The sequence below is a fragment of the Geotrypetes seraphini genome, chromosome 7, assembly GCF_902459505.1.
Source record: "Geotrypetes seraphini chromosome 7, aGeoSer1.1, whole genome shotgun sequence".
Lineage (NCBI taxonomy): Eukaryota > Metazoa > Chordata > Amphibia > Gymnophiona > Dermophiidae > Geotrypetes > Geotrypetes seraphini.
In genome coordinates, this window is record NC_047090.1 from 21907539 (window position 1) to 22817060 (window position 909522).

Consider the following 909522-nt stretch of genomic DNA (forward strand, 5'->3'; position numbering starts at 1 on the left):
GGTGCTACAGAGGTTCCCCGGTCTGTAGTTGGGCGGGTAACCCTATTTTCAGGGCACCTACCTAACCAGTCTGATTTTTAAAGCCTCTATCTGCCTCAAGAACACCTCAATTGTGATTCAATTAGAGATGGACTTGTAGAGCTAACAAGGCATAATAAAACTCAGATAACACAGATAAGAGCTTGCTCTTCACTCGTGTCTAGGGTTACCTATACCTAATGTATATACCAGTAATTCAGACTTTTGCAATATTATTGGATGTATGAGGCCAGAGAATATATGAAACGTATTTATTATGAAAATAAAAAGAATACTATATATAGCAAGCTGTATGGGATAACACACTAATAATTATGCACAAATATCATAGTAAATATAACAGCATACAATTAGTACATATATAATTCACTAAGTAATCAGAAAATATGACTAATTATTACACGATATATATTCTTTTATGTAAACAAACTATAATTCCTGATAAAAGACTATAAGCAGCACAACTGAAATAGTTTGGCTAATTACCAGTGGTCCCAGAAAACTGTATCCTTAGCAAAGCAAAGATAACTTTATCTAACCTCACTGGAACTTATAGAGAAAAATCCACTCCCTCACCCTTGGGTTCAGCTGACATCAGCTCACACAGTGGGAAGGATTCCAGTCTTGGGCTACAAGCGTATAGCGAGCACCAAAAGTCCAGTCAAGTTATATGTAGACTCCTCACTCTGTCACGGTATAAGGTATTTCTTCAGACAGCAGCCAGAACAATCATTGCCCTTACTCTGGAATACAGGTCATAAATCAGAGACCAAGTTCAGCAGTGTCCCAAACACAAACAGACTGTCTGCCTCACTCTCCTCCAAGAGCAAGCATGACCTCGCAGATTCTTCTTTTGCCAGATATTGTCCTCATAATGCAAGAGCTCCACAAGTTCAGATCTAGAGTCCTTCTGAATCCTAGCTTGTCTAACTCTGGCAATTTCTTAAGGGCATGCACAGGGGACCAATCAGGACCTGTCCAGCAGGGGCTTTTTGGTCACATAGAATAATGAACAGAGTTCTTGTGGAAGGTCTTTGGGAGACAGCAAGACATGCCGAAGATAACAGCACAAGACACTGTTCATACAACTGTCTCTCCTACACACATTCACACAGCAACCAAATTCCAGGGCTGGTAAATGTCCTTGGCTGGGCACACACAAATCCTGTAAACAAGTCCATAATACTTCAGGTCAGAAAAGATGGTTCATGGCTTAAGTTTTAGGCCTGCAGGCTTCCTAATGGTAGAGCAGGCTGTTTTGCCAGATTTGCATTGAATGGCTGGCTGAGGAACATCCTTGTTCCACGTGCCAGGAGACACATGAGGAAGGCAGGAACTTTGAGCTTAGCCTCCTCTGGTCCCTCTAAGGTGACAGTCACAAGTGGCTCATTGGGGGGGGGGAATCCCCCCTGGAGCCCTCGGATAGTGACTTGGCATCTTTGGCAAAGCGTAGATGCCTCTGAGCCCACAAGTAGACAGAGTCCCTGCAGGTATCCCTAGGACATCCTTTTCAGGGATTTACCCCTGATTTTGTCAGACTTATATATTATTCATTTCCTATATGAGTTATTGAGGCTTTTCTGTGTCATCTAGGTCATGCCGGTTGTTGTGCATGGGAGTTTTCCCTCACAGAGCATGGTTTCCCCCCTGACAGTTCCTCTTCAGGAACTGGACATCCAGTCAGAGAAGAACTGGGATGACTGAGGGTCAGAATCTATGCCTTTACTCCCTCAAAATGATTATTCAGTTTTGGAGGATTCAGGGTCTATGGCTGGGCCCACCAGTCAGGAGTCTGTAATGCCCCTGGACCAGGGAAGGACCCAGGGCAGGATTAATTCTTCAAGGGTCCCTAAGCACACAAGTATACTGGGCCCCCCTGGCCCTGACCCGCCCATGACCTGCCCCTGCCTCGCCCATGTCCCGCCCCCATTTATCTGTTTCTTATTTACTTCTTTATTTCCACTTATATTTCTTTTTTTTTTTTTTTAATTCAAAACAAACAAAGATTAGCATACCAATGCTATGAAACCCCCAAACATCTCTGAAGAAATCCCCCTTCCTTCCCTTCCCACCTACTTACCCAGGACTTTAACTCTGAACCCTTTCCATGCATATATAAAAGTGTTCAAATATTTGTAAAGCAGTAATATTATCCGAAATATAAGTCTATATTAATAACCAAGTTTACAACACCTCTCAACTGCCTCACTCTACATCAACCAACTGTAACCCATATGTATGTATAAATAACCAAATCTGTAACTCCTCTAGTACGTTCCACTCCATGTATGTTAACTTGCAATGAAACAACAAGGTAAGCAGTCCACCAAAGAATCCAACATGAAACAAAAGAAGATTGGCAGAAAATAAGGAGTTTTGAATCAGGTTAATTCAAGGTGCTTCCAAGAATCGTACCTGATGCATTTCACCAAACAAGGCTAGTCAACGCTAACAAAAAAACATGTTTTCCATACAAACAGGTCACAGAAAACACCTCCACCTAGTATGGAATATGTAATCACAAACTAACCTCTCCCCCCTTTTACAAAACTGTAGTATGGTTTTTAGCCATGGCCCATGCTAAAAAAAAATGCTCTACAGTTTTGTAAAAGGGGGGATAAGATAGACAAAGGTTAAATAAAACCACCAAGAAGCTGGACTCTGCATACAATGCAACACCACAGAAACAGCGATACATGTCCCCTAAAGCAAAAAAAAAATATATATATATATAAATTTTTTTCTACCTTTGTCTTGTCTGGTTTCTGCTCTCCTCATCTTCTTGTCAATATCTTCCTTTCATCTTTTGTCCTTCTGTGCCACTTCTAGAAACTGTATGCCTCCCCCTTCCATATTTCCCTTCACCCTCATTGGTCTGGCATCCATCTTCTTCCATTCCCTCCTCCAATGGTCTGGCATCTCTCTCCTCTCTTCTTCCCTTCCCTCTCCCACACCCCCATGGTCTAGCATTTCACTCTCTCTTCTCCCTTTCCCCCACTTCCATCAGCATCAGCCCCCTTTCTTTCCCTCCAACCCAATTCCATCCAGTATCCTTCCCTTTCCCTGCACACAATTCAATTAGCATCTGCCCCCTTTCTCTCTCTCCACCATCCTTCCCACCACCCTGCCCTCTTTCTCTTCCTCCACCATCCTTCCATACCATCCTCACAACCCTTCCATACCACCCTGCCCCCTTTCTCTTCCTCCACAACCCTTCCATGCTCCTTTCTCCCCCTCCAAACATTGCTGCTGGCTCTGCCCTCTGAGCTTCTTTCCCCGAAAGCAGCATTATAAGAGCTGACGGCAAGGCCCCCCCCCCCCCGCAGCAATGGCAATGGGCCCCCCTCCCGGCAGCAACCGCAATACAGCCAGATCTGTTACTGGAAGGTCCCACGATGACTGCTTCTGCTGGTTCATCCCCCTCCGACGTCACTTACTTGCTCCGGAAGAAGTGACATTGGAGGGGGATGGACCGGCAGACGCAGTTATCGTGGGACCTTCCAGTAACAGATCAGGCTGTATTGTGGTTGCTGCTGGGAGGGGGGCCCGTTGCGGTTGATGCCAGGAGGGGGGGCCTGTTGCCGACAAGGTGAGTTGTCCTCCTTCACCGGGCCCCCCTCATTGTTTCGGGCCGTAGGCACGTGCCTATTGATTAATCCGGCCCTGGGAGGACCCAGCTGTGTGCCATATTTTTAAGCCAGTGGCTTTATTGGAGGTCGTCACAGAATCCTTATGGATTTTGAAAGTTAAACTTCCACAGATCTCAGTAGCCCAGCATTCTGTCATGAGCAGCTCTAAGTCTCGGACCACCTTTTTTCCTTTGCATCCAGACATTACAATGATGTTAATAAAGCTTTGGGAGATTACGGAAGGTTTTCTTGTGGGTTGCCAGGACCATGTCAATATTGTATCTGCTGGCTCCTGATTTCCAAGAGCTGTTTGTCCTACGTAACGTAGATTCGTTGATAGCGTAGGTTTTCAAACATACTTCTTTACCTAGTGAAGGTGAAGTAATTCTAAAGAATGTGCAAGACAGGAAGGTGGATTTAGTCCTCAAAAGAAAATTGGAGGCCTTTGCTCTGGTGCTGAAGATGGCAACAGCAGTGTCCTTTGTCACACATGCCTACCATATTATCCTGCAACAGGCTCTGACAGTAGAAGAGGATGCCTATCTCCAGTTCCTAATTTCAGAGGTGGATTATGTAGCAGATGCTCTCAATGATGTGTTCAGGGTCATGAGCAAAGTCTCTGCTTATTCTATCTCTGCCTGTAGAATGCTCTGGATCAGGCAACAGGTAGATTCTACTTCCAAGGCTACTTTGAGTAGGCTACTTTTCAAGGGCCGCAAGCTCTTTGGCAAGTGGTTTGATAATCATATGACCAGTGTGGCAGATCATCACATTAAGTCTTTGCCAGACTGTAGACCATGTGCCCCTAGGGGGACAAGTCATAATGCTTTTTGTAGTTCTTGACAGTTTTGTCAGTACTCGGTGGGGTCCTCGGTGGGGGGATTATTTCAGGGTTCTCAACAAAAATTTGGAGGTGCCAGGCAAGTTCAACCATCAGGTTCATGCCCCGCAGCAGCCTACAAGAAATCACAATGACACCAAGTCAGTAGCCAAACTCCCTTGGATAGGAGAGATGTTGACAGCTTACTGGGAGGCCTGGGCAAGGATTTGCTCAGACCACTGGGTGCTGGGCATCATTCGAAAGGGTTACAAGTTTGAATTCTTATCATTCTCTGCTGGATTTTTGTGTGGACTGTTTGGCCAGATGGTGAAATGAATCCTGAATATTCAAAGAAATACAAAATATCAAGGCTGGTTCAGGCTGGAAACATAACTTGTAGCTTAAAGCAATCAGCCTAAAAAAAATTGTAACAGCTTAAAAAAAATATTTTGACCCTCCATCTTTTAGACTACTGGTACAGTCACTGATCCTATCCCCTTAGACTACTGCAATATCATCTATGTGGGTATACCCAAAAAAACCTTTAAAAAATTAAGAATAGTGCAAAACACGGCCGTCCGACTAATATTCGGACTAAAGAAAAGTGACCACATTAATCCCTACTACAAATTGCTGCACTGGTTGCCAATCGAGGCACGGATTTTATTCAAGTTTTCCTGCTTTTGCTATAAACTGGTGTGGGGAATGGCCCCAATTTACCTATTACCTCACTTCGAACTTTACACCCCCCATAAGGACAACCAGAAATCGCAACCTCTTTGCCTACCCGAAGGTCATAGGTTGCAAATACAGAACCTTCCTGGATAGAACTTTCAAGTTCCAAACTGGCAGACAGCAAACCTGGTTAGGCAACTTCACTGACAAAGCCAGGCAGACCTATGGTGCCTTTCGGAAAGAAACCAAAGCTGCCCTGTTCAATAGATTTATTTCCCAGCCAGACAAAGACCTCTCTTTATGCTGATACTACGCCTCTTCACAAATGTATTCTGTTCTTCTCTTGACTATTCAGTCTCTTCCTCACCATCTGTATTCTGTAATTCGCTGACCATCCAGCCCCTTTGATGTAAAATGTTCAAGTTTATACTGTAACCTATTTGTAACCTGTAAACACTGATTACTCTGTGACTTCCTACCTGTTCTCACATTGTAATTCGCTGACTGTACTGCTCTCTTTCACTGTAAACCGCCTTGAAGTCACAAGATTATGGCGGTATAGAAAAAATAAAGTTATTATTATTATTATTATTATTATTAAATGTAGCAATTAAAGTAACAATTCAAGTTAACAATAGGAGGAAAAGACTTCAAGAGCTCAGTGAGATAGCCCTAGTAAGCATAATAGCATTCATGTACTGCTCCCATATATACGAGTATCCAAACTCAGAATACGTGAAAAAATCAAAATGTCAGCCCTTCAAATTTGTCCACCACTCACTGTGTGAAGCAGAACTTCCAGGACAAATGCCAGGAAGTTCTGCTTCACACAGCGAGTGGTGGACACCTGGAACGCTTTCCCGGTGGAGATTGCTGCGGAACCCACCATTCTAGGATTTAAGGGTAAGTTAGATGCACATCTCCTCAGAAGGCACATAGAGGGTTACAGGTGACTAAGTTTTTCGCCAGGTTACACATGGCTGGGCCTCCGCTTGAGCGGGTCACCAGACTTGATGGACCCAGGGTCTGATCCGGTGATAGCAGTTCTTATGTTCTTATTAAAGAAATGACAATTTTGCATGAGGTAAAACTCTTTATAGTTATAAATCTTTCCTTTTGGCTACGTCTTAATAATAATATTGTAATTCATAGCTAAAGAGACAGATGATATACAACTCATTCATCCCTTGGACCCAGGAAATAACTCGGAAATTGCATCCATTAATCACAAATTGGAAATAGTACAAACCTGGCTTAACACAAACAAACTAGCGTTAAACATAAATAAAACAAAAACAATGTTATTTGCTTGGAAAAACGGTTTGACTCTGTCAAACCCTTTTATTCTTAATAATACCCCTCTCAACTTAGTTTCCTCAGTCAAAATTCTCGGAGTAATAATTGATGACAAAATGATTTACCATGAACATATCTCTCATAGTAAAAAACTGTTTCTATAAATTACGACTTATCCGCTCAATTGCAAAATTTCTTAGCCTAACTTCAATTAAGATTCTTATACATTCGTTAGTAATATCAAAACTCGATTACTGTAACGCCCTTCTCCTCAATATTACCCAAAAAGAAAAAAGGAGATTACAACTAATACAAAATACGGCCATCAAACTGATATATAACACAAAAAAGTATGACCACGTTACACCTTTACTAATAGATGCACACTGGCTACCAATCAGTCATAGAATCTCTTTCAAAATAATACTACTTATTTTTAAAACATTAGCAGCAAACGAACCTTCTTTTATACTCAGATACTTAACCCCACATAATACCCAACGTCCACTCCGTTCTTCAGGACAAAATCTTCTTTCAGTACCCTCTCTAAAAATTATTGGAACACGAAGATCAGATATGTTCACAGTTATGGGGCCTCAATGGTGGAACGCCTTACCACAATATATTAGAACAGAAAAAGACATCACAACATTTAAAAAATTATTGAAGTCATACTTATTTAATGATGCGTTTAATACTTGAAACTTTTATATCCTCTAGAGACTTATTTATACTTGAAACTTTTATTTTTTCTGGAGATGCTCTTAATAATGTTATGGTTTATATAACCCTTACCTTTTGTTTTTACCTTTGTTTTTCTACCAATAATTTAAAATGTAACTTTATTCTTTTTCCTCCCGATGCTCTTAATAATGTTATGGTTTATATAACCCTTACCTTTTGTTTTTACCTTTGTTTTTCTACCAATAATTTAAAATGTAACTTTATTCTTTTTCCTCCCGAGTCATGTTTGTAAATATGTAACAATTTTGTTAAATGTTAGCCCTCTTTTATGAATTGTATTAGATTATGTACATCGCTTAGTAATTTTAATAGGCGATCAATCAAATGCACTAATAAACTTGTAAACTTGTATGATCAAGAAACTGTTTTATTTTACTTTTGTAATTATGATAAACATATTGAGGGTCTCAAAATAGTACCTGGTGGGCCATGAGTTTGAGACCACTGATCTATACTAAGGCATGGAAGACTTTTCAGTGCTGGTGTGCTAAGCAGAATATGGAGTCTTTTCAGGTTCTGCTGACAGTGGTCCTAGCATTTCTTCAGGACAGGCTAGAGAAGGCCTGGCAGTTAGTTCCCTCAAAGTACAGGTGGCAGGTCATAGTAACATAGTAACATAGTAGATGACGGCAGATAAAGACGCAAATGGTCCATCCAGTCTGCCCAACCTGATTCAATTTAAATTTTTAAATTTTTTTCTTCTTAGCTTTACCCAGTACTGTGCTTGGGTTCCAACTGCCGAAATCTATGTTAAGACTTACTCCAGCCCATCTACACCCTCCCAGCCATTGAAGCCCTCCCCAGCCCATCCTCCACCAAATGGCCATATACAGACACAGACCGTGCAAGTCTGCTCAGTACTGGCCTTAGTTCAATATTTAATCTTATTTTCTGATTCTAGATCCTTTGTGTTCATCCCACGCTTCTTTGAACTCAGTCACAGTTTTACTCTCCACCACCTCTCTCGGGAGCGCATTCCAGGCATCCACCACCCTCTCCATAAAGTAGAATTTCCTAACATTGCCTTTGAATCTACCACCCCTCAACTTCAAATTATGTCCTCTGGTTTTACCATTTTCCTTTCTCTGGAAAAGATTTTGTTCTACGTTAATACCCTTCAAGTATTTGAACGTCTGAATCATATCTCCCCTGTCTCTCCTTTCTTCTAGGGTATACATATTCAGGGCTTCCAGTATCTCCTCATACGTCTTCTGGCGCAAGCCTCCTATCATTTTCGTCGCTCTCCTCTGGACCGCCTCAAGTCTTCTTACGTCTTTCGCCAGATACGGTCTCCAAAATTGAACACAATGCTCCAAGTGGGGCCTTACCAATGACCTGTACAGGGGCATCAACACCTTCTTCCTTCTACTGACTATGCCTCTCTTTATACAGCCCAGCATCCTTCTGGCAGCAGCCACTGCCTTGTCACACTGTTTTTTCACCTTTAGATCTTCGGACACTATCACCCCAAGGTCCCTCTCCCCGTCTGTGCATATCAGCTTCTCTCCTCCCAGCATATACGGTTCCTTTCTATTATTAATCCCCAAATGCATTACTCTGCATTTCTTTGCATTGAATTTTAGTTGCCAGGCATTAGACCATTCCTCTAACTTTTGCAGATCCTTTTTCATATTTTCCACTCCCTCTTCGGTGTCTACTCTGTTACAAATCTTGGTATCATCTGCAAAAAGGCACACTTTTCCTTCTAACCCTTCAGCAATGTCACTCACAAACATATTGAACAGGATTGGCCCCAGCACTGATCCCTGAGGGACTCCACTACTCACCTTTCCTTCCTTCGAGCGACTTCCATTAACCACCACCCTCTGGCATCTGTCCGACAGCCAGTTTCTGACCCAGTTCACCACTTTGGGTCCTAACTTCAGCCCTTCAAGTTTGTTCAACAGCCTCCTATGAGGAACTGTATCAAAGGCTTTGCTGAAATCCAAGTAAATTACATCTAGCATATGTCCTCGATCCAGCTCTCTGGTCACCCAATCAAAAAATTCAATCAGGTTCGTTTGGCACGATTTACCTTTTGTAAAGCCATGTTGCCTCAGATCCTGTAACCCATTAGATTCAAGGAAGTACACTATCCTTTCTTTCAGAATAACTTCCATTATTTTTCCAACAACTGAAGTGAGGCTCACCGGCCTGTAGTTTCCTGCTTCTTCCCTGTGACCACTTTTATGAATAGGGACCACATCCACTCTCCTCCAATCACCAGGAATCACTCCCATCTCCAGAGATTTGTTGAACAAGTCTTTAATAGGACTCGCCAGAACCTCTCTGAGCTCCCTTAGTATCCTGGGATGGATCCCATCTGGTCCCATCGCTTTGTCCACCTTAGTTTTTCAAGTTGCTCATAAACACCCTCCTCCGTGAACGGCGCAGAATCTACTCCATTTTCTTGTGTAACTTTGCTAGACAATCTCGGTCCTTCTCTAGGATTTTCTTCTGTGAACACAGAACAGAAGTATTTGTTTAGCACATTTGCTTTCTCCTCATCACTTTCCACATATTGGTTCCCAGCATTTTTTAGCCTAGCAATTCCATTTTTCATCTTCCTCCTTTCACTAATATATCAGAAAAAATTTTTATCTCCCTTTTTTACATTTTTAGCCATTTGTTCTTCCGCCTGTGCTTTTGCCAGACGTATCTCTCTCTTGGCTTCTTTCAGTTTCACCCTGTAGTCCTTTCTGCTCTCCTCTTCTTGGTTTTTTTTATATTTCACGAACGCCAACTCTTTCGCCTTTATTTTCTCAGCCACTAGGTTGGAGAACCATATCGGCTTCCTTTTTCTCTTGTTTTTATTGATTTTCTTCACATAAAGGTCCGTAGCCATTTTTATCGCTCCTTTCAGCTTAGACCACTGTCTTTCCACTTCTCTTATGTCCTCCCATCCTAACAGCTCTTTCTTCAGGTACTTTCCCATTGCATTAAAGTCCGTATGTTTGAAATCTAGGACTTTAAGTATTGTGCGGCCGCTCTCCACTTTAGCCGTTATATCAAACCAAACCATTTGATGATCGCTACTTCCCAGGTGAGCACCCACTCGAACATTAGAGATACTCTCTCCATTTGTGAGGACCAGATCCAATATCGCTTTTTCCCTTGTGGGTTCCGTCATCATTTGTCTGATGGATCTTACTATTAAGACAGTTTTTCTGGTTGCTATCGTCTCAGCTAAGCACTATTCTAAAACTGGCACCTAACTTTGAGCACCATTTGTAGAACAGTTTTGAGCACCGATTATTATTTTTTTGGTCACCATTTATAGAACTCAGTCCAGAGTGTGTAAATGTTTACAATAATGGCATTTACGAACACATTTGCACATACATATGTGACTGCTAAAATTCTGCCTAAGCAATATTCTGTGATTCTGCCTAAGCAATATTCTGTGATTAATTGCCTAAGCAATATTCTATTATTAACTTACATAGTATGTATTTGCAAAAGGGGGGGAGGGGGGCATGCACATGGGCAAGACTCACATGTCAATTAATCTTATATATGTATCTGTGACTTTTAGGTGCTAACACATCAATTCTATGACTGGCATAATTGTTGAGGCCTAACTTTTAAGCATGTATTTAAGTGTCTATGCTAATGTTCTGTAAAGGAAAGTAAATGCCTATATTCCTTTTACCGAATAGGCTCAAAGGCACCCAGTTAGAGAATTGCCCTCCGCATGTTCTTTGCCCCACTTTCATTGTGTAGGGTTTTTATGCCATTCTTTATGCCTCTGTAGTCATTTAGCAAGTTTAAAAAACTTTCACTAGGGTGCAAAACTACATGTCTTATTAACTTTAATGGACCCAGGTCAGGTGATCAGAATAATTCAGTCCAAAGATGAACCAAATTCACATCCCTAGTAGACAGTCATTATATGTATTCCATCATATAAAAATAAATTGTCAATATCTTTGATGTCAGATGAAATCATCATATTTTTTAATTTGCTGTTAGTATATTTTTGACTGCGTATGGCTGAATATAATCATTAATAAATTCTTCTATGGAAGCTAAATGTATTAGTGTTAATGAGAACTATCAACACCAAGAAATAATTATGGACATTTCTATACCTATACTATCGGTTACCAGGAAATTGTATATTTGAACTGTTATGTAAACTATTAGGTTCATCAGAATTATACTAGAAAGTTTACAAAACAGAGAGAGAAATAGAAAAAGAATGAGATGGCACTCTTTGAGTAGACTTTGTCAAGTCTGCACTGGAAAGATGTATGGAGCTTCAGAGAATTCAAAGACATTAAAAAAAAAACCTGCAAGGGGGAAAGAGCATATAATAATAATTATTTTTATTTTTGTATACCGCCATATCCAGGGAGTTCTAGGCGGTTCACAGCATTTAATAAAAAAATACAAACACTGAGATCATTTTGGTTGGCAGGTTAGGGTGTACAATATAAGAAGAGGAATAGGAAGTGGTTACAGGCCATAAGTGGAAGGGTAATAGTAGTAAAGAGGAGAGGTAGTCAAAAGAAGAAGTAGTAGGATGCATTAAGAGTTCAATCTGTGGAATAATTGCATTTTGAGCTGCTTTCTGAAGTCAAGATAGGAGGGGGCATTAAGCACAATGTGGGCGAGCCATGGATTCAGTTTAGCTGCCTGAAAAGAGAAGGTTTTGTCAAGGAACCTTTTGAAGTGACATAGTTTTAATGAGGGAAAGGCAAACAGGTTAATTATGCGGGAGCTCTTATTATTGTAATTTAAATTGAAATGTGGGTTAAGATAACTTGGTGATATACCAAGTACTGTTTTGTAGCAGATGCATGAAAACTTGAACAGGACTCTGGATTCAAACGGTAACCAGTGTAGTTTAAGGTAGAAAGGGGTGACGTGTTCCCATTTGTTCAAGCCAAAGATGAGGCGAACGGTGGTATTCTGAACCAGCTTCAGTTTCCTGATGGTTTTCTTAAAGGCACCCAGGTATATAATATTACGGTAGTCCAGGATGCTAAGAATGGAGGATTGTACTAACAGACGAAAAGAGATGTCGTCAAAGTATTTTTTTATGGTGCGGAGTTTCCAGAGCACCGAGATGTTTTTCTTAAATACTAGATCAGAGTGTTTCTCCAGAGTAAGATGTTTGTCTAGAGTGACTCCTAGTATTTTTAATGTTTGTTCCAGACAATAGTCTGGAATAACATGTATTGTGGTGTCCTTGATTTTTTCGTTGGGTGTTGCCAGGAAGAATTTAGTTTTTTGCGAGTTTAACTTTAATCTAAAAGCTAGCATCCAGAGTTCTATCTGGTTAAGGGTAATTGATAGAGAGGTTAGAAATTCTGCTATAAAACAAGTTAGCGGGATGGCTATAGTAATGTCGTCAGCTTAGATGAAGAATTTGAGCTTTAAACTCTGCAAGAGATTACCCAAGGAGACAAGATAGATATTGAACAGGGTGGGGGACAGGGGAGAACCCTATGGAACCCCACAGGAGTTGTCCCAGCTATAGGAGAAAGTGTCGTTCTTAAACACCTTGTATGATCTATTTCCCAGAAACCCACGGAACCAGTTGAGGACATTGCCTGAGATACCGATGTTTGCCAGACAGTCCAGGAGAATAGTGTGGTCGACCAGATCAAATGCACTACTTAGGTCAAGTTGCACGATCAGAGCACTTGAGCCCTGGCTATAGAGTGAGTGCAGGTAGTTGAGCAATGAGGCTATAATGGTTTCGGTACTGTGGCCTGAGCGAAAGCCCGATTGATTGTCGTGTAGAATGTTGAATTTTTCCAAATATGTGGTGAGTTCAGCATTTACCACCCCTTCTGCTATTTTAGTAATCAGCGGGATACTAGCGATAGGTCTGTAATTAGATGGGACATTGGATGGTTCTTTTCCAATTTTTTAAATTGGAGTAATCATAATAGTTTTAGACAGGTTAAAAAGACACAGGTTGTTCAATAAATAAAGGCTATGGGGCTCATAATTGAAAGAGAAAAACATCCAAAAACTGGCCTAAGTCGGTACTTGGACGATCATAAATGAAAGATGTCCAAGCGCTGAATCAAATCGGGTTTTGGACGTATTTCTAAACGACCTAGGCCTTCATAGTGCCGCTGAACGACCATAGCTAAACGGGGCGTTTCAGGAGGAGTGTAGAGGGCAGGATTTGGGCAGGCTTAGACTTAGTCGTACAGCATGTATAACCGAATGTTTTACAACAGAGCCTAGACAGAACTTGAACATTGTGACTTAGACCATTAAAAACATGGTCTAAGTCACAAAAACCCACCTAAAGTCACCAGATAAGCAGTGGAAGCACATAATACAGACCCCCACACACTACCGCAGTGATCACCGACACCCCCCCAACCCCATAAAAATATTAATCTCACTTTTAAAATTCAGCTTCCAGACCAACAACACCTGGCAGCCTGGCATAGGAAAGCCTAGTCGTCCTGCACTGAGGCAGCTTAATTTGACTTAGGGGTGGGTTAGGGACCCATAGAGAGGAGGCCCCTTGCCCATAAGCCCCTGTAATCACTGCATTGATACTGAAACATGTGCACTCCCCTATACACCCCCAAAACCCTTTTTTACTGGCATATAAGTGGCTCCTGCAGCCATAAGGTCTATTAGGGTGGTAGATAAGTGGGTCTAGGGGATTCTGGAGGTGGTTTGGGGGGCTCACCATGACCTATATGGGAGCTGTAGTGAGATGATGACATGCAGACAATGTACACGATGCAGGCAAGAATTTATTGTACCAAAGTTAAAATGCAGTGATAAAAAACCTTTTTACCAATCAAGAGACCCAACACGGTCCATGTTTCGGACAACACACCTTCGTCAAAAAACTAAATCACTCAAAAGCACTCATTTTCTCCTTTTGAGTGATTTGGTTTTTGGCAGCGGCTCTTGGTGTAATACACAGGCATTTGTTGTTACCTTCTTTTTTTGCGGTACATTGTATACCTTATTTACCATGGACCCCTGACGAAGGCGTGTTGTCCGAAACACAGACCGTGTTGGGTCTCTTGGTTGGTAAAAAGGTTTTTTATCACTGCATTTTAACTTTGGTACAATAAATTCTTGCCTGCATCGTGTACATTGTCTGTAGTTTTTGTTTGGTTTTCCTGTTTTGGTGGTTTTTCTGCAGATTTGGTTGGATTTCTTTTTTTGTTGCTCTTGTGAGATGATAACATGGCACCCTTTTTGTGAAGTTCACAGCAGTGCCCTGTAAGGTACCCCACTATTTAGATACCATGTCTGGGTTTTCAGTCCATCATTTTGCAGACCCCTCCCACGTCCAACAGGGCTTGTTCTAGGCATTTTTGACTAGGACGAAAATGTGGTCTAAAGATAGGCGATTTAGCGGCTTGGACGATCAGATCGGCAGGATGTATAGTTAGACAATTTTCAAAATCGGCAGGATGTATTTTTTGAAAATGTGTCCTAAGTTATTTTTTTACTTTGGTCAACTTATGACTTGGACGAAAACAGACTTAGACGTTCCTTTCGATTATGCCCCTCCACACATTCATTTATGTTAAGAATGTGAATTGAACACATTTTCATTTTGGTGTCATAGTAACATAGTAAATGACGGCAGATAAAGACCTGAATGGCCCATCCAGTCTGCCCAAACATAAACTCTATAATTTAATGATTTAATTTTAATTGTTCTTTTTCTTAGATATTTCTGGGACAGAAACCCAGAGCTCTGCCCGGTACTGTGCATCTACTGGAGTCTCCATCGAAGCTCACTCCAGCTCATCTAAACCATCCCAGCCCATCCTCAACTGAATGGCCATACACGTGACACAGACCGTGAAAGTCTGCCCAGTACTGGCCTTAGTTTTTCAATATATACCATTATTTTCTGATTCATCCCACACTTTTTTGACCTCTGTCACCATTTTCCTCTCCACCACCTCTCTTTGGAGCACAATCCAGGCATCAACCACCCTCTCTGTAAAGAAAAATTTCCTTACATTACTCTTGAGTCTACCACCCCTCAACCTCATATTATGCCCTCTGGTTTTACCACTTTCTTTTCTCTGGAAAATATTTTGTTCTACGTTAATACCTTTCAAGTATTTAAACGTTTGAATCATATCTCCCCTATCCCTCCTTTCCTCTAGGGTATGCATATTTGGGGCATCCAGCCTCTTATCATACGTCTTTTGGTACAAACCTTCTACCATTTTCGTTGCCTTCCTCTAGACTGCTTCAAATCTTCTTATATCCTTTGCCAGATACGGTCTCCAAAATTGAACACAAAACTTCAAGTGAGGCCTCACCAATGACCTGTACAGGGGCATTAACACCTTCTTTCTTCTACTGTCTACGCCTCTTTCTATACAGCCCAGCATCTTTCTGGCAACAGCCACCACCTTGTCACACTGTCTCTTTGCCTTTAGATCTTCAGACACTTTCAACCCCATCCGTGCATATCAGCCTTTCACCTCCCAGCACATACGGCTCCTTCCGATTTCTAATCCCCAAATGCATTACTCTGTCATATTTCTTTTTCCCAACAGTTGGACCTTTATTTCAGCTCATTAGAAACATTTTTGTTAAAATCTTTTTATAACCTTCTCTTTATTAAAACATGGAAGAAATTTTACAGAAAAAATGTGCAGCACAACAAGTTAGTGAAGTGTTGCTTTGAGAGTCCTTTTATAGAATAAGTTGTGACCGTTGAATAACTGTCATTATAATACACACTTAGCCACAGGTAATATGTCCATTAAATCTGAAATCTACGAAATCAAGGGTCAGCTGTATAACTTTTACCATTCTTGTCAAGGTTCACTCCATTAGCAGCATTTACAATTTTTATAGGTCCCCCCCCACCCACACACACACACTCCACCTTTTCCTACTGGCCCACTGAGATGCTCAGCAAATAATGGTATCAATAATAATAACAAATAGCAGTACAAACCAAATGATAACTCTTCAGAGTTTTAAGGATTTCCAAACTTTGAGGAAAGAAGCTAATCTATTGTTTTAAACTAGATCAGATATCAAATATACATTTGGAGTGGGCAGACTTGATGGGCCATGGCCCTTATCTGCCATCTATTTCTATGTTTCTATGTTTCCAATGAGGGTGAGTCCAGTGGTTTCTACTATGGCTCTGTGTTTGCTGCTGTAACAATTAGAACTAACAGTCATAGATTCCTTCTGTAGATCACAAGAATCAGTATTTAGCAGAAGCCAGTTCATTGATATTTCAACATTTATGCCTAATAACTTTGTTCCATAGTGTTCCTCTAGACTAGCACAGATGGGTATTATGTACTCTTACCAGCAGATGGAGCCTGAGAACCACTGAGCTTTGACTTAACCTAGTATAAGTGGGCTGTGCAGTCCCCTGGAAGCCAATCACTTCTCAGTGTCAGCAGATGGTAGATTTGGTAAGGCTGTGCAAACTCCCTGAGGTTTAGTTCCTTCCTGAGGATGAGAATTCCCTACTGATTTTTGTTTCATGGAAAAGTTAAGAATGTCCTCTATTTTATTTATTTTACTGGTTGCGGGTCTGGGACTGAGGCCTGCGGGGTTCTGTCAAGTCAAGGGGGTGTCACACTTGGGTGGCTGGGTCCCTCCCCTCCTAGATCTTAGATCTTCTTTGAGTTTTGATCTAGTAAAAAAAAAAACAAAAAACCAAAAACCCCTCTGCTGGTCAGCTCTGCTTGTAAACAGAGAAGTTGCCTTCTATATAGCCAAATGAACAATTGAAAAAATGAAATAATAAATTGATTAAAGGGAATAAGAATCATTTTTTCAATCTGCTCCTCGCAGCTGCCAGTCTCTCTCTTCAGTATTTAGCTCTGTCTGCCAGTTTTCTTCTCTCCATTGGGTGTCCCTTTCTGTGCCAAAAACACTCTTTTCAGGCCAGGAGCATAAAATCATTTTCAGGTTAACATCTACTCGACCACTGAGTTCTTCGACCTAGCATCAGCAGTATTCTCCTCAATGGCCAAAGCGCCAAGTGGCTTTAAGCGGTTCATGCGTTGCAATATCGGCTACTGAACCACTTAACTGGTATGTTCAGTGCCTAGGTCCTAAATACCATGATACTTCTTGCCCACTTTGTTCCAAACTTCAAAACAAGTCGCTTAAAGCCAGACATCTGTAGTTTGAGAAACTTTTCAGGTCTACCTCAGGAACATTGACCATGTCTGCAGACTCCAGAGCCTATCCCTCAAGACTATCTGTATCAGCACTGGTACCATCGTTGCTGAGGTCAACATAGAGTTCATCAACCATGCTGCCATCAGGATAGGTTCATAAGAAAGCTAAGAAGTATAAGCATCCTTCTCCCTTCAGGCATCCATTGGCATCGTTACAAGCATCCACCCCATTGACACACTCCAAGTGTCGATTTATTCAGGCTATATCTCCATCTTTACAGAACTGGTGTCTCCTCTGAGGTGTGCCTCAACATCGAGGTCACAAATGCCTTGACACCCGATGCCATCTGTGCCTTCAGTACCTCATGCACCATCAGAACCTGCACCTTCCCTACAGGACCAGATTCAGGAATTGCTACAGAGAGAACTAGTTACATAGTAACATAGTAGATGATGGCAGATAAAGACCAAAATGGTCCATCCAGTCTGCCCAACCTGATTCAATTTAAATTTTTTAAATTTTTTCTTCTTAGCTATTTCTGGGCAAGAATCCAAAGCTCTACCCGGTACTATGCTTGGGTTTCCACTGCCGAAATCTCTGTCAAAACCTACTCCAGCCCATCTACACCCTCCCAGCTGTTGAAGCCCTCTCCAGCCCATCCTCCCCCAAATGGCCATAAACAGACCATGCAAGTCTGTCCAGTACTGGCCTTAGTTCAATATTTAATATTATTTTCTGATTCTAGATCCTCGGTGTTCATCCCACGCTTCTTTGAACTCTGTCACCGTTTTCTTCTCCACCACCTATCTCGGGAGCGCATTCCAGGCATCCACCACCTTCTCCGTAAAGTAAAATTTCCTAACATTGCTCTTGAATCTACCACCCCTCAACCTCAAATTATGTCCTCTGGTTTTACCATTTTCCTTTCTCTGGAAAATATTTTGTTCTACGTTAATACCCTTCAAGTATTTGAACGTCAGAATCATATCTCCCCTGTCCCTCCTTTCCTCTAGGGCATACATATTCAGGGCTTCGAGTCTCTCCTCATACGTCTTCTGGCACAAGCCTCCTATCATTTTTGTCACCCTCCTCTGGACTGCTTCAAATCTTCTTACATCCTTCGCCAGATACGGTCTCCAAAACTGAACAAAATACTCCAAGTGGGGCCTCACCAATGACCTGTACAGGGGCATCAACACCTTCTTCCTTCTACTGGCTACGCCTTTCTTTATACAGCCCAGCATCCTTCTGGCAGCAGCCACTGCTTTGTCACAATGTTTTTTCGCCTTTAGATCTTCAGACACTATCACCCCAAGGTCCCTCTCCCCGTCCATCCATATCAGCTTCTCACCTCCCAGCATATACGGTTCCTTTCTATTATTAATCCCTAAATGCATTACTCTGCATTTCTTTGCATTGAATTTTATTTGCCAGGCATTAGACCATTCCTCTAACTTTTGCATATCCTTTTTCATATTTTCCACTCCCTCTGTGGTGTCTACTCTATTACAAATCTTGGTATCATCGGCAAAAAGGTACACGTTTCTTTCTAATCCTTCAGTAATATCACTCACAAATATATTGAACAGGATCAGCCCTAGCACCGAACCCTTAAGGACTCCACTACTCACCTTTCCTTCCTCCGAGCAACTTCCATTAACTACCACCCTCTGGCGTCTGTCCGACAGCCAGTTTCTAACCTAGTTCACCACTTTGGGTCCTATCTTCAGCTCTTCAAGTTTGTCCAAGAGCCTCCTATAAGGAACCATATCAAAAGCTTTGCTGAAATCTAAGTAAATTACACCTAGCTTATGTCCTCAATCCAGCTCTCCGGTCACCCAATCAAAAAATTCAATCAGGTTCATTTGGCACGATTTACCTTTTGTAAAGCCACGTTGCCTCAGATCCTGTAATCCATTAGATTCAAGGAAGTACACTCCTTTCTTTCAGCAACACTTCTATTATTTTTCCAACAACCGAAGTGAGGCTCACCGGCCTGTAATTTCCCGCTTCATCCCTGTGACCACTTTTGTGAATTGGGACCACATCCGCTCTCCTCCAATCCCCGGGAATCACTCCCGTCTCCAGAGATTTGTTGAACAAGTCTTTAATAGGATCCGCCAGAACCTCTCAGAGCTCCCTCAGTATCCTGGGATGGATCCCGTCTGGTCCCATCGCTTTGTCTACCTTCAGTTTTTCAAGTTGCTCATAAACACTCTCCTCCGTGAACGGCGCAGAATCTACTCTATTTTCTTGTGTAACTTTGCAAGACAATCTTGGTCCTTCTCCAGGATTTTCTTCTATTGGTATGCTGCAGGCGCACTCGATGCAATAATCTGCTACACTGCATTCAGCCTCATCTTAGCTCAACTATCACCTCAGGAAGTAATTAAGGGACCAGTCTCGATCGACACACTATCACCAATCTACATTGAATAGACCTTTCAAGGAACATCTACACCCTGATGTCCCTTAGCTCAGCATTGAGGCTCATCCTGAAGCACATTCCATCATTCGCCTCAATATAATGCTCGATGTTTACATATCCATGTTCCAACAGTTCCTGTTGACCATCTCCTCAGCAATCACCTCATCCATCAATGCGTTGATCTCCTTGATGCTCATCTAGCTTGCCTCAACATTCAAGTCCTCGTTCTCCATCTCCAAGGCAACACATCAAGGAGTATGAATCAGATTTATCATATATGATTCTTCTGACTATCCAAACCTATCTGCAGGTGAGTCTTATGGAATTCCCTCAGACCCATCACCGCTTCCTCCTCTACACAGATCTCCACCTGATAGTCTGTCATTCACAAAGTTTATTAGACTGATGGGACAGGCTCTTCCTATCAAAATGGAGTTAGAATCTGAGCCAATGGCAGAATTGTTTGATGCCCTAGACAAGTGTTTCTCAACTTCTTCAAGCCCCCTAGATCCAAAAATTCTCAACCAAGTACTCCTAAGCTCTGAGCAGCAGAGATTTTGAAATGGATATTTTTTTTGTTAAATTGTAACTAACTAGGAAACATACATAACAAATACAGGTCACTGAAACTAGCATACAGACCAAGGCATACTTGGCATGATCTGTTATATTTCATTATCATATAAACTGCCCCCTTGACAGGTGGGTGTCATTCTTACCATCTGAGTGAAAATGAAGAAAGACACTTAGACAGAAGAGGCACTGTGGATCAATTTGGAAAGAGGGAATGGTGAATATATTTACATTAGTGTGATATATAAACCTCCTTCACAGATGGAAGGACAGAGATTTAATAACAGTCATTCAGAATACTGTATGTCTAAAAAAGGGGAAGTTTTACTAATAGGTGATTTTAACATGCCGGTTGTTGATTAGGGTATCCCTATTGTGGGGTCTTCTAGAAGTAGGGAGGTCTGGATTCTCTACAAGGAGAACTGTTCCAGAAGTTGGTAAAGGAACCCATGCGGGATAGGGTCATACTGTACTTAGTGCTTACAAATGGAGAAAGTGTTTCTGATGTTACAATGGGTGATCATCTGGCATCCAGTGATCACTGCATAGTACAGTTTAATATTAAGATGGGTATAGAAAGGGCTCATTCAAAAGCAGAGGTTCTAAACTTTTAAAAAACTAACTTTGTTCAGAAGAGGGATTACGTCAAAGAATTGTTGCCTGGATGGAAACGTTTGGAAGGAGTGGAAATGCAGTGGGCAAAACTGAAAGGAGTAATTATAAGAGCGACAAACCTTTTTGTGAGGCAAATAAGCAAAAGTAAGAGGAAAAGAAGGCCGCTTCGGTTCTCAATAGTAGTAGCTGAGAAGGTAAGGAATAAGAGGTTAGCTTTTATAAACTACAAAAGATCACAGAAAGAGGAAGACAGGCAAAAATATCTAGAAAAGTTAAGAAAGGCTGGTCATGTAGTCAGGAAAGCAAAGATGCAGATGGAAGAATAAATAGCTGACACAATAAAATGGGGAGACAAAACATTTTTTTAGATATATTAGTGATAGTAGCATTGTGAGACAGAAAGGTGAAGGGGAGAAATATTTAGAAGATGATAAAGAAAAGGCTTAATTGTTTAACAGATATTTCTGTTCTATATACACGGCTGAAGTGCCGGGAGTGGGACCACAGAAGACAAACATGAATAGGGAAGGAGGAATGTTAGACCCTAATCAATTTGCAGAGGGTTGTGTTTGTGATAAAGATAGACAAAGATATGGGGCCGGATGGTGTACATCCAAAGGTACTAAAGGAACTTAAGGAAGTTCTGGTGGCTCCGCTGACTGACCTTATCAATGAGTCTCTAGAGTCAGGAGTGGTACCGGAAGACTGGAGAAGAGTGGATGTGGTCCAGCTCCACAAAAGTGGAAGTAAGGAAGAAGTATGGAATTACAGACTGGTAAGTCTGACTTCATGATAAACAAATTAATGGAAACGCTTCTAACACAGAGAATAGTAAAGTTTCTGGAATCCTGTGGATTACAGGACCATAGGCAATATGGATTCACTAGAGGTAGGTCTTGTCAGACAAATCTGATCAATTTATTTGACTGGGTGACCAGAGAATTGGCTAGAGGGAGCGTGGTATATTTAGATTTTAGCCAAGCCTTTGACAGGGTTCTACACAGATGTCTAATAAATAAACCGAGTGCCCTCAGGTTGGTTCCCAAAGTGACGGGCTGGGTCAAGAACTGGTTGAGTGGAATGCGGCAGAGAGTAGTGATCAATGGAGATCACTCTGAGGAAAGGGATGGTACCAGTGGTGTGCCTCAAGGCTCTGTTCTTAGGCTTGTTCTTTTTTAACATTTTTATAAACGATTTTACTAAAGGGCTGCCAGGTAAGATTTGCCGGATGATACCAAAATCTGCAGGATGGTGTGAATAACATGAATAAAGGCCTGGCGAAGCTTGAAGAATGGTCTGAAATTTGACAGTTAAAATTTAATACTAAGAAATGTAAGGTCATTCATTTAGGCTTCAAAACCCCAAGGGAACAGTACAGTTTAGGGGGTGAAGAACTTATGTGTACGATACAAGAGCGGGACTTGGGTTTGATTGTATGTGATGATCTTAAGGTGGCCAAGCAGGTTGAAAAGATGACGGCGAAAGCTAGAAGGATGCTAGGGTGCATAGGGAGAGGTATGGCCAGTAGGAAAAAGGAGGTATTGATGCCCCTGTATAAAACTTTGGTGAGACCTCATTTAGAATATTGTGTACAATTCTGGAGGCCGCACCTTCAAAAAGATATAAAAAGGATGAAATCAGTCCAGAGGAAGGCTACTAAAATGGTGTGTGGTCTTTGTCATAAGGCATATGGGGATAGACTTAAAGATCTTAATCTGTATACTTTGGAGGAAAGGCGGGAGAGGGGAGATATGATAGAGACATTTAAATACCTACGTGATGTAAATGCACATGAGTCGAGTCTTTCATTTGAGAGGAAGCTCTGGAATGAGAGGGCATAGGATGAAGTTAAGAGGTGATAGGCTCAGGAATAATCTAAGGAAATAATTTTTTACAGAAAGGGTGGTAGATGCGTGGAACAGTCTCCCGGAAGAGGTGGTGGAGACAAAGACTGTGTCTGAATTCAAGAAAGCCTGGAATAGGCATGTGGGATCTCTTAGAGAGAGGAAGAGATAATGGTTACTACGGAGGGGCAGACTGGATGGGCCATTTGGCTTTTATCTGCCATCATGTTTCTATGTTTTTCTCTCTCAGACATACACACATTGCCCATGTTCCCTCTGCCCTTCTACTACTATTAACTATTTCTATAGCACTCTTTCTGAGAGTTTGTTGATTTTGTTGAGATTGGGAGTTATAAGATCAACAGGCTCTTCTTGCACCTCAATACATATCAGTTACTGCAAAAAGTCTAAAGCCCTGTGTGATGCTATGGCAAACTAAAAGTATATTAAAAATTGTGATATCACCTCAATAAGGCCAATATATCAACCCAGGACCTTACCATATCATAACAGCACTAACTTTCAGAACTCAAAGAGCAACAACCTTATACACTGCAAATATTACACCAGATCCTAAAATACTAATACAGCGCCTAATGAGAAAACAGAACAATGGGATTGCTGCAAGATTTCTACACAGAAATTACATACACAAAACACATGAAACAAGGGACCACAGATCAGTAATAGAGATATGAAGGCAAAAATCATAACTGGAAACCTCAAGAAGTCAGACTCAGCATATACAGCAATACTAGAAAAACATAAATACAATATAATCAATAGATTAGATTTTCCAATGACTAGCATATTCCAATTAATAAATTCAGAATGAAATACTTTTCTCTGTCTTTGTTGTTTGAATAGCATGGAATTTTCATCCAGGAACTTGTCCAAACCTTTTTTAAACCCAGCTATGCTAACCACTGTCACAACATTCTCTGGAACTCGTTCCATTTAAAACATTCAAAATAAAATGCTTTTTTTTCTACCTTTATTGTCTGGACATTTTATTTTTCCATCATGTTGGTTCCAGTTTCTCTTTTCTGCTGTCCTGTCACCTGCTAATTCTTCAAGCAGCTGCTATTTGTTTTTTCTCCTCTCTCCTATCAACTCGCATTCCCTCACTATACCTGCCTCTTACAAATTTATCAGTTCTTTTCAGATCTTTTCTGCCTCTTTCTCACCCTTCTCTTTACTTTTCAGCTACTTTTCCCAATGGAAAACTGCTATCATCACTCCGATACTCAAAGATCACAAAATCAGTATAAATGATTCGACAAACTATCGCCCAATTGCCAACATACCCTTTCTTGCCAAATTAACAGAAAAACTGATATTTAACCAGGTTTCTGATTTCATTGAAACCACTAATGCTCTGCACCCCAATCAAACTGGCTTTCGCAAATATCACAACACCAAATATTCAATGATAGGATTAATAACTAATATCCACTACTTCTTAGATCACCACAAATCTGTTATTCTGTTCTCATTGGATATATCCGCAGCATTCGACACAATAAACCATGACCTGCTTCTTAAACGGCTAGAATCAATAGGCATTAACGACCATGTTCTTAACTGGTTCATTTCGTATCTTTCCAATCGTGTTTCACTCGTCAGGTTCAATAACGAATACTCTAAAGCCTATTCTTCATCCTTTGGGATTCCCCAAGGTTCTATTCTGTTGCCTCTCCTGTTCAATATCTTTCTTTCTCCATTACTGAGCATCTGCCAGTCAATTGGTTTTACTTCTTTCTCTTACGCGGACGATATTCAACTTATCCATCCTTTAGACCCAGAAAACAACAATGATATTTTGTCTATAAATAAAAAACTAGAAATAATACAAAACTGGCTCAATTCAAACAAATTAGCATTAAACATTAAAAAATAACTAAATCCATGCTTTTTGCCTGGAAAAAGGACATAGGTTTGAAGTCCCCATTTGTCCTTAATAACACCCCCTTGGAGTCAGTATCCACTTTAAAAATTCTTGGGATCATAATTGATGATAAACTACTGTTTCATGAACACATTACTTATCTAGTTAAAACATGCTTTTATAAATTACATTTGATACGCTCAATCGCCAAATGTCTTGAGCCCAAATCGATTAACATACTAATTCATTCCTGATTATAGCTAAAATGGACTACTGTAACTCACTCTTACTTAATATCTCCCTAAAAGAAAAAAGAAGACTGCAAATCATTCAAAATACAGCTATTAAACTAATCCATAACGCTAAGAAATATGACCATGTTACCCCATTAATGATCGATTCTCATTGGCTCCCTATCGGCCATCGCATTTCCTTCAAGGTCATGCTGCTAATATACAAAACCCTAACTTTTAACGAACCACAATTTATAGCTAGAATGCTGATACCCCATAACACTTCCTGACCACTCCAATCATCCTCCCAAAATCTCTTATCTATCTATCCCCTCTTTGAAAATAGTAGGCACTAGAAGACCTGATATGTTCTCCGTAATGGGCCCCCAATGGTGGAACTCATTACCACAATACTTTAAAGATAAAAAGGATCTTATCTCTTTTTAAAAATCCTTAAAATCTTATCTTTTTAAAGACGCTTCTAACCTTTAGATTTCAGATAAGATCAATGTTCTCAGGTTTTTTATCTTTTCCGTTCCCCATTGTTTTTTCCTTTTTTGTTTACTTCCTCTAAGAAAAATTGTAACTTTACCCCCTTTCTACCCTAACTCATGTTAGTCTTATTGTCAAGAATTATGTTATTTGGTTTGTCTTTTTTGTAACTTACTTCTTTTTTAAAAAAATTTTGTATATCGCTTAGTAAATCGAATAAGCGATTCATCAAATATTATTAATAAACTTGAAACTTACTTATCAAATCTCCATCTTCTATCACCCATTACCTCTCCTAGTCCCCATATCACTCCTTCTTCAACCCTCCATTCCATCTTTAATTTACTCCCCCCCCATTACCACATTTCTACCCTCTGTAATCACTATCCTCTCATTCATTTCCTTGCCACCTCTCTCCTCCTCCTCCTTGTCTCTCCAATAGGGTTCCACCATTCCCAGTGTCTTCCTCACTCCACCCTTCTAGTCCAGTATCTGCTCCCTCTTCCCCTCTCTGCCCGCCTAACCTGCCATCTCCCTTTCCCTTCTCTCTTTCCTGCTGCCTTCTCCCATCCCTCATTCCCATTGTCTTGCATCTATCCATCACTCACTTCTGCTCCTGGATCCAACATCTCTTTCTTTCTCCCCTCTTCACCTGCTGTGTATTTCTCCCTCCCTCTCATATACCCCAGTGTCCAACATATCTCTCTTTCCCTTCTTTGTTCCGTAGGTCCAATATCTCTTTTCCTCCCCCCATGCAGCATTATCTCCCATGTCAAACATCTCTCCTTTTCTTCCACCCCCATGTCCATTTCTCCCTCTCTCCCTCCTCTCCACCCCCTATGTCCATTTCTTCCTCTCCTCATGCAACCCTTCTGCAACAATTTTCCTTTCTTTCCTCCCCACCAACCCCATGCACCATCTCTCCCTCCCCTCCAGCCCATGTCCATTTCTCCCTACTCTCATCCCTGCTGCAATTATTTTCCTTCCTTACCTCCTCCCCATCCCAAAACCCCACTCAAAACTAACTTGCTGTCTCCCCATGCACCATCTCTCCCTCCTCTCTAGCCCATGTCTCTTTCTCCTTTCTCACCTCTCTCATCCCTCCTGCAACAATTTTTTACTCCTTCCCTCAACAACTCCTTCCTACTCACAACTATTATTCATTGCTGTCTCTTGCTTCAACAGATTAGCGGCAGCAGTTCATACATACTGCCTGTTGCTAACCTGGAAGCTTCTCTGTCGCATCCTGCCTGGGCAGAAACAGGAAGTTCTGACAGAGGGTGGGATGTGGCAGAGGAGAGGCTTCCGGGTAGGTAGTGTGTATAAATTGCTGCTACTAATCTGTTGAAGCAAGAGAGAGAACAGCTGGCCCATGCAGGGACCATGTGAGCTCAGCCTGCACAGGATGCAAAATTAATTGCAGGGGTGGCAGCGATGATAGTAGTGGCTCCACTAAGGGATTGAAGAGGAAAGAGGGTGGGAGACCCATGCAGCACTGCATACCCCCCACCAGTGGTTCAAATACTCTTTGGGGTACATGTATTGCATGTTGAAAACCTCTGCCCTAGATTATGAACAGTGTCCCAAAGATTGTCTTTAAGTTATCATTCCACAATCTGATGAAGGATGCTATGTTCAAAAACTAGGAAACACCACTACTAGTACCAGTTGCCCCATGTAAACTTGACATCTTGTTCTGGATCCAATCTTGCCCAGGTTTTGATAAACCACAGCTAGAACATCAATCACTTCTGGTGGCATCTGCTTTAAAAAAAAATCCAACAGTTCAGGGACCTATGCTTCAACTCCACCAGGACGAGAGGGCAGAACTCTAGATAGGTTTGGACGTAGAGTATTCCTAGGTTGTATGCTAACCAGCAGGATATTCAGCTACAATTTTTATATGACTTTTTAAGTCTCTGATTCAAAAGCTCGCCTCATCAGTGGTGTAGCGAGGGACGTTGGTGCTCAGTGCAGTGGTGCCTGCCATTGCCATGCCATATGTCCCCCAACTCTCCCCTGCCACTTGGGTGCCCCCACCCCCATGTACTTCTTGAAATGTTTGCTGGTGCAAGCAGCATCTTCCATCTGCTGCTCATGCCGGCCTTAGCTCCCTTTTAACGTCACTTCCTGGTCATGGGACCAGGACGTGACATCAGAAGGGCGCCAAGGCTAGTGTGAGCTGAGCACCAGCTGTAAGATGCTCACACTGGTGAACATTTGAAGAGGTACGCCAGGTGACAGACAGAAGGAGAGGCACCGGTACCCCTGCGAAGACAACACCTGGAGTAGTCCACTCCTTCTGCCTCCCCTTACTATGCCACCAGGGCCGCCATCAGAAATTTCTGGGCCCCTTACTGAGCAATCCTATTGGGCCCCCCACGCACCCCTTCCCCCCCCCCCAACCCCCCCTTCTTCCATGGGCCGAATACACACATACTTTTCTCTGTCGCCGCACTCTTTGACCAAAAGATTTGTAAGCCTGCAACCACGTCAAGGTAGACTCTTTCAGCAGGGCCCTAACCTAACCTAAACTAAACTAATCTATACCTATCTATTCTAAACTAACATATGTCTAATACTGAACTAATAACAAACTAACAAACATCTGCATAATAAATAACTAATAAATAATAGTGCTAGTAGCTATAATTCACTTTTGAATGTAAAATCTCAGTTAAGAATTTCTTTTGACCTTTGTAGGCCAGAAGTAGATTACAATTGCACAATATTTTTTGTAACAAGTATTAAATGTGTTTTTATAAATACTGTAAGCTTAATAAATATATCAGAAAAAACTACACATCTGAGCACATATCTGAATATACACATCTGTATGATCCCATCCTCCTCTGCTTGCCTATAGCTGCATCATGCATGTTAAAAATGTACGATATGTTGATATGTGCACCTTCCTTCCTTCCCATCCATCCTCCTCAGCCTGTCCTTACACATCCACACCTGCATGTTAATGATGATGTATATGCTATGATGATAAATAAGTGCATATGAGCACATCATTAACATGCAGCTATGGATGAATATAAAAAAGAAACAATATTCTGTACAATTGTCAATTTATAAATCAGCGTCTTTTCCCCATTCTCTCTTCCCCATTTCCCTTCAGCGTCCTCAGCCCACTCTCTCTCCACTTTCCTTCAGCACACGCACATAAAAACAAGCAAGTAATTTATATCATTTTCATTCTATTCATTCATAGAAATTAAAGTCTAAATAATGCCAGTCACATAACAAAACATGATTTTACAAAAATAATTCCCTGCACAGTCAAGCCTTCAAGGATTACTAGATGTCTTTCAGCAGTTCCCCTCCCTCCCTCCCCCTTACCTTTGTGGCCAAGTCAAAATGATCTACCAACAATAAAATTTTAAAAACACAAAGCACGCTGTACGCAGAGAAAATGTTAATTATCATTTATATTCCGCGGGTTTTCAAAGAGGTCGAGGCAGATGACTTTATGCAATGTCACCTCAGTAACAACTATACAAAAATAGACAAATATTCCCCCTCCCTTTTTACTAAAACGCGATAGCGGTTTTTAGCGCAGGGAGCTGTGCTGAATGCCCCACGCTGCTCTCAACGCTCATAGGCTCCCTGCGCTAAAAAACGCTATTGCGGTTTAGTAAAAGGGGGCCATAGTGCAAAATATAGACAGCATATATAAATTCTCAAAGCAGACACATTTTGATCACTAAATTGAAAATAAAACCATTTTTCCTACCTTTGGTAATTTAATCAGTCTCTGGTTGCACTTTATTCTTCTGACTGTGCATCCAATATTTCTTATATTTCTTCCCTTCTTTCAGCCTCCTGTATGCTTCCTCTCCTCCAGACCTCATTCCCTCCCCAAACTTTTTCTTTGTTTCACCCTGCCCCTTCTTTCTTTTTCTCTCTCTCCATACCCCCTTTCTTTCTGTATGTCTGTTTTTCTCTCTCTCACCCTGCCCCCTTCTTTCTCTCTCCACACCCTCTTTCGTTCTGTATGTCTGTCTTTCTCTCTCTCTTTCCGTGCCCCATTTTTCTTTGTTTCACCCTGCCCCCTTTCTTTCTTTTTGGCTTCCTGTCCCCCCTTTCTTTCTTTCTCCCTGCCCTCCCCTATGCCACCACCATTGGGAAAATGCTGCCACCGCCACTGGGGAATAGGCTGCCACTGCCGCCATCGGGAACAGGCCGGCACCGAGTTCGCCCTGCTTCTCTTCCCCGCGGGGCCGACCAACTCTCGCCACCCGATGTCAATTCTAACGTCGGAGAGGACGTTCTAGGCCAGCCAGGCAGCGATTGGCTGGCCCAGAACGTCCTCTCCGACGTCAGAATTGACGCGAGTGGCGAGAGTTGGCCGGCCCCACAGGGAAAAGCAGGGAGAACTTGGCGCCGGCCTGTTCCCATTGGCGGCGGTGGCACTCAAGTGGTTAAAGAGCCGCAGTTTGCCGGCCTAGGGAGAACACTGGAGGGTGGCCAGCTGTGCACCCCCTTGGGACGTAAACCTGGGGCGGGGCGGGGCGGACCGCCCCACCCACCCTGGTATGCCACTATCTATACCTCACTCCTTCCCTATGACCAAAAATTCTCCTTTCTTCTATTCCCCGTGTACACAACCATCTCTTTCCCTCCCTTCCTCTCTCCCAAGTCCATGCCTTCTGTGTCCAAAAACCCATTCCCTCCCCCACCTCAGCATCTCTTTCCCTCCCTTCCTCTCTCCCAAGTCCATGCTTTCTGTGTCCAAAAACCCATTCCCTCTCCCAGCTCAGCATCTCTTTCCCTCCCTTCCTCTCTCCCAAGTCCATGCCTTCTGTGTCCAAAAACCCATTCCCTCCCCCACCTCAGCATCTCTTTCCCTCCCTTCCTCTCTCCCAAGTTCATGCCTTGTGTCCAAAACGCACTCCCTCCCCCCTTTTGTGTTCCACGTTTGCCTCCCAGCCCATCTTTGCAACTTTCTCAGCAAAACGAAGCTCAAGCCGCGAGGCTCGTCTTCTGTTCCTGCCTGCCCTGCCGCGCACAAATAGCCGACCGGAAGTATTCTCCGACGTCAGCGCTGACGTCGGAGGGCAGGCTTTGCCTGACGTCGGGGAACGCTTCCGATCGGCTATATGTGAGCGGCAGGGCAGGCAGGAACAGAAGACGAGCCTCGCGGCTCGAGATGTATTGAATTCCGTGGGTCCCTCGTCCAACTCTCTTCTGTCCACGTGGGGCGGACCGCCCCTCCCCCTAGACTGTGGCCTAGGACCTGGGGGAGCCCGGGCCCCCTGTCAGCTCCGGGCCCCTGAATGCAGGACTGGTGGTACTGCCCTGATGGCGGCCCTGTATGCCACTGCTCCTCATATGATTAATATCTAACAGAAGAACATGTGAGCTCAATTCAGTTTGGTCTTTGCTTCATTCCTTTGCTTGTCTTTACAGGCTGATCTTTATGCCTGTCAGGATGCCAGTCTAGAGAGACACTATGGAAGGAGAAATTAGATCATACCTGCTAATTTCCTTTAGTCCTGCTAGACTGACACAGAGTCCATCTGTTTTTTGTCTCTATTGCTTGTGTTTCTCGTTTGTACCTCAGTTTGATCTAAACTGTGAGGCCAGAGTTATAAAAAAAAAAAACAAAAAAAACACAAACCCCAGAAAGGTTGAATGATAATTTGACTATACGAGTTACGTTACTGCTCTCCTACTTTGCATCAAGTGGCCACTCATGTAGTTAGGGCCAGAATGGGCTGATTCATTGTGGGACATTTCATCGTAGCTGCATTGAAACGGCCATCCTGCATTGTCCCATTCCGCTGATTGGCTGAACACACTCAATGGCAGGATGCAGGGGCGGCATCTTCTGCAGGGTCCCAGGCTCCAATCATAGCTGGGGAAGAGTGGGGTTTAGGATTTGATTCAGGGGTTATGGGGGGGTATTGCCCCCCCAAATGAGGCATGATCTGTCCCATTTTGTGCTGGGGTGTAGGATGAGTCATTGTGGACGATTCAGGTAAGAACTAATTTCTCCTTGTCATTTGTGCAGTAGTGTTCCAAAATAATTAGATTGTAGAGTATGACCACCAAAAGTGCTTTGTTGGCCACATCCCCACCAACAATACTTACTCTCTTTATTCCTAAGTACCTTATGTATCTCAGTCTTCACATTTTATGCTAGAATAATTAAAACCCCATTGGTTTTCTTTCCCTCCCAAAGAAGCAAAAAAATCATGTAGAAAACTCTTATAGGGAACATCAATTTTTCAGCACTACAATATACAGCAAGCAAGTCTCCTGAAGTAAAAACATATCATGCTTCAAGGATAATGTTTCCTTAAACATAGCTGCCGTTATCTTGGGGAGTTCAATCCTTTCACATAAGACTAAACATTTTCACAAGTAGATTTGAATCACTGTTCGCATCTATGGACAATTATCATGGTACCCATTTTGTTCTGACATCCAAGCATACCAGATGTTCTATATATTCGGTAGAACAAAGGGCTAGATTCACTAAGGCCACGGATCCGATCCACGAAGCGTCCTCATGCAAATGAGGGTGATCAGAGTCACCCCCCCAACCGACCGCAGGGATCGCTGAAGAGCAATCCTGACGCATGCACAGACCATCTTCTGTGCCTATAGATGGTCTGCGCATGCTTATAGAGCTTAAAACTTTTTTTTTTAACTTTTTTTATTTTGCGAGCCTGTGGCTTTAACCTGCTTTAAACCCGCAGATTAAAATCACAGGTTCGCACTGTGGGGAAGGACAGGAGAGTCAAGGTAGAGAGTAGGGCGGCGAGAGTCGGGGCAGAGAGCAGGGTGGCAAGAGGAGAGTTGGGGCAGAGAGCAGGGCAGTCAGAAAGGACCTGAGTGACTGGTCCTCAGCAGTCGCTTATTTTTTGATCGGTGTTCATGAAATTTTTTCGTGAATTGCTGCCTTCCTACATTTGCATGCCATTCCCTCTCATTTTCATGATCGGATCGGGAGTAAGGTTAATGAATCGGGTTGGGGTCAAGTGATCGGGACACGATCGGTATTCTTAGTGAATCTAGCTCTAGTACAAATCCAGAAAGCAAGTGTCAAATGCATCATAATGCCCCAACCCCCACCCTACTTCCTACTGCTCTCTCTTTAAATAGAACTCAACTCTACACCCTCCTCCCAGGACCATACCTTTTACCACAAACCATAGTATATTCCAAATCTGGAAAAGTTGACAGTATCCCTCCAAGCCTCATTGCTATCCCCATTACCCTTGCACACATACCAACCATGAAACAATGGATAATCCCCACAGTCTTGTCTTATCAGAGTAATCCACTTCATGCAGATCCACTGTTAATATGCAATTAAACTCAGTGAACAAGAAGCAAGCTCCAGTTGTCTTAATCCACCCAACTCACATTGCTAGCGCTCTTTTCCACTCCAGCTCAGCCTGGTTGCGAGCACTATCATTAGAGTTCTGTTGTAGGTGTTTGTCTTTGTGAGGTCACAGCTTTGTCAGTCAGACCTGGGTGAGCTTGGTTTGACACTTGTACCTAGTCAGTATGTAGACTACAGTCAATCAAGGGGCAGCAGTTAACCAATCGAAAAATTTTTCTGAGCCATAAATGTAAAGGAATGCCCAAAAGTGTATAACCATTTATACCTCGTTTTATTCTTTGCTATTATGTAATCACTTTCAGCTCCAGCCATTTTCACAGAATGAAAGCAGAAACATCAGCAAAAACACCAACCATAAATAATCCCATTCAATGCCTTCCACTCATGCAGCTTATTTGCCTTATGAGGACCTAGCAGCTTATTAATGTGATGAGGTTCCAGCATGTGATGAACCCTTTCAGTTTCAAGATCAGTTCGCTGGATATGCCTGCTTTGAGCAGCATTAGTTGGAAATTTTGTTTTTCTCAGGTGAGTTCAGGCACTCACCGGAACCAAGTTATTTCTTTGTTATCAATTTTCAGAATCATCTAATTTATTATAAAACTCCTCAGCATTCTCCTCCAATGCCTGATATTTTTTATGGAGATCTTTAAGCTCTTCGGCATACTCAACTACTTTCTCTTGAAAATCTTGAAGCCCATGCCCTATCTCCTCCACATTCCACTGCAGATCAGCTATTTCAGCTTGCTTCCTTCAATCACTATTTTTGTGTCTGCCATCCATCTTTACATGTTTCCAATACAGCAGGGACAATGTATCAAAAGAGTCAGAAAAGACGCTAGGCTGTAATTGAGAGACTGACTCAATAAATAACACCACCCACGAGAAGGGCCCGCTGTACACAAACTCAGCTCAGAGACATAAAACTCTGAAGAGGGGGAGGTAACCCCCTCTTGGGGCAAGAGTTTACCATCCAATCATAGCTTAATCAATGTTAAAAGCGGGTCCAACTCAAAGGTGTAAAAAAAATTTTAACTGTATATATATCTTAATTGAAGTACTGAATACAATAAATTCAAAAAGCTTTTGCACTCAGGTTGATACTGGAAACTGGAAAAACCTCACTTAGCTTAGTTTGAAGGAAAGCTCATCAGGGTCCCAACGCGGCCCCATTTCGGTGTCTGCTTCAGGAGACCCCGCCAACTGAAAATTCAATTCTGCTGAGGAATAACACCATATTAAATTCAAAAATAGTGATCTGAAATGCAAAAACAAAAAGCATAAAAATATGCATCAGATACGGGCAAAGAAGCTCTTAAAGCCACATATCCATGCAGGTCAAAACCATATTTATAGCTGACATATCGGACGAAAGCACATAAAAGTACATACCGGTCAAAAACGTAATGACATCATAGAATCACTTGACAGAAGCAAAAAATACCTCAAAAGTACACTGCAAAAAAGGTCAGACGTGATCAGAGGAATGCTACCCACTCGATCTCATTATTGAGGCCATTTGGGTGGAGAGTGTTTAGATTGAAGATCCATTTTTGCTCTTTTCTCCACAACATGCACGCGGTGTCGCCACCCCTGGTGTTAAATAAACAATCCAAAACTGTAAATTTAAGATCAATCAAGGCATGATTCTCATGTTGCCAATGTTGCACCAGAGGGGCTTCCTGTACTCCTGTACGTATTCGGCTCATATGTTCCCCAATACGGAGCTTCAAACTTCGGGTAGTGCACCCCACATACACAAGCTGACACGGATATGATATTGCATATACTACATGATGAGAATTGCAATTGGTAACTAGCTGAGTATACTCGTATTGAGATGGCAATAACATTTGTTGAGTGGTGACACTGTGTTGACAAACCTTACAGTGCCCACACAGAGAATGCTGTCCCCTTGGAAGATTGTAAAGAGATTGACTTGAAAATTGAGAGTGTATCAATTTTTGTTTAAGATTTGGAGATTTTGAGAATGCAAATCTAGGGACCTCTTGAAAAGCCTCATGATACTGCATAACAGGCCAATATTGTTTAATGATTTTCTTAATTTGAAAAGCATGAATGGAATATGGTAAGACACAAACCAACGGGCAGGGGTCTGGCTTGGGTTGAGACTGAAGTAACAAAGAACAGTTGGCATATAAGCCTCTCTTATAGGCTTTCTTAAGTACTGAAGGAGGATAACCCTTTACTAAAAATCTATGCCTAACTTCATCTGCTCTATAGATGTATTCTTCCACTGTGGAACAGAGTCTTCTAAGACGTAAAAATTGTCCAGTTGGTATATTGTTCCTTAAGTGTTTCGGGTGAAAGCTGTCATATTGCAACAGATTATTCCTGTCTGTAGGTTTGCGGTAGATGGAAGTGTGAAATTTACCATTTTGCAACGTGATATTGATGTCTAAAAAGAAGACTCGGTGACGATCTGTAGTCATGGTAAACTGTAAATTAGGATCACAACTGTTGAACCAATCAAAGAAATGCTCCAAATCTGCCACTGTACCAATCCATACTGCCAGCACATCATCAATGTATCTCTTCCAGAATAGAAAATATTGCCAGAATTCAGAAGGGTACAAAAACTTACTTTCAAACTGAGACACATAAAGACATGCTATAGAAGGGGCCATTTTAGACCCCATAGCAGTGCCTTTGATCTGTTTGTAAAAATCTTGATCAAATTGAAAGTAATTCATGCTGAGTGCCACTTGGGCCAAGTCAAGCAAAAACTGAATTCTGGTATCTGGCATATCTTGAGCTTGTAATTCTGCTTTAATAACTTCAATAGCTTCACGTTGAGGAATGTTAGTGTACAACGCTGAGAGATTTGCATTCTCAAAATCTCCAAATCTTAAACAAAAATTGACACACTCTCAATTTTCAAGTCAATCTCTTTACAATCTTCCAAGGGGACAGCATTCTCTGTGTGGGCACTGTAAGGTTTGTCAACACAGTATCACCACTCAACAAATGTTATTGCCATCTCAATACGAGTATACTCAGCTAGTTACCAATTGCAATTCTCATCATGTAGTTTATGCAATATCATGTCCGTGTCAGCTTGTGTATGTGGGGTGCACTACCTGAAGTTTGAAGCTCCGTATTGGGGAACATATGAGCCGAATACGTACAGGAGTACAGGAAGCCCCTCTGGTGCAACATTGGCAACATGAGAATCATGCCTTGATCGATCTTAAATTTACAGTTTTGGATTGTTTATTTAATACCAGGGGTGGCGACACCGCGCGCATGTTGTGGAGAAAAGAGCAAAAATGGATCTTCAATCTAAACACTCTCCACCCAAATGGCCTCAATAATGAGATCGAGTGGGTAGCATTCCTCTGATCACGTCTGACCTTTTTTGCAGTGTACTTTTGAGGTATTTTTTGCTTCTGTCAAGTGATTTTATGATGTCATTATGTTTTTGACCGGTATGTACTTTTATGTGCTTTCGTCCGATATGTCAGCTATAAATATGGTTTTGACCTGCATGGATATGTGGCTTTAAGAGCTTCTTTGCCCGTATCTGATGCATATTTTTATGCTTTTTGTTTTTGCATTTCAGATCACTATTTTTGAATTTAATATGGTGTTACTCCTCAGCAGAATTGAATTTTCAGTTGGCGGAGTCTCCTGAAGCAGACACCGAAATGGGGCCGCGTTGGGACCCTGATGAGCTTTCCTTCAAACTAAGCTAAGTGAGGTTTTTCCAGTTTCCAGTGTCAACCTGAGTGCAAAAGCTTTTTGAATTTATTGTATACAGTACTTCAATTAAGATATATATATATATATATATATATATAGTTAAAAAAAATTTTACACCTTTGAGTTGGACCTGCTTTTTTTATTATTATTTATTTATCATTTTCAACTTAAATTTCAAGTATTTACACTTGTACAGAAAGCAAGAATAGGATAGATATCAAATACAAAGCAATATAAATCTTAAATTAAACAAATATACTATTTATGCTCAAGTCCACAATTAGGATCCAAGAATTATTGAAAATTGGCGAAATTATCTAAAAAGAAAATTGTAAAAGAAGCTGAGAACTATAGCACTGAGATGAGGTCACAATATCCTAAATATAGGGCTCAAAGATTGTTAACATTCAGGCGAGACATAGCCATGAAATTTGTCAATTGTGATGGTTCAAAAAACACATATTTAAGAGTACGGTGATATACAATACATTTACACGGATGTCTCAAATAAAAGGTTGCTCCCAAAGATAAAACCCCAGGTTTCAAAAGAAGAAATTCACGGCGACGCCTTTGCGTCTCCCGTGCCAAATCTGGGAACATTTGTATTTTATAACCAAGAAAGCTTTTTTGTCTATTTTTAAAGAAAAGTTTTAACAACCAAGTTTTATCAATTGACAAAGCTAAAGTAATAATCATGATGGCTGGTGATGCTAGATCCTTCTCAGATGTTTCTAAAATCTGTGATATATTTGGAAGTTCTTGATCTGAAGGTTTTTCTTTTAGTTGTTGATTTTGTTCTTTATCAGGCAAATAATAAACCCGTGAAAATGGTGGTAATGAATCTTCGGGTATCTCTAAGTTCTCTACTAGATATCTCTTTAGCATTTCTCTAGGTGTTACTAACTCAAGTCTTGGAAAGTTAATTAACCTTAAGTTATTACTGCGTGAATTGTTCTCAAGCATTTCAGTCTTCTTCCTTAGGTTAATATTATCTTTAACTAATGCCTCTTGAACTTGTTTCAGTGATACAATTTCTTTTTCCATTTTTAGAACAGATAAATTAGAAGTATTTGTTTCTTTTCTTAAATCCTTCAATTCGTTATCATGTTCCTTAATTTTCCCTTCAATTTGTTGAAGTGTAGGAGTAATTTTTTTAACAAAACCAGCCAATAAGTCCCAGATAGAGTCTAAAGTCACTTCTGCAGGTTTAATCAATTCAATTGAGGTTTGTGTAAATGTAGAGTGCTCACCGTTCTGAAGTCCTTCGGGGGGTGTCTTCAGCCCTTCCCCCTCATGTTGAGATGATATTCCCCCAGGTACCTCCATAGGGGCCCTGGAAAAGTGGGCCCCAGTCTCCAAACTCTCCAGTAAATCTTCCCTTGCCTCTGGAGAGGAAAAAACCAGTGAATCCGGGGTTTCCCCGCCCCTGGGAGAGCTGGTCGTCTGGGGTTGCGGGGGCGGTGCCCTAACGTCGGGGCTCAGTGTGGTGTCGGGCCCAGGAACATCCACGTTGGTTTCGCCTCCCTGTGTTGTCAGCGGGCCGCCATCCGACGTCACTGCGACCTCCTGCATGCGCCGCAGTAAATCCTGAATATTCCCGAGACCCGGGGCTCCAGGACGCCGCGAGGCAGAAGCGGCCCTCCGGCCCCGTCTCTTCGGCATCGCGGTAAGTAATTACCGTTAAGAAAATTGAAAGAAGCACAATCCTGGGACATGCAGCTCAGCGCGTCCTGTCTCAGATCGCCATCTTGGATCTGGACCTGCTTTTAACATTGATTAAGCTATGATTGGATGGTTAAGCTCTTGCCCCAAGAGGGGGTTACCTCCCCCTCTTCAGAGTTTTATGTCTCTGAGCTGAGTTTGTGTACAGCGGGCCCTTCTCGTGGGTGGTGTTATTTATTGAGTCAGTCTCTCAATTACATCCATCTTTACATGATTGCACATGTAAATAATGTCCACTCCAAAACACTTTTCTGCAGGTTTCCATTTACATCCCTGTATCCCTTGCACTTCTTGTTATGTTCCTTATACTAGCACATCTTTCTCATGCTCGGCATTCATTACAGCAATTGCTTACAATCTGATGCTAGTGGCTTTGCTCTTACTGTATTAGTCGAAACAGTCAGATGTTCTAGCAATGGCCAGTACATTTTAACATTAAAACTGTGGGGGGAAAAATTGCCTAATTAAAATCGTCTTACCAGCTGCTCAGAGTGATCAGGTTATTAGGAGCTCCCAACTTTGACAGCCATTGGCTAGAATTATATCACTTCCTCCCTTGTTAATTTTTTTTTAAATATATTAGAACATTTTAACACATCTTAATCAATTTTATGAGTATTAATTCATGGATTAATGCACCTTTAGAAAAGTTATAGATATTTGTATTGCAATCTTCTGTGATGCACAGTGAAAAGTTGCCAAATAATGTCAATAAATCAAATAAGTAGAATTGATACACATATATTAATCTGTGAGTCACACTGAAAGCATAAAAGAGCTGTCTGTAATCTGTTCATGATCTTCAGATGTAGGGGACATGAGACTCTATTCGTGTAAGACTATGGACTAATTTAATCTGGTTCAATATGAAACATCCAGATGGTAATGTTCTGAGTCATGGAAGTTTAGAAACTTGTTAAATCTCTGACTGTAGTCAATACCCGAGTTATGGATTTATAAAGTCATTGATAGGGGATTGCTGCACTGGTACCACTCTCCAGAAGCCAACAAAGATTAGTCACATGTATGGATCGGAGTCTGGTCCTAACAACAGGAATCTAAATATTAACCTAGGTATTTGTAATAGATTTAGCCATAGGGTGAAATAGCTTGCTAGAAGCAACTCTATTTATAAAATGAATTTCTGCATTATTCTCTGCCCTAGATTCTCTCCTTACTTTCCCTTCACATCACCATCTTCCCTTTCCCCTCAGCAGCTTTTTTTGACAAAGGGCTGATTTCTCAAACACATAACAGTGCTAGAAATAGCTACCTAGGTGCTGATGCAGCTTTCCTGCAGGAAGTTGCTTTAGCGCTTACTTGGTGATTTCTTAGGCTAATAAATACAAACTAACCAAAAAGTATTGTACTAGACTAACATATTTTTGATTAGCTTTCAAAGGATAAAACCTCTTTCCTCAGGTCAAGATGATATGATCAAAAGATAGCAAAACTAGATTATATAATTTAATCAAAACCATTTCATTATGATTTCAAGAGGGAAAGATGAAGAGGAGGGTGAAACAGAGGGAGAGGTGGATAGGTGATCTGAATGTGACAAAGCAGCATAATTTTATGGTTTATAATATGGTAGGAAACATATATCTTTTAAAGTTCTTTCATGTTCGTTTTAAAGCATCTTATCATTTTATCTTCAAAAATCTTATGTTCCTGGATTTTTTTTCTTAGTAGCCTGACCATAAGGTCATTGACACATTGCTGTGGTCCCTAGAAATGTTCCCCATGAATGTATCTTGGTTTGCTTTGTGACTTATCTATGTGAATTATTTAACACCTGGCCCGTTTCCCCAACATAGCATCTCATTTCAAATTTTATGCACTGAATAACAGTTTCTTGTGCAACAGGACTGGTAGTCATGACCAGCGGGGTTTAAACCCTCATTAGCCACAAGGGCTGTAGAGAGCCCACTGTTCTGTTTTCATGCTTCACCTCCCATCACTCTGGGATGAGCTCCACCCCAGTGGCGTAGCGAGGATAAGATGAGCCCAGGACGGTGGTGCCCTTTCCCCACACCTCTTCTCCGTCCCCCCCTCCCACCTGCACATGCTCCTTCGCTGACCCCTCCTGCTGCATGTGAGCCTTCCATGTACCTCTGTAACGTTCCTGGTGCGAGCAGCAACCCCCAATCTGTTGTCGTGCCAGCATCGGATCTTCCTCTGATATCGCTTCCTAGGCACAAGTCCAGGAAGTAATGTCAGAGGAAGAGCCGATGCTGGTTGGAGGTTGCTGCTCGCACCAGGAACATTACAGAATTACGGGGAAGGGAAGCGACATACACATGCGGCATTGGGGGGTGGGGAAGGAGAGGAGGACAGGTGTCTGCGCCCTCACCAAGACAGTGCCCAGGGCAGACTGCCCCCTTACAATACCACTGCTCCACCACCTCAGTCTTACTTTCTACATGTGAGTAGGGAGCCTGTCTGTGCTCGAGTTTAATCATCATTTTCAGGTTTTTTATTATCCGGTCAGGGGCTTTCATTGCTGCAGAGGATCACTTGGGGTATTTCTGGCTGCAAGAAGATACAGACTCTCAGGGCTGAGGTCAGGGCTGAGGTACACAATGGCTCACTATGGGCTTTTCCATGCATCCGTTGCAGCCTCTGATCCTACTGTTTAAATGACCTCATTATTATTAAAATGAGCAGTCTGATCGATGCCCTAACATCGTTTAGGCATGCATTAAATCTAGCAACCTCTACAAAAGACCCAAAATTACTAACAGGTTTACCATTTTGACCTGAAGGCCCCCGAAAAAAAGAGAGGCAGGAGGGCTGCTCACTCACTCCTGTATCAGAAACCCGGACACCCCCACACTCACGACTCCCCCCTCCCCTGTGTAGATCACTGGCAGGAGGATTGCCCGCTCCCTCCTGTCTCAGCCACCTAGACCCTCACCTTTAAATTACAGAGTGGCAAGAGGGATGTCCACTCCCTCTTACCGCCAGGTGGCTCCCATGCAACTGACCCCCAATGTCATGACCCCCCCATGCCACTACCTTCCATGCCAGGACCATCCTCCCCCCACCCCACCCTACCCCACCCCTATACTTTAAAAAAAGATCAGGAAGGATGTCCACTTCCTCCTGTCTCAGCCACTTGCCCCCCCCACCCAGCTCCCCTACCCACACCTGTACCTTATACAAAGAAGACAGCAGGAGGAGTGCCCAGTCCCTCCTGTCGTCAGGCCCACCTCTTCAAAATATTGGGCCTTTCCCTTCCCTGTGTATCCTGGGATGCAGGGGCCTAAGGCCCTGATTGGCTCAGATGCCTAAGTCCCCTCCCCTTGGAGGGGCCTTAGGCATTTGAGCTAATCAGGGCCTTAGGTTCCTCCCATAATGCACTCAGCAGGGGTCTAAGGCGCTGAAATACTCAGATGCTTAAGGCCCCTCCTAGGGCACACATAGCGGGAGAGAACAATATCCAATATCCAAGCCGATTTCCTCAGCAGACAGACCTTGGATCTGAACAAGTGGATGCTGTCTGCAACAGCTTTCCAAACCATTGTCCATTGCTGGCGCCCAACGTTTGACTTCATGGCAACAGCACAAAACAATAAGACAGACAAATTCTTCAGTCGAAGGTTTGAGCCCAGAAGCATGGGTCTGGATGCTCTGGTCCAGCCGTGGCCACAGGACAAGCTGTTGTACATGTTCCCTCCTTGGCCCATGATAAGAAGAATCCTCCACAGGATCACAAGCCATCAGGTAATGGTCATTCTCGTTGCTTCAGATTGGCTGCACAGACTGTGGTATGCAGATCTAGTTCATCTTTAGACATGCCCCAGTCTCAGGGTACAAGTGCAACCAGACCTCCTTTCTCAAAGTCCAGTGGTCATAGAAGATCCGAATCACTTTGCTTTTTTGACATGGCTCTTGAGCATAAGGTGTAACTCATGAGAGCTCAGCCAGAGGTTTGGCAGGATTCTCTCCAGAATTTGTAAATCTGATATGGAGAGCCTTTCTGATGAGACTAGGTCAGCGAAGTCTGCGTGTGCACAGCCATTAACCCAGGGAGTGTCCTCTCCTCTGGTGTTTGTTTCCAGTTGAGCAGGCTGGGCCTTGACTCCGGTGACCTTTTGGAGCCAGACTGGCCAAATTGGAGGTCAGACTCCATGCCATTTTTGTCTCGGGACTCAGATTCAGTCCTGGATGATTCTAGCTCCCTGTTTGGGTCTGGCAGTCAAAAGACCCCCCTGGCTCCTGACCAGGGGGATGACTCTCAGATCCACCGTCTCTTCAAATCAGTCTCTCCACCACTTTATTGCCGATGCTACGTATTAAAGAACTGAAGCTGGAGGCTCCAACCTCTACTTCCCAGTGCATGGTCATGAATGGCTCTAACGCTCAGATCTCCTTTTTTTCCTGCACATCTGAATATTACTGCACTGATTACAGAACAGTGGGAGACCCCGGAGAGTTGCCAATGCCATGTCCAGACTTTATCCCATGGCACATGAGTTCCAGCAGCTATATGACCAACTGAAGGTGGATTTGGCGGTGGCTTAGGTCACCAAACATACAGCTCTCCCAAGTGAGGGTGGTGTTATGCTGAAATATGCTCAGGCCTGCAAGGTGGACATGATTTTGAAAAAGCAGTTTGAAGCTCTTGCTCTGGGGATCAAGGCTGCTGCTTCATTTGCTGCTCAGGCCTGCCAAGCCAGACTGCAGCAGAAGCCCTCAGCGGAGGAGGATGCTTACCCTCAGCTTGTGCTGGAAGGGGTGGATAATGTGGCAGATGGCTTATATGACCTTATCAGAGTCATGAGCAAAGTGTCAGATTAGGCTGTCTCATCTTGCAAAATGCTGTGGATCTGGTAATGGGTGGATGACTCAGCGTCCAAGGTGACCTTGAGCAGGCTCCCATTTAAGAGACAGATGCTTTTCAGTAAAGGCCTTGATGACCTTATGACGTAAGTCTCTGCCAGAAAGTAGACCATGCTGACCTCCAGGTGAGAGTAGGAGCAATTTTCATCCTTCCCATCATTCTCGGCAGTATAACCAAGGGACCTCTGTCCAAAAGTCCTTCTAATGTTATAGACTGTCATCAACTCCAGGTGCAAGCAGTCCTCTGGAGCTCTTATCAGCCCTCCATCCAAGAAATCAAAATGATGTCAGGTTAGTGGCCACGCTACCACATATTGAGGGGTGGTTGTCGGCATTTCAGTGGGAGTGGGAGGAAATTTCTTTAAACCAATGGCTGTTGGATATCATCCGAGTGGGTCACAAGATTGAGTTTTATCACCTTCCTCTGGATTTGTTCATTGACTCTCCGGCCAGGCAGTTGGAAAAGGAGGCCAAGGTCAGGGCCATGCTTCAAATACTTCTAGACATTCAGGCCTTAGAAACTGTCCCTTATGTTGACTCAGGCTCAGGCAGATACTCCAGATACATCATCATGCCCAAGAATGACACAGAGGACAGGAGACCCATCTTGGTTCTCAAGGTGGTAAATGCTTTTCTGAAGGTCCCCCATTTCCACATGGAAACAGCCTGGTATCTCATTGCAGCTGTGACTCCTGGAGAATTTCTGGCCTCCCTGGACCTCAAGGAGGCATATCTGCATAATTCCCATCTTTCTGGGCCACAGAAAATATTTGAGGTTTCACATACTTCAGCAGCATTTCCAGTTTGCAGCCCTTCCATTTGGCTTGGCAACAACCCTGCACATTCATTAAGGTTATGCTGGTGGTTGTGCCTTATCTCTGGAAGACAGGGCTCCAGGTATATCCACACCTGGACGATTGGCTGATCAGAGCCCCGTCCAGGCAGGAGTGCAAGATGGCAGTGCAATGTGTGTTAGATTTACTCCAGTGGTTGGGCTGGATTGGCATCTGGAACCGACCCAGACTGGAATATCTGGGAATTCTTTTTGACATGGCTTGAGGTCGCATTTTTCTTCCAGAGCCATGCAAACAGAAGCTGCGATGACAGATCTTATCTCTCTTGGCAATGCAGATTACTTTGTGGCATTATCTTCAGATGTTGGGTACCATGGCAGTGTCACTGGAAGTTATCCCCTTGACCATGGTACACATGCAATCTCTCCAGGACTCTCTTCTGTCTCAGTGGTCTCTGCAGAAGCATTTGCTTCAGATTCAGATCCAATTGACAGGGACAGTGAGGAACAGCTTACGTTGGTTGTTTCATGAAACCTCCTTGTCGAAGGGCATGCCTCTCAGGATATTGGAATGAATGACTCTCATGATCGATGCCAGTCTTTTCAGCTAGGGAGCTCATTGCAGGGACCGCTCGATTCAGTGCCAGTGGACTCACTATCAGAAGGGGTGGTCCAAATTATCTGGAGCTCTGAGCCATCCTGCTGGCCTTGAAGGCACTGGGAAAGGTCATCAAGGGAATCTTATTCTCTGACAACACCATAGCAGTGGCATATGTGAACAGTTAAGCAGGCACCAGAAGCGCCCCTTACACCTAGAGGCTTAGATGCTCTTCTGGTGGGCAGAAGCCCACCTTCAGGCTCTTTCTGTGGCCTGCATGGCCAGAGTCGAAAATGTTCTGGCCAACTTCCTAAATCAACAGTTCCTGGACCCAGGGGAATAGTTGCTCTCCCAAAGGGCATTCAATCTAATTTTGTGCTGCTCGGGCAGGCCAGTGATGGATTTGATGGTTTTGCCAAAAAACTTGAAAGCAAAGCACCTTTTTAGTCGAAGATAGGAACCAGGAAGCTCTGGGTTGGACACGTTGGTCCAGCCCTGGCCACATGACGATCTTCTTTGTCTTCTCCCCTTGGCCCATGGTGGGCTGGGTCATTTGCAGGATCATAACTCATCTGGGTCTTGTGATCCTGGTGGCCCCAGACAGGCCTCGCTGACAATGGTATGCAGACCTGGTAAGTTTTCATTAGGACAGGAGCATAAAGCTGCCTCTTCATAGCAGGTTTCTTAATGAGGGGCCAGTCCCCATGGAGAATCCACAGCACTTTGGTCTTACAGCATGACATTTGAGAGCAAGGGATATTCATACATAGTTATTGCTTCTCTCCTCCAGGGTAAGAAACTGTCTGCTATGGCAGCCAACGCTAAAGCTTGGAAGGCTTTTAAACAGTGGTGTAAAAAGGACCAGGTGGAGCCACTGCAGGCTCCCATTCCAGTCATCCTAGCTTTCCTTCAGGCTGGACTGGAGAAAGGCCTTTCAGTAGCTTCCCTGAAAGTACAAGTGGCCGGGCTTTCCTGTTTTCTGGCACAGAGTCGCAAGGTTTCACTGACAGCTCATCCATATGTGACAAGATTCCTAAGAGGTGTGCTCAGGCTCATGCCCCCACCGCGACATCCTTTCCCTTCATGGAATCTTAACATTGTCCTAAAGGACCTTGCTAAGGCCCACATGAGCCACTCGGAGACACTTCCCTTTTGGATCTCATGGTCAAGAATGTGTTTCTAGTGGCCAGTGGCATACCTAGGGTATGTGACACCCTGGGCCAATCATTTTTTAACAACCCCCATATAAAAAATATTTTTAGTAACTCCCCTGCCCTCCCCCTTGGTATGGTACTGCCTGAGGAAGGGGATTGTGGTCTCCAAAAGTTAGTTTTAAAAATGTATTAAAATTGGTCCAATAAAAAGATTACCATATTTCCATTTTCAATTTATAAATGTTTATCAATACAGCTACAATACTACTTTATTCTAAAGCAAAAGCCACAAAAAATCTTTTTTCCACCTTTTGTCATCTCTGGTTTCTGCTTTCCTCATCATCATTTCACTCTCCATTTCATCCAGCGTCTGCCCTCTTTCTTTGTCCCTTCCATTTTTCTCTTTCTGTCTCCTCTCCCTCCCCCATGCTCTGGCATCTCTCTCTTCGCCTTCCCTCCTTCCTACCCCAACTCACCCCATGGTCTGACATCTGCTTCATTTCACCCATGATCTGGGATCTCTCTCCTCTCTTCTTCCATCTCTCCCTCTATGCTCTGGCACCTCCTTTCCCTCCCTCTCTTCCTTCCCAATGGTCTGGCATCTCAGTCTCCTTTCTTTTCCTCCCCCCATGCCCTGGCATCTCTCTCCTCTCCTTCCCTTCCATCTCTCCCTCCCCCTTCATACTCTGGCATCTCCTATCCTTCCTTTCACTCCCTTCCAGAAGGTGAAGTTTCAGACCATGACTGCTTCCCTGTTTTTTAACGCAGAATTAATGCAGGAGCATGTTCTACCTCCTAAAAAGGTGTTAACCTTTTACAGGTGCAAATATTAGCACATGAGCTGAAATCCAAAAATTGGAAAATGCCCATATTCAATCTAGGCTTAGTACATGCTAAAATCCCATGTTAAATTGCATTGAACCTAGATTTCAGCACACTTAGTAAAAAAAAAAAAAAAATCCCAAAGATGCCAAATTTATAAAAACAGTAGAACCACTATGGATCTTATAAGAAAAGCATGTATGAAGTCAGTGCTGCTGCCAACTGCTTGTATATAAATGCTTTTAAATATTGGACCTCAAAATTCTATTTTCCAAGGCCACTAATAGGGTTCTGTTGTTTGTCATTATGACAACTAAAATGCCATGTAAGAACTGAGGCTTCCTCGCAGTCATATTAACCTATTTTACTCTATATAAACAATAATTAACTTTCCTCTATTTTCCTCTTGAGATCAACAAAAGTTTCATGGAAGATATATGGCCTGGAAAGTTATTTCTTGTACATGATTTATTGTGCTGTTTCTTCATGAACAATGAACCATACGGTGGGTATCTTTATTTATCCAGATATGTGTTCTCTGTGTGAATAATCATCTGTTTGGAATGGTGAGTCTTCTATATGCAGTACCTTTAGTTTTATTTAGATTCATAAGCTAGATTATCTTCTTTTCTATTTACATTCTATAATGGGGCAATTTTTAATGTCCTTATGTAGCTGCTGGTCATAAACATGCAATTTCATTTTCAAAGAGAAGCTTCAATAGCCCTGCATAACATAACATAATATCTCATTTCTATACTGCAAAACCTTGCAGTTCTATGAGGTTAACAGACTAAAGAGACTGAACAGCATCACTGATGTGCAAAACTCCCAGAAAATTCACAATTAACATTAATCTTAAATGAATTAAAGGAACTAGATGATCATAATGAAACAGATTAATTTCCCATAAATTTAGTAAACAATGTTGATTTCAACAATTTTCTAAAATGCATAAAGGATATAGGAAAAGATAACAATCTACGAAGGTCAGCATCCCAGCTAGCAGCTTAATAGGACAGTTATCGTCATAAAAATATTTTGTATAAACAGCCACAAACAGAGGGGAACACAAACAATGCTGTAACTCATAATGTGCGATCTGGATTAAAAAAATGTAAATTGGTCCACTAAATAATTAGGTACACAACCATAGAGAACCTTATAACAAATAGTCCCAAGCTTAAACAACACCCTGGCTTTGACCAGGAGCCAATGAAGTTCTCTATAGTATGGTAAAACACACTGTAGTATTTTGTATCAAGTGTAGTGTATGTAGATTTTTACGATGGCCTGCCAGATGTACTAAATTGCAATAAACCAGAGTGCTCAGCACCAGCAATTGTACTAGTCTAGTAACTTAAATGAAGTTGGAGATAGCTGTCAATCTCCTGCTGAATATCAGCAGATAGCTGGCTAAATAGCACTGAATATCAGGCCCCAGATGTCCAAACCACAAATAGAGCTTCTAAAATATGGTCATAGTGTTTCAGCTTATATATTATACATGCACAGAAGGAGTTGGGGTAATTTTCAAAAGGCATTTTTATTTCAGTAAATGTATGTTTACCCACATAAAATTGATTGAAATATACCCTCATTAAATTAGGTTTAAATGGGCTGGATAACAGCATTTGTCCATTTCTTTTGGGCAACATACCTAATGCCGTAAGCATAAATTTAGAGTGCCCAGTTCATCTCCTGTTTGGGTTTCCTCTTTTGTTTGCAGGATACTTTCTGCTTTAGATTTTTCTATGAAAGGCAGATGTAGACCATGCAAGTCTACGCTTCTTGATAGGATTAAAATATAATGGCAAATAGATAAAAAGTAGACTGATGGGCTTCATGTCCTTTTGGTTCAAGAAGTAGAAACTAGTTCTATCTGACATAGGTCAAAAAGCAACTGAAAACAGGGAGGATCATCCTTTAGGCACCAGCCTCAAACATCAAAACAAAACTGGCCCTAATCACACTTACACTGTTACTTGTCAAATTGGGTGTCTGCTTTCTGACAGCAGCCCTGGACTAAAACAACATTTGTTTTTCTTGTAGTCTCTGGTGTTTACTATGTATAGTAGGATTTAGTTTGTTGTGTGTCTGTGTATTTTGTCTGTCCCTTTGCCTCTGGTAATTTCCTGTCAGGATGGCCCATGATTAATGGCTGCTGACAAGCACAGTACATGCACAAGTACAGGTAATGTCCCCAATCCATCATCTGATGAGATATTTGTGGTCACTGCCTTGATAGTATTATAAGATTTTTTTTTTCTTTTTAAGAGGAAGTGAAGCTTGAAAATACACTTTCTGTGTCATTAAGTGCTGATATACAATACAATAAAGATGTTAATTTAAAAAATAAATACATTAAAATATACTGTATGCCTAATGTTAAATAGATATTTATTTATTGGGATATATTAACCGCCTTTATGAAGAGATTCACTCAAGATAGGGTACAGCAATATATGTAAGGTTTTTATATTCCTTATATTTAACTGTGCAATGATCTGTAGTAATTCACCTTTAATAGAAACTTTAGTATCTTGATAACTGAAGCAAATCTCATCTTAAGCCTAGGGGCAGTTTCTATTTGGCCAGAGAAGACATTTGTTTTCCTGAGTCAGGATTTTCATGGATCCCATTGGACAAGGGATAGAGGTTGTAGGCCAGTGAGAACCATCTGTGATGGTCATTTTTTCACTAAACAGTCCAGATGTTGTTCAATCATCTGGGACTGTTTGAAAAAAAATAAGCATCACAGTTAAGTATAAGTTTTGGTTTTAATCGGTCAATGTGGTTTGATAACTGAACTCAGTGTTTATTCTGATGCCTGAAAGAAAATTCCTTGAAAGGTTCTCTGTAAAGGTTTCTCTCTCTAGTAGATACTTTAAACTAGATATTCACAAATAAGCACAATGCTATCATAGGAAACCTATTGTAGGGGACTTCAACTGAAGATTTCTGGTTATTTTCATTGTTTAACACTATGAAAGTATGAATTAAGTAAGAAAAGATCCAGGTATGTAGGCAGAGTACTTTAAAATTCTACCATTAATGTAAATCACCAATCTAGAGAGGCAACACCAAAGATCACCTAATAGCCAAAAAATATGTCAAGTCCATAGTTCTCCTTGCTTTGTTTTGTCTTCGACCCTTTTACTGCAGATTTTGTTGGTTCTTCCTTTTTTGGTTTTTATTTGTTTGTGTTTAAATTTACATGGCCATATGCTGGTCAAGGAAATGGAACCATTAGAGCCAATTCTTCCAACTTTGTGGAAGCTTTGCAGCAGCAGATGGAGTTTGAAATTCATTGAGAGATAACACCAAGGAGACACCCTGATTTGGAAGCAGCACACTCAGAAGCAGTAGGGCTAGATATAAGACCGTCTATATGCAATTTTTCAGGGGTATTAATTTCCAGTACTGTAGACCTGCTGAAGTTTCTCTAGATACCCTTTGGCTTGCTATAGCTGATTTAGGGAAAGTTTTGCTATCTGTAAATGTGTTGTGATTTTGTCTTTAGTGAAATATGTCTTTTGGGGAACCTATGCACTTGACATATTTTTTGGCTATTAGGTGATCTCTGGTGTTGCCTCTCTAGTTTGGTGATTTACATTAATGGTAGAATTTTTAAGTACTCTGCCTACATACCTAGATCTTTTCTTACTTAATTAATACTTTCATAGTATTAAGCAATGAAAATAACCAGAAATCTTCAGTTGAAGTCCACTACAATAGGTTTCCTATGATAGCATTGTGCTTATTTGTGAATATCTAGTTTAAAGTATCTACTAGAGAGAGTAACCTTTACAGAGAACCTTTGCAGGAATTTTCTTTCAGGCATCAGAATAAACACTGAGTTCAGTTATCAAACCACAGTGATTGATTAAAGACAAAACTTATACTTAATAGGTAGGCTCAGGAACTTTATTTTATTTAAAGTACTCTGCTCACTTTGTAAAGGAGTTTAAGGGATAATTTGTTTTCCTAACATAGGAAGTCTCTGTAAGAGTACATAGGCTAGCATTGCAAGGAGCTATTTTAAAATTGGTCTAGTATCAATATAAAGTACAGCTATTAGGCACATACAACTTCAGTTTAGACTTTAATTCTCAACCACCCCTAGCCTGATCTCTGATTTACAGACCCTTAAATCAGTTAGAAGGCTAAAAAAAAAAAATAATAATTAGGCTATCTCTATTAGCTCTTAAGAAATGTCTAAGAAATCATTGGAGGGTAATCTACCAATTACAACATTACAAAATAACAAAAACTAAATATTACCATAGACTAACATATAATTAGCAATCTTAGGGGACCTAGGTGTACATATTCCAGCTCTCTTAACAACTTAAAGAAATCATCAATATTAAGCTGCAGGCAGCAGTCCAGCAGCAAGATGTTTGATTATCTCCCAGTTGGTGAGATGTAGTACGTGTGTGCTTGGTGCAAAGAGCTCCTATCACTCAAGGAACATGTCTGATCTCTTGAGGCTAGAGTAGCAGTCTTGGAGGAGCTGAAGGAGACAGAGAGGTACATAGAGGAAACTTATAGGGACGTTGTAGAAAAGTCCCACCTCCAGTCTAGCAGCACCTGTTCCACTTTGGAGGAGTGAGCGCTTCTTAAAGGAGAGCATTACCCTTGTGAAGTAGAAAGTAATCCTGTGGCCAGGATCTGCCCACCAGGGGATGCAATATCCTCTCATACTGAGGATGTGCCCAGGAGGGAAGGGTGAGGACAGCCATTGTAGTAGGAGATTTGATCATGGCATGTAAATAGCTGAGTGATTTGATCATGGCATGTAAGTAGCTGAGTGGCTGGTAGACATGGAAATCACTTGGTCACTTGGCTGCATGTTACAAAGGTAGCAGATCTCATGTGTCATCTAGATAAGATTTTAGGAACCTGCTGTCTTGATAAATGTGGGTATCAATGACATAGGGAAATGTGGTAGGGAGGTTCTAGAAGCCAAATTTAGGCTCTTAGGTAAGAAGCTAAAATCCAGAACCTCCAGGGTAGCATTTTCAGAAGTATTCTCCATTTCATACACAGGATACAAGAAACAGGCAGAGCTCTGGAGTCTCAATGTGTAGATGAGGTGATGGTACAGGAAGGAGAGTTTTAGATTTGTTAGGAACTGGATGACATTGTAAGGAAAGGGAAGCCTATTCCGCAAGGAAGGGCTCCACCTGAATCAGGGTGGAACTGGGCTGCTGACATTGACTTTTAAAAAGGAGATAGAGCAGCTTTTAAATTAGAAATTGGAGGAAGGCTAACAGTTGCTCAAAAGAGCATGGTTCAGAACAAGGTATCTTTAAAAAATAGGGAAGACAGGGCATCCTGATAGTTAGATTGTAATAGAGGCCATAGTAGACAAGGTTTCCTTAAATAAAGAGCAGACAGATTTTAAAGACTGAAAACTATCCATGCCAACTGCTGAGCAAATTATAAATAGGAATGATAAACATTGTTTGAAATGTCTGTATGCAAATGACAGAAGCCTAAGAAACAAGATGGGATAGCTAGAATATATTGCACTAAATGAAAAGATAGATAAAATAGGCATCTCTGAGACCTAGTAGAAGGAAGATAACCAATGGGACACTGTCATACCAGGGTACATATTATATCGCATTGATAACATGGATTGAATTGGTGGAGATGTAGAATTATATGTTAGGAGGGCCTTGAATTGATTAGACTAAAAATACTAAAGGAACCAAAATACACTTTGGAATCCCTATAGGTAGAAATTCAGTTCCACAAAAAGACTCCAATGCCCAGGTAATGAGGTGGTTTCTTCACCTCTAAGCCTTTAACTTTGAAATAAGACATTGGCTGGGCCGAGAACATATGAATGCAGACTTTTTGTCTCATGGTAGATCCTGAGATAGTAGGTGTTCATCCAGACTTGATTGAGCTGAGGGTGAAAGTATGTGACAGAGGTTATGAAACATTGCCATTTCCCCTGCTAGACACATCTCACCAGAGTCAGGCAAACTCTAAGGAAGACCAGCACTCCCCCTAATGGCTACTTCACTCAAATCAGAACACTGAGAAAGACGCTTCCTCAGGAAGGGGGGGCGACAAAGAAGGAAACCAGGAACATAAGAATTGCCGCTGCTGGATCAGACCCGTGGTCTATCGAGCCCAGCAGATCGCTCACGTGGCGGCCCCAAGGTCAAAGACCAGTGCTCTAAATGAGTCCAGTCTCACCTGCGTACATTCCAGGAACTTGTCCAACTTTGTCTTGAATCCCTGGAGGGTGTTTTCCTATATAACAGACTCCGGAAGAGCATTCCAGTTTTCTACCACTCTCTGGGTGAAGAAGAACTTCCTTACGTTTGTGCGGAATCTATCCCCTTTCAACTTTAGAGAGTGCCCTCTCGTTCTCCCTACCTTGGAAAAGGTGAACAATCTGTCTGTATCTGCCAAGTCTATTCCCTTCAGTATTTTGAATGTTTCGATCATGTCCCCTCTCAGTCTCCTCTATTCAAGGGAGAAGAGGCCCAGTTTTTCCAATCTCTCACTGTACGGTAACTCCTCCAGCCCCTTAACCTTAAAAGATTCTCTGTGGCTGAGCTTGCAAAAGAAGTAGTCCCAAACAGTTGAGTAGCAGGGGAAGCCATAAAGTCCTGCCAGTGCTGATCGGGCAGGGAGAACAGCAAAAATAAAAAATTGACAAGAGCGATAGGGAGGAGCTGTGCCTAGCGATTGCTCTTCTGAGGAGGCACCAGGCACAGTTCCTCCCCCTTTTACTAGTGCTGCTATACACACATAGTGTGCATATAATTTGCATGCTATTCATGCTGAGCATTAGCTGTTGATGGAAAATCATTCCCGCCAAAGGTAATTTTTACTGTGGCATCAGAGCATTGTCCATCAGGGCCAGTGTGTTTTGGGTGTTTGTGCAGATCCTCTCCTGAACACCGTGCCCTGCTGTGTTACAGACTGCTAGACAACCAAGGGATGAAAGGAGTTCTCAAGGAAGACAGGGCCATAGTGGAGAGATTAAATGAATTATTTGCTTGTGAAGAAGACATGGGGGAGATACTGGTGCCAGAAATGATACTCATTGCTGATGGGTAAGAGAAAAAGAAACAAATTTCTGTGACACTGGAAGATGTAATGGGGCAAATTAACAAACAGTAACAAATCACCTGGACCTGATGGAATACATCTCAGAGTACTGACAGAATTGAAAAATGAACTTGCAGAGTAACGTCAATTTTTAAACAGGGTTCCAGAGGTGATCTGGGAATTATAGACTGGTGAGTATGATGTCAGAGCATATATATAAACTTGGATTAATAAGAAACAGCCAAGGGAAAATCTTGCCTCACTGATCTACTGCATTTCTTTAAAGGGGTGAATGAACTCGTGGATAAAAGGGAGCCAGTTGACATTGTATATCAGGATTTTCAAAAGGCATTTTACATAGTACCTCATGAAATATTTGAACTTGTGGATAAAAGGAGCCAGTTGACATTGTGTATTAGGATTTTCAAAAGACATTTGACAAAGTACCTCATGAAATATTTCTGAGGAAATTAGAAAGTCTTGGGATAGAAGATAACATGCTATTATGGATTAAGAACTGGTTGAAAGATAGAAAACAGAGAGTAGGGTTAAATGATCAATATTCTCAATGAAGAAGAGTAAATAGTGGGGTTTCCCAGGGTCTGTGCTGAGACCGCTGCTTTTTAAAATATTTATCAATGATTTAGAGATGGGAATACCTGGTGAGATCATTATCCACCCACCCCTTTTTATGAAGCTTCAGAGCTATCTATAAGAATAGAGTGGGCCGCTCAGTATTTAGCTGGCACTGGTTAACAGATCAGTTTGTAAAAGAGGGGGAGGGGGTAAATTTGCTAATGACATAAAATTGTTCAAAGTTGTTATATCACAAGGGATTATGAAAAATTGCAAGAGGACCTTATGAGACTAGGAGACTGGGCATCAAAATGACAGATGATATTTAATGTGAGTAAGTGCAAAGTAGTACTGCCTGATACAGGAAAAAAATTTTAATTCGATTTGGCCTATTGAATTGATTTTTTTGATTTGATTCACTTTTCCTGTCCAATTGCGTGCTGTTTCAAATGGTCTGGTGTGTTTATTTTTGAGCCTCTTCACCCACCTCTCCCCTTTTTGCCCTCTCCACCCCCATGCCGGTGCTGTGGTGTAAACAAAACAAAAAAAAAACTTTTCCTCTCTCTGTTAGTTCCTAGCTCATGCTTGTTGCCTAACACTAGCTCTGGCAGGATGCACATTTCAAATCTGACATATTGTAATCACAAAACAGAAATTATTTTTTCTACCTTTTGTTGTCTGGTCATTTTATTATTCAAATCATGTTGATCCCAGGCTCTGGTTTCTGTTTCTCTTGGGCCTGTGCTCTTCAACATATTTATAAATGACCTGGAAATTGGTACGACGAGCAAGTTGATTAAATTTGCGGACGATACAAAGTTATTCAGAGTAATGAGGACACAGAAGGATTGCAAAGATCTACAACGAGACATAAACACGCTCGAGGAATGGGCCGCAAAATGGCAAATTAAATTCAACGTGGATAAGTGCAAGGTGATGCATGTCGGTAACAAAAATCTTATACATGAATACAGGATGTCCAGTGCGGTACTTAGAGACACCCTCCAGGAAAGAGACTTGGGAGTACTTGTAGACAAGTTAATGAAGCCATCTGCGCAATGCGCAGCAGCGGCGAAAAGGGTGAACAGAATGCTAGGAATGATTAAGAAGGGGATCACAAACAGATCAGAGAAGGTTATCATGCCACTGTACCGGGCCATGGTGCACCCCCACCTGGAATACTGCATCCAACACTGGTTGCCGTACATGAAAAAGGACATAGTACTACTTGAAAGGGTCTAGAAAAGAGCGACAAAACTGGTTAAGGGGCTGGAGGAGTTGCCGTACAGCGAGAGGCTAGAGAAACTGGGCCTCTTCTCCCTTAAAAAGAGGAGACTGAGAGGGGACATGATCGAAACATTCAAAATAATGAAGGGAATAGGCTTAGTAAAGAAATAAAGATTGTTCACCCTCTCCAAGGTGGAGATTACGAGAGGGCACTCACTAAAGTTAAAAGGGGATAGATTCCGTACAAACGTAATGAAGCTCTTCTTCACCCAGAGAGTGTTAGAAATCTGGAACGCTCTTCCAGAGGCTGTTATAGAGGAAAGCACCCTCCAGGGATTCAAGACAAGGTTAGACAAGTTCCTGCTGAACCAGAACATATGCAGGTAAGGCTAGACTCAAATAGGGCACTGGTCTTTGACCTAAGGGCCACCGTGTGAGCCGGCTGCTGGGCATGATGGACCACAGGTCTGACCCAGCAGCGGCAATTCTTATGTTCTTCTGTTAACTCACTTACCAGGGACTCCTGCCCATTTGACATTTTCTTCTTTCTCTGTGCTCACCATTAATTTTTCATCTCTGTACCTTCCCTTCCACTGCCATATCCAACATTTCTGTTTCTTTCCCACTGTCTACCATCTCTCTCTCTCTCTCTCTCTCTGGAGTGGGGGAAGTGAGAGTATCTAGAGCAGAGGAGAGAATGGTATTACATATAGGAGGAGACAGCCTTATTGACAGACATGAAACAGAGTGGTTGAGAGGAGGGGTGAAATAGTGGTGGAGAGAGTTGCAAGGGTCAATAGCCCAAAGATTCTTGAATGTTTTTGTGGAGATTGGCTTGTTCTGGGGGGAAGGTGATGAATTGTGAAAGTTATCAGATGATGCTCAGAAAGGGGAAGAACTGCAGTGGAGAAATTTATGATGGAGCAACTGGAGAAGACAAGAATAAGGCAGTATCCATTCTGATGCATAGGGGTAATGGAGCATAGCTGAAGAGTGAATGAGGATATTAAGGCTAAACACCTAGAAGCATGAGTTAGAGGGTCATTAGCATGAATGTTAAAAACATCAAGAATGAAGGAAAGAGATGAAGGTTCAAGAAAGGAGAGCCAGGCGTCAATCAGTGAGAAAAGGAAGAAAATGACTTATCAGGGGATCGGTAAATGACTGCTACTCGGAGAAGTAGCTGAGCGAATAGACAGATGGCGTGGACTTCGATGGAAGAAAAGCAGTGAGACTGAGGTAGAAGAAGGGGTTGAAATCTATAAGAGGGTGAAAGTAGCAGCCCACCACCTCTATAATCAATTGAGAAAGGTGTAGGGGAGAAAAGGTAGCCTTCATGACACAGGGCAACAGCTGAAGCAGAATCTTCAGGGCAGAGCCAGGTCTCAGTTACAGCAAGCACGTGGAGAGTTTGAGAGATAGAGGTTGTGGATGTAAGCAAACTTGGAGAAAGAGCATGCATGAGAAATGCAGAGATTGTAAGCCAGGCAGCGGATGACTGTGCTCGATTTGCACACAAGAGTTGTTGTACGCGATCTTATATTGAGCCAGAAGGATGTGTCGCAAGCACACCCAACAACTCACCAAATAGCAAGAGAAGCAAGAATAAGCCAGCTAACTGTGGTTAGGATAATTCATGACAATCTGAAATTAAAGTATCTTAAAAAGTGTTGCACCCAACAATTACAGTAACTGTACACAACAAAGACACACGCCTGGAGCAGTGCAAGCAGTTTTTGACTAAGTACCCAGAGTACAGCGTCAGCTTCACCTGGTTTACAGATGAAAAGATATTTACAGTAGCTCCGCTAAATAACACACAGAATGATCACCTGTACATGCCCTCAACAACACTGAAGCGTGAGGTTAATGCCAAAAGCCTACAATGGATCTGCCTGACCTTCAGCCAATCAGTCATGGACTCGGATTCACAGATCTAGTCATCATTGATCCTGGGGTAAAGATTTGTTAATGATTGATTGACATTAGTATATCTTGTAATAAAAGTGCATACATTTTCTTCAGTTTTTCTTTCATGTACAGAATTTTTCAGAATATGGTTGAACGAACACAGGTCCAACGTCAAGAGAGAGAAGTTAGAGGCACCCATTATTACTCACTGTAAAAATTTAAATCACATTTTTGACCAACTGATGTAGTTCATAGAAATTAACAGTAAGGTTACTGTTCTAAACTGTTAACACAAAGAGAACAGAGCTGGATCCACAGATTAAACACACTTGAGCCCACATGTCTTAATAGCCAGATTGAGTGGAATGTATTTTTTTAAATCTTTGAACCATTTAGTTTAAACATCAATATGTGAACAGTGTATGAATATAAGACAGCCATTGGTGACGACAGTGTTAAAAAATCCTCCTCTTAATTGACTATGATTGATATTTTTAATTTATCCAGACAAACGTGGATAATACACGTATCATTTCAGTGTCTGGCAATACAGTTCTGTAATCTACTAGACATATGTTGATAATATACTTATGATTTCAATGTCTGGTAATATAGTTCTACATTATATAGGTCTCAATGACTAGATTAAGAAGAATGCAGTTTTTTGAATATTTTTTCAATCATACAGTATAGTTTGATCATCAGTATGCAAGCAGTTGGTTTTATAACAAGATTGGAGTGTGACAGTGCAAGTATATACGTATGTAAGCCCAGCAGTATGACATCACTGGTTCCACTGGTAGCGTTTGATGACATTACTCTGCAATTAGTTTGGATAAACACAGTCAGTGCACTCAGAATATCTGCGATTGGCTGAGCTGTTCACGGCGTTTCATTTAAAAATCAGCCATTCTGAACATTTTTTGAGCGTAAGGCTATGCTGGATAAACAAGAAAAGTAATGAAGTTGTTACTTTCTTTAGTACCATTGCTCATATGTTTCTTGATAATGATAATACTATGATGTTTTAAGATGGTTTTGCTTTTATCCTCAGAGACCGGACAATGTTCATATTATTGCAAGCGCTCATCTGTGATAAAGCACTTCCTCTGAAGAAGCCATTGTTCAGTGATACGGATTGGCCTCCATTGGAAGCTAAGATAAGTGATGTAGTTGATTTGTCTGAGTCTGTTTAATTCCGTTTGCTTGCCATTCAATTTTGTTAAACACTAGCTGGTTCTGATTTTATGAGCAGACCTTTAGTTACTAATGATATAAAAATATATAGATATAAAACAAAATAAAAAATTTATTCAAAGAAATAAAAGTAAGAATAGTTTAAAAATTCACAGAGGTTTCCTGACCAATGATAATATCCTCTAATCCTGTTTGAGATGGTCTGTGTGATTGACAGACATTGGGGTTTTTCAGGTCTTTTTCCTCTGTCATAATTACATTGCATCGTAGTGTGAGTGTGATGTTCCTATTAGTTTTCTTTATGATGTTTTGAACACATCATTTGGTTCCAGATTTGTTATTTTTCTTTCTTTGCCTTACAGAGTCTGCCACTCATAAAGATAAATGGTGTCATTTACATGTATCAGTAACAAACGTCACATTTCATGTGTGTATGTAGTGCTATGAATGCATATAAAATATTTAAACTCCATAGGCTTGGTGCTACATTTTTTACATGTTCATTTAAGTAATGGCTTTCTCTGTGGCACATGGCACCAAATATACAATGCTTATTTAGAGGTACTCTACATATTTTATTTTTAAAAGACTAAGTTTAAATGCTCAACATCCATTTTTCTTCATATCATCTTGTGTGCTATTTTTCAGATACATTTTGGGCTCCTTTTACAAAGGTGCATTAGGGCCTTAACGCGCGGAATAGCACGCGCTAGCCGCTACCGCCTCTTGAGCAGGCGGTAGTTTTTGGGGTAGTGCGTGTGCTAAAAACGCTAGCGCACCTTTGTAAAAGAAGCCTTTATTCCCTTAAACAGCAAATATGAAAGCCTGCAGGTTCACATACATATGACAGTGTCCAAAAAGGAAAATAAATACACATTCTTTCTTTGTGAAAATAATTTGCACCTAGGCAGGCTGTTTGAAACATTGGTTTTGCTGAAAACCACAATGTTTGTGGTCCTCGAGGAGCAGGGTATAATCTCCCTACTCTGTAGGAAGACAGGCTTTCAGACATCAAGATAAATTTACTGTTGGATTATTGCCTAGGCACAAACCCCTTTCCAAACTACTGGACAGAGAAAGCAGACAATACAATTTTGAAACAAAATTAACAGGAATTATCATATGCACCGGCACCAGATAAGGCAGTGAAGGGTGAAACTGTCAAAAATATTTGGGAGGTTATAAATAATGCTGCTAGGTAAAGAAGTGTATTTGAAATAAAAAATGAATCCTTTTTGTAAGTGAGATAAAGAAACAGAATTGCAGTTTAGCTCATCAATCTAATAAGGCTGACCATCATAATTAGCTGTTGTGCAAGCGTTTGGTAATTATAATGTTATCTATGGCAGATTGTTACTGCATAAATTGAAATTTTCATTTACTGGCCACAGGATGCACAGTAAAAATGTATATTTTCCATGTTTCAGATATATGAAAATTACATCATTTTAGATAGAATCTCTAAATTTAAAAAACAGTGGTAAACATTTGATTATTTATATTTCTTATAATACAAATTAATAGCAATTGAGGCATATGCTGTACATACAATAGTATCTCAGGCAACCCAAAATTTGCAATTTCCCTTCTGTAAGTAATTGACAAAGATGTAATTATAGCAGCGGTTGAGCCTAAGAAAGACAATAGACAAATGTCTTTAGCCCCTTTAAGGCAATATCTGATACATAAACAGAAAAGATTTTATTTCCGAGGTATTCTTTGTGGTTTGTTGATCACAGAAGCCAATTAAGCTGTTTTGCCCAACTTAGGGCTCCTTTTACAAAGGTGCGCTAGCGTTTTTAGCGCACGTACCGGATTAGCGTGCGCTACCCGAAAAACTACTGCCTGCTCAAGAGGAGGCAGTAGCGGCTAGCGCACGCTAAAACCGCTGGCACACCTTTGTAAAAGGAGCCCTTAGTTCAGTTATGCTTTGTATTGTGAAATCAGGTTATGTGTTGATTAGGTCAGCCCCAAAACAACTGGAATTCTAAAGTACTCTAAACACTACATAAAAAGTTGATATGGAGAAAATTACCCCACATCTTCTGTGTGCAGCCATATCAATATTAAAGCTACCAGCACTATCCCAGACCAATTTCATTCATGGGTAAATAAAAACCCCAAAATCTACAAATTGTATAACAATTTATATTGTCTTTTAACATATTCTTACCATATATGCAAAAAAGTATATTAGAAAATGGTAAATAAGCACTTAACTCTGTTCTTTTTCATGAGAACCAGTTTTACATACTTGCTTTGTCAGGAGGATAGGATCAGTGCTGCATATCTAAAACCAAAAAACAAAGTGTACCTGGAGCAATGCAGGGTTAAGTGACATGCCCAGGGTCAGATAAATTTTTATTCCCTTTGTGTTTCGGTTTCAGATACGTAGCACTAATCCTATCCCCTGACAAAGCAATTGTGTGAAACAAGTTCCTGTCAGGAAGTGCAGAGTTAAGTGCTTTCCTGACATTTTCTAATATACTTTTTTATATTTTGAATATCATTTTGCCTGCAATACTGTATAGTAAGAATATGTTAAAGACAATGTAAATTATTATACAATTTGGATGATTTTTGCCCATGAATGAAATTGGTCATGGATAATGTTGGAAGCTTCAATATTGATACGACTTTTTATTCCATATCAGCTTTTTATGTAATGTTTAGAGTACTTTAGAATTCCACTTGTTTTAGGGTTCATTAGATAGTTTTCAATGGAGTTTCTCCCATTTGAGATTTTGTGTTTTGATTAGGTCAGTATCATAATGCAGTGGTGTTCATTAATTTTTAAGCTGGGGGTATTTAGATTCTAATGAGCTGAAGGAGAGCTGCCAAATATCTTCCCATGTAGGGTCATGACAATGCTGACCAGTGTCAAAGACATCCATTCCCATTAGCCCACCTTCAAACTTAATTGGGGTATACTCTCATCAGTTTTGAGCATTTCCAAATGCATTCTCTTTTGCTATTCAGAAATGCCATGTCCTTCAAACATGCACTCCTCCCCCATCTAGTTTTACCTTTCTGTCTTGAGCCTGGGAAGAAAGACAAAGTAGCAAAAAAAAAAAATTCCCAAAAAAGAGAAAGACCAGAAAGATCATCAGGGCCGCCATTTGACCCCCATGCCTTGCATTGAAGAACACTGCTGTAATGAGTAGTGTTTATGAAGAAGCAGAAAGTTATTAGCAATGTAAGTTTTTCTCATGTTCTAAGAGACAGCATATTATTTAATTTCAAGTCTTGTAGCATGAGTACTCCATAGCAGTGGTATCAAACTCTAGTTTTTGAGATTAAGTAGTTAAGATCTCAAGGAATGGCAGGGAGGTAAGCATAGGCTCCAGTGCTGTGGGTGCCCAAGCACCCCCAATATTTTGGAGACCCCATGTGACCACAGACACACTAGTTGCCCATGGCTATAGGGGGCCTCCCAAAGGCTGGAATGCATCCCCTTGTTTCCACCCTTGTCTGGTATCCCCCTGGCCTTCCCAGTCTAACTTTAAAAACTAATTACGGTCTGAAGAGGATTAATAGAACTACAGTGATTCTAACAGGCTGCCCTTGGCCTCTTCTGCACTTTTCCTCTGCCATGGTCCCGTTCCTCCTCTATCGTAACGTCCTGTTTCAGGCTGGGATGGACTGCAGCAGAGGGAAAGTACAGCAGAAACTACAGGCAGCCTATTAGAATTGCTACAATGCAGACTGTAATTACTTTTTAAAGTTAGACCAGGAAGGCCAGGAGGATGTCGGACAAGGATGGAAACAAGGGGGAAGCAAGCTGAGGGCAAGGGCCTAAAGGCTCTTTTTGAAATACACAGGGGAAGGGGTTCAAAGAGAGGGGATATGCTAGACTGAGGGTATGAGGGGAGGTGAAGGGGAAGAAATAATGGGCCTGAAAACAGAGGAGACAAAGAGAGATAGTGGATAATTGGATGAAGGAAGGGAAAAGAAAGAGAGAGAAATTGGACCCAAAGGATGATGTAGAGGGAGGGAATATAGAAATACTGGATAGGAGGGTAGTTGGAAAGAGATAGGGAGAAATGGTGGACCCTTGGATTGCTGGGGAAGGAAGGAGAGAGATGCTGGATGAAAGGGTAATTGAGAAGAGAAAAGTATACATGTTGCCTTCTGCGGCCCAGAAGCTTTCCGTCTGTTACTACTTCCTGTTCCCACTTAGGCACGAAGCAGTAGCAGAGGGAAAACTTCTGCGTTGCCAAATGTGGTGTGTTTACTTCACTCACGCTGCCAACAGCCCGAAGAGTGCAAGAGTAGTTTTCCTTATCAGATCCCATGGAGAAGAGGAACACCGGGGGGGGGGGGGTCACTGGGGGATCACAGGGGGGTGCTCATTAGAGCTGGATTGTGGGGATGGCGAGGGAAAAAAAAGAAAGCAAGAGATGCCAGATCTTTAGGGAAGGAAAGGGAAGGGGAGGCCATAGATGCCAGATCAAGGAAGGGAAGAGGAGGAATGGGGAGAAGAGGAAATAACCTGCTGCTTCTTCCTCTGTAATATTACCAAAATCTGACCCTTCCTCTCTGAGCACACTACCAAAATACTTATCCATGCCCTCATCACCTTGTGCTTAGACTATTGCAGCTCGCTACTCTCAGGCCTTCCATTTAGCCATCTCACTCCCCTCCAATCTGTCCAGAACTCAGCTGCATAACTCATATTCCAGGAGAGACACTTTACTCACATTGCCCCTCTCCTAAAGTTACTTCATTGACTTTCCATCCATTTTTGAATACAATTCAGCTCCTCTCACTGACCTACAAATGCACTCACTCAGCTGCCCCACACCATCTCTCTTCATTTATCTCCCCCTATGATCCTCCTCCACCACCACCACCACCACCACCAACCACTCCCTGTTGTGAGCTCCATCCAGCTGGTAAGTCCCTCCTTTCTGGGCTCTTCTCTTTGGCTGCCAACTCCAGACTCTGTCCCTTCTGCCTTGCTGTGCCATATGCTTGGAACAAGCTGCCTAAATCCCTACGGCGGGCTCTGTCTCTGGCAGTGTTCAAGGCCCAGTTAAAAGCCCACCTCTTTGAGAGTGCTTTAGACTCCTAACTCCTCTCAGCTTGGGTTCTGCCTACCCAACCCTATATGTTATGTCTGTCTGTCCAAGGTAGATTGTAAGCCCCTCTGAGCAGGGACCGTCTATAAAAGTCATAATGTACAGTAGTAGTGGTAGAGGGAAGGAGAGAGAAGTGCCAGACCAGGAAAGAAAAAGAAGGATAGAGAGGTAGATGAGAAGGGGAAGAGAAGGACAATGAGATGCAAGACTACAAAGGGGGAGAAGGGAAAGAAAGGAGAGAGATGCCAGACTTTGAGAAGGAGAGAAAAAAGATGTCAGGCCACCAGAGGGAGGAGATGGTACAAATAGATGGAGGGGAGGTTAAGGGAATGGCAGAGAGAGGGAGGAGATGCTGCATGGGGATAGATGGGAAGGGAAGATATGGAACAGTAGATAGATTTGAGAAAGAAGCAGAAAAATTGAATAAAGTTGAATATTAAAAGTTAATGCCAAAGATGGATATAGGACAGAAAGTGAAGGAGGAGAGAAAAACAGCAAATGGATAAGAAGGCCCTGGAAAGACAGTTAAGAGCACAGACAGAAGGAAGTTCAACCAGAGACTGGGAAAAGATGATTAGAAAAATAAATTCACCAGACAACAAAGGTAAGAAAAAAAAAATTATTTTCAATTTAGTCATTGAAATATTGTGGTTTTGAGAATTTTCATTTTCTGTCTATATTTTTGCAAGATTCAAGAAAAAATGCATTTGTTTCTATTTCTCTGGTGTTGTACTATATGCAGAATCTGGCATCTTAGGGTTTCATTTGTATATATTAGGACTTTTAGTTTTTGCATAGAAGTATTCTGTGTTCTGCCTATGTGACCAAGGCTATATGTGTTCTGGTAGGAATGAATTTTGAGAAACACCATACAGTATGCTTTGTGTCATTTAATTTTGTGGTTAACCATTATGCATTGTTAATAAAATTATATTGTGTGTATATATGAAAAATAAATGGGGAAAAATGGCATTACAATTAGTACTATTATGGAGGTGGGGTCTGGGCGGAGCTTGGGTAAGATTTGGGACAGAGCTGAAGCACCCCCAATCATTTTTGAAAAGTTGGCTCCTATGGTGGAAAGGGTAGATGTGAATCACTTGTTTACTCTTTCTAAAACTACTAGGACTAGGGGGCATGCGATGAAGCTACTAAATAGTAGATTTAAAACAAACTGAAGAAAATATTTCTTCACACAATGTGTAATTAAACTCTGGAATTCGTTGCCAGGGAATGTAGTGAAATCGGTTAGCTCAGCAGGATTTAAAACCTGTTTGGATAATTTCCTAAAAGAGAACTCCATAGGCTATTATTCAGATGGCTTGGGAAAATCCACTGCTTATTTCTAGGATAAGCAACATAAAAATCTGTTTTACTACTTGGAATCTAGCTAGGTACTTGGGACCTGGGTTGGTCACTGTTGGAAACAGGATCCTGGGCTTGATGGAACTTTGGTCTGTCCTAGCATGGCAATTATTGTTCTTAATGGTTCATTTACTCTAGAAAATAGGACTATAGACTTTTGTTCAACCTTTATATTATGCCTTCCCTATAAAGCACTTCCGCTGGGATAGGGAAACTCTGGTGAATTGATGGCACACATGGTTTAATGTTTGTAAGTTCTGTGGAATGATTGTTTTAGTTCTTTCCTATATTTGATGGTATTCTTTTCTTAGACTGATTTGTTTTATTTGTAAGCCACATTGGCCTTTGGCATTTTGCAGGATATCAAATTTTAAACAAACATAAAATATTTCCACATCACTGTAAATTTGAGAATAGATTTTGTTAAAGGTTTATTTGCTTTAATCATTTAACTAAACTAATGCATTCAGTTTGCTGAATCATGTTTTGGTTTCCTTTATTCCATTGTAAGTTAATATTTTTATAGCATAATTTTAAGCATAATTAAGCTCACAAGTTACAAATAAAAATACATCAGATAATAATGCTTCTAATACAATCTTATACTTTAATTGAAATTATTGGGAATTGTTCCCATCAAAGATATCCCTTTGCCACACTATTAACGTACAGGTGGCACAAAGAATTTTGGATCTTACTACAAAACGTGTTTTATCAACTGAACGTCTCTAATTAGTGTGAAATTGATTATCTCCAAATATCTTTTGTAAATGGGGTATGACTCAAGGAAGAAAAGCTGGAAAGTGCTTCAAAGTTTAAATTGAGTCAAACTGATTTGAAAAATGATACGCCTCCAGAACACTGCTGCTCAGCCATCACACTCTTTGTTGAGTTTCTTTATATTTTAAATTTCTATCAAGTAAAGTAAGCCATTCTGTACAAATCCAACTGTAATGTCTGAAAATGTCCCTTTGATAAAACAGCACTACTGACACTTTAAAATAATATAAATAATTAATTCAAAGTGTAGAAGCATACCAAATTGTCAAGCTTTTTCTTTTAAGCTCATTCCAGAAGTTAAGGATTAACTTTTTTTAATATTTTCTTCTAACTTAATCACTCTTACTTGGGCAGATTTATTTATTCATTCATTTTTCTATACCAGACTACAAAACCATCAGAAAAGAAATAAAAACCCTGCTATTCAAGAAATCCTTAGAGACAAACTAACACAGCAAGAATCATCTCAATCCCCAATAGCAACCCGCTCCACTCCATAATACCACGGGAAATGTCCAGATAACTCCTTATGTAATCCGCCTTGAACCACAAGGTAATGGCGGAATAGAAATCACTAATATAATGTATACCGTTCTTCCAGGAGAGCTCAGAACAGTTTACATGAATTTATTCAGGTACTCAAGCATTTTTCCCTGTCTGTTCCGGCTACTAATTTAGTTTTTGTTTATTCATATATTTCCTATGCCACCTTTCCAGTCGGAAACAACAAAGTACTTTACAAGAATAGTTGTGTTTATGTTGATTGCTGCTGTTTTTGTTGTTTATCATCTCTAACATAAAAAGGGAAAGGGATTGGGACTTGTATACCACCTTTTTGTAGTTATATAACCTTACTCAAAGCAGTTTACAGACGGATACCTTAAAGAATGACAAGGTGACAGAATTTGGCACTATCCCCATCCCCGCGGATAACCATGGGAAACCATCCCCCATGTCATTCTTTAAAGAGAGAGGGAAGAATCAGAGTATGAATGGGCACAACTACTGACCCTCAAACCTTCCATTGAAGAATGCTTGTGTGGAAGGACTGAGGTTGAGATATTCACTAGACCAGGGCTGCCCAAGTCCAGTCCTCGAGATCTACTGGCGGGCCAGGTTTTCAGGATATCCACAATGAACATGCATGAGAGAGATTTGCATACCAAGAAGGCAGTGCAGGCAAATCTCTCTCATGCATATTCATTGTAGATATCCTGAAAACCTGGTCTGCCAGTAGATCTTGAGGACCGGACTTGGGCAGCCCTGCACTAGACAGATGATGGTTTCCTAAGAGGATGGTGACAAATTCTGCCACTGCATTTTCCCTGTCTGTCCCAGTGGGCTCACAATCTTTCTAATATACCTAGGGCAGTGGAGGATTAAGTGACTTGCCCAGGGTCACAGGGAGCAGTGTGGGGTTTAAACCCACAACCTCAAGGTGCTGAGGATGTATCTCTAACCACTACACAACCATGGCTATGTATGAGAACCATGGCTATGTATGAGATAAATTTACATGAGAAACTGGTCCAGGAACCAACAAAGGGGGGGGGGAGGCTATTTTAGGTTTAATCCTTAGTGGAATGCAGAACATAGTATGAGATGTAACAGTGCTGGGTCCACTAGAAACAGTGATTATAACATGATCAAATTTAAGCTGATATTTAGAATGAAGTCACTAAAGAAATCTAGTATAGCAGCATTTAATTTTCAAAAGGGCAATTATGATAGAAAGGAAAATGATTAAAAAGGCAAAGGTTAGGACTTTAAATCAGACATGGACTTTATTTAAAATTAGACAAAAACAGAAGAAAACAAATCCCTTACAAAACTCAAACGAACAATGCCACAGCGAAGGAGGCGAAGACCAACAGACTGTAGTTGAATCAATTTATTGGATGATACAAAGATTCAACACGATTTGTGTTTTGGCCATTGGCCTGTATCAGAAGTCTAAAACAAAATAAAATACTTATAGCCTAATAGTTATAAAAGTAAAAATAAAACTTGATTACCAAAAATAAAAAAATACAAATATTAAACACAACAAATTAAAAATTGTTTGTAATGTACGAATATCATACAAACATAGAAAAATATCTAAAAATGCTGATTATGTATTAACAAAAATATCTTTAAGCTAGTTACAGTAATGGGTGCTAGAATAGCCCCACCTATACCTTGAAGCCACCCATGCCCCGCCTGTACCATGGCTGGATCATGCCTCCCACTGATCTCAGTCCCACAACCTCACCTTTCACCATTTACTTAGTCCTCTGTACCATTTAGACTATCATCACGCCCTTTCCCTCTCTCACACCCTCTACCATCTTTCTCTGACCCTGTTTCATCCCTTTTGCCATCTTTTCCCTTCAGGTTCCCTTTGTCCTTCCCCAAGGCCATTTGTTTTTCTTCTGCAGCAGCAGCATTTCCCTCCCCCCAATTCCCTGTGCAGCAAGTGGAGCAGCATTCCCTCCCCCTCCATTTCCCTGTGCGGCAGCATTTCCCTCCCTCTACCCCACTTCCCTGTGCAGCAGCATTTCCCTCCCCCCCCACTTCCCTGTGTAGCAGCCGCAGCAGCAGCATTCCTTCCCCCTCCATTTTTATGTGCAGCAGCATTTTCCTCCCCCCACTTCCCTGTGCAGCAGCAACAGCATTTCCCTCCCTCCCCCACTTCCCTTTAGAACAGCAGCCGCAGCAGCATTCCCTCCCCGTCCATTTCCCTTCCCCCACACCACTTCCCTGTGCAGCAACAGCAGCAGTATTTTCCTCCCCCTGCACTTCTCTGTGCAGCAGCGGCATTTCACTTCCCCTCCACGTCACTGTGCTGCAGCAGCAGCATTTTCCCCTACCCCTCTTTCTCTTCCCGTGGTCCTGACAAACCTCCAGACTCCAGCAGCGGCCGCAGCCTCTCTAAACACGCTGCTTCGCAGCTTTCTACTGCCCTGATTTACTCTGGCACATCCCTGATGACATCATCAGAAATGCAGTAGAGCAAATCAGGTCAGTAGAAGGCCGCAAAGCAGCGTGTTTAGAATGCTGCGGCCGCTGCTGGAGTCAGGAGGTTTGTGGGGACCGCGGGAAGGGAAGGGGGGAGTGGGGCAAGAGACTATGGGAGCCGGCCAGACTGCGGAAAGGGAGGGTCGGATGAGAGGGTCAGACCACGGAGGGAGGGTTGGATGGGTTCGTTGGAGTACTTTGTGGGGCCGTTGTAAGCGTGGGAGTTCTGTGTGAGGCTGCAATTCACTTTGGGTTCAGCTGCCAGGGCATTTCGCATGTTGGAGTACTGTGGGGCAGTTGTAAGCGCGCATGCGCACTCCTGACTGCCACGGACATATGGATCACGGAACATGCAGGTAGGAGTGTGCATGCACGCTTAGCGTTTTATTATAGTAGATAGATATATTATTATGAATATTTTAAAACCATGAGATAAAATATGAAATGAAGGAGAGCAACTTGACCAACAATGTGAAATTAATTAATCTTCCAAGCCGAATTGATCTCAATATGGTCTCATATAAACTGAAAAAGGAAAAAAGTGTGAAAGAACAAAGAAAAAAAGAAAGGGGAAAAAAGGAAAACAAAAAATAGAAAGGATATAAAAAGATTTTTAAAAATGGATATAAAGATAAAATATATATAAATTATTTATTTATTTTTATCAGAGTCGGCATGGGTTCAGCCAAGGGAGGTCTTGTCTTACCAATTTGCTTCATTTCTTTGATTTGGTTGATAGTGTGTCTAGATTTTCAGAAAGCTTTTGACAAAGTTCCTCATGAGAGACTTCTGAAAAATTAAAGTCATAGAATAGAAGGCAATGTTCTGTTGTGGATTAATAATTGATTATTAGACAGAAAACAGAGGGTAGGGTTAAATAGCCATTTCTCTCAGTGGAGTGCCTCAGGGATCTGTACTGGGATCAGTGCTATTTAACATAGTTATATATAATCTGGAAATTGCAACAATGAGGTAATTAAATTTGCAGACATCCCTGAACCCTCCCCGACATCCCCCACACACAAATCCCCCAACATTCCTGGACACCCCTCCCACATCCCCAGGCACCACCCCCACCACCACCCCCGTACCTTCCAAAGATAAATCAGCAGGAGGGAAGCTAACTCCCTCATGCCTACAGCAGTGGCGTACCTAGGGTATGTGGCACCCGGGGCCCATCATTTTTTGACACCCCCCATGTAAAAAATATTTTTTGTAATAACCATGAAACAGTATAAATGGTCAGAATAGAAACAGGGAGTGAAAATATTCTTTTATTGAACCTCATATATGTAACCATTATTCCAAACATAACATAACATAAATTATGTCTGAATTGTCATGACATGAGAAGTACATATGGAATAGTTGCAGGTGATGCTTGGGACAGTTCTGATTGTGTTAGTTCGGTTTTATGTGTTTTTTGAATAGAAGAGTTTTTATTTCTTTTTTGAAGGTTTTGTAGTCTGTGGTCGAGGTCAATAAGTTGTAGAGTTGGGGGTCGAGTGTTGCAGCTCGAATGGCTAGGAGGTTGTCGAACAGTTTTTTCTTTTGATGTTTTTGGTTGGAGGGTGTGTGAATGGTGTGCGAGTTCTCCTATGTCTGGTTGAGGTGGATTTAATTATTTAGCTGAAGAAATTAGTTAACCCCCCCCCCCATTCCACACACATTAATTCTCTTCCATTTTTGTTCCCATGATAACAAAACACTGATAAGTTCCCAGAAAAAAAAATACACTCACATTGTTGGCTTTGTATTTTTACTCTACTTATAAAATCAATAAAACACTTTGAACAATAAAATAAGAAGTGAAAACAAAGGCCCCTACAGATGAGAACATAACATAAGAATAGCCTAACTGGGTCAGGCCAATGGTCCATCATGCCCGGTAGCCCATTCTCATGGTAGCCAATACAGGTCACTAATACCTGGTCAAAACCCAAAGAGTAGCAACATTCCATGCTACCGATCCATGGCAAGCAGACACTTCCCCATGTCTTAATAACAGATTATGGACTTTTCCTCCAGGAATTTGTCCAAATCTTTCTTAAAACCAGCTACACTATCTGCTTTTACCATAACTTCTGGCCACTTCATTTTTAAGTTTAGATCTTTCCTTCCAAACATAGACCTTGCTAGATGTCAAATACAGCACAAGGGAACTTCACACGGACTTAGCTGTGCAGGAAATGTGAATCTCCTCATACACCCACCTATAGTACAAAAATGTGCAAAGGTCTGGTTTTTTCTTTCGATCACTACATAGCCTAATGCCACACAAGCAGCACTATTACAAAAGGTCAATGCTAAGGTTAACAAAGTTTCCTTCCTTGGACCACAAGGAGATACTGACAAACCACTGGAAGAGATCCCAAAACAATTACCTAGGCACAATACCCAAAGACCCACTCAGTGTGTTAACCAGTTGAGTGGAGTGGACTAACTGGGGGGTGGAAATGGGCCCGGAGTTTGCTCAGGAGAATTTCCCAGACGACCTGTTCTTCTCAACACATTGACACACTGCCACCACCACCACTACCACTAGGAACACCTCACCGGGTAGGCCAGCAATGCTTATAAACTTTATAAAACACATTATTATATTTTTTTATAAAGCACATATTTTAACTGAACTCTCTGACATCCTCAGCCTTTCCATTCACAAAAATAGAAGGAAGAAAAGTTCCCATTTCCTGCTGTCTCATGTCCTCGGCCTAAACAATATTTTTCTTTTGCAGACCCTTCAAAAGTCTGACCAAATCCTCATTTCACTTGCATTATAAAGTACTGAGGATGCCATCTCTCCCCAATCCCAGGTCCTAAAGTCTGAGACAGTAGCGCAAACTGCCCGATTCAGGAAGACAAATTTCGATTCAGCCTATTTAATTGGTTTTTCGATTCGATTTTCCTGCACAGTTGGGTGATTTTTTTCAAAAATCCTGGTGGGTTTTATAGCTTTTTCACCCCCTTTGGCTTCTCCTAACCACACTGGTGCTGTGGTGTAAATAAAATAAAGAAACAAAAAGGACTTTTCCTCTCTCTGTTAAATCCTAGCTCACGTTTGCGGTCTAACACCAGCTCTGGCAGGATACACATTTCAAATCTGACATATTGTAATCACAAAACAGAAAATAAAATTAATTTTTCTACCTTTTGTTGTCTGGTTATTTTTCAAATCTTGTTGGTCCCAGGCTCTGGTTGTCTTTTGATAACTTGCTTGCCAGGGTCTCCTTCTTTCTTCATGCTAACCATCCATCTGCCATCTCTGTCCTCCCTTTCCATTTCCCTTCCCTCCCCAGGAAGTCTGGTATCTTTCCTTTTTTTCATCTCCCTCCACATATCCACCTTTTCTTAACTACCCTTTCATCCGGCATCTCTCCCTCCTTCTCCACCACCCCAGGGCCCACCATCTCTCCCTTTCTTTTCCCAATTACCCTCCTATCCAGTATCTCTATCCCTCCTCCACACCATCCCTTTTGTCTAATTTCTCTCCCTTTCTGTTCCTTCCCTCCCTAAATCCCATGGTCCATCATCTCTCTCCCTCTCCTCTATTTTCAGACCCATTATTTCTTCCCCCCCCCAAATACTGGCATATGCACGTCTCTTTGAACACCCCCTTCCCTCCGTGTACTTCTACACCAGGGTCCCCCCCAAAGGCCTGTCCCCCCCTTAAAGGTCTGCATCTCACCCCTGAAGGCCTGTCTACTCCCCCCTTGAAGGCCTGCACCCCCTTGAAGGCCTGTCCCACCCTCTTGAAGGCCTGCATCCCCCCGAAGGTCTGCACCCCCCCCCCGAAGGCCTACATCCCCTTGAAGGCCTGTCCCACCCCCTTGTAGGCCTGTTCCCCCCCCCTTAAAGGCCTGCCTGCCTGTCCCCCCTTGAAGGCCTGCCTGCCTGTCCCCCCCCGAAAGTCTGTCTCCCCCCATGAAGGCTTGTCCCCCCCTTTAAGGCCTGCATCTCCCCCTGAAGGTCTGTCCCCCCCTTTGAAGGCCTGTCCCACCCCATTGTAGGCCTATCCCCCCCTTAAATGCCTGCCTGCCTGTCCCCCCTTGAAGGCCTGCCTGCCTTTCCCCCCCTCCCGAAAACCTGTCTCCACCCATGAAGGCTTGTCTACCCCCTTTAAGGCATGTATCTCCTCCTGAAGGCCTGCCTGCCTGCCCCACCCTGAAGGACCGCTCGCCCCCCCTCCCCCCACCCCGACATACGGTTCTTCCCCTCTGGCCTCCCCGCACCAGTTAGAGTCCCGAAGCAGCCTGTAGCAAGATCGCGATGTCAAAGATTTTGTGCTGCTTGTGCTGTCCTCCGCCGCGGACCCGCCACCCCTCCTCTGACATCAGTGGAAGGGGCGGGACCGCGGCGGAAGACAGCATGAAGCAGCGCAAGATCGCTGACATTGCGATCTTGCTGCAGGCTGCTTCGGTACTCTTAATGGTGCGCGGAGGCCAGAGGGGAAGAACCGGATGTTGCGGGGGGGGGGGAAATGGACGCCATAGCACCCCCTCAGGGCTTACACCCGGGGCGGACCTCCACCCCCCCTTAGTACGCCACTGGCCTACAGAGCTGCATGCTGAGAATGACAGGCCTTAGGTCCTTCCCACTGCATCCCAAGATGCATTGGGAGGGGGGAAGGCCCATTATTCTCAGCACGCTGCCCTGTAGGCAGGAGGGAGTGGGCTTCCCTCCTTCCAATTTGTCTTTGGAAGGTACGGGGGTCTGGGGATGTTGGGGGTCCAGAAATGTTGGAGGATGGGGGGGATGTCGGGGGAGGGGCATAGGGCTCCACAACTCAGCTGATCCTGGCAGGGTGAATCCCCGAAACTGGCTCAGCTGATCAGACAAGTTAGTTGGGTACATCTACAAAACTTTTGTGCGTTTTTCATGTGGACATTTTTATTTTTGAAAATGACCAAAAAAGATAGACATCCTAAGGACCAAACCATCTACATAGGTCATTTTCAAAAAAAAATAAAAGATAGATAGCTGGCTGTTTTGAAAATGGATATTTTTTGTACTGGATTTCTGGACATTTTTTCCAAAATGTCCAAATTTGACTTAGATGTCCTATCGAAAATGCCCCTCCATGTCTCTAACAGGCTTGATAGTCAAACACAAGAATGGTTTCTGTTAGGCTCTGCCTTTTCTCTAACAGTTTCTACCCCATGGATAAAGGCTTGTCCTACCTTGTAGGCTATAGTACTCAAATTCCTTCCCAGCAATCTACTAGCTACTGCTGGCCAGGTTTGAAGGCTTCCCTCATTTACCACTGGCTGGAAATGGAGGCTACCTTCAGCCATTGCTGATAGGGTATGGGAGTCTTTCCTCAACTTACCCACAGGGCCTCTTTGATTCTCCCATGTTTAGAAAGTTTATTTTTCCTGAACTGGGCCAAGCTTTCCTACCTAGGCTTCAAAGATTTGGGTATGTTAAGGTGGCCCAGGAAGAATATGCATTAAGGTGAACTAGGGCTTGCCTAGGCATTTCCTCACAGAAGGATATGTAAAAGTGGCTTCTGCATTCAAATATAGTTTATTAGAAATCATTCATTTCTAGATATCTCTTAAGCTCTGATTAAGTTTCAGTATATTTTCTCAAGTCACAGTAAATTTGAATATCTTCAGTATATAACATATAATTAAGGCCCATATTTCTAATTGTGTGTATATTTATTTAGAAAGGGTGAGAGAATACCCAGCCCCAGGGCATCCCACATCTGAGGCCTCAGACCCTACCTGCATCCTCTGGATCCTACCCCACATGAGTAATGTAAGTCAGTTCTACATTTTACCATCAATACTGAGGATTCTGAGTATAAAAACAAGAGGTAATGATGAACAATATTAAAGACCACCTTGTGGTCCAAGAGGATAACTACTGAGTAGATTCTATATTTAAGTTTCTTCTCAAATGACCAGTTAGTATTAATAGGGACACTACTGTGCTAAACATTTGTCACAATCCCATTTTATGTAAATCTTAGAATTATGTTTCATCTTAGATTTGAGTCAACTGGGACATACCAGTAACTGCTTTCCCTATAAATACAAAAAGGTTGCATTTGATTACACAATTCTTTTAATACAATATTACCTTTAACAATGCACATGATTAGTCTAGGTTGATGGCTAATCCCCTTTCAGTGAGCATTACATAACTGGGATAGCTTCTCTTAGTAATTCTGTTACCTAAGTATCTTCCAGACAGCTATTAAATTTCACCCATGGGTTCAAGTGTAACATGAACAATACATAATAAGGATGATTTTCAAAGCCACTTATACTCAGTTAATTGACTGTCTACAAATTGCCCTTTGTAAGCCCGGACAAAAGTATACCAAGGATGCTATGGCACTGCTGCGTTTAGCTGAATTGAAGGTAGGCATTTCTGAGAACCTATGTAAGGCTGGGTTGGAAAACACCATGTTTCAACTGAATTTTCAAATCTAGGTGGAATATTTTCCAGCAAATACAAGTGTGCCCAAAGAAAAGCAGGTACAAAGTGTATGGGTTCTTTCTTAGTCCAAGGCTATTCTGAAATGGAAACAGTGCACATCGTTTCTCTCTGAAAATTAGGTGGAAAGTTTATAGCTATGAAGTATCCACTGACTGTGTACCAAGAAAAGCTATTTTAAAATTGCCCACAATATTCTGATAGCCATCTTACTAGCATTTTTCTTTGGGAATACAGAAACTGGGAGGAGTCCAGTTTATGAAGGAGGGTCCTGCAAAGCCCTGTCAGGAGCTCTGCTTCTTCATACTTATACTCTGCCAGCTCCTTATGCTAATTTTTCATAGACTTCACTTTTCTAGTTTAAAGTCACCGCTGAACCCTAGAGTGTAGTGTACCAAGTGTTTATTCCTACCAAAGCTAGCACAGTTATAAATGCAAGTACATCTTTACTCTTTTATTCATTCTAAGTTAAATCATCCATGAAACAAAATTCCTAAAATCTTGCTATATGAGTGCCTTCTTTTAGTTCATTGCTCTCCCACAGGACTGACATGTTTTTCTTAGAGCATTTTCTAGGTAAAAGTTCAAGTTAGAGAGCATGAGGGGCTCTGCATTAGAAGCTAATTAGATATTTGAGTTTGATTTGATTTGGGAAAAAGTATTTGGGTGTATTATACTGGTCAACAACAAAAAAAGGTTTTTCTTTGCTACTGAGAACTTAAGAAGTGTTAGTTAATTTAATGATGCTGATTTCAGAACTATAATTGAAATTCAACTAGCACATCAGGTTTCTGAGATACACATTACTGAATTTTTAGACAGTTTGCCATATCGGCACAATATTGCAAGTATGAACTGTGTCCCATCAAACTTGTGTTAAGAGGTTTACTCTAAAAACAAACCCGAGGACATTAAGGAGACATGTTACAGCATATATTTACACCTCTCTTAACTCACACAAAAGTGATGTCAGCATGTTCAGAAACGTTTGAGACATTTGTTTTTACGCTTGTATTGTACATTTGTCTCTTTGCAAGAACCAACAATAGTCTCCCATCATACTGTGATTGAACTTTCCCTGATATCTACTTTCCAATCACCTTGATATCTTGATGAAATCTTTCCTCATGCTGACTTCATCAAGATTGGGTGGGAAAAAGTTGAAGTGAGAATGTAAGAAATGCATTTGAAGTGACATTCTGGAACCCATTAGCTGATATGCTCTCAGCATGTTCGCCACAAGCTCAGCATAATTCTTTGATCTGTGATTACCAAAAAAATTCTGAACAACCAGCACAAATGCTTCCCATGCTGCTGATTCAGCTGGGTTCAGCTTCTGTGTGAACACATCATCAAGGTCCAACAAAAACACCTTTGATTTTGGCTTCACTTTTCTCAAAACCAAACATACTTCTTGGGTATTGAAACACACCACCATTTCTGTCCATCGCCTTGACAAAATTTTTCAGTAGACACAGTTTTATGTGAAGTACTGGAAGATAGATTTTCTAACGATGTACTAATGGCAGGTGCTTCACATTGTATCTGCCAGGTATGGATTCATCTCGGTTTGGCCGTTGTTTCTGCCTGTAGTGGTTGGCATCATCACGACTGTTCCAAAGACACAAGAAGCACATGTATTTGGTGTACCACAATTGCAGACCCAGAAGGAATGACACAACTTTGAGATCACCATAGAGGTTCCACTGGTGATCTGCATAGTGTGTGAGTTTTAAAAGTGTACATAGGTACGTTTCCTTCAACCCAACTGCATGAGCAACAGGAAGAGATGGCTTCTGGTTGCCATTGTGTAAAAGTACCACTTTAAGGCTTACTTTGCTTGAATTAATGAATAGTGTCCATTCATCAGAAACATGTTCATATCCCAGTTCACATATGAGACCATTAATATCAGTACAGAAACAAATGTTTCCTTCCATTTGGTAAAAGGAAGCCAGGATGGTGTGATGATCATGGAAAAAAGATATTTTGGTGTCCTGCCTTAAAAGATTCCATTGCTTCAGCCTTGAACCCAACAATTCTGCTTTCTCCTTTGACAGTGACCAGTAAGTCTCACATCGATAGTGTGTAAACTTATGGAAACATTGATTAAACACAAATTAGATACGATCCTGAACGATGAGAGACTAAGGGATCCCCACCAACATGGATTTACAAAGGGAAGGTCTTGCCAATCCAATCTAATCAGTTTCTTTGACTGGGTAACGAAAAAGCTAGATATGGGAGAGTCCCTGGATGTCGTGTACTTGGACTTTAGTAAGGCTTTTGATAGTGTCTCACACCGTAGGTTATTGAACAAGATGAGTTCATTGGGATTAGGGGAAATATTGACGGCATGGGTTAAAGACTGGCTCAGTGGCAGACTTCAAAGGGTGGTGGTAAATGGTACTCCCTCTGAAACATCGGAAGTGATCAGTGGAGTACTGCAGGGCTCAGTCTTGGGTCCTATCCTATTTAATATCTTTGTACGGGACCTGCCTCAGGGACTTTGAGGTAAAATTGCATTATTTGCCGATGACGCTAAACTGTGCAACATAGTGGGCAAAAGCACAGTGCCCGACAGTATGACGCAGGATCTACTCATACTGGAACAATGGTCTGCAACTTGGCAACTGAGTTTTAATGCCAAAAAATGTAAGGTTATGCACCTTGGCAGCAGAAATCCATATAGTACTTACACTGAATGGTGAGACCTTAGCAAGAACTGCTGCAGAACAGGACCTAGTGAAGATATGAAGACTGCCAATCAAGTAGAGAAAGCTTCATCCAAGGCTAGGCAAATGCTGGGTTGCATTCGAAGAAGTTTTGTCAGCCAAAAGCCCGAAGTTGTAATGCTATTGTACAGGTCCATGGTGAGACCTCATCTGGAATATTGTGTTCAATTTTGGAGGCCACATTATCAAAAGGATGTGCTGAGAGTGGAGTCAGTTCAGCGAATGGCCACCAGGATGGTCTCAGGACTCAAGGATCTCCCGTATGTGGAATGTCTAGGTAAGTTGCAGCTATACTCTCTCAAGGAACACAGAGAGAGGGGAGACATGATAGAGACATTCAAATAGGTTACTGGCCGTATTGAGGTAGAAGAAGATATCGTTTTCTTTACAGGACCTACAGCAACAAGAGGGCATCCGTTGAAAATCAGGGGTGGGAGATTTCATAGCGACACTAGGAAGTATTTCTTCACCGAAAGGGTGGTTGATCGTTGGAATGATCTTCCACTTCAGGTAATTGAGGCAAGCAACGTGCTAGATTTTAAGAAAAAATGAGATAAGCATGTGGGTTCACTACGAGGGAGTGCTTTTGATATTTAAATGTTCAGTAAGATTCTAAATTATGTTGTGCCTTATTTCCCTTCTCCTTTTGTTTGTTCCCATTTTTTCTACCCCAATTAAAATTGTAACTTTTTTCCTGTCCCACCCAACTCATGTTTGTTTATGACTAAATAACTTTGTTAAATGTTTGTTTCGTTTATTATATACTATTTTTATTTTGTACATCGCTTAGTGATTCTAATAGGCGATTTATCAAATTTACTAATAAACTTGAAACTTGAAACTTAGGCGGGAGGGTCCTTAGAGTGGGAAGACTTGTTGGGCCGGTGGCCCTTTTCTGCCATCATGTTTCTATTCAGGTCATTGAGGCCAGCAGGGTGCCAGATTTTAAGGCCAAATGGGATAGACATGTGGGATCTATTCGCAGAGATAGATAGGGAGGGTCATTGGGGTGGGCAGACTGGATGGGCCGTGGCCCTTATCTGCTGCCTATTTCTATGTTTCTATGTCTCTAACCAAGTCATTAAGATATTCTTGAGTTAGCAGGTGAGGTTGTTGTTCATCCAAATTCATACAACTCCTCCACAGCAGCAGAGGCACATTCTTCATCTGAACTTTCGGCACATTGTGCTGCAGATTTGGAAGGAAGAATTGGATTCTCCGAGTCATGAGGAATGGGTTTAATTGCTGATGGGCAATCAGGATACACAATTTTTTATTTATTTCTCTTTGTGAATCCAGCAATTTTTGTCATGCAAAAATAACAGCCTGAGTTGATGATTTGTTGGTTCATGCCAACCAACCGTGGGTACAGCGAAAGGTTTCTTCTTCCATTTCCCATTTAGCTACTGTGTTAATCCAGAATAGCAGACAGTGCAGCACACATGAGGTATCCATGTTTTATCTTGGTCACCAACTTTACAGCAAAATAATGCTTGTATGCACTTTGAAGTCTGATGTACAGATTCTTTCACTGATCTTGTGCAGTAAATTGTCTGCAAACATAACAGAAATTATCAGGATAGTTAACACAACCTCATCTGTTCATAATAATTATAATATCTTAGACAAAAACAAACAAAATATAAAAATTCATAGGTAGAGAAAGCAGCACAATCACTTTTTAGTATAAACTTTCAAATTACTGGTATATGTGATCGATGATCTGTCCTAAAATGCAATATTGTGTTACAGAAACAGTAAAATAATGACGCTTCACGGTAGCGTTATTGATGAAAATGATATAAACACAAACTGATGTATAACTTAAAAACTGGATGTGATAGATGAAAACTGTTTTCCAATTTAGAATCAACATGTGGCCCTTGTTAAGGTGCAGATGATAGAACTCCAGTAGCAAAATGCTTGTTGACTAGTGTTGCTCATTCTGAAATCCAAACTGTCCCTTTGCACGTTCTCCTAGTAGATTTATTAGGAAGTTGTGATGTGACATTCTGCAAGATATGCTGCCAGATTTCATGTGTATTGTTGGGGCGTACTGCATACTGTAAGCCTTTGGCTTCATTTAGATTTTTTGCTGCCACACAGCTTGAGCTGCCACAGCTTCTGAAAAGGCTAACGAGCACAACAGACATCATTTGTGAAGAGTGGAAAAGCCCCATGGGTGCGGTACTGTCCTCTTTTATAGTTATTTTCTTTTCCAGTCTGGCACAGGCCAAGAACCCAATGTAGTTCCTCTTTAAGAACTTGAAAAGATTTTTCTTCTCTTTCTTTTCCCTTCCTAGAGAGTTCTGGAAAACAAAACAGAGGCGGGAAGTCTCTTTACATTAATGCAAAATCAAGAATTAGGAAAGGAGGATGGGGAGAAGAGTCATTTATTAGGGCACAGATAAATATTTTATCTCTACCTAATGGGTTCCAATTATTTACTTCAAATCTCATTTTCTAAACTGAAAAAGTATTAGGAGCATTCCCTATTTTCATCTTTTATTTTGCAAACCTGTGCTATTCAGAGCTCTCATTAGCAGATGGCCAAGAAAGAAACTGGCATCTTAGAGTAAAGAAAGTTATGATGCAAGTTATGATTGCAAGATACAGTTGAAATATTAAAAAAAATACAAGGTGCTGCCCAAAAGATTGGGGAATGTAAACAGCACACGCAAACTGGATGTAATATGCCATTCAGCATTTGTGAATCAGTGTGCCAACGGGCATGCTACTGAATGGTCGCGTTTTGTTCTGTGCAATTTTGTAAGGTTGTGTTTTAGTGACTCGGAGGATTTGATATGACAGATTTTACTGAACAAAGAATCTGCATCAAATTTTGTTTCACACTTTAAAAAACTGCTGAAGAAACCCATCGTATGCTTCAAGAAGCCCTTGGAGATAATGCCATGTGCCAAAGCAAAACCTTTCTTTGGTTCAAATGCTTCAAGGACGGACGGACGGACGAACGTCTGTCCACGACGATGACCATCAACAAGCACAACACCGGAAACCATAGCAAAAGTTTGTGAGTATCCTTGCAGAGCATAAAGCAAACTATCCACAATTTTTGTGAGATAGTAGGACAGTCATATGGGACAGTTCAATGAAATTTGTTGGACAAACATGAGACGCATAGGTTGTTCCACCATGACAATGCACCTGCTCACACATCACTTGTTTTTTGACAATTCCTGACTTCCAAAAACATTACAGTGATTGTGTACCCTCCCTATTCCCCTGACCTTTCCCTCTGTGATTTTTTTTCCTATTCCCCAAAATGAAATTATGACTGAAAGGGCGCCGTTTTAACACGATTGAAGAGATCCAGGCAAAATCCAGGAGGTCCTCATAGCATTCACCCAAGATGACTTCCATAGATGCATGGACTCATGGGAAAAACCCTGCGTTCGCTGTATACATTCTCAAGGGGACTACTTCGAAAGAGATGGTGTAAACTAGGAATTTTGATAAGCAATTTTTTTTTTAACATTTGAATTCCCTGAACTTTTGGGTAGCACCTCGTATATGAGCAACCAGAATGAAACTATGCAGGTGTGATAACAATTGCTTGAAACTGGTCCTTTGAACCACTTTCATTCATTTTCAAGCCAAACTGTTAAATCCAGTAATCTCAAAAATTAAACATAAAAAAATAAAAGCACAGAGGAGCTTCAGAAAACAAATCTGTAACAGGTACAGTTGGCATCAAATCCTTCATTCACATTTAGGATAGCAATGTATGAACTTAAAGAATACAGTGTAAATATGAAAGGAAGTGCCAGCAAAAATGCAAATCAATTTCAACATTCCCAAGGAACTACTGAACTGCCGTCTTTATATTGTACTTGTGACCCATTACAAGAATTATGACAAGGGAGAGCTTCAATTAGGGTCACTCCTTCTTTCTTACCATAAATTAGGTGCATAGTTCCAGTCCTTGAGTGTCACAGATGGTCCTGGTTTTCTGATTAACTAAAATATACAAATTATTATATCATCATATCAAATGCATACAGGTATAATTCATGGATATTCATGGCATATCCACAATTGAACAGGCACTATAGAGTGATCTAACCCTCCCATTCACAATAGATTCTTACCCTTTCTTTCCCTCTGAGAAGTAGTCACTCTCTTCAATAGATCAATCTTTATATGCACCAGCTCCAATTGATTCAAAATGATGCAGCAACATGAATAGAAGGCTATAAGCGACATGAGCACATCACACTATTTTTGCAAAAACTTCAATGACTACCAGTACAAAACAGAACTAAATTTAAAACTCTATGAGCAGAATTCTCAAAAACCCACACTAAAAGCGATAATCTGCTAAAGCAGCCGTTTTGATAACGAATCTAAAAACCCAAGACATTCTAAAAAAAATCACACATTCAAATGAGGTCAGCGAACAGCAGCGAAGATTCTCTAAATTTGCATGTGCCCATCACTGGTGATAGCAATGGGCACATGCACAGAATGCTGTCAAAGAAAAAGCAAATACCCAACAGTGGGAGAGATGCCCACACTCCTGCTGTCCTAAAATCCTGGCCGTAACCTCCACTGCAGCAGGAGAGATGGCCACTCTCTCCTGCTGCACTAACCCCCCCTCCCCCCCACACACACACAACTTGACCCAATCACGCCCCCTCCTTCCTGGCAGCATGAGAGATGGCCACTCTCCCCTGCTTTCAAGTGACCCTCCTCCCCCTTACCTCAAAATAGATCCAGAGGGATGTGGTCACCCTCCTCCCAGCTGATGCGTCATCTAATATGGGCCTTCCCCTTCCCAGTATATCATGGGATGCACCGGGGAGGGGCCTGAGGCTCTGATTGGCCAGGTGCTAGTGAACTGAAATGGTAACCATGAGAATGGGCTACTGGGCTTGATAGACCATTGGTCTGACCCAGCAAGGCTATTCTTATGTTCAATTTAATGGTTGAAATGGGTCAGTTTTGAGAATTTATATCTGCTATCTATATTTTGCACTGTTCAGGAAGAAATTATTTTCTTTCTATTTCTCTGGTGTTGTTCTGCATGTAGAGTCTGGCATCTTAGGGTTTTGTTTGTGTATATTAGTACTTTTAGTTTGTGGCTCTTTATTTGCATAGAAGTTTTCTTTGTTCTGCATGTGTGACCAAGGCAGGTGTTCTGGTAGGAATGAATATTGTGAAGTATACAGTGTGCTTTGTGTAGTTTAATTTTATATCCTATATAATAAAACACTAGCCGCGCATGCGCACTCAGACCTGCATGATCTGTGATCCCTGATCTGTGATCCGTAGATCCGTGGTCAGAGTGCATATGCGGCGGAGAGATCGGGAAAGCACAGCACAGCCGGCGACTCCCCCCTCCCGCCCTCACTCACTGCCAAAACCACCACCTCCTCCTTCTCGCCGGCTCACCCGCTTTTAAATGAAGAGAAAAGCGCTGCACCGCGCTAAAGCTGGCTTTGCTGTCTTCTGTCCACTGTGGCCCGCCCTCTCTGACTACTTCCTGTTTCCGCTAGGGTTGGCCGCAGTGGATAGAAGACACCGAAGCCAGCGACTGTAGCCGCCAATCTCCGTTCCTCCGGGGGGGGGGTCTGGGAGGAGAGGGATCGCGGCCACTCAGCGCCCCCACCGAGGAGCCCAGCAACTTTCCGCTGCCCGGGACCTGAGTCATTTGCCGCCCCCCCCCATTCCCTTACCGCGGGCCCGACTGGCGATTTAAGCAGCGTGTGCAGCAGTCTTCACATGCTGCTTCGGGCCCTTCTACTGCCCTGATTTGCTCCGGACATGCCAGAGTAAATCAGGGCAGTAGACGGACCCGAAGCAGCGTGTGAAGACTGCTGCACACGCTGCTTGAATCGCCATGTGTAGTCGGGCCCGCGGGAAGGGAAGGGAAGGGGGGGGGGGTGGCAAAGGACACGGGCCCGCATTTGTAGTCGCGACTGTGGGAAGGGAAAGGGGGTAGAGGAAATGCTAATGCTGCTGCACAGGGATCTGGTGTGGGGGGAGGGAAATGGAGGGGGGAGGGAATGCTGCTTTGGACAGACAGACAGAGGGAAGAAGGGAGACAGAAAGACAAGAAGAAAGACACAGGGGCAGGGAGATATACAGAAAGACAAACAGACAAAGGGGGCCAGGGACAGAGACAGACAGAAAGAAAGACAGCGGGAGTCGCGTCAGGAGGGGTGCGGGATGCCGCAGAGGGAACTTTTCCAATGGGTGCAACTGGACGGCTGTCAGGAACCTCTGATCAGGGGCAGAGCAAGGTAAGTGTATCATAGGGATAAGAAGGAGGAGGGGGGGAGAAAAAGGAAGGGACGCCTACTGCTAGACAGGGGGAGAAGGAAGGTGCTGCTGGACAGGGGGGAGGTAAAACAAAGGGAGAAGGGCTGCTGCTACATAAGGAGAGCTGTGAAGTGGTGGTGGTGGACACAGGGGAGGTAAAAGGAAGGGACAATGGACAGGGGGAGCAGGCAAGGGGTGGTGATAGACAGCCAAGGAAAAAGAAAGACAGAAAGAAAGCGGCTAAGGAGAGAGAGAGAGAGAAAGAAATAAAGAGAGACACACACACATATATTCTAGCACCCGTTAATGTAACGGGCTATAAGACTAGTATATATATATATATATATATATATATATATATATATATGAAAAATGAATGGAAAAAATGGTATTACAATTAGTACCATTATTATTATAAGGGTGGGGTCAAGGGCGGAGCTTGGCCAGGGTCTGTGGCAGAGGGAGGGGGATGGGAGAGAAAAAAGAGTAATGCCAGACTGCAGGCAAGGACAAACAGCATGAAGTCAATGCACTAGAGGGCACTTTGGTTCTAACAGCAAGCAGCCCCTACAATTGGGCAGCTCTGGGTTTTTTGCCAGGCTTGCTCAATGGTAGCTATCCACTGCACAAAGTTATCATATTTGTGGAGACCAAAAAGAGGACACAAAAAATAAATAAATAAAACTGGTTGCTACCTTTGTTAAAGAAATATTTAATCACTAGTATTTAAGCCCATTACATTAATGGGTGCTAGAATAGATGTGTAGACTTTTAGCACAATGGGTCGCTGAGGCGTTTCTTTCTTTCTTACTTTGTTTTTTATCTCTCTCCCTGCCCCCCTTTCTTTCTGTCTCTGTCCCCCTGTGTATCTGTCTCTTCCCTGGCCCCCTGTCTTACTGTCTCTCTCCCTGGCTGTCTGTCAGTCTTTCTTTGTTTCTGTGTCTTCTCCCTTCACGAGTGTGGGGCAGTTGTAGGCGCGCAAGCGCACTCCTTCCGGCCATGGACATACGGAATACGCAGGTAGGAGTGCGCATGCGCCACTTAGGGTTTTATTATGTAGTCATTAAGCCCGTTACATTAATGGGTGCTAGAATATATGTCTGTCTGTCTCCCTCCCGCTGACTCTCTCTCTCTCCCTAACCCCCTTTCTCTGTCTGTCTTTCTGTCCCTCTCCCTGCCCTTGTGTCTTTCTTTCTTTCTTTCTGTCTCCCTCCCTCCCGCTGTCTGTCTGTCATTTTATCCCACTTCCCTATGCAGCATTTCCATCCCACTTCCCTCCTATCCCCCCCCTTTCCTGTGCAGAAGCAGCAGCGGTATTTCCCTTCCCCTTTAAGTCCCGGTATAGCAGTAGCAGCATTTTCCCCCACCCCCCTTTCCCTTCTCTTACCGTGATCTGCTCTTCTCTTACCTGCTCCGTTCGGCCCCTCCCCCTTCTTGTACTGCCGTTCTGCTGATCTGGCCTGCTCCTGACCCTCCCACCCTGCCTGCCGCGTAGGCAGCACTTTAAACACGCTGCTTCGCGGCCTTCTACTGCTGATTTCCTCTCCCGCGTCTGTCTCCGATGATGTCATCAGAGACGCGGCAGAGGAAATCGGCAGTAGAAGGGCGCGAAGCAGCGTGTTTATAGTGCTGCCTACGCCGCTGGAGCCGGGAGATTTGTGGAGGGTCAACGGGCGGAGCGGGGCTGCTCTCCACCACTCGGTTGCTGCCACTGCCCCACAGGGCCGCAAGTGTGGGGCAGTTGTAGTCGCGCATGTGCACTTCTTCAGGCCACGGACATACGGAACACGCAAGTGGAAGTGCGCATGCGCGGCTTAGGGTTTTATTACAGAGATAGCAAATGTGTAAATAGCTTTTAGTTAACACAAAGAATTGGTGACTTACAATAATCTTCCTTTCAAAAACTTCCAGACTCAGGTATTACTGCGTCTGAGTCCAAAAGTATTTATCAGAAGAGTGGATATTCCTCAACAACTTTGGCTGTCTTCTGAGACACAAGTGAAAGTCTTTGCATGACATATACTTAAAGCTGTGCTGCACCAACAAAATTCCTTTGACAGATTTAACCAGCAGAGAAACAAAGGGGAGAGCAGTGATGTCTTTCTCTTTCTAGCACCCCCATGTGTCCAGACTAAATAATAGGCCAGAGATGGTTTCTTTCATTATGTGGGTAGGTGTGTTTGTCTCATAGGCACATAAAAGTAAAAGAGGATATTTTCCTAAAATTTAAAAAAAAACTAGAGTATTTATCTGAAGAAGTCCAAAAGGAGGATATGTCCTCTTCAAAGAGGATTTATGGTAACCCTACTTCTGCATATGGTATTTATCTGCCATCATTTTCTCTGTTTCAATGCTGTAGTGTTATGTCCTTAGCTGCTGTAAAGCATGACCATATGAATGATAGTTCTAAGGGCATTGCTTCTTCCCTGGGCTGGCTTTGCCACTGGAGCATATTTCTAGCAGTGCGGCAACAATGTCACCAACACAAGCACAACAACCCCTTCCCCAGGGCAAATCCCACAAGGCTTAATCTGGTAACAAAAAGGAAATAGAATTGTGGAAGGATGAGCCAAAGACAGGAGCAAAAAAAGAAGGGCTGGATTAGGGAGCAAAGTGGCTGTTTTCTGTCTGGCCTAGGCTCATCCCCCTCCCTGCACACTGCCTGGCTTCCTCTTGCTCTGGCTATAGAGTCTGAAAAGAAGTGACAAACTACATCCTAGGCTGTTCCCCAAGCCTCACAGTCACCTATAAACAACTGTCTACTCTGCCTATAAGGAAGCTTCCCCCTGCTTCTAGAATATTATTACAATTACTTTAATAATTGTTGATGGAAGTGGACTGCAATGATAAAACACAAGCCATTAAGATGAATAGTTTTGAAGAAGATTAGGCCATAATTAGGGAAATTAATAGATAACTGTTACTGTGCATGTCAGTTTCCAAAAAATATACTACATATTATAACTTTTTTTTCACAGCTGTAGGCAGGAAAGATATACTGTATAGTGGAAAGGTAAAGTAAGATTTGTGCCTGGTATCACGCAGTATATTATAACTGCCATGTCTCTATTTATAGCACCTTTTTCTACTGTGATACAGAGAGCTCGTGTTACAACATAATACCGAGAACAAATTCATCATATTTGTTTCTTTAAGTGACCCCAATCTTTCATACCTGTTCAGAAGCTCTATGTATCTTCTCTCCCTTACTGTTTACATGGTATCTATTATTCATTGCTGTAGGTCTCTAACGGTTATGTCTGAGAATGATAAATTGTGGGCAGGCAGCTAGAACACAAGCACTTGGGGCCCTCTATAATCATGGCCCCAATTCTACACAGCAGCAGGAGTTCAGAAAGTTTCAAATACACGTGCACTAACTATTTGAGGTTGAACTTGAACCAAACCAAACAAATTCATTTTGGATTTCCCCAGATCCACCATAGATTGAGCTGCAAATATAGGGGGGGGGGGGTGGAATTCTACAAATTGCACCGAAAAATTAATTTGACTACATGAAATCCCAGTTTGAAATTCAAACAATATTATCATAAGAACATAAGCAGTGCCTCCGCCGGGTCAGACCATAGGTCCATCCCGCCCAGCAGTCCGCTCCCGCGGCGGCCCGAACAGGTCACGGCCTGCTCAGACCCACAACCCTGTGATTTAGTATAAAACTGAACCAGAGCTGCCGCCGGGACCATCATAGCTAGTCACAGTCCCTACCGCCTTGGTGAAACAAAGTGCTTAAAACATAAAACAAAAATCTGTGCCTGAAAAAATAAATCAGTGCTAAAAAACACTGTTCTATAAAGGGAACTCCGGGATGAGCACTCTTTATAGAACAGCACTTGGGACAATATTCTGTAAACGGCGCGTAACTTAATTGCATTAATCGGCTTCAATTGGTGCAGTAATTGAATGCACCATTTAAAACCAATTAAAAACACATTTAAAAAAATAGACGCCACTAGACACCTACCAGGATAAGCGTCAGAATCATGCCTAAGGTCAAAGTAGGAATGTTTAGAGGTGGAGATCATTAGGCACTGCTAGGCGCAATTCTCCCCAAAACTTATCCCCTCTTCTACGAAACTGCGCTAGCGGTTTTTAGCGCAGGGAGCCGCACTGGATGGCCTGCGCTGCTCCCGATGCTTTATTTTTGGTCTTAAAAAATATAATCATGTTAGTCCTTTTTATGCTAGACTACATTGGCTGCCATTTGGGGCCAGAGTGTTCTTTAACTTTGGGTGTATTTGTTATAAGGCACTTTTTGGATCATTATCCTCTTATTTGATACCTTATTTGAAATTGTCGTACTCAAAAAAATGTACCAGAAATTCAGGTATGTTTATCTTCCCTACCCCAAGGGCTTGCCGTTACAAGACTTTTTTGGGCAGGACATTGGAGTATCATGCAGGGAAGATGAACTCCTGGATGAGCCCGTTGATTGCTCAAGCCTACTCTTACTTTACATTTAAGAAATTATTAAAAACTTATCTATTTGATAAACAAGAATACTGATCTTTTTAATATTTACAATGGTATTTTTATAGTTTAATTATTTTTATTCTATGTTTTAACAGATAGCAATGCGTTGAAATTGTATTTTAACTAGTAGTGTATTTTTGAAATTGTAAGTTTTACTGAAATGTCTCAGTTTTCCTGTTGTGAACTGCCTAGAATTGTTGGTGGGGCGGTATACAAGAAAGTAAATTATTATTATTATTATAAATTGAATCGTTTTCAAAACTTTGTAGTATTCAGACTAATTTATATGTACTCTGCTCTAGCAGCTTTCCTTTGGTTTCTCTCTCTTTTTTTTTTTATGCATGTCTTTTCCATAGGTCTGTCTTCTGAAGCGATTGTCTCTCCTGCATTTTTAAGCTGCTGGCCACTGAATTTCATGTGTCCTTTTGAGCCGTAGCATAACAAAAATACTGTACTTATAGGTGCAGCTTGCTGTTTTCTTTCTTCACTCCAGGAGGAGCTGATGTCATTCTAGGACAAAGTTTGCTAGGGGGGTGGGGGTGTAGGCTTGAGAAAACATGACCTGAGTAGCCAGGTGGATGTGATTATAAAATTGAATGAAGAGAGCAGAAAAGCAGGCAGGTGGCTGAGAAGTCACCAGAGAGAAACAGGGACTGGCAAGCTATCGAAAAGACAGAAGTCAGACTTTGGACCAGACAGCCTGAGAACCAAAACTCTGACAGGGAATATACACTTAAGCAGCCTACTTAAAACCCCTAACAGCTGCTACCCAGGGTTCTTACTGTAAGTGGACACTTCCTACCAGCTTTTTAGATCTGAAGCTATCTGACTTTAATATCTGATTTTTTTGCATTAATTGCGGGACAGTCAACAACAATTGTAGATAACGGGCATTACTGCCATTTTGAAGAAGAATTTGTTGAAAGATGGGCCTTTCCAGTGCCTTCTAATTGTTTACACTAGCAGCACACCTGGAAGTTATTATCTTATGCTGTATGTAGAAAGTAGAAGTCCATAGGCAGGGGGGGAGTTGGAAGGAGGGAGGGAGAAAGAAGCACCTGCAGGGGAAGAGTTGAGAGAGGGGGGATAAAAGAGAGAAATGCTTAAAATATTGTTTCTTAATATTACCTAGCATTGTCATATCCTAAAAGGGTACAGAAGATGGGAAGGGGATTAATGAAATGGGTGAAAGGTGGGGGCGGGGTAGAGGCGAGATGGGTGGGAGGTGGAGGCATAGGCGGGCCAGGGGCAGGGCAGGGTAGGGTCATGTGTCCTTTTTTTTTTTTTAACCACAAATATGGTAACCCTAAGCCTGTAATGGGCAGAGTGGGCGTTTCCAAATTATCCGGGTAGCACATTCACATTACTGTGTGCCAAGTGGATAATGCAGGAGCAAGGCTTGTAGGCTTGATTCTGTATATGACCGCCTACATTAGGCACTGCTAGGTACCCTAATCAAGGATGCCTAGAGATGTATAACTTCAGAATCCGCATGCAACTTTTTTTTAATTGGCATAATTGACTGTACCAGTTTTCAGCCAATCAAAAAAAAATTAAAATACCAATTAAGAGTTCTGCACAGAACTCTTAGGATGCCTAGTGACGCCTAAGTCAAGGCACTCTCTTATGCCTACCTGAAAAGTGGGCATGGTTGACTTAGGTATCACTAAGTGTCCGAGTTAGCTATCTGTAAATAAGGCCAAGTAAAATCTGGTCTGGCACTTACCTCTAGGATGCCTAAGCAAGCCTAGGCACCACTAGGTGTGATTCTATAAGCGGTGCCTAGTGGTTGATTGACAACCGCACAGAGTAACACCTACAATGTAGACACGTTTAGGTGCCATTTATAGAGTCTGGCACTTAGCACCTTCTAAACAGGAGGTGGTAAGTGTTCCCACATTATTTTTATGTAGGTGCCATGTATGACCTGAAAAAAATAAAGGAAAGAAAATGGCCAGTGTTAATGCATCAGTAAATCTGGGCTTAGCCCATGGGAAAATCTCACCCTAGAGCTCATTAAGCCTAGACTTCACCACACCAGGGCCCCTTATCATGAGATAGACTTGTTTAGTACAAAAGCAATCCTCAGAAAAATCCTGGTTTTAAACTTCATTGTATTATGTCCCCCATGGATTACACATATAACCACAAGTAAATCATTAGTTATGCAGCAGTCTGTGAGCCTCAAAAAGCAGGGAGACAGCTAGTGCCAGAGGTGGTGGTTTGATAAATAGAGCAAATTTTTGGCCATTTGTTTTACCAGACAGTCAAAAACCTGCATTAGTCTGTGAAATAATTCACCTTTGAATCTTCAAGAATTTTGAGGATGGAGGTGGATATCTTTTTAACCTTAAAGCCTCAGGTGACGTTTGTGGTGAAAAACTCTTTTTGCATCTTAAAGAAAATCAGAACAATCATAAATACTTTTGAGTTGAGTACGTTTAGGCCCCCTTTTATCAAACTGCATTAGGGTTTTTTATCACGAGTCGCTGCAGTAAAAGCTCTGACGCTCATAAGAATTCTATGAGTGTCGGAGCTTTTATTGCAGCAGCCTGCGATTAAAAAACAAAACCAAATGCAGCTTGATAAAAGGGGGATTTAGATTGTTAGTTCAGGCCTTAAATTTGGACTAATTTTGTCTAGGCTAGATTATTGTGACATCATTTAAGTGGACTGCTGTTTGACTATGGCAGTCTGTTTGATGTATTCTGCTCAATTAATATAACTCCGTTCCTCCATTCTACTTGGAATTGCACTGGCTTTCTGTTGAAGCCAGAATACAGATTGATATAATACTACCATCTTCAAAATTCTATATAGTTATGGACCTCTGTATGCGATTGAGCTGGTGTCCCTGCTTTGTAAAGGTGATTTGTGCAATACATGTAACCAACTGCTACGTTTACCAGCTATAAAAAAGAAAACAACCAATAAGATACTAGATTCTTTTTTCTCATACCAAGCTGTTCAATCTTGGAATTTGTTATCATTGTCTATAAGAGCGCTTTAAAATTATCAGTTACGTAAACCTCTTAAAATGTTCTTATTTTATAAATATGTTCTATTGAAGATATAATTGTGGCTTTAGTTATTACTCTTGAATAACTTCCATTATTATGAATTTGTAGCTCCTGGTGCATTGTTTTTAACCAGTTGTTATCCTAGAACAAGCAGGCAGCATATTCTCACACGTGAGTGATGTCATCCACGGAGCTCAGTATGGACAGTTTAAAAAGTGTACTGTTACTTTAAGTTTTGAGAAACTTCGCAACTGCATGCACTGCGCATGCGTGAGTGCCTTCCCACCCGACGCCCATTCGCACACCTCATTTCCGTAAGCAAGCTAAGAAGCCAACCATGTGAGGTGGGAGTGATATGAGAATATCTGCCTGCTGTCCCCGGATAACACCTGTTTCAGTAAATAACCGTGCTTTATCCTAGAGCAAGCAGGCAGCATATTCTCACATGTGGAACTCCCCAGCTTCCTGCAATGGAATGGAGGGAGAGTTGGCCATTAAGAGAATAAATTTTGTAATACTGCTTGGCCAAAGTGACCATTCCATCTGGAAAATTCCAGACAGTCGTGAGACATGAACATGTGAACTGAGGACCAAGTGGCTGCTTTGAAGATTTCATCTATGGGAATGGAACATAAGAATGTAACTGAAGTTGCCATAGCTCGAACATTATGTGCTGTTAGATGACCCCCGAGTTGCAGCCCAGCCTAAGCATAGCAGAAGGAAATACAGGCCGCTAGCCATGTGGAAATAGTTCTCTTGGTTATAGGCTGGCCCAACCTGTTAGGATCAAAGGAAAAGTACCAGTGACTCAGAAATAGTGAAAAATCCAATAATAGACTATGTAAAACACATTCACATGGATTGTGTGGAAGGTAGAAAAAGCTCCAACATGAGTTTAGTAAGGCCCCACTCGAAGGAAAAGCCTCAGACAAAGCCCTCCCACCACCACAGTCGTGGCTTAAGTTGTTCAGGCAGGGAACCTCTTCGGCAGAAAAACTTCCTGTGGAGCCAAACGTGGCTCTATGTTGTGCAAATAAATAGCAAGTGGTCACAATTTTAAGATATAAAATGACTCAAAACTTATCTTTATCAGTGTAATAAATTGTGAAGCTCGGTCGGAACACCAACAATGGCCAGTGAAACACGTAATGCTGCCTCAGGGTGTGACCTCTGATCATGAGCTAAAATTTCACAAAGAAAACTGAATAAGGATGAAAAAGTAGTGAAATTTACCTTAACATTACCACTAAATAAGTGTCATGCACTTTAAACACATACCTTTCAGAATGGGGCTTGCAAAAACATGTCTCCTTACATGAAAAAGATGGCTTCTAATGCACAGAGCTGAACGAGATTAAAACAAGGTGGAGGGCAGAAGTAACCGGAAGTGGCTTCATGGCACGACCATAGCAACAGTGGCGCCGCAAAGACAACGTCCGAAAAGTGCCAAAAATCAAATTTAAATTTAAAGGTGCATTGAATGTTGATCAAAAAATCTCACAAGGAGTTCTCAAAATCAGAAACAATGGCTTCACTTGATTTTCTGGTTTAAGCCTTCAGGCTCTTCACAGCCTAAAGTATGTATCTAAAACTGCTCACATTTTAATACATTATGGGGCTCATATCATAATCGAAAGAGAAAAACGTCTAAAAACCAGCCTAAGTTGCCACTTGGACGAACATTTCTCAAAAACATCCAAGTGCCGATAATAAAACCGGGTTTTGGACGTATTTCTAAACGACTTAGGCCTTGATAGTGCCGCTCAATGTCCGAAGCTAAAGGGGCATTTCGGGAGGCGTGTCGAGGGCGGGAGTTGGGCGGGACGTGGGCCGGCTTAGACTTAGTCGTACAGCATGTATAATAGAGTGGTTATTACCTGCGGCTAGCCGTGAGTAGCCGTGGGTAACCTGCCGAAACGGGGAAAGAAAAATAGTAGTCGCTGCGGGGACAGGGACAAGGCCATTCACTGCCCCGTGGAGCGGTGAATGGTCTTGTCTCCGCAGTGAGGCATCAAGGATTGCACGATCCGGCAGCCCCCACCCGCCCGATCGCAGCGTTTAGCCAGCTCCCTCCCTCCACCTCACCTTATATGCTGTTTGCCGGCTTTCTTTTTCCCGAGCCACACGCGTTCAAAAAGACGTGTGGCTGCGCGAGTTGATCAATCTTCTCCTCTGACGCAACCGGAAACAGAAAAAAGAAAACCGGCAAACTCGGCATATAAGGTGACGTGGAGGGAGGGAGCTGGCTAAACGCTGCGATTGGGTGGGTGGGGGCTGCTGGACTGCGCGATCTTGCGTGTTCCCGACTCACACTAGGAAGGAGGGAGTGAAAGGGAAAAAGATTCTGGGCCAAGGGGATGAAGAGGGAAAGAAAGGGGCGGACAGGCAGGTGAGCCAGATGCTGGAAGCAGGGGGGGGGGGGAAGAAAGAGGGAGAGAAGCTAGATGAGGTTGAAAAGAAGAGACACACTGGTATGGAAGAGGAAGATAGGGGAAATCTGGACACAGGAAGGTAACAGAAAGAGGGGAAATTATGTGCATGGGGCATAGGGACAGAGACATAAAGGGGACATGCCATGGGGATGGTATATGGACAGAGGGGGGGGGAGCAATGCCAGATACATAGGGGAGATATTATAAATGGGGAAAATAGGAACACAGAAGCGAGATGGTTTGTGGGAATGGGACAGGGACCGAGCTCGCAGGCTCCAGCGGTTTGCACAAATTACATTGTAATGCGCCATGAAAATAAGAGGGAGGGAGGTATATAAGCCACGCGAGAGGAGCTGAAGGGTGGTAGAAAGGAACATATGGTGAAGGAGGGAGGGAAGGGTGGTGGTAGAAAGGAATAGAACAGACATTGAAAGAGGATAGAGAGGAACAGACCCTGAAGGGAAATGTGGAAGACAGAGTGGGGAGAAGACACCTGAAGGGAAGAAGACAGATGCCAGACTATGGGGGAGTGGAGGGAAGAAATGGGTGCTAGACCAATTGGGGGGGTGAAGGGAGAGGCACAGTAACAGCAAATGGAAGACGCAGAGAGAAGACACACAGTGGATGGAAGGAATTGAATGAGAAGATGTGGAAAGCAGAAACCAGACAACAAAGGTAGAAAAAAAAAATTATATTTATTTATTTATTTTTTGCTTTAGGATAAAGTAGTATATTAATTGTGTCGATAAAAATTTATAAACAAAGCCCTGCCAGCTGAACATCTCTTTCTCTAGTTCAGCAGCCAGAACTTTGATTTATAAGAAAGGAATAAGCTAAATATTGCAGTACTAAGGCTTATATGGATGCTGCAGGAACGGTGACGGGGCGGTAAATGGGATGGCAGTGACGGTGACGGGGCGGTGAAGGGGATGGCGGTGACAGTGACGGGGCAGTGAAGGGAATGGCGGTGATGGGGCAGTGAAGGGGATGGTTGGCCAGGGAAGGGGCGGTGACAGGGACAGATTTTTTCCCCATGTCATTCTCTAATGTATAACCGAAAGTTTAACAACAGAGCCTAGACGGAACTTGGACTATTAAAAACATGGTCTAAGTCACAAAAACCCACCTAAAGTCACCAGATAAGCACTGGAAACACATAATACAGACCCCCATACACTATTGCAGTGATCACCAACCCCAACCACCAACCCCACCCCCAATATTAATCTCACCTTTAAAATTCAGCCTCCAGAACATCATCACCTGGCCGCCTGACATAGGAAAGCCTAGTCGTCCAGCCCAGAGGCAGCTTAAGTCATCTTGGAGGTAGGTTAGGGATACATAGAGAAGAGAACCCATGCCCATTGATACTTAAACATGTGCACTGCCCTATACGCCCCTAAAACCCTTTCTGACTGACATATAAGTGGCTCCTGCAGCCATAAGGGCTATTGGGGTGGTAGATAAGTGGGTCTATGGGATTCTGGAGGTGATTTGGGGGGCTCACCGTCACCTATAAGGAAGCTGTAGTGAGGAGAAGCCATGGCACCCTTTTTGTGAAGTTCACAGCAGTGCCCTGTAAGGTACCCCACTATTTAGGTGGCATGTCTAGGTGTTCAGTCCATCACTTTACAGACCCCTCCCACGTCCAGCAGGGCTTGTTCTAGGCATTTTGATCTTGGACGAAAAGTTGGATGGAAATGTGGTATAAAGGTGGACAATTTAGCAGCTTGAACGATCAGATCGGCAGTACGTATAATTAGACGATTTTCGAAAGTAAAAAAGAGTTGGACGTCTCTTTCAAAAATGTGTCTTAAGCTCTTTTTAACTTTGGATGACTTGCGAGATGAACGTAAACAGACTTAGACATCCCTTTCGATTATGCCCCTCCACGTGTCCTATTGGGTGTATCATTGGGAACATGATCTATGATAAAACAACGTAAGTCTGAAAAATGATGTTCATATTCAAGGTAATGGATGACCATGGGAGCTTTCACTCTATTGTGAGCCAAGCAGCATTTATGTTCAGTTACTCACATCCTAAACTGTCTAATAGTTTGACCTACATATATTTTAGGACAGGGACAAAGAAACATATAAACTACATAAGAGGTTGTACATGTAGTGATATGTTTAGTTGAAAAGCTTTGACCAGTGCGTGGATGAACAGTTGAAGAGAAGTTCTGTGTGACTTAGTTCTTTGGAAGTAATAAGCCAAGGCTTGTTTACAGTCTAAAGAATGAAGAGCTGTTTCTCCAGGATGAGAATGAGGCTTTGGAAATAAAACTAGAAGCACATTAGATTGATTTAGGTGAAACTCCATGACTACTTTTGGCAAGAATTTTGGATGGGTGCGGAGAACTACCTTATCATGGTGGAAAACTGTAAACGGTGGATCTGACACCAATGCTTGAAACTCACTTACTTGATGTGCAGAAGTGATGGAGATTAAAAATGCCACTTTCCAAGTGAGATATTTAGGATGAGTAGAAGACATTGGCTCAAATGGAGGTTTCATCAGTCTAGTGAGAACAACATTAAGATCCCAAACCACTGGAGGCGGTTTGAGAGGTGGTTTGATATTGAAAAGTCCTTTCATAAATCTGGAAATAAGAGGATGAGCAGTCAGAGATTTATTGTTAACCAGAATATAAAAAGCATTAAGGTGAACTCCAACTGAAATGGTTTTAAGACCTGAAATGGATAAGTGGAGAAGGTAGTCCAACACTGAAGATATGGAGGAGGATGAAGCATTTTGATGATGAAGAGCACACCACGCTGAAAAATGTGTCCACTTCTGTTGGTAGCACTGCTGTGTAGAAGGTTTTCTGGATGCATCTAGAATGACTCTGACAGGATCAGAAAGATGAGTGTCTGCTGAGGTCATCCCGAGAGGTACCAAGCTGTCAGGTGCAACGACTGTAGATTGGGAAAAGAGACCCTTGACTCTGAGTGGGAAGAGATGGAAAGATCTGCAGGGCTATTGGATCCTTGACACTGAGTTGAAGTAGAAGGGAGAACTACGGTTGGCTGGGTCACCGAGAGGCTATAAGGATCATGGTGGCCAATTCTTGCTTGAGCTTGGCCAATTATTGTTCAAGTCTTGAGAATGAGAGGAATTGGTGGAAATGCATAAAGGAATTTGTCCATCCAATCCAGGAGAAAGGCATCTGCCTCTAGACAATGAGGTGAGTATTGTTTGGAATAGAATTGAGGCAGTTTGTGATTGTGGGAGGACACAAATATTTCTATCTGAGGAGTCCCCCAAAGAAAGAATATCAGACACATGACCGTGGAGTTGAGCGTCCACTCGTGTGGCCGAAGAAATCTGCTGAGTTTGTCGGCAAGAGTATTTTGCACTCCTTGAACATAGACAGTTTTTAGAAATATGTTTCAAGCAATTGCCCAATTCCTAATCTTCTGGGCCTCCTGACATATTCTGAGAACCTGTACCTCCTTGTTTATGTAATACATCGCAACTTGATTGTCTGTGCATACTAGGAGGACTTGATTGGATATACTGTTTTGAAAGTCTTAAGAGCATTGCGAATTGCTCTGAGTTCCAGGAGGTTTATGTGGAGCTTCTGTTGATGAGTAGATCAGTGACCTTGTGTGCGAAGACTATCCAGGTGAGCTTCCCAAGCATACTTGAATGAGTCTGTGATCAGAACTTTCTGATGTGGAGGCATTTAAAACAGCAGCTCTTTGGAAAGATTTGAGGAATTCATCCACCACTGAAGAGATTGATGATGTGATGATGTGATTAATTTTCTGTGAGAATGGATCGAAAGCTTGAGACCATTCAGATGCCAGGGGTCACTGAGCTGTTCTGAGATGAAGTCTCGCAAAGGGGGTAACGTGGACTGTAGATGCCATGTGATCCAATAGTATCATCATTTGTCTGGCTGAGATGGACAGAAGATGATAGACTTGATTGCAAAGTTGAATCAAATTGTTTTGTCTTTGCTGAAGTAGGAACGCCCTGAGTTGAATGATATCGAGCAGGACCCCTATAAATTGTAGAGTTTGAATTTGAGATTTTGGAAAGTTGATTTTGAACCCCAACTGCTGAAGAAATAGGATTGTTGACCATGTTGCTGAGAGCACCCCTTGATGAGAGGCATCTTTTATGAACCAATCATTGAGATAGGGAAAAACTTGGAACCCTTGAGCTCTTAAAGTGCTGCAACTATTACCATGCACTTGGTGAACACTCTTGGAGAGGAGGAGGCCAGGCCAAAGGGCTTAACTTTGTATTGAAAATGTTGATGGGCCATCCAAAACCGCAGAAACTTTCTGTGAGCAGAATGAATTGGTATATGGGTATAAGCTTCTTTTAGATCTAGAGAGCATAGCCATACTACCAGGCACTTTGTGAACACTCTTGGAGAGGAGGCCAGGCCGACGGGCAGAACTTTGTAATGAAAATGTTGATGGGCCATCCGAATCTACAGAAACTTTCTGTGAGCAGAATGAATTGGTATATGGGTATAAGCTTCTTTTAGATCTAGAGAACATAGCCAATTGTTTTGATCTAATGATGGATATAAAGTTTCAGAGATAGCATTCAAAACTTTTCTTTGATTAGAAATTTGTTTAAATCTCAGAAGTTGAGAATTGGACAGGGACCCCCCATCTTCTTTGGAATGAGAAAATACCTGGAGTAGACCCCATGATTTTTTCTCTATGGCATTTAGTTGAAGCAGAGCCTCTATTTCCTGAAGAAGAAGAGACATCTGCTGAGGGTTGAAGGATGATTTGGAGGTATGGTGACAAAATGAAGAGAGTAACCTTCCTTGATGACTCTGAGAACCCAAAGGCTGGTTGTTATCAGAGTCCACCACTGATGGTAGAATTGTAGACAACCTCCAATTGGTTGAGGAAGAGGATGAGATAGGGGAACAGCAGCTATGCTCTCCATAAACATATCAAAAGGACTGAGAAGATTTTTGAAGAGCTGGCACTTGAGCTTTCTGAAGCCACTGTTGTTTTTGCTTCTTTTGTGGTGGTGGCCTAGAAGTAGAAGGTTTAGAAGTATATCACCTCTGATATGAATAGGAAGACTTAGCAGATTGCTGTGAAACTTGAAGCTTAGTCTTTGTTCTGACTAAAGAATTACAATTCTTTTCATGCTGTTAATTTTTGCGTGGCCGCCTCAATGAAATCGCCAAAAAGTTATTTTCCTATACATGGAATATTGGCTAATCTATCTTGGAGATTAATGTCCATATCAGAGGCTCCTAGCCAGGCTAGACGTGTCATAGACAACAACATAGCAGATGCTCTGGCTGACATCTGAAAAGCATCATAAGCTGACCTTGCTATATATTTTCTAGTCTGTAAAAGAGTGAGAACAGTTTATTGATAGTCTGTAAGGTGCTCTGAAAGAATATACTTTTCAAAGTCAGGCAATTTCCTCACCAGTTGCTTTAGATAACATGTAGGACATATAGAAATTGTAATTAAGGATCCTGCTCACTAGCATAGAATTTTGATAAAGGCGACATCCTTCGGTCTTTCCCAATATTGCAACTCTTATATTTTTATTATGTAATACATTAATGCATGAAGACTAGGATAATTTAAGCATGTACATTTACGTCTGCTAGAGAGCAAGTGTAAATAACTACACTAGCAAAGGAAGACTGAGTTTCTGCTGCTTACTCTGGTATTTTATAAAGACACATAAGTAGGGTTGCCAGATGCCTGGGGAAACCTGGACAAGTCTCTTTGTAGAGGATTGTCCAGGTGCCTATACAGACTTTCCAAAACCCGGCAGTTTGTCCAGGTGTTAGAAAGCTCCTACGAGCCTTGGCTGTGTTTGGAGGGCCTCTAAGCATATGCAGATGATGTCACACACCTCTGAGACTGTGGAAGGCAGCCCGGCTATCTCTCACGATCTGCAGTGATCTAGAATATTAAATGTTAAGGCTGTATCTGGCCACCTGCGTTAAATTGAAAAGGTTCACCACTGCTGATTTAGCTAGCCAAGCTGATATTCAGCAACTAGCTGGCAGCCAAAGATAGACCTGCTTTTTTAGGCATGTCTATCTAGCTGCTAGCCTTAGCCAAAAAGCTGCAGAATATTGGCAGTATGACATAGCTGGTCACCAGTCAGTCTGGAGAATGAGATATTCAGCAGGAGATAACCAGCTATCTCCCACTGAATAGCAGCAGATAGCTGACTATGTGCTATTTGGCCTGCCAGGAGCCATTTCTTTTTTTTTTAAGTTCAATAATTTTTATTAAGTATTTTAAAGGATACAAGAATCATTTAAAGTACATAGAAACAAAATAAAGCTTTCTGTATATAAAATATATAAATCTATGTTTAACTGTATAGGAGCAAAGGCTCCAATTATTAAAAATGTATGTAAGGGATATATAAGATAAAGATGAGAGAGAGCAGTAAAGAAAAAGGAAAGAAAAATGAAAGAGAGAAGAGAGGAGAAGAAAAGGATAACAGGAGTGTCTAAGAAGATGAGCGTACATAGGAATCTAAGAATGACCATGGAGATTTGTTGTATTTCAAGTTCATGCAGGTTCGGAATGTAACTCTCTTCTCATATGCGTAGGATTCAAATCTATGATACATACTCAGAGAGTTCCACCAAAAGGTATAATCTAATAGCGAGGGTGATTTCCAATTTTTTAGAATGTGCATGAGGGCAGTCACCAACATGGTATCAATGAGTTTGGGTGGACAATTTGATTGTGTGAAACATGGGTGTTGAGAGCGAAGGATTACAATGTCTATAGAGATTTCTTCTGAGCAGTTAGTAATAGATTGTATGGTGTTCCAGACGTAGGTCCAAAAAGAGCGGACTAGAGTACAATGAAATAACATATGATCAAGAGTTCCTTCCTCTTTCAAACAGTTCCAGCAAACAGAGTCTTGCTTTAAGTTAGCTTTCCACATGCGAAGTGGGGTCCATTTCTGATTGGCCAAATAGAACTCAATATTGGGCAGAGTATTGGCAAGGAGTCAGGGTCTGGGTGTGTTTTGGGTGGGACTAGGGAGGTACCAAACATGGACATCTAACTCCCAATTCCAGAAAGAAAAGGGACATCCATGTTCAAAAGATGGATGTTTGTACGTTCAGGTTACAGAAAGATGCTGCAGTTAAGCAGTTTTCCACTGGAGGGAGTAACAGAAATCACAGTAGGCATTTTTCTATCCCTAGATAGAAAATTACAGAGATGCAGTGGAATTTGAACCAGCATCCTTTTTTTTTCCTCCAATGCAGCCACAAAGGCATCCATATAAAAGGTGATGAGATTTGACAGAATATCTTTCTGTGGTACAATTAACATGGTTTGCATTTATTATATACAGGTACTTTCTCTGTCCCTAGTAGGCTCACAATCTAAGTTGTATGTGGTATTGGGGAGGGGGGAGGAGTGCGCAAAAGAGGGTTAAGTGATTAGTCCATAGTCACAAGGAGTCACAGTGGGAATCAAACCCAGCTCACTGTGTTAACCATTAGGCTACTCCTCCGCTCCCTTGTTTTGCCTTTTTCATAGTTTTAAAAGGATGGTGGATGCGTGGAGCGATGCATGGAATTCACAAAAGCATGGGACAGGCATATAGGATCACTTAGGGGGAAGAAGAGATAGCGGATGATATGGATGGGCAGACTTGATGTATTATATGGCCTCTATCTACTGTCATTTCTATGTTTCTATGAACCCTGGAGTTAATACCACTTCAATATGGAGGTCTTAAGTGATCTGTGTCATCTGAGATCAACAAAAGAAATGCCAATGGCAGAGGAAAACCATTACAGCTAAAAAAAAATATTTTACTGGATGAGCACAAACCTGATAAGGTCATGTTTCGGTGGCTGCTTGCATCAGGTGTACGGCTTGTCTGAAAATGTGGTCATCTGTTCAGTTTGGGCAGCTTTGAGGCATTTAGACGCAACTAAAACAGGTCTAACTGCAGGCGTCTAAGTTCCCTTTAGGACATCCTGGGAAAGCTTTGATAATTATCGCTACAGGCAGTTCAGGTTTAAGCCCGCTCAATTCCCACCCATAGCACACCTCCCAACATGTCCCTTTGAGCTCTGGATGCACAACAGATTAGAAGTGCTATTGCACATCCAGAAAGTTGGTTTTGATTATCGGCATTTGGACATCCCTGTTATTAGAATGTCCAAGTGTTGACTTAGGCTGGTTTATGGATGTTTCAAAGTTTTGATTAAGAGCCTCCTACTGTCTAAATATCAGCCCCATTGTATATGTTCTGAAAACTGAAATAGCTAAGTGCTATCCCCAGACCAGGTTTAAAAACACTGCTCTGTACAGCACCCATTCTAGCTATTGCTAGTCCCTAAACTGAAGTACAATACTAGTGTCCCAGTAAAATACTACTTTACAGGTTCTCTCAACACACTCCTGCCCAGAGGGAGTCTTCATTCATGTACTACTACTACTACTATTTCTTATTTCTATAGCGCTGAAAGGCGTATGCAGCGCTGTACATTTTAACATATAATAGACAGTCCCTGCTCAGAAGAGCTTACAATCTGATTTAGACAGGACATTTCAGGGTTCAGGGGGATTATGGTAGAGGAAATGATACAGTGGGTCTAGGTATCTGACAGCAGTGAATGGGAGTTAAGAGTTGAAAGCAGTTTCAAAAAAGTGGGCTTTTAGTTTGGATTTGAATACTGCTAGTGATGGAGCACGACATACCTATCCTCGTTTTCTCAAAGAAAAGGAATATGCATGCCTACAGACAAAGGCTGGCCACTTAGCATGATGGCATGCTGATTACTGACCATTACCCATGTTGAAATATCTTCTTTACACCTGGCAATAATCAGTCTTCTCAACCAGAATGAAGCATGAGAACATCAAGGGAATTTCTTTTCTCTATGATCTAAATGTTCTCCCTTTGCAGAAATTCTATTAATCTGTGGGTGGTAAGGAGAAATTGGGGAGAAGTAGTAAAGTAGTACCTCTGACTGTTCAGAGGATCTATGTCAAAAATCAGGCAACCAATGCATATGGATACATAGAGAGATGCAGTTTTCAATTAATTCACATGATTGTAGTAACTGCACAGTCCCTTGTAGCAGCTAATGGTAACAAAGCATGAGTTCTGAGTATACTGTATATTAATTTTGTTTTTTTAAAAAAATGAAGATGTGATTCAGTCAGGTCTGGGGACAGTAATGAGGAAGGACATGGTTCCAAATGAACAGCTGATATTTTGCAAACAAGGTTTTAATTACACAGAGTAATGTTACATGTGATAGCAGCATTTGACTCAGAGCAAACTACAGCAGAAGTAATTGTATTTTGTGCTTCCCAGACCAAATGGAAGCACCAGTAAACATAGCTCATAGACTGGACTGCAACAGATCCTGAAACCTCACTTCTGTTTATAAGCTTTTGTCCTAATTCTGACAATGGTCTGATGGTGCTAGAGTACAAGTTTTTTTCCATTCCCATGAACCCAGGAGATAACTTATGCTCTAGTGTCCTCTGGTGGTGTATTATTACAATGAACCACCAATGTGTGCATTATTCTTACTGCTGCTTGTAAAGTGGCAAACTGTTGTAACAGAAGAGCTTTTGCAAAATCATTTTTTAGTTATATAAAAAATTTGTTCAAGGAGGAATTGAAATGTGGTACAGTGAATAAGAATGGATGCATCTAGCTTTGCCATTTCACTTGGATTACCTCTGCACTGATGGAAAATATGGCTAACATTGTATAAAAGGTAAATCCAGTGAAAAACCAGTTTATCACCAACTTTATAAAAAAAAAGAAAAAATATTTGCTTAAAAGATTACAAAAGTAATTTAAAAAAAAATCATCTGGATGATATTCAAACGGACAGGAACAGCTCCTGGGCATTTAAATAGCATTTTAGCACCTAGGAGGTAATTGGTAATCTCCCATTGAATGTTACACAACTTATCCGGTTAGTCACTGATATTCAGCACTTAACCAAACAAGTATAGTGGTTAACTAGTACTGCATAAATAGCAGTCCTATCTTTAACCACTAAGAATAGCCTTACTGGGTCAGACCAAAGGTTCATCAAGCCTCAAGTGGCCAATCCAGGTCATTAGTAGCTAGCCAAAACCCAAAGAGTAGCAGCATTCCATGCTACCGATCCTGGGCAAGCAGTGGCTTCCCCCATGTCTTTCTCTCAATAGCAGACTATGGACTTTTCCTCCAGGAAATTGTCCAAATCTTTCTTAAAACCAGTTACACTATCTGCTCTTACCACAACCTCTGGCAATGCGTTCCAGAGCTTAACTATTTTCTGAGTGAAAAAAATATTTCCTCCTATTGGTTTTAAAAGTATTTCCTTGTAACTTCATCGAGTGTCCCCTAGTCTTTGTAATTTTTGATGGAGTGAAAAATTGATTCACCTATACACATTCTACTCCACTCAGGATTTTGTAGACTTCATAGTAACATAGTAAATGATGGCAGATAAAGATCCGAATGGTCCATCCAGTCTGCCCAACCATACATGCTCCATAAATAATTTAGTTTAAATGGTCCTTTTTCTTAGATATTTCTGGGCCAGAAACCCAGAGCCCTGCCCGTAGTGTGCTTAGGTTCCATCTACTGGAGTCTCCATCAAAGCTCACTCCAGCCCATCGAAGCCCTCCCTAGCCTATCCTCAACTGAATGCCCATATATGGGACACAGGCCGTACAAGCCTGCCCAGTACTTGTCTTAGTTCTTTCAATGCATACCCATTATTTTCTGATTAGAGATCCTCTGTGTTCATCCCACATTTCAATCATATCTCCTCTCAGCCGTCTTTTCCAAGCTGAAGAGCCCTAACTTTTTTAGTCTTTCCCAGGGCAGAATTAATTCTTCGAGGGCCCCTAGGCACACAAGTACACTGGGCCCCCCCTGGGCCTGCCCCGCCCACACCCCAATTTATCTGTTTTCTTATTTACTTCTTTATTTCCACTTATATTTCTTTTTTGAAAAAAATTCAAAACAAATATAGATTAGCATACTAGTGCACAGTTTTTTCTTCTATGTAACCTCCAAACATCTCTGAACAAATCCCCCTTCCTTCCCTTCACACCTACTTACACACCTACTTATCCCTTTCTGGAGGAGTTGCCGCAAAGTGAAAGATTAGAGAAACTGGGGCTCTTCTCCCTCAAAAAGAGGAGATTGAGAGGGGACATGATCGAAACATTCAAGGTACTGAAGGGAATAAACTTAGTAGATAAGGACAGGTTGTTCACTCTCTCCAAGATAGGGCGAATGAGAGGGCATTCTCTAAAATTGAAAGGATAGGTTCCGTACGAATGTAAGGAAGTTCTTCTTCACCCAGAGACTGGTAGAAAACTGGAACGCTCTTCCGGAGTCTGTCATAGGGGAACACACCCGCCAGGGATTCAAGACAAAGTTAGACAAGTTCCTGCTGAACCGGAACATACGCAGGTAGGGCTAGTCTCAGTTAGGTCACTGGTCTTTGACCAGAGGGCCGCCGCATGAGCGGACTGCTGGCATGATGGACCACTGGTCTGACTCAGCAGCGGCAATTCTCATGTTCTTATGTTCTGAAAATTACATCAGGGGTGCCCACACTTTTATGGCTTGCGAACTACTTTTAAAATGACCAAGTCAAAATGATCTACCAGCAATAAAATTTAAAAAACAAAACAAAGCATACTATACGCATAGAAAATGTTAATTTATATTTGGGGGGTTTTTAGAGGTCAAGGTGACTTTAAAATATGGAATGTCACCTCAGTAACAACTATACAAAAATAGACAAATATACCCCCTCCCCTTTTACTAAACTGCAATAACATTTTTTAGCACATGGAGCTGCGCTGAATGCCCCACGCTGCTTCCGACGCACATAGGCTCCCTGCGCTAAAAAACGTTATTGTGGTTTAGTAAAAGGAGGCCATAGAACAAAATATAGACAGCAGATATAAATTCTCAAAACAGACACATTTTGATCACTAAATTGAAAATAAAATCATTTTTCCTACTTTTGTTGTCTGGTGATTTCATGAGTCTCTGGTTGCACTGCCTTCTGACTGTGCATCCAATATGTCTTCCTTTCTTTCTGCCTTCTGCATGCTTCCTCTCCTGCAGACCTCATTCCATTCCCCAACCAACATCTCTCTCTGTCCCTCCATGAGTCCAACATTTTCTTCCTCTCTCCCTGCACCCCTTTCTTTCTGTCTGCCTGTCTTTCTTTCTCTCTCCCTGCCCCCCCCCCCCCCGCCACCACTGATTTCTCCCTGCTTCCCCAATGCCGCAAAAGCCACTGCACAAGCGCTGGGACTACAAGCCTTCCCCCTTGACATCAATTCTGATGTTGGAGAGGAAGTTCTGGGCCAGCCAGGCAGCGATTGGCTGGCCCGGAACTTCCTCTCCAATGTCAGAATTGACATCAGGGGGAGGGGAAGGCTTGTGGGCCCAGTGCTTGTGCAGTGTTTGCTTGCGCCTGGCTTTTGCGGTGTCAGGGAGAACCAAAGGCAACGCGAGTCTAGGCAAACTTGCATTGCCCTTGTGATCTACTGGTTGATCACGATTAATCTTTTGGGCACCCCTGCATTACATCAACCAACTCACCTTTATCCATATGTTTATTCACGTCTTCAAAGAAGTCAAGCAAATTTGTGAGGCAAGATCTCCCTTGACTGAACCCATGCCGACTCTCATTAAATCATGTTTGTCTGTGTTCCACAATTTTATTTTTTATAATAGTTTCCACCATTTTGCCCAGCACTGAAGTCAGGCTTACAAGTCTGTAATTTCCCAGATCTCCCCTGGAACCCTTTTTAAAAATCGGCATAACATTGGCCGTACTTCTTCAAGTACTACAGACGATTATAGTGACAGCAGGTCAGCAATTTCATGTTTGAGTTCTTTTAGTACCCTGGGATGTATACCATCCAGGTGATTTATCACTTTTTATCTTGTCGATTTGGCTTAGTATATCTTCCAGATTTACCAATATTTCTTTCAATTCTTCCGCATCATCACCCTTGAAAACAATTTCCGGTTCAAGTAGATCTCTTACATCTTCTTCCGTAAAGACTGAAGAAAAGAATTCATTCAGTCTCTCCACTATGGCATTATCCTTCCTGAACGCCCCTTTTGCTCCTTGATCATACAACAGTCCCACAGGTTTTCTGCTTCTGATGTACCTAAAAAAATTGTTATGAGTTTTTGCCTCTTTTGCAAGTTTCTCTTCATATTCTATCTTAGCTTTCTTTATCAATGCTTTGCATCTAACTTGCCAGTGTTTGTGTCTCTTCTTATTTTCTTCATTCGGATCCTTTTTCCATTCTTTAAAGGATATATTTTTGCCTCTTATAGTTTCTTTCACTTCACCTTTTAACCATGCCGGCTCTTGTTTCCTCTTCTTTCCATCTTTGCTAATATGTGGAATACATCTGGTCTGGGCTTCCATGATGGTATTTTTAAATAACATTCATGCCTGGTTTACAGCACTGAATATCGGCATAACCAGTTTAACTTTTTAGCAGTTAAAAAATCCCAGATATTCACTGCCAGCCACTGGAAATGGTCTATACATTAATGCTCTTTTGGTTTAGAATTATTCCCCACATGAATAAAAGATAAGCACAATGTAACAGCAAAGTAAACAAAATATATACTTTCTAAGTCTTTGAAGATCACAGTCTGTTATGATCCATAACTAAATACAGTGGGTCCCAGAGGTCCAGAAGCAATTAAGGGTATCTTTTACTAAAGGGTAGCACATGCTGTCTGCCACAGGATCCATTTTAATCCTAGGGGCTTTGCTGAAGATAATAATAACCTTTAGTACAAGACCCCTTAAGGTTGCTGAAGTATTGGTGCAAGGAGTGTCTCGCTAGTTTTCCTATTACACCTATCCTTTCTGGTCATTTCTTGCTTGCCTAAGCATATTAGAAAATGGCTTTATGCCAAATATTATATAGAACTATTTTCCTTTCCTTTCTTGTAAGCCATATTCATAATTGAGAGGCATTTGTATGAATTCATTTACAGCTAAATTCAGTAATGCATCCAAATTAGTGTCTAAGAAAACAAACGGGCAGCTGATCCACAAGATCCAGCATCCAAAATCCCAGTAGATCAGAAAAAAAAGTTCATAACTCCAATGCTAAAATTGATTTACCACATACAATCACTCATAAATACAAAAATAATTAAGGCCTCCTTATATAAAGAATAGCTAAACCACTATAACCCTAATTATTCGGTTGCTCCAGTTTGTTGCACACGTTATTTATCATTCCTTCCACTAGAACTAGAGTTCTGTCCAGTTTGTTATTGGTAATTCCCCTTATATAAAGCCACGGTATCGGTTTCTACCATGGGTCATCAAGATAAACACTCCGATGCTCATAGGAATTCTATGAGCATCTGAGCATTTACCTCTACTGTGGCTTTGTAAAAGCCAGTGTAAAAGCTTTTAATTATTTATTTACAATATTTATGCCTTTATGTGGTGAATACATTTTGGCATTGGAGTTTTTGACCTCTATTCTGATCTACTGAGGGGTTTTGTATCCATGTTTGTGTGCCCCCCAAAAATGAGAACTAAAGGCCAAATGCTATAAACTACACCCACATTGTGGATGCCTAGTGCTACCTAACTAAAATCTGCATGCAACCCAAGTTGCTTCAGTTAGCTTAAATGGAATGGTAATTGACTGTGCCATTTAAGTTAATTGATCTTTTTTTTTTTAAATTACCAATTAAGAGTTTCACATGAAACTCAGAGCAGCATTTAGCGAAGCCTAAGTTGAGGTGCTATCTGATACCTACCTGAAAAGTAGGCATGGTTAGGGGCAGAGAATAGGTGTGATTGACAGGCATCAGTAAGCATCCATGTTAGGCGCCAGTAAATTAGGTCCAGTAAAACCTGACCTAATGTACCAGCACCTACATTTACAAAGCCTAGTGCCACATAAGTCTCCTTAGGCGCTGCTAGGCATGGCTCTTATATAAGCAGCGCATGGAGTGGTGCCTACATGTAGGCATGCTTAGGTGCCATTTGTAGAAGCTGACCCTAAGGAGCTTATAATCAAAATAGAAATATGTCTAAAAACCTGCCCAAATTGGCACTTGGACAACCTAAAAGACAGGTTGTCCGAGTGCTGATAATCGAAACGGGTTTTTAGACATATCCAGAGACTTTTTAGACCTCTGAATCCCACTGTGCGCCCAGAGCTGAAAGTGGCGTTTTTAAAGGAGTGTTGAAAGTGGGGTGTGGGTTGACCTAGACTTAGTTGTACTGCAGGGATAATCGAAAGTTTTATGAGGCTGCCTGGATGGACCTTATACGTTGTGACTTCGGCAATCTAAAAATAGGTCTAAGTACCCAGAAGGTATCCAAAGTGACCAGATAACCACTGCAGACACAAAGTACAGACCCCCACACACTTCCCCAGTGATCACTGGCACCGCCATAAAAATTGGAATTGAAATGTACATACCTGCTTCTGGAACATCAGCACCTGGCATAGGAAAGCCTAGTAGAGCTGCACATAGGTGGCTTAAGTAGTCTGGGGGTGGGCTAGTGAACCATAGAGAGGTTGACCTAGGCCCATAAGCCACTCTAACCACTGCATTCATGGTGGAAAATGTAAGTACCACTAAAAAAGAAAACCCACACACCCTACTCTATTGCTATATAAGTGCCACCTGCAGCCATTAGGGCTATTGGGGTTGTAGACAGATTGGTATAGTAGGTTTTGGGGGTGTTTTCAGGATCTCACCATGACCTGCAAGGGAGTTGTGGTGAGATGTTTATGTGGCACCCTTTTTGTGAAGTTCACAGCAGTGCCCTGTAAAAAGTACCCCACTACTCTTGCCATGCCTGAGTGGCCAGTTCATCACTTTGCTGGCCCCTCCCACATCCAAAAGGTCTTGTTCTAGGCATTTGGATCTTGGATGATTTTTTGGACGAGAATATAGTATAAAGATAGACATACTAGAGGTCTGGATGAGCGTCGGAGCTGTTACTGCCACAGCCGGCGCTAAAACCGTGTTATGGTTTTGTAAAAGGGGGGTAATGTGTATGAGATTTTCACAACATATTTCATATGATATATTTTAAAATAATATTGAAAATTTTAAAATTTAAATAAAAATTAAACATTCTAAAAAATTTTATAGCAGATAATTTCACCATCCTAGTGAGAAACAAAATTGTCTTACCTTCCAGAATATTTTTGCTAGTGCTCGCATGTACAGTGAGGTACGCAAGATTTGCCTTGATCCCCAACAGGCATGGGATCTGGGGGGCACCAGAGAACACTTAGGTAAAGTGCTGGAAGAAAAGAAAAAGGGATCTGTATTCTCCAGATCTGACACGAAGGATCCAGCACAGCTTCAGCTGCTTGATTGGCACACACAAGGGAACCAGATCCTTTGGTGCATTATGGTTAGATTGTGCTGAGTTACAATTGATTCTCCAAATTATGTCCACCATGCAAATCGAACTTTTTTCATCTTTTTACACATATGCATTTTTAGAAAGTTGATAGGATGGTGAATATGATACATTATCTTGGGAGAGGAGGAGTGGCCTAGTGGTTAGGGCTGCAGTCTCAGCACTCTAAGGTTGCAGGTTCAAACCCAGGATTATTCCTTGTGACCCTGGGCAAGTCAATACTTCATTGCCCCAGGTACATTAGTCAGATTGTGAGCCCAGCAGGACAGATAAAGAGAAATACTCAAGTACCTGAATATAAACCACTTATATTTTAAGCAGTGTATAAATACTAAAATAAATAAATAAACTCTAGGAATAGAAATCACTAATGTAATGTAACGTAGTATTATGACTGTTTGCTAATGCCGCCAAATGATTAAATCAGTGGATTTTTAAAACTTCCACTGCACTGCAGTTTGAACCCCTCTTCCCATCTTGTCTTATCAGTTTAACCTCTGAACAAGTAAGAAATATTTTAGCAGCTATCTGCAGGCAAAAACAAACAGGTGGGCTTAATTAAGCTAAAACATAAAAGCTGGTAAAGTTTTAAAATAATATGGGAGCCCTGAAATATTCCCTATAAACTGTTTAGACACAAGTGCAATGGCCCTCCGCCTTTCTCTCATTTGCAATTGTTAATGACAACAGCTCTAGAAGGTGCTTAAATGTTTTGCTTAAGTTTGACAAGAGAAGCTTTGTTGTACCACAATATGCAAGAAACCTTGAGCAGAAAAATGGCAGAACAAAGAAACAGAAGAGACTGAAAAAGAAAGCTTAAGAGTACTGTTAAAAAGAAATGAATACATAAAAAATTGTATAGGCAATGCAAACAGAAAATCCAGGTGCTGAAATTCAACTATTTTAGTTCATTAAATAATGTATTACTACTTGTAATTGTTCAACGCTATTTGAAACATCGCATGGATGGAGGAGCTACTCCCTGTGGGTGACAGACAGCTGATGCTGCAGTTTATGAGAACATGGCAATCAATGTTAGAGAATGAGTGCATGAGAAATTTGGAGTTCAGACATACATCATGCAACTTGGCCAGTGCTCAGCAGGTCCCATCTGCTTCTGAAGATGCTGCAGTAGCTTCTTGGGTTAGCACTGCATATGCCATAGATGACTAACCTTTTTTGTTTTAAAGGCTTGTTGCACGTGACCAGAAAGCTGCTTGTTTGTTTCCTTTTTTTAAGTTTTACTATTACTACTACTACTACTGATTGGTAAGGCCCGACTTTAGTACAGGAAGAGGTGATTGGATTATACCACGAGTGATTTCCTTCACTTGCCGGCACTCCAGCTGCCCTCTCCTGCCTCTCTGGCTCCCCTCTCCTGTCTCTCCTGCTAAAATCCGTATTCGCGGTTTTTCAACATTTGCGGGGGTTCTTGAACGGAACCCCCACAAATATCGGGGGAATACTATATTTAGATTATAGCAAAGCCTTTGACAGTGTTCCACATAGATGTCTAATAAATAAACTGAGTGCCTTTGGGATGGGCCCCAAAGTGTTGGACTGGATCAAGAACTGGTTGAGTGGAAGACAACAGAGAGTAGTGGTTAATGGAGATCGTTCTGAGGCTACGTGGCACAAAGAGACTTATCTGGAATGAGAGAGCATAGGATGAAGTTAAGAGGTGATAGGCTCAGGAATAATCAAAGGAAATATTGTTTTACAGAAAAGTTGGTAGATGCGTGGAACAGTCTCCCAGAAGAAGTGGTAGAGACAGAGACTGTGTCTGAATTCAAGAAAGCCTGGGATAGGCTTGTGGGATCTCTTAGAGAGAGGAAGAGATAATGGTTACTGAGGATGGTCAGACTAGATGGGCCATTTGGCCTTTATCTGCCATCATGTTTCTATGTTTCATCATTAGGTTAGACTTAGGAAAATCTACTGCTTTTTCTAAGATGAGCAACATATAATTGGTTTTACTCTTTTGAAATCTTGCCAGGTACTTATGATATGCATTGGCTACTGTTGGAAACAGGATTCTGGGCTTGATGGACATTCGGTCTGTCCCAGTATGGCAATGCTTATGTTCTAATGCACCTTACTAAGTAGCCCCCTAAATTCCTAGAAATTTAGTGCAATCTCTAACCTTGAATTAGTTGCCATTCTTTTGCACTTTTGTGTCTGAAATGAATTTCTCCCAGCTGCGTCACTTCACAGAATCTGGTGGCCCTTCGAATAAAGTAATGTTGATTATAAATCCTAGTTCATACATGGCTCTGTTTCACAAGGGCTTCTAAATTTGCTTTACCATATCTAAGAATCTCAGATTCTTGAGATTTGCAGCTTTAGAGACATGAAAGTATAATCTCTGACTCCCAGTGAGGCTACATTGCTGGCTGAAGTAGAGGTGAAATCTCTCCATTTCCTTGTTTTATGGGAATAGGTAGACTGCCATATTTTATTTATTTTATTTTTTATTTATGCAATTTTCTGTACCGTTCTCCCAGGGGAGCTCAGAACGGTTTACATTAATTTATTCAGGTACTCAAGCATTTTTCCCTCTCTGTCCCGGCAGGCTCATATGAAAAAAAAATCATCTGACCTTATGAAAACACAAGTGCAAAAAACGTTCAAAAGCAAACAAGTTGCCAAAAAATCCAATTCAATTGGAAAGGTTAATAACAAATTGTCTGTTTTGAAGTCTCACTTATTTTCTCGCTAATATGAATATGATGTTCCTTTCAATGCCAACTCTCCAATTTACTGATAACGACCCCAGACTACAAATCATTCGGAAAAAAAATAAAAACCATGCTATTCAAGAAATCCTTGAAGACAAACTAATACCGCAAGACTCTTCCCAAGTCTCTGAAACAACTCGCTCTTCTCTTCAATTCCTCTGTAAATGGCCAGATAACTTCTTTTGTAATCCGCCTTGAACAGCAAAGTATTGGCAGAAAAGAAATCACTAATGTAATGTAATGTAATTTCATGTTTGCTGATTTATGATGCTCTTATGCCCTCCTCCTTTTCTTTTCTTTTGGAGTCCCATCCTTCCTGTTTTTTTATCTATTGTTTTAACATATGAATCTGGAATGCCCAAGTTGTCATCCCCTCACACCCCCTCTAACCTATCTCCCACCCCCATGTGGAACTCTGGTAGCCTGGTTGGGCCCAGCACCCAGCAGTGGTTAGCCGCGGTTAGGTGGGTCACTGCCTTCATGGCGTTCCTGGCAATGGGGCCTGGAGTGGCTGGGAGTGTTGCTTAGGGAGTAGTGGGCACTGTGGAGGGGACCGGATGGGTGCTCGGGAGTAATAGGTGGGATACCCGATGAGCTAAAAGGGGATAGATTCCGTACAAACATAAGGAAGTTCTTTGCCCAGAGAGTGGTGGACCACTGGAATGATCTTCCTGAGCCTGTTATAGGGGACATCACCCTCCGGGGATTCACGACAATGTTGGCCACGTTCATGCTTAACCGGAACATATGCATGTGGAGCTAGTCTCAGTTGAGACTCTGGTCTTTGACCTGGGGGCTGCCACGGGAGCGGACCGCTGGTCTGACCCAGCAGCAGCCGTTCTTATGTTCACGCTATGGGGGTGTGCCTCATAGTGGGTGCCTCACATGCAGGAACGGGTGCTGTGCGATCTCGGTGGAAGACACAGTGGGTGTGGTGATGATACGGCTGTTCCACAGTGCGGACTTGAACAACAGGGCACCAAATGTTGTTTTAATGGTAGTATCGTGTTACTTTTGTCTTTTCAGTTCCCCGTGCCTTGACAAAGAAAACGAAACGCTTTGGTGAAGGGGATTAATACTAACAGCTGAAAAGCTAAGTAGTGAAATTTAATGAATTAAGTTATAGATGCATTAATGAAAATATTTATGAAATTTAATAAGAATATGAAAGTAATAATTGAATGAAGTGCATTTAGAGGGAAGAATGAGGAATTAACCCTGCTGAACATAATAGCTCAGAGGGAAATCTGACATCCCATCGGCACTTCAATAGATCAGTCACTCTGCTGACAAGTCACTCTGGACTGTATGGTAGTGCAGTACCTTACAGGGAACACTGGTAGGGACAGTTGGCCCTTTTGTCAGCTGGGAGCAGAGGTTAGCAGCAAGAACCTTAAAATCTACAAGTTCTGAGTTACATACAAATCCGACTTAAGAGCAGCTTTAAAAATGTAACTTGTTCTTAACCCGGGGACTGCCTGTATATCAAATCCATGATCTTTACCCATTATATAGAATCCAGATTTCACTCCTATAAAGATGACTTAGCATTATTTCACAATCAGCTACAATGGTAGCTTTCCTGGGTGGCTGAAACTAACTAGGGAGATTCTTTATGTATAGAAACTTGTGGGCCTTTCTTATTGTGTTTTTATAGGTTATTTAAAGGTGTGGGGGAGGAACAAGTATGATGTATGGAAATGTCACTTTGGTTTGCCTCCCTTCATACCTAGCTTACCTCCCTGTTAACAAATCAAATATTTCTGTCTAGAGATGCCACTGTCCCTGAATGACTTCCCCCTGCCTTGACCTTCTCAAAGACCCCACCCCCGTAACCCAAAGCACCCCCAAACTTCTCATAACCCCCTATCTGCAAGCTCCCTGGTATCTTGAAGGTTGGGAGCAAAATTGACTTCCAGTCGCTCCTGCTCCTTTAGCATCATGTTCAAATGCTCCTTCCAGCACTGGGTTCACAATGTTGCTAGCAATCCCTAGAGTCTTGTGGTATTATTGCTAGGGGTTGAGCTGCCATATAAGGACAAAAGGTCATTATATATCATCTTTATCCCTAGCTATAATACCTTGATACTTACGCTAGGGGTCACTGGTGCCATTTTGAACTCAGTACCAGAAGAGGCATAAACAACTGGTGGTCACTCCTAGACACAACTGACTTTGACGCCAAAGAGTTGGCTGGTTGGCCTTAGGCCTAATGGAAGTTGGGAGGTATTCTGGGTGATGGTAATTCTTTGGGTTGAGGGGTGTCATTTTGGGGCAAAGATCCTGGGGGGGACATTGGGGCAGGACAGAGGTCATTTGGGAGGGTCATCGTGGAAGGATGTCATTGATGGGTCTTCATGGCAGAAGAAAAGTCATTCGGGGGGGGGGGGTCAGGGCAGAGCAACTGTCATTAACGTACGGGCAGGGAGGATGTTCATTGGGAGGGGTCTTTGGAGTGGGGATAAATAATTTGGGGTGTTCAGAGCAGAGGGTGTCATTCAGAGGGGGAAGTATTTGCCACTTTAAGAAGTAACCTGGAAACACTGGGCCATGGCTTTGTAGCACAATACTCCAGGGGCAGTAATATAACTATAGTTGCAAGGTTGATCACAAGCAGTGTATATTCTTGAATCTAGGAGTGATTCACGTGCAGTATTAAGCTACCATGATAAATTTAAAAGGCAGTAAAACCCAATTTTTATTTGATCTTAATAGCTAACCCCTCCCCCCCCAAAAAAAAAATGTTATGGTTGGAGATTTATTAACCCTGTAACAGTCATTCAAACTATAATCTGCATTTGTAAATAGTCCAGGCAGTGCTTCTCTTAGCAGGTGTTTGAACAAGAGGAGATAGTGGATGCAAGCTGGGCTTTTACTCCTGATGAATAAATGAAGAATGTTGGGAAAATGAGGACCGACGGACCTCCCGGCTCCGACAGTGTCCACAGCGGTCTGGGCGCGCTGCTTCACGGCCTTCTGCTGCCCTGATTTCCTCTGCTATGTCTCTGATGATGTCATCATGGACGTGGCAGAGGAAATCAGGGCGGTGGAGGGCCGCGAGGCAGCGTGTTTGGAGTGCTGTGGACGCTGCTGGAGGCTTGAGGTTTGTGGTCGTCTCGCAGTGGGATGGTCAAGTGGGAGGGTCAATGGGGGTTCGGGTGCGGCAGGGGGGGTGACGACGATTATATGGGAGCTTCTGAGGGGATCAGGGCAGGGTCGAGGGCACCATCGTGTACTGGAAAACAGAACCCTATTTGTGCATGCGCACTCCTACCTGCCAGGGACCTACTGATCACTGAACACGCAAGTGGGAGTGCGCATGCGCGCTTAGGGTTTTATTATTATAGATTTTTGACTAAGTTATAAGCACTGTCACTTTAAAACTACTTTAAAAATATAGTAAAAAATAGTTTTAAAATTAAAAATAGCACACGCTGATAAGCAAGGGTTCCAGTGAGGATTGCTGCCATATTATTCAAATGAGTTAGCATGGCGTTCTGAGGACCTTTGGTGTGAAAGGAATGCCATATAATAAAATGTTTTAGTGTTGAAGAAATATTGATTTTTGTGATTAGTATTTATTTGTGCCCAGCATTGTTTGAGACCATACAGAGCATAGGCATGGAGGGGTAATGAGGTAAAGCAATGTGAGAAAGGGCAGAGGAGGGATTATAAGATGGGGAGGATAAAAAGACAAATGTGTTGAAGGGGACAAGGAAAATGGGGGATAAATATTTTGGCATTCACTGAAAAGGGATTGGTAACTGCTGGCCAATTGTTGGGAAGCGTACGCGTGTTAGTGGAAGACAAGGTGAATTAAAAGTGAAAATGGAGAAAGACCTGGGTCTGGGTGGGGTGCATCCTAGGAAAGACAGAGGGTTCAAAGAAGTTTTGGCTAATCCACTAAAGGCTGTGTTCAATAGATCTTTGGAGATCAGAGTAATTATGCACGGATGGAGAAGGACGGATATTGTCCCTTTTGTATAAAAGTAGAAATTGAAAGCAGGCTGGAAGTTCTAGGCCAGTTAGTCTGACTTCAGTAGCAGTAAAATTAATGGAGTGTCTTCAGAAAGAAATGATAATGAAGCTTCTTGAATATGGCAGGTTGTGAGATTTGAAACAGCAAGGTCAGCACTGGATTTGTCAAACTTGGCAGTATTGTTCTCTCACACACACTCGCCCTGAAGGAAGCAGCTTCAGTTAGAAGCTGACATTTATGACCTGAATTAGCCATTACCAGTGTGGCATATTTTATGATGTGGTCCTATGTCAGGTTAATGTAATAATGAATAATGTAGGCATTTAAACTCATCCCATCAGGAAAAATACAAGTAAACTTTCAAGTTTCTAGGGGGGGGGGGGACCTCAAAAGCCTAGGCCCTCTCACCTTTGGCTTGATCTATCTCTGCTTTCATGCTGACAGAGATGCCAAGCCCCACCAGCTGAAGTCAGCTCCTGCACAAGTCCTGCCTTTGTTGAACTAGGAGCACTTAAGTCAGAAGGCATGCTTTAGTCGCTAATGCTGACTCTCCCGTACATGCTCAGTTTGAACTGAATTGAGCATGCATGGGAGAGCTGGCATTAGCAGCTGAAGTGCACCTGCTGAATTAAATGCTGCTCATTTAGCACAGGCAGGACTCATGAAGGAAACATCTTTAGCTAGCAAGGCTTGGCATCCCCACTAGGAAGGGTAATATTTTATTGCAGCAGCAGAAGCTGTGGCTGAAGGGGATGGAGCTAGGGAGCAAGAACATCAGGCCCCCTCAGTTTACCTATAGGAACCCCCCAAAATAGACTTGGCTATGTCCCTGCTTCCAACACGATGGAACAGAACATCTTTTAATATTAAAATAAATCCTTGAAGAGATGGCTTTATCAAAAAGCTTTATAAGGAGGTTTTTTCCTGGGAGGAAAGCAAGGGGTATCTAGATTAAGATGTTTTATGGAATTAACATGGTAATCTGATAACTGTTGCACGTTCTGTAGCTTAATTATTATATTTGGGTCAATATTCATCTGCTAAAGTAAAACCTGGCTATTTTGTGGGCAGTTCAGGGTGGAGTCAGCACTTATGCAGTTATATGCCAATATTCAGCACTTAACCACCTAAGTTAACAGACAAATCGGACCGCATAAAACTCAATCCTATCCTTATCCGGTTTAACTTAGGCAGTTAAGTGCATAATATCACACTTAACTGGATAAAGGATAACTGGTCACATAATCCCAGTGCCTGGGCATGGCATAGCATTGAATATCCAGGCCTAAATCCAGTGGTGGCCAAAAAAATGCTACCCGCGGCTGAATATTTATCACTTTGTTAATATTTAAGAAATCGTTGAAAACTTGGCTTTATCAAAAAGCTTTTTAAGCCTTCTTCTAGGAGAAAGCAAGGGGTATCTAGATTAAGATCTTGTATGGAATTTAACATGCTGGTCTGATAACTTGTTGCAAGTTTTGCGGCAAAGCAAAGTAACTATAGTAAGTCCAAAGTGTACTAAACTTTTTTTTAAGTCTGTTATCATTCTCTTTATCATTTCTGTGCTGTTTGTTCGTTCTGTCATGGTCTCTTCTTAACATGCCTTCTTAGTGAGGCCTACATAAATGGAGCTGTCTTTTCTATACAGCTTTGCCAGCTGAGGGGCCTCTTTTTTTCAACAGAACAAAAAAGAAAAAAAAGCATGCTGAAGAGGTTATTATGGCAGCCTGGACTGTGAAGACGACCACCCCTCGCTGGGGCAGCCGGCATGGCTATCAGTTGTATGCATCATCAACATGTATCGCTTCATCCCGTTCATAAAGCTCACTCCCAATGAATGGAAGTGCTCTGCAGCCATTTGGCATTCCTCAGTCTGCACCAGCTGCAGCCTGGAGCTATGTTCATGGATGTGTTGTGTGAGGAGAATTCATTAAGAGCAACTACCTGAGTGACACTTTAAAATGATGGATTAATGGTCATTCCAGGGTGGGGGTCATACAAAGTGCTCATGGTGCGTATGATTTTTCAAACTTCACAAATCCAGGAGTTTGCAGTATCCACACGCTGGATGCTGGATAAAATACATCCAGTCTTATTGCAAATAGTGTCATCAGCTCTCTAATCCAGGAAGCACAAAGAAAACTTGGAGGTTCAATTTTCAGTACTATTGGGTTACTGTTTTTCACAAGTGGCTTTGATTTTCAGCCCGTACTGACTTCTGCAAAGGAGGTCCCTCAGTGAAATTCTACACATGGCTTCACATCCCTTCACATTCCCATGGGATGCGCCTTCCACCCCACCCCCACCTATTTACAGTCTGAGGGAAGTTTTTATGATTTGGAATTGATTTCTTCCCAGGCTGAAATGATTGTTTTTCATCTAAATATGTAACTGTGCATTCCTAGGAAGGTTTCACACCCACTGGCAACACAGGAGTAGTGGATTCAGCTCCCTCAGTCCTTCCAGTACCCCAGTTGAATGTCTCAGTGTCCCTGACTGCTTTACAGAACGAAGGGCGGGGAAACCCCTGGGTATAAAATCTACTGCACAGTACCTTCATCTGGATAGAAAATAGCAACAAATGCCAATGAATTGAAATTCCTTCTAGTCTGAAAAATTTGCATTTCACAAATGAAATGGATTTCCAATCTGCTTTGTATGTGTCTGGATAATTTCATTTGGCTTTAGTGCATTTTTAAATTTTTCTTTCATCATCCATTTTCTCTTTTGTTTGTTTTTTTGCATTTCATTATTTTCTCTGTTTCTCCCCCTTACTCTCTTACTTCACCCTCCCACTTCATTCACCAAGTCCAAAAGTGCTTTGTTTCTTAAGAACATAAGAATTGCCTCTGCCGGGTCAGACCAGGGGTCTATCGTGCCTGGCAGTCCGCTCCCGCGGCGGCCCCCCCCCAGGTCCATGACCTGTAAGTGTTCCCTACCTAACCTAAACGTCCATACCCTGTTCGCTTAATGTCCTGTAAGGTAAACCTCTATCTGTACCCTGTTATGCCCTTCGCTTCCAGGAAGTCATCCAGTCCCTTTTTGAACCCCAGAATTTGTCAGTCTTGGAAAATTAATGTCTCAAGTTAGTATTTCATGAAATATTCTCAAGCGCTTCCAATTTCCTTCTAAGATTAACGTTATCCTTGACTAGGGCCTCTTGCAATTGTTTAGAAGCTAAAACATCTTGGTCAAGCTTTTGGACAAAAGTTTTTGAAAGAGTCAGATCTTCTTTTAAGTCTTTAAGCTCCTTAGTGTATTGAATCAACTTATTCTCTATATAATGGAAATTGGGGCTAATAATTTTAGCAAAACTAGCCACTAAATCCCAAAGAGACTCCAGAGTCAACTGGGTGGGCTTCTCCCATATAGGAAATTTTTGTTGGGTGTAGAAATACTCACCCTCAAGGAAAGTTCCCTGGGTTTGCTCCGTCTGGTTTGTTCCACCTCTGCTTGTTGAACAGGCCCCCAATTCTTCTGCAAACACTCCCTGTGCAGGGAGTTCTTCCTCCACGCTCTCCACAACGCTGTAAACTGCCTCAGGAGTAAGGTCCACCCCAAACTCCGGGGTTACCTCACCCCTTGGAGAACAGGTGATCCGAAACTGCGGGGGTGGTGCTCGTACGTCTGAGCTCAAGTGTTCCCTAGTCTTGATGGAGTAAAAAGTTGGTTCACTTTACCTGTTCTACACCACTCAGGATTTTTAGACCATAATCATTTCTAGCATCCTGTTTGCTTTTTTGGCCATGGCTTCACATTGGGCAGAAGGTTTCAGCATATTGCCTACAATGACAGATATTTTTTTGGGTGCTGACACCTACGGTGGACCATACTGTCAACTATTACTGTTAGGATCACCAAATTTACCACTAATGAGACCATCAGCATTAAAATGTTACTGCCATAGCCCATACAAGTGAAAGTGAGATCAACAGACTATAATGTAGGGCATTTGTTAAGCACTACCCACCCTCCAACAAAAAATAAGTAAGGCATAGTCAGTCAATACTACAGAATTTATGGTGCCATTGTTTTACATACCAAGGGCAGGAAAGGGATATGTCTGGCCCCCATCTTCTCTAGAAACCAACAAGTCTGTGGTGGAACAGGAAAGATCAGTACCACATTCCTGACATTATTACAGCTGTCAGAAAAACAGAAGGAGAGGAGCATGCTGTTATGGCTTTAGGCTTGGAGCTGATATTAAGTAGCCTAGTTGATGCTTCAGGATAACTGAATATAAATAGTTAATCCTAACTTTTATTTTCCCCCTCCCTCCATCCATAAGGCCCAATATTCAGCCATCAACTGGTCAGTGTTTTGATGATGGCCACCAGTGTTAAATATAAAAATTCAATGGATCCTGTGCCTAACATTTGGGTGCCGTAGTTATATTTGCTAAAAACAGGTATAAATGCTGGTACTCAACTTAGGTGCACTTCGGACAAATTCTGTAAATCCGTGCACAAAGTTTTAGAATGCCTCAATAGGCTCCTGGCCAAGCCGTCTTTTCAGATATGTGTAATTGAAGATAGGCATTGTACTTTACAGAATAGTATGCAATGAGATGTGTATGGAAATTTTTAAGACTGCCAATTAACAATTAATTGGTTGTTAGCACCCAATTTTTTATGTTTCCAAGCTCATTAGTCAATTTATTTGTGTGTGCATCTCTGATGAAAACATGGAAATATGATGGCAGATAAAGGCCCATCTGCAGCATTCACTATCTCCTCCTCTACCTAAGAGATCCTACATGCCTTCCCACAATTTCTTAAGTTCATGCATCTACCACCCTTTCTGTAGAAAAGTATTTCCTTAGATTCTTGAGCCTATCACCTTTTAACTTCATTCCATGCCCTCTCACTCTGGAGTTTCCTTTCAATTGAAAAAGACATACCTCATGCGTATATATTCCACGTAGATATTTAAACATCCCTATCATATCTCCTCTCTTCTGCCTTTCCTCCAAAGTATATATATTGAGATCTTTAAATCTGTCCCCATACACCTTATAACATAGACCACCGACCATTTTAGAAGCCTTCCTCTGGACCAATTCCATCCTGCTTATATCTTTTTGGTCTCCAGAATTGTACACAATATTCTAAATGAGGTACAAAATGTGGGTGCAAAGTTGAGTGCAGAAATTTGGATGTGTTATATAAAATCCAGGGGGATGTGTGTACTTCAGTTGCATTATTCCTATGGATTTGTTTAGTTAAGGGGAAGGAAAGTGAATCTATAGATTATATTTTCAAACCTACATGTGTACTTTCCATGCTCACAAAAAGCAGATGTTTTTCGTGGATATTTATTTCCTAACTCCGTTGAATAAGTTCTGCTAAAATGTAGAGTTCCATCAAATGTGTTATCTCTCCTCTTTCCTGTCAAGAATTGTAGTTCATCCTCCTAAGTTCACTCTCATGTCACTGTTATACTTTATGTCACTTAAACCCTTGTTTTTTTTCCCCCTGTGATTTTTAGATTGTAAGCCACCCAGAAGGTCCGCCCTTGGTGCGGGATAGTAAAAATTAAATAAACTTAGAAATTGCAGGGGTACTTTCACTTTGAAAATTGGGGCAGGTATACAGTATAGCACATGTGGACTATGTTCTAGTGCCTGATTTTTAAAACTATCATGATAATAACATGGATCATGAATTATACAATAACCTAAACAATAAAAATAAAATGCTAATGGAGATCTACTCATCCAAGACCTATCAACCTTCATTCTAGATTTTAAGCTCGTCCCAAATGCAGTGTGGCTCTTACCATGACTGATCCATGCAAACTTTTTATTGCATAACTAGTATTTTAGCCCGTTACATTAACGGGTGCTAGAATACATGTCTGTCTGTCTGTCTTTATTTCCGTCTCTCTCTCTCTCTCTCTCTCTCTGTCCTGCTGTCTTTCTCTGTAGCTGTCTCTCTCCATGGCCCCCTTTGTATGTCTGTCTTTCTGTGTCTCTCCCTGTCCCTGTGTCTTTCTTCTTTTCTTTCTGTTTCCCTTCCTCCCCCTGGTGGTAGAATATATGTCTGTCTTTCTTTCTGTTTCTCTCCATACCCCTGTCTTTTTCTTTCCGTCTCTCTTCCTCCCGCTGTCTTTCTTTCTGTGTCTCTCCCTCCCTGGCCCCTTTGTCTGTCTGTCTTTCTGTCTCTCTCCCTGCCCCTGTCCCTGTGTCTTTCTTCCTATCTCCTTCCCTACTTCCCTGTCCAGCAGCCGCAGCATTCCCTCCCTCTATTTACCGCGAGAGGAGCCTGGACAGACCTAACAGCCCGAGCCCCCAGCAGTGTAACTTCCCGGCGGCTCCTCTCATGATCGCCGCCTTCTCCGATGCAGGAGCGGCTCTTGAGAGGAGCCGCTGCAGCGTCTTTGAGAAGTTGAAAAAAACTTCGGCCCGTCTCTGTGCTCGGCCGTGACGGGCTACAGTTGCTGCGGCCTACAGCCACCGACAGCCACCGCGGCCGACATCCGCCTTGCCGTATTTTTTTGTTGTTGTTGAAAGACGCGGCGGTGGCTCCTCTCATGATCCCCACCTGCGTCGAAAGTCCGACGCAGGCGGGGATCGTGAGAGTAGCCACCGCTGCGTCTTTCAAAGAACCATAAGCCGCGCATGCGCACTTCCTATGGGTCGCTACAGCTCACGGAAAACGGACCCACGCGATGGGAGTGCGCATGTGCGGCCTAGCGTTTTATTATATTAGATTGAACCATCGAGTCCTAGAGCTAGCACTGCAAGCAAATTCATCCTTCGAAGGATTGGAAGGGATAAGTAATCCAAAATTTCAAATATTGTAGGGAATTGTATATCTTTCAGACCATAAGCATGCATTTTTAAAGCTGATGGTCACCAGCACAAGTAAATGATTGTCCTCCTCAAAAAAAAAAAAAAAAAACAGACAGGAAAACAATCTGATGAGTGTGCAGGAAAAGCCTTTTGCCCTGTCAGTTCATAACAAACTTGTTTTCTTCCAGATCTGGACATTTTTGGGAAACAACTATAGGGATCAAGAAAAGGAACTATTGGAAAAAGCTGACACTTCATAACATCTAGATTTATTGTTGCAAATTTCTTTTCTCTTCCTTCCTTGCAAAGACCCGCTCTTGCCTTTTTGCTTTCTCTACAGCCCTCACGCATACCTTCTTCTTTTTTTTTTTTTTTTTTAGTGAGGCAAGATGGAAAAGCAGTTCTTTGGATAAAATAGTGATATATACACAGAAACAGGTTCATATAAAATTATTCTGTTGAGGGGTGGATAAACAAATGCACAAGCAAGTTTACCCAGACTGAGTGAGACATTCCAGGGGATAAAGATCAGGAGCAGTTTGCATATATGGACATATTTAATAAAATATATACATAAGTGGGTAAGATAAGCCAATAAATTTTTCCCATGTCAAACAGCAGCCTATAAATCCTTTGGGGTAATTTTCAAAGCAGAAATGCTTATACAGTGTATATTTTTGTTTTGAAAATCTGTCAGTACCTGCACTTTAAAAACTATGCACATACAATTTATGTGTCTATAGGAGTCAATGTTCTGTTGTAGATTAGGAATTGGTTATTGGACAGAAAACAGAAGGTAGTGTTGAATGGCCATTTTTCTCAAAGAAGAAGGGTAAACAGTGGCGTACTGCATGGTTTGTACTGGGACCGGTGCTATTTAACATATTTATAAATGATCTGGAAATTGGAATGACAAGTGAGGAATTAAATTTACAGATGACACAAAACTATTCAAAGTTGCCAAATCACAAGCGGACTGTGAAAACTTGAAGGAAGAGACCGGGTATTCAAATGGCAGATGAAATTTAATGTGGACAAATGCAAAATGATACATATTGGTAAAAATAATCCAAATCATGCCCCACAAGAGGCTTTTAGCCCAGGCCAGCGCGCTGAATGCTCTGTGCTGCTCCAACACTCATAGGAACTCTATGACCGTTGGAGCAGCGAAGAGCATTCAGCACACTGGCCAGCAGTAAAAACCTCTTGCACGGTTTTCTAAAAAGGAAGGGATAATTATCTAATCCAAGGGTCTAGATAAAAAGATCTGAGCATCATTGTAGACACTGCTGAAATCATCTGCCTAGTGTGCAATGGTTGCCAAAAAAGCAAACAGAATGCTAGGAATTGCTAGGAAAGGGATGGTAAATAAGATCAAGAATATTATAATGCCTCTCTATCGCTCCATAGTGCGACCTCACCTTGAGTACAGCATTCAGCTCTGGTCACTCAATCTCAAAAAAGATACAGCAGAATTAGAAAAGGTTTAAAGAGCAACCAAAATGATAAAGGGGATGGAACTCCTATGAGTAAAGACTAAAGAGATTAGGGCTCTTCAGCTTGGAAAAGAGATGGTATAGAACAGGTAGGAGTGGATCGTTTTTCACGCTCTCAAAAAGTACAAAGACATTCAATGAAATTACATAGAAATACATTTAAAACAAATAGGAGGAAATATTTTTTCACTCAAAGAATAGTTTAGCTCTGGAACTTGTCAGAGGATGTTAGCATAGCTGGGTTTATAAAGGGTTTGGATAAGTCCATAGTCTGGTATTTAGACAGACATGAAGAAGCCACTGCTTGCCCTGGGATTGGTAGCATGGAATTGTGCTGCTACTTGATTTTTTGCCAGGTATTTGTGACCTGGATTGGCCCCTGTAGGCAACAGGATATGGGCTAGATGGACCATTGGTATGGCTATTCTTATGTTCTTTTATTTGTTTCAGTTTTAAAATTACCTCTGCTTTATGCCCAGAAATGCATTTAAAATTGCCCTTCAAGAAGACGATTATTTTGGAGACTTTCTACAAAGACAACATGATGCTTAGATGTCTTTATAATACAGCCTTACCAACCTGCTGAAATTGTGGCTAAAATGCATTTGTGTGCTTAGGTTTGTACTTTATAAAGCGCCTTTTCACAGGCAGATATTTGTATGTTAAACCTTTGCATGCTGCCACACAAGCATTACAATGGCTTTTGTCTATGAAAAGCAGCTTGACAATGTTGCTCTGAGGAAATGACAGTTATGTCTGTTTTGTTGCTGTGATATGAATTATCCATTTTGATGTTATATGATCCCTTTGGGTGAAACATGGCCACATCAGGCACCAGGGCTGTAGTTAGCTATGTGTTGCTGGTGCAAATGTATGGTCTGCAAAGGAAACTGGGACACCAATCTTGCACCTACAATCTGTGCTCTAAACTTCTTCAAATAGAATCTGTGTAGCTCCTTCATGGACTTCTCCAAAAATGCTTCTCTCGAAGCAAGCCCTACCTCATTATATTTACCCCCTCCATCTCTTTCCTCCATTTATTTTTATTGTCAATCTTGAAGTGTTTTTTAACCTACCTCATCCCTCCTCCCCCTTGTTTCCATTATGTCAGTTTGTCATGCATTCCTATTTTATTTTTTTACTATTCTTTTTTTATATATATATATTTTAATTTTATAGACTTATTCCATTGTAAACCATTTAGGTATCTGTTTGATAAACAGTATATCAAAGAATAAAGAAACTTGGAAACTTCCATTGATTTCCCTTGTCAATGTAACACAAGTGAGTGGGGGTGGGTGGGTGCACACTGAGAGCATTTACAAGCGTGTTGCTCAAGGCACATTTATGGTTTGTAATGCTTTTGTTAGGCACAATTTCTAAGTTAGTCTATTTATTTGCTTGTTTTATTGGGATATATTAACCACCTTTATGAAGAGATTCACCCAATGCAAGTCAAAAAAACTCTGTTCAAGTTACCTCTGGTTCTTCATGTTCTTGACACTGTTCATTTTCACGTTTGCTGATGGTATTATAGCACCACTCTCTCCTTTTGTGTATGTTCCACCTCCAGGTTTTAGCTCCAGTTCTAGTTCGCATGACTGTTGGAGTCAGGGGGCCAGGGAGAGACATAGACAAAAAGAATGACAGACAGACAGGGGGTCAGAGAGACAGACAGAAAGACAGACCGACAGCGGCCAAAGAAAGAAAGACAGACAGAAAGCAGCTAAGGAGAGAGACAGGCAGACACAGCGGCCAAGGAGAGAGACATAAACAAACAAACAAAGACAGACAGCAGCCAAGGAGAGAGAGAGAAAGAAAGAAAAAATGACAGACAGACAGCGGCCAAGGAGAGAGACAGAAAGAAAGACAGGCAGACACAGCGGCCAAGGAGAGAGGCATAAACAAACAAACAAAGACAGACAGCAGCCAAGGAGAGAGAAAAACAGAAGAAAGTGCTACTGCTGGTCAGGGGGAGCAGGCAAGGGGTGGTGGTGGACAGCCGAGGAGAGAGAGAGACAGAAAGACAGATAGCGGCCAAGGAGAGAAAGATAGAAAGAAAGACAGACAGAAAGCGGCCAAGGAGAGAGAGAGAAAGAAAGAAAGACAGACACATCTATTCTAGCACCCGTTAATGTAACAGGCTTAAAAACTAATATTAGATAAGAAAGAAAAACAAGCATTCATACCAGAGTTTCACAGTAAAAAGTACTGTAGGAACAAGCAAATCAAAATACTGTATATAAAATAGCACCTATTTGCTTCCATGCAGATCTGCAAAGGAGGTGTGGCCATGGAAGAGGAATGATCAGGTCAGGGACATTCCAGTAAAAAGCGCACAGTGTTATAGAATACTGTGGAACCGCACTCAACTTGCGCACTGGTTTCAGTTGGTGTAACTCCTACTCCCGCAAACTGAGCGCAGATCCCAACATTACACGCCCATCCCAGAACACTCATTATAGAATACCATTCAGTGCCAATTTTTGATCACCATTTATTGAATTCAGCCCCAAAGCCTTAGGGCTCCTTTTACAAAGCTGTGCTAGGGCCTTAACGCATGGAATAGCATGAGCTAAATTGCTGCGCGCACTAGCCGCTACCGCCTCCTTTTGAGCAGGCAGATTTTCGACTAATCCGGTGCGTGCATTAAAAACGTTAGCGCACCTTTGTAAAAGGAGCCCTTAGTTTGTGTTAAATCCTTTTAACATCTGCTAAAACAATGGAAAGAAAAACAGAAAAAGTGTTACTGAATAGAAGAAAATATAAAAGGAAACCAAATAAGTTTGGGTTTTTTTTGTTTTTTTTAATCCTAACTACTTACTTAAACAGCTTTTTCAAAAGGAAAAAGCAGTCATTTCTCATGATTCTTAAGAAACTGCATTAATTATAGCGGATCCTAAATAATCTAATCTTTACTTTGAAAAGCTAACAAATATTACATGGAAATGTAGCTCCCACGGCTAACACCCTCGATTTCAGTACCAAAAAGGCCTTCCAGCTACATTGTGTGGCCCCAGCAACATAATGCATACCCTTTGTAACAGCTACTAATACTACTAAAACACTTTGGGCCTGATTCTATTAACCAAGTCTAACTTTTAGGTACTAGTCTGTGTGGTGGTCAGTCAGCCACTAGGTGCTGCATATAGAATCGCACGTAGCGGCACCTAGGCATCCTTAGTGGTAGTGTCCTTGAGGTAGGTGCCGCTATATTAGACCATGTTTTATTAGGCCTAATTTACCACACCTATTTTCCACTCCCTAACCATGTCTACTTTTCAGATAGTCATTGTTAGGTGTCGGAGAGCACCTGGAGTGGACATAGGCATCGTTGGATGCTGCGTGGATATCTATATGTAACTCTATCAATTAAAATATTTTTATTGGTTTTTATGAGAATAACCATGCCAATTAACCGATTTTTAAAAAAAATTAAGTTACATGCAGATTTACATGCGTCCGCAATTAGGGTGCTGCATATAGAATCAAGCCTTTCCTGTTCATATGAGGACACGTAACACAAGTACACTGGGCCTCTTCTCCCTTGAAAAGAGGAGACTGCGAGGGAACATGATCGAAACATTCAAGGTACTGAAGGGGATAGACTTAGTAGATAAGGACAGGTTGTTCACCCTCTCCAAGCTAGGGAGAACGAGAGGACACTCTCTAAAGTTGAAAGGGGATAGATTCCGTACAAACGTAAGGAAGTTCTTCTTCACCCAGAGAGTGGTAGAAAGCTGGAACGCTCTTCCGGAGGCTGTTATAGGGGAAAACACCCTCCAGGGTTTCAAGACAAAGTTGGACAAGTTCATGCTAAACTGGTGAGACTGGACTCATTTGGAGCACTGGTCTTGACCTTGGGGCCGCCGCGGGAGCAGACTGCTGGGCAGGATGGACCATTGGTCTGACCCAGCAGCGGCAATTCGTATGTTCTTATGTACACATCAGTTCACCCAAGCTTCAGGGAAAATGCTTGAGTACCTGACTGTAAAACCGCTTAGATAACCTTGATAGGCGGTATATAAAAACCTAATAAACTTGAAACTTCAGTGATGATGCTCCCTTTGGCTGCCACAGATACTGGTTGCAGTTTCATAGTTGTCAAAATAGATACGTCCTTTCTGTTGCAAGAGATGGAAAACCTACTGTATACTCTGACCTCAAGGCTTCTTTTTTTTTATTCAGGCACCCTTTTAATATGACAGTATAATTTGTACTTCTTTCACACCTCTAGTCCTTTCAGCTTGCAAATGAAATGCTTTAAGGGTTCATGTCAGCATAGTTCTGTGACCTGGGGACCATTCCACCAGAGGCTTCAGGGAATCCTCTTCAAAGCACAACTGTGTCAGGATATCCTGTCATTCAGCTGGGGGGGGGGAGGGGGAAGGGGGGTTCAGCTTTCACATCAAAATGTTCAATGAAAACCATGCATTTTGGGATTTTATTTCCTTATCTAGGGGCAGGTTCTACACAGTGGGTGTTTCCATCCCCTGCCTACTGCAGGAAAAGGCAGTAGGGGGTGGTGGGGAAGGGGGAAATATTTAAAGGCAAAAACCATCAGTGAATAAGGCAGTGAGATGATAAGGAAAAGAAAGCCAAGGCCCATCCCTGTACTAATAATCTAGTCATCATTTCACAACTTGGTCGAAAGAGGCAAAAAGGAGGGTTATATTAATGGAAGCAAGACAAATGTTCTTCTTTCTTGCCTTATGTGTGGCTGCTATCAGCAGTAATCCAAAGGCTTCATCTGCAGCACAGGTAAGACATTTAGCAAGCTGTGGAATTGCACTGTGGACCTCTGGTTCTGTATGAGTCTAAAGTATATTTTATAACCAGCTTTAAGAGTTTATTTTGGCTGCTGAATGGCTCTTTCTTGTTCATGCATCCTTTCATCCATAGCCTACTTTTTATACACATTCTAAAAAGTCTTTTGGGGGGTGGTACTGGTATTTATTTATTTATTGAACTCCAAAATATAACAGAAATGCTTTTGAAAAAAAAAAAAGTTTATTAGACTTATCATGTGAGAAAGATACAACTGCAAACTTTTTACAGGATCAGCGCATCTGTAAACTTTTCTTTGAAGTTCATTTCCTGTATAGTTTCAGGAAAACATATTATTTATTCTGAAACTATTCATGTGAATCTCCCGAGACCAAAGATTCTAATTTCTCTTTGGCTGCCATCAAAGTACTACACTACAGAGAAATGGAGCGTTTCTGCCTTTATATACATTATATTAGAGGATGAGATGTAGATGTTATAATGTGTTTCAATTTGTGCAAGATCTCTAAACTTAGCAATTGGCAAGCTGATGAGCACCTAAAGCATGGGGAGGGCAGTTTTCTAAATGGGCACCTAAAATGTGACTACTTTAGCCTATTCTGTACAGAAAAGTGCACATATATTTTTCTTTATAAAATACCAGCACAAAATATCAAACACATGACTAGAATTAAGGTGTGTACTTATATCTGCCATAGAGCTGATGTAAGTGTTCATGCCTAAATCACTTTAAAAAAAAAACCCCCACAGAGGAAGAGTAGCCTAATGGTTAGTGCAGTGGGTTGTGATCCTGGGGAACTGGGTTCAGTTTCCATGGCAAGCTCCTTTTGACACTGGGCAAGTCACAACCTTCCTTTGCCCCAGGTACAAAAACTTAGATTGTGAGCCCATAACAGACAAAGAGAGTATTTGCTTAATAATAATAACTTTATTTTTATATACCGCCATACCATAAACAGTACTGTGTACATCTAGCAGCAGTATAGAAATGATTACTAGTAGCAGTCGTTTATAGTATTCTATAATCCTCACATGTAAATATGTGTCCTGCCCAGACATATTGCCTGAGCAGCAGTCCCTGACTAATTTTATACCTACCTCTACACTTATCTCTAAACCTTCCACTGCTCTTATCTGTACCCCTCAATCCCTTTGTCCTCCAGGAACCTATCCAGGTCTTCCTTGAAACCCTGTACTGTGCTATTTCCTATCACGGCTTCCGGAAGGGTGTTCCATGTGTCCACCACCCTCTGTGTGAAAAAAAATTTCCTTGCGTTTGTTCTAAACCTGTCCCCCTTCAATTTCATCGAGTGTCCCCTTGTTCTTGTGGTTTCTTTCAAATTGAAAAATCTGTCCTTGTCAACCTTTTCGATGCCCCTCAGGATCTTGAAGGTCTCTATCATATCTCCTCTGAGTCTCCGCTTCTCCAGGGAGAACAGCCCCAGCCTTTTTAGTCTGTCAGTGTATGTAAGGTTTTCCATACCCTTAATCAGTTTAGTTGCTCTTCTCTGGACTCCCTCAAGCATTGCCATGTCCTTTTTGAGGTACGGTGACCAGTACTGTACACAGTATTCCAGATGGGGGCGCACCATAGCCCGGTACAGTGGCAGGATGACTTCCTTTGTACTGGTCGAGATACCCTTCTTAATGATACCTAGCATTTGGTTTGCTTTCCTCGAGGCTGTGGCGCACTGTTCTGACGCCTTCAATGTCGTGTCTACCATCACTCCCAGGTCTCTTTCCAGCTTACTGACCCCTAGCATTGTTCCCCCCATTTTGTAAGTGAACATCGGGTTCCTTCTCCCTATATGCATGACCTTGCATTTCCCCACGCTGAAGCTCATTTGTCACTTTTTCGCCCATTCTTCCAGTGTCGTAAGATCCCTTTGGAGATCCTCGCAATCTACCGTGGTTTCAACCCTGCTGAATAGTTTGGTATCGTCTGCGAATTTGATGACCTCACATTTTGTTCCCGCCTCCAGGTCGTCGATGAATATGTTAAACAGGAGCGGTCCCAGCACTGACCCTTGAGGAACCCCGCTCGTGACCCCTTGCCAGTCCGAGTAGTGGCCCTTTACACCAACCCTCTGCTTCCTGTCTGACAGCCAGTTTTTGATCCATCGGTGGACCTCCCCTCGCACCCCATGATTCCATAGTTTCATTTATAGAATCTTGGCCTAAGAGCTCACACGGTAATCCTGCACTAACCAATTATTACATGATAATGTAGCTGCGCTAACTGATTTGTGCAGGGATACCCACTCTCCATTCCCAGCTCGTTCCCTTTAAAACAAAAACAGAAAAAAATTATTAGCACCCAGATTAGTACATACTAATTTGGCACTTACTACAGGACGCGTGTAAGCTGCAGTAAGCATGCAGTAGCACTTACTGCAGCTTAGTGGAACGTCATCAAAATAACTGGTTTCGGCTTGGGCATTAACCGGGCATTTTTAGTAGCACTATTCAAACTATCCACCTTGTGCAAAGTTCACAGATATTTTTTCTCCACAGATTTTGCACCAGAATTCAAAGGAAAAGTATACATAGGGTTACCAGATTTTAGTTAAATAAAATCCGAACCCATAGCCCTGCCCCTAGGCCCACCCAGCCCCACCCCATTATGCTCATGTCACGCCCCGGCCCCAACCCTCAACCTATTCTTGTCGGTCAGAAGGGCATCCACGCATGCGCAGATGCAACATGATGTCACATGCACGTGATATCACCGCGTTGCATCTGCGCATGCATGGATGCCTTCCTGATGCAGTCCCAAACAAGAAGCTTTTCAAAATCCAGACAAAGTACTTTATTTTGAAAAGCCGTTCAGATGCCCAGACATGCCTGGTAACCCTACATATACCGATTTTTTTCGCTCAAAGAATAGTTAAGCTCTGGAACTTGTTGCCAGTGGATGTGGTAACCGTGGTTAGCATAGCTGCGTTTAAAAAAGGTTTGGCAAGTTCCTGGAGGAAAAGTCCACAGTCTGCTATTGAGACAAACATGTGGGAAGCCACTGTTTGCCCTGGGATTGGTAGCATAGAATATTGCTATTATTTGGGTTTCTTCCAAGTACTTGGGACCTGGATTGGCCATTATTGAAAGCATAAATACTGGGACTAGATGGGCCATCGGTCTGACCAAGTATGGCTATTATGTTCTTGTATATGCATGGTTTGTCCTCTTTTCCATCTACTTCCAGTGTAAGCAAAATTTTGCTAGGAAAATAAAGCATGTGAATTTGAAAAGTATGTTACTTTTGTAACCTGCCTCTAAGCATATTTATTTGCCTTTCCCATGACTAGCAAAAACATGAATACAGAAAGTCCCTCTAGTTTCAGTTGAAAATATATATGCTATGGAATGCTATTCATGGTTTTAGGAGGATAGGCAGAAGACAGTTTTCAACAGGCAAGTTGCCCAGGTAAATTATTTACTCAGAAAAATGGCTTTGAAAAGTGTTCTCCATAGAATCAATGCAACATTTCATTAAGTTCAAATCCATCATGCTTAGATAACTCACTGTGAGTTTTAAAATAACTCAACAATACATGTATGTAAGTGTATATACATATATATATATATATATATATACAGTATATATATATAAATACTAGTCGTTAAGCCTGTTACATTAACGGGTGCTAGAATATATGTGTGTCTGTCTGTGTTTCTTTATCTCTCTCTCCTTGGCCGCTGTCTGTGTCCTTCTGTCTCTACCCCCCCCCCCCCCCCGAGCAAAGCTGTCTGCCCCCAGCACACCCCTCCCCCCAAAGCAGCCCCCTTTCCCTCTCCCTAACTGTCTCTCCATGGCCCTCTTCTGTCTTCCCCCCAGAGCAAAGCTGTCTGTTCCCAACACACCTCCCACCCAAAGAAGCCCCCTTTCCCTCTCCCTATCTCTCCATGGCCCCTTCTGTCTCCCCCAGCACACCCCTCCCCCAAAGCAGCCCCCTTTCCCTCTCCCTGTCTCTCCATGGCCCCTTCTGTCTCCCCTCAGCACACCCCTCCTCCCAAAGCAGCCCCCTTTTCCTCTCCCTCTGGCCCCCTGTATTGATTCCCCTGCTTACCCTCCCTGCATCCCGGCGTCCTCTCGCCTGCTCCAGGCCGCAATCGTGGTGGCCGGCCCCAGCGAACCTCACAGGCCTCTCCCCAGCCCGGAAGCACGCTCCCTCCTGACGCGATCCCGTGCGTCAGAGGGAACATGCCACCGAGGCCGGAAAGCGGCCCGCGAGGCCCGCCAAAACTGGCCACGATTGAAGGCTGCCCCGAAGAGAAGGATCAGCGGCAGCAGCAGCGGTGAGCGAGGGCGGGAGGTGAGGTGCTTGCTTCTGGTTGGTGAGGAGCTTGCTTCGAGTTGGTGAGTGAGGAGGGGAGTGGCCAGAGTGATCCCTGGCCGCGTTCTAAAATGGAACGCGGCCACGGATCAGAAAACATGGCCCCAGTGATCACGGTTTTCAAGAGCGCATGCGCGCTCTAGGGTTTTATTATATAGGATATATAAACTGAGATACATCCTACTAATAATGTATCATGAATCTCTTTTTCTCATTTTCTATCTGCCTCCTTCAGTAAAGTGATTTCAAGATTCCTCTTTAACCACAATCTAATGGATTATTAAATGAAATCCACAAAAAATCCTTGGATAAAGGAGGGTTCCAATTTTGTTATGAGCATTACTTGGCTGGTCTCACAACTCAGGCAGTAGCACTGTATGCTATGGTGTAAGTGAACATACAAACATAAGCATTGCCATTCTGGGACAAACCGAAGATCCATCAAGCCCAGAATCCTGTTTCCAACAGTGGCAAACCCAGGTCATAAGTACCTGGCAAGATCCCTAAAGAATAAAATAACGACTTATAGATGTTTAGGAAATTATCCAAATCTTTTTTTAAAAACCCTGCTTAGGGCTTCTGCCGCCAGCTTTTTAAATTTTTTTTTCATCGGGCAGATATTTTACGTGTTTAACACATGCAAAATATCTGCCCGATTTTTAAAAAAATTAAACTTCCCCTCCCAACAAGTACCCCGAACACCCCTCCTTCCCCGAACCCCACAAAAAATTTGCCCCACCGCTGCCATTTAAAAAACACCCCTCCCCCCCCACCAGGCCACCGCACCACCCACACGACCAGATCACCCCCGGCCGGGCCAGGCTCGAATCGGCACTCCCTATTTCAAAGTTGGGAGCAGGAGGGGTGCTCGGACCCTCCTGCTCCATAGGCCGACCAACCCCCCTGGCTGGACCGGGCTGGGCCCGGGCCCGGGCCCGACCCAGCACCCCCATACCTCAAAGTTGGGAGCAGGAGGGGTGCTCAGTTCTTCCTGCTCCTTAGGCCTCCCATGAAATCTTTGGGGAGCAGGAGGAACTGCAAAGTGTTCCTGCTCCTGCCTCTCCTCATGACGCACTACCTTGGGAGGGGCCTGGGGTGCCTGAGCCAACCAAGGCCTTAGGCTCCTTCTCGTGCATCACATGATGCAATAGGGAGGGGCCTAAGGCCCACATTGGCAGTGCATCATGAGGAGGAGCAGGAGCAGGAGGACTTTGCGGTTCCTCCTGCTCCCCGAAGACTTCATGAGAGGCCTAAGGAGCAGGAGGGGCTAAACACGGGCAGAGCAGGGCTTCTATGGAGCTGGAGAGTCGGAAAGATGTTTTCGACTGGTCTCCAGGAGTCGCTTCTTGGGTTGATCGGCCAGCCTAGTCGGATCGGGAAATTTGTTTAGTGAATCGCGTCCCTACCTACTTTGCATGCAGTTCCCCTCATTTGCATGTGCGGATCAGAATCGGATCGCAAAACAGGTTAGTGAATACTGCAGGAGGGTCGCAAAGGGATTGCAAGCCGATTGGTACACGATCGGTTTGCTTAGTGAATCTAGCCCTTAGGTGCTTACATTGGTGAACCTAGCTAATATAGGGCTAGATTCATTGATCGTTTTGCGATCCCTTTGCGACCCGTTTTCCCTCCGACCCGATTCACTAACCTGTGTAGCGATCCCATCCCGGTCCGTGCATGCAAATGAGGGGAATCGGCATGCAAAGCAGGAAAGACGTGATTCACAAAACTTTTTTCCCTACACATTGACTGGCTGGCCGATCAAGAACAAGCGACTGGTGATGATTTTCTCTATCTTGGGACCCCAGCTTTGGAACAAACTTCCAATTTATTTGCGCGCTGAAACTTCCTTAGAAAAATTTAAAAGTAAACTAAAAAGCTATCTTTATAAAGATGCATATGAAACCTAGATTAGATAATCTCGTCGATTTTCTATCATTTCAGACCAAGTTTTTCATAAAAAAGAATAACAAACCAGTTACTTTTAGATCAAGTTTCTGTAAAACCTTTTAATATCCCTCCTGAAGTTGTTTCTCCCTAAATGTTTTTTCTTTTGGTTATTTTATTTTAAACAAATGTAATTTATCCTTCTATTCCTTATGTATCTTTATTATTATTATTATTAGGTATTTTTATATACCGCCTATCAAGGTTATCTAAGCGGTTTTACAATCAGGTACTCAAGCATTTTCCCTCTCTGTCCCGGCGGGCTAACAATCTATCTAACGTACCTGGGGCTATGTAGGATTAAGTGACTTGCCCAGGGTCACAAGGAGCAGCGCAGGGTTTGAACCCACAACCCCAGAGTGCTGAGGCTGTAGATCCAACCACTGCGTCACACACTCCTAGATAATTATAGATAAGATTGTATGTTTTTATTGTTTAAATTGTTATTTGTCCCCCCAAAATTACTATTGTTAAACGCATTGAATTATTTGATATTGCGTTAAAATCAAAATTTTAATAAACATGAAACTTGAAACTAGTCACTTGTGTAAAAAACAGCTTTGCCCCGGCTCTTCTCTCTGGCTCCCCTGCTCTCTCTGCCTATCCCAACTCTCTCTATCTCTCCCAACTCTCCTGCTCTCTGCTGGCCTTCCCCGCAGTGTGAGTCCGTGGTTTTAAAGTGGGGATGCACTGCAGGGAAGGGCAGCAGAGAGCAGGAGAGTCATAAATTGCACACACCCCTGGCCCAGCAGCCCAGCCAAGCCCGAAACCTGCCATACATAAAAGTTGGGAGCAGGAGGGGTGCTCTTCCCTCCTGCTCTGTAAGCCTCCCTCCTGCCACTGACCCCCCCCCTCCCCCGGCCCACTGTACCCTGACTGGTCCACCCCTGGTCGGGCCGGCTAGCCGGCCTGCCTGTCTGGACCCACTCCTCCCCTCTCTCCCGATACCTTGAAAATAGTTGGGAGCAGGAGGGGTATCCGGTCCCTCCTACTCCTTAAGTCTCCTTCATCGCATCTTCAGGAGCAGGAGGAAGCGCAAAGTCCTCCTGCTCCTGATGCTCTCCTATGCCGCTTTCGCAATATGGGCCTTAGGCCACGCCCCGTTGCATCATGTGAACTGGCTATCAAGATAATGTGGACTAGGACATGATTGAATTATTGCCTAATATGTTTTATTGTTTTTCATGTGACAACATCGCCAAAGAACGCTGGCAGTTGAAAAATTTGTACACACTGACAGCGTTCTTCGGCGATGTTGTCACATCACAAAGTTTAAAAGCGTATAAGTTTTGAACAAGGACTTGTATTGCATTATGATTCGGGTCTCCTGAAGAAGTAATCGAAACGGGGCCACGTAGAGACCCCCAACCCATCATGAAGCTAAGTCATTACATTACTTACAGCTCATAGAGTGATGTTTGTTTGATGAAAAAGAAAGAAAGAACTCTTACACAAGAAGTTGCAAAATTGTAACCTTTATTTATTTATTTTTGTAACCAAATATGGCGCGTGACCAGCATTGAAACAATTGCAATGACTGGAAGGTAAACTCTGGTTCATCTCTAGGGGGGAGCGTTCCTTCCTTGAAGAGTTTCACGTTTCTGAGTGACTCATAAATTGTTGATCACGATCCATATTCAGGTTCCTTGTTTGAATGTGAGGTCAGTTTATATATTTTTGGATACATCCACCTTTAGCATTAGCTTTTACCATTCAACTTTCTTCCATTTTTCTGCTTTCTTCTCAAAATCTAGTTTTCCATGCCTTCCCTTCCCATCTATACATGTTTACCATCTCCTCCCTCTTTCTTCTCCCCTACTCCCATCTATCCATAAGAAGCATTATTTCTTATCTCTTCCCTGCCACACCCTGTGCACCATCTCCTCCTTCTGTCTCCCCTTCCCCTCCATCCCATGGTCAGACATCTCTGTCTTCCCCCCTCATATGGTCTGGCATCTTTCTCCTCTCCTTCCCTTAGCCTGGAATTTCTCTCTCCTTCCCTCCCTCTTCCCGAGGTCTAACATCTCTCTACTATTCTTTCTACGGTCTGACATCTCTCTCTTCCCTCCTTCCCTTCCATTCTGTGGTCTGGCATCTCTCTTTCTCTCCTTCCCATTCAAGTGATCTGACATCTCTCCCTTCTTTGGGTCATCTCTCCTCCCTCCAAGTATAACATTTCTCTCTCCCTCCTCTCCAGCACTGTCATGTCCAACAATTCACCCTCTTTCTTCCTTTCCCCATATACATCATCTCTCTTTCCCTCTCACACTACACACCTATGTCCAACAATTCTCTGTTCCTTTCCTCTCCTCCACTGGCAGCATTTCTTTCTCCCCCTTGCCACTACTCCACCTGTGCAGCATCTCTTTTCCTCCTTTCCTACCCCTCCCCAAGGCCCTACATTTGTCCTTCTGAACTGTCCCCCAGTATGAGCTGTATCTGTCTTCCCAACCCCCTGAGCATGTCCTCCCTGCAACAAGCCTCTCCCTATCAGGCTCTGCACCCATTCCCCTCCCCCTGCACCCATATCCCCCCCCCCCCGGGTCAGGCTCTGCACCCAGCCCCCTTCCTTCCCTCCCTCCCCTGTCAGGCTCCACCCACAGGATCGGGTTTCTTTTGCAGCATAGCAGCAACGAACACTACCCCTGCCCCCTTCCCTCCCAACCCCTGTCAGGCTCTTCACCCACAGCTTTCTTAAACAGCTTTCTTCTACTGCTCAGCGGCAATGAGCAGGAGCGCGCTTTGGTGTGCCTGCTTGGCGCTGAGCAGCTTGTTGACTGTCTCCTGTGAATTCTCATGATTCACGATAATTTACAGGAGCCAGTCAACAAGCTGCTCAGCGCTGAGCAGGCATGCCAAAGCACGCTTCTGCTTGTTGCCGCTAAGCGGTAGAAGAAAGCCGTTCCCGCGGGTGAAGAGCCTGACAGGGGTTGGGAGGGAAGGGGGCTGGGGCAGTGCTCATTGCCGCTCTGCGGCAGAAGAAAGCCGATCCCACAGGTGAAGAGCCTGATAGGAAAGGGAGGGAAGGGAGCTGGGGCAGTGTCAATTTTTGGGGAGGCCACGGCCTCTGTGGTGCCCCCCCCCTCGACGCCTATGCCTCTCCTTATGGCTCCAATTCACTTTCTTCTCATGCTCACTCTCCCCAATCTTATTCCCTATCCCCTTCCACTCCACCCCAAAAGTCCTTACTGTCCCCATCCTTTTCCTATCCCCTCACCAGCCATCTGTGTAGCGTTAGGATTCATGCTCAACTTTGGGTACGAGGAGTTACACCAACTGAAACCAAGTGTAAACCCTGATGCACAAGTTGAGTGCAAATTCTCCAAATTCTATCATGCTGCATAAATTTTAAGGAACATCCCTGGCACATCCATGCCCCTGCCCCATTGGGCAAATCTGCGCAGAAGCACTTAAGTGCTATTCTATAAAAAGGGCGTATATGTTTTCAGACGGATCTGCCATTTCTGCCCCAGTGTGGTACCTTGCATTCCTTAGAATGCTTTTATGTGCTGAAATTAAAAATTCAGTGTGGAAGTAGCACCTAACATTCAATACCATATATAGAATTTCCCCCTTGACTATATATGTATAATCACCAAATATTATTTCTTCAACACATGAGCTATACATAGAAAAAATGAATATCAACATTTTGCGTAGTGGGCACAATATTTAATAGGACTCATCCAGGTAGCAGGTGCTACATGGATAAGTTATGTTGACCGTGGCCATACATAAATTTTCAACAGCATAATCTAGATGATGCCACTGAAAATCACTACAGTTCCCACTCAGTATTCCCAGTTTCAGCAATCATGACTTCGATTATTCACAATTTTTAGCATGCTGACTCTCCCCTCCCCCCCCCCCCCCAAATTAAAGTGCAGTAAGCATTTTGAAAGCACAAGCCGTCCTCTGGCAGCTTCAGACCATCAACATTTCTGACCTCCTCCCCCAACTTTTATAACTTTCTCATATATTATTCACGGTGTTATCATATTCTTGATGGTTTTTAATAGAAAACCGCGAATAACATATGAGACAGTTATTTGTGTTTTTTCCATATTTGCTGGTCTGGTCATCCCAAATCACCGCGAATACGGAGGGGGAACTGTACTAACCACCCTGGTGCTATCCAGATATCAGGAGTTATCCAGAGACAGTAATATTAGGTACTAGTATCTAGATAATTAACTGGGTAACTTGAGACATTGACTTCTTGCTCTATCAAAAAGTGGACTGTGGTCTTCAAAAGCTCGTGCCTCAATAAATTAGCCTATAAGTTGCAAACTTGACTCTGTCAAGCTTGATCTCTCCTAGATGGAGGATTGTTTTACGAAAGATGCATTAGCTTGCTGTACAGATATTCTGCTTTGATACTGCTAACAGTCTGATTCCCCAAGGGAAAACCTGAAGTCTAGCTGCAAATATCTCATGAGTATCATTATTTCTCAGGTACAGAACCGATGTGATGAGTATGCACTCATCCCCGCCAAGTCTGTATGCCAGTCTTGCTCTCTAAGCCTGAAATTCAACTGTTCTAAAGGTTACACTCAAACCACCATCGGTGTGGGAATAAGAGATTGCAGGTATTTGTTGTTATAACAATGTTCTAGATCAATCACTTCCTTATAGAGAAAGATTTTTGTGTGTGTTAAAACTAGCTGGAAGGTTTTTATTGTAGATATTTATTTATTTTTAGTATTTATATACCACTTATAGCTAGGTGGTTTACACTCTCCATTTACTTATGTTATATATATTTTGAAGAAGACAGTGTTTTAATATCAATGATTATAATACTATTCTAAAAAATACTATTCTAAAAAAAAAAAAATTTAACCTAAATGAATGGTAACCTTAAAATTGTTTTGAATTGTGTAGTTAAATTGTATTAGATGACATTCTAACTTGGTGAAGTGACATCCTGCCTAACAGGAAATGGCATGGTAAACTCTGCAGATATAGGCTAAGCGCTCTTCTCCATTCAGGCCTGGATTAAGATATAGACAACCTAGGCAGATGCCTGAGGCACCATATTTTCATACGTGTCGGAGCGCTACCCTACTGCCATGCCTTAATTTGGGCCTAATGCATGGTCTAATCCTTTGCAATATAGTAACCGTCCTACTCTTCTGAATGGGCTTTCTGTTACCATGGAAGCACATGCAAGGATAGGTGCTTGCTCTGGAGCTTCAATAATTGCTAAGCATCCTCAGTATTGAGCAAGTTCCTGTCTGGTGTCAAGGGAGAAATCATTTTTGCTGTGTTGAACACCCCTGATCATCTTGAAAAGTTGGTGTCTATCTGGACTACTGTGTTTCAGGGCCTGTTAGCTCATGAACTTTCTTTTTGGCATTGGTACATCAGGGCTGGTGCCTGCTGCTCTCTAGAACAAGAAAAAGTAAGAGGAGAGAATCTTGATTTGAGCCTGAGTCCAGCTAAAGGCATTTGGGGGGTATCCTACTAGAGTGAAACCTCTTCCCCACCCCACCCAGATTTCAAAAATTTAAATCTGGCCCTGTTTCCACTGACAAGTTAATACAGGCTTATGATTCTATTGATATTTGAAATATTACACTAGGATGAATGGCTTTTAACTCAACAAACATAACTGTATTTATTAAAACATCTTTTTGCAAGATATTACATAGAGACCAAGACACAATCCTTCTCCCTTCCTGGATGTCGCCATGTCTGTATAAAGAAATATACTCTGCCTCGCTGCTGCCCTGCTCATTGGGGACTAGATTGCCTAGGTAAGTGCACTTTTCAACATATTGTGAATGTGCAAATCCAATATTAGAGCTTCTCTTATTCTACCACCATTTGCTGTTTGAGATTGTGATCCCTCTGTTAACTGAGGTCTTCTGCTCTGAATAAATTAGTTCCATCCAAGAAGTGTTTACCTGTTGGGCCAATGTATTTAAGTTCCATTATCCACGTTCAAATTTTAGCTTAAGTGCTTGATTTACTGCCTTTTAGTGCAGTTTGCAATAATAAAATGTATAGGAGAGAAAGGAATTACAATAAAACATAGGAAAAAGAACAGATAATCTGGCAGATCCCAAAAGTTTCCTGACTGAATTCTCTCACTTATTGTCTGAAACAGTGGCATACCAAGGGGAGGGCGGTCCGCCCCGGGTGCACACCTTAGGGGGGGTGCACAGCTGGCCATGTCCGGGTCGTCCTGCCCTACTGTGCAACAGGACCTGCACCTCAGCGCGGCTGCCGGTGGACCCCCCTCTGACGTACTTGCTCTGGAGCAGAGTCGGCAGCTGCGCTGAGGTGCAGGAAGGTCCCCCAATGACTCATCTGCTGGCTTTGCTCCGGAATAAGTAAGTTACGTCGGAGGGGGTGGACCCGGCAGACGTAGTCTTTGCGGGACCTCGCCGCAACTCCCTGCGTCTGCCAGGTCCACCCATTCCGACGTAACTTACTTATTCCGGAGCAAAACTGGCAGACGAATCATGGCGGGACCTTCCAGCACGCGGCTGCCGACTCTGCTCCCGACTCTGCTCCAGAGCAAGCACATCGGAGTGGGGTGGACCGGCAGCCGGCAGCTACAGTCATCACGGGAAAAGAGCAGTACTGCTGGAATGGAAGAGTGGTGGAGGGAGAGAAAGGAGGCAGGATGGTATGAAAGGGTGGTGCTGATGGAATTGATGTACAGGGAAAGGGGAGAGAGACATTAGGGGGAAGGATACTGGATGGAATTGGATTGGAGGAAAAGAAAGGGGGCAGATGCTGATTGAAGAGGGGTGGATGGAGAGAGAAAGGGCAGACTTTGAATGGTAGTGGGGAGGGTAGAGAGAAGCCTATGCTGAATGGATGTGCGGATGGGAGATATAAGGGAGCAAATGCAGGAAGGAAATGGGAGGAGAAAAAGAGGAGAGCAGATGATGGAAGTGGACAGAGAGAGGAGAAGGTACTAGATGGAAGGGGTAGAGAAAGAGGGTACATGATGGAAGGAGGTGATAAATAAAAGGAAGGCACATGATGAGGGGGAGAAAAGATTGAGTTAGGGAAATACTGGAGGCTGTGAGCTGTAAGTAGACAGTAAAAAAGGAAATTGATGATAGGGTAGTAAGAACGTAATCAAGACAGATACAGAAAATAAATTGAAAAGGAAAATGAGGGAAAAAAGGGAAAGGGATTGCAGAGGAGAGGTGTGGGAGAGGGAAGGAGAGGAGAGAGATGCCAGACCAATGGGGGTGAAAGGAGAGATAGAAGGGGGAGGCATACAGTTTCTGGAAGGGGCATAGAAGAAGAGAAGATGCCATATAGGGGCAGAGAGATGGCAGACAGTGGATGGAAGGAAGAGAGTAACAAGAAGATGAGGAAAGCAGAAACCAGAGATGACAAAGGTAGAAAAAAAAAATTATATTTATTTAATGCTTTAGGAGACATGTGTCACTGTTTCTGTGGTGTTGCATTGTATGCAGAGTCCAGCTTCTTGCTGGTTCAATTTAACCTTTGTCTATGTACCGTATTTTCACGCAGATAACGCGCACCCGTGTAAAACGCGCACACGGGTATAGCGCACAGAAACCACGATTTTATGTACAAAAACTTTTGTATACCGCGCTCACGGGTATACCGCGCATGCAGCCCGATTGTCCTTTCGCCCGCCCTACTCTCCTCTGGCCACCCCGACTCTCCTTTCGCCCTCCCCGACTCTCCGTGCGCTGTCCCGACTATCCGTTCACCCTCCCTGACTTTCCGTGCACTGCCCCGCCTCTCCGTGCGCTGTCCCGACTCTCCGTTCACCCTCCCTGACTTTCCGTGCACTGCCCCGACTCTCTGTGCGCTGTCCCGACTCTCCGTTCACCCTCCCTGACTTTCTGTGCACTGCCCCGCCTCTCCGTGCGCTGTCCCGACACTCCGTTCACCCACCCTGACTTTCCGTCGGGTTGGGCCCATGTGCCTCAGGCCGCGCCCCCAGGTGGGACCTAAGGCTCCAGGGCCTATTCTGATTGGCCCACGCACCTTAGGCCCCACCAGTAGGCGGAGCTTTGGGACGGATGGGCCAATCCGGCCTCATTCCGTCGTTGGCTGCCTGCCGGACAGGCGGGTTTGGCTCCCGTCTGTCCGGCCAACTACCAAAGGTACGGGGAAGGGGGGTGGGGGTGTCGTGGGGGTCGGCCAGGGGGGTCGCGGGTCGGCTGGGGGGGCGGTCGGAGGTTCTTCGGGGGGGCGGTCGTTGGAGGGAGGGGGGTTTGCGTCGAGGGCAGGAGGGCCTGGGATCCCTCCTGCCCGTAATGTAGTGCGGGGTGGGGGTAGGGGGTCACCGTGGCCAGGAGGGTTTGGGCTCCCTCCTGGCCCGATATTGTCGGGGAGTTGGGGAGTCGGCCGGGCAAGAGGACTTGGGCTCCCTCTTGCTCCGATCGTGGATGCGGGTGTGGGTGGGAGCGCGTGCGAGCGGTCGTTCAGGGTGGGGGTGCGAGCGGTCCTGCTGGGGGGGATGAATCGGGCATCGGACGGGGTAGGAACTATGTAAAAAAAATTTTGTATACCGCGCTCACGCGTATAACGCGCGAGGGGTATGCGCGGTAGGTAAAAACGCGTATAATGTGCGCGTTATATGCGTGAAAATATGGTATTTCTATTTTTTCCCCCCTTTTACAAAACTATGGAGCATTTTTTAGCACCAGTTGTGGTGGTAGAAGCTCTGATGCTCAGAATTCTATGAGCATCAGAGCTGTTACCACCGTGGCTAAAATCCACACAACAGTTTTGTAAAAGGGGGAGGGGTTAGTTTGTGATGACATTCCATATTAGGCGAAAGTGTTTTCTGTGTTCTGTGTGTTCGAAAGACATGGTTTTCTGTTAGGATTGACTGCAGGATTGATCTGTACTAGTCTGGCTTGTTTAGTTTTACAACGGGTGTATTGATGTTGTACTGCTCATTGCAGTATGTAAGATGCTGCCTTTTCCTAGGTACTCATGTGTGATGTGTGGATTGTTACTAAAAATCATGTTTTTCATACAGATGGGGGGGGTGTCAAAAAATGATGGGCCCCGGGTGTCACATATGCTAGGTACGCCACTGGTCTGAAATATTTGGTTTCTAAAGACACAAAAATGACAGAATAGTAAGTAGTGGCATTTCAAAATGGAGAAGCTTTAAAGAAGATATCCCTTGTATAACACAGTCTGTCTATATATTTATTTATTGGGATTTATTAACCGCCTTTATAAAGAGATTACATAGAAACATAGAAATAGACGGCAGATAAGGGCCACGGCCCATCCAGTCTGCCCACCCTAATGACCCTCCCCTACCTTTGCCCTGTGAATAGATCCCATGTGTCGATCTCATTTGGCCTTAAAATCAGGCACGTTGCTGGCCTCAATCACCTGCAGTGGAAGACTATTCCAGCGATCAATCACCCTTTCAGTGAAAAAGAATTTCCTGGTGTCACCTCGTAGTTTCCCGCCCCTGATTTTCCACGGATGCCCTCTTGTTGCCGTGGGACCCTTGAAAAAGAAGATATCTTCCTCCGCCTCAATGCGGCCCGTGAGATACTTGAACGTCTCGATCATGTCCCCCCTCTCTCTGCGCTCCTCGAGCGAGTATAGATGTAATTTGTCTAGCCGTTCTTCGTACGGGAGATCCTTGAGTCCCGAGACCATCCGGGTGGCCATTCTCTGAACCGACTCCAGTCTCAGCACATCCTTGCGATAATGCGGCCTCCAAAATCTGCACACAGTATTCCAGGTGGGGCCTTACCATGGATCTATACAATGGCATAATGACTTACGGCTTACGGCTGATGAAACCCCTGCATATGCAACCTATGATTTGTCTTGCCTTGGATGTAGCTTGCTCCACTTGATTGGCAGCCTTCATGTCCTCACTGACGATCACCCCTAAGTCTCGTTCTGCTACCGTTCTTGTTAGGATCTCGCCATTTAGGTTATAAGTATTGCATGGATTTTGGCTGCCCAGGTGCAAAACTTTGCATTTTTTGGCATTGAAGCTGATTTGCCAGGTCCTAGAACATCGCTCCAGTAGGAGTAGGTCGTGCATCATGTTGTCGGGCATTGAACCTCCGTCCATTGTGCATTTGTCCACTATATTACTTAGTTTGGCGTCATCGGCGAATAATGTTATTTTACCTCAAAGCCCTTCTGCCAAATCTCTTATAAAGATGTTGAATAGGATCGGGCCCAAGACTGAGCCCTGTGGCACTCCACTGATCACCTCCGTCATTTCGGAGGGGGTGCCGTTCACCACTACCCCTTGAAGCCTACCTCCAAGCCAGTTCCCAACCCATTTCGTCAATGTGTCACCTAATCCTATAGAACTCATCTTGCTCAGCAATCTGCGGTGTGGTACACTATTGAATGCTTTGCTAAAGTCCAGGTACACGATGTCCAGGGACTCCCCAACATCCAGCTTCCCCATCACCCAGTCAAAGAAGCTGGTCAGGTTGGATTGGCATGATCTCCCCTTAGTAAATCCATGTTGACGGGGATCCCGTAGATTCTCCTCATCCAGGATCTTATCCAATTGGCGTTTGATTAGAGTTTCCATTAGTTTGCTCACTATCGATGTTAGACTCACTAGTCTGTAGTTTGCTGACTCCATCTTTGAGCCTTTCTTATGGAGTGGAATGACGTTAGCCGTCCTCCAGTCCAACGGAACGCTGCCTGTACTAAGGGAGAGGTTGAAGAGCGCAGACAGTGGTTCCGCCAAGACATCACTCAACTTCCTAAGCACCCTGGGGTGTAGGTTGTCAGGCCCCATTGCCTTGTTAACCTTGAGCTTTGACAGCTCACCGTAGACACTGCTGGGCGTAAACTCAAAGTTACTAAACGGGTCAACTGAGTCAACCCTTGTCTGTAGCTGAGGGCCAAGCCCCGCCGCTTCTCGGGTGAAGACTGAGCAGAAGTATTCATTTAACAGTTGGGCTTTTTCCGAATCCTTTTCCACGTAGTCTCCATCTGGTTTCCTAAGATTCACCCAAGACGGTGTACTGAATACCAGCATTGATTGCTATGCAAGGTCTAATTTACTTATATATCTAGCAGCCTTTTTACTAATCTAATCTAATCAGTAGTCTTATATTCTGCTATTTTTCAATTCAGATTCAGAATGGATTACAATAAGAAGAACCCTATATTACGGGTTTGCATACAGTAGGTCGTGTGCATAATCCAAGTTTACAAGTTTATTTAAAATGTTCTATCCCACTCTAGGGAAAACCTTTAGGACGGCTGTCATAATCCTGAAACTCTAATGTCTAGGTCTGCCTCCAAGACAAAGTAGAGAAGCAATGACTTAGAGGTCCTAGTTTACACTATTCAGTACATGCCAAAATACAAACATATCCAGGGGTACAGGAAACTACAGAATGTCATCTGTACTGTATAGTTGATTTCAACATGCTGTTTTATTTTTTGTATGAATCCCAAGGGGCCCTTCATTATTTTATAACAATGGGCATCTTCCTAGGTCATTAATGCCAAATTGCAAAATTAATCAAGAAGCTTCATGATTCCTAAAGTAGTTCATCAAGCTCTTAGTTCTGATTAGTTAATTAATAGTGGTCTATTGACTTCATTAAGCTACCTGACATCCTTGAATGTATAAAGAACCTCTTAACTGTAGTTAATTCTATGAATTCTTTATGAAAGGACACTATGGTGACAATGGAAGACTCCTTTCTAATATACTTTATGACCAGAAAAGGAGCAACTTGTGAGAATCAAGGCTTCATCATTATTTCTGCTGTCACTTAATAGAAAACTAAGGATAGTCCTTATCATAATCTGTTCAAACACTAGAGGAAAACAATTCCTTCCTGTGACTGAAAAAAAAATAGCTGACTAGCAATATGCTTTGCTTCCAGCAGCCAACGGTGATAGAGTAAACCCATCATATCACTGACACTTCCGTCAGAGATAGGATACATTATGATAGGACAGATGTCACTTTTCACCTCTTGTAAATCACTGCTGAATCTGGGGAACATATGCTTAGCATATCAGGTACAAGCTATCCCTCAGAAAATCTTATTCACGTGTTCCTATTTTATTGATACCTTTACCAGGATAATTTATTATAGGTTTCCCAGGTTAATGGGGAAGGAAGGCACCTTTTATTACTAAGTTTATAAAGACAAGATTAGCATCTATTTGTCTTTATTTAAAGAAAAAAAAAAAAAAAAGTAACACAAATTCTGCAGAAATAGCACCTAGATTGACAGCACTGACATTTACACCTGCTCGGGATCAGTCCTGAATGTATGTAAACAAGGGAGTTACCTTGGTGTAATCAGTGCTGTAAATGCATGTTGAGACTGTAACCTTGCAAATCATTAGATAAGTAAATAGGGGAGTTAAGATACTCAATAAAAGGGTTAGAGGCCTTCCATTTAGTGACGTCTCATCCCAATCTGAGTCCTGTGTGAAGCCTCATCCATACAAGCACATATTTTATAAATTATAAGGGTAATTTCAGAAACCATGTTTTGCAAATAAAACACTGATTTGAATGCATAAATAAGCCCTTCAGAAACACTGGCTGGCATAAAACCAATGACAAAATTATGTGTACTTTGCCTGTAAGCCTGTACAGGGACAGAGTTTGTCCAGAAGGTGAGTAAAGTTTCCAAATGCATGTATAGATTATATAATACACTAATCTATGCACATACTTACACAGTCCAAGGATGAACATTTACAGCTGCTTGAGAGCAGGTGTAAGTTTCTGCACCTGCAAGGTAGGTGTGATTTTTGAGACTTACCTTAGGTTTCAGCATCCACACCTGCAAGGTAGATATGAATTCAGGGTAACCCATCAAATACGCGCACGACAAATGTGCCCCGACAATTGCATGCATGACAGATGCGTGCACTGAATGGGAGGTGCATGTCTTTTTGAGGGTTACAAAGTAACCCTCTTTTTTGAGGGGGGACTCCCCCCCCCTCCCCACTACACTTTAAATATTCACTTGGTATCTAGTGTTAGGGTAAGTTTTAGATTATTATTATGGGAACCCTTTACATACACGGACATTTGGAAGGCCCTGATTTGCTTAGGCTCCTCAGGCCCCTCCTAAGGGAGTCTGAGCAAATCAGGGCCTTCCAGATATCCACTTGTCCGTGCGTGCAATTGTCAGGGCGCATTTGTTGGGGCACAATTGTCCTGCCTGGATTTGTCGGTGTGCTGATTTCAGCCACTTATGTTAATATTTTTAAAAGATGTATAGGAGGTCTTTTACTAAAGATTGGGGCATGTTATATGCCACAGGACCCATTTTAATCCTATGGGCTTTGCTGCAGATAACGTGCTAATTTGTAGTAAAAGACCCCCATTGACACCTTAAATAGCACCTAAGTAGGTGTCCATTTATAAAATTATTCTCTGTCAAGTCTAAAAGCACTAGGACATCCAACAGTGGTTTTTTGAACAGGAAGAAATGTCCATGACTAAAAAGATGTTCATTTTTATCTAGACCTGGTGCAATCACGTCCAAGTTAGAAAAAGGTGCTCTGAATGAGCAGCTGAGCACTAAAGGAATTAAGGCCTAAACCCTCCTTAATCCCACAGTGGTTGCTATCCCCTTCTTTCTTCCCTATTAGTGAAACTGGAAAGGAAAATTAGGCTGTATGTCAGCTGCAGGTATTATGACCCTTCTTAACAAAGGTCAGATGAGTAGCCTATTATTAGTTTAGTGCACTGAGAACTAAGTGACCCAAGTTCAAGTCCTACTTCTACTTTTTTAATATAATTCTGAGCCTTCCAGAAAATGAAAAATATTGCAAGCCTGAAGGCTGTTAGTATAGTGTACATTCAGGTTCAATAGGTGCTGGAGACATTACATTAACAACAACAAAAAATAAAGTTATAGTGGGGTTTCAACCTGTGTCCCTTGGTTTACAGTCCATTGCACCAACCACTAGGCTACTGCTCTGCTCTGTAGTCATATTTTTGAAAATGATGACAGACAGACAGACAGACATTCATGTCCCTGACTTTTTGTCATTCAAAAGCTGAGTTTTTCACTTTGGCAAATGGTTATTCATTTTGGACATTTTCAGTGCAAAAATATGCATCTCACAGCCATAATCGAACAGGAAATCTAGACAGTTTTCCTGTTTGATAATTGCTGTGAGATGGATGAGTTTTTGGACATTATGGACAGGATGGCTTTTTTTTTGGGGGGGGGGACTTACCCCCTCTTCTACAAAGCCCCGAAGCCCATAGAGATTTTAAGGGCTTCAGGGCTGTTGCCGCGCAGCTTTGTAGAAGAAGGGGTTAGACTTCGTTTTGAAAATGCCACTCCACATCTCCATAGTTAAGATGAATTTTCAGCTGAAAACTTAGACTCCTAAGTTTGGTTGGAAAATAGGGCACATATTGTAAGAGCTTAAATTTAGGAGCTCAGCTTTTTTGAATAATGGGCTCACAATTTTCAAAAGGCATACTTCAGCCATGGTAGTGTGGACATTCTTTTAAAATATCTATGTAGAGGATAATATCCATTGTTAGATATCTGCTTTTAGATATAATGTGATGCAGCACAGGATATATGGTATGTTACACCTTCTTACTCCTATTTTTATATTCTCTGTTCATCATGGTTTAGTTGGTCTAATTCTTGGCTTCAAATTGTCATATATATGGTAAGTTTTTTACCTCACAATAAAATCAACTTCTAGTTGTTTTTAATAATTGAATTCAGTTGCCAGTTGTCTAAGATGCATTAACGTTTTGCATATTGATATTAGCATTTTATAGATCCTATTCCATCTACAGTAGTTGGAACAGCCTGCTTTAAGGCTAGTCTCAAGAGAGAATGACACGGGAACACAGTTTGTCCCCAGTCCACTGCACTAATAATAGGCTACTCCTCTGATCTGAGGAAGAAGAGGTTACCTTCGAAAGCTAATCATAAACTACATTAAGTTAGTCCAATATAAAAGGTAATATTTTTTTTCCTGTATGTTTTTGTTTTATTTCTACATATTACTTTGAAGAGTGGACTAACACATCCACCATACCATTTAATTCTGATTAGCAACTCAACTTATACCCCTATTGTAGTTTTAGATTTACAATTCACAGCTTAAATATTTGGTTACCATACTATTCACTTTTATCAGCATGATTCATGCCTTTTCACACAACACACTGTTTATTTGCACATACATTAATATTTCACCTCATTATCCCCCCCCCCCACACACACACCTTATACAAAACCATGATAGTAGTTTTTAACACAGACCAGAGCACTGAATGCTCTGCGCTGCTCCCAATGCTCATAGGAACTCTGAATGTCAGGAGCAGCGCAGAGCATTCAACGCGCTGGCCTGCGCTAAAAACCTCTATTGCGGTTTTGTAAAAGGGGAAGCATATTACATGTACTTTAGCTTTAATATTAAATTATGTTATACAATCTATGTGTTTTTATTTTCCTGAGGACTCCTGAGGAAGGTATATGTTACCGAAACACGAACCATATTAGGTCCCTAGTATATCCATTCTACCTAGATTTTCCTGCTTAATTTTTTTTAATAAGGTGGCTTGATTTTGGGCTCCTGCTCTCATTTGTGGCCCTTCTACTTTATGTATTTTGGGGATAATATTCATCCAGCAGTGATCAGCAGTTTTTAAGGCACTGATAAGCCGTGGCTTCAACCAAGCCAGGATATTCAATGCTAGGCCATATCCAGTACAGCAGTCAGCTGGAAGTTAACTCCATATTCTGTTTCATCCCCTCCGGAAGGGGCAATTGTGCTTGCAACTCTGACTTTAATAACAATCCCAAAAAGATAAAAATGTGAAGCTTAAAATTTGGCTTCTTAATTGAATTGAGTACCATATGGATGATGATGGAGGACCTTTCTGGACTAACACAAAACCAATTTCTTTTTAGATCTGTAATTCATCAAGTCACTAGAACTTGAGCATGAGTCGATGGCCCCTAACTACAGCAACAATTGGCTTGAGTACTTGAATGTAACCACATGGAGGGGCATTTTCAATAGGACGTCAGAGTTTGATCATTTTGAGAAAGACATCTAGAAATTCAGTAGTAAAAATTTCCATTCTCAAAACTACCACACATCTAACTATTTTTTTTAAAATAAACAATCTAGACATTTTAACCCTTAGTACATCTATCTTTTTTTGACATTCCTAAATATAAAGATGTCTGCATGAAAAACGCATAAAAGCAATCTGTTTGGATGTGGTACCCAATTGTCCTACCCCATCAGAACAGCTTGCCATTAACAGATTGCGGCAGGGGAATCCCCATCAGCTGAGCCAGTTTCGGGGATTCCTGCCAGCTCAGCTGATGGGGATTCCCCCTCCCTCACAAGCACTGATCCCCCAGCCCCCTCTACAGAGAGCCCCCACACTACACCCTCCGACATCTCCCCACATCCCCCTGTACCTTCAGTACAAAAATCGGTAGGAGGGATGTCCACTCCCTTCTGCCACCGGGCCCTATCGATGGGATTCTAGGGTTCTGTTATCTCCTGGTTTTCTTCCTATCTCTCCCATTGCACTTTCAGTGTATGCAATGATGGATCCTCCTCCACTGTCAATCAGAGTACCTCAAGGCTCTGTCTTGGGCCCTCTCCTTTCCTTCAGTATACTGATCTCCTCCCATGGCTTTCAATATCATCTCTATGCTGATGATTCCCAAATCTACCTCTCCACCTTTGCCACCTGGATTTCTCACCGCCACCTAAAACTGAATATGGCTAAGATCGAGCACCTAAACCCACCTTCCCCCATTCTCTATTTCTGTGGACAACACTCTCCCCTCTCAGGGTCATCTTTGACTCTCCTTCTACTACTACTACTATTAATTATTTCTATAGTGCTACCAGATGTACATAGTGCTGTACAGAGTCACAAAGAAGACTGTCTTATCTGTTTAGATTGTAAGCTCTTTCGATCAGGGACTAACAGGATGTCATGGATACAGTTAAGGGGAACGGTTAATCTGCTGGCTGGGTTGGAGGGCAGTGGGGAGTAGGGTTATGGATTGAAGGCTATAACAAAAATGTGGGTTTTCAGTCTGCTTTTAAACAAGGGAAGGGGCTTGGCAGACAAACTCAGGTAATTTATTCTAGGCATAGGGGACAACTAGATGAAAGGAACGAAGTCTGGAATTGGCAGTAGAGGAGAAGGATACAGCGAAGAGCAGCTTATCAGAGGAATGGAGTTCTCTGGGAGGTGTATAAGGAGAGAGGAGAGATATTGAGGGGCAGCAGAATGAACGCACTTAGGTCAGAAATAGGAGCTTGAACTGTATGCAAAGGCAGATAGAGAGCCAGTGAAGTGATTTAAGAAGAGGGATGACATGAGTGTAGCGAGATTGGTAGAAGAGTCGTGTAGCAGAGTTTTGCACAGATTGCAGGGCGGAGAGGCGGCACTGCGGGACACCAGTCAGAAGTAGATTGCAGTAATCAAACTTGAGGTTACGAGAGTGTGGACAAGAATCTGAGTAGTGTGCCCATACTCTCATCACATCTCAATTAGACAACTGCAACTTGCTTGTCTGATTTACACAAGATGTTGAAGTAATAGCACATGTTATCTTCAGCTCCTATGACCCTATATTTTCATTTTGAGTTTCACCAGTTCATGATGTATTGTTTTGCAATAAACACAAGAATGTCAATTTGTACTGAATTTCACAGTATTTTCATGTTCAGACCACAGTGTTGCCTATACTTTCTTTTATAGAATAATCTTTGCATAGGCACTAGTAAGCTTCACTTTATGAGTTGCCCTAATTCTATAAACATGCACACTCAAATTTCCGATTAGAGTGCACATTTATATGTGCAAGCTATAGAATAAGATCAGTTGCATACATAACCTAATTTGAGTTATGAGCCAATTGTTGGATATAATTAGCCTTAATCGGCACTAATTGATACTAATTAGTTAAGCACATAGCTGTCCTTTGTTGCTATTCTATAAGTTGTATGCTCAAATTGCAGAGCCTACATCTTCAAGGGGGCGATGGAGGGACATGAGCAAGTCAGTGGGCATATCAGGTATTACACGTGTGGGTTCTAGAATCCTATCATTTATGTGCTGAACTGCCTACAGTTAGGCCTGAGCATTTATTATATTATATTTTATTTTGGCATTTATAATCTGCTTAACCATCAAGTTCTAGGTGGTGAACAATAAATATTATACAAAAAAAACACTAACATACAATCAAAATAATAAACATAAAGTATCACAGTACTGACCTGATAACTATTGTATTTGTTGGGATTTATTAACCACCTTTTTGAAGAGATTGACCCAAGGTGGTGAACAGCAAGTACAATTCAACATAAAACTTACAGCATAACTTTAGTAGAAAGCAGTGGCGTACCTAGCATATGTGACACCCGGGACCCATCATTTTTTGGCACCCCCACCCCCATCTGTATGAAAAACATGATTTTTAGTAACAAGCCACACGCCACACATGAGTACCTAGGAAAAGGCAGCATCTTACATATTGCAGTGAGCAGTACATCAATACACTCATTGTAAAACTAAACAAGCCAGACCAGTACAGATCAATCCTACACCATCAATCCTAACAGAAAACCATGTCTTTCGAAAACACACAGAACACAGAAAACACCTTTGCCTAGTATGGAATATGTCATCACAAACTAACCCCTTCCCCTTTTCCAAAACTGTAGTGTGGATTTTAGTCACGGTGGTAACAGCTCTGACGCTCATAGAATTCTGAGCATCAGAGCTGCTACTACCACAACTGGTGCTAAAAAACGCTCCACAGTTTTGTAAAAGGGGGGATAAAATAGAAATACATAGACAAAGGTTAAATTGAACCAGCAAGAAGCTGGACTCTACATAAAATGCAATACCACAGAAACAGTGACATATGTCTCCTAAAGCAATAAATAAATAGAACATTTTTGGTCTACCTTTGTCTTCTCTGGTTTCTGCTTTCCTCATCTTCTTGTTACTGTCTTCCTTCCATCCAATGTCTGCCATCTCTCTGCCCCTCCCTATATGGCATCTTCTCTCCTTCTATGCCCCTTCCAGAAACTGTATGCCTCCCCCTTCCATCTCTCCTCTAGACCCCCTCCCCCTCCTTTGGTCTAGCATCCATCATCTTCCCTCCGTTCCCTCATGGTCTGGCATCTTTCTCCTTTCATCTCTCTTTCCCTCCCCCCTGTGGTTTTTAGCATCTCTCTCTTCTCATTTCCTCCGCTCAGATCTGATATCTCTGTCTCCTTCCCCGTTCTCTGGCATCTCTCTCTCCTCTCTCTCTTCTCTGGTCTTCCTTCTTTATTTTCTGCCTCCATTTAAATTAAATTATTTCTTACTATGGAGTCCTCAGTTTCCCTCTTTTCACTATGTCTACCCACAGCATGCCACCCCTTTCCTTCACCCCTCCACTATCTCACTAACTCTATCTTCTTCCCCCATCCAGCATATGTCCTTTTTCTTTATCCCTCCTTCCATTCAGTATGTGTTCTCTTTCTCCACTTCCATTCAGCATTTGCTCTCCCATCTCCCCACTTCCACCATCTGACCTCTTCTCTCTCTGCAAAGCCCCCTTCCGTGCTCCCCCCCCCGGACAACAGGCCCGGTCCGACAAACCTCCCTGCCCTGTGGCCGGCGATGTCTAAACTGCCTTCTTACAGCAGCCGGAGCGTTGTAGTTCCATATGACTGCTATAAAGGTTGTCTCTGACGCAGCTTCAACGTCTAGCTCAGGGAGTGCCCACACTTTTTGGGCTTGCGAGCAACTTTTAAAATGACCAAGTCAAAATGGTCTACCAACAATAAAATTTTAAAAAAACACAAAGCACACTGTATGCTGAGAAAATGTTAATTATCATTCCTATTCTGGGGTTTTTTCAAAGAGGTCATGGCAGATGACTCTATGCACTGTCACCTCAGTAACAACAATACAAAAATAGACAAATATACCCCCTCCTTTTTACTAAACCACAGTTTTTAGCGCAGGGCTCCGCGATCGACTCACTTTGCCTTGATGATCGACCATTTTCCAGACCTGGCCGGCTGTGCACCCCCCCTAAGGCTGCACCCAGTGCGGACTGCCTCTCCCCCACTCTCCCCCTTGGTACGCCACTGGTAGAAAGACCAAATAATTAAACAATAAAACCTTCTAATTTACAGTCAAGCTTATGCTTTCAGACATAATGTAGCCCGAATCCCACCAAATATACAGTATACATTAAAATATAGTAAGGTCTAATTCCATAAATCAGTTCACATTTCATACTGGCTTCCTTTTACTAAGCTCGATAAGCACCAATGTATACTTGCTGAGAGCTAGAGAAGCCTACTACAGGATGCGCTGAAGCATCTCGTGGAAAATTTGACAATTTGCCCACACTAAATAAATATCTTGTATTTTTGTGGAAGAGTGCACGTTTGGGGGTGGAGAATGGGCATAATAGTGCTTCTCAGTAAGTATGTGGGGCTCTGCCATATGTTGATTAGCATGGGGTTAGTGCTTGGGCTCTTACCACCTACAAAATGGGTGGTAATAAGGGCTCACACAGTAATAATTTTTAATGACTATGTGCTAGTTGCACAATTAATGAGTGGCCATTAATTTTGAAAATAGGAAAATCAATCCAATTCTGGGTATGGCACAAGTGGCCTGCATAAGGAGCATGCTAAAGCCACTTTGCTGCAGCTATAGTAAAAGGACCCCAATATTTCTTAAATAGCCAGGTTTTCACTATTTTACAAAAATGCAAATAGTCTGACATCAATCTGACCTCCAAAGGCAGAGAATTCCAAAGTTCTGCACCCCTTCCCAGGAAAATTGAATTAAAAGTCTTTTTCAAGCGACACTCCTGGCAGGCAGGTAATCTGATGTCATTTAGAGATCTAAGAGCCCTTTTTGGATGATAAAAATGCACAAACTTTTGTAGTAGAATGACACGGGGACAAATTTGTCCCTATCCCCCGCAGGAACTCAATTTCCCCGTCCTGTCCCCTTGAGTTTTGTCCCTGTCCCTACCCCATTCCTGTAAGCTCTGCCTTAACCGCAAAAGCCTTGAACAGGTATGATTTTAAAGCGTTTGAGGCTTTTGCAGATGAGGATGGAGCTTGCAGGAATGGGGTGGGGACGGGAAAAATATGTTCCCGTGTATTTCTCTATTTTGTAGCTACTGATTAGACAGACAGACCACAGAGACCTTTGAAAATCATAATAAGAGTTTGATAATTTGAACTGCTGTTTTAGAAATCAACCCAGCGCCTAAATTTCAGCCAACATTTGAAAATTTACCCCATAGTGTACAATAGAAATAGAAAATAAATAAAATGAAAAAAATCTTGTACACCCCTTAATATTATCATAAACTTCAGATCGGTTTCTGTAAGAGGGGTTTGAATTAGCTATAAGCTGACACAGAACTATCTCTCTGAACTGATTCAGCCTTCCTAAGCTGGGTAAAAGACAGAAGGATAATTTATTTCTTTGAGAAACTTTCTTAAAAGAGAAATGCAGAGGCACCATTTCCTAAGTACTTGGTGGCCTCAGCATAGGAATTGTTGATTTAGTCTACACAGCATGTGATAAATTTATTGGACTGCTTACAAATCACTTTTTGTAATTCAAGAGCCATATGTAAACAAGAGACAAAGATGATAGCTGTGCAAAGGAAGCTTCTCCGAGGTCAGCAAATGTTGCAAATAACGTATGCTTTTCCTGCTTTTGAATTTTTGTACCTATTGAGCAACAGCAGCTGAGTGAACTTGGAAATAGAAAGTACACGGCAAATGAGTTCAAAAGTTAGTCTGATAAGGATTTATGCAGAAACATACTGTACTCGTTGTAACCTGTATTCAAGTGTAGCTGGTTGCCGGGGGGAGGGGGTGTCTCTGAGGTCTACAGATGTAGGAGCTAGAAGGGAGGTTCTTTGCATGCCTTTGAGGCCATAGTTCATGGACAGTAACTCATTCTGTCAGTGTCTCTCACTCTTTCACTCAAGTGCTCCTTCACTTCATGAAAAAAAATACTACTGTTCAGTCCTGAAACTCTGATTAAAGATATAAGGGCCAATAAAGAATATACAGTACATAAGAGCTCCCACACTAACCCCGTGCTATTGCTCATCGGTCAGTAATCAGTGATTTACCTGTGCTAACTAATTAGTGCAGGGCATACATATTCTCTGCCTCCAAACATGCCCCTGCATTAAAAATATATTTTTTTAGCGGTATGGGTAGTGTTCGCCAATCCTGCAACCACTGTGGGACACCTGGGAGTGTATTGCTATATTGTCATTTTAATCTGCGGTAAGCACACATTAGATAATAACAAAACTACATGGCCTACTGAAGTATGTAATACGTTTGTTTATTGGCATTTGATATATGCCCTAACTTGGAGAAGTTCAGGATGATGTACAATATTTTTTTTATCAAGTATGTACTCTAAGCATTTTCCCTATCTGTCCTGACGGGCTCACAATCTAACTATGGCCCTGATTCTATAAAAGATGCCTACAGTTAGACACCTAGATTGGCAGAGGATTCAGAGCAGAGTTTGGGCATGGATTCAGTTAGGTGCCAGTAGGTGCCTAACTTAGGAACACTTATTTAGGCCAAGAAAACCCTGGCCTTAATGGCAGTGTAAACCAAAGAGTCATAAGGCAGAGATATCTGCAGCCAAAGTCCAGCTCAATCAAAGCAGGCTTTATTGATGACAGCAAATGTAGACTCGGCATTGACAGTGTTTTGGCTAAAATAGCCTTTGTCAAGAGTCTAATAAAACCAAAGTATATATACATAAAACATAAATTAAAATCATAGTAATAAAACCAATGATCTAAGAAAAATAAGGTGCATTACAAGACTAAAAACCAAAACTGCTTCTTACATGAAGTACATAACAAAAATGCATAATAAATGGACAAGACAAAAAAATTATTAAGATTAAAACCAATCCTACTTCTCACAGATAATACATCATAACATGTATCTCAATGAATACTTCTATAAGGACTGTCAAATCAAATAAACATTACAAAAAGTATAAAATATATAAGACTTCAGCCAAAATCTTAGCATACACATTTTGTAATAGTCTTCTAACAGATGACTAAAAAGTTACAAAAAGAATTTTGATTAAAAACAATATCAATAAAACCAATAATAATAAAATAAAATAAATGAAAGTGATGAGCTACCCCGCGCTAAAAATGGTAACAACTTGCCAATGACGTTACTGCCAAAAATAGTAGTGCACCCAAGGATTTAATGCTTACCGGCCCCTAAGACTGCTTAGGTGCCACTAGGCATGACTGATAACTGTGCCAAACAGCACCTATCAACTAGGCACTGTTTATAGAATCAGGGCCTTTGTGTCTTACAGAAATCATAGATTTATTTTAGGATATTTTTAATATAGATCTTTTTTCCTTTCTAAATTGCATATGAAAGATTTCCAGCAAATCATGATTATAATCACAATTTAATTTTGGTTGTTATTTCATAGAATGTCCTGGAGGAGCCAAATCTCCATGTAAAAAGAGAGGATCTTGCTCAGATGGTATACAAGGCAATGGGACCTGCACTTGTCAGGTATGGCAGAACAAAATGGGTTCTGTTCTAGTATTTTTAAAGGGTCCAAACAAGATGGCAAGCAGCCAAGGTTGTAATTAGGGAAGGGTTGTGACAACATGGTAAATATCAATGACATCTCCCATGTCATTTATGTCTTTAAAACCCAAAAATGAGGGGAAAAAACACCCAAAATTGTGGTTCTCCTTTGCCAATAGTAGTGGACTCTCTTTTGAAAGAAGGTAAACTAACATTTTTGAGTTTTTGAAAACACATCAATTGAAGCTAACCCCTTTTTACAACAGTAGATACAGTATTTGGAACATGCCCTGCAGCTGCTATAAACCATCGAACAAAGAAACATAACGGCAGATAAAGGCCAAATGGCCCATCCAGTCTACCCATCTGTAATATCCACTATCTTCTCCTCTCCCTAAGAGATCCTATGTGCCTGAACCAACCTTTCTTGAATTCAAACACAACTCTTCGTCTCTACCATCTGTACTGGGAGACTGTTCCATGCATCTACCACCCTTTCTGTAAAAAAAGTATTTCCTTAGATTACTCCTGAGCCTATCACCTTTTAACTTCATCCTATGCCTTCACATTCCAAAGCTTCCTTTCAAATGAAAGACTCACCTCATGCGCATTTATGTCATGTAGGTATTTAAACATCTCTATCATATTGCTCCTCTCCCGCATTTTCTCCATTGTATACATATTGAGATCTTTGTCCCCATATGCTTTATGATGAAGAACACTTACTGAGTAGCACTATCATACCCACTTTCCACCCCCAAGCACACCCTCTTCCACAAAAATACAATATATTTATTTAGCGTGTGCAAATTGGCAAATTTTCCACGAGATGCCTCTGTACGTCCTGCAGTCCATTTTAGTAGCCTTCCTCCGGACCACAGGTTGCCTGCCTGGCCATTTTATGCGGCTCATGGTGTAATGCGGTGTTTTCATTGCCACCCCTCGGTGTTTTATCTTCTGGCTGGCTCCCTCCTCCTCATTTCCGCACTGTGTGCACAAAGCCACAGATAGCAGCTCCTCACGCATCCCGCACCTCATCTGAAACCATTCCCTCTGACATTGCAATGTCAGAGAGAAGGCTTCCAGTTCAGGCAAAGGATGCGCATATTAGCCGCTGCCCATGGCTTTGTGCACACTGCGGCAGTGAGGAGGCGGGAACTGGCCAGAAGATGAAAAATGAATGGAAAAAATGTTACAATTAATACTATTATGGGGGTGGGGTCTGGCCCGTGACTTAGCCTGTGTTTTAGATTTCGGCCCTTTAATGTGATTGAGTTTGACATCCCTGCTTTGGACCAACTCCATCCTGTTTATATCTTTTTGAAAGTGCAGTCTCCAGAATTGTACGCAATGAGGTCTCACCAGAGTCTTATACAGGGGCATCAAAACCTCCTTTTTCCTACTGGTCATTCTCTCCCTATGCACCCTTTGCGAGGGTAAAATAATCCTTAGTTGGTCATGTTTCAAAACAGAAAGTAAATATAATTTCATTAACTTTATTGAAACTGCAACTCTGAAAATTTGGTGATGATGTATTAAATGGATTACTCATTATATGTTGTATAGGAAGGATTTGGTGGGACAGCCTGTGAAACATGTTCTGAAGATAATTTGTTTGGTGCTAACTGCAATTCAGGTAATTCTTGGGATTATTTTTGAAACATTAGCTTTTCTTCAAGCTTCAAAAAAATTCTAAACAAATAAACCCGCCTTTCTAATGTATATGATAGAGTGGCAGGACCGGTGCATGGGAATTAGGCACCTCAGGTGAACCTTCAGCCTTTTACTCTCTCCATTCTATTAACTTTTGGGCCTATAGGGCAGCTCCCACACCCTCCCCACCTATTACTAAATGAACATAAAAGGTATCCAAACATGATATTCCATGTGCACTCTTTCTTCAGATATGTCTTATGATTTGCAAGACTCTTTACTGAGATAATAGTACTACCTTTCCCTAATACTTCCATGTTCTATAGACCGAGACATCTGACAAGAAGTACTAGGACTCCACTCTGTTCTTGAGCTTTCTGACCTCTACCCCCATCAAAGTGACAAAGTATACATTTGGAATCTGATAATTTGAATAGATCTCATGCATATTCATTGGGGAAATCCTGAAAACCTGACTGGATTGCGGCCCTCGAGGAGGGACTTTTGACACCTCTGGCTTAGAAGAAACAGTGCTGATAGTTATGTTGTTTGGGAAGGGGGGGGGGGGAGAGAGTCAAACAAAGGTAGAATAATATAAGGCAAAACCAACAAACTTAAAAGTAAAATGCATTGAAATGTTTAACCTAGAAGCAAATGCAATGCAAACATATTTTGTTTTCTTCCTCTAGTTTGCAGTTGTGTCCATGGTCTATGCAACAATGGAATAAATGGAGATGGGACCTGCACTTGTTTGTCAGGATACGCTGGGCGTCACTGTGATCAGCGTAAGTACCATCCTTAAATCGGAGGCTACTATGCTCATACTTTAAATCAGCATCACAAATTCTGGCAATATGTTGAAAAAACTCTTATATCCAGCCCAAATATGTTATAGCATCCAAACTAGTAGGCTCTGGATAAATAATGTTTTATATATCTCAAGGAAGCCTCAGCCCCACCACTCCTCCGCTGTATAATCTCACAACCGCGGGAAGCATTACATGGTGCCTCATCATTGGCCGTCCCCGATAATGTGCTTGGAATAGTTCTTATTGTTTGTAATACTTAATGATTTTCAATAAATATCCAATATTAAAATATATAAATATAAAGTGCTTAGTACTTAGCTTTGAACTAGCTTTTAATTTGCTTCGTGGTCAGCCAAACCTGGGAGTCAGACCCGACATGTTTCGCTCAAAGAGCTGTATCAAGGGTCTCCCGAGGCTGCCGTTGTCATCCGACTCCAATTTTAGTCTGTGAGAAAGCACATTATCGGGGACGGCCAATGATGAGGCACCACGTAATGCTTCCCGCGGTTGTGAGATTATACAGCGGAGGAGTGGTGGGGCTGAGGCTTCCTTGAGATATATAAAACATTATTTATCCAGAGCCTACTAGTTTGGATGCATACTTTAAATCAGGACATTTTAAATCATAACTCTTCAAAATAACTGATTCTGACTTGAACCTTCAAAAGCAGATTTTTTTGGAGACTTCTGGAAGACACTGAATAGCAGAAGCTGGGTTAGGGTAGAGAGTTTTGAAATACATGATAAAAAATGAACAGATATAAAAGAGCAAACTGTCCTTCAATAAACCTTCAACCTCCTCACCCTATTTCATACATCCATATGCGGTGACACAATTTTTTATAAAAATTCTTTTTGTGAGTAAAAAAGGTTTTATGTATAGACAAAGCTTTATAAAGTTACCCTCCCCTCCCCTCCCTGATTACATCTTGTCCACGTATGGGCAACTGAAGGAAAATGCTGATGTGCAGTATTCAGTATCCTTTTCCTTCTGCATCTCTAGTTTATTCATTGTCATCCTAGACAATTATTGTTGTGAATTAATTTTTCCTCTTTTTTGTGTCTTGTTGTTTATCAATTTACTTTTACAATCAATTCTTTTATAATATTATTATAAACCACTTTCTGATCAATACTCAAAATGATTTAATGAGACAAAAACAGTTGCTGACTAGTTAAATCACTTGTTCGTGGTTATCCATTAATTTTCAGCAGCACACGACCAATTGCCAATGAAAATTAGCGGTTAGCGCCTAAGTGAAAGTCAGGTATTTTGGGGGGTAGAGTCAGCACTCAGCATTCAGCATTAAACCAGCCAGGGTAACCACATAAATGGGACTACATAAAACACAGTCCTATCTTTATGTGGTGGTCCATGGCCGGTTAAGTGTTGAATTAACCAGCTATATGTTTGCAGGCTATGTATAAACTGGATATTCATTGTTGAAGCCTAAACATGGTCTGGCATTAAATATCCAGGAATATGCTGAGGTGGGTAGGGATTGGTATTTTTTTTTTTTCCTTCTTTATTCATTTTCAAATTTGACAATAAGTGCACAAAATAATATATTTCAACAAGTTATTACACAATAGCACTTTGATATCTACTACATAAAAATCTAGTGATACGTTTACCCCCCCTCCCCCACCTCCCAACCTTCATCATATTTTCAATCAGAATATACACATATTATAGAATATATTATAACATATTATGTAAAATTGTACCCAACACCCTCCCCCCTTTGGTGTGCCAAAAGAAGAAAAAGAAAAGAAGAAGAGAAGAAATGATGACTATTCACTACAATATTTTGTCAATGGCCCCCATATTTTTATAAATTTAGTATATGTCCCTCTTTGTATTGCTATTGCTCGTTCCATTTTAAATATATGACATAATGTATTCCACCAAAATGAAGGGCATAGAAAAAGTGGACAGGGACAGATTTTTCAAATTATGGGGAACCACAAGTACAAGGGGGCACTCAGAGAAATTGAGAGGGGAAAGGTTTAGAACAAATGCCAGGAAGTTCTTTTTCACCCAGAGGGTGGTGGATACATGGAACGCGCTACCGGAGGATGTGATAGGCAGAAGCATGCTACAGGGCTTCAAGGAGGGTCTGGACAGGTACCTGGAGGACAAAGGAATTGAGGGGTACAGATAAGAGTAGAGCTAAGGTTAGAGGGATAGGATTAGAGGTAATTTGTAAAATTAGTCAGAGACCACTGTTCAGACAGTGGGCCTGATGGGCCGCCGCGAGAGCGGACCGCTGGGTGAGATGGACCTCTGGTCTGCCTCAGCGGAGGCAACTTCTTATGTTCTTACGTATAACTAAGGTTACTGTGATTCTTCCAATTATTGGTTATGTGTTAGATGGCAACCCCTGTCATAACTAATAAAAGCTTGTTGTTTTCTGATATTTGACTTTTTTTCCTCATCATCATGCCAAATAACACTGTATCGTAAGAGAGTGCCACATGATTTTCCATTAATGCATTTACTTGAGACCAAATTGAATTCCAAAATTTCTTAATATAGGGACAATAATAAAGTAGATGATCAAGTGTCCCAGGTTCCAGATTATAGTGCCAGCATCTATTGGACTTAGAACTGTTTAATTTTTGTAAACGAACAGGGGTCCAAAACACTCTATGTAATAAAAATAACAAAGTTTGTCTCATAGATGCTGACACTGTACATCTCATTCTCCAAGACAAAATTTGATTTTTTTGGGTTTTTTAAATATATATATATATAACAGTATTGTGTTGGTTTTCAAGTGTGTTAACAGTGGGGGGTTCACCTATCTCTCTCTGGAATGATGTTATCTGCTGCTTCCTTTGTGGTATTTGCAGACAGTGACTGGCTTTGTTATGTCACTTGTGATGTTTTGTAGTACCTTGTAATGTGATTATGCTTGTTGTTATTATCTAAAACAAAAATTTCTAATAAACATTAAAAAAAAATATATCCAGGAATAACACTAGCAGCAGTAGGCAAAATGCTAACTGCCACCAGATGAATATTGACCCCTTTAATTTTATTAATTTTAATGGTAGTATATCAAATGTAACCAATTAAATACATAAAATTAATATTCTTTTTATCCTTAGCTCTCCCTGAATGTACAAAGCTCCAGTGTCCAGAGAACACCAGGTGCACAAGTTCCACTGGAGGAGTACTGGAGTGTGCTTGTATGCCCAACTACGAAGGGGATGGAAAACAGTGTAAACGTAAGAAATTTTCTGTCCTGCAATGTTCTTTGGAAGGTTCTATTTTCAGGGGCCCATTTGTTTCATATTCCATTTTATTCTTAAGAACATAAGAATAGCCTTACTGGGTCAGATTAGTGGTCCATCTGGCCCAGTAGCCCATCTTCATGGTGGCCAATCCAATCCAGGTAACTAGTACCTGGCAAAAACCCAAACATTCCACGCTACCGATTCAGTGTCCTCCATGTCTGTCTCAATAGCAGACTATGGACTTTTTCTCCAGAAACTTGTCCAAACAATTTTTAAAACCAGCTTTACAAATAAATGAAGACAATATGTGGGAGTGTGTGGTGCCATAGTTAGAGCTACAACCTTAGCACCCTGAGGTTGTGGGTTCAAATCCAACACTGCTCCTTGTGACCCTGGGCAAGTCACTTAATCCCCATTGCCCCACGTATATTGGATAGAGTGGGAGCCCACTGGAACACTTAGAGAAAAACGCTTGAATACTTGAAAATTTGTAATCCGCATAGAATTGTAGGATATGCGAAATATAAATTATTTAAATATATATATATTTTATTTAATTTAATTCTTATATACCGCTAATAACCGTGAGGTTTCTAAGCGGTTTACAAAAATGATGCATTAAAGATACAATAAATAAAAACTAAATAAATAAGATAGGTACTTGGAAATTCCCTAACTGTCCCAAAGGCTCACAATCTAACTAAAGTACCTGAAGAAACAGTATGAAAAATAAAAATAAAAAGACAGAGGTAGAGATAGAGATAGAAATGGAATATTCCAACAAGTAATGAATAATTAATTTAAAGATAGAATTAAAATAATAATTAAAGTAAACAAAATAGAGATAAAAATAAGCATAGAGAGAAACAGAAACACACTCCAAAAAAGCATCAAGATCTTTGACTTGTAATTATTATGATCATTTAACACCAGATCTTAAATGCCTTTCCGGAATACATCATATTCCTATCCCTCTCCATACCCACCTCCATCTCCACCCCAATTTATTTCAACCACCATTCCCATTCTATTCTTTAACTGCCGTCAACCCCAGTTCCGATGGCTATCATCTGGGTCCCGAGTTTCCTCCAAGAACAGGCGACATCTCTGGCAAGGTAATCTCCACCGCTGCCGAACCGACCGTTGGTCTGAGCGTCGGACTGCAGCTCTCCTCTGTCGGCTCTCCCCTGCTGGAATGGGGGAGGAGTGAAGATGGTGTCGGGTGCCCTGCTGGAACGGGCTCCCGATCTGGCCACTAGTGAAACTGGCAGTTGGTGCCGAGCACTGTCAGCGCTGCTCCTCCTGTAGTTCTCTCCCCTACTGGAACAGGGGAGGGGTGTAGATGATGCTAGGTGCCCTGATAGAAAGGGTTCCCGATCTGGCCACTAGTGAAACTGGCAATTGGTGCCGAGCACCGTCAGCGCTGCTCCTCCTGTAGTTCTCTCCCCTGCTGGAATAGGGGAGGGGTGTAGATGATGCTAGGTGCCCTGCTGGAAAGGGCTCCCGATCTGGCCACTAGTGAAACACACAAATAAGGGGCCTTAAAAGAGTATTAAGCAGTTAATGTGGGAATTGGTACATGCTGTTGGTGTACGACTCTGTTAATAGTTAATATGGTGAATCGATACACAGCACGCACTAATTCCTGTTTTAACTGCATAACATGGAATGGCAAATGGCCGTTAATGCATGGTAACTACTATGCATTAACTATTACCATAATGATAACAGAAGGAAAGTTTTATGATATATGTATTTTGTCATGTTTGTATATTGTTGTTGGGTTTTCTTTAATGTTTTTAATTATGAATGTATATTGTTCTCCGCTTAGAATGTTAAGATAATACGTAATATAAATAAATAAACAAACTGGCATCAACAATGTTTGCATTACAGAGGAAATTCTATAAATGGTGCCCAAAGTTAGGTGCCAGGAAGAACCGCACTATACCAGTGTACTACAAAGGGTGCTCTATGCAGTGTTTCATTTACAGAATACTAGTTTAGTGTGGATCTTGCACTAACTTTGGGTGCAGTCATGGATCTCACACTAATTTTGGGTGCGGTCTGTTGAAATCTGGTGTAAATGCTGGTGCACTACTAATGGCAATTGGGTGTATAAATAACTCTATTCTACAATACAGTATCTAATTTCTGGGAACAACTCTGACCTTTCCATGCCCCTCTTATGGCCATCTCACCAGGATGTGTACAGGAACTTAGCACATATCACAAACTCCTCACATCCAACAGCAAATCGCCAGCTCCTCAGAAGTACCACCTGGGCTCAAAGATTTTCACTGCCCTAGGCTTTATGTACTCTGCCTTCACTGGAGCAACAAACTTTATTTTTTATTTTGTGTTATTTTTATACTATTTTTATAACACCCCTTAGGGCGATATTTTATTCTTAAAAGTACTTAGCTTTTAATGTGATCTTCCATTGAGGGATATAGGAGCCAACATGTTTCATCCGAACAAGGTTTTTTCAAGGCTTATCATCCCTTATTAGAACTTTACTCCGTCATACTAAATATAATGCCATACTAAGGCCATACTAATGCCATACTAAGGAAATATATTAATATATGATCTCTAAGATATATATAAGATATAGAGACCATATATTAATATAGTTCACTGAAACACTGGGTCTCTGGACATACTATTTGGAGTTATTTGGCTTGTACTATACTAAGGAAATGCCATATTTGGAGTTGCATGCTAAGAAAATTTAAGGCCCATGTGCTCAAAATTCACTGTGTCTTTATCAATTGACACTGAACCAGTTTTAATCTGTTTAGCATTGAGGTATTTCAGCTATCGATGCCCAAAATAGCAAATTGCAGTCTTTTCCGAGGTTTAAATCAGCCTCCGATAATCGTATGCAACTAGATTACAATGAGCTCATCAATATTAAATGAGCATTCTGATCAATGCCCAGATGATGCACAAAAGAAGCACCATTTTTTAATGCTCCAAAATCTCTGACAGGTCTGGAGGTGCCAGTAGTGTTAAAAAAAAGTACCCCGAACAAAAGCTTTTTTTTATTTTAAATGGGCACTGAAGTTGTACCTGTGTTACACATGTACAATATCTGTCCCCATTAAAAATTATAATTTTAAAAAGTCATGCTGCGACCCCCCTCCTCGGTGACAGCCCACACTCACACACCCCGAACTTTACAAAAACAAATTGGCAGGAGGAAAGCCCACTCCCTCAGCTACCCAGAGCTCACCACACTCCCCAAAATTGAAGATTGGCAGAAGGGTTGCCAACTCCCTTTTGCCACTGGGGCCCCGCTATGAGCCCCTGAACACCCTCACGTACCTAAACTGAAGATTGGCAGAAGGGATGCTAACTCCCTCCTACCAGCAGGCCCACCTCTTCATAATGATGGGCTTTCCCCTTCCCAGTGTATCCTGGTGCCTAAGGCCCAGGTGCCTAAGGCCCCTCCCATAGGAACCAATCAGAGTCTTAGGCCCCTCCTAGTGCATCCCAGGATGCACCGGGTAGGGGGAAGGCACGCCATTTTGAAGAAGCAGGCCTGTTGGCAGGAAAGAGTGGGCATCCCTCCTGCCAGTCTTCAATTAACACAAATAATTGTTAGTACCCAATTATTTACACTAATTGGTTTGTTAATTAAATTTCACATGCAAATTGGGTAGGTGCCTAAATTTGCATGACTGCAACCTTGAGCACCATACATAGAATTCTCCTGAACATTTGGGCACCTAAGTGGCGTAAATGCACACGAGTCGAGTCTCTTTCAATTGAAAGGAAACTCTGGAATGAGAGGGCATAGGATGAAGTTAAGAGATGATAGGCTCAGGAGTAATCTAAGGAAATACATTTTTACAGAAAGGGTGGTAGATACCTGGAACAGTCTCACGGAAGAAGTGGTGGAGAAAGAGACTGTGTCCATCATTTTCTTTTCAGTGTTGCCGTCAAGGCTGATACATGGGTATACACCAGGAGTTCTCAACTCGGTCTTTGGGACACTAAGGGTCTCTTTTATCAAGCTGATAAGCATGGTATGGCACGTTAAATGAACTGAAGACCAAAAGGATTGAAAGGACTTCAGTGCATTTACTGCGTGGCTCTCACTATCCCGGCTTGATAAAAGATGACCTAATTCAGTCTGCTTTTCAAGATATCCAAAATGAATATGCATAACAAAGATTGCATACAATGCAGGCAGTGCAAGTAGAATTAACTTATGAATATTCATTATGGATATCCTGAAAACCTGACTGACTTGGTGTGTTTTGAGGACTGGGTTGAGAACCTCTGGAATATATCATGATATCTAAATACATAGCTTAACTTGTCACTTTCAAATAAGAAGACAATTCATTGTGCTTTTTCATTGTTTTCCTGTTTCATAGAATTCAACACTGAATTACTATAAAGTAATGTATCCTTTAAACTGCTCATCAGGACTTGTCATCCAATGCTATCCAAGTCACCTTATTCCTAAATTAATTATTTCTCTGTTGTTTTGTTTCTCCCAGCTATCAACCCTTGCACCAAAACCATCTGCAGTCCTAATGCTGATTGTATATATCTTGGACCTAATATGCATAAATGTACATGTCAAGAAGGTTATAAAGGGGACGGCCTAGTTTGCTTACCTTTCGACCCCTGTCAAGAAAATTTTGGAGACTGCCCAACAAACTCTTCTGTCTGTAAATATGATGGCCCTGGAAAGGTAAACATCAAGTACAATATGAAATATTCAGTTCCAGAAGATTCTATCATGACATTATAAGGATAACTCTAAAAACTGGGTGCTAATATTTAGGCACATTAACCTATGACTGTTTAGAATATTAGCCTAAATGTGCATATGCATGCTTATATTCCACTTAAGCACTATTATGGAAATATGTGACTATCTTGCACAATGTATATTTGGAAGGAGGGCATGCACATGGGCAGAGCATGAGAGGGAGACATTATTTATAGAATACTGTAAGTTACTTATATCACTGCACATGTAGATGCCAACAGATAAACATTGATGCCTATATATTTATACATGGAAGGAACACATAAATGTGGGTGTCTCATTTATAGAATTACTCTTTATGTGTTTCTCAGAACAGTTCAGAAAATATGTTTCTCACAGAGAGAGTGTGTGTAAGTGCATGCACATGTGTGTGTATGTGTGCATATGTGCATGTATAAAGCATATCCCCTGCCAACTTTTGTTGTATCTACTCAATGGTGTCCAAATGCACAAAGAACAAACATTCTAAACTAGATAAAAGAACAAACATTCTAAACTAAAAGAAGAGCATCACAGCATTAGTCAATGCAGCCTTCTCTGAAATATGTTAAAGCCCTTCCAGTTTTTTACTCTTTTAGGATTTTGCAAGGTGGAAACAGGACACTGGGCTTGATGGACTTTGTCTGCCCCAGTATGGCAACTCTTATGTTCTTAAGTTTTTTGGTCACACATCCAAGATGGTGACAGCATAGGTTGGCTGTGCATTTGCTCCGGAAAGTCTCCTCTCAGTATAGTTATTTTATCGATAGTTCAATACAATTTCCTACCTTAAAAATGTTGAAGCGGAGAGGGAGAAGCATTGCTGGAGCCTCGCAACGCTCCGGGACTCCTATGGTCGGTAGCATCGAGGAACTCATCCGGCGCATGCAGGGCATGCCGACAGTGTCAGAGACACCCCCGCTGGAGAGGCTGCAAAAAAGCGGCAAGCAGCAGTCCTCCTTGGGGCTTGAGAAGACCTTCAGCCCTGACATGCGAGCACCGCCCCTGCACCCCAGACTACCAGTTCCCCGAGGAGGGGGAGTTTCCAGGAGCCTGAGTGCTTCCTTCCCCAGAGGCAGTGGAGATCATTGCGGGGAGTGGAGATTCGGGCTCCCAGCTCTTTGAAGGGAGCCTGAATATGGAGTTGAATGACCTAACAGCTACTGGGGCTGGTTTAGTCCAGCCAGAACAGCAACGGGAAGACTTGCCAGTGGGTGAGCATAACTCTTCACATTTACAATTTCCTCAAGTTCACAAGCCCCAGGAAGTAACTTTGGATGCCCTGAGGGACTTGGTAGCTAATAGTCCTAAAATCATAGATTCTCAATTTCACCAGATGGAAGAGCATGATAAAGAAATTACTGAATTGAAGAAAATCACTTGTGATTTTAAATCACAATTAGAAAATCAGCAACAAGATATTAAATCTTCAAAATTAATACAGGAGACACTAATTAAGGATAATATGAACTTAAGAAGAAAACTTGAATCACTTGAAAATTTTTCAAGAAGTAACAATCTTAGATTAATTAACTTCCCTAGGACTGCTACAACAACTCCTAGGGAAATGTTGAACCGTTACTTAACGGAAATATTGGAAATACCTGAGTCCTCTATTCCACCATTTATACAGGTTTACTATTCCTAGTAAGGACCAAAAGAATCCACAAGAAGTGATTCAAGACCCATTGGATATATCAGCCTTATTAGAGACTTCTGATGTAGCCACTCCGGCTACTTTGCTTCTTTCAGTCGCCCTTACCTTAGACAAAACGTGGCTTTTGAAATTATTCTTTAAAAACGAGCATAAAGAGTTCTTAGGCTTGAAAATTCAAATGTTTCCTGATTTGGCCAGGGACACACAGAGGCGCAGGAAAGAATTTCTCTTATTAAGACCAGCTATTACAGCCTTGGGTGCCACCTTTTTCTTCGATACCCTTGAAATATATTATTCATTATAAATCACATAAATTTGTTTTCTTTGAGCCCTCACAACTGACAACATTCCTGTCTCCGTCAAGGCTGGAGAATGCTCAATGAAGGATAGATGACTGCCCCTAGCACAGATTAACCTATAACTGTTTTTTCCTTAATAAATAAATTGCTTTAATTCCATTTAATTTAATTTTGGATCCCATAAGAGGTCTTGAGCTAAATTTAAGTTATGATTTTTATTCTTTGAATATGTATAATCTTGTTCTGGATGGTTTTCCTTTACCTCTTGAATCTTGCTTTCTGTACAAGTTATTCTTGATTGTGTATATTTTAAAATTTATAAATAAATAAATTTAAAAAAAAGTTTTTTGGTCACAGACTGATTAGCACTCTCTTGAGCCATTCTGCCATTTCAGTTTATCCATTAAACGGCAATTTGTTTTGGAACATTTGGAGTAAGCACTCTTCATTTTCACCAAAACTGACCAAATAGATTCAGGAATCACCACAGAAGACTTTACAGGTGTTTACAGGTGGCACAGTTTGGAACAAGAGATACTGCAAAAGACAGAATTATAATAATCCAACTTTGAGGTGACAAATGCATGAAGCCAGGGTGTATGGGTCATCCGGTTCCGGAGTGTGCTACATCAAGATGGCAGCTTGAAGCTTTTGCTCCCATGGACAAATGTTACTCTCTAATCAAATTCACCTTTAACTTAGTTGTTGGGATTCCCAAATAGACAAAATAACTGGCAAGCCTGGAAAACACAAGAATTTAGACTCTTCTACTAAACTACTGTTCTTCAACCATTGGTCCGCGGACTGGTGCCAGTCCACAGAAAATTTCTGCCGGTCCATGCAGGACTGGCGAGATCGAGTTGGCAGTTAAATTTCCTGCTGACTGCGGTTCCTCCCGACTGTGGTTCCTGCCAACTGCTGTTCCTCCCAGCCTTTGGCGATCAAGATAGGTTGCCGACGTCGGGGCCTTCACTCTGTGAGTCTCACCTGTTTGGAAAAAGGAAGTTGAAACAAAATAGGCAGGACTCGGAGAGTGAAGGTCCCAACGTCGGTAGCCTGTCTTGATCGCTGCCCCTGCCGAGTTGCTGAAGAGGGCCATGGGGAAGGTGCAAGTGGAAGGGAGAGAGCTGCAGGTACAAGGGAGATGGTCAGCGTGTGCGGGAGCAAGATCCTGGGGAGCCTTCGACAGTGACTGTCTCCACTCCCAGCAGCTTTCCTACTTGCCAAGGCAGTGATTCACCGGCAACTTCTTCTTTCCTCAGAGGTGGCAATGGACCCAAGGCTGCCTAAGTAAATCACTGCTGCAGGAAAGTACTGAGAACTGTTGGAAGGGGAGGAAGCCACTATAGGAGGCTGGGAAGCTGCTGGATAAAGTAAGAGCCGCTACTAGACCTGGAGGGAGGTAGAAGGAGAGATGCTGCTGGGAGGGGAGGAGGGAAAGGGAGGGGAAGAGAGTTAATATTGGATAGGGGGAGGAGGGAAGGGAGAAGGAAAAAAGGAAGGAGGGAAGGAGAAGGAAAAAAGGAAGGAAACAGCTGGCAGGGAGATTACAGTAGGGGAAGGGGGTCAGGGTGGAACGGAGAGATCAGATAAGGGAAAGGTTGGAGAGAGGAATGAGAAAGTAGAGAGAGATTGATGCTGGAAAGGGGGTCAGCAGAGAAATGAGAGAGGGATAAAGATGCTAGATCTGGTATAGGAGAGATAAAAATGAAGAAAGCAGTGAAGCTGGAATGAATGATGTAAAAAGGCGAGAGAAGGCACAGGCTGGATGAACAGGGGAGAGGGGCATAGAAAGAAGTCAGATGCATATGGAAGGGGGAGAGGGCAGACAGTGGATGGAACGGGCAGATGCTGGATTGAAGAGACAGGGCAGATGCTGGAAGGAAAAGAGTGAAAAGAAGATGAAAGCAGAAACCAGAGACAACAAAAGGTAGAAAAAGATAATTTTATTTCTATTTTGTCATTAGAATATATCAGATTTGAAATATATATCCTACTAGAGACATAACTGGGGACTGCAGTATTCTGTTAGCATGATATTTCTGTGTAGCATTCTATAATAACTTGGCTTGTTCAGTTTTCTTGATAGTAGAGGGGATATATGTGAAGGGGAGGGGAGACAGGGGTTTTGTTGGTCCATGCTCTGTATATTTGTATTTATAAAATCACAATTGTTCAGAATATAGTTTCTTTTTATACTTTAATAAAATATGTTCAATATACAATCATATCTGTGGCTTGTGTAGATGGGATCAGATGATTTGCGGGGACTGAGCTCGCGGAGATGGGGCGGAAATGGTTTTTTTAAATTTCAGTCTTAATAGTTTGCCGGTCCACTAAATAATTCTTTTATTTCTGCCGGTCCATGGGTGTAAAAAGATTGAAGAACACTGTACTAAACAACTGAGTAAAAGTGATGAAGAAATTTCAACTATCCTGACAGAACTGAGAGGGATACGTGAACTCTTGACAGACATGAAAAAAGATGTTGAAGAGATAAAAGAGGAGATTGTATCCATGAAAGTTGAATTATTGCTATTTAACTCAAGATTAGAGAAGACTGAAAATAAAGTTGGAAAGTTGGAAAATAATTTACAGAATCTGAGGTGAATATGAAAAAACTTACCTTTTCAGAGTGAGAGCTGGAAGAAATGCACAACCGTGAGAGAGAGAATAGTTTTAGACTTCTTGGATTGCCCTAGGGAAGAGAAAGGAGCGACATAATTAAATTTCTGACAAACATCAACCCAGCAATACTGGAGATTCAGTTTTCTCAGCAATTCGAAATTGTACAGGCTCATCGAGTGCCAGCTCATTTGTCACCGAATAATAGATATCCTCATCCAGTTGTCAAATTGCTCAGATATAATCAGCTGGTTGAACTCATGCAGAATGCTAAACTGGAAGCTCCTAATAAATTTGAAGGATCGTCTTTGCTGTTTGTTCCAGATCTGAGCAAACAGTCTGGAGAATAAGGAGCTGCTAGAGTTCAGACCTCGTTTAAAGCAGATTGGAGTGAAATTTGGGATTTCTTATCCAGCGAGGATTACAGTCAATAATATAATTAAGGATTTTACGAGGACTGATGAGCTGGCTGAGTACTTAGAAAATAATTTCCCCAGTGCCATTGATAACATATAAGTCAGTGGGGGAGGTTTTGTTAGCAAATGTTGATTGCTTAATTGTTTAATTTTTTCTAGTGTAAATTTATGAACATGTTACATAGAGATTATTATATTAAAATTATGTTTATCAAATAATAACACACAGTAAGTTAGATAGTAATTTGAACAGTCCCGCCATATTCTAATTTAACGATCTTGATATGTCATGTCTCTTGCGGGCTTTTGCAATTTGCCCCTGGAGCCTCCATTTGCATATACTTGTACACCGGTCTGCAGAAGCTAGAACACAGGACGCCTGAATTGCTTCATGCGCACATCATCCTCGAGGGAATATCATATGACAGTCATGTGCCCAATCCTAAACTGCAAATGGCAGGTGAGATATGCACACAGAACCCAGCGGTATTTGATTGGAAGGCCAACACAGCGTTAATAGATCTAATGCACTGTAGCCAGTAGAATCCTTTATTAACTATTTGAGAGATCTGTTTGACACCTAGGGCTCCTTTTACGAAGCTGCTTTAGGGCATTAACACGTGGAATAGCTACATTGCCCCACATGCTAGATGCTAACGCCAGCATTGAGCTGACGTTAGTTCTAGCCAGGTAGCTCACGGTAATTTCCTGCGTGCGCTAAAAATACTAGCGCACCTTAGTAAAAGGAGCCCCAAGTTATTAGAAAGATTTGTTAAGAGTCAAGTCAGTTTTAAATAACCTAATATTTATGGTGGGTACAGGAAGTAATCCTGTAATCCAATAAGCTGTGGTTTTACAGATGTTGAGAACCATTCACCAAGTCAAATGGGAACACAGGAAAAATCAAGAGGATATTGTCGGCATAGCTGAATGCTTTAATGTTGTGCTCTTGTATGAGTGTTGCAAGGGAATTGAGGAATATGTTTAATAATTGAGGGAAAAGAATTGATCCCTGAGGTACCTACCAGCTAATTAATTCTTTTAATGTTTTTTAAAAATTGTTTTTTAACAGCACTTTCAAATGAATGACACCGATTAAGCCAATTAAAAAAAATTAAATTGGGCACCTAGATTAGCTAGGTGCGCCAATATGGGTGCCTAACTTCAGGCACTGTTTATAGAATCGGGGTGCCTGTGCATAAAGACTCAGAGTCACCTCCAAATCCAGATGAGCTATATCCTCCCCAGCCAGCTGTCAACTGCCTGCTGTCACTGCAAGCCCACAGCATCTCACCTTCCACTTAGTGGACATGGTAACAAGTTTAAAACAGTTTAGGAGTTCATGCTATTGTGTCTGCTCAGGTGAACACCATCTACCACTGCATTTCTGATTTTTGCAGTTTATATTTTATTTCCGTACTGGAACATAATAGATCCAATGACCCTCAGTAATGAAAATGCTTCCTGGTGCTAGAATTATTGCTATTGATATCCAGTTCTCAGATTTCTCTTGTAGTCTGTCTTCCATCCTTTACATGGAATGCAGAGAAATATCAAGGAGAAACTTGTTTGGATAGTTGTAGTCCAAGATTTATACCCATTCATGTTTCAAGTTTATTTTTTGATTTGATAAATCGCTTCTTCAAATTACTAAGCGTTGTCATCTTGACCTATGACCTCTTGTCTAGCCTTCCATTCTTTCATCTCTGCTCATTTGTAATCCTCACTAATATTCTCAACTGGAACAAGTAACGGACACTAAAAAATTCAATCAGAAAGGTAAAATGCTGTGTTGTTTTTGTTTTTTTTTATTTAGTTTCACTGTGAATGTAAAGAAGGATACAATAGTTTTCAAATTGGAATAGGATGCAACTTGCCAGATATATGTTCAGTCCTCAACCCCTGCCATAAAAATGCAAAGTGCACTACAGTTGCTCCGAAACGAACTCAGTAAGTACTGCCAGGTAAAAAACTTCAAAGAGATTAGAATAAGAAAGGACTGAAGAAGGCTTACCTTTGAATAGTAACCAAAACATGCATTATTAGACTCTCTGCCTCCTCCCTCCCCCCTCCCCCCCCAAAAAAAAAAGTATCACCTTATTTCCTTTATGTTTTTGCTTTATTTCTACATATTACTTTTAAAAGTGGGCTAACATGGCTACCACACCATTTTACATAGGAATAACAAAATGTTATTGTATGCCTTGTATCAAGAATTCCATCTGTTTTCTTAGATCAGTCTTCCAGCAGGTTGTACTTCCATAACCTCCTCAGGATCCTTCGTGCACAGCCAGTTGGAGAAGGGAACACTCTCTGTCCTCTTTTTTGCCTGCTGGATTCTAAGTTAGTGCTCCCAGGGAAATTTACTTATCATACACTCGCTGCCCTCTCCCACCCAACTGCTGATTCACTGGGCTTCTGGGATTGGTTACCATATTCCCTGGGACTAAGGGAGCATTGCCTGTTCCTACTGTAGCATTAATGTTAGAACTGCTTGGGTGAATTGTCTCTAATACACCTAAAACCTGTGCTACTCCCTGCTGCTTCTCCAGCCTTTTGGCTCTGCCACACCATGCATCTAGAATGAATATACTGCTAAGGCTGGCAAATATCTTTGGGTTCTCCTCACTGGGATTCCACAGAGAGTGCCAGAGCTGATGCTAAAGAAATTGAGATTTGTCTGGAAGGGGATCTCACCTGGAGTTTCATCTGCAATGCTTTATGTGGCTAAGGCAGTGGTTCCCAAACCTGGTCCAGGAAGCACCCCCAGCTAATCAGGCTTTTAGGATATTCACAAAGGACTGGATTCTACAAACAGTGCCGATCGCATGTCAATCATGCAGTGGCACCATTTGTAGACTCACAGCTACCTCAAATATATGCATCAGAAATGTAGGCTAGGGTTTTGAAGGCCTATATTTATAATGCCTTTGTTTGACATGAATCGTGTCTACAGAGGTTCCTAAGAACACCTTTGATGATTTCCAATGTTAACCTTGCCTGCTTTGATTTTAGGCGTTCTAAGGTGCCTCTGTAGACACAATGAAGGTGCTGCTTTTATAGGCACCTCTTGGTGTCTACACTTTTTTAAAACAATTTTTTAAGCATTTTGTTTTTTTTGGGTGTGTGTGATTTCTCTTTAATAAAACAGATATTACATTTTAAAAATGCTCTGATTCTTAGAGAAAGTCATTCTGATTCACAGAATCAGGGCAATATTTCAGTTAATTTGGACACCAAACTCTCAGGATATCCACCAGGAATAGCCACCAAACCTATCTTACTGGGAACAAAGCAAGGGTAGGAGGTGCCCAGGGCAGTGGCACCTCTCCATACACCCCTGCTCCTTGCCACACTTGCGCCCTCCCTTCCCACTTCCATACCTGTTTATCTGAAAACAATTTTATTGGATAAAAGATAAAAGCACAATAGAGGTACAGTGTTTGTTCAAAATACAATTTTAAAACTCCCAATACAACATCCCTTCCACTCCCCGTTCTCCAACGATATTGGTAATAATGAAAAATACAACAAGTAACATGAAAAGCAAAGAAAGAGCAAATATCCCACAACAGCCAAACGGGAAGGTCCCACAAATAAGCCCCCCCCCCAAAAAAAAAAGGAAATAATGAAAATCAGCGCCCTGGACTCTGATGGGCCCTGAAAGACACAATAAAGGACCCCCCCACCCCCCAACACTTCCCACAGAAGACAGCTATGAGCACCACACATACACACACAAAAAACCCCTCGGAGGAATAACTAGGAGATCCATACTCAGAAATATGAGCAATCCCAGGGTCGTCTCCCCACCATAAACAATTGTTAATGGCTTTGCCAATTAAGTTAGATGCCTAACTATTCAAGGCTTGTGCGGATGGGATATGACAGATTGCAGGGCGGGGATGGGGACCAAGCTTGTGGGGTGGGGACTGAGCTTGCAGGGTCGGGACGGAAAGGGTGATAAATTTTTTCAAACAAAGCAAATCCTCACTCAACAGGAAAAGATGCACAAAAGAAGAATGGACCAACTTGTATCTTTCTTCTTATGTCTTTATTGAAATTTCTTCATGTATTCAAACATTCTTGCTCCAAGCTATACTGCCCTATATATAAGTATAGCTTGGAGCAAGAATGTTTGAATACATGAAGAAATTTCAATAAAGACATAAGAAGAAAGATACAAGTTGGTCCATTCTTCTTTTGTGCATCTTTTCCTGTTGAGTGAGGATTTGCTTTGTTTGGAGTTTTCCAGTTTCCTCACTTTTCTATCTTCAAGATTTTGTTCTTTAGTGATAAATTTTTTCCCCATGTCATTCTCTAGGTCGTAACTCACTGAAGATATAGCACCAACTCTTCTAAACACCTAGAATAGTAAACAATTCAAAATCACCCCTTCCTGGACACAGTGAAGGAGTTTGCTCAATGCAAGGTGTATTCAAGTATCCAATCAGGCAGTGGAACACTCAGCTGTCGGTGGACAGGGTTCAAATCCCACTTTACACACTAACTTTCTTTGCGACAATGGTTCAAGTCCATACATTTTCCAAAGACCAAGGTCCAACTAATCCAAATGTAAACTGGCATCTGTGTCAAGGTGGTCCAGTGCTGGTCTCTGTATAAAAGAGAAACCCCCATTCCAGCCTTCCTCCCCTCCCCACCCCACGTTATCTACCTTATCTAACTCTGAGGAGACCACGAATAAGGGGGAGGGGAAATTTCTGCACAGGTCCCCACTCAGTATGCGCTGCCATCTGTTATTTTACAAATGGGATGCCAAAAGCCTTAAAAAGGCAGCGCAAGTCAGAAGGGGAAGACGTACAGGGTTCTGGCGAAAAAAGCAGCTGCTCCCAGGAAATCTCTACAGCAACCGGACACAGCTTGACCCAAACGAGACCCGCTCATCTCCAATCCTTGCCACTTGCATATCCAGTATCTAGGAAGGTCCCACAATGACTGTGTCTGCCGGCTGTGTTCTGGAAGAAGTAAGTGAAGTCGGAGGGGGATGGACCAGCAGATGTAGTCATCATGGGACCTTCCTGGAGCAGAGCCGGCTGCATTGACATTGATGCCGGGGAGGCGTATTCTGTTGCCGTTGATGCTGGGGTGGAGGGCCCGCCGCCATTGCTGTTTGGAAAAAAAAATTGGCAAGATGAGTCAGCTGTTTGCCCTCCTTGAGCGAGCCCCCTGACTATTTTTTGCCCTATGCACATGCCTAATGGGCATACCGATTAGACCGGCCTTGAGAGCGACTAGTCTGTTCACAGGACATCAGATCTCAGTTTTCTGTGAAGCTGAGAAGCTGTGTCTTTTCATTCAGCACATCAAACTCTGGGCTCCTTTTACTAAGCTGCGGTAGTGGTTTTAGCGCATGCTAACCCCCGCGCTACGCAGAAAAACTAATGCCAGCTCAAGGGAGGCATTAGCATCTAGCGTGTGTGGCAATTTAGTGCACGCTAAAACCACTAGCGCTGCTTTTTTTAATTTATATTTTATTAATTTTTGTTACTAAAATAATAACAAAATACAGGAAAATAAACAATGTCATACATAGAGTAAATCCATTCAGGAAAGAAAATAAACCTCATTTCCAGTCCACATTAATGGAGCCTTATACTACTACATTTTAGTTATAAAGAGAGTATAACAAAATAGAGTATTCCTGGCAGGCAAAATAGGCCTAAATCAAATATATCACTTTTTGTCTTCAACCAAATTAGTATCTGAAATTTTCTGCACAGCGCAGCTTAGTAAAAGGAGCCCTATGTTTTATAGTGCCTTCCTGGTCCTTTTATTGTTATTTTCTGCATTCTGGCAAAACTTTACCAATTTTTCCCTTTTCATTTTTGGGTCCCGTGAGCTGATGTCGGGCGGGAAGGCACTGGCGCATGCGTCGGACTTTTCAGTTTTTTTAAGTGACAATACACTTTTGCATTGTCTGTACTGAGCTCTGGATGATGTCACTCCCATGTGAGAATATCTGCTTGCTGTACTCGGATAACACCCATTACAGATAAGTAACTATGCTTTATAGGGTAAGGATTTTCTCCTTTTGCTTTATTGTTGACTTAATGTTGGGGAAGTGTAAGTAGGGGATATGTGCTAGGTCTTGCTGTTCTTTTTTGTTTTTGTTTCTGGAAAATGTTCTATAAAAATGTGATTTTTATTTATTTATTTATTTTTTATTTGTATTTTGCCTGTGCACAAGCCTTCAAACGCAATTGGAAAAGACCCAAACAACTATTTTTTTTTCAAGTCTCCATTAAAACTTGATATAAGCTTCCTAGTACAATTCAATGTCAATTTCTTTTTCAGAGTGGTTGATCAAAATATCATTTTATAATGGTTAAATCAATATTCTCAAACTGGATTAACCAAAAGATATTTAACTGAGCTGTTGATAAGATTTTATCACTTACACAGGTGTACCTGCAATACAGGCTATGTAGGAGATGGGCTGCTTTGCTATGGAAATATTCTGGAACGCATCAGAGACTTAAACATTGAACCAGGTGGAACATGGAAAGGGAAGTTGACATCTGCCATATCCCTCTTTGGTATGCATGATAGATAAGTATTCCAATCTGGTCAAGGAAATGTTCTTCATAAATTGTAAATTCAATTGCTTGGTGGCTCTTTTACTAAAACTACTCATCAGAATGCTTGTCCAGGTTTAATGATAGAAATGGATTCTGGAAGTTTTCTGTCATACGTCATTACCTTTCATGCATTTGAATCTGATGATACTATTAAGTAAAGATAAGGCAGAGGAGGAGTAATGAAGCCAAGTGAGCAAATGCTGTTAAATTTGGAGGACTATGATAGTAGCTCAGTAGGTGTAATCTATTTCTATGAAACCCATTCCTCCTTCAGCTCTAGGAATTTTCAGCTTGGCATACACTGATATTTATAAACAACTTTGTGGGCGTGGAGGAATTTTCTTGTTTACACATCCAGTTTTTCACGGTCTTGAAGAGACCAGTCTACAATTCCAAAGCTGTATGAGACTGCAGACTTTGCTAATGAATAATAGCTTGTATTTTATTCCGTGAATTTAATGTACTCTTCAATATCAATTTTTATATCCTATAATAATCTTTACTGATTTTTTTTTCTCTCAGTGATTTCTATTTTCATTTTGTGGCATATTGTTTCACCCAATTTACCTGCAACGAAATATGGGACACTGATTGATGTAATGTAACCACTTGCCCTAACTTCTTATTTACCTTCCAACTTGTAAATTGCCTAAAACCTGTACTGGATAAGTATGATACAGAAATTCAGATTAAATTAGATAGATTTTCATCTGGCCATGTTTTCATGATGGGAACAAAGTCATTGGGGGGAGGGGGGAATTCTATAAGTGGCACCTACAATGTAGGTGCTAAAAGTGTAGGCACCCACAATAATAAAAATCAATGTGTGTCATTGATGAGCTTTAACAAGCTCATAATAACAAAGATATTAAGGTTAATTAGATGGTAGGTGCCTATCACCATGTAAGCATGGTTAGGGGTGGATAGAGGTGTTTTTGTGAGTTAGGCACTGCTAAGCATTAGGTGGCAACATTAGATGCCGCAGTGTAGACAAGGTAAACCCTGGCCTACATTAGAGATGCCTACAATGTAGGTGTGATTCCATTAGCGACACCTACTCATGATTGACACATCTAGGCATCTACATTGGAGGCACCTACAAATGTAGGCATCGTTAACAGAATCTGGCCCTGAGTTCGCACTTTTGAAAGTAGGTATACTATGTGCAAAGAGGGAACAATCTGAAAGAGTGCACAATAGGCTCATTTTGAAAAAAATGATATCCAAAAGACAGCATAAAGCAGCACTTGGACATCTTACTAGTCAAAACATCCAAGTTAGGGTCACCAGATGTCTGGATTTCCCCGGACGGCTTTTCAAACCCCAGAACTATGTCCAGGCTTTGAAAAGCATCCCGACATAATCGCGTCAGGAAGGGGCATCCGTGCGCGCGGATGGCGTCTAGAGGTGGGGCTGAGGGGTGGAACAGGGCAGGAAAGAGGCGGAACTGGGTGGACCTGGGAGCATGGCCATGGGTCTGGATTTTCCCGAAGGAAAATCTGGTAACCCTAGTCCAAGTGGAAATTCTCAAAACAGACTTTCTAGACGTCTTTCTGGTTGTTTTGTCTCCACTGCGTCCAAATCTTAAGGAGGCATGTTAGAGGTATGTTTTGGGTGGACTTAGAGCAGGCTTAGGACTTGGACGTTCCTTAGGCATAATAAAACCTTTAACAAAAGGTCCTGGACTTTTTTTTATATATAGATATTTGGAGCTAGACCTGTTTAAAAGCATCTAAATGCTAAAAAGGTGTCCAAACTGAAGGAATTAAGGCATTGCCCCCCCTTACTCCCCCAGTAGCCACCGACCCCCTACCACCACCTGTATTATGAGGAGGTGCTGAAAGTTCTCCTCCCAAGCAACTTTTTAGCACAGACATTTGAGCCCAGAAAGCATAGAGGCACTCTAAGAATTACTGCAGTGAATTTCACATTAAAAGTTCCAGGTACAGATGTCACCATATCTTGCTTATATTGTATGGTGAGCCCTCCAAAACCTACTGTACCTAATGTTGTGGTGTACAGGTGGGCATGATAAGTTTTGGGTGGGTTTTGGAGGGCTCACCATACAATAGAAGCAAGATATAGTGACATCTGTACCTGGTACTTTTAATGTGAAATTCACTATAGTACTTCTTAGAAGAGCCCCTCTGCTATTCTGCTATGCTCAGCTGTCTGAACAGTTTGCTAAGAATGCCTAGATGGAAACTTGCTTTTGAGCGTTTTTCATGTGGACATACTTATATTCGAGAATGGCCAAAAAAGATAGATGTACTATGGACCAAAACATCTACACATGTCATTTTCAAAAAAAGAAAAAAATAGACATCTTGCTGCTTTGAGAATGGACATTTTCTCTCCTGGATTTCTGGTTGTCTTTCCCAAAACATCCAAACTCAGATGTCCTATCGAAAATGCCCGTCCACATCTACATGCTCAGTGGTTTGCACATTAACTACAAAGATGTCATGTTACATAACTGTTAGCTCAGTACCCACATTAACAGTTAGTGTGTGCCTATTGTCACTTAAAAGATAGAAACCTAAGAATCTTCCCTGCCGAGATGTCCTACCTGAAAGCTGCTCATCCTGTATATGTACTTATACCTGCATTTTCTGTGTGCTTAAAGCCAATTCTATAATGGCATCTGGGCTCTGAGATTTCATTACAGAAGCATAAATCAGTTTATCCCAGGACAAGCAGGCAGCATATTCTCACTGATGGGTGAAGTCATCACGGAGCCCCAGTACGGACACTTCAAGAGCTTGAAAAAACTCTTGACACCCGCACCACGCATGCGTGAGTGCCTTCCCGCCCGACGGAAGTGCGCAGTCACTCAGTTCTTTAGTTTCCGCGGAGCTAAGAAGTCACGTTTTCAATGGCTGTTGAAAAATTTTCTTTCGCTGCCTTCCCGCTCTCGCAGTTTCCTGACTTTTTGTCAGTTTCTTTTTCTATTGTTTTTCTGAGTTCATCTACTTAAAAAAACAAAAACCTTTCATTTTATTTTTTCTTTTCATTGTGGGTTAGGCTTTTTGAGGCCTTATGGATCGCCATTTTCTTTTCTCCCCTCTACATGGTTCTTGTCCCGGGCTGGTTTTTCCTGCCCATTCTTCATCCACACGGTTGTTATGTGGGGGAATTTTTCTTCACCGACATCCCCCTATTATTTTAGCAATTTCGGGACCTCGACCTTGTCAGTTTTTTCTTCTTCAGCGCATTTTCATGTGCTTTCTCCAGAAGCTGTTTCCAGTCAACGACGGTGATCCGATACCCAGAGTTCATCCAACATCGATTTCCAGCTGCACCGTCGGTGATGTTTCTCCTTTTGGTAAGTTGATTTTCTCCTTTCAGTTTCAGGTTATTGTAACAGCTTGGTTTACCAGTGAGTCAAGTCCTGCTCACCTTTTTTCAGTCCTCTCTCTGGCTCCGCTTCGATGTAGATGACTGTCTTGATATAGGCATGTTCATCTTGGAAGCATGGAGTGACACCGATGGTGCCGATCATGAGACAAGGGTACCAGTGTTCTTTTCTTTCTTCTATTCTGGAGCCACACCTATGGTACCGGTCATTGACCAAGGGTACCAGTGTTCTTTTCTTCTATTCTGCAGCCACACCCATGGTACCGGTCCTCAACTAAGGGTACCGATGTTCTTTTCTTCTATTCTAGAGTCACACCTATGGTACCGGTCATCGACCAAGGGTACCGGTGTTCTTTCTTTCTTTTCCAGGAGTGGCACTGATGGTACCGGTCATGGGCCATGGGTGTCGGTGCTTTATTCATTCTACTCTGGACCGACACCATGGGTACCGGTCATGAACTAACGGTACCAGTGTCCTTTTCTCTCTGCTTGGGAATGACACCATCGGTACTGGTCAGGGACCAACACCACCGGTGTCCTTTTCCGTCTTGTTTCGGGTGCTGTGTGCCTTGTTATCTAGGGAGTGATGCACCTTGGTACCAGCGTTGTATCCCTTGGTACCGGTTCTTTCTTTTTTTCACGGCATGTTTTCACTGTTCCTGTCAGTGATGTCGACGTTTCTAATTGATGTCGACCATCCTGCTCGATGTCGACTTCTATATCGACGTCATGTTAATGTCGTCCTTTCTGATTGATGTCGCAGTCCATATCGACATCCAAGTTGATGTCGGCCTTTCTTGTCGACATGTTCCACTGTGATTCCAGTTATTTGGATTGTCAGCCCTGTTGACCCCGTCTCTTCTAGTGCTTCCCTGCCCGGTTGAGTTTTTTGTTTCCGGGGACATTTTCACTTGAGTCTTCTCTGCTTTTGACTCCTATCCCATGACACCAGTTGTCGTTGCAGTTACCGGTGTCAGTGTTGTTTCCAGTATGGGAAGGCTTTGCAGTCATTAAGCTGTATTTGGCCTTCGACATCGACTCCTTGCTGGTCTTGGTTTTGACTGGTTGAGAGACTTGGGGTGCCTTTTGGAACTACGCACCATCTCCTTATGAAGTGGTGAGTGTTTCTTCATCACATGTGCTTTTTCCCTTGAGTGGGCTTCGCAAAGCCTTCATAATTGTTTGACATTTCATTTTTTCCAGATCCATTAGGGAATTTTCTGTAAATGCATTCCTTTGGGAGTTGACTTTGTACAGTCATTTCTTTCCCTACGGAATTTCTAGTGAAAGGTATGGAGAACCTGGATTATGAGGAACAACTTAAGAGACTGGGGTTGTTCTCCCTTGAGAAGAGGAGACTGCGAGGGGATCTGATTGAGACTTTCAAAATACTGAAAGGAATCGACAAAATAGAGCAGGAAAAACAGTTATTTACAATGTCCAATGTGACACGGACAAGAGGGCACGGACTGAAGCTGAGGGGAGACAGGTCCAGGACAAATATCAGGAGGTTCTGTTTCACGCAGCGAATGGTGGACACCTGGAATGCGCTCCCAGAAGAGGTAATTGCAGAATCCACTGTTCTAGGATTTAAGGGTAAGCTAGATGTACATCTCCTTATGAGTGGCATAGAGTGATACGGGTAAGGGTAAACTAGATGCACATCTCCTTATGAGAAGCATAGAGTGATATGGGGACTAAAACTATGCCAGGGTACACTTGGCGGGGCCTCTGCTTGTGCGGATCGCCGGACTTGATAGACCTAGGAGATCCGGAGATTGCAATTCTTACTTACCTCCTTAAGGGGGGTTTGCTTCTCTTCCTTGATCTCTATGGGGACTTTTTGATACGACCTATGAAGCAGTTAACAGGTGTCTTTGTTTCCCTCCTGGTGGAGTTCCTCCTCATGGCTAGTGTGTAGCATCTGTTTTTCTGGGCAGAGTGGACATGGCTAGGGACTGATTAGTCAACTGGGCTTACTAGATTCCTCTACTGACTGCATTTCCTTGGCATACTTTTGTGTACACATGCCATGTAGTCGCTTTTCAATTTCAGTACCTGTTTTTGCAGATCTGTTTTTTATGGATCTGGTCTGCATCTGAGTGTCTGTTTTTATCATTACTCAACAGCACAGGTTATTGAATAAGTCTGCTTTGGGGAGGTGTTGCTGGGGCTGTGCTGGAATATATTTCCTCTGCATTATGGACCTCGTGAGTTTCTCTGGCCGCATCTGTGTAGCAGTTTTCACTTTAACAGCGACTGTCTTCTCAGTTATCCTACGAGCCTAGCTTCCCTGAGTTCTCTTCGTGTGGAGGCTTTATTCGCGTAATCATTTTCCCTATTGTCAGACTCTGGTTCTTTTGAGAGTCTCCATGGGATCTTAGGCTGTCCTTCATGTTTTTTCTCTTTGCAGGGTTCTCTTCATTTACTGGTCTTTCTTTTAATTGTCAAGGCCACTGGATGTTGGTGTTTTTTCTGGATCTCAGACCTCATGGATCTGCTTCCTAATTTTCCGGGCATCTGCTACAGGACCCAATTTTTATGGCTTTCGAGCAGTGTTTCTTCATCCGTTTTCCTTACCAGTTTTGGGTTGTTTCTTTCCAGATTCAGGAGTGTCTACTTGTGCTGGCTACATCTATTCGATTTCAGGGCCTTCTGAACCTTAGACTTTTAACCGGTTGTTTTTTCCTTAAATGGGAAGTTCTCAGACTGGGAGAAATTGACCAGCAGTGTGCCCCAGGGCTCGGTACTTGGGCCCATCTTATTTAATATTTTCATCAATGACCTAGAAGAAGGAACATCTGGTGAGATCATCAAGTTTGTAGACAACACAAAGTTATGCTGGGCAATCAGATCGCAGAAGGATAGCGAGGAACTCCAGAGTGACTTGTATCAGTTAGAGAAATGGGTGGAGAAATGGCAGATGAATTTTAATGTGGTAAAATGCAAAGGAACATGAGTATAGAATGTCAGGTGCAACTCTGGGTAAGAGCGAACAAGAAAAGGACCTGGATGTACTGATAGATAGGACCCTGAAACCGTCGGCACAATGCGCAGCAGCGGCAAAGAAAACAAATAGAATGTTAGGCATGATAAAGAAAGGAATCACGAGTAGATCGGAGAAAGTTATAATGCCAATTGTCAGACCACACTTGGAATACTGTGTCCAACATTGGTCTCCCAACCTAAAGAAGGATATAAAACTGCTGGAGAGGGTGCAGAGACGAGCAACGAAACTAATAAAAGGTATGGAGAACTTGGAATACGAGGAACGATTTAAGAAACTGGGATTGTTCTCCCTTGAGAAAAGGAGACTGCAGGGGGATATGATCGAGACTTTCAAAATACTGATAGAAATCGACATAATAGAGCAGGAAAAAAAATTATTTACAATGTCCAATGTGACAGGGACAAGAGGACATGAACTGAAGCTAAGGGGGGACAAGTCCAGGACAAATATCAGGAAGTTCTGCTTCACGCAATGAGTGGTGGACATCTGGAATGCTCTCCCAGAGGAGGTTATTGCGGAATCCACCGTTCTAGGATTTAAAAGCAAACTAGATGCACATCTCCTTACGAGAGGCATAGAGGATATTGGTGACTAAAATTACGCCAGGTGTACATCTGGCTGGGCCTCCGCGTGTGCGGATCGCCGGACTTGATGGACCGAAGGTCTGATCCGGAGATGGCAGTTATTTTCTTATGTTCTTAAGAGATGGTTCTGCTGTTTTTCTCACCCATCTCATTTTCTTTACTGTTTCATTATCTATACCCGTTTTCCTGTCTGTGTTTTTTTTAGGTACTTTTTCACTCCACTCTTCTGAGAGTGTTTCTTTTTCAGATTGTTTCAATCTTCCTCATGCTGTTTCTTTTGAACAACAGGCATTCTCCTGTTTCTGTTCTGCCACGGTTCAGACTACATTCTTGAACTTCTCAGTGGTCTTTTGTTTTCCAGTGGTACCAGACAAGGACTTGTCTCTCCACGCATGTATATCTTTGCTCTCCTCTAGTCTCTACAGAGGTCCTCTTTTTTACTTGTTACCTCCTTGCATGGTCTTCCTGCTTGCTGTATCTTTTTTATGCCTGAGGGGTTTCTATACCCATTCTTCAGCCTCTGGGTTTTTCGCCTGCCAGCCATCGGATCTTTCCTCTTTTTTGTAATGATATTTTAGGTCCTCATGATTTTCATCATCTACTCTGTCCTCAAGTCCTCCTTCCTTGCACAGTTCATTCAGTGATTTTACACTACATATATTCGAGCAAGGAGTCTAGGGTTCTCTCCTGTTATCTCAGGAGGCTCTGTTTATTTGTGGGGTTTTTTTGTGACCTTGGAGGCGATTGGTCATCTGCTCTTGCTGATAATAATAATAATAACTTTATTTTTTCTATACCGCCATAATATTGCGACTTCTAGGCTGAATTTCGTAGCAAACAATTTCAGCAGGATTCTTTAATCCTTTTATTCCAGGAATTTTCTTCATCTGACCACGGTTATTTTTCTCCTGGATTAGGCGAGCATGTTTTTCTATGCTTTCCCCTCACTTCTTCTCCTGTTGACCTTTTTTCATCAAGCTCATGAGCACTGTTGTTGCATGATGTCCAGTCAACATGGGTTCTCCCTTCTTCGGCCACTCAGATTTTAAGGAGCCCTTTCTTCTTTTCATTTTCCTGCTCAGTTCACTCCGACTCAGGAATATTTGTTCTCTTCTTTGGTTTTTTCTTTGGGCTGCATCTGTTTTATTTACATCTTTCTCAGCCTTTTTGTTGCCCTCTGCCAGGACACTAGCCACTTGCCTTTGTTGATATCAAATGTGGTTTCATTTTTTTTCCTGGTGTCTTTTTATCTGCCTGTTTCCACCTTCCTACCGGTGGTATTTTTTTTGTTGTTGTTTTTAGTCTCGAGTCTACAGCTCTCCGACTTATTTTTCATGCTATTGCATTTTTTCCCTTGATCTCTCAAGGAGCACCTTCTTTTTGAGTACTCCTCTGGTTCCCAGGATCATGACAGACGTTTTTCATGCCTGTAACCATATCTCATTCCTTCTATCCACTGGACTATTCATGTGGTTCTTTCCTGGTCGTTGATGCTCCCATTTGTAACATTGGCGTCAGCTCCACTTGAGTTTCTTTCCTGGGAAATGTTTTTCCTTATATCTCTCACCTCTTCCAGGGGTAATGGTGAGTTTCATGCCCTGCTAGCAGCTTCATCCTTATCAGTCTTTCATCAAGTCAGGGTGATTCTGTGTGCAGGTCTACAGTATTTTCTATTGTTTTCATTTCGCTCAGTCAGTTCTTCTCTCTGTGTTGTTTCCTGCATCTCGTTTTTCCTACAAGGAGCCGGGTTTTCTTTGTTTTTATCCTTTACGCGTTTTTTTCTCCTCTTGTTACTCAGGTCGGAGCCGCAGTGATTTTATCCAAACTTTTTATTTTTGATTCACCTCTAATTGGATATCCTATATTCATGGCTGATTGCTTTTCTCTCGTTCTCTTTTACTCCGACTGGCTTGGCACGGGGATATCATCTCCCAGTCCTTCAGTTCAAGTTCTGGCAGCCTTTTCTTGTTTTCCCTTCAGTTACATTATTGAGGAACTTTGTACAGCTGTCTCCTGGTCCTCAGTTCATTTCTTTCAAGTTTTCAAGTTTCAAGTTTTTATATACCGCCTATCAAGGTTATCTAAGCGGTTTAACAATCAGGTACTCAAGCATTTTCCCTATCTGTCCCGGAGGGCTCACAATCTATCTAACGTACCTGGGGCTATGGAGAACTAAGTGACTTGCCCAGGGCCACAAGGAGCAGTGTGGGGTTTGAACCCACAACCCCAGAGTGCTGAGGCTGTAGATCCAACCACTGCGCCACACACTCCTCCCTTTGTCTGGTTTTTTCTCCAGACAGGATGGGCACTTCGGCCATTATGTTTTCAATTGTATTTTCTGTGGCCAACTCTCCCACCATCCCATCTCTGTTAGCTTGGAGATCACCCATCAGCGAGAATATGCTGTCTGCTTGTCCTGGGATAAAGCACAGTTACTTACCGTAACAGATGTTATCCAGGGACAGCAGGCAGATATTCTCACATCCCACCCACCTCCCCAGGTTGGCTTCTTAGCTGGCTTATCTTAACTGAGGGACCACGTGCCTCCGTCGGGCGGGAAGGCACTCGCGCATGCGCGGTGCAGGTGTCAAGAGCATTTTCAAGCTCTTGAAATGTCCATACCGGGGCTCCGTGGTGATGTCACCCATCAGTGAGAATATCTGCCTGCTATCCCTGGATAACACCTGTTACGGTAAGTAACTCTGCTATTTGTGCACCCAAAGGAAGGCACCAAGAGTTATACTGGCTCTCATAACTATCAGTGCCTAAATGTGCCCTGAAGTGTGCATAACTTGTAATATTTTAAAAGTAATACGCATATCTCTGAAATACACCCATGACATGCCTATTCTCCACCCACATGGGTACTCCTCAACACCAATGTGCTAAGCGATTTTGGTGTGTATGTTATATAACAGTCTATTAATTACAATTAATTTGAGATGTTTTCCACTGTCATAAAAGCTACAGGCCAGATGTACAAAAGGGCTTTTCTCATTTTATGTCAATAGGAAAATGTTGATTGCATCTGACCTCATGTTACAAAATATACTTCTTGTCATTCCATTCAAGATGCTGCATATTCCTGGTCTCTAAGTGCCCTGGGACCATTTACTGCACTTGTTCCAACCAACAACGGTTTCAAAGGAGTTAATGTAAGTGGACAGTTTCTTCTAAAAATGTTTGATTCCACTATGGTCCAATTAATCTATTTCATATCACTATTCATTGAGAAGTGCGCAAACTAGAAAGAATTTGGTGCAAATCCGGCACAGACGCTGACAGATACTCCTGGCGCATAAAAGTTATTGGATACAAAAGAATGGTCAAAGAGTATTTTCTACTGTTTTCATTTCGCTCAGTCAGTTCTTCTGTCTGTGTTGTTTCCTGCATCTCGTTTTTCCTACAAGGAGCTGGGTTTTCTTTGTTTTTATCCTTTACGCTCCAAATATTACGCCCAATTAATCAATACCCCATCCCTGAACAGCAATAAACTCTTCAGACTAGTCAACTCCTTATTTGACATCAACTCATATAAAAGCTCCACCACAGATCTTCCACCCTCCCCAACAAACCTAGCCAACTACTTCGCCAAAAAAATTCATAACTTAAAAACCACTCTTACAACAACAAACACCAGCCCACCAACCATCCTACCTACCCCAAGCAACGAAGGTTCAACCGCCGACATGACTTGGAATCGCTTTGAAAACCCAGACTGGAACCTATTTCTCGAGCTATACTCTAAATATTCCAAATCTAACTGCTTACTAGACAACTGCCCACCCTCCATCATGAAAATAGCTCCCCCTCCTTTCAAAGTGGAGCTCTTCAACTGGGTCACCCTCTGCCTGTCCACCGGTTACTTCCCGCTGGAACTCGGCCACATCCTCATATCCCCAACTATCAAAAACCCCAAAGAACCACTCTCCACAGCCACCAACTACAGACCTATTGCCAACATTTCCTTCTTCCTCAAAATCATGGAAGGCCTTGTCAACCGGGACCTCATGTCATACCTCGAGAAGTTCGACATCCTCCATGACTCCCAGTCTGGATTCCGCACTAACTACAGCACGGAAACCGTCCTAGCGTCACTAACTGACTACCTCCTCCAACTATTCTTCCAGGGAAACAGCGCTCTGCTACTCCAGTTCGACCTCAGTAGTGCCTTTGACCTGGTAGACCATGACATTCTGCTTAGTTGCCTCGATTCCATAGGCATTTTGGGACAGGTACTAACTTGGCTCACAGGCTTCCTAAAAAACCGCACCTACCAAGTCCACAACGAGGGAACCTACTCCCATACCTGGTCTAACCCCTGTGGAGTTCACAAGGCTCCCCCCATCACCTTCCCTATTCATTATCTACATGGCTTCACTGGGACACATGTTATCTGCATGAAAGCTGAAATCCTACATTTATGCAGAGGACATTACAATTGTCATCCCCTTCTCCTAACTGTCACAAGCAACAGAACAGCACATCGCTTCAATACTCACCATGGTCGAACACTGGACCACCAGGTTCAAATTAAAACTAAATCCAGAAAAGCCTAATCTCTTCCTTGCAAGTCCCAATCACAAATTAACAACCACCACCCTACAACTCAACGGTCTCACTTACCCTATCAATCCCACCATCAAAATCCTTGGAGTCATCCTAGACCGCTGCCTGACCTTCGAAGACCACACCAATGCTCAGGTCAAAAAATGCTTTTACACCCTCTGGAAACTCCGTACCATCAAACATTACTTTGACTTCCCCTCCTTCAGACTGCTGGTCCAATCCCTAATCTTAAGCACCCTGGATTACTGTAACATCATATATTTGGGCTCCTACAAGAAAACCATCAAACGTCTGAGACTCATTCAAAACACCGCCGTCTGCCTAATCTATGGCCTCAAAAAGTCAGACCATATCAGCCCTTACTACAGAAAACTACACTGGCTGCCAATTGAAGCGAGAGTCATCTTCAAATTCGCCTGCCTCTGCTTCAAAACCTTATCTGGCTTGTCCCCGATATATCTCTCTCACCACTTTGCGTATCCAGGCACCACTCGCACACGCAATGCCTATCTGTTTACCTACCCATCCCCAAAGGGATGCACCTACAAAAGATTCCTCAATAGAACTCTCTCGTTCCAAGCTGGCAGATGGACAGACTGCCTGACCACCCTCATCTCATCTGCCCCATCTTACCATTACTTCAGGAAATCCTTCAAATCTTACCTCTATGATAAATTTCTTGAACCCCTCCCCCCCGAATAACCAAACTCTACCAGAATAACCAGAATGTAACTATCTTTGCATAGTAATCCATTTCAACCGCATTATACAGTCTCTTGCATCTTATCCTGTTCTATAAGTCACTCGCACTGTATTTTCACTGTATAAATATCTCGGCTGAATATGTACAGGCTCTTGCATGGTAAATCTGCATTGTATCTTCGCTATATAATTACCCATGCCGAATATGTACAGTCCCCTGCATTGTAAACTGCGCTCAACTGCATAGCACATTCCCTTGCACTGTATCTTCGCTGTGTATGTACAGTCTCTTACATTGTAAACCGCTCTGAACTGTTTGTGGTACTGCGGTATACAAAAATAAAGTTATTATTATTATTATCTATGTGCCTAATGTAGGGGCCCTTTTACTAAACCATGTTAGGTGCTAATGTGCATAACACAGGAAAAAAGACAAACCATAAAACACGTTAAAGTATTGGAGTTCCCATAAAAGGTTCGTACCCATCTCACTGTTACTCTCATACATTGTATGGAAAGCCTTACAAAACCCACCAAAAACCTGTACCCAACTTCATATCACTACATCATGCCTGCAGGTATCACCTATTTATTTAGGTGGTAAACATTTAAAACACTTAAAATAAAATTTCACTAACAAATCACAGATGGAAGCAAATTCAGACTCATTTCACCAATACATCTCTAGTTACCTCCATACCCAGTATAACATTGATCCTGTAAAAGTTACTTTGCAATTATTTCTCCAAAGTAAAAGCTTTGTGATACAAAAATGCCTTTAAAAGTTTACAATAATGGAGATAATTTCAGTTCATCATAACTTTTCAAGAAGTCTATTCCATGGGTGTTGGAACTGGGCCATGGACCTCCAAAATTGGTGGTCTGAGGTCAGAAGAGTTATGGCTCTCCTGCCCCCAGACACCTGCTCCCCAGCCACTGTCATTTTAAATCTTCAGGAAGCCATCGGCAACAAAGAGAGCCTGCTGCCATCGACGTGCCCCGGAAGTCTTCATTCTGCAGTTGCTGCAGAATGAATACTTCTGGGGCAGGCCAACAGCAGCAGGCTCATTCATTGCCGTTGACAGCTGTCTGAAGATTTAAAATGACAGCGCTGGGGAGGAGGCCAGAGAGAGAGGTCTAGGATGGAGTCTTTGCCCCCCCCCCCCTCTCAAACAAAAAGCATTCTGCTGCCTATGTCTATGCCATAAAAGAGCTCCCACCACATAAAACATCCTAGACTTGTTGTCTTCTTGTTAAACATGGCTAAAAGAGGGAACATCCGATCTTAAGAGTCTTTGAGGACAATGCCACTATAATTCCATTATATAATGCCTTATAAATAAGAGTCAAGATCTTAAAAAAGATCCTATATTTAACTGGCAACCAGTGTAGAATAATCTCATACCCTTTGTAATTAAGTCTTTGTATCACCTATATCATTAAAAGAGTTGCAATCAGTGTTGAAGTCCCTTAAAGCTGGATCTGCTCCAGGTGGAGATGGTTTCACAGTAGAGTTTTATAAAAAATTTCAAAATGCCCTTTTAGTTCATCTAATAAACTTATATCAGATCCAACTGAATAATGGTTGCATTACAGGTACTATGGCTGAATCTGTTACTATAGTCTTGCCGAAGCCAAATAAAGATCCCACATTGGTTTCAAGTTACAGGCCTATTTCTTTAATCAATGTAGATGATAAAATTCTAGCTAAGACATTGGTCTTGCGCTTGGCTAAGGCTCTACCATTTATTATTGGTATGCACCAAACAGAATTTGTTGCTCAGAGACATTCCTCCAACAACACCAGACTGGCTTTTCATATGTTAAATTTAACAAAAGCCATGAAAGATCCAGCCGTCTCTGTATCATTAGATGCAGAAAAAGCTTTTGATTGGGTGGAATGGACCTTCATGTATCAAGCAATGGATTAATTTGGAATAGGTACAGGATTTATACAAATGATTCAATCCTTGTATAGTTCCCCTTTTGCTAGACTGTATATTAATAATAATCTCTCTGAATGTTTTAGTTTGCAGAGGGGAGTTAGACAGGGATGTCCCTTGTCTCCTTTGCTTTTTGATATTGTATTAGAACCCTTGCTACTAGCTATTCAACATGCAAAGGAGATACAGGGTATTCCTTATTCAGATCAGGAATATAAGGTCTCTGCATATGCAGATGATATACTACTTCATTTGAGGAATCCTGAAACAATCATTCCATGCTTACTTGATGTAATAGAGACATTTGGAAAATTTTCAGGATACAAAATAAATTGGAGTAAATCAGAAGTTCTTCCTACTAATGTCCATTGCACAAAAAGATTATTTGAAAAATTTTCCTTTCTATAGAAAGAAGATGGAATAAAATATTTAGGCATTTCGATAAAAAACATATTGGATGAAACAATGCAATTGAATGAAAAAGTTTTATTATAGAAGGTAACAGAAATGTGTTTGCAATGGAATCTTTTACATCTTTCTTGGTGGGGGAGAGTCCAAACTATTAAAATGATGATATTGCCTGTGGTTTGTTATCAAATGGGTATGTTACCAGTTTTCTTTAAGGAGTCCTTCTATAAAAAGTTAAATAGTATTCTTACAAAATTTATTTGGCTGGGTAAAACTCCTAGAGTTGCTTTAGTATCTTTACAAAAACCAATTACAGAGGGAGGGGTAAATTTTCCCAATTTTTATAGGTATCATCAAGCCTATATTTTGCGCCAAGGTATGTATTGGGTCCTCCCAGAGCTCATTGAAAATATCCCAGATTGGTTATGGTTGGAATAGCGACTCATGTTTCCTCTGCAATTTTGCCATGTTCTCAGTATCAAAATGCCTAGATTATATAAAGAAAACAGAATACTAGTAGATACATGGAAAACGTTATGATATGTCAATAATTTAACACCTATTCCAATTCACAAATCAACAAATCAAACTATTTGGCTAAACTCCAAGATTCAAATTGGCGGATTTAAGGTCATCTGGAAGCATTGGATGATAGCAGGTGGTACTTTAGAAGATGTTATATCTAATGGTAAACTGCTTGACTTTTCAGAGTTGCAACATAAATTTGGACTTAATAAATCACAAAGTTATAGATGATTGCAACTGAAGCAGGCCATTCAGGTAGGGTTCCCTGAATGGAAAAATTTAAATAATCAATATAGTTTGGAATTATTATGCTTTCAGGTAGACTTCCTGGAACACCAGGCCGCACAGTGGTATAAATTGTTAGCTGGATTTATAAATAAGAAACCAAAAACTGGTCTTAGGGACATTTGGAGTATTGAGATTAAGCACCAAATTCCTGCATCTCAATGGCCATGAATGTGGACTTGGAGGTTGAGATGTACAGTGTCAGCATCTATGAGACAAACTTGTTTTTTTCTGTTACATAGAGCATTATGGACCCCAGTTCAGTTACAAAAGTTAGATAGCTCTAAGTCTAATAAATGTTGGCATTGTCATCTCGAAGCAGGGACTTTAGATCATTTGTGGTTCTATTGTCCATTTATTTTGGTGTTTTGGAAATCAATATGGGGCCAAATAAATTGTTTGTTGGAAAATCCAGTGGCATTATCCTATGATACTGTACTTTTTGGCATGTCAATGAGAGTTAAAAGTCAAATATCATCAAAGAACAACAGGCTTTTATTAATAACTAGTCTTTAAGCCCGTTACATTAACGTGTGCTAGAATAGATCTGTCTGTCTGTCTGTGTTTCTTTATCTCTCTCTCCTTGGCCGCTGTCTGTATCCTTCTGTCTCCCCCCACCCCGAGCAAAGCTGTCTGCTCCCAGGACACACCTCCCCCCCCACAAGCAGCCCCCTTTCCCTCTCCCTAACTGTCTCTCCATGGTCCTCTTCTGTCGTCCCCCCAGAGCAAAGCTGTCTGTCCCCAGCACCCTCCCCCCAAAGCCTCCCTCTCCCTATCTCTCCATGGCCCCTTCTGTCTCCCCCCAGCACACCCCTCCTCCCAAAGCAGCCCCCTTTTCCTCTCCCTATCTCTCCATGGCCCCCTTCTGTCTCCCCCACAGCACACCCCTCCCCCCCAAAGCAGCCCCCTTTCCCTCTCCCTGTCTCTCCATGGCCCCTTCTGTCTTCCCCCCAGAGCAAAACTGTCTGTCCCCAGCACACCTCCCCACAAAGCAGCCCCCTTTCCCTCTCCCTGTCTCTCCATGGCCCCTTCTGTCTCCCCCCTGCCCCCCCCCCCGAGCACAGCTGTATGTCCCAAGCACACCACTCCCCCCAAAGCAGCCCCTTTCCCTTTCCCCCCCCTGTATTGGCCCCATTCTTACCCTCCCTCCATCCCGACATCTTCTGGCCTGCTCCTCTTCAAAGCAGCCTGCAATCTTGGTGGACAGCTTTAGCGAACCTAGCAGGCCGCTCTCCAACTCGGTAGCACGTTCCCTCTGATGCAATCCCGTGCATCAGAGGGAGCGTGCTACTGAGGTTGGAGAGTGGCCTGCGAGGTTCTTTAAAGCCGGCCCCGATCGCAGGCTGCTCTGAAGAAGAGGATCAGCGGCGGCAGCGGCGGCGAGTGAGGACGGGAGGTGACACGCGAGGACACAGGCAGGGAGAGAGGGCAGGCGGCGAGTGAGAGGCAGCGGCGAGTGAGGGCAGAAGGTGACGGGCCGAGGACAGGTTCTCCTGCTTCATGGCGGTGGGCGGGGCTGCAGGAAGACGTGTGAGTGTGGCGGCAGCAGCAACCCTGACTCCTTCTTCTGCACGGAGGTGGAGAGCAGCTTGCGAGGTTCGCTACAGCGGCTGGCGAACCTCAGCAGGCCGCTTTGAAGAGGAGTGGGAGGGAGGAGTCGCTGGTGTCTTCTGCACAGTCACACGCAGGCGCCGTGAGGACTGGCACAGAAGCACACCTCACGCCACCAGGAATCACGATTTTTGAAAAGCACATGCGCGCTTAGCCTTTTATTATTATTGATGACAGGAGTTGCCATACAACAAATTACGAGCAATTGGAAGAATTGGACGAGGCTTAATTATAGATTTTGGTGGAATTCATTATGTCATATGTATAAAATGGAAAGAATATTAGCCATTCAGAAAGGGAATTTTAAGAAATTTCAGGAAACTTGGGAGCCATTACCAAAATATTGTAATGTTTAATTATTGTTTTTCCCTATAACATGCACATCCGGGAGGGGGAAGGTTGGGGGTCTGATAGATTAATGAATTTAGATATATTGGGGTTCATTATAGAAATTTTTTGTGATGGGCATTGTGATTGTTTAGGAGGGGGGGGACTAATTCTGAAATGGATATTAATGCAATATTAAGTGTCATTGATGTATAAAATGAGGTATTTATTGTTACACTTACTGTAAGATTTGAAAATAATAAAGAATTGGGAAAAAAAAAAGTCTTTGTATCGATCTTACTCCCTCATTTTTATTTTTTTTATATAATTTGTATTTCTTACTATTGTAAACCGACCAGATACTTGTGATGGTCGGTATATCAAAATATTAATAAACTTGAAACTCATCAGGATTGGGATAATATGGTATTCTTATTTGTAAATTTCCTTACTATATCAAATAATTCCTTTAATGAGGATTCTACCTCCTCTATTACTTTTTCATAATATGATCTTTTCAACCTGGACATTAATCTCTAATATTCTAATAAGCTTTCCCTATATTCTAATTGGGAATAACAGGCTGGATATTTTCTCCTTCTTTCTTTCTTCTGTAGTTTTTTATTTAACTCCATCAATTCCATCATAAACCATGAAGCAACATTAGATCTATAATACCTCTTCTCCTTAATAGGTCCATGTCACCCAAATTATTTGATAAAAGTCGCATACCACTTATAACACAAATTATCCACTCTTGTCCTATCTGCTCTTCACCCTTTAATTCAGGTAACCAAATTGATTTCAGTTGTAGCTCATCAATTTTACCTCATATGCTAAACACTCTCCTCCTGATATTCAGACCACAAGAGATAGCTGGTGATCTCCACTACTTGAGTCCCTTCCCTCTGACTCAGCACTGAGCTGTAAAGTGCAGGGCACTCTGGGACACGTAGTTTTGTCCTAATTACTCAACGCCCTCTGCTGCCCAGTGGCACAACAGCATTCCTAAAGAGGGAAAACTCCTTAATCTCTCACAGTTCCCTATTCTGTAGTCCACTGCACTGACCACTAAGCTACTTCAGGAATATACCTGCTGTTCTAATAGGACTGGTCATATCATCTGTGGCTGTCATACAGTCTAGTATGTACTATTTCTTTCACATCTTTACAAAGTGGGAAGGGGGAATTGACCACTGGGAGGGAGTAAGGTGGGGTCATGCCTTAATTCTTCCAGTGGTCATCTGGTCAGTTTGGGCGTCTTTTTGGCATTTACTCTTACTGAAGCAGGTCTAGCCTCAAATATACTATATTTTGCCCTGGACGTTTTTACAATGTTCCATTATTGTAGAAAAACATCTCAATCATAAGCCTGTCCTACTGCAATCCAAAACATACCTCCAAAACACACCATTGATATCTAGATACACTACAGACAACCTATATAAAAAAGTGTCTTAGAATGGGTTTTGAAAACAGTGATTTGGATGTTTGGGCAAAAAAAGATCCATCTGCTACTTTCTGTCACTTTTAGGACATTTTTTTTTTATTTTTGATAATGAGCCCCAATATATGTTCATAACCAAACACTCTCTTTAAGCTTAGGTTCAGTACATTGAATTTTTTGATTGTTTTTTCTTTTTAGATGAAAAATATCCTGGATAATAAGAATTATGCTCAATTTTTTGCCAAGCTCCATATTATTGCTGGACAACTGACCACTGATAGTTTTAATAATACAGATACAATCTATACTTTAACTGGAAAATCTGGGGAAGTAACAAATGAGGGAAAGGTAAGAATCCTGATGGTTTAATCTCACAGGAAACATATTGTGCTAAAACTAAAGCTACTAAGAGTAGAGCATTGGTCAGAATATTTTAATTCCATGTTTGGAGGATTTGCCATTTGGTTTGGTGATAGTGAAGTACGCTGACCTACAGAAGAATGGGTTCAGTTCCCATACATGATTTTTGCTCCCTGAGCTGGTCAAGGGTATGGATGCTGTAGAGCAGCGGTCTCAAACACGCGGCCCGCGGGCCGCATGTGGCTCTCCAGGTTTTATTTGCGGCCCGCGGTCTGGAGGCATCATTCTCTTCCTTTTGGAGCAGCAGCCGGATCGTTGGTTCAAAGCCGTGGGTTGGCGGCTCCTTGCGCTATCCACTCCTGCATCGGAAGCCTCTCTGATGTCACAACATTAGAGAGGCTTCAGACGCAGGCACGGATCTCGCAAGGAGCTGCCACCCACGGCTTTGAACGAACGAGCCGGCCAGACACGCTGCTGCTCCAGTGGCGTACCAAGGGGGGGGCGGTCCACTGTTCTCCCTAGAGTGCGGCTCGCGGCTCATCTAGAGCAGTGGTGCCCAACCTGCTTCCCTTCCCTTCTCACTGCTGCCATCGGGGATCAGGCCGGCACCGTGTCCTTTGATCTCCCTGTTTCTCTTCCCTGCGGGGCCGACTAACTCTCGCGGCCCGACGTCAATTCTGACGTCGAGAGGACGTTCTGGCTAGCCAATCGCTGCCTGGCTGCCCAGAACGTCCTTTCCGACGTTAGAATTGACATCGGGTGGCGAGAGTTGGTCGGCCCCGTGCAGAAGAGAAGCAGGGAGATCTCGGCCTGTTCCCGATAGCAGCAGCGGCAGCAGCCTATTCCGCCGCGGCGGTGGCATGGGGGAGGGCAGGAAGGAAGGAAGAAAGAAAGAAAGAAGGTGGGGTGGGGAAAGGGAGCCAGAAAAAAAAGCAAAAAATGGGGCACGGAGGAAGGAAGAAAGAAGGAGGGGGGACAGGGAACCAGAAACAAAGCAAAAAATGGGGCACGGAATCGGAGAAAGACAGACATAGAGGGAGAAAGAAAAAGTTGGGGGAGGGAATGAGGTCTGGAGGAGAGGAAGCATACAGGAGGCTGAAAGAAGGGAAGAAATATTGGATGCACAGTCAGAAGAATAAAGTGCAACCAGAGACTGATGAAATTATCAATCAAAGGTAGGAAAATGATTTTATTTTCAATTTAGTGATTGAAATGTGCCAGTTTTGAGAAAGAAAAGATATTGAACTTTAAATGTGAGTGCTGCAGAAAAAAATAGAGTACTTGGAGGGCCGCAGAAAAAATAGTTAATGTCTTATTAAAGAAATGACAATTTTGCATGAAGTAAAACTCTTTATAGTTTATATATCTTTCCTTTTAATTGTTAAAGGAAAGTTTTATAAACTCTAAAGAGTTTTACCTCATGCAAAATTGTAATTTCTTTAATAAGACATTAACTATTTTTTCTGCGGCCCTCCAAGTACCTACAAATCCAAAATGTGGCCCCGCAAAGGGTTTGAGTTTGAGACCACTGCTGTAGAGGCAGTCTCATGTATCATGCAAGGGCACTCCTGGAGTGTAATTTTGTAGGGGGGAGGCCCTAGATTTAGGTACTAGGGGCCCAATATTCAGACCTTGTGAGGCAGCCCGGCTACCTCCTGCACTTGGCTTTGAAACCGGAAATTCAATGCTGGCACCATATATGGTGAATGGCATTGAATTTTCAGGATTGTTTTGGCCTGCAGAGATTTAGCCAGCTAAGCTGATATTCATCAGCGAACTGGCTGAGTCATAGCTGCCAAAAATAGACATGCTATTTAGGCTTAGCCGCCTTGAGTGGGCCCACGCTTACTATCAGAAGCTAAGCAGGGTTGAGCTTGACTAGTACCTGGAATGGAGACTGCCTGGGAATACCAGGTGCTGTAGGCTGAGGGGCCCTATGTTGGACAGCAGTAACATAGTGGAGCCACACACTGCGCGGGAGAAGGCAATGACAAACCACTCCTGTACTCTGATGTGAAACATCACAGGGTGGATGCCTCACTGTGCGTGTTGCCATGAGTGGGTGGCCAACTCGGTGGCATGATCCATCCATCTGGCCACTAAACTTAGCTGGTCAGCCAATGAATATTGGTACTGACCAGCTATGTTGTTGATCAGGATATTCAGCAGGAGATAGCTGGTTATTTCCCACTGAATTTTAGTGGTTAGCTAATTTAGCGCTACGTAGCCAGCCAGGAGCCATTCCTGGCAAGCTAAATAGTGCTTAATATTGGGCGGATGGAGTATCAAAACAAATTTGTTATTAGAATCTATTGAAGGTGGTAAGTCACAAAGCCTGACATGACCAAATTTCACCTAGACATAGGCTACATCAGAGGCAACTGTTCAGGATAGTGCTATCACATGACCAATTCACCAAAACAAGGAGTCGTGAGGACGAGTTGTGAGGACGAGATGCCAATCACTCAGCCACAGACTTAGGTTCGAATAACACTCTTATTTGAACCTAAGTTCGTGGCTGAGTGATTGATATCTCATCCTCACGACTCCTTGTCTTGGTGTGTTGCTCTCATCGCTGAGGCCTTTTGTGCTTCTCTCTCTAGTGTCACCACATGACCAGTGACATCATGGTACAGTAATGGACTGCCAGTAGCGCAGCTGCAATAATAGCGGTAAGATCAGCTCTGCTATTGGTAATCATGACAGCTAGTATGCTGTACTGGCCCATGCCGTAATTGTTATAGCAAGCCACACCTCTGCCCACCCATATCACTCCCAGATCCTGCCCTTTACTGTGTTAGGCATTTAAGGCCCGATTCTATATAGTCTGCCTAAAAAAATCAATGCCAACTAGTATGGACTTAGGTGTTGCTAGGCATCCTAACTTTAGGTGCATCCAATTTATGTCAGGGTTTTCTTCACCTAAATACCTGCACCTAAGTTAGGCACCTAATTCACAAAAGGGCGCCTAACTCAAAAACACACCCACAATCACCTAACCATGCCCACTTTTAAGTAGGCACTTTGGACTAGGCACCTACTTTTTATAGAATCGTGTTTTTCAGATTAGGTGCCTAACTTTCAATTAAGTCCAGTTAAAGCTAATTATGAGGTGTTATGTGCCAATTATGGGCCCCAATTAAGCTTATTAATCAATTGGGGACAGACTTAAAGATCTCAATCTGTATACTTTGGAGGAAAGGCGGGAGAGAGGAGATATGATAGAGACGTTTAAATAGCTACATAATGTAAATGCGCATGAGTCGAGTCTTTTTCATTTGAAAGGAAACTCTGCAATGAGAGGGCATAGGATGAAGTTAAGAGGTGATAGGCTCTGGAGTAATCTAAGGAAATACTTTTTTACAGAAAGGGTGGTAGATGCATGGAATAGTCTCCCGGAAGAGGTGGTGGAGACAGAGACTGTCTGAATTCAAGAGGGCCTAGAATAGGCACGTGGGATCTCTCAGAGAGAGAGAGAGAGAGAGAGAGATAATGGTTACTGTGGATAGGCCATTTGACCTTTATCTGCCATCATGTTTCTATGTTTCTAATTAAGTTAGGTGCCTAACTTTAGGTGGACTATATTGAATTTGTCAGTTAATGTTAGATTTTTACCATGCTGGTTGCCTTTTTAGTACAGGACACGATAGCGCTGTTGTCTACCACACAATAAACCCTGTGTTAACTGCTTAATGTTGCTTAGTAAACGGGCTCTTAATTTCTATAAAAGGAAGCTCAAAATTAGACTTTTTTTATAATGACTTCCAATACAGGGATCACTAATGACTGTTAATATCTATTATTTGGATGTCTAGGATGGCCCATTTAAAATTAGAATTCATGGCAGTAAGAAAAAATCAAAAATCATAGAAGGGAATATTATTGCTTCCAATGGATTATTACACATTGTCGACAAAGCAATGGACAATGTAGAGCCTGCTCTTGAGAGCAACACAGAGGTAAGATTTCAACTTTCATCTGAGGGCCACGTCACTGTAAGAGTATATTTTAACTATTTATTTTTAATTTTTTGATTTCTCATATGACAAAAATGTGAATGAATTCTCATATGAACGTAGCTGTTTATTAATTTGAAATATCTTCGTGCATGGTTTTTAGAAAACAATAATGGAAATACTTGAGGATAATGGAAGATACAACAAATTTAAATCCTTATTGCAGGTAAGATGTCTAGCAATGAATTGTTATACGTATTTGAATGCTAAAAGGCTCAATTTTGCATGGATCAGCTAAGTAGGAAATAGATGAACAGACTGGGACATGAACAGTTTCCTGAATATGTTAAAGGTAATATATAGAAATAACACAAAATAAAAAATTAGAAAAGAAGATGATATCTTTTTGTTGGGATAACTTACACTGGGTTTTACTAAATGACACTAGAGGTTTTTAGCGTGGGCCAGTGAGGTAAATGCTCTGACACTCATAGGAATTTTGTAAGCAGCAGAGCATTTACCTCACTGGCCAGTGCTAAAAACCTCTAGTGCCATTTAGTAAGAGGAACCCTAGATACATTGTGGGCTAGATTCTGTATATGGGGCTGAAAATATGGCATTGGAAAAGATGCATGCTAAACGCCATTATATAAAAGACGCTCCAAGTTGGGTGTCAATTATAGAATTGCATTTGGCACTGGGATCAACTCCAAATTTTACGCACAAGGATTTACACCAGGTGAAACTTGCTGTAAATCCTTGCACCTAAATTAGGTATAGGTTGACCTTATTCTGTAACACTGCACACAAATTCCTGCCCCTCCTGTAGCCATAGCCCCATTTCAGGTCTACATAGAAAAATGTATTCTTGCATCATTATGGGATATCGACTATAATGTTTAATTTTAAAAAGTTTTTTATATACCATTTCTTCAATACATAACAAAGCAATTTGCAAATATTTAGAACATGAAAGGAACTACAAATTCTATAGAGAAAGGAGAAGAAGACGGAAACAAGGAGGGAGGAACAGTAGGGAGATGGGGAAGGGAAGTAGAAGGACCAGGAAATGGAAAAAGCTACTAGCCATTACATCTTCCTTGGTGGGGGAGAGTCCAAACTATCAAAATGATGATTTTGCCTGTGGTTTGTTACCAAATGAGTATGTTACCAGTTTATTTTCAAAGTTCCTTCTATAAAAAATTAAATGGCATTCTTACTAAATTTATTTGGCTGGGTAAAACTGCTAGAATTGCCTTAGTATCATTGCAAAAACCAATTGCGGCAGGTGGGGTAAATTTTCCAAACTTTTACAGATACCATCAAGCATTTATTTTGCATCAGGGTATGTATTGGATCCTTCCTGAGCTCATAGAACATCTTCCTGATTGGCTGTACTTAGAGTGGCAAATATCCCCATCATGTGTTGAGTATCAAGTTACCCAGATATGTTAAGGACAATAGTATTATATTTGACACTTGGAAAACCTTGAAATTTATTAATAAATTAACAGATATTTCAATAGAGAAATCTACTTATCAATCCTTGTGGCTAAACTCCAAGATTCAAATTGGCGAGTCTGGGATCTTCTGGAAACATTGGATGCAGGCAGGTATTCGTACACTAGATGATGTTATATCAAATGGGAAAATGCTTGATTTTTCATGACTTCAACAATCATTCGGCCTTTCAAAATCTCAAAATTATAGGTGGTTGCAAATGAAGCAGGACATTCAGATTGGCGAAATCTAAAAAGTCATTATAGCTTGCAGGTCCTATGCTTCCAGACAGATTTGCTAGGACATCAGGCCGCCAGGTGGTATAAATTAATTTCTGAATTCTTGAATAAAAAACAAAAAATAGTTTTAGAGACATTTGGAGCATTGAGGTAAAGCAATATATTTCTGCGTCCCGATGGCCACAAATTTGGACTTGGAGGATGAGATGAACAGCATCAGCATCTATGAGACAAACATGGGTTTTTTTGTTACATAGAAGTTTCTGGACCCCTGTTTATTTACACAAATTAGACAGTTCTAAATCTAATAGATGCTGGCACTATCATCTGGACATAGGGATATTGGATCATCTGTTCTATTGTCCTTTGATACTCAACTTTTGGAAGTCAATATGTGGACAGATTAATATCATACTGGAATCAACAATTCCATTGACATATGAGGTAGTCATATGTGGAACAATACTGCATATTAAGCCCCCTATGAACCGCAATAAATGCCGGCTTTTTCTAATTATGACCGGGATAGCCATGCAAATGGTGACTCATAATTGGAAAAATTGGGATTGCCTTAGTTATACTTTTTGGTGTGAAAACTTATGATTTTGTTACAAGTTACAATAGAAGTTTTGTCAGCCGAAAGCCTGAAGTCATAATGCCGTTGTACAGGGCCATGGTGAGACCTCATCTGGAGTACTGTGTGCAATTCTGGAGGCCACATTACAGTAAAGATGTGCGCAGAATTGAATCGGTTCAACGGACGGCCACCAGGATGATCTCGGGGCTCAAGGGTCTCTCGTACGAAGAGAGACTGAACAAATTGCAGCTCTACACTCTTGAGGAACGTAGGAAGAGGGGAGACATGATCGAAACATTTAAGTACCTCACGGGACGTGTCGAAGCGGAAGATGATATTTTCTTTCTCAAGGGACCCTCGGCCACAAGAGGGCACCCGCTCAAACTCAGGGGCGGAAAATTTCATGGCGACACCAGAAAGTATTTCTTCACAGAGAGAGTGGTTGATCATTGGAACAAGCTTCCAGTGCAGGTGATCGAGGCAGACAGCGTGCCAGACTTTAAGAATAAATGGGATACCCATGTGGGATCCCTACGAGGGTCAAGATAAGGAAATTGGGTCATTATGGCATAGACAGGGGGTGGGTAAGCAGAGTGGGCAGACTTGATGGGCTGTAGCCCTTTTCTGCCGTCATCTTCTATGTTTCTATGTTTCTATGTATGAGAAGATGAATGCTGGCATATTGGGGCATAATAAGTTATTCAAACTAGTTTGGGATCCATTGACGTCTTTTGTGGCTTCGTTATAGTTGTCTTTTATTTTTATTTTTTTTCCGTTGTTTTAGTACACACACATCCAGGGGAGGGAGGGGGGAGGGGGGTTCTTTTATCTGGTGTTATTTCCTGATGAATATGTTGGATGGGAGAGGGGTTTTTATTTTTTCTGTATTACTATTGATTGATTATAAGTGCTTATTGTGATTATTAATATATGTATGTATATTGTTTTGCACTTTTGTTAGTTTTGAAATACTTAATAAAGATTTATTAAAAAAAAAAATTAAAAAATACATAACAAAGCAATTTGCAAATATTTAGAACATGAAAGGAACTACAAATTCTATAAAGAAAGGAGAAGAAGACGGAAACAAGGAGGGAGGAACAGTAGGGATGTGGAAAGGGAAGTAGATGGACCAAGAAATGGAAGAAGCTACTAGCCTGCTGAAGCCAACACTCACCCATCAAACACCAAGGCAAAAGATTAGTTTTTAAGAGGGTTTGGAATCTATAGTAGGATAAGAGAGCTCAGAACGAAGTTCAAAAGGGAGTGCATTTCATAGTGATAGGACAATGGTGAAGAATGCAGAATGTCGAGTTGAAGATAATTTTGTCATGCGGACTGAAGGAATTGATCATTTGTGGGGTGTAGCGAAGCGAAGATTACAAACGGGTTTGTATGAAATCAGAAATGAAGCTAAGTAATGATGAAGGCCAGTGTGCAGAGTCTTAAATGCTAGTGTTAGGAGTGTATGGTGTTATACATGAGGAGATTGGAAGTCAATAGTTTTCCTTTAAAAGGAGAGTTACATGATCACAGTGGTGGACATGGCTGAGCAGTCTGATTGCAATGTTTTGTATCACCTGTAATTTCTTCAGTACTACTTGTGGTAAACCAAAACAATGCTGGGGAAATCAAAAACTTTTGGTCTAGTATCACTGGGAATGATTGAAGAAAGGTATCTGAAAACTGCAAAAAATCACTCTCCTATAAAACATTCAAAATCCTTAAAATACTAGGGATATCTTCATATATAGTCAAAAATATGCTCAGAGACAAAGAGGCAAAAACAAGGGGCGAACCCCAAGAATGTCGCCTCACCACTCAATCATTGGATATAATCGAACAAACTTCAAAAAACATACTTTCTTCACTGCTTATGCAGTCTAAATGATGATATATTTAATTGGTTGAATTATAACAAAATAACTTATCTTTATTGAGGGTTCCGATGTAGAAATAGGGTTCCGATGTGGAAATAGGAGCGAAACATCAGTCCAGAACGACGGCCATGGCGCTAAACTTCCAAAAAGGGAATTACGAAGGGATGAGACGCATGGTGGGGAAGAAGATTAAGAAAAGGATAAACACTGTAAAGACTCTAGAGCAAGCTTGTTCTGTTTTTAAGGATATGGTCACCGAGGCGCAAAATCTATATATACCGCATATCAATAAGGGATCAAAGAGGAAAAAGAATAAAGAACCAGTGTGGCTCACTGTAGAGGTAAAGGAAGCGATCAGAGGGGGAAAAAGACCTTGTTTAAAGAATGGAAAAGATCAAAAAAGGATGAAAACTGGAATAAGCACAAACAACATCAACGCAGGTGTCATAAGAAAGAAAAAGGGGCCAAAAGAGACTACGAGGAAAAAATAGCCAAGGAGGCAAAAATCTTCAAGCCATTCTTTTGATATATTAAACAGAATTGACCCGCGAAGGAAGCGGTGGGACCATTGGATGATCAAGGAATAAAGGGAGCGCTAAAGGAGGACAAAGCAATCGCCAACAGACTGAACGCGTTTTCTGCGTCTGTATTTACCGAAGAGGATATACACAGCATACCGGAACCCATCAGGCTATATGCTGGAAGTGAAAACGGGAAACTTGACAGGATAAACGGGAAACTTGACAGGATTAACGGTCAGTCTAGAAGAGGTATGCAGGCAGATTGATAGGCTAGAGTGATAAATCCCTGGGACCAGATGTCATCCATCCTGGGGTCATCAAGGAACTGAAAGGGACCATAGCTGAACTGCTTGAACTAATAGCCAATCTGTAGATCGAATTGGGAAAGATTCCGGAGGACTGGAAGTTGGCGAATGTAACGCTGATCTTCAAAAAAGGTTTGAGGGGAGACCCAGGAAATTACAGACCGGTGAGTCTGACCTCGGTACCAGGAAAGATTTAAATTTATGTTTTATGATGATAATAGAAATGATTTTCAAGTGATCTATATGATTTAATTTATATAATATTGTACATTTGTTGTTAGATGTAAAAATGAATAAAGATTTTGAAAAAAAAAAAAGCACTGGTCACCGTACATGAAGAAGGACATGGTACTACTTGAAAGGGTCCAGAGAAGAGCGACTAAGATGGTTAAGGGGTCAGAGGAGCTGCCATACAGCGAAAGATTAGAGAAACTGGGCCTCTTATCCCTCGAACAGAGGAGATTGAGAGGGGACATGATCGAAACATTCAGGGTACTGAAGCGGATAGACTTAGTAGATAAGGATAGGTTGTTCACCCTTTCCAAGGTAGAGAGAACGAGAGGGCACTCTCTAAAGTTGAAAGGGGATAGATTCCATACGTAAGGAAGTTCTTCTTCAACCAGAGACTGGAAGAAAACTGGGACGCTCTTCCGGAGTCTATCATAGGGGAAAACATTTTCCAGGGATTCAAGACAAAGTTAGACAAGTTCCTGCTGAATTGTTTTTGAGACAGACGCCACCTTTAAAATCTTTGTTTGAATCTTGCATATCGGTTCCCTTACGCAGGAACGAAATAGTCCATAAGAACACAAGAATTGCCGCTGCTGGCTCAGCCCAGTGGTTCATCATGCCCAGCAGTCCGCTCACGCGGCGGCCCTCTGGTCAAAGACCAGTAACCTAACTGAGACTAGCCCTACCAGTGCACCAGCTTTCCCTGCTCCATTTTGTTGAATCCTTTCAGTATTTTGAAAGACTCGATCAGATCCCCTCACAGTCTCCCCTACTCAAGGGAGAACAACCCCAGTCTCCTAAGTCGTTCCTCGTAGTCCAGGTTCTCCATACCTTTCACTAGCTTCGTTGCTCGTCTCTGCACCCTCTCTAGCAGTTTTATATCCTTCTTTAGGTATGGAGACCAATGCTGGATGCAGTATTCCAGGTGCGGTCTGACCATGGCTCTGTAGAGCGGTATTATAACTTTCTCTGATCTACTTGTAATTTCCTTCTTTATCATGTCTAGTATTCTATTTGCTTTCTTCGCCGCCACCACACATTGTGCCGACAGTTTCAGGGTCCTATCTATCAGTACACCCAGGTCCTTAGGCTTTTCCTGTTCGGTCTTTCCCAGAGTTACACCTGACATACTATACTTGTGATCTTTATTTTTTTCTGCCTAAATGCATCACTTTGCATTTCTCCACATTAAAATTCATCTGCCATTTATCTGCCCACTTCCCCAATTGATTCAAGTCACTCTGGAGTTCCTTGCTATCCTTCTGCGATCTGATTGCCCGGCATAGCTTTGTGTCGTCTGCAAACTTGATGATTTCACTGGATGTTCCTTCTTCCAGGTCATTTATGAAAATATTAAATAAGATGGGTCCAAGTACTGAGCCCTGGGGTACACCGCTAGTCACTTTTTCACATTTTGAGAACTTCCCATTTATGCCCACTCTGTTTTCTGTTCTCTAGCCATTTGCCTATCCATCATAGTATATTCCCCTGTATTACATGGCCTTGTAATTTCCTGAGAAGTTTTACATGTGGAACCTTGTCGAACGCTTTCTGAAAGTCCAAGTATACAATATCTACCGGTTCTCCACTATCAATTTGTCTGTTCACTGTCTCAGAAAATTGAAGTAGGTTCATCAAACATGATTTCCCTTTCCTGAACCCATGTTGACTGGCTCTCATCAGGTCGTGTGTGTCTAGGTGCCGGACTATGCTATCTTTGATCAGCGCCTCTATCATCTTTCCAGGGACAGACGTGAGACTCACAGGTCTGTAGTTGCCTGGCACTCCTCTCGATCCTTTTTTAAATATCGGCATGATGTTCGCTATCTTCCAGTTGTCCGGTATCTGTCCTGTTTTGATTGACAGGTTGGCAAGTTTTTGCAATAGTTCTCAGATTTCAAATTTCAGTGATCCATGGGATCGCTATAGGGCGTGCATCTGATCAGATCATTTGCATGTAGAATCTGTTGTGAATCGGTCACCCGGCAAACAATTCAGTCAGCAAGTTTACTGAGTCTAGACCTTAGACATCACTAAGCATCCTAGACATAAGGCATCGCTCCATTTGGCTAGCTTTTCACTCAACTAATTTTGCAGCACCTATGTCAGATGCCTAATGATGCCTTATTCAACCACGCCTGTTCTCCGCCCATAATCATGCTTACTTTTTAACATAAGTATTCACTATTTGAAAGATCATTGGCATAAAAAACACCTTTTAATTTCTTCAAATCACTATCAAATTCATAAACCCTAAAAAAAATTTATCTTCTGTTTATTTCCTTAAGTGTTTTGAAAGACTTTTTAGTGCTGTCATGCAATATTAAAGTTTATGCACTCATATTTGTACCATGCATTCATGCCATTAGCGATTTTATACATCGAGTTCAGTATTATTATGTCCTGGGGAGTGGCAGTTAAAATATATTGAGAAAACTCTTTCAATGTAATCAAGTACAGTTCACTTAACTCAGACTTCTTCTCCTTGCTTTCAGTCAGTCAATCCAGCACTCGCATAGTAGACATTCATACAAATACTTTCTCTTGCCATTTTAAGGTTTTCCTGCTGCTGCACTGGTTTATGAGTTTGGTAGCAATTTCAAGAAATTAAAAGGTGTTTTATTGTTGTTTTTTTTGCCAATGATCTAATTAGGAGCATTGTGATGTATCACATTCTGACACCAGATGGTGCTGGCCTCCACTTTTGAGGCATTTTCCACTTTTTAACATGGAGATTGTTAGGTGTCCCTAGATGTTGGATGGCATCTCCACTTAGGCATCCTAGGAGTTCTGCACCAAACTCTTAAATTGCTTAATTTTTTTTTTTTTTTAATTGGCTGAAATTGGCATGGTCAATTACCATACCAATTAAGCCAATTAAAAAAATTATGATCCTTGTAGATCCCAAACTTATGTAGTATTAGGCAGCTGAAATTAGGGTGCCTAGTGATACCTAAATAGGGAACCATTTATAGAACATGTCCAATAGTTACCCCAAGTTACAAAACTAGTCATCAAGACGATATGATATATTTTCAGTAGTAGCCCCTCAAACCTGGAATTATCTCCCCCAATATATAAGAGACAAAAAATATATTAACCGTTTCAAAATTAATTTAAAAACCCTTCTGTTTAAAGATGCGTTTACCTCCTATATGGAATAATCACAGTGCAGCAGTCCTTTATTAAAAAAATATATATATATATATATATACCCTTCCTAATGTTTTTTTCCTTTCTGGTTTCTCTCTTTTTATAATGATTAATATTGTAACCTGATCCCCTCAACCCTTCCCATCCAGTCGAGTTTGTTGGTCTGTAGGTCTAACCCCTTTTTTGATTTGTTATTATTATTATGTATTTTAACGTATGTTCAAATTTGGATTTTAATGTAATTCGCTTAGTATTTTATGTATAAGCGATTCATCAAATTTCGAATAAACTTGAAACTTGATCATGGAACAGCCAGTTAAGCAGCTGAACTAACAAACTCTATTTTTTTAAGATTTTTGTGGTTGACACTTAAATCTACTTTAGAACTGGTATCAATACCAGCTTTGTGGATGTTGTGGGTATTTGAGCACCGCCAATATCGAGAAAACTCTTTGACTGTGTCCAGAGAGGGCTAATTTCCATTGACTGTAGCACCTCCAATCATTTTGAAAAGTTGGCTCCTGTAATACCAGCATCTAGGTTTTTTTCAAGTGCATACGATTTACCATTGCAAAATCAGAAATGTACATATACTTTTCAGTCCTGCTCAGATTACATCTACAACATGTCTCCTTTAGAACTGTGCATGCTGTAGATTTGCATGTGTAAGTCAGGGGAGTAGTAGTAAAGAATGACACAGGGACAAAGTTTGTCCCCGTCCCTGCAGGGTTTAGCTCCACCCCCACCCTGTCTCTGCGAGGTCTGCCCCTGTCCCTGTGTTTGAGGCTTGTGCAGTTGAAGACAAAGCTCACGGAGTGGAGCAGGGAAGGGATGGAGACAGACCCCACGGGGACAGGGATAAACTTTGTCCCCTTGTCATTCTCTAATCAGCCCACTAGCCAAAGAAATTTGCTGTCTGAGCTACCCCACTCCTCCTTGTGTTGCTCCAGTAAAGAGAAAAAAAAGCAGCTTGCCTCAGGACACTGATATCAGGACTTCTCATGCATGCTTAATTTATGTGCCAACTGAGCATGCCTGAGGCATCCCAACCACTGTTCCTTCTATGCTGAGCAGGTGTCCTCCAATAGCATTGCTACCAGTAGAGGGTGGCACTACAATATTGTGTCTTCAATGGCTAGGGAAAGACAGGCTCCTTCGACTACTGCAGAACTTGCCTGACCCTCACTTGAAAATGTGATGGTGAAACAGCACCCCCTACTGACAGGACTTTTGGTGAAGGACTCACGCTCAGCTTAGAGAGAACAGTTGTGCCAACATCGATAGCTGGAGGCATGCTACTGACTTTCTCTTTACTGCAGCAACACGAGGAATGGCTCGGGCAATGAATTTCTTTAGCTGGTGGGGCTTTGGCAACCCCTCCAGCTAACAGGTGCTTCATGTTTGGAGAGAGCCTAGTCGAAAGTGGGGGGACCCAGGCCCCCAAGTACACCCCTTCCCCCTTCATCACTGGTATAAAATAGAGGCTTTAAAAAAATCATTATTGTCACAAGCAGGGCATTTGTATCTGTAAATGATGCTATTTACACATGCAAATCTCTGCACAGACCTTTTGAAATGACCTCCTAAACTATTATGTCTGCATTTTCAAGCTGAGATATCAATTCATTCATCTGTCTTGATAGAAAACTAATCTAGGAGAAGATCTGACCAAGGATGGACCTTATAGCATTTTTGTGCCAAACAATGAAGCTTTAGATGGCATGAAAAATGGCACTCTGGATCATCTGCTTTCTACACAGGTACAAGGGTTCTTGACTTCATGGCTAGAATGAGCATTAAACCGAGGTATGAATGCAATCATGATATAAACATCTATATTTTCCATTTTTACCTAGAGAGCATATTGTTTTTTTCACCCATTCTTAACTCATAGGGCACCAAATGGGAGAATAGGTTAGGAGACTGCTACTTTTCTGAGTGGCCATTCTAGTACAAATGCTGATCCCTCCTACATCCCAATGGTTTCTTTTGTGCATTTTTCAGTCGATGTGATTTGCTTTTAATGGTACAAAAAGACAAACACACATCTGAAAAATGGCCATTTTAAAAAACCAAGATAGATGTTTTGCAGTTTTGAAAATGGACATTTTTGGTGCTGGATTTTGGTGCATCTTCTGCAAAACCTCTAAACCCAGATTTAGACATCATATCAAAAATGGCTCTCCGTAGATACACTGGCCATAGATCTGCCATAACTGCAGACACCTAAATAGGGCAAGGATTCATGTAACTTACAGTATTCTGTAAGTTATGTGTGTAACTTGGAACCATGCCTATGCTTTGCCTATATATATTGTCCTATGCATTTACACAGTATATAAGTTAGGCACACCATTGAGAAAAGAGCTTAGGACCCTGCTAGAGTTTTCATGACTAATTGTACACTTGCAAGGGGCAAGTATATAGTAGAAGAAGCATCTGACCTTTATTTCAATATATGTCTTCTGCCCATTAAAAATTCTTTACAGCAGAACATTCTCTGAAAGCCTGATCTCATTGAATTTCATCATGGTCTATTACAGTGTTCTTCAACCTTTTTACACCTATGGACTGGCGGAAAAAAAAATTATTTTGTGGACCAGCAAACTACTAGGACTGAAATTTAAACACCCCTTTTCCGCCCCATCTCTGCAAGCTCGGTCCTCGCAAACCATCTGATTCCACCCGCACAAGCCTCAATTATGATTTTATATTGAATGTATTTTATTAAAGTACTAGTGTTAAAGCCCGTTACATTAATGGGTGCTAGAAAGCAGCCCCCTTTCCCTCTCCCCCTCCAATTCCTCCCTGACTGTCTTTCCGTGGCCCCCTTCTGTCTCCCCTCCCCCAAGTAAAGCTGTCTGCCTCCCAACACACCCCTCCCCCCAAAGCAGCCTCCTTTCCCTCTCCCCCTCCAGTTCCTCCCTGACTGTCTCTCCATGGCCCCCCTTCTGTCTTCCCCTCCAAGCAAAGCTGTCTGCCTCCCAGCACACTCCTCCCCCAAAGCAGCCCCCTTTCCCTCTCCCCCTCCAGTTCCTCCCTGACTGTCTCTCTGTGGCCCCCCTTCTGTCTTCTCCCCCAAGCAAAGTTGTCTGCCTCCCAGGACACCCCTCCCCCACAGCAGACCCCTTTCCCTCTCCTCCTCCAGTTCCTCCCTGACTGTCTCTCTGTGGCCCCCCTTCTGTCTTCCCCCCCAAGCAAAGCTATCTGGCTCTCAGCACACCCCTACCCCAAAGCAGACCCCTTTCCCTCTCCCCCTCCAGTTCCTCCCTGACTGTGTCTCCGTGGCCACTTTCTGTCTCCCCTCCCCCAAGCAAAGCTGTCTGCCTCCCAACACACCCCTCCCCCCAAAGCAGCCTCCTTTCCCTCTCCCCCTCCAGTTCCTCCCTGACTGTGTCTCTGTGGCCCCCCTTCTGTCTCCCCCCCCAAGCAAAGCTGTCTGCCTCTCAGCACACCTCTACCCAAAAGCAGTCTCCTTTCCCTCTACCCCTCCCCCTTCTTTGAGAATTTTTACCTGCATGGGACACCTGCAGCACCGGCACCACGTATCGGGCAGAACAAATCAGGGCAGTAGAAGGCTGCGAAGCTGCGTGTTTAGAGTGCTGCAGCAGCTGCTGGAGTCTGCACATTTGTTGGGACCGCGGGAAGGGAAGAGGGGTGGCGTCAAGGGACTAAGGGAGCCGGCCAGACCGCAGGAAGGGAGGGTCGGATGAGAGGCTGAACGGGGGTTTGGGTGTGCTGGGGAGGGGGGCGAAGACGCCAACGCCGAAGACGAACTGTCTTACAAGGAGGGGGGGAACCCTAAGCGTGCATGCGCACTCCTGCGGCCACAGACCTACAGATCATGGAAGCACGCAGTTAAGAGTGCGCATGCACGACTAAGGTTTTATTATATAGGATGTATGTCTTTCTTTCTCTCTCTCTGACCCTTTTCTTTCTGTCTCTCTCCCTTGACCACTGTCTGTCTTTTTTTTTTGTCTCTCTCTTTTCTTTTCTTGGCTTCTGGCTGGCTGGCTGTCTTTATTTCTGTCTCTCTCCCTTTCTGTCTGTCTCTCTGTCCCCCTGTCTGTATATCATTCTTTCTCTCTTTCTCCTTGGCTGCTGGCCATCTGTATGTCTTTTTTTCTTTCTCTCTCCTTGGCCGCTGTCTGTCTCTCTGTATTTTTTCTTTCTTTCTCTCTCTCCTTGGCTGCTGGCTGTCTGTTTTTCTGTCTGTCTGTCTGTCTGTCTTTCTAGCACCCTGTCTGTCTGTCATTGTTTCATTCTCTCTCTCTCCTTGGTCGCTGTCTGGATGGCTGTCTGTCTTTCTTTCTATCTGTCTCTCTGGCCCCTTGTCTGTTTGTCTTTCCTTCTGTCTGTCTTTCTCCTTTTCTGTCTGTCTCTCTGGCTCCTTGTTTGTTTGACTTTCTGTCTGTCTTTCTCCCTGTCTGTCTCTCTAACCCTCTGTCTGTCTGTCATTCTTTCTTTCTCTCTGTCACCTTGGTCGCTGTCTATCTGTCTGTCTGTTTTGTGTTTTTTTTTTTCTTTCTCTGTCCATGGCTGCTGGCTAGCTGGCTGTCTTTCTGGCCCACTGTCTGTCTGTCATTCTTTCTTTCTTTCTCTCTCTCTTTCTTTGGCCGCTGTGTGGATGGCCGTCTTTCTTTCTGTCTGTCTTTCTGCCTGGCCCCCTGTTTATCTTTCTGGCTGTCTCTCTGCCTGGCCCCCTGTCTCTCTCCCTGGCCCCCAGTTTTTGTTTGTCTGTCTCTCTGTCTTTCTGCCTGACTCCCTGTTTTTCTTTCTGTCTGTCTCTCTGCCTGGCCCCCTGTTTTTCTGTCTCTCTGTCTTTCTGCTTGACCTCTCTGCCTGGCCTCCTGTTTTTCTTTCTGTCTCTCTGCCTGGCCCCCTGTCTCTGTCCTTAGCCCCCTGCCTGTATTTCTCTGTCTCTTCTGGCCCCCTTCTGTCTGTCGGCCTCACAGCACACCCCTCCCTCCAAAACAGCCCCCTTTCCCTCTACCCCTCCACTTCCCTGAGCCATATTATTATTTTTTTTTTTTTAACCTTGTAACAGCGGCTGCACACCCTCCTGCAAAGCAGCACTGGAACCGACACTCTCCACTAACAGGAGAGAAAATGCCGGCGCTGCCGCTGTGAAACTGCCACCGCAATCACAACTGCCACTCTCCTGCCCCGACAAACCGCCAAATGCGCCTGAAGTCAACCTGCCTGGGGCAGTCACACAGTCGCGCACCTTCAGCCACTGCACGCGCCTCAGCCCTTGCAAGCGCCGTGAGGTGTAATAGAATACTGCCACAGAAGCACACCTCACGGCGCCAGGAATCACGAAATTTCAAAAGCACATGCGCGCTCTAGGGTTTTATTATTATAGATAAAAAGAAACAATATTCTGTACAATTGTCATTTTATAAATACAAATAACACAGAGCAAGGATCAACAAAACCCCTGTCTACCCTCCCCTTCACATATATCCCCTCTACTATCAAGAAAACTGAATAAGCCAAATTATTACAGAATGCTACACAGAAATATCATGCTAACAGAATACCGCAGTCACACATAGCAGGAATAGGGTTAGGGGAGTGCAACTAGGGCAACTGCCCCCCTGGTCAGAGAGAACCCTAAGCCACTGCCTGGACTTTGCAGTCCCTAGTTATGTCTAACACCAGCTCTAGCAGGATATATATTTCAAATCTGATATGTTCTAATCACAAAATAGAAATAAAATTATTTGTTTCTACCTTTTGTTGTCTCTGGTTTCTGCTTTCTTCTTCTTTTCACTCTCTTCCTTCCAGCGTCTGCCCTCTCTTCAATCTCAGTCTCTTCAATCCAGCATCTGCTCCTTCTATCTACTGTCTGATCTCTCCCCCTTCCATATGGTATTTGTCTTCTTTCTATGCCCCTCCCCGTTCCATCCAGCCTGTGCCCCCTCTCTCCTTTTTACATGATTCATTCCAGCTTCACTGCTCTCTTCATTTTTATCTCTCCTATACCAGATCTAGCATCTTTGTCCCTCTCTATTTCTCTGCTGACCCCCCTTCCCATCTCATTCCTGTCTCTTCCCTTCCCCTCCTCTAATCTCCCTGCCAGCTGTTTCCTTCCGTTTTCCTTCTCCCTTCTCTCCTCTCCCTGTCCAGCAGTAACTCTCTTCCCTCCCTTTCCCTCCTCCCCTCTCAGCAGCATCTCTCCTCCTTCCCTCCAGGTCCAGTAGCAGCTGTCCCTTTTTTTCCCTTGCCCAGCAGCTTCCCAGACTCCTTTCCCTCCTCCCCTCCCAGCAGCATCTCTCCTTATCCTTCCCTCCAGGTCCAGTAGCAGCTGTCCCTTTTTTTTAACCATGCCCAGCAGCTTCCCAGCCTCTAACAGTGGCTTTCTCCCCTCCCAGCAGCTCTCCTTATTTGCCAGCGCAGCAATTCAGGAAGGCAGCCTCAGATCCTTTGATGGATCGTGCCACCTCTGAGGAAAGAAGAAGTTGTATCATCAGAGGCGGCTGTGACTCAGCAAAAGCCCAAGGCTGCCTTCCTGAATGGCTGCGCTGGTAAGTAAGGAGAGCTGCTAGGAGTGGAGAAAACCACTGTCGGAGGCTCCCCATGATCTCTCCGGCCCTGCGCGGACTTCAGCTCGTCGATCTTGCCGGTCCTATGCGGACCGGCAGGAATTTTCTGCGGACCGGCACCGGTCATCGGACCGGTGGTTGAAGAACAGTGGTCTATTAGATTGAATGCAGATGAAAGGTCCAACTGCATCAGCAATATACCATTTCTCTCATCTATTGTCATACGCAATACTTTCAATATGGCAACCACAACAACTTCTCTATTTTGAAGAGTTCTGAAACCTAGTTGTGACTGATGCAACAAATTAAATGTAGTTGGATAGGCTTGCTCCTATTTAGCCACAACTTCATCTAGCATCTTCAGCAACTAGACAATAATTTGTTCAACAAGCAATTTCTCTCTTCTCATCCATTATCTTTGGACATATCAAGACCTGTTTAATCATATCTAGGTATTTGACCATTCTTCCATGTTATATTAGGAAATAGCCCCAACCATTCCTTTCTAGAGTGTGTACTAAAAAATTTTTGAAGAGCCATGCAAGACAGGGGTTCAATTCACAATTTCCCTGACTAACTTAATCATTAGAGATCCACTAACACAGTGGTTCTTAAACCTGTCCTGGGGGACCCCCAGCCAGTCGGATTTTCAAGATATACCCAATGAATATGCATGAGGCAGTTATGCATACCTGTCACCTCTATTATATGCACCATTTATAGAATAGCACTTAGGGGAAAATTCATCAAAAGGCGCTACCGTGTTAGCACATACTACTTACATTAGCATGCGTTAACGATTGGTGTGCACTAAACACTAAAGACATCCATAGGAATATAATGGGCATCTATGGAGGGGCATAATCAAAACATACATCTAAGTCCAATTTGGATGTATGGCACTAGATGCCCAAAGTCGGCAGTGAGAAAATACCCATTCTCGACAAATATGTCTAGAATTTTTTTTTTTTTCTGAAAATCATCTATCTGGACATCCAGGCCATTGGGTCACCCAGACCGACAGGACATCTGTCTTTATACCACAATTTCGACCAAAAGTTTGTCCAAGTCCCAAACGCCTAAAACAAGACCATTTGGATGTGGGAGGGGTCAATCTTGTAATGGACTGGCCACCCAGACATGGCAACAGAGCAGTGGGGCACCTTACAAGGCACTGCTGTGAACTTCACATAAAGGGTGCCAGATAAACATCTCACCAGAATTCCTTTATAGGTTATGGTGAGCCCCCCCACGAAAAAAAACACCCCCAAAATCCACTATACCCACCTGTCTACAACCCCAACAGCCCTTAAAGCTGCAGAAGCACCTATATGGCAGTAGGGTAGGGTTTTGGTGGGCTCACATTTTCCACCATAAATGTAGTGGTTAGAGTGGCACCCAAAATTGAAACTGGGTATAAATCCTCTTGCCTAAATTAAGCACAGATCCCCTGAATTCTATAATAATAAACACCCTGACCCCCCTAATCCCCCTCCCTTGGCCATGCATGTGCAATTTTGAGCACTACATATAGAATTTGGAAGATGTAATAATTCCACTTTCCTATTCATCTTGATACGTACTTTCAACCTTATCCCTACAAAATTTGGCTAGCTTATCTGCTATGGCATCAAATTCAAGTGATTTTTAGTCACATCTAAAGTATGAAAATAAAATTTATAACTTTAAACAGCTTTCTATATGCATTCTGTTCCCCCTATATCTGCTGTGCATTGAATTTCTTGTTTGAAGCTATTGAAATGTTTGCTGATTTTGGATCACATTGCAAGACTATCACTATGCATTTGCTAGTTGTTCAGTGTAATGTAAAGATCTAGGGTAGAGTCAAATTTGTGGAGATGGCAATGAACGAGGCATGCTATATTCTTTTTGTTTTCGCCTTAATCCCAGTGACACCATCCCAGCTATTTAAAAAAAACCAAAAACAATTGGGCTTCTTCCCAAGTCCCACCCCTTTTCTCTCATGGCTTCAAGGACAATCAGATCCTCCTGCAAACTTCTGCCACTTTTGGTATTTACATTTCTCAAGGAGTTTGGATCCTAAATGCTCACAGAGATAGAGTGCAGTGAGCAACAGATGGGATAAGAAGAAAAAATACAATAAAACCCTGAGTAGAGGAAGCAGCATTTATTCCAAGATCTAACTTGGCCCATGTTTTGGCAAATTACCTGAAGTCAGTGCTATAGCTCCTCCAAATGGATTTTGAATGAAAAGCTACCTGTGCAGTTCGGCCTATCAGCCTCACACCAGCAGCTATTTTGCAAAAGGTCTGACATCAAAACCTAGCTACACTTTTTTGAAAGTACTTCCATTTTCAAAGTGACAGCATGAGTACAGCTGGCTCATGATTCCTATAGTATATTAACCATTTGAATGGTATTCAATAGTTCCTGACAAAGGAAATGTTGCTAAGCAAGAGGCTGACTTTATGATCCCTGATATGGGTTTAGGATGATTTAGCGTGGCTGTTTCATCGCAGACAGTTCAATGTACCTAGTTCACCACAGCCGTTTAATCACAGCCGTTTCAGCGTGGTGGATTGTATGATACCGTAATAGTTTCTCCAAATTTGTATCTCGCTCTCTTTGCTGCAAGCATAGAAAAGTTTCACTGCCAGCGAGAGTGGGGGAATCCCCTCCACTCCCTCATGCATGAAACATTCAAACTGTACAATGCTGCAATCGTTTCTCCAGGCCTGTAGCTCTCTCTCTTTCTGCCACAAGTGTAGAAAAGTCTCACTGCCAGCAGAAGGCGAGGGAAGGTGATGCCCCTCCCCTTCCCAACATGAAAAAAGTGGAGAGAAGTTTTTTCATTCACACAAGAAACAAGCCGCCTCCTTGGGCAAAGCTGAGAAAAATCTCACTCAGAAAATTGAGGTAACAGTAGATAGGAAGTAGACAGGCTGATGAGTTGAAAAGTCAACAGTTTTCCTTCCTGCAATGAAACGTCCCGTGATTAAAAGGCGGTGGTGAAAGTTCTGAGATGAAACATCAAATGAACCAGCTGCACTAAACTGCCGAAGATGAAATGGCCACATTTAACTGGCAATTTCCTGGAATACAAGCCATGCCAGGTCTCTTCACTGTTTTTTGAATGTCCGCAGTGGAAGGAGTGCCAAATTCCTCCTACCACTACCACCCCAATATATTCCCCGACTGGAGGAATGCCCAATCTCTCCTGCCAGAAACCCACCCTCAAGATATCCCCCAGCAGGAGAGATGTCCAATCCCTCCTACCGGAACCCCCCACTCCCACCTAAGATCATCGGCAGGAGGGGGTGGCCTAAGGGATCTGACCAATAGGAATCTTAGGCCACTCACAGTGCACAGTGGAATGCACTAGGAGAGAGGCCTAAGATTCCGGTTGGCCCAGGTGCCATAGGAGGGGCCTTAGGCGCCTGGGCTAATCAGGGCCTTAGGACCCTTCCCGGGATGATGCATTAGGAAGAGGAAGGCCCACCATTCTTTAAAGGCAGGCTTGCCAGCTGGAGGGAGTTAGCATCCCTCCAGCTGGCCAATGAAAATAGGTACTGGTGGGGTCCGGGTGTGCTTAGGGGGGGGCATGCTTCCAGCAGGAGGGACTGGGCATTCCTCCTACTGATAATCTTAGGGGATGGGGGGTTCCGGCAGGAGAGACTGGGCATCTCTCCTGCCGATGATCTTGAGGTGGTAATGCCAGGAGATTCTGGGGTGGTGGGGCTTCAGGGGTTCTGGCAGGAGGGAGGGGCATCCCTCCTGATGGTCATCTTCGTGGAGGGGACAAATGGGTTCCTGCCACGGCCACTAAACTGATCGCGGCAGGGAGATTCCCTTGTCGCGATCAGCTCAGTGGCTGCATCTATTTGAAATGTAGCCCAGCATTTTGCTGGCCTACATTTCAAGCACCTATTGTGGCCCTAGGGAGACACATAGGGCAGTCTAAGCTTGCCTAAGACCACTTCCAGGTGAAACCACGCCCATGCCTAGGCATGGGCGAGCTTAGGCAGCCCTATGCACCACCCTTGGCTTGCGAAGATGCCTACAATGTAGGCAGCCTGCCTCAGAGTGCTTTTTTTTTTTTTTAACGTGTGTCCCGATTGGCTGGTTATATAGTGGTAGGACACTTACTGCCACCTACAATCTTGACACTGTTTATAGAATTTGCCCCTGAATGAATAGTTATTTATTATAAAGATGAATTTTTGTTATTGTTACTATTCTTTCTTTTTATCTTCTTATTTCTGTAGAGGTGAAGAGTATTTTATTAGGATATGTTTTGTAAAATTTCCCTGTTTGTTACTTTTACTTTGGATGAATTTGTGAAAATAAATGTCAAACAGAAGTGAATGTTAAAAAAAACAAAGATGCACAAATGAATTGTAACCAAAGTTGATGCCTTGACTCTTCAAAATTGAGCTAACCCACTACTGTGTGCATTTCCAGGGGTCTAAGAAGCTTCTGGAACTCTTGCGACACCATATCATCCCTTCAGTTAAGGTTGGTATGCATGAATATATACCGTATAAGAAAGTGGGGAGGAGAGGATGTGATCCTGGGTCGAGGACAGATTGTTTCCCAAAGCTCTCAAATACATGTTAAATCGCACAGGTGACAGTGGAAAGCCTTGTGGAACACTGCAGATGGCTTTCCAATCCTGGGATTTTTTGTCGTCTTTCCAAATTTCATATGTTCTGTTTTTTAGGAATTGTAATAACCATTGAAATACCACACGCTATATTCCAAGTTCATTTAATTTGAGAAGAATAAATGGTCCACTGTATCCACTGAGATTGATAAATATCCCAAGAGTAATTATGGTTACACCTAGAGACATGCTTAGGAGATATTTATTAAAAATTTTGGAAGTCCTGGAGGGAAACCTTCCACCATTCTCTCAAGTGTATTATCTCCCTAGCAATACTCCGCATCAACAGCAACCTGAACCTACTGAAGGACAAGCATTGAATATCACTGAGATTCTGGAGAAGTCAGACACGGAGGTGGCAACACCAGCAAAATTAGTTGTTACATTGGCTCTTTCTATTGATAAATCATGGTTTTTTAAAGAATAAACAGAAGGAATTCCTTGGTTGTAAAATTCAAATGTTCCCTGATGTTTCAAGGAAAACACAAAAACGTAGGCGTGACATTCTTCTTTTTAAACCAGGGGTCATATCATTAGGGGCTACATTTTACTTAAGACACCCCTGTAAGTGCATTGTTCGCTATCACTCAACCAAATATGTATTCTTTGAGCCTCAACAATTGACTAATTTTGTGGCTATGTCCTGTTTGGACAAGGATAAATCTCAATCTTGAGTTCTAAAAGAAAAATGGTAGCTCCGTTCCCGATGTATAGAAAACAGCATTACTTTGTTGTATTGATTACATTTTTTTTTTCTTAGCTCGCCAGTACAATTTCTTGGATCCAAAGAGAACTTGAGCTAATTTCACCATAATAATTCTTCTTGTAATTTTGCTTAACTTTTGTTAAGTATGGATTTACTGTTTGTCTGTCTTGTCCATTAAGACTAAGCTCTTTCAAGCAGGGACTGTCTTCTTTGTGACTGTACAGTGCTGCGTATGTCTGGTAGCGCTATAGAAATAATTAAAGTAGTACTTACCACTTCACTGTAACTGGTAAATGCAAAGGCTGTGTGGTTACTGTTGGGGGAGATGCTGGCAAGTCCTTTCCAGTTGCTGTACTGAACAGTTCTTCACTAAGAATAAGACTATTCACAGTTATCGCAAATGGACATACTGCTTTCTCTTGCCCCTCTTATCGCCTACAAAATAGGTATCAGTAAGGGCTCATGCTCTAATTTGTTTTAATGCCAACCTAATTGTGGGGCCATTCATTTTTTAAAAAATGGGAAATCAGCCATTTTACTGCTGCAGTAGAGAAAGTGACCATAGGATGCAGGAAAAGTGTGTTAAAGGCCATTTTTTTTCTTGCACCTTTGTAAAAGGACCCCTTAATTTGTGTTTTCTACTTTATTTTAAACCTCATAATATTTACCTATGTCTTGCACATAAAAAGGAAATATTTGCTTCAATTTTATTTTTCAGTTGGATGTTGCCAACCTTATCTCATTCCGTCGCATTTTGAGCATGGCTAACCAGCTTATCCAATTTAACACAACAAATAATGTAAGTATAACGCTTCAAGAAAAATGCAAAGATTCAATATCAAAATGTATCCTTGAGGCACATTTTTGAAGACATTAAAAAAAAATCCAATAGATTAATTCAGAATGGGCAGACACAAAACAGAGCGCCATCTGAACCAGGAGAAAGAAGATGACTGGGATAATCAGAGTCAAACCAGGACAAGCTGCAAATTAGATCAGATAAAATAGTTTTCAGACTGCACAAATCTGCAAAGTCTATGGACAGTTTTACCTGCAAGTTGTACACCAGTTTTCAAAGGGAAATGTTGACCTTTTGAAAATCAACTCTGGAAAGGTATACATACAAATTTATACCTGTTACTTGGGCTTGCATGTTATCTAATTAAACCTATGCGCATATTAAAAAAAAAATATGTGCATAAGAGTCAACCATGCTACTAATTCAATCCCCAGGAACGCTTCCCCTATATGTGTTTAAATATATCCTTGTATTTATTTATTTATTGAGATTTAATAGCCACCTTTTCATGAAGAGACATTACACCATTCTATAACTAGACACCTGCATTTACACACCACTGCACAGCTAAAAAGTAACACACTGCACTTGTGAGTGACACATGTAACATGCATTATTTCTGGTTTGTAAATCTGGCACAACATAGAATCAACACAATATTGGGAGATGCATCTAAAAATCCAGTAGAGAAAATGAACATTTTCAAACTAGAAACACATCTACCTTTTTATTTCAAAAATGGTCATTTCTACTTGCCAGAGGTTGTGGTAAGAGCAGATAGCATAGCGTAGCTGGTTTTAAGAAAGGTTCGGACAATTTCCTGGAGGAAAAGTCTATAGTCAGTTATTGAAAAAGACATGGAGGAAGCCACTGCTTACCCTCGATCAGTAGCATGGAATACTGCTACTCCTTGGGTTTTGGCCAGGTACTAGTGACCTGGATTGGCCACCATGAGAATGGGCTGTTGGGCTATTCTTATGTTCTTATGTGTTTGCCCTCAGAGCATCTATCTTTTTGAACCATTTTCCAAACAAAAGTCTAAATTAAAAATACACAGAATCCAACCATTGGGATGTAGGAGAGACCAGTATCCCTAGCAGCTTGGCCACTCAGACATCCCAGCAGTGAACATCACATAAAAGATCCAAAGTACACATCTCACCATAACCCCCTTACATTGTATGGGGAGCCTTCAAAGCCCACCCAAAACCTACTGGACCCAATTGTATATCACCTCAATAGCTCTACCTCTATGATGGTATAGTAGGTTTTGGGTGGGATTTGGTGAACTCACACTTTCTGCCACAAGTGTACTAGTTAGAGTGGTGATATGGGCCTGGGTCCCCACTGCACTAACCACCAGACTACTCCAGAGACCTGCTTGCTGCTCTAATAGAACTAGCCTTAACATCTGAAGCTATCATTCAGGTAGATATGTACTGTTTCATTCACATCTTGGGCGATGGGAGGGGGTTAGTGACCACTAGGGGAGTAAGACAGGGTCATGCCTTCATCCTTCTAGTGATCTAGTGGTCAGTTTGGGCACCTTTTTGGCACTTATTCATTGTTAAAACAAGTCTAGCCCCAAATGTCCAAATCGTTACCCTAGACATTTTCTAAAACCATGTGTGACAGATTTGCATACAATGGAGGCAGTGTATGCAAATGAATCCTGAGCAAATTCATTATGGATATCTTGAAAACTTAACTGGCAAGGGGGTACTCCAGGATCAATTTGGGAAATACTGTTATAGAATACAGGGAATGTGTACTCAAATCGGGCACCGGGAATATCACCTGATTTCATCAGGTGTAAGTCCTGACGTCCAAATTTAGGTGCTGAAATTGGCACTCAGTAGTATTCTATAATGAATGCTGATCTTTGCATGCCCGTTATAGAAAACTATTAAGCACCAAATTGGAGCATGATGGCATCATCTATGCCAGTATTTACTGTAATAACAAATTCTGAGTTCAGTTTTCAAAGGCCTCTATTAATAGCTCACATTATATACCATACATGTAATTACTTCTATTTAAATTTGCTGCATATTTGATAATGATGTATTTTAATGACTGCTACATTGTGAAGTGTGAGTGATTCCATAGTCGTTCTCCCTTATGTTTCATCTCCTTCACAGGGTCAGATACTCGTCGATGGGGAAGAAATTGAAGAGGCCGATGTTGCAGCCAAAAATGGCCAGATTTACATTCTGAATGGTGTTCTAATTCCTCCTTCCATAGTGCCTATTCTCCCACATCAATGTAATGAGACAAAAACTGAATTGATACTGGTAAAAATGTCAATACCATACTAAGCAATAATTGCTTACTCTAAATAGGGACCACTACGTGCACCTAACTAAGACCTAGAAACTATCCAGTCGATATTCAGCCCACAGTGGTGGTGTTTTTCTTTCAAAATTAGTTCCAATATTCAATCCCAGGCCACGTCTAGAGCCCCTGGAATGGAATATCTGGGACTAAGTCATCTTAAGCTGATCTCCAGGTCTTATGTGGGTCTTAGCCAATATTTAGCCAGAGCATGCATAAGACACTGATGCAGGTCCTGGCAAAAAACTGGCTAAGACTGCATAAGACCCAGTGTGCCTCCTGAGATTTCAGATGTGCCACGAGATACTGTGAAGGAGGAGAGGCACTGGCTGATTGCCTACAGGACGTGCCTCTCATGGTGAGAGGCACATCCTGTAGGCAATCAGCTGGCGCCAGCACCTCTCCTTCTCTCTGATGGTCTTCCCTGCCAGCACCCCTCACTGGCAGCTCAGGGCCCAACTGGAGGGCCTTTGTGCATGCGCAGACATCAATGTGATGCATGCATGTGATGTCATTGCATTGACATCCGCACACTTCCAAATGCCTCGAGCCGCAGCCACTATGTTTAGTTTGCAACACACTGGCATAAGGGAATCTGGTCAGTTCCTAATCCCTTTTTTCTCCCTCCCTCCCATCCCCTGGAATGTCAATAGACCTTCTTCTCTCCCTCCTGCTCCTGAAATATCACTTACTTCTTTAGCACTCTCCAGACCAGTAGAGGTTAACTTTACGAATGGGTATATATCTAATCATGACCAGCAGGTGGAGACTGAAAACAAAACTTTGGGACAGTATATCCTAGCCCCTCCTCTCTATTTCCCTCAGTCTTCTTTCAGTCTCCAGCAGATGTTGAGTGATCTGTACCCATCTCCCTTGGTAGGGCTGTTGGAATTTGTTTAGGGGTTTATTGTCCCTGTTTTTAGCCGGACGGAGCTTGGACGGACTCTGTTTGGGGGTTCGTCCGACCTCGGGGGTGTCAAACCCGGCGGGTCACGAGCGGGGTCCCTCCCCCCACTTCCTCCACCTCCCCATATTTTTTTAGAGGAGCCTCAGCAGTAAGCCTTGCCCCCTAAATCAAGCAAGGCATATTGCTTCGAGAGCCTGTGGAGTCTGTTCTGTAAAAAAAAAAAAAAAAAAAAAAATCCTGAGGTAGTGCTGGTCTGGAGGGTTGTATCCCTTTAAGAAAACTGTATTTTACTGTATTTTTTCAACTAACCGGCACTTTTTTTACAGCTAGGTCGCGTATGGAGCAATGAGCACTTCTAAAGGGAAAAAGTGCTCATTGTGCTCCAGACGCGAGGCACTCGCGGCCGGCCTGTGCAAGCGGTGTTCAGGCCGGTGCGGTGGAGGAGCTCCGTCGGCAGCGGCTGCAGGCGCCCAGAGCTCCCCGCCGATGGTGCCTCGTGAGTCGGCAGGGAACGGTGGAGAAGCCCGGTCTTCTCCGTCCGCCCACGGAGGGATTCCCCGAGCCGCCGACGGTCGGGTTTTAGAGGATTCCCTCTCAGCTGATATTTTGACAGCTGATGCCGGCTTGCCTGTTTTAGCGGCTGAGACTATTCAGGTCTCTCAGCCGCTGCAGGCTATGGAGGGAGCTGTTTTGGCGGGAAAGACGCCATCTTCTCTGTCTGGCCCCTCCATTTTGTCTTCCACCTCAGGTGACCTTCCCCCTGTTTTGGCTAAGCAGGGGCAGGTTTCTGCTGGGTCCCCTGCTGTGGCAGGGAGTCCCTTGGGACCCTCGGGGGGTTTTTCCCCTGATTTTTTCTTTTCATTATGCAAAGCCTATTTTCAGGCGGCTGGGGGTCCCGGTTGCGCCCAGGGGGTCTCGGGGGGTGGGGTTTCCTCCGCGCTCCCTGCGGCTTTGCCTCTCTCGTCTGACGTGACGTCCCCTCCGCCGCCTCTCTTGTCCAAGCGTCCGCGGGTGTCGTGGGACGAGGATTTGTGGTCGGAGGAACGTGTCGGTCTGGAGGAGGACCTGGACCCTTCTGAGGAATCTGGAGGGGACGGAAGCTGGCGGCGGGTTGTCGGGTTTCCCGTTCTCCAGTGACGAGGCGTCCGTGGTGCGCCTTTTTCAGAGAGATGAGCTGCCTGACCTTATTCAACAGGTTTCTTCGGCTTTGCGTTTTGAGGACGCGCCGCCGGAGACTCCGCGTGTGGGGGACCCTCTGTTACGAGGGATCCGTTCCGTTTCCCGCTCTTTTCCTATGCATCAGGATATTCGGGATATTATTCTTGAGCAGTGGAAAATGCCGGAGACGCCGTTTCGGCTGGCGCGCAGCATGGCTCGCCTGTATCCCATTCCTGAAGGGGATCGGGCTACGTTAGCTTCGCCAGTCGTGGATGCGGTGGTCTCGGCTATTTCCAAGCGGCATACCGTGCCTGTTGAGGGCGGTTCTGCCTTGCGGGACTCTGAGGAGCGCAAATTGGAGACCATCCTTAAGCAAAATTTTCAAGTCTCTGCCTTTGGGGTCCAGGCGGCTATTTGTGGGGGACTGGTCGCTCGCGCCGTGTTTCGGTGGGCGGAGCGGGTCTTGGATCGAGAGTCTGACGACTGGTCTCTGGTGGATCAGGAGGTAGCGAAGATTGAGATGGCTGCCTCATTCCTCTCGGATGCTCTTTATGACTTGGTGCGGATCTCGGCTAAGTCCATGGCTTTTGGCGTGGCCGCAAGGCGTGTGTTGTGGCTGCGCGCTTGGGCGGCGGATGCTGCGTCCAAAGCTAAGCTTACTAAATTTCCCTTTCGGGGGTCGTTTTTATTTGGAGAGGACTTGGATAAGTTGATTCAGACTCTGTCGGACTCGAAAGTTCCCCGTTTGCCGGAGGACCGTGCCCGCCCGGCGTCTCGGGGTGGTGCGGCCCGGGGGCGTTTGCGGGAATTTCGCAAGTATCGCCCTGGGCGTGGGGCTGCTTCTTTCCAGTCTCCGGGGTTTTCCCGGGGTCGGTTCTTCCAGCGCATGCAGCCCTTTCGGGGGGCCCGTCGGGGGGCAGGGAATCCCTCCGCCGGTTCCCCCGCTTCCCGTCCTGCACAATGACGCCTTGCCGGCGCCCCCTTTGGTTCCGGTGGGGGCCCGGCTGCGCGATTTTTTCCCCAAATGGGCCGAGATCACGTCCGATCAGTGGGTCCTGGAGGTGGTGCGGGACGGTTATGCCCTGGAGTTCGCCCGCTCTCTGCCGGATTTTTTCCTCGCTTCTCCATGTCAGACTCCGGGGAAGACGCAGGCTTTTCGCCAGACCCTTCAGCGCTTGCTAGATCTCAGGGCAGTTGTTCCGGTGCCCCCTCCGGAGTGGGGCACGGGCAGGTACTCCATTTACTTTGTGGTGCCCAAGAAGGAGGGGACCTTTCGGCCCATCCTCGATTTGAAAGGGGTCAACAGGGCTCTCAAGGTTCCCTCTTTCCGTATGGAAACGCTGCGGTCGGTCATTCTGGCGGTTCAGCCGGGGGAGTTTCTCACTTCTCTCGATCTGACGGAGGCCTACTTGCATGTTCCTATTCGGGCCTCTCATCAGCGTTTCCTGCGCTTTGCGATCTTGGGTCGGCACTATCAGTTCTGTGCGCTTCCCTTTGGGCTGGCCACGGCTCCCCGGACGTTCACCAAGGTGATGGTGGTCGTCGCGGCAGCCTTGCGGTCGGAGGGCATCCTGGTACACCCCTACCTGGACGACTGGTTAATTCGGGCCAAGTCGTTGCAGGAAAGCTCCCGGGTTACGGCTCGGGTGGTGGAGTTTCTCCGGTCGCTGGGCTGGGTGGTCAACCTTTCCAAGAGTCGGTTGGTTCCGGCTCAGCGTCTGGAGTACCTCGGGGTGCTGTTCGACACCTCCTTGGGGAAGGTCTTCCTCCCAGAGGCCCGGGTGAGCAAATTGCAGTCTCAGATTCGCCTGCTTTTGGCGTCCCGGTGTCCTCGGGCGCGAGATTTCCTCCAGGTCCTGGGGTCGATGGCGGCGTCCCTGGACGTGGTGAGGTGGGCGCGGGCCCACATGCGTCCTCTCCAGTATGCTCTGCTCCGGAGGTGGTCTCCCCAGAGGCACGGGATGGATGTTCCGGTTCCCCTGCGAGGCTTGGCGCGCTGCAGTCTGCGTTGGTGGCTCCGGACCCCTCACCTAGTTCAGGGGGTGGGTCTGGATCTTCCGCGGTGGACGGTGCTCCTTACGGATGCGAGTCTCCTGGGTTGGGGGGCCCAGTGCCTGGGTCACTCAGCTCAGGGAACCTGGTCCACGGAGGAGGCCTCCTGGTCGATCAACGTGTTGGAGACCAGGGCGGTCCGGCTGGCGCTGTTGGCTTTCCACTCCCTTTTGTTGGGCAAGTCGGTCAGAGTCCTGTCGGACAATGCCACGGCGGTGGCTTATGTCAATCGTCAGGGGGGCACCAAGAGCACTCTGGTGGCGCAGGAGGCGGCTCGGCTCATGGTTTGGGCGGAGTCGCATCTTCTGGACCTCTCGGCCTCTCACATTGCCGGGGTAGAAAACGTTCAGGCGGACTTCCTCAGTCGTCACTTCTTGGATCCGGGAGAGTGGTGTCTCGGCGCCGAGGCGTTTCAGTTGCTAGTGCGTGCTTGGGGGCAGCCCCTGATGGATCTGATGGCTACAAGTGGCAACGCCAAAGTACCCCGCTTCTTCAGTCATCGCAGGGACGGTCTAGCCGAGGGTCTGGATGCTCTGGTCCAACCGTGGCCAACGGAGGGGCTGTTGTATGTGTTCCCTCCTTGGCCATTAGTGGGCAGAGTACTGCTTCGCATTGTTCGCCATCCGGGGCTGGTGGTCTTGGTGGCTCCGGATTGGCCTCGTCGTCCGTGGTATGCGGATCTGGTGAGGCATCTGGTGGCGGATCCTCTTCCTCTGCCTCTCGGGTGCGATCTTCTGACGCAGGGTCCCATTCCCATGTTCGACCCGTCTCCCTTTTGTCTTACGGCTTGGCTCTTGAAAGGGGCCGCCTGAGTAAGAAGGGATATTCCGACAAGGTGATCTCTACACTTTTGGGGTCCCGGAGGCTTTCTACCTCTCGGGCTTATGTACGGGTTTGGCGTCTTTTTGAGGAATGGTGCCGAGCGCGGGGAGTGGTCTCCTTTCGCGCTTCTCTGCCTAACATTCTAGAGTTTTTGCAGGATGGCCTGGATAGGGGCCTGGCCTGGTCTTCTCTCCGGGTTCATCTGGCGGCCCTGTCGGCTTTTCGGGGGCTGGTGACAGGTCAGCGTTTGTCAGCCATTCCTGATGTGATTCGCTTTCTTAGGGCGGCCAAGTTGATCAGGCCTCCCATAAGGCCCTCGATTCCCTCTTGGGATCTCAATCTGGTTCTCTCTGTTCTAGTGCGCCCTCCTTTCGAGCCGTTGGATGGCTGTTCGTTGAAGGACCTTACGCTGAAGTCGGTCTTTTTGGTGGCCATTACTTCCGCTAGACGGGTGTCTGAGCTACAGGCTTTCTCTTGTAGGGCTCCCTTCCTGGAGTTTTCGAAGGAGCGGGTTGTTTTGCGGCCTGTTCCTTCCTTTCTGCCGAAGGTAGTTTCTCCTTTTCATGTCAATCAATCGGTGGTCCTCCCGGTCTTGGGTAGTCGGGAGGGTTCTTCTGAGCAACGACAGCTGCGCAAGTTGGATGTCGGTCGGGTCCTCCATGCTTATGTGCAGCGGACCCGGGATTTTCGGAGCTCCGATCATCTCTTTGTGCTTCTGGCGGGTCCTCGTCGGGGGGCTGGCGCTTCTAAGGCTACTATTGCGCGCTGGATCAAGGAGATGATTGCTTCCGCTTATCTTCTGAGTCAGAAGCCGGTTCCGGAGTTTCTCAAGGCTCATTCCACTAGGGGTCAGGCGGCTTCTTGGGCTGAGTTGTCGCTCGTGCCTCCGGTGGATATTTGTAAGGCTGCGGTTTGGTCCTCCTTGCATTCATTTGTTCGGCATTATCGGGTAGATGTTCAGGCGCGTCGGGACGCGGTGTTCGGTGAGCGTGTTCTGGTATCGGCCCTTCGGGGGTCCCGCCCGTGAGAGGGACTGCTTTGGTACGTCCCATTCGTAAAGTTAACCTCTACTGGTCTGGAGAGTGCTAAAGAAGGAGAAATTAGGTTCTTACCTGCTAATTTACTTTCTTTTAGCTTCTCCAGACCAGTAGAGGTCCCCACCCTGTCTGTTGTTGTTGTTGTTGGGGCTGTTGCGCGGGCAGTTTTTTGGTTTTTGCTGCGGGTTCTAGTATTTTTCTAGGGCCGGGGAGAATTGAAGAACAGCGGCTGTGGCTCGGCTGGCTTAGCTGGCGAGCTGTGGGGACCTTCTTCCTTCGGGAATTTCTCCTCTGCATTTTCCAACAGCATTTTTGGGTATGTTATTTGTTACTCCTTTCGGAGTATTGTTTTTTCTCTCTGTTGTTTTCCAGTTCTTGGTTCTGCTTGGCTATTCGGCAGACTGAGGGAAATAGAGAGGAGGGGCTAGGATATACTGTCCCAAAGTTTTGTTTTCAGTCTCCACCTGCTGGTCATGATTAGATATATACCCATTCGTAAAGTTAACCTCTACTGGTCTGGAGAAGCTAAAAGAAAGTAAATTAGCAGGTAAGAACCTAATTTCTCCTTCTCTTCCAGCCTCCCCTTCTGAGCCTACTTCCTTTCCTCCTAGAACATCACCAAACACCCCCTCCCCCCCAAAAAGCCTACCTCTCTGATTCCTGATAGTTTTGAGGAGTGTTGCGCCCTTGCTCCTGCCTTTTGAGGCTATGCTTCAAAATGGTAGCTGCAACCTGTAATAGTAGCCTTGCAGTACTACAAAGTATTACAAAACTGCCACTAGAGGTCATAGCAGCCATTTTGAAGACGAAGCCACAATAGGCAGAAGCAAGTGTGCGTGAATACATACACTTGCAGAGATATTCTTTTCTGTTTCCCAATGTTCCAGGTGTCTCTGTTTAGTTTAGTTTTAAATTCTTTATTCATTTTAAATCTTAAGTGTACAATAAAATATCCATTAAACTTTCAATATAACACTTGAAATTCTTAATCATATCATCTGTTTAAATTCTCCTTCCACTGCTTTTGATCTTGGGCAAGTCATTTAACCTTCCATTGCCTCAGATACAAATTTAGGGGCCGATATTCAGCCTGCAGCAGTAAGAAGCTTGTAAGTCACTCACAGCCAAGGGCTGAATGAACCCTGGATATTCAATGCCAAGGCTTGCATGGCTCCCGGCACTGAATATCTAGATATGTATGGTCACCCAGAAATTAACCAGGCACAAGCTGATATTCATACAGGTGCCCAGTTAACTCAACAGGTAAAGTTAGGACAACCGTTTTACTGTCTTAACTTTATGCATTTACATAGCCAGTTAGCAGACTAGATATTACCCGTAACTGGCTAATTTGTGGCTCCACCAAACTCAGTCCCTGGTCTGCCCCAGTTAGGGAATGGCCAGTTAGCAGAGATATTCAGCAACACTACCTGGGTAAGTGCCATTGAATATCGGCAGCCGGCCAATTCAATGGGGTTTAGCAAGACAGAAGTCTCTCCTCCTCCATGAAACCCCTTTGAATATTGGACCCTTAGACTGCAATCCCTCCAGTGACAGAAAAATACCTTCAGCCCCTCCAGTGACAGAAAAATACCTACTGTACGTGAACATAGCTCATATTCCCAGATATATTCCTTATGACATGTTATAGCTCCAGGTTAATTCCATCCTTGGCATTATAGTGAACATAAAATGCTCTTGTCTCATTTCAGGGTCCCTGTAAGAGTTGCTATTTGATTATATCGAGCGCTTGTCCTCCTAATTCAAAAGCCACAGTAAGTGCAATTATTGCATCCTACCAACTCTTGATGTAATTGGTGAAAGCATTTTGTACTTCAGAAGCATTGGCACTATTTTGTCGTTGCCTTCCAGTTTTTTTTGGCAGAGCTTAACATACACCATAAAGTTTGAAACTGTGTTTAATATCTACTATCTCAAATGTTATCTACACCTTGTGTTAGAAAAGAAGTCCAGAGTATACCAATATTCCAGAACAAAATTCATATAGCCATAGCCTTGACAAGCTTTCTTGCAGTATAGAAGCCAAGCCAGAAATTTAGGAACTAGTAGCTGAAACCTCTTTCAGGCCTAGATTCTTTAAAAAACGTGTTAAAAAATGACAGGCTGCTAAAGCAGCCGTTCTGGTAGCGAATTTAAAAAAGCAAGTCATTCTCCAAAAAAGCTTCATGTAAATGAGGTTGGCAGAGAGTAGCGAAGACTCGCTAAATTTGCATGTACCCATCACTGGTGATAGCGATGGGTATGTGCAAAAAAAACCAAACAGAACACAACAACATGGGAAGGACCTTAACCTGGGCCAATCAGAGCCCCAGGCCCCTCCCCCAGTGCATCCCAGGATGGCGGAATAGAAATCCCTAATGTAATGTAATTAAAAATGTAATTAGCTAGTAGGCATTTACCACTTTGAGGTAGGCGTTTATATCAAAGTGCCTACCAACAAATAGGCATGGTTAGGGGTGGAGTAGGAGTGTAGTTTGGACATGTATTGAGTTAGGCGCTGTAATTTTAGAAGAGACATTTCATGCTGTAAGCACCTGCCTTAGGTGCACTCATTAAGGCTAAGAAACCCTGGCCAAAATGGCAGTGCACCTAAGGGATTCCAAGTTTCCAAGTTTTATTTAAAATTTGATAAAACACTTATAAAAATTTCTAAGCGATTTACATTAAAAGAAGTTAAGGCAAAAACACATAACCAGGCTGATACAAAATGATCACTTACTGGAGGTTAAGGAAGGAGGGTAGAACTACAATTATGATAGAGAAAAGTAACATAAATGGATAAAACATTAGGGAAGGCTTGGTAGCTGCCTATGGAAGGCTGGTTTGTAACTGTGATTGTGCTAAACTGAACTGAGGATCTGTAGTTTATCTCTGAATTTAAGTCTCGAAGGCATCATTATAAAGAAAGCTTTTAAGGGAGCTTTTGAATCTGTCTAATCGCATTTCTTCTCTGATGTAGGATGGTAGGTAGTTCCATATTTGCGGTGAGGATACTGAAAAAATATTGTCTCGTATAAATAATTTTTAAGGATGGAATAGATAGTAGATTATGATCTGTTGATCTTAGTGTCCTTGATGGGGTATAAGGGATAAGAGCTTGTCCAGGAAAACAGGTTGTTATGACTGACTGATTTTAAATGTTTCAAGTGCTAATTTGAAGGTTATTCTAAGGGGGATCGGCAACCATTGTGCATTTTTCAGAAGTGCCTAAGAATGCTTAGGCACCACTAGGCACAATTCTATAAATGGTGCTTAGTGGATGATTGACAACCATGCCAAACCGTGCCTAGGAGTTAGACACTGTGTATAAAATCAGGGCCTAAGTGTTCTGCATTAACTGGGAGCAGGTACCGCACATTCTCTAGCATACCAAGGGCAGAGCAGTGTGTGTGGGGGGGGGGGGGACAGTCAAAGGATCGCAGTCCACATGTGTGGCTGTTGGCTCAACTGGCCTTGCCCCCTCTGATGTTAATTTCCTGTTCCGGGGCAAGGGACCGGCAGAACCAACAGCTGTGTCCTTGCGGCCCGTGGCCCCATGAACGCTCCAAACACACCTAGAGGAGAGGTGGTGCTCCAACTGGAGGAGGGTGTGTTCTGCCCCTGGTGGCTACCAAGCCAGGTATGTCACTGCACACATTAATGAGAATGTTAATGCAATGACCTGCAGTTCAAGTACAAAGAATGCCCCCACTAATTTTATACTTGCCATGCATTATTTTCCTGCCTTTAAGCACATTAAATGCAAAATAATGCACTATAGTAAAAGGACCCCTAGGACCAGTAGCAGAGCCAAAGGAGTGTCGTGGGGGCCTGGGCCCCCTCATTTTGGGCTCAGGCCCCCTCTAAAATTGTTACACCCATGGAATGAACTCAGTATGTGCATGAATGTTGGCATCAGTGGCTATAGCACACCGCCAAATTCTTCACTTCAGGCAACACATGAAGGGGCTCAGAAAGATGACTGTTTTGTCTGACTGGGCTTAAGCATCCTCACCAACAAAGGTAAGATTTAATGCTGCCAGGCAGGGAAGGAGAAGAGAAGAGATAAAAGGAAATATGTGAACACCAAGTTCATATTGCTTCCCCCCCAAAAAATGGATCTCTGCCTATGCCCTGCCTAAGACTATTTGCAATTAGTTTGATTACCCTTTCCATCTCTTCTGGAAGAAGCAGCAATCACAGTTGTGCTAACTGCACAGTGATAATGCATGGAAAGTACTGCATGCTAACTGCAGTGTGCAGTCCATGCCTATTTTCCATAAATTGCCAAGTTCCTGTTTCCCTAACACTGCATGCAGTTACATGTAGTAAGTGCATTCACTAATTCATGTGTTAACTGCTTAACACTTTGGTAATGGAGCTTGTCTTTGAGTTAAAATATGTCAAAGCATGATGAAAGCAGTTAGCTTAGCAGGGTTTAATAAAGGTTTGGATCTTTTCCTAAAAGAACAGTCCATAAGCAATTAAGATGGACTTGGAAAAATCCACTGCTTATTTCTAAAATAAGCAGCATAAAATCTGTTTTTCTCCTTGGGATCTTGCCAGGTACTTATGACCTGGTTTGGTCACTGTTGGAAACAGAAAACTGGGCTTGATGGACCTTCGATTTGTCCTAGTTCTTAAGTTCTTATGTCCATGTATCTTAAATATTTGGCTTTAAACTAGCTTGCTGCATATGTGGCTAGGACTTGCTATGCTTTAAAATATTTTGAAAAGCAAAACTTACGAGGGTTGTTTTTTCTATATCTTAGAATATGTTCTCAAATAATTGCAATTACGTGCTGAAAAAGTTTGGAGAAAACTATCCACGCATCGGCTGTGCCAGGTTTTGCAATTCAACAATAGTGGTAAGATCTGGGTTCAGTGTCTATTGCATTGCAGTAAAAATCTGAGAATTCCCATCATTGACCATTTATTTATTTAAAAAATTTGTAACCTGCAACATCCAACAGTTCTGAGCTTAGTACAATAAAACATACATAAAATACATAATAACAGACTCATTAACATAAAAATAAAGCAGATTACATCACAGAGATGTTCAAATATAAATACTACTGATCAACACATTGAAATAAAATTGTTTTCAAACATTTTCTAAATATTAAAGGGTCACAACTGTGTGTTACTGTAAATATTGGACTGCAATGAACTGCATAGGTATGCAATATGGAAGATATACCTAGGTTTAAACAAATAGAACTTCAAGATTCACTGAATTCAATTTGTTGAAAGTGTTGACTTTGAATCACACCTCTGGCCCCAGATTTGCATACCATATAAGAACTGAATTAATCCATTTGTCTGGCCTGAATGTCATCAACTATCTATGAACCATCAACATACAGGTACAAGAAACTTTATCTGAAATTCCAAAAACCGGAAAACTCTGAAAAACGAAATTTGATGTGAACTGGACGTAGTCAATTTCCCTGATATAACACACGCTGAAACCAATGGAGATGTGTATGTTTCTCATGTTCTCTGCACAATTCAAGTCAGAGGGCTAGAAAAATGGCAAAGAGAGCTACAGATTCCACTCAGGGTGGCAGTAAGAAGCAGAAAAGATCTGTCTTTTTCTGACTTAACATTACCATTTCAAAAACCAAAATATGCCTGCTCCCAAGGTTTTTTGATAAAAGATCTTGTTCCTGTACAATTTTAGCTAAGCAGTACCTTTTCTGCTCTTGCTTTCTGTAGCCATTCAAAACAAGTAATAATAATAAGTAATAGATATTATCTTAGGACAAGCAGCCACCATATTCTCATATATGGGTGATGTCATCCACGGAACCCGGTATGGACAGTTTGACACGTGAACTGTCACTTTCAGTTTGAGAAACTTTGTGACTGCCTGCACTGCGCATGTGCTCCCGCCCGATGTTTGTGCCCTTCAGTTCTTCGTTTTCCACAGAGCAAAGAAGTTTGTTTTTCTCTGAACTCCGTTCAGATTTTGTTGCCTTCCTGTTATTTTCTGTATTCATTTTTACTACTTCGGTTTTGGTTTCTTTTAATGGGTTTTCTTTTAAAAAAAATTTTTTAAAAGAAAGAACTTTTCTGTCAAAGGCCACTTCCGTCCATGGTGGCGGTTTCTTCAATGGTTGTTAGTTTTTGTTACTGGCCTTTTCAAAGGTTGGCGGCTTTCTTCTGTAACACTTTCTTGATTTATTTGTTAAATAATTCTTTCTTTCACGTTATTTTTTCTGTCAGGAACAGTTCTTCGATGCAAACATGGACAGTGCCAGGTCTGCACAGCCTTCGACGTTGAAAACATTGACATTGACATCAGCATTGCAGGACATTCCGGCATTGAGGAAACCAGCTAAGATGTCCTCCGCTTCCCAACAAGCGTCACAGGTCTCTGCAGCATTAACTCAGTCGATGCAGACCAAACAATGACGCCACCACTCCCCAGCTTCGCAGGTTGTATCACCTTTAAGGTGTGCTTCCTCTCTGAGGTCAACCACACTGAGGCAACCTGCTGCACCATTGGTACCGGCTATTCAGCCTTCAATACCGGTGCCTACGTTTCAGAAGCAGCTTGAGTTACTCCAGAGGGAGTTTGGTAGTATGTTTCAGCTGCTGCCGATGACACAATCCACTCCTTTGGTACCGGCTCAGCTTGAGCATAGTGTTATGAGGCCTAAAGGTACCAGTGTCAGCTGTACAGTGGAGCATTGATCCTATCCTGTAAGGCATTGTCATTCCTCGATGACATTCACCCTCCAGTCATCGCTCTTCGCATTGATGTTCCAGATCTTCTTGTTGATGTTCTTCCTCAAAGCATCGATCTTCTACTTCAAAGCATCATTGATCCTCTTCAAGGCTATGCGCTCTGGATCTCAAAGAGGCTTATACTCACATACCAATTCATCCAGCTCACAGAAAATATCTGCACTTTCAAATTGCCCATCAACATTTTCAATACAAGGTCTTACCCTTTGGCCAAACCTCCTCTCCAAGGTAGTTCACCAAGTGCTTCATGGTTGTCGCAGCAGCTTTAAGAGATCAAGAATTTCATGTTTTCCCCTTTCTCGATGATTGGCTGATAAGACACCTCTTCCCAAAGGGTACACTTAGCAATTCAGTAAATAATTATGTTTATCCAACATTTAGGGTTTGAGAACTATTTTCCCAAATCTCAACTTCAACCTTCTCAAACTCTACAGTTCATAGGATCCCTACTCGACACCATACAACTCAGGGCATTTCTACCACAGCAAAGACAGGACAACCTCATTCAACTTTGTGATCAAGTCTATCATCTTCCATCCATTTCAGCCTGACAAATGGTGAGACTGTTACGTCACATGGCCTCTACAGTCCATGTTACCCCCTTTGCCAGACTTCATCTCAGGCTCTCAATCCATTTTCACAGAAGATTACTGTCACATCATTGTTGTGTCAGTCTCTTCAGTGGTGGATGAATTCCTCAAATCTTTCCAAAGGACTGTTATTTCAAATATCTCCTCATCAAAAGGTTCTGACTACATATTCATCCATGTATGCTTGGGATGCTCACCTGGATGGACTCTGGACACAGGGTCTCTGATCTGCTCAGGAACAAAAGCTCCATATCAATCAATTGGAGCTCAGGGTGATTCAGAATGCTTTGAAGCCATTTCAACACAGCGTTTCCAATCACATACTCCTTGTTCGCACAATAAGGTTGCCATGTATTACATATACAAACAAGGAGGCACAGGTTCTCTAACTCTCTTGTCAGGAGGCCCAGAAGATTTGGAACTGGCAATTGCTCAAAACATATTCCTAAAAGCAGTCTATGTTCAAGAAGCACAAAATACTCTTGCCGACAAACTCAGCAGATTTCTTTGGCCACACAAGCGGATGCTTCACTCCAAGGTCATGCATCAGACTTTTTCTCAGTGGGGGGACTCCTCAGATAGACCTATTTGTGTCCCCCATCAATCACAAACTGCCTCAATTCTGCCTCAATGAGTTTGGTTAGTGCAGATAGAATTGCATATGGGAGAATTCAATATATGGTACCCAAAGGCACAGCAAAAAGCAGAGTTGGCTAGGGGGATAATGATGCCACTAGAACCTGACATAGCCGTGTTTCAGCAAGTGCCTTCATTAGGGGTCTGTGGCCAAGTCCAGTCTGGGTTTTCTTGGACCCTGTGCCTACTCACACAGACAATCTTGCAGATATAATAGTTTGTGTTTTTTGTGGGTTTTTTTTAAATTAAGTACAGACTTGAGCCTCTTATCTCACAAACTCTGGTAAGGTAAAATGCTTTCTCAAGGATAACAGTTTTTCTTAAGCAAGGTTCAAGGGCTGGTCCCAGCCAGACTTTCACATAGTCTACAGTCCTCAGTATAACAAGGTTGGCTTACCTTGTTCTGTCATGTACCAAAAGTCTCGCATTGTTAGCTCTTCCAACAGTCCTTAACAGATTTCTTGACTTCCCAGGGCTTTTCCTCAGCAAATCAGTTCAGCTGAACAGAAATGTTTCTACAAACTAAAATTCATTCACTCAATATCAGCTCTCTTGGAACCAAAATCTCTTAACATTCTGATTCATCCATTAATTATTCCTCATCTTGATTATTTTAACTCCCTCTATCAAGGAATAGCCCAGAAAGACATTAGAAGACTTCAGATCATACAAAATACAGCTGTAAAAATCATCTATAAGGCAAAAATATGTGGTCATGTCACTCTATTAAAAGATGCTCATTGGTTTCCCATACCCCATCGCATAACATTAAAATCTTATTTCTTACCTTTAAAACAAAATTAGAACATTCCCCTGCATTTATTGACAGATTATTAATTCCTTATATTACTGCCAGATCACTTTGCTCCTCCCAACAAAATCTTCTCTCCATCCCACCAATTCACATGTAAAACTATTTTTTTGGTTGTGGCTCCAATCTTATGGAATCCCCTTCTAAATCATCTCAGACAAGAAGACTGTGTACCAAAATTCAAATCATTTCTTAAATCATTTCTGTTCAAAGACGCATTCAATATATAAGAGGACCTCTTTGTCGCTAGTAATCAGGAAAAAAAATTCCTTTTCCCTTTCCTTATGTTCTTTCCCTTTTTTTTTTTTTAAGATAACAATGTAAACTTATTCCCTCCTCCCATTTTGTATCATGTTTCTGTTTTTTGTTGTTTGTACAGTACCCCTTCCGAATCCACGGTTTCAGTACCCGTGGATTCGGTTATTCGCAATTTTTTTTTTTTTTAAACGCTGCATCCTGGACCTTCCCCAGACCTTACCTGGTAGTCTAGCGGTGACGCGGGGCAGGATCAATCATCCTACGCTCCTGCCCCGTCCAGAGCCATCATCAAAATGGCTGCTGTGAGTTCCTGTTGTAGTCTCGAGACTACAACAGGAACTCACGGCAGCCATTTTGATGATGGGGAAGGTCCGGGACGCAGGAGAGAGGCAGGGGTGGGTCAGAGCCAGCCCTGAAAGTTATCCACAATATTTCAATATTCGCGGGCCGGCTCTGCCCCCTAACCCCCGTGAATATTGAGGGTCTTCTGTACTTGGTTCTGTTTTTAAAAAGCCCTCCCCCCTTTTTTATTATATATTTTTAATGTTATTTTGTAAACTGCTTGGACTTTATGATAGGTGGTATATCAAATCAATAATAAACTTGAAACTTCTCTCTCTCTTAGTCTCATAAGAATCCCTTTGCTTCCCAGGGTTCTTCTTAACCTGCAGCTAGGGAAGGGTTCTCTAGTAGAAATATCTTTCTCGGGACCTCCTCTCTCAGGGACCTCTCCTAATGATTCCAGTTGGGGGCAGAAATACTCCTCCCTTCCTGAGTCCTGCCCCTCTTACTCAGCAGGGCAGGGTAGTATCACTTCTCTAATAGATCTCAGCACTGAGCCGCAAAGCTCAGGGTATTCTGGGACAGGTAATGTTCCCCAACTTCTCTGATGCTCCCTGCTGCCCAGTGGCATAATTGCAGTCTTAGTGAGGAAAAACTCCTTAATCCCTCACAGTGTCCTTGTTTTTCAATGTGCTTATTCCACTTCTACCTGCAGGATGCTATGGATCAGACACTGGGCAGCACATTTCTCCTCTAAGGCAACCTTGTGTAAGTTACTATTTAAGGGGCATTTACTCTTTGGAAAAGGTCTGGATGATCTTATGGCCAGTGTGCAGGATTGCAAACCAAAGTCTGTACCGGACAGTAGACTTGAAACCTCTAGGGGTCTGGTCTTTGTACTTTTCGGACCTCCTGATATCGCCAGTTCTTGGGAGGGCCTTTGGGCCAGAGATCTTTTCAAGACACCAAACAAAGATTTGGAGGGACCAGGCACCCCCAATCTTTACGATCCCACTCTACCATACCTCCCAAGCAACAGTTGTGACGCCAAGCTGCCAGCCAAGCCTCCACACATTGGACAAGTTAAAAATTGCCATGACTGGATGGTATACATCCCAGGGTACTAAAAGAACTCAAACATGAAATTGCTGACCTGCTATTAGTGATCTGTAACCTGTCGCTAAAATCATTTTTAGTACTTGAAAATTGGAGGATAGCCAATGTTACACCGATTTTTAAAAAAGAGATCCAGGGGAGATCCGGAAAATTACAGCCTCACTTCAGTGCCAGGCAAAATGGTAGAAACAATTATAAAAAAATAAAACTGTGGAAAACGTAGACAAACATGATTTAATGAGACGGAGTCATGCATGTGTTCAACCAAGGGAGATCTTGCCTCACAAATTTGCTTGACTTCATTGAAGGTGTGAATAAACATGTGGATAAAGGTGAGCCAGTTGATATAGTGCATCTAGATTTTCAGAAAGCTTTTGATAAAATTCCTCACGCGAGGCTCCTGAGAAAATTAAAGTGTAAAGGGATAGGTGGCAAAGTTCAGTTGTGGATTAGGAATTGGTTATCTGATAGAAAACAGAGGGTAGGGTTAAATGGTCATTTTTCTCTGTGGAGTGCCGCAGGGGTCTGTACTAAGACCGGTGCTATTTAACTTATTTATAAATGATCTGGAAATTAGAACGACGAGTGAGGTGATTAAATTTGCAGATGACACTAAACTGTTCAAAGTTGTTAAAACGCATGCAGATTGTGAAAAATTTCAGGCGGATCTTAGGAAATTGGAAGACTGGGCATCCAAATGGCAGATGAAATTTAATGTGGACAAATGCAAAGTGATGCACATTGGGAAGAATAACCTGAATCACAGTTACCGGATGCTAGGGTCTACCTTAGGGATTAGCGCCCAAGATAAGGATCTGTGTATCATCGTAAACAATACCATGAAACCTTATGCCCAATGTGCAGTGGTGGCCAAAAAAGCAAACAGGATGCTAGGAATTATTTTAAAAAGGATGGTTAACAAGACTAAGAATGTTATAATGCCCCGGTATCGCTCCATGGTACAATCTCATCTGGAGTATTGAGTTCGATTCTGGTCTCCTTATCTCAAGAAAGATATAGTGGCGCTAGAAAAAGTTCAAAGAAGAGCAACCAAGATGGTAAAGGGGATGGAACTCCTCTCGTATGAGGAAAACTAAAATGGAAAAGAGATGGCTTAGGGGAGATATGATTGAAGTCTACAAAATCCTGAGTGGAGTAGAACGGGTACAAGTGGATTGATTTTTAACTCTGTCAAAAATTACAAAGACTAAGGGCACTCGATGAAGTTACAGGGAAATACTTTTAAAACCAATAGGAGGAAATTTTTTTTTACTCAGAGAATAGTTAAGCTCTAGAACGCGTTGCCAAAGGATTTGGTAAGAGCGGATAACGTAGCTGGTTTTAAGGAAGGTTTGGACAAGTTCCTGGAGGAAAAGTCCATAGTCTGTTACTGAGAAAGAGGTGGAAGAAGCCACTGTTTGCCCTGTATCGGTAGCATGGAATATTGCTATTCCTTGGGTTTTGGCCAGGTACTAGTGTCCTGGATTGGCCACTGTAAGAATGGGCTACTGGGCTTGATGGACCATTGGTCTGACCTAGTAAGGCTATTCTTATGTTCTTATGGGCCTACTGAGGAGTATAGGCATAGATCACCACAGATTGCTGGGTGCTAGACATTATATAGGAAGGGTCAAAGTCCAAGCAATAGGATCTGGAAGCCATACAGCCTATGCCAGAAGAAGATTTGGGCTCTGGCTGATACTCAATATACTTTATAGTGCCCAAGAGAGGCTCAGAAGACTGGAGGCTGATTTTAGACCTCAAAACAGTGAATGCAGCCCTCAAGATGCCCCATTTCCAAATGGAGATGTTGAGATCGATGATTACTTCAGTGGCGCTGCCGGAATTTCTCATCTCCCTGGATTTGATGGAAAACTATCTGCACATTTGCATTTTTCCAGAGCACAAGAAGTTTGATGATTCCATATGCTGGAACAAAATTTTCAGTTTGTAGCCTTGTCCTTTGGGCTGGCCTTAGCACCACAGACCTTCATCTAAGTAACAGTGGTTGTTGCAGCACACCCAACAGAGCAGGCATACAAGTACATCCATATCTGGACGATTGGCTAATAAGTGCCCAGTCCGAATCCGAAGGCAGACTAATGGTTCAAAGAGTGAATCAGCTGCTGCAGAAGCTGAGCTGGGTGGTCAACTTTCAGAAAAGCCATCTGGAGCCAACGCAGATCATGGAGTATCTGGGAGTCTGGTTTGACACACAGGAAAACAAAGTGTTCTTCCCGGAAGCCCACAGAGAGAAGCTTCTGCATCAGATACAGGAGTTTTGAAGCGAGAATGCTCTGATGGCCTGGCATTATTTGTGGGTGCTGGGATCAATGGTTGCGACCACTGACATAGTCCTCTGGGCAAGGATACATTCACATCCACTCTGGGATGCGCTCCTCTCCTGGTGATGCCTGTAGAGGGAGGTACTTCAGCCCTGGACAGGGGAAGCTCATTGTAGTATAGACTGCCTCTCACCAGAGGAGTTCATCTTTGCATCTCTGCATGGGTGATAGTAAATGATGATAGATGCCAGCCTATATGGCTGGAGAGCACATTGCAAAGGAACACTGGTCCCCTTCCCAGAGGAAGTGGTCAATCAACCGTTTGGAACTTTGAGCCATCTGTCTGGCACTTCAGGCATTTGGGAGCATGCTGCTGAACAAAGTGGTATGAGTTTTCTTGGACACTGCAATAGTGGTAGCCTATGTCAATCACCAGGGGGCGCCAATAGTGCAGCTCTATGTTTAGAAGCCCAGATGCTGTTTTGATGGGTGGAGGTCCATCTGTTTGAGTTGCACCCTTTGAAATTTAGGCACACTTGTTATAAAATAGGGCACTGAGAAGATGTATTTTTAACTCCTAATTACTGTTAATTGAGTGCTTGTTAACATCAGGCCCAATATTCAAAGGATTTATGATCCTTACTTTAAGATTTAGGCTCGTTAATTGGCCTCTTTGAAAATTTATTACAGCTGAGTGCATACGTTTTACCTCTGAATTCCATGGAACTCTTACATTTAGGAACATAAAAAGTAGATGGTAGCACGGTTGGATTTAGGGCAGGGTAAAGAAGTTAGGAGCTCGGCACTGATTTTCAGCAGTGGGCTTATAAATTAAGCCCTTAAATCTAGACAAATCAATGGCAGGTTTACATTTCTGAACATAACTTGTAAGCTCCAAAATTAAGATGAATTTTTAGACAAAAAAAATAATAATAAGTTAATAATAATAATAATAAAATAAAATGATAAGTTTTTCATGTGTTTAACTAAGTGTTGTTTCTTATAATTCTTGTACACTTTATGAGAGGGTAAAATGAATTAAGCAAAATAGTGTTGGGAGGGAGGGGTGGGTTATGGGTTTATATATATATATATATACAATTGTTATTGTCTTGATGGATTTATCAAGTGTTGTTTCTGAGACTATGTATGATTTTTCTTGTACACTTGTTGAATGATTAAAAAGGAATAAAGAAAAAAAAAGAAAAGATGAATTTTTAGCTGAAAATAGAGCACAAATTTAGGAGGCTAATCTAGAAGCATAAATTTAGGAGCTCAGCATTTACTGAAAATTTTGTATGATTGTGGACTAAGATTTGATTACATTATGCAAATCATTGTATTTCAGGTTCCTAAGTGTTGTAAGGGTTTCTATGGTCCAGACTGTAGTCCATGTCCAGGTGGATATTCCAACCCGTGCTCTGGAAATGGGGAGGTAAGACAACCTTGTTGTTGATCATACTACTCCTCACCACACACAGCATCAGAGTACTGCAGATTTTGCTAACCAGAATGGCTGAAGTCATTGTGAAGATAATAGCCCTGTTATTTAAAAAGACATACGCAATTGGCACTGATACTGACCACTTTGGGTGCTTTTGCCTCATTTCCAGTGGCATAGCGAGGGTATGAGGTGCTTGGGGCGGTGGTATCCCCCTCCTCTCCACCCCACACTCCTTTCCCACCCCCATACCACACTCGCACCATCCCTTCACCCTGTTCCGTTTGATCAGCTTCTCGGGCCTACTGTTTGCGCCGGCATCGGCTTTCCCTCTGACGTCACTTCTGGCCCCGCAACAAGGAAGTGATTTCAGTGGGGAACCAGGTCAGCATGAGCAGCAGACCAGAGAAATTGCTTGTGCTGGCGAAGATTTAAAGAGATATGGGGGGGAAGGTGGAGAAGTGTTGGCACTCCCACCAAGATGGCACCCGGGGTGGTCCGCCTCCCTGCCCTCCTTACTACGCCACTGCTCATCAGCTATTTCTATAGCTTTATGTGTAAAATGCACCATCATGAAATACAAACATAAAGGAGTAGATTCAGTAAATGGCACCAAAGTTTGGGAACCAAAAAACTGAGCATCATTTATAGAATAGCATTTAACACCAGGATAGACACCCAATTTTGGGCACAAGGATATACAGTACACCAACTGAAACTTATTCTATAATATTGCATACATCTTTAGTGTATACCCCTGACCGCCCTATGCCCCTCCAATGGCCATGCACCTTTTCAGTTACGGGATGAAAGTTTTACACATATGTTGATATAGAATAATGCCTTGGAAGATGTGTGTGTAAATTCAAATTATTGCCAATTAGCACCAATAATTGATTGTGAGCACCCAATTATTGCCATCAATTGCCATATTACTCAATTAAACTTGTCCTCACAAATTGAGTATGTGCCCAAATTTGTATGTGCAATTATGAACACCATTTATAGAATTTGGAGTAAAATGTATGCATAGACCAAGAAGTAGCATTAGAGACCCAGATGCACTAAAGTCAGCAGTCCTCATATGATCGTCGCTAAACCAGTTTTGACTGGTTTAGCGATAATTGGATTTGCTGACCCGACGCAGAAAATGGCTCACCGCGTGGTTTTCTGCAAGATCACTAATTCAATGCCATGTAAACTAGCACAGTGATTGATGCTCTAACAAAGCATCCCAATGGAGAAAAAAAAGTGATTGCTCTTAGCAATCCAAAAAAAGGAATTGGTCAAGACCAGTCCCTTACATGTCTTAGCGATAGGTCAGCCCTTTATTTGAATGGGCACAGATGCTGTGTGTTTTACACACACACAATATTTGTCTCATTAAAAAAAAAAAAAAGAAAAAAGTCCCTCTCCTCCCCCCCACCCCCCGTCAATGACAGTCCTTCCTGACATCCCCCCAACGAATGTCACCAGGGACCAACTACCCCCCTTGCAAAAATCAGGGATGCCCGCTCCCTCCTGCCATGCTGCCTCCCCCTGCATGAGAAAAAATTGGCAGGAAGGATGCCTACTTCCTCCTGTCACCAGATGCACCCCTGACCTCCCCCTATACCTTAGTCAGAAGTCGAGAGCAGGAGAGTAGCTCAGTCTTTCCAGTTCCTAGGTTTGCCAATCCAAAATGGCAGGCCTTCTCTTTCCCAATGCATCATGTGATACATGGAGAGGGGCCCAAGACCTTGATTGGCTCAGATGCATAAGGCCCCTCCCCTTGGCATCTGAGCCAATCAGGGCTGTAGGCCCCTCCCTGTGTATCACATGATGCACCGAGATAGGGAAGGCCTGCCATTTTGGATCAGTAGGCCTCAGAGTTGGAGGGACCAAGCCTCCTGCTCTCTTCAAAGGTATTGGGGGAGTGTTCATGGGGAGGTTTAGTGGAGCATCTGGTGGCAGGAAGGAGTGGGCATCCCTCCTGCCTTTTGGAGGGAGGGGAAGGTGGCAAGTTTGGGAATGGTTTGGGGGGGGCCTCAGTTGGCAGGAGGGAGTGGGTATCCATCCTGCCGATTATCGATAGCAGGGGGGGCAATCCCCAGTGCCAGTTTGTCAGGGGATGTCAGGAAGGGCCATCATCCAAGGGGGGCTTTTTTTTTTTTAATGGGGCAGATAACACACACAGAGCATCTGTTTCCATAAAAAAAGATTTTCTGCCTCCAAACAGCTGAGTGGCAGAAGGCTTCCCCTGCCTCTCAACTGTTCGAGCTTCCCTCCCGGCTCTGCACATATGTGAGAGTCGCTCTAACAGCGATCAATCGGACGGAAGAGATGGGGATTACAATGAACCTCCATGTGAATAATTTGTAGTGCATCAATAGCTCTTTTAGAATCAGCCAAAAATCAGATCAGAGCGGACTCGCGATGTCTTACCAATCCTGTTTAGCACATCTAGCTCAGAGTTATAACAGAGGAGTTTTCCATGTGCAACTTCACCTACTGCCCCTACTTAGACGATGACTCCAACTGTGAGCAACTAAGTCAATGCCGGGCAAACTCCTACAGTCTGTGTCCTGTATATGCAAGACACATTAGGATGGGTTGAGAGGACTTCAACAGCAACTGCAATAATAATTGGAGTAAGGACAGTGCTGGGTGGACTTATACAGTTGATATCCTGAAAATTTACAAAGATCAGGACCAAGTAGATATATATTTTATTCCACATTCATTGTTGGTTTAATCACGTATTGATAACGAGTGTGACTATTGGGCAGACTGGATGGACTGTTGAGGTCTTTATCTGCCATCATCTACTATGCTACAATATTAATTTGTTAACAGAGTATCGTTAAAAGAAAATTTTGAATATATAAAGGGGAATGGTAATTGGATGAAATGTATTGGTGGAATACAAGATGTCTAACTCATAACTATGAGGTTAAAGCAACTGAGAAATCCAACAAACAGAACCCTCTAGCTCCTGCGGAAGATTCCTGTTGAGCTACTAGAGGAAATCAAGGACCTTCATTACAGTTTATGTAATTGTCATTTTAAATATACATTTACTAAAGTAATCACAGCTTTCATATGCAACGGCATGCATTAATATGTGGCATTTACTGCAAGTCCCATTTTATGCATGTGGTAATAGCATTACCAGGTATTAAGGCAACAGCACTCTTTAGTATATCTTTCCTGTAGAGTTTGAATACAATTATTTCCACCAGGTCACTTGCCTATATCATCCCACAAGTACCGCAACAAGCTTAACATTTCATATCCCAAATAATAGTAAAAAGAGCTGTAATCTACAATGAATCCCATACCTTCCAAGGATTAGCCACTTTGACACAACACCAATAAATATAATTGACCATATAAAAGGGACCAAAATACAAGGGATTTACTCAGCACAAAGTGAAGGGAACTAGATTAGGTAAACATATCAAAGGTCCATAGTTCCTTTAAAAAAAAAAAAATCTACAAATATTTCCATAGGGCTATATAAATGCACTTTTTATCATATTTTTGTCTATTTATTTTTCTTCCAGTGTAATGATGGTATGAATGGAAATGGGACTTGCATTTGTGATGAAGGCTTTCAGGGATCCCTTTGTCAGTTCTGCTCTAATCCAGACAAATATGGGATTCGTTGTGATAAATGTAAGTTGTGACCTCTTTTTCTTGTCCATCTTGAAGGCCTGTTGGTTCATCCCCCAGTATTATCATGAGTTCCCTTCCTTTCAGAGCTTTCAAATGATGATCTGTGACATGCTGCCAAAAAAGTACCTGTAAAAAAAACAAAACCAAACTTGTGAAACCTAGATCCTAATGCTAATTCAAATCTAATAGCATGAACCAAAGCAGAGCCATAAATGAGAGTAAATCAAAACTGATGCATAGCCACATTGCACAACTGTTACAAATACCTTGAATACCATTACAGTGTGTTCTTTTAGGCTTCCATAGCTGGTGTCATGGCCATTGTGGCTGTCAAGGTTGTGCTGTGTGCAATGTTTCAGCCATCATTCTGTGACTTTCTTCAACCTCAAGAAAGCCCCAGAACAATGGCTGAATATGTTCATTCTTACCCAGACAAAGCATGACCTGGACAGCTGCAGTGGTGATGGGAATGTGGTTTTGAGCCACAATTTGAGCTGCAGACATCAGTATTTTTTCTTGTTCATCTGATTAACTGCCAGATTCCTCTTTCCCTTTGCACAGTTTCATAGCATCCGTGATCTCTCCTTTTTTCCTTTCTTCATTATAGCTTGCCCTTGTCTGCATGGGATATGTGATAATCGAATAGATGGTGATGGGAACTGCTTACCTGGATCATGCACAAGTGGATATGCAGGGAACCTTTGTGATAAGAAGACTGCTCCATGTGGGCCTTTTGTCCAGTATTGTCATGCACATGCAAACTGTGAATACAGTGATGGGGTACCTAGGTTGGATATATTCACTTTTCAAACTTTCATGATTAGTAATGCAATAGAAAACTATGGTCTTTGTTAAGTCCTGTCAAAATAGTTTATCATTTTGATTCAAAAATCTTACCTTCTTGGATTGTCTTTAAATTTCCTTTTAGTATTCTTACCATAAAATCTCAATCCAGGAACGTAAGACCTTTGAAATCAATATCTCTGTTTCTCACCTTGTCTAACCTCCCTCCTCCTGTGGGACTGTCATTGGAATGCTTTTATGTTTTACTTATATATATTGGTATTTGTCAACATTTGCTTATTTCTGATCTGAAGAATAAGGGTTACCTTTGAAAGCTAATCTAATAAAAAGGTATCACCTTTATTCTTTGAGAAATCCTGTCAAAATGCTTCAAACCTGTAGCAGCCCTAAAAGCTAAGTTTTGAATGTATTAAAGTATTTTAATCATTAACAATTCCTGCCTAGACTACTGCAACCTGCTTCTCACTGGCCTTTCACTAAACTATCTTTCTCCCCTTCAATCTGTTCAGAACTCTGCTGCTATGCTCACTTCTCTCCTCATGTCAATGCATTGGCTTCCTATTTATTTCCATATGCAGTTCAAACTCATCTTACTGACCTATAAGTGTATTCGCTCCGTAGCTCTTCAGTATCTCTCATCTCTCCCCCACCCCCTCCAGGCACTTCATTCATCGGATAAATCGCTCTTATCTGTACCCTTCTCCTCTACAGCCAACTCCAGACTCCATCCCTTCTACCTTGTTGTACCTTATGCCTGGAACAAACTGCCTGACGTGATATATCAGGCTTCATTTCAGGCAGTATTCAAATCCAGACTCAAAGCCCACTTTTATGAAGATGCTTTCAATTTCAAACTCCAACCCACTTTCTAAGCACCAATATCTGTCTTATCATTCCCTCTCTGATTCTCCTACCTGAGCACAATGTATTGGTGCACCTTCTTGTACAGTTTGTCTGTCTTAACTAGATTGTAAGCTCTTTTGAAAAGGGACTGTCTCTTCTGTCTTTTAATGTACAGCGCTGCATATGTCTAGTAAAGCTATAGAAATGATTAGCAGTAGTGTCAGGTCATTAAAAAGAGAGTTGGCATCAGTGTCATAGTGAGGGTGAGAGGCGCTCCTCCCCCCACTCCTTCCTCAATCCCCCCTTGCCCCTCTCCCATACCTGTTCACTGCCATGAGCAACAACTTAAATGTGCTCCTCGCGATCCCATCGGCTCGCCCTCTGACATCCCTTCCTATGCACGGCACCTAGAAGTGATGTCAGCAGGAGAGCCGATGCAGTCACGAGGAGCACGTTGAAGTTGTTGCTTGTGGTGGTGAACAACTAGAGGTACGAGGGAAGGGAAGGGGGTGCCCATGTGGTGAGGGGAGGAGTGTGAAGAGATGTTGGGGCAGAGAGGAGGAGGGGTGCCAACATGGCGCACAGGGTGGACTGCTCCCCCTTACTACGCCACTGGTTGGCATGATCTAGTCTACTCATTATCAACCCATGCACAAATTTATACATACTGTAGAGGAACTATCCAACACAGATCTAAAAGATCTAGTTAGGCATAATGCCCCAAAGCAGCTAAAGGATACTGAGGATATATATGACTCAAGATTTAAATGAATATCTACGGTGATGCCTAATACAGTATCATCACGGTAGAAACAAGTGTTCAATTCTGTCCAAGGCTTAGAGGCTTAGTAGTTGGAACAGTACCACAATAACTTATCCTAAGGCCTTTGATTTTGATGGATTTAACTTCAGAAGATGTTCATTCGATTAGCAACTCTATGTATATAGTTGCTTAAAATACCATACATACCTTCCAGCAGAGCAGCGTTGGGCCAGCAGCACTCTAAACAGGCTGCTTTGTGGCCTTCTTGCTGAGGAATTCCCTCTACCGCGCCACCGATGATGTCATCAGTAACACAGCATACAGAAGGCCCTGGCAAGAAGGCCGCGAAGCAACCTGTTTAGAGTGCTGCTGGCCTGACGCTGCTCTGCCGGAAGGTATTTATGGTCACGGTCAGCGGGGTCCGTTGGGAGGGAAGGATTGAGGGTCAGCGGGGGTTCGTCAGTTTGGCTGCGTGACGGGGACGGCGGCAGGTGCTCAAGGGTTCTGCTGCACAAGGAATGGGAGGGAGGGAAGGATGGAAGCTGGGCAAGGATTCTGCTGCACGAGGGATGGGAGGGAGGGAAGGATGGAAGCTAGGCAAGGGTTCTGCTGCACAAGGGATGGGAGGGAGGGAAGGATGGAAGCTGGGCAAGGGTTCTGCTGCACGAGGGATGGGAGGGAGGGAAGGATGGAAGCAGGGCAAGGGTTCTGCTGCACAAGAGATGGGAGGGAGGGAAGGATGGAAGCTGGGCAAAGGGTTCTGCTGCATTAGGGATGGGAGGGAGGAAAGGATGGAAGCTGGACAAAGGTTCTACTATACGAGGGAGGGAAGGATTGAAGCTGGGCAAGGGTTCTGCTGCACAGGGGGATGGGAGGGATGGAGGGATAGAAAGATGCTGCAGAAGGAAGGCACCAGGGGTGAGAGAGGAGGAAAGATGTTGTACATGTGGGGAAGAGAAAGGAAAGAGGAAGAATTGGGGTGGAGAGGAAGGAAGAGATGAAATGTATGTCTGTCTATCCCTATACTGTATGGCTCCCTCTTTTAAAAAATATTTATGGTTCATCGCTTTGTAATCTTTGAAAAAAGTGATTTTATCAGATACGAAATAAACTTGAAATTTGATCATGTACATGAAAAAAATAAGCCCTACCTGAAAATAAGACCTAGTACATTTTTTGGGCCCAAAATTAAAATAAGACAGTGCCTTATTTTGGGGGAAACACAGTAGTAGATTAATCTATTAGAGGATTCCAGAACCCTTAATTATCTGAACTGACTGTGATAAATTCTCCCCTATCTTATACAAAGTTAGAAAAAAGCTTCTCAAGCCTCTTTGTACCATTTCACTGACATAGTTGTGACAGTATACTTTGTTATGCTTATAATACTAATTAGAGAATGACACGATGGCTGTTACCCACGACTGGTGGGGGCTGTTACCGAAATGGTGGGGGAAAAATGTGCTCGCTGCGGGTACGGGGACAAGGCCATCCACCGCCCTGTGGAGCGGTGAATGGCCTTGTCTCCACAGTTAAGGGAGGGCACGCGCGCGGTCACTGATCGCGCATGGCTTCCTTCCTACCTACCGGCCGCATCTCCCTCCCTCCCCCCTACCTTCCTGGCGTGTTTTATTTTTACAGTGTTCAAACTGCTGGAGCCTGCCTGAAGTCACATGCATCTGCGGGTGGAAGCTTCTCCTTCGACACAACCAGAAGTTGTGTTAGAGGAGAAATTTCCGCCCGCAGACACATGTGACTTCAGACAGGCTCCGGCAGCTTAAACACTGTAAAAGTAAAACACGCCAGGAAGGTAAGAGGGAGGGAGATGCTCGGACTGTGTGAGGGGTGCTAAAGGGCGGTGGAAAGGAACAGACACTGAAAGGGGGTGGCGAGAGGGAAGGGTGGTGGTGGAAAGGAAAGGAACAGATGCTGAAGGGGGTGGAGAGGAACAGACGCTGAAGGGAAATGGGGAACAGAGAGTGGGGAGAAGACGCTGGAAGGGAAGAAGACAGAGATGCCAGACTATGGGGGCAGCGGAAGGAAGAAAATGGGTGCCAGACCAATTGGGGGGAGTGGGAGGGAGAGATGGAAGGGAGAGGCTCAGTAACAGAGCAAATGGAAGACGTAGAGAGATGGAAGGAATTGAATGAGGAGAAGATGAGGAAAACAGAAACCAGAAAACAAAGGTAGGAAAAAAATTTCTATTTATTTATTTATTTGATTTAGGATAAAGTAGTATATTAGTTGTGTTGATAAAAATTTATAAACAAAGCCCTGCCGGCTGAACATCTCTTTCTCTAGTTCAGCAGCCAGAACTTTGATTTATAAGGAAGGAATAAGCTAAATATTGCAGTACTGAGGCTTGTATGGATGCAGCGGGGACGGGGTGGGGACAGTGGTCACAGGGACGGGGCGGGAACAGTGGTTACGGGGATGGGACAGGGACCGTGGTCACGAGGATGGGGACAAATTTTTTCCCCGTGCCATTCTCTAATGCTGTCTCTCTTTTCTCACTCTCATTCAGATCATCTCTAATCTTGAAAACTTCACTCCGCATCTAGCCACTGTCCCCCTAATTCTAAACAAATAGTGCGCCACAAGTTAGGTGCCAATTAAGCATCTAACTTTAGGTACTGAAACCAAAGTGGTGCCCATAGGGGATAGGCTGCGGTTAAGCCTAACTTTATCTAGATTCTATTATATACATGAGCATCTAAGCGCTTTAATGCCTTAACTGCAAAGGGCAAGGGTGGGGCATGGATGGGTCACACCAGGATCTAATGCAAGGAGCCTAAGAAACAAAATGGGGGAATTTGAAGCCATGGCCAATGTAGAGGACATAGACATCATTAGAGTCACTGAAACTTGGTGGAATGAGGAAAACAAATGGGATACAGCACTGCCGGGGTACAAGCTCTATCGCCAGGACAGGTCAGGACAGAAAGGAGGTGGAATAGCCCTAAACATAAAAGAAAGCATGCAATCAACAAGAATGAACACAGCAGAGACGGCCAACAAGCTGGAATCGCTATGGGTTAAAATACCGGGAAGGAAAGGGCTTGAAATAAAGATGGGCCTATACTATCGTCCACCCGGGCAAACCGGAGATATCGATGAAGAAATGGAAGCCGAGATGAAGCGGGAATGCAAAAGCGGTAACACGGTTATTATGGGAGATTTAAACTACCCCAGGATAGACTGGAGTTTTGGAAGCTCATGATGCGCTAGGGAGACAGAATTCCTGGAGGCTACACAAGATTGCTTCATGGAGAAGCTTGTTAGAGAATCAACGAGAGGAAATATCACTCTGGATCTAATCCTAAATGGGTTAAGAGGACCTGCAAAGGAAGTGGAAGTAGTGGGACCGTTGGGAAATAGCAATCATAATATGATCAAGTTCAAGGTTGAGGTTGGAATACTGAAAAGAAAGGGAACCATAGCGACAACTTTTAACTTCAGGAAAGGAAACTACGAAGCAATGAGGGAAATGATAAGGAAGAAACTTAGGAACACTTCCAGAAAATGGCAAACGGTAGAACATGCCTGGTCTTTTATCAGGGACACAATGAGCAAGGCGCAAAATCTTTATATCCCCAGATTCAGAAAGGGGTGCAAAAAGAGTCGAACAAAAGACCCGGCGTGGATAACTAAAATAGTGAAAAAAGCGATAGGCAACAAGAAAAATTCATTCAGGAAATGGAAAAAGGACAAAACTGAGGGGAACTGGAAAGAGCACAGGAAGTATCAAAAAGAATGTCACCATGTGGTTCGAAAAGCCAAAAGAGAGTATGAAGAGAGGCTAGCCAGTGAAGTACGAAATTTCAAACCATTCTTTAGATATGTTAAAGGGAAGCAGCCGGCTAGGGAGGAGGTGGGACCGCTGGACGACGGAGACAGGAAGGGAGTGGTGAAGGAGGAGAAAGAAGTGGCAGAAAGACTTAACATGTTCTTTTCATTTAAAAATGAAGACACAACCAACATACCGTAACCTGAGCAAATCTTCAAGGGAGATCAAGCAGAAAAATTAACATCCATGGAAGTGAGCCTTGCAGGCAGATAGAAAAATTAAAAACTGACAATCCCCGGGTCCGGATGGAATCCATCCAAGAGTTCTGAAGGAACTAAAAGAGGAAATAGTGGAACTACTGCAGCAAATTTACAATCTATCCCTGAAAACAGGCGTGATCCCGGAGGTGTGGAAGATAGCCAATGTTACACCCATCTGACTCGGGAAACTACAGACCGGTGAGTCTGACCTCTGTTCCAGGGAAAATGGCGGAAGCACTGATAAAAGAAAACATTGATGAACATCTTGAAAGAAATGAACTTCTGATAACCAGCCAACATGGTTTTTGCAAGGGGAAATCGTGCCTAACAAACTTATTGCACTTCTTCAAAGGAATTAACAAACGGATGGACCCCATAGACATCATATATCTAGATTTCCAAAAAGCCTTTAACAAGTTACCCCATGAACGCCTACTTCGGAAACTGAAGAACCATGGGGTGGAAGGAGACGTACATAGATGGATCAGAAACTGGTTGGCGGGCTGGAAACAGAGGGTAGGAGTAAAGGGCCACTACTCGGACTGGAGGAGGGAAATAATCAGTGTTCCCTCTAAGCTGAGCAGGTGTCCTCCAGCTGCATTGCTACCACTAGGGGGTGGAATATTTTCAGTCGCTAAGGACAGGTATGTTCCCTGGAGTCCTGCAGAACTTGCCTGTCCCTCACAATTGAAAAATGTGACAGTAAAACAGCACCCTCTATTGGTGAGACTGTGGGTGGAGGACTCCTGCTCAGCTTAGAGGGAACAGTGCATGAGTGATTTCCCGCAGGGCTCGGTGCTCGGGCCGCTGCTATTTAATATATTCATAAATGATCTAGAAACAGGGACGAAGTGTGAGATAATAAAATTTGCGGACAACATCAAACTATTTGGTGGAGCTCGGATTAAAGAGGACTGCGAAGAATTGCAAAGGGACTTGAACAAAATAGGAGAATGGGCGACAAGATGGCAGATGAAGTTCAACATTGAGAAATGTAAAGTATTACATGTGGGAAGCAGAAACCCGAGGTACAACTACACAATGGGAGGGATGTTATTGAATGAGAGTACCCAAGAAAGGGACTTGAGGGTAATGGTGGACATGACAATGAAGCCGACGGCACAGTGCGCAGCGGCCGCTAAGAGAGCGAATAGAATGCTAGGTATAATCAAGAAGGGTATTACTACCAGAACGAAAGAAGTTATTCTGCTGTTGTATCGGGCGATGGTGCATCCGCATCTTGAGCATAGGAATTTTGACGCCCTCATGAAAGCTCACGGTTTGAAAAATAATAAAACATGCAAAATGACACTAGCGCAAGATTTTAAAAATTAATTAAGATTTATTGAATTATTGTTTCTATTGTTCCATTATGAGATCAAAAGAATCAAGCATAATTGCTTAACAGTTGCGCTAATGGGAGATCGTTATAGTTGCCAAATGCTGGCCTTCTAATAACAAACTCACCTTAATATCTCCGGTCATTCTATTATATACTTTTGGCTCAGTGACATCATTAGGCTTGACAACCAATAAAATAACAAAGGAAGTGTTTCAAATTAGACAAAGACAAAAGTTTCAGAAAAGTACATTTGTTTGCTTATAGTCATTTCTGAATATAAATCATAATTTTCACAAAAGTATATTAAGATAAATTATTTGTTAAAAAGATGCTGAAAAGTTCTCAGCCTTAGAGGAAAAAAGAAAACTGACAGGTTCAAATTACATAGCCATTACACAGAAGCCTTAGTCTGGAGGAGGAGGAGGGGCTGGCCTACCCCTCTCTTCCTATGTTAGAGCAGGAGTCCCTGACTTAATTACTTCCAGATGTTGCTTTAGGATTTCTTTAGGTTGCAAATATATATTATGTTTTTCAAAACCCATTCCTTTGTTCCATACACAGTCATACACTTCACTCCAGCACTTGCTTGGCCAAGCTTCCATACATTCATTCAAAACTATATTTAATTCCTGTTATATTTTAGTTTGGGATACGTTACTATTCCTAACCAGTCTAAGCAAGCACATGTGGTATTAATTAACACCACGCTGCTGAGAACAAAGATCTGGAAACACAAAATGGATTCCAAAAGACAGAAAATATAGCAAAGACAGAGAACCAAGATGGATTCCATGTAACCCTTATGTTTTCTTCCATGATCTAGCCTAGCATCAAAGTGCATAAAAAGAACACCATTCTTTCCCTTATATTAATCTGTAGTGTGTTTTTCTGGCTTTATTTACATTCATATTTAGATTTTTTATTCACCTTTTTTCGTACGCTTCCATTGGGTGTGGCCCTAACTAACACATATGATTGTATCTAACTAGAATTACCCAGAATCATACGAAAAACAGGCGCTTTTGTAGAAAAACTCAACAAAAAATACTGCACAATCATGTTCTGAAATCCATTCCATTACCGTCCCATAACCATCACCCCCTACTGGCCACGAGCCACTACTCCTCAATCTGGAGTACTGCGTCCAATATTGGTTGCCGTACCTTAAGAAGGACATGGCGTTACTCGAGAGGGTTTAGAGGAGAGCGACACGTCTGATAAGAGGTATGGAAAACTTTTCATATGCTGAAAGATTGGAGAAACTGGTACTCTTTTCCCTGGAGAAGAGGAGACTTAGAGGGGATATGATAGAGACTTACAAGATCATGAAGGGCATAGAGAGAGTAGAGAGGGACAAATTCTTCAAACTTTCAAAAAATAAAAGAACAAGAGGGCATTCGGAAAAGTTGAAAGATTCAAAACAAATGCTAGGAAGTTCTTCTTTACCCAACGTGTGGTGGACACCTGAAATGCGCTTCCAGAGGGCGTAATAGGGCAGAGTACGGTACTGGGGTTCAAGAAAGGATTGGACAATTTCCTGCTGGAAAAGGGGATAAAGGGGTATAGATAGAGGATTACTGCACAAGTCCTGGACCTGTTGGGCCGCTACATGAGCGGACTGCTGGGCACGATGAACCTCAAGTCTGACCCAGCGGAGGCATTGCTTATGTTCTTTTGTTCTTATGAATGCTGTAAGTTGCTTGCCTAGATGCCATCATGTAGGTGCTAATACTTATGCCTGCCTTTTACATAATGGAAATGGAGAATAAATTTTTTTTTTTTCCTTCTTTATTCATTTTCAAATTTGATAATAAGTGCACAAAATAATATATTTCAACAAGTTATTACACAATAGCATTTTGATATCTACTACATAAAAATCTAGTGATACGTTTACCCCCCTACCTCCCCACCTCCCAACCTTCATCATATTTTCAATCAGAATATACACATATTATAGAATATATTATAACATATTATGTAAAATTGTACCCAACACCCTCCCCCCCTTTGGTGTGCCAAAAGAAGAAAAAGAAAAGAAGAAGAGAAGAAGTGATGACTATTCACTACAATATTTTGTCAATGGCCCCCATATTTTTATAAATTTAGTATATGTCCCTCTTTGTATTGCTATTGCTCGTTCCATTTTAAATATATGACATAATGTATTCCACCAAAATGTATAACTAAGGTTACTGTGATTCTTCCAATTATTAGTTATGTGTTGGATGGCAACCCCTGTCATAACTAATAAAAGCTTGTTGTTTTCTGATGATATTTGACATTTTTTCCTCATCATCATGCCAAATAACACTGTATCGTAAGAGAGTGCCACATGATTTTCCATTAATGCATTTACTTGAGACCAAATTGAATTCCAAAATTTCTTAATATAGGGACAATAATAAAGTAGATGATCAAGTGTCCCAGGTTCCAGATTACAGTGCCAGCATCTATTGGATTTAGAACTGTTTAATTTTTGTAAACGAACAGGGGTCCAAAACACTCTATGTAATAAAAATAACCAAGTTTGTCTCATAGATGCCGACACTGTACATCTCATTCTCCAAGAACAAATTAATGGCCATTGAGATGCAGAAATTTGGTGCTTGATCTCAATGCTCCAAATGTCTCTCAGACCATTCTTTGGTTTTTTATTCAAGTATCCAGATATTAATTTATACCACAGTGCGGCTTGATGTCCTAGGAAGTCTGCTTGAAAGCATAAGAACTCCAGACTATACTGACTATTCAAAGTCTTCCATTCAGGGAACCCTACCTGAATGGCCTGCTTCAACTGCAACCATGTAAAGCTTTGTGTTTTACTAAGACCAAATCTATGTTGCAGTTGTGAAAATTCAAGCAGTTTACCATCTGAAATAACATCATTTAGAGTTCTAATACCTGCAATAATCCAGTTTTTCCAAAGGACTTGGGCTTCGCCTATTTTAATCTTATAAATTTTAAAATACCAACCTATATGTGTAAATATCAGCATGCCAGCTAATTTTGCAAAAATGCGCATGTGACCCAGAGGCCTCTTCTCCCTTAATTTCAAATTGGAGGGGCCAATAAACAATGGAGAAGTATGGAGAATACCTCCTATAATCTTTCCTGTAAAGGACCATCAAATATGTAAACTGTCACAAGATATCAAATATGTACACTTTCACAATGCCCATTATGTATGGATTGTCCCGTATATGCTCCCACTCAAGTCATACCCAAACCATATCCTCTGTAATTTTAGTGGTTTGCAGATATACAAGTGCAAATTCTATATTTCTAAAATCAGATTTTACTACTATTACTATTAATTATTTCTAGATCACTACCAGGTATACGCAGTGCTGTACAGTCATAAAGGAGACAGTCCCTGCTCAAAGAGCTTACAATCTAAACAGACAAACCAGATGCCAGGGTGTAGGATACAGTTAGGGGAATGGTTAATCTCCTGGCTAGGGTGGTGAGCAGTGGGGAGTAGGGTTATGAATTGAAAGCTATATCAAAAAGATAGGTTTTCAGTCTACTTTTAAATAAGGTACATGTACTTTGCAGATATGGCTTCTAAAATAGCAGCTGTGATGTTATTCCTGCAAAGTTCTTTTTAGAATACCTGCAGACTGTTGAAAATTGCCCCCTATATATAAGATAGTAGGTCGCTGTATGGCCAGGGTTGCCAGATTTTTAGTAAAAAGAAAAGAGGATGTGTGGCCCACCCCACACAAACCTCGTCTCTTCAGGGTCACGTCTGGAGGGTCTCTGCACATGCACAGATGTGATGTGATGACATCACACAAATGCATGTGACATCATTGCGTCGCATGCGCAGAGGCCCTACAGCCCCAGCCCCGAAGAGATGAGGTTTTTAAAACCTGGACAAACTGCCAGGTTTTGAAACCTGTCTGGACACTCAAGACAGTCCTCTTAAAAAGAGGACATGTCCAGGTAAATCTGAACATCTGGTAATCCTATGTATTGCACTTATTTATTCTCTGTTTCTCTGATTTGTAGCTGTATTTGCAAACCTGGTTATGAGGGAGATGGAACCACATGCAAAGAAGTAAATGTCTGTTCTGCCTCAAATAGCAGCCTTTGCAACAGCAATGTAAGTATCTGCCTTCCATTGCCACATGATCTCTTTCAGATGCCCAAGACCTGATTCTCAAATTCATCCTGAGAAAGCACCGAGCAGTCAGCCTTGCAAGATATCCACCATGTATCTATATGAGATAGATTTGTGTGCGTTGCCTCCACTGCATGCGAATCAATCTCATCCATATTCATGAAAGATATTCTGAAAACATCAGGAAATGTTCTAAACGGTTACCCTCTAATTCTATAAAGGATGTCAACAGTTATTTTTTTTTTATATAAATCTTTATTCATTTTTGATTCTTACATCAAGGATGTCAACAGTTATATGCAATTTGGTGCGTAACATCCACACTACAGCAGACGTTAAGTACCAAAATGGTACTAAGCCCATTTCTAATTCAGCCATCAAAAGGGATTTTTCCTATTTGTTATATTTCTAGCCATGTGCTAATATTAGCATTAGCTCATAACCATTTAAAAAAATTCATACAGAAGCACCTACTATGGGTTCTTTGGACCACCCCAGAACCACAGCTGGATTCAGAAGTGTTTCAAAGCTCCTCACATTGATTTTAGCCCCCCCCCCCCAATCTCAAAGATACACAACCACACACTACATATTTGCACATATACAATTCTCTTCTCATTTTAAAGAACATAAGAATAGCCTTACTGGGTCAGACCCATAGTCCATCTAGCCCAGTATCCCGTCTTCACAGAGGCCGATCCAAGGCACAAGTACCTGGCAAAACCCCAAATAGTAGCAGCATTCCATGCTACCGTCCCATGTCTGTCTCAACAGCAGACTATGGGCTTTTCCTCCAGGAATTTGTCCAAACCTTTTTTAAAACCAGCTACATTAACTGCTCTTACCACATCCTCTGGCATTCCAGAGCTTAACTATTCTCCGAGTGAAAAAATATTTCCTCCTATTGGTTTTAAAAGTACTCTGTAACTTCATTGAGTGTCCCCTAGTCTTTGTAAATCTTGATACTATAAAAAATTGATCCACTTTTACCCGTTCTGCACCACTCAGGATTTTGTAGACTTCAGTCATATCTCCCCTCAGCCATCTTTTTTCCAAGCTGAAGAACCCTAACCTCTTTAGTTTTTCCTCATAGAAGAGGAGTTCCATCCCCTTTATCATCTTGGTTGCTCTTCTTTGAACCTATATCTTTTTTGAGATAAGGAGACCAGAACTGAATGCAATACTCAAGGCGAGGTCACACCACTGAGTGATACAGAGGCATTGTAACATTCTTAGTCTTGTTTACCATCCCTTTTCTAATAATTCCTAGCATCTTGTTTGCTTTTTTGGCCACCACCACACATTGGGCGGGTTTCAGCATATTGTCTACGATGACACCCAGATCTTTTTTTTAAGCGCTGACCGCCAAGGTTACCCTAGCATCTGGTAACTATGAATTGGATTATTCTTCCCAATGTTCATCACTTTGCATTTGTCCACATTAAATTTCATCAGCCATTTGGATGCCCAGTCTTCCAATTTCCTGTAGTTTTTCACAGTCCACATGCATTTTAACAGTTTTGAACAGTTTAGTGTCGTCTGCAAATTTAATCACCTTACTCGTAGTTCCAATTTCCAGATCATTTATAAATAAGTTAAATAGCACTAATCCCAGAACAGATCCCTGCAGCACATCACTATTTACCCTTTATGTCTATTTATTATTATATTCATATACACACATAGAAAAAAAGAAGGTTACACACTAACTGCCCCTTTTACAAAACTGCAGAAGCATTTTTTAGTGCCGCCAATGTGCTGAATGCTCTACGCTGCTTCTGACACTCAAGCAAAAGAAAAACTCTTCCTTCTGGCTGCTGGCAGCCTCCAAAAACATGCACTGCTTTTTCACACTTTAAATTCAAATCAACAGAAAACCAAAACTTTTCCTGTCCTTTTCTTTTGTGTAGCACTGTCTCTGGTTCTAGCTATTAACCTGCTTAGGAGGAACCAGACCCCTCAAGCAGGCAGGAAGTGTAGCCTATTCCCTCAGTGTTTGGCTGCCCTGCCCAAAAAAATACAAGCTTTATTCCCTTCTCTTCCCAGCATAAACCTTGTTGGAAACCCCCAAATGACACAGGTCAAAATGCAGTAGCAAACTTTCATGAAAACAAACACCGTCTCTGAACACAGTCCAAATAGTGGGCTTGCCAAACCCACAATGAAGCCTCAGGCACAAGTCTTATCGCACAGTAACAAGTAAAAAAAAACAACAAAAAACATCAGAACAAAAGTATGCTCCACGGCTCAGTAGCCTTACTCACAGACCATTAGCTCCTCTGCTGGGCTTAGTAAAGCAGAGCCCTGAGACCAATTCATAGGACTTTCTCCCTTAGGACTAGATTCACTAACTTCACGGTTCCGATCCGAACTGTTAGCGATCCGATCCGTGAGGTTGCCGGCCGCCTGATTCACGATGTGTCCTTATGCAAATGGGGGCGATCGAAGTCACACCCCCAACTGACTGCACGGATCACTGCAAAGCGATCCCAATGCATGCGCAGACCATCTTCTTTGCCTGTAGATGGTCTGTGCATACTTACAGAGCTTGAAACATTTTCTTTTTTTTTTTTACTTTTTTACTTTGTGAGTCCATGGTTTTAACCTGCTTTAAACTCATGGGTTAAAACCATGGGCTCGCACTGTGGGGAAGGGCAGGAGAGTCGGGGCAGAGAGCAGGATAACAAGAAGAGAGTCAGGGAAGAGAGCAGGGATGCGAGTGACTGGTCCTCAGCAGTTGCCTATTTTTAATTAGCCAGCCCAGTCGGTTTTCCTGAAATTTTTTATTGAATTACTGCCTTCCTACAAATGCATGCCATTCCCCCTCATTTACATGTGCGGATCGGATCAGGAGTGGATCGGGAGTAAGGTTAGTGAATCGGGTCGGGGTCTCAAAGTGGTTGGGACATGATCGGTGTCCTTAGTGAATCTAGCCCCAAGACTCCTGTAGTCTGGCTGTACTCTATATCTGCTAGCTCTTCCATGTCCCAATCCGCTCCTTCTCCAGGTGAGCTGTATCATGCAGGGCTAGGCTCTGCAGGGGAAGCTGGCTTCCTTCCAAGCCTTGATGTGGCTTCCTCTCTAAGCTGTGACTCCTTCCCTTCTGATGAGGAAAGCTCTTGAAGAGGGATACTCAGCAGATAGCCCCGCCTCCCTTTAGCAGGGATAGAGCAGTTCTTAAAGAGCTCTGCACTATTGGGGACAGACAGAACTTTTGGACTCCTTAAAGGTACAATAGCCCTATCAGGATTGCTAATAGGATTTTTCCTAGTTCAGAGATATTTCTCAGTTCTAACATCAGGGATTCTATTAGGGTACACCGGCTCTTCCTCCCGGTCCACTGTAGGGCTGGTGAGATCCTTGTCACAGGTTGTATCCTTGGCTTCTAAGGCTAGTTTTTTGACTGCTAAAGAAAGTGATTTTCTTATACTGAAGAAGCCAGTGATTAGGGATTCATTGGGCAGGAGCTCTTCCTGTCTTCTAAACCCCTTTGAAAATCTACCCCAATATCATATGCTTCCTAGCAACTGCAATATATTTCTCTGTTAGTCCTTTATCAAAGAAGGTGTAATTACAGTTGAATGTGCAAACTTTCCATAGTAGGTCTCTAAATGCCATGTAAGCTTGCTGTAAGAAATTGACCGTGATAATGCAAACCTTTGGTCTCCTTTACTCTTGCTTAGTACAGTTCTGATCAGATAGGTTTTATTTAATCTCTTGCAGAGCATGCAGAAATTAACCATACTGAAATGTATTTGAATTTGTGAATTAAAATAATATATAGAAAGAAATCGAAATATAACAAAGGGAATGAAGACGATACCTTTTTTATTGGGCTAATTTAGTGCATTGCTTGATTAGCATTCAAAGGTAACTCTTCTTCAGATCAAAAAATGTTTTATTTCTCTACATTATCTTTAAAAAGTGAACTGACATGGCTTGCCACACCATTTCACATTAGTGAATTGAAATTTGTATTCACACACTGAGCTAATTTTTGTTTCTCCATTCAGGCAGAATGTGTTCAGACAGGCCTTGGAACATACAAGTGTGTATGTCTACCTGGATGGGCTGGTAATGGGTTGGACTGCTCAGCAATCAATAATTGTTTCCTACCTAGTAATGGGGGTTGCCATGTTAATTCTACCTGCATTTACATTGGCCCGGGTCAGGTAAGTGTGTCTAGTTTATGGGTGTTTATAAGCTGGACATGTTATTTGGAAAATGACTGTTTTTAGATATCTTTTGTGCAAATACATCCATCTTAGGGTCTAATCTAATCTAATCCTTAGGTTTGTATACCGCATCATCTCCACGTTCGTAGAGCTCGACGCGGTTTACAGTAGGAGAAATAGGAAGGAACTACAACAGAGGGTTAGAGGTAGAAGTGTGAAGAAAATTTAGAGGACTTGGGATGCCAAGATATAAGAGTTTCCTTGATTCCTAAGTTGGAGGGAGACTTACATTTTTTGAGAAAAGCCAGGTTTTCAGATGTTTGCGGAAAACTTGGAGAGAGCTCAAGCTCCGAAGAGGGGAGGTAAGGTTGTTCCAGAGCTCAGTGAGTTTGAAGTGGAGGGAGGTCCCTAGCTTTCCTGTGTGGGAAATGCCTTTTAGCGAGGGGAAGGATAGTTTTAATTTATGGGAGGGTCATTTTCAAAAGGGGAACACAGATGTTTTTCCTGTTCAAAAATTTCTCTAAGATGGACATTTTTGTTTGGGATGTATTGAGCTAAATGTTCCAATTCTGACTGGGCTGTTGTATTTTTAAATACCCCTCTATCAGGCTCATAAACAAAAAACATAGACATCCAAAAAGCATCCTAAATTGGCACTTAGATGTCCTAATCACCAGGATGTCCAAGTGCTGATAATTGAAACCGTCTTTCTGTATGTCTAATGAGGTATTCCAGCCTCTGTGCATCCAGAGCAGCGATCGGCAGGCTATGGGCGTACCAAAGGGTGGGTTAGACATGGACGTCTTGCAGCGATCATCAAACATTTTGCAAGACATCCTGGACAGAACTTATGCGTTTGGAACTAGACCTGTTCTAGAAGGGTCTAAGTGCCACAAAGATGCCCAGACTGACCAAATGACCACTGCATGCATCAAGGTAAGACACACCCACACTCCTCCAGTGCTCACTGACCCCCTTCCACCAAACAAAAATGAGAACCAAAAGGTATATACTTGTCTCTTAAACAGTAGCATCTGGTATAGGGAAGCCTAGTAGAGCTGCACAAAGGTGTCTTAAGTAGTCTGGTGTGTGGGCTAGTGAACCATGGAGAGGAAGACCTAGGTCCATAAGCCACTCTAACCACTACATTTATGGTAGAAGGAGCGAGTCCATCCTAACCCTACTATATTGTCATATAGGTACCACCTGCAGCCATAAGTGCTATTGGGGTGGTACACAGGAGGGTATAGAAGGTTTTTTGTGGGGGGGGGGATTCACCCTAAATTATAAGAAGGTTATAGTGAGATATACATCTGGCACCTTTTATGTGAAGTTCACAGCAGTGTCCCGGCTAAGGTGTCCTGTTGCTCTGTCGAGATGTCTATGTGGCCAGTTCATTACTATTCTGATCCCACCCATGTCCAAATGGTCAGGATTAAGACGTTTTCAACCTGGATATTTTTCTGATCGAAAATGGGTATAAAGTTAGATGTTCTGGCGGCCTAGACATCCTGGTGACCAAGACATCTAAGTAGACAATTTAAAAAAAAAAAAAAAAACATTATTTTTTGATGTCCAGCAGTTTGCCATTCGAAAATGGCCATTTTTGTTTCTCCAACTTTGAACGTTCAACTGGAAACATCTAAGACTTAGACATTTTTTTCAAAAATGCCCCTCCATGTGTCCTAATTCTCCCTCCCCTTTGTTCTTTCTGGTGGCCATACGTTTCCATACAATATATGAACACCCACACCGTAGCCAGGCCATCCATGCAGTCTATTCCACAAAATTGTGCGTTCTTTTCCTATTCTGTCAAATCTCTTTCATAGACTGTAAACCACTTAGACCTGTCCAGTACAAAATTTGTGGTATAAAAAATATAAATAAATGTAAATGTAAATCTGTTGTACACTCCAAATGATGGTATTCTAGTTATCTAGGCCCATATGTGAACTGATTATATACATGGATAAATGACAGTAATCCAGCTATGTGCTAGTCTTTATTTATTTAATTCGATTTATATCCCATCCTTCACAAAGAGCTCAGAACAGGTTACAAGGTAACATACATAATAATTATCAGCACTTGGACATCCTGGTGATTAAGACATCTAAGTGCCAATTTAGGATGCTTTTTGGATGTCTATGTTTTTTGTTTATGAGCCTGATAGAGGGGTATTTAAAAATACAACAGCCCAGTCAGAATTGGAACATTTAGCTCAATACATCCCAAACAAATGAGATACAAACAGTTCAGCAATATGGCTATAGTGGAAGCTGTCTAATACACATTCATCCTGAGTTGATGATACAGAATAAATATTAGGTGAAGAGGTAGATTTTTATTGCCTTCCTAAAGTTCAAAAGTCCTTTGAGGGATCTGATGAGTGGATTTAGTTGATTCCAGTATCTTGGTAAGAATTGGGAGAAGGATCTGCGTCTTGGAGTTTCTAGTCGGAAGCGCCAGCCAGGAGGTAATTTTAGCCATGTTTCCTCCTGGGAGCGGAGGGGTCAGTTCAGGACGTAGGGTGGTAGTTTGGCTAATATGTAGCAGGGCACCATGTTGTGTATGGACTTGAATACCTTTGAAAATACATTTGCCTTGAAAATGAAAGCCTTTGAAAATGCAGCGTTTGGCAATGTCTTTGATAGGAGTACTTTACAGGTGGGTGTTGCCATGGGCACAATCTGTGCCGTATTTGCACATATAACTGATAAAATACTATAAGCTACATGCATATCTCCTGAATCCAAGCATAAGCATTTACACCAGCAATATGGCGTGCATACCAAAATGTTTAGACATGTACTGTATATACCTGGTTATGCTAATAGGCGCCTTCTTTCCCTTATAGTTTATGGTCTGGATAGGTACCCCATTATAAAATTGATCTCTACATGTACAGAGAGTAATCCTATAGCAGAGTTCCTACAGAAGGCACTACTTTTGGTACCTGTTTAGGCACTGGACTCAATTATTGACTTATTAGTCATTTGCAGCAACCACTAGGGTATTCAGCATTTCATTGTCTTTAAGGTTCAACATGCTACAACTTCGGTCATCAAACTTTATATCTTGTTAATCAGCTCTCCTTCCCATTCCCACTACAAGCACAAACGATTTTAATTAACAAAATGTGAAAAATATTTAGATATAGTACAACTAGTCCTCTGTTTTTAATACCATAGAGCACAAATGTTTACATGCATTTTCTTTATTATTGGTTCTATTTATGTTCAATTTTTGTGAGTTTCTGTTTAACAATATTACCATATGTGTATACAGTACTTCCCCCAAAATTCACGGGGGTTCCGTTCCAGGACCCCCCACAAATTTTGAAAAACTGAAAATGCAGTTTTTAGGCAGGGGAGACAAGCTGTAGAGAGGCAGAAGAGGGTAGCTGGAGTGCCAGCGGGTGAAGGAAATTACTCGCGGTCTGCTCCTACTGCCTCTTCCTGTAGTAAAATCAGGCTACACCAATCAGGAGCTGCTTTGACAAGCAGCTCCTGATTGGTGTAACCCGACTTTACTACAGGAAGAGGTGGTTGGAGAAGACTGGATCCACGATTCGCGAACCGCAAATTTGCAGGGGAACACTGTATACACATTTCCTTATTAATGTATTTATGTCATTTTTATAAGAGTTTGTTATTGCTATTTTATATGTGTGTAGACATCTGTTCATTTTAAACTTATCACACCATAATGTTGTACTATTTTTGTGATTAGGATTTATGTTATGTAGAACTAATGATAATTTACACATGGATTCTGTACCTAAAATATGCACATAAATTTTAATTCCAATTAGCGCTAACAATTGCACATGCAAATTGTGAGCAAACCCAAATTTGTGCGTGCAGTTTTTAAAGCTTTTTATAGAATTAGGTTGAATGTTTTCAAACATAGGTCTTTAGAGTATTAAATTCCTGTTACAATGAAAGTTCTATTGCACATGCATTATTGTGATTTAGCCCTACTGTTTGTTTTCATTGCCTTTTTGGTTGGCATTATAGAGTGACTGTGAATGTAAAAAGGGCTTTCGGGGTGATGGTATTCAGTGTGAACCAATAAACACTTGTCTGGAACAAGAACAAAAATGTCATTACCTGGTAAGTTTCTTTCTGAGATACTATTTTCTAACAAGTGTGATTCTTCTGAATTGGCCATAGCTGTAATATATTCACTTTTATAAAAATGTTAGATGGAAGTCTGGAGACCAAGAGCGTAGCCAGACCCCAGTTTTTGGGTGGGCCAGGGGGTGGACTGGATGACAATAAACCACAATTTCTGCTCTACTCCCCCCCCCCCCCATCACCACCCCACCCCACCCCACACCACCAAAACAATCAAAATTAATACCTTAGCTGGCAGGGATCCCCAGGCCTCACCAGCAGAAGAGTCCTTACTGGAATTCCTAAAGCAGGCTCAGTCTCACAACAGTCAACAGAGAACATAAGAACATAAGCAATGCCTCCGCTGGGTCAGACCTGAGGTCCATCGTGCCCAGCAGTCCGCTCACGCAGTGGCCCAACAGGTCCAGGACCTGTGCAATAATCCTCTATCTATACCCCTCTATCCCCTTTTCCAGCAGGAAATTGTCCAATCCTTTCTTAAACCCCAGTACCGTACTCTGCCCTATTACATCCTCTGGAAGCACATTCCATATGTCCACCACACGTTGGGTAAAGAAGAACTTCCTAGCATTCATTTTGAATCTGTCCCCTTTCAACTTTTCCGAATGCCCTCTTGTTCTTTTATTTTTTGAAAGTTTGAAGAATCTGTTCCTCTCTACTCTCTCTATGCCCTTCATGATCTTGTAAGTCTCTATCATATCCCCTCTAAGTCTCCTCTTCTCCAGGGAAAAGAGACCCAGTTTCTCCAATCTCTCAGCGAATGAAAGGTTTTCCATCCCTTTTATCAGATGTGTCGCTCTTGAGTAACGCCATATCCTTCTTAAGGTACGGCGACCAATATTGGATGCAGTACTCCAGATGCTGACACACCATCGCCCGATACAACAGCAGGATAACTTCTTTCATTCTGGTTGTAATACCCTTCTTGATTATACCTAACATTTCCAACTGCTGACACCAGCATTCCCCTGCCCTCACATCCTGTTGTATTCTCTGTTCGACCATGCTTTTTCAACACATATATGAGGGTACCAACTGAACTGAGCATGTGTGAGAGGAAGGGAGCGTGTTAGCGTCAGCAGCTGACTGTTGAAAAGAGGAGTCTGCTTGGGGAATTCTGAAAAGAGATTTCCAGCTGGTGGGGCCCAGGGATCCCACCAGCTATATTAATGATGTGCATCTCCACTGGGTGGACCTGAAGTGAAACTGAGTGGGCCAGGCCCACCCATGGCTATACCATCAAACTGTTAAACAGTGATGCACACATAAACACAAATATTCTGGCTATGCACTATTCTATAAACTGGTGCTTAAATGCAACAGAACACAGTTTGTGGATTGAAATATACAAAGGCAAAGACTGGGTGGAGTGTGGGCTATAATTTAAACTAGTTTCTTGGGAATCATCTTATTGTAGGTGCAATCATCGATCAACATCTCTCTGGGGAACCCAAGACTTTTGTAGATGTCTGGCTTTGCATTACCTCTAGAGCTGATGTTAAAGCCACTACTCTCTAAATACTGTATACTGTACTCTTGTTTTTCTGGTATTTTTTTGTGATGCACCTGCCTCTCTTTTTTGATTGTTGGTGTTTTTTGTTTTTTTGACCCAGGCCCAGATGCACTAAACGTGGGTCTGCTCCGATCCGATTTTTGACAGATTCTACACATGCTATTGATGCAAAAATTTTGCATGCAAATGATTCGCGTGGAGGTTCATTGTAATCCCCGTCTTTCCCCTGTCCGATGGATCAATGTGAGAGCAACTCACACACATGTGCAGAGCCAGCAGGGGAAACCCAGAAAGCAGCTTCCTGCCACTCAGCTGTTCGGGGCAGGAAACCTTTTTTTTTAATGGACACAGATGTTGTATGTGTGTTATACACACACAATATCTGCCCCATTAAAAAAAAAGCCCCACTCACCCCTCCGCCGATGACGGCCCACCCCGACGTTCCACAACGAACAGACACTGGCAGAGGGAGGAGTCTAAGGCCTGGGATACAGAGGGAGGAGCTTAAGGCCCTGATTGGGAGAGGCCTTAGGCATCTGAGCCAATCGGGGCCTTAGACCCCTCCCCATACATCACATGATGCACCAGGGAGGGAAAGGCCCACCATTTTGGATTGGTGGGCCTCGGAGGAGTTGGGACCGCCTCTCTCCTGCTCCCAACTTGTGAAAAAGGTAACAGGTGGGAGGGTTCGGGGGAGCATAGCCAAGTGATGTTAGTGCATCAATCACTTGGCTAGTTTGCATGGGGTTTTAGCTAATTTGCATGGCCGGATCGGAAAATGGACGATCAAGGGGAAAAACACACGGTGAACCATTTAGTGCATCAGGTCAGCAAATATGATCGTTGCTAAAGCAGTCAAAACTAGTTTAGCGACAGTCGCTGACTTTAGTGCATCTGGGCCCCAATGGCTTACAATTTTAACCTCACAAATTTACCCTTCCTTTTATCAAGCAGCACAAGCTAAATACTGAGCCACACATAGGATCAGAATAACCAGCTCAGCATTTTGCTCATGCTGTTCAGCAGTGCAGCTTGATAATAAGGGGGATTAAGCAGTTAGAAGGGTTAAATTGGATTTAATCTGCTAAACCCCAATTTTAGCCAGATAAATCTTTTGACTCAGCCCCCATAATAAGTTCATTTTTATAGTCCATATTTTCATCTTGGGCTCATAATAACTCCTGTTTTTCCTTCATCTTTTCAGGCAACTTGCCAGCAAACATCTTTTGGCCTTTGGAAATGTGTTTGTCAAGAAGGCTATGAAGGAGATGGCACAATATGTTATGGAAATGCATTAAATGTAATTAGTATATATATTTTCTGCTTGCATATCTGCTCCATTTGGAAGAGATTTGTGGGAAATCAAAGGTTTAAAGTTGACAAAATAAAGCTTCTACTCTCTGCAAGCTCTAATATATTTTATATTACACTGACAAAAGAATTATTGACACATGAAGATGTACAGAGGTCCCTTCTTTAAATGCAACTCCAATCCTTAGTGCAGGATAGAATGATAGAGGAGAAATTCTTTATTTATTTATTTAAATTTTTTCTATACAACTTAAGAACTAAACGGATCACATGAGTTAAAACAAACATAATTATGACAAACTAAAATCTTAAAATCAACAGGGTAGAACTATCTTTTCTTTTCCAAAGGACTATTAAGTCATAAGAATACTGTAACAAACAATTGGGTTTTTAGCTGTTTCTTGAATTGAAACTGATCAATACATTGTCACAACTGACCCACCAAAGCATTCCACATCTTAACACTAGCTCTGCAGAATGTCATTGCTCTGGTGTAACCTTGCTTCCTTGAGGTTAATAGATTTTTATTTTCAGATCGTAAAGATCTGCTTGGTTTATAGTTCGCAATGACTTGTTGAAAATACCATGGTATTTGATAATAAGTTTGATGGATCACAGAAATAAGCTTGTGTTGTACTCGAAATAAAACTGGTAACCTGTGCAATTTCTTAAAAATTGGTGTCAATCTACACCCAAAATTAACCTGCCGCAGCATTTTGTATCAATTGTAACCCTCTTGTCTTGGAAATTCCAAGGTAGAGTGTGTTGCAATAGTCCAACCTTGACAAAACCATCCCTTGTACAGCAATTCTAAGATCATAGGTCGAGCTCAATAGTTTAAGGTGGTGAAGCTTAAGAAGTTGACCAAAACATGTATTTACAGTCATGACAATCTGTAATTTCATGGTTAAAAACCTGTGTCTAAAACAACCCCTAAAACTGTCATTTCCTTCTTAATGTCATGGGAGGAATTTTGCAAAATATTAAGTGGAAATGAAATTACCATTAATTTGCAGAAATATAAACTCTGGAGATGTTAGAAAAGAATCTGTTGGCCTTCCCCCAGTTTCTGGTTTAAAAGCTGCTCTATCTCCTTTCTAAATGTCGATTGCAGCAGCTGATTCCACCCTGGTTAAGGAGGAGCTCATTCTTGTGGACTAGGGTTTCCCTTCCCCAGAATGTCACCCAGTTCCTAACAAATCTAAAACCCTCCTCCTTGCACCATCGCCTCATCCACGCATCTGAGCTTTGCTGTCTCTTAGTCCCCGCACATGGAACAGGGAGCACTTCTGAAAATGGTACCCTGGAGGTTCTGGATTTTAGTTTTCTACCTAAGAGCCCAAATTTGGCTTCCAAAAACTCCCTACCACATTTCTCTATATCATTGGTACCCACATGTACCAAGACAGCAGGCTCCTCCCCACCACTGTCTAAAATCTTATCTAGGTGATGCATGAGGTCTGTCATCTTTGCACCAGACAGGCAAGTGACCAAGTGATCCACCAGCCACTCAGCTATTTACATGCCTAATGATCAAATCTCCCACTATAATAGCCATCCTAACCCTTCCCTCCTGGGCAGAAGCCCCCTGGAGATACTTTCTCAGTGTGAGAGAATATTTCATCCCCTGGTCGGCAGGTCCATTGACTCATCAAGGAGCAAAAGGGACACTTAGGGAGGTTAAGGCCATAGTGAAAAGACTAAATGAATTCTTTGCTTCGGTCTTTACGGAAGACGATCTACCTGAACTGAAAGGGTGATGATGCAGAGGAACTGAAAGAAATCTCAGTGAACCTGGAAAGTGCAGTGAGCCACATCAACAAGTTAAAGAGTGATAAATCACCTGGATCAGATGGTATACATCCCAGGGTACTGAAAGAACTCAAACATGAAATTGCTGATCTGCTGTTAGTGATCTGTAACCTATCATTAAAATCATCTGTAGTACCTGAAGATTAGAGGGTAGCTAATGTTAAGCCAATTTTTTAAAAGAGTTCCAGGGCTGATGCATCATGCATTGTAATTTATTGCTGCAATTGTAATTGCATGCTTTTGATTCCAAAAAGTATGAAAATATGATCTGAATGGCAAGACATTGTGCTACTAATTTAGAAAACTCACAAGTCTTTTTTCTCCCTTTTCTTGGAACAGATGCTGGCTTCCCTTTCAGAAGCAGCTGCATTTTACAGATTAATAAACGTAAGTGATTTGCCTTGCCATTTTGTTTAAGATGCTCTTTGGGCGGGGATGGAGGGATTCCTTGCAGGGACGGTTGGGGATGGGTGGGATTTTGGCGGGGACGGGTGGGATTTCTGTCCCCGCGCAACTCTCTAGGCTAGAGCCCAAACATTTTAAGCAAATTTCATGTAAATCGGTAACTGACATCTTTGCCGAGCAGGAAGAGCAGTGTTTAGAACCCATTTTTTCTTCATAGTGGTAAAATAAGAAGAAATATGATGACAAGGGCATCTATGCTTCCGGCCACTGTGGCAATTAAAAAAATAACTGACAAGAATTGAATGTTCAAACAGACACCATAGGGCGGGAACTTATTATGCATGCTCAGAAGCCTTTCTAAAGTTTAATCTGAGCTATTTGACAAGGATAACTCGGCGCCATCAGCTGGGATATCACCCACTCGGTGCCATCAGCTGTGACAACACCCACATGTGTGGCTGTTGTCTATCCTGCTTGTCCATGGAGAAAGTGGAGCGGCAAGTGGAGTGGAACAGAGGAATGTAAAGAGTGAATGACTGATATATTTTTTAACTTTTTATTGTAAACCAATTTGATGGACTTGTATAAAAGACAGTATACTGGTCTGACCCAGCAGCGGCAATTCTTATGTTTTGTTCTTATATCGAGTAATTGTAATAATTATAAATTTATAATAAATCTGTGTTTGTGATACAGGATGCTACCATCAACACAATGATGTCAGAAGCTAAAAATATAACTGTTCTTGTGCCCTCACTTCAAGCTATGAAGAACATGAACCAAGAGGACAAAGCCTTTTGGACATCTAAAGACAATAGTCCAACATTATTAAAGTAGGTGGTTTCTGATTCCCAGAAATTTAATTTATTTTTTATGAATTGTTGTTTTGAAAATAAATGGAAATTTAGAGGAGAATTGATTAAAGCATGCTTTCAAAGAGCACATTATTTACTTTCTTCTGCTTTACAAACCATGAATACAGCAAACTTGTTTGCAAAGTGTTCAACTCTACTAAACGCACATCTACTTATAAAGTAAAATATCTTTGATTTCTAAATTTGATTTATTATTTTTATTACAAAAAGAGTTGTAAAGTAATTCATTAAAATAAAATGTTATCTGACACTTTTTGCTGAACATGTGCTCCAAATTCAACTGTGAACAAACAGATTAATGCAGTAATCAAATATATTATTAGGGATATGAATTATTTCAATTAGAAATAAAGGGTCATAGATTTGATATACCACCTTTTTGTGGGTACAGCCAAAGTGGTATCTACATTGGCTAGGTGCGCTGATGTAGGCAACTAACTTTAGGCAGACTTCATAGAATCAGGGCCACGATGCCCAAATATGGGTACCAATCCAAGATGTGCGCACAACCTAATTGGATAACAAGCCAATCAATGCTAACAAGCAATTATTGATGTTAATTGGCACTAATTAGGATCTGTGTATGCATCTGGCTGTGCGCTATTCAATAGTGCTGAGTACCCAATTACCATAACGTGAAACCCAAATGGGGACATGACCATGGGAGGGAAATGGGCAACTCAGGGCACTCCTAAAAGTTGGGTGCAGTGTTATAGAATATGGGAGATCTGCGCTTAACTTGCACACCAGGATTTACACCAGGTTTCAGTTGGCATACGTCTAGAGTTGGATGTAGGAATCTACTCTAACTGCTATTGTATAAAAGGTACATGTCCTTTATAAAAGAGTTCTTAGTGTCATTTTTCCTGGAGCCAAATTATGGGTTCCATTTATAGAATGTGACTCAAAATGTCTTCTGCCTCCATATTTGCATTTTCTAACCTGCCACCCATTGTCTGTGTATTTTTCTTTCAGATATCACGTATTAAACAGTCTTTATACACTTGATTTTCTCCAGAACATGTCTTCCCCCAGTCCACTGGCAACTACTCTACAGAGTCAATTTTTGCATTTGATGAAAGAGAATGGGGTAAAGCGACATCTAAAATATTTGTAGATCCCTTTAGCTATAGACTGTACCTATATTCTGCTGTACAAAAATAACTTACACAACACAAATACAATAGTCCAGGGATGGCAATATTATAAACTCATGAGATCAATTTTCAAAGGCATTTACCCAGGTCTGGCTGAAAATTTCCCTCCTCAAATGTGGCTAAAAGTATGTGTGAGTTCCACAGCACATGTAATTGTAGCTATCAGAAAACGAGTTATTCTTATGGGCCTGATTAGATCTAGGAGGTAGGGGGGAAGAAGCAGACAGATGTACATATTCCATTGTCCTAGTGATTCGTGGAATAGAAGTATTTTACATAAATAAAATACACACCCCACCCCCACCCCCCACCATCCAGCTACAAGCCACCAGTAGAAATAGTACGTGCTAATTTTGTGGACACTTTTATCCAGTGGTGTAGTAAGGGGGCAGGGGAGTGGACTAACTTGGTGGGACCATCTTGGTGGGGCTGGCACCTCTCCTCCTCTCTGCCCTTTTCCGACTGTATGTGTGCATGCCTTCCCTTCCCCACTATACCTCTAACTCTTCGCTGATATGAGCAGCATCTCCAACCTGCTGCTCGCGCCAGCCTCAGCTCTCCTTATGAAGTCACTTCCTGGTGGCGAGGGAAAGCGTGCACTTGCATGGCAGGGGTGGGGGTGACACCACTCCAGGCACCTCCTACTCTTGCTATGCCACTGCTTTTGCCCCCTAATTCTATAAAAAGTGCCAAAAATTATGTGTGCAATTTGGTTGTGTACCCAAGCTGTTCATGCAATTTAATTGAATAGCGAGCTATTTAGAGCCAATAATTGGCATTTTAACTAGAAATTATTGGCATTAGACTCAAGGGTTATGCATGTGAATGTAGGCATGGGATCCATGCTTAACTTTTATGTGTGAGCCAAAAAAGAGGGTGCAGAAATGGGTGGGGGTCATGGGCAGATCAGGGGCATTCCTTAAATTATGCATATAATTACAGAATTAGGACCTCCATACCTAAATTTAGGCATGATCATTTAAACCACATTTTTCATTAGTGCAAATGGCCCTGCCTAAAGTTAGGTGCAGTTTCCAGTCTTAAGCCCTCTTCTATAAACCATGCCTAAATTTAAGCATGGCTTATAAAATAGCACTTTTTTTCAGCACAGATTTTATAGGTGTATTATTTACACTTGCTGCTTTTGTATTTTATTATGTATCACTTTTCTTATTTACAGTCAAGTATAATATATAATTACTTGAATTAGATCAATAATTTCCACAGAAAAAAAAACAAGAAAGAAAAGTTTCTGTCGAATTATATCGACCACAATACTTTGAGAACGGACTTCAGGAAATAAACAAAAAATTATACAATATCAAGTAAGAAAACAGCAATACTCAGTTGGCACAACAGCCGGATTATGATGTTACATATCTTAAGTTACAGATACTTCACCTTCTCTAGATTCTACAAATTCTAACAGTTGTTTAGACTCCAAAAACAAGTAATTCTTTGACTGATAGGTAATAAAACATTTCACAGGAAATTTTAACAGAAACGTTGTTCCCAGGGCTAGGACTCTTGGCCTTAATGCCAAGAGATCCTTTCTACGCCTCTGGGATCTCTGAGACATATCAGGAAATATTTGCACTTTAGAGCCCAAAAACTGGTCATTTATATGTCTAAAATAAAGGCGCAATACATATTCTTTATCGCTTTCCAAAGAAAGAGTTATCAGCAAAGTTTTCCTCTCAGTTATGACCTCAAGCGAACTTTCCAAAAAAGTTGTTAAGTTCATGTCAACAACCTTATCAATTTGAGCCTCATTAGGAGTGGAAACACCCACAGGTTTCTTCATTTGAAGGTAATTAGCTCTCACAATCGGAGGTAAATTATCCATTGGAATACCAAGAATTTCTGTAAAATACTTTCTTACCATATCCAATGGAGAAATCAAAGGACACTTAGGAAAACTCAAAAGTCTCAAATTATTTTTTCTTAATTGATTTTCAAAAGATTCCATTTTCCTTGCCATAAAAGTTCTTTCCTTCACCAATTCATTTTCTACTACCTTCATATCTCGAATCTTTTCTTCTTGATTCTCCAACTTTTCATTTACCTTTGTAAGGGCTAAACTTTGTTGCTCAACTTTGGAAAAGATAGTTCCACAATCAATACTTAAAGTTGAAAAAGAAAGTTTAAGGTTAGCATCCATTACTGATATGGCCTGCCATAATGCTTCCAAGTCAATTTTTTGTGGCTTTTCAAGCACCCCAAAGTGAATAGAAGAGGCTCCAGAAGCACCTCTCACCTCTGCTCCAGTGCTTGATAATTCTTCTACTGTATCTTTTCCCGAAGAAGTTGGCACAGGAGAGCCTCCAACGCTGAGAGCTGAAACCTCCATTCTGGGTTCAGCTAGTTCAGTCTCTGCAAGCACTGGTGTGCTTCCTGGTTGGGGCGGGACCAGCCGCTGTTCCAGGCTTAGAGATGCCCGATCGGAGTAGAAGCCAGGATCGCCTGAAATTGGTGGGCTCTCCCCTGAAGTAGTGTGCATCGGCTCACTGGAGAGGGAGAAAGCTGCAGATAAAGTCGTCTGCCTCAGACGTTGTGGGTTCACCACCGCCGCTGGAGGATTAGAGCGTGGAGTTCCCTTCCTCTTTCCCATTACAATGGAAAAGGCCGCTGGTACTAGCGCAAGTGAAACACCGACTGCTCAGAACCTCCCTCTCAGGCGTCTGTTCTCGACACCATCTTAGCCCGATCTCCTCCCCACTTGCTGCTTTTGAGATTAAAAATGCTCCTTATTCACATAAACTAAAAGCACATACACTTGGAGGGCAATTATATAAGGGGTGCCTAATGGAAGCTCATTTTCTACACTTATTTTAAACCAATTTTTTAAAGTCATAGGTGTCTACTTGTCTTTAGAAAATACTATTTCAGCACTGAATCCCAGCTGGCCTCTTTAAATAACCTCAACAAAAATATAACAGCTTGCATAACGAAACTCCAATCCTGGGCCCTCTCTGTACAAATGAAGCTGAATTAGTCCAAAACAAAACTACTCTGGCTTGGCCCAAAATTAGATCAATTACCCACGCTCATTCCACTACCTTCTGGTTCCACACTGCAGATCGAATTCTCAAGCAAAGTTTTGGGCATCATTATTGACTCTATACTTGCCTTTAATGATCATCTCAACTCTCTGGTAATAAAAATGTTTTTTTAGTCTTCACATGTTGAGGAAAGTGAGATCCTGCTTCTGCCAACAACATTTTGCTGTCCTTGTACAATTAATCATTCTTTCCAGATTGGACTATTGTAATTCCATCTATCTAAGTCTAACCAAGTAAAATCTTCAAAGACTTCAGCGGATCCAGAACACTGTGGCTAGGTTGATCTTTGCAAAAAGCAAATTCGGTCATGTTTCCCCGCTTCTGTCAAAACTTCACTGGCTTTCGGTGATTTCTAGGATTCACTTTAAATGTACCTGCCTAATTTTCAAGATCCTATATGGCATTCACCACCGCCACTGGAGGATTAGAGCGTGGACGAGATGTCACCGCCAGTCTGGATAGACTACTCACACCCCGAGACCACTTTCCTATGCTTCTTGTCCACATAGGAACCAACGACACTGCCAGGAACACACCATCACCAGAGACTTTGGAGCACTGGGTGAGAGGCTGAAGTGGACAGGAGCGCAGGTGGTTTTCTCATCGATCTTCCCAGTTAGAGGCAAGGGAAGAGCCAGAGATGAACGTATCCTGAGGACGAACAAGTGGCTACAGGGATGGTGCCGGGATATGAACTTCGGATTCCTAAACCATGGGGAAGCGCTACAAGGACTTCAGGGACCAGACGGACTCCATCTGACCAGTAAGGGTAAGAACGTCTTCGGACACCGACTAGCCCGCCTGCTTCACAGGGATTTAAACTAGGTAAGTCGGGGGAGGGTACCCATTCACATATTAGTGCAGAAAGGAATTATCCTGATGAGGTGAGTTGAAACTCCGCTTCCATGTCCAAGGTAAGTACCCACATTGCAAACAGTTCTTTAGGAGTCACACCGACTCAGGTAGGATACGCCTCACAGGGACTTAGCAAACACAAGATATGGAGGGCCATGTATGTCAATGCACACAGTTTAGGTAACAAAGTTCTAGAATTGGAGGCTGAAATAAGGAATGCCGACCTAGATGTGGTGGCAATATCTGAAACTTGGTTTACGGACTCACATGGGTGGGATATGGCTATACCGGGCTACAATCTACTTCGTCAGGACAGAGAGGGCAGGTTAGGAGGGGGGGTAGCTCTATACATTAAAGAGGACATCAAAACCACCAGGATCACAGATGTCAAGTACACCGGGGAGTCCCTCTGGGTAAACCTGGCAAGAGGCAGAGAAAAATGCCTGTATCTAGGTGTGGTATACAGACTAGAGAATGACACGGGGAGCGATCCCCGCAGCGAACCGCTGCGTGGCTGCGGTTTGGCTGCGGGTTATGGTGACCTCATTAGCAAATCGCCGCAGACGCGGGGACAAATCCTTTCACCGCCCGCAAAAACGGTGAATAGATTTGTCCCCGCAGGCCAATGTCCCCCCTTCTAGGAACCGCTATTTACCTGTGTTTCACCGTGTTCGTGACCGGGTGTTAGATGTCTCCGCCATGTTGTCTGTCTCCTCCAACTTTCGATCCAACTCGCACGTTGCCGCATTTACTCTCGATCCAACTTGCATTTGTCAGATCAACCCTTCCTGTCAATAGAACCCGCCCCCCCCCCAACGATCGCGGCAGGAGGATATCCAACCCCTCCTGCCAGCTCCCCAACAGCCGCCCTATGATCAGTGATAGGAGGGTGCCCAACCCCTCCTGCCGGCCCCCCCAACGGCCCCCTATATCGCCAATAGGAGGGTGCCCAACCCCTCCTGCCGGACCCTCCCCCAACAAACCCCGCCATCCCGAAACACCACCCTTAGTCTTACTTTCCAAGTTGGACCGGACAGCTCCTTGCTCGTCTGGCCAGCAGGCCTGCCTCCGTCCAAATGAGGCGGGCCCGCCCCTCCCCTCCCCTGCCTAACCCACAGGATCCTAGGGCCTGATTGGCCCAAGCACCTAAGGCCCCTCCTATAGCGGGAGTGGCTTTAGGTGCCTAGACCAATCAGGCCCTAGGATCCTGTGGGTTGGGCAGGGGGGGGGCGGGCCTGCCTCATTTGGACGGAGGCAAGCCTGCTGGCCATACGTGTGAGGAGCCGTCCGGTCCAACTTGGAAAGTAAGACTAAGGGGGTTCCGGGGTGGGAGGGTTCGTTGGGGGGGGGGTCCAGCAGGAGGGGTTGGGTACCCTCCTGCCGGCGATCTTAGGGGAGGCCATTGGGAGGACCGGCAGGAGGGGTTGGGTACCCTTCTGCTGCGATTGTCGGGAGGGCCGTTGGGGGGGGGTCTACAGGAATACACAGTCTAGTACCCGAACTCGCAATCTGGGCAACTGCAACTGGGCAACCTGATCCCGAAATCTGAGCAACTGCCTGCTGCCGTCGCGTATGCTGGGACTCCTGCCTTCGTGTATCTGCCGGATACGCGAAGGCAGAAGTCCCGGCATACGCGACAGCAGCAGGCAGTTGCAAATCAGCTGACGCTGGCGCAATCTTGCACACTGGGAAAGAAGAGAATCTCCGGCGTCAGCTGACTAGCAACCCCCCATCGTATGGGACACCTGCCTTCGCATATCTGCCGGATACACGAAGACAGGAGTCCCAGCAAAAGATGCAGCTGCAGGAAGTTGCTAGTCAGCTGACGCTGATGCCGGAGCTTCTCTTCCTGCCCAGTGTACACCAGGTACTGCTGGACAAGGGGAGGAGGGGAAGAAGGAAGGGAGAAAGGATACTGTTGGACAGGAGGGAAGGGGTACTGCTGGACAATGGGAACAGGGAAGGGAGAAGGGGTACTGCTGGACAAGGGGGAAGTAAAAGGAAGGGAGAAGAGGTACTGCTGAACCTGGCAGAAAAGGAGGGAAAGGAAAGCTGCTACACACTGGAGGGGAAGGTGAGATGGTGCATGGGGAGAGAGCATGTTGGGTTGTGGGGTGCGAAGGAGGGATACCACTGAGGGAAGAGGCAAGGACAGAGAGAGAAAGTGTGCAGGAGGCAGAAAGTGTTGGACTCATGGAGAGGGCAAGATGGATGGGGAGGACAGAAAGGAGGGAAGGAGAAATGTTACACTGGGGAAGGGGGAGAGCGCAGAGAGTGAAAAGTTGGACTCATGGAGGGAGAGAGAGAGATGCTTGGTTGAGGGAAGGAGGATCAGAGGAGAAGCATACAGGAGGGGTTGGGTGCCCTCCTGTTGTGATCGCTGGGGGGAGGGGAGACTTGCAGCCGTAGCCGCGGTCACTATGCTAATCACGGCAGGGAGATCTTTGCCACGATTAGGTACAGCGGCCGCGTCTACTTACCATGTAGGCTAACATTGTAAGCATTAAAAGTACATGTCGTGTTTGTTTTTGTATAGTTATTAACTAATATTTAACTAAGTTTTAAAGTTTTAAAGAATGTTTCCTTTATACGTAAATAAAGAAAAGTATATAAAATCGTACCCGTTTGAGGCTTTTATGTATGCAGCGGTGACGGTGACGGGGCGGTGAATGGGGTTGCAGTGGCGGTGACGGGGCGGTGAATGGGGTGGCAGTGGCAGTGACGGGGCGGTGAAGGGAATGGCGGTGACGGGGCGGTGCAGAGGATGGTGAGACGGGGACGGGGCGGTGACGGGGACCAATTTTTTCACTGTGTCATTCTCTAATACAGACCCCCAAGACAACTGGAAGACATGGACACAGAATTAATTGAAGACATAGAGAATATCACTCTACGAGGAGAAGCTGTACTGCTAGGGAACTTCAATATGCCTGATGCAGACTGGAACTCATTTTCAGTGACAACCAGCGGTAGCAGGAGGCTCTTAACCTCCATAAAGGGAGCACGTCTCAAACAAATGGTAACGGAGCCCACTAGGGCCCAGGTGATCCTCTACCTGGTACTCACCAACAGGGAAAGCATCTCAGAGGTCTCAGTAGGAGGTACGCTAGCCTCCAGCAACCACAACATAGTATGGTTCAACCTTAGGAAAGGCTTCCCTAGATCAAACACGTAAACAAAGGTACTCAATTTCCGGGGCACAGACTTCGCACACATGGGAGATTTCGTCCATCGGATGCTGCAGGACCAAGCGGAGACCGATGATGTAGAAGCTAAGTGGTTAACACTGAAATCAACCATACATGAAGCAACTAGCCGCTTCATAAAATCAGTAAATAAATGACAAAGAAACAATAAACCCTAATGGTTCACTGCGGAGATCTCGCACCTCATTAAGGAGAAGAAAAAATCATTTCTCTCCTACAAGCGCATGGAGAAAAGAGAGGCAAAGGTAGAATATAGGACCAGGTCTACAGCGGTCAAAATGGCAGTTAGGGAGGCAAAACTTCGAGTGGAAGAAATTCTGGCAAAAAACATTAAAAAGGGGGACAAATCCTTCTTCAGGTATATTAGTGACAGAAAAAGGAACACAGGCGGGATAGTACGCCTTAGAAGACCGGACGGAAGTTACTTGGAAGCAGATTCCGATAAAGCCGATCTACTGAATGAATACTTCTGCTCAGTCTTCACCTGTGAGGCACCGGGACACGGTCCGCTGTTGAAGGCAACACAAAGCACAGAAGACCCGTTTCAGAATTTTGAGTTCACACCAGGTGAAGTTTACAGTGAACTGGCAAGACTCAAGGTGAACAAAGCCATGGGACCAGACAATTTGCACCCAAGAGTGCTCAGAGAATTGAGCGATGTCCTGGCGAAACCATTGGCTGAGCTATTCAATCTCTTCCTAAGTAAGGGGAAAGTTCCCCTGGACTGGAAATTAGCTAATGTCGTTCTTCTGCATAAAAAGGGTTGCAGGGCAGAGGCTGCGAATTATAGACCGGTGAGTCTCACATCAATAGTGTGCAAACTCATGGAAACACTAATTAAAAGGAAATTAGACACGATCTTGAATGAAGGGAATCTTAGGGATCCCAGTCAGCATGGATTCACCAAGGGTAGGTCCTGTCAATCCAATCTCATCAGCTTCTTTAACTGGGTAACAAGAAAGTTGGACTTGGGAGAGTCTTTGGACGTCATGTACCTGGACTTCAGTAAAGCTTTTGACAGTGTCCCACACCGCAGGCTGCTAAGCAAGATGGAATCGATGGGGTTAGGAGAGACACTAACTGCATGGGTCAATAATTGGCTGAGTGGCAGACTTCAGAGGGTGGTGGTTAATGGTACCCTCTCTAAAACATCAGAGGTGACCAGTGGAGTGCCGCAGGGCTCGGTCCTGGGTCCACTCCTTTTCAACATATTCATAGGGGATCTGACTCAAGGGCTTCAAGATAAAATAACACTATTCGCCGATGACGCCAAACTATGTAATATAGTAAGTGAATGCAGTTTACAGAATTATATGGCGCAGGACCTGCTTACATTGGAAAGTTGGTCGTCAACCTGGCAGCTAGGCTTCAATGCTAAGAAATGTAAGGTCATGCACCTCGGAAGCGGAAATCCATGCAGGACGTACTTCTTGAATGGAGAAACTTTAACTAGGACTTCAGCAGAACGAGATTTAGGAGTAATCATCAGTGCCGACATGAAAACTGCCAATCAAGTGGAGAAGGCTTCATTTAAGGCAAGGCAAATATTGGGTTGTATCAATAGAAGTTTCGTCAGCCGAAAGCCTGAAGTCATAATGCTGTTGTACAGGGCCATGGTGAGACCTCATCTGGAGTACTGTGTGCAATTCTGGAGGCCACATTACAGTAAAGATGTGCGCAGAATTGAATTGGTTCAGCGGACGGCCACCAGGATGATCTCGGGGCTCAAGGGTCTCTCGTACGAAGAGAGACTGAACAAATTGCAGCTCTACACTCTCGAGGAACGTAGGGAGAGGGGAGACATGATAAAAACATTTAAGTACCTCACAGGACGTGTCGAAGTGGAAGTTGATATTTTCTTTCTCAAGGGACCCTCGGCCACAAGAGGGCACCCGCTCAAACTCAGTGGCGGAAAATTTCATGGCGACACCAGAAAGTATTTCTTCACAGAGAGAGTGGTTGATCATTGGAAGAAGCTTCCAGTGCAGGTGATCGAGGCAGACAGCGTGCCAGACTTTAAGAATAAATGGGATACCCATGTGGGATCCCTACGAGGGTCAAGATAAGGAAATTGGGTCATTAGGGCATAGACAGGGGGTAGATAAGCAGAGTGGGCAGACTTGATGGGCTGTAGCCCTTTTCTGCCGTCATCTTCTATGTTTCTATGTTTCTTCCTCCCCTAATCCCACTATCCTGGAATTCTTCGAGACCTGACACTACCAGATCCGCCCACATACTCAAACTATCTTTCCCCTCGTTAAAAGGCGTCATGTATGCAAGGAAATTAGGGAAATCCCTTTTCTTCAAATTTACTGAGCTTTGGAATAACTTCCCTGCACTGCTGCGGAACCTAGGCTCATTCCAATTATTCCGAAAGCATCTGAAAACCTGGCTTTTCTCCAAAACATAAAGCTATCTATTTAAAATGTAAAGCTAGCTATCCTCTTCATAACCTCTAATTTCTTATCATGTCCTTCCCTCATTTATTGAATTATCTGTAAACTGTGCCGATCTCTATCTTTATGGAGATGATGCGGTATACAAACTTAACCTTTTCCTATCGTGTGTTCCGGATGACATTGCCATCGTGGATAAACAGTCTGTATGGACTAATAAAGAGCCAGGAACACAAAATATTTGAATTTACAGACTTATGACTTATTTACATTATGTTTACAATAGCCGTAAATGATAACGGTGAATAACACAAAACTTTGCTAAAATAATTTCGGTTAGAACCAGCGTAATGTAAAATTTATTACGATAGGAAAAGGTTAAGGCTTAGTTTAGTTTAGTTTACTATTATAAATGGCAGAAATTGCTTCTACATTACAGGTGTTGATATGTACTCATTTTTAATGAATATAATGAAAAATTAAGAGGAAATTTAGCTGTAATTTTTAAGTGTTGTTATGTGCCTAGAATCAATTTTTGAGATTAGAGCAGGTTATAAATTTTATATAGTATAGCATAGTACAATATATCTGCTCTGGGGGAGTTATAAATGTCCATGTCTATAATTGTTATGTTGTGTGTAGATTAGCATATTTACAAACATATATGCTTGCTCCATCCAGATCCACCTCTGTACATGCTTACTGTCAAAGTACACATCATCATGCTAAAACACATACTTTTACACAAGTTGCAAATTTATAAGAGGCCATTTGCACACTGTTTTCTCACTATGCGTAACACACAAGGTAATTTTTTAAAAGTGTTTTCATATGTATAAAGTTGGGGTTTACCATGAAAAATAGTTTATATAACTACTCCCCTTGAAAATAAAATATATGAGCATAGGGATGGATTCTGTATAAGGCACCCACATTTAAGAACTGGCAAAGTGCATGCTAGGTTCTAGTGTGCAAAGGATGGAGGGTGGGGGGATCACCCTGGGTACGCAGAGTTGGAGAGTGTATGGAGCAGTTGTGGGGCTGCAGTCCGGTGATGGGACAAAAGCGCGCGAGGACAAAGGCACGCCGACAAACGAGCGTCGACAATTGAGCACAAGACTTCATCGCGCCGCAGGAAAACCTTCTTTTAAAGGGCTCCGACAGGGGGTGTGGGGGGGACCCCCCCACTCTACTTAATAGGGACCGCGCTGCCTCACGTTGCCATCTTGGGAGGGTGTGGGGAGTGTAACCCCCCACATTATACTGAAAACTTAACTTTTTCCCTAAAAAAGTATAATGTGATGCCAAACCACCCCGAACGCCAACGCGATCACTATTAAGTAAAGTGGGGGGGTTCCCCATCAACACCCCCATCGGAGCCCTTTAAAAGAAGGTTTTCCTGTGGCGCGATGAAGTCTTGCGCTCAATTTTCGGCACTCGTTTGTCGGCGTGCCTTTGTCTCGCGCGCTTAAGACTATGAACCCTGCACATGTGTGAGGTTGTTGGCTCTTGCTCCCTCTGACATCAATCTTCTGTTTTGGGGTGGGGGCCAGCATAGCTGGAGGCCAAGCATATGTGAACCATGGCCCTGCAACCACTTCATGCACCCCTCTCCTGCCAGGAGGAGGGGGGTGTTCCACTCTGGGAAAACAGCAACCCAGATTTGCCACTGGTGCTATGTGCAAATTCTATAAAGGCAGTTCTACACAATGTTGTCCTAATAGAATACTAGCTTAAGTCATTTTTGTACCTACCTTAGGTGTGAGCATTTACACCTGCCAAAGGTTGGTGTACTCGTAAATGCTCGTACCTATCTACTGCCAGTTAGGAACGGGAAGCATTCTATAATCCCGCACCCATGAACCACCCATCTTCCTCCCATGGCCACACCCCCTTTGGAGTTCCACACGAGATGAATTAAGCATGCAGATTATAGAACAGTGGTGCAGTATAGATGCACACATAACCAATAATTAGTGCCAATTAGCACTTGTTAAGGCCAATCACTGATTGTTATCCCAGGACAAGCAGGCAGGTATTCTCACTAGTGGGTGATGTCATCCGACAGAGCCCCAATGCGGACGTCTCACAAGCATACTTGCTGGAAGAAACTTCAGAAGTTTCGAGATGCCCGCACCGCGCATGCGCGAGTGCCTTCCCACCCGATGCACCGGGCGTGTCTCCTCAGTTCTTTTCTTTCCGCGGAGCTGAGAAGTTTTGCTTCAACTCTCTGCGCTTAGTGAACCCTTGTTCTTGCCTTCTAGTGCTCGCGGTTTTGAGTTTATTTCTCTTATCATGTGTTCTATTCTGTCGTTTTCTTGTTTTTTCCCAAAAAAAAAAAAAAAATTTTTTCCATAGATTCAACCGGATCGGCCGCGTGGCTGGGGCCCCGCAGCTTCGATCTAGCGGCGGAGCTTTTTCGGCCTATGTCCCGGCCTATTACCGGTTTTAAAAAGTGTATCAAGTGCCAGCGCGCAATTTCGTTGATGGACCCGCATCGACGCTGTTTACAGTGTCTCGGGCCTCAACATCTTCCGAAATCGTGCCGGCCTTGTTCCACTCTAACAGCACGTGCTTTCAAGCGTCGCTGTTTCCTGTGGGAGTCGATGTTTGCTATGGAGGCTTCCAAGGAACCTTCAGCTTCGACCAGCGCTTCGCCTTCGCCTTCGACGTCGGCATCTGCTCCTGCTGCATCGGGTCTTTTGAAACCGGCTTCCTTCGTTCCGGTTTCGACCCCGCCTCCTGCTCAGGTGCCTTCTTCGGTCTCCTCAGGTCAAGTGCCTCCACAGACCGTTCCCCTGGTGGTTCTTAAGGTGCCTATGGCTTCTAAGGCTAAGCACTCGGCCGCCCGGGACCGCGAAGATCGTGCAGGGGGTCCCACTTCAGATGCGGCTCCCCCCTTATCGGCTTCAATGCGGTCACTCATGGAAGCCCACTTCCTCGAGCTCATGACTACCATGGGGCCCAAGTGGCTTGCCACAATCCAGCTTGGGCATGCGGAACCTCCTCGTGGGGTCGAGCCGCCTCCTCCTCCTCCGCCTCGCCGCTTGCTTTCACTGCTAGGCGAAGAGGCTCGGCGTTTGGCTGCAAGTTCATCGAGGAGTGCTTCGCTTAGTGAGATGCTGCCTCTGGAACCCATCCCTGCCTCGGACAGAGACAATTGGGATTTCCCTCCGAGGAGCTGAAGCCCTGTGCGTCATCAGGAGGATTTCTTCCGGAGCCCCTTGCCTGCCAAGCCTTCTCCCGACCCGTGGCATGCTGCTCGAGAGGCATCGACCCAACCTCCTCTTCGCTCTACGGCCTCCAGCCCCATCTACTCGTTGGAGGCCTCTGCGGAGCCATCTTCGCATCGTCGTTCCAGATCTCCTTTGAGACGGAGTGCGGGGCGCCGATCCAGGCATTCGTCCAGACATTCTACCGTCTCGCCTCAGAATGGTGTATTCATCTTCGGATGTCTCGCATCCTCCGGGCCCGGAGTTCGAGGATACCATCAGATCGTTCTCTCCTTGTAGATCCCATGTCTCCTTGGATCAGGAGGCCTCGACTTCATCGAGTTTGTCTCAGCGTCCTATGTTGGCGGACCAGCTGTCTTTTTCATCTTTTCTGTGGCAGATGGCAGATGATCTCGACATCACCTTGGACTCGGGTTCCCGCTACTCCAAGGAGTACCTGGATACCATGCATCTGCCTCATCCTCCTGCTGAGTCTCTTCGCCTGCCTCTTCACAAGCTCCTCGACCAGACGTTCATGCGCTGTTTTGAAACACCGTACTCCATTCCTGCCATTCCTGGCAAACTGGATGCCAGGTATCGCACAGTGCACCATAAGGGGTTTGAGGGCTCCCAACTCTCCCATCAATCCCTGTTGGTCGAGTCCTCCCTCAAGCGATCTCATCCGTCCCAGGTATATGCCTCGGTGCCCCCGGGTCGAGAGGGGAGGACCATGGATAAGTTTGAGAGGCGCATCTACCAGAACTCGATGATGGCTTCCCGAGTTCTCAATTACACCTTCCATTTTGCCACCTATTTGGAGTTCTTTCTTCCAGTGCTTCGGAAGTTTATGCCTTACATCCACTCTTAAGCTCGTTTTGAATACGAGGAGGTCATCGCCTCGCTGTCCCAGCTGCGTCTTCAATTGATGCAATCCTCATATGATGCATTTGAGCTCTCGGCACGTGCTGCCGCCTGTTCCGTGGCCATGCGTCGCTTGACGTGGCTTCGGACCATAGATATGGACCCGAACCTCCAGGACAGGCTTGCCAACGTCCCGTGTGCAGGTGCGGATTTGTTTGATGAGTCCATCGAGACGGTGACGAAGAAGCTGTCGGACCATGAGAAGTCATTCCAGTCCATCCTTCATCCGAAGCCTAAACCTACTCAGTCTCGACCTTCTCGACCACCCTTGATATACCAACGGCGTTACACTCTCAGGCAGGCTCCTGCTGCGAGGCAACTGGCGAAGAGACAGCCTCCGCAGAAGTCTCAACAAAAACAACAGTTTTCTGCTGTTCCCAAGGCTCCTCAGCCTTTTTGACTCTCTTGTCGGGAGCATAACCAACACCGTTCTGCTATCCCCTGTCTTTCCAATTGGGGGTCGCCTCCATCATTTTTACCATCGATGGATGGCTATAACCACCGACCTTTGGGTCCTTACCATCATCAGGGAAGGATATTCTCTTCAGTTCCATCGGGTGCCCCTGGTCCATCCTCCAAGAGAGTATCCTTCCAACTTGACCCAGACCACCCTTCTTCTTCAGGAAGCTCAGGCTTTGCTCCGGCTTCAGGCCGTCGAGCCAGTCCCTGTGGACCAACACAACCGGGGGTTCTACTCCCGGTACTTCCTTGTTCCGAAGAAGACGGGCGACCTACGTCCTATTCTGGACCTCAGGGTACTCAACAAGTTCCTGGTCAAGGAGAGATTTCTCATGCTGACCCTTGCTTCTCTCTACCCCCTCCTTGAGCAGAACTGGATCTAAAAGAGGCCTACACTCACATTCCCATTCATCCGGCCTCTCGCAAATTCCTCAGATTTTGGGTGGGACATCTTCATCTGCAATATCGAGTGCTCCCTTTCGGCCTGTCCTCGTCTCCCAGAGTTTTCACCAAGTGTCTGGTGGTGGTGGCCGCTGCACTCCGGTGTTTCCCTACCTCGACGACTGGCTCATCAAAGCTGCCTCGGCTCTAGGGGTCATCTCGGCGACCCAAAGGACTATTTGGTTCCTGCAGAGTCTGGGGTTCGAGATCAACTTCCCAAAATCTCATCTGCAACCTACCCAGTCTCTCCCCTTCATCGGGGCGGTTCTGGATACTATACAAATCAGAGCATTCCTTCCTACACAGCGCCTGGAAGCTCTTCTTCATCTCTGTCAGTCAGTGTCTTCTCGCCAGTCCATCTCAGCGAGACACATGATGGTTCTCCTGAGCCACATGGCCTCTACGGTTCATGTGACTCCTTTTGCCAGACTTAACCTCAGAATTCCTCAGTGGACCCTGGCTTCTCAATGGGCACAGGTGTCAGATCCTTTGACTCGTCACATCCTGGTCACTCCTGCTCTTCAGCAGTCTCTACGTTGGTGGATGATCTCTTCCAATCTATCCAGAGGTTTGCTGTTTCACACTCCTCCCCACCAGAAGGTTCTCATGACCGATTCCTCGACCTATTCATGGGGGGGCTCATCTGGACGGTCTTCGCACTCAGGGCTTCTGGACCAGTGCGGACCGGCTGTGCCATATCAATCTTCTGGAACTCAGGGCGATTTTCATTGCTCTTCAAGCTTTTCAACATCTGCTTCACGACCTGGTGGTCCTCATTCGCACGGACAATCATGTCGCCATGTATTATGTCAACAAGCAGGGGGGCACGGGATCGGCCTCCCTCTGCCAGGAAGCTCTCAGAGTCTGGGATTGGGCGATTCGCCACAACACCTTCCTCAAAGCTGACTACATTAAGGGGGCGGACAATGCCTTGGCGGACAACTTAAGTCGTCTCCTCCAGCCTCACGAATGGACCCTCCATTCCAAGCCCCTTCATCATATCTTCTCTCAGTGTGGGACGCCTCAGATAGACCTCTTTGAGGCTCCCCACAACTTCGAACATGCATCAATTCTGCTCCAGGATCTACACTCCTCATCGCCTCGAGGCAGATGCCTTTCTTCTGGACTGGAGGAATCTCTTTCTATATGCGTTTCCTCCATTTTCTCTCATTCAAAAGACTCTGGTCAAGCTGAAGTCCGACCATACCACCATGATTCTGATAGCTCCTCGGTGACCCAGACAACCTTGGTACTCCCTTCTACTTCAACTCAGCAGCAGGGAGCCATTCCTTCTTCCAGTGTTTCCTTCACTGCTTACTCAGCATCAAGGATCTCTGCTCCATCCCAACCTGCATTCTCTCCACCTGACAGCTTGGTTCCTCTCAACGTAACTCCTCTCCAGTTTTCCAGAGTGGTGAGGGATGTGTTGGAGGCTTCCCGGAAGCCTGTTACTAGACAATGCTACTCCCAAAAATGGACTAGATTTTCTACCTGGTGTGTTTCTAATCGTAAGGAGCCTCAACGAGCCTCCCTATCTTCTGTGTTGGACTATCTTCTGCACCTATCTCATTCTGGCCTCAAGTCTACATCGATACGAGTCCATCTGAGTGCAATTGCGGCTTTCCATCAGCCTCTGCAAGGGAAACCTCTCTCTGCTCATCCTGTGGTTTCCAGATTTATGAAAGGACTTTTCCATGTCAATCCTCCTCTCAAACCTCCTCCAGTGGTTTGGGACCTCAATGTTGTCCTTTCTCACCTTATGAAGCCTCCTTTTGAGCCTCTCAACAAGGCTCCACTGAAGTTTCTCACTTGGAAAGTGGTTTTTCTTGTTGCCCTCACTTCTGCTCGCCGAGTCAGTGAGCTTCAGGCCTTAGTGGCGAATCCGCCTTTCACAGTATTCCATCATGACAAGGTGGTCCTCCGCACTCATCCAAAATTCCTGCCTAAAGTGGTCTCTGAATTTCATCTCAACCAATCCATAGTTCTTCCTGCGTTTTTTCCAAAGCCTCATTCTCATCCTGGAGAATCGGCTCTTCACACTCTGGACTGTAAACGTGCTTTGGCTTTCTACCTGTATCGCACCAAACCACACAGAACTGCTCCTCAACTTTTCGTCTCCTTTGATCCGAACAAGTTGGGACGCCCTGTCTCGAAGCGTACCATCTCCAATTGCATGGCGGCTTGCATCTCTTTCTGCTATCCCCAGGCTGGATTACCCCTTCCCTGTAACGTCACAGTCCATAAGGTCAGAGCAATGGCAGCCTCTGTAGCCTTCCTCAGATCGACACCGATTGAGGAGATTTGTAGGGCTGCCACTTGGTCCTCGGTTCATACCTTCACTTCTCATTATTGTCTGGATACTTTCTCCAGACGGGATGGACAGTTTGGCCAAACAGTATTGCAAAATTTATTCTCCTAAGTTGCCAACTCTCCCACCATCCTATTGGGGTTAGCTTGGAGGTCACCCACTAATGAGAATACCTGCCTGCTTGTCCTGGGATAAAGCAATGTTACTTACCGTAACAGTTGTTATCCAGGGACAGCAGGCAGCTATTCTCACGTCCCACCCACCTCCCCTGGGTTGGCTTCTCTGCTAGCTATCTGAACTGAGGAGACACGCCCGGTGCATCGGGCGGGAAGGCACTCGCACATGCGCGGTGCAGGCATCTCGAAACTTCTGAAGTTTCTTCAAGCAAGTATGCTTGTGAGACGTCCGCATCGGGGCTCTGTCAGATGACATCACCTACTAGTGAGAATAGCTGCCTGCTGTCCCTTGATAACAACTGTTACGGTAAGTAACATTCATTGCTTTATCACCATTTAGCCAATTACTTTATGCACATATCTGCAATCCACACCCAAAATTGCATGCTTAACTTTCAGCAACTTATATAGAAATTAGGGGATGGTTTTTCTCCATGTCTTCAACGTATTTAATCTAATCTTAGATTTATATACCGAGTCATCCCTAAAAAAAATAGGCTCAACTCAATTTACAACAATTTATCTAAAAGAGATAACATTACAGTCCTTAAAAATTATTGTTTAAAAAACGTTGAAACAACATGGTTTTTAAGATTTTTCAAAAGACCTGAAGCAAAATACAAGATCTTATTTGAAAAGGTAGATCATTCCACAATGCAGTTAATAAAAATGAAAAAGAATGAGCCATTTTACTGAGTTTGTATGTATATATGATTCTACAACCCGAAAATCTTGAAAACTTTAAGGACAAAGGAATCAATGAATCCATGTATAATTTTAAATACTATACAAGCACTTTTGAATTGGACTCTAAAACGAAACGGAAGCCAATGTAGGATCATCCCATTAGCTGTATTGTGAATTAACGGCAACTTTTTCTCATTTCCTTGAACCCCCACTAGTTACGTTTAAAAGTGGACTAATGTGGCTATCACATTTTTAGCAAGCATCTAACAGTGTGATTGTACAAATACTACCCGGATTGTTTTACTTTTGCAGAATGTAACTATTGAAGGCTCGAACATTATAGTCGCTGACATAGCAGCAACCAATGGAATTATACATCTGATAGACAAGGTATGTACTGTTGCATAGCTAAGAAATATTGCAAATCTCTTATTTTTTATGGGTCCAGGTAGCAGGGGCTCTTTATAAAATTATCCCTCCAGAAATCTGTAATGCAAAGTTATATCCCTCTGAGGTTTATGCATACATCTCAGCAAATCTGATGTGCATCTACTTTATTTTTTAATATATAAGCATTGATGGCCAAATTCTATATATATGGCGCCCCAAAAAAAACTCGATGTTGAACAGAACAGCACTTAGCATAATTCTATTAAAGGTTCCCGTTATACAAGAATCACACTTAGGAGCCATATTCAGCATAATATTTAGGCACACCCATTTAGGCCAAGGAAAACCAATTCTAAATACATGCACCTAAGTTGTGCGCAGATCAGGCATTTTCTACACTTCTCCCTCCGTATTTGCGGTGGATGCGGGCGGACCATAGGCGCGAATATGGAAAAACTGCGAATAACTTTTTTAATGTTATTTGCGGTTTTTAGAAAAAGCCTTTGTTTTTATTGTTGAAACCGCGAATAACTTTTCAATTAACAATACTAGACACAAAGGCCCCGATTCTGCAAAGCGCAAAGTCCACCATAGGAGGAACCTTAGGCACCTGGGCCAATCCGGCCCTAGGATCCTGTGGGTTGGGCAGAGGAGGGGTGGGCGTGCCTCATTTGGACAGAGGTGCGCCTGCTGGCCGGACGGTGCAAGGACCCATCCAGCCTACTTGCGTGTAAGCCCAAGGGGGGTTCCAGGGTGGGGTGTTTCATTGGGTGGTCTGGAGAGGGGGCAGGGAAGTTTTGATGGGGGGGTCCAGCAGGAGGGGTTGGGTACCCTCCTTCTGGCGATCTTGGGGGGACGGGGCCTACCAGCAGTAAGGGTTGAGGACCTTTCTGCCGGCGATCATGGGGTTCTGTGGGCATGAGGGGTTGGCACCTTCCTGCTACAAGCGTCGGGGGTGGGCTGGGGGGGTCTACCGGCAGGAAGGGTTGAGCACCTTCCTGCCGGCGATCTGTGGGCATGAGGGGTTGGGCACCCTCCTGCCGCAATCTTCAGGGGGGTGGAGAGGGGAGACTGGCGGCCATAGCCACGGCCACTATACTAATTGCGGCAGAGAGATCACTTGCCCTGATTATGTATAGTGGCCGCATCTAAAGTAACCCAATTCTGTAACCAGCGTCTGCAACATGGACGTCAGTTACAGAATCGGGTTTAGTTTGGGCGGGTTTAGGCCCGATTCTGTATAGGATGCCTGGGACTGGCGTTCTATACAGAATCTGGGCCAAAATGACAAGCAAGGGCAGGAAAGGTTTACAATATGAAGAGGTAAGAACAAATAATGTAAAAACAGGAGAAGAGGGGGGAAAAATGCAGAGGATGGGGAATGCAAGAAGAAGAACGCAAAGGAAGAACTAAACTGAAATGTTAAGAACTAGGGTCAAATGCCAGTTTGAAATAATAGGCTTTCAAATGTGATTTATATGATTTATGCTTAAATCTTTTATTGATTTTTCAATTTAAATTTCAAGTATTACACTTGTACAGAAAGCAATAATAGAATAGATATCAATTATACAGTAAATATAATTCACAAATTAACAAATTTTACTATTTATGCTCAAGTCCTCAACTTAGGATCCAAGAGTCAAAGAAAATTGGCGAAGAATAGAAGAAATTAATAATAATACATAAGAAACTGAAAGCTATAGCACTGAAATGAGGTCATCAATAATCAAATTTAGGGTTCAAAGGTTGTTGAATTCAGACGAGACATTGCCACAAAGTTTGTCAATTGGGATGGTTCAAAAAACACATATTTGAGAGTACGGTAACACACAATACATTTACACGGATGTCTCAAATAAAAAGTCGCCCCCAAGGATAAAACCCCAGGTTTCAAAAGCAGAAATTCACGGCGGCGCCTTTGCGTCTCCCGTGCCAAGTCTGGAAACATTTGTATTTTGTGACCAAGGAAACTTTTCTGTCTATTTTTAAAGTAAAGTTTTAACAACCATGTTTTATCAATTGGCAAAGCTAAAGTAATAATCATAGTGGCTGATGATGTTAAGTCCTTCTCAGATGTCTCTAAGATTTGTGAAATATTTAAGGGTTCTCGGTCTGGAGATTTTACTTTTTGTTGTTGGTTTCGTTCTTTATCAGGCAAATAATAAACCCGTGAAAATGGTGGTAATGAATCTTCAGGTATTTCCAAAGTTTCCACTAAATATCTCTTAAGCATATCTCTGGGTGTTACCAGATCAAGTCTTGGAAAATTAATTAACCTTAAATTGTTACTACGTGAATTGTTCTCAAGCATTTCAATCTTCTTCCTTAGGTTAATATTATCTTTAACTAAAGTCTCTTGCAATTGTTTCGATGTTATAATTTCCTTTTCTATTTTCTGTATGGATGAGTTAGAGGTATTCATTTCTTTTCTTAAGTCCTTCAATTCTTTATTATGTTCCTTAATTTTCCCTTCGATTTGTTGAAAAGTAGGAGTTATATTTTTAACAAAACCAGCCATTAAGTCCCAAATGGAATCTAAAGTCACTTCAGCAGGTTTAATCAATACAATTGGAGTTTGTGTGAATGTGAAGTGCTCACCGTTCTGAAGATTTCCTTCGGGGCTTGTCTTCTGTCCTTCCCCCTCATATTGAGATGTTACTGCCCCAGATATCTCCATGGGGACCCTTGCAGTGAGAGCCCCAGCCTCCAAGCTCTCCAGAAGATCCTTCCTTGCCTCTGGAGAGGAGAAAACCTCAGAATCCGGGGTTTCTCCACCCCTGGGAGAGCTGGTAATCTGAGGCTGCGGGGGTGGTGCCCTAACATCGGGGCTTAGAGTAGTATCGGGCCCAGGAGTGTTCACCGTGGGTTCGCCTCCCTGTGTCCTCAGCAGGCCACCGTCCGATGTTGCAGTGACCTCCTGCATACGCCGCAGAAGATCTTGGATATTACTAAGAGCGGGGGCTCCAGGACGCCGCGAGGCAGAAGCGGCACTCCGGCCCCGTCTCTTAGGCATCGCGGTAAGCAAAGTACCGCTAGAATTGTTCAAAACCGACACTGTTCTGGGACGTGCAGCTCAGCGCGTCCTGCTCTCAGTCGCCATCTTGGATCTGATTTATATGATTTAAGTGATTTTTCTATGCGCAGATTTACCGGAAGGGAGTTCCAGAGCTTTGGGCCATTACAGAGAAACTAGAATCTTTGTAAATGTCTAGGAAAGCTGCCTAATTGATGGGATGGTCAGTAAGAATTGATTGGAGGAGCGCAGCTCCCTTCTAGGAGAGTATGGAATCAGATAAGAAAATAAAATAAAAATAGAGCAGAACCAGAATCCAGTATCTGAAAAGTAAGTAGGTTATATTTATAAAGAATCCGGAAGGATATGGGAAGCATGTGCTTGGTTCTGAGAAGTGGAGTAATATGGTCGAATTTTGAGCAATGGTAGTGAAGCCAAAGTGCAGTGTTTTGTACTAATTGGAGTTGACACAGTTGGTAATGCAGAAGTCCAACCAGTAATGAATTGCAACAATCCAAGCGAGAAATGACCAGTGAGTGTAGGAGGATTCGCAAAGAATTTCAATTTAACAATGACCGAACCAAACGGACCTGACGAAGCTGTAGAAAAGAAGATGAAACTACTTTTGAAATATGAGAGTAGAACAAAGTGAAGTAGACCTGTTTCAGTCATGTCTAAGTTACAAAAAGGTGTTTGGAATGAGTAGCTGACCATTGGAGAGATTAAGGCATGACTCCTTAATCCCTCATGGTTGATGTCTCCCTCCCTCTCTCTTCAAAGTGAAACTGGAAAGAAAAATCAGGCTCTGTCAGTGGCAGATATTATGCTTATTCTGAATAAAGCATCAAGCAGCTCAGTGGAACAGCCTAGTGGTAATTGTCCTAGGACAAGCAGGCAGCATATTCTCACATGTGGGTGACGTCATCCAAGGAGCACGGTACAGACAGTGGTAAAAGTGTGTTGCCACTTTAAGTTTTTTAGAAACTTTCCGCCTGATGCCAGCTCATGGTATCTCAGTTCTTCATTTTCTGCAGAGCAAAGAAGTGCTTTTTTCTGGACTTTGTCCAGTGCAATTGTTGGCTTCCCGTCAACATCCCCGTTTTCTTGTTTTTGCCAAGTTTTTTTTACTTTCTATCTTTTTTATTTTATATTCGGTAAAATAAATAAAAATATTCTAATAATAATTTTGGTCTTTTTCCTTGTTTTTTCCGGACAGGCCTTTGTCCTAAGCTTTTCTCCATCGGTGGGCTTTTCTTTTTCCGTCACCAAAAATGAGTTTAACCTCACCGTCAAGATTTACTTGTCCATGTTGTAACCATTGAGCGGGTTTAAGAAGTGCTGTTGATGTCAGCACCTTATTCGCATTGCTAACCTGCATAGCTGGTGTTTGGGCCATGAATATCGGGTAGACTCCTGTACGCATTGTTCCACACTGCAGAAATGCTTGTTGAAGGGTCGACACATCCACCAAGAAAAGATCTTTAGCTCAGCCATGGACTCTGCAGGTCATTCCAAACTTTCGGGACTGGTGACCCCAGCATCGACTTCGACATTGACAGTGGAAGTCATTCCAGCATCGGTGAAGCCTGCTTAGAAATATATAATGTTTCAAAAATGCTTTATACAATGTATTGTTACATTGAAGGTAGAGCATTAAGCATTATATACAGCATTTTAACTGTGTGTATTTAATCATTATTACCAGAATTTATAAAGTGCCAGTATCCAAATATATTTTGTTGTGGTGTGTTTTGTAGGTCCTGACCCCAGATAGAATCATAAGCCCTGTACAGCCAGATCTAATGACACAGTTACACCAAAAACCCAACTACTCCAATTTCATGGGTTATATCATTGTAAGTATCCTTCGTACATGCCACATCGGGACTGGCTTTTAGTTCCTTGGTACATAACTGAATGCTGATAAACTTCTGCTTTATTCTCTTCACTTAGCAATATGGCTTGCTAAACACAATTGAAGAAGCTGGAAGTTACACTGTCTTTGCCCCAAGCAATGAAGCCATTGAGACCTACATCCGGAATACAAAATCTGTTTCATTGGTATGTACTTGGTGATTTCTATAGTGGGGTTGGATGGATAGGAGATGGGGGAGGGGGTTGGGAAGAGGATTATTTGGGGATTTTGTGCTTATTTTTTTGTTGTGAATTTTTGTATCATGTCCTTCAATGTACAGCACTCGTTGAAATTAGCAGATTATAATCTTTGACATAAATTAAAATTAAATTAACTAAATAAGGAGTCCTTCTACTAAAATGCATTAGGCACATGAAAACGGGCTTCCACACAAACTTGTTATAAAGCATTTTGCAATATTTCCCCTATTATGCATGCTAAACTGTGTATTATTGAATTTATAAGAATTTTTCTAACTGGGGGTGTGACGTGAGCATGGAAGTCTTAGCAACTGGCATGCTATAATTATTGCAAGTTAACTGGCTAGCATAGAGTTAATGTGGGAGCATATACTGTGTCCTAAACATTCGGTACAATGTGTGCTATTGGGAACATTGACGTATGACAAGCAAGCAAAAAAAGGTGGGAAAGCCCTCAGAAAGTCCTGCATAAAGTTTACAGTTGTGTGAAATAATCCCACATTAAAACACATTGGGGCCAATATTTAGCTGGGATTGAAAAGTTCATTGTCCACTCGATGCCAGTGACTGGCATTGAATATCCATTTTTATTTTTAGCCATGGCAACTTAAGCAGTTATGCTGATATTCAGTGTTAACTGGTTAAGTGCTTAGCAGCTAAAGATAGTCCTGCTATTTATGTGGCCTATTTTAGCTGCTAAACATTGCCAGTTAGCACTTAATATCCATGCCTAGTCAGATATATTGCATGATATAGTTGATTAATGGCTAGTCACTAACCATAAATATTCAATGGGATAAGATAGCCAGATGTCTTGAGACACCTGGCCCCGCCCTGTTCCACCCACAGCCCCACTCCGTTCTGCCTCCAACTCTGCCTCCAGTACAGCCCCCACACAAACCTCCAGACTCCATCCCCAAGCTCGAGGCCACGTCCGGAGGACCTCTGTACATGCACAGATGTCAACATGATAATGTCATGTGCATACATGCGTTCATATGACATCATCGCATCAACATCCGCGCATGTGCAAAAGGCCTCCTGATGTGGCCGTGAGCTTGGGGACTTCCAAAACCCGGACAAATTGCTGGGTTTTGGAAATCCCTCTGGGCACCTGGACAGTCCCCTAAAAAGAGGACATGTCCAGGTTTTCCTGGACATCTGGTAACCCTACAATGGGAGATAGCCAACTATCTCCTGCTGAATATCCATGGTTAGGTGCTGATGTGCTATTTAACCGGCTAGATGCCATTAAATAGTTTTGAATATTGGGGGAACTAACTACAATTTTAGTGCATTTAAGCAAAAGGGCCCCTAAAGATTTTTACCGTATTTTTCTGTGTTTTAACTTATCTGTTGTCTTGTGCTCTGATACTTTTATATATCTTGTTTTATATTTTAGTTCACATATGGTTGCTTAGTAGATATGTTTTGTTCCATTATTCCTGCTTTTGATGATCTGACTTTATTCTATTGCAATCTAATTGATCCTTTGCTCTATGATATGATTTGTGGTATGTTTTATTAATTTGCCCTTTTATTTTGCTGCTTTGGTTCTGTTGATATGCATTTTAATTAATTCTTTGTCTTGTAATATTTCTTTTATTGACAGTTGCTCTGTAGCTTGCTCTGAGATATGCTTTGTCCACTTGCACCCTTGTTTTGTGCCATTTCTGATGTCCTTTTAGCATAGGAGCCCTGTCCCTGCCTGCCCTGTGCCCTGTCCCGGCATACCACTAGACTACCAGAGGGGGGACAGGGTGCAGAGCCTGGCAAGGAGTTTGGGGTTGGGTGCAGAGCCTGGCAGGGAGAATTTGGTTCAGAATGTCTTTTTTCTTGTTTTCCTCCTCTGAATCTAAGATGCTTCTTATGGCCAGGTGTGTCTTATGGCGAGAAAAATATGGTAAGTCTTTTGACTTACATATAGTACTTTCTTTTTGTTCCACAGGGAGAGAATATAATCAGGTACCATATTATTTTGGGAGAGCGGCTCTTGAAGGATGACCTACACAGTGGCATGCATCGAGAAACCATGCTTGGATCTTCATATGAAGTGGAGTTCTTTATCAACAAAGACCAGGTAGTGTTGTCATCCTTTAAAATTTAGAAATCTACACTATTAACTTCAGGAATTAATAAACCTTTTGAAATATGAAATGTTTGGTTTTTTTTAAATCACAGTCATTATTTTTAGGACAAAAGATTTGGATATATCCAGATGTTACAAAGAATACTCAAGATAAAAGAAAATGTTTCTAGCTATGCAGGAGGAGGTTAGATCTTCGGGGGCCTCATTTCGTTTAATGTACCCTTGCTAATGCATAGTGAAATACCTTGGGTTAAAATATGTATGTTTTGAATTTCAACATTTGAAGGCCTTTATAGATTTTAAAAAGATCACGAAGGGAGTAGAACCAGCCAAAGTATGATGTAATAATAATTATTCAACAGTTCTCAATTAGTAGCTTTTTCCTTATTATGTTTTCTTTTTCCTTTTTTCTTTCTTGATTTGTTGTACGCCCCATATTCTTAATTTGTGGTCTAAGGAGGATTGTTTATTATATTCATTGATGGGAAGTTTCCTGAATGTTTTGTTTTTTATCCGTATTTCTGTTTCAAGAGTGAATCTTATTAATCTAATATAATAAAATGGTAGGACGCGCATGCGCACTAAAAAAATCGTGTTCCCTGATCTGTCGCGTTTTTTTTAGTGCGCATGCACGGGTTGTACGTCACCGATGTTCCTCCTCCACCATGCAACGCAAGCCATGTCCGCCGCCGGCCTCGAGCTACTGGGGGCCGGCGGCGCGAGCCACCCGGCCGGTGCTGAGGCCCCGCCTCCCGCTTCCACCCTACACGGCGATGCCAGACCCGGACCTACAAAACGCTGAGGCCCGTCTTCCGACCTACACGGCGCCGCCAGATCCGGCACCACAAAACGGCCCTCACATCCGCGAACATGCTTGCCATGGAAACAGAGGGGATCAGGAACTAAACATAGATTAAAAAAAAAACAAAAAACAACAGTGCACAACGACAGAGACACACAGACACTCACAGAAGGACAGGGGGCTAAAGAGACAGATTGAAAAAAAATAACAAAACACTAAGGAGAAAGAGAGACACAGGTAAGGAGTGCTGCTGGGCAGGGGGAGCAGGGAAGAGGGTCAGGGGGAGAAAAGAAGGAGTGCTGCTGGACAGACAGAGCAAGGAAGAGGAACAGGGGAGCAGGTAAGAAGTGCTGCTGGACAGGGTGAGCAGGGAATAATGACTGCGGAGCAGGGAAGAAGTGCTGCTGGACAGGGGGAGCAGGGAAGAGGGACAGGGGGAGCAGGGAAGGAGTGCTGCTGGACAGGGGGAGGTAAAAGGAAGGGAGAAGGCCTACTGCTGGACAGGTGGAACAGGCAAGGGGTGATGGTTGACAGCTGAGGAAAGAGAGAGACAGAAAGCGGTCAAGAGGAGAGAGAGAAAAAGAAAGAAATAAAGACACACACATCTATTCTAGCACCCGTTAATGTAACGGGCTTAAAGACTAGTGTATCTATAAAATGATAAATAAAGAATTTAAAAAAAAACCTTTTGAAATAATGGAAGCAATATTCAGTACAGTAGCAAAGGCTAAAAGCTATACAGATGAGTTACAGGAAGGGGTAAAACATAGGCCTCACGGATCTTAACAACACATCCTTAAAAATCTTCATTTATTGACAGCTGAGGTTTCATATTTCATGTGTGCAGGTCCACGTTTTAGCCCCTCATTCCGCTGCTGTATCTTGCCGTTTCTGACCCCACGGATCTGTGCCGACAATCTTTTATTAATAATAATTAATTTGAGGAAACACTTTAGCTAAGGAAGTCTGCGTTTATCCCAGAGCTGTGGCAGGAAAATGTATTTTTGTTTGGTTCAAGCCGGACTTGAACCCATGGCCCTAGACAACTACCCTAACCTCTAAGCTAGCTTGTGAAATTGCAAAGTTTTGCCACTTTTAGTCTCAGCATAGGTCATGGCTCTGACAGACCTCCATGACACTTTAGCTTTGACGGACCCTAAAGCTACTCCCTTCCTATGCTGAGTCTAAAAGTGGCACAGACTTACCATAGGGAGGGAGAAGCGTTAGGGTCTGTCAGAGCTGAGGTCTGTCAGAGCCATGACCTATGCCGAGACTAAAAGTGGCAAATCTTTGCTATTTCACAAGCTACCAAAGTAGCTTAGAGGTTAGGGCAGTTGTCTTGGGCCCTGCTGATCTGGGTTCAAGAACCAAACAAAAATACATTTTCCTACCACAGCTCTGGGGTAAAACGCAGACTTCCCTTAGCTAAAGTGTTTTCCTCAAGTTAATTATTATTAATAAAAGATTGTCGGCACAGATCCGTGGGGTCAGAAACGCCAAGATACAGCGGTGGAATGAGGGGCTAAAATGCAGACCTCCACACATGAAATCTGAAACCTCAGCTGTCAATAAATAAAGATTTTTAAGGACCTGCGGTTAAGATCCATAATACCGCTATTAAGATCATTAGCGGGGCAAAGAAATATGATCACGTCACCCCTCTTTTAGTCGACGCTCATTGGCTGCCAATCGAATACAGAATTAATTATAAAATTTTACTTTTAACATTTACAACTAAAATGAATAACCAACCTGATTTTATTAATAGTCTTTTAATCCCGTATGTAAAAACAAAATCCCTTCGTTCCACTTCTCAAAATATTTTAGTTATACCATCATTAAAATCAATAAATACTTTACGCACCAACAACTTTGCTGTCACTGCCCCTTCACTTTGGAATTTACTGCCTATATATCTCCGTAACGAATTAGATATAAAACAATTTAAAATAAAACTAAAAACATTTCTATTCCGAGACGCTTTTTGTTAAATGGCCTCTTTCTTTCTTTTTTTTTTTTTTTTTCGACAATTTTTTACCCAACCTACTGTTTTAGCCTTTATGACTTACCTATCCTATATTTATTGTAGTTCTTCCCCATCTGTCCTTTTGTTGCCGTATGTTTGTGTAAGTCATTTGTCTTCCATGTTTTAATATGTTTAATCTGTTTTTGTGTAATTTTATTATGTTAACCGCTTAGAAATTGGATTAAGCGGTCAAACAAATTTTTAATAAACTTGAAACTTGAAGATCCACAAGATCTGCGAGGTCCACGTTTTACCCTTTCCCATGAGTTACCCATATATCTTATGTGAATTATAAGTAAAAATATCTGTATAAGGGAGACCACTAAATACGTAGTTTTAACAGTACAGTAAAACCTTGGTTTATGAGCATAATTCGTTCCAAAAACATGCTTGTAATCCAAAACACTTGTATATCAAAGCGAATTTCCCCATAAGAAATAATGGAAACTCAGACAATTCGTTCCATAACAGAAAAACTTTAATACAAAATACTGTATGTACTTATATTGCAAGACCTCGCTCATTTAGAACAGTCACTACACTCTTGTAGCGTCAGAGAAAGAAGAATCATCGGCTCAGTTGTGATGATGTGACACGTGTATATTGTATGTACTTATATTGCAAGACCTCGCTTGTTTAGAATAGTCACTACACTCTTGCAGTGTCAGAGAGAGAAGAACAATGGACTCAGTTCTGATGTTGGGATACGTGTATACTGTTTGTACTTGTATTGCAAGACATTGCTTGTATATCAAGTTAAAATTTAATTAAATGTTTTGCTTGTCTTGCAAAACACTTGCATACCAAGTTACTTGTAATCCAAGGTTTTACTGTATATGGTTGAGGTTTTTTTACTATTATTAGGGTTTATATCCTCTATAATAAATCCCTAAGCGAGCATGTGCACTTAGGAGGCCGTGATCCCTGCCGCCGTGATGTGTGCCTCCGTGCCAAATTCCATTTGAGGCGCTTGGGGTTTTATTCAGCTGCTTATGTATCCCGATAATGAGAGTACTCTTCAGCCCTGGGGAACCAGAAGACATACTGCATTCACGGGACCTGTTTTTGCAGACAAAAGGGGAGGGGAGGGAAAAGGAAAGAACTAAATACCCTGATGAAAAAAAAAATAACCCTACAGCTGGTCATGCACAAGACGTACCCACCCTGTGCCTGTGGACAGGGGGAGCAGGGAAGGGGTGCTGCTGGACACGGAGGAGGTAAAAAGAAGGGAGAAGGGCTACTGCTTGACAGGAGGAGCAGGCAAGGGGTGGTTGTGGACAGCCGAGGAAAGAGAGAGACAGAAAGAAAGACAGACAGACAGCAACCAAGGAGAGAGAGAGACAGATAGAAAGAAAGTTAGACAGACAGACAGAAAGCGGCCAAGGAGAGAGAGAGAGAAAGAAAGACAGACACACATCAATTCTACCACTATTAATGTAAAGGCTTTAAGACTAGTTACAGTATAATCTAATCATGTTTTCTAACTCAGACAGAATGCTGTTGGAGGAAGAGTAGGTTTCCTTCCATGTTTGACAGATATAAAGCCCTGGCAGCCTACTATAAACAGGCAATCATTCAGGCTAAGCAGGTCTACTATTCTTCACAAATCCAGTGTGCTCCTATTTCCAGCAAGCTCTAAAGCATTCTGTATACTTTGACTGTTCCTCCAATAGAATCCCATGCCCATGATTCCATGCCTAGCGCAGATTCATTAGCCTTCTATTTTCATTCTAATGCAGTTTCTTTATGGTCGGCCTCTGATTCTGCATCTCAACGGTCCTTTTCCATGATATCTCCCTCTGCTTTACCATCTGCAGATGCACTGACACATAGTAATGGTCTTGTTTCTTTTATTCCTCCCTCAGAAACTGCCTTACAGCAAATTCTTTCATTAGCTCGATCAGCTACAGCTACATGTAAGATTCTTCACAAAAATGGCGGTGGCAACTTCTTACAATATTTAAATATCCTGATCTCAAATTCATAGGAACCAATCACACAGCACATTCATACTAACATCATCCATTCCACTTCCACATTCAGTCCATAAGGAGACACTGTGTTAAGTTTAAATATCCAATACTGCTCATGATAATTTAATCAAAATATATAATGCCCCCATACAATGGACATTAGCCTACATCCTTCCAAAAATTAAGGCCCAGAAAAAAGATATAGGCCAGGTAATCAACTATTGTCCCTTAGCCTACTTACGGTAGCTGAGCAAGTCGTGTGTCCACAATTGGAAGATTATTTAGATCTGTGAGAGGCTCTTCATTCACATCAAATGGACTTTCGTAGGTATCAGAGTTCCGAGATTACTCTTTTAGGCCGCATTACTCGTATGTTTCAACACCAAGATCTTAAGAGACACTATTAATCTCTTTAGATCTGACAATGGCTTTTGATTTGGTTGGTCATTCCCACCTCTTGGATCATCTAGTGCTCAGAGCATAGCTTTGGATTGACTGCATTCTTATCTCGCTAATAGAACTTACATAGATCAATGGAATGTTTCATGTTTGTCTTATGCCCCTTTGGAGTTCCACAGGGCTCTTTCTAGGTTCCTCTGCTTTTTTAATGTTTTCCTGGCTCCATTATTATCCTGCATTTTTGGGCCTTACAGTTTTTGTGTCTGCAGATGATATTAAGATCCTAGCCTCCATTTGTCCTATAGATGCACAAGCTTTTCAGGTTTATTTAAAATTTGATAATATCGCCTATAAAACTTCTAAGCAATGTTTTGCTGAGCTGAATCATAAACTGGATCAGATCACTGGCTGGTTAACTTCTCATAACCTTAAGCTTAACTTAGACAAATGTACCACTATTTCTTCAATCACTCCAAAATCTTTTCCATAATACAGCCCTTACAAATAGTTGACACTGTGCGGGGCCTGGGAGTAACTCTTAATAGCTCACTGTCCTTTCATTACCACATCTCTGGAAATGTGAAGACTTTGGGGTTTTTTCAAATTAAGGATGCTTTACTCTGTTTATTGCTTATTTTTAACATCTGCTCTCGGTATTCTTGTTCATGCATTAGTAATTTCCACTTTGAACAATTGTAATGTTCTATTATATGGAATTAGTCAGAAGGAGATACAGTGTCTTCAGTTAGTCCAGAATACAGCCTTACATCTCCTTAAAGGTGTTGGGCGCATTGATCATATTACTCCCCTTGTACAGGTTGAGCGCTGGCTTCCTGTACCTTATCAGGCATCATTTGAACTATTAATCCAGGTGTTTAAGATTCTACATTCTGGTTACCTTACATATCTTTCTCAATTTTGTTGCCTTATAACCCCTCAAGGGCACTCATAAGAACATAAGCTCTTCACAAGGTCGCTTTGTTCAGGTCCCATCACATCACTCTGTTCATCTTTCCTCTATTAGGAAAAAAATAATTTAGTGTACAATTTCCTACCCTTTGTAATTCAGTTTCACTGGTCCTATTTCTGGAATGAACTTTATCTGATTTTAAGGTTAAACTTACAAACATATTTTTGTTCTAAGCCATTTGGATCTTAGGCACCCTTTGCTGTCTGACTGGATATGGGTGCCTGGTATACTGCAGTGCTGGTTCTGGACCTCTTTTGTTCCTTCCTATGACTTCTAATCTTTTCTTTCCTGTATTATTGTAGTTCCTTTCTTCTCTTTTTCTCATTATAAATTTGTAAAGTGCTTTGATAAGTTTCCTCATAAGTGGTGTATTAAGTCTGGAATAAACCTGAAACTTGTTTGGGGAGCCACCAAACGTGCCCTTAGCTCTGCCCCCAACTCCAGCATCTCTTTAACTACCATCTCACAATTCCCTTCCATGGTGTCCAGCATCTCTCTCCTTCTCCTCATCTCAACCCCTCTACTCCCATCCCCTTGGTGCCTAGCATTTCATTCTTTCTTCTTCTTTCTCCCTCCCTCATAATGTCAGTATTTTTCCCCTTCCTCATGGTCTCCAACTCCTTTCTCCCCCCTCCCTCCCCCTTTCACCTCTCCCACAATGTGTTTATTTCCTTATCTCTCCCTCCGGGTGATAACACTCAAACTAGTATGATATTAAAAGCATTGAGGCTGATGAGCATAGGGCCTTGAGCATCTGCACATCCTTAAGGCCTGCTGGCTTCCGCCCCCCTCTAATTGCACCACCCTGGAATAAAGGGAAAGAGAAAGAGGATGAGACTTGATATACCGTCTTTCTGTGATATCAATCAAAGTGGTTTACATATTATATTCAGGTGCTCATTATTTTTGTACCTGGGTCAATGGAGGGTTAAGTGACTGCAGTGAAAATTGAACTCAGCTCCCCTGGTTTTCGGAGGTAAGGTATGGAAGGGCACATTCATAGGGGGGATAGAGAGAAGAAAAATTTTGCAGGTTGTCACCAGTCGGGCCCGCAAGACGACTACGGGGGTGGGAATCGCCGACAGGTGACATCACGACCCTGATGTGACTCCCAAAGGGGGAGACCCTACACAGCAATATAATTCTCTGGTGTAATAATTTAAAAAAACCCAAAAATCTTTCAGACCATTGCAATAAGTTTTAATCAAAAAGAAACAAAACGGTTTTACTGGCTTTCACTCATAAGCAAACCGTTCATAGTAGCCAATTTATAGTCCAACAAGCAAATCTCAAGCTCTGCCCCAGGTAAGTAGCCTGCAGTCATGTCCTGGGCAGTTCAATACTGTTCCCAACAGGAAAAAGGGAAAAGCAAAAAAAAACAACAACAACGATTCCACTCCACGTTAAGGAGACATGGGCTTTAGGTTAACACAGTCCCGAGCTTCACCATGTCCTTGCAGTTTAAACAACAAAACAAAAAAAACTTCAAAGCAATGCAGTTCACCAGTGGTGTACCTAGCATATGTGACACCCAGGGCCCATCATTTTTTTGAAAAATGTGAAAAATATTATTTTTAGTAACAATCCACATATCGCACAACAAGAGTGTACCTAGAAAAAGGCAGCATCTTAAACACTGCAGTGAGCACTAGAACACCAACACATACATTGTAAAACTAAACAAGCCAGATCCTGTACAGTCATTGATCCTGTTCAGTCAATGCTATCAGAAAGCCATGTCCCTTTCATACACACAAATAGATACATCCTCGCCCAATATGGAATAATCACAAATTAAAAATAGAAATATGTAGACAACAGTTAAACTGAACTGCCAAGAAACCAGACTCTGCATTCAATGCAACACCACAACACCACAAAAACAGTAATACATGTCCTCTAATAATGTGCTAAATATAAAGACAGTAGATGTAAATTTGAAAAAACTGATACATAACAATCACCACTTTACAAATTAACAAATACAACTAAAACAAATAATGAGAAATAAGAAAATACCATTTTATTGGACTAATCCCAGTAAGCTCGGTCCCCATCCCTGCAAACCACGTGATTCCATCCACACAAGCCTTGAATTGTTTTATATTGAACTTATTATATTAAAGTATATTCTGTACAATTGTCAATTTATAAATCAGCGTCTTTTCCCCACTCTATCTTCCCCATTTCCCTTCAGCGTCCTCAGCCCACTCTCTCTCCACTTTCCTTCACCGCACGCACATAAAAACAAGCAAGTAATTTTATATCATTTTCATTCTATTCATTCATAGAAATTAAAGTCTAAATAATGCCAGTCACATAACAAAACATGATTTTACAAAAATAATTCCCTGCACAGTCAAGCCTGCAAGGATTATTAGATGTCTTTCAGCAGCTCCCCTCCCTCCCTCCCCCTTACCTTTGTGACCAAGTCAAAATGATCTACCAACAATAAAATTTTAAGAACACAAAGCACACCGTACGCAGAGAAAATGTTAATTATCATTTATATTCCGCGGGTTTTCAAATAGGTCAAGGCAGCTGACTTTATGCAATGTCACCTCAGTGACAACTATACAAAAATAGACAAATATACCCCATCCCTTTTTACTAAACCGCGATAGCGGTTTTTAGAGCAGGGAGCTGCGCTGAATGCCCCACGCTGCTCTCGACGCTCATAGGCTCCCTGCACAAAAAACCGCTATTGCAGTTTAGTAAAATGGGGCCATAGTGCAAAATATAGACAGCATGTATAAATTCTCAAAACGGACACATTTTGATCACTAAATTGAAAATAAAATCATTTTTCCTACCTTTGTTTGGTAATTTCATCAGTCTCTGGTGGCACTTTATTTTTCTGACTGTGCATCCAATATTTCTTCCCTTTCAGCCTCCTGTATGCTTCCTCTCCTCCAGACCTCATTCCCTCCCCCAACTTTTTCTTTGCTTCATCCTACCCCCTTCTTTCTTTTTCTCTCCATGCCCCCTTTCTTTCTGTATGTCTGTCTTTCTCTCTCTCTCTTCGTGCCCCATTTCTTTCTTTCACCTTGCCCCCTTTCTTTCTCTATGCCTGTCTTTCTCTCTCTCTCTCCATGCCCCATTTCTTTCTTTCTTTCTTTCACCCTGCCCCCTTCTATCTTTCTCTCTCCATGCCCCCTTTCTTTCTGTATGTCTGTTTTTCTCTCTCTCTCTGTGCCCCATTTTTTTCTTTCCTTCTTTGTTTCACCCTGCCCCCTTTATTTCTTTCTGGCTCCCTATCCCCCCCCCCCCCCCCACACTTTCTTTCTTTCTTTCTCCCTGCCCTCCCCCATGCCACCGCCATTGGGAAACATGCTGCTGCCACCGCTGCCGGGGAAAAGCTGCCACTGCCGCCATCGGGAACAGGCCGGCGCCGAGTTCTCCCGCCCTGGTTTTTTTCCCTGTGGGGCCAACCAACTCTCATCGCCCGACGTCAATTCTAACGTTGGAGACGACGTTCCAGGCCAGCCAGGCAGCAATTGGCTGGCTCAGAACATCCTTTCTGATGTCAGAATTGACGTTGGGTGGCGAGAGTCGGTCGGCCCCGTGGGGAAGAAAAGCAAGGAGAACTCGGCGCCGGCTTGTTCCCGATAGCGGCGGTGGCAGCCTTTCCCCAGCAGCAGTCTATTCCCCGGTGGGTGGCACCCGGGGCGAACCCCCCCCCCCCGCCCCTCCCTTGGTACGCCACTGCAGTTCACAACTTTGCCTTTCTAGGCTGTAGCAACTCTCCAGTCCCTGGGAACTGGGAACAGAATTGCTGTGTTCACTTTTAATAATGGCTTTTCACAAGCACCCACAAAATTCCCTACCCGAGGTCTTCTGTGAACCCTCCCCAATTCTGGAAGTCACTGTCTTCCAATGAATGCAGCAAACAAAAGAAAACCACACCAGCTTCGTACAAGCTCAGTCCCAGCTGGTGTAGAGCAGCTCAATTAGTGCTGTGCACAATTCCAGCACTGCTTCCAGCCCAGCCCCCACTGCTGTGCAACAACAACTAAAAAAAAAAAAACCTTTCTCAAACACAGTTCCTTGGCAACTACTTCATCTGTCAATTGTCCCAAAAAGAATATCCAAAAAAGAGCAAGTTAAATCACCGGCAGGAAAGTGCCAAACTCACGTCCATCTGTTCCGGTTCAGCTCCAGGCATTTCAAAAGCTATGTCAAGTTTCATCAGTGATGCTTCATCGGCAGGAGAAAGCCGTGAAGCAGCCGACGCTACTGGAGGGAGGTTTGCTGCTCTCGCTGGGAGGGTCGGAAAGGTTCACTTGGGGGGGGGAGAGATAGGAGGGTCAGCGGGGGTTCGGCTGGGAGGGAGAAGAAGCGGTCTGCCTCGGTGCTCCAAGGCCTAGCGCCATTACCTTCTTCGGGCAGCAGCAGCTTTTACAATTTGCTGCTGTTGCCAGCTTCAGGCCTTCCTCTCTGCCGGATCCTGCCTACTTCCTGTTTTCATGAAGACAGGACCCGACAGAGAGGAAGGCCTGAAGCGGGCAACAGCAGTAAATTGTGAATGCTGCTGCTGCCCGATGAAATTCAGGACACCAGGCCTTGGGTACCAGAAGGAGAAAAGGGAGCAGAGGGGGAGAGTATTGCTGTACCCAATTGGAGGGAATGAAAGGAGATGCCAGGGCTTGGAGGGAAGAAGAGACGCCAGGGCATGGAGGGAAGGAGGAAGGTATGCCAGATCAAGGGAAAAGGAAGGGGGAAAGGAAGGAGGAAATGTCAGAGAGAGATGCCAGAGCATAGGGGAGGGGGGTGGTGACAGAGAGAGAAAAACGGAGAGGTGACAGAGTTGAAATCAATCATGTACAAAGGAGAGAAGGGGCACGGGATAGATAGTTTATGGAAGGAGCATAGAAAGAGGAAAGATGCCATATGGAAGAGAGAGAGAGAGGGTGAACACTGAATAGAAAGAGCACAGAGGGCAGTGAATGGAAGGGGCGAGATAGAGGGTGAACAGTAGATGGAAGGGGTAGAGAGAGGGAAACAGACACTGAATGGAAGTGTGGGGGAGAGGAAGGACAGCTGCTGAATGGAAGTGTGAGGGAAAGGGGGAGCAGATGCTGGAAGGAAGTGGGGAGGAGAAAGAAAAAAGGGCACATGCAGGATTGAGGGAAGAGGATAGAGTTAGTTACTGGAAGGGGTGAGTGAAAGAGGTGGCAAGCTATAGGTAGACACAGTGAAAGAGGGAAATTGAGGACTGAATAGTAAAAAAGAATTTAGACAGAGGCAGAAAATAAATTGAGAAGGAAGACCAGGAAAGAACAGGAGGAAGGGAGCAGAGAGAGAGATGCCAGAGCAGGGGGGAAGGAGAGGAAACAGATACCAGACCAATGGGGGTGAAAGGAGAGATGAAAGGGGGAGGCATACAGTTTCTGGAAGGGGCATAGAAGGAGAGAAGATGCCATATAGGGGCAGAGAGATGGCAGACAGTGGATGAAAGGAAGAGACTAACAAGAGGATGAGGAAAGCAGAAACCAAAGAAGACAAAGGTAGAACAAAAATTTTCTCTTTATTTATTGCTTTAGAAGACATGTGTCACTGTTTCTGTGGTATTGCATTGTATGCAGAGTCCAGCTTTTTGCTTGTTCAATTTAACCTTTGTCTATGTATTTCTATTTTATCTCCCCTTTTACAAAACTGTGGAGCGTTTTTTAGCGCCAGCCGTGATGGTAGCAACTCTGATGCTCAGAATTCTATGAGTGTCAGAGTTGTTACCACCGTGGCTAAAATCCACATTACAGTTTTGTAAAAGGGGGAGGGATAAGTTTGTGATGACATTCCATACTAGGCAAAGGTGTTTTCTGTGTTCTGTGTGTTCGAAAGACATGGTTTTCTGTTAGGATTGACTGCAGGATTGATCTGTACTAGTCTGGCTTGTTTAGTTTTACAATGGGTGTATTGCTGTTGTACTTCTCACTGCAGTATGTAAGATGCTGCCTTTTCCTAGGTATTCATGTGTGACGTGTGGCTTGTTACTAAAAATCATGTTTTTCATACAGATGGGGGGTGCCAAAAAATGATGGGCCCCGGATGTCACACATGCTAGGTACGCCACTGTGCACACATTCTTGCATATATGCTAGTATTCTAAAGATTTATGGGCATGGCAAGTGCGTAAATGTTAGCACCTACTTGATAGAATTACAGTCACTAATGTTATTATTCAGTAATAGCAGTTAAGTTTCTACTGCAGTAGCAGAACTCTTGAACACTGTTTCTTTTGCAGTTGTTTGTAAATGAAGCTGCAATAAATTACACCAATCTTTCAACTAACAAGGGGGTTATCCATGGGCTGGAGAGTGTACTGGAAATTGAGATGAACAGATGTGACCATAATTATACCCAGATCCTGAAGGTAAGCTGGTGTTCTTCTGCACTTTGAAGTTACAGCATTCAAACTTGATTCATTTATACTTTTTCTCTGGGCAGCTCTTCCATATTTTCTCATTTCATTCTGATTGCTTCTTCTTTTCTTTTGCACATGCAATCTTAATTTTGCAGTATTTATTTTTTTTATTTATAGTATTTATATACCACTTATAGCCTAAGTGGTTTACATTCAAGTACTTAAGCATTTTCCCTATCTGTCCTGGTAGACTCACACTCTTTTTAATGTACCTGGAGCAATGGGGTGTTGAGTGAGCATCATGGGATTTGAACCCACAACCTCAGGGTGATGAGGCTGTAACTCTAACCACTGCGCCACACACTCCCCTATAAAGGAGTAAAAGGAGATCTTATCAATATAGGAAAGTTTCAAGTTTATTTCAAGTTTCAAATTTATTTAATTCTTGACATACTGCTCATCAAAAAGTCTGAGTGATTTACAGTAAAATTAAGTAATTAAGAAGACAATTACAGGGAACGTAATAATCAACCAACAAGAAACAGGAGTAAGGTTGCATTGCTTTATTATTACTTTCTTGGGCTGTAAATAAAAATTCTAGCAGACATCTGTCTGTAAGCAAACGGAACCCCTTACATACCCCTCTCCCCCTTTTACTAAGCCACTGCAGAGGTTTCTACCACTACCTGGAGCGCTAAATGCTCTGACGCTGCTCCAACACTCATATAATTCCTATGAGCTGTCACAGCCACCCTTAGGCCGGAGCGTGTTCAAGTGCCACGTGACAGTTTTGTTGCGCACTTCTAGGTGGTGCACTGGAATTCTGGAGACTAGGGAGTACAAACATGAACACCACACAGGTATTGGAGCTGAATCAAAAACATGCTTTATTATCAAACAGTGCAAAATCCATGACTTTGTTTTCTCAGTCACCAAATGTATGGAATCAAAAGCAAAAGCCAAAAATTCAGTTCGTTTTGTCAGAATGCTCCCAAACATAAACCTTCCAGCAATGGTTTCAGTTCAAACAAAACAGTTGACACCAGGAATAGTTCCAGGACTCTTCTGTGCTTTAGTCAGTCCTTGCAAAATCCAGCAGAACCTCACAGCAAGTCCCATGCAAAAACAAACAAAAAAGAAAAATAAGACAGTTAAGCTTTTCAGCAAATATTCCAGACAGCGTTCTGGTTCTCCCTGCTCTGCAGCAAAAGAGTATTAGTTCATTACAGCACTGGTTTTGTTTCCACTTTTGTTACCATTCTCAGACGTTTCACCTCAGTGGAACACATGGCAATTTCCCCTGGCAACGTTCCTGGACTCTTGTCTACACCTCCCACACTACTTGCAGGAGGAACAAAGAATAAACGGCTGAAGACTTTCTTAGCAAACAGTTCTGTATAGCAAAACAGACTCTGGTTCAAACATAAAGTGACTTGAAGAGGTTACCAGCAGAAAAGGGGTTTATGAAAACAACTTTACTTCTCTTCTATAATTGATAGTTTCCACTTGCCTTAGAATGGATGCATAGCCAATTTCCATTTTCTGCAGCTCTGCATTGTATTGGTCTGGATAGGGCAGTACCACCATGGCTTGGCTCTGAAATCTCTCATAGCTTGTAGCCTCTTCTCCTGCTTCCTGCAGCTCCATGGCTTTTGGTATTTTACCCTCTACCTGATCACTCTGCCCTAAGGTTCCTTTGTCATCTTCCTGGACTGCTTCCTCTGTCTGGGCTGTTCCACCTCTCCTCCTTCTCCTCCAAGAGTGCAGCTCTGGTGTTTAAGAAGCTAATACCCTGCCCCCAACCCCCAGATGTAGAAGTTTGTCTCAGGACTCTAAGATTAATCCTGGAGTTTAAAGGGACGTGTGCACTGTGTGAGAGCTAGCTACACTCTTTGCTCTCTCTGATGTTTTTAGGCTGAATAACACCAGATTCAACAATTCCTGTTTTAAACTGAAAAAAATGGTATGTGTCAGCTTCAGATGGCCCTGTTATCATAGGAACACTGCTAGCAGGCATACCCTGTCTATCACAGATCATCGAAGCATTTAACATCCTGGGCCATGGTGGAAACCTCTACCACAGCTTAGTAAAAAAGGGCCATAGTTTCAAAGTATTTTGCAACTTTTTAAACATATTTATTTATTTGGCTCCATTAACCACCTTTATGAAGACATTCGCCCAAGTCAGTGTACAGCAGGTACAATTCAACATAAGGCTTACAATTTTGTTAACAACATATAGTGGCATAGCGAGGGTAGGAAGTATCCAGGGCAGAGTCACCCCCTGCGCCCTTCTCTTTGCCTCTCCCCATGCTAACCCACCCACCCCCTGCTATCGCTACAGTTGCGCCCTACTTTCCCACCCCTGAACCTCTAAATCTTTGCCTCCACGAGCAGCTTCTCCAACCTCTGATGTCACATCCTGGCCCCATGACCTGGAAGTAGGGAGCCAGGTCAGTGCAAGTAGGGAGGGAGCCAGGCCAGTGTGAGTAGCAGGCTAGAGTAGTTGCTCATGCTAGTGAAAATTTTTAAAGTGGTACAGGGGCGGGGAAGGGAGGGCAAGAGCATGGCATGGGGAGGTGAAGAGATGCTGGCACCCCCACCAACACAGTGCCCAGGGCAGTCCACCTTCCCACCCCCCATACTATGCCACTGACAACATAACAATAGTAAAAAGACCAAATATAAACCTGTAGTATGACCTTTGTAAATATATTAGTATAATGGGTTTTCTAGTGCAAAAGGCATATGAGTCTTGAAGCAGTGGGCTATTCACCTCTAATTGCAAGTTGTGTAGAGGGCATCATATAAATTGTCATCCCCATCTCCTCACAAGAAACAGAACAGCACATCTCTTCAGTACTCACCATGGTCGAACACTGGACCACCCGGTTCAAACTAAAACTAAATCCAGAAAAGACTAAACTCTTCCTTGCAAGTCCCAACCACAAATTAACGAACACCACCCTACAACTCAACGGTCTAACTTACCCTATCAATCCCACCATCAAAATCCTGGGAGTCATCCTAGACCGCTGCCTGACCTTCGAAGACCACACTAATGCTCAGATCAAAAAATGCTTCTACACCCTCTGGAAACTCTGTACCATCAAACACTACTTTGACTTCCCCTCCTTCAGACTGCTGGTCCAATCCCTAATCTTAAGCACCCTGGATTACTGTAATATCATATAATTGGGCTCCTACAAGAAAACCATCAAACGCCTGAGACTCATCCAAAACACAGCCGTCCGCCTAACTATGGCCTCAAAAAGTCAGACCATATCAGCCCTTACTACAGAAAACTTCACTGACTACCAATAGAAGCGAGAGTCATCTTCAAATTTGCCTGCCTCTGCTTCAAAACCTTAACTGGCCAGTCCCCGATATATCTGTCTCACCACTTTGCGTTCCCAGGCACCAATCGAACTCGCAATGTCTATCTCTTTACTTACCCATCCCCAAAGGGATGCATCTACAAAAGATTCCTTAATAGAACTCTCTCATTCCAAGCTGGCAAATGGACAGATTGCCTGACCAGCCTCATCTCATCTGCCCCACTTTACTCATCCTTCAGAAAAGCTCTCAAATCTTACCTCTATGATAAATTTCTCGAACCCCTCCCCTCCAATTAACCAAACCCTACCACCTCTCCTTCCCCCGATCTCTCCTTTCCTCCCCCTCAATCCAACAATTCCTTCCTTCCTTCTTACCCCTCCCCGCGGCACCCTCCCGGTAACTGATACTGGTTGCTCACTCTGGCCATTCACCACTCTGTATCCTCGCTATATATGTAACTATCTTTGCATAGTAATCCACTTAACCGCATTATATAGTCTCTTGCATCGTATCGTGCTCTACAAGTATCGCACTGTATAAATATCTCCGCTGTCTATGTACAGTCTCTTAAATCTAAATCTGCATTGTATTTTCGCTGTATAAACACCTATGCTGAATATGTACAGTCCCCTGCATTGTAAACTGTTCTCAACTGCATAATACATTCCCTGGCATTGTATCTTTGCTGTGTATATACAGTTTCTTGCATTGTACTGCATAATACATTCCCTGGCATTGTATCTTTGCTGTGTATATACAGTCTCTTGCATTGTAAACCACTCTGAACTGTTTGTGATATTACGGTATACAAAAATAAAGTTATTATTATTATTAAATTTTTTCAGCTCTGCCTCCTGTATCTCTGGGCTGTGCTGCAGCTCCTCAGTTTTACCTTGTAAACACACAAATGACTGGTGATATGTGAAACGTGAATAAGTGAATAGAGCTGTGAAAAAGTGTGTCCAAGAATGGTGGAACAAAACTAAATTTGACTCATATTGGAAAAGTGCTGCAAACAAGAAATAGTGCGTATTCTCATTCTGGATGAGATAAGAGTGAAGAATCAAAACTACAAATGACTTGTTTCGGAAAAGTGCTTCAATAAGAAATAGTGCTTTGACTCTCTATGGAAGAGATATATTTGACCCAAAAAAACAGTGAGTGAGAGATGAATGTGAATAAGGGATGCAAAAGAGAATAATTGTACAGAAAAATTGAGAGGAAATACATATCCTTCTAGTTCTAAGGTGGAAGATATGTGGAATAGCTAAGCAATCCAAAAGTGCTACAAATCAAAATAAAACAAATAAAATGAACTCATAAAACATACTTTGACATGAGAGATCCAAGATGGCGATTTGAGACCGGACGCGCTGAGCTGCGTGTCCCAGGACTGTGCTTTTTTCAATTTTCTTAACGGTAATTACTTACCGCGATGCCGAAGAGACGGGGCCGGAGTGCCGCTTCTGCCTCGCGGCGTCCTGGAGCCCCGGGTCTCGGGAATATTCAGGATTTACTGCGGCGCATGCAGGAGGTCGCAGTGACGTCGGATGGCGGCCCGCTGACAACACAGGGAGGTGAAACCAACGTGGATGTTCCTGGGCCCGACACTACACTGAGCCCCGACGTTAGGGCACCGCCCCCGCAACCCCAGACGACCAGCTCTCCCAGGGGCGGGGAAACCCCGGATTCATTGGTTTTCTCCTCTCCAGAGGCAAGGGAAGAGTTACTGGAGAGCTTGGAGACTGGGGCCCACTTTTCCAGGGCCCCTATGGAGGTACCTGGGGGAATATCATCTCAACATGAGGGGGAAGGGCTGAAGACACCCCCCGAAGGACTTCAGAACGGTGAGCACTCTACACTTACACAAACCTCAATTGAACTGATTAAACCTGCAGAAGTGACTTTAGACTCTATCTGGGACTTATTGGCTGGTTTTGTTAAAAAAATTACTCCTACACTCCAACAAATTGAAGGGAAAATTAAGGAACATGATAAAGAATTGAAGGATTTAAGGAAAGAAACGAATATTTCTAATTTATCTGTTCAAAAAATGGAAAAAGAAATTGTATCATTGAAACAAGTTCAAGAGGCTTTAGTTAAAGATAATATTAACCTAAGGAAGAAGACTGAAATGCTCGAGAACAATTCACGCAGTAATAACTTAAGGTTAATTAACTTTCCAAGACTCGAGTTAGTAACACCTAGAGAAATGCTAAAGAGATATCTAGTAGAGAACTTAGAGATACCCGAAGATTCATTACCACCATTTTCACGGGTTTATTATTTGCCTGATAAAGAACAAAATCAACAACTAAAAGAAAAACCCTCAGATCAAGAACTTCCAAATATATCGCAGATCTTAGAAACATCTGAGAAGGATTTAGCATCACCAGCCACCATGATTATTACTTTAGCTTTGCCAATTGATAAAACATGGTTGTTAAAACTTTTCTTTAAAAATAGACAAAAAAGCTTTCTTGGTTATAAAATACAAATGTTCCCAGATTTGGCACGGGAGACGCAAAGGCGTCGCCGTGAATTTCTTCTATTGAAACCTGGGGTTTTATCTTTGGGAGCAACTTTTTATTTGAGACATCCGTGTAAATGTATTGTATATCACCGTACTCTTAAATATGTGTTTTTTGAACCATCACAATTGACAAACTTTGTGGCTATGTCTCGCCTGAATGTTAACAATCTTTGAGCCCTATATTTAGGATATTGTGACCTCATCTCAGTGCTATAGTTCTCAGTTTCTTTTACAATTTTCTTTTTAGATATTTTCGCCAATTTTCAATAATTCTTGGATTCTAATTGTGGACTTGAGCATAAATAGTATATTAGTTTAATTTAAGAATTATATTGCTTTGTATTTGATACCTATCCTATTCTTGCTTTCTGTACAAGTGAAATACTTGAAATTTAAGTTGAAAATAATAAATAAATAATAAAAAAAATAAAAAAATAAAAAAAACATACTTTGACATTACATTAAAAGCAGTGAATTTCCAAGAACACAATGTCAATGGAAATTAAAACAAGACAGATGTAAGAAAACATATAAAAAAGCACCTTGGGACACAAAAGCGAAATCATGACGTCAATGTAGTTTTGATCCACCATTCTTAGACATACATTTTCACAGCTCTATTCACGTTTCACATATCGCCAGTCATTCGCACATCCTCCGTAACTTTTCATGGCATCACATGGACCTTCAGAATCAAAGCACACATGCTGTTCCCATAATACACACATTGCTACATTGTTACACTATCATTTATAGGACCCCTGAGGAAGACATCCTTATCGAAACATGAACCATTCCCAACATTCCCAGCGGACTGGGTCATAGAGGTTTTTATGTGGATTGCTAAGTTGATTTATTAATAAAGTCCATATCAGGTACATCACTTCTCCACAGTGTTGGGTTTTTTTTGTTTTTCTTGGACTTCCTCTCTGTGGATACTTCAGGGTCAGTTTCTTTGCTCAAGTCTTTCAATTCCCCAAAATATACTGTCTGTCATTCTCTTTTTTTTTTTTAATTTGTAGATCGCATTGAACTTATGATAATACATTTTAATCAAAATTTTATTAAACTTGAAACTTGAAGAGCAGGGCAGATTTAGATTTGTTAGGGAGTTCCCTGTACCCCTCCTTCTTATTTCTCCTCTTTTAGTGCTTTGGTATGAACTGAGGAGCTGCAGCGATTAGATATGAATAACCCACTGGTTCAAGACTCATGTGCATTTCTACTTGAAAGAAGATTATCAAAATAAGAACTTAATCTTTCCTTTTCCTTTGTTAATTCATAATTTGTGTTCAAAATATCCTCCTTCAATCTTGATACATTCAGAAAGTCTTTGATGCCACTGAACTGTTGACTTTTTAAAAGGAGCCCAGTTTTCTCTGAGCTAGGTCTTCATTAAGAGCTCAACTGTTTTGTAAGCTGGATGTGCTGGAACTCCATCCTTTTGAAATATAAAGTACTCGGAAATGTTTTGAATTTCAGGCAGAGGTTTCTATGCAGTAGGAAGCTTTGGGGTTTTTGGGAAAATGTTGGGGGTCCTTTTTGTTCTGGACAATGTGTATCTCCTCTGCTGAGAATCTAACTTTATTTGTTTATCAAGGGAGAGTGTCATGAGTGTTGGTTGATGCCAGTCTGCCCTGAAAAAACAAAACTAATTGTAAGTATTAAGCAAAAAATATCTTTGTTATATATTAGTAAAATGATGTTACTGATTCTAGTGATTGATTTAATATTAACTAGCTCATTATTATATTTTTGCAGTCAAAAACGAGGGAGCACTGCTATAGAAGGTATAGAAGTTCATATTATGGATGTCGGCCATCATGTGCCAGAGAAATTATTGTGAGTATTATGGTGTAATAAGTCTAGTGAAGAAACAGCCAGTATGCCAAGCTTTATAGTTTGATTGAATTATAAGAGTGCTTATTTTAGAAGCTCTATTCATTAGAATATAAGGGCTGCCATACTGGGACAGACTGCAGGTCCATCAAGACCAGTATCCTGTTTCCAACAGTGACCAGCCCAGTTCACAAGTACCTGTCAAGATTCCAAAGAATAAAACTGCTTTTTTTTAGAAAGTTATCCAAACTATTTTTAAACCCTACTAAGCTAACTGCCTTTACCACATTCTCTGGCAACAAATTCCAGAGTTTAATTACACATTGAGTTTTGAATGTCTAAACCCAATTTTGCAAAGGCAGGATATAGACATCCAACACTGTAATATGTCCATAGAATAAGGAGGCGTGGTCTTGGCATGTTTTAGGCTGGACTAGGAAGGGCTCAAATAGAGTCCAACACCAATTATGGAAGGGGAAGGGATATCCAAGTGTAAAAAGAAGGAAATCGTTATTTAGACCTGGTACAAACATGTCCAGATTATATGCTTTTTTATCTCATTATTATGTCTTATCAAATTTTATGTATATGTCACTGATTGTACAGCTCTTCTTCTCTGTTAACCACCTGGAACCTCACAAATGGGCGGTATACAAGAATAAATTTATTATTATTATTATTATTAGAAAGCTGCTTTGATTGAGCAGCTGTCCACTGAAGGGATTAATGCATGACACCTCCTTAATCCTCTAGTGCAGGGGTGCCCACATTTTTTGGGCTTGCGAGCTACTTTTAAAATGACCAAGCCAAAATGATCTACCAACAATAAAATTTTAAAAAACACAAAGCACACCATACGCAGAGAAAATATTAATTATCATTTATATTCCACGGGTTTTCAAAGAGGTCAAGGCAGATGACTTTATGCAATATCACCTCAGTAACAACTATACAAAAATAGACAAATATACCCCCTCCCTGTTTACTAAACCGCGATAGCGGTTTTTAACTCAGGGAGCTGCGCTGAATGCCCTGTGCTGCTCTCGATGCTCATAGGCTCCCTGCGCTATAAACCGCTATTGCGGTTTAGTAAAAGGGAGCCATAGTGCAAAATATAGACAGCAGATATAAATTCTCAAAACAGACACATTTTGATCACTAAATTGAAAATAAAATCATTTTTCCTACCTTTGTTGTCTGGTGATTTCATGAGTCTCTGGTTGCACTTTATTCTTCTGACTGTGCATCCAATATTTCTTCCCTTCTTTCAGCCTCCTGTATTCTTCCAAACCTCATTCCCTCCGCCAACTTTTTTCTTCCTCTCTCTCTCTGCCCCCTCCCTTTTCTTTCTTTCTTTCTTTCTTTCTTTCTTTCTTTCTTTCTTTCTTTCTTTCTTTCTTTCTTTCTTTCTTTCTTTCTTTCTCTTTCTGTTCCCCCTTTCTTTCTTTCTGTCTTCCTGTCCCCCCCATTTCTTTCTTTCTTTTTCCTTTCTTTCTTTCTGTCTCCCTGCCTGCTCCCAAGCCACTGCCGCCGCCATCGGGGAACAGGCCTCCAAACCACCACCCTTTCCATTGCAAATGCAAGCAGTATCTCACTTCCGGCTCACCACACAATTGTTTCCCACGTACTCACCTTTATAGGATCCCCAGGGACCCCTGAAGAAGACTTTTTGTCAAAACGCGGACCGTGTTGGATCCTGTATCCCTAGCGGACTAGGTCCTTTAAGGCTCTTATGTGGATGATTTATTTTTATGTGGATGGAATTATTTTATGTGGATGATTTCAGTGTACCTTTGTAACTTTGACACTTTCAAATAAAGTCCATTTAGGAACATCATCACTCCACAGAGTTTTTTTTTGTTTTCTCTGGATTTTCTTCTTTTTGGATATTTTGGGATCAATTCCTTTTGTTTTTCTCCAAACCACCACTGCCATTGGGGAACAGGCCTCCAAACCACCACCGCTGCCATCGAGGAACAGGCCTCCAAACCACTGCTGCCCCAAGCTCTCCCTGCTTCCCCACACAGAAGCATCAGGCCAATCAGATTTCCTTTCTCCGACGTCATTTCTGAAGTCGGAGTGGAAGTTCTGGGCTGCCAGGCAGCAATTGGCTGGCCCGGAACTTCCTCTCTGACATCAGAATTGACGTCGGGTGGGGAAAGTTGGTCGGCTTGGCGCTTCTGAGTCGGGAAGCAAGTAGAACGCGAAGGCAACGCGATTGACTCGTGTTGCCTTCACGATCTACCGGTCGATCGCAACCTTTTGGGCACCCCTGCTGTAGTGACTGCTGCCCCCTCCCTCTCCCCTAAAAGTGAAACCAGCAAAAGACACCAGGTTCTATGACAACTTTAAGTATTATGGACATTCTTAAGAGAACAGCATACAAGTCTGAGGACTAGCATAGTGGCTAGTGCAGTGAATTGTATAGCCAAGGGACCCAAGTTCAAATCCCACTTCAACCCTATTTTTTTTATTTGAGAGCCTTCCAGGGACAGAAAAATACTTAGACCCAGATTCTATAAATGATGCTGGTATCAGCAACCACCTAAAAACGGCCATCAATCATGTGCCAATCACACATCAGTGCCGTTTATAGAATCATAGCAGTTCAGGCTCTTTAAATGTAGGCCAGCATTTTACAGGCCTACATTTAAGGTGCCTGTCTTGCACCTACGAAAGCGCCTAAGGTCGCCTAATGATGTCTAAGGCCACTTTTGTTGTAGAGCATGCCTATGCCGGCCTCAGGAATCCTTAGGCATGCCTAGACACTTCCACAGGCATGTAAACAGTGCCTTCAATGTAGGCGCCATTCAATTTTTTTTTTTTTTTTAGACATGCATCTCAATTGGTTAGTTGGATGGCGATAGGACGCATACCGCAACCTAACTTCGGGATGCGGTTACTAGAATCTGAGCCTTACTGTATCTAAATATATAAGACACCTGGTACAGCTGAAGTGGAATTTGACCCTGATCCTCAGCCCATTGCTTTAACCAGCAGGCTACTCCTCTGCTCTGCATGGACATCTTTGAGGCTATATTATAGGATGAATATTTCTATGCTTCTATACAGATGTCAATATTCCTTGTTTTGCCCTGTTCATAATTTGGCCGTTTCAGTTTGCAAAAATGGATGTTCATGCTGAATGTTTCCAGCGCATGGATATCCATCTTATGTATTTTTGAACAGGCTGTATCCTGTTCAAAAATATTTCTGAAATTGGTATACATTTGTGATGTTCTAACTTTGGCATTCCTATTCTAAGCTGGATATCCTTTTCAAAAATGCCATTCTACATGCTCTTAATATTTTCTAATCTCCCATAGTATGTTGGGTCTGTTTGTGTACGACTCTACTCCAACACCATTAGATCTTACACTAACTCCCTCTTCTATTAAACTGTGCTAGCAGTTTGTACCGCAGAGAGCCGTGCTGCTTCCGATGCTCATAGGAACTCTATGAGTGTCAGGAGCAACGCGGGTCATTCAGACACACTAAAAACTGTTAGCGCAGTTTAATAGAAGAGGGCCTAAGTGGTGGCGCTACAGGAAATTTGTAAAGTCTTATCCAAAAACTTGTGGTTATCATAGCTGTATAGGTTTACAATGGTATATTTTAAATGTAGAGATGATGTCACACTAATTTCCTGCTCCATTATTCTATACAAACATGCTGGCTTTTACAAAGTTGTAGAGGTTTCTACCACAGGCTGGCAAGGTAAATACTCCGATGCTCATAGAATTCCTGCGCATCAGAGCATTTACCTCGCCGACCCATGCTAGAAACTTCTACAGCGGCTTTGTAAAAGGAGCCCATAGTTCTCTCTGAGCTAGACCAGTATTTCTCAACTTCTTCAAGCCAAGTACCCCCTAAGTCTAACAAATATCAACTGAGTACCCCTGCACAAGCTCCACCCTAGACCCACCCAAGCTCCATCCCAAACCTGCCCAAGCTCTGCTCCTGCCCCCATAATAATAGTACTAATTGTAATGCAGTTCCTTCCATTCATTTTTCATATACACACAATATAATCTTATTAATACATAATGGTAACCACAAAATTAAACTACACAAAGCACACTGTACGCAGAGAAAATGTTATATTTATATTCTGGTGGGGTTTTTTAAAAAAAATATGCAATGCCATCTCAGTAACAGTCAGAAAAATAGACAAATGTAGTGCTAGCAAAGGCCCCGAGGCTGCAGCCTGGTGGACTCGCAAATGTAACGCTTGCGGCAGCTGTGTGGGGAAATTAAGAACACAGCTGCCGCTGCTAGTCCAGGAGAGCTGGGGAGAGAAAACAATGGTAGCATATGTGATGGCAGAAGAAGTGTAGGATACTTCCAGTGCTGCGCTGCATACCCCCTGACAATGGTACGCGTACTCCCTGAGGTACGCGAACCACATATTGAGAACCTCTGAGCTAGACTAAGTTACTTGGTTGTTACTGTTCTATAGCTGCACTCAAGTTTCATGTTTCATAATTATTGGATATTCCGCACATCAGACAAGTAGCTAAACAGTTTACAGAATATAAAAATCAAATAAGGTAGAATAAACAAAACCAAGACCTATAAAATTCCATAATAACAGAACATGAAAGACGAGACACAGATTGAAAACAAAAATCTACAAATATGTCAGAGACAGGGGCTCAGTTTTGCAGCAGGACAAAAACTGGTTGACAACCTCAAAGACTAGGCAATGTTTAGAAAGGATAGTTATGCTGGTACAGCAGAACCCAACAACATGACAACCTTAAAACAAACACAAAGCTCAGTTGTACAGGTACAGTCTGAGCCTCCCAGTCCTGAGTGCTGTGCCAGTGGCAGTTTACTAAGGGCTCTTTTATTAAAACTTAGCGCATGCTAATGGACATTAGCACGCGCTAAATGTTGTGCATCTTATTATACCGTGTTTCCCCAAAAATAAGACCTACCCCGAAAATAAGCCCTAGAATGATTTTGGAGGTAAGTCTTAATATAAGCCCTACCGCTGAAAATAAGCCCTAGTCGGCGGCGGCAGAAGCGCTCCCCACGCGACCCTTCTATCTCTCCCACCCATCCGAACCCTGACCGCAAGACCGAAATACAGTACCTTATAACAAACCGCATCGTCAGCAGCACAGGCCCCATCATGGCTTTCTCATTTTCACGCCCTGGCGTTCCTCTGCCGTGTTGTTGATGATGTCATCAGCAACATGGAAGAGGAACGCCTGGGCGTGAGAAAGCCTCAAAGGAGCCTGTGCTAATGACGATGCGGTTTGTTATAAGGTACTGTATTTTGGTCTCACGGTCGGGGTTCGGATGGGTGGCAGAAATGAAAGGGTCAGCAGGGAGAGGGAGGTACGCGGCGGGGGGGATGGGAGGGATTAAAAAGTGCTCCACGGGGGGATGGGAGGAAGGGAGGGATATAAGCTGAAAGGGTTCTGCTGCACAAGGGGAGGGAGGGATATAGGCTGCAAGGGTTATGCTGCACAGTGGGATGGGAGGGAGGGGGAGGGATAGAAAGATACTGCACAAGGGGATGGGTGAGAGGGGAAGAAAGATGCTGCACATGTGGGGGAGAGAAAGGAAATAGGAAGAATTGGAGTGGAGGAGAGGAAGGGAGAGTAATCATTGTACATGAAAAAAATAAGACCTCCCCGAAAATAAGACCTAATGCCTTTTTGGGGCCCAAAATTAATATAAGACAGTGTCTTATTTTCGGGGAAACTCGGTATACCTGTGGGCCAAATGACATTTAGCACACACTATTCTTATTCAAAACTGTCTTTATAATTTATGGAATTGCTCTCCTTTCGTCTATCTTCTCCAACTCATTATTTTGTCCTTTTTATTGATTTTACAATGTAAGCTTCTCTGAAAGATTTTACTCTAGGCTGGTATAGTAAACTTTAATAAACTTAAAATCAATGTCTGTTAATGTGCACTAAACTTTAGTAGAAAGGCTCCTAAGTCAGATATGTTTACTGCCCAACATCACAAGGTGACTGTGTAGAGCTAAACTAGAGGCTGACTATTCGAAAAGCCCTGTGACTGCCCTAAAGGCTGTAAAACAGAAAGACATAGCAGAATACAGACAATGAAGAGCCAATATAAGCTACCTTGAGGTGTGTTCTCTAAGGCAGTGTTTCCCAACTCTGTCCTGGAGGACCACCAGCCAGTCGGGTTTTTGGGATAACCCTAATGAATATGCATGAGAGAGATTTCCATATAATGGAGGTGAAAGGCATGCAAATCTCCTCCATGCATATTCATTAGGGCTATCCTGAAAACCTGACTGGCTGGTGGTCCTCCAGGACAGGGTTGGGAACCACTGCTTTAAAGTATCCTTAATGTAATGCAGAGGCTTCTAGACCACAGTTAACACCATTGCTGCTGTACACCATTGCTGCTGTACACCTCTGCCTGCAAAGTGTTAAAAGAATTGTTAAAAAAAAAAAAAGCAAGAAAATTCAAATAATAGACAAATTGACAGTTATATCATATATTATGTTTTTCAGACCAAACAATGCTGTGCAGGTTTCTATGGTCAACAATGCATGGTCTGCCCTGGGCAAAAAAAGAACCCATGCTTTGGGAATGGAATCTGCAGGGATGGTATTAATGGTACAGGCACATGTCAATGTGCAGAAGGATTCAGTGGGACAGCCTGTGAGCTTTGTGTCAAAGGCAAATATGGATCCAAATGTGATCAAGGTACCAACTGCTGCTATCTTTAAGATGTATCATGGCCTTCAACTAGTCATATAGATAAAGTTTCTTGGGCTGTTATTTGTTCAGAAGTAGGTATTGCTTTGACTGCCTGCCAGAATATTCAATGCAGGACCATTTCCAACAACTGGCACTGAATATCCATTTTTGGGGAGAGTGGTCATTTCTGACTATTTAAATAGTGCTGAATGACATGTGGTTGGTGCCATTGCAACGGTGCCTCATATGGTATGTACTGTTGCAAATGGTACCTATCGCATGTCATTCAAAGTTAGGCGCCATTTGTAGAATCTCCTAAATGGAGTTAGGCATCTCTAGATGTTTCTAAGTTAGGCATCAGTATATTAGGCCTGATATACTGGCCTAATAAAACACCACCTACCAAACACGCCTAGTGACACCTAAGTCTTTCCGAGCCCAAACCCCACCCCCAAACCACACCTACTTTTGGGTAGGCATTGTTAGGCAGTGATTGGTGCCTCGGTATAGATGCCTACATGGCACCTACCAATGAAGGCGCCTACACAAAATTTATTTTTTTAAATCATTTTTTAATTAGGTTTTACAGCGCTGTTCAAATAACAGCTTCGATTAAACCAATTAAAAAATTAATGTAGGCCTCTACATTGGCTAGGCGCACCAGTGTAGGCACTACCGGCTGGCGCTTTTTATAAAATCAGGGCCTAACTTACGGCAATACTTTATTATTAGGACGTCTTAAGGTGTTACTTCAACAAAAGACCAGTTATACAAAATACAGCTACATGGTTTTCGACAGGAAAATCAAGATATGAGAGTTATACTCTAATCCTAGTAGAATTTTGTTTGTAAAGGCAGTTCAGATATTTCATTCATAAACACGCATCATTTAAAGATATCTCCCTCATTCTGTAACTTGGCAGCGAATTGTAGACACTTAGGACTAAATTCACAGGAAAAATTGGCACAGAATAAAATTTTGTTTGGGCGCAGTTTATAGAATACATGAAGTGGCAGGCTCCATGACCATTTACACTAATTAAAATCTGATTTAGATGCCCTTTACCTAAATTCTGCAGAGATCAGACATATTCTTTAACAGTGTGTGTATTTTGTAAAAATGCCCAAGACCTTCCCATGGTCCTCTCGTGGCCACACCCTCTTTTCAGATCCATGCATTAGAATTGACATGCACCACTTTATAGAATAGGCTTAGAAAGTTGTTTGTGTAAATTCTAATTAGTGCCAATAATTGCTTTCTATTGGCCAATCACTTGCACTGATTGGCTTGTTAAACAAATTGCACATGCAGTTTAACTACATGGCCAAATTTGCACAATGCAGCTTTAGTCACCATATATAGAATCCAGGGGCAAGTAATAAGCATATGCTTATGTTACAGAATAAGAGCACTTATGCATATCACAGGGGACAATATTTAGCAGTTACTTATGTAACTGTTAAATGCTGTTCTATCACATATACACCAAAGACACTGAGTCCTTTTACTAAAGCGTAGCATGCACTAAATACTGCACATCCAGTTTTATACTTATGGGCCACGTGGCACATAGCTCACACTAATGCCTAATAGTGCGCACTAAGCTTTAGTAAAAGGACCATTTAGCTCACAAGTGCGAGGGACTATACATGTGGGAAGAACATGGATGGGCCAAAGCGTGCCACTAAATGACGCACACTACTTACAGAATACTATCAGTTGTATGCCTTGCAGAGTGTATTTAGGTGTGCCAACTTACACCAGCCATTGACCTGTCATAAGTGGGTATACCTACATTTTAGTGTGCCAGTACAGCTTTGTGCTAGTATTCAATAATGGCCTAGCCAATGGCCTCCAACTTTTTCATGTAAAGGGCCACCGTGTGAATATGAGAAAGCTCTGAGGGCCAGCAAAAGATTTCAACCTTACACATACTACTACATTTGTAAACCACTTTGACCTGCTTGTTCTGATTGGGTATTAAACATGAAAAATTATTACTAATGTTGATTCTACACTTCGATATGTTTTAAAAACTCACTTTATTTTGAATTGTCAACAGTAGCAGACACCAGGATTGCACTCTTAAGAGATTGTTTGCAGTTACTATATCAAGTAGACAAGATTGAAATTAACGCTTTTATAGGATTTGAAGAGCATTTCAGCCAACTGTTTGAGGGCCACAATGGAGGACTTCAGGGGTCTCATGCGGCCCTGGGGCTGCACATTGGAGACCACTTGCTTAGACACACCCTACATCTTGGCACCAAATTATAGAGTTGCCCCTTATGCATTTAGCATCCTAAGAAATTATTTTTCAGGTTAACTCCTGAACATAAAACAAATACTTCTTAAGATGGACCCCAGTATTTTTAAGCTTTGATTTCCACATGATGTCAATCCTTAAACTGGATATTTTGATCCTTGCTCCAGTGTAGATGTCACCTAGGTCTATAGTTAATTTGCTATTGTAACTAATGTGTTCACTTGTAGAATGTCCTTGCATCCATGGCAAGTGCAATGAAGGAATTGAAGGTGATGGGTCGTGTGATTGTGACTTTGGCTGGAGAGGTGTCAAATGCGAGTATGGTAAGATCATTTACTCATTTCTATATATAATCATAATAGAAATGCAGAATATCAATAGATGTCTAATTTAGCTTCACCAAAGACAAAGAAGAATACTACAGACAAATGTACAGGATGCAGGCAAAGTTTATTTTGAACTAACAAACAGATTGCTTACAAATGAACCACTTTTTACAGAATATGGGACTCAACAAAGTCCGTGTTTTGATCAACACATCTTCCTCAGGGGTCCCTAAATGCGCTCCCTAAATGCTGATTAATAATACTAAGCTAAGTATATTACCATGCAAAAGTTAAAATAATAATGAAAGGAAAAAAAAAATTTTTTTTAAGCTAAAAAGGTAAAAAATAAGTTATAAAAGGTTTTAGAAAAATATATTTAAGTTATAACTACAAAATAATATATAAACTATTGATCCTATGACGATTGGGTTCAGTGATTGGATTCACATGAACCAATGGGATTCTTTAGCCCTCTGAGGATCATGATAAGTTTATATAAATATTGTGAATAATGATTATATAAAGACTGGATATTGATCATTAAAGAAAAGCATTAAATTGAACAAAAAATATCTCTCACACTTCTCCTTTCCTGCAGATTCTGATAACAGATGAATGCATTAAGATTATTGTTGAATACTGGCTGAAGCTGCAAGATTTTCTATAGTTTTTGATTGTTTTTGCAGTGCTGAGAGGAAGGAGTGGCCTAATGGTTAGAGCTATAGCCTCAGCACCCTGAGGTTGTGGGTTCAAGTCCCATGCTGCTCCTTGAGACCCTGGGCAAGTCACTCAATCCTCCTTTGCCCCAGGTACATTAGATAGATTGTGATAGGGACAAATGTCTGAGTACCTGAATGTAAACCATTTATACAATTAATAGGCGGTATATAAAAAAATAAAAATAAATAATAGTAACTCTTTATTTTTTCTGTTTTGCAGAAATCAAGAATGATGAATGCAGTAAAACATGCCACACCAGTGCTAAGTATGTGAGAAAATCATTTTCATTAGACAGAGCATGGGCCTATATGAAACATGTCTTCAATAAGGCAGAGGTGCCAAATTACCCAGTTCCAGGCTGGAAAGTTTGGGATAGTCCTGGATTTCTGACCACCACATACTGGTGCATTATAGAATGTGCAGCTCTGATTTCAATGGGTAGGATCAGGTACTAAAATTCCACACTGCCAGGGATGTAAGTTCAAAACCAGGACTATCCAAAAGTTTGGCATCTCTGATAAGGTCCTAAGCACTGTTCCCTCTAATCTGAGCGGGAGTCCTCCATCTACAGTCCTGCCAGTGGAAGTGCTGTTTCACTATCACATTTTCAAAAGTGAGAGACAGGAAAGCTCTGCAGGACTCTAGGGAACCTTCCTTTCCCAGTGATTGAAAACACAATATCGAAGAATCACCACCCACTGGCAGCAGTGCAATTGGAAGACTCCCACTCAACTGAGAGGGAATAGTGGTCCTAATGGATCTATTCATAAAGGTGAATTTGGACACTGTCCCCAGTTGGGCAGTGACTGCAAATGCCTTTCATTCACAGGCTTTGCATCAGTTCACAAGGGGAAAGAACTTTCTATTTAAAGGGGCCACAGGTACAAAGGACACATTGTCACTTGTACCTGCTTTTTCCGCTAGCAGAGTTTTGCTTGCCAAATGTAGCCAATTTTAAGTATGCAATCCACATATGAACCCTCCCCCCCAAAAAAAACAAACCCTTAACACACCTTAAGGAACACCTCCTTTCAGCGTGAAAACTGCTAGATCCATTGAAGGAAGACAATTTTCAGATAACTGTTTCCTCAGGACAAGAACAGTTGATGTTCATATGAAGCATATAGTGAAACATGTAGAGCCCTTACATTGATAGGTTCTGAGAGAAATTCTGTCTAATGGGTCAATACTTTCTGTATAATTAAGGATAAAGGGCAGATCGAAAACGGGACAGGAAATTGGTGATATTCAGTCACTTTCTGTATAAATTATACATTTAGATTAGGCGGGGGCAAAGCCAGACACCCAATTTTGGGTAGTCCTGGACCCCAGTTGGGTGGGCAGAAGATCCCATCTCTTCTTCTCCCATCCAGGTGAGGTGATCCAATCCGTCCATTCCCCGCTCATCCCTACCCCCTGCTGCTGCCTACCTTTCGAAGAGCCAATCTCATGCACGAATACAGGATGTTCGGGGCGGTACTTGGAGAGACCTCCCAGGAAAGAGACTTGGGAGTTCTGATCGACAAGTCAATGAAGCCATCTGCACAATGTGCTGCGGCGGCAAAAAGGGCGAACAGAATGCTAGGAATGATAAAGAAGGGGATCACGAACAGATCGGAGAAGGTTATCATGCTGCTGTGCCGGACCATGGTGCGCCCTCACCTGGAGAACTGCATCCAGCACTGGTCGCCATACAAGAAGAAGGGCATTGTACTACTCGAAAGGGTCCAGAGAAGAGTGACTAAAATGGTTAAGGGGCTGGAGGAGTTGCTGTACAATGAGAGATTGGAGAAACTGGGCCTCTTCTCCCTTGAAAAGAGGAGACTGAGAGGAACCATGATCGAAACATTCAAAATACTGAAGGGAATAGACTTAGTAGATAAAGACAGACTGTTCACACTCTCCAAGGTAGGGAGAACGAGAGGGCACACTCTAAAGTTGAAAGGGGATAGATTCCGAACAAACGTAAGGAAGTTCTTCTTCACCCAGAGAGTGGTGGAGAGCCGGAACGCTCTTCCGGAGTCTGTTATAGGGGAAAACATCCTCCAGGGTTTCAAGACTAAGCTGGACAAGTTCCTGCAAAACTGGGATGTACGCAGGTGAGGCTGGACTCATTTAGAGCACTGGTCTTTGACCCGGGGGCCGCCGCGTGAGTGGACTGCTGGGCAGAATGGACCACTGGTCTGACCCAGCAGCAGCAATTCTTATGTTCTTATGTTCACTGACAGTGAGCAGTGTAACTGATACACGCTGCTCACACCAGCCTCACAGCCATCCTTCTGATGTACTCCGGCTCTGTTGAAATAGGAAATTGCATCATAAGGAAGGTTGTGGGGCTGGTGCAAGCAATGTTTATCAGTCACACTACTCACTGCTGGCGAAGATTGGTTCTTTAAAGGTACATGGATGAGATGTTTGGGGAGTTTTTAACTGGTGGGGCTTGGAGATCCCCATCAGCTACCTCACAGATGTGCTGCCTCTAGGTGGGCCTTATCCAGGCCTACCTGTGGCTATGCCACAGGTTTAGGCCTAATCTAAATGTACAGTACTGGCATGGTGATTGCATTATACATATATTCAGACCACTGATTATACATATATGCCCAAATTCTATAAATGGTGCTTTGAGTTGTACATGCGCCCAATTTACACATGTATCTTAATTGAATAATAGGCCAATTAATACTGATAATTGACTTTTTAACAATCACTAGCTTTAATTGGTTTTAATTTAAATTTACATGTGTAAATTTAAAAGTTGGATTCACGTATAAAATTTACACAGGGTACCAAAAAGATAGTACAGAAATGGGAAGGTCTTGGGTGGATCAGGGGCATTCATCAACATTATGCATGTAATTATAGAATAAGGGGCATCTGTGTCTAACTTTAAATGCACGCAACTCAAAATGCCATTTATAGAATGTGAAAACAAAAGGATCTGTGGAGATGGTGATGTTCACGATGCAGGCTTTATTCAAAAATATACAATTGGATAATCCACATAAAATATATCTAGGACCTAGACTGTAGAGAGGTGTGGACCCAACACTCCATGTTTCAACAATGATGTCTTCCTCAGGGGTCCCTAAAAGTCCTGATATTAAAGCACGTGGATTAAACACTAAAAACAATACTGAGTGTAACTCTGCATGGATGAGGATTCCTCAAAAGAATGTGTACAGCACTGCATATGTCAAGTAGCACTATAGAAATGATAATAGTAGTAGTAGTAGTAACATTACAGAGGGGCTGGGAAACAGTTGCTTTTTGCAGAAGATAAAATCTGCAATAATATACAGTATATACTCTGAAAGGTGTGAAAAACATGAGAAGCGATGTAGAGAAGATTGAGAGATTATCTATAGTTGGCAGCTAAAATTTAATGCTAAAATATTCAAGATCATGCATTTCAAACTAGAATTTAAAATGCTTTCCATTAAGTGTAATGGAACAAATGTAAGGCCTCAGTCTATTCTAGACAAATTTAATCACCTATTAGACTGTCTTTGCTTCTCTATGAAATATTTGATGTGCAAAATCATTTAGGGCTAGAGTTACTACCACTATTAACAAGCAAATGAGGGCCAGATGCACTAAAGTCAGCGATTGTTTAACTATCGTCGCTAAACCAGTTTTGACTAGTTTAGGAACACCCCTGATGCAGAAAACGGCACACTGAGGACCAAATACACTAAAGTCAGCAATTGTCTAACTATCATCGCTTTAGCAATGATCGCCTTTACCACCCCCAATGCAGAAAACGGCTCTCTGCTCATTCTCCAATCCGACCATGCAAATAAGCTCATTGATATTGAAATGCCAAGTAAACTAGTAGAGTGATTGATGCTCTAACATGGCTTTGCGATCCACTAAAAAAAGGTGATCATTTTTAGTGATCCAAAAAAGCAACTAGTCAAGACCAGTCACTTACCTGTCTAATAATAGTTTAGCCTTTTTTTTTAATAGGCACAGAGGCTGTGCATGTTACACATGTACAATATCTGCCCCCATTAAAAAAAGCACCTCTCAACCAATGCCGTTCCTCCCTGACGTCCCCCCTCCACTTGGGAGGGACCTTAGGTGTCTGAACTAATCCGGCCTCCCCTTGCATTTTGGATCAGCGAGCCTACAAGGTGGAGAAATCTTGCTTCCTTCCTGCTTCCATCTTCAAAAAAAGGTATGGGGGGGTTTGTGGGAGCAGCCAACAGGGGGGAGTGGGCATCCCTGCCTTTTATTGAGAGGAGGAGGGGAGGGGAGGGGATGGCTCAGGGATGGCCTCCATTGGCAGGAGGGTGTGGGCATCACTCCTGCCAATTTTCGCTAGCTCAAGGAGGGATTCCCGGTGCTGCATTCATTGGGGATCGTTGAGTAGGGCAGTCATCAGCGGGGGAAGGGGCTTTTTTTCTTTTTTTTTTAAAATAGGGCAGATATTATGCATGTTACAGACGTACAGCATCTGTACCCATTTAAAAAAAAGAAAAAAAAGGTTTCCTGCCCCAAACAGCTGAGTGTAGGAGGCTGTTTTCGGGGCTCCCCCCTACCTCTCAGCTGTTCGGGCTTCCCCTGCCAGCTTTGCACATGTGTGAAAGTCGCTCTCACAGTGATCAATCGGACAGGAGAGTCAGGGATTACAACGAACCTCCGTGTGAATCATTTGCATGCAAACGTTTTAGTGCTTCAATAGCTCTTTTTGAATCGGCCAAAAATCAGATCGGAGCAGACCCACATGGTCTTACCAATCCTCTTTAGTGCATCTAGCCCTAAGTCCTTAACATAAAATGAGCCCTGCAGTAAATAACATACATTAATGAATGTTTGTGTCCTTATTTCCATTATCAAATCATGTCTGCATGCTTATTTTACACACTGTGCATGCCATTAGCTGTCATTGGTGCTGGATTACAATGGATTCCTTCTGTAGTGTCAGTTTCTTACAGCCAGCAGAATTTCATTGAGAGCAGCAATTAACTTCTTCTTCTTCTCTCTCTGAACCACAGTTGCATTGTAAATTCTGATGGCAAAGCCTTCTGTAAATGCGCAGCTGGGTTCACAGGAAACGGGACACTATGTACAGGCAAGTAGACTCTGTTGCCGTCCTTTCTAGTATTTTGAGATATTTTGTAGCTGGAATTGACGCTTCCAACGACTTGACAGGAACCACTGCCAGTCTACAAAAACAGATTAGTGGAACATGATCGATACAGCCTTATTAGAACATGTGTATGGAATATTGCAAACAAAACAGATTAGGAGAAATTTGCAGTATGTCTGCTTTTTTTTCCCTTCAGGCAAAGTACATTTCATTTCACTACAGTGACAGTGGAATTAGCACATGAAAATGTCCCAGATTCCGCCGCCCTTTAGTAAACCACAATAAAAATCTAATTTGCTGCCTTGTTTTTTTGAAGTGTGATTAAATGCAGATCTTTCTTCAATAACTTGGTTCTCGATGCCTGGTGGCCATTGCACAGCCGAGTTTAGGGAAGTGTAAGGTCACAAACAGAATAATCACTGTAGATCTCCAGACGAGAATGCAGAATTCCAGAAGAGATGGGTTTTTTTTGGCCTGCGCCTAAGTTTTGTGCACAACAGCATCTAACTGCCTTCTCATGAAGATGTTCACCTAAAGTGATTTACAATACATTGAATAGTAATTAGGTATTCTTAAGTATTTCCCCTATCTGTCTTGGCAGGCTCACAGTTTAACTGTGGTACCTGGAGCAAAGGAGGGATTGGGAGCCAAGATAGTGAGGGAAGATTGTAAGATCTGCATTTAATCACATGTCAAAGAACAAGGCAGCAAATTAGAGTTTCATTGTGGTTTATCAGATCATATGCAGTCAATAGCAGTGTGTTGTTTCATATTATTCATGTTATAGAGCCAAATCACTAAAGGAAAGGGTAAAAAAAATAAATAATTAACACATACCCTAGAATTTAAGGAGTCCTTTTACTGTAGGATGGCAGAATCTGGGGCATTTCCACATACTAAGCCCAGATTCAGTACAGCAGTATTTAGGGCTTTTTATTTTATTGTATTTTATTTTGCAGGTCCTGAGCTAGTTTAACCTTTAGCCACAGGACTTGCAAAAAACTTAGCACAGGAACACTTAGGGCCAGATTCTATAAATGGCACTGAGCGGCACCTATATTGTAGGCACCACTCAGTGCGAATGTTGATCAAAAAAAGGGTTTCATTTGTAGAATCACGCCTAGTGGCGCCTAAGTGGACTTAGGTGTCACTGGGTGTCCTAAACATAGGTGTCGCTCCATTAGGCCAGCTTTTTATTCACCTAATTTGGTGGCACCTATGTCGGACACCTAACGATGCCTAAGTCAATCACACCTATTCTCTGCCCATAACTATGCCTACTTCTAAACACAGGCATCCTAAGGCTTGGGAGGGTGCCTCCACTTAGGCATCACTATGCATCCTAAGAGTTCAGTTCCGATCTTTTAAATTAAGAAGACACGCTGGATGGTGTGAATAACATGAAGAAAGACCTGGCGAAGCGTGAAGAATGGTCTGAAATTTGGCAGCTAAAATTTAATGCTAAGAAATGTAAGGTCATGCATTTGGGCTGCAAAAACCCGAGGGAACAGTACAGATTAGGGAGTGAAGAGTTTATGTGCACGACAGAGGAGCGGGACTTGGGTGTGATTGTATGTGATGATCTTAAGGTGGCCAAACAGGTTGAAAAAGTGATGGTGAAAGCTAGAAGGATGCTAGGGAGCATAGGAAGAGGTAAGGCCAGTAGGAAAAAGGAAGTATTGATGCCTCTGTATAAGACTGTGGTGAGACCTCATTTAGAATATTGTGTACAATTCTGGAGGCCGTACCTTCAAAAAGATATAAAAAGGATGGAGTTGGTCCAGAGGAAGGCTACTAAAATGATATGTGATCTTCATCATAGGACAGACTTAAAGATCTTAGTCTGTATACTTTGGAGAAAAGGAAGGAGAGGGGAGATATGATAGAGACATTTAAATATCTACATAATGTAAATGTGCATGAGTCGAGTGTCTTTAATTTGAAAGGAAACTCTGCAATGAGAGGGCATAGGATGAAGTTAAGAGGTGATAGGCTCTAGAGTAATCTGAGGAAATACTTTTTTACAGAAAGGGTGGTAGATACATGGAACAGTCTCCCAGAAGAGGTGGTGGAAACAGAAACTGTGTCTGAATTCAAAAGGGACTGGGATAGGCATATGGACAGAGAAAGAAATAATGGTTACTACGGATGGGCAGACTAGATGGGCCATTTGGCCTTTATCTGCCATCATGTTTCTATGTTTTTATATTTATGATTGGCTGAAAACTGACGTTGTCAGTTACCATGCCGATTAAACCAATTAAAAAATAAAAATTGGCCATGGATCTCAAACTTAGGCATCGCTAGGCAGCTGCAATTAGGGCACCTAGCAGTGCCTAATATAGGCGCCATTTATAGAATTCCCCAGTTACTGCCTCCTAGTTAGGAGGTACTAAGGCCCAGATTCTGTAAATGATGCCTAGATCTGCCAGCGCCTAGAAAAGCAGCACCAGCTGCATGTCAATCACACCTAGGGGTTGTTAACAGAATCACAGCTACTGACATCTATGAAAAAATATAGGCGCCGATATCAGTGGCATAGTAAGGGGGGGCATGAGGGGGATGGCCTGCCCTGGGCACCATGTTGGTGGGGGTGCCAGCACCCCTCCTCCTCGCCACCCCCTTTCTCTTCCCATTCCTTCCCCCATACCTCTAGTTGAAGTTGTTGTTCGCGGCGGTCAACAACGTGCTATTCATGATCCCGCTGATGTCATTTCCAGGTGCTGCACATAGGAAGTGTTGTCAGAGGTTCAACTAGAGGTATAAGGGAAGGGAAAGAGGGGGGTGCACACAGCAGGCGGGATCAGGGGAAGGAACAAGGGCGGAGATGAGGGTGAGGAGATGGGGGTACCACTGCCCCAGGCACCTCTCACCCTCGCTACGCCACTGACTGGTATTTTAGGCCAGGATTTTAAAGGCCTACATTACTGAGGCCTATGTTTTTTTAAGAGTTTTTAATTGGTTTTAAATGACATGGTCAATTACTATGCCAATTAAAGCACTTAGGTTAGGTAAGGTGTGATCAAAACTTACAGTGCCATTTATAGAATATGGCCTTAAGGGCCCGATTCTATATGTGTCACCTAAAAAATTGGTACAAACTAGTACATTGCTAAGTACGATTCTATAAAAGTTAGGCATACTGTATAGAATCATGCTTAGTGCTGCTTAAGCAGTGTTACATGTTGTTAGGCATCACAACTTATAGGTGAACCGTATTTATGCCAGTATTTCCTTGACCTAAAAGCCTGCACAAAGGTGCCAAAATCAAAAACAGGCACATAACCCTAAAATAACTATGATTTGCCCCCTAACCACACCTACTTTTAGGTAGGCACTTTGGGCTAGGCCAGGGGTGGGCAACTCCGGTCCTCAAGGACCGGAATCCAGTCGGGTTTTCAGGATTTCCCTAATGAATATGCATTGAAAGCAGTGCATGCAAATAGATCTCATGCAGATTCATTGAGGAAATCCTGAAAACTCGACTGGATTCTGGCCCTCGAGGACCGGAGTTGCCCACCCCTGGGCTAAGCGCATACCACTTTGTGCTATGCGCCTACCAAGTTACACGCCTAACTTTCAATTAAGTCTAATGAACATCAATTTCAATTTAGCTAGCAATTATTGATGCTGATTAAGCTGTTAAGTTAGGTGCCTACATCGGCTAGGTGCACTGTTGTAGGTGTCTAACTTTATGTAGACTTTATAGAATTTGGGGGTAAGTGCTCCCTCATTAAGTCTGTTTTTACTTAAGCTGCATGACCACACACCTTTTTGAGGGAGGCTGTGCAGCAGTTCGGCCCAGCGGTTTAAAACTTCTTAAGGGATGACTAGCCTTGAAAAGACTTTTGGGTGAAACATGTTGGCTCCAATATCCCTGAAAGGAAGACCACATTTCAAGCTAAGTACTTTAACTTTATAAGTACACTAAAAGGGTGTTTAAAAATTGAAAAAATTAGAAAACTAGTATTATCATTAGAAAAATTAGGAGGAAGTAGGAAGTAGTACTTAAATCCTGGAGCAGTGAAAACATTTGAGCCCTAGGTGGTACTTCTGAGGAGCTGGGGATAAGATATTTGATATGAGGAGCATGTGAGTTACGTTTATGTACTAAGTATCAGTACATTTCTGGAGAGGATGTTATGTGGTTAAGCATATTTTCAAATTTTTTTATTTGCAGCTATTGATGCATGTGAGATTAGCAATGGAGGTTGCTCTGTCAAAGCAAAATGTAAGAAAACCAGCCCAGGAAATCGTGAATGTATTTGCAATGCTGATTACACAGGAGATGGCATAGTGTGCCTGGGTAAGTCTTGGTATTAGAAAAGAAATCATTTATAGAATTTGTAAATCAAAAAAACATTTGAAAATACAGAGCAAAACAGAGATACAGACGCCTCTGATGAGGAAACCATGCATCAGTTAATGTAAATGCATTTACCGTTCCTTCTTTTGAACAAACCCCTTTCACAGCATTTCCCTAGTTTCCTATGGTTCCAAAAATATATATATATTAATTAGCTTTTGGCATTCCCTGTTTTCAGATTTAAAAGGAGGAGAAGTTCATTGCAATTTATTTATTGCACTTTGAGACCTCAAATCTATCAACAAGAACATTCATAATATAGGTTCAAGTACAAGACACATAAGACTTACTAAAGAAATAAAAATATAAAACTACAATCAGTCATAAGTTCTTACTAAATTTGAGCACAGCTATCAATCAGCAAATGTCTCTTCAGGACATACATTTCTCTACCATGTTCCATAATAATGAAGAAAAAACTGTTTTTACTTCCTTTTTAAAAGCAGTAACACTTGTCAATTTGCACAAATAGGTGCTAGGGTGTTCCACAGTTTTGGAGGGCTTACCATACACCATAAAGGGATTATGGTGAGATGTATACTTGAGACCTTTTATGTGAAGTTCACTACAATGACCATATGGTGCCTCACTGCTCTGTTGGGATATCTTGTGGCCAATCTACTACAAATGTTGGTCCCTCCTACATCCCAATGGCTTGTTTTGTGTGTTTTTCATTTGGATGAGGGGGGGTTCAAAAAGATAGACGCACAGAGCACAAACGCATCCATTTTCGAAAAACAAAGATAGACATTTTGCAGTTTTGAAAATGGGCGTGTTTGAGACTGGATTTTTGTGTATCTTCTACAAAACATCTAAACTTGGATTTAGATGTCATCGAAAATGCCCCTCCACGTGAGAATCCCAAATTTTTTATTTATTAATTTATTTGGGGTTTTGTAGCCCATCCTCCACAAGGAGCTCAGAGCAAGTTACAAATCAGGTACTCAAGCATTTTCCCTGTCTGTCCCGGTGGGCTCACAGTCTATCTAATGTACCCAGGACAGTGGAGGATTAAGTGACTTGCCCAGGATCACAAGGAGCTGCACAGGGTTTGAACCCACAACCTTAGGGTGCTGAGGATGTAGCTCTAACCACTATGCCACACTCTCCTCCTTATGTATTACAAATATATCACTCAATATCCAAAACTGCTTAATTGAATACAGTACCTCTACCCAGGTGAGTGTCACTGAATGGGGCCAGTCATTAATTTCTAGCAATGTTACCCAGATCTAGTACCTGGATTTAGAGTCCATGATTGAAGGATTCTAGAAGGAACCCTGGTACCTAGCCCCTTATTGAGGTCTGTCATGTAAAGTAAAAAAAAAAAAAAAATGCCCAGGTAGTTAAAAGTGAAGGTTCTTGGCACTAGATCCCTGTTTCGGACTAAAGCTGGAAGTGCAAACACCCAGTTGCCTAAGTCATATCCAGCTATCAGCTTTTTTTGAAATTTGCCCCCTACTTGGGATCTAACTAGGTACTTGGGACTGTTGGAAACAGGATACTGGGCTTGATGGACCTTTGGTCTGTCCCAGTATGACAATTCTTATGTTCTTATAGCCAGTTTGATATATTACTATCACAGGGAGAGATCTAGTATTTTTTATTAAACATCATGATTCCAATCCTGTTGCATTTCTTATTTTTAAAGAAATCGACCCCTGCTCGGAGAATAATGGTGGATGTGATACCAATGCAGAGTGCAGTAAAACAGGGGCTAATAAGGTACGTGACATGATTTGCAGGATGCACTGGGAAGGAAGCCTATGGGAGGGGCCTTAGGCACCTGAGCCAATCAGAGCCTTAGACCCCTTCCCGATACATCCCAGAATGCACTGGGAAGGGGAAGGCATGCCATTTGGGAGTGGTGGCCTGGCCGGCCAGAGGGTGGGATCATTTTTCCGACCGTACATTCAACTAAAAGGTATGAGGGGGTTGAGGGTAAAGTTATGGGTACAGGGGGGAGACTGAGCCTTGGGAGATGTTGGGGGGTTAAATTGGGGGGAGGGTGGCAGAAGGTAGTGGGAATCCCTCCTGCCTGTCTTGCCTAGGGAGGGGCGGTGGCTCTAGGACAGGAGGGAGTGGGTATCCATCCTGCCTGGCTTACTTCAGGGGAGGGCTCAGGGGCAGGAGAGAGTAGGCATCCCTACTGCCTGGCTTACTTAGGACAGGGGAGGGGGTTTCCAGGCCAGGAGGGAGTGGGCATCCCTCCTGCTGGTCAAGTTCACATGGGGGTTCATGGGTTTCCTGCTGCAGCCGCTCAGTTGATCATGGCAGGATTCCCTTGCCATGATCAGCTGATGGCAAGGGATCAGGTGTGATTCTCTAACCGGCATCTGTGACAATTGGGTTGGTTAGGCATCTGTCCCTTAGGGCAGACGCAATTCTGTGTAAGACACCAGTGTGCAATTCTCAGCTGTAGTGGTTGCAGAAACCGGCATCCTATCCATAAATTCACCCTAAATGCATACAAGCAAGTAAAAACATATGTAAGTTCGTTTTCCCCACAATTTCTATAGAATTTGTGCTGGTATTTTATAAAGTTTTAATATAACAGGCTATTCATAGACTGGCTCTAATTTATAACTCCAATGTACACATACTCCAGTCTTCTTTTTTAGATCCTCAGAGGGCTAGAGAACCCTTATGGTTTATGTGAACCAAATCACAAAAAACCACTGGTCTAGAATAACTCCGATCAATTTTATTTTTGATTCCATTAATACCGGGCAAGATTTAATAAAGATTTGTCCATTTATCATATCATTGTTACTGATCGGGAAAAGTATACCACAGGATTTATTGATATTGAGTGAAAGTTTATTTATGTGGAGCCAGTCACTGATTTTGTCAAATTTGGTGTTTATTTCTTGTATTTCGCAAATATTTGAAGGATCAACGGGGTGAAGAAGTTGGATGTCATCTGCATAAACAAAGATAGTAAAGCTGATGGACAGAGCTAGAGTGAGAAGAGGGGCAAGAAAAATATTGAATAGTAAAGGAGAAAGAATAGAGCCTTGAGGAACGCCGAAAGTTTGAATAATAGGAGATGAGATTTTCTCTTTCGAGTAGACTTTGAAATTACGGTCTTGGAAGTAGGTAACAAACCATGAGAGGGCAGAACCTGTGATACTGCAGGTCTTAAGACGATCAATAAGGAGGTGATGGTCAACAGTGTTGAAGGCAGCTGACATGTCTAGAGAGATAAGAAGGATGGATTTTCAGTGATCATGGAGGTAGTGTATAGTAGAGATGAGACCAAGTAATGATAATTCTGTGGAGTAGCTGGAGTGGAAGCCAGTTTGGTATGGATGAAGCACATTGGTTTTGTCAAGGAATTCTGTGAGCTGGTTCAGTACTACTTTTTCCATAAGTTTAGAGATGAGAGGAAGGTTGGCAATAGGATGAAAGTTTGCTGGATGTGTTTCGTCTAGATTTTGGGTTTTTAGTTTTGGGAAAAGTAAAGCAGATTTCCAAGCTTTTGGAACAAAATTAGAAGTAAGACTTTTTGTTATCATTTCCAAGATGAATGGGCCGAAAATAGGAAATAATTTTTTTAGAATTGAAGGAGGGGTGCTTTCAATTGGGTTATTAGGGGCGATTATCAATTGGAAGACTTTGCAGAGGTCTGGTAAGGAAGGAGGTTTAAGATTAGAAAGAGTGCTGAAGGGTAAAAATTTGTCTGGTTTGAGGAATCCAGAGACTGTAAGGGTAGGTTCGATCTGATATCCTTTACTTTCTGGTCGAAGAAGTTAGCGAGTTCTGAAGCTGATGGTTGTATAAGTGAAGAGGGAGATTTCTTGTTTGAGTATGGAGATAGGGATCGTACTTTACTAAAGAGTGTGGAAGAATTGCGGGCTATGGTTATGTATTTTGAATAGTAGTCTTTTTTGGCTTATTGTATTGAGGTTTTGTATTGAGTAGCAATGTCTTTATATTGATGATGGGAATTGTTAGACCAAGATTGCCACCATTTATATTCAGTGGAGCGGAATTGTCAGCGGAGGAGGATAAGATTTTCATTGTACCATAGTTTCTTTTTAGGTTGTAATTGGGATGTTTTTTTTCCTGGGAAGGGGCAAGAAGGTCCATGAGAGATTGTGTTGAGACTTTCCAGAGATCAGATTGTTCTTCCATTGTAAGATTAGTGAAATCTTATAGGTACAGGTTAAAGGAATTTTGTAAAGCAGAAGCTGTAATTTTATTGATGGCTCTGGAAGTATAAGTGCTCTGTGACGTGGTGGATGGGGGAGTAGGAAGGTTTAGTTGGAGATTGATTTGAACATGGTCCAACCAAGAGAGAGAGTAGGTTTGAGGATTTTGAAAGATATGGCTGATAGCTGTTGGGCCAAGTATGATATCAATAGTGTGTCTTGCAGAATGAGTAGAAGATGAGAGCAGTGGAGTCAGGGAGATATCTGAGGTTAGGGTTGAGTTCTGATGTGTTTGGGTGATTGGGCTGATCAAAATGTATATTAAAATCTCCTAGGATAATAGGGTTTGGATGGGAAATGCTAAAGTCCATGATGGCAGACATGAGGGCAGTTAAGGAAGTTTTGGTGACAGGAAGGAGGAGGTAAGTAAGGAGGAAATTAAGAGGTTGGGAGTTTGTAATAGAGAATTGGAGAGTTTCAACTGGGTGAATATTATATGTTGGAGAGAGGTCAGTTTTAAAGGGGATAGAAAAATGATGAATCATGGCTAGGCGTTCTCCTTTTTTATTTGGGTGTAGTAGTAGATCAATAAACATTTGTTTAAACGAACATAAATCTAGAGTTGCTACTAATACACAACAGGCACCTCTGCTACAACATTGGCAAGGCAACAAAATCCAAATAGCACCAAAAGGTTCCAGAAAAGGAATGAAGCAGCAAAACAACAAAAAGATTGTGGAACAAAAGATCAGATCTACCAGTTTGTAGTTTAATAAGTGTCCAAATAACTTAAAAACAATCCACAAAGGGTGTATACAATCACAAGAGACCCAAAGGATAGATATGCACCTAGGATGTGACTTCAGAGGAAGAGCCGACGCTGTTATGAGCAGCAAGTTGAGGTTGCTGCTCATGCCGGGGACGTTAAAGAGATATGGGGGAAGAGAAGGGGTGTGCGGCAGGAGGGAGCAGAGAAGGAGCAAGCGGGGGTGCGGGGAGGGGTTCCAGTACCCTGGGCCCTCTCACCCTCGCTACGCAACTGACTACAGGCACCCCCTTGTCACTTTTATTTTGTTGTCTTGAGATCCTCCAAACCCGTGTAGGGGGTGCGGCCTAGTTAAAAGGGGCGGCCTATATAAAAATATTTAATCCTCCCCCCCACCCTTGGTACTTTTTTCGGAAGCCCCCTCACTGGCACGTGGCTCGGGTCTCCAGCGGTGCAGGGCAGCCGCAATCTCTTCGGCATCTGTCCTGCACCCGCACCGCTTGCTGAGTGGCTGAGGTCAGTTCTCGCGAGTTCCACGAGAGCTGACATCGGCCATTCAGCAGGCGGTGCGGGGGCAGGTCAAATGCCCTGCACCACTGGAGACCCAAGTCACGTGCCTGCGAGGGGGCTTATGAAAAAGGTACCGGGGGTGGGAGGGATGAATGGAAAAGGCAGGGGAGGTACCAGAAGATAAGCCACAGCTAATATCATGGGGCGGATCATCTTCCGTTTTTTAAACATAGGCTGCCCTTTTCTGCGTCCATACACGGGTATGGTCTATGCAGAGGGGCAGCCTATATGTGGCGAAATACGGTAAATTTAAACTGTCAAACATTAGACCAGAAATGTAGTCAGTACCCATATGGTTGTTCTGCATTGCATGTGTGTTAAATATCATAAAGATGCCAACTTATCTAGCAACAATTTTGCAAACTCATTTGGGGAGCTTTGTGCTATATATGTGCAGTAAGATTTTGTGGTTACCAAAAATGAATGTGTGGTAACTACAAAACTCTCTGTGCTTAACTATGAGAGGTGTTCTCAGCATCTTCCTATACAGGTAGGAATAATTGAACCACATTAGCTTGATGATGTTACAATTACCTGCTGAGCAATCTCTGTAGACCCCTAAGATAAATGTGCAAATGTCTTCTAAATCATTGAACAACCCAGTGAATCTAGAAACATGTCCAAGTGTTGTCAAATTGTTCAGCAAACCTTTCTTTGAAGGAAAGACAAAATTGATTATATTGGATCATTGAATCCGCTATCAAAATTGTCTGAAAGTTCATAGAATTTTTTCCGATCTGTTTGGAATTTTTAGATTTCATTTGAAATTCATTTAGATCTATCAAGGGATATTTGATGAATTTGGATGAAATCTGAAAATGTCCATCAAGTTTGAACCAGGCTGGTCAAAACTGGGCCTCAAATCATTTGCATATCTCTGTTTGGTAGCCATTGGTATCCATCTTTAACAAGCAACCATGTTATCCATAATCCATTCATTTTGCTTTATTTTTATTTTATATTTCTTTATTCATTTTAAATTTTCAAACAAGTGTACATTGTATTCATAATATACAATTCCACTTGAAATTCTACAATTTTCACACAATAAAAAATTACCCACCCTCCACCCTTCCAAAAATATATTTGTATATACCTATCACACATCTATACAACCCCTTTTTTATTTATCTTGAAAATTAAAAACCCAACCTCCCACCCATTATACATATATACTTATTGGGGAAAAATGCTAATTATTTATTATAATAATTTATTAATGGCCCCCATACCTCTTTAAATTTATTAAAATATTCTTTTTTAACAGCCAACGTTCTTTCCATTTCATACACGTGACATACCGAATTCCACCAAAAACAATAGCTCAACCCTTTATAGTCTTTCCAGTTATATGTTATTTGTTGAATGGCAATTCCTGACAAAATCATTAAAAGCTTATTATTATTAGAGGATAATTGACACTTGGCTCTCATAGACATACCAAACAAAATTGTATCGTATGACAATGCTACAGGATTCTCCAACATACAATTTATTTGATCCCAAATCGATTTCCAGAAATTATTAATAAAAGGACAATAAAATAATAGATGATCTAAAGTTCCAGCCTCAAGATGACAATGCCAACATCTATTAGACTTAGAGCAATCCAATTTTTGTAGACGAACAGGGGTCCAGAGTGCTCTATATAACAGGAAAAACCATGTTTGCCTCATAGATGCAGACATTGTACATCTTATCCTCCAAGACCAAATACGTGGCCATTGAGATACATTAATTTGATGTTTAATCTCAATGCTCCAGATGTCTCTAAGACCAATCTTTGGTTTCTTATTCAAATAGCCAGATAATACTATGTACCACTGTGCGGCCTGATGACCCAGAAAGTCTGCCTGAAAGCATAAGAATTCTAAACTAAATTGATTATTTCAAGATTTCCATTCAGGGAACCCTGCCTGAATGGCCTGCTTCAATTGCAACCATTTATAACTTTGTTTTTTATCAAGACTAAATTTGTGTTGCAATTGTGAAAACTCCAGCAGCTTACCATTTTCTATAACATCATTTAGAGTACGTATTCCTGCTTCAATCCAATCCTTCCAGACAATCTTAAAACCGCCTCTTTGGATCTTGGAGTTTAGCCATATGTTTTGATAAGTAGATTTTTGAATTGGAAGAGGAGTTAAGTTATTAACATATTTTAATGTTTTCCATGTGTCCATTATTATCCTATTACTTTTCAATATTTTAGGCATTTTAATACTAAGCAGATGATGAAGCCTGATAGGAAACATGAGCTGCCATTCCAACCATAACCAGTCTGGGAGCTTCTCCATGAGTTCTGGGAGGACCCAATACATACCTTGGTGCAAGATATAGGATTGATGGAACCTATAAAAATTTGGAAAATTTACCCCTCCTTCCTCAATTGGCTTTTGTAAAGTCACTAAAGCAATTCTTGCAGTTTTACCCAGCCAAATAAATTTACTAAGAATACTATTCAATCTTTTATAAAAAGACCCCTGAAAAAAAACTGGTATCATTCCCATTTGGTAACAAACAACAGGCAAAATCATCATTTTGATAGTTTGGACTCTTCCTTACCAAGATAAATGTAAAGGATTCCATTGCTCACATAACTCTGTTACTTTTTGTAATAAACGTTTTTCATTCACCTTCATTGTTTCATCAAGTGTGTTTTTTATCCATATACCTAAATATTTTATTCCTTCTTCTTTCCATATAAAAAGGAATGATTCAAATAGTTCTCTTGTGCAGTGTACATTTAAAGGAAGAACTTCTGATTTGGACCAATTTATTTTATAGCCTGAGAATTTTCCAAATTTTTCAATCAAATCAAGTAAACTTGTAATGGTTGTTTCAGGATTCCTCAAATGAAGCAGTATATCATCCGCATATGCAGATATTTTATACTCTTTACCAGAACGTGGTATACCCTGTATCTCCTTTACCTGTTGAATAGCTGATAATAAGGGTTCAAGCACAATATCAAAAAGCAAAGGAGACAGAGGACAACCCTGTCTAACTCCCCTTTGCAACTTAAAACATTCAGAGAAATTATTGTTGATATATATTCTAGCAACAGGAGAGCTATACAAAGTTTGAATCATTTATATAAATCCTAAACCAATACCAAACCATTCCATGGCCTGATACATAAAAGTCCATTCCACACGATCAAAAGCTTTCTCTGCATCTAGGGACACAGAGAAAGCCGGATCTCCTATGTCTTTTGTTAAATATAACATCTGCAAGGCCAATCTAGTATTATTCGAAGAGTGTCTCTGAACAACAAACCCTGTTTGGTGCATACCAATTATATAAGGAAGAGCCTTTGCCAAACACATGGCCAAAAGTTTGGCTAATAATTTACCATCAACATTTATCAAAGAAATAGGCCTGTAATTTGAAACCAACATGGGATCTTTATTTGGCTTTGGCAAAACAATGGTCAACGATTCTGCCGTGGTGTCTGATATACAACCTTTATTAAGTTGATTCTGATACAAATTTAATAAATAGGGTAAAAGAGTAATTTGAAATGCTTTATAAAACTCTACTGTAAAACCATCACCACCTGGAGCGGTCCCAACTCTAAGAGATTTCAGTGCTTTTTGTAATTCTTTTAGTGATATTGGTTCTTCCAAACTTCTTTTTATATGATCAGGAACCTTCGGACCTTCAATAAAGTTTAAAAACTCTACACCATCCTTTTCTTTATCTAAATAAGGTTCAGAAGAATACAGGTTTTTATAATAATTTAAAAACTGTTTTAAAATCGGTCCAATTTGAAAATGAATATTTCCTTTTTCATCTTTAATTGCATTCATTTTCATCTTTCTTTTTTTCACTTTAAGATTATTAGCCAATAATCTTCCCGCCTTATTTGAATTATCATAATACAAAGCTTGCTGACAAAGAATATTTTTCCTAGCCAATTTAGAAGAAATCTCATTATACTTATATTTAACTTTTAATAAAGCTTGCAACGTAGAGTTCTCCCATTTTCTAATCAATTTTGCCTCCAAAACTTTAATTTCTTGCTCTAACTCAGAAAATTGCTTTTTTAATTGTTTTTTAGAATAGGCTGAGAATGATATAATTTGTCCTCTCATGGTTGTCTTAAAAGCATCCCACAAGATTTCTATAGATACTTCCTCTGTATTATTAATTTGAACATATTCATCAATTTTTAATTGAAATTCTTAACAAAATTTTGGATATGCAAGCAATGCATTATTAAATCTCCAGACAGGCCTAACAGGCCTTATCTTGGTCAGTAAAATTTAAGCTAATCCATACACCACCATGGTCTGATAAAATTATTGGATCTATAGAAGCTTGAGTAACATCTTGTACTAACTCATCAGAAATAAAAATATAATCAATTCTAGAGAAAGATTTATGAACATGCGAACAAAACGAAAATTCTAGATCATTAAAATGAAGAATTCACCAAATATCCTTTAAAATACAAGAATTTACAAAATTATCCAACCCTAATGATTTTAAAATTTTGCTAGGTTTTTTATCTAATAAAGGGTCCATAACAGCATTAAAATCTCCTGCCACTATCAAATTATTAGCAGCCAGTGGTAAAACTATTGATTGTAGAGTTTTTAAAAAAATTAAATTTGATTCGAATTAGGGGCGTACACATTAAAAAGCGCCACAGCATTATTGCCCATACTCATGTTTACATGCACCCACCTTCCTAATTGATCTGCAGCCACCATATTAAATCCTGCAGAGCACTTTTTGTTAATCAAAATAGCTACACCAGCTTTCTTCCCTACCGCAGATGCAAAAAAGCAATCTTTCACCAAATTACCAATTAATTTCTTTGATTTATTTCCAGTAAGGTGAGTCTCCTGTATGAAATAAACATCCACATTCTGCTGTTTTAAATATAATAATGTTTTTTTCCTTTTTATCGGATGATTGAGACCATTAACGTTTAATGAGAGAATCTTAAAAGTCATTATAATAAATCAATACAATAATCCAAAATATCCACTAAAACAATATTATATAATCTTTTCCCCATATCAGAAGAAAAACTAAACCGCATCCCCTCCCCTCAATACCCACAATCCCTACCCCCTCCCACCCCTCCCTTAAAATAAATGCAAACTTTGAAACGCACATTCTAGACCAAGTAACAGATAAACTCCCCACAAGCTATATCTATAAGCATTCTAACTATTAGCCAGAACATCATATTAAAATGAAAATCACATATTAACTTAAACTCCTTTATAAAGAATTACCTCTTCTTTTTTTTCTCTCTCTCTCTTTCTCCCTCTTTTCATTAATTATCTTTTCCCTTCTCATTCTTTTCATGAAAGAGAACAATAAAACTAAGTAATCATACAAACTTTTATAATGATACCTTTCCACATCATACCTATTTCCCAGGATAAATTAGATCATAAGAAGGTTCTTTTAACCTTTACAATACTAAGCATTTAAACCCCATTTTACTTGACACATTCAGATAATTAACTAAATGTAAAATGCAATCATTTCTCTTAACTTATTCATTTTAAGAGACAAGAAAACTTTTCAAAAACAAATCCATCCAAATCATCTTGACTATATAAAGAGACTTTTTTTTTTTTAAACCTTCCTAACAGATCTAACTTGACACACATGTAGCATCAGAATAAAACTGATCCAGAGCGCAGCTCTCCATAAAAATCCACGATAAATTTTCCATGAACAGCATATCTTCTATTATGGTGAGCATCACTTCATCTTTCACAATCTTCATAGACCATATATATCATATTTCAGTACCAGAACTTTTCATTCATCCTTTAAGTTTTGTCTAAAGAAACTTATAATGGTCATGACAATCAGATTCAGACATATGGTGCCAGGCAGAGATCAGCCGTATCATACATGCATTTTCTCTGTTCACTTTGCACACCACCACGAACCTTCCATCTCATATTGCAAGGTCAGACCAAATTTTAGCGAAAAAATCTACTTTAGACCCACTGTTGATTTAATGGATTTTCCAAATGTAATATCCCATTCCATGCATTGCAGCAAATTCAACAGCATTAAAGCCATTAGTTATAGTTACTATATAGACACATTCCAAATCCCATCTTGCTTGCAGATCCACGCTTATTGATGCCTTTTAAATTCTTTCATCGCGCTTCCTCAATCTCAGTAATTAGTACGCGCAAATTATAGCAATCAATCTCTTTGTATAAACCTTCAAACTTGTGCACAGCGCCAAACTCCAAACAGGCAAGTCACTTCAACCAATCACTAAACTTCTTTATATAGAAAAAGTCTGTGTTGGTATAACTTTATATAGCCTTTCTTGCTACATTCCAAATGGCCACGAATCAAGATTAGAATGTTGAGCATATTTCAAATCTAACTGCAGCAGTGTCTCCAGAATCTTATTACCTTTATAAGTTAAATAATTCTTTAATCTCACAAAAAAAATAAAAACAAACATACTAATTCGAAGAAAAAATATTCATCTAAAATCACTTCTATGTAGCCATAGGTGACTCACACTGATCCAGAAATTCTTTTAGTTTTGCTGCATCTTCAAAATTTAAAGTTTTATTTTTGTAAGTGACCCGCTGGGTTTATTAAGCCATATCTGGCTCCTAAAACCCTAAGTTGTGGCCTCAGGTCTAATAGCTGCTTTCTTTTTGAGCCGTTACTCTAGCAAAATCAGGAACGATATAGATCTTCGAGTCCTGACATTTTAAATTTTTGTTGTCTTTAGCCAGTCTGAGTATTTCAGACACCTGCTGGTAACGGAGCAACTTAAATATCAACGGACGCGGACCCTTTTGACTATTTGTCACTCTTGTTGGGATCTTGTGCGCCCTTTCTATTTCCAACAGAAATTTGCTTTGAATCGGCAGCACTTTTGGCAGGAAATTGATTAAAAAGGGAATCTGATCACTTTTCTCGATTCCCTCAGGTATTCCAAGCACTCTTAAATTGCTCCTTCTCTCACGAATAAATAAATCTTCCAACTCTTTTTTTAGTGCTTCAATTTCTCTACCATTTTCCTTATGCTGCACTATTTCTGCCTCACATTTTTCTACTCGCTTTTCTATATGTTCCACCTTCATATCAACTACTTGCAGTTTCCTTGTTAAACATTCTACTTCTTCCTTAACCTCCTTTATATTTTTTGCACTTTCTAAGACGATTTCTTTTACTTTCTGAATTTCCTTCAAGAGATCCTTGTTTTCTATATCATCCGAAGGTAACGGAACTGACAGCGGGGATGCCGAATCCAACTTTGACCGTTTAACGCTTCCTAAACCATTCCCCGCTGATTAATTTTTATTTTGTTTTCCCGAAGCCATTTCTTATCCCAGTACCGCGCTTTCAAAGTGACTGTCAAAATTTTTCCCGGCTTATACTTCAATAATTAGCTTGACTCCGCAGAGCTACTCAATTACCCAGCCATCCCACGCTCCAAAGCCACGCCCTCCCCCCATTCATTTTGCTTTAATGATAGGTGATGCATTGAAATAAAATTCAACAAACAAAGCAAATATATATAAGGTAATACCTTTTTATCAGGCTAGTTAACCAATATATTTAACTAGTCTGACAAAAAGATACTACCACCTAACAAAATTTTTCATTTTTTATTTCCATTCACTGAAGAAAGCAAACATGGTTAACCACATTACTTTATCCAATATAAGGTGATGAATTAAAAAAATCTAATTACGTTGGAGAGATCCAAAAAGAACAGCGTAAAGAAAAGACACAAATATTAATAGCAAGAGAGCTCTCTCAACCCCCAAAACTTATTCATCTAAGAAGGGCCATAGCAAGTTATGTGGGGCTAGTGTGGCCACACAGGAACAAGGAAGGTTCCAAAATTGTACCCCATCCATTTCTTTCCCTGCTTGACCAGCATCTCCTCTTCCTCTCCTTATAACCCCCCAAATACAACCATCCCCCTCCCAGGGACCCCCAACCTCCCCATAGACACCCCCCTTAGACCTATTTAAAGGATGCCAAGATGGTTGTTGCTGCCTGTGCTGGCTCCGGGTTCAAAATGGCAGCCGCCATACTCTAAGCCATCACAGAATCTGTCAGTTAAGCCCGAGGTAGGCCTATAGGGAGGTGAATGATCTATGGATGATGCTAGATGCACTTGGGGTGATTATTCTTGGGGACATGTAGAAGGTGGAAGGATGCTCTATGGATGTGGGAGCAGACAAGTTGCACTGGGCTTAGTCTTAGCTTGCTATGGCTCTACATTCAAGCCCACTGATCAAGACCCATCATACTGGATCTGTCTTATTTCTATTTTAAATTTGTGTGTAAAACTTATTTCTTGTATTTGCTGGATCTCTATTACAAGTTATCTACTTGTATTAATTGATCATAACTTCGCAACAAGTTTCTAAAAAGCCCTTATTATTGGAGGAAGGATGTCTTGTATGGTGCTTGTCTGCTTTCAGGTTCCATGCTGCTCTGGCTGTAGGACAGCTAACACAGTATTAATGCACATTTATATTCATTTCTACGCAACAATTAAGACCTGCATATGTTGTGCTAAAATATAACTTTTCTCCTGTTCCTGCAGTTCGAGTGTAACTGTTTGCGAGGATATTCGGGAAATGGTAAAATATGTAGATCTATAAACCCATGTTTGGCGGTGAGTAACCTTCTTGTTTGTTCCACTGTTTGTCTAGAAAGGTGAATTTAATTTTAGCCGACTCAAGTCCTGCAGTAGCACCAAAAAATAAACATCAAGGACCAAATTCTCCATGTGGCAACCAAAAAATCTGCACTGAAAAAAATCACAGCACTATTCTATAAACACATCTCGAGTTAGGTGCAGTTTACAGCATATGCCTAATACCCATTTCTGCAACTAAAACCTAAGCCCTCTTTTACTAAGCCGCAGTAAAGGTTTCTCCCATGGCACGGAGCACTAAATGCTTCGTCGCTGCTCCGGCACACGTTGGAATTCTACGAGCAGCGTCGGAGCATGGGCCATGGTAAATCCTCTACTGCAGCTTAGTAAATGCCTGCACCTAACTTCTATAACAGTTGCACTTAACTTATAGGAGCAGCTATGATCCGTCCAGGCAGCAGGCAGAAGCTGCTCAACCAATCAAATTCAGATCAGTACTGTCAGGGCCTTCCAGAGTTGGGTGAATCACCAGCCCTAGAGTCCAGGTTTGTTTGGGTTTTTTTTGGGGGGGGCTTTGTTTACTTTTTTTCTGGATGCAGTTTGACTGGTTGAACAAACTGACTACTCAACAAATCAAACTGCATCAAGCAAATAGTAAAAACCCACAGCAATGCAGGGCTATAGAGCTGGGGATTCACTGAATCTCCTGAAAGTCCTGACCACACGCCACTGTTCTCCAACATATCTGTGATTAAATTATGCTCTGGTTATTGCTTTTAGTATTGTACCCCCTGAGGCAGCCCATGAATAGGACAAAACATGGACCATATAGGGCTTTATTTTTATTAAATTTGCTGTTTGGACCCTATAATTGGATCTGCTGTCTTCTGCAACACAGGCTTGTTGTTCCTGAGTTAGCCGCCTATGCAAAAAGTGGTAGGGAATAGGCAGCTTGTGTACCTTGCATTAAGGGCTCCTTTTACAAAGCCGCGCTAGCGGTTTTATCGCATGCACCGGATTAGCGCTCGCTATAGCGCACACTAGCCAGAAATCTACTGCCTGCTCAAAAAGAGGCGGTAGCGGCTAGCGCGTGCAGCAATTTAGCGCACGTTAAGGCCCTAGCGCAGCTTTGTAAAAGGACCCCTAAATGTTAAAGTGATAGATATGCAGAGCAGTTTGATGATATTTATTGGATAGCAGCTGCCTCTGTAAGGGCTGGTGCTTCCATTAGATGAACTAGGCAGTCACCTAGAGCACCGAGATTCTGGGGGTGGCAAAATTCAGCAAGCAGGTAATTGAAATCCTCTCCCTCATGGGCAAGGATTATAGGGCGTATGTTTTTATTAGTTTTATTAAAATTTTGATGTATCACAATATCATAAATTCTAAGCGATTTACAATTAAAAACGGGGTCTCAATTATTAACTACAACAAGCACATGGACATTACAGACTTATACATAAGGTAAGTGGGGGGAACTGCAATAAGCATAGTTAAGAGAACTTGAAAGGTAAGAACAATGGGAGGGTAGGAATTTTAAAAATGAAAATTAATTTTAAAAAAGGAAAAAGGAAACTAACCCCCTCTTCTATTAAACTGCGCTAGCCGATTGTAGCGCAGAGAGCCGTGCTGATGGCCAATGCTGCTCCCGACGCTCATAGGAACTCTATGACAACATGGCTCACTGTGCTAAACACTGCTAGCGCAGTTTCATAGAAGAGGGGGTAAAAGTATTTAATTTCTTGAGGCCTGGAACAAAGGAGCTGGAAATTTTTGCAATTTGCAGGGACAAGAGAAAATCCAGAGAGGATTATGTCTCAAAGGCATCCTTATACAGCCATCATTTTAACAGTCCTTTAAATTTACATAACAATTTTTCTTCCTTAATAAATGCTGGTAAAAAGTTCCATATTCTGGGCATGGTAACAGCAAAAATCGTATCTTGTCTGGTATTTATTATTCTTAGCAATGGAACTACTAGAAGGTTTTTATCCTTCTCAGACTTCTAGTAGGAGTATATGGAATAACTAGTCTTTAAGCACGTTACATTAAAGGGTGCTAGAATAGATGTGTGTGTCTGTCTTTCTTTCTCTCTCCTTGGCCGCTGTCTGTCTGTCTTTCTTTCTTTCTGTCTGTCTCTCTCTTTCCTCTGCTGTCCACCACCACCCCTTGCCTGCTCCCCCTGTCCAGCAGTAGCCTTTCTCCCTTCCTTTTGCCTCCCCCGTGTCCAGCAGCACCCCTTGCCTGCTCCCCCTGTCCAGCAGCCCTTCTCCCTTCGTTTAACCTCCCCCCTGTGTAGCAGCACCTCTTCCCTGCTCCCCCTTTCCAGAAGTAGGTCTTCTCCCTTCCTTTTATCTCCCCCTCTGTCCAGCAGCACCTCTTCCCTGCTCCCCCTGTCCAGCAGTAGGCCTTCTCCTTTCCCTTCTCCCCCTGTCCAGCATCCACTAGCCCGGGCAGCCTTGGGACTTTTGCTAGGCTGCTGCGTTTGCTGGTCTGGGGGTGAGAAGAGGCATCCAGCAACGGCAGCGCAGGAGTCAAACTGCCACTGCCGCAAGCCGCCCCCACGCACCTGAAATCGAATTTGGCATGGAGGCACATATCACGCTGTCAGGGAACATGGAGCTGTAAGTGCACATGCACGCTTAGGGTTTTATTATAAAGGATATACCTTTCTTTTTTTATTATTTATTTGAATTTACACATCAATTCACAAGAATAATCTTGTTCCATGCAACACAGGGAAGGAAACAATTTTACCAATTAAATAAAAACTTATCAAAATACAGAGAAGTAGCTTATCCCTTTCTTAGACCACAATTATGGGGGGTGTGGGAATCCCTTATAATGGAGATAATTTAAAGTAATAATAAATTCAAAGGAAAAGGCTTAGTGTGAAACGGTTACTATCTGACTAATAGTCCATTCCTTAGTCAGTCCTTAATGATCTTTTTGACTTTCAGAAACTCCCTCAAGTGGTCTGGAGAAAAAAAGTATACTTAATTCCCAAATACCTCACCAAACATTTGCAGGGATAAGCTAAGAGAAACATAGCCCCCAATTTAAGAGTCTCTTTACGCAAGGAAAGGAAATCTTTTCTTCGCTCTTGAGTAACTTTAGAAACATTTGGGTACATCCAAATCCGTTGTTCTCAAAAACAAAAGATATTAGAGGAGTAGCTCTTTCAGTATCTGCATTCAAAGTTTGTTCCAAAAGAGCAGTCACATTCCCAAAATCAATCTGTTTCTCCATCTCTTTATGAGGCATCTTTTATTCGGAAGATAATAAATTCTGTTTACTGGAGGGATAATATACCTTTCTAGGAATGATGGGGCTTTAGTTGTTAGTATTTTAAATATTAATAATGCTATATTTTAAAGGAGATTCTATGTTGTTGGTGGGAGGTGTAGCTTGAGAAGCAGATCTGGATTTTCACAGAGGTAACATAGACAATTGATTGTGGTGTTCTGTACTGCAGCTGGCATTGTACCAGAGCTTCCAAACATGTGAGTCAGAATTAGAGAGTTGCACGGGGCAGAAGTCCTGCCCATCCCCAACCATCCCCACCAGTATCCCGCCTGTCCCTGCCAGAATCTCCTCCATCCCCGCCCTTCCCCGTGAGGAATCCCCTCTGTCCCTGCAAGGAATCCCTTCCATCCCCCCATAAAAGTTACCTGTCCCCATAAAAATCAGCAATTACTTCTGACAGTTTTGATTTTTTTTTTTTATTAAGGTCTTAGGGCTAGATTAATTAAGCAAACTGATCGTGTACCGATCAGTTTGCAACCCGATTTTACTCCGGCCCAATTCACTTACCTCTCCTCTGATCCAATTCCAAACCGTGCATGCAAATGAGGGGAATGGCATGCAAAATAGATAGGAGTTTCCCTCTTTCAGGGATATGGGGCAAACAAAGTTGAAAGCATATGAGCAGATTGTAAGCTTACTGAGTGCATACATTTATCATAGGTAAAAGAATGCATGAGATCATCCAGCAAATGCACTTACAGCTACGTTAATGGAGAGTACTAATCAAATGTCATTGTCACATGGGCAAACCCATGTTGCCATTTTGAATAATGGTAGCACTAGAGGCAGAAATGCGTAGTCAACACTCCTGCCTCTCAATATTTATTGTTGAGTAGATGGGGAATAGGGGATTCAGGGGAGTCCATGTAGATCACTAGGTACTATTTTTGTGGGAATGGGGGGAGAGGGGTTCAGGAGCCCACTTGGGCCATCAGACATCTTGATTCATCTGAGGTGAAATGCTTCTCCCAGCTGTGCCTTTATTCATCATCCGGTCCATCTCTGAATTGATGCAGTGATTCAGTGCTAGGAAAAGTGTTTTTAAAAAATGCAGTACTAGATTTTAGCACAGGGTTTTATCTTGTTTTTACATTGAGAACAATTTGTTAACAATGTGCATGCATCTTGCAAGCCATTGTGCTACATTTTAGTGCAGTGGTTTTATACTGATTTTCCCATGCTCAAATGTTTTACTGCATCGAGAGTAAGGTTGCATGAGAATATCTTGAGCAAACAGCTGCACTAAAGGATAACTCAGGGCCTGTATGAAGTAGTATAGTTATGTAATGTAACATAACATGGACAACGAGCAAGCAGTATGGTACATATACCCTTTGTTGGGTAGCTAATTAATAAAGGCATTTGTGTACCATACTGCATGGGTTCTGTCTACTTAATGTTCAACTTTGCTGTCTACTGTTCACTAGCTTTGGACATGTTCTTTATGTACTTTTTAATACAGTAGCACAGTTGTTGTTTGTATGCATATAGTAACAAGAATCATTGCACTGTTCTAAATCCTCCCAGGGAAATGGTGGTTGCTCTTGGAATGCGCTTTGCAATCATACTGGACCGGCAGAAAGGACCTGCACATGCAAGAGGGGCCACATTGGTGATGGAATTGAATGCAGAGGTACCATCAGCCAGGTAAAAAAGCTGCCCTGTAAAGGTTAGGAAATTTGCACTAGAATGCTTAGTGGAGTGGTGATAGAGTCAAAACAGCGAGCGAATTAAAACATGCAAGAGATAGACACAGAGAATGCCTAAATAGAAAGAGAACGGCAACACAACATGGCTTCTGAGGTATTATCCTGGGAACTGAGGCCAGTGCCAGACAGACTCCTTCAGTTTGTGTCCTGCAAATTGCAAAAGATTGAAAGAAGATTCTGCATCTCCAGTGTTGTAGGTCATTTTACCGTCATGTGCTGTGAGTGAGGGTGCTGTGCAGCTTAGAAGAGAGGGGAAGACATCTTGACTGGTAAGCTGAATACTGTCAGCAATACTTGCAGATGATGTGTTTTATAACCAAGACTCCATTATGATTGGCATGGTGGAGTCTTGACAACCAGTGTTCAGGCATGGGACCATGGGAGCCAACTTTTTCAAATTATTAGGGGTGCTAAACCTAATGGAAATTATCTCTCCCTAGACACAATAGTGAAAGTGCTCAAGCACCCACAGAGCTGGCTCATTTGACCGGGGCCCACACAGAATGATGGGCGTAGCTCTGACCACCGTGTTGGACAGAATGGATGGACTTATAAGATCATGAAGGGCATAGAGAAAGTGGAGAGGGACAGATTCTTCAAACTTTCGAAAATTACAAGAAGAAGAGGGCATTCGGAAAAATTAAGAGGGGACAGATTCAGAACCAATGCTAGGAAGTTCTTCTTCACCCAAAGGATGGTGGACACCTGGAATGTGCTTCCAGAGGGTGTGATAGGACAGAGTACGGTATTGGGGTTCAAGAAGGGATTGGATGATTTCCTGAAGGAAAAGGGGATAGAAGGTCCTGTACCTGATGGGCCACCACATGAGCGGATTGCTGGGCATGATGGACCTCTGGTCTGACACAGCAGAGGCACTGCTTATGTTCTTATGACCATGTGGGTTTTATCTGCCATCATTTACTGTGTTACTAGTTAGGTCTGCATACTGCAAAACTCACTGAACTTCCAGAGCATACAGCTGAATTTTCCCTGAGGCAGCTTAAATAGATCTTGGGCATAGGCTAATATCAGGGGCATAGCCAGATCTGAATATTTTTTCAGGGAAAGGGGCAGAGTATACAGGTCTGAGCATTGCTTCTATATATACACTTAGGGAGGCAAGTCATCAAGGGATGCTAACCAATTTAGCACGCACTAATAAATAGCGCATGCTAAGATTCCCATTGTATTCCTAAGTACGTGATTTAAGGTGCGCCAGCATTTTTAGCGCACACAGGAAATTACTGCATGCTATGCGGCTACAACTAACGCCAGCTCAATGCTGGCGTTAAGGTCTAGCACGCGCTATTCCACGCTTTAAAGCCCTAACGCAGCTAGGTAAAAAGAGCCCTTAGAGGTAGATGCACTAAATTGTCCAATCTAATGATTATCACTAAACCAGTTGGTTTAGTGAATGACCAAATTTGCTGACCCGATGTACAAAATGGCTCACCACATGATTTTCCGTGCATTCGTACATTCTCCATGCAAATGACCTAATTAGTATTAAAATGAGATCATTAATATTAAAATGAGCCATCCGATTGATGGCCTAACATGGCAAAGGCATACATGAAATTTACCCCCTCTTCTATAAAGCCCCACGCGGCAACAGCCCTGAAGCCCTTTAAATCTCTATGGGCTTCGGGGCCATTACCGCGGCTTTATAGAAGAGGGGGTTAGTGATGGCTAATACCAACCAGAAAAAAACAACAGGTCTGCCATATTTTTAAATTTTTTTTCTATGTAACATACACACAATATTTACCCCATTAAAAAAACTCTAGCTGGCCTCCTTCCCAAAGATGGCCCCCTCTGAATGACTCTCTATTTTTGTTCTGGGGGTTGTTGGGAGGGGGGAGCTGTATCAGGGAGGGAGCGGTTCAACTTTTTTTTATGGGATAGATATTGTGCATGTGTAATATGCACATCTGTGCCATTTTTTTTTAAAAAAAGGAAAAAATTATTCCTGCCCTGAACAGCTGAGTTGCAGGAGGCTGCTTTGGGGCTTCTCCTGCCAGCTCGGTGCATGTGTGAGAGTCAGTTTCTAAATGATCAATCGGATGGGATTACGGCCATTTACCTTCCTTTTTTATTAATTTTACTTCGATATATTTTAAACAACATTTTCCTCCCCAACTTCCCTTTTGTTCCATGTACCTTAATAATAATAATAATAATAATTTATTTTTGTATACCGCCATACCCAGGGAGTTCTAGGCGGTTCACAACAAATAGATGAGTTACATACAGTGCAGTTGAAAAAGAAGAACATAACAAGACAATCGAAGGGTCAAACTAGTTTACATTGACAATTTAAGTAAGGAAGGACTAATACAGAGCTTAAACGGTATTTACCGTAAATGAGTACAATTGAATTTGTGAGAAGGGGGAGCAAAGCATATTGTATGAGAGGAGGGGGCAGGGATCATTGGGAGGGGGGGAGGGGGGGAAAAAGTAAAGAAAGGTGGGCCGTGTTGAGGGGGGGAGAGAGAAGGAATTGGTCTGATGCAGAGAATTTGTCTAGTATTTTGTAATATTTGATAAAATATTGTTTTTATTTACCTGTTTTAATTGTTTTCTACAGTCTATCTATATTGTACACCGTTTAGACACTTGTTTTGATAGATAGTATATCAAAAATAAAGAAACCTGAAACTTGATACTCATAAACCTTTTTACATTGTTCTTTGTTGTAGGATCTTGCTAAGAATCCTAACGTAACACTTTTTAATAATTATCTAACGGTAAGACTGTTTTGAATACCCTCCAACCAGTTCCAAGGGGATATGTCTTTCTAAATCTTTCTAGACAAATCAATTTTATAAAAATGTTTTGCTTTTCTTTGGTCTCATATAAGAATGTTGTTTTTTGTTTTGCATTGGGTTAGCATTACAGAATGAGCTAGTTTAAACATGCTCAAAAACAAGATTATCCCAGGACAAGCAGGCAGCATATTCTCAACATGTGGGTGACGTCATCCACAGAGCCCCTTAGTAGACAGCCTCGCAAGCAGACTTCCTTGAAGAACTTTCAAAATTTTGTGAGTGCTGCACTGCGCATGCGCGAGTGCCTTCCCGCCGAATGTAGGTCGTGCGTCTCCTCTGAGGTACCTCAGTTCTCGTTTTTCTGTTAAGCCAAGAAGCACCTGTTTTTCAGCTCTGCCTGACTTCGAGTTCTGCCTTCTTGCACCGTGGCTTTTTCTTCTTTATTTTATTTTAGTGGTTGCTGTGTGGCGTGTCTCTTTACAAAAAAAAAAGTTTTCATCTTTTTTTCCTCTGTTCTCATCCAGCGGGGCTTGGGTTCAGGCCCTGCCACCGACCCTCGTTTGGCTGTGGCCATCTTTTTTTCTATGTCCCAGCCTGTTACAGGCTTCAAAAGGTATAGCCAGTGTAACCGAGCGATTTCACTCACTGACCCACACCATTGGTGTATTAAGTGCTTGGGACCCGAAAATTGTCCTGAGTCGTGCCCACGCTGTGCTGCCCTTCAAAAAAGAACTCTCCGGAGACGTCGTATCCATATCCAGCAGATCTTTGGTTTTATGGAGCCATCTGCAGTAAAGGCCTCGACCTCGACCTTGGTGGTGGCCTCGTTGGCGAAGGCCTCGGCTTCAAGCAAGTCGCCCTCATCCATGAAGGCCTCGTCTGCTGTGCCTCCTAAGGTCTCATCCTCAAGCAAGTCTGCTCTTCCCTCCGCAGGTATGCTAGCTAAGAAGCCTCCAGCTGAGTCTCAGGCAGTCCAGGCAATGAGTGCAGTCATGCCAGCCTCTACAAGACCTCCTACAAAGCATGCCTCCAAAAATAGGGAATACTCATTCTCAAGGTCGCCCTCTGTGGAGCGAACTGCTCCACCTTCTAGACCAGAGTCATAGGTCTTGGTGCCTGTCTTCGAGGACATGCTGCAAGCCATATTGACCAGGCAGCTCACCTCTGTTTTTGCCAAGCTTGCCCATGCCTCGACCCTGCTTTCTGCAAGCCAGTCTGACCACTCCTTGCCTTGTCTTTCCAGGTGCGGATCTCCGGCTACTCAACCTGCTCAAGAGGTGGAGGAGAAGCCTCAATCTAGGTCTCATTCGAAGTATTCCTCGTCATTGAGACACCTGTCTTCGAAGAAGGATAAGGAGTCTTCTCTACCTCATTCTTCGAGGTCCATCAAGACCCCTTCAAACACCAGGCATAGGTCTCGAACTCCGAAGCTTTCAAAGCCTCATAGCTTCTCCATCTCCAAACTCGTCCAGGTCCCGGACTCCTCTGTCGAGGCATGCTACGAGGGATTCTCATTCGCCTGTTTCTACGAGGCATGAGTTGAGACATTCAGTTACTCATACTCTTGGAACATCTCCATCGAGGCCTCTCAAATGTAAGCACTCTCTAACTTCGCCTATATCACACATTGGAGCTTCTTCTGTGACTATTATGTTGGATACAGACGTCCCTTCCCAGTACTCCAGGGAGGCTTCCCCTTCTTATTCAGCAACACCTCGGTCTTGATCCACTTCTCCTCCTGAGGGCTCTTCATCTTTGAAATCCACATCTTTTTCAAGATTCATATTTGACATGAGTAAGGCTCTTCAAATTGATCTTCAATCTGAATCTAAGTATTCTCCTGAATATTTGGCTGAGATGGAAATGCCCCATCCGCCAAAGAACACTATGAGACTTCCCATGAATCCTGTTTTGAGGCAAACTTTCCTGAGAAATCTTGAGACTCCTTATTCTATTTCGGCTATCCCCTCAAAAATGGAATCTTGTTACCGTACGGTTCCTTGTAAAGGGTTTGAGAAGCCGCAATTGTCTCACCAATCTTTGGTGGTAGAATCATCTCTCAAAAAATCTAATCCCACCAAAGTCTATGCTGCAGTCCCTCTAGGCAGAGAGGGACAGACAATGGTTAAATTTGGACACCGTCCATGATGGCAAAGAGGATTTTGAACTACAACTTCATATTCACCTCTTATATGAAGTACTGCATAAAGATCATGCCCTACTTCTTCTCCGATTTACCTGAGCAGCGGTTCCCTGAGTTTCAACAGCTCCACCATACTCTATCTCAAATATTCTATTTATGCTTCAAGCGACTTATGATGCATTTGAAATGCCATCTTGAGTCACTCCTTTTTCTGTGGCAATGCAACGTCTGGCTTGGCTGCGTATCGTGGACATGGATCCTAACTTTCAAGATCGCCTAGCCAATATACCATGTCAAGGTAATGAGCTTTTCGACGAATCCATTGAGGCAGCCACCAAGCATCTGTCAGAGCATGAGCGGTCCTTTTCCTCTTTGATTTGACCTAAACCTAAAGCCTATACCTAAGCTCCTAAGCCTTATAGACCACCTCCACGTCGTTATCCACAGAAATCGACTCTGGCTTTCTCCAGGACTCCACCCAGGAAACAGCCACAGCAGCAGCGTCAACAAAAACCCTAGCCTCCTACTATAGCTAAGCCTGCACAGTCTTTTTGACAATCTAAATCTGAGCATAATGTCCATCTTTATCCATCAGTCTTCTGTCCTCCCCATAGGAGAAGGTCTCCATCACTTTTACCAACAGTGGGAGCAGATTACATCAGACCTCTGGGTTCTCACCATCATCAGAGAGGGTTACTCGCTCCAGTTTCTTCAAATTCCACCAGATCTCCCTCCAAATGAGTTTCCTTCTAACATGTCGCAACTTCCCCTTCTTCAAATTCCACCAGATCTCCCTTCAAATGAGTTTCCTTCTAACATGTCGCAACTTCCCCTTCTTCAGGAGGCTCAGGCTCTTCTTAACCTCTGTGCCATCGAGGAGGTTCCCTTACCCAACGAGACATGGGGTTTTATTCCCGTTATTTTCTGGTTCCAAAGAAGACAGGGGATTTGTGACCTATCCTGGACCTCAGAGCTCTCAACAAATTTCTTGTCAAAGAGAAGTTTTGGATGCTCTCTCTTCCAACCCGGTATTCCGTGATGGATCAAGGAGATTGGTTATGCTTCCTAGATCTCAAAGAGGCTTACACACATATTCCAATTCATCCAGCCTCTCACAGATTCCGCAGATTTCGGGTGGGGAATCTTTATCTTCAGTACCGAGTCCTCCCTTTCGGCCTCGCATCATCTCACAGTCTTCACAAAATGCCCAATGGTGCTGGCTGCAGCCCTGCAGACGCAGGGTCTTCAAGTCTTTCCATATCTGGACGACTGGCTCATCAAAGCCTCGTTTCACCAGGAGGTTATTGTAGCGACCCAACGGACTATAGCGTTTCTCCAAAGTCTTGGGTTCAGAATCAATTTTCCAAAGTCCCAGTTACATCCCTCCCAAACTCTACAGTTTATTGGAGCCATCCTGGATACTGTTCAACACAGAGCATTCCTGCCTCAACAACGTCAAGATGTTCTCATTCACCTTTGTTAACGAGTGTCTTCCCTCACGTCAATCTCGGCAAGACACATCATGGTTCTTCTCTATAGTTCACGTGACTCCTTTTGCCAGACTTCACCTCAGAATTCCTCAGTGGACCCTGGCAACTTAGTGGCAGCAAGCTTGCGACCCACTCTCTCAACACATTATAGTGACTCCTTCATTGAGACAGTCTCTCCACTGGTGGATGCTCTCTTCCAATCTTTCCAGAGATTTGCTATTTCACACGCCCCCTCATCAGAAGATTCTCACGACAGATTCCTCAACATATGCTTGGGGGGTGCACCTAAATGGACTCCCTACTCAAGGTCACTGGTCCAGCGTAGATCGTCGATGTCATATCAATCTGTTGGAACTCAGAGCGATCTTCTTTGCTCTCAAAGCTTATCAGCATCTTTTTCACGACATGGTAGTCCTCATTCGAATGAACAATCAGGTCGCTATGTATTATGTGAACAAGCAGGGAGGAACAGGATCTCTCCCTCTTTGCCAAGAAGCTCTAAAGCTTTGGAATTGGGCAATCCTTCACAACACTTTCCTGAGAGCTGTCTACATCCAAGGGCAGCAAAACTGTCTGGTGGACAAATTGAGTCGTTTTCTACAGCCTCACGAATGGACACTCAATTCCTCGCCTCTACATCACATTTTTGCTCATTGGGGAACTCCTCATATAGACCTCTTTGCATCTCCCCACAACAACAAACTGCCTCAGTTTTGCTCCAAGATATACTCTCCTCACCGCCTTGAGGCAGATGCTTTTCTTCTGGAATGGGCGAATCTGTTTCTCTATGTGTTCCCTCCATTCCCTCTGATTCTCAAGACTTATTGTCAAACTCAAGAAAGAGCATGCCACCATGATTCTGATAACTTCTCGGTGGCCCAGACAACCATGGTACTCCCTTCTACTTCAACTCAGCACCAGGAAGCCTCTACTTCTACCAGTATTTCCCTCTCTGCTTACACAGAGTCAAGAGTCTCTGCTTCATCCCAACCTGCAGTCTTTACACGTAACAGCTTGGTACCTCTCAACCTAACTAACACTATACAGTTCTCTCAATCTGTACAGGACATTCTAGAGGCTTCCAGGAAGCCTTCCACTAGGCAGTGTTACACCCAGAAATGGACTAAATTCTCTGCTTGGTGTACTATTCATCACAAGGAGCAGCAATCTACCTCCTTGTCTTCAGTTTTGAATTACCTGTTGCATTTATCTCAATCTGGCCTCAAATCCACATCCATTAGAGTCCACCTAAGTGCAATTGCTGCTTTTCATCAGCCTATCAAAGGGAAACCCCTGTCTGCTCATCCTGTGGTTTCCAGATTTATGAAAGGACTTTTTAATGTCAAACCACCTCTCAATCCGCCTCCAGTGGTTTGGGATCCCAATGTTGTTCTTGCTCAATTGATGAAGCCTCCTTTTGAACCAATAGATTTGTCTCATCTTAAATATCTCACTTGGAAAGTGACTTTTCTCATTGCGCTCACCTGTGCTAGACGAGTCAGTGAGCTGCAAGCTCTAGTGGCAGATCCACCTTTCACAGTATTCCATCATGACAAGGTGGTCCTCCGTACTCATCCTAAATTCTTACCTAAAGCTGTTTCAGAATTTAATCTCAATCAATCCATTGTTCTTCCAGTGTTTTTTCCAAAGCCTCAGTCTCATCCTGGGGAAACAGCTCTTCATACTCTTGACTGTAAATGTGCTTTGGCTTTCTACTTGCAACGCACTCAACCTCACATAACTGCTCCTCAACTTTTTATCTCCTTCAATCCAAATAAGGTGGGGCATCCTGTCTCGAAGTGAACCGTCTCCAACGGGATGGCTGTTGCATCTCTTTCTGCTACGCTCAGGCTGGTCTCCCTCTGCAGGGTCGCATCACGGGCCACAGAGTTAGAGCAATGGCAGCATCTGTGGCTTTCCTCAGATCAACTCCTATTGAGGAAATCTGCAAGGCTGCCACTTGGTCCTCGGTTCATACATTCACCTCTCATTATTGTCTGGATACTTTCTCCAGAAGGGATGGCCATTTTAGCCATGCAGTTTTACAACATTTATTCTCCTAAATTGCCAACACTCCCACCATCCTATTCTGGTTAGCTTCGAGGTCACCCACATGTTAGGAATATGCTGCCTGTTTGTCTTGAGATAAAGCCCAGTTACTTACAGTAACAGTTATCCAGGGACAGCTTGCAGATATTCTTACAACCCACCCACCTCCCCTGGTTAGCTTCTTAGGTAGCTATCTAAACTGAGGTACCTCAGAGGAGACGCACAACCTATGTTCGGCAGGAAGGCACTAGTGCATGCGCGGTGCAGCACTCGCGAACTTTTTGAAAGTTCTTCAAGCAAATCTGTTGGCGAGGCTGTCCGCTACGGGGCTCCGTGGATGACGTCACTCACATGTTGAGAATATATGCCTGCTGTCCCTTGATAACAACTGTTAGCGTAAGTAACTGTGCTTTATGTACCAATCCAAAACAAAACATTTTTAGCATACAGGACTTATCCTCAACTGACTAGAAAGCAACTACAGGCAGTCACCGAGTTAAGAACGAGTTATGTTTTTAAAGCTGTTCTTAAGTTGGATTTGTATGTAATTCAGAACATGTAGATTTTAAGATTCTTGCTGCTTACCTCCATTTCCAGCTGACAAAAGGGCCAATTGTCCCTTCTAGTGTTCCCTCTAAGGTACAGCATGCACAACCACACACTGTTCTTAATGCAGCCATGCATCATTCTTGAATCTGCTACAAGATACATGGAGGAACCTATGCCACTGGAAATTCTGCTTAGTGAAATCAAATGAAGCTGCAAACACATTCTGAAGTACAAGTCGTACTTAAGTCGGGTATCTGTAATTCTGGGACTGCCTGTACTGTAGTATGCAATACATAAATTTCTAAAATGGAATAGTGGCACCTTGTGGGGTTATGACAGATTGCATGCTCTACAATTTAACAAGCTTTAACTTAAGCCAGTTGCATGGCTCAACGTTGAGCAAAATGTACTACAACATTGTTACATTAACTAATTGTAAACAAAGCGATCTTTTTCCAGTGATTTTTGTTGCATTTTTCTTTTGCTGTCTCTAGATAAATGGAATGAAGGCTCTTTCTGATGCAGGCCCATATACTGTTTTTGTTCCCATTGATGCTTCCAATGAGGAATTACAGGTAGGAAAACAAATACATTACTGGGATCATTTTCATAATTGTCTATATGGTTATTTCTGAATTACTTTTCAAAGGGAAAGTATGAGACTACTTACTGATTGAAAATTGTCCTGGGAAAAAGTAGCCAAGAGGTTTGCACTTCTTTTTCCGCCCCTCCCCCCTCCCAACGGGACTGCACAGGGCCGACATCGCTGGACCCAGGAGCAGGCAGGGAGGCTTGCCGGCTTGGGAGCGCACTCCGCCCCTCCCCCCACCCGACGACACTACACTGAGCCAGTTGGAAGGCTCAGGAAGTCTCTCAGCACCCGTGTTTCTGTTAGTTTCTGTTTACTTCTTGTTTCTCATTTGAAACTCACTTTGGCCACATCGCTGGACCCAGGAGCAGGCAGGGAGGCTTGCCGGCATGGGAGCGCACTATGCCCCTCCCCCCTCCCGACGGGACTACGCTGAACCAATAAAAGATTCAGCGCCTAACAGCACGCTGTCTAAGACGCTCATAGCACTTTTGTGAAGCGACCAAGAAGCGATCCACCCTCATAACACTATCAAACGTAAAACCAACCGAAAAACAGCAGCCAAACCACCAAAGACCCTTCTACCACCTTTCACCAACCACCAAACAAAAAATAAAATTTAAAAAAACAAACCCAAAACCCAAAATGAAGCTAACCTCACGAGCCCAGCACTTCATACTGTTAATCCTTCTTTTAACCAGCGGGAAGACAGCAGCAAATAATCTCCTCCCTACACCCGCTACAGATATAAATAAATCTCTCTTCCAAAATAGGAGAACATCAAGTGACAGAAACTCAAACCTACAATCTAACACTCTACACTCCATTACCACAGCATGGGGAAGAAGACCAACACACACTAAGACTAAACCACACCAGCACACCAAATCACTTATATATCCAAACACAACCCACAACTATCACACAGAGATGTCCACACTCAAATGCGCCCATTTAAATATCAGAGCGCTAGGTCTAAAAACAGAGCTTATAAAAACCTGGATAACACAAGAAAACCTGGACTGTCTTTTCCTCACAGAAACCTGGCTAACCTCCGACTCAGACCCAAGAATAACTGAAATCTGCCCACAAGGATACAAAATTACAGTGGTCTGCAGAGAAAAAAAAAGAGGCGGAGGCCTAGCAATCTTAATCAAACAAGATCTAACCCTTAATATAATTGAGAAAACATCTAACCCGTACATGGACCTTTTAGCTTGCCAACTCTCAAGCACCACACTAAAAGACACACTAAACTGCATTCTCTGCTACATAGCGCCGGGAAACTGGTCTATAGCAAAAACCGAAGTGGAAGACTTCATATACCAAAACTCACTAATAGTAACCTACAACCTACTCCTAGGAGACCTAAATCTACACCTAGATGATCAATCATCCAAACAAGTAGACAACTTTCTCTCATTTCTCAAAGCCTTATCCTTCCAAATGCTAAATCCACAAACAACTCATGAAAAAGGCCACCAACTTGATATTGCAGCCTTCATGACCCACCAACCATCCTTAACAGAAATTCATACATCTAACGGAACATGGTCCAGATCCATCTGGTCAGACTACTACACCTACACTTTCAACATCAACTAGACCAAAAACAACAAAAAAACTATAACAAAACTCAATAAAGTAACATACACCTCATGCAAACACATCAAACCCTCCATATTCTGGTCTTAATAGATGAAACTATTCTAGAAAACAACCCCGAAGACTTCATCTTACATTGGGAAAGACTTTGCTCCAACACCTTTGATGATTTAGCCCCACTGCAAACCAAATCCAGACCCAGCAGGAGATCAGATAAATGGTTCGACTCCAAACTGCTACAACTCAAAAGACAATGTAGACGACTAGAGAGAAAATGGAGAAAATCGAACTCGGATCATACAAAATCCGCCTGGAAAAAAATCAACAAACAATACAAATCACAATTAAAGGACAAGAGAAAAGTACACTACACCAACCTAATAGGCACTGAAACCCAAGACACCAATAAACTATTCCAAATTCTAAAAGCCCTAATCGACACCAAACCCTACCTGACCACTAACAATACTACCCCCCCCAGCCACTCTATTAGCAGAACACTTCCAAAATAAAATTACCAATGCAAGAGCTACCCTCAATGACACCTCTACCCAGCCTAACGAATTCACAATTCTCCCCATAGATAGAGATTCTACTGCAGCAGATAGAATATGGTCTCAATTCCCCAACATACAATGGCCTGAATTCAACAAATACTACAAAAAATACAGCAACTGTCCATCATATCTCCTAAAAACATCCAGCACAAAATTCCACGCTCTTCTTCTAAACTGGATACAAATCTCACTAATAAACGGCCACTACCCTACCAAACTCAGCGAAATCATCATCACTCCGATCCTCAAAGACCCCAAAGGACCGATAGACCAAACAGCTAACTACAGACCCATTGCCTCTATTCCACTCTACGTCAAAATAATAGAAGGACTAGTTGCCAAATTCCTCTCCAATTACCTAGAAAACCATAACATACTCCATCCCACACAATCCGGCTTCAGAAACAACTTCAGCACGGAAACACTACTAGGATCTCTCTTGGACACAGCCAGACAACATCTCAGCACAGGAAAAAAAATGATGCTCATACAACTAGACCTTACCGCTGCATTCGACTTGGTGGACCATAACATTCTACTACAAATCCTGGATACAATAGGTATCACAGATAAAGTATACACATGGTTTGAAGGATTCCTTAAATCAAGAACCTATAGAGTAAAATCAGACAAACAAAAATCTGAACCTTGGTCAAACCCCTGCGGAGTTCCCCAAGGATCCCCTCTATCCCCGACTCTCTTCAATCTCTATACAGCCTCCCTCAGCTCTCACCTGGACAAACAAGGCATAACCTCCTACAGCTATGCCGATGACATTACCATTCTCATACCCTTCGATCAACCTGAACTCTCCATGACGAACACAATATACCAAACACTAAAATCAATAGCAACCTGGATGAAAGATCACAAACTGAAATTGAACCCAGATAAAACAAAATTCATCCTCCTAGAAAACAACAAAATACCAACCATAACCAACATTGAAATCAACGCAATCAACTACCCCATACAAACCACCCTAAAACTGCTAGGAATAACTATCGACAGATGCTGCACCATGCAACCGCAAATCAATAAAACAATACAAAAGTCATTCTTAGTCATGAGAAACTTAAGACAAGTTCGGAAATTCTTCGAGAAAACTCAATTCCAGGTCATAGTTGAGTCCTTAATACTAGGACTGCCCCCCCTCATCACAAGGTCATCATGACAGACACATCCCCTTATGCCTGGGGGGTTCATATGGACAATTTTCAGATTCAGGGTCTTTGGACCGCCAAGGAACAGAAATTTCACATCAATTTTCTGGAACTCAAGGCCTTTTATCATCTTCTCTGCCCCCAAGTCCTCCTCCTTCACACGGACAATCAAGTAGCTATGTACTACATAAACAAGCAAGGAGGCACAGGCTCTCTCCTGTTGTGTCAGGAGGCCAAGAAAATCCGGACTTGGGCGACAGCTCTCAACCTTTTCCTAAAATCTGTCTACATTCAAGGGAAGCAGAATTTCCTAGCAGAAGAATTTCCTAGCAACCTCAGCAGGATTCTTCAGCCTCACAAATGAACTCTCAACTCTGCGACTCTCCAGTCCATCTTTTCTCAATGGGGCACTCCACAAGTGGACTTGTTTGTGGCTCCTCACAATCACCAGTTGCCCCAGTTGTGCTCCAGGCTTTACTCTCCTCTCTGTCTGGAAGCAGATGCCTTTCTCCTGGATTGGACGGGCCTGTTTCTATATGCATTCCTTCCAATTCATGTTGAGAACTCTGTTCAAGCTCAAAAGAGAAGCAGCCACCATGATTCTCATTGCTTCACGGTGGCCCAGACAACATTGGTTCTCCCTTCTACTTCAACTCAGTTCCAGGAATCCCATACCTCTTCCAGTATTTCCTACTCTGCTTACTCAGAATCAGGAATCACTTCTACATCCCAACCTGCAATCGCTCCACCTGACAGCTTGGTTTCTCTTGGGCTGAGTTCTTCTGAATTACACCTTTCTCAGCCTGTTCGAAACCAGCCACTCAAAAATGTTACCAACAAAAGTGGACTAGGTTTTCTTCCTGGTGTCTTCTTCATCATCACGATCCAACTTCCTTGGCAGTGGAATTGGGGTTGGATTATCTCCTTTCTTTGCCTAACTCTGGACTAAAATCTACATCTATCAGAGTCCATCTCAGTGCTATTACAGCTTTTCACTACCAGTCGAGGGAAAACCTCTTACTGCTCATCCTTTGGTCTCCAGATTTATGAAAGGACTTTTCAATGTTAAACCACCTCTCAAGCCTCCACCTGTTATCTGGGGACCTTAACGTGGTTCTTTCCAATTTGATGATGCAACCATTTGAACCAATGGCCACAGCTCATCTCAAGTTTCTTACCTGGAAAGTTGTCTTCCTTATTGCTCTCACCTCTGCCAGGAGGGTCAGTGAGTTACAAGCCTTGGTAGCAGATCCACTCTTCACAGTTTTTCATCATAATAAGGTGGTTCTGCGTACACATCCAAAGTTTCTTCAGAAAGTTGACACTGAATTTCATCTCAATCAGTCAATTGTTCTACCAGTGTTTTTTTCCTAAGCCTCATTCTCATGCTGGAGTAACCACTTTGCATACTTTGGACTGTAAACAGGCTTTGGCCTATTACATTGACCAGACATAGCCACATCAAACATCTCCCCAACTTTTTGTCTCTTTTGATCCAAACAAGTTGGGGCATCCTGTTTCCAAGAGAACGATTTCCAACTGGCTGGCTTCCTGCATCTCATTCTGTTATGCTCAGACTGGACTGGCACTGGAGAGTCGTGTCATAGCCCAAAAAGTAAGAGCTATGGCAGCTTCTGTTGCTTTCCTCAGATCTACTCCCATTGAGGAAATTTGTAAAGCTGCCACCTGGTCCTTAGTTCAAACTTTCACTTCTCACTACTGTCTGGAGTCTTTCTCCAGACAGGATGGGCACTTCAGCAAATCTGTATTACAAAATTTATTTTCCTAAAAGCCAACACTCCCACCATACCATTTCTGTTAGCTTGGAGGTCACCCATATGCTGCCTGCTTGTCCTGGGATAAAGCACAGTTACTTACCTGGGATAAAGCACAGTTACTACTGGGACAGCAGGCAGATATTCTCACAACTCACCCACCTCCCTGGGTTGGCATCTTAGCTGGCTTATCTTAACTGAGGGTCTGTGTGCCCTACGTCGGGCAGGAAGGCACTCGTGCAGGCGCGGTTCGGGCTATCGCAAACTTTCTAAAGACTTAAAGTGGCGATGCACTTTTAAAGTAGTCCATACCAGGGCTCTGTCATTGACGTCACCCATACATGAGAATATCTGCCTGCTGAACTGAATAACACCTGTTACGGTAAGTAACTATGCTTTTTGGCTAATCCATCTCAAGTCCACATAATAATTGAGATCCTTGATTGCTAGAATAAAGAAAACCAACCTTGCAAAAATCTTAGGAAAACAAAGTTCCAACATCTGAGCCAGAATTTAATTTCTAAGAGTTCAAAAACTTCAAACCCCTTCAAGACACTTTAGGGACAGAAATGCAGTTAAGTGTGAAAGTTCAAAAAATACATATTTCAGAGATTTATATTTAACTACACATTTACAAAGGTATCTTAAATAAAAGGTACCACCTATAAGCAAAACTCCAGGTTTTAACATCAAGTAGGCCATATTCTTTACACACTATGATGCTTAAAAAATCAGAGCCAAAAAGACCTGCTCTTAGCATGATTCTATAAAATGCCTCCGAAGTTATGCACAGTTTATAGAATCATGCTTAGCACCTATAGGCATGACTAACATTTAGATGTACCCATTAAGGCAAATGAAAACCAGGCCTAGATCTATAACAGTGTGCTTAACTTTTAGGAACACTCATGACTTGCCCATGCTCCTCCTCTGGCCACAACCCCTTATGATATTCATGCACTTGAATTTATGTGTCCACAAATTATAATACTTGTTTCTGTTAGACTCGATACGTGTTTCGGCTTAAATAACCTGCATCAGGAGTCTAAAATATGGTACTTAAAGCATTAAGAATGTGGACTTCCGCAAAGTATATTGGAGGAAAAGTCCATAGACTGTTATTGAGACATGGAGGCAGGGCAGGATTAATTATTTGAGGGCCCCTGGACACACAAGTACACTGGGCTCCCTAGCCCTGCCCCTGCCCCACCCCCACCCCCATTTATTTACCTGTTTTCTTATTTACTTCTTTATTTCCACTTGTATTTCTTTTCTTTCTTTTATTATTACATTACATTACATTACATTAGGAATAGTGAAATTCAAAACAAACAACAAAAATTACCATACCAGTGCCAGTGTACAGTTTTAGTTCTATGCAAGCCCCAAACATCTCTGAACAAATCCCCCCTTCCTTCCCTTCCCACCAACTTGCCCAGGACTTTAACTCTGAATCCTTTCCATACATATATAAAAGTGTTCAAATGCATTGTAAAGCAGTAATACTATCTGAAACATAAGTCTATATTAATAACCAAGTTTGCAACTCCTCTCAACTGCCTCTCTGTCGTCCAACTTTAACCCATATGTATGTATAAACAACCAAATCTGTAACTCATCTGGTACGTTCCACTCCATGTATGTTAATTTGTAACAAAACAACAAGGCAAGCAGTCCACCAAAGAATCAAATGTGGAACAAAAGAAGATCGGCAGACAATAAGGAGATTTAAATTAAGTTTATTCAAGGTGCTGTCAGGAACCATGCCTGATGCATTTCACCAAACAAGGCTGGTCAATGCTAACAGAAAACCATGTCTTTCATATACACAGGACACAGAATCACCCTCACCCAGTATGGAATAAGTAATCACAAACTAACCTCCCCCCCCCCTTTTTACAAAAGCAAGTAAGTGGTTTTTAGCATTGGCTGGCGGACTGAATGTTCTGTGCTGTTCTGACGATCATAGAAATTCTATGACCATCGGAGCAGTGCAGAGCATTCTGCATGCTGGCTTGTGCTACAAACCGAAGGAACGGTACAGTTTAGGGAGTGAAGAAACAGGGGTGCATATCCCCCAATACTGAACAAAAATTTTAAGATACAGATGTAAATTTGAAAAAAGAGACATAACAAATCATTTTACAAATTAACAAATAAAAATAAAACAAAAAATGGAAAATAAGATAATACCATTTTATTGGACTAATACATTTTTTTCATTAGCTTTCAGAAGTCAACCCTGTTTCCTTAGGTCAGTAAACTATATTGCTGTTATAGTATCCTGTCCTGACCTGAGGAAGGAGAATTTGGTCTCTGAAAGTTAGTCATAAATGTATTAAAATTAGTCAAATAAAACGATCACCGTATTTCCATTTTCTGTTTATAAACATTTATCAACACAGCTACAATACTACTGTATCCTATAGCAAAAAAAACTTTAAAAAATATTTTTTTTTCTACCTTTGTCGTCTTGATTTTCATATAGGCTCTCTATCAGCTGAATTATGTGTTTGGGTATTCCCATTTGCACTAGAGTTCATTATAATCCACACAGTCAAAAGCTTTGCTGTAGTCAATGAAGCAAAGGTATAGAGTGTTTCGGTATTCTGTGCTCTTCTCTAATATTCATCTAACATTGGACTAGGACTCAAGCATGAGTTGATGGCACCTAACAACCTTTGTCTCCCAGTTTCTGCTTTCCTCATCTTGTCATTATCTTCCTTCCATCCACTGTCTGCCCCTTTCAGAAATTGTCTGCCAACCTCCTTCCATCTTTCCATTTCTCCTCCTGCCCTCCCCCTGCCCCATTGGGCTGGCATCCATCTTCTTCCCTCTGTTACCCTCATGGTCTGGCATCTTTCTCCTTCCATCTCTCCTTCCTTCCCCCTCTCTCTTCTCATTTTCTTCTCTCAGATCTGATATTTCTGTCTCCTTCCTCCTTTTCCCCATGCTCTGGCATCTCTCTCTTCTCTATTTTATGCTTCTGTCTAAATTGAATTATCTCTTACTATTAAGTCCTCAGTATCCCTCTTTTCACTGTGTCTACCCACCAATTGCCACCCTTTCCTTCACCCCTCCACTATCTCACTAACTCTCTTCTTCCCCCATCCAGCATATGCCCTTTTTCTTTATCCCCTCTTTCCATCCAGTATGTGTTATCTTTCTCCACTTCCATTCAGCATCTGCTCTCCCCTCTCAACTGACATCTGTTTGCCCTCTTATCTCTATCCCTTCTCCCCACTTCCATCATCTGCCCCTTCTCTCCTTCTCTTCCTCCACCCCTATTCCATCGCATTATCCTGCCCCCTCACCTCCTCACCGCTGCTTTCCCACATGCTCCTGACCCTGATGGCACAAGTTCTCCCCACTTCCAACATCTGCCCCCTTCTCCCCACTTCCATTATCTGCCCTACCCCCTTCTCTCTCTCTCTCTCCCTTCTCCCCACTTCCATCATCTGCCCTGCCCCTTCTCTGTCTCCCCACTTCCATCATCTGCCCTCTTCTCCCCACTTCCATCATCTGCCCCCTTCTCCCCATTTCCATCATCATCCCTACCCCCTTCTCTCTCTCCCCACTTCCATCATCTGCCCTGCCCCCTTCTCTCTCTCCCTTATTCCCACTTCCATCATCTGCCCGACTGCCGACTTCTCTATCTCTCCCGCTCTGAGCTTCCACCCCAGGCCCATTTCCCTCCCTTCCTCTCACCTAAATGACAACGACGGGCCCCAGCATCGACAGCAAGATCATGGGTCTCCCAGCATAGAAAGCAAGATCGAGCTCCCAGCATAGACAGTAAGATTGGGGCCCCCCCCCCACACACACACACACACATACATAGACAGCAATATCGGGCCCCCCGCCGGCATAGGCAGCAAGATCAGCAATGGTAACTGCAAGCAGTGCTCAGCCCAAAGCTTCCCTCTGATGCAGCTTCCTGTTTTCGCCTGAGCAGTTTGCGTCAGAGGGAAGCTTTGGGCTGAGCACAGCTTGCCGTTGCCGATCTTGCTGTCTATGCCGGGAGGGCCTGATCTTGCTGTCTATGCTGGGGGGCCCGATCTTGCTGTCGGCTGTCTGACCCTCCCTCAGTTTCTGTTTGAAAAAAAAATTGGAAATATGACGGTGAGTTGATCTGTTTGCCCTCCTTTAGCAGGCCCCCCCTCACAATTTTGGGCCCTAGCCACATGCCTACTGGGCCTATCATTTAATCCGGCCCTATATGGAAGAAGCAACTGCTTGCTCTGGATCAGTAGCATAGAATGTTACTATTATTTGGGATTCCGGAATCTTGCTATTCTTTGAGAGTTTGCATGGAATGTTGCAGCTATTTGTGTTTTTTGCCACCCTGAAGACGGGCTACTAGGCTAGATGGACCATTGTTCTGACCTAGTAAGGCTATTCTTACGTTGAGACGAGCAATCTACTGGACACCCCTGGCTTAGATTTGAAAATACAAATCTGTGTATATTGATGTCAACCCTAGTCTTACTTCCATGGCAAGCTTTTGAGCCTCTCCCCCTAGGTGTCACTGAATATTATCGTATTTCCCCAGGTATAAGCCGCGGCTTATACATTGATTTTACAAACCCTGCCTATAGGGTGCAGCTTGCTTAAATGGGGAGGCCTATCTAAAGACATCCCCCTGTACCTTTTTTATGTTTAAATGATTTTTATTATTCCAGCAGTAAGAAGCAAATACAAACAGTAGTACCATTTAGGAAATAACAATATAATCATATAATTTTCAACAATATAATCAGTTCCCCTCCCATCCCCCCCCTCCCCTCCCCAAGAGTCCATGGCCAGTCCAACAGCTGAGAGTGGGAATAAAATCTTAAAGATTCAAAAGTCTACTGCGAGCACGTGGTGTGAGGTCCTGCCAGAAGTGCTCCCACACCTGACAAAATTTGCGACCCGGGCCAAGAGTCAAGTCTCCTACCATGCGTCTCTCCAGTGTTGCGTGCACTATCATTAGGGATCTCCAATGTGCATATGACGGTGGATCACGGGAGAGCCAGTTGGTGAGGATGGCTTTTTTTCCCATCAAAAGGGCTCTGGAGATAAATGCTAACATTCCCCTGGGTTTGGGCGAGGCTATATTATAAAATCCAAATAATGCCCTCGGTTGCGGAAGCCATCGCCTTCCCCAAAGCGATGTAGTATATAGGCCAAGATGTCTCCAAACTTGCTGGATTGCGGGGCAGGTCCAAAACATGTGACTCAAAGATGCGTGAGCCTGATTGCATTTCGGGCAAGAATGCGACGCAGTAATCCCCATCCGGGCTGCACGTTCCGGTGAAATGTAAAGTCTAAGAACAATTTTCAATTGCATTTCCCAGTGAGTAATATTGGGTGACACCTTCTGAATGTTCTTCAGGACCCGTTGTAACTGTTGAGCAGTCAACTGGCAATGCAAGTCCTCAGCCCACGCTGTCACTAATATATCCAGATTCGTACTTGGTTGGCAATCCCGGATCCCCACAATATGAAATTGTAGAGGAATACTCTGTTGGGCTGAAAGGCTGAAGAGTTCCGAAAGTGCCTCCCTGCAGACTTCAGTAAGGGCAGCCACTGGGAGGGACTGAACATAGTGACGGATCTGGTAATAGGCGAAGAGATCATTAGCCTGTAGGTCAAAAGTCTGTTGCAGCTCGGCATATGTGACCAGGCTCCCCTCTTCCGAAAACAGGTGAAAAAGATATTGTAGACCTTGTGCTTGCCACCTAAGAAAGGTGGCATTTTGCATGCCCGGCTGGAAAGCTCCATTGCCCTGTATAGGCAAATATAAAGACACCCTAGAGGACAATTTGGCTGTTTTACAGACCCATCTCCACGTCCTTCTGGCCGGCGTAAAAATGGGGTAGTGAAACACCAAAGGACGCATCCTCGGATCCGCCACATGTAGAAAATAGCTCACATGGAACGGAGCCAGCAAAGATAACTCCAGTGGTGTAGCAGAAAAATCAGATGTTCCTCTAAACCAATCATTAATATGTCTCATCTGGCAAGCCATAGCATACCAACGTACATTTAATAAACCATAGCCCCCCCTATCCCTGGGCAAACACATCCGTAGCAAGGGCATACGTGGTCGCTTACCACCCCATAGAAAACACTGTAGCTCTTTCGTTAAACGAATGTTATGGGCATGGGACAGCAGCAGAGGTAAAACCTGAAAGCGATATAACCATTTGGGAAAGAGCACCATGTTAAAAAGGGCTACCCGGCCCGCCACCGATAAGGGAAAAGTGGACCAATTCTGTAGATGTTGTGAGGTGTCTTGAAGCAATGGGGTGATATTGCTGGTGTACAGGGTCGTAAGGTCTCGGGGGATCTGTACCCCCAAATAGCGAATTGAAGTCTGAGCCCACGTAAATGGGAAGTGACCGCTCCATGTCTGTTGTAGTGTTATGGGGCTAGCAAGGGCCATAGATTTCTGGTAGTTCAACGTAAATCCCGAATAAAATTTGAATTCGTCAAGCGCTTGCAATAAATATTGAACAGAGTGAGCGGGGTCAGTTAGCAAAAATAATAGGTCATCTGCAAAGGCCAACACTTTGAGTGAATGAATCCCGAAGTCCACACCCACTATGCCTGTACCTTTTTTAATCCCCCTTAAATACCTCCTTTGCTGAATGGCTGCCGGCTACCTCCTCCAATCTCACGGCCAGCGGTGCAGGGCAGGAGCGATCTTTTCAGCATCCAGCCAGGCCCTGCACTGCTTCTTGGATGGCTGCCGTCAGTTCTCGCAAGTCACGGGGGGCGGGGATGTCTTTAGATAGGCCGCCCCATTTTCTGTGGCCTATAGAATGGGGCGGCCTATCATGTGGGGCAGCATATACATGAGGAAATAGGTTATTAGCAGCCAACCCCGCACAATCCCCCTGTATTTATTTGGGAATATGGCTTCAGAAAACATAGGAAACTGCCGGGATCGTTGAGCCTTAGCTTTAATTCAGAATTCCTTTTTACTCCTAGATATGGAAAACTATTGGACTGATGCCTCAGATTCTCGAGTACCATATTGTGACCTGCAAACAGCTTTTCTTTAGTGAACTGACATCCATGACAGCAGTCACCTCTCTGCAAGGAGAATCTATCCAAATCACATCCTCACAGGTAAAAAAAATAAAATAAAAGGTGAAAAATTGAGTCTGTCCAGTTTAGGTAGCACAAGATTTACTTCATGGACATGGCTTAAGCCTGGACTGAGATGCTTTGCATTTCTTGCACAAAACAGTTGTAATGCCCTCACCCTTCCCTATCAGGCTTATGTATTTGCAGACTGACTCAGAAAGAGCAAACTTAGCACCAAAGTGGTTACCCTATTAGCCCACCCTTATAACAGCCCTGCTGAGGTGGATGAGTACTGAAATTAATTAGGAAGGTTCATATCCAGCTTTGTTGGATTCACCATGAATACTTTTTCTGCCACTCAGTATCTGAAGGTTATATATAAATATTTTTTGAAGCAGAAGAGTTAATATTGCCTTTATATTATTATTGATAGTATTATTATTGTGTTTTCAATGTCTGAGACATTGCAGCTAACATTGGTTTTAATGTCACTAATTCCGGTCCTACCCAAGGACCAGGGAATCACTGAAATATCAGCACGAAATGTATGCCTTCCCAAGTAGGGTAGGATTTTTTTTGCAAATGAATGGGATTACGTCTTTAAAGTTTAAAATTTCCAAGTATTTATGGAGTCCAAACAGACTTGGTATCACCTTTGAATTTTGCTCTAAAGTTATTCTACTTTGTAAAATCATGGTACTTTGATATTTTATAACCTGTTTTTTAATCAATTCTACTATCACCAGCTACTTCTGGAACTAGAAACCACATACTGATGTCAGGAGTATTATGCTTAGAGGGGCATATTTGAAATGTCAAGGACATACACATCAGAATATCCCAAATGGACATCGATCACATATGTATGTTTGAACAGGAAATATGTCAAGATTTCTTGTTTGAAAATACCTGAGATGGACATCTGTGTGCTGGAGACATCCAGCATGAAAAGCAATTTTACAAATTGGAATATCCAAATTATGAAGGGAGAAATTATGAACTTTGGAGGAAACAAGGGACATAGATGTCTTTTATGGGAGCATTCTTCAAAAATGGCCACATAGATCCATGCCGAGCAGAGGGACAGACCTAGTGGTTAGTGCAATGGACTGTAAACCAATGGACCCAGGTGTAAATCCCACTATAACTTTTTTCTTTAATTGTACATACTGTACCCGAATATGCAGCACTTCAATAGCCTTCAGACTTGCAGGTGGCTTATATATATTTGTGTATAGTAAGTATTTTTCTGTTCCTGGAGAACTCACAATTACAGAAGATAAAAAAAAGAACTAAAGTGGGATTTGAACTTGGGTCCTTGGTTTACAGTTCACTACACTAACTAACTAATCTGCATGCTTTTCTGTTTAGAATGCCCATAACACTTGAAGTTGCACCGAGCTTGGTATTCCTTCCCAGTTTCACTTTTAGAGAAGAGGGAAAGGGACTCCAATCGCTGGAAGTTGAAAGGTGTCATGCCTTAATCTCTCCAATGGCCAACTGCACAATCAGAGTATCTTTTTATACCCTTGCCATGACTGAAACAGGTCTAACTAGGAATATTCTGTTTCCTTCCCTCCAGTAACTGCTGTTGGACATCCTGATTTTGGGCCTGCCCAAACACACCCAAAATACTCACCTTTGCTATTTGGACATACAGCAATGTTGGACATCCAAATCCTGCCTTTGTAAAATTGAGAAATGGATGTTTGACATGTTGTACATTCATAAGCTTCAAAATAATTGCCATAGCAGGCAAAAGCAGGGCAATTACCACAAAACACTTTAATGTGTCTTATGGTAAGTCTTTTCATGCATGCTGACCATGCTTTAGGCCCCAAAGCTAAGCTGGAAAAAAAAACGGTAAGCAACTAATGAGAGGAATCATGAAAAAGACTGGGGCAGCAATAAATATTAATGCACATTTTATTCAAATCAAATCAAATCAAACTTTATTAGGTCAAGTCTGCTTAGTATTTCCCACTAAATCACTATGGCCCCCTTTAATCAAACCGCAGAAGAGCTTTTTACCATGGGGTGGCGAGGTATGCTCCAGTGCTCATTGGAATTGAATGAGCATTGGAGCATTTACCTCACCAGCCCACAATTTGATAAAAGAGGTCCTATGTTCTTCCATGTGGAAGGTCTCATGACACACACAAAGTTACTCTTGCTGGTTTTGCTGCAGATGGAGATGGGAGCCTTGGGAATCAATAAGAATGTAATCCTAGAATAACTCTTCCTTGTGCACTGATTCAGGATGGAAGTATAAATGACCATGTTACTGTAGGAACCTTGGCTGGATAGAGGGGGGGAGAATTACTTTTCCAGGGCTCAAGTTTTAAGAAGTTATCATATCAAATCTTGATGAGTAAATCTGAATCAGAAGAAAGATAAAATTTCAAGCTCATAGAGATTTGGTTGTAGAATTTTAAATAAAAAATAAATAAATAAAAGAGGAACATAAACACTCTAGAGCAGATGACTTATATAGGCTTTAGTTCTTCAACAAACAAACAAGGAGACCCAAATTCTTTTCTAGTCAAGTTCAAGTGATCACCTGAAGGTCCAGTATCCTTTTTAGCTCCTCTTCTGGTCTTTATGAGTTAATCCTTAGCTGACTCTGTCTTCCAAATGGTCCTCCTTCTCCTAAATAGACCAAAACGTACAATGCCTTCATTATATAGCTCCAACACAAAAGTTACACATGATCCAAGGCCCCAAGGTAAAATTAACTCTGTGTGTGTATTTGATAATAACTGAAGAAAAATCCCCAGCTATTTGTGAATGAAGATGGAGACCGAAAGACCATAATCAGTAGGAGCCAAGAAAAAGGCAGATTAATGCAGCCACATGTTTGTCAGTAGCATTTTTCTCAGGAGAATAAGACTTATTTATTGACTGAACTTTTCTTTTTTTTTATCGTTTTACAGAATACAGTGTATTTGAATAACAAGTCTAAGATAATAACCAGTGATCTTCTTTATACAAATGGTATAGTGCACATTGTAGATAAAGTTCTATTCCCTCAGGAAATGCTTCACAAGAAATCATATTCTGCTACCTCCAAACTGGTATGTAAACAATATCCTACTACCTGAATTGAATTAGAATAACAAAGAATAGAAAAAATTAAGATTATATTTGCAGAAACCAAATTTAGAGGGTGCACCAGGCCTAAATAAATGATAAATTATGTACCTTCTTAATACAGCACCAGGTTTGGGGCTGTTTTTTAGCCTCTTTGCATCATTATAGCATACTGGCATCTTTTTTCATGCCTTCCAAAAATGCTCTATCTACCCCTTCATATTTCTCAATCAAAATCCCCCAACCTGGTTCTCCCCTCTCCCATTGGTACACCAGCCAGCCTTAAAGCTGTGTCCCTCAGATTTAAAGGCAGCAACCTTTCCAGATAGAGCTATTCTGGGTCACATGGCTGAATGCACTATACTAGCTGAAAAGAATCCCTGGCTACTTCCCCCTCCCCCCGCCAAAGGTTGGTTCTGACCAGGTTAATATCTAGTCTACAGGGTTCAGCATTTTTTTTAAAATACCAGCTGCTGCAGGCTTTTTATGACCAGATAATCAGCACCAGTTATATCCAGAAGCTGGGTATTATTCAGATGCCATCCAATCGAAACAGACAAACAGGTTGTCACGGATACAGTTAAGGGGAACGGTTAATCAGCTGGCTGGGGTTGTGGGCAGAGGAGTAGGGTTAAGGATTGAACTACAACTTCAACTAGAGGTACGGGGGAAGGGAAGGGGGGTGCCTACATGGCGAGGGGGGCAGTGGGAAGAGGTGAGGGGGGATGAGAGGAGGAGGGGTGCTGTGCTTGGTGGAGGGGAGTTTGGCCATCTCTAGAGGAGATCCTCTGCTGGCGGTGCTTGGGGATCCCCACCAGCCACAGCAAGGGTCAGCAAGTACTTCAACACTGTAGAAATAAAACCAGAAATGCATTTCCTTTTCTTTTGAACACAATACAAAAACATCTGCTAAATACTTTTCTCAAAGCTAACATAATTTAGTCAATAAATTCCGTTTTTTACCTTTGCTGTCTGGAGACTTATTTTTCCATAAAGTTGGTCCCAGTTTCTTTTTTCCACTTTCCCATCTTCTATAAATTCTTCTGTTGCTGTCCATTGGTTCCTCCTACCATAGTCTAGCATTTATCCCTCTCTCATCCCCAGGACTATATGCAGCATCTTTCGCCCCTGCCCACCAGTCCCATGCCCAACATTTCTTCTTCTATCACCCTTCTATTCTGCGTTTGCCTCCTACGTTTGTGTCCAGTCCTCATCTTCCAGCAAATTACCTTTCAACAACTTTCTCTGAGAGGTAGCTCAAGCTGCGAGGCTCGTCTTCTATTTCCTGCCTGCCCTGCAGCACGTAGCCGACCGGAAGTCTTCCCTCATGGTCAGCGCTGATGTCGGATAGAAGGCTTTGCGTCAGTCACGTGCAGCGTGCAGGGCTTATTGCCCTATATGCTGGCACGTAACTGACGCAAAGCCCTCCCTCTGACGTCAGCGCTGACATTGGGGAAAACTTCCGGTCGGCTATGTGTGCTGCTGCAGGGCAGGTAGGAAAAGAAGACGAGTCTCGTGGCTCGAGTTGCATCCAACCCTGTGGGATCCCCAAGACCATGAGGGGAGTCCCCATGGGATACCTGCAACTTGAGGGGGCGTCCCCACAGGATACCCATGATCTGAAGGGGGAACCTGCGGGATTCCTGTCGTCCCAGTTCCCGTGTAGCTCTCTAATTCGGAGCCTCCAAGGAGCAGGAGGGACCGGGCACCCCTCCTGCTCCCAACTATTTTAAAGATACCGGGGTAGGTGGATGGGCCTGGCCTGACCGCCTGGACTGACCAGGGGTGGGTCTAGGAGCAGGAGGGACTGAGGACCCCTCCTGCTCCCAACTTTTTGGTGCCGCCAAGCCGGTCAGGAGGGGGGGAGGGCGAGGGAGGGCCGTGCCGGTCGCAGGGGAGGCGAGGGCCGTGCTGCATGCATGCAGCATTTTTTTTTATACTGATGGCAGGAGGGAGTTGGTATCCTTTCTGCTTTTTTCTCTGGGGGGGAGGCGCGTTTGTTTGTGGGGGGCACATTTTTATGACAGGCCTGGCTGCCTGTTATTAATTTTTTTTATGGGGCAAATATTTTGTGTGTGTAACACACGCAAAATATCTGTGCCATGGAAAACAATGAATAAAAAAGACAGGCAGGCCTGTCAAAAAGCCTGCAGACCTGACAGTAACTCAGTTACTGACAGGGCTGCAGCAGTCGGGTTTGTCAGTAGTAAAACCCGACTCAAAATAGCCAAGCAATTGTTAGTGAATCAATTGCTTGGGGTTTTACTAATTTGCATGGGAGGATTGGGATCGGATCACTATAGGCCTTAGTGAATAGTGCAGGAGGGAAATTTGGTCGCAAAGGGCTCGCAAAATGATTGATACATGATTGGTTTGCTTAGTGAATCTAGCCCAATGTACATTATGAAAGACTCCAGAGAAAATTAAATGTAATGGGATAGAAGGTAATGTCTTATTATCCAAGGACAAGCAGGTAGCATATTCTCACATGTGGGTGATGTCATAAACGGAGCAACAAAAGAACAGGGGAAACAAAACCACAAGAATCAAAAGCACAAAAACAGAGTGGAATTGTCCCAATCAGAATGGTGCACAAAGAAACAATAGATAGATAGAGCCAAAGGCAATTGATAGATCCAAATGCCTTTATTCATCCAAAGTTCCATACAATCCATACAATGACTCAACATGCACATGTTTCGGCCTACCCGGCCTGCATCAGGAGTCTTGCACAACCCAAGCTAACAGCTGCTTCGAAACACTTAGAGCACTGCAAAACGCCACGCCCAGAATGTCCTTTCCGACATCAGAATTGACGTCGGAAAGAAGACTTCCTGTCGGCTTTAGCAGCAGCAGCAGGGCGGTAAGAGCAGCGGACCGAGTGAAAGGAAGGAAGGAGGCTTTTTTTTTTTGCGCACGACAGTTAGGGACAGGGTCTGAAAACGGGATCTATGGTCACCTTAATCTTGACGGCCCTGCGCGGACCGGCAGAAATTTCCTGCAGACTGGCACCGGACCGCGGACCTGCGGTTGAAGAACAGTGCTGTAACCCATTAGATTCAAGGAAGTACACTATCCTTTCTTTCAGCAACACTTCCATTATTTTTCCAACAACCAGAGTGAGGCCCACCGGCCTGTAGTTTCCCGTTTCATTCCTGTGACCACTTTTGTGTATAGGGACCACATCTGCTCTTCTCCAATCTCCAGAGATTTGTTGAATAAGTCTTTAATAGGACCCGCCAGAACCTCTCTGAGCTCCCTCAGTATCCTGGGATGGATCCCGTCTGGTCCCATCGCTTTGTCCACTTTCAGTTTTTCAAGTTGCTCATAAACACTCTCCTCCGTGAACAGTGCAAAATCTACTCCATTTTCTCGTGTAACTTTGCCAGACAATCTCAGTCCTTCTCCAGGATTTTCTTCTGTGAACACAGAGCAAAAGTATTTGCTTTTTCCTCATCACTCTCCACATATCGGTTCCCAGCATCTTTTAGTTTAGCAATTCCATTTTTCATCTTCCTCCTTTCACTAATATATCTGAAAATATTTTTGTCTCCCTTTTTTACATTTTTAGCCATTTGTTCTTCCGCCTGTTCTTTCACCAGACATATCTCTCTCTTGGCTCCTTTCTGCACTCCTCTTTTTTTTAATATTTCACGAACACCAACTCTTTCGCCTTTATTTTCTCCGCCACTAGTTTGGAGAACCATATCGGCTTCCTTTTTCTCTTGTTTTTATTTATTTTCTTCACATAAAGGTCCATAGCCTTTTTTATCGCTCCTTTCAGCTTAGACTACTGTCTTTCCATTTCTCTTATGTTCTCCCATCCTAACAGCTCTATCTTCAGGTACTCAAGGTGGTCCTCCATACTCATCCTAAATTCTTATCTAAAGTGGTTTCAGAATTTCATCTCAATCAATCAATTGTACTCCCAGTGTTTTTTCCAAAGCCTCATTCTCATCCTAGAGAAACTGCTCTTCATACTCTGGACTGTAAGCGTGTTTTGGCTTTCTACTAAGCCACACAGATCTGCTCCTCAACTTTTTGTCTCCCTCGATACAAACAAGATGGGACATCCAGTTTCCAAGCGCACCATCTCCAACTGGATGGCTGTTTTCATCTCATTCTGCTATGCTCAGGCTGGACTGCATCAGGGTCGAGTCACAGCCCATAAAGTCAGAGCTATGGCGGCATCAGTAGCTTTCCTTAGATCTACTCCTATTGAGGAAATCTGCAAAGCTGCCACTTGGTCCTCAGTTCATACTTTCACCTCTCATTATTGTCTGGATTCTTTTTCCAGATGGAATGGCCATTTTGGTCAGGCAATTTTACAATATTTATTCTCTTAAATTGCCAACACTCCCACCATCCCATTCTGGTTAGCTTGGAGGTCACCCACATGTGAGAATATGCTACCTGCTTGTCCTGGGATAAAGCACAGTTACTTACCATAACAGGTGTTATCCATGGACAGCAGGCAGATATTCTCACGACCCACCCACCTCCCCTGGTTGGCTTCTTAGCTAGCTATCTGAACTGAGGAGATGCTGAGGAGGTGAGCGCCCTACCTCGGGGCAGGAAGGCACTCATGCATGCGCGGTGCGGCAGTCGCGAACATTCTTAAAGTTTTACAAGCAAGTCTGCTTGCGAGGCTGTCCACATCCGGGCTCCGTGGATGATTTCACCCACATGTGAGAATATCTTCCTGCTGTCCCTGAATAACACCTGTTACGGTAAGTAACTGTGCTTTATGGACTAAGTACTGATTAAGAGATAGAAAACAGAGGGCAAAGTTAAATGGTCAATATTGTCAATGGAGAAGGGTGAATACTGGAGTGCCCCAGAGTAGAGAATGACAAGGGGCAAATGTGTCCCCATCCCCACAGAAACTCAATTTCCGTGTCCCGTCCCCATGCGTTTTGTCACTGTCCCTGCCCCCTTCCGCATTTCTTTAAGCTCAGCCTTAATCACACAAACCTCGAACACTTATGTGCAGATGAGGACAGAGCTTGCTGGAATTGGGTAGAGACAGGAAAAGAACTTGCCAGGACGGGACAGGAAAATGAGTTCCCACAGGGACAGGGAAAAATTTGTCCCCATGTCATTCTCTACCCCAGAGATCTGTGCTGGAACTGATGCTTTTTAACATATTTTTAGATGACCTGAAAACAGAAATAACAAGTGAAGTGATTAAATTTGCTGATGACTCATTTATTCAAAGTTATTAAATCACAAAAGGATTGTGAAAAATTTCAAGAGACTGGGAGTTTGGGCATCCCAATAACAGATGACATGTGATCAAGCGCAAAGTGATGCATGTAAGGATGAGAAGCCGAAACCATAGCTATATTCCACATTAGGACTCACCACCCAGTTGTCCGGATGGTACTGCTGAATATTAAGAGAGCCCTGGCTATGACAATTATCTGTCCTTATCCAGATAATATCTTTTATAATAGTGTGTTTTTATGAGTGAATTTATTTATATTTCTTTGTGTTTTTAGGAAAGCCTTACTGATGTTGCAGACCATCATGGATACACAACATTTCGCAGTTTATTGCAGGTGACCAATCTTTATTTTATAATTCAATTGCAAACAAAGAAAAGGGACTTACAAGTCTGTACTTTGCAATCTATAGCCTTTTTTGTTGTGTACTTTTCATGCATCAGGGTCCGTACAAGGGAAGGTCAAAGAGCCAACAGCACAGCCATCATTCTGTTCATCCTGCTGGTGAACACAGGGAGGTTCCTGTTGCATTCCAGCAGGTCAATAATGTGTTCTGTCTTCACAGGATACTGTTTGGGAAAGGAAAAGGCTATTGACATTACTGAAAAGTAGTCTAGGTATTGTTTCTCCCCACTCCTCCAACCTCTTGGGGAATATTACACATGAGTCTTCATATACCAAAAATTACAGGATTTAGCCCCTTTTTTTCACACATGCCTTCTGCTTTTGTAAGGCAGTTTTCAAACAGTGCACATAAGGGAAAAGTCTATGGATACATTTATACCTGCAGACTGCATTGATTTTCAAAAGGAAACATTTTCATTTTGAAATTGACTAGGAAAAAGTATATATTTGCACTATTTGTGTGGGCATTTTCCCAGGTAAATTTACATACATACTTTTGGAAGCACAAAAGTTAGGTGCACAAATTCAATCCTGCCCCAGCAAAACATTTGCTTTTTCTCCCCTTAATTCTAAAAAAAATGCCAAAAATTGCTCATGCAATTATGGTCACATTCCCAAATTGCATACACAGTTTAATTGAATAACAAGCTAATTAGCCCTTGGCATTTTAACAAGCAATTAATTATTGGTGTTAATTAGCATCAATTAAGGGTTAAACATATAAATTTAGGAACAGAATCCGCACCTAAATTTTATGTGAGTCAAAAAAGGGGGAGCAGAAATGGGCAGGGAATGGGCAGATCAAGGGCATTCCTTTAAATTATCTGTGTAATTACAGAATTAGGGCCTCCCCACCTAAATTTAGGCAGAGACATTTGCACCATGTTTCCCGGGCATAAGTGCTGTTATGTAAACCAAGCCTAACTTTAAGGGCAGCTTGTAGAACAGCACTTTGGACTAGATTCACGAACCTGCCTGGCAGGTCCAATGAATTCTCAAAACGCCAATATGCAGATGGGGGTGATTGGAGCAACGCCCCCATCTGCCTACCTGGATCGCTCTATAGCGATCCCAGTGCATGCGCTGGACCTCTGGGCCAGGCAGAGATTTTTTTTCTTTTTTTAATTGAGCCCGTGGTTTTAACCTGCTTAAGTCCACGAGTTAAAACCACAGGGAAGGGTGGGAGAATCGGGACAGACAGGCATTCAGGACAGCGGGGGAGTCGGGGCTGCAGGAGGCGTTCGGGGCAGGCAGGAGATCAGGGCAGCGGGAGAGTTGGGGCTGTAGGCAGGAGAGATCGGGGCAGAGCAGGCAGAAGAAGAGCACCAGGGCAGCAGGCAGGAGAGATTCAGGGCAGCAGAGAGCAAATGCTGTATGTAGGCGTGCACATGGGAAGAGTGGGCAGAGCATGGGTGGAGCAAAAATATACACAAATTGTAGAATAATATAAGTTATTGCCCTAATCTATATATGACGCTAAAGCTTTTGGGCACAAATTTGAGTACACACCCTTTTGCGTGTGCAATTTCATTGCCAAACAAGCCAATTAGCACCAATAATTTGGTGCTAATGATTATTGAGACTAATTGGCATTAATTTAAAATTTCATTCACATCTTTAGGCACTGGGATCTGCACATATGTTTTACACATCGTTTGAAAAGGGAGCATGACCATGAGAGGTTCATGGGCAGAACAGAAGTGTTCATGAAATTTGCATGCAGTGTTACTGAATAAGAGGGATCCACTCCTAATTTAGGTGTGAAAATTTATACCAGGATTCAATTGGTTTAAATCCTCACACCCAAAACTGAACATGGATTCTGGCACTAAGGGCCAGATTCATAAACAGTGCCTAAAAGCGCCTAACTCCTAAGCACCACTCGGCTTGATTGTCAATTAACCACTAGGCATCGTTTGTAAAATCGCACCTAGCGGTGCCTAACTCAACTTAGCACTAGTAGGATCCTAATGTTAGGCACTGGAATATTAGACTAGGTTTTTCCTGGCTTAATTTACAGGCGCCTAACACAGACACCTACAGATGGCTAAGTCATACCACGCCTATTCTCTCCCCCTAATCATGTCTACTTTATGTGTAGGTGCTGCTTGGCACCTTGACTTAGACGTCACTAGGTACCACTCCGAGTTCCACACGTAACTCTTAGTTAATCATTTTTAATGAGTTTTTAATGGCATAGTCAATTACCATGCTAATTAAGCTCAATCAATTTTGAGTTCTGCGTAGAACTCAGCTAGGTGTCCCTGATCTAGGTGCTTAGTGATGCCTAACATAGAATATGGCCTTAAGTGCTGTTCTTTAAACAACGCCTATCTCTAAGTGGCATTCATAGAATAGCACTCAGTGCTAATTTTATTGGTGCAAGTTGGCACTCAGTGCTATTTTATAATGGACACTCAAAAGATGAGCACCCATTAGGCTTAGCATTGAGTGCCACTTTTGGTGTTGCTAAAACTAGGTGCAATTCCCAGCATCCAATTTAGGCACACATGCTCGTTTTGTTGTGGTTTTTTTCATAGCACTGCATGCAAATTTTAGAAATGGGCGACATGTATTTCTCATCGCCATGCCCCTGTTTATTGTGCCCTAAGGGATTTGGGCACCCATTGTTCTAGAATAGCATGTAGCAAAATGTTTGCACAAAATTGGTGTCAGTTAGTACCAAGTAGCACCCAGTTATAGGCACTGATTGGCTCAAGAGGCAATTTAGTTGAGTGTACTTCTTGGATCGATGCCCAAATATTGACACCTAATTATGAGTCCCATATATAGAATCCAGGGCATTGTCTTCACCTTTAGAACCAAAAGGAGAAATTAGGTCTTACTTGCTAATTTTCTTTCTTTGAGTCCCTCCAAACCAGTCCCAATGAGTGGGTAAGTACATTCCTACCAGAAGATGAAGAACTGCAAGAGCTATGATATCATCCTATAAAGGTCCAGCGAATACCCATTCATTGGAACTGGTCTGGAGAGATGATGAGGAATGTGTGTTCATTTGGTTGCTCTTCTATGCATTGTTTGTTTTTAGAAGATTTCATTCTACAGTATGTATCTTCCATGTGTGCTACAGGACACAGGCTTGCTAAGTCTCATCAATGATCCTATTCATAAGCCAGTTACCTTGTTCTGGCCTTCAGATAAAACTATCAAAGCCCTGCCCAAGGAACAACAGGATTTCTTGTTTAACAAACAAAACAAAGACAAGCTTGTGGAGTGTTTGAAGTTTCATGTCATTAGAGATGCCAAGGTGAGTGACCGTTGGGCTTTTAAGCAAATAAGACACAATATGCTGCATTGTGCTAGGCCCTCTGAGATATAGACCTTTATTTTAGTAACATCTCCACATCTACATGCATGTGTAAATGACTTTTCAGAAAGGTGCTATTTATATTCTGAGACAAGGGAAGCAGCCTCCTGTCACTGCTGTCAGGGCTTCAGCTTTTTTTTAATGGGACAGATGTTCTGCGTGCCATCTGTCCCATTAAAAAAGCCCCCCACCCGTGCAAGCATTCCTGAGCCACCGTCTTCCCCCCCCAACCCCCGAAAAAGATGGCAGAAGGGATGCCCACTCCTCCTGCCCAGAAAGACCTCTCCCCTCCCCCCGAAGAAAAAGGCAGGAGGGATGCCCACTCACTCCTGCCCCAAAAGCACCTGCCCACTCCCTGAAAAAAAATGGCAGTTGGGATGCCCTCTTCCTCCTGCCTAGAAAGGCATAACCCTTTCCCCGAAGAAAAAGGCAGGAGGAATGCTCACATGATGCACCGGGGAGGGGCCTAAGGCCCAGTGTCATCACGGAGGAGCAGGAGGTGTTTTCAGTACCTCCTGCTCCCAGCGTCAAGGTACAGGGGCCTAGTAGGGGAGGGGGTAGGGAGGGAATGGTGCCTCTGGTGGCAGGAGGGAGTGGGCATCTATCCTGCCATTTTCTTCGGCGGGAGGTCTTTTCAGGCAGCAGGGAGTGGGCATCCCTCCTGCCATTTGTTTTAGGTTTGGGTGGGTCACTGCAATTGTCAGGGGAGGGGGGGACGCGCAATTGTCAGGGGTTGTTGGGGAGGGCCAGCAGTGAGGGATTTTTTCATTTTTTTTTATGGGACAGATATTTTTTGTGTGTAATGCACACAAAATATCTGTGTCATTGGAAAAAAATGGGAAAAACACCCCAGTTGAGTTGTAAGATCGGTAAAACCCGATGCTAAATAGCCAAGTAATGTAAGTGAATCAATCGCTTGGCTATTTTGCATGGGTTTTTACTAATTTGCATGGCTGGATGGGAAAATGGGCAATCGAGGGGGAAAACACACGGTGGGCCGTTTAGTGAATTGGATCGGTTAGCAGCGATTGTTGCTAAACCTGACTTTAGCGAATCTAGCCCTAAGTATCTTTATGAACTAATTAACCTCTTTTGTTTGTATTCTGTGTTTATTTTGATTTTACTATGTGTGCAATTCTGTAACTTGTTCATTACTGTGGTTTTAACAGGCTAGAAATATTTTTAATAAATAAACAACATAGGTGTCTTTATATCTTTATCAAATTGGCTCTTAGAACAAATTTCAAAAGTGAACAAATTCTCTGCCATAAAATGGATGACAAATGTTCTTTCCTGCTAAACCTTTGATGCACAAAAACCTTTGATGCACTACTAACAAAGGAAGCATGAATGATATGTACAAGCAGCAGAATGCTATTTTGGGTGGAAGGGCCAAACAAACCAATCCTTCCCCCCCTCCCCAAGCTCTATAATTGCTGATGCTCTGTTGAGCAAGTTATTGATTAGGCTGTGGCATTATGGACCACCCTGTTCTGCTACCTATTTGTAAATATGTTATGTATTTGCTCTGTCAAGCAGAAAGAGCCAAAAAGAAGAGGCCTACACATATCAAAAACACTTCTTTATCCTACTCTCAAATTAATTTGGGCTTGGAAAGGAGGAAGATCCCAAATTTTAAAGTGAAAATGTTTATGCTTTCCTTATTTTCCAGATTATGTCCTCAGATTTCCTTAGCCGAAGTTCTTTGAAGACACTCCAGGGCTCAGATCTCAGTATAAAGTGTGGAGACGATGAAAACATTGTATGTAATTTACTTGGCAGGGCAATGGGAATATGCTACGAGTCTATCATGAGTTGCCAACTGGCTCCAGATTAGGGTTACCTGACGTCCAGATTTCACCTTTTGAGGACATGTCTGGGAGTCCGGACGGCTTTTCAAAACCCGGCACTTTGTCTGAGTTTTGAAAAACTTGGAACAAATCACTGTCAGGCAGGAGCACATGCACGGTTGCCACGTGATGAGGTCAATATGACATCATCACGTCACATGCGTGGAGGTGCTCCAGCCCGATGAGAGCGGGGGGCGAGGCTAGGGCGGGACTTGGGCATAACAGGGTGGGGATGGGTGGAACTGGGCAGGCATGAGATCTGGTCTGGGGGTCCAGATTAAATCTGGTAACCCTTACTCCAGATTGTGTGACAGTATTGATCCCAGAGCTGGATTTACCCCATTGCATGCATCCCATTGCTTTCAATAGAAGTAAAACCTGAATGTCTCCATCCATCCTCCTTTTTCTGGAGCCATATAGTAGCCTTAGTGAAGCTACCAGTAAGGGTTGAGAAGCAACATTTTGAAGCCACCAGCTAATAGTTCAGCAGCAACTGATGATTACTGCTGCCCAGTAGATATTGAAGACATAAGTCAGGAAAGTGATGGGATAGGAATTTGTGTGTTGGGGTATCAGAGGGATAGGGAAATGGAAATATAACTGTCAGGGGAACAGTGTTGTAGTACAGGGTGGTGGACCACCCCAGGTGTTGTCATGGTGGGAGCACCAACACCTGTCCGCCCCTCCATGCCATGCTCACACCCTCCCTTCCCCGCATGAGCAACTACTCTAGCCTGCTGCTCATGTTGGCCTGACACCCTCTAAAATCACTTCCAGGTTGCAGGGCCAGGAAGTGACATCAGAGGGAAAACCAACGCTGGTGTGAACAGCAGGCTGGAGAAGCTTCTCACGATGGCAAAAATTTAAAGAGGTACAGAGGTGGAAAGGAAGGCACAAGTGTGGCGTGTGGGGCACAGAAGGAGCAGGGGGCGGAGAGGAGAGCATGGGGCCCCCTAGATGCCTCCTACCCTCAATATGCCACTGCAGGGAACAATCCAAGGGGAAGGGAAGTGAAATTGTGCACAACAGTTTGCTAGCCAGCATATCAATATGGATAGCAAACCTTCATGCAGAGGGGCCTCAATCTGTGGAAAATCCATGGGTTAAACAACGCCAAAAACCAGGATCCTTCTGACCTTCTGTAACATGGAAATGTGGTTATTTGCCTTTAGTATTTCTGTGATTGTTTGTTCTCCTGTTTCACAGGGAGCTCTGATGCTGAACACCAACACTGGACAATGTAAGATAGTGCAGCGCCAGCTGGAGTTTGAGGGTGGTATTGCCTACGGCATTGACTGCCTGTTAACACCTCCCAGCACCGGTGGCCGATGTAACCACATGCTTACTTTCACAGTTGAGGTTAGTCACTCACAGGCATTTACTTCTCAATGGAAATTACCTGCTGCATTCTTGTAGACTAGATTGTGGGGTCGATATTCAGCTGGTATGACTGGAAATTCAATGCCAGGCCAAGTCTGCTTAAGTCCTGCTGAATATCAGTAGCTGGTCCTCTCAGCATGGTTTAAACAGGCTGGAGCCTCTCCTACGCGCTTAAACCACTCTGAATATCAATCTCTTAAACTCCAAAATTTAGTAGCATAAAAAGTGGGTGACAGAAAGGGTGGGTTTATGGCAGGGAGACAGTTATCAAGTTTCAAGTTTATTTAAAATTTGATTGCTCACCCAATCATATATTCAAGGTGATGCACAGTTCTAAAAACAGTTTATAACAATATGCAGGGGAACAAAAATTCATATAGCAAATACATGACTTTCAAGACAGACAGGACCAGTGCGGGAAGTGGGATAGAAATACAATAATTGGAGGCAAATGAGACAGTCAAGGAAAATTACAAAAGAAGGGGGTTTTGTTTTTTTGTTTGTTTGTTTTTACAAAAGGAGGGATTTTTGGTTTTGTTTTGTTGTTTATACAATGTCTAGAAGTCAAAAGCATCTTTAAAATGAAAGCATTTCAACTGTCAATATTTCTTTTTTCCCTTAAGTAGATTGGCAAGGAATTCCACAATTGGGGGGTCACAACTGAGAAAATGTATTGTCTTCTTGTATTAATAGTTTTAAGTGATGAAACAGTTAGCAAATGTTGGTCATTAGACCGAAGTATTCTAGTGGAGGCGTAGGGAATTAGAATCCTGTTGATGAAAGCTGGAGACTTATAGAGCTGAGCTTTAAGTGATAACAGACATATTTTGTAAATTATTCTATGCAATACTGGAAGCCAATGAAATTTTTTGAGAAGTGGGGAAACGGTCAAACTTTTATGCATTCATGATGATTTTAATAGAAGCATTTTTAATTAGCTGTAGACGCCTGATCTCTTTTTGAGCAATACCCTTAAATAAGGCATTACAGTAATTGATTTTGGAAATGATCAGTGAATGGATTAATATGTTTAAGGATTTTGGTTCTAACCATTTTGAAATTGAATGAATTTGCTTAAACCTAAAAAATGTTGATTTAACTATACTGTTGATATGAACGTGATAAGACAGTCTCTGATAAAATATGACCCTTAAAATTTTGATAGTAGTAACTGCCTGAAGAGTAGCACCTGTAAGAGTAATGGGGTTGTCAAATTTTAGTCCTTCTTTCCACGGAAAAAGCATTACATTTGATTTGTTAATGTTGAGAGCAAGTCTATTAGTAACAAGCCATTGATATATTTGCTCAAGTTTCTTGGCGATTGATAGAGCTGCTGAAGGATTCTCAATATCTATTAGATATAAAAGTTAAATGTCGTCTGCATACGCAAACGCATTAAAACCAACAGATTGGCAAAGGGTCATTAGAAGTGCAAGGAAAATAATAAGCAAAAGTGGCGAAAGGATAGACCCTTGAGGAATTCCATGGAATTCCATAGTTTGAAAAGATTTTTCTTGAAATTGTATTATTAAATGAAATGGTGGCAGATCAGTTTTCAAAATAGGAGCGAAACCATGCAAGAACGTGGTCAGTGATACCAATAGCTTCAAGGCATCCGAGCAGGAGGTCATGATCCACAGTATCAAATGCAGAGGAAAGATCAAGGGAAATTTAAAAGCACAGACTTGTGATGATCCAGATGGTAATGTATAATGGTAGACATGTCTATTAGTGAATGTTCTGTGGAATGATATTGTCTGAAACCTGTCTGGTTTGGATGAAAGATATTTGGTTTTTTTCTATAAATTCAGAGATTTGAGTGAATATGACCTTTTCTGTTAGCTTTGCTAAAAATGGAATATTGGCAATGGGTCTATAATTTATTTTTTCGCTTGGACTAATTTTGTAATTTTTAATAATTGGACGAATTATTGCTTCTTTCCAAGGAGTAGGCAGAATACCTTGTTGTAAACTTTCCTTGACTAAGGAATGAATAAAAGGACCGAAAACTGAGAAGAAACGCTTGAGAATCGAAGGTGGAATTGACTCTACTTGAGATCCTTTAGTGTTAAAATTTTGAATGTGGCGTTCAATTTCTTTAAGACTAGAGAGATTGACTCACATGCATCTTGCTGATAGAGGAATTGAGTCTTCAAGTTGCATATCCAGAGTTGATGATTTGATGTGGGTCAAAGTTTTCCTGATGTTTTCCACTTTCTGTATGAAGTAGGATGCAAGCTCTTGAACTGTAGCCAAGTTGATATTTGGATTTGTTTGTTTTTGAGATAGACAGTTTAATGATTTCAATATAGAGTAGAGAGCTGAAGAATTTTTAGATTTATCTATTTGGGCAGAATAGTATTTAGTTTTTGCAAGATTAATTTTTGATTTGTAGAAAATTGTCTGTTTCTTGAATTTATCAAATTAGCCAGAATTTATGAATTTAGCCAGAGTTTTTTCCTTTCTCCATCTTCGTTTTAAGGCCCTTAATTGTTTTTTTAATATGGGCTAGTTCTGCTGTAAACCAAGGATTAGAGATTTTCCGAGGTGAGATTACTCTAGTCTGAATTGGGGCTACTTATTCATAAGGGCATTTGTTGCGACTTTCCATTGGTCTACTTGATCATTTAGAGTAGAAGGATTAGGATCTAAAAAATCAAGGACAAAATTTGATGATATTGTTTCGAGAGTGAGTTTACTCAGATCATGGTATTTGATAGTTTGGGGCTTAGTGTTGAGGCTGGCACACATAATTACGTGATTCACTGAAATAAGATGATGATTAGACCAAGGGATGGGCCAGCTAGGACACAAAGAGTAATTAGAAGAAGCAGAGTTGGGAATTAGAATCATATCTATTGTGTGTCCCGCTCGATGTGTTGGGTCAGCCACTAAGGGCAGTAGATCAAGATTAATAATATGGGTAAGCATTTCTGAAGTAATGGTATTGTCACAATCATTAAAATGAATATTGAAGTCTCCAAGAATCAGAGGGTGCGATGTAGAAGAACTGAATTTAAAGAGAAGAGACTGTAAGTTAGTAAGTTCATTGTGACTGACTGGAGGGGGTAAGTAAAGCAAGAGAGCATCTATTTTAGGTATTGAGTTAATTTTAAATTGAAGGAATTCAATAGTAGAATTAGGTGGTGAGTATTCAATGCCAAAAGACATAGAGTCACGCAAGATAACTGCAAACCCTCATCCACGTTTTTGTATTCGATGGTCGCATTGATTTTCAGAACTAGGATCATAAATTGTTTTCTTAAACCTAGGCAAATGAACTGTAGGCCTACATTTAGTCATATAATAAACTTCAAAGTGCCTAATTTCTAAGTGATCTTTTTTCAATCTGAAAAAAAGATCACTTAGAAATTAGGTACTTTGAAGTTTATTATATGCCATTGTGAATTGATGGTGTATATTATTACATAGACAACATCATAAACAACATTGGGCTATTTTAATACATCAGCCTACATTTAGCAGCATAACTTCTAAACTTAGAATTTTAAGCTGAAACATGGATGACATGAGGAAGGACCTAGCGAAGAGGAATGGTCTAAAATATAGCAGCTAACATTTAATGCTAAGAAAAACAAGGTCATGCATTTGGACTGCAAAAACCCAAGGGAACAGTACAGTTTGTGGTTTGAAGAATGAAAGAGGAGCAGGACTTGGGTGTGATCATATGTGATGATCATGTGTGGTCAAACAGGCTGAAAAGGTATTGGCAGAAGTTAAAAGGATGCTAGGGTGGATAAGAAGAGGTATGGCCAGTAGGAAAAAGGAGGTATTTATGTCCCTGTATAAGACTCTGATGAGACCTCATTTAGAATATTGTTTACAATTCTGGAGACCGCACCTTCAAAAAGATATAAACAGGATGGAGTTAGTTCAGAAGAAGTCTACTAAAATGGCCGGTGGTCTTCGACATAAGGCGTATAGAAATAGACTTAAAGGGGCAAATTCTATAAGAAGCACCCAATGTTAGGCGCCGAAATATGCAACGTTCAGCAAGATTCAAGTAAAATTGGGTGCTCTTTAGTGAATCATGCTGAGCAGCACCTATTTTGGAGGCACCCAACAAATAGGCCAGTTCTAGGCACAACTAAAAGTTAGGTGGCCATGCGAATGCTTAAGCACACTAAGAGCAGCGATTCTGTAACAAGACACCTAACACGAAGCCACACCTAATGCTAAGCCACGCCCATGCCTAACATGCTTAGCTCTTTTTTCTTTGAAGGCCGCCTAAATTTTAGAGGCGCGTTGCTACAGAATCGCTCTTTCATGATAGGTGTCTAAGTTTCAATTATTGCTGATTAAAAAGCTTAATTGAGCTTGTTTTTCAGTTTAGATAGGCACTTATCTAGTTGGGTGCCTCCAAAATAGGTGCCTAACATTAGGTGTCGGCTACAGAATTCGGGCCAAAGAGCTCAATATGTATACCTCTTGGAGGAAAGGCGGGAGAGGGGAGATATGATAGAGACATTTACATACCTTTGTGGTATAAATCTAATCTAATCTTCCATTTGTGCGTCACGCATACCTATTCAGGCTCAAGGCGACAAATAAATGTGCATGAGGCGAGTCTTTCAATTGAAAGGAAACTCTGGAATGAGGAGAAATAGGATGAAGTTGAAAGAGGATAGACTAAGAAGTAACCTCAGAAAATTCTTTTTCATGGAAAGGGTGGTGAATACTTGGAACGGCCATCCTTTGGAGATGGTGGAGGTAAAGGGCCAGATTCTGTTTAGGACGCTTGGTCTCAGCAGCCGCCTAAGTGGCTTTTGAGAATTCCACATGAGCATTCTTTATAGAATCTCGTCTCTCCATCACCCCGATTCTCTAACCGGTGTCCATGTCACAGTCGCTGGTTAGAGAATTACATTGCCACTGAGCTGCTGCAGGGAACCCATCCATCCCCCCTGCAAGGATGACCGGTAGAAGGAATGTCCACTCCCTCTTGCTGTAACTCCCAAGTCCCCACCCCTGAATTCCTCCAGCCGCCACTACCCTCATACATCTCCTGGCAGGAGGGATGCCCAATCCCTTCTACCACACCCTCCCCCCCCAAGACATCCCCCGGTAGGAGGGATGCCCATTTCCTCCTGCCCCCCCCCCCAACGAGACATCCTTCGGCAGGAGGGATGCCCAGTCCCTACTGCCGGAACCCCCCTTGAAGCCATTACCTCCACCCCAGACCCCACTAGTACCTATTTTTTGTTGGCTGGCCGGAGAGATGCTTTCTCCCTCTGGCTGGCAGGCCCACCTCCACAGAATGGTGGGCCTTTCCCTTCCTGGTGCATTGTGAGATGCACCGGGGAGGTGCCTAAGGCCCTGATTGGCCCAGGCACCTAAGTCCCCTTAGGTACCTGGGTCGACCAGAATCTTATGCCTCTCTCCCTCATGGGAGTGGCCTAAGGGATCTGGCCAATCGGAGGCTGCTACTATTTGGGTTTTGGATTGGCCTCCGTGAAGACGGGATACTGGATAGGCCATTGATCTGATCCAGTAAGGCTGTTCTTATGTTCCAACAGTGAAGAATTGGCAGGCTGAATCTCTGAAATTATCCTGTTTTCAAAAAACAAACAAACAAGACAGAAAGGAAAGACAGACAGAAAGGAAAGGTTTCCAGTTAAATTAACAGAGATAGAAATGCATCATTTGCTGTTAAAGCCCGCTGCCAGTGCTGTGCCCAGAAATACAATGCCATGCTATATCTGGTGATCAGCATTGAATTTCTGGTTTCTTATTTGACTGCAGAACTTAACTGGTTAAGCCGATATTCAGCACTAGCCGGTTAAGTTCCTAGCGATTATAAATAAGATTGCTATCTATGCGGTCCTATTTAACCGCTAAACCCAACACTGGATATCAGTGCTAACTAACTATATCACATAAAATAGCCATTTAACCACTACACACTAACCTTGCTGATTAGACGCTATTTAAGCAGTCAGCAGCCATTGCTGACCAGTTAAATAGAGCTGAATATTAGAGGGGCTTACTTTTCTGATACCTAAATATCTTTTACTTTGTCTTATCTGTATAAATGTTCCACTCGCCCCTTGCTTTACTATTAAGATGAGTTAATGTTTCTTGTGTTGGCATTATTATTATTATATGGTATAATGCGTACTGTTACTTGAATGTTTTCTACTACTGTAATCACTTAGGTCCTGATTCTATAAAAGTTCCTAAAGTTAGGCGCCTAGATTGGCTTGTCTAGCTAATCTAGGCACCTAACTTAATTTTCTTAATTGGCTTAACCAGCACTGATATTGAAAGTGCCATTAAAAAACAATTAAAAATCCATTATAAATATGAATTAGTTGGTAGGCTTCTAACTCGGTAGGCACCTGCCACGTCAATGTAGGCATCTACAATGAGGCGCCTACTGGCAAGTAGGTGTGGTTAGGGGAAGATTCGGGGCATATCTTGGGCATGGTTTGAATTAGGCGCCTTAGGCTCACTCATTTAGGCCAAGAAAACCTTGGTCTAAATGGATTCAATGTCTACTGGCACCTTAAGACCTCTTAGGTACCACCAGGTTTGATTCTATAAACGGTTCATAGTTAGGGTTACCATTTTTCAGGCCACAATAACTCGGAAAAAAGGCCCTGCCATGCTCTGCCTCTGGCCCTGCCCCTCCCTGTTCCATCCCAGCCCCTTCCCAGTTCTACCTTCTGCTCCTCCCTAGCCCAGTTCAGCCTCCAGCCCCACCCCCACCTCATCTCTTCTTCCCAACAAGCTCTGGCTGCATCTGGAGGACCTAGAGCATGCACAAATGTGTGTGACATCATCTGCGCATCCTCAGATGCCCTCCAGATGCGGCTGGAGCTCGTTGGGGCTTTCCAAAACCCGAACAAGCTGACGGATTTTGAAAAGTCCATCTGAGGCCCCAGACAGTCCTCTAAAAAAAGGACATGTCCGGGTTTTTCCAGACGTCTGGTAACCCTACTCCTAGTGGATGATTGGCAATCGCGCCTAATGGTGCCTATGACTTAGGCACCATTTATAGAATCAAGGCCTTGTTGCCTAGGTCCAGATTATTCTTGCTGTACACCGCCTTGGGTGAGTTTCTTTAAAAAGGCAGTAAAAAAAATCCTAATAAATTAAACAACGTTCAATGTTTTATGACAGGGTGAGTTTCTTTATAAAGGCAGTAAATAAATCCTAATAAATTAAACATTCAATGTTTTATGACAGGGTGAGTGTGGCTTCTGTACTATTAATCCGAGATGCCCTTCAGGGAGCAAACCAACGGTAAGTAGGGTATAGAATTAGGGAGATAGTATCTTAGGCCATGTCTTTATGTAATATGTAAGCAAACCCACTATAAACACTTCTAATCATGAAGAAGCACTCCTTTCTGTTTTTACTCTTGTTTTTCAGCCATAAATTTTCTATAGCAGGTTGCTGTCTCTGGTCATCTGAATTAGTCCTAGGCCTGATGTGCACTTTTCCCAACTTGAATTTCTCAAACAGCAGACCCAGAGCGCCATCTGTCGAAAAAGTAAATGGCATCATATACATAAGCACCAAGGGGGAAATATTCAGCCTGTGACGGTAAACAGCAAGGAAGCTGCTTCTAGTCACTGGCTGCTCTAACCTAGGATATTCAAAGTCTGGGCATGCTCAGGGCATTGAATATCTGAGTACGTGCACTGACCTGGAAGTAGTGGCATGTTGCGGGGGATGCCCCAGGTGCCTAGTTGGTGGGGGCATTGGCACCTCTCCGCCTTGCCATGCTTGTGCCATCCCTCCCCCCCATCCCGTACCTCCTGTATTATCTTTGCTAGCATGAGCAACTTCTGCCTGTTGCTCACACCAACCTAGTTCCCTTCTGAATCACTTCCAGGTCACTTCCAGGAGTGACGTCAGAGGGATTACTTCCAGATCAGGGCCAGGAAGTGATGTCAGAGGGAAATCCAACACTGTCATGAGGAGCATGCTGCTGAAGCCACTCATGATGGTGAAGATTTAGAGGTACCGGGGGGAGGGAGAGCACAAGTGTGGAATAGGGGGCATGGAGAAGAGGACACGGGGCCCCACTGCCCCGGGTGCCTCCTACCCTTACTACGCCACTGCCTGGAAGTTAACCAGGCACCAACAGATATTCAGACTAATGTTTGGTTAACTCAGCACATGAAGTTAGGACAGCCATTCTGCTGTCCTTACATTATGCATTCACTTAGCTGGTTAGCAGATTGAATACCGCTGCTTACCTGCAATGTCCATGCTCTGTCCCTGTCCCACCCCTAACCTAGCAGGTTAGGAGATAACTAGTTAGTGTGGATATATAGCAGTACTACCTGGTTAAGTACCACTGAATATCAAGGACTGGATAGTTCAGCAGGGCTCAAATATCGATCCCCAACTTTTCAAAATAAGTAGGGTGCTAAACACAACACAAATTATACTTTCCTGAGCACAATAAAGGAACTTACTCAATATCAGATGTGCTCAGCACCCACAAAACTAACACCTATGGTCAGATATGAAGTTTAGAAAATTATACTCACTGTAAAAATCCACCCTGTACATTTTTAGAATACATGGTGCTATGTATTTTCCCTTGTCCCCCCCATGATAACTTATCACAGAAATGTGATTTGTATTGTGACTAATTTTCAAAACTGATCCCCACCCCCACTTGGTATCTGTTGCATAGGTGTAGTTTCCTTGCTTACCTTTTAAGGTAAAAAAGTTACATCTCAAGGAATTATTAAAGAGAAACCATTGTTGAAAGCTTAATTTCAAATACTGTTTTTACTTTTGGAGGATGTTGTATAGATATATAAAATGCCAGTTGCCTGTCCCTAGATAAGTAGACAGAAAGATTTGAAGTTTTATTTTAAAATACTGGCTACCAGTGATAAAGTGGACTAGGACATGGTTGAATTATTGCCTAATATGTTTTGTTGTTCTTTATATGGAATTTGTAATTTTTTTTGTGGTCATTCATGAATTTGTTATTAAGAAATAACGAATAATCAAATAAATAAAGAAAGAGAACTCCCAAGTCCCTTTCCTGGGAGGACTCTCAGTACCGCCCCGGACATCCTGTATTCGTGCATGAGATTTTTGTTACCGACATTCATCACTTTGTATTTATCCACGTTAAACCTCATCTGCCATGTCGATGCCCATTCCTCGAGCCTGATTATGTCACGTTGCAGATCTTCGCAATCACCCTGCATCTTCACTTCTCTGAATAGCTTTGTATCGTCTGCAAATTTAATCACCTCACTCGTCGTACCTATGTCCAGATCATTTATAAAGATGTTGAAGAGCACAGATCCAAGCACCGAACCCTGCAGCACCCCACTAGTGATGTTCTTCCAGTCCAAGTATTGTCCATTTACCCCCACTCTCTGTTTCCTATGCTCCAGCTAGTTTTTAATCCACGTGAGTATTTCACCCTCAATTCCATGGCTCGCAATTTTCCGAAGTAGTCATTCATGTGGAACCTTGTTGAACACCTTCTGAAAGTCCAGATATACGTTCTGCTCTATAGACACTTCTGCCTCTCTCTCTCTCTCTCTCTCTCTATCTCTCTCTATTTCTCTTTCTCTCTCTCTTCCTTTATCTTTCTCTCTCTTTCTCTTATCCCTCCTGTTTCTCTGTCTTTTTTTGTTCCTTTTCTAAGCAGCTCCAGATACTCTGGATCCTTTTCATTAATCTAGTTTTATTCAAACGATTGTAGATACGAATATTTGATACATGATTTTTATTATGATTCTATGTGTTTGAGCTGCTTTCTGTTTATAATTCTTATAATATTTAATAAAATTACTGAACTAAAAAAAAAAAAAAAAAAAAAAAGAAAGTCCAGATATACAATGTCGACTTGTCTATCTGGCTGTTTACTCCCTCGAAAAGTACAGAAAGTTTGCAAACAAGATCTGCCCTTGCTGAAACCGTGCTGGCTGGTCCTCATCAGACCATGTCCATCAAGGTGATCAATGATGCGGTCCTTTATCAGCGCCTCTACCATCTTTACCGGTACCGAGGTCAGACTCACCAGTCTGTAGTTTCCCGGGTCTCCCCTCGGACCTTTCTTGGAAGATCGGCGTAACATTCGCCACCTTCCAGTCCTCCGGAATCTTTCCCAATTTGATCGACTGATTGGCTATTAGTTGAAGCAGTTCAGCTATGGTCCTTTTCAGTTCCTTGATGACCCTCGGATGGATGCCATCTGGTCCCAGGGATTTATCGCTTTTAAGCCTATCAATCTGCCTGCATACCTCTTCTAGACTGACTCCCAGCATCACTGCCACCATTTTAGAGCAGCAGTTACTAGGGGCAGGAGCCCCAAGAATCCATTTGGCTACCATAGAGCTAATGGTAAGCCCAGGGGGGCCTTTTTACAAATGTGGAGTGTTGAACTCAGGGAGAAATTGGAATTCGGGGGGGGGGGGAGGTGTTCTGTATTGGTGGCAGGGTTCAGTGGGGTTTGGAATCAGGGGGGGAGAAAGTTTGTAATGCTGGCAGTGTCCTGAGGGGGGGATCGGAATTGGGGGAGAGTTTGTAATGGTGGTACGGTTCAGAGAAAGAATCAGGAATAGGGGGGATCAGAATTGCGAGGTGGGGGGATGACTGATTCCTGTATACAGGTCCTGGCCAATATTCACCCGGGACCCACATAAATCAGGGCAGCAAACTCTTGGCCAGTCAACCCCAAATTTTCAATGCTGATGCCTAGACAAGGCCCAACATTAAATTCCAGGCTCAATTATTCCTGCTGTAGTCAATGTTTAAGAAACACAATGACCACTGCTGGCCTAATATTGACTGCATTATTTTCAAACAAAAGAAGGACTTTTTCCAAGGAAATGTGGTTTGCATATTATCAATAGTTTTTTTGGTTTGTTTTTTTTACCAAAACGTACAGGGAGTGACAAAGGAATGTGCTGGTTTTAGTTTGCGTACAAGAAGCTCAAGGTTTCGTTGTGTCATGGAATGTTTACTAGTGTTATGGACAGAAAAGTGTTGCAATGGTTACTATGGACGGGACTGTCAAGGTAAGGATGCCTATCATTTTACAGTTTTGCAATGTATGCTATGCAACAATATTAACACAATAGCTGAATTTTTGCTTATCCTTACGATTTACTGGGTCACATAATAATTCCTAGATGAGACCAAAAGATGAATGCAATTCAGGGCCCTTAGAATCTATGCATCATTTACCGCAGGAAGCCAACACAGTAAATTATGGCAGAAAAAGAGCCTCCCCCATCCAATCTGCCCAACAAGGTGACCAGAGCCTCACCCACCACTCTATATAGGCTCGGGTCACCGTCACCACCATATTAGCCATGATGAGGATGATATGTGGTATTGCTGACAGTATTCAGCTTACCAGTAAATATGCTTTCTTCTTCTAAACTGCACAGTTCCCCCACTCGCAGTATGTGACCATAAAATGATCAGCACACTGGAGTTGTCAAACCTTCACCTATCTCTTGCCTACATTGAAGATGTGACTTGGCGTAGTTGTCAATCATAAAATGGTGTCTTTTATAGAATCATGCCTAGCAGCACCTAAGCGGACGTAGGCCTTGCTAAGTGTCCTAGACATGGGCGCTGCTCCATTAGGTCAGCTTTTCACTCAACTAATTTGGCAGCACCTATGTTGAACTCCTAACAGCGCCTAAGTCAACCAAACCTATTCTCTGCCCATAACCATGCCTATTTTCAAACATAGGCGTCGTTAGTCATCCTTAGGCATGGGAGGGTGCCTCCACTTAGGCATCACTAGGCATCCTAAGAGTTTGGCGCCGAACTCTTAAATTGATTATTTAATGGTTTGTTTGGTTTGGAGTTTTTTGATTGACTGAAAACTGGCATGATCAATTACCTCACCAATTAAGCCAATTAAAAAATAAAAATTGGGCATGAATCTCAAACTTAGGCATTGCTAGGTGGCTGCAATTAGAGCGCCATTTATTTTAATTTTAATTTATTTCTTTTTAAAATTTATAAACCACTTAGGTCTAAGTGGAGTACATATCAAACATACACAATTGTAAAAACAAACAATATAGTAGCAAAAATACAAGAATACTAAAATAATAAATAATACAAAAATAATAAAATTAGTGGTCAATGAAGAATTTTAAAGTGCTATAATAGATTTAAATCATTTCTCTTTAACCTTAATCTTCCCTAGAAATTGAAGATCACCCAAACCTGGAACAATTAAATCCCACTGAATTTACAAAAATTGTGTTTTTAAAAATTTCTTATAGAATTCCCCAGTTAGAGTCATATTCTATAAATGGCGTTGAGCAGTGCCTATATTGTAGGCTCCGCTTGGCGCAGTTGTCAATCAAAAAAGGCACCAAATATATAATCACACCTAGTGGTGCCTAAGTGGACTTAAGTATTTCTTGGCATCCTAGACATAAGCGTCGCTCCATTAGGCCAGCTTTTCACTCATCTAATTTAGTGGCGCTTATGTAAGACACGTAATGACAACGATGTCAACCACACCTAGGCATCCTAAGAGTTTGGCGCTGAACACTTAAATAGATTAATGTTTTTTCAATTTGTCTGAGAACCAGCGTGGTCAATTGCCACACCGATTACGCCAATCAAAAAAATAAAAATTGGGTGTGGATCCTGAACTTAGGCACCGCTAGACGACTGCAATTAGAACACCTAGAGGTGCCTAATGTAGGTGCTAGTTATAGAATTTCCCAATTTGTGTCTCCCCCCCTCCCCTGATTTTAATTTTAGATTTTGAAAACTACTTAGATATCTTTTGAACTAATTTATGGGATCAAATAATAAATGGAACTTGAACTTGAACCAGTTCTTTGGCTAGAATAAAGGCTCCTTTTACTAAGGTACGCTAGAGCTTTAATGCGCGGAATAGCGTGCGCTAAACCTTAACACCAGCAATGAGCTGGCGTTAGTTCTAGAAATGTAGCGCATGGTAATTTCCATCATGTGCCAAAAACGCTAGCGCACCTTAGTAATAGGAGCCCTAAGTGTTCATACCTAACTGCTTACACACAAATATGCCTATTTTGTTTTCTAGAATATGCTCTTATTATGTACTCTCTAAGTGCCTTCATATAGGAACATGGTTTTAGAATTGTATTGCTGACTGTGTTACTAGAGCTGACTGATTCAGGGAAAAAAATTTGATTCAATTCAATTTTGCCAATTGAATCCATTTTTTTATTTGAATTGAATCAATTTTTTGATGCAATACGATTCAAATTGCTTTCTATGATACAGCTTTAAAATTAGCTGGCGTGTTTATTTGGCAGTTCTTTACCCCCACCTCCGTTTGCCCTCTTCACCCTGGCGCTGTCAGGTGTAAACATAGCAAACGCTCATACTCGTTGTCTAACACCAGCTCTGGCAGGATACACATTTCAAATCTGATGTACTGTAAACACAAAATAGAAAATAAAATTATTTTTTCTACCTTTTGTTGTCTGGTCATTTTATTATTCAAATCATGTTGGTCCCAGGCTCTGATTTCTGTATGTCTTCTGTTTACTTGCTTGCCAAGGTCTACTGCCTATTTCCCTTCTCTCTCTTCCTCCATGCAGGTTCAGCATTCCCCCCAGCAAAGCATCCAACACCTTCCCCTCCAGCCCCCAGTACAGTGTCTCTCTCCCCTCCAGCACCCCTTCCACCCCATTTGGCCAGCACCCTCTCTCTCTTCTCTTCCCTTCCCTCCAGCCTCCCTCACCCCATGTGACCAGCACTCTCTCTCTCTCTTTCTCTCTCTCTCTCCTCTTCCCTCCGGCCCAACCCACCCCATGTGCCCAATACCCTTCTCTCTTTTCACTTTCCTCCAGCCCACCCGCCCAATCACAGTAGCAATATTTGACTGTGGGGAGTGGGAGGAAGAGAGAGAGAGAGAGAGGAAAGCTGCCAGCAGCCCAGAACAGTAGGTGAGCGAAAGTCGGGGAAATTGTGGGATGCGGCAGAGAGGCTTGAAGAGCTGGCTTGCAGTGAGTTCCTGAATGACTGACAGTGCCACCAAATCAATTCAAATTGATTCAGCCAAACTGAATCAGTGAATCGATTTGAATCGTGAATTAGACTGCACTAGTATGCTTAGAATCAGATCATGCTCTCTTTTGGAACCACTGCTCTATTTCTTTTAATTCACTCCTCCAACTGTGCTGGTCTGCTCTGTTGGGGGGGGGGGGTTTGATGGAAGGGAGTGGTGGTTTTCACAATGCAGGCAATTGAATCCAGGACAGGAGGCTAATTGGTATATGTATTCTGGGGCAGTTTGTTTCTTTTGCAGTAAGATGTAATTATACATCCTCTCCCACAATTGTAAAATTGCAGTAGATTGAGGGCCTTAAATATGCTGTATGTTATACCATATTCATGTTCAGCTAAAAAAATTTTGATGGAAATCTGTATCTGTTTCTGAAAAACTATTATGCTCAGGTTGAAGACCCTCATAACCACACCCAAAACATTAACATTTAATATTTCCTATGGAAACTTTTGTATTGTTGTTTAGGTTGGTCTCATCAGAACACAAAACCTTCTTCCATTAAGATGCAGTATTTCTGGTCATGAGCAAAGATTAATGTGGTTCATTATATGGATTCTTTTTTTATAGCTTGCCCTGGGGGGCCAGTGACCCCATGTAACAATCATGGTAGGTGTGATGATGGATTAGGAGGAAAAGGAGAGTGCTCCTGCATAGCTGACTTCAATGGGACAGCATGTGAGTTGTGTCTGCCTGGAAAATATGGACCAGACTGCAAAGGTATGCTTCACTTTATTCAGCATTGGATGATGAGGGGAAAAAAAATAACACCAACCATGTCTTGTATCCATTTTAAAATACATTGCACCATATGCAGAGTTCTCTCTGCTTGGCCCTTTTGCAGTTGTGGGTTTCAGCCAAGACTGTGCTATTTGCCACAGGATAGGCAGTCTCCAGTCCTCATGATCACCAATCCTCTCAGATTTTGCAGAATATTCCTAATGAATATTTACAAAACCCTTTCTTGCCTGGAGGGTTATTTTACTTGGAATACATTTCTCCTTCCGTATCCACGGGGGTTAGGTGCAGAGCCGGACTGCAAAGTGTGAAAAACCACAAATAACTTTTTGGCCAGCTCTGACCCACTCTCGCCTTCCCCCCGCCATCCCAAACCTTACCTGGTGGTCTAGCGGGCTTTCAGGGCAGGAGCAATCTTCCTACACTCCTGCCCCGTGCAGATCACTTATAGGAAATGGCTGCCGTGAGCTCCCGTAGTCTCCCGAGACTACGACGGGAGCTCATGGCAACCATTTCCTATGAGTGATCTGCACAGGGCAGGAGCGTAGGAAGGTCGCTCCTGCCTTGGAAGCCCGCTAGACTACCAGGTAAGGTCCGGGATGGCGGGGGAAAGGTCTGAAATGCAGCTTTTTTTCCCCCCCCCAAAAAAAAATCGCGAATAACCGAATCTGCGGATTTGGAGAGAGAAGTGTATATATATTTTATTGGTAGGTCCAGGTCAGGACCATTATCACAGGGAATGGTGGGGGGGGGGGGGGGTATTGGGAAAAGCATCTCTAGGAGCGTCCTGATCCAGAAATGTGCTCTGTCCCACTCATTGTATGTGGCCAAGCAGCCATGCTGCCTATACATAGCTAGCTATGACCTTGACATTCCATTAGCACTCAATATCTCAGTCCAGGCCAAAACTGAGGTACTGAACAAAATAGGTTTACTTAAAAATAGTCTTTAAGCCACCACAATAGCAAAACAGGCAGAGAGTAAATATAAAAGCAAACACATATTTCTCTCGGGAATGTCCAATTACTAACAGACAACTCTTTCTGTCTTATACCCCTATGCACCTCTACAGCTGGCTTAAACCCATATGTGGTCACAATTGCCATTTGTCTTCAGTATATATTTATTGCTTGATCAATTGCTTTGGATTTGGATCACACTTATCTGTCTGTGGTAGCTCGATATAAGTTATATTCAGGTACAGCACCTACTTACTACTTAACTCTTCTGTTGCAACCCTCTCTTGTTTTTCCTCAGGATCAGTGTCTCCTGTTGTTCTCCTGTTCTACCAACTGCTCAGCTTCTCTGTCCTGTTCCGTAGAAGTAACGGTGTGCTGCTTCCCCATTTCCAGCTTACACCTCTGAGCAAGTACAGAAACATCAGCCAACCCTGTCATTCCTCATACTGGCACAATGGTTGGGCTAACCAAAGTCCTTAATCCCCTCACAGAACCTGGTGCAGTGACCAGAATATCAGAGCCAAAGGCAAAAAATTCAAACAAAGCTGGGGTTTTATCCCAATCCCAGTTTCCCTCCAAAAGGGGTCTTATCCCACCTTTACCTCTTCTTCTTCTGAAAGCTATGTTGGTATTCACAAGTAAAAGTACAAGAATTCAGTAGAACCTCTAGAGGTCTCTGCCAACACCTGGAGCAGAACTCAGAGGTCTCAACATACGTGCATAAGTATAGTCATACTGGGTCAGACCAATAGTCTGTCTTAGCCCATTATCCTGTTTCCACAGTGGCCGATCCCAGTCACTGGCAAAAACCCAACATTCCATGCTGCTGATCCCAGGGCAAGCAGTGGCTTCCTCTATGTCTGTCTCAATAGCAATGGACATTTCCTTCAGGAACTTGTCCAAACCATTTTTAAAGCCAGCTACATTGACCACTGTTACCACATCCTCTGGCAACGCGTTCCAGAGCTTAACTATTCTCTGAGTGAAAAAAAACTTTCCTCCTGACCACAAAGTATATGTATTTTTATCCAATGTTCATATAAAATCAATAAAAACAATTTTATAAAAGTATTTCCCTGTTACTTCATCAAGTGTCCTCTAGTCTTTCTAATTTTTTTGATGGAGTAAAAAATCGATTCATTTGTATCCATTCTACACCACTCAGGATTTTGTAGACTTCAATCATATATCTCCCCTCAGACGTCTCTTTTCCAAGCTGAAGAGCCCTAACCTCTTTAGGCTTTCCTCATACGAGAGGAGTTCCATCCCCTTTATCATCTTGGTCACTCTTCTATGAACATTTTCTAATTCTGCTTTAGCTTTTTTGTGAATTGAATGCAATACTCAAGGTGAGGTCACACTGCGATATAGAGGCATTATAACATTCTATTTCTTAGTCTTCTCGTACCATCCCTTTTCTAATAATCCCTAGCCTACATTTTTAGTCTTATTTACCATCATGTATAACATAGTTTTGCAAGCACACTGCTTCTATTGAATACAAGTGTATTTGTTGCATATTCTTTGGGGTAGACTGAAAACTAAAGACTGGTATCTATAAGGGCCTGGAGGTTGCTTATTCCTGATTAGGATAATTAAAAGGAAGGTTCATATATATATTCTTTCTCAGCTATCATGATAAGCAACTTAATATGCCATCTTGTGCTAACATGCATGAATATTTTTTGTAACATACATAAATTTGAAAATAGTGGGATCAATATACAAAAAAAACCCTAAATTGCAGCAACATAGTCCTAATGATTGTTCTGTATGTGACTCAGGGATAGAGAAAGAAAGAAATTCAGCATCCAAATGACCTGTCTCCCTTGCCTTCTAGCCTGTGAGTGCACCATGCATGGACAGTGTGATGAAGGCTCCACTGGCTCAGGAGAATGTTCCTGTGAAACTGGATGGACTGGACGACTCTGTGAAACAAAATTAGGTTTCTAGCTTTTGGGGATTTTTTTTTTGCATGAAAATGACAATAGACAAAACAGTATTGCAATACCCTTCAAATCTTCAGAAAAGTGCTTGATTGGATGAAAGGACTGAGGGTCAGGTTCATATATAGTGCAATTTAGCAAAAATAAAGGGACAAACAAGTGTCATTGAAACTGTTAGAAACAGTTAAAAACAAAATACAGTGATACCTTGGAATCTGAACGCCCTGCACATTGTTCGTGTGTGTTTGTGTGTATGTTTACCCGGTGCTCAGGCTACCCATAAGTCGTTCAGTTCATTGTCAGAAGCCGTAGTGAAAGCATCTCATGTGATTTTTGCCTTTGAGGAAAATACTATATTATTATTATTTGTTAATATTTTACTTTAAAATCCAGTGTAATTTACTGTTAAAATTTGAGTTTGTGGGATCCAGGAACGGATTAATCCAATTTCTATTATTTTAAATGGGAAAAACTGTCTTGGAACTCAAACGATTTGGAACTCGAACAGGGTTCTGGAATGGATTAAGTTCAGATTCCAAGGTATCACTGTATTGTGTTTGTCTTCCAAAACTAGCATGACTTACCGGTAAAAGAAAAGCAGCAAGCTAGTTTTGTAAAGATAACCACCTTATAAAGCTAATGAATATTTATTTCCTATTGTATTCTTTTGGGTGTATTTTTCTTTTCTCTTTTTTATTACTTTGGGGGGGGGGTTCCCTTTATTTCAGCTAAACAAAACCTACAAACAAAGGAAAAATGCAAGGTCTATGTAGATATCTAATAGATAACTCCGTTCTTCCCCTCCCCCGCTCCCTCTCCCTCTCCCTAAATGCCTCATTTTAATATACAGGCTAGTATTTATTCGTTATGAAAAAATGTTAGTTAACCCTATTCTTCAGGTATAGACAACCAAGTCTCCAACCTATTGACAACAACCCCAGACTACAAGATGTTCAGAAAGGAAATAAAAACTATACTCTTCAAGAAATCGCTTAATACCATGATAAAGCTTAACCCCCCTCTTACCATCCCCTCCCTAACCCCAGATCCTACTTTTCCCTCTCTTGGAAACCTTCTCTGATCTAACATTGTAACCCTTCTTCCATAACTCTTTTTATAATCCGCTTTGAACCGAAAGGTAATGGCGGAATAGAAATCTAATGTAATGTAATGTATATTAGTGACAGGAAAAGAAATAAAGATGGGATAGAATGCCTTAGGAAATCGGACGGAAACTATGCAGAATCGGATTCTACCAAGGCAGAACTACTAAACGAATACTTCTGCTCAGTCTTCACCTGTGAAGCACCGGGAACCGGTCCACAGTTACGGACAAGAGACAACCAGAAAGACCCATTTCTAGATTTCGAGTTTACGCCCAGCAGCGTCTACTGCGAACTTTCAAGACTCCAAGTAAACAAAGCCATGGGACCAGACAACCTACACCCCAGAGTCCTCAGAGAGTTGAGCAAAGTCCTAGCGGAACCATTAGTCATACTCTTCAATCTTTCCCTACGTACCGGAAGAGTCCCCTTGGACTGGAAAATGGCTAACATTATTCCACTTCACAAAAAAGGCTGCAAGACAGAGACAGCAAATTACAGTCCGGTGAGTCTCACATCCATAGTGAGCAAGCTTATGGAAACACTGATCAAGCAGAAACTCGACACAATCCTGGATGAAGAAAACCTACGTAATCCCCACCAACACGGATTTACCAAGGGCAGGTCCTGCCAATCTAACCTGATTGGCTTCTTTGACTGGGTAACTAGACAACTGGATGCCGGGGAGTCTCTGGACGTAATATATTTGGACTTCAGCAAAGCTTTTGATAGCGTCCCACACCGCAGGTTATTGAACAAGCTGAAATCGCTGGGATTAGGGGACACACTAACTGCATGGGTTAGGGATTGGTTAAGCGGTAGACTTCAAAAGGTAGTGGTAAACGGTACCCCCTCCAAAACGTCAGACGTGACCAGTGGAGTGCCACAGGGCTCGGTCTTGGGCCCGATTCTATTCAACTTATTCATAGGTGATATGACCCAAGGGCTTAGAGGAAAAGTATCTTTGTTTGCCGACGACGCCAAACTATGCAACATAGTAGGCAAAAGTCTTTTGTCTGACAGTATGACGCAGGACTTACTACTACTGGAACAGTGGTCATCGACTTGGCAGCTCAGCTTCAATGCTAAAAAGTGTAAAGTAATGCACCTAGATAAGAGAAATCCATGCAGAACTTATACACTAAATGGTGTGACCTTGGCTAGGACCACGGCGGAACGGGATTTAGGGGTGATCATTAGTGATGACATGAAGGCTGCCAATCAAGTGGAGAAGGCTTCCTCCAAGGCAAGGCAAATGATGGGTTGTATCCATAGGGGTTTTGTCAGCAGAAGACCTGAAGTCATAATGCCGCTGTACAGATCCATGGTGAGACCTCATTTGGAGTATTGTGTTCAGTTCTGGAGACCACACTACCGGAAAGATGTGCTGTGAATTGAGTCGGTTCAGCGAATAGCTACCAGGATGGTCTCGGGGCTCAGGGATCTCACGTATGAAGAAAGGCTAAATAAATTGCAGCTGTACTCACTTGAGGAACGAAGAGAGAGGGGGGACATGATTGAGACGTTCAAGTATGTTACGGGCTGTATCGAGGTGGAAAATGATATTTTCTGTCCTATAGGTCCCTCGACCACCAGAGGGCATCCGCTGAAAATCAGGGGAGGGAAGTTTTGTGGTGATTCCAGAAAATACTTCTTCACAGAAAGGGTGTTTGATCATTGGAACAGTCTACCTCTGCAGGTGATTGAGGCCAGCAGCATGTCAGATTTTAAGAGAAAATGGGATATTCACGTGGGATCTCTAAGGGAGTAAAGTCAGGGGGGTGGGTCATTAGAGTGGGCAGACTTAATGGGCTATGGCCCTTTTCTGCTGTCATATTCTATGTTTCTATTATTTTTACCTGCGTAATCAGTGACTGTTACTTTTTTGATGGTTAATATTTAGTCTGGGTGGTGAGTTTATAGCTGTTTAACTACCTTAAGACCCTTACATATTATCACATCCAAGTCCCGCTCCTCTTTCATGCACAAAAGATTTTTACTCCCAAACTGTACTGTTCCCTTGGTTTTGCAGCCAAAATGCATGACTTGCATTTCTTAGCATTAAATAAAAGATGCCTAAAGTGAAGCGCCTAGATTGTGCATCTGCATAGAACTGTGCACATCCAGTATTGCTTTAGAAATGATCGGTAGTAAAATATTGAGCAGATATACCTGTATAGGTAGGCCTATGACTTGTTTACCCTGAAAAGCCAATCTTTTGTGGCAGCGTTAAGAACTTCCATGTTATGGAGCTGAAGCATGATTTCTCCTCTGTGTTTCATTCTGCACAGATTTACCACCCGTCTGTTCTCCTCCATGTTCTGAAAATGCCATATGTAAGGAAGGGAATGTCTGCGAATGTAATAAACACTATGATGGTGATGGAATAACATGTACAGGTAAACTTTAAAAGTCTCTATCATAGCTCCCTTATCCCGCCTTTCCTCCAAAATATACAGTACAGATTGAGATCTTTAAGTCTGTCCCCATACACCTAATCACGAAGACCACACACCATTTTAGTAGCCTTCCTCTGGACCGACGCCATCCTTTTTATATTTTTTTTAAAGGTGAAGTCTCCAGAATTGTATACAATATTCTAGATCAGGTCTCACCAGAGTCTTACACAGGGACATCAATCCTCCTTTTTCCTACTGTCCGTACTGCTCCCTATGCAACCTAGCATCTTTCTAACTTTCACTGCTGCCTTTTCAATCTGTTTGACCACCTTAAGATCATCACATATTATCACACCCAAGTCCTGCTTCTCTTTCATGCACAAAAGATTTTTACCCCCAAACTGTATTGTTCCCATGGTTTAGCAGCCCAAATGCATGACCTTGCATTTCTTAGCATTAAATCATAGCTGCCAAATTTCAGACCATTTTTCAAGCTTCACTAGGTCCTGCCTCATGTTATCCACACCATCAGGGATGTCTACTCTATAGAAGATTTTGGTATCATCTGCAAAGAGGCAAATCTTACCTGACAGCTCTGCAGCAATATTGCTTACAAAAATGTTTAAAAGAATAGGCCCAAGAACCAAACCTTGAGGCAAACCACTGGTAACATCCCTTTCCTCAGAGCGATCTCCATTGATCACTACCCACTGTCATCTTCCACTCAACCAATTTCTGACCCAGCCCGTCACTTTGGGGCCCATCCCGAGGACACTCAGTTTTATTAGATGTCTGTGTGGAACATTGTCAAAGGCTTTGCTAAAATCTAAATACACCACATCTAGTGCTCTCCTTCTATGCATTCCTCTGGTCAACCAGTCAAAGAAATTGAGGAGATTTGTCTGACAAGACCTGCCTCTAGTGAATCCTTGTTGCTTCAGGTCCTGTAATCTACTGGATTCCAGAAATGTCACTATTCTGTTTTTAAAATTTCCATTAATTTCCATACCACAAAAGTCAGGTTTACAAGCCTATAGTTCCCTGTGTTAGTTGCTCTTACCATATCCTCTGGCAACGAGTTCCATTGCTTAACAATTCTTTGAGTGAAAAAATATTTCCTCCTATTGGTTTTAAAAGTATTTCCCTATAACTTCATTGAGTGTCCCTGGGAAGTTCAGGTTCCAGAAAAGAACTTCTATTGAGTAACACTGAACTACAGAGATTAGGGGAGGTTGCCCTCTTAATCCACTCCCAGTCCCCCAAAAAGCCAATCTGGCAAGGGATTTCAGTTTCTGTAACAGCTTCAGGAAAAATAAACATTTATCTGGTTGTTATTCAAAACCATTTAATTCACCAGAAATGGCCACTGACTGGTTAAATCACTTGTTTGTTAATTTTCAGCAGCACTTAAGTGGTTATCTCCACTGAAAAGTAGCAGATAGTGCCTAAGTGAAAACCAGCTATTTGGGGGGCAATCTGGGATGGAGACTACTGCATAAATGGGACTGCATAAATGTCAGTCCTATCTTAATGGCCGATTAAGTTACCAACTTAACCAGTCACATGTTAGCTGGTGCCATTTAAACTGGAATCTCAAAGTCTGGGCATGGCATAGAATATCTGGGAATAATACTGCCGGCAGTCAGCAAAACGCTCACTGCCACCAGCTAAAAATTGACCCTAGTGTTTCAAAAATGGCTAAGATAAATGTTTGTATTCAGCCACATAAATGCTTATGGTGCTATTTCACAACATAAATGTTTAGGTTCCCATTTTGCCCCATTGATTTTATTTTATTTTTTTTTAGATATTTATTTTTCTAAAAGGGGTGTTCATGCCACACTTAACCAGCGCATAAAAATCCATTTCTCTGAATACTGTAGAATATTGGCAGATTCTGTTCTAAAACACCAGTGGAACATCAGATGTCCCAACCTGAACATCTAATTTCCATCTAATATCCTTTCTAAAGTTCTGCCCCATACGTACTTGCAGATTTCACATAGCAATGTTTTAATTACATTAACGAAAAGACCTGAAGATCAGCGTTCATTTCTGCCAGACATAATGCCTTGGTCAACTTGTCTATCTTCTGCCAATCAATTTATTTAGTCATGGAAGAAAATCCATAAGCAGATTTTGTAGGTAGATTTTCCAATATGAATCTTGGCTTGTTGTGGGTGTGATAATATGGCAAAGTATTGATTTACTAAAAGGCATAAATTCCCTAAATTATTATAATGTACTTATATACAGTGACCAAATTTTCTTAAGAACTTCCAAAGCCTCAAGTGTATTTTTTTTCCAGTTGTAGATCTTTGTAAGGACAACAATGGTGGTTGTGCGGCATCTTCAAAATGTACTCAGAGTGGTGTGAAAGTGACTTGCAGCTGTCAGAAGGGATATAAAGGGGATGGCTATGTATGCATGGCTATAGACCTTTGTGCTGATGGGCTCAATGGTGGCTGTCATGAACATGCCGTGTGTATAATGACTGGACCTGTAAGTATCGCATTCAGAAGAAATTTTATATTTTTATCTGTTAGTCTCCGCTTTGAAGAATGAAGTGAAATTTTTGCTCTAGTTCCGTTCCAGTGTAGTAACGTTTCAGATGGGGTCAGTGCAATGGTTTTTTTTAATCTTTATTCATTTTCAATCTTACATCAAGTGTACAATCCATAAAACATTACAATTAAACACATCACTTGATAATCTTTCTAAATTGTCTTACAATACATAAAATTATCACCCTCCCCACCCATCATTCCTCTATTATTTTCCCAATATGAATAACAAAAAATTATACCTCCCCTCCCAAACATTACACGGTGTAAAGTTCAATAGAAAATGGTGTTTACTCATTACAATAAGAAGTTAATGGCTCCAAAATTTTATTAAATTTCTTATAGTTCCCTTGTTGTATAGCTATTGTTCTTTCCATTTTATATATGTGACATAATGAGTTCCACCAAAAATTATAATTGAGTCTACTGTAATTTTTCCAATTACTTGTAATATGTTGAATGTCATTTTCTAATGCTATGCACAAGTCTAGATTCAGTTCTTAAGCTAGGTTCCCACACACCTGCTCTGCACTTTTCGGTGCTTTGCATCCCAATCTCTTCTCCCATGCATCTTCATTTATTTATTTAAAAATTTTCTTTCCCACTTATCAATTAAGCGGGTAACAGTTGGTACATACACAAAAGTAACAAATATTACTTATCCATTAATACATTATCAAATAAAGCACCTTTTAAAACCACCATCTTATCTTCAAATCACATAGGAGTGCTCTGTTAGCTACTAGTATCCAGATGATCAAGTAAGAAAGAATCTCACAAATAGGGAGGTTTTAATAATGTCTTGAAAGATTTAACATCTGTAACCCTTTCATTGAGTTCCAAAGTCTTGGGACCGCCACCAATACAGCAGCTATACTGAGTTTTTTTATAATGTACTTCCTGATTCTTTTCCTCAATTAATCTAATATTTGAGTATATCTACACATCTCTAGAACTTCACACTTTGCAGCTCATAGTGTGGTCCTTGAAAGTTCACGCCTAGAGGGCATCTGAATTCCAATTTCAGTTTTGGCACTGAAACCATCTCAATATCCATTTTCATCCATGCAAAAAAAATGCACTTTAAAATTTTAGACCATTTTTTTGGTTTGTTTTGGCCAAAACCCACTGGGCTCCCAGACCTCCCCCTCTCCAGTTACTCCTGTCCATGCCAGCTCTGCTTTCAAAATGGCTACTGCAACCTCTTGTCAGTCTCACAAGAAGTCATGGCAGCCATTTTGAGAGCAGAGCCTGCAATGGCAGGAGCAACTGGGAATCACTCCTGCCCTGACTACACCCCCTAGACCACCATGGATTTTAAGTTAAGCTCTAGAGGGGGCTATGGGTGGGTGGATAGGATGAAGGCACATTGGGAATCCAGTAGTTGGGAACAAGGGGCATTTTGGGGAGGGTAGGATTGCTTCTGAGTAGGTTCAGTCTTGATTTGGCACAAAACAAGGCAACTAGTTTTGAAGAGAGTTTTTATTTCAGACAAAAGTGTTTTCCCAGGTTAGGCCGCAGTTTCAGTTTTCATTGAAAAAAAAAAACAGTTTTGGTCAGCCTTTACTAATGCCTAATTAAACAGGCTATTCTATAAAAAGCCATCTATCTGCCTCTGTCAATTTTTCGAGCCAGGTTCTGTCCTGAGTAAAATCTGATAAATTAGAAGAATTGTTCAATCAATTGTTCTCCTCAAGCTACGGTTTTCTGGATAATGCTAGAAACTGTGCTTTGATGATTTTCTATCCTCCCCTTGTTCATCTGCTTTCCTAGGGCAAACGCAGATGTGAGTGCAAGGATCATTACATTGGCGATGGGGTGAATTGTGTGGTGAAAGAACTTCCCATCAATCGCTGTTTGCTAGACAATGGGCTATGCCACACAGATGCTGACTGCAAGGATCTCCACTATCATGGTCAGTAATTCCACAGTTAACATCAGCTAAGTTTCTTACACTATATCGTTTTCTGCTGTATATGTACTGTAAAACTAAATTAGTACATTGATAAAAATAAAATAGATGGAAAACTGAAATAAAGGGAAAATAGCAAGAAAATGTTATTTCATGTATACCACTAGTTCCATGATTTTCAACCCAGTTCTCAGCACACATCTAACCAGTCAGATTTTCAAGGTATCCAAAATAAATATGCATGAAACAGATTTACATACACTACCTGCATTGTATGCAGGTCTCTCTCATGCATATTCATTGTATCACTTATATGCTTCAACAGCGATTCCGGTCCAGGCTTGATTATTGTCGCATTGCTTTATATATCAATTCCAAGAAATAGATATATAGAGATTTTGTTGAACTCCTGATGCAGACAGTTTGCTGAAACACAGCCTGTGTTTAATTGCCAGCTTGATAATTTTGGTCATTTCTGCTTCCTTTGTCTTCATTGATATTTGGTGCCCCCTTTAAATTTAGACACACTGCAGATGAACTGCATAGAAAAGTATCTAAAATATGGGTTTCAAAACTAGTGATTAGGTAATTTTAGCAAGAACAGTGTCCAAATGTCACTTTGTCATTGTTTGATCATTTTACTAATTGTTATGCTGTTAACAAAATTGTAAGTTTTATGCTAAACTGTTCCTGCCGTACATTGCCTTGGGTGAATCTCTTCATAAAGGCAGTTAATATATCCAAATAAATAAAGTAAATAAACTTTATACAGATGTCTTATATGTTTAGTTATATGAATAGCAATGTTATGAAAATTTGCCTCAGTACCAATACTGTGCAGAAATAAAATTGTATTCTATTAGCAAGAATTAACAAAAATACATATCTATAGTGTTTTTGGCATGGTCAGAATTATTGAATCTGAAGTATTTCACTAGCCTTTGTATTTTTCTTTTTCTAAATTATGTGCATTTTTATTTATAAATTTGATTCTCCCCCCCCCCCCCCCACCTTCACCCTGCAGATACTACCGTTGGCATTTTCCACTTTAAGTCTCCGAAGGGACAGTACAAACTGACATATGAAGAAGCGAAGCAGGCCTGTCAGGATGAAGGGGCAACGATAGCTACATATAATCAACTGTCCTATTCTCAAAAGGTGCCTGGGCTTTCATTATAGAATAAACTGCATCCTTAGTTTGAAGATTTGCTTTGTATTTCAGTATCCAGGAATAATATAAATCATTGAAATTAAATGAAACGGCAAAATAAATATCATACAGGGATTGCTATTATCCAAGCAATGCCTGTCTCCCATCCAGTAGTAACTATCTTAAACCTGTCCATAAAATTGACAGGACTAGACAACAGAAGTACACCCAGAACTCTTGAATCTAGCCTACTCAGGTGTAGAGAGCTGCACGGGAACGGGGACGACGGGAATCCCGCGGGCATCCCGCGGGTTCCCCCTTTGGGTCACGGGGATCACGTGGGGACGCCCCTAGGGTCGCAGGGATCCCGTGGGGATGCCCCCTAGGGTCGCGGGGATCCCGTGTGGACGCCTCCGAGGGTCGCGGGGTTCCTGCGGGGCTGGATGTACTCAGTCGCGCGGCTCTTCTCCCTACCTTCTCTGCTTGCAGCACAGAGCCGAACGGAAGTTTTCCCGACGTCAGCGCTGACGTCGTAGGGGAGGGAGGGCTTAAACAAAGCCCTCCCTCCCTCCGACGTCAGCGCTGACGTCGGGAAGACTTCCGTTTGGCTCTGTGCTGCAGGCAGTGCAGGTAAGGAGGAGAGTAGCCTCGCGGTTCGAGTGGCTACCAAGGGAGGGGGCGGTCCGCCCCGCCATACCCCGCCCCGGTTGCAGCACAGCAGGCCAGGTCCCCTTACTTTTGTGGCACTTCCCCGACCGACCGACAACAGCCCCGGTCCGACAATCCTCCCTGCCCTGTAGCCGCGAATCTAAATTATCTTCTTACAGCAGCTGTAATAAGGTAATTTAGATTCGCAGTTAAGGGCAGGGAGGTTTGTCGGACCGGGGCTGTTGTCAGTCGGTCGGGGAAGTGCCACAAAAGTAAGGGGACCTGGCCTGCTGTGCTGCACCCGGGGCGGTAGAGAAGGAGTGGGGAGAAGGACGCTGAAAGGCCATGGGGAAGACGGGAGGAGGGGGGGAAGGACTCTGAAAGCACTTGTGGAAGACAGAGGGGGGAGAAGGATGCTGAAAGCACATGGGGAAGACAAAGGGGTGGAGAAGGACACTGAAAGGACATGGGGAAGACAAAGGGGTGGAGAAGGACGCTGAAAGGCCATGGGAAGAGCGGGGGGGGAAGGACTCTGAAAGCACTTGTGGAAGACAGAGGGGGGAGAAGGATGCTGAAAGCACATGGGGAAGACAAAGGGGTGGAGAAGGACGCTGAAAGGACATGGGGAAGACGGGGGGGTGGAGAAGGACGCTGAAAGGCCATGGGGAAGACAGAGAGGGAGAATGACGCTGAAAGGACATGGGGAAGCAGAGGGGGGAGAAGGACACTGAAAGCACATGTGGAAGACAGAGGGGGGAGAAGGACGCTGACAGGACATGGGGAAGATGGGGGGAGAAGGACGCTGAGGAAATGGGGAAGAGAGAGTAGGGAGAAGACGCTGGCAGGGAAGAAGACAGATGCCAGACTATGGGGGGAGCGGAGAGAAGAAGATGGGTGCCAGACCAATTTGGAAGGGGGAAGAAAGGGAGAGGCACAGTAACAGAGCAAATGGAAGATGCAGAAGGAAGAGAGACAGTGGATGGAAGGAATTGAATGAGAACATGAGGAAAGCAGAAACCAGGCAACAAAGGTAGGAAAAGAATTATATTTCTTTTTTTTTATTTTGCTTCAGGATAAAGTAGTATATTAGTTGTGTTGATAAAAATTTATAAACATTAGAGGCTCTGGTAGAAACCCATTTGCAAAGTATGTATTCTTCCCAATTAATATTTTCAAATTAATAAAGTCTTTTTGCTTATTTGTAAATGGGTTTCTACCAGAGCCTTTAATTCAGTAGCATAATTAAATGAAATAACTATTTCTGAAGTTTATATGGACGGGCGGGGACGGAGGGGATTCCTCGCGGGGACGGGTGGGGACGGAGGGATTCCTCACGGGGACGGGTGGGGACGGAGGGATTCCTCACGGGGACGGGTGGGGACGGGTGGGACTTTGGCGGGGACGGGTGGGGACAGGTGGGATTTCTGTCCCCGCGCAACTCTCTACTCAGGTGCTCACAGGCATGCAAACTGTCAGCAGACTCTCCATCCAACTTATCCCACAATTTCTTCCTTACCCACTTAAATCCTAATCCCTTCTCCTCCCTATCTCCCCCTTGAATATACTCTTGCAGCAGTTGGGAAGCGGTGGGGTGGCAACAGCGGCAGCCCTAATCTCTTTTTCCTTACCTCAGCTATTACTTTTGAGAACTAAAGTGGACTTCATTTTTTCTTACTTTTATTTACTTTCCTTATAAAGAGGTTTGGACCAGCTTAAGGAGAATAGGGGAGAGTTAGGCTGGACATATGATAAAAAGGACCTGGGAAGGGAACATGGGGAGACAGGATAAAGAGGTCAAGAAGGAGGAATTAGGAGCAAAGACCTAATACTAAAAGTTCTCCCAGTGACACCAGGAGTCTAGGTATGGCACTGAAGCTACCATTTTCCATTTCCTTATTCAAAAAGTTATATACATGAATGACAAGGTTTCCAAGATCGTGTCAGGTATGTTCAGCTGATACTGGTCAGCAGGTATACTAACTTCTGGACGCCTGCAGCCTTCGGTCCTGATTCTATAAATGGTGCCTAAATTGGAAATAGCATCTACCACATGTCAGTCAAAAGTAGGCACCATTTATAGAATTGTGCCTACTGGGGAGTGTGTGGCACAATGGTTAGAGACACAACCTGAAGTTGTGGGTTCAAATCCCATGCTGCTCCTTGTGACCCTGGGTAAGTCACAGCTGTGGTGTGAGCGTGGAGTGTATGCGCTGGATCAGACTTCCTGCCCTGACACAGCTGTGCAGCAAAACGGTGGCATGGCTCGTCGGCAAGGAAGACGTTAATTATATACACATTCACAGCAGCATGAACCCAGCAGCCCGTGAACCAGATAAGTCATTTTGGTTCTGCACTAAGTTAAAGTTTGTTACTTTTTTATTATTATTATAAAATTTTCAGTTCTTACAAAAGTGCAATATAACATACTTGTCATAAATCTGTCTTATAAACATTCCGAAACAGTTCATCAACCCTTAACAAAAAATCCCCCTCCCTTCCCATCTCCTCAGAAAAAAAACTTAAATCAGAAGATCATTTAAACATATACCCCCCCCCCCCGCCTCCCTAGATGTGCAATTATTACATCAGACAAAATTAAAACTACAATAATTCTACAAAAGACATCAATGGACCCCAAATTAATTTAAAAATTTTTGTGTTTCCTGACAAATCAGCATTTGTTTTTTCATATTTATACAATAAACATAAATTTGCCCACCAGAACGTAAAGCTAAGATGATCCCAATTTTTCCAGTTGTGCATAATCAACTGTACAGCTATACCCGTCATTATTAAAGAGAGTCACTTTTTATATTTATCTAAGGGATCTTTTACATGCAACACAATTCCACAAATCACTACCTCATAAGTCAAAGGGATCGCAGATTCTAAAATATTATTAATATGTCCCCAAATTGACAAAGCGTCAGCATCTATGAGACAAACTTGGGTTTTTTTTTGTTACATCGTTCTTTTTGGACCCTGGTTAGATTGAATAAGTTGGATAATTCTAGGTCTAATAGATGCTGGCACTGTCATCTAGACATAGGAACATTGGATCACTTCCTTTTTTTTAATTTTTTTAGTTTGTTACTTTTTTTGAATGTATTACATCCATGAAGAATAACTCTTCGGGAGTTTTGTAAGCCTATGAACTTACATCCCTCTCTAGCACAGCCACAAGATTTGCTCTGGTGGAGTGCGGGGATCTAAGGCTTTCCCCCTAGATAAAAGCAATCTCTAATGAAAAAGTTATTTATGTCTTACCAATAATAATGTGAATTGGAAGAGGTGATTAGTTTTCTCTTCCATGGACCTATTTATTGCCAATAAGTCACTTAATCCCCCATTGCCCCAGGTACTTTAGATGGAGTATGAGCCCACCGGGAAAAGGAAACATGTTTGAGCACCTGAATGTAAACCACTTTGGCTATAAGTGGTATATAAATACTAAATACCTCAACTTAAGCACCTAACACAGACACCTATACTCTGCTCCTAACCATGCCTACTTTTCGGGTAAGTGCAGGTAGGTGCCTTGGTGCCATGGTACAATGTGCAACTTAAGTTACATTGTTTTTGAATTTGCTTTTAATGGCATTTTCAGGAATCACGTGAATTATGCTAATATTTTTAAAAAAATTAACTTCTGTGTGGAATTCAGCTAGGTGCTGCTGATCAAGGCACCTAAGCTAGGCGCCATTTATAGAATCAGGCCTTTAACTTGCTAAAGTAATACAGGTCAGGAATAAAAATTAGACCATATCCATGGACCAAAATGATTATAAATGATTGCATTAACTTTTGTCATGTTGCACTGTAAGACAAGCAAAATTATATATATTACCGTAAAACGGTACATTTTAAATTCCAAGGAATCCTTTCATTAAACTACAGTAGGCGCTAGCATGCACTTACCACACATTAAAATGGGTTCCCTTGGGACATGCACTAGCATGCCATGATAAAATGACCAATTTGCATGCACACACTGTGCACTAAAAAATATTTTTAATTTTCTGGGAAAGAGGTATGTTAGGGGCTGGGCAAGTAGGCATGACTTTGCCAATCAGTTAGCACATGGGGCGCCTTCAATTCAGGAAATCACTAAAGCTATACTCACTAGAATCCAGGACTAAAACTCAATATAACAATGATCTTTGATGTTACTGCTATGAGTACTTATTAATCTTATTGTAAACCGCAATGAATCCTTGCTGATAATTGCGGGGTATAAGAAACTGTATGGTATGGTATGATATTGTTACATGCTAACTGATTATCATGGGAGTCCTTACCACCTACAAAATTGGTGGTGGTAAGGGTTTACATGGTAATATTTTTAATGCTGTTAATTGCACAATTATTGCATGGCTATTAATTCCAGAAATAGGAATAACTGCCTATTTTCAGCTGCAGGAAAAGTAGCCATATTGCGCGGAAAAGACCTGTGTAATGTAATGTAAGGGTGCACTTTGGCCAGTTATGCAGCGGCTTTATTATAAGGGCCCTCAAATGTCCATTTTTGTTTAATAGACTTATGTGATGCCTAAAATCTAAGCAGGTTACAAAATACATACATAGAATATAATAACATATAATACTGGTAGGAGATATTTTCTTTATTCATGGCTGATAGGTTAAATCTGGCATGGAAGTTTCTCCATGCACCCCCCCCTCCCCCACACCCCTTCTCCCATTACAGTAAAATCCTTACAGGATAACAGCTAGTGTATCTGGTGCTGGCAGTTTATTTATTAAAATTCTTACATTCCACTTATCAAAGCTCATAAAGATAAAACAGTTGTTCTTTTTCCACTGCAGGCGGGATTCCACCTCTGCTCTGCAGGCTGGCTGGATAACAAAAGACTGGGCTATCCGACAACGTATTCCAGTCAGAAGTGTGGCCTTGGTTTTGTTGGAATCGTAGATTATGGTGAACGAGTCAATCTCAGTGAAACTTGGGATGTTTACTGCTTCAGAGTAAAAGGTAAATGTCTGCGAGGATCTCACATTTATTCAGAATACTAGCTTATAACCACGCTTTTTCTCACCAGCTGATGCTGTTTTACGAAGCAAAGTCATTTAAGTCTTATGAGACCTATAGGGTTGGTGTCAAAACAGAAAGAGTGGAATAACAAGAACAAAGTTGGAGAGAACAGGGCTTCTCAAATCTGTACTGGGCAATCCACAACCAAAACATTTTTCTGGATATCCAGATTAAATTTTCATGAGGCAGTGCATGGAAATCGATCTCCTGTATATTCATTGTGGATATCCTAAAATCCTGACTTACTTGCAGTTCCCAGCAGAGGTTTGGAAAACCCTGATCTAGTATATTCCACAAAGGACAGTCCATTTCCTTGTCAGACCTGCAGGTTTGTCACCCATGTTTTAAATGTTGGCATATTATCCAAGATAGCTTAATAATTGTAGATTCAGGAAGTCTAAACTGATCTTTGATAAGATTAAAGGTGGTCTAGGGCTCCTGCTCTAAAAATGTATAACATGACCATGCTGATCATATATTTATGAACACCTTGCACATGATGGAGGGCATCACAGGGGAGGAAAAATGCAGGCAATGATGACCTTCATGCATCCAATTAGACTTGCCTGGAAGAGGTGGAAAACTAGAAGGCAGAAAACATATTAAACATCCCCTTTTTTGACCTTAGTAAACAATCCTAATTTTGAGACAAATTAGGGAAACTTGCCATATCAGATATGGGACAGTCCGTAGCATACAAAAACAAAAGAGAATACAGTGTTCCCCCGTGAATTCATGGTTTGCAAATCATGTGTCAAACAGCTCCTGATTGGTGTAGCCCGACTTTACTACAGGAAGAGGCGGTCAGAGCAGACTGCGAGTGATTTTCTTCACTCGCCAGCACTCCTGCTGCCCTCTCCTGCCTCCCCATGTGATTTTTCAAAATTCACGGGGGTTCCAGGAACAGAACCCCCATGAATTTCGGGAGAGTACTGTAACTCACAACAAAGTTAAAAAAAAAAAAAAAATCCTACTAGAAAAAGTTATTTAAAATGTCCCATGGAAGGCCCATCCATTAGAGTGGCTGTGGGAATCAATCAATCAGTGGGAACAAAAAGCCTCAAAACTTATATGGTAGCAATTTACACACAGTAACAAAAGGCTACCTCGTTCATATCATATGCAATAAAACTCTCCACTTTTAATTTCACCAATAGTCCACAAAATGTAATGAACACCAACCATGTGCACATGCAGGTGCTGGAGAAGAGCTCCTCAAAACGCCGTCATCTACTCAGTAGTAAGGTTGAGCAGCACTCGGGGCAGTGGTACCCTTCTCCTGCACCCCCCCCTCCGCATGCGCCCCCTTCCCTTTCCCTGTACCATTTTAACTTCTCCAGCATGAGCAGCATGCCCATGTCGGCATCCGCTCGCCCTTTGTTGTTACTTCCTAGGTGTGGGTCCCAAGAAGTGACGTCAGCAAGAGCGCCAATACAGACACAGCAGCAACCTATGGCGGAAGGCAAGGGGTACGTGAGGCAAAGAGGAGTGAGGGGGGGTAGAGAGGAGGAGGGGTGCCGCACCTTTAGGAAGACCGCGCCTGGGGCAGACCGCACCCTCCTTACTATGCCATTGTATCTATTGGCTTCAAAAAAGCATACTGTCTCCCAAATCTCCCAAGGGTCCTTGTTTCGCCGATCCAAATAGCTGCTTCAGGAGAATGCAAGCATGCTGTGCAAGGAAGCCACCATGGAAGCTTTGTCCCTGCTCAGCAAGGGAAATAACCCATTAAGAAATATGTTACAGACGGTATTAAACATAAGCATTGATTGAGATGTTTGGTTGTTAAAGCATGTTTGGTTATATGTCAGTGTAATTACCACAAACTGTAATAAAGAAAAGGAAGATCACAGGAAAAGTGTTCCTACCTAGCTCGCTCTGCCAAATATGTGTTTTGCTTTACAGATGTGGAGTGTATGTGTAAAGTTGGTTATGTAGGAGATGGCTACACCTGCAGTGGAAACATGCTGCAGGTCTTATCGTCCTTTCCCATGTTTGCAAATTTTCTATCGGTATGTACTAAAAGTGTTTTAAAAATGCACCTCGGGATCTCTTTTACTTTTTAAGCTTTATAATTTTACATATCACAAAAAAAGTGATAACAGGGAATAGGAAAACTATTAAAAGCAAAAAATAAATCTATAACACAGGTTCTTAAACCTGTCCTGGGGGACCCCCAACTAGTCAAGTTTTCAATATATCCCTAATGAATACGCTTTTCAACACTGATCTATATCTCCTTCTTTTCTTTTCTGCCAAGGATACACAGCAGTAATGTCAATGCCTCCCTATTGTTTGCCTTTAGTGTCATCTTTTTTTTAGACTTTATTGTAATTCTTCCTCTTTCCCCTTTGTTAATTGTATGTTATGTCTTTGTAATTTTGTTTGTATACGTTTTAATTTCTCCCATTTTTTTAATATTGTATCTCACCTAGAATTTAAGATAGGCGATTAATCAAATTTTAAATAAAACTTGAAACTTTAAAAAAAAATAAATAATAGAGGTAATAGACATGCAAATCTGCCTCATGTATATTCATTAGGGATATCTTAATAACCCATTTGGCTGGGGGTTCCTAGGACAGGTTTAAGAACAACTGATCTATAATATACATTCAATCTACAATATCTGTCCAAAATTAACAGGAAATAAAGTATCTAAGAAAAAGAAAAGTTTCAAAGGAAAGTTAAATAAAAAGCAAATCATTCAGACACATTTTATACAGCCAGCCTACTATTAGGGACTAAATTCAAACAATAAAATCTTCTTTTGCCTCTAAGAAATCAATCAGTTGTTTAGGATCAAAAAATTGGTACATTTTATCTTCAAAGGAAATTAAATATATACAGGGAAACCTTAAGAAAAAGGAAGAAGCCAAAGCTATAATTCTGAGTTTCAACTTCAAAAACTCTTGGTGCCGCTTTTGAGATGCTCCAGATAAATCAGGAAAAAATTGTATTTTTGACCCCAAAATATCTCTTTCATATAGCGCAAATATAAACAAAAAGCAATATTTCAATCAGGTTCCAATGCAAAAATAGTGGTCAGGGTGGTTCTCTGAGTGTTAAGTTCCATTGAGGATTCCAAAAAAATTCAATTAGATTTAAAGTTGCACCTTCTCTTCACTGTTGAGAAAATGATTGATACATCTCAATTGATCCATAGACATAAAAGGCCGGATTCTCAACATGGCGCTTTAAGTTAGGCGGTAGTAGCCACCCTATTACTGCCTAACTTGATTTAATTGGGTTTAAGTGGTGCGATAATGTTCACACCAATAAAATCCAATTAAAAACTCATTTTATAAAAATGTCCCTGCTATGCAGCCTACCTGACCGTCGCCTTGGCCCGTAGCACCTATCAGAGCCTAGTGATGCCAAAGGTCAGCAGTGGGTGTGGTTAGGGGCGATGCTGGCCTTTGGCACATTAGGCAATGCTGGCTGTGATTCACAAAGGATCCAGAAATGTAGGCCTGTGTAATTCTGGCCTATATTTCCGGTGACTAGGATCCTTGCTAGACACTGGTATGCCCAATTCTATACGCAACGCCTGTTGTATGATTGACACACGGCAGGCGCCTGACTTGACATGCACCATGTATAGAATCAGTCCCAAAGCGCATAAATCAGCCCGCGCCTAGAAAAGTGGCGCTGGCCATGTATCAGTCACACTTAGGCGCCGTTTACAGAATCACGGCTAGTGGTGCCTATGTAAATACTTAAGATGCCTGAACTGTAGGCCAGGTTTTTAAATGCCTATATTTCAGGTGCCCACGTTTTTGGAGAATCACATTTAGTGGTGCTTAAGTCATGTTCCGCCCATAGAAATACCCACTTAGGCGTTAGGCACCGCTAAGCACTATGTGATAGTGTGACAGGGCTGAGAGGCTCTGACTATGCTGCTTCCCACTGAAAACTCTACAGGGAGGGGTCAAAGCACAAGCCACACCCGGAACGGGCCTAGCCCAGTACTGCTCAATGGTTGTTTGCCAACTCATTCAAGTTACTCCAAGGGCTGAGGGAGTCCCTTGGACCTTTCCTCTCCTTTTTCTCATATTGGGCAGAAGAATCACTCGTCAGCAATACAAAACCCCCAGTGATCTCACCGGAGTTCTTCCAGATACCACCATCTTGGATCCTGCCCTTTCAGCTCAGGGTTTCTTGTCTTTTGGTTTTCATGGTCTGGCAGTTTCCTCCACCTCCTGTATTTTCCTGTTCATCTAAAACTTGCCTGCTTTGGGCTATAACGCCATAGACTTTCATTTTGCAATTTTCCGAGGTTTATTTCCCAAGATTTATGCTTTTCGCCCAGTCATTACTTTAACTATTCTTAGTCAGGAGCCACATCCTAAAGCTCCCTCAAACCTTTATTTAGATATAAATAAGCTTTAGCTAATATTGCATATTATAATCCAAACCAAGGAACCAATATTGCACCAGGGCTGCATTTATGTATCTTTATTATAATATCTCTGTTCACTGAATGTTTTATTGTTTCTTCCTTTTACTTGGAGAAGTCAAATTTGATTTTTTTTAAAGTAATGAAGTTATGTTTGTGTGCCTGAACAGAAAATTCTAGCATATGCCGACAGCTCAATGAAAGGGAAGGAATTCCTGAACTACCTTACTAACTTATCAGTCCAAGCTACACTTTTTGCACCAAGGAATGATTGGCTGAGTGAAAATGAGGTGAGGATTGTTTTTATTAAATTCAAAGATTAAATTAATCTTGGGGATGCACACTTTGGGAATAATTTACTAACAATAAATGTGTGCTAGTATTGTTACACATGTGAAGGCAGATTTTAGATAGAATGTAGAAATCATAAATGAGGCACTCAGGTCAGGACCAGGGGCAGGCTGACCATAAGGGAAGGGCCTGAGGTCCCCTAGTAGTTGGGTTGCCCAGTGCTTCCCACCAGCTGCCTGCCATCGAGCTCACAGCCTGCTCTCAGTTCATCCTGCCCCCTTCTGATGTAACTTTCTACTTCTGCAAGGGCAAGATGCAGCAAAGAACTGTCTTCTGCTACAGAAACAGGTATGAGGGCCCAGGAGAACTTACTGCCCCAAAGGGACCTAGGAGTCTTATTGCTCCAAGGTAGGTCCAAGGAACCTTATTAGCTCAGGATTTAGTCTGTCTGAGCCAAGGTGCTGGAGTTGATGCTGGGAAATGGGGTACTATGTACATGGGGGAGGAGGGATGTGATACAATTCAGACTTCTTGGAAGCAGCGGAACAGAGATATTATAGATGTTGATCTTGAAGGTTGCCTAAAGGAGCATGTTGGGCCATGGGAGGGGCATGATTTTAGGACAAAGGCTGGAAGGTAGTGAGGGGAAGGGGCATGAGCTTGACACAAAAAAGGGAGAGGGCATGAACATGGGCCACAGAAGGGAGGGAGCACTTACTTGGGACATAAGAGGGAGGGAATAGAAAGGGAGACTTGTTGGGTATGACTGTGAATGAAAGGGAAAGAGATGGTGCACATGGGGAAAGATAGAAAGAGGAAAATTGGGCATAGAGAGAGGGAGAGATGCATGGGGGAGAGAAGGATGAGAGGGAGAAATGTTGGATTTAGTGGTGGAGAGGGGACAGATTGAAGGGAGAAGAATGTTAGACATAGTGATGGAGGGAGAGATGTGGCATTGTGCTGGAGAGGGGTGATAGGAGAAATGGGCATGGGGCTGCTGGGCAGTGGTGAAAAATGCTGTACATGATCCAGGGGATGAGAGAGGGAGAAATGTTGGATGTGGCAGTAGAGGGGGTGGAAGAGATACCTGAATATTTCAAGACAGATGGACAGTGAGAGAGAGTGGGAGATATGTTGCCAATGGGGGTGGAGGAGAAGAAAAGTTGGACTCATTTGAAGACAGAGAGATATGTTGGTTGGGGAAGGGAATGAGGTCCGGAGGTGAGGAAGCAAGCAGGAGGCAGAAAGAAAGATTGGATGCACAGTCAGAAGGAAATGCAACCAAACTCATGATCACCAGACAATAAAGGTAGGAAAAATGATTTTATTTTACATTTAGTAATCAAGATGTGTCTGTTTTGAAAATTTATATCTGCTGTCTATATTTTGCACTATATTTGTCTATAGTTGTTACTACTGAATATTTTAGTCATCTGCCTTGACCTTTCTGAACCCCCCTCCCCCAAATATAAATGATTAACATTTTCTCTGCATAGAGTATGCTTTGTGTTTTTTAAATTATGTAGTTACCATTATGTATTAATAAGATTATATTGTGTGTATATGAAAAATGGATAGAAGAAATTGCATTACAATTAGTACTATTGTTATTGGGATGGGGTCAGGGGCAGAGCTTGGATGGGGGTACTTGGTTGATATTTGTTAGACTTAGGGGGTATTTGGCTTGAAGAAGTTGAGAAACACTGCTTTATTAGAAGCAAACCTCTGAGTTCCTGGTCTAAAAGGCTAAACTGGTAGAAATTTTGAGAACTGAATTTGCAAGTAGCTTTAAACAAGGCAAGAAAGTGGTATATGATGCAGTGGGGAAATTCTATAAATAGCACTAAAAGTTAGGTGCTGAAAAGGTCAGCCCTCAATGGTATTCAGTAGAAAGTGCCCAAGCAGCCCAGCCTTTATAGAATACCAGCCTAGCATGCAAAACATGCCTAATTTTAGGCACTGGACTTACACCTCACAGAAACAGATGTAAGTCCGGTGCCCAAAGTTAGGCACACATTGGCCCAATTCTATAAACTTTGCACCTAACTTTTCAGAATGCCCATGGCCCACCCATGCCCCTTCCATAGCCATACCTCATTTTTGATTGTATACAAGAAATGTTAGGTGCAAAGTCCTAGAAGAATAGTATCCCGGATGGTCTCGGGACTCAAGGATCTCCCGTACGAGGAATGGCTGGATAAGTTGCAGCTGTACTCAATCGAGGAACGCAGAGAGAGGGGTGGCATGATCGAGACATTCAAGTATCTCACGGGCCGCATCGAGGTGGAAGAAGATATCTTCTTTTTCAAGGGTCCCACGGCAACAAGGGGGCATCTGTGGAAAATCAGGGGCTGGAAACTGCACGGGGACACCAGGAAATTCTTTTTCACTGAAAGAGTGGTTGATCGCTGGAATAGTCTTCCACTTCAGGTGATTGAGGCCAGCAGCGTGCCTGATTTTAAGGCCAAATGGGATAGACACGTGGGATCTATTCACAGAGAAAGGTAGGGGAGAGTCATTGGGGTGGGCAGACTAGATGGGCCGTGGCCCTTATCTGCTGTCTATTTCTATGTTTCTAACTTCAATTGAGCACCAATTAGCACAAATGAAGTGAGTACTTGGTGCCTATGACTTTGTTAAGTTTTGTACAGATCTCAAATCTGTACAAAAATGCTGGTGCATGGAAAGAAACAAGGGGGTTGAAAACTATACACTATTATATAAGCTGTCTATATGCTATTAGATGCAGTAGCAAAGAAGGGGGATGGAGGGTGAAATGTCCCAGGCACAATCTTTGCAGGGGCACCACCACCTCTCTATTCCCCCCTCCCACCTCTTCAAATCTTTGCTGGCAGCGAGCAGGATCTCCTTATCCACTGCTTGCACAAGCCTCATCCCTCCCTCTAATGTCATTTCCTGTTTATAGGATCAGAAAGTGAAGTCAGAGGGAAAGCTCAACCAGCATGAACAGCAGATAGAGAGCTTGCTTGTTGGCAGTGAAGATTTAAAGAAGTACGGGGGAACAGCGGTGCCATGCACCTCCGCCTGGACACAATGTTTTGTTTTTTAAACAGCCTTGCATTGTATTTCTCTTCCTGTAATACAGACACTTTCTGAACGTGACATAGAATATCACGTTGCCAATGAGAGCACCTTGTTGTATAATGATTTGGCCAATGGGAGCACTCTGCAAACCAGGATAAGCAACAAGCTACTCATTACATCCAGCGATGACCTGGATCACAAACTCTTCACTTCTCAGACTCAACAGGTAACAACTTCTCTCTCTATATATCATCTCTAGGTGTTTTCTTTGTTTTCTTCATGCACCTGAACTAGTCAAGAAATATGGAGTAATGCACTACTGAGGGTGGGGGACACATAAATCTCAGTCCCATAACTTTCTCACTTTGTACTCAAAAAAAATTAAATTTCACCACAGGTTCATTGGAAGTTTCATTCACATCAAAACTTATTGAAATAATAAATAATGAATGATAAGGGGAGAGCCTCAGATCCCCGTGCGTAACAGTTAATTACTGCCGCACTAGAAAGAGAAATGTCTATAGGACATTTTTGGGGACACATAAATCCCCCTATCTGATTATTATGGAATGGATTTTCTTGCTCATCGTGGTTCTGTAAAGTCACAAGGAAAATGGAAATGTTGCACATTGTATCATGATATTGTAGGTGCTGGTATTTGTATATGGACAGTTTGTTTCCATCCTGCCTACTGTATAAAAGGGTCTTCATTCACACGAGAAAAGTAATTACAGAACCTTTTCATTTGGGGGGGAACTCACCTGCAGAAAATATAGTCATATTATTTACTAATGTTGCTACTATGATCATTCCAATAACCCTTGCTACATTATTAGGTTTTATGGTCTTTGAATTGTGAGGAACGATTGAGCTGAAGTTTGTAAGATTACATTTAGGTATTGGTATAATCACATGCAGTGTCTCTGTTCTGGCCATCATTGTTGGATGTGTTGCTGAAGAGGATGGCAAAGCTCCATAATATGCAAGGTAGAAAAAAAGATTCTTGCATCTGGAGATACCTTTTCTACAGCAGTAGAGCAGCATTGAGTGCAGTTCTTACTGGCAGTACATAGTAACATATTAAACATATAATGTTACAAAGTTACAGCCATACAGCAACATGAATGCAGTTCTTACAATCTATACAACCATGTTACTGCATTTATGGCTTACAGTTTCTAAGAGCAGGAGTTGTGCTAGAAAACTGGTAGCTTCATGGTAGAAGCTTTCTATTGGTGAAAATTAATAGGGATGCTTAAGGATAATAATGTCCTAGATGAACTTTCAATCCTGTGCCCCATGTCCCCATTTGACATGTGGCTCAAGGACCTCCTGAATCCAGCCTGTCCCATTCCCCTCCCTACCTTCCTCTATTGACCATCTTCCCTTACCTTCTCTACTCCCATCCAAGATTCCCAGCATTTCATCCGCCCTAACTACTGTCACCCATGTCCAGTATCTCATCTCTCCATTCAGCATCTCCCTTTTCTTCCGTTCTCTCTTCTGGGATTGATTCTGTAACTTTACTTCCACCCAAGCTGGAAGCAAAGGTAAATCAACATATAAAGAGCCTTCCAGCACCAGATCACACTGAAGTACTAATGAGTCCTGCCCCTCTGACACAAACATCCTATCAGAGAGGAAGGGATGGGAAGTGAGAGGGCTTGAACATGGTTGAGTGCTGAAAGGTCTCATGCATGCTCATAATAGCTTCAATATGCTCACCTGCAATGGCAGAGACACATCACCCCAGAAGGATGCCCAGTCTACCCAATACAGGGATGGCCCTGTAGCAGGAAGGGAAAGACAGTACAAAGACAGGCAGAAAAAAGTAAAACCTACTGAACTCTCCCCTAAGCAACAGCTCATCAGCTCCATCTAGGCAGAAAATAAAAAAATTAAAATAGTATAAATGGTAATGTTCAGTTTTCACTTATAAGAAAATCATTTTTTTTTGTTTTATAAATCTTTATTCATTTTCTTATGTTACAACAAGTGTATTAAATAAACTCATTAGAAACTTGAATATACACACTTGATTGACTCACATGTTAGCATCAAATTTAACATTTCTTTAGAAAATTAGTATTATATAAAGTTATAATATTATGCAAGAAAACTAAATCTTGACATCACTCCATGTTCTTGTTTTCTTACCTAGAACGAGAGCCGATTTGTTAATGGAAGAGCTATTCTTCAGTGGGATATATTTGCTTCAAATGGAATAATCCATGTCATTTCAGAACCTCTAAAAGCTCCACTCGAGCTACCTGTAAGTGTTATCTTTTACTAAGAAAATATTCATCTAAATATTGTCAGTTGGTGTCTAATTATTGACTGCAATTTGTCCTTAATCTTTGTGAAAACCTTGATGAGGTCTTTAAGAATGACTACTGAGGATACTTGTATGCTGGTTCTTCTCATAGGGCAGTAGTTCTAAACCTTTCTTCTGTTGCGACACACTGAACACCAAGGGGTCCTTTGACTAAGGTGTACAACAGAGAAAGGAGCTTATTTTCAAAGCGCTTAGACACTTAATAGGTACTTTGTGTATCTAAGTGCTTAGAAAATGAGCCCCTTAGCACTAATTCCTAATTAGTGGTATAAGAAGGTGGCGGACCACTACGAGCGCCAGCACTTCTCCTCCTCTCCACTCCCCCATAACAGGAGGGGTAGGGAACGAGCAGGGGATAGAGAAGAGGGCGGGGCACCATCAGCACAGTCACCTCCTACCCTTGCTATGCCACTGCTCCTCCAGCCCTACCAAGGCACCTACCACCCTGCACCCAGATACCATCCCAATAACACACAAGCCAGAGAGTACCCCTACTCCCACACGAGGGATCAGCCCAAAGGAGAAGCACAGAGCCCATTCCCAGAAGAGGCAGTCAAGAGAGCCATCGAGCACGCTCCCTAAGCACCCCACGGTTCTACCTACCACAGGGCTCGGACACATGCCCGAAAACCTCCCCAACACCCGCCTCAGCCAAGAACCAGAAAAAGAACAATCAATACTCACAGCGGACCCCCCAGCCGCTGACCAACATGGTAGGGGCACCAGCCCACCAGAAGCAGGGAAGTACACATCGCGATACCGTGAGCCAGAGAAACTCCGAATCCAACATGTAATCTGCAGGCCCCACAAACATCCCCCCAGCCACGTGGACGATGTCAGACATAGCCCGCCACAGCCCGAGTAGTGAAGATTCGCCTCCCACACCCATGGGAACGTATGCAGGCCCAATCAGCTCCAACACCACATCCAGCACTAACAATCCCACACAGAAGTCCCCCCACCTCCCCCGACCCATCCAACAAGCCACGAACACGACCACAAAGTAGGGACTGACCATCTCCGCGCCCAGAAGACCCACTACCAACAGGCAGCCCCCAGTGGCGACACAAGCCACCATGCCAGCCACCAGGACCACCCAACATGGCAGGTTCCCCGACCAATAGGACAGCACCCCTTGACCATAGGAAATAACCCTGGCAAATGGGAGAGCAAAAGGGGGTACACTCACGACGAGCTACACATCCATCTCAGCATGGGCCAACAGCACCACTGCCAAAAACAAGCAACCTCATCTCTGCTGTAGTCGCAGAAGCCAGGGGGCAAGCCAGGATTCCCCTAACCCCTTCTAGCCACTTAGGAACACTACCAGTCCAGCCACCCGGAGCGCCCCCCTGCCCCTACCCCTAAAACCACAGCACTGCCCGGCCCTCACAGCGAACCACAACCCCCCGGGCCAACACGCACGCCACAACTCCAAACCGTTCCCAAGTCCTGCAACCCGCGGACTTGGCACTACACCGCTGCCATGCCATCATTCACCCCCAGCATTCCACAGACATGCAAGGAAACCATTGCCACCCATCCCACCCCAGAAACCAACTACCTGCACATCCACAGAACCACCCTGTGGCATGCCAGCCAAAAAAGGAGGGGTCCCGCAAACCCAAGGCACCTTCACAGCAACCACACAGCTTGCGCAAGCCAACTGCATGCCCCCCGAACTTCCGGGTTCTGCACCCCATAGTACCTGCAAAACCAACCAGTCTGCCCCCCAAGATCACAGAACCACTGGATCATTGCCCAAAGCCACCACCGCAGAACAGCCTTCAGTTCTGCAGCCCAAGATATCGCAGAACCACCTGGTCCTGCCCAAAAACTACTGCCACAGAACAGCCCCCGTACTGCCATCCAAGAGACCGCAGAACCACCTGGTCCTGCCCAAAAACGTTCACAGAACCGTCCCCAGTTCTGCCACCCAAGAAACCACAGAACCACCTGGTCTTGTTTAAAGCCACCACCGCAGAATATCCCCCAGTTCTGTGGCATGCCAACATCGGGGGGGGGGGGGGGGGTGCTGCTGACCGGTGGCGCCCCAAACAACAACACAACCCGCTCCAACCACCAGCATGCGTCCCACACTGCCTGGTCCCCACCCAAGAAAACCGGCAGAACCACCTGGTCCTGCCCCAAGATCCACTTTTCGCAGCCGCGGAACTGCCCCCCAGTTCCGCAATCTGCCAGCAAAGGGTGTGCCATTGACCAGTGGCGCCACAGCAACAGCCACCATACCTCATGCAAGGCCAGGAGTACAGAGGAAATGGTGCCCTCCACAGCAACCACCCTGTCACCCAACTGTATCCACCTCTCGTGCCGGAAGCACCTGCCAATTCCAACGCGTCCTGGGACAATCTCTGGGCCCCACCAGATGACCACCACCGACAAACTCGTCCTGAAAAGAGAACAGAAAGGAAACAGCAGCAACAGGTAAGCAATACACAACAGGGACCCACGTTGCAGGCCCCAACTACAACAACCCCAATTCTTGCCCACACCCCACCGTACCCCTGCCAAGCCCAATCCACTTCCAGCGTCAAAACAGAATGACCAGGAGCAACCAGCCAGAAGCAAAGGACTTTGTGGCACGCCCAGTCTGAAACCTCACTGAAGGCCCTGTCCCCGCAATGAAGGCAAGCATCCGACGCCAGGAACCCCACCGGACCAGGGCAGGTACACAGAGGACTACACCCTGCCCCCAGCCCAGCCTAGAGGACAGCCACATCCGAGAGCTGGCCAACCCAAATGACAATCAAACACCCGCACACCACAGCCACCCGCTTGTGCCACCCCCTCCCCCTTAGTACGGCCCAGCAGGAGCACAGAACACCAACCAAGGGGTAGCCCTCCCATGCTCCATGCCAGACCCCTCCCCCCCACCCCACCATCCTGGAGCACTCACTGTAGCAAACCCCCCCCCCCACACACACACACACCGGAATCTCCAACTACCAGGCACCTAAGCTGCTGCAAAAGCAGCAACCCTACCTCCAGCTGCCAAGGACCCCGGAAGCATAACCCCAGCCATGCAGCCAGACCCCAACCCCAAGGCTGCAACGGCAAACTCGGGGTACCCCAGAGGGGCTGCGGCCCAAGGCCCAGAAAGTCCCACCATAAAATCCCTAAGCAGATCCCAGGAAGAGGCCGCACCGTGAAACAGAAGACCAGGAAAACAGCAGAAGGGGCTGGGACATCTGAGCAGCTGGCAGGGCCATAGCCCAGACCCTCAGAAAGGCCCAGGACACCAACCACCAGTCTGACAACACCGGCCCCAGGGGAAAAAATGAGGAGCCCCCACCCAGCCAACCACTCGCGCAGCACCTCAAGGGGGAACCATGCAGAGGGGGCTACGGGACCTGGGACTATCCTCCGAGTGTACCGAAACCACCAGCGCCGCACCTCTCCCCCAATCGCAGGCCACACTGGAGCCGATCACCAGCACCACCACAGTGCCAGCCAACCGAGGAACCATGCACCTCGGCCCCGCCCCAAAACAGCCTGCCCTAACAGCCAGCGCACCAGGGAAAGGACCCGGAGGAGCCAGAGAAGGCGGCCCGACCCCGCAGCTGCCAGAGGACGCAGCCTAACTAGTCAGCCACTAAAGAGCTCAACCTCACCCTGCAGCCGCCGAGGACCGACCGCTGTACCTCCAGCCCAGCACGCCGCTCCACCTGCTCAATCGCGGAATGCCCACGAGTGTCCTGCCTGAATATGGGCCCTTGCAGCACGAGTGAGCCAGCGCAGAGGAGACGCCCAACATACAGCGCCTGTAAGAGCGCGCTAAGCAGCCCTAAGACGCCTGGACCATGCCTCCCACGAACCCCAAACGGACTGGCAAAGCGAAAGCCCCCCAACAGAGAGAAACAAGTAAGGGCTTACCCAAAAGTTGCCTCCGAGGAACTGGGAAGCACTCTGTTCCTCGGAGGCATGAAGACTATATATCCCCTCCCATCATGCCCTGCTTCCCCTCTCCCATCCTGCCCTGCTTCCCCTCTCCCATCCAATAACTCCAGCCCTCCGGCGGGAAATCACATCCCTCTTCACCTGCCGCTTCTCTCCCGCTTTTCCCTACTACCTCCCTACCAGCCTTCAAGCAGTCTTACTATGGGCGACCAACTTGGGCCATCCAGCCCACTTTTATAGTTGCCCATCGAGACTAGCTCTCGGGCTCTTTTAACCTGCAGCATTTCTGTTTGGGACTGATGGCAGCAGGGTAGATCTGCAGCTAGGTTGATCTTCGCAAAAAGCAAATTCGACCATGTTTCCCTGCTTCTGTCAAACTTCACTGGCTTCAGGTGATTTCTAGGATTCACTTTAGATGTATCTGCCTAATATTCAAGATCCTACATGGCATTCTTCCTCCCCTAATTCCACTATCCTGGAATTCTTCGAGACCTGACACTACCAGATCCGCCCACAAACTCAAATTATCTTTCCCCTCTTGTATGTATGGAGGTAAATTAGAGAAATCCCTTTTCTTCAAATTCAATGAGATTTGGAATAACCTCTCTGCCCTGCTGCTGAACCTAGACTCATTCTAATTATTCCAAAAGCATCTGAAAACCTGGCTTTTCTCCAAAACATAAAGCTATCTATTTAAAATGTAAAGCTAGCTATTCTCTTCATAACCTCTAATTTCTTATTATGTCCTTCCCTCATTTATTGAATTTACCTGTAAACCGTGCCGAGCTCTATCTTTATGGAGATGATGCGGTATACAAACTTAAGGTTTAGTTTAGTTTAGACAAGAAGCAGAATAAAGGGCCAGTTACGATTATTTCAGGGACACACACTGGTTGATGATAGTTATTCTGCAGGTGGATGGCAAAGAGCATGAGAGAAGAACTTGCAAAATTTGATAAAATTTAAAAAACAAAAAACACTAGCAGGCAACATTCAGTCCATGGCAGTCAGCAGTTTTAAGCCACTGAATTAGATCTGGATATTTAATGCCAGTGCACATCCAGGCATCAGCACTAAAAATCCAGTTCTTGGTAGATCCTGAAGTAATGCAGGTGCTGGCTTGATATTCACCAACACTCACTTACCTATTGTACAATCCTATCTATCCAGTTGAGAATAAGCACTGAATATCACCGGTCGTCCATATATCTTTTGGCTTCACCCTGATTCACCCAGACAGTACTATGGAAGATATTCACTGGCTCTGCCTGGTTACATTATCTCCTCCCTGCCTGCTGATTGGGATTTAAACCCCTTTGAATATCTCCCCCTAGATCTTCTGGTATATTTGACGTTTCAGTGGTCTCAGCTTTCAATTATATCACTTTATTTCCCTCTATAATCATAGTGAAAATGACCATCTTGAGTGAAAAAAATTTAGCTCTTGTGCCACGTTAAAGGGGCCGGTGCCCTTCTTTAATAACAGTGCCACTGTGGGTGCCATCCATTCAAAGGCTGAAAGTAGTCTACCACTATGGGGCATCAGCACCAGGGAATTAGAGGGTGAGGGGCCGGGGGGAAAGGTTACTGTATTGGGGGTGGGTTTTGGTTAAGGATGGAGACACTTTCAGGCAATGCTACCACTGAGGATTGGCCATGTGTGCAATTTGTTTGTGTGTGTGAGCAAAAAATTAAAAAAAAAGAATTTTAAATATGCAATAAGTTCTAAAAGCCAACCATTCTCCAGGATTTGCAAGAATTTTTCTGAACAACCATGTAAAATCTAAAATGTAGGAGAAATTGTTCATGCACTTTATTTAGAGCAGGGGTGTCAAAGTCCCTCCTCGAGGGCCGTAATCCAGTCGGGTTTTCAGGATTTCCCCAATGAATATGCATTGAAAGCAGTGCATGCACATAGATCTCATGCATATTCATTGGGGAAATCCTGAAAACCCGACTGGATTCCGGCCCTCGAGGACCGACTTTGACACCTGTGATTTAGAGGGAACATAGCTTGCAGGTGAAGGTGTTGGCCACTAGAAGAGACCCTTCAGGTTTGGAGGAGCTCTAGTTAGGGCAAAGCCTTGCTTTGGAGGGAAACTGAAGGGATTTAATCCTATAAAAGGAGTAGAGAATGACATGGGGACAAATTTTTCCCTGTCCCAGTGGGAACTCATTTTCCCATCCCGTTCCAGAAAGTTCTTTTTCTGTCCTTGCCCCATTCTTGCAAGCTCTGTCCTCATCTGCACAAGCCTCAAATGCTTTAAAATCATAAGTGTTCTAGGCTTGTGTGATTAAGACAGAGCTTACAGGAATGGGATAGGGACAGCAACAAAACTCATGGGGTCAGGAGAAATTGAGTTACTGTGGGGATGGTGAAAAAATTATCCCCCTGTCATTCTCTAGAAAGGAGGCTCTCTGACCACTGCTGATAAAGCAGATTGGGGCTGCATAAGACAGGAGAGTCCTTGGTTTGGAGGAAGCCTAAGGGAGGCGAACTCTGGCCCCTGCTATTAAGGATGCCAGTCCCTTTAAGATATAGCTGAAAGCATCAGACCTCAGCTTCACAGTCCAATGCTCCTGGGCAGTAATTATTTTAGCAGCTAAAGCATGGCTTGTGCAAGCTGCAGCATAGTATTTACATAGTAATGAGCTATTTTACATACACTTGCATATTTTGCATTTATTACTATAAATCACATGGAGTGGTCCAATTATTACTGCTTTATGGCACCACAAGCAGTGTTAGAGTTTTTTAACGAGAACTAAGGGATAAATAACACTGGTTAGTACCTCAGCACAGCTTGATAACCACTGTTCTCTCTGAACTGGAGTGGGATCTTGTACCTATAGTCCTGCCAGTAGATGGCGCTGTTTCACTATTACATTTTCAGTAGTGAGAGATAGCCAAGCTCTGCAAGACTACAGGAAATGTGCCTGTTCCTACAGATGGAAGACAACATTGAAGCACTGCCACTCATGGGCAGCAATGCAGTTAGGGGACTCCCGGTATAGAAGGAACAGTATTGATAACTACCCTATAGACAGCATTTCGCTCCCTGAGTTGCATGAACAAGTGGCTATGTGGAAGTTGGATGCTGAATTCAGCTATGGGATTTGGGGTTTTTGCCACATTTCCTGCAAAGCTGTAAATCATATAACATTATTTTTAGACCTCTGCAATAGGATGCAGGACAAGTGGTTTGCACAGGTATCCTAGATCAGTGTTTCTCAACTCCGTCCTGGAATACCCCCTTCCCAGTCAGGTTTTCAGGATCTCCATAATGAATATGCATGAAAGAAATTTGCATATAATGGAGGCAGTATATGCAAATTGGGGTTAAGCATATTCATTGTTGATATCCTGACTGGCAAGGGGTACTCCAGGACTGACTTGGGAAACACTGCTCTTTAGCGTCCCTCCAGACTGGCACAGAAAGGATGGGTTTACACTCCTCTGCCAGCAGGTGGAAACTGAGACATTAACTTTTGGCTGTAGTACAAGTGGGCAGTGCAGTCCCATCTACAATCAGTCTGTTCTCAATCTCCAGCAGGTGGAGGGTTAGGGTTTGCAGTCTTTCCTTTATTTTGTGTAGGACCTGTTGGATTTGATTAGTGGCCTTCTTGAACCTGTTTGTGGGCGTCAGATTAAGCTTGGGGGACCCTTTTTGGGGCCTGTTTGACCTCGGGGGTGCCATACTCAACTGGTTGAGTCCCTCCCCCCATATCCCCCACCTTCCACAAATTTTTTGGCTTAGAGATGCCTCAGCTATAAGTCTTGCCACTGTTCAGGAAAGGCATATAGCTTTGAGAGCCAGTGGGGTCTGCGCACTTGTTAACTAAGTTCTAAGAACATAAGCAGTGCCTCCGCCGGGTCAGACCATAGGTCCATCCTGCCCGGCAGTCCACTCCCGCGGCGGCCCAAACAGGTCACGACCTGTCTGAATCACCAGAAGGGGCTCCCTTGCCACCTTGGTTTCTCATTGAAGTCCTATCTTCCCATCGAAGTCCTAACCCTCCGGTCTTGCACATGCATGACCTGGTTGGGTTTCTATACTTATTACCTGGTTAGCTTTCTATACTTGTGTTACATCCCAGCTCCTCCCTCAGTATCACACGATCCCTCAGGAATCCGTCCAATCCCTGTTTGAATCCCTGTACCGTACTCTGCCTGATCACTTCCTCCGGTAGCGCATTCCAAGTGTCCACGACCCTTTGGGTGAAAAAAAACTTCCTTGCATTTGTTTTGAACCTATCTCCCTTCAGTTTCTCCGAATGCCCCCTCGTACTTGTTGTCCCCTTCAGTCTGAAGAATCTGTCCCTATCCACCCTCTCTATGCCCCTCATGATCTTGAAGGTCTCTATCATATCTCCCCTGAGCCTCCTTTTTTCCAGAGAGAAGAGCCCCAGCCTATCCAACCTCTCGGCGTATGAGCAGTGTTCCAGCCCTTTTACCAGTTTCGTTGCTCTCCTTTGGACTCTCTCAAGTACCGCCATGTCCTTCTTGAGGTGCGGCGACCAATACTGAACGCAGTATTCCAGATGTGGACGCACCATCGCTCGATACAATGGCATGATGACTTCCTGCGTCCTGGTTGTTATGCCCCTCTTTATGATGCCCAGCATCCTGTTGGCTTTTTTCGAGACTGCTGCGCACTGTGCAGATGGCTTCAGTGATGCATCCACCAGCACACCCAAGTCTCTCTCAAGTCTGCTGTCTCCCAACAATGCCCCCCCCCCCAATTTGTAGTTGAACAACGGATTCTTTTTCCCTATATGCATGACCTTGCATTTTTCCACGTTAAAGCACATTTGCCATTTGTTTGCCCAGTCTTCCAGCTTGTCCAGGTCCCTTTGCAGATCCTCACACTCCTCCCTGGACCTAACTCTGCCGCACAGTTTGGTATCGTCTGCAAATTTTATAACCTCGCACTTTGCCTTCTTTTCCAGGTCATTGATAAATATGTTGAAGAGTAACGGCCCCAGCACCGATCCCTGTGGCACACCGCTTGTGACTCCCCGCCAGTCAGAATATTGGCCCTTCACTCCGACCCTCTGCAGTCTACCCGACAACCAGTGCTTGATCCATCTGTGCACATCCCCTCCCACCCCGCGGTTCCACAGCTTCCTAAGCAGCCTTTCATGTGGCACCTTGTCGAAAGCCTTTTGAAAATCGAGGTAAATGATGTCTATGGGTTCCCCATTGTCCACCCGACTGCTTATTCCCTCAAAGAAGTACAGAAGGTTCGTTAGGCACGACCTTCCCTTACAGAATCCGTGCTGGCTTGTTCTCAGTAGGCCATTCCTCTCAAAAAAAAACCCCAATCCTGAGGCAGTGCCAGTCTGAAAGGAAGCTTTAAATTAGCTTCAGTTGCTTTTAATTGCTAACCTTTCACTTTTTAGCAGTTAACAGAAAAAGTGCTCATTGTGTACTCGAGCAGTGGACGTGACCGGCATGTGCCATGAAGGGGAATCTTTTGTCTTTGGGTGCTGGCGAGCAGGGCTCCCCTTCACATGTGCACTGCTTGTCAGATGCAGGCAATGGGGAAGCACAGGCTTCCCCTACTGCCCACACAGGGGTTTCCCCAGTGGGAAATAAGTCAGGGAAATAAGGTTTCCCTTACCGCCGATAATGCTGGGGACTCCCTTACCGCTACAGCCACTGCTGCCTGCAGTTCTGCTTTAGCAGCTGGGTCTATTCAGGCCTCTTGGCCGCTACAGGCCTCAGGGGAGATTTTCTCAGCAGGTTTTTCCTTGGTTTTGGTGGGAAGCTCCACCATTTGCTTGTGGCCGCAGGTGATCTTCCTCCTATCTTAGACAGGAACAGGTTTCAAATGTTTCTCTTCCTTCTGCAGTGAGTGCTTTTTTGCCACCGGGGGGGTGGGGGGGGTGGTTTGCCCAATTTTGTTTTAGCCATGTACAAGGCTTACTTACAGGTGACTGGGAGCCTGCTTCTTCCCCGGGGTCAGCCTCCCACGTCTGCCCATGTTCATTCCCCCTTGGCGTCTTCCCCTGCCCAGCCCCTCCCCCCTTGTCTTCATCCAAGCGGCTGCAAATTTCGTGGGATGAGAATTTATTTGTGGACACATTTTCTCCTGCTGAGGACTTGGACCCTTGGTTGATCGGGGATGATGCGGACGGATATTTTTCTGAGATGCCAGCTGGTGAGGATGCATCTGTCGTGTGCATTTTTCACCAGGAAGAGCTGCAGGAGCTTATTCTTTGGTTTTGCGTTTTGAGGAGGAAGCAAAGGACCCCCTCCCCCTCCTTGTGTGGTGGCCTCCTGTTTTTTTCCTACGCATCAGGATATTCGGGATGTGGTGCACACACAGTGGAAGACTGCGAACCCACCTTTTTGTTTGGCGCGGTCCATGACCAGGCTCTATCCCATTCCTGAGGGGGCAGGGATACCTTTAAGTCTCCTGTGGTGGATGCAGTGGTCTTGGCCATCACGAATAGACATATGATGCCAGTTGAAGGCGGCTCGGCCCTGAGAGACTCCCAGGATCATAAGATGGAGTTTATTCTTAAACAGAGTTTTGATGTGGCTGCCTTGGCAGTCCAAGTGGCGATTTGTGGCTGTCTGTTTGCCCAGGCTTGTTTCCAGTGGTCTGAGAGGGTCCTGGACTGGGAGTCTGATGACTGATCCTTGGTGGATCAGGAGGCGACTAAGATTGCGCTCGGCGCTTCTTATCTCTCGGATGCCATGTATGATCTATTGCAGGCATCTGCCAAGTCCATGGCCCTTGGAGTGGCCACTCGCCATACCCTGTGGCTTCGGGGTTGGTCGGTGGATGCAGCCTCTAAGCTCATTAAATTTCCTTTTTGGGGCTCCTTCCTTTTTAGGGAGGAATTGGATAAGCTTGTTCAAGCCTTGAGTGATTCTAAGGTGCCCCATCTTCCAGAGGACCATCCTTGCCAGGCATTGTAGGGTGGCGTCGCCTGTGGGCATTTGTGTGATTTTCATCAATACTGTCCTGGCCGGGCGGTGACCTTTTTTCCTTCCAGAGGGCATTTCTTTTAGCTGTCCTCTCGTGGAGACCACTGGGGGAAGGGGTGGGTGACTCCACCAGGGGCTCCGCCTCCGTCCATCCGGCCCAATGACTCATTGCGGGTTATTCCCCCTGTTCCAGTGGGAGCCTGGTTGCGGGAGTTTTAGCAGAGGTGGGCCGAGATAACAAAGGATCAGTGGGTCCTAGAGGTGATTCGGGACAGCTATACTTTCGAGATTCCCAGCCCTTGCCAGATAGTTTCCTCTCTTCTCTTTGTCAGGCAACTTGGAAGAAGCGGTCTTTTCGTCAGATGCTGCAAAGGTTGTTGGGCCTCATAGCAGTGCCTCCTCAGGAGTTTCATACCGGCAGGTACTTCATTTACTTTATAGTACCCCAGAAAGAGGGTTTTTTGGCCCATCTTGGATCTGAAAGGTGTTAATAGGGCGCTTTGGGTTCCGTCTTTTTGCATGGAGACACTCAAATCCATCATTCTGGCTGATCAGCTTGGGGAATTTCTGACTTCTCTCGATCTGACTGAAGCCTCTCATCAGCAATTCCTTTGCTTTGCGCTTTTGGGAAAGCACTATCAGTTTTGTGGACTTCCTTTTGGTCTGACCACAGCTTCACAGACTTTCACCAAGATTATGGTGGTGGAGGGCATTCGGTTCATCGCTATCTGAACAACTGGTTGATTCGAACAAAATCCTTTCAGGAGAGCTCCCGGGTCACGACTTGGGTTGTGGAGTTCCTGCAGTTGCAGGGCTGGGTGGTCAGCCTGTCCAGAAGCCAGTTGACTTAGAGAATCTCAGAGTTTTCTTCGACATCAGCTTGTGGAGAGTCTTTCCTCCCGAGGGCCGGTTACTGAAATTGCAGTTGCAGATTCACTTCCTGATGGATTGTCGTTGCCCTCGGACGCAGGATTTTCTGCAAGTCGTCAATGGAAGCCTCCCTGGAAGTGGTCAGGTGGGCTCAGGCTCCAATTCATCCCCTTCAGTATGCTCTCCTTTGGCGGTAGTCTCTGCAATTTCAAGATCTGGACTCTCTGGCCCCTCTTCGGGGGTTAGTTCGTCACAGCCTGCGCTGGTGGCTACAGTCTTCCAAATCTGGTTCAGGGAGTGAGTCTGGATCAGCCCCAGTGGACAGTGCTTCTTATGGATGCCAGTCTCCTCGGTTGTGGAGCTCAATGTCTCGGTCACTGGAGGAAGTGTCCTGGTCGACCAATGTTCTGGAGACCAGAGCCATTCGGTTGGCATTACTTGCTGAAGGGCAAGTTGGTTCAGGTTCTCTCAGACAATGCCACAGCAGTGGCTTACTTCAATCCAAATAGGTGGGGGAACCAAGAGTCATCTGGTAGCGCAGGAGATATCTCTTCTCATGGAATGGACAGAGACTCATCTTCTAGACATCTCGGCTTCCCAAATACCAGGAGTGGACAACGTCCAGGTGGACTTCCTCAGTCGTCATGTGCTGGATCCCGGAAAGTGGTATCTCAGCCTGGAAGCCTTCAAGTTGATTGTTCAGGCCTGGGGCTGGCCAGTCATGAACCTCATGGCCACGAGTGTCATGCCAAAATAACAAGGTTCTTCAGTCAGCGCAGGGATTACCAGGCCGCAGAACTGGATGTTTTGGTTCAGACTTGGCCGATGGACAGCCTGCTGTATGTCTTTCCTCTGTGGACACTGGTGGGCAGAGTTCTTCTTTGCATTGCTCAGCACGCTGGCTGCATGATCCTGGTGGCTCCGGACTGACCCAGGCGCCCTTGGTATGCAGATTTGGTTTGTCTTCTCATGGAAGATCCTCTTCCACTGCTCCTCTCACCTGACTTTCTGACCCAGGGTCCCAATCCAAAGTTTGATCTGGTTCCCCTATTGTCTTACAGCTTGGCTCTTGAAAGGGAATGCCTAAATAAAGGTTATTCAGATATGATCTCCACCCTCTTAGGTTCTCAGAGACTTTCCACCTCTCAGGCTTATGTGCGATTATAGTGGTCTTTTTGAGGAGTGATGTTCCACATGTGGTGTGGTTCCCCTTTGCCTCTCATTTTGGAGTTCTTGCAGGATGGCCTAGACTGGGGCCTTGCCTGGTTATCCCTTAGGGTTCAGATTATGGCTTTGTCTTCTTTTTGTTGTCTGTTGCATGGCCTCTTCTCTGGCTGCGATTCAATGCTTGAGAGTGGCGAAATTGCTCTGGCCTCCAGTTCACCCTTTGGTTCCAGCCTGGGATCTCAATCTGGTTCTTCCTGTGCTCGTTCATCCTCCCTTTGAGCGTTTTGGCTCTTGCACACATTGAAGGACCTTAATCTTAAGACTGTGTTCCTGGTGGCCATTACTTCCTCGAGATGTGTTTCTGAACTGCAGGCCTTTTCATGCAGGCATCCCTTCCTGGAGTTCTCTAGGGAGCAGGTCATGCTGGGCTGGTTACCTCGTTGCTGCCAAAGGTTGCTTCATCTTTTCATGTCAACCAGTCCATTGTCCTTCTGCTCTTAGGTAGTCAGGAGGGCTCTTTGGAGCAGAGACAGTTGTGCAAGTTGGATGGCCAAAGGGTCCTTCAAGCTTATGTTCAGCAGATCCAGGAGTATTGTCAGTCGGATCATCTTTTTGTCCTTTTAGCAGGTCCTCCTAAGGGGGACGGTGCTTCCAAGGCTACGATTGCATGTTGGATCAAGGAGGCTATCGCTTCTGCATACCTTCTTCAAAAGAAGCCTGTTTCAGATTTTCTCAATCTCATTCCACTCGGGGGCAGGCAGCTTCTGGGGCTGAGTCTTCTCTTGTGCCTCTGGTGGATATCTGTAAAGCTGCAGTTTTGTCTTCTCTCCATTCCTTTGTTTGCCACTACTGGGTGGACGTTCAGGTGCGTTGGGACACGGTGTTCAGTGAGAGTGTTCTTGTGGCAGCCCTTCAGAGGTCCCACCTATGATGGGTACTGCTTTGGTCCCATCCGTTCTGTGCTAGTCTGGAGGAACGTTAAAAGAAGAAATTAGGTTCTTTCTTTTAGTCCCTCCAGACCAGCACAAACCTCACTGTTGTTTTTTTATTTGGTGGTTTTTTTGAGGAAGAGTTCATTTTTTTTCTGCAGGATTTTGTTGTTGTGGTTTGGGGGGAGTGTAGTAAGAGCAGTGGCGTTTGATTCATCTGGCTTAGCTGGTGAGCTGTGGGAATATTTTTGAAGGTTCTTGTTCTTTTTTTTTTTTTAATATAATTTTTATTGAAAAAGCAGTCAAAAGACACACAACAGTGGTCCGGCAAGGGGCCACATAACAGGTATAGCAATGAAGCAAAACAATAAGAAATACAAATACCTCAAAGCAGAGGAGGTGTTATCGTAACAGCCAACATGTAGGCACACCCTAGCGACGGTGTGAGAAATAAGAGTCTCGCCTAAACGAGTCGCAAGAGGTTCCCCATAAAGCACCCTCCTCAAGATAAGAGAGACCGCAAAAACAATTTTTTTATTTTTTTTTCAATAGTGGAAACCCCACACCCTACATACACCCACTCATCCTACATACAGAACTATCCCACTCAATCAGTCCACACCATCCTCAACATCCACCCACCTAACACTCCACAGACATACCACAAGCAACCAAGCTCGAGAGTCACCGGTCTTGGTGCATAGTAGAAGGCCCAGTCAAGGAGCCACTCATATCCCAAAAGGGGATCAAACCAAGGCAAGACTACGGGGGTTGCGAGTCAGCCGCAACCTGAAATGCTCTCCACAGGGAAACGTATACGACCCTATCGCGTCCAGTAGAGGCCGCATGAGTGTGAAGTTCAAAAGCTGCTAGTTCCCGCATTTTGTGAAGCCAGTGAGGGAAGGAGGCGGGCTCAGGCCCCACCCAATGGACAAGCAACAGCTTTTTCACCGCTAAGAGTGCAGTGTATAAAAACTTCTGATATGGTGCGGTAAAGCCTGCAGCGGATGTTTCCCCCATGTCACCCAGCAATAAGAGGCCATAAGACCGGGGAATGGCCCTGCCAAGGAGATCCTCAAGAAACGGGAGCACCTGGAGCCATAAAGCTGCATGGGGACACTCCAAAAACATGTGCAGTAGTGTGCCCCTCTCTCTCTGACAATGAGTGCAAGTGTCATCATCCCATAAACCCATGACATGTCCCCGGGCCCTTGAGATGTAAGTCCGATGCAGGATCTTATATTGCATTTCCCTAAGGTCCATGGATCCCGTGAATTGAGTAAGGTTAGTAAAAAGGTCCAAAAAATGGGCCTCAGGAATTTCAAGAGCCAAATCTCGCGACCACCGGGCCGCCAGCCTAGGCAGATAGGAGGGGGGAAGAGCATTTTTAAGGAGCCTATACCAGGTGGACAAAGTGTTTGTCTGAGAAGGTAAGAGGGCCAAATAAGAGTCCAATTTCCCCATCGTCCAATGCTCTCCCCACCTCCGAGTTAGAGAAAAAAAGTAATGTCTGGCTTGCAGATAGGCCCAAAAGTGCGTATTCGGGAGGTCCCAGCGTGTCTGAAGGTGTGGAAAGGTGGGGAAAGTCCCCGTTCCCTCGTCGGAGAGATGTCGCAAGCTGACACAGCCCCGGGAATCCCACAGTTGAAACCCTGAGGTACCCATTCCCGGGAGGAAATCTACATTACCCACCAGAGGCAAAAAAGGAGATGCCTGTGGGGCTCGCCCCTGTGCCTTCCGCCACCACCACCAGGCCTGTCTTAGCGGTTTCAGAAAGAGGAATCGATGATCCCCCCCAGGAAAAGATCGGGGGGACAAATGCAATAAAGAGACAAAGGAATGAGGAGCACACCACTCACGGATCCAACCTGGAGGGGAGTACCTATAATGGCCAGAGATGCCCTCATGAACAAAGCGCAGCAGGGAAGCAACGTTGTACCTGCGAATATCCGGGAGATTCAAACCACCTAGCCTAGATTCCAGGGACAAGGTATCAAAACTGATTCGAGCCCGTCTGTGTCGCCATAAAAATGAGAGAAGAATAGACCGAAAGACGTGGACATCTCTGTTCAGAATCCAAAGCGGAATCGTTTGAAGCGGATATAAAAGTTTTGGGAGAAGCACCATTTTGAATAACGCCGCACGGCCCCAAAGGGAAAGAGGCAAGTCCTTCCATTTCTCACAAAGAGTACGGATAGTCTCTATATGGTGGAGAACATTGTACTGGTAAAGGAGATGAGATTGGGTGCTCAAATAAACGCCAAGGTAGCGCATAGGCTTCCGAACCGGTGGAATCAGTAATGTATCATGCCAGGGCTCATGTCTATGAGAAGCCAGAGGCAAGAGTTCCGATTTGGCGCAATTAACTCGAAGGCCTGAGACTGTGCCAAATTCTTGAACCAGCGAGAGAGCCTCCGGTAAGTGTAAGGGCGCGTGGTCTAAATATAACAAAATATCGTCTGCGAAAAGGTTAATGCGGCTCTCCTTAGCCCCAACTTGAATACCATGAATGAAAGGATGAGATCGAATTTTAATCGCCAGTGGTTCTATAGCCAGAAGAAATAGTAGCGGGGACAGGGGACAACCCTGGCGAGTACCACGTTCAAGCGGGAAGGGTGAAGTAAGTTGTCCATTAATAAGAAGCTTAGCCATGGGCAAAAAATAAAGACTGCGCACCCAGTCCAAAAACATGCCCTCCAGCCCATAGTGCCCCATGACCCAAAAAAGGTAAGACCAAGAGATGCTATCGAACGCCTTCTCCATATCTAGGCCTACAATAGCTGCCTGGTTATCCCCTCCTCTGCGGGAATAGATAGCCATCAAAGCTCTCGTGAGATTCATGGAGGCATATCTGCCAGGCACGAATCCCACCTGATCTTCATGGATAAGGAGGTGAAGGTATGCATTCAGACGTTTGGCAAGTAACGCTGCGAGCAATTTTGCATCTTGGTTAAGAAGTGATATGGGCCTATAAGAGCCCACCTGAGACGGATCCTTGCCCGGCTTGGGCAGCAGAACAACATGTGCCAGATTATAGCGATCCAACCCCTTGTGGGAATGCAAAGAGTTAAAAGCCTCCGCCAGAGGGTGAGATATAACGTCAGACAAAATTTTATAGTATTCCGGCCCATAACCATCTGGCCCAGGTGATTTAGTCAATTTAAGCTCTCTTATACCCAATTCCACTTCGAGACTAGTAATGGGAGCATTCAGAGCCTGAATCTGATTCGGGAGGAGTCTCGGAATGATGACATCACTGAAAAAACGGTCCCTATCCGTATCCGTCGAGGGTCGCTCTGCATACAGGTCCGTATAATACGTCACGAACTGTTGATGTATGTGTGTTTCCGTTGTATGAGTGTGACCCTGCATATCAGTAATAGCGGTGATGACTTGTCGCTTTCGATGAGGGCGGACCAGGCGGGCTAACAACCGTCCAGCTCTCCCCCCCCACCTGTGGAGATTATAGCGACGAAAGTACAAATCCCTCTCCGCTCGCTGTGTTAGGATCGCATCTATCTGCTGTCGGAATGTACGTAGGCGAATACGATCGGCCTCCTGCAAGGTCCCCTGATGGCGCCTTCGCAACTGCTGGAACTCGCCCGACAGCTGTAACAGTTCCGCTTCCAGTTTCTTTTTCTTACCCGCGACATAAGCGATAACAAAGCCCCGTAGTACTGCCTTGGATGCCTCCCAGAAAAGCCCCGGATCAAGAACCGGATCAGAATTGGTTCTACAGTAATCCAGCCATTTTTCCCTAAGGTATCTACGAAAGGCAAGATCTTTAAAAAGGTATCCCGGGAAACGCCATGTCTTCGCGGAAGATTCAGCAGTAATTTGGAGGGATAGTGTCACGGGAGAATGATCAGAAAGAGGAACCTCCACTATCTCTACAGCGCTAACCATGGGCAGCAACGCAGGAGAGAGCAGGAAGTAGTCAAGACGTGTATAAAGATTATGGGGATTGGAGTAAAACGTATAAGTACGTTCCGTAGGATGGAATAGACGCCAAATATCTAAGAGCCCTAACTGCGTGGTCAGAAAATTAACTCCTTTACCCAAGTGATCCTTAGGGAAGCGCTTAGCGGGGGCACAATCTTGAGAGGGATCCGCTGTGATGTTAAAGTCGCCTCCCACAAGGACATGGTACCCCGGGTACTGCGCCAGCCGCGACATCAACCCCGAAAAGTAGCTGTGATTATAAATGTTAGGGGCGTAAACATTACAAAGAAGATAAAGCCTTCCCCAAAGCTCACCCAGCACTAAGACATATCGGCCCTCCTTGTCCTGTATAACCTTATGCAATTGAAACGGGAGTTGCTTATGGACCAAGACTGCTACCCCCCTTTGACGAGTGTTATAAGAAGAATAGTATACCTCCCCCACCCAATCTCTCCTAAGTTTCTCATGTTCTACAGGTGTGAGATGGGTCTCTTGTAGGAATGCAATATCAATACGTTCCCTGCGAAACCAGGAGAGTATTTTCTTTCGTTTGACCGGGGAATGGATCCCATCTACATTAAGGGAGGAAAGTTTCAAGTTAACCATGGTCCCCCCACCAAATAACCATAGGAGCAGAAATGTCAACCAAATAAGAGAAGAGGAAGAGCCCCCCAGCAAGGCCCCCCCCCCATCAAATCCCCAAAGATGACCTGTACCATCAAATGAGAAAAAACCGGTGCTCTCGAGACTCCATTCATACATCCCCATACATTCCCCCCCGACACACTCCCCCCCCACCCCTCTTCATCCCATCCACCCCCCCACAACATACTCCAACCTTCCAGTACCCTACCCAACCAGAAAACCATGATGTAACCAAAACCCCGTACCCCTCCCCCCATAAACAAAGTGCAGCATGATATTTGTACAGTCAGCACAAAAGTAATAAATGTAAACAAACTCGCTCCAGCAAGTATTAAGAAAACATAATGCCCAACAAGGACTCCCCAGCAGGCTGCAGAACAATAGATCCAGACCCCCCAAAATGTGGAAACAAATCCATAGGCTACAGAAAGGACTCCCCAGGTACAGGTAGCAGGGAGATAGCCCCTGGTACGGAGCTGTCCAGAAACCAGGAGCCAAGAGCGGAAAGAATCCTCCATCAGCCAGCGCTCCTCATGCGCAGGACCAAAGATCCCTCTCTCTCTGTCCCAGCAACTGGTATAAAGTCCGCCGCCTCCCAAGGAGTCCGGGATAACAATTCACTCAAGCTGTCAGCAGCCCCAGTCCTCTCAAGGGGCTGGCAGTCCCTCCAAGTAAGAGCGGAGCGCTGCTGGAGTATCCATCAGGACTACCCCAGTGTTGGTTTGAATGCGCACTTTAGCAGGATATTGGAGAGTGAATTTAATCCCTCTGGCATGAAGCTGTGTACAGTAAGGCGCCAAGGCCCGTCTCCTTTCCGAGAGCCTGATGGAGAAATCCTGAAAGAGCAAGATCTTGGTGCCATTGTAATCCAGGGAGCGAGCTCGCCTGTATGCCTCCAGGATGCGAGCCTTAACAGCATAGTTGAGGAAGCGAGCTATGACTGGTCGTGGTCGGGCTCCTTCAGCGCGTGGTGCCCCTATCCGATGTACCCGTTCCACATGCACTGGGCCCATGGAGGATGGAAGTCCGAGGGTTTGAGGCAGCCACGTGGCCACCAGGTCTGCCAACTCAGCATCACGGACAGACTCCGGCACCCCAATAAGCCGCAGGTTATTTCGGCGGCTACGATTCTCTGCCTCCTCAGCCCGATCGTCCAGCTGTTGAATTTTAGATTCCAAGGCCGCCAGACGTCCGTCCGCTATTTCTGCCCGGTCTTCCTGTGCCGATATCCGTTCTTCTGCGTGCTGGAGGCGTGCAGCGTGACCCGCAATGCTGTCTTTCACTTCCTCCAGCACTGCATGCAGTTTTGACAATTTTTCATCCAAGAGTTTCGAGAGGTGGCAGACCGAGACCTGCATGTCTGCATCGTGCTGGGCCGTACCTGCTGCGATCGGGCTGTGGGCCGCCATTTTCAAGGGTTTAGCAGACCTCTCTTTGCCAGGCCTCGGGGTCCTTATCGGCATACCGACCGGCCCCAGCGAATCCGCTCACCACCGAGTTGCCCCCGAGAAGCAGGAGACTCCCGATGCTGGATGGAGCAAATAAAGGGCGATTTGCGCCGACTGAGAGCTATTTCGGGGGTGTTTTCAGAGGCTTGGAATGGAGCTCGGCTCACCGGCGTCTGGTCAGCACGCGAGCATCACGTGACCCCCGAAGGTTCTTGTTCTGATTAGTATCCAACAGTGTTTTTCCTTGACAATTACTTGATAATTTCCTTTTAGGAGTTAAGTTGGTGTTTTATAGTTCTTCAGTTCTTAGTTAGGTCCTGCTTGGTTGTTCGTCAGACTGATTGTAGATGGGACTGCAGTGCATAGCCCACTTGTACTACAGCCAAAAGTCAATGTCTCAGTCTCCACCTGCTGGAAGAGGAGCATAAACCCATTCGTTCTGTGCCAGTCTGGTGGGACTAAAAAAATAAAAAATTAGCAAGAACCTAATTTCTTCTTCTATATTAATGTTTCTCAACCCAGTTCTCAGGGCATCCCCATCCCATTGGGTTTTCTGATATTCACAATGAATATGCATGAGATTTGCTTACCCAGGAGGACTAGATTGAGAAGCACCGTCTTCATTCCTCACTTACCTGTAAGTGCAAGACTGTGTTTCCTATTGTATCCTCTGGCGCAGCAGCTAAAACCCTAAACATGCTTCTGGGAAGACTGGATGAGCCATTTTGGTCTTTATCAGTCATTGCTTACTACATTACCATCTGTCTGAAAATAGATTTATATTACTTAAGTACATTATTTGCAGAGGTTGCCAGTACCATAAGCTGAATCCAAGAGACATCCCTATGGCAAACAGTAATGTAATGTCATTTATATTTACTTCAGAATCAGTTCATTATTTTTAATTGCATATTGCCATGTTTTTTTTTCAACATTGTTAAGACCAGAAACTAAATTAAACTTTTTAGTCATAATCCAATAATTTTGTTTGCTATTAGGCTGCTCTTCACGCTGGACATGGAGCTGCCATCTTTTTCATTACCATCCTGGTGGTTGGGCTCATGGCTCTGACTAGGTATATATACAAGAAATTCAGCAAAGGACAATTCCGCTTCCAGCGACTCAAGGTAGGAAAAGTTGGTCAAAGCTCAAAATGTGATCATGGTAAATATTCTCTGGAGACAAGCAGGGGCTATGCAGCCACACTTGATGAAGTCCCTAGAACGATCCTGTGTGTCGGTGCTCTTTCTTAAGGAGAGGTGTCACATGATCGAATTTCTTAGCTTTCATTATAAGTTTAATAGAAGCATTTTGGATAATCTGTAAACATCTGATTTCATTTTGGGCTAGTCCCTTGAATAGAGCATTGCAATAATCAATTTTAGAAATGCTCGTGTTGCAGCAAAAATAACACCCCTCCCCCTTTTCACAAAACCACAAAAAACAGTTTTTAGGGCTGGCCGGTGTGCTAAATGCTCTGCGCTGCTCCGACGCCCACAGAGTTCCCATGAGCGTCAGGAGTAGCATAGAGCATTCAGCACAACAGCCGGTGCTAAAAAATGCTTTTATGGTTTTGTAAAAGGGTGGGGTAATGAAACAGGCTCACACTGTAGGTCCCATAAAAGCAACTGAAGGATACTACTTGAGGAGTCGGCCTAGTGGCTTAGAACAGCTGCCTCAGCACCCTGAGGTTGTGAGTTCAGTTCCCCCTGCAGCTCCCTTGTGACACGGGGCAAGTCACTTAACTGTTTATTGCCCCAGGTACAAAATAAGTACCTAACATATGTAGACCACTTTGTGTAAAACCAAGATCACAAAAAGGTCCATCAATGGTAGAAGGATTTTTATCTCTGACTTGCTTAGTTTTCAGCCGGTTGCTATGCTTTCACTACTGATTCTACAAATATACCCATTTCCTATCAAGATGCTTATGGTATGATATCAAGACTGTTGCCATTTCAGTCATGCTGTGCAATGTGGCACAAGCCTGTGATTTCAGAGATAACCTCCATGAACCTCTCCCTGATGCTCCCTGCTTAGGAGACAATCTGTTTGGTGATGAAGTCAGACACTATAGCACAGGTCAAAGATTCCATAGCAATCTGTGAACACTTTGTCCAATTTCCAGAACAGTATTGCAGACCTCCTCCCTCCATCAGATCCTATCGGCATCCATTTTTCTTTCAGCAGTATTATCCCAGATAAACCCAACCTTCAGCATTCTCAATCCTATTCCTATTCTCAAAGGCAATGTCTGAGAAATTGCAAGCAGCCCTTTAGCAGCTAGTTATCTGCCCTTAAATCCACCCCTAGTTATGTTGTTTTCATTTTATAACCTACCAGAGCAATCATTTCCTTCCTTCCTGGCAGGCCATCATGATGGAGAAATGGGTCCTAGATATCATTTCACAGAGCTATATCCTCAATTTCCTTTCAAGAGTCCAGATTTCCCAGATGCCTCAGCCCTCATATATTCCTCCTTGTCATATCCTGCTTCTAGCCATGGAACTGACCAACACATTCAGAACAACACAGTAGAAATGATGCCATACACCAAGAAACCATGGGCTTCTACTCCAATTTCTTCCTCATCCCCAAGACTGAGGGCCTTCAACCCATTCTGGATCACCATTCATTCAAAGCCTATCTCATGCAGGAAAAGTTCAGAATGCTCTCTCTCAACCATACTCCCTCTTCTGAGACCCAATGACTGGCTGGCCGTCCTAGATCTCAAGGATGCCTACACCAATACCTCTATTCATTGCATCCACTGGCAATTCCTCAACTGTCACTGTTGGTACAAGGTACTTTCTTTTGGCCTCTCTTCAGCACCGTGAGTCTTCACATAGTAACTTGCAGTAGTAGAAGCACATCTACACAAGCAACAGCACTTTGTTTATTCTTACCTTGACGACTAACTCCTCATGGCTCATTCCAGGGATCACTTGCTGCTAACCATCCAAGACACCTTATCTACCCTACAATCATGCAGTTTCCTCATCAACTATGACAAGTCATCTCTCATTCCTGTTCATGTACTTGCATTCATAGGCACTCGTATAAATACCAGCACAGCACTTTCCTATCTTCCCAAAGGAGACACAGAGCAATCATACTTGTGCAGACAGAGAACCAGGTAATGTTGATGTATGTCAACAAACAGGGAGGTTCTGGATCACCTTTGGTACTTTGCACTCTATACCAGCAGACCTCCGCAAACTGGATCCTCATATGAGTGGACCCTTGATCCCACAATACTCCGAGACCCATTCCATAGACTTATTTGCCTCATCGGACAATACACTATGTCTGAAGTTTTGCTCACTTCATCCAGCACCTCAAACCACTACCTGGAATGCTTCATTCCATAGGGAACTAGGCGCCTTTCCACTCATTCCCAGGGTTCTTCAGAAAGGCATCAAGGACTCCGCACATCTCATCCTAATAGCTCTTCTTGGCCCAGACAAATCTGGTACTCACTGCTCTTGGACCATATTCAAATTCCGCTAGTTTCTCTTGGGACCACCCAACGCTTCTAATGCAGAATGGTCAGATACTTCACCCCAATCTACCCAGCTTCAGCCTAACTGCATGGAATTTGAAAGGAGTATCCTCACTACCATCCCAGTCTCCCAATCAGTGAAGACTATGCTCATAGCCTCCAGTTGGCTCTTTACCAGAAAATCTTATCAAAGTGGACACGTTTTTCTCATTGGTCATCCAACATCAGAAGCTCCTCAGGTGTCCAATTCTACACATACTAACTTACTTCCCTCCAGTTATTGGATTTAGGCTTCAAGGCAAACTCTGTGCACCTTCAGTTATGGGTGCTTTCTGCCTTGCATGATCTAGTGGATGGGAAACCAATGTCTCAACCCCTGGTGTCATGCTTCCTGAGAGGCCTCACTAATCTCCGACTTGTCCTTCATGACCCACAACCAATATGGTTCAAGACAATGTTGAGATCCCAACTCATGGATGCCCTTTTTGAACCTCTGGGCACCACCTCTTGCGTAACTCACATGGAAAAGGGCTTTTCTCACAGTCATATCAGCAAAACGAGTCAGCGAACTTCAAGCACTGGTAACCTAGCCATACCCACAATTCTTCCCTAACCGTGTCCAACTACACATGCACCCAAAATTCCTACCTAAGGTGGTTTCCAATTTCCACCTCAACCAGAGCATAGTTTTTAACATCTTTTTGCCTCCGCATACCTCACCAGAAGAACAATGCCTCCTTATCATGCACTGCAGGAGAGCACTGTTACCTCAAGGAAAATGCAGACTTACGTCATGCAGATCAGCTTTTCATCACCTATCCCCAGGTCAACCAGCCTTTAAACAGATCATCTCCAGATGGATTTCCCATTTTATTGAATTCTGCTCCACTAAAACAGGTCAACCACATCCTGGCAAAATCAGTACACACATATTACGCACAACAGCTTCTTTAGTGGCTAACTTCCGCTCAATCCTGACTGAAGACATCTGCAAAGCTGGAGCCTGGTCCTCAGTTCATACACACAGGACAATCCATCCTATGCAACCTATTTGCTCCATGATTTATCAGCATCATCCTTCTACAGTCAATAGCTAGGGATTCACCACCAAGTGTACCTGCATATCCCCTGCTTGTCTCTGGAGAAAGTGCAGTTGCTTATCTGTAATGGGGGTTCTCCATAGACAGCAGGGGAATGTAGCCACACCTACCCTTCCACCATCTCCACTGCAATATAAATATTTTTCAGCTAGAGACAAAACTGACAGGCAAGGGGAGTAGCCTCAGAAGGTGGAAATCTGTTTGTTTAATGTTTATATTTATTAAAAATCTTTATATACCGCTGAACTAGCCCAAAAAGGATCAAAGCAACGAAAAGAACTCCATTTGAATAGCAAAGAAAAAAAAAATTTAGAATACATGATACTTAATATAACAATCTAAAATAAAAAAATTTAATTAAATTCATTAATTCATGCAGATTGAAATACTGAATTCAAATCCTGTCAATGTAAAAGAAAGCCAGTTGAAAATAATGTGCCTCTAACTATCTTTTAAGTCTTAAAGGGGTCCTTTTACTAAGGCACGCTAGCCATTTTGGAGTGTGCTAAACACTAACACGTCCATTATATTCTAGTGTGCCTTAGTAAAAGGACCCCAAAATTTGGGAAAGATTCTTCCTTTCTCAATTCTACAAGTAAACTATTCCATAAAATTGGAACCAAATAGAAAAATGCACAATTTCTAGTTGAGGCAAAATGAGCCTTTGAAATATGAGGTATAGCTACTCTGCCCAATAAGCCAAAAGCTTACGGTAGCTAGGGGAAGCACTGACACACAGTCTAGGGACTTCACCATCACAGCAGCGTCACCACTGCATTTCCCTGCTGTCTACAGAAAACCCCCCGTTAAAAGCAAGCAACTTTGCTCTCTTTTCTCAATAAATATATCCCTAAAGTATAAAGAAATCAATAAAATAATTTATTAGCTTACCAAAGCCTTTACCGAGACCATACCACTCTCACAAAGGAGGGACTGGTCACAGTACATGTAATCAAATACAATGAATAAAACAATTAAACAGAACAACACCTTAAAGCCTCACCCATCACTAACCCCAAGTTAACTACAATAAAAACTCCAAATCCCCAAAGATGAGACACCTCTGCAAGGCTGAGATCAGTTCAGGCTGCTTCCATTATCACAATTTCTGACTGTAGTCTGATGAAATTTCAAATTTACTTTGCAGCCTATTCATATCTCCTCCTCTGTTGGCATTGCCTATCTTCTTTAAGAAAAAATTGGCATCATCTGATAAGCTAAATTGACTCCAATTGCTGTTAAAATAAATAAATACTCCATTTCACTAGATAAGACTTGGATTATTATTATTATTTTTTTTTTTTTTTATCATTGAGCAAAAATGATAATGATGCCAGTGGCTTTTGATGAGTTTATTCAAGCATAAACTTTGAACTTCTTGGAGAGATTCCATGATTTCTCAATGTGTGGCTTTTTTTCTCTTCACCTCAAAATTATAATGAAGGAAAATTGGCACTCAGATCTCCTTAAACTGTAATGCTTCAATTTATCCTGGTACTTATAGAACTTAGGACCGGATTATATAACTGGCACCAATATCGGTGGCCACTGGTTTCAGAATCATGCCTTCAGGAAAGATAGGTGCCAGGGTTTTCTGGGCCTACATTTCCGGCCCCCATCTTTGCATGAATCACACCTAGTTAGTGCTTTAGGCTGCCTAACACTTCTGGCGTTGGCCACATCTACTTTGACATGTGGCAGCCTATAGCATCTTACATTTAGGTGTCGGTAAGCGCTTCAACCTCGCTGTTTTTAATGGTGTTATTCAATTAACTTAGGTGCCAGTAGGGTGCCTACCAGTGCCTAAGTTTAGGTGCTGGTTTTAGAATTTCCCTTTGAGCCTCTTTTACAAAGCTACAGCGTAAATGCACCAAAGCCCAAAGGAACTGAATGGGCTTCATTGCATTTACCACAGCAGAATCACTACTGAGGCTTTGTAAAAGACCACCTTAATCAATGTGGCTGTCAGCTGTCCATCATTGCTTCTTTTTTTTTATTTTTTTTTTAAATTATTTTGTAATCCGCCTTGAACTGCAAGGTAATGGCGGAATAGAAATCTCTAATGTAATTGGTTTATAATGGCGCACTCAATTACCATGCTATTAATATCTAATTAAAACAATTAACTTAGGTGTCAGCAGAGCGCCTACTGGTGCCTCCCTAAAGGCGCCATTTTTAGAATTCGGGCCTACATGGCTGTAATCCGCCTTGCATAAACTGACAATTGAAAGTACCATTACAAACCAATTTAAAAAAATGATTAAACCAAATAATTTGATGGTAAGCATAATTAAGAGCAGATTCAGGGAGGATTTGGGATGGAGCTTGGGTGTGGATTAACTTAGGTGCTTACCTTAGGCGCAGTCATTTAGGCCATTGCTTCTAAGGTAACTGATAGACTAGTGAGTTTTTTTTTGGGGTTTTTTTAATTCTTTAGTCATTTTTCATCTTACAACAAGTGCACAATACTACATCATATTAACTGTTACAAATCACTTGATATTCATACAATTCTGATTTTACAAACATGAATTTATTCCCCTCCCCCAACCACCCTTCCCACAAGTAATTGAATTCAAAATATCATTTATATATTATATTTCAATCTATTAATCAAACCTTTAAAAGCACTATTTACCCTCCCCCTATATGTAAATGTTTCCTCTGCAGCGATCCTGCCTCTGACGTCAGAGGAGGGGCGGGACCACGGCAGAGGAAACAGCTCCGAAGACCTATAGCAGCTTGCAGAGATCGCTAGCCCCAGCAATCTTCTCTGCAGGCTGCTGCTAGTAGATAAATGGCGCACGGGAGGGCAGGGGGAACATGCAGGCCTTCCGGGGGGAGGGGGGCAGACAGGCCTTCAGGAGTGGGGTGCAGGCCTTTGGGGGGGGACACAGACCTTCAGGAGAGGGAAATACATGGAGGGAAGGGGGGGTTCAAAGAGACGTGCATATGCCGGACTTAGGATTTAGGGAGGGAATGAACAGAAAAGGAGAGAAGTTGGACACAAGGGATGGTGTGGAGGGGGGGATAGAGATACTGGATAGGAGGGTAGTTGGGAAAAGAAAGGGCGATATGGTGGACCCTTGGGTGGTGGGGAAGGAGAGAGAGATGCTGGATGAAAGGGTAGATGAGAAAAGGTGGGTCTGTGGATGGAGACGAAAAAAAGGAAAGATACCAGACCTCCAGGAGAGGGAAGGGAAACGGAAGGGGAGGACAGAAATAGAAGACGGAGAAAGAAGGAGACCCTGGCAAGCAAGTTATCAGAAGACAACCAGAGCCGGGGACCAACAAGATTTGAATAATGACCAGACAACAAAAGATAGAAAAATAATTTTATTTTCTGTTTTGTGATTACCGTATTTTCACGCAGATAACGCGCACCCGTGTAAAACGCGCACACGGGTATAGCGCGCAGAAACCACGATTTTATGTACAAAAATTTTGTATACCGCGCTCACGGGTATACCGCGCATGCTGCCCGACTGTCCTTTCGCCGCCCCGACTCTCCTCTGGCCACCCCGACTCTCCTTGAAGTCCTGTCCCCCCTTGAAGGTCTGCCTGTCCCCCTTGAAGGTCTGTCCCCATCCTGAAAGCCTGATGCCCCCCCCCGACGTCCGATACACCCCCCCCCCCCCGGCAGGACCGCCGACTCCCCGACAATATCGGGCCAGAAGGGAGCCCAAACCCTCCTGGCCACGGCGACCCCCTACCCCCACCCCGCACTACATTACGGGCAGGAGGGATCCCAGGCCCTCCTGCCCTCGACGCAAACCCCCCTCCCTCCAACGACCGCCCCCCCCAAGAACCTCCGACCGCCCCCCCAGCCGACCCGCGACCCCCCTGGCCGACCCCCACGACACCCCCACCCGCCTTCCCCGTACCTTTGAGTAGTTGGGACAGACGGGAGCCAAACCCGCCTGTCCGGCAGGCAGCCAACGACGGAATGAGGCCGGATTGGCCCATCTGTCCCAAAGCTCCGCCTACTGGTGGGGCCTAAGGCGAGTGGGCCAATCAGAATAGGCCCTGGAGCCTTAGGTCCCACCTGGGGGCGCGGCCTGAGGCACATGGTCGGGTTGGGCCCATGTGCCTCAGGCCGCGCCCCCAGGTGGGACCTAAGGCTCCAGGGCCTATTCTGATTGGCCCACGCGCCTTAGGCCCCACCAGTAGGCGGAGCTTTGGGACGGATGGGCCAATCCGGCCTCATTCCGTCGTTGGTTGCCTGCCGGACAGGCGGGTTTGGCTCCCGTCTGTCCGGCCAACTACCAAAGGTACGGGGAAGGGGGGTGGGGGTGTCGTGGGGGTCGGCCAGGGGGGTCGCGGGTCGGCTGGGGGGGAGGTCGGAGGTTCTTGGGGGGGGCGGTCGTTGGAGGGAGGGGGGTTTGCGTCGAGGGCAGGAGGGCCTGGGATCCCTCCTGCCCGTAATGTAGTGCGGGGTGGGGGTAGGGGGTCGCCGTGGCCAGGAGGGTTTGGGCTCCCTCCTGGCCCGATATTGTCGGGGAGTTGGGGAGTCGGCCGGGCAAGAGGGCTTGGGTTCCCTCTTGCTCCGATCGTGGATGCGGGTGCGGGTGGGAGCGCGTGCGAGCGGTCGTTCGGGGTGGGGGTGCGAGCGGTCCTGCTGGGGGCGGTGAATCGGGCGTCGGGCGGGGTGGGAACTATGTAAAAAAAATTTTTGTATACCGCGCTCACGCATATAACGCGCGAGGGGTATGCGCGGTAGGTAAAAACGCGTATAACGCGCGCGTTATATGCGTGAAAATATGGTACAATATGTCAGATTTGAAATGTGTATCCTGCCAGAGCTGGTGTTAGACCGCAAACGTGAGCTAGGATTTAACAGAGAGAGCAAAAGTCTTTTTTGTTTATACCACAGTGCCAGTGTGGTTAGGCGAAGGCAAAGAGGGTGAAGAGGCTATAAAATAAACCCATCAAAAATATACAGGTTCTGCATGCAATTGCATTAAATTGATAATAATCAAGAGGAAAATACCTCAGAAGCCTGCACCATAAGGAATAATAAATTCCAGCAATGGTTTCTCAGCAGGACAGGTTCTCTATCATTGGTCTTAAAAACCTCTCAAAACTGATTACTAAAGAAATTTGTTTTTTGTTTAACAGTGTATTCAACACCTGCACATTTTAATCGGTATTAGTAATGTATTTGCACTTATCTGAATTAATGATAAGAGCCCGACGGGACCTGTTTCGCCAAGTTATTGGCTTCGTCGGGGGACTTTTTGATAGCTGAAAAGCAACAGAAAAAGACAAGTGCTTAAGTTTCACTCAAACAAAAATACAATTGTCTCAAAGTTTATGCGAAGTAGTACTCACTGCATTCAGTCTGAATTACCACATCAAAAAATGGCGCCGGTGGCGCTAGAACGTCACGCATGCATACTTAAAGGGACCACACGATGACGTCACTAAATATTTTAGAAAAAAGAGTGCCAGCCGATATTGCTGTTTAAACCCGCAGGTTTCATGGAACTCAGCTGAAATGTCCATCTTGCTTCTCTTTGCAAGAGTCTCGTGTGCCTATCACCTCCCCGTTCATTCTTGATTTCTTTATCGATGCACATGCATCTTAACTGATGAAATTCATGGGCGAAATCAAGACAATGTTCCACTATGGGGGCACTGATTTTCTTAAGCTTAAGGTTGGATCTATGCTCACACATCCTAGTCCTAAACGGGCGTATTGTTATCCCGACATACACTTTTGCACATGGACAGATGATCGCATAGATAACAAAGTCGGAGTTACATGTCATAAAATGCTGCAAATGATATATCCTGTTATCGATAGGATTAGTAAATGTGGATCCTTGCACAGTAACAGCACAAATGCTGCACGAGCCACACTTGAAAAAACCCCATGACAATGGAGCTCTTTCAACAGAGGCGGTGCGGAACATGGAAGGACTCAAGATGTCTTTTAAATTTTTGTCCCTAGTAAACGCAATTCTTAGAGGGACCTCTTGGAAGATGGGTAAAGTTTGAACAATCTTCCAATTTTTCTTGAGAATGTTGGCAGGAATACTTCCATGAGCTGTAAACGGCACCACACAAGTTTGGACGCTGTCAACGCTGTCACCGATTTATTGCTTGCCAACAATAAATCCCGATTATAAAATAAACCCACCAGGATGTTTGGAGAAAAAAAAAACAAAAATAAAAAAAAAAAACCCCACAAAAAACACACCCACCCAATTGGGCAGGAAAATCAAATCGAAAAATCAATTCAATAGACCGAATCAAATCAAATTTTTTTTTCCTGAATCGGGCAGCACTAGTTCATGCTAATGATTAGCATGCACTAAACACTAGAGACACTCATTATATTCCCATAGGCATATTAGTGTTTAGCGCATAGTAACATGCTTATGCCCTTTGATGAATTCCTCCCTTAATGTAGTACGGTCCACACTTCAGGGAAAAGCTACAGGCTGGCCAATGTTGGAAAAAGGATGTTAGACTCAATTGACCATTGGTTGACCCTAGAACAGCACTTTGTATGCTCTTAACAATTGGTTAATTCACAGTATTCTGTATTCCAATTAGGCAAGAAGTCCATGTTAATTATTTTTAATTTAAATTTAATGATACTAGATAATCTACTACAATGAATTAAATTTAAAGGGACCCATACTGGTGACCTTAGATAATATAGCTCTGTTTTCTTACAGCCTGATGAAAAAATAAGCGTATCAGCACTAATAAATCGTAAATCTCCAAGTATTGTCAATCCTATGTATGAAAATTCTGGTTCTTCTCCACCTGAATCTACCTTTGACCAGTTTTCTGTAAGTTGTCCTTTTGGCAATGTTTGAGACTCTAAATGTTAAACTAAAAATGTATTTATCATAGGCTAGTTCCATATTCTATGGTACAACAGACCTCGGTTCAAGTCTGCTGTCCATTGGAAATAGCAGGACTTTAGCACTCCATTGAAGTAGTGTAGTTGAGCATGGACAGGGAGATAAGACACTTGCTGCTATTATGGTGATTACTGGCAGCCCTAAAACAACATGGAAGGTTTGTCTCACAGGTAACATCTCTCCTTTTCCAGATGCAAGGAAACTGCTTATCGGGTTTCCTAGCAGGTTTCTCTCCTTGATAGGATTCCTATCAAGGAAGAGTTCCATGCTCAGGAAGCCCAGAGGTTGAAGAAGGTAGGCAACTTCGTGTAAAGAGTGATGGGTACACCGTTCCAATTCTCTGGAGATAAGCCAGTCCTTCAAATAGAAGTAGACCATGCAGAGATGGCTGTGACCATTGCAAGACACTTTGTATTGAAATTAATAGTTTAGGGAGATGAAATGTAGGAATTACCAGTGCTTTAGGTGGAATGGGATGTTGAGTGTAGACATCCTTCAGCTTCAAAAAGACAAGCCAATCTTTCTCATGAAAAGGAGAAGGATTATTACTAGAAAGTGCTTCTTGAATTTCTGCTTTCAGACTTAGCAGTTGAGATCATATAGGTCCTTGATAGAGCTGAAGCTTCCTTGTCTTTGTTGATGCTTATAGAAATCCAGCAGGAAAGAAAATGGTGGGGGTGGGGAGGTTGGGAAGACCAGGCCACCCAGCTGTGCCACCTCCAGGGTTTCACAGACCTCCACAAGCTTCTGCCCCAGTCCAACAGAGCCACTTGGAGAAAAACATTTTTTCTTTTTTTAAAAGGTAGTCCAAAATAGAGAATGACACAGTGGCTGTTACCCGCAGCTAGCCGTGGGTAACCTGTTGAAATGGTAGGGGGGGGGGAGTGCTCACTGCAGGCACAGGAACAAGGCCATTCACCACCCCATGGAGCGGTGAATGGCCTTGTACCCGCAGTTATGGAAGGGAACGCTTACGGTCACCAATTGTGCGTGGCCCCCCTCCTTCCTACCTACCAGCCGAATCAATCTCCCTCCCTCCTCCTTACCTTTGTGGCGCGTTTTAAGTTACTTTCCGGAGTAACTTGCTCAAGCCGGCCAAGCCTGCCTGCAGTCATGTGTGTCTGTGGGTAGAAACTTCTCCTCTGATGCAACTTTCGATTGTGTCAGAGGAGAAGCTTCCGCCCACAGACGCACGTGACTTTAGGCAGGCTCGGGTGGCTTGAGCAAGTTATTCTGGAAAGTAACTTAAAACGCCCCACGAAGATAAGGGGGAGGGAGGGAGATTCTTGGGTCACGCAAGGGGTGCTGAAGGGCGATGAGATGGCGAGAGAGAAGGGTGGTGGTGGAAAAGAAAGGAGCAGACGTGGACGGGAGGTGGAGAGGAACAGACGCTGAAGGGAAAGTGTGGGGAGAAGAAGCTGGAAGGGAAGAAGACAGAGATGCCAGACTATGGCGGGGAGCGGAGGGAAGAAGATGGGTGCCTGACCAATTGAGAGGTTGGGGGGGGTGAAGGGAGAGACACAGTAACATAGCAAATGGAAGACGCAGAGAGAAGACAGACAGAGGATGGAAGGAATTGAATGAGAAGATGAGGAAAGCAGAAACCAGACAACAAAGATAAAAAATTTCTATTTATTTATTTATTCTTTTTTTTTTTTTTGCTTTAGGATAAAATAGTATATTAGTTGTGTTGATAAAAATTTATAAACAAAGCCCTGCCAGCTGAACATCTCTTTCTCTAGTTCAGCAGCCAGAACTTTTATTTATAAGGAAGGAATAAGCTAAATATTGCAGTACTGGGGACGGGATGGGGACAGTGGTCGCGGGGACAGGTACAATTTTTTCCCCATGTCATTCTCTAGTCCAAAATAAACCCCCACGTAAAAAATAGAACAGCAAGGGCAACCCCCTAAGGTCTAAAGAGCAGACCAGAATGGTACAGGCTTACCACTTTCACCATCTGCTGGAGGCTAAGAATAGACTGACTGTAGGAAGACAACATAGATTACTTATTATAGGCTTACTTAAGACTTGGTGTGCTCAGTCTCTATCTGGTAGTGGGAGGGCATAACCCATCCATCTGTGCCAGTCTGGACAGACTAAAGGAAAGTAAATTTGCAGGCAAGATCTAGTTTTTCCACCAAAAGCAAAAATGACCATGCTTCTTTTTCTTTTCTTATTTCTAAAGAACCTGGTTTGCACTGTTAGTTCAGAAATCTCTTCCTATTCTCTGTGTGCTCTTAGAATATAGTCTCAGCAGCAATTCTGTCTTCTTACAGGACACTGATGACCAGCAGCCAGTAATATGTCATCATCTTGATCTGCAATGAAAGCACAGCTATAAAGAACAACCTCAAATGAATATTTACTGAAACGTACTGAATACCCAATGACTATAGATCTAACTTTCTTCATTTGAACATCTTGGATATATTGCTGCTGTTTAGGAAAATGAGCAGTAAAGACCCAGTCATGTGTAATATTTTATAATTCTTTAAATGTTTCAGAAGGTTGCAGTCAAAATGTACATACTTAAGAAATGTAATAAGGGCAGAACAATTTGAGCAAGATAAATTGAAAACAACCAACAGGAATATGATTAGCTTCCATGTCATCATGGAAACAAAACAACAAAAAAAGCAGAAAGAGCATTTATAGAACTTTCGGAATGCACAATGGTCTACTTTGTTCTAGATATATTTTCTAGATTTAAAAAATACACCCCATTTCTCATCTTGCACTTTATTTAGAAATGTTTCCTGACCAGTTTGTACATTATTTGGGGCTCAGAGGTGATTGATTAAAAAACAAATGACACCTTATTTTGGGCTTTTTGTCTTTTATCAGTTCAATAGTTTGGGTTTATGCTCACAAACCTGTGGTACTTTGTGTATCTAAGTGCTTTGAAAATGAGCCCCATAGTGCATTAATGGAAGGGGATATCTACATGGGCAGTCAGTTATGCACATCCCTGACACAGTGATATGGCCGTATTTAAGCATCTACATTGATGCCCAACTAAAATCTGTGCAGAACCTAGGCGTGATAATTGACGCCACTGATGTTAATTTAAAAAAAAAAAAAAAAATTTAAACATCAATTAAGAGTTCTGCATGGAATTCAGAGCAGCGCCTAAAGAAGCATAAGTCGAGGTGCCTACCTGAAACGTAGGTGTGGTTAGGGGCAGAGAGTAGGCATGGTTGACTTAGGCATCAGTTAGGTTCCGGTAAATTAGGCCAAGAAAAATCTGGCCTAATATACAGGCACCTACCTCTAGGATGCTGAGCAACGCACGATCCTATAGAAGGACACCTAGTGGTTAAAAATCAACTATATAGAGCAGCACCTACCATGTAGGTACACTTAGGCATCATTTATAGAATCAGGCCCATTTATACCACATCTATGGCTGGTATAACTGTGTTCACATAAATGTTAAGTACACCGATACATGGTTATATTAGTATTCTATCATGGAATCTGAGTGCTTTTATACAAAAGGTTCTCACTGCAGATTGGAAATACTTAATCTTACCTGACTACTACCCAACCAATTAACCACAGTTAGGATGGCAGAAGCCATCAAAATCTTCATCTTTAAAAGATCCACTTTAAAAGGCAAAAATAGCATATCATCAACATAATTTCAAAAGATGTCCAAATTATATAGCATATCCTATAAGGATACAAATAAAGATTCAGCAGCATTTATGAATAGTGATATCAGTGGTGGCACTTGAGATGCAGTTAACATGTGATACAATATCATCTAGTTGAAATTGTTCCATTCAACACTGCAAATATAAAGAAAACAATTTATGAAATAGACTATGTTTGGATGTAAATTAAGCAAGGAAATTTATGCAAACTAAATAGCAGCTGAAAAGAGAAATTAGGTTCTTACCTGCAAAATTTTCTCTCTTTTAAACCTTCCAGACCGGTACAGCTTCAACTTACTGATGGGTTATATCTCATCATGTCCAGTAGGTGAGACAGACAAAACTTTGGAATAGCATATATACCATGTTTCCCCCAAAATAAGACAGTGTCTTCTATTCATTTGGGGCCCAAAAAAGGCACTAGGTCTTATTTTCAGGTTATGCATATGACCATCTCTCCCTTCCTCTCCTTCACCCCAATTCTTCCTTTTTCCTTTCTCTCCCCCACATGTGCAGCATCTTTCCTCTCCTCCCCCTCCTCCCCCTGTGAGGCAGTCCAGTTTCTTTCCTTCCCTCCCATCCCATCCCTTGTGCAGCAGAACCCTTGGAGCATCCCCCTACCTCCACTGCGCAGCTGAACCTCTGATGACCCTCCATCTTTCCCTCCCTGCCGACTGCGAGCGAGCCCTACCTTCATCCGAAGCAGCGTCGTGCCGGCAGCTCTCTAAAACAAGCGGCTTGGCCTTGTCCATCGGCGATTTCATTCTGCCACATTACTGATGACATCATCAGTAATGCGGCAGAGTGAAATCCCCAGACAAGACCAAGCAGCCTGTTTAGAGTGCTGCTGGCCCGACGCTGCTTCGGTTGAAGGTAGGGCTCGCTTGCGGTGCCGTGGCCAAACCAAAAGGAAGACCTTTGGCAGAAAAGAAGGAATAGGCCACAACACAACCCACTCCATTGAAAACTCCAGGAACGGAGAAAGCAAGAGAAAGCCTGCAACTCAGAAACACGTCTAGCAGCTGTAAAGGCTACCAAAAAGACCACTCTAAGAGTAAGGTCCTTCAATGTGCAGGCCCCCCAAAGGCTCGAAGGGTGGGCGTACCAGCACAGACAAGACCAGATTAAGATCCCAAGATGGAACAGACGGTCTAACTGGAGGCCTGAACAACTTGGCCGCCTTCAAGAAGCGAACAACATCAGGAATGGCAGTCAGGTGCTGACCTCATAACAACCCACGAAAGGCGGACAAGGCTGCAAGCTGAACCTGGAGAGAAGACCAAGCCAGGCCTCTGTCTAAGCCATCTTGCAAGAACTCTAAGATGATAGTCAGAGAAGCACAAAAAGAGACCACTCCACGCGCCACACACCACTTCTCAAAGACATGCCAAACCCGCACATAAGCCAGAGAAGTGGAAAGTCTCTGGGACCCCAACAGTGCTGAAATGACTCTATCTGAATACCCCTTCTTACCTAGGTGTTCCCTTTTAACAGCCAAGTCGCAAGACAAAAAAGGACCCGGACTGACCATTGGAATGGGACCCTGAGTCAGAAAGTTGGGTGAGAGTGGCAGAGGATCCACTACCAAATGCCACACCAGGTCTGTGTACCATGGGCATCTGGGCCAATCTGGAGCCACCAGAATCACTAGGCCCAGAGGGCAAACAATGCGAAGAACTCTGCCCACTAATGGCCACAAAGGGAACACGTACAACAGATCCTCCAAGGGCCATGGTTGGACCAGAGTAACCAGACCCTCGGCCGGACCGTCTCTGCAACGACTGAAGAAGCAGGGTGTTTTGGCATTGACACTTGTGGCCATCAGGTCCATGAGGGGTCGACCCCAAGCTTGCACTAGCAATGGAAAGACCACTGGACTTAGGCACCACTCTCTGGGATCTAGCACTTGACGATGTAGAAAGTCTGCCTGAACATCTTCCACTCCTGCTATAAGGGAAGCCAGATGTCCAGAAGATGAGACTCTGTCCAGACATGAGCAGAGCCACCTCTTGCGCCACTAGAGTGCTCTTGGTGCTCCTCTAATAATTCAGAAGCCACCACTGTGGCAATGACTAAAAGGACCCTGACTGACTTGCCCATCAAGAACGATCGGAAGGCTAACAGCGCCAGGCGGATGGCTCTGGTGTCCAGAAGAGTGATTAACCAGGACACCTTCTCCGTGTACCAGGTGCCCTGTGCTGTGACCTAGACACTGAGCTCCCATACCGAGGAGACTGGCAACAGTGAGAAGCACCGTCCACTGAGGCTGATCCAGACTCGCCCCTAGAACTAAATAGGGGGTCCGAAGCCACCAACGAAGACTGCAGCGAGCTAAGCCCCCTGAAAGAAACAGGGTGATCCAGACCGCACCCCTGGGCGACTACCTTTGAAGAAAAACCTACTGAAGAGGACGCTTATGGGCACGAGCCCACCTCACTACATCTAGGGAAGCCACCCTCGACCCCAAGACTTGGAGGAAATCCTGCACCCAAGGACACTGGGACGCCAAAAGAAGACGAATCTGTGTGCGCAACTTGTTCACCCAGGCCTCTGGGAGGAAGACCTTCCCCAAGGAGGTGTTGAACAAAAACCCAATGTACTCCAGGTGCTGAGATGAGTCCAATCGACTCATGGAAAGGTTGACAACATAGCCCAGCGACTGTAGGAACTCCACCACCTGAGCCGTGAGCCAAGTGCTCTTCTGCAACGACATGGCCCGAATCAAGCAGTTAAACAGGTAGGAAGGCACTAGAATGCCCTTTTTGCGCAAAGCCGCCACAACGACCACCATAACTTAGGTGAACGTCCGTGGAGCTTTGGCCAGACTAAAAGGAAGTGCTGATGGGAGGCTCAGATTGGAACATGCAAGTAGGCCTCTGTCAGAACGAGAGAGAACAGAAACTTCCTCAGCTGAACAGCTAGGATCACAGACCGCAGTGGATTCATGTGAAAAGATGGAACTTTGAGAGCCCGATTGACCTTTTTCACATCTAAGATGGGCCGATTGGTCCCCTCTGTCTGGGGCACCAAAACGAAAACAAGAACCTGGCGGTGCCACACTCTCGAGGGAGAACTGGAACTACTGCTTTGAGATCTAACAAGCATTGAAGGGACTGGCAAAAAAACTGCATCTGCCCTGCAGCCTGACAAGAAAATGATCTGGCAGGGAGCGGTCAAACTCCAGAGCATAACCAGCCTGAATCACCTCAAAGATCCATTGAGCGGACGTGATCTCTGCCCACTACAGCAAAATCTCACGCAGCTGGGCACCCACCAGAACCAGAGGGGATGCCGGCAAGGACTTCCTGGGCAACGGGGAAACCAGTGGGGGATAACTAGCCCCCCGGTGGGTCACTCGACAGAACTGCCTATGCTGAAAGAAAACAGCCTTGGAGAAACCCAGAGGCCTGAAAGGCAGAGGCCCCTCGACCGGGGCGAAGATGGTGGAAATCACACCCGTGCCCAGTGCCACCCAGGGCCTGCAGCCTAGCTCCAAGGCCAGGTAAGCGAGACACTATAGGACCGGAGATCCAAAAACCATAGACATGGCAGAAACTCACAAGAGGTCATACATGGCACCCAAGAGACAAGAAGCACCAATCTCAAGTTCAACAACTGCCTGCTCTACCAAGTCCCAATTATCAGATTCAGTGAGAAGGACATGCTTGGCCCAGCGAAAAAAACACACCCAAGTGAACAGCCTGCCTCATTTCGTTGCCTGGACCACCGGAGCAGGAATCCTAAAACTCTGGATGAAGTAGGGACTCCAACTTATGCTCCTCGGCCTCTCAAGGCAGAGCCGCCTTCCACAGGCACAGCATGCCACTTCACCATGACTGAGGCCACCGCGTCCACAACAGGATCGGGACCTGATACCCCCTCCGGGATGGGATAGAAGCAGACCAAGGAATGCGCAAAGCAAAAGGGCGCCACCGGCACCTACCACAGAGCAAGCAGAAAATCCTGATATTCTGAAGTATAAGGAAAGAGTGGGAACAGAGAGGATCCCCTGAAGCAAGGGGTCCACCTCATGCGAGGGCTCCAACATGGTGTATTCAGATTCAACACAGAGACCGACAAACATAGCCACGAAGCTCGTCCCATGGAACAACGTGCTCCCTAGATACGTAGGCACTAGTAGACCGAGCAACAACCGCTAGAGAGAAAACTGTATCCCCTAGAGTAGCCTGGAGAGCTCACCAAAGGGTCCAGATCCTGTGCTACCAAAGACTGGAGCCGACCCATAGATGACCTCAGGGGCAATCCCCAGGGTGGAAGCAGGACCTCCAGCTGCAGCAAAAAGCTAAACATGTTGGTTTGCTGGGACTCCCTGCCATAACAGGGGACCCAGCAAACCAACCTGTCACCTATGTCACCAAACAGGGACAAGATCACTGAGGCTAGACTAAAATGGAGGTGTTTCCCGCCAAAAATAGAGCTGAATTGCAAAACAAAAAAACAAGCTCCATAGACCTTCAGTAGCTAAGAGGCCTAAACCGCCCCAGCCGCTAAAGGAGGAAAAACCGTCATCTATTAAGGGAGTCCCCAGCCGCTGCGGCGGTAAGGGAATCCTTTCTGCCTGACCGTCGGGCAGTAGGGAAGCTCCTGCATGGGCAGCAGGGGAAGCCCGGGCTTCCCTGCTAACAGCTGCCGGCTGCGAGGCACTCGCGAAGGGGATCCCTGGCCGCCAGCACTCAATGCAGACGAGGCCTGCCTTGAATGCCTAGCGCCTGGATTACAATGAGCACTTTTTCCCCTTACAAAAGTGCTCATTGCTCCAGATGTGACCTAGTTAAATAAAATGTGCCGGCTAGGTGAGAAATACATTAAAATACAGTAAATTTAAAGGGAATGAACCCTTCAGACCGGCACAGCCTCAGGATTTTTTTTTCCTGTCAGAACAGACTCCACGGCTCTCAAAGCTGGAGCCTGACTGGAATCAGAGGCCAGGCTGCCAGCTGAGGCACCTCTACCAAAAGTTGGGGAGGTGGAGAAGGGGGGGGGGAGGGACCCAGCACGAGACCCACCGAGTGTGACACCCCCAAGGTCAGATGGACCCCCAAACAGGGTCCACCCAAGCTCAGTCCAGCAACAAAAAGAGACCAGAAGCCCTAAACAAATTCCAACAGCCCTAACCAAGGGAGATGGGTACAACTCACTCACACCTGCAGACACTGAGAGAAGACTGAAGGAATATAGGGAGGGTCAGCTATTATATGCTATTCCAAAGTTTTGTCTCAGTCTCCACTTGCTGGTCATGATGAGATATAACCCATCAGTAAGCTGAAGCTGCACCAGTCTGGCAAGGTTGATAAAGAAATGTATGTTTAATGTCTGTGGGATAACTTTCTCTTTAAAAGTTATGTATTGTAAATACTTTCCTTAGTGAAAACTGGTGAAAACTTATGCACATGCTTGCCAGCAGCACGTTATAAAATCGGTACAGGTCCCCCTCCATATTCGCAGGTTCAACATGTGCAACTTCTTTTATTTGCAGTTTTCATCTCACTGACCCATCCTGTCTCCCAGCCCTCTCCAGAACTTACTTTTTAAAGCCTGGTGAAGTGGGGCAAGAGCAATCTTCCTATGCTCCTGTCCCGTGCAGAGGTGTGAACAAAAATGGCTGCCATGAGTTCCTGCTGTAGTCTCAAGAGACCACAGGAGCTCACAGCAGCCATTTTGTTTGTAAGAATTTTCTGAAAATCATCAACACACCAAAACTGAGGCCTTAAACATGCAGTGGTTGGTGTGGGGGGGGAGGGGGAGAAAGGAAGGTGAGAATACAGCTTTAAAAATGGAACTTTATTATTTAAATTTTTAAGTACAAGAGTCTGTATGCACAAAATACTTAACTCTTAAAATCTCCATGAAATAACTTTACTGTATCCTTGAAAGTACCTTTTATATCACACTTTACAGCTGTTCTTAATGTACACTAGTAGCACTATTTCTACTGACTTCAGTACAAATGAACCTAGAAGTATTGGTAAAATCATATTTCTTTCAAATTATTGAAAGTAGTTGGTTAAGAAATGTTTGAAACTGCAAGATGTTTGTCAAGACCCAATCTCAGCATAAACATTTGTCATAGAATAGATTAACTACTTGACAAGTGTGGCAAATCCAGCACAACTACACTTTCTGGAGTGTCCTAGGGAAAATTAAAAGTACATAAAAAGACTTAAGCATATCAGGCCCACAGTGCTGATTATAGGGATCAAGCACCATTTTAAAAGTTGTGCTGTTTCTGAAAGTTCTAATGGCATCTTGAATTCTAAAGCAAGAATCATTTAAAAAAATTAAAAATCATTAAAAAACTCCTAAAATGTAATGAACTGTTTTGTGTAAGCATATGCTGCATGTATACCATATTTAGTACATATATTTGGCATGGACTGGCCAATAGCTAAAAAAAAAAAAAAAAAATCTTATTGTTAGCATATTTACTCAGGTTTTTGTTTTATATACTGAGTATTTATATAATCAAAGATGAGTTAGCATAACACACACTGGCACACACTAAGGATCCAGATATGTCCACCAAAAGAACAACACAGGCTGACAAAAAGCATGATTCTCAGTGTAAAAATAAGTGTCCACCTCACCTTTCATCTGACACTATTTACATATAAATACCCAACATGGAGAGGGGAATTAAAATAACTTGGGTTCCCTGGGAGTCCAAAGACAGGACAAGAATGCATACCAAAGTCACTGAACCAAATCAACTATTCAGAAAATAGATCCATGATACTTTTTACTTAAAATGTCTCCTTATAAAAACCCTATCATTAATAAAAAGGCGTTTTGTTCCTTCACATCAGTCTCGCAAACCCATTTCATGAAAGGGAATAAGGCTTCAAGTGGTGCTTAACAGTAAATGCTGTTGTTAAGTGTCTTATGGCAATGTAATCCTGTTATTGGCATCAGTATTGCACAAGCTAAAAGCTGCCCGATGACTCTTGCTGCTGCTTAACTAACACAAAGCAGAACAGACTGGGAACAAGTAATGGCCATTCAAAATATCAAATATTAGTCAGAGTGCAATATACCCTGGAGAAGAAACGGGAAAGCTCTACTCCTAAGGACCCAGTAGGACCAGAAGCAAGTGGACTGAACTTAACAAATTTTCTGGAAAGTTCTTTTGAAGTAATAACTGAGAGGACTACTCTTATTGTTTTATTTGCCTTAGAGTTTGACAGAGATCTGATTTTTCGAACTTATTTCCGACATATGAATAAAACTTTTTTGGGCTCAATAATTTGCATATTTCCTGATATATCGCTTGAGATGCAGAAGAGAAGAAAAGACTTTTTGGTTTATAGATCTAGAGTTCTTGTTCTGAGTGCTTCCTTTGTATTAAAATTTCCTGCTAAGTGCTGAATCTCATTAGAAGGAAAATCTTTTCTATTTTTTTGAACCCAAACAGTTGTTACAATTTTATTGTGACCAAGGAAGGGGGGGGGGGGGGTAAGACTAGGACCAACGGTGATTCCTAGAGCTTAGCGAACCGGCAGCTGGAAGTGGTTTCTCTTACTTCTATTATGTCCTGATAAATGATTTTTGCAATTTCCTTTTTTTTTATTTTATTTGCTTAGGTCTTGGATCATTGTGGACGAAATAATGAATATTATTTTTTCTTTTAATATTTCTTTGGATGGGGGAAACCATCCATGCTTTCTTGTATTTGCTTGTTTAAAATGTAAAATTTGAATTTAAAAAAAAAAAATAAAATATTAGCTGCTCACAAATGATGATGCTGATCTTCAAGTGAAATTCCTCCTCCATCTCCATGTAGTTCATTTCACACTTAAAAGCATTTTGTTAAAGTTTGCAATTCATTTACTCCTGAGAAATTTCTTGTAAAAATGGAATTCTAAATGGGCCAGAGCTCAGCTGTTCAGACCAGAAAGGTAACTCATGCTGCAGTGGAGTCCTTCTCGGATAGAATGTGTAATGCAGATCATAGTTCAAAAGGCAGCTCAGCGATGCCATGTAGATGTCAGCAAACCGTGATAGACGCCTCAGAAAGTAAGTGGAGTTATGGTCTGTCCTGAATATACTCCCAAACTGGCTGTTGAAAACATTTCTGGCCATAATTCTGAGAATTACAAAAAAACAACAGTAATAATAATAAAATTGACAACTTTTCATCCTATGCCAACATTTAAAAAAAGTTTTTGGGGGGGAGATGGGGAACCAGCAGTCCATTTTTTCCTGCTGGCTTAGCCTTTCAATCCAATTGGAACCAGCCTCTTCTTCTGCTAGGCTACAGCACCATTAAGTTTCATTCACAATTACCCGGGGAAAGGAGAAGATTATCTCCCCATTTTTAATTTTTCCACCCTCTGAGGCATTTTTGCAAGATATCTCTTATCAGGGGCCATATATCATGTGTTGTTGTTTTTTGAACCCTAAATACATAGGTGCTGTTGTGGTAAGTAGAAGAGGCTTGACCCAGAACTGACAGCAGGCCCTATCACTGAACCAAAGGGTCAGCTCAGCAATATTTTTAAAGTAATTATGCACAAAATAAAGAGGATTCTGAAGTTGCACAGGGGCACAAAAATTGTTCCCCTTCCACTGTCTCTCCTGCAGTGGCTGTGGCACAGTGAAAGGAGTGGAGATATTACAAATGTAACATGCAATGGCACAGCAAAATGTGAAAAGCAGGGCGCAGCCAGGCAGAGGCTGAGCTCCAAATATGGGTCTATTGCTTTTCACCTTGCTACTGTCATATGGAATAACAGGGAAACATTTCCACTAGTACAATTCCCCCCCCCCCTTCCCTTCCCAAGTGTAAAGTTCATGGAAGTTGTGGAGGTGTAGCCTAATCAGTGCAGCAAACCAAGGCTCAGATGCACTAAACTCAGTCATCATCTAACAATCGTCGCTAAACTGATTTTCACTAGTTTAGCGATGATTGGATTTGCCAACCCGATGCTCAGTGGTTTTGTGCACAATCGCTCAATCTCCGATCCGGCCATGCAAATAAAATAAATAATATTGAAATGCCATGTAACTAGCAAGAGCGAATGATGCTCTAACATGGCTTCCCGATACACAAAAAAAGTGATCGCTTTCAGCGATTTGAAAAAAAGTGACTGATCAAGACCAGTCTCTTATTTGTCCTACCCATAGTCCAGCCCTGAAATTAATATAAAAATACCATACCCACCTCAGTCCCTCCCCCCCATACCACACTGTAGAAGCCAGCAAGAGGGATGCCCAGTTGTTCTTGCCAGCAGGCCTGCCTCTTCGAAATGGCAGGTCTTCCCTTTCCCGGTACATACGGGGGGGCCCAAAACCCTGATTGGCATGGATACTTTAAGTCCCTCCTATGGAAGGGCCTTAGGTATCCAGGCCAAAGTCTTAGGCCCCTCCCAAGTGCACCTTCCCCAGTGCATCCCAGGATGTACTGGGAAGGTGGTGTAAGGCCCCTCCCATAGGAAAGGCTTAAGATATCCAGGTCAATCAGGGCATCAGGATGCACAAGGAAGGGGAATGCCTGCCATTTCGAAGAGGCAGGCCTGCTGGCAAGAGGGAGTGGACATCTCTTGCCGGCTTCTACAATGAGGTATGGGGGAGGGGCTGGGGTACTTTGAGCTGGGGGGGAAGGGGTTCTGAGCTGGTGGGGTGGAGGGAGGGGGATCTTGGTGTAGGGTGCAGAGGGTGTCGGAGTGCCAGGGGGAGTCCATGTGGGCTCAGATGCACAACCAGGTTGCTGAGGCAGGAAAAATGGGCATCCCTCCTGTCTCCCTGGGTGCGTCGCTGTCGTGGGGGCAGCAGTCATCTCCGTTGGGTTCGGGAACACGTTGTTTCCACTTGGGGGGGAGGTGCAACGGCTGTGGTCAGGAGGGGGGGGGCCGGCATGACTTTTTTAAAAAATGGGGACAGATATTGTGCGTGACTCAAGCTTAAATTTACGCATGCAACTTGTAAACGATTATAATTAGCACTAATAATGGTTCATAGACAAGTCGGCGAAAGACAAAGGCGCGCGCCGACAACTGAGCGCAAGACGGAGGCGCGTGCCGAAGAAAATTACAGTTTTTAGGGGCTCCGACGGGGGTTTTGTTGGGGAGCCCCCCCAGTTTACTTAATAGAGATGGCGCCGGCGTTGTGGGGGGTTTGGGGGGTTGTAACCCTCCACATTTTACTGTAAACTTAACTTTTTCCCTAAAAACAGGGAAAAAGTGAAGTTTTCAGTAAAATGTGGGAGGTTACAATCCCCCACACCCCCCACAACGCCCCCACAACGCGGCGCGATCTCTATTAAGTGGGGAGCCGTAAAAACAGTAATTTTGTGTGGCGCACGCCTCCGCGCTGCGCTCAATTGTCTGCATGCGCTTTTGACCTGACACCCTAATAATTGCTCATTAGAAAGCAAATGAGTGCTAATTGGCTTGTTATTCACATGCAATTTGAGTACCGTACACAACCAAAACTGCTTGTGCAATTTTTAGTACTTTAAATAAAATTTGTGGTACAAGGTGCACCTGAAGACTAACCCCCCTTTTTTACAAAGGTGCAGTAGTGGCCGTCGTAGGGCAAATGCTCTTCAGCCCACTAAATTCCTAAATATCTAAAATGCCCAAAAATTAAGAAAAAAATCTCTTTTAAATGGAGAAAAATAAATAAATAAATATCAGACTTTTCAGCCATGCACACCTTTATCAAATACAATGTAGTATTTGTTCTGTGATTCACTGTGATTGTGAACCAGCTGCAGGTGAGAAGAGAATGAACAAAACTCAAATATGCAGAAATAGATTTCAACATTTTCATTCCTACCTCAGTGCCTTCCTTTCCTTTATCCACTCCTGCAAAACCATTTGCGATTCTGCATCTCTATAAATCTAAAGCATAAAAGTAAATACACATGTAAAATCTGCAGGATAATCGTACATGCATATACACTCCCCCCTCCGAAACCGCGGTTTCAGTATCTGCGGATTCGGTTATTCGCGGTTTTTGGGCCCTTGTGAATCACTCCGTCCCCGACCTCCCCAGAACTTACCTGGTGGTCTAAAAGTGACGTGGGGCGAGAGCGATCTTCCTACACTCCTGCCCCGTGTAGAGCAGTCATCAAAAATGGCTGCTGTGAGTTCCCATGGTCTCACAAGACTACAACGGGAACTCACAGCAGCCATTTTCGATGACGGTTCTACACGGAGCAGGAGTGTAAGAACATCACTCCTGCTCCACGTCACCGCTAGACCATCAGGTAAGGTCTGGACGCAGGAGGGAGGCGGGGGTGGGTCAGAATCAGCCCAAAAGTTATTCGCAAATTTTCCTTATTCGCAAGCCAGCTCTGCACCTAACCCCCGCGAATACGGAGGGAGGAGTGTACTTCATAATTAGAAGACACATTAGATAGCAAAGTTGGGTTAACTTCAGTATAGCTTAGAATAATTTTTTAATTTTTTTTTTAACTGTGGTAGTTTCTGTAGTCTGTTAAGCCCCTTCTCAATTTGGATTTAGAAAGAATTGTAGTAGAGACTATTGCTCTGTCTTAAAAGCCTTTCATTTGGAATTGGATTTAGGGGTTTTTTTTTATATCTCCTCAGCCTTTGATGCTCTAATCTTCCCACTTTGTTACCTCACAATTGTAGGCACTCGGTTTGAGATCACAATGCTGAAATATATACACCAAGGACAACTGGGAAGTGATGTATTTTTAAGGCAACAATATTATTCAGTTGTGCACAAAGGTCGATATTGTTCTCTGTTTTATTTTTTTTTTATATGTTCTCTGTTTTATTTTATTTTTTTATGCGTCAACTTTTGGCTCCGTTAGGTGGATATTATAACATGTAAGTGGATGATATTCAACTAGCATTTCCTTTTTTTTTTGCTTTAAAGGGCAGGGCTTTATAACATAACATAATTTATTTATATACCGCAATACCATTAAATTCTAAGCGGTTTACAAAATGAAATAAAAACTGCACATTTACAGTTGAATACATTAATTTTCCTTATATATCTTGTCTCCTGAAATGCTGATAAGAACAAGAATTCAGATATTTATCCCATAATGCTTGAAATGACAGAAGATGATATTTTTTTTATATATGACTGAAGGAAAGGTAAATACAGCATGCGTACAACGAGAGCGCCTTGAATTTACAAATGTAAACGAATCCATAAGATAGTTAGGTGCAAAGCCGAACAATACCTTATATCGGTGGGGGTACTTGTAAAATTTATACTCGCAAGCGATGACTGGGGGGGAGGGTATTATTAGAGCATTGCTGCACCAGAGGCTTGAAATCTAATTTATATCCAGCTTAGAGGAGGTACAGGGAATGACCAGGCTACCAAGGATCAAAGGACCATTGTGCAGATGGGATGGGAGAGCCTTTGATTCAGACTATAAGGGCCTTTTGATTCTTTCCACTGCACAGAAAGGCCTTAAAACCCTTTTTTTATGTTAAGTTCCTTTTTTTTTCTGTGAACACTGGAAAGTATTTTATGTACTCATTTTCTCCAGTTTGGGCACTAAAGAACTACTTTGCATGAATGTGTACCTTAATAGCTCATTAATGCCATTCATTATTGCAAAGTGTGCTTTTGCAAATTCCCATCAGAAGAGTGTCATTTTGTATCAAAAATAGCAGAAACTGAATTTTGGCATTTTTATGCATTTCGATGCAAAAGTCAATTTACATTTTAATATATGAGGTCCATAGAATCCATTGCCCCAATTACAAATGGAACACAGATATATATTCACATGCCACTAAGATCTGAAAATATGACTGAAAGTGGAAAAACCTGCTTAAAGCTTTCTTCAGCTGAACGAAATGGACTATCCCTCACCACCAGTAACAAAAAAAACTAATTCCATCGTTAATATTGTGTTAACCCATATCCCCTAAAGCAGCCAAGGTAATGCAAAACTATATTCTCTCTATTAACCCATCAGAGCATCAGCTTTTTGTTGACTTTAAACATTTCAGGGACTACCGGTTTGCACCTACACTATGCTAGTCTTCTCTCTCCCTCCTTCCAGCAAGTCCCCACCAGCCTTTTTCTCCCTCAACCACTCAGTCTCTCTCTCTCCTTCAGCAGGATACCTCTGACCCAACCCCCCCATAGCTCCTGCTTCTTCTCTGCGTCCATGAGCCCATTACAGGGGTTCTCCCAGGAGTCTGCGCACCACAAGTTGAAACCACTAGATTCATGTAATGTTCCTTTCTTAGGACTTCTTTTAAAAAGCGGCACTACCAAATAGCAGCACACTTAATAGGATGAAGCCCATTCAATGCCCAAGGGCTTCTTTCCATTCAACGTAGATGGGTTTAAAAAGGATATGGACAAGTTCCTGGAGGAAAACCCCACAGCCTGCTATTGAGACAGATAATGGGGGAAGCTACTGTTTGCCCTGCAATCAGTAGCATGGAATGTTGCTACTATCTGGGATTCCAAAATCTTATCTAATTTGGGAATCCAGAATCTTCCTACTCTTTAGGGTCCTGGAATCTTGTTACTCTTTGGAATTCCAAAATGTTGCTATTATTTGGGTGTCTGCCAGGAACTGGTTGGCCACTGTGGAAACAGAATAATGGGCTGTCCCAATATGGCTATTGTCATGTTCTTATAAATCGGTAACTTTATTTTGCAAAAGGAGCCTTCAAACTATTAAGGTTATATTGTTTACCCCTTCTTTGCTCTGTCAGCAAGCTCCTAAGGAGAACATAAATACAGATAGGGTCAACCAACCTATTCATTAACAAAAATGCAATCCATTTAGCAAGTCAAATAAGAAATCTTTAAACCACCATAACCACAATAGAACTTGAAACAATCATAAATGTTAATATTTTTAATTAAAATTTTTGGTTTCCAAGATATCTCTAATGAATATGCATGAGGCAGATTTGAATTTAATAGATGACAGGTATGCAATCTGCCTCATGCATATTCATAAGAGATATCTTAAAAACCCGACTAGCTGAGGGACCCACAGGACAGGTTTAAGAACCACTGCCTTAAGCTGTTTAATTCTGTCAAAAATTTTAATCTAAAATATTTGCATATATAAAATAGAGATGACAGGTATGCAATCTGCCTCATACATATTCATTACGGATATATTGAAAACCCGACTGGCTGGGGGGTCGCCCAGGACAGGTTTAAGAACCACTGGCTTAAGGGATTCATTTCTGTTCCTGTACAAACCTGCATGCGTTCCAATAATCCAGTCAATCCCTGCAGCCAGGTCAAGATCCGTATGTACTTTTCTGTGTTCATGATTTTAATCTCAGATCTTAACTCTGGAATAATTGCACCTGTTCGCCAACCATGCTTTAAGGTCAGATCCTGCATACCAGAGTAAAGAAATAAAAAGCAAGATACAAATATAATCAACAGAGTTTAATGACCTGTTAAACTTTTCTCTAGCAAAGCACCACTATTGTAATCAAATTAAGTTTTTCCTCAATAAAATGAGGTCAGCTCAGGCTTGACTGAGCAAGAAATCTTATTTCCAGCTGTAACCTTGACATTACTGTAGCCTATACACTTCTCCCTCCGTATTCGTGAATTCCGTATCTACGGATTCAGTTATTCACGGATTTTTGACCAGAAATTTTTTTGTCATTTTTCAGGCTATTTTTAGCCCTGTAAGCCCCCCCCCCCCTTAAACCTTACCTGGTGATCTAGCGGGTTTTCAGGCAGGAGCGATCTTCCCCGCTCCTGCCCCATGCAGATCGCTCACAGGAAATGGCTCGAGAGACTACGGGAGCTCAAGGCAGCCATTTCCTGTGAGCGATCTGCACAGGGCAGGAGCGTGGGAAGATTGCTTCTGCCTGAAAACCCGCTAGACCACAAGGTAAGGCTTAAGGGAGGGGGGGCTTACATGGTTAAAAATAGCCGAGGGACGCAGGGGATAAGGGCAGAACAGGCCCAAATATTATTTGCGGTTTTTCCACATTCGCGGGCCGGCTCTGCCTCAACCCCCACGAATACAGAGGGGGAAGTGTAATTTCAGCAAGCAGTGTGAACAGCCTCAGAATGTCTCAGAAGTAGTGTGGATATAAACCAATCTCCCCTGACCCTACAAAAAGGATACGGGGGAGAGACACTGCAGCCACAGTGGGTTTCTTCCCTTCTTTTTTGAGTTTTAGTGATATTATTCAGAAGTAGTGTGAACAGCCTCAGAATATACGAGTATAACCTACTATATATACTAAACAATATTACCCAGCACTTAACACCATTCATTTATTATAGGAGGTTTACTAAAGTATTTTCCGAGGGGCCCTTTTAGTAAAGGGCATTAAGCCCCCAAACATGCACAAAACAGACTACCACAGAAAATGCATTAACATATTTTGCAGTATTTTGCCTGTTTGCATTTGCTAATCCAAACATGACTGATTTTTTAAAATACAATTTTCAGATAGGGAGTATCATGGGCAGAGTGGACATATATGCATTAACCAGCTAACCAATCATAGTAAACACTTAGACATCATATTGAAAATGCCCCTCTACATCTAATTTGGATGTTTTGGGAAAAAAAAAAATCCAGAAATCCAAAAGAGAAAATGTCCATTTTCAAAAAATCCAGACGTCTATCTTTTATTTTTGAAAATGACCTATGTAGACGTTTTGGTCCTTAGTATATCTTTTTTGGCCATTTTCAAAAACTAAAACGTCCACATGAAAAATGTACAAAAGTAAGTTTTGCAGATGTGCCCAACTACCTTGTCAGCTCAGCTGGTTTCGATGCAGTCCTGCCAGCTCAGCTGATGGTGGATTCCTCTGCCAGGATCAGCTGAATCGGCAGGGAGAAAAAAATTTGTCTCTCCCTCCCTCCCTCCCACCTACCATTCCCTACACCCTTCCCCCCCCCAACATCCACCCATCTCCCCACATCCACTGTGATTTTGAGCCAATTAGGGTCTTAGGCCCCTCTCACTGCATCCCAAGATGCAATGAGAGGGGGAAGGCACATCATTCTGAGCATGTGGCCCTATAGGTAGGCCCTATAGGGGCACATGTCATCCAAAGGTACAAGGGCTGTCGGGTGGATGTGGGAAGATGTGGGTGGATGTCCTATTTGGGTGGTGGGAATGATCCGTGACCACCGAGGGAGTAAGGGAGGGTCATGCCTTAAACCTTCCAGTGGTCTTTTTTTTCAGTTTGGGCACCTTTATGGAACTTAGACGCAACTAAGCCTGCCCTTAACACACCTCCCAACACGCCCTCTGGACACACAGTGGTTTAGAAATGCTGCTGAATGACCAGAAAGTTGGTTTTGCTTATCGGCACTTGGACGTCCCTGCTAGTAGGACATCCAAGTGCCGACTTATGTGGGTTTTTGGACGTTTCAAAGTTTTGATTATGCCCCCCCTTAGGGAAAAGGTGCTGGCATGGTAGTTAAACATTTTATGCAGTCCAAATAGTACAAGTGAAATGCAGAGCATGGGAAAATATTTTTTTTTTAAGTCAAGGAATATTTACCGCTAGATCACTGTAAATATGATCACCAAAATATAAAACTTTGGAGCCCCGCCAGCCAGTAAGCTTCAGAAATTCATATAAATTGCCCTGTACATATTAAAAACAAAACATGTTGTTAACTCAATTTTTCACATTCAAGCAGCAAGTACGTAAAAGCATAATCAAAATCATAGGAGCCAGCTTTTCAAAATAATGGAGAATTCTAAATTAAATGTAAAATTACCCCTTCCTGGAACACAGTCAAGGAGTTTCCTCAATATTGGGGGTACTTAAGCACTCAAAGAGCTGGCTCCTAGGATCAAATCTTATGAAAATGAATCATATAGCTCATGTGGTTACAAACTGTGTTTCAGAACACCTCATCATCAAACGTAATACAGGTAGAGTAACAAGAGTTGCTCAAGATCGCACATATTGTGCTGGAACTAGGAATAAATAGTAGTTTCGAGGTAATTCTGTAAGTGGATACCTCTTATGTGACCCAATGACGGTACACCGTCAGAAGCACGGGAGGACAACGGGGCGCCGACAATCCCATGCTGACAGTGGAGGGCAGGAGAAATGCAGTGCAACCCCGCTTTAAACCTGAGGACTCGCACTGGAGGGAAGGCAGCAGACAGCAGGAGAGTCGGGGCCAGTGAGTTTTAGCCTTAAGAGGCTGCTGCCGCCGGGGATCGCCCTACAAGACAACTTACAGGAGCGTCGAGGCCCCCCCCCCCAAAAAAATAAAACGCAGCAAAAACGAACACGAACGCATGCGCAGACTATCTACAGGGAAAGCAGATAGTCTGCGCAAGTGTCAGGATTGCACACTAGCAATTTGTGTCGGCGGATGGAGGCGTTCTCCGATCGCCCCCCATTAGAAAATTATTAGTTGCAGAATCCATTGGACCTGCCCGGATCGGACACGGATCGGTCACGTTAGTCAATCTAGCCCATAGTTTATTATTTATAGGCTGCCTTTAACTAGGCGGATTACAATATTACATGCATAATAAATATACAAAAAACAGATAGAAGAATATTGCAAACAATTATCCATTACAAAACAAAAGTCGCTTCAATATATCTTTTAAATATACACAAGTCCTTCTGCCTGATGTAAACTAGGAGTTTATTCCATTCTGCGGAACCTGCACAAGAGAAGACACTAGTCCGCATTGCACCTTACATTCAGGTGTCCACAGTTACAGCAGCCGTAGACCTGATATAATGGACAGCACCCAAATGCGATAAGGCACAGACAAAAATTGATGTATTCTGTAAGTTACATGTGCAAGTAGCATCCCCACCCATGTGAACACCCCCTTGCATACATTATGCTACTTATAATGCCCCCTTACAAAATCATGCTCAGAAACTATGTTGCCACTTACACGAATAAGTGCCCGTTTTCTGTATACAGTGATACCTTGGAATCCGAACTTAATCCGTTCCAGAATTCAGTTCGAGTTCCAAAGCGTTCAAGTTCCAAGACAATTTTTCCCATTGAAAATAATAGAAACTGGATTAATCCGTTCCTGGGTCCCACAAACTCAAATTTTAACAGGAAATACACTGGATTTTAAGGTAAAATATTAAGCAGCATTCAGATTCTGGGGCACAAACACACATATACCAATGTGCAGGGCATTCAGATTCCAAAGCAGAGTTCGGATTCCCAGACAAATTTACTACAAAACAAAGTTTGGATTCAAAAACATTCGAGTTCTGGGGTGTTCGGATTCCGAGGTACCACTGTATTTACATGAGTTATTCGTGTCCTTTTTGTGCTTTCAATACACAATGTCCTTTTAATTGCTACAATAAGCCTGTATGTTGTTCGCACAAAATACCATAAACCTGCTGGTAAAATTTACAAAACATGAAGAAAAATAAAAAAAGACATACCTGTTTATAAATTTGCCCTTTATCTAGTTTGTGAATTTTGTCCCACAGTAGCAGACCTCTTTCAGTCACTTTCCGGAAAGGTCTAAAATAGTGGAAGATTAAGAAAACTGATTATGCAACATGAATGGCAATTAAGAGAGAAAGGAGCATGACCAGGAACACACAGTGAAGGTAGTTTTAACAACTTTTTTTTTTTTTTTTGCATGTATAGTACTTTTATAAAATCACCCCAATGGTAGGTGCACATACGTTTATGGCAGGTGCCAAGAAAACATTTATTTTTAAGCACCTTGCCATAATTTTCTTCTGGGGCAAAGTTTGGTGGTGCAGCAAATTATGTACTTCTGTTAAAAAAAAATGATAATAATTTTTTTTTTTAATCTGGAATTGCTGCAACTGGAAAACGGTGCTGGTGGGTGAAACAAGGTTGCCAATTACAAACAGCGACGAGATCAGTGGTGTAGTAAGGGGAAGGTGGACCACCCCGAGCACCGGCACCTCTCCTCTTCCCCACTCCACACATCCCCCCCAAGCAATGGGATGGGTCTCTGAAAAGTACTCCACCCACCACTACCTTTTCAAATCTTGGCCAGCAGCGAGCAGGTTGTCCTATGCATTGCTCACGCCAGCCTCATCCCTCACTCAGACACCACTTTCTGTTCGCAGGACGCTACACATTTCTGAATTATCGTAAATTCAAAATTACAAACAAACAAAAATGTATTGGTTAGTTACTTTGGATGCTCAGGCCTTATATACTGCCATGCCTCTTGAAGAAGCACATAATGCAGTAGCAACAGCATTAGAAAGTCATCCTACAACTATGATGGTACACACTGAATTTTTGGCTCAATTAATGGATGCAGAACTCAATCATTTTATTTTTGACAATAAATATTTACAATTAAGAGGTGTTGCAATGGGGGCTTCATCCACCCATCGATGGCTAATATTTGAGCAAACATTTGTGTATTCATTAAAGGGTTTTCAGCAAATCCTATATTGGCTACGTTATATTGATGATACTTTCACATTTGAAGAACTTTGTGGTTGAGCTTAATAATCAGCTTGCAACCATAAACAATACATAAGCATTACAAGTACGTTAGTTTTCTAGATGTGGTAGTGACATTTAAAGATGGAAATTTTCATACTTCTTACTTTTTCTTAGCATTTCACAGCATGCATCCTCACGGGTAGCTTAGGGACGGCTCAATATAAAGTAAAAAAATTGAAAGATAGTAGTTACCCAAAGAGTACTGTGCACAAAGCTTTTAAACGAACCCCGTTTAATATGGACCTATTGTAATGCATAAGAAAAGTGTTACAAATGAGTCTGTGCAGTGTATTCTTAAAATGCACCACTTTCTTATCTAAAGTAGCAACCTGCATCAAGAACCTTTGGCTAATATTGGCTACTCATCCTACTTTTCAGAGTTGCAGTGTATGGTATCCTTTATTAGGAATTCCAATTTGGTTGATCAAATGTGTAGAGCCAACATGTGTGGTCTAAGAAACAAAGAGCAGGACATTAAAAATGTGGAAAATGTTTTATATGTGAAGTCGCTGAAGGAGGCAATAATTTTTATGGAAGAAAGGAAACAGACTATTGCAACACACCACTTTTGTGACTCAAAAGGCATGATTTATACGATCTAATGCCCTTGTGATCGCATTTATGTTAGTCAAATTTCACGGGCTTTTAAAACGCGTATGACTGAACGTAAACATTGCATTGGAACTAAAAAACTGGATGTCCCGATTGTACAACAACACTGTCAACTTATGAGTAAGGGACATCGGTTTTATGACTTGAAGTGCATCGTTATAGATCAAATAATTTTTGAGCAAAAGAGGGGGCAATTTGAAGAAAAAACTGAGGCAAAGAGAACAGTGGATTTTTTGTCTAGTCTACTGAACCTAAAAGGTCTTAATGGTAAGCCTTCTTCTGATAACAGAAGTATGGCTCCTTTAAATAAGTCAGGGTTGAAACAAAAGCAGAATGTTGATTGGTTATTACCTTAGAGCGTTTGCTTTAAAATCCAAGGCTACCTTAAAGCTAGTAAAGTGGAGTTATAGTTTACAAGTTCCCCCTCCTGAAGCAGCGGCATGTCTGCAACACAAGGGGCTCTTGAGGCCTTTAAACTCTTCCCAACAGGAGACGGATGTATAAGTTTTGTGCTCCGAATGTGAAGCTTCAGATGTCTCATTGAAGAGATTACTGGGATCCAGGAGCTGACTACTGAAAGCCAAGCTCTTTGAACTGCCGGGTGGAGCATATGTATTTTTGAAAACTGATTTTCAAAAAGAATTTTCGGTTTTGTAGAGCTTCAAGTGATGTTGTATATTAAATGATGATTTTATTGTACACTTGTTGAAAGATTTAAAATGAATAAAAATTTATAAAAAAAAAAAAAAAAAGAATTTTCGGTTTTGTTGCATATGTGGGAATGAGCCTGTTTTGGGTTTTATGAAGTCAGGTTTTTGAAGAACAGTTTTTTTCTCTGTGGTTGGAGTATTTTTGCTATTCTATTTTTCCTTACTATTTAGATGAGTCAATGAGAATAAATGGGTCTCTAATCAAGAGTCAGACGATATAAATCTATACCTGGAGCTTTGAGGCTCAATGTTCGATTAAGAAGAAATAACGTCTCTTTCGTATACGGCAATAAAAACAGCAAACTATCAAAATTATAGTATGCAAACGTAAAGAGTGAGGGTTTGCTCCCCTTTCTGAGTTGGTTCCTTCTGTAAAAGTTTATGAGATTATTAGGAGTCATTTCAGATTCAAGTTTGATGATGCAAAATCAAGTATTTCAGGTAGTGAAATCACCATTTTTCTATCTTTGCTTCCTGACTAAGTTGAGACCGATATTACATGTAAGTGATTTTAAGAAATGTGATCCAAAGTTTGAGAATACCAAGGGTTGGCTAAGATTGGCTATTGTAATGCTTTGCATCTAGAATTAATGCTTTCCAAGTAGTTCAAGAGTAGTTCCAAGAGCGGCCCAGATAATGGGAGGCTCTAGGTTTATTATATAACTACTAAAAAATGGGTACAGTCGTATATATATGAAAAATCCAATAGAAGAATGTACTGTATATTCATTTAACAGGGAAACCCCCCTCACACTCAAACAAAGAACAACAGACATAGAAGCCAAATAATAATGATGAATATGAAAAACGGGCCTCATCCACGATTGGCTGGGACTTACACAGTACCCTAAGCCTCACGTATCATCACTGGTCTGAAAAAAATTCCATACATATACAGTGGTACCTCGGTTTACGAGTGTTTTGCAAGACGAGCAAAACATTCGCAAAATCGGCGCCTCGGAAACCAAGTGTGCATCGATTTGCGAGCGCGCCCCCCCCCCCCTGCGAACCGGCACCCTCCCCCCCGCCGCCGCCATCGGGCACCCCCCCGCCGCGACCTGAGGTCCCCCCAATCCACCTGAACCCTCTTCTTACTTTTCTGTAGCCTCTGCAGCAGCACCAGCATCAGCATGTCCTATGCGTGGTGCCGGTGCCTGAAGATCTACTTCCTGTGCTGGGCCTGAGAGTTCACGTTCGACGTGAGAGTTCACGTTCGACATGAACTCTCAGGCCCAGCACAGGAAGCAGATCTTCAGGCACCGGCACCACGCACAGGACATGCTGATGCCGGTGCCGCTGCGGAGGCTACAGAAAAGTAAGAAGAGGGTTCGGGTGGGTTGGGGGGACCTCAGGTCGCGGCGGGGGGTGCCCGATGGCGGCAGGGGGGGTGCCCAATGGCGGCAGGGGGGGTTGCGGATCGCGGGGGGGGAGGGTGCCGGTTCACGGGGGGCCTTCGAGGGGAGCAATGCCGGTTCTCGTGGGGGGGAGCATCAGCGCTGCTGGCCTCGGGAGGGGGGGGGAACCTATCAAAGCGAGTTTCCATTATTTCCTATGGGGAAACTCGCTTTGATAAACGAGCATTTTGGATTACGAGCATGCTCCTGGAACGGATTATGCTCGTTATCCAAGGTACCACTGTATATAGATTTTCTTACACACAATATATTCAACAGAAGAAGAAAAAATTTTTTTGAAAAGTTATCTATGAAATGAAAGACTGTAAGAAATGTAAGAAAATTTATATATATGTACAGAGGTGGTTTTTTTTTGGACCAGTGATGATACATGAGGCTTAGGGTACTGTGTAAGTCCCAGCCAAATTGAGTTTGAGTGTGAGTGGGGTTTCCCTGTTAAACGAATATACAGTACGAGCCTCTAGGTTTACACATGTGATGATGCCCTTGTTAAAGCAATTACATTGGCTTCCAATAGCTTATCAGATGATGAATTATTGACAAACTTTGTACTGCATCTATACCTTGGTATTTTTCACAAATACTTGTGTTATATTGACCACAAAGACCGTTAAGATCCGAGACTGCAATGAAGCTATCTACTGAAAGGATAGCAGCAAGAAAATATGTACAAGAGCCTTTTCCAAAAGCTGGTCCACTTTTATGGAATGCATTGTCAGGAATGTTGAGATTATGTCATAAAATACAGATAAAAAATTAACTCTTGAAAACATGTTTGTTTAAAGTGCCTTTTGATCACTATTCTTCAAGACAATTGTTAGTTAAGTGAGCGGAAAGTGGATACAATGATGAAAACATGTATGTTATTGACACATGTATGTTATTGACACTTGTTAATTTATTTGTTTTATGATGTTGATTGCACTCCACTTATTTAAAAGTTTCTGTTACAGGCAGTCCCTAGGTTATGAACAAATTACATTTTTAAAGCTGTTCTTAAGTCAGATTTGTATGTAACTCAGAACTTGTAGATTTTAAAGTTCTTGCTGCTAACCTCTGCTTCCAGCTGACAAAAGGGCCAACTGTTCCTACCAGTGTTCCCTCTAAGGTACAGCATGCACAACCACAAACTGTTCTTAATGTAGCCATGCATCATTCCTGAATCTGCTGCAGGAGAAGTGTAGGAGTCTAAGCCACTGGAAGTACTGCTCAGTGAAATCAAATGAAGCTGCAACCCATTTCTTAAGTATGAGCCATATTTAAGTCAGGCGTCTGTATCTCGGGGACCACCTGTATACCTAATAACTAAGTTTACACCTGTTCCTGAGCAGGCAATGTCTATGGCATCAATCTAGCTGTACTTTCTGTTGATTTGCTCCTAATATTTTATACAAACACATAGGCATCTAAGAGTCTCTATAAAACAAGCAAAAAATAGATTCCTGCTTACCCTCCACTCCTAGGCAACTCCACAGGTGAGCCAATAATGACCTACTTGTAACTATGTACAGTATTTGAAACTATGACCTAACTATATTAATAATTGTACTGATCTACCTGTACTAGCAACCCTATTGAATGTCCATGTCAATCTGTCCATTGTAACTTCTTGGGTAACTGACCCAGCCTCTTGTAATGTAATCCGACCTTGAACTAAATAGGTAAAGGCAGAATAAAAAACCCGATTAACATAACATCTGTTATAAAATCACCCACGTTCTGGATAGCATCTGGAGTTCATAGTTATGGCCCTATATCTTTTTTTACTATGTAAAACATTATCTTGGGCTATTGATACCTAGTGACCAGATTTTAGTTATTTAGTTCTAGACGGCATGGTGGTCTGCAACTCCCAAGCCAAGTACCGTCACTGATGTGACTAGGCTGGAAGGCAGAAAAAGCATGGAAAAGAAAAGAGTGGTGAAAACCCCTCAAATTAGTTATGGATGAAGATTTATAGCATTGTATCCCAGCAACCTTTAAATGAGCCTGAAGCTGGGCAAAAAATAAATGTGGAACAAAGAAATCAATTCCAAAATGTAAGCTCTGCACATCTCAAAAGTAAGCACTGCAATCTCATGGTTCAAACCGTCACAAAACTGAACCATTTTGTTTCAAGTTTCAAGTTTAATAAAATTTTTGATTAATCGCTTAATCATATTTCTAAGCGATGAACATTTTAAAAAAATTACAGTATTGGGGGGACAATACAATACTTAACAATATTTTACATCCGAGTGGACTAAAAGACATACTTAACAAACCATGAACACAAGGAAAAAGGAGAATGAAATACAAAATCATTAAAGAAAAGTAAGACGATCAGGGTTAAAAAAACGAAAGGCAGGGAAAACAAAAGTCATAATATTAAACAATAGAAATAAAAATTTAACCAGCGGACGGCTAACTAATTATCAAAAGCATCCTTAAAAAAAAAAGTTTTTAAATTACTCTTAAATTTCTCCAGATTGCGTTCTTCCCTTAAGTAAATAGGGAGAGAATTCCAAATTTGAGGTGCAGTAACAGAAAAAATAAATTGCCGTCTGGTATTAATAACCCTAAGAGAAGGGATCGTCAATAGATTTTGTTCATTGGATCTCAGTGTTCTATTTGGAATATAAGGGATTAATAATTTATAAATGAAAGCTGGAGTTCTATAAAACAGGGATTTAAAAGTAAGTATGCATAATTTATATGTTATCCGGTGAGATATAGGAAGCCAATGCGCTTTCCTAAGAAGAGGAGTTACATGATCGAGTTTAATAGAAGCATTTTGAATAATTTGTAAGCGTTTTATTTCATTCAGAGAAATGCCCTTAAAAAGGGCATTACAATAATCCATGTTTAGAGATCACCAAACAATGAATGAGAATATTAAGAGATTTGGAACATTAAAATTGTGAGAGTGAGTGAATTTGGCGCAGCCAGTAAAAGGTTGTTTTAACAATATTACTAATGTGGTCATGGAAAGTCAGATTATGATCAAAGATCACCCCTAAGATTTTTGTGCTGTTAACTAATTGTAGGGGGACATTTTTTATAAAAATAGAAGAAACAAGTTTAGAACTATCTTTCCATGGAAAAAGCATCACATTAGTTTTGTTAATATTAAGTGCCAATCTGTTGGTGTCCAGCCAGTGATATACTTGATCGAGTTTTTCATTAATCTTTAAAATGTCAGAAGAGTTATTAGCATTTCACTGGTCTTCACCTCCCCCATATATACACACAACACTTCCCAGTATATGCGTGCATATCAACAATAAAAAGAAGCACTATTACAAATCTACATTGTTTAAAGGTACTAAAAACACCAAGGCCTATGGCTACAATGTCCTTGATTCCGAATACTAGTTTGCAATGCTAAATACAAGCATATATTTTAGGCATGACCATTTACACCAGCCATGGAGCTAGTGTAAATGTCAATGACTAGACTGCCTATAAACATTTTATAATTTATGTATATATATATATATTCACCACTGCCACCCCCCAATGCTCGCTCCATGCAGACTTTACCCATGTGTAGGTTCACCTCAAACTACACTATGGCACATATAGCAATGTTACTTACCGTAACAGTTGTTATCCAGGGACAGCAGGCAGCTATTCTCACTAGTGGGGTGATGTCATCAGACAGAGCCCCGGTACGGACGTCTCACAAGCACGTGTTGCTTGTAGAAACTTAAAGTTTCTAGATGCCCGCACCGCGCATGCGCCGGTGCCTTCCTACCCGGAGATCCGGGCGTGTCTCCTCAGTTCAGGTAGCTAGCCTGAGAAGCCAACCCAGGGGAGGTGGGTGGGACTTGAGAATAGCTGCCTGCTGTCCCTGGATAACAACTGTTACGGTAAGTAACATTGCTTTATCCCAGGACAAGCAGGCAGGTATTCTCACTAGTGGGTGACCTCCAAGCTAACCTCAGTGGGATGGAGGGGGAGTTGGCGACTTAAGAGAATAAATTTTTCAATACTGTTTGGCCAAACTGTCCATCCCGTCTGGAGAGAGTATCCAGACAATAATGTGAGGTGAATGTGTGAACCGAGGACCAGGTGGCAGCCTTACAAATTTCCTCGATTGGTGTTGATCTGAGGAATGCTACTGAGGCTGCCATTGCTCTGACCTTATGGGCTGTGACCTTACAAGGAAGTGATAATCCAGCCTGGGCATAGCAGAAAGAGATGCAAGCCGCCATCCAATTAGAGATGGTGCGCTTTGATACGGGTCTTCCCAACTTATTAGGGTCGAAGGAGACAAAAAGTTGAGGAGTGGTTCTGTGTGGCTTGGTGCGATCCAGGTAGAAAGCCAAGGCACGTTTACAGTCTAGAGTGTGAAGGGCCGATTCTCCGTGGTGAGAATGAGGCTTAGGGAAGAATACTGGAAGTACGATGGATTGGTTGAGATGAAATTCGGAGACCACCTTAGGCAGGAATTTCGGGTGAGTGCGGAGGACCACCTTGTCATGGTGGAATACTGTGAATGGTGGGTCCGCCATCAATGCCTGGAGTTCGCTGACTCTGCGAGCGGACGTAAGGGCTACAAGGAAAAGAACTTTCCAGGTGAGATACTTCAGAGGGGCCCTGTTGAGTGGTTCAAACGGGGGCTTCATGAGGTGGGAAAGGACTACATTGAGGTCCCAAACCACTGGGGGTGGTTTGAGAGGAGGGTTAACATGGAAGAGTCCTTTCATAAATCTGGCGACCACCGGATGGGCCGAGAGGGGTTTCCCTTGTAGAGGCTGGTGGAACGCCGCAATAGCGCTCAGGTGGACTCGTATGGATGTGGACTTGAGCCCAGATTGAGATAGGTGCAGGAGATAGTCCAGCACGGAGGATAAGGAAGCTCGCTGGGGTTCCTTTGACTTAGAAACGCACCATGAGGAGAATCTGGTCCATTTCTGGGAGTAGCATTGACGAGTGGCGGGCTTCCTGGAAGCTTCCAAGACTTCCCTCACTTCTTGTGAGAATTGGTGAGGGGTTACGTTGAGAGGAACCAAGCTGTCAGGTGGAGAGACTGCAGGTTGGGATGAAGTAGTGATCCTTGATGTTGAGTAAGTAGTGAAGGAAACACTGGAAGTGGTACTGGTTCCCTGCTGCTGAGTTGAAGTAGGAGGGAGAACCAAGGTTGTCTGGGCCACCGAGGGGCTATTAGAATCATGGTGGCCCGTTCGAGTTTCAGCTTGACCAGAGTCTTCTGGATCAGCGGGAATGGTGGGAACGCATATAGAAATCGTTTCCCCCAGTTCAGTAGAAAAGCATCTGCCTCGAGGCGATGAGGAGTGTAGATCCTGGAGCAAAACTGAGGCAGTTTGGCGTTGTGGGGAGCCGCAAAGAGGTCTATCTGAGGCGTCCCCCATTGCGTGAAGATTTGGTGAAGGGGGTTGGAATGGAGAGTCCATTCGTGCGGTTGTAGCAGACGGCTTAGTTTGTCTGCTAGGACGTTGTTCTCCCCCTGGATGTATACTGCTCTGAGTAAGGCGTTGTGGCGTACCGCCCAGTCCCAGACTCGTAGAGCTTCCTGGCAAAGGAGGGACGAGCCCGTGCCCCCTTGCTTGTTGATGTAATACATGGCAGCCTGATTGTCTGTGCGAATGAGGATTACCGTGTCGTGAAGTAGGTGTTGGAAAGCTTGGAGCGCATTGAAGATGGCTCTGAGTTCCAATAGATTGATTTGGTGTAGTCTTTCCGCACTGGTCCAGAATCCTTGGGTGCGGAGACCCTCCAGGTGGGCCCCCCATGCGTAATTCGACGAGTCGGTTGTGAGAACTTTCTGATGGGGGGGAGAGTGCATCAGCAAACCTCTGGATAGATTCGAAGAGGTCATCCACCAAAGTAGAGACTGCCGAAGAGCAGGTGTGACTACGATGCGTTTGGATAGTGGATCGGATGTCTGGTTCCACTGTGATGCCAGGGTCCACTGGGGGATCCTGAGGTGGAGTCTGGCAAAGGGTGTCACGTGTACTGTGGAGGCCATATGGCCCAGGAGCACCATCAGTTGTCTCGCCGGTATGGTTTGGTGAGTGATCACCGACTGGCAGAGGTGAAGAAGAGACTCCATGCGTTGCCGGGGCAGGAATGCTCGGAGTCGGGTGGTGTCCAGGACCGCTCCGATGAAGGGGAGGGACTGGGTAGGCTGTAGATGGGACTTGGAGAAGTTGATCTCGAAGCCCAAATTCTGGAGGAAGTAGGTTGTAGCCAAGGCCGCCGAAGTGACCTCTGGGGCTGACGGGGCCTTGATGAGCCAGTCGTCGAGGTATGGAAAGACCTGTAGACCCCTGTCCCTGAGTGCTGCGGCCACTACCACCAGGCACTTTGTGAAGACTCTGGGGGACGAAGATAGGCCGAATGGTAGCACTCGATACTGTAGGTGCAGATTTCCCACCCGAAATCTGAGGAACTTTCGGGAGGCCGGGTGAATGGGGATGTGAGTGTAGGCCTCTTTGAGATCCAGGGAGCATAACCAGTCGTTCTGCTCGAGGAGGGGGTATAGAGAAGCCAAAGTCAACATGCGAAACTTCTCTTTGACCAGGAACTTGTTGAGGGCCCGAAGGTCTAAAATGGGTCGCAGGTCGCCCGTTTTCTTCGGGACGAGGAAGTACCGGGAGTAAAACCCTCGGTTCAATTGGTCTGACGGGCCCGTCTCGACCGCCCGAAGCTGGAGTAAGTTTTGGACTTCCTGAAGAAGAAGGGAGGTCTGCGTCGAGCTTGAAGGATACTCTCTTGAAGGATGGTCCGGGGGGACCCGGTGGAATTGAAGGGAGTATCCTTCTCTTATGATGGAGAGGACCCATAGGTCCGTGGTTATGGCCTCCCATCTGTGGTAAAAAAGATGGAGGCGGCCCCCTATGGGAGAGGCCGAGGTTATGCTCCCGGGAGGGGCGTCAAAAGGGCTGGGGAGCCTTAGGTACAGCGGGTGGCTGGACTTTTTGCTGAGACTTCTGGGGGGGTTGTCTCTTCGCAGGCTGTCTCGCCGCGGGCGTTTGTCTGGACATGTAACGCCGCTGGTAAATCAGGGGTGGCCTGGAAGGTCGAGACTGTTGAGGTTTGGGTTTGGGCCGTAGGATGGATTGAAAGGATTTTTCATGATCCGACAGCTTCTTGGTAACAGTTTCGATAGACTCATCGAACAGGTCGGCTCCAGCACATGGTACGTTGGCGAGTCTGTCCTGTAGGTTGGGATCCATATCGATAGTACGGAGCCATGCCAGGCGACGCATAGCTGCCGCGCTTGCGGCGGCGCGTGCCGAGAGTTCGAATGCATCGAAGGAGGATTGCATCAGCTGGAGGCGTAATTGGGAGAGGGAGGCTACCACTTCCTCGAACTCGAATCGAGCTTGGTTGTCTATGAACGGAGTGAACTTGCGGAGTACCGGCAAGAAGAACTCCAGATAGGAAGAGAAAAAGAAGTTGTAGTTTAGCACCCGTGACGCCATCATGGAGTTTTGGTAGAATTTTCTACCAAATTTGTCCATCGTTCTTCCCTCTCGGCCCGGCGGTACAGAAGCGTAGACCTGGGAGGGATGAGAGCGTTTGAGGGAGGACTCGACCAATAGGGATTGGTGGGAGAGTTGGGGGCCCTCGAACCCTTTATGGTGCACGATGCGGTATCGAGCATCGAGTTTGCTGGGGATCGCCGGTATGGAATACGGCGTTTCGAAGCACTGCATGAAGGTCTGGTCCAGTAATTTATGCAAGGGGAGCCGGAGCGACTCCGTTGGAGGGTTAGGTAAGTGCATGGTGTCCAGATACTCTTTGGAGTATCTGGAGCCCGTGTCAAGGGTCACGTCCAGATCATCCGCCATTTGTCGGAGGAATGATGAGAAGGACAATTGTTCCGCCAGCGTCGGTCTGTGGGACGGGCTGGAGGAGGATGAGGCCTCCAGGTCTGTGGACATCGGGGAGTGACAAGGAGAATCGGGTACCGGTGTCTCCTCGTACTCCGGGCCCCTCGGAGGGGACGCCTCTGTTGAGGAGTATCCCCTACGTTGCAGTTTTTTCTGCGGTGACACCTCCGAATGGCGTGAGGAGTGCCAGGATGAGTGTCTCGATCGGTGCCCGTCTCGGTGGCGGGACGGGGATCGGGATCGTCTGTGCATCGCATGGTCCCCCGAGGCCCCCAAGTGGATAGGGCTGGAAGCGGTGGATCGCAACTGGGTTTGCGATGCGGATTCTTGCGATGCTACCCAAGTCTGGTAAGGAGTGCGGAAGAACTCTTCCTGACTATGCCCAGGGCTTCGAGTATCGAGCGGGGGTCTGGTCCCATGTTGGCGCGGAGGCGTAATGGGTTCTAATGGCGGCATATCGGTAAGCGAGGTTTGCCGCGTGGGCATCGCCGCCCTCCCCCGTTCGTCCTCGTCGGTTGTCGAGGTCGAACGGTGTGGGGGAGGGGGAGGGGGCGGACCGCCCCTTTGGGTCGGTACCGGGAGGTCACCCTGTATGGCAGCGATGAGCCCGGGTCCGATGGTCTGCATGAGCTCAACGAATTGAGCTTCTAGCACGGACCGTAGCGAAGCCGATAGGGAGGGATCCGCACCGAAAGGGGGTCCTCCTGCACGGACATCGCGCTCCTTCGAGGTCGAGTGCTTCTGCTTAGCAGCTTTCGGCACTTTGATGACCATTGGTGGCACTGTGGAAGGAAGAGGTACCTGAACCGAGGAGACCGGGGCAGGCACCGACGTCGAGCTCGTGGATGGTGTCGGGGCGAGCGATGCCGGTTTCACCACACTCGATGCAGGGGTGGTCGATGCCGGTTTCGCCCGAACCGGGGAGGTATCAGATGAAGTGGAGGCTGTGGGATCCTTAGCTGCGTCCATCTTGAACATCGATTCCCACAATAGGCAACGCCGCTTGAAAGAGCGTGCCGTAAGGGTAGAGCAAGGCCCGCACGATTTCGGGATGTGGTCAGGGCCCAAACACTGCAAACAGCGCCAGTGAGGGTCCGTGAGTGAAATCGCGCGTTGGCACTTGCTGCACTTTTTAAACCCGGTGGTTGGCCGGGACATAGGCCGGAAAATCTCCGCCGCGAGGTCGAAGCCAGTGGGCCTGAGCCACGTGGCCGGCCCGTTCGACCCGCCGGAGGAAATAATCTTCTTTTTTTTTTTTTTTTTTTTTACGAAAATAAAAGAACTGTTAACTGTAATTAAAAGAAAGGCGAAAACGCGGACAAGGAAGGCAAATTTAACTGAATTCAGCTAGCGCATGATGAAGTTGAACTTCTCAGCTCCGCGGAAAAGAAAGAACTGAGGAGACACGCCCGGATCTCCGGGTAGGAAGGCACCGGCGCATGCGCGGTGCGGGCATCTAGAAACTTTAAGTTTCTACAAGCAACACGTGCTTGTGAGACGTCCGTACCGGGGCTCTGTCTGATGACATCACCCCACTAGTGAGAATACCTGCCTGCTTGTCCTGGGATAAGCATGTTTACAGAATAGCGCTGGTATGCTTGTCATTTACACACATATGTATTAACATGTGCACACACATGGCCAGAAAACCAGCATTTAAGTGCATAGTTCATTTCTAACTTTAGGCTGCTCCTTATGTATTTATGTCCTACATGTTGGAATAGAGCAATGCATCGGACTCCTTCTCCCCAGGTTCTGTGAATATAGCCTCCACAGCCAACCCCAGAAGCGGATGACCTGATCTAGGAATTGAACCCAGGTCTTCAGGATAGTATATGCTGCTGAGTCACATGCCATGCCGATGTACTCATTTACATCAGTGAGGGAGGTTGTAGTTAATTAAAATATTGTTTACCAGACTCGCTGCTCTCTTATTTCACCGTGTGAAATCATTTTTTTTAAAAATATTAACAAATCCTTAACACATTTTTCTATCAGCTTAAGTCTGGCCTTTAAGCACAGTATATTATGAATGGGTCACCTGATCTGATATGCAGAAAGGATTTCTCAGATATTCCTGAAGAGAAAGAGACAAAGGATGCTCACCTTCGCTTGTCATTGAAGAAATTAGGCTTGTCTGCTTGCACAATAACAATATCAAAAAGATTGCGCCAATCTTTTCCAACAATGAAGTTCATGCCTTTGTCCCTGGAGGAAAAGAAGTGGCTTCAGTGTTAATCTTTGCACCTAAACCCCTCTTGAAACTAATATTTTCCTAACTTCTATCTAGAAAATATGTATTTTTTACCAATTATAAAGAAAGTAAACACACATTTTTGCCTACTGTAGAAAAGAAAAGGGCATATCCAAGAAAAAAAAAAAAAGTTATGTTTACCTGATAATTTCCTTTCCTTGAATCCTGCTAGACCCCCTAGCAGCAGATGGAGGCATTTGCCTATTTTTTTTTGGGGGGAGGGGGGGACAATGCAATGCCAGAATAAATGCATAGTAATCATGATGAACAATAATCACAAAAAAGTCAATTAAAAAGAGAACACCAAAACATTCTTTTGGCAGCCTACTTACACAAAACTGCTGGGACTGTTTGTGATGAGAAACATCTTCTTGCCATGATTTGCCAGCTTTGATAACACAGCCTGGGTCTGCTCACCATAGCATATATATTTACCTAATCAAAACAGTAAACATAAAAGATTTCTTTCAACAGTGAAGAGAAGATCTCACACATTGACTGGTTAATTATTTGGTTAAAACAACTGATGACTGAAAGCAAAATATTCAAAAACTAGCCTCTCTGTATTCAGCCCACGGCGGTCAGTGTTTTTGACAGCACTGACCACTATAGACTAAATTAGCACCTGATGTGGAAGATCTGCACCTATCTGGATAAAGTCACTGAATACGCAGGAATGGCTGATACTCTGTGCCAGAACCTAGATAACTATCCAAGCAAGTTAAAACTGTATAAATAGCAGTCCTCCTTGCCTGGATAGCTCTCCAGACACCTCAACTAAATACAGTGTAATCTCATTATAATGGACTTCAAGGGACCTGGGAAAAAACTATCTGTCATATCCAGAGTCCGTTATATCCAGAGTTGCATTTTTTAAAAACTTTATTTAGTTCAACTTGAAACAACATAAAATCAATTAACAACAGTCACTGCACAAGCATATCAGCAACATCAAGAACAAAACTCAGCAAAACATTGGTTTGGCACGAAATGATTGCAAAACCAGAACGCTGAAAGATGTTCTAAAGCATTATGTCGTACTGTACTGGAAAGAAAAATAATCCGTCATTTTCTTCTGGGCTGCATTCTGATACTATTATCACCAGCACGCCATGCGCCTTGTAGGCGAAGTTTGCATGTCCGTTATAGCCAAACAAAACTACAGCTAAAAGCGGCTCTGGGGACCAAATTGGTTGTCCGCTATATCTGAAAGTCCATTATATGGGAGTCCGCTATATGCGATGATTTTCTGCATGTTATAGACGAGGTTCCATTATAAGCAAGTCCATTATAACGAGATTATAATGTATTGGCGATGCCCAGATAACTTTCAGGTCTGCCCAGACATTTCCCCCTCCCCCCCACCCAGGACTGCACTGGTTCTAGAAACATAGAAAAACGAAGGCAGATAAAGAGTATCATGTTTCCCCAAAAATAAGACAGTGTCTTAATTTTGGGTCCAAAAAATGCACTAGGGCTTATTTATGGGGATGTCTTATGTTTTTCATGTACAACAATCAACTTTCCCTTCCTCTCCTCCACCCCAATTCTTCCTCTTTCCTTTCTCCACCCCCCTCCCCATCATGGGCAGGAAGCAGAGGGTAGGAGGAAGGTCATGAGTAGTATTCCGCAGGGGTCGGTGCTTGGACCGCTGCTATTCAATGTATTTATAAATGACCTAGAAATGGGGACGAAGAGCGAAGTAATAAAATTTGCAGATGACACCAAGCTATTTAATGGGGCTAGGACTAAATAGGACTGCGAAAATATACAAAGGGACCTGAACAAACTAGGGGAATGGGCGATGAGATGGCAGATGAAGTTCAATATAGAGAAATGTAAAGTCTTACACGTAGGAAACAGAAACCCGGGGTAAAGCTACACGATGGGAGGACTGTTATTGAGTGAGAGTTCCCAAGAAAGGGACTTGGGGTAATAGTGGACATGACAATGAAGCCGTTGGCACAATGCGCAGTGGGTGCTAAGAAAGCGAATAGGATGCTAGGAATAATCAAGAAAGGTATTACAAGCAGAACGAAAGAAGTTATCCTGCCGTTGTATCGGGTGATGGTGCGCCCTCATCTGGAGAACTGCGTCCAATATTGGTCGCCGTACCTAAAGAAGGATATGGCGATACTCAAGAGGGTTCAGAAGAGAGTGACACGTTTGATAAAAGGTATGGAAAACCTTTCATACGCTGAAAGATTAGAGAGACTGGGGCTTTTTTCGCTGGAGAAGTGGAGACTTAGAGGGGATATGATAGAGACTTACAAGATCATAGAGAAAGTGGAGAGGGACAGATTCTTCAAACTTTCAACAACTACAAAAACGAGAGGGCATTCGGAAAAATTAAAAGGGGACAGATTCAGAACCAATGCTAGGAAGTTCTTCTTCACCCAACAGGTAGTGGATACCTGGAACGCACTTCCAGAGGGAGTGATAGGACAGGGTACAGTATTGGAGTTCAAGAAGGGATTGGACAATTTTCTGAAGGAAAAGGGGATAGAAGGGTATAGATAGAGGGCTACTATACAGGTCCTGGACCTGATGGGCCGCCGCGTGAGCGGACTGCTGGGCATGATGGACCTCAGGTCTGACCCAGCAGAGGCATGGCTTATGTTCTTATGTGCAGTATCTTTCCTTCCCTCTCATCCAACCCCTTGTGCAGCATCTTTCTATCCCTCCTTCCCATCCCCCATGAGGCAGAACCCCACTGACCCTCCCACCGCGAAACTGACATACTTTCACTTTGAAGCCTCCTAAAGCAGCAGGGGCGGGGGTTGCTGAATCAACGAGTCTGATTTTTTCAGCAAATCAGGCAGCACTACTGTTAGGGATGGAGTCAGGGAGTGTCGGGGATATTTAGGAGGGGCTTCAAGGGGCTGATCTTAACTCGAGGGCTATTTTTGGAGCATCTTTAAAAATCATGCAAGGGCTTATTTTTGAGGAAACAGGGTATATGGCCTATCTAGTCAGCCTATTTATGCTATCTACTATCATCTCCACCACGTCCACAATGAGGCTCTAACCAGACAGTGCTGTGCTGGTCAGTCAGCGTTAGTACAGTGCTCCCCTGGTCATTCGCGGTATTTTCCAACCGCAAATGACCGGGCAGGAAATGGCAGCCGAAGCGCCGGCGAGAGAAGGAAATCACTCGCGGTATGCTCTGACTGCCTCTTCCTGTACTAAAGTTAAGTCTCACTAATCAGGAGCTGCGTGTCAAAGCTTAGGGCCGCAACAGGTGCCTGAGATGTAGGCCAGCAAAATGCTGGTCTACATTTCAAATAGATGCGGCCACTGAGCCGTTCGTAGCAAGGTAATCTCTATGCCACAATCAGTTTAGCGGCCGCAGCAGGATACCCATCCCACCCCCCCCCACCCTCTCCCCGCAACTTCAACCGGCAAGAGAGATGCCCACTCCCTCCTGCTGGAACCCCCCCAAATGTCCAGGGCAGCAGAAGTGCCCAATTCCTCCTGCTGCCACCCCCACCCTCCCGAGACATACCCCAGCAGGAGGGATGCCCACTCTCTCCTGCCGCTGGCACCATCATTACCTGAAACCCCAAACACTCCCCAACCCAACCCCTGACACTTATCCCCCTAACACTCCTCCAAAACCCCAAAGATTCCCCCCTACCTTTATCTGATGGCCAGCAAGAGGGATGCCCACTCCCTCCTGCTGGCAGGCTCACCACTGCAAAATGGTGGGCCTTCCCCTTCCTGGTGCATTCTGGGATGCACTGAGGAGGGGCCTAAGGCCCTGATTGGCTCAGATGCCTAAGGCCCATAGGAGGGGCCTTAGGCACCTGGGCTAACAGGAGTCTTAGGCCTCCTTCCCAGTGCATCCCAGATGGGGATTGTGGGGTGGAGATGGGGAGTGTTTTGAGGGAGTGGGCATCCCTCCTGCCGGGGGATGTCTCGGTGGTGGCAGCAGAAGGAATTGAGCACTCCTTCTGCCGTGGACACATTCAGGGGGTGGGGGATTTCGGGGGTTCAAGCAGGAGGGTGTGGGCACAGTGGGGATGGGTTCCCTTTGCAGTGGGGACAGGTTCTCTGCTGCTAAACTGATCGCAGCAAGGCAACTTCCTTACAGCGATCAGCTCAGCAGCAATGCGATTCTCTAACTGGCTCCTGTGACATAGACGCCGGTTAGAGAATTATTAGGTGGGGGTTAGGCATCTGTCCATGAGGACAGACACAATTATATATAAGATGACTATGTGTGATTCTCAAAAGCTGCTTAGGCGGCTGCTGAGACCGGGCAATCTATACAGAATCCAGCCATTTAAAGCCTATATTAGTTAAATACATCATTGAAAATTCTGTCATCAGGAACTCTTCTGTGTTTTAGCAAAACTTTGGAGTGGTTTCCTCAATTCTCTGAATACAAATGTTTCATGGTTTTTCTAGCTTTAACCATGCCACTGCAGTACACCTGCATCTAACTATGAATCCTGACCTTTGACCTATCCTACAGCTGTATGTACATATGATGCAGGCATAGTAGATCCTATATCTGCCCTACAGCAATCCTCTTTTCAGGCATTCAATGCATTATCATTATCTTAGCAGGGGCTAAAGGAATATTTCAGCCAACTATTTGAGGGCCACAACGGAGGATGTCAGGGGCCGCATGAAGTCCTGGGGCCACACACTGGAGACCACTGAAGTAGCTCAAACATGAGAACCTTGTTTGACCAGGTAACATGGTGGAAAGTGGCGGGAACTGCAGACCCCACATGAATGGGAATTATAAATCAGATTTGCATGAAAGAAACACGTTCTCTTTTGACTATTACAATTTGTAGAGTGTACACCAGATGTATTCAACACAGTACATAAACAATTTTAACAGCTTTTTTTAACACCATCCAGTTTAGAGCCTCACAAATCACTCACACTTACAACTCAGATGCTGCTACTTAGGGTAAGACTTGTACTGGAAGTTTCAGCAAACCAGTTGCAACTAAGGTGGCCAATCCTGGGGCGTATGTAGAAGATTTAGGGCCTGGTGTTAGAATATCATTCACAAAGTTCTAGTTAATTTTCTCTCTATCCTGTCCTAATGAAAGTGGTGTATCATCTATACCTAAACCACACTTCTCAAACTGTATAAGGAGCCGATAAGTCCTTCTGAGGCTGGTATGAGAGTACCTAATGAATTAAGATGAAAAAATATTTATTCAGAGAAAATAAGACCAGAAATGCAGTGCTCTATGCCAAAAGCACCGTTGCTACTTACCAATATCTGCCTCAATCGCTCTGTACATTATTCCTTTAACATGCACATCTCTGATCGCATCCTGGCCAGATAAAAGGGCATCATTATTATAAACAGAAATATGAGGAAAGAAAACATTTTAATACATAGCCCTTCATCAAACTGCAGCCTAAACATTAATTTACAACAGTTTAATAATTCTTCTTTATTCTCTCATCTTAGTACAATGATGTAGGGATAATCCCCCCAAAAAACAGTTTTAAACTCAATTTTTAGAAGACAGACTCCAATATTGGCCTTCCTAAAAAATAAGAGCTTTTCCCTCCCAGTCTACGTTTCTATGAAAGAATCTTCACTACATAAGGCCTTAATCCCCAAATGCTGCATATAATGCTAAACATTGCGCGCGCAAATCAGTGTTTAACATGACCAATCGGCACCAATATTTGACAATACCTCATAATTGATGCTAATTGGCACTAATTAGCGTTTCTATAGAGTGATGCGGGTCAGTTCTAGTGCAACATAGAAAAAATCAGCAGTAGCCCTCCATTGCAGGGAAACTGGTCATAAAATTAGATTTGAAAACACAAAAGTCCTAGAGAAAGAAGACCACTGGTGACCAAGAAGAATCAAAGAGGCAACAGAAATTGCAAGACACCCCAATAACTTCAATGCAGATAAATGGTTCTCCATAAACAAAGCATGGCAACCTCTCATCCCAAAGAAACAGTGCAAAAAGGACTGGGGTCGAGGACAAAACGCCTTTTTCCTCCATCTCAAAAATTGCAGCCTCTTTCTGACAGAATTTTTAGAAGTGGGACCTCAGATCCTCTCTCCAGACATTAAAAATTGGGTCCTGAACACTCCCGCCAATATTCAACATTCAAACTTGGACCTCCAACGAACTTTCCCACTAAAATTCAAATTCATGACCAAGACTTCCCTGTTCTCAATCAGGTCAGCCCAACAAACTTTTCCCACCAAAAATTCAAATTTCTCTACCCACAGTCTGACCTGTTCTCAATCAGTTCTGTGAACCTACTATATAAAGACACACTGCAGACCTTGCAGCATATCCTGAAGAAAGCCACAGCATGATGGTTAAAATGTCGGTTCTTTCTACACAGACACGGCAAGATCCGGAAACCTGCTACAATCATGACGCCAGCAGCGGAAGCCTAAGAGAACATCTTAAGGATAATATTATACAGCACATAGGCTTTAAGTCAGTCCACATTAGAGAATGACATGGGGACAAATTTTTCCCTGTCCCCGTGGGAACTCATTTTCCCATCCCAGCAAGTTCTTCTCCTGTCCCTGCCCCATTCCTGCAATCTCTGTCCTCATCTGTACAAGCCTCGAACACTTTAAAATCATAAGTGTTCAAGGCTTGTGCGGTTAAGACAGAGCTTACAGGAATGGGGCAGGGACAAAACTCACAGGGACGGGAAACTGAGTTCCTGCAGGGACAGGGAAAAGTTTGCCACCGTGTCATTCTCTAGTCCACATCTACTCTATCCAGTGTACCTATATATACTTAATAATCAAGTACACATATGTATTTGCACCTGCTAATGAGGCGCATTCTGAAAACACATAAGTGCCTTTATAAAAATAGGCACATTTTGGGATTTTGTTATCAGGTACCTTACTACAAAATTACATCTTTAAAGAGGTGAGAAAATAAAATGAGATCATTCATTTCAGAAATTATATCCATAATGATTACCAGTATAATACTTTTGTGTATACAGGCTAAATGCATACATTCATCTTTGTGGTGACAATGTTTTCCATAGTTAATGTATAGACTGCAACATGTATAGCTTATATATTTCCAAAACTACTCTAGATGCATTTTAGCCAGAAAAAGTGCCAGCCAAAGAGTATGTTACTCAACATATCAAAATCCAAATGTCTTCTCTTTCCTTGGAAAGAAAACATACAGCTTAGTTCTCCCATTACAATAAACGATGTCCCTATTACTTCTGTATCTGCCACTAAAATCTTGGGTGTTATAATAGATAACAAACTAACTTTCCGCCTACAAATCAGTGTTGTAGTAAAGAACTGCTTCATTAGACTAAGAATGATTCGGTCTCTTGTGAACTTTCTGGACCCTCGATCTCTCAACATTCTAGACCCTCGATCTCTCAACATTCTAATACACTCTCTTATCATATCTAAGTTAGATTACTGCAATGCACTGTATAAGGGTATCTGCCAAAAAGGCATTTGTCGATTACAATTGATACAAAATACTGCCATAAAAGTAATTACAAACAGGAAAAAATTTGACCATGTTACACCCCTATTGAAAAATGCTCGCTGGCTACCAATTCCATACCATATCATATATAAAATAGCTATTCTCTCTTTCAAGTCTCAAAACACCAAAGAACCAGCCTTTATTCACAAACTTCTTATTCCTCATGAACCTACTAGACTCCTAAGATCTTCCTCCCAGCATCTTCTTCACACACCATCCTTGAAAGACATTAGTACACGTCGGGTTACCTCATTCACTGTTACAGCCCCTACAATATGGAATTCTTTACCACTTTATATCATGGCAGAAAAAAACTTAGATAAATTTAAGGGAAACCTAAAGATTTATCTCTTTCAAGATGCATATGACTGTTAAACAGACTTAAGTTACAGCCAGACTTGTTCAATAATCCTATTGTGGTTAACCTTTTATGTGGGGAAATGCAAGGTCATGCACGTGGGGAAAAAGAACCCGATGTTCACATACAAAATGGGGGGAACACCACTAGGGGTTAGTAACCTGGAGAGAGACCTGGGAGTGATGGTAGACGCAACACTGAAGGCATCGGCGCAATGCGCCACAGCCTCTAGGAAAGCAAACAGAATGCTGGGTATCATTAAGAAGGGTATTACAACCAGGACGAAGGAAGTTATCATGCCGCTGTATCGTGCAATGGTACGGCCGCATCTGGAGTACTGTGTCCAGTACTGGTCGCCGTACCTCAAGAAAGACATGGCGGTACTTGAGGGAGTACAAAGAAGAGCAACCAAACTGATAAGGGGAATGGAAAATCTCCCATATACCGACAGATTGAAGCAGTTGGGACTTTTCTCCCTGGAGAAGCGAAGACTTAGAGGAGACATGATAGAAACCTTCAAGATCCTGAAGGGCATAGAAAAAGTAGACAGGGACAGATTTTTCAAATTAAGGGGCACCACAAGCACAAGGGGGCATTGGGGGAAATTGAAAGGGGACAGGTTTAGAACAAACGCTAGGAAGTACTTTTTCACTCAGAGGGTGGTAGATACATGGAACGCGCTCCCAGAGGCTGTTGTAGACAAGAAAACACTAAATGGTTTCAAAGAAGGTTTGGATAGATTCCTAGAAGAAAAAGGGATTGGGGGGTATAGATAGGTATAGACCATTGCTCAGTCAATGGGACTGATGGGCCGCCGCGGGAGCGGACCGCTGAGCAGGATGGACCTATGGTCTGCCTCAGCGGAGGCAACTTCTTATGTTCTTATGTATCCTTTTCTTTGACTTTGTGGTTCTCCTAAACTTCCCTATTGTTTTACTTTGGTCTAGTATTGTTTAGCGTGTCTCCCCCTTTTTAATATATACTGTAAAACACTTAGAAGTCTTTCATTTGCATTTTATTTAAAAAAAAAATTAATTTCTTTATTCATTTTAAAGTAAGTGCAAAATATAATACAATCATATAACTTTATAAAAGCACTTAAATACAATTATAATCTATGACAAAAAGATATATCACCCCCCCCCCACAATAATTATATTCAAAAAGTACACTCAAATTGAGAAATTGAAAATTACATTCCAACCTGCCATCCCACCCATCCTGGACGTGTATGATCAAAGGGCATAATTCACCAGTCACTCTGCAAAATTTTGTCAATGGCTCCCAAATCTTCAGAAACTTATCAAAATTTTAATAAACTTGAAACTATGCACTCCTTTTACAAAGGTGCGTTAGGGCCTTAACGCGCGGAATAGCACACGCTAAAATGCCGTGCGCCCTAGCCGCTACCGCCTCCTCTTGAGCAGGCGGTAGTTTTTCAGGTAGCGTACGCTAAAAACGCTAGCGTACCTTTGTAAAAGGAGCCCTATGTTTCCCTTAGGTAATTTCCAAAGTAAGAGTACTTTTACTGTGGAAATTGATTCCAAATTAACTCAAGGACTTTGCAACAATACAAGCAGTGAATCAACTAACCCCTCCCATACCAAACACACTGCACAGATTGAATTTATTGAGGGATCAATAAAAAAAAAAAAAAACCCCAAAAAAAAACCCACACCTATTTTCTGTTGTGCTCGAGGCATATTTCTCCCACTTTTTTAAAAAAATACATTTTCTTCAAACATAATGCATGCTTTTTTTTATATATAGTTAACCAAAAGCATAAGGAAAGAAGAAAGGGAGTGAACTGTTATCTGCTTTCAATGTAAACCACTTATGATTTTAAAAAAACAGGTGTAACAACTTTAGACAAAAAATTGACGTAAAAGCAGATTTAGTTGATGCACAAGTTCCTAGTCAGCAATTCCCAGGTAAGTCATCAAGTATGTGCATAACAGAGGCACAAAGATCTCTTGGCACATCTCAGATGCAGTAATACTTATGCAGAGTTTCAGGAGGTCAGCTCCTTTCCCTGAGAAAGCTAACTCAGAAATGTTGCAGTACACTTTTCCCTCTGTATTCATGGTTTCAGCATCCGTGGTTTCAATTATTCACATTTTTTTAGCTTGCTGGCTCCTCCCCCCAAATTACATCAACTTCCATAGAGAAATCGCTGATTCCACGCGTTTACAGAGCAAAATCGCTGATTCCCAGCACTTTCTTCACCGTGTTTTGCCTCTCCTTGAGGAACAGGCTAGGTCTCCCACCATGTTATTCGCGGTTTCACCACATTCACAATGGGGTTTTTTATTTAAGTTTTTATTTTTCAAAATAAATATACAAAGTATACAAATAATTATTATAAATATGCATATATGCAAATATACAAAAGATAACTTAAACATGAAACAGACTAGTTGTACGTATCACAGTTAATAAGCGGGAAGATAGTATTATTTATAAGTCAATACAGTGGTTTTTAATAGTGAATAACGTATGAAAAAGTTATTTGCGGTTTTTCTGTATTTGCTGTTCTGTTAATCTCCTATCACAATGAATACGGAGGGAGAAGTGTAATTAAAATTTGAGCCACAGAAATATTGAAATACAAAGCATTTACTTATCAATACTCTTTCCTCATTTGTCTTATTTACTTTTAATAAAATCAGGAAATTTTAAAAAGGACTGCAACCAATAGAGAGTAGTTACCTTGACGTCCTTGTACAGATGCACAGGCTCATAGTCTATGTTGTTTTTCAACAAATACTCATTGACACAAGACAGGAGTGTCATTTCTGGTAATGAGAATATGTCCATGAATTGCTTCATAGTGTTCCCCTGGGAGCTCTGCACACACACATACAATGTCACGCATTGCAAAAGCACATCAGTTAAACAAAATCTCGTGAAAAAAATTCTGTATGTTCAGAGGTTTCAACCTATTCCTACTTCTAGGACAAGATCAAATAGTTCACACAGGTCAACTGGAAGAGAGAATTGCATTCACTTAACCATCTAAGGCAGACTTGTACCAGTTTAGTCCTCAAGGGCTGCCAACAGGCCTGGTTTACAGGTATTCCCCTAATGAATATAAATAACAATAATAATAATAATAACTTTATTTTTCTATACCGCCATAATCTTGCGACTTCTAGACGGTTCACAATGAAGAATAAGCTGTACAATCAGCGAATTACAGAGTATAGATAGAAATGAGAACATTCAGCGGTCAGTGAATTAGAAGGTGCCAAATGGTTAGGAGAAAGATGTACATAGGTTATTGAACAGAGTTAACTTAATTTTCATATTACATTGAAAAACATTGGGCATCAGCGGGAAGCTGGGTACAATTGTGAGAGATTTGTATGCAAACTACCTCCATTGTATGCAAATCTCTCTTATTTATAAATTTATTAGTGATTTCCTGAAAAATGCAGACTAAGTCAGAAAATGATAGAGGAACAATCAATATGTTAGAGATCAAAAGAAAATATGGAAAATGTGAAATAATTATCTCTGTACTTCAAACCTCATTATTTCACATTTACCATATCCAGAAAAATGACCTGTTTGTGAACCTTGAGGACTGAACTTGGACAACAATGTTCTAAGGGGGTCTATTTACTAGGCTGTATTAGCTGTTTAAATAAAGCAATTACTAACAGTTAGCATGGCACCATGATACCTACTACATGGTAATTCTCCTGCTAAACAGCTAACATGGAAGGATAACGCCCTAATGGTAATATCATGAGACTACCACTAGAGGTCTTCAAGCATTATTTTGAACACATGGCAGTTGCAAGACCACTAGATTACTAGGGAGACATTCAGGTAAGACCCTGATGGGTTTAGATCAGGGGCATAAGCTCTTGAAGAGGGAGGTTATTGGGTCAGTGGGACACATGCCAATGTAGCAAGGTAAGGTTTTGTATTGTCACTTTTGCCCAGTACTGCAGAATATGCTCCTGTACCTCTTGCAAATGTACGTAATGTGGTGCCAATGCAGGGTAGATGCTTGGAGTGCTCCCTGCATTTACTGCACAGGCTTTGCACTTTCCACACCTCAAGTTTTGCAGTTAAGTTACAGTAAGTGCAAAAACAAATAAGGTAACAAGAAATTAAACCGATTTGCCCAAGGTTACAAGGAGTGGCAGTAAGGTAAGTGGGATTTGAATTTTGATCATCAAGCTATTGCCCTAATCACATCTTCAACAACTGAATTAAATTTTGTTTTATAAAAATCAAAATAAATATTTTTGTTTACCTTTCCATAAAAATCACTCATTTGTTCCAAAGGGACATGAGATCCTTCATACATAGCAATAACTTCTTCATCAGGGACAACACTCAGTCCTCTAGAAATGCAAACACCAGTTTTCAAAGAAAAGTAAACAGGGCATTTCAAACAGTGTTTTGAATATATACAATATAGTATGCACTTTAAAAAACTTGCAGTCCACCTAACCCTAGAGGTGGATTCCAAAAAACCCCCACACATAATTCAACAGGGTAGCTGTGATTTAACTCAAAATCGATTTAAATCGCTAGGCAGAAAGACTTAATTTAAATCATGGTTTTCTACAGATTCATTCTTGCTTGTATAATCTTAATATTTATAACCAGATGTCATCAGAATAGGCCAGTTCTTGATATATTTTTCAAAACAGTACACTACAGAGTTCCATATAACATCTTGTGGGAGCATTAGCTTGGTTCCATCCATTCTTTTCAGAAGCTGCTGCTTGCCCTGGATCAGTAGCATGGAATGTTGCTACTATTTGGGTTTTGGCTGAGCACTTGTAACCTGGATTAGCCACTTGAAGACAGGATACTGGGCTAGATGGACCATTGGTTTGACTCAATAATGTTATCTTTATGTTCTTATTTAGCAATTTTAAGGACATTAGTCTATTTCTGGGAAACTGAAATCTTTGGCTAGATGTAGCAAATGAGCACTGCAGCCATAAGTTATTAGCTTGGTATTCTCTTCATGCTCTTCTAAATTTCTTCTCATCTTGGATACATTTGCAGCAACTAGACATTTGAATTTGTGTTCATCTATTATAGCTTTTGTTGCTACTTCATGCGAGTATTCTTTTTTAATTTTTTAATTTTATTTATTTATTTATTTATAAGTTTCCAAATTTACAATTCAAGATTAAACTTGTACAGAAAGCGATTTAAAACAAAGAAAAATTTTACGGATACATAAAAAGTAAGTATTGCTTAATCAACTCAAGTCCACAATAAGATCCAAGATGTAATATAAACGGAGTAATAAGGAAAAATTAACATAAGAAGCATGATATACGATTAACTGATGTACAGGAATCTAAAACATTTTACAACCCTCATTTATTTTCCTTTTCCAGGCGGGATAAAGAGAGAAAAGTCGTCAGCTGGTATGGCTCAAAGAAAACATATTTCTGAGAATTATACTGTATTATGCACTTGAATGGATGACGAAGATAAAAAGTCATTGCAAGAGCTAGAACTCCAGGTTTTAGTAAGAGAAATTATTTTCTACGCTTTTGTGTCTCTTGCCATGTCAGGAAACATTTGTATCTTAAAGTCCACAAAAACTTTTTTTCTTTGTTTTTAAAGAAAAGTCTCAAAAGCCAATTTTTGTCCAAAGTAAGAGCTAAAGTCACTATTAATGTTGCTGATATAGCACTTTCCTTATCTGATAACTTGAGTAAAGCTGATACATCAATTGGACCATGGCTTCTTTCCTGTTGTTGATTCTGATTTTTATTTGGCAATAATAAACCTGCGTGAATGGAGGCAATGAATCTTCAGGCACTTCTAATATCTCCAGCAGGTTAACACTTTGTAACATTTCTCATGGGGTAACTGTTGTAATTCGAGGAAAATTAATCAATCTAAGATTGTTACTCCTGGAGAAATTCTCAAATGTCTCTATCTTCCTTCTTAAATTAACATTGTCCTTCATTAATGTCTCTTGAATTAGTTTAGAAGATTTGAGTTTGTCTTTAATATTCTGGATATTTATTTTTGATTCACCAAAGTCCTGTTTTATTTGAACAATTTCCTTCTCTTGCGCTTTTATCTTTCCTTCAATCTGCAAATGATTAGTATTCACGGTTCTAACTAAATTGGCAACCAGATCCCACAAAGCATCCAAAGTTAGTTCTTGGGGTTTTACAATATTAAGATATTGCAAGTCTAATGTTGTAAGGTTCTGATCACTAACCGTAAGTTTCCCTCCCCTTCCTCTCTCCTGGTTCGGCTCTGACCCCGTCGTTGCTCCATCCTCATCCATACTCAGGCTCCGGTGGAAACCCTGGGAGCCTGAATCGGTATCTGCCACATCATCCCCAGCAACCTTCAGGGGAGACCGCAAGTCAACTTCCGGCTGCCTCTCAACCCCCGGGGAACAGGTGGTCCAAGGATTAGGGGGACTTAGAGTGGTCTCGAAAGCCCGTAGATGCCTCCATTCCACTCCCCGGAAGCGTCTCAGGCAAGGGCATCACCGACGGAACTGAGACGCCTTGCATCCGCTTCAGCAAGTCCTCAATATTACCGAAGGCAACTGCTTCGGAGCGTCGCGAGGTTCCAACGGCACTCTTTCCTCTTCTCTTTGGCATAGCTGGGTATATATTTCGATAGGACAACATCGAAATGAAATTTTAAAGGAAAATCTTTTGCGGGCTCAGTGAACCGCGACCGCGACCACTTGGATCTGATCTGTCGAGTATTCTAGTATATGTGCATTTCCTGAGGTATCAATTGTTTCTGCAAGACAGACATTCCCTTCTTCTGTTGTTATACAAGCACATACAAAAAGATCATTGTGGACATTACTCCACCTATCAAAACTTACCAAAATATAAACATTGCATGAATATACAGCCTCATGCTATATAAAACTAATTCTTATTTCATGATAAATAACTTTTGGACTATAATGTATCTTAAATAGAGAACTATCTTTAGATAAAAAGTTTTGTTAAGGAAAAATTTTTTTTTTTTTAAATCATTGATTTTTGTCCACCCTGTAATTAAACAAAGATATCATAAACTCACATACAAACAATAACAAAAAATAATCATTACATTATAAATATACTGCTGCACAATCCCTTTTCATCCATTCAACAAAAAAAGCTTTCATAAATGTGTTTTTAAGAATTTCTTAAACTATTGCAACCCATTACTCATTTAACCATGGCAGTCAGAAGTAAAGTAAAAAAACATCAGCTTCCAAAATGAAACTAGACATAGAGTAGCAATTTCTAAATACCAGCTACCACCGAATATCTATTTCCAGTGCCAAACCAAAGTACTTTCCTTAAGTTACATAAGAACCGCCATCTCCGGATCAGACCTTCGGTCCATCAAGTCCAGCGATCCACACACGCGGAGGCCCAGCCAGGTGTACACCTGGCGTAATTTTAGTCACCCATATCCCTCTATGTCTCTCGTAAGGAGATGTGCATCTAGTTTGCTTTTAAATCCTAGGACGGTTGATTCCGCAATAACCTCTTCTGGGAGAGCATTCCAGGCGTCCACCACTCACTGCATGAAGCAAAACTTCCTGATATTTGTCCTGGACTTGTCCCTCCCCAGCTTCAGTCCATGTCCTCTTGTCCGTGTCACATTGGACATTATAAATAACTTATTTTCCTGCTCTATTTTGTAGATTACTTTCAGTATTTTGAAAGTATCGATCATATCCCCTCGCAGTCTCCTCTTCCCAAGGGAGAACAATCCCAGTCTCCAGAGTCATTCCTCGTATTAGACTTCATTTCCAATCAAAGGGTTTCCAACAGGTCAGGTTTTCTCATTATACCTAATGAATATGCATTAAGGAGTTTTGCATACCTACTACCTCTTTGTATGCAAAGTCTCTCATGCATATTCATTAGGATATCCTTAAAAACTGTCCTGTTAGTAGCCCCTGAGGACTGGGAGTGAAGACTACTCTGCTATCTGATTAGCAGCAACATTCAGTCTACCAAAGAGATAACTAACCAGATAAAGAACCCCTTTTAAAAAGCCAAGGTAGCAATGCTGGCTCAGTGCATTTACCATGGCTATTCAATTCCTATGGGCTTTGGTGCATTCACCACAACAGCATCGCTACCACAGCTTTGTAAAAGGGGCCCAAAGTGAGGGCAGCCTTTTGCTGCCCCAAGTTTATCTGATTTGAGATCCAGTTAGTGGTCCGATTATAGCTGCTAATCACTAATTTCCATCTATGATTAAGATCTCCCTTGCACTGTCCCGATATTACCAAGGCATTTATTTGGTTAATGCTGCTAAATATTTCAATTGCTAGCACTTATCAAGAAGTAGAAAATAACTGTATTTTGTTTTCAAATCTATAAGTTATTTACCATGAAAAGATTACCTGCACCAAACAGCACAGATAAAAATTTTTAAAAAGGGTGCCAGTCCTCAAAAGGAAATCCATGGATGTTAAGAGTAACACTCCTTTTATAAATCAACCAGAAGAGAGAAATTACCTCATTATTTTTTAAATGTTTTAAAATCGTAACATTTTTTGCAATTTTTGGATTATTCAGCAAAAGCAAAATAGATTGTTCTAATCCAGGATTACTCGCATAAATTGTGTTTCACAATCTTTTTGGGGTTTTTTGCAATGTGTTCTTCACCAGATATTAACAGTTTCTCAGAAGCAAAAGAGTTTCCTTTCCTGAAGCACTGTATCATATGAGGTTGAAATTGTATGAAAGAAAAACACTGATGTAGGGAAAAGTGTGATCATGTCTTTTTTTTTTTTTTTTTAAATAAACAGAGGGGATTAAAATGATTGTATTCTCAATCTTTCTTGCTTTTATTGAGCAAAGGCAACAGATACATCAGGAATTTTATTTTTTTTAAAGCATTATATTCAGGAAAATATACGTGTTTCAGGTTACTAGCGGGCAGTAAAGCAACTTATTCTCAGCCCAATTAGCTAAAAATATAAAATTTAGGGTCATATGTACTAAAGGGTTCTCCCCCCCCCCCCCCCTATCTCAAGCCTAATTCATTAATGGTGCAATATTTAGTCCACCGTGGTCAGTATGTTTTTGATTTTTTTTTTTTTTTTTTATACTCACATATTCAGCACTGAGCTATTCCCAGATATCAGTGTCGACTATTCGAGGACTGGGCAACCACCAGCACTTAAGCAGCAGCAATATTCAAACCCACACACGGATAACTACACAGAAAAAGTTAGGACAGCCTAACTTTATCCAGGTAGTTATCCAGCTGGCAGGCTGCAAAATCAATGCTAATCAAATAATTATCAGATAATTCCCAGCTCTACACAGATTCTGCCTTTAGACTGTCCTGGCACTAACTAAATAATATTGAAAATGTCTGAGCAGATATTCAGAAACACTAGTGGTTTAAGACAGTGTTCTTCAACCACTGGTCCATGGACCGGTGCCGGTCCACAGAAACTTCCTGCCGATCCACAGGGCCGGCATGTGCATCAGGCCCAAAACTGTGTTCTTCAACTGCCAGTCCACAGTACGATCGATGCATTGTTAATAAGATTATATTGTGTGTGTATATATGAAAAATGAATGGAAAAAATAGTGTTACAATTAGGACAATGGGGGCAGGGTCTGGGGTGGAGACTGGGTAGAGAAGGGCAGGGTCTGGCCCATGACTTAGCCCAGTGTCCTTCAACCGCCGGTCTGCAGACTGATGCCGGTCCACAAAATAATTCTTTTATTTCTGCCGGTCCATAGGTGTAAAAAGGTTGAAGAATACTGGTTTAAGAGACAACGAACAACAATTTTTTTCTGTTATAGCACCTACACTCTGGAATGCAATGCCCCTGGAACTACAGGCTCTGGAATGCAATGCCCCTGGAACTACAGGAAGAGAGAGTTTTAGAACGTTTCAAAGGCAAATTAAAAACATTTTTATTTAAAGACGCTTTCAACCTATAACCTTCTTCCTCAGTCTCTGCTCACAGTCATGACCCTCCCTCCTATTGTTCAAACCTTAATTGGATCTGTTTTCTATCTGATGTGTATTTCTTTTCCCCTAATTACCCTTCATTTCTGTACGTTGGTTCAGGGTTTTTTTTTTTGTTTTTTGTCTGTCACCCAAACTCATAATTTTAATATGTACACCGCTTAAAAACTTGATGGGCGGTTTATCAAATTTTAATAAAACTTGAAACCTTGAATACCTGGGCAGAAGTCTCTCCTATCTCCTAGCTAACTCATGCAAATCCATGTCCTGCATACACATCACAGATATCCTAAAACCAGATCAGTGCTTTCAGGACAGGGCTGCAAACTACTGAAAGAGAACGAGAAGGTATCTCAACATGGAAATTGAGATGTTAAGGGCTGCAGAGGAAGGAAAGTGGCAGCAATTCAGTGAGATAAATTACTTGAGTACCAACAACTAAGCAAATCTTGAATTTCTGTGCTCAAACACAGGTTGAACTTCATTCACACCATCTCTGTCCCTGGTGTCCATATGTCCACAGTTCCAGTAGTACAACACTGTCATTCAGACACCCTCCAATCAAAGAAGTTAAACAGAAAAAACTTTATGATGGCCTCCTAGCCACTCAAGCAGCAAAATTAGACAACCAAATTTCTACTGATAATGACCCCAGACTACAAAACATTCAGAAAAGAAATAAAGACTATACTCTTCAAAAAATCCCTGAAAAAAAGACTTAACTCTATAAGCTTCTGTCTTTCCTCTCACCACCTCCCCAACCTCCTGAAAAAAAATGACCTACTCTTATCTTCCCTGGAAATATCCTGCAACTCTCTCCATCTCCCTTGGATAATGTCCAGATATGTTTTTGTAATCCACCTTATTTAACTCTTTTGTAATCCGCCTTGAACCGCAAGGTAATGGTGGAATACAAATCCATAATGTAATTTGAATATTTAGACTAGGCCCATTCTATGTCCAACAAATTAATATGTAGATTTAAAATGGGTGTATGTATGAATTTAAAATTCAAAACAATGCAGCTCCTCTATCTGAAAGATTTTTAATTGTGTACATATTTGTATAAATTGTTTCCAATTAATTTACATAGGAACATAAGAATAGCCTTACTGGGTCAGACCAATGGTCCATCAAGCCCAGTCACCCGTTCTCACGGTGGCCAATCCAGGTCACTAGTACCTGGCCAAAACCTAAGGAGTAGCAATATTCCATGCTACTGATCTAGGGCAAGCAGTGGCTTCCCCCATGTCTTTCTCAATAACAGACTATGGACTTTTCCTCCAGGAACTTGTTCAAACCTTTCTTAAAACCAGCTACGCTATCCGCTCTTAACCACATCCTCTGGCAATGCGTTCCAGAGCTTAACTATTCTCTGAGTGAAAAAAAATGTCCTACTATTGGTTTTAAAAGTATTTCCCTGTAACTTCATCAAGTGTCCCCTAGTCTTTATAATTTTTGATGGAGTGAAAAATCGATCCACTTGTACCCGTTCTACTCCACGCAGGATTTTGTACACTTCAAACCTATCTCCCCTCAGCCATCTCTTTTCCAGGCTGAAGAGCCCTAATCATTTTAGTCTTTCCTCATACGAGAGGAGTTCCATCCCCTTTACCATCTTGGTTGCACCATGGAGCGATACAGGGGCATTATAACATTCTTAGTTTTGTTAACCATCCCTTTTTTAAATAATTCCTAGCATCTTGTTTGCTTTTTTGGCCGCCGTCACCACACATTGGGCGGAAAGTTTCATCGTATTGTTTACGATGACACCCAGTTTAAAGGGCATCCTACTTTTCTTTTGCAAGAAATAAAAGAAATGTCAGGTTGGGAGAGCAAACATGGAAGTTTGGTCAGTGATGCTCTTCTTCATTAGTCACGACTTCTGTCCTCCTTTCTCTTTTGTTCAAAGATTTTTTTTTTCATTTGTACTTTGGAAAGCAAGATATCCAGCTGTGTTTGGCCTAGAATCTTCCCTTCCCATCTCCAAAATCGTTATCTTTTTATAGATTATTCATGGCTGCCAGTATAAGTTTCTGATGGCAAGAAGAGTAAGCAGCTACGTGGAGAACAATCAAAAATGAACATAAGAACATAAGATTTGCCGCTCTTCCAGAGGCTGTTATAGGGGCAAGCACCATTCAGGGATTCAAGAAAAGGTTGGATAAGTTCCTGCTGGAACAGAACATACGCAGGTAAGGCTAGACTCAAATAGGGCATTGGTCTTTGACCTAAGGGCCGCCGCTTGAGCAGACTGTTGGGCATGATTGACCACTGGTCTGACCCAGCAGTCTGCTCACGCGGCAGCCCTTAGGTCAAAGACCAATGCCCTATTTGAGTCTAGCCTTACCTGCGTATGTTCTGTTCCAGCACGAACTTATCCAACCTTTTCTTGAATCCCTGAAGGGTACTTGCCCCTATAACAGCCTCTGGAAGAGCGTTCCATATTTTCTACCACTCTCTGGGTGAAGAAGAACTTCCTTATGTTTGTACAGAATCTATTCTATTTGATAGCTCGTTTACAAGAGCTATTTGGGTTTGCAATAGCTACAACATGAGTCCCCATAATCATTGCACCATTCTGTTCTGCAGTCAGAAATGAAAAAGACCTTTAAAATATTTATTTGAATAGACTGCCTAGGAAAACAAACCAAATGCCCAGAATAATCAGCATCAAATAAATATTTGGTTTAACACATGACTCCAATACACAATTTTGGGTTAGAAGAGATTCAAGAATTATATTCAAGATAGGCAAGCCAAGACAAGCCAAGTCAACATTTCACCCACCTGTATACTGTTCCTAACTGAATGTAATGAAATGCATCAATCTTCATTAACAATGCCTGAGACAAAACAAAAAAATTGCATTGATATCATTAATGATGTATTTTCTAAAAGAATTCAAATTTCTTGGGGGAGCAATGTTTTTCAAGACACATTATAGCTGAAATTATAAAAATTGCAAAAAAAAACAACAAAAAGTTAAATTTGAGAGTTATTTTAAGTTCTTTCAGCTTTGTATAGGTAATTGTAACATTGAAACTAAAGCAGATAGAATAGAATTGCTAATCCATGCGATGGATGTGCTCATTTTTGAGTGCAAATTAACTCATAATGCGGCTCGATAGTCGACAAGCAAAACACATATTTCATCATCTACCATCTGCAGTCACTCTCTTTTTTTCGATTTAATTTCTGTCAGAGCTGAAAATCCAAGTTCGCAAAGATAAGAAGATCCAAACAATAAAGCCAATGCACTGAAGGCAACGCTAGATCTACATTCCTAGCTTCAGCCATTCTGTTTGGCACAAACACCAAGCTCACTATTCTATACTTTCCCAGACCAACCCTGCAGCCCATTTTAAAAATGGATGTTATGGTAGCCATCCTTTGCTGACCACTCATAGTTGTATTTCAGCTTGCTCTCATACCAGAAAAAGATACTGGGCTCCTTTTATAAAGTCAAAAATATAAAGTATAAAGCTATATAGGGATTCCCATAAGACAAATGCGATAAAGCTCGTAGGAATTGAATGGGCTTTGTCACATTTGCCAAGTGGGAATCACTAGTGCAGCTGTGTAAAGGAGCCCTTAGAGAAGTGCCTGCTAATAAATTATTTTATTTATTCAAATTTTCTATACCGTTCTCCCAAGGTAGCTTCAGAACAGTTTACATGAATTTATTCAGTTTACATGAATTATTCCCTCATCTGTCCCAGTGGGCTCACAATCTATTTAATGTACTTGGGGCAATGGGGGGGGGGATTAAGTGACTGTCCAAGGTCACAAAGAGCAGCATGGGTTTGAACCCACCAACTCAGGGTGCTGGCTGTAGCTTTAACCACTGTGCCACACTCTCCTCCCATAGTTGTTCTTGAACCTTTAATTTATAAGAGAATTGCAAAAGCCTAAAATTGTGTTTGTGATCCATCTCAAAAGAAAGATTCTTAACATTGTATTTAGCAGGGAAAAATTCTGATTAGCAAGCGAGGCATATTTTACCATAGATAATAATAAAAATATCTTGTACATTAAACAAAATTTACTTACCCTCTGGACATCATAATGCAGTCCACGTATTGCAAAATTGGGGTTATATTCATACTTCCTTAATTCTTCAGGATACTAGAGACAAAAAGTGTCAGTTTAATATAATGTGCACACACACACAAAAAAACCATCAACAATAACAGAATAGGTACAAGTGTTTTGTTTTTTTTACTCCATCAAAAATTACAAAGACTAAGGGACGCTTGAAGTTATAGGGAGATACTTTTAAAACCAACAGGAGGAAATATTTTTTTGTTGCTTTCCTCTGGACCTCTTCTTTTATATCCTTGGTTAGATATGGCCTCCAAAACTGAACACAATACTCCAGGTGGGGCCTCACCAACGACCTGTACAGAGGCATCAACACCTCCTTTTTTAATCTGCTAGTTATACCTCTATACAGCCTAGCATCCTTCTGGCTACAGCTACTACCTTGTCACATTATTTTGTCTCCTTCAGATCCTTAGACACTCGTTGCTGTTGCTAAGGAAATTTAAATATTTGAAAGGTATTAATATAGACCCAAATCTTTTCCAGAGGAGGGAAATTGGTACAACTAAAGGAAATAAGTCTTCCATCCCCTCTACCTCAATTTAAGAGTAATGTTAGGAAATTATTTTTCATGGATACGGTGGTAGATGCCTGGAATGCCCTCCCGAGGTGGTGGAGAGGAAAATGGTGACAGAATATCAAAAGTGTGGGATGAACATAGAGGATCTCTAAATAGAATGAATGGGCAGACTTTCATGATCTGAATCCAGCAAATGAGATGGTTTGGATAGGCTGAATTGAGTATCAACTGCAACTCCAGTAGTTGGAACCTAAGGATAGTACTGTGTGGACTTCTAAGGTCTATGGCCTCGAAATAACAAAAAAAAAAAAAGACATTTTAATTTAATTATGACCCAGCAGCGGCAATTCTTATGTTCTTATGTCCTTATATCCTGTCCTCCCCAACGAGCTCAGAAAGGGTTACATTGTAAAGCATGTAACCCGGTATATAAACCTAAGATTAGATTAGATTAGACAGTTCAGGTCTTTTATCTGCTGTCATTTACTATGTTAAGAACATAAGAATAGTCTTACTGGGTCAGACCAATGGTCCATCAAGCCCAGTAGCCCGTTCTCACGGTGGCCAATCCAGGTCACTAGTACCTGGCCAAAACCCAAGGTGTAGCAATATTCCGTGCTACCAATACAGGACAAGCAGTGGCTTCCCCCATGTCTTTCTCAATAACAGACTATGGACTTCTCCTCCAAACCTTTCTTAAATCCAGCTACACTATCTGCTCTTTCCACATCCTCTGGCAACGCGTTCCAGAGCTTAAATAGTCTCCGAGTGAAAAAAAATTTCCTCCTATTGGTTTTAAGAGTATTTCCCTGTAACTTCGAGTGTCCCCTAGTCTTTGTAATTTTTGATGGAGCGAAAAATTGATCCATTTGTACCCGTTCAACTCCCACTCAGGATTTTGTAGACTTCAATCATATCTCCCCTCAGCCGTCTCTTTTCCAAACTGAAGAGTCCTAACCGTTTTACTATGTAAAATTTATCATGGGATGGCAGTGCACATCTCACGGTACACCTGTTTAAATGTGTTGTAAGTGCTTATCTGGGTTAAGTAAAAAGATCCCTTAAGATTTGCATTGTATGATTTTTGAATGAAATCTCAGCTTACTTATAATATGGGGCAATGCTATGTCTGTATAACCCCGGATGGTTGGGGAGGGATGTATTGTTTATTTTTTCTTTGTTAATAAAGAGATTGAACTAACAAAGAATCCTGTAAGCCACACAGGAAACTAAGAAAAACAAAAAACTTTGGGGCTGTACACATCTAGTCACTGCTATCCAAACCTCAGAGGTTGCTGCAAGGCAATTTGTGTACTGTATGTGGTTTTATTTTACACAAAGTTTAAAACTAGCTTCTCTATCTATTCAGTTTACTATGGTTTGTGTACAGTAGCTCTGGACTTTTTTTTTTATTTTTAAATTTCAAAGCAGTATACGATAAAGGTATTACCAAAGGAGAAAACAGAATCCAGTCTGTGGAACAGATTATTCAGAAATGTAATCACCCTGAAAGCACAAGGAGCAAAATGTGCAAGAGTTGCTAAGTTACGTCTGATGCCCCTGGCCCCAACTGTTCATTACTGCAAGGATATTCGTTTGCACTTATATATAGCTGGTAACCTTTAGCCTGCAATACGGCATGCAAATGTTTATAACACAACTCCCAAACATCTGTTGCAGTTTTAGCCCAAGCCGTAAAACAAAATGATGTATAATCCTGTACCATTTTAATGAGAGGAAATTTTATAAATGGGGTTTGTTGTTTTTTACACATGTAAACCCAGTTTTAATGATGGAAAAAGCCTTTTATGAAATTGTGTGGCTATATACGATGGGGTGTTTAGAAGTTCTCAGCCCAACCAAGAAGAGAATGACATAGATATGGTTCAATAAATGATCTAGAACAATGTTAAAACATAGAATTTAATTTCTGCAATTTGGCATTTAACGAAATAAGAACACTTTTCAGCTACAGTGGCAAAATAACACTCAGAATTTAAGAAGTTGGTTGGTTGGGCTGAGAACATTTCAGCACCCCCTTATATGTAATAAAAGTGAGCAGAGTATAGCACAATCAAGTCATTGTGACATCACTGATGAGGTTAGCTCTTATTGGTGGAAAAAGGCATTATGACATCACAGTCTCAGTCCTGGTTACCTGAGACTGAGTCTTCACACTATAAGAGGATGCTGAAAAGTTCTCAGCCCAAGCAAGAAGAGAATGACGTGGATATGGTTCAATCAATGATGTGAAACATCAATACATGGAATTTTGTTTATGCAAATTGGCACTTAACAAAATAAGATAACACTCTTTTCAGCTACAGGGGCAAAATAATGCTAAGAACTTAAGAAGTTGGTTGGTTGGGCTGAGAACTTTTCAGAACCCTCCCTTGTACATACTATGCATATAAAAGTGTGCATAATATGTAAAATGTTCCAAGGTGTTGCCTTGGAAGTGGTTTGGGTGGGTCTGAAAAGTTTTGTACGTTTCTTATTTTACAATGGCAATACATGCATAATAATTTACCCAGCTATAGACCTGTTCTGAGTCACACACATTAGCCAACTGCTCATTTGCACTTAAGCTTTGGAGGAGTGCCAAGAAATGGTTACCTGTCTGATGTATAAAACCACTTTGGAAAACCAAAAACACTGGAAATATTTCAGCTCAGCTCCCTAACTAGCTCCCCACTGGACATCCAGTTTTGTAAAAGTATGGTTCATAAAACTCGGCAACGTGTGCCCCCAGTGATGCTTTTTTTAACGTATTCTTTGTGAAATAGCTGTTTCTGCTGTATGTACTTATAGATATATATATTTTTTTTTTTAAAAAGCTCTAAGCATATCTTTCCTTTGGTTCATTTATCTTTACACATCCAGGGGGAGTGGGGGGTTGGAAGGTAGGGAATAAATATTGATAGCGACATTTGTGTAACTTTATTCTTCATTTGCATTATATATTAGGATAAATTCTGCTATTATTATATGTAAGAAACTGAAATTATTGAATGATATCTATGTTACCTATACAGATATTAGTGTAATATATGTAGTACCTATTGTTCTTTCATTTGTATGACACTGTTTTTGATTAAAAGTCAGAATGGCCCCGATGAATTGAAGAGTTTGAGAAGGGTGCAACTGGGATTTTGGAAAATTGACTTTGAACCCCAGACCTTGGAGGAAAAAAATTGTCTGTTGGGTTGATGCAATAACCCCTTGTTGAGAGGGGGCTTTGATGAGCCAGTCGTCCACATATGGAAAAACTTGAAGACCCTGGGTATGGAGGGCTGCAGCCACCACCACCAGACACTTTGTGAAGACTCTGGGGGATGAGGCGAGTCCGAAAGGAAGAATTCTGTATTGGAGATGAAGATTCCCCATCCGAAATCTTAAGTATCTGCGAGAGGCTGGATGAATTGGGATATGAGTGTAAACCTCTTTGAGGTCCAGAGAGCATAACCAATCCCCTTGATCCATCAGGGGATACAAAGTTGGTAAAGAAATCATCTGAAACTTCTCTTTGACTAGAAATTTGTTGAGGGCTCTGAGGTCCAGAATGGGTCGCAAATCCCCCGTCTTCTTTAGGACTAGAAAATAACGGGAATAAAATCCCGTGTCCCGTCGGGTCAAGGGAACCTTCTCGACAGCTCGAAGGCGAAGAAGAGCCTGAGCTTCCTGAAGGAGAAGGGGAAGTTGCGACGAACTGGAAGGAAACTCTCTTGGAGGGAAATCTGGAGGTACTTGAAGAAAGTGAAGCGAGTAACCCTGGTCATTTTATGCGGCCCACGGTCTGATGCCCCCAGTGTTATCTTGTGGCCGGCTCCCTCCTCCTCACAGCCGAAGTGCATGAAGCCGCGTACGGCGGCTCCTCGTGTGTCCTGCACCTGAACCCTTCTCTCTGACGTTGCAACGTCAGAGGGAATGCTTCTGGATGAGGCACGGGGCGCGCGAGGAGCTGCTGCACGCGGCTTCGTGCACACTGCGGCTGTGAGAAGGAGGGAGCCAGCCACAAGATAACACTGGGGGCATTGGACCACGGGCCGCATAAAACAACCAGGTGGGCCTTGAGTTTGACACATGTGCATTAGCTGCCAGTAACAGAATAGAAGCCTGTAAAAAAAAACAAAAAAAAAACAACTCATACATAAATAAAGAGGTATGGGGAAACATGCAGATAGAGAGATACAAAACAAAAGAGATTCTGGACTTGTTAATGAAAAGTCCAATTTTGATAAATCAATTTGAGATGCAAAAGCAGTACTAAGCAGAAGGGTGCTGAACTTTGCTTGTCACAAAACAGCCAAGTTCTGATCTTCCAAACTTCAGTTCATTTACTGTTGCAGCCATAATATTTACTATAACTTTGTTTTTGTTAAAACTGCAAATATTATATTTAAGCTCTGAATGCCATTAGCAAGAGCAAGCTATTGTACATGACTTCTTTTTCCATTGCCTCAGACTTGTGCAACATAATGGGAGGCTCTCTCAACTAAGGACATTTAAGGAATCAGTTTGCTACAACTGAAGAAAGAATTTCTTCGGCTTCAAATGCCTCAACTCCTGCCCTTTAGCTAATGGAAAATTACCATTAGCAGTTGGCAAAACTGGCACAGATAACCTGTTCCAGATCATAAAAAAACTCATCCCGGGCCAAAGTGTGGTACGTAGACCTAAACCCCCAAATTCTATATTTGGTTTAAGTTGTACACACAAATGAATGCACACAGCCGATTTGCATGCACAACTTAACCTTTTCCTATCGTAATAAATTTTACGTTACGCTGGTTCCAATCGTAATTATTTTAGCAAAGTTTTCTATTATTCACCGTTATCATGTACGGCTATTGTAAACATAATGTAAAGTCATAAGTCTGTAAATTCAAATATTTTGTATTCCTGGTTCTTTATTAGTCCATACAGACTGTTTATCCACTATCTACGTCATTTTTGGAATGTCCCGTCATCCGGGACACAGGATAGGAAAAGGTTAATTGGCCTAATCTACACCAATTGGCAATTAACATCTCATAATTGATGCTAATTAAAAGTTATGTTCACAACTTGAAAGTGATATTCTATTAAAAAAAAAGCAGTTCTAATGCGTGAATTTGAAAAAGATGGCATTCCTAAAATAGTTACGCACATCATTATGGTTATAGAATACACCCAATCTGCGTACAACTTAGGAGAAGGCATTTAGGCCTGGTTTTAAATGGCTGTGCCTAAAAGTTACGCGATGCACTGGTGTTGGCATGATTGTAAAAGGTGTGTGTTCCTTTTGTAGAAATGCGCTAAACACCGTTTCTAGTAGGTGCTGATTTTTCAGGCGCTGTATACAGAATCAGGCTCAAAGAGGATTATTTTTATATTAAAAGTTTGTTTATTAAGGTTTTTGCAACAAAGGAACAAAGATTCAATATACATCAACATGGTTGTAGTGCAACATGTCCAGAATTAACAAGGTTGATACAAAAGAAAAGAAAAACTCCCCCTCCCTTCCCAATCTATCTGGAGACTCAACCTACCCTCCCCCCCCTGCCCCCTCCCTTCCCCGACTGAGAAGCTAAGAACCTCTAGAAAGAGAACAAGGAAGTAAAAAAAGAATAAGTGACCGAGTGATCAATAGGAAATATACTTATAAAGTATTTAACGTCTGGCTGCAAATTTTATGTGAAAGGGACTGCAGATAGGGGTCCCATATGTCCAAGAAATTATTCTTGCATTTGTTAGTGACCTCTGGCCTCCATTGCTTCCCAGCCCATCAATTCCTGGATACTTATTCTCCACCCCCAGAAAGAAGGGGCATGGTCTGATGTCCACTCTTTCAGAATAGCCTTCTATCCTAACAATACCAAGCTTCCCAACCCATAGTCATGGCAAAGAGGATATTTTTATAACAAGGAATTGTGAATAGGTGCATACTAGTCTTTATACTGTGCAAGTTTATGTGGCAGAAAACATGTCTTGAATGCAGGCATAGTCTTGAATGTAGGCATAATCATATAAATCTAATCTAATCCTTAGATTTGTACATCATGTCATCTTCTGATTTAAAAGCTCGACTCGGTTTACACAAAAAGCTTGAAGAGATGATATAATTGAAGAAGATGCATACTTTATGTTAGGAATTATTAAAAAAGGGAAGGTTAACAAGACTAAGAATGTTATATTGCCTTTGTATCGCTCCAGGGTGGACCTCACCTGGAGTACTGCGTTCAATTCTGATCTCTTTATCTCAAGAAAGATATAGTGGCCAGTGTTCCCGCTAAGCTGCGTTGGCCTGCGCTCGCGCACAAAATATTACATCGCAGCGCAAAGTTTCTCTTCACAGCGCACACACGCGTCGGTAAGGTAAGGGGACGCATTGGGGGGATTGCACTTCCCCACAATTGCCATGCTTCGGTTCCTCTTCTTCCCTCCTTCCCCCCCCCCCCCCCCCCGCGGGACCCTGCGGCACCATCAACTCTTACTCCCTCTAATGTCGGCCCTGCAGCTCCAGACTTCCTCGCACCTTCTCCCCTCCCCCTTTGGATCGCTATTATTTTAAATGTTATAGCCGCGGAGCTGTATCCATCAGTGGAGATGTCTAACCTCGGCCTGCCCCGGAACTCTTACTGCAACAGTGACTTCCTGTTCCTGCCTAGACGGGCGTCTGCTGCAGTAAGAGTTCCGGGGCAGGCCGAGGTTAGACATCTCCACTGATGGATACAGCTCCGCGGCTATAACATTTAAAATAATAGCGATCCAAAGGGGGAGGGGAGAAGGTGCGAGGAAGTCTGGAGCTGCAGGGCCGACATTAGAGGGAGTAAGAGTTGATGGTGCCGCAGGGTCCCGCGGGGGGGGGGGGAGGAAGGAAGGAAGAAGAGGAACCGAAGCATGGCAATTGTGGGGAAGTGCAGAGCTGCAGGGAAGAGTGTTGCGGTACCCAGCTGGAGGGAGAAGGAAGATGAGGGAGGGAATTAAAGGAGATGCCAGGGCTTGGAGCATAGGAGGAAGGTATGCCAGTCTAAGGGAAAAGGAAGGGGGAGATGTGAGAGCATGGAGGGGGAACGAAAGATGGAAGAAAAGGAAAGGAGAGAGATGCCAGAGAATCAGGGAAGGGGAGATACCAGACTATGAGGAGAGGTGTGGGAGAGGGAAGGCGAGGAGAGAGATGCCAGACCAATGGGGTGAAAGGAGAGATGGAAGGGGGAGGCATACAGTTTCTGGAAGGGGCATAGAAGGAGAGAAGATGCCATATAGGGGAAGAGAGACGGCAGACAGTGGATGGAAGGAAGAGAGTTACAAGAAGATGAGGAAAGGAGAAACCACAGAAGACAAAGGTAGAAAAAAATTTCTATTTATTTATTGCTTTAGGAGACATGTGTCACTGTTTCTGTGAAGCATTGTATGCAGAGTCCAGCTTCTTGCTGGTTCAATTTAACCTTTGTCTATGTATTTTTATTTTATCCCCCCTTTTACAAAACTGTGAAGCGTTTTTAGCACCAGCCTTGGTGGTAGCAGCTCTGATGCTCAGAATTTTATGAGCATCAGAGCTGTTACCTCCGTAGCTAAAATCCACACTACAGTTTTGTAAAAGAGGGAGGGGTTAGTTTGTGATTACATATTCCTTACTAGGCGAAGGTGTTTTCTGTGTTCTGTGTGTTTTCTGTTAGGATTGACGGTGTAGGATTGATCTGTGCTGGTCTGGCTTGTTTAGTTTTACAATGGGTGTATTGATGTACTGCTCACTGCAATATGTAAGATGCTGCCTTTTCCTAGGTACTCATGTGTGACGTGTGGTTTGTTACTAAAAATCATGTTTTTCTTACAGATGGGGGGGGGGTGCCAAAAAATGATGGGCCCCGGATGTTACATATGCTAGGTACGCCACTGTATGTAAAGATACCAGAAAGCTGGCGTAGCAAAAACTTCTAAGTTTTGAGTATTTAACCCTCCCACAATCTCACGGGCACTCGTTTCAAGTTTATTGAGATTTTGATTTAAACGCAATATCAAATATTTTCAATGCGTATAACAAAAATAAATTTGGGGAAATAAATAAAACCATTTGAACCAGTGTTCCCGCTAAGCTGCGCTGGCGTGCGCTGGCGCACAAAATATTACATCGCAGCGCACACGTTTCTCGTCACAGCGCACGATCGGAAGAGGCGTACGGCAGATGGCAGGGCGGCGAGAGGAGAATCGGGCGAGTTGGCTCATAACTTGCTGGCGCCCGATATTTTTGGCTCACGGTGAAAAAAGTTTGCTCACAACACCCGCCCGCTTAGAGGGAACACTGATAGTGGCGCTAGTAAAGGTTCAAAGAAGAGCAACCAAGTTGATAAAGGGGATGGAACTCCTCTTGTATGAGGAAACATGGAAAAGGTTAGGGTTCTTCAGCATGGGGGAGATATGATTGAAGTCTACAAAATCCTGAGTCAATCGATTTTTCACGTGTTGCCAGAAGTTGTGGTAAAAGTGGATAGCGTAGCTGGTTTTAAAAAAGGTTTGGAGAAATTACTAGAGGAAAAGTCCATAGTTTGTTATTAAGACATGGGGGAAGCCTCTGTTTGCCCTTGATCAGTAGCATGGAATGTTGCTGCTCTCGTGTTTGGCCAGGTACTAGTGACATTGATTGGCCACTGTGAGAACGGGCTATTGGGCTTGATGGACCATTGGTCTAACCTAGTAAGGCTGATCTCATGTTATATTTATTTTAAAATTTTCTTCCCCGCTTATTGCCTAAACAGGTTACAATAAAAACATACATAATCAAAATATACTCAGACATATTATTAGACTAATCATCATCCTGTCCTGTTCCTCCAAAATCTCAAAAACACATTCAATAAAAACTAGCATAACACTAATAAAAAAAAAGTTATCACAATACAAACTATAAAATACATTCATCATCAAAACTAATAGATTATGCAGATTATGTTATTTCATAATGTATGCGTGTACCTGCTAATTCTGCATGCACTCTGTGCACGCCCACCAGCAAAATATGTACCATCATGTCATGGTACGTACTTATACAAATGTACATGAGCTCAAAATATCAAGTGGCATAAGTAACCATATACAAACAAAACAAAATTTCCAGTTTAAATACACACTGGTGAAAGATGCTCAATACCTTCACCCCTCCTGAGCATATAACTGCAAGCTAACTTCAAACCAGTACAACTCAATAGGGGAATCGCCTCAGATGTTACAAAGTTGACGTTGCTTTGAAACTAAAAAGGAGAGTTTAAATTGTTAATTAGCTCCCTTTCAGCTTTCTATCATCGGTGAAAAACCCCCTAAGGCATGCTTGAAAAAACAAAGCAGCACTTATCTTAGCTGCCGTGACTGCTACTTTCTCTTCTGAGTCAATGAGTCACCCTATATGCATTGGAACAACTTTATAAAATTAACTTAGATTGTGAGTCCTTTGGGGAGAAAATACCTACTGTACCTAAATGAAACTGGTCTTCAAATACCACTGGAGAGGCTTTTTTTCGGAAGATTGTCAGGAAGCAGTTCAAATTAGGTCCACTCTTTTAGTAACATGAATTAATGAATAGTAAAACATAGATAAAGACCTGAACAGTCCATCCAGTCTGCCCAATAGTCTCACTCATACAGTATATTTATTCATTGTTAAATTGTCTTTTCTTTTTCTGGGCAAATACCATAGAAGTCCACCCGGTAATGTCTTTAGGTTCCCACTGCTGGAGTTGACAACTGAAACCTACTCCAGCTTATCCTAACCATCCTGTCATTGGAGCTTTTATCAAAGCCCTCCCCAGCTCATCCTAAACCAGATCATCATATATGGCACATAGACCATACACGATTGCCCAGTGCCTGCCTTAATTTTATACCAGGATAAAGACTGACTCACTCAGTAAAGCCAACATATGAGAAGGACCAGCACTACTGTCTCAAAGCTCAGAGACTTGTAACTCTGAAGAGGGGAAGATAATCCTCTCTTAGGAAAAGAGTTTTGCATCCAATCATAGCTAGAAATGCAGTAAGGGCAAGTCCAACTCAAGAAGGCAACTGTTTGTAATACTTTCAATGCTAATATATGAGTTGATTCGTTTTTTTTGAAAAAGGTCCAATAGGAGATTGCATTCAGGTTGTACAGAAAGTGAACTTATCTGATAAGCATAAAGCTATATTCAGGGTCCCGACGCGGCCCCGTTTCGGCGTCTGCTTCAGGAGACCCCGCCACACACACAAAATGCTTGCATAAGAATCACACTAATAGAGGTGTTCAAACTACGGTCGGTCAAACAATAGAAAAAATTCTGTGCAACCTATTGGACCTTTTTCAAAAAAAACGAATCAACTCATATATTAGCATTGAAAGTATTACAAACAGTTGCCTTCTTGAGTTGGACTTGCCCTTACTGCATTTCTAGCTATGATTGGATGCAAAACTCTTTTCCTAAGAGAGGATTATCTTCCCCTCTTCAGAGTTACAAGTCTCTGAGCTTTGAGACAGTAGTGCTGGTCCTTCTCATATGTTGGCTTTACTGAGTGAATCAGTCTTTATCTTGCTATTCAACGTTTTTTCTGACTCTGGCTGATACATTGTCCCTGTTGTTGTGGAAACTTAATTTTATACCATTCATTTTCTAATTAGAAATCCTCTGTGTTCATCCCACACTTTTTTTTTTTTTTTTTTAATTCCATCACCATTTTCATCTCCCTCAGGAGGGCATTCCAGGCATCTACCACCCTCTCCGTGGAAAAGAATTCCATAACATTACTCCTAAATCTGCCACCCTGCAACCTCAATTCATGTCCTCTAGTTTTACCATTTTCCTTTCTCTGGAAAAGATTTGTTTCTATATTACCTTTCAAATATTTAAATGTTTATCATATCTCCCCTATCTCTCTCCTCTGGAAGACTTACCGTAACAGGTGTTATCCAGGGACAGCAGGCAGCTATTCTCAACATGTGGGTGAAATCATCCACGGAGCCCAGATGCGGACAGCTTCACAAGCAGACTTGCTTGTAGAACTTTTAGAAAGTTTGCGACTGCTGCATCATGCATGCGCAGGTGCCTTCCCGCCCAGCGCATCTCCTCAGTTCAGATAGCTAGCCGAGAAGCCAACCAGGGGAGGAGGGTGGGTTGTGAGAATAGCTGCCTGCTGTCCCTGGATAACACCTGTTACGGTAAGTAACTGTGCTTTATCCCAGAACAAGCAGGCAGCCTATTCTCAACATGTGGGTGACCTCCAATCTAACTAGAATGGGATGGAGGGAAAGTTGGCAATTCAGGAGAATAAATTTTGTAATACTGCCTGGTGGGTCTGCAACTAAAGCTTGTAACTTGCTGACCCTGCGAGCAGACGTGAGTACAATGAGAAAAACCACTTTCCAAGTGAGATATTTCAAATGAGCCGAAGCCATGGTTCAAAAGGAGGCTTCATCAATTGAGCAAGAACAACACTGAGATCCCAAACCACTGGAGGCGGTTTGACATTGAAAAGTCCTTTCATAAATCTGGAAACCACAGGATGAGCAGAGAGGGGTTTCCCTTGAACAGGCTGATGAAAAGCAGCAATTGCACTGAGATGGATTCAAATGGATGTGGATTTGAGGCCTGATTGAGTTAAGTGCAACAGGTAATCCAAAACTGCACAAGCAGGTAGATTGCGGCTCTTTGTGATGGTACACCAAGCAGAAAACCTAGTCTCCTCTCAATTTTTCTGAATGACCTTGTGTTTTTGTTGTCCCCGCTAGTCTGAAGAATCTGTCCCTCTCCACCTTCTCTATGCCTTCAGACTAGCGGGGACAACAAAAACACGAGGTCACTCAGAAAAATTGACAGGAGACAGATTCAGAACAAATGCTAGGAAGTTCTTCTTCACTCAGAGGGTGATGGACTTCTGGAATGCACTTCCAGGAGAGGTGATAGGACAGAGTACATTATTAGGGTTCAAAAAGGGATTGGATGACTTCCTGAAAGAGAAGAGGATAGCAGGGTACAGATAGAGGGTTACTTACTGAACATTAAGTAAAAGGGATATAAATATCCTAGGTAAGGAGCACTTACAGGTCATGGACCTGGTGGGCCGCTGCGGGAGCGGACTGCTGGGCACGATGGACCCCTGGTCTGACCTGGCAGGGGCAATGCTTATGTTTTTATGTTCTCTCAACACATTAAAGTGACTCCTTCATTGAGACAGTCTCTCTGCTGGTGGATGCTCTCTTTCAATCTCTACAGAGGTTTCCTGTTTCAAACACCCCCTCATCAGAAGGTCCTCACGACAGATGCCTTGACCTACGCTTGGGGGACTCAAGGCCTTTGGTCCAGCATGGATCATCAGTGTCACATCAATCTGCCTGCACCCACTGGGTTGCCAGGGTCCACTGAGAAATTCTGAGGTGAAGTCTGGTAAAAGGAGTCACGTGAACGGCAGATGCCATGTGACCTAGTAGAACCATCACGTGTCTTGCTGAAATTGTCGGCAGTGAAGACACTGACAGAGATGAAGGACAGCATTCTGACGTTGCTGAGGAAGGAATGCTTTGAGTTGGATAGTGTCCAGGACAGCTCCGATGAACTGCAATGTTTGAGAGGGCTGTAGCTGGGACTTGGGGAAGTTGACCTCAAACCCCAAATTTTGAAGGATCCAAATAGTCTATTGGGTCGCTACAATAACGCCCTGAGATGATGAAGCTTTGATGAGCCAGTCATCCAGATACGGAACACCTATAGACCATGGCTCCGCAGAGCTGCTGCTACCACCACCAGGCACTTGGTGAACACTCTTGGGGAGGAAGCCAGGCCGAAGGGTAGCACTCTGTATTGGAAATGTAGATTTCCCACCCAAAATCTGAGGAACTGTCGAGAGGCTGGATGAATGGGAATGTGAGTATAAGCCTCCTTGAGATCTAGAGAATTTAATCAATCGTTCTGATCTAGAAGGGGGATATAAGGATGCCCAACATGCGGAATTTTTCTTTGACTAAAAATTTATTGAGTGCTCAGAGATCCAAGATGGGGCGCAGATCACCTGTCTTCTTCTGAACCAGGAAGTAATGGAAGTAAAACCCGCTGCTCTGCGGTTCTAAGGGAACTTCCTTGATGGCACGGAGACGAAGCAGAGCTTGAGCTTCCTGAAGAAGAAAGGCAGTCTGGGATGGATTGGAAGGATACTCTCTTGGAGGAAGATCTGGTGGAATCTGGAGGAAACGAAGAGTGTATCCTTCCTTGAGGATAGACAACACCCAGAGGTCTGATGTAATCATCTCCCAACAATGGTAAAACTGATGGAGACGACCTCCAATGGGAAGGGAAGGGGACAGGCAGAACGATGGAGGTTATGCTCTGTACTAGACAATCAAAAAGGTTGAGAGGCCTTAGGAGCAGCAGGAGTCTGAGGTTTCTGTTGCCTTTGTTGCTGCTGCTGTGGTTGTTTCTTAGGGGGCGCTCTGGTATAAGGAGCTGCCCTCTGTGGGAAACGCCGCTGGTAAGATGGCAGAGGCCTGAAGCCCTTAGAGGTGGAAGGCTTAGGCTTAGGATGAAAGATGGAAGCAAATGACCTCTCATGTTCAGACAACTTCTTAATGGACTCATCGATAGAGTCAACAAACAAGTCATTGCCTTGACAAGGAATGTTGGTGAGGCGATCCTGAAGATTAGGTCCATGTCAACAGTGTGAAGCCAGGCAAGCCGGCGAATGGCCACTGAGAAGGCAATGACCCTCGAGGAAAGCTCAAATGCATCATAGGAAGACTGAAGGAGATGCATGCGGAGTTGATTCAGAGTGGTAATGGTATTCTAAAAACCTGCAAGATGGTGTTGAGGAACATACTTGAAATATGCAAGCAGTGTGTCAACCAAATGCTTGAAATAAGAAATGAAGATAAAATTGTAATTCAAAACCCTAGTTGCCATCAGAGAATTCTGATACAAATGGCGACCAAACTTGTCCATAGTCCTGATCTCTCTTCCTGGGGGGAGGGGGGAACAGTGGCATAAACCTTGGAAGGGATGTTCCTTTTTAGAGAGGATTCCACGAGAAGGGATTGAAGGGATAATTGAGATTTCTCGAAGCCCTTGCAGTGGACCATTCTGTAACGGGATTCCAGCTTGCTTGGTACAGCAGGAATGGAATAAGGTGTTTCAAGGTTCCTCTTGAAAGTTTAAGAAAGAAGTCTATTAATGGGTATTTTAAGAGACTCCGCAGGAGGTCGAGACATACCCATTTCTTCTAAATACTCAGTAGTGTATTTGGAATCAGAGTCCAAAGTAATATTGAGTTCGTTACTCATTTGACTTAAGAAAGAAGAAAAGGATATCTGTTTAGAGGTAGGCTGACCTCAAGGGGAAGGTGACCTCGAAGTGCCTCAAAGAGCAAAGAACAAGGGCAAAGCTTCCCTGGAGTACTCACACCTGAGACCTCAATATGCAGGTATAGACGACTCACCGGGAGAAGAATCCATTTCAGGAGAAGTAGATGGAGGTGGCGTCCTCAACTTCGGAGTAGAAAGCTTCGAATAGCCTCGAGGCGTAAAGAGACAAGGCATGTCTCGAAAAGAGGATCTGTGCCTCAATGGATGCTTCAACTGATGTGGAGAACTATGCCGCGAACCAGGCAGGTCTTGCTGTGAAGAAAGTCGAGGAGTCTTTGCCCTATGCCTCAGGAAGGACGATGCCTTTTGCGAGGAACAAGGGCTGGGGATCGAGATCGAGACACCACAAGAGATTGAGCTACTGGTGTCGAGGCATCTCGAGGTACTGACAAGGACTCAGCTCCTTGAATAGCATGCTTATGCTCCACACAAGACACTCGCAAAGACTTACATACAGACTGTGGAATCCTCTCGAGGCACTCCCAAGGCCTCAACTCCTTGTATAGAGTGAGTAGATTCAGCTCGAGGCCCAGCCAAGGACTCAACTTCAGGTGTTACTGCTGAGTGCTCAGGCTGGACTGCAGGAAGCAGAATCGAGGCAGGAGTATGTTTTGCAAGGATATTACCCAACTGACGATCCAAAATGGTCTGGATCAGAGCCTCCAAACGTGACTCCGAGATTGAAGGATCTGGCACATTTGGTGCAGCAACAGTCTCCGAAGAAGAGGAAGAATTACTCTTCGACTTGGAGATATGCTTCTTAGGCAGCTTGACAACCACTGCTGGCACCTGACCTGAGGGAGGCAGCGAGGCAAGCGAGAGCTCAGGAGAAGACTTAGCAGATTTACTCGAGGACAAGGACCCCTCGAATGAGGCAGGCTTGATCAAAGACGAGGCCGAAGTTGAGGCAGAAGACGGAAGCTTGACCGGATGTGAGGTCGTGGAGGAGAAAGGGGCAAGGGGATCATACCGCCAAAGAGTTTCTCCACCTGAACTCAACGACGCTTGCGGGCTCGAGATTAAAGGGTAGCACAGCGGGCACATGACTCCGGATGATGGTCAGATCCCAAACACTGAATACACCATCCATGTAGGTCAGTGAGGGAGATCCCGCGCTGGCAACGGCTACACTTCTTGAACTGAGGACTGAGGAGACGTGTGCCCTGCACTGGGCGGGAAGGCACTCACACATGTGTGGTACGGCAGTCGCAAACTTTTTAAAAGTTCTACAAGCAATTCTGCTTGCGAAGCTGGCCACATATGGGCTCCATGGATGACGTCACCCACATGTTAAGAATATGCTGCCTGCTTGTCCTGGGATAATATACATACTTAAGATCTCTTCTTGTGCATCTTCTGGTGCAAGCCCTATACCATTTTCGTCGCTTTGCTCTATACCGTTTCAAGTCTCACATCCTTGGCCAGATATGGTCTCCAGATATGGCCCCAGGTGGAGCCTCACCAATGACCTGAACAGGGGCATCAATACCTCCTTTCTTCTGCTGGTTATGCCTCTTTCTATACAGCCCAGCATCTTTCTGGCTACAGCCACGGTCTTGTCACTTGGCTCTTTTGTTGCCTTCAGATCCTCAGACACTATCACCCCAAGGTCTCTCCTCCCATACGTGTATATCAATCTCTCACCTCTCAGCACATACGGATCCTTGGATTTCTACTCCCCAAGTGCATCCTTGAATATGTTAAGTCCTTGATTATGGAGCTTTACTATAGAAAGAAAGGTGTGATTTTGCAGGGCAAAAGTGATATTTCCTTATGTTGCCAAAAGTCATGCAGTTAAGGTGAAAGGTCTTTTTGGCCTTGAAACCTAGAGTGCTGACTCTTGATGCAACATTTTTTTCTAAAATTTCCTCATAAATTCTTAATTAGTTTCCAAAGTAGGGAATTTATTTTTTTTTTTATTCCTTACAGTTAGGAGTAATTTCTTAAGGCTCATGGAAAGCGATCCGATATTGCTAGGATTTATTAGAGTAATAGTGAAAACTGTGCGTTATGATAAGAATTATTTTCCTATTGATATTATTTAGAATGGTTGTGCTATTCTCCCTTTATATGAGCTGCATGGAATCTTTTATTATAGATTTTTTTCTGTTACTTTTAAAAGTATTTGGCGACTCTGTATCCTGCGATTTCTTTTGCATGAAATATCACTTTTAACCAATAAAATAAATAAATATTCATGGAGGCTATTCTAAGAAGGAACTCATATGTATTCTTTATTGAATACTAATCTAACTGGGTATACAGTATACACATGTGTATGCACTTAGGTATAAGCAATTATACCAGTACTAGAACTAGTGTTAAGGTCTTGGTATAAGTGTTGGAGACATTGGCATAAAATGTAAACGGGAACCCTGGTTCCCCCCCGAGAAGGCATATACAGCAGAAACAGCTAAATTTCTCCAGTTAGGTACTGAATATCTGCACCTAACCAAGATACCAGTTAAGTGGTAGGCACTAACCACAAATATTCAGTAGGCAAAAATCGGTTATGCTGAATATTTGCAGTTAACTGCCAAAATGATATTTAACTGGTCATCAGATTTTCTTAACATAGCACAATCATACTGAAAAACTATGGGCCAGATTCTGTAAATGGTGCCTAGGCATGCCTACATTGACAACTGCGCTGCGCAGCTCCTACACTCAACGACTAGGTTCCGCTTATAGAATCCCGCCTAGTTGCGCCTAGGCATCGCTAGACGTCCTAGGTAGGCATCAGTATATTAGGCCAGGTTTTACCTGACATAATTTACTACGTAAACCACACCTATTTCTTCACCCCTAACCACCCCTACCTTTTAGGTTGGCATTTTAAGGTGTTGGAGGATGCCACCACAGGTGTTGCTAAGCATCCTAAGAGTTTGGTGCCAAACTTAATTGCTTAAATTTTTTTCTGATTGGCTGAGAAACTGGCGCAGTCAATTACCACACCAATTAAGCCAATTTAAAAAAAAGTTGAGTGCAGATTCCAAAGTTAAGCATCCTCGATTAGGGAGCCTAACAGCGCCTAATGTAGGCATCCTATACAGAATCAGGTCCTATGTCTCACTAACTTGAACATGTTGGTTATCATCCATACCAGAGGGAAACAAATCCATATTTGCTTAACAGGGTTGATCCAAACCTAGGTTTATCCAATTCATACAAGTACACAATTCTATTTTCCCCAATTGCTCCCCCCTTCCTCCCACAAAGAAAAAAGCAAGGCTACACTCCTCTGCATGCAAGATTGAAAATTCCTGAACTAGATCAACCCTGTTGGACGAACCTGGAGCCGGCTTGCAACCCTGAAGCAGACAGGTGCTGTGTGTTGCTATTTTGCCCAGTAGAAAAAAAAACAAACAAACCTAGCAGCACTGAAAGGTTTTAAAAGAATGGTTTACAAACAAACCTAGCAGCATTGATAGGTTTTAAAAGAATGGTTTACTTGTTACACAAAACCCCCACAGCAGCATTTAAAGACAGACAAGTGGTTAAAAAAAATGTTTACCCTATATTCGTTGATCAGTAGATCTCGGGCGACGTTAAAAATCAAAGTATGGAGATCTTTGGAATAAAAAGCCAGTGTGTAGTCATAATCGAAGCCATAGATTTCAATATCCGATAGACTCATTTCGTTGTTGGAAAATATAGCATCAGGATTCAGCAGGTTGCTCAAACTGGAGGAGATTAGTTCTACATATACCAAAAAAAAAAAATCATATATATGTTAGATAACACACATTTTCACAGTCCATACCAGACAATATATATATATATATATATATATAAAATTATATATATCTCACTAATAATAAAACCCTAAGCGCGCATGCGCACTCCTACCTGCATGATCCCTGCCTCTGTGTTCAGTAGCTCCGTGGCCGGCAGAGAAATGTTAGGGCGGGTTCGGTGCGTTTGGTGCGTGCACATTCTGCGCATGCACATTTGGCGGTTTACAATGAGTTCACGCATGGTGATTTACTGTGTGCCGGTTGCCCGTGATAAAAAAAAAGGTAGGTAGAGAAGGGGCATGATAAATAGACTGGCAGTGGGCAGGGACATTGACAGACAGACAGAAATAGACACAGACATTGAAAGACAGGTAGGTGGGAGTGAAAGACACACACAGAAGAGCTACTACTGGACAGGGGGAGCAGGCAAGGGGTGGTGATGGACAGCCGAGGAGAGAGAAAGAAAGACAGACAGAAAGCAGCCAAGGAAAGAGAGAGAGAGAGAGAGAGAAAGAAAGAAAGACAGAGTAGACACACATCTATTCTAGCACCCGTTAATGTAACGGGCGTAAAGACTAGTATATATATATATCCTATATAATAAAACTCTAGCCGCACATGCGCACTCCCATCAGCGTGCTTCCATGATCTGTAGGTCTGTGGCCGCAGGAATGCGCATGCACGAGTCCCCAGCCTTCTTCCCAGCACCTACCTACACTCACCGGCAGGACTGGCCGCCAGTGCTGGACTCCCTGCTCTCCGTGTCGGCTCCTCTCACGAGCTGCACCAGCGTCGGAGAAGGCTTCTGACGCTGGCAGGGATCAAGAGGAGCCACGGCGACACCTCGCGGGGTAGGAAGGGAAGCGCCAAAACACTCCAGCCGCAAAGGGATGCCGTGGTCCTGACTCCAAACCTGTGATTCCAGCAGCGTGTGCAGCACTCTACACACGCTGCTTCGGGGCCTTCTACTGCACTGATTTGCACGATTATGCCATATGATTTTCTAATAAACTATTAATTTAGCCCCAAATTGATTTCCAAAAATCCATAATAAATGGACAATAGAACAAAAAATGATCTAGAGTCCTTGGTTCAAGATGACAATGCCAACATCTATCAGACTTAGAGCAATCTAATTTTTTTAAACAAACAGGGGTCCAGAATGTTCTATGCAACAGAAAAAAACATGTTTGTCTCATAGATGCAGACATTGTGCATCTCATCCTCCAAGACCAAATTCGTGGTCATTGAGACGCAGTAATTTGATGCTTAATCTCAATGCTCCAAATGTCTCTTAGACCAGTCTTTGGTTTTTTATTCACAAATCCAGATATCAATTTGTACCACTGAATGGCCTGGTGTCCCAGAAAATCCACCTGAACGCGTAAGAACTCTAAGCTATATTGATTATTAAGATTTATCCATTCAGGGAACCCCACCTGAAAGGCCTGCTTCAGTTGCATCCATCTAAAATTTTGTGGTTTATTAAGGCCATATTTATGTTGCAACTGAGATAACTCAAGCAGTTTACCGTTAGAAATAACATTTTCTAATACACGTATTCCTACAATCATCCAATGCTTCCAGATGACCTTAAATCCGCCAATTTGAATCTTGGAGTTCAGCCATATAGTTTGATTTGTTGATTTGTGAATTGGAATAGGTGATAAATTACTCACATATCTTATTGTTTTCCATGTGTCTACAAATAATCTATTTTCCTTATATAATCTAGGCATTTTGATACTAAGTACATGGCATAATCGCAGAGGAAACATGAGGCGCCATTCCAACCATAACCAATCTGGGATATTATCAACAGGCTCTGGGAGGATCCAATACATACTTTGGCGCATAATATAGGTTGGTGATACCTATAAAAGTTTGGAAAATTTACCCCCCCCTCTGTATTCAGTTTTTGTAGAGATACTAAAGTAATTCTAGCCTTTTTGCTCAGCCAAATAAACTTTGTAAGAATAAAATTTAACTTTTATAAAAGGACCCCTGAAAAAAAACTGGTAACATACTCATTTGATAACATACCATAGGCAATATCATCATTTTGAAAGTTTGAACTCTCCCCCACCAAGAAAGATGTAAAGGATTCCATTTCTGTTACTTTCTGTAATAAAAATTTTTCATTTACTTTCATTGTTTCTTCCAATGTGTTTTTTATCCAAATGCCTAAATATTTTATTTCATCCTCTTTCCATACAAAGGGGAATGTTTCAAATAAACCTTTTGTACAATAGACATTGAGTGGAAGAACTTCTGATTTACTCCAATTTATCCTGTACCCTGAAAATTTTCCAAATTTTTCTATTAATTCTAGTAAACTTGGAATGGTTGTTTCTGGATTTCTCAAATGCAGCAATTTATCATCTGCATAAGCAGAAACTTTATATTCCCGATCTGAATAAGGAATACCCTGTATCTCCTTCACTTGCTGAATAGCTAATAACAAGGGTTCTAATACAATATCAAAAAGTAAAGGAGACAACGCACAACCTTGTCTAACCCCCCTCTGCAAACTAAAACTTTCTGAAAAATTATTATTAATATACAATCTAGCACCAGGGGAGCTATACAATATTTGGATCATTTGTATAAATCCTGAACCTATACCAAACCATTCCATTGCTTGATATATGAAGGCCCATTCTACCCGATCAAAGGCCTTTTCTGCATCCAAGGATACAGAAAAGGCTGGATCATTCATGGCTTTTGTTAAATTTAACATATGAAAAGCCAGTCTGGTATTATTAGAGGAATGTCTTTTAACAACAAATCCTGTTTGATGCATACCAATAATAAAGGGGAGAGCCTTAGCCAAACGTATAGCCAATGTTTTAGCTAAAAGTTTTCCATCTATATTAATTAAGGAAATAGGCCTGTAATTTGAAACCAATGTGGGATCTTTATTTGGCTTCGGCAAAACTATAGTTAATGATTCTGCCATAGTACCTGTAATGCAACCTTTAATTAGTTGATCCTGATATAAATTTAACAAATATGGTAATAGGGTAATTTGGAATGATTTATAAAACTCTACCATAAAACCATCTCCACCTGGAGCGGATCCAACTCTAAGGGACTTCAATGCTGTTTGCAATTCTTTTAGTGATATTAGCTTTTCTAAAATTTCTTTTATATGTTTAGGAATTTTTGGTCCCTTAATTAAATTTAAAAATTCCAATCCTTCCTTTTCTTTATCTAAATAAGGCTCAGAAGAATATAGCGCTTTATAAAACTTTAAAAATTGTTCTAGAATAGGACCAATTTGAGAATAAATATTCCCTTTTTCATCTTTCACCATCACTATTTTTGTTTTTTTGCTTTTAGATAATATGCCAATAATCTTCCCGTCTTATTTGAGTTTCCATAATACAATGCTTGTTGAGAAAATAAGTCTTTTCTAATCATTTTAGAAGAAATCTCATTATATTTCCCTTTAGCTTTCAAGAGATCCTGTAGTGTAGAGTATTCCCATTTATCAATCAATTTTGATTCCAATATCTTTATGTCTTGTTCCAAACTGGAAAATTGTTTTTTAATATGTTCTTTAATATATGCCGAAAAAGAAATAATTTGACCTCTCATGGTTGCCTTAAAAGCATCCCACAACATTTCCATGGAGATAAGTTCCGTATTATTAATTTGAAAATAATCATTTATTTTTAACTGAACTTCCTCAATGAAATTTGGTTCAAGAAGCAATGCATTATCAAATCTCTATATAGGTCTACTATAATCTTGATCACTTATTTTAATTTTAATCCACACCCCTCCATGATCAGATAAAATAATTGGATCTATAAAGGCTTGTGTTACTTGTTGAACTAAGGTATTTGAACCAAATATATAATCAATTCTTGAAAAAGATTTATGAACATGGGAGCAAAAAGAAAATTCCCGATCATTAAAATGAAATATTCGCCATATATCTTTTAAATCACAATTTTGTACCAAATTCTCTAATCCTAATGACTTCATAATTCTGCTAGGTTTTTTGTCCATTAAAGGATCTATAATAGCATTAAAATCCCCTGCCACAGCTAAATTAGAAGCAGCCAGTGGTAGTAACAATGGTTGTAGAGAATTTAAAAATTCTATTTGGTTTGAATTAGGTGCATACACATTGAAAAGCGCCAGCGTAATATTTCCCAGGCTCATGTCCACATGTAACCACCTCCTGAAGGATCAGCAGCAATCAACTTAAACATAGCATTACATTTTTTATTTACTAATATTGCTACGCCTACCTTCTTCCCCACAGCTGAGGCAAAAAAAAAACAATGTTTTACCCAATCTCCTAATTTTTTGGACTCTAAAGCTGATAAATGAGTCTCTTGGATATAACATATATCTACATTCTGCTGTTTTAAAAACAAAAGCGTTTTCTTCCTTTTTATTGGATGGTTGAGGCCATTAACATTAAGCGAGAATAATTTAAGCTCCATTAAGATATTGACTTACAGAACCCATGAACTCCATCAAATATTTCTAATATTATATTTCTAAGAACCCAAATACTCTTCCATATCCCTCCCTTTCCTATAGTACGATAACTTGAAGACATTTGAACAGACTGGCAGCCCCACCCCTCCCCCAGGCATCTTACTTTACAGTTTCTTCTATACTATAAAAATCGATCAATCAATATAATTAAGAGATTATGGTCACTAAATCAAACTAATTGTCTAAAATACAGAAGAATTCCCATAATAATCATATTTAATTGGTGAAACCATTTAATATTCCCTTCAAAATGACAATTTAGCATTTTTAATTTATCAAATTGAAGAATTCATAAATTTCCTTTAATTAATAAATATGTATAGAATATCATAGCTCTATCAATTACATGATAATAATAATATATACTAAATTATGTTAATCACATAAGTAATTAATTAATTACATGAGAAATACATTCAGTTCATATAATCCTTGGAAACCAACAAAAGGTATTTGCATGGATAATATTAAACCCACAATATAGAAAGTGCTGTATCTTTGCATCAATAACAAAACAAATACATGAAGCAAAAGATTTTTCATGCTCAGACAACTTCTTGGTGGCAGCCTCTATGTATTCATCAAAGAGGTCATTGCCCTCACAAGGAACATTAGCCAGACAATCCTGAAGATTGGGGTCCATATCAATGGTGCAAAGCCAAGCCAGACAGCACATCGCTACTAAGAAAGCAGTGACTCTGGAAGTAAGTTCAAAGGCATTATAAGATGACTGGAGAAGATCCGAAGTTGTGCCAAAGTAGCAGAGAGTTCTAGAAACTCCATATGCCTATGTTGACCCAAGTTTTTCATAAAACCTGGAAGATGATCAATTAGGAACTTAAAATAAGTCGTGAAGATAAAATTGTAGTTGAGGACTCTGGAGGCCATAATGGAATTCTGGTAAAGGTGATGGCCAAACCTGTCCATAGTCTTTCCATCTCTTCCAGGAGGTACTGTGGCATAGACTCAGGAAGGATGGGTTCTCTTCAATGAAGATTCCACAAGGAGGGATTGGTGAGCTAGTTGTGAATTCTCAAATCCCTTGCAATGAAGAGTCCTATACCGAGATTCCAATTTGCCTGGAACAGCAGGGATAGCATAAGAAGTCTCCTGATTACATTTGAAAGTTTGAGACAAGAGCCTGTTAAGAGGAAGCTTTAGTGACTCTGCAGTAGGCTAAGGCAGATGCATTTCTTCTAAATATTCTTTAGAGTACTTAGAACCAGCGTCCAATTTAATATCCAGGTCATCAGCCATTTGACGTAGGAAGGAGGAAAAATACAATTGATCCGCCAGAGCCTGGCGTCGAGCAGGACCTCGAGGTGCCTCAAGTGGATAAGAAAGGCGAAGCCTCTCTGGAGTATTGATAACTCAAGGAATAAGCAGACTGGGAGGAGGCATTAATAGCAGTTGAGTCCTCGGGGTCTGCAACTGGCGACCTCGAGCGAGGAGTGGAAGGCCTCAAAATGGAAGGTCTGGATGGAAGTCTGGACGAGGAAGGTTTTTCTCTAGAAGAAGACCTGCGCCTCAACGGATGTCTCAATGAAGGCCTCGATTGACGACGAGAAGACTGCCTGGAAGTAGGTCTCGTGTGAGGCCGAGGAGACTTCGCCCTATGCTTGGAAACAGGTAACGCCAGTGATGATTGGATAGGGCTAGAAGCTGTAGATCGAAACTCAGTGGTTTGGATCGAGGAATCTCGAAGCACTCCCAAAGATTCGGCTCCTTGTATGGAGTGTGAGGATTCCTGTTGAGACACTCGCAATGACTCGACTCCTTGCATAGAATGTGTAGATGCCAGACCAGACACTCGCAAAGACCTGTAGACAGCCCGAGGCATAGGCAGGGACTTGACCTTGTGGGAGACTGCTGATTGCCCAGGCTGGACTGTAGGAAGCAGAATCGAGGCAGGAACATATTTGCTCAGTAACTGAGCAAATTCCTGCTCTAACATGGCCTGCATTGTGGAACCGAGTCTGAAACTGGACCACTTGCTCAGGCTATAGGCTCCGAGGTAGCAGTGGAAGCATGCTTTGACTTGGATTGATGCTTGGATAGCTTGAGGACCACCGCAGGAACCTTCTGCTTAGGTATCTGACCTGAGGGAAGCTCAGGGGAAGATAAAATTTCAAGTTTCAGTTTAATAATCAAGTTTCTTAACTTTTTAATATACCGACCATCAACAAGTATCTGGCCGGTTAACAATAAAATTTTAAAAAGAGAAAATAATAGTTATTTTAAAATGATGAGATTGAACATCAATGACATTAACTGGACAAACTTGAAAGTGAAGGTAAAAGGGAAAGGAGGGGAAAAGTTGCATATTTTGAGAAGAGAAGGAGAAAGTGGGAGTGGGGTAAAACATATGGGTGGGGTTGCAAATACATTAAAGCCGATGGATTGACACAGAGTCAACAATGGGGCAAGAAAAATATTAAACAGAAGAGGAGACAGTATAGATCCTTGTGGAACACCGTATGTAGTAGAAAAGCTTTCAGAAGTTTCATTATTAAATAACACAGACGATCCAAACGAGGAGGGTCAGATGAGACTTGTGGTCGGAGCTGTGGAAACAGGAGGACCCCCCGGTTGAAGGCTTGACCGAGTCAGAAATCGAGGTCGAAGGCGTAGCTGAAGAGTCCATCCTGAACAGCTTTTCCACTTGAACCCAACGACGTTTAAGGGCTCGAAGTTGAAGAGTAGCGCAGCGCTCACACGAGGTCAGACTATGGTCAGGCCCGAGACAACGAAAACACCAGCAGTGTGGGTCCGTAAGGGAAATCGCACGCTGGCACTGGCTACACTTCTTAAAGCCCATGACTGGCCGGGACATAGGAGGGAAGATAGCCGCTGCGAAGTCAAAGCCCGCAGAGTGCGGGTGCGCGACCTGCCACGCCAATCAGTCAATGAAAAAAATCTTTTTTTAAAAAAAGCAGAAAATAAAGAAATTAACACAGTGATTCGTGAAATAAAGAACACAAACCGCAGTGAAGAGAAGGCACAAAGCAAACGAAGTTCAACGCAGAGTGTCAAAGATAGACTTCTCGGCTCTGCGGAAAACTGAGAACTGAGGAGACGTGCCCTGTGCTGGGCCGAAAGGCACTCGCGCATGCACGGTGTGGCAGACTCTAAACTTCTGAGTTTCTTCAAGCAAGTCTGCTTGCAAGGCTGTCCGCATCTGGGCTCCGTGAATGACATCACCTATATGTGAGAATAGGCTGCCTGCTTGTCCTGGAATAATAGCACAAAACCGATCTCTTTTTAGATCTGTAATCCATCAAGTCACTAGGACTTGAGCCCGAGTTGATGGCACCTAACTAACCATATTCTGCTAAATGCCTGTGTGTCCTTTTGTTGTTTTAAAGCAGATGTTTATGAAATAAGTTTCAAATGTTTTAGTAAACACCTATTACATCAACATAATAAGGTTTGTAGCCTTAAAGCAATGAATCTTTAAAGACACTTGCTACATACAGAAATGCACTATGAGAAGAATGCATAAAACTTAGCTGGCAACTGCAGAGCAGACGTGGACTTAAAAATATATGAAAAAATGCACAGGAGTCAAGTCTCTTTCAACAGAAAGGAAGCTCTTAAATGAGGCAATCAGATGAAGGTGAGAGAGGACAGACTATGGAGTAACCATCTTCATGGAAAGGGTGGTGAATTCATGGAATGGCCTCCCAGTGGAGATGATGGGGATGGAAGGCACAGTTACTTACCGTAACAGGTGTTATCCAGGGACAGCAGGCATATATTCTCACATGTGGGTGACGTCATCTACGGAGCCCCAGCGCGGACAGCTTTTCAAGCAAACTTGATTGAAGTTTCAAGTTTGCTACACTGCACCACGCATGTGCATGCCTTCTTGCCCACTAGAGGGCGCATCCCCACCTCGTGGTCCTCAGTTCCATAACCAGCAAAGAAGCCATCCCCGGGGAGGTGGGCGGGTTGTGAGAATATATGCCTGCTGTCCCTGGATAACACCTGTTACGGTAAGTAACTGTGCTTTATCCCAGGACAAGCAGGCATGATATTCTCACATGTGGGTGACCTCCAAGCTAACCAAAAAAGGGCAGGTGGGAGGATGGCAATTTAGGAAAACAGGTTACGTAACACCGACTGGCCAAACCGGCCGTCGCTTCTGGACAGAGTGTCCAGACAGAAGTGGGAGGTGAACGTATGAACCAAAGACCAAGTGGCAGCTTTACATATGTCCTCCACAGGAGTAGACCGGAGGAAAGCAACAGAAGCTGCCATAGCCCGGACCTTATGCCCCGTGACTCGACCATGGAGCGTGAGACCAGCCTGAGCATAGCAAAAAGAAATACAAGCAGCCAACCAGTTGGACAAGGTGCGCTTGGAAATAGGACGTCCCAACCGATTAGGATCAAAGGACAAAAACAATTGAGGAACCTTCCGATGAGACTTGGTACGTTGGAGATAAAAGGCCAACGCCCTCTTACAGTCAAGCGTGTGAAGCGCCGCCTCACCAGGATGAGAGTGGGGCTTCGGGAAGAACACCGGAAGAACAATGGACTGATTGAGGTGGAAATCAGACACAACCTTAGGTAAAAATTTAGGATGGGTGCGAAGAACCACCTTGTCATGATGAAACACAGTAAAAGGTGGATCCGCAACCAAAGCCTGCAACTCACTAATCCGACGAGCGGATGTGAGCGCAAGCAAAAAGACCACCTTCCAAGTGAGAAACTTAAGATGAGATTTGTCGATAGGCTCAAAAGGAGGCTTCATCAGTTGAGCTAATACCACATTAAGATCCCAAACTACAGGAGGAGGTTTCAGAGGAGGATGAACATTCACGAGAACCCTCATGAAACGAGTTACCAGAGGATGAAGAGAAAGAGACCGACCCTCGATATGCCGATGGAACGCCGCAATGGCACTGAGATGCACCCGAATGGAAGTCGTCTTCAGCCCAGACTCAGACAGATGCAACAAATATTCCAGCACCGAAGACACTGGAACCGAACTCGGGTCCAGATGGTTCGAGGAGCACCAGGATGAAAATCTGGTCCACTTCTGGGAATAACAAAGCCTAGTCGAGACCTTGCGCAAGGCTTCCAAAATCTCCCTCACCGACTGAGAAACAGGAACCGAAGTCAAGTGGAAAGGAACCAAGCGGTCAGATGTAAAGACTGAAGATTGGGATGTAACAGCGAACCCCGACTCTGAGACAGCAGAGAGGGAAAAACAGGCAGAAGCAGAGGTTCCCTTACACTGAGTTGAAGGAGCAGGGAGAACCAGTGCTTTCTGGGCCAACGAGGCGCAATGAGAATCATAGTGGCCCTGGTCGATTTGAGATGTACCAACGTTCTCAAGATCAGAGGAAAAGGAGGGAACGCATAAAGGAACCTTCCCTCCCAGTTGAGTAGGAAGGCATCGGCCTCGAGACGGTCCCGGGAGTGCATCCGAGAACAATAGAGGGGCAGTTTGTGAGTCTCTGGGGAGGCAAACAGATCCACCTGAGGAGTCCCCCAGCGGTCGAAGACCTCGCGTAGAACCCGGGAGTTCAGCGACCACTCATGCGGCTGGAGAAGACAACTGAGTTTGTCTGCCAGACAGTTCCTCTCTCCCTGAATGTAAACCGCACGCAGGAATATGTTCTGGGAGACCGCCCATTCCCACAGGCGCAGGGCTTCCCGGCACAGAGACCAAGAGCCCGTTCTGCCCTGTTTGTTTATATAATACATTGCCACCTGGTTGTCCGTCCGCACGAGGACTACCTGATCGTGTAGCAAGTGGCAGAATGCTCGAGCCGCCAGAAAAATGGCCCGAAGCTCCAACACATTGATGTGACAAAGACGGTCCTCTGCCGACCATAGACCCTGAGTCCGCAGACCGTCGAGATGAGTCCCCCACGCGTACTCCGAGGAGTCCGTGGTCAGGACCTTGCGATGCGGAGGAACGAGAAAGAGCAAACCCCGGAAAGATTGGAAGAGTTGGTCCACCAACGGAGCGAGCGTCTCAAAGAAGGAGTCACCGTTATCGGACGAGAAACTGGGTCGCGATCCTGATGCCACTGCGAGGCCAAGGTCCACTGAGGAAGCCTCAGATGCAAGCGGGCGAACGGAGTAACATGGACCGTCGATGCCATGTGGCCCAGAAGAACCATCATGCGCTGAGCCGATACTACAGGCATCAGCGAGACCTGACGACTCAATCGAAGTAGGGCCTCCAACCGAGGAGGGGGGGAGGAACGAACGAAGGCGAACCATGTCCAGCACGGCTCCAATAAACTGAAGGGATTAAGTCGGGCACAATTGAGACTTGGGAAAGTTCACTTCGAACCCCAGACGTTGAAGGAAGATGATAGTCTGTTGGGTCGCTGAGATAACCCCCTCCCTGGTCGACGCTTTGATCAGCCAATCGTCCAGGTAGGGAAAGACCTGTAGCCCCCGAGATCTCAGGGCTGCAGCGACCACCACCATACACTTCGTGAAGACTCGAGGGGACGAAGCCAGTCCGAAGGGGAGGACCCGGTATTGAAGGTGCAACTCCCCCACTTGAAACCGTAAGAATTTGCGGAAGGCGGGATGCACCGGAACATGAGTATATGCTTCCTTTAAGTTTAGGGAGCACATCCAATCCCCTTCCTCCAAAAAAGGATACAACTCCGGAAGCGACAACATACGGAACTTCTCCCGGACTAGGAACTTGTTGAGCTTCCGGAGGTCCAAGATGGGGCGTGAGTCCCCTGTCTTCTTTGGGACCAAAAAGTAACGGGAGTAAAACCCCCGCCCCCGTTGGTCGGGGGGTACAGGTTCCACCGCCCGAAGGCTCAACAAGGCCCTGGCTTCCGCGAGGAGTAGAGGAAGCTGGGCTCGATTGCACGGAGAAGCCCCCGGCGGATGTTCCGGCGGCGTGGCTAAGAAATTTAGCGAGTAGCCCTCGGAGATGATCCGAAGCACCCAAGTGTCTGAGGTGATCCCGGTCCAGGCCGCATGAAAGGCACGCAGCCGACCCCCGATGGGAAGGGGTTCCGGCGAGAGTGCGGAGGGGGCCCACCCCCATCCGCACATCACGTCAAAAAGACGGCGCCGGCTTGGACGCCCCTGAGGTTTTGGTTGGCCCGCTCTACCCTGTCGCGGGGGGCGCCGGGGCGGAGGCCTCGAGAAAGCCGGCGTGGACTTTTGCGGGTATCGCTGCGGGGGAGGTCTGAATGGCTTCAGCGGCGGGACCCGAGGTTTAGGACGGACCAAGGAGGCGATGGAGCGCTCATGTTCCGACAGTCGTTTGGTCGCCGCCTCCAGGGATTCGTCGAATAATTCCGAACCAACACACGGTAGATTGGCCAGAAGCTCCTGCAAGTTCGGGTCCATATCAACCGTACGGAGCCATGCCAGCCGGCGCATCGCCACCGCAAAGGCAGAGACCCTCGAGGCCAGTTCAAATGCGTCGTAAACAGCGTGGAACAGGTACAGACGCAATTGAGACAAATTGGCCATGAAAGCAAACCCCTCCTTATGGGAATCTGGCATGACCCCATGATAACGGGGCAAGTCTTTCACCATGCGTCGAAGATAGGAGGAAAATGTAAAGGCATAATTGAGGACCCTGGTAGCCATCAATGAATTGGAATAGAGGCGGCAACCAAACTTGTCCAGGGTCCGCCCTTCCCGTCCGGGAGGAGCTGCCGACCAAAACCCTCGAGGGCTGCGATTTCTTCAGCGCCGACTCGACAAGTAACGACTGGTGAGACAGTTGTGTCTTCTCGAAGCCCTTACATGGGATGGTCCGGTACTTGGACTCCATCTTAGACGGCACCGCTGTGACTGTAAGAGGGGATTCCAAATTCCTCAGGAAGGTCTGGTGAAGGACCTTATTGAGAGGCAGCCGAGGAGTTTCTCTCTGGGGAGTGGGCAAGTCTTGCTCCTCCAAAAACTCTTTCGTATATTGAGAACCCGCGAGTAAGTCCAGGTTCAAAGCACGTGCCATATCCTGCACGAATCTGGAGAATGAGGAGGGCGGGGAAGGAGTTCGAGAAGCCCGCGCCGCCAAAAAGGAGGGGGAAACCTCACGGGAATACTGAGGCTCCCTATTAGACCTCGACCCCCAGGAGGCCACATCCAGGGACCTTGAAAGGGTCGGGGATCGCCTATGCCCCGAGGAGCCCTTGGGAGAAGTCCCCGGGGTACGAGGCACCGAGGCATGTCCCCTCCGTCTCGGCGAGGAGCCCCTTGAACCCCTGCCCTCGGAGGAACAGAAAAGCCTCGGGTCGTCGAGGCGGAGCTCCGAGACCCGCAACGTCTCACCCCCGGTCGGCGAGGAGCGACCGCGTCTCCGGGGAGAACCCCGTGAACGCTTGGGCTTCCTCGGCCGACGCTTCGCTCGAGGCCGGTCCGAGGGCGAGGAGCCCCGGGAGGACCTCGAGGAAGAGGAAAAAGAAGAGATCCTCCTAACCCGATGCACCTTGTCCCGAGGCCGCACGCTCCGCTCAGGTTGGTCAACCGAGGCCGAGGTCGAGGGCAAGGTCGGGGTCGTCTGGAGAACCCCGGGGGCCGAAGCCGAGGGGACCGAGGCCGAGGCCGCCGACGCCGGAGCAGTCGAGGACGAGGCCGGAGCAGTCGAGGCCGCAGCCGGCTGCAGGTGTGCGAGGGCCCCGGACAGCTCCGAGGCAATCAGCGCTCGGAGCAGGTCCTGGAAGACCGGAACCCCCATCATGGCGGGTAGGTCCGGGGCCATCAGGTGCTCCCTGGAGGGCGACCTCAGTCTTGAGTATTCCCTCGGGGTACCCGACTTCGACACTCGGGGCGGGGCCGAGGACGACCCACCCGCCGTCGAGGAGCCCGAGGATGGCTTCTTCACAGACCCTGGAGTCGAGGAAGGAAGCGAGGACTTACCCTGGGCAGGCTTCGTCGAGGTCACAGGCTTGGATGAAGCCGAAGGTCGCGGCGAGGTCGAGGTACCCGAGGCCGAGGTCAAGGCCGGGGCCGAAGCCGAGGCCGACGTCGAGGCCTTTGCCGCCGCGGGGTCCACAGCAAAGAGCTCCGGCATTCAGGCACGGCGTCTGCGGAACGCTCGAGACTGAAACGTCGAGCACCTATCATAGGACTCGGTAGGATGCTCAGGACCCAGGCAGAGCAAGCACCACCGGTGTGGATCGGTGATAGAGAGCAACCGATCACACCGGGTGCACTTTTTAAAGCCCGTCAAGGGACGGGACATGAACTCGAAAAATGGCTGGGAACGAACGATGTACCGCGGCCGCGGCTACCGGGAGCCCCCGGAGCCGAATGAAAAATAATTTATTTTTTTTTTTGACGATAACTGAACACACTAACGAAGAAAAAAATAAAACAAGCACAGCGACCGAGAAAACGACTCCGACGCGGTGTCAGAAGGCAAAAAAGAGAGAGCACAATTTCCACAGGGCTTCTGGCTCCGCGGAAAAAACTGAACTGAGGACCACGAGGTGGGGATGCGCCCTCTAGTGGGCAAGAAGGCATGCACATGCGTGGTGCAGTGTAGCAAACTTGAAACTTCAATCAAGTTTGCTTGAAAAGCTGTCCGTGCTGGGGCTCCGTAGATGACGTCACCCACATGTGAGAATATCATGCCTGCTTGTCCTGGGATAACAGTACATGTTAATTCCTACATTAACTCTTTAGTGCACTTCAGTAAACAGGCCCTAAAATGTACAGTTTATGTTGAATTGCTTAAGTCTTGGGTACGTTATGCTGTTATATTTATAGATCACCATCTGTGACCAATTTCATCTCAAACCATAAGACCAAACTATTCCATTAATATTCTCCAGTTCCCTTTAGGCTTCCAGCTATTAAGGTCACATCTCAACACTGTGTCAAATAAATCCAAGTAGTTTAAAATGTGTCAGAAAGCCGAGCCTGAATGCCAAGCAGAAGAGCAAGTTCCGAAAAAGACTTAAAATCTAAACAAGTGCTATATTGCTTTACCTGATATGGTCTCGTACGCACTGCATGAACACTTCTATCATCACCACCTTCATTAATAAGAGAATACCAAAGTACATTTCAGAAACCAAAAGCCAAATGTTAAGGACATTAATCATGCTAAAGAACAGGCTTGGCTAGAACTCCAATTCATTGTATGTCATTAGAGACATGTATCAAATTGCCTCTATGCTTTTAAGGATGGGTTTTAAAACCTTTCAGAAACTAGCAGAACATTGTAAATTCAGGAAGTGTGTAATGTTAACAAGTTAATTTTCTAAACAATAAAAATGTACATACCATATAGAGGCAAGTGATGGACCCACAAATATCAAGTTTCATTAAAATTTGTTATACTGCTAGTTACTTCTAGGCAAGTGTGCAATAATAAAATAAAATATGGAAAACAAACATTGGCACTTAAAATACAGATAGACATAACATTGTTTAAGTTAATTGCATTTGATTACAAGGGGTTAGAGGGGAGAACTACAGTTTTGAATAGGAAAGGAAAACATTTAAGGTTAGTACACTACGGGAGGGAAGAATTCCGTTTGTGTAAAAGATATGGAGAAGAAATGAAGCTCATAGATCGACTGCATCCTTGAATAAAAAGGTCTTCAGGTTTGATTTAAATTTAAAACCAAGAAAGAAACTGCAGATGGAAATGTACAAGGACAGGAATCTTTATTTAAAAAAACATATAAATTTGCAATCATTGGAAAATGACTCTCATATATATGGAGTGTGGACTCCATATATATGAGTCATTTTCAAAGGATTACAAATTTATATGTTTTTTTTTAATAAAGATTCCCGTCCTTGCACATTTCCATCTGCAGTTTCTTTCTTGTTTTCGGTGTTCGTTTTTTTTACTGCAGATTCGTTGGATTTTTCTTTGTTTTGCTTCTCCGATTTAAATTTATCCACAGAAGTTTCTTCACGGAGATAGGAGGGCATGGAGTTCCATAATTGTGGGTCTGTGACTGAAAATATGGAGGAGCGTGTAGTATCATAAATTATTTGTTGCGGTGTGGGTATTACTAAAAGGTTCTGATTTTGCAATCTTAGGGCTCCTTTTACTAAGGTGCGCTAGCGTTTTTAATGCACGCACAAGATTACCATGCGCTAGCCGAAAAATTACCGCCTGCTTAAAAGGAGGCAGTAGCGACTAGCGCGCGTGGCATTTTAGCGCACACTAAGTGCACGCTTAAACCGCTAGCGCGCCTTTGTAAAAGGAGCCCTAAGTGTTCTTGAGGGTGTATATGGGATTAGTAATCTGTTGATGAATTCTGGCTGTTTGGAGATACAGTGGTGCCTCGCATAACGGACGCCTCGCACAGCGAACGCTGCGCACAACGAACTTTATGTCTTGATCCGTACAACGAACTTCGTTTCACACAACGAAGTCGCCCGAGCTGCATCCTTCCGCGCAGGCACTGCGCTTAACTGCCCTCTCTCCGCCTGGTTCCCTCTTGCCCCCCCGACTCCCCGACACAATCGGGGCAAAAAGGAGCCCAAGCCCTCTTGCCCCGCCGATTCCCCAACTCCCCACACAATATCGGGCCAGGAGGGAGCCCAAGTCCTCCTGGCCACGGCGACCCCCTAACCCCACCCTGCACTACATTACGGGCAGGAGGGATCCCAGGCCCTCCTGCCCTCGATGCAAACCCCCCCTCCCCCCAACGACCGCCCCCCCCCAAGAACCTCCGACCGCCCCCCCAGCCGACCCGCGACCCCCCTGGCCGACCCCCACGACACCCCCAACCCCCTTCCCCGTACCTTTCTGTAGTTGGCCGGACAGACGGGAGCCAAACCCGCCTGTCCGGCAGGCAGCCAACGACGGAATGAGGCCGGATTGGCCCATCCGTCCCAAAGCTCCGCCTACTGGTGGGGCCTAAGGCGCCTGGGCCAATCAGAATAGGCCCGGGAGCCTTAGGTCCCTCCTGGGGGCGGGGCCTGAGGCACATGGGCCCAACCCGACCATGTGCCTCAGGCCCTGCCCCCAGGAGGGACCTAAGGCTCCCGGGCCTATTCTGATTGGCCCAGGCGCCTTAGGCCCCACCAGTAGGCGGAGCTTTGGGACGGATGGGCCAATCCGGCCTCATTCCGTCGATGGCTGCCTGCCGGACAGGCGGGTTTGGCTCCCGTCTGTCCGGCCAACTACAGAAAGGTACGGGGAAGGGGGTTGGGGGTGTCGTGGGGGTCGGCCAGGGGGGTCGCGGGTCGGCTGGGGGGGCGGTCGGAGGTTCTTGGGGGGGCGGTCGTTGGGGGGAGGGGGGGTTTGCGTCGAGGGCAGGAGGGCCTGGGATCCCTCCTGCCCGTAATGTAGTGCAGGGTGGGGTTAGGGGGTCGCCGTGGCCAGGAGGACTTGGGCTCCCTCCTGGCCCGATATTGTCGGGGAGTTGGGGAATCGGCGGGGCAAGAGGGCTTGAGCTCCCTCTTGCCCCGATCGTGTCGGGGAGTCGGGGGGGGCAAGAGGGCTTGAGCTCCCTCTTGCCCCGATCGTGTCGGGGAGTCGGGGGGGCAAGAGGGCTTGAGCTCCCTCTTGCCCCGATCGTGTCGGGGAGTCGGGGGGGCAAGAGGGCTTGAGCTCCCTCTTGCCCCGATCGTGTCGGGGGTGCCAGGGACCACACGGAGTCACCCACCGTACCACCCGATTCGGGTAAGCGCAGGTATCGGTGGGTGGCTTATTTGCGGGGGGGGTGCCTTATTTTACATTTTTTTCTAAAAAGGGGGGGCTGTCTTATTTGATGGCCCTGCCTTATCATCGGGGAAACACGGTAGAAAAAAAAAAAAAAATGAACAGTTAAGTCCCAGTTTTTGCCGCTGAGACTCTGCCCTCTCACTGTAAAATTAGACTCTACTTAGTCTGTCTTTAAATTTAAAAAATGTGTGTTGTTTTAAAAAACAATTATGTTTTTAGATGTATCTAAATAAAAATAATAACCAAAAATTTATCTTTTTTATGTCATCTTAGCATATTTTATGCTACAGAACGAATTATTTTTTTTAACATGTATTGTTATGGGAAAACGCGTTTCACATAACGAACTTTTCGCATAACAAACTTGCTCCTGGAACGAATTAAGTTCGTTGTGTGAGGCACCACTGTACTTGTTTTAAAGGCTAATAATAAGATCTTATAGGTTATTCTGTAAGAGACAACTACAAAACTACAAATTATTTTTTACAGTAGTCTATATTACATAAGGCGAACAAATGGAAAGAGTATATTATCAAGAAGGGTGTTATCAAGAAGGGTATTACAACCAGAATGAAAGAAGTCATCCTGCCGTTGTATCGGGCAATGGTGCGCCCGCACCTGGAGTACTGTGTCCAGTATTGGTCACAGTATCTTAAGAAGGATATGGCAATACTTGAGAGGGTTCAGAGGAGAGCGACACGAATGATTAAAGGCATGGAATACCTTTCATACACTGAAAGACTGGAGAGACTGGGGCTCTTCTCCCTGGAAAAGCGGAGACTTAGAGGGGACATGATAAAAACCTACAAGATCATGAAGGGCATAGAGAGAGTAGAGAGGGACAGATTCTTCAAACTTTCAGAACATAAAAGAACAAGAGGGCATTCGGAAAAGCTGAAAGGGGACAGATTCAAAACGAATGCTAGGAAGTTTTTCTTTACCCAGCGTGTTGTGGACATCTGGAATGCGCTTCCAGAGGGCGTAATAGGGCAGAGTACGGTGCAGGGGTTCAAGAAAGGATTGGACAATTTCCTACTGGAAAAAGGGATAGAGGGGTATAGATAGAGGGCTACTGCACAGGTCCTAGACCTGTTGGGCCACCGCGTGGGCGGACTGCTGGGCACGATGGACCTCTGGTCTGACCCAGTGGAGGCATTTCTTATGTTCTTAGTGTCGTTTGTTGGTTCTGAATCAAGTATGGATTTTCACCTCTTTCACCAACCCTTTGTCTCGGAGCATAAACATACCAGTAAATGCTTTGCAATGGAAAAGCCTACTGGCAATCTAATGTATCTTGCTAACTAGAAAATTTATGAGTCAGATTACCAAAAGGTTAGTGTCCTTATCATTATGCCTAAGGCACACAGACGGAATTCAAAGTGCTAGGATGACATCAGCCTTTCTAGCACAGACTAGGGAGACCCAGGGTACACCTGTCGCTCCAATGTCAGTAATGCAGTTAAGCAAGCAGTATATAAACCACTGCACTTTTCAGTTTTGACTCCCAAGCAGATTGTTAAAGTATGACCAATGTACAGTCTGCCTTTTCAAGCCAATACAATGAGAGATATAAAAAAATAACACACAATTAGAATTCAAAGCAACATTACCCATAATTTAACACAATAGGAAAACATTTTCAGCTGAATGCTTAGAGGAGGCTAATATCAGCAGGCAGCCCTCTATCCCAAAATATTAACACTGAAAGGAAATACTTTCCTCTCAAGCCCTTCTTTTTACCATATGCACTAACGTGATGGATTTCAGGTTTAAAAATACTTTAAGAGTTCTAAAAATTATGCACAGCATTTTATAACAGATTGCATAGGCTGAGAAGGCAAGAAGCTGCCTATTTCACAAAGGCAGAGTTGCTTAAGCGCATTAATAAAACGCCAATACAAATCACATCTTTCTTTAAAAGAAGCCTGTCCAGACGCAGGTCTAGAATTGTTCACACAGAATTCTTGCGGCAAACGACGAGTATGGACTGGGTTCTGCTCAAAACCCATCAGTAAAAAAAAAGTATGGGCATCCCGGTCACAGTGAGTACTTTTCAAAAGAGCAATTTTATAAACAGTGTTTAGAATCATAGATGCACAGAATGCTTTAATAAAATTAGCTGAAGTGGGATGTGAACAGCTACTCTATTCATTAAGCCAGGGGTGTCCAATGTCGGTCCTCGAGGCCCGCAGTCCAGTCGGGTTTTCAGGATTTCCCCAATGAACATGCATTGAAAGCAGTGCATGCAAATAGATCTCATGCATATTCATTGGGGAAATCCTGAAAACCCGACTGGACTGCGGCCCTCGAGGACCGACATTGGACACCCCTGCATTAAGCTATACCTCTGCTCCACGTGAATGCCCAAGTCTCCAGGAACAAAACTGGCTGTCCCCTGAGCTGGCCTGAGCATTATTATGGACAGCCGGGGGGGGGGGATGACAAAAAGCCGCCACATCAGCTGTTTACAGTGCAGGAATTCTGCAGAACCGAGGCCCTATTATAGAAAAGTATCTTAAGTAAGTCTGAACGTGTTCAGTTCCCAAACCCTTAAGAACAATGCCGGTACCCTCCGCATTAAACTGGTCTACACAGTACGTCTTAAGCAAATCTCTCACCGTCAGTCGCCTTCTTCGTCTCTTTATAACGTGCCCATAGATAATCCGTCATATTTTTCGGATCCGTCGTCGAAGAATACAGCGCTGCGTTAAGAGCGGAGCCAGGCCGCCGCCGGCAAGGCTGGGATCCCCTTCTGCCCCCCTGCACTCCGAGCGCCCTTCGGCAAGCAAATAGCGACCTGCCCCAAACCACCGGTGCTGTGACCTTCAGGTTCATGAGCCTGGCAGACGCGGGGATAGGCAGCGACATGGCAGCGGCAGCCACGGCGAGCCTGAACGCTGAACAGAAAAGCACGCGCTCCGGGCACCTCACAGGAGGCACGCGCTCCGGCTTGGAATCTCGGACCAGCTGTGTGTGTGCACGAGGCAGGAAAAGCCTGGACCGGTGTGATGGAAAGCGCCCCAGCCTGCGGTTATCTCCCGCTGTCGGCACGCGCGCTACTGAGATTTGGGCAGGGAGGCGAACAAGCTTCGCTAGCTGATTACAGCAGAGCCCGAAATCCAGTGGTTGAAGTCACTTCCGTAGGTGTCACGTCCGTGTTTAAAAAGCGAGGGCGGGAATTGCTCCGCTCAGAGGCAGAGGAACGCTTTTTTTTTTTTTTTTTTTTTTTGGGGGGGGGGAAGCTCCGCCCCTCAATAATAATAGTACTAATTGTAATACTATTTTTCCACACAGACTATAATCTTATTAACAACAGATAATGGTTAACCACAAAATTAAACTTCACAAAGCGCACTGTATGCTTCTCAACATTAATTCCTACCAGATTACCTGGTCTTGGTCACACATACAGAACACATAACCAAGTTCCAAATTTATTTATCATTTGATATACCGTCTATCAAGGGATAGCTAAATGGTTTAAAAATATAGCTAAAAAATATATAAGAAAAGACCAAAATAAACCTGACTTGAAAGGAAGGACATGAAAGCATGAGGTGCATAAGGTGGACTATACGTCCCGTTTTGAACGGGACCATCCCTTTTTAAGATCCCCCTGTCCCGTTGTCCCCGCACACAGCTTTGGGATGCCGAAATGTCCCGTTTTCAGGAACAGCGTCCCAAAGCTGTGCGCGGGGACAACACAGGCGATCGGTTCCTGTCCTTCCCTGCTGCGCAAAAAAAAACAACTCTCCAGCACTCAATTGAACCCCCCCCCCCCAGTCCGCCGCCGCTGCTCTCCTTACCTCCCTGCTGCTGCTGGTAATCACCGCCCAGAAGCCTTCTTCCCAACGTCAATTCTGACATCTGAGAGGACGTTCCAGGTCAGCCAGGCATCGATTGGCTGGCCCAGAACGTCCTCTCCGTCAGAATTGACGTCGGAAAGAAGGCTTCTGGGCAGCGATTAGCAGCAGGGAGGTAAGGAGAGAGGCTGGCAATCAGCAGCAGCAGTGGTGGACCAGGGAGGGAAGGAGGTAGGCAGGCAAGCAGGTTGACTTTGGCGCGGCAGGGAAGGAGGTAGGTAGGCAGGCAGGCTGGCATAGTGGGTGGGAGTGGGACAAGGTCTGGAAGGCAGCGAGGGGGGCATGGGAAGGAGGCACTGGGGGCACTAAGGACATGAGAAGGGGCACTAAGGACATAGGAAGGAGGCCCTGGGGGCACTAAGGACATAGGATGGGACACTGACATAGGAAGGAGGCACTGGGGGCACTAAGGACATGGGAAGGGGCACTAAGGACATAGGATGGAGGCACTGGGGGCACTAAGGATATAGGATGGGACACTAAGGACATAGGAAGGGGCACTACAGACATAGGAAGGAGGCACTGAGGCACTAAGGACATAGGATGGGACACTAAGAACATAGGAAGGGGGCACTACGGTCATAGGAAGGAGGCACTGGGGGCACTAAGGACATAGGAAAGAGGCACTGAAGGCACTAAGGACACAGGAAGGGGCACTAAGGACATAGGATGGGACACTAAGGACATAGAAAGGAGGCATTGGGGGTACTAAGGACATAGGAAGGAGGCACTGAGGGCACCAAGGACATAGGAAGAAGCACTGAGGACATAGGAAGGAGGCAGTGGGGGCACTAAGGACATAGGAAGGAGGCATTGAAGGCACTAAGGACACAGGAAGGGGCACTAAGGACATAGGAAGGAAGGAGGGAGGGAATAGAAAGGGACAATTGTTGGGCCTGAGTGCAGAAAGAAAGAAATGAAAGGATACACAGTCAGAAGGAAACACAACCAGAGACTCATGAAATCACCAGACAGCAAAGGTAGGAAAAATGATATTATTTTCAATTTAGTGATCAAAATGTGTCAGTTTTGAGAATTTAAATCTGCTGTCTATATTTTGCACTATATTTGTCTATTTTTCTATAGTTACTGAGGTGATATTGCATATTTTAAAGTCATCTGCCTTGACATCTTTGAAACCCCCAAATATAAATGATAATTAACATTTTCTCTGCGTATAGTGTGCTTTGTAGTTTTTTTAATTTTATGATTACCATTATGAATTAAGATATTATATGTACATGAAAAATGAATGGAAGAGATTGGGGGTGGGATTGGGGGTGGGGCTAGGGCAGGATTGGGGTGGGACTAGGGCAGATTGGGGGCAGGATTGACAATTAATAGATGTCACCTTTTGATGAAAAAAATAAATGGTCACGTTACCTATGCATCTCTTTCCCTCCCGTCCATGAAGCATCTGTCCTTCCCTGCCTTCCCAACCCCCCCATCCTTACAGCATTTGTCCTTTCCTCCTTTACCTATCCCCCAGCCTGTACAGCTTCTGTCATTCTTTGCATAGGCGCCAGCTCTGTGAGTACCCAAGCACCCCCAATATTTCTCAGACCTCATGTGACCAGGACTAGCGTGCAGTCCAGGCAGCTCTACCCCTTCCATCCACCTACCTCCCTTCCTTCCTCTCACCTTCCTGCAGTAGCATACCAAAGAGGTGCTCCGAGGGCCAAAGTCAGGGACTTCTTCCAGCAGCAGCAGTGTTCACAATTTCGCTGACGGGTCCCACCTACTTCTTGTTTCTATGAATGTAGGATCTAGCAGAGAGAAAGGCCCAAAGCCGACAAGAGCAGGGAGCTGTGAATGCTGATCTGCCAACCGGGGAGTCCAAATCCCCTTCCTCAGGTCAGGACAGGATACCATAACAGCAATATACTATACTGTCCTGAAGAAGGAAATTTTGGCCTCTGAAAGCTAATTGAAAAATGGATTACTCCAATAAAATGGTATTTTCTTATTTACCATTTTTGTTTTATTTCTATTTGCCAATTTGTAAAGTGATAATTAGTTGTCAGGATGTTGTTTTCTTCAGATTTACATCTGTTATCTTTATATTTTGCACAGTATTAGGGGCCATGTGTCATTGTTTTTATGGTGTTTCACTGTATGCAGAGTCTGGCTTCTTGGCGGTTCAGATTAACTTTTGTTTACATATTTCTATTTTTACTATTCAATTGCTTATTCCTTACTGGGTGAGGATGTATCTGTGTTCTGTATGTAAGAAAAGGACATTGTTGTCTGTTAGCATTGATAGTGCAGGATTGATCTGTATTAATTTGGCTTGTGTAATTTTACAATGGGTGTATTGATGTTTTAGTGCTGACTGGAAGATGCTGAAGATGCTGCCTTTTCCTAAGCTCACACTTGTGGATTATTACTAAAAAAATATATATACTAGTATTTAAGCCCGTTACATTAACAGGTGGTAGAATAGATGTGTCTGTCTGTCTTTCTTTCTGTCTGTCTCTCTCCCTCCTTGGCCGCTGTCTGTCTCTCTGGCATTCTTTCTTTCTGTGACTCTCCCTGGCCCCCTGTCTGTCTGTCTTTCTTTATTTCTCTCTCTCTCCTTGGCCGCTGTCTTTTTCTTTGTCTCTCTCTCTCTTTGGCCGCTGTCTATCTGTCTGTCTCTTTGGCCCCTTGTCTGTCTTTCTTTCTTTCTGTCTCTCTCCCTGGCCCTCTGCCTGCCTATCTCTCTCTGTTGCACCATGCCTTTCTCTCTGTTGCACCCTTCTGTCTCCCCCCCCCCCCGAGCAAACCAAAATTGCTGCCTGCCCCCAGCACACCCCTCCCCCCAAAGTAGCCCCCTTTCCCTTTCCCCTCCACTTCCCTGTCTCTCTCCCTGCCTGCCTATCTCTCTGTTGCGCCATGCCTGCCTCTCTGTGGCCCCCTTCTGTCTCCCCCCCCCGAGAAAACCAAGATTGCTGCCTGCTCCCAGCACACCCCTCCCCCCAAAGCAGCCCCCTTTCCCTCTCCCCCTCCACTTCCGTCTGTCTTTCTTTCTGTCTCTCTCTCTCTCTGTTGCGCCATGCCTGCCTGTCTCTCCGTGGCCCCCTTCTGTCTCCCCCCCTGAGCAAACCAAGATTGCTGCCTGCCCCCCAGCACACTCCTCCCCCCAAAGCAGCCCCCTTTCCCTTTCCCCATCCACTTCCCTGTGCAGCAGTAGCAGCCTGATGCCTCGCAGCACCCGCACCCTATCCGCTTCATCCAGGCCAGACACCCTCCTGCCATTGCTTTTGGCGCCGCTCAAACCGCCAATGGGCGGCCCGATATGCCTAAGGCCTGATTGATCCAGGCTTCTAGAGCCTGGGCCAATCAGGCCTTAGATTTAGTGGGGATGGGCCAGGAAAGGGCGGGCTCATCTCATTTCCACGAGGCGGGCCTGTCGGATGGACGGCAGCAAGACCCATCCAGCCGACCAACATTTAAAGGTTAGTTGGGGGAGGGAGGTTAGTTTGGGGGGGGAGGTCATCGGGCTTTCTGGCAGGAGGATTGGGCATCCTCCTGCCGGCGATGGGACAGGCGGTCGCGGCCGCTATACTTATTGCAGCAGGGAGATCCCTTGCTGCCATAAGTATAGCGGCCGCGTCTAATTTAACCCGATTCTCTAACCATGGACGCCGGTTACAGAATCGGGGTTTAGTGTAGGACTGATTCTGTATAGGACACCTCTCCTGGGCGTCCTATACAGAATCAGGGCCTCAGAGTTCCTATGAGTGTCGGAAACAGCGCAGAGTATTCAGAGCACCAGCCTATGCTATAAACCGCTATGGTGGTTTTCTAAAAGGGGGAGAGTATATGTGATATCAGACACTTGTATGTGCAAGTTAATCTGGTTGATATTCACTCTTTTTGCAGATTTTAATACCTTTCTCACACACACACACACACACACTTCCCCCTTCCAAATTTGTGGGTTCGGCACTCGCAACCAGTTATTCGCGAGTCTCTCCTCCCAGACCCATCCCTTACTTTTAAATCCTGGTGGTTTGGTGGTGAAGTGGGGCAGGAGCGATTCTCCTATGCTCCTGCTCCGTGCAGAACCACAATAAAAATTGGCTGCCATGAGTATCGTAAGACTGCAGCGGGAATTCACAGCAGCCATTTTTGATTGTGGCTCTACACATGGCAGAAGCTTAGGAAGATTGCTCCTGCCCCACTTCACTGTTGGGCCACCAGGATTTAAAAGTAAGGGGTGGAAAGGGGTGTGGAGAGGTCCGGGAGGTGAGGGTGGTTTAGAGACAGCCCTAAAACTTGTCTGTGACTTTTGTTCTTAATTGCGAGGGGGCTGTGAACCTAACCCCCATGAATATAGAGGGGGGAGTGTTTATTTAACACGGACCAACTCCAACAACTGTTCCTTGGACACAGCTCCCTTTCAAAAAGGCAACAAAAAACAAAGGGACATTTTATAAACACATACTCAAACAACTCTGTGGTACGCTTCTATCTCTGTGGTAGTTAGTAAATAAGCCCCCATATTACTTAAAATATTTAGAAAAATAAATTTATTTATCACAACAAATAACTTTAGATAAGGAAGATTTGTGGTGAGTTATGCCAGAATATGAGAGAACATGTTCTTTTGTCCTTAGTTCTTTATGTTGGCATAATGTTCTTTTTTTATCCTAATATATTTTTATTTTGAAATAACTTTGAGCTAAGAAGACATAGTCTGGTTCAGCAGGATGACAAGGAGAATAAATTTTACCGGATCTCACCAGGTTATATTCTTCCTTGAAAATTGCTAATGATGGAAGCACTGTGAGCATTTTTTCCTTATACTGTAGATTCTTTTTGTACAACATCATAATCATTATGTGAATATAGAGTGTAATTTTTTTTTTTTTACAGAAATATGTAACATAGATGAAAACAATATAGCCTTGTTTGTTCTAATCCTTATTCAGTTTAAAATGTAATTATCAGCTGCTTCACCCCTTAACTGAAATACAACCTCAGGTTAAGGATTAAAAGAAACAAACTTTCAACAAGGCATTGAACCAATAATTAACAATACTTTTATCTGTGCTTCCCAATCTTTTTGTGGCTGTGAGCCCATGATTGCAGCCAAATACAATTCTGTGACTCCAGGGAGATGCACCTATGGAGAGCCCACGGTGACCCCTAAAGGCATGCCTTTTGGGAAGCAATGACTTATAGTGAGGACAGGAGATGCTGAAGAGACAGTTCTCAATGGTGATAGAGCCATAATAGTCAGTCTCAACATGCACAAATATCAGGCTTTGGAGGATTGACACTAAAAGGATGGGCTTAATCGGTGGCATAGTAAGGGTGAGCAACGCTCAAGGCGGTGGTACCTCTCACCCCTGCCGCCACTGGGCGCACACCCCCTTCCCCGTTTAACTTCTCTGGGTGCCAGTTACAGAATCGCGGCTTTGGGGAATTCCTGATGCTCAACTGATGGGGGAGGGGGAATTTCCCTGCTGCGATCGGTTACTACAGTCTAGGCAATGATTGGTGGCCGAAATGTAGGCCAGGGTTTCCCAGGCCTACATTTCAGTTGCCTATTTTGGTATGATTCGCGGATGGGTAGCTGCTTAGATTGCCTAATGCCACTTCGTGGATTGGCCATGCCTACTTTGTTGTTATGTGGCCTAAAGCAGCTTCCTAGCTGTGATTCCAGCAGCCATTTCAGCCAACTTTTATTTAGGCATCGGTAGGCGCTTCAACCCTGCCATTTCTGACTATTGGCAGGGCACCTACCGATGCCTAAATTTAGGCACTGGTTATAGAATTTCCCCCTAAATGCTCCAACGCTGCTCTGACACTCATAGAATTCCTATGAGTGTCAGAGCAGCACTAGAACATTTAGTGCTCTAGACCAGTGTTTTTCAACCGCTGTTCCGCGGCACACTAGTGTGCCGCGAGATGTTGCCTGGTGTGCCGCAGGGCCGCCGGGCCCGGAGCTGACAGGGGGCCCGAGGCAGGGGCGCCAGTAGCTCGCCAAGGCAAAGTGAGTCGATCACCCAGGACTCACTTTGTCTTGGCAATCTAATCTATCGAGCCGATAAGTCTTCTTCTCCCCGACGTCAATTCTGCAGTCGGAGAGGAAGTTCGGGCCAGCCAATCGCTGCCTGGCTGGGCGGAACTTCCTCTCCGATTGCAGAATTGACGTCAGGGAGAGCATGCGTCGGCGTCGGCTTTGGGGCCTGTTATCCATTGGTGGGGCCTGTTCCCCGATGGCAGCGGCAGTGGCAGTGGCTTGGGGAACGGCAGGGAGAAAGAAAGAAAGGGGGCAGGCAGGGAAACAGAAGGAAAGAAGAAAAAAAAGAAAGAAAGGTCAGGGAGAGAGGAAGAAAAAGTTGGGGGAGGGAATGAGGTGTGGAGGAGAGAAAGCATACAGGCTGATAGAAGGGAAGAAAGATTGGATGCACAGTCAGAAGAAGAAAGTGCAACCAGAAATCACCAGACAAGGTAGGAAAAATGATTTTATTTTAAATTTAGCAAAGTGGAGGCAGTATTACCACAGTTTTCAAAGGAATTTGCCCAAATAACTTAATAGTTAACTGGGTAAATTCCCAGAGATGAAAACTTCCCTTCACTTACTATGCACAGTTCTGAATTTATATCTGCTGTCTATATTTTACAATATGGTCACCTTTTACTAAACCGCAATAGTGGTTTTTAGCGCAGGGAGCCTATGAGCGTCAAGAGCAGCGCTGGACATTCAGCGCAGCTCCCTGCGCTAAAAACTGCTATTGTGGTTTAATAAAAAGGATGGAGGGTATATTTGTCTATTTTTGTATGCTATAAAAACCAAATACAGAGAGAGACTGAGAGCTGTTGACAAAGAGCTACGTGTGTGTCTTTCTTCGATTCCAGCCAGAATATCAGCTTTGTGTTCAGCCAAACAGGCCCAGGTTTCGCACTGAATAAAGTATTTTATAATTTTTATTTCGTAATAAAGTAATTATAAAATACTTTCTTTGTGTTTATTTGATTCCTATTCAAGAGAATTACTTTATATATAGTCAATATAGGCAGAGAGTTAAATTTTTTAACATTTTCTAATGGTGGTGTGCCTCGTGATTTTTTTCATGAAACAAGTGTGCCTTTGCCCAAAAAAGGTTGAAAAACACTGCTCTAGACAACAGTAGAAACCTCTACCGCAGCTTAGTTAAAAAAAAAAAAAAAGGGGTGGGGGGACAATAGTAGAAAAACCCTGAGTAACTGTGAATGAGTGTCATAGCTCAGTAGTGGCCAGTTCCATGTTCCCAGCTGGAAGTCCAATTAAGTACAAAAACTGCTCACCAAATCTATGTATATACCTTGTCTAATTTTACACTACCAAAAAACAAAGAAAGAATATTCAACCTCAGTGCTAGGAAAATACTAAAAAAAAAAAAAAAAAAAAAAAAGGCAGCATCCACTATAAAAACTACATAGCCCTGAAAATAATTTTATGCTATGAGCTCATCAAAACATTTTATAATTGGCTGCTTAAAGATTATTGCAACAATTTAGCTGAGACATGTAAAGTACAGAATAATGGGAAAGAATCTCTCAGCCTACCCGGTTTGAATAAGACAAAAATTAGACAAAATTATTGCACCATTAAGACAATTTATATAAATAGTGATTGATGTAATGTTTTTCTTTACAGTTCTCAGTGCATGCTGTCTCCTAAATTGTATTATTTTACCAACCTGTTTTCTTAGAAACCTCTCTCCAAATCTGATGTCTTTTGGGTGGCAGAGGTGCATGAGGAGTTGGATATCTACCTGGCACATTGTACCAGGCTGATCTGTGTAGGACCTTATGGCTGCCTGACCCAGTTTCTGGTCTGACAAAAGTAATCAAGGATTCAATTGTACTACAAGGGCCTATGAGGGAATTCTGACATATATATATAGGTTGACAAGCAGCACTGCTTTGAGAATGGCTCATCACTGAATTAGCCCTTTTGTGGGGAGACCATGAAAACTTACTCACTGCACTTTTGGGGGACTTAATGCTTGTTCGATCTGATAAATTCTTGTTGTCTTGGTGACTAGATACTGCAGTTTTGACATGACTCTGCTGTGTAAAGAAATCTTGCTTAGAAGCTTGTTGATCTGAAGTTTCATACTCTGTTCTTAGTATATTATTTAATATGTAGTCTGAATTTGAAGGATTACATAATTCTGTGCTCTTAGTCTTTTGGAATTTCACAGCTTTGCCAATAGCTGAAGATCTTGCATTGAAACAGTTTTGAGGTTTAATGCTCCATTTCAATCTTTTTTGCCTCCAAACATTTGCCTCTCTGACTGTGGAATCGGCCCATGATCTATCACTCCAGTGTTCTGTCTCAATCTTTTTCAGCAAACTGAAAATTAAAGTTAGAGTAAATATATCTTCATGTCATTATATAGTATGACATCCTATATAATAAAACCCTAAGGGTTTCGTGTTCCCTGCCGCCGTGGTGTGTGATCCGTGGCCGTGTTCCATTTTAGAACCCGGCGGCAGGGAACACTCTGGCCACTCCCCTCCTCCCGCCCTCACTCACCAACCGCTGCTGCTGGAGGAAGCTGCAGGCAAGCTCTCTCCCAGCGGCGCCAGAGCCGCATCATCGCCGCCCAGTACCGCTGCCGACGCCGCTCTTCAAAGGAGCCTGGTGAGAATAGCGGCCGCCTGTAATAAACTTCGCAGGCCGCTCAGCACCTCAGTAGCACGTTCCTTCTGACGTACGCAATCGCATCAGAAGGAACTTGCTACTGAGGTGCATAGCGGCCTGTGAGGTTCACTACAGCTGGCCGCTATCCTCACCAGACTGCAAACAAACATGCTGGACAGAGGAAGCAGGTAAGGGGCGCTGATAGGCCAGGGAGCAGGGAAGAGGGACAGGGGGAGCAGGGAAGAGGGACAGGGGGAGCACGGAAGAGGTGCTGATGGACGGGGGAACAGGAAAGAGGGAAAGGGGGAGCAAGGAAGAGGTGCCGATGGACGGGGGGAACAGGAAAGAGGCTGCAAATGAACATGCTGGACAGGGGGAGCAGGTAAGAGGCACTGATAGACCGGGGAGCAGGGAAGAGGGACAGGGGAAGCACGGAAGAGGTGCTGATGGACTGGGGGGAAGGGAAGAGGGACAGGGGGAGCACAAAAGAGGTGCTGATGGACTGGGGAGCAGGGAAGAGGGACAGGGGGAGCACGGAAGAGGTACTGATGGACTGGGGAGCAGGGAAGAGGGAGCACAGAAGAGGTGCTGATGGACACGGGGACATAAAAGGAAGGGAGAAGGGCTACTGCTCAACAGGGGGAGTTGGTGGTGGACAGCGGAGGAAAAAGAGACAGAAAGAAAGAGACAGACAGAAAGCAGCCAAGGAGAGAGAGAAAGACACATCTATTCTAGCACCCGTTAATGTAACGGGCTTAAAGACTAGTTATATATAAGCAAATCTTACCATCGCACTTCAAAAGTTAGAGGATGCTCAGAACCAAGACTACAAATTCTGTAATCTAATGATCTTCTCAGAATTTCAGCTATTTCTTCTTTAGTATAAAAACCAGGCTGACCATGCAGTAATTTTCCTATTGGAAGTTTTAAAACAAACATTTTAGAACAAAAATATAGTTTTAACTTAATATTTTAGTTTAATACATTGGGAGCAATTTTCAAAAATTAAACAAGTAGAAGTGTTGCAAAGTTGTTGTATATTTTAACCCACAAGTTTTGCACCTGCTCTCAAAAGAAAAGCATGCCCTTAGCTTCCTCTTGAGACTTGCCTAAAGACAAAGTATATTTAGAGATTTGCACATGTTTTTATTTGCAAATTTTTTCTCAAAAAAATCTGAAGTCATTATTCAGATTTGTCTAGCTAACTCATTTTGAATATCTGGAACCACAAATAAGATACATTTTTATTTGGAAAACTTGTCTTCTGGCCAAAATGTAAGATAGTTAAGTGAAAATTTTGGTTTTTACCAACCCAAGTGCTCCTCCAATTGAAGCCCCACTCCTGAAGGCCTTCCCTAGTTCCACTGAACAGCCCCGTCTCAAGTAAAGCTCCCCCAATGAAAGCCCACTACTCCAAGATCCTCCAAATTAAAAGGCCTCCCACCCAGTACGACCATCCATAAGTAGCCCCCCAATCCATACTTAAGCCTCTCCCAGGCCTATTTTTAGGTGCTCTTGATAATCAAGTGGGGTCTGACCAGGAACAATCTTCAGTAACTCCTGCCCTTGCCAGCACCAGCTTCAAAAAGCTACCTAGCAGTAGTATTGTGGGTTCAGGGCTCCGTATAAGCCACGTTATGGATTTTACATCATAATGAAGTGTTTTGCATGCTTTGCATCTCATTACTATGTACTGCAGGGAAACCTAATTACCCACCCCTGCATTATGATAATGAAACCTGCATTAGAGCCATTTAACATGGGTTATATACAGACCATGGGTTAAATCTGTCGATAGAGACAAAGAAACAGAGTACCATCATTTCTGGGTTGTAAGTCGTGTTTTTTTATATATAAAATTGTGGGTGTGACTAATGCGAATCCCTCTGCCACGTCACCGATGACGTCATCAGTGACGCTTCGCCGGCAGGAGAAAGCCGCGAAGCAGCCTGTTTAGCTTGTTGTGGCTGCCGACACTACTGGAGGGAGGTTGTCAACTCGCTGGGAGGGTCGGGAGGGAGAGATAGGAGGGTCAGCGGGGCCTGAATCCAGGCTGCGATCCCCTGTCCCGTTGTCCTCACTCACAGCTTTGGAACGCCCTCTCTGAAAACGGGACATTTTGGGCGTCCCGAAGCTGTGAGTGGGGACAATGGGACAGGGGATGTGAAAAAGGGACTGTCCCATTCAAAACGGTACGTATGGTCACCTTAGCTAAAGAGGACTCCAGTTTGATATAAAGGGCAAAATATGTTTAATAATGCATTACTTAAGCAAAGCACATGAATATATATATATTTTGCATACTAAACTTTTATTTTGGGGCTAAAGAGGACTCCTGTTTGATACACTACTCAAAATGACTGTGCTTCAGAACAAGTGGACGTGTCTGATGCACAATCTTTACATCATTGTGACATCATCAATATGCACCTAGATGGCAGAATGCCACTAAAAATAATAGGAACCCCTATCTAAACAAAAGCTCCTGTGGCTCAATGTTTAAAGGCACTTCTTCTATCTTCCACAGGTCATGGGTTCAAATCCACACAACCCCCATAGTACCTTAACAGCTTCTTTTTGGTCTCATAAGAGTATGGATTGTAGACTTTGCCATTTACATTAGCACTCCGCTGTTTCCTGGGTCCAGAGGGAAACTTATTTTTACCCTGAGATGGTTTATAATGTCCTAAGGCAGACATGTTAAGCTCTGGCCCGCAATGTAATAAAATTTGGCCCACCAGACAATTACAAAATGTCACTTAAGCTGGCCTGCCGGTAGACAGATACAAGCGCCGCATCAGCTGTAGGTTCATACAGCTTCCCGGTCTCACATTAAAGTAGCCTGCAGAGGATCGCTGGTCAGCTGTGGTGATCCTAGCAGGCTGCCATAGCCTCAGCAGCACGTTCCCTCTGCCACAGTCCTGTACGTCAGAGGAGGAGCGGGACCACATCAGAGGGAATGTGCTGTGGAGGCCGATGGCAGCCTGCTAGGATTGCTACAGCTGACCGGCGATCCTCTGCAGGCTGCTTTAATGTGACACCAGGAAGCTGAGATGGAGGAAGTGAAAAAACAGAGGGCCAAATCTCTGGCCAAAAGGAAAGATGCCAGACCTCTGGGGGAGGGAAGGGAAATGGAAGGGAAGTTAAAAGAAGACCCTGGCAAGCGAGTTATCAGACAACCAGAGCCTGAGACCACAACATGATTTGAATAATGATCAGACAACAAAAGGTAGAAAAAATAATTTTATTTTCTGTTTTGTGATTACAATATGTCAGATTTGAAATGTGTATCCTGCCAGAGCTGGTGTTAGACAGCAAGCGTGAACTAGGACCGAAAAGAAAGAGAAAAAGTCTTTTTTTATTTATTTTGTTTACATCACAGAGCCAGTGTGGGATTGGAGAGGGTGTAACCCTATACTTCTACTAAGATTAAGGGGTCCTTTTATTAAGCTGCACATTTAGTGCTTGCTAAATCGGTTAGCGTACCTTAATAAAAGGACCCCTAAGTATCTTAATAAAAAAATTTGGCATACGACTTAGCCTATGTCTTAGATTTCGTCCCCTTATGTCAGGGGTGTCAAAGTCCCTCCTCGAGGGCCACAATTCAGTCGGGTTTTCAGGATTTCCCCAATGAATATGCATGAGCTCTATTAGCATTCAATGAAAGCAGTGCATGCAAATAGATCTCATGCATATTCATTGGGGAAATCCTGAAAACCCGAATGAATTGCGGCCCTCGAGGAAGGACTTTGACACCTGTGCCTTATGTGACTGAGTTTGACACCCCTGTCCTAAGGTATCATCTCACATGGCAGGAACCCATGCCTATAAGAAAGTGCCCGTGGCTCAGTGGTTAAAGACACTGCTTCCATCTTCCAAAGGTCGTCATGGGTTCAAATCCCAAGTATGGTCAGATCCCCCAGCACATATTCCTATTTTTTTAGTGGCATTCTGACATCTAGATGCATATTGATGATGTCACAATGGTGTCAAGATTGTGCATCAGACATGTCCACTTGCTCTGAAGCACAGCCATTGTGAGCAGTTTCTCTCTCTTTTTCTTCTTTTAACTTTTTGGAAATGAGGTTTAGTATGCAATATACAGTATGAGGCTCATAACTGAAACAGGAATACAGTGGTACCTTGGAATCCGAACTTAACCCGTTCCCGATCTCAGTTCGAGTTCCAAAACGTTCGAGTTCCAAGACAATTTTTTCCATTGAAAATAATAGAAACTGGATTAATCCATTCCTTGGTCCCACAAACTCAGATTGACAGCACAATAGAATCACTTTAATCTTTTATTTTATTTTTTACAGTCTAGCCATGAGATTTTGCTACTTTTACGTGCAAGCCATCCCCCACGGAGTTACAAGTTTCTAGAGCAGCCCTTTAAAGGCAAGTGCCTTCTATTTTTTGTTGTTGTGTTTTGCTCTCTCAGATGGGGGAAGGGCAGAAATGAAACGGAGTAGGAAAATCTTGCAATGTGAAAAAGAACAATAAGAAACCCTCTCCTCCAAGCAATTTGACATATTTTCAGCCCAAGAGGTAGAATAAAGGTACCGCCAAAAAAAAATAAGGATCAGACATCAGAAGTGCTTCAAAACAAACAGGGAGAACGGAGGGGTGGGGGTGTTAGAGATCGCTGGGGCGTCTAGGAGAGTTTCTGGAGACAGGAGGAGGAGACATGGCGAGAAGGGGCTGGAGGAGTCCGATTAGCAGCTGCAGTGCTAATTTAGGTGGGATTTTAGATGTACATTGGTACCTCGGAATCCGAACGCCCCAGCAGAACCAGTCTCCCTCTCCACTCCTCACGAAACTTACCTTCCCCACCTCTCTGGCAGCATGGCTTACACAGGAGATCGGAGGGGGCGACTATTACCGGTGAACTAGCATGTGCCACTTTTAATTTCGCCTTCACCACCCGCAAAACAGCACAGAGGAGCTGGCTTTTGCCCCATGTATACAGGCGATCGGGAGCTGCTGAGGAGTTTCACGGAAAGGAAGTACCGAAATCTGCCAGTTCTCGCTCCTCTGCTGTAATAATAATAATTTTATTTTTTCTATACCGCCACAATCTTTCAACTTCTAGGCAGTTTACACTGAAGAGAGCTGGACAATCAGCGAATTACAGAATACAAATAGCGAAAATATCACTGGACAGTCAGTGAACTACAGAATACAAATAGTAAAAATATACATATTTCTCAAAGTTATCAGTATGGTGTTATTAGTTTTAAAATGGTATCCGATTAGGAGATAAATCTGTCGAACTGTGCTGTCTTAATTTCTTTCCAAAATGCGCCGTAGGTCAACCTGGCTCTGTTGATGTAATTGCCTAGCCAGGTCTGCTGTTTGCAATCAGTGATCCTTGGATAGGCAAAAAGATTACAATTTCTGGTTGTCCTAGTGGGAATGTGTATTCAGGGTTTTCTCACAAGTTCGGATTTCAAAGCAACATTCGGATTCCAAGACAAAATTTACTAAAAAAAAAAAAAGTTTGGATTCCAAGTTCTGGGGCGTTCGGATTCCGAGGTACCAATGTACATCTAAAATCCCACCTAAATTAGCACTTGGACAATCAAAAAGACAGGTCTTCCATGTGCCGATAATTGAAACAGGTTTTAGACGTATCTAAAAACAGCTTAGGCCTTTTCAGTGCTACTTTACGCCCAGAGCTGAAAGGGGTGTTTTAGGAGGAGTGGTGAGGGCAGGATTTGGGCGGGACGTGGGTTGACCTAGACTTAGTTTTACAGCAAGTATAACCAAAAGTTTAACAAGACTGCCTAGATGAAACTTGTACATAGTGACTTAGGCGATCTAAAAACAGGTCTAAGTGCCCAGAAGGTATTCAAAGTGAGCAGATAACCACTGCAGACACAAAGTACAGACCCCCACATACTCCCCCAGTGATCACTGACCCCCCCATACCATAAAAATCAGAATAAAAATGTACATACCTGCCTCCAGAACATCAGCACCTGGCATAGGAAAGTCTAGTAGAGCTGCAGAGGTGGCGTAAACAGTCTGGGGGGTGGGCTAGTGAACTATAGAGAGGAGGATCCAGGCCCATAAGCCACTCTAACCACTGCATTCATGGTGAAACATGTGCACCTCCCAAAACCTCTCAAAATCCTATTGCACTGCCATATAGGTGCCACCTGCAGCATAAGGGCTATTGGGGTGGTAGATAGGTAGGTCTAGTAGGTTTTGGGAGGCTAACCATGACCTATAAGGGAGTTGTGGTGAGATGTTTATGTGGCACCCTTTTTGTGAAGTTCACAGCAATGCCCTGTAAGGTATCCCACTACTCTGTTGCCATGACTGGGTGGCCAGTCCATCACTTTGCTGACCCCTCCCACATCCAAAAGGTCTTGTTGTAGGCATTTTTGATTTGGATGAATTTTTGGACGAGAATGGGGTAGACGACTTAGTGGTCTGGACGATCAAACGGCTGGATGTAGAAGTAGACGATTTTCAAAAATACGAAAAAAGAAATATTTTGAACATATTTTTTGAGAATGGACTTCTGACTTGTCTGACTTTGGGTGAGTGTAGGGAGTGTGTAGCACACTTTGGGGAGTGGGCGATTTTGGGGAGTGTGTTGTGCAGTGGTTAAAGCTACAGCCTCAGCATCCTGGGGTTGTGGGTTCAAACCCATGCTGCTCCTTGTGACCCTGGGCAAGTCACTTAATCCCCCATTGCCCACCGGGAAAGACAGGGAAAAATGCTTGAGTACCTGAATAAATTCATGTAAACCGTTCTGAGCTCCCTTGAGAGAATGGTATAGAAAATTGAATAAATAAATAAATTAGGCCCAAAACGGACTTAGATGTATTTTTTGATTATGCCCCTCCACATATTTTTTTTCATGTGCTTTGCTTGAGTAATGCATGATTAAACATATTTTGACCTTAATATCAACCTGGAATCCTCTTTAGCCCCCAAATTAGAAGCTTTAGTATGCAATATATATTTTTTTCTTGTGCTTTGCTTGAGTAATGTATATTAAACATATTTTTCTATCATTATCAAATAGGAGTTCTCTTTATCCCAAAAATAGAAGTTTAGTATGCAATATATATATTTTTTTCATGTGATTTGCTTAAGAAATGCATTATTAAACATCAAAAAATAAAAGCCCCATTCACCTATATACGGATGCCTCCAGCACACCTAGGAGACACCTAAGTTGTGTCCACCTAGCTGAAGCCTATCTAGCGCCCAACTCACATTCAAAAGTAGACTTGCTTTTACAAGTAGTCCTCTTTGCACCAAAAAATAGAGGATATAGTATGCAATATATATATATACACATACATATATATACACACTTTTTTTCCCATGTACTTTGAGAAACCTAGAGGCCAAAAGAGGAACTGGACAAGTGTTGCAGGTACATGTTTGATATTTATCTAGATAAATGACTGCTTGTAAATCAAGAGGATATAAGCTTGGCTTTGGAATTGACAGGTGGTTTACTATCTGAGTGTGTGTGGTACAATGGTTAGAGCTACAGTCTTAGCACCTCAACGTTGTTGGTTCAAATCCCCCACTGCTCCTTGTGACGTTGGGCAACCGAACAAAAGAGAAATATGATAAAGGAGTCAAATGTAAATACCACATGGGATATAAGTGGTTTATAAATAATTAAAAGATAAATAAATTAAACATTATAGTGGTGCCAGCCTTTCACTGCATACAGTTTAATGTAAAAAACCAGCATAAAATTGCCATTCTAATGACATCATAACGCTATACCATTATAGGCATTAATAGGATGTCTATGTAATGCCTAAAAGGCAATTCTGTATAGGATGTCTAATACTATAGACACACTTAGATTTGCTCAGCACTGCTGAGCGCAATTCTCTACAGTGCATCTATGCATTATAGAATCGTGCTCAGCATTCTACTGCTGGACGTCTAAACAATGCCTACATTTTAGATGTCCTTTAAAGAATCTGGCCCTATAACTCTAATGAAATGCAACAAGAAGGCAAATTGTGGCTGCAAAGCAAGGTGGCCTATGTTAGAAGAACGCTTACTTAAATTTGTAGTAAAACAGGGTACAGGGATGTGGAGTGTCTACTGTACAGGTGCAGCTAAAAGCTATAGTCATTGCCAAATAAATTAGAACATTTCAAGGGCAGCACTGCATGGTGCCATCTTTTCATGGTGAGGAATAAATTAAGCATCCAGGCAAGAACAATTGTGTGACAGCAGCTACCAGCAGATTATTTGGAGAAAATTGAGAAATTTAGGAAATTTTTAAGCAAAGAAATTAAAAAATGTGCAGCAACACTGAACTTCATCCTTAACACAGATGAGGTGCCATTAACATTCAACATACTATTAAAAACTGTCACTCAAAAAGGAGAAATTGCCATTACCATTAAAACCACAGGGCATAAGAAGTCCCATTTCACTATAACATTGGCCTGTTGTGCTAATGGCAAGAAGTTGCCACCAATGATTATATTTAAACGAAAGACAATGCCATGTGATACTTTCCCACTGAATATTGTGATCGGTGTGAATGAAAAAGGATGGATGAATGTATGATGACTACCTGGCTGGGGCACTGCTTTTGTAAACAGCCTGGTTTGGGGGGGGAGTTAAGAGAAGAAAGCCCTGTTGATCTTAGACAGCACAAGAGCGCACATAACAAAAAATATAAAACAAAAAATTAAAGCTGTGAACACGGTATTAATTATCATAAATGGTGGTATGACCAAAATGCTGAAGCCAATAGATATCACAGAGATTGTCTGGCAAAGTTACACGAGAAAATGGAGTAGATTCTGCGCCGTTCACGGAGGAGGGTGTTTATGAGCAACTTGAAAAACTGAAGGTGGACAAAGCGATGGGACCAGACGGGATCCATCCCAGGATACTAAGGGAGCTCAGAGAGGTTCTGGCGAGTCCTATTAAAGACTTGTTCAACAAATCTCTGGAGATGGGAGTGATTCCTGTGGATTGGAGGAGAGCGGATGTTGTCCCTATTCATAAAAGTGGTCACAGGGATGAAGCAGGAAACTACAGGCCGGTGAGCCTCACTTCAGTTGTTGGAAAAATAATGGAAGTGTTGCTGAAAGAAAGGATAGTGTGCTTCCTTGAATCTAATGGTTTACAGGATCCAAGGCAACATGGCTTTACAAAAGGTAAATCGTGTCAAACGAACCTGATTGAATTTTTTGATTGGGTGACCAGAGAGCTCGAGGACATATGCTAGATGTAATTTACTTGGATTTCAGCAAAGCCTTTGATACAGTTCCTCATAGGAGGCTGTTGAACAAACTTGAAGGGCTGAAGTTAGGACCCAAAGTGGTGAACTGGGTCAGAAACTGGCTGTCGGACAGACGCCAGAGGGTGGTGGTTAATGGAAGTCGCTCGAAGGAAGGAAAGGTGACTAGTGGAGTCCCTCAGGGTTCGGTGCTGGGGCCAATCCTGTTCAATATGTTTGTGAGTGACATTGCTGAAGGGTTAGAAGGAAAAGTGTGCCTTTTTGCAGATGATACCAAGATTTGTAACAGAGTAGACACCGAAGAGGGAGTGGAAAATATGAAAAAGGATCTGCAAAAGTTAGAGGAATGGTCTAATGCCTGGCAACTAAAATTCAATGCAAAGAAATGCAGAGTAATGCATTTGGGGATTAATAATAGGAAGGAACCGTATATGCTGGGAGGAGAGAAGCTGATATGCACGGACAGGGAGAGGGACCTTGGGGTTATAGTGTCCGAAGATCTAAAGGCGAAAAAACAGTGTGACAAGGCAGTGGTTGCTGCCAGAAGGATGCTGGGCTGTATAAAGAGAGGCGTAGTCAGTAGAAGGAAGAAGGTGTTGATGCCCCTGTACAGGTCATTGGTGAGGCCCCACTTGGAGTATTGTGTTCAGTTTTGGAGACCGTATCTGGCGAAAGACGTAAGAAGACTTGAGGCGGTCCAGAGGAGGGCGACGAAAATGATAGGAGGCTTGCGCCAGAAGACGTATGAGGAGAGACTGGAAGCCCTGAATATGTATACCCTAGAGGAAAGGAGAGACAGGGGAGATATGATTCAGACGTTCAAATACTTGAAGGGTATTAACGTAGAACAAAATCTTTTCCAGAGAAAGGAAAATGGTAAAACCAGAGGTCATAATTTGAGGTTGAGGGGTGGTAGATTCAGGGGCAATGTTAGGAGATTCTACTTTACGGAGAGGGTGGTGGATGCCTGGAATGCGCTCCCGAGAGAGGTGGTGGAGAGTAAAACTGTGACTGAGTTCAAAGAAGCATGGGATGAACACAGAATCAGAAAATAATATTAAATATTGAACTAGGCCAGTTACTGGGCAGACTTGCACGGTCTGTGTCTGTGTATGGCCGTTTGGTGGAGGATGGGCAGGGGAGGGCTTCAATGGCTGGGAGGGTGTAGATGGGCTGGAGTAAGTCTTAACAGAGATTTCGGCAGTTGGAACCCAAGCACAGTACCGGGTAAAGCTTTGGATTCTTGCCCAGAAATAGCTAAGAAGAAAAAATTAAAAAAAAAAAAATTTTTAATTGAATCAGGTTGGGCAGACTGGATGGACCATTTGGGTCTTTATCTGCCGTCATCTACTATGTTACTATGTAAGTTTAAAATATGTGTTGCATTATCTATGGGAGAACTGGATGTCCAATGGCAAACATAGCTTTATAGCTATAGGCCGCACCATGCCACATTTGCGGAAGTGGCTCAGTGTGTGGTAACAGCATGGAATGGCGTAAGTGAGAAGATAAAATCTAGCTTTAAAAAGGCAAAAATAATAGAGAGGATAACAATGAAGATGATGATGATGACAATGAAGATAAAGAAGAATACATAAGAACATAAGAAGTGCCATCTCCGGAACAGACCCTAGGTCCATCAAGTCCAGCGATCCGCACACACGGAGGCCCCGCCAGGTGTACCCTGGCATAGTATTAGACCCCATATCACTCTAAGCTTCTCATAAAAGATGCACATCTAGCTTACCCTTACCTATGTCACCTTAAGCCACTCATAAGGAGATGTACATCTCAACTTACCCTTAAACCCTAGAATGGTGGATTCCGCAATTACCTCTTCTGGGAGAGCATTCCAGGTTTCTACCACTCGTTGCGTGAAGCAGAATTTCCTGATATTTGTCCTGAACCTGTCCCCCCTTAGCTTTAGTCCATGTCCTCTTGTCTTTGTCACATTGGACATTGTAAATAGTTTTTTATCCTGCTCTATTTGGTCGATTCCTTTCAGTATTTTGAAGTCTCGATCATATCCCCTCGCAGTCTCCTCTTCTCAAGGGAGAACAATCCCAGTCTCTTAAGTCGTTCCTCATATTCCAAGTTCTCCATGCCCTTTATTAGCTTTGTTGCTCGTCTCTGCACCTTCTCGAGTACTTTTAAATCTTTCTTTAGGTATGGAGACCAATGCTGGATGCAGTATTCCAAGTGTGGTCTGACTATCGCTCTATAAAGCGGTAGTATTACTTTCTCCAATCTACTCGTGATTTCCTTCTTTATCATACCAGTACCTGTACCTCCAGAAATTTCTGATTTCTTTCACAGTCATACCAAGAATGAGAGCTTTGAAGGATTTTGAGAAAATGATGATGATTAATATAATATTTACTTGTACGGTAAATTTCTATGACAGAACTGTTTTATATATTCCAGTTTTCATTCACTTAATTTACCTGTAAGCTGCCTCTAAAATATAATCTAATTTCTATAGCAGAATTGTTGATGTTGAATAAAATAAAAATACTGATATGGTAGATTTGTATAATTGTTTTACCAATTAATATTTTAGGTTTTTTTACATGTATTCTTACTGACTTCCTGTATTTATGTTATGTCTCAAGTAGCAAAATTCTGATGATATTCAGTGGGGTTCAAAATGCCAGCACCCTTTGTTTTGCCAGGTCTTATATTAAGAAGTAACTTATGTGTCAACTTTACCGAGATTTTCTACTGTTTTTGGTCCTTGCAACCTATACAAATATGTGACTTATAACCTGGAAATTATAGAAGTTCTATTTGATTTTCTTCTTAAAGGCACCATGCAGCCTTAGAATGTTCAGTATTTCTCTGTCTCTAGTGGATGATGATGAGCAGACTGTGCAGCTTCTGGACTGGTTACTGAGGGAGCTCTTGACCCAGTTGGAGAACTAGGCGTCAGTTGAGAAGAGGAGAAGCTCACTTCAGTTTTTAAGCTCTATTAAAAAAAAAAAGATCTGGAGCAGAAATGATTTACAAAGGGATCTGAGTTCTTCTCCACCCTTTCTCTGTTTCCCCACTACTTTCTTTTCTCTTAAAGAGGATTAAATAATTGGATGGGGAGTTGTTTCTTCACTTCCAGAACATTAGAAGAACTTCAAACTATGTAATGTTAGTTCCAAACTACAATACCAGTTAGTGAAAATAGGTGAACGTATGCATCTGCATTGCAGGAAGGGGAGCTTTCCTCTTTTATTGATATTTTTGAGGGAGCTTGTGCGGGAGGCAGAATGTTTGGGTGGCAGCAGAACTTATTTCAGAGTAACTAGGCCAATTCACCAGCCTTTTCTGCCAGCTAATCCCACACCTGAGGTAATTTTCAAAGTGCAATACTGGATACAGGATTTAGTGGAAGGGGATAACTCAGTTCCCCTCCCCTTCTCTCTAGTTTATTTGTTTATTTTTCTTTAGGCGAGCAGAATCCAGGTGAGTGGGATCAATCTGAGAAGATTTAGCCATATTAACCCAGACAAAAGCAAAGCTGGAGAGGTTCCCCTATAGGGATTATCCCTGCTCTACCTTTTGGAGCCTTCAGGCCTACAAACTTAGGCCAAGAACCATCTTTTCTCTCCTGGTGCATTATGGATGTGTTTACAAGATCTGTGTGTGCACAGCCAAGAACATTTACCAGCACTGGGCCTCTGTTGCCGTGAGAACATGTGGAGGAGAGACAGTTTTGCATACATTGCTCTGAACTGTGTCTTGTGCTCTTATGATCTTGGCATTTTTTACTGTCTGGCCAGTCCCTTCTACAAGAACTCTATTCATTATTCTTCTTTGTGACCAAAAAAGCTCCTGCTGGATAGGTTCTGATGGGTCACCTGTGCATGACAAAGAGACAGCCTGCGCAAACTTGACTTAGTCAAGTTTGGATTTGGAAGAGTCTGATCTACACTTGTGAAGTTCTTTTGTGCAGACAGGAGAAATAAAATATATAAGAGAATATCTTCTGGGTGTTGTGCCTACCCTCTACTGAGGGAAAGAGACTGTTGGTGTTCTGCAGAGAACATTTGTGTTTGTCACTAATGAACTTTATCTCTGAATTACAACCTGTACCTTGAAAGATCTGCAGCTGAACTGTCATGGAAGACCTTGTGTCTGGGCTGAGCTGTGATTCTGTCTTCTTCCCTGCTGGAACACTGGAGTTCGCTGACAGGCTTGTAGCTCTGAGGAGGAATTCTGTCTACCATCTGTTGCTGATAAGAAACTGGACTATATGGTGAGATTTGGATATTTCCCTTCAATTCACTGGGTTAGACAGGATTTATCTTTTGCTAGCTAGGGATGTTATACGGGACCCTTGGTAATTAGCCGGAAGAGGTTGTGGAGGAAACCACCATTCAAGGATTTAAGGGCAAGTTGGATGCACATCTTCTTGAAAGCCACATTGAGGGATACGAATAACTAAGGTATTCGCCAGGGTAGGCCTGGCTGGGCCTCCACATGTGCGGATTGCCGGACTAGATGGACCCAAGGTCTGATCCGGTGCAGGCATTTCTTATGTTTCTTATGTAGTTTGTTTACTTAAGGATATATTGTGTGATAGTCATATTTTCTGATTACTAATTTAGTGATTGTATGATAATATATATATATATATATATATTTATCCCTGATCATTATTTTATTGTTTATTGCTGCTTGCCAAATATTTCAATCTATTTCCATAATAATTTTCAGATATTCTCTGGTTTCATACTTTCCAATAATATTGCAAAAGAATGAATCATGGGACACTGTGTTAGGTATTGTTTTCCCTCTAGACTCCAGTGCAGTGTAATTGCTTATTTGTAAATGCCTGATAGTTTTATTATACCCAATTACTCCTACACCCCAGCAGCAGCCTTGTGGTACTTCAATAGTATCAGAAAACTGCCATGAGAGGTTGTAGCAACCATTTTAGAAAGGCAGACAGTAAGGGTGGAAGTGTAGGGTCATGAAATGGTTAACAGTTGTTTAAAATATTGCTCTGGCCTACATAGCTGAAAACAGTGTACAATCTACTGACCTCATCTGCCTAAAATGTATGTCCCTATCTTACCACATTGTAAGCTAAATAGATAAGAGTTTGAGCCATGATGTACCCTACCCTCCTGTACATGTAATATTTAGAACTGTAAGATTTAGATAAGCAGAGAAATGAGCTAGTTTCCTATAGGACTATAAGTTGTATCCCTGAACCTATCATAAGTGCTGGCTTAGGACCAATAATAATTGTAGAAAAGTTATAGAAGTAACAAATGAAAATTGTAGTTTTTGCATATATTAGTTTGTGTATGCTTAGTGAAAAGGGCATAAAAGTCCATGCATTTCCTGATTCTAACACTCTAGTGCAGGCTGTTAACTGCACTAGAGTCCAGCATGCTGTAATAAACCTCTTGTACTTTCTTCACGCCTCTGACTTTGTGTGTCCAAGTGACCTTTCAGAAGTAGGTATTGTTTCACAAACATTGCCCCTCCTGGACCATCAGGGATTGACAGTAAGCCTGGAGACACCTATCCTGCATGTTGGATGGGGTGGGGGAGAAGATCTAGAATTGTATGACAAGGATGGAGACCGGGGGTGGGGGGGATCTGCAGATTTTTCTTATGCAGATCCTGGCCAATATTCATTTAGGCTCCGCATAACTGTCTTGTGCATAAGCTCCTATGGTCAGTACTGGGACAGTTAGTCACGGATATTCAGTGCTGGTGCCCGTACATGGCCTGGCACTGAATATCCAAGGCTAATTTAGCTGGCATTTACATTACATTACATTAGCGACTTCTATTCCGCTTATACCTTGCAGTTCTAGGTAGATTACAGAAGAAGATAACTGGACATTTCCAAGAAAGTTACAGGAAATGGTGCTAATTACATGGTTGAGAGATTGCTTGGTAAATTACAGGATTGGGAGCAATAAGGAGAAGTTTTAGTTTTTCTTGATAAATTTTCTGAATAACAGGGTTTTGATTTCCCTTCGGAAAATTTTGTAGTCAGACGTAGTTGTCAGTATGTTTGAGAGGTGGTAGTCTATTTTCGCTGCTTGCATTGCTAGTAGGCTGTCGTACATCTTCTTGTGCTGTGTTCCTTTGATTGGGGGATGAATAAATGGGATATGAGTTCTCCAAGGTCTGGTTGTTTTGTTTCGGTTTAAGCGATCGGTTAGGTAGGAGGGGGCAGTGCCGTTCATTACTTTGAATAATGTACAGTATAATTTGAACAATATTTTCACTTGAGTGGAGAGCCAGTATGAGTCTAGGTATGCGGTAGTGATGTGGTCTTATTTGCTTAATGAGTAGATCAGTCTGAGGGCTGTGTTTTATACTGTCTGCAGTTGTTTTGTCATACTTGCAGGGCATGGTAGGTAATGTTGCAGTAGTCCAAAAGTCCCAGGACTAGGGATTGAACTATGAGATGGTATTGCTCCCTGTCTAAGAATTTTCTTAGTTGTCGCAGGTTTGCGCATGAGTCCAAATGCTTTCTGGATGGTCTTGCTGATTTGAAGTTGCATGGTGCAGCATCTGTCTATTATTACCCCAAGGAGTTTTAGGGCAGGCTGTATTGGGTACTTGGTGCTGTTTATTTCTAATTCTGTAATGGCTGGGGTTTTGTCCTTTTCTAGTAGTAGTAGATTTAAAAAAGTACAGACTGATGCCGGCCGATTATTGACCCACTGGGTACAGCCACTGGTGCCAAGACTTGTGCAGGGCCTTGTGGCTTTGGATCTAGCATTCATGATCTGCCTCTCTTCTAGAATTCCCCAGAGCTAGGCAGCTTGAAAGAGTCCCCACTACTATTGTGCTTATCGCTTGTCCTCTAATGAATAGCAGCTATGCCAGATCGGTTCTAGGTTAGTAACAACCCAGACAGTTCTCACCAACCAGTTGCCAACTGGAATATTACCAAGTAGGTCAATTCCCACAGGACAGTTCCCACTCATTCATGATAGATAATTCCCTTCCATGACCAGACATATATCTAATAATAAACAAAACCACACATTCAACACACAAAAAAACTTATCCTAACACGAAGTCTCCCACAAACCCTAACACTCAGGAGCTGCACGTACTCAGCGTGTGAATGGAACAGTTGTGTATGTGGGAAAGGGGAGGGGTGAGGGGTTTAGGCTGTATGTGTATGAGACAGAAAAGTCACTATGAATATCTGAGAGAGGGACTAAGGCTGTGAGTGAGATGTCACTATAAGTACCTGTATCTGGGAGAGGGACTCAGGGGTGTGTGTGTGTGAGAAGAGTCATCATGAGTATTTGTGAGTGTGACTGTCAGTGAAAGAAGAGTCAAATGGGTATGTGAGGGAAGGACTCAGGATGTGTGTGTGTGAGGAGAGTCACTGAGTATCTACTCCTATCCCAGCATTAAGCCCCCTCTATTCTCCCCCACCCCTTCCCCCCAAGTTACCAGCTCTAAAAAGCCTGCTCGTACTGCCAGTGTAAGAACAATTAATGGCGACCCTGGAAGTTGACACCCCCCTCTATTCTCCCCAGCTGTTTTGTCCCCCACCCTCTCCCCCCAAGTTACCTGCTCTGAAAAGCATGCTTATATTGCCAGTGTAAAAACATCACAGGTAATACTGGGGGAGAGGGGAGAACTGTCCAGAAGGGAACTATGCAATGGTGACAAAAGCCCATGGTGGTTATAGTCCAGGTGGCAACTGGTGGATGGGAACAATCTGGGGGGAATCGTCTAGGTAGTTACTTGCCAGATACTGGTTGCCAGATCGCTGTAAGTCCTATTTTATCACCTGCAGATTATAAAGAGCTAAGTATATAATTATACCTAAACTAAACTAAACTAAATCTTGGGTTTATATACCGCATCATCTCCACAGGTGGAGCTCGACACGGTTTACATGGTTAGGGAAGCAACGGAACTCCAGTGGATTTATAGAAGTAAGTAAGAGAGAGGTTAGGTGTGATAATAATAGGGAGGGGACGGGTTACGTTTTGGAGAAGAGCCAAGTCTTCAGAAGCTTACGGAATGGTAGAAGGGGGCTCAAGTTGCGGAGAGGGGAAGGGAGACTATTCCAGAGCTGAGCGATTCTGAAGTGGAGGGAGGACCCGAGTTTACCGACGAGGGGGATACCCTTTGAGGAGGGGAAGGATAGTTTTAATTTTTGCGTGGATCTGGTGGAGAATGGATTTGAGGAATTCCAGGATAGAGGGATAAGAGGGAGTCTGAGTGGATTTGTTCGTTCCTTGCAAAGACTTGTGAGCTTTGTCCCATCTAGATCATTTGTGGCCAGATCAGTAGATAGAGGGCATTGTCTCCTCAGAAAGGAATAGTTCCTTTTTAAGAAGGTTGGGTGGTCATAAGCTTCCCCACTTCCTCAGTGCTTTTTCATACATTTGACAGCTGGAGATACAGGGCTAGATAAACAAAACATGGTCACAGTGGGACAATTTGTTGGCCGATTCTGTAATAGCGATCAATGTTCCAACAAGTTTGCATGCAAATGATTTGCATGGAGATTCACAATCCCATCTGATCGGTTACTATGAGAGCGACTTTGACACATGCCCATAGCCTGTTTGGGGAAGCCTGAATAGCTGAGCAGCAAGGAAAGCCCCAAAGCAACCTCCTGCCACTCAGTGCTTGGACCTGTACTCTTCAACATATTTATAAACAATCTGGACATAGGTACGATTAGTGAGGTGATTAAATTTGCCGATGACACAAAGTTATTCAGAGTAGTGAAGACGCAAGGGGATTGCGAAGATCTACAACATGATATAATCAGGCTCGAGGAATGGGCATTGACATGGTAGATGAGGTTCAACGTGGATAAGTGTAAAGTGATGCATGTCTGTATCAAAAATCTCAAGCATGAGTACAGGATATCCGGGGCGGTACTTGGAGAGTCCTCTCAGGAAAGGGGCTTGGGAGTTCTGATCGACAAGTCGATGAAGCCATCTACACAATGTGTTGCGGCGGCGGCGAAAAAGGCGAACAGAATGCTAAGAATGATAAAGAAGGGTATCACGAACAGATTGAGAAGGTTATCATGCCGCTGTACCGGGCCATGGTGTGCCATCACCTGGAGTTCTGCGTCCAGCATTGGTCGCCGTACATGAAGAAGGACACGGTTACTACTCAAAAGGGTCCAGAGAAGAGCGATTAAAATGGTTAGGGGGTTGGAGGAACTGCCGTACAGCGAAAGATTAGAGAAACTGGGCCTCTTCTCTCTTGAACAGAGGAGATTGAGAGGGGACATGATCGAAACATTCAAGGTACTGAAAGGGATAGACTTAGTGGATAAGGAGAGGTTGTTCACCCTCTCCAAGGCATAGAGAACAAGAGGGCACTCTCTAAAGTTGAAAGGGGGTAGATTCCGTACAAACGTAAGGAAGTTCTTCTTCACCCAGAGAGTGGTGGAAAAATGGAACGCCCTCCCGGAGGCTGTCATAGGGGAAAACACCCTCCAGGGATTCAAGACGAAGTTAGACAAGTTCCTACTGAACAAGGACGTACGTTGGTAGGGCTAGTCTCAGTTAGGGCGCTGGTCTTTGACCAAAAGGGCTACCACATGAGTGGACTGCTGGGCATGATGGACCACTGGTTTGACCCAGCAGCGGCATCTCTTATGTTCTTATGTTGTGCCACAATAATAATAATAATAATAATAAAAAGTGAGCCACATACCCCCCTCCCCGGAACCAAAATAGAGGCAGGAGGGTTGCCCACTGCTGCAAACCCCACCACCACCACAGAACTTACCTAACAGGACCCCCTGAACCAACCCCTCCTCTCCCCTATTTTACCAAGAATTGGCAGGACGGTTGCCCCCCCATCCTCCCGAACTACCCCACCCTACCCACCCCAAACCTCCCCTATACCTCTAAATTAGGATGACAGCAGGAGGAGATGCCCAGTGCCTCCTGCTCGCAGGCCCACTTCTCCAAAATGGTGGGCCTTCCCCTTCCCTGTTATAAGGAAATCCACAACAAGTAAAATGCAATGAAATAGACCATAACTATCAGAAATTAATAGTCGACAGAAGCTTTCCTCTAATATTACTGTTTTGTAATGCAGTATTGCTCCCCCAATGAATTAGTAGTACCTAGTTTATATAGAGTATTACTTAGACTCAGTCTAAGCTGCTTCCTGACTTGAAGAGATGTGGCCAAGCGTTCCATGTCTTCTTTTATCTTTATCACTTCATTATAATTCTCAATTGCTTGTCTTCTATAGGTCCTGAAAATATATATAATTTTAACACTGTAACCAGAAAGGAAGAACAAAGCAAATGGTAAGTAAACAGATCTGAAAGGTAAAACAGCAGATACTTAGCTGTAGCAGGCATATATTCTCACACGTGGGTAACAACATCCATTTAATCTGGTACGGACACTACCAAGTGTACTGTCATTTTAAATCTTACCTGAATACTATTCAGTGTATTATAAACAGCTGAGTATATGTGAAGGACAGGGACGGATTTAGATGAAAAGAGGCCCTAGGCTATTCCACTTATGAGGCCCTTTCACCTCCCATTTTTAAGTTTGTAAATTACATGAGAGATAATAAAATACATCATTACTGTGATATATATCAATATGTTAAATGAAACATGTTGTTATTGGTACTAACCTTTATAAAAAATGTGACACGGATAATAAATAGAAAAAAGTCGAGAACACTTATTTGGACATTTATTCTCAACACCATATATAGTACTTGTAACAATAACTAATCAAACATAACACACAATATTGCCCCTTCCTATGTCCATAGTGCCCCCAGTGCGTCCTTCCTCACCTCACCCCCCCTCCGATGCCCGCCTGCCTCCCATCCCCCTTCCACTGAAACACCCCCCCCCCCCCCCCATGCCAGTCTGGGCTGCCCTGTCCTGACGGATCCACGTTTTGCCTCTCTCCCCGCGGGGCTGGGCTTTGCCCAGCTGTTTCCAGACTGACGTCTTTCCCTCCCCGATCCTCCTCCCAGGGCAAGAAAAAGAAAAGGAGAAGCCGAGTCGGCGCCCCACTGCGTCCGGAGCCGGTTCCGATCCCGAAGTGTAGAATTTCTCCTTATTTTCGGTTCAGTGTTTTAGTGTTCACTGTTTTTAGAATAGTGTAATTTTAATTTTGCTAACAATTTGAATGTAGGTCCCTCTTGATCTTGAGGCCCTAGTCTGAAGCCTAGTTAGCCTATAGGAAAATCCAGCCCTGGTGGAGGAGATACAGTCTACTAGCCAAATGGAAATGATTCTCTTGATAAAAGAACTCCAAGTCCGTTAGGGTCATAACTTTCATAAGCCACAAAAAGCTGTAAGGATCCTCTATGAAGTTTAGTCTGGGCCAGGTAGTATGCAAAAGCACATTTGCAGTTAAAGGTTTTAAGAGCTGCTTCTCCAAGATGCAAATATAGTATTGGAAAGAAAACAGACAGAACTATGGACTGGTTGAGGTGGTATTCTGTGACAACTTTAGGGAAGAATTTTAGATGAGACTATTCTGTCATGGTAAAATCTTGTGTAGGAAGGATCAGACACAAGAGCTTGAAGTTCACTCACACGACATGTAGACGTAAGGGCAATGAGGAAAATTACCTTCTAAGTGAGAAGTTTGAGAGAACAAAATGTAAGCGGCTCAAAAGAGAGACTACATTAGAGTAGATAGTGCTATGTTAGGATCCCAAACAGGTGGAGGCTTGATAGAGGTGGTTTTGTGTGGAATAGGCCTTTTATGAAATAGGCTACCAAGGGATAAAGGTTGTTTTTTTTTTAATCGGAGATAGTGGAATGCACTAATAGCACTGGGATGTGGGTGAACCAAATTGGTCATTAGAGCAGAGGTAGAGAAGGTAGTCCAGTATGGATGGAAATAGACATGTGATGGGTTCTAGAGAATGTGATGCACACAAAAAGAGAATCTCATCCATTTGAAGTGGTAGCAGTGCTGAGAGGAGGGTTTTCTAGATGCTTCAATAACAGCAGGTGTTGCAGCTGAGAGGCAGAAAGCATTTACTTGTTCAATGAAAGGAACCACACTGTTTGTGCTAATGAGTGGGGGCTAGGGTGAAGAAGGGATCCCTTGTTCTGCATCAGTAGTGTTGGAAATGGTTAGAACTCCAGGGTTTCGTGGCTGAGATCTCTAGGAGGAACAGAAACCAAACCTGGCATGGCCAAAGCAGTGCCATGAGGATCATGGTACCTCAATCTTAGCAAAGTTTGAGTAGAGTTTTCCCGTTGAAAGATACTGAAAGATATGTGTAGAGGAATCTGTCCCCCAATGAATGAGGAAGGCATCCCATGCAATGCGATTGGGAGCATAGAATCTGCAGCAAAATTGTGGAAGTTTGTTATTGTGAGGGAAGTGAAGAGATCTATGTCTGGTGTCCCCCATTTGGAGAAAATCTGATATGAGACAGATGTGCTGAAAGACCATTTGTGAGGCTAAAAGAATCTGCTCAATTAGTCTGTCAAGACATTCTGCTTTCCTGCTATGTAAACTGTTCTGAGAAGTATGCGTAACGTGACCATTTATTTTTTTCATCAAAACGGGACATCTATTAATCAGTTCCCCCCCAATCCTGCCCTAGCCATGCCCCCAATTTCTTCCATTCATTTTTCATGTAAACAAAATATCTTATTTCATAATGGTAACCATAAAATTTAAAAAAACACAAAGCACCCTATATGCAGAGAAAATGTTAATTATCATTTATATTTGGGGGGTTTTCAACGATGTCACCTCAGTAACTATAGAAAAATAGACAAATATAGTGCAAAATATAGACAGCAGATATAAATTCTCAAAACTGACACATTTTAATCACTAAATTGAAAATAAAATCATTTTTCTTACCTTTGCTGTCTGGTGATTTCATAAGTCTCTGGTTGCATTTCCTTCTGACTATGCATCCTATCTTTCATTTCTTTCTGCACTCAGGCCCAACAATTGTCCCTTTCTATTCCCTCCCTCCTTCCTTCCTTTGTCCTTAGTGTCCCCAGCGCCTCCTTCCTATATCGTTAGTGCCCCTTTCTATGTCCCTAGTGCCCCCAGTGCCTTCTTCCTATGTCCTTAGTGTCCCCAGTGCCTCCTTCCTATGTCCTTAGTGTCCCCAGTGCCTCCTTCCTATGTCCTTAGTGCCCCCAGATCGAGTGTCAGTTCTCCTTTGTACCTTTTGTTCCAGGTCTCCCCCTCTCTCTCTCTCCCTCCTCTGTTATGATCTTGCCTCTCTCTGCTCTTCCTCAGGGGCTCTCCCCCTCTGTCTGCACCTCCCAAAGTCCTGCTTCTGCCTCCTGTCTTTCCCCTTTGGTCCAGGCCTTTATCTCTCTAGTCTTTCTTCTACTTACAACCCCCCCTTCTCTGCCGTTTTCTCTCCTTCCTTCATCCCTCCTTTCTATGTCCCCTCACTGCCTTCCAGCCTTTGTCCCACCCCCTCCCAAAAAGCCTGCCGGCCTACCTCCCCCAAAGCCAGCCTGCCTGCCTGCCTGCCTACCTCCCCCAAAGCCAGCCTGCCTGTCTCCCCCAAAGTCAGCCAGTCTGCCTGCCTGCCTCCCCCAGAGCCAGCCTGCCTGCCTCCCCCAGAGCCAGCCTGCCTGTTTCCCCCAAAGTCAACCAGTCTGCCTGCCTGCCTCCCCCAAAGCCTGCCTGCCTGTCTCCACCAAAACCTGCCTACCTCCTTCCCTCCCCCAGAGCCAGCCAGCCAGCCTGCCTGCCTCCTTCCCCCCCCCCCCCCCGGTAAACAAAAGCCTGCCTCCAGGCCCGATTTAAACTTCCCCCGGTCCACCGCCGCTGCTCCTCTGCTTACCTCCCTGCCACTACTCGCACCCGGAAGCCTTCTTCCCGACGTCAATTCTACGTCGGAGAGGACGTTCCGGGACAGCCAGGCAGTGATTGACTGGCTCGGAACGTCCTCTCTGATGTCAGAATTGACATTGGGAAGAAGGCTTCCGGGTGCGAGTAGTGGCAGGAAGGTAAGCAGAGGAGTAGCGGCGGTGGACCGGGGGAAGTTTAAATCGGGCCTGGAGGGAGGCTTTTGTGTTATTTTTTTGATGCAGCACGAGAGGGACAGGAAGCGATCGCCTGTCCCGTTGTCCCCGCGCACAGCTTCAGGACGCTGTCCCTGAAAATGGGACATTTTGGCATCCCGAAGCTGTGTGTGGGGACAATGGGACAGGGGATCCAAAAATGGGACTGTCCCGTTCAAAACGGGACATATGGTCACCTTAAGTATGCCGTGAGCAGTTGCCCAAATCCAAATTTCTGCTGCTTCCATGTAGAGGGGGTGAGTTCCCATGCCCCCTTGTTTGTTCAGGTAGAACATGGCAACTTGATTATCTGTATGGAAAAGAACTACCAGTTGGAGTAGATGGTCCTGCAATGTTTTGAGAGTGTTGCCTATTGCTTGCAGTTCAAGAAGATTGATATGTGGTTAGAAGTTTGTGATGGTGGGATGACTGGAAGGGAAGAACTCAAGCGAGACCATCCACCATTTGACAGTGTGTCACAGGTCCGAGGTGACTTGGATCGTAGCAGACAGATGTCCCGCTGCATGAGACCATTGGGTTGACAGGGTCCATTGTGGAACTCTTGAGGTGAAGATGTGCTAATGGATGCCATGTGACTAAGAAGGCGTAACATACGATGTGTGGAAGTGCGTCGAAAGGAGGAGACTGTTTGATACAGGTGAATGAGATAGTCCACTCTCTGCTGCAGTAGAAAAGCTCAGCTATGAATGCCAATGCCTGAAAAGGGTGCAGATGTAACTTTTGGTAGTTGACTGCAAATTCAAGCAGCTCTAGGAGATAAATTTTGGAATTGATAGCATGCTGAGCTGTTTGTGACAATGATGCCTTGATGAACCAGTCATCTAAGTAGGGAAATATGTGAAACCTTCATGTGTGAAGGGCTGCCACCATTACTACTAGGCATTTCATGAAGACACAATGGGCTGAAGCCAAAGGACAGAATGTTGTATTGGAAATGTTGAGATCCAATGCAAAAATGAAGATAATTTTTTCTGTGAGCAGGTAGGATGGATATGTGAGTGTAAGCATCTGAGATCCAGAGAGGAAAGCCAATCACCTTTTACCAGTAGAGGTAGAAGGGTTCCTATAGAGACCATGTGAAACTTCTCCTTCAACAAGTATTTGTTGAGGCCTTGGAGGTATAGAATTGATCAAAGGCCTCTGATCTTTATTGGCATCAGGAAATATTTTTGAGTAGAACCCCTGGCCTTATTCCTGCAGAGCAGCAGATTCAGTTGCGTTTAGTTGGAGAAGGGCCAAGAGTTCATGGTGAAGGTGGGTCTTCTGGAGGGAGTTGAAAAGAGACTCTTTTGGTGAGTGGTTTGGAGATTTTCTGATCCAGAGTAAGGCCAGAAGCACCCACTGATCTATTGTCATAAAATAGTTCAGCATTGATGGAAGTAGATTTATTTGCCTCCAATAGGGAGATTGGGAAGAAGCAGCAGAGAAACATTTGAATTGCTCTTTAAAAAGGAAGACTGCTGTTTGGACCAAGATTCAGGTTGTGATTTTTGTTTCCTTTGTTGCCTTGCACAGGATCACGGAGGCCTAGAAGATGAGGAAGATGGCTGACTGTAATGCCATTTGGTGTTATAGTAATATGAGTATCTGGATGAGGCAGAATATCTTCTAGAGGAGGAAGAAGATTGAGAGGTTGGTGGTTTAGATAAAATAGGAGGCATAGATGAAGAGGAAGTAGGGACCTGCCTCTGTAAGGAGCCCAACACCTGATGCTTTGGATGCAGTGTTGATGCACTCTGTGCTGATGTCGATGCCTGAGTTATAGGAGGCTGGGTGTCAGGTTCAAGTCCCCCATCATGCTCGATGCCGACGTGGTACCAAAATGTTTCTCAAAATTGAAGTTTTTGGGCTTTCAATTACCTTTTTTGTATGTAAAGACAGAGGACACAGCTAATGTCCCAATATTCAGGACCCAGACACTGGACACATCAATTATGTGGGTCGGAGCCTGAAATGATCTGATTACATCGAGAACATTTCTTAAAACCACTCGGTACCCTCATTGGCATGGAGGGGAAAACAGACAATACCAAGCCAAAAGGCTCAATGGCACAGGGAAGTTGAGTAACTAGGATGTTGAAAACAGTCTATGCTCCTGGTAGAAAAAAGGGTTCAGAGTGTCCCAAAGACCAAATAATGAAAATTTGACAAAAATAAGCTAAACTCGGTTAAAATACTGGAACACAATAAAAGCAAGGAATTATGAGGAAAACGGAGAAAAATAAGTATGGGAAGGCACAAAAAAAAGAAGGCAAAAGATTGACGCACTGAAGAGAAAACAGACACAGATTCTTACAGACACGCAATTTTTATAAATGGGTCAATGCACACTGAGCCTTTTAGAAAATATTTGCCTCTTTCTCCTCAGACAGACTGAGATGCCCTTTTTTCATTTAGAGGTCCTGTTATTAAGGTGCGATAACTGATTTAGTGCATGCCAAGTGCTAACACATTCCTATGGGCATCTTAGCATTAATAAAAAGGATCCCATAATTGCCTTATACAATGTTACCCTTATTGTGCTCAGTAAACATTTCCATATCAATATTCCAGACAGTTCCCAGATCACCACCAGAATAAAGTAAGGCCAGCCTTTTTGCTGTCAGTAGATGGTCACCGGGGTCTCTTCTGAATATTGCTGGTAAATCCCAGTTCCACTCAAACTCCTACACCCTAAACTATTCCAGTCGTATCCAGATAGAGCTGAGGTGGTCTTTCCACATTTTTACGTGCACTGACTGGATAAATGCTGCTGAAAATTAAGATTCAAGTTTAATAAGTCTAGTTATAACACCTAAAGAGAGGCCTTTCTGGGCAGTTTACAATAGTACTTTAAACTCAGAAAATATGAAAGGAAGTACAAGTGGGGATAGGAAAGAGGATGCATTTTCCAGTGCAATAGGGATCTAATCTAATCTAACATTTGGTTTTATATACAGGGTCATTCCCAAGAGGGACTCGAACCGGTTAACAAAATGTAATCACAAGAACATTGGTAAAAAATAATGGAAGATCAGTAAATGTTAACATACGATTGTCAACTAGGGAGTTCTATCAGTTATCAATAAGATATTTTGTAAACAGATTGTATGTTGAACCACAGGGTTATCCATCTGTGCTCATGAGAATACTGCAGAAGATGTCAATTGCAGCTTTTCAACTCCAAAGTGGATGGGATTGGGGTAGGAGCTGGGGAGGTAGGGAGAAAAGGCAAGAGATTGATAGGGAAGAGTCAAACGGGGAGAATGATACTTAGTGATAGCGAGACAAATATTCTGAATCTAGCCTCTTTCCCTGCGTCTTCTCCCCACTCTCTCTTCCCTATTTCCCAGCGTCTTCTCCCCTCTCTCTCTTCCCCAGTTCCCTTCAGGCTGCTTCAGCGTCTTCTCCTCTCCACCCCCCCCTGCACCCTTTGTGCAATCCAGTATCTCCCTCCCACCAGCCGTCCGTGCATCTCCCTCCCTTCCCCTTGCCTTCCCTTCGTGGCGATTTCTGCAGGCCTGTGCATTCTGTTGCAGCCGGAGCCTTGAGGTCGTGTCGCGTGTGGCGGCTAGAAGGGTCTCCTCTGATGGAACCGGAAACAGGAAGTTGCGTCAGAGGAGATCTTTCCATCGGCCACGCGTGATGCGGCTTCGGGGCTCCGGCTGCGGTGGAATGCATGGCCTTGTGGGGATCGCCACGAGGGGAGGGTGAGGGAGGGGTAGGGAGATGCTCAGATGGCTGGCAGAAGAGAGGGGGCTGCTGGCCTGCAACGTGACAAACACGCTCGAAGTGGGCTCCCACATGGCAAATGAGGTTTAACGTGGATAAGTGTAAGGTGATGCATGTCGGTAACAAAAATCTTATACACGAATACAGGATGTCCGGTACAGTACTTGGAGAGACCCTTCAGGAAAGAAACTTGGGAGTACTGGTCAACAAGTCAATGAAGCCGTCCGCGCAGTGTGCTGCTGCGGCAAAGAGATCGAACAGAATGCTGGGAATGATTAAGAAGGGGATCATGAACAGATCGGAGAAGGTTATTATGCCATTGTACCGGGCCATGGTATGCCCTCACCTGGAATACTGCGTCCAGCACTGGTCACTGTACATGAAGGAGGACACAGTACTACCCGAAAGGGTCCAGAGAAGAGTGACTAAAATGGTTAAAGAGCTGGAGGAGTTGCCGTACAGCGAACGATTAGAGAAACTGGGCCTCATCTCCCTTGAAAAGAGGAGACAGAGGGGACATGATGAAAACATTCAAGATAATGAAGGGAATAGACTTACTAGATAAAGACAGGTTGTTCACCCTCTCCAATGAGAGGGTACTCTCTAAAGTTAAAAGGGGATAGATTCCCTACAAACATAAGGAAGTTCTTCTTCACCCAGAGTGTAGTAAAAAACTGGAACGCTCTTGCGGAGGCTGTTATAGGGGAAAACACCCTCCAGGGATTCAAGGCAAAGTTAGACAAGTTCCTGCTGAATCAGAACTGGAAAGGTTATTCTCAGGGCACTGGTGTTTAACCTAAGGGCCGCCACGTGAGTGGACTGCTGGGCATGATGGACCACTGGTCTGACCCAGAAGTGGCAATTCTTATGTTATGTTCTTATGTAATTAAACTCACAAAATCAGAGTTAGATCCCTGAACTGGATCTCCTGAGGACCTCTACAGAGACATTTGCTGTCTCCTCATGGGTTCCAAGGCAACTGCACACTTACGTTTCGCTGATTCCACCGACTTGCAATTTGAGAGACCTAGAAGGGATTTTTGCCCCAACAATCAAGCTTCCTGCAACTCTAAGACCCTGGAGGGACTAGAGGGGGCTATGCCCAGTGCTCCCATCCCCTCACATACCCTGCGGCACATGGGTTGCTCCTTAGCCAGTTATACAGCACAAAACTGACATGATACAGGGGTAGAAAGAACTGGGAAATCCATAAAAATCAATTAATAGAAAAATCTAGGTGTTTTGAGGCACATAGAGGCTTTTAAATTAAAATTGGGAAATCTAAGATGGCCACCTTGGCAGCATTTTGGCACCAAAAAAGAGCCTGAGAGAGCTGAATAAGAGTTCAAATAATTCAGGAAGGGGTTTTTGGAGGTGGGATACCCTACAGGAAGTCCCAGATACCCTCGACTACCATTTTGGAATCACCTCAAAGTCTCCCATAGACAGTAATAGGCTATACTCACAGAACTGCCTGGTGCCTTGTCTGTATCAGCTCACATTGCAGCTGGACAAAGGAGAAGATTCCTGCTTCAGACAAGCATATCAGATGCTTCAGAAGCTTGTCTCTTCGGGCTGCCTTTTAGCCAGGCTCTAAGAGCTTGAAACCCTTGATCCTACTAGCTCCTCATTCATCTTCAGGGATCGATATAGCTGGCACCTGCTGCAGCCCTTTGGACCAACATGAGCCACTCAGCCTGCATGCAAGCGTCTGATAAATCAGAAGTGAGCTGAGCTCCCAGGGGAATGCACTCTGAACTGTCCTAAGTATTAATGTAGGAGGCATAGTAGCTGAAAAGCTGTAGATGATTCCTTCTGCAAAACTCATAAGTAGAGGTGAATAACCCACTGGTCAAGACGCGTGTTTCCTTTGCACTGGAAGGATTTATCTGCTGTATCATGTAGAGTATGTGAGCTGTTTATATTATGTATGTTTTATTGTACTCTGCATAAGTATATATGGACAAAAAGTTTTAAAATAAATATCTTAAAAAATGCAGTGCCTCAGCAAAGGTAAATTCAAATTAAAACATTGCTTACTCTTTAAGATTCTTCAAGTGATTTAGCAAGTCTGCCAAGTATTCTTGTACTTCTCCAACTAGGATATGAGATTGGCCATATAATCTGCATCTGGTATCTAAACAGGCTCGAAAACAAATTTTAGCCTTGGAATAGAATCCAGTGAAAAATCTAGAAATAAATTATATGAATTATAGCACAAAGTTAAGGTTCCAAAATGTACAACATCTTTTAGACTAGGAAGGCAAACACTAGTGCAATACCACAGAAAGGTAAAAGGAAGAAATAAAATAGAGGTATGTCACTTTAAAAACAATATTCCAATAGACAGAAATGGCAAATCATATCTTAATCTCAAGGGTTTTTTTTAACTATTGTGATTATTTCAGAAGAATTATTCATGGTTTAGATATTTATAAATTGGCACTTTGATGTCCTTATTACATTAACATTCAAATCCTGATTTTACAAAGCCAGGATATGAACATTAAAAATCGAAGAACATGAATCTGGTAAGGAGGCATGGTATGGGCATGTTTTGGGTAGGACTTGGGCTGAAAAAACCCTGTATATTTATTCCTATTGCAGAAGGAGGAGAAACATCCATGTGGAAAAAGTTAGATGGCAAGATAGTCCACAGGGCCCTTCAAGGAAAGAGCAGCAAGTGTTTGCATTTACACTGTGTTAACAGCAAAACACAAGGTAAGTGCAAAGCCAGTTCAATAAATGCAAGGAGCATGCCAGGTATATGCCTTGCATGTACAGCACGTGGCAAGTACAGCACCCATTCTAAATACAATATATAGAATTGAGCCCCTGGAGAGTCACCTCCTCCCCCCCAACATATTTGTTTCCCTCTACAGTCCTTTGTTGTTCCAAATCCTGCCCCCCAAACCACCAAGACTTCTGATTTCCTTCTCATGCAAACAGGTATAAATCTTCCTCCTAAATCCTCTCCCCGCAAGGTCAGGAGATATATGACTATTGTACCTGAAGCAGATTTTCTGTTCAGGGGTGGGTGGGGGGGAATCATGATATATGAGGAGGCTCGGAAGAAGGATCAAGATATATGGGAGTTGTGTTTGAAGGGGATTTGGACCTGGCAGGAATCGGGCCTCTTGGTTAAGAGCTACTATCTCTGCAAATATCTTATTCTTCGAGTGACTTAGCAAGGGGGGAGCAAATTATATGGAGAGGGGGTCATTTTTGGTGGCTCCTATGAATGTCTATGTTGCTATTTCACAACATAGACTTTTCTTTCATAGCACAAGAATGTCTACCTGCCTACTTTTTCCTGCCCATTTTTCCCCTAAAATTGACATTCCTACTGCACGTAGCTGTCCATAAATAACCATGACACCATATATTTTAGAACCAGGCTCTATGTTGGCAGATCCTGTTCTAATACTAAGGGGTCGATATATTCAAAGTGATTTGACTGGCCAGAAATGGCTCCTGGCAAGATAAATCACCTGTTCAGGACTAACCACTAATTTTCAACTGCACTTAATCACTGAAAATAACTGGTTAACGCTGAACTGAAAACTGACTATTTTGAAGGCATTCTGGGATGGAGTCAGTACTTGGCCAGTTAAGTGCCAATATTCAGCACTTAACCAATCAGGTTAACCACATAAATAATATCGCATAAAAGTCAGTCTATTTTTTGCTGGCTTTTACTAAACTGCGGTAGAGGTTGGTTTGGGGTTTTTTTTTGTTTTTTTTTACTGTGGGCTAGCGAGGTAAATGCTCAGACACTCATAGGAATTGAATGAGCGGCGGAGCTTTTACCTCATCGACCTGTACTAAAAAGCTCTGATAGTTAAATGCTGAACATCGCACTTAACTGCCTATGTGTCAGTCAGCTCTGGAAACCCAAAAATTCAATGCCAGAAATGCTGACAAGGCCTGACATTGAGTTACCTGGTTTAATGCCAGCAGCAGTCTGCAAAATGCTGATCGCTACCAACTGAGTATCAGCTGATTTCCGATATGAATTTCCTTTCTAAAATGCCACTCCACCTCAAATCTTTAGATGCGCCAAAAGATATTGCTCTCATCACTCATGGCATGGTTTGTTTGTTTTTTGGGTTTTTTTTTACATTTACTTTCCCAGTTCCTTTTGTGTTTACCTTAAATGTTCCTCACATTTTCTATATTAATTGTATTTCCCCCCCCCCCCTTCCCTATTTGTGTCCATGGGCCTGTTGGTCCGTATTTACCTAGTATGTAATTGCTGTCAGTCTGGTAGTTTTCATAGAAAAGTATGTTTTAATTGTTATATTTTTGTTTAAATGTTATTTTAAACCTTGTACAACGCTTTGTAGTTTCGAAAAAGCGTTTAATCAAAAAACTGAATAAACAATAAACAATATATTGTGTAATTTGCCCTTGTGACAAATATTGTATAGGTCATACAAAAAGGGCCATTAAATTAAGGATCGCAGAGCATATGAGTAGTATTCAAATGGGATGGTTGCAAGCCCCCTTAGTAGCACACAGGCAGGAAACGGGACACATGGAAATGGATGTTAGATACACGGTACTTACTCAAATTAGTCTCCCGTTGGGTGGCAATGTGTCCCAATCCCTGCTAGTTCAAGAACAAAAAGTTTTATTTTTTCATGGCATACCCTAAGCCTTAATGGATTAAATGCTGAAATTGAATGGTTTCAATTCTAGTGATAGGTGAATCTCTGGATGGGCTGACATAAGGGGTTTGGAGTTCATTGACCAATAACCTCTCACATATAGATATGACATCAGTGTGGAGGTATTTAAATGTACTTTAGCGAATCGAGATTATCGCCTATGCTAGTTTCAAAAAGAAGGCTCGAGATAGAGAGATGGAGAGACAGGTTTGGGCGGACAGGATATGGTATGCATGTCATCCCACCCCTTCCCGCAGGAGTACTCTGTTGGCCTCCCAAGCCTTCTTAAATGAGTTGGTGCAGGCCCAGACTGCCCGCTTGCTTCAATATTTTAAACATCAATTCTATTTACATGGTAATAAGGGTGGGTGGCTTTTAGCTAACTTGGTGCTCACTTTGGATGGCCCTCGGCGAGTGCTCCGGGTGATAGGGGAGGGGAGGGGGTGGGACCGGTTTGTACTGACAAAGCGATTGTGAAGGTTTTTCGCCAGTTTTATCAGAAGCTCTATGCACGTTCGGTGGACCCGGAGATGCCGAGTGAGCTGTATCTAGATAATATTCAAACTCCTTGAGTGTCTGCTCATCATCAACAGATGTTAAATGTTCCTATCTGAGCTGAGGAGGTTGCTTTGGTAATCCAGTCTAGCGGGCTTTGGAAGGCACCAGGACCTGATGGTTTTCATGCAGTTTTATAAATTGCTTTCCATGGAAATTACTCCGGTGCTGACTTTGCGTGATGCTCACTTGTGGTGCTCTTGAAACTGGGGCGGGACTTGCTCAGCTCCTACCGGCCTATCTCCCTTCTTAATACTGAGGCAAAATTCTTTGATAAGATTGTGGCCAACCGGATGGCCCGTATTCTTGCTGATCTTATCGCTGACCCTTAGGTAGGCTTTGTTTGCCACCATAGGGTGGTGCGCAACATTCTACGCATTTTAACATCTCTGTAATATGTGGCTTCATGTCATATGCATTCTCTGCTGTTTAGCTTCGATGCAGAGAAGTCCTTCGATCGGGTCTGATGAACATTCTTGTTTGCTACACTACACTGTTATAACTTTGGATTTCTTTTTATGCTATCCCTTTATGCCTCTTCTTTGGAGGCTATCTGGGTTAATGGGCTGCTCTCTGATCCTTTCGAAATTTAGCAGGGTACTAGGCAGGGCTGTCCTTTATCCCCCCCTTTTCTTTGTTCTTACCTTGGATCCTTTAGTGCGAGATATCTTGTACAACCCTGATATTAGTGGGGTGACCATTGGTACGTTGGAATTTAAATTATTGGTGTTTGCGGACGATCTTTTGGTCCATCTTACTCATCCTGTTACGGCTTTGCCTGCTCTCTTGATGATGATGGCTGAGTATTAGTACTTTTCTGGCTTTCGGCTGAATCTCGATAAGCCTTTGGCCATTCCTAAGCTCCCAGAGGTTCGCAATGCTTGGCCGGGGGGTTTCCCATTGAAATGGGCGGATGGGGCCTTCCGATATTTGGGTATCCAACTGACTCCCTCTGACTCTTCTATCAAGCAGACTAACTTGCATTTGGCTTTTTGACACTACTCGCCAACACCTGGATAATTGGAAGTTTTTCCCCTTTTTGGTACATGGTTGCATTCATCTCTTTAATATGATTATTTTTCCTAAATGGCTTTATGTCCTGCAAGTGCTGCGTATACGTCTCTTACAGAAAGATCTTTGCATGTTATATCAGCTATTATCTCAATTTATTTGGGGGGGAAGGAAGCCTCCCATGGCTTTCCGTTACTTGCTGGGGTCTTGGTCGAGAGGCATGGATGTTCCTGCTATGCAGAAATATAATCATGCTTGCTTACTTCATTATTTGGGGGATTGGATCTTGGAACAAAAAAACTATACCTGTTTTGATTATGAATTGGCCTTCTATTACCTCTGGAATTTATTTTCTTTGTTACATGCTCCTTGCTCCTCCCTTCCTTCTTACTTGCGCTCTAGCCTTTTAATGGACTCTTTACGCGATAGTTGGAGGGTTTTGGTACTCAGCTTGAGGGGGAGTCTGGGGTGTTTGATTTACTGCTTATACAAGGGAATCTTCAGTTTTAGTCCGGTTGGACTTCTGCTCCCTTTCGATGCTGGGTCCAGTTGGGTTTGACTGTGTTGGAGCATATCCTCACTCCGGATGGTACGCTTCCCTGTTGGCGGGACTTGGCTTCCCCCGAGACGGGATTTAGGCAGCTGACTTTTATGCTCATTTACAATTGGGTCATTATGTGCACACTTTAGAAGTGGAGGGTCTACGGATGGGTTTGGAGAATAAGCTCCGTGCCTTTCATGGCCAATTTGGGGAGGATGGCCTGTCTGTTTCAGCGTTATATCAGGTGTGTGTTCTCTTGCTCCATCCAGGTCGTGGGAGTCTTATGTGCTCGCTGGGCTCCGGAGCTGGGCCTGTGTCCAGCGGATCTAGATATGGGTTGTCTTATTAAACATATCCCAACCCTTTCTGTCTCAGCTGAACTCCGGGAATGTCAGTTTTGGGTGCTTCATCGCGCCTATCTTACAAGGGTTCAATTATTTCACTCTGGTCTCGCAGTCCTTTTTCCATGCTCTATGGAATTGTCCTGCAGTCAAGGCTCTCTGAGATGAGTGGTCCACTATTTGGAACTTTTGTTAGGCCGTTCTATCCGTCTCACTCCGGTGGAATTTCTTTTAGATAAATATGAGGCTTTTCCATTTCCCCCGGGTATTGGCCGGCTATTTTTGTGCAAGGCAGAGTTGGTGGCTAAGAAAATTATTTTGGGGCAGTGGGTTTCAGATCATGCTCCTTCTTATTGGGCTTGGCATAACCAATTACATGCTTTGATGTTACTTGAGAGGCATTGGGTGTGTCATTCCTTGTGACAATCTAAGTTTTTTTGTGGGTCTGGGGTCCTTATATATGGCCAGATAACTTCTTTTGTAATCCGCCTTGAACTGCAAGGTATTGGCGGAATAGAAATCTGTAATGTAATGTAATTTTGTCTTGAGTGGTGAAGGGTTAGTGGCCTTGGGGTATCCTTTCCTCTGCTTGGATTATCTATTCTTTATTTCTTTCTTTTATTATGTTTTATTATTTCTCTTTTGCTTCTTGTCTATTTGCTTACCTTGGTTTGGGTTTCTGTTGGGGTTTTTTTGGTTTGGGGAGGGCCTTTGGGGGGAGGTCATACGCCTTGTCTTTTGGGGCTCATCAGAGTCCAGGGTTCTGAATGTCATGCTTTCGCTTTGGTCGTGATCAGACCTCCTCAGTTCGGTGGGTGGGGATACTTGCTCTTTATTAGATAATATGCTGCTGGTTCCTTCTTGTGCCTGTAACATGTTTCTTACGCCCTCTTTTCTGCTGGCTTTTTCTGGCAGCTACTTTCATATTTGTATATTTTGGTTTATTGTTGTGAGGGGCAAGGGATAAGGGGATAGGGGTTGGGTGGTGGGTGGGTTCTTGGGACCGGGAGACCCTTGTTGTATAGTTTCTTGAACCACTGTATCTACAGTTGTATTCATTTTTCTTTTTTCTGGCTTGTTCAATAAAAAATTGTTTCAACTAAATGTATTTTAGCTGCAGTCCCTAAGAAAATGAGGCCATTAGAAGATATAAGATTAAACAGTATATCGGTATTTGATTAGTAGCTTTTGTTGTTTATTTTTTGATAGAATAGTTGTTTTCTTAATTGTGTATATGGTTGTGTTCATTTTTTTGTTTTGTTTTTAATGACATCCCCTCCTGACAAAGCATTCTTTAGTGAAACTTGAGTTGAGGGGTTAGTCTGATAGGACAAGTATGTGGGACATTGAAATGGGACACCATATATAAGTAGATAGAGGATTGCCAATGCAAAATCAGCTGTCAAGTCAGCACAGATAAGTGATATTAATAACAGAAAATGCTATAAGTTTCTGTATAAATTTTGTATAAAAATGGTGGCAGGGGACCATGAGAGTACTATGATGATCCCATAGGCAACTTTTGCTTTAATCACTGAAGCACACTGGTTAAGGGTCTGAGCATTTCACATATTTACATTTTAAAAATTATAATTATTGATAATGTTGCTCATTGCCATATCCTATGATTAAGTATAGTAGATCCTAAATAAACAATACTATCAAACAAGCTCCAGATAAACTTGGCAAATGAGAAACATCGCTAGTGTATACCATACTACAATAACTAAGCTTTTATCTGTTTGTGAAAATGTAAACTGAGTATCACCTAATAAGATGCGTACTTAGCATATGTGACACCCGGGGCCCATCATTTTTTGACACCCCCCATCTATATGAAAAATATGATTTTTAGTAACAATCTACATATCGCACAACAGGAGTGTACCTAGGAAAAGGCAGCATCTTAAACACTGCAGTGAGCACTAGAACACCAACAAATACATTGTAAAACTAAACAAGCCAGATCCTGTACAGTCATTGATCCTGTTCAGTCAATGCTATCAGAAAGCCATATCCCTTTCATATACACAGATACACCCTCGCCCAATATGGAATAATCACAAACTAAAAATAGAAATATGTAGATAAAAGTTAAACTGAACCGCCAAGAAACCAGACTCTGCATACAATGCAACACTAAAACACCACAAAAACAGTAATACATGTCCTCTAATACTGTACAAAATATAAAGATTGATACATAACAATCACCACTTTACAAATTAACAAATAAAAATAAAAAATAATGAGAAATAAGAAAATACCATTTTATTGGACTAATCCCCGTAAGCTCGGTCCCCATCCCCGCAAACCACCTGATTCCATCCACACAAACCTTGAATTGTTTTATATTGAACTTATTATATTAAAGTATAAAAAGAAACAATATTCTGTACAATTGTCAATTTATAAATCAGCGTCTTCTCCCCACTCTCTTCCCCATTTCCCTTCAGCGTCCTCAGCCCACTCTCTCTCCACTTTCCTTCAGCGCACGCACATAAAAGCAAGCAAGTAATTTTATATCATTTTCATTCTATTCATTCATAGAAATTAAAGTCTAAATAATGCCAGTCACATAACAAAACATGATTTTACAAAAATAATTCCCTGCACAGTGAAGCCTGCAAGGATTACTAAATGTCTTTCAGCAGCTCTCCTCCCTCCCCTTACCTTCGTGGCCAAGTCAAAATGATCTACCAACAATAAAATTTTAAAAATATAAAGCACACTGTACGCAGAGAAAATGTTAATTATCATTTATATTCCGCAGGTTTTCAAAGAGGTCAAGGCAGATGACTTTATGCAATGTCATAAGAACATAAGAAGTTGCCACCACTGGGTCAGACCAGAGGTCCATCGCGCCCAGCGGTCCGCTCCCGCGGCGGCCCATCAGGTCCATGACCTGTGAAGTAGTTCCTAACCATTTTTATAACCTACCTCTACTTCTAGCTGTATCCCTCAATCCCCTTAACCTTTAGGAACCTATCCAAACCTTCTTGAACCCCTGTACTATGTTCTGGCCTATCACAACCTCCGGAAGCGCGTTCCATGTGTCCACCACCCTCTGGGTAAAAAAGAACTTCCTAGCATTTGTTTTAAACTTGTCCCCTTTCAGTTTCTCCGAGTGACCCCTAGTACCTGTGGTTCCCTGCAGTCTGAAGAATCTGTCCCTGTCTACCTTCTCTATGCCCTTCAGGATCTTGAAGGTTTCTATCATGTCTCCTCTAAGTCTCCGCTTTTCCAGGGAGAACAGCCCCAGCATTTTCAATCTGTCAGCGTATGAAAAGTTTTCCATACCTTTTATCAGTTTAGTCGCTCTTCTCTGGACCCCCTCAAGTACTGCCATGTCCTTCTTGAGGTGCGGCGACCAGTACTGGACACAATATTCCAGATGTGGGCGCACCATCGCACGATACAGCGGCATGATGACTTCCTTCGTCCTGCTTGTGATACCCTTTTTAATGATACCCATCATTCTGTTCGCTTTTTTTGATGCTGTTGCACACTGTGCCGATGCTTTCAATGTTGAGTCCACCATCACCCCCAGATCTCTTTCAAGGTGGCTCACCCCTAGCAATGATCCCCCCATTTTGTAGCTGAACATCGGGTTCTTTTTCCCTACATGCATGACCTTGCATTTCTCTATGTTAAAAAGCTCATTTGCCACTTTCTTGCCCATTCTTCCAGTCTCGTTAGGTCCCTTTGCAGGTCTTCACAGTCTTCTGTGTTTCTAACCCTGCTGCAGAGTTTGGTGTCATCAGCAAATTTAATAACCTCACATTTCGTCCCCGTCTCCAGGTCGTTGATAAATATATTGAACAGGAGCGGTCCCAGCACCGACCCCTGCGGAACTCCGCTCGTGACCCATTGCCAGTCTGAGTAATGACCCTTTACTCCAACCCTCTGTTTCCTGCCTGCCAGCCAGTGTTTGATCCATCGGTGGACATCCCCTTGCACCCCGTGGCTCCACAGCTTCTTAAGTAGCCGTTCGTGAGGTACCTTGTCGAAGGCTTTTTGGAAGTCAAGGTAAATGATGTCTATGGATTCCCCCTTATCCATCTGGCTGTTTATTCCTTCAAAGAAGTACAGTAAGTTCGTGAGGCACGACCTTCCCTTGCAGAAGCCATGTTGGCTCGTCTTCAGTTGTCCCTTGCTTTCTATGTGTTCGCAGATTGTGTCCTTGACCAGTGCTTCCATCATTTTTCCTGGGACTGAGGTCAAGCTCACTGGCCTGTAGTTTCCCGGGTCCCCCCTTGATCCCTTCTTAAAGATAGGCGTGACATTTGCTATTTTCCAGTCCTCTGGGATCTCCCCAGTTTTTAAGGATAGGTTACATATTTGGCGAAGTGTTTCCACTATTTCGTTTCTCAGCTCTTTTAGTACCCTTGGGTGGATGCCGTCTGGACCTGGTGATTTGTCGCTCTTCAGTCTGTCTATCTGTCGGAAGACATCCTCTTTGCTTACCTCTAGTTGGACCAGCTTCTCATCATGGACTCTGTTTATGATCTCCTCGGGTTCTGGGATATTAGATGTGTCCTCTCTCGTGAAGACTGACGAGAAGAACTTGTTTAACCTGTCAGCTATCTCTTTTTCCTCCTTTACCACTCCCTTCCTGTCTCCATCGTCCAACGGTCCCACTTCCTCCCTGGCTGGTTGTTTCCCTTTCACATACCTGAAGAATGGTTTGAAGTTTCTTGCTTCCCCCGCCAGTCTCTCCTCATATTCCCTTTTCGCTTTCCTGACCATTCGGTGACAGTCTTTTTGGTACCTTTTGTGCTCCTTCTGTCACCTCAGTAGCAACCATACAAAAATAGACAAATATACCCCCTCCCTTTTTATTAAACCGCGATAGTGGTTTTTAGCGCAGGGAGCTGCGCTGAATGCCCCACGCTGTTCTCAACGCTCATAGGCTCCCTGTGCTAAAAAACGCTATTGTGGTTTAGTGAAAGGGGGCCATAGTGCAAAATATAGACAGCATATATAAATTCTCAAAATGGACACATTTTGATCACTAAATTGAAAATAAAATCATTTTTCCTACCTTTGGTAATTTCATCAGTCTCTGGTTGCACTTTATTCTTCTGACTGTGCATCCAATATTTCTTCCCTTCTTTCAGCCTCCTGTATGCTTCCTCTCCTCCAGACCTCATTCCCTCCCCCAACTTTTTCTTTCTTTTACCCTGCCCCCTTCTTTCTTTCTCTCCGTCTATCTTTCTCTTTCTCTCTCCGTGCCCCATTTTTTCTTTTTCTTTGTTTCACCCTGCCCCCTTTCTTTCTGGCTCCCTGTCCCCCCCCCCCATTTCTTTCTTTCTCCCTCCCCTCCCCTATGCCACCTCCATTGGGAAAATACTGCCACCGCTGCTGGGGAATAGGCTGCCATTGCTGCCATCGGGAACAGGCCGGCTCCAAGTTTGCCCTGATTCTCTTCCCTGCAGGGCCGACCAACTCTTTGCTGCCTGACATCAATTCTAAAGTCGGAGAGGACGTTCTGGGCCAGCCAGGCAGCGATTGGCTGGCCCAGAACGTCCTCTCCAACGTCAAAATAGACGTTGGGCGGCGAGAGTTGGTCGGCCCTGCAGGGAAGAAAAGAAGGGAGAACTCGGCCAGGCTTGTTTCCGATGACGGCAGTAGAATCCTTTCTCCGGCGGCAGCCTATTCCCCGGTGGGTGGCCAGCTGTGCACCCCTTTGGGGCATGCACCCAGGGCAGACAGCCCCCCTCGCCCTCCCCGTGGTACACCACTGTTTATTCCAAAAGCTTGGTGCCATTACTGGAAATGCTCTCTTCCTACAGGAAAGCAGACATCATTCATTGAAAGATAGCACCAGAAACAACCTCCTCCCTACTTGTTAAAGGCAATTTATGCAATGGAGCTTGTGGTATAAAAATATCAGTAATATACTACAACTCCCAAACCTGATTTAACCTTAAAAACCAGGACCACAATGTTAAACGACCCTCTATATTCAATTGGTAGCCAATGTAATATAATTGTTTTTTTCATATTCATGATATCTTAAATGAAGCATAAATTTTAACATTCCAACATGAACATGGAGTTTATCTCCATGGATGTAATATACTTAGAACAAAAATAATCTAATTTATAATACAATTAAAAAAACAGCAAACATATAAAAAGTACAGCAACATTTAGACAGTCCTGCAGTGAATTGGACCATTTAAAAAAAATATTGCTTACTTTTGGAGGCCTTTAAAAAGCTGTAATCTAGCTTGTTCATTTGGGCTTGTAGCAAATAATTTTAAAAAAGTGAGCGTTTCTTCTAGCATCTTAGAGCCTTCCACTGAATCTCTTTCCAGCATTAATATAGTCAAGTAGCACAGCAACTTTCCTGAAGAAATAATATGGCATGTTATCTTCTGACACTAGTTCCTGCGAATAGCAAATACTACATACCCGTAGCAGGTATTCTCTAAGGACAGTAGGCACATTTTGATGATATCATCCACAGAACCTGGTATGAACAGTACTAAATACACTGTCACTTTAAATCTTTTGGCAGTGCCCATACCTTATGCGTACCGGTGCCTTCCCGCTCAATGTTGGCTCTTAGGACCATCAGTTCAGTAAAAAAAAAAAGCTAAGAAGCCAACTAGGGGAGGTAGGCAGGTTGTGAGAATATATGCCTACTATCCTTGGAGAATACCTACAATAGGTAGTATTTTTGCTTTCTCCAAGGACAAGCAGGCATAATATTCTCGCATGTGGGACTCTGAAGCTGCCAGGATCAAGAATCTGGACAAGGATCCTGGCGAAACCCGAAAGGGTTAGAAGGAAAGATGGTGCTCAGGAAGTAAAAAGATTTTGTAGAATTGCTTGTCCAAATTGACTAAGGGACATTTTCAAAACATTAGGACATCCCAAAACCCAGCATAAATCAGCACTTGGACGCTTTAATCACCAGGACGTCAAGTGCTGATTTTTGAAACAATCTTTCTGGACATCTTGTGAGGCTTCCCTGCCGCTGTGTGTCCAAGACCAAATGAGGGCGTGCTGAAGGTGTGTTCTGGGCAGGCTTAGACTTAGAAGTCTTGTGGTACTAATCAAACCTTTCCCAGGATGTCATGGATGGAACTTGGAAGTTCTGACCTAGACCTGTTTTAACAGTGTCCAAATGCCAAAAAAGGAACCCAAACTGACCAGATGACAGCTGGAGGGATTAATTTATGGCCCCCACACTCCCCCAGTGGTCACTGACTCCTTCCCACCCCATAAAAATCTAAATGAAACAGTAAATATCTGTCTCTAGAACAGCAGCACCCTAGTATGGGAAATCCAAGTAGAGCATCACACAGGTGTCCTAAGTAGACTGATAAGTAGGCTAGTGAGCCATAGCTAGGAGAACTCAGACCCATAAGCTATCCTAACCACAACATTTATGGTGAAAAGTGTGAGGCCACCAAACCCCTACTATACTGCCATATAGGTGCCATCTGCAAACATAAGGGCTATTGGGGCGCTAGAAAGGTAGGTGTAGTAGGTTTTAGGGGAGTTTTGGAGGACTCACCATATATTAGAGGGGGGTTATAGTAAGATGTACTTCTGGTGCCTTTTATGTGAAGTTCACAACGGTGCCCTCTAAGGTGCCCCACTGATCTATTAGCATATCTATGTGGCCAGTCCATTATAATGCTAGCCCCCTCCCATATCCAAATGGTCTGCATTAGGGTCATTTTAATGTTGAATGTTTTTGTGGTCTAATGTAGTGAATAAAGTCATCTAAGTAGGTGAGTTAAAAAAATAAAAATTTTGTCCATCTTGCAGTTTTGCTGGTTTCAAAACTGGCCGTTTCTCCACCTCTGACTTTGGACATCTTGTGGGAAAAGCCCAAAGTTGGACTTAGACGTCCTATCAAAAATGCCCTCTATCGCTTCTGAACTTTTGTTCCAAACAGTAGTGAGAAGTAAAGGTAGCCACTTTGCAGATGTCCTCAATAGATGAAAAGCGGACAAAAAAAAAAAAAAAGAACTAAAGTAAGTTAAAATACTGGAACACCATAAAAACAAGAAATTATGAAGAAAATAGAGAAAAATAAGTATGGGAAGGTACAAAAAAAGGAAGTAAAAGTTTGATGTGCTGAAGAGAAAACAGAGATAGAGCTTCTCAGCTCTACAGAAAACAAACAACTGATGGTCTTGCGAGCCAACATTGGGCAGGAAGGTTACGAATAAGTGCAGTATGGGCACTCCTAAAGATTTAAAGTGGCAATGCACTTGGTGGTATCCATACCGGATTCCTTGGATGACATCACCTATTTGTGAGAATATTATGCCTGTTTGTCCTTGGAAAAATATGTATACACACTGAATTTTTGTGCTTATAAGCCACAACTAATACTTGTTTTTACATTTTAACTAGAAGGTTTGGAGCTAATATACTATCCTGTTTACATATATGCGCAGTGAACCATGCAAAGTAAAATTTATAATTGCAACAGTAATGCAACAATTGTATAGAAAGATTAGGTTCTTACTGCGATAATCTTCTTTCCAGTAGAAAGGCACATGGGTTATTCTCCTCTAACTGTGAATTGTGTAAAGACATCATTTACCTTTTTCAGCTCCACCTCCTTCCTCACTGGGCTCCTCAGTTTGTCCCAAAGCAGTTGTAACCCACTATAAGAGGAGAAATAAGGAAAAAGGGTATGGGGAACCTCCCTAACAAGTCACTTCTGCTCTGCAACAATTATTATTAATAAACAAACAATGTAGATAAAAACAATACAGAAAACAAGGTGGAACAAACAAGCCACTTACTTGAGTGCAACCAGCACTAATACCTGTGGAACTCTCATACTCTCACTTGCCTCTTAACAACAGAGATGTCTCTTTACTCTTCAGATGTCTGACAGGAGAAGAACCCAACATTTGAAAACACATACCTGTCTGAGACAGTAAGCAGGCAAAATCGATAACTGATAGGGCAGGCCATCCAGACTCATGTGACTTTCTACTAGAAAGAAGACTATCAAGGTAAGAACCTAATCTTCCCTTCTAATGCAAAAGGCACACAAGTCTTGACCAGTGGGACATATGAAAGCAGTCCCGAGTCTAGAGCAGGGCAGATGAATCTGCTGTGAGCACTAGGTCCCAAATGTAGTATCCCTTTGTGCTGCCACACCCACTCTGTAAAACTTCATTAAAGTATGGAGGGTGGACCGTGTAGTTGCTCCTCGGGCAGCACTGCCTGGGACTTTACCCATGAAGAAGCCACACTTCTACTGGAATGCACCTTCAAAGAGTTCAACAGCTGTTTACCACAGCCAATGTATGCATATGAAATTGCCAAGCAAACCCATCTAATATAATAAAACCCTAAGCCACGCATGCGCACTCCCACCTATGTGCGCCCATTTTCCGTGAGCTGTAGGGCACCGCAGATAGGAGTGCGCATGCGCGTGCATCTCTCTCTCTCTCCCCCCTGAGGTGAATGATGGTGCGGTGGCTGACGGCGGCTGCTAGCCGCCGTGGCTGTCGGCAGATTCAGGCCGTGGCGGCCGAGCCCACAGCACAGATAGTCCTGAAAAGGAAGGCAAAACAGAAGGTTCTGTGTCGTTGTCTCTGAGTGGCAGAGATTGAAAGAAGAGGAGCAAGAAGCTGTAAGGTCACTAGAAGGAAAAAGAATAAAGGAATTGGCACATGAAGGAATCATGGCTGAGTGAAGCTGTTCATTTGCAGGAGGCTGGCCAAGCAGACAGAAGGTGGTAGTCAAATACACAAAAGGACAGGGAGCTAGACAGACAGATTTAAAGGAAAAAAAATGCACAAGGAGAGAGAGACACACAGAAAAAAAAAAAAAAAAAAAAAAGGAGAGAGATAGGAAAAAAAGACAGAGAGACATACAGAAGCCAATGAGACAGATAGACAGACAGTAGCCAAGGAGACAGACAGAAAAACACAGAAGGAGAGAGATAGGAAAAAAAGACAGAGAGACATACAGCAGCCAATGAGGCAGATAGACAGACAGTAGCCAAGGAGACAGACAGTAAATTGTTTTAACTCTTAAGTCTGCACATATATTCTAGCACCCGTTAATCTAACGGGCTTAAACACTAGTCTAGAAATAGAAGCCTTTGAAGCTGACCATCCTAGTCAACTAGGGCTCGTCAGCACAAAAAGATGAACAGACGAAAATCATTCACCACCTCAAGATAATGGAGAAGAACTATTCTTACATCCAGCAACATCAACTCTTTTGCCTTTTTTCTTTGAACCCGTGAGATGGAACATGGATAGCCGGACTTCCTGATTTACATGGAAGTCTGAATCCACTTTTTGGCGAAAAAAAGAAAGGGAAAGGGAATGGGGACTTGTATACCACCTTTTTGTGGCTTTGGCATTCAAAGCTGATATTCAAACTGGTGGGCTGGATGACTGGAGGACTGAATGACTTGCCCAGGGTCACAAGGAGCAGCACTAGGATTTGATTTCACAACTTCTGGGTGAAGAGGCAGCAAGTCTACTAATGAAAATAAAAGCAAAAGAGTTGGCGTTCGTGAAATGTAAAAAACCTCCAAGAAGAGGAGAGCAGAAAGGACTACAGGGTGAAACTGAAAGAAGCCAAGAGAGAGATACGTCTGGTGAAAGCACAGGTGGAAAAACAAATGGCTAAAAATGTAAAAAAGGAGACAAAATTTTTTCAGATATATTAGTAAAAGGAGGAAGATGAAAAATGGAATTGCTAAACTAAAAGATGCTGGGAACCAATATGTGGAGAGTGATGAGGAAAAAGCAAATGTGCTAAACAAATACTTCTGTTCTGTGTTCAAAGAAGAAAATCCTGGAGAAGGACCGCGATTGTCTGGCAAAGTTACACAAGAAAATGGAGTAGATTCTGCGCCATTCATGGAAGAGAGTGTTTATGAGCAACTTGAAAAACTGAAAGTGGAAAAAAGCGATGGGACCAGATGGGATCCATCCCAGGGTACTGAGGGAGCTCAGAGAGGTTCTGGCGGGTCCTATTAAAGACTTATTCAACAAATCTCTAGAGACGGTAGTGGTCCCTGGGGATCGGAGGAGAGCGGATGTGGTCCCTATTCACAAAAGTGGTCACGGGGATGAAGCAGGAAACTACAGGCCGATAAGCCTCACTTTGGTTGTTGGAAAAATAATGGAAGTGTTGCTGAAAGAAAGGAAAGGATAGTGTACTTCCTTGAATCTAATGGGTTACAGGATCCGAGGCAAAAAAACATGCCAAACAAACCCGATTGAATTTTTTGATTGGGTGACTGGAGAGCTGGATCGAGGACATATGCTAGATGTAATTTACTTAGATTTCAGCAAAGCCTTTGATACGGTTCCTCATAGGAGGCTGTTGAACAAACCTGAAGGGCTAAAGTTAGGACCCAAAGTGGTGAACTGGGTTAGAAACTGACTGTCGGACAGACGCCAGAGGGTGGTGGTTAATGGGAGTCCCTCAGGGTTCGGTGCTGGGGCCGATCCTGTTCAATATGTTTGTGAGTGACTTTGCCGAAGGGTTAGAAGGAAAAGTGTGCCTTTTTGCAGATGATACCAAGATTTGTAACAGAGTAGACACCGAAGAGAGAGTGGAAAAAGGATCTACAAAAATTAGAGAAATGGTCTAATGCCTGGCAACTAAAATTCAATGCAAAGAAATGCAGAGTAATGCATTTGGGGATTAATAATCGGAAGGAACTGTATATGCTTGGAGGTGAGAAGCTGATATGCACGGACGAGGAGAGGGACCTTGGGGTGATAGTGTCTGAAGATCTAAAGGCGAAAAAACAGTGTGACAAGGCAGTGGCTGCTGCCAGAAGGATGCTGGGCTGTATAAAGAGAGGCGTAGCCAGTAGAAGGAAGAAGGTGTTGATGCCCCTGTACAGGTCACTGGTGAGTTCCACTTGGAGTATTGTGTTCAGTTTTGGAGACCGTATCTGGCGAAGGACATAAGAAGACTAGAAGCGGTCCAGAGGAGGGCAACGAAAATGATAGGAGGCTTGCACCAGAAGACGTATGAGGAGAGACTGGAAGCCCTGAATATGTATACCCTAGAGGAAAGGAGGGACAGGGGAGATATGATTCAGACGTTCAAATACTTGAATGGTATTAACGTAGAACAAAATCTTTTCCAGAGAAAGGAAAATGGTAAAACCAGAGGACATAAATTGAGGTTGAGGGGTGATGGATTCAAGAGCAATGTTAGGAAATTCTACTTTACGGAGAGGGTGGTGGATGCCTGGAATGCGCTCCCGAGAGAGGTGGTGGAGAGGAAAATGGTGATTGAGTTCAAAGAAGTGTGGGATGAACACAGAGGATCTAGAATCAGAAAATAATATTAAATACTGAACTAAGGTCAGTACTGGGCAGATTTGCACGGTCTGTTTCTGTATATGGCCGTTTGGGGGAGGATGGGCTGGAGAGGGCTTCAATGGCTGGGAGGGTTTAGATGGGCTGGAGTAGGTTTTGACAGAGATTTCGGCAGTTGGAACCCAAGCACAGTACTGGATAGAGCTTTGGATTCTTGCCCAGAAATAGTCAAGAAGAAAAAATTAAAAAAATTTAAATTGAATCAGGTTGGGCAGACTGGATGAATCATTTGGGTCTTTATCTGCCGTCATCTACTATGTTACTATGAGAAATTTGAGAAGATGCCCCGGTGTAGATGAGCGTCAGAGCTGATGCTGAGAAGAGCGTCTACTGGACAGTGAGTGTCAGCAAATATGGTGCTGAGAAAATCTATCATGTCTCCCAGTTGAAGATTGCTGATGTCGACTTGAAGAATGCATCAAGCAGGAGGTGTAAGTCTGGTCTCTAGAAGAATTATCCATCTGTACCGAACGATGCTGGTGCAGAGTGCAGGACCAGTGTTTTGTATTGCTGGATGACTGGTGGGGATGGGCTGACCCTGAAGGCATCGTAGTTAGTACCTGGATAGACTGCAACTGCAGCATCAGACAGTTCTCACTGTACCAACTCCCAAAGCTGATCCTGGAGTGATGGCACCGATACTGGTGTTGGCACAAATGGTGCTTTGAGCTGTTGGTATTGAGGCACTGGTGACCTCGATGAAGAAGCATTCCTCGGGGAAGATCCTGCCTGCAGCAACAGCGATCTTGCAGCAAGTCTGTGATGCTTAGAATGCACTGGTGTCGAGGTCTGAGGAAACAGAGAGGTACAGCTCCCCCAATGATGGCAATACTGTAGTTGTAAACCTCGGTGTCAAGGATGCCACCAATACTGGGGTAGGAGAAAGCCTCAAGGCATCAGCATCTGCAGACCCACACACTGTCGATGGAACCAAGATGGGCGCAAAGAGCTTCTTGTGCTGACGTTGTCTGGATATCAAAGACCTTTTCTGTAGAGTGGAGTAGTGTGAGCAGGACTCAGGATGATGGCCAGGGCCAAGGCACAAACTATGGGGATCAGTGGCTGATATGGTCCTATTACACCGAGTGCACCGCTCAAAATCATTCGGCAGCTTTGTCATAGAGGAGAAAACCCCTGATGTGAGGTCAAAGGACTCGATAGTCCAGGGAGCTCGAGTAGATGGTTTGCCAAAAATGATTGATGCTCCTGGCCTGAATTCAGGCTCTGAGGCACCCCAAGGACCGAAACGAAAAATGGACACAAATTTAAATAAAATTATACCGAAGGGGAAAAAAATAAAATAATGAAAGAATTATGAGGAAAAGACAGCAAAAAATTTAATCAGGAAGGAAGAAAAATAGATACTACACAGCGCTCTTGGAAGAACTCCAAGAAAACAGGGCTTTCAGCTCTGAGCCAATGTCAGTTGGGAAGACTCCAGTACATGCTCGGTATGGGAAGTCTTGAGACATCAAAAATTCTTAACGTGACAGCACACTTTTTTCACTGTCTGTATGGGGTTCCATGGATGATGTCACCCACACGTGAGAATATGCCGACTGCTTGTCCTAGGATAATATAGAAAAGTCTTTGATTCCTATTTTTAATTTATTTCTTATTGTTATGAGGGGTCGTGGCGGCCATTTTGAAGTGGAGCTGCAAGAAGGGTCTGCACTCCTATCCCCAACAACACCCCTGGATTACCAGGAGGGCCTACCTAGACATGGTGAAGAGGTCAGAGGGCTTGTTTAGAGAGGGGAAGGGCTTCGAGCATTGCGGCATGGGGGAGAGGGGGAGGTGGTAGGATAGAGGGGGATCTATTTGAGAGGCTGGAAAGGGGATTTGGAGGATTTTAAAAACTAAAAATAGTTATGCAGGTCCCGGCCAGAACCTGCTTAAAACCTCTTTTGCAGAACCTGACTGAATATCTGCTGGGACCTGCATAAGCTCCAACAGCCAGGTCTACCCAAATTATTGCTGGATATTTAGTGCCCAGTGCCTGCATATGTCCCAGCATTGAATATCCAGGGCTAATCTAGCCAGCTAATCTGATCATCACCAGCTGAGTACCAGGAGCGGATAGTGTTTATGAAAGATGCTGATCTAACAGCAGTGAAAATTCCTCCATTCCTCCACAAAACAAGCACAGTACAGATAGTGGTAGCACTAGATCTTTACGGTGCACTGTCAATGTTTCTGAACCCTTAACTCTGGAAAAACAACTTCTAGGAATTAAAGAATTTTCCATCATTATACAATTTTTGATCTCCCTATTCAGGCTGACAGAAAAAGATCAATCATTACCAAAAATTATGGTGGTAGGCTTTTATGGATGTGGACAGAGGTGTAGGGAGGGTAGGAGACTCCTTGGGTAGTGGCAACCCCCTGCTCCTTCTGCGCCCCACACTATACTTGCACCTCTCTTCCCACCCTTGTACCTCTTTAAATCTTCGTCAGCACAAGCAGCTTCTCTGGCCTGCTGCTCGCACTGGCGTTGGTTTTTTTCTCTGATGTCACTTCCTGGCCTTACGACCCGGAAGTGATTTCAAAAGGGAGCAAGGTCAGCATGAGCAGGAGGCTAGTGTAGTTGCTAGCACTGGCAAAGATTTTAAAGAAGTATGAAACATAGAAACATGATGGCAGATAAGAGGAGGGTTCTTTTGAGTGGGCAGACGTGTTGGGCCGACGGCCCTTTTCTGCCGTCATATTCTATGTTTCTATAAAGGCCAAATAGCCCTTCCAGTCTGCCCATATGCAGTAACCATTATCTCTTCTCTCTAAGAGATTCTACGTGCCTATCCCATGCTTTCTTAAATTCAGACACAGTCTCTGTCTCTACTACCTCTTCTGGGAGACTGTTGCATGCATCTACCATCCTTTCTGTAAAATAGTATTTCCTTAGATTACTCCTGAGACTATCACCTCTTAACTTCATCCTATGCTCTCTTGTTCCAGAGCTTCCTTTCAAATGAAAGAGACCTGACTCATGCGCATTTAGGCTTCAGAGGTATTTAAACGTTTCTGTCATATCTCCCCTCTCCTGCCTTTCCTCCAAAGTATACATATTGGAGATTTTTAAGTCTGTCCCCATATGCCCTATAACGAAGACCACTGACCATTTTAGTAGCCTTCCTGTGGACCAACTGCATCCTTTTTATATCTTTTTGAAGGTGCAGTCTCCAGAATTGTTCACAATATTCTAAATGAGGTCTCAGCAGAGTCTTAAACAGGGGTATCAATATCTCCTTTTTCCTACTAGCCATACCTCTTTCTATGCACCTAGCATCCTTCTAGCTTTCACAGTCACCTTTTCAACCTATTTGGCCACCTTAAGATCATCACATACAATCACACCCAAGTCCCACTCTTCTATTGTGCATATAAGTTCTTCACCCCCTAAACTGTACCGTTCCTTTGTGTTTTTGCAGCCCAAATGCATGACCTTGTATTTATTACCATTAAATTTTAGCTGCCAAATTTCAGACCATTCTTCATGTTATTCATACCATCTGGGGTGTCTACTCTATTGCAGATTTTGGTTATCATCTACAAAGAGGCAAATCTTACCCGATAGCCCTTCAGTAATATCGATTATAAAAATGTTAAAAAGAATAGGCCAAGAGCAGAACCTTGAGGCTCACCACTGGTAACATCCCTTTCCTCATAGCGATCTCCATTGACCACTACCCTCTGTTGCCTTCCACTCAACCAGTTCCTGACCCAGCCCATCACTTTGGGACCCATCCCAAGGGCACTCAGTTTACTTATACACTTATTAAATGTCTGTGTGGAACACTATCAAAGGCTTTGCTAAAATCTAAATGCACCGCATCAAGAGCACTCCCTCTATCCTATTCTCTGGTCATCCAGTCAAAGAAATTGATCAGATTTATTTGACAAGACCTACCTCTAGTGAATCCAAGTTGCCTCTGGTCTTGTAATCCATCAGATTCCAGAAACTTAACCTTTCTATGTTTTAAAATATCTTCTGTTAATTTACCGGTCTGTAATTCCCTACTTCTTCTGGCCCCCCCTTACTATGCCACTGGATGTGGACACCTGTCCAAAGGAAACTGAAATGCAACTATCAACTTATTTCACATACAGTAAGCCAATAGACTGCTTTCCATCTCTACCAACCTAAGCTAGATTTGTATCAGTGATCCAGAGGTGAAAGTTTCTGTGATCCTGTGCAACCAACTACCTAGTCTTACTTTTTGCACAGTTCCATAAGATTTAGCATTCTGTTTCCATATATTAATATGCCACAGTTTTCCATAGATGTCACAGTAATTTACAATAAAAGAGACCCCTGAATACTACAAGAGATATCAATTAATGGCACACAACAGAAGAAATAAAAGTTAATAAAATTAACAATACAGCAACTAACTCTAAAATACAATACTAGTAATTAACATAAAAATATAATTACATAAATACTATGGCCAATATAAACAAGCATAAATTGTGGACTGCAGTGATAAAAACTCAAGTGGGGCCTGTGCAGTCATCATAATGTCTCCATGATTTAAACAGTTAGGCATTTCCACTTACCTAACTACTTAATACAGTTTAAAGTTCTGGGATGGAATGGATAAGGAACAAGATTTCTATTTATCCAAATTTTCACCAATTACAGAAAATCTACTTTTCCCTCCAGGACAGGCCTCAGGGACTTTTAAGTGTTGGAAGTAGAATAATTTGACTACTTGGGAGCACCTGTTTGATAAAACTAATTTGATCCCTTTTCAAGAGCTGGCTGTTTCACACTCCCCTCTCACCATTGTCTTGGCTTTCCTATGTGCATAAATGTTTAGGAATATTAATTAGCATATACATGTATATATAAGTACTTATGTACATTTATTCAAGCACCCAAATAGAGGTTAAGATAACTGCACTACCAAATCTCTTTCAAATCTGAACAAAAATAAAATGGGAGGAAAAAAAATTCAACTCACCGTAGGCAAGTCAGACTAGAAGGATGCTAAGGTGCACAGGGAGAGGTGTGGCCAGTAGGAAAAAGGAAGTATTGATGCTCTTGTATAAGACTCTGGTGAGACCTCATTTACAATATTATGTACAATTCTGGAGACTGCATCTTCAAAAAGATATAAACAGGATGGAGTCAGTCCAGAGGAAGACTACTAAAATGGTCAGTGGTCTTCATCATAAGGTGTATGGGGATAGATTTAAAGATCTCAATATGTATACTTTGGAGGAAAGGCAGGAGAGAGGAAATTTGACAGAGATATTTAAATAACTACGCAACATTAATGTGCTTGAAGTGAGTCTCTTTCACTTTTGAAAGGAAGCTCCAGAATGAAAAGGCATAGGATGAAGTTAAAAGGCTCGAGTAATCTAAGGAAATACTTTTTTACAGAAAGGGTGGTAGATGCATGGAACAGTCTCCCAGTAGAGGTAGTGGAAAGAGTGGGATAGGTACGTGGAATCTCTTAGGGAGAGGAAGAGATAGTGGATATAGCAGATGGGCAGACAGGAAGGGCCATTTGGTCTTTATCTGCCATCATATTTCTCTTTCTATCATGAATCAGCAAAGCTTCCCATACAAAAATTGGAACAATTTACAAAATATCAAAAATTCACTGAAAATACAATATACATTTCAACCAACAAAATCAAAATAGAAAAAAACACTTTGATTCAGCTTGAACAGTTGCTTGTATAACTCAACAGAGTACCTGTTTCACATTGAGCTTCATCAGGAGAAAGAAACCACCCAGTTCACTGTTTTTACATTTTCCAAACAAATGCTATTTGCACATTAGAACTAGGCACTTAACACGCCTCCTCTTTGTCCATAATGTGGGTCTACATTAACTAGGTTTTTTCCCCCATATATTCAAGCATGCAACCTAAGCACTGTTTTGCAAATACCCACTTACATAGTGCATATTTGCAAGGGTAGAATACACAAAGATGCAGCTTGGGAGGGGCTCACAATTATGCACACAACAAAACATAATGTAAGTTACATGGCTATCTGTCGCACTTAGGTGCTAACACTTACACAGCTCTATGGCTGGCATAAGTTCTCATGCCTATTAGTTACACTTGTATTTTATAAAGTAAAGCAGGTACCTATCACATATCCCCCAGTTACTTAATTGTAGACATCTAGTTATAGAATAGCCTTCAAAGTGCTTTAATGAGTGCAGAAAATGTAACAATGAATTTTAGTTTTATACAAGTTCATATTGATTAAAATAATTTTTAGTAGCAACAATATTAATATACAAAAGCTGGTTTTAATTATTTTAGATACAAAAGGGAAAGAGGAAAAAAAACCCAGAAGAAAACAAAAATGTATTGAGATAAAAATGCTTAAACTGACATGTGTAAGAAGCATTTGTTTCAAACGTACCTTTCTGCTTTATTGCATCCTTATTCATTAAATAATTTGGTGGTATATGTCCTAAAGTATCCCTAGCTTTCTGTAAATATTGATATCCTTCTTGGGTCCGTCCCATTTCAAGATATACTTCTCCAATATAGGTTTGTAATTTGAAAAGCACTTCTGTTGCTTCAAGGTTCTCAAAATCTCCCTGCAAATTCAAGAAAGTAAGCAAAGCATAATCTACTGCTCCCATATTAAAGTAATATATTAATATCTAAGAAAAGAAAAATTGGTAGGGACATTGTGCATAGTTCATAAATTGGTATATAGGATCTAATCACACAATAAAACCACAAGTCCAATTTATTTATCCTCCCCCACACCAACACACATATGGAGCCCCAATTTACATAGAATGTAGAGATCGGAATTTAGATGCCTACTTCAGGATATGCTCAATTCTAGGGGTATTTTAGAAATGCTCTGTGTCAAAAAGCTCTCTCTCGTAAGAACATAAGAATAGCCTTAGGGGGTGAGACTAATGGTCCATCAAGCCCAGTAGCCCGTTCTCACGGTGGCCAATCCAGGTCACTAGTACCTGGCCAAAACCCAAAGAGTAGCAACATTCCATGCTACCGATCCAGGGCAAGCAGAGGCTTCCCCCATGTCTTAATAATAATAATAATTTATTTTCTTATATACACCCTACCAACAGTTCTGGGCGATTCACTACAGAAAAAAACCTGAAACATTTCAGCGAAAAAATACAATTTCATAAAAGCAATACTTCATACAGAAGTCAGATACAGCATTAGTTAAAATACAGTTCCTAATATTACTAAAACATAAAAAGTTTAGAAGAATAAAAATAGAACCACATCGTAAAATTAAAATCAACATTCTTGTTTATCAAACTATGGACTTTTCCTCCAGGAATTTGTCCAAACGTTTTTTAAAACCAGCTATGTTATCCACTTTTACCACAACCTCTGGCAACGCGTTCCAGAGCTTAACTATTCTCCGAGTGAAAAAAGTTTCATAGAGTGCCCCGTAGTCTTTGTAATTTTTGACAGAGTGAAAAATCGATCCACTTGTACCTGTTCAACTCCACTCAGGATTTTGTAGACTTCAACCATTATCTCCCCTCAGTCTTCTCTTTTCCAAGTTGAAGAGCCCTAACATTTTTAGTTTTTGCTCATACAAGAGGAGTTCCATTCCCTTTATCATCTTGCTCACTCTTCTTTGAACCTTTTCTAGTGCCGCTATATCTTTCTTGAGATAAGGAGACCAGAACTGAACGCAGTACTCCAGGTGAGGTCACACCATGAAGCGATACAGAAGCATTATAATATCTTTAGTCTTGTTAACTATCCCTTTTTTAATAATTTGTAGCATCTTGTTTGCATTTTTGGCCACCGCCACACATTGGGTGGAAGGTTTCATCGTATTGTCTACAATGACACCCAGATCCCTTTCTTGGGCGCTAACCCCCAAGGTAGGCCAGTAACTCTCTGGGGTCCAACGGGAGTTCCTCCAGAGATAATTCATTTGCTTGAATATTCAAGTACCCCACAATGTGCCACCAAAAGCATTCACAGATGCTTCTTTGCCCAAAGGAAGAGAAGGTGAGTTTCCAGTGTCCCAGTGGCTCTTAAAGTCTCTTATCTACCTGCTGATGTAAGATCCTGCTGTTGCATTGTACAAAATGATTCAGAATTGTTGTTGATGAAGCATGCTAGTAAATGCTAGGGGTACTTAGTGAACTGCTTTGAGCTAAGGCAGTTGATCAACCATGAAGCTTTGCTAGGGACCACTTCTCCTGAGCTGTGAGATAGAAACAATGAGCCCCAACCTTATAGATTGGCACCTGTGGTGACCATGATCCACATTGGGGTTACAAGAGAGATTCCCTGTAGGCTGGGCTGATGGACTCACCAATCCATACTGTGTCTTGCTTGCAATGTCCAGGGAAGATGAACACTGTACTCTAGCTGTGCAAGAGACAAGTGGCTCAGGAGGGAGTGGCATCATATGAGCTCTCACCCAGAAGATCACATCCAAAGTCACTTCTATGAATCCTAAAATCTGCATATAATGCCACGCTCAAGGGTTCTCTGAGACTGAAGTTTGAATCTTCTGGAAGCAAAATGGAAAAAAAAAACTCTTCATAACCTGGTGTCAAACCAGACTCTTAAGTACTAAAGACATTGCAAGGGTGAAAACTGACTCTTGGCAAAATTGACTACCCATCTCAGAAACTGAAGGAGACAAACCACTTTGGATGTACTGTCCAAACTTTCCTGATTCTCTTGTGGTGAAGGAAACTATACAACTACTGTGATCTTGAAATGGTTCTAAGGGCTATAGATAGACCAAAGAGCATTACTTAAAACTCATAATGTTCTCCTAGTGTCATGAAATGCAGGAAGCGCTGAAGAGTAAACCAAATCAGAATGTGAAAATAAGTCTTTCTGGTATGAAAATAAGTCTCTCTCTCTCTCTCTCTCTCTCTCTGAGGGTCAGCAGACTGAAGAGGTTTTATTCTGAAATTCATAACCCTTCGTGCACAATTTTATGCTTTAAGTCCAGGATTGGATAGAAAGTGCTCTCCCTTTTGGCCACTACAAAATAAATGGAATACCTTTCTAGGTTGCATTCTAATCTGGGAAACAAATTTATTGCACCCAAGTCCAGAAGGCCTTGCAAGGTGCTTTGCACCACCTGCTTCTTGGCAAGAGTTCTGCAAGGAGATGCCATGAGGGGACAGGAAAATTCTAGCTTGGCTGCTCAATAAATCAAACTGCTTCAAGCAAAATGTAAACAAGAGAAAGACAGACAGAGAGAGAAATAAAATCATTTTTATAGCGCTGAAAGACATACACAGAGAATAGTACTAACTGATCTGTGTAAAATAGCCTTGGATGTAGTTCAAAGTCTTGTGACCTAAAAGTATGTCTCACACAATATTTACTTGTAGGGGACAGCTGGATTGTGTACGTCAATTTGGCTTTTCTGGTACAAAATTAATTGTCTTTATGCAGGACTGACCTGCCAGCTTCATTTTTTTTTTTTTTGCATTAGATTCAAAGGGGACCTTTTACCAAACTGTGGTAAAAAGTGGCTTTAGTGTACCCTTCTGCATATCTTTACTACACATTAAGGCCATTTTTCCGCTGGGGTAAAATGGCAGAATTTCCTTTTTTTTTTTTAATTTTTTTTATTAATGACCATGTGCTAATTTTGCAGGCTCCATCTCTTGAAATGTTCAAGGCCCAGTTAAAAGCTCACCTCTTTGAGACTGCTTTCAACTCTTAACTCCTCTCACTTTGGATTCTGCATCTTTAACCATATATGTCATGTATGTCTGTCAAAGTTAGATTGTAAGCTCTTCTTAGAATTTAATTTAATTTAATTCTTATATACCGCTAATAACCGTGAGGTTTCTAAGCGGTTTACAAAAATGATGCATTACAAAGATACAATAGATAAAAATAAATAAGATAGGTACTTGGAAAATTTCCCTAACTGCCCCAAAGGCTCACAATCTAACTAAAGTACCTGAAGAAACAATTTATGAAAAATAAAGATAAAAATATAAAGACAGAGGTAGAGATAGAGATAAATATGAATATATTTCATTGGTAAGGCAATTTTCAGAGTTACATGTAGAGAATGACATTGTGACAAAATTCATCACCATTCCTGTAACTGCGGGAACAATACTGTGTCATTCTTTAGTGTCTATCTCAACCTCAGCCCTTCTACACCAGCAATCTTCAATGCAAGGCTTGAGGGTCAGTGGTTGTGCCCATTCATACTCTGATTCTTTCCTCTCTCCTTAAAGAATGAGATGGAGATGGTTTCCTGTGGTTATCCACAGGGACAGGAATGGTGATGAATTTTGTCACAATGTCATTCTCTACATGTAACTCTGAAAATTGCCTTGCCAATGAAATAGCCATCAGAAACACCATCTTCAAAATAAAATCTTTCAATGAGCTCTCTCTCATAAGTTCAAAGGGCTTGCTCCATGACTGATAACATCAGGTTCAAGCCTCATAGAGGTACCACAGGGGACCTCAGCAGATAGACCAACTTAACCTCTCTCAAAAAACACACCATATCTGGATGGTAGGCTAAAGCCGCAACTTGATAACAAACCAATGCCGCCTCCTGCACTATGAGAGAGGCCCACTAAGACCCTTGTCCAAGCCATTCGGTAAAAACTCCAGTACCTCTGCCACAGAGGTCTTCAGAGGGATAAATTCATATGCCTTACACCCAGTGGCGTACCTAGGGGGGGGGCGGGGGGGCGGGCCGCCCCGGGTACCAGCCCTAAGGGGGTGTTCCCGGCCTTGCCGTTCAGTCCCCCGCCACCCCCGAAGGACCGCTCGCCCCCCTGGCCTCCCCGCACCACCTATGAACAGCCGCAGCAGGATCGCGAAGTCAGCGTCAGCATCCCTGCGCTGCTTCCTACGACGCGATCCCGCCCCTCCTCTGACGTCAGAGGAGGGGCGGGACCGTGGCGCAGGAAGCAGCAGGGATCGCTGACGCTGACTTCGCGATCCTGCTGCGGCTGTTCATAGGTGGTGCGGGGAGGCCAGGGGGGCGAGCGGTCCTTCGGGGGTGGCGGGGGACTGAACGGCAAGGCCGGGAACACCCCCTTAGGGCTGGTACCCGACGCTGACTTCGCGATCCTGCTGCGGCTGTTCATAGGTGGTGCGGGGAGGCCAGGGGGGCGAGCGGTCCTTCGGGGTGGGTCGGGGCATCAGGCATTCAGGGTGGGGCGGGCGGGCGGGCAGGCAAGCAGGCTTTCAAGGGGGAGGGGGTGACAGGCAGGCAGGCAGGCCTTCAAGGGGGGACAGGCCTTCGGGGGGGGGGGTGCAGACATTCAAGGGGTGCAGGCCTTCAAGGGGGGCAGGCAGGCCTTCAGGGGGGTGCAGACCTTCGGGGGGGGTGTAGGCCTTTGGGGGGGTGCAGACCTTCAAGGGGTGCAGGCCTTCAAGGGGGGCAGGCAGGCCTTCAGGGGGGTGCAGACCTTCGGGGGGGGGTGTAGGCCTTTGGGGGGGTGCAGACCTTCAAGGGGGTGCAGGCCTTCAAGGGGGGAAAGGCAGGCAGGCCTTCAAGGGGGGGACAGGCCTACAAGGGGGGGGGACAGGCCTACAAGGGGGGGGACAGGCCTACAAGGGGGGGGACAGGCCTTCAAGGGGGGGGGCAGGCCTTCAAGGGGGGGGCAGGCCTTCAAGGGGGGAGAGGCAGGCAGGCCTTCAAGGGGGGGACAGGCCTACAAGGGGGGGGACAGGCCTACAAGGGGGGGGGACAGGCCTACAAGGGGGGGACAGGCCTTCAAGGGGGGGTGCAGGCCTTCAAGGGGGGGTGCAGGCCTTCAAGGGGGGTGCAGGCCTTCAAGGGGGAGACAGGCCTTCAAGGGGGGGAAAGGCAGGCAGGCAGGCCTTAAAGGGGGGACAGGCCTACAAGGGGGTGGGACAGGCCTTCAAGGGGGGGACAGGCCTTCGGGGGGGTGCAGACCTTCAAGGGAGTGCAGGCCTTCGGGGGGGGGGGTGCAGTCCTTCAGGGGTGGGGTTTAGGCCTTCAGAGGGGGACAGACCTTCGGGTGGGAGGTAAAGTCCTTCGGGGGGTGCAGGTCTTCAGGGGTGGGGTGTAGCCCTTCGGAGGGGGGACAGACCTTCGGGGGAGGGGGGTCCTGGTGTAAAAGTACACAGAGGGAGAGAGGGAAGGGGGGGTTCAAAGATACATGCATATGCCAGACTTTGGGGGTTAGAAATAATGGGTCTAAAAACAGAGGAGTGGGAGAGAGATGGTGCATAATGGGATTTAGGGAGGGAAGGAACAGAAAGGGAGAGAACTTGGAAACAGGGGATGGTGTGGAGGGGGGATAGAGATACTGGATAGGAGGATAGTTGGGAACAGAAAGGGAGAGATGGTGGATCCTGGGGTGGTGGGGAGTTGAGAAAAGGTGAATCTGTGGATGGAGACAAAAAAAAGGAAAGATGCCAGATCTCCGGGAGAGGGAAGGGAAACGGAAGGGGAGAACAGAGATGGCAGACGGATGGTTAGCACGGAGAAAGGAGACCCTGGCAAGCAAGACAACAAGAGCCTGGGACCAACAAGATTTGAATATTGATCAGAGAACAAAAGGTAGAAAAAATAATTTTATTTTCTGTTTTGTGATTACAATATGTTAGATTTGAAAAGTGTACATGAGACAGCTTGAAATGGGAACTTTTCTATTTTTGTGAATGGCAAGGCTGAGTTCAGTTAAAATATATGCTTTATAAGAAAATATAATAATGTGTTTTATAAAGTTTATAAGCATTGCTGGCATACTCGGTGAGGTGTTCCTAGTGTTGGTGGTGGTGGTAGCATGTCAGTGTGTTGAGAGGAAGAGGTAGTCTGGGAAATTCTGCTGAGCAAACTCTGGGCCCATTTCCACCCCCAGTTAGTCCACTCCACTCAACTGGTTCACACACTGAGTGGGTCTTTGGGTGTTATTTCTGGGTAGTTGTTTTAGAATCTCTTCCAGTGGTTTGTCAGTATCTCCTTCTGGTCCAAGGAAGGAAACTTTGTCAACCTTAGCATTGACCTTCAGAATATGTTTGTAACAGCGCTGCTTGTGTGGCATTAGGCTATGTAGTGATCGAAAGAAAAAAACAGACCTTTGCACATTTTTGCACTATATGGTGGGTGTATGAGGAGATTCATTTCCTGCACAGTTAAGTCCATTTTTTCTACTGAATAATAGTATAGGTACAATGAAAGTAAATAGCAAAAATGTTTGAGTAGATAATTAAGGAAATCTTTTTCATATTGCTTGCTTATGGACTGGGAAAAAAGACTGTTCAAGCAAATGTCTCCAGAACTGCTTTAATGGAAAAATGTGATTTTTTTTTTTTTAAGTACTTTGTGAAATTTATTGTTGTTGTGAAATTTATTGTTATACTTTGTTTAAACTTAAAAAGCGGTGTCATTAACAGTGAATCTAATCGAAAAATCGATTCAACAGGGTGAATCGGATCGAATGAAATATTTTTCTCTGAATCGGGCAGCACTATTGGCTACCATGAGAATGGGCTACTGGGCATGATGGACCATTGGTGTGACCCAGTTAGGCTATTCTTATGTTATGTTCTCATCTGTAGGGGCCTTTGTTTTCACTTCTTATTTTAATGTATTTTTTTCCTGGGAACTTATCAGTGTTTTTTTATAATGGGAACAAAAATGGAAGAGAATTAATGTGTGTGGAATGGGGGGGGGGTAACTAATTTCTTCAGCTAAATAATTCAATCCACTTCAAACAGACATAGGAGAACTCACGCACCATTCACACACCCTCCAACCAAAAACGTCAAAAGAAAAAAACTGTTCGACAACCTCCTAGCCATTCGAGCTGCAACACTTGACCCCCAACTCTACAACCTATTGACCTCGACCACAAACTACAAAACCTTAAAAAAAGAAATAAAAACCCTTCTATTAAAAAAACACATAAAACCAAACTAACATAATCAGAACTGTCCCAAGCATCACCTGCAACTACTCCATATGTACTTCTGATGTCATGACAATTCAGACATAATTTATGTTATGTTATGTTTGGAATAATGGTTACATAAATGAGGTTCAATAAAAGAAAATTTTCTGTGGGAGCATTTGTTGGAACTTCTGTTATCCTGATTTCTTCTATCTGTGGGCTTTCTTTAGCTAACCTACTTATCTGGGGCTTTCCACTTCTGCAGCTGCCCTTTTCACGGTCCACTTTGCGCTTGCACTCTCTGGGGAGGGGGGGTTGGGTCTGGGCTTGGTGGGGTAGGTGTGTCTGGTAGTTTTGTCTGGGTGGTGGCTGGGTGTTTCTTGGGTGCTTGTTGTGCGGATTGGTGTGTCTGGTGAGCGGTCTGGGTGTTGTTGCTTGTGGGGGTTTTTTTCATTATAAAATATGGCTGAGGGTCTAGTCCGGCTTATTATTCTTGTGGGTTCTGGGGTGGGATTTGTTTGCTTGCCCCAAGTTTTGGCCTTTTGTTGTGTATTGCTATGCCTCTCATTGGCAATTTTCTCTTGGGAGAGGCTTGTTCATGCTTGTTGTTGCTGTTACTCTCATTCTGTGTTCTTTTTGATAATGTATAAGTTTCTGTACAGACCATGGTTGCTTGTCTGGACCTTTTGCCATTCTCAATAAAAATACTTTGGAAAAAAAAAAAAAAAAAAAAAGAAAATTTTCACTGCCTGTTTCTATTCTGACCATTTATTCCATTTCATGGTTATTGCAAAAAAAAAAAAAAAAAAAAATTTTACATGAGGGGGGGGGGGTGTCAAAAAATGATGGGCCCCGGGTGCCACATACCCTAGGTACGCCACTGCTTACACCACCCTTCATAAAAGGCACCACAACCAAACATAAGGAAGTTGACTTTACTGGAATACCCTCTGTTGTGCATCCATGCCCATTCAAGAGCCAGGCTATAACACAAAATGGAATTAAATCCTGCATCAATATGAGGTCTTGCTTCAGCAACCCTTCCTTGGGATGTATCCGAAGTGGGTCTTTAAGATCAATCTGGAGCCACTAACACCACCTGACCTGTATGCATTTCTGTTCTTTGAATGATTCAGCCTAGCAACAGCCACAGGAAAAAGGCATAGAAAAGACCAGTTTGGGGCCTCAGCATCAATGTCTTCTGATCGAGATTTCTTCCTGCAACTGAAGAACCTGGATGCTATTGAACTGGCCTTGGAGGCTAACAGATCCATCACTGGTTGACCCTAATGTGCTATGATCACTCCAAAGAGCAGACTCTACTCTCCCGGGTCTAGGATGTGCCTGATGAAGAAGTCCACCTACATGTTTTTTGACACCAGCTAGAAATGCTGTAGAGAACATATAAGAACATAAGAATTGCTGCTGCTGGGTCAGACCAGTGGTCCATCGTGCCCAGCAGTCCGCTCACGTGGCGGCCCTCTGGTCAAAGACCATCACCCTAACTGAGACTAGCTCTACCTGCGTGCGTTCTGGTTCAGCAGGAACTTGTCTAACTGTGTCTTGAATCCCTAGAGGGTGTTTTCTCCTATGACAGACTCCGAAAGAGCGTTCCAGTTTTCTACCATTCTCTGGGTGAAGAACTTCCTTATGTTAGTACGGAATCTATCTCCTTTCAATTTTAGAGAGTGCCCTCTCATTCTCCCTACCTTGGAGAGGGTGAACAACCTGCCCTTATCTGTCTCCTTCTCTTAAATTCATTGTATATACTCACTGTATGTAATGTACTAAATCTTTTCCCTCACTTAAATTGTAATCGTATAACTAGTTTGACCTCATGATTGTTTTATTATGTTCCTCAATTCCAACCACATTGTCTGTACTTCATCTAACTGTTGTGAACCGCCTAGAACTCCCTGGGTATGGCGGTATACAAAAATAAAGTTATTATTATTATTATTATTATTATTACTAAGTCTATTTCCTTCAGTACCTTGAATGTTTCGATCATGTCCCCTCTCAGTCTCCTCTTTTCAAGGGAGAAGAGGCCCAGTTTCTCTAATCTTTTCACTGTATGGCAACTCCTCCAGCCCCTTAACCATCTTAGTCGCTCTTCTCTGGACCTTTTCGAGTAATACTGTGTCCTTCATGTATGGTGATCAATGCTATACGCAGTACTCCAGATGAGGGCACACCATGGCCCGGTAAAGTGACATGATAACCTTCTCCGATCTGTTCGTGATCCCCTTCTTTATCATTCCTAGCATTCTGTTCGCCCTTTTTGCTGCCACCGCACATTGCGTGGATGGCTTCATCGACTTGTCGATCAGAACTCCCAAGTCCCTTTCCTGGGAGGTCTCTCCAAGTACCGTCCCGGACATCCTGTATTCGTGCATGAGATTTTTGTTACAGACATGCATCACTTTACACTTATCCACGTTGAACCTCATCTGCCATGTCGATGCCCATTCCTCGAGCCTGATTATGTCACATTGCAGATTTTCGCAATCCCTCTGTGTCTTCACTACTCTGAATAACTTCGTATCGTCCGCAAATTTAATCACCTCAGTCGTCGTACCAATGTCCAGATCATTTATAAAGATGTTGAAGAGCACGGGTCCAAGCACCGAGCCCTGTAGCACCCCACTGGTGACGCTCTTCCAGTCCGAGTATTGTCCATTTACCCCCACTCTCTGTTTCCTATGTTCCAGCCAGTTTTTATTTCACGTATTTCACCCTCGATTCTATGGTTCGCAATTTTCCAAAGTAGTCGTTCATGTGGAACCTTGTCAGATGACTTCTGAAAATCCAGATATACAATGTCAACTGGATTGCCCTTGTCTATATGTTTACTCCCTCAAAGAAGTGCAGCAAGTTCATCAAACACGATCTGCCTTTGCTAAAACTGTGCTGACTAGTCCTCATCAGCCTGTGTCCGTCAAGGTGATCAATGATGCGGTCCTTTATCAGTGATTCTACCATCTTTCCCGGTACCAAGGTCAGACTCACCGGTCTGTAGTTGTCATACTGGGACAGACTGAAGGTCTGTCAATCCCAGTATCCTTTTTCCAACAGTGGTCAACCCAGATCACAAGTATCTGGCAAGGTTCCAAGAAGTAATCTAAGGAAATACTTTTTTACAGAAAGGGTGGTAGATGCATGGAAGAGGTGGAGGTGGTGGAGCTGGAGACTGTGTCTGAATTCAAGAAAGCATGGGATAGGCAAGTGGGATCTCTTAGACAGAGGAACAGATAATGGTTACTGCAGATGGGCTGTCTGGATGGGTCATTTGGCCTTTATCTGTCATCATGTTTCTATGTTTCTTTAAGAAGATTTTATGCTGCTTATCCTATAAATAAGCAGTGGATTTCCCCAAGCCATCTCAATAATGGCTTATGGACTTTTGTTGAAGGAAATTATCCAAACCTCTTTTAAACCCTGCTAAGCTAGCTGATTTCATCACATTCTCAGGAAAAATTTTTAGAGTTTAATTACATACTGAGTGAAGAAATACTTTCTAATTTGTTTTCAATCTACTACTTAATATCTTCATTTCATGCCCCTTAGTCCTAGTATGTTTGGAAAGAGTAAACAAGCGATTCATATTTACCCTTTCCACTCCTCAGTATTTTATAGACCTCTATCATATCTCCCCTGAGCTGTCTCTTTCCAATCAGAAGAGCCTTTAGCCTTTCCTCATAGGAAAGACTTCTCATCCCTTTTATTATTTACATCGCTCTTCTCTTTATCTTTTCAAATTCCACAAATCTTTTTTGACCAAAACTGCACACAGTATTTGAGGTACAGCCATACCATACAGTAATACAAAGGCATTATAACATTTCCACCTTTGTTTTCCATTCCTTTCCTGATAATCTAATATAATAAAACGGTAAGCCGTGCATGCGCACTTCCTATGCGTGCGTCCGTTTTCCGTGAGCTGTAGCGACCCATAGGAAGTGCGCATGCGCGGCTTACGGTCTGGCCTCACGCGAGGCAAGACAAGTGCGCATGCGCGCCCTTCCCTGCTCTCCACCTGCGGAGCGCCGGCTGCCGGCCGCTAGCACCCCCTGCCCTCTCCGTCGCCTCCCAGCTCCAGCGGCGTAGGCAGCACTATAAACACGCTGCTTCGCGCCTTTCTCTGCCGATTTCCTCTGCCACGTTTCTGATGACATCATCGGAGACAGACGTGGCAGAGGAAATCGCCAATAGAAGGCCGCGAAGCAGCGTGTTTAAAGTGCTGCCTACGCGGCTGGAGCCCCGAGGTTTGTCGGCGGTGGGAGGGTCAGGAGCAGGCTGGATCAACAACGGCAGTAAAAGAAGGGGGAGGGGCCAAACGGAGCAGGGAAGAGAAGGGAAAGGGGGAGTGGGGGAAAATGCTGCTACTGCTTCTACACAGGAAAGGGGGGGATAGGAGGGAAATGCTGTTGCTGCTGCATAGGGAAGTGGGATGGAAATGCTGCTGCACAGGGAAATGGGGAAAAATGACAGACAGACAGCGGGAGGGAGGGAGGGAGACAAAAAAAGAAAGACACAGGGGCAGGGAGAGGGACAGAAAGATAGATAGACAGAGAAAGGGGGCCAGAGAGAGAGTCAGCGGGAGAGGGAAAGGGGGCTGCTTTGGGGAGAGGGGTGTGCTTGGGGCAAACAGCTTTGCTCTGGGGGGAAGACAGAAGGGGCCATGGAGAGACAGGGAGAGGGATAGGGGGCTGCTTTGGGGGGAGGGGTGTGCTGGGGGAGACAGAAGGGGCCATGGAGAGATAGGGAAAGGGGGCTGCTTTGGGGGGAGGTGTGCTGGGACAGACAGCTTTGCTCTGGGGGGAAGACAGAAGAGGGCCATGGAGAGACATTTGAGGGGGGAGGTGGGTGCTGGGGCAGACAGCTTTGCTCGGGGTGGAGGGGGAGATAGAAGGATACAGACAGCGGCCAAGGAGAGAGAGATAAAGAAACACAGACAGACACATCTATTCTAGCATCTGTTAATGTAACGGGCTTAAAGACTAGTTCCTAATCTATTTGCTTTCTCAACCACCGTCACACACTGAGCTGAGAGTTTCAACGTATCCTGAATGATGACACCTAGATCCTTTTCCTGGGTGGTGACTGCTAACGTGGAATCCTGCATCATGTAGCTATAGTTTGCGTTCCTCTTTCCCACATGCATCACTTTGCACTTGCTCACATTAAATGTCAATTGCTATTTTGATGCTCAGTCTTACAAGGTCCTCTTGCAATTTTTCACAATCCTCTTGTGACTTAACAACTTTGAAAATTGTTGTGTTATCAGAAAATTTAAGTATCTCATTAGTTATTCTCATCTCTAGATTATTGATAAAATATATTAAAAAGAAGCAGTCCCGATTTATTCTAGTTTGGGAGGTCTATATTCAAAATTTATCACCTAGGAGTAGGAATCAAGTTTTGAATGTTTTGAGTGGTTTGTCGAGGAATTAGATCTTATTTTGGATGAGTGTTGTTGTAAATTTGAAGGCTTACACTTTGCATTTCTTTTTCCTGAAATTGGATATCTTCCTTATTGGAGGGTTAGGATAGGTTAGCGAGGTTGAATATAGTATATGGGGGAGGATTTCCATATTCTGATTAGAGGGTTGGAAGAATGCTTTTGATTTCCCTTCCTCCCCCCCCTTTTTTTCTTTCCTTTCTTTCCTTTCTTTATCTTCTCTTTATTTTTTTCTCGGGTTTAGGTGAAAGTAGTACGGGGGTACTGTATTTTAACAGGTGGGAGAGATTGGTCTGGGGAGATTTGGTAGAATATTATATTTGTTCTTGTCAATGTCGTACATTTAGATGTTTGAGTAGAAGGTGTTATAGTTTCCTTTCTATGCTGGCTGATTTCCTGTCCTACAGGAATTAGTTCGAGTTTGCTAGGGGAGGAAAGGGTTAAATAACATTCCCTGGGGGTCCTAAGAGTCCAGGCCCCTGGACAAGTTCTGCCTTTAAGACCTTTATTCCGTTTTTCCCTTTAACCCCAGGTACAGTTGGGGGAGATGGGGAGGAGAGGGAGATATTTTGTCAAAATGTTTGTTGACTATGAATTGACTACTACGGATGATGTTTGTTTAGTTTGGAAATATGCTTTGATTGTTGAAATTGTATTCTGCGATATGTACTTGTGAGGAGTGGCACTCGCTCGTGGGCTGTAGAGGGCGCTATAATGCATTAATGGAATGGATAGTGTGCAGGACATAGAACAGTATTTTGTTGATTTTTTCTACATGTAACGCCTGCTTTTCGCATGGTTCTGGGTAAAACTAGTTAGAAGTACATATGAAAGTTAAGGCCATGCCCAACAGAAACGTACGGAAAAGTAGGCACATGAAAATCTGAATATGGATGTAGCCAAGGCCAGAAAAAACACTATAGATAAGGAAAAGCATAATAATATTTTCTTTATGTATTTTGCTATTAAGCCAGACCATAGAGGAAATCAGGTATAGATATACATAATACACACATAGAGGTATTAAACTGCCGCCATGTTTATTTCTGTCTCTTTGTTCTCTCTGCGTCTTTGTGTAGTTTCCTGCCTTGAGCTTCATGGCCTAATTGATAACAGATGTGCTTGAGCTGGTTAGTTTGGAGCATATTTAATTTCATATATGTTGGGTATAGAAGGAAAGCTTTCTTGTATTAAATATGAATGAAGTATGTTGTGTGAATCTATGGATGTTTGGGGCACCGAATGTGTGTGATATATGGTATGAAGGATGTGTGAGAGAATGGTTTGTATTTAATTTCAAATATTTTACATATATAAGATGCAAGAAACTTAAAAGGAACCTAAGAGGCAACTTCTGGAAATGGTTAAGTGAAGCCAGGAACACTGTTACCGTGGAAACCCCCTACAGGCCCAGTATAGGAATTCTCATTAAGGGGGGCTCAAAACCCCAGGCTGTCAGTGTTTCAAGCAAATGTGTCAGAGAAATGTTTTGATTTAAACTTTTAAAGAATACAGGGAGAGGAAGTTTCCTTTAGGTATATTATAATGTTTTATGCATATTCAGAAATTAATGTAAACAAAAATATGATTTGTGAAACTTTTTTCTATGTCAAAAGGAATTTTCTTTGTTCAAACCTAAGGACAGCCTGTTAGCTGATTGGTTGACAAGTGATGATGTCATACTGGTCTGAAGGTATATATTGGTGAACAACTATTATAGAGTGGGATTCTTTGCTAGAAATGCCAGATTTTGGCTTCTGTAAAGACCCCATGACGCAAAAAGTCTTTTGATAGTTGTTATGGAAATAATAAAATCAATATCTTTTTTGGGAACATTTGCGTCATTTGCCATTATTTCTGCACATTTTGCACACCTAAGAGCAAGGCTAGCTGCTCACTTGTCATCAATAAAAATCATTTGAACACAAGCAGTCCCAGCACACACCCCTGGGGAACCCCACTATTTACCTTCTCCACTGAGAATATTGACCATTTTAAACTACTCTCTGTTTTAAATCTTTCAACCAGTTCTTAATCCGTAATGGGCATTACCTCATTTTCCATGACTGTCTAATTTCTTCAGAAGTCTTTCAAGAGGTATTTTGTCAAATGCCTTTTGAAAATCCAAATACACAGTATCAACTGGCTCACCTTTATCCACTCCTTCAAAGAAATGTAGTAGATTGGTGAGGCATGATTTCCCTTGAAAAAAAATCCATGTTGGCTTTCTCTCATTAATCCATGCTTATGTATATGTTCTGTCATTTTGTTCTTTAAAATAGTCCCTACCATTTTGCCCGGCACTGATTTCAGACTCACAGGTTTATAATTTCCTAGATCACTTCTGAAACCTTTAAAAAAATTGATGTTACATTGGCCACCCTCCAGTCTTCTTGTACTATGCTGGATTTTAAAGTAAATTATACGAGTACTAACAGTAGCTCTGCAAGTTCATTTTTCAATTCTTTCAGCACTCTGGGATATATATCATCTGGTCCAGGCGATTTGCTGCTATTCGGTTTGTTAAATTGACCCATTACATCTTCCAGTGTTACAGAGATTTGTTTCAGTTTCTCTGGCTCATCAGCAATGAATAACATTTCTGGCACCATTATCTCCTCCCACATCTTCCTGGATGATGATAGAAGCAAATAAATCTTTGAATCTTTCCATATGGCCTTGCCTTTCCTGAGCACCCCTTTTATCCCTCGGTTGTCTAGTGATCCAACTGATTCTTTTCCCTGCTTCTTGCTTTTAGTAAAAACTTTTTTAGGTATATTATGTGTTTTTGCTTCCAGTGCAATCTTTTCAAGGTCTTTCTTTGCCTGCCTTATCAGCACGTTGCATTTGACTTGACATTCCTTGTGCTGTTTACAATTATTTTCAGTTGAATCCTTCTTCCACCTTCTGAAGGATTCTTTTATCTTTAATAGCTTCCTTCATCTCACTCATTAACCATGCCGGCTGCCATTTGGTCTTCCTTCTTTAATATAAGAAATATATCTGGTCTGAGCTTCTAGGGTGGTATTTTTCAATAATCACCATGCCTGTTGAAAATTTTTGACCTTTGCAGCTGCTCATCTAAGTTTCTTTTTTTACCATTCTCTTCATGTTATCATAGTCTCCTTTTTAAAAGTTAAATGCTATTGTATTAGATTTCCTATGTGAATTTACTCCAGGGATTATATCAAATTTGATCATGTTATGATCAATGTTATCAAGTGGCCCCAGCACAATTACCTCCTGCAGCAATTCATGCACTCCAATAAGAACTAGGTCTAGAATTGATTTGCCTTTTGTCGGTTCCTCAACCAGCTGCTCCTTAAAGCAATCTTTGATTTCAAGTTTGTCTTGCTAAATTTAGCAAGGTAGTCATACTCAACTTCCTAAATGTAGCTGACTAGGCATGGAAAGCACAGTTACTTACCGTAACAGGTGTTATCCAGGGACAGCAGGCAGCTATTCTCACATATGGGTGACGTCATCGACAGAGCCTGGATGCGGAAGCTTGTAGCAACTAGAAGTTTCGAGTTGACCGCACCACGTATGCAAGTGCCTTCCTGCCCAGCTTAGAGTGCATCTCCTCAGTTCAGATAGCTCGCAGAGAAGCCAACCAGGAGAGGTGGGTGGGTTGTAAGAATAGCTGCCTGCTGTCCCTGGATAACACCTGTTACGGTAAGTAACTGTGCTTTATTCCAGGCAGCCTATTCTCAAATACGGGTGACCTCCAAGCTAACCAGAATGGGATGGTGGAAGCGTTGGCAATTTAGGAGAATAAATTTTGTAATACTGTTTGGCCAAATTGTCCATCCTGTCTGGAAAAAAGTATCCAGACAATAGTGAGATGTGTAAGTATGAACCGAGGACCAAGTAGCAGCTTTGCAAATTTCTTCAATGGGAGTAGATCTGAGGAAAGCTACGGAACCTGCCATTGCTCAGACTTTATGGGCTGTGACTTTACTGTGGAGGGGCAATCCAGCCTGGGCATAGCAGAATGAGCTATCCAATTGGAGATGGTACGCTTAGAGATAGGATGTCTCAACTTGTTTGGATCACAGGAGACAAAAAGTTGAGGAGCAGTTCTGTGTGGTTTGGTGCGTTTCAAATAGAAGGCAAAAGCACGTTTACAGTCCAGAGTATGAAGAGCTATTTCTCCAGGATGAGAATGAAGCTTCGGAAAGAACACTGGAAGAACAATAGATTGATTAAGATGAAATTCCGATACCACTTTAGGGAGGAATTTTAGATGAGTACCGAGGACCACCTTGTCATGATGATCCACCGTGAAAGGTGGATCAGCAACTAAAGCTTGCAGCTCACTGACTCATCGAGCAGAAGTGAGGGCAATGAGGAACACCACTTTCCAAGTGAGATATTTCAGATGAGCCTTGTCAATTGGTTCAAATGGAGGCTTCATCAGTTGAGCAAAGACAACATTAAAGTCCCATACTACAGGAGGCGGTTTGAGAAGAGGTTTGACATTGAAAAGTCCTTTCATGAATCTGGAAACCACCGGATGAGCAGAGAGAGGGTTCCCTTCGATAGGCTGATGGAATGCAGCAATTGCACTGAGATGGACTCGGATCGATGTAGACTTGAGGCCAGAAGTCGATAAGTGCAAAAGGTAATCCAAAACAGAAGATAAGGAGGAATGTTGGGGCTCCTTATCATGAGAAAAACACCATGTAGAAAATCTAGTCCATTTTTGGTGATAGCATTATCTAGTGGTAGGTTTCCTAGAAGCCTCTAAAATGTCTGACAGGTTGAGAAAACTGCAGAGGAGTTATGTTGAGAGGTACTGGTTTGATGGCATGGAGACAAAGCAGAGCTTGAGCTTTCTGAAGAAGAAGGGCGGTCTGGGAAGGATTGGAAGGATACTCTCTTAGAAGAAGCTCTGGTGGAACCTGAGTGAAATGAAGAGAGTATCCTTCCCTGATGATGGTCAGTACCCAGAGGTCAGATGTAATTGACCTCCATCGATGGTAAAAATTGTGAAGACGACCTCCTATAGGGGGAAAAGAAGGCAGAGTCAGAATGGTGGAGCTTATGCTCTGTTTTAAACAGTCAAAAAGGCTGAGTAGCCTTAGGTGCAGCAGAAGGTTGAAGTTTTTGTTGCTTCTGAGGCTGCTGTTTTTTAAGAGGAGAGCGATTGTAAGGAGAGCAATTGTAAGGAGCCATCCTCGGAGCAAAACACCGTTGATGGATAGGAGCAGGGCATGCAGGCTTAGCAGGAGCTGGCTTTGGCTTAGGTCTGACAATAGAAGCAAAGGATTTTTCATGTTCAATTTCTTGGTGGCTGCCTCGATAGATTCATCAAAGAGGTCATTGCCTGCACAAGGAATATTAGCTAAGTGATCCTGAAGATTAGGGTCCATGTCAATGGTACGAAGCCAGGCAAGGTGACGCATGGCTACAAAGCAAGCAGCTGCCCGGGCAGACAACACGAAGGCATCATAAGATGATTGGAGGAGATGTAATCTGAGTTGCAATAAAGAAGCAAGGATTTCTTGAAATTCAAAGTGCTTTTGAGTATCCAAATAAGTCAAGAATTTTGGTAATAGAGAAATGAGGAACTCAAAATAAGTAATAAAATTAAAATTATAATTGAGGACTTTAGAGGACATCATGGCATTTTGATAGATGCGATGTCCGAATTTGTCCACAGTTTTCCCTTCCCTTCCAGGAGGAACGGTGGCATAAATCTTGGAAGGATGGGACCTCTTCAAGGAGGACTCAACTAGCAGGGACTGATGAGATAACTGTGAGTTGTCAAACCCTTTGCGATGTACAGTTTTATACCTAGAGTCCAATTTGCCTAGAACAGCCGGTATGGTAGAAGGGATATCCAGGCATTGACCAAAAGTCTGAGACAAAAGCTTGTGAAGAGGAAGCATAAGTGACTCCGCCGGAGGTTGAGGGAGATGCATAACTTTGAGGTACTCCTTAGAGTATTTGGAACCAGCATCTAATTGAAGATCCAAGTCAACAGCCATCTGACGAAAAAAAAGATGAGAAAGATAGCTGATCCGCCAATGCTTTGCCTCGAGAAGGACTCGAGGACGTCGAGGCAGCCTGGGTCGAAGATGAAGCTTCAGCAGGAAAAAAGGCATCAAAAGAATATGGAGACTTGGACGAAGCAATCGAAACTACTGCATCCTTGAGGTTCGGAAGTGGAGCGAGGAGTCGGCGGTCTAGTTGAAGCAGGAGTAGAGCGAGGCTTAGTTGAAGAGGGACATCCTTTAGAAGAAGAACTATGCCTGGAAGTATGCCTCGATGAAGGCCTCGATCATTGGTGAGAATGGTGCTTGGAAGCAGATCTCGAAGATCGAGGAGACTTCGCCTTGGAGAGAGAAGCAGCCGATGCCACCAAAGAATGGATAGGACTGGAGGCTGTAGATCGAAGCTCCAGAGGCTTGATGGAGGAACCTCGATGCACTCCCAAAGACTCTGCTCCTTGTATAGAGTGTGAGGATTCCTGCCGAGGCACTTGCAAAGATTCTGCTCCTTGCTTCACGTGCTTGGATGCCAGACCAGACATTCGCAGAGACTCTGCTCCCTGCAAAGAGTGTGTAAGCTCAGACTGAGGCAAAGGAAGCGGCTCGACCTCGTGGGAGTCTGCTGAATGCTCAGGCTGGATGAGAGGAAGAAGCTTCGGTCCCATATTAGTAAGGAACTGAATGAATTGCTTCTCCAACATGGTCTGGAAAGAAGCCGGCAAGGATGGATCCGCGTCTGAAACCGGACGACCTGTTTTGGCTGGAGGTTCCACCGAGGCAGTGTAAATGTGCTTTGACTTGGAAGTTTTAGAGACTTTAAGCACCACCGCTGGAACTTTCTGCTGAGCTATCTAATCTGAGGAAACAGGGGAAGATACAGCAGGTGTCATCGAAGAGAGAGCCGCTGCAAACGACGAAGGTCTGATGAGGCTCGAGGTGGAAGCAGTAGAAGCAGGAGGAGTCTCGGTCGAACGTGAGGCCAAGGGCGCCTTCGATGTTGAGGGATCAGAGGAAGAATCCATCCCGAACAGCTTCTCCACCAAAAGATGTCGACATTTAAGGGCTCAAGGTTGAAGAGTAGCTCAGCGCTCACTGTTTAAGGGATCAAGGTTGAAGAGTAGCACAGCGCTCACACGACTTCGGGTGATGTTCCGGCCCAAGGCACTTGAGGCACCGACGGTGTGGGTTCGTAAGGGAAATCGCACGCTGGCACTGGCTACACTTCTTGAAGCCCGTGACAGGCTGGGACATAGAAGGAAAAATAGCCGCCGCAAGATCGAAGCCCTTGGGCTGCAGCTGAGCGGCCTGCCCCGGCAAACAGACGGAAGATTGAAATTTTTTTTTAAAAACTAGAAATAAAGCAAGAACAGCGATTCGTGAAGAAAAAAATACAAATCGCGGTTCAGAGAAGGCACGAAGTAATTAAGTTAAATGCAGAGAGTCAAAGACAGATTTCTCGGCTCCGCGGAAAACTGAACTGAGGAGACGCGCCCTACGCTGGGCGGGAAGGCACTCGCACATGCATGGTGCAGTCGACTCAAAACTTCTAGTTTCTACAAGCAAGTCTACTTGCGAGGCTTCCGCATCCGGGCTCCGTCGATGACGTCACCCATATGTGAGAATAGGCTGCCTGCTTGTCCTGGGATGATATCATGTTACATGTCTAAATTAAGAAGCTTCTCCATAGAATGCACTAAACTATCCTTCTTATCTGACTAAATTTGTACAGGTAGCAATTTTACCCATACCAATTTAGCTAGATAAAGGGAATTACCTACTAAATCTTTTGAAAATTGATCCCAGTTTTAGTATAGTAGAGTATAAATTTCTGATTTCTACAGTGCAAATCATATTGCACAAATTTATGACATAATTTAAAATAATTTCTGGATTTACCTCTAGTAGTAGAGCTTCAGTAGCCAAAAGCAAATCTTCAGTTTCACTGCTTTTTCCTATATCTTTCAAAAATGTGGCTGCAGAGAAGATTAATCTGATCTTGCCAATGGTTTCCAGTCTAGAGGTTTCCTGGTTAGCTTCTGTAAAATAACCAAGGGATCATTCATTAACAGCAGGTATACTAGTGCTCTTAATACACATTATTTACCACAGGGCACACTGTATAAAATAAGCCTTGAGCTAAATAACATTGGTTAATAGCATTAGCAGGAACTGTTAGTATATAAGCCCCCATTTTTCTTAAATGCAGAACTGAAGAATCCTTAGTGAATCATGCCTTATGTTAGATACTCAAAGTACTATGTGGGATCTTTTACTAAAGTACAGTAAGATTTTGCACTTATCAGACCTCTTGTAGGAAGAATGACTGGAGGTACTGAGGCACTGGTACAGTGATGAGGTATGAGAAGGAGGGGTTTAAGTCTCTGAAATTTTGAGGCTTCCTACAAAGTCCTGGCAGGTAGAGAGAAATAACCCACTGGTTCCAGAATAAAGTGCAATTGTACAAGAATGGGGGGGGGGGAGAAATCTTTTACTAAAGTGAAGTAAGATTTGGCACTTATCAAACCTCTTGAAACATTAAAAACTTTCTTAACATACTAGAGTTTATAGGTCAATTTAAATGTTTCCAAGTTGTTCTGATATACCTGTGAATATGCAATTGCCTTTGCTCTCAGTCTCATGGCATATATGATGATTAATCAAGGTATGCATCATACTTAGATAGGCAACTACAGGATCATATTTTTCCACTGCTAATACTTGCCAATAATGCACAAAATCCAGTTTCATCTGATAGTTATGCCTTGCATTTTTAGATAGCAAATCAATAATTCTATCAAAAAAGAGAAAAATTAAGTCAGCCACTAAGCATATGAATTATAAATGTAAAGCACAGCAATAAAGGGGCAGATGTGCTAACCTATGATAAATTTTGAAAGTTACACTACAAACTCTCAAATCTACCACAATTAGTAATATTTCATGTCATTCCACTATTAGCTACTAAACTAATTATACAAAGGTAACAATGCATTACAATGACTATATTACAATATGGGGCTCATAAATCGGCACTTGGACATCCAAATCATTGGGACGTTCAAGTGCTGACAATCAAAACCACCTTTCTGGATTGCTAGCAAGGCGTCCCAGCCTCTGTGTGTCCAGAGCTTGAGATGGGCATGTTGGAGATGTGTTATGGTCAGGTTTTTGGCATATTTAAGGGCAGGTTAGACTTGGACATCTTGCAGCGATTATCAAATGTTTTACAAGATGTCCTGGATGGAACTTAGATGTTTGAAGCTAGGCCTGTTTTAGTCTAAGTGCCACAAAGGTGCCCAAACTGACAAGGTGACCACTGCATGCATCAAGACACCCCCCACACTCCCCCAGTACTCACTGATGCCCTTCCACTACACAAAAATGAGAAAAGGTAAATACCTGGCTCTAGGATGGCAGATTCTGGTATGGGAAGCCTATTAGAGCATCACACAAGTGTGCAGTTACTTAGTGAGTGGGCTAGTGAATAATAGAAGGACGACCCAGGCCCATAACCCACTCTAACCACTACATTTATGGTAGAAAATGTGAGCTCAACTAAATCCTACTATCCTGCTATATAGGTGCCACCTGCAGCCATAAGGGCAATTATTGGGGTGGTATACTAGTGAGTATAGTACATTTTGGGGGAGTTTTAGGGGATTCACCATAAATAAGGGGTTCTGGCGAGATATACATCTGGCACTCTTTATATGAAGTTCACAGCAGTGCCCTCTAAAGTGTCCCACTGCTCTGTTGGGATGTCTATGTGGCCAGTCTATTACTATGCTGGCCCCTCCCATTTGGATGTTTTAAACATGGATGTTTTTCTGATCGAAAATAGGGTATAAAGTTAGACGTCCCAATGGCTAAGAAGTCTAAATATATGATTTTCAAAAAAAATTATATTTGGACATCCAGCAATTGCCATTTGAAAATGGTTGCTTCTGTTCCTCTGAATTTTGGCATCCAACTAGAACCGTCCAAGTTGGACTTAGACATTCTTTTTGAAAATGTCCCTCCAAGTGTACTACGGTAAATAGTGAGGCTGTGAGACCTCTAGCCTTCCCCTTTTCCATGATCCTTAACCTTCCCCATCCTTTTCCCCACGGCTACCTTCCTGTCATCCACATGGACCTCCTTCCCTCATCCTTTTATTTTACATTACCGGTACTAGAGATAAGACAGATGTGTAAAACCAAAATAGGAAAAATAAATGGAAAGGCTATGGAGGTAGACTGTGAAGGAGAGGGAAAATATAACACTTGAAATAATCTTGCATGTGTAAATTGAATCTTACTTTGGACTGGAGAGGAAATTATACAGCTCATTCCAGTTGCCGGTCATTTTCATATGCCAAGGTAATTCTTGATATGTTCTCCGTGAAAAATTTTGCTTCTGGAAGTACTGAATTAGAACTTGATGCAGAGCTGTCTTTTTATGGTTCATGGGATTCTGAAAGGAACTAGGATAGCTTTCATTGACAGGGGTAATGACACCTGGTTATAGAACAAATTAGATTTCATTAGTAATTAAGAGTGAATTATTTTCCTGCAGCATGTTTTTTTAAATATGCAGTTATATGGCATACTTTAATAAATTTACTTTTCTTTAATAAAGTCATTTTCTGGCATTTGTGTGCCAGTTACTTTATTTGGTCTTATTCTAGAACTAAATAAACAAACGGGATCTTAGTAACCAATGTTGGGTAAGGAGAAAGGAGATAGAGAATAAGGAAAAAAGGGACATAGGGTATTGAATTTGGTGTAATAACTTGATTTAATACTTTTTAACTTATGTAATAACTTGATTTAAAACTTTTTTTCTTCTGAGAGGCACCCCTCCTGCTATCCTATTTAAGAAACTCCAAGCCTAGCCTACCTGAACTGTTGGCTCCCCTCCTCCACCTACAAGGATCACATGGCAAGGATTTAAAACTTTTTTCTTCTGAGAGGCACCCCAAGTCTAGCCTACCTAAACTGTTGGCTCTCCTTCTCCACCTCCAAGGATCACATGGCAAGGTGATTTAAAGAGACTGGACACATCATGCTTAGACTACTGCAATGTACTTCTCTCAGGCCTCCCACGCATCCGTCTCTCACCCCTTCAACCCACTCAAAATGCTGCTGCACGACTCATATTCCATGAGAATCATCATTCTCAAATTTCCCCTCTCAAGTCACTTCATTGGCTCTACATCCATTTCTCCAAACTCCTCTTACCGACTTACAAGTGCATTCATTCTGCAGCCCCCCATTATGCTCCCTCCCTTAAACTCTGTTCGTCAGGTAAGTACTCATCTGTACCCCTTCTTCTCCACTGCAAACTCCAGACTCCATCCCTTCTTTCTTGTCGTATACCTGGAACAGGCTGCCTGAAACAATATATCATGCTCAGTCTCTAGCTGTATACGAATCCAAGATAAAAACCCACTTTTTAAAAACTGCTTTCAACTCTTAACTCCCACTCACTGCTGTCAGATACCTATACCCATTGTATAATTTCCTCTACCAGAATCTCCCCAGCCCTGATATGTCCTGTCTGTCCAAATTAGATTGTAAGCTATTCTGAGAAGGGACAGTCTATCAGCCTTTCAGCACTATAGAAATGAAAATTAGTAGTAGTAGTAGTAGTAGTAGTAGGACTAATCCTTTTGAGTTTGGTAGGGACTAGCAGAAAATTTTTATCCCTCATCTTAACCTTGCTGCTTCTTTATGACCCTGATATACCACCTTCACATGTGACCCCTCTGCTCTCTAGACTAGCCAACAACCAAGTTTCTTCCTGGTTCCCCTTCTTCCTCTTTCCATTGTCATGATCCAGCTTGGGGGGGAAGGGGACTGGGGTTGGGAATGAGGAAAGTACAGATGCTGCATGGGCTGCGGAGGGGGGGGTAGCAAAATTGACAGATGCTGCACAGGCTGAGAGAGGGTTGGGAAGGACAGATGCTTCACAGGCTGGGAGAGGGTTGGAAGGACAGATGCTGCACGGGCTGGGAGAAGGTTGGGAAGGACAGATGCTGCATGGGTTGGGAGTTAGGAAGGGAGAGAAGGAAAAATTATGTTCTTACCTGTTAATTTTCTTTCCTTTAGATGCAGCAGATGAATCCAGAGACCAATGGGATAGCACACATCCACCAGCAGGTGGAGATAGAGAAACTGATTAACAGGTGGTCCTATTGGCTGGCACGCTTCCTGCATCTTTAGTATTGCTCATTGCCCAAGCATCCGTAACCATCAATATGCTTAGCATGTAAAAATCTTCTTTCCTATAACAAATTTCAAAAGGTAATAATACAGAATACAACTATCAATAATAACAGACTTTGAAAGTTGCAAAAGAAAAAACCAACAGTCAATATCCAGAAAAGGTGGGGCTCTGGATTCATCTGCCGCGTCTAAAGGAAAGAAAATTAACAGGTAAGAACATAATTTTTCCTTCCTTAGCAACAGCAGCAGATGAATCCAGACACCAATGGGATGTAGCAAAGCAATCCTCAATCTGGGTGGGAAGCAAACGCCGCCTCCGCAACAACCGAAGCACTAAATGCAGCCTCCGCATGTGCCCCCACATCCAACCGGTAATGCTGAGATAAAGTATTCTTAGAAGAACAAGTAGCCGCATAACAAAACTCCTCCAAGGAAAATCCTCTGGACTGAGTCCAAGTAGCTACCATTGCTCTGGCTGAATGGTCATGAAGTTCTTCCGCCAACCACTTCCCTGCCATCAAGTAAGCATAAAGAATGTCCTCCTGGACCCTTCGAGCGATGGAGGCTTTGGATGCTGCCATATGTTTGTCGCGTCCCTTGAAGAATACAAAGAGGTGATCTAAATGACTAAAAGTCGTTAGAAACCTACAGATTGTGGAGAATGCTATGCACTTTTAAAAAACGCAATGAAGAAAAGCTCACCTCCCCATTCCTCCTCCCAGGAAGAAGGAAGGAAAAGTGAGAGCGGCATAAAAAAAAGGATGACGCCACCTTAGAAAGAAATTGTGGTACTGTCCGAACTGATACCCCAGAATTTGTAAATCAGAAATAAGAATCCCCGCCGTACAAGGCCTGCAACTCAGAAAACCGCCGAGCTGAAGCCATGGCCACAAGAAACACCGTGTTCAATGTCACAGCCTTTTAGAATCTCAAAAGACAAGGTTGAAAGGAAGCCTTTGTAAACTGCGAACCAGTATCTTAAGACTGTACTCTAGAAGGGCTTCTTAAGAGGTGTACGAATATACTGTACTCCTTTTAGGAACTGAACTACTTGAAGCTGAAAAGTAAGCAAAAAGTGAGATACCTAGCCCTTATAACAAGCTAAGATTGTCACTTGAAACTGAAGGGAACTGAGTGCTAAGCCCTTGGCAATACGCTTGTGCCAAAAAAGAAAGAATATAAAACATAGAACTTTGGAAGGGTGCCAATGTTGAGAAGTACCCAAGAAAGGAAAAGCCTCCAAAAGGAAGCATAAGCCACAGGTGAAGACGTCCGTATCGCCTGGAGAAGAGAAGAAATAATCTGCTTCGCATAACTCTTACACGTCAGCCATGACTTTTCAAAAGCTAGGTCGTAATATCAAAGTAGGACGAATATCCATGTCGATTGGACCCTAGGTGAGTAAATCCGGAGATACCAGGAATCTCAACAGTTCAGCCATCAAAAGACTCATCAGATCCGCATAGCAAGGATGGTGCAGCCAATCCGGAGATTCTCTAATTACTGTGCCCTGAAAGCGAGCTTGAGATGGCAAATCCATCCAATCATCAGCCAGGGGAAAACACTTAAAAAGAGGAACCAGAGGCCTTTCCCTGCGTCTGCTGAAGAAGCTAGGAAGCTTTGAATTTCGAGACAAGGCCATGAGGTCTAGTTCTAGGATATCTCACCTTTATACAAAGAGCTGGAACGCCTGAGCAAATAGTTCCCAATTTCCAGGATAAAGAAGATTTTATTATTTCTAAAGCATGAAAGGCGTTCACAGCGCTGTACATTTTAACATGCAATAGACGGTCCATGCTCAGATTTTGTGGTGAGAAAGTCTATCTAAACTCTTTTCCTGTCCTGTAAAATGATGCACTGACAGAAGAGGAAGAAGATATTCCACCCATTGAAGTAGAACCATTACTTTACTCGCCAACTGAGTACATCATGTACTTTCCTGGCTGAAGAGAAATACCACCGTCATAACACTGTCCTAAAAGACCTTTATCGTCATTCCGGAAGAATGGTCTGAAACTCCTGAAACGGTAGACTGGCCATGCTTCAGTCCAGAAGAATGAACGAGTACTGACTCCTTGCGCTGAGGATTGAAGGCACTGAGGCCCCCAATCCGACAGCCTGGGATGTTTGGCGACTTTGAACCAGTCCAGCAAAGACTGAGGCATGCCTTTGAAAAGATTAATCTCACTGAGCCACCAAATTATATCGAGCGATGCTTGAGGAGCCTACTAGATACTACAATTGGAGCCTTGAGATACCAGGAACCACTGGAACAAAAGCGACTGCTGTAGCGTTCTCATGTGAAAGCGAGCCGAAGTTCCTAGTGGAGTCACCACCATAGATTCTAGAACCTGTATAGAATCCCATACTCTTGTTCTTGGTGACGGAAGAAGGCAAACCTGAGACTGTAACCTGTCGCCCCAGTCTCTGGGAAGAAACACATTCCTCTCCTACGTGAACAACATCCCCTGATATTCCAATTAGTATAGGAGAAAAGAGCACTTTGGAAATTTGAAGATTCACATCCAAAGAATTGAAGAAAAGAAGTTCAAATAAAAGAAATCACCCGTTTGTGTCTGACAAATTGACCTCGCTGGAAGACATCTGAATCAAGCAGTCGTCTAGGAAAGAAAGTACCTGAATCTCCTGTTTGCGCCAAAACACCACTACTGCCCTCATTTTCTAAAATGTTCATGGAGCCGTGGCTAGACCAAATGGCATCTGCCAAAACTGATAGCACTGCTCGATGACAGCCAAGCGAAGATAGTGCAAATTTGGTGTCCATAGGGAAATTGTAAATATTCTCACAGTTTTTCTCTGGAAATGTCTAACTCTGAGAAATTAATTTTACTAGAATGAGATCCAGTCCCCTTCTGACCAATTCCCCCATCTTAGGCACTATGAAGTAAATGGAATAACTTCCCTTAGTTCCGGAAGAACTAAAACTACTACCCCGAGTACCAGTAACACTTAAAAGGTGTCTCGCACGAATGTAACTTTTGGAAGCTCAATACATGGTCACTCTAAGAAAGAATCTGAAATGGGAGGAGGATTCAAAGTTGCAAGCATCCTAAAAAATGCCCAAGCCCCCTGACCTGACATCATAGTGTCTCCCCCCTCATGAGAAAGAATAAAGAGTTACCAGAGGAAGTGAAGACCCCTTTAGAATGAAGAGCAGACAGTCGGGGAACGGCTGGACTAGAACTGTAAATTCTGGAAGAAGAAAGGAACTTTCCCAGAAAAAAATCCAGCTTTGTGATGTAAGATGGAGTATATTGGAATTCTGAAAACAGTACTAACTCCATGTAATGTTAGCCAAAAACTTACTGCCTTTAAAGTGAAGACGTACTAGACATAATCTAGAAGCTGCATTGACCACCCCATGGGAAACAATCTGTACCCTAATTGTTATCAGGTAAAGCTCACATAGCATTTGCTACTTTGTGGGTTTGGGAGAATAGGTAACTTGTCCCTGGTTAGAAGGAGCCATACAGCTCTTCCTGCCAGTTTGAGGGACTGTCTAGCAGGTGCCATGAGAAGATGGTGACCTGAGAAATCTCTGCGAGAAGCTTTGAAACTTGCAGTCCCTGGCACACTAGAAATAGAAAAGACAGTTCAGGAATCAATTCTATAGTGCTACCAGACACACACAGCGCTTTAGTGCTACCAGACACACATAGCACTGCACAGAGGCACAAAGAATAAGAAAACCTCTATATCTACACAGACTCAGCCTTCAGGGGCACCGAGAGAGAAAAGAAGATACCCATATGAAACACAGGGTACTCATGCCACTGACATCACTGTGTAGCAATTTGCCTTCTGCTGACCCATAACGGCAAAAAAACGAGATTGGGCGGCTGAGCACAGGGCAGAATCTCTTTCTTAAGCACCGTGAGGCATAACAGTACAGTCGCAATTAAAGTAGTTAAGTCTTTTCAAGCAGAGAGTGGGGAAACACACACACAAGGTATATCACCGCAACAGTGGCAAAAGCTGTTGAAACACTCCTGACGCGTAGAACCCCGAAAACAGGGAAGCCGCAGGATAGTGACCTAAGTCAGTTGCAAAATAAACTCCGTGAACACTGCGGTGCTCCCGCTAGCACCGAAGACCCAAGCGCGTGCCTGTTTCATCCTGAAATGAGCTGGCTCTATCAACAATGCATTAAAAACCTACCCGGAGCCAACTATTAAAATATTTTTTCCACCATCATAGTATAAAATGCAGAACAAGCAGAGCATACTATATATGGTAACAAGCATCAATGAGGTGCTGATAAGCCCCAGAATTGGGGGTTACCCATGTGAAGAAAAGAAAGTTCTAGGCAGGATAGAGGATAAGGATAGAGCCATGGATTGGAGGGTGGGTTAGACAGGAGGGAACGGTACATGAACAGAGCTGGAGGTGTATTTCACAGAACAAAGAAACACTCTGTATAAAACCCCATGCTTGTGCAAGGGGGGGGGCAGTCTGTATATCCAGACTGATCATATAAGATTCTTTTTGGTATGTTTATGCTGCTCTAATTTTTTATATACTAACAATAGAAGTATTGTCTGATTTAGAATATACAATGTCAGTCCGTGGTTATTTCCTTTAGAAGGATCCTGGTGAAGTAGCAAAGCAGCCTGTTACTTCATTAGCTTCTAGACTGCTACTAATGACTGGGATGTCAATTCAGAATGGTTTGCATGAGCTTCTATAAAAGGTATTACAATACTTGAGCTTCTGTGGAGGTGTTATAATACAGAGTTAAGAGCTTCTGTGAGGTGTTACAATATATGGACTCTATACAGAGTTACAAGGGCTTCTGTAGCTGTGTTACAATACAGAGTAATTAATACCAGCATAATTAATCAATCATCCTACTTATATTACCTGCACATCGATCATCCTACTTATATGTAAATGTTCATACCAAATCAATCATCCTACCTTTATTCACATCTAAGATTAGGTTTACTATTGTAGCTAAGTACACAATATTTACACACATCTTAAGGAGTTTGGCCTATTCAACTAAATATAATCTATATACATGTATCTGTATTGTGTTTTATTTTATCTTTTAAGTATTATCTTCCTCAGTCTAGTTTTCTGGGCTTCAGCCCTTGGTCTATTTACATCCTATTATGTTCTTCCTGTTGAGTTCCTGATTGGGGGGAGGGGGGCTAGACAACCGTCTCCTCTATCTTGCTTTATTAGCTAAAGTAGTCTATGAAGAGGATGGTCTTTAACCCTTTCTTGAACTTTCCAGTATTTTTTTCTAGTTTTAGTTCTTTCGGGAGGGCATTCCACCAGCTTGGAGCCATCACCGAGAACATTCTTTTCCTGACAATTTTGTATTTGATGTCTCTAAAGGAGGTAATTTCCAACAAGTGATTTTGGCTCTAGCGTAGTGCGCGTGTTGTTGCATGCTGATGAAGTCTGGCCGCTAGATATTGTGGTTCAGAGAAATGAATGATTTTGTGCGTCAGTAGTAGGATCTTGAATTTCACCCTGCTTTCAATCGGGAGCCAGTGTAGTTCTTCAGTAGTGGAGTGGAACTCATGTGCCTCGATTTTCTCAGCAGAAAATTTGCTGCTGTGTTTTATACCATTTGTATCCATTTTATCATGTATTTTGGAATGCCCAGTAGGATTGCGTTGCAGTAGTCAAAAATCGACAGTACCAGGGTTATTATGTTGGACGTTGTTTGGCAAGTAAGGTAGGGTTTGAGTCCTCTGACCCAGTAGAGTTTGCCATATGCATTTTTCACAATGTATTTGATCTGCGTTGTCATGTCTAGGTTTGGGTTCAACCATACCCCTAGGTTTCTCACCCCATCCATGGAAGATTTTATGGTATTGCCGTTCATTATTAGATGGTATCTTGGGCTATTTCCTCTCCATTTGTTAATTAGTAATAGTTCCATTTTCTCCTTGTTGGCTATTAGTCCATTTGTTTGGAGTTTTTCCAAAAGATTTTCCACAGGCATGTTTTGATCTTTTGTTTAGTTTTCACGTTTTGCTTCTTTAGCGGAATGATCAGTTGGATGTTTATCTGCGTAGATGTAGCATTCCCACCCCAGTTTTCTGATAAAATTCCCCAGCAGTTGGACGAAGATGTTGAAGAGCATGGGTGACATGGCTGATCCCTGCGGTACCCCTATGTATGTTTCTTTCCATTTGCTTGTATTCTACTGACATTCAACCCTCGTTAGTCTTTTTGAAAGAAAAGATTCTATCCAAACCATGACATTTCTTTTAAGGCCCAGGACCATGCATCTCGATTTTAGTAATGTGTGTTGGACAAGGTTGAAAGCTGCTGAGGTCCAGGAATCCCAGTAGCACATCGTCTCCTTTAGCATGGTGTTTGAGAACTGAGTCCTGTACTGTTACTAGCACGGTTTCTGTGTCAGGTGTCTTCTGAACCCTGATTGGGCCTGGTCAAGTTTTGATGGATGTAGGGCAGAAAGTAAAGGAGAGAAAAACAGCAAATGGTAACGCTCTGGATACACAGTTAAGAGCACAGAAAGAAGGATGTACAGCTAGAGACTGGGAAAAGATGGTTAGAAAAATAAAATCAACAGACAACTAAGTAGGGGAAATTATTTTATTTTCAATTTAATGATTGAAATGTGTCAGTTTTGAGAATTTATATCTGCTGAATACTTTAAAAACAAAATTACAACTGCCAGGACAAACTTCGCAGGAACCCCAACCCACCTAGAAGAGATCACAATGCACCCCCCCCCCCTCCAGAAAAAGAATCAGCTGCAGCAGATAGAACCTGGTCCCAGAAACTCTATAAAAAAAAATACAGCCACGCAGCTTGCGACCTCAACCAATGCCCTCCATACATATTAAAAACCTCCAGCCTAAAATTCCGCACTTTCCTCATGCAATGGATACAAACCATGCTCACAGATGGCCTTTTTCCACAAGACCTATCTGAAATCATCGTCACCCAGATCTTAAAAGACCCAAAAGGAGCAATACATCAAACATCCAACTACAGACCCATAGCCTCAATTCCATTATATGTCAAGCTAATGGAAGGCCTCGTAGCTAAATTCCTCACCAACTACCTAGAAAACCACAATTTGCTCCACCCTACACAGTCTGGATTCAGAACCAACTTCAGCACTAAGACACTACTAGGCTCCCTTCTGGACACAGTTAGATAACACCTCAGTAGAGGCAAAAAAAATGCTGATTATTCATCTAGATCTCACCGCAGCATTTGACTTGTTAGACCATGACATCCTGCTACAAATACTGGATACAATAGGAATCACAGGCAAAGTGCACACATGGTTTCAAGGATTCCTACAATCCAGGACCTACAGAGTAAAGACAAACAAAGAAAAATCAGAACCATGGTCCAACCCCTGTGGCGAACCTCAAGGATCGCCATTATCCCCAACACTCTTCAATCTCTACATTGCATCCCTCGGCACCTGCCTGGATAAAATAGGCTTAACCTCCTATAGCTAAGCAGACGACATCACCCTTCTCCTGCCTTTTAATCAGCCAATGCCCACCATGACAGACACACTACACAGAATTCTAGAAACAGTGGCAACATGGATGAAAGACCACAAACTAAAACTGAACCCAGATAAAACAAAATTCATACTTCTCAAAAAAAATAAAACCCCAACCATAACAAACCTAGTAATAAACTCAATCACATACCCCATTCAACCCACTCTAAAACTTCTGGGAATGACGATAGACAGATGCTGCACCATGCAACCACAAATCAACAAAATAATGCAGAAATCGTTCACGGTCATGAGAAACCTAAGACAAGTTTGAAAATTCTTCAACAGAAAACAATTCCAGCTCATGGTCCAGTCCCTAGTCCTAGGTCTCCTTGACTACTGCAACATCCTATATCTCCCCTGCCCTGCAACAATGATAAAACAATTACAAACAGTACAAAACACAGCCCTGAGACTAATCTATTCACTAGGAAAACACGACCACATCACCGAGGCATACCTCGATTCACACTGGCTCCCAATTCAAGCAAGAATACTATTTAAATTCTACTGTCTATTATTTAAATCCATAAATAGTGACACCCAGCCTACTTGAACAACTACCTAATCCAATCTACCACAATCAGACACAAGAGAGCCCAAACACCATTCACATACCCTCCAATCAGAGATATCAAACAGAAAAAAACTGTACAATGGCCTTCTAGCCACACAGGCAGCAAAACTAGACCACCAACTCTCCAATCTACTAATCACGACCTCAGACTACAAAACTTTCAGAAAAGAAATAAAAACCCTGCTATTCAAGAAATCCATGAAGACTAACTAACATTGTATGAAACATTACAATCCTCTGAAGCAACCCGCTCTACTCTGTAACACCCCTGGACATGTCCAGAAATCCTCTTCTGTAATCCGCCTTGAACCGCAAGGTAATGGTGGAATAAAAATCACTAATGTAATGTAATGTAATTTTGCACTGTTCAGGAAGAAATGCATTTATTTCTATTTCTCTGGGGTTGTACTGCATGCAGAGTCTTGCATTTTAGGTTTCGTTTGTATATATTAGCACTTTCAGTTTGTGGTCCCGAATTTGCATAGGGGTTATCTAAGTTCTGGTAGGAATGAATGTTGAGAAGAATACAGTGTGCTTAGTGTAGTTTAATTTTGTGGTTAACCATTATGTGTTGTTAATAAGATTATACTGTGTGTATTGTGACAGGGAAGCTCCTGTCACAGATCAGAAAGCAGTCAGACCTGCCCAGAATAAAGTCCTTAACCCTATAACCACCCGAACAAGGCAGGGACACCCTGCTGATAAGCACAATTTGGCTCAGGCTGTAAGAAAGGGAAGTGAACAGATTGTGACTCCGTCCAAAATTCAGGCAGGGGGGGCAGGGAAAGCTGGAAATATCCCCTATCAATCCTTTCCCCGAGTCAGGAAGAAATCTGAAACCCACTCGAGGGGTGGAATTAGCCCTCGTGGTGTGCAGAGTGAGAAGCCTCAAATAGGAAGTCAGTTGGGGAAGCAGGAGGACACAGGTGGCTCTGATTGGGGAAGCCACACAACGCCCGGCTATCCTAGTTTCCAGAGGTTGCCTAATCCCTAGCAGGGAAGATTTGCCAGAGACCCGTTCCCAGGGAGGGGCAGGGTGAACCCCGGGAGGAATGAGGAATGGCTGAGTAACCCACAGGAAGCAGGGCTGGGAGATTATGCTGAGGTAAACGTTCCCAGAGAGCTAGCCTGCATGCAGAGAGGGGGATGGGAGGACAAACCTGGAGTGAATGTGGGGTGGGGGAAAGCCCGGGTTCCTAGGAGTGAGAGTGGGAAATGTATAGTGACCCTGGGGGTAGTGTGCTTGATGAGGACATGGACCTGGACGAGTATAGTGTGTGAGGGTCCTGTACTGTCCTGTGAAAAGAGTTTCTGCTACGTTTAAATTTGAGCTGAAGCAGGGCTGGGGCAGCCCTGCCTAATTGATTGAAATTGCTACAGTAAACAGCCCAGCATTCAGATTCCCTGGGAGCATGAGCTAAAGCAGATAAGGGTCATATCAGGTGGGCTTGAAGACCTTTAATTAAGGGTGGCTTGACCCACACAGCCTCTCAGTTAGGCTGTGAAAGCTCCCTGGTGAGGGAACAGTGATAAAGCACAAAAGCAAAGCTAATTCTATTTGTGCTGTGAATGTGAAAACAGGAGAAATGTGAGAAAGCTGACACAGGCTGTGCTATGCCGTATGGAAGGAGCTAAGAGCAGGGAGAAACTGCTATACCCAGAAGGTGATGTGGGGACAGTAAAGGTCCTGAACCCAGGGTGAGATTTTGCTTTCGAATTTTTATTAAGTTTGTGCTGAGGACTGAACCAGTTCCTAGATTAAGCCCAATGTGACTTTCACCGAGACTGAACTATATGAAGGAACAAGCAGGGGATAAGAGAAAGTTCAAGATCTCAAGTTTGATTGTTTTCCTCATCTTTTTTTTTTCTTTGGGGACACTAATAAACCTGATACTGTTTTCAGAAATCCGGTATCCGGGTTTTTACTGCACTTAACCACATAAAAGGCGCTATAAAATCTTGCTTGTGGTCCGAGCCAGGCTTTCCTATACACTTGGGGACTGGCCCGGTCACAGTATATATGACAAATTAATGGAAAAATTGTATTACAATTAGTACTATTAGGTGGGCGTGGGCTGGGCCAGAGCTTTTGGGCCCTCCTCCCAAGAAAAAAGCGTTCCGCTGCCTATGCTGACAACAGCCTCCACATGATTACAGCTGTATCCTGGACCTCCATTTTCTTGACTGTGAAGTTTTAAAACATGCATATTCTCATGTCCAGACCCTATAGTTCTTTTTATATCAGTCATCCAGACCTTCTTATACAAGTATGAATTCTATCATCTCAGTCCTCACCCAGAAATCTGTACTCTACAGCTTCCTTCAAAGACTGGTGATGGAAACACAACAAGCCATCAGGCTTTTCCCGGATCCACTTGAAGGTAGCAGCACGAAATGCTGCCCAGTGAAGATAAGTTACTGCATGTTCATTTTTATATCCCAGAACATTCAAAAGCTGCTGGATATCATGCTCAGCCAAGCCATAGCGCGAGACACTAATTAGACATAAGACATCCACTATCCAGCCTTTTAGTCCTATGAACAAAATAAAAGAGAGAATTATTAAGGGTAGTGTGTTTAAAAGAAAATATATCTAGAGCAGTTGTGAATCACAATCTTGGCAATATCATAAGTTATGTATAGGTATACTTTTGATGTGCTTTTATCTCCCCAGAATATTAATAGTGTTTTCTACATTTTATATACTGATGCTTTCTAGAATTCTATCAAAAAGTCATATTCACACTGACAAATTATTCTGGAAACAGTTCATACCTTTAAGCTTTTCTCTGTTTCTTAAGCATTCCCTATATATTCCAGTGTGACTGCAGAGGTGATTTGTACTGTATATGCTCAGCCTCAACAAGATCACAACAGCCTTCATAGTGCTATTTGGCAATTTTTCTAATTTAAAGTTTTATTAGAACCATCTCAACAGTAAATCACACAGGAAACAGTTTCCCTCAGTAATGAAAGATTAGGGTTATATCTTTGATAATCTTTCTGTTAGTCCTTGGAGGATTCCTTATGCTAGGTGTTTAATCCCAACCCGTAGTCCAGGAGTTGTAGAAATCAACAACTTTTGTGAGCCCATGCTCCACCCCCCCTGAGAATTAGTAAACAGATCCGTTAGTCCCAAAGCCAAGCAACATACCTAAACAAATCCCCATCAATATAAATAATTCATGAACTGGTTTGCTCTCCAAAATATTAACAAGTGAAACAGGCACAAAGGCAACTAGGAAAAACATTGAGAACAACGTAGAACTAACCTGCAGTGTGTAGCGAGTACCGCAAGAAAGGCCTTTGGTAATGTGCATACTCACAAACTCTCCACAGGATCTGGCAACTGGCTGGAAAATCTTCAAGCCTGTAATGAGAGTAACTGAGGCAGAAAGGAGTAGGTAACGCCAAACAAATGAGTGAATAACGAGAGGCGGGTCGTATGGAATCCTCCAGGGACTAACAGAAAGAAGAATTATCGAAGGTATAAACTTAATCTTCCATTCCATTATGTCCCTTCCAGATTCCATATGCTAGGTGACATATCAAAGCCTGAAAACAGCATCGGAATGTGCCGCCACAACCACTCAACTCAGTAAAACCGGGTAAAAGTATGAAGAAAGGACCAAGTAACTGCCCTGCAAATTTCATCAGGATGAATTGCATGAGATTCTGCCCACAACACAGCCACATTTTTTGTCGAATGTACTTTAAGCAAGATCGGCAGCTGCTTGTTGCAGGTGATGTAAGTAGCAGAAATGGCCATTCGAATCCATTGAGTGATCGAGGACTTCGATGCCAGCCTACCACGGTGAGGCACAGCAGTTAGAACAAAAAAGTGATCAGACACCTGAACTCAATAGTCCTTTCCAAATAATGGAGCAAGACCCTCCGGACATCCAATTTGGTAAGATTTAATCTTTGTGCTCCTAACCTTTTGGATGAAATGTAGGCAACCTAACCTCCTGGTTGACATGGAAAGCTGAGACCACCTTCAGCAAGAAGGAATGTACAGTACATAGGAAAACACCTGCAGAAAGAGTTCCCTGCACAAAAGAGCATAAAACTTCAAAATATACCATGCTGAGACTATGGTGATCAGAAAAAGTCTTGATCATTAGGTCCAGAAGAGAAGCATCTTTCAGTGGTTCAAAAGGGCCTCTCTAAGGCCCTGCAAAATGATATTAAGATTCCATGAAGTGAAAGGGAGGGCGCAGACAAAGTGCCCCCCTCATAAAGCTGGTTACATCTGAATGAGCAGTAAGCGAACTAGCGCCTCTTCACGCTCAAAAACACGGAAAGCCTACAACCCGAGCTTTCAGGGAGGCCACTGCCAGACCTTTTACTAAACCCTCATGAAGGAAAGCCAAGACCACCGAAATGGGAGCCTTCACAGTCTCCACCTGATCCCTAGCACACCACTGAAGGAAAGCCTTCTAGGCTTTGACATAAGAAGCTATAGTAGGTTCCTTTGAGCAAAAAAGAGTTGAAATAAATACCTCAGAATAACCAAGCTTCATCAATGCCGAACATTCAAAAGCCATGTAGTAATACCAAAACGCCATGGGTTCACCATGGGCACCAGTCCCTGACTGAGAAGATACTGATGAAAAGGGAGTCAGAGCTTCTTGTCCCGCTGAAGACGTACGAGATCTGCCTACCATGGGCAGAGAGGCCAATCCAGAGCTGCTAGAAATACCAGGCCAGGATGCATCGCTATCAAGCAGTTGACCCGACCAACCAGAGGCCACAGAGGGAACATCATACAGGAACTCATGAGTCAGCTAGGGCCAATCCAAGGCATCCGGCCCTAGCTTCCTCTCTGTTCGTCAAACGAAAAAACACCCGGCCTTCGAGATCTCTGCCAAAGCCAACAAGACTCTTTGGGGCTTACCCCAGATCCTGTAAGATAAGACAGAACACCTCCTACAAGAAAGATCATGCTCCTGAGTCCAGTAACTTTGCCCAAGGAAGTCTGCCTGAACACTATCGACTCTAGCCCCATGGGCTGCCAAGAAATACAGAAGATGTGCTACCGCCCAGCAGAGCACCAATGATCTTCCTGGCAAGTAGACAGAACCTTTGTCAACAGATCAGAATTTTCCTGGACTGTCTGGCTCTCTTGGCCAGGTTTTATCTGCAGGTTCTGGGGTTGCAGGCAGCCTCCTTGGAGGTGATCCCTTGGGACAGAGCGCCCATGCACCCTTGATGGGGAGTCCCTCCTATCTTGGTGATATCTACAGAGTTTTCCCCTTCAGATGCCGCTCCCCTGGACGGAGCCAGCAACTTCAGATTTCTGAGTGGATGACTCTTAGGATGGATGCCAGCCTGTTGGGTTGCAGGCTCACTGTGGGGCTCACTCCATTCAGGGACAGTGGACTCCTGGTCTGCAACATTGGTTGACCAATTGTCTGGAGCTTTGGGAAATTCAGTTGGCGATACTCTCTCTCTCTCCAGCCTCTTTAGAAAGGACCAGCGGTGCAAGTTTCTTCTTTTTTTTTTTTTTTTAATATTTAATTTATAAATTTTTCATTTTTACAATAATTTAATTTTACATAAACTTCAATTAATACATGAAAAATTGTGATTACAAGTAATTCATCTTATCACATAAAATATAACCCTCCCCTTTCTTCATTTCTTAAACCAATATAATATACATTCCCACCCTTCCCCAATCTAATATATCCATTACTAATGTGCTATGAAACCTGATCATTGGAATATCGCGTCAATGGTTCCCAAATTTTCTTAAAATTATGAATATTTCCCTGTTGTAATGCTATTGTTTTTTCCATTTTGTATATATGACAGACTGAATTCCACCAAAATGTAAAATTTAATTTGGTGTAGTCCTTCCAATTTTGAGTTATTTGTTGCATGGCGACCCCTGTCAATATTAATAATAGTTTGTTATTGTTTGCTGAAATCGGACTCTGAGTTCTCATTGCTGTACCAAATAGTATAGTATCATATGAGAGTCCTTCATGATTTTCTAGTAGTTCATTAATTTGGGGCCAAATTAGTTTCCAAAATGCATTTATACAGGGACAAAAAAAAATTAAATGATCTAATGTCCCGACTTCTACTCTGCAATGCCAGCATCTATTAGATCTAGTACTATCTATTTTTTGTAAACGCGTAGGGGTCCATAAAGTTCTATGTAACAAAAACAACCAAGTTTGACTCATAGATGCTGACTTTGTAGATCTTAATCTCCAGGACCAAAATCGTGGCCATTGAGATTCAGAAATTGTCTGACCAATCTCAATACTCCAAATATCCCTAAGTCCAGTTTTCTTTTTTTTGTTTAAAAATCCATTTAACAATTTATACCATTTTGCGGCTTGGTGACCCAAAAAATCCGCCTGGAAACATAGAACCTGCAGACTATATTGAGTATTAAGAGCTTTCCATTCAGGGAACCCTGCCTGAATAGCTTGCTTCAATTGCAACCATTTAAAATATTGTGTTTTATTTAATCCAAATTTATGTTGCAATGTGAAAAACTAAGCATTGCTCCTTCTGAAATAACATCATTCAATGTTCGTATACCTGCAATTATCCATTGTTTCCAGACGATTTTGTATCCGCCAATCTTGATCCTGGAGTTTACCAAAATTAATTGATTTAATGATTTAGCAATTGGTTCTGGTGATAGATTACTAACATATCTTAATGTCTTCCAAGTATCCAATAAAATTCTGTTATCCTTATATCTTCTTGGCATGTTTATACTAATTAGATGTTCTGGATGTAGTGGGAACAGAAGCCGCCATTCTAGATATAGCCAATCTGGTACATTCTCCATGAGATCTGGGAGGATCCAATACATACCCTGTCTTAGAATATAGGCTTGATGGTACCTATAAAAATTTGGAAAATTTACCCCTCCCTCCACAATTGGTCTTTGTAAAGATACTAAAGCAATTCTGGGTCTTTTCCCAAACCAAACAAATTTTGTAAGAATATTGTTTAACTTTTTATAAAATAACCCCTGAAAAAATATTGGTATCAAACTCATTTGATAACAAACCACAGGCAATATCATCATTTTAATTGTTTGGACTCTTCCCCACCAAGAAAGATGTAAAGGATTCCATTGCTCACACATTTCTGTTATTTTTTTTAATAAAAGTTTTTCATTTTCTTTTACTGTATCTTCAATTGTATTTTTGATAATAATACCTAAATATTTTAATCCTTCTTCTTTCCAAATAAATGAATATGAATCAAATAATCCTTTGGTACAGTGAACATTAATTGGAAGAATTTCCGATTTACTCCAATTAATTTTATATCCGGAAAATTTCCCAAATTTCTCTAGAAGATTAAGTAAACTTGGAACAGTATTCCCCGGTTCTCTTAAATATAATAATATATCATCTGCATATGCAGAAAGTTTAAATTCCCAGTAAGAAAATGGGATTCCCTTTATCTCCTTAGTTTGATTAATTGCAATTAATAAGGGTTCTAAAACAATATCAAAAAGTAAGGGGGACAAAGGACATCCTTGTCTAACTCCCCTACGCAAGTTAAATCTATCTGATAAATTGTTATTAATATATAATCTTGCACCAGGAGAGCTATACAATGTCTGAATCATTTTAATAAAACCGGGGCCTATTCCAAACCATTCCAGAGCTTGATACATATAACTCCATTCCACTCTATCAAATGCTTTTTCTGCATCTAAAGATAGCATAAAAGCTGGATCATTCATATTTTTCACTAAATTTAAAGAGTGGAATGCTAATTTAGTATTGTTTGATGAGTGTCTTTTAGCAATAAATCCTGTTTGGTGTACATCAATAATAAAAGGAAGAGCTTTTGCCAATCTTATTGCTAATACTTTAGCAATCAACTTACCATCTACATTTAATAAAGAGATAGGCCTGTAGTTTGAAACCAAGGTAGGATCTTTGTTTGGTTTTGGTAAGACAGTAATTACCGAATCAGCCATAGTACCTGATATATTCCCATTATTTATTTGATATTGATACAAATTTAATAAATATGGTAAGATGATATTTTGAAATGTTTTATAGAATTCAACAGTATATCCATCACCACCCGGAGCGGATCCAACTCTAAGAGACTTCAATGCTGATTCTATTTCTTTTAAAGATATAGGATCTTCTAAACTTCGTTTTATATGATCCGGAACATTTGGTCCAATAAATGAGTTTAAGAAATTTAATCCCTCTTGTTCTTTATTTTCATAAGATTCAGAAGAAAATAAATCTTTATAAAAATCAAGAAATTGTATTAAAATATCTTTGGTGTTAGTGTGTGTGTTGCCTTGTGTATCTTTAATTGCAATAATCTTAGATTTCCTTTTTTTTGCTTTAAGAAAATTAGCTAATAATCTTCCAGCTTTGTTTGAATTACCATAGTACTGAACTTGCTTATAGAAGATATCTTTCCTCACAAATTGAGAAGAAATCTCATTATATTTCGCTTTTATTTTTAATAAACTTTGTAATGCATTATGTTTCCAGTTCTTAATTAATTTATTTTCTAATACTTTAATTTGGTTTTCCAGATCAACATATTGTTTTTTAAGTTGTTTTTTGATAAATGCTGAATATGAAATAATATTTCCTCTTATTGTTGCTTTAAATGCGTCCCACAAAATCTCAGCATTAATATTGTCCGAATTATTTATTTGAAAAAATTCATTCATCTTTAATTTAAAATCTTCCAGAAAGTTCGAGTCCGCAAGTAAAGCATTATCAAATCTCCAAATTGGATCGAAATGTACTATATCATTATTCTTAAAGTCAATCCACACACCAGCATGGTCTGAAATTATAATGGGATCAATAACTGCATTCATCACTCGCTGTGCTATATTATTAGACACGAATATATAATCAATTCGTGAGAAAGATTTATGGACCTGAGAACAAAAAGAGAATTCCTGATCATTAAAATGAAGAATACGCCATATATCAACTAAATTACAAGATTGAACCAAATTATCTAAACCTAACGATTTCATAATTCTACTTGGTCTCTTATCCAAAATTGGATCCATTACAGCATTGAAATCCCCTGCTACGATTAAATTAGAAGTAGCCAGTGGTAACAGTAATTGTTGAACTTGTTTGAAAAACTCCATTTGATTCGAATTAGGAGCATATAAATTTAATAAATCCAGGGTTGTATTTCCCAGAACCATTTTGATATGCACCCATCTTCCTAAAGGATCATAGTTTATTAATTTGAAATCAGCATTGCACTTCCTATTTATCAGGACAGCAACCCCAGCTTTTTTCCCCATTGCAGGTGCAAAGAAGCATTTAGAAATCCAACCCCCAGATAACTTTTTAGATTCAATATCAGAAAGGTGCGACTCTTGAATAAAATATATGTCCGTATTTTGCTTTTTAAGGAACGTTAGTACTTTCTTTCTCTTAATAGGATGATTTAAACCATTGACGTTAATAGAATAAATTTTTATATCCATCTATTTTATAATTAAATTTTGGCAAATATTTCTAAAATAAAAAAGATGACCAGACCTCAGCACATTAAGTAAATATAATTCATTCATCCAATTCCCCCATCCCTTTTCCCCCCCTAAAATAAGATTATAAAACAAAAATTCAAATTTTACATTTATCCCATTTTCAATCCTCATCAATATATTATTACTGTGAACCCCCCTCCCTCTCTCTATGCTCCCTCCCCTCCCCCCCATAATCATTGTCTGATCTGGAACACACATTGGTATAGCAGACCCTAAACCCCCTCCCCCAGACAACTAATATCCCTCCATATTGAATTAATATCTCTCAAAAATTCATCTATTCTTTTTTCCCCCACATATTTAATATTTCATTATTTCTAGCCATACATATTCAATCATTCAATTAATAATTATCATTAATATTAATATTTCATTGTAGCAAATAACATAAAATTATCTATAATGAATTCAAATATAACTATTCAAATAAATTTTCATTCATATAAGTTATTCATATAAATAATAGTATCTTAAAAATCTATCTCCTTAGTAATTACTCTTCTTTAAAAAACCCAATTCTCAGACTTAACCCTTTATTTAATAATTTTTGTATTTCATATCAATTAGTATCTAGGTAAAATATATCATTATATTAAGAATCATACTTAATTAATTCATATAAATTATAAATATATCTTCCTTTCAAAGTAATATATATCCTATCTTAATATTTTGTTAACATTTTCAATTTTAACTATAATTCCATGTATATTAAATATTCATTGTTAATTTAAATATATTCATTCATAGCGTTAATATATTACTAATATTAGCATCTAACCAATTTATTTATAACATTCTCATTTAAAAATCAGTCATAATATATTCAATATAAATAAATATTTGAATAAAATATATATATTCATATTTATTAATAAAAGTCTAAAATTATTTCCTATTTTATTAATAATCCTTTTTGAAATATGTAATATCCTATATTTATTTCCTCATTTGTTATTCAGGATGGTTAGTAATTAGTAGTTAGGTAAATATATATATTATATTTATAATATCTCTCATAGATAATTAATTTCTTGTTAAATTAAAAATGTATCAGTAAATTCACAATATTGAAAAATTAGTCAAAAGCTCTTCATCTGCAATAAAATGCAGTAAAAATAACTTGGACCAGAATCAATCCACTTTTTTTGTTTTTCCTTCTGTCTTCCTTTTTTTTTTTCCCCCTCTTTTCTTCTCTTCAAAATGAGTCTTCTCCATTTTCTCTTTTTCCTTTAATCAATTTTCCTTTATGTAGACATCGGTTCCTCTTGTGATAGAAATTCTTTAAGTTTTGCAAGGTCTTGAAAATACCAGGACTTATTTCCAGTAGATATTCGCATTGTAGATGGATAGTACAAGCCGTACATGTAACCTTTTTCTTTCAACTGCTGCCTCAGCATAAGAAACTGCTTTCTGATGTTTGCAATATGTTTTGCAAAGTCTAGAACCAATAACAATTTAGACCCTTTATAATTTAAATTTTTGTTCGCTTTTGCTACTTTCAGGATTTCTAAAGCTTGCTGGTATCTCAAAACTTTAAAAATCAAGGGTCTGGGGCCATTCTGATTCACTGGTTTTTTTTAAGGGATTCTATGTGCCCGTTCTATTTCCAACAGCCACTTGGAGTTTAACTGTAACAGTTTAGGTAGTAAGTTCTCTAAAAACTGTACAGTGTCTCCCCCTTCAAGATTTTCAGCCAGTCCAAGCACTCTGATGTTTTTCCTTTTCCCCCGATTCTCCAAATCTATCAGCTGATTTTTCAAGCTTTCTACATTTTGTCTTTCACTGTCACACTTTTGTGTGACAGTTTCCAGCAGTTCAATTCTCTCCTCAATCACAGACATCCTCTGCCTGTCAGTCTGGATCTCCTGTCTCAGACCCAGCACCTCCTCCTTTACCTCCGAAATTTTGGCAGCGTTGTCTGTCAGCATTAATTTAATTTTAAATAGCTCTGCCATTATATCTGCTTTATCTGAGAATTCCTTTGTTTCCAACGGGATCGGGACACTCGACGGCGACACCGGAGTCACTTTAGATCTTTTTGCCGATACACCGGAAGTGCACGGCTTCTCCGATTTGCCTTGCCTTGTGGTAGCCATTTCAGAAGTTATTTTTTGTTTTTATAACACAGGTGAGCGATTCTTAGCAGCTGTTTCCTTTCCTTTAGTTGTCTGAGTTCAGGGAGCTCTGTTGCTATGTGACCATTTTGCGTGCTCCAAGCCACACCCCTTCGCAAGTTTCTTCAATGTCACAGCGGTGGCAAATGTACATCATGAGGAAGCTCTAATTCTGATCTGTTGACAAAGGTTCTGTCTACTTGCCTTGAGAAGAAAAACGCACTGTATGAAGAAAAAGAGAAGCCCCACAAACTCCAAGGACTGGGAAGATGCCAAGCATCTCTTCCAGAACTTGCCAACACCTGCAACAGAGATACTACCATCTCCACTGCGCCTTCATACACCCAACAAGATGGAGCCCGGATCACCAGATGTCCCAGGAAGGGGACTTGGAACACTACTAGCGGAAAGCCGCCGTAACTACCATCAACCTTGACGAAAGAGCGTGAGCCATCGTGAAGCCAACGGGCAGAGCTGCAAACTGGAAATGCTGTTGCTGAACATGAAACGCAGAAACCCGTGATGCTCCAAGCAGATTGAAATATGGAGGTAAGCCTCTGTGAGATCCAAGGACAACTAGAAACTCTCCTAGAGAGACAGCAGCTATCACCATATACTTTGTTGTCCATTCTGAAAAAAGGGAATTCACAAGAAGCGGGTGACCGACTATAGATCCAAAATGGGTCTCAATCCACCAAGCCTTTCTGGCACAAGGAAGTATAAAGAATATCTGCCTAAGCCCCCATTCGTGTTCTGGAACAGATTCCAGCATCACGATGACTAAGAGGCATTGCAGAGTATCACAAACCCTGGACTGTGTCGTGGTCAACTTGCTGGAGTCCAGAAACCAAGCCAGAGGCAGGCAAAGGAGAACTAACAAATGTCCTATGAAAGTCGAGTCCACTCCTGACAAAACTGAAAAGGCAGCCGTCGAGATGAGGAAGCCATGGCTGACCCCTGGCATCATTGGTGCTTTTGGTTTTTTTTTATTTTTTGAGGTGCAGCCACTGCACAGGGACCTGAGGACGCCTGGAATTAGCACTGTTGTAAAGCAGGCAAAGCCCTGGGAATGTCTCTGGGAGGAAAAACCTACATATCCCTGATGACACCTGTGGGAAGAACGAAGAGAACTACGACCCCCTCCTGATGTACAGCGAAACTTGTTCACAGGGAGCAACTTAGGGCAGTGTTCAGCAACACCTGAGTAGAGGTCAGTCCGACCTAGACCAAGAAGAATCTGGCCCATGAAAAGACATCCACTGAAGGAGATCCTCGAGGTAGCATCCTCATCCAAATATGGATCCAAAAAGAGTCCCATGCTCAGACATGTACTAAGAATGCAAATGAGATCATAAAGTGCGCCTGGCACCTAAGCAAAACAACTATCACCAGCAGAGGACAGGCATGCACCACAACAGTGGATGCATTGCGCAGGCCAGAACAAGTACGTGCCATAAAGGAAGTGGCCACCACCACTCAGCTACTCTAGAAAAGAATGTTTTGTAACATAACATCCACCTTGCGATCTCCTGAGAGTCCTTGAACCTCATTCCACCATCACTAAGGAGGGAGGTGCACTGGATAACCTGCACCACGGTGGAATCTTCCTCAGGATGTTCAAACCTGCTGAAAATCATGATCCAGGTGATAAAGTGTAGACAGAGCTTAAGCAGAGTGGAAAGAGCTTTCTGGGGTATCACACAGTGCCTGCTGCTGACTTGTAAGTCTCTCCGTGGCAGAGGGGAGACTTCCGGGTTAGTGGAAGGCAGCATGTGAGAGTCACTGCCGATACCGTGACCCAAAGAAGCAAGTCTTGGAGTACAAGGAAGGAGAGGAAGAAAATCTGGTGGCACAGGGGGAGGAGAGGGGAGGGTGAAAAAAAATGAAAGATGGGGGAGTAGAGGGAGACATGCATGGTGAGGGGAGAAGATGAAATTGCAAATAATGGAGGAGAAGAAGGGAGAGATGGTGCATGGAGGGGGGATAGAGAGATTTGACACAGGGCACAAGGAATGAAGAGAGTTGTTGGACATGGGGGGAGATGAGAGGGGGAGAAATTTTGGATATGGTGGTGGACTGGGAAAAGAGAGACAGACTGAAGAGGATGCATGGGGGAGGAATGTTGGGCATAGTGATGGAGGGAGAGTTGTGGGATTGTGCTAGAGAGGAGTGCTAGAAGGAGAAATGGGCATGGGGATGGTGGGCAGTGGTGAAAAATGCTGCACATGATCTGGGGGATGAGAGAGGGAGAAATGTTAGAGGCAACAGTAGAGGGAGTTGTTACTGAGGTGATATTGCATATTTTAAAGTCATCTGCCTTGACCTCTTTGAAAAAAAAATGAATAAAACTGATAATTAACATTTGCTGTGCATACAGTGTGCTTTGTTTTTTTTAAATTTTGTGGTTACCATTATGTATTAATCTAATATAATAAAACCCTAAGCCGCGCACGCGCACTCCCACCTGTGTGCTCCCGTTTTCCGTGAGCTGTAGGTCTCTTGCAGGTAGGAGTGCGCATGCGCGCCTAGCTGTGCCAGTGGCCTGCCTGCTCTCCACCTCATGCAGTCCGGAAATAATGCCCTAAAGCCCGAAGTTTATTTTACACTCAAAAGACGCCACAACGGTTCCTCCCACGAGCCGCTCCTGCATCGGAGAAGGCTTCCGACACAGGCGCGATCGTGAGAGAAGCCACCTGGCACCCTCAAACCCAAAAATGTGTCAACGGGACCACAGGAAGGGGGGGCGGCAAGGGACTAAGGGAGCCATGGTGCTATCCTGTCAGCTCCTAGACACAACCTACTCCTCCCGCGGCCCAGACACCGAGCTCCACAGATGAAGTGTGGGCAAACCAGCTCCCCACGGCCTAGCAGAGGCCCCGCGCCAGAGTGCATTGGCAACCGATGCAGAAGTCAGCTCCACCAGAGCCCAAATCCCACCAGCGCCAGACGAAAATAGATAAGGTAAATGGGAAATGGGATCTTGAATATGGTTAGATAAAAGGAAGGGAGAAGGGCTACTGCTGGACAGGAGGAGCAGGGAAAGAGTACTACTGGACAGGGGGGAGGTAAAAGCAAGGGAGAAGGGCTACTGCTGGACAGGGGGAGCAGGGAAAGGGTACTACTGGACAGGGGGAAGGTAAAAGCAAGGGAGAAGGGCTACTGCTGAACAGGCGGAGCAGGGAAAGGGTACTACTGGAAAGGGGGGAGGTAAAATCAAGGGAGAAGGGCTACTGCTGGACAGGGGGAGCAGGGAACGGGTACTACTAGACAGGGGGGGGAGGTAAAAGCAAGGGAGAAGGGCTACTGCTGGACAGGGGGAGCAGGGAAGGGGTGCCGCTGGACAGGGGGGAGAGAAAGAAAAGAAATAGAAAAGAAAAGCCTAAGTCTACACATCTATTCTAGCACCTGTTAATGTAATGGGCTAAAAAACTAGTAAGATTACATTGTGTATATATGAAAAAGGAATGGAAGAAATTGCATTACAATTAGTATTATTATTATGGGGTTTGGGTCAGGGGCGGGGGTACTCTGTTGATATTCGTTACTTGGCTTAAAGAAATTGAGAAACAATTTTGTAGAGAAAGGTTACATTGTTGCTGGAAGTAGTCCTATGGGTGAGGACAGATTCACCATTGCAAGGGCTAGACAAGCCTAGGGAGGAAGAGTTACAATATCATAGTGGAAGATTACATACAGTTACAGGGAGGCAAAGAGGATAAGCATTGTTGCCAGACTCCTAGACTGGAGGGTAAGCAGAGCTACTGAGAAGCAAAGAGTTTATCAAACAAGAATGTTTTCTGTCTTTTCCTGAAGGTGAGATAATTCGACTCTGTACTTAAAGATGTTAGAAGGTCATTCCAGGTTTTTGTGGCTGCATACGTGACAAGGGTGTTGAATATTCGTTTACATTTCACTCCCTTGAATGAGGGGATGAGTAGCTGGTGAGTATTGTTCTTATGTTCCCTCTACAGCACTTGTAGCAAGAGGGTACTGTTCCCTCCGACTCAAAGGATAATTCCAGGCACTCAAAGGATTCACAAAAACCCGCATTAAAAAGTGACGGTCTGCTAATGCAGCAGTTTTGATAGCGAATCTAAAAACATTATCAAAAAAATTGCACATGCAAATGAGGTCGGCGGACAGCAGTGAAGATTTGTTAAATTTGCATGTGCCCATCGCTGTTGATAGCAATGGGCACATGCGCCCCATGGGAGGGGCTTTAAACAACCTGGGCCAATCAGAGCCTCAGGCCCCTCCCCGATGCATCCTAAGATGCACGGGGAAGGCCCATTTTAGATGCAGCAGCTGGGAGGAGGGCAGGGCATCCACATTCCTACGGGTCATCTATTTTGAGGTAAGGGGGAAGGGGGTCACTTGAGAGCGAGAGAGAGTGGACATTTCTCCCACTGTGGAGGAGGGGGGCAGTCACGTTGGGTTGGGTCGCAGCAGGGTGGTTGTGGCAAGGATTTTAGTGCAGCAGGAGAGAGGGGGTATCTCGCCTGCTGCAAGGAGGTGTGTGGCCACCGTTCCAGGGGGGAGGGGGTGTTGTGCTCGCCGCCACTGCAGGGAAGGGGTATTGTGATGCAGCGGAGAGAATGGGCATCTCTCCCACTGCATCACAACATAGGGGCTTTCTAGCAGTTACCGGCACCCCTGGACCAGTCACTTATTTTTGTCGCTAAAAGCAGACACTGCTTTTTGAAAATGGCTCGACATTTTTTAAGAATCCACCGGAGGGCTCGTTTCAATGCTGAAAAGCCCATTTGCATGTCAGTGTTGGAGACTGCTAGAAACCTTGCTAAAGACAGAGATAATTTGCCGCTAATCTGCATATAGGCTAAACCGCTAGAAAACAGTTTAGCGACGATGTTAAAGTTTTGAGAATCTGGGCCTAAATGTGTAATTAAATTCTGGAATTTGTTGCTGGAGAATGTGGTGAAATCATTTAGCTTAGTGGAGTACAAAAAAGGTTTGGATAATTTCCTAAAACAAAAGTCCATAGGGAAATCCACTGCTTGTTTCTAGGATAAGCAGCATAAAATCTGTTTTACTCTTTGGAATCTTGTCAGGTACCCACATTTATACACCCCGTGTGCACATAAAATTATAGAATATCAACTCTTACGTGCATAAGAGTACATTTAACCATGAAAGTGCTGGCAGGGCGCCTAAGCGCTATTCTGTAAGCATGAGTGTAACTTGACACAGCATATAAAAGCATGAAGGGAAGGGGGACATACATATGGGCAGATCATGGGCGAGCAATAGGTAGGAGTGCCACTTTTTATGTAACTTACAGAATATTCTAAGTTACGTGCATCCCTACCTTATTTATATGACTGCAGTTACTCCAGATCTACGGCTGGTGTAATTGTAGACATGTAAATGTTAGGTGTGCCAATACCAGATTATGCAATTATTTTATAATACAATCTGAGTGCCCAGATAATATTATAGACTTCACCATGTATATTCAGGACAACCAAATGGAGGTGCCAAGTTACAGAAATGCCCACTAAAGCCCAGATTCTTGGACTGGTGCCAATTTTTCAGGCATCAATAGGCACTCAGACTCAGTTAAAAATGCCATTGAAATGGTGTTTTTAACTGAGTTTTAAGGCGCCTACCGGCACCTAAAAAATCAGAACCAGAATCACGCCTATGGAGGTCCTTTAGGCCACCGAACACCAGAAATGGCATTAGGCAGCCTAAAGCACCTCCTTAGGTGCGATTCACATCATAGGTAGGCACTGGAAATGTAGGCGCCTACTTTGCCAGAGATGTGATCCTGTACCAGGTGTCTGGAGAATAGAGAGCAGGTCTGGTTTTTGGAGTTTCAAGTCATTTTGACCCCTCTCATTAGAGTAAGGCTCTTATTTCTAGTATCCTGTACCTGGTGCCATTGCATGACTGGCAGCTGCTTTTAAGGCAGCCACTGATCACGGCGCCAGTAACAGAATCTGGGCCTAGGTGACTATCTTCTCCCTTTACTTTATTTACTTGTTCATCATTCCAAAAATGAATTTCTTTAAAAATAAAATTAAAATGTAGTGTGCTGTTTACCTTTGTCTGGGATGTGATGAGCAGAAAGAACTTTTCTCTTTTGGTCCCTCTTTTTCTTTTCAACTGCCCAGCTATAATCTTCAACCCAGCGTTTAAACACTAACGCTAGAAGCTCCTGAACAGACATGGCCTCTAAGTATTCACCAAGGCACTCCATTTCCTTTCTGTACATGCCACATACTCGAAGCTCGTTGGCTAATATTGCAAGTTGTAAAGGACTCCGGATTTCTTTTTTACTTGTGATGCTTTGTAGATCACAATGTAATATTTCTTTATATGGCATGGACAACTGCTGCTGAAAGATGCTTATTCGTGTGTCTTCATTTGAAGTATAAACAACCTCTGCCACATGGACATCTGAGCGAGTAATGAGTGATTGATATGACAGGCAACTAAAGGTTGTGGTAATAATGAATTTAAAATGAGTTGGTAAAGAATTTGGCAACCAAGAAAACTCTTTTACCTAGAAAAAAATTAGAATAAAAATGAAACATGTGAAAAAAAATGTATAGGAGATAAAATCTTTCTTTAATTAAGAAAAGTATTTTTCCCTGTGGCCATCCATCAAGCACATATAGTCTGATACATATAAAATGGGTTCCTTAGCAACAGCAGCAGATGAATCTAGAGACTAGTGGGATAGCACACAACTATACAGGTGGTCCTACTGGCTGGCACGCCTCCTGTATCTTCAGTTTGCTCTATCTCCAGCAGGCGGAAGGTCCTATTCAACCAGCTCCTGAATTCTGGATGTTACTGGGCAATGATTTTCTCCTGTTAAGATTTCTTTTCAGTGAGATGGCAATTCTATTTCTCCTGTTGAGGTTTCTCTTCAGTGAGACAGGGGTATTCGGCAGAACAGTGCCGGCTTTAGGGGTTACTCCTGGCCTCCCCCAGGTCCCTGCCTCACCCTTCCTCCAGTGATAGAGGGTCTGACTTAGTCTCTAATTTTCTTCATTCCTTTAATTGTTAAAAAAAAAAAAAAAAGAGAGCGAGAGACCACAGATACTAAATTACATTTCTGCCCTGCTAGTGCTGAGCTACCGCCACTGACAACCAGGTTGTGAGTATCTGTTTACTAATGTTGTTGGAACTGTGCAATTGCGGGTTATGTCTTTTAGTGGTGTTGAACAGCAGGTTTTATGGTTTATTTTATAAAATGCTGAACTTGGTAGGGCAGTAGCAATGTTTTATTAAAATTTATTAAGGAATGTGTGAGAAATACTTCATGGAAGGCGTGAACTTGTTTTCCTACTCTGAAAAGAACATTGCGGCTTTCATACTGTGACTCCATGAGGTTGCTTTTACTGAATGTATGCAGCGGCCATATCAATCTACTAGGCCAGGGATAGGGAACTCCGGTCCTTGAGAGCCGTATTCCAATCGGGTTTTCAGGATTTCTCCAATGAATATGCATGAGATCTATGTGCATGCACTGCTTTCAATGCATATTCATTGGGGGAATCCTGAAAACCCCACTGGAATACGGCTCTCGAGGACCAGAGTTCCCTACCCCTGTACTAGGCGGTTGGCTCCGGGTATGTTTTTACAACACGGTTAAATGGGGCTGGCACATTTCACTGCGAAACAGGCGCGCTTATTATCATGCGCTGCTGGTATCACCATAGCGTTGATAGAGTTCTCAAAGAAGCTGACTTTGGTCAGCGTTTGCTGCAGCTGTTTAAATTATCCAGCGGGTATGTTATTTTAACAGTATACTAGGAGCCAGTGTCTTACAGCGAGCAAGAGGCTAGCGCTTCTGCTCCTGTGCTCACGCCACAGCATTCAGTGAGTTTCTTTTACAGTTGATTTATTTTATTAGCGTCTGCTGCAGCTTTTATGCCTTTGGAGTCAGAAGTGTTGGAAGTTTATAGCAGTTTTATGCATTGATAAGACGGTCGAGCTCAGTGTGTGGAGTTCTCCCGAGTTAGTTATTTTGCCATGAAAGCATTATCTCATTTGGGGGTCTCTACAGGCACTTAGGAGAGAAAATCTACTCTATGCTAAGCCTCCCAGTCTCGTCTTATCTCTGTACTGGGTTAGCAGAAGGCAAATCGCTGTACAGTTATGTAAGCTGCAGGAGAGTATCCAGTGTTTCTTTCGGGTATCTCCTCATCTCTCTTGAGGTCCCTAAAGGGTGAGGTTACGTAGGTTTGAATGTTTCCTTTTTATTGGTGCCTCTGAGCAGTGCTGTGCGTGTCTGACTGGTAGCACTATAGAAATAATTATTGAACGAATGGAGCAGTCTCTAGGGGCATAATGGCTATTCACAATTTCCTGCGGGCAAGACTGTCTTTCTCTATTTCTAGGGTAGCAGGGTCTACAGGTTTTAGAGCCTATTGTGCAGGATTTTCAGGTTGCCATCTTCTCATGGCGTGTGCTAGGCACCCCCTATATTGGTAAGGGCTAAGCAGATATTTAGGAAATTGGAAGACTGGGCATCCAAATGGCAGATGAAATTTAATGTGGATCCATTGTGGTGATTTCACTGGGTACTTCGGCTCGCTTTCACATGAGAACACTGCAGCAGTTGCTTTTGTTCCTGATATCTCAAGGCTTCAATCGTAGTATCTAGTAGTCTCCTCAAGCGTTGCTCAGCATAATTTGCTGGCTCAGCGAGATTAATCTATTCAAAAACATGCCACGGTCTTTGCTGGACTGGCTCATAGTCACCAAACATCCCAGACTGTCGGGTTGGAGGGCTCAGTGCCTTCAATCCTCAGCACAAGGATTCTGGTCTCAAGAGGAGACTCTGTGCTCGTTCATTCTTCTAGAATGGTGCATGATCAGCTTAGCGTTTCAGGAATTTCAGACCATTCTTCTAGAATGACAAGGGTCTTTTAGGTCAGTGTCATGGCAGTGGTATTTTTCTACAGCCAGGGAAGTATGTAAAGTACTCAGTTGACAAGCAAAGTAATGGTTCTATTTAAAAAGTCAGAATCTCATCTTCCTCTTCTGTTGGCGGCTCATTTTACTGGACAGGAAAAAGGTTTCTACAGCCTTCCTAAGCAAAAATCTTCTACATCCCGCAAATTGGGAACTGTACACATGGACGTTCCAACTCTTTGTTTAGAGGTGAGATATCCTAGAACTAGAGCTCATGGCCTTGTCTTGAAATTCAAAGCTTTCTAGATTCCAGAAGACTGGAAGGTGGCGAATGTTACTCCGATCTTCAAAAAAGGTTTGAGGGGAAATCCGGGAAACTACAGACTGGTGAGTCTGACCTCGGTACCGGGAAAGCTGGTAGAGGCGCTGATAAAGGACTGCATCATCGATCACTTTGACGGACACAGTCTGATGAGGACCAGCCAGCACGGTTTCAGCAAAGGCAGATCTTGTTTGACGAACATGCTGCACTTCTACAAGGGAGTAAACAGTTAGATAGACAAGGGCGACCCGGTCGACATTGTATATCTGGATTTTCAGAAGGCGTTCAACAAGGTTCCACATGAACGACTATTTCAGAAAATTGTGAGACATGGAATCGAGGGTGAAATACTCACATGGATTAAAAACTGGCTGGAGCATAGGAAACAGAGAGTGGGGGTAAATGAACAATACTCGGACTGGAAGAGCATCACCAGTGGGGTACCGTAGGGCTCAGTGCTTAGACCTGTGCTCTTCAACATCTTTATAAACGATCTAGACATTGGTACGACAAGTGAGGTGATTAAATTTGCGGACGATATGAAGTTATTCAGAGTAGTGAAGACACAGGGGGATTGCAAAGATCTGCAACGTGACATAATCAAGCTCGAGAAATGGGCATCGACATGGCAAATGAGGTTCAACATGGATAAGTGTAAAGTGATGCATGTCTGTAACAAAACTCTCATGCACGAATACAGGATGTCCAGGACGGTACTTGGAGAGACCTCTCAGGAAAGAGACTTGGGAGTTCTGATCAACAAGTCGATGAAGTCGTCTGTGCAATGAGCGGCAGCGGTAAAAAGGGCAAACAAAATGCTAGGAATGATAAAGAAGGCGATCACAAACAGACTGGAGAAGGTTATCATGCTGCTGTACCGGGCCATGGTGCGCCCTCACCTTGAGTACTGCATCCATCACTGGTCGCCATACATGAAGAAGGGCACAGTACTACTCAAAAGGGTCCAGAGAAGAGCGATTAAAATGGTTAAGAGGCTGGAGGAGTTGCCGTACAGTGAGAGATTGGAGAAACTGGGCCTCTTCTCCATTGAAAAGAGGAGACTGAGAGGGGACATGATCGAAACATTCAAAATACTGAAGGGAATAGACTTAGTAGATAAAGACTGATTGTTCATCCTCTCTAAGGTAGGAGAATGAGAGGGTACTCTGTAAAGTTGAAAGGGGATAGATTCCGTGCAAACGTAAGGAAGTTCTTCTTCACCCAGAGAGTGGTAGAAAACTGTAACGCTCTTCCGGAGTCTGTTATAAAACACCCTCCAGGGATTTAAGACAAAGTTGGACAAGTTCCTGCTAAACTGGAACGTACGCAGGTGAGGCTGGACTCATTTAGAGCACTGGTCTTTGACCTGGGGGCCACCACATGAGCGGATTGCTGGACACAATGGCCCACTGGGCTGACCCAGCAGCAGCAATTCTTATGTTCTTAGGTTCTTAAGCAGACGCAGGGAGTAGTTTCTTTCTCACCTCTGGTTTATCTTTTTTAAGTGCTTCCTCTGGACAATGACTGGATGGTTTTCCATCTCAGGCTCGCTTTCAGGGCATGGTGAATATGGTATCTCTGGATTGTCTGTGCCATCTATTGTATGTGGAGCTGATGGGTCTTTCGAATGGCCAACTGTTCAGATTCCAGGTTACTCCGGATTTACTCACCAAGGGTCCAATCAACATGGAAATTCGCCCCCCCTTGGTATTACGGCCTAGCTCTTCAAAACTCTCAGCTCAGGAGTACGGGTTATTCAGAGCAGTTTATTTCTACTCTGCTTCAGGCAAAACAGACGTCTACATCTGCAGCTTACGCTAGCGTCTGGAAGGTTTTCTATTCTTGATGTAGTTCTCAAGGTATTGCACCCTTCCAGTCTTCTCTGTCTTCTATTCTTTTTGCATGAGGGTGTGAAAAATTGCAGGCATAGCTTGTTAAAAGGGCCAGGAATCTCGCTCTTACATTGCTTCTCAGCCTGATGTACTTCAGTTCCTCAAAGGAGTACAGCACATTCATACACTTCTTAAGAAGACTGCTCATGAGTACAGTCTTAACGTAGTTCTTCGCAGTTTACAGAAGGTCCGTTTGAACCTTTCTCTATTCACACTCTAAAGCAGACATGTCAAAATTGGTCCGACAGACATTTTCAACTTTATACTCATCTGTCCCGCCAGCACAAACTGCTGCCGCTGCTGCTCTTCACTCACGTCTGACTTCATCTGATCTCCTCTTCAAAGCAGCCTGCTGAGGATCACTGGCCAGTTGTAGCAAACCTCGCAGGCCATTGTCAACCTCGGTAGCACATTTCCTCTGATGCGATCCCGTACGTCAGAGAAGGGGCGGGATCGCATCAGAGGGAACATGCTACCGAGGTTGACAGAGGCCTATGAGGTTCACTAAAGCAGGTCAGCGATCCTTAGCAAGCTTATCTGAAGAGAAGACCAGGCGAAGGCAGACGCGTGTGAAGAGCAGCAGCAGCCTCTGCCGGCTGGCCAGAGACCAGGAAGCCGGGATGGAGGGAGGGTAGGAACGGCAGGCCAAATATGAAGGTGAGACCGGAAAGAAGGGGGGAAAACATGCAGGCCTTCGGGACAGGGACGGGCCCTGGTGTAAAAGAACCCAGAAGGAGAGAAGGAGGGGTCCAGACGTGCATGTGCCAGACTGAGGAAGAGCAAGGGGTGAATAAGGATACAGACATTTAGGGGCACAAATAGGGATACTGGATACTGCAGGGAACAGAGTGACCAAGAAAATGCTAGATCAGGGGTGGGTGAAGAATGACAAGGGAGATCATAAGCATGGAGAGAGGGAGTAAGGACACAGAGTGGATACTGGATATGTGGGAGGGGAAAGCAGGGAGGAAAGGGGAAGATGCTCAATGGAGAGGGGCAAGAGAGGAAATGCTGAACAAAGGAAAGAAGGGATAGAAAGAGAGGCTAAAAAGAAAGGGAATATTTTTGCTTGGAGGGAGATTGGAGTGGAGTGGGGAAGAAATAAAATAGAGGAGAGGGAGAGATATGGTGGGCAATGGGATGGAGGTAGCGAGGGAAGGAACAGAAAGAGAGAGAAGTTGGACACAAGGGATGGTGTGGAGGGGAGATAGAGATACTGGATAGGAGGGTAGTTGGGAAGTGAAATGGAGAGACCCTGGGGTGGTGGGGAAGGAGGGAGAGATGCTGGATGAAAGGGTAGTTGAGAAACGGACAGAAGGTGGATCTGGGATGGTGGGGTCCGTTGCTGCAGCTGCAAATATGGACACGAAAAAAGGAAAGATGCCAGACCTCCGGGCGAGGGAAGGGAAATGGAAGGGAGGACAGATATGGAAAATGGATAGTTAGCACAGAGAAAGAAGAAAACGACAAATGGGCAGGAGACCCTGGCAAGTAAGTTATCAGAAGACAACCAGAGCCTGGGACCAACAACAGGTAGGAAAAATAATTTTATTTTCTGTTTTGTGATTACAATATTTATTTTGTTTACAACACAGAGCCAGTGTGGGGTTGGAGACGTTGTAAACCTATATTTCTGCTAAGACTAACTAAGCCTTAGTCACTTAGGGGTCCTTTTATTAAGGTGCGCATTTAGCGCGCACTAAATCGGTTGGCGTACCTTACTAAAAGAACCCCTAAGTATCTTAATTAAAAATTCAGCCCGCGACTTGGCCTTTTTTTTTTCAGATTTCGGCCCCTTGTGTGATTGAGTTTGATACCCCTGTGACATCGAAAATGGTGTTTCTTGTGGCCATCGCTTCAGCTCGGAGGGTTTTCTGTGTTGCAGTTTTGTGTCAGTTCAGACAGTACCATTGTTTCTTCCTAAGGTGGTATCATCCTTTCTTCTCAGCCGCTCTCACTTTTCCTTCCTGACTTTTGGGAGGAGGACTGGTGGGCGTGCTTCTCTTCATTGCATTTCTTGGAAATGACTAGCATGCTTCTACACTATATGCAGGTTTCTTTCTTTTTTTTTTTTTAATAATTTTATAATACAGTTCAATTCAGAACATTACAAGATGAAGATAAACATAACACAAACAAAATTTAAACTATTTATTTTAGATAGAATCTTCCTAGCCCACTACTATGAAGGAGATAGAGGCAATATTACAGATTAAAGTATAAAGAAAATATAAGCTCAGGAGTAAAAGGTAAAAGAACCCCTAAGCTAAACTTCTTAGTGCATATTTATTGAACTTGTTCCCGTGATTCTGCTCCTTGCTCACGTAAATTTAGAAACAGTTGCAAGTGTATAGGATCCCCAAAGATAAATTCTTTGTCCTAAAGTTTAATGATACATTTGCATGGAAATTTTAAGAAAATAAAGCATTCAAGGCTTTAAATTCAGAAATGATTTTCTCCGATACTGAGTTACCCTAGCAAGGTCAGGGAATATCGATACTAAATCACCACAAAATTTCATAGATCTATTTTTAAAGTACAATCTCATAATCATGTTTTTATCCATTTTATGCAGGTTTCTAATGACTTAACACATTCAGATCACCTCTTTGTGTTATTTGAGGGACGCGACAAAGGTAAGGCAGCGTCCAAAGCATCCATCTCTTGATGGGTCAAGGAAACCATTGCTTCCACTTACTGGAAAGCAGGGAAACGGTTAACGGAAGAACTTCATGGCCATTCAACAAGAGAGATGGCTACTTCTTGGGCTGAGTCCAGAGGTTTTTCCTTGGAGATTTGTAGTGCGGCTACTTTTTCTAAGCGTTACCGGTTGGAGGTGGCAGCACTTGCAGTGTCTGCTTTTGGTGCTTCAGTTATTGCGGAGGTGGTGTTCACTTCCCAACCAGATTGCGGATTGCTTTGCTACATCTCACTAGTCTCTGGATTCATCTGCTGCTGTTGCTAAGGAAGGAAAAATTATGTTCTTACCTGTTAATTTTCTTTCCTTTAGGCGCAGCAAATGAATCCAGAGCCCCGCCCTTTTAGGATATTGGCTCTTCATTTAGATTTCGTGAGTTTCGGAAGTTTTGTTATAGTTGATAGCTGTATTTTATATTGTTACCTTTGAAATTTGTTATGGGAAAGAAGTTTTTTACATGCTAAACATATTTATGGTTCTGGATGTTTGGGCAAGGAGCAATACTGAAGATACAGGAGGCGTGCCAGCCAATAGGACCAGCTGTTAATCAGTTTCTCTGTCTCCACCTGCTGATAGATGTGTGCTATCCCACTAGTTTCTGGATTCATCTGCTGGGTCTAAAGGAAAGAAAATTAACAGGTAAGAACATAATTTTTCCAACTAGGCATTACTACTACTCCTCCTCATTTTTATAGCACAGATCCTTCTCTCACCCCTCCATAAATTATTCCATCACCAAGAAATTCCAGTAATCCTTCCGCTCTGAGTTTTCCCAAATGGGAGAGCAGTGGCATACTAAGGGTGGAGCAGTGAGAGAAGTCCACTGTAGATGCAGGCAAGGCAATAAGGAGGCACAACCAACCTTCCTCTCAATTTCTCTCAAACCCCCTCCGACCCAGTCCAGCAGCTTTCTCTCTCTCAAACCTACCCCCCCCCCTTGATCTACCTTTAAACATGACTTTCTCCCCTCTGAAGGTAGACAACAGCATTATTGATTCACATAATTTTGCCTGTGCCATTCCTGAAGCCTTCCCTTTATTGTATTCCCCATGAACAGGGATCTGTGACATCCACACAGTTGGTGATGTCACGGTATGATGGCGCTGACCCTGGCTAGTGACAAACACAGAATAAACTCAAAAGAGCTTTCTGTACCTGAATCGATGTTCCCGTCCACTAGTACAGTACATATAGTCCACTATCACGCCCACCTATCAATTTTCAATTTTTCTATGGTAGCAAAAAAGACATATTCAACATACAGTCAACTCTGCTTAAGTGCACACCCCTGGGACCGGATCGCCACGTGTGCTTGAATGGAGTGTGCACTTAATAGGAGTACCACTTTTTAGTCATGAAAAATTGCAGTACACTGTAGTTAAATGCAATAAAACTTTTATTCAATTAAAAACAGACCGAACACAATGTAATACAGTTCAGTTATAGAAACAGTACTGTTTGCCTGGCTCATTTCTGACAATGACATCATTATCCATGATACTTACCTAAGGGCTACAAGATCATCCCCCTCTCCAGAACTTCAAAAGAGGTGGTGGAATAGCCATCATTCTCAAAGATCACTTTAACTTCTAGGTCATAGATTCCAAGTCAACTGGAGACTTAGAAATTTTCACCTGCAATCTCACAAAACACGATCTGACCGCCAATCCACCACTCTGTTCTATATCCCGCCTAATAGATGAAGACTTCTTCAAAATCCTCCGACCGAACACCTCCAAAGACAAACACAACCTGCTACTTGGTGACATTAACCTCCACCTAGAGCAGGGGTAGGCAATTCTGGTCCTCGAGAACCGGAGCCAGGTCAGGTTTTCATGATATCCACAATAAATATGCATGAGATAGATTTGCATCTCAAGGAAGCAGTGCATGCAAATCCATCTCATACATATTCATTGTGGATATCCTGAAAACCTGACCTGGCTCTGGCTCTCGAGGACCGGAATTGCCTACCCCTGACCTAGAGCAACAAGACATCCCACTAAAGAATTTTATTCCTTTTTAACTTCCCTGGGATTCTCCATCCCCCTCATGACCTCCACCCATGAGAAAGGCCACCATCCAGACCTAATTTCCTTCTCATCTAAAGACTCCCAATCTTTGCTCATCAGCCTAACAGATGTAATCTGGACAGACACCATCTGGTTGGACCACCTGAAGGCCAACTTTCAAATTCTATGAAGTAACACACACACCCACACATCAACAAAACACAGAAAGGACTACCCGACAACAACCTTCAGACCCTCCCTCAATTCCACAGAATTCTGGTCCCACTTCGATCTACTATCCAACCCAAACATAGAAATAGATTTCAACACTAACTGGATCGCCCTCAGCAATCAGATTCTAGACAATATTGCTCCACTAAAGAAAGGCAAACAACGACGACACATAATTGATGGGTGGTATGACACGGAACTAAGTTCACTTAAAAGAAAAGCACGCTAACTTGAAAGAATCGGGAACAAAACAAAGAAGGAAGAGGATAAAGCAATATGGAGATCTAAAATCCATGAGTACAAAAGAATCACCAAGGAAAGCAAAGTACCTTCTACTCCAACAAAATAGGATCCCCCCCAACTAACAGCAAAGAACTTTTCAGATTAATCAACTCACTACTGGAACATAAGAACATAAGAAGTTGCCTCCGCTGAGTCAGACCAGAGGTCCATCGCGCCCAGCGGTCCGCTCCCGCGGCGGCCCATCAGGCCCATTGCCTGAGCAGTGGTCCTTGACTATTTTTATAATCTATCTCTACTCCTATCCCTATCCTTAATTCTTATCTGTACCCCTCAATTCCCTTGTTCTCTAGGAACCTATCCAAACCTTCTTTGAAGCCATGTAACTTGTTCTGGCCTATCACAGCTTCTGGAAGTGCGTTCCACATATCCACCACCCTCTGGGTGAAAAAGTACTTCCTAGCGTTTGTTCTAAACCTATCCCTTTTCAATTTCTCTGAGTGCCCCCTTGTACTTGTGCTTCCCTATAATCTGAAGTGTCCCTGTCCACTTTTTCTATCCCTTCAGGATCTTGAAGGTTTCTATCATGTCTCCTCTAAGTCTCCGCTTCTCAAGGGAGAATAGCCCCAGCTTTTTTAGCCTGTCAGTATATGAGAGGTTTTCCATACCCTTTATCAGTTTAGTTGCTCTTCTCTGGACTCCCTCGAGCACTGCCATGTCTTTCTTGAGGTGCGGTGACCAATACTGGACACAGTACTCCAGATGTGGGCGCACCATTGCGCGATAAAATGGCAGGATGACTTCCTTCGTCCTGGCCGTGATGCCCTTCTTAATGATTCCAAGCATTTTGTTTGCTTTCCTTGAGGGTGTGGCGCATTGTGCCAATGCCTTCAGTGTTGTATCCACCATTACTTCCAGGTCTCTTTCAAGGTTACTTACCCCCAGCAGTAATCCCCCCATTTTGTAGCTGAACATCGGGTTCTTTTTTCCTACATGCATGACCTTACACTTCCCTATGTTAAAGCTCATTTGCCACTTTTTGGCCCACTCTTCCAGTGTCGTCAGATCCTTTTGGAGATTTTCGCAGTCTTCCGTTGTTTCAACCCTGCTGTATAGTTTGGTGTCGTCTGCAAATTTAATGACCTCACATTTTGTTCCCGCCTCCAGGTCATTTATAAATATATTGAAAAGGAGTGGTCCCAACACCGACCCCTGCGGCATCCCGCTCGTGACCCATTTCCAATCTGAATAGTGACCCTTCACTCCAACCCTCTGTTTTCTGCCTGCCAGCCAGTTTTTGATCCATCGGAGGACCTCCCCTTGTACCCCGTGGTTCCATAGTTTCTTAAGCAGTCTTTCGTGTGGTACCTTGTCGAAGGCCTTTTGGAAGTCAAGGTAAATGATATCTATGGATTCCCCTTTATCCACCTGTCTGTTCACCCCTTCAAAGAAGTGTAATAAGTTAGTGACTACTGGAAGGAAAGGTGACTAGTGGAGTCCCTCAGGGTTCGGTGCTGGGGCCAATCCTGTTCAATATGTATGTAAGTGACATTGCTGAAGGGTTAGAAGGAAAAGTGTGCCTTTTTGCAGATGATACCAAGATTTGTAACAGAGTAGACACCGAAGAGGGAGTGGAAAATATGAAAAAGGATCTGCAAAAGTTAGAGGAATGGTCTAATGCCTGGCAACTAAAATTCAATGCAAAGAAATGCAGAGTAATGCATTTGGGGATTAATAATAGGAAGGAACCGTATATGCTGGGAGGAGAGAAGCTGATATGCACGGACGGGGAGAGGGACCTTGGGGTGATAGTGTCCGAAGATCTAAAGGCGAAAAAACAGTGTGACAAGGCAGTGGCTGCTGCCAGAAGGATTCTGGGCTGTATAAAGAGAGGCGTAGTCAGTAGAAGGAAGAAGGTGTTGATGCCCCTGTACAAGTCATTGGTGAGGCCCCACTTGGAGTATTGTGTTCAGTTTTGGAGACCGTATCTGGCGAAAGACGTAAGAAGACTTGAGGCGGTCCAGAGGAGGGCGACGAAAATGATAGGAGGCTTGCGCCAGAAGACGTATGAGGAGAGACTGGAAGCCCTGAATATGTATACCCTAGAGGAAAGGAGAGACAGGGGAGATATGATTCAGACGTTCAAATACTTAAAGGGTATTAACGTAGAACAAAATCTTTTCCAGAGAAAGGAAAATGGTAAAACCAGAGGACATAATTTGAGGTTGAGAGGTGGTAGATTCAGGGGCAATGTTAGGAAATTCTATTTTACGGAGAGGGTGGTGGATGCCTGGAATGCACTCCCGAGAGAGGTGGTGGAGAGTAAAACTGTGACTGAGTTCAAAGTAGCGTGGGATGAACACAGAAGATTTAGAATCAGAAAATAATATTAAATATTGAACTAAGGCCAGTTACTGGGCAGACTTGCACGGTCTGTGTCTGTGTATGGCCGTTTGGTGGAGGATGGGCAGGGGAGGGCTTCAATGGCTGGGAGGGTGTCGATGGGCTGGAGTAAGTCTTAACAGAGATTTCGGCAGTTGGAACCCAAGCATAGTACCGGGTAAAGCTTTGGATTCTTGCCCAGAAATAGCTAAGAAGAAAAAAAAAAAAAAAAAAATTTAAATTGAATCAGGTTGGGCAGACTGGATGGACCATTCGGGTCTTTATCTGCCTTCATCTACTATGTTACTATGTGAGGCATGACCTACCCTTGCAGAAGCCATGCTGACTTGATTTAAGCTGTCCATTGGTTTCGATGTGTTCACAGATGCTGTCCTTGATCAGCGCTTCCATCATCTTTCCCGGGACCGAGGTCAAGCTCACCGGCCTGTAGTTTCCCGGGTCGCCCCTCGAACCCTTCTTGAAGATTGGCGTGACATTTGCTATTTTCCAGTACTCTGGGATCTCTCCAGTTTTTAAGGATAGGTTGCATATTTGTCGAAGTGGCTCTGCTATTTCGTTCCTCAGTTCCTTGAGTACCCTTGGGTGAAAGCCGTCTGGACCTGGTGATTTGTCGCTCTTTAGCCTGTCTATCTGCCTGAGGACATCCTCTTGGCTTACCTCTAGTTGGGCCAGCTTATCTTCCTGATCACCATTTACGATCTCTTCTGGCTCTGGAATGTTGGAAATCGATCACCACAAAAGATCCTCCTCCCCACAACTACCTACCGCTTAGAATGTCGCATTCTACTTCAAGTCAAAAGTTCTCAATCTCAGAACCTCCTTCTAAAAACCCCCATCCAGCCCCAACAACCTCACCCACACACCCTGATTCGAACTCAGTAGACATGAACTGGAGCCACTTTGAACCCTCTAATTGGTTCATATTTCTCAAGCTCTATAATAAATACGCCAAAACCTTCTGCCGCCTAGACAACTGCCCATCCAATATCATGAGAGCAGCCCCCACCTCCTTCAAGACCATGATCTTTGCCTGGATATTTCAACTAATGGCAAACGGCGAATTCCCAACCTATCTCGGCCACATCCTCATCTCACCCATTGTAAAGAACCGCAAAGACCCCATATCAACACCATCCAACTACAGACCAGTAGCCAACATCCCCTTCACCAAACTGATGGAAGGTTTAATCAACGCTGCCCTTACGAATTACCTAGATAAATTCTCAATACTTCACGAATACCAATGAGGATACCGCTCACATCACAGCACCGAAACAGCCTTAGCCTCCATCACAGATCACATCGTACTACTCAGCTCAGGGAAACACACACTTATTCTCCAATTTGACCTTAGCAGCGCCTTCGACCTAGTGGACCACGACAACCTACTCAGCTGTCTAGACATCAGAAGTATCTCGGGCCACGTTCTCAACTAGTTTAAAGACTTTCTAAAAAAACAATCCTACCAAGTCACCAGCGAGCAAACGTACTCACAGGCTTGGACTAAGCCCTGTGATGTTCCTCAAGGCTCTCCTTTATCCCCCATCCTTTTTAATCTATACATGTCCTCCCTAGGCCAAGAATTAACCACACTAAACCTCCAATCATACATCTACGCAGATGACATCACAATCATTGTCCCCCTCTCGACACTGTCAACTGAAACCTATCACTTCGTCTCATCTATCATCAACCAAGAAGAATAATGGTCAACAAACTCCAAACTAAACCCGGAAAAGACCAAAATATATATGGCCTCCCCAACAAGCAAACCAACCAAAACTGCTATCAACCTAAATGGAAGAAACTTCCCAATTAACCCTACCATCAAAATCCTAGGAGTCACCCTAGACCAGCAACTGACATTCAAAGCCTGACAACATATGCTCTAACAATCTCCTTTACCTCTTTTACACATTTTTCATGTTTAGCTATGCTTTCAAGATTAATTTCTATTACCCTCCAGTTGTTTTTTCCCTAAATGTATCTCTATTTTCTTTAAAGATTGTAGTTCACCCTCCTTTCCTTTTGTACTGGTAATTATTTGTATGTATACACTGTATGTTTATTTGTATAAAGTTGTTTTATTTACTTGTTTCCCATTGAAGTATTTGACATTGCGTGTACAACAAATTTTTAATAAACTTGATACCAACATTCAGTGGTACAAACTGATTTCTGGATTTTTAAACAAGAAGCCAAAAAATAGACTTAGGGATATCTGAAGCATTGAGATAAAACAGTATATTTCTGTGTCTCGTTGGCCACGAATTTGGACTTGGAGGTTGAAATGTACAGCGTCAGCATCTATGAGACAAACATGGTTATTTTTATTGCATAGATTTTTTGGACCCCAGTTCGCATACAAAAATAGATAATTTTAAATCTAATAGATGCTGGCATTGTCATAATATAGGGACTTTGGATCATCTGTTATATTTTTGTCCATTGATACTTAGTTTCTGGAAGTCCATTTGAGTACAAATACATCTTATTCTTGAATCATCTATCCCCTTGTCATATGAGGCGATAATATGTGGTACACTACTTCATATCAAACCTACTTTAGACAAATTTAAAAAGCGCCTTTTCTTGATATAGACAGGAATAGGGGCAGTGGCGTACCTAGCATATGTGACATCCGGAGCCCATCATTTTTTGACACACCCCAATCTATATCAAAAATATAATTTTTAGTAACAATCCACATATCGCACAAGAGTGTACCTAGGAAAAGGCAGCATCTTAAACACTGCAGTGAGCACTAGAACACCAACATATACATTGTAAAACTAAACAAGCAAGATCCCGCACAGTCAATTGATCTTGTAGTCAATGCCAACTGAAAACTATGTCCTTTTCATACACACAGAACAGAGATACACCCTCGCCCAATATGGAATAATCACAAACTAAAAATAGAAATATGTAGACAAAGATTAAACTGAACCGCCAAGAAACCAGACTCTGCATACAATGTAACACCACAACACCACAAAAACAGTGACACATGTCCCTTAATACTGTGCAAAATATAAAGACAGTAGATGTAAATTTGAAAAAACTGATACATAACAATCACCACTTTACAAATTAACAAATACAAATAAAACAAATAATGAGAAATAAGAAAATACCATTTTATTGGACTAATCCATTTTTCAATTAGCTTTCAGAGGCCAAATCTTTCTTCAGAACAGTACAGTATACTTCTGTTATGGTATCCTGGCCTGAGGAAAGGGGTTTAGTCCAAAAAATTGCCTTATTTCCATTTCCTATTTATAAACTTTTATTGGATCACGTGATGCACTGAGCTGCGGCAGATGCACGCTGCCTGAGCTCCCGGGCCCCGAGTCCCAATTCGCCCGATTGCCAGTGGTTCGTGGAACGCCAGAGACCCGCGATTTGCAGCGTTGAAAGCCCCTGCTGCATGGAGAAATTTTTGTCCTCTCCCGCGCTGCTGATGTCGACCCGCCTGCACAAGAAGGATCGCGAACGCCAGCAGTGCAGCGGGGACAAAATGGCGCCGGGCACCCACGCGCTGGCAGCACTCACTCAGGCTGTCACAGTGGCCATGCAGCCCAGTATTGATAAACTTTCCGCACAACTTTTAAAAATGGAACATCTACTCACGGAGACGACTGCCAGAACTACAGTTTTAGAGACCAGAGTATCCGGATTAGAAGATACACAGACCGCCCAGGCAGCTACTCTACTGGAGCTACAAGCCCTGACCCAGAAGCAAGCAGAGCGCTTGGAGGACCTGGAAAATCGTTCACGTAGGTCCAATTTGCGTTTTCTGGGTATCCTGGAAACGATAGCGGGCCCAAAGCTACTCCGAGCCCTGGAAGTATGGCTCACAAACACCTTTTCTTTACCTGAGGGCTTGGGTCCTATTCGGCTTGAAAGGGCACACCGACTGGGCAGGGAACAGGCCCGAGAGGCCCGGCCTAGAATGGTCATAGCCAAACTATTGAATTACAACCACAAAGCGGAAATCTTGCGCAAATATAAACAACTCCGGGAGACCTTACAATTTGAAGAATCGGAGGTCCGCATCTTCCAGGATTACTCAACGGCCCTAACAGAGCCCAGGAAGCAATTTTATCCGATATGTGCCTCCTTGGCTGAGAAAAAAGTACGCTTCCTGTTCTTATACCCGGCCGTCCTGCGAATTCACCATCTGGGACAATGGCATGTTTTTGACGTGGCTGCGGAAGCTGCGCTATATGTGAATACCCACGTGCTTACCCAGTCTGATTTGACCTGATGGAGAGGGCTAAATTCTATGCCCACTGTAGCTAGTAAACATGATTCGAGTTGATGTTTATACATCTGTTATGTTCTGACTGTACATGGGATAGTATGTTGTGGATAAGTTATCTTCTCTAAGTTATCCTAGAACTGGGCTAACACTGTATAATAGTTATTTTTGCACTAATGGGACTCAGGGCCTGGAGTGGCATTGATTTGTGATCTTTCACATCTCTGGGACCGCCTGAGGGCGGACCCCTAGTTGTGATTTCCAAACCATGCGACAGGGGGATAGGCAGGGAAGGGAGGGGGAGGGGGAAGGGGATCGAAAGGGGGGGAGTCCTTTGCTATTATATTGCTATAGATATAATATAGAGACGAAAGAGAGGGAAGATTTTGAAGTTACTGCGAGATTCTTGCCAGATAACACACTTACTCTATTGATGGCACTCGGGCGGGTCCTGAGTGCTTTCTGGCTGCCCTGGGTATGGCTGGGAACCTGGGGCGGTTTTTGTTGTTATTCGCCCCTCTTACACCGCATAGCTAATACTCTGAGAATTACATCAAGGAAAGTGTCTGGCATTATCTCACCTGTTAAACATACCAAAATTTTAACACAGTTAAAACGTAATAAAGTAGATATAGCCTGTCTACAAGAAACCCGATTGACCGAGCTAGAGCATCGGAAGTTGAGGAGGTCCTGGGTGGACGCAGTATATGCAGCCTCCTCTCCACAAAAGCGAGCAGGGGTGGCGATACTGATTCGTAAGTCTTTACCATATACAGCGAGAGTGATTGACGCTGACACACAGGGTAGATATGTATTGTTACAGATGACGGTAGGAACATACTCTTTCTACCTTTTGAATATCTATGCTCCTAATACTTACGATCACACCTTCTTTGAGGGTATCACGGCATTGCTTTTAGAACGCATTATCGATCCGGTCTATTTAGCTGGAGATTTTAATCAAGTTCTAGACCCGACATATGACCGCTCTGGGCCGGGACAAAGCGTGAGCTCCTCCCAAACTAGAGGCATACCCTACCTCTGTGCCACTTTGGATCTGGTTGACCCCTGGAGGCTCTTACACACTACAGAACGGGATTACACTCATCGCTTCAGGGCGCATAACACTCAATCTCGAATAGATTACATTCTTACTACACGTAGGGCATTTCACAATGTGGATGCGGCGGTTATAGGTCCTGCAGTCATTTCTGATCACGCAGTGATCTGGATTGACGTGAACCTGGGCTTTGGCATTCGAGGACCAGTACGCTGGCGCTTCCCTAGTTATTTGTATTCAGATGACCATTTTAAATCTTATTTAACAATTAAATGGGAAGATTTTTTGACCTTTAATGGTCAACACTGTACTGATCTGACGCTGTTTTGGAGCAAAGCTAAGGTATTGCTCAGAGGTGATTGTATAGCATATGTGATAGCGCGGAATCGCCGGTTATCTCGGGGCATCCTTAGGCTAGAAAAAGAATTGGCCTCTGCTAAACACCAATATACACAATATTCTTCACGAGCTTCTAGGGAACGCCTGATCTCTGTGGAGGCGACCCTTAATTCCTATATCCATGAACGTATGGTTAAAATGCTTCTGTATCAAAAATACCGCTACCATCGCTATGGTAATCGTGCGGGGAAATTATTAGCTCGGTTAACAACACAGGCTCGAGGTCATCGTTATGTAATGGGACTGAAGGATGATAGGGGACATCTACAGCACTCCACAGCACACATTATGCAGATCTTTAAGGCTCATTTCCAGAAGATCTATGGGCGCCAGGACTCGGGAGCTGCTCCACTCATTAGGGATTATTTGGCAGATTCTGGCCTAATGCCGCTCTCTGACCCTGATGTTGAATTTCTTAATGCAGCCATCACCCCTAAAGAATTGTCACATGCTATTAAAAAGCAAAGAAATTTCTTGGCTCCGGGGCCGGATGGCTTTACAGCAGAATTTTATAAACTTTTAGCGGAGCAGCTGAGTCCCTTCCTTAGGGACTACTATTCGCAGATTACGCTGGATGAACATTTTCCCACAGAGGCGAATAAGGCTTTGATTACTTTGATTTTGAAGCCAGGTAAAGACAGCACTGCTCCTGAGTCCTATCGACCCATATCTTTATTAAATGTGGACATAAAAATTTTATCCAAAATACTGGCTGATAAGATTAGCCACTCTTCTCCCGAACGTTATCGCGTCTTCACAGGTGGGCTTTGTAAAGGGCAGGCAGGCGGTCCATAACGTTCGAAAGGCACTCTTGTCATTGGCCCACACACAATCTCATGACACCCCGATGCTATTACTCAGCTTGGATGCAGCGCAAGCCTTTGACCAAGTTAACTGGACATTTCTATTTGAAATACTGCACGCACGTTATACTCGACACCGCGGGCGAGACTGCTTGTTAATGACACTATCAATGACCCAATATTAATTGAAAGAGGCACACGGCAGGGATGTCCTTTGTCCCCCCTGTTGTTTTAATTGTACTTGGAACCCTTTCTGCGCACTGTATCTCTGGATCCTGATATAGTAGGGGTGGACTTCGGGGATCACTCATTAAAGGTGTTAGCCTTTGCAGATGACATCTTGTTTATGCTAACTAACCCTTCTCACTCTATTCGACACCTTTTACAATCCCTTAATGAATTTCGATTTTATTCGGGCTTCACCTTAAATTATCAGAAATCTGTTGCTTTAGCTAGTCCGGTAACACTACAGCAGACATGGAGGGGCCATTTCCCTTTCACATGGGCTGAGCACTCGATTCGATACTTGGGGGTTTGGATCCCCCGAGACCTCCAGACTCTTTATGACTGTAATATTTCCCCACTACTCCATGACACTTTACATGACTTACAAAACTGGTCCACTTTCCTGCTCATAGTAGCGGGACGGGTGGCTCTTTATAATATGGTGCTCTTTCCCAAATGGTTGTATCGTTTTCAGGTCCTGCCCTTGCTTTTATCCTATTCTCATAAAGCCCGGTTAATTAAAGGATTACAAAATTTTCTTTGGGGAGGTAAGCGACCCCGCATGCAATTCCTTAGAATGTGCTTACCTAGGGATAGAGGGGGTTATGGTTTATTAAATGTACATTGGTATGCTATTGCTTGTCAGATGAGATACATTAATGATTGGTTTAGGGGGACGTCTGACTTTACTGCGATGTCATTGGAGTTGTCTTTGCTGGCTCTGTTTCATGTGAGCTATTTCTTGCATGTGGCGGACCCGCGGCTTCGTCCTTTGGTGGCCCAGTACCCGATATTTGCACCGGCTCGACGAACCTGGAAGTGGGTTTGCAAAATTGCTAGATTGTCTTCTGAGGTTTCATTATACTTACCCATCCAGGGCAATGGAGCCTTTCAGCCTGGACTGCAAAATACCGCCTTCCAGAGGTGGGGTGTGCAGGGACTTCAATACCTATTACACTTATTCTCCGAGGAGGGGAGACTGGCAACTTTTGCTGACTTACATCGGACGTTTACTTTACCACCCAATGATTTTTTTGCATATTACCAAATCCGACATTATGTTCAATCTCTGCCGGCGCACCATCTTGAGGAAGATAACAGGGAGGCTCTTTCAGAACTCTTTAGCCTTTCTGCACAACAGTGGATTCCGCTTCGATTTCACATAGTGGGGATCCGGGATGGACACTCTGGCCCCAATTTGGCCATCTTAGCGGCAACATGGGCTGAGGACTTGCACTGCACGCTAACGGCCCAACAGCTACAGAGGACGCTGAAAAATATTCAGAAGGTGTCTCCTAATATTGTCCACTGGGAAATGCAGTTAAAAATTGTTTTGAGACTTTATATTCCGCCGGAACGGGCAGCCCGGATGGGGATTACAACCACTCACTCTTGCCCGAAATGTGCTCAAGCTCACGCTTCATTGGGGCATATGCTTTGGACTTGCCCCAAAATTCAACAGTTCTGGCGACATTTAGGGCACTATATTACGAAGCTTTGGCGGAGGCATTGGCTCCCACAACCGACAGCTTTATTTGGACTTTATAATATAGCCACGCCCAAACCCAAAGGAATGTCAGCTTTTGTCACTAGAGTGCTTTTGATGGGGAAGAAAGCAATTCTTACTAACTGGCTGTCCTGAGATCCCCCTTCCTATGCTCAATGGAGAGCGTTGATGATTGTTCATGCGACGCTGGAGCGGAGACTAGTGGGAGATTTAGATCGTGGACCGGGCCGCAAATTCTGTCAGACCTGGGAATGCTTCTGGCAGGACCTCACACCGTATGCTCGCAGTAGACTCTTGAATTGTTAGGACTATCATACACTCTCAGTCATGGTAGTGGCATTGGACTTTTGGGGTGGGGAGGGATGGGAGGGGAGGGGGTGAACTTGCACTGTTATTCTTTGGATTTGTATGCAACTTCTATTTGTATGTTCTGGTTGAAATAATAAAAATCATTTGAATATATAAACTTTTATCAATACAGTTACAATCTACTTGATTCTAAGTAAAGCAACAAAAAAATCTTTCTACCTTTTGTCGTTTCTGCTTTAATCATCTTCTTTGCTCTCTTCTTTCTATACAGCATTTGTCCTATCTCCCTTCCATGCAACATCTGCCCTCTCTTTGCCCTTTCCACCCAGCTTCTGCTCTCTCTCTACCACTTCCACCTACTGCCCACACTCTCTCTGCCCCTTCCATATGTTGTCCACCCTCTCTCTCTTCCATATGGCATCTTCCCTCTTTCTATGTCCCTTCAATAAACTGTATATCTGGGATCCCTTCTCTCCTTTGCACATGATTCATTTCAGCTTCACCCCTCTCCATTTTTATGTCCACCCCCTCCCCTATGCTTTGGCATCTCTCTCTTTCTCTTCTCCTTTCCTTCCTTCCTTCCCACTCCACACCACGGTGTGGTATCTCTATCTCCTTCCCTTCCCTCATGCCATGGCATTTCTTCCTCCCCCTCCATGGTCGTCTGGTAGCTCCTTTCCTTTCCCTCCCTCCCATGGACTTGGAATCTCTGGTTCCTCTCCCTTCTCCCTCGTTCCCTCTCTCTCCCCAATTGGGTGCTGCTGCAGCAGCAGCATGTCTCCCCCCCCTTGCCTGTGCAGTATTTCTACTCTCCTCCCTTCTCTGTGCAGCAGCAGCAGCATGTCTCCCCCCCTTGCCTTTGCAGCATTTCTCCCCCCCTTGCTTGTGCAGTATTTCTACCCTCCCCCTTCCCTGTACAGCATTTCCACCCTTCCCTGTGCAGCATTTCTACCCTCCCTTCTTCCCTGCCCAGCATGTCTACCCTCTCCCCCCTTCCCTGCCCAGCATGTCTGGCTGGCTCCCCTGCTGAAAGCCGCGGGCATCCGCTCCTCACGCGATCCGCGGCTGCGTCGGAAGCCTTCTCTCTGACGTCGTGGCCGGCTGTGCATTAGAGAGTTGCGCAGGGACAGAAGTCCAACCGTCCCCATAAGGAATCCCCTTCGTCCCCACCCGTCCCTATAAACTTCAGAAATAGTTATTTCATTTAATTATGCTACTGAATTAAAGGCTCTGGTAGAGACCCATTTACAAATAAGTAAAGACACTTTATTAATTTGGAAATATTAATTGGGAAGAATACATACTTTTTAAACGGGTTTCTACCAGAGCCTCTAATGTAAATATAAAATATAAATATTCAGCTGATGAGAATCCCCAAGCTGTCAGCTGAGGACTTCCTTTGCAGTTGGCCGGGGGTCCCTTTTGCCAAGCTTTGCAGGCAGCAGTAGCGTCCCTGAGTCACAGATGCTGGCACCTCAGTGGCTCATGGATGTTGCCAGCGACTGCTGTGCTTGGTGGAGGGGAATTCTGGCCGTCTCTAGAGGAGGTCCTCTGCTGGCGGTGCTTGGGTATCCCCACCAGTCACAGCAAGGGTCAGCAAGTACTTCAACACTGTAGAAATAAAACCAAAATGCATTTCCTTTTCTTTTGAACACAATACAAAGACATCTGCTATATATATTTCCCAAAGCTAACATATTTTAGTCAATAAATTTTGTTTTTTACCTTTGTTGTCTGTGGAGACTAATTTTTCCATAAAGTTGGTCCCAGTTTCTTTTTTCCGCTTTCCTTCTGTAAATTCTTCTGTTGCTGTCCATTGGTTCCTCATACCATGGTCCAGCATTTATCCCTTTCTCATCTTTCGCCCCTGCCCACCAGTCCCATGCCCAACATTTCTCCTTCTATCAGCCCTCTCCAGCACCATGCCACATCTCTCCCTCCATTCCCTGCACCACTATGTCCAACATTCCTCCCTCTTGCATCCATTTCAATCTGTCCGTTCCACCACAATATTTCTCCCTCTCATCTGTTCCTCATTCCCTCCCTATGACCAAAAATTCTCCTTTCTTCCATTCCCCATGTACACAACCATCTCTTTCCCTCCCTTCCTCTCTCTCAAGTCCATGCCTTCTGTGTCCAAAAACGCACTCCCTCCCCTACCTCTTCCCCTCCCTTCCTCCATCCTCTCTCCTAAGTTCATGCCTTGTGTCCAAAAACGCACTCCCTCCCCCACCTCTTTCCCTCCCTTCCTCCATCATCTCTCCCAAGTTCATGCCTTGTGTCCAAAAATGCACTCCCTTCCCCACCTCTTTCCCTCCCTTCCTCCATCCTCTCTCCCAAGTTTAAGCCTTGTGTCCAAAAATGCACTCCATTCCCCACCTCTTTACCTCCCTTCCTCCATCCTCTCTCCCAAGTTCATGCCTTGTGTCCAAAAATGCACTCCCTCTCCCACCTCAGCATCTCTTTCCCTCCCTTCCACTCTCCCAAGTTCATACTTTCTGTGTCCAAAATCACATTCCCTCCTCCACCTCAGCATCTCTTTCCCTCCCTTCCTCCATCCTCTTTCCCAGATTCATGCCTTGTGTCCAAAAATGCACTCCCTCCCCCCCCCGTGTTCTGAGTTTGCCTACCAGCCCTCATCTTAGCAACTTTCTCAGCCGAATGGAGCTCGAGCCACAAGGCTCGTCTTCCATTTCCTGCCTGCCCTGCCGCGCACACATAGCCGACCGTAAGTTTTCCCTGATGTCAGCGCTGATGTCGGAGGGCAGGCTTTGCATAAGCCCTCCCTCCGATGTCAGCGCTGACAACGGTGAAGACTTCCGGTTGGCTATGTGTGCACGGCAGGGCAGGTAGGAACAGAAGACGAGCCTCGCGGCTCGAGTTCTATTTAACCCCACGGGTCCCCCGTCGCAGTGGCGTACCTAGGGGGGGGCGGGGGGGGGGGCGGGCCGCCCCGGGTGCCAGCCCTAAGGGGGTGTTCCCGGCCTTGCCGTTCAGTCCCCCGCCACCCCCGAAGGACCGCTCGCCCCACTGACCTTCCTGCACCACCTGTGAAGCAGCCCGCAGCAGGATCGCGAAGTCAGCGTCAGCATCCCTGCGCTGCTTCCTGCGCCGCGATCCCGCCCCTCCTCTGACGTCAGAGGAGGGGCGGAACCGTGGCGCAGGAAGCAGCGCAGGGATCGCTGACGCTGACTTCGCGATCCTGCTGCGGCTGCTTCATAGGTGGTGCGGGGAGGCCAGGGGGGCGAGCGGTCCTTCGGGGTGGGTCGGGGCATCAGGCCTTCAGGGTGGGGCGGGCGGGCAGGCAAGCAGGCTTTCAAGGGGGAGGGGGTGACAGGCAGGCAGGCAGGCCTTCAAGGGGGGACAGGCCTTCGGGGGGGGGTGCAGACCTTCAAGGGGTGCAGGCCTTCAAGGGGGGCAGGCAGGCCTTCAGGGGGGTGCAGGCCTTCGGGGGGGTGCAGGCCTTCGGGGGGGTGTAGGCCTTCAAGGGGGGAAAGGCAGGCAGGCCTTCAAGGGGGGACAGGCCTACAAGGGGGGGGGACAGGCCTACAAGGGGGGGGACAGGCCTTCAAGGGGGGGTGCAGGCCTTCAAGGGGGGTGCAGGCCTTCAAGGGGGAGACAGGCCTTCAAGGGGGGGAAAGGCAGGCAGGCAGGCCTTAAAGGGGGGACAGGCCTACAAGGGGGGGACAGGCCTACAAGGGGGTGGGACAGGCCTTCAAGGGGGGGACAGGCCTTCGGGGGGGTGCAGTCCTTCAAGGGAGTGCAGGCCTTCGGGGGGGGGGGTGCAGTCCTTCAAGGGGGTGCAGGCCTTCAAGGGGGGGAAAGGCAGGCAGGCAGGCCTTCAAGGGGGGGGACAGGCCTACAAGGGGTGGAGAAGCTACAAGGGGGTGGTACAAGCCTTCAAGTGGGGGGCAGGCCTTCGGGGGGGGTGCAGACCTTCAAGGGAGTGCAGGCCTTCGAGGGGGGTGGTGCAGGCCTTCAAGGGGGTGCAGGCCTTCAAGGGGGGACAGGCCTTCAAGGGGGGAAAGGCAGGCAGGCAGGCCTTCAAGGGGGGACAGGCCTACAAGGGGGGGGGAGAAGCTACAAGGGGGTGGGACAGGCCTTCAAGTGGGGGACAGGCCTTCGGGGGGGTGCAGGCCTTCGGGGGGTGCAGACCTTCAAGGGGGGGGACAGGCAGGCAGGCCTTCAAGGGGGGGACAGGCCTACAAGGGGAAGGGACAGGCCTTCAAGGGGGGTGCAGGCCTTCAAGGTGGGACAGGCAGACCTTTAAGGGGGACAGGCCTTTGGGGGGGGACCATGATTTAGAAGTACACGGAGGGAAGGGGGTGTTCAAAGAGACATGCATATGCCAAACTTTGGGGGGGGGGAAGAAATAATGGGTCTGAAAATAGAGGAGAGGGAGAGAGATGATGGACCATGGGATTTAGGGAGGGAAGGAACAGAAAGGGAGAGAAATTGGACACAAGGGATGGTGTGGAGGAGGGATAGAGATACTGGATAGGAGGGTAATTAGGAAAAGAAACGGAGAGATGGTGGACTCTGGGATGGTGGGGAAGGAGGGAGAGATGCCGGATGAAAGGGTATTTAAGAAAAGGTGGATCTGTGGAGGGAGATGAAAAAAAGGAAAGATACCAGACTTCCTGGGAAGGGAAGGGAAATGGAAAGGGAGGACAGAGTTGGCAGATGGATGGTTAGCATGCAGAAAGAAGGAGACCCTGGCAAGCAAGTTATCAGAAGAAAACCAGAGCCTTGGACCAACAAGATTTGAAATATAACCAGACAACAAAAGGTAGAAAAATTAATTTTATTTTCTGTTTTGTGATTATAACATGTCAGATTTGAAATGTGTATCCTGCCAGAGCTGGTGTTGGACTGCAAACGTGAGCTAGGATTTAACAGAAAGAGGAAAAGTCCTTTTTGTTTCTTTATTTTATTTACACCACAGCGCCAGTGTGGTTAGGAGAAGCCAAAGGGGGTGAAAAAGCTATAAAACCCACCAGGAGTTTTGAAAAAAATCACCCAACTGGGCAGGAAAATCGAATTGAAAAACCAATTCAATAGGGCTGAATCGAATCAAAATTTTTTTTTCCTGTATCTGGCAGCATTAGTTTGCGCTACTGTCTTAGACTTTAGGACCTGGGATTGGGGAGAGATGGCATCCTCAGTACTTTATAATGCAAGTGAAACGAGGATTTGGTCAGACTTTTGAAGGGTCTGCAGAAAAAAAATATTGTATAGGCCGGGGACATGAGACAGCAGGAAATGGGAACTTTTCTTCCTTCTATTTTTGTGAATGGAAAGGCTGAGGATGTCAGAGAGGTCAGTTAAAATATGTGCTTTATAAGAAAATATAATAATGTGTTTTATAAAGTTTATAGCATAGCTGGCCTACCCAGTGAGGTGTTCCTAGTGGTGATGGTGGCAGCGTGTCAATGTGTTGAGAGGAAGAGGTGGTCTGGGAAATTCTGCTGAGCAAACTCCGGGCCCATTTCCACCCCCCAGTTAGTCCACTCCACTCAACTGATTCACACACTGAGTGGGTCTTTGGGTGTTGTTTTGGGATCTCTTCCAGTGGTTTATCTCCTTCTGGTCCAAGGAAGGAAACTTTGTTATCCTTAGCATTGACCTACAGAATATGTTTGTAACAGCGCTGCTTGTGTGGCATTAGGCTATGTAGTGATCGAAAGAAAAAAACAGACCTTTGCACATTTTTGCACTATATGGTGGGTGTATGAGGAGATTCACATTTCCTGCACAGCTAAGTCCATGTGAAGTTACCTTGTGCTGTATTTGACATCTAGCAAGGTCTCTGTTTGAAAGGAAAGATCTAAACTTAAAAATGAAGTGGCCAGAAGTTATGGTAAAAGCAGATAGTGTAGCTGGTTTTAAGAAAGATTTGGACAAATTCCTGGAGGAAAAGTCCATAATCTGTTATTAAGACATGGGGGAAGTGTCTGCTTGCCCTGGATCAGTAGCATGGAATGTTGCTACTCTTTGGGTTTTGACCAGGTATTAGTGTCCTGGATTGGCTACCATGAGAATGGGCTACTGGGCATGATGGACCATTGGTCTGACCCAGTTAGGCTATTCTTATGTTATGTTCTCATCTGTAGGGGCCTTTGTTTTCACTTCTTATTTTAATGTATTTTTTTTCTGGGAACTTATCAGTGTTTTTTATAATGGGAACAAAAATGGAAGAGAATTAATGTGTGTGGAATGGGGGGGTAACTAATTTCTTCAGCTAAATAATTCAATCCACTTCAAACAGACATAGGAGAACTTGTGCACCATTCACACACCCTCCAACCAAAAACGTCAAAAGAAAAAAACTGTTCGACAACCTCCTAGCCATTCGAGCTGCAACACTCGACCCCCAACTCTACAACCAATTGATATCAACCACAGACTGCAAAACCTTCAAAAAGAAATAAAAACCCTTCTATTCAAAAAACACATAAAACCGAACTAACACAATCAGAACTGTCCCAAGCATCACCTGCAACTACTCCATATGTACTTCTAATGTCATGACAATTTAGACATAATTTATGTTATGTTATGTTTGGAATAATGGTTACATATATGAGGTTCAATAAAAGAAAATTTTCACTGCCTGTTTCTATTCTGACCATTTATTCCATTTCATGGTTATTGCAAAAAAAAAAAAAAAAAAAAAAATTTTTTACATGGGGGGGGGGGGGTGGGTGTCAAAAAATGATGGGCCCCGGGTGCCACATACCCTAGGTACGCCACTGCCCCGTCGTCCCCGTTCAGCTCTCTCCTGTGCACCTCCTTGTGGCGTGCACCCGGGGCAGACCCCTAGGTACACCACTAAATAGGGGTTCAGCTGATTACCCATAATTGGAAAAATCATGATAGGATTAATTTTACTATTTGGTGGGTAACTGTGTGTACCACGTACAAGTATGAAAAGATGATAGCAGAACATTTTGGGAATAAGTCTTTTAAAGATATATGGAGTCCATTGACTAATTTTATTGTATTATAATTAAGATCATGTTTCTTTTTTGTTTTCATTACATTCATTGCACATCCAGGGAGGGTGGGTGGGGGGAGGGAAATATATTTTGAAAAGTTTATTTATTTCATTATAATATTGAAATTATTTTATATGTATTATTATTCAAATAATAAGTTCAGGAGGGGAGGAAATGATTGTTAATGTAATAATTATATAGTTAATAATATGTTTTTGTGCAGTTTTTCTAATATATCAATTGCATTACATTATTGAAGTTTGAAAATCAATAAAGATTTTTTTTTTAAAATGCTTCCATTTACTATGGAAATTATGCACACTAAAACCATACTTCGATTTTACATCATTCAGACTGTTGGTCCAATCTCTGGTCCTAAGCACACTGGACTACTGCAACATAATCTACCTAGGATCTCACAAAAAAAAAAAAAAAAACATCAAGAAACTGAGACTTATCCAGAACACAGCCGTTCGACTTATCTTTGGCCTGATAAAATCCGACCACATTACCCCATACTACAAGAAACTTCACTGGCTACCTATCAAAGCCAGAATAATCTTCAAATTTGGTTGCCTCTGCTTCAAGACTCTTTTCGGCTCCACTCCCACCTACCTCTTGAAACACCTCACCCTGCAGGACAAACTCCGCTTTTCACGCAGAACATTACTGTTCTCATTTCCTTCTCCCAAAGGATGCAAATTCAAAAGATTCCTCAACAAGATACTCTCTTTTCAAGAAGGGATCTGGAATACCTTAAGTGACCTAATCCTGAACTCCCTAATATACCATTCTTTCAGAAAATCACTGAAAACCCACCTATTAGACAAATTTATCTGATCCCCCATATCAGTGTTACACCTACCTCTTCTTACACATTCCTCCCTCCCACTCATGCCACACCACCACTTAACTGTTTATCTAACCCTTCCCAAATCTAATTGATGTTACCTCGCTGTACTTACAGCACTTCTTGTTTTACACCGTTTTGAACTAAAAAGGTATGACAGGATATAAATAAAGCTATTATTATTAATGCAATAAAGCACAGTTACTTACCGTAACAGGTGTTATCCAGGGACAGCAGGCAGATATTCTCAACATGTGGGTGATGTCACCGACGGAGCCCCCTAGCGGACGTTTTCGCAAGCAGACTTGCTTGAAGACCTTCAAGCTTGCGATTGGCCGGCGCATGTGTGCATGCCCCTCCCGCCCGACCTATGGCTTGTGTCTCCTCAGCGTGGCCTCAGTTCAGATAGCTAGCAAAGAAGCCAACCACAGGGAGGTGAGTGGGTTGTGAGAATATCTGCCTGCTGTCCCTGGATAACACCTGTTACGGTAAGTAACTGTGCTTTATCCCAGGACAAGCAGGCAGCATATTCTCAACATGTGGGAGACCTCCAAGCTAACCAGAATGGGATGGAGAGATAGTTGGCAATTTAGGAGAATAGATTTTGCAAAACGGACTGGCCAAAATGGCCATCACGCCTGGAGAAAGTATCCAGACAGTAGTGTGAGGTAAACGTATGAACCGAGTACCAAGTGGCCGCCTTACAGATTTCCTCAAGCGGAGGAAAGCAACAGACGTTGCCATCGCTCTGACCCTGTGGCCTGTGACTCGACCCGGCAGGGAGAGACCAGCCTGAGCATAACAGAAAGAGATGCAAGCGGCCAACCAGTTAGAAATGGTCCACTTAGAAACAGAGCGACCCAAGTGATTAAGATCGAAAGAGAGGAACAGCTGGGGAGCAGAACGATGAGGAGCGGTGCGCTTCAAGTAGAAGGCCAGTGCACGCTTACAATCAAGAGAATGCAGAGCCACCTCTCCAGGGTGAGAATGGGGCTTCGGAAAAAACACAGGAAGAACAATGGATTGGTTGTTGTGAAACTCAGAAACAACCTTAGGCAAGAACTTAGGGTGGGTACGGAGAACCACCTTATCATGATGGAAGACAGTGAAAGGTGGGTCCGCAACCAAGGTTTGAAGCTCACTGACCCGACGGGCAGAAGTGAGAGCAATAAGAAACACAACCTTCCAAGTAAGAAACTTCAAGTGAGCCCATGCTAGCGGCTCGAATGGGGGTTTCATCAAGCGAGTAAGGATCACGTCAAGATCCCAAACCACTGGAGCAGGTTTAAGGGGCGGATGAACATGGAAAAGGCCTTTCATGAAACGGGAAACCACTGGATGAACAGAGATAGGCTTCCCGTCAATCGGCTGATGAAAAGCAGCAATGGCACTAAGGTGGACTCAAACCAAAGAGGACTTGAGTCCAGCGCCAGACAAGTGTAACAGATAATCCAGGACAGCAGATAAGGAGGCAGACAGAGGCTCCTGCTGTCGAGTAGCACACCAGGAAGAAAAGCGGGTCCACTTCTGATGGTAACATTGGCGAGTAGACTCCTTCCGAGACACCTCCAGGATGTCCAGCACAGGCTGAGAGAACTGGAACGAGGGCATTAAGTTTCAAGGAACCAAGCCGTTAAGTACAGAGACTGGAGGTTGGGATGAAGTAGAGAACCTCGACTCTGCATAAGCAGAGAAGGAAAAACGTAGAAGAAGAGGCTCCCTAGAACTGAGTTGCAACAGAAGGGAGAACCATGGCTGTCGGGGCCACCGAGGAGCTATCAGAATCATGGTGGCACTCGTGGACTTGAGCCTGACGAGAGTCTTCAGAATGGGAGGGAATGCATACAGAAACAGGTTCGTCCAATCCAGCAGAAAAGCATCCGCCTCGAGTCTGAGAGGGGTTTAAACCCTGGAGCAGAAGCTGGACAACTTGTGATTGAGTGGGGACGTGAACAGATCAACATCCGGAGTCCACCAACGAGCAAACACTTGACGCAGGGTCAAGGAATGGATGGACCACTCATGAGGCTGCAGAAGACGACTCAACCTGTCCGCCAGACAATTGTGCTGGCCCTGAATGTAGACCGCTCGAAGGAATATGTTGCAGCAGATGGCCCAGTCCCACAGCCGCATCGCCTCTTGGCACAGGGAGAGGGACCCCGTGCCCCAATGTTTGTTGATATAATACATGGCGACCTGGTTGTCCGTGCGGATCAGCACCACTCGGTCGCGAAGCAGGTGACAAAAAGCCTTCAGGGTGAAGAAAATCGCTCGAAGCTCCAGCAGATTGATGTGACAAAGGCGGTCGGCACTGGACCAAAGACCCTGAGTCCAGATGAGCCCCCCCAAGCATAGGTCGATGAGTCCATCGTGAGGAGGGGGGGCATGAAATAGAAAACCTCTGGAAAGACTGGAAGAGAGCATCCACCAAAGGAGAGACTTCTTCAACAAAGGAGTCACGACAATGAGTCGAGAGATAGGATCTCGATCCTGGTTCCATTGGGACGTAAGAGTCCATTGTGGAATATGGAGGTGAAGTCTGGCAAAAGGAGTGACATGAACCGTAGAGGCCATGTGACCTAGGAGGACCATCAGGAGCAGAGCCGGGGCCAAGAACAGATGGAACACCCTCTGGCATAAACGAACAAGGGCCTCTTGACGAGGCCGAGGCAAGAAGGAGTGGAGACGAACCATGTCCAGGACCGCTCTGATGAATTCCGGAGACTGGGACGGACAGAGGTGGGACTTGGGGAAGTTCACCTCGAAGCTGAGACTCGGAAGGAGCAAGATGGTCTGATTCGTCGCACGCAGAACTTCGTGGCGCGAGGACGTTTTGATCAACCAATCATCGAGGTAGGGAAACACCTGCAGGCCGTGGATACGCAGGGTCGCAGCTACCACAACTAGACATTTCATGAAAACCCTCGGAGAGGCCGCCAGGCCGAAGGGAAGAACACGATATTGGAGGTGGAGATCCCCCACCCGGAATCTCAGATACCGGCAAGAGGCCGGATGTATCAGAATGTGCGTGTACGGCTCCTTGAGGTCCAGTGAACACAGCCAGTCCCCTTCGTCCAAGAGGGGGTACAAGGTAGGAAGGATGAGTATTCTGAACCGTTCCCTGACCAGAAACTTGTTCAGAGAACGGAGGTCCAGGATCGGACACAGATCCCCCATCTTCTTGGGTACCAGAAAGTTCCGGGAATAAAATATGGTATTCCACTGGTCCGGAGGAACCTCCTCGACCACCCAAAGGCGAAGAAGGGCCTGAGCTTCCTGCAGAAGGAGAGGCATCTGAGAATGAGCAGAAGGAAACTCTCTTGGAGGAAGGTCCAGGGGCACGTGACTGAAGTGAAGGGAGTACCCCTCCCGGATGATGGAAAGCACCCAACTGTCGGTGGTAAGACTTTCCCACTGGGTATGGAAATGATGGAGACGACCCCCGATGGGAGGGGGGAAGGCTCCAGGAGGAAGGGAGCCCGAAGGCTCATACTAGAATTGTCAAAAAGGAAACCCTATTATTTCCAGGAACTTTGTTTCCCTGCCACAATTTGAGGTTCCTAGGTTCCAGTTTATCCCTGGAAAGTTGAAGTCTCCAATGATCGTTCTATTACCTGTTCTACATTCATGGTTGATTTCCTCTATCATTGCTGTGCCTGCTTCTTCTGTTTGTGCTGGGGGTCGATATAAGAGGCCAATTTTTGTGTCTGCTCCGCTCTGTCTTGGAATCTTTATCCAGAGGACTCTAGTTTTTCCTTTCCTTTCCTTCCTTCTTCCCTTCTCTAATGGACTCTACTCCTTCATGGACATACAGGGCAATACCTCCCCCTCTTTGCCCCATTCTATCTCTTCTGTATAGTTTGTATCCCTGCAGTACTGTGTCCCATTCATTCTCTTCATTCCACCAAGTTTCGGTTATTCCAATGATATCTAGTTTTTCTCGTCTTGCTAGTGCTTCCAGTTCCCCCATTTTATTTGATAAGCTTCTGGCATTCGTATACATACATTTGAGCTCCCTTTGTGTTGTCTTCTTGGACTTTCCAGTCTTTATAACTCTTTTTGTTTCATTTTGCGCTCTTTCTCTGTCACTTTCAATTTCTGCATGATCTTCCCGTTTATTTGAGCCGTTGTTTGTAGATCCATCTTTGGGATCACCTGATGTCCGGGCCATAGACAGGATGTCGACTGTCGGCTCTCCCCTGTTCCTTAGTTTAAAGCCTTCTCAAAGGTCTTCTTCATGTTTTCAGCCAAGACTCTTGCTCCTTGCTTGGTGAGGTGTAGGCCATCGTTCCTATAGTATCTGCTTCCCCAGAATGTCGTCCAGTTGCGCACAAATTCAAATCCTTACTCATCGCACCATCGTCTCATCCAGGTGTTGATTGCTCGCATCTCCTCCTGCCTCTTTCCATCTGCTCTCGGTACTGGGAGGATTTCTGAGAAGGCCACTTTCACCTCCCTGACCTTCAGCTTTCTTCCGAATGAGCGGAGTTGTCCCATCATTTCTTCCCTGTTGTACTTCCATCCGCTCACATCATTGTTTCCCACGTGAATAATCACAGCAGTGTCCTCTCCTCCCGCGCTGTCTATGATCCTACACGATGCCAATCGTCAGCATATTTACTAACAATAAACAAAAAGATCACCAAAAATAAAATGCCCATAACAATTTCATATCAGTAGAAACCTGGTGCAACAGGATTAGGATCTGTGAATCTGTGTTAATTGAGAGTTGGAAGCTACATCTTAGTGCCTATAGAAACATTTTAATCTAGTAAATCTAGCTGTGCTCAGAATGACAACTATGAAATGTGTTATAAAAATATTAGGTTGTCGGTAAAAATGATTTTCATAGAAACATGATAGCAGAAAGGCCAATTGGCCCATCCAGTCTGCCCATCCACAGCATCCACTATCAGAGCTGGCAACCTCAATCCTTTTTACAAGGACAGGCTTTACCAGTGAGCAATTGTTCTTCACATATGGTCCAGCTTCTCAGCCCCTATTGTCTTATGCAAAAGAAACCCCCCCGAGTCTCTGCATCAGGTCAGGCTGCTCCTTATGCTCTACTCCCACTCCATTCACTTCCTAATAGACATGAAGACCCAAACATCTGATCCTTCACTACAGTACACAAACTTATTTTAATTCTATAAATTTTACCTGCTGTGTTGATTGACCATATATTCCTGTCAATTCATCAATCCCATCCAATATAAGTATACATGGTTTCAACCTGATAGCTGCTAAGAAAGCTCCAACAACAAGTGGAAATACCCAAATATCTGAAGTATTTTCACTAAAGGCATCATCTTCATCCAGAGTACCTGCAGCATAAGCATATTTATATGTAAATGAGAGAAAGCATTACATTTATTTTTTTAAAGGGTCTAATCCTCTTGATTTAGCAAAGGTTTAATGCAATCAATTATTTTATTTAAAATTTTCTTGTATCCTGCCTACCAATCTAGGCAGCTTACAACAGTACATACATAACATTTGACAATAAATAATAACAGCATGATTAACCTAAAGATCAAACCTAAAGATTAAACCTAAAGATTAAATAAAACGAAAGATATAATATCAACAATACGCTTGTTAAAAGAAATGGGCTTTTAACCGTTTTCAAGAAGAAGTTGAAAACTATTATGTCCCCACTGGGACTGGGTGGCAGAATATTAATGCAGGCTTTCCATCTCACAAAAACACCAAGAAGGGGATAGTCCATAGTTCATTTGATCAAACCCGAACTAAAATCTTAGCCCAACATAAGGCTGAGAAAGGATTCCAGGCTAATGTCAGGGACCATCTTATATTTCCTTTCAGAGAACTTGTGAAATATTTCTCTGAATAAAAAGAAAAAACAAAACAGTTATCTGAGAGAAGATACTGATTGGTATCTAGCCAACAAATGGATCCTTTTACAAAGGTGTGCTACCGAGTATTGAACTCTAAATGCCAAGCCGCCCATCTATCTCTATGGGTGGCTTGGCATTTAGCATGCGCTGCTTGGCAGCACACTTTTGTAAAAGCCCATAAAAGACTGCTTCGGGTGCCTGTATTTAGGGGTCCTTTTATCAAGTGGCAATAAAACCTGACCTTACCATGCCCTTACAGGGATCTTTCTTGTGATCTAAGGCCATATTTACCACAGCTGGAAAATGGCCAATTTTCCATATTAATAGCAATGTACTAATATTTCTATTCATAGACCATCATTAACAGTAAAAACGCAGTTGTTTGATCGATTTGTAACCTAAGGATTCATTGTTTTACTTTAATTTTATCCTGTATGTATGTATTTCTGGTGATTTGTATTGTTTCTTCATTGATTGTCCTGCGCTTCTTACTGTAAACCGCCTCGAACTGTTGTGGCTTTGGTGGTATATAAGAATAAAATTATTATTAACAAAGAGTGTGAGCCTTTACCACAATCTATTTGGAGGTGGTAAGGGCTCATGTGCTAATCAGTGCATGGTAATGTGGCTACGTTAACCAATTTATACCGTCAAGCCCATTCTCTGCCACAGATACACCCCCTCTGAAAACTCAGGAATTTTTTAGTGTGTGGTTTAGCATGCATATTGAGATTTTTTTAAAATCTCAGGACGCCTCAGCGCGTCCCTTTAAGTTGCAGTGGGTGAGTGCTAGTGCTTATTGCAGTTTCGTAAAATGAACCCTTAGGAAAGTAAGAAAAGTGAGAATTAGAGCCAGATATTTTTCAGTAGTGGAACCTGAATTTTGAACTTTGGATCAGGAATAAAGTTCCAATAAGGTTCAAAAGGCTTCCCATATTTTTATAGATGAATAGGGATGGTAAGACCTCATTTAGAATATTGTGTACAATTCTGGAGACTGCATCTTCAAAAAGATATAAAAAGGATGCATTCGGTCCAGATGAAGGCTACTAAAATGATGCATGGTCTTTGTAATAAGGTGTATAGGGACAGACTTAAAGATCTCAACATGTATACTTTAGAGGAAAGGCGGGAGAGGGAAGATATGATAGAAATGTTTAAATACCTACATGGCATAAATGAGCATGAGTCAAGTCTCTTTCATTTGTAAGGAAGCACTGGAATGAGAGGACATAGGATGAAGTTAAGAGGTAATAGGCTCCAGAGTAATCAAAGGAAATACTTTTTTACAGAAAGGGTGGTAGATGCGTGGAACAGTCTCCCAAAAGAAGTGGTGGAGACAGAGACTGTGTCCGAGTTAAAGTGTGGAATAGGCACATGGGATCTCTCAGAGAAAGAAAGATTATGGTTACTGTGGATGGGCAGACTAGATGTCCCATTTGGTCTTTATCTGCCAAGGCCTGGTTGGTTTAAGAGGAGAGAAACTGTTTTAGATGTACTGTACTTATTTTGATTTTATTTTGCAAGTGTTCCAATGGGGGGGTTTTATTGACTGCAAACCACATTGATCTTCTTTTGATGGGAATGTGGTAAAGAAAATAAAAAATAGTACTACCTTGATTCATTTAAAATTATTTCATAACATTCTCATTCAATGGTGGCAATATCTGCTAACACATTTTGCTTCCCTGCCAGATAAACTGCTCTGAGAAGGATGCTACCCTGTTTCCCCAAAAATAAAACCGGGTCATATATTAAATTTTTGCTCCAAAAAACGCATTAGGGCTTATTTCTGGGGGATGTCTTATTTTTTTTCATGTACAACAATCATCTCTTCCTTCTTCTCCTCCATCCCAATTCTTCCTTGTTCCTTTCTCCCTCCACCCCCGTGCAGCATCTTTCCTCCCCTCACCCATCCTCTTGTGCAACATCTTTCTATCCCTCCCTCCCATCCCCCTGTGCAGCTGAACCCCACTGACCCTCCCACTGTGAGACTGTACCTCCGAGGTCTTCTAAACCAGCAGTTATCAGTGATGCAGCAGAGGGAAGGCCAAGAAGCAGTCCGTTCAGAGCGCTGCCGCCGCTGCTGCTTTAGGAGGCCTCAGAACAGAGGTATGCGAGGTCTCACCGGGGTGGAGGTGAGGTTGCTGAATCGACAAGTACGATTTTTTGGGTGAATCAGGGAGGAGTCAGGGATTAAGTCAGAGAGTGTTGGGGACATTCGGGAGCCAATCTTAACTAGGGCTAATTTTTGGGGTAGGGCTTATATTAGGAGCATCTTTAAAAATCATGCTAGGGCTTATTTTCGGGATAGGCCTTATTTTCAATCACCCATCTGAATAGCTTTCATGCAGCTTCCATGCAAAGAGGGTAAGACCCAGTGCCCTCTTGCTTGTTCAGATGAAACGTGGTGACTTGATTTGTCACTACAGATGAGAACTACTTAATGGAGGAGACAGTCGTCGAATGTTCCGAGCGCATTGTGTATTGCTCAGAGTTTGAAAAGGTTGATATGAAGAGTCTTCTTGTGAGAAAACCAGACTCCCCGAGTGTGGAGGCCTTCGAGATGAGCCCCCCAACATAACATCTAAGCATCTATGATAAGGAGGCCAGAAGGCAGACTTTGGGAGAGGCTGGACGGATGCATCGGAGCAACAGAGGTCTGAGGTGTATGGGAGAAGACATACCATATATACTTGAATATAAGTCAATCCAAGTATAAGACGAGACCCCATTTTTCCCCCCAAAAAGGAAGAAAAAAGGTTGACTCGAATACAAGTTGAGAGTAGAAATTTGGGTGATCTTGGTGAGAAAGTCTACAAAGACTAGATATCTGCCATATGTTTAGCACAATATTTTGTAACTTTAAATATTTTTATTGGCGTAAAACCACAAAACATTGCAGCAGTTCAAACAATATCTGTAGATAAACATTCCCTCCCACCATAATTCCCGACGTTCCCTACCCTCTATCCCCCTTCCTCAAGTTTTAAACACAGTGTAGCTTTTAGTCAAGTTTTAAACACAGGGCTCCTTATACTAAGCTGCGATAGCGGTTTTAGTGCGCGCTAAATTGCCGTGCGCTCTAGATGCTAATGCCAGCATTAAGCTGGCATTAGTTCTAGCCACAATTCTGTGCACGCTAAAAACGCTATCGCAGCTTAGTAAAAGGAGTCTACAGTGTAGCTTTTAGTCATTTTTTTCTGCACACCCGGACATCACCTTGCTGATCACTGAGCTTCACAATATAGCTTTTAGTCATCACAGCACTGGGAAGCAAAGATTCAAAACTACTTGACTGATAATAGTATATTTTACTATTTATACACTCATGGAGACATTTTAAGCCAGCTAAATGACAGTGTTCCATTAACACTTGTTAGACCATAAATCCAACCAAAATGGATGTAATTAGGCCATTAATTTCCCAACCTTTTGCTAAATAACTTTGTTGAGGGTATTGTCACTGTCATATACGATTCAGATGTTCAAATACTTGAAAGGTATTAACGTAGAACAAAATCTATTCCAGAGAAAGGAAAATAGTAAAACCAGAGGGCATAATTTGAGGTTGACAGGTGGTAGATTCAAGAGTAATGTTAGGAAATTCTTATTTACGGAGAGGGTGGTTGATCTGTGGAATGCGCTCCCAAGGGAGGTGGTGGAGAGGAAAACTGTGACAGAGTTCAAACGAGCGTGGGATGAACACAGAGGATCTCTAATCAGAAAATAATGGGTATATATTGAAGGAAATAGGGTTGGTACTGGGCAGTCTAATATGGTATGTATCCTATATGTGGACATTCAGTTGAGGACGGGCTGGGGAGGGCTTTGATGGCTGAAATTGTTAAAATGGGCTGGAGTAAGCTTTGATGGAAACTAAGCACACTACTGGGCAGAGCTCTGGGTCTCTGGCCCAGAAATATCTAAGAAAAAGTATAATTTTAATTAAATGATTGATTTTTATGGAGCATGGAGGGTTGGGCAGACTAGATGGACCATTCGGGTATTTATCTGCCGTCATTTACTATGTTATATTAGTGTTTTACCTGAGTAACTGGTCAACATTACCCTTATTCAAGCTGCTATAACTGTGCAAAGGCTTCTCCAGCTCAAGGTGCTTCTAGCCACAGGATAAAGAAGCATTCCTGTGAGCATGCTTAGGTCAAGAGACAATAAAACTATAGGTGCATTTGATTTGCAAATATATGAATATTATTTTGCTCAGATAGCAGGTTCAAAATATGCAAAATGATTTTAAGGGTTTCTGCAGATGTGAAAGCAGGATAAATTTTGACATCTTCTCTTTTTCATTAAGACATTTTCTCCATTAAATTGTACAGTGAAAATTTCTGTAAAGAAACATTTTCCATGTGTTTCTCTGTGAATCTGAATCATTCTGCCTGATGTTTAGCCTGTAGTGGTAAGCGGTGTCTGAGCTGCTCCAGCCACAGGCTGAACTAACCCTGGTTATTCGATGCTGGGGCATGCAGCTCCTGCCATTCAATGTCTGGGACTCAGTGGTTACTCAGAGGTGCAATTGGATTTGCAAATATATGAATATTAATTTGCTCAGACAGCAGGTTCAAAATATGTAAATGATTTTAAGGGTTTAAAATCCTTCAAAACAGGATTCCTCATCATCATAATTCCCAAATAGACAGTGGAAGGCAGCTTCTGTGATGTCATCAGCATAGACACTATCATTATCATCATTGCCGACATCACTGCTGTTGTTGCTCTCATATAACACATCATCTTCAGTGCCATGCATGGCATTGCTTATACCACATATTTTCTGGAATGTCTTCCCAAGCATCTCTAATCCACTTTGCAATCAGTTCAATGTCTAGTTTTATCAGATTTCCAGCTTTTGTCAAGCATGTTTGACCAGAGGACTTCAATTCATGCCACATCTTTCACACACGATCCTCGAAGGGTTTATTCAAACAAACATCTACTAGTTGTAAAACAAATGTAAGACCTCCTGGTATAACTGCTAGAGTAGTCTGAAGAGATTTTGCCTTTATGTCTTCAGATATATGGGCTTTAAACATGTCCATGTTTTCAAAGCAATACCTGGTTGTCTATTCCAAATCTCATCAAGCCATATTTTGATTCCTTCTTCATCCATCCATCCTTTCACATGTGCACACACAGTTGTTCGTGGTGGAAATTTAACATTTTTTGGCAATGTCTTCCTTTTAAAAATAACTACAGGCCTCAGCTTGATTCCATTCGCCAAACAAGAGAAAACAACAGTAAAATGGTTCTTTTCATTCCCAGTTGTCCTCAAAAAACTGTTTTATCTCCTAGGCTTACCACTGTTCTGTTGCTGGGACGGTCAAACATCATTGTTGTTTCATCCATGTTTCCAATTTTTCCAAGCTCAAAATTGTATAATTTTCATTGTTTTATAATAAATTTACGAAATGAAGATAGTTTTTCTTCAATGTACTATGGCAGTTTGAGCAATTTTTGTTCTTTTTTGCAAAGACCATACCTGTTCATAAAGTGGCTACACCAACCTGTAGATGCAACAAATTTGTCTGTACCTTTAGCTTTATATTTGTCCTGTTTTGCCATTTGAAGGTCATGAAAGCGAATTCCTGTGCGTGTAATGCAGTATCCATTTTTCCAACACTCTAGAACCCAGCTGTTCAAGTCATCTTCAAAAGCCAAGAAGGATGTAAGAACATAAGAATTGCCGCTGCTGTGTCAGACCAGCGGTCCATCGCGCCCAGCAGTCCGCTCACGCGGCGGCCCCCAAGTCAAAGACCTATGCCCTAACCGAGACCAACCCTACCTGCGTTCATTCTGGTTCAGCAAGAACTTGTCCAACCTTGTCTTGAATCCCTGGAGGGTGTTTTCCCCTATAATAGCCTCTGGAAGAGCATTCCAGCTCTCCACCATTCTCTGGGTGAAGAAGAACTTCCTTACATTTGTACGGAATCTATCCCCTTTTAACTTTAGAGAGTGCCCTTGACAAGCCTCTTTGGTTTTTTTCTAATTCGGCCTTCTGCTTTCTCCAATCTCTTATTTGCTTTTCGCTAATACCAAATTCTCTGCTTGCAATTGAATTATTGCTCTCGTCTGCTCTCGATACAGCTTTCGACTTAAATGCAGCATCATATGACATCCGTTTTCGCTTTCCACCAAGATTAGCCATGCCTAAAACAATGTAAAGAAACAAAATTTAAAGGAAAAAGTTGGTTCCATAATGTCCCCCAGATTGTTCATATGGGAATTGCTGTAATGCACACTACATGCTATGAAGCTCATAGGTATAAAATGGGCTTCTTGACATTCAGCATATGTTAACGGTAATTCTGTGCCACAGGTACAGGTAGATCGTAGAGGAAATAGTGAGAAAAGATAAAGCAAACATTCTATTGGTCTCAGAAAAACCTTGCCTTTTTCTTCTGCAGTCCGTGAAATGGTACTGTAAATGACTTCCAAGTGAACTATACCATTACCATTCATACAAGCCCCTCTCCCCACCCCCACATACACAGATGATCCACACCATTGTCCTCCACATACCAGTATCCCCCACAAATTCCACAGCAGTAATAGATTTTAACCCAAAAGGTCCAACAAATTCCACAGCAGCAATAGATTTTATGTTTGAAGCATTTTTATTGATGATAACCACAGCATGAAAACAAAATACAAAGGCCAGAAAGCAAAATACACAGGCCAACCTGCTAGAGGATGGACCTCCAAAGAAAAGATTAACAATACAAGTCATCAATCATATTTTACAGTAATAAACCCCTAAACCCTCCTCCCTCAATCACTACCAAAATATTACCTGGTAGAGAGTACACCCAAAAAATATATATTTTAAACAAAAAGGTTCCACAAATCCCAAAGTAAAAACAAAAACCAATATTGTGGGATATCTCACAGTATTGGCTTTTGTTTTGCTTTCTCGCTTCAGCAATACCCATTGTAGACAGGCAGCCCTATCGGTTGGTGATGGTGCTCCAAAAACGCAGAAAAAGATGTTTGCTGGTTTACGATCTGTGAGGGGTCTTGAGCATCTGCCAACTCCCGCCTTCTGCTAAGAAGAATGCTGACTTCATCGGGGGGTGAGAGCAGCCCTATGGAACGTATCATCGGAAGCCATTACCACTAGTTCATGCTGATCTGATGCAGGGCCCCAAGGATCGGATTCCTTGAAAGACCCAAGCAGGAGCCGATTAAACAAAACAAAAAAGAATGTGAAATGGGGGAGGGAGAGGATTGGGACGTCAGAAAGCAAAAGCGGAGCGCACGCAGGGTGGCGGCCTTCAGATCGGCAGTAGAACTAGCATCAGGAGAGTCTTCAAAAATCAGCATCGGAGGTAGGGGGACCTTCAGAAAGCTGCATGGTGATGGAAGCAGCATCGGCGATGGGAGTTCTTCAAAAAGCAGCATCGGTGGTGAAAGGCTAGCATGCGGGAGGGTAGCGGCATTCATCAGGTATTGGTGAAAGTTTAAGAGAGCATTACTCATCATTAAAACAGGAGTACTGAAGTGGCGGCTACCTGCTTGACCCAAATATAAGACAAGATCTCCATTTTTGGGCCATTGGAGATATGCCAAAAGAGTGACGTGGACTATAGAGGCCATGTAGCATTTGATGTGCTATTACACATGGTAATGAGGAAATTGTCTGGCACAGCTTAATGAGATGGCTGACTCTATGCTGAAGTAGAAAAGCTCAAAATATAATATATCAAACCCAAATAAAACTTGGAAATCAAATGTCTAAGACAGCTCCTATAAACTCCAACATCTGGGTCAGTTGAAGATATGATTTTTGGTAGTTCTCTGCAAATCCTAGCAGTTCCAGTAGACAAATTGTTGATTTGATGGCATGCTGAGCTAGTAGCGATGATGGAGGGTAGCCAATGTTACACTGATTTTTTAAAAGGGCTCCAGGGGGAGATCTGGGAAATTACAGACTGGTAAGCCTGACTTCAGTGCCAGGCAAAATGGTGGAAACAATTATAAAAAATAAAATTGAGAAACATGCAGACAAACATGATTTAATGAGACAGAGTCAGCATGGGTTCAACCGAGGGAGATCCTGCCTCACCAATTTGCTTGACTTCTTTGAAGGTGTAAATAAACATGTGGATAAGAGTGAGCCGGTTGATGTAGTGTATCTAGATTTTTCAGAAAGCTTTTGACAAAGTTCCTCATGAGAGGCTCCTGAGAATATTAAAGTCATGGGATATGTGGCAAAGTTCAGCTGTGGATTAGGAATTGGTTATCGGATAGAAAACAGAGGGTAGGATTAAATGGGCATTTTTCTCAATGGAGGAGAGTAAACAGTGAAGTGCCACAGGGATCTGAACTTATTTATAAACAATATGGAAATTGGAACGACGAGGTGATTAAATTTGCAGATGACACTAAACTGTTCAAAGTTGTTAAAACCCATGCGGACTGTGAAAAATTACAGGCACACTTTAGAAAATTGGAAGATTGGGTGTACAAATGGCAGATGAAATTTAATGTGTACAAATGCAAAGTGATGCATATTGGGAAGAATAAAACAAATTACAGGTACCGAATGCTAGGGTCCACCTTGGGGGTTAGCGCCCAAGAAAAGGATCTGGGTGTCATCGTAGACAATACGATGAAACCTTCCATCCAATGTGTGGTGGCTGTGGCCAAAAAAGCAAACAAGATGCTAGGAATTATTAAAAAAGGGATGGTTAACAAGACTAAGAATGTTATAATGCCTCTGTATCGCTCCATTGTACGACCTCACCTGGAGTATTGCATTCAATTATGGTCTCCTTATCGCAAGAAAGATTTTGCGGCACTAGAAAAGGTTCAATGAAGAGCGACCAAGATGATAAAGGGGCTGGAACTCCTCTCATATGAGGAAAGACTTAAAATGTTAGAGTTCTTCAGCTTGGCAAAGAGATGGCTGAGGGGAGATATGATTAAAGTCTACAAGATCCTGAGTGGAGTAGAACAGGTACAAGTGGATTGATTTTTCACTCTTGTCAAAAATTACATAGACACTTGATGAAGTTACAGGTAAATACTTTTAAAACCAATAGGAGGAAATATTTTTTCACTCAGAATAGTTAAGCTCTGGAACACATTGCCATAGGTTGTGGTAAGAGTGGATAGTGAAGCTTGTTTTAAGAAGGTTTGGATAGTGTAACTTGTTTTAAGAAGGGCATGGACAATTTCCTGGAGGAAAAGTCCATAATCTGTTATTGAGAAAGACATGGGGCAAGCCACTGCTTGCCCTGTATCGGTATCATGGAATGTTGTTACTCTTTGGGTTTTTGCCAGGTACTAGTGACCTGGATTGGTCACTGTGAGAATGGGTTACTGGGCTTGATGGACCATTGGTCTGACCCAGTAAGGCTATTCTTATGTTAAGCTTTGATTAACCAGTCATCCAAATAGAGAAATATGTAAAAGCCCCATGAGCGAACGGCTGTCATGATTACCAAAAGGTATTTTGTGTAAACCCTTGGGAGCTGATGCTAGATGAAAGGACTTTGTACTGGAATTGACGAGATCCAACGCGAAAGTGAAGATATATGCATATTACCTACTCACAAGAAGTATGATTGTAAGCTTCCTTGAGTATTTGTTGAGTCCCATTAAGGTCTAGAATTGGATGAAGGTCTCTGATCTTTTTCCTAGGCATGGGGCCCGGAGGTGACGTCAGAGAGAGGCGACACCAATGTGGGCAACAAGTTCATAATACTGCTCATGTAGGGAAAACTAAAAAGGTATGAGGGAAGGGGAACATGCATATGGCGGAGGGAGGAGGGGGAGAGACGGGAAGGAGCGGGAGGACATAGAGGAAGATGGGTACTGGCGCCCTTATCAAGACCATACCCAGGGCAGACCACCCCCTCCCCCCTTACTACACCACTGGAGGTATCAAATGTTTTTTGAACTGAAGTTTGTGGGCCTTCAGTGACCTCTTGCATACAGGAACAGAGGACAAAGTGAATGTCCTGATGGTCAGGACCCAGGCACTAGATGCACCAATTATGCGGATCAGAGCCTGAGTTTGACCTTTTGCATCAAGAGCATTTCTTAAAACAGCTTGGTACCGATTTGTACATAGAGGGGGAAAGTGGTTGCCGCAACATCAAAGGGCTCATCAACTTGATCAACTAGTCATCCAAAATGTTAGCTTGACATTTTTACTTTTATAATATCATTTTCCTCAAACGTTTCACTGACTGGAACTTTCTAGTACCCATTGATATGGACTGATCATTATTTACTCGAGATCAGATAAAAGTTAAATGGTCCATCCAGTCTGTCCACCCACACCATCTACTATCTCCTCCTCTCGCAAAGAGATCCGGAGAGCTCGAATAGAAAAGAACCACAAAATGTTTGATTCTCCGGACCTAGGTGGAGACAAAGGAAGTTGGTAAAAATACAAAATACAAAAATGAAGAAAAACAATGACAGGAAGGCATCAAAAATCAAAAAAGTTTAAGGTGCTGAGAAGACTGAAGACACAGCTTCTTGACAACATGGAAATCAAAGAACTGCAGGTCCCACAAGATGATGGAAGGTTGGAAGGTACCGGGTTGGAAGGTACCGGCACATGTCCAATACGGGCACTGCCTTAAAAAACACAAGTATTTAATATCATGTTAGCTCTGGCTTCTCATCTGATTGTATGCCATTGAAAAGATAATATGCAGCTCAATTATATGGAATGGTGGAACTATTTATGCACAATAAGACAGTAGGAATAAATTACCTCTATGAAAAACAAGGCCCCCTTTTATTAAACCGCGGTAGCGTGTTTTAGTGCCAGGAGCCACGCTGAGTGCTGTGTGCTGCTCCCGATGCTCATAGAACTATGAGCATCAGGAGCAGTGCAGGGAATTCAGCGCGGCTCCCTGCGCTACAAACTGCTAGCGCGGTTTAATAAAAGGGGACCCAAGTCTTACTCTAACTTCTGTAAAACCCGGGCTCTTCTAGATAATTTTTGCCTTGACTCATGATCCCCACTTTTCTGTATATCTATATGTTTTGGAGACCTTACATTTTATAGAATGTACAATGTATATTAATATTCCTCAAACATTGACTGCAAGAGCAATATGTATATCTTGGCTTTTTTCACGTTACCTGCTATCTTACTGTTTATTTTCTACCTGTACTACATAATTCTAAAATTAATAAAGATATTTGAAAAAAAAAATAAATTAAAGTGACAGTGCACTTGGTATGTGTCCGTACTGGTTTTGTGGATGATGTCACCCACATATAATGCCTACTTGTCCTCAGAGAAACTAACTGGTAAGAGTGGATAGCGTAGCTGATTTTAAGAAAGGTTTGGACAAGTTCCTGGAGGAAAAGTCCATAGTCTGTTATTGAGAAAGACATGGGGAAAGCCACTGCATGCTTTGTATCGGTAGTATGGAATATTGCTACTCCTTGGATTTTGGCCAGGTATTAGTGACCTGGATTGGCCACTGTGAGAACGGGCTACTGGGCTAGATGGACCATTGGTCTGACCCAGTAAGGCTATTCTTATGTTCTTATGTAGTTGTTATAATGCTTTGTAATTCCTGGATGAATTAATTCAGTTCTTATTCTGTGGAATCTATCCTAGAACTGACAAACTATAGGCAGAATACAAATACCGGCATAACATAACTACATTTCACTGAAAAAAATGCATAAGCAAAATCTCCCCCTACAGAAAAACATTTGCACATTTGTGTGATGTCTATTTTAGGGGGAAAGTGTAGCACAGTGGTTAAAGCTACAGCCTCAGCACCCTGAGGTTGTGGGTTCAAACCCACGCTGCTCCTTGTGACTCTGGGCAAGTCACTTAATCCCCCCGTTGCTCCAGGTACATTAGATTGTGAGCCCACAGGGACAGACAGGGAAAAATGCTTGAGTACCTAAATAAATTCATGTAAACCGTTCTGAGCTCCCTTGGAAGAATGGTATAAAAAATTGAATAAATAAATTTAAAAAAAAAATTAAGGAATTTACCCACTCCCCCGTTTTATGAAGCCGCGTTTAGGCTTCTTTTAAAAATAAAAATAAAAAATCACTGGCTGTGGTGGTAAAAGCTCCAATACTCATAGAATTCCTATGAGCATTGGAGCTAATACAGCCGTGGCCAGTGATAAAAAAGCCTAATGAGGCTTCATAAAAGGGGACCTTAATTTGAATTAGGCAAAAGTCCCCCAGTTTTTTGCTTGCATGTTTTTTTTCTATGAAATGTTTTCCTTTCAAGTTTCCTCTTCAAGTTGCAAGGAATTAAATCTTTGGTACAAGATGTACTAGTTATAAACCAACTTACAAATCGTTTATGTATCTTTTTTTTCAAGGCTCAAATTTGGCTTTTCCTTTCCTATGATGAAAGTAACTTAATTGCAAGCTATTCACAGCAGCCCATATCTGCTACAAACATGAAGTTATGATGCAACTTTTAACAGAGGTTACATCAAACTGCATATTTACAAAATGAAATACATATCAATATATCAGAGAGAGTGCTGCACTTGTTTCTGCTTAATTGGTTGTGAAACAGAAGAAAGATCAATTAAAACTCAGGGCTAGATTCTCAAAAATTTGTGTTAAAAACTGACGGACCACTATCGCAGCCGTTATAGTAGCGATTTAAGAAAGCGAGTCATTCTCCAAAAAACGCTCATGTAAATGACGTTGGCTGAGAGTAGTGAAGGTTTGCTAAATTTGAATGTGCCCATTGCTGGTGATAGCAATGGATTGCTCCCTAGAGAATACTTAGTGTATATCATTTTTATAAAGAGAGATTAGATTCTTACCTTGCTAATATCTTTTCTAATAGATAGGTATGTCATTCTGGACAAGCAGGTTATATCCCAGTGCTCACGAGCCTTGCAGAAGGAATCTACTGGATTTTTTCTGAATAACCTCCTACTTCACAGAGAGCTCTGCTGCCCCCTACAGTTAGTTCCAAAGCAGGCAAGTACCTTTTCTAGGACAGATGTGAAACAAGGGTATGGGAAATTTCCCAAAGAATAAATCTGTTCTCTGAAATTTTAACAAATATGTTAAACATTGTCCAGGCTGGACTGCAGGAAACAGAGTCGAGGCAGGAATGTATTTGGTCAGTAACTGAACAAATTTCTGCTCTAACATGGTCTGGAGAGAAGCCTGCAATTGTGGATCCGAGTCTGAAACTGGACCACTTGCTGAGGCTATAGGCTCCGAGGTGGCAGTAGAAGCATGCTTTGGCTTGGACTGTTGCTTGGAGAGCTTGAGGAATACCGCAGGAACCTTCTGCTTAGGTATCTAACCTGAGGGAAGCTCAGGGGAAAATAAAACAGATGTACTCGAGGCCAAAGACGATCCAAATGAGGAAGGTCTGATGAGATTCGAGGTTGGAGTCGTGGAAGCAGGAGGACCCCCGGTTGAAGTCAGGACCCGAGGTCGAAGGTGTACCTGAAGAGTCCATCCAGAACAGCTTTTCCACTTGAACCCGACAACGTTTAAGGGTTTCGAGGTTGAAGAGTAGCACAGCGCGGGCACGACTTCAGACTATGGTTAGGTCTGAGACACTTAAGACACCAGTGGTGTGGGTCCGTGAGGGAAATCGCACGCTGGCACTGGCTACACTTCTTGAAGCCCATTACTGGCCGGGACATAGAAGGGAAGATAGCCCTTGTGAAGTCGAAGCCTGCAGGCTGCGGGCAAGCGACCTGCCCCGCCAATCAGTTGACAAAGAAAAAATAAGTGTCTCTTTTTTTAAAACAGAAAATAAAGAAATTAACACAGCGATTCACGAAATAACTAACACAAACCGCGGTGAAGAGAAGGCACAAAGCAACGAAGTTTCACGAAGAAAGTCAAAGTCAGACTTCTCGGCTCCGCGGAAAACAGAACTGAGGAGACTCGCCCTGTGCTGGACGGGAAGGCACTCGCACATGTTTCTCCAAGCAAGTCTGCTTGCGAGGCTGTTCGCATCTGGGTTCCATGGATGACGTCACCTACATGTGAGAATAGGCTTCCTGCTTGTCCTGGGATAATACTCTTATGGCTTTTCTTTCTAGGACACTGTCCAGAGGCTGCAGGGCTAGATGAATGGCTCTGAGCGCCAGACAATTTTTGGACCACTTCTTTTGATGGGGAGTCCACTGGCCCTGAACCAAGTGATCCCCACAATGAGCTCCCCTGCCAAAGAGGCTGGCATCGGCCATGAGAGTCATCCATTCTGAGATTCAAAGAGGCATCCCTTCAAAAAGGGCGCATCCTGAAGCCACCAGTGGAGGCTAAGCCCTGCAGACCTGGTCCAAGGAAGTTTCAGCTGAAAAAGATGTGTCTGCAGAGACCACCAGAACACAAGAGAGTCCTGTAGAGACTGCATATGGGCTCTATCCCAGGGGACAACCTCTAGCGTGGCTGCCATGCAGCCCAGTACCTGAAGGTAATGCCAAGTAGTCGGTGATTGCATTTCCAATAGAGACTAGATCTGGCTCTGGGAGTTTCCATTTACTTGGCTCAGGAAGAAACACTCAGATACAAGCCATGTTAAAAAGAATGGCCAGGTACTCTAGCCTCTGGGTGGGTTCCAGATGTCTCTTTCTGAAGCTGACGATCCAGCCCAGTGGCGTACCTAGCATATGTGATACCCGGGGCCCATCATTTTTTTGACACCCCCACCATCTATATCAAAAATATGATTTTTAGTAACAATCCACATATCGCACAACAAGAGTGTACCTAGGAAAAGGCAGCATCTTAAACACTACAGTGAGCACTAGAACACCAACACATACATGGTAAAACTAAACAAGCCAGATCCCGCACAGTCAATTGATCCTGCAGTCAATGCCAACTGAAAACTATGTCCTTTTCATACACACAGAACAGAGATACACCCTTGCCCAATATGGAATAATCACAAGCTAAAAATAGAAATATGTAGACAAAAGTTAAACTGAACCGCCAAGAAACCAGACACTGCATACAATGCAACACCACAACACCACAAAAACAGTGACACATGTCCCCTAATACTGTGCAAAATATAAAGACAGTAGATGTAAATTTGAAAAAACTGATACATAACAATCACCACTTTACAAATTAACAAATAAAACAAATAATGAGAAATAAGAAAATACTATTTTATTGAACTAATCCATTTTTCAATTAGCTTTCAGAGGCCAAATCTTTCTTCAGAACAGTACAGTATATTGCTGTTATGCTATTCTGTCCTGAGGAAAGGGGTGGAGTCAAAAAAATTGCCTTATTTCCATTTCCTATTCATAAACTTTTATCAGTACAGTTACAATACTACTTGATTCTAAGTAAAGCAACAACAAAAAAATCTTTCTACCTTTTGTCATTTCTGCTTTAATCATCTTCTCTTTGCTCTCTTCTTTCTATACAGCGCTTATCCTCTCTCCCTTCCATGCAACATCTGCCCTCTCTTTGCCCCTTCCACCCAGCTTCTGACCTCTCTCTCTACCCCTTCCATCTACTGCCCACACTCTCTCTGCCCCTTCCATCTACTGTCCACCCTTTCTCTCTTCCATATGGCATCTTCCCTCTTTCTATGTCCCTTCAATAAACTGTATATCCGGGGTCCCTTCTCTCCTTTGCACATGATTTCATTTCAGCTTCACCCCCTCTCCATTTTTCTGTCTCTACCCCCTTCCCTATGCTTTGCATCTCTCTCTTTCTCTTCTCCTTTCCTTCCTTCCTTCCTACTCCACACCATGGTGTGGTATCTCTATCTCCTTCCCTTCCCTCCCCCCATGCCATGGCATCTCTTCCTCCCCCTCCATGGTCTGGTATCTTCTTTCCTTTCCATCCCTCCTATGGACTTGGCATCTCTGGTTTCTCTCCCTTGTCTTCCTTCTCCTTTCTTCCCTCTCTCTCCCCAATTGGGTGCAGCAGTATTTCTCTCACCCCCTTCCCCGTGCAGCAGTAGCATTTCTCCCCCTTCCCTGTGCAGCAGCAGCATTTCTCCCTCCCCCTTCCCTGTGCAGCATTTTTTCTCCCCCTTCCCAGCATGTCTGGCCAGTTCCCCTGCTCAAAGCAGCTCACACGATCCGCGGCTGTGTTGGAAGCCTTTTCTCTGACATCGTGACGTCAGAGGGAATGCTTCCGACGCAGCGGCAGCTTGCGTGAGGAGCTGACACCCGCAGCTTTGAGCAGGGGAGCCAGCCAGAAGTGAAACAACTACCGGAGGGAGCACAAGCTGGGATGGACACCACTGTTTACAGAAGGGATGCCCACACTTTTTGGGCTTGCGAGCTACTTTTAAAATGACCAAGTCAAAATGATTTACCAACAGTAAAATTTAAAAAAAACACAAAGCACACTGTACGCAGAGAAAATGTTAATTATCATTTATATTTGGGGGGTGTTTCAAAGAGGTCAAGGCAGATGACTCTATGCAATGTCACCTCAGTAACAACTATACAAAAATAGACAATACCCCCGCCCTTTTTACTAAACCGCGATAGTGGTTTTTAGTGCAGGGAACTGTGCTGAATGCCCCGCGCTGCTCTCGACACTCAAAGGCTCCCTGCGCTAAAAACCGCTATTGCGGTTTAGTAAAAGGGGGCCATAGTGCAAAATATAGACAGCAGATATAAATTCTCAAAACGGACACATTTTGATCACTAAATTGAAAATAAAATCATTTTTCCTACCTTTTTGTCTGGTGATTTCATGAGTCTCTGGTCCTTCTTCTTTCTCCTCCTGGCCCCCCCTCTTTCTTTCTCTCTCCCCCTGGCGCCTCTCTTTATTTCTGCCTTTCTTACTCTCTCCCCCTGGCCCCCCTCTTTCTTTCTGCCTTTCTTTCTCTCTCCCCCTGACCCCCTCTTTATTTCTGCCTTTCTTCCCCTCTCCCTCTAGCCCCCACAAAGCCATCATGCCAATTTCTCCACTTCCACAATTCTTTCCCTACCCTCACCCCCAAGCCAGCAGCCGATTTCTCCCTGCTTCTTCCCCGAGCCAGGCCCGGCACATACAAGTGTCGGGCCCACAAAAGTCTTCACTTCCGGGGTCAGTTCTAACGGGGAGGAAGTTGCTGGCCAGCCAGACAGCGATTGGCTGGCCCAGAACTTACCCTCCGACGTTAGAATTGACGCCGGAGGTGAAGTCTTGTGGGCCCTGCACTTTTTCCCCGCCCACCAGCCCGCCTCACCTTTTGTCTCCACCTACCACGCAGTTGCCAGCCGGCCGGGTTAAAGAGTGACTCTGCGGGGGAGCCGGTGCCGGGATGCGGTGGTGAGACAGCAGTGGCAGAATAGGGAGGGTGGCCGGCTGTGCACCCCCTTGGGGCGTGCACCCGGGGCGGACCGCCCCCCCCCTTTGGTACGCCACTGATCCAGCCCAAACGCGGGAACTAATCCACTACTTGATGCACCGCCACCTTGCACTTCTGTCTAGACGGGGCCCTGATTAGCCAGTCATCCAGATAGGTATGAACCTGAATACCCATGCGCCGGAGGTGGGCTGCCACCACGACTTTGGTGAAAGTGTGGGGGGATTTTGCCACTTCGAACAGGAAAGCCACAAACTGGAAATAATGCTGAAGTACATGGAACTATTTTCTGTGGTCCAGAAAGATGGGAATATGCAGATACGCTTCTGTGAGGTCCAGGGAGGCTAGAAACTCTCCTGGAGCCATGGCTGTGATGACTGCACTGTCTCTATGTAGAAACATGGACTCTCAGAAACACATTCACTGCATTGAGATCCAAAATGGGTTTCCAAGCCTCTGTGCCTTTCTTTGGTATGAGGAAGAATCTGGAGTATCTGCCTGAGCCTGAGATGGAGTCGGGAACAGATTCTATGGACAGAATGTCTAAAAAAGTCTCTGGAGAGTGGCTCGAACCCTGATCTTCTTTTCTGGCCGTCTGGCAGAAGAGTCGAGGAACAGAACCATGGGAGGGTGATAAAACTATCTTGTGATCCTCTCTGATGCTATCCAGCACACATTGGTCTAAGGAGATTTTCTCTCACTCCCCCCAAAATGCCGGCAACTGTCCCCAATATGTGGGAGTGGGGTCAGCAGCCTGGCATCATTGTATCTTTTTAGAGGATGGGTTGAGGCAGAACCCAACAGGCTGCTGGCGCCTGGAGGAGCTGAAATGCTGCGGTAACCTTAGATGGGCCTCTGAACTGAGGAACCCTGGTAGTTTTGTCAAGAGTGGCAGGAGGGACAAAAAGTACCTCTGCTCCCACTAGGAGGCCGGTGAGGCCTGTTCTCTGGAAAAGATTTAGGGCGCTGATCTGCCACACTGGTCATAAGATCATCAAAGCCCTTACTAAAAAGCATCTGATCCTTAAAGGGCAATCTGTTCAAAGTAGCCTTGGATGCCAAGTTGCCCGCCCACTGCCGAATCCAAAGCATTCTGTGAGCCGAGACTGCATAAGCACACACCTTGCTCATGACTTTGATGATAAGGTCATAGAAAGCATCAATCACTTAATCTATACCTTCCTGTATGAGATGAGGACAGGTGTCCTCCTCCACCAAAAGGGTCCGGCGCAGCCTGGTATGGCAGGCTCTAGCAGCAAAAGAAGAGGCGGCAGCAGCCCTGATCCTCAGAGCCAGAGCTTCAAACTGTTTCTTAAGCACTAAGTGAAAGGGATTAGGTTCCAATTACTGCCTCACACACTCTGTCATTGGTAAGTCAGATGCATCTGGGGACAATATCTTAGAGATAACAGACGCCTATTATCTCCCAAACATGTCCAGTTTATTGTCAGTTTTACAACCCTTTTTATATCATTTTACATGGTTCAGTGTTGTCAGCATATGACGTAAATACAAACCATATATGAACACAGATCACATGAAACTTTAAAGAAATAACAAGCATCTTACTATCTAAAGGCCAAAGTTTAAAGGGGGCTCTGCTTAGCAGAGACTTTTCTTATCTAAGGCTTCTTACAAATACAGCTACGAAAGACAATTGAATTCACTTCACAACAAGATAAGAAAACACATCTCTCAAACATAAAATGGCCTTGAAGTATATCAGCAAGAGAAGGAAAAACAAACAGGGTCTGGTTTTTACAGCTTCAAACACAGTTGAAAGAAAAACTACAAGACACATGAAAAGTATCCCTTCACTAAGACCACCTGTGGTTCTGCGCATTCTTCAGCATGATGACCTGAGCAACAGCCGAATCCACCTTCGGCTATGCCAGAGGTAGACAATGAAAGTCCTCGAGTGCCACAGGCAGGTCAGGTTTTCAGGATCTCAAAAATGAATATGTATGAGATGAATCTGTTTGCACTGCCTCCTTGAGATGCAAATCTATCTCATGCATATTTATTGTAGATAGCCTGAAAACCTGACCTGCCTGTGGCTCTGGAGGATGGGAATTGCCTACCCCTGGGCTAAGCAATGAGTTGCTTGAACTCAGGCATCATGGGATAAAGTTTAGTCATGGCATTAGCAACCCGCAAGGATCCCTCTGGGGCCTCCCACTGTTCCGTGTCCAGAGCAGCAATATTTGGATAAGCCAGAAAGAAAGAGGTCTGGTTGTTAATGCCACTCATGACCATGCATTTGGCAGTAGAGGGCTGTGGTTTCAGTTTCAACTCCACACCGCACTGGAAATAAAGTGGTAGACAGAGACCGAACTGGAAAGGCAAACATGAGGATAGTCTCCCTGGTCGGGAGCTAGAGAAACCTCGCAGCTGCCAGGCCCAAATAGGGAATAGAATTATCCAGGACAGAATTAGAATCCTGGGACAAAAGTGGCATGCAATCCGACATGCCATCTGATCCGTCGTGATCCAAATGGTCACTGGAGCCAGAGACCAGCTTGCTTATATGAAAAGCATATATCGTAGAAGACGCTCCCTGGGCAAAAGGCTGCACACCTGTAGGCTGCACCCCCTGACCTGGATCTGTCAGAAAGGCTCTTCACATAAGATTAACAAATTCTGGGGAGAAGTCTGGTGCATGGGAAGTAAAAGAAGCCTGCAAGTCCTCAGGCTGGGCATTCACAGACACCTCGCCCCTCCGCTTCAGATCAATGTGAAAAAAAGTTCCCGGGCGATATTTTTTACCAATCTCCCAGTCCCATAGTGGTTTACCAGTCCTGGAGGACAAGGATGAGGCTAAGAACAAGGCTCCTGCCCCTCCCTCGTGTGTGTTACAGCATGCGGTACATAAACTCTTATGCCAGTAACTCAGTGCATGTTCAATAAGAATTTGCATCCTCACCCCCTGAGGAGTCCATCCAAGTTGACTGGGAGCAAAATTGGATTTTTAGGCAGATAGAGGTTTTGGAAAAAAAGACTGTTTGAAATCCAAGATGGCCATCACCAAGAAAATCGCACCAAAAACATCCTGTAGAGACTTTTTCAAAAGTGTAAAAACACAGAAACATGGGTTTTGGAGATGGGGGACCTGAACTCTAACCCCAGAAACCCTCAAAATTGGGATATCCTCACCTACCCCAATTCTTCCATAGGAACAAATGTGGGTTTACTCAGTTTTCTGTTGGTGCCTGCAGCTCTTTCAATGCAGCTGTAAGGAGGAAAAGGACTTTTCTGCCTCAAATTCTTCCTGCGACTCCTCCAGACCACAGAATCTTCGGGCTGCAAGCTGGATGGACTGACCTCCCCCCCAGGGACCTGATGATGTGACAGGGATGGGTAACATGCAACTGGCACCCTGATACCCTGAGGGCTCTTACTCAGGGTGCCCACAGCCTGCGCTTAAGCCACTGAGAAACTCAGGTGAGCTGGCTCCCAAAGGAATAGTCTCTGAGGTCAGAAGAACACACAGCAGGATGGTTCTCCAGGTCCACCCAAAGGATTGCTCTGCAGAGCTGCAGACCAGCTGAAACGGGCCAGAGTCCTTTCCCAGACAGAGAAAAAAACTGAACTATGGACTGGGCTCTGCCTCTATAGGGGAGGTGCTCAAAGTTGTATTTCCTCTCTGCAAGACAGTTCACGGGAAGAGAAAATCACCACATGTACATAATCTAGAGTAGAAGTAATTGAAAGGGGTTTTAGAAGAGGGGGGATCTAGGATCTGGTTGCAGAAACCTTCAAAATCAACTTTTGAAGACCTCCCCTCTCTCCCCCCCCAAAAAAAAAAATTTTCCCCATAGGTTATAATAACCTTACTCACTGCGCCATATGTTGCCTGCCTTTTTCAGCACAGGAATTCACCTGGAACAAATGGAAAAGAGATCTGCTTCACAGATTTTCTGGATGAACTTAGTCTTTGGGCTGCCAGTCGGACTAAGGTCGGACCGAGCTTCAATCCCCGGAGAACCTCATCATGAGACCCAGTATTAAATTTCAGCCAAGCCGAGAAGGAGTCCAAACAGCTTGCGCTCAAACTCCTGACTAAATCAGGGATGCAAGCAGCTACACAGGGGATAGCCACCGAACTATAAAAAATACCAGCTAGGTGTCTCCGAAGGGCTGATCCTGCTAGCAGCAGACTTCCACTGCACGAATCTGCATATTCTCTCAGGCAGAGGTCCTATAAAGTAGAAACCTGTGGGCACAGAGCCTCCAAACCAATTCAGAGAAAAAATACCTAAAAAAATAAATTAAAAAAAAAAAAATCACAGAGCAGATCAGAAACTCATCTAAGCATCTTGCTTGCAGGAAACAAACGGAGAGGGTAGGAGCAGCTCCCCGAGAAGGAGAAGAGTTGAAAACACGATTGACAGTTTTCCACAAGCAACTTGCTGGTTCAGATACAAGATCCTATGGTTCAGGACCACTAGACATATTGCACTTGAATTTTTGTTATAATTTTTCAGAAATCACTCACTGTCCCCCAGCTCAGGGATGCCCAGGTCAACACAATTACTGCTCAAAAGACATCACGATTTCCACATCTGCTTCTCTGGCTTAGACAAAACCTTGTTCAGGAGCATGAAATCCTTGGTTGAGGGTATAAGTTCTAGATGCCATAGTGACCTAGAACCTGAGATTTATTTAGCTCTACTCTAAACATAAGTATTACATGGCAAAATATGATTTCTTTTTTGTTAGACAATGAAATCCAGGGGCCCATTTTACTACACAGTAATTGCAAGACACAAGAGAAAATTCATCACTGCTCCCGTCCCAGAAGATAACCGCTGGAAACCATCCCATGTCATTATTTAGCGTCTATCTCAATCTCAGTCCTTCTACACCAGCATTCTTCAATGCAAGGCTTGAGGATCTGTGGTTGTGCCCATTCATACTCCGATTCTTCCTTTTCTCCTTAAAGAATGACATGGAGATGGTTTCTCGTGGTTATCCAAGGGGACAGGAACAGTGATGAATTTTGTCACCATGTCATTCTCTTTCTGCATTAACTGTTTAAATGCAGATTGGTAGGCAGCATTATCTGCTGTGGTAACAGCTAACATGTTAAGCTACCATCCCTTAAGTACAGTCTACACTCCTAAATCTTCCAGTTCTTACCCCATAGCACAGCATACAGTTTATAAGCATATTAGTACATGATGTTATGCTACTGTAGTAAGTTACCGTGCTTGTGTGGTAAAAGCGCATACTAATTAGCCTGTAAACTGCTTCACACACTTTAGCAAAAGGGTGACCACCACATTTCAATGGAATACACATACAACAAAGAGTCCATAAATATATTCCTCACAAATGTAGGCATAAAAATGTATTGGGTGAGTAATTTTCAAAGCCATTTCCACAAGTAAGCAGTGCTTTACTTGCTAAAATCAGCATTTATAAAATTTCCAGCCCTATATGCAAACAAAGTTACATGTTTGCAGCCTCTATGCAGGTAACAGTATTCACTGAAAAGGCATGCCCAAGGGCATGTTTAAAGTAAGCTTTGCATTTATGCACATACTTTTAAAGCAGTGGTCTCAAACTCAAACCCTTTGCAGGGCCACATTTTGGATTTGTAGGTACTTGGAGGGCCACAGAAAAAAATAGTTAATGTCTTATTAAAGAAATGACAATTTTGCATGAGGAAAAACTCTTTATAGTCTATAAATCTTTTCTTTTGGCTAAGTCTTAATAAAAATATTGTCATTTATAGCTAAAGAGACATACGACCAAGAAACTGTTTTAGTTTACTTTTGTGGTTATGATAAACAGTACCTCAAAATAGTACCTGGTGGGCCACATGTGGCCCCCCAGGCCGCCAGTTTGAGACCACTGTTTTAAAGATACAAAAATAGGCATGTTTTTAATCTAAAAAATTTTGCGCACCAATCAGCAAGTGCAAATTTGTGAGCAAAATTTTCCTGGGGCATTTCTCAAAGCTACACCCTTATGCCAAGAATAGGCCTCAGTTCATTCTAATAGACTACACTATTCCAAGGTTTCTTCACTTAGGCTACCAAAAAGGTTCTCCTATATTTTAAAGTTAATTTCTTTGTGCTTACTATCAAACTATGCTCTATGGGGCTCATAATCGAAACAGAAAAAAGTCTAAAAATCGGCCTAAATCGGCACTTGGACGATCTAAAAGACAAGTCGTCCAAGTGCAGATAATCGAACCGAGTTTTAGACGTATTTAAAAACGACCTAGGCCGTCACAGTGCTGCTGAACAACCAGAGCTAAAAGGGGCGTGTCAGGAGGAGTGTTGAGGGCGGGATTTGGGTGGGATATGGGCCGTCCTAGACTTAGTCGTACTGCATGTAGAACCGAAAGTTTTACAACACTGCCTAGACAGAACCTGGACGTTGTGACTTAGGCCATCTAAAACCAGGTCTAAGTCACAAAAAGGTAGCCAAAGTGACCAGATAAGCACTGCAGACACAAAGTAAAGACCCCCACACACAACCTCAGTGATCACTGACCCCCCACCCCCATAAAAATCATAATAACAACTTTACATATCTGCCTCCAGAACATCAGCACCTGGCAACCTGGCATAGGAAAGCCTAGTAGAGCTGCACAGAGGTGGCTTAAGTGGTCTTGGGGGTGGGTTAGTGAACCATGGAGAGGTGGACCCAGGCCCATAAGCCACTCTAATCACTGCATTCATGGTGAAAAATGTGCACCACCCAAAAAAACCTCTAACCCTTTTGTACTGCCATAAGTGGCTCCTGCAGCCATATTGGGGTGGTAGATAGGTGGGTCTAGTAGATTCTAGGGGTGTTTTGGGGGGCTCATCATGACCTATAAGGGAGATGTAATGAGATGTTTAGGTGGGACTCTTTTTGTGACGTTTACAGCAGTGCCCTGTAAGGTACCCCACTACTCTGGTGCCATGTCTGGATGTCCAGTCCATCACTTTTTTGGCCCCTCCCGTGCCCAAAATGTCTTTTTTTAGGTGTTTGTGACGTGGATGAATTTATGGATGAAAATGGAGTATAAAGATGGATGACTTAACGGTCTGGACGATCAAACGGTTGGACGTACAATTAGATTTTTGGGGAAAAAAAAAAATACGTTGGACGTATTTTTCAAAAATGGACCTTTTCCCATGTCCGATTTTGGGCAACTTGCGACTTAAGCCCAAAACGGACTGTTTCTTTTGATTATGCCCCTCTATGTCTTTAACAAATTAAATTAAATATGTTATATACATTTACCAAAATATTTGAATCGGAGCTGTATAATACAATGCCTCATGAAAGACATGATGTCATCACCGCAACCGTTGCTTCCAACATAGTACTGAAGTATTAAGGCGCTTGGATGCTTCTGCTGAAAGGCTTTCACCCATGTGGCAATCAGGGAAGACTTGCCACAACCACGATCTCCACAAAGCAATAGGACAGGCTTGTTTGTAGCTATTCCCTTTGAACTAAAAATAAACTAATTGTAATAAAGTGCTCTAATAATTATCATTATCAATTCTGGAGAACATAGTATTCTCTCAAATGATACATTTCATTTGATCAACCTAAGCAAAATCCAATGGCTCACAAACTTCAGCATACTATCTCAAATGGTGGACAGTCTATGTCACTTAGGGTATCATTGATGCTAATTCATTCACTCCCTTCCTTTTTGAATCAATTACCGTTGCTATGCCTACTCTGTCCCTTGTATTCTTCAGGATTAATTCTTCTCGAAAACTATTGCAAATTCATTATCAATTCTTCCTTTGTCCAGTTGCTGGATGTGGTGGTCCTAATTGCTTTTTCTAGTGCAAATCCCTTTGCTGATGACCTGAAATGCCCTCTAGCACACAGTTCTTCAACCGCCGGTCCGCAGAAAATTCCTGCCGGTCCGCACAGGACCGGCGAGATCAACTTCTTCAATTTCCTGCCGGTCCGCACAGGACCGGTAAGATCGAGGAGTGCAGGGCCGGAGAGATAATGGGGAGCCTCAGACTGTGCTTTCTTCCCTCCCAGTGGCTCTCCTTACAAGCGCAGCGATTCAGGAAGGAAGCCTTGGAGCTTTTGCTGAGTCGGGCCGCCTCTGATGATGCAACTTCCGCTTTCCTCAGAGGCGGTGCGACCCAACAAAGGACCCGAGGCTGCCTTACTGAATCGCAGCGCTGGCAAGTAAGGAGAGTTGCTGGGAGGGGAGAAAGCTGCTGGGCATGGTGAAAAAAAAAGGGACAGCTGCTACTGGACCTGGAGAGGGAGAAGGAGAGATGCTGCTGGGAGGGGAGGAGGGAAAGGAGTCTGGGAAGCTGCTGGGCAAGGGGAAAAAGGGACAGCTGCTACTGGACCTGGATAGGGAGAAGGAGAGATGCTGCTGGGAGGGGGGAGGGAAAGGAGTCTGGGAAGCTGCTGGGTAAGGGGGAAAAAGGGACAGCTGCTACTGGACCTGGTGAGGGAGAAGGAGAGATGCTGCTGGGAGGGGAGGAGGGAAAGGTAAAGGAAGAGAGTTACTGCTGGACAGGGGGGGGGGAAGGGAGAAGAAAAAAGGAAGGAAACAGCTTGCAGGGAGATTAGAGGAAGGGAAGGGGAGAGATAGGAATGAGATGGGAAGGGGGGTCAGCAGAGAAATTGAGAGGGACAAAGAAGCTAGATCTGGTGTAGGAGAGATAAAAATGAAGAGAGCAGTGAAGCTGGAGTGAATTGTGTAAAAAGGAGAGAGGGGCATAGGCTGGATGGAGAGGGGCATAGAAAGAAGACAAATACCATATGGAAGGGGGAGAGGTCAGACAGTAGATGGAAGGGGCAGATGCTGGATTGAAGAGACAGAGAGGGCAGACGCTGGAAGGAAGAGAGTGAAAAGAAGATGAAAGCAGAAACCAGAGACAACAAAAGGTAGAAACAAATAATTTTATTTCTATTTTGTGATTAGAATATATCAGATTTGAAATATATATCCTGCTAGAGACATAACTGGGGACTGCAGTATTCTGTTGGCATGATATTTCTATGAACTTGGCTTGTTTAGTTTTCTTGATAGTAGAGGGGATATATGTGAAGGGGAGGGGAGACAGGGGTTTTGTTGGTCCATGCTCTGTATATTTGTATTTATAAAATCACAATTGTTCAGAATATTGTTTCTTTTATACTTTAATAAAATACGTTCAATATAAAATCATAATTGCGGCTTGTGCAGATGGGATCAGATGGTTTGCGGAGACCGAGCGTAAACGGGGTTTTAAATTTTAGTCCTATTAGTTTGCCGGTCCACAAAATAATTATTTTATTTCTGCCGGTCCACGGGTGTAAAAAGGTTGAAGAACACTGCTCTAGCAAATATATGGCCCCTTTTATCAAACTGCGCTTAAGGTTTTTAGCATGAGCAGGTGCGGTAAATGCTCCAATGCTCATAGAATTCCTATGAGCATCGAAGTACTTACCTTGCTGGCCCATGCTAAAAACCTCTAGTACAGCTTAATAAAAGGGGAGGATAATAAATTAACTACTTGAAGACACCTGTATTTTTAAATTTCTGTTATATTAATCCCCCTTGCACATAAAGATAAACACCAGAGAAATAGAGAGAAATAGATTTCTTCTTGAATAATGCAAAATATAGGCAGCAGATGTAAACTTACATACTGTATTTCAATCACTGAATTGAAAATAAAATCATTTTTCTTACCTTTGTTGTCTGGTGATTTTATTTTTCTGATCAACTTTTCCCAGTGTCTGGCTGAACTTCTCTCTGTCTGTGCTCTTAACTCTGTTTCCAGGACCATCTTATCTATTTGCTGTTTTTCTCTCCTTCACTTTCTGCCCTATATACATCTTTAATAAACAAACAAAAAATCCCTCACCCATTAGAACTCTTATATCATCAAACTTGAAAAATCTTACAGAGCATGCAACAGTATTTAGGGCCTCTTTTACGAAGCCGTTTAGCGTGGGCTGCTGCGGTAACGGCCCCAAAGCTCAAAGAGATTTAAAGGGCTTCGGGGCTGTTGCCGCTAGTGCAGCTTTGTAAAAAAGGCTACTAAATCAAATCCAACAATGAAAATCTAAATGTAGATAAAATTGCATTAGCATGGCTAGCAGGTGTACCTGTGGTAAAAATGTGCAGTCATTACATAGTACCAGCCTGCTAGCCATGCTAAGGAAAAATTATGTTCTTACCTATTAATTTTCTTTCCTTTAGATACAGCAGATGAATCCAGAAACCAATGGGATAGCCCACATCTACCAGCAGGCGGAGATAGAGAAACTGATTAACAGGTGGTCCTATTGGCTGGCACTCCTCTTGTATCTCCAGTATAGCTCCTTGCCCAAGCATCCGTAACCATCAAGAGGCATAGTATGTAAAAAACTTCTTTCCCATAACAAATCTCAAAAGACAATAATACAGAATACAACCATCATCAATAACAAACTGCGAAAGTTGCACAAGAAAAACCAGACAGACAATATCCAGAAAGGGTGGGGATCTGGATTCATCTGCTGCATCTAAAGGAAAGAAAATTAACAGGTAAGAACATAATTTTTCCTTCCTTAGCAACAGCAGCAGAGGAATCCAGAGACCAATGGGATGTAGCATAGCAATCCTCAATCTGGGTGGGAAGCAAACACCGTCTTTGCAACAACCGAAGCACTAAACGGATCCACCGCATGCGCCCCCACATCCAACCGGTAATGCTGACATAAAGCACTCTCGGAAGACCAAGTAGCTGCGAGACAAAACTCCACCAAGGACTGGACCGAGTCCAAGAAATAGCCATCGCTCTGGCAGAAAAGTCATGAAATTCTCTCGCCAACCGCTTCCCTGCCATCAAGCAAGCGTAAATAACGTCCTCCCGGACCCATCGAGCTTTGGACGCCACCATACATTTGAGGCGCCTCTCTAAGAAAACAAAAAAGTGATCTAAACAACCACCAGTCATTAGAAACCTAGCTCGCTGTGAACGCGACGCACTTTAAAAAAATGCAGTGAATAAAAGCACGCCTCCCCATTTCATCTCCCAGGAAGAAGGAAGGAAAAGTGAGAGCGGCATAAAAGAAAGGATGACACCTCGTTAGAAAGAAATGGAGGTACCGACTGAACCGACCCCCCCCCCCCCCCGAGTTTGTAAATCAGAAATAGGAAGCCCTGCCGAACAAGGCCTGCAACTCAGAAAACCGCCGAGCTGAAGCCAGGGCTACAAGAAACCCCGTGTTCAATGGCACAGCCCTTCAGCGTCTCAAAAGACAAGGAAGAAATGAAGCCTTTGGTAAACTGTGAAGAAGTACCGCAAGACTATACGCCGGACAGGATTTTCCAAGAGATGTATGAATATACTGTACTCCGTTTAGGAACTGAACTACATGAAGCTGAGAAGTAAGTGAAGAGCAAAATACCTAGCCCTGGTAACAAGCTAAGAATGGCCCTTGAAGCTGAAGGGAATTGAACGCCAAGCCCTTGGCAATACACTTGTTCCAAAAAAGAACCCTGGAAGGCTGCAACTGTTGAGAAGTACCCAAGAAAGGAAAAACCTCCAAAAGGAAGCAGAAGCCACAGTTGAAGACGTCTGTATCACCTGGATAAGAGAAGAAACAACCTGCATCGCATAACCCTTACACGTCAGCCAAGACTTTTCAAAAGCTAGGCCGTACTATCAAAGTAGTATGAATATCCAGGTCGATCAGACCCTAGGGGAGCAAATCTGGAGAAACCAGGAAACTCAATAGTCCAGCTGTCGAAAAAGTCATCAGATCCGCATAGCAAGGATGGTGCAGTCAAACCAGAGATTCTTCAAATACTGTGCCCTGAAAGCGAGCGGAAGATGGCCAATCCAAGTCAGCATCAGCCAGGGGAAAAAACTGAAAAAAGAGAAACTAGAACGAGAAAGAAGCCACGCTGCAACCCCCTCTGACTCACATTCCCTGTGTCCGCCGAAGAAGCTAGGAAGCTGAAAATTTCGAGATGAGGCCATGATGTCTAGTTCCAGGAGATCTCACTTCCATACAAAGAGCTGGAATGCCTGAGCCAAAATTCACAATATCCAGGATGTAGAAGATTTTACTGTTACTAACCTTTACACTTTCTAGAGCTCACACAGCGCTGCACACCGTCACATACAATAAATGGGCCATGCTCAGTTTTCGCAGCGAGAAAGTCTATCCAAACTCTTTTCCTGACCCGTAACATGAGCTGCCAACAAAAGAGGAAGAAGAGGGTCCACCCATTGAAGCAGAACTAGGACGTTACCCGCCAATTGAGTACATCGCCTACTGCCCAGGCTGTAGAGAAATACCACCATCATAATACTGACTGAAAAGACCGGAAGAATGGTCTGAAGCTCCAGAAACGGTAGCCTGACCATGCTCCAGAGTAGAAGAATGAACAAGTACTGAGTCGCCTCCAAAGACCAGACTCGTGGATCTGAGGATGGAAGGCACTGAGCCCCCCAACCCACCAGCCCGGGATATTTGGTGACCAGGAGCCAGTCCAGCAAAGACCGAGGCATACCTTTGAAAAGAGAAATCACGCTGAGCCACCAAAGCATACAGAGCAATGCTTGAGGAGCCCACCAAATAATGAGAGCCCTGAGATACCGGGAACCTCCGGAACAAAAGCGACTGCTGCAGCGTTACAATGGGAAAGCAAGCTGAAGTTCTCAGTGGAGTCAGCAACATGAATCCCAGAACCTGTACAAAATCCCATACTCTTGGACAAGGTGACCGAAGAAGAATGCAAACCTGAGACTGTGACCCATTGCCTAGTCCCAGGGAAGAAACACATTTCTCTCCTATATGAAGAAAAACAGCTTCCTGATATACCTATAAATAGTACAGGAGAAAAGAGACCCGTGCAAAAATTGGAAGAGTCACGTCCAAAGAACGGAGGAAAAGAAACCACCCCTTTCATGCCAGACAAATGGCCCGAAGGGACGCCATCCAAATCAAGCAGCCAGTCAAGAAGAAAGTAGGTGAATCGCCTGGTAGTGCCAAACGGTACCACTGCCCTCGTTTTCTAGAGCCTAGGGTAGTCGAAATGGCATGAGGCAAAATCAAAAGCGCTGTTCCAAGAGAGGCAAGCATACCAAGTGCCGATTCGGAGTCCATAGGAAAATGTAAATAGTCTCCCAGTTTTTCTGCAGAAATGTGTAACCTTGAGAAACCAATTCAGCAGAATGGGATCCAGCCCCAGTCTGCCCAATGCCCCCGTCTTGGGCACCATGCAGTAAGTGGAACAATGTCCCTTAGTTCCTGAAGAACTACAAGAACTGCCCTGAGGACCAGTAACACTTAAAAGTGAAGCACAAAACATAGAAACTTCAAGAACAAACTGGAAACCTGAGGAGGATGCAAAGTTGCAAGCATCCTGGAAAAAAAAAATAGTTCACAGTCCCCTGACCTAACAATATAGCGTCTTCCTCCTCAAGAGAAAGCCTGAAGAGTCAGTGGAAGAAGTAAGATCCCCTCAGAACGAAGTGCCGAAGGTCAAGGAACAGCTGGAGGAGGAGCACTATAGGATCTATAAGAAGAAAGAAACTCTCCTAAGAAAAATAAAGGCTCGCCAGGGAAAGAGGAGCATACTGGAATCATGAAAACAGTACTAACTCCATGCAATGTGAGCGAAACACGTATTGTTTCATTAACTGAGGCAGACAAGGAGTTGGGCTTATAGAAGTAAGTGACTTACCCAGGGCCAGAAGTAGAATGCTGTCTGCCAATTCTGTCTAGCACCTGTCATGAAAAAAATGGCGGTGGTAAAATCTCGTGTGACAGGCTGTGCACCAGAGAGGCTCCGCTGCCTCAGAAATAAAGACAGCCCTGCCCATACGAAATAGAGAAACGTCACCGTGCTCCCAAACTGTGCCCCAATAGATTATCACAACACCAGAACCGGAAATTATTTCTATAATGCTACTACACACACAAAGCACTGCACAGAGAGCCGAAAAGAAAACATTCAAGTATGTATATGCTCTCTTTAGGGAGATCGTGAGAGAAAGAAAGAGAAACCTGCACCAAGAACCAGGTAATCTCTAGCTGTTAACAGCAACCTGCAGCAATGCACCTTCTGGCCACCCTGTGCAGAGAAAAGCTGAACTGGGCAGTGAAGCATAAACTGAAGTCTCCCTCCAATACGCTCTCAGGCCTAATAAGCATGACCCCCAAGTTACGAGAAGCACATCAAACAAACACTCACCAAGCTCCCAAGTGCTGCATGAAAGCAAAATAGGGCTGCACAAACTCCAACGCGTGGAACTCAAACAAAAGGGAGGCCTTGTGAAATAATTGCCTACACGCTGCAGCGCTGCTGGGTACTCTGCTGGCATTGAGAAATTTGTGCTACAATGAGCCTCCTGCCGCTCCAGGTCAGAGACCATCCGACCGAGGAGCACTGAGTGAAAACACCACCCATCCTCAGGCCGTTTAAGATGGGCTCCATGCCAGCAGAACGCATTTGAAATGAGAAGCAGCACTGGGGAGAAAGCAAACCCGACAGCCGCAGCTTCGACACTATTGTAATGCGGCCAACACGAACAAACAAACCAGCCTGGAGGAGAACTGTTCAAATGCTGTGGCACCGCCGACAGCCTAGGAAAATAAGTGTACGGCTCCCGCGCGCGGGAAATAACCGTTCCTTCCATGCTCTGGTAAATACAAACCCAGAGCTTCCTCAGCAAACATGCACTACCCTGCCAACCTAGGCCGCCGCAAAGTGAAGTAAAAAACAGCTCGGTGAAAAAGTGCTTGAACACTGCAGCACTGCTGACAGAGTAAGAAAGAAGCGCGGGAAATAACCACTCCTTCATGCTCCTGTAAACACATACCCGGAGCTCCCCACAGCCAACAGACACTCCTGGGCCAAAAGGAGTTAGGTGTTGAACACCACCCAAAACCCTGCCTCACAACGTATGTGGCTAGAAATAAAATTGGTCACAGCAAAGTCACTCACCCGTGACGCCGGAACCCATAGAGGAAAGGCTCCCTCACAAACATGCACCCGCGACTATCGAACCTGCAGCGAACAAGAAGCCTAACCAAAACATACTCACAATAAACTCTGAGTCAGGGCTTGCAGAGGACAGCGAGTGCCGGTTATTGCTGGTTGCTCAGCACTAGCAGGGCAGACATTGTATATATATTCCCTGTGGTCTTTTTTTTTTTTAATTAAGGGAAAGAAGAAAAATATACATACATATAGAGACCCAGTCAGACCCTCTATCACTGGAGGGAGGGTGAGGCAGGGACGTGGGGGTGCCCAGGTGTAACCCCTAAAGCCGGCACCGTTCAGCTGGACACTCCTGTCTCACTGAAGAGAAAACCTCAACAGGAGAAATAGAATGGTAGGCTCACTGAAGAGAACCTCCACAGGAGAAATAAGGTTCCAGACACAGCCAGAATCCAGGAGCTAGTTGAATAGTGACCATCACCTGCTGGGAGATAGAGCATACTGGAGATACAGAAGGAATGCCAGCCAATAGGACCACCTGTTAATCAGTTTCTCAATCTCCGCCTGCTGGTAGATGTGGGCTATCCCTTTGGTCTCTGGATTCATCTGCTGCTGTTGCTAAGGAATGCAATTTTATCTACGTTTAGATTTTCATTGTTGGGTTTAATTTAGTAGTCTAGTTAGTACACAATTTTCACAGCAAGTCTGATTCTTCACAGGCACCGCATTTAAAGAAAAAAACAAATAAAGAAAACTTCACTTTCGGTTTCCTGACATAGCTCTAGTGAAACACATTATGATCACATTAAAATCTAAGACGTACTGTTGCATGATCTGTAACATTTTTCAAGTCTGATGATACAAGAATTCTAACGGGTGAGGGATTTTTTGTTTGTTTGCTATTGGTTTCCTTTCTCATCCCAAGCAATTTGTTCGGCCTTAAATCCCCTGTGTTTTTCGGAAAAATACCTACATCCATTTTTGGCATTAACTTTTAACATTCAACTTTCCATGTTTCTGCTTCCTCTTTAATCTGTCTACTTTTCCATGTCTTTTCTCCTCTTCATCCGTGTGCACAAACTCCTTCCTCTCTCAGTCCACACTCTTCCCTGCCCCTCATCTTCATCCATGTGCACCATCTCCTCCCTCTCTCCACCCTGCCCCTCCTCTCCATCCATGTGCATCATCTCCTCCATCTCTCTGCCCTGCCCCTCCTCTCCATCCATGTGCACCATCTCCTCCCTCTCTCTGACCTGACCCTTCTCTCCATCCATGTGCACCATCATCCCTCTGTCTGCCATCTCTCATATGTCTTCCCTCCGTGGCCCATGATAGATAGAGTCCTGGAAAAAATAATGTCAAACCTAGTAGTTTGGTCTATATAAATTTTATAAAAGGCTAAGGGCTCCTTTTACTAAACCACATTAAAGGTTTCTACCACAGGCTGGTGAGGTAAATGCTCCGACGCTCATAGGAATTCTATGAGTGTCAGAGCATTTACCTCACTGGCCTAAGGTAGAAACCTCAGTCTAAAGTGTTTATCAAGCTTTTTATTTAAAAAACTAACATTCTTTTGAACACATAGATCTAAAGATTTGTTTTCCAACCTATATATCCTATACAAAAAGTCAACCTCTATACCAGTGGTCTCAAACTCAAACCCTTTGCAGGGCCACATTTTGGATTTGTAGGTACTTGGAGGGCCTCAGAAAAAATAGTTAATGTCTTATTAAAGAAATGACAATTTTGCATTGGTAAAATTCTTTATAGTTTATAAATCTTTCCTTTTGCATAAGTCTTAATAATATTGTAATTTATAGCTAAAGAGACATATGATCAAGAAACTGTTTTATTTTACTTTTGTAATTATGATAAACATACCAAGGGCCTCATAGTACTTGGCAGGCCGCATGTGGCCCCTAGGCCATGAGTTTGAGATCACTGCTCTATACTATCAAACAGAACTTTTTAATTTTACCTATCTTGTGATGGACTGTACCGTCAGCCACATTTACATGTTTAAGAATTCATAGGAGATTCCTATCTATAAACACATTATGTTAGTATTTACCCAGATACAGAAGTATAGAAGACATTCGAAGTCTGACTTTCTGACAGATAATCATCTTCATTTTTAATATTACCCTTGACAAATATATCCAAGAGTTCAAATATTTTCTTTGATTCTTTTGAAGGTACAAATACTTTACAAAGATTCTCAGCAAAAGCTTCATGATAAGCATGTTGAAGGTTGTGCTCATTGCCTGAAAAGCAAACAAGAACTCTTGAGTTTACTCAGTCTACCACATCCAGCAAAAAAATAATGGGAGGTAGCATTCATTAAATAGGAGAGATCTAGCTAGATACTTGGGTTGGCCACTGTTCGAAACAAGGTACTGGGTTTGATGGATCTTCGGTCTGTTCCAGTATGGCAATTCTTATGTTCTTAATATATAATGAGATTTAGCGTATTTCTTGAGTAACCTTTTGGTGTCCTCAATTAACACCTATCCGAACATTTTGGTGTCCTCAATTGACACATTATCCCAAACTCTATCAGCTGAGATAGCATAAAATACATTACAAGAAACAAAACTAATTTTAAATTTTAGAGTGATAACCAACCAATATTGTCAGACATTGAACAGGCAGGATACAATTTTTCAATAACAGCAGACCAGTCTTCTAAAACTAAATCTCTAAGTTCTTGCAGATCTTTGTAAAATCTCACAGATAACCCACTGTTAATGATCCTGGCTTTAAGTTTCCTTATTTTCATTTCCTCATAGTCACTCCTACTTGTAAAATTAGAGAGGATCCTCTCTCTTTCTTTCTCTCCAACATTTTGAAGTTTACAGTCAATGTAGCTGTAATCTCGGAAATAAAAGTAATGAAACTCTGTATATTTCCCTAAAGCAGCTTGGATTATCTCTAGTTCCGTTATGCTGCAGTTTTGGTTCTCTTCATAAAGGACCCATGGGTAACCATTATTTGCTGCAACATAGAGATTCTGTTCTATTTTAGATAAACCTTGGGTGCTAGATGAATCAGCGCATAAATGCTTCGAGTTCTCAGGACGAAACTCTCCATATGTATGACCCAGCATGCATATGAAGAAAGGTGAGGAATTGCTTATGTAATCAAGGCAAAGCTTTAGCTGCTGAGAACTAAGGTTGGCCTGCATCAAATGAAGGCTGGAATCAGTGTAATCTGGTTGTTCCTCAGTAGTCCTTCTCAGGTCAACAGCTTTAAAATATGTCCCTCTTGCCCTGCAGAGCTGGTTAAGCTTGGGGAAAATGTTATGGGTCAAATAATCTTTTTCTTCTTGGAAATCTTTCGTTGTAGAACAGATATAAGGTTGGATGGGTGGCCAGTGAGTGAAATAGAACTCTTGCTCTTCTTCTACTTTGTGATTTGCATTCTGTAGATCAGACATTCTGACAGCTTTGATATTCTGCACCGATGGATTTAAAGCGATACTATGTGCTGCTTAGATTTCAAGGCCACACATTTATCAAAGTATATAGCTGGTCTTCTACATTATGAAAGTAGTGAAAATCATATGTTTCCAACTTAATTTCTTTTCCATCTTAACTGTACCTAAATGGAAGTGGAGAAATATATTATAAACTGAAGATGCAAGCATTCAGTTTTCACAAAGACCACTTAGACTATTGCTGGGTGGGGAGAATATGTTGCACATTTGTTAGTCATCTTTATTTAACATTTGTTTTTAAAGTTTGAAAACCAATGCTATGTCTCAGAAGTCCTAATAATAAAATCACTGAAAAATTATGAAATCTGATTAGTAAATTTATGTAAACTATCAATTACTAACTATAGCATTTAACAAATAAATGTTAAGTATGTTACGTATTAACAGATTATATGGAGAGAATCATGCTTTCTGACTGATAAGTAGAATTGCTTGAAACAGCTGACTTTGCTGACCCTGCTTCAGCAAATAAGCTTGATGCAGTAAAAGGAAAAATTTGGGGGGGAATGCATCTCTCCAGTCTTTCCCAGCTGCGGTAAAATTACACCTGCCAAATGTGCGGGAAGCACAGTATTAGACTTCCCCAGCTGACCAGACAAGATGGCTGCCATTCCCAAGGTTCCACCAGCCCCAATGGCAACTGAGATTCCTGAGCTGCAGGAATCACCTGCAGACACACTGCCAATTCAGTCAAGTGAATCGCTGGTACATTTGCTCCCTCCCAAGGCACTCCCTGCTTGCCATCGCAACACTTACCCGATGATGTCCAGTGGGATCCACAGCAGATGCACTGCCATAATCTGCCTGCTGCACTTCACTAATGAATGCCCACAACCCCCGACTCCACGAGCTGGGCTGAGTCAAATGAAAGAAGGAGGACTTAACCCTGCTGCCTTCTCTCCACCAGCCACTCCAGGGAAGGAGCCTCTGAGGAATTAGGACAGACAGGGAGCTGCTCATTTTTTTCTTTAAATCAGTTAAGCACAGCCGCAAACAATTAAATATATTTGCTTTCTGCCCTTTGTTTGTTCATTTGTGGGGTTGGGTTTTTTTTGGTTGTTTGTTTGTTTTTTTTTGAGGGGTTATTGTTGAGGCTCCAAGCAAATGCTAGCTGAGGGAAGGAGAAGAAAATACTCTGGAGGCAGGAGTCAGGGATCTGGCCCTACTGGATATGACCCCAAGATCAGAAAGAACCCCCCACACCTCAACTGGAAACCAATCAATCAACTGCAGTGTTCTCCCCAGAAATTTTTTCCAGCCAGGTGGCATGAAAAAGTAGCCAGGCGGGACGGGGAAATTTGGTGGTGGGAAAATTAAGGGCTCCTTTTACTAAGCTGCAATAGCATTTTTAGCGCGTGCAGAATTGCTGCGCTACACGGCTAGAACTAACGCCAGCTCAATGCTGCATTAGCGTCTAGCACGTGTGGCAATTCTGCGCGAGCTAAGCGCGCGGTAAAACTGCTATTGCAGCTTAGTAAAAGGAGCCCTAAATATGTACTATTTGTATTAGTTAATTATTATTAGTTATTTTCCAATGCTCAATATGACTGCCTTCCCTAAGGTTTGACACTTGTTCCATAATATTTATATTAAATTTAAGAAGTATCCAATTCTAGAAGTGAATAATTATATATTTGCCCTCTTTCAAATGGTATAGAGCAGCATCGCTCAAACTTTTTAAACTCCGGCACACTAAACGGAGCAAATGTTTTTTTGTGGCACACTAAATGCAGCAAATGTTTTTCATGGCTGGAAAAAATTTCTGGGGAGAACACTGTTGCTGTTAGTTTTCAAGGTCCAATCACGTCAAAGAATGATGCTTATCTGGGCAGTCGTATAATAAAAAGAATGGATAAGATAACATGAGAAGTGAAATTGTCATGAATCAGAGGGATATATACCCTGTAGGTCCTAAAAGCAGGCTTGTGGATTAGATATAAACTTTGAAGGCAGTAGTGTACCTAGCATATGTGACACCCGAGGCCCATCATTTTTTGACACCCCCCCATCTGTATGAAAAACATGATTTTTAGTAACAATCCACACATCACACAAGAGTGTACCTAGGAAAAGGCAGCATCTTACATACTGCAATAAGCAGTACATCAATACACCCATTGTAAAACTAAACAAGCCAGACTAGTACAGATCAATCCTACATAGTCAATCCTAACTGAAAACCATGTCTTTCGAACACACAGAACACAGAAAACACCTTTGCCTAGTATGCAGTATTCTCCCTAGAGCCTTTTAGCCGGGCGCTCCGCCCAGCTAATTTAGATGACCGCCCAGCTGTCATCTAACTCGCAAATCCTGCTACTCCCGCTCAAACATTTAAAAAAAAAAGTAAAAAAATTTTTTAAAAAAACCTTCTCACCGGTTTTGGGATTTCCCGGGCTGACTCGGCACAGCCTGAAGAGTCGTCAGAAGTTCAATGTTTGACTCCTGCCTCAGCCTGACTTTTTTTAATATTGCAGAGCGGTGCACAGACGGTGTACTGTGGCTTCGATCCCATAGCTGACTCCGATTCCACAGCTGACTCCTTACATGTGGGCACTTTCAGCGCGCAGGCCAGCACACCATTGCACTCATCGGCGGGGCCACTGCACGCATCGGAGACCCCAGAGGACAGATAGGCTTACATGAGCCACTTTCACTTGAGCAACTAGTGTAGAACGTGTGCGGGTGGCGTGAGATTTTGCAGCGTGTGTGCGCCAACGGGGAGCTTTTGTGTGGGGGAAAGTCTGAGTATCCTGAACAACTCCTCCTGGTATGAGGAACGTACAGCCATGGAGTTTCTGGCCTCGGTGGGTTGCCATTTTTGCATGGGCACGCTGCTAAGCCGGCATAGTGTGCAGTCTCACCTATACAGAGCTCCGAGGGCACGAGCCTAAGGCGGGAGATAGGGATGTGAGGAGAGAAGCTTAAAACTTGCTGCTTTTACTTGCTTCGGGCCTTCCTCGCTGCCGGGTCCTGCCTACTTTCTGTTTCCGCGAAGGCAGGACCCAGCAGCGAGGAAGGCCCGAAGCAAGCAAGAGCAGCTAGTTGTAAGCTTCTCTCCTCACTTCTCTATCTCCCGCCTTAGCCTGTAAAGAATTGTGAATGCTGCGCTGCGGGGGGGGGGGGGGAGGAGAAATGCTGAACTCAGTGCACTGTGGCCAATTGTAGGGGGGAGAGAAAGAGAAATGATGCTGCTGGCTCTGCAGGGGGGAAAGAAATGCTGGCACTACGGGGAGGGGGGAAGAAATGCTGCAGTGTGGCCAAGTGGAGGGGGGAGATAAATGCTGCAGCAGCACCCAATGGAGGGAAGAGAGGGAAAGAGGGAGGGATGGAGAAGGAAGACCAGGGAAGGGAGAGGAGAGGAAAGAGAGATTCCAAGACCATGGGAGGGAAAGGAAAGGAGATACCAGACCATGGAGGGAAGGGAGAGATGTCAGGGCATATAAGGGGAAGGGGGGAAGAAACAGATGCCAGACCAGGGGGAAGGATGGAAGGAGAGGAGAGAGATGTCAGGGCATGGAGGGAGGGAAGGGAAACTAAGGAGCAAATGCCAGACCACAGGGAAAGGAAGGAAAGGAGGTGTCAGAGAAGAGAGATGCCAGGGCATGGGGGGAGGGAAAGGAATGAGATAGAGATGCCAGACCATGGGGTGGAGTGGGAAGTAAAGAAAGGAGAAGAGATATGCCAGAGCATAGTGGAGGGGGTGGAGACAGAAAAATGAAGATGGGGTGAAGCTGAAATGAATCATGTACAAAGGAGAAAGGGCACAGGATATACAGTTTATTGAAGGACATAAAAAGAGGGAACATGCCGTATGGAAGAGAGAGAGGGTGGACAGTAGATGGAAGGGGTGGGTAGAGAGAGGGCAGAGGCTGGGTGGAAGGGGCAAAGAGAGAAGGCAGATAGATGTTGCATGGAAGGGATAAAGGACAAACGCTGTATAGAAAGAAGAGAGTGGAGAAGATGAAGCAGAAACGACAAAAGGTAAAAAAAATTTTTGTTGCTTTACGCATTGATAAAAGTTTATATGTAGGAAATGGAAATAAAGCAATTTTTATGGGGACTAAACCCCCTTTCCTCAGGTCAGGACAGGATGCCATAATAACAGTATACTGTACTGTCTTGAAGAAAGATTTGGCCTCTGAAAGCTAATTGAAAAATGGATTAGTCCAATAAAATGGTATTTTCTTATTTCTCATTATTTGTTTTACTTCTATTTGTTAATTTGTAAAGTGGTGATTATGTATCAGGTTTTTTTTTCAAATTTACATCTACTGTCTATATTTTGCACAGTATTAGGGGACATGTGTCACTGTTTCTGTGGTGTTGCATTGTATGCAGAGTCTGATTTCTTGGCGTTTTCAGTTTAACTTTTGTCTACAGATTTCTATTTTGTGATTATTCCATATTGGGCGAGTGTGTTTCTGTGTTCTTTGTGTATGAAAAGGACATGGTTTTCTGTTAGCATTGACTGTACAAAATCAATTGCCTGTGCATGATTAGGCTTATTTAGATTTACAATTCGTGTGGTGTTCTAGTGCTCACTGCAGTGTTTAAGATGCTGCCTTTTCCTAGGTGCACCCTTGTTGTGTGACTCATGGATTATTACTAAAAATAACTTTTTTTTATATAGAGGAGGGGGTTGTTAAAAAATAATCAGCACTGGCTGTCATATATACTAGGTACGCCACTGGATTTAATTAGCCTATTCTAACCACTAAATTTCCCTGTCCCGCCCCACCCCACCCAGCTACTTTATCATGCCACCCATGGAGAGAGATGTGGTGGGGGCAGTTGGGAAGAGAAAGGGAGAGAAGTTGGATCTGGGGATGGAAGGGAGGTAGGGAGAAATTTTAGGCCTGTGGATGGAAGGCAGAAAGATGCAGCATCTCTCTTTTTTTTCCCTCCATCTCATTGTTCAGCATCAAAGGGGGAGGGAAGAAGAAAAACAGAAAAGAGAGGGAGCAAAATGTTGGACCATGGGGATAGAGGAGAGATGGACCCATGGGAGGGCAGGAGGGATGAGATCTGGGATAAGAAAGGGGATGGAAAGAAAGGGACAGGGAGTTATAGCCTGACCAGTGGGGAGAGGGATGGGATTCTGAAAGTGGTGAGCCATGTGGATGAGGTCAAAACGGAGATGACAAGATGAGAGAGAGCAGTGAGTGGAAGAAATGTGATAATGGGAAGTAGAAAGAAAGAAATAGGAGGCTGGGAAAGGAGTGAGATGGGAAATGGGAGAGCTAGGGACTGAGAGAAGATGGAGAATTGAGAGGTAGCTGATCATTTAAAATGAAGAAAGGAGAGAAAGAAGGCAAGATTTGCATGGACAGAGGCAGAAAAGAAAAAGTTAAAAAAGCTGAAAAGAAAAAATCAATACGTTGGAGACAGGCATAAGAAGGAAATGGAACGAGAGAAGAGGAGAAAATAATAGACAGCAGACACTGGAAAAAGAATTATTTGAAGATAGACAAAAATCAGAAAGAAAAACTGGGACCAAGAGGATGGAAAAACAAAATATCCAGACAAGGTAGAAAAAATTGTTTTATTTTGAATTTATTAACTGGTATATGCTAGCTTTGGGATATGTGCATCACAATTATTTTTATATTCAGTGGCGTAGTCATATACTGTACAGCTGATTTGGGGGAAGGACTGGAGCCCAAAATTAGTAGATGGGCACCAAAGTTTCTCCCCGCCTGAGTGCAATTTACAAATACTAGAGCTATTGGGGATCCCCAAGCCCTGCCACCTGAAGACATCTTCCTCCAGTCTGACAACCCAAAATCTCCAAGCTTTGCAGCCAATGGCAATATCCTCAAGCTGCCACTGCTTTCAAGCATGCATGAAAGCCAAGGTGGGGGGGGGAAGGGAGGAGGGAAGGCAGCAGCTCTGCAATATTGCTGCCACCTGCAGAACTTGGGAAGTTGGAGGGGGAGGAGGTGGCCGTCAGTTGGTGAGGTTTGAAGATCCCTACTAGCTACAGCAGGGGAGATGTTCATTTTGAGGGAGCCTAAGCTCAAAGTGGGAGGCCCAAAAAAGCAATAATATTTACCCTGACTGAACGATCCTCCACGTGCATCGATGACAGCTGATGCAGCATCCCCGCTCTGATGAGGCTCACCTCTGAAGAGGCTCACCATAGCTGTAATAGAAGTGAATGGGAAAACCAGGAGTGCGCATCCCTGCTCATCAGAGTGGAGATGCGGAAGCCTGTGGCTGCTTCCACTGTCAGCGGTGTACGTGGAGGATCACTAAGTCAGGGTAAGTATTACTGCTTTTTGGGGTTCCTCTCCACAGTGTTCCTTTAATGAAGGTTTATTATTAGATACATACATCTTCTATATTAGTGATTGCAAATTTGGGACCTGCTCAGCCTTTTTTTTTTTTTGCTCATCGGCTAGTGTTAGTATTTGTGCGGCCCCTGAAATTTTTTTTTCGTCCAATGCGGCCCAGGGAAGCCAAAAGGTTGGACACCCCTGCCCTACTTCTTCACTGTGAGCAGGGAGGGGTAATTTGCATAGCACCATATTTGCACTACCAAATTTCCCCATCCTGCCCCAGCCGGCTACTTTTTCGTGCCACCCAGCTGGAAAAAATTTCTAGGGAGAACACTGAGTATGGAATATGTAATCACAAACTAACCCCTCTCCCTTTTACATGGTGGTAACAGCTCAGACTCTCATAGAATTCTGAGCAATTACCACCATGGCTGGTGCTAAAAAAAATGCTCTACAGTTTTGTAAAAGGGGAGATAAAATAGAAAAACGTAGACAAAGGTTAAATTGAACCACCAAGAAGCTGGACTCTGCATACAATGCAACACCACAGAAACAGCGATGCAGCTCCCCTAAAGCAAAAAAAATAAATATAATTTTTTTCTACATCGTCTTCTCTGGTTTCTGCTTTCCTCATAGTCTTGTCACTCTCTTCCTTTCATCCACTGTCTACCCTCTCTCTGCCCCTTCTATATGGCATCTTCTCTCCTTGTATTCTCCTTCCATCTCTCCCTTCACCCCTATTATTCTAGCATCCATCTTCTTCCCTTCCCTCCTGCAATGGTCTGGCATCTCTCTGCTCTTCTTCCCTTCCCTCTCCCACACCTCCATGGTCTGGCATTTCACTCTCTCCTCTCCCTTCCACCCACTTCCATCAGCATCAGCCCCTTTTCTTTCCCTCCAACCCAATTCCATCCAGTATCCTTCCCCCTTATGCCTCTCTCGCTGTTGCACTATGTATTGGATTTCATAAATGAATAAATAATTTAAAAAAAAATATATATATATTGGGGCTCTTTTACTAAAGCTTAGTGTGCACAAAATGTTAAGAAGCCCATTTTTATATCAATGACCTTCTTAGCATTTAATACATAGAAACATAGAAATAGACGGCAGATAAGGGCCACGGCCCATCTAGTCTGCCCACCCTAATGACCCTCCCCTACCTTTCTCTGTGAATAGATCCCACGTGTCTATCCCATTTGGCCTTAAAATCAGGCACGCTGCTGGCCTCAATCACCTGTAGTGGAAGACTGTTCTAGCGATCAACCACTCTTTCAGTGAAAAAGAATTTCCTGGTGTCACCTCGTAGTTTCCCGCCCCTGATTTTCCACGGATGCCCTCTTGTTGTTGTGGGACCCTTGAAAAAGAAGATATCTTCCTCCGCCTCGATGCGGCCCGTAAGATACTTGAACGTCTCGATCATGTCTCCCCTCTCTCTGCGCTCCTCGAGCGAGTATAGCTGTAATTTGTCAAGCCGTTCTTCATATGGAAGATCCTTGAGTCCCGAGACCATCTGGGTGGCCATTCTCTGCACTGACTCCAGTCTCAGCACATCCTTGCGATAATGTGGCCTCCAAAATTGCACACAGTATTCCAGGTGGGGCCTCACCATGGATCTATACAATGGCATAATGACTTCCTCCTTACGGCTGACGAAACCCCTTCGTATGCAACCCATGATTTGTCTTGCCTTGGATGAAGCCTGCTCCACCTGATTGACAGACTTCATGTCCTCACTGACGATTACCCCCAAGTCTCGTTCTGCTACCGTTTTTGCTAGGATCTCGCCATTAAGGGTATAAGACTTACATGGATTTTGGCTGCCCAGGTGCATAATTTTGCATTTTTTGGCATTGAAGTTGAGTTGCCATGTCCTAGACCAGCACTCCAACAGGAGTAGGTCGTGCATCATGTTGTCGGGCATTGAATCTTCATCTGTTGTGCATTTTCCCACTACATTACTCAGTTTGGCGTCATCGGCGAATAATGTTATTTTACCTCGAAGCCCTTCTGCCAAGTCCCTTATAAAGATGTTGAATAGGATTGGGCCCAAGACTGAGCCCTGTGGCACTCCACTGATCACCTCCGTCATTTCGGAGGGGGTGCCATTCACCACCACCCTTTGAAGCCTACCTCCAAGCCAGTTCCCAACCCATTGCGTCAATGTGTCACCTAATCCTATAGAACTCATCTTGCCCAGCAACCTGCGGTGTGGTACGCTATCGAATGCTTTGCTAAAGTCCAGGTACACGATGTCCAGGGACTCCCCAATATCCAGCTTCTCCGTCACCCAATCAAAGAAGCTGATCAGGTTGGATTGGCATGATCTCCCCTTAGTAAATCCATGTTGTCGGGGATCCCGTAGATTCTTTTCATCCAGGATCTTATCCAACTGGTGTTTGATTAGAGTTTCCATTAGTTTGCTCACTATCGATGTTAGACTCACTGGTCTGTAGTTTGCTGTCTCCATCTTTGAGCCTTTCTTGTGGAGTGGAATGACGTTAGCCGTCCTCCAGTCCAACGGGACGCTGCCTGTACTAAGGGAGAGGTTGAAGAGCGCGGACAGTGGCTTCGCCAAGACATCACTCAGCTCCCTAAGCACCCTGGGGTGCAGGTTGTCCGGCCCCATTGCTTTGTTAACCTTGAGCTTTGACAGCTCACCGTAGACACTGCTGGGCGTAAACTCAAAGTTACTAAAAGGGTCAACTGAGCCAACCCTTGTCTGTAGCTGAGGGCCAAGCCCCGGCGCTTCTCGGGTGAAGACTGAGCAGAAGTATTCATTTAATAGTTGGGCTTTTTCCGAATCCTTATCCACATAGTCTCCATCTGGATTCCTAAGACTTACAATCCCGCCTGAGTTTTTTTTTCTGTCACTGATATACCTGAAGAAGGATTTATCTCCCTTCTGGATGTTCTTTGCCAGAGACTCTTCCATGTGGAATTTAGCCTCTCTGACTGCTGTTTTGACGGCTTTTGATTTGGTCAGGTAGTCTGCTCTAGAGTCCTGCTTCCCTGATTTTTTGTAAGAGATGAATGCTTTTTTCTTCTCCTTGATGAGGTCTGAGATCTCCGCAGTAAACCACTGTGGCTTATTGTTCCTTCGCCGTTTACTTACTGATTTAACATAGCGATTTTTTGCTTCTTGTATGGTGGCTTTCAAAGTCGACCACATTTCTTCCACATTATCAGTTTCTGCTTGGCTTTGTAGCGCCTGGTGAACGAAGTCTCCCATGTCTTTGAAATTTGTGTCCTTGAATTTGAGGACCTTGGTCAGTGTGGTAGATTTAGTGAAACCTTTCCTGAGATTGAACCATACCATGTTGTGGTCACTGGAGGCCAATGTGTCGCCCACCGAGACCTCTGTGACACTTTCTCCATTGGTAAGTATCAGGTCCAGTATTGCCTGATCCCTTGTTGGTTCCAACACCAGTTGCCTGAGTCTTGCTCCCTTCATAGTGTTTAATAGCCTCCTGCTGCTGCTGGAAGCAGAGGTAAGTGTAACCCAATCCACATCAGGCATGTTGAAGTCACCTAGCAATACTGTGTCCCTACGCAAGGTGATATTTTCTATATCTCCGATTATTTCCATATCCAGGTCATCCTGTTGTCTTGGGGGTCTGTAAATTATGCCAAGATACAAGCATTTGTCCTTCCCTCTGGCCAAATTAACCCAAAGGGATTCCCCAGTATACTGGACATCTGTGATTCTCGTGACCTTAATGTCATCTTTAGTATATAATGCTACACCTCCTCCCATTCTGCCCTCCCTGTCCCGGCGAAGCAAGGTGTAACCCGGTATGACCATATCCCACCCGTGGGAGTCTGTGAGCCAGGTCTTGGATATCGCCACCACATCCAGGTCGGCATTCCTTATTTCTGTTTCCAATTCCAGGATCTTGTTTCCTAAACTGTGTGCGTTGACGTACATAGCCCTCCATGTTGTATTTTTGTTACGTCTCAATGGGGATATTTCTGCTTGAGCTACTTGAACACCTTTAGCATTGTTTGCGTTATTTGTGCTTTCCTTAGGCCCAGTACTACAATGTGTATTCCCCATATACCCAGAACTACAGTGTGTACTCCCCTTAGACCCAGAATTACAATGTGACCCATAAATATGATGTGACCCTACTCCCGACTTGAAAGTGTGTGCACTCACCCCCGACCCAGAATTTCGGTGACTACTTACCTCAGCCTCAAAAAAGTATTGGCAGTTTAGTTCGCCAGGTATGTTGTTTATGCCTGTACCCTCCCCCGACTTACATAGTTTAAAGCCCTGTGGAGAAGGCGGGCTAGACGGTGTCCAAGGACATTCTTCCCTCTTCTGGTCAGGTGTAGCCCATCATGTCCCTGTAGCCCTTGCAGTGCTTCTCCATGGTGCAGAAACCCGAAGCTCATCTCCTTGCACCATCCTCGAATACAGTATTCCAGTTTTAATGACTACTTTGTATTAACCACCGACAGAAAGGAAAACTGCCTGAGGTTTCTGAGTACTAAAAAAAACAAACAAACAAACAAAAAAAAACTATGGCAGAGTACTTTGAGGAATCTGCTTTCAGTCTCCTGCACTAGAACTGGGTCACTTTCAAGCAAGTTTCCAAATTCCCTATTTTTAAGTGCATCTAAAGAAAATGGGGCTCAGAACAGTACAAGTATATCAGAAGTGTATGCTTTTGTTACAGGTCACACAGTATCCTGAACGAGTAGGGGAAAAAAAAAAAAAAAATTGGGTCAGAAGTCTCCTGCCCTCCCCCAAGCCACTGCCCTGCCATGGCCATTGGATAACAGGCCCCAAAGCTGCCGCCACCCCAAGCTCTCCCTGCTTCGGGCCGACCAGCATTCCTCTCCCCGACGTCAATTCTGCCGTTGGGGAGAGGAAGGCTGATCGGTCCAAGATCATGATGACCTATTGGGAGAAATGCTGCCAGGTCCTGCCTTCGCGGAAACAGAAAGTAGGCAGGATCCAGCAGCAAGAAGAGCAAATTGTAAGCTTCACTGACCTGTCTCCCGCCTTAGCCCCTAGCGAACGCATGCTTCGGGACTCTAACATGTGCGTGCTGGCTTCCCTTCTCTTCTCTTCCCCCCCTCCGACATAACTTCCGGTTTCGGAGGGAAGAGAAGGGAAGCCGGCATGCACAATTTAGAGCCCCGGAGCATAAGTTTGCTACGGGCTAAGGCTGAAATCTCCAAACCATTTTTTTTTTTTTAAAGTTTCAAGTTTATTATTACATTTGATTAATTGCTTGATCCGAATTCTAAGTGATGTACAGATTAATAAAAATTACAGAGTAAAGGAAGACAGACTTAAAATGACAAGTAACAAAACAACTAAAACATAATAATAAATTAAATTACACATACAAGTAGAAACATTAGGAAACTTGGGAGTGAATTACAATTTAATTATAAAGTAGTATAATTAGGGTTAAAAACAATAGGGAAGGGAATAACAAAAATCAAAATGGTCTAGGTTAAAATCAGAGCCGTAAGCAATTCAATTAATCGTTGAATGCATCTTTAAAAAGAAGACTCTTTAATTTGCTCTTAAATTTTTCAAGATTCTTTTCCTCTCTTAAATATATTGGAAGGGCATTCCAAGATTGGGGAGCTGTTACAGAAAATATAGACTGCCGCCTCATATTGATAATTTTAAGAGAGGATATGACCAACAAATGTTGGTCGTTTGAACGCAAAAGTCTAGGTGAGGAATATGGAATTAAAACTCTATAGATAAAAGCTGGGGGTTTAAATGTCAAAGATTTAAAAGTGAGCAGGCATAGTTTGTACATAATACGGTGAGCGACTGGAAGCCAGTGAGCTTTTTTTTAGTAAGGGAGAAACATGATCAAATTTTTTTGCTTTCGTAATAAGTTTGATTGAAGCATTCTGAATGATGTTGAGCAGCAGTGGCAGCAGCAGAATTTAGCTGGGCGGACATCTAAATTACTCGGGTGGACCACCCGGCTAAAAGTCCCTAGGGAGAACACTGCAACTGGACCAGAAGTGTACACAATTCCAGAGCTAGAAGCTGATAGCTATGACTATCCACCTGCTGGAGATAGATACTGAGGAGATGAGCTGAGGATCCGGATCTTATGGGTTCAGTTCAGTGTTTTCTATCTCTACCTACTAGTTGATGTACACAACTATCCCACAAGTTCTGGAATAGTGTGAAGCTATGCTATGGAAATTAACATATAGCACAGTTACTTACCGTAACAGGTGTTATCCAGTGACAGTAGGCAGCTATTCTCACATGTGGGTGACGTCATCCGACAGAGCCCCGATGCGGATGCCTCACAAGCAGACTTGCTTGAAGAAACCAGAAGTTTAGAGTCGCTCGCACCGCGCATGCGCGAGTGCCTTCCCGCCCAGCACAGGGCGCGTCTCCTCAGTTCAGATAGCTAGCAGAGAAGCCAACCAGGGGAGGTGAGTGGGTTGTGAGAATAGCTGTCTGCTGTCCCTGGATAACACCTGTTACGGTAAGTAACTGTGCTTTATTCCAGGACAACCAGGCAGCCTATTCTCACATGTGGGTGACCTCCAAGCTAACCAGAATGGGATGGTGGGAGTGTTGGCAACTTAGTATTACAAAATTTATTTTCCTATTTGGCCAAACTGTCCATCCCGTCTGGAGAAAGTATCCAGACAATAGTGAGAAAGCAATGTTACTTACCGTAACAGTTGTTATCCAGGGACAGCAGGCAGCTATTCTCACTAGTGGGTGATGTCATCCGACAGAGCCCCGATACGGACATCTTGCAAGCATGTCTTGCTTGAAGAAACTCAGAAGTTTCGAGATGCCCGCACCGCGCATGCGCCAGTGCCTTCCCGCCCGATGTACCGGGCGCGTCTCCTCAGTTCAGGTAGCTAGCCTGAGAAGCCAACCCAGGGGAGGTGGGTGGGACGTGAGAATAGCTGCCTGCTGTCCCTGGATAACAACTGTTACGGTAAGTAACATTGCTTTATCCCAGGACAAGCAGGCAGGTATTCTCACTAGTGGGTGACCTCCAAGCTAACCCCAATGGGATGGTGGGAGAGTTGGCAACTTAAGAGAACAAATTTTGTAACACTGTTTGGCCAAACTGTCCATCCCGTCTGGAGAAAGTATCCAGACAATAATGAGAGGTGAATGTATGAACCGAGGACCAAGTGGCAGCCTTACAAATCTCCTCAATCGGTGTCGATCTGAGGAAGGCTACAGAGGCTGCCATTGCTCTGACCTTATGGGCTGTGACCTTACAGGGAAGGGATAATCCAGCCTGGGCATAGCAGGAAGAGATACAAGCCGCCATCCAGTTGGAGATGGTGCGCTTCGATACCGGTCGTCCCAACTTGTTTGGATCAAAGGAGACGAAAAGTTGAGGAGCAGTTCTGTGTGGCTTTGTGCGATCCAAGTAGAAAGCTAGAGCATGTTTACAGTCCAGAGTGTGCAAAGCAGATTCCCCAGGATGAGAATGAGGCTTTGGAAAGAACACCGGAAGCACGATGGATTGGTTGATGTGAAATTCAGAGACCACTTTAGGTAAGAATTTTGGATGAGTACGGAGAACCACCTTGTCATGATGGAATACGGTGAACGGTGGATCCGCCACTAGGGCCTGAAGCACACTGACCCGACGAGCTGACGTGAGGGCCACTAGAAAAACCACCTTCCAGGTGAGATACTTGAGTGGAGCCGTGTTGAGAGGTTCAAACGGAGGCTTCATAAGATGAGACAGGACAACATTGAGATCCCAAACCACAGGAGGAGGTTTGAGAGGAGGGTTGACATGAAAAAGTCCTTTCATAAATTTGGAAACCACAGGATGAGCAGACAAAGGTTTCCCTTGTAGAGGCTGATGGAAAGCCGCAATAGCACTCAGGTGGACTCGTATAGAGGTAGACTTGAGGCCAGACTGGGACAGGTGTAGAAGATAATCCAATACAGAAGATAGGGAAGCTCGCTGAGGTTCCGTGGCATTGGAAATACACCAGGAAGAGAATCTAGTCCATTTTTGGGAATAGCATTGTCGAGTAGCAGGCTTCCTGGAAGCCTCCAAGACCTCCCTCACTGCTTGAGAGAACTGGTGAGGAGTTATGTTGAAAGGAACCAAGCTGTCAGGTGGAGGGACTGCAGATTGGGATGAAGTAGTGAACCTTGATGTTGAGTGAGTAGTGAAGGAAACACTGGAAGAAGTACTGGCTCCCTGCTGCTGAGTTGAAGTAGAAGGGAGAACCAAGGTTGTCTGGGCCACCGAGGAGCAATCAGAATCATGATGGCATGGTCTAATCTCAATTTGACTAGAGTCTTTTGAATGAGAGGAAAAGGAGGAAACGCATATAGGAAACGTTTGCTCCAATCCAGCAGAAAAGCATCTGCCTCTAGGCGATGAGGAGTGTAGATCCTGGAGCAAAATTGAGGCAGCTTGAAGTTGTGGGGGGCTGCAAAGAGGTCTATCTGAGGTGTCCCCCACTGAGCAAAGATCTGATGAAGGGGGTCGGAGTGGAGCGTCCATTCGTGAGGTTGAAGTAGACGACTCAATTTGTCTGCCAAGACGTTGTCCTTCCCCTGAATGTAGACTGCTCTGAGGAAGGTGTTGTGGCGAACCGCCCAATCCCAGACTCGAAGAGCTTCCTGACAAAGAGGGGCCGAGCCCGTGCCCCCTTGTTTGTTGACATAATACATGGCGACCTGATTGTCTGTGCGAATAAGGACCACCATGTCGTGAAGCAGATGTTGAAAAGCTTGGAGAGCATTGAAGATGGCCCTGAGCTCCAGAAGATTGATTTGATGGAGTCGTTCCGCACTGGTCCAGAACCCCTGAGTGCGAAGACCATCCAGATGGGCCCCCCATGCATAGTTCGATGAATCGGTCGTTAGAACTTTCTGATGGGGAGGAGAATGAAACAGCAAACCTCTGGATAGATTCGAAGAGGTCATCCACCAGAGAAGAGACTGCCGTAGAGCAGGAGTGACCACAATGTGACGAGATAACGGGTCGGACACCTGAGTCCACTGAGATGCCAGAGTCCATTGAGGGATCCTGAGATGTAGTCTGGCAAAAGGCGTCACATGAACTGTAGATGCCATGTGGCCTAAAAGGACCATCATGTGTCTCGCTGAGATGGATTGGCGAGAAGACACTGACTGGCAGAGTAGAAGAAGAGCATGTAAGCGTGGAGGAGGAAGGAATGCTCGAAGTTGAATGGTATCCAGGACAGCCCCTATGAAGGGGAGAGACTGGGTGGGCTGAAGATGGGACTTTGGAAAGTTGATCTCGAAGCCCAAGCTCTGCAGAAAACAAATGGTAGTCAAGGTCGCCGAAATGACCTTGGGAGCGGACGGGGCCTTGATGAGCCAGTCGTCGAGGTATGGGAACACCTGGAGACCCATGTTCCGGAGTGCAGCGGCCACCACTACCAGACACTTCGTGAAGACTCTGGGCGACGAAGAGAGGCCGAAGGGAAGCACTCGATACTGCAGATGCAGATGTCCCACCCGGAATCTGAGGAACTTGCGGGAGGCCGGATGAATCGGGATGTGAGTGTAGGCCTCCTTGAGGTCCAGAGAGCATAACCAATCGTTCTGCTCGATGAGGGGATAAAGAGAGGCAAGGGTCAGCATGCGGAACCGTTCCCTGACCAAAAACTTGTTGAGGACCCGAAGGTCCAAAATGGGACGCAGATCGCCCGTCTTCTTCGGGACCAGAAAGTACCGGGAGTAAAACCCCTGGTTTCGTTGATCTACCGGTACCGGCTCGACGGCCCGAAGCCGGAGCAAAGCCTGAGCTTCCTGGAGAAGAAGAGCGGTCTGTGTGGAGTTGGAAGGATACTCTCTTGGAGGATGGTCCGGGGGAACCCGTTGGAAATGAAGAGAGTATCCCTCTCTTACGATGGAGAGGACCCAGAGGTCCGTGGTGATCGCCTCCCATCGATGACAAAAATGATGGAGGCGACCCCCTATGGGAAAATATGGGGTAGACAGAACGAGATCGGTTATGCTCCCTGGAGGAGAGTCAAAAAGGCTGAGTAGCCTTGGGAGCAGCCGGCATCTGAGGCTTTTGCTGAGTCTTCTGAGGCGGCTGTCGCTTTGCAGGCTGTCTCGCAGGAGGGGCCTGCCTCGGTTGATAACGCCTTTGGTAGATTATAGGCGGTCTAGAAGGACGAGACTGTTGTGGTTTAGGCTTAGGCCTCATGATAGACTGGAAAGATTTTTCGTGGTCTGACAGTTTTTTAGTAACAGTCTCGACAGACTCATCGAACAGATCCGCTCCCGCACAAGGCACATTTGCAAGTCTGTCTTGGAGATTCGGATCCATATCAATGGTGCGAAGCCAAGCCAGTCGACGCATGGCGACCGAGCAGGCCGCAGCACGAGCCGAGAGCTCGAAAGCATCATAGGAGGATTGCATCAATTGGAGGCGCAACTGGGACAGGGTCGCCACCACCTCCTCAAACTCAAACCGAGCCTCAGCATCGATGAAAGGTGTGAACTTGCGGAGTACCGGCAAGAAAAAATCCAAATAGGACGAGAAGAAAAAATTGTAATTGAGCACTCGAGTCGCCATCATTGAATTTTGATAGATACGTCTACCAAACTTATCCATCGTTCTCCCTTCCCTGCCAGGAGGCACGGAAGCGTAGACTTGGGAGGGGTGCGAACGTTTAAGGGAAGACTCGACTAGGAGGGACTGATGAGAGAGTTGAGCTCCCTCAAACCCCTTGTGGTGCACGATGCGGTATCGAGCATCCAACTTGCTAGGTACCGCAGGTATGGAATACGGTGTCTCCAAACACCGCATGAGAGTCTGGTCAAGTAACTTATGCAGGGGAAGCCGAAGTGTCTCCGCCGGAGGATGAGGTAAATGCATGGTGTCCAGATACTCCTTAGAGTACTTCGACCCAGTATCTAAGGTCACATCCAAGTCATCCGCCATCTGTCTGAGAAAGGATGAAAAGGAAAGTTGGTCCGCCAAGGCCGGCCGGCGAGACGGACTAGAAGACGTGGAAGCCTCCGGTTCCAGGGAGAGCTGGGAGCGGCATGGAGAGTATGAGGTAGATGGTTCTTCATACTCCGGTCCCTCTGGCTGGGATAAATCTGAGGATGAGTATCCCATACGCTGCATTTTCTTCTGTGGAGACACCTCTGAATGACGCGAGGAGTGTCTAGAAGAATGTCGAGATCGATGCCCCTCCCGATGCCGGGATGGGGAACGTGATCTTCGATGCATCGATCGATCGATCCCTTGAAGCCTCGAAGGAATGGATTGGACTCGATGCAGTGGAGCGCATGGGAGGCAACGATGCCGACTCACGCAGTGCCACCCAAGTCTGGTATGGAGTGCGAAAGAACTCCTCCTGCGATGCAGTATGCCCAGGACTCCGATTATCAGGGGCCGATGTAGTACCCTGGTGACGTGGAGGTGTAATGGGCTCTAAAGGCGGCATGTCAGAAAGGGAAGCCCGCCTAGTGGGTTCCGCCGCCCTCCGCCGCTCCCCCTCGTCGAGCAGGGAAATCGAACGACGAGGAGGAGGAGGAGGGGGCGGACCGCTCTCCGGGACCGGGACCGTAGTATCGCCCTGAATATTAGCGATAAGCCTCGGTCCCATCGTCCGCATGAGCTCAACAAATTGAGCTTCGAGCAGGGATTTAAGCGATGCCGATATGGAGGGATCCGCACCGAAAGGGGGTCCTCCTGCACGGTCATCGCGTTCCTTCGTGGTCGAGTGCTTCTGCTTGGTAGCTTTGGGCACTTTTATGACCACGGGAGGAACAGTGGAAGGCGGTACCTGAACCGAGGAGACGGGAGCAGGAACCGATGCTGAACTCGATGCAGAAGCCGGTGTGAACGATGCTGGCTTCACGATGCTCGATGCATGAGTCGCAGATGCAGGCTTCGAACAGACCGGTGAAACATCTGTCGAGGTCGAAGCAGATGGCTCCTTAGAAGACTCCATCTTAAACATGGACTCCCAAAGTAAGCAGCGCCGTTTAAAAGAGCGCGCTGTGAGCGTGGAACAAGGCCGGCACGATTTCGGAACGTGTTCTGGACCAAGACACTGAAGACAGCGCCGGTGTGGGTCCGTCAACGAAATCGCACGCTGGCACTTGCTGCACTTTTTAAAACCGGTGATAGGCCGGGACATAGGCCGGAAAAGTGACGTTGCTAGGTCGAAGGAGCTAGGTCGCAGCCACGAGGCCGGCCCGGCCGAACCGCCGGACGAAATAATTGTAACTTTTTTTTTTTTTTTTTTTTTAAATAGAAATAAAAGTCAAAGAAAGTAAGTAAAACAATAAAACGCGGGGAAAGAAGGCAAAATACTGAAATTTCAGTCAGCGCAGAATTGAAGAGAACTTCTCAGCTCCGCGGAAAGAAAAGAACTGAGGAGACGCGCCCGGTACATCGGGCGGGAAGGCACTGGCGCATGCGCGGTGCGGGCATCTCGAAACTTCTGAGTTTCTTCAAGCAAGACATGCTTGCAAGATGTCCGTATCGGGGCTCTGTCGGATGACATCACCCACTAGTGAGAATACCTGCCTGCTTGTCCTGGGATAAGTGAAGGTTATGAACCGAGGACCAAGTAGCAGCCTTACAAATTTCCTCAATAGGTGTAGATCTGAGGAAAGCTACAGAAGTTGCCATTGCCCTGACTTTATGGGCTGTGACTTTACTGTGAGGGGGTAATCCAGCCTGGGCATAGCAGAATGAGATACAAGCTGCCATCCATAAGAACATAAGCAAATGCCTCTGCTGGGTGAGACCTGAGGTCCATCGTGCCCAGCAGTCTGCTCATGCGGCGGCCCAACAGGTCCAGGACCTGTGCAGTAATCCTCTATCTATACCCCTCTATCCCCTTTTCCAGCAGGAAATTGTCCAATCATTTCTTGAACCCCAGTACTGTACTCTGCCCTATTACGCCCTCTGGAAGCGCATTCCAGGTGTTCACCACACGTTGGGTAAAGAAGAACTTCCTAGCATTTGTTTTGAATCTGTCCCCTTTCAACTTTTCCGAATGCCCTCTTGTTCTTTTGGAAAAGTTGGAGATGGTACGCTTAGAAATAGGATGTCCCAATTTCTTTGGATCGAAGGAGACAAAAAGTTGAGGAGCAGTTCCTGTGTGGTTTGGTGTGTTCCAAGTAGAAGGCCAAAGCACGTTTACAGTCCAGAGTATGAAGAGCTGATTTTCCAGGGTGAGAATGCGGCTTTGGAAAAAACACTGGAAGTGCGATGGATTGGTTGAGATGAAATTCTGAGACCACTTTAGGTAGGAATTTCGGATGAGTACGAAGAACCACCTTATCATGATGAGACACAGTGAAAGGTGGGTCAGTAACTAAAGCTTGTAGCTCATTGACTCATCGAGCAGAAGTGAGGACAATGAGAAAACACACTTTCCAAGTGAGATACTTCAGATGAGCCTTATCAGTTGGTTCAAATGGAGGCTTCATGAGTTGAGAAAGGACAACATTGAGGTCCCAAACCACATGAGGCAGTTTGAGAGGAGGTTTGACATTGAAAAGTCCTTTCATGAATCTGGAAACCACCGGATGAGCAGAAAGGGGTTTCCCTTCAATAGGCTGATGAAAAGCCGCAATTGCACCAAGATGGACTCGTATAGATGCAGACTTGAGGCCAGAATTAGATAAGTGCAAAAGATAGTCCAAAACTAGTCCATTTTTGGTGATAGCATTGTCTAGTAGTAAGCTTTCTAGAAGCTTCTAAAACGTCTCTTACAGATTGAGAAAACTAAAGAGGAGTTATGTTGAGAGGAACCAAGCTGTCAGGTGTAGAGACTGTAGGTTGGGATGAAGCAGAGATCCTTGACTCTGTGTAAGCAGAGACGGAAAAACTGGTAGAAGGTAAGGCTCCCTGCTGCTGAGTTGAAGTAGAAGTGAGTACCAGGGTTGTCTTGGCCACCGAGGAGTGATTAGAATCATGGTGGCATGATCGTTCTTCAACTTGACCAGAGTCTTGAGAATGAGAGGGAATGGAGGAAATGCGTAGAGGAAAAGGTCATTCCATTCCAGAAGAAAAGCATCTGCCTCGAGGCGATGAGGAGAGTATATCCTGGAGCAGAACTGAGGCAGTTTGTGGTTGTAGGGAGCTGCAAAGAGGTCTATCTGAGGCGTTCTCCACTGTGAAAAAATGTGATGAATACGCGAGGAATGTAGAGTCTATTCGTGAGATTGGAGGAGACGACTCAAGTTGTCCGCCAAGCAATTCTTCGCCCCTTGAATGTAGACAGCCTTGAGGAAGGTGTTGTGATGAATTGCCCAGTCCCAAACTTCCAGAGCTTCTTGACAAAGGGAGGCAGACCCTGTCCCTCCCTGTTTGTTGACATAATACATGGCGACTTGGTTGTCCGTGCAAATGAGGACTACTGAGTCGTGAAGGAGATGTTGAAAAGCATGGAGAGCTTTGAGGATCGCTCTGAGTCCCAACTGATTGATATGACATTGACGATCCGTACTGGTCCAGAGGCCTCGAGTACGGAGACCATCGATATGAGCACCCCAAGCGTAGGTTGAAGAGTCTGTCGTGAGGACCTTCTGATGAGGGGGTGAGTGAAAAAGCAAGCCTCTGGAAAGATTGGAAGAGAGCATCCACCAACGTAGAGACTTCTTGAAGGAAGGAGTGACTGAAATGTGTCGGGAAGGAGGGTCGCAAACTTGCATCCATTGAGAGCCAGGGTCCACTGAGGAAATCTGAGGTGAAGTCTGGCAAAAGGAGTCACGTGTACTATAGAGGCCACGTGACCCAGAAGTACCATCATGTGTCTCGCTGAGTTGGAAGAGCGGGAAGACACCGTGTGACAAAGTTGTAGAAGAACTTCCAGACGTTGTGGAGGAAGGAATGCTCTGAGTTGGACAGTGTCCAGAACAGCTCCAGTGAATTGTAGATTTTGAGAGGATTGAAGTTGAGATTTGGGAAAGTTGATTTCGAATCCCAAACTTTGTAGGAACCAGATAGTCCATTGGGTCGCTACAATAACCCCTTGAGATGTGGAATCTTTGATGAGCCAGTCGTCTAGGTAGGGAAATACCTGAAGACCATGATTCCGTAGAGCTGCTGCTACCACTACCAGGCACTTGGTGAACACTCTGGGAGACGAGGCCAGGCCGAAGGGTAAAACTCTGTATTGGCAATGCAGATTCCCCACCCGAAATCTGAGGTATTGACGGGAGGTCGGATGGATGGGAATATGAGTGTAGGCCTCATTGAGATCCAGAGAGCATAACCAGTCGTTCTGCTCGAGAAGGGGATAAAGGGACACCAGGGACAACATGCAAAATTTTTCTTTCACTAAAAATTTGTTGAGAGCCCTGAGATCCAGAATGGGTCGCAGATTGCCCGTCTTCTTCGGAACAAGGAAGTAACGGGAGTAAAAACCCCTGTTCTGCTGATCCAAGGGAACTGGCTCGATGGCATGGAGAGAAAGCAGAGCTTGAGCTTCCTGAAGAAGAAGGGCGGTCTGGGCAGGATTGGAAGGATACTCTCTTGGAGGAAGCTCTGGTGGAACCTGAGTGAAATGAAGAGAGTATCCTTCTCTGATGATGGTAAGTACCCAGAGATCAGATGTAATTATCATCCATCGGTTGTAAAAATGATGGAGACGACCTCCTACAGGGGGAAAAGGAGAGAGACAGAACGATGGAGGTTATGCTCTGTTGTAAACAGTCAAAAAGGCTGAGAAGCCTTAGGTGCAGCAGAAGGTTGAGATTGCTGTTGCTTCTGAGGATGCTGCTTTTTCAGAGGAGGACGAGTATAAGGAGCCGGCTTTGGAGGAAAACGCCTTTGATAGATGACAGGAGGGCGTGCAGGCTTGGCTGGAGCCGGCTTTGGCTTGGGTCTGACGGTAGAAGTAAACGATTTCACATGGTCAGATAACTTCTTGGTGGCCGCCTCGATGGATCAAAGGGCTAGAGGCTCACCTCTATCTCCCATCCTTTAACATTTATATGTCTTCCCTAAAACTCCTCCAACTATCCCCCCTTGAAACAATTTACACTTATGCCGACGACATCCTCGTCCTCCTCGAGACTGACTCGAACCTCACCAACCTTTCCGAGAACATAGCCTCCTGCATAATGAACCTCCAATCCTGGGCCCGCACTGTTCAAATGAAACTGAACGAGTCCAAAACAAGACTCCTTTGGCTCGGTCCAAAACTAGACCAACTACCCTCCTCCATCTCACTGTCCTCTGGCTCCACTCTGCAGCTTGAGTTCTCAAGCAATGTTCTGGGCATCATCATTGATTCTACATTGTCCTTCAACGACCACCTCAATTCCTTGGTAAAAAAATGCTTTTTCAGCCTTCACATGCTGAGGAAAGTCAGATCCTGCTTTCATCAAAATCACTTTACCGTCCTTGTCCAATCCATCATACTTTTCAGATTGGACTATTGCAACTCTATCTACTTAAGCCTAACTAAGAAAAACCTCCATAGACTCCAGCGGATACAGAATGCTGCGGCCAAGCTCATCTTCGTAAAAAATAAATTTGACCACGTCTCTCCGCTTCTGTCCAAGCTTCACTGGCTTCCAATAATCGCCAGGGTCCACTTTAAATGCGCCTGCCTAGCTTTCAAAATCCTACACGGCATCCTCCCTCCCTGTATCCCTCTTTCTTGGAACTCCTCTAACCCTAATACCACCAGATCCACCCACAAATTTAAACTATCCTTCCCCTCATTAAGAGGCATTTCCCATACAGGAAAACTAGGGACCTCCCTCCCCTTCAGAATCACCGAACTCTGGAACAACCTTTCCTCCCCTCTTCGGAACCTGAGCTCTCTCCAACTTTTCCGCAAACATCTGAAGACCTGGCTATTCTCAAAAATCTGATACCTATTCCATCTCTGGCACTCTAAGCCCTCTAAAAACCCTTCTTACTTGGACCTCTAACCTTTCATTGTTAGTTCCTTTCTATCCCATCTCCTGTAAACTGTGCAGAGCTCTACGAATGTGGAGATGATGCGGTATACAAACCTAAGGTTTAGTTTAGTTTTGGTCGTTGCCCTGACAAGGAAGGTTAGCCAAGCGGTCTTGAAGGATAGAGCCCATGTCAGTGGTTCGAAGGCAAGACGACGCCTAGCCAATGAGCAAGCAGCCGCTCTGGCAGATAACTCAAAAGCATCATAAGATGATTGAAGGAGATAGAGAAGCAATTGAGAGAAAGAAGCAATCAGTTCTTGAAACTCAAAATGCATTTGGTTGTCCATATAAACCAAAAACTTCGGCAGAAGGGAAAGAAGAAATTCAAAATAAGTAATGAAATAAAAATTATAGTTGAGGACTTTAGAGGACATCATAGCATTCTGGTAGATGCGACGTCCAAATTTGACCATAGTTTCCCCTCTCTCCCAGGAGGAACTGTGGCATAGACCTTGGAAGGATGGGATCTCTTCAAGGAGGATTCAACAAGCAGGGATTGATGAGAGAGCTGTGAGTTGTCAAAGCCCTTGTGATGCACAGTTTTATACCTCGAGTCCAATTTTCCTGGAACTGCTGGTATGGAAAAAGGAATCTCCATGCACCGAGCAAAAGTCCGATTTAAAAGCTTATGAAGTGGAAGCTTGAGGCTGTCAGCCGGAGGCTGAGGGAGACGCATGACTTCTAGATATTCCTTAGAATATTTGGAGCCAGTATCCAATTTCACATCCAAATCCAGAGCCATCTGTCGCAGGAAAGACGAAAAAGATAGCTGATCTGGTAAGGCTATGGACGGACATAGCACATGTCAAGTCCCCACATCCTCCTAAGTGCGCATGCACGCTTAGAGGATTATTATTATAGAAGAAGAAAGAAGATACCAAGTCTGGCTCATTTGTGCTGCATCACACCCTTTTGAAGGATCTCTCACATTTATACTTTTTTAGCCTCTTTTCTCACTCATGAGAAACACTGCCAGTGCACCAGTCCAGATAACTGCTCTCATGAAAGACAAGCTGCCAAGTGCCGGATCCCTTTCCCTGCGCAAATGTTTCACTGATTATGTACACCTTTGTCCATGCTTTTAGCCATCATACCTTAGGGGCCCTTTTACTAAAGCTTAGCATGCACTAACCCTTTCTTTTACTAACATGCACTAGCCAATTTAGTGTGCATTAAATGCTAACGCATCCATATAATATAATGGATATGTTAGCATTTAGCGTGCACTAAATTGGCTAACGCACCTTAGTCAATGGACCCCTAAATGCTGTACATCCTATGAGTATGTGTTATACCTAAGGGCCTCCTGGTTCTTTGTGCATGCTAAGTTTTAGTACAAATGCCCCTTAGTTACCTGAGAAAATTCCTTTAAAAATTGTCCTCACTTTATTTCTACTGTCACTCTATATCCTTTTATAGGCACCAAAGTAAATATCATGTTGTGCTTTTTTTCTCCCTTCCATTTACAAAGCAGTACACTTTTAAATCTTTCCAGATAGCTTAGTCGCAACATTTAAAAAATATTACACTTTCGGATGGTTCATACTTGGCATTACTTTAAAAAAAAACAAAGAAACTGGGAATAATAAATAACGAAGCAAGTTTCTAAAAGTTGAAAATTTACTTAAGCAGCAGTACTCTAAATATAAAATGTTCATGCTTTAAGTTGTATTTGAGATTTTTTTTAATGACCTCGCAAAATCAAGAATGCTTATGTCAGCAATTTACAGCTATCTAACTAAAAACGTCATAGCCTCGGGGGCTAAAGGAGCACATGCGCGGTCTCTTGGGGTTTTTACTTCATTTTCAATTGCACTTTTACGCCAAATAAAATGCGTTGCGTAACCTCTTTTGTCTTAAGATTTATAATTTGTTTACAGTATTATTAATGAAAACAAGCATCGATTGCATGATTTAATATTCAGTAAAGATACCAGATACACATATACCAGTAGCAGTAATACAAAGCAATTGCTCGTCAAGGAGGTTTTACGAGCTTATTTTTAGGTGGACAATTGTAGTTGTTGGTAGACAATTAGCCAAGTTACTTACGTTTATGGAGATAAGGCAGCTCTGCGCCCCTAAGCCAGGTCTCGTCAGCGGCTCTTCTCCCCCGAGAACATGCAAACGTTCCCATAGAAACCATCCCCACCCCCTCCGTTACCACGGTAAACATTCCCGAAATCCCCGGAAGTACTTCAGGTTTGACCTTCAAATATATAATAGTGGTTCAAAACCACCACAACCACTAAGGATTACACCTTACTGTGAAAACGCAGGTGGTGTTATTTTGAGCGTTCGCTGCTCTAAGCAGCGCTAGAGAGCTTTAAAGAATTTTGGTCCGCCAGCGTTCTCAACCAATCCTAGCAAGCCACGCTCTGAACGCAGGAAGCTGTACATGGAAGGCGATCATTGGCAGGGATTGACGTTGCCGGTAGCAAGGGATTGGTTAGCTGGGTTGCGTGGTTGGGTGCGATTGGTCGGTTATGATTAACCTCTCCCCCTCCCACTGAGATTTTCATTAAAGAAAGCAGCTGAAGGGGGGCAACTTGGCGTTGGTGAGGAAGCGAGCGTTTGCTGCTGTAGCGAGGGGTGCCTGGGAGCCTTGTACTAGGACTAGTGCGAACATGCGGCGTGTGTGGGTGCTGGGCCTGTGTTGCGCCCTCCTAGTGTTCGGTAAGTGCTACCTAGGTTGCTTGGTTCCACGGGAGGTTGTGGTGGTTCCTTGATCGCTGTGCGTGCGCAGGCGGGGATTTCTGGAAGCTTCTCTTTAACTTAGTACGCTGGCCTTCTATTCTCTGGGAAGGCTTTTAAGGCCGTTCTTCATGGGAAGCGCGAGTGGAGCAATGTCTGAAGGCTTTTCATCCACTCGCGTTCTTTTCCGTGGGCAGGCGGCGGGTTGATTGGACAACACGGAGCACGCTCCATGAGTGTTTCCTCTCTTTGTGTATGTGACTCTAGTAGTATGAAGTTTTGGTTGTGACAGGGATGTTTCTTATTTTGTTTAGTCATACGGGCCGCAGGTGGCATTAGGGGCAGTAGTTTTCATTCATTTTTAAGCTGGGGCTAACTAGGATTCTAATGAGTTGAAGGAGAACCGCCAAATGCTCTCTGACCAATGTGTATCAAATAACATCTCCATATGCCACCTTGAAACTTCATTGAGTGGTATCCTTAAGGTTGTAAGCGTTTTACAGAGGCCTTGTCAAATTGAGACATCCGTATGTCTCTTCCCCCTCTCCTCATCCACTTTCTACTTTGTCTTGAGCTTGGTTAGAGGGGCAGAATAGCAAAAAAAACAACACATTGGGGGCTACTCCAGGCCAGAGTTCTCTGGGTTTTGCCATTGAACACTATATTAGAAAGCCATCTAAAGCTCTGTGTTCTGGAATAAATGGAATCTTGTGTTGGTCGTTAGTAGTATGTCTCTTCCTCTACACAGTAGTACAAAGCTGTTCTGTTACAATTGGTTAGTTGACAAACTTGTGGGGCACATTGGCAATTAATGGGTCATAGAAAATCTGGCCAACCAACAGTACCACAGAACCTCATGATGTAGCTGATCACTAATTTAGTGAATTCATTTATACTCATGATACTTAAGCAGTCGTTAGCATCTTTGCCACACTGGGGATGAAGGTAGTAAGATACATCCCTCCCTTCTCAAAGACTAAGGGACATGACAAGAGAATTGATGCATATTTGTATGAGATGCAGACAACCGTACATCACCAGATTCTTCTTTTCTGGGGTTGGATTCTTAGAAAATTCTGTGAATACCAAAACCAAGTATAAGGAACCATTGACCCTATGAAAAAAAAGGGGGTTAGGGTTCTATGGGACACTGTTCATTATACACTCTTCAAATATGAAATATACTCATGAATAAAACTTGAGAAATCTTTCATTTCATCCAGAGTGTACATTCTTTACCTGTTTGTTGTATTCTGGTGAAAGTCATTACTTTTTCAGTCAGAAAACTTTTCCCTGCTGTTTTTGGGTATTACACACTCTTGCCAACTAACACTATAAACCCCTTTTAACGAACCTTTTTTGACAGCCTGCTTATCATATTCTGCATTTTATATGTATCTTGTACAATGCTTTTACAAAAAAAGTATTTGGGTTGAAGTACTGGTTCACAGCTCTATGAATATTTTAATTCTCATGAGAGCACACTGCATGATGGTGAATAAGCAAATATGTCTGTGAATAGCAAAAATAAGTTATTCTGTTTTGCATGAAAATATGCCCATAGATAACAAAAACGGGTTAGTTTATTTTGCATGAATAAGTGAATCTGAATACAGGGCACACAGATGATAATGCGCTGTATTCATTATACCTAATTATCTGAATGCCTTTTTAGGAGACTTAATTTGTTTTTGGTAGTGGTATTTCCAGACCTACTTCCCCCTACTTCCCATTGTCTAAATAACAAAACTTAACATTTTGAATCCAATTCTTTGAGCAAATAAAAAGAATAAATACTAGTGTAGTGAACATAAGAAATGCCTTCACCGGATCAGACCCCATGTCCATCTAGTCCGGCGACCTGTACACGCGGAGGCCAATCCATGTTTTCCCTGCTGAAGACCTTGTTTAACCATATGTGGTATGCAACTTGTATACTCTAAAAAACAAGCAGGTATGATTCATATTGGGCTGTGAAGCATTTGACTATTTCTGTAGGATTGGGTAAAAAGCCAGCATCACTGGACTACAACAACTGCTTGATCCTGAACAGCTTATCAACTTCTAGACCAGAAAACAAGGTCTTAATTGTTGGCTTGGCAAAAAACTTGTTTGCAGTTGTCTCTGGTTAGAAGTTGAAATGGACGCTTTTTTGCTGGACCAATGATTAGGACTGTGGGCTAGCTGCTGTTTTATTAACAGTTTATCCAAGGGTTCTCAGAATCCTGATCTAGTTGCTGGAGCTGCAGTGGATCCTTTGAGTGGGATTTGGAGGATGTGGATTTTCTCTGCTTAGCATTTTATCCAAGCATCCTACATCCCCCCTAGTAGCTTTTAAAATGGAAAGCATGCCATCCTGAAGATCCAGCTTTCTTTTCTTTTTATGCTTCTGATTATTTTGAAATAAGTAGTGGGATCTGGTGGGGGGGGGGGGGCACCTGAGGGCAAAGGCAAGAAGGTAGCTGGATCCCCCAGATCCTGTGCTTTGCAGTGCAGCTCTGCCAACTTTCAGAGTAGAAAGCATAGATCAGAGGTTTTAGCTTTTACTTCATGTTTATGCTTACAGCTGCAATTTATGGGTCTAAAAACTGAAATAACTGAGGTGGTTTGAAAAATGTCTTTAGCGTTTTATTAGAGGGAACTGACTGAGGTTGTTTCTTTCCCAGTATCTGTTAGAGCTGAAGATGAGACTGTGGATGGTACAGTAGAAAATGACTTGGGCAAAAGCAGAGATGGTTCAAGGACAGATGATGAAGTTGTTAAAAGGTAAGCATTTAAATATGACAAACTAATTTTCAAATCCAAATGTCTACCCTGTAGCAGGCAGAAGTGCATAGCATTTATTTGCAGTGACTTCCTCTTTATTGATTGCATCCCTAGATAAAGAACAAAGCTAAACAGCCATAGTTAAAGATAATTGAAAGGTTTGTGCAGCAAAATTAATTCTTAAAATTCTTACCAGCCCAGCTCAAAACTGTGGATTTTTTGACATCGGATGGAGACAGAGAAACAGAATAACTTGTATGGTTCACCTTTAAAGGGTACCATACTGCTTTAGATACTCTGTACTATATTTCTGTTTCCAGCAAATAGTGATGGATAGACCATGCAACTCCTTACATAAAAATCTCTGTATTGGGAGGAGTGGAGGAGTAGTCCATTGGTTAGTGCAGTAGTCTGAGAACCCTCCATTGCCCCAGGTATAAAATACCTTTAAACAGCTTTGATTGTAGCCACAGGCAATATATCCAGGTTTCCAAGTTAGTAAAAATTTCCTGCCCTACCCTAGGTTAAAACCTTCAGTAGCCTACAATCTGAAACAAAATATAATAGCAATGAAATATAGAACAATAAAATACATGAAATGAAGGTTTAGCGAAAAGAACTACAGTGTATAATGGAGAAAATGAGGGTGGAAAACAACGTTGGGAGATTCTTCTTTTTCATGATACCAGCAGTGCTATCCATTATACTTGGCATCGGAAAAGAGAAGTTAAGGAAAGGTTTTTTGGGGGTGTTTTTGTTTGGTTTTTTTTAAACTATCTGCAGTGGTGGTTTTAAGCAATAGAGTTCCAGTACTTTGGACCGTTGACAGAGAAAGTGAAGTTGCTTACCTGTAACGGGGATTCTCCATAGACAGTAGGGGAATGCAGTCATACTTGTTGAAGTCCTCTGAGCCTGTGTCAGTGCTTTTGGTTTACTGAGGTGGGTGCATTTCATAGAGTGAAAAATATGGTAAGTGCTATTAGCGTTTTCAAAATTGCATGATAAACCCATTGTCTTTGTTCACCTGCTTCATGAGAAGTTTATTTCATACCAAACTTCTTATTAAACCACCTCCAGTTGCATGGGACCTTAATATCAACATTGATACTCATGAAGACTCCATTTGAACCACTTCAATCCTGCTTCTTTAAAGTTCTTACCTGGAAAGCTATTTTCCTTATTGTATTCACTTCTGCTATTCGAGTCTGAGCCTCAGGCTCTTGTACTTTTCACCAGGTTTTATAATGAGTAGTCCTTGAAGGACTTCAGAATGTGTCCAAAAGGAGTCTTGGAACTCGATCCATACTTCTTTTTTTTCTTTCCTAAGCAGTTCTCCCTGCCTTGGACTGCAAAAGCATTTTGGCTTACTGTCTAGATCAGGGATCTCAAAGTCCCTTATTCTCATGGAGATGATGTGGTATATAAACTTAAGGTTTAGATTAGATTAGATTATTGAGTGCCGCAATCCAGTTGGGTTTTCAGGATTTCCCCAATGAATATGCATTGAAAGCAGTGCATGCACATAGATCTCATGCATATTCATTGGGGAAATCCTGAAAACCAGACTGGATTGCAGCCCTCAAGGAGGGACTTTGAGATCTCTGGTCTAGATAAAATCATAGAAAGTCTTCCCAGGTTTTTGTGTCCTTTTGATCCTTATAGACTGGGGGATACCATCTTGACTTGTCTGGCTAACGGTATTTCCTTCACATGGCTGTCTCAATAGTGCATTTTTCACTGCTTCTATTGAGAAAATGTGCAAAGCAGCAACATGGTCTTCTATTCACATCTTCACTGCTTATTACAATTGGGAGCAAAATTCCAGAAGAGATAGCTGGTTTGGCCAAGCAGTTCTGTAAAACCTTTTTAATACTTGAATGCAAACTTTACCCTTGGCTCTTCCTATGCTAGGTTCATGTTAATTTTCAATTTTAATACTAGGCATGACCCCTAGTAACTAGTCCCACATGTGAGAATATCTTATGCCTGCTTGTCCTTGGGGAACACCTGCTACAGGTAAGTAACTTTGCTTTATTTGCTAGTTTTGTTTATCTTCTGGTTTAGAGGAAGTTTCTTACTCTGCTTTTACATTACTGCTATTGTGCTACCAGACGCACACAGCCTGCAGAGTCACAAAGTAAGAAAACAGACCTTGCTTGAAAGCTTACAATCTAAGGCCAGACATACAAACAGGTTGTCATAGATACAGTTAAGGGGAACAGTTAATCAGCGGGCTGGTTTGGAGGGCAGAGTAGGGTTAAGGATTGAAAGCTATATAAAAAAGGTGGGTTTTCAGTCTGCTTTTAAACAAGGGAAGGGAAGAGGCTTTATCCCAGGACAAGCAGGCATGATATTCTCACATGTGGGTGACGTCATCTACGGAGCCCCAGCGCGGACAGCTTTTCAAGCAAACTTGCTAGAAGTTTCAAGTTTGCACACTGCACCACGCATGTGCATGCCTTCTCGCCCACTAGAGGGCGCATCCCACCTCGTGGTCCTCAGTTCAATTTTTTCCGCGGAGCCAGAAAGCCCTGTGGATTTGAGCTCCAGTTGTATTGCCTTTCTAGCTGCCGCGTTTCGTTGTTTTTGTATTTTGATCGATTCACGGTGCTCCTTTCTTTTTTCTTTCGTTAAAAAAAAAAAAAAAAAAAATTTTACTTTTCGTTAGGCTCCGGGGGCTCCCGGCAGCCGTGGCCGCGGGACGTCGGTCGTTCCCGGCCTTCTTTTTCGTTGATGTCCCGTCCTGTTACGGGATTCAAAAAGTGCAGCCGGTGTGAGAGGTTACTTTCCATCACTGACCCTCACTGGTGGTGCATTGTTTGTCTTGGGCCGGATCATCCGACAGCTTCGTGTGATCGCTGCGCTACTTTTCAAAACAGAGCCCTCCGTCGCCGTAAGGCCAGAATGGCGGAATTGTTTGCCGTGGACGCGCCGCCTAAGGCCTCGACGTCGGCCTCGGCCTTGACCTCGGCCTCGGCGTCCTCGGGGGCCTCGGCTTCGCCTCGGCCCTCGGCTTCGAAGGCGTCCTCAGGAAAGCCGGCTTCGGGTAAGTCCTCTGTTCCATCCCCTTCAGCAAAGAAGCCATCCTCTACTCCGGCTAAGGCGGGTGGGTCGACCCCGGCCCCGCCTCGGACCTCGACTTCGCACACCCCGAGGGAATACTCGAGACCGAGGTCGCCCTCCAGGGAGTGTGCTCCGGACCCGGAACTCCCAACCTTCGTGGGGATCCCGGCCTTTCAGGACCTCCTTCGAGCCCTCATTTCATCGGAGCTGTCGGGGGCCCTGGAAGTGTTGCAGCGAGCTGCGGTTCCGGCGGCCTCGACCTCGCAGGCCTCGGCCGGGGAGCCCTCGCCCTCGGAGGCCCCGGCCTCGGCTCCCTCGACCTTGGGAGCCCCGGCCTCGGTGGCCTCTGTCTCGGGTATTGTGGCCCCCTTAACCTCGGCCCCGGCCCTGCCCTCGACCTCGACCTCGGGGGGGCCGCCTGAGCGGAGTGTGCGGCCCAAGGAAAAGTTGCGCAGAGTGCGCCGTATTTCCTCCTCTTCCTCGGGGTCTTCCCGGGACACCTCGGACGGGGCGCCGATCGAGGAAGCCGAAGCGCCCGCGCGGCTCGCCTCGGAGGCACGGTCGTTCCTCGCCGCTCGGGGGCGAGGCGCTTCAGGTGTCGGAGTTGCGCCTCGACAATCCGAGGCTCCTCCGATCACCTCATGGGAAGTCTTCCCGTGCCGCCTTGCCGAGGAAGCGGGAGAGTGTCCCCCGGACCCCGGGGTCCTCACCCAAGGGTTCTGCGAGGCGGAGAACTTCTCCTTCCCCCTCGAGGGCCTTGGAGAGAGGATCCTGGGACTCGGGGTCGGTCAGGGATCCTCATTATTCCCATGAGGCCTCTCCCCTCTCCTCGGTGGGGAGGTCGAGAACCCCGTCTCCCCCGGCCAGGCCGTCCTCATTTTCAACTTTTGTTCAGGACATGGCCCGAGCCCTGGGGTTAGACCTTATGGTCGGTTCACAATATTCCAAAGAATTTTTGGAGGAGCAGGACCTTCCCACTCCTCCTAGAGAGGTGCCTAGGCTCCCCCTCAACAGAGTCCTTCTGCAGACCTGGTTGAAGAATTTGTCGAACCCTCTTACAGTCACGTCGGTGCCTTCTAAAATGGAAGCCAAGTATAGGACGGTGCCCCCTAAAGGGTTCGAAAAGGCGCAGCTCTCCCACCAGTCTCTTCTGGTGGAGTCTGCCCTAAAGAAATCACAGCCCTCACGGGTTTCCGCGGCGGTTCCACCCGGCAGGGAGGGGCGGACCCTGGATAAGTTTGGCCGTCGCCTCTATTCAAATTCCCTGATGGCCACCAGGGTTCTAAATTATGCCTTCACCTTTTCCTCCTATTTGCGTGGCATGGTGAAGGACCTTCCTCAATATCGAGACTCCTTACCGGACTCCCTAAGAGCAGGATTTGATAAGTTTATGTCCAACCTGTCAATTGCGGTTGTACCTATTTCATGCGGTGTACGACGCATTTGAGCTGGTTTCGAGGGTGTCGGCCTTCGCAGTGGCCATGCGCCGCCTGGCCTGGCTTCGCACCCTCGATATGGACCCAAACCTGCAGGAAAGTCTTGCAGACTTGCCTTGTGTGGGGTCCGAGTTATTTGACGAGTCTTTAGATGCGGCGACCAAGCGGTTGTCGGAGCAGGAGCGCTCGTTAGCATCCCTGGTCCGCCCCAAACCTAGACCCCCGCCGCAGAAACCTTTCCGTCCTCCGCCGCGTCGATATCCTCAGAAATCGACTCCGGCTTTTTCGAGGCCACCTCCGAGGCGTCCATCTCAGCGAGGCAGAGGGGGACAAACCCAAGCCCCGGCGCAGGGTCCTTCTAAACCCGCGCCTTCCTTTTGACGGGCTGAGCGGACGGGGCGGGTTCCCCTCCGCGAAATCTCAGGAACCCCTTCCTATCGGGGGGCGTCTTCGGTTCTTCCGGATGGCATGGACCGAGATAACCTCAGACGCTTGGGTGCTCCGGACCGTCTCCGAGGGCTACTCGCTCAACTTTGTGTCCTCGCCACCGGACAATCCCCCGAATCTAGCCTCTTGCAACCGATCGCAGCTGCCGACCCTTCTGGCCGAGGCCAGGGCCCTATTGGTGCTTCGGGCGGTCGAACCGGTCCCCAAGGACCAGCGGGGTACGGGGTTTTACTCCTGTTACTTTTTGGTCCCAAAAAAGACCGGGGACCTGCGCCCCATACTGGACCTCAGGAAGCTCAACAAATTCCTGGTCCGGGAGAAGTTTCGAATGCTATCTCTCCCGGTTTTATATCCTCTCTTGGAGGAAGGGGACTGGATGTGCTCCCTCGACTTGAAGGAAGCATACACCCATGTTCCGGTGCATCCCGCCTTCCGAAGATTTTTACGATTCCAGGTGGGGGACCTGCACCTCCAGTACAGGGTCCTGCCCTTCGGCCTGGCCGCGTCCCCACGAGTCTTCACGAAGTGCATGGTGGTGGTTGCGGCAGCTCTGAGGTCTCGTGGGCTTCATGTGTTCCCTTACCTGGACGATTGGCTCATCAAAGCCCCGACCAGGGAGGGGGTTATCTCAGCGACCCGACAGTCTATTGCCTTCCTGCAGAGCCTCGGGTTCGAGATAAACTTTCCAAAATCACAGTTGTGCCCGGCTCAGTCTCTTCAATTTATAGGCGCGGTGCTGGACACGGTGCGCCTACGCTCCTATCTCCCGCCCCAGCGGTTGGAAGCCTTGGTGCGGATGGGCCGTCAGGTCTCTCAACTGTCGGTGGTGTCGGCCCAGCGCATGATGATGCTGCTCGGTCATATGGCATCGACGGTCCACGTCACTCCGTTTGCAAGGCTGCACTTGAGGATTCCTCAGTGGACCCTCGCTTCCCAGTGGCGTCAAGAGTACGATCCGGCGTCTCGCCTTGTGGCGGTGACTCCGCTTTTGCGGAAATCGCTGTGTTGGTGGACAGACTCTTCAAATCTGTCCAAGGGTTTACTGTTTCTCACCCCTCCTTTTCGCAAGGTTCTGACCACAGACTCCTCGGAGTACGCGTGGGGAGCCCACCTCGACGGTCTTCGCACGCAGGGCCTGTGGTCTGCCGAGGACCGTCGGTGTCACATCAACGTGCTAGAACTTCGGGCCATCTTTCTAGCACTTTGAGCATTCGTTCACATATTGCAGAATCAGGTTGTCCTCGTCCGCACGGACAATCAAGTGGCGATGTACTATGTGAACAAGCAGGGTGGCACGGGTTCTTGGCCCCTCTGCTCGGAGGCTCTTCGCCTTTGGGAGTGGGCGGTCTCCCGGAACATCTTCCTTCGGGCGGTCTACATCCAGGGAGAACTGAACTGTCTGGCGGATAAACTCAGTCGACTTCTGCAACCGCACGAGTGGACTCTACACTCCGGAGTTCTGCGCGAGGTTTTCGCTCGCTGGGGAACGCCGCAGGTGGATCTGTTTGCCTCTCCGGAGACCCGCAAACTGCCCCTGTATTGTTCTCGGATGTACTCCCGGGACCGTCTAGAGGCCGATGCCTTTCTTCTCGATTGGGAAGGGAGGTTCCTGTATGCGTTCCCTCCCTTTCCCCTGATCATGCGAACGTTAGTACATCTCAAATCGTCCGCTGCCACGATGATTCTCATTGCTCCTCGGTGGCCGCGTCAGCACTGGTTCTCCCTGCTGCTTCAGCTCAGTGCCAGGGAGCCTCTTCTTCTGCCTGTGTTTCCTTCTCTGCTGTCTCAGAGTCAAGGATCCATGTTACATCCCAATCTTCAGTCATTACACCTGACAGCTTGGTTTCTTGCTCCCTAATTTCGCCTGGTCTGTCTCATTCGGTGAGGGAGGTGTTGGAAGCCTCACGCAAGCTCTCGACGAGGCTTTGTTATTCGCAGAAATGGACCAGGTTTTCCACCTGGTGTTCGTCTTTTCACCTGGATCCGGTGTCGGATCCGGTGTCGGTTCCGGTGTCCTCGGTCTTGGACTATTTATTTCATCTGTCGCACTCTGGCCTGAAAACCACTTCGGTGCGGGTTCATCTTAGTGCTATTTCTGCTTTCCATCAACATCTGGATGGGCGTCCCCTGTCGCTCCATCCTTTGGTGACACGCTTCATGAAAGGGTTACTCAGGGTTTGTCCCCCTCTTAAGCCTCCTTCAGTCGTGTGGGATTTGAATGTGGTTTTAGCTCAACTGATGAAACCCCCTTTTGAGCCACTCAACCAGTCTCTCTTGAAATTTCTGACTTGGAAGGTGATGTTTCTGATTGCCCTCACCTCCGCTAGGCGGATTGGGGAGTTGCAAGCCTTGGTTGCGGACCCTCCTTTCACGGTCTTTCATCATGATAAGGTGGTTCTCCGCACCCATCCTAAGTTTTTACCTAAAGTTGTTTCTGATTTCCACCTCAATCAGTCCATTGTCCTTCCTGTGTTCTTTCCGAAGCCCCACTCCCATCCTGGCGAGACGGCGCTTCACACGCTTGACTGTAAGAGGGCGTTGGCATATTATCTTCAACGCACCAGGTCTCATCGGAAGGTTCCTCAATTGTTTTTGTCCTTTGATCCTAATCGATTAGGACATCCTGTTTCCAAGCGCACTCTGTCTAACTGGTTAGCTGCTTGCATTTCTTTTTGCTATTCTCAGGCCGGACTTCCGCCCCCGGGTCGAGTCACGGGGCATAAGGTCCGAGCGATGGCAGCTTCGGTGGCTTTCCTCCGATCCACTCCTATGGAGGAAATATGTAAAGCTGCCACTTGGTCTTCGGTTCATACGTTCACCTCTCATTACTGTCTGGACACTTTGTCCAGGAGTGACGGCCGGTTTGGCCAGTCGGTGTTGCGTAATCTGTTTTCCTGAATTGCCATCCTCCCACCTGCCCTTTTTTGGGTGGCTTGGAGGTCACCCACATGTGAGAATATCATGCCTGCTTGTCCTGGGATAAAGCACAGTTACTTACCGTAACAGGTGTTATCCAGGGACAGCAGGCATATATTCTCACAACCCGCCCGCCTCCCCGGGGATGGCTTCTCTGCTAATTATGGAACTGAGGACCACGAGGTGGGATGCGCCCTCTAGTGGGCGAGAAGGCATGCACATGCGTGGTGCAGTGTGCAAACTTGAAACTTCTAGCAAGTTTGCTTGAAAAGCTGTCCGCGCTGGGGCTCCGTAGATGACGTCACTCACATGTGAGAATATATGCCTGCTGTCCCTGGATAACACCTGTTACGGTAAGTAACTGTGCTTTATGGACAAACTCAGGTAATTTATTCCAAGCATAGGGGGAAGCTAGATGAAAGGAACAAAGTCTGGGATTGGCAGTGGAGGAGAAGGGTAACGCTAAGAGTGACTTCCCAGAACTCTGTTCTTCAGATAGGTGTATGATGAGAGATATTGAGCGGCAGCAGAATGAACACTTGTAAATCAGCAATAAGATCTTGAAGTGTATGCTATGGCAGTTAAGGAGCCAGTGAAGTAACTTAAAGAGAGGGGTGACATGAGTGTTGCGAGGTTGGTAGAAGATCAGTCGCACAGCAGAGTTTTGCACAGATTGCAAGGGGGAGATGTGACACTGAGGGATACCAGTAGATTGCAGTAATCTAAACATGAGGTTACAAGAGCTTGAACAAGGGTCCGGGTAGTGTGTTCAAAGAGGAAGGGGTGAATTTTGGTGATATTGAAGAGATAGAAGCAACAGGTCTTACTCTGCAGTATATAAGGAAAGATTTCCTAAATTGGGGGTTTCCTCTAATTCTATTGATAAATACCCAGAAAGTTTAAAGTTCTGGTGGTTATATTATCTCTATCTATTAAATAATGGCTGGCAGAGGCTACATAGAATACTTGAAAGGATATCATAAGTTTTCAGTATCCTTAAAGGGGTTATTCGTTTAAAAGGTTGAGGTTTCCCCAACTATTGATCACTTTGCATTTTGTACACCAGCAAGGTAATATTTATGCTGTGTGTTTCCTTGTACTGCTGATAATTACTGCTGGCATAACCATATCTTGATATTCCTTTCTTCAATTTTTCTACAGAGAGGAAGAAGCCATTCAGTTAGATGGATTTAGTGCGGCCCAGATTAAAGAAATCAGAGAGAAGTCGGAGAAGTTTGCATTTCAGGCTGAAGTTAACAGAATGATGAAACTTATTATTAACTCCTTATATAAAAATAAGGAGGTAAGAATTTTGTTCAGAAGTACACTTGTACCTTTTTCCTTTGTGTTGGTTCTTTTTAAAGAACCTTTCATTTTCTTTTTTCTCTTACAGATTTTCCTAAGGGAATTAATTTCAAATGCGTCTGATGCACTAGATAAGATTAGATTAATGTCATTGACTGATGAAACTGCACTGGCTGGTAATGAAGAACTGACTGTGAAAATTAAGGTAAATTCTTTAAAAAAAATTTATCTTGGATACTAGTCAACTCCATTTGCAAACAGTGGTCATTTTGGAATGCTGCTGTTTTTTATTTCCCCAGTGTGATAAAGAGAAGAACATGCTACACGTTACAGACACAGGTATTGGGATGACAAAGGATGAGCTTGTTAAAAATTTGGGAACTATTGCCAAATCTGGTACAAGTGAATTTTTGAACAAGATTACTGAAGCACAGGAAGATGGCCTGTCAACATCTGAACTAATTGGACAGTTTGGTGTTGGTTTCTACTCTGCTTTCCTTGTAGCAGATGGTGTTATTGTTACATCCAAGCATAACAATGATACACAGCATATCTGGGAATCTGATTCTAATGAGTTCTCAGTAATAAAAGACCCTCGTGGTGATACCCTTGGGCGAGGAACTACAATCACGTAAGTTGTCCATTTTTTTTTATATATATAATGTATAACTTCCAGTGCAATAGGTGAGACATTCTAAACAGTTCATATTGGTCTCCTCTGCTGCAGCAGGTGACCAACACTTAGCTATCCTGGTGGGGCAGCTTTCATGGGTTTCAGGGGCTCAGCACAGCTGGTAATTCCTTCCACCAAGTTGCAGACCCTATGCTCCAGGAGCTAGATATCTTGTCAATATTTTGGAAATTTTTGAACTCCAGAATTCAGACCTTCCCCTTCGCAATCCCAATCTACCTACATGGCATGTCTGGTGTTACTCCTTTGGACACATCCTGGACCTAGACTCACCCTGCCACTATGCTTGTGCTGCCTGATCCAGATGCTAGATTTGTTTGCTGATCCCTTATTTACAGGTGCAGTGCTTCCTGAGACGGGAAATCAGGGACTATGTGCTGGATCTGTGGATCCCTCTGGGGTTTTGGGAGCCTGGAAATGCTCTCTCAAACCTGTACCTATTTGCATTTGTGGCTTTGCCAGATCTTTCTGAATCTTTACAGAAGGTCTTCTTGGTCCCTCAGCCGCCTTCAGCTGCTTCTTCTTAGCTTTGTGGTGTATGCTACCTTCCCCTGGTACTCTAAGTGCGTTCTGGGCTCAGCAGTTTAATTCTCCAGAATGCTATGACTTTTACTAGAGCTACGACACTTGGATTTTATGGCACGGGATTGTCAGCAACTTTTGTATCGGCCCAGGCTGGATTTTTTTGTGGCGTAGGTGACAAATGTACCTCCCCCTGTAAAGGTTATCTCTGACGCAACTGAAATTTGCTTCAGAGACAACTTTTCCTGCAGCCATACACAATTTCAATGCTCTGGCTGCTGGTAGGAAACACATTTAGAAATTTGTCTGCCACGAAGGTAAGGGGCAGGGAGGGAGAAAGGGAGGAAAAGTGGGGTGGAGAGAACCAGACACTGAAGGGAACTGGGGAAGAGATACCAGACTATGTGGGGGGGGAGCGGAGGGAAGAAGATGGGTGCCAGGCCAACTGGGGGGTGAAGGGAGAGGCACAGTAACGGAGCAAATAGACGCAGAAAGAAGACAGACAGTGGATGGAAGGAATTGAATGAGAAGATGAGGAAAGTAGAAACCACACACCAAAGTATAAAAAAAATTACTATTTCCTTTTTGCTTTAGGATATAGTATTAGTTGTGTGTTATAAATAAAGCCCTGCCAGCTGAACATATTTCTCTAGTTCAGCAGCCAGGACTCTGATTTAAAGGAAGGAAAACTAAATATTGCAGTACTGAGGCTTGTATGGATGCTACAGGGTGGGGATAGGGCGGTGACAGGGATGTGGTCGCAGGGAATTTTTTTTTTTCCCTGTCATTCTTTGGTATAAACCATCCTTATCAGTGTACATTATAACTTGTCTAGTAACCCACAACTATTGCAGCATTGCAAAAAATGAACAAAACTTAACATCCAAATATTCATTTTTTTATATTTTATTCCACCTACCTCCTTTTCTCTAAAAATACCAATCAAATCAAGTGATCTTACAGTGGATCTGGGAGAAGAACTAACCACCCCCCCTTAATAGTTCAAGATATAGCTAGATTGTTGCATCACACTTTATACCTCAAATTTCAAATATCATGGCATTATGTTCATCCTGTCTCCTGGACTAAAATATTTTTCTTAAATCTTTTGATTACTGAAGTAATTGTTAAAGTTGGGAGTAAACATCCGTTTGATACCACATCACCAATATGTATTAATAACCTTAGCTACCCTATCCAGCCTACCATAAAGATACTAGGTGTAACTCTGGATCAATGCCTCACCATGAAAGACCAGATAGACTCCTTAACCAGAAAGGGTTTCTTTACTCTCTGGAAACTCAGATCCATTAAAGCTTATTATCCCAGGACAAGCAGGCATATATTCTCACATGTGGGTGACGTCATCTACGGAGCCCCAGCGCGGACAGCTTTTCAAGCAAACTTGCTAGAAGTTTCAAGTTTGCACACTGCACCACGCATGTGCTAGCCTTCTTGCCCACTAGAGGGCGCATCCCCACCTCGTGGTCCTCAGTTCATTTTCATCCGCGGAGCCAGAAGCCCTGTGGAGAATTTGTGCTAAATTGTGCCTTCTGTCGCCGCGGCTGTGTAGGGATTTTCGCACGGTCGCTGCGTTTTTTTGTCTTCTTCTTTCTTTATTTTCTTTCTTTTTCAAAAAAAAAAAAAAAAAAATTAAATTTCGTTTCGTAGCTACCGGGGGCTCCCGGTAGCCGTGGCCGAGGAACCTCGCTTGTTCCCGGCTCTCTTTTGGGCCCATGTCCCGGCCCGTTACGGGCTTTAAAAAGTGCGGGCGCTGTGATCGGCTTTTATCAATTACTGATCCGCACGGGTGCTGTTTGCGGTGTTTGGGGCCCCAACACCCGACGGCGTCCTGCGAGAAGTGTGCCACTTTCCAGAAGCGGGCACTTAAACGCCGCAAAGCCCGCATGGCATAAGTCTCCGCTTCCCTCCTCAGCTCCGGGATCGTCCAAAAAGCCATCCTCGGGCTCGTCGGCGGGTGGGTCCGCCTCGGTTAAGCCCAAGATGCCCGCGTCCGCCGCCCCGAGGGAATACTCGATACCGAGGTCGCCCTCTGAGGAGCAGCGGCAGGTCTTGCCACAGGGAATGACAATCCCCGTGTTTCAAGAATTGCTCCGGGCGTTAATCGCCTCGAGCTCACCGGGGCCATTGACCAGCTGCAGCAGGCTTCGGCCTCGGCTACTTCGGCCTCGGCTGCTTCGGCCTCGGTGGCCCCGCAGTTGGCGACCTCGGCCTCGGGTACCGGGGCTTCGGCTCCCGAGGCGCCCACGGCCTCGACCTCGGCGGTACCCTCGGACCCGGCTTCGCGGGATCCGCCGGAGCGTAGCGTGCGCCCAAAGGACAAGGTGCGCCGGGTGCGAAGAATCTCGTCTTCGTCCTCGCGAGGTTCATCGCCCTCGGGCAGGTCTCGGGCGAGGCGCCGCCCGAGGAAGGCCAAGCGGTCTCGGACCTCGCCTCGGCGGCGTGGTCGCTCGTCGCCGGCCGGGGCCGATGCCTTGCAGGTGCGGGACCTGCGGGTCGATAACCCCATTTTGTTCCGGTCTCCGGCCAGGGAGAGCTCCCGGGCTTCCTCGCCGGGGCCGAAGGGTCGGGCCTCGGTGCCTCGGACCCCGGGGGGATCCCCGAAAGGTTCCTTCAGACGCACACGGTCTCCGACTCCGTCGAGGTCGCAGGAATGTGCCTCGTTGGGGTCGGGGTCAGGTAGGGAGCCCAGATACTCCCACGAGGCCTCTCCCTTCGGCTCCGCCGGGAAGTCTCGGTCTCCCTCTCCTCCTGCTAAACCCTCATCCTTTACGAGGTTTGTGCAGGATATGGCGGCGGCTTTGGGTGTTGACTTGTCTGAAGGGTCCACTTACACCAAGGAGTTCTTGGAGGAGCAGGATCTTCCTGCCCCCCCTAGGGAGTCCCCGCGCCTTCCGATTAACAAGGTCCTCTGTCAGACCTTCCTGAGGAATCTTGAGGCTCCCTTGACGGTCGCTGTGGTCCCCTCCAAAATGGAGTCTAAGTATCGTACCCTCCACATCAAGGGGTTCGAGAAGGGCCAACTTTCCCATACTTCGCTCCTAGTGGAATCGGCGGTCAAGAAATCGCAGCCCTCCAGGGTCTCGGCGACGGTCCCGCCGAGTAGGGAGGGCCGGACCCTAGACAAATTTGGGCGTCGTCTCTATGCGAACTCTCTGATGGCTACAAGGGTCCTGAACTACGCATTTTCGTACTCTTCCTTCCTCCGTACGATGGTGAAGGACCTCCCCTCTTTTCGTGAGGTGATGCCTGAGTCGCATAGGGACCGGTTCGCCACCTTTAGTTCGAATCTGGCCCAGCTGCGCCTATATTTATTCCACGCTGTTTATGATGCGTTTGAACTCGCCTCGAGGGTGTCAGCCTGTGCGGTGGCCATGCGCCGGCTGGCGTGGCTTCGTACCCTCGAGATGGAGTCAAATTTGCAGGAACGCCTGGCAAACTTGCCTTGCGTTGGGGTGGAATTATTTGATGACTCTTTGGATGCGGCGACGGAGCGACTGTCCAAACAGGAACGCTCCCTGGCCTCTCTGGTACGGCCGAAGCCTAAGGCTCCTGCCCAGCGTCCTTTCCGGCAGCCCCCGAGGAGGTACCCTCAGAAGTCGACGCCGGCCTTCTCCAGACCGCCGCCACGGCGACAGCCCCAACAGAGTAGGGGTGGCCCCTCTAAACCTGCCGCGCAGGGGGCCGCCAAGGACGCGCCGTCCTTTTGACGGGTTAGGCGGTTGGGGGCGGGCCCTCACCGCAATATCGCACCATCCCCTCCCCATCGGGGGTCGGCTGACGACCTTTGCCGGGGCCTGGTCGGCCGTCACGTCGGACGCATGGGTGCTCCGGACAATCTCAGAGGGCTATTCGCTCAACTTCTCCAGTCAGCCTCCAGACTTGCCACCCGGGGCTTGCCCTCCCAATCGGAACCAGTTGGCCCTTCTCCAGGAAGAAGCCAGGGCCTTGTTGACCCTCCGGGCGGTCGAAGTGGTTCCTCCCGATCAGAGGGGACGGGGGTTTTACTCCCGCTACTTTTTGGTCCCAAAAAAGACCGGGGACTTGCGCCCCATTTTGGACCTACGGAAGCTCAACAAGTTCCTGGTCCGGGAGAAGTTCCGTATGTTATCGCTTCCGGTTCTCTATCCGCTGTTGGAGGAGGGGGATTGGATGTGCTCCCTGGACTTGAAGGAAGCATACACCCATGTTCCGGTGCATCCCGCTTACCGCAGGTTCTTGCGCTTTCAAGTGGGGGATTTGCACCTGCAGTATCGGGTTCTTCCTTTCGGTCTGGCGTCGTCCCCTCGGGTGTTCACCAAGTGTATGGTAGTGGTGGCGGCGGCGGCCCTGCGCACGCGGGGTCTACAGGTCTTTCCCTACCTGGACGATTGGCTAATCAAGGCCCCGTCCAGGGAGGGGGTTATCTTAGCGACCCGACAGACTATCAATCTTCTACAAGACCTGGGGTTCGAAGTGAACTTTCCCAAGTCTCAATTGTGCCCGGCACAGTCTCTCCAGTTTATCGGAGCCGTGCTGGACACGGTTCGCCTCCGCGCTTTTCTCCCCCCTCTTCGGCGGGATACCCTGCTTCGGTGGGGCCGCCACTGTCAGGGGCAGCGGGAGGTGTCGGCCCAGCACATGATGGTTTTGCTGGGTCACATGGCGTCGACGGTTCACGTCACGCCTTTCGCTCGTTTGCACCTGAGGCTCGCGCAGTGGACTCTGGCGTCGCAATGGCGACAGGATCGCGACCCGGTGTCTTCCCGGATATCGGTGACCCCTTGCTTACGTCGATCGCTCCGTTGGTGGACCGACTCTTCCAATTTGTCAGGGGGTTTGCTGTTTCTCGTTCCTCCTCACACCAAGGTCTTGACGACGGACTCCTCCGAGTACGCGTGGGGAGCTCACCTGGACGGTCTGCGGACACAGGCTCTGTGGTCGGCCAAGGACCGTCGTTGTCACATCAATGTGCTGGAGCTTCGCGCCATTTTTCTAGCTGCGCGAGCTTTTGTCCACCTACTGCACGACCAGGTGGTACTCGTGCGGACGGACAACCAGGTAGCGATGTACTATGTCAACAAACAGGGGGGTACGGGCTCTTGGCCTCTGTGTCACGAGGCTCTCCGCCTTTGGGACTGGGCGATCTCGCAGAACATATTCCTGCGGGCAGTTTACATTCAGGGAGAGCAAAACCGGCTGGCGGACAAGCTCAGTCGTCTTCTCCAGCCGCACGAGTGGTCTCTGAATTCCCGGGTCCTTCGCATGGTCTTCGACCGCTGGGGAACTCCTCAGGTGGATCTGTTTGCCTCACCGGAGACCCACAAACTGCCCCTCTATTGTTCTCGGATTTACTCTCCGGATCGTCTCGAGGCGGATGCCTTCCTTCTCGATTGGGAGGGGAAGTTCCTTTATGCGTTTCCGCCGTTTCCGCTGATTTTGAGAACGTTGGTTCATCTCAGATCGACCGGAGCCTCCATGATCCTCATTGCGCCTCGTTGGGCCAGGCAGCCCTGGTTCTCCCTACTTCTTCAACTCAGTACCAGGGAACCTCTGCTTCTGCCGGTGTTTCCCTCTCTGCTGTCTCAGAGTCGGGGTTCGCTGTTGCATCCCAATCTTCAGTCTTTACATCTGACTGCTTGGTTTCTCTCCCCCTGACTTCGATTCCGGTGTCTCGGGCCGTGAAGGACATTTTAGAGGCCTCGCGTAAGGTCTCGACTCGGCTTTGCTATGCTCAGAAATGGACCAGGTTTACATCCTGGTGTTCTTTGAATCGTCTGGAACCGGATTCGGTGCCTGTGGCTTCGGTTCTGGAGTATCTTTTGCATTTGTCTGAGTCTGGCCTGAAAACGACTTCCATTCGAGTACATCTCAGTGCCATTGCAGCATTCCATCGACATCTTGAGGGTCGTTCTCTCTCTCTTCATCCTCTGGTGACTCGTTTCATGAAGGGGCTAGTGAATATCCATCCTCCTCTGAAACCTCCTCCGGTGGTGTGGGATCTTAATGTGGTCTTGGCTCAGCTGATGAAGCCTCCCTTTGAGCCCATCGACAAGTCGCATCTTAAGTTTCTTACTTGGAAAGTAGTCTTTTTGATTGCACTCACGTCTGCTCGTCGGATCAGTGAACTACAGTCCTTGGTGGCGGATCCTCCTTTCACGGTGTTTCATCATGATAAGGTGGTTCTTCGCACCCATCCAAAATTTTTACCTAAAGTTGTGTCTGATTTCCACCTCAATCAGTCTATTGTCCTTCCGGTGTTTTTTCCGAAGCCCCATTCTCATCCTGGTGAGGCGGCGCTTCATACCCTTGACTGTAAGAGGGCGTTGGCCTTTTATCTCCAACGCTCCAAGTCTTATCGGAAGGTTCCTCAATTATTTTTGTCCTTTGATCCTAATCGTTTGGGACACCCGGTTTCAAAGCGCACCTTGTCAAACTGGTTAGCTGCTTGTATTTCTTTTTGCTACGCTCAGGCTGGTCTCCCGCTTGCGGGTCGTGTTACGGGTCATAAAGTCCGAGCGATGGCAGCTTCTGTGGCTTTCCTCCGATCTACACCTATGGAGGACATTTGTAAAGCTGCCACTTGGTCTTCGGTTCATACGTTCACCTCACACTACTGTCTGGACACTTTGTCCAGAAGCGACGGCCGGTTTGGCCAGTCGGTGTTACGTAACCTGTTTTCATAATTTGCCATCCTCCCACCTGCCCTTCTTTGGTTGGCTTGGAGGTCACCCACATGTGAGAATATCATGCCTGCTTGTCCTGGGATAAAGCACAGTTACTTACCGTAACAGGTGTTATCCAGGGACAGCAGGCATATATTCTCACAACCCGCCCACCTCCCCGGGGATGGCTTCTTTGCTATGATATGGAACTGAGGACCACGAGGTGGGGATGCGCCCTCTAGTGGGCAAGAAGGCATGCACATGCGTGGTGCAGCATAGCAAACTTGAAACTTCAATCAAGTTTGCTTGAAAAGCTGTCCGCGCTGGGGCTCCGTAGATGACGTCACCCACATGTGAGAATATATGCCTGCTGTCCCTGGATAACACCTGTTACGGTAAGTAACTGTGCTTTTTGATACATTGGCATTCAGAACTCTAGTACAATCCCTCATATTAAGTCTACTTGACTACTGTAACATTGCATATTTAGCAATTTCCCAAAAGAATATGCAACGCCTACGACTGATGCCAAATGCGGCAGTTAGACTGATCTTTGGACTAAAGAAATTTGATCACGTGTCACCCTACTACCGGCAGCTGCATTGGTTGTCGATGGAGGCACGTGTAAAGTTTAAGTTCGCCTGTTTCTGCTTTAAAGCATTACACGGACTTGCCCCTAAATACATTACTGACCTTTTCTCCTTCTCCAACTTCGTTTCCCCCCCAGTGAAAGGTTGCATACTGAAAACACCATGAACACCTTCTCACACACCAAGCAGCATCGCCCACTACCTATGAGGAATTTAGGAAACATCTAAAAACACACCTTTTCCTAAAGCATCTAGACAGCTGATCCACTCTTTCTCTCGCCCAATAGCGATTAACTTGTCCTATTGATCACTTTCTCCTTAACAATGAATTTCATGTCCTATTACTTTCTTCTACCCTCTTAAGTCAGTCAATTTGTACCTTTACTTAATCTTTTGTAAACCGCATAGAACTTCACGGTACTACGGTATATAAGCTGTTTATTATTATTAAATGGGGCATGTCCTTTTGTAATTCAACATTTTTTTGGAGGGTTCACCTCTGTCTAGAAACATTGAACTAATGTCTTAAATGCCCCCCCCCCTTGTACCACATTTGTTACAAGAAGCCTCTTGAGTTAATGCCCATCCTCAGCCTCTCTATTGAGGGCACACTATAGCCTTTAATTTCAAATTTGTAATTTAATTCTTTTGAGGCTAGAATTAAGCACTTAGCTGGAGGGGGGATCTCAAGCCTTTCAACATATTTTGATGTAATCTTGGTTACACTTCTTGGCTAAATGTGTTAAATCCAGCAAAGGCTGTTTGGCCTGTGTTTGTGTGTGGTGGCTTGTTTCTTGTTGGGTTTTATTTTTAATTAACTTATTTTATTGAAACTTACCTCTAATTGAATAAATTGTATGACAAAATGAAGTACAGTAGAATCTTATCTGGCACTATTGGGGATTGTTGGTTGTATGAGGCCTGGTTAACGAGACTGCTGTAAAAGATACTTATAATATAACTAGTCTTTAAGCCCGTTACATTAATGGGTGCTAGAATATGTATGTGTGTGTATTTATTTATTTATCTCTCGCTCTCACCCCCTGTCCATTAGCATCTCTTTTCTGTTTCCCCTGTCCAGCAGTAGGCCTCCCTTACTTTCCCCCTGTCCTTCAGCACCTCTTCCCATACCGCATGCACCCTGAGGTTTAGAATGTTGCCACAGAAGCACACCTCAGGGCGCCAGCGCTCACGAATTTTCAAGAGCGCATGCGCCTCTAGCATTTTATTATTATTGATTGATTAAATAACTAGCTTGATCCATTCTTGTATTATAATCCATCATACAGTCTGTAGCTCCTTCTAATGCCTTAACAGCTACCAGCTAGTGAGGCTGTTCCGATAATCCAGCCATCTAGCTCCTTTTAGCTTGGCTAGATGGTATTTGGCTACTACCAACCTGTTGGAGAGTTGGGCTAGGACCAATAAGCTATACTACTTTGGCTAGTAGTGTTGAGGCTACTTGCTCCCCTTTTTTGAGTTAATAAATAACCATGAAATTTTGAAGACTGAGTAGAATTTTTCTTTCTGGTGTGTTTATGCAACATTTTATTCTGGTTTTTAAATAGGATGTATTTGTCTTTACATTAGAAGACTATCTAAATACCTAGAAAGCTAGATAAACTCCTTTCAGGGCAGAGGGCATGCCTGGAAGTGTAGTGCTGCTTGATTTAATACATGTGGCACTTAAAATGTTAGCAAATAACATTTTGAGGGCCTTTCAGGATCATGTTCAAGACTTTTTTTTTTTATACACTTACCCCCTCTTCTACAAAGCTGTGCTAGCAGCTGCCGCACTGCAACAGCCCCAGAGACCTTTAAATCTCTATGGGCTTCAGGGCCGTTGCTGCGCAGCAGCTGCTAGCGTGGCTTTATAGAAGAGGGGGTAAGTGTTTACAACAGTAGTTCTCAAACTTTTTGGTTTGCAGCGCTGTGAAACAGATTCTCTGGTGCACTTGAGCACAAAATTAAAAAAAATACAAATTATGAATAAAAACTATTAGCTTTGCTTTAAGCATGGTTGTGCCGCTTTGGTCTTGTTAACTTTACTGATATTTGTTGCTACTGCTCTTGAAGCTGTCATAAGTGCTTAAGCTGCCTCAACAAATGTATCCATTTTTTTTTTTTGAGGGGCTAGATGACAAAAAAGAAAGCAGTTATTTATAGTGAAACACAAAAGGAGGAAGAAAATCGTATGTCCAGTCAGGGAGGGCAAAGAAAGCAGTGACCAGAGAAATGCAAAGGCATACCGAAGAGGACAGTGCCAGCAAGGCACCCCATCCCAGAGAAACTGGGAAAAGCAGGACCAGCTCCTGCTCTCAGGGGCAACTACCATGCCTTGTGTGGCCCCCTCTGCTGGCCCTTCCATGGCAGAGGGTAAACCAGAGCCAACTGGCAACACTCAAGCATGATGCCACCCTTCACTCCTGCCTGCCAGTTTGCCTTTCATGCATTCCCTCTCCTCACCTCTCACATGCTCCCCCTGCCTCGCTGCATTCTCAAGTCTCTACACATCTTGCACCCTCTCCAAGCTTTGCCTCTAAAATTCAACAGTGCCTCAAATAGACAATGCACTTGTCAACCTCTTGCAATGCAATAGTGTGCCACAGCACACCATTTGAGAACCACTGGTTTATAGTTTGGGTGTTTAATATAAGTTGCCTTTCTTAACCATTTTAAACATAATATCAATTTTTAATTCCTTAGTTTGGTCCTGAAAGAGGAGGCATCTGACTATCTTGAATTGGAAACTATTAAAAATCTTGTGAGGAAATACTCGCAGTTCATAAACTTCCCCATATATGTATGGAGTAGCAAGGTAAAGATTCATTTTATTTGTTTACTATTTTAAACAATTGCTTCTGCCCACTTCTGTGGTGGTTTCTCGAGGTATTTTCTCTACTTAAAATTTCACATGTGGTCTGGTCAGGTAGGACAAAGGGCCCTCTTTTACAAATGTGGTAAGTGGGAGTTAATACATGTGGTCTGGTCAGGTAGGACAAAGGGCCCTCTTTTACAAATGTGGTAATTGGGAGTTAATACATGGCCATAGTAACTATTACAGCACTGCCATAACAGCATACATTAATTCACATGCCAATTGCATACCCTAGAAAAGGGTGGGGAAATGGGTATGAATTGTTTCAATTAACATGTAGGATCTCACTTTAATAGTTTTATCCCAGGACAAGCAGGCAGCATATTCTCACATATGGGTGACATCATCCACAAAGCCCCGGTATACAGTATTAAAAGCACACTGTCTTTCTTAAAAAAAAACCAAAACACCCAAAACTTTGCAACTGCCAGCACCGCATGCATGAGTGCCTTCCCGCCCAACGTAGGCTCGCAGTACCTCAGTTCTTTGTTTTCCACAGAGTGAAGTATTTTGACTGAACTCTGTTCAGTCTGCGTTACCTTCCCATTCTAGCATCTTTTTAGTAAAAATAAAAAAAACATGTTTCCCCCAAAATAAGATGTCATTAATTTGGGGCCCAAAAAATGCACTAGGGTGGCTTTTCAGGGTAGGTCTTATTTTTTTCATGTACATGATCATCTCTCCCTTCCTCTCCTTCACCCCAATTCTTACTCTTTCCTTTCTCTTCCCCCACATGTGCACAGCATGTTTCAGTTCCTCCCTCCCATCCAGTATATGCTATTATAAAGGACTTTACATGCCAGCCACGTTTTGTCTATGTATACATGGTGCAAATTTTTTACTGAAATCTTATGTGTAAGTTTAGTCACCACTTTAAAGAATTTGGAATTCTTTTACAGACTGAAACTGTAGAGGAGCCTATTGATGAAGAGGATGAAGAAAAAGAAAAAGAGGAAACTGATGAAGAAGCAGCAGTTGAGGAGGAGGAGGAAGAGAAAAAACCCAAAACAAAAAAGGTAGTTAAGCATACTGTTTCTCCCTTCACCCCACCCTCCCAAAAATATTCAAACTGCAAAGTCATTTTATAGCAAATGTGAACTTATCCCCCTCTATTCCTTATTCAGACTAGTGTACTAGGACTGATTTTGAACATTGCATAGTTGTGCAACTCTTCAGGCTTTCACCAGGCCCATTTTATATACTTATCTTTAATTTTGATATTAATTTAAAATCTCTAGTTTGTACTCTTTTACTACCAAGTTTCCCCAAAAATAAGACCTAGTGCCTTTTTTTGAGCCCAAAATAAATAAGACAATATCTTATTTTCGAGGAGGTGTTTTTTTTCCCATGTACAATGATTCTCTCCCTTCCTCTGCTTCACCCCAGTTCTTCCTATTTCCTTTCTCTTCCACATGTGCAGCATCTTTCCTCCCCTCACCCATTCCCTAGTGTAGTCTTTCTATCCCTCCCCCTCACTCCATCCCCTTTGCAGCAGAACCCTTGCAGCTTCTATACCTTCTTCCTCTTTCCCATCCTTTGAAAAGCAGAACCCCCATCCACTCCACCTGCGACCCTTCCATCTCTCCCATCCATCCGAATCCTGACTTCAAGACTGAAATACAATACCTTTATAACAAACCACATTGTCAGTAGCGCAGGCCCCATTACAACTTTCTCATGCCTGGGTGTTCCTCTGTTGCAATGGGGCCTGTGCTGCCGACAATGCGGTTTTGTTATAAGGTACTGTATTTCGGTGTCGGGGTTCAGATGGGTGGGAGAGCACTGCTGCCGCTGGTGACTAGGGCTTTTCAGGGGTAGGGTTTATCCCAGGACAAGCAGGCAGCCTATTTGCGCATATGGGGTGATGTCATCCACAGAGCCCAGATGCAGACAGCCTTGCAAGCAGACTTGCTTGTAGAAACTCAGAAGTTTCGAGTCTGCCACACCGCATGCGCGAGTGCCTTCCCGCCCAGCACAGGGCAAATCTCAGTTTTCCGGAGCCAAAAAGTCTGACATTCTGTGCTGAACTTTGTTCGCTTTGCCTTCACTACGGTTTTTCTTTTAGCCTAATCGCTGTTCCTTTTTTCTTTCTGTTAAGTTTGTTTTTGTCGACTGGCGGGACAGGTCGCGCTCCAGCCTGCAGGCTACGACTTTGTGGCGGCTATCTTCCCTCCTATGTCCCAGCTAGCCACAGGCTTCAAGAAGTGTAGCTAGTGCCAGCATGTGTTTTCTCTCGCAGACCCACACCGCTGGCGTCTTTGTCTCGGGCCTGACCATAGTCTGAAGTCTTGCAAGCGCTCTGCTACTCTTCAACCTCAAGCCCTTAAATGTCATCAGGTTCAAGTGGAAAAGCTGTTCAGGATGGACTCCAGCTACACCCTCGACCTCGATTTCTGACTCAGTCAGGACTTCAACGGGGGTCCTCCTGTTTCCACAACTCCAACCTTGAGTCTCATCAGACCTTCCTCGTTTGGATTGTCTTTGGCCTCGAGTACACCTGCTTTATCTTCCCCTGAGCTTCCCTCAGGTCAGATACCTAAGCAGAAGTTTCCTGCAGTGGTACTAAAGCTATCCAAGCATCAATCCTTGAAGCTGAAGCATGCTTCTACTGCCACCTCAGAACCTTTAGCCTCAGCAAGTGGTCAAGTTTCAGACTTGAATCCACAATTGCAGGCTTCTCTCACACCATGTTAGAGCAGCAATTTGTTCCGTTACTGAGCAAATACGGTCCTGCCTTGACTCTGCTTCCTACAGTCCAGCCTGGGCAATTAGCAGTCTCCATGGTCAAGACCCTGCCTGTGCCTCAAGCTGAGTCTACACACTATGCAAGGAGTTGAGTCTTTGCGAGTGTCTGGTCTGGAATCCTCACACTCCATACAAGGAGCTGAGTCTTTGCAAGTGTCTCGACTGGAATCCTCGATCCAAGCAACTGAGTCTATGGGGTTTCAATCTACAACTTCTAGCCCTATTCATTCACCAGCGGCACTACCTGTTTCCAGGCAAAGGGCAAAGTCTCCTCGATATCACCCGATACCTACTTCCAGGCAGCACTCGTCATAGATCGAGGCATCCATCGAGAAGTAGGTCTTTTCCTCGTCCAGGCCTTCCAGCTCTTCGAGGCCTCCAACTCCTCAATCGAGGTCACTGATTGCAGACCCCGAGGACTCAACTGCTTCCAATGCCTTCTCCAAGTCTGTCTATTCCTTGGGTTACCAATACTCCAGAGAGGCTTCGCCTTCGTTCTCTACTCAAGGCGCCTCAGTCAAGAGTCCTTGAGCCAGGCTCTGGCAGATCAATTGTCCTTTTCTTCCTTTCTTCGTCAAATGGTTGACGACCTGGATATTAAATTGGACGCTGGTTCTAAGTTCTCTAAGGTGTATTTAGAAGAAATGCATCTGCCTCAACCTCCTGCAGAGTCACTCAAACTTCTTAACAGGCTTCTGTCTCAAACTTTCAAACAAAATCTGAAGACTCCTTATGCTATACCTGCTGTTCCAGGCAAACTGGAATCAAGGTATAGAACTCTTCTACATTGCAAGGGTTTCTAGAATTCACAATTATCTCACCAATCCCTCCATGTGGAATCCTCATTGAAGACCCAGCTTTCCAGATTCTATGCCACAGTACCTCCTGGAAGAGAGGGTAAGACCATGGACAAGTTTGGCTGTCGCCTTTATCAGAATTCCATGATGGCCTCGAGTCCTCAACTACAATTTTATCTTCACTACTTTATTTTAAGTTCCTGATTGATCATCTTCCAGGTTTTATGAAAAATCTGGATCAGACATGTGGAGTTTCTGGAACTCACTGCTACCTTGGTGCAACTCTGGTTACATCTTCTCCAGTCACCTTATGATGCCTTTGATCTTTCTTCCAGGGTCACCGCTTTCTCAGTAGCGATGCACTGCCTGGCTTTGCACCATTGATATGGACACCAACCTTCAGGACCATCTGGCTAATAGTCCTTGTTAGGGCAATGACCTCTTAGATGAATCTATAGAGGCCGCCACTAAGAAGTTGTCTGAGCATGAAAACTTTTGCTTCAGTTGTCGGACCAAAGCCACTCCTGTAAAAACTTCTCAACCTCTTCCATCCTTTCAGAAGCATTATCCTCCACGGGCAGCTTCTTACACTCGAGCACCTCCCAAGAAACAGCAACAGAAACCTCAGCTTTCTGCTGTGCCTAAGGCTGCGCAGTCTTATTGACTGTCTCAAACAGAGCATAACCTATCGTTCTGCCTCTGTCCTCCCTTCCCTCCATAGGAGGTCGTAGCCATCATTTTTACCACTGATGGGAGACCCATTACATCTGACCTGGGTGCTGTCAATCAGGGAAGGATACTCTTCATTTCACTCAGGTTTCACCAAAGCTTCCTCCAAGGGAGTATCCTTCCAATCCATCCCAGACAGCCCTTCATCAGCTCAAGCTCTGCTTTATCTTTGCCATCAAGGAATTTCCTCAAACAGCAGAGCAGAGGGTTTTACTCGCATTACATCCTAGTTCCGAAGAAGACAGGCACTCTGCGACCCATTCTGGATCTTGGAGCTCAACAAATTTTTAGTCAAACTTTGCATGCTGTCCCTGACATACCTCTATCCCAGGGGTGCCCAATATGTCTATCTCTATCAACCAGTAGATTGCAAAGGCAACAGTCGATCAGAGCCCATCCCGGGCTCCATGATAGACTCGTGGTTGCCTTCGATCTACCAGGCCAATCGGCCTTCCTCTCCCTGTTGTAAATTCTTCAGTCAGGAAGTTCCGGGCCAGCCAATTTGCATGCTATATGCTGTTCCCCCAAGCTACTCTGGGTTAACAGCTGCATATTCTCATTGTTTGAGATTCATAGAGGCACCCATCAGGGCTGTCTGTCCCCTTTGTTGTTTGTCCTGGCCCTTGACCTGCTTCGTGATATTTACTCGAACCTGGATATTAGGGGGGTCCCCCTGGGGTCTCAGTTTTAAAATTGTAGCTTTCGCAGACAATCTTTTGGCTCATCTGAAGGACCCTAGACACTCTTTGCATGCTCTTTTGAAACTGTTAGAATATCTTTGAAGGCTGTGGGGCGCCTCCTTTCCTTTTTGCTGGGCTATGGGCTCTTTAAGGGGTGCATCTTGATCCCTACAACAACTCTATTTGCTTAATATTTTTCAGCTCTTGGCTGATACTAGGGCTCAGCTTGAGACCTGGGGTGATCTTCCCTTAACATTGATGGGCCGGATCGCCTTGATTCGCATTAGAGAATGACACAGGGAAAAAATCTGTCCCCGTCACCGGCCCACCATCCTCTGCACCGCCCCGTCACCGCCGTTCCCTTCACCGCCCCGTCACCGCCATCCCTTTCACCGCCCCGTCACCGCCACTGCCATCCCATTCACCGCCCCGTCACCGCTGCATCCATATAAGCCTTAGTACTGTAATATTTAGCTTATTCCTTTCTTATAAATCAAAGTTCCTGCTGCTGAACTAGAGAAAGATGTTCAGCTGGCAGGGCTTTGTTTATAAATTTTTATCAACACAACTAATATACTATTTTATCCTAAAGCAAAAAATAAATAAATAAATATAATTTTTTTTCTACCTTTGTTGTCTGGTTTCTGCTTTCCACATCTTCTCATTGAATTCCTTCCATCCACTGTGTGTCTTCTCTCTGCGTCTTCCATTTGCTGTTACTGTGCCTCTCCCTTAACCCTCCCCCCCCCCCCAATTGGTCTAGCACCCATCTTCTTCCCTCCGCTCCCGCATAGTCTGGCATCTGTCTTCTTCCCACTCTGTCTTCCACATTTCCCTTCGGGGTCTGTTCCTCTCCACCCTCCTTCAATGTCTGTCCTATTCCTTTCCACCACCACCCTTCCCTCCCTCCTTTACCATCTGTTCCTTTCTACTACCCTTCAGCTCCTCTCATCTGGCTTATCTATCTACCTTCCTCCCTCTTATTTTCATGGCACGTTACAATGTAATTTGTGCAAGCCACTGGAGCCTGCGAGCTCGGTCCCTGTCCCATCCCCACAAACCATCTCACTTCTGTGCTCCTATTTTCTCCATTTCTAATATCTCCCCTATGTATCTGTCATTGCCCCCCCTGTGTCCATATACCATCCCCATGGCATGTCCCCTTTATGTCTCTGTCCCTATGCCCCATGCACATAATTTCCCCTCTTTCTGTTACCTTCCTGTGTCCAGATTTCCCCTATCTTCCTCTTCCATACCAGTGTGTCTCTTCTTTTCAACCCCATCTAGCTTTTTTCCCTCTTTCTTCCCCCCCCCCCCCCTGCTTCTAGCATCTGGCTCACCTGCCTGTCCTTCCCTTTCTTTCCTGCTGTGGGTTTTTCTTTCCGACTTCCCCTTGGCCCAGAATCCTTTTCCCTTTCACTCCCTCCTTCCAATTTGAGCCGGGAACACTAGCGATCGCGCGGTCCCCGCAGCTCACACCCGCCTGCCCAATCGATTCTAGTGTTTAGCCAGCTCTCTCCCTTCTCCTCACCTTAGTTTGTAGATTTTCTTTTTCGGCGACCCGCACGCTATCAGAGAGCCGCGCACGCGCGGCTGCTCAGTGTTCAATCTTCTGCTCTGCTGCAACTTCCTGTTTCCGGTTGCGTCAGAGCAGAAGATTGAACACTGAGCAGCCGCGCGCGGCTCTCTGATAGCGTGCGGTTCGCCGAAAAAGAAAATCTACAAACTAAAGTGAGGAGAAGGGAGAGAGCTGGCTAAACACTAGAATCGATTGGGCAGGCGGGTGTGAGCTGCGGGGACCGCGCGATCCTTCATGCCTCACTGCGGGGACAAGACCATTCACCGCCCCGCAGGCGGTGAATGGCCTTGTCCCCGTCGCCGCAGCGACTGCTAGTTTTCTTCCCCGTTGTCGGCGGGTGACCCGCGGCTAAAATGCGGTGGCCGCGGGTAAACCGCCACCGTGTCATTCTCTAATTCGCATGGTGATCTTCCCCTGTCAGTTGTATGTGCTGCAAACTTTGCAGCTTTGCCTGTTGAATATCTCGATTACACCGATTGTCTCTTCTGTTGGCGGTCTTATAATCTGAAGGTGCACTTTAGTGGGTAGATGGGACGCAGGGGGGCCTTGGATTCCCTGATTTTGGTATTTATAATAAAGCTTGTTTGCTTAGGCACCTGAAAGACTGGTTACAGGGTACCCAACAATATAATCCATTGGATTTTGAATGTGCTCTTTATACACCTCATTCTTTCTAGTTTCTTACATTTGCCTGCTCAGGAGCTTCTTGACTTGTTCCATCCCAGTGTTCTTTTGAGATCAATGTGCACTGTGTGGGGGAGCTTGATTGGTAGATTTGGAGGAGGCCCCAAGTGACGAATTGGTTACTTTTCCGGGGGAACTTGGCCTTTCTGCCGGGCTGGGATAACCCTACTTTTCTTCACTGGGCTGCTCGAGGCATTACTCTTGTGGAACATTTGTTGATTGAGGAAGGGATTTTGAAACCCCTTTATGCTTTTGATGATCGCTTGGGTAGGTGTTGGTGGTGATACTTTCACCTATTGTCAAGTTAAGCACTATGTTCTCTTCCTCCAGAGCTACTCGCAGCCGATGGAGTACGTCTTCAGGTTTTCTTTGCTGGGGTGGAGATCTGTTCTACCTTGGTGTCAGCATTGTATAAAGTAGAGAATGACACGGTGACAAAATTCATCACCGTTCCCATCCCCACGGATAACCGTGGTAAACAATCTTCATGTCATTCTTTAAGGAGAGAGGGAAGAATCAAGAGTATGAATGGCCACAACCACTGACCCTCAAGCTTTGCTTTGAAGAATGCTGGTGTAGAAGGACTGAGGCTGAAATAGACACTAAAAAATGAAATGGGATTATTTCCCGCAGTTATCCGCGGAGATGGAACAGTGATGAATTTTGTCACCGTGTCATTCTCTAGTATAAATCCCTAAAGATGTCTCGCAGATACAGGGGAGTTGGGGTCGGGAGCTCCGTTGAGACCTTAGCCACTGGGACATTCTGCGTTCCCTGTGTGTGGGGGGGGGGGGGTAATCCCTCACTTAACGGGAGTGACATCCTCACTTAACAGGAGTGACATTTAGAGAATGCTATGTTCGAGTGATATACAGAGCCTATTTTACTTGGGTCCAATTGCATAAAGTGGGAGGCATCAATTCACCTGTCTGAAATGTGGCCAGGATCCCAATCACTTTGCTCACTCCTTTTGGGACTGTTGGACCATACAAGCTTTTTGGCAGTCCATTGTTCATTATCTCCAGGGCTTATTTCGGGGTCCCATTTCAAGTACTATATAGAACTTAGTTTTAGATCTCCCTGGGGCTTTCTGCAGCCTCCCCAAGGGGGGTCCCCAATGGTGTCGTAAGGTGTCTCCTTGCTTGTAAGTGCATTTTGCAATCCTGGACTATTTCTGAGCCTCCTTCCTACTGGACTTTGAGATCTGGTACATAATTTGGCTGCCTGGGAGGCCCAAGAGGCGGTTGGTTGCCCTCGAAGGCAGCACAGCTACCTGCTGATTTGGGGAGACTATCTAGATTCCTTACCTCCTAGAGGTTGTCAGTTTGAAAGTGGCCCCCACAATATTAGGTGGTAGGGGTTAAGTGAAAGGCGTACTGACAAACGCCAGGTCCCAGGTTCAGTTCCTTCACAGAAGTTTCATTAGGGATAGAATCAAATAAGCACAGCCAGGGGTGATTATATAAAGAATATATTATAGAAATAGTCTTACAGAAAAGTAATATTTATAAGCATTACAATTAAGCAGAGAGTAAGCAGTCTCACTGCCTTACAGAGGTCAGAGGCAGAGAGGGACATAGAAGCTTGCAGTTCTAGGAAGCTTCGTGTTCACTGTTTTAAGTAGCCCTGATTGATATATTTTCCCAGAGGCCTCTAGGCTGACAGAGGTCATAGCCTCCTTTTTGAATCCTCTTGCCTTGCTTTGCTAGTGTTCCACACACTTGCTCCCATGGTCAGTCACTACCTGCCCCTTTCTTTTTTAATTCTTTTTTTTGGGGAGGGGGGTTCCTCCTGACATAGCCCAAGGGTCACAAGAGTACAGGCCTTTGTTATTTGGGAGACCTTTTGGTCATCTTAGTATGTTTCTGGAGGGGGACCCCAGGGGGAGGTTGTACTGGGGGTTTTTGGTGGTTGGGTAGGGTGAAGGTAGTGGGGGGGATGGGTTTGCTACTTTGGCTATTTCTGAAAATTGTGTATTGTTGGATGTTGCTTCCTTTGATCTTTTATTTCTTGTTACATAAGAACATAAGAATTGCCGCTGCTGGGTCAGGCCAATGGTCCATCGTGCCCAGCAGTCTGCTCACGCGGTGGCCCTCTGGTTAAAGATCAGTGCCCTAACTGAGACTAGCCCTACCTGAGCACTTTCGGTTCAGCAGGAGTCTAACTTTGTCTTGAATTCCTGGAGGGTGTTTTCCCCTATGACAGACTCCAGAAGAGCGTTCACTTTTCTACCACTCTGGGTGAAGAACTTCTACGTTTGTACAGAATTTATCCCCTTTCAATTTTAGAGTGCCTCTCGTTCTCCCTACTTTGGAGAGGGTGAACAACCTGTCCTTATCTACTAAGTCTATTCCCTTCAGTACCTTGAATGTTTCGATCATGTCCCCTCTCAATCTCCTTTGTTAGAGGAAAGGCCCAGTTTCTCTAATCTTTCACTGTATGGCAACTTCTCCAGCCCCTTAACCATCTTAGTTGCTCTTCTCTGGACCCTTTCGAGTAGTACCATATCCTTCATGTACGGCGACCAGTGCTGGACACAGTACTCCAGGTGAGGATGCACTATGGCCCAGTATAGTGGCATGATAACCTTCTCTGATTGTTCGTGAACCCCCCTTCTTTATTCCTAGCATTCTGTTCACCCTTTTCGCCGCCGCCACACATTGTGTGGATGGCTTCATCGACTTGCCGATTAACTCCCAAGTCTCTTTCCTGGGAGGTTTCCAAGTACCGCCCCAGACATCCTGTATTCATGCATGATTTTGTTACCTACATGCATCACTTCACACTTATCCATATTGAACCTCATCTGCCATGTTGATGCCCACTCCTCAAGCCTGATTATAATACAAATAATAATAATAATTTTATTCTTATATACCACCAAAGCCATAGAAGTTCGAGGCGGTTTACAGCAAGAAGCGCTGGACAATCAGCGAAGAGGTTACAGTCAAAGTCGGCAATACAATCTTACATAATGAAGGAATATGAGTTATACAATCTTACATAAAGAAGGAATATTAAAGCTGTGTAGTTCATTAGGGATACTGGTTGAGTAAGCAGAGCTGAAAAGAATTTTAGTTAAATCAATTGAAAAAGCTCATTTTTACCTGTTTTCTAAAATTGAAGTAGGATGATGAGAGCGCGAAAACGTTACTAAGCCAATCGTTCCATTTGCCTGCCTGGAAGGCAAGAGTTCTGTCCAAGAATCTTTTGTAGTGGCAGGCTTTTATTGTCGGATAGGAGAACAGATGTATTCTTCGTGTGGGTCTAAGATAACTTGTCAGATTGAAGTGGGAAATGAGGAAAGTGGGGGCTAGGCCAAATATTGATTTGTAACAGACAGGAGAACTTAAACAGGATTCGCGCCTCTAGGGGCAGCCAATGGAGTTTCTGATAATAGGGGCTTATGTGTTCCCATTTCTTCAGCCTAAAGATGAGCCGAACTGCCGAGTTTTGAATGACTGAGTCTTAGGATGGTTTTTTGTAGGATGCTAAGTAAATAATGTTGCAATAATCGAACAGGCTCAGGATGGAAGATTGAACTAGTAAGCAGAAGGATGGAGCATCAAAGTATTTTCTGATGGTTCTGAGTTTCCATAGTACAGAAAAGCATTTATCCCAGGACAAGCAGGCAAGTATTCTCACTAGTGGGTGATGTAATCCGACAGAGCCCCCGATACGGACGTCTCACAAGCATGTCTTGCTTGAAGAAACTCAGAAGTTTCGAGATGCCCGCACCGTGCATGCGCCAGTGCCTTCCGCCTGATGGTCCGGGCGTGTCTCCTCAGTTCTTTTCTTTCTGCGGAGCTGAGAAGTCTTACTTCATTCTGCGCTGACTGAACTCCCGTTCTTTTGCCTTCCATAGCCGCGAGTTTGAGTTTCTTTTACTCTTTATCGTGTGTTTTATTTCTTTTATAAAAAAAAAAATTTCTTCCGGCGACTCGGCCGCGTGGCTCAGGCCCCGCTCCTTCGATCTCGCGGTGGAGCTTTTTCAGCCTATGTCCCGGCCAATCACCGGTTTAAAAAAGTGTAGCAAGTGCCAGCGTGCGATTTCGCTGACGGACCCGCATCGACGCTGCCTGCAGTGTCTTGGTCCAGAACATTTCCCGAAATTGTGCCGGCCTTGTTCCACACTCACAGCGCAGGCGTTTCAGCGTCACTGTTTTTTATGGGAGTCGATGTTCAAGATGGGAAGCTGTGCAAGACCCTTCCACTTCGACTTCGGTTGGTGCTTCACCCTCACATGCGAAGCCCACCACCGCCCCTGCTGCTCCGGGTCTCCTGAAACCAGCTTTGTTTGTCCCGGTTACGACCCCGTCTTCGGCGCCGGTGCCTTTCGTCTCTCAGGTTCAGGTACCGCCTTCTCCAATTCCACCCGTGGTTATCAAGGTGCCGAAAGTTTCAAAGCAAAAGCACTTGGCCACGAAGGAGCGCGAAGACCGTGCTGGAGGACCCCCTTTCGGTGCAGATCCCTCCATATCGGCTTCGTTGCGGTCCCTTTTGGAGGCTCAATTTGTCGAGCTCATGCAAACCATGGGGCCCAAGTTGATTGCCACCATCCAGGGTGACCTCCCGGTTCCGATCCCGGGGGGCGGACCGCCCCTCCTCCTCGCCGGTCGACCTCGCTGCTTGGTGAGGAGGAGTGACGTATGGCGGCCGGTCCCTCGAGGCGGGCCTCCTTCAGTGATATGCCCCCTTTAGAGCCAATCATGCCTCCGTTCGAAGAGACCTGGATTCCCTCTTCGGGTAATCGAAGTCCTGGGCATCGCAAATCGCAGGAAGAGTTCTTCCGCACTCCCTACCAGACCTGGGCTGCGTCTCGAGAGGCGTCGAATCTCCCGCCTCTTCGCTCCACGGCCTCGAGTCCCATCTGCTCGCTAGAGGCGTCAGGGGACCATGCTAAGCATCGTCATTCTAGATCCCCCTCCAGACACCGGGAGGGACATTGGTCCAGGCATTCCTCGCAGCACTCGGAGGTTTCGCCGCAGAAGAAGCAGCCACGCATGGGTACTCTTCATCAGACATGTCCCCTCCGCAGGGACCGGAGTATGAGGAACCGTCCACCTCTTCTCCCTGTCGAGCCCAGACCTCTTTGGATCCCGAGGCCTCGACTTTGTCCAGTCCCTCTCGGAGGCCAGTGCTGGCGGATCAATTGTCTTTTCTTCCTTCCCCCGGCAGATGGCGGATGACCTGGACATTACCTTGGACACCGGTTCGTGGTACTCCAAGGAATACCTAAACACCATGCATTTGCCTCATCCTCCTGCGGAGTCTCTTCGCCTGTCTCTCCACAAACTTCTCGACCAAACGTTCATGAGATGTTTTGAGACGCCATACTCCATTCCTGCGGTCCCCGGCAAGTTAGATGCCCGATACCGCACGGTCCATCACAAGGGGTTCGAGGGCTGGTCGAATCGTCCCTCAAGCGGTCTCATCCGTCCCAGGTGTACGCCTCGGTGCCTCCGGGGCGCGAGGGCAGGACCATGGACAAGTTTGGCAGGCGGATATACCAGAACTCAATGATGGCTTCCAGAGTTCTTAATTATACGTTCCATTTTGCATCTTATTTGGAGTTCTTCCTGCCTGTGCTTCGGAAGTTCACACCTTACATTGAATCTCAGGCTTGCTTCGAGTTCGAGGAAGTTGTTGCTTCGCTGTCCCAGCTGCGCCTTCAACTGATGCAGTCCTCCTATGACGCCTTCGAGCTCTCTGCTCGAGCTGCTGCCTGCTCCGTGGCCATGCGTCTTCTGGCCTGGCTTCGAACCATTGACATGGACCCGAATCTCCAGGACAGGCTTGCCAATGTTCCTTGTGCGGGAGCGGATTTATTTGACGAGTCTATCGAGACTGACGAAAAAGCTCTCTGACCATGAAAAATCCTTTCAGTCTATTCTTCAGCCTAAGCCTCAACAGTCTCGACCTGCCAGACCGCCCTTGATCTATCAGAGGCATTACAGTCAAAGGCAAGCTCCAACTGCCAGGCAGCCTGCAAAAAGACAGCCCCCACAAAAGGCTTCGCAGAAGCCTCAACCGTCTACTGTCCCTAAGGTTACTCAGCCTTTTTGACTCTCTCTTAGGGAGCATAACCAACCTCGTTCTGCCATTCCCTGTTTTCCCCATTGGTGGTCGCCTCCATCATTTTTTCCATCGATGGACGGCTATTACCACCGACCTCTGGGTCCTTACCATCATCAAGGAAGGGTACTCTCTACAATTCCATCGGGTCCCCCCGGACCACCCTCCAAGAGTATCCTTCAAACTTTACTCAAACCACCCTTCTTCTTCAGGAAGCTCAAGCTTTGCTCCGGCTTCGTGCCGTCGAGCCGGTCCTTGTGGACCAGCACAACCGGGGGTTTTACTCCCGGTACTTCCTTGTCCCGAAGAAGACGGGCGACCTGCGACCCATTCTGGACCTCAGGGTCCTCAACAAGTTCTTGGTCAAAGAGAGGTTTCGCATGCTGACCCTTACTTCTCTCAATCCCCTCCTCGAGCAGAATGACTGGTTATGCTCTCTAGATCTCAAGGAGGCCTACACTCACATTCCCATTCATCCGGCCTCTCGCAAGTTCCTCAGATTTCGGGTGGGACATCTACATCTGCAGTACCGAGAGCTTCCGTTCGGCCTGTCCTCGTCTCAAGAGTCTTCACGAAGTGTCTGGTGGTGGTGGTGGCTGCTGCACTCCGGACCAGGGGTCTTCAGGTATTTCCCTACCTCGACGACTGGCTCATCAAGGCCCCCTCGGCTCCAGAGGTCATCTCGACGACCCTGGCCACTATTTACTTCCTGCAGAGTTTGGGCTTCGAGATCAACTTCCCCAAATCTCATCTACAGCCTACCCAGTCTCTCCCATTCATCGGGGCGGTCCTGGATACCATTCGACTCAGAGCATTCCTTCCTCCTCAGCGCATGGATGCTCTTCTTCATCTCTGCCAGTCTGTGTCTTCTTGCCAGTCCATCTCAGCAAGACACATGATGGTCCTCCTGGGCCACATGGCCTCTACAGTTCATGTGACGCCTTTTGCCAGACTCCATCTCAGAATTCCTCAGTGGACCCTGGCTTCTCAATGGACTCAGGTGTCGGATCCGTTGACTCGGCACATCAGTCACTCCTGCTCTTCGGCAGTCTCTACTTTGGTGGATGACCTCTTCGAATCTATCCAGAGGTTTGCTGTTTCACACTCCTCCCCACCAGAAGGTTCTCACAACCGATTCATCGACCTATGCCTGGGGAGCTCATTTGGATGGTCTTCGCACTCAGGGATTCTGGACCAGTGCGGACCAACTCCATCAAATCAATCTTCTGGAGCTCAGAGCCATCTTCAATGCTCTTCAAGCTTTTCAACATCTGCTTCACCACATGGTGGTCCTCATTCGCACAGACAATCAGGTCGCCATGTATTATGTCAACAAGCAGGGGGGCACGGGCTCAGCCTCCCTCTGCCAGGAAGCTCTCAGAGTCTGGGATTGGGCGGTTTGCCACAATGCCTTCCTCAAAGCTGTCTACATTCAGGGGAAGGACAATGTCTTGGCAGACAACCTAAGTCGTCTTCTCCAGCCTCACGAATGGACACTCCATTCCAAGCCCCTTCATCAGATATTTGCACAGTGGGGGATGCCTCAGATAGACCTCTTTGCGGCTCCCCACAACTTCAAGCTGCCTCAATTCTGCTCCAGGATCTACACTCCTCGTCTCGAGGCAGATGCCTTTCTGCTGGATTGGGGGAATCGCTTTCTGTATGTGTTACATAAGAACATAAGAAATGCCTCCGCTGGGTCAGACCTGAGGTCCATCGCGCCCAGCAGTCCGCTCACGCGGTGGCCCATCAGGTCCAGGACCTGTGCAGTAATCTTATCTATACCCCTCTATCCCCTTTTCCAGCAGGAAATTGTCCAATCCTTTCTTAAACCCCAGTACCGTTCGCTGCCCTATAACGTCCTCTGGAACCGCATTCCAGGTGTCCACCACACGTTGGGTAAAGAAGAACTTCCTAGCATTCGTTTTGAATCTGTCCCCTTTCAACTTTTCCGAATGCCCTCTTGTTTTTTTATGTTCTGAAAGTTTGAAGAATCTGTCCCTCTCTACTCTCTCTATGCCCTTCATCATCTTGTAAGTCTCTTATCATATCCCCTCTAAGTCTTCTCTTCTCCAGGGAAAAGAGACCCAGTTTCTCCAATCTCTCAGCATATGAAAGGCTTTCCATCCCCTTAATCAGTCGTGTCGCTCTCCTCTGAACTCTCTCGAGTAACACCAGAGTTTCCTCCCTTTCCTCTCATTCAAAAGACTGGTCAAGCTGAAGTCCAACCATGCCACCATGATTCTGATCGCTCCTCGGTGGCCCAGACAACCTTGGTTCTCCCTTCTACTTCAACTCAGCAGCAGAGAGCCATTCCTTCTTCCAGTGTTTCCTTCACTGCTTACTCAGCATCAGGGGTCTCTGCTTCATCCCAACCTGCAGTCTCTCCACCTGACAGCTTGGTTCCTCTCAACGTAACTCCTCACCAGTTTTCCCAGGCGGTGAGGGATGTCTTGGAGGCTTCCAGGAAGCCTGCTATTCGACAATGCTACTCCAAAAAATGGACTAGATTTTCTTCGTGGTGTGCTTCCAATTCTAAGGAGCCTAAGCGAGCCTCCCTATACTCTGTATTGGACTATCTTCTACACCTGTCTCAGTCTGGTCTCAAGTCTACGTCTATACAAGTCCACCTGAGTGCTATTGCGGCTTTCCATCAGCCTCTACAAGGGAAACCTCTCTGCTCATCCTGTGGTTTCCAGGTTTATGAAAGGACTTTTCCATGTCAATCCTCTCAAACCTCCTCCAGTGGTTTGGGATCTCAATGTTGTCCTTTCCCAGCTTATGAAACCTCCTTTTGAGCCTCTCAACAAGGCTCCTCTAAAGTTTCTCACTTGGAAAGTAGTTTTTCTAGTGGCCCTCACTTCTGCTCGCAGGGTCAGTGAGCTTCAGGCCTTAGTGGCGGATCCACCTTTCACAGTATTCCATCATGACAAGGTTGTCCTCCGCACTCATCCCAAATTCCTGCCTAAGGTGGTCTCTGAATTTCATCTCAACCAATCCATTGTTCTTCCAGTGTTTTTTCCAAGGCCTCATTCTCATCCTGGAGAATCAGCTCTTCATATTCTGGACTGTAAGCGTGCTTTGGCTTTCTACCTGGATCGCACCAAGCCACACAGAACTGCACCTCAACCTTTCGTCTCCTTTGATCCAAACAAGTTGGGACGACCTGTATCAAAGCGCACCATCTCCAACTGGATTGCGGCTTGTATCTCTCTCTTCTATGCCCAGGCTGGATTACCCCTTCCCTGTAAGGTCACAGCCCATAAGGTCAGAGCAATGGCGGCCTCTGTAGCCTTCCTCTGTAGCCTTCCTCAGATCGACACCGATTGAGGAGATTTGTAAGGCTGCCACTTGGTCCTCGGTTCATACAGTCACCTCTCTCATTATTGTCTGGATACTTTCTCCAGAAGGGATGGACAGTTTGGCCAAACAGTGTTACAAAATTTGTTCTTCTAAGTTGCCAACTCTCCCACCATCCCATTGAGGTTAGCTTGGAGGTCACCCACTAGTGAGAATACCTGCCTGCTTGTCCTGGGATAAAGCAATGTTACTTACCGTAACAGTTGTTATCCAGGGACAGCAGGCAGCTATTCTCGCGTCCCACCCACCTCCCCTGGGTTGGCTTCTCTGCTAGCTACCTGAACTGAGGAAACACGCCCGGACCATCGGGCGGGAAGGCACTGGCGCATGTGCGGTGCAGGCATCTCGAAACTTCTGAGTTTCTTCAAGCAAGACATGCTTGTGAGACGTCCGTATCGGGGCTCTGTCAGATGACATCACCCACTAGTGAGAATAGCTGCCTGTTGTCCCTGGATAACAACTGTTACGGTAAGTAACATTGCTTTTTTGACTAATCTGTGAGCATTTAGAGTGAGGTGGCGGTCCAGGGTGACTCCTAGGCTTTTAATGGAGTGGTCAATAGGGAAGACCTGACCATTCAAGGAGATCGATGGGTCGCTGATTTTGTCATTGGGGGTAGCAAGGAAAAATTTAGTTGTCTGGTGAGCTTCAATTTGAAGTTGGTCATCCATAGTTCGATTTCCTTTAGAATGGATGATAGATGAATCTTAGTCTTGGAGGTCAGAATGGTAATGGGAATAACAATGGTGATATCTGTATAGATGTAGAATTTAACCTTTAAGTTTTGAAGTAAGTTCCCCAGTGAGGCAAGGTAGATGTTGAACAGAGTGGGGGAAAGGGGAGAGCCCTGCGGGACTCCACATGAGTTGATCCAAAAAAATTGTTATTCACAATCCCCCTGTGTCTTCACTACTCTGAATAACTTCATATAGTCAGCAAATTTAATCACCTTGCTTTGTTGTACCAATGTACAGATCGTTTAAAGATGTTGAAGAGCACGGGTCCAAACACCTAGCCCTGCAGCACCCCACTGGTGACACTCTTTCAGTCCAAGTATTGTCCATTTACCCCCACTCTCTGTTTCCTATGCTCCAGCCAGTTTTCAATCCACGTGAGTTTCACCCTCGATTCGTTTCCCCTTAATATAAAGAACGGCTTGAAGTTCTTCACCTACTTGGCTATTTTTTTTCCTCGTAGTCTCTATTGGCCCCTTTTTTTACCGCCTTATTTCACTTGCGTTGATTGTGCTTATTCCAGTTTTTGTCCGTTTTTGACCTTTTCCATTACTTAAACAGTTTTCTTGTCTCTGATCACTTCCTTCACCTCTACAGTGAGCCACGCCGGTTCTTTGTTTTTCCTCTTTGATCCCTTGTTACGCGGTATATATAGATTTTGTACCTCGGTGACTGTCCTTAAAGGACCAAACTTGCTCTAGCGTTCTTACAGTGCTTATCCTCTTAATCTTCTTCCCTGCCATGAGTCTCATCCTTTCGTAATTCCCTTTTCAGAAGTTCAGTGCCGTGGCTATCGTTTTGGACCGATGTTTCTCCCCTGTATCCAGATCGAAGCGGATCATATGGTGATCGCTGTTTCCCAGTGTCTCTTCTACTTCTACATCTTGCGCCGTTCCTTGCAGGCCATTTAGAATTAAGTCCAGCTGTCGCTAGTGCTTGTTTGCACTTTCAACATCGGGACAGGCAGTCCCGCTGCTGCCCGACCCAGCCAGCTGAGAGGGTCCTTGGAGAAGGAGCCTTAAAAACGCCGGAGAGCAGAGAGGGAGCCTGTCGCTAGTGCTTGTTTGCACTTTCAACATCGGGACAGGCAGTCCCGCTGCTGCCCGACCCAGCCAGCTGAGAGGGTCCTTGGAGAAGGAGCCTTAAAAACGCCGGAGAGCAGAGAGGGAGCCTGTCGCTAGTGCTTGTTTGCACTTTCAACATCGGGACAGGCAGTCCCGCTGCTGCCCGACCCAGCCAGCTGAGAGGGTCCTTGGAGAAGGAGCCTTAAAAACGCCGGAGAGCAGAGAGGGAGCCTGTCGCTAGTGCTTGTTTGCACTTTCAACATCGGGACAGGCAGTCCCGCTGCTGCCCGACCCAGCCAGCTGAGAGGGTCCTTGGAGAAGGAGCCTTAAAAACGCCGGAGAGCAGAGAGGGAGCCTGTCGCTAGTGCTTGTTTGCACTTTCAACATCGGGACAGGCAGTCCCGCTGCTGCCCGACCCAGCCAGCTGAGAGGGTCCTTGGAGAAGGAGCCTTAAAAACGCCGGAGAGCAGAGAGGGAGCCTGTCGCTAGTGCTTGTTTGCACTTTCAACATCGGGACAGGCAGTCCCGCTGCTGCCCGACCCAGCCAGCTGAGAGGGTCCTTGGAGAAGGAGCCTTAAAAACGCCGGAGAGCAGAGAGGGAGCCTGTCGCTAGTGCTTGTTTGCACTTTCAACATCGGGACAGGCAGTCCCGCTGCTGCCCGACCCAGCCAGCTGAGAGGGTCCTTGGAGAAGGAGCCTTAAACGTTCGAACAGCCGCGGTACGCAGCCCGCGGTTGCGAGCCCCGGGTCGCGAGCTGAAGGGGCGTGGCTAAAGGGGCTTGCCCCTTTTGAGCCCCTTCGGAGCCTAAGAGGAGCAGGGAGCAGGACTACCGATTCTTCAGCATGGGCAAGAGGAAAGCTAAAGCAATACCATCTGCTGCAACAACAGGCCCGATGGATCGCCATCTTGTGGTTCCTATCTTGCCTTCTGTTGAGGAACAGGTAACTTTTAATATTCAAGCTGTCTCCTTATCTTCTGGGGAACCAACACCACCTCCTCAACCATCATATTCCTCACGGTTAGAAGAATCTCCTTCCCCTTTCAAGGAAGGAATAATTTCTTCTTCCCCTCAATCATTGTCATTATCTGGTCTGGAGGTTTCAGGACAGTCCCTGGGGCAAACTAAAGAACTAACCCCAGTGCAGATGATTACTGGGCAAAGCTCGGATGTTCTCCCCAGGGATAAAGTGATCACTCTAAATGATGTTTGGCTTAGTATTAACAGAATAGAGTCATCTTTACAAAAAACCGTTTTGAACTTATGTCAATTTTCATCTGATGTAACTGTGAAAATTAAAGAACAAAATAATAAAATTGGAGAAACAGCTGTAAAGGTTGAAAAGTTAGATCAGGCAGTAGGTAATTTACAAGCTAGTGCTGTTTCTAATATAAAGGATAGTATGATGTTGCATGCTAAATTAGAGAAAATGGAAAATGCTATTAGAGTTAAGAATCTTCGTCTGTTAAATTTTCCTACCACACATTACCTTTCTTCAATGGAACTCTTGAAAATGTATTTGAGGGAGATATTACATTATAACAAAGTGGAGACCCTTGAGGTCGATAATTTATATTACATTTCAAGAGATTCCAAAGAAAAGGTAGAGGAAGGTGGAATGGATAGAATAGTATCACCTGAGAGTTTGAATGTATCACAGTTTTTGGAGTCATCTAAAGACATAATTGAGAAACGAGCAACTCTTCTCGTGACCTTCAAGACAGAACTTGAGAAACAAGATATTTTGAAATTATATTTCCTGAAAAAGCAAGAGATGTTTTGTGGTCAACGGGTGATAATTTTTCCAGATGTCTCTAGACAAACCCAGTTTAAGAGGAAACAGTTCCTTCAGCTAAAGCCTAAGGTTCTGGCAGTCGGAGCTACTTTCTTCTTAAAATTTCCATGTAAATGCCTGATATCATATGGAAATGATAGATATGTGTTTTTTGATCCAGCCCAGGTGGAAGATTTTATTAAAGAGAAACCTTTGTTGAAAGTTTAATTCCTTATACTTAGTTCACTTTTGGAGGATGATGTATAATACATATAATAGCCATTTGCCTGTTCCTAGATAGTAGATAGAAAGATTTGCTTTGATGTTTTATTTGTACTGGCGATCAGCTTTAATGTGGACTAGGATACGGTTGAATTAGTTTCCTTATATTATGTTAATTCCCGTTTGGGAATTTACATTTTGTATTTTTTGTGTTCATTCATGTATGTTTGTTACAAAGATATTGTAATGAATAATCCAATAAATAAAGGAAAGAAAAAGAATTAAGTCCAGAATTGTATTTTCCTTGACAAGTTGTTCCAGGAAGCAATCGCCTACAGCATCCAAGAACTTGGTCTCTTTAACACAGCCAGAGGTGCCTAGGTTCCAGTCTATTCCCGGATAGTTGAAGTCGCTCATAACTGCATTGCCTCCCTTGCAGTTGCATTTAATCTCATCTTGTCATTCTCTGTCAACTTGTTCAGACTGCCCTGGGGGTTGGTAGTAGATGCCGATCTTTGTTTCCAGGCCATTTGTTCCCGGAATTTTGACCCATGGAGACTTAACTTATCCGTCAGTTGTGGCATGTTATCTCCAGTAGATTCAATTCCCTCTTTGACGTATATGGCAATGCCCCCACCTTTTTGAGCCACTGTCTCTGTTCTTTTCACGTTCACAATAAAAAGATTTGAACATAAGCTCCCTTTCAAAGGTCTCTTTCTTTTTAAGAAAGATCTTGACATGACCTGTGTTGCTGATCACTGTCCTAAGTCTCACTGGACTACAAGAGGGGACATAGTATTCCTCACCCCTTCCACTGATTTTGTTGGGGATCTTTGTCCTCTTCCCAGGGATGCTGACCCCTGGGACAGGCCTTAGGCTCCTCCCCATGCATCCCAGGATGAACCAGGAAGGGGAAGACCCACCATCTTGGGAGTGGCAAACCTGTGAGCAGGAGGGACTGGGCTTCCTTTCTGCCATCATCTATCTTTCAAGTATGGGGGTGGTTCATAGGGGCGGGGGGCATCCAGTAGCAGGAGGGAGTGGGCATCCCTCCTGCAGCCATCTAGCTGGAACTGGAAACATTTGGCGTTTGGATGCTAGAGTGGACTTGGCCTATGGGGCAGGGGACCTTAGGACAGCTTTCTTCTGCCTTAAGGTAAAGCTTGAGTGTTTCCCATTTGTCTGGATTAGTTGAGCAGGATTTTAAACAAATTGCTCCTGCCTGAGTTATTTCTTGAATCCTGCTAGATCAATTCCAGGACACTCCCGAGAGAGCCCACAGCTCCCTTTCTTATGCAGAACTACAAGTTTTTCTTCCACTTTGGAGATGGGTATGTGCTTTTGAGCTCCCTGGATGGGAGATCCTGGTCCTGCCAGGATTGCTTTCCTGGGAGAAGGGTACTATATTTACTCATCTGGAGGTTTGGGTGTTTGTCCTTGTTTTGTTGGGGTGGGTTCAGGTGATATTTAGTCTTAAAATATACTAAAGTGCCTTAAGTGTCGTACTCCTTACCAGTTATGTTGTCGCTGGAAAGTTCTAGTTTTATCTGCTGACAGGGAGAGAACCTGCTTGTTGAACTGGTCTAACAGGAGCCAAGGAATGGAAATGAGGTATATGCTAATTCATCTCCAAACAGGTTTTCACTACTAGGGGGTGCTGAAAAGTTCAGCCCACCAACTTCTAAATTCTGAGCATTTTGCCACTGTAGCTGAAGTCTTATTTTGGAAAGTTCCAATTTGCATTTTCAGGTCATTGATTGAACCATATCAAAGTGTAGAATTTAACTGTGAAACTGAGCCGTCATGAAGTTCCTATTCCTGCAGAAGGAAACACCAAAGGAAATCCATGAATGTATGATGGAAACATTGAGTGACATACCCATTATGGTATGCAAACTTTGTGTGGATTTGAAGACTGAAGTTGCAGTAAGGTCTGAGAGGTCTCAAACCGTGTCAACTCCTGAAATTGTTGACCATGACCTGATTTTGGGAGATGGTGAATATCAGCTAAAAAAATTTGCTGAGACACTACAGATATCCAGGGAATGGTTTGGGTGTATAATCAATGAGCAGCTGGGTATGCAGAAGCTGTCAGCTAAGTGTTTGAATGCTGACCAGAAATGACATCACTGATTTTGCAACATTTTCAGCAAGCTGGTGCCAACTTCCTGAAATGGCTATTGTTGAAGCATGGTTACATCACTTATCTGAGACAACAGTCCATGCAATGATGGCACACAGGTTCTCAAAGGCCAAGGAAATTCAAGGTCCAAAAGTCAGCAGGAAAGGTCATGGCCACAGTTGTTTTGTGATCAGAAAATGTTGAAATGACTATCTTCCAAGGGGCCAAACAGTTAATGTAGAATACTACTGTACAGTACTAATTTAAAGAAGGCATGGAAAGAAACTGTAGAAAGTTTTTTTTGCAAGACAATACATTTGCAAGACAATACATCTGCTCACAAGGCTGACAAAACAATGGATGTTTTGACGCAGTTTGGGATTTCAGGGCACAGACCGTCCACCTTATTTACCAGATCATCCTCCATCTGACTTTTCTGTTTCCAGACTTAAGAAGTTTGTGAAAGGGTAACAATTTTCAAGTGATTAGAGGCTGATGCAGAGGAGCAGTAATTCAGTATCCAGACAGTGGGTGGGTTGGGTTGTTTTGTGTCTTGTTTGCTTTTTTGGGAAAGGTTGCAGAAATTTCAGACATGCTAAGTGTTAAACTTGGGGTGAATTTGTGGAATAACTTGTAAACTTCATGTCTCCATCAATCCCTTCTTTGGGCCAGATTTTTCAGCACCCCCTCGTATTTTTCTTATATTCTCACAGTAGGAAATGACTTCAAAATTCTGGTGCTATTTAGCTATGGTTTGCAGATGAGTTTGGAGCACATGTGAATCCCATAGTTAAATACAAGGAAAAAAGCCACTAACCTGTAAAACGTTTTGTGGGTTCATATATTTGTTTTCTATTGTGAGTCAGAAATGACATCTCTGATCTAGGAGGATCTTGAACTGTAAACAGCAGCTAAAGCATGTACTAAAATGTATTCATTATGTACAGGTTGAGAAGACTGTGTGGGATTGGGAGCTTATGAATGACATCAAACCAATTTGGCAGAGACCATCTAAAGAAGTAGAAGAAAATGAATATAAAGCCTTTTACAAATCATTTTCAAAGGTAAAACTATCTACTGATAAAAGCAAGACAACTTTGTTTCATATGGGTTCCTGGGGATGGGCTGACAACTTCTAGTTGCCTTACTAGGCCAATTCAAGCCTCCCCCCCCTTCCTGTCCTATAGGTTATAAGTTAACAATGAAAGGGGATGTAATTTCAAGCTGGAGAGCAGACTTGGGGAGTTGTAGTCACTGGTATGTAAGAACACAGTGCTGATGCTGCTGTAGAGTTTTGTAGCAAGTAAGCTGGAGTAGGTGAAAGCCAGTGCCTGAGCAGCATAGTAAACTTGTATCTTCAAATATCATTAACATAAAGCCTCTTTTACAAAGCTGTGCTAGCGGCCCTGAAGCCCTTTAAATCTCTATGGGCTTCAGGGCTGTTGCAGCGCGGCAGCCACTAGCGTGGCTTTGTAAAAGAGGCTGATAGTTGTAAAGATCCCAGAATAAAGCAATGGCTAGTCTTGTCCTAGATGCAGAAGAAGGGATCACATGGCTGCTGCCTCCACAGTGGACTTTGTGCTGGTGAGACTGTTATCCATCTTGAATCTGAGCTCATTTCTTCTTCCTGAAGATGCATTGCTCCTATTCTTGGGCTGCTTTGCAGTGGGGCTTGGGGCAGGGTTTCCTTAACTCTAGCTAGGTCCTTCTCCCTCCCCCCCCTCCGGTTAGGTCTCATGCATAAGGATATTTGTGCTATGTAAAAGCCAGTGGGCTCCCTATATGAGCTAGCATGCCTTTTTTGTTTGTTTGTTTTTTTTGTTTTGCCAGTGTACCAGCCCCTAAGAAGCCTAGGCTTAGAGATAAGGATTAATCTGGCTCTTCCCATTGGAAGATTTAAATGAAGAGGTCAGGAACTCAAATAGGGGATCATTACACTACCCGTTAGTGTGGGCTACTGTTAAATATCCTTGTTGGCCTCTGGTCTAGGTGTGCAGAAAAGTGTGCATATCATTGTCTAGATACAAGGCTTATTGTACAGTATTTGGTTATCTGCTTTAGGAAAGCCGTTAAAGTAAAGTACAATAAAACATTCAGTCTAGAAAAGAATTCCATTTTCATACAGCACAGTAAAGACGAAGATATACTGCAACCACTGTGCCTCCAAGCCCCCAATGCGTCTCGCCTATGCAGCACTATAACCAGGTAACTGGAGTTGATTTCAAAGGCCTGCAAGATTTTGACCTTGTTAGTATATGTGCATGGTTTGTTTCTCCAGAGACAAGCAGGGGAGACACAGGCACACTTGCTGAAGTCCTCAGACTAAGCCTGTGTTGGTGCTCTCTCCCTAGCAATAGTAAGCTTTTTAGGCTTACTGGGCATGTGCAGAGAATCCTACCTTCAGTGGCTCCTCTCCTTGCCATGCCAGCTTTTCTTCATGTGCTTTTAAAGGTCATAGCTTTTCTCACTAAAAAAGATACATTTATTGCTTACTTTATAGTCTAGATCAGGGGTGTCAAAGTCGATCCTCGAGGGCCGCAATCCAGTCGGGTTTTCAAGATTTCCCCAATGAATATGCATGAGATCTATGTGCATGCACTGCTTTCAATGCATATTCATTGGGGAAATTCTGAAAACCCGACTGGATTGCGGCCCTCGAGGACAGACTTCGACACCTGTGGTCTAGATTTATATATTATGTAGGTAAAATTTTTCTTGTAAACAACCCTAAGGATTTTCATGAAGTGGGAGTGAATCTAGGGTTTTTGAGTTCAAGAAAGATTTTAGTTAAGTCTGGAATTCAACAAAATTTGGGGATTTCCCGATTTGTTATCCCAGGACAAGCAGACAGCATATTCTCAACATGTGGATGATGTCATCCATGGAGCCCCATAGCAGACAGCCTCGCAAGCAGACTTGCTTGTAGAACTATCAAAGAGTTAGTGCTGCACCGCCGAACGTAGGTCGTGCATCTCCTGTGAGGTACCCTGTGGAGCCAAAAAGCACCTGTTTCTCAGCTCTACCAATTTTTGAGTTGCCTTCTGCACCGCGGCTTTCTTCTTTCTTTGTTTCTTTTAGTCGCTGTGCAGCACGCTTTTTTTGGGTTTTTTTTTCTACATCCTGGCCTCTTACCGGGATTAAGTGTAGCCAGTGTAATCGGGCGATTTCTCACCGATCCCCATCATTGGTGTATCAAGTGCTTGGGGCCTGAACATTGTCCTGAGTCATGCCCACGCTGTGCTAACCTTCAAAAATAAGCTCTCCAGAGGCGATGTACCAAGATCCTGGAGCTCTTTGGTCCTATGGAGCAGTCTGCAGAAAAGGCCTCTGAGTAAGGCTCTTCAGATTGATCTTCAATCTGAGTCTATACTCCTGAATATTTGGCTGAAATGGAATTGCCCCATCCACCGAAGGATACTATGAGACTGCCTATGAATCCTGTTTGAAACAAACTTTTCTCAGGAATCTTGAAACTCCTTATTCAATTCCAGCTAACCCCTCTAAAATGGAATCTCGTTATGCACAGTTCCTTGTAAAGGGTTTGAGCAGCCACAATTGTCTCACCAATCCTTAATGGTGGAATTATCTTTAAACCTTGGTGGGATTAGACTTTTATACTGCAGTCCCTCCATGCAGAGAGGGACGGACGATGGATAAATTTGGACGCCGTCTATCAGAATTCTATGATGGCAAACAGGAACTTGAATTACAACTCCATGTTCCCATCTTATCTGAAGTACTGCATAAAGACCATGCCCTACTTTCCTGATCTGGCTGAACACCGGTTGCCTGCATTTCAGCAACTTCAGACCCTCTCACAAATAACATAGAAATAGAACATAGAAACATAGAAATAGACGGCAGATAAGGGCCCACGGCCCATCTAGTCTGCCCACCTTAATGTCCCTCCCCTACCTTTGCCCTGTGAATAGATCCCATGTGCCGATCCCATTTGGCCTTAAAATCAGGCACGCTGCTGGCCTTAATCACCTGTAGTGGAAGACTATTCCAGCGATCAACCACTCTTTCAGTGAAAAAGAATTTCCTGGTGTCACCTCGTAGTTTCCCGCCCCTGATTTTCAACGGATGCCCTCTTGTTGTCGTGGGACCCTTGAAAAAGAAGATATCTTCCTCCGCCTCGATGCGGCCCGTAAGATACTTGAACGTCTCGATCATGTCCCCCCTCTCTCTGCGCTCCTCGAGCGAGTATAGCTGTAATTTGTCAAGCCGTTTTTCGTATGGTAGATCCTTGAGTTCCGAGACCATCTGGGTGGCCATTCTTTGCACCGACTCCAGTCTCAGCACATCCTTGCGATAATGCGGCCTCCAGAATTGCACACAGTATTCCAGGTGGGGCCTCACCATGGATCTATACAATGGCATAATGACTTCCGCCTTACGACTGACGAAACCCCTTCGTATGCAGCCCATGATTTGTCTTGCCTTGGACGAAGCCTGCTCCACTTGATTGGCAGACTTCATGTCCTCACTGACGATTACCCCCAAGTCTCGTTCTGCTACCGTTTTTGCTAGGATCTCGCCATTAAGGGTATAAGACTTGCATGGATTCTGGCTGCCCAGGTGCATAACTTTGCATTTTTTGGCATTGAAGTTGAGTTGCCATGTCCTAGACAATCGCTCCAGTAGGAGTAGGTCGTGCATCATGTTGTCGGGCACTGAATCTTCGTCTGTTGTGCATTTGCCCACTACATTACTCAGTTTGGCGTCATCGGCGAATAATGTTATTTTACCTCGAAGCCCTTCTGCCAAGTCTCTTATAAAGATGTTGAATAGGATTGGGCCCAAGACTGAGCCCTGTGGTACTCCACTAATCACCTCCGTCATTTCGGAGGGGGTGCCGTTCACCACCACCCTTTGGAGCCTACCTCCAAGCCAGCTCCCAACCCATTTCGTCAATGTGTTACCTAATCCTATAGAACTCATCTTGCTCAGTAACCTGCGGTGTGGTACGCTATCGAATGCTTTGCTAAAGTCCAGGTACACGATGTCCAGGGACTCCCCAATATCCAGCTTCCCCGTTACCCAGTCAAAGAAGCTGATCAGGTTGGATTGGCAGGATCTCCCCTTAGTAAATCCATGTTGTCGGGGATCCCGTAGATTCTCCTCATCCAGGATCTTATCTAATTGGTGTTTGATTAGAGTTTCCATTAGTTTGCTCACTATCGATGTTAGACTCACTGGTCTGTAGTTTGCTGTCTCCATCTTTGAGCCTTTCTTGTGGAGTGGAATGACGTTAGCCGTCCTCCAGTCCAACGGGACGCTGCCTGTACTAAGGGAGAGGTTGAAGAGTGCGGACAGTGGCTCCGCCAAGACATCACTCAGCTCCCTAAGCACCCTGGGGTGCAGGTTGTCCGGCCCCATTGCTTTGTTAACCTTGAGCTTTGACAGCTCACCGTAGACACTGCTGGGCGTAAACTCAAAGTTACTAAACGGGTCAACTGAGCCAACCCTTGTCTGTAGCTGAGGGCCGAGCCCTGGCGCTTCTCGGGTGAAGACTGAGCAGAAGTATTCATTTAATAGTTGGGCTTTTTCCGAATCCTTTTCCACATAGTCTCCGTCTGGTTTCCTAAGACGTACAATCCCGCCTGAGTTTTTTCTTCTATCACTGATATACCTGAAGAAGGATTTATCTCCCTTCTGGATGTTCTTTGCTAGAGACTCCTCCATGAGGAATTTAGCCTCCCTGACTGCTGTTTTGACGGCTTTTGATTTGGCCAGGTAGTCTGCTCTAGAGTCCTGCTTCCCTGATTGTTTGTAAGAGATGAATGCTTTTTTCTTCTCCTTGATCAGGTCTGAGATCTCCGCAGTAAACCACTGTGGCTTATTGTTCCTTCGCCGTTTACTTACTGATTTTACATAGCGGTTTGTTGCTTCTTGTATGGTTGCTTTCAAAGTCGACCACATGTCTTCCACGTTATCGGTTTCTTCTTGGCTTTGTAGCGCCTGGTGAACGAAGTCTCCCATTTCTTTGAAATTTGTGTCCTTGAATTTGAGGACTTTGGTTAGTGTAGTAGATTTAGTGAAACCTTTCCTGATATTGAACCATACCATGTTGTGGTCACTGGAGGCCAATGTGTCGCCCACCGAGACCTCTGTGACACTTTCTCCATTGGTAAGTATCAGGTCCAGTATTGCCTGATCCCTTGTCGGTTCCAACACCAGTTGCCTGAGGCTTGCTCCTTTCATAGAGTTTAATAGCCTCCTGCTGCTGCCAGAAGCAGAGGTAAGTGTAACCCAATCCACATCAGGCATGTTGAAGTCACCTAGCAATACTGTGTCCCCACGCAAGGTGATATTTTCTATATCTTCGATTATTTCCATATCCAGGTCATCCTGTTGTCTTGGGGGTCTGTAAATTACACCAAGATACAAGCATTTGTCCTTTCCTCTGGCCAAATTAACCCAAAGGGATTCCCCAGTATACTGGACATCTGAGATTCTCGTGACCTTAATGTCATCTTTAGTATATAATGCTACACCCCCTCCCTTCCTACCCTCTCTGTCCTGGCGAAGCAAGTTGTAACCCGGTATGACCATGTCCCACCCGTGGGAGTCTGTGAGCCAGGTTTCGGATATCGCCACCACATCCAGGTCGGCATTCCTTATTTCTGTTTCCAATTCCAGGATCTTGTTTCCTAAACTGTGTGCGTTGACGTACATAGCCCTCCATGTTATATTTTTGTTATGTCTCAGTGGGGATATTCCTGTTTGAGCTATTTGAACACCTTTAGCATTGTTTGTGTTATTTGTGCTTTCCTGAGGCTCAGAACCACAATGTGTACTCCCCATATACCCAGAACTACAGTGTGTACTCCCCCTAGACCCGGAATTACAATGTGACCCATAAATATGATGTGACCCTACTCCCGACTCAAAAGTGTGTGCACTCACCCCTGACCCAGAATTTCGGTGTCTACTTTCCTCAGCCTCATAAATGTATTGGCATTTTAGTTCGCCTGGTATGTTGTTTGTGCCTGTACCCTCCCCCGACTTACCTAGTTTAAAGCCCTGTGGAGTAGGCGGGCTAGGCGGTGTCCAAGGACATTCTTCCCTCTTCTGGTTAGGTGTAGCCCGTCGTGTCCCTGTAGTCCTTGCAATGCTTCTCCATGGTGCAGAAACCCGAAGTTCATCTCCTTGCACCATCCTCGCAGCCAGTCGTTCGCCCTTTGTATTCGATCCTCTCTGGCTCTGCCCTTGCCCCTCACTGGGAGAATCGAGGAGAAGACTACCTGCGCATCCATCCTCCTCAGCTTCTCCCCCAGGGCCCTGAAGTCTTCAGGTATGCTGTCCGGGCTGCTCCTTGCGGTGTCGTTGGTTCCGACGTGGATTAGAACCATGGGGAAGTGGTCTCGGGGCTTGATGAGTCTGTCAATGCAAGCAGTGACATCCCGGATCCTGGCCCCTGGCAAACAGCAGACCTCTCTTGATTGTAGGTCTGGTCTGCAGATTGGTCCCTCGGTGCCCCTCAGCAGCGAATCTCCGATGACCACCACTCTGCGCTTCTTAGGGATGGGCTGTACTGTTGATTCCGGAGTTGGAACCGTCTGCTGAACAACTACTTGTAGCTCTTTCTCCGGACCTTCCTGTAGCAGCTGATATCTGTTCCTCAGGGCGATATGAGGTGTCGTTGTTGAGCTGTCCTGTATGGGGGAAAAAGAGACAGTTAGGTCCTCTGCATTTTCTTGTGGAGGAAGTCACCAACTGCCAGGAGTCAGCGTCTCCAACCACTTCCTGCTTATGATGCGTATGAAATGTCATCTCAGGCACTGCTTTTGCTGTGGCAATGTGATGTCTGGCTTGGCTACGCATTGTGGACATGGATCCTAACTTGCAGGATCGTCTACCCAATTTACCGTGTCAAGGTAATGAGCTCTTTGACGACTCAATTGAGGCTGCCACTAAGAGCTCTCGGAGCATAAGCAGTCCTTTGCCTCTTTGATTTGACCTAAGGCTAAACCTCTAGCTTCCAAGCCTTATAGGCCTTATAGGCCGCCTCCACATCAATATCCACAAATCTACTCTGGCTTTCTCCAGGTCTCCACCTAGGAAACAACCACAGCAGCAGTGTCAAAACCCAGACTCCTGCAGCTAAGCCTGCACAGTCTTTTTGACAATCTAAGTCTGAGCATAACATCCACCTTCCTCAGACTTCTCTCCTCCCCATAGGAGGTAGGCCATGACTTTTACCAACAGTGGGATCAGATTACATCTGACCTCTGGGTTCTCACATCTGAGGGTTACTCACTTCAAATTCCACCAGATCTCCCTCCAAGAAAATTTCCTTCCAACATGTCGCAACTTCCCCTTCTTCAGGAGGCTCAGGCTCTTCGTCTCTGATCTGTCGGAGGTCCCCTTGACCCAACCTGACACGGGTTTTTATTCCTGTTATTTTCTAGTCCCAAAGAAAATGGGGGATTTGTGACCTATCCTGGACCTCAGCTCAACAAATTTCTTGTCAAAGTTTTGTATGCTCTCTTCCAACCCTGTACCCCTGATGGATCAAGGGGATTGGTTATGCTCCCTAGATCAGGGAGGCTTATACTCCGTATTCCAATTCATCCAGCCTTTCGCAGATTCCTAAGATTTCAGGTGGGGAATCTTCATCTTCAGTACTGAGTCCTCCCTTTCAGCCTCGCCTCATCTCCCAGGGTCTTCACAAAATGCCTGGTGGTGGCTGCAGCACTGCAGATACAGGGTTTTCAATTCATTCCAGATCTGGACAACTGGCTCATCAAAGCATCGTCTCAACAGGAGGTTATTATAGCAACCCAACAGACTATACGTTTCTCCAAAGTCTTGGGTTCAAAATCAATTTCCCAAAGTCCCAGTTACATCCCTCCCAAACTCTGCAGTTTATTGGAGCCATACTGGACACTGTTCAATTCAGAGCATTCCTGCCTCAACCACGTCAAGATGCTCTCATTCACCTTTGTCAACGAGTGTCTTCCCTCGCCTCAATCTCGGCTAGACAAATGATGGTTCTACTCGGTCACATGGCCTCTATAGTTCACATGACTCCTTTTGCCAGACTTCACATCAGAATTCCTCAGTGGACCCTGGCATCTCAGTGGCAGCAAGCTTGCGACCCATTCTCTCAACATATTAGTGACTCCTTTGTTGAGACAGCCTCTCCACTGGTGGATGCTCTCTCCCAATCTTTCTAGAGGTTTGCTATTCTACATGCCTCCACATCAGAAGATTCTCAACAGATTCCTTCAACCTACACTTGGGGGGGCGCATCTCGATGGTCTTTGTACTCAAGGCCATTCGTCCAGCACGGATCGTCAGTGTCATATCAGAGCGATCTTCACTCAAAGCTTTTCAGCAGCATCTTCATGACCAGGTAGTCCTCATTCAGACAGACAACCAAGTTACCATGTACTATGTCAACAAACCGGAAGGAACGGGATCTCTCCTGTCAAGAAGCTCTGAAGCATTGGAATTGGGACAATCCTTCAACATCTTCCTGAGAGCTGTCTAAATTAAACGGCATCAAAACTGGTGGACAAATTGAGTTGTCTTCTACAAACTCACAAATGGACACTCGATTCTTTGCCTCTACATCACATTTTTGCTCAATGGGGAACTCATCAGACCTCTTCACATCCCCCACAACAAGCTGTCTCGGTTCTGCTCCAGGATATACTCTCCTCACCGCCTCGAGGCAGATGCATTCCTTCTGGATTGGGCAAATCAGTTTCTCTATGCCAGGGGTCTTCAAAGTCCCTCCTTGAGGGCTGCAATCCAGTCGGTTTTCAGGAGTTCCCCAAAGAATATGCATGAGATATATGTGCATGCACTGCTTTGAATGTATATTCATTAGGGAAATCCGACTATTGCGGCCCTCAAGAAGGGACTTTGAAGACCTCTGCTCTATGCATTCCCTCTGATCAAGACTCGTGTCAAACTCAGACAGAGCATGCCACCATGATTCTGACAACTTTTCAGTGGCCTAGACAACCATGGTACTCCCTTCTACTTTAACTCAGCACCAGGGAGCCTCTACTTCTACCAGTATTTCCTTCTCTACTTACACAGTCAAGGGTCTCTACTTCATCCCAACCTGCAGTCTTTACACCTAACAACTTGGTACCTCTCAATCTGTACAGGACATTCTAGAGGCTTCCAGGAAGCCATCCACTAGGCAGTGTTACACCCAAAAATGGACTAGATTTTCTTGGTATACTACTCATCACAAGGAGCTGCACACTACCTCCTTGTCTTCAGTTTTGGATCACCTACTACACTTATAATAACTTTATTCTTCTATACCGCCACAATCTTGCGACTTCTAGGCGGTTTACAATCAAGAGTGCTGGATATTCAGCAAAATACAATAAGTAGATATTCAGAGGAAATAGATCAGAGACCTCAGGAGGCAATAGTATAGAAATACAATTTGCTGAGCGAAAATGTAATATGTACATTATCCCAGGACAAGCAGGCAGGTATTCTCACTAGTGGGTGATGTCATCCAACAGTGCCCCGATACGGACGTCTCACAAGCATACTTGCTTGCAAAAACTCAAGTTTCGAGATGCCCGCACCGCGTATGCGCCAGTGCCTTCCCGCCCGATGGTCCGGGCATGTCTCCTCCGTTCTTTTCTTTCCGTGGAGCTGAGAAGTTCTACTTCAATTCTGCGCTAATTGAAAACCCGTTTTTCTGCCTTCTATTGCCGCGGTTTTGAGTTCTTTTACTCTTTATCATGTGTTGTTTTCTTCGGTTTCTTATTTAAAAAAAAAAAAACAAACTTCTTCCGGCGATTCGACCGGGTCGGCCGCGTGGCTCTGGCCCTGCTCCTTCGATCTTGTGGCGGAGCTTTTTCAGCCTATGTCCCGGCCAATTACTGGTTTTAAAAAGTGCAGCAAATGCCAGCGCGCGATTTCGTTGATGGACCCACATCGACGCTGCCTGCAGTGTCTTGGTCCAGAACATTTCCCGAAATCATGCCGGCCTTGTTCCACTCTCACAGCACGTGCGTTCAAGCGTCGCTGTTTTTTGTGGGAGTCGATGTTCAAGGTGGAAGCTGCTCAGGAGCCCTCAGCTTCGACTTCGACCAGCGCTTCGCCTGCTCTGGTGAAGTCTTCCGCCACTTCTACTGCACCGAGTCTCCTGAAGCCGGCTTCTTTTGTTCCGGCTTCGACCCCGCCTTCTGCTCCGGTGCCTTTCTCCGTCTCCTCGGATCAGGTACCTACTCCTCCCATTCCACCAGTGGTTCTCAAAGTGCCGAAGGCTTCCAAGCAAAAGCACTCGACCACGAAGGAGCACGAAGACCGTTCAGGAGGTCCCACTTTAGGTGCGGCTCCCTCCTTGTCTGCTTCGTTGCGGTCCCTTTTGGAGGCTCAGTTTGTCGAGCTCATGACCACCATGGGACCCAAGTTGATAGCCACGATCCAGGGTGACCAGCCAGTTCCGCCTCCGGGGGGCAGACCGCCCCTCCTCCTCCTCCTCGCCGTTAGCTCTAGCTACTCGGCGAGGAGGAGCGGCGATTGGCGGCTGGTCCCTCGAGGCGGGCCTCTTTTAGTGACATGCCCCCTTTAGAGCCCATTACGCCTCCGGACGAAGAGGTGTGGAATCCCTCTTCGAGTAATCGAAGTCCTGGGCATCGCAACACACAAGAGTTCTTCCGCACTCCTTATCAGGCCTGGACTGCGTCTCGGGAGGCGTCAAATCTCCCGCCTCTACTCTACTGCCTCGAGTCCCATTTACTCGTTGGCGGCTTCTGGGGACCATTCTAAACATCGCCGCTCTAGATCCCCTTCCAAGCACCGGGAGGGGCATCGGTCCAGGCATTCTTCGAGGCACTCCTCAACACGCTACAGTCTCACCGCAGAAGAAGCTGCCTCGTATGGGGTATTACATTACATTACATTACATTAGTGATTTCTATTCCGCCATTACCTTGCGGTTCAAGGCGGATTACATTCCAACTAAAAAACAGGAATTACATACAAATTAAAAGGAGTAGAATAAGCGATGACATAGAATTTTTTAAGGTAATAAACATTGGATAAAGAGTTACCAAAGGGAAGTGGAGGTCTTTAGGAGGTAAGAATATGGTGAAATTATGGGTTTTAGATAGCATTTGATAGGTAAAAGTGTTGTTAAGAGTAAGAGGTTTTAAGGGTGGGTGTGGTTAGGACTGTTTCAGGGCTTTCTTGAAGAGTATAGTTTTTATTTGTTTTCTGAAAATCTTGTAGTCTGGGGTGGTTAACAGTAGGTTGGAGATTTGGTTATCCATTCTTGCAGCTTGAGTGGCTAGGAGGCCGTCGTATTGTTTTGACCGTTTTACTTCCTTGATCGGGGGAGGTGTGAAAGGGGAGTGCGTTTTTCTATGTCTGGTTGAGGTTGCTTGGATGAGGCGATTGTTTAGGTAGGCTGGGCTGTTTCCATTTAGGGTTTTGAATATCATGCAGTAGAATTTAAATAATATTCTTTCTTGGATTGGTAGCCAGTGTGAGTTGATGTAGGCTTCTGTGATATGATCATGTTTCCTCAGTGAGTAGATGAGTCTCAGAGCAGTGTTTTGGATTGTTTGTAGTTGCTTGGTCATCGTGGCAGGGCAGGGGAGGTAGAGGATGTTGCAGTAGTCTAGCAATCCTAGGATTAGGGATTGCACTATGAGCTGGAATTGTGATCTTTCAAAGAATTTCCGGACTTGTCTCAGGTTTCTCATTATTGCAAAGGATTTCTGTATGGTTTTATTTATTTGCAGTTGCATAGTGCAGCATCTGTCTATTGTCACTCCTAGTAGTTTTATGGTGGTTTGGATTGGATAGTTGATTGAGTTAAGTTCTAAATTGGTTATAGTTGGGACTTTGTCATTTTCGAGGAGGATGAATTTAGTTTTATCTGGGTTGAGTTTTAGTTTGTGTTCTTTCATCCAGGTTATAACTGTTTCTAATGTTTGGTGTATTATGTTTGTCATGGTGGTCTTTGGCTGATCATATGGTATGAGGATGGTGATGTCATCCGCATAACTATAAGTGGTAATGCCTAGGTTATCCAGGTATGCCCCGAGAGAGGCAGTGTATAGGTTGAAGAGAGTAGGGGATAGTGGGGATCCCTGTGGTACGCCGCAAGGGTTTGACCAAGGATCTGATTTTTCTTTGTTTGATTTTACTCTGTAGGTTCTGGATTTTAGGAAGCCTTCAAACCAAGAATATACTGTATCTGAGATACCTATTGCATCCAAGATTTGGAGAAGGATGTTATGATCAACTAGGTCGAATGCTGCAGTTAGGTCCAGTTGTATGAGAAGCATTTTTTTTCCTGTGCTGAGGTGTTGTCTGGCTGTGTCCATAAGGGAGCCCAGGAGTGTCTCTGTGCTGAAGTTAGTTCTGAATCCTGATTGCATGGGGTGGAGTAGGTTATGGTCATCTAGATAGTTTGTGAGGAGTTTGGCTACTAGGCCTTCTGTAATTTTGACATATAGCGGTATAGAGGCAATGGGTCTGAAGTTGGATGGTTGGTCTGTTGGTCCTTTTGGGTCTTTTTGAATTGGGGTGATGATAATTTCGCTGAAGTCAGTAGGGAAAAAGCCATCTGTGAGTGTTGTTTGTATCCATTGCAGAAGTAGAGTACGGAATTTTATACTGGAGGTGGTAAGGAGATATGCTGGGCAGTGGTTGAGGTCACAGGAGGCGTGGCTGTATTTTTTGTAGAGTTTATTGAATTCGGACCATTGTATGTTGGGGAATTGAGACCATGTTCTGTCCGCTGTAGTAGATTCTTTATCCGTGGGTTGGGTTGTGATTTCGTTTAGGTGGGATGGGGTAAAGTTGAGGGTGGCTCTGGCGTTAGTGATTTTGTTCTTGAAATAGTCTGCTAGAAGGGTGGCTGAGGGGGTTGGGTTGTTGTTAGTGGTCGTGTAGGGTTTGGTGTCCGTTAGGTCTTTTAATATTTTGAATAGTTTTTTGGTATCTTGGGTTTCTGTGCCTATTAGGTTTGTGTAGTGAGTTTTTCTCTTGTCTTTTAGTAGGATTTTATATTGTTTGTTAGTTTTTTTCCAGGCGGTTTTCGTTTGATCTAGGTTTGTTTTTCTCCATTTTCTTTCTAATTCTTCATTGTCTTTTAAGTTGGAGCAGATCATTGTCAAACCATTGGTCTGATCTTCTACTGGTTCTAGTTTTGGTTTGTAGTGGGGCTAGTTCGTCCTGGGTGTTGGTGGCTAGAGAATTCCAGTGAGAGATGAAGTCTTTTGGGTCGCAGTCCTGGAGTGTTTCATCTATTTTTTTCCAGAATACAGTTGGCTCGATATGTTTGCGTGAGGTGTATGTTGTTTTTTGGGATTTAGGTGTGGTTTTGTTCTTGGTCCAGTTAATGCTGAAATTGTAAGTGTAGTGGTCTGACCAGAGGGATGGGGACCAGGTTCCATTGGGTGTTTGAATTACTGGGGTGGTTGATTGGTGGGTCATGAAGGCTGCAATGTCTAGTTGATGTCCTTTTTCATGAGTGGTTTGTGGGTCTAGGATTTGGAAGGATAAGGCATTGAGAAATGCTAGACAGTTTTTTGCTGGTGTGGATTTTGGGTCTTCTAGGTGGAGGTTTAGGTCTCCTAGGATAAGGTTATATTCTGCTGTTAAGGAGTTTTGGTAGATGAAGTTTTCAAATTCAGGTCTCGTTGTGGTCCAATTTCCCGGGGTTATGTATTCCTCGTCGGATGTGTTTCCTCCGCTGGGACCGGAGTTCGAGGATCCCTGTGGCTCATATTCGCCCTGTCGATCGCAGGTCTCTGTGGATCCCGAGGCCTCAACTTCGTCCAGTCGGTCTCGCAGGCCTGTGCTGGCGGACCAGTTATCCTTTTCATCTTTCCTCCGGCAGATGGCGGATGACCTGGACATTACCTTAGACTCCAGTTCTCGGTACTCCAAGGAATACCTCGACACTATGCATTTGCCTCATCTTCCTGCTGAGTCTCTTCGTCTGCCTCTACACAAGCTCCTCGACCAAACGTTCATGAGGTGTTTTGAAACGCCGTACTCTATTCCTGCTGTTCCTGGCAAGTTGGATGCCCGGTACCGCACAGTTCATCACAAGGGATTCGAGGGCTCAACTCTCATCAATCCCTACTGGTCGAATCCTCCCTCAGGAGGTCTCATCCGTCCCAGGTGTGTGCCTCCGGGCCACGAGGGCAGGACCATGGATAAGTTTGGGAGGCGCATATATCAGAACTCGATGATGGCTTCCAGAGTTCTCAACTATACTTTTCATTTTGCCACTTATTTGGCGTTCTTCCTGCCTGTGCTTCGGAAGTTTACACCCTACATCGAGTCTCAGGCTCGCTTCTATTTGAGGAAGTGGTTGCCTCGCTGTCCCAGCTTCGCCTACAGTTGATGCAATCCTCCTACGATGCCTTCGAGCTTTCAGCACGAGCTGCCGCCTGTTCTGTGGCTATGCGTCGATTGGCATGGCTTCGGACCATTGACATGGACCCGAACCTCCAGGACAGACTTGCCAACGTTCCTTGTGCAGGGGCGGATTTATTTGACGAATCCATCGAGACCGTGATGAAGAAACTGTCTGACCATGAGAAATCTTTTCAGTCCATTCTTCGGCCCAAGCCTAAGCCGACACAGTCTCGACCTTCTAGGCTGCCTTTGATCTATCAACAGCGTTATACTCCAAGGCAGGCTCCGGCTGCGAGACAACCAGCAAAGAGACAGCCTCCTCAGAAGGCTCAACAAAAACCTCAGCCTTCTACTGTCCCCAAGGCTCCTCAGCCTTTTTGACTCTCTCTTAGGGAGCATAACCGATCTCGTTCTGCCTTCCCCTGTTTTTCCCATTAGGGGTCGCCTCCATCATTTTTATCATCGATGGGCAGCTATCACCACCGACCTCTGGGTCCTTACCATCATCAGGGAAGGGTACTCTCTTCAGTTCCATCGGGTCCCCCCGGACCACCCTCCAAGAGAGTATCCTTCCAACTTGACCCAGACTGCCCTTCTTCTTCAGGAAGCTCAGGCTTTGCTCCGGCTTCGAGCCGTCGAGCCGGTCCCTGTGGACCAACACAACCGGGGGTTTTACTCCCGATACTTCCTTGTTCCGAAGTAAATGGGCGATCTGTGTCCCATTCTGGACCTCAGGATCCTCAACAAGTTCCTGGTCAAGGAGAGATTTCGCATGCTGACCCTTGTTTCTCTCTACCCCCTCCTCGAGCAAAACGACTGGTTATGCTCTCTGGATCTCAAGGAGGCCTACACTCACATTCCCATTCATCCGGCCTCTCGCAAGTTCCTCAGATTTCGGGTGGGACATCTACATCTGCAGTATCGAGTGCTTCCATTCGGCCTGTCTCGTCTCCCAGAGTCTTCACGAAGTGTCTGGTAGTAGTGGCCGCTGCACTCCGGAACCAGGGTCTTCAGGTATTTCCCTACCTCGACGACTGGCTCATCAAGACCGCCTCGGCTCCAGGAGTCATCTCGGCGACTCTAACCACTATTTGGTTCCTGCAGAGTTTGGGCTTCGAGATCAACTTTTCCAAATCTCATCTACAGCCTACCCAGTCTCTCCCCTTCATCAGGGCGGTTCTGGATACTGTTCACCTCCGAGCATTCCTTCCCCCTCAGCGCATGGAGGCTCTTCATCTCTACCAGTCTGTATCTTCTCGCCCGTCCATCTCGGCGAGACACATGATGGTTCTAAGCCACATGGCCTCTACAGTTCATGTGACGCCTTTTGCCAGACTTCACCTCAGGATTCCTCAGTGGACTCTGGCTTCTCAATGGACACAGGTGTCGGATCCTCTGACTCAGCACATCATTGTCACCCCTGCTCTTCAGCAGTCTCTACTTTGGTGGATGACCTTTTCGAATCTCTCCAGAGGTTTGCTGTTTCACACTCCCTCCCCCCACCCCCCCCCACCAGAAGGTTCTCACAACCAATTCCTCGACCTATGCATGGGGAGCTCATCTGGATGGGCTTCGCACTCAGGGATTCTGGACCAGTGCGGAAAGACTCCATCAAATCAATCTTCTGGAGCTCAGAGCCATCTTCAATGCTCTTCAGGCTTTTCAACATCTGCTTCACGACATGGTGGTCCTCATTCGCACAGACAATCAGGTCGCCATGTATTATGTCAACAAGCAGGGGGGCACGGGCTCGGCCTCCCTCTGCCAGGAAGCTCTCAGAGTCTGGGATTGTGGGGTTTGCCACAACGCCTTCCTCAAAGCTGTCTACATTCAGGGGAAGGACAATGTCTTGGCAGACAACTTGAGTCGTCTACTCCAGCCCCACGAATGGACCCTCCATTCCACGTCCCTTCATCAGATCTTTGCTCAGTGGGGAGCGCCTCAGATAGACCTCTTTGTGGCTCCCCACAACTTCAAGCTGCCTCAATTTTGCTCCAGGATCTACACTCCTTATCGTCTCGAGGCAGATGCCTTTCTGCTGGATTGGGGGAATTGCTTTCTGTATGCGTTTCCTCCATTTCCACTCATTCAAAAGACTCTAGTCAAGCTGAAATCCGACCGTGCCACCATGATTCTGATAGCTCCTTGGTGGCCCAGACAACCTTGGTACGCCCTTCTACTTCAACTCAGCAGAAGGGAGCCATTCCTTCTTCCTGTGTTTCCTTCGCTGCTTACTCAGCATCAGGGATCTCTACTTCATCCCAACCTGCAGTCTCTCCACCTTACAGCTTGGTTCCTCTCAATGTAACTCCTCACCAGTTTTCCCAGGCGGTGAGGGATGTATTGGAGGCTTCCCAGAAGCCTGATACTCGACAATGCTACTCCCAAAAATGGACTAGATTTTCTTCCTGGTGTGTTTCTCATCATAAGGAGCATCAGCGAGCCTCCCTATCTTCTGTATTGGACTATCTTCTACACCTGTCTCAGTCTGGCCTCAAGTCTACATCTATACGAGTCCACCTGAGTGCTATTGCGGCTTTCCATCAGCCTCTACAAACCTCTCTCTGCTCATCCTGTGGTTTCCAGATTTATGAAAGGACTTTTCCATGTCAATCCTCCTCTCAAACCTCCTCCAGTGGTTTGGGATCTCAACGTTGTACTTTCTCAACTTATGAAACCTCCTTTCGAGCCTCTCAACAAGGCTCCGCTGAAGTTTCTCTCTTGGAAAGTGGTTTTTCTGGTTGCCCTCACTTCTGCTCGCAGGGTCAGTAAGCTTCAGGCCTTAGTGGCAGACCCACCTGTCACAGTATTCCATCATGACAAGGTGGTCCTTCGCACTCATCCGAAATTCCTGCCTAAAGTCGTCACTGAATTTCATCTCAACCAATCCATAGTTCTTCCTGTGTTTTTTTTTTCCAAAGCCTCATTCTCATCCTGGAGAATCAGCTCTTCACACTCTGGACTGTAAACGTGCTTTGGCTTTCTACCTGGTTCGCACCAAACCACACAGAACTGCTTCTCAACTTTTCGTCTCCTTTGATCCGAACAAGTTGGGACGCCCTGTCTCGAAGCGTACCATCTCCAACTGGATGGCGGCTTGCATCTCTTTCTGCTATGCCCAGGCTGGATTACCCCTTCCCTGTAAGGTCACAGCCCATAAGGTCAGAGCTATGGCGGCCTCTGTAGCCTTCCTCAGATCGATACTGATTGAGGAGATTTGTAAGGCTGCCACTTGGCCTCAGTTCATACATTCACCTCTCATTGTCTGGATACTTTCTCCAGAAGGGATGGACAGTTTGGCCAAACAGTGTTACAAAGTTTATTCTCCTAAGTTGCCAACTCTCCCACCATCCCATTGAGGTTAGCTTGGAGATCACCCACTAGTGAGAATACCTGCCTGCTTGTCCTGGGATAAAGCAATGTTACTTACCGTAACAGTTATCCAGGGATAGCAGGCAGCTATTCTCACGTCCCACCTACCTCCCCTGGGTTGGCTTCTCTGCTAGCTACCTGAACTGAGGAGACACGCCTGGACCATCGGGCGGGAAGGCACTGGCGCATGCGCAGTGCGGGCATCTCAAAACTTCTGAGTTTCTGCGAGCAAGTATGCTTGTGAGACGTCCGTATCAGGGCTCTGTCGGATGACATCACCCACTAGTGAGAATAGCTGACTGCTGTCCCTGGATAACAACTATTACGGTAAGTAACATTGCTTTTTAGTAGGTAATGTCCGACAGGACTTGTTGGGGATAAATATCTACTCTGGCCTCACATCCACATCTATTAGAGTCCACCTAAATGCTATTGCTGTTTTTCACTAGCCTATTGAAGGGAAAACTCTCTGCTCATCCTGTGGTTTCCAGATTTATGAAAGGACTTTTCAATGTCATCCCAACTCTTAAGCTGCCTCAAGTGGTTTGGGACCTCAATCTCGTTCTTACTCAATTGATGAAGCCTCCATTCGAACCAATAGATTCGGCTCATCTTAAATATCTTGCTTGGAAAGTGGTATTTCTCTTTGTTTTCACCTCTGCTAGACGAGTCAGTGAGCTCCAAGTTCTAGTGGCAGACCCACTTTTCACAGTTTTCCATCATAAGGTGGTCCTCCGTACTCATCCCAAATTTTTACCTAAAGTAGTTTCAGAATTTCATATCAATCAAGCAGAGATCAAGGAAAGGAAGTTAAATTGGGTAATTTTTCCTTCCTTTTCCTGCTAGTCAAGTGTAGAATTCACAGATAATATGGTAGGGGGGATAGAAGCTCAGGAACAAAGGTATCAAACCAATCTTTCCTTTAATATGAGAGCATGGTGGTAAGGGAGGGGGTTTGTTTAAAATTTAAAAACTTTCTCAGTTCTAGGTGTGGTGGTCACATTTGGTTAAACTCTGTTCAACTTTAGTATACTGTTAAGCTGTAGTAGTAATGTCAATGTTGCTGGTTAAAGTTGTTCTATATCCATATACTAGTAGACTGACTGAAACCCCATATCTAAATGGTCTGGCAGGAATCCAGGAAAGAAAAATACCAGATAAAGTACATCCTTCACTGATATCAGTGTTAGAGCATGCATTTCTTGTTCCCAGTGAACTTCATGAGTTAAATGTTTTGTGTTGGGTTGTATTTTAAATTTTTTTTTTTATATAGTTTCCCAAACCTCACAAAATAAAGAGGGACTTAACTTGTAAAAATTCAATACTTCAAGAATAGGTCACAAAGAAATTACTACAATTTCCAGTACAATATCTGACCTGTGTGCATAATCAGCCATTGCTTATTTATGCAATTCTTTTTGTGAATGCATATGAGGAGCACATCTGAAATTGCTACCATTTCCGATTAGAAGACTGCACTGCTTATGAGGCCCATAAATCAGTTACCATTGCTGAAGGCTAGATATCTGGTATGCTGCCTATTCTGGGTAAAAGGGAGCTTGTGGAAGTACTGCTGCAAGAAGTTCTCCATGTACTGCTGCAAGGAGTTCTCCATGATCCACATTAGAGGACTAGAATAGAACAAATTTGACAAAAGAATATACCTAAAGCAGGAAAGCAAATGGATGTCATCTGGCTAGGCAGATGAAAACAGACTTAAATGGGCAGGTGGGGCAGTAAGGGAGATGGCTAACACATGTTCAGGAACGTTTTCTAGGCTTTTAGAGGGGCCATTCTTAGCACTTCAGTTAACTTTCTGTATGGACAAACAGGACAAGGTAGCCACCAATAGATTTTAACTCTAACGTTGTTAATGGTAGCTTTCTTTCCATAGGAACATGATGATCCCATGTCATACATCCACTTCACTGCTGAGGGAGAAGTCACATTTAAGTCTATTCTGTTTATTCCTACTTCTGCTCCACGTGGTCTTTTTGATGAATATGGATCAAAAAAGAGCGACTTTATTAAGGTAGAAGAAATACCTTTTATGCAAAAATGTATTGATAAGAATAAATGATCTCCTGTAATGGTTTAACTTTTTAATTGCTTTTGTTAATCTTTGTTGCAGTTGTATGTCCGCAGAGTGTTCATTACTGATGACTTCCATGACATGATGCCCAAATACCTCAATTTTGTAAAGGGTGTTGTAAGTTCAGTTCTACTTAACAACTTTGTTCTAAGTCATCCTGCCTATCGGGCGATGGTGCGCCCGCATCTGGAATACTGTGTCTAATATTGGTCACCGTACCTTAAGGATATGGCGTTACTCGAGAGGGTTCAGAGGAGAGCGACACGTCTGATAAAAGAGATGGAAAATCTTTCATACACAGAGATTGGAGAAACTGGGTCTCTTTTCCCTGGAGAAGAGGAGACTTAGAGGGGATAAGATCATGAGGGGCATAGATTAGAGAGGGACATTTTCTTCAAACTTTCAAAAAATACAAGAACAAGAGGGCATTCGGAAAAGTTGAAAGGGGACAGATTCAAAACAAATGCTAGGAAGTTCTTTATCCAGTGTGTGGTGTACACCTGGAATGTAATAGGGCAGAGTATGTAATAGGGCAGAGTATGGTATTGGGGTTTAAGAAAAGCTTGGACAATTTCCTGCTGAAAAGGGGATAGAAGGGTATAAATAGAGGATCACTGCACGGGTCCTGGACCTGTTGGGCTGCCGCGTGAGTGGGCTGCTGGGCACAATGGACCCCCAGGTCTGACCCAGCAGAGGCATTGCTTATATTCTTATGTTTGTTATCTGTCTAAACTAACTTTGCTGTTTGTTTATTCAGGTTGACTCTGATGACTTGCCCTTGAATGTATCTCGAGAAACCTTACAGCAGCATAAATTACTAAAGGTATGTTACATGATGCTTTAAAAAAAGTTTGGGTTTAGTTCAATTTTTATTAGGATGATTACTTTGAGTAAAGAACCCAGATAGCAAGCTTCAGAACATTTTTTGGAAGAACAAGCAGATTACTCATGTCATATACTCATAAATGGGCTATATGGCCACATGTGACAAAGTGTCCATAAGCTCTTGAGTCATATCAGCATGGAGGTTTGAAGGCAGGTAACATTAAACCTGAGTTCTAAAAGATGGATAAGGCAGGGGAATATGGAGCAATATGCTTTCCTGGCTGAGGGGGTGACTGCCTTTTTGATAAACTACTTAAATAGTGTTGCCTGTTTGTTTGTTTCTTTAGAGCACTCCTTTTTCCTACAAGAAAGTGGGGTTTTAGTTGTGCTCCTCTTTTTCTGGCAACACCAGCCAATGATGGTATTCTGTGCTGGTTTTTTTTTAAATTTATGTTTATTTTTATGTATGTTATGTTTATTTATGTATGTTATGTTTATGTTTATTTTTATGTATGTTATGTAAACTGCCTAGGTTTTTAGGCGGTATAAACTTTTTAAATAGTTCATTTGGGCAGTTGTCCTGCTTATTGAGTCTGAGGCTGTTTGCCTATTTATAAATGTCATACCCTTGGGTCACACCCTTAGCAGGAAAAGGGAAAAATAAAATACACTAGTTGCTTTATGTAATTGCTAGGTTGAAGTTTGTTCTCTTATTCTGTGTGACAATATGTTGGGTAACATGCTCACTATCTGCATCCAAAGCTCTCTAAAAGCTTAGAACTCCCTGACTTTCCCAAGCATGCACAGGGGGTTAGAAAGTAAAGTTAGTTGTCTGAAGTTTCTCAACTTCAATCCGTGTACCTCTACCAAAGCTTTACCCCCACCCCATAATAGTACTAATTGTAATGAAATTTCTTAGATTCATTTTTCATATGTACACTATCTTAATACATAATGGCAATCACAAAATTTTAAAAACCCAAGGCGCACACTATACGCAGAAAAAAGTTAATTTAAATTCATTTTCTTCCCAAAGAGCTGAAGGCAGATGACTTTAAAATATGCACTGTCGCCTCAGTAACAACTATAGACAAATATAGTGCAAAATATAGACAGCAGATATAAATTCTCAAAACTGACATTTTGATCACTAAATTGAAAATAATTTTTCTCTACCTTTGTTGGGTAATTTCATGAGTCTCTGGTTGCACTTCTTTCTGACTCTGCATCCAATATTTCTTTTTCTGCATGCTTCCTCTCCTCCGGACCTCATTCCCTTCCCCAACCAACATATGTCCCTCCATGAGTCCAACTTTTCTTCTCCACCCATATTGGCAACATGTCTCCCACTCTTGCTGTCCATTTGTCTTTCTCTTATTTCCTCACTTCCTGCAAAGGGAGTGGGGAAAGAGATCCAGGGTACATATCTCCCACGCCCTCTACTGCCACATCCAACATGTCTCCCTCTCTCATATACCCCCTGGATCATGTGCAGCACTTTTCCTTTGTATTCCCTTCCTCCCTCCCTCCTTCATCCCAAGTTCATGCCTCCTCTCTCTCTTACTTGCTCACTCTAGGGCCGCAATGACTTTAACCTCCTATATGAACTTAGATGGGGAGGGGTGCCTCCTCGTCACAGGAATACCCACATGCAAGGAAAAGCCCAAAGCTTTCCTGAGCTAGAGGAGAGTTCTGTACACAGATTTGTTAGGGAGGACTGCCAGTCAGAAATCCCCCCCAATTGCTGGTAAGTAATTTTGCTTTCTCTATAGGCAGAACTAGAGGAACTTCTCCCTTCCAAAATCAATTGAAGCATATTCTGATGGGGCATGGAGAGCAAAAGGTGTGAACACTCGCAAATGTTCAATAAAATTTAGATGACTCTTTGGTCCTGTCACTGGTTGAATTATACTGTGGTATATAGAAAACCCCATTGTAGACAGCCTTGTGTCAAAGGCCTCTCCTTTTCTGACACATAGTTTGAGGGCACGTTGGAACTTTTTTACATCCTACCCAATTTGTGCTTGTTCTTGTACAATCCCACTTTATTTTGGGATCAGTGGGTTATTTCTGTCTACCCGCCAGGACTTTGTAGACGCCTCAAAACTTCAGAGACTTAAATCCCTCTTAAGTCATCACTGTCACCGTAAGCATCAGTTCTGTAGCGCCTGGTAGACTGGTATAGTCCTGACCAATGAGTTATATACCTCACTACTACTAGCAGGTGGAGACTGAGAACAAACTTGTATAACGAGATAGCTTCCCCCAGCAATCCAGTCTTCCTTAGTCTCTAACAGCAGGTGGTAAAGCACAGTAACTTACCGTAACACATGTTATCGGGGACAGCAGGGAGATATTCTCACGTATGGGTGACATCACCGACAGAGCCCCGGTACGGACTACTTTAAAAGTGCATCGCCACTTTAAGTCTCTCTTTAGAAAGTTTGCGATAGCCTGAACTGTGCATGCCTTCCCACCCAAAGTGGTCACGCGGTCCCTCAATTAAGATAAGCCAGCTAAAAAGCCAACCCAGGGAGGTGGGTGGGTTGTGAAAATATCTGCCTACTGTCCCTGGATAACACCTGTTGTGGTAAGTAACTGTGCTTTATCCCAGAATAAGCAGGCAGCATATTCTCACATAGGGTGACCTCCAAGCTAATGGGATGGTGGGAGAGTTGGCCTTTTAAGAAAATAAATGTTGTAAGACAGATTGGCCAAAGTGCCCATCCTGTCTAGAGAGACTCCAGACAGTTGTGAGAAGTGAATGTATGAACTGAGGACCAGGTGGCAGCTTTACAGATTTCCTCAATGGGAGTAGATCTGAGGAAAACCATAGAAGCTGCCATAGCTCTAATTTTATGGGCTGTGACACAACTCTCCAGTGCCAGTCCAGTCTGAGCAAAACAGAACGAGATGCAAGGCCGCTAGTCAGTTGGAAATCATTCTCTTGGAAACAGGATGTCACAGCTTGTTTGTATCAAATGAAATAAGCAGTTGGGGAGATGTTCGATATGATTTGGTGCGGTCAAGGTAAAAAGCCAAAGCACATTTATAGTCCAGAGTGTGCAAAGCATTTCTCCTGGATGAGAATGAGGCTTTGGAAAAAACACTGGGAGAACAATCGACTGAGATGAAACTGACAACTTTCGGTAGAAACTTTGGATGTGTGCGCAGAACCACTTTGTCATGATGGAAAACAGTGAAGGGTGGATCTGCCACCAACACTTAACTCACTGACCCTCCTGGCAGAGGTAAGAGCAATAAGAAAAACCACTTTTCACATGAAACTTAAGATGAGCTGTATCCATAGGTTCAAATGGCAGCTTCATTAAACTGGAAAGAACCACATTAAGGTCCCAGACAATAGGTGGAGGCTTGAGCGGTGGTTTAACATTGAAAAGACCTTTCATGAATCTGGAGACCAAATGATGAGCAGTAAGTTTTCCCTCTACTGGCTTGTGAAAAGCAGTAATAACACAGAGATGGATTCCAATAGATGTAGTGAGTCCAGAATCAGAGAGAGAAGATAGATAATCCAACACCAATTCAACTGCCAGGGAAGTTGGATTGTGATGAAGATGACACCAAGAAGAGTCCACTTTTGCTGGTAACACTGAGTGGCTGGTTTTCTGGCGGCATCAAGAGTTTGTTGTACAGGCTGGGAAAGATGTACATCAGATGAAGTCAGCCTGAGAGAAACCAAGCTGTCAAGTGTAGTGATTGCAGGTTGGGATGTAGAAGGGATTCCTGATTTTGAGTAAGCAGAGTAGGAAATACTGGAAGAAGTATTGGTTCCTTGGAATTGAGCTGAAGTAGAAGGGAGAACCAATGTTGCCTGGGCCAGCAAACAATGTGGATCATGGTGGCTGCCTCTTGTTTGAGCTTGAAGAGTTTTCAACATGAGAGGAATTGGAGGGAATGCATACAGAAACAGGTCTGACCAGTCCAGGAGAAAAGCATCCGCTTCCAGACAGAGTAAAGTCTGGGGCAACTGGTGATTGTGAGGAGCCGCAAACAAGTCAAGCTGTGGAGTGCCCCATTGAGCAAAGATGGACTGGAGAGTTGCAGAGTTAAATCCATTCGTGAGGCTGAATTCTGCTGAGGTTGTCTACTAGGGAATTTTTCTCCCCTTGAATGTAGACAGCCTTCAAGAACAGATTGCAAGCTGTTGCCAGAGTCCAGATTTTCTGGGCCTCCTGACACAAAAGAAGAGAACCTGTGCCTCCATGCTTGTTTATGTAGTACATTGCTACTTGATTGTCCGTGCAAAGGAAGAGGACTTAGACCGAGAAGATGAAAGGCTTTGAGGGCATAAAACATTGCTTCTGAGCTCCAGAAAATTGATGGAAAATTTTTGCTCCCTGGCAGTCCAAAGACCCTGAGTCTGAAGATCGTCCCTATGTACCCCCCAATCATAAGGGGATGCATCCGTCGTGATGACCTTGAGATGAAGGGGTAAGTGAAAAAGGAGACCTCTGGAGAGATTTGAGGATCATCCACCATTGAAGTGACTGCAGGAGAGATGATGTTACAGATCCATCACTTGCAACCACTGATAAGCAAGGGTCCACTGAGGAGTGTGAAGGTGGAGTGACATGAACAATGGAAGCCATGTGGCCTAGCAGGACCATCATGTGTCTTGCTGAGAGGGACTGTAGAGGAAACAGCTACTGACAAAGGCAAATGAGAGTTTGAAGGCAATCCTGAGGAAGAAATGCTCTCATGCATGGTGTCTAGGATTGCCCTAATGAACTGCAGACATTGAGTTGGAAGGAGGTCTGATTTGGGGAAGATGACTTCAAATCCTAGAAGCTGAAGAAAGGCAATGGTCTGAGAAAGCAAACGGTCTGAGATTGCTTGGACCACTTCTTGAGAGGATATAGCCTTGATCAACCAGTCGTCCAGGTAAGGAAAGAATTGAAGGCCGTGTGATCGGAGATGTGGCCACTACAGTCAGGCACTTCGTGAAGACTGGGGAGAAGATGCCAGGCCAAAGGCCTTGTATTGGTAATGACAGCGATTGCTTTAGAAACAAGATACTTTCTGGAAGCTGGATGAATTGGGATATGCATGTAGGCTTCCTTAATCTAGGAAGCATAGCCAGTCATTCTGATTGAGGAGAGGATAAAACAGGGTGAGAGCTCTGAGATCCAAGCTGGGTCTCATTCCTCCGGTCTTCTTGGGAACTAAGAAGTAATGGGAGTAGAATCCCCTGGTTCTTCTGGTTGAGGGGAGCTTCACCGATGGCATTCAGCAGGAGAAGGGATTGAACCTCCTGCAGAAGGGAGGACTGGGAGGACTGTGCAGGGTCCAAAGCAGACTCTCTTGGAGGATGGTCTGGTGTAACCCTGACTAATGATAAGGACCTAGAGATCTGATGTTATGAGCTCCCAGCGATTAATGAAGAACTGAAGACTGCCTCCGATAGGTTGATTTCTGAGGAGCAGCCTGTTTCTGCTGTTGCCTCTGTCTCCTGGGCTGAGACTGGGGTTGAGCTATAGGTTTTGCAGTAAACCTTCATTGATATGAAGACTGTCAAAGGATGAAGGTGTAGGCTTTTTGAGCTTTAGCAGTGTCCCACCTGGTCTTGTGGACAGACTACTTCTGAGTAGTTGTGTCCATGGAAGCTCCAGAAAGTTCGTCCCCAAACAAGGTGCGTTTGCTAGCCAGTCCTGGTGATTAATGAGCTTCAACACCTGATGCCAGGTAAGGCATCTCATAGCAACATTGTTTCTGCACAACATTGTGTCCACAAAAGAGGTACGCGCAAAGGTGTCGCAGATGGATGTAACCATGTACTTGTGGAGGTGGAGCAAGTTAAAAATAAAATGAAAAGCAGGGAGCTTACAATATGGGAGATATTTCTGGAATGTGGCCACTTGCTTTACGAGATGCTTCATATAGAAGAAAAAAAGGGAAAGTGTAGTTATCAGACTGGTTGGCTAACATGGCATTTTGATATAGACGTTTGCCAAACCATGGTCTTGCCGGTCCATGGCCTTGCCCTCTCTGCCAGGAGGTACAGAGGTATAAACACTCTCCCGAAGCTTTAGTGGATTCCACTAGAGACTCGTGTGGAAGATTTTATCAATTCCTGGAATAGGAACCACTCTAAAGTGAGTAACTTACGAGGAGCCACCAGGATGGTAAACGGGGTATTCAGGTTTTTATAAAGTTTTCCTGATAATATCATGTAGGGGAAGTTTAAGTAACTCCTTGGGTGGCTGATTATAGTCCAAGGCATCCAGGATTTGCTTAGATTTTTTTTTTTTTTTAGAATCTGCCTCCAAGGAGATGGATAATTCTGACATCTCCCTGAGAAATTTAGCAAAAGAAGCTTTTTCAGATGGTAAAGGAGCCTCTTGAGGAGAATGGTGAGTTTCTTGTTCAGAATCCCCCCAGAGATCAGAATCTTAGTTCAGGGTTAGTGTTGAGCAGACGGTACTGAAGTCTCCAGATGCTTGGACTTCCATAGTGCTTTTCCAGATCGCACTGCCATTATCTCAGGTGACGTTTGAGGAAGATAATTGCATCAGTGAGTCTTCGGTGCCGATTCCCGCACCAGAAGCGGCACCGCTACTGGAGACTCTTGATCAGAAGCAACTGGTGTCAATTGCTTGGATTGGACCGGTACTGGAGGAATCGATGTCAACATGGAGTCAGCATGAGCAGCTGGATTTGCTCCTTTAATTCCTCTCGCAGCAGTTCTCTAATCTGCTGCTTAAGAGTGTGCACTGGCACTTTTGCCGCTCTACGCTCTGGCGATGAGGAGGCCGATGTCAAGACACTCACTGAAATCGGAGCAGAGCATTTTTAGGTCTCCGAGGTTGACCTTTTCATTGTTCTCTTTCCTTCCCCCCCATGCTCCCTCCAGATTTCTGATTGGGTGATTCTGTCTATAGATGAGTCTGGTGTGTAAGGTTGTCTTGGTCATCGGGGGGAGGGAGGGGCATGAAGAGTCCCCTCCCTGAGCATGGAGTCTCAGCTTCTCTTCTGGTGGAAGGTCTCCTATGTCTTCCCTCTGTGGCCCATGGAGGTCCAGTGATCCTGGTCACACCTCTTTGGCTAAGGCGGCTGTAGTATGCCGACTTTGGTTCGGCTCCAGCAGGATCAGGACCTCTGGCTACATTATTTTCACCGCCTCATGCAGGGTCCAATTGCAATGCAGGATCCAGACCACTTTGGTCTTACGGCATGGTTCTTCAGCGCATGGCCTTGACTAGCCAGGGCTATCTTAGCTGTGATTGCCATGTTGCTTCACAGCAAAAGGAAGTCCACGGTGGTAGTCTGTGAAAAATGGGAGATTCAGGCCTGGTGTGCCCTGATACAAGTGTACCCATCCTCCATTTGAGTTTCTGCAGAATGGCCCGAAGAAGGGCCTACCGGTAGCTTTGCTCTGGATTCAGATTTCTGATCTTTCATGTATGGGCCCTTCTTCTCTGAGGGGCTCATTAGTAGCTCATCAGTACGTAGTCTGTTTTCTACAGGGCACTCTGCGACTTAGACCTCCATTGCGCCTTCCCTGTCCAACTTGAATATTAACCTGGTTCTCTGTTTTCTGGCTCTGGAGCAGATGTCCTTTATGGATCTCATGATCAAGACAATCTTCCTGGTGGCTATTACCTCAGCCCATATGGTTTCAGAGCTTCAGGTTCTCCTGATGGGATCCTTTTCTGCATATTACAGATTCTGGTGTGATGCTCGTAAGCCAGATTTCTGTTTTCTGATCGGCCTTTTTATAAGAGTGCCATCAGAATGGGTTTAGTACTTTGTGGGTTTTTTTTGGGGGGGATCCCTAGTTCAGGCGCCCCTTCTGACGGTGCAGACTATCTCCTTATAGCACTGTTTTGTCATTCAGGTTTCTGTTTAATGACCTGTTCTAGTTTTTCATTGTTTTGCATTTATGAGCAGAATTGACTGACTTGCTGGGGAGTTTCTCTGTTCCCCTCTTATCCTCTCAGATGTTCCTGGCTGCTTTAAGACTAACTGATGTTTACAGGGTCGGTGATGATTCAAGAGGAGAGGTTTAAGTTTCTGAAGTTTGAGGCTTCCTACAAAGTCCTGGTGGGTAGACAGAAATAACCCACTAGTCCCAGAATAAAGTGTGGATTTACAAGAGAGATGATTAGAAAGGTAAGAACCTAATCTTTCGTTATACAGCTGGGTGTGTATGTGTGGAAAAAGTACAGTAATCCTCCGATATAACTCAAAACTTTAACAAAGCACGTTTCTGGTTGGAATTTTAAGCATAAAATCCACATTGGTGTCTTAACGCCTTGTGCTGTTTTTACTAAATCTAAAATCACTACTGCATCTTAGCTTCTAGCTTGTAGTTAAGGTGGCAATAGTGCATAATATTCTGTAGAAATTTTACCTTTGTGCTGAACTGTTTTGTATATTTTAGGTTATTAGGAAGAAACTAGTTCGCAAAACTCTCGACATGATAAAAAAGATTGCTGAAGACAAATACAATGACAAATTCTGGAAAGAGTTTGGTACAAATGTTAAACTTGGTGTGATTGAAGATCATTCCAATCGTACTCGTCTGGCTAAGCTCCTTAGATTCCATTCTTCTCATCATAAAACAGAATTTACCAGCCTAGAACAGTATGTTGAGCGAATGAAAGAGAAGCAGGACAAGATCTACTTTATGGCTGGATCCAGTAGGAAAGAGGTAAGAATTGTAACAACTAGAGGTGCTAATCTAATCTTAGATTTATATGCTGAGTCATCCCAAAAAAATAGGGCTCGACTTGGTTTACAACAATTTATCTAAAAGGGATAACATTTACAGTTCTTAAAATTGTTGAAAAAATATTGAAAAATGGTGAATCAGCAGTAGAAATTTACTAGAGTTTTGTATAATACAGGTTTCTCAGGTCTAGCAGCCATCATTATCACATATGGATATCATCATCATGGAACCCAGCACAGACAGATCGCTTTAAATCTTTTAGGACCACCTGAGCTGTGCACTTGCTGGTGCTTTCCCACCCAACAATGGCTCGTGGGACCTGTGGTTCTTAGTTTTCTGTGGACCTGTTCTCTCAAAGCATGTCAAACATTTTGCAATTTTTGTGCCATCCCTTTTTTCAATTTTTTCTTTCATATTCCAGTCTTCCCACGCTAGGAGCATCAACTTTTTCAGATTGGCATCTACTTGACCTCTCGGGGCCATTGAGCCCTTTGACTTCATGTCAGCATTTTTTTCAATCAATCTCCAAGGCACCTAGCAACCATTTAGGTACCAATCCCCACAACTGGTGTGTAGTGTCTAGGTCTAGAACATCAGGATTTTTCATGCACACTCTTGTATACAGAAGAGGTCAAAAAGCCAGAAAGTCAGTTTGAGAAACTTAGCTACAACTTCAGGGACATTGAATAAGGCTGGAGACTCTGACCCTGACACTCAAACCATGTTCAACTTCAGCATCAGTGCCAGCACCAACTGCGTTAATTACTCCTACTTCATCTTCGGTACTACTGGCATTGGGGGAGTCTTGTAAGTGAGCTGAGAAACACAAACTTGTCTCCCTCAAAGCATTTATCTGGGGCATCTTCTCCAATGCATCCAAGCATTGATGCACCAATGCCTGATAACCCTGTTTGCAATTGGTGTCTTCTCAGAGGCATGCCTCTATATTGAGACATCTTACACCCAGCTCAACAAGTACCTAAAGTACACTTTTTTTTTTTTTTCCAACATAGATACCAGTGCCATCACTACAAGGAACAGCTTTGAGCACTGTTTACTGCAGTCACACCCAGTACAGATTCTGGCATACTTTCCCAGCCTCAGCCCAGTCAAAGCATCAGCCACAGTTTATCAAGGCATAGATCTTGGATCTCTTGATGTAGAGTATCTAAATCAGAGATGCATGATCTATGCATCATCCTCTAGGGTGCATAGCGCACCAATGTCTCCGACTCTTCTATTCCAGTATCAGAAGAGCTGATAACGAAGATTTTGACTCAGATTTGTCACACTGATCTTCTGATGATAAACTGTGGCAGTTTAGCCTGTACGCAGTTTAGCGGCGGATTATCTCGGTCTTTAGTGAGGTTTCTAGCAGTCTCGGACACTGACGTGCAAATGAGCTCTTCAACATTGAAATGTGCCCTCCGGTGGATTCTTAAATACAGAGCCATTTTCAAAAAGCAGTGTCTGCTTTTGGCAACAAAAAGCAACTGGTTCCGGTGTAGGATGCACTGGGGAAGGGGCCCAAGGCTCTGGTTGGCCCAGGTTAAGGCTCCTCCTAAGGGGTGTCCGGGCCAATCGGAGCCTTAGGACCCTTCCCAATGCATGCAGAGATGGCCCAGGTTGCTTAAAGCCCCTCCTATAGATGCACCGGGGAGGGGAATTCCCAGTTTAGATGATGCAGCAGCTGGGAGGAGGATGTCCATGTCCCTCTGGCTCATCTATGTTGAAGTAAGGAAGGAGGGGGGCAGTCGGGTCAGTGGCAGGGTTGTTGCATCAGGTATTTTAGTGCAGCAGGAAAGAGTGGGCATCTTTCCTGCAAAAAAGGGGGGGGGCAGTCATGGCCAGGATTTTAGGGCAGCAGGAGAGTGGGCATCTCCTGCAGTTTTGGGGTTGTTTTTACAGCATTTTTCTATAGATGTGCCCATCGCCATCAGCAATAGGCACACAAAATTTAGAGAATCTTTACTGCTGTCCACCGACCTCATTTGTGTATATTTTATTTTTAAGAATGTCAAGTTTTTAGATTCTGTATCAAAAACAGCTGCATTAGCAGACATCGCTTTTTAATGCAGGTTTTTGAGAATCCTGGCCTTGGAGTTTTTTGCTGATGAGCCCTTTGGGATACCGCCAATCCTTCTCCACTTCTTCCTTGATGCAAGTCCCTACCTGAAAGTCGGTAATTTACCAACTTTATTAAACAGGTGGGGCAAGCACTCCTTAGTAATATGGAACTTGAAGAGGAGGAGCATTTGACAGAGCTCATGGAGGCCTTTGATGTAATTTTTAGGCCACTGTTTGTAGTCCACACTCCACTCCATAAATTCCATGAAGAAAACTCTAAACTGGAAAATCCTGCTATTGGTGCACAAAACTGGACTTTTATACAGAATCCTGTCTTGTCCTGGATCTGATAGGCCACAACTACAGCACCAATCTCTGGTAGTTGTCTGCCCTAAAACAAGCAAACATCTCTTGTATATAAGACAGTACTCTACCAAGCAGAGAGGGCAGAACCTTAAACAAGTTTGGCAGATGGGTATTGCAAGCAATGATGCTAGCTAACAGAATATTCAATTACAACTCTTCTGGGAGGTCAGACTAGAAATTTGACTAAATTAACTTTTTCATGACACTTTGAATCCTTACAGTGCCAATTTTTTAGCAATATCTTCCATAAGACCAGCTCAAATCTTTCCAATATCTGACCGCCAATTTGTTGGAAACCAGAAAATATGAGGGCAAAAAGGCTGTTAATTATACAATAACAGGAACAGAGCAATACATATACTTGTATATTGCCTTTTGGATAGTTTCACATACAGTACAGAACTTGGCCTTTAGTCATGCAGCAACCACAAGGTCAGAAATATGGATGCTTCATTGCAAGATGCACCATCAAAGAACGCGCAGTAGTGCGCTTTCATTGGGCAGAATGAAACCTGTGGAAATTCACGTTGGATTTTTGAGTCGGTATGGACTTAGCACTATGAATCAATAAAAGGTTTGAGTGGGTAAAGATTTAAAGCAGGAAGAACAGGTGTAACCAGCAAAGGTCATTCTGGTTGCCCATCAACATCCCGCTCACACACAAGAGCACATTGACAGGGCAGATGCCTTGATTAAAGAAGACCAATATGACTGTCTTAGTTGGCCTCAACTTTGGATATCAACTATGGATCTGCATTTGCCATGATGACTAGGGATACAAGAAAGGCTGTGCACGATGGTTTCTTAAACAGCATACTGATCTTCACAAGCATGTGAAGATGCAACCCAGTTTCTGAGAATATGAAGATCTGAGTATTCTGGAGAGAATCCAATGGCAATAAGACATGGAGTAGACTGCAACCTGGAGAGCAAAAGACAAAGCATGGAGTGGAGACTCTTCTCCTATGAAGAAATTCAAACTTCAGCCCTCCTCCAAGAAATTCATGTTGACCTTATTTTGGGACATGAAGAACCTATTCTGGCACATTTCCAAGTGCACAGACAAAACGGTGAACAGTGAAAATTACTGTACATTGCTGCGGAATGAACTTAGCCTGTAATTTGCAGCAAAAGATAACTTTTGTCCAAAATAGCCTTGCTGCACCATGATAATGCATGTCCTCATACAGCAGCAGTGACGGTGCAACAGCTTAGGTTTGACCATCTTCTACATCCTTATTACATTCTGGATCTGACACATGATTATCACATCTTCAATCCACTGAAGGAGACACTGAGGTTGTAGATGCACCTCTGAAGTAAAGGAAGAGGTGCTCCACCTGGCTTCATGAACAACCAAAACTTCTGTGCAGAAATGCAGAAGCTAGTTGAACAATACAACAAATGTCATGTTGCATGGACTATGGAAGTGATTTATATTCAATCGCAATGTGCAGGCAGACCAATTCTCCAATATCCCATGTATAGGGGATCTTTTGGGGGATTGCATTGAGGCTACAAAAAAGATCAAGAAGCAGTGATTGCATAATAACCTTGTCTGAAGTACACACTTCAAGCGCAATCATCCTAATAGTATTCCAGTATCTCTGGCTGCTCTTACTACTCTTCCAGCATTGATAATCTTAAACAACAAAAGCCTCAGTCGCGACCACAATCCAAGTAATGGTCCCTTTTGATTCTCTAGAGCAATGGTTCCCAACTCTGTCCTGGAGGACCACCAGCCAGTCAGGTTTTCAGGATAGCCCTAATGAATATGCATGGGACAGATCTGCATGCCTGCCACCTCCATGATATGAAAATCTCTCATTAGGGCTCTCCCAAAAACCTGACTGGCTGGTGGTCCTCCAGGACAGGGTTGGGAACCACTGCTCTAGAGACCATTACTATGTCTCTCTCCCACTTTCCTCCCCCCATAATTTTCCCATTGGGGGCACTCTTAAAACAGACCAATGGGATGGGGTTCTTCAGATGGTGTCCCAGGTTATGCCCTATGCTTATTATGAAAGCCAGACACAATTTCACAATCTCTTTTCAGCTTCCTACAGAAGATCTTCCAAAAAGCTCTTTGGCCCTTCAATTCAATGCAATAAAATTATTTCCTCTGCAGCAGAGGGGACACAGAAATGACATCTTTAAATCATACTGGCTTTCAAAGTCAAGTGCATTATCAAAATGGAGAAGGTCCTAAAATTACTATGAACAGAAGAAAATAAAATTGAGACAAAACAGTGATAGTTTAGCTGGAAAATAGGGCCGTGGCAGGATGGGGGTGGGGGGGAGGGACCTGGGACCACAAACTATACCTCCTATAGTCTTCACCACTTAGCCTAAACACCCTTTAACTCAATGAGACTGAGAAACACTGAACAAGAGCAAAGTAGTAAAGACCTGGACCTTGAGACCCAACATCTCTGCAGGAAAGAATACTGGGTGACCATGCTGGTAGATGGGTCATTAGCCTACCTACAAGTGTCTGGATTAATCTGCTTTGATTGAAGGAAAGAAAAAATTATCAGGTGAGATCTAATTTTTCCTTTCCTGATTTGTTTCCCTGAGAACTTTAAGCTTGGTTCCATTTATTTGCTTTGAGGTACTAATTAGCTCCAGTATGTACCTCTTATTCTGATATCCTTGGAAACTCCTTTGTTTTTCTATTTACATTTTGCTGGTCAGGCAATATAACGTACTTTACACTGGTCTAGTGAGGTTTATGAAAAGGAAAACAGATAAAATTACATTTCATAGCAGTGTCGTGTTAACGTTTAGAGTCAAGACCAGCTTTAAGATCCTAGTACTTGGTTGCAATCAACATTTAATGATGTGGTGATCCTAATGTGAGCAATTAATGTAGCACAGTAGGAAGTTGCATTTTTGACTAGATCACATGTGATCTATTTAGAGTTAAACTGTTTTCTACTCATGTTATAATTACTGCTTGCATCTTGAGACCAGTTACAATAAATATGCACTAGTTTTGCATTGTAAGTTAAACCTGTCCACATATATTTAATGTGTTATATGAGAGTTAATCAAGTGTGTATAAGTTCATATGATTTGATCTAATACACTTGTAATATGCGAAAATGAATAAAGTATTTAAAACAAAACCTGTCGCACATACCTGTTCTGTTCTTTACAGGTGGAATCTTCTCCATTTGTTGAACGTCTTTTGAAAAAGGGCTATGAAGTGATATTCTTGATTGAACCTGTAGATGAGTACTGCATTCAGGCTTTGCCAGAGTTTGATGGAAAAAGATTCCAGAATGTAGCCAAAGAAGGAGTAAAGTTTGATGAAAGTGAGAAAACCAAGGAGCATCGGGAAGCTTTAGAAAAAGAATATGAGCCACTACTGAACTGGATGAAGGAAAAGGCACTAAAGGAACAGGTACTCATCTTGAGCTAGAAAAGTTTGATCTATTCAGATATACAAACTTGAAGCTTCAATGAAGCATAACATTATAAACGTTCACTGATGTATTAAGAAAATCTACTGGTTCATTGTAAGGTATGTTCACTTAGTGGGAGAGGATAGATGGATGCATCTGTACCAAGTTCAAAGATTGGTAAATGACAATCTGTTTTGATAAGATATACTTATAAAATGTGAGCTATATAAGGGAAGAGGATTTGGTTTAGCATATGCCTATTTTTAGTAGTAGCTCAAGGGAGGCTACATTCAGGTACAGTTGGTATTTGTAAGCCCTCCAGGGCCAGGAAATCACAAAGTTTGTACTTGAGGCACTGGAAGGGTTAAATGGCTTGTTAAAGGTCTCTAGGAATGGTGGTAGAATTGAACCTTGACGTCCCTGGATTTGGTCTGCTGCTCTGTTAAAACATAGACCTGTATTTTCTGCCCACATTTACTATCCAGCCTATCCAACAGTGGCATTTTGCCACTGTTCCACTTCATGATTTAAACACTGACATACTTAATCTCTATATCCCACCCATCAACAGGAAAAGCTCTCCCTGTCAAACTGGAAGCAGACACTGAGCCTAGAGCAGTGGTCCTTGATGTTTTGTTTTGATGAGCCTCCTAAAATTGCCTCTACACAATCTACTCAGAGGTGCTCTTTAAAAAACTGGGAGAACCCTCTGTCACTATAGCTCCTAGAAAGATTGACTCTTTCTTTAATAGAATACAGTCTTGCCCTGGAGTTGATAAACTGCAGCTACCACACCAATCATTGCTTGTTAAATCAACTTTTAAAATCTTCAAGCTCCAGGATTTATGCCACTGTATCGCCAGATTGTGAGGGTCATACTATGGATAAATTTGGTTATTGTCTTTACCAGAACTCTGGCTAACAAGAGTTAATTACAAATACAACCTAAGTGACTTTTTACCTTAAACAACTTGTAAAGAACTTGGGCTGATCTTCAGCAGGAAATCCCATCTGACCGCCTACTAGATTTTCAGCAGACTACTCATCTATTTAAACATGATCATTTATGACAAGAACAGCATTTGAGATGTCGTCCAGAGCATCAGCAATGTCCGTTGCTATGAGATGTTTTGGCTGTGAATCTCCAATATGGATATCAATCTTCAGGATTAGTTGGCCAACATCCCTTTTCTCGATGAACTCCTTTGGTGATAAGGTGAAGAATGCTACTCAGACTTATTCGGCATGAGCAAGATTGGAATACTTTTAACAGGATCTAAAGCTAAAGCTCAACCATCTACGCCTCCTCAAAGGTAGACTTTTTATTCCTATAAAACAGTATCCAACAACTTCTTCTTCTAAGCCTCCAACACAGAAGAAGCAGAAACGGACCTAAAAAAAAAACCCAGTCTTCAGTTCCTCAAACCAGCCTAGCCTTTTTTGTGCTTTTAGAGAGCATAGCCAAAATTCCTCCTCAGCCTCTTCCCCAACCTATTGGAGGTAAACTTCTGTTTCCTCCAGACATCCTCCAAGAGTCATTTCACAATCTCAACAGACATCTCTTCAGGAAATTGAAGCACTGATTCAACTAAATGTCATAGAAGTAGTTCCCTCCTTCTCAGGAAATCAGTGGCTCTACTCCTGGTATTTCTCAATTCCAAAGAAGACAGGCTCTATTCTGTCTCCATTACTGTTTAATATTTTTCTCTCACCTTTACTAAGTCTATGTCAATCTATAGGCTTTACTACTTATGCAGACGATATTCAGCTGACTCATCCCCTCAATCCAGAAAATGTAGATGAAATACACCAGATCAACCAAAAATTAGATAAAATTAAAAATTGGCTTACCCTAAACAGATTAGCTTTAAATATAAAAAAAACCAAAAGCTCTACTTTTTCCATGGAAACGGGGATTAAATCTGGGTGCTCCATTTACCATTAATAACACATCTAGACGTATCATCATTAAAGATACTTGGGATCCCATATTATCTGACAAATTAACAACTTTACTAATGTGTTCATAAGATAAATGCAGCTTTTATCGCCTACGTTTGATTCGTTCTATGTCCAAGTTTCTGGAACCTAAATCATTAAATATTTTAATACTCATTTCTAAGCTCGATTATTGCAATTCATTATTATTAAATATCACTCAAAAGGAAAAGAAAAGTTTACAGATAATTCAAAATACCGCTGTTAATCATCCACAACGGAAAAAAATTTGATCACGTAACTCCCTTTCTGATTGATTCACATTGGCTTCCTATTAACCACCGTATAACCTATAAAATCCTGCTTCTAATATTTAACACTGTCCACCAATGAACCACAATTCATAAACTGAATGCTTATTCCATATACTTCACGCTCTCTCCGTTCCACAGCTCAAAGGCTGCTGGCGGTTCCTTCTTTAAAAGTTATTGGTACTAGACGTCACGACATATATTCGGTGATGGCCCCTCAGACCTGGAATACCCTGCCACAATATAGAAGAGAAGAAAAGGATCTTAATCGATTTAAAAAACCTGAAAACCTTTCTTTTCAGAGACACTTAATACTTAAATGACATACAGCGTGCAAAAAAACAAAACTTTTAATAACATTGTTTACCTTTCCTCATGTTCCTTCCATTTATGGCTCTTTCTTTTCTTTTTTTTAAAAAACCATTAACTAACTTTCTCCCTTTTTGCCTTATGTATTCAAGTTTGCCTGTTTGTCCGTCTAACCCATTTTAAGAAGTTTGAACTGTATATTTATTTTATACTTTATTGTAACTCGCTTAGTAAATTATTGATAAGCTATTTTTATCAAATCTAAAACTTGAAATTTGAACTTGAGGGCTTTGTCCAATTATCACCCTCCGTGCCTTAAGCAAATATTTAGTCTTTTTTATATGCCAACTCTAGGGACTCTATATACCCCCTTCTAGAATGAAATGATTGTTCTCTAGACTAGTGCTGCCCGATTTTCAAATTGTTTAGTTTCTGTGTGTTTGTTTTTTTAAATCTGCCTCCCGATTCGATGATTGACCCTCCCCCTACCTGAATAGCCTGCTTCAACTGCAACCATTCTGTTCACCACTTTCGCCGCTGCCACACATTGCGTGGACGGCTTCATCGACTTGATCTGAACTCCCAAGTCTCTTTCCTGGGAGGTCTCGCCAAGTACCACCCCGGACATCCTGTATTCGTGCATGAGATTGTTACCTACATGCATCACTTTACTTAGCCACATTGAACCTCATCTGCCATGTTGATACCCATTCCTTGAGCCTGATTGTCACATTGCAGATCTTCGCAATCCCCCTGCATCTTCACTACTCTGAAGAACTTCGTATCGTCCGCAAATTTAATCACCTCGCTCGTCCTACCAATGTCCAGATAACTCTGTAGCGATCCCGATGCATGCTCAGATCATCCCCCTTTCTTCCCTTGAGGAAACCACAATTTGTAACTATCATCCCCTAATGTTCTTTCCTTATGTTTCATAGTTCGTCTGTATTGTCAATTTGTCGTAGCACCTCGAAAATTGTTAAAGTAAAATAACTTGTTTTATTCTATACTATAATGCTTTTATTATGTAATTCGCTTAGTCTTAATAGGCGAACCATCAAATTTTAATAAACTTGAAACTTGATGGTTAGAGCAGTGACTTAAAAAACAAACAAACTTAATATTAACCCATCGAGCCTGTGGTTTTAACCTGCTTTAAACCCACAGGCTCGCACTTCAGGGGAAGGCCGGGGCAGAAGCAGGGCAGCAGGAGAATCTTGGCAGAGCAGGAAATGCAGTCGGAAACCACGTGAGCGACTGGTCCCCAGCAGTCGCTTGTTTGATCAACCAAGCCCAGTCAGTGTTGCAGTTGTGTGTGGGTTTTTTGTTTTGTTTTGTTTTTAGTGAATCGCTGTATGCCTACATTGGAATGCCATTTCCCCCCCCCCCCCCTCATTTGCATGTGCGGATCAGAGGATGATCAGGACAGAGGTTAGGGAAATCGGGTTGCTAAGTGGTTGGAACTTGATCAGTGGGCTTAGTGAATCTAGCCCTAAGTCCCACAGGATTTCTCAACTATTCATCTATTTGATCCTAACAGATTGGGCCAGCCTGTAACCAAGAGAACTATTTCCACATGGTTAGCAGCCTGTATTTCCTTCTGTGCTCAGGCTGGGCTGCAGTTCAAGGGATGTATTGCAGCATACAAGGTCCAAGCTATGGCAGCATCAGTAGCTTTCTTGTGGTCCACTCCCATTGATGAAACTTGCAAAGCAGTTATTTGGTCCTCAGTGCATACATTCACATCACACTACTGTCTAGAATCCTGTTCTAGACGAGATGATGGTTTTGGCCAAGCAGTATTAACAGAATTAATTTTCTTAATGGCAAACTCTCCCTCATCCCTTTTCAGTAAGCTAGGGAGTCCCACATGTGAGAATGTCCAAGGATAAAGCACAGTTTTATCCTTATCCGGGGACAGCAGGCAGTCTCATTCCTCCCACCTCCCCTGGCTGGCTGCTTAGTTTGCTTACAGAACTGAGGTACTGTGAGGCAGCATCAAGCGGTAAGGCACTTGTGCAGTGCAGGCAGTCGCAAAGTTTCTAAAACTTGGTGGCAATCTACTTTTACCACTGTCCTTAAAGGGCTCTGTGGCTGATATTACCCAAATGTATCTGCCTGCTGTCCCTGGATAACACCTGTTACAGTAAGTAATTGTGCTAAATGTATAACACAATATACAATGGGGTGCTGAAAATGTCTCGGCCCAATCAACCAACTTCCTAAATTCTGAGCATTATTTTGCCACTGTACCTAAAGTGTTATCTTATTTCATTAAGTGCCAATTTGCAGAAATGGAATTCTCTGTTTTGACATTTTCAGATCATTGATTTGAACCATATCAGTCACTCTACTTGGTTGGGCTGCGACCTTTTCAGCACCCCCTTGTATATTTGCTATATATTGACATAACAGCTGACATCAATTATAAATTTTAAGAAGCAGCATGCAGGTTTAGCATATTTTTTCTAATGCAACACCTTATTCCTGAACCTTTGGATAGTCAATTCATTCCTGCAATAATTCTTTTAGAGCCTCATAAGCATTTTTTGCTCTGCCTCCTATCTCTGAGCTGTTCTCCAATTTTCAGCTCGTGTTTGTTTTTCCATTAAATTCAGTGTTAGCTCTGAATGTGAGGCTTTTTCAGTGCTGCAGAGGATCCCAAGCTTGGGGCATATCTGGCTGCAGGACAGCTCAGATTCTAAGGTCAGGTCTGTTCCTGAAAGTTCAGATTGCAAGGCTCTTGTGTTATGGGCCTAGGGTTAATAGGAGCACTTCGATCTGGTCCTACAGGCTAGAGTGCCCTGTCAACTTCTAGAGCAGGGGTATCCAACCTGCGGCCCGAGGGCCAAATGTGGCCCCATGAAGTATTTTGTGCGGCCCTGGTCGAGGGCAATAGTGTTTTCCTCTGCTGCCCCCCGGGTGTTTACCATTTTTTGGCAGCTCCCTCAAGTCTTGCTGCAGTGTGTGCGCGTTTGTGCGGCCCCAGAAAATTTTTTTCAGCCAATGCAGTCCAGGGAAGCCAAAAGATTGGACATCCCTGCTCCAGAGCAAGTGTATCTGCTGGATCTTAGTCAAAACAGTTTTGGTGGCAATTACTTCAGCTCAAGTGTTGGAATTGAAGGCCTTGTAGCTTGCTGACACTGGTCAGTTTTTCTCTTGTAAACTGCATAGAACAAGGTTTATGCAATTTATATAAATATTTGTCATGCAGAGAACCTTTCTGAATTTCAGATTCAGATGTGGTATTGCACAGTACCATCTTTTACTGAAAGTCTCCAGTTTTGATTTCAAAGTGCAATTGCCTGCCTTCATGACATGAGGATCCAGGAAGAGAGTGGTTAAAGCATTGAAATGGTTGAATGTGCACAGTATTACTGTGCTTTCTAGAAGTGGAAAGTGACCACTTATATCCATAAAGGTGCATTCCACTAGAGTCCTCATGGGTGGTATCTTCAGTAGCATGCTGGGAAGAAATCTGTAGTGGCTATGTGGTCTGCTCACTCTCCATACATTCACACAAAGGTTTACAGAGTGGTTGGCATTTGGATCATCTGTACTGTCAGCAGGCTCATCTGTCCCACCCTAAACTGAAATGCTTTGATACATCCTGAAAGTTCAGGAATGTGTGTCGCTCGCCCTGTCAGATGTTAATTTGTCTGCTTACTGCCTTGAACGTGCTGGGGGTTGTTTCATTTTTGTGGGTTCTTGTTGGGTTTGGTTTTTTTTTTGGTTTTTTTTTGGGGGGGGGTCTATCCAGCATCCTCAAGGATAGAGGATGCGACTGCTGTTTTTGAAAGATCTAAGGTAGAGAATGACACTGGGACAAACTTTTCCCCATCCCCACAGCAACTCAACTTCCTGTTCCTGCAAGTTTTGTAACTATCCTTCCCCCACTCCTCTAAGCTCTGCCTTAACCACACAGTCCTTAAACACTTATTATTATTTTAAAGTGCTGAGGCTTGTGCAGATGAGGACAAAGCTTGCAGAGACAGGAAAAAGTCCCCATGTCATTCTCTAATCTAGGGGGTATCTGACAAATCTCCCACACTTAGTGCAGGTTACAATCCAGTTGACTTGTTGTTTTTCACCTTGTTAAAACTGAACCACTTGCAAATATATCTTAACAATATGAGCAGAACAGACATGTTTCACAAGGAGAGTCCCTGTACCCCTCCTATTCTGTTTCCTCTCAAGGCCGACATCTGCTTTGGTGCAACATAGAAACATGATAGCAGATAAAGACCAAATGGCCCATCTAGTCTGTCCATCCACAGTAACCATTATCTTTCTCTTTCCGAGAGATCCCACATGCCTATCCCAGGCCCTCTTGAATTTAGACAGTGTCTCCACCACCTCTTCTGGGAGATTGTTTAATGCATCTACCACCCTTTCTGTAAAAAAAAAAAAATAATTTCCTTAGATTACTCCGGAGCTTATCACCTCTTAATTTCATTCATGCCCTCATTGCAGTTTCCTTTCAAATGAAAGACTCGACTCATGCGCATTTACATTTATGTAGGTTGGGACAGTGGAGGATTGGGGGGGAATGATGTCTTGGACTGTCTTCTAAGTTTTTGGGTTAGCTCCTAAATTGAAGAGAATTGAAGAGTTATCTGTCTGACTGAGGGTATAACCTGTGTTTTGGATTTTTTTGTTTGGACACTAGAAAAAGTATTGGGCAGACCACATTTTTTCCATCCTTAACTTCTACCTTTTGGCAACAGCTTAATCATTAAGCAGATCAAACAGGTTGATTGTGTCATGAAATTAGATCTGTTTTGTAACTTTCAGCTAATACAAAGCCAGTTAACAGTTAAATGACTTACCTGAAGAGTAAATTTTCCTTTTCCATGCAGTAAAATGTAGCAGTTTAAGTTTCAAACATTTTCAATTTAGCTAACAATTTGACATTTGTGTATTCTTTCAGATTGAGAAAGCAGTATTATCTCAGCGGCTTACAGAGTCTCCTTGTGCTCTTGTTGCCAGTCAGTATGGCTGGTCTGGAAACATGGAAAGAATCATGAAAGCTCAAGCATACCAAACTGGGAAGGATATATCTACAAAGTGAGTAAACTACAGTATAAAAAAGACTTAAACAAGGCAAACTTAATTTCCTTCTAACTAGACCAGACAGGTGGGTCAAGTGTTTCTGCCAGCAGAAAAATTGGAGCGCGTGCTCAAGTTTGTCATGGGAACTGGCAGGTTGGCTGAGACCTTAGGCTCAGCCTCTGACCATCTTATTAATACTGCCAGATGACTTGGGATGGTTAGAGGATGACTTTTCCTTCAGAGTCCCATAGTGCGGCACCAGTACCTAATAAAGGCACTGATAGCCTCAAATTGAAAAGAAAGCGCTCTAATTCCTCTTGATGGGGTCCTTGGTCATCTGTGCCCTTTACAACTGACTTTAAGTTTGCCAGTGCAAGTTCCAATGTCAGCAGCACTGGTGCATCTTCTGAGTCAGCTAGAGAGTGACCTACACAAGGCTTCCTGTGCTCCAGCATCTGCTTTTCAACGAAGGCCTGGGTCTCCCCCAGACACCGACAGCTGGTCAGATGGGGTCACTGAAGATCTGGATGCTTATCCTTTTTCTCAGTGAAGCCTTGGTCAGACGATGTGACACTGGGTGAAGTGCATCAGGGTTTGAATTTTTCGGATCAGGGCGGATAAGGCCAGTACTGGGCAGACTTGCACGATCTGTGTCTGTATATGGCCGTTTGGTGGAGGATGGGCTGGGGAGGGCTTCAATGGCTGGGAGGGTGTAGATGGGCTAGAATAAGTCTTAACAGATTTCAGCAGTTGGGAACCCAAGCACAGTACAGGGTAAAGCTTTGGATTCTTTAGCACTCTCCAGACCAGTAGAGGTTAACTTTACGAATGGGTATATATCTAATCATGACCAGCAGGTGGAGACTGAAAACAAAACTTTGGGACAGTATATCCTAGCCCCTCCTCTCTATTTCCCTCAGTCTTCTTTCAGTCTCCAGCAGGTGTTGAGTGATCTGTACCCATCTCCCTTGGTAGGGCTGTTGGAATTTGTTTAGGGGGTTTATTGTCCCTGTTTTTAGCCGGACGGAGCTTGGGCGGACTCTGTTTGGGGGTTCGTCCGACCTCGGGGGTGTCAAACCCGGCGGGTCACGAGCGGGGTCCCTCCCCCCACTTCCTCCACCTCCCCACATTTTTTTAGAGGAGCCTCAGCAGTAAGCCTTGCCCCCTAAGTCAAGCAAGGCATATTGCTTCGAGAGCCTGTGGAGTCTGTTCTGTAAAAAAAAAAAAAAAAAAAAAATCCTGAGGTAGTGCTGGTCTGAAGGGTTGTTTCCCTTTAAGAAAACTGTATTTTACTGTATTTTTTCATGTAACCGGCACTTTTTTTATAGCTAGGTCGCGTATGGAGCAATTGTGCCCTTCTCCGGGGGAGTAGGACACAATTTAGTCCAGCCGCGAGGCACTCGCGGCCGGCCTGAACTCGGCGGTTTGGGTCGGTGAGGTGGTGGAGCTCCGTCGGCAGCGGCTGCAGGCGCCCAGAGCTCCCCGCCGATGGTGCCTCGCGAGTCGGCTTGGAGCAGTGGGGAAGCCCGGTCTTCCACAACCGCCCACGGAGGGATTCCCCGAAGGATTCCCTCTCAGCTGATTTTTTGACAGCTGATGCCGGCTTGCCTGCTTTAGCGGCTGAGACTATTCAGGTCTCTCAGCCGCTTCAGGCTATGGAGGGAGCTTTTTTGGCGGGAAAACCGCCATCTTCTCTGTCTGGCCCCTCCATTTTGTCTTCCACCTCAGGTGACCTTCCCCCTGTTTTGACTATGCAGGGGCAAGGTTCTGCTGGGTCCCCTGCTGTGGCAGGGAGTCCCTTGGGACCCTCGGGGGGTTTTTCTCCTGAATTTTTCTTTTCTTTATGCAGAGCCTATTTTCAGGCGGCTGGGGGTCCCGGTTGCGCCCAAGGGGTTTCGGGGGGTGGGTTTTCCTCCGCGCTCCCTGCGGTTTTGCCTCTTTCGTCTGGCGTGACGTCCCCTCCGCCGCCTCCCTTGTCCAAGCGTCCGCGGGTGTCGTGGGACGAGAATTTGTGGTCGGAGGAACGGGTCGGTCTGGAGGAGGACCTGGACCCTTCTGAGGAGTTCCAGGACTCTCTGGAGGGGACGGAAGCTGGCGGCGGGTTGTCGGATTTCCCGTTCTCCAGTGACGAGGCGTCCGTGGTGCGCCTTTTTCAGAAAGATGAGCTGCCTGACCTTATTCAGCAGGTTTCTTCGGTTTTGCGTTTTGAGGACGCGCCGCCGGAGACTCCGCGTGTGGGGGACCCCCTGTTACGGGGGATCCGTTCCGTTTCCCGCTCTTTTCCTATGCATCAGGATATTCGGGATATTATTCTGGAGCAGTGGAAAACGCCGGAGACGCCGTTTCGGCTGGCGTGCAGCATGGCTCGCCTGTATCCCATTCCGGATGGGGATCGGGCTACGTTAGCTTCGCCAGTCGTGGATGCGGTGGTCTCGGCACTTTCCAAGCGGCATACCGTGCCTGTTGAGGGCGGTTCTGCCTTGCGGGACTCTGAGGAGCGCAAATTGGAGAGCATCCTTAAGCAAAATTTTCAGGTCTCTGCCTTTGGGGTCCAGGCGGCTATTTGTGGGGGACTGGTCGCTCGCGCCGTGTTTCGGTGGGCGGAGCGGGTCTTGGATCGAGAGTCTGACGACTGGTCTCTGCTGGATCAGGAGGTAGCGAAGATTGAGATGGCGGCCTCATTCCTCTCAGATGCTCTATATGACTTGGTGCGGATCTCGGCTAAGTCTATGGCTTTTGGCGTGGCCGCAAGGCGTGTGTTGTGGCTGCGCGCTTGGGCGGCGGATGCTGCGTCCAAAGCTAAGCTTACTAAATTTCCCTTTCGGGGGTCGTTTTTGTTTGGAGAGGACTTGGATAAGTTGATTCAGACTTTGTCGGACTCGAAAGTTCCCCGTCTGCCGGAGGACCGTGCCCGCCCGGCGTCTCGGGGGGGTGCGGCCCGGGGGCGTTTGCGGGATTTTCGCAAGTATCGCCCTGGGCGTGGGGCTGCTTCTTTCCAGTCTCCGGGATTTTCCCGGGGTCGGTTCTTCCAGCGCATGCAGCCCTTTCGGGGGGCCCGTCGGGGGGCAGGGAATCCCTCCGCCGGTTCCCCCGCTTCCCGTCCTGCACAATGACGCCTTGCCGGCGCCCCCTTTGGTTCCGGTGGGGGCCTAGCTGCGCGAATTTTTCCCCAAATAGGCCGAGATCACGTCCGATCAGTGGGTCCTGGAGGTGGTGCGGGACGGTTATGCCCTGGAGTTCGCCCGCTCTCTGCCGGATTTTTTCCTCGCTTCTCCATGTCAGACTCCGGGGAAGACGCAGGCTTTTCGCCAGACCCTTCAGCGCTTCCTAGATCTCAGGGCAGTTGTTCCGGTGCCCCCTCCGGAGTGGGGCACGGGCAGATACTCCATTTACTTTGTGGTGCCCAAGAAGGAGGGGACCTTTCGGCCCATCCTCGATTTGAAAGGGGTCAACAGGGCTCTCAAGATTCCCTCTTTCCGTATGGAAACTCTGCGGTCGGTCATTCTGGCGGTTCAGCCGGGGGAGTTTCTCACTTCTCTCGATCTGACGGAGGCCTACTTGCATGTTCCCATTCGGGCCTCTCATCAGCGTTTCCTGCGCTTTGCGATCTTGGGTCGGCACTTTCAGTTCTGTGCGCTTCCCTTTGGGCTGGCCACGGCTCCTCGGACGTTCACCAAGGTGATGGTGGTCGTCGCGGCAGCCTTGCGGTCGGAGGGCATCCTGGTACACCCCTACCTGGACGACTGGTTAATTCGGGCAAAGTCGTTGCAGGAAAGCTCCCGGGTTACTGCTCGGGTGGTGGAGTTTCTCCGGTCGCTGGGCTGGGTGGTCAACCTTTCCAAGAGTCGGTTGGTCCCGGCTCAGCGTCTGGAGTACCTAGGGGTGCTGTTCGACACCTCCTTGGGGAAGGTCTTCCTCCCAGAGGGCCGGGTGAGCAAATTGCAATCTCAGATTCGCCTGCTTTTGGCGTCCCGGTGTCCTCGGGCGCGAGATTTCCTCCAGGTTTTGGGGTCGATGGCGGCGTCCCTGGACGTGGTGAGGTGGGCGCGGGCCCACATGCATCCTCTCCAGTATGCTCTGCTCCGGAGGTGGTCTCCCCAGAGGCACGGGATGGATGTTCCGGTCCCCCTGCGAGGCTTGGCGCGCTGCAGTCTGCGTTGGTGGCTCCAGACCCCTCACCTAGTTCAGGGGGTGGGTCTGGATCTCCCGCAGTGGACGGTGCTCCTGACGGATGCGAGTCTCCTGGGTTGGGGGGCTCAGTGTTTGGGTCACTCAGCTCAGGGCACCTGGTCTGCGGAGGAGGCCGCCTGGTCGATCAACGTGTTGGAGACCAGAGCGGTCCGTCTGGCGCTGTTGGTTTTCCACTCCCTGTTGCTGGGCAAGTCGGTCAGAGTGCTGTCGGACAATGCCACGGCGGTGGCTTAGGTCAATCGTCAGGGGGGCACCAAGAGCACTCAGGTGGCGCAGGAGGCGGCTCTGCTCATGGTTTGGGCGGAATCCCATCTGCTGGACCTCTCGGCCTCTCATATAGCCGGAGTAGAAAATGTTCAGGCAGACTTCCTCAGTCGTCACTTTCTAGATCCAGGAGAGTGGTGTCTCGGCGCCGAGGCGTTTCAGTTGATAGTGCAGGCTTGGGGGCAGCCCCTGATGGACCTGATGGCCACGGGTGGCAACGCCAAAGTGCCCCGCTTCTTCAGTCGTCGCAGGGACGGTCTGGCCGAGGGTCTGGATGCTCTGGTCCAGCAGTGGCCAACGGAGGGGCTGTTGTATGTGTTCCCTCCTTGGCCGCTGGTGGGCAGAGTGCTTCTTCGCATTGTTCACCATCCGGGTTTGGTGGTGCTGGTGGCGCCGGATTGGCCTCGCCGTCCGTGGTATGCGGATCTGGTGAGGCACCTGGTAGCGGATCCTCTGCCTCTCTCGGACGACCTTCTGATGCAGGGTCCCATTCCCATGTTCGACCCGTCTCCCTTCTGTCTTACGGCGTGGCTCTTGAAAGGGGTCGCCTTAGCAAGAAGGGATATTCAGACAAGGTGATCTCTACACTGTTGGGGTCCCGGAGGCTTTCTACCTCTCGGGCTTATGTGCGGGTTTGGCGTCTCTTTGAGGAATGGTGTCGGGCGCGGGGAGTGACCTCTTTTCGCGCTTCTCTGCCTAACATTCTGGAGTTCTTGCAGGATGGCCTGGATAGAGGCCTGGCTTGGTCTTCTCTCCGGGTTCATATTGCGGCCCTGTCGGCCTTTCGAGGGTTGGTGTCAGGTCAGCGTTTATCGGCTCTTCCTGATGTGATTCGGTTTTTGCGGGCGGCCAAGTTGCTTAGGCCTCCCCTACGGCCCTCGGTTCCCTCTTGGGATCTTAATCTGGTTCTCTCTGTTTTGGTGCGTCCGCCTTTCGAGCCCTTGGACGACTGTTCTTTGAAGGACCTTACTTTGAAGGCGGTCTTTTTGGTGGCCATTACTTCTGCTAGGCGTGTTTCTGAGCTGCAGGCTTTCTCTTGTAGGGCTCCCTTCTTGGAGTTTTCTAGGGAGCGAGTCGTCTTGCGGCCTGTTCCTTCCTTTCTGCCGAAGGTTGTTTCTCCTTTTCATGTCAATCAATCGGTGGTTCTCCCGGTCTTGGGTGGTCGGGAGGGCTCTTCTGAGCAACGGCAGCTGCGCAAGTTGGATGTTGGTCGGGTCCTTCGCTCTTATGTGCAGCGGACCCAGGAATTCCGGAAGTCCGATCATCTCTTTGTCCTCCTGGCGGGTCCTCGTCGGGGAGCGGGCGCTTCTAAGGCTACTATTGCGCGCTGGATCAAGGAGACGATTGCTTCCGCTTATCTTCTGAAACAGCAGCCTGTTCCGGAGTTTCTCAAGGCTCATTCCACTCGGGGTCAGGCGGCTTCTTGGGCTGAGTCGTCGCTCGTGCCTCCAGTGGATATTTGTAAGGCTGCGGTTTGGTCCTCCTTGCATTCCTTTGTTCGTCATTATCGGGTTGATGTGCAGGCGCGTCGGGACGCGGTGTTCGGTGAGCGTGTACTGGTATCGGCCCTTCGGGGGTCCCGCCCGTGAGAGGGACTGCTTTGGTACGTCCCATCCGTAAAGTTAACCTCTACTGGTCTGGAGAGTGCTAAAGAAGGAGAAATTAGGTTCTTACCTGCTAATTTACTTTCTTTTAGCTTCTCCAGACCAGTAGAGGTCCCCACCCTGTCTGTTGTTGTTGTTGTTGGGGCTGTTGCGCGGGCAGTTTTTGGTTTTTGCTGCGGGTTCTAGTATTTTTCTAGGGCCGGGGAGAATTGAAGAACAGCGGCTGTGGCTCGGCTGGCTTAGCTGGCGAGCTGTGGGGACATTCTTCCTTCGGGAATTTCTCCTCTGCATTTTCCAACAGCATTTTGGGTATGTTATTTGTTACTCCTTTTGGAGTATTGTTTTTTCTCTCTGTTGTTTTCCAGTTCTTGGTTCTGCTTGGCTATTCGGCAGACTGAGGGAAATAGAGAGGAGGGGCTAGGATATACTGTCCCAAAGTTTTGTTTTCAGTCTCCACCTGCTGGTCATGATTAGATATATACCCATTCGTAAAGTTAACCTCTACTGGTCTGGAGAAGCTAAAAGAAAGTAAATTAGCAGGTAAGAACCTAATTTCTCCTTCTTGCCCAGAAATAGCTAAGAAAAAATTAAATTTAAATTGAATCAGGTTGGGCAGACTGGATGGACCATTCGGGTCTTTATCTGCTGTCATCTACTATGTTACTATGTTAGGGCGAGGATACCTGTGTTCAGTCTGTTCAAATCTGCTTCACTGATGGATCTTCTCATTGAGTCTCTGAAGAAATTAAAGATTGATCCTCCTCAGCCTCTACCCAATGTTCTCTGCTCAGCAAGATCTGCTCTCAGCCTACCATCTTATGACATCCAGATATGAAAATTCTGATTTCTGAACATTGGGAGAACCCTGAGGGCTGCCTTAAGGTAGCTAAAGCCATGTCCAAGTTATATCTTATGGACCAGGAGTTCCAGCAGATGTTTGCTATGCCTAAAGTGAACTCTGGCTCAGGTGACCAAGCACAATCCCTTGCCATTGAGGGAGGCATAGTGCTTAATGAACACAGACTGGACATGTTGCTCAAAAGGCAGTTTGAGGCCTTGTCTCAGGGTTGCTGTAGCTGCCTCCTTTATGGCTCAAGCATGCTATTCTAAATTGCATGACCCAGACAGTGTTCCTTCTGATCCTCCTCCCCAGCTGTTGCTGGTAGGAGTGGACTTTATGGCTGATACTTTGACCTGCTGAGGGTAGTTGGCAAAGTTTCATCTTATTCTGTGTCTGCTCACAGAATCTCCTGGATCAGACAGGCTGGGGATTCCACATCCAAAGCCACGCTTGGCAGGCTTTCTATCAGGGGTAATATGCTTTTTGGCCAGAGGTTGGATGACCTCATGGCTAGCATTCAGGACCACTGTGCAAACTCACTCCCGGACAGCAAGCCTAGGACTTAAAAGGGCAGGTCTGTGGGTCCTTTATCCCAGGTCAAGCAGGCAGCATATCACATGTGGGTGACGTCATCCACAGAGCCCCGATGAGGACAGCCTCGCAAGCATAGTTGCTTGTAAAACTTTAGAAAGTTCTGACTGCGGTATCGCGCATGCATGTGTGCCTTCCCACCCAACATAGGGCGTGACTCCTCAGTTCTCAGTGGAGCCAAGAAGTCCTTTCAACACTCTGCGCTAGACTTAGTTTTACTTCATGCCTTCTCTCGCCACGGCTTATATTTTTTTTTTTTCCAGGGTCACGCTATACATAAGAAGTTGCCTCCGCTGGGGCAGACCAGAGGTCCATCCTGCCCAGTGGTCTGCTATCGCGACGGCCCATCAGGCCTAATTGCCTGAACAGTGTCCCTGACTAATTTTGTAACTGCCTCTAATCCTATCCCTAATACCTACCTCTACTTCTATCTGTACCCCTCAATCCCTTTGTCCTCCAGGTACCTGTCCAGACCCTCTTTGAAGCCCTGTATCGTGCTCCTGCTTATCACATCCTCAGGTAGCGCGTTCCATGTATCCACCACCCTCTGAGTGAAGAAGAATTTCCTGGCGTTTGTTCTAAACCTTTCCCCTTTCAATTTCTCTGAGTGCCCCCTTGTACTTGTGGTTCCCCGTAATTTGAAAAATCTGTCCCTGTCTACTCTTTCTATGCCCTTCATGATCTTGAAGGTTTCTATCATGTCTCCTCTAAGTCTCCGCTTTTCCAGGGAGAAAAGCCCCAGCTTCTTCAGTCTGTCATTATATGAGAGGTCTTCCATACCCATTATTAGCTTAGTTGCTCTTCTCTAGACTCAAGTATCGCCATGTCCTTCTTGAGATATGGCGACCAGTACTGGACACAGTACTCCAGGTGCGGGCGCACCATTACACGATACAGTGGCAGGAGGACTTCCTTCGTCCTGGTTGTGATAACCTTCTTAATGATGCCCAACATTCTGTTTGCCTTCCTTGAGGCTGTGGCGCACTGTGCCGACGTCTTCAATGATGTGCCTACCATCACTCCCAGGTCTCTTTCAAGGTTACTCACCCCTAGCGGTGATCCCCCCATTTTGTAAGTGAACATCGGGTTCTTTTTCCCTACATGCATGACCTTGCATTTCCCTATGTTGAAGCTCATTTGCTACTTTTTGGCCCACTCCTCCAGCGCTGTCAGATCTTTTTGGAGATTTTCGCAGTCCTCCTTGCTTTCAACCCTGCTGTATAATTTGGTGTCATCCGCAAATTTTTATTTTTGTCACGGCGGGGCCTTAAGGGCTTCGATTTCACTGCAGCTATTTTCCAGTCTGTCCTGGCCGGTCACAGGCTTTAAGAAGTGTGGTCTTTGCCAGCGCGCAATATCCCTCACTGACCCACATAAGTGGTGTGTTTAAGACCTGACCATTGTCCGGAGTCATGTGACCACTGCACTACCCTTCAACCTTGAGCCATTAACATAGATTTCAGTTAGAAAACATATTCGGCGGTATGGATAGACCTTTACCTAAGGTCCTCACCCCAACTACAACCCTGGATCCGATCAAGTCTACGACCGGGTTTCCACCTTTGACATTGGCCTTAATCAAACCTTCCTCGTTCGGAAAGTCCTCATACTCAAGCAAGTCTAAGTCCTCACCTGACGAGCTGCTTTCCTCGCTTTCTCCCTCAGATAAGGTAGCTAAGCAAACTCTTCCAGACATGTCACCCTTGGAATCGGTGGTCCTGAAGCTACCCAAGAAGCATGTCGCCAAATCAATTTTTTTTTTGTCAGTTTTGTTTTTTCCCTTCTTCCTTGGAGACTATAGTCTCTGCAAATGTGCCAGATCCTCAGGTCTCTGTCCCACATTTGCAGGCTTTAATCCACACTTATGCATCAGGAGTTTGGTAACATGCTTGCCCAATACACTCCTGCCTCGACTGTTTCCTTCAGTCCAGCCTGAGCACTCAGCAGTCAAACAAGGAGTCGAGTCCTTGGCAGTGCCTCAAGCTCAACCTAATCACTCTAGACAAGGAGTCGTCCTTAAGAGTGCCTCGAACTGAATCTACACACTCTATACAAGAAGCCGAGTCCTTGCAAGTACCTCAAGATACCTCGACACAGGGAGCAGAGTCCCTTTTGGTGTCTTGACATCGTTCTCAGAATTCCAGCCCTCCGTCCTCACATAAGGCGTTGCCCTTTTTGAGACACAGGGCGAGGACTCTTAGACATCTGACTCAATCACAGACCGTGATTTGAGGCAGATGATCCGTTGAGGTACCCATCGAGGCCCAGGACACCTCAAGACAGGCCTCGCTATCCAGGCATCGAGACTCTTCGAGGCCTCCAACTTGGTTGAGAAGACCTGCTGCGCAGAGCCTTACCACTCAAGTTCTTGTCCTGCGAGAGGTTCTCTACATTCTGAGTCATCTATACCTGCATATTCAGATCTCAGGTATCGATACTCCAGAGAAGCTTCACCTTTGTTCTCTGCTATGCGAGGCGCCTCGGTCACCTTCTCCCTCACGAGGCTTCAGATGAGGTATACTTTTTCTAAGTTCCTCTGCCAGATGAGTAAGAATATGAACATCTCACTGGAATCTGACTCCAAGTAGTCCACGGCATATTTGGAAGAAATGGGTATGCCTCATCCTCCTAGGGAGTCTCTCTAAAATTACCCATTAATCAACTTATTTCTCAAACCTTCAAACGAAATCTGGAGACACCATATTCCATTTCTGCTGTGCCAGCGAAGTTGGAATCTCACTACAGAATGGTCCACTGCAAGGGCTTTGAAAAGTCAATTATCACATCAGTCCCTTCTTGAGTGTCTCGGTGACGATGCACCGGCTTGCCTGGCTTTGCACTGTAGACATGGACCCGAATCTTAAAGACCATCTGGCCAATATTCCTTGCCAGGGCACCGAGTTCGATGACTATTGAGGCAGCCACCTAACGTTTGAACATGAGAAATCATTTGCTTCCATCCTCAGGCCTAAGCCTAAACCTGCTGCTTCTAAGGGACCCAGGCCTCTTCCATCCTACCAGAGGTGTTTTCCTCAGCAGGTGGCTCCTTATTCAAGGGCTCCCCCTAAGAAGCAATAGCCACAGCAAAGACAGAAACCTCAGACTCCTGCTGCACCCAAGGCCTCAATCTTTTTGACATCTAATACAGAGCATCATCTCTGTCCTCTCCCCTTCCCACTGGGGGTCGTCTCCATCATTTATACCAAAGATGGGAACTCATTTCATGAGACTTCTGGGTTCTATCAATCATCGGGGAAGGTTGCTCTCTTCATTTTATCCAGATTCCTCCAGATCAGCCTTCAAGAGTATCCTTCCAATCCTTCACAGACCACCCTTTTTCAGGAATCTCAGGCTCTGCTTCATCTCTGTGCCATTGAAAGTTCTTTGTAACAGCAGAGCAGGGGTTTTTACTCCCGTTACTTCCTAGTTCCAAAGAAGATAGGCAATCTACAACCTATTTTGTATCTCGGAGCACTCAACAAATTTATTGTCAGAGAAAAACTTTGGATGCTGTCTCTGGCATCCTTGTATCCCCTTCTAGATTAGAACAATTGGTTATGCTGTCTGGATCTCAGAGGCTTACACTCACATTCCCATTCATCCAGCCTCTCGCAAGTTCCTCAGATTTCATGTGGGAAATCATCACTTTCAGTACAGAGTGCTACCCTTTGGCCATCTACACCCCTCTCAGACTCTACAGTTCATCGGAGCTGTACTGGATACTGTGCAACTCGGAGCATTCCTTCCTCAACATCGGGATGCACTCATTCAACTCTGCCACAACGTGTCTTCCCATCCTTTAACTTCATCATGACACATGATGGTTCTCCTAGGTCACATGGCTTCTACCATTCACGTGACTCATTTTGCCAGACTTCACCTCAGAATTCCTCAGTGGACCCTGGCATCTGTGGGTGCAGGCTTTCAACCCACTTTCTCAGCACATTAGTGACTCCTTTGAGACAGTCTCCACTGATGGATGTTCTCTTCCAATCTCTCCAGAGGTTTACTGTTTCAAACGCCCCCCTTATCAGAAGGTCCTCACCACATATTCCTCGACCTACGCTTGGGGGGCTCATCTCAATGGTCTCCGTACTCAAGGCCATTGGTCCAGCAATAAGTTTCTTGATCATATGTCTCTTTAGTTATAAATTAAAATATTAAGACTTAGCCAAAAGGGGAAGATTTATAAACTAAAGTTTTACCTCATGCAAAATTGTCATTTCTTTAAGACAAACTTTTTTCTGCAACCTTCCAAGTACCTATAAATCCAAAATGTGGCCCTGCAAAGGGTTTGAGTTTGAGACCATTGCTCTATATACTTCGTCATGCCCAAGAAAGTCTTGGGATTAGAGACAATTCTGGACCTCAAATACCTCATTGTGCCTTCCAAAGTGCCTCATTCGTAAGACTCTTTGGAGTTCCTGGCAGTGCTGGACTTGATGGAGGCATCTCTCTCTCCACATCCCAATATACCTGGCTCATATGTACTTCCTTAGTTTTTCTTATGGACTGGAATAGCATTTTCAGTTAAAGGCTCTTCATTTGGTCTAGGTACATTCCCCCATACCTTCATCAAAGTAACATAACATAGTAGATGACGGCAGATAAAGACCCAAACGGTCCATGCAGTCTGCCCAACCCTATCAACTCTTTAAAGTGATGGTTGTAGTAGCAGCTCACCTCCACAAATTGAGTTTGTTTGAGGCAATCATTCAGGTAAAGGTGGACAGAGTACCCTTGTAGGAGGAAGCAAAGAGCAGGTCAGACCATCTTGACAACACTTCAAAGTCTGGGATGGATTGTCGACTTAAGAGCCAGCTGAAGCCTGTTCAGTCCTTGGAGTACCTGAGGGTCCAATTCGACACAGAAAATGGCTGGGTGTTTCTTTCAGAGGCACATACTGACACTTGAGAACCAAATCTCAGCTCTCCAGGCTCAGTCTTGTTGGCTTGGGATTATCTTCAGGTTCTGGGCTCGATGGCAGCCACAATAGAGATGGTTCCTTGCTCAAGGGTGCATATTGTGACAAATCCGGGGCTAGTTCAGAGTTTTTCCTTTGAATAGCCAGGATTTGCACTGTGGCAGGTATGTGGTCCTGTTCCTTTAAGGCAAAGTGCTGTTAGAAGCAAGGGAAGGAAGCTGCCCTGCATTGTGTAATGCCTAAGCCTTTCTCACCATGGCTTAGGGGGCGTGGCCTTGGGCTCCTAAAAGGCCAGATCAGGTTACAAGAAGGGGACAGAGGCAGGACCACATAAGGCAGAGTGACGAGAAGCACGGACGAGGAAGCTGTGAGTAGGGCAGAGAAAGATGGTCTGAGGACAGACAAACTAGAAGCCCCTGCTGAAAAGCAGTGTAAGTTACATTTCAGAGATTACCCCTCTGACTGGGTTATGCAAGAAGAGGAGGAATCTCTTCCCCAGTCTAGGAACAGGTTTTTTTTTTTTTTTCATTGCCTGAGGATATGGAGGTTGAATGCTTACAGGAACTAGCTGAGGCCATGCAGATCAGCTAGATCAATGGGCGAGTGAATATCAAAGGAGAAAAGTGTGGAATTATAGGCTAGAGACAGCTCTTTCTCATCGTTTGTACTAATTAATGTGCTGCATGCAGCTGGGTTGTCTCTGAGGTTGCTACAGCTACTGAGAGCAGAACAAAAACTACTAGCTGTGTGAATCATTCCCTGCTACATGCTGTTAAAACATACCTGTTTCTCTGTCATAAGAGATTCTTTGGACTCAAAAGAACTGTTTAAAACTTATCAGAACACTACTGATGAATGTATTCATGAACAAAGCTGATATAAACTGCCTTATCCAAACCAGGGTTAAACCAGCATAGCCAAGAATACATGGGTTTTTAGTGAAGTATTTATTTTAGACTTTGCTACTTTTTGTGTTCATTTTGAACTGCTCCAGTGCAGTGAACCGGAGTCTGAGTTTGTCAAGGTGCTTTTTCTATGCAAAGACTATTACCAGTTGATAAAAGCTGGATGTCTTTCATGAGCATTATCTGTGCTGTGTGCAAGAAACCTGCCACAGAAGTTGAAGCTTATCTAGCCAGTGGCCTAAAATCTTTTTGTTTTGGAAGCCATTCTGATTTGGTGTCTGAATGAAAATTACTTTACTTACCTGTACCTGCACTGTTAGGCAATTGCCTAGTGTGGATGAAAGTCCTGAAGAGGACCCTCAAGCTACTGGGGGCATGCTGAGGAAGACGATTCACAGCCCAAATGTGCTAACCAAGCCAGTTAGGTGCCTAGGGGTGACAATATGCACTCCTTGCAGCACTCCATTCTCGCTCGCTGCTCTCTGCAGAGGGACCCTCTGCATGTTTAACTGCCCTGAAAAACAGCAGCCCACTGCAGCATGGTTTCAGTCAGTCATTGGCCTTGGGGATACCTCTAAAGATCAACTCCTGGATTATGCTGACAACAGATTCTAGCCTTGTGGGATAGGGATTGTATTGTGAGGAACACCCAGTCCAGGGGCGATGGTCTCCATTGCAGTTCTGCTGGTCCAAAATGCTGGAGCTCTGAGCTATCCGGTTATTACTGATTTTGTTTCAGCCCTAGTTAACAAACAAGGCAGTCGGTGTTTTCTGACAATGCAACAACTACGGCTTATGTCAATGAGCAGGGAGGCACCAGGAGTGTTAAGTTTCAGAATAAGATACAAGCACTCTTTCTGTTGAGCAGAGACTCATCCTCTTGCACTCTGGTGACATGAGCTGCAGAAATGGAATGTGCAGGGAGACTTTCTCGGCAGACACTCTGGACCTGGGAGAGTGGTCCAATCGGGCATTTCAGACCATTGTCGACTGTTGGGGCAGCCCTGCATTCGACCTCATTGCAACGGCAAGAAACAGGAAAGCAGTGTGAATTCTTCAGCCACAGATGAGCGTAGAAGCTCCTGTACCTATGCACTGGTTCAGCTTTGGCCTATGGATGAACTCCTGTACATGTTCCCTCCCTGGCCCATAGTGGCCTGGCATCAGGGACTGGTTATCCTGGTGGCTCCAGACTGTCCCTGGCACCCATGGTACACAGACCTAGTGTGTCTTCAGATCAGTCCCCCTCTTAGGCTTCAGCCATTCCAGGGACTCCTCAAGGTCTGATCATCCTACAAGATCTGGAGTGCTTTGGTCTCGCGGTATTGCGCTTGAACTTTGAACCAGAAAGGCTACTTGGATCTGGTTGTGTGCACTTTTTTTTTTTTTTTTGAGAGCCAAGAAGCCTGCCTTATTCGTGGCGTACACCAAGACGTTTGATACTTCCAACAATGGTGCCATAAGGAGCAGCTAGACTCTGCCACAGCTTAGTTATCAGCTATCCTGTCCTTTCTTCAAGAAGGTCTGGATATAGAGCTGGCGGTTTCTTCCCTGAAGGTTCAAGTAGCCGGAGTTTCCTGTTTCAGGTCACAGACATGGGATACCTTCTGATGGTGCCACAAAGAGCAGCTGGACCATGCCACGGCTTTGGTGTCGGCTATCGTGTCCTTTCTTCAAGAAGGTCTGGATATAGAGCTGAAGGTTGAACAGTTATTTTCTAACTCTGTCCTTAGCTGCTCAGAGCCACATCAAGGTTCAAGTAGCTGGAGTTTCCTGTTTAAGGTCCCAGGATGCTAGATATTCTTTCTTCACACCCAGATGCAGATTCTTTAAGGGTGCTCTGAAGCTGTAGCCTCCAGTTTACCAGCCCTATCCTCCATTTGAGCCCTTGCAAGATGCCTCCCTCATGGACCTAACTAACAAGACTGTTTGTTTCTGGTTGCCATTACTTCTGTGAGGTATGTCTCTGAACTGTAAGCATTGTCCTGCAGGGATCCTTATCTGTATCACAGAGGCTGAGGTCTCCTTGAGGACTGTTCCCTCTTTCTTGCCAAAGGTGGTTTTGGCATTTCACATCAATTAGGAAGTAGACTTCCAGCTTTCCAGCCCTCAAGATCTAAGAAGGATAAAGTCTTGAAGGTGCTGGATGCCCAAAGGGTTATCTTGCATTATCTGGAGGTTATGAATGACTTTCGTCTCTCGCACACCTCTTCGTGTTGTAAGCCAGTTTCCCCTTCTTAGCTAGATTCATCAAGGTTACCATTTCAAGATCAGGTCAGCTATTTCATCCTGCTACATTGTCTGCAGTAGGCAGCCACCCTTTGCTCTTAAGAGTGCATTTGAGAGGGATTGCCTCTTCTGTGCTAAAGCCAGGACAGTTTCACCAGATGAAATTTGCTGGGTGGTGACTTGGTTGTCCCTTAACACTTTCAGCAAATTTTTATAGGGTGAATGCAGCAGCTCAAGAGGATGCCTCCTTTGGAGCCTCATTTGAGGGCAGGCTTATCTCACCCTGAGTTTCAGGGACATGAATACTGTATGCAGTTCTGGTCGCCATATCTCCCCCACCAAAAAAAAAAACAAAAAAAAAAATCAAAATTAGAAAAGATACATAGAAGGGCGACAAATGATAAAAGGTTTGGAATGATTTCCCTAATGAGGAAAGGCTAAAGAGCTTGGAGAGGACAGCTCAGGGGTGATATAGGTCTATAAAATACTGAGTGGAGTGGAAAAGGTAGACGTGAATTGCTTGTTCACATTTTCCAAAAATACGAGGTCTAGGAGGCATGCAATGAAGCAAGTAGACTTAAAACAAACCAGAGTTTCTTCATACAACGTGTAATTTAAAGTATTGAATAGTTTCCTAAAAAGTCCATAGGTCATTATTGAGATGACTTGGGAAATCCACTGCTTTTTCCTAGGATAAACAGCATAAAATTTGTTTTACTACTTGGGATCTGGTTAAGTACTTGGGACATGGGTTGGCCACAGTTGGAAACAGGATATTGGGCTTGATGGACCTTCAGTCTGTCCCAGTGTGGCAATTGTTCTTATGACTGCTTAGGTACATCCCTTGGTCAGCATGCCATCCCTATTGCACTGGAAAAAGATTAGCTTCTTGCCTTGATATATTTTCCAGTAGATAGGAATGGTATGCTGAACCTATCTTACCAACATTAACTGCCTGTCTGCCTGAAGGATGTGTCTGACCTTTCTGCCAGCTATCGTAAATTTGAAGACGTTATATATTGATTGTGTATAGTTACTTACAGGTTTGCCTAGAGTTCCACAGTTTATTATGGCTTTTGATAAAAACTTGTTCCTTTCTTCTCTGGTGTTTGAGTGAGCCGATCAAAGTTTATTGTTGGAGAGGGGATCTCCCCATTCTCCTGTTCTCTCTTGTAGGACTGCTTCTTGCTTTGAAATCAACTGAATGGGGGAAACAGGGAGGAAGAGGTGGTACTGAAAACAGTAATTGGTATCTTCTGCAATGGACTCGCAGGAGCAGATGGAAGACACTTGGCTCAGCATATCATCCCTATCGTAAAGATATCAAGGTAAGAACTTAATCTATCTAATGCACTGCTGTAACATTTCATGTTTTCTGATATTAGTGTTTTCTCAAACCTAGAATATGTTGAATTTTGGAGAAAAGTTATTGCATCTTCACTGCTTGGTTATTGAAATATTGAATTGGAGCAGCTGCACACTGTTGTATTTTAGTTTTCCCTATCTCTACCTGCTGGTAGATGGGCATAACCTACAAGTTCTGGACTGATCTGTTGGAGCCTAAGAAAATTGGGGAATATGTAATGTTTCTGCTATATTGCCCCTCCATCTGATGGACCAAAAAATTTCCCATTCAGCGGCATTACCTGCATATCATTTGTTTTCTCTTGCACAGAAATGTCCCCAAGGCTACCTACATCGTTCATCAGCACTGTATTAAATCGGAGAAAGTGAGATTAAACCGGAGAAAGTGAGATTAGGACAGCATAGCTCAGGGTACTCGCTGACAGCGGGCAGGGAAAGTGAAGAACATGAGAATAATGGAGAGGGTGGTCAGCTCTGTGTGCAGCTTAATGGTTTACTGGACCTTCCTTTATTTGCTGGCATCTTCAAAGGGTCTACGGTCTGCATAGAGGCATTTTGGACTTTGGGCCCTTGCTGATGAAAGAAAGAAACGGGTATAAACTTGCTTCAGGATGTAGGGGCTGGTAAATGAACATAAAGATTTAAGTTCTGTTAGTAGATACTGGCCAGTGTGCCATAGTCTGTTCACTCTTGGTCTAATTTAGATAATATGTAAGGAACACATTGTATCTTGTAATCATTTAATATACTTTATTTTGCAGTTACTATTCAAGCCAGAAAAAAACATTTGAAATTAACCCTAGACATCCACTGATCAAGAATATGCTCAAACGAGTTATGGTAAGCAAAAGGTCTTGAAGGTATTGCTGTTTGGCTATTTGTCCTTGTTTAAAGGACAATTCTTTTTGCCAAAAATGGTTAGCTGAACAGGGTCCTTGCTTAGTACATTTAATTTCTTTTTTCTGTTAAATTTTTTATTCGTTTTTATAACTTACATCAAGTGTAACAGGAAATACGTAAATTTTAAAACATCACTTGATTTGCTATATCTTGAAATCATGAAATTTAACCACCCTTTCCATCCCTAATATATCAAAAATATTCATTTTTATACATTATGATTTAATAAAATATCAAAATACCACCCCACCCACCCATTCCCATCCCTTCATTTCAATTTCTAATATTGGGGTTATTTCTCCCTACTAAACTAGGAAAATGAAGATGACAAAACTGTGCAGGACCTGGCAGTAGTTCTGTTTGAAACTGCTACCTTAAGATCAGGGTATCAACTGCAAGACACCAAGGAATATGGCAACCGAATTGAAAGAATGCTCCGTCTAAGTTTAAATATAGATCTTGAAGCAAAGGTAAATTCTGTAGGATTCATTGGTAGTTGGTACCTCTCTCCCTCTGTCCCCTCTCCTGAGGAAAGGAGAAGAAGAATAGGCCTCCCTTTCCCTCCCCATTTCTTTTTTTGCTTTTAGGTATTGCTTTTCTCATTTTCTTAGTTACATTTGACCTTTTTACGCTATGCTATGTATCAAATATTTATAAGAGGTGGGGGGGGGGGGTTTGTTTAGTATGCCGTTACAAAATATAAAATGTGGCCCCCCCCAATTTTTTTGTGTGGCAGGTTTATTTTCCTGCATGATCAAAGTTCTCAGCAGGTTACATTATAAAAGAAAAATGTAGTTAACACTAAACAAAACAAATGTTAAAATTCCACATATGCTGCATTTTACATAGCTTTCACTGAATGGACACAAGGGATACATTAGAGGGCAGACCTCTGTATATTTAATCCATATAGTGCTGACTAAAATACTACTGCAGTACCCATCTATCCCAAGCCCTTAATCTGTTAATGATGGCCTCCCTCGTAAGAACATAAGAATTGCCGCCGCTGGGTCAGACCAGTGGTTCATCGTGCCCAGCAGTCTGCTCACGCAGCGGCCCTCTGATCAGTGCCCTGAGACTAGCCCTACCTGAGCACGTTCCAGTTCATCAAGAACTTGTCTAACTGTCTTGAATCCCTGGAGGGTGTTTCTCCATTAAGCCATGCCATCCTCAACTTTGCTTCTTACAAAACCAGCATATAACCCAACTATTCCTTTTGTCTTATTGTCATAATCCCTACAGTCACTAAATATGAGGCTGCTGAAAAATATATACAAGAAAATAAATCTGGCATCCCCATTGCTCATTGTTTGCGACATTCCCTTTCAAGAGTCAAGCCATAAGACAAAAGGAACCCTGTTCGAGCATGTGAATAGGACCCCCCAGTAAGAAGGTCAGGCAATAGGGGCAGAGATAAGAGAGGGTCTGCCACTAGAAGACAAACCAGATATGCGTACCGCAGGTGCCAGGGCCAGTCCAGGGCTACCAGGATCATGCAGCCTGTGTGCCGGGCAATCTGAGGAATTCTGCCCAAGAATGGCCACAGAGGAAAGACATGCAGCAGGCTGTCCATTGGCCAAACCTGCACCAGAGCATCCAGCCCCTTGGCCTGATAATCCCTGTGCTGACTGAAGAACTGCAGGCTTTTTCTTGTAAGCCTCCATTCCTGGAATTCTCCAAAGTGCAGGTTGTGTTGGGTTCCTTCTTTTCTGCCCAAGGTGGTTTTGCCTTTTCATGTTAACCCGGTCATGGGTAGCCGGGAGGGCTCTTTGGAGCAGAGACATTTGCACAAATTGGATGTTCACAGGTCCTCGCAAGAGGGACTATGCTTCCCAAGGCTATTGGTTTGGTATACCTTCAGAAGAAACCGGTCCTTGGTTTTCTCAAAGTTCATTGCACTCAGAGGCAGGCAGCCTCTTGGGCTGAGAGTTCTTGTGCCTTCAGTGGATATCTGTAAAGCTACGGCTTGGTCTTCTATCCATTCATTTGTTCACCACTAACATGTGGATGTTCAGGTGCGTTGGAATGTGGTGTTCAGTGAGCGTGTTCTTGTGGCCCTTTGGGGGGTCCCTTGTGGCCCTTCAGGGGTCCCCAACCATGATAGGTACCGCTTTGGTATGTCCCATCCATTCTGTGCCAGTCTGGAGGGACGCTAAAGGAGAAATTAGGTTCTTGGTCCCTCTAGACTGGCACAGACTCTACCCTGTCTTGTATTTGGTATGTTTTTCTGCAGTATTTTTTCTGTTTTGGGGAAGTATAGTAAGAGCAGCGGCTTTTGGTTTGTCTAGTTTAGCTGACAAACTGGGGGGACCTTTTTGAAAGTTTGTTCTAATCGGTATCCAACAGTATTTGTATGTCCTACTGGCAGAGGAGCATAAACAATCCATGAACCGCTTTGAACTTCTGGTATAGTGGTATACAAGAAATTATTTTTTGTGCCAATCTAGAGGGACTAAAAAAAAATAGCAGGTAACCTAATTTCTCCTTAGTGTACATGGACAGCTTTTTCATTTTGGGACTCAGTTAAGAAAGATGTCAGCAGAGTTTATACTAATGAGAATGAGACAGCCTTGTTGATACTGTGTGTATGGAGTGGGAGCTGTCATGATTTTTTTGAGGCTTTTCTTTCCTTGGTTTAAAATATTACTGAGTTTCTAATGAGCTGCCTTCCATTTGACACTTAGAGCAATAGCTATATCTTGTCAATTTTTAAAAAAAATTTATTGCTATCCCTGTGTGGTTTATGTATAAAACTAAGCCATTTATATGCTCCCTTGAAAAAGTAAAGCTTTTGCACTATAAAGATTACAATCCTGGTTACCCTGGTGCTTTCTCATCCTTGTGCTGTCATACCATCCATGTTCAGTGTTGAAACCAACACTACCTTGAACGCACAATAGTAAACTCTGCTGTTTCCAGTTGTAACCTTCTGTTTCATAAAACATCTTGCTAGTAATGATGCTTTGTTTATCTAATCAATTTTGTACTGTTTGGTCCTCCATATGTGGTAGAGACATCTCAGTAGATGGCCCTTGGAGAGAACTTTGGCCTTAAAATATATATAAATGACATTTCTCATTTAGTATTTGATACCTGTTGTGTATAATTAATATATTTTCATAAGGTGGAAGATGAGCCAGAGGAAGAACCTGAAGAGCAAGCTGATGAAATGGAGCAGGATGATGAGGTGGAAGCAGAAGCTAGCGATGAAGCTGAAAAAACAGAAACTCAGGTCTGTTAGAAATCCTTTCATATTCAGATTGTTTTGTAGTTGATAAATGCTTAAGATGACATTTTGACTGAACTGCTAGTATTTGTCAAAATTAAGGACATGACCCCAACATCAAGTTCTTGCTCTGTAGATTCTGGGGAGACTTTCATGCTACCTGGAGCTAGTGAGTCCTTAAGCTTATGCAGGAGGCTCAGATTGTAACACTACCTAGCAAGAGAATGGTCCCACCAAATGTCCAAATGAGTGGAAGGGAACAATAGTTTACTTTTTAAAAATAAATTAAAAATAGGGAAAGAAAAAAGGAATAAAAGCAGGAGTATCAACTATTTGCCAGGGGTAATAACTGAGGCAGAAACTGGTAGACATAGAAACATGATGGCAGATAAAGGTCAAATGGCCCAACTAGTCTGCCCATTCACAGTAACCATTAACTTTCTCTGAGATTCCATGTGCCTATCCCAGGCCCTCTTGAATTCAGACAGTTTCCGTTTCCACCACTTCTGCTGTTCCACACATCTACCACCCTATCCTTAGATTACTCCACTCCTGAACAGGGCAGGATTAATTCTTCAAGGGCCCCTAGGCACATAAGTACAATGGCCTCCTGGCCATGCCCCGCCTACACCCCCCCCCCCCCCCATTTATTTACCTGTTTTTTGTGTGTGTGTACGAATCGGCGGTGGGTAGGCAGGCTTCAGGGAGGGAAAGAGGAAGGCAGGCTTTGGCAGGCAGTCATGGAGGGAGGACAACTGCTGGAAGGCAGTGAGGGGAGATGGCACAGACTGGTGACATAGGGAGGAAGGATTCCTTACCTTCCTGGAGTTGTGGCAGGTAGCAGCAGGCGGATGTGGAGCAGCGGCCACGGGCGGGCAGGAACCAATGGAATCATCCGAGAGTGACATACCTGACAAGCCCTCTTGAGGCAACCAATGGGGCTGGTATTGACCTCCCCACACCCAGCTTGCAACAGACTCTGCACTACAGCGGGCATGCACGCAAACTTTTTTTTCTAGGGCTTAGCTTTGGACAGTGTGAAAACGCCTTGTGCAGGTTGCCGCTGGTTACTCTAGTTTTCGTGGGGGGGGGGGGGGGGGGAGGGCGCTTTGCCGATTTGTTTTTGTTTTTTTTTTTTCCTGGGGAGGGCTATCGCCATTTGAAACCCAAAAAATTAAGAGTTGTCTTATGTGGGCCTCCCTGACAAGTTCAGGCCCTAGGCTCGTGCCTACTGGCCCTATTGGTTAATCTGGCCCTGCTCCTAAGCCTATCATCTCTTAACTTCATTCTATGCCCTCTCATTGCAGAGTTTCCTTTCAAATGAGACTTGACTTGTGCACATTTACATTATATAGGTATTTAAACATCTATCATATCTCCCCTCTTCCACCTTTCCTCCAAAGTATACAGATTGAGATCTTTGTCTGGCCCCATACGCCTTATGACAGACCACACATCATTTTAGTAGCCTTCCTCAACAGACTCCATCTTTTTTATATCTTTTTGAACGTGCGGTCTCCAGAATTGTGCACAATATTCTAAATGAGGTCTCCAACAGAATCTTATACAGAGGCATCAATACCTCCTTTTTCCTACTGGCCAACCTCTCCCTATGCAGCAGCTTTTGCAGTCACCTTTTCAACCTGTTTGGCCACATTAACATCACCACATAAGATCATATACAATCACACCCAAGTCCTGCTCTTTTGTCATGCACATAAGCTCTTCACCCCCTAAACTGTACTGTTCCCTTGGGTTTTTGCAGCCCAAATGCATGACATTGCATTTCTTAGCATTAAATTTTAGCTGCCAAATTTCAAACCAATTCCAGACCATTCTTCAAGCTTCGCTAGGTTCATGTTCACACCATCCGGCATGTCTACTCTATTGCAGATTTTGGTATCATCCGCAAAGAGGCAAATCTTATCAGACAACCCTTCAGCAATATCATTTATAAAAATGTTAAAAAGAACAGGCCTAAGAATAGAACCTTGAGGCACACCACTGATAACATCCCTTTCCTCAGAGTGATCTCCATTGAGCACTACCCTCTGTTGCCATCCACTCAACCAGTTCCTTACCCAGCCCGTCACTTTGGGACCCATCCTGAGGGCACTCAGTTTTTTTAGTAGACATTTGTGTGGAATACTGTCAAAGGCTTTACTAAAATCTAAATACACCACATTAGCACACATCCTCTATCCAATTCTCTGGTCACCCAGTCAAAGAAATTGATCAGATTTGTCTGACAAGACCTACCTCTAGTGAACCCATGTTGCCTCCAGTCCTGTAATCCACAGGATTACAGAGACTTGACCATTCTTTGTTTTAAAAGCATATCCATTAATTTACTTACCAGAGAAGTCAGACTTACCGGCCTGTAATTCCCTACTTCCTTCCTTCCAGTCGTCCAGTACCACTTCTGACTCTAGAGACTCATGAGGAAGTTCTGGTAGCTTCTCTGACCTTTACAAAGTTTCTTCAACACCCTTGGATGTACACTATCAGGCCCTATTGCTTTGTATACCTTATTTTAGCTAACTCCTCACGAACACAACCCTCTGAAAATCGATCAGGGTCAATTACTCCTCCATCCCTATTTACGTTTGTCTTCTGCAATCCTGTTTCCAGCGCTTCAGCTGTGAACACGGAACAGAAATATTTGTTAAGCAATTCGGCCTTTTTTTATCAGCTTCTACATATTCCTCCTCTTCACATTTGTCTCACAATGCCACTATTGCACTTCTTCCTATCACTATCTAAAAAATGTCTTGGCTCCTCATTTTACCGTGTGAGCTATTTTTCTTCCATTTGCATCTTTGCTTTCCTGACTACACAACCAGCTTCAACTTTCCAGATATTTTTGACTGTCTTCCTCTTTCTGCAATCTTTTGTACTTTATGAAAGCTAACCTCTTGTTTATCTTCTCAGCTACTACTTTTGAGAACCAAAGCGGCCTTCTTTTCGTCTTTTACTTAACTTGCCTCACAAAAAGGTTTGTCGCCATTACAATTGCTCATTTCAATTTTGCCCACCGCATTTCCGCTCCTTCTAGACGTTCCCATCCAGAAAATAATTCCTTGACGTAAACCCCCATCTGAAAGTTAGGTTTTTAAAGTCTAGAACCTTTGCTTTTGAATTAACCCTTTCTGTACCCATCTTAATATTAAATCGTACCATGCACTGATCGCTGGATGCCAGACCTTTCTGCTTTCTTGCACTCTAGATCAGTGGTTCCCAACCCTGTCCTGGAGGACCACCAGGCCAATCGGGTTTTCAGGCGAGCCTTAATGAATATGCATATATGAGATTTTCATGTAATGGAAGTAACAGGCATGCAAATCTCCATGCATATTCATTAGGGCTATCCCGAAAACCCGATTGGCCTGATGGTCCTCCAGGACAGGGTTGGGAACCACTGCTCTAGATGATACTTTAGTCCTCCTTGGGATGATGTTGCAAGTGTAGCTGACTTATCCTTGTCCATGGAGAAAAATAACAGTTACTGCCTTCTAAATTTTGTGCAAATGCATGTCATCTTTGGAATCTGCATTTAAATGCTTTCACTGGGTTTCATGAGAAATGAATCAAAAGTCCTACTTTGGATAGTATGCCCAGCTTTTGATTGAGATCAGTACAATTTTAATACACTTCCATTGTTAGAATTGTATTTAATTAGTATTTGATATCTACTTTATCTGATAAACCATTCAAAACTATTTACATTATAAAATAGGAAGAAAGGAATGCCAGCTAAAACAGGAAAAGGTACGACACAAAGGAACAGGGACTCCTAAAAGCAGAGGCTTGGTATATCAGACACCTGCAACACAATCACACAAAATATTGATAAGAACTAGGGAAGATGGATGAGCTTGCTGTTCATTACAAATCTTCTCAAACCTCTGAACCAATGGCCAATCTCATTTCTTGTTCCACATTTATTTTCGCTCAGTATTTGCTTATCACAGTAAACGCCGAAAACCCAACCTCCCCATAAACAGGATGTTGCAAACTGAATTAAGATTCTGTGTTCTACTGCTTTAACAGCAGATACTCATCTTACTGAACACCAAAATGCAGTAATTCATGCTGCTAAATCGTGTCTTGAGCGCATTGTTGCAAGACAGCTCAATGAGGTTTTCTTCAGTAGTCAGCTGGATGTTTGGCTCTAAAGGTATCCTGAATCCAGGCAAATTTCATGGGATCTTGGAAATATTTTTCAAACCCTTTGATATGTGATCTTCAAAAACTGATTTTATGTTGTTGGACAAAACAACTTCATTGGAGATCATGAACTGCTGCAAAAGGGGAAACGAATCTGCCACTGTCTTCATGCATCTTTCGCCACCATAATTGTATTTTTTTTTTTTTTTGAAAGTTGAAATCTCAATCAATTTCAAAATGTGCATGTTGACTCCTTGCAAGGAGAGATTTAGTGTATTTAACTTTCCAAAATTTCACAAGTATACCAGTTTCATCAAAAACTTTCTCTACATTTTTCTTGAAGAAAAACACAAGTATGCCAAAAACTTTGTAGTTCTTGTTTTAATTGAAATATACGGGCCAACATATTGCATCAAGAAAGCCAGCATGAGTGGCAGTAGTATATAACAGACAAACATGCATTCAGCTCCCATATCTTCACACACTTTTTTTTTTTTTTTTTATTTATAAATCTTGCTTCTACTGGGCGAGTTTTTATAAAGTTTTATCACATCCAGCGAGTTTTTATAAAGTTTTATCACATCCACCATTTGTTCTAGGACAAATTCAATGTAGGACTCAAATGCTTTGATGCAAGTACTTCCATATGTATTATGCAATGGGTCCACATTACAGCTGGAGCTTTCTTTCATATAAGTGCTTGTAATCCTCCATAACGGCCTGACATTGAACGACCACCATCCATACAGACCCCAATATACTTCGTCAACTCTTAAAATATTTTAGTCATAAATATACAGTGATACCTTGGAATGGGAACTTAATCTGTTCCAGAAACCCATTCGAGTTCCAAGACAATTTTTCTCCTTTAAAATAATAGAAACTGGATTAATCTGTTCCTTGGTCCCACGAACTCGGATTTTCAAGTGATTTTAACAGTAAATAAACCGGATTATAAGGTAAAATATAAAGTAATAAAAAATATAAAATCCTGTATTTACCTTAAAACAGAATGATGTGGAAGCTGGAGGAGGGAGATTATTGCTTGGAAGGCAAGTCACCTTCCATATTAACATTAGGTAACTTTTCTGGTGTCTCTTCCTTTTTATGGGATCACTGGTCATAGTGTCTTTTTGAGAACCAATGTTCCAAAGTGGTCTGGCAATCTTTTTGAATTTTTCTAAAATGTTCAATGATATCATTGAACAAGTTAACACACCTGTTAAAGGATTTATCAGGATGCCACTTAACTACTTGGATTTTTGATCACATGCTGAGAATATCCTTGATTTCAGCAGTAGGAATGGTACCAGTGTCTCCTTCCTCCCCTGAAGAAATTTCTTCTGTGACCTTTTCTGCTACTGCTGGTTGAGGTGCTGAAGCTCTTCTGTTGTCAGCTCAGTCTTGTGATCATCCACTAACTCTGACATCATCTTCGCTGACTTCCAAACCCATGGACTTGCCCAGAGATACGATGTCAGGTGGTTCCTCAAAGCTGAAGTTCCTTTCAGCAACACATTCAGGCCAGAGATTTTTCCAGGCAGAGATCATCGTCCTCTGACACTTCCCTCCATGCTTTCTCAATGATTCTTAAGCAATGGAGGATATTGTAGTGATCCTTCTAGAACTCTGAGGGTCAGTTTTTCATTTGTAACTTCAAAATGTCTCTGGAACATAGCCTTGGTGTACAATTTTTTTGAAGTTTGAGATCACCTGCTGGTCCATGGGCTGGATAAGAGGAGTGGTATTGGGGGGGGCAAAAATTTATCTTAATGAAGCTATATTCACCCAACATAAGGACCCAGGACAAGGAGAGCCTTTATCGGGAGATTTTTCTCCTGCAGATAAACCTTTACATGAGCAGCAAATGAACTGCCTGGTAACCCATGCTTTCACATTCGATCTCCACATAACATTTGTTATTAATGATGTTCTTGGACCCATGGATTTTCTGAATGCTACACGAGGAGATGTTTGATATTGTAGTCCCCAGTAGCATTACCACACAGCAAGAATAAGGTAGTCTTTCATTGGCTTATGGCCTGGTTCAGACTTTTCTTCCTTTGAGATGTATGTTTGCCTGGGCATCTTTTTCCAAAAGAGGCCCGTTTCGTCAATTGAACACTTGGTTTGAAACATAGCCTTCACTGATCACAAACGCCTCAAACTCCTTTACAAACTTTTCTGCTGCTTCCATATTAGAACTGGTGGCCTCTGTGCATAACACTATGGATCCAGTCCTTTTCTTAAAGTTCTTGAACTACCCCCTACTGGCTTTAAACTTCTCCTTTTGAGCACTAGTATCAGGCAGTTCTGTTTGGAGTTCCATCTGGATGTTGCTCAGTTTTGCAAAAATATCTTTGGATTTGGCTGCCAGTTATGTATTTGTTCCAGGTCTGGGACCTTAATGTAGTACAATTTAGCCTTGCCAAGCCTCCTTTTGATCCACTGAGATGCTTCTCTCTAGGATTTAACTCGACTGTTTTTTCTGGTTGCTCTCCTGGGGCCTGTAGAGTTTCCAGATGGCAGGCGTTGTCATATCGACCCCCTTTGTTCTGAGTTCCTGAGAGCAGACAGTTCCTCCTTTCTTTTTGCCAAAGGTGGTTTCTGTTTTCCAATGCCATCCAGAAGTGTTTCCCAGTTTAGCTGATGGGTTCCAATCTTGGGGTTGTCTGCTAAAATACTTGGATGGGCGCAGGGTGCTCCTGCAATATTGGCGAGTCATGAGTTGCTTTCTGACCACCTGTTGTGGTGTCTCATTTAATTCTGCAGGGTTCTCCCGCTTCTAAAGCTACAATCTCTAGATGGCATCTGTAGAGCCATTTAGTCCACTTACATTCTTAGGGCGACTGTCCCCTAATTTATGTTAAGGTACTCTGCCAGGACTGAAGCTAGTTCTGTTGCTCCTGAGATTTGCAGGGCGGCAACGTTGACTTTTCACACATTTGCCAAGTTCTATAGAGTGGATGTTGCTACCAGACAGGACTCTGCCCTTTGAGTCCTTGGTCTTGAGGGCCAGCACAGCAAGCCCATCCTAGCTTTCTTGGGGAATTACCATTGTATGTCTCTATGGTCTAGAGTGGTGTTTCCAACCCTGTCCTGGAGGACCACCAGCCAGTCGGGTTTTTGGGATAATCCTAATGAATATGCATGGGAGATATTTGCATATAATGGAGGTGACAGGCATGCAAATCTGCTGCATGCATATTCATTAGGGCTATCCTGAAAACCTGACTAGCTGGTGATCCTCCAGGACAGGGTTAGGAACCACTGGTCTAGAATGTCTCACCTATTGCATTGGAAAAGGAGATTATGTATTTAACCCTGGTAAGCTCTTTTCCAGTAGATAGGTGAAACATTTTAGACAACCCACCCTGTCCTTGCTGTGCCTGTTCAGATTGATTTCAGATTTCAGTCTCCTTCTGCTTATCCAATCTGTTTCTTGGAGACTGGTCAACCCTTTGGGGTTAGTTTGTACATATGTATGACCTTTTGTGGGAGTAGTTCTGAACTCCTTGGAGGTTAATGGTACTGTTTAATAGTTTGAGCAGAACAATGGTTTAGCCTTTCGTTACAGGTGCCTGTACTTAATAGACGTCTCTATGCTTGAGTACTGACTGCTAGAGGGCGTTAAACTAGCATGTGAAGTACACAAGAGGCAGAGACAAATCTGTAATAGATTTCTTCTGCAGACCATGCAAGTAGTGGGTCATCTAGAATGTCTTGCCTATCTACTAGAAAATTGCTTACCAGGATAAATAAATAATATCCTTTTAGGATCTCAAACGAGTCCTGAGCCTTTGCACTTGCAGTTATCTTTTTTTTTTTTTTTTTACAAAAGTTTCTCCATAATTAAATTTCCATCTACAAATCATACATAACAAATCAAATGTGCATCCTTATTATCCATGGTCTCTTGCAACTGCAAGCCAAATTCCCTTTCTTTTAGTTTTTCAATCAGTTGATCATCGAGGTCCTGACATGTTGAATTCTCTGACTGATAGTATTAGTTTAGGACCGCAGGTCTATGCTGGCATCTCATCCAGACATAGCTAGATTTCTAAAAGATGCTCTCTGCATCGGACCACTGATAAGACCCAGTTTCTCCTCATGGTGCTACTAACCTCTATTCCAAACCTCTGTTTAAACTACTAGAAGAAGCATCACTAATGGATTTGATGCTCAAGGCGGTCTTTCTGGTGGCTTTGACCTTGGTGAAACGAGTCTCAGAACCCCAAGGCTCTCAGTCTTTCCTTTAAAAGCTCAAAAACTGGAGTCTGTACACACTGTTCCTTTTCTGCTGACAGTTGTCTCTGGTTTTCATATTAAGTCCACTTACATGCCTGCCACTCAACAGGTTCGAAGAAAACAATCATGTTTTGAAGAAGTTAGACATGAGAAACATGCTTATTTGATATCTGGAGGTCACCAATGAATTTTGACTCTGACCACATCTGTTTGTGCTGAATCATTCAGCTAAGCAAAGTGTGCTAGCTTTCAAGGCCACAATTTCCAGATGGATGTGTAAGGCCATTTGATCCACCTATATTGTGTGTGGAAAGCAATCTCCTTTTTCTATTAAGGCTCATTCAATTAGAAGTGTGGCTTCGTCATGGACTGAAACTAGGACTGTCTCCCTGAGGAGATTGTCAACAAGCACCTTGGTCCACTCTGCATACTTTTGCAAAGTTTTACAGGGTAGATGTGGCAAGAGAAGAATGCCTTTGGGTTGTCACTGTTGCAGGCCAGTAGTCGGCCCACCCTAGATTTCTGGGACTGCTTTGGTACATCCCATTTTTTTACAAAATGACATACCTATTGCACTGGAAAACGATTGTCATTATCTTTATTTTTTCCAGTACATAAGTGTCATTCTGTACTCCCGCCCTATCATTCCTGTGCTGGCCTACTGTCTTATTCTGATTGTTTTCAAATTGGATGTTAGTCCTCTGGGCCATGAAGAATTGTATATCCTATATTTCTAGCGTCTACATGAGCTCCTTTGATGCTTATGTTTGATTATTCCTACGTTTTGTTGAGCAGAAATACTGTTGGAAAGTTTTTTTTCAAATTCCCTGCTTCCCCTAGAGGAGCTCTTCCCTGCTTGGGAACTACCTGTAGGTGGCAGAGCTCCTACAGAAGTAGGAGGGCCACAGAAAAAATCTGGACTCGATTCCTTCTGCAAAGCTTGCAGTGATAGGAAAATTACCTGTTTGTCCTTACCTCAATATGTTTTCCTGTTTGTCCTTACCTCAATATGTTTTCCCAGTATAGATGTTTCATTCTGTACAATCTTTTTTACTTAGTTCAAATTCTTACTTTATATTGAAAGTAGTCTTTTTCCATGTAAATGTGGTTTCCTTACCTACATTTTGCCTTAAGCCAGTTGAGACCACATGTTCCATAAGTTGGATGTTCACAGATTACTTGTGGCCACCAGATCTCAACAAAAATTTTCTGGAAATCAAATCACTTATGCTGTTCCATAGGCAAGTAATGTAAGGGAAAGATATGCAAAGGAAGGCTGGATTAAGCAGGCCTTGGGGTGCATTCCACTAAAACCTAGGTGACCACCAAGGTTGAAACCAGTGCAACAACTGGTACTTAACAAAAGAATGAAAGGAAGATTACAAGTTAATGTCTTGGGTGAGTTAACAGCACTTTTTTGAAGGGTAGTTGTGCAGAAAAGTTTGAGCTGATTTAGCAGGACCAAAAGATGGGTGAAATTCTTAACCTGTTTTCTTTAATGTGAGGCCTACTAGATCAGTCCAGCATCCTACCCTGAAAGGCAGGGGGGTTGGGGATCTGGTATCATCACTGGAGACTGTTTCTCTATCTGCTAATCGGGGGTTATAACCCACTGGTATGGACAGAACTAGCAGGACTTAAATTTCCTTTCCTTAATAGGTAAGAATTAAGGCTGTACATAGATTTAAAACTTTTAATCACATGATTAGATTGCATAAGTGTCTCCCTCCTATAAAGTACAAAATAGCAGATATAAATTCCATGTTTAAATTACTAAACTGAAAAAAATCAGTTTCTTACCGTTTGGGTGATTTTATTTTAATATTCATTTTTTTCTTAGTTCTGCTTCCTGTCTCCAGAGCATCCTGTCCCTTCATTTTCTTCTTTCCTCCTTGCTTCATTTTCTGCCTTATACCCATTTTCATATTCAGCTTTCTCCGTTTCCCCCCTCCCCTCCATGGTCACCATCTCTTCCTTTCCCTTCATGGACACATTTCATCCTTTTCCATCTCAACCCATCTCCTATCCCTTCCCTTCCCCTGCATGGGTACCATTTAATCTCTGTACTCCATGGGCACCATCTCCTTCTTCTCCATGGGCACCATTTCATCTTCTCTTCCTTTCCCTCAGGACCTCTTTCCTCCCCTCCCCTGCATGGACACCACCTCCCCTCCAAGGGCACCCTTTACATGCACTCTGGCATTTCTTGCTCTACTCCCTCTCCCCCCCCCCCCCCCCCCCCGATCTGGATCTTCTTTTAAGTCCCAGATCTGTCTGCCTCTTCTCTCCCCCTCTGCAGGTCAGACATCTGACTCTCCCCCAACCTCTTCCCTGCATGCCATTGTAGTCTCCTGCTGCTGCCACCACAAACCACCTCTCCTCTCGCACATAACAGTATAGTATCACTCTTCCTCCCTTCTTTTACAGTCTGCATCGCCAAATACAAACTGCTGCTCTATAGCCACAAGAGCTCTCCCTCAGTAGATCCTGCTGCTTCTAAACAATTTCCTGTTTCCTGCAGGAAGGATAGCTCATGGCTTTAGGGAAGCAGTGAATATTTGGTGCTGTAGACTTAAGCAGGGAGGGCCAGCAAGGGGAGGGAAAGGTGGACTGTGCATGCATACGGAGGAGGGAGAGAGATACTGGAAGGAGGAAATAGTGAGAGGGGTACAGGTAGGGAGTTTGTTGCATTAAAATTAACACAAGTTAAGGTTTTATTGCATTAACCACACTTAAGTAAGAACAAAGTTCCCTTTTCATGCCATTTTCATATCTTGGTGTAGTAGTTTTGAAGAACAGTGCATAAACATTTCCTATATGGCATGCAAATCAGATTATTGCTGAGAATTTGACTTGTGCAGTTGGTAGAGAATATCATCTGTCTCCTCCAAGGATATCTACAGTATAGATGGGAGTATTCCAAGCCCATTATAGGAATTGTATGCTAAGGTGGCATATCCTCTTCCATGAATTGCAACTCTATAAATATTTCAAAATAGCATGAACAGTCATTGTACAAATTTAGTTTCTAGTGCCATGAGTTTTTACTATTTTTTGTTTTATTTTACAGGAACCCACAGATGCAAAAGATGAACTGTAAAACTTAACTATATTGTCTGGAAGGAGGACATGGATTAAATCTGTTCACTGTAAAATGTTGGGGCAAATGGGATTTTTTTTTAAGTTTTGAGGGTTTTTTTTAAACATTCCTCATGAATGTAAATTTGTACTATTTATGAGTATATTCTTGATGTAAAAAAAACTTCTGTGGACAAAAATAAATGTTCACTGTCCTGTTCTAACTGGGGTGTCAGTACTGTCCTGTGGGGCACTTGATCTTACAGATTTTGGATGAACATTTTGGGTTTTCTTCGCCCTTCAACTTCATAAAACACTGACTAAATTTTTACCAATTTGGATAAAAACACTTCACTGTAGGCACAGCTTTCACAGTTTTCAGTTTGAATTTGTAGTGGTCCAGTGTTTGTATGAAAATACTGAAACTTCATGTTTGCCATTAACATTAACTGGTTAAACAATTTCCACAACTGTATCTCTAAATTGTTTATATTTTTAAATTAATGCAGAAGAGCTCGTCCTAAGTAAATATTTAGTACAGTAAAATTATCTCCTTCTGTATACACTGAAAGACTCCCTATTCTTGTCAGGTTCCCTCCTATTAAAGCTTCAGGAGGATGTTACTTTTTTCTCCTTATGACTGATCTCTATCTAATATGCTTTCTAGAAACTATTTGTTAATGCTATAACTGATCCCAAGCTTATTGTAAGCCACAATGATTCCTTGTTAAACTGTGGTATATAAGAAACTGTATGGTATATTTCAGTGCAGTAGGTGAAACACTAGAGGGGTTGTGTCCCACATGGCCGTGTGTCATCTGCAGAAGGAATCAACTCTGGATTTTTTCTGTGCTGCTGTATTTCACTCTTAGCTCTACCTACAGTTTTTTCCTTCTGCAGGCATGCCAGCAGGAGTGTGCATTCTGCTAACTCCATTTTATTTTACTTGGGGGGGGGGGAGGAGTTCTTGTACTCGGTGATTATTCAGCTCTGCTTACATTGAAATCACACAAACTTCTGTCTGCAGCTGACAGACCAATCCCTGGTGGTACCTGTCAGCCAGCCTGCATTTGCTTCACAGGAGCTCAGGGCTGTCTCAATCTTTCTCCTTCTAAACAAGGGTTTGAGTGCAGGCTATTGGGCATCTGTAGAAGACTCTGAGGTGTCTTGCAGGGTGCCAGCTGTGTCTTCTCGCCTCCACCTGTCCCCGAGTGTGTCCCGTTAGTTCACAAGGGTGGAGGTGCAGTCAGGTATAGGGTCTGACTGACAGCCTGAAGATCAGAATTGAAGAGGCATTACCAGCATGAGGCAGCGATTCTGATTCCAGCTACTGTTAGAGCTGAAGCAGGCTGCAGCACATTTCCAGCACAGGTCACAGTGAGCTGGGGATGTGCTGCAGCCTGTGAGGTGAATTAGGGGTGGTTAGAAAATTTTTGAGCATTTCTGCATGTCCCGGCCTCCCACCTGAAAAATCTAAAAATTGCCATTTTGCACTTTAATGTGGAAAAAAAAATATCACAATTTTGGAATGATTTTTAGTGGCTACCATCTTGGCAACTTTTTTTCTAAAGCTCCCTGCTTCTCTAAAACTTCAGTTTTTGTCTCAGAGCTTGTTGGGATGGAATCCTTGGGTTCTTAATGTGAATTCTTGCCAGAATTGTGCTAATTTAGCACCTCAAGAGCATCCTTGCACTATATGCTGTGTGGCGCAGCTGGGAGAGATGGCAGTATCAAGCTTAGCCTCTCCCATGCTTAAACAGATAACAAAATAGCTAGCCCAATGAGTAAGCTTTTTTTATTTTCAGGCCTTAGCAGGACTAATTCTGTGCTACTATCTGCAGATCCTCCACAGCAGGGGTCCCCCAAAGTCTCTCCTTGAGGGCTGAATCCAGTTGGGTTTTCAGAATTTCCCCAATGAATATGCATGAGATCTACATGCATGCACTGCTTTCAATGCATATTCATTGGGGAAAACCTGACTGGATTCAGCCCTCAAGGAGGGACTTTGGGGACCCCTACTCCACAGCTTAAGAAATGCAAAGTAAGTCATCAGATGGTAATTCTACACCCCAGGAGCTGGAGGCCGCCTTAAAATTTATGAAACATTTGTGAAATGAGTTTTAAAAACCAGTGTTCTTCCCCAGTGCAGTCCTGCTCTGCCTCTGATGCGTCTCGGTGGCATTGCTTCTATGGGCATGTCCATTGCTCTGTTGGCTCCTATTCTTGTGCTTCCTGATCTGGGAGATCCTTATGACAACCAGCTTGCTGATCCCTTATCTACAGGTGCAGCACTTCTAGGAGGAGGGGGGGGGGTGTCCAGGGACTGTGTGCTGATCTGCAGATCCCTTTGGGGTTTTGGAACCTGGGGGTGATTCCAGCAGGAGTCTTTGCAAGAGTTGAATTTAGGAGGCAAAGTTCAGTTGTGAATTAAGTGAAGTCTATGGAAGCATTTTTGAATAAGTACACTGATTTGCTGGTGGAATGTTAATTTACTGTCCTCAGTACCAACCTAGCCTAAGCACATGGATACCAGATCCTTTGGTACTGCAACTGGTTCTCTGGACTGTTATTGATTATCTCAGTCATAAGAACATAAGACTAGCCTTACTGGGTCAGACCAATGGTCCATCAAGCCCAGTAGCCCGTTCTCATGGTGGCCAATCCAGGTCACTAGTACCTGGCCAAAACCAAGGAGTAGCAATATTCCATGCTACCAATATAGGGCAAGCAGTGGCTTCCCCCATGTCTTTCTCAATAAGACTATGGACTTTTCCTCCAGGAATTTGTCCAAACCTTTCTTAAAACCAGCTATGCTATCTGCTCTTACCACATCCTCTGGCAATGCATTCCAGAGCTTAACTATTTTCTGAGTGAAAAAAATTGCCTCCTATTAGTTAAGTGTTTCCTTGTAACTTCATCAAGTGTCCCCTAGTCTTTGTCATTTTTGACCAAGTGAAAAATCGATCCACTTGTACCCATTCTATTCCACTCAGGATTTTGTAGATAGAGCCCTGTTTTAGTCTTTCCTCATATGAGAGGAGTTCATCCCCTTTAACCTTTTCTAGTGCCACTATATCTTGAGATAAGGAGACCAGAATTGAACGTAATACTCCAGATGAGGTCGCATCATGGAGTGATACAGGGGCATTATAACATTCTTAGTCGTCTTAACTATCTTTTTTTTTTTTAATTCCTAGCATCCTGTTTGCTTTTTTGGCTGCTACTGCACATTGGGTGGAAGGGATACATAGAGAAATTGCAAGGGTTCAGTGGAAAACCCCTGTGTAGTCAGTTTGGCATCATAACTTGGCACTAAGATCAGGTAAGACCACTGAACAGATGCCCAATATTCTAGCCAGTCACACAATGATCATGTGCAGTAAAGACCCCTAAAACACTTGTATCGCACACACTTCAGATTATCAGAGGCCAGCCCGAATACCCTGGGTCCTGGTGAAATATGCACGACAACTCAAGTTTAGTCTTTCTTTTAAGCAATGTAAAAGTTCAGCATAATCTGAACAGGGTTGACATTGAAAACTGCAGTTAATGCAAGGTCTTTGTGAAACTTCATCAGGTTCAAAACCACCCACAGAGGCAATATTATGGCTCAGTGAGGTTTGTGCTTGAAGCAGTTTTACATTTCATATAACCTCTGGAGTCACTTTTACTCACTTTCCTCAGCTTTTAAGGAAGACTCCCAAGTGCCACTAACCTTGTAAACTTTTTCAATTGGTTCTTCAGATGATGGATCAGCTTGAGCAGTTATTCTGGTGTTTCTCTTTTTGACAAGTTATGTGCAACTTTTGGCCAGGTGGGAACTTTTTTTTTTTTTTTTTTTTTTTTTTTTGGGGGGGGGGGGGTTGTCAGTTTAATTGCTTTGCAACACTGCACTGATAAGCATGGATTGCAGCATGACCTCATGATGGAGATAGATAATTGAACTTTCATCAAAACATTGAGATGTTCATTGAGTCAATTTCTGATGACTTGTGTGAAGATCTTATGAGTTTTAAGGCCCTCTCTGCCCTATAGGCTGTTAAATGACATTGTAATATCATTGATTTTTTTTGCCAATGGTGCAAGCATTGATTTGTATCAATAGTTTCTGGATCCATTGCTTATTATCCAAATGTTCAGAAAATAAACTCACTTGTTCAAGCTCTGGAAATAAAACATGTGAAAACAGGATTACATTACAAATTTACTCATATCAATAACAATGGTATATATGAACCACATAGTAATGAAAACAGCAACCAAAATCAAGTGCTTTTATTCATAAATCATTCTACAGATTTGATTCAGCAATGTCATCACATTAAGCTTTGCTTTAAAATAAATAATAAGCAGCAAATTATATATGATGCATTGTTCTTCCACATTTCAGCCTGAATATAGGAAGAATTTGCCAAGGACAAATACCATTAATACTTTCAAATAGTTCAAGTTATGCTGCTTTGACTAACCAGAATTGAATTGCAAATTTCTCCTCTGTACAAAATAAACACCCTCATGAAAATTTGACATCTGGTAGAGAAAGTTGCTTTTTGACACAACCAGATGTCAAATTGTCAGAAGGGTGTTTTTGTAGAGAAGAAACTTGGGAAAATAGCCAAGCTACTTTGCCCTCTTTTGTTGTCTTTCTTCCTTTAATAGTGAAATTCAATGCATGAGTGTTTGTAGCATTATCCCAGGACAAGCGGGCAGCATATTCTTGACTGATGGGTGACGGCACCGACAGAGCCCCGGTACGGACAATTTTAGAGTGATTGCACTCTAAGAACTTAGAAAGTTCTAGCTAGGTCGCACCATGCGTGCACAAGTGCCTTCCCGCCCGATGGAGGCGCACGGTCCCCAGTTTCTTAGTTTCTGTGGAGCTAAGAAGACGCGTGTTTTCCAATGGCCGTTGGAAAATCCTTTTTCGCCTTCCCGCTCGTGTATTTTTTTACGTGAAGCTCTAAGTTCTTTTTCTTCTTGTAAACTTTATTTTTTAAAAAGTCCATTTTTTTTCAACTTTTTTCAGTCGGCCCGGCAGGGCCTGTTGGCACCATCGAAGCCTCGAACTTCGATTTTGCTACTGCTGTTTTTCCCTTCATGCCTCCTTCACCGGGTTTTAAAGTGTGTCAGCGGTGTGCATGCCCTATTATGTTATCCGACTCGCACAGGTGGTGTCTTCAGTGCTTGGGTCCGGACCATAGGGCTGCGACGTGCACCCGCTGTGCTTCTCTTCAAAAGAGAACTTTGAAGAATCGCCAGATTCAGCAGCAGCTTCTTTTCGGTACCGCTATGGAAGTTCCACCGGCATCGACCCTGGCATCGGCAACTCCCTCAAAATCGGCCCCGGCGCTTTCGGCACCGCAAGATACATCTTTGGCGTCGCACCCTACAGGTAAGCCGGCTAAGAAGCCATTCCCTACAGTTCTCGGCCCGCCAGTCGAACATGCAGTGAGACAAGCCCTGCAGACTGCGCGCCGGCCTCGTAAGCGCTCCGCTCCTATAGAAGTTACTGCCTCTTCATCGGCATCCACTTCACCAGAGCATCGAGCTGCACCATAGGTACCAAGAAAGGAAAAAACCGGTACCGGTGCCATCGGGACCATCCCTGGATGAACGTATAGCATCCATTCTCCAGGTCCAACTTAAGGAGCAGTTGCAACAACTTCTCCCAGGTCTTCTAACCCCGACCCTTCCAGAGTCGGTACCCACTGAGCCTATTGTCGACCAGCCTATTTTGTCGGCATCGACGTTATCGGCACCGCTCAAATCTGCCTCTTCCATGTCTATGCCTATTTTATCGGCAGAACCAAAATCTCTGCGTCGAGAGGGTCACCCAGTCTCGGAACCGGTACCGCTTTCTGACACCCGTACCGCTTTACATTCACCAGGTACGGTGTCAATGTGTTCCAGCAAATCGGTACGCAAAACCAGACATACCGAATCCTCTACTCCTCTATCTC

The 909522-nt window shown here is 43.6% G+C and overlaps 4 protein-coding genes across 11 annotated transcripts; 2 read left to right on the top strand and 2 right to left on the bottom strand.

Annotated features, from left to right (window-relative positions):
- Nucleotides 1-74309: 74309 nt before the first annotated feature.
- On the top strand, nt 74310-477815 carry STAB2 (stabilin 2). Of its 4 annotated transcripts, none has more exons than XM_033951740.1 (69): nt 74310-74395; nt 140996-141129; nt 142184-142299; nt 160038-160123; nt 161708-161777; nt 162484-162579; nt 165718-165837; nt 170361-170557; nt 177431-177564; nt 182038-182171; nt 192237-192319; nt 201180-201329; nt 205157-205300; nt 205461-205523; nt 215347-215463; nt 224695-224748; nt 226321-226401; nt 228543-228695; nt 236424-236486; nt 239484-239579; nt 248794-248880; nt 252432-252543; nt 253151-253331; nt 264357-264450; nt 268482-268640; nt 272663-272758; nt 275500-275595; nt 277758-277805; nt 278520-278656; nt 279674-279788; nt 297891-297968; nt 302742-302840; nt 302938-303045; nt 305048-305179; nt 317603-317731; nt 325195-325251; nt 325356-325436; nt 331940-332135; nt 334624-334719; nt 335662-335707; nt 340443-340519; nt 344718-344843; nt 346555-346628; nt 358969-359040; nt 363856-363975; nt 366737-366784; nt 373531-373611; nt 385704-385844; nt 388736-388876; nt 394394-394453; nt 397614-397790; nt 399523-399612; nt 400907-401059; nt 408290-408346; nt 411978-412107; nt 415692-415841; nt 418659-418763; nt 422159-422266; nt 424575-424768; nt 426604-426745; nt 427767-427900; nt 433365-433530; nt 435496-435602; nt 438160-438279; nt 441387-441551; nt 443487-443597; nt 464518-464646; nt 474808-474924; nt 477279-477815. In XM_033951740.1, exons 1-69 carry the CDS (start codon nt 74387-74389, stop codon nt 477327-477329), a joined length of 7593 nt encoding a protein of 2530 aa, XP_033807631.1. In that variant the 5' UTR covers nt 74310-74386; the 3' UTR covers nt 477330-477815. The 4 variants fall into 4 exon arrangements, 3 of the variants coding, with proteins under 3 accessions (XP_033807631.1, XP_033807630.1, XP_033807632.1); XM_033951739.1 differs by lacking the exon at nt 74310-74395 and adding an exon at nt 130094-130232; XM_033951741.1 differs by lacking the exons at nt 74310-74395; nt 302742-302840; nt 302938-303045; nt 305048-305179; nt 317603-317731 and adding an exon at nt 130094-130232.
- On the bottom strand, nt 476744-571755 carry NT5DC3 (5'-nucleotidase domain containing 3). Of its 4 annotated transcripts, XM_033951746.1 has the most exons (17): nt 571226-571754; nt 565904-565950; nt 553491-553569; nt 551225-551409; nt 532787-532861; nt 531524-531579; nt 523035-523125; nt 521477-521614; nt 516159-516219; nt 511249-511351; nt 510769-510870; nt 497025-497106; nt 495135-495221; nt 492846-492986; nt 489453-489517; nt 486407-486759; nt 476744-477320 (listed from the first exon to the last, which is right to left on the bottom strand). In XM_033951746.1, the coding sequence occupies exons 1-16, from the start codon at nt 571473-571475 to the stop codon at nt 486501-486503; spliced, it is 1821 nt and encodes a 606-aa protein (XP_033807637.1). In that variant the 5' UTR covers nt 571476-571754; the 3' UTR covers nt 476744-477320; nt 486407-486500. The 4 variants fall into 4 exon arrangements, with proteins under 4 accessions (XP_033807637.1, XP_033807640.1, XP_033807638.1 ...); XM_033951749.1 differs by lacking the exon at nt 486407-486759 and having other exon boundaries at nt 571226-571755; XM_033951748.1 differs by lacking the exons at nt 476744-477320; nt 486407-486759 and adding an exon at nt 478553-478793 and having other exon boundaries at nt 571226-571755.
- An 8109-nt stretch (nt 571756-579864) lies between these two features.
- LOC117363650 (putative tetratricopeptide repeat protein 41) lies at nt 579865-780868 on the bottom strand. 2 transcript variants are annotated; one of them, XM_033951744.1, is made up of 16 exons: nt 780739-780868; nt 754614-755588; nt 754060-754252; nt 744311-744525; nt 719090-719253; nt 684891-685353; nt 669468-669707; nt 657156-657354; nt 655462-655649; nt 654755-654894; nt 633937-634117; nt 621403-621553; nt 610121-610270; nt 600434-600567; nt 581884-582010; nt 579865-580805 (listed from the first exon to the last, which is right to left on the bottom strand). In XM_033951744.1, the coding sequence occupies exons 2-16, from the start codon at nt 755422-755424 to the stop codon at nt 580139-580141; spliced, it is 4023 nt and encodes a 1340-aa protein (XP_033807635.1). In that variant the 5' UTR covers nt 755425-755588; nt 780739-780868; the 3' UTR covers nt 579865-580138. The 2 variants fall into 2 exon arrangements, with proteins under 2 accessions (XP_033807635.1, XP_033807634.1); XM_033951743.1 differs by having other exon boundaries at nt 600434-600591.
- Nucleotides 780869-781057: 189 nt separating this feature from the next.
- Nucleotides 781058-904128, top strand: HSP90B1 (heat shock protein 90 beta family member 1). Its single transcript, XM_033951745.1, has 18 exons — nt 781058-781362; nt 784047-784146; nt 793170-793311; nt 793402-793518; nt 793613-793944; nt 804488-804599; nt 805559-805675; nt 828171-828287; nt 847862-847999; nt 848099-848176; nt 848817-848882; nt 857289-857558; nt 863173-863418; nt 870908-871044; nt 888705-888783; nt 889158-889313; nt 891968-892075; nt 903555-904128. Exons 1-18 carry the CDS (start codon nt 781314-781316, stop codon nt 903582-903584), a joined length of 2394 nt encoding a protein of 797 aa, XP_033807636.1. The 5' UTR covers nt 781058-781313; the 3' UTR covers nt 903585-904128.
- The last annotated feature ends 5394 nt before the right edge of the window (nt 904129-909522 follow it).

Bases quoted from the DNA above. Each gene is read 5' to 3' on its own strand.
- STAB2 (XM_033951739.1), top strand. From the start codon at position 130,149: ATGGAAGCAAGACAAATGTTCTTCTTTCTTGCCTTATGTGTGGCTGCT. The intron at 438,280-441,386 runs GTGAGGATTGTT...CCTGTAATACAG, and splicing joins ATTGGCTGAGTGAAAATGAG to ACACTTTCTGAACGTGACAT. The intron at 441,552-443,486 runs GTAACAACTTCT...TTTCTTACCTAG, and splicing joins TCACTTCTCAGACTCAACAG to AACGAGAGCCGATTTGTTAA.
- NT5DC3 (XM_033951746.1), bottom strand. From the start codon at position 571,475: ATGTCGCTGCCTATCCCCGCGTCTGCCAGGCTCATGAACCTGAAGGTC. The intron at 553,570-565,903 runs GTAAAGCAATAT...TTTTTATTACAG, and splicing joins TGCGTACGAGACCATATCAG to AAAGTAACAGAAATGGAATC. The intron at 531,580-532,786 runs GTAAGTAAATTT...GTTTTGTCTCAG, and splicing joins TGCATTATGATGTCCAGAGG to GCATTGTTAATGAAGATTGA.
- LOC117363650 (XM_033951743.1), bottom strand. From the start codon at position 755,424: ATGTCTGATCTACAGAATGCAAATCACAAAGTAGAAGAAGAGCAAGAG. The intron at 654,895-655,461 runs GTATATCAGAAC...GTTATTTTACAG, and splicing joins AGGCAATTGCATATTCACAG to AAGCTAACCAGGAAACCTCT. The intron at 580,806-581,883 runs GTAAGATTTGCT...TTTAATTTTCAG, and splicing joins CTAACTTTTGAAGTGCGATG to TTTGCTGAAAAAGATTGAGA.
- HSP90B1 (XM_033951745.1), top strand. From the start codon at position 781,314: ATGCGGCGTGTGTGGGTGCTGGGCCTGTGTTGCGCCCTCCTAGTGTTC. The intron at 857,559-863,172 runs GTAAGAATTGTA...TGTTCTTTACAG, and splicing joins CTGGATCCAGTAGGAAAGAG to GTGGAATCTTCTCCATTTGT. The intron at 863,419-870,907 runs GTACTCATCTTG...GTATTCTTTCAG, and splicing joins AAAAGGCACTAAAGGAACAG to ATTGAGAAAGCAGTATTATC.